This window comes from Lynx rufus, unplaced genomic scaffold, assembly GCF_022079265.1.
Source record: "Lynx rufus isolate CCGP_SWC_20201006 ecotype Redwood Valley unplaced genomic scaffold, mLynRuf1.p SCAF_18, whole genome shotgun sequence".
NCBI classification, from domain to species: Eukaryota; Metazoa; Chordata; class Mammalia; order Carnivora; family Felidae; genus Lynx; species Lynx rufus.
Window position 1 is genome coordinate 41,027,013 of NW_025814832.1, and position 1,153,433 is coordinate 42,180,445.

At 43.8% G+C, this 1,153,433-nt stretch overlaps 17 protein-coding genes, 3 long non-coding RNA genes and 4 pseudogenes across 54 annotated transcripts; 18 read left to right on the plus strand and 6 right to left on the minus strand.

Annotated features, from left to right (window-relative positions):
* Positions 1 to 70,568: 70,568 nt before the first annotated feature.
* On the minus strand, positions 70,569 to 92,020 carry LOC124513563 (ADP-ribosylation factor 2). 4 transcript variants are annotated; one of them, XM_047081688.1, is made up of 6 exons: positions 91,937 to 92,020; positions 89,456 to 89,622; positions 82,040 to 82,150; positions 76,180 to 76,304; positions 74,065 to 74,246; positions 70,569 to 70,701 (listed from the first exon to the last, which is right to left on the minus strand). In XM_047081688.1, the coding sequence occupies exons 2-5, from the start codon at positions 89,601 to 89,603 to the stop codon at positions 74,085 to 74,087; spliced, it is 546 nt and encodes a 181-aa protein (XP_046937644.1). In that variant the 5' UTR covers positions 89,604 to 89,622; positions 91,937 to 92,020; the 3' UTR covers positions 70,569 to 70,701; positions 74,065 to 74,084. The 4 variants fall into 4 exon arrangements, 3 of the variants coding, with proteins under 3 accessions (XP_046937644.1, XP_046937643.1, XP_046937642.1); XR_006962427.1 differs by lacking the exon at positions 70,569 to 70,701 and adding an exon at positions 72,437 to 73,154 and having other exon boundaries at positions 73,393 to 74,246; XM_047081687.1 differs by lacking the exon at positions 70,569 to 70,701 and adding an exon at positions 72,437 to 73,154.
* Positions 92,021 to 101,121: 9,101 nt separating this feature from the next.
* Positions 101,122 to 250,502, plus strand: NSF (N-ethylmaleimide sensitive factor, vesicle fusing ATPase). The gene is made up of 21 exons (XM_047081689.1): positions 101,122 to 101,156; positions 125,542 to 125,627; positions 127,921 to 128,020; positions 131,648 to 131,687; positions 140,494 to 140,660; positions 143,389 to 143,496; positions 143,978 to 144,053; positions 147,059 to 147,214; positions 176,560 to 176,759; positions 190,649 to 190,814; positions 191,928 to 192,002; positions 192,191 to 192,378; positions 200,013 to 200,108; positions 202,245 to 202,401; positions 205,702 to 205,835; positions 219,052 to 219,118; positions 221,167 to 221,246; positions 242,227 to 242,361; positions 244,617 to 244,730; positions 248,344 to 248,399; positions 248,859 to 250,502. The coding sequence occupies exons 1-21, from the start codon at positions 101,145 to 101,147 to the stop codon at positions 248,902 to 248,904; spliced, it is 2,259 nt and encodes a 752-aa protein (XP_046937645.1). The 5' UTR covers positions 101,122 to 101,144; the 3' UTR covers positions 248,905 to 250,502.
* A 3,915-nt stretch (positions 250,503 to 254,417) lies between these two features.
* Positions 254,418 to 266,161, minus strand: WNT3 (Wnt family member 3). The gene is made up of 5 exons (XM_047080444.1): positions 266,121 to 266,161; positions 265,184 to 265,425; positions 261,309 to 261,574; positions 260,114 to 260,601; positions 254,418 to 256,436 (listed from the first exon to the last, which is right to left on the minus strand). The coding sequence occupies exons 1-4, from the start codon at positions 266,159 to 266,161 to the stop codon at positions 260,122 to 260,124; spliced, it is 1,029 nt and encodes a 342-aa protein (XP_046936400.1). The 3' UTR covers positions 254,418 to 256,436; positions 260,114 to 260,121.
* Positions 266,162 to 328,076: 61,915 nt separating this feature from the next.
* On the plus strand, positions 328,077 to 349,935 carry WNT9B (Wnt family member 9B). The gene is made up of 4 exons (XM_047080403.1): positions 328,077 to 328,153; positions 346,062 to 346,318; positions 348,356 to 348,621; positions 349,462 to 349,935. Exons 1-4 carry the CDS (start codon positions 328,077 to 328,079, stop codon positions 349,933 to 349,935), a joined length of 1,074 nt encoding a protein of 357 aa, XP_046936359.1.
* A 34,251-nt stretch (positions 349,936 to 384,186) lies between these two features.
* On the plus strand, positions 384,187 to 452,728 carry GOSR2 (golgi SNAP receptor complex member 2). 3 transcript variants are annotated; one of them, XM_047081705.1, is made up of 7 exons: positions 384,188 to 384,274; positions 392,403 to 392,511; positions 393,583 to 393,715; positions 448,366 to 448,592; positions 449,536 to 449,694; positions 450,588 to 450,666; positions 451,953 to 452,728. In XM_047081705.1, exons 3-7 carry the CDS (start codon positions 393,603 to 393,605, stop codon positions 452,020 to 452,022), a joined length of 648 nt encoding a protein of 215 aa, XP_046937661.1. In that variant the 5' UTR covers positions 384,188 to 384,274; positions 392,403 to 392,511; positions 393,583 to 393,602; the 3' UTR covers positions 452,023 to 452,728. The 3 variants fall into 3 exon arrangements, with proteins under 3 accessions (XP_046937662.1, XP_046937661.1, XP_046937663.1); XM_047081706.1 differs by lacking the exons at positions 448,366 to 448,592; positions 449,536 to 449,694; positions 450,588 to 450,666; positions 451,953 to 452,728 and adding exons at positions 390,576 to 390,640; positions 396,119 to 396,259; positions 399,452 to 402,301 and having other exon boundaries at positions 384,187 to 384,274; XM_047081707.1 differs by lacking the exons at positions 384,188 to 384,274; positions 448,366 to 448,592; positions 449,536 to 449,694; positions 450,588 to 450,666; positions 451,953 to 452,728 and adding exons at positions 384,505 to 384,531; positions 390,576 to 390,640; positions 396,119 to 396,259; positions 399,452 to 402,301.
* On the minus strand, positions 425,162 to 426,312 carry RPRML (reprimo like). Its single transcript, XM_047081712.1, has one exon. It carries the CDS (start codon positions 426,103 to 426,105, stop codon positions 425,743 to 425,745), a length of 363 nt encoding a protein of 120 aa, XP_046937668.1. The 5' UTR covers positions 426,106 to 426,312; the 3' UTR covers positions 425,162 to 425,742.
* A 1,248-nt stretch (positions 452,729 to 453,976) lies between the features above and the next one.
* On the plus strand, positions 453,977 to 794,505 carry LOC124512839 (leucine-rich repeat-containing protein 37A3-like). The gene is made up of 21 exons (XM_047080445.1): positions 453,977 to 454,343; positions 454,709 to 454,888; positions 458,183 to 458,305; positions 459,134 to 459,302; positions 460,257 to 460,355; positions 464,367 to 468,357; positions 470,627 to 470,698; positions 472,786 to 472,857; positions 476,936 to 477,007; positions 477,751 to 477,831; positions 487,890 to 487,961; positions 488,524 to 488,598; positions 496,413 to 496,531; positions 498,555 to 500,359; positions 500,741 to 500,845; positions 505,256 to 505,305; positions 506,854 to 506,908; positions 506,988 to 507,130; positions 507,232 to 507,313; positions 791,417 to 791,488; positions 794,466 to 794,505. Exons 1-20 carry the CDS (start codon positions 454,248 to 454,250, stop codon positions 791,447 to 791,449), a joined length of 7,494 nt encoding a protein of 2,497 aa, XP_046936401.1. The 5' UTR covers positions 453,977 to 454,247; the 3' UTR covers positions 791,450 to 791,488; positions 794,466 to 794,505.
* LOC124513576 (retinoic acid receptor beta-like) lies at positions 511,507 to 516,183 on the minus strand. Of its 9 annotated transcripts, none has more exons than XR_006962449.1 (3): positions 515,892 to 516,183; positions 513,523 to 513,950; positions 511,507 to 511,969 (listed from the first exon to the last, which is right to left on the minus strand). XR_006962449.1 is itself a non-coding variant. In XM_047081709.1 (3 exons), the coding sequence occupies exons 1-3, from the start codon at positions 515,122 to 515,124 to the stop codon at positions 511,723 to 511,725; spliced, it is 399 nt and encodes a 132-aa protein (XP_046937665.1). In that variant the 5' UTR covers positions 515,125 to 515,632; the 3' UTR covers positions 511,507 to 511,722. The 9 variants fall into 9 exon arrangements, 2 of the variants coding, with proteins under 2 accessions (XP_046937665.1, XP_046937666.1); XR_006962444.1 differs by lacking the exon at positions 515,892 to 516,183 and adding an exon at positions 515,056 to 515,878 and having other exon boundaries at positions 513,523 to 513,609; XR_006962448.1 differs by lacking the exon at positions 515,892 to 516,183 and adding an exon at positions 515,219 to 515,868.
* Positions 516,329 to 519,839, plus strand: LOC124513583 (uncharacterized). Its single transcript, XR_006962451.1, has 2 exons — positions 516,329 to 516,644; positions 519,464 to 519,839. It is a non-coding gene; the product is annotated as an uncharacterized LOC124513583 (long non-coding RNA).
* On the plus strand, positions 521,160 to 601,770 carry LOC124513568 (pleckstrin homology domain-containing family M member 1-like). 17 transcript variants are annotated; one of them, XR_006962431.1, is made up of 19 exons: positions 521,270 to 523,835; positions 527,000 to 527,088; positions 530,558 to 530,805; positions 534,207 to 534,618; positions 544,661 to 544,931; positions 547,663 to 548,583; positions 550,700 to 550,845; positions 554,533 to 554,726; positions 563,173 to 563,237; positions 564,996 to 565,104; positions 565,925 to 566,057; positions 568,465 to 568,605; positions 571,802 to 572,013; positions 573,396 to 573,582; positions 574,448 to 574,526; positions 583,617 to 583,667; positions 588,695 to 588,838; positions 595,753 to 595,824; positions 601,748 to 601,770. XR_006962431.1 is itself a non-coding variant. In XM_047081694.1 (13 exons), exons 2-13 carry the CDS (start codon positions 527,041 to 527,043, stop codon positions 571,961 to 571,963), a joined length of 2,850 nt encoding a protein of 949 aa, XP_046937650.1. In that variant the 5' UTR covers positions 521,270 to 523,835; positions 527,000 to 527,040; the 3' UTR covers positions 571,964 to 572,206. The 17 variants fall into 17 exon arrangements, 2 of the variants coding, with proteins under 2 accessions (XP_046937650.1, XP_046937651.1); XR_006962430.1 differs by lacking the exon at positions 601,748 to 601,770 and adding an exon at positions 601,655 to 601,694; XR_006962429.1 differs by lacking the exon at positions 601,748 to 601,770 and having other exon boundaries at positions 595,753 to 595,995.
* LOC124513570 (uncharacterized) lies at positions 622,893 to 701,023 on the plus strand. 2 transcript variants are annotated; one of them, XM_047081702.1, is made up of 28 exons: positions 622,893 to 622,982; positions 635,453 to 635,563; positions 635,944 to 635,985; positions 637,623 to 637,685; positions 638,318 to 638,419; positions 646,668 to 646,772; positions 649,916 to 649,969; positions 651,189 to 651,293; positions 651,806 to 651,859; positions 652,991 to 653,095; positions 655,988 to 656,041; positions 658,180 to 658,284; positions 658,833 to 658,886; positions 662,952 to 663,056; positions 664,813 to 664,866; positions 665,472 to 665,585; positions 666,132 to 666,185; positions 667,947 to 668,051; positions 671,035 to 671,088; positions 671,709 to 671,813; positions 672,709 to 672,762; positions 673,623 to 673,727; positions 677,857 to 677,910; positions 680,006 to 680,059; positions 681,484 to 681,588; positions 690,663 to 690,716; positions 699,392 to 699,445; positions 700,855 to 701,023. In XM_047081702.1, exons 2-28 carry the CDS (start codon positions 635,488 to 635,490, stop codon positions 700,977 to 700,979), a joined length of 2,115 nt encoding a protein of 704 aa, XP_046937658.1. In that variant the 5' UTR covers positions 622,893 to 622,982; positions 635,453 to 635,487; the 3' UTR covers positions 700,980 to 701,023. The 2 variants fall into 2 exon arrangements, with proteins under 2 accessions (XP_046937658.1, XP_046937659.1); XM_047081703.1 differs by lacking the exons at positions 680,006 to 680,059; positions 681,484 to 681,588; positions 690,663 to 690,716; positions 699,392 to 699,445; positions 700,855 to 701,023 and adding exons at positions 678,236 to 678,270; positions 678,892 to 678,976.
* LOC124513569 (tRNA modification GTPase MnmE-like) lies at positions 703,175 to 782,025 on the plus strand. Of its 5 annotated transcripts, XM_047081697.1 has the most exons (31): positions 703,175 to 703,223; positions 703,908 to 704,012; positions 704,585 to 704,638; positions 704,983 to 705,087; positions 706,524 to 706,577; positions 707,160 to 707,264; positions 708,084 to 708,137; positions 710,231 to 710,284; positions 711,193 to 711,297; positions 714,422 to 714,475; positions 715,648 to 715,701; positions 715,971 to 716,072; positions 716,585 to 716,638; positions 717,323 to 717,427; positions 718,446 to 718,499; positions 720,418 to 720,516; positions 722,826 to 722,879; positions 724,559 to 724,609; positions 737,391 to 737,444; positions 738,272 to 738,376; positions 739,513 to 739,566; positions 740,161 to 740,265; positions 746,026 to 746,079; positions 753,616 to 753,720; positions 754,373 to 754,426; positions 754,801 to 754,905; positions 763,785 to 763,838; positions 764,545 to 764,649; positions 771,917 to 771,970; positions 773,288 to 773,392; positions 781,783 to 782,025. In XM_047081697.1, exons 1-31 carry the CDS (start codon positions 703,199 to 703,201, stop codon positions 781,848 to 781,850), a joined length of 2,310 nt encoding a protein of 769 aa, XP_046937653.1. In that variant the 5' UTR covers positions 703,175 to 703,198; the 3' UTR covers positions 781,851 to 782,025. The 5 variants fall into 5 exon arrangements, with proteins under 5 accessions (XP_046937653.1, XP_046937654.1, XP_046937655.1 ...); XM_047081698.1 differs by lacking the exon at positions 724,559 to 724,609; XM_047081699.1 differs by lacking the exon at positions 718,446 to 718,499.
* Positions 759,871 to 760,476, minus strand: LOC124513575 (iron-sulfur cluster assembly 1 homolog, mitochondrial-like; annotated as a pseudogene).
* On the plus strand, positions 782,217 to 782,824 carry LOC124513574 (leucine-rich repeat-containing protein 37B-like). The gene has a single exon (XM_047081708.1). The coding sequence runs from the start codon at positions 782,291 to 782,293 to the stop codon at positions 782,822 to 782,824; it is 534 nt and encodes a 177-aa protein (XP_046937664.1). The 5' UTR covers positions 782,217 to 782,290.
* Positions 794,506 to 794,609: 104 nt separating the features above from the next.
* On the plus strand, positions 794,610 to 797,194 carry LOC124513584 (uncharacterized). Its single transcript, XR_006962452.1, has 3 exons — positions 794,610 to 794,641; positions 795,562 to 795,611; positions 797,154 to 797,194. It is a non-coding gene; the product is annotated as an uncharacterized LOC124513584 (long non-coding RNA).
* A 135-nt stretch (positions 797,195 to 797,329) lies between these two features.
* Positions 797,330 to 830,774, plus strand: LOC124512840 (leucine-rich repeat-containing protein 37A3-like). Its single transcript, XM_047080446.1, has 10 exons — positions 797,330 to 797,427; positions 797,533 to 797,610; positions 798,687 to 798,758; positions 804,507 to 804,578; positions 808,413 to 808,484; positions 809,208 to 809,288; positions 819,383 to 819,454; positions 820,018 to 820,092; positions 827,859 to 827,977; positions 830,004 to 830,774. The coding sequence occupies exons 1-10, from the start codon at positions 797,330 to 797,332 to the stop codon at positions 830,639 to 830,641; spliced, it is 1,377 nt and encodes a 458-aa protein (XP_046936402.1). The 3' UTR covers positions 830,642 to 830,774.
* A 2,179-nt stretch (positions 830,775 to 832,953) lies between these two features.
* Positions 832,954 to 840,850, plus strand: LOC124513571 (leucine-rich repeat-containing protein 37A2-like; annotated as a pseudogene).
* Positions 840,851 to 848,326: 7,476 nt separating this feature from the next.
* Positions 848,327 to 852,846, plus strand: LOC124513582 (uncharacterized). Its single transcript, XR_006962450.1, has 2 exons — positions 848,327 to 849,645; positions 852,471 to 852,846. It is a non-coding gene; the product is annotated as an uncharacterized LOC124513582 (long non-coding RNA).
* A 3,884-nt stretch (positions 852,847 to 856,730) lies between these two features.
* Positions 856,731 to 909,049, plus strand: LOC124513567 (pleckstrin homology domain-containing family M member 1-like). The gene is given in 18 exon segments (XM_047081692.1): positions 856,731 to 856,836; positions 860,000 to 860,088; positions 863,526 to 863,773; positions 865,508 to 865,796; positions 865,798 to 866,135; positions 872,827 to 873,238; positions 882,272 to 882,542; positions 885,264 to 885,794; positions 885,797 to 886,180; positions 888,479 to 888,624; positions 891,335 to 891,528; positions 893,068 to 893,125; positions 893,340 to 893,701; positions 900,019 to 900,083; positions 901,842 to 901,950; positions 902,771 to 902,903; positions 905,307 to 905,447; positions 908,645 to 909,049. Coding segments are annotated over 17 exon segments (3,891 nt in total). The 5' UTR covers positions 856,731 to 856,836; positions 860,000 to 860,040; the 3' UTR covers positions 908,807 to 909,049.
* A 974-nt stretch (positions 909,050 to 910,023) lies between these two features.
* LOC124512841 (lysozyme-like protein 6) lies at positions 910,024 to 932,546 on the plus strand. Its single transcript, XM_047080447.1, has 5 exons — positions 910,024 to 910,048; positions 910,235 to 910,393; positions 911,278 to 911,356; positions 925,511 to 925,654; positions 932,304 to 932,546. The coding sequence occupies exons 1-4, from the start codon at positions 910,024 to 910,026 to the stop codon at positions 925,539 to 925,541; spliced, it is 294 nt and encodes a 97-aa protein (XP_046936403.1). The 3' UTR covers positions 925,542 to 925,654; positions 932,304 to 932,546.
* Positions 932,547 to 959,641: 27,095 nt separating this feature from the next.
* LOC124513566 (uncharacterized) lies at positions 959,642 to 1,118,591 on the plus strand. The gene is made up of 56 exons (XM_047081691.1): positions 959,642 to 959,731; positions 972,202 to 972,312; positions 972,693 to 972,734; positions 974,372 to 974,434; positions 975,069 to 975,170; positions 983,176 to 983,280; positions 986,419 to 986,472; positions 987,696 to 987,800; positions 988,313 to 988,366; positions 989,498 to 989,602; positions 992,496 to 992,549; positions 994,688 to 994,792; positions 995,341 to 995,394; positions 999,460 to 999,564; positions 1,001,321 to 1,001,374; positions 1,001,980 to 1,002,084; positions 1,002,641 to 1,002,694; positions 1,004,442 to 1,004,546; positions 1,016,281 to 1,016,334; positions 1,017,759 to 1,017,869; positions 1,026,943 to 1,026,996; positions 1,035,674 to 1,035,727; positions 1,037,137 to 1,037,241; positions 1,037,934 to 1,037,987; positions 1,038,749 to 1,038,853; positions 1,039,454 to 1,039,507; positions 1,040,192 to 1,040,296; positions 1,040,869 to 1,040,922; positions 1,041,267 to 1,041,371; positions 1,042,801 to 1,042,854; positions 1,043,437 to 1,043,541; positions 1,044,360 to 1,044,413; positions 1,046,505 to 1,046,558; positions 1,047,467 to 1,047,571; positions 1,050,697 to 1,050,750; positions 1,051,923 to 1,051,976; positions 1,052,246 to 1,052,347; positions 1,052,860 to 1,052,913; positions 1,053,598 to 1,053,702; positions 1,054,727 to 1,054,780; positions 1,056,704 to 1,056,802; positions 1,059,106 to 1,059,159; positions 1,060,839 to 1,060,889; positions 1,073,670 to 1,073,723; positions 1,074,551 to 1,074,655; positions 1,075,792 to 1,075,845; positions 1,076,440 to 1,076,544; positions 1,082,297 to 1,082,350; positions 1,089,896 to 1,090,000; positions 1,090,653 to 1,090,706; positions 1,091,081 to 1,091,185; positions 1,100,059 to 1,100,112; positions 1,100,819 to 1,100,923; positions 1,108,492 to 1,108,545; positions 1,109,865 to 1,109,969; positions 1,118,354 to 1,118,591. The coding sequence occupies exons 2-56, from the start codon at positions 972,237 to 972,239 to the stop codon at positions 1,118,419 to 1,118,421; spliced, it is 4,218 nt and encodes a 1,405-aa protein (XP_046937647.1). The 5' UTR covers positions 959,642 to 959,731; positions 972,202 to 972,236; the 3' UTR covers positions 1,118,422 to 1,118,591.
* Positions 1,096,391 to 1,096,756, minus strand: LOC124513578 (iron-sulfur cluster assembly 1 homolog, mitochondrial-like; annotated as a pseudogene).
* Positions 1,118,592 to 1,118,719: 128 nt separating the features above from the next.
* LOC124513565 (titin-like) lies at positions 1,118,720 to 1,131,064 on the plus strand. The gene is made up of 4 exons (XM_047081690.1): positions 1,118,720 to 1,119,318; positions 1,120,454 to 1,125,446; positions 1,127,973 to 1,128,044; positions 1,131,025 to 1,131,064. The coding sequence occupies exons 1-4, from the start codon at positions 1,118,847 to 1,118,849 to the stop codon at positions 1,131,035 to 1,131,037; spliced, it is 5,550 nt and encodes a 1,849-aa protein (XP_046937646.1). The 5' UTR covers positions 1,118,720 to 1,118,846; the 3' UTR covers positions 1,131,038 to 1,131,064.
* A 3,034-nt stretch (positions 1,131,065 to 1,134,098) lies between these two features.
* Positions 1,134,099 to 1,153,433, plus strand: part of LOC124513580 (leucine-rich repeat-containing protein 37A2-like) — an 83,255-nt pseudogene continuing 63,920 nt past the window's right edge.

A 1,153,433-nucleotide genomic window follows, 5' to 3' on the forward strand; every position in this document is an offset into this window, starting at 1 on the left:
AATCGAGCCAGCCCCAATCCAAGACTCCCGCTTCTCCCGCCATCCCTGCCCATCTCAGGGGATTGCTTCCCCACCAGCTCGTAAAACATTCATTTCCCCTAATTCAAATATTTTCACTCTTTGGAATACTTATTAATATAGTATTTTAAGACGCATTTTTTAAAAATCACTCTTTGCTCTGGCTGGGACAGTAGTTCATAAATTATTGATTTCTACTGGCAGGAAATGAAGATTCTCTTCTTTCTTGAACGAAAAAAGACAATGCCTTGGCTGGAATCTCATAAGGAGAGGCAAGTGGGGGGGGGCGGGGTGCAGGAAGAGGGTGTTCACCCATCCAGGGCAAGGGGAGGAAGACACGAGTCCCCTTTTCTCCATCTGTAAATGGAGTTCCAATTCCTGGCTTTCCTCACTCTGGTTTGGGCCGTGGGCTTGGCGGGATTCCTGCTTTGTCTCTGGCCGGCTGTGTTACCCTAGGCCAGTACTTGCTCTCTCTGAGCCACAGTCTATGCCTGTAAATGGCATAGTGCCACCTGCAGCAGGGGGGCGTTGGGAAACAGGGAATGAATGACACGGTGCCTGAAGAAGTCACCATCCTCCACCAGGTCCTAGTAAGTGGCAGTTTGCTTCCTTCTCCCTCTGGTTTCAAATTCCACGGGAATGGTGCACCTTGTTCTTGCAGCCACCACATTCAGACTCTGAAATCAACACGGGGTTGGGCCTAGGGCAAGAAAAAATTTCAGTCTGGGTTCAGCAGGGAGGCCCTCTGTGCTGCTACAGGTCCCCCGCAAGGCAATCCAGCATTGCCCTTGAGCCTGGCTTGTCCCCCCGGGAGGCAGGAGTGACCTTGATCAGCGATCCTCAGCGGTACCAGCCGAGGGAGACCGCAGGACTCAGCACCAGGGTGAGAGTTGCCGCGCAGCCTGCCTTCCCTGCCGCCCCAGCCTGTCGTCCCCAGGGAAGCCATTAGCATCTCGAGACCCCTTGCAAGCCTTGGTAAATCAGGCTTCCTGTGTGGCGGTATTCACTGGAGACTCAGAGAAAGACGCAGAGTTGTGGGGAAAGACAGCCGAGAGCCCGAGGGAGCGGGCCAGGAAGGGCGCTGAGCGGCATCTGCACCAGCCCCGTGGAGGAATCTGGGCATTTGACCAGTTTTCCTGGCCATCCGCAGGAGGCTGGTGTCCAGACAGCGGGAGGTGGGGACCAGGGGCCGCAGCAGCCCCTGATCAATGAAGGGCTTGGAGGCTGGGCACCCAGCCCTGGCCCAGCCACCGCTGAATGGGTGACTTCTTGGGCCAGAACCCCAGAAGCAGGGCGTCTTAGCCCCGGGGCAGCAGGACCTGGAAGGCTGGAGTTTCTTGAGACAGTGACCCAGGGGCTTGGTACATCATTTGTTCCTGAACATCAAGTGCAAAAGCTTTGAGTTGGGTTATGTAAATTAGGACAGATCCCCGCAATGCCATTCTTGGCCATTGTTCTGATGAGCTTTGTGGGCAGGAGGATAAGGGTTTGTCCTGTAACAGCTCCCGGGGTGGTCCTAAAGGAGCCCAAGGGAGGGGCAAGATCGTGGAGTCATGGACGGTAAAAAGTAGTCTGAGTCACTGATCTGGCCCAACCTACACACCCGAGTGAAGAAACCCAGAAAACTGAAAAGGTGTGGACAACATCGCACAGCCAGTTAGGGCAGAGCCTGCACCAGGCCCCAGCCTCCATTCCATTTCCTTCTCCACGTGTCTGTTTTCTCTACACCCACTTGGCCACTGTGGGGCTCACTCTTCCCACCTGCAAAATGGCAATAATCACGCAGCCTTTCCCACCCTAAGGTCTGAAACAGATGAAACAGGGTGGGATCAGACAGTCACAGCAGTGCCCTTGGCTTGAGCTCAGGATCACCAGGCCCCCGAAGACCAATCCTCCCCTGGGGGGCGTGGGGAAAGCTCAGCTTAACCTGCTTCTCCCTCGCAGAGCAGCAGAACCCTGATAATAACACATTTCATTGGAACTATTCTCCCTGATGGCTCAGTCGCTTGAGTGGCTGACTTGGGCTCAGGCCATGATGTCACAGTTCGTGAGTTCGAGCCCTGCATCAGGCTCGCTGCTGTCAGATCCTTTGTCGCCCTCTCTCTGCCCCTCCTCTCTCTCTCTCTCTCTCTCTCTGCCCCTCCCCTGCTCACACACTCTCTCTCTCAAAAATAAAAATAAACATTAAAAAATATATGGTTGTTTTGGGCACCTGGGTGGCTCAGTTGGTTGAGCGTCCGACTTCAGTTCAAGTCATGATCTCCAGGTTCGTGAGTTCGAGCCCCATGTCAGGCTCTGTGCTGACAGCTTGGAGCCTGGAGACTGCTTCGGATTCTTTGTCTCCCTCGCTCTCTGCCCCTCCCCCACTCACGCTCTTTCTCTCTCTCTCTCTCTCTAAAAAAATGAATAAACATTAAAAAAAAAAAAAAGAAACTATTCCCCCTGGGTCCCTGGGCTGGCTTTCGTTCAGATCATCTGTCTATCAGGAAACACCATGCCCATGGCCAGAGCCAGGTTGAGAAACAGGTGACATTGTAACAATTTTTTTAAATGTTTTATTCATTTATTTATTTATTTATTTTTTTAATGTTTTATTTATTTTTTGAGAGAGAGAGAGAGAGAGTGCAAGCGGGGAAGAGGTAGAGTGAGAGAGGGACAGAGTATCCAAAGCAGGCTCTGTGCTGACAGGCTGAGAGCAGAGAGCCCGATGTGGGGCTAGAACTCAGGAACCACGAGATCATGACCTGAGCTGAGCTGAACTCTGACACTCAACCAACTAAGCCACTCAGGCGCCCCATGAAACAGGTGACATTGTAAGGCTCCTCCACCATCACCCCTCTCTTTCCCTGCAAGGACCACTCCAGAGCTCTCTGCCATGAGTGTCCTTCAGCCCATCTCTGAGAGATCTGCATTTTAAAAGAGGAAGGGGGGGGGGAGGAATGTCTGTTCTGTGGGGTGGAGGAAGTAGGGGGGAACACCTGTTCCCAAAGGTACAAATGGCTCCTGCTAAGATATCAGGGTCTGAGCCCCTCCAAGCAGGAGGGGCATTTGGGCATCTCTGTGCCATTGCTTCCGCTGGGTGTTGGGAGAGCACTGGCTTCCAGGTGCGTGAGGCCTCCCTGACTGCCCTTGGCCGCCTGGGCTCTGGTTTACTCTCTAGCCTTGTGGTACCAACTTCACAGCCAAAGTCCCTTCCTTCCTTCTCATCCTCCTCTCCGAAGCAAGGAGCCCAAAGACCTGAATTCCACTCCCAGCTCTGCCCCTGCCTCTGTGATTTTGCTTACAGGCAAAACATTCCTTTTCTCTGGGCCTCCGGTCTCTCATCTCTAAAATAGGGAGATTTGACCTGAAGATGGTTAAAACACCTTCCAGCCCTAGCTCTGTGGATCTCTGTGTGCCCAGCAAAGGCCTGAGGAGGGATGCATATTTGTGTTGTTGACCTTGGAAAGACAAGGCCTGAGTAGTTACCAGAGCCAACGGCAATGTGAGATGATCCTACAGAAGCCGTCTGTCACAAGAAAGCTCACACCAAGGGCCAAGGGGGCTGGAAATGACCTTGGAAAGAGGGAGGAAGGAGAGAGGGGGCAACACCAAGGGGCTGGAGTGACTAAGGAAGTACTCTGGCAGCAGATGGGGCAGAGTTGAGCTTGAAGAACAGGTGGGGTAGGAATCAAGGGAGAAGAACAATGGAGAAGAACCAGGCAGGGAGACAGCACAGGCAGAGGTGGGCGCTGGGGGTTGGTGAGTGAGCAAAGGGACAACGTAGATAAAGCTTAAAGTTCAGGCAGAATCTCTATGGGGACAGCCTTTTTTCTTTCTCCCAGAATCCACCCTTTGAGCCCTGGTTCCCAAGATGGCACTGAGGACTTGAACTCAACTCTCAGCCAGTTGGCTTTCCTGCCCAACTGCATCTGTCAGTCAATTCTCCCTGCTCCCCAACACTAAAGGGAGAGGCCAGGTATCTTCCCGTCATGTGCCATGTGACCTTCCCCCCTCTGGACCACAGGGGCTTGGAGGAGGGGTGGGCAAGTGACTGCTCCATCCATAGGCTGATTCAAGGGTGCCAGAAACGTTCTCTCTTGAGAATAGCACGAAGACACATAGAAACTGTAGTCAGGAATGGTGACTGCAAAAAGCTGTAACACTGGGAGAAGTCAAGGGTAGCTTAATTGGCCCTTGTGCAAAGTGCGTAGCTGCAGGGCCCCAGAAGGAGGGCTGGAGTCCCTGGCCTTCCACCTGCAACCTTTGGACACTTGTCTCTACTGCCTGAGGCTGCCTGTCATCTTTGCCAACCAGCAACACACCAAGGCAGTGCAGTGGGTCGCAGCTGCTTGTAACAAGCATGCGTTGAGTAGAATACTGCTCAGCCAGGGCAACTAGCCTGAGAAATTGTGGCCATGACATCCAGGAGCATCCCTCATCCCTGTTTAGAATTAGCACCAGAAACTATCTCCACAGAGGCCCTGCTTCTCTCTCATCCCAAATTCCTTGCTCCTCTGGGCCTGTGCCAGTGTTGTTCCCTGTACATTCAGAGCCCAGCTCAAGACTCACTTCCTCCAAGGAATCTCTAACTGTCCCAACCTCACGTGCCCACACTGTCATTCAGGTCAGCCCCAGTCAAAATGGTAGTCAGAATGAGGACCATGAGGGGAAGCCCTTTATACTTTATAGCATGCTTTTACTAGCATCACCTGGCTTGATTTTCATAATTGCTTGGAGGAATGCACGATAGGCTACCTTATCTCTACTTTGCTGCTGGTGCGGGGCAGGGCTGGGGCTTGAGACCAGCACTCCCGAATCCCAGTCTGAGACTTCATCCTCTACAGCAGGTAACACATTCCTGGACTGATCTCCTGTTTGAAGAATTGTTTTCATTAGGGGCGCCTGGGTGGCTCAGTTGGTTCAGTGTCTGACTCTTGACTTCGGCTCGGGTCACGATCTCATGGTTCATGAGTTCGAGCCCCGCATTGGGCTCTGTGCTGACAGTGGGAAGCCTGCTTGGGATTCTCTCTCTCTCCCTCTCTCTCTGTTTCTACCCTACGTGTGCTCTCTCTCCTTCAAAATAAATAAATAAACTTAAAAAAAGAATTGTCTTCATTAATTTACTAATTCAGCTAAGATTCACTGAGCACCTTCTTCATGCCAGGCGCTTTTCTAGACACAGGAGGTATTGCAGTGAATAAAACAGACAAAATTCCCTCCCCTCATGAAGCTTGCATTCTAGTGGAAAAAGATGTTCAATAAATACAGTGAATAAATCGAAGATATAGTATATTGGATGGCGATAAGTAATATGGATAAAAAATAAAGCAGGAAGGGAGAATAAAAAATGATGGGGGTGGGGTGACATTTTAAAGTAGTGTGGTCAGGGAGGCCTCACTAAGAAGGTGCTATGTGAACAAAGACCTAAAGGAAGTGAGGGAATTGGCCATCCAGATATACGGAAGGAGTCTTCTATATGAAGGGAATAGCATGTGCAGAGGCCCTGAGGTCAGTGATGGCCAGTCCTATGTGGCCTGTGGCAGCACCTCCTTGCTCTTTTTCCTTACATAGTTTGGCCTCCTCAGAACAGTTTGTCCCCCTGCTCCTTTCAAGGTGCCGGCCACAGAAAAAAAGCAGCAGCCTATAGCAGTCAGGATAATATCCCTCTCCTCATTTTCCAAAAAGAGAGGCCACATAGGCCATTGCAATGTCCATGACTAAGACAGACTCTTAAGTCTCTTTCTCCATGGCAGACTCTGCTCCAAAACTCAGGCCAGGACACTAGCAACTAGCTCCATTCCCCTCTGATAGATGTGGACCCAGTAGCTGGGGGGAGGGCACTGGTTTCAGATTCCCTGAAATTTCTGTTCACCAACCACACTGGCTAAGAAGGGCTAAAGAGGCCAAGACAAAATATTCAGGGAAGTGGCAAAGAATGCAGATGGGACAATATCCAGAAGACAATGCCATACACATGGGCCACACAAAGAGAGACCTGAGAATGGTGGCGCCATTAGGCCAATATCAATGGGCACCAGCTGCTCCCTCCCCAAGACCCTTGGGCTTCCATATTTCCTTGGGCAGGTGAAGATGTGCAAACCCCTTGCCTTCACCCACATTCTATTCCCTTCACTGAGTCATATTCCCTTTGTCATCTACTCCCACTCAGAGTGACTCACTCATGTCAACAGACCCAACATGCTTTCCCCACCCTTCCTGCAGCTCCCAAGACTGGCCCCTAGTGCAGATGGGGCTAGTGAGAGCAGGGAGTGGTAAAACCCAGCATTGCCTCAGTGTTGCTGCTGCTGGGAAGAAAGCAAGAGGGAGACGTGGAAGAGAAGAGTCCTGGATTTATGTTAAGTCAGCATAGCACCTGAAAAGTATGGTAAGAACTGAGGCTGGAGGCAAGAGGTTAGAGATAACTTAATCTACATGGCTGGTGCAGTTCTACTGCCCATCAAGATATGACTGAGCTTCCCTCCAAGAAAAGCCCCAGACTCTCCTCCAGATACCCACCCCAGCAGTTCCTCTCCTGTCCCTAGCCATGCTAAATGTAACAGAATTTCCAGGGATGTGTTGGGGGTGGTGCTGTAAGATCCACTGGGGCAGCAATTGAGAATAACAAAATTGATGAAATTGATGGACCAAAAGAAAAAAAAAGTCCATTTATCTACCCCAACCCAGTATTTGCCAAACACCGAAGCCCCATTCTCTTCTCTCCTGGCAAGGAAATAATTACACAGCCTGACAGCCAGTCCCTGGGGCCTGGGCTGAGTTGGAGCTAATTACCAATTGCTAATAAACATTGAGTTAATTCTCTTGACCAAATTAAAACTACTTTGGATCAAACCATAATGACCTAAGTGAAATCCATCTCCCTTGTCTTCTCCACACATATTCACATACTCACACCAACTTACGTCTGGAACCCTAAAGTCTCCCCAAGCTTAAGAGTCCCAGAACAAAAACTCAACCCACAGAGACCCAGCGTCAAGACCGACATCTCATTTGTTCTTATTGAAGCAACTCTAGACTCTGGCATGCAATGCTGTGGTCATCTGTCTACCCCACCATCCTGCATCTCACCACACACTTCTCACACTTTCTTCACCTGGCCCACCGGAGCCTACTAACCTTGCCCTCGCCCCAGACACATTGGACTCGCCAATTACAGCTTTTGTCTTTGCAATATATGACTATCTCCATTTCTCACAAATCCTGTTTCAATGCCTCTTCTTAAAGCTTCTCTTGAAAAACCTTCTTGGGCAATCTTTATCACATACTGAATTGGGATTTTCTGTCCTATCTCCACCTTCCTATCTGCACCAGCCTCCTTTTGGTATCACTCGGTCCCTTCCTGAAGCCCTGTCAATGAATGTTTTGTCTATAGGCCAATCTATTGACTGAAAAGAAAATCTATTCTTCTCTCTTTTCTTCTCTCATTCCAGGGTGGTGAGGCTTTGAGGCTGGTCATGCCTCCTGCCTTTTCTCTTGAGAGTTAATGGAAATTAAAGGAGCTTGCTAGTGAAGCTGACTCTGATTAAGTTCTCAGGGGAGAGATGGGTGAAGGGTTCCTTTAGGCTCCACCTTGTCTAGCCTAGATCCTTTGCAGGACACCAGATAAAGTCACATAAGAATAAAGGGTATGCCCATGGATAGAGAATTCCCTGAGTTTAGCTCTCATGGAGTTAAGACTTCAGGGAATTAGGTAGACAGATGAAGGACATATACGTACAGTGTAAGTAAGGACCAAACCAACATGTTCTGATTCAGAAACTGTGAAGATGAACAAATAAGAACGCTGCTCAACCATCTTGTTGAGCAAACTCCTCTTGTTTTAAGAGAGAAACTGAGACCAATAGACATGTCACCTGCCCCTCATACAGCAAGTTAGTCAGGGATCAGTATATTGGTCAGATGAAATATCAGTTTTTCCCATTTCAATGACAGAGCTAAAGCAGCTCCTTTCCTCTGTGAGCAGTTGATCTTCACAAAGATACCTTCTGGAAGGAAGGTGTAGACAAGCTGCCTCCTCCTGTCCATCCTGAAACCCAGGGGGTAGGCAGGGAGGTCCCTAGCTAAAGGAGGAATCCAAAGGTGCAGCCTCTTCCTTTTCAAGGCAAGGGGTGGGCACATACTGGGAGTGGAGAAGGGGGATGAGCATAGTCCCATAAGGCTCAGGTCCTGACAATGCTGAAGGTAGAGGAAGAACTGAGAAGGGACAGCACTCAGCAGTGAGCCTCTGGAGTCTCCTGCTTATAGGATCATCTGGGTGTGACTATAACAAGCAAGGGTTGAGAGACCATGGCCAGATGGTCTGGGGATGGGCATCCAGACAAAAATTGCCCACCAATCCTTTTTAAAGACATAACTAAAAGCCAATCACGTGCTTACATTTCAAACATAGCATTAGCACCTAAATTTAAACTGCTGCAGTTAGATCAACTAGTTTATATCCAAGACCTTTAGGCTTTAAATACTCTAGGGGATGCTATGGCGACTAAAGAAAGAACATTTCATTATAAAGTGGTTTTTTTCCTCTAAAGGGCACAGACCCCAAAACGGGGCTTGCCTCAGGGATCCCTTTATCAAGACAGCCAAAACCTTTCTCCCATGCAGTTTTCTGAGACCCATCATCATATGGACCATTTAGGATTATTCCTATATTTTCTCATGTGGGTGTTTTATTGTCTCCGACTTGATTAAAGGACCTTTTATGGCAGGAACTTGGTTCCTTATGTCCTTTGGGTTCTTCATAGTACACGGTTGAATGCTGAGACTCAAATAGAAGCCCAACAACTAATTATTTCTGGGATTGTTGTTCAGCACCATGGACAGAACCTCCCCACCTCTTCCTCCTCCTCCCAGGCTGTTTTCTCAAGTCTCTTCTGGTTTCCTTCAATGCGAAGCCTCCAGCCGCCTCACTGAGGTCTTGGCTCCACTCAAACCTGCCTTTTTCTTAGGAGCCTGCACCAGGACCCAGAAGCCACACCATGGCAGTTGGGAGTAGAAATGAAGGGCACTGGAAATAAGGGACCTCACAGCATTTCTTGTTTTGTTTAGAATGAGACCATTTCAGTGGCTCTCCAGCCAGAGCCACAGACCCTAACCCCCTAAGAGCTGCAGATACCCTTCCCAATAATGCTGAACTTGGTCTGTGGCCATGGGATTATAGGCCAGCAGAACACCCAGCCACCTGGGGCAATGCTGGGATAGAGTCTGGGCTGCACTGGACTGGGGAGACATCTGGCATGAGAGGAGAAAGATGGAGTAAAAACATGTCTGGACTGTAAGTGGGGAGGGAGTCAAAAGGTGACAGTTAGGAGGGCAACCTCAATCATCAGAGCCCAGGAGAGTCTGAAAAGCCCCGGGCAGGGGGCAAGACAAGAGACCAGAAGCGGAGGCACCCAAGGACAATTGACAGAAGATTCAAAGTGGGATGAGGTGGTAGGCTCAAGACAAAGGCTGCAAATAATACCATGGGGCTAGGAACTTCCTCCTATTTGATTCTGGCCATAGGGTAGAAGGAGGTCACCACTTTAAGGGGAAGGGGGGGAGGTGTGCCAATGGGAACATGATAGAATTTTCAATGGGCAATAATCCAGCACCCATTAGAGATTAGATAGTGCCATTCTAGAGCTAGAATTAGTAATCTTGGCCATCCAGGATAATTTCAAATATCCACCCATTTGCTATTATCTCTGTTATGAGGGATGCTCCACAAGCTGACATGAAAACAGGAAGGACCACCACAATGAATATAATGATTCTATTAAATTCATTTCCTCTCCTCCTTCCTTCCACATTCTGCCTACCCTTTAAGGCCCACTTGGCATCCTTCCTTATCCAGGAAGACTTCTAGGGCTAGAGTCATCATAGATGCCAAACACGTGTTGGCTGAATTAATGGACAGCCCTGGTGTTCACTGGATTTGATGATCCTAAACCCAACCCTGGTTGGGTTACCTGAGAGACACTCTAAAATGGAGATTTGCATAAAGGAGATTTATTGAAGTTACTTTGGCATCAACAACCAGGGGTGAGGGCAGGAGGAGAGAATGAAGGAAGTAGGATTGGGCAGAGAGAGGAGCTGAACTGATCTGAAGTTTCAACAAAGTTCTCAGCCTATTATACAGAGATCTCTGGACTGATCTGACCCTTCTGAGTGCAAAGGGATGGGTATTTACACCCCCATATCCATAGTGGGATGCACGCTGCTGCCAGGAAGCAGGAAGGTGGAATGACCTTAAGAAAGTTGGTTGTTTGGGCTGAGGGCAATTCCTGGAAAGGGACTCAGATGAAAGGCAATCATGTGCCAAGAGTCACAGCAGCTGGAGGAATGAAGACCTTGGTCCTGCAGGAAGGATCAGGGTGACCCACGGCATCCACTACATATACCGATAAACTTGGACAACATTGAGTGGTGGGGGGGGGCACATATCAGAATCCCTGGAGGGCACATAGTTTGAAGAATCGTCCAAGATAGTTCAAGACCATCTTGACACAGACCAACCATCTATCCTCCTCCCATAGATCATCGTGATTAGAAATTGAGGATCTACTCCAACTGGCCAATCACCAAAGGAGGTGATTTTCCCAGGGCAAATGGCTCATGTGAAAGGAGTCCATGCATGTGTAGGCTTCTCTTCACTGTGGTACAAGCCCCATTTCCCAAATGAGTACCAAAAAAGTGGCGCCCTGTAATGAACAAAGCCTAGCACGCTCATGTTCCAGAAAAGATGGGAATGTATTGGGGGCGGGGTAGAGGAGGTGGAAGTGAGAGATGAGGTGTGGTATGTCAATAAATGCATGCAGAATAGAATTGGTTTTTCAAAGCAGTTATGGGTAGACATGGCCTTTGTGCTGTGTGTACATGATTTAACCTGATGAGCAAATCCCCTGATTCTTAATTAACCTTTTCATTTGAACCCCTTGACCAAGCAGCAAATGGAGGCTGGTAAATTGGAAATGACAGCCTCACCTCCCCTGTGCCCCAGTGTGGCCAACCACCTAGGCTGGTAATTACCTTGGCCAAGGCTAGGAACTTTTTATAGGCTGATGAACAAATAATCTCCCACTAATGGCTGTGATAACCACAGAGCCTGTTCTCCCTTCTTCTCTCCTTCCATGAAACCAGAGGGCAGATTGTAATAATATTCTCTTCTCTCTCTGTCTCTCTCTCTCTGTGTGTGTGTGTGTGTGTGTGTGTGTGTGTGTGTGTGTGTGTCTCCTTTTAATAAAAAGAGACCATTTGGACTAAGGATCAGGAGAAATAGTATAAGGAAAAGGGAGACATTTGCCTACAGAAACCTCTCTCCCCCAGGAAAAGCCAGATGCCCTGGCCATGTCCTTTAGCAGACCTGGTAAACAGCTGATATTTTTGGAACGTGCTCCTCAGTGGATGTCAAAGCAATTTGGAAGGCTGGCTCTTGGCCCACAGTCACATGAAGAGAATGGGGAGGTGTAAGCAAAGTCTTTAGCACCCAGGGCTTCCAGCATAACAGCAAGGAGCATCAGGGAGGAGAGGGGAAGACGGATGGGACAAGGAAAGGGAGAGGAAGAGGAAGATGGGAGGAAAATGCAGGAGAGGAAGCAAAGGTGAAGTACAGGGTACTATAGGGGGTCTGGACATGGAAAGAAGGTCCTAGGGTGGCCTGGGTCCCTGCCACATCCCCCTGAAGTGGCTCATTGGTTCTGCCTGGGGTGTCCTCCCTGTTCCACCACCTCGAAATCTAATAATATTGGTAGAATCACTTACAGAGAGTTTACTTTGGGCCAGGCCTGTGCTGAGCACTTTACACGCCCACAGTATCTTGAGTGAGCCTCAAGCAACTCTAGGATATAGGCACCAGTTCTCCCATTTTACAGATGAAGGCACTACAGCACAGAGAAGTTAAGAAACTTGCCCTGGGTTCACACAGCTAGTTGGAAATGGGGCCAGGCAGTCTGACTCCAGAACCCAGTCCTTAGAACCCTATTCTGCCCAAAAGCACCTCCCCCAGAGCTCCGGGTTCCTTTCTTGTATGCTCCTGAGGTAACAGAAACAGCACTGGATTTGAGTCCCAGCTTTGCCCCACCCACCTGTATAACTGTGAGCCCGTGAATCTGCTGGTGCCTCAGTTTTCTCATCTGTGGAATGGAGAGCATCTGTCCTGCTTGCTGCGTGGAACAGGGGCAGGAATCCAGCGAGGTAACCCTTGTGAAAGCCCTCTGTAAGTCCCAGAGGCCTTGCACATGTCCGTGGGCATTCTCCTCCCTCTTCCCTTCCGCTTTGTGAGCCTCTGCAAGGACCACAGACGGTCCTGCATTGTTTATCCAACCCTCTCTCACATGTGTTGGGCACCCAGGAACTGTATGCTTCCAAGTGAAGAAAGAAATAGACCACCCAAACCCTCTCTCTTCCCCCGCCCCCTGCCTCCTTTCCCCCTCACCCCTTCTCCTTCCCCCTTCTCCCCCACCTCCCCTTCCCCCTCTTTCTCTTCCCCATACCCCACCCCTTCCCGGGGCTTACACTGTAATGGGAAGACATCTGTCCCTCTCTTCCCAATCCATCCCACACTTTGAGATCAACTTTTCAAAAGCACAACTGAGACCACATCACAACCTGCTCAAAATCCTTCAATGTGCTCCGAGGAAAAAGTCTGTGCTTCTGGGCCTGGCATAAAAAGCCTCTGCTGTCTGCCCCCAGCTCTTTCCTGACCTCTCTTTTCATGATTTTCCCCCAGGATATTCCAGTCCTCACTCACTTCTGTCCATTTCTTCACTCGTAACAACCTCACAGATAATGGGCTAAAGGTGCCCGACGGACGGTGAGAGGTCAATAAATGTAATATACCGAGCAGAACACTCTGTGAGGACTTGCCCTGCTGCTGTGGAATCTCCCCTGAGGTCCCGCAACTGTGAATTTCAGGCGTGAAGTGCCCACACATTCTTAAGGGAGATGCCAGATCATCTGGGTAGGACTTGCTTGGGTTGGGCCCACCCTGGCTGTGTGGCCCCTGTCCCATCTTGCATCTCAGCCCGTGCAGAAGAGAAGGCTAGAGACTGAGGTGCTTGGAGGGAGGTGGGAGTTTTTGGACTTCGGAGCTAATGGTGAGGACTGAAGTGACCTGCATCTGCCCATCTCCATGTCCCCAAGCCGAGCAAAACCTCACCCTGGAGCTGGAAGGAGAGGTATGTTGACCCGCAGGCCCCCAGAGCTAGAACACAGACACTAGGGCCCAACTCACTCCAAAAAAAGTCTAAAGTCAAGAGACCACTGGCTCAGCCTGTGTCCTCAGATGGAAGAAGAGACACCACTGAGCAGGAAGTCATATCCACTTGCAGAGTTTAGTGGAGCAAAGATGCCAGGTGTCGCCAAAGACTGGGTGGATGCAGGGGAAAGGGACGGACTAGGGCTGTGTCGAAGGGGTCCACCCAAGAGGCCCTGGGACCACCTCCCGGGGGGCGGCAGCCTGGCAAAAGACGCCATGTGGGTGACATAGCAAAGGGAGGGGAGGACGAGGGAAGGAGCTGCTGGGGAGTCACAAAGTGGCCAAGGAGCCGCACAGCGCCCAAGGTGTAGGGACCCCAACTGGTTACAGCTAGCTTTTATTATCTTTTCCAGCACCAATTCTCAAACCTCCTCTATAGGAGTGCTCCTGGCTAGGCTAGCTTGCCCACTATCTTCCCCCATACTGAGTGCGTTCCCTTCTGCTTACATTCATTCCGCTGCCTGGAGCGCCCTCTCCACTTATGTCTAGCACTTAAAACTCAGTCCATTTCTTCAGGACCAGGCTCAATCTCATTCCCCTGATGAAGCCCTCTGTGATCCAGCCGCCCAGACATCCATCCTTCCCAGGAATTTGCTACTTGCAGCCGCATAGCTAGTTGCCCATCGCAGTGTTCATTGTCCTCTTTAAAAACAGAATGTCTTCGTTTTAGCTGGGCACATGGCCGTTTGGGATAAAGACTGACTTTCTCAGCCTCCTTTGCTGCTAGGTATAGCCAATTAGGTATAAATAACAGTGTTTGGAGCCAACTTCTAAAAAGCTTCCTTGAAAGGCTGCTGGTGTGCATCTTCTTCTTTGCTCCTTCTTCCTTTCACATGTCTGGAATGCAGATAAAATGGCTGGAGGTTTAGCAGCCATTTTGGACCATAAGGTAACTTTGTAGAACAGAAGCTACGTGCAAGGATAATGGAGCAAACGATCTATCCTGGGTTCTCGACACCATAAGACTGCCCTACAAGTTCTGGACTGCCTTCTTCTTGCGCTTTAATTGAGAGCGAGACGACTTATTTAGGTCGCTATTACTTTGGGTTTCCTGTAGGAAGCAGCTAAGCCCAATCTTAATCGATACATGCCTAAATTGTAGGTCCCAATTCACAGCATTTCAGTCAACCTCTTTTCTTTCCTAACCTGTGACATCTCTAGGATCGTAGTTTTATACTGTCAATCAATTATTCATAGGTATGTGTAACTCCCAACTCTCTAAATATAGCTTCTATTGTGTAGCACTTTTCAAAATTTTTATTCCTGAGCTTATTTAATCCTGCAAAGAATGCATTACTGCCTCCTTTTTACAGATATAATTCTACAGGTTCCTTGGCGACCAAAGTAGGCCAGATACCCAGGCCTTCTCTCTCGCGGCCCATTGTTTTCACACGCACAGCAACTGGAACTGACTTTCTTGATTTATCTTCATGTTTTTTCCATTGCAAAGAACATGAACATTTTCTGATAGGAGGCGGGCACACAGTAGGTGTTCAACAAATATATGAAGCCCCCCAAATTTGGGCAATTCATCCAAGCTAGTTTCCAAGACACCTCTAGACCCGGGGTTGCAGACTGGCCCACAGGCAAATCTGGCCCACAGTCTGTTCTTGTATAGTCCACGAGCTAATAATGATGGTTTGTATATTTTTAAACGGTTATGGAAAAAGGAGAGGGACAAGGACAAGAGGAAAAGAGGCAGGGGAGGGAGGAGGACAGGAACAGATGACAGAGACCACAGTGTCCCGCAAAGCCTAAAATTATCTGGTCCTTTACAGGGAAGTTTGCCGCCCCCTGGGCTAGACCGTCTGCATGCAGCTGGATGTTTTTTGGTTTGTTTTTTTTCCCCCATGTCCTAATTGTTTTTTTATTTCTCCAAATTTTTGTTTTTTATTTTTTTAATATAATTTATTGTCAAATTGGCTTCCATACAATACCCACTGCTCATCGCAACAAGTGCCCTCCTCAATGCCCATCACCCACTTTCCCCTCTCCCCCACCCCCACCAATCCTCAGTATGTTCTCTGTAGTTAAGAGACTCTTATGGTTTGCCTCCCTCCCTCTCTGTTTGTAACTATTTTTCCCCCTTTCCTTCCCCCATGGCCTTCTGTTAAGTTTCTCAAGACCACACAGGAGTGAAAACATATGATATCTGTCCTTTCTTGACGGACTTATTTCACTCAGCGTAATACCTTCCAGTTCCTTCCACGTTGTGCAGCTGGGTGTTTCATCCACCAGCAGCACCTTCGTCAGCTGTTGTCCCTGAGAGACACGATCCCCCAGGGAGCTTGGAAATCCTGCCGTGAAGGATACAGGATTGGTCTGCACTCTTGTGCCGGACCCGATGGAACCCCCAGGGCCTCACTCCCTGCAGCGCTAACCTCCTTCTGGGCAGATGAGAGTGAATTCCTCTCCCCTCAACCACCACCACCCTAAGACTTAGAAGCCTTTCTGATTCACTGGTCAAATACCTCAGCTCGATTCGATTAAAAATTCATTGGCTTTTTTTCCTGTAAAAAAGAATAAATAAGAGAGCAAACAGCAGGGGCTGAGGCTGTAAACTGAAGTGTGAAAGCCCAAACAGGCTGAAACCGTCGCAGGGAAAACCGTCGGCTCCAGAGCACTTTTTCCAAAACTGCCAGCCTTCCAGACGGGAGACTGAACTGGTTCTCATTTCCAGTACCCCTGACAGCACATTACCCTGGCCAGGCTCAATTTTTCTCCCTCTTCATCCCCAAACCCATCCTTGAAGGTAGTCCAATCCCCCTAACTTGGCCCTCTTCTTTCTGGCCATGCCCTTCAGCATTCGTGCCAAATCTTCCTTAAACTGGCTCAAATCATCCTCCTCCAGGCCTCCTGCCAGGGGTCCCTCTCTCTTCTCCTTTTCCCGCCTCTCCCTCAAACCAGCTTTTGGCCATTTGCTGGCAAATAATAAATCTACAGGCTAAAAAGAATCCATCTTTCATTCGATGAAGGCTCTCGAGAAATCAATTCTTCCTTAACCTATTTCTATCTCCTGAGCTGGGCCCATGGTAGGTGTTCAATGAGGATCAGCTGGTAGGCCGGCCAGGCGCGTGAACAGTGAGCAGCTGACCGCCAGAGCGTCCCTGCCCCGTGACCGATGTGAATCCCAAGAACTGCTTGGACTCAGATACGGGGCCAGGCCCAAAGTCATCCAGTTGGAGAGCTGCCTGATACAAGAGAAAAAACAAAAAAAGGGAATTTGGAAGGGAGACGTGCCTGATTTGAATTTTGGCTTCCTCTCTGGCTATCTGAGTGTGCTGGGGCAAGCTGCTTCACCTCTTTGAGACTTAATTTCCTTATTTATAAAGTGAGATGAGCCTATAATGAGATACCAATTCACACTCACTAGGATGGTTGTAATAAAAAAGACAGATAATAACAAGTGTTGGCAAGGATGCGAAGAGATTGCAACCTTTATGCGCTTGGGTGAGAACGTGAAATGGTGCGGCCACCTTGGGAAACAATCTGGCAATTGTTCAGAAGTTGAAACGCAGAGCTGCCACGTGACCCAGCAATTCTATTCCCAGGTGTCTCCCCAGAGAAAGGAAAACATACATCTGTACAAGGATTTGGACACCAATGTTCACAGCAGCCTTAACAGCCAAAAAGGGGTAACAACCCAAGTGTCCCTCACCTGATAGATGGATTAGCAAACCGTGCTACCCCCGTGCGATGGGATATTATTTGGCCCTCAAAACCTGCTACGACACGGGTGGGCCCCGAAAACATGATGCAAAGTGAGACAAGCCAGACACAAAAGATCACATATTGTATGAATCTATTTATATGAAATGTTCAAAATAGGCGAATGCATAGAGACAGAGAGTAGATCAGTGGTTGCCAGGGGCTGGGAGGAGGGGAAAGAGCGTGATGAAAATGTTCTTTTGGGGGGTGAGGAGATATTCTAAAATTAGCCAGTGGGGATGGGTGTGCTACTCTGTGAACATACTACAAACCATTGAACTGCACACGTCACCAGGGTGAATTGCAAGGTATGTGGATTTTAGCTCAAGAAAGCTGTTATTTTGGGAATGTGATGGGTAAGGGCGCCTGGGTGGCTCAGTCGGTTAAGCGTCCGACTCTTGCTTTCGGCTCAGGTCATGATTTCACAGGTTCGTGGGTTCGAGCCCCGTTGTGGGGCTCTGCGCTGGCAGGGCAGAGGCTGCTTGGGATTCTCTCTCTCTCTCTCTTTGCCCCTCCCCACCTGGTGCTGTCTCTGTCTCTCTCTAAAATAAAATAAAATAAATACAATAAAATAAAATAAATAAAATTAAATTAAAAAATAAAATAAAATAAAATAAAATAAAATAAAATAAAATAAAATAAAATAAAATAAAGTAAAATAAAATGTAATGGGCAGGAGCACCTGAGTGGCTCAGTTGGTTAAGCGGCTGACTCTTGATTTCAGCTCAGGACATGATATCGTGGTTTGTGGGTTCATGCCTCGGTCAGGCGCTGCACTGTCTGGGCAGAGCCTGCTTGGGATTCTCTCTCTCTCCTTCTCTCTGCCCCTTTGCCACTCTCTCTCTCGCTCTCTCTCAAAATAAATAAACTTAAAAAAAAAAATGTGGGGCGCCTGGGTGGCGCAGTCGGTTAAGCGTCCGACTTCAGCCAGGTCACGATCTCGCGGTCCGTGAGTTCGAGCCCCGCGTCAGGCTCTGGGCTGATGGCTCGGAGCCTGGAACCTGTTTCCGATTCTGTGTCTCCCTCTCTCTCTGCCCCTCCCCCGTTCATGCTCTGTCTCTCTCTGTCCCAAAAATAAATAAACGTTGAAAAAAAAAATTAAAAAAAAAAATGTGATGGGTGGGGTTAAACCCCAGTCGGTTAAACATCTGACTTTGGTTCAGGCCATGATCTTGTGGTTTGTGGGTTCGAGCCCCGCGTCGGGCTCTGTGCTGACAGCTCGGAGCCTGGAGCCTGCTTCTGTGTCTCCCTCTCTCTCTGCCCCTCCCCACCCTCTCAAAACTAAATAAACATTTTTTTTTTTAATGTGATGGGTAAGGCCACCCCACCCACTTTATAGGGTCACCCTGAGGCTCAGAGGAAGACGGGTCGTGTTCCAGGCCCTGGGGTGCAGAGTTGTGCTATTACAAATAGGAGGGCCAAGGCCATGGCCCTTCATACAGATGGAGCCATTTTCTGCCCTCCCTTCTTTCCTGCTCTGGCTCAGGACCCCTCAGGGACAGGGTTGCTGAGGAGTGACAACTGCCATCTGGCAAGGCCAGGAAGAGGTCTGGGCCTCCAATAAGTCTGCCCCAGAGCTAGGGAGGCAAGAAGTATCTCCTGTCAGAGCCGCAGACCAGGAGGGACCTGACCCTGCCAGGACACTCCTTTGTGTCCACAGCTGCCTCTCCCCTCACTCAGAGAGCATCCGGCCCGGCTTCCTTCTGGAGGAGCAAGGGGCCAGCTAAATCTCAGGAGTAACCGAAGGCAAGGTGAGGGGAGCAGCGCAGATCATATTCTAAAGACCATATTTCAAACCTTCAGCGAACATCACATGCTAACATAATAACAATAATGATGATGACTAATTATCGAATGAGCATTTGCTACCTGCCAGGCACCACACTGTGCATCTAGATGTATTGACTTCTTTAGTCTTCACAAAGATCCCAAGAGGCAGGGACATTGCGAATCCCACTGTATAGATGAGAAGATGAGAGCACAGAGGTTTCAAGTAAATTGCCCAAGGTGGCACAGTAGAAATGGCAGGACCAAGATTTGAACCCTGGCACTCTGGTTCCAGGAGTTTCAGTCTGTGTACTGAACCCCTCTATTGGACTATATAAATGCTACAGTCTGCACACAATGGAAAACCAAGGTTATTACTAAGACTGGTCAATACCCCGCCCCCCCCCCCCCCCCCCCCCCGCCAGAAGTAGGTCTCAAACTTCATCAAGCATGAGAATCACCCGGGGCATGTGAAAAATACAGAGTCCTGAGCCCACCCCAGCAAAAAGGATTCACTAAGCCTGTAAGGCCCAGGAATCTGCATTTGTGACCACTGTTCCCAGTGACCCTGATGAAGGCTGTTCAGGACATACTGGGAAACACTTGGCCTTCTGAATCAAGACCCAACTTTGCGGGTCTGGCCGACTGGATCTCAGGCCACACCACACCACACTTACCCCAGTGTCATTGTCCTCATTCAAGTCTTACTCACCTTTAAAGGCCCAGGTCAGGTTCTATGTAGTCTCCTAAGCCCTCCACAGGAATAGCAGCCCACTCTGGTTTTCCCTGCTCTAACTGCCCCCCCAACCCTTTATAGAGGGACCTGCTTCAGAACCTCATTGCAAACTGCTTGCTATTCCTACATCAGTGTCCCGTGGCTACAGGACTTTTCTGATGAACTGGATCATCACAAGTGCCTTAGATGTAAAACGCCTTTTATATCCCTCATGCGTGTCCCCCACAGGTCACAGTAGGTCAGGACACAATAGAGACCTATGGATTTGGTTACAGATCTCACGTGCCAACACGTCCTTATTTCAACGACCGACACGGCATATGTTCAACTGGCTGGTTCAATGGGCATAGTCCAACTGTCTGGATTCTTCCTACAGGATCCAGGTGCCTTCTCTATGCCACTTAGGGTTCAGAGGATGCACCCTCTCTGAGGGCTGACATACCCAAACACATCTCATTCCAATACAGGGTCCTTGGGATCAGTTTTACCCCCCAGAGGACATTCGGCAATGACTGGAGATGTTTTCATTTGTTATAACTGAGGGTGATATGGCTGCTGTATTCTAGAGGGTAGAGGCGAGGGACACTGCCAAATATCCTACAGTACCCAGGACAGCCCCCCACAGCAAAGCAGTACCCAGCCCCCCAAAGAACAGTGCCAACGTTGAGAAAGCCTGCTCTACTGGGAAATGCTAAGACCTACAGCAGAGCAACAACAGGTGTCAGGAACCCTAAGGAAGGAGCCATTAACCTGCAAAGGAGTAAGAGGTTGATGGACAGGGGATTCGCAGAAGAGGTGCTTAATACAGATGAATCGATTGCTGAACAATGGACGGGAAGGGTTTTACCAGACAGAAGCAGGGGAGGAAAGAGGCAGTGTTCTTGGCAGCGAAATGTGAGAGTATTTGGCACGTTTGGGAAGCTACTGCTGGGTATGATGTGGCCAGAATGCCTGGCACTCATTCCTCTCATTCATTCATTCAACACTGTCTCTGGCCATCTTGTTTTCATTACTCATTTGCAAACGCATCAGCAGACTCTGTCCCCCAGCAGAGTGGAGTGGCCAGCTCTGGCCCTGAACCGTCCCTGATTCCAAATCAGTTGTCTCTGAACACATGAGGCTTTGCTTCAAGGATGGGACAGGTTGAGCTAAACGTGGCCGTTTAGGTCAAGAGGTGAGAACCATGAAAACACAAGGTGCCTCAAAGCTTTTGGTGGCCTTGTCGTGAAAGTCTACGTACCACTTGAGGTGTGATGTCTTCCTTCCCAGGGCCATAAACGAGCGGCGTCTGCCCCAGCAAACGAGGAAAATGGATTTGGGGGAATGTCCGTGCTTCTCAAAGTTCAGGTAGAAATGAAAACACGTGCCAAAGTAATTCTGAAGAAAAAAAAAAAAAAAGAAGAAGAAGTAATTCTGGTAATCTTTGTCTCTTTAGGAAACAACAACAACCCTTGATGGCCTTGTCATTTACTCCAAATAGCTATTTTCCTGGATGAGCTCAGTCTCAGCCTCCCTCCACACCCCTCACGTGCTCCTTGCTGTCACTCGGGCTTCTCCGTCTCCGTCTCTCATCACATCAAGGGTCTGTGTCTGTGTCCTGTCCACGCTTCCCCGTTTTTGTCTGCAGGTTTGTTTCTTTGACTGTGGCTCGTGCTTCGTCTTCTCTCTCTCCCTGATTTTGATATTTGCCTTATTCCCCCTCGCCTGTTTCTGACTCAGCGGCTCTCCCCCTCCCGCATTCCTGGAACCTCTCTGTCCCCCTCCCCTTCAGCCTCGCTCAGTAACTGGCCACAGTATGGACCCGCGGTGTGTTTTTATTAGGGGTTGTGTTTGCCAGAGAGAGAGTTGCATGCTCCCCATTCCTGATTTGTAAAAGCAAATGACTGTAACCTTTTCTCTTTCTCTCTCCCCAAGGAGAGAGAATGAAGCTGCATTTTACTTTCATCTTCCTCCACTGATTGATTTTTCCATTCCGTGGGCCATGCCCTTGGTAGAAAACAATGAGTTCTCCACCCTCGTTTTACCGCATTTCAGAGAAGAGCCAGCCCAGGTGGCGCGCAGACGCCCAGGCGGGTGGCGCTGGGGGAGACCGCCGCGTGCCTCCGGGTCGGGGGACCCCAGCGCTCTGCCACCGAGGGCTTTTCTTGGCTCATCTGATTTCAGCGGAGCCAGGACCTGCTTTGGGTTTAACATGTGGCTCTGGAGGAACACCTATCTACAGAGTCCTAATTCATCACCTTTCAGGCTGCTTGTGGCTGGAGACGGTGGAAAATGATTAAAGATGAGGGCATCTGTCTCAGGGAGCACATCTTTTACAGCTTAAAAAGGAGAGAGATTTTCAGCCTCGCAGGGATGTTAAAGTGGATCCAGGAGCTTTGTGCTTTTCTGTTTGACTTGAGCCTTGGGTATGTAGGAAGCGTTGCAGTTGGTTAGCCGGTCGGGCGTCCTGACCGCTGGTTGGAGTTGACTCGCTGTCTTTTTGCCCCTGTCCTCATCCCGCAGGATGGCTTCTGACAGGGGTCATTATAGAGTCACGGGATGTGCAACATCAGAGATGGAAGGGTCCAGTCAAACTGCCTTATCGCCAGAGGAGGGTGGAAATGACTTGCCCAAAAAGCACAAGCCCACCCAGTGGCCTACGTTCCCGAGTGCCCCTCCCAGGCCCGTCAGCACATCTATCAAAAGGTAGTTTTACCTGGCTGGGGTCTCTGGGCTCGACCCCTATCTCCACCGACAGCTCAGGATCTGGGGCACACAGCCAGCCTGGCAGCACGCGGGTCCATATGGCCGCCCTCAGGGACCATCTCAGGGCACACATAATACTCACCCCCGGAGGGATCGCAGATGACTTCCTGCCAAAGTGAAAGGGAAGGGGGGAAGGAAAGCTACCGGCGCAATCACACCTGGGTCTATAGTCAGTCTCATTAAACTCAATATCATTTACTGACCGACCAGTGTCAGCCACGCCCTTGGCTAGAGCTGGGGTTACAGTGTGAAGTTTAGAGCCTTAGGGGATATTGGGGTACGTGTGGGGTGACAAAGGGGCAGAGAACCAGTCCTCCCTCCCAACTCACCCTGGATGGGGTGGGGGGGGGCGGGTAGCTGGGGGGAGAGAGCCTAGGAAGGTTTCCCGGAGGAGGTGATGTCATGAGTGACAAGTGGGCGAGTGTTCCATCAGACCCTTCCTCAGTGAGCTCACCGCCAGGGCCCTCTGAGGAACACCATGCAAATAAAAGGCATTTGGACATATTAGCAATTCAGATCAAAGCACTTAGTGTTTCCATCAGCCTCCACACTGGCTCATCAGCCCTGTGTCTGCAGGCAAGTCACATGACCTCCCCAGTCTCCCTTGCCCGCAGGGGCTGGGTGAGTGTCCCTCCAGCAAGACGTGCTGTGGGAATGCGTTTTGCACATTTTAAACTGCTTGGACACTGTGGGCCATTATAGCCCTTAGGATCCCCTTTGAGTCCCCTGCCCGTAGAGCGTAGCTGCAATCAAAGCCATACCTCCTCCCTCGAGGGTGCAGCAAAGGAGCAAAGAAACAGAGTCTCAGACTCCGTGTCCCTGAGCATGCCCTGAGGGTCTCCAGCCCTCAGTTTCCTCACCTGAGAAATGAGAGCTTTGGCCTTTTCCTCTAAGGCACCTTCCAGTATGAATGCCTGTGATTTTAGGCCAGCAGCCAAGAGGCAGAGGCTGGGGCTGGCAAATGTCCAGTTCTCTGCCAGAGCAGGTGCTGCCTTGGCCTTGCCCCCTCAGGCTAAACCTGAGGCCTGCATGACCTCTGACCCGGCCTGCCACCTCAGGCTAAACCCATGGTTCTGCCACTTTGGGCCACCACCAGTGGAGCAGGCCCGTGCTCTACACAAGAACCAAGATACTGGAAATGAGCTCCATCCCCAAAAAGAGGGAGCTGAAGGAAGTAAGATCTGCCTTCTTCCTCAAAATAAAAACAGAGGCAGATGGCTGGGAGGGTTTCCATGGTTAATTAAATATGCTTTAGTCTCTAAGTCAATTACGAAGTGATTCCTGCAGGGGGATGTCCTGCTTTGCATGGAGTGGATTCAGGTAATGGCCCCGGGGAGGAGGCGGGGCCCTTCTGCACCTTCCACTGGCACTCACAAAGATCCTGCAGGCCGGGCCTCAAAGGCAGTGAAGTCCACCCACTGGGGGTGACAGGAGCCACTCACCTCCCCGGGCATCTTTAAGTGAGGACAGAGGTACCGCACAGCAGAGCTGAGACTCTGTGATTTCCCTTCCGGGAATTTCTTCCCAGGAAACTATCAGAAACCCAGATAAAGATTTCCTGGACAAGAATATTCACCACAGCATCATTTATAATCATGAAAAATGGGAAACTGACTGGGTGCCTACAAATAGAGAATTGGCTGACTAAATTCTGCAACAACCAGACAATGAAATATTATGCAGTCATTAAAATGGTGTTTTTGGAGCATGGGTAATGAAATGGGGAAAGGCACTGGTTGTACAAAGTGAAATGAAGCAAAATGCAAAACTGTGTATGAAGTCCCGCCGAATTTTATAAATAGCTGTGCGCAGAAAAAAGGGTGGCACATTAAATGCTAATAGTAGTTATTTCTAAGAGAGAAGATTCTGGGAGAATTTCTTTCTTCTTATGTATCTTGCTACATTTTCTTAAGTTTTTGGAATGAGCACGTATTGCTTTTATAATCAGGAAAATAAAAAAATTTCTTCGATGCCAGACCCCCTTATAATGGATCTCCGAGTGGGTCTGAGCAATTTTATCACACCTTCTTTGAAGTAAATTAACTTGGCGAAAATAGGAGCTTCTAGGATTGATAACGGTAGGCAATGGCTTGTTTTCTAGAATTCTTGAGTTAAGGTGCTTTCAAAGGGAAGCACAGCACATATTGAGTGCCCATCCCCACCAGTGGACTGTGACAGGCATCCTGCTCTGTCAACTATGATAACTGTACCCGAGGCCGGCAGAGAGGAGGTAGGCATGAGCTCCCGGAACTGCCTAACCCAAAGACTGGATGAGACTGTGAGGTCCTCTGGGCCGGGGAAGCCCGAAGAGACTGAGGAAGCGTAATGATGACAGGTCAATGAGGAAATCGTGACCTGGCCAGGACCACAAGACCGGGCTCTCCTCTGTCTCCAGAACCTCCAGAACCCAGAATCATACAGGGACAATGGCAGCCAAGCTGACCTGTAGAAGCTTGGTCAATACCCAGAATTAAAAAGCCGAGGGCCTTACCATGAGAGGGCAAAGGAGAAATTCAGTGTCTTGTCCTTATGAGGTGCTATCCGGTGCTGGTGTCCCCGTGCTGGGGCCCTTGGTTGCTTCTGTATACAGGGCCATCCTGTTAACATGTGAAATCCTCCGTGGGCATCAGGCCTCTCTTACGCCTCCACACCAGACATACTGCTCAGAGTCACACGTGACCTCTCCGACATCCAGGATCTAGCCGCCAAAGTGAGGAGAATACCGAGATTACATAAACCCCAACTGTAAGGAGAGTGACGAATTCCAACGCTGTCTCACTCACCCCAGTCGCAAAACGAAACAAAGAAATGTGGGCTAAAGAAATGAAGATGTTAGTGAGTTACCAGCTATACTGCAAGACGTTCTCCAGGAGAACAAAAGGGGAGAAGGATCCAGGCCACACTGAGGATGCGACCTCGAGTGTCCTCTGCTCCCCGTAACTTCTGAAGCAGAGTACATGGCAGAACTCACGATTCCATTTAAGCTTCTGCTACAGGAAGGAACAGATAATTATTAAAAGTATTCTTAAATCTCTCTGACCCTACAATCCCAGCATGACATAGACCTGGCCCCATCACCAAACCCGTCAAAGCCATCCATTTTCCTATAGAAGACCAGCTTAACTTCACAATGGAATTTAAACAAACAAACAAAAACATGATTCGCCTTATGAATGGTTGCTTTATACCCAGCTCTCTCGGAATGGGTCTGCTTTTCAGGCGAAGGATGACTGTCTCCAACTTCATGGTCACAACTGTCCTTTCAACAAGTAGATCATGACCCAAACCCAGCCATATATCCCAGCCTCAATGGTCCTTGGCTTCTGAACCATTGTCACTGTCATTGTGGACTTCAACATTCCTAAATTGGTTTCCCTTCACCAAACTCCAGCTTTTGTACATCGACCAGCAAACATACTGACATATCATAAGGTGACACAAGCCATCAGCCACAGTCCCCTTTTGGAAGCGCTGCCACTCCATTTGGCCCATGCCATACGCCGTGCTGGCGTAATTGAATATGTTGCTGTGTTCGTTGATACAAAGAATGAGCAAAAACAGGAGAATAAAAGTGCAAGTGTTAGTAGTAACAAACAGAGGTTTCACAAACTTGATACAATTGGAACTAAAATGAAAGTCATCAGGTGGCTGAAAGCCGCAAAACCTTTAGCTTTCGCTGAGTGTGCATCGGTCTGGAGCCGGCCGACTGGATTCGCTTGTGAGAGATAGAAAACGAAGCCTCAGAAATAGATCGTCAGTGGGATGCTAGGGTGGCTCAGCCAGTTAAGCGTCGGACTCCTGATTTCAGCTCAGGTCATGACCTCATGGTTCATGAGATGGAGCCCCGCTTCGAGCTTTGCACTGAGAGCGTGGAACCTGCTTGGGATTCTCTCTCTCTCTCTCTCTCTCTCTCTCTCTCTCTCTCTCCCCCTCCCCCTCTCATGCGTGCATGTGCACGCACACATGCACGTGCTCGCTCTCTCTCTCTCTCCAAAAAAAAATAATAAGAAACTTTTAAAAAAGGATTAGGGGCACCTGGGTGGCTCAGTCAGGTCAGCGTCCCACTTCAGGTCACAATCTCACAGTTCACGAGTTCGAGCCCTGCATCAGGCTCTGTGCTGACAGCTCAGAGCCTGGAGCCTGCTTCATATTCTGTATCTTCCTCTCTCTGCCCCTCCCCTGCTCACACCCTGTCTCTCTCTCTCTCTCCCTCTAATATAAATAAACATTTAAAAAATTTCTTAAAAAAAGGAATCGATCATCAGTGATTACATCAGGGGTAAAACATAATTAGGGCACCAATCTTTTTTTTCAGCTGAGTATAGAACCCACCCTAGGACATACAACAATAATTGCTAACTCATACCATGGATAAGAGACCCTGTTCTAGTGCTTTCAATATATTAATTCACTTAATTTGCACAAGAACCCTGCAAGGTAGTTACTATAAACATTCCCGTTTTCAGAAAACTGAAGCACAGAGAGTTCTCTCGGCCATGGCAAGCGGCAGGTCTATGCCCATGGCACCGAGATCTATGGCTATGCACTTAACCGGTAGGGCACGCTGCCTCTTGTATAACATAAAGCCATGGCCCAACTTTGGTACATTTGGTTTTCACAGACACTTTCAGGAACTTATTACAATGTAAACAAGACAAAACGAAACAAGGTAAACGAAACAAGGTAAACAACCCTTGCGGAAACCTCCCTCTTCGCTGCTCTTGGTTTTCATGAGCCTACTGAGATCAGCTTTCAGGATTACAAGGATTGAGGAGGAATGTAGATAAGACCAAGACAGAAGCCGTTTTGCCATGATCACTGCCATTAGCAGGTGAACAATGCTGTTGGTAGGTCACGTTAGAAAATCGCGTTCAGGTCCAAGAAATATGAAAACTCCTATACGAGCAGAAGCCCATGCAGTTAAATTAAAATATAAACAAAATCCCTGAGAAGGGCCTGCCAAGATGCAAGATATATGCAGGGAGCAGAGGATTTCCCTGTTGCTGGCGATATTACCTGCAGCCTGGGCTGTGGCTGTAACATAAGGCTGGTCCACTTTTAGGTACAAGGAAACCGAGGTCTGCCTGGGAGGAAGAGAAGGACAGAGGGTGCACCTGCTTGGCCGGTTTGATCTCAAACCTCCCGAAGCAGGTTGAGTATTAGGGTTGCAGAGTGAAGAGGGCAGTACTTCTTCAGGGTGAATGCCGACAGCCCTTAAACACAGAACCAGATTTGCTGGGAGTAAACATCAATGTGGGGCCAGTCCGGATAGCTCAGTACCAAGTTAGACCCTTTTCTGGGTCCCAGTCCCCTTTCAGGAGCTGTAGACATTCTAGGGGGGAAATGGTACAGGGGCACATACCCGTGAGGTTTAACCCACCCGCTGCATCTCAGAACCTTCACGCCCTCCCCAGACACATCCAATCCCTCACCAGATTAAAGAGCCCCTGCAGAGTGTAAGAACATTCGGGATGTGAGCCAAGAAAGCCCAAAGGGCATAGTAACTTGGGTCATGTGATGTGTCCTCTGGTTCAATGCCAGGTCCGGAAGGTTACAAAAGGTCTCCCCACCAGGCCGCTTCGTCAGAGCCCCTCACAAGCTGTTCTCATTCACACTCTCAGCATCTCTGCGAGAGGCATGGGGCGACGACCTCATTCCTCCTGTGGCCATTCAGGAAAGGGGAGAACTGGATGCTTGTCCATCTGTCCTTCCTGGGGCTTGCCCTATCTGCCTGTCCCCACACCTTGCCCCTCAAGCTGCGCAGACACCCCATCCATCTGCCTTTCCGGTACTCCTACTGTGAGAGATGGGCGCAGGGGAGTGAGGGTGTCTACAGAGGGGGGTTCATCCCGAGGAGGCCTGAGAAGCCTAGACTCAAACCACTCGGAGAGAGGCTGGTGGGGAGGGTGCCCTAGAATTTGATGGTCTTGAGGGGCGCCTGGGTGGCGCAGTCGGTTAAGCGTCCGACTTCAGCCAGGTCACAATCTCGCGGTCCGGGAGTTCGAGCCCTGCGTCGGGCTCTGTGCTGACAGCTCGGAGCCCGGAGCCTGTTTCCGATTCTGTGTCTCCCTCTGTCTCTGCCCCTCCGCCGTTCATGCTCTGTCTCTCTCTGTCTTAAAAATAAATAAACGTTGGAAAAAAAAAGAAAAAAAAAAAAGAATTTGATGGTCTTGAATGGCAGGAGGAGGCTCGCCTCCTCACAAGTACCAAGGAGCCCACCGGGTTCTTCAGGAAGAGGGTGGGGCTTGCAAGAAGCTTCCTGCAGTTGTCTATTGATGTGTTTTTAAAAATCACACGAAACTTAGTAGCTCAAAACAACTGTATGGAAAACACTCCTGAGTTTCTCCCTTGCTCTCGCATGACCACACTTCACTCCTGGGTGGGATTTATTTTCCACACATCAGGCAATTCCCCAACACCAGCGAGAGTCCTACGCTTTAACTCAGTTCTGACACTGTCTACCTGGAGGTAGCCTCAGATCCCACAGGTTGAGGGCTCAGTCCCACAAGACTGCTCCCCCCCCCACCACCACTCCAGATGCCAATTGTAAGTCCCAGGTTGTCACTACACTTCCGACCAACTGGCCATAAATTGGTGTTCCCACGATCACCTTCTTTGGTTCAGTAATTTGCTAGAATGGCCCACATAACTCAGGGTAACACTTAGGTTTACCCATTTGTTATATAATAAAAGATAATATAAAGGATACAGATGGACAGGTAGAAGCAGAGGTATATAGGGTGAGGTCCAGAAGAATCTGGAGCACAAGAGTTTCTGTCCCCATGGAGGTGGGGTACACCACCCTCCTGGCACATGGATTGTATGCACCAATCTGGAAGCTCTCTGAACCCCATGCTTTGGGGATTTTTATGGAGTCTCCATCACATAGGCATGACCAATCATCGAGTCAATGTGTTCCTCTTCCCTCCCGAGAGGATGGAGGCAGAGCTGAAAGTTGCAAGCTCCAAATCATGGTTTAGTCTTTCTGATGACCAGCTCCCATCCTAAAACCATCCAGGAGCCCTACCAAGAGTCACTTCATTAAAACAAAAGACAGTCCTGTCACCCAGGAAATTCCAAGAGATTTAGGAGCTCTGTGTCAGGAAACAGGGACGAAGACCAAATATTAGAACCAAAGATGCTCCTAGTGATCTCACCACCTAAAAAACTACAAGGGTTGAGGCTCCTGGTTGGCTCAGTTGGTTAAGTGACCAACCCTTGATTTCAGCTTAGCTCATGATCTCACAGTTGTGGGGTCGAGCCCTAAATCAGGCTCTGCGCTGACAGCGTAGAGCCTGCTTGGGATTTTCTCTCCTTCTCTCTCTGCCCCTCCCTCACTCATGGTCTCTCTCTCTCTCTCTCTCTCTCTCTCTCTCAAAATAAATAAATGATTTTTAAAAGAAATTACAAGGGTTAGGGGCACTTGAGTGGCTCCGTTAAGTGTTCAACTCTTGATTTCAGCTCAGGTCACGATCTCATAGTCATGAGATTAAGCCCTGAGTAAGGCTCCATGCTGGGTGTGAAGATTGCTTAAGATTCTCTCTCTTCCTCTCTCTCTGCCCCCTCCCCACCTCAAAAAAAAATTACAAGGGTTTTAGGAACTCTGTACAGGAAATGGATATATCTCTCCATTGGGTTTCTTTTTTTTTTAATGTTTATTTATTTTCAAGAGAGAGAGAGAGAGAGAGGGAGGGAGGGAGGGAAACAGAGTACAAGTGGGGGAGGGTTAGAAAGAGAGGGAGACACAGAACCCGAAGCAGGCTCCAGGCTGTCAGCACAGAGCCTGACGCGGGGTCAAACTCACCAGTCATGAGATCATGACTTAAGCTGAAGTCAGACGCTTAACCGACTGAGCCACCCAGGCGACCCTCCACTGGCCTTCTTGAGCGTCCTTACAACCTGGCGGCTGGCTTTCCTCCACACAGTAATCCAAGAAAGAGAAGGCAGGCACAGTCCTTTTTGTGACCTAGTTTCAGAAGTTGAATATCGCCTTTTCCACTTTATTCTATGCATTAGAAAGAAGTCACTAAGTCCATCCACACTCAAGGAACGGGGAACCAGGCTCCATCTCTACAGGATGGAGTATCAAAGAATTCCCATTCATATTTTAAACCCATCACACCTTGAAACAAACTCCTCCCTCCAATGTCTTTTGCCTTTTCCTGCCCAGTCCAGAAACAAATGGACCAGGGACCTCTAGCAAGTAGGGAATCCCTCGGTATCGGGAAGGTTGGCTGAGGTGGGGATAAGGTATCCTCTATCTGAGGACACTTGGGAGATCTCCAATGACCCTCGAAAACCTCCTCTGGAGGACACAGCAGAACTGGCCAGAGAGGACAGAGGTACCATCCACACCGTCCTACGAGTCCCTTCCTGATTTCCTGAAGTTGAGCGGGGAGGGAAATGTTGCCAAGTGAGCAGCTAAACCCACAAGACTCATCCAAGTTTCAGGGGGGCAATTACTACAATTTTGGGCATAGCTGAGACAGAGCCGGCCCAGGTCTTGCACCTGAAGTGGGGGAGAATCCCCACACCCAACAGGGGTCCCTGGTGATGAGAGAATCACCCTGTTAACAGGCACACTCCTGGACCTCAGCTCTAACCTCCTGCTTTGGAATTTCCAGAGCAGAGGACTAGGGATCTAGGTAGTTGACAAGCACCCCCAGGTGACTCTTACCATCAGGGACATTTGGGAAATCACAGGGCTGTTGGAAAGAGGACAATTCAATTAGGAGCCACAGCTAGCTTCACTTACTGAATCTGTAAAATGGGAACAACCAGGATTACCTTGGTTGCCTAAAGGACAGCCTGGATCAAATGGTTTCTTGTGGTTTCTTTTGGCTCCGGACCAGAGCAGAGAGGAAGTGAGAAAGACAGTGTAGCAACTGGAACCAGTAAATCCCCTGAGGGAAAGAGATTGTAGCTAAGGCAGATGAAGCAGGCATGCCTGCTCTCCCCCGGGTGCTGAGACTCATCTGAGGAGCTGGTGTCACAGCCCCCCGGGGTCCCCCGGGGCTGCCCACCCACTCGGCAGCTTTGGCGGGGGGGGGGGGGGGGGGGGGGATGTGTCAGCTGGGTTTGGCAGCTCTCCCAGCGCCAACCCGAGACAGCTCTGAACAGAAATAAAGTCTGCCTTCCCACTCCGGAGGATGGGCTCCCCTGCTCCCCCGTGAGTCAGCCGCACACGTGCGAACCCAGAATATGCCGGATGGATGGACGGATGGAAGGGAGGTGGGAGGGGAGCCGAAAGCAGGCCGCGGGGCAAACTGGCAAATGCAAGGGCTTTGGTGGTGGAGACAGCTGGGTTCAAATCCCGCCTCCACCGCCTCCTGACTCTGTGAATCTGGAGCAGGTTACTGCGGGAATGCTTCCATCTGTGAAATGGGAATAATAATACCACGTGTCTGTGACAAAGAGAGGCAGCATGGTGGCCAGCAGCTCAGCTCCGGAGCCGGAGTCTCTGAGTTGAATCCCATCCCTCTGCTTACCACCTATGTAACCTTGTGTAAATCACCTCAACCTCTTAAAGCCTCAGTCTCACCATCTATAAAATGGGAGTGATGATAGTCCCTACCCCAGAGGGTTGCTGCGGGGATACAATGAGTTAACTGACGGAAAGCACGTAGCGTGCTTCCAGGCAAACAGTAAGTGCCATGTAGGCGCGTATGAAGGAAGACCTGGGGATACCAGGATACTGCTCTTTGTCACCGCATAGCAGGGGCAGGGAGGGGAACTGGCCTTCTCTGAGCTCCAGGGACAGCCCACCGTGCTAGTTGCCTCCATACCCAAGTTCTCCTCCTGCCTCCCTCTCCTGGTTCTCTACCTCCTGCTTTCTTTCCGTTCCACACCCTCTCACCTGCCACTGAGTCATCCACTCTTCCTGCCCCACTCCTGCCAGAGAAGGGTTAGCCTGGAACCAAGATCCTCCCTATCATGAAGCCCCAGACAGGGCCCCAGGAAGGGGCCAGGGTGTAGAGGGGTTGAGAGATAAGACAAAAGGAGAAACCAAACCCCAGACCTCGGGGAGCACTGGGTATGCTCCTCGGAGAGGCAGCTGTGTCACAGGTCGGGTTGCCAACCATCTCTGACCGCGCAGAGGGTGACGGTGCTCGAGGGCGGTACTTCTCCACACCGGCCGTACCTGAGACCCAGCCAGGGAGCTTTCATAATGCGGGTGCCTGCATCCCATCCCAGAGGGTCCAGTGTAATTGCCTGGGCACTGAAGAGCCTTGAAAGCTCCCTAGGTGGTGCTCATGTGAAGCAGGCCTGAGAGGGCTCTAAAACAGAGGTTCTTAAACTTCGACATGCATTGAGAATCACCTGGAGGGCTTGTTAAAAAAACAGATTCCTGGGATCCACCTCCAAAGTTTCTTTTTTATTCTTTTAATAATTTTTTTAAATGTTTTGTTTATTTTTTGAGAGAGAGCAAGAAAGCATGAGCAGGGGAGGGGCAGAGAGAGAGGGAGACGCAGAATCTGAAGCAGGCCCCAGGCTCGGAGCTGTCAGCACAGAGCCCAATATGGGGCTTGAACCCACAAACTGTGAGATCATGACCTGAGCCGAGGTCGGATGCTTAACCAACTGAGCCATCCAGGCGCCCCCACCCCCCAAAGCTTCTAATTCAATAGGTCTGGGGGATTGGTTTCAGAAGTTGCATTTCTGGGGGTGCCTGGGTGTCTCAGTCGGTTAAGCGTCTGACTCTTGATTTCAGCTCAGGTTATGATCTCTTGGTTCGTGGGTTCGAGCCCCATGTCGGGCTCTGCACTAACAGCACAGAGCCTGCTTGGGATTCTCTCTTCCTCTCTCTCTGCCCCTCACACTCGTGCGTTTGTGCTCTCTCTCTCTCTCTTATTCTTTCAAAAATAAATAAACATTAAAAAAAAAAGAGGTTGCATTTCTAACAGGTTTCAGATGCTGCTGATGCTGCTGGTTCCCTAGGACTACATTTTGAGAACCACTATTCTAGGGTAGCCGTGAGCAAACCATGGCCTCTGGGCCAAATCCGGTCTGTGGACTGTTTTTGTAAATAAAGTTTTATTGAAACACAGCCACATCCGTTCATTTACATATTGTCTATGGCGGCTCTCATGATACAACAGAGTTGCATGGCAAGGACAGAGACCATACATCTGGCATAGCCTAAAATGCTCCCTCTCTGGCTCTTTAGAGAAAAAGTTTGCCAACTCCAGTTGTAGGAACCTGTGAATTGACAGATGGTGGGATCCCGGGTCCCTGAGTGACTGCCTGGGGCAGGGCTTTCCTACTGACCTGGGACTGTTAGATGAGAAAGAAATAAACATCAACATCCTTCGAGCTGTATGTGGAGGCCTCTTTCTTACCATAGCTCAGCTTTAGCTAATGTTCTGTATCCTGGATCCAGCGCTTTCTGGCAGTTCTAGAACCTCTCTGGGCCTCAGTTTCCCCCGTCTGTAAAACATGAATAATAATATCGACCTTACGAGTTATTGAAAGGATCGAATAAAATATAAAGACCTGGCTAGAGTAGGGGTTCAACAGATCTTAGTTCCCTGACCTGCTACCCTTTTTGGTGCCCATGGTTTGAAGGTGAACTTCACTTCTGCCCCCTAAGAACTCCATCTGCTCAGGGAAAGCAGGTCACACGATCTCACATACCAGAAAAGTTGCTAAAAGCTCTAGACGCGTGTTTTTGCTCTTAAACCAAAACAGACTCCATTTCTCCGTCCCACCTACCGCACGTGAATATGGTTTTCTTTTATTTGGAGGCTGGCACAGCTGTTCGCTTGCAGAAGTGTCCTTCTCCAGTCCAATAAGCCAATCTTGGAGGTACTTTAAAATAACAGTCTCTCCAGGTGGGGAACCCTCCGGCTGGGCTGAAGGTTGAGGAAACCAACTTAAGTGGCCGCCCACAGCTCGAGGGGGGTGCACACAAGCACTTCATACCAAGGTCAGTAATTATAGTTTCTGCTTGGTTCCACTTAGTGCCAGCTGTGGGATGGGGCTGCCTCTCCCCTCGACTGGTGGAGGGTAGGTAGGTTAGTTCAAAAGCGTGTCTTGATCGACTGATGAATGTTGACTGTGCTCGGGAGCTGGGGGAGGGGGAGGGGAAGGAGAAGGGGCACAATAAGAAACAGACCAAGAAATGCCACCTTCAGCAACACTTTGCAGGACCCAGCTGGAAGCCAAGAAATGAACAAGTTTAAAGGCTCAGGGATGCCAAGAGCCCTGCATTAAACCCATCCCACATCTAGCTGATCACCCAGTCACAGGAAATTGTTAAATATACAGATTCCCGAATCAAGCTGGGACCACAGAAGCAGATTCCCCAGGGTGAGGACTCAGGACTCGGTATTTTTAGCAAGCTCCTTGAAGGATTCAGGTGGTACCCACCTGGAACGGGTCTAAAGATAGATTTTTGAGGAAGCACTACCTAAATGTAATAAGAGGAAGGACTTTGGGGCTCACAGATCTGGGTTCAAATTCTGGATCGAGGGCACAAAAAGACTTAAGCATAAAAGAAAAAAAATTGATCAATTGAACCATATCAAAATAAAAACCTTCTGCTGTTCAAGAGACACTATCATGAAAATGAAGAGGCAAGCAAAGGGCTGAGAGAAAATATCTGCCAAGCATATATCGTATCTAATAAAGGACTGGTATCCAGAGGTGCCTGGCTGGCTGAGTCAGTGGAGCACACAACTCTTGGTCTCGGGGTCGTGAGTTCCAGCCCCACGTTGGGTGTAGAGATTACTTAAAAATAAATTTTTTCTTTTAAATTTTTTTTTAATGTTTATTTATTTTTGAGACAGAGAGAGACAGAGCATGAACGGGGGAGGGTCAGAGAGAGGGAGACACAGAATCCGAAACAGGATCCAGGCTCTGAGCTGTCAGCACAGAGTCCGACGCGGGGCTCGAACTCACGGACCGCGAGATCATGACCTGAGCCGAAGTCGGCTGCTTAACCGACTGAGCCACCCAGGCGCCCCTAAATTTTTTTTTTTTTTAAGGACTGGTATCCAGGGGCGCCTGGGTGGCTCAGTTGGTTAAGTGTCCAACTTCAGCTCAGGTTGTGACCTCACAGTTTGTGAGTTTGAGCCCCGCGTTGGGCTTGCTGCTGTCAGTGCGGAGCCTGCTTCGGATCCTCTGTCCCCCTGTCTCATTGCCCACCCGGAATCTTGCATGCTCTCTCTCTCAAAAATAAACATTAAAAAAAAAAAAAAAAGAATTGGTATCCAGAATATAAAAAGCACTCTCAAAACTCAGTAACACGCCAATAAAAACCAACCCGGTAAACAATCAATTTTTTAAATAGATAAAAAAAATTTACAAACGTTTACCACACAAGAGATACAAAGGGCAAATCAGTGCATGAAAAGACCCTTGACGTTAAGAAATGCAAATTAAGGGGCGCCTGGGTGGCTCAGGTCATGATCTCGCGGTCCATGGGTTCGAGCCCCGCGTGGGGCTCTGTGCTGACAGCTGGGAGCCTGGAGCCTGCTTCGGATTCTGTGTCTCCTTCTCTCTGCCCCTCCCCCACTCATGCTCTGTCTCTCCCTCTCTGTCAAAAATAAATTAAATTTAAAAAAAAAAAAAAAAGAGGGGCGCCTGGGTGGCTCAGTCGGTTAAGTGTCCGACTTCAGCTCAGGTCACGATCTCGCGATCTCGCAGTCCGTGAGTTCGAGCCCGGCATCAGGCTCTGGGCTGATGGCTCAGAGCCTGGAGCCTGCTTCTGATTCTTTGTCTCCCTCTCTCTCTGCTCCTCCCCCGTTCATGCTCTGTCTCTCTCTCTCTGCCTCAAAAATAAATAAACGTTAAAAAAAAAAAAAAAAAGAAACACGAATTAAAACCACAGCAAGATACCCCCAGACATCTATTAGGATGGCTTCAATCAAACCCTGGGTGTAATGATTACTGTTTGTAAAAGTTCAGGCAGTGTTGACTACCCCATGCCTTACTCTACACAGTTTTAAGATAGGCATGATACCCACTCTGTGGGGTTGTTGTAAAACTTTTACGAAATAGTGTATCTAATCTGGTGTGCAAGTAAATACTAAGTACGCTTAGTTCCTTTCCATTGCCCTACCTTTTCTCTTCAAACAAGGGATCTGAATCCTCTAGTCAATTTTTTACCCTTAATTTCTACACAATCAAAAGGTTAATTATCTTCTCCCATTTCACAGGAAAACAGGCTCTTGTAGATAGGCCAACCGACGGCAGGGAGAAAAAGCGGCAAAGGCATACGTGATGGGCCACTAGCATCCATTCATTCATCCGTTGGGCCCAGTTTCCCGAGCACCTGATGCCGTTAGGCACTGTCCTAGGATCTAAGCAAAGGCGGAGAGTCCAGGAGCTCAAGGAGTTATTCCCCTGGGGGACGCAGAAGCATGCTACCAGCTAAGCCTCTCCCAGTTGCAAGGAACAGAATCCCAGTTCACACCAACTTCGGGACATTTGCTGCCTCTGTTGCTGGGAAGGCTCCAGGAATCCAGCGCTGGGGAAAAGCAACAGGAACGGGAACCCCTGGAGCTCACACGAGGGGCTCAGGACACCAAGACTCTCCCCAGCCCTCTCTTGCCCCGGCTCCTCTCTCCTCTTTTCACCACAGCCCCGCTCTCTCTCACACAGCCAGAGTCTTCTCCATCGCCCAAGCACTTGGCCCTGGCAACCTCAGCAGCCCCCACAAAAGAGGGGCTGTTCTCCCAGGGAAGGATTCTGATTGGCCTGCTTGGGTGACACCCCTGTCTTTTAGACCAATCACTTTTGCCAAGCCCGGTGGCCCCGTGATTATCTGAGCTTGCTTTTCCCAGAAAGCAGAGCCGGAGACAACCAGGATGCAGGGAATTCCCTGGGGAGGTGATTGCAGGAAGTTGGCATGAGGAGAGTAAAATGGGATGGCGGGAAAGCCAGTGAAGGGTGAGTTATTGGGCTGCTTAGCACCGGACGCCATGTGGAATACACTGCAGGATTGAGCCCTGAAGGACCGGAGGCTGAAATACTTCTCCGCCTATCCTTGTTCCCCAGTAGTTAAGGATTGCCCCTACCCTACCCCTGCCCTTCCAGGCTGCCCTGTGCAAGGGCTGAACCAGCTTCCAGCACTTCGAGGCCAGGTGGCGGTTGCTTGGGGTGGAACTGAACTGTCCAACACCACCATTGGAAGTGGTCCGAGGGGATGAGTTGGGAGACACAAGGGCATCTGCTCCCCTGGCCAAGAAAGTCTGATCAATGAAGAAGGGAGTGGGAAGGCCTTGGGGACAGACCCAATCAGCAGCCCCAACAATCTAGCACACCTCTCCACCAACAGTTACGATACGGCAAATAGGATGGTAAGGCAAGGTACCCAGGAGGGGAGACCTGCCTGGGTGCATGAGGACTCCCAGATCGCTTCCACAGAGCTGCTGCCCAGGCCAGGGTCAGGGGGGCCCAGAACAGGTTCAAAGCACCCCATCCCCACCTGCCCTTTCTCTCACCTCCCCTTCAGCAGCTGCCTGTTTATTATATTCTCACCTTCAGCTGCCGGGCCGGGTAGGGATGCCACACTGCTCCAGCTCCTAGACCCTGAGCAGTGATGACAGAAAATCCATCCTGGGTCTGCTCTTCCCACTCCTGCACAGGGGAATGGGGAAAAAACAAACAAACATATGCCAGCCAAATATTGAACCTTTCTTCCTTCTACTTTGCCAGTGCCTCCCACCAGAAAGATAAAGCTCTCCACCATTGCTAAGAGAAGCAGACACTCAGAATGTGAGGTAGGGTCCATGGCTGCCTTCAGCCTGATCCAAAAGGCCAGGGTGCGCTGTGTCCATATGACTTGAACCCGAGCACATAGGGATGGACCTTAAAAAGGATGGGATCTAGGAAGGGGGCGGTGCTGCTTACCTGGCCTGCCTTTCTGGGCTCCAGAATCTTGGCTTTCTACGTCAGGTAAGGGCCACCTGGCCCAGGTATCCGTAACATCTGGAAATGTTCTTGAACTTGGACTTCATGAAAAGGACAAAGAATTGATGTTTTAAATGTTGGAACCCTTCCAGGCTTAGAATGAAAGGCCAACGTAATTAATTATGCAGAAAATATTTTTATTATCATCACTGGCTAATACTTAGACAGCATCCACTGTGTGCCAGGCCCTCTTCTAAGGGCTTATTTAATCTTTACAATTTTATGGGGTAGAAACAATTATCTCCATTTTATACATGAGGAAACTAAGTCCCAGCAAGGTTAAGAAACTTGCCTGAGGGTGCACAGCTAGAAGATGGCAGTGCTCATTGCCTGTATATTACGCTGCCTCTCAGGTGTAATTAACAACCATAGCAGCTGGTAAGAAACCTATGGTCAGGATTGGCTACCGAGATATTCCAGCTCTTTCCCTGACTAAAGTGGAATCTGTTCTGTCTTTTGCAGACATTGGACCTTCTCTGGGGGCCCTCATGCTGTTTCCACCATGCAAAAAAAGTTGGCACGGTCTCCCGTTCTTTGTTGCTTTTTGCAGATGGTCCCATTCTCTGTAACTGCGCAGCGTTTGCCTGAACACTGATTCTTTCGCAACAGTGTTCCTCAGAGGTCGGTGCACTCAGGGCTATTGTTCTCAGGATACCAGCTCTCATGGATGAGGGGCAGTGGCCCCCTTCTGGGCGCGTCGGTGCAGCTCAGCTCTCCCGCCTGGGCGCTCTGTGATTGCACTGCCCACACGATGCTGCGTGACCATCCTCCCTTCAGCAGTAAGTGAGCGTGGGAGGGGACTATTCTGCTTCTTTGGGCAGCAAGAGTAACTTCCTGATTGAAATAGATCCTCTGCTGGACAGAAATGCAAATGTCTCAACCCTTCCTGAGTAGTATCATTAATCATCCCCCAGCTTCCACATCCCAGCGGTGTCCAGGTTTAACCTCATTTCTCAGCCAAGAGCCAACGGGTTCCGCACCTGGTGAGGAGTCCCATCAGTCAGAAGGGCAGGGAGGGGTGGGTGTCTCAAAAGACCTCTGGGGCCTTCGTAACTGCGTGAGCAGTGATCAGCTGGCCGTGGTCCAAAGGGGCTGAGCAGAGGAAGCAGGCTGGGTAAGTGGGTAGTACTGTGGAGGAGCAGTTTGGAGACACCACCTCCAGAAGCTTTTCTGAGTCTGGCCCCATAAAGAGGAGGGAAGGAGAGGGGAAGGAGACCCTACACAGCAGCGACAGCAGTAACAGTGGCAGTGGTGGCTGGTCCTTCCCATCCAAGGGGCCAGGATATTCTAGAACTACTGAGCCTGCCCAGGGAAGATTCTGAGATTTGATCAGCCTCCAGTGTAAGCACCCACTGTGGTTACCTCTTCTTCCAAGCACAGCCACACAATCTGGTTGGGAGATGGGACGTTGACACAATGTAAGAGCTGAGGACTCAGAGGAGGTGTATCTGGAGGGGCTGCAGGGACGAAGTAAGCCATAAAAGAAATGACACACCTTGACTGGCCATGAGGAGGGCAAACACATTCCAGACAGAAAAAAACAAAAACAAAACCAAAAAACACCACTCATTCATTCATTCATTCATTCATTCAATTAAGTGTTTATTAGTCTGCTACTATGGTCAGGCACTGTCCTAGGTCCTAGGGGTACAAAGATTTACACAATGTGACCTCTCTCCTGAGCAGCACTGGGTCTAGGGGGAGGCAAGGAGAGCACCGAGAGTGCACAAAGGACGTGCTCACCCTCAGGGGGCCAGCCCTGCTCTGGCACAACTCTGAGAGTGAGTGCCTCCTTACACGTTGCTCCCTTGGCACACCACTTGCTTACCCCAGTCCTAGCCTTGCTTCTGAGGGGCTCATAGTCTATGATGAGCAAAGGCCTGAAGGTGGGAAACCATGACCCCCTTCGGGCGGTATTAAAGCCCCCTGGATCCGGCCCCACCTACCATTTGAGGACCATCTCTTGCCCTTTCTCCCTTAAACCTTTGCCCAACCAAACCATGTTTATTCTTCTGGAAATGGGGGGTACCTTCACACCTCCATCCCTCACCCAGAACTCCCTCCACCTCCCCAACCCCTCCAGCTGGCAAAGTCCCGTTCACCCATCAAGACTCAGCTCAAGCAGCACCTGTTCCTGGGTTCACTCTTACCGGAACTGTCACTGGCAATCTTAACGCCCACGGCAAGGACAAAGATCGACTTGGTTGCTCCCGATACAGCGAGGGAGGAAGTGGGGAGGAAGATATCATTAAATATGTATCTGGAAGCTTCCTATTTTAAATCATTGCTCTTCTTATCAGGCATCCTGCCACATAGAAGGAATGTCCTATCATCAGGTAAATGTAGCAACATTTTTTACTTACAAAATCTAAAATCATTTCCCCCCCAAATATCAGACCCTCTATATTTGACTGGTCTGGAGCAAAACCCTGGCCGTCTGAGTTCCAGAGCTGCTAATTGCTCTCCTACAGAAGATGAGAGGTTCCCTCTGTGAACTCCAAGGCCCCCGGCACATTCTGCCTTGGCACAAACATCCCGTGTTAGTCTCTGAGCCTCTCCTCCCACCTGGGCAGCCGGCTTCCCCAGGGCAGAGGGAGTCCCTGTTCATTTCTAGATCTCCGGGACATAGCACAGGGCCTGGCACACGGTCAGACTGGTGACTAAGCTGACCAGATGTGCTGGAGGTCAGGGGAAACATCAAGGAAAGCACTGGCTCAGACGGAGCATGAAATACAAGGTAACCTGGGGCGCCTGGGTGGCTCAGTCGGTTCAGCGTCTGACTTCAGCTCAGGTCATGATCTCACAGCTTGGGAGTTCAAGCCCCGCGTCAGGCTCTGTGCTGACAGCTCAGAGCCTGGAGCCTGCTTCCGATTCTGTGTCTCCCTCTCTCTCTGTCCCTCTCCTGCTCATGCTCTGTCTCTTTCTCTCTCTCTCAAACATACATAAATATTTTAAAAGAAAATTTTTTAAAGAAAGAAGAGATAACCGAGGCATGGGCAGGTGCCACTCAAGGCAGTGAGGGCTGGAGGCCATGTGTGAGTCAGCCAGAGCAGGGGCGGCGGTGGGGAGAAAAGGATGACAAACGCCTAAACAGCTCCCCTCATTCAGAGCAGAGGCAGAAGGGGCCATGAGGCCAGGACACATCCATGAAGCTGGGTCCAGATACAAGCCCTGTGCTCAGATGAGAACCTCCTCACAGCATGTCAACAGATGCCTGATGGAGGAGAGAGATTGCAGAGAAGTTACAACCCTTTGTTGTGACTTCTCCCACGGAACTAAAAACAGCGCATCGATCCCACGCTCTCTATCCAGATGGATTATTCTGCAGCCTCTCCACCCGAGGGGTACCGAGGACGGAGCGGACACCAGCCTGGGGGGGGATTCTTGGGGGAGGACAAACCTCGAGGTGCAGAGGATGAGTGGCACCCCTGGAGGCAGATCATACAGCGTGCTTCCTGGACCACCTCCCCACCACACCCCTCCCCAGGGGAGGCCAGGGGATGGGGGCCCTTCTGCCACTTTATCTTGATGGAGAAGGTCAGGCATGGGTAGGTGAGGGTACATCAGTGCCAGCTGACAAGCCAACACCTTTTCCACAGGTGGCCCACCTGAGAAAAGACCTCTGAGCCCCGAGAAAGTAACCAGAGAGGCTGGAGAAGCCTGGGAGAAGTCACAGTAAAGCACTTTGTCAAGATGATGCTATATCATTCCAGACACAAAAGGTGACTTCAGAATTCTGGATGCAGTTATCCCTTGTGTCCTGGGTGGCTGAACCCCAAAACAGCTGCACATGGTCCCTTTCTAGGCCCACTGACTCTCCTATCGCTGAGGCCAGCCTTGTGAGGACACAGAGAAGTCTTTGCCCCTCCCTCACCTGTCTCCTCCTTCTCACCTCCTCCCTGGGCCATGGTGCCCAGCACTGTCAGGCAGAGTGGTTACCTTGGGCTCAGACGCCTTAGGCCCAGCCTTGGCAGTGACCAAGGCGATGGGTTGCAAGCTCTGGGAGGAGCAGCCGCATCCAACATGCGCTTGGAAGGATGTGGCAATGATGGGCAGGGACGTACTCCCCTCCCTGCTTGGGGCTGGTGCACCTGTCCTCCCGGAGCAGACGGCCTTTGGGGCAGGGCAGCACAGGGTCCCCCAGGAACCCCTGGAAGGCTCCTGTTTACAAGTCCCAGCTCAGCCAACTGTGGCTTCCCATTTCCCGTTGCACCAAATGGAAGCTCCTTAGCCTCCCGGCCACAGGCCTCCCTGCCTGCCCTGTCGCTCTTCCATGGTTATCAGAAAGTCACTCTCCTTACAGCCTGACTGGCTGTGCCTATTGTATGCCACACAGGGTCCTAGCCTCCAATATAAACAGCATGCCTGCTCTCACACCGAGAGCATTTCCCTAAACCAACAGATAGCAGTAAGAACTCCACCTGCAGAGAACCAGAGCTCAGAAGCAGGAAGAGGCATGGGTTCTGGGAGGCAGAGGCACAGACAGACAGGGCCGGTGACATTTGAGTGTCGCCTCGGAGCTGGATCTCATCACAACTCAATCATTGCCACCTCAGGGCCTTCCCTCGACCATTCCCCAAGCCTGGAATGCCCTCTGTCTTCCAGCTGGGTTCCTGCCTCTCACTTTGTTAAGCATACCACACAGAAGGCTGTGGAAGGCACAGAAGTGGGTCTAATACCGAGATGAAATAAAAATACCGTAGTAGCTTCTGTTTATTAGCACGAGGTGGGTGCCAGGAATGACGATAAACATTTGTGCGCATAATCTCCTCTAATTCTTATAACTCTCTCTCTCGCAAGGCAGGTATTATGGTCCCTATTCTATAAATGGAGACACTCAGTCTCAGAGGGGTTAAGTAACTTGCTCAAAGTCACGCAGCTACCAATGGAGTTCTGTTTCCCTCCAAAGCCTGCATTTACAACTGCCCTCTGCTGCCTCCCCAAACGGATGAGCTCAAAATCCACTCCTCCAGAGGGCCCTCAGGGTGCCCTCAACATCACATCTTCAACTTAAATCATAGATCAGGCCATCTATATCTTACCTGGGGAAACCCACCTGTCAGAAGGAGAGAGCTGGTATAGAAAAGAAAAATGGACAGCAGGTGCCCTCCTTCCAGCCCCAAGAGGCAGCTCAGGTCACAGATAGAGGCTGGCTGGCTAGAGTCAAAAAATCAGATCCTAGGGGCGCCTGGGTGGCTCAGGCAGTTAAGCATCTGACTTTGGCTCAGGTCATGATCTCACACTTTGTGAGATCAAACCCTGCATCAGGCTCTGCACTGACAGCATGGAGCCTGCTTGGGATTCTCTGTCTCTGTCTCTCTCTCAAAGTAAATAAACTTAAAAAAAAATCAGGTCACCTTTTAAATAAGTAAATAAATAAAATAAAGCTTCCTGACTGATTTGACTATGCAGCCATGGTTGAAAACCACTGGGCTCTGAGGTCCTTCCCAGTTTTGTGTTTCTTCAGGGGTTACTCCCAGCTGGCCTGTTTTTGTAAATAAAATTTTATTATGGAACACAGCCATGGGGTGCCTGGCTGGCTCATTTGGTGGAGCATGAGATTCTTGATCTCAGAGTTGTGAGTTTGAGCCCCACATTGAGTGTAGATATGGCTTAAAAATAAAATATTTAATAATAATAAATAAAAAAAAATAACAGCCACACACATGTTGTCTGTGGCTGCTTTCAAGCTACGTGGGCAGACATGAGTGGCTACTGTAGAGACCTTTGGGCCCTCAAGACTAAAATATTTACTATCTGGCCCTTGACAGCTACTAGTGCTGACAGTTCTTACTTCTCAGCCGGGAGAGGAGGGAGCAGGAAGGCCCAGGACCTGCTTTCCATGACAACCATGTCTTTTTCACTGTTGCTTCCTCAGTGCCTAGAACAGTGTCTGGCACACAGTGGACTCACAAAGTAGCCACTGGGTGAATGGATGAATGGGTGAGTGGGTGGATGGATGGGTAGATGGGTGAATGGACTGGGTAGATGGTTGGATGGGGTGGGTGGGATGATTAGATGGTTGGATGGGTGGGTGGGTAGATGGATGGGTGGATGGATGGGTGGATAGATGGATGGGTGAGTGGGTGAATGGATGGGTGGGGATTTGGGTAGATGGGTGGGTGGGTGGATGGTTGGGTCGGTGGATGGATGGATGGGTGGCTGAATGAGTGGGTGGGTGGATGGTTGGGTCGGTGGATGGATGGATGGGTGGCTGAATGAGTGGGTGGGTGAGTGGATGGACGGATGGATGGATGGATGAGTAGATGGATGGATGGATGGATGGATGGATGGATGAGTAGATGGATGGATGGATGAATGGATGGGTGGGGTTTGTGTGCATGGGTGGATGGATGGGTGCGTGGGTGAGTGGATGGATAGATGGATGGATGGGTGGGTGGATGGGTGAATGTGTGGATGGGAGGGTGGGTGGGTGGGTGAGAGGGGAGACAAATGAAATCAAACCAACCTTACCTAGAACATCACACCTGCAGAACCATCATAGTCATTCCTCCACCACAGATCAACTGGAAGCACAGCACAGGAAGCTGAGTTGAAGCGAGACTGCCTCACTCCCCTGGTGAGGTCCTGAACAAAGAAAAGTGCTTCAGCCTCCAGGCTCTCCTGCAGCCCCCAGCATCTCTCATCTCCAGAAAGCCTTTCTGCAAAAGCATGAAAACTGAGTAATTCTCTCAGTAAGGCAATTTCCCTTAGCCCTTTTGATATCTTTGGAACTGTACTGCAGGGTTTTTCTTCACTGAATGTGCTTCCTGAGTCCCAGCTCAGTGGGCATAAGGAGATTTGGAGAGGAGGCTGTGCCCAGGGGTTGTCCTTTCCCTCAGCAGGATTAATTGATGATGGGGGAAGGGGACAGACCGAGTTTTTTCCATCCCCACTGGGGACAGTGAGAAGCATGTGGCCAGGCAAAAATGTAAAGGGCTCCTTTATAATCACCACCATATATATATGATATATATGTACATATATATATAAGCTATATATATATATATATATGAGCTCATATATATATATGAGCTATACATACACACACATATATACACATACATATAAGCTTTTCTATTTAAAAAAACTCACTCTGAAAAAATATCTGCTTGGTCCCCATACAGCTTATATATATATATATATATATATATATATATATATATATATGAGTAAACGTATCTGCTGTTTGGTCCCCAATATAGCTCATATATATATATGAGCTATACACACACACACATATATATACACATACACATAAGCTTTTCTATTTAAAAAAACTCACTCTGAAAAAATATCTGCTTGGTCCCCATATAGCTTATATATATATATATATATATATATATATATATATATATATATGAGTAAAAGTATCTGTTTGGTCCCCAATATAGCTCATATATATATATATGAGCTATACACACACACACATATATATATACACATACACATAAGCTTTTCTATTTAAAAAAACTCACCCTGAAAAAGTATCTGGTCCCCATATAGCTATGCCCCTTAAGATCAGCAGTTAAAAGTGGATGTTCTAGAGTTAGCCTGTCCAGTTGTTTAGCTCCCCTACTTTCTGGCCCAGCTGTGTGACCTCGGGCTCTCTGAGCCTCAGTTTCCTCACCTGGATGCTAATTGTACAGTTGGGAGTAAGAGCTCGATAAATTATAGCTTCCATAACTGTCAAACTATGGTGGGCACAGAGATGCACTGCCTAGACCCCCTTGGAGGAAAGACTCACTGCCCAGCTGTGGGGGGCTGGGGAGAGAGAATGGAGGCTCAGCCCCCAGCCCCCAGGCTTCCACTCCTTCAGGTTCTCTCAGCTACAGAGGGCCACTTCGCCCCAGGGCAGCCTTTACCAGGTGACTGAGCAACAGTGGGGCATAAAGGTTCCATCCGCCATCTTGCCTGGGTACTAGGCACGCTGACAGGCACTACTTGCTCCACACCTCCCCTGGAGTTGGCTGAGCCTTTCTCGGGCCTCACAGTTCCACGTCTCCCTCTGCCCAATTCTGCTTTTCCTCCCTTCCCTTCACATCTGTCGATCCCCAGTAAACTGTCTCAGCCTCCACTTCAAGGGAACCCAGCCTATGGAACATTTTTCATTATTTTGGACCAATGCCACCAGTGCGATAAGCCCTGGGTCCAGAGTTGGCCACTGTTTCCAGTTTCCCTGAGTCACTCCAGGAGGCCCAGGATGTCTGCAGACCACAGTGCTGGAGCAGTGGGGACCACAGCAATGCCAATGCTTGGTCAGAGCTCAGGATGCACATGGCTTGCCCCCGTAATGGCCGTCCTATGTCAGATTTACCAGCTGCTCCCTAGGGTTCAATGGAACCGTCCCTCCCTCCTTTCCTCCCTCCCTTCCTTCTTTCCCTCATTTCTTCCTTGGCCAGACATTATGCCAATGTGAGTTCTTTGGCATTATTAGGACAGGGAGCTTACAGTCTAATATGAAAACAACTCAATTCAGAATGATAAGCATTCAGATAAAGAATGTCATTGATCGGGGCGCCTGGGTGGCTCAGTCGGTTAAGCGGCTGACTTCGGCTCAGGTCATGATCTCGCGGTCCGTGAGTTCGAGCCCCGCGTTGGGCTCTGTGCTGACAGCTCAGAGCCTGGAGCCTGTTTCAGATTCTGTGTCTCCCTCTCTCTGACCCTCCCCTGTTCATGCTCTGTCTCTCCCTGTCTCAAAAATAAATTTAAAAAAAAGTTTTAAAAAATTAAAAAAAAAAAAAAAAGAATGTCACTGATCACAAAGGGGCACCCAGAGGATCAGGAGAAGCTTTCTGGAGGAGGAGATGCCTTTGCTGAGTCCTAAAGGACAGGTAGGAGTTGGGCAGCCAAAGTGGGTAGGGGGGAGATGTTCTAGGGAAAGGGGAAGCTCATATCAGCCTGGACCAGTGATCCATGCACTTGCTGGAATGTTGGGGGTGGTTGCCAGTTTCCTTGAAAGCAAATTTGCTTCCCAACGACTCCAAGTTCAGGGTCAGCACATGAGCCTATAGACATGGCCCCCTTGCAGTTAGCAACCCATCTGCTTCCCAAAGATGATTATTACATTGCCCTTTGAGCTGGTCTTCTTCAGCTCATAACCCAACTCCTTCCCTCTTTGCCGGTAGGTCCCACGCGCCAGCCTGTCATCACTCTCACGCTCCAGCCTCCCCCCCTCCCACATGCTCACCTCTGCAAATGCACAGCAGAACAGTCCTTAATGCCCCTTCCAGGCCAGAGGCAGGTGACAGGGTTCAGGACATGCTACTCCGAAATATGGCATCCTGGCATAGTAAATGTTTTGAGCTGATGGAGTTTGAGAAAGTCAGAGAAAACAGTATAAGCAGGAAGTCCTCTCTGAACTTCACCGTGCTTCTCCCCATTAGACCCTCACATGACAGGTGTTTTCCGTGTACTCAAAGGAAAGGAGCATCTTATCCTCCAAGAAGGAGGAAGATTGAGAGGAAACTGAACAAACAGACCTTGCTAAGTTTCCCCCAGTTTACTACACTTGCTCATGCTCCTTCACTGTCCTACACGCTGTCCACTCTTCATCAAACCTAGCGCGAAAACACTCAGGCTGAACGTTCCTTCATGACTTCATTTCCTCATGGGCTCCAGTGCCAGGTAAAACTTGGGTTAAATTAATTTGTGCGGTTTTCGGTTATTATGTCAGCTTCGTTGGCAGACCCAGTCAGGGCCCCTAAGAAGGCCAAGGAAGACTTTTTCCTTCCCTCCAGTGAGGGGGTCCTTCCCTCTGGCGGGGGCTGGGGGCAGGGGCCCGGTGTTGCAGCCACTCATGTGGCGCCTCTGAAAGCCTTCACTTTGGCTCATGCACTGAGAGCTGAGCTTCCCAGCTCCGCTCCAGGCTTGCGGGGGGGCTTGCTCTCCCGCAAAGTTGGCCACGCAGCAAATTGCTATAAACACAATATTATCTTCCCCCACAGAAGCCATGATAAAACCCAAGATTATTTCCAAGGGTGCCAGAGAAAACCTTAACAAGTTTTTTTTGTTGTTGTTGTTTATTTATTTTTGGGACAGAGAGAAACAGAGCATGAATGGGGGAGGGGCAGAGAGAGAGGGAGACACAGAATCGGAAACAGGCTCCAGGCTCTGAGCCATCAGCCCAGAGCCCGACGCGGGGCTCGAACCCACGGACCGCGAGATCGTGACCTGGCTGAAGTCGGACGCTTAACCGACTGCGCCACCCAGGCGCCCCTAACTTAACAAGTTTTTTTAATGGCCACTCATGGTGGTGCCCTGGCAGTTTTGTGGCAAACAGGAAATATATGACCACCACCTAGAGAGTCACCTCTCCCCTCCTTAATCCAGAATCATTTCTGTTTTCTTTCCTTTTTAAAAGCAGCTTTATTGACATATAATTTACATACCATACAACCCACCCGTTTGAACCATATAATTCAGTGGCTTTTAGTATATTCACAGACTTGTGTACCCATTACCATGATCGATTTTTTGAACATTTATTACCCCTAAAAGGAACACTGGACCTCTTTGCTGTCAACCCCCCCAAACTCTCCAACCCAATCAGCCTTAAGCTACTACTAATGTACCTTCTACCTTTATAGATTTGACTATTCTGGACTTTTCATGTAACCTTCCCCTTGGCGGGCCATTGTCTACATCATCAACCATCCTCATCGCTATTATCTGTAGAACACTTTACAGATTATGAAGTCCTTTCATATAGAGTAAAACCTTGGTTTGCGAGCATAATTCGTTGTAATCCAAAGTGAGCATGTTTGTAACTCAAAGCATTTGTGTATCAAAGCAAATTTCCCCATAAGAAATAATGGAAACTCGGGGCGCCTGGGTGGCTCAGTCGGTTAAGCGTCCGACTTCAGCTCGGGTCACGATCTCGCGGTCCGTGAGTTCGAGCCCCGTGTCGGGCTCTGGGCTGATGGCTCGGAGCCTGGAGCCTGTTTCCGATTCTGTGTCTCCCTCTCTCTCTCTGCCCCTCCCCCGTTCATGCTCTGTCTTTCTCTGTCCCAAAAATAAATAAATGTTAAAAAAAAAATTAAAAAAAAAAAAAAGAAAAAAGAAATAATGGAAACTCTGGGGCACCTGGGTGGCTCAGTCAGTTAGGCGTCAGACTCCGGCTTAGGTCATAATCTTGCGGTTCATCAGTCGGAGCCCCACGTCAGGCTCTGTGCTGACAGCTTGGAGCCTGGAGCCTGCTTCGTATTCTGTGTCCCTCTCTTTCTGCCCCTCCCCCTCCCCCACACACTCTCTCTCTCTCTCTCTCTCTCTCTCTCTCTCTCAAAAATAAACATTAAAAAATTTTTTTAAAAAGAAATGGAAATTCAGATGATTCGTTCCACAACCCAAAAATATTCATATAAAGATGATTGCAGTACTGTAATATAATACAAGATAATAAAGAAAATACAAAATATAAAGAAAATAAATTAACCCGCACTTACCTTTGACAACCTTTGTAGCTAGTGTGAGGGAGACAAGAAAGAGGAGGGTTATTGTGTAGGATGACTTTCACTATCACAAAGAAAATCACTGCTATCTACCGGCTCAATGGAATCTTTTTCTTTTTGTGCAACTTTCATGAGAAGCCTATCCAATAACTCTTGCTTTTGCCTCCTTTTGCGGTTTTTGCGGAAATGTGACATTGCATTGCCGTTAAACAGATTCATCGCCCGCACTGCCACGGCCTTATTGGGGTGGTGCTTTTCTACAAAATTTTGCACCGTTTCCCACATTTTACACATCTCCCTAATCTCATTGGAAGTGAGGGATTCCTCCCGCCTTTTTCTCCTCCTCCTCTGCAGACAAGATGCAGACGTAGAGTTCTTATAAAATCTTGCAATTTCGGCCACTTGCATACCTCGTTCGTACTTCTCGATGATTTCCTTCTTAACTTCCGCCATAATCATCTCCTTCTTCTTACCACCTTCCTTTTCAACCTTTTTCTGCATGGGCGCCATTGTTGGGGCACAGTATTAATAAGCTCTTTTCCTATACTGTATCTCATGTAACTGGCAATCAGGCAGCAGAGGAAAGGGTCTGTATCTGCAGGCAGCCTGACCTAGGATGAAGCAAAGCATTCCTAAGCTGACTCTCGGATGGAAAAGCAAAGGACTGTCCATAGGTGCTTGGAAGTGACAAAAAAATACACCAGTGCCAGTTGTAGAAGCCTTCCAACGTTCTGAAAAATCACTGACTTCTGCCAAACACGGTGGCCTGAGACCAAGCATCCGAGCGTGGGAGACAATCACCCACAATCCTGCAGGGAGAGAGAAAAAGAGAGAGAGAGACAGAAGAACCATTGGCTCAGTGTGATCATGTGACGTTCGGCCTCACGTACGACTCATATTGCGAGACATCGCTCGTTTATCAAGTTAAAACTTATTAGAAATGTTCGCGCGTCTTGCGGAACACTCGCAGAATGAGTTACCCGCAGTCCAAGGTTTTACTGTATATTATGGTGATAGGTTGGTTGTAAAAAATAAAAATAAAAAACTGGCCCAATTCTTCCTCACTCCCTTTGTTACGCAACTCGGTGGTGGCCTCCCAGTGTGAGTGTGGTGTCTCATCCTACCCTTCCCCTCCATTCTGGCCTCCGCCACCCTGCTTGCTTCGACCAATGGGATGCCAGCCAACAGGCAGGAAGCAGAGGTGGCAACAAACGCTGTGTGTTTCTGCTTCCTCTCCTGCTCCTGACAACACACCCAGTCTGCCCCGTGGAGAAAGAAGTCCACGGCCCAGCTGCTCCGTCACCCGCCGCCAGCCCTGTGGAGTAGCCAGCCTACATCGCAGAGAACCAAATTTATGCGCTAAAGAAATGTCTATTATGCTATGCTACTGAGGTTTGCGGTTGTTACTAGAGCATTATTGTGGCAATAAATAACAATGATCTCATTTGCTTTTTTTTTTTAACCACAATCCTGTGAGGTTGGTAGAACAGGAAAAATCTACAATTCAGAGATGACAACAGGGACGAGGGTGGAAACGAGTGCGTATTGAACACCTACTCTGAGCCAAGTCCTGGGCTTGGAATTTTCCCATGTATTAATGGCTTGCTGATACTCACAGCAACCCTGTGGGGCTGCTGTGTTTTAAGGAGGAATACGGTGGCTGCAGGTAACGGTGTACTTGCTAATGTCCTATGGGATAAAGATCCATCATTACCTCAGATAAGACGTCTGGAGGTATAAGCAATCCAGGGTTGATGAAGCAGCTCAGTAAAGTCGTCTAGGATCCAGTCCTCTTTCTGTTTGCCTGCTCCAGCATCCTTGGTATGTTGGCCTTTCTATCTCAGGCTTAGCACCTGCTGGTTGCAAGATGGCTGCCACAGCTCCAAGCATCACATCCCCACCCAACCTCATCCACAGCAGGAAGATGACAGCAGGACTTCCTGGCATATGAGGAAGAAAAGTCCTTCCTGGAAGTCCAATAGCCTTCCTCTTATATCTCAGTGGTTAAAATTGTATGTCCACCCTTAAACCAAGCGATAACAAAAAGAAAATGACATGATCACGCTTAGATTAGACCAAGTGTAGTTTATCCACTGAGTTTGCTAGACGGGCCCTTCTTCCCTGAGCATGTTTCATCTAAACAAACTCTAAGGAGAAAGGAGAGATTAGCTTTTATTTTTTATTTTTTTTTTTCAACGTTTTTTATTTATTTTTGGGACAGAGAGAGACAGAGCATGAACGGGGGAGGGGCAGAGAGAGAGGGAGACACAGAATCGGAAACAGGCTCCAGGCTCTGAGCCATCAGCCCAGAGCCCGACGCGGGGCACGAACCCACGGACCGCGAGATCGTGACCTGGCTGAAGTCGGACGCTTAACCGACTGCGCCACCCAGGCGCCCCGAGAGATTAGCTTTTAGATGAACAACAAGAAATGACATCCACAGTTGTTCTTATTCCCACTTTATAGATAATGAAACTGAGGCTTGGGTATTCAAATAAGCTGTCGAGGTCATCCAGCTAAGAATTGGTAGAGCTAAGATTCAAGTCCAGCTCTGTCTGGCTGCAAACTACATTGTAAATCTACTACATTGTAAAGTGTCCTTGATCAAATTTCTGCAACTAAGCAGTGCCAGAGCAGGGCTAGGACCTGAGTCTCCTGGGTGGGAGCTTTAGCCTCACTGGCTGCCTGTTTCTCCCCCGCCTGGACATTCCCTTCACACACGCAATCCTGTCACACTGCTCCCTTCCCCCCTTTCTTTTGAGTATTTCCAGTGGCTCTGGAGTAGCCACGGTTCCACGATTTATGGTGCATCACAGGGGGTGCTCCCACCCCATAATATATTCCAGCCTGAGACCCGGTCACGGCTTCAGGGTCCATAAAATGATTTAGAGACCTACCTTTCTCACCATAAATCCAAAAGCCTGTGCATCACATTATTGGAACAAGGATATATGTACCTGAACCTGGTAATAGATAGCCCCCATCTACCCACCCCAATCCCCTGACTACTTCTCCCCAAGAGAAATGGCCTCAGCTCCAACAATTCAGCAGATTTTACCGTCTCACTGCCTCCTTTCTGGCCCTCCACGAAGCATCCCAGGGATGTCCCTTTTCTGTTCAGAGGTTCCAGTATGCCAGCTGGTTATGCCCACTGGTTGCTCCATACCAACTCCAGGTCGACTTGATATCCAAAAAAAGACCCTCATGGGGGGTGGGGGGGTGGGGGGCTCACACTTGATCTCTGCTCCCACCCTCCACTGGGTCTGGGAGTTTGCTGGCATTTCCCACAGACCTATCACAGAGACAACGAAATGGGTTCCTACTCCTTCACAGACAGCCTTTTCTGTGTGGAACACACACACACACACACACACACACACACACACACACCCTGAAAGTCTCTTGGTATCCATTCAAACCTCCTCCTACCCCAGCCAGCTCCGTCCGCTTGGCCCAGAGACACCCTCCTAGACAGGTCAGTGACTGGAACAGTGGCCAACCTGCCTTGCTTGCCACCCCCCACCTCCATCCTGGAAGAAACACATATTCTTAAGCGCTGAGTTTCAGAAACTTGAGGAAAAGCTCAAGGCTGATGTCACACATAGGCTGGGACTTGAAAAAGATGTAGAGGCCAAAGAACCACAGAATCTAGACCATACAACCAGAGCAAGAAAATCTTCAAGATCATCTAGGCCAGTGATTGTTAGCAGCAGAATATCTGTCTTCCAAATGAGTTGTTTACAACGAATCTCAAGATATAAAGTAAATGTAAGAGGGGTGCCTGGGTGGCTCAGTCAGTTAAGCATCCGACTTCGGCTCAGGTCATGATCACATGGTTTGTGAGTTCAAGCCTCACGTCGGGCTCTGTGCTGACAGCTCAGAGCCTGGAGCCTGCTTCGGATTCTGTGTCTCTTTCTCTCTCTGCCCCTCCCCTGTTTGCACTCTGTCTTTCTCTCTCTGTCTCAAAAATAAATAAACATAAAAAAAATGTTTTTTTAATTAAGTAAATGTAAGTGAAGCCACTCTAATTAAGCAGAGGCGGTAAACTTGGAGTATACCTTGACCCTCAGCAGAACCCTGGGCCCTGTGGCACACAGTTTGAAAACCATTGCTATAGTCTAGTTTTTAATTTTACCAATGGGGAAATTGAGGCCCAAATAAAGGAAATGATTTGTCATGCAAAATGTCCAGCCAAGCTGGAGCTGAGATGTCAGAAAATGTTCACCAAATCCAGAGGCCAAGGGATGCGCAAGGTCTCCATGCTAGAGCCTGGGGAGGAGGGAGCAGGCGAGGGGAGAGGAGGGGTGTCTGGTGGGAGCTGGGAGGACTATGCAAGTGGCTGGTTACCTTGGGCAGAGCTTCAGTAGACCGTTCTGGGGCTTGGATGAGAGGCCCTCCACCCCAGAGGGGAGGCCAGGCTTTTGTTCGTGTTCCCCCCACACCAGGCTTTGGGGAAGGATTCCCAGGGCAATCCTTCACCACACTCAACTCCTGTCAGGCATTTAACACGCTGAATAAAAATATCAATCACTCACCGAGAACGGCTTCAAAGCGGAAACTTGATTGAAGCTCGTCCAAGGCTACACTGTGGCCACAATTCTTGCGATGCGGTGGACCCCAGCGAAAGGCCCATCTCGTTTCCAGAGTCAGAACAGGGGACACTCACGCTCCAGATGGGGCTGGACAGAGGGGCCAAGGGTCTAGGAACTGAGGAAGCAGAGCCAACATTTCCCTCCCTCCCCCGCCCGTCCCACCGCCCAGTCTAACAAGATCTGGGGGAAGGGAAGTTTGAAGAAAATTGAGGTGAAGGGTGCTATCGTTTTATGCAAATGAGGAAGGAAAGTAGGGACCTCCTAGGACAAGATGCAGAAAGTGGTACCTTAGAGCGGTGGTTCTCACGGGGTTTCCCAGAAGATAGCGTTAGCACCAGCTAGGCATTTACTAGAAATGCAAATTCCAGAGCCCCATCCCAGACCCAATGGAACAGAAACTCTGGGGATGGGGCTCAGCCCTCTTTGTTTTCCGTGCCCTCCGGGGCCCTGGCGTGCACCTGTCCCTGATGGCTTCAGCAGCACTTGGGCTGAGGAGACAGGAGTGTGAATGAGGCATTGGTGATTAGATCCTAAAGGGGACAGCTCGGGGGCGACCCCGCCAGGACTGCTGTCAGAGAGGAAAAAGAAGCGTGTTTCCAAAATAACAAATGTTGGCCAGGAGGTGGAGAAATTGGAACCCTTGCGCTTTGCTGGTGGGAATGTAAAATGGTGCAGCCTCTGTGGAAAACAGTTTGGCAATTGCTCAAAAAGCTGAACGCAGAGGTACCGTTTGATCTAGCAATTCCGGTCCTGGGTCTGCGCACCAAGGAAGTGAGGCGGACCACAGGTGGGCGAGAGCTTGGGTCCTCACAGTGCTGCAGTGACACATCTCCATCAACACGGAGGCCCGACCGCATCTCCTGCACCTCCCAGGGCCTGAACCAGGGCCCTGGAGGGGCCTGCCCCCCCCCCCCACCTCAGCTGCTTGACCTGAGGGGAAACCAGGAGGCCTGGGAACTGAAGAAAAAGAGTGCCTGGAGAAGAATGGCCAGGATGTGAATCCTGGGGAGCATGTGGACACAGCCAGCCTATCACCGGTCTGACCCTTACCCTGAGGACACCCACCAGGATCATGTGGACAACATGCTAACCCGGGCCTCCTGACTATGTTCATCTGGCACCAATAGGGTCCCCAGGGGCCTTTTCTATGGTCTAGAAAAGCAAGCTCCTTTCTTTTAGGGTCTTTAGTTTCCTCCTCCGTAAAATGAGGAATTGAACTAGGGGTCTCCAAGGTCCCTCTTGGCTCTGACCTAGGATGTGTAGGACAGGGTAAGGGGGGTAAGCTTGAAAGTATACCTTGACCCTCAGCAGAACCCTGGGCCTTGTGGCACACAGTTTAAAAACCATTGCTATGGTCTAGTTTTTAATGGGGTTTCTGGGTACAAACCAGGATCACAATGAACCTGGAAAGGGAGCCCAAACCAGTCCTCCCAGACCTCCTCCACCCCAATGCCTTCTCCACCTCTTCTCTGGCCCGCCTTCTCTGGCTGAGGCAGCCCATGGCGCGCTGAGACGAGCTTTCTCTAACGTGAGTTGTTTTGCAACTCCTTCATTAGGAAGCCTTTTAAAATGCATTTTCATTTCTGTGTTCCGTACAGTGTGTCTTGATGACAGAATTTTCAGACAAATCACTTTAAGCAGGTGGGTTGTTTTTATTCTTTCCCCCTAGGCTTCCCGGGCCTCAGCTCAATGCAAACCATGCAGGCACATCAAAAACCATAAAGCAGATTTGGGGCCACCAAGGGCCTGGAGCTGCTTGATCATCTCAGTTTTGCCTAACTGGCTGGGGCCCCTGTGTAGCACCTGTGCAGCTGGCCCAGAGGACAGGCTGTGAAGTGTCAGTGTCCCTTCCCCAGCCCCCACCCTCCCAGATCCACGCTGACCTTGATCACAGTGACAAACATTGTCCTTCACAGGGGTTATTTCCTCAGTTTACAGAAGAGGAAAAAGAGGCCCAGGGAGATGAAGGTGTCCTGCAAGGTCACCCAGCGAATCTGTGGCCTGGTCTTCTGAGATGGCCTCGGAAATCACTGCCAGCTTGATTTTCTGCTCTTTGAAAATTCTAAGAAAGGTTGCATGCGGGACCTAGCTTTGGTCTGGAGTTTTCCAGACACTGCAGTTCGATCAGCTCAAAAAGGCCCAGACAGTGCCAGGGACAATCGTGGGAACAGGGCTGACAGCTGGGCTCCAGACCAAGTGTCCCAGTCCAGACTGCCGACTCCTCGTGGTGACACTCGACTCCAGCCCTTCAAGAGGAGTGATGTGTTTGACAGAGGGGCCCAGGACACAGCTGAGCCCTCCGTTCCACAGCAAGACTGAGATCTCTGCAGTTTCTACAGGAACATTTCCTTTTAAAAGCAAGACAGACAGCAGCATGGATTTCTCCTCTGAGCACAGCAGCCTGACGTCCACAGATGACTTCTTGTATCCTCAGGTCACACATGGCCCAGCTCTCCCATCTGGCTTTCTGTGCTCGCTCTCCTCCTCCCCCCCTTTGCACTGATGCTGCCTGCATGGACCTAGGAGCTCCTTGGGTCAGGACCAATGTCCCCTGGGCTGGTGCCTAGCTCAACCCTACAACAGAGGTGGGTGATGAAGGCTCCAGCCCAGTGCCTGGCACATGGGGAGCATTCAACCATCTTTACTGAGTTAAAGAGTTGGAAAAAATCATGGAGGCGATCTACAATCTGGAAGAGCTAGTGTGTTGGGGAAGATGCTTCGGAATCTACTGGTTCCAGGCTTCTCCTGGCTGGGGGAGTTTATTGGGAAACTAATAAGCTTATGCCTGAGGCCCTCCACTTGCAAGGGCCCCTTCCAAGCCCTGTACATAATTCTGAATTACAGAAGGTACCTATTTTTCTTATAGAAGGTACCCAAAGGAGTATAAGCTTCAGGCTTCACAAAACCTGGATCCACCTCTGGTCCTGGCCGTCCTGCTTTGCAAACTCTGAGGCCTGTATATTTGAGAATAGAATCTCAGAATCAGGTGGGATCTCAAAAGATTAACCGGTTCATCTCTTGAGCGGGGAGATCCATCACTTCTCAGGAACACTTTTCCTAAGGATCTACAAGGGTAAATGTCACTTCTCAATTGCCCATTCTAATGTTCGACTCCCTTACAGTCAAGAAATTTCTCTTTATATCTGACGGCTGTCTCCTACTTTAATTGAGCATTATTTCCTCGTGATCAGGCATTATGGACACGGAGACCATACCTCCCCTCCTCCTCAGAAAGCCTGGTAAACAGATGACAGAGACAATGCAACACCCTTACTTCCAGAGCACACAGGAAGACCACACTTCCCACATCCTCTCTTGCAGATAATTTGGGACCAAGGGACAGAGTTCTGGCCAATGGATGTGGGTAGAAGATATAAACCACTTCCGGTCTTGGCGCTTAAAAGCATCTTGCATGATCTTCCAATTCTCTCTCCCCTTCTGCAGAACCTTGGGAAGCCATGTGTTCCAGATAGTATAGCTAAGAGATAGATGTAGCCTGGGCCCCTCGCTCACCTCTTGGAGGAAACTACCAAACAGTGAGAAGATGGTGAAGTGAGAGAGGCATGAACTTTTACTGTGTTAAGATGCTGACATTTCCATGTTTATCCATTACGGTAGCATTGCCTAGTCTATCCTGATTAATACAGTCTTAGTCTCTCCCCCACTCTTCCTCTCTCTCAAGTCTTAAGATGCCTCTTCTCTGGCAACGTGGAAGTTCAAACCAACACAAAATTGTACAGTGCGGCATGAGGAATCAGGACGAAAATCACTCAAAAGAAAATGAATTCCAATGAATAACTAAGCCATCTCCGAGCCTCTTTGCCCATGTAAACAGCACCAACACCTTCAAATCTTCCCTGGATCCAATGTCCATCCCTTTGATCATCCCTTCTCAAGATTTCCTTCCATTTTCCACCTTTTTGTTCTTTTAAAGAACCAGTGACCCAGATTAGAAAGATTGCTCTGGTAGGAAGAGAATCCATAACATGTTGAGTATAGAATACAGGAGACCTCCTCTTGTTTCTCCTTATGTCTACAGTTACAAAAACACAGCTAAAAAAACAAAGCTTGAAAGGCCTTTAGTCCCACATCTCAGGTAAAGCCTGGCAAATTGAGCACATGGATGTAGCATTGTTCTTCCTGAAATACCACTAGAATGTGAGGTTAAGGAATTTTAAAAAATGTATGAGCCCACAAGAATGAAAAGAATGAGAGAAAAAAACCCAGCAGAAGACAAAAGATGTCAACAGATTTTTGGAAGATGGAAAGCAAGTGGAAGAATCATCAGAGCTGAGAAATCTGAATACCATGTGCCTACACAGGGGGATGCTAACGAAAACAGAGCCAATTCAAGCCGCGGATTCTTGGCAAGACACAGGTATTGCGGGCACCGGGGACTGCAAAAGACAAGGATGAGTTGTAGAACTGGAAACTTGGCAGGTTCTAGCCAACTGGAAACTGAGAGATCGGTAGGAAGACGCCCCAAGTTCCCACCCCCATTCAGTACAGCCAAGTGACCACCTCTCCCCTCCTCCAGGAGTGGATTTATTCTATGGCGAAACTGAGGGTCTAAGCCCAGATCAGCAAGAACAGTATAAGTGGGAGGCACCAGAGGGAAAACAGGAGGATTACATGAAAGTCTATCTGCAAATGGCTGTACCCCCAGTCCCCTGCGCCGTGCATCTCCAAGGATATTGGCAAACAGATCAGCACTAGCCCACCACACTCACCCACCCCAACCCCAGAGAGGTTGGTAGACTCTTTTCTGGAGAAATTGAATGACTCCTAGAAAAGACTCACTGATACTGACATTTGGGGAACCTCAAAGAAATGGCCCTCATATAACTCCCATAGTGAAGCTTGCCAATTGACAAATGATGTTCATTCACACAGTGTCCAGATGGCTTTTTAATACTTTACTCTTAAATGTCAGTGGACCGCAAAGAATAACCAAGAACTTGAGGAACGTCTCCAACATGAGGAAAGGCAGAAACTGAAACCAGCTGACCAACAACCAAAGGGAGGAACTTGAAAACATCAAAGAAACAGGCATTAATGTCTTGGGAGAGACAGGAGAAGATATGTCACCCATGAAACTAGAATAAAAGACTATGTGAGAAGGAGTGATCCAAACTGGATTATGGTAATGGTTGCACATCTCTGTAAATTTACTAAAAATCATTGAATCATGCACTTAAACATAGATGACTTTCCTGGGATATAAATTGTGCCCCCAAAAAACTGTTTTGAAAAGGGAATAATCAGGGGCGCCTCGGTTGGTTAATTGTCCAACTTCAGCTTAGGTCATGCTCTCACGGTTCTTGGGTTCGAGCCCCACGTCAGACTCTGCATTGGTGGTGTGGAGCCTGCTTGGGATTCTCTCTCTCCTTCTCTCTCCCTCTCTCTCTCTCTCTGCCCCTCCCCACTTGTTCTCTCTCTCTCTCAAAAATAAATACTTTTTTTTAAAGGCAATAATCAGGGGGAGAAAGGGAGCAAACCCTTGGATATTGAAAATCTGAGAGCAGAGGGGCACTGACTGACTCATTTGGTAGAGCATGCGACACTCGATCTCAGGGTTGTGAGTTCAAGCCCCAGGTTGCATGTAGAAAGGATGGGGGGGTTGGGCTAAATGGGTGATTGGCATTAAGGAGGTCACTTGTTGGGATGAGTACTGGATGTTAAAACTAAGTGACGAATCACTGGGTTCTATTCCCTGAAACCAATAATACTATAGTGTATGTTAACTGACTTGAATTTAAGTAAATAAATTTAAAACCAAAAAAGAAAGAAAGAAAGAAAGAAAGAAAGAAAGAAAGAAAGAAAGAAAGAAAACGGAAGGAAGGAAGGAAGGAAGGAAGAAAACATGATAGTGAAACAAAGTTGCCAATAAAAACAAAATAGGCAACAAATAAAGTTTGAAAGGATCAAGGAAAACTTTCAGAAAGTAGGAAAGAAATAAAGATATGGAAAAGAGGAGAGAGAAAAAAAAATAGGGAAAGTAAAAGATCCACCTAGGAGGCCCAAAGGAAGAAATACAGGACAGAGAACATGGAAGGGAGTCCATTGTCAAAGGAACATAAGAAAGACTTACATTTCCGGATTTAAAAAGCCCATTGAGAGGCTCCTGGGTGGCTCAAGCTGGTTAAGCAGGTGACTCTTGGTTTGGGCTCAGGTCATGATCTCGTGGTTCATGGGATTGAGCCCCGAATCGGGCTCCGTGCTGACACTGAGGAGACTGCCTGGGTTTTTCTCTCTCTGCCCCTCCCCTGCTCGCTTTCTCTCTCTCTCTCTCTCTCTCTCTCTCTCTCTCTCTCATGTTTAAAAAATCCCACTGAAAATAAAGAAAGAAATAATAAATAAAAATAAAAGCCCACTGAGCACCCAATACAATGAACGAATAAAGTTCATGCTAATTTCACAGTGGTGCGTTTGAAGTAAAAGACGATCTTAAAAGTTTTCAGAAGGGGGAAAAAAAAAGAACAGGTTACAAAACAAAACAAAGCAAAACAGATCAACACGAAGAATGACATCAGGCATCTCACTGGGAATTTTTCATTCTAGAAGTCAGAAAATAGAGAAATGTGTTTGAAATTGCATCCCTTAAACTCGTAAAAACAATAACAAAACACAAAGAAGACACAATTAAAGAGCAAGTGTCGGAGGGCCTCCTGTGTGTGTTTCCACCATTTCTTTCTCAAATTCCTTTCTCTATCTCGGCCCCCCGCTCTCATGCTATTATTTGTACATCTTCCCACCTTCTTTGGTCTTCCCCTTCCTCTTCTCTCTGCCCTGCTCTCTCTCTCCCTTAACTGGCCATCCCATGGGACGGCAGGAACTTTTTTTCCAATTACTTTTTCATTTGTTAAGTCATTTTATGTTCTCTCTCCTCTGTTTTAAAAGCAACCACGAGGAACACTTTATGTGTCTGCATTACAAAATTGAGACAGAAACTGCTTTTTTGTTTTTCCCCTCTGTGATCTGGGAGGCATCTCCCTGGATTTCTGCCCCAGGGAGCCCTGCCTCATTTCTGCCTCCGGTGGGTGCCATTCACGGTTTGTGGGTCGCCTCAGATAGGAAGAAGAGGCTTAACTAGTTCTGAGCTCAAACTCCTCGTGTACATTTAAAGACAATTCCTGGGTGGCTCAGTCGGCTGAGTGTCTGACTTCGGCTCAGGTCATGATCTCTCAGTTCTTGAGTTCGAGCCCCACATTGGGCTCTCTGCTGTCAGCACAGAGCCTGCTTCGGATCCTCTGTCTCCCTCTCTCTGCCCTGTCCCCACTCATGCGCTCTCTCAAAAATAAACATTTAAAGGCAATTCCAAACTGGTATCCCCTAGTTCTTTAGGAAAAGAGAGCTTAGATCTGGCCTTCAATAGGAAAAGGCCTCCTCATTCTAGATCCTTCTAGCCAGCTGGCTTTCTAAACCTCTCACTAAAGCAGGATGTCCCTCTAGGCCAGACATCAAGTGGGGATTGGATCCTGCTCAGCATCGAGATGTATGTAGAGACGGATGGTGACAGCAATGGCAATCCACTCCTCAGCACACATCCGTTAGGTGCCACCTACGTGCTCAGCCCTAGGATGCAGAGAAAGCTGAGCCCTGGCCTTTCGTCTCAAGAACTCACTGTCTGTGGCAGGGGGAACAAACACCTAAACAAATAACTGTCATTCGCTGTGACCACTGCGTTAGGAAAAGTATGTACAAGGCATCCGAGCAGCATGGAGGAGGATGGGCTTCCTTCTGTCCTGGAGTACTGAAGAAGGCTTCCCAGGTGTGCCCTAGGAACTGAGTCTGGAAGGATGCTCGACACATTGTCAGATGGAGGAGGCCTGAGGTAGGGGAGGGCAGGTCGGGTAGAGGGAATGGCCCATGCAGAGGCACTGAAGTGTGTAAGAACATCTCTGTGTGACTTTGGGAGATGTGACATGACTTGGGGGGAGGAGGGTATCCCAACTCTCCCCCTCGGAACCCCCCAAGCCCCCATGACATCTGTCACCTTGTCTGGGGACAGACAGCAGTGTCTGGTCCTGCACGATGCCATGGTGCCCTGTGAGTGATGGCTCTGTCATTAGCAGGGCAGAAGCACACTGTCCCCAGATGAGGAGCTCCTGGGTTTGACAGCTGTGCTGTCCCCCAGCAGCCCCATTCACTCCCAGCCAGACTCTTAGCAGTGCTGCCCTTGTCTCAGGAAGGAAGATTCCCTCCCCCAGAATCACCTCTGCCTGGAGGCTGAGGGCAAAGGCAGCCCTGCCTTCTGTGGGAGCTGGGCTGGATCAGTCTTCGGGGCCTGGGAGACCAGCCCCATTGCAGTGACGGCGAAGACATCAGCTGTGTGGGCAGATCACAGCCCTGACAAAGGGTGGACCTTGCTTGGAGAGTCCTGTGCTCACAGTGTCCCATTGCTATGTGCCCCTCAGCTCCCCTCCCCATAGCTTGGCATGTTTGTTGAATGGATGAGAAAGGGAAGAGAAAAGGGAGGGAGGGAGAGAGAGAGAGGTAGGAGACAGAGACTGATGGGGTTTAAAGAAGAGAAAGGGATGAGGTGTTGGGTGCCTCGGGCACACCAGGCCCCACTGCGTCCTTACATGGCATTAACTCAATGAACACTCGCGACAACTCATTTTGCAGTTGAAAAAACTGAGGCACAGTGGGGCTATGCAACTTGCCAAGGTCACACAGCCCGTGTGTGTGGGAGCAGGAGGTGAATCCAGGCCGTCTGGCCTCAGAGCCCGAACTTCTGACCATGCAGTGTAATAAATACCACAGTGGTGGTAGGAAGGCACCTTCATGGGACACAGAGGAGGTTGTGCCCCTGGAGGAAGAAATCGCTGACCAGGAGGAAGGGCAAATCCTCTCAGGGTTTGCCGTTTGCTCAGCGAAGGTTCTGGCCCTTGGGCCTCTGTGCCTGCTTCCTTGAGGCTAGATCCTGACCTCACCTGCTGCTGCAGCGTGCTGGCCTGAATGCTGCTGATAGGGGTTGGGGGGTCTCCAGGAGGCCCTGGCCTCCGCTGCCAGTTGTGGTCAACAGGGTACGGCTCTCCAAGCCCCTGCCACCATCTATTTTTGTTACAGAAACAACTGGCCAGATGGTTGGCTCGTTCTGCCTGGCACCTGGCTCTGCCAGCACGGCTGCCCCAGGGGTCAGCAGAGTGAGGGTGGGTCCCCTCGGTAGCCTTCCAGGGCCAAGAAACCTTCCTCTCCACTGCCACTTTTCCTCCCTCACAAGCCGCCCACCTTCTCCCTGGTCCGATCCCTCCACCTCCTCACTTCTGCTCCTCGCTGAATACCGATCACCATCCTTTGAACCTTGCTGTGTACCACGCACTCTGCGAAGCCCACGGGATGACTCATGTCACTTAGTCTTTGCTACTGCATCCTAGAGGGCAGGTCTAATTCTCTTCTCTTCGCAGGCAGGGAAGGGGGCTCTGGGCATCCCCCAGAAGGAGCCCCTGGACACAGAAATGCTGGGTGGTGGGCCAGGATTCCCACCTGACGGGAGCTGAGCCCACCTGTTAGCCTGGCCTTTTGTCTTCTGAGCACCACTTGGGGGTCCCGGTGCCTTCTCTCTTTTACTGGCCTAGATCCTTTGTCAGATTGCCTCAGATGGGAAACAAAGTCAGGATAAGGATGTTTCCCAGAGTAGAGCTGGCGGCCACCATCACAGATAGATGGAGCCCCGGGGGGTTATCTAAGCATTAAGATGCCCCCATGGGATCGAAAGGGCTGCAGACGCACCACCTGAGAAGGGGTCAAAGAGCATGAGCAGGTAGGGAAGACCCAGCACTCCATCCACTGGAGGGCAGAAAAGGAGAAAGAGAGGACCACTGGTTTAGCAGGCAACTGGCCCTGTGAGAAGCCCAATGTGACCATGGGGGACCTGTCGGTGGGACACACACCCAGGACACACAGGAAGTAGAAATCCAGACTAGACCCACCCATTGTCCAGCCCTCTCAGGTGTAGTCCCACCTGCCGGAGGTCTCTCTGGGAGCATTCCCTGGGCCACAGCGCCATCTGCAGGGCAGCCCTGCGTCAGCGCGGAGGCTGCTAGGGCTGGCTCAGCAATGACTGTGGGTGGCAAAACCAGCGCCCATACGGTTCTTTAAAGCCTCGTGTAGCCACCCAGGCACCTCCCCTTGCCAGCAACCTTCTGAATGATTCTGGTGGATATCATCATACCATTTGATAGATGGAGAAGATGAGCCTTGGAAAGCTAGAATCACCTAACCAGACGGCAGTGGAGACAGGCAGGACACCAGCTCAGGCCCTTTGACAAAGATCTGTGTTCTGCCGTCTCTCTGGTCTCAGAAGAAAGAGAAGTGTGGCGGGTGGAAGATGAAGTGAAATCTGCTGATTGGAGAGGTCAGAGAGGCTGGATCTGTGGCTTGATTCTGTCACACCAGCCATCTGCCAGCCACACCCTTAACCCACCCCAGCCAGGGAAAGCAAACACCCCCAGACAGTGCATCCTTCCCAGCCCGTCAGCCAATTAATCCACCGAGAATTGAGCTGTTTTATTAAAGGGGACTGCCGAGGGGATAAAATGCATCTGTTACACGTCTCAATGACTGCCAAGATAATGGAGAACATTATATTTTCTCCTCTCAGTGCCCATCTCGTTAGCAAGCCTGGTCAGCCAGGGTTTAGAGGCAGAGACTGTCTACCCTCATGAGAAGATACTCAAGTTGCCCAAATGTGCTAATTTTTCTGAAATTTGAAACCTACAATTTCCTGAGCCATGTCCTGTTAATTGCCCACCCAAATTCTTCTTTAAAAAATAAACAAAAAAAAAGATCTCGGGCGCCTGGGTGGCTCTGTTGGTTGAGCGACTGACTCTTGATTTTGGCTCAGGTCATGATCTCACTGTTCATGAGATTCTCTCTCTTTCTCTGTCTCAGACCCACGGACACTCTCAATAAATAAATAAATAAATAAATAAATAAATAAATAAACAAACAAACAAACTAAAAAAAAAAAAAGACCTAATTGGCTTTAATAGAGGATTCATGGATCACGTGGCACCCCATCTAGCAAGTAGAGATGCTCCCGGCCTTCTAAATTCTTGAGCTTACATTTAAGTGTCATTGATGCGAAACGCAGCAACCCAATCAGGTTAATATTGATGGTTAACGTTTCATTAGCTATGTGTGGAGTATTCACTCAGGAGTGGTCCCAATGTATTTATTTATTCCTGGGACAGCCTCCTTCTACTGCCCAACTTGAATCTCCCACGAGTTTATTCCAAGAGTAGCAGATAAGCGCAATAATATCCCTAGCTACTTGCAATGTTATCCTAACGGAAGGCTAATTAGAAGGGAGATCTCTCTAGCTGGTGGAGGCTTCCTCTCCCTATATGCAGAGCACAGTAGACTCGGCTGTTCTAGATAACTTGTTATTTGCTTATCTGTAACACAGCTCTTTTTTAATTTACCACTCTTGCATATTTATGGTCCCGAATTGGTAACTGAGTATTTATCAACTGCGTACTGCATGCTTATCCCTAAGATGCCTGCTTTGGGTTGGGGAGCCTTAAAAGAGAAATATATGCTCCTTTGGGGTGCTAGTCTCTTCTGGGGTCTTCAGTCAGATGAACAAGTGATATATATTGAACCATCTTTGTGTGCAAAATGCTTGCATGGAAATCCATGCATCTGAAAATGGACACATTCTGAGAATTGTCAGGGTCAGTTAAAGGGGACAGAAATACAAATGACAGCGTTTCGGGATTCTTCCGTACACTACCCAGCCAGAAGAACAGAAGGAGAGCACTTTGATTTCATTCAGTAACTCACCAAATATATGTGGAACACCTTACCCAGTGCTAGGCCCTAGGAGGGAATTTTGCAAAAATTCACAGTCCTTTATCTCAAAGCTGATGGCACAGTGGGAAGACTCTAACTTGTTTTCTTTTTTAATACAAGTCACAGAATGGAACAGAGGCAAAATCCAGGAGGGGTGAGGAAATTTGGCTCTGGGGGGAAAACAGATAGAAAGGCTCATTCTGCTAAAAGTAGAGCATCCTGGAAGGTCTTACCTGCTTGTGGCCGGTCTTCGTCCTCAGTAGGTTGAGGAAGTAGGGGAGAGAGCCACTCCTCTGGACTCATTTCTGACCCTCACGGTTGAAAAAAAGAAATGATGGTGTATTGGGGTTCTCCAAAGAAACAGAACCAATAGGATACGTGGTGATACACAGGGGAGACTTATTACGCGAACTGGCTTATGTAGAGGCTGAGATATGCCATGATACGCTGTTGCAAGATAGAGCTAACGGGAAAGCTGGTGGCATAATTCAGTCTGAGGCCAAAGGAGGTTAGGCCTATGTAAATCCCAGAGTCCAAGGACCAAGAACCATAAACTCCGATTCCGATGTCCAAGGGCAGGAGAGATGGATGTTGAAGCTCAAGAAGGAAAAGAAAGAATTTGCCCTTCCCCCACCTTTTTGTTCTATTCTGGCCCTCAATGGATTGGGTGACGCCAGCCCCCATTGGTGAGGATGGGCCTTTTTTACTCAGTCTCCGGAGTCAAATGCTAACCTCTTCTGGAAACACTCACCCAGAAATATACCCAGAAATACTGTTTGTCAGCTATCTGGGCATCCGTTAGCCCAGTTAAATCAACACATACAAAGAACCCTCACAGATGGGTTCACACTGTTACAGCCTCTATCTGGAAGGAGGCTCCTTCTCTCCACTTCCTGCCACGCCCACATATCCTAGACTTTAACCTTTGGACTCCTTCCCACTGCATTCCTAGGGCCAGACCACTTTTCTGCCTTCTGCATCCCTCCTCAGTTAAATTTGAGTTTCTCCCTTTGTATGTAGCCATTAGTTACGCGGAGTCATGCAGCCCCAGGGAACCTCCCCCCACCCCCCATCCCTGCAGGTCTGGGAAGGCAGGACTTCCTCAGAGGCAGGACCCACCCAATCAGGAGGAAGGGACGAGCAGCAGCTTTTAAGGAAATGTAAGTGGTGGCAACACTGGGAGCTCAGGGCTAAACTCAGATTATAAGAGGACAACGAAAGAGAAACACCGAAGGATAAGCGAGAAGAATGGACAGTTGCGGGAATGTTTACAAATGAAACGAATAGGTGTAAGACAGCATAGTGACTAGAACATGGTAAGTATACAAGAAATATTAGGTGGTATTATTATCATCATCATCATCGAATACCAGAATGATGAGGGCTTGTGATAAGATGTAACAAAGGCAGCCTTTAAAAGCTCATTTTTTTTTTCTCTTGAGCAAGAGTAACAGGGAGATGTTCAGGGCAGATGACGCAATATTAATAAAAGACTGGGAAAGAGCTAAAGCCTCCTTTCTATTTTCTTACATTTCCTTTGTTAAAGGGAATAATCCTCAAGCTGGAAAGGTTAACTAACATGATTATGGAGTAACTGAGATCCAAGACAGGTGACGCAGTGCTCAAGGAGAGCCCTGCTGCTTTACATGGGCTCAGCTTTCCCGATTCCAACTAAATATATCCGAGAACTTTCTGGTGTGACTGCAGAACCCTCACTGATAAATATTGAGAAACCAGGAAGGTGCAAGGGGTGGGCGGAAATTGGAAATAGGAAAATGTTGCCCACATTTGAAAAAGAAAGTGGATTCCGGAAATGAGATTGGCATGTCTGACGTTGACCTGTAGTCAGCTCTGTTTTGAGCCGTCAGAGAAGATGGCAGGTGTTACTTGTGGCCAACGTACTCAGTAAGGGTAAATGGTCAAATTGACCTCATTGCACTGTTGATCAATCGGTACATGAAGACGCTGCTATGCACATTGTATACTTATTCTTGGCGAAGCAACTGACAGAATCTTTGAGGATTCATGGTGAGCAAGATGAAGAAATAAGGTTTAACAGATTTAAATATAAGGCACAGAAAGGTTGGTATTTTAACCATTGTCACACAGCTGACCTTTAGTGGAGCAAGGATTTGAACTCAGAGAACTTAACTCCAGGATTCAAACTATTAGCCATATCACCGGGCTGGCATCTGATCATTGGGCTCACCCCTGGCCCTTACATTTTAAGAAAGATGCTGACAGATCAAAGCAAGTATGGCAGAGAGCTACCAGAATGGGAGAGGCTAGAAATCTTACATATGAAAAATCCGGGGGTTTCCGTATGGGATAAAAAATGAACTTGGGGGGTGGAGTTCAGGTCATGGTCCCAGGGTTGTGGGATCGAGCCCCGTGTCAGACTCTATGCTGAGCTTGGAGCCTGCTTAAGATCCTCTCTCTCTCTCTCTGCCCCTCACTACCGCCCCCCCCACAACACTCTCTAAAATCCCAAAAAACAAAACAAAAATAAAAATAATTTGGGGGGGAATGCAATATCTGCCCTCAAGCACTCAAAGAAATGTCACATGCCAAAGCAAAGAAATTTATTCTGCACAGAAGGATAAGGGCAAGAGACGGATTTCAATTTTCTGAAGATTAGAGAGTTATCCCAAACTGGAATCAGCTGCTTTAAGGTACTGAGCTCCCTGGCACCAAAAGCATGCAAGCAGAGGCTGGACAGCTTGTCAGCCAGGCTTCCTACTGAGATGATACTCTCCCTCTTCTCAAGGTGCCTACAGCACTGCCAAGATGTATTAACTCAGCACCCTTGTTGCCATTGGTTTCATGATTGTAAATTTCACACAGCTTTCTCGAGGTAATTTACCTACTATCCAATTCACCCATTGTGAGAAAGCAATTTGGAGGTTCTTAATAAATGTATACAGTGGTGCAGCCATCAGCACAATCCAGTTTTAGAACAGATTGTAGTTTTCGATTCCCAAAGAACATAAGCATCCAAGGTAGGTTGAGGTGTCCCTTGGCTGCAGCCTCCACTGGCCTAATAATGCAGCCCACGTCCCCATGCCCTGGCTCTTCCCCTCCATCCACCACTCATTCTTTCTTGTCAGCTGACATGGTTCTGTACCTGCCGCTGTGAGCCTGGGCCCTGGACCCTCCCCAGCTGTCTCCACTGTCACTTTTGCTTCCTTCTCTCACCACGTGCCAGTGTCTGGTCTTCGGCACAGAGTCTGAGGTGGCAGTGTGTTCTGGAAGACTGTGAACCCTGGTGCCCCAGATCTACATTTGAATCATGGACATGTGGCCTCACAAAGTTACTCTATCCTCTTGAACTCTGGCTTCTCCCTTTGCAAAGTAGATGTAATACATGTGCCTTGCTGGGTGTGAAGAGCAGAGCTGATGTATGTAAAGTGCCTACAATGGTATTATGCTCAATAAATGGCAGTGATTACTGCTTTGCGATTATGATTACCGCTTCTAATCCTGCTGCCACCTTTATTATCATTGGCACTCACAAGTGTTCTGCTCTGGGTGTCCATTTGCCTTTCTCTTCCAGGCACATCCCTAACTGCAGGCCTTTTCCTAGGTTACTCCTGACGTCCCGGGAAGAAGACGGATGCTGCCAGCACCTGGAACCCCCAAGGCCCACCTCTGCCAGCGCTGCGTGTAGGTCAGTGGGATGAAGCAGCAGCACCACCTAGTGGCGATGAGCAGCAGCAAGTTATTTACTGGTCAAATTAGTAGCTAGTCTGACTAGACACTTCGGAGCCTTAAAGGTCAGTGGTCCATCCAATGCTTGTGTGTGAGTCTTGTGTGTGCACAGCACCCTCCTTCTCATGGCCATGCGTTAGAATAAAAGAAGACGATTAAAAAAAAATAAAAATAAAAAGAGAAGAAAATTTCGTAGCATGGTGCTCCTAGAGACCACAAGGTGTGACAAGCCAGTTTAACAAGCATCCCCAGCAGGGGCGTCTGGGTGGCTCAATCGGTTGAGCGTCCGACTTCGGCTCATGATCTCGCAGTTCATGAGTTTGAGCCACATGCCGGGCTCTGTGCTGACAGCTCAGAGCCTGGAGCCTGCTTTGGATCTGCCCCTCTCCTGCTCACGCTGTCTCTCTCTCAAATATAAACAAACATTTTTAAAAAATTAAAAAAAAAAAAAGCATACACCAAATCTACAGACAGAAAGATCAGTGTCAGTGGTTAGTGGTTGCCTAGGATTGGGGCGGGGGGGGAGGGAGGATGGGGAGCAAATGCAAAGGGCATAGGGTTTCTTTTCAGGATGACAAAGATGTCCTAAAATTACAATGGTCACACAGATCTGAGTATACTGAAAACCACTGACTGTACACTTTTAAATGGGTGAACTGTAGAGTATGTGAATTATGTCTCAATAAAGCTGCTACCAGGGGCGCCTGGGTGGCTCAGTCGGTTAAGCGTCCAACTTCAGCTCAGGTCACGATCTCGCGGTCCGTGAGTTCGAGCCCCGCGTCAGGCTCTGGGCTGATGGCTCAGAGCCTGGAGCCTGCTTCCGATTCTGTGTCTCCCTCTCTCTCTCTGCCCCTCCCCCGTTCATGCTCTGTCTCTCTCTGTCCCAAAAATAAATAAATGTTAAAAAAAAAAAAAAAAGCTGCTACCAAAAAAGGTGAGAAGAATATCGAAACTTTCAAAGGGAAAAAAAAATTCATCTCCACGGCGTATCATCAGTTTGTGTGTACTATTTGACGACCTCCATCAGACCTGTGGACAAAGGACTCAGGTCACTTCATGGTGTCCTACTTCACTTGAAACCTACCTCAACAGGAGTGTAAACCCTCCTGTGCTGAGCAACTCACATGGAAACATCCCCAGTTCTGCTAAGGCATTATATGCCTATATTATAAATCTGATTATACGACCCACTATATATAGAATTGACTCACAGAACCCCCATATTACCCCATATTCTTGGTATCCACACAGAGCTGTATCCCAGAGGTCAGGCTTCTAGGTAAGGAAATGCAGGGTCATTGGTTGAGTAGCCCAACCAAATCCAGCCAGGAAGTGGGCAGAGCTTTAATTTCAGCCTCAGACTTGGATTCAAGGTTCAGAGCCCTTACCATTCCATAGGGTGACCACACAACCCATTTTTTGCCCTGTGTCCCGCATAATTATTGGTAGCATTCCATTCCCTCTCAAGATAACACATTCCATGGTTCCTATGGGGCAGTCCTTCCCCTGGGGTTCTGCCTCATCTGTGCCTCAGATCTATGTCTCTGGACGGATGCTGTGGTCAGGCCAACAGCACCTCAGCACTTCCTAAAGCACCCACCAGCCCCAGGCCCCTCACCTGCCCGGAACAGGCAAATCCAAAGAAACAGAAAATAGGTTAGTGGTTGCCACAGGCCTGGGGGAAGGGAGGAATGGGGAGTGGATGCTACTGGATCCAGAGTTTCTTTGGGGGGGGGGGGGTTGTCTAAAATCAGTTGTTGTGGTTGCATATACTAAAAACCACAGAATGAACCAAAAAAGGGAAGAAAAACAGGTGAGGATAGGACACAGCAACATGCTTGGTAATCAAGGACCCCAGCTGGTCTCGTGAACATTCTCCATGGTTAGAAAAGGACCAAGCATCCAGCAGGAATAGAAGGTAAAGAGAGCAAGACAGAGATTTATACAGCCCCCACACACGATCCCACTTCCCTTCTCCTACAAATAACGCTCATCGGTTTGTGGCCACCAGCACTGTTGTTCACACTTAGACATGAAGATACTCCCCGGGAAACACCAGAGCAAGGTATACAAAGGTCTGAGACACTGAATCTGCACAACCTTACTGGGTAAGTATCATCATTCCCATTTAACAGTTAAGGAAAAAAGGGGCCCCTGGGTGGCTCAGTCGGTTAAGCGTCCGACTTCGGCTCAGGTCATGATCTCACGGTTCGTGGGTTCAAGTTTGGCGTCAGACTCTGTGTTGACAGCTCCGATTCTGTGTCTCCCTCTCTCTCTGCCCCTACCCCACTTGTACTCTGCCTCTCTCTCTCTCTCTCAAAAATAAATAAGCAAAGAAAGAAAGAAAGAAAGAAAGACAAAGAAAAGAAAGAAAGAGAAAGGAAAACAGGTAAGCAAATGGAGGCTCAAGAGATACAGAAGCTAAGAGTAAATGGCCAGAGGCCAGCAGCCAGTAAGGGACATAACTGGGATATCAACATGGCTTTCAGGGACCCAAGTCTTTGTTCAAAGTGACTACACTGAAGTGGCCCCGCTCACCCCCACTCACCAGCTCCAGACCACAGGGAAAGCCCATAGTTTGAAAGTGTCACGGATGCGATCAGTGAGGATACTGCTAGAGGCACAAAGGCTCAGGACAGCACCTCCGGGGTCGTCTTTTGCACAAGTACCCTGGGAATGTTCAATAGGAAGTCTGCTAAGACGGAGGGAAAAGGGATCTTAAAGTAGTTCGACGACACATACAGAAGCACGTGGCTGTCCTCTCCTCCTTCCAAAGCAAGTTCTTTATTGTCCAACCGACCGACAATTGTTAAACGAGGCCTAGCACTGTACTAGGTACACCGTACTAAGCACAAATACAAAAGTAGAGGACACAGTCCCTGCCCATTTGAGGCGCACAACTTAAATCTCTCAGGAACTGTTCCAGGGTTAAAAACCAAATCGGGACTTGGATGCCAGTATTGCAATGAACAGTCTTTAGGGTCAACATCTTACAGAAAAACATCACACCCCACGTTGATCGTGGCAGGAAATCTCTTCCTGGGAGTATCGACTTCATTATTATCAATAAACAAGGGTTACTTTAGTTCAAGTTCACCTTACATTCCCCTCCTCTGTAATTTGAATAAGAAGCTTCTTTGAAAAAGGACTTCTCAAGGGCCACGTAGTGGAAGTGCTCAGGTACACATCCGGTCAACAGCTGTCTGGCCAAACGAGCTCTAGACTACCACGTGAAACCAAGCTCACCTCCAGGCCATTTTCATGAACATTCTGAGGACCACATAAAGCACGTTTCCACGTAGGACATTATTGCCATCCGGGAGGGGGAGCGGGCGCCGCAGAGAGCGGTCTGGAGGAGACATTTTCATATCAAAAGTGAGCACCGACTCAGGGGCAGTCACAGGGGTGGCCGGGAATTTCATCTCGACCCCAAAGGAAGCTCTCAACCCTCTCTCACTCGCAGAACTCACAGGTGTGTGGTTCTGGGAACAGAAACAGACCAAAACCGAAAGTTGAAGGGAGATCATGAACTTGGCGACGATTCCATCACAGGAGTGAACCTCCCGCTTTGAGCACAGAACATTAGCACGGGACAGAGAAGTGGGAGCAGCAGCCTTGGGAGCCTGAAACCTGAGAAGGGGAGACAGACGCAGGGACACACGCCTGCCCCTCCGCAGGACCCTGTGGACAAGAACCTCGGCCTCCCGCTGGGTTACTTACCCCACATGGTCTCCATCGGGCAAATAAGAGGCAAACGGGAAGGAACTAGCATGAGGAAAGGACTGGACAATTTTCTAGTGTTATGGAGACTTGACACTCTAATGAAAAAGACCTCGAGTTCCTTTAAATGAAGCACATTACACCAGGAAGAAAATAACTTAAGGGAAAAGTTCAGATCTGAACTTCAAACCCGCAGGAAGCAAGTGCCTTTTTCCTCTTGAGGATCTTTTGCTTTAAAGCACTGACAAGTGAGTTGCTAGCTCTGGCAGTGATGGGCAAGAAGGACGGGCCCTTCCTGCTTACAAAAGAACACCAGCGTCTAAGGGGACTCGAGCTGTGCGGAGACGCCAGCCCCGGCTCTGCCAGCTCCACTCAGCCCCCGGCCAGCTCCCCGCCTCCTGCCCGCTGTGGAGACGGCTCTGGCAAGCGTGCACCAGGAAGCCCCCGGGGGCCCTCCACCCGAGGCCAGGCTGAGCGCCGGAGCTACTCAAGTGGAAGGTAGCATTTCACATGTAACACTGGTTTTTCTTCAAACGTAAGACTGGTTTTCTTACAGCATGTATAAGGCACAGTGTGAGAAAGCTGCTCCCGCTCCCAGCCACACACCCACACTCAGCTCCTCGCACGCACGCACGCACACAGAAGAGGCCAGCTGACTTTGCCACAACGCACGGGGAAGGGATCGCTTCCGATCACTTCTGGTTTTTGAGCTGGTTGGAGAGCCAGTCCAGGCCTTCGTAAAGCCCATCTCCACTGGTGGCACAAGTGGCCTGAATGTACCAGTTTCTCTGGCGGAGGGAATGTAAGCCGAGCTTGTCTGTTATCTCCGCTGCGTTCATAGCATTTGGAAGATCCTTGAAAAAGAAAACCCGAAAGTCAGTTTTTAACGACACATTTATATAACAAAATACTACGTTCTTCTCCCCAAACCTACCCCACCCCACAGTCTGAGCTCAGCTGATCCTTAATCTGTCTCTCTCTCTGACCTCTCAACTCCACACTGGGTAACACCACTGGTTGTACCATCAAAACAGATGCAGAATCTGACCCCTCCTCAGCACCTCCACAGATACCCTCCCGATGCCAGCACCATGACCTCTACCCTGGAGCACTGAAAGAACTTTCCTAATTGGTCCCCTTGCTTCTGCACTTGTTCCCCTCAAGTCTGCTCTCAACCCAGCGGTCAGGGGAAGAGCGAATCATTCTTTCAAAACCCGACAACAGCTCCGTCTCTCTCAGGGGGAGAGCCAGCGTCCTTGTGATGGTCTGCAAGGCCTTCGTGACCTGAGCCCCCAGGAACCCTCCCTAATTGTCCTGCTTAATCTTTTCAAATGCCGCAGTCACCATATGTTGCTACATTATAAAACTTACTTATTTGGTACGTGAATTACTTATCATCTGTCTCCTCTAACTAGAACCCAAGCTTGTTTACAAGCTTGTTCTCTGATATATTTCAAGTTCCTACAACTATGCCTGCCACGTAATGTAGATCTAGACATATTGATATGGATCTGGATATATCGATGGATCTAGATATAGTGATATGGAATGACATCAAAGATATGCTAAGTAAAAAAGCTGATCTCCAGAATGTAAATATGAATACAATCACATAACTGTTTACACAGGCATAGAACGTTGTAACTCTGGGAAAAGAAGAAATTCAACAATGTTTTACCCTGAAGAGTGAGGCTAGAACATTCCACTTGGTATTCTGAACTGCTGGCATGTTTTTACCACGGGCATGTTCTGTTTTTATAATTAAAAAGAACAAGTGTCATTTTCTTTTTCAAAGTCTATTGTGCTCACTAGTGAAATTCTGGACTGGCATCGAACCCAGCGGTAGGGTAATCACTGAGTGATGACCCAGCCACCATTTAAAATCATGATTACAAAGAGCTGGGTGGCAAGAGAAAAAGTGACACACAGGATGCAACCCAGTCAGAAGAGCGTGAGCTCAGTCACATAACGAATGTGTTCATGGAGGAGAAAGTGGATGGAAACACACCACAATCGACTGAGGTTATCTCGGGCTGGTACGTTCCACAACTCTACCTTCTTTTCCAAGCTTAGTCCAGCTTTGAGTCCCGAGGTGGGACGGCTCTACACTTGGCCCTCCTCCCACTCTTCCTTTACTGCTTTCCATTACATTTATGTAGAAGACTCTTCTCCTCCTGGAAGATAGGCCCCCTATGATGCAACCATCTCCTCCCTCACCGCCCCCGCCCGCTCTGTTCCAGCTGTATTGGCTGCCTTGCTATTTTTGGCCCCACATGGCTCCCTTCCTGCTGGCCTTCAGGTCTTCTTCTCAAATGTCATCTTATGATGGAGGAATCCTGGCCCTTCCCCACATCTATCCTCCACACTTCCAGCAGACACATTACATATTATTTACTGACTGACTCTGCTTGCGCTAGAATGCAAACTCCATGAACACAGGGATTTTTGTCAGTCTTGCTGCTCACTGCTACAACACCAATACCTAAAACAATGCCTGGATCTTAGTAGATGCTCAATTAATATTTGTTGCATGAATGAATAGAAGACATAAGCTAAAAAGGAGGTGCATAGGGGGCACCTGGCTGTCTCGGGGTTGTGAGTTCAAGCCCCATGTTGGGCCTACAGCTTACTTTAAAAAAGAGAGAGAGAGAGGTGGGGGGTAAGGTGGGAAGGTTACAGTAGAGACTAGAGAGAGAGGAAGGCAGATATCTAATTTAAGTATCCATATTTTTAAGTGAACATCTGGCAGAAATTTCAGCCCCGGTGTTCAGAAAGCCAACAACATACCTGTTTATTTACAAACACCAATAAAACTGCATCTCTGAGCTCATCTTCTGCCAACATTCTGGTTAGTTCTTCTCGGGCCTCATTGACCCGCTCTCTGTCATTACTGTCAACCACGAAAATCAGACCTGGAAAGAAATCACAAGCATGCTGGTAATCTGAACCTGGAAAGGGGAACTGTTTATACGTCCTTACAGCTTCTCCCTACTTATGTGTATGGTTTCACTGAAAGCAATCCATAAGGAAGGACATCTAATCTCCAGTCAGGAAGCCTGCTGCACACTCAACCCACCTACCTTTTCAGAAGCATCAAAGGCCTTCACCAGATTAACAGAAACAAGAATATAGAGAGAAAAGGTTAAGGTTCATGCTTTATCACCTTGCTTCTACATCATGCCTACATAATGAAGTCCCAATAAGAACAAAGGACGTCAAAGTTCAGAGAAGCATCCCAGGTTGGCAAGACTCAAATGATGTTACACATCAGCGTGCCAGAGGTAATGCAGTGTTTTCTCCGTGTGCAAAGGACCATGGAAGCTTTGCGTCTGGTAACTCCCAGACCTCGCCCTATGTGTCTCTCCCTTTGGCTGGCTCATTTGTATCCCTGTGCTATAACAAAACTGTAATTCTAAGTATCTCGCTTTCCTGAGTCCTGTGAGTCATTCTGATGAATTACCGAACCTGAGGGGGTCGTGGGAACTGCTGAATTTGCAGCCAGCCAATGAGAAGTGAGGGTGGTCTGGGGACCCCATTTACGGCTGGTGTCTGCAGTGAGGGAGTCTTGTGCCTCTAACCTGTGAAGTTTGGCCCAACTCCAGGTAGCTGGTGTCGGGAAATCTTTGCAGGATCCCACACTAGAGAGAGCATCAGGGGATCCCCAGGAAGCAAGAGACAGGTCGAAGAAAGATACCACCACACTGTGTGGAAGCAAAGGTGGCAGAAACCTGCACAGACCTGGTTGCTGCTACGTTGGCTGCAGGAAGCACTGGGCCAAGATGATTCCCTGGGAAATCCTACTCACGCCCAAATAGAGAATGGGGAAGACCGTCTTCGCAGTCGTCCGTGTATAGTAAAGTACATAATGATAGAAAGAACTTGGTGGCTAGCTGACAATAAGCCCTCTGTGCGACAAAAACGTGAAGTGGCTGCCAGAACTAATTTGCTCTCAGGCTGTATCGAGAGCAGTGTCGGCAGCTCAGTTTCTAGGGTATGGGCGATAAAAAGCCTTCTCTATCGTGTGTCAGTCAGAACATCCTGTGAAGATTACATGGTCGCTGCAGGACCCCACGCTCTACAACGCAGGCGCACTGGAAGGATTCAAAGAAAGACTAGGACGGCAGAGGAACTAGAGACGATGTCAGACGAAAAAGAACTGACATAACCGGGGATATTTTATCTCGAGAAAAGACTCACTGGGGGGACTGACAGCTGTCTTCAAATATCTAAGAGTTCATGCCATAAAGAGAGGTTCAACTGGTTTTATATAGCTCTATAAGTACCCTGAAGATCAGTGGGTACAAACTACAGGACATTGACAAAGAGTCAACAAAACTGAAGACCCAACGGGCTGCCTCGGGAGGCCTCCTTGTCACTGGGGAGATTTGTGCCCCGCTTCAGCCACAGCTTACGGGGACACTGCCAAAGGGACCTTCCCGGTAGCAGAAGTGTAGCGTGAGAGGATGCCTTCTTGGCTGCCTCCAACACGGATTTCACAGTGATGTCAGGAGGGAGAACCGGCGCTGGCCCTCTGCCCCTTTCCTCCTGCTTCCCAGGCCCACCCGACAGCTGCCTGGCCAGCTGCTCTGGGGTGGCCCACTCCTCAGACAGGAGCTCCCACGGCTTCGGGGTGCTCGGGTGCTGCACCCGAGCCAAAGTCCCGTCTGTTATATCACATCAGATTAAAACAACGCAGAACATCCAAAACTTCTCCCAAAGATGCAATATTCTACCAATAGTATAACCAGGTCTCTGATCATAACTAAGCAAACAAGGTTATCCAGAAATTCGAGGAGATCCTTAGTCTCCAAAGCAGAGCTGACAGGGTGGGAGCATAGAATCCCTTCGCCATTCCTGATAGAAACAAAGGTTTATAAATATCAGGGCCCACTTTATACTGCTTTCACATAAATCCTGATCTGAGAAACAAAAGAATCTAGCATCAGACTGACTCTACTTTTGAACGGGGAGAACCTAGAAAAGATCATTTTACACATGAATGGTACACTACAATTTGTTTTAAAAGGCCGGGAGGCTGGGGCACCTGGGTGGCTCGGTGGGTTAAGCATCCGACTTTGGCTCAGGTCATGATCTCACGGTCCATGAGTGAGTTCAAGCTTGGCATTGGGCTCTGAGCTGACATGCAGAAAATATCTTTGGACATATGTGCAAAAAAATAGAAGTGCTGGTCTACGGAGGGAGAACTGGGTGGTTAGGAGACAGGAAGGAGACAGTGGCATTTCATTATACACTTTTATTTCTTTTGGAAATTTGAACCATATAAATGTATGGCCATTTAACAAATTAAAATTACTACACTTACAATCAAGGAAAAAAACCTTAAAAAAAAAAAAAGAAAAATCTGTCCACGTGAGAACTAATGGACCATTTTATGCACTCTATGTAATATAATCAACTAAGAAACCACATAAACTATTCAAATTCCAATCTATACAAGCGAAGCCTAGTGAAGACAGTCAAATGTCTTAATGGAGAGCTAAAAGCTATCATTTAGTCTGTCATACTCAACATACTGATGAAGAAAATTTAAATAATAAAAGACAGCCTGACCTTTGAGAAGCTGGCAGAAGAAAAAGAGGCAGCATCCAAGGCCACTCAGAACTGAGAAGCCTGGACCCACCACAGACAGCAAATCCATTCTTCAAACACTCCCCATTTGCTAATCTCATGAGCAGTCTAAATTACGCACCACAAGGTCCTAGAACACAGCCAGGTGCCTGCCATCAAAGCAACAGTCGCTGGAGTTCAATTAAACTGGACTTGTTAAGAATAGAAGATTGAAAACAAAAAGGCATTTCAACTTGGTGACTGAAGGTGACAGCACTGAATCAGGCAGGCAAAAGGAATCCTGCCAGAGAACGAGGAAGTAAAACCTCTCACAATTTGGGCTCTGTGATGGGGTAATTTACAAGTCAACTTGACTGGCCAACGGGGTGCCCAGACGTGTGGCCAAACGTTTCTCTGGGTGTGTCTGGGAGGGGGTTTCTGGATGAGGTTAATGACATTTGAATCAGCAGACTGAGTACAGCAGACTGCCTTTCCCCGCGGGGGTGGGCCTCTCCAGTCCACTGAAGGCCTGAAGAAAAGAAAAGAGTGCGAGAAGTCCCTGCCTGGCCATCCTGGAACTGGCCTCCAGGACTTCTGGCTCTGGACTGGAACTTCCAGCATCAGCCACCCTGGTTCTCCTGCTTGCCAAATGCAAATCCTGGGACTGCTCAGCCTTTGTAACCACGTGAGCCAGTTCCTTATAATAAACCTGAGATAGATAGATAGATAGATAGATAGATAGATATAGATATATATCTATATACACACATATATTTCCATCCATCCTATTGGTTCTGTTTCCTCTGGAGAAGCCAGACTAATACAGGCTCCTAGCCTACTACCATCTAACCACCGAACAAAGCATTTTACAAAATCAATCTCATTCAAGCCAAATGATCCAACACAGGAGGTGGTACCTCCATTTTATAGATAAGGAAACTGAGAAAAGATGACTTAACCTTTCCAAGGTTTCATAGCAGAGCTGTGGTTCAGACCCACACTTTCTAGATTTATTGACTAATGAGGAATTGCATCCGTCTGGCCATTATGGCAAGTACCAACCCAAGATAAACGAACACTCTTGAGTATCAGAAGGTATGTTGTCTGCAGCGGATTGAAACAGAGATGTAAAAATCTAACAGTCATCATGGAAGTTGCTAGGTTATCAAGTTCGTTCTCTGAAGATCAGTAAAGGTAAAGAATTAAGCACTTTTTCTGCCTTTCTTATATAAACTATATTTCAGAGAAACCAAATATTTGATGGGAGTTCTCTGTTTAGAAGGATTTCAGGTAACAAATACAACTGAAATGAAACGATCTAGAAAAATCACCATTCTGTAACTCTAATAACAGATCTAGCAGTCTTCCACGAATGCTAGAATCACTAAGTGAAAGGCAACTTTATTTTGGGAGAAGTATGCTGAAACCATCTGAATCCATTTAGCATCACTAAAAGTGGGACAACCAGGCCTGTGTTAAGATGTGATACAACAGGAAGTACTTAGCATCACTTCTGAAGTATCCTTGCCGCCAATATGAACCAGAATGTAACCAAACCTCTAGAACAAACTACCATTTTACAAGATATCCATAGACAAATTAAGTAACACTACAATAATCAGCCAAATCCAAAATGCAGGATAAACATCTAACAAAAAATGACACAGGAAAAAAAGAGGTGGGGAGAAGATCTGTTTTAGAGTAAGAGACTAAAGGGACATAACCATGAAACGCAATGTGTGAACTTTGGTTCCCAATGCAAACAAATCAAACGTAGAAAGGACATATCTGACCCACCTGGAGAAACTTGAATACGGAATACGGACTGGGTACTTGTCATTAAAGAATTAATACTAATTTTGGGGATGTGATAATGGCATGGAGATTATGTTCAGAAAAAAAGGCTTTATCGGTTTGAAATGAAAACTGAAGGATATGTTTCATGAGCAAAAGGTATCACGTCTGGGCTTTGCTAGAACATACTCTGGGCAAAATGCTAGTAAACTGTTGAAGCTGGGCAATGGGTACAAGGGGGGTTCATTCTGCATCCTCTCCTCCTTATATCTTTTGAAGTTTCCACTAACAACAACAACAAGTGTGTGTGTGTGTATACATACACACATATATATGTTTACATGCACACACACAGCATTTTAAGAAAAAAAATATACAATTTAATTTAAAGGCTGAGAAAATAGCTGCAAATGAAGTGAAGTGCTACAACAATGATCTAAAACATAAAGGGCCAGCAGGCTTGAGCACTGGGTGTGACAAGACCGACAAATACAGGCCTTTACTATGAACCACATGCAATGAAAACACCACCAGTAGTAGAATCTGCAAAATTAAGACTCCAAATAAGTTCTAAAGCGAGCATGAAGATGCCATCTGGTTATGATTCTACATGAGAATCAGGATGTAAACAGCTATGTGAACAGTTTATGGATATCTTGACAGGCAACATTCTAGAAGGTAGCATTTATCCAACACAAAATCCATGGAAAAAACCTCAAAGAGATTGATGATGGGTGTGGACCCATTAGAACCCCAACTTCTAAGAAACCAGTGATAAGGAAACAAGGCAAGGATCTGGATATGCATGTCGATTCCTGCACCTCTAGAATAGCAGGGCAACAGGGAGGGACTGTGGCCACACAAGATGCTGGCATCTGGGGTTCCATCCACGCCTGTTCATTTCTTTCTCTCCAGAGGCATGATTCTTAGATATTCTCAACATGTTTAAAAGAGCTTACTGAATCCAAATTCTTCCAATACTGGTACTTCATCTAACATACATACAATGAACCAAAAGACAAAATTCATCAGGATAGCCCTTTTTTAACGAATCTGGATTAAGAGAAGTTTTCTAGGTAGGGCATTAATGCCCAAGCACCTTTTTTAGAAAGGCAGGGACCATTTTCCGAAAAGAAACCTCCCCAGGAAGTATAAGTGGGTCATCGGAAGAGAAGGAATGACTGACAGTCCAAACAGAGCAGAGCACAAGGTTTTGCCACGAGCATCCAACTTTAGACGCATTTAATACAAATGGTTCCAGGGCCACAGACTGGATAACCTTTACCTTGGGTGTTCTGGAAATAATGTCGCCACAAAGGTCTGATTTTGTCCTGGCCACCAACATCCCAGACTGTGAAGCTGATATTTTTATATTCTACCGTTTCCACATTGAAACCTAAATTGGGAAGACGGAGAAAATTGTTAATGAAGACTTCTGTTGGCTGAACGATTCCAGTGAATTTCACCTAACATTTGGACAGTACTTTTAATTTACAAAGCAACTTGCTAGTCAAAGATCTATAGCTTACAGGGGCGCTGGGCTGGCTCAGTGGATAGAGCATGCAACGCTTGATCTCAGGATAGTGTGTTCAAGCCCTACTCTGAGCCTAGAGCTTACTTGAAAAAGAAAAAAAGATCTATGGCTTACAAAACCGAGTATGTTAGCTCGCTCTTTCACTCATCACCTTCTCTACTCTCTCCAGACTCAAACCTCACACATCCCCTTCTTTTCTCTCAGCAGATCTTACAGTGCACTTCAGAGCAAACAGAAGCCACTAATGGGACGACTTTCACCTCCCACCAAACAATGTAGAAACCTACCTACACCTTTCCCCACCCTTTGCTTCTCTCCTTGGAACAACAGAAGAGGGCCACTATCCAATGTCAGTTCTAACCACTCATACCGCCAGACCTTGGGCTGCTCTCCCCCCGCTCTCTGAAATCCCCACCCTGTTCTTCTTAGCACGCTTAAATCTTCACATCTTTCAAAAAAAGCCCTTCCTTGACTCCACATCTTGAACTGCTACCACCCTCTATTTTCCCTGTTAAAGCCAAACTTCTCCAAGAATAGTTACATTCACTGCACCTACTGTGTCACCTTGTACCCTAGAAAACCTTGGTTCTGCCCACCATGTTACAGACCTGGCGTTGCCGAGGCAAGTAGTGATCGATGGGCATGTCAATAAATCCAACAGATGCTCTCCGGTTCTTAGGTAATTTGACTTCACATCTGCCACTACTGCTCACTCCCTCCTTGAAACTCTTCCCTGGTTTCCCATTCTCCTTCTAATTCTATGGCTGAACCTTCTCGGTCTACTTAGTGAGCTCAACCACATTTAATTGATCCTTAGATGATGGACTTCCTAGGACTCTGTACTGCCCCATCCATTCTCTTCTTTCCACATCCCCAGAGGTAATCTCCTTCCCTCCTGGGGCTATATCACCATTTTTGTGCTAATGACTCTCAAATTTACATGATCTGAACCCAGATCTCCTGAGCTTCAGGTCCATAATCCAACCTTCTATCCAACATCTTTGGTTAAATGTCTCAAAGGCTCCGGTAAGGCAGTACGTCAAAACGGAACTTAAGATCCCCACCCCTCTAACCTGCTCCTCTCCTAGCTACCCCTGCACCCCTTCATCCCACAAGCTGGAAATCTGGAAGGCATCACTGACACTTTCAACTCTCTCACCCCTAAAATTCTCATTATGGGGGCACCTGGGTGGCTCAGTCGGTTAAGTGTCCGACTTCGGCTCAGGTCATGATCTTGCGGTTCACGAGTTCAAGCCCCGGGTCGGGCTCTGTGCTGACAGCTCAGAGCCTGGAGCTTTCTTTGGATTCTGTGTCTCCCTCCCTCGCTCTCTCTGCCCATCCCCCACTCACACTCTGTCCCTCTCTCACTGTCAAAAATAAGTAAAAATTTTTAATAAAAAAAAAATTCTCATTATCAAATCTTATCTGTCCAACCTCCTAAATATCTAATAGTCATCCTAACCCCTGAAACTGTCATTTCTTGCCTCAATTATTGAAGCAACCTAACTAATCTAGCGGCAGCCACTCTTCCTCTCTGTCCACTACCATTTTCTAATCAAAACTCTCAAAACACATGTGGTCATATCACTTCCCTACACATTCATGTTTGATTGAAATATTTAAAATAAGGGGGGAAAAATAATCTCTCTTTGGCTTCCCACACCCAAATCCCAAACATGACTGTCGAGGCCTACCACAACCTGGGACTGCTCACTTTCCAAATCTCACTTTGAGTCAAGCCTGGTTTTCGTGAGGGGCTCTCACTGCATTGCAGAAATCTCAATTCTTGCTAAATAAATGTATAATTTCAATGCCATTCTAAATCGAAGAGGGAAAGGAAGTGGGATAGGAAACTTAGCAAAACAATCTTAAATGTAATCTGGAAAAATAAGTAAGCATAACCAAGAACTCTCTGAAAACAGGTAACAAATTACGTTTAAGATATTAGGGGTGCCTAAGTGGCTCAGTCGGTTAAGTGTCTGACTCGGCTCTGGCTCAAGTCATGATCTCACGGTTTCGTGAGTTTGAGCCCCGCATGAGGCTCTGCACTAATGGTGCGGAGCCTGCTTGGGATTCTCATTCTCTGTCTCTCTCTCTCTCTCTCTCTCTCCACCCCCCTGTCTCTACCCCTCCCCCGCTCACACTGTGTGAGCGTGTGTGTGTGTGTGTGTCTCAAAATAAATAAACAAAAAAAATTTTTTAAAGGTATTATCAAACCTTAATAATACTTGAAATAATGAAGTTCAAATGACGACAACAGGGGGTTGTCCAGAAGGACACACACCCATGAAAACTTAATATATGACAAAGAAGGCATTTAAAATCAGTGTGGAAACACTATCCAATAAATGGTGGAGAGCTGTCTATCCCTGCACATGTCCTATACACATGTGACTGTCTGGATTTAATTGAAATTAAAAACGTGGGCTCCTCAATCGCACTAGCCACATTTCAAGCGCTCAAGAGCCACTTGCGGCTATGGCTATCAACCTGGACAGTGGTCACAGAACACTTCCATCACTACAGAATGTTCTACTGGACAGCACTGGCCTTCTCATTTGAAAAATGTAACTAGGGGCACCTGGGTGGTTCAGTCGGTTAAGCGGCCGACTTCGGCTCAGTTCGCAGCTTCGGCCTCGCAGCTTGTGAGTTCGAGCCTCGCTTCAGGCTCTGCTGACGGCTCAGAGCCTGCAGCCTGCTTCAGAGTCTGTGTCTCCCTCTCTCTGCCCCTTCCCCAGCTCACACTCTGTCTCTCTCTCTCTCTCAAAAATAAATAATTAAAAAAATATATATAAATAAATATAAATATAACTAAATCCCTAACTTACTTGTAACAGAAAAATAAACTTCAAGTAAATATTTCAATGTTTTTAAAAATGAAATAAAAATAATGCAAAAAAAATAATAATGCATTATTATTAGCAGTAGAAAATATTGGTGAATACTTTTATGACCCCAGAGTGAGGAAGACCTTTCTAAAAATGATACCAAACCTAAAAAAAGAAAAAAATTGGTAAATTTGGCTACCTAAAATTCTGTATGGCAAAACACAGAAAAAATGAGGTTGAAAGACCATCACCTGGAAAACCAGCATGGGACAAGACTTGTTCCTGACCCATAATGTCCTTCTTCAAATCGTTAAGAGACATATAAACATGCCAACAAAAAGAAAAAACCCTAGAACCGTATTAAAATCAAGTCACATGGGGCGCCTGGGTGGCGCAGTCGGTTAAGCGTCCGACTTCAGCCAGGTCACGATCTCGCGGTCCGTGAGTTCGAGCCCTGCGTCAGGCTCTGGGCTGATGGCTCGGAGCCTGGAGCCTGTTTCCGATTCTGTGTCTCCCTCTCTCTCTGCCCCTCCCCCGTTCATGCTCTGTCTCTCTCTGTCCCAAAAATAAATAAACGTTAAAAAAAAAAAAAAATTTTAAAATCAAGTCACAGAAGAGCAAATACAAAAGACCCACTGATGTTTGAATATATTCACTTACAATAGAAGAAATCCCAATAAAAATCAGTGTTTTTTCTCTATCAGATCGGCAAATTCCCTGGAGAAATTAACACTTTTTAGTAGCTGCTGACACAACCTTTTTGGTGAGTGTGTACCCATATTAAATGTACGTTGTTTTTAAGTAAACTCTACGCCCAATGCGGGGCTCAAACGCACAACTCCAAGATCAAAAGTCACATGCTCCACCGACTGAGCCAGCCAGCCCCCCCTAAATGTACATTGGTTTTAACATAGCAATCCCTCCTCCAGAAATTACTGCAAGGAGAAAACTTTGCAAAAATGTTAAAGATGCTTACTTCAGCATCACTTACAAAGAACAACCATCAATGGAAATTCATTAAAATATAACTACAATGGAATACTATCCAGTTATTAAAATGCGATGTTCATCTGTATCAGTCGTTAGGTAAGCCCCCAAACTTAGTGACTTAGAATAAGGATTCCCTCCATCACCACCACCAATTCTGTGGGTTGCCTGGGTTTCCCCCTGTAGTACATTCAGCCAAGGAATCCCCTGGGGGCTGGGCCAGGCTTCTCTCTCTCCAGGTAGTCTTCATTCTCAAGGAACATTGGGCTTCCTCTTCGGAAGGTGGCAGTGTTCCAAAAGTGCAAGCCCCAGGGCAAAAGCACTAACTTCACCTTTGCTTGAATTACATTTGTTGATGCTCCCTAAGCCAAAGCAAGCCTGTGGCCAAGCTGAGCATCGCAGTAGAAGGGAACTGCATATGGGCGTGGATACAGAGAGGAATGATGCATTGGGGGCCATTAGTTTAATGATCTACCACAAGGTTGGTATCCAATTCATTCACCAAACATTTACTGGACAGGGGTGCCTGAGTGGCTCAGTCAGGTAAGTGCCCCACTCTTGACTTGATTTTTGGCTCAGGCCACGATTTCATGGTTCCTGAGTTCGAGCCCCACGCTGGACTCTCAACGCGGAGACTGGTGGGGATTCAATCTCTCTGACCCTCCCTGCCCCCCGGCTGGCTCATGTGTGTGCATGCATGTGCTCTCTCTCTCTCTCTCTCAAAATAAATAAACATATATATATATATATATATGTGTATATATATATATATATATATATATATATATATATATTTATGGGGTGTGTGTGTGGCTCAGTCAGTTAAGTGTCAGGCTCTTGATTTCCGCTCAGGTCATGAAATCGAGCCAGCATCTGGCTTTGTGCTAATAGCATGGAGCCTGCTTGGGATTCCCTCTCCCTCTCTCTCTGCCCCTTCTGTGTGTTCTCTCTCAAAATACGTAAAATAAACTTTAAAAATTATCTCAAAAATAAGTAAACTTAAAAATAGTTACTGGACGACTATGTGCCAGGCATTTTGCTAGGGGCTTGGGAACAGTGGTGAAAAAGACAGACCTGGCTCCTGCCCTTATCTTACACACACACACTGTTGGAAGGAAGACAAGTGAGCAAGCAATGACAAATGTGTTGAGAGTCACTAAGAAGTTCAAGTTACTATGGAAACTTTTACCAGGGGAAAACCAGTCCAGGGTATCAGGAGAGGTGTCCCTGAGAAATAATGTGTAAACTAAGACCAAAAGAATGAGCTGGCATTAGCTACATAAAGGGGGAGGAGGCTAAGGAAGAAAGCGGGAAAGCATTCCACAGGGAGGAAATAACAAGAGAGATCCAAATATACTGTCTAATGCAGAGTAAGGTGGAAAACAGCACACATATGATTTTACAAAAATATTTACCAAAATCTTTTTTTTTGTTTTAGGTTTATTTATTTTGAGACAGAGAGAGAACAAGGAAGGGGCAGAGAGAGAGGGAGAGAAAGAATCTCAAGCACGCTTCATGCAGTCAGGGCAGACAGAGCCCAACACGGGGCTCGATCTCAAGAACCCTCACAAACCACGAGATCATGACCTGAGCCAAAATCAAGAATCGGACACTTAATCGACGACTGAGCCACCCAGATGCCCCTTCACCAAAATCTTCATGGTACAGTGTTTTTAACACTTGTTTATGTTTTGCTGTAGGTCTGGTATCATGGAAGCATGAATTATTTTTATAATTGGAGACAACCACACAATTCTGCTATTTTCATTTGGGACTGATGACATTTTTTTTAAATTGTGGGTATGAACGTTTTGTCCATCTGGTTTCCTCCTTCTCCAAATGTTGCAATCTCTGAAACCATTGCCCAAGTTGGAAGTCGATCCTTTCGTTCCTGTGACTAATCCAACATTCAGAATGCTACTGACTTCACACATCATCCTGGGGAGCCTATTCTTACGTGGGAGTTTGGATCTAGAGGCAGTTCATAAGGCAGAGATCAAGTCCTGTCAAACCTGCCTTTGCAAAATCCCTAAATGGCCCACAAAACACAGTGCCGGGGTGCAGGGATAACTACACTGCCATGTCGTCCTCCAGCATTGGAATAAATCAGCTTCTTCAGCTGGACACCAACTCAAGCAACTGGTTTGAGCCAGAGTGAAGAAAATCACACTGCATCTTTAAACCTAGAAGCATACTTCCTGCGGACATGCTTCCCCTTAGAAAGGCCAGCTGGAAGGAAGTCTGACTGAAGAGGCAACAGTAATTGCCAGCTCCCATCTCAGGCTGAGGCTGGGACACACATTGAGTGGAAGAGAGGACATACCTGCCCTCCCGGTTTGTTTGTTTTAAGATTTTATCTTTAAGTGATCTCCACATGGGACATGAGGGTCAAACTCCCAACACCCAAGATCAAGAGTCCCAAGGAGCCTGCTATGGAATCTGTGTCTCCCTCTTTCTCTGCCCTTCCCCTGCTCACGCTGTCTCTCTCTCCTTCAAAAATAAATCAACATAGGGGCACCTGGGTGGCTCAGTAGGTTAAGTATCCAACTTCGGCTCAGGTAATGATCTCACAGTTCGTGAGTTCAAGCCCCGCATCCTGCTCTGTGCCGACAGGTTGGAGCCTGGAGCCTGCTTCAGATTCTGTGTGTCTGTCTGTCTGTCTGTCTCTCTCTGCCCCTTTCCCTGCTCGTGCTCTGTCTCTCAAAAATAAACGTTAAAAAAATTTTTTTTAAATAAATAAATAAACATTAAGATTTTATCTTTATGTGATCTCCACATCCAACATGAGGCTCAAACTCACAATACCCAAGATCAAGAGTCCCAAGCTCTACCAACCAAGCCAGCCAGGTGCCCCTGCCCTCCCTGTTTTAATCATTATCTTTTTCCTTTTTTTGCCAAGCAGATAGGGTTAAGTGTTCATTTGAATGCCGAAATGTGTTCATTTGAATGCCCTGTAAACCTAGCAATGTCCTAGAGATGCCAAGGAACAACTAAGAAATTCTATACCACCTAGTTTTGGCCTCAAAAAGTTTATGCTCTTGGGGCAGACAAAATTTTCAAAAAAAGTATTTAGTAATAGGGATGCCTGGGTGGCTCAGTCGGTTAAGCATCTGACTTCAGCTCAGGTCATGATCTCACAGTTCGTGGGTTCAAGCCCCACATCAGGCTCTGTACTGAGAGTATGGAGCCTGCTTGGGATTCTCTCTGTCCCGCTCTCTCTGCCCCTCCCCCACTCACACTGTTTCTCTCAAAATGAATAAACTTAAAAAAAAAAGCATTCAATAACAAAAAAGCATGCGAAAGTACAACATACTAAGTTGTAAATTGGTCTTGTCACAGGTCCTGAACATACCTATTGTAGGGATGGTAGTCACAATCTCTCCCAGTTTCAATTTATACAAGATGGTGGTTTTTCCAGCTGCATCCAAACCCACCATAAGAATCCGCATCTCTTTTTTCCCAAATAGACTTTTAAACAGTTTTTCAAAAACGTTCCCCATTGTGACTGAATTCTGTTACCTGAAAAGAAAGGCAAATTAAGTAACTGTTCTTTGCAGAGATATAGAAACGCCACACATAAAATACAAGTCTCTGTCAGAGGTGGCTCCTAGTAAAATGTAAACAATTTTAAGTATAATTTGGCCATTAAAGAGTAGCGTATCTAATTTTCAAAGGGAAATTCAACTAAGCTTTTTGATGTCTTGCCACAAAATTCTCTTTTTTCATTGCAGCACCCAAGTGGGATAATGGAAACACAGTCAATGATACCACTATGGCAGCAGGCTTTGGTCACCCTAAGTATGGAAGCCATGCCACAACATATACATCTACACTCACTTGAAATGAGAACTAATGAAGGACAGAACCAGTGTATTTTTTTTTAATGTTTTTATTTATTTTTGAGACAGAGAGAGACAGAGCATGAACGGGGGAGGATCAGAGAGAGAGGAGACAGAATCTGAAGCAGGCTCCAGGCTCTGAGCTGTCAGCACAGAGCCTGAGGCAGGGCTCGAACTCACAGACCGCGAGATCATGACCTGAGCCGAAGTCGGACGCTTCACCGACTGAGCCACCCAGGCGCCCCAGAACCAGTGTATTTTACTGGATGTGAAGCAAAGTCCTTAAGGCAGGTTAAGTATCAGTATCTCTTAGAAATTTAGTAGTTGCCTTTGGCTAGCAATCAGTATCAATATCCAGAAAAGAACCTACAAAATTTTCAGAGGGGAGGAAATAGGGCATTGAGACACCGCACTGCTAATAGAGAAATTGGGCAAAGAGTTGAGGAGATCCCATAGCATCCAGTGTTGACATCACCTGCCTCTCAACCAATTTTTTTTTTTACTTTTTGTTGAAATATAATTTACACACAGATAAAAACACACACGCTAACCATACAGTTCAATGAAATGTCAGGAACCAATCATAAAAAGATGATTACCAGCGAACCAGAGCTCCTTGTTCCTCAATCCCAATCTTTACCTCCCAAAAGGTAATCACTACTATTGATATCTAACAGCATACATGTTCAATATTTTATTTTTTAGGAGAGTGCATGATAGATTCTATATAAAGAAAGGCAATAGTAAAGACAGACTAGCTTTGCAGGAATTTACAGTCTTTTAACACATCAGCCTATGAAGTGTAAACTTGACATTCTAAAGACTTAAAATAGTACTGTATCTGAATCTCGAACCAAGCTCCTCAAAGTCTACAAAGATTCTCCCACCCACCCCCCCAAAAAATCCTTGTTATAAAGACTATGATTTTCCAGTTAAACTGCTAAACAAAGAAAAACTTTACTCCCTGGCAGAGCAGAGAGAAAATGCAGTAAGGACTGCCAATCTCATTCATCTGGATCCTAGTGACCTCAGAGGGGAGGTCACCAAATTCCAGAGGCCTCACGAATGAAATTCAACGGTTTCCCACAGTAGCCTAACACGTATGATGCCCAAGCATACACCATTCTGTTCCGCCATCAGAGAAAAGAAGCATTTATCCCGTACATAAATGAAGTAAAGATGAACTGCTACAACCAAAGAACGATGAATGCTTTTATCATTCATAGATGGTTTGTATGTAAAGTATACAAACGTCCAGGGCATTGCAGCAGTCAAAATCTTGTTGGGCGACAAAACTAGAGACGCCTTGTCTTTGTTTCCGAAAAAAACGCAAACCGCATAGATGAGAAAAACTGTAAGGAACGTGCTGGGAGTGGAGTGGGGAGGTACTTCCCACTTACACATCTTTGGAGCCAAATACTCGTGCTCCGTTCCCCCTCCCAACCACACACGGTACACCACCTAGGTTTTCCCTCCTGCTTCTCTTTCCCTCTTCTCCCTCCTCATCTGCCAGAGGCTCCCAAATCCCGCTGCGTTTCTGGAAACCCTCTGGGGAAAAATATCCCCGATCCCGGAGCCTCTTTAGCACGTTCACCCTTCCCTGCCACAAGCACCAACTATCCATCAAGGAGGAACAGCGGCGAGACCCTCTGGGCGCGAACGAGAAGGGGGCGGGGGAGGGGAGCAAATGGGCGTGCGCGGCGGGCAGGCACGGGCTCCGGGTCCCCGGGAAGAACCCAGAATGCCTTTTCTGCCCGTCCGCCAGGCCGCTCCCTCTCAACCTGCCTGCCCTCGGGAGAGCGGAGGGTCACGGTGGACGCGCCAAGCTTCCCCCGGGTACCCGCAGCGCTGGCCCTACAGAAGGTGGAAAAGGGACAGGGAGCCCGACCCCTTTCCGCAGGCCAACCGCTGTTCTCTGGTTTCCTGGCCGCTGACGGTGCGGAAATCCAGCCAGGCCTTGAATGCTGCCGCCCCTTCTACCCAGCCGCACTTACCTGCCGCCGCACAGGGCACCGTTACCCACACCACTGCCTTTCGGATTTCGGCTCCCCTCTGCAAAATGGCGACTGGCGCGGGGGCGGGAACGGCAGCCAACCAATCATCCATCGCCTCTTGGAGTTTTCGTACCAATGAGCTCGAAGTTCTGTGAGTGACGACATGTCTGGCCAATGCAAAGGATAATAAGAGCCTGGGCGGGCGGAGGCCCGCCCCTCGCGACCTAGGCGACGGCACGAAGCTCTGGAAATGCCGGGTTTATCTTCCAATGACAGCTCCCGGCTTCCAGGCAAGACACTCCCACATGCCCCGCCCCAGTGCCGCGCGCGACCAATCAGAAAAGTAAAAGGATTTCCGATTTGCTGCGCCAATCAACTCGGAAAAATCCTTGGGATTGAACTAACCCCGGGAGCATTGGAACCAACCGGGTGGGGGCATGTGGGCGGGGCCAAGTTCATAAGGATATTTAAGGAAATTTACCGTGTTTGAGCTAAAAGTAGAAACTAGTTTGGGGCGGTGTCCTGTGTAGGAAATACCCAGACGCTGACACCGAATTTAGGCTTAAGGAAAGTTTCCTACTCAGTCTGAAGCTAGACTGCAGCCCTGCCTCTAAACAAACAGATTTTCAACAGTTGGGTAAAATACTAGCCACCTGCAGAGTTCAGATGTCACAGTACCACAGTCTTCACTTCACTTCCACTCAATAATAACTCAGTCCCTCTCAATGCCAACTTGGTTAGCTAAAAAGGTAACCAACTGCTCTAAATGATACCTAACAAAAAATAATCGAAAATGAACACCTGCTGAACACATACCAGTGTGCCATGAAAGTCAAGGGCTTTACCTGCATGACCATAACGCCTCGTGAATTAGAAACTATCATTTCCATTTTACAAAGAGGAAAATTAAGTAGCCGACCACAGATAAAAGCTTAGGTCTTAATCTTTTTAGTGAAATACTTTCTGTCCTGGTCACAGTGATTGTACATATGAAAGTAAACATATAGGAGGTTTTTCTACATGACTCCTTAAAATTTTTTTCTGACTGTAAAAAACTTACACAAAGTTGCTTTTAAAAATACATGAAAAATGGCATTCCTCACCAGAGAGAGGAAGAAAAGGAGGAAGGGGAAGAGAAAAGAAAAAAATTACCCATCATTCTATCACTTAGAGGCAATCACTGATATATTTTCAATTACTTCTTTCCAGTCATTCTTCTGTGCAATTTTTACATAGTTCAAATTAGGAATACATAAAACTTGGGTTTTTTTCCCAGTTAGCATTTTAATCTGAGCATTTTCCACATTTCTTTTTTTTTAATTTTTTAATTTTATTTTTTTTAAATTTTTTTTTCAACGTTTATTTATTTTTGGGACAGAGAGAGACAGAGCATGAACGGGTGAGGGGCAGAGAGAGAGGGAGACACAGAATCGGAAACAGGCTCCAGGCTCTGAGCCATCAGCCCAGAGCCCGACGCAGGGCTCGAACTCACGGACCGCGAGATCGTGACCTGGCTGAAGTCGGACGCTTAACCGACTGCGCCACCCAGGCGCCCCTTCCACATTTCTTAACATTGTAACATTTCTTAAAATTTTTTTTAATGTTTATTCATTTTTGAGAGAGAGAAAGATAGAATGTGAGCAGGGGAGAGGCAGAGAGAGAGAGGGAGACACAGAATCTAAAGCAGGCTCCAGGCTCTGAGCTGTCAGCACAGAGCCGGATTTGGGTCTTGAACTCATGAACCATGAGATCATGACCTGAGCTGAAGTCGGATGCTCAACCCACTGAGTCACCCAGGCGCCCCAATATTTTAACATTTCTGATAGCTGTGTGATATTCCATCATACAGATATACCCTGATTTATTTAATCATTTTCAAGGAGTTCAACATTTAGATTGCGTTTAAGTTTTTCTATGTGAATAATGTTGCGGTGAACTCCCCCCCCCCCCCAGCATTCCTTGCTATTTTTTTCAGGAAAGAAGTCCAAAAGTGGAATTGCTGGGTCAAAACATGAAGTTGTTTAAATCTCGATAACAATTACACAGCCAAATTGTATTCTGAGTAGACTGTACAAACAAACATTCCCATCAACCAAGTGAAAACAGTGCTTACTTCATCATTTGGTAAGCTCTTTTTAATGTGTTTTGTTTGCTAATTTGATAACCACCAAAAAAAGGATCTCATGTTGGTTTCATTTTCATTTCTTTGATTACTTGTTTTTTCCCAAATGTTTACTAATATTTGTATTTCATCTACTACATCTATTCATGTCTTTCTGCTGACTTTCAAGTCAAAGATGCAAAACTGTTTTGCCAGCAACTATAAGGTTGCTTAAATGGATTCCTCATAACGTGAAAAAAGGATGAAATAGCAAAAAGCTTTTTATCTACCATTGTTTATACCTACAGAAGGAATGTTGGAGCTAATAATAATGAGACTTTATCCCTCCACCCCTACTGACCTGAGAATACGCATTATTTTCCCAATATCTGCATTATGCCTGTGAATAAAACAAAGTCCCTGCCCACATGGCACTCAATTATTAAAGGATTACAACCATATATAGATTCACACATTAACACAGAGACATGTTTTATATACATACACACATATTTATGTTTTATCTTTTTATATGTGTTTTTTATACACACATATATGTTTCCTATATTTTTTATTATGATATGCATGGGGAATGTGTGGGAGAGGGGCTAGAAGAAAACAGCTCTAATTTGCTAGTAAGTGTATTCAGGAGACAAGGTTGTGATTTTAAGTGATCTAGAGAAAATACTAATTTCAGAGGGCAAAACTCAACTTATTTTTTTTTTTTAATACAAAACTGACAATTAGGAAGAAGGTTTAATTGAGATCATGGTAACTGTTCAGGGGAGGTTCATCCAGCTCAATTGTGGTGATCCAATAAATAAATTGCTACTGTTAAGTGATGTTGACTGATTGGTTTTTATTTTTTAATTTTTTTTAATGTTTATTTATTTTTGAGAGAAAGAGAAAGAGAGAGAGAGAGAGAGAGAGAGAGAGAGAGCACAAGTGGGGGAGGGGCAGAGAGAGAGGGAGGCACAGAATCCAAAGCAGGCTTCAGGCTCTGAGCGGTGGGCCCAGAGCCTGATGTGGGGCTCAAACCCATGAACTGTGAGATCGTGACCTGAGCCAAAGTCGGCCGCTCAAGCTCAACCCACTGAGCCACCCAGGTGCCCCGGGGCTTTTTGTTAATAGAAAAGATCACATGTCAATAGAAGGTTATTTGTACAGCATGGAAAGTACAGAGTGCTCTTGGGAGATCATTTCATCCTGAGAAACATTTTATTTGGAGATAGCTTTCCTTCTCTAAGTTAGACTTTAAGATTAGTTAACAGCGTTACCAGTAGTATAGTATTCTTGGTAGTGGTGGTTAGTTATCTGCTGCGTAATTGCTGGATCTGGTACTAAATGTGTCAGGTACTGTGTGATAATTATCTCATCTAATTCTCACATGAAAACATTTAAGTTCAGAGAGTCTAAATGTCACATAAGATACCCACATCGCCTTCCCCCAAGTATCACTAAATTTATCCCTCTATTCTTTTTTTTATTATTATTTATTTATGCCCAACATGGGACTCAAACTCATGACCCTAAGATCAAGTGTCACATGCTCTACCTACTGAGCCAGCCAGGCGCCCCCTTAGCCCTCTATTCTGGTCACACTTCTGCTCAAGAGATGTCTTCTCCCTCTCTTGAAAAACCCTGCTGTACCTGTTCCTTGCCCTAGAAACAGCCCTCCAGAAAATTAATCCTTAGGAGAAACCTTAAGACACACCTTCACTTTTTCTCTAAAGCCTTCCTGAGAACCGCCAGATAGCCAGTATTGCCAAGCCCAGTGAGCTGCAGTTTGTGGGCCTCTAGTGTCTTAAGATTTCAGGCAACTCAGCCTTCCCAGAAGACTCTGACTCCCTTTTCTCAAAATGCGTGAAAGCTCATATCTGGGGGCGCCTGGGTGGCACAGTCGAGTAAGTGTCAGACTCTTGATCTCAGCTCAGGTCATGATCTCACAGTTCGTGAGTTCGAACCCTCTGTAGGGATCTGCACTGATGCGGCGGAGCCTGCTTGGGATTCTGTCTCTCCTTCTCTCTGCCCCTCTCCTGCCTGTGCACGCACTCCCGCTCTCTCTCTCTCTCTCTCAAAAAAATAAAAATAATAAATAAATAAATAATACAACTTAAAAAAAAAAAAAAAAGACCAATCTCTGAATAATTTCTTTTCAAAGAGGTGCAAGCAGCTCTTCAGACCCACAATATTAATATGCAGGGTTAGGCAGCCCGGCAAGCGCTTTGGGGCTTGCACTGAAGGATCATCTGGTTTCCATAGCAACGTTCATTCCCTTCCATGGAGGATTCTATCATCACTCCTGCCCACTCAGACTTTCCAGAACAAATTGATTTTTGTGACTATAGGTGTTTGTCCTTGATCCTCCAAAGAGAAAAGACCTATTCATAAACAAACAAACAAAAACAAAACAAAACAAAACCCAGAAAGCAAAAAAAAAAAAAAAAAAACCCAAAAAACAAAAAGCCCAACAACAAAAAATCTGACTGCAGCTAGAATGCTGCATTGCATCAGCTAGTCTTCCTTTCTTTAAAAATTCCATATCGTTTCCTCATTTTGCTCCGTCCCCTGCCCTTATCCATCATTTTGGAAAATAGGTTTCTCTGACAGAAAACAAACAGATGGCAACTCCATTTTCCTAAAACTGGCAATGATGGGGCTATAAAATGAAATTTTCAGCAAGGCTCCCTTAAGCTTAGGGCATGGGTGGCTGACCTGTGGGTTATGATTGGAGGGGCAAGAATAAGGATTATTATCCACATACAGAGAGATGTCACAATTTTTGAAATTTCACCTTCCTTAGGGAAGGCATCGCTCTCCCAGCAATTTTCTCTTAAATTTCATATACTTCTGGGAGGAGTGATATATTAGGTTACTAATGCTGGAAGAACTTGGGAAAGAGAGGAGGGGGTGCAGAGGGAAGGGTATAAAAGGGCCTCTGGAGACCGCCTTTATTTGCTTTACAATGATATCTTCTACAAGAGGGGTGGGCAGCTCCTTGTCACTCACATACACACGGCCACTGGAGGATGCTCTCTGACATCTACAATGCAGTGGCGAATTCACTGCATAGCACTGTTTTCTGAAACACCTGCATGCAGTCTTACTGGAAGATCATTGAAACCCACGCCTTAAAGTGACTAAAACACCTTTCTCTTCCCCCCCACCATTCGTTTAACCCTAGAGTTTCCGCAAGCAAAAGGTAGTTTCATTCTGGGTAACATGGCAAGTGCCAAAAAGCTGCACTGCTTTATTAAATAAACTAGATGACACTGAATCAGTTCACTTCTATGTTGTTTACTATTGCCCTCATTCTTCAAAACACAGAAGAAATTTTTTCCCCCAGTTAAATTGTCACGACTGTTAAACCAAAATGTCTATGTAACCAGGTCAGGGTTCTCCAGAGAAACAGACTCAATGGATATATATTGAGATTAAATATATAATATGTATCCATATAAAATAAAAAGATTTATTGGCTCATGCAGTTGTGGAAGCTTAGGGAGTCCAAAAATTTGATAAGGGAGGCTGGCAAGCTGGAGATTCAGGAAAGAGTTGCAGTTCAAGTCTAAAGGCAGCGTGCTGGAACCAAGACGATGTGATATTGCTGATGAATTCAAAAGGCAGTCTGCTGGAAAATTTCTTGTTGCTCCAAAAAGATCAGCCTTTTAGTCAATTCAGGCCTTTGGCTGGTTAGATGCCAAAGGCCTGACCAGCCACCCACATTATGGAGAGCAATCTACTTTACTCAAAATCCATGGGTTTAAATGTAAATCTCATCTAAAAATATCCTCGTGGAAAACATGCTGCATAATGTTTGACCAAGTATCTGGGCACTGTGACCCAGCCAAACTGATACATAAAATTGGCCATCACACGGAGTCACCCAGTAGCTTTGTTCAACAAGAACTGATCTTGATCAAATCCTCACTACCCACCTCCCACTATTCACTGCTATTTATCCTAGATACTGCTATATCCAATTCCTTATCACGTCATTATCTTTTGCGCTCTCATTTAAGTTACCTACTACCCCTTTCCTCTCTGGCTCTATCCCTAGTCTCACCTCATCCACCTCCTGGTCCCCCTAAAACACCCTCCAGCCCTTAGAAAATGATGTCAGTCATTTATACTTTAGGATAAATTTAGGGATGCCAAGCTGGCTCAGTCACTAGGGCACGTGACTTCTGATCTCAGGGTCATGAGTTCGAGCCCCATGTTGGGCATTTTTAAAAAGAAGGTTACATTTATTTTATTTATTATTATTTTTAAATTTTTTAAACATTTATTTATTTCTGAGAAAGAGAGGGAGACAGAGACAGAACATGAGCAGGGAAGGGGCAGAGACAGACAGAAACACAGAATTCAAAGCAGGCTCTAGGCTCTGAGCCATCAGCACAAAGCCCGATGTGGGGCTTGAACTCACAAGCCATGAGATCATGACCTGAGCTGAAGTCAGCTACTTAACTGACTGAGTCACCCAGGCGCCCCAAAAGAAGGATAAATTTAAATCATTGTTAGCTGTCTTACCTATTTTCTCATTGTAAAAGGAAAGCTTGTTAAAAAGGTTTTAGGATTAACGAAGAGCTGAGGGAAGTATTTTTTTTGAGGAAGGGAAAGAAAAAGGAAAGTGACCACACACACACAAATGAAGACAAAGGGGAACAGCCAGATTTTGCCTAAGACAGAAGCCAGGTAAACTCCAGGGGTCTAGATAATTCAGGAATGGTCTTTTCAAGGTGACACCATTGCAGTAATCCACTGTTTTCTTTCTTCCTCAGGATAGTCAAGATTGCAGTTGCTCGGGGAGAGACAGCATCTGACCGATGGAGCTTGGGTTCTGTGCTCCCTCCTGGGCCAGGGGATGGCAGGGCACTTTGTCTGACAATATTTCCAAGCTGCATGAGCCGGAAGAACTGTGACTAGGAAAGGGGGACATGGATTTGGGGCAGCAAAATATTTATTGTCTATTGACTATCTCTGTAAGGATTGCTCAAAGGTGTTGCAGAATCAGCTCCACTAGATCTAAGATAACCTTGAATATCAGAGCAAGGCACAGACAGGAAGCACAGACACGGAGACAGCTTGGAGCAAGGTCTCAGAATCCTTTTGCTCCAGCTGGATACTAAGCACCTTAAGGACAAGAGCTCATGTTTCCCGAGAGCTTCTTTGGTACACTGACCTGCAGGATTGTGCACATGACTCTTGAATTTATACCACTTGTGAGATGCTACATAGGACTGCTTATCACGGGTATACATGCTCTAAGCAGACACATTGGAACCCAACAAGGAGGCCTATCTTTCCTAGGTGGAAAGTGTTCCTCCTCGTTGGACACATTAAACACATTTTCCCTTGCAATCTATTTTACTTAGTAACAAACCAGCACTATAAATATATTTGCATTACTCTCTGGCCTTGAAAATCACAGGAGGTCATTGGACTGAGAACCACTGTCATCTTCTGGATCCGTTTGGTAAATCTTTTTGATGTATCGAGTCAAATTCAAAGTATCAAAAAATGTAAGACACAACCATGAAGCTCATCTGATTATACCTCTCACTTTGTGAAGACAGTAAGGAAACTGGGGCTCAGAGAGGTTAAGGGATATGGCAAGTGAGTTGGCAGAGAAAGAATAGGGACAAGAACCCAAGCCTCCAGTCTCCCCAGTTCATTCTGATTATTTATGTAGTTTTTGCAGGTTAATAGATCAGAGTTCAACTAGTTGTCTTCCCTGATAAACTCTGACTCACTGATGACCTAGCTAACATCTGATTTGTTCAATAAAGCAGGATGGTTCTCAGGTACAGTGTGAGAGTTTATAACACTGATCTTTTTACTTCTGTCCCTGGCCTGCCTTCAGGTCCCTTACTCATTTTTATTCTCAATTTTAAACCACTAAGCAAGCCCAGCTCTTCTAATTTTTTTCCTTGGCTCATGTTGGAAAAACTATTTTTTTTCCTAATCATCTGTGAGAAATGAAAGATAACAAATTCTGTTGTTTCTCCTTGTCTTGTGTAAATATGGAGAAAATTTAAGCTAGCAGGGGCATGGGCAATAAAAGCATCAAGAAAACTGTTAGGCAGAATCTCAACCTTCTTGCATAGCGCTGCTGCTGTTACTATTATTTATCCTATTATTGTCCCCTAGTCGTCTTTTTTTTTTTTTTTTTTTAATTCTTTCTAAGCAGGCTCCATGCCCAATGTGGGGCTTGAACTCACGACCCCGAGACCAAGAATCACAAACGCTATTGGCTGAGCCTCTAGGCGCCCCTATTATCCTCTATTCTGAGATTCCAGTGAGGAAATAGTATAGTGGGTACATCGAGGTAAAAAATGTATGAGTTTACGGCATATTTCACTCAAATTCTACCCTAGGGTCTAAAGTGAAACAACCCTGGGGAATGACAAAGATTGCTAAAAACACTACTTTTATAAATAAATATACTTAATAGTGAAGTTAAAAATATAGAAAAGAAAGTTCTAGAAATAATCACAATTCACTTTCAAATTTGATGAAAATACTGCGTTTTCCAGGCTACACATAAGCTAAATATAAAGGCCAACGCTGATAATCTCCAGGAGCTAGGTAAACAAGCTCGCCTACAGAGAAAAGCTTGAATTAAGAACTTGAATTCAGAACCAACTGTACCCGTGTCGGGCGCTCTTAAGCACATTTTCACAATTCAGTGGGTCTGGAAGCAGAAAGGCCGTTCCTGGGCAAGCGGCAACGGTTAAAGAGAAACAAGGCTAAGTAATTAAAGCAGCAAAGGCCTTGCTACAAAGTCCAGCGCAAACGGCCAGATGGGACAAGATTCGCAAAAGAAGCCTTTGAGAAGTCGCCCGGGGACAGGCACTCGAAAAAACCAAGTCACTGCACCCACCGCTCGCGCTCAAGATGGCGTCACCGCCCCGCCCTCCCCAGGCGGCCCCGGAGCTCGCACGCGCCCTGCGGGGCGGGGACGCCAGGGACGTGGCCGGGCGCGCGCGGCCTCAAGGCGGCTGCGCGCCTGCGCGAGGGCGGGCGGCGGGCGCGCGCGCGCGCGCGGCGGGGGCGGGCTTTACTGAGCGCCCAGCTGCAGTCGCCGAGCCGGACGTGTCCGCGAAGATGGCGGGCCGGGTGAGTGCCGGCCCCGGAGCTACGGCTCGAGGCAGGGGTGCCGGGCTCGCGGGTACTCCGAGGTCCAGCCGGCTCCAGGGGAGGGGGAGTGAGTCCGAGCGAATGGGGAATTGGAGGGGGCGGCAAGCCGGAGAAGGGCATGCGGGTGAGAAGGGGGAGCGGTGGCAGGGGATTAGCCCTCCTCGGAAACTCCATCCCTCTAAGGAAGCTCTAGGGGAGGTGACCCCCCTCACTACCCACCCCGGTCTCCTGGGTCTCCCTTAATTCTCCCTTCCCATCCCTTGGGGCTTGTTACCCGCGTCCCCCAAGGCAACCGCAGGGTTGTGGCCGTCCCAGCCCCGTCGGACCGGCTCTGGGGGTTTCTCCGCACCCCCTTGCGAGGGCTTATTAGGTGCAGCCGCTGAAATAACTGCGGGGGATCCGTCTGCTGCGTTGGAGCGAGGGCTTTGGGAAGGAACATTAGGGACCCATTTCTGCTTCAGAGTGAAAGGTCTTAGGAGAGGAGGAGGGGGTGCAAATGACTTTTAGTGTTAAACCCCAGCCATCTAGGGGACCTGTCACTGTCGGGTCAGGCAGGAATGTCTTTAGCTTGGAATAGGGATGCGTTGGGGGTGTCCCGGCTTGTTTTTATGAATGACAGTCGCTTTGAATGCAGCAGAATATGTGGTAGTTTCAGGGTTTTAAATTTTACTTCCTCCTTGAGCCTCCTAAGATCGCGGTGTAGTATGGGTTTGGCAAGGGGAGATAGGGCTGGTACTGTGCTGTACTGCAGAGTGCGTTGAGCTGAAAGCCCTCTGAGGGATGGATACTGCCCAGAGATGACACTGGTCATCATCCTGGGGACATTAACTGCGTCACTGGGGATAAGGATGTGCTTGACTGATTTATTTATACCGGAATATTTGAACAAGTTTGCATAGATTTATGCACGCATACAAATGTCCAATCTAAAAGGAATTGTAAATCGTGAGATTATGGAGTGAGAAGAGACCTTAAAGGTCATTTAATTTGACCTCTTCCTCTTCCTTTTTCCCATAGTCTCTCCTTTTATCTATCCACCCGTGCTTCAGATTCTCTTTTCCCACCTAAGACACCCTACTCCTGTGTATTCACCTGTTCCCTCTTAACATGCTTAAGCTTCTCCCATCTTAAGACAGATCCTCCCTTCACCCCCACGGCTGTCCCGTTGTCTCTTCCCACTTTTCAGCCAGAAATTTTGATAGAGTTGTGTACGTTTATTGTCTCCCATTTGTTTACCACTTTCCTACCCCTCAGCCCGCCCACTGCAGTCTGATTTCTGGCCCTATCATTCTACTGAAATGTGTCCCTAAACTTAATTGACATTTTCAGTTCTTTGACTTGCTGTCTCCACAGCATTTGCCATCGTTGACCATTGCCTCCATGGAAAACGCTCTTCCCATGGCTTCTGTGCAGCCTTGCTCCGGTTTTTACTCAGACCTCTCTTTTGCAGACTCACCCTCCTCTACCCTGTTATTCAATGCAGATATTCCTCAAGGCTGTCTTCTCACTCCGTTTTCTCTTCAGGCATTCTCTTCACCTACCCTCTCTATGCCCACGATGCTCAGTATTTTACTCCCAGTCCAGACTTATCCTTTAAGTTCCAGATCAATATGCCGGACTGCCTATTTAAAACCAAGGCATCTCAAAGTCTACTGTTCAAATCTAAACCCACCTAATTAGTACTTTATCTGTTTTCTATTTCAGTGAATGGCACCACCTTCCGTGCACTTACATAAGCTGGAAACCAGGGTGGGGTGGGGTGGTGATGGTGGCGGTCATGGTCATCCTTCATACCGCCTCTCTCCCCCCACATCGTCTGCCCCGCTGTAAAATTCATCACTGAGTTCTGTTCTGTGCCCCGCGCACCCCCCACCCCAGCCCCTTACAAAAAAGGGTATTATTAGGGCCAAAGAATCTGTCTTGGGCATTGCTGCTTTAAACTATACCCAGAGAAGCCACTGGAATGGTCATGTGGGTTCCATCATTTTAACATATCCTAAAAATCTCTTCAATCTGTCCACCTCTCTACATCTTCATTTCCACCTCATTTCCCCAAACTACCATCATTTGTGGTCTGGACTACTTTGGAAAGCTCACTAGAGGTCTCTTTACAACATTTTCCACATTGATTATTTCCTCCCGTGCCTGTTGCTACTTAAACCCCTACCTCAGTAGCATCGAGTTACTTTTGGGAGAACATCAAATCCGAACTGGGCCTTTAAGGCCCTTTGTGGTTCCACTCCTGCTTCTCTGTACTCATTCTCTTACTCTCTCTGCTCAGGTTATATAAGAATTCAGTTCCTTGAACTTTAGTAGTTTTTCTTACCACAAGGTCTTTGCATGTGCTGTTTCCTTTCTTTGTAATGTTCTGTTCCCAACCATTTACCTCCTACTCATAGATCACTCATGTACTCGAGAGAAGCGTGTTCTGATCCCACACAAGTCAGGATCCTTTGTTACATGCCTTTGAACAACTGTATGCCTTTCGTTAGAGATTTAACGGTGATTTACAATTTTTTTAATGTTTATTTATTTTTAGAGAGAGAGAGATAGAGAGAGAGACAGAGCACGAGCGGGGAAGGGGCAGAGAGAGGGAGACGCATAATCTGAAGCAGGCTGCAGGCTCCGAGCTGTCAGCACAGAGCCCGATGCAAGGCTGAAACCCATGAAACCGTGATATCGTGACCTGAGCTGAAGTCAGACGCTTAACCTACTGAGCCATCCAGTCGCCCCAGCTGTTTGTCATTTAAAAAAATTTTTTTTCAACGTTTTTATTTATTTTTGGGACAGAGAGAGACAGAGCATGAATGGGGGAAGGGCAGAGAGAGAGGGAGACACAGAATCGGAAACAGGCTCCAGGCTCTGAGCCGTCAGCCCAGAGCCTGACGCGGGGCTCAAACTCATGGACCGCGAGATCGTGACCTGGCTGAAGTCCGACGCTTAACCAACTGCGCCACCCAGGCGCCCCTGTTTGTCATTTTAAATATGTTGATGTGATTATTTGCCTTTACTATTTATCTTCCATGAAAGAAGAGGCCATGTTAGTTTTTTACCATCATCATCTGTGCTTTGCACACTGCCTGGGACCTAGGAGCTCAATACATTTTTGTTTATTTATTTTTTAATTTATTTTTTAATGTTTATTTATTACTGAGAGAGAGAGACAGCATGAGCATAGGCGGGGTAGAGAGAGGGGGAGACAGAATGAGAAGCAGACTCCAGGCTCCGAGCTGTTAGCACAGGGCCTGACACAGGGCTCGAACCCACAAACCATGAGATCATGACCTGAGCCGCAGTCAGAGGCTTAACCGACTGAGCCACCTAGGCACCCCACATTTTTGTTTAAATTGAGCCTAGGGGTGCCAGGTGGCTCAGTCGGTTAAGCCTCTGACTGCGGCTCAGGTCATGATCTCATGGTTTCTGAGTTCAAGCCCTGCGTCGGGCTCTGCTGACAGCTCAGAGCCAGGAGCCTGCTTCAGATTCTGTGTCTCTTCTCTCTGCCCCTACCCCGTTCACTCTCTGTCTCATAAATAATTGTTAAAAAAAAAAAAAAATTAAAACGAGTCTCATCTAGCCTGGGTGGCTCAGTCGGGTAGGTGTCTGAACTCTTGGTTTCGGCTCTGATCATGAGCTAAAACTCACAGTTTGTGAATTCGAGCCCCCTGTCGAGCTCCACGCTGACAGCACCGATCCTGCTTGGGATTCTCTCTCTCCCTCTTTCTCTGGCGCTTCCTGCCACCCCCCTGCACACGTGCACTCTCCTCCCCCCCCCCCCCGCCCCAAAATAAATAAATAAATTTAGAATGAATTTAACCTAATCTGTGTGTGAATACTCTACCAATAGAGAGTGCAGACCATTAAAGCTAGCCCATTTTAGTGTCATGTTAGGCCTTTTTTGTATGGAGTTCCATGTAATTTTTAGATATGATTTCTGCTCTTTAGAGCCACATAGAACTAAAGAAAACAGTTTCTTTTCCATGTGACAGCTCCTCTGATATTTTAAGACAGGTTACAAATTCTCTCAGGTTTTCTCTTTTGCAAATTAAACATCTCCAATTCCTCAAATATTCTGTATTCCAAACCCTTCATCATTTGGGTTACCTTCCTTTGGAAATGCTGTTTTACCAATGTTTCCTCTAAAATGTGCCCCAACTTGGGGCGCCTGGGTGGCGCAGTCGGTTAAGCGTCCGACTTCAGCCAGGTCACGATCTCGCGGTCCGTGAGTTCGAGCCCCGCGTCGGGCTCTGGGCTGATGGCTCAGAGCCTGGAGTCTGTTTCCCATTCTGTGTCTCCCTCTCTCTCTGCCCCTCCCCCGTTCATGCTCTGTCTCTCTCTGTCCCAAAAATAAATAAATGTTGAAAAAAAAAAAATTTAAAATGTGCCCCAACTAGAACACAATGATTAGTGAAGAATGTGCTGAACTCTTATTCTCTTGAGCTGGACACTAGTGTTATTAATACAGGATAAAATTGTGTTCACTTTTTCTTTTTTTTTTAATGTCTATTTATTTTTCATAGAGACACAGAGCATGTGTGGGTGAGGGGCAGAGAGACAGGGAGACAGAGAATCTGAAGCAGGTTCCAGGCTTTGAGCTGTCAGCATAGAGCCCGATGCGGGGCTCAAGCTCACGAACCACAAGATCATGACCTGAGCCAAAGTTGGACGCTTAACCAACTGAGCCACCCAGGCACCCCGTATTCGCTTTTTCCTGCAGTAAATCACACTCTTGGCTTACAATGAGCTTGCAGTCAATTAAAACTCTCATGAGCCTGGAGCCTGCTTCGGATTCTTTGTCTCCCTCTCTCTCTGCCCCTCCCCCGTGCATGCTCTCTCTCTTTCAAGGATAAATGAACGTTAAAAAAAATTTTTTTTTAAATTGGCTCTCCCATCCCCTTGTAGGTATTGTGCAGTTGGTTTATCGAATCTCAGTATAAAACCTTACATTTATCTCCTTTACAATTCAGTTTTTTGGAGGGTCAGGGCCTACCTATTACTTGTTCAAGGTCTTCTTGATTCTGCGATTCTTTTATGCAACACAGCTCTGTCTGCCAATTTTGTTTTCACGTATAGGTTTTTTTTTTTAAATTTTTTTTTTCAACGTTTATTTATTTTTGGGACAGAGAGAGACAGAGCATGAACGGGGGAGGGCCAGAGAGAGAGGGAGACACAGAATCGGAAACAGGCTCCAGGCTCTGAGCCATCAGCCCAGAGCCTGACGCGGGGCTCGAACTCACGGACCGCGAGATCGTGACCTGGCTGAAGTCGGACGCTTAACCGACTGCGCCACCCAGGCGCCCCTTCACGTATAGGTTTTAAAATCATGACTTCTGTGTCTACATTCAAGTCATTATTAAAAAGGAGAATGAGGTGGGTCAGAAATAGCCCGTGAGCATGCTGTTAGAGACCTTCCTCTAGGCTGATGCAGATCAAGATACCTTGGGTGCTATCACTTAAATACAAACCTATCTCGTTTACTTCTGACAAAACCACCTGCAAGCTAGGTGGTATTAATATTGTTTCACTCAGAGAGAGAGGCTCAGTAATTTGCCAGCTTCACAAGAAGCAGGGTCAAGGTATGAATTCAGCTCTGTTTGTTACTATTACCTGCTTCACCAACTTAGTTGTAATGGTATAGGGAAGAGTAGATTCACCTTAGCTAGAACTTTTGGAGGTTGCTGCCAAAGTTTGATTTTCAAAAACTACCTTCTGTCTTTTGGAAAATCTGATTGGCCTGTCTATCTTTGGCCCCTCTCTGTCTTCTATCTTGTGATAATCATAATTTCCTAGTAACTATTGATGTTTAGCAAATAGAGTTAGCCTTGTTGTAATACTTTTTAAATGGGTTCTGAATTTCCTTTTTAGGGGGGAAAAGCTATTTTGAATTATTGCTTTTGGTTAGTTTAATTTTGACATTCTGATATTTTGTAGATGGTATTTAAATTTTTTTTTTCAACGTTTATTTATTTTTGGGACAGAGAGAGACAGAGCATGAACGGGGGAGGGGCAGAGAGAGAGGGAGACACAGAATCGGAAACAGGCTCCAGGCTCTGAGCCATCAGCCCAGAGCCTGACGCAGGGCTCGAACTCACGGACCGCGAGATCGTGACCTGGCTGAAGTCGGACGCTTAACCGACTGCGCCACCCAGGCGCCCCATGTAGATGGTATTTATATTCACTTTGTAATTGAAGGTGGTTTTTGTTTTTTTTTTCCTCCTGTTGTATCACTGATTGTTGTTGTTGGTAGCTTTAGTAACCTGTATATCTTGTCCTCTGCTGTTTTGGCCAAAAAAGGGCAGCATCGTGTTTAATTTATCTGGGAAATTGGCTTAACAATGAAATGTGTGATGTTATTCAGTATATAGCATTTAGGTCATCAGAAATTGACTAATCCTAAAATATCTTGAAGCTCCTAATCTGAAAAGCAAAGAACCTTGGGGCACCTGGCTGGCTCATTCAGTGGAGTGTGTGACTCTTGATCTCAGGGTTGTAAGTTCAAACCTCAGGTTGGGTGTAGAGATTGCTTAAAAAAATAAAAATTTTGAAAGGCAAAGAACCTAAAAGAAAAATTTTAACTTTTTTTTTTTTTTTTAGTATATTTACTGTATGAAAAAAATATGGAATTGTAAGTTGGATACATTTTATAGTAAATGATGAATTGATTTAAACTTGCTTGGTTTCCTTTGGCCTTTCAAAACGATTCAATTAGGTAGTAACTATTCTTGGCTGTTTTACATTTTTGCTGGTAATAAAGCAGATTCTACAGTTCCAATTCTTATTACTTACGTTGAACGCAGACTCTTATTTATAAATGAGCTCCACAGACAGACGGCTACCGCTGCCCCAGGCCTCCACACTGTCTGTCAGAACTCTTAGGCTACAGCTTCTTTGGAACCGTGGAATCAGAAGTAGAGGAAAGAAAGAATCTGAAATACAGCCTTACTTGCTTGGGAGAGCTGACTCTGAGTAGGGAGAGGCTCCTTAGTAAAGTTGCTCCAGTGGTGTGGCCTTCTGGGCCTCTTATACCATCAGCACCACCTAGTTACTGAAAAGAAAAGTAGAAGGGCTTATCACGTCGCCCGAACTTTTTGTACTCTTTTAAAATTGCCAGAAATCTCACTTGCCAGAGATTCCATAGTTTCTTTCTGAAAATATGCCTACATTAATGCAAATAAATCCAATGGATCACTTCATGAATTCTGACACCTAGTTGAGGTAATTTGCTGTGAAGAAATAGGAGTAGGGTGATGTTAAATAGGAATCTAAGGGAGAGAACTGTCTTAGGAGTTGAAAGAGGTGTAGAGGGGCGCCTGGGTGGCTCAGTCGGTTGAGCGTCCGACTTCGGCTCAGGTCATGATCTCACGTTCTGTGAGTTCGAGCCCCGCCTCAGGCTCTGTGCTGACAGCTCAGAGCCTGGAGCCTGCTTCGGATTCTGTGTCTCCCTCTCTCTGACCCTCCCCTGTTCATGCTCTGTCTCTGTCTCAGAAATGAATAAACGTTAAAAAAAAAAATAAAAAAAAAAAAAAGAAAGAGGTGTAGAAAGATGTTAGAGGTAAAATTTACCTAATATCGGTTTTGATGAGGGCAGGCTAGTGTATTTAGTATTAGTATCAGTTACTACAGTGATGAAACTTTTGTAGCCTAGTCTAGAAATGTAGCCATTGGTAACCTTTTGTGAGTGAACAACATCTTTTTGTAAATTGGGGATAGCTTATGTGCAATACCACAAGTCAAAGCAAGTAATACAGAATGTTTTGTAGTCTTGTTTCCTAAATCAAAGTCATGGTATCTAAAGTGTATCAACTTTGTGCAGCCTTACATGCAGTAGTTATTGTTTTTGTATGTTACTTTACTGGAGATTTTTTAAAGTATCTTCAAATGCTGTAGATTTTAGAAAACAAAAAGGAAGTCTTTATAGCACTATTAAATACCTTTTTGAAACCAGAGGAATTTATGCTTAAAATGGGTGGATTTTTTCAAGTATTTAAATGAAGGTTCAGAGGCATAAGGTGAGAGTATATTATTGTGGTGTTGAAAATTCTTGAATTGGCAGAACAGTGAACCCTTAGAAACCTCTGCATTGGCCATGCACTAGACACTTGCTATAATGCAGTTCTTAAGGATCTGTACTCTGGTATTGTATCTCAGGTAAAAATCTCTCTCTCTGAGGCTTTTTACTTATTTTTTTTAAAGATTTATTTCTTTAATCTCTACACCCAGTGTGGGGCTTGAATTCACAACCCCGAGATCAAGAGTCACTTATTCTATTGACTGAGCCAGTCACGCGTACCAGTAAAAATCTCTTTATGAGATTCTTTTTCATACTTTAATATTAATACCCTTGAATGGGCTCTGAGGTCTACATTATACTACCTTCAGTTTCCTAGTGATTTAATCTTATAATTTCCAACTTTTTATGGTGGAAACTAAATATTCCCTTCATGACTATAACTGTTTCTAGAAGTTCTATGCACTCAAACGAGTATAATTTATATACATTTTAAGAGATTTCAAGCATGCTGAAAAATAACATATATATCCATATGCTCACCTTCCAGATTTAAGTGGTAACATATTGTGATATTTGTTTCAGAACTTGAATTTTTAGAAATAAAACATTGCAGATCGAATTGAATCCCTTTTGATTCTCCTTTGGATTCCACTACCCTTTTCCAGAAATATCCACTCTCCTAAAGTTGGTATAGATCCTTTCTGTGCACATTTATGTATGTTTGTGCCCATAAGTAATATATTTTGTGTGTTTTACTCTGTGTGTATGGTGTCATACTGTATCTTTCCTTCTGCAACCTGCATTTTTAAAATTTAAAATGGCATTTGAAATTTAATCATGTTGGTATATAGAGCGCCAGTTAATTCTGTTTACTACGTAGTATTCTATTTTGTGAATATACCAAAATTATCTGTTTTATTATCTGAGGATAATTTAAGTGGCTTCTAATTTTTTTCTGGAGTGCACATTCTTTTATATGTCTCCTTACATACATATGTAAGAACTTCTTTAGGATATATGTCTAGAGACATGGACGTTGCTACGTAGAATTGCTGGGTGATGAGTTACCTTTGTTTTTACCTGGTTATACCAGTTTGCAGTCTTGCCAGCATTATACGAGTGCCTGTTACTCATGTCCTTTCCAGCACTTAACATTGCAGACATTTTAGCTTTTACAATATGATGGATGTAAACAATCTTATTTGCATTTTTTTCCTAATGTCTCGTGAGATTGAGCAGTTTTCATATTGGTCATTGCGATTTCCTCTTTTGTGAATCACCTTTGCCCATTTTTACTGTTGGGCCATTAGCAATTTTTAAAAAATCGATTTGTAGAGTTTTCCTTTTGTAGGGACTAAATTATGCTTTGGAATCTAATTCTTTTTTTTTTTTTTAACGTTTATTTATTTTTGAGAGACAGCAGGGGAGGGGCAGAGAGAGAGGGAGACACAGAATCTGAAGCAGTCTCCAGGCTCTGAGCTGTCAGCACAGAGCCTGTCATGGGGCTTGAACTCACGAACTGTGAGATCATGACCTGGGCCGAAGTCAGAGGCTTAACTGACTGAGCCACCCAGGTGCCCCTCTTTTTTTTTTTTTTTTTTTTTTTTTTTTTTTAATGTTCATTTATTTTTGAGAGAGAGAGAGAGCATGTGAGCTTGCATGAGTGGGGGAGGGGCAGAGAGAGAGGGAGACAGGATCCCAAGCAGGCTTTGTGCTGACAGTAGAGAACCTGTAGGGGTAGGGTAGGGGTGGGAGTCTGGAACCCAGGAACCCCGAGATCATGACTTCAGCAGAAGTCAGAACCTTAACTGAGTCACCCAGGCACTCCTGGAATTTATTTAGTTGCAAATAGCTTCTCCCAGACAGTAGTGATCTTTTCCCGGTTATGGAGTTTGTTTGTTTGTTTATTATGTACATATGTTTATTTTGAGAGAGAGGGAGAGAGCGAGCACAAGTGGGGGAGGGGCAGAGAGAGATGGAGAGAGAATCCCAAACAGGCTCCTGATGTGGTATTGATCTCACAACCATGAGATCACAACCTGAGCTGATATCAAGAGTCAGTCAGCTTTACCAACCAGGGCACCCAGGCGCCCCACAGAGTTTTACATTTAAATTTTTATTATAGCCAGCAAGAGCGCCTGGGTGGCTCAGTCGGTTAAGTGTCTGAGTTAAACTCAGGTCACAATCTCATGTTTTGTGGGTTTGACCCTGGCATCAGACTCTCAGCTGTCAGCATGGAGCCCACTCAGATTCTCTGTCTCCCTCTCTCTCTGCCACTACCCAGCTCACTCTCTCTGTCTCTCAAAAACAAATTTCATTAGAGCTAGCTATAAATACCTACTTTTTTTTTTTACCTTTATGATTATTACGTTTGTGTGTTTTAAAAGAAATCTTTACCTACCTTGAATATTTTCTTCTAAATGGTTTAACATTTGCGTTTTACATTTTGGTATTTAATTCATCTGGAATTTATTTTTGTGTTTGCTGTGAATTGGGAAGCTAATTTTATCTTTTCTGTATGTGTAGCCAGTTATCTTAATATCATTATTGAGTCCACCCTTTTTTTCACTGATTTTTACTGCTCTCTGTGTTTTATGTCCACTCTAAGTCTGGAGTCTATTTTGGTTCATATTCTGTTTGCCTATATGTGCACCAGTTTCAGTGTTTTAATTAAAATAGCTTTAATATTATATTAAATATATCAGATTATATGTTTTATTATAAATATATTATTTAATATTACATATATTATACAATAGCTTTAGAATTATTCTTGCTATATGCTAAAATTATTCTTGCCCCCTCTTTATTTTTCTTTATTTGGCATTTCTTGGCCCTTTTCCATATGATAATAATCTTTCCTCTTTTAAAAAATATCATTTTCTTTAAATTTAAAATTTATTGTTATTGATTTTGACCTACTTTTTTTTCTTATATTTTACAAGGGTAGATACAAAGACCACTTCAACAAAATTCAGCTGAATTGCTCAAGGAAGCTGATTTTCTTTTCTTTCTTTCTTTCTTTCTTTCTTTCTTTCTTTCTTTTTCTTTCTCTCTCTCTCTCTCTCTCTCTCTCTCTCTCTGCCAAAAAGTACTAACACATTGTGCTCTATAGATTTAATACCAAATGAATTAGCATCAGCTGTTTATGAGTAATGCAGGGTATTTTGGTCCTTTGCTAAATTCAGAATGAAGTGCTAAAGTTCTTACGTGTTTTGCGCTAACCATATAGATCTTTGGTAATGGAGAAAATGGGAAAATTATTAAAGTAAGAAATAAGTTGTCATTTTTGAAATCCAACATTCACTAATAAAGAGTATTTTGCTGGTGGATTTTTAAATATTGTGAAGTGTTTTTAGTGTTATATGCATATGAACAAACATTTTCTTGGTTGACAAGCGATGAGAATAGCAATTATCACTGATTCTGGGTCTTCCAAAGAACATCAGTGTGGGAGAATTAAAAACATTTAGTTATCCTAGTTACTTTTTCCCTAGAGAATATTATTGACAACATTTTGTGAGATGATAAAAGACTTGAACAGAGCTTCGTGTGGAGGTATTACTGAATGAATGATTGTTGAGTGAATGGATGAACATTTATTTCAAAGTACTTAAATAAATTGCCATTTTGGACAATGTAGTTTGAATTCTAATTTTATATTCTCTGCCAGACTATCAGATCATTAAAAATGTGGCATAGATCAAACTTTAAACAGTTGCTGGACTTCATGCTAGTCTTTTTTCTCCATGCACTGATATTGAGTCTGGTTACTGATTTTTGTATATAAAGCCTTCCAGTCAATTTACTACTTATTAAGCATCAAAAAAATTTTAATTGTACTTATCAAGTTAAACGATGAAATGGCCCAAGAGCATTATTGAAGCCTCTTTTTCACATTTTCTCTTCTATTGTAGGAAGATACGAACCTGTCAGTATTTCTGTTTTTACAAACTTCATTTCTCCTTATTTAATACAGTGATTCTCAAAGTGGAATCTGCAGACCAGCTAATCAGTATCATCTGAGAACTTGTCAGAAATGTATATTCTCAGGCCCAACCCCAGACTGAAAGTTAGAAACTGCTGGGTGGGGCCCCTGCAATCTCCTTTAACACATTCTTCAAGTGATTCTGATGTATGCCAAAGTTATGAACCACGGACTTGGGGGCGCCTGGGTGGCTCAGTCAGTTGAGTATCTGACTTCTGTTCAGGTCATGATCTCACATTTCAGGAGTTCAAGCCCCACCTTGGGCTTGGTGCTGTCAGCACAGAGCCTGCTTTTTTGATCTTCTGTTCCCCTCTCTCTGCCCCTCCCCAGCTTGCACTCTCTCTCTCTCAAAAATAAATAATAAAAATTATTTTTTCTTATTAAGTATTCAAAAAAATAAAAGTCACTGCTTCATTGTTAATTGAGCATCTACACACAGCAAAGTGTCTGGGATGTTATAGATATTTATTAAAATATTCGTTCCATTGAACAAAAACTAGGTTGTAATTTTGCTTTCTAACAGCCAAGTTTTTACTCAATTATTTGTAAATAATAAAAATATAAATAATATGAATATATTGTGCTTATATTTATCATCAAGCTGATTTTATTAAATGAGGAACTTCTTCATATTATAAGCACATACATCATGAATTATTAACATTATGTTTAATTATAATGACTCAGATTAACATCAGCAATTTAGATAAATACAGTGTGGACTTATAGATGTAAGTCACTAGATTTTGTAGCTTTGAAGATGTGAAGTTTATTAGACCTATCTAAATGTCCTTTTAGGTGCCACACGGTTTGTTTTTTTCTTTATTGTCATTTTTTTCCTGAACAGCTAGAATCATGGCTAAGTTTTTCCACCAAATCTTGTGTTCTTTTTTCTGTACCATGCTGCCTCTTGCTTCTTGCCTGTCTTACATCTCTGCTTTCTGCTTTTCTGAATGTCCTGTGTTGTGCTAAGGGAAGAGTCCATAGGTAAGAGACTTAGGGGTTGAGACTGGGGGGAGGCTTTAGGCCTTCTAGTTTTGTTCTGATTCCTTCTCCAGATTCTTCTCTTCCTCTTCATTCTTCAAAAGGATGTAGGTGCTAAACTTTCATCAGGATGTTGGGAATTAAAAAAAAACTTCACAAACATTGTTTTTATTTCTTTCACATTTAGAGATAACTCTTTAGAGTAAGAGCACTAAGTTACTGAATAAGTGTATCTTAAACTAAATGGTATTTTACAGTTTTGAAAACACCTTCACAGATCTTGTTAGATTCTCAGAGCAACCTTGAGCTGGCACTCTGTAAGTTCAGTTCAACAAGCCAAATTCAACTAACAGAATAATTCACAGCTAACATTGTGCTTACTGGTGAACACTGAAAGCTTTCCCTTTTAGGATCAGGACCAAGATAAGGATGTGTACGCTTGCCACTTATATTCAGCACTATATTGGAGGTTCTAGGTAGGCAGTTAAGCAAGAAAAAGAAAAAAAAAGAATGGAAAGGAAGAAGAAAAATTATCTATTTGCAAATGACATGATCTTATATATAGAAAATCCTAAAGGATTTATAAAAAATAAATCCAGCAACATAGCAGGATACAAGATCAATCTACAAAATCAGTTGCATTTCTGTATACTAGCAATGAACAATCTGAAAATGAAATTGAGAAAACAGTTTCATTTACAATAGCATCAAAAAGAATAGAATACTTATGAATACTTATGAATAAATTTAATCAAATAAGTACAAGACTTGTACACTAAAAACTCAAACATGTTGAAAGAAATTAAAAATCTAAGTAAATGGAAAGACATCTTGTGTTCATGGATTAGAAAACTTAATATTATTAATATTGAAATACTCTCAAAATTGATCTATAAATTCAATGCAATCTCTATCAAAATTCCAGCTGCCTTTTTTCCAGAAATGGATAAGCTGGTCCTGAAATTCTTATGGAGATGCAAAGCCATTTTAACCACAACAATTTTGAAAATGAAAAACAAAATTAGAGGACACACACCTGTTTTCAAAACTTATTACAAAGCTACAGTAATCAAGATGATGTGACAGTGGTAAAAGGATACTCATATAAACCAATGAAATAGAATGGAGAATCCAGAAATAAACACATAAATTCATGGTGAATTGATTTTCAAAAAGAGGGCCAAGACCATTCAATGGGGAAAGAATAGTCTTTTTTTTTTTAGCAAATGTTGCTGGGACAACTGGCTACCTACATGCAAAAGAATGAATTTGGATCCTTACCTGACACTACATACAAAAATTAACTCAGAATGGATCAAAGATCTAATAAATCTATACAATTCTTAGAAGGAAACATTGGTAAAAATCTACATGACTTTGGGTTAAACAGCGATTTTTTTAGATATGACAAAAGCACAAAACATAGATAATTTGTACTTCATCAAAATTTAAAACTCTTATGCATCAAAGAACACTATCAAGAAAGTGAAAAGACAGCCCGTAGAATGGGAGAGAATGTTTGCAGATCCTATCTGATAAGGGTCTAGGATCCAGAATATATAAAGAACTCTTACAATTCAACAATAAAAAAATATAAAATGGGCAAAGGGAAAAAAAAAAGTGGGCAAAGGAGTTGAATAGGCATCTCTCCTAAAAAAATATGCAAATGACCAATAAGTACATGAAGAGATGCTCAACATCATAGTCATTAGGGAAATGCAAATTAAAACCACAATAAGATACCAGTTCACACTATAGGTTGGCTATAGTAAAAAAAAAAAAAAAGAAAAAGTGTGGGTGCTCATGCAGAGAAATTGGAACCCTTATCCACTGCTGGTAGGAATTTTTTAAATGCTGTAGCCATTGTGGTAAATAGTTTGGCAGTTCTTCAAAAAGTTAAACAGAATCGGGGCGCCTGGGTGGCGCAGTCGGTTAAGCGTCCGACTTCAGCCAGGTCACGATCTCGCGGTCCGGGAGTTCGAGCCCCGCGTCAGGCTCTGGGCTGATGGCTCAGAGCCTGGAGCCTGCTTCCGATTCTGTGTCTCCCTCTCTCTCTGCCCCTCCCCCGTTCGTGCTCTGTCTCTCTCTGTCCCAAAAATAAATAAACGTTGAAAAAAAAAAATTTTTAAAAAGTTAAACAGAATGACCCAGCAATGCTACTCCTATGTATATAACCAAGTGAGTTGAAAATACATGTTTTTATATAAACTTGTTATGTGGATGTTCATAGCATTATTCATAATAGCCAAAAAGTGGAAATAACCCAATATCCATCTGCTGATGAATAAACAAATGTTCATACAATGGAATATAATCCAGTCATGTGCTGCAACGTAGATGATCTTGAAAACATTATGCTAAATGAAAGAGGCCAGTCACACAAAGATGACAGATTGTATGATTTTATCTATATGAAATGTCCAGAATAGGCAAAACCACAGAGACAGTAAATTAGTGGTTATCAGAGGGTGAAGGGCGGGGGGGAGAACTGGGACTAACTACTAATAGGCATAGGGTTTCTTTTATGGAGTTTGGTGGAAATGTTCTGGAATTAGTGGTGATGATTGCACAGCATAGTGAATATACTAAAAAACACTGAAGTGTATGTTTTACAATGATGAATTGTATGTTCTAGGAGATTGTCTTCGTCTATTTGTGTTGCTATAATAAAATGCCAGAGACTGAGTAACTTATAAACAACAGAAATTTATTTCTCAGAGTTGTGGAGGCTGGAAGTCTAAGACCGGGGTGCCAGCACGGTTGAGGTTACAGTGGAACGTTGTGATTCTTGAAAGTGATGAAATGGAACTATATTACTTGTTTGAATTAAATTGGAGGTACCTGTAGGATACGAAATGCAATCTTCAGGTTATTCACCTTAAAATTAGAATTATTTCTCTTAACGTGGTATTCAGAATGAACCATATTAAAAAAAATCATTTAGAGAAGTTTTCTTGTGAGAAACAAAGTGGTAACTAGAGTGAGGCAAATACAGTTGACCTTCGAAGACCATGGGGGTTAGGGGCGTTGACTCCCCGTGCAGTTGAAATTCCACTTATAATTTTTGACTCCCCCAAATCTTAATTACTAATAGTCTGTTGACGAGAAGTCTTATTGATGAACAGTTTAATAACACATTTTGTACGCCGTATGTATTATAGACTGTATTCTTAACAATGAATTAACCTAGAGAAAGAATTAAAAAAAAAAATTTTTTTTTTCAACGTTTATTTATTTTTGGGACAGAGAGAGACAGAGCATGAACGGGGGAGGGGCAGAGAGAGAGGGAGACACAGAATCGGAAACAGGCTCCAGGCTCTGAGCCATCAGCCCAGAGCCTGACGCAGGGCTCGAACTCACAGACCGCGAGATCGTGACCTGGCTGAAGTTGGACGCTTAACTGACTGCGCCACCCAGGCGCCCCAAGAGAAAGAATTAAAAAAAAATTTTTTTTAATGTTTATTTTTGAGAGAGAGAGAGAGGGGGTAGGGGGAGAGGCAGAGAGAAAGTGAGACAGAATCTGAAGCAGGCTCCAGGCTCCAAGCTGTCAGCACAGAGCCCAACACGGGGCTCAAACCCACGAACTGCAAGATCATGACCCGAGCCAAAGTTGGATGCCTGACTTCCTGAGCCACCCAGGCACCCCAAGGTAGAGAAAAAATGTTAGGAAAATCATAAGGGGGGCACCTGGCTGGCTCAGTTGATAGAGCATGCGACTCTTGATCTCAGGGTTATGAGTTTGAACCCCATGTTGGGCATAAAGTTTACTTAATTACAAACCCATATATATATACACACACATATACACACACACACACATATATATACACATATACGTGTATATATGTGTGTGTATACATACACATACATGAATCAAAAGGAAAATACATTTATAATACTGTAATGTATTTATTAAAAAAAAAAGCTGCATAGAAGTGGAGTTCAAATCCATGTAGTTCAAGGAATCAATTATAAAATTAAAAAATTTCCCTCCCTTTTTCTTGCTGTATTTTACTTGCCAGTTGTAGTTTAGATTGAATTTGTGAATGACCCATTGGGGTTTTGCTTATAACTACATCACATTTATAGGTTAATTTGGAGGTCATGATATCCTTACAATATTGAGTCATTGCAAACGATAATGGCATTTATTTGGATATTCTCTTATGTATTTCCATTGGTTTTCTTCATGAAGATCTTATGTGTTTTTGCTAAACTTTTTTCTAGTACTTTAAGCATTTTTTTTTTGTTTCTGTTGTAATTGGAACCTGTTGTCAACTTCCTATTTATAGCAGTTTTTGATTTTATGTATTTATCTGCTTGGATAGGCATTAATTTTCTTCAACTTTCTAGATACATTTCTCCAAAATTTTTTAAATTCAACAAATGTTTATTGAGTCCCTGTCATGTGCTAGATAATTGTTTCAGGTACTTCTCTAAATTTTTAGGTAATTTATTTTAAGGCATTGATGAACTTTCCCAAATTATTGCAGCCTTGGACAGGAAATTATTTACTCCCAGTGCTAAGGACTCAGTTAAATGGCTATGATTTAGTGCTCATTTTGATGCTGTCATTGTTTAACCTGTCCAATATAAATAAATCTTTAACTCTTTATATATTTATCAAATGGTTCTGAGTTTCAGACCACATTTTATAGCATCTTACTGAGTTTGCCAAAAGTACTTTTTCTTTACAAAAATCTTTGTCATACTGTTATCAGAGGAAATTAGCTTAAACAACATGATTTAATTATGAAGAAAAAAAAACACACACGAATGATGAGACAATGTCTTGTATGTCATGAATAATGACAGTGCTTTTTATTAGGCATGCCCTTGGACTTATTTTCCTAATGTGCGTGGTCCTAACTGTCTGTAGAGAAGCAGACAGAGGTCTAAAGGGAAATGTGATCAGTTAACTTTAAAACAAAACTTTAATTTGATTAGTAAAATGATATCTATATTTTAAAATTGGAAAATGTGGAAAAGATGGAAAGAAATGAAATCACCTGTAGTTTCATTATCCATTCACAATTGTTTTTTATATGTTGATGCGTTTTCAGTCAGTTGACTTGCTACAGTTAAAAAAAAAATCAAGCTGCAGGGGTGCCTGGGTGGCTCAGTCGGTTAAGCGTCCTATTCTTGGTTTCGGCTCAGGTCACGATGTTATGGTTCAGGGATTGGAGCCCTACATCGGGCTCTGAGCTGGCAGCACAGAGCCTGCTTGGGATTCTGTCTCTCAGCCCCGCCTGCACTTGTGCTGTCTCTGTCTCTCTCAAAAATAAATAAGTAAAAAGAAATTAAAAAATCAAAGTGTAAGGTAAAACATATTTTTTCATATTCCTGTGATATAAAACCCTCTATATTATGAGGCTTTTGATGGTTATATGATATTTAATTAAGTGGGTATATTGTAGTTTGGGTAGCCTTTACTTAGAAATAGTATTTTTACATTGCTTCTAATTCATTACTGGTTTGTTTTTTTTTTAAGTTTGTTTATTTATTTTGAAAGGCAGCATGAGCTGGGGAGGGCCAGAGAGAGAGGGAGACACAGAATCCCAAGCAGGCTCCACACTGAGCCATCACGGGGCTGGAACGCATGAAACTGTGAGATCATGTCCTGAGCCAAAACCAAGTGTCACTTAACTGACTGAGCCATCCAGCTGCCCCTAATTCATCACTGTTAAAATAATGCTGTGGAGAACAATTTTGTACATAAAAACTTTCTATATTTAAAATTTCCCTACAACAAGGGTTATTTATTGTAAAAACAGTTTAGAATTGTGGAAAGTGAAAGTGTTCCCCTTATTCCTTCCAGTTTCTACTCAGTAGTAACTACTGTTAACAATTTAGTGTGTATTTTATTTTTTTAAAAAAAGCTTACCCTACATACTGTTTTAAAACAATTTAGCACTATATTGTGGACATTTTCCCCTTGTCAGTCCACACAGAAGTACCTTGACATTGCTGCATCCTTGAGATTCCTTTAACCACACTCCTACTTCTGGCATTTATTTGGAGTTAGGTGTCTGTGATTTTTTTTTTCTATTTCTGAATATCTCTAGGATAGTTATAATAATAGCTAAGATTCAGTAAGTGTTTACTCCATGCGGTAGATGAGGATTATCTCATTTGATTCTCATTGTTATATTTGTGTGGGTGGGTGCACAGTTCCTATTTGGTCACTTTTCCATCCCAGCCCATAGGGAAGGTGGAACTTTAGTTCAAACTTCCTTGCCTCTTAAGGGAAGAATCATTACAGGGGAAAAACATCCTTATTCTTCTCAGGAGGAAGAATTCCCCACCTGATGGCCGGTATGGGACATTTGTGCCAGAAGGAGGTGTGGGTTTTATCCTTCCTCTTTCACTTCCTATGCCCAGAACTAGCAGGCCAGTATGAGCAGCACCCTTGGACTGGCCTTTTAAAGGTAGATTTGACCATTCTCTTAGTTCTCTATAATCCCTACATCTGGGTTGAGGACTGGCTGGGGAGTTTGTTCTGCAGACCCAAGTATCTTTTCCTACCAGATAGCAGTATGGACATCTCAAGGTCTGGGTCTTTGTTATATAGATTTAGGGGCCCCATTTTGACTTTCTATCGAAAGTCATTTATCCTGTCTTTGCAATAGGAATTATTAGAGATTGTCCAGCCATTAAAAAATCAGAACATAATTTCTGAACTTTATTGAGGTATAACCTGTATACAGTAAAACACAATCAAGATAGAAAATACTTCTGTCATCTCAAAAAATTACTTCGTGCTGCTTTGGTGTCCCTTTCACTCAGGCAACCACTGATTGATTTAAAAAAGTTTTTTTAAGTTTATTTCTTTATTTTGAGAGAGAGAGAGAGAGAGAGAGAGAGAATGCAAACAGGGGCAGGGGTGGAGAAGGAGAGGGAGAGGGAGAGAGAAAATCCCAAGCAGGCTCCTCACTGTGCAGAGCCTGATGCAGGGCTTGATCTCACAAAGTGGTAAGATCATGACCTGAGCCAAAATCAAGAGTCGGACGCTTAACTGACTGAGCCACCCAGGAGCCCCTGATGGATCTTTTTTTGTTGTTGTTACTCTGGATTAATTTTGCCTTTTCTAGAATTTCATCCAAATATGAGATGAATTTTACATAATGTAGGATGAACTCTTATTTTGTGTCTGGCTTCTTTTACTCATCATTTTGTTTTTGAAGTTTACTCATGTTGTTGCATATGTACCTGTAGTTACTTTCTTTTTAATTGCTAGGTAGTATTCCATTATATGGATATATCACAGTTTTTTTACCCATTCATGTGTTGGTAGGCATTTGTGTTATTTCCAATTTTTGGCTATTGTGAATAAAGCTGTGAATATCTGTGTATAAGTGTAGCTATGTTTTCTTTTTTCTTGACTAAAATCTAGGCACATACCTGCTGGGTCACATTAATTTTATAAGAAACTATATTATGTCTTTGCCAGTATTTAATGTTGTCAGCCTTTTACCTTTTTCTTTGGTGTTTCCCAAAAAGACCAAAATGGGAACTTGCTTTTTTTCTTTTTCAGTATAAAGGGATGTTCATTTATGTGAATAGTTACTGGTCTGAAATGGATAAGGTAAAAGTATCCCTACAGGCTCTTTGAGAGATAACTATAGGACATACTAGTTTAATTGATTCCTACCCCATCACTTTCAGGCCCATGTGACTTCAAAATTTTAACAGAAATTATTATTATAGGAGTTGATAGCACGGAGTGAATCCATAGGCCTGAAGACAGGTATTACTGATGGCCTTTCTCACCTTATTCTAGACTAGCACTGTCCAATGAAACTTTCTGTGGTGATAGCTATGAGCCACATATGACACTTGAAATGTGGCTAATGCAACTGAAGAACTGAATTTAAACAAAAATTTTTTTTAAATATGTATTTATTATTTTGAGAGTGAGAGAGACAGAGTGCAAGTGGGGAAGGGGCAGAGAACAAGGGAGACACAGAATCCGAAGCAGGCTCCAGGCTCCGAGCTGTCAGCACAGAGCCCGACATGGGGCTGGAACCCACACACTGCGAGATTATGACCTGAGCTGAAGTTGGACGCCCAACCGACTGAGCCACTCAGGCGCCCCAAGAACTGAATTTTGAACTTTAATTAATTTTAATTTTGATAGCCATATTTGCCTAGTGGTGCTTTATTGGACAGTGCAGTTCTTAAAATGTTATTTTTCAGCAAAGGTCACTGACAAAAAATAGAGTAAGACTTGTCAGCTGAGCCCACTGGCTAAGTTCATATTTTCTGTCCTACTTCCCTTTCCCGTGGGGGGATTCGTGTGTCTCTAGAGAGATGTAGCCAAGGCCTCGAGTACCACAAAGGAAGAACCAGCGGATTCAGGAGTGTTGCAGTTAGTTAGGGTAGAGGTGGTTCTTTGGTAAGGAGCTCTTCTAGTTAGGTACTATGCTCTGTGTTTTTTAATGTTTATTTTACTCTCCTAAATTCTTTGGTAGACAGTAAAGCCTATATTTGAGTAATCTAATTTTTAAAGTGGACCTTTGGACAAAAGTATGCTGTTTAAATTTGAAAACTGTGTAATGTTGCAGAGAGGAGTCCTGATTAAATCCTCCCCATTTTTTTTGGTTAAGAGAAGCAAATTCTCTTTCTACACTTTAAAGGCTTTCAAGTAATGATATAATTACTTCTAAGGTTTCCATTAAGGATTTGAGATTTTGATTCTTTTGAGTAGCAGAGTTAATAATTGTTTTACATTTCAATTATTAGTGAAAGCATTTTACAGCCTTTAGATGGTTAAATGTAGTCACTCAGATAACTGAATTTATATAAAATTGCCTATCCGTGTAGTATTTTTCATTGCATAAGAGCTACGCAGCTGTAGTGGCTGAGTTTTTATTTGTTTCCTAGAGGCAAGGTCAATGTTAGAAAAGTTGTGGAATTTTCCCTTGGCATTACTGTGGTAAGTAAACAGCTACTATTTATAGGAATTTATATTTTGATGAAAAATGAGGTACCCTGCTTGGCTTATCATAAAAACACAGATGCTTCTAGATTCCAGTAGGGAGGCCTTTTGCTCACAGCATCTGTTGTAGTTGGCCAGCCAGATGACTTCCACTGAGTTTTTCACTTTTTTTTTTTTCAAGGACACCACCTCTTTGACAGCTAAATACATTTACAAATGAAAAGGTTAACTTAACGTTTTGTAAATTTATTATTACTGTGGCTATATCAGTTCTGTGCAATTTTGAACTATTAGATAATTTAAATTAGATCACTTCCTAAATAACCTTGAAATGTCCTTTGAATACATGTCCTTTGAACTGTTTATTCTGCAGTTAGGTAGATTTGTATTGATCTATAAGTTCATTGATTCAGCAGGTGTTTGATGAGCACTCTACCAAGCCCTGTGCTAGCTCTGGGGAACCACAGATGTAAGCAGGATATAATCTGAGTCCTTGAGAAGCTTCCTGTCTTGTATGCAATGCAAACATGTAAACAGACCATGGAAATACAGTCAGATACTTTCATTTGAAGTTTATTATATCAGTCTAATGGGGAGGGGAAGGTGTCTAGGAAGGTCTTCTAGAAAAAGTAATGTCTGAGCTGAGAATTGTTGAAACAAACAGGAGTTTAGTTAGGCAAGAGGCTCGGCATTAGGGGAGAGAGAAGAATATAAAAGGAAGAAGCTTATAGGTGAGAGAGACCCTAGGATGGGTGGGAAACTAAAAAAGTTTGGTACGCTTTTGTCAGATATCTGGTCACACTGACTATGGGCAAAAATACAGTCTCATTCATAAAGCAAAGTTATGACCCAGGCTTTATTCTCTCATGTTCTAAATATTAATGATTTCCAAATATTTTATGAATCCCATAAGAAAAACATCTTTGGTCATGTATCTGCAATATACTTACATATTTATTTATAAATGATATACTCAGAGTTTATATACATGGTAAAGTATATACGAAAAGATAAAAAGGAGGAACTAAAGGTGAAAAATATTCTTTATTTTATTAAAAAATACAGAAAACCAATTGCTGCTTCATTGTTCTTTAAAATCTTGGCTTGATATCTTATGATACACCTATTCAGAGGTCTGTTTCTAACTGCAATTCAATTTGATACGTGAATTATCTGTAGATCCTTCTGGTGCACGTAGCCCACTTTAGGGACCACTGCTCTAAACGATTGGGATAAGTGTATTGAAACTAGCCTTTTAGTTAAAACAGAAGCAAAGCAAAAGGTAGTTTATTTTGCCCTATACATTTTTGAGAGACAAATTTAAGAAGAATCAGCTTTGGCTTGAGGTTTGAAGAATGAGCACTTGAGTCATAAACTATGTGTCATGACTAAAAGGGTCATATTTCACTAACTAGGAAATCCAAGAGAATGGCGGAAGAGTTATTGGTTAAGTACATTGTGTGAAGGAACGTTTTGCTAGTAGCTGTTAATCAAAAATGTTACTTGCTGTTTTGAAAAAATAGGCCTTTCAGTTACCTTTGTTGGGAGATATTTAGAAGATGGTTTTTCTTAATCCATAGGAGATGTGGTCCACGCCACTTGGGATCTCTTATAAAAAGATACTCTTTTGGGGCGCCTGGGTGGCTCAGTCGGCTAAGCGTCCGACTTCGGCTCAGGTCATGATCTCGCGGTTCGTGAGTTCAAGCCCCGCGTCGGGCTCTGTGCTGACAGGTCAGAGCCTGGAGCCTGTTTCAGATTCTGTGTCTCCTTCTCTCTCTCTGACTCTCCCCTGTTCATGCTCTGTCTCTCTCTGTCTCAAAAATAAATAAATGTTAAAAAAAAAATTAAAAAAAAAGATACTTCATTATACACTTTATTAAACGTACTGAATTTACTTCATTGATTTGAATCACTCAAAATTCTTTTCATCAGAAGAGTTGGAAAACCAATCAAAAGAGCTTGAGTAAAAAAAAAAGTATTTGTTGGTACATAACCAACATAACCAATGCAGTACTGGTCTCAAGGGCTTTAACTTGGTTGTCAGATCTGTGTTTCAAAGTGTCTATTTGTTTCTTTGTCTCTGTTATCTTTGCTTTCTCTGTAATAGTTTTACTGTCTTTTAGAGCAGAAATTTGACCACCGTGCAGTGGTGAGGCAGGGGAGAGTGTCCTTCTGGCACATGTCTATAAATCCTATGAATGGGATAGGACTCTATGTGATTGCACGTGTGCTGTGATTGGCAGGCCCACAAAAGCCTATATGGAAGGGGGAAGAACAGTTTCCCAAAGGAAGGGTTTGCTGTGATCACAGAGGAAGGAATGCAGGGAGTCAATAACAATAGGTATTTACTACAGGTGATGAGGAATAGAGGACAGGAGGCATAAATTATTCTTTAAGGTTATAAAAGATGACTTAATTTTCTTTTCCTAATCATTGCTTTTTGTAGAGTATGCAAGCTGCAAGATGTCCTACAGATGAATTATCTTTAACCAACTGTGCAGTTGTGAATGAAAAGGATTTCCAGCCTGGCCAGTGAGTATCTAACTTTGTTTTTTTCCAACCTGCCAAGTGGTATTTTGGAAACTTTTAGAGAGCACTTGTGTTTTAGGAAACTCGAAAATAATTTTTTTATTCCTGTTGCTAAGTTGGAAAATGGAAAAGATGAGAGTTATGCATTTTAGTCTTTTTTTTTTTTTTAACATTTATTCATTTCTTTTTTTGAGAGAGAGCGCACATGTGAGCGAGCAGGGGAGGGGCAGAAAGAGAGACACACACACTCTGAGCTGTCAGCACAGAGCCCGATGCGGGGCTCAAACTTGCAAACTGTGAGGTCATGACCTGAGCTGAAGTCGGCTGCTTCAACAACTGAGCCACCCAGGTGCCCCTGTATTTTAGTCTTTACTGTGTTAAACTTTGATTAATATGTTTTTAAAATCATACATAGCTTTTTATATGTAGCTTTTATTTGTATTAACTTTGTTAGCAGAACTAAACATACTAGTTGTATGGATCATATATAGCATAGTCTTTAGGTTTTTGGCTCTGCAGTCAGATTGTCTGAGTTTGGATGCTCTGCCAGTTGCAAACTGGGTGACCCTGGATAACTTATTTATCATTTCTGGGCCTCTGTGTCCTAATCTGTGAAATGGAGATGATGATAGTATCTTCCTCAGGGTAGTTGTGAAGATTGACTTATATAGATAAAGCGTTTAGAATAGTGCTTAGCACATTAATAAACCTCCATAACTGTTAGCTCTTTTGATAATTATTACTGTGATGATCTAAGAAATGAACATTGGAAGATGCACAACAAAGTATTTTTAAGTATTTTTTATAAGTATTTTTTTGTTGCCATTTATTTTAACTAATTCGCATCATCCACTGCCAGAACTTCTAAAAACTCTGCTACCAAGTTCAGTGCCATCCATATGCTTCTGAGGCTGATAGAGGTATGGAGATAAAGGATGCCTACCAGAAGGCAGACTGGGGAAATAAGGAACAACAAGGCAGGATTTTAACTGAGCCCCTTTTTTTTTTTAAAGCTATCTATAAAATACATGAGTTTTACAAAGTTAGAATTGCCAGTTTACAAAGTTAGAATTGCTAGTTTTCAGTTTCAGAGTAAGGGGCTGAATGATTGCAGTAATATTGTTTCTTGCCCTAAAAATTCTATGATGCTAAGTTGAGCACAGAACTTTCTCTGTATAAACTGGGGTATAGATAATCAGTGTGAGAATTTGTTTATAGACTTTTCTTACATATGTCAAATGTTCGCTGTACTCATGATGGAGCTTACTTGAAACACAGCACATATAAAGAACTTGTGTTCTAGTGTAAAGAAACTCTAACCATTAATATTTAGAAAGTCATAGCATTCTAAAAGATGATTTTTAAAAAGATAGTGCTGTTGCAAAATAGAGTTTAAAGGTTTTATTACACACACAGTCCTTGGCAATTTCTCTGCATAGGAGGTTATCATGAGATGACTACATTTTATCTGTTCATGGGTAACTCCTGAGCAGAGTGAATTAGCAAAAGATGCTTTGAAATAATAAATATTGATATCTATATGAAAGCTGATGTATTTTGTGACAATTCCTTGTTTTTACCATCTTTTTAATTTTATAGGTTGTTACTGTTTCAACTGTTATGAGAGCCTAGATTTAATGATTAGTCCTAAAACTAACTCTTTTTGGATTGTTGTATCCTGGTTCTTCTATCTTTGGTTCTCCTCCTTTTATTCTATTTGATGTGAAATAGAGGCACCTGGGTGGCTCAGTTGGGTAAATGTCTGGCTCTTGGTTTTGGCTCAGGTCATGATCTCGTGGTTGGTGGGTTCGAGCCCCATGTCAGGCTCTGTGCTGACAGTATGGAGCCTGCTTGGGATTCTCTCGCTCTCTGCCCCTTCCCTCCCTCAAAATAAATAAACCTAAAAAAAAAAAAAAAAAAAAAAGATGGGAAATAATTCTCAGGAGAGGAATTTCTTCTAATTTTTACTTAAAATCAAAGATTCTAAATCATTATCTTCAGTTTTATGTAAATTGGAAATGATATTTTGGATGGTATGTATGCTCTTGAACTTGGTCCCGATTGTGCTTGATGTGTGCTTGTACCAAGGTACCCCTTCTGCCTGGAAAAAATTTTGAATTGCTGACAGTTTTTAGAAATGAAATTTGTGGTTCTCTTCCTTCAGGACTCTCAAACATTCTGCCATGTTTCCACCTGGTACTCATGAAGCATCAGTTGTTGGAAACGAACACATACACAGGAGTTAATGTTTTTATTTCCTTTGACATGGAATATTAACTATGTTTCCGTCTTTTAGGCACGTGATTGTGAGGACTTCTCCCAACCACAGGTATACATTTACACTGAGGACCCACCCATCAGTGGTTCCAGGGAGCATCGCATTCAGCTTACCTCAGGTAACCCAGATGCTAGTTTATTCTCTTCCATTCTGAAAAGTCCTAGAAGAATCAATTCGTTTCAAGCAAGCATCTTCCTATAACTGTATTGATTCATATTGAAGAAAAACATCTAGGTGTTTATATAAGGAATTTAAAGATGCATTCTTAATTGCCCATTTCTACTATACCTTCCTTTTATTGCCTTGATTTGGTTTTTCCTAATTTAAAAAAATTCTGTGCTAATATCAGGTAGCTATCAGATTAAGTCTCAGGTTATTTCAGTGTTAACTTGCAGGGTAAGAAAATATATTAAAATAACATTTACTGGGGCGCCTGGGTGGCTCAGTCGGTTAAACGTCCAACTTCGGCTCAGGTCATGATCTTGCGGTTTGTGAGTTCGAGCTCCGTGTCGGGCTCTGTGCTGACCGCTCAGAGCCTGGAGCCTGCTTCCAATTCTGTGTCTCCCTCTCTCTCTGCCCCTCCCCTGTTCACGCTCTGTCTCTCAATAATAAATAAACATTAACAAAAAATTTAAGAAAATAAATAAAATAACATTTACTTGTACAATTGACATCTTAATGATAGTGATTTAAAAAAAATTTTTTTTTCAACGTTTATTTATTTTTGGGACAGAGAGAGACAGAGCATGAACGGGGGAGGGGCAGAGAGAGAGGGAGACACAGAATCGGAAACAGCAATGATAGTGATTTTAAAATGCAGTGATGTTGGGGTGCCTGGGTGGCTTAGTTGGTTAAGTGTCTGACTTCAGCTGAGGTCATGATCTTGCGTTTCATGGGTTTGAGCCCCATATCAGGCTCTGTGCTGACAGCTCCTAGCCTCAAGCCTGCTTCAGATTCTGTGTCTCCCTCTCTCTGTGGCCCTCCCCTGCTTGTGCTCTGTCTCTCTCTATCTGTCTTTCAAATATAAATAAATACTAAAAGAATTAAAAAAGAAAATGCACTGATGTCACACTAATGAATGTGATATGAGTAGTTATCTCAAATTAGTTTTTCTAAGTTCCATTTTTAATTTTTTTTAATGTTTATTTATTTTTGTGTGTGAGAGAGAGAGAGTCAGAGTGCGAGCAGAGGAGGGGCAGAGAGAGAGGGAGACACAGAATCTGAAGCAGGCTCCAGGCTCTGAGCTGTCAGCACACAGCCCGACGCGGGGCTTGAACTCACAAACTGAGATCATGACCTGAGCCAAAGCTGGATGCTTAACTGACTGAGCCACCCAATTGCCCCTCAAATTACAGTTTTTTTAAAGGTTTTTATTTATTTTGAGAGACAGAGTGCATGTGTGCACATGTGAGGGAGAGTGGGGGAGGGGCAGAGAGTGAGGGAGAGAGAGAATCCTGAGCAGGCTCCACGTTGTCAGCACAGAGCCCAGTGCGGGGTTCAGTCTCACAAACTGTGAGATCATGATCTGAGCTGAAACCAAGAGCCAGATGCTTAATCGACTGAGCCACCCAGGCACCCCTCAAATTGCAATTTAACTTGCTGGGCTTTATAATGAGTGGAAGGATTATGATTACATTTATAACTGTTGGTGGATTCTGTGGTGGGAAAACTGGCTAGCATTGTCCACAGGCACCTAATACATAGTTGAGGAGCACTGCAGGTACTAGTCTGTGTCCTTTTCTACCTTATCGTCTTACTCATGCTGCTGATCCCATAGTCTCAGCAATGTAATAGAACCCTGATCTCCTTCCAGTATGTTCGTAAGCAGTGATTTACTACCCTGGAGGTTGAAGGAAAGAGATTAAACACTCTTTAGGGATCTGTTAAAGATCTCTTGAAGCTCTGAAAGATTATGGGAGATCTTTACTATTCCCCTTTTCTCTATTTGAATGCCTCTTTATTATCAGGACTACTTTCCACGTTTGTTTCTATACATAAGATGTTTGGGATATTTTAGAGTTTGCCAGCTTTTGCAGAGCTGGGATTTTGGTGGTCAGAAATATGGTTTTTGATTATTTCTTCTTGTTTCTCTGCTTTTTTAAAAAAAAAAATTACCCTAATATTTACTATAGGCCAGGTACTATACTAATGCATAATTGCATATTTTAGCTCATTTAATTCTCAAAACAACCCCATATGATAAATACTATTACTGTCATCCTTTGAGTCTGTCTTTGGGATTGAAGTCCAGAACCTAATTGGCTGCTTGGTGACAGAAAGTCTGGACTTGCTCAGCATTCTGCTCAATTCTTCATCGGCTGGAAGCAAGATGGGATGTGACGGAAGAGAGCATGAAGGGCAGAGGAGGGAGAAGTAGCCTGCGATGAGGGAGCTGGAGGGAAAGCAAGTGCTGCACATATTCACAATGCAGCATCTTCACAGTCCACCCCCAAATCCACGCTGTTTGATGAGTAGACAAAATGTGGATTTTTGGCCAAAAGTTATTTTTCTCACTGTTCTTTGGAGCGTTATCAGTAGTGACTAATTTTGAATCCATACCAAGCCAGTCCTAAATTCCTGCCTAAACGCAGTCTGGCCTGCCTTCGTACATTCTTGCCATTGCAACCAGTCTGGACCTGGGAGAGGCTAAAGTCTACTTGCAAATGCCTGAAAATCCTTTGGCTAGTACAAAGAGTAGTCAGGAGCATCTAATGATTGGAATCCCTGGTTGGGTTTCAGGAGAGATTAGCTGACCAGTTTTAATTTAGTTTTCATGAATTGAGTGTCTTTCTTTTTGAGATATCCTATGAAACAGTATAAATAACCATAGTATGTTTAGAACACTGAAATATCTGATACTATGAAGGCCTTCAGGAGTAGTATAGTGTGCAAAGGAGCTTCCTACTCAATGAGGCCAGTTTTATTGTACAAAGGCAAGCTTTGTATGTTTTTGAATAGATGTTCAGATGTAAAGTATAGCATATAAATATGTTTCCTGGGGCTGCTGTAGCAAAGTACCACAGAGTGGGAGGCTTAAATTTATTCTCTTGCAGTTTGGGAGTCTAGAAGAATGAAATCAAAGTGTCAACAGGGCTGTGCTCTGTCCAAAGGCCTTACAGAAAAATCTGTTCCATGCTTAGTTTCTGGTGTTGCCAACAAACCTGGATATTGCTTGACTGGTAGATGTTATCACTTCAGTCTCTGTTTCCATCGTCACATGACTTTCTCCCCATGTATCTGTCTGTCTCTTCTTATAAGGACACCAGGTCATATTGGTTTATGGTCTATCTTAATTTTATATGACCTTTTTTTTTTTTTAAAAGTTTATTTATTTATTTTGAGAGAGGGGAGGGAGGGGCAGAGAGAGAGGGAAGAGAGAGAATTCCAAGCAGGTTCTGCACTGTCCGTGTCGGGCTCTAACTCATGAACCATCAGACCATGACCTGAGCCGAAATCAAGAGTCGTTTGCTTAACCGACTGAGCCACCCAGGTGCGCCTGACCTCATCTCAACTTGATTGTATCTCCACAAAGACACTTTTCCAGATATGGTTGTAATCATATGTGCCAGGAGCTAAGACTCCAGCATATCTTGGTGGATCACAGTTCAACACACAACACTAAACCACGTTTTGATCTTTGAGTGTGTTCCTATTACTGAAATTCATAGACATTCCCCTTTTCCTCATTTCTATAATTTTTATTGATTTGGTTTTAAGTGTCTTTTTTTTTTCTTTTATTTTATAGCGAAAATGGGCTGGACTTTCTATTGGGCAAGAAATAGAAGGTAGGTAATTTTTTTTTCTTTTTTTTAGCTACCTGATGTGGATTTTCTTTATGATTTTCTCAGAGTTGTGGAAATCTGTAAAATTTTCTGTTGCTGGTCATCAGGGCCATTAAACATTCATCCTATTTATATTACTGGTTAGACATATGAGAATGGAAAGTAAATAGTTACGGTACTTACGTCTGCCTGAAAATTACAATCTAATGGGGGAGAGAATATCCACTTATTCATAGCTCACACAATGTGTACAGAGTAAATAAGTGCACAAGTGTTACATTGGGACCTCTGTGTGAAAGTGCTAAGATGGAATGGGAGTGGATGAATTGGTTGGAGGCTGAAAAATCAGCCAGAGAAATCTTTTTAGGCACTGGAGTTTTGAGCATGTTTATGAAGTAGGGGAAAAGCATTACATAGTAGAGATAAGGAAGAAAGGCTCTTAAGATGGGAAATAATATCAATAAAAGACATTGAGATGGGAGCAAGCAAATCATAGGCAGTGCTCAGGAAGCATGTGTGCCTGATTGAAAGGATTTACCTGAATGAATTGTATTAAGTGATGAAAACATGCAGTTAGTGGAGGGCCTAAAAGTACATACTAAAATTTTTGGATTTTATTCAAAGACAATAGAGAGCTCCTGAAGATTTCTGAGTGAGTCCATCAAAATCCTAATTTTAGAAAAGATTCTGATGTCAGTGTGGAGTATAGTGAGGAATGGGGAGAATTCAGGAGTCAAGGAAAATAGCTTGGAGATTATCTGACTTGCCTAGAATTAAGTTGAATAGGCCTTTGTGAAATTATGGCTGTGGAATAAATTTTTTAAAAGTCTAATATATTGAAGAGGAATAATTGGTATTATTTGATGATTCCATTTTACTATATACTGAGATATGTTTTCTTTTATGTTTGTTTGGAAAGATAAATCAGATTAAGTTAAGGAGAAGAAAGAGTGGCAGTATTTAAGCAAACGGTATACTTATTTTAATGAAGTGTGTATCTTATAATGAAGTTATCACAGTTCATTGGGGGAGGGCGTGGAAAGAAGGTTATGACTTCAGGAGGAAAAAAGGACTAAGCTACTTGTGGATTATAAGCCAAGGGACAAATAAGCAAATATTGGCATTGTCTCCTAGGCACTGTGTCAAAATTGGGAAAATGGACTATGAATCTTCTTGTCACCTAGTTTCATGTCAACTTCATGGGTACGGCAGGAGAAGGAGAGAAGAAGCCAAGAATACTTAAGTCAGCTTTTTTTCTGCTTGCTTTTAAAACCTAAAAAAATTGGATATTTACAAAAAATTTGCAAAAATAAGAGAATTCCTATATACTATTTTTACCAGATTCACCAGTTACCATATTTTTAAAATTCATTTCCTCTCTTTCCCTACACACATGTGCGCATACACATTTCTTTTCTTAAGCATTTGGGATTAAATTGCAGAAACCATTCCTCTTTACATCTCATACTTTAGTGTATATTTCCTGAGGACAAAGATATGCTCTTACAGTAATCAAATTCAGGAAATTAAACGTTAATGTAATTAAATGTTGAAACTTTAATCTCTAGTTCATATTTCAGTTTTGTTAATTGTCCCAGTGATTTCCTTTACAACATGTTTTTCCTTCTCAGCAAATGATCCAGTTTGGGATCGTGTATTGTACTTAGTTGTCATTTCTCTAATCTTTGGCTTTTATTTTTTTCCTTTCATGATGGTGATATTTTTGAAGAATACATTTATAGGATGGGTTATTGAAGTTTCAGTTTTGTAAGATGGAGAAGTTCTGAAGATCTAATGTGTTAGAAGGGTGACTGTAGTTAACAATGCTGCGTGCATACTTAAACTTTGCCAAGTGGGTAGATCTTAAGCATTGTCATCACACATGCATGTGCACACACACGCAGAGAAAGAAAATGGTTCGTGTGCACTGAGAAGGAGGTATATTATGTTATCAGGGTTTATTGTCTGCTATATATCTGTAATCTCTACTTTACTAATTATGCTGTTTAGATCTTCTGTATTCTTAATGGAATTACTTGCCCTGTATGGCACTGAAACTGGTGTGTTAAAATCTTAGTGTTCTTCTGTTCTATTTTTCCTTGCATCTCCTGTAGTATCTACTTTACATAGTAGTTTCTATGTTATTTGGTATGTAGATATTCATAACTGTTATATTTTTAATGTGAATTGTGGCTATTAGCATCATAAAGTATCCTTCTTCGTCTTGTTTAATGTGTTGTAAATTATACTTTGATGTCAGGATTACAAACCCTGCTTTCTTATTGTTTTTAATTTGCTCAGCATATCTTTGCCCATTGCTTTACTTTTAGCTTTTCTGAACCCCTGTGTTTTAGATGTGTCTGTGGTATACAGTACAGAGTTGGGTTTTGGTTTATGAGCTAATTTAAAAATCTTCTAATAGGTTTATTAAACCCTTTCATAGTTATTGATATTACTGATATATTCAATCTCAGTTCTGTTATCTTCCATTTTAGTTGTGTTTCTCTATTTGGTATATCATCTTGGCTATTTTTAATTTTTTATTTTGGTATTTAGGAGTATTTATATTTTTGTTTTAGTGACTACTTTTGCATTTATACCTCTCATAGTACCCTTGGTCCCCCCCCCCTTTTTTTCTTGACCTTTTCAAAAACTCTGTTCTGTCAGTTCTAAGTGATATCCTTTGACTCTCTTCTGTTGCCTGTATAGCAGTTAATGATCATTTTCTACCCCCCACTCTCCTCCAATTTTGTTTGTTGCTTTCTTTTTAAATTAATTTTTTTTTTAAGTAGAAGAAGGAAATTTTCTAAAATTGAGGTATAACTGACATATTATATTAGTCTCAGGTATATAACATAGTGATTCAATAGTTGTATACATTGCTAATGATCACTACAGTAAGTCTAGTTAACATCCATCATCATATATAGTTACAAAAACAGTTTTTTTCTTGTGATGGGAACTTTTAAGATATACTCTCTTAGCAACATTCAAATATGCAATTTAGTATTATGAACTATAGTCACCATGCTCTACATATTAGTTGCTTTCTTTCTACTTTGTCAGAGCATGATGTTTATATGCTATTCTTCCACACATGACCCCATACTTGTTTTAGTCTTAACTCTACAATTAAGTCACTTAAATGATTATGATAGTCCTTTTGCCAGTTTCTACTTGGTTGTATAAAACCTATGATCTAGTACATTCCTCTAGGAAGTATATATGTGTATAGGTGTTCATTAAGTTCTTGCATATTCAAACTGTTTTTTTATATCTTTGCTCTTTCACATGTAGCTTGGCTTGCATAGACATAGAATTCTTGGCTTGTTTTCTTGAATTTCTTGAAAATACTGATCACAATTGCCTTGCCTCGTATGATGCTCTTAAGAGGTCTGATGCCAGTCGAATTTTCTTACCTTTATAAGTAATTCAGTTTTTCTGCCTGGGAGCCCTGAGGACTTTTCTGTATTTAAAGTGTAATATTCTTATTAGGATATTCTAGGTCAATGACCAATGGATATAATGGGTCACTTCAATATGCAGATTTAAGTTTTTGTTTATTTCCAAAATTTTTCTTAGATTATGGTTTTGAACATTAGTTCTGGTCCAGTTGTTTTGATTTTCTTTCTAGGGGCTCTAATTATATGTATGTTAGTCCTTGTCTGCCTATCTTCCATTTCAACTACTTTCTCTTTATTCTTTTAAAAGTCTTTCTTTCTTTTATTTTTATTTTCTTGGTTGTTTTCCTCTTCTTTCACTGCCTCTTACTAACTTGTAATTTGAATCTAGTCTCCTATGGGCACTTTATAATTTATTATTCACTCTGAAATAGTTTTATCTTTTTCTTCAGTTTCTTTCCTGAGTTCCATAAACTCTCATTGCATTTCTTTTGTCTATTTGTGTTCTTATTTTTTAATCTTCTGATTTTAGATGTTTTGTTATTTTTCTAAGTACTTGTTTGAGGATATTTAATTCAGTTTAAAGTGTTACGCATATTTTTTTCTAGTTCATGGTTGATTTCTTTGGGGGAAGACACTTCATCAGCTGAAATGCTGCAGTATTTTGTTATGTGTTATGTTTTCTTTTCATAGTAAACTTGTGGAGTTATTTTTTAAAATTTTTCATGGGAACTTCTTTTTATTTATTTTTTCCTTAGAGGGAACTGAAATATTGGGGTTATCTCTCTTTTGTAGATTTTATTTTATTTTATTTTTAAAATATTTATTTATTTTGAGAGAGAGAGAGTGGGGGAAGGGCAGAAAGAGAGGGAGAGAGAGAATTCCAAGCAGGCTCCACACTCAGTGCAGACCCTGACGTAGGGCCCAATCTCACAACAATGAGATCATGACCTGAGCTGAAATCAAGAGTCAGACACTTAACAACTGAGCCACCTAGACACCCCTAAGATTTTATTTTTTAAAGTAATCTCTACACCCAACATGGGGCTTGAACTCACAACCCCGAGATCAAGAGTTGCATGCTCCACTGACTCAACCAGCCAGGTGCCCCAATATTGGGGATATCTTTAGGTGGCTTTTTTTTTCCCTTTGTGGAAATAGGATGAAGGATAAAATTTTTTGATTGGTGTAAAAATAAAGGAAATTACTTTAGATATGGGTAGCTGGTGGGGAGAGTTGCATAATTAGTGCTTTCCAAATTTTCCTGAGAGAAACATCTGGAGAGTTTGTTAAAAAAAAAAAAAAAGATTCTCAGGCCCTTTCCTTGAGGAATCTGATTCCTGAATCTGTGTTTTTAACACTCATTGTTAAGCGGTTCCTCAGCCACATTTTGGGAGACACTGACAAGTGATTCTCTTTATTATAATCCCCTCACCTGAAGCAGGGTGAGAAGCTGAAACAGTGAAGGAATTCAGCACCGAAGTGAAGTAGGTCAGTGTATGAAACCAAGGTTCCTTATTTACAGACATTGGTAGAAATGAAAATGTATTAGTGAGAAAATGAGTGTGTATGTAGCTTAGGTTGCTTATTTCTTCAAACATATTTTTCTAAATACAGTTAAGAGAGCACTTAAGTTTAACCTTTAATGTAGATACATTCTGTTGTGGAAAGGTATGGAAATTCAAGGTAATAAATCTTGATGAGTTGAGAAATGTATTTTGTGACTTAAATTATATTTAAAGCATTCTTCTGCTACCAGAAATGGTTGTCTTGATGGTAGAGTTATTCTTTTTTTTTTTTTTTTTAATTTTGAAAGAGAGAGAGTATGTGTGCATGTGTGTGCAGGAGGCACAGATAGAGAGGGAGAGAGAGAATCCCAAGCAGGGTCTGCACTAGCAGTACAGTCCGTTCTTTAAAAGGTGAATCAAACGGGGTGCCCATCTGTTTGGGTGTCTGACTCTTGATTTCAGCTGAGGTCATGGTCTCACGGCACATGGGGTCAAGCTCCGCATGGGGCACTGTGCTGACGGTGCCTGCTTGTGACTCTCTTTCTCTCTTTCTCTCTCTCTTTCTCTTAATAAATAAATAAACATTTTTCTTAAAAGGTGACCCAAACAGATTTAATGGTCAAAATTATAAAACTAAATGATCAAGTGGGACTTAGGGGGGTAAGCTTGGGACAAGGAACGGTTTGGAGGCTTGAGTGATGTAGATGATGTGGCCATAAAGGTAGAAAACTGATTCAGTGTAGTAGTGATGTGGGCAGAGTTAGGGTAGGATGTGTGGTATGAAGGGGAGTGCTAATTCAAAGATTCTGGAACAGGAGTTTCTGTCTGTAGGGTGAGAATTTTTTGCAGTCAGGTCAGTGATTTTAGTGTGAAGGAATCTTCTAGAAGAATCATTTAGTCTTCTCTCCATCTGGAGATGCCGTATTTTAGGTATTACAGACTGATGTTCAATTAACATGTTTTTGACCATCATCATATACCTTTTTCATTGTAATGTTTATTCATTGTAACTGTTTATTCAAATACTGCCTATACATTCTTTGCTTATAAAAATAATTTTTATTAGTCTTTGACATTAAATTGCTATAAATCTTAAAATAAGAAAACATTCTCAATCTTATGGTCCTTTGCTTGTGGATGCTTCAGGGCATCTGGCCCTTTGAGGCTGACAATGGTGCTGACCATGGTGCTGCCTGTGGCGCTGTCCATGGTACTGCACACAGCATCTGAAATTCTAAGAGCTTGGTCTTTTCTATTTAGGAACACTAACCTTAAAGCGCATTTGAAAAACTATAGTCAGTAATAATGATATTTTAATACACTTAAGTTTCTTGATATATAGATGATACACACTCATATATAAACACATGTGTGTATATGTATATACATGTACATGCATTATGTTATAGAATTGTTTTTCAGTCTTTATTTTTATTTATTTTTAATTAAAAATTTTTTTAATGTTTATTTTTGAGAGAGAGAGAGAGAGAGAGCACGAGCAAGGGAGGGGCAGAGAGAGAGAGGGACACACAGAATCTGAAGCAGGCTCCAGGATCTGAGCTGTCAACACAGCCTGACGTGGAGCTCGAACTCACGAATTGTGAGATCATGACCTGAGCCAAAGTCGGACATTTACCTGACTGAGCCACCCAGGCGCCCCTATTTTTGAGTCTTTAATGCATGTAATGATGTCATATGGTATGAATCTTTCTGCAATATAGTTTTTTATTCAATATATATATTTTTAAGTTTATTTATTTATTTTTGATAGAGAGCACAAGTGGGAGAGGGGTAGAGAGAGAAGGAGAGAGCACAGAGCCTGATGTAGGGCCCAAACTCACGAACCATGACCTGAGCTGAAACCAAGAGTCAGACACTTAACTGACTAAGCCACCCAGGCCCCCTTCAATATTTTGTTTTAATAGCCATATTTATTAAATATACATCAAGTTTTTATTTTGATTGCTGTCTGGTATTCCACATTATGAATATGCCACATTTTATTCATTATTTCCTTACTGATCACTGTTTTTTTCAGTGTTGACTGTAGAAAATAATGGTGCAAGGAACCTCTCCATTTTTAGGCAAATGTTCAGGAGTCTTTGAGACAGACACCTGGAAATGGAATCGGTGAATCAACTTATTCATTTTTACATTAACATTTCCTTCTATACTTATCTTCACTATGTGAGGAAACAATTAGGCTGTCTTGTTTATGAAAATTACTTAATGTATAACCTGTATTTTCTAGGAAATGTTAAGAAAGAACAAAACACTGAGAAGTAGAGGCAAGAAAATATCTGAAACTTTCAGCTGAGATTTGGACTTACTCTTTGATCTTCAGTGAATTTTCTATTCCTTACTCTGGCTTTCTTAGTTATTTTGCTTTTGAAAATGTTTATCTTTAAAATATGTGTGTACCCCTTTACAACAGTAAGCCAGGATATAAAATTATGATTGTATAAGCAATTTCATTCAGAGAATATAGAGAAAATCTTTAAATTTAATTCAACTGGCTAGACTATAAGAAATAAATTTAGAATAGAATTTAGGGTATGAAAGAATCATAAGGTTTATGTGGTCCTCATAAGGTTTATGTAGTCCTGTCTTCTTGTTTTACAAATGTGACAAATCAAGGCACAGAGAGCTAGATGATTTACTTTGATTTTCTATTTACTAACAGAATCTATTGAAACACAGACTCCAAAGTCCCTTTGTCTTGCCTCCTTTGTTACCAGCATGGAAATTGGGTTTTTTGCTGTCAGGTGTTGTTCATACAAAGATGAGTTAAAAACGTCCTTGGCTTCTTTTACATGTTATACATGTAGTACTTACCATAGTTCCCTGGCTATAGTAGGTGTTCAGTAAATATATATTTTTTCAAAAGCTTATTTATTTATTTTGAGAGAGACAGAGACAGTGCGAATAGGGGAGGGACAGAGAGAGAGGGAGAGAGAGAATCCCAAGAGAGAGAGAATCTCTTGGAGAGAGAGGCTCCAAGCTACCAGTGCAGAGACTGATGCGGGGCTCAAACCCATGAAGCTGCGAGATCATGACCTGTGCCAAAACCAAGAGCTGGACGCTTAACCGACTGAACCACCTGGGTGCCCTAGTAAATATTTTTATAGTATTAAAAAAGAAATGCCAGGGGTGCCTGGGTGGCTCAATCAGTTAGGCATCTGACTTCGGCTCAGGTCATGATCTCACAGCCGTGAGTTTGAGCCCTGCATCGGGCTCTGTGCTGGCAGCTCAGAGCCTGGAGCCTGCTTCAGATTCTGTGTCTCCCTCTCTCTCTCTGCCCCTCCCCTGCTCATACTCTGTCTCTCTCTCCTTCAAAAATAAATAAACATAATTTTTTTTTTTAAAGAAATGTCGAACTTTAAGTCGCTCTGGAGTAATTTATTTTTCCTCAAGCTTTGTTTTTTGTTTTTTGTTTTTTGTTTTTTGTCCTGCATAGTAACTTGCTAGAACAAAAGAGTACACACTTCTCACCTTAGCTCTTGCTTGTGTCAAACAAAAATCTTGTTTGAAAGCAGCGTGTTATGCCAACTCCACTGGGACTTCCCATACTATCATTTGTCCTCTGTTAAATGAGAAGGAGGAAGATGTAGAGACCATGTGGGGAGGGCTGTGATTTCCCATAAGAGTTGGGTGAGGGGTAAAGGTAGAGGGAGAATGCTGTACAATGTGAACTAACTAATTCAGAGGGGAACAAAATCTCTAGTGGTTATTATCATTTTCTTTAATCTGTGCTTGTGTGTCCTGTCAGTAAAGGCCATGGAAAGCCCTCTTTTGGTCAAGTTTTGTTAGGATTCATTTATGTGAAACTTTTAGTTACTCAAAACACAGCAAGTATTTGGTGTCCCTGTGTTTTAAGAAATGCTTCTTTTTCCCCCCTAGTATCCTTATATACATTTGACAAGGCCAAACAGTGTATTGGCACAATGACCATCGAGATTGATTTCCTGCAGAAAAAAAGCATTGACTCCAATCCTTATGATACTGACAAGATGGCAGCGGAATTCATTCAGCAGTTCAACAACCAGGCGTTCTCAGTGGGACAACAGGTAGTTTTGAATTTTCTTTCATTTCTTCCACTTGACAGGCATTCCAGTCATTGCAGTTGTCCAAATTAATTCGACTGTTTAAAAACTGGGAGGAGCTCTGTATATGGACAGATATATCCAATTGAGTGATAAAAAGTGAGGGTGATACGTTTGCTGAATGTCTTGAGTCCATTCAAAAAAATTCTAAAGTAACTTTTAGGTTACAATGTCAAATTTAATTACAGCAGCTTTTCCCTGTGCAAACTTGAGACTGCTGCAGACTTAAATGTTTCAGATTCCTTACTTTTTTTATTGTGAGACACTTATTTTGTCTCTGGATGGTTTTTCTTTTTCCCTGGTATATTTCTGTAGAAAAGTAATTCGTAACTTTTTTGGTTCTAAACTAATTTGAGAATCTTAAGAAAATTATGTATGTGTATTTTCAGGTTTTTCTTGGAACCTCTGAAGCCCAATTTTTCTATCCTTAAAAATGATATTGCTGATCTTGCCTTCTTGCAAAAGGACTTCAGTTAGTATATTGTTAATCTCCTAGGAAGAAATTCTGTTCTTTTAAAGTTTTACTTAAAAAGCTGTGTGAGTCCATAAATTGCTGCTTGTTTGTACACATAAATAAGCATTGCTCTTTTGGCCTTACCATTGTATTTGTCTCCTTCTTTGTGACTTTTCTTAATTATTCCTAACTCCTTCCTCCTATCATAACGCCATAGCAGCAGTTCTCAAAGTATGGCCCAGAGACCTGAAGCTCTTCAGGGCGTTTGTGAAGTCAGAATTATTTTCATAATAATACCCAGGTGTTATGTCTCTTTTTCCTCTTATTCTCTCACAAATGCACAATGGAGTTCTGCAAACTATGTGATGTGTGCTAGCTCAGCACATTGGCTATTAAAGGAGATGTGAGGGTCCAGCTGTCTTCCATTAGGCAAGACATTAAAGAGATTTACAAAAATGTGACAGTGCCATGGTTTCCACTTATGTTTTTTATTTCAGAAATAGGTGGTTTTTTTATGTTAAAAAATATCATTTATGTTCACACATGATAAATTTATTGTTATTTTAAATTAATAAATACATTTTAAGTTTCTTGTTCTGATTTCTACTATAGTGAATACCAGTGGATATAATCCACTTAAACAAAAGGCTCTTTGAGAGTTCTCAAATAGTTTTAGGCATATAAAGGGATCATAAGACCAAAAGTTTGCAAATCACTGCTTATAGCATTCTGATCTCTGGTGACTCACCTACACTGTCTCGGAGGCTCTCACCTGGGAAAGTATGTGGAACCAGCAGGGAGAGAAGTGGTGGAAAGAAACAGCTGTTGGATGAAAGGAGTGTCATTTCTTTTGATTCTCTCACCTAAGTGAAATGGCATAAATCTGGAAGAACAAGACTAGGGATCTGGGTAATCCATACATTATGATATCAAACTTGCACAAGTGGAAACTGAGTCACTGCTAGACAGGAAAAGGTTATCGTGCATTTATTATTTTTAAGAGTACTAGAATTGGAATGAGTGATTTTTACATTCAGAGAGGGTAAATGTTGTGCCCATGGCTACACTGCCAGGGCTGTAGCTGAGACAAGAACCCATTGGTTAATTGAGCTGCTAATTAATTAAACAAGTGTTTAATGGATAACCTAGTATGTTTCAGCTACTATGTTAGGTTCTGCAGGTCAGCAGTGAACAAAATATACACAATTCCTACTCTTGCAGAGCTTACTTTCTAGTTGGGGAAGACAGAAAATGAGAAATGCCATTGCTGTTAATGTTAAGTACTTGGATTTAAGTAAAATGAGATGATGTGCTGGAGGACCAGTATGGTGCTAATTAAGATTAGATGGTCCAGGAAGGCTCCCCAAGATGACAGTCAGCTGATAATTTGGTGACCACATGTCCATTGCTTTTTGAGCTGTGCTGTATTTCTTCTGGATCCCTACACTTTTTGATGAATAATTGTGCTCTCATTGCCTACTTAAATGTCATTGTTTTTACCTTTTCCTTTAGTGTTACTAGTTTAATAGCAAATGCTTTGGTATTTGTAATTATGTAAAACCTAGTATCATGCAGATATATGATTATGCAGAGAAGAAATAATACAGGGAACAAATAATACAGAGAAGAAATAAATATCTTACCCCACATCGCTGTTCTTACTTTTTATTCCCACTTGCAGTAGTCACTAGTGGCAGGATTAGCAGTCAGCTTTGCCTGCTGTGCTTAACTGTTATACCCCAGCATGTAGAAGAGGGCCTAGGTTATGGAAGGCGCTCAATAAATACTTGGTGAATGAATGAGCATTCACCATCTGTCTGTGAACTTGTATGGCAGGAATTTTGCATTGGTGGTGGAAAGGCATGAATTTTAGAGTCATGGACCCAGGCTTGAATCCTGGCACTATTGTTTACTATGACTCTGGTTTCCATTGCTTAAGCCCTCTCCGGATCTCAGCTCCCTTCCCAGTAAAACTGAGGAAGACTATCTGTTTCCAAGACAGTTTGTGAATATCAAGTATAGGACATCCTATACGGTTTGGCACATGAAGATACTCAGTAAATGTTAGTTCCCTTTTCTTCTCATTGCTTGTGTGAGCAGTTTGCTTGTGGAACAGATTTGAGAGGGATGTACAGGAGAAAGCTGCTTCCCTGCATTTGGAAAACACTGGTGATGATGTGAGAATCAAGCCATTGTATCATGAAGTGGTTTTTCTCCCCTTATCTCTTTTCTACATAGCTTGTATTTAGCTTCAATGAAAAGCTTTTCGGTTTGCTGGTAAAGGATATCGAAGCCATGGATCCTAGCATCCTGAAGGGAGAGCCTGCGACAGGAAAAAGACAGAAGGTATGTTTTATTTTTAATAATCCTTGTGATGTGAATTGTGCAGATTAATATAACATTCCTAGCCATTCTCTTGCTCAGTGATTTCTTTTATATTATGTACTCTTTCTTTTAAGGTAGTAGGGAGAAAACATTGCTCTTATAAGCTAGTGCTGTTATTAAAGTATAGCAGAAAATACACTTACTTGTAGACTTAATAGTAATTTGAAATTTGTATGGGTACTTGTATTCCTGGTTGAATGCAGATGATGATTATTGTTCATAAATAATAACAAAAAGACAGGCATTATCAAAAGACACATGCATTGAAATTAAATAGAAATAGTACAAGGTAGTTAGGAGAAAAATTAATTTAACTTAGATGATAGTTTGGAAGAGTTGCTTTGCTCAGAGAGACCTTATTTCCCCTTCATTTTTGGCCTTGTGTTAAGAAGTCCAGAAGTCTATTATTAGACTAACTACTAATAATTGTCTTTCTATACAGATTGAAGTAGGACTGGTTGTTGGAAACAGTCAAGTTGCATTTGAAAAAGCAGACAATTCATCACTCAATCTTATTGGTAAGATTTGCAATTTTAGAAAACTCTGAATGAAGTGAGACTGTCTCTGTTATTATATGTGCCTCAACTACCACGCTTTTCAAGTCTGGGAGAAGAATAAGGGCATCTCCATTGAGAAGGTTTATCACAAAATCATGGAGGATTTCATCACTGTCAGATGTGCTGATACAGAAAAAAAAGTTTAAAACCTTCACTAGATATCATTGTCCAATAGAAGTGTAATGTGAGCCATATGTATAATTTTTAATTTCCTAGTAACCTAGTAACCACACTAAAAATCAGGAAAAATACAGATAAAATTGATTTTTAAACTTTCAATATTGAGGTAAGTTCAGGCTTACAGAAGATTTGCAAGAATAGTGCAGAGAGGTCCGATATACCTTTCACCAGCTTCCTTGATGTTCTATCTCAAATAACTAGAGTAGTTACCAAAACCAAGTTAACATGGTTGCATGGCCACTAACTAAAATATAGACTTTAGGGGTGTCTGGGTAGCTCAGTCAGTTGAGGGTCTGACTTCGGTTCAGGTCATGATCTCACGGTTCGTGGGTTCAAGCCCAGCGTTGGGCTCTGTGCTGACAGCTCAGAGCCTGGAGCCTGATTCGAATTCTGTATCTCCCTCTCTCTCCTACCTCCTACCTTGCTCACGCTCTCTCTCTTTCAAAAAATAAATAAACATTAAAAAAATAAAATACAGACTTTATTTGGATTTCACTAGTTTTTTCATTATGTCCTTTCTGTTCTAGGATCTGATTGAGGATCTCGCATTGCATTTAGTCATTTAATTTCTAAAGTCCTTCTCTCAGATAGTTCCTCAGACTTCCACCGTCTTTCATAACCTTGAGAACTGGTCAGTTATTTGTCGACTGCCTCGTGCACGGTGGTGTGTTAAATGTGATCCTAGCGTCACTTCGGTTTGTGATTGAGTTAAATGGTGAATGTGCAGGTGAAGAAAGTCTCTCCAACAGACTCAGAGCTCAGTCCTGCTCTTGTATGTTAGTCTTGCTTTTATTATATTAAAATAATGCAGATTGGTCTCTAAGAAAAGTAACTCCCCAGAATAATGATGCCATTAACTGTGTAGTAGTTCTGACTTGGGGTTGGTTTTCACTATGCCAGTGTCTACGCCAGTAGAAAGAAGAGGATTTTCGTTGGCTACACACCACGATTTCCAAGGTTACTTAACTTCAAATATGTGACCTTTTTCCTCAATCCTTAAGTTATTCCCTTCTTACTGTTTTTTCTGAATTTTACAATAAAATAAATGTTTCATAAAATTTGGATAGACATTCACTCAAAAATAGCTCACACACTCTAAAATTTTACAATTTGATTCTATTTTCATAATGTTTTATAATTTGTTCTTTTGCTTGACATATTTCAAGCCTCTTAATAAATATGCCTCAACAACATAATTTTTTTTTTAATTTTTTTTTCAATGTTTTTTTATTTATTTTTGGGACAGAGAGAGACAGAGCATGAACGGGGGAGGTGCAGAGAGAGAGGGAGACACAGAATCGGAAACAGGCTCCAGGCTCTGAGCCATCAGCCCCGAGCCCGACGCGGGGCTCGAACTCACGGACCGCGAGATCGTGACCTGGCTGAAGTCGGACGCTTAACCGACTGCGCCACCCAGGCGCCCCTCAACAACATAATTTTTAATGACTATGCATGTTGTCTTATGGATTAGGATTTCTCAGAATCTCCAATTATTGATCCAATACATTTCTGAAGTGTTTTCTTTGTATTTTATACACCTTTCATACACCTTTTGTTAAGATGCCTTACCTTTTTTTTTAATGTTTGAGAGAAGAGAGAGGGAGAGTGCGTGCATGCAAGCAGGGTAGGGGGAGAGAGAGAGAGAGAGAGAGAGAGAGAGAGAGAACGAACCCAAAACAGTCTATGTGCTGTCAGTGCAGAGCCGGACAAGAGGCTCGATCTCAGGAACCATGAGATCATGACCTGAGCGGAAATTGACAGTCAGATGCTTAACCGACTGAGCCACTCAGGCGCTTCAAGGTGTCTTGTCTTGTAGGCATTGCATGGCTTTCATATAATGTGGGTATTTCTAAGTAATTCATGCAAAGGTGTGATTGATAGGTTTTTTCCATTGATAAATAAAATTGTGGACTGATATAGCATGCAGTAAATTTGGCCGCAAGAGGGCAGTACAGTATAAGAAATATATTTTCAGATAGCTTCAAAGAAGAAATGTTGAGTCCACAAAACTCTAACCATAAAATCACCATCTAGGGTAAACTTTTTCTAATGTGACCATTTGTTTTCTAATTTAAAAAATTGTATCACTTTCTTTTTTGTTAGTAGAATGTACTAAGGCACTTGTATTGTTTTTGAGATAGCTCATGTGGTTCTCTTGAGTTACTTTAGGTGGCACTATGACATTTAAGTTAGATAATTTTTGTCTTTGTGAAAGTGAAAACATGAATTTTGAAATTATTAAGACTTTAGGATGATCTTAGACTTTTGTGTGCAAATGGGGAAAAACAAAAATAAGACATCAGACTTATTCAGTGCATCTTCTCAGGCTGAGGGGTTATATACAGAGTTTATAAACATCTAGATAAATACATGCATTTTTAAATACACTTGCTTCAGGAGCCTTGAGGATTGCTAGATTTCAGTTGCATTTCTAGCAACTAGTATTTCCTTCATCAGATAGACACATGGTGTTTCTTCTAATCAGCCAAGGTAGTTAACTTGGTTAAGATTAGAGGCTAAGAGGACCAGGCTCCATGGATTGATCACAAATGGACGACTGTGTGAGCTTAGACATTTCACAAGTGTTTTGCTGGCCCTAAGTGGGTCCAGGCACAGTAGTTAACATAGCAAAACTCATCCTTCTTATTAGAAAGTCAGCTAAGAGCATGTTCATCTTTGTAGAGGATAACTTCTCTTTATTCATTAAAGATGCCCAGTGAGTCTTATCTTATTCCACCTGGTAATGAAGTTCTTGTTTCACATTTGGTTATCTTCGTTTGACATAGGCAAAGCTAAAACTAAGGAAAATCGCCAGTCTATCATCAATCCTGATTGGAACTTTGAAAAAATGGGAATAGGAGGTCTGGACAAAGAATTTTCAGATATTTTTCGACGAGCATTTGCTTCCCGAGTATTTCCTCCAGAGATTGTGGAGCAGATGGGTGAGTTTAAAAAGGAAAATTTGATCAAATCTTATGTTGTTAAAAAAAAAAATGTGATGAAGTCTTTTTTTTAATAATGTTTTGAAATTATTTTTCAAACCTGCCAGTGTATTTTTGTCTTTTTCTTTTAAAAAAAGTTTCCCCAAAATTTTTGAGGTATTAGAACTTGTAAAATTACATTTTTGTTTTATAGGGAAAATAGAAATATTTGCGGTTACTTTATCTTATTGATTTATTTATTAATTTAAGTACGTCTGTGGATAGGACAGATTTAGAAATTTCATTTTATTTATCTATTTATGAATGTTTTCCTATAGGGCATATTTGGAAATTTCACCTGACTCTAAAGACCCACTGTGGGTCAGATGTACCCTGCGGAATCATCGTTATCTATTAGACTGTGGGCATTGTTCTTACATTAGTTAGCTGCTGTTGCATTACCCAATTAGTACATCTTCATACCTAGTAAATGGATTCCTGGCATGTTTTGAAATTAGATAAGTTTGATCCAAAGAGACAAATGTAGGATATACATGGAAGTTTCCATATTGCATACACAGAAATGTGCTGTTCATTTATCATTTTCTTCTTGAAGTTTTATTTAATTTATCCGTGTGTGAAGTGGCTTTATTTTCCCTAGTGGAAATGCTGTCATGACTGTTTCCATGTCCATATCATATAGGTTGAATTGGAATGTGAGCCACGGAATATCTGAGAAAGGAATGTATAACAGCTTCTGGCAGACTATTAGTATAAAAACAGTATCTAAAGAAAAACCCTGAAGGAATACGAATATATCACTCCCCTCACCCTCCATCATTCTTTATCTTTACATTGCTACTGGCAGATAAAAGTGTGGTGGGGAAGAGAACTGCTGTGTAGGCACTAAGTGCTTGGTTCTATTAGCCTCCTATTGTTGGTAGCCTTCCTGCCTGGCCGCTCACTGTGATAAATTACAGGCACAGCACACACCTGTTCACTGGGTAAAGGTCGAGTTTGGAATTGGATTAAGAGAAAATGACAGAGACCCTCATCACCTGAGTTTTGTACACCTTGAGATGGCAATAACATACTTTTTTATCTGAAAGATACAAAGGCCAAGTCCATAAAAAAACAGAATTTTAATTTGGAACATAGTAAAAAATGTGGTAATTCACTGTCTTGGTCATGTGTATTTTGAAAGTTTATGGACTTATTGTCAAGACATGGAAATACTGTTTAGGTTATTTTGGGTGTGAGGAGAGATAAAAGGATGATCTTAAATGTTCTAAATTTTTCTTGTGGAATGTTTTTACTAATTTTCCAGACTGAGAGAGTCTAATGATTCTGTTTCTTTGAACATTTATATTATCTGGCTAACAAGTAGAAAACCAACTGCTTCTGTTATAAACTATATCTTTTCATTATATTATAATATTTTCTCACAGTTTGGAAACTGTTAAGGATTCCGTTATTCAGATACGAGTTTCCTGTTTGTGCGTTATCCAAACCTTGCTCATTAGGGCCTCTGTCTGCAGTTAGGTGGATAATGAGTGAAGGAGCAAAACTCCTATCGGTCGATTTGTGACTTTGCCAGCTGTTGAAGAGGTTGGAATTCAATCAAAACAGATTTGGGATTTTTGAGTGACTTTATGAATCTGTGTTTCTGTAGTCCATATCGAAATTCGTTAAATTATAATACTTTGCTTTTTGTATAATACTTTGCCTTTGTGAGTGCTACTATCCAAAACCTTTTTTCGTGGATTTATTTTTCTAATATTTTTACATTAATTGGACAAAAAATGGGTTCTGTTCTTTAAAAAAATTTTTTTTCTCTTTATGGCTTTTGGCCATCAAGATGCATGTGTTAACAATTTGATTCAAAGGACAAAAAGTATTAAAAAAAACTACCTTTACTTTTGAACTAAGTTGGAAGACATTATTACTATTTTTTTTTTATTCTGAATGAAGATTCTCAATGTCATAAAGCTACATTTTTATGGTAAAAAGGCTGGGAAATAATTCTCTTGCTGTGCATGTGTCATTCCCTGTTTCCGTTAGAGTCTTCTTTTTCCCTTTGAATTTGGGGGGGAATTCCGTAGTAGAGTACCTCATTGCGGTGCAAGAACAGTATGGTTATAAAATTCTCATTAGGTTTTGGCAAAGGCATATAAAAGTACAGATTGCTACATTTTGTATAGAATAAAAAGTAACACTACACAGGTCCTTTTTATATGTATACCCTGTGTTCTTTTACCCTGTCAGGTGGGGGAACAAAATTGGCTGATTTCTTCCTCACTCTTAATTAAATAGATAAACCTCTGTGGTTTTGGGATCCAACTGGACACTGGGTGTGATTGTTTAAATCGATTAAAATGGAAAAAAATAGTGATTAGTAAAGAATAATTTATGTAGGTTATGGGACCGTTCTGTTTTGTTTTAAGCAGAGAACTCTTTTACTTTTGGCTTGAGACCAAATCATTGTGTGTACCATGGAGTCTAGAATTGGGTCTACTTTGTAAGCAGGAATCTTCACTAAATGGATCTTTTTGCCTATATATCAAAGTTGTGAGCTCACAGAATGATAAATTTAGAATTCTCTTCTCTCATTGTGTTTATGAATAGTTATGCTTTTAGGTAATACAGTTCTTTTGCTTGTAAAGCTTCATGTTACCTTCAGGATTGAAAATATAGTTTAGATATATATGGAATGTTGCTTTGAGGAGGTATAGGAAGACTAAAGGGCTAACCAGAGGCACATAGTTCTGCAGGAACATTAAAGGTCAGATGAGGTCACGCACCTGCAATAAATGTCCTAGGAGCACCCAGGGTAGAAATGTGGGCATCACACACTGGTATCTGCAAGTCTCAGCAAATAAACTCAGCAGCTTATTGCTGTCCTTGAGCACACTCAAGTGTCAGCCGAATATGTCCTTCTGCTCAGACATTTACTACACTTATTCCCTTCCATGCAGTTTTGGGGAGAGTGTTCTGGATAATTGATTGATTACCTCAGTTCTCATTGTAGCTCTTTTGTTGGCAAAGATAGAGATTCTGTAGAGAAACTTGATTTTTCCGCATCCCTGGCAGTTACCCCTAAATTGTAAGTGCCAGAGCAAAACAAAACAAAAAACAAAACCAAAAAACCTTCTTCAAAGAACAGTGGAATAGTTGTTAAAGAATTAGCATCTTTTAATGTAGTTTTAGGACTGGGTTTACATGTATCCAAGGAAAGGGCCTTTAGCAGAAGTTACCCGTTGTAGGGCTGGAAGGAAAAGGGCTTGGAGACCGAAGGGCCTCCAGCTTCACGCTGTCTTGTGGTGACTCTGTATCTTGCAGATATCCAGGCCACCTGGTGGGGAGGAGAGCCTCTGTTAGGGTCTTGTGCTCCCCCCCCCCCCCCGGCCCCTTCTTTGAAACTGACACTGTTCTTTTTGGTCGCCTTTCTTCAAGTCTCCCTCTCTAAGCCCATTTTCAATCTGTAGTTTTAAGGTTTCTTTTGAAATCCTAAAGAAAAGCAACTCCTTTCTGATATCATACGTGAAACTGCAGTTATTCTATGGAGTAGAGCTGCCGAGAAGATAAGGAGCCTCTCAATCACAGGCGGACATCTTTCACATGCTAAGAACAGTGCAAAAAAAAAAAAAAAATACTGTGGAAGAAAGAGCACTGAGGTTTTGTGCGCCATATTTGAGAGAGAGGGAGTTCTTGCTCAGATTAACATAAACACTGACACTCTTAAAATGCATTTTCACACCCCCACTCATGAGGAGAGATTGCAATTTAAATGGGGGTTAAGACATCTAGCCGAACTCCAGGGCTCTGTAAAAGGAACCCTAAGGCTAAAGAGCTTATCTGAAATTTGAAAAAAAGAAAAAAAAATGAAGCTTTCTGACATTCATCTTTTTTCCTTGTATTAGTCATAACTTGCTTTTCAGCTATATTTTAGGTTTTGAATGCCAACCTGACATCTGTTCAAGTCTGCCTGTAATTTATTGGGAAAGGAAAAGAAAGCAATTGCTCACTAGTTAGAGATGCAAAACTTCCCCCTTCTGCTTTTCCACAAAGTACTTGTGGATGATACTTGGATATGAAGAAGTAACAGTTTACTAATTTACTAATTCTAACTTTCATGTTGGGAAAATGTATAAAGTTCTTTTTTTTTTACTTAGAAGAAGAAATGGCTTATGACCATGTGATTTCCAAAATCTCTGAAGCAGTATTTAGAGCTAAAGCACACACTCTAAAAAAAATACTATAGGTAACTTTTTATAAGTTGACATTTTTAACCTTGAATTAATTCTTCCATTGTTTTTGTTTTTTTAAGTAAAATTTACTTACATTTGAACAGGAATAATGTAGCTATGCTAATATCTCAGAGTCAAATAATATATAAATTCAGTTGACATTTTTTTATCAATAGACTTTTAGAAATAAATCTGTTGAGGAGGCAGAGCTGTCTGTAGAGTCTAATGGATTAGATTTGCTGGCAACTGCAGGTGAGTTACAGATCAAGAATTGGGTCACTGTCCACCAGTAAGGAAATAATTAAATAAACTATGCTACATCCTCTTACCCTCATTATGGAATACAGCAAAGCAGATCTTAAAATGATACAGATCCAAATGTACAGACATTTTTTTTTAATGTTTATTTATTTTTGAGAGAGAGAGAGAGAGACAGAGCGTGAGTGGGGAATGAGAGAGAGAGAGAGAGAGAGAGAGACATACAGAATCCGAAGCAGGCTCCAGGCTCCGAGCTGTCAGCACAGAGCCCAACGCGGGGCTTGAACCCACAAGCCGTGAGATCATGACCCGAGCCGAAGTCGGATGCTCAACTGCCTGAGCCACCCAGGTGCCCCCACACATGTTTTAATTAAAAAAAAAAAAAAAAAAAAAAAAAAAAAAAATATATATATATATATATATATATATAAAACTGAAAGTAAATGCATTACAAAACTCTTTACAAGCACACATTATATTGAAAAAACGTTTACTTCTGTGAAAGGGGAGTGAGGATGGGAAACACAGGGAGATTTTTCTTCTTTTACTTGCTGTACTTCCACATCTGAATGTTCTAGTGTGAGATTATATTTCCACTTGTGTAGTTAAGAAAACAAACAAAAAGGTAATATCATAGGCTGTTTCTCTGTTGTGGTGGCTTCACTGTCAGCAGGGGAACAGGTGTGTCCCACGCCCTTCATGAAGTTTCTGTGGAGGAGAACAGCGCAGGGGTAACAGGACCCCCAGGGCTTTGATGGCAGCCCCTGATGAGGGGAGGCAGAAAGTGAAGACCAAGTTGCTGATGGCTAACAAACTGCTTCCTCCCATTACTTTTTTGCATGATAGTAATGGGTATAAGTACCACGTTCCCTGCAAACCATGAGAACATTTGCATCCAAGCCTTTCCGTAGCCATGGAAGCAGGAGAGGGGAGACATGGGACACGATGACTTGAGGGAGAGCAGAATTTCTGATGTGGAAGGACCTGTGCTTAAATTTGCTCGGTCTTCACACCCTTCCCACTGAGGAATCCAGCTCACGTGACTCCTGAAGTGAAGCGCTGGCTGTTTTATCCCATCTTATGCCCATATTTACGTTGGTGGTGATGATGATACTTACATGGTAAGTAGCTAATACTTACATGGTGCCAGGTGCTGTTCTAGATGCTTTACGCACATTAGCTTATTCCATTCTCACGACAGCCTCATCAGGTAGATTCTGTATTGACGCCATATTATGGAGAAGGAAACTGTGTCAGAAAGGTTAAGTAACTAGTCCAAGATATACAGCTAGTGAGTGGTGGAGTCAGATTTGAACCCAGACAGTCTGGCCTCAGAGTCCATACCCTTAACATGTACGTTGTTTTTCTCTCATGAAAGCCCATCATAGAAAACTGCTAAAATGGGCCTTCTCAGCCCCACTTCTTGGGGACCTCTGAGGCGGTCTTTGAGAGATTTAGAGCCAAGGGATTTTCAACTGTGGCATCATAGACATTTTTAGACTGGATAATTATTTGGCATGGGGCGCTGGCTGTCCTGTGAATTGTAGGATGTTTAGCAGCCTCTACCTACTAGATGCACCCTTCCCTAGAGGTGACTTCACACCCACCCCTAGAGGTGACAACCAAAAATATGTCCAGACATTGCCAAAATGGTCCCCGGGAGGCAAAATCACCCTTGGTGATCTAGTGCAATCCCCTGGCTTCTTCTCTTTACAGATGTGGAAACTATGGCCCAAGGTCACTAAGCAAGGCAGAGGCACAGGCAGAGGCACAACTAGGACTAGAACTTGGTTCTCCTGATTCAGGAACTCTTAAAGGAGGAGAAGGAAATGACATACAGTTTGTACAACTCGTAAGTGGCAGAGCTGGGGTTGGAAGGAGGACATCTGGTTCCAGGGTCTGTATTCTCAACTGCCTCTCCAGATGCTGGAGAGATGAAGCCAAGAATCAAGTAGTCAAGGAACCTTTCAATTTTATGTCAAAGAATATTTTATGATGAGTAATTAAGTACAACTTATGCCTTTCTTCCTTAATTAATTCTCCAAGAAATTGACAAAGTTTTCCATCTGTAAAGGTTCTCAGAACTTAGAAATGATAGGTTAGGAGGGTGAAGAGGAAGAGAAGCGTTGTTAAAACACTGAAGATCTGTATGTCTGGCCTCACCTCCCCCCACCATTGCCTGTATACAGTTATAAATAGGCATTCAGAAAATAAGCTACAGAAATCTGACTTTTGTATTTAGATATCAGACAGTTTTTTAAACTGTTTAAACTTCTCCAACATCTCTCTGCTAAAGAATTAAACCACATCCTTCATCTTCCTCTTTGTCATCCTTTTCTTCTTCCTCCCCCTCTTCCTGATTCTCTTCCTTCTCCTCCCCTCGACCCCTTTTCTTCTTCCGCTTCTTTTTGAGATTAGAAGCATTTTCCAAAATTTCAGATTTTTGTCATGGCAGTGAGGGTGTTGACCGAAAATATAAAGATCTCTTTATCTGTTTCGGTTTTAAAATTTGAGCAGAGAAACTGCCCCAATTGAGATTTCTTAGTTTTCTTATTTCTGGCAGTTTCTGGAACTTAAGTGTGGCAAAAATCAGTGGACTTCTCTTGGCCTGAAGTAAGAAGTATAAGTGTGCAATGTGTGGGATTGAATGGACGCTCTGTGACACTAAGGTTTATAAATAAACTACCACTCTAGTAACTGGATGTATTCAAATTGTCATGAGCTCAAAGACCTGAAGCATTGGTTGTAGGACTGTAATGTCTAATACTTAATAAGTCTAGTCCACTTTCTTCATGTGTTTTTTGGCATCTGTTGTAGCATTAATACAAGGAAGGAAGTGATTTGAATGGGTATGTCAGAAGCTTTGTCTTAAGTATATTGTCAACATAGAGATGGAACATAAATGTTAAATAATCATGTAGAAGTTAAGCACCATAACCTAACAAATTATATCAAAAGTGTATATGATAAAGTGCCAAATGAGTGGTCTAATTGAAAAGTCCTATAGCAATTTTAAGAGAAAGAATCACAGAAGACTTCATGGAGGAGGAAGAACTTAATTAGGCCTTGAGTGCTGAGGGATTTGGGATAGGAGGGGAAAGGATGGTTTATCCATGCCCTGGGAAGAGTGACAGACTCAGCAAGGTATAGAATCCACAGTTTAGACCAGTCTAGCAGAGCTGTTTTTGGAAGAAGCAAGAAATTAGATTTAAAAGTTAGGTTGGAGTTGTGCTGTAGAAAGCTGTGAATCAGGAGATGAGGACTCCTTTGTTTTACTGAATCTGTTTGACCTTCCAGACAGACTCCGGTGCTTCTCCTATGCTTCCTCTGTACCTTGTATGTACTTAGAATGTAGCTCTATTCTTAATATACTGTAATTATTCATTTGCATTACACACATTAGGGGGAATTTCTCACCCTCAGCATTTTTGACATTTTAGGCTGGGGAATTCTTTGTTGGGAGAAGGGCCCAAAGCTGTTTGTTGTAGGCTGTTTAGCAGCATCTCTGACCTCTATCCACTCAATGCCAGTAGTTCCCTCCTTCCTTCCTGCCTCCTGTGTAGTGATCAGAACTGTTTCCCCTGAATGGCAAAATCGCCCTGCACTGAGAACCAGGGCTCTAAGACTTTGAAGGCACAATCGTAATGTCTTTTTATCCATGTGTTGTCAGCATCAGGGCTGTTTGCAGTATGGTCTTTGGACCACTGGTGGACCATGAACCTTTGTTACCAGTCCACAGTGAAATAAATATTGAAACTCAGAGTAAGAATTTAGAAACTTTTTTTTTTTTTAGCAATTTAACATCATGTTTTTTATTGTATTTTGTAAAAATATTGATGAGAAACTTGTAAAAGAAAACTGGACCTTAGCATATATAGTTTGAGAAGTATTGCCCTATGTAAATATTTGCTAAATGAATGACATATTTTTTTTAAAGATTTTAATTTTTAAGTAATCTCTACACCCAACATGGGGCTTGGATTTATAGCCTAAGAGTTGCGTGCTCTACCAACTGAGCCAGCCAGGTGCCCCGAACTGAATGAAAGTTTTGAACAAATGATTATAATGGGGAGTTATTGGAGGGCTTTTAGCAGTGGAATAAAACAAAGTTAATGTCTTAGGATAGTTAATACTGTTATTCTGTGTGAAAAGGATTGCTCTAGAGAAGAGGTGAAAGACTGCCTAATTTGGCAGACGTAGATTAATTATCCAGTTGTGTGGTACTTAGAACCTGGATTGGGGTGGTGGCGATGGGGATGGAAAGGGAAGAAGAGATACAGAAAAGGTTACAAGGACGAAATTGATAGAATGTGATTACTTATCACAGGTGACAGAATTGGAGGTGAGAGGTCTCACTGGGAAAATGTTAGAAGTGAGAAGACCAGGACGACCTAGTTTGGGGGGAGTGGAGAATATTGTTGCACATATTTTCATTACCATGAGAAGAATCTGGGACCTGAATTGAAGACAGGAAGACTTACTGGTGTTTTTATTTTGTGATGGCTAGCTTCAGTCACTTTACCCGTGTTTGAGAAGCACTCTGTTGACCACTCTTTCTTGAAATATCATTTTTACTTGGTTTCTCTCACTCCAAGGGTTTGTGATTTTCCTTATACCTCTGGCTATCCCTTTTGGGGTTTTTTGTGTCCTTTAAAATGCTGGAGTACTTCAGGAGTCTGTCTTAGACCTCCTCTTTTCCTCTGTGATTGTTCTCCCTGAAATTGATCACATCCATTTCCATAGCTGCAGTTAGTATCTTTACGCCATTAACTCTCAAGTTAATTTTATCTCGGTCTCTGTTTAAAGCTCTGGGTTTTTATCAGCATAACCTGTTGTCTATCTCATGATCACGCAGGTAAGTTTAAAATTCAGTTAATTCATTCTGCCCTCCCATCCCTAAACATGCTCCTACCGCTGTTTTCTGTCTTAGGCAGAGCTCTAGCCAAAAATCTGGGCACTTCTTTAACACTCCTCTCTCCCTCCCCTCTGGTTCCCAATCAGTCACAGAATAGACCCTCTGTGCTGAAGTCTCCTCACTGTGTCAGGTCTGTCCAGTCTCTCCATCTTCCCCCCTCCACCTCCACCCCCCATCCGTGCCCCCGCCACTGCCTTCCTCCGGACACCATCACCCCTTGCCTGCATTGCTCCTTGGGCCTTCAGCCTTACCCATCTCCACTCCATTCTCCACACTGTAACTGGAGCGATTTTTATAAAAAGGCAAGTCTGATCCTGTCGCTCCACCGGTTAAAACTCTTCCAGTAGCACTGCTTAACTCCCTGCGTGGTTTACAAGCCCTATGTGGTCTTGCCCCTGCTGAACTTCCCCTCTTCCCTCAGCCTGTGCCCCTCCCCCATGCTCTGGGTTCCAGCCAACCTGTTCTATTTCAGTTCCTCTGATGGGTCACGCTACTGTCTCTTACTGTTTTCCACCATCTTTTTATCCAACTCCTGTTCATCCTCACTATCAAAAACTCCAGAGAGGTAGTTGGTTGGTATGATTATATTGCCAGAGGTACTCTTATAGCTCTGTAGAGGTAAAAATCTTTAATACATTGCCTGTAATCATAAATGTTTATAGATGTATTTCCTTGTCTTAAACTTTTGTTGCTGTTGAAAATAGTTCAAGCATTAGATTATCCTCTTATAGTGTTTGATAATTACACATTTTGAAGTGTTTGTGGATAAGGTAGTCAAGAGGACACTTAGAGATATCTTTTATTTGTGAACTTATACTTTGGCTGATTTATCTTTACTTTTTATCACATCCCATCAGAGAGGAGGTGATAAATGCTCAACCACTTCTATAAATCTTGTCAGTTTCTTATATGTGAGTACTGATTTGGAAAAACGACGACTACCTTGATAGGATGTTGGAGAAAGGGAGGTGGAAGAAGGAATTAGCAATAATGTTAGCAAAAAGCTGTCCAGAACTATATACGGCATTATTTAGAAGAGTATGATTCTAAAGAGACTTTTCGTAGGGTTCCATATGATTTGTTACTTGGGGCAGTATCCTTTGATAGTATGTTCACAATTAAAAAAAAAAAACCTGCAGGAAACTTGGGTTTTGCCTTTTGCTTTTTAAATAACATGTTGTTTTTTCAGGTTTTTCAAAGAAGTTAGACAGCGGTAAATCCCTTCCATATACCATTTTACTAATAGTGTAAAATTTGACATTGAAAGTCATTGTAGATGATGTATCCAATGCTCAAAGATTTACTGTACTTGTAGCTTTGAGTTCTTCACTAACATCTCGGGCTTTAACACAGTATCTTTTCTCTGGGCGAGTAATAGTTTGAGGTATATTCTTATTCTAGAGTGACTCAAAACTGATATATAAAGATACACACATAGGTAGCTTGAACTTCTATACCATTTATACATGTATTTACTCGAATTTATCCACAATGACATAATTTTTTTGGAAGTGCTTTGATTTTTAAAAATCTACCTAGAGTCCTGTCATGAAGGAGGAAATTTAGCAAGACTTAAGAGCCTTTTGATAATGAATGGTTACTATAGGGTAAACCTGTAATTAGAACGCTAAGCCCCACATTAGATATATTCAGTCAAATCTCAAATATATGTAGGAGAATTTATCCAAATTGCCGATTATTATTGCATTCCAGAGACATTTCTATGGTGTTCCACAACTACTTTTTGACCTGACACTTTTCCTGTGTTATTGGACTTTTCCTGCAGAACTTCTCTTTATTGATTCTCCTTGCTTTTCTGTCTGCTGCCTGATTACTTTGGTTTCTTCTGTAACTCCTCACTTAGGCAACCAGCTGTGGCTGCGATGAGCTCAGAAAGGGAGATAGGGAAGACGCACAGTACTTGAGTTACCGATTCTGTGTCTGTTCTTTCTCCAGCTGCAGAAGGCTGCCCATACGTGATCCTAAATCACAGAACTCAGCTGTTCAAAATTGAGATTTGTCTTATAAGTAGTAATGGCCCCACGTGGGACACTGTGTCAACATAAGGAGAGAAAGATGATAGTTTATTACCACAGTCAAAAGATTGAATCCTTTTCTCTATTTTTATCTAAAGGTTAATTTTTAAAAAGTTGAATGGGATGAACTTGTAGCTCCTTTGCTTCCTGCACTCAGTTGCTGCTGTCAATTGTCAAAATTGTCACCCATTTTGAGTTATCTAATGCTCCTCTCTATGACATAACCACAAGTAGATATCTACTATATCTGTAAATGTAGTAGATTTAAGTACATTAAGATGACTATGGTTTTAAATCAGAATTAGGCCAGGTTAGAGAAGGAGACATTAGAAATTATCTAGTCAACATTTTCCAAATTTACTTAAATCTACTTAACCATACATACGTAAAGTTACAACTATTAATATTCCAAGGAAATACCAGTTTGAGAAACACTGATTTTGTCCATGTATTCTTCCCCGCCCCCGATAAAAGATGCCCTTGGGGGTTTCTTTTTGCTCCTTTAAAAAATTTATTTTTATTTTTATTTTTTAAATGTTTATTTATTTTTGAGAGAGAGAGAGAGAGTGTGCAAGAGCAGGGGAGGGGCACAGAGAGAGAGGGAGACAGAGGATCCGAAGCAGGCTCTGCACGGACAGCAGGGAGCCTGATGTGGGGCTCGAACTCATGAACCGTGAGATCATGACTTGAGCGGAAGTTGGACACTTAACCAACTGAGCCACCCAAGCACCGATTTCTTTTTTTTTTTTTTAAGTTTATTTATTTTTGAGGGATAGAGAGAGAGAGAGAGAACACACACAAGCCGGGAAGGGATGGAGGGGGAGAGAGAATCCCAAGCAGACTCTGCACTGTTAGGCTTGAACTCACAAACTGTGAGATGAGCCAGACACTTAACCGACTGAGTCATCCGGGCACCCCTGTCCATGTCATTCTTATTTTGTAGATGAGAACACTGGGACCCCAGAAGAGTAAGCAGCTTATTTAAGCTAAAGTCGCAGAAGTGGGGGCTAGAATCCAGGTTGCCTTGTTCCCAGTCTGGTAACCTTTAGGCTTCCTGATTCAGCCACTTAAAATAATTTGACTTATTATTGGGTTTCTTATTCCAGATTTCACAACTTGGATGTGAAGCCTCATTCTCTAGAACAAGCTTCACTATTTTTTGGAGTCTGACTTTGATTCAGAAAGCCCCTTCTTGCCTTTAGATCACTTCAGGCTCTCTGGTGGGCCTGGAGGGTTCAGAGACAGGGCCGCCTTCTTCTTTTCTTTTCTTTTCTTTTTTTTTTTTTTTTTTAATCTGGTCATCTCACCAGCTTTTATAGGGTCTTTTAGATCTCCCAGATCTAAGATCTGTTTATAAAAATACTTTTATTAGTTCTTTTAATTATAGAAATGCATGTCTATTATTTCAAAAATACAAATGAATGGGGCACCTGGGTAGCTCAGTCGGTTGAGGATCCAACTCTTGATTTCAGCTCAGGTCGTGATCTCACAGTTGTGAGATAGAGCCTCGTGTCTGGCTCTGTGCTGAGCATGAAGCCCACTTAGGATTTTCTCTCTCCCTCTTTCTCTGCCCCTCCCCTGCTCATGCTCTTTCTGTCTCTCTTAAAATAAATAAACTTAAAAAAAATACAAACGAGTAAAAGAAGATAATCACTAAGTATAAAAGAAAAAAAAAAGCACCTGAAAACTATTGTTAATATCTGGAGTATGTCATTTTACTAGTTTTTGCTTTGTACATGTATACACACATACACATGCACACACTCACATATGTATGTATATGTATAGAGGGGGACAAAAATGTATTTTATGGTTTGTAACTGCTTTTCCTCCACTCAGTAACATAAACAGTCTTTCTTAAATATTCTTCTATAGTTTATTTTATAGAATGATAATGCCATGGTTTTATTAATCAGTTTACTACACTTAGACATATATATTATATTTACTTTTTCACTATTATCTACCATGTTATGATAAGGACGCTTAAAGCTAAATATTTTTGCACATCCATATTTATTTAGGATAAATTCCTAGAAATGGAATCGCCATATCAAAGAGCATTCCCAAGTGTAAACCTTTTTTTCATGCACGGCCAAATTTAGACTTCCTTCTTAAAAAGTAAAAATGTTATAGATGAAATCAATCACTAAGTTGGTTCTCTGGATGAGAGAGAGAGAAATACAAGAACTGTAATGGTTTAGTGGGAAACTGATGGACAAGGTGTCAAGAGTTTTGGAGACTAGCCTTAGAAATGTCATTGATTGTATGACTCTCTAGTTTTAGTTTCCTCATTAGTAAGAAGGGGAAGATGGACTAGATATAGAAATCTTTCCAGAACTGCTACCATATGAATGAATGCCTCCTTTTAGTGAGATACGGGGTCCGTACATAGACTCTGGCAGGGAAGCTCATCCCTCAAGTTGTAGCTTGATTACCTTCTCTGGAAGATCCCTCACACATTTATCTTCCAGTAGAAGTAATTATTTTCCTCTTTGGCTTCTCATAGCCCTTTATTTTCTTTGTATATAGTTGTGTCTTTGGTTTTTAATATTGAGCTACTTATGACAAAGGCCATCTTATTCATCTCCTTAAAGCACTCTGCTTAGCGTATTTTGGGGTATATAGTGGATACTGAGTAAATATCTAGGGGCATCGAGAGTGGTACCTGGGTCTCCATGTCCCCAGCCTATGAAAGCAAAGAGCCTAGCTTCCAACTAAGTGTTGTCTTTTCCCACTCTAAAGAGCTCACCAGGTTTCTTCAGTTTGGGGGGTTATTCCAAGATGTCTGTCTTCTGATGTCGCTTCTATTTAGTGACACGATGGTTCTCAGTCTTTGAGGTCTATCAGAATTTGGGGAGCTTTATAAAACCCCCAAAATGGATTTCCAGATTCTCCTTCAAGTCCACTAAATCTGAGTCTCCAGCAAAGCTGACACCCAGTGCCGTCGGTAGCTGAGCCGTCCCTGCAGGGCTCGCTTGGCATCAGGCAGGTTGGTGTTCAAGTTCTGGCTCTCTCATTGGCCAGCTGTGTCTCCGGGGGGAAGGCATTTTACTGCTACAAGCCTCAGTGCCTCATCTGCCGAAAGAAGAGTAAAAATAACACCTAGCTCCCAGGGCTATTTTAGTGATTATAGAAGAGAACACGTTAAAGCCCTTAGCACATTGCTTCCGTAGCTACAGTTCTAGCCTCGGTCTGGCACTTCTTGGATTCTGTATGCATTAATTATTTATTCATTTCTTCTTCAAATAACATTTATATTTTTCCAACTCTTGGAAGTTAGTATACTCAGAGTGGAGGTTTACTAATTCCATTTCCGAAAAGTAATATCTCATGTGAATTTATTCATTTGTCCAAGCATTTAGTGATGATTTTTAGAATACTTTTACTGTAGGTAATATATGGCTATATCTCCAGAAGCTTTTACCATCTTCCATTAGAATTCTTACTGAAATGAATTCTTGAAATGTTCAAAACTTTGTTACATTTATTAACATTTTTTTCCTTATCTTACAAATAGTAATCTCTTCCCAGTTACCTTTATTTTCTAGGTCCTTCGAGTCATGTTTCTTCCCCTTTTCCTTTGTATGCATTTTTTTTTTTAAATTAAGACTTTTTTTTGAGAGAACACACCTGAGAGTGTACCGGCACATGTGGGGAAGGAGCAGAGGGAGAGGGAGAAAAAGAAGCAGACGTTAAGCAGACGTGGGGCTTGATCTCACAACCATGAGATCGTGACCTGAACCAAAATCAAGAGTCAGATGCTTAACCAACTAAGCCACCCAGGCGCCCTAAGGCTTTTTTTTTTTAAGAGTAGTTTTAGGCCCACAGCAAAAAGGAAGGGAAGATGCAGAGATTTCCCATATACCCCTGTCCGTATACATGCATAGCCTCCCCCATCATCAATATCTCCTACCAGAGTGGTATCTTTGTTATGACTGAACCCACATTGACACATCATAATCACCCAAAGTCCACAATTTACTGTTTGCTCTTGGTATTGTGCATTCTGTGGGTTTGGACAACTATATAATGACATGTATCTATCAATTATTATGGTATCATATAGAATATTTTCACTGCTCCAAAAATCCTCTGTGCCTTCTCCCCCCATCCTTGGCAGTCACTGACCTTTTTACTGTCTCCATAGTTTTGTCTCCGGAATGTCATATTGTTGGAATCATACAGTGTGTAGCCTTTTCTGATTGGTTTCTTTCATTAGCAGTATGCATTTAAAGTTCCTCCGTGTCTTTTCACAGCTCGATAGCTCATTTCTTTTTAGCGCTGAATTATATCCCATTGTCTGGATGCACCACAGCTCATTTACCCATTCACCTACTGAAGGGCATCATAGTTGCCTGCATGTTTGGGCAATTAAGAATAATTATGAATAAAGCTCCTACAAACATCTGTGTACAGGTTTTAGTGTGAACATAAGTTTTCAACTCCTTTGGGCAAATACCAAGGAGTGCAATTGCGGGAAAGAGTATGCTTAGCTTTGTAAGAAGCTGTCTTCCAGAATGGCTGTGCCCTAGTGCATTTCCACTGGCAACAAATGAGAGTTCCTGTGTTCCACATCCTCATCAGCATTTGGTCTTGTCAATCGAATGGATTTGGGCCATTGTAGAGGTGTGTGGTGGTATCTTGTTGCTTTAATTTGCATTTCCCTGATGACATGTGATGTAGGGCATTTTTTCATATGCTTATTTGCTATCTGTATACCCTGTTTGGCTTTTGGCCCATTTTTTAAATTGGGTTGCTTTCTTATTTTTGAGTTTTAAGAGTTGTTGGTATATTTTGGTGCTTTATCACATGTGTCTTTTGCAAATATTTTCTCCCAGTCTGTGCCTTGCCTTCTCATTCTCTTGACATTGTCTTTCATTGACAGACAATCTTTAATTTTAACAAAGTCTAGCTTGTCAGTTATATCTTTCATGGATCTGGCTTTGGTGTTATGTCTAAAAAGCTGTTGCCATACCCAGTGTCATCTAGGTTTTTGCCCTCTGTTATCTTTTAGGAGTTTTATGGTTTTGTGTTTTACAGGTAGGTCTGGATCCATTTTGCATTAGTTTTTTGTGAAAGGTGTGAGATCTGTGTCTAGATTATTATTATTATTATTTTGCATATGGATGTCTAGTTGTTACAGCTTCATTTGTTGAAAGGATGATCTTTGCTTCAGTCAATACATTAACATATTGCCTTCGCTCTTTTGTCAAAAATCAGTTGGCTATACTTGTGTGTGCGTGCACTTTTCAAGTCCATTATTGAATACTCCTAATATTTTTCTGCTTTGTTTTTCGGATCACTCCTTTTTTCTTTTTTTATAGCGTCAGTAAATCACACTTGAACTATAGTGTAGCCTCCTTATTATCTTCCTAGCCTTCAGTCTCCTTTTTCCTTCCCATCCTGGAATATTCATTTCAAAATTCATCCTCTTTGCAATACTAGCTGGTTCTGTCAAAGAATAGCAAGGGAATTATAGAATCTCAGCATTGCAAGGGATCTCAAAAATCATTTAGTTCATGTGCTTTGGTTTGAATTTTCTCTGCATTTTTGCTAAATGACTTCTGTCAAATTCCGTAGTCTAAGTTCGAATTCCTTCAGTGTCAGGAGACTCATTCCCTTCGAATGTTGCATTCCATTTTTTGGACAACTGTACGTTAGAGTCTTCCTTACGTTAAGATGAGATGTGTAGCTTCTATACATCTCCCCCCGCCAAGACTATATAGAGCAAGGATGCTTCTACTTCCCTGTGGAAGCCCTGAAGGTATATGAAGAGAGCTTTTCCATCCAGACATAAAGGCCCCCAAAATTCATCTTTTCTCTAAGCTAAATCCCCCAGCTTGGTTGGTGCCTCCAGCCAATCCTTTTATAATTTATTTTCAGCCCTTTACCATCCTATTCACATTTCTCTGAACTTTAACATTTGTTTATATTCACCTTAAGTTGTGAAACCCAGAAATCATGGTGTACTGCAAGTGTCGTCCCTGTTCTGAAATAGACCAGATCTATCCATCCGTTGTTCAAAACCTTAGTCTTCTTTTAATGCACACCAAAATTGCATTAACATTTTTGACATCCACATTCTATCTTGGATCCTATCTCATGTTGAGTTTACTGTTGAGTAAAATCCCCCAAGTCATCTCTCACACAACCATACCTCCCCCAGCCACACTTAAGTACAGAGATCTTACATTTATTCTTGGTAACTTTTTTATCTTGTTAGAATAGTTCTTCGGCTGTTCTACAGCTACAACTTGTCAAGGAATAAAAATGTGTCCTCCTCAGCTTATGATTTAATTAAGGCTATAGAAAATATACACTAAATAAAATGAAAATCTAAGAACTGTTAGAAAACAACTTAATAGAGTGTCAGTTGAAACTATGAAGGCTGGTTCTCAGTGTCCTCTGGCCTGCATTAGCCTCATCTCAGGGGAGGGACTTATCAACTAGTCACCTTCCTCCACTCCACTCCAGACTTAATGAATGAATTCAGATTTCTAGGAGTGATGCCTGAAAATCTGCATTTTAATAAGCTCCATTGAATGTTGGTGCATGTTAAAGTTTGACTATTGCTACCGTAAGTGTTGGAGAGTAGGACCACGGACGTGATGCGAGCGAGGTGGCATTGACGCAGTTAAATGTGATGGGGTTGCGTGGCATTACTTAAGGAGGTGATTTCTGAGGAACAGAAGAACATGAACTTGATAGAGTGAGGAGAAGTTCCAGGTGTGGGAAAGGAAAGAGTAAGTTGTCTGCTTCAGAAGACAAGATATTTGCTGTCTCTAGCAGACGCCTTACAGAGCAGCAAGTACAACAAGTTGAAAGCCAAGGGACGGGGAAAAAGAAGAGAGGAAAGTTGTAAAATTCTGAAACCAGTGAGAATACATGCTGCCAGGTGGCAGCAAGGCAGGACCTGCCATAATGGAAGCATGATCTTTGTCATCAAGAATTCATGAAATACCAGGCCACACCCTAGGAGGGAGTGTAACAGGGTGGGGGTGTCGGCGGAGATTAGTTTGGAGAGTTGCTACACATACCCCATCTTTGGTTCTGGGCTATCTAATGAGAAGATCTATATTAAATCTCAGTTGACTAATTTGGATGTAGACCAGTCAGGTGGTAGACATCACCCAGCTGCTTGGTGCTCAGGGCGTAGGCCTTTTTCACTTATCGTAACGGAACTCAAAGAGAGTTCTGAGAGTGCTCTAAAGTTGGTGGGGCACAGCAAGTCTCTGCTAGACAGAATGATACCCGTGGATGATTAGAGACCTGACTGTACAAATGGGGTCAGGGCCTTAAATATTTGGTAAGTGCACAGCTCAGCAAATGTAGATGATGACCTGTGTTAGACACTGGCTGCCAGTCTTTGAAGCAAACAAACAAACAGAAAGGGCCTCCTGTATTATGAGTTGATGGAAGTTATGCTCCAAGTCCTCACTGCATGGCTGGAAAATTCAAAACCATTTCTTAAAGTCGATAATCATAGCATACTACTGAAATGATGAGTTGGATGGAACTAAGAAAATACTCATGATTCTAGGAGAAGTTGGAATCACACAAACTTTAGAACAAAAGATCAGATATTAATTTGTGATTGTATTTCTGCAAGTGCATGCACTGTTTAAAAATAAGCATTCAAATCTGGTTTGCACAACTGCAGAGAAAAGCTTGCAAGACTTGTGAATATGTCCTGACTTGCCACTAGTCTGCTGATAGTCTCCCTCTTAGGCAAATGTGGCAAATCTGTCTGCATTTGAACTGGAAGCTACTTGAACTAACCCCTTAAACATCAGTTATATTCAGAACCCACTTCACACTTTCTTTATAGATCATGTTGCCCCCCAAATGAAGTAAACACTCCTTACCCTGATGCTAATTTGACAGAGATCACTTCTAATGTATCATCATTCTGTTCACTCTTGTGTGAAATCACTGGGTTGCGTTTTTCTTTTATATATATATGTATGTTTATATCTATATGTATGTGTGTGTATATATATATATTCCACCCTCCCCCCCCCCCCCGCCTTTCGGATATCTAAAAGTTGACTGACAGTTTTCCCTTGGTGCAGCTTGCCTCTGATATCATCTCAGGAAAACAAAGAAAATGCACTGCTTTTTAAAATAAAAGAGCCTAGGGGTGCCTGGGTGTTTCAGTCGGTTGGGCGTCCGACTTCGGCTCAGGTCATGATCTCGCGGTCCATGAGTTCGAGCCCCACATCGGGCTCTGGGCTGACAGCTCAGAGCCTGGAGCCTGTTTTGGATTCTGTGTCTCCCTCTCTCTCTGACCCTCCCCTGCTCATGCTCTGTCTCTCTCTGTCTCAAAAATAAATAAATGTTAAAAAAATAAAATAAAATAGCCTAGCAAATTACTTGTTACTTTTTTGAGATAATGTTTTATAAGATTATAAACAGCAAACATTACTGTTTATTCATTTTAGTGCAGTAGTAAGGCTATATATTTTGCTTTGAGCTATTTTAAGAAGAGAGATTTCAATTAGTATTTTAGAAATCTTATATTTTCATGTATCATTTTAATCAGAGGCTGGATAAGCCTTATTAGAGTGGATAGGGTCCTCTTCAACTTAGACTTTCAGGCCAGAAATCACTTCAGGCTATTTGTAGTACACACCTTAAAGCCCCTTCAAGTTGTCCCCACCAAAATTGGTATGATTATAATCGCTGGTTATCAACAGCTGGGGCTCAAATAGTATTCCAGGTTTTATACATTGCTGGAGAATTGCTGGTTCATCTGAGAGAATAAGAAGTGAGGTGGGAAGGTTGATCTACTGCAGGGGGCAGGCTGTGGTCATGTAGCATGACAAATAGGCTTTTGGATGAAGTACCCAGAATTAGCCTCAGTTCCCCCCAGTTGACCAAGTCATTCCAGGTGAGCCGCAGGAGAACAAGGTGTGTGCCCCTTGAGAGAGGGAAGTGGCAGCTGGGGACTATGACAGTGGTTACACTGGGGAGATACAGGGGACTTTGGAGAAGAAGCATACTTATGGTAGAATAAGGTGTGGAGGAGATAGAAGGATGCATGCACATGGAACTGATAGTCATGGTGGCTTGGTTTATGCGAAGGAGCTGCATATTGACCCTAAATAAATTTGGAAAACTTGAGGCATAGATAAGAATGGACTCTGCCTGAGGCATAAGAGAAGCAGGCAGGATTGCTTCTGGTAGTAATCCACCCGGAAGATAGAGGCTAAAGCTTTAGAGAATCCTAACTGCAACACTAGTCAAATCTTTGTGAAACTGCCAACTTACTACTGTGCTCATTTGGAGCTTGAGGTCCAGCAGAATGTGTACTATAATTTGCAATGTTCAAGTGACAATAGTGTTAGGTAAGTTAAGGGGTCACAATAGTCAGTCTCAGAAAGAATTACATAAGCAGAATAGTCATTTATTTTCAAGCTTTACAGTCACCTAGCAGTGATGTAATTCTCAAAACAGTTGGGGAGACTGGTTTCATTTCACTGCTTATCTCCAACAAGATGGTAAAGAATAATTAATCGATAGTATTTATGAGCTCTTACTGTATGCCAGCAAGTGTACTAAGTGCTTTATGTGCATTATATTTCATCCTCATAATAACTTTCCGAGGTGGTTGCTGTTATTGTCTCTAGCTATTAAAACCGAAGAAGCAGGATTTGAAACCAGGCTAGCTGAGTCCAGAGCCCCCACTTTTAACAATGTATATATAAAACTCAATTTGTTTAAAACAAAAACTGTCCTTTATTCTGAGATTATGTCCACCCTACCTCTTGATATGAAAAAATATTTTTATGAAATGGTGGGGATAGATGTCAAGTTTGATTTTGTTTTTAAGAGGCCTTTACCTTGCAAAATAAAAAACTAACCCCATGACAGCGCTTCTCCTCAGTTAAAAAAAAAGGGGGGGTGTCTTTTACTATTTTGTGAACTCTTAAGTCTGAGAACCACTCGTCAGAAAAGTGGGACTCAGTAATTTTTAATGTTCTCTAGAGATTTTTCACTAGATTTGTTTCCTAATACATTTAATCCAGTCAGTCCTCATCTGTCTGGCACCTGACCACAAATCATATGTTCATCCTTTGGACAGATATCTATTGTGAAACACAATTAGAATATAGTTTTGTAGTTCATATTTTGGGAAGTTGTTAAAAAATGCTTTATGACAGGTGGTCTAGAATGAGATACAAGCAAGCCGTATACTAAATTCTTTACTGAATGTAGTCTTACGGTGAGGTTCCAGTGTGTCACTCACTTGAATCCTTAGTAAACAATGGCATTATCATTTGCTGTGTTTATTTCTTGGGCATTTGATATTGTTCGTACCTTTAGTAGTAGCTGTTATATAATGATATGTCAATAAATGTTCATACTTTTTTCACTGTCAGTAACACTTAAAGAACAAAATGAAAGAGGAAGAGTAGCCCTGTGAGAGAAGAATGAACAACAGAGGCAGATAAGCTGTCTGGCTTACTTGCTGTTCCTAAGTGCAGCCTTCGGTGTGTTTCCGTTCTCTCTCTGTTATTCTTGACTTTGGCGTTCCTGTTGGGGATTTACTCAATAATCTATCTTCACGGTTCTTTGAATTCCTCATTTCCAGTAAATTTTGCTTCGTTCCATCTCAGCCGCCCCCTCTTTGGTCATACTGAAGGCTTCACTCTTACCAGTAACCACCACTTGAGAGATCTCAGTGTTAAGCATCCAGCACTCAAGCCGCCTCGCATTTGTCCTAGGCTTCTAGCATTCCCTCACCCCCTGCTCTAACTGCTTTGATCCCACGGGACCCTCCAGTTCATTTACTCTGACACTTTTTGTTCTCTGTTCCCTCTTTACCCAGCTTCAATTCCATGGTCTATCATGTTTATCCTCCTCAAATACAACTTTAGTGGCCTTGCTCCTCATCTTCTATGTGTGTCAAAGCCCCAGGTATGTCTCCCCTTTCTGCCTACTCTGTGTCGGTACCCAGACTATTGAATATGGCCTAAGAAAAGCACAAAGCTATGGTGACTGATCTTACTTTGAAATTAAGAATCACATCTCAAGTGGGCCCTCGGTATTCCTTGGCATCAGTATTTTCTGGTATTCCTTCTGTATTTCCTTAGTTTAGCCAGTTTACTCTCCTGCTAAGATGACTAGTTCCTCTTCGTTCTCCTCAGATCTCCAGCACCACCTTTTCCAGTCCACCCTCCCTCACCAGCAGCTGACGACCTGGAATCAGGATTTCATTGAGAAAATAGAAGTAGTCGGAAGAGAACAGCCACCAAATGTAGCATTTGTTGAATGAGTGAAAGAATACGATATCCCAGAACTTGATTTACTCCATATGCAAATATAATTGGCAACTTAGATTCCAAAACTATATATAAATCTATTTTTGGCCATTTTAGATTATGTTTTTCACTACCACTGTCCTTTACGTTACCATAACCAAGAGTTGTTAATATGTTTGTGCCGTATCCAAATAAAAATTAGGTATTTTTAAGAAGATGATCATTAACAGGAACAGTTTATAAAATAAGCACTTAAGTCATTCAACACAGGAAATTAAGAGAAGAAATCCTTTGGAACTATGTTTGATTATGCTGTCCACCCACAATTGTTCTTATATAAGTTCTAGAGGAAGGAAAAAAGATGTGAATGACTTACAAATGAAGACAAAGCCTTAAACTTTGTGGAAAGTGGAGGGAAAATGTTGAGAACAAGTCCTGTGATGGTTTTGCCCTCACACTTTGGGAAAATTAGGTAACAGAATTTAGTTATAAATATGTTGGCTTTCTCTTTTTTTTTTTTAATGTCTTTTTATTTATTTTGAGAGAGAGAGAGAGAGAGAGAGAGAGAGAGAATGCCAAGCCGGCTCTGTGCTTTCAGTGAGAAGCCCAGTGCAGGATTCGATCTCACGAACCACGAGATCATGACCTGAGCTGAAATCAAGAACAGGATGCCTAACCAACGGAACCACCCAGGCGCCCATAATATGTTGACTTTAAATTAGTGCTTTTATTTACTTTATGTTGCTCAATTTTAAGGTTCAGTTCTGAACAAAATAAAGTGGTTCAAGCCAAAAAAAAGTCAAGATTCTTATGCCAGCTTTAATGAAATTTGTATTTATAGAATTGAATAAGAAACTGCACTTTACGTAACACTGTTAAGTTACTTATAGAATCACAACAAAGAGAAGAGTCCCTCGGTGACCTGAGTTCCATATGCTGAGTTTGCTTACCTAATGGCACCTATGTGCTCAGGGACACTTTCCCACACATCTTCTTAGTTCCCCACGGTCTTTCCAAATCTTTACCAAGCTTCCCAGTATCCTGTCCTCATCCCTCATTTTGTAGGTGAACTAGCTCCTACTTCACATAGTAAATAGAATCCAACGGGCATAACCTCAGCTTACTTCCTCCCCCCCCCTTTTCTTAACTCGTCTTGCAAGGTATTTCTCTCAAAATTCCTCCTTTGTATTGCCAGAATTCCCCAAATTGTGATCTCTGTTTGTTCCTGCTTGTATTACTTAGCTTCCTTCTCCTACCTCAACCCAAAATGATCTGACCCCGACCTAAGACCTTATGGCCCAGATAAGCATGAACTTCCTGGGTTTAAAAAAAAATTTTTTTTTAATGTTTTATTTTATTTTTGAGAGACAGAGAGAGAGCATGAGCGGGGGAGGAGCAGAGAGAGAGGGAGACACAGAATCTGAAGCAGCTCCAGGCTCTGGGCTATCGGCACAGAGCCCGACACGGGGCTCGAACCCACAAACTGTGACATCATGACCTGAGCCAAAGTCGACGCCTAACTGACTGAGCCCCCCGGGCGCCCCTGAACTTCCTGGTTTTTAAATCTAGTGTTCTCTTTCCAGGCCTCATCCTCTGTCTCTGCAGCATTTGTCCCTATGGTCATACTCCTCTGCTTAAAACTTCTTGTGGCTTTCCATGTGCCCAGAGCAGGCATTCAGAAACATGGAACCAGTAGTTTTGATATCTTTCCTGAGCTTTCAACCTATTTTTTAATGGACATTTCTGCCTGAATCTCAAACGCCTTAATAGCCAAAAACAAAGTGATGATTCCCTCTAATCTCCTCTTGCTAACTTCTTAATTATGTTCTGGGGTTATCATTATTTTACCATGAGCCCAGGCTACATACCTTAAGGTCACCGTTGATTCTTCCTCTTCCTCTTATTTTCTTTTGGTCTCTGAGTGCTGATGAGTATCTCCCAAATCTTCCTTTCTTTTCCTACTACAGTTTCTTATGACTGTTGCCTCTTTCCATTTCTGGTCTCTTGCCTGGATTATTTCAGTAGCACATTCAGAGGTTTTAACTTTGGATTCCATGAATAGATCTCAGAGGATCTAAGAATACCCTCAAAATTGCATGCAAATTTTTTTAAATGTGCATTTTTCTGGAGAGGTCCATTAGACTATTCCATGGGGAAGAAGGTAAGAGAATGAGAGAAAATGACAATTTAAATGAGTCAGTTCCACTGATTTCTCTGCTTTCCATGCCTGCTCTGTGCTGTTTTTAGTTCACCAGCCCAGGGCACTCACCTCTAAGTAGTGAGGGGGTATGTAAGACATAAAGAAAGAACAAGTGAATGGATCAGTTCAGCCTGGCAGTCAGGACAGTCCAGCAGCCACAGATCAGAGGCTTCCCAGCATCAGAGCCAGGTCTTAATGCCCTGCAGAAGCTCAGGAGAAAGCTGGGGCATCAGTAGGGAGGTGTCCTCCTAAGGCCTCTGGACCCATTTTTTCCTGTGCTTCCAAAGGACTTGGAGGGAAATGAAAGCTTAACTGGCAAAAATCCAGAGCCAGCCAGTGAGACAATGTCCCCAGAAAAAGGTTAAAAACATTCCTCAAACTACACTTGTACCCCGTGATCTTTGTTCTCTAGACCTTCCTCCACTCTACCGCCAGAGTTAGTTTTTAAACATATCTCATTGTGCACCCTCCCTGATTAAAAACCTCAGGTTTTTATAAAACAAATTAAAAACTCCTGGGCATGGTATCAAGGTCTTCTGTAGTTGGGAGCCTGTTAGCCTCATCTCCAGCCCCCAGCACCACCCCCCCCCCCCCATCCCCGCTCCAAGGCTATAGCCACAACAGGTTACTACTGGCTGTTTTGAAAGGACAGCTTCTATGTCCATACCTCTATGCCTTTGATCATGCTACTTTCCTTCATTAGGTGCCATTTCTTCTCCCGTGCCCAATCATGAACCTCCTACTGTCCTTGAAAGCCCACACTAAATTTTATCTCTTCCCCTGTTGTCCATCCCTAATTTTCTGCCATCACCCTGGCAGGATCTGTCTCTCTTGGCCAGGTTCCAAAAACATTTCATACATATCTCTGATAATGTCTTATTATATTATAGATAACCTATTTTTATTTCTGTCTTTCCTACTAAACCAGAAATGCCCTGCAGGTAGGGACTGCCTTTTTCATGTTTGTATCCCTAACACCTAGTTTCATGCCTAGTCCAAACAGGAGCTTAATACACTTTTGTTGAATGGAATTACTTACGAAGAGTTTTTATGACTCATTTAAAATTAGAGACCAATGCTTATTTAATAAGTCAGAATAGGCTATCATAATAGTAGTAATAACAAAGTCCCATTTCCACCGCTTATTCAAGTAACTGCTTCCTTTGTGGAAGTGGATTTTGAAAATCTTCACATGTCAATGTATATTTTTGATGTGCTTTCTTGAGATCCTGAAAGAATTTTAGTTCTAACACGGGCTAGAGCTTCTATGACATTCCTGTTGGTGTCATGTTGAATAGATTCTGTCACTTCAGAGATCTGTATGGTAGACAGTAAGTTCCATGGATATAAATTTTATCTCTTTCTCTTCAACTTCATGGTAATATTTTGTGAATTGTTTATTTTATAAATCTGAGTCGATTTAATTCAAACCACATTAAATCGAGCATTTTCCATGTACAACAACAGAGTTACAGAGTTAAGACTCTAGTACAGACAGTCCCCAACTTGTGATGGTTTGACTTAATGCCTTTTGACTTTATGATGGTGTAAAAGTGATATGCATTCAGTAGAAACCGTACTTCAAGTTTTGAATTTTGGTCTTTTCCTGGACTAGAGCTGGGCAGCATGAATTCTCTTGTGATTCTGGGCAGCGGCAACCTGCAACCCCCAGACAGCCACACCATCACACGGGTTGTTTTCAGCTTACAATGGGTTTATCAGGAGGTGCCCTCATCGTAAGTTGAAGAAGATCTATATTTATAAATTATGTAGCTCTGCTAAGTTTGCAAAGTCCCAGTCATTGCAAATACGTGTTCTAGGTATTTAAATTAGTCCAGCTGTGAAAGTAAACACTATTCCATAAATTAAGAGCTTCAAATAATTTTTTAAAATGGTCTTCTTTCCCTCATTTTCTTTGAGGTTTGTAGGAAAGGAGTCAACAATTTACTTAGCCATTTATTTAAGAGTACATATTCTGTGCTAGGCATTGTGGTGGATGTTTGCGATGCCAGATGGATAAGAGAGCACCTTGAATAGTTCATGGTCTAATAGAGAAGAAGGTATATAAACAAATAATTGCAACTTAAACCTTGGAGAAAAGGAACTCTTCTTCTTTGAGAACCAGTGCTGAGGTGGAGATTGGATGCGTCTGCAGATAAATTTGTGGATAGGGAAGCAATAAGCTGAAGGGAGTTCACACCTGTTCATCTTTTTTAAAAAATATGCGAAGCAGGAATCTAGATCTTCTCTATGAATTAATGGCGTGGGGTAGCACTTGAGAAGAGCAGAGCAGGGAAGATCTGGAAAAGTAGTGCAGAGAGCGGAAGGTGGTCTAACAAGAACAAGTAAAAGGTGGCAGGTAGTATTGACAAGCAGTGAGTGTGGAACTAAAATTGGATAGCATGAAATTGTGAGGACATCCTATCAGCACAGTGGTGTAATTTTCTCTGGCTGTGCTCTGTGGCCCATGCATAGGTGCAGTAAAGCCATATTGTGTTCAGGGCCTGTGGGATGAGTAGAACAGAAGTGTAAGAAGGCCAAGGAGTTGAGAACCCTTGAAAGAAAGTATAGCTTAATATGGAAGGAAGTATGGTCAGGAGGTAGTTGATAAACTTGGAGAAAGTTAAGAAATTGGAGGATGAGGATAAGGCCTGGCACTTTGTAGGGCCTCAGTAAGCCTTCATGTTCTCCTTTGTGGCTCCCCCATCCTGTGCCATTTTTCACCACCACCATGCCCACCTCCCTCTGCTATGGTTTACATGAATCGTTTCAAATCATGATGGTAGCGGTTGGCTCAGAGGGTAAGATGAGGAGCAAGGTTCTAAAGTTTTCATCAAAAGTGTCCCAGGGGCTTGGATGCTGGCAGTGCTTCTGTGATTTTTGCCTCTAGGAGAAGCTCAGGGCTTATCCCCTTATCTCCCTACTACTTGTGTTTCCAAGGGTGGATCAAGGGCAAAGACATTTATTGGACCATGATTCTCAGGACAGGACTTTACTTACTCTGTGAGGGAAGGGTTAAGACTGTAAGCCTTCAAGGGTTTCCACTAAGTTCCCCTTGTCTCTATAAATCTAACCGTAAGCACAGATCTCATTACTTTCAAAAGTTTTAAAGGAGAGTCTTTTTTTTTTTTGACATATAGAAGCAGTGACCATACTGATAACCCAAAGGGTCTTCCTACTCAGAAGTTAAAATTCCCAGTAGAGTTGGTTGTACCTTGTGATAGCTTTTATGGGACTTATTAAATGTATTGTCATATTTTTTTTAAAGAAATTATTTCTTAAGGCTTTTGTTCCAAGTGAGGACAAACACTATGTATATTCCATTTTCAGAAATTTTCTTTTTCACCTATAGTTTTGAGTGTGACACTGAAATCTAATAAATTGTTATTTCACAAAGTGCCTTTTTGGTGTAGTATAAGGAAAAAAACTTGTAAAAAAAGAGTCCTGCACCCTAAGTGTGAAACTGCTGGAAAGGTGGGAATTCCTAGAGCGAGTAAACTGAAACCACAGGTCACTGCAATCTTAGAAGTGGAGTAAATGCTCATGAAGAGTTGGCTAAAAAAAACCCTGGGGAGTCAAAATCACCAGTCTTGCTCTTTCCCTGTTGTTACTGATCCTTTCAAGGTATTTAGCAATGCTTGCTTAGAAAAGAATTGAATACTATTCTTTTGAAACTTCGTCTTCATCTTGGTGGCTCTGAGAAAAGTGTGTGCCTCCCTTGGCATTAGTCACATGAAGTAGGACATTCACCTTTACCCACTAAGTGTGTGACATCCGTCTGGATCTTATGGATTGCCTATACCAGTCCAACTCAAAACATGTTTGCCCATTCTTCAAGGGCTTGTATCAACAGGTACACCTATAATTTCTATGACTAAGATACAGTTTCCATAGCCTACTGTGTTATAATAGATTTGTGTTGGGTTAAATTTGCCTAAAAGCAGATCTCTTTTATTCCTTGACTTTAAAGGAGAATGGAAAATAAGTAATAGTTCCTAATTAGGTATTTAGGTCAAAGAGATGTTTTCAGAGTTAAAAGTATTTGTTTTAAATGATAGTTCAAATATACTTTTCTAAAGACTTTTAATTGGCAGCTTTCCCCCTCAAATTTTGGCACTCGTGTAGGAATTGCTTCTGGATTCTCTGTTAAAAAAAAAAAAGAGTTTTAGGGGTGCCTGGCTGGCTCAGCCAGTAGAGTATGCGACTCTAGATCTCCAGGTTGTGAGTTCAGACCCAAGCTGGGCGTGGAGCCTACTTTAAAAAAAAAAAAAAAAAAGAACTTCAGTTGTTCATTCTTGTTTTGCTCATGGCACTTGGATATTATATGTTAATGGCATGACTATAGTTTTCCTAACATTCATATGAAGAAGAAAGGAAACTCCTTTAGATGTCTCACTTGGATTTTAGGTGGTTAATATAAGACTGTTTTCTTTTGTTTTTTAGGTTGCAAACATGTTAAAGGCATCCTGTTATATGGGCCCCCAGGTTGTGGTAAGACTCTCTTGGCTCGACAGATTGGCAAGATGTTGAATGCAAGGGAGCCCAAAGTGGTCAATGGGCCAGAAATCCTTAACAAATATGTGGGAGAATCCGAGGCTAACATTCGTAAACTCTTTGCTGATGCTGAAGAGGAGCAAAGAAGGGTAATGTTAATATAACTTAGTACAAGTTTGTTATCACTTAATATGATGAATGAAACCCAAAGCTGTGGTGGAAAACTTGTTTCTGTGACCTGTATTTTGAAAAGCATGCAGGTGAAATTTATTTAGTACCAAATTATATCACTGAACCAGGGATTATGGGAGATTTACATGATGGGAGCAAATGTCATTACCCAAATATACACAATACAAAGATAGATGACTGTGTAAGCCAAAGGTTTTGCAAAAACAGATCATGAATTTATTTTCAGGTGTCACTTTTATTCCACATTATTTTCAGAGACTTGAACTCATTTATCCTTTGGAAAAGGGGGAAATTAAATTCACATGACTTGTAGAATTATGTATATGTAAGGTCCATGTGCAGAAAGCAGCTTGTTTACTTACCATTGAGTCACCTCAGTTGTAGAGTGACAGGTAAGAGTTGTTAGGCCTCAAAGGAAAGCTTGATGTGGGTCTTAGGAAAAAAAATTAATTAAAAGTCAAATCAGAGTTTACTAATTGTTATGGTTAATTTCATGTCAGTTTGATTGGGCCTCAGGGTGCCCACACATTTGGTTAAACATTATTCTGGGTGTGTTTGTGAGGATATTTCTGTATGAGATTATCATTTGAATTGGTAGACAGACTAAAGCAATTGCCTCCTCTAATATGGGTGGACCCCATTCAGTCAGTTGGAAGGCCTGACTAGAACAAAAAAGGCTGCTCCTCTGTTGAGTAAGAGGGAATTTCCTACTGCCTGACTGCTTTTATCTGGGCCATCAGTTTTTACCTGCCTTTTGACCCAGACTGAAACATCAGGCCTTTGGACTAGAACTATACCATTGGCCCTCCTATGACTCCATCTTGTCAACTGAAGACTTTGGGACTTGTCAACCCCCATAATTGAGTTATCCAATTCCTTATAATTAATCTTTCTGTAGATAGATAGATATAGATGTATATTTAGATCTATATAGATCTCTCTATATATAGCATGTTTATTTCATAGACAGATGTTTAAAACATTGCCATAGGGGCATCTGGCTGGCTCAGTCTGTAGAGCATGTAACTCTTGATCTCAGAGTTGTAAGTTTGAGACCCATGTTGGGTGTAGAGATTATTTAAAAATAAAATCTTAAAACATTTTTTTAAATTAAAAACAATGCCATAGGATTTCTGCTTCTGGCAATACAGTAGACTAGGTAACTGAAAACTTTTCTTCTATAAACACCTTCAAATACTGGATAAAATATAACTAAAATTATTTTAAATGTATAATTTATCTCTCAAGAAAGAAAAGGAGATTTCTAGATATTAAAACTCTGAAAATTAGAGTGGTAAAAATATTCATTGCAACTTTTGGTTATGGTAATGTGTGAGTTTGAGTTTTAGCACCCACTAGCAGACAGAGAATGAGTCCTTGAATTAGCTTAAGGTATGGAGTAGGGCCTGAACCTTCAAAGGGGTCGTGCCCTCTATGAAAAGAATGGACTGGAAATTATCTGCTGACCACAACAAAATAACAAAAACATTTAACTATCTGAGTGGGAGCTAAGGAATCTCCAATGGGAATTCTAAAGTATGGATTCTTAACTGATGCTTAGGATTTAAAAACGCACACACACACATAAACCACCACCACTGATCTATGTGGCCTAGGGCTCCCAAGCTGAGAAATTAACTTAAAAATGAATTCCAGGGGCACCTGGGTGGCTCAGTTAGTTAAGTGTCCTGACTCTTGAGCTCAGCTCAGGCCTTGATCTCAGGGTTGTGAGTTCAAGCTCTGTGTTGGGCTCCATGCTGGGTGTGAAGCCTACTTAAAAAAAATAAGAATAAAAATGAATCCTGGACTAATGATAACATGGGGTTGTTAGCTGTAAGCAGACCCCTGGGGATGTTCCAACAATCCAGGCCACAAGAGATTCTCATGGGAAAGCCATATCAATAAATGGAAGATGTCATCATCAAAATTTAAAACTCAACAGCTGTGTTAAAAGCCAGTAGTTTCAGGGGAAAAGAGAAGTGATAAACAGAAAAATAGATCTAGAGAAATCACCCAGAACGTAGCACAGAGAGATGGAAAATATGAAAGAGATGTAGAGATAATAGAGTTAAGATGAGAAGTCCCAATAGAAAGGATAGCATAGAGGCAATATTCAAAGATAGAATGGCTGAGAATCTTCTAGAATCGATAAAAGAAAATATTTAGATTGTGATAGCACCATGAGCCCAAATAGAATAAATAAAAATTAATTTATTTCTAGACCCATTGTAGTGAAAGTAGAGAATGCCAAAGAAAAAGAGAAACATCTTAAATGTCAACAAAAGAGAAGTGATGATGACATACAAAAGGATATCCATTTTGTTGACAGCCAACTTCTCAACAGCAGCAAGAGAGGGCAGACAACAGTGGAAGAATATCTTCACAGTTAAGTGAAAATAACTGTCAACTTAAAATTTTATACCCAGCTTAATTCTCATTCAGGAATAAAGATGAAGTGAAGATATTTTTTCAGGCAAAGGCTAATAGAATTAACTAGTTACAGAGGCTTGCTGAAAGAATGTGAAGCAGGATGTAGTTGAGACTGAAGGAAATTGAACCTAGAAGGAAACAGGATACAGGAAATAATGCTGAGCAATGAAATTGGTTGCTAATGTGGATAAAATCTGGAACTTCTGCTTCTCATAGTGGCATATTAGGAAATTTGAATCATGCCTGCCATGAAGACTACCAGAAGAACTCAACAAATATTGAAAAAGTTTTCGCTTAAAGGCATTGAAGAACTTTTAGGATCTAGGGGGAGAATGGAGGCCTAGAATAAAAGGTCCTGGTGTGTACGGTTACCGTTCCTCTGGAGATATTGCCATTTCTGGAAGGATCTGCTGAACAGCTATGCAGCCCTTTGGACAGGCCAGTGGGAATAAGGGGGCAGGGATTAAAACCCATCATGGCAGGGATTAAAACCCATCAGCCGGCTGGCTGAGTTGGAAGAGCATGTGACTCTTGATCTCAGGCTTGTGAATTCGAGCCCCACATTGGGTTTAGAAACTACTTTTTAAAAATATAAATAAATAAATAAATTTTAGCAAAAAATCAATCCGTGGCTCATGAAGAGAGGACACTCGATGAACATGCCTCAGTTTGGTTTGGGAACCTGTAGGGCTACACCACAGAAGCAAGAGTTAACCAGAAGTAGACATCCTGTCAAAGCTGCAGATCAGCTTGGAATCACATCTAACTTCTCTAAAATTAAATTGAGAGTTCCTAAATCGCTCATGCTCTCCAGCATCCAGCAGAATTATAGATCCTTCCTAGAAGAAGTTAATACCATGCAAAGTCACAAATTATTTTTATAGCTTGCAAATGAAATGCCTGGTTATAATCAAAAGCAGTCAGATATACAAAGACATAAACCACTTGAAGAAAGAGAAACAAAAGGTGATAGAAATTGGGCCTCCATATATTGGAATTCTCAGATATAGACTTTTAAAATAACTACACTTGCCATGTTCAAAGGGACACAAGATTGAGAATTTTGGCAGAGCACTGGAAACTAAAAAAATCAAATGGAGGGGCACCTGGGTGGCTCAGTTGGTTAAGCATCTGACTTTGGCTCAGGTCATGATCTCACAGTTTGTGGATTTGAGCCCCACGTAGGGCTCTGTGATGACAGCTCAGAGGCTGGAGCCTGCTTCAGATTCTGTGTCATCTCCTCCTCCTCCTCCTCCTCCTCCTCCTCCTCCTCCTCCTCCTCCTTCTTCTTCTCCTCTCTCTCTCTCTCTCTCTCTCTCTCAAAAAGAAATAAAAACATTAAAAAAATAAAACAGAAATTCTGGTAATGAGATATTCAGCAGCTGAAATTAACTCAAGTAGATGGGTTTAAACAGCAGATTAGACACATGTGAAGAGAGAATTAGTGCACTAAAAGATGTTAGACAAAAATAACCAGAAACAAAGGATGGAAGGAATGAAGAGAGATAGAAAATTCCCCAAGGAGGTCTAGTGAGTATATTTAAAGTTCCAGCAAGTCGGGAAAAAAAGGATGGGTCAGAAGCAGTATTTTTTTTTTTTTATATGAAGTTTATTGACAAATTGGTTTCCATACAACACCCAGTGCTCATCCCAAAAGGTGCCCTCCTCAATACCCATCACCCACCCGCCCCTCCCTCCCACCCCCCATCAACCCTCAGTTTGTTCTCAGTTTTTAACAGTCTCTTATGCTTTGGCTCTCTCCCACTCTAACGTCCTTTTTTTTTTTTTTTACCTTCCCCTCCCCCATGGGTTCCTGTTAAGTTTCTCAGGATCCACATAAGAGTGAAACCATATGGTATCTGTCTTTCTCTGTATGGCTTATTTCACTTAGCATCACACTCTCCAGTTCCATCCACGTTGCTACAAAAGGCCATATTTCATTTTTTCTCATTGCCACGTAGTATTCCATTGTGTATATAAACCACAATTTCTTTATCCATTCATCAGTTGATGGACATTTAGGCTCTTTCCATAATTTGGCTATTGTTGAGAGTGCTGCTATGAACATTGGGGTACAAGTGCCCCTATGCATCAGTACTCCTGTATCCCTTGGATAAATTCCTAGCAGTGCTATTGCTGGGTCATAGGGTAGGTCTATTTTTAATTTTCTGAGGAACCTCCACACTCAGAAGCAGTATTTGAAGAGAAAATGGTTTAGAACTTTCTAAAACTGATGAACATTAATTCATAGTTTCCAGGAGTTACATGAACCTCAAGCAAGAGAAATACTAAAGAAGCTTACTCCTATAGATAATCTTTGTTAAACTGCCAGACAAAAACAGAAAAATCTTAAAAGCAGTTAGAGAAAAAAGAAAGATTATCTTTAACTAAGCAACAGTTAGCTGGTGGCTGTCTTCTCAACACAAATGATGGAAACCAGAAATCGGTTGAATACTACTTTTTAGAAGTTGAAAGAGAATAACTGTTAACTTAGAACTTTATATCCAGTAAATGGATAAATTGGCATGTAAATATACAATGAAGTACTACACAGTAATGAGAGATAGACTATGGCTATGCACAGTTGTGAATCTCACAAATAAATGTTGAGCAAAAAAAACCAGATGAGAAAGAATACATACTATATGATTCCATTTATATAAAGTTCAATGAAAATATGTTTAACGATGCATGCTTACATGGTAAAGTATAAAGAAAAGCAAGAAGTAATTACCATAAAAAATCAAATTGGGGTTGCCTATGGGGAAAAATAGGGGACGGATATTGAGGAAGGGCTGTGAGGACATGTTCCCAGGATGCTGGCACTGTTCTGTTTCTTGTTATCTAGATGTTAGTTTTGTGATGGTTCCTTGAAAAATACATTTATATTTCGTGAACCTTCCCTCTCTGTACACCATACTTCATAATAAAAAGTTTAAAAGAGGTAAACTTAATAATCACTCACTGTATACAACAACAATAACAATCATCAGTATGGGTGGTTTTTAAGGGTAGAACTAAAATATGGAACAAAACATGGGAAGTAGATTAAATATATATAAGATATTTGTATTATTTGGGAAGAGAATAGCACTATTAATGAACATAAATGTGTATGTGAGATTTGTGTATAACTTTCATGCTTTTCCAAAGCATGAGAAGGAGCTGGGAAAGGAATCAAGAAAACTCAAAAACTTCAGAAGGCCAAGACTCAAAGAAATTTGAAGATATTGAAAATGTAACTTAAAAAAAGTTTTTCCACTTACATCAACAGTCATAATTATAAGGTACCTAGAATCGAATATTTACAGGAAAAGTAAAGAAGAAAACTGTAAACATTTTTGAGAATCTTTTTTTAAGAGCTAATAAATGATAAGATAAAACATGTTTACATGTGGGAATACCGACAATATCATAAAAATGACAGGTCTGCCCTGTCATTTAATTTTTGAATTCATGCTTTCCCAATCAAGTCTAACAGCAATTTTTAAATTTAACAACTTGATTTTTTTTTTTTTTTGGAAGCTCAAGGAGCCATAAAAATTTTGGAAAATTATGAAGGCTTATTTCAGAAGATATCACAACTTACTAAAAAGCTGTAATAATCGAGACATTTATATGTTCTTTTTTTTTTTTTTAATTTTTTTTTTTAACATTTATTTATTTTTGAGACAGAGAGAGACAGAGCATGAACGGGGGAGGGGCAGAGAGAGAGGGAGACACAGAATCGGAAGCAGGCTCCAGGCTCTGAGCCATCAGCCCAGAGCCTGACGCGGGGCTCGAACTCACGGACCGCGAGATCGTGACCTGAGCCGAAGTCGGACGCTCAACCGACTGAGCCACCCAGGCACCCCTATATGTTCTTGCATAAACAGACCGAAGAAACAGAATAGAACACAGAAGAACTTGCTGTATGAAAAATGACATTACAAATCAAAGGGGGAAGAATATTCCATGAATCAGGACGAGATCATTGGCTTTCTGTTTGGATAAAGATAAAATACAATCCCTCTCTCACATCATACAGAATTGCAGAATGGATTTGCAAAAAATAAACTAAAACTTGCCAGAGAAAATATTTTTGGAAGAAATAGGCCAGAAGCTTTAAGAATTGAGGCTAGAGAAGAATTTCTTTATTAAGATACAGAAATCAAATGCATTAAGGAAGAAAAAAATGTTAACTTGGTTACATTAATATAATAAGAAGATTCCATCTGACAAATTACACTAAATACAGATATCTCAAACTGGAGAGGATATTTACAATGCATATAATCGCCAAAGATTTGGCATTTTATATATTACTTCTCTGTAGTAACTCCTGTATAATAGGTACAAAAAAGGCAGACATCACAATTAAAAAAAATGGCAAAGGATATGAACAGGCACTTCTCAGAGAAAGAACCCAACTGAAGATAAGCAAATGAAAATATGCTCAGGAAAATGCATAATATGAGATACGTTTTATAAACAACCTGGCAGAATTTACAGAGACTAATTGCACCAAAAGTTGGTGAAGTTGTGAAGAAACAGGGCCTCATATACGTTATTAGTTGTAGGATGAATTAGAAGAAGATACCAAGTGGGTAATATCTTGCATATGAATTTGGCAACATCATGAAGATGTGCAACCCCATGACCCATGAGTTTTCCTACAAAACAGCAACCCTAGAGAAACACTGTAGTGCTTGAGCACAAAATGACTTGTACCGGGATGTTGATTGCTGCACTGTTTGTAATGGGGGTAAAAATAGAAGCATCTTGATTCTTCCTTGGTAGCAAATGGGGTATCATATAAACATTAAAATGAATAATAATAGATTTACATGGGTCAATATAAATAATAGAAACACAATAACATCTAATATTTTATTAAATCTAGCTTTGCCAAATCTAACCTGTCATTTCCCTCTTTCTCTTATTTTTATTGACAGTAAAAATAAAATGTTAACATTGCCTTCTTAAACCTTTTAATGCTTCTAGTCTGCTTGTTGAGTGCTCAATTGTTTCACTGACACAAGGTGGTTTTCTCCCCTGCTGCTCTGTGTCCCATTAAGCACTTGTTCATATGTTCAAGTCTCTGGCCTTTTAAGCCACATTGGTTCTAGAAGGCATGGGTCCTGGTGGATTGGTACAAGTCCAATAACTGATCTTAACTCCTCAGATAGTGCCAGAACCAATTCAGTTTTACCATTCATCCCTAATACTACAGTATTTTCTGCTTCAAAAATCTTTTTAATACCAAGTATACCAAGAAGACTCATCACCACCATTTACTATCTGGGTTGAAAGAATTCCTTTTTAAAAATTATTTTTGGGGCACCTGGTGGCTCGGTTGAGTGTCTGACTTTGACTCAGGTCATGATCTCATGGTTCATGAGTTTGAGTCCCACATCAGGCTCACTGCTGTCAGTGCACAGCCCACTTCAGATCATCTGCCCCCCCCGCCCCTCCCCCGTTCGTGCTCTGTGAAAAAATAAATACAACATTTAAAAAAAATAAATTATTTTTAAGGTATTTTACAAATAATTTACAAATGTAAGAATATAAGGGAGTGAAAGACTATTAAATATTTAATGAGAACTTAAATACAGCAAACCAAGTTTTTATTCCATATTTTCCTGGGTTTGAAGATACACATATATGTATGTATGTGTGTGTGTGTGTGTGTGTATGTATGTGTGTGTATGTGTATATATATATATATATATCCATCTATCCAAATGGGCAGGAGCCCCTGAGTGTGACTAACTGTTCATCAGTTGTCACGCATGAACTTCTTCTACAGACTGATTCTGTTTTAAATACACCTCTAACAGAGTCTAGCTTATCATAACTTCTGGTTTTTCTTATACTCGCATTGGCAAGACACAGTACTTAAGAAATTTTTTAAAAAGTCTTCATTTTGTTGAAGAGAGGATGGCCACCAGGTGCTCCATAGTTGCAAAACATTTTCATTTTGAAACCTGTATACACCTTTTAGATTGGTCAATCAGATTTTTAAATGTCTGTATCACCTGTTTCTTCTCATTATCTCTCTATAATACCTGTCTTCAGCATCTGTCTATTTGAAACCATATCAAGGAAATTGCGATGCACAGATGAAATAAAAGATGAAAGAATACTGTCATGTGTCCTTTTAGAAAAATGAGATGGTCTAGTTTTTTGTCACAAAATATTACACTGTGAAGATTTTTGTTTAATAAGTAACTAGATGAAAATGCCTTTTTTTTTGGTCCTTAGAAATATTCACTCATTCTTGAGTTTGAGAAAACTTATGCAGGATAACATCTGAGGGAACAGACTCTGAGATTTTACTTATAATGATGATTTTCACCATCTTCATTAGGTGCCGCTAATCACTCTGCGTTAATCTTTGGATTCACTTAATAAATATGAAATAGCTTCCTCTGTCCGTTTTCTTTTCTTTGCCGTTATGGCCAGAGAATTAAAAAAAAAAAAAATGTGAATTCTCCACTGTGTTCAGTTAAAGCTAAAACCAGGCAACAAAGATGGAGGATGTTGTCTCCAGATTTCTTTTCTACCTTCTTGAAAGATGTGGTGTACTTGGGGCAACACAGTAAGAAAGCTGAAGGGTGATGTCATGGGGTATTGATTTCCACCGTTGCATTATCCCTCTGAGCACTTCCATCATTCTTCCATTTTCTTATTCTTTTAATCTTTTTTAAGATAGTTAGGAATAATTGATGAGTAATGATGACATAATTTCTAGAATGTTGAACTAGCATAATATATCTTAGATTTATAAAAAGATCCAGTGGATTCATGGTAATTGCAAGATAGAATGAATTTTATTCTATGTGTTCTGTTTTTAAAAATGTATTTTCCATTTTGTTCTGTGAAAGACTTCTAATAAAAAGTCATGAAATACCAATATTTATAAATATTTGAAACTTTTCAACAAAAAACTTGAAAACAGAAATTTTATCTAAAGCACCCTGATGGTGTACTGAATGTTAAACACTAGTTGCAGGTGAGTCAAAATGTCCTGTAAAGAAGCATTTTGTAAAATCTGTTGTGACAGTTTCCACATGGCTATAGGTATCTTTGGTGCTGTTTTAAAACTTGCAGACAGTTTAAATATGACACTGTTAATGATAAAACTGAATTGACAAAGAATTTCTAGGTAGATATTAATCTAGCCAGCTTTTTCAGTTACACCTTTTCTCAATTCTTATATCCAGAAAGGGCTTGGTATACTCAGCTAATGACCCCATGAAGGGTAGGTGTGTGTTACATAATAAGGAAAGGCATCACCTCTGTGATTCTGGACAGTCCAGGCTGACGGAGATGAACACTTACATATAGGTCAAACTAGTTAAATATAGAACAGCCGTTATCAAAGGCAGTTGCCAGGGGCGCGACAGCATCAGCTTTGTTTCTATGGCGGAAGACTTTGCAGATGGTAAGAACAGAGCTAGAGGCCAGTGAACTAAAAAGGATTTAAACTCTTTGGTAAAGGGCTTATTGATGAGTCAGCTGTAATCTGTGAACATTAATCTTGACATCTTCCTTACCTGACTCCTAATTTATTGCAAGAAGAACTTACCTTTATTTAAGTAACACACCTGTAAAAATTGATGTGGTTGAACTGACTAGGTTGGGGAAGGCACTTGATGACAGGTCACAAGATTAGTAAGGTTGTGAAAAGGTCAGAATTAATACTAAATTATGTTTAAGACAGATTGCTCCTATGATCCTATAGTGTTCCTATTGTCTCTGGCTTCCCATCCACACAGATGACTTTTGAGGTTGGACTGAGAAGGAAGTCATGATTCCAGTGGCAACATAAGGCACACTGATAGCAAAATTCATACTTTTTTTTAGCAGCTTTTTGTTTCATGCTAAATTGGCAGGCAACCTTGAATAAAAATGTCTTACGAAATAATGTAGAATCTCAGTTTTTTAGTGGCAAACAGCAGTGACCTTGTTTTGCACCAAATATGGCAAGAATACCCTATCATACAGAAGTGTTTGGTAAAGCTGAGGGTATAGTTCCAATTCCTGATTCTCAGTCATTTCTGCAGTTAGAAAGATAATCATTTTTGGTGTTGAATTTTTTTTTTTTTAGGCAACAGGCTATCACTTATCATCAGACATCTGTTCGGTAAATATGACTATATTGAGAAAATAAGTTAAATTTTTTTTCAGATTTGAATTTAGTTTTTAAAACATTGGTGGAAAAAGAACAATCTTAAGTAGTGTTTAGGAAAAAAAAACTAGTTAAATTTTGGAAACCTTGATGAACTTAAGACTATCATCTTGCATAGAATTGCATTAAAGAGTGAACAATATTCCAAATATGCATAGTGAAGTAATAAGTATTATAAGATACTTTATTTTTAAAAATTTATTATTATTAAGTAAAATTGACTTTTCTAGTATTCAGTTTTATGAGTTTTAACACATGTATAGTTTCATGTAACCATCACCAAAGTCTAGATATGGAACATTTATCATCACCCCCCCACCCCTACTCAAATTCCCTCATGCTGTCTCCTTATGGTCACTCGCCCTTTGCTAATAACTCCTGGATACTAATAATCTGTTCTCCATCCCTAGAAGTTTTGTCTTTTCGAGAATGTCATATAAATGGGATCATAGTGTGTAACCTTTGAGACTGGCTTCTTTCACTTGGCATATTGCCTTTGAAATACATCCAAGTTGTTGCATGTATCAGACATCTCCTTTTATTGTTGAGTAAAATTCCATTGTATGGATGTACTATAGTTTGTTTATCCATTCACCCACTTAAGGGCATTTGGGTTTCCAGTCTGGGGCAATTATGAGGAGAGCTGCTATATACCAAGGAGTGGAATTTCTGGATCATAGAGTATTTTATCTATTTGTGATTTTAAAAAATACTTTACATATTCAGGTTTGTTTTAGACCTAGTCTAATTTCAGCTTTGGAGCTGTTTTTCTTTTCCTACTTCTGATGTAACATTTCATCTTTCATCTTTGTGATGTTTTCCTGATTCTCTTTTTCTTCAGGTTGCCTTTACTGTAGACATCATATGGTATTGCAGCCCAGAACCTTCTTGCTTTTATATTTCTCCAGTTTAATTATATGATTCATCTTCTTACAGAATCTAGTTTGCCACTAGATTCTTCTCTACTGCTTGTAGATGACTTTCAGATCTATCTTTCTCTCTTTTGTCTAGTTGCATGTATCTTTTTTTTTCTAGAGGTCATTTCTTTATATGTATATGTGTGTGTGTGTGTGTGTGTGTATATATATATATAAAATGTTTGTTTATTTATTTATTTATTTATTCATTTATTCATTTATTCATTTATCTATCTTGAGGGGAGAGGGGCAGAAAGAGAGGGAAAGAATCCCAAGCACACTCTGCACTGTCAGTGCAAAGTCCTACGCTGAGCTCGAACCCACAAACCATGAGATCATGATCTGAGCTGAAGTCAAGAATTGGATGCTCAACCAACTGAGCCATCCAGATGCCCCTGGAGGACATTTCTAATTAGATGTTCTGTTGACACTTTAATATTATCATAGTAGAAACTTTAAAAAAATTTTCTTTTGCGTCTTTTCATTCTGCATCTTTCTTATCCTAACTACAAGGTATTTCTTATCTTTGTTGTCACTTCCCCCTTCCACATGCAGGCAATAATCAAATCTAGGACTTTGTTTTTTTTATTTTATTTTATTTTATTTTATTTTATTTTTATTTTTCTGATTTTTTTTAGAGATAGAGGGCGCACATGATCGAGGGGCAGAGAGAGAGAGAATTCCATGAGGGACAGAGAGAAAGAGAGGGAAGAGTAGAACTTTGCTTTTTTAGTCATCACCACTTCCATTACCAAAATAAACTTACAGATTCTATTTACCTTATTTATGTACCATTGTTTCTCGCTGACCTAACTGCAGTCTTATTATTATGAAGTAAAATTGAACTTTATCTTCTGCAGTTTCTTTGTCTGCATATGGTATAGTTGTATTTATAGCTATGTGAAAGGGCTGAAGATACTATCTGGACTGAAAAAAGGGTTACAAACTACTTACATAGCACCAGATTAATAATAGGAGTTATTTCCAGCTAGTTGAATTTTGGATGATTGTGATTTCTTTACATTTTTTAGTATTTTTCCACATTTTCTATAATCATGTATTTTGCAAATAGAAACAAAAATAACAGTTTTAAATACTTTTCTTTTGTTAATTTTTTTTTATTTTTTAAAATTTACATCCAAATTAGTTAGCATATAGTGCAACAATGATATCAGGAGTAGATTCCTTAGTGCCCCTTACCCATTTAGCCCATCCCCCCTCCCACTAACCCTCCAGCAACCCTCAGTTTGTTCTCCATATTTATGAGTCTCTTCTGTTTTGTCCCTCTCCCTGTTTTTAGATTATTTTTGTTTCCCTTCCCTTATGTTCATCTGTTTTGTCTCTTAAAGTCCTCACACGAGTGAAGTCATATGATATTTATCTTTCTCTGACTAATTTCACTTAGCATAATACCCTCCAGTTCCATCCACGTAGTTGCAAATGGCAAGATTTCATTCTTTTTGATTGCTGAGTAATACTCCATTGTATATATATATCACCTCTTCTTTATCCATTCTTCCATCGATGGACATTTGGGCTTTTTCCATACTTTGGCTGTTGTTGATAGTGCTGCTATAAACATGGGGCTGCATGTGTCCCTTCAAAACAGCACACCTATATCCCGTGGATAAATGCCTAGTAGTGCAATTGCTGGGTCGTAGGGTAGTTCTATTTTTAGTTTTTTGAGGAACCTCCATACTGTTTTCCAGAGTGGCTGCCCCAGCTTGCATTCCCATTTTTAAAAATTTTTTAATGTTTGTTTATTTTTGAGAGAGAGACAGAGACAGAGCGTGAGCAGGGGAGGGGCAGAGAGAGAGGGAGGCACGGAATCCGAAGCAGGCTCCGACTCCAATCATGACTGAGCCAAAGTCAGATGCTCAGCCCACTGAGCCACCCAGGCGCCCTAAATAGTTTTCAAAGAATAGTTAATATTCAAGAAAATACAAGATTCAGTGAGCTCCCAATTTTTTAACTAAAATAAATTTAAAATATAAAAATAAATCTAGAGAATGTTAACAGCATTTATCTTTAGGTATTATATAGTATATATCATAGGTATGATAGGACCTAGTTTATTTTTAACTTATTTCTATTTGTTTTACAACTTCAGTTGTAAATAATGTGTATTTTTGTTTTATGGCTATTAAATATGAGGTTCTGGAATGCCTCTGAGAGCACAGCAGCCATGATTGGTTATACTTTCTGTATTTGTTAGTCAAAATGCAGCAAAATCAATCCGTGGAAGCTTTGTTTTGCTTTTTTTAAATTAGTTTGTTTAATAATATATTCAAGTTATGACCTTTAATATAATTTCTTCCCTTTCTAGCTTGGTGCTAACAGTGGTTTGCACATAATCATCTTTGATGAAATTGATGCCATCTGCAAGCAGAGAGGGAGCATGGCTGGTAGCACAGGAGTTCATGACACTGTCGTCAACCAGTTGCTGTCCAAAATTGATGGGGTAGAGCAGCTGAACAACATCTTAGTCATTGGTATGTTTGCTTTAAAAAAACAAAAGTTCTATGATTTCAAAAACGTGAGATAAATAGGTTCTGAATTAAGATCTGAGCAGGTTGTAATTACACTGTACTGCCCATGTTTCCAAATTAGAATCAAGTGATATTGAAGAATTTGACTGTTTTAATGTCTAGCCTTAATAGGACAAATAAAAGATGGGTTTTAGTGACTCATGGGTGTATGCTTACAGCTCAAAGGTGAAAAAGACAGCAGAGTGTAATGCAGTGGTTTTCAAATTGCATCCTGTAGGCCTCCAGGGGCCCCAGAGGTGCCTCAGGGTCTGTGGGTGAGCTTCAGATCATGTATCCCAGTGGTAACTTCTTTTAATTGCTTCATGTACTCAGATTCTTCTTCTCCTTCTTCTTCTCCTCCTCCTCCTCCTCCTCCTCCTCCTTCTTCCTTCTTCCTTCTTTCTTTCTTGCTTCTTCTTTTTTTGAAATGTTTTTATTTATTTTTGAGAGAGGGAGACAGACCGAGCATGAGCTGGGGAGGGGTAGAGACAGAGGGAGGCACAGAATCCGAAGCAGGCTCCAGGCCCCGAGCTGTCAGCACAGAGCCCAAATGTGGGGCTCGAACTCACGAACCGCAAGATCACGACCTGAGATGAAGTCAGACGCTTAACCACCTGAGCCACCCAGATGCCCCTGTACTGAGATTCTTCTTAAGGTGACTTTAGAAACAAAACAAAACAAAACTTCTGCTGCTTAGGAAGGTTGAAAACCATTGGCCTACGGAAAAGGAGAGGGACGTTGAGGTTGGACAGATTACATTCACATACATTGCCCCTCTCTCACTTTGATAGGCTACTTATCCTCTCTGAACCTTACATTCTCTTTTTAAATATTTGAAGTTTTCATTACATTTATATTTCATTGGCAGTGGAGTGAAATACTAAAGCAGAGTCTTCAGGTATTTTCATTAGAACAGATCAAGAACAAATCATATTTTTATTTGAGAATAATTGACTTTCTATTTGATGTTTATAAAATGTCTTAGCTTGTTTGAGAAATCATTATTCTTACATATACTGAAGGGACATTTTATCTTATTTTTGAACTTTGTTGTTTTGTTTTAAAATTTGTGCTCAGGAATGACCAACAGACCAGATCTGATAGATGAGGCTCTCCTTCGACCTGGAAGACTGGAAGTTAAAATGGAGATAGGTAAGCAGGTCTGTCACCGATTGGGAGAAGGGTGTATGTTTAGAGTTCATTAGTAAGAGCAAAGTCATGTAACTTAACACTAGATAGAAAAGTTGTATGTCGTGAGGAGCACAGGTTTACCTGCTTAAGTACCTATCAGAAAAACCTTAGGATTATAATAATTTTTATTTCATTTTCAATTTTATCAGGCTTACCAGATGAGAAGGGTCGACTACAGATCCTTCACATCCACACAGCAAGGATGAGAGGGCATCAGTTACTCTCTGCTGATGTAGACATTAAAGAACTGGCTGTAGAGACCAAGAATTTCAGCGGTGCTGAACTGGAGGGTCTGGTGCGGGCGGCACAGTCCACTGCTATGAACCGACACATAAAGGTCAGTAAAATCAGGGCGCTTGGGGGGCTCAGTCGGTGGAGCACCCGACTCTTGATTTTGACTCAGGTCATGATCTCACGGGCTCATGGGATCAAGCCCTGCGTCGGGCTCTGCGCTGGCAGCATGGAGCCTGCTTGGGATTCTGACTCTCCTTCTCTCTCTGCCTCTCTCCCACTCACGTGCACTCTCTCTTTCTCCAAATAAATAAATAAACATTAAAAAAAAAAAGGTCAGTAGGATCACTAACAAATTAGGAGCCTGCAGCTCTATAAATACTGTGTCGGTATTCTTTCCTTTCACATGTGCCAAGGGCTGTGGTAATGCTGACTTTTGATAGAGAAGAGACATGGTAAAAATAGTAGTCGGTTGCCAGATCTTCAGAGTAGCAGGAAGAAATGTAATGGCGGCATCTGCCCCATGGTAACCACTGACACATTTGCCTTCGATTGATGCCATCCGATACAGACATGTGAAGATGAAGATTTCGAAGGATTTTATTTTTAATGTTTGTGCTATGTCGTAACGTGTCATAGGAAATTGTGTTCTCTACAATGCTAGAATTATGGGGGCTGCTTCATTCAGCACACACACCGAACACCTGCTATTTTCTGACTATTAAGCTGGTGACACATCATCAGATGTTTGGCCATGTCTCTCATGGAGCCACGAGCTCCGTGACCTCGCCTCTCAAGGAATTTAGAGTCAAGCAGATGGACCTGTTTGCAAATTAGTATAATAATGTTATTGATATTATGATAGAAATACATACGAGGATACTTTTATGTTGATAAAATGCTTTCGAATCTTTATCATTCCTTCTCCTCTTTAGATGGATGGATGACTCCCAGGTTGACGTCTCATCTCTTGAAAGTTTCTTTCTCCCACTTTCAGATTTATACTAAATATCTCTACCTGGGTGTTTTATCAGGTCTCAAATTTAATATTCCAAAACCAAATTCACTGTCTTTTTTTTTTTAAGCTACTTTCCTTCTTGTTCATATGTTCCTGTTTATCCCAATTTCCCAGGCTTTAAACTTCAGGATTCTCTTTAATTCCTGTCACTCCAGCGTGTCCTACATCAAGTCGTTTGGCAAATGTCGCTTCTGTCTTGGCAGGTGTCTTTCAGTTTCTACCCACCTTCTGTTGGATTAGTCTTCCTGTCTCATACTGTTGTGCCCTACAGAAGCTTTCAGCACAAAGTACAGACTTCTTAGCCAGATCTTTAAAGTCCTCTAGATCTGACCCCGAACTAACCTTTCCAAATGTGTTCCCAGTTCTTCTCCATACTTCAACCAAACTGAAATACTACTCATTGGTCATCAGACATTAATTTATTTTTTCACTTTTTTGCTTTTGCAGAAGTCTTTACGGTCTGCGTTTACTTACCTTTTTGATACCTAGTTCACATGCCACCACTTGCTTCAAGCCTTTTCTGATTGTTCTCCTTCAAGAAGTCTGTATTGTCTTCCTTCTTGAAGTAGTAATGTATCGCTTTGTGGTACCTTCAGTTGACTTTGGTTCACCGTAGATTAATTCGGCGCCTACCCTCTGCCAGGCGCTGTGCTAGCAGTTAATGCTGCACCTGAAAGAAGTAAACCAACCGCCTGCCCCTGAGCAGCTCACAGTTTAATCTCCCCATTCAGGAACAGAAAGTACAGGAGAGTTAAGGAAGTGAAAGCGTGTCAGAGCTGGTCAACTTGTGGGGTGAGAGGATGCTTCACAGAGGAATTTCTGGGCGGATGTGTTTCTTGGTGGTATAGGACATTTTAGGTAGAGGGCAAAGGAACAGAGACACAAAATAGCATGGTGTCTTAGGGTAATTCAGTATCGCTTCGGCATAAAAGGTAGCGGAGGGGAGGTAGAGAGAGACGTTGTAAGGAACAAGTCAGGAGACTAAAGCAGGGAGTGGAGCACAAAGAGCCTTTTATACTGTGCTAAGAAGTATGGACTTTTTTCCTGTGAGTAGTGCTAAGCCATTGAAGAGTTTTAAGAATAGCAGTGACATAGTGCTAAAACAGAAGCTCACTCTGACAGCTGTGTCGAGTGGAGTATTGAGGAGAGTGGAGTTGGCAGCATCCTATCACTCATTCTAACCTGAGGATCAGCAAACTATGGCCCGTGGGCCATATCCAGTTAACCACCCATTTTTATATATAATGTCTTCTGGGAACACACCCATTTATTTATGTGTTATCTATGGCTGCCTTCATGCTACAATGGTAGAGTTGAGTATTTGCAATAAGGACTGCATTGCCCACAAAGCCTAAAATAGTTACTGTCTCATTTTCTACGGAAAAAGTTTGTCAACCCCTGTTCTAGACTTTAAGTCCATATCTTATTCATGTCTGAATCTCCCCCAGTGCCCTAAATAGGTCTAAATACTGAGAACAGAGCAGGTGTTTGGTGAATATTTCTAGTAAACTCATGTATGTATTCCGAATTAAGCTCTACCTATAAGTCGTAATTTCCCTACATAATAGAAGTGACTTTGTTCTAGCTCAGGGATGCCAAAGGTCAGGATAGTGTGGAAATATAGTACTGGGTCCTTCATAGAATGGATCCATCCATCCATCCATCCATCCATCCATCCATCATTCCTTCATCCTTCCTCCTTGCTTTAAGAAATGTCTTAGAAGTGATGGGGACTTCAAGAAAAATTGTGTAAATGATATGAAAATTGTTCCCCACCATACTGATCTCTCAGAACACATCAGTGCATCTTGGTTTAACCCACAGTGGCTCGTGTATTATCAGAGTTTTCGTATATGCACTGGCCACCAGATTATTTTCTTAGTCACTTGTAATTTTTACCACAATCGTCCTAATCCAAAATGTCATTCTAAGCCATTGTCTCACAAAGAAACACACATTCTTCAAGCATGTATTGGGTTTATCTACACACGAGGCAATGAGGAATGTTGGAAAGATCACAGCTTTTGTAGTCAGTAGGTGTGGCTCTGCATTATAATTCTTATACTTTATTTCTGTCAAGGGGAAATAACTACTTACCTCATCAGGTTTTTGTGAAAATGAAATCAGATACTGTATATGGAAATGCCTTACAGACTAGATAAATGTTAATTATTTCCAATTTCGTTATTATTGGCTGGTTTGAGAGCATACCATAAATATCCTTTCCAGTGTCTGAGTTTCTGAGTTTGTTGACTGTTTGCAGTTACAGTTTTTTTCACTGTAAGTGTTAGTTACCACTGTACAGAGTATGTTATCCTTCAGATTTGCAAGTAAGAAGTATTGCAAATAGTTGATTTTCTTTCCTTCACGTTTCCCATGTTTTTACTTTCAGACTTAAGGTAATGCATATTGACTTGTGATCAGTATCTTTTGTATCAAACAGCTTTTAATTTTTTACAGTGTTTATGAAATAGTTAATACATGGGACTTCAGGGAAGAGACTTATAGGCCACTAACCCTTAGTCCCCAGAAAGAAATAACGTGAACATCTATTATTGCCTTTTCTGCATTTAAAAAAATCTGTCATCAAAACACTGTTTTCACAACAAGACTCCTCAGCTGAACAAAAGGCGTCCAGTTGTAGTATTTCCATTGCTGTAGATGTTTATAGCTTTGCTAGTAATGATTGATGAATAAGTGTTTAATTTGAAGCTTTTGATCTAAAGTTGAGACAGGACTTTAAAACATCCATAGCATTCAACTGTTTGTTCTAATGTCCTGTTTCTGCATTATAAAAAGCCAGTATTGGTTTTATTTTGTTTCCTTTTCAAAAGATTTAGGCTTAAATAAACTCAGGTGGACTCAACTAAATGAGTCTTCCCTGTTAGACTGTTTTCTTCAAGTTTTCTGAATCAAGTGGAAAATCCAGTCATAAACACCTGATGTGCATGTCACTTGTACTTGAACCCATGTTTGTGGTCAACTGAAATTCATATGACATTTGGTTGTTTTTCTCTTGAAAGGAATTTCTGCTTCAGGTAGAAAAGACTCATAACCCAAATTTCTTCTGCTCTAATCGGTTGTAAGGAAGTAAATTGAGGACATGCACGCACACAAAACACACAGACACTTTCCACTTGAATCAAAGCTCTGATTTATGCTTACACAATTTCAATAGCACTATTTCTTATTTTCTGTAGAATTTTGATTGATTAAGGTCATTCTGCCCTTAATTTGAGAGGAATGATAAGAACTTTGAAAGGTCAGATTTAAAAGGTTATGAAATTTAAGGGTGACCACTTGATAATTTGCTTGTGTTGAAATACAAGCTTATTAGTTTCTGCAGGTATAAGTTGAAAGATGTTGCCTCTTCTATATTGATTAGCTGTTATAAATAAAATGTAGGAAAAAAATCACAGTAATTCAGACAAATGAGAAAAGGTTTTCTGAATGAGTAAACATTCAGAATTGTAGAATATTTTACTTTATTTTATTTTATTTTTTTAATTTACATCCAAGTTAGTTAGCTTATAGTGCACCAATGATTTCAGGAGTAGATTCCTTAATGCCCCTTAACCCATTGAGCCCATCCCCCCTCCCACAACCCCCTCCAGTAACCCTCAGTTTGTTCTCCATATTTAAGAGTCTCTTATGTTTTGTCCCCCTCCCTGGTTTTATATTATTTTTGCTTCCCTTCCCTTATGTTCATCTCAGAATTGTAGAATATTTTAAAATTAGATTTTACCAATTTTGACAAAATAGTAAAAGTTAGCTAAGAGAAGTCCTTAGAAAACTTATTTTAATGAAGAGGTAGGAAAAATTTAGAATATTGATTGTTTACAATTAGGTAACTTCTAAAATTCCTGTAGTGCCTAACAAAAATTTGTTCTAAAATAACTCCCCTAGCCATCTAATTTACTTTTAATTCATTGAGTGAGCCCTTTCTTAATGGCAAAAAGACAAGTTTCACACAGTTTCAGTCCTGAAATCTGTCATACTTTTTTGGCAAATGTGGAAAGGTAAGATTTTCCCTTCATATTGTTTTATGTTTCTATCATTTGAATTTAGTTTCACTAGCAGAGGAAATCAGCACATAAAACATCATAATAAAAGTTCAGGGCTATATAGAGCGGGGACATTTGGAACGAGGCTGGTGGCTTCACTGGGGTTTTAATGTGATTATGTCAGAGCTCCTTCACTTCCACCTGAGAGTTTACACCTTGTCAAATCCTTTAAGATGTGTCAAAAAGTTTTAATCAGAGTTTAAGACCTTTATGTAAGATTACCTGGGAAGGAAACCTTATATCCCTTAAATTATCCTACCCTTAATGTAAGAAAACGTACGGGCTTGTGTAGGATAAAATGAGATAATGGGTATGATGAAATGAGAAAATATATGCAAACATACTTTATAACCTATAAAGCACTATAGAGATGTCTATATTGTGAACTGAGCATTATAATTTTTTTCATAGAGGTGCTGTTTCCTGTAACACCATTTCCTTTCTTTAACTTAGAAATGTGAAGTAACTTAGAAATGGCGCCTGGGTGGCTCAGTTGATTAAGCATCTTACTTCAGCTCAGGCCATGATCTCACGGTTCATAGGTTCAAGCCCTGCATCAAGCTCCTTGCTGACAGTGTGGAGCCTGCTTGGGATTCTCTCTCTCTCCCTGTCTCTACCCCTCCCCTACTCATGCTTTCTTTCTCTCTCCCTCTCTCTACCCCTCCCCTATTCATGCTTTCTCTCTCTCTCTCTCAAAATACATACATACATACATACATACATACATACATACATACATACATAAATGTATGAATAAATTTTTTTGTAGGAGATTCTAGATGCCAGATTATATAGGGAAAAGTGAGAAAGGCTGTCTCCAATACCCCTTGTCTTTCCCTCTCCAGAGGTAGCCAACATTTGGGATGTATCTTTATAATCTTTTCTCTACATTTACAGTCATACAGATGTGTGCTTTTTAGAAAAGATTTTAATGGAATTATTCTGCAGTTTATATTTTTCACTTGGCAATATATATTGGGTAACTTTCCATCAGTATGCACAAGTCTTCATTATTTTGGACAAATGCACAGTATTCTAGAATATTACAACAATCTAAAATGTAAGATCCATGAGGGCAGGAACCCTGTTTTGAATTGCTATGTCTCTAGTGTCCAGAACAGTGCATAATAACTATTGTGAAAATGCTTGTCTATGCCTCCCTAAGTATATGTGAGAATCATTCTTTAGGGGAGACAGCTGGATATGTGTTCTCTTCTTGTTTCTAGTGTTGCTAGTGAGAGATATGCCAGTTTTACTCTGGTTTCTTTGCAGGTAACCTGTTTTTGTCACCAAAAAGTTGTCTAGGACTTCTCTTCACCTTTGGTGTTCTGATAGTTTATAGCAGTGTGTCTAGACAGATGTGGGGTTTTTTGATTTATCTAATGAGCACTCATTGAATCTTTTAAACTGCAAAGACACTCCTTTGGGTGCGGAGAACATTTTTTCTTCTGTCTCTTATTGTTCGTTTCTCTATCATCCTTTCTCTTCTCTCCTTCTGAGACTCCTCTCTGTGAAATTTTTGGATATGTCTTCTATGCTTTTTAACCTTTCTCTTTCACTTTCTGTCATTTCATGGGATTTGGGGCAGGAAGGGAGATAAATAAATGTATTCTGTTTTGCTGTCTTGATCCGGTTTCTGACATAGTTCCCTTTATCCCGTAAGTCTGACTTTTTACAAAATGTTTGTCATTTCATTTGTCTCAGCAATCTGTTCCTAAAGGAACATGGCTGGTGTTTTATAATAATCAATGGAAGGTTAATATTGCTTAATTTACTTTTGTTTCATAGTCAGATGTTTTTGAAGATACCTTTTTTAAAAAACACAGTGCCATTTACAAATTAGACTCACTTGCCTTGTGCTATTGGGAGTGAGCCCAGTCGCGTTAAAAAATGTGCTAGTGTCTCAATCACTCATCAGGTCCAGGCAGCTCCAAGTGCTGATAAAGGCCTTGATGCTTCTCCAGATGTCTGTTCTAAGTGCTAGCTCCAGGTGCAGTAAGCAGAATATTTGGAGCTGGCACAAAGTATCAGCACAAATCAAAATTGTAGGACCTTGGTCTTCTAGAATAATGGTTCACAAACCTAGCTGAGCATTAGAATCACCCGTGGCACTTTTTAAAACTATAAATGCATGGACCCTCTGTTGAACCTGTCAGATCAAAATCCTGAAGGGAGTGGGGCTGGGCTTCTGTGTATCTTTAAAGGCTCTAGAGGTTATTCCGTATGTAGCCAAGGATGAGAACCACTGTTCTTAGAGATCCTTTGTATGTATTTTCTCCTCCTTGTGCCTTATTTTGAAGGGAAAAACAAAACAAAACAAAACTCTCCAGTGTTCTTTGGTCCAAATGTGTCCTAATGTACGTAACTGGTACCCTCTGGTAGACACTTAATTTGCTTCTAATCTTCTGCTATTACAAATTACTCTAACAGATATCCTGATACATGTAACTTTGCATACATTTGTGGATATACTCCTGGGATAAATCCCTAGAAGGGGAATTGTTCGGGCAAAAGTTATGTATGTTTGTGAATTTGAGAGAGATGTCTTTTGTCTGTGAAAATATGCTTTTTAAAAAAGTCCCCAGGTATTACATTCTTAGACTGAAAATCGTCTTAAATCTTGGAAGGCCTTACATTTTTGTTTTCATTCCTGATTAGGCCAGCACTAAAGTAGAGGTGGACATGGAGAAAGCAGAGAGCCTGCAGGTGACGAGAGGAGACTTTCTTGCTTCTTTGGAGAATGATATCAAACCAGTGAGTATGGATATTGAGTGATGGCTAAACTAAAAAAAAAAACAAACCCACAATCGCCATTTTACCCAGTATTCTGTAAGGTTATATGGTATGTACTTTTAAAAATCAGGAAATCTCAGGATTGGAAATGTCCAGTAGGAGAAATATTTGCACATTAATGCTGATGGCTGAGTAATTAGTACTTAAATTGAAATTATTCCTCATGATAGGGAGATCACCATCTCATAACACTTGGTACTCTCGGACTTCATTTTTGCCATTCAGTCGAATGTAAAATGAGCTCTCATTTTGGCCTTGATTTGCAGTTCACTGATCACCTATGAATTTAAGTATCTCTGCGTATGTTTATTGGCTATATGAGTGTCTTCTGTGAAATGCTATTCATGTCTTTTGCCTGTTTTTCTGTTGTATTATTTATTCTTTATTTGGTCTGTTCAAGTTCTTTATATATTCTTAATAATTATGTGTTGCAAGTATCTCCTTTAAAGACTAAAATCAATTTGTTTTAGCCCTGTCTACTTTTTTATGACTGGTGTGACTTTTAAATATAAAATAATTACTTTAACTTACTGAGCATTGGAAATGATTTCATCTTTTGCTGTTATCATTTGTAATAGTTACCAAAAATATTAGAGCCCAGCCTAACTGATCTATTCCAAGATTTTTTTAATGACAAATAATTTGGCTACTAGGAAGGAGAAGCTGAGATAACTTGCTTAGTTAAGTAATTAATAACTTCCTTTTATTTGTTCCAAGGGTCCAGGGGATAAAACAGAAAATATAATGACAGAATGAGTAAGGAAGACTCATATATATGGTTAGCCTGGAGGGTCACTGTTTCCAGGTTCAGGTATCTTAAAGCTGCTGCTATGAAGCTTACAGCATATACTTGGAATAATTAAAGACAAAAAGCCAGCCAATCTGTATATTTCCTTCAATAGCCATTCAACAAGTGCTTACTAGACTCCTCCTTTATAACTTTTTACAGGGCCATCGAGTTTCTCATATCCAAAACAGGGAATGATAACTTTCTTCTGTGTACAGGAATCAAAGGACTAGTGCATTCAAGGACAAAAGCGTGGTCTGCAAAATGATTTGGTGGCAAAGTAACAGAGTAATGAGACCACCGTATGTTGTTGAGACAGTATTACAGAGGATGACTTTCTGTGAGGTGCAAGTTCTAAAGAGCTGTTAAAATCATTCCATATGTTGGATAATGAAAAATTGACTTTTTGAGGGATGTGGTAAATTTTTAAAATTTGAAGTTCTCAAGATATGGGACCTTTAGATTACGTTGAGTTATGTTTTCCTACTCATTTCTTCACTTGTTAACCTTTTAAAAACACAATTCCATTAAGTCGCTAAGTACTAAAGTTACTGATTACCCTTGGCAGCTGGTTTGGTGGGAGTTACAATTTAAAACTAGAAGTTGAAAATGAAGAGGGATGTGATTTAAGCTCTAATATGTAGCGAGCACACATAAAATTATTATATATAGTGATTGCTTTTATTTCCTTTTTCTGATACTTTAGTCTTTCATTATAGTTGCTCATTGCTACCTCATTCTAAATCTTATATTTACACACATAAACTTACCTTGGTGCCATTTAACTTATGTCCCCCACCACCAAGCTGATGTGGACAAGATCTCCTCAATGCCATTTCATTTCCCATTTTAATCCATGACACCGACAGTCAATGTCAGGATAGTATCTTTGTCTGCTGAGCCAACTGTTTCTAAGTTGTAAGTCCATAATCTCTTTCTCCCTTTGTTCTTAACAGAAGGACACAACCAGTGTACTCCTTATAGAAACAAGCACATTGGAACCTGCCCTTTCTCAGGGGTTACAAGGGCTTGGGCTCTTGTAGAATCTGACCCTAGAATCTTTGTTTTATTTTGTTAAGTCACCCAAAACAGCTTCCTCCCCACCACTGTTGGGTAAAAGTTTAAATGAGAAATTATAAGATAATGGTTTTTTGTTTGTTTTTATTTGCTTTTCAGGCTTTTTACGTTAATGTGGGATATTGCTCAATACTTTTAATATGTAGGAATTATTACTCATCTTATATATTTTTGGGAATTTTAGTTTTTATACTGACACACAAAATGCTTTAAATTATAATTTTCCTCCATAGGCATTTGGCACAAACCAAGAGGATTATGCAAGTTACATTATGAATGGTATTATCAAATGGGGCGATCCAGTTACTCGAGTTCTAGAAGATGGGGAGCTGCTGGTTCAGCAGACTAAAAATAGTGATCGTACACCCCTGGTTAGCGTCCTTTTGGAAGGTGAGAAAGAATGAAGAGATGGCATTAAAAGTTAAAAAAAAAAAAAAAGCACTTTTACAAAGTTATTTATTTAGCACATTCCAGAAAAATGAATTATTTTCAGTTTAAAACCTATTCATGATCTAAAAATAGCAATCCAGTTTATGTACCAATATTGTATACAAATTAAAGTTGGGGGGGGGGCATGTTACTGATGAATGATAGTAACTAGTTTTCTTGTAGAATTGCATTGAAACTTCTGTTACTTAATAGACTGTGTGATACCACATAGTAATCAACTTGATTAAATAAATGTTCACTAAATATTATGTAGTAGACTGTATGATACCACATAATACTTAATTCAATTAAATAAGTATTCATTGAGCAAAATGTTTTAGGTATTGAACCAGTTGCTGGGGATATAAAGACATTCACAGAGTTCAGTTTGGTCATTAAAAAAAACATGTAAACAAATTCTTTTTTTTTTTTAATTTTTTTTCTTTTAATGTTTGTTTATTTTTGAGATGAGAGGGGGACAGAGCACAAGCCAGGGAAGGGCAGAGAGAGAAGGAGACACAGAATCTGAAGCAGACTCCAGGCTCTGAGCTGTCAGCACAGAGCCCCATGTGGGGCTCGAACTCATGAACTGTGAGATCATGACCTGAGCCAAAGTCAGACCCTTAACCCACGAAGCCACCCAGGCGCCCCCACGTAAACAAATTCTTAACTACAGTGTATATGTGAAGGTGTGTGTGAATGCAAGTCATTTTGCGCAGGATGATCAAAGAAAGCTAAAGGTGGTATTTAATTTAGACTTGGAAGGATTAGTTAGGAGTTTGCCAAGTAGACAAAAAGGTAAGGACATTCTGTTCACCAGTTAACTTGTTTACAGTTATGATTAGTACAACAACAGAAAAGTTTGGTGAGTCCACATGACAGAGGAATCTAACTCCTTTCAAAGGTCTGGGAGTGAAAGCTCCCTGAAACACATTAAGCCAAGACCGGAAGGATGAGAAACTGGCTGAGCAAAGTAATTGGGGAAGATGTTCTAGGTGGAGGGACCAGCATGTGAAAAAGCCCTGGATGGGAAGCAGATGGAAACAGAAAAGGAAGGGCTCCTGGGTGGCTCAGTTGGTTGGGCGTCCACCTTCGGCTCAGGTCATGATTTCGTGGTTTGTGGGTTCGAGCTCCATGTCAGGCTCTGTGCTCCCTCTGTGCAGTTTCTGTGTCTCCCTGTCTCTCTGCCCCTCCCCCACTCATACTCTGTCTTTCTGTCTTTCAAAAATAGATATAAAAAAAAAAAAGGAAGGAAGGAAGAAAGAAAAAAAGAGAGAGAGAAAAGGAGAGTGGCTAGGCATGAAACCAAAGAAGTAGACAGGAGCCAGTTCATGCACAGCCTTGTGGGCCATATTAAAGATTTAGTCTCTGTCTGAGGGGCAGTTTGTAGGGTTTTCAGCAGTAAAGTGACATGATAAGGTTTGTATTTTCAAAATGTCATGACCGCTTTGTGACAGAGAATGGATTGGAGAGTCAAAAAAGATACAGGGGAAACCAATGGTTAGAAGCAGTCGCATTAATGCACCTTGATGAAAGTTGATTGTGGTTTGAAGTAACATCCTGGTAGTGGAGATGGAGATAAGCAGACCATTTTGAGAAATATTTAGGAGGTAGAAGGAAAGAGGATTTATAATAATCATTGTTATTACTTATAATTAAGCTAACATTCTTTGAATTGTTATTATTGGTTAGTCACTCTGCTAGCACTTTGCATACACTATCTTATTTAAACCCCACTTCAATCCTATGAAGGCAGATGCTTCTGTTATCCCTATCTTGTAGATGGGGAAGCTGAAGCTTAGAAATATTAAATAACTAGATTGAATATGGGGAGAGGTATCAAACATGATCACCAGGTTTCTAGTACACACAACCTGGTAAATGGTGCTGTGTACTAAGATTGGGAACACTAGTGGAGAAGCAGATTTTAAGAAGAAAGGTTTTGAGTTCAGTTTTGGACATGTTGAGATTGAGGTTCCTATAGAATAATTGAATTGGAAATGTTGAGCAGCCCATTGGATATGTGGGCTCAGACGAGAGGTCTGGCTGACAATAACATTTATGAGTTGTCTGTGTATAGACTGTTGTTGAATCCATGGTGGTTGGGTGAGGTTACTTACAGAAAGGGTGTAGGTTGAGAAGAAAAGGGGGCTTGGAACTGATCTCTGAGGTTTGTCAACATTTAAGAAGCAAGTAAAGCAGGAAGAGTTGACAAAGACTGAGCAAGAGTAACCAGGGAGGTAAGAGGGGGAGAAGAGAAGGTGCTGTTACAGAAGCCAAGAAAAGTATTTGTAAAAAGAGAAGAGTTCTCCCATTGGATCAAATATTCCTAAGAGGCCAACAGATGAAGTGTCTGTTGGATTTGGTGACATAGAGGTCATTGATGACCCAGATGGGAGCCTGTTCCATGTAATGGGAATGGAAACCATAGCATTTGTTTGAGAATGGAGGGAAAATGAAAAGTGGCAGCCAGTGTAGATAATTGTTTAGAGAAGTTTCATTTTGAAGGGAGAAGCAAGACTAGTGTTGAGGGGTGTGAAGTCCAGAAAGTTTTTTTGCTTTGTGCTCAAATGTGCTTAAATGCTATTGGAAAGACCAGGGAAGACGAAGAGATGGAACATATGGGGAAGAGGATACAGTCAGTAATGTCAGGTTCTTGAGAAGATGGGAAGGAAGAATCGGTTGGTTTATGGGTGGAAAAGGGACACATCTTCCATTTCACAGAAGGGAAGGAGGAGAAGATGTCTAAATACAGTTAAGCTTATAGATTTGGCTGCCTTTATGAGAAGGCCTAAATCTTTAAAATTTTAGCTTTTAAAGTCGTATTTGCTTCTAATAAGGCAGTTTTCCCCTGCCCACAATATTATCTCCTAAGAAGGTCGTATTTGTTTATTAGACAAGTGATTTGGTAGAACTAATAACATAGGACAGATAATGTGTTTGAAGGTATTCTTCTTCTTTTTTTTTTTTAAGAAACAAAACCCTTGCATATTATATATTTAGCCAGAAGTTTGAAAGATTAAGACTATGAGAAAGAAAGAAGGAATGTATTTCATCATACCTTTGAGAAATGCTAATCAGTTCATTAAGTTTAGTTGCTAATAAATAAGAGAAAACATGTCTGCTGTGAAATTGTGTCAGGAAATGTTAATGAGCAACTAGTTGAGACCTCAGTACATTGTGGATAAAAGTTTAAACTTGTTTTATTCCCCTTTGCTTGGTTTGGCTTTTTTCCCCTGACTTGCTCATATCTTTATGCAGGCCCTCCTCATAGTGGGAAGACGGCTTTAGCTGCAAAGATTGCAGAGGAATCCAACTTCCCCTTCATCAAGATCTGCTCTCCTGATAAGATGATTGGCTTTTCTGAGACAGCCAAGTGTCAGGCCATGAAGAAGGTATCAAGATTTTTGCTTTCATTTGAATCTCCTATCTCTTAGATACATGTGTGTACACATGTACATATCTGTCTATCTTTGTACCTGTATATATGTAAAAGCCATAGCAGCTATGTTCTTCTCAAGTGGAACTAAATTATCAGCAGAATTTGGGGGGAAACGGGACTGTTTAGATAGATTTAACTTTGTAATGCATTTTTATTAGCATTCCTTTATCTTCTAAGTTATGTTTTGTTTAATACGTATTACTATTAATTTTCATCTCTTAAGTTTGTACCGACTTGATTGAAAGAAAGATCAGGTTAAAAGTATTTGAGTAGAGTGGAGCAAATTCATTTAGGATTTTTTTTTTTTTTTAATTTTTTTTTTCCAACTTTTTTTATTTTATTTTTGGGACAGAGAGAGACAGAGCATGAACGAGGGAGGGGCAGAGAGAGAGGGAGACACAGAATCGGAAACAGGCTCCAGGCTCTGAGCCATCAGCCCAGAGCCCGACGCGGGGCTCGAACTCACGGACCGCGAGATCGTGACCTGGCTGAAGTCGGACGCTTAACCGACTGCGCCACCCAGGCGCCCCAGGATTTTTTTTTTTTAAATCAATGTACAAAATCAAACTTTTGGAGATCAGTTAGGTTGTGTGGTTTGGGAAAGAACAGAGGTAGATCATTGGAAAGCTATTCTCAAGTCCCCTACAAAAGGATGGTGATATAGTAGGTAATGATCACAATCTGCTTGGCGACTCGATGCGGTCCTCATCTTTCTTTTTCTTTCCAAGTGCCACTTGTCGCCTTCTTAATATGACTACTTTGAACCTTCAGTGAAAGGAAGAGCAACATAGAACAGAGTCCCAGAGCTGAAAGGACTCTAAGACCATCTCTTACATTTGAGCAAGTGCCGTGTCAGGCCTCTGGGATAGCAAGTGGCTGCTCTTTAAAAACACAAAAATCACTGATAAGACTTAATGGCTGTCACTTGGGAGCCAGTGTTCCCGTCGATATTCTGATTTGGTGTACTCCCCGACAGTGAAGAAGTTATTTTTTATATCTAGTCGAAGTATTTCTCCTACTTAAATCCTATTTTTCATGCTTGAACTTTTATAGATATGAACTGACTCTAAGTTAATGAAATGTGGGAAAATCAGAATCCGAGAAAAGAGCCTTGAGAATTGGAGTGCAGCCTGGTAAAGATAGCTCAGGAGTTCTTTTACCTTGTTCCTAGGCTCCCACTTTATAAAGATATAGGATACGACTTTAGGGGTTTCTTAAAGGAAGAGACAGAAGAGGAAAATATATTTTAAAATATATATAAATTGAGAAGTCAGCTTCTCGTTTGTGCAGGTGGCAGAAGATTGTTGGTATAAGGTGCTTGAAATGGGTGGAGGGGGCAGAGCTTGAACCAGGATTCTTCTCCTACACACTGTAACATCAAGATAAATATTCTAGGTTTTTTTTTTAATTTATTTTTTTTTATGAATTTATTTTCAAGTTAGTTCATACAGAGTAGTCTTGGCTTCAGGAGTAGAACCCGGTGATTCATCTCTTACATAGAACACCTAGTGCTCATCCTGAAAAGTGCCCTCCTTAATGCCCGTCACCCATTTAATCCACCCCAGATCAACATTCTTTATAAAGGTCTTTGAAATTGGGTGCGAAAGAGAACCCAAAAAGACACAAAAAGAACCTAAGTGTCATAGTTTTTTCTGTGTCTGAGGTGACACCGGTAGTACCTGTCCTTCTGGGGAAAATCTAGACGGAATCACTAGAACCAGTAACTTCCCTAATGTAGGTGGGGGTTGCTTTTCTTTGTTTTTTTGTTTTTTCCTTCTCAGGGGAACCCTTAAACAACTTCCTCTGGTGAAACTTTAAATAATAGCCCTTGGACCCTGTGACCATTGAACGTACCACTTAATTGAGCGGCTAATTCTGTTTGTATTTCCCTAAGTCCTCTAATTCCTTATACTTGTTCAAAAATAGTAGTCTTCTGTACAGATGGTAAATGACTCCATTGCTTTTCACCAGCTGCCAGCTTCTACCTCAGATGTACTCTGAAATGTGGGTGGATGGTCCTAGTTTTTCTATAAAGTTTTAAAAAAGCACTTTAGGCTCCTACAGATCAAAGCTGCTTTGTAAGTGTGAGATATTATCATTTTTATTATTTTAATCTCTTGCAAATTGACTTGAGGGGGGAAGGTAATAGATGCTGGGCTTAGAGGCTTAAATGGTTAAATTAATGACTTAATAACTTATGATTTAATCTTTAAATTGTTAAAGCCTTTCAAGGTAGAGTTTTAGATGAGCAGAAGGCTAAGGAATATAAAAATAAGTGTCTATACAAGCTTATTCAAAATTGTTTCGATTCATGATTCACTGTCTGGATCATCCATGCACCCTTAAAGTTACAAAAATTATTTCCATGTCATCAGTATTATAAATTCCTATTAGACTTTTCGGTTTTTCTTGACAGAAAAAAAAAAAGAAAAAGAAAAAAAGTCATTCCCTGTAACTAAAGTACAGAACAAAGAATGAAGCCTAGGAGTCTTAGAAATATATCAGAAATATTGCAAAATCCTACCCTGCAAATAGTTTTCACATTGTTGCCTAATGATAGGTTGACAAACGCCTGAGGGCTCAAACCAGTCTAAAGGTGCTAAGTCTTCCAGGCTGCTTTTGAAAATGAAATATAAATGCCATTCCTTAGTGCTTCTGGTCTACCTCCCACTGCTGTAATCTTTCCTCCATTTTTAGTGTAAGGATGGGAAGAAGATGTTTTCTTTCTTCATTTTTTTTTTTCCCCAGAACACAAATAATCTATAATTTTGTATTGATTGTGGAGAGGACATTTCTTTCTTTTTGAGTTCTACCCCCCTCCCCAAAGATGTAGCTTTTCCTGATCACAAAAATAATTTTAAAAATACAGAAAAGAACAGAATAAAAGAAAAAAGAAGCCATGTTTATCTTTCAACTTTCTTGTATGCTTCGACACACATACACATGCATTGTGTATGGGGGATCACATTGGACATACTGGGTTTTGGGGTTGTTTTTTTTTTTAAGTTTATTTTATTATTTGAGAGAAAGAGAGCACAAGCAGGGGAGGGGCAGAGAGAGAATCTCAAGCAGGCTCCATGCCAATAGCACGGAGCCCAGGGTGGAGCTCAGTCCCATGAACCCTGAAGTCATGACCTGAGATGAAATCAAGAGTCAGACACTCAACTGACTGAGCCACCAGGTGCCCCGGACATACTGTTTGAAACCTGCTTTTTTCATTTAATCTATTACGAGCCTTTTTCCATGTCATTAAAATGTATGTCAGTATTATGTCAATAACTGTATAACGTTCATTTATTTATTTTTAATGTTTTTGTTCATTTTTGAGAGAGTATGAGCAGGGAAGGGACAGAGAGGGAGACAGGGGATCTGAAGCAGGCTCTGTGCTGACAACAGCGAGCCCAATGCAGGTCTCGAACTCAGGAACCACAGGATCATGACCTGAGCTGAAGTTGGACGTTCAAGCGACTGTCACCCAGACGCCCCTGTATGATATTCATTGAAATATTCGCCTTTTGCTGGACATTTAGTTTGTTTCCAGGCTTTTTCACAATTAAAAATAATATTCTTTAGAACTATCAAACTAGAGAAATCACCGTCCCCATTTTCTTACTAGATTTTTCTTAGAGTAGCATCATATTCTATTGGCTGGGAACTTGGGCTTAGGTTTCAAATAGATCTACCTTAGAATCACAGCTCCACCACACTTACCAGGTCTTACAGTCACTTAACTTATAAGCCTCTGTTTTCTCGTCTATGAAATGAAGATAATATTCAGAATTAAGTGAGATGGTAATCTATGTAAAGTATGTGCAGTGCTTTGGGATAGAATATGTGCTCAGTAAAGTGTAGTGGTTATTTTTACTTATCATTATTGCTGTATATACATTTCTGGTTACTTCCTTGAATTCTCCGAATTGGGATGCTGAGGTAAAAACATTGATATTTTGAAGATTTCTGATGAATATTGGTATCAAAACTCTTATGTAAAAATACTGCTGATTTATAAACTGTACTTCTTCAAAAAGTTGTACCAGTTTACATTCGCAGCCCCGTCATGTGAATGTCAGTTTCCTTGGACTCTCACCTACACTTGATATTATTAAAATATTTTTCCTGGGGTGCCTGCCTAGCTCAGTTGGTGGAGCATGCAACTCTGGATCTTGGAGTTGTGAGTTCAAGCCCCATGTTGGATGTAGAGATTATTTAAAAATTAAATCTTTAAAAAAAAAAAATAGGGCGCCTGGGTGGCGCAGTCGGTTAAGCGTCCGACTTCAGCCAGGTCACGATCTCGCGGTCCGTGAGTTCGAGCCCCGCGTCGGGCTCTGGGCTGATGGCTCAGAGCCTGGAGCCTGTTTCCGATTCTGTGTCTCCCTCTCTCTCTGCCCCTCCCCCGTTCATGCTCTGTCTCTCTCTGTCCCAAAAATAAATAAACGTTGAAAAAAAAAAAAATTAAAAAAAAAAAAAATAAATAAAACTTTTTTTTTTTTTTTTTTTTTTTTTGCCAATTTGTGAGGTAAAAGATTGGTATTTAAAATTATTTCTTCAGGGGCACTTGGGTGGCTCAGTCGGTTAAGCATCCAACTCTTGATTTCAGCTCAGGTCATGGTCTCAGTTCCTGAACTTGAGCCCCCACATCAGGCTCTGCCCTGACAACCTGGAGCCTCCTTGGGATTCTTTCTCTCCCTGTCTCTAAGCCCTTCCCCCACCCATGCGTGCGCATGTGTATGTGCACGGGCATGCGCACACTCTCCTTCTCTCAAAAATAAACATTTAAAAACTTTCTTCAGCTACATTTTAATGAGTAAGTACTCAAGTTGAAAGATTTTTTAAAATGTTTTGTAACAGTAATAGTTGAAATTAAAAACTATAATTTCATATAATTTAACATATTTTTGCTTAAGAAAGACGATCTGACTAGCTAATTCATAGAATATCGTTATGTACCATTTTATTGCTTAAACCAAGAGGTAAGAGTTTTTGTTAGTAGGGAGGCCATTTGGCCTGTTTTAATGAGTATCTTAGAGATTTAATTGTAATTAAGCTATTGCTTCTTGTTCACATATGGAGGGTGCTAAAATACATGATAGTTTATTCTCAGTTCATTAAAAATTTACCTTGTACTTCTCTTAATTTGCTTAATAAATCCTTTCTCTGTGGAGAGAAATCCTTTCTCAACACTGCCATTATCCCCACATTCAGGGGTGGGGTGGGCGGGGATACCACGTGTTCCATTAAGATATTTGAAGGATTTACAGACCTTCTTCTCCCTAGTTTATGTTTGCGTCCCAACTCCATTCTGTTTTTAAATTTCTGTTCCTTTATCCATTTTGCATCTATATTTTTTAAAAAATCTATTTTACTATTTCTATTAGTGCCATTAAATGAACAAAAGAACAAAACAGTAGGGTTTGATTTTAACTAATTACCTAATCTTGATGCTTTCCGAGTACACGATCAGTACAGAGATGAAATGGAACAATCCAGTGTGACTAAATTGTTTGAACAAAATTAAGTAGGAATATCAGTGATTTATAAAACTATACCCACTAATAACATAATATGGTCTTGTTTTTAAAGGACTGAAAATTAATGGGAGAAATTTTCCTTTCCACTAGCTTTGCAAGAAGGAAATAATCTTCTCTGAATATCCTCCTGTAAATCCCACTGCAAATTGTAGTCTGTACAGAACAGAATCATGGTGCCTAATCCTCCTCTTTTCATGGTTTAGTCCATACAAAGAGCAGAGCTGGAAATTGGATCTTTTGACAGCAGTTACTAAGCAACAGAATTTGGATGTTTTTGGTTAACATCCTAATATATCAGGTAGCTGATTTGCCGAAGTTTGTGCACGTATTAAATGAGAGAAGTGGACACTCCGGAAGTGACTGCTGGTCCCTGTATGGCTGGGGGGCGGGCGCATGTCGTTGTTTTGTTTAATACACTCTGTCTTTGGGCGTTCGTATCTCTGGCACACAAAGGAGAATAGTGCAGATCTTTAGTGGAACTTTCAGACCTTGTGACTTTTCATATTATTAAGAATACCCCACTCTGTGGTTTGTGTTATGTAAAAAATGTAAGAATTTTTCCTGAAAAGCAGGGAGAACAAATGAGGGATTTTAAGGTCATTCCAGGAAGCTTTAGTGCTTTGCCAAAAGTTTAGGTCCACTTCCTGAGGCAGTTTCATTAGAAGACAGCTAATGTTTGCTTGGTCTACTCCCAGGTTATTTTTAGAAACTAGAGATTATTACTGATAGCACCGATTTGAATTTGCTCATTTACGTTTTTATATGCTACCAAATATGATTAGGGTATGCTTTCAACTAATTGCTGACAGATTTACTACATTAAGGATTTTCTAAGTCATCAGATTCCTACTGTCATCAGATTCCTGCTAACTAGGTGCTTCACGCCAACCACTTCAGAATTGAGATGAACTCTTTCAGCCCCAGAAGAACCAGAGAATTTGGCTTCACTTGCCTCAGAGCACTAATGAGGTTATAGAAAATGGAGGATAGAATCCACTTAGAACACGCTTTGCTGTGGTTTGTGATTCTGAAAGGCTGGGATTAACGTGGAGCTCATGCTGGCGTGTTCCCATGTGTATTCATGTAGACTCCAGAAGCTGCAGCTGCTGCCCCTCCCCTACACACAGGTGGCTCCCAGCTTGTCTGTAGATTCCAGGAGTGGGCTCTGTGCCTGGGGAACTTGCAGTGTCCTTGAGGACCATAATCAGACCTGCCCCAAGCCCTTTGTGGCAGGAGCCCCACGCCTCTTTTCCTCCGTGCTTGCATAGTGCTTCCAGCATGTTCTTGCCTTCAGCCCAGGCTCCTCGTACTTTAGTTTGTCTCTTATGACCCGCTACCTACCTGGCATACAAGAGATGTGGTACTCAAGAGTAGAAATAGACTGTGGGATTCTCTGTTTTCTAGAGAAACTGTCCATCTTCTAGAACAGACCTGTCATTATGTCTGTGTTGACCAATGCTACTCTTTATGCACTTTTTCTTCAGTCCTTCCAATTCTTTTTCTTTAGCCTTCTCTTCCAGGCTTCTTATCAGACTCTAACGCTATATATACTGATAATTTTACCTGCTGATATTTACTGATATTATATGCTGATAATTTTATACTGAGAAGTTTCCTGTAGGAAACTTCCTGATAAAACTAGGATGACCAGACATTCCAATTTGCTTTGAGCAATCCTGGTTTTTACCTGTTCTTCCAACATGATTATTAACAGCTCCCTACTTTCAGGTGTCCTGGTTTGCATGATAACTATTTATCTGATCCCCAACTGAGAACCTCTCCACTAAGATGAAACTTGAGCATCGTACGTACTTTTGTCGTACTAAGTGAGAGGATCTGAATTTAAATTAATTTTTAAAGACACTTTGGGAGGGGCTCCTGGCTGGCTCAGTTGGTAGAGCATGCGTGCGACTCTTGATCTCAGGGTTGTAAGTTCAAGTCCCACGTTGGGTGTAGAGGTTACTTAAAATTAAAAATCTTGAAAACAAGCAAACAAGGAGTCTTTGAGAACGACCACTAGCCCAGCTTCAGCCCATCTGCCTGACTTTTGTTGGGCGTCATTTGTTGTGCAGCGGCACTGTGTATCTATCTGCCGTGTGCCCTTAGCAATGGTAAGTTTGGCACGTCAGTTGTAGTGCTCTAGCTGGGGCGGTTTGTACATTTTTCTTTTTTTTTTTTTCTGCATCTTTCTTTCTGGTACCACTCCTCCTTTTTGGGTTTATCTACCTAAAGTTGTGGTAGAACTTCCCAACTCACTGTGTAAATATCTCACTAGGATTTTCATCTGGCAGCTAATTGCGTGTACTTGTCAGTCAAATCTGAGTGTCTTCTTAGTGAACATTGTGCTGGGGCCTGGGCCAGGGAGCCTAGACTGGAAGGGACTGAGGACACTAGGCCAGAAACAGGGATCTGGGGGAAGGGTGGTGACCTTCCATTACACTAGTAAAGAATTACGTGTGTAAGAAGTGAAAGGGGTGTGTGTATTTAAATTAGAGCAGAGTTGCTACCCAAAGGAGTTTCAGTTGACCTGTCAACTGAAACTGGTCAAGTTACAACTGGAATCGCACAGCCTTTGTCATGGTTAGTAGGTTGTTAAGAGAGTTAGCTGTGAGTGCTCCTCTCCTCATGATAGTAATTAGTACATTAAGAGCTGTCTGTAAAAAAAAAAACAAACAACTACATTAAATGACTGCCGTAGGTACTTTTCTTCTAAAATCTTACAGGTAAATCATGCAGTCAACTGTGAAGGGATTTGTAATGCTTCATGAACACAGTATCTGAGGTAAATTGGTGAGACAGCGTACCAATTTATCATCAGTTTTGACCCCAGCAATGTCCCGAGTAAGATTTCTGTAGCAGTGTAAGCTCTCCACTGTTCTTGAGAAGGGAGACGGACTGATTCAGGAAAAAGCTAGTACTGCAAATAGCCAGTCCACCATGTCCCCGGGCCCTGTGGCTCTAACCCACAATATTGCAGCCTGACAGACAGAGTTCCATGATGGCATCAGAGCCTTTGTGGAATTCTGAACAGTGATTTGAAGAGCAAGCATTATTTTCAGGGACTCCTTGAAATCACTAAAGTTTATAGGATACCACACTGGCTGCTATATTGGGTCCGGTCTTCAAAAAAATAGCAAAGAGCCACTAAGGAACCGCTTCTAAACTTTTCTACTATCTTGAATTCACCAACTCAAACCTAAAAGGGTCCATCATTATGTATCAGGAGGCTGAAATAAATGTCCTATTTTCCTTCCCTTTGAGGGGTGGTGCAAGGAGAGGTGAGGAGCTTCTGTTTCCCTGCTCTTTACATGTACTCATCATGACCCATCCCCAGACGACCTTCTCCTCTGTTCTCTATTTTAGTGGCCGAACCAGAAAGAACCCTTGGCTCTAGTTTCCTCCTCATTACCACACCCGTTCATCCCCAAGTCTTTTCAGTTCTGCCTCCTAAACATCTCTAGAGTCCATCCACTTATAGAACACCCCCCCTCCCGCTTCCAGACCACCATTATCTTTCACCTGGAATTCTACAGTATTAAACAATGATTACTCCCTTCTGATGTTTTCTCTACATCAGGCAGAAAAATGTTTCTTAATCATAAACCTGACATGTTAGTCCATTATTTAAAATCCTTTAGTGGCTTTTCATTTCCTTACAGTAAAACTTCAACTCATATGAGATGTAAGACACTTCACGTCCAGGCTCTTTCGTCACCTCTTCTGCTTCAACTCTCACCAACCATTTCCCACACATACCACACCAACATCTCTTCATTTTAATTCTTACTGACTATATGTCAGTTCCTGCAGTGCTTCTGAATTTTCTCACTCTGAGCCTCCTAATATTCAGTATGCTCCTCTCGGAACAGTTTCTTCTCCGTTTTCCACTGGTTGTGTATCCTTCAGGTCTCAGCTTAAATGTCACTTCCTAAACTTAGGACACCATCGTTGATTCCATAATCCTCAGTGTCAGTTAGGATAGGCTAAGTTATGCTGCAATACTGAGCAACCCTCAAATCTCAGTGGCTTAACATAACACGGTTTAATTCTTATTCACACTGCATGTCCATCATGGCTCAGAGGGGGAGCTCTGCTCATTGAAGTTTCTCAGAGACTCAAACTAACATGTAACAGAGGCTCCATCTCACATGTGATGGCATGATAGCCGAGGCCAGATAAAGGCAACATGGTGAATCGTGCAGTAGCTCTTAAAGCTCCTTTCGGAAAGTGATCTATATTTCCAGTCACATTTCATTAACCGACACGAGCCCCATAGCCATCCCTGACGTAAGAGGGGGTGGAGAACTACAGCCCGACCACATGCCAGCTCGTGCGTGGGTCTCCCCAGTGACTACCCCAGCTCTTTCGCTATACAGCACCATCTCATCTTGTATTTCCTCCAGCATAGTAGTGTCATGCTTCATTATGGTTACGTGGACCTGCTCCCCCACTCCAGTTTTTGCGGAGGTGGGATCGTATATGTCTTTTTCGTTACTCTCTCCATTGCCTTCGTTAATGCTTTACACATAATAGGAATTCAAAATTATTTGTTGAATGAATGAATAGACCAACGCTCTAAGATTTGGTACTTGACCCATTGTTCTTTTACCTCTACCATTTCTCCTTGAAGATATCATCCCCTCTCGTGGTTTCAGCAATCACTGACTGCCCTGAAGGTGAGCCCCATACCCTGACTTCAATCGTACATCTCCAACTACTTGTTGATATTTCTGCTTGAATTTAAAAAAATTTTTTTTCAACATTTATTTATTTTTGGGACAGAGAGAGACAGAGCATGAACGGGGGAGGGGCAGAGAGAGAGGGAGACACAGAATCGGAAACAGGCTCCAGGCTCTGAGCCATCAGCCCAGAGCCCGACGCGGGGCTCGAACTCACGGACCGCGAGATCGTGACCTTGCTTGAATTTAAAATGCAAATTTACTCTTACAGAAAATATTTATTGATTACTTTCTGGTAAGGCATTATATTAAGTAATGTGAGGATACAGAGAGAATTAAGACACCACTTGCCTTCAAAGGGCTTATAGTCTAGTATAATACAAGGAAGAATACAATGGACCCTTAATATGTGTACAATATACAAAATGCTGTACCAAAACGGAACAGAGACAAGTGATTTATGGCAAGATGGAATTAGAACTTGTGTCGTTTGAATCACCAAATCCACTGGGCAAGTATAAATACTATTCTGTGCCAGATCCTAAAGACAACACGAATAAAGTTTTTATCCACCTCACAATCCAGCGGGGAGATACATAGCTGAGGAGGCAAGAGTAAATGGGATTTTAAAATGGGATTTAACACAGTGTGGGAGAGTGAACAAGGGGTTAAGGGGACGGTGCAAAGGAAAGCAAGCAACAGAGGTGTTCTTTCACACACGCAAGCAGGAAACGTTTATTAAGCACCAGTGACGTGTCAGACATTGCAAACCTAATACTGAGGAAGACAGTTCCTACCTTAAAGAACAGATAGCATGTTGGGAGGAACCTACTATCTAGATTGTCCACTTTGCCAGGGTTTTTGTTTTACATCTTTGAGGGTGACTTTTGAGCATAAAAGGACCGTGTAGAGCTAATTTGAGGCTTAAAGAATGAAAAGTCGGGGTGCCTGGGTGGCTTAGTCGACTGGTTGAGCGTCCAACTCTTGATTTTGGCTCAGGTCATGATCTCACAGTTTGTGAGTTCTAGCCCTGCATTGGGCTCTGCGCTGGCAGCACAGAACCTGCTTGGGATTCTCTCTCTCTCTCTCTCTCTCTCTCTCTCTCTCTCTCTCTCTCTCTTTCTCTTTGCCCCTCTCCTGCTCACGCTCTCTATTAAATAAACAAACAAAGCTAACTTAAAAAAAATGAAAAGTCAGCATACTAAAATTTTGTAATTTAAAACCTAGTTTTTCAACACAAAACAAACTTTTTTTTTTAATGTTTATTTATTTTTGAGAGACAGAGAGAGAGCACAAGTTGGGGAGGGGCAGAGAGAGAGAGAGGGAGACACAGAATCTGAAGCAGGCTCCAGGCTCCGAGCTTTCAGTACAGAGTCCGAAATGGGGCTTGAGCCCACGAACCATGAGATCATGACCTGAGTTGAAGTCAGACGCTTACCTGACTGAGCCACCAAGGCTTCCTGAAAACGAACTTTAAAAAAAGTTCAGTTACATCTCTTATTCTATTTGTAAGTCTAGTGACATTTAGCAATTCCTTTAAAGGGGACTTTTACAACTTAATTAAATTTATTTTAATATTTTAAATTATATTTACCCATTTAAAGTATTTTGTTTTCTCTTTGAAGTACTTCAGTTGTTTGTCTAACAAAACATTTTCAAGGTAATTATATTTAATGATAAGTTAAAATACAACTAATAATAAAAGTATGGTGAGCCTTAGATTATCTTTACTATATGAAAGGCTATTTAAGTTATCTCTTACCTTCCAATGTAAAAGTTTATAAAAATGAATTATCCAATTGTGTATTTTAAATTGAACTAGCAAGGCTAATCTAATCTTCATACGGTAAATTTTCTTAACTGTTACTTTAGAGACCAGGTATACACCAGTTGTCTTTAAATTTGATATGAAAAATATTAATATGGAAGGCTTTGATTTACTTTATTTCTGTACCTAATACTTAATTATCTATGGTTAAAAGATAACCACTAAGGAATATTATGCTACCCCAAGCAAGATGGGTGGAGGGGTGGCTACCATCTTGGTGCATTGAGGTTATTTATCAACCAGAAAGACCGGGCTGGGATGCAGGAATTCCTTCTTACAGATGACATCTGTGAGATGCCCTGAACCCAGTTATAGTCGCTAGAATAGGAACGCCCACATTTGTGAAAAGCCTGGTCTCAAGGCCTTGGGCACTTACATTCAACTTATACGTAAATTAAATCTTCTGTCTGGCTTGAAATTGCTACATCCTTGTGAGGATATAACGATTTCCTTTACTGATTGCTTTAATTTGCATTTCTTTCACTGCCTTAAGACAATGTACTGTTATCTTTTGTCTGGTTCTAAAGATACATCTATCTGATCCTTTATAACCAACTTTAACTCTTCTGTAAACATTTTAACCATCAGACCATGGTCTGATTTGAGTGAACAGGATTCTTTCAGTGTTATTCTTGCTTAGCCAGGGCCACAACTCTTATAGATAATAAAATGACATCTAGTTTTATTCTACGCATCCCTTGTGGCTCCGTCTAGCTCTTGAGTCACAACACTGAAGTCACGCTCCTGACATAGGAGAGACCATTGTGATAATTTGATGAGATTTGCCAGTTGATTAATGACCAGCATTCCTCAGCATGCCTGTGTGTGACACATCCAGCTCGTGGGGCTGAAAATAGCATCACCCTACTTCTTGCTCAGCTGTGATCCAGTTGTGTCATCTTGAGCAAGTCATTTAACTGCTTTGGGCCTCAATTTCCTCATTTTTAAATGGCAGGAACTCTTAGTTTTAAAATCCTATTGTCTGTTAAATTCTAATGTAGTAGAGTCTGAAATATTGGTGTTATACTGTGCTTTGTTTAGGCATTGCTCAAGAATTAAGTAAATTTTATCTTTGTGGATATTGTCATAATTATGGAGAGCAGTGAGATAATAAATGGTTTTGCTTTCTTCCAGATCTTTGATGATGCATACAAATCCCAGCTTAGCTGTGTGGTTGTAGATGACATTGAGAGACTGCTTGGTGAGTCACATAACTTTTGCCATTGTACTATCTTTGCCACATTACACTAATGTCTCGCAAATTACAAGAGAAAAATAATGGGTATCTGTAAACTATAGAGCAATAGAATTACTTTTCTTTGTCTTACAAAGAACTATGTTCTTATATGCGAAGTCAGTGATGGTTTTCATGTTAAATATGCCTTATGACCATAACTCCATTATCAACTGCTTTCCCATAAGGGCCCATACCTCATATTATTTTGTTTCTTCCACAGAGTTCCCTGCCCATAATAAGCGGTTAGTAATTTCCATTGAATGATATATTTGCTGTTTTGTACCTCTGAGTTGCCCATCCGTACCCCAGAGTTTCCACTTAGGAACTTTGACAGAACTAAGTAAGGAGGAGGGACATATGAATGGAGTGAAATAACACTTGGGGATAAGCTGCGAGTGCCTTGTACCTCAGTGTCTGTTCTTATAAAACAGAGACAGTGTTTCCTTCCTCACTCATCCCATGGAGTAATCGTGAAGACAAAAATAGGATAAATATGTTGAAAACATTCTGAAAGTTGAAAGTGTTCTATAGTAATTCTTAAAAATATTGAGTAAACATCTCCTTTGCTTAAATGCACTCCTACAGGATACAGAAATGAATAAGACAGTCCCTGCACACAGTTCATAAGGTGTAGTAATCCCCCAGTAAATGCCAGAAAAGTGTTGTTACTTACATTTTATTTCATTGCAAAAATTAGATACATCTGGAATAAGTGCATTATAATAGTCACTCAGGATGCTGTGATAACTGTACTGAAATGGAACCCACATGGTGACTTCATAAACTTCTTAAGGTACTACCCAACACCTGAGTGATCCCTTCTCAAGCTATCCAAAATGGTGTAGTAATGATTCCAGCGAAACTGTACTTACCAAATTTTCCTCATGATTTTCAGACTTGCTTTAGCCCTCTGTTATTTATTTTCTCGTTTCTTAAGGCAATGTTTGTTATAAAGCAAAGACATACCTTTATATATAAAGGTGTATCTGAGGTCTTCTTAATTTGGTAGTTTTATTTAGTGACCCTGGGGTTTTGGTCTGCTATTTTTGATACATTTCGGCCCAGTTTATAGGATTATTTCTTTAAAAGCTTTTAAGCACAAACTCATAGCTCTGTGTAAATTCCTTTATCTAAACACAATTGAGATGTGTGGTCATAGCAACACTACTATGTCAGGAATGTGTGCCCTCTGAGTATATTTTCACTTGTATGAATAGTTATTATCTGTACTTGTTTGTTCATTTATTCGACAAGTAAGCTGAGCCCTTACTACTGGGCTAAAATTAGTAGGGTCTCAAAAAATAAGATGCTGTCGCTATAACATATATTGGGAAAAACGAATGCAAAGTAGAATGTGCCATATGTTTTGGATATTCAGAAAAGGGAAAGATCACTTTTGACTTCAGAGGGCTAATGCCTGAAGGTCGTTCTAAGCACAATACAGAGAAAGCTGAGGAGGTAGCATTCATGCTGAATCTTGAAGGATTAGTAGAAGTTTAACAGAAAGTTGTAGAAAGTTCTCTGTTCTTCCCCATCTGAGGACCAGTCTTAGTGGCTCTATCATCATTTCAGTCATTTTGAAGTATCTTACTTACGTTATTATTTGCCATCTCCCCCGCCCCCCACTACCCATTTTCTGGTATGTTTTGTTGCTGCAAGCTTACTATACTAATGTGGTTTGTGGTCATTTTCTGGAAATGCTTAGTAAATATATCTGGGTTTTTTTCTTCTCCCTTAAAAAGAATGTCTCTGAATATTTAAAAAAAAAAAAAATGTCTACCTGAACTCAAAATGGATATTTAGAAGCTTTTTTAAAAAAAAAATGTATGGGTGAGAGTTCTTACATAATGTTTTAAGCATTTAAGTTATTGGAGATATTTTTTTCTAATTATCATTAGTTGCCTGACAGTCACTTGGGGCTGTGTTTATTCTCGATGCAGAAAAATCTGAATGTTTGGAATATGTGCATATACGTATTGAATCCCTAAAACAGAGCAATATTTCTCTTCCAGATTATGTCCCCATTGGCCCTCGATTTTCTAATCTGGTATTACAGGCTCTTCTCGTGTTACTGAAAAAGGCACCTCCTCAGGTAAAAATAATACAAGGAACCTTTCACAGAGTTTTTCCAGTAAACCGCACATAATGGTGCGAATGAGCTGGCAAATAAGCAAGCGACCATAAACATATAAAATTCTGTTGTTGAGGGGCTTTTGCAAAATCTTCTGGTTTGGCCTTCGATTTGAAGGTAAATGATTTTCTTAACAGAGAAGTGTCCTTTTCTGAAGATCTCAAAATCCTAGTTTTGATTGGTGTTCTGTTCTTGTTGTTCTATAAATTCCCCCCCATATTACACATCCCTCCCTGCCTCCCTCTCCCTTGAAAGACTATGATATTCGTGTAGGAGGGATTAAATGCATGTTTCCATTTGTTTCATTTATCATTTCCTAGGTTTTCCTAAGAATTTGTATTTGGGAAAATTCATTTCCCGTAGGCAGATTTTCTTCTTCTTTACTTATTAAAAATTTTTACAGTTAAGCTTGAATTGTTTCTCTTGTGTCATGTGGCACTTTTGAGTAGGGAGTTTGTAGCCAGGATCTTTGTTCATGTGGTTGCATTTTTACTGATGCTGCTATTGGAGACTGGTGATTTTGATAACTTAACACATTTAAAACTAATATACAAGGGTTGGTTAAATATGTTAATTATGTAGAGGCTTCCAGAGCATGTTTGGCTATGACACAAGACCCAAATTCTGTTGACTGGTTTTATATACTGTGACCTTGAAGAAATGCCAGACAAAAGCAGATACAAAGAGGTTAAGGAGTAAGTTGAAAAACATCTTAATGTCTGTATGGGAATCTGGTATTTGAAGTTAGATTCTAACTAAGTTACATGGAAAATATTTAATGTTAAGTTGGTGAATCTACTTTTTAGTTTAACAGTTAAAAGTGTGTGTGTGTGTGTGTGTGTGTCAGAACTAAGTGATTGACTTGTCTTGATTTTCTAAGATTTTTTGTTTTTTTTGTACTTCTAGAATAGTTAAAAGAAACAGAAGGCCCAAAAATGAATAAACGTTGAAAAAAAAAAATTTAAAAACCCAAAAATGAATAAACGTTGAAAAAAAAAATAATAAAATAAAAGAAACAGAAGGTACAACCTTGAAAATTTACTGCATTCATGGACTGTAAGGATTTTGTAATCATTTTTCCATAAACTATCATTCCCAGTAATTGCAGTTTTAGCTCATAGTAAAGTTAGAGAAGTGAGTATATTTTTCCCTTTTCTGATTCCTTCAATAAGTATGTAAATAGATACAGCTAAAGTTGCTGACAAAGGGTATACCCCCGAATCACCATGTATATCACCTACAAAAAGAATCCTTTCTTATGAAATAGCATTTAAAAATTACTAGATTGGGAGACTCTCCAGGCATTTAAATGTGTATCTTACTCAGTTTTTAGGAGAAGGAAGAATAATTTTTTAATGGTATTTTTTAAACCGCTTGTCCTTTACACTGTTAAACACATTCATTTAAAAAGAGAGACATACCTTAGTTGAGAATACAAATTATTATTTGTAATCCAAAATAGATACCAGTAGAAATAAAATAGGACATATTAAAAAAAAAGACAACCCTTTAAAGACTTAGTAATAACTTTCCATTTTATAAAAATAATTGTAAAATTCTTGAGGAAAGGAACATTATCTAATGTTTTTAAATCTTAACATCTGGTACAGGTTTATACAGATGTACTTCATGAATAACTTATTCAACAAAAAACATAGATAACTTCTTTTCTTTTTAACTTTTTTTAAAGTTTATTTACTTTTTCTGAGAGAGAGAAAGAGAGCGAGGGAGGGACAGAGAGAATCCCAAGCAGACTCCACACTGTCAGTGCAGAGTCCAATGCAGGATTTGAACTCACAAACTGTGAGGTCATGACCTGAACCAAAAAAAAAAAAAAAAAAAAAAAAGAGTCGGATGCTCAACTGACTGAGCCACCCATGTGCCCCTAGATAACTTACTTCTAAAGGTATTTTTTGCATGTCCCCTCATTTTGGTGGGCTTAAGTATTTTATTTTGTACTGTAATTTATATTTGTCAAGGTATGACTAAAGGGAAAACATTCAAAAATAAATAAATTTCAAATGACCAATAAGCACATGAAAAGATACTCCGCATCCTTAGCCATCAGGGAAATGAAAATCAGAGCCTTAGTGAGATACCACTTCATACCTACCAGGATGGCTACAGCCAGAAAGTCAGATAGTAACAAGTGTTGCTGTGCATTTGGAGAAATGGGAACTCTTATACACTGCTGATAGGAGTATAAAAATTTGGGAGGGGCCTTTGGGTCTAGTTCCTCAAAAGGTGAGAGATACTCTACGACGCAACAATTTAGGTATGCACCCCAAAGAAATGAAAATATTATGACCACACAAAAGCTTGTAGATACGCTCATAGCAACGTTATCCATAATAGCCAAAAAAGCAGACACAACCTAGATGTTCACAGATAAAATGTGCTATATGGTATATGGATACAGCGGAATATCATTCAGCAATAAAAAGGAATGACGTCCTGACACGTGCTGTCACATGGATGACCCTTGAAAACATGCTAACCGAAAGAAGCCAGTCACAAGAGACCACATATTGTTTGACGCCATCTGTATGACATGTCCAGGATTGGCAAATCTGTAGAGTCAGAAAACAGACTCATGGTTGCCTAGGACTGAGAGGGGTGGATAGGGAGAATGAGAGGTGACTGCTAACGGGTATGGGGTTTCTCGGGGTGTTTCACATGTTCTAAAATTGATCATGGTGATGGTTGCACATATCCGCAAAAACCCCTAAAAACCATCGAATTGTACACTTTACCTCAGCGACTTGTGTGTTATGTGACTTACATTTCAATAAAAGAGGCACTTAAAAAAAAGCGGTTGCTGAAGCTACCTAATTGATGAAAGGAGGGTTATGGGGGAGCTAGAAGCAAGAAGTGAGCATCCAAAGTACATGGCCCGGCTTGGGAGAAGTCTTAGAAACAGGGATTGGATCATTCAAAAGGGATGTAGAACTAATTTATCTAAGGGCCGCAAAGGAAGGGTATAGGAATATGTAAGAAGTCAAAGATAGATCTGGTCGCCTTAGTGATTGGAAATGGCAGGGATTCTCTTTTAAGGAATACCAGCCCGTCCTGAATCAGGATTGGGTGACTCTGACCCGGCCTGATAGATGGTGGCCTGCTGCTTACATGAACCAGTGGCAGAAGAAGTTACTGTGTCCAGTATTTCTAGTTGGCATACATTTGACAAAATGAAAATATGCTGTCTCTGCACCACCTTGCTTTTTAAGTCAGTTTATATTCTCTCAGGAGAATTCAGGGAAAAATTTCAGGCTGTGATCCGGTGTCGAGAAGATTCGTCTTTCTACAGTGGAAGCATTCGCTCCACCGGACCATCAGCCATGTAGGTTTTTCAGGTGTTTTCAATTAAATATTAAAAGCTCATGAATCCGAGGGTCGCAGAGCCACCTAGGGTGGTAGAAAACTCTTAGTTATTTGTATCACTGTCAAAACAGAAAAGTTGAAGGCATTTTTCTTTAAAAAGCGGAACTGTACGTGTGTACAATATAGTAATCATATCAGCCACAGAATTCTTAATATCGCATTTGTTGTGATTCCAGCTTTCACGTAGAAAAATTATGTGTGCATGTGTGCACATGCTCAAATAAAAGAATCCCTTCAGGGGCACTATGTTGTTATGTATCAAGATATTCTCTTTTCTCCTCCTCCCCTCCCCCCACACCCCTCCTCGTTGTAAATTGGCTTATTAAAACTGGTTCACAAGCCTTCTTTTTTCCCCTTTGTGATTGCTTTGGTCTTGGATTTTCAGTGTAGGACTAAAAATTCAAGTCAGATTTCAGTTACCAGGATAATTTTCTTTGAATTTTAAATTTTTCTAAGTAAATGCATAGATTTTTAATGAACCCGGTATTCAGTGGGTTTGCTTTAAATTTAGCTGGAGAGTTAATTTCATGATTGATTTATTAGCCTTTTGAAAGTATAAAAAGTGGTATCTGTAGTTCATGAAGACTGAAAAACATCATCACATTTTGTTTAGCATCTTTTTAAAACCAATTAAAAGCTTTTCTAAAATGGATTGAACAGGAGAAAATAAAACATGTTCCCTAGGTCTTTATTTCAATCAAGTTTCCCTGTGTTGTGCAGGAGAAGAGATCGAGGGGGGGTAGAGGACTGAAAAGGGCTGTCCCAGCAGGGAGCCACGCCGGAGAAAAGCGCTGCTCTGAGAACTCAGCGGCCGCGGCTCAGAAAGCCCCCGGCCTGCTTCATCTACATGCAGAGTCACACAAGGCACGGGGGCGCTCACCGGCACCACAGAGGCTTCACATGTGCTTCCCTGCTGATTCCCGTGAAAAGCTAACAATTGGCTCGGAGGGTAAAAGACCACTGCAGTTCACCCTCCCTGAGCTGGATGTACAATTTGTCCAGTGTTAGGAAATGTCCGGCTTAGCAGTGAGAGGCTTGAAGACACCCCTCCTTCCAGTGAGATTCCTAAAGCCGGCTCTTTTACTCGGTGACACTGGGGCTCTTTTCAGGTTCTGCGGATTTATGGAAGTTGAGGGGAATGTGCTTTTCAAGATCAGGAGGATGAAAAGCCTTAGTCTTAATGTTGAGGAAGAAGCAGTAGCAAAGCCGTAAGGCCAGGTAAATCTTCCCGCAACCTGCAGCACCGACGGCTTTATTATTTTCCTCACAGATCTCTTCTGGCACCTTTTTTTCCTTTCGAGAGACAAAATCAAGTGCCTGCAGAGGAACTCCTCAAGCTGTAAAATGACAGGACTTCCCAGTTTCCTCAAGTGCGGGAGTAGTTAAGCCCATTAACCTGACTGCTTCAGTGCTCAGTTTACTTGACACTTGGGGGGAATCAGTTTGGAAGACGGCATCTGTGTCTACCAGAATGGCCTTGTGATCTATGGAGAACCGTGCCTTTTTGAGTTCCGGTGCTTCCCAACCTTTCTCTGTAGTGGCATAGAGAAAATGGTCACATCTGAGGAGGCCCGTGGGTCTGTGGACGCCGCCACCCCAAGGGCCACCCAGCCTTCCCCAGGGCTGACGAGAATTGACATCTGAGTCCACCCTTAACCTATTTGCGGCATACCGGTTGGAAAACTCTTTGGCAACGGTGAACTCCTGTAAGAGAAGATCACTCCAAATCCATAGCAATATTACTGAAGTAGAATTCAGACCTCATGGTTGTTATTAGAGTTTCAGTTAAAATACAAAGTCGTTGAGGGTAAAAATAACTCCCTCGCTGCTCTGGCACCTGGGGATGTTACCGAATACGAAAGAAGGAGGATTTAGAGCTGGGACAGGCATCACGTGTAAACCAGTAAGAAACTGTCACGAGCTGCTGGTGGGAACTCGAGCGGGCGTTATTTGTGTGTCCCGTGGATTTCGTTTTGACATCACCGGTCTCTAGACAAGATTGCCTTTCGTGTAATCCTTACACGACATCTGAGTGCGGTCTTACTTCAGAGATGGTATTAGGAAGTCTTGGTAACATTAAGCAACTCTTCAGGCTTTGGGTTTCTTCAGCAAAATAAGCAGATAATGGAAGAGACTCCAAATCGTGCAGGCCCCAACATGAGTATCTCCCCATCTATCTGTTCAAAATTAACTCTGGCTAATGACTACAATATGACTCAGTAAGATGTATAACCACTTTAGGAAAGAGGTGTAGTCATTTTGCCAGACACATCATTGTAATCACCGATGTGGTGACTCGTGCTTTGGACTTCTTTGTTGAAGAAAAGCTGTATGATGGTTGACAACTTAGTGGCCCAGTTTTTCCATTTATTAAGTCAGTGATATTAAATGTCTACTGTATTTTATAAAATTTCCTATACTTTGCTTAAATCGAATATACATACAGTACATATATATGTAGAATGATTTTAAGTACATAAATTACAGCGAAAGACATTTGGTGAGTCCTTTCATAAAGCGTTGCTACAGATATCTGCTGAATAAAACCATGTTTTCAGGGATGCCTGGCTGGCTCAGTCGGTAGAGCATAGAGCATACGAGTCTTGATCTCAGGGTCATGAGTTCAAGCCCCACGTTGGGTGTGGAACCTACTTAAAAATAAATCAAGTTAATAAATAAATTAAAACAGACACATTAAAATACATGTTTCTCAAAGTTGGGATTTTGTTTTGGTTTTTGGTAGAGCACATCTATGATAGGTATTAATGAATACAAAAATTATAAAACATATACAGTATTTTCAGCTAACTCAAAATTAAATATCTAAAGTTTAATTAGCAGGACACTGCTAATGGTGTCGAGACAATAGCCTCTCACTGCCAGAATGTCTTCAGGTCTAGCCCCATCGCCTTAAATATATTATTGTGACATGACATCGGTGTTAGGAAAGTGTTGATTTTAGTACCACGGTATTCCACGGTGCCGTGAACCTTGTTATGACGACCCCCTCTGCAGAACTTCCTCTTTGTGTTGGAGTCAGAAAACCTAAGTTGGAGTCTTAGCTCAGTCAACTTTGAACTAGTCCCTTAATATCTTTGTTTATTTCTTCATCTGTACAATGGAGGTAATTCTCCCTGCTTTACTTACCCCAATGAGGGCCAACTAATGTACAGTATAATGTATAGTGAAGTCCTCTAAACCCGTGGACTACGCAGGTAGAAGGTATTAATGCTTTGTTATAAAAAGCATGGAGTTACTGAAAAGTAGGAATGTTTTGTCCACAGAGCATGCCATTTGTAAAGAATTGACTTATAGAGTCTTCTCCTAACATCTTCAAAAAGGGAATGAATGTCTGTCCTTGTTTTGAATATGCCCATTAGTTGGGGCTCCAGGGTTGACATCTCAGATACTGTTTGTTCCTGTTTTGTTGCTGTTTCAAAGTTCTTAGAGGGTCTAGTATTTTGTGAAGACTATTGTATGCAACTAGAAATACATCTTCTGGTTGTTGTTTTTTTGTTCTGTTTTGTTTTAAGAATAGAGGTACCTTTAGATAGTCCACAGAATCTTTGTAGCTTGTAAGACAGGAAAACTAAAGAATGCAGCCATTTTTCTGTAGCAGATTTTCATGGAGAGTGAGTTCAGGGTTCCAACTTGGAGTGCCCAGGCACAACTTGCCTCATGTGCAGTACTGGGGAAAAAACAAGTACCCCCTACTTCCCTATCTCCCATTTGCTGGGAATTAGAAGCTTCCTAAGTGCTCTGGTCTGGGAATTAAAGACCCCTGTTATAAAAGGAAGAATGAAATAGAGACGGGAATGTCAGGGCTCAGCTGGGAAGGAGTAGATGGAGGACTAGGGCTTCTGGCCATTGTGAGGTCCCCACGGACACTGCCTATTAACATTTATCCTCAGCCTCCAGGGACTGGCCCACGTACTGGCTCTTTCCCTGCAGTCGCCTGTTGCTTGTGACTAAAGCTCCCTTTTCTCCCAACTCAAGGTGGAACAAAACAGTGTTTCATAGAGTCTCTCCTACCTTCTTGTCCCTAAAACAAGCACACAGATCTTTGGGGATTTCCTAGGGCTTTCTACTACCTGGCATGACAATGTTGGGTGAGAAGAGCCACTAAGGGGAACCTTACAAAAGGTCCAGAACAATCCATCAATATTCCTGATAGTTATTGGGATATAGATGGAACGAGGTCTTGATCTTTTTAAATCACTCCTTGGTCTATAACCACATCTTCCTCTTGACAGCCCTCCTTATACCTCACACTGGGGAATGGAGAGAGTGCTTCCACAGGAAAGGCCCCAGACAGTCCCACCTTTGCTTTGCTTTGCTTTGCTTTGCTTTGCTTGCCTGCCTGCCTTCCTTCCTTCCTTCCTTCCTTCCTTCCTTCCTTCCTTCCTTCCTTCCATCCTTCCCCTATTTAGGCTATGTGGATGATAATATTCACTGAATGGCTATTTTGAAGGTGGTGGGTGTTAACCACACACAGAACTGGCATTGGCAGTGTAAATAAGAGCACAGGAGTTAGAATTCAGAGACTTGAATTAGAACCCAGTCACTTCTGAGCTTCAGTGTTCACTTTTCTAGAATCGGAGCAATAATAATACTGAGGTTGAGGATGTGAGAATGAAATATGATAAATGTTTATTGTAGTTCTCTGTAAACCGCAAAGCACAGCTCAGTTGTTAGTGTATGATTCGCCTCAAAGAAAACTCTGACCCTGTCTTTCCTCACACAAAAAATACATAAAACCGACAAAGCAACCCACCCATATCAAAGGAGTTGGGCTCCATGTGGCTGCTGCTGAAGAAACCGGCCCTAGAAATGCTGGCAAGAAAGAGCATAGCGGCTTTCTTGGCCCGTAGCTGCCCGCCATCTTGCTCCTACAGCCCCTGCCTGCCTTACTTAGCCCCGGAGCGAGTGGAAGAAGGGGGCAGTTTCCAGAATAAGAGGAACAAAAATGGGAAGGGAGGACAGGGAGAAACACCAGGTGACAGCAGTCAGATGGAAAATTCTGGCCACCCAGCTAGTGACCCGTTATCTGTATTAACTGGGCTTAGGTCAGAAACTTCCTACATAACTGTCAAATCACCTTTCACTTAATCCTCAGTAACTCTCCGAGTGTGCTTTCAGTCGTAAAGGAGAAAGGACTGGGGGAGGTGTGCCGAAATTGTTTATTGTGATTGCCTTTGTCTCAGTGGCCCCTCAACTTTCTGAACGCATACCCCTACCAGTCAAAATAGCATTTGAGCTCATCCTTCCAATATTTTAATACATCTCTTCTTCTGTAAGATGATGTTCATTTTAAAACATATGCAAAAAGGGTGATTTTTAAAAGAATGCAATCAAAGGAAGTTCTATTATTTTTCCATCTTGAAAGTACCTACTCTATCCTAGATGATAGGATTATAGGTGATTTTTTTTCAACTTTATTTCCTATATTTTATAAATTTCAACACTATGCATTTATTCATAATCAGGAAAAAAATGTGTATGCTCTTTCATTTTTTTTAAATTTTTTTTTTTTAACATTTATTTATTTTTGGGACAGAGAGAGACAGAGCCTGAACTGGGGAGGGGCAGAGAGAGAGGGAGACACAGAATCGGAAGCAGGCTCCAGGCTCCAAGCCATCAGCCCAGAGCCTGACGCAGGGCCCAAACTCACGGACCGTGAGATCGTGACCTGAGCTGAAGTCGGACGCTTAACCGACTGAGCCACCCAGGCACCCCTGCTCTTTTTCATTTTTAACTAGCAGCATATAACTGTCAAAACTCTTTAATTCCAGTCTTTCCAACTGATGTGCCATTTAACTAACACTTAAATGAATGTACCTTTGTCTCTAAGCTCGTCTACATGTAGCTTTTTTTAACCTTGTTTTTTCTTAAAAAAAATTTTTTTTAATGTATTATTTATTTTTGAGAGAGAGAGAGAGAGACAGACAGACAGAAAGAGTGTAAGCTGGGGAGGGGCAGAGAGAGAGAGGGAGACACAGAATCTGAAGCAGGCTCCAGGCTCTGAGCTGTCAGCCCAGAGCCCAACGCGGGGCTCGAACCCACAAACCGTGAGATCATGACCTGAGCCGAAGTCGGACACTTAACCAACTGAGCCACCCAGGCACCCCATCTTGTTTTTTTCTTTTAAGGCTGGTTTAAGGTCTGGTGTATAAGACACCTGTGTCTCTGAGAGAACAAGTGTGAGGGTGCCTCATGGCTCTCACAGTTGACCTTGGACACCTACCTGGCATACCACTCAGTGTTTTGCTTCCAGTCAGAGCTTACGATGCAGGAATGCCAATGTGACCAAGGTTGACTAAGATAGACAGTGACAGTTGTATTACGTTCCATGGAAGGGAGATGGAAAATTTTTTTTTCCATCCAAAAATATTTCTTTCGACATGCCAGGTTTGAAATATTACTTCACAGGATGTATGCTTTCACTAGGATGTGCATTTCATAAACATTTGTTCCAACCTGTAGAAATACAAGGATGAGTGAGCCACTACACTGTACCTGCCCTCAAAGAGTTTCAAATCCAGGGCCACCTGTTCAGTTGTGCAGTTTGTGTACAAGGTTAAGTGACAATTGAGGGTTAACATTCAGCCCACACTGTGCTCACTAAGCCATCCACCCTGGTGTGGGGCTGCATCTGCCCTGAGTAGGGTTGCTGGATTTAGTAGACAAGAATAAAGGACGTCCAGGTAAATTTGAATTTCAGAAAGATATCAAGCACTGCATGAGATATACTTGTTTGGGGCATACCTGGGGCTTTGTCTGGCAGCCTTAACCCTGAGAGTTACTCATACAAGGTGCTGGGGCTTTGGGGAATGGGCCTAGGGTAGGGGCATGCTTCTTTCTAGTTCATCCCCCTAGGAGGGGTACTCTTTTTCTAATCGAGGCTGACTGGTGTCCATGTCAGTATCCAGTGAGGGAGAAAGATGTGTACACATGATGTATCTAGTTAATTTTTATAAGTTATGTGGGTTCCAGTGGAATATAAAGGAAAGCACAGTCAATTTTCCTGAGAGAATCTGCAAATGTTTCACAAATAGTTCTTGATCTTGGTCTTGAAAGATGAGTAGAAGGGAGATTTATCAGGGCCATTGTGCCTTGCTAAGGAATTCCAGCTGTGAAGCGATGGGGAGAGACAGCGAAGGATGTGTCTATGCAAGAATTAGCAAATTTTTATTATTTACACACTAACTGACACTTGGAAATTTAAGGATATGTTTTGTGTACAGTTACTTATCTCAGGCTTCATATAGCATATTCAGTTTCACTGGAGAGAGGAATAGGAATTCATAAGAAATGAAAAGCTTTATTTTTTTCCAAATGGCTAAAGCTTAACTTCTGTAAATATCAATTGTTATACTTTAGCCTTTTTTTTTTTAAGTTTATTCATTTGTTTTGAGAGAGAGAGAGAGCATGTGAGCAAGGGTGGTGAGGAGAGAGAGAGAGAAGGAGAATCCCAAGCAGGCTCCACACTGTCAGTGTTGAGCCTGATGTGGGTCTCGATCCCACGAACTGAGAGATCATGTCCTGAGCCGAAATCAAGAATCAGACCCTTAACCAACCAAGCCATTCAGGTACCCCACTTTAGCCTTTTTTTAAGAGAAAAAATTGTTACATACCTGTTTGGTGTCTGAAGCAAAGTATAATAAACAGTATGGTAAAGAATAAGGATCATCATTACAAATCATAATCACATGAGTCAGTAATACCACGAGTAACAGCAAGAACTATTGGGATGTATAAGACTCTGCCCATGTAGTCATTAAATGGGTCCAGTGTGCCCTGTTTTGTTTTGTTTTTATTTTTTGGTACCTTTCCTTGTTCTTAATGTTTGTTAATGGTTTTACTATTAGCTGTTTCTAAATCCCATTGAATTATGTCAGGCGCCCTGCCTCTGATGGTTCCCACTTTTCTAATTTGCTACTTCTGGTCAGCTGTGCACTAAAAAAAGGCAACCACAAGGACTCATGAGTTGTTTTATAAAGTAAGGGTAACCAGGCCACAAGAGCTGAAGGAGCTTTCCTGTGACTATACCTGGGCCCCTTCCTTCATTAAAAAAGTTCAGTATTTTATTTTCCAACTGTTGGTATTGAAAACATTTTACTGGGGTGCCTGGCTGGCTCAGTTGGTAGAGCATGTGACTCTTCAGCTTAGGGTTGTGAGTTTGAGCCCCACATTGGGTATAGAGATTACTTAAAAATAAAATGGTAAAAAAATTTTTTTTTCTTTGACCTGAAAGTTCTTTGTTTCTTCGGATGTAAAAAAAAATTTTTTTGAATATTTTTGTGGGCCCTTTGAAGTTTTATGGGCCCTGTGGCCGCTGTGCCCACTGTGCCTAGTGGATAAATTGGTACTGGCAGCACGGAGTCACTTGAACCTCACTTTGTTTTGTTTTGTTTTGTTTTGGTCCCAGAAGTTAGAGTATTTTTGCTTATATCTTGGTTCTTGTTTGTGTTCTGGATAGCTGAAATTGCTTAGCAGATTGGCCTCCAGATAAGTGAGGTGCTGTTACTGGGCATACCGATCCATTCTCTAAAATATCTTGGACCTAAGAGATAATTACAAACTGGTAGAAAACTCTGGAAAGAATTTTAATAAAGAGGAAGGCTGAGAATAAAAATCACAGAGATAGAAATTCAATGAAAAGGAAGGGGGCGCCTGGCTGGCTCAGTTGGTAGAGTGTGCAACTCTTGATCTTGGAGTTGTGGGTTTGAACCCCACATTGTGTGCAGAGGTTACTCCAAAAAAATGAAACCTTAAAAAAAAAAAATGAGAAGGAAGAAGAAAATTGACCTGATTAGAGAGCACAGAGGTCACAGGCATATCAAAGGCATATCAAACTAAAAGTTGAGAGAGGGAGGGAAATTTTCTGTCGGTGCAAGGCTGAAGAGTTTGGATTCACTAAGTAATCAGTGATCATCTTAGTTCAGTTGTTTTTTTTTTTTTTTTTAAGTTTATTTATTTATTTTGAGAGAGTGTGTGTGTGCGGGCAGGGGAGGGGCAGAGAGGGAAGCAAGACAGAGAATCCCAAGCTCCACACTCATGCAGAGCCCGATGCAGGACTCGATCTCACGACTATGAGATAATGACCTGAGCCAAAATCAAAAGTTGGTCATTTAACCAACTGAGCCACCCGGGTGCCCCTTAGTTCAGTTTCTAATGAGAGAGAGTATCTACAGAACTATTCCTTTTGGCACTAAGAATACTGTGCCATGGTCAGTACAACTCTATTTGCTTAATTTAAACTTTTCTCCCAAGAGCTCAAAGATCGTAATTTCTAGGTGATGTATCTCCCTAACTCATAATTAAGAGATCAGCCATTGCTGATAGGAGTTACAAATTACACAGATGAGAACAATGCACAGCAAAGCATAATGGGAATATCAAAGAGGCCTGAACTCTAGCTTCAGCTCCCTGCCTGGGTATAGAAGCTTCAGACAGGTCACTTTGCCTCTCATCCCAGTTTTCTCTACAAAATAACCAGGGGAGGACTAGGTAATCTTTAGACGAGGTAATCTTTAAGAGCGACTCCAAGTGTGAAATCTGATGATTCGGTGTCTTTTTCACATATTGGTACTGAAATATTCTGTAATATCACAAAGTGGTCTGCTCTTGCTATAGTAATTATTTTAAATTATTTGGGGTGAAGTTTCTCATTTCATATCCAATCTGCATCATGAATTCCCCTCCTGATTGTCCTCTGTCCTTCTTACAGCACCATGAGGATGGTTACAAAGACAGTAGACTAAGAATTTGCTTCAGGGTACAGTCTGATGGAGCGTTTAAGTGTAGTCGTCAGCCTAGTTGTAGCATGATTTATTTGAAACATCCTTCCTTTGGTATTCAACTTAAACATTTAACTACAAAAAAAAAAGTTACAGACATTTTGAGCATGAGAAATCAGAAATGCATGCAGGATATGCAAAGAGGCCCCATTCCTCTCCTTTTACTGTCCAGACTCTGGTTGTTTTTAATGGTAGTCAATTTTTTCTCTTTTTTTGGGGAAACCAAGAGTTGTAGGAGATGCTTCATAATAGTTAATTCACTATCTTAAATTAATGCCCTCTAACAAATCTCATCTTTTCCCTGTTAGAGAAGTCCGTATTTTCCGATCAATAGCTTAACTACTCATCGATCACTTGATTAAAAGAGAGAGACGACAGCCTTATGGCATCTACTTACGTTGTAAATGTAGCATACGTGCCACTCATTCTGGATTATTTTCTTGAAAACTTGTTCTAGCATTCACCACGTGAGGCTCCAAGATATAGACTCTGAAATGGTAGATAGTTAACTTTCCTGTTGAACACTGGCATAACGTGCATTTCTCCAGGGCCAGAAGAGAGACTGTAACAAGGAAGGAGTGATCTGCTGCCCTTGAAGCCGACAATGAGATCACCGCTCATTTGTTCAACACAAATTTACTCACTTCGCAGTATGCTCAAGGCACTATGCTGGCCCTGGATATATCAATAAACCCCAACAGACAAAACTCCTGTCCTCCCGAAGGAGGACCAGCAGTTAATACAATAAACAAGTAAAGACAGTAGTAAATGAGTAAAATATAGAGCATGTTAAACCATACAGTGGAAGAGAGAGCAGGATAAAGGGAGATGAAGAAGGGGAGACTGGTTTTAAATGGCGGAGCATGGGGGGTTGTGTGGGCCCAGTGGAAGAGGTGACGTGCAAGCAATGCCTTGACATTAGGGAAAGAATCACGTGGATGTATAAGGGAAGAGCATTCTAGGTGGAGGGCGCATAGGAGTATCTTCCGTGCGCCAGGCATGTTGTGCTCACAACCACAAGGAATGAAACACGGCTCCTACCCCCAGGGAGCTGATAGTCTAGGAACAAGATTCAGACTTGCAAATAAATGCAGCGATAAAGTTGTACAAGCACTATGGTAGGTAGAATGTTTTTTAAAGGTCTCTGTATTGGCTAATACAAACTAAGTAAAAATGTGTGAAATTATTCCCATTCCAAGAATGAAGCTAGGGTAAGGGGTGGACTAAAGCACGGCTTACCAGGAATGCTCCTTCACACCCCTGCCCTGAGCAGACCTTTCCCTCAGAAGCTTCTTGACGAGGCCACTCACTCTCACCCACTCCACGATTCCAGGGGGTGTTTGATCTTTCGTTTGGGCCCCGACTGGGCCTCACTGCCACCTGAGTCAAGCTGAAGATTGGAGCTCTCATCTTCCCCTAAGAGGAGGTGTTTGCTCTCTGGGAGAATACACTCTCTGTGCATCATTTGCTGCCAGGGCCCTGTGTTGGGAGGACAGGGATTTCCAGGCACCCCACTGCTCGCCCACGAGACCTGACCCTGACCTAACCCTAACCTTACGGGACCCCGACATCCTAGGCAGAGAATGCTTTTTCAGGTTCCTCTCAAGACCTATGCACTCAAGCTTGTGTCTCCTTTCATTCTGGCCTCCTCCAACCGCGATGGCCAAGACCCCCCCTTCCCCAAGCATTCTTCACCCGAGCTGGTATAGATAGGATTTGTATCCCACTTGTATGGTTGGGAAGGAGACAGGTACTCAAGTTAAATCGTCTACCCCAAATCACACGATTATGAATGATGGAGCCTGACCTTTTGCTACCTCACTAAACCACCTGGCCATTGGGGGGACTTGCCTCTCCTCCTTTGCTTTCTGCCAGCCCTGGGCTTGCCTTCAAAAGGACGGTGTGTGTGAGGTATTGGTGGGACAGCGCGGATCCTTCCTGGGCACGCTGACTTGTAGTGCCAGCACACCGTTGGTGCCGCAGCTTCCTGCGGGCCCCCAGACCGGCCTGCCTCCAGCTGCCAGGATCCTCTCTCTCTCCATCGCCGTTCTGCCTCCTCAAGAGCCTTCTGTAGTTTCCTGTTGCTTGTTATACTAAATCTCCTTCCTTAGTTTAGCATTCTGAGTCTTCCTTTTAGTGGCTGCCCACTCCCCTCTCTAAAAAGACTTAGTGCCCTGGCTCAGCTGCCTCCACCACCCACATAGGATTTAGTAGCATTAGAGACCCGTCCCGTCTCCTCCAGGGCCTCCTCTCTGTCAGTGTCCCTACAGTACTACGGGAATCTTCCTAGAAGAACCTACTCTAATAAAACTATCCCCTTATGCTGTGCCCCCACAGCCATTATTAGTTTGTGTTTGCCGATGTGTTCCTTGGTACACATCCTGAATGTCTATTTGCTCTTCCCAGCTAAATTATAATCACTTGGAAGACACAAATCAAATCTCATAATTCCATAAATATCTGAACAGAATAAATTCTTGGTAATGGTCTGATCAATGAGTCTTTTGCTTACTGGGCTTAGAAATCCTTACTATTCTGAACATTTTCACTCTCAGTTACAAAAACCTCAAATTCTAACAATCGACATAAAGTTTAAGGCCCCCGGCACACAGCAGTTTTGAGTTGCACTTTTAAACTCACTTCTTAATCCATTTCAGGGTTTCCAATTGTTCACAGTTAATTCTTCTTACCAAGGGTGTATTACACTTGCTCAGCATTGAATGATACGGAAAGAATGGCCTTTCTTTACTGCATAACTGACTTTACTTTTGTTCACAGGTTAAAATCAGCCCTTCCATTTCACTGCAGTATTATATTGGTGGCATTTTTATTTAAGAAAAAAAAGCTTTCTTCCACATGAACTTTTGTTACAAATCAGTTTATTGGGGCCAATCAATGGGCAGGACCTCTGAAAGGGTGTGGATTATCTGGTTAGTCCTTTGTGTGGCTAAAGGCTTAGATACTGCTTAGTACTTTGTTCATTCTTCATCATGTAAAGAAGTGTTTTTTTGAAGGATCAACACCTGACTGAGCCCTGCCTTTTTCATGGTAATGTTTTCACCTGAGTTGCTTCTTATGGTACCAAGAATTAGTTAACTAATACTTACTTAACCTTGGAACAATGTTTATCATAATCCGATTGGCAGATAGTCATTTTATTTAGGCCTGTTTCTTTATTGTATCAGGAACTAGCAAATCTCAGTAAAGAGTATGCTGGGAACAATTTTTTTTCCCTTCAAATAAGTTATCGCTCTTTTTTTTTTTTTTTTTTTTTCTTTCCACCAAGGGGCATGTTTCCATGCTGTAGACTTAAGCCTAGGAGCCACACATTAACCAGTTGGATTTCCCCTCTTGGGTTGAGCTCTACTTTTATTTTCAAAGCTGACTTTCCTATTACATGCTGCTGGCAGCTTTTCCTCCAAAATGTTCTCCAATATGATTTATTACACTCAGTTTTTTTCATGATAAAGCTTACTCATGAGCATTACCACTAATTAATAGACAAAATGACCCAACACAATTTAATTATTTGGTAATGATTTTCAGTGTTTTCTTAAAGATGATGCTTTACAAGTCAAGGCCTGAACTCACCTGGGTCATGACCTCTCTGTAGTGTTTGCAGTCTTGTTAAACAAGAAGTAAAGCAAAACATAAATTAGTGTTTCCATTATAAGTTGCTCTACATTTCCCAGTCTTTCAACACTCCGAAGAGCATAGTCATTGTTAACGTTAGAGAAACTTTCACTAGGAAAATGGCAATTCCATCTTTCTGGAGTAAAAAGCTTCTTCCTCAGTGCTGTTCTTCTAGGGCCAACACTGCCTTCCTTGAGAGAAGGCAAGATGAGGGAGTTTGAATTACGGGCTGAATGGAGGGAATTGAGGGAATTTGAATTATGAACATTAAAAACCTAAGGAAAAGGAGAGATAACAGTCAGTTACCTTTCATTGTAAGGCAGCTCCACCAGCCTGTGTGGCCTTTAGCATCTGTTAGCCTTCAGAGATCCCTTCCCAAGTTTACAGATGGAATTTCATGCTGAATGTTAGAGCACCACTCTTCTGTGATAGCGGAAGTGTGGATGTGTTTGTGTTTGTAATTACCTCAGCTCCCCAGGTTTTGTTATTTCACCTTCAGACTTAGGTGTTTCTGCTCCTTCTGGCTTGGAATAGCCTTCCCCTTCATCTTCCTAATCAGCCTACTCATTCCTTAAGACTCTGTTCCAGAGAAGGAGCAGGAGAGGTTTCTGTGCCACATGTTCCCTCCCTCTACCACGACATCCTGTGCATAATACCTCCCACCTGTCCATGTTGGATCGTCATCATCTCTTTCATAGCTGTCTCTCTCTATATACAACGTCTATTCCACATTCATCTAGGAGCTTGACGAAGCTCTGTTGAAAACATGTTTGGTTTTTAGATAGTTGATGTCTTGAAGAATAGTAATGATTATCCTTCAATTAAACTCCACAGGTATACTTCTTTTTTTTTTTTTTTTAATGTGGATTTGTTTATTTTGAGAGAGAAAGTACTGTGCATGCACAAGCAGGGGAGGGACAGAGAGAAAAAGAGAGAGAGAGAGAGAGAGAGAGAGAGAGCGAGCCCCAAGCAGGCTCCGTGCTGTCAGCACATTAGCCTAACAAGGGGCTCTGTCTCAAACCATGAGATCATGACCTGAGCCTAAATCAAGAGTCAGACACTTAACCAACGGAGCCACCCAGGCACCCCACAAATATACTTGTACCCCATAGTCTTTGCACAGTCATCTGATATGCCAGTCACTAATTGTGCCAGAAGGGCTCAGCTTTCTTTGATATGCCTTTGTTTATGCCTGTGTTTCTTTGATAATGCCTGTGGTTCATTTTCCATTATTGGCACAGTAGGTGGACAAAAACGATGAATAAAACTGTGAATGGCTGGTATGCCTTATTGATAGTAGTGGTGTAATGTTTACAAAACCCAAATTGAAATTGTTTTGGTGTCTGATCTTCAATTTCTTAACATCTTTTCCTGCGTTCATTTTAATTTTCACATAATAATTTATTTTAACATCATGCGTTTCTAAGATCCGTGAATAGGTTTAATTGTTGTATTAAAGGCTTATCTGTGGAATGAGTGTGTACCATCAATCTAGTGACATAGTTTAAAATGTGTTCCTCTTCCATTTTCCAAGTAAACGGTTTTTGGTTTTGTTTTTTTTTAATGTGTTTTCTTCATGAAGAAAGCAGTATACAATTTTGGATTCTGGATCTGGTTTCCATTCCTGCCTCCATTATATATTAGTTGTTTGACCTTGAACAAATTACTTCTATCTGTGAGATTCAATAGCCTCATCAGTAGAGATAACATGAGTACTTAATTGTCAGGATTATATGAACAGTAAATGAGACACTGATCTCAAGAGATGCCATACTGTAAATAGGAATAAATGGGAGTCTTCATATTGAATGATGAGATACCCAGACCCCTTCCCCCATCGACTCCCAGAATGCTGGAAACTAGCCTTTAGAGCCCTCAGGAAGGAGGAAGATTCTTCCCTGGGAAACATGTACACATCTTGACCTTTGAAGGACTCCCAATAATCAGCCAAGTCTTATCTGATCATCCTGTATTAAAGCCCTCAGACTCAGAGTTTCCAGTCATTAGTTTAATTTTTAAATCTGAATGGTCATCCAATAATCACCAAGATACTTGAGGAAAACCTACAGTAAACAAATAGGAAAAAAGGAACTCCAGGGAGACAAGGACTAGGCAGAGAACAGAAGAAAACATTATAAAATCTATAGGGTTCACACAGACTTAAAATAAGACATCATAGCCATTAAATATAATAGGATATAATTTTAAAAAAGGCATTCAAGAAACAAGAAAGAGTGCTTAGAAATGAAAATATACAAAGAACTTAATATATTGGAAGATGATGTTGATGCTAACCCAAAAAGCATTAGAAACAGAAAAAAATAAAAACCAGGAGCAAGAAAAAGGAAAAGAACAATAACAGATTAGTCTTAGTAGACCAGTATGCAACTAATGGAGATTCCATGGGGCGGGGAGGCAAAAAACAAAGACAGAAAAACACAGAAAATGAATGGAAAGAAATAATCCAAGATATTTCCTAAAACTGAATGATTAGAGGTTTCCAGTTTAGAAGGGACCCATCTAGCACCAGCAGAATAAGTAAAGAAGGACTTATCTCAAAGTACCTAATTTTGCAATTATAGAATATAAGGATGAGAAAAAGATCCTTTAAAAATTAAAAAAGTAAAAGCAAAGAGTCAGAAAACCAGAATGGCGTCAGTCTTCTAGCCAGCAACACTGAAAATTAAAAGGCAATAGAGTAATGCCTTCGGAATTCTGGAGGGAAAATTATATTTAGGCTTGTTCTCTCTACCTAGCCAAACTGTCAAGTGTGGAGTAGACCGTATTAATGGTGGAATAAAAGCATTTCCAGACATTCAAAGTCTTTACATTTTCACCTCCTGTGCACCCTTTCTCTGGTAGTTATTGAAGTAGATGCACCGTGGAAAAGGGAATAAATGAAGTAAAGGGAAGACCCCGGGATGCAGGGGATATAACAGGAGAGAGGAAGGTTCTAGAGCTACAGCTGTGCAACAGGCCTAGAGAGCTATCAGTTCAGACTGAGCTTTGAGAACAGAGGACTCCAGGAGAGGGAGGTCTTAAACGAACAAACAAACTTTAAAATTCCCTGACATGTTTGAATGTATTGAAAAGATTTTCATGGTTGTGTGTGTTTGGGGATGAACTTATAATAGGCACCTGGTAAACTAAGCAAAGGGTGAAATAGCAGTTATTAACTCTAATAAATATAAAATGTTTCCTAAGAAAGGAAATGTAATAGTATATTACATGGCTTAGCTGTCAATCATATTTATGCAATCATGATAAATACTGAATATAGATTGAACCAAAGACTATAAAATAACTACATTGGAAGGACAAGAAAAGAGACACATGGGGGGGGAGTGGTAAAAAAATTAATATTAAATCTTCTTCATCTTCCATAATAGTCATCATATTCTATTTTAAGCGGAAAACAAAAATCTAAAAATAGTGGTATCACCTTGTTATTGTAAGAAAAGAAGGTACATACAAGAAGAAAAACTAAGAGTTTAAAATGATTGCCTTTGGAAAGAGGGACACGGGAATGGTGGCATAGGCCTGCTATAGTTTTTAAACATTTTTTTGTATGTTCTAGGGTTAAAAATAAAAATGAAATTTAAAAATATTAAATGACACAGTTATGTAAAGCACTCAGCACCATGCCTTTCACAGTTAAGTGTTGCATAAATGTAAGCAATTTTTGTTACCCTGCTCCTTCTTAAAAGCATAATAAATCTTTGCTAAGTGGGTGATACAGACTTTCTGTTCATTCATTTCCTTTTTCCCAATCCCTACCCTACGTGTACCATGTTGGCCGTGAGAAATGAATTACAACATATACTTCAACATATATCTTTTTATTTGGTTTGTATGTCTCCCTGATTTATCCATTATTTTATTGACACGAATGACAAGAAAGAGCTGTTGTCTCTTTCTGGATCATGTTCCAAAGAAAGTGTCTCTCTTTCTGAATCATACTCTTGATACTTTTCTTTAGATTTTCATGAGGAAAATTTTGAATTTTTTTTCTTTTGCCTAATCACTTACATTTCCGCAATTAAATAAACGGATATTGTTCAGGCTTACTCTGGTTTCCTGACCAGTCTTCTCCTATGCATTTTAACACATTTTCTCCTTATGAGCAGGGCCGCAAGCTTCTTATCATTGGGACCACCAGCCGCAAAGATGTCCTTCAGGAGATGGAAATGTTGAACGCTTTCAGCACCACCATCCATGTGCCCAACATTGCCACCGGAGAGCAGCTGTTGGAAGCTCTGGAGGTGAAAAAAGTCAATGGATTGCAAACTGTCTGTACGACAGGAGCTGGGGTGGCAGTAACGCTCAGGGTGTACCACAGACATTGCACCCGGTGCCTCATTTCTGTGCTGACCTAGAACGGGGCGCCTGGGATATACTTTCAGTAGTTTCAGGAATTTGAGGAAGAGGTGAATGTCAGTGAAAGTGAATGACTCTCCCATTCCTTGGTGTAAGCAGTACCCAGCCTGCCAGGAATGAATTACTGTGTGCCCGCCATGAGTGATGCATATGGTACATGGGCCAGAAACTTGGAATGGGAGAAGGGGAGGGTAGCGTAATCAGCATGCAGAAAATTCGGTCCCTTGCAACAGCTTTCTGCCCATTTACCTGCATTTAATAAATCGGAACCGTGATTAAAACATTACACACTTCAAAAAGCTGCAGAAGTAAAAGGAACTGCTTTACTAAGTTCATAATATAGGAATGTTTTCTTAAATTTTTTGAGGATGACAAAGTTTAATTTTTAATTTTTATTCATTCATTCATTCATTCATTCATTCATTTTAATGTTTATTTTTGAGAGAGAGAGACAGAGCGTGAGCAGGGGAGGTGCAGAGAGAGAAGGAGACACAGAATCCGAAGCAGGCTCCAGGCTCCGAGCTGTCAGCACAGAGCCTGACGCGGGCTCGAACTCACAGACCACGAGATCATGACCTGAGCCGAAGTCAGACGCTCAACAGACAGAGCCACCCAGGCACCCCAATTTTTATTTTTTTTAATGTTTTTATTTAGTTAGTTTTGAGAAAGAGACAGAGTGCGAGCAGGGGAGGGGCAGAGAGAGAAGGAGACACAGAATCTGAAGCAGGCTCCAGGCTCTGGGCTCCAAGCTGTCAGCACAGAGCCCAATGCAGAACTTGAACTCACAAACTATGAGATCGTGACCTGAGCCGAAGTCGGACGCCTAACTGACTGAGCCACCCAGGCACCCCAAATTTTAATTTTTTTTTAAAAACTATATTCTTCATTAAAACTTTTGGTTAATATCAGTGTACACAAATGACTTGATGAGATCTGTGAAAAAAATGTTACCTAGTGATTTGTTCAGCAGTGGTAAAAGCTTCTTGAACTCCGCAAGACCCATGCGGTGGGGGCATACTCCCAGCAAAATAGAAATTCTCTAGATGATAAATGTCTCCAGATTACCTATGTGAGCAGCTCTGGTGTCGAGGCTGGTTAAGAATTAAATTTAGTCTCTGCTTTGACACATGTTAAAAATTGTAACTGATATAGGGGCGCCTGGGTGGCTCAGTCACTTAAGCGTCCGACTTTGGCTCAGGTCATCATCTCGCAGTTTGTGAGTTCGAGCCCCACGTCGGGCTTTGTGCTGATAGTTCAGAGCCTGGAGCCTGCTTCAGATTCTCTCTCCCTCTCTCTCTGCCCCTCCTCCGCTCACACTCTGTCTCTCTTGTCTTTCGATAATAAATAAATGTTAAAAAGTGTTAAAAAAAATTTACTCAAAAATTGTAACTGATATTTATTATGGGTTGGTTGGAGTTTTTTTTCCCCACAGCCAGGAAATATATCTCTAAATTAAATGGAGGTCTATAGGAAAACAGGATTTAGGATACCAGCTTTCACTTTCATAATTTTACCTAATGGGTTAGGAAGGTCAGTTTGGAGTTTAAAATATGATAAAATCCGGGGCGCCTGGGTGGCTCAGTCGGTTAAGCGTCTGACTTCGGCTCAGGTCATGATCTCACCGTTCTGAGTTTGAGCCCCATGTCAGGCTCTGTGCTGACAGCTCAGAGCCTGGAGCCTGTTTCAGATTCTGTGTCTCCTTCTCTCTGTGTCCCTCCCCGCTCATGCTCTGTCTCACTCAAAAATAATGGGGCGCCTGGGTGGCGCAGTCGGTTAAGCGTCCGACTTCAGCCAGGTCACGATCTCGAGGTCCGTGAGTTCGAGCCCCGCGTCAGGCTCTGGGCTGATGGCTCGGAGCCTGGAGCCTGTTTCCGATTCTGTGTCTCCCTCTCTCTCTGCCCCTCCCCCGTTCATGCTCTGTCTCTCTCTGTCCCAAAAATAAATAAACGTTGAAAAAAAAAAATAAATAAATAAATAAACATTTTAAAAAATAAATAAAATAAAATATGATAAAATCCTGTCAACTTAAACCAGTCAGGTAGCTCTTACCACTCTTCTTTTAGGGATAAATGTGACTGTTAACTAATGTTGTAATTAACTTACTATCAAAGTGCTTTCGTTATTTTTATTGCTTTTGTAGCTTTTGGGCAACTTCAAAGATAAGGAACGTACCACAATTTCACAGCAAGTCAAAGGGAAGAAGGTTTGGATAGGAATCAAGAAGTTACTAATGTTGATCGAGATGTCGCTACAGGTAAGATGCTTCATTCTCTGTGTGATTCAGACACAGCTTCATGATATACCAAAAGGTTTTATATTTCCTTTACTAAGGTTTTAATTGTTTTAATGTTTATTTTTGAGAGAGAGAGAGAGAGACAGAGCATGAGTGGGGGAGGGACAGAGAGAGAGGAAGACACAGAATCTGAAGCAGCCTCCAGGCTCTGAACTGTCTGCACAGAGCCCGATGTGGGGCTAGAACTCACAATCTGCGAGATGATGACCTGAGCTGAAGTGAGACGCTTAACTGACTGAGCCACCCAGGCACCCCACCTTTACAGGGTTTTGAATAATTTATCATAATTCTCTTATTTCTGAACTCAAGTTGCTATTAGTAGCCTGCTTCTGAGACCAGCAATAACTTATTGGTACTTTTCTTTCTTCTTAAAATTCAGAAATAGAAGAAAAGATTATGAAGTTACTTTCAATTTTAACTTAGGGAGTCATTAGATCTTAGAACTAGAAAGGGCTTTGAAGGGCAATTGCTTTGCTGTTCCTCCCCACCCCCCACCCCCCATTTTAGAGATGAGGGTACTGAGTGTCCCACAGGTGGTGAGGAGTTATCCAAGGTCACACAGCCGATTACTGATGGAAGGAAGATGGTGTTGTTCACCAGAGGTCCAGAAGCTACTGTGCATTACACCAAAAGGGGTCTGGGAGACTGTTTTAAGGGACATGTTAATTGAATTGTACAGAATCGACTTAGGCTCTATATATTTCCCCCTGGCTGGGCTCCTAGAAATTTCATGCAAACTACTGTAGAGTTAAAGCATGCAGACTCACATAGAAAACTGAGCCCTAGGCTAGTACCCAGACAAAGACAGATGAAATTTCTCTGGGACTTTCGCACATCTGCTTTTGGGGACTCCACCCTGCATGTGCCCGTCCTGTGTCTTCTGTCCTTATCTGCCATACTGGTTAGATAATAAATGTACTTCTACAAGTTTTGTGAGTTCAGGGATCTTGGCGATCACTCACTATTTGAATCCACAGTGCCTAGAACAGAGCCGGACACACAGTAGGGTGCTCATCAAACTGTCATCAGATGGGTCCATCCCAGGTTATCGGTGGACACACTGGCTGCACTGTTGGCATGGTTTGCCACTGCTCAGTCCTGCCGTTCACTCGATGGGAGCAGTGGGTGGCGGGGGGGAGATCTGAGTTTCACGGCGACACCTGAAATAGGCTCTTGGACCAATAACAAATTGAGAACATGAAGTGAAGCCTTTTTAATCTTTGCTGGCCCATCTATTTGAAAACAAAATTGTGGCTTTGAGAAACCTAAAGTTTAATCTATTGAACTTTCAGCCAGACTGAAATTTATTTATTTTCCATGGTGAGTGGTAAATTAAAGTTACAGGCTAATCACTTTGCTCAGGCTTCTTCTTGGTAAAGGTGCATATACAGATGTATTAACTCTTTCCTTGGGTAAAGATAAATCTGTCAAGATAGTCAGCTCTACTCTTCTTCTTCTTTTTTTTTTTTTTTGGTTTCAGCATAATTTTTTTCAATAATTGCAGAGAAGAAACTATGTGGGTTTTTTCTCTCCAGTCCCTACCCCTTCTTCCTTTGATGCCTGCAGGTCAGTGATCACCTTAATGCCTCTATGTATGTGGGGCAGAAAGTGAGAGTGGGGCACTCGGGCCTAATCTTCAGCGACTGACACTTCAGAGGCCTCTGAGTTTGAACCCCTTCATGTCAAATGGATTTCGTGCAGCTGAGTGAATTCTCTTTAGATCTGCCTTAGAGAGACTGAGCCTAAGTGAAGAGGCATGTAGTTGAGCAGAATATAAGTCATGTTACCTCTCTGTTCACTCTACACGATTCTGTTAAAACTTGCACAGTGCTGAGTATCTGCTCTGACTGGATGTCACCTGAGGGAATAAAGTCATTTATCTAGATTACTTTTTTCCTCCCTTTCTCTTGACTTTTAATTCCATAGCTACAGGCAAGTCAGTAAGTCGTTGCTCACACATATTAAATATATTTAATGGGCAAAGACCTGCAAGTACGGACTACAGCTGAGCTCCAGCCAGTTCCATTTTTTTAAAGAACTTGACAATTGATTCATATGTAATTCTATTCCCAAAGAGGGAAAATGTTTCTTTTGTTAGTTCTTCGTACTTTTTCTTAGTCCTTTGTAGTCTGACCTCTTAACTTTGATACATTTGAAACTTCTGTTGGATGTTTTTCTGGGGATAGAAGAGAAGACATCTTAAAAAAAGAGAAAACAAAACTGTGGTTGGAGGGATCCAATTGTACCTTTCTGTATAGCCGCACCGACATTTGAAAGCTACTCCTGGAGGGCAGGGAGTTCCCTCCGGGGAAAGACGCCTGCCCGGGAGCATTTTTTAAAAGTTAGGCATGTTTCTCACAATAAAAATTCATCTTAAGGAATTAAAGATGTTTTTAATCATCATTTTTTTAGATAACATCTCTGGCTGACCACTGGGAACAAAATATATTTAAACAAATGAGTAAATATGAATATAAAAGGAAAATGAATAGAGAGCAATAGTAATAACCTAAATCTAGCCCCCGAACCAAAACTTCTCTATCTTCACCTGGACTCATGATGCCTTTTTTTTTTTTTTTTTTTTTAAGATATTATTTTTAAGTAATCTCTACACCCAGTGCAGGGCTCGAACCCACAACCCGGAGATCAAGAGTTGTATGCTCCATTGACTGAGCCAGCCAGGTGCCCCATGTGTGATGCTTTTCTTTCAGGAGACCCAGATTATCCAGGCGTCACGTTAGGGGAGTCAGCCCCACTCTTCCTTTTTTTACTTTCAGCACAATTTTTTTTTTTTTAATTTTTTTTTCAACGTTTATTTATTTTTGCGACAGAGAGAGACAGAGCATGAACGGGGGAGGGGCAGAGAGAGAGGGAGACACAGAATCGGAAACAGGCTCCCGGCTCTGAGCCATCAGCCCAGAGCCCGACGCGGGGCTCGAACTCACGGACCGCGAGATCGTGACCCGGCTGAAGTCGGACGCTTAACCGACTGCGCCACCCAGGCGCCCCAGCACAATTTTTTTTTAATTAATTGCAAAGAAGAAACCATGTGAGGGAGACCAAGGCTAAGAAAAGCTAACGTGTCAATCGTGAATAGATGGTAGGCTACTTTTTAGTCACCCTCAATTGGTTTTAAGTTTGGTCTCACCTTTTTTTTTTTTGTTTTTTTAATTTTGGTTTTTTTGGTCTCAGTTTTATATACTTGCATAATAAGTTCTATGACTTGGATGCCCTTTGAGCCCCCCAAGAGTGGCCACTGTCTGCTCTCACACGTGTCCTCTTACACAGTGCTAGCTAACGGGACACTCAGCTGAGGTGCCTGGGAATGACCAGCTGGGTCATTTGGAACCTCATGCCCAGCAATTGTCTGCTTGGAAATCCCGCTCACTCCTCTGGAATGAGGTCATCGGCTTCGCTGTGTGTCAGAATGCTGGTCAGGGAGCAGGTTAACACATTTCTGTGACTCAGCAGAGCGCTGGAGGAAGTATGAAACCACGCATTTCCTTGGCGTGAAGTGCATAGTTATTAGAAGGTACCATTAACCCATCTTCTTTATTTCTTCTGTTGTGTTTAGATGGATCCCGAATACCGTGTGAGAAAATTCTTGGCCCTCTTAAGAGAAGAAGGAGCGTAAGTACATGCAACACTTAAGAACGTCAGCCAGACTTAACCACTCTGTTAAATTCCACTGCCTGTTCTAAGACTTGCTCTACAGTGCGTATAAATTTGAATTCTCAACCTTTCTTGGACAACTTTGTTTCCATTTATTAGAGTTCTTCACTGTGTTGTAGGCCTGAGAGACCAAGCAAGGAAATTGGTTGTTCTGTTGGTTTGTTCTCCTTGTCCTGCTTCGCAAAACTTCCTTGTCACAATGCAGGAAAAAACTCAATGGTACATATTTATTGGAGCCTGCTTTTAAATGCATGGGGCTATGACCGTTTTCTTTTGTGAAATGCTTATCTAATAGCAAATGCATAGTGAAAAACGTAGAAAAACCATTAAGAAGCTTTTAGTGATTTTGTGACGCATGGTTTTTTGTAGACCCTCATCTGGTTTTTTGTTTGTTTGTTTTGGGTATTTCTTTTTCAGTAGCCCCCTTGACTTTGAAAACGGACTCTTTGCACACACACAGTGACCAAGGGAAGTGACCAAGGTGAAGATGGCCTGGGATCTTCACTCAACTCAAGATCCTGGACAAAGTGAAACAGTCCCTACCTTCAACACGTGCTCACTCTGCATGATTAGTGCAATAAAACTCCCTCCCTTGTGCTTACTCAGATATTCTGCTGTTTTGTGGAAGGTACAAATTCGCTTTAGAATGCTGTGCTTACCTTTCTGTGCAAGCTAAGATGATTTCTTCTTCCTCGGTCTTTAAGTGCGGGTGATGTACTACACTTGTGAACACTACACGTTTTAAGCTCCCCACCGCCATCGCCACCCAACCCCCTCAGTAAACGTAACAATGTTCCAAGACAACACTTGGCTTCTCAGAAGGAAGACTTTCTAGATGTAAACCAGGAAGAGTGACTGGAAGTGTGGGTTCAAAGGGATTATCTTACAACTCCCCTGTGCTAATACTAAAGGTACTTGGGTATTTGGTTTAGGTTCTCCCAGAAAACTGGTGGTTATCTTTGCCTGAAGGAACAGGGCTTTGAATTTCGAAATGCTGTTCTCAGTCATTTTCAGAGATGTTTCCAAGTTGCAGTCAAAAGGTCTTTCTTAATAGGAAGTCTGATTATTACTGTGTTGGCCGTGGCATATCCTCAATGTTACTGACTTGCTCTGTGGTAAGAGATCTGCTAACCGTTACCGCTTGGTAGCTTGTTGTTCAAGACTTGTTAAAGACCCATGTGGAAAAAGCATACACCCCTAAAAAGAAAGGAGTCGTTACAATAAAATCATTTATAAACTTTCAGCACGTTACTAGTGTCCAATTCTAAATGGGACAGTTCTTTGTAATATTAAAGGCTTATTAGTATCCTTAGCTTAACAACTTAGAATTTATCCTCCCTTTATTTTAAACCATCTGTACTATCTAGTATCTGTTAAATAAAACACTTTTCTCCAGAAGACACTGTTTTCTAGCCCTTGCCCTCTGAGTCTTTTAACATCCATTCCAGTACATTTAACACATTTCCTTTACCCTCTACACTCTTCTTCCAAAGGGAAGGAGAGCCCGTGGTTTGTCTTATAACGGAGTCAAAAGGAATTAATTAGGTCATCATATTTGTGATGAGACTTACAGAGCAGGCCACTCTCTCCCCACTGCTGCTTAAAACGCAGGGACAGGCAATCAGAATCCATCTGAAGGGGCTTTACGCCGCCCAGGGACTTGTTGCCACAGTGGCACTTGGGTGTAGCTCTGTCATTTGTCCCCGTGGTAGAAGGCAAATTGTCTCCAGATCTTGCCATCTATGTATTTTTGGTTGACTTCAGTGTCCTATCTATCTTGTTTTGGGTTTTCACCCCTAGCTTATTTTGTGGCTTTTTAAAAAGTGGATTGTATTGTGAAATTCTGTGATTCCCGGTGGCCAGTATCTTGGATTCCCTTATCTGTTTTACAGCTTGCCTCTTTTCTCTTCCTGTGAAAGCAGCACACATTGTATTAACTTATGTCTCTTGTTAAATGAGGTTGATTTCTTGGTGTTTTGTCCAAAACTATATTGAAAAATATAAATATATTGTTTAATGCAAATGAAGGAATGCAATAAAGAATATCTATACTTGAAAACATTCTGTAGACCAGTATTTTGTATGAAACAGTGTGTATGACTGATAGGAATGTGTGAAGAAGAGGGGGCTCAGAAGAGCCCCTCCTTGCTTTGTTACAACTAGTCTAAGGAGATGGATTGTTTTTTATTTAAACATCTCTGGTTTGGGGCACCTGGGTGGGCTCAGTTGGTTAAGCGTCCAACTTCAGCTCAGGTCATGATCTCACGGTTTGTGAGTTCGAGCCCTGCCTTGGGCTCTGTGCTGACAGCTCAGAGCCTGGAGCTGCTTCCGATTCTGTGTCTCCCTCTCTCTCTCCGCCCTTCCCCTGCTTGCTCTCTCTCTCTCTCTCTCTCTCTCTCTCTTAAAAATAAACATTAAAAAAAAACTGATTTTCACTATTTAGGGAAGTATAGTCATTTAAAAAGAAAAATAGATCACTAGCATATTTTCAGATGTTAATGCGCAACAAGAACCCCCATACTTATTTTACTTATTTGCACCTTATTAAAAAACAAGTTATACCAAAGCTATAAATGGGTTAGGAATACTCCAGAAAAGAAAATTGTTTTGCAGAATTACTTCTTCCTGAGAAATGCACAAACCAAGGGATTCAGACACTCTCAGTGGGATTTCTTCACCTGTTTCATTTTGGAATCCTGCATCCTTTTTCATTTTTCTGAGCTATAGGATCTCTTAGTCTAAAAGCCCAATCTTCAGAGGTGGACCAGGCTGGGATGAAAGGCAGCTCAGAGAATCAGCAAGGCTCAGTGGGAAGAGGTCCGTTTCAGAGCCTCTCTGACAGCAGGATCAGCTCGCCAGGAGTTGTCTATACCTCCTAGGAGGACCCTAGGCCACCCTGGTCCCTGTGTAGCCTCGAGAAGGTGGGGTCTTGAAGTTATCCCAGAACTGTGCTGGGCAGAGCAAGAGAGGGTCTGAGGTCACAGGCTTAGTGACAAAGCAAAGGAGACTGCAGCCAGCTCCTGCCTTGGGTTTCTTCACATATGGATCCACTGTGAACCGGCTAGTTTTTGTCAGAAAATGTAATTAAAACTTCAAAAAAAGGCTATCTCCTCCTTTCTGTTATTTGTACATCTTCACTCAAATACCTTTAAAAGGATATAACAGAAAAACCATAATGGTGGCTAAAATCTGAAACATGGTTTGCCTTAAGGCTGTCTTTTCATGTCCCAAAACCTGCAGTGAACAGCCTCCGCTTTAAGTTTCCACAGCAAGTCATGGAGTAGATTCGAGTGTGTAAATCATGAAGTCCTGGTTAACAGACTTGTTGAAGCACCGAGTCAGCAATCAACAACCAGCCCAGCCCAAGCACAAAAGGTGAAAGCAAGATTTCATGCTCCTCGCCTGGCCGCTTGATTCATAAGCCTCGTCAAAGACGACACTGGGGAAGGTGTGGATGAAAGTTCAAAAACACATGTAAATTTCAGAAGTTCCTGCAAAATGATCTAAGTTTCTCCTCCACTGGCAAGCGGTGCTGAGACTGGGCCCTGGAGCTGCGCCCACAGAGGCCGTGTGCTGTGCGGACAATGTGGCCTTACAATGCAGCACAGAGCACCTGTGAGGGGCAAGAATCCCGAGCCGTGAAGACAGAATTTGCAAGGAGGACTCATGTTTGAAATTTTCCCAGCATACGGTCTCTCCACACCACTGACTTTGTCCCACTATTTGGGGAGTTTAAGATTAATGGTAAGGTAACTCTTTGCCTCCTAGAAAGTTCTCTGTTAAGCTAAGAGAATTGATGACAGCGGAGTAACCATAAATTTTGCTGCATTAACTTCACCTGTGTGTATGTAGATCACCTGCAGCTTACGTGTCCATCCACATACCCAGGGTGGCCTGGATCTACCAGGGACCATTGGATACCGTCACTGGATGCACCTAGAATAGCCTCACCACCATCTCTCCCCCTGCTTTTCTCTGCCTTTCCTTTGCCTTTATTTGTTCTTCTTCCCCTCAGCCTTGAATGCACACATTTTCTTCCCTTTTTTCATAAAATACTGCTTTGAAAGGAATCTCATTATATTGTCTCTTTCAGATCTTTTTTTTTTAAAGGTTAAAATTTTTTTTAATATTTATTTTTGAGAGAGAGAGAGAAAGAGAGCGCAAGCAGGGGAGGGGCAGAGAGAGAGAGAAATGGAGACACAAAATCTAAAGCAGGCTCCAGGCTCTGAGCTGTCAGCACAGAGCCCAACATGGGGCTTAAACCCACAAGCCATGAGATCATGATCTGAGCTGAAGTCAGACACTCAGCTGACTGAGCCACCCAGGTGGCCCAAAGATTTTTTTTTAAGTTTATTTATTTTGAGAGAGAGCGCACGAGTGGGGGGGGGGGCAGAAAGAGAGGGCGTGAGAGAGAACCCCAAGCAGGCTCTGCACTGTCTCACAGAGCTGTGAGATCATGACCTGAGCCGAAATCAAGAGTCGGACGCTTAGCCGACTGAGCCACCCAGGCGCCCCTTGGATCTTTATTTTTTTAAAACTTCCTCTTGTTTTTAGATGTTTATTAGTATTTATACTTATGGAGAAACTGAACGTTCAAGCACTGCAATAAACTGTGTTCTCTTTAATCATAGTATATGATTAATCATAGAAAGGATTACAAATGGCCTTGGTAAGTATGAATAGGGACCATTTAAATATTTGGCAATCTTCTAGGTTAAAAAAAAAAAAAAATACCCAGAATGCTGGGGTAGATGAGTATTGGCTTTCTGTCAAAGTTAAAGTACAAGATGAGCAGGGCTGTAAGATACAGAGATTTCCGTATACTTTCCACGTCCGATTTCTTGTGCCGCCGATACCACCATTTTTGTGGTTTAAGCTTTTCAGGGACTAAATAAAGACACGTAACGGGCACAGTAAAATTCATGAACTTGTAGTAGCCATTCCTAATCGAAGGTTAGAGGCCTGAACTGTAGCACGAGACAGCCCGTCACCACCACACAGGGCAGACCGCTTTATTTTTATGTTTTTCTATGCAGTGAGATGAGTAAGATTTGCTTCTAATAAAGGTAAATCAGGAGAAAGGAAAAGCAAAAGCATTTTAGCCGTGCTACATAAACCGAAGGTGACATTTTATGGGTAGGTCTGAAGACCAAAGGATCGTCTATTGTCATAAAACCGAGTTATAGCCTCTCACTGTTGAGAAAGCATTGCTTGGGAGTCTCAGGTGAGTCCTTTTGAAGCAGCGTTTTGAGGAGAGAATGCCCTTCCCAGAGCGTGCCCACTGGGGAGTCCTTTTTGCCCCATCTCAAGCTGCAAATGACACCTGTTCCAGGCCACCCAGAGGCTAGGGCACACCACTTCATCTTCCTGACCCACCTACCCCTTCTGTAGATTAGCTAGCAGCGGGGGGAGCCATTTCCAGTCAAGTTTCATTTTCAATAGAGCAAATCCTATTTTCCCAATAAATGGAGTTGAAAACATGGGTGAGGAAAGGATTAACCAACCCCGTGGTCTGCTGGCCTGGAGCCACATCTCTGAGTGTCTGTGACATTAATTTGTGCAGTGGAGGTGCCTGAGTCTATGAAAAGCATTAGCGCCCAACTGCTTACTTGCAAAACTGGGAATTATCTGTTGGATGTTGACTTAGAGCAAAGTAAGCCTGTAAGAAAGCCCTGCAGTGGATCAGACCTACTGTCCCTGATGTCTCCGATGATCCCGCTTAGAGAACAGAGGGAATGGCTTTGATTTGGGGCACTAACTTAAGGGTGCAGGTGGAGGCCAGCACATCCAGAATCGGATACTCTCGACCTCCTGAGCATTAATCTGGAAACTCCACACACGGTACAATGTATCCGTTTTAAGTTTGTTTACCTTCTCTTTAATGACTTAACAGAAAAAAACTGCATGATGAAATATATTTTCTCCAAATATATATATATTTATATAATATATAATCTTAGTTAACTCAAAGGTATATACATTGTATAATAAATAATATTTATAAAAAGAGACTTTTTGAATATAAAATCAAAAAGATCAACAACTTCTACAACTTTTTACAAAACTTTGGATACAGCAGGTTGGTAGGAAATTTCTGTTGGATACTATTACCTGACTACGGCAAGAATAATTACAATGCACTCAATGTACTATTATTAAATAATTACTTGTCAGCTACTTGAATACGCCCCAGAAACATGACTTTATCACTTTTAATATAGAATACATAGATATGAAAAGACTGTTTTTGAAAATTTGTATCCATTCTGCTGAAATAATTCTCACATAAAGCAAGCATCATCTGGTTGACATGATTTAAAACTTCAGTCTAAGGTGAGGTGGGGAGGGGCATTTCAGACTCTCTGGAGAGGGGATGGGGTGTGGATCTTTATCAGGGCTCGTTGCCAGCGGATTCAAGAGGGCGGGCATGGCTTCTAGATGGTGGCGGCAAGCCTGCCTGGGCAAGCGGGAAGACCCCGGAAACTTAGGTCAGCGTGAGGCAGACCAGAGAGAGAAGGGAGAAAAGGAAGAAACGACTTTGTTCTGGACTATTCTTCCCGATTCTCCTTAAGACACAGCTGCATCGATTCATACTGTCCGATCCGCCTGCCTCCATTCTGCTAGCCTCCTTCAGGACGCGCCAGAGGACCAGCAAAGAGCAAGGGGAACTCGGCCGTGAGAGGCTTTACCCGAGGGACCGAGTGACCGCTTGCCCCGCTTCGGACACCCAACCCTGATCCTTCCTTGGTAACTGCGCGGATGGGTGTGGTGTCCGCGTGCAGGCGAGGCCGGAGGGTGCGTGTTAAAGAACTCGGCGCTTCTGTTTACCCACACAGGCCAAAGAGAGAAAAGGAGGCCAGAAGACGTGTCTGCTTCAGAGAGGAGATGAAGGAGCGACTTTTAACCCCCCCCCCCGGCCCCCTCCCCCGTCTACGAGTCACCAAATTGGAACTTCGGGACCAGATCGCCACTCCCTGACCCTTTGTCTAACTTCTACCAAGGTGGCCTAGACTCCCAGCCACTCTACCTGGACTTGTTTTTGTGGAGAATCTGCCGGTGAGCCGGGCTGGGAGGGATTGAACGGCCCCGTCTAAAGGTACCACTTGTTGCTTTAGGAAGCTACTGGAGCTGCAGAAGGCCGGCCCCCTTGAAACATAACCTATTTACATCATCCTCTGAAAACCAACAAAAACAAAACAAGCAAAACAACCCCACCATCCCGCGTTACTGGTGGAAACCGCAGAATGGGCAACAAGAGGGGGAGCGGCTCTGACTGCAGGTCCTAAGAGCCTCTTGTGCAGAACCGGGTTACAGAGAAAACGAGACAGAACACACGGCTGCCTTTCAAACAGCTTACCAGGCCACCCAGCGCTCCTGGTTCTTCGAAACTCAAAATCCTACTCCCACAATCGCCTTGGGCCTCCCTACCACTTTATCCTAGCTCAACCTATGGCTTTTGTCAGAATGTGGAAGGACATCAGATTTGCACAGGAGGAGACGGAGAAAAGGAGACTGCAGGGGTCTGTCCTACTTCGTAACTCCCACCTCACGGGCGTCTTGGCGCATCACCAGAAGGAGCGGTCTGGAAACAGAATCTTGCCCGTGCTGAAGTCTTCACCACCGGGCAGAGAGCTCACGGTAGCCCAGCCTGTTCTGTCGGAGTAGAATTTTTTTTTTTCCATTTTTTATTTTCTTTAACATGTGCAAAGAGAAGCCTGGGGTCCGTTCCTATCAGACCCTAGAGAACTAAAGAGAAAGCCCCTTCTTTAAAAACCACACACCATCCAGAGCAGGGTGAGAGACTTAAGAGAGAGCGCGAGGGGGGCCTCCCCGTCAGCGGGCGGCTCGGGTCCAGGTAATTTACCGCACGGGCGTCTGGCAACAGTCCGGGTTCCTTGCTGTCTGGTGCTGAGGGCTGAGCCCGGCTCCAGGTCCTGCTTCCCATGGGACTTCGGTGAATCTGCCCAGCCACACACTTCACCCGTTCCCACTGCCCTTTGGAAAACAAAGAGGAAGAATTAAGAGACGCAATGCCTTTCTCAGAGAAACCACCCGTTGGGGGGCTGAGATCCGAGGCTGATGACAGGCGACCTCGACGCTTCTCGACACTTCTCGTGTGCCCGGGGGCTAACGGGGGCACTTAAGTGGCTTTTCCATACCCCCTGCCCTCCTCTGCTTTTGGGGCCTGCCGCTGAGGAAGGGTGCGAGATTTAAACAGGAACGGTAGGGCTTTAGCCACCACCGATGTGGATCCAAATCCTACCTGCCCCACCTTCTAGCTGGGAGCTCAGGCAGCAGGGAGCCCGGGCGTGGGCAGCTGTCCTCTTGCAAGAATCTGCCCTGTGTAGACCCCGGGGGAACCCTGCCAGTCTAGCCCCCCCGCCCCATTCCCACCGAGAGTGGACCCGTGCCCTGTGCTTCCCTGTCGCACCGATAGTTTGATGATGAGCCGTCCACACAGGAGCACGTCTATTTAATTAACCGCGAATAATTCCTTCTCAGGAGAGCACCAAAGTGCACATCTTACTCATTTGTGTACTTCTGTCTCATAAAGGATTTGAGCCCCAAAGCGCTTTCGTGGGCATCCCCGATCAACCCTCCACTCCTCAGGGAGCTGACAAGACCAAGGGAAGATTATTTTCCGGGGGCAGAAACCGAGGCTCAGCCAGATTAAAGGGACATGTTCAAGGTTTTGCAGCAAGTTAGTGACGGATCCAGCACTTGGGGCCAGCCAGGCCACCTGACTCTTGTCCAGAGACCTGTCCAGCTTACTGGGCTCACAACATCTGAATAACAAGGAATAAACCCGGTACTTGCCAAGGGAGGAAACGAGGGGTAAAGCATGAGACCCAGAAGCTACAAGCAATGGAGAAGATGTTTTCCCCACCCAGGGGGGCCCAGGAATCTCTGGCCTTCCTGTGGTAGAAAGCCATTTGACTGGGGCTCGCTCCCCACCCAGCGGGTGGAGGGCACATGTCCCTGCCGGCCTGTCTTGAAAGTTCCCATCTTGCCCATGGCGTCAGTGTGGATGAAACGACGGGAGAGATAACCAGGTCTCAGCCAATCTTGGGCCTGTGGCTTCTGATCAAGCAGCAGGCTTGGGGGAAGTCGCTCTCGGAGGTCGGCTCTGCTTAGCCTGGGAATCTTTGCCGCCTCCTCGGACCATGTGCCAGGCCCTGTGTATACAGCCGTACGACGACCCCGTGAGGGACTGGCTCTTGTCCCCAGTTCACAAACGAGGGAGCCAGGGCACAGAGAAGCTCAACAGCTCGTCCCAAATCACTCAACAAGTAGAGTGTTTGTTCAAAGGGCACCACATTGGGAGAGAGTCCTCCACTCGTCCCAGAGCAAGGGCTCCAGAGTGACCGGAGAGGAGGGGCCTGGGGACCCGATCTACCTAGACGTGGCATCTTGAAAACGTGTCTACGTAGCACTTTTATAAGGCTGGAAAAAAACACTATTCTACTTCAGAAATGGGAGAAAAGAGGGCTGCAGATGTACTGATACCTCTTAGGGTCAGTACTAACCCCAGGGGCGGAAGGCAGGGGATTTTCTGGAGCCTGAGGGTCAAGACACCTCCTTCTCTGCTTGGCAGATGGCTCTTCTTGGCTGCCCACCTGGAGGAGGGGACGTGCTGGGACGCAGCTGCGGGTCTGAACCAACGACCCCCTAGAGCCCCCTAGAGCCACTGATGGGACCTGGGCTGCTGCTGCTACGGCCTCTGCAGTTGCCACACACGAAGCTTCCTGGAGGCAGAGACCTGGGCTCAGTGTTCCGACCCCGGCAATGGGTAAGCCAGACAGATGTCCAGTGTGAGCGTTCTGAAATTCTGACTTCCCCAAAGCTCCCTCTCAGAATGGCCACGTCCTGCTTGATGGTGGGGACACCATGTTGCCTCTGGCCATAGTGGCCATGCTACAATGGGCCTGTGAGCTCTCTCACGGTCGCTAACTCTTCTATCGTGAGAAGCAAGAAATGAAACTTGGCCAGGTGATGACACCATCTCACCGCATGAAGACACCCTCATGTCACGGCTCTCTGATGGCCTCTGTCCCTCTCTGTTAGTAGGAGATTCAGACAAACATACACCCCTGGTGGCTCATTTGAGCCTCACGACACTTATGTTAGGCTCCCACCATCACTGCACAGATGGGGACGCTGGGCTTTGGGGTTCCACGGCTGGTACGTGATGGAGCTGGAGCCACCTCTGTCCTCTTTCCAGTGGCCACACTGCACTTACTCAGACACCAAGAAAGTACCACCAACTTCCAAGTGCCTCCCGCTGCCTTTCCGGGCTCCATCCCGGCCAGGTCGTAACCTGAGCTCCACGGAGGGGCCTCGCAGATGGGCTGAGTGAGTCCCCTTCACCCAGAGCTCTCCCCATGACCATGATCTGGGTTCCCCCAAGCCTCAGGGAGGCCCGGCCCCGCCCCCAGGCCTGCACAGCCTAGACGTGCGCCACCAGCTCTGAAGTGCCCTCTGGGGAATTGCATCACCTGGTGGGGTGCTCTTTCCTGCCCTGCCCCCGGGAGGGGGGGTGAGGGGATGATCCAGGCAGGCAAGTTCTTTGCAGTGAACCAAGCACTGTCCCCAGTGTCCTTTCATTGGTCCCCCACAGCACCTCCGGGGAGGATGGCAGATAAGGAGGCAGCTCTGTAAAAACGCTCTTGTCTTGGTCCCCCCCCGGCCGGCAAGCGGTGGCAGCTGGACCAGAGCTCATGACTTTATAGACTAGGCTCCCTCTCAGGGCAGAGAAGAGGGAGAAGGGGCATAGTGGCCTCAGCCCTTCCACCTCCAAGACTCGAGGACCACCCTCCATCGGTCCTGAACTATGCTGGGGACCTATGGACACAGGGGCCTGGCACCTGCGTGTCTCCCACGCAGGCCACCTCTGGGAAGCTTGGGAACATAATCCACCAGCCTTTGATCCCTTGATTACTCACCACCATCACTCTGAACTTGAATCCCTCCTCCTCCCCATCCCCTTCCATAAACTCGCTCAGAGTGCCCCCGCCCCACCCAAGCTTTAGATCTGTCAGGATATGGGCTTACATACACCGCTTCCCCCCACCCACCTCCTCCAGGTCGGTAGGATTTATGCTTGTGCAAAAACTTGCCCTCTCCGTTCAAGGTGGATGCAAAAATGACTCTGCCCCGGGGGTAAAAGAGGATCTTTGGCCTGCTATGTCAAGTATTTTAACCCCCTTGTTTTACGGTAAGGAAACGGAGACCCACGAAAGCGGAAGAACAGGAAATTAGGGAGTTCCTGGAACAGGGCAACACTGGGACCAGAAGTCAGGTGTCCTGGCTTCCAACCCCAGTGTCGTCCCTCCTCTGGCGCCACAGATGCTCAGCAATGACAGCCAGTGGCCACGCAAAAGTCTGACCTGGCTCATAAGTGACTAACTTGTATACAAATGTTAATCAATTGCTTGCCGCCTTGTGTGCACACTCTCGCGGTTATCTGTGCTTTGGGCAATCCGCGCAGGAAAGCGGTCCAAGGATCATTGCCACCGAAGCTTGGGAAATCCTGGCTTCCTAATTCGTCCCTGGAAACTTGTGTGCCTTGGGTGACTCAGGAATAGAAGCAGGCTGCTGGAGAAGGGGCGAGGGGCAAATCCAGTTCCCTGCCCCCTGCCCCCCCTCCCCCGCTCCCCACCCCGCCACCCTACCTGGCTCCCTACTTGCAGGTGTGTACATCGTAGATGCGGATGCACTCCTGACAGCTCACGTAGCAGCACCAGTGGAAGATGCAGTGACATTTCTCCTTCCGCTTCTCCGTCCTCGTGTTGTGGCCGCGGCCACAGCAGAGCAGGTCGCAGCCATCGATGCCATGGGAGGTGACATTGCAAGTCCGGTCCCTGGTGCCAAAGGAGCCCGTCTCGGGGTTGGGCTCGCAGAAGTTGGGGGAGTTCTCGTAGTAGACCAGGTCCCTCTCGGTGGGCGGCTTGAAGAGCGCGTACTTGGCGCGGAGGGTCTCCACCCAGCCGCGGGATTCGCGGTGCTTCTCCACCACCATCTCGGAGGCGCTGTCGTACTTGTCCTTGAGGAAGTCGCCGATGGCGCGGAAGTCGGGCTGGGCCCACCAGCAGGTCTTGACCTCGCAGCTGCCTGACAGCCCGTGGCACTTGCACTTGAGGTGCATGTGGTCCAGGATGGTCTGGGGAAGAGGAGTGGCAGCTGGCCCCCGGAACGACCCCACCTGGGAGTACACCTAGGCCCTCCCACTCTGCCCCCGCCCACCCCCATCCCTGGAGCCTTCTCCGAGCCTACTGGGTGCCGGGAAGACAACGGATTGGGGACCGAGGTGCGGACCTAAAAACGATGACCATCGTCTCCCTCCCCTTCACAGCCCAAGCATTGGCAGAAATCGCAGCCATTTTCCAAAGCTGCAGGAAATAGGGATTGTGATCCCCGTTTAACAGATGGGGAAACTGAGGCTGGGAGCGTAAGTGACTCGCCCTAGGTCAAACCACCAGAGGAAGGGGTGGAGGTTGAACTCAAAGCCAAGCCCACCGGTCTTCACAGCCCTGCACAGGCTGCCCAAGCGCACTGGATGGGCTGGCGGGTACCTGCGCCACGGGGCCGCCACACTCCCGAGTTGACGCACCCCTGGGGAAGGTGGGCGGGCGGGCGCGCAGGGGAACAGCCCAAGGAGAACGGAGGGTGAACGGAAGGGGTGATTGTGGGGCGTGGTGGTGGCGGGGGGGGGGGGGGTGACAGGCTCCACCAGGGGGAAAGAGGAGAGCAGGGAGCCCGCATGTACAAGAAGCACCAGAAGGGTAGGGTGGGGCAGGGGTGGGGCCAGCCGGGAGGGGCAGAAAAGGGGTACCGGGCAGGGTCGGGGCGAGGGCGGCCGCAGCTCACCGTGCGGCCCGCCTCGTTGTTGTGCTTGTTCATGGCCGAGCGCGCGTCCGGCCTGTTCTCGCGCGCGTCCGCGAACTCCCGGGACACGAGCACCCCGAAGTCGGCGTCCTCGCTGCAGCCGCCCCACTTCCAGCCCTCGCCTGGCGGCCCCTTGTGATGCGAGTCGCAGCCGCAGATGGTGGAGGTGCCCTCGGCACAGGAGCGCGTGACGGCGAAGGCCACGCCGGCAGAGGCGATGGCGTGCACGAAGGCCGACTCGCGGGTGGCTGCGGGGAGGGCATTGCTCAGGCCGGGTCCCGGGGGGCAGCCTCTCTGCCTCGACCTCCCCAGTCGGGAAGAAGGCCCCGAGGACAGAGGGAGGAACCTAGGTGCCCTTCCGACCCCCTTTGACTGGCCCAGTCTCTGAGGTACCCCCACTTTACAGATGAGCAAACTGAGGCCCAGGGCAGTAACTGATCAACTCGGGGCCTCAACACCTGCTACAGGGCCAAGCCGAGGCTGTTAAAAACAGCGGTGGGTACTATAGCTCTGGCAGGTTGCTGAAGAGATAAAGTAGTCCTGCTCTGGCCTAGCCCCAGGCCCCCTGCCTTCCATCTGCCCAAATTCCAGAGACCACAGCACACGCCTGAGCGCCCCCACTCCTGAGAGAGCCTGAGGTCTGCGGGCGGGCAGCCTGGGAACCCACCACCTAAACGTAGTCAGGATGCCCTTGGGCAGACCCTTTCCTTTTCTGAGCCTCAGTTACCCTCTCTGTAAAACGGGTATAAGTTCCCTCTGTCACCAGACCTCCTGACCAGGACGGCAGTGACCTGCATCCCGAGCCCTCTGCCCACCACCACCAGGAGGATCAGAAAACAAGGCAGTTCCCTTGGTTCCGCCCCAGGGTCCCGTGAAGGGAAAGGAGAAATTCTTAGGGGTGTCCCCCTAGCCTCCTTATCCTGATAACCACCTTTGAGCTCTCAGTATGCACCAGATTCTGCCCTTCGGGTGCGTTAGCTCATTTAATCCTCTTAACCACGAGGCAGAAAGTCTTAACATAGGCCTGTTTCACAGATGCAGACATTGACGACCACGGGGCGAAGGCCTGGGAGACGACAGTCCAACTATCTCTCTCCCCGCGGGCGAGGCACCCAGAACCGGAGGTGACCTGCCCAAGGCCACGCGGGCCAGCTTAGGAGCCAGGCTCGCTGTCCTGAGTGCGGAGGGAGATCGCGCCCGCCCCCCGCCCCCCCCCCCCCCCCGCACACAAGCGGGGAGCCTGGTGGCCTCATGGGCCACCTGCAGAGGAGCCGCCCGTCCCGCTTCCACGGACCGCCCCGCCGGCGCAGCGAGCCCGCGCAGCCCAGGCGGACCGCGGCCGCGAGCCACCAAGGCCGGGGGCCCGAGCCCCACCGCCCCGCTCTCCGCGCCCCCCGTTCAAGCCCCCCCCCTCCCCGGGCGGCCCGGGGACGGCGGCGCCGAGGACCCAGCGCCTCGCTTCCGGCCGGGCCCGCGGCCTCTCGCGGCGGCGGCGGCGGCGCCCGGGCCCCGGGCCGCGCTCGGTTCCCAGCCCCGGGGACGCGGGGGCGGCGGGGGCGGGGCGGGGATTAGCCTGGGAGCGGCGCTGACAGCCCCGCTGTGCCGGTCCCCGTCCGGCGGGGCCCGCTGGGCCGCTCAATCCGCCTTTGTTCGCGCGGTGTCACACCGCATTACCCGCATAATGCGGCCGCCGGGCCCGGGCCGCCGGGCCGGCCGCCACCGCGTAGCAACGGGCGGCTCCCGCGGCCGGGCCGCGCCCCCGGCCCCGGCGCCGGCCCGCGAAATCCCCATTGAAGTGGCGCCCCCCCGCCCCCGCGCCGCGCCGAATGGCCAGAGGGCGTGTGAATGGCGCGGCGGCCGCAGCGGGCGCGGGGCCGGGCCGCGCGGTGGGGGGCGGCGCTCGGGCCCCTTTCAAGCCGCCTAAGCCCCTCCGGGCCGCCCGCGCCGCCCCGCCCGCGGAACGCGATCCCCGGCTCGCCCGCGCCCCGCCGTCGCGGCCCCGTCGCCTTCCGGCCGCCGACCCCCGCGGCCCCCGCCCCACGGGCGCGCGGTGCGAGTCCCCGGGCCGGCCAACCCGTGGGGAGTGGGCCTCGGCCTCCGCGGAAGAGGCGCGCCCCGGGGACCGGGCCCTGCCACCCTGGCTCTCCAAGCCGGAAGGTGGTAGAAATTAACTCTTGGCGGCCCGCACGGCTTGGCGGCTGGCCAAGGGCCGCGCGCCAGCGTGGAGCCCAGGGCAGGGTTCGAACCCGGTTCACGGCCCGGGCTCTGGGCGCCAGCGCGTGCGTGGGCCCTTTTCCCAGACCCTCCTCGGCTTCATCAAATTCCTAGAGTTTCGGGCAAGTTACCCAGCTCCCAGCCCCGGCCCAACACAAAACTGCCCTCTTGCAATTTAGGATGTTGAAGGGGCAGGTACCAGAACCCACAACGGCGATTTAAAACGTTAAACACGGACGTGAATGGGGAATAAGCTCAAAGGGCCCGATTTTCATTGCCAAACGTCCCAAGAGGGTCAAAGCAATCAGAAGGCGAGTCTTGCTTTTGGGGAGCGCGTCTAGACGCCAGGCTGTTTGATTAAGCGCTCCCTGGCCCGAGGTGGGGCACCGGAAGGCGGTGAGACCGACACACCGGCAAGATCAGGTTTGAAATGCAAACCGCCGCCACTTGGCCCCAATTAGAGGCCAAACCTTTTATGTAAACAAGGAATAATTAGCTTTGGTAATAGAAGCGTAAACAGAACCATCATCCATTGATTCGCTAATTGCCCTTCTGTCCCTTGACAATGGCCTGTAGGTCAGACCGACTCAGCACACTTGAGACACAGGTAAAGGGGGCACGACACACTCAATGTAGGGTTCCGTCCCCCCACTTGCCACCCACTCCCTGTCAGATCCACCTGGCTCTCAGATCCCTTTTCCTTCTGGCTATGAATACAGTTTTGTAGAAGGAGGGAGGGCCAGGCTCACCAATTTGGGTGGCAAAGGCAAAGCCCTGGTGGTGGTCCAGAGGGTTCAAGTTGCTGCAGGGGGGGGGGGGGGAGCGGTGGCTCCTTGGAGGCCAGCTGGGGTCACTACATTCCTGGACACTGCAGTTCCTCAGAGTTGCCCATCTTCAGCCCAGAACTCACAGCCCCAAAGTCCCCTTCTTGGGAGCAGTTGCCCCCCTACCGCTCGCTCTCTTTTGGTCATGTTTGAAGTCAAGTTGGGTGAACCCCATTCATTTCAGGTACAGCGGGTTAGACTCCTGGGTGGCAGGAGGGCTGGAAAGTTACCGGGACACCAGCACGCCCAGTAGCCCCTCCACAGTCCTTGGGCACGTCCAACTTGCAGGGCACATGGCGACCAGCGGGATCTTCTCCCTGAAACCTTGGGGGCAATGCAATGCCACCAGCTCCAGGCAGTTTCCTCAACTCCAGAATTTTCTAGAAGGGAGGGACCTAGAAGTGGTGATGCCCTCATCCCACCCAAAAGCTAGATTTGCATAGCACTTAACACAGTGTTGGCAAAATGTCGCAACTGTCCACATCAAGGCCTGCCCCCTCCACTGTGCAGCCGGGAGCGGGGAGGAAGGCCATGGCCACCTCTCCTGTCCTAGGATCTCAGGAGACAGAGCATCTCCAGGCTGCTCAACCTCCAGTGGCACCTGGGAAGGTGTGGCAGCCAAGGTGACCCAACTGGATCCATCCAGAGAGGGAGCCCGCCCACTCCTGTGGAGACTGTGGGCCGTGACCGGCTTTATGGCCCTCTCCTGGGGACCCTGGGCTGGGAACTGAGGCCTGCTGAGGTGGAAGGCTCACGTGTCCTCATGCCCTCCCCCAATCTAGCCCCTCACCCACCTCCTACTCAGCCCAGAGACAGTACCTTTGTCTAGGACGGGCCCGAAGATGGCCAGGCTGTCGTCTATGGTGGTGCAGTTCCAGCGGCGGCCCCGGAACTGGTGCTGGCACTCCTGGATGCCCAGCTTCACGCCCTCGGCCACGCTGGGCATGATCTCGATGTAATTGCGGCAGAAGCGCAGCTGCTTGGGGACCAGGCCTGGGATGGAGCCGCAGAGCAGGGGCTGCGAGCCCAGCGAGGTGTACTGCTGGCCCAGGGCCAGGGACCTGCAGGCAGACAGAGGGCAGTGGCATTGCCGGCACAGGGCACACGGAACGTCATGGGCATTGCGTCTTCCTCGTGAGCCCTCTGGGGGCAGGTGGAGCTATGGAGGGCCCGTCAGCCCGATCCCATGGCCTTGAGAAACGTGGTACCTGAATGCGCTGTCTTGACCTCAAGAATACACCATCCCTTGAAGGGCAGAGCTCTGACCCAGGCCAAGTCAGCCCTCTGATGTGGGCATATCTGATGTGAGCACAGTGACCAGTAGGAACCTCTCGTGGGGGCCCTTGGGGGCGATGCAATACCATGAAAAGAACCCTGGACTGGAAAGATCCTACTGAGAGCCCAGGTTAAGTCCCTCCTAGGCTCTGGGCCAGTTGCCCTGACGGGCATTGAAGCAGTTGGGCTGGACAAGCTTCTAGGGAGTCTGAGTTTCTAGAGCTACATAGAGACTCCTATCACCCATGGGAAATAACCCAAACCCAAGTCAAGGAAGCTGGCAGGAGCTGGCCTGACCCCAGTCCCAACTCAGCTAAAGCAGAGAAGCCCCGGTCCCAGTGGGGAACTTGTACATGCATGTGTGTCTGAGATTTGCACACACACACACACACACACTGCCCATGGCAGTGCCCCTCCCCAGGATACTGCCTGCCCAGCCCAAAGCATCCCAGTGTCTCCCCAGGGAACTGATGGCTTCTACCAGGCCCTCTGTCCTTTGTCCACCAGGGCCTCCAGGACCATCTTGGCAGTTTCCTAGAAGTTTCTAGAATTGCCATCTTCCCTCTCACCAGCGATTGGAACTTGGCTTTTTTGCACGACAAGTTTAGCTCAGTGTCAGGAGGGAGAAGATGTCAGAGCATACTCTCCCAGCCAACACTCACGACCTTACTCAAGTCACCTCACCTTTTAACCTTCATTTCTCAAGCCATATCCGGTCAGACCCTCAGATTTTATTAAGAGTCAACAGAAGGAAAGGTCTTGGGGGAAGCCGGGGAAGGAGGAACAAGAGTTTAAAAAAACTAGAAAATTCAAGGTGCTGCTCTTCCACTCTCTCCCCCAGCACAGGAAGAGCAGGGATAACATTTTGTGGGAAAGACTGAGAAAATGATCTGTGGGTCTCAGTGGACCTCAAGGCCAGTCGCAATCAGCCCTGTGGTCAGGACAGTGTGAGCTGGAAGAAGGGTTGCATGGGGGCCCTTTACATCCAGCACCGACCCCAGCAAGGCTCCAGTCTGGCAGTGACCTTGGTCAAGTCTCCCACACAAAGTGATGACAGAAACCTTGGGAAGAGGGTCCAGAAGACCCCAGATTCAGATCAGGGGGGAAAAATACCATGCAAAAGCTTCCTGGACTAGACACAGGGCTGAACCAAATGTCTGCCATTCATCAGCTCTTACTACGTGCTTCATTTCTGATCAGTTCTCCAGGGTGGTGACGAAGAAGCGGAGGTTTAGGAAGGAAGTCAGCTTGCTCAAGGCTTTTTGGTGCCAGGTCTTCGACAGAGCAGGGCATGCTCCCCGAGCTGAGCATGCTCCCCTTGGGTTTGCTTCACTGAATCCTCAGAGCAGCTATGTGACACAGAAGGGGGCATTACGGCAGCCCTGTTTCCAGATGGTGTAGACTTGTGTACTGAGTAACCAGCCCAGCTGGCAGAGCTGCTAAGAAGTTGCTCATCGGACCCCGAGACATCTGGCTCTGGAGCAAACCACTGTGCCACCTGTCTTCTTGGCTATGCCTGCTTGGGTCCTGAAGGAGGCAGGACTGGCCCGTCTGTGGCCTGAGCCACACCACCGATCCCACACCCGAGTGAGATAGAGCGGGTCAGCCCAGAGCCCCCGGATGGGCACATGGCACCCGGCACCCAGTGGAGCCCTGTTCTGCCCCTGCCCCGCTTCCAGTTATAAACAGGTTATCATGATAACCGTGATATTCAAATATCTGTCACTGATTATATGCTGGGCCAGTTCTAAGCGCTCGTGTCTCTTACCTTACGTAATCCTCATAGCAAGTCTGTGAGATAGGAACTTCATTATCATCGTTATTGTCCCATTTCCTAGATGAGGAAAACTGAGGCCCAGAAGCCAAGTAACCTGTCCAAGTCTGCAGGACGGCCAAGTGTCAGCGTTGAGCCTCCCTCCCAGTTCGGGCTGCCTCCCCACCCGCTTTTAGCCAGGACCTCCAGCCCAGCCCCGCCAGCCGCCCGGACAGCACTGCCCTCACTGGAGTGGGAACCCGAGCCCAGGGCTGGGGGTAGATAGCACGGCGCCATCCTGAGAGGATGGCACGGGAGCGAGGCTCTCCTGGGAAGAAGCCCAGGCCTTTCCTACTCCCTCCTTGGACATTTAGGACCCGAAGCCTCATATGAGGAGGACAGTCGGAGACAAGAGCTGAGCCCCGGTGGGGAAGCTGCCACCCCACCTGGGTTTGGTCCTGAGTGTGGTGCCATGAAAACCCCTCTCCAGGGGTGTGGTGCTAAGTCCTCGCCCCCTCCCCACGCCTGTCCCAGTGCGGCACGGGAAGACCTGGGCCCACTTCCCAGCCTCAGCGTCCTTCCCCTTTGGCCAGGGCCAGTCTCCCCAGGGTCCCCACCACGGGCCCCCGTCCACGCCTGTGTCTGGAGGTGTGGACCGCCCCTGCGGTGGCCGCGCTTGCCGTCAGCTCGGCCTCCTGCCCCCACGGCACACGCTTCTCGCGGCCGGTCTGTCCCACAGTCACTTCTGGCACCGGGGACCCTGTCCCACGGCACCTCCCCCACTTATTGGTCTGCTCACCAGCCAAGGCCCCAAGGCCCCCAAGGTTCCAGCCTCTTTTTGCCCAGTGATGAAAGTTGGGCCGAGCCGGAATTCAACCCTGGGTTTGTCTGGCTCCAAGCGTGACACCCTCTGAAAACAACTCCCTGCCTCAGAGACGAGACCTTTCCCCTTTCCCGCCAAACCCTGGCCCCTCCCTGCTGCCTGGGGGCCAACCAGCTATTCACCCCAGTGCTGTTTCCTAACTACGGGTGTCAATTTCCTTAACCTTGCCGTGCCTCAGTTTCTTCACCTATAACATAGACGTAAGAGGAATAAATGATGGTCGTGCGGTTACCGTGGCGGGGGGTGTCCCAAGCACTCTGTCCCTGCCCTGTCAGCACCCTCAGCCTCCTGCCCTCCATCTCTGACTTGATAGAACACATCAGAATTTTCAGAACCCCTTCCCATCCATCGCTGGGAAGGATGCCTGGGCTCAGAGCAGCTCAGTGCTAACCGGGGTGGCTGGACAGACACCTGGGATCTGGCTGAGTGTTAAAAGGCACCCAAAGGGCAAGGGCACAGAGACGTTTCCAGGGGGCTCCTTGCCAGGGTTCCAGCTCGGATCTGGATATCCGCTGGCAGTGAGCAAGGCCCTCTGGGGATGGGGTCGACGGGCCAGCAGTGGGGCTGACGAGGCCTCGGCCTTGGGACTGACTTCTGCAGGATGGCTGCCGTCCCCCAGACATGGCCTGGCACCACTCCCCCCTCCCCGAGCCTCCTACCCGCACAGGGCTCAGGTCTGAACCTCTGCCGCCATGGATGCGTCAGTTCAACTCACAGCTCCTCGTCCCCCATTAGGAGGTACACATTCCCCTGGAGAGGGTCGGGGTGGGGGGCCACAGAGCAAGCCTCATTCTCCCTAGTTCTTCCTACCCGAGTGCAAGCGGCTCCGGGTGCTTTGCCGGGCAGCCTCCCACATCCGCGCCTCTGCTGGGGCTGAGCCCTCCGCCCGGAGTGCCCGTCCCCTGCCAAGCTGCTGGCGAGCACCTTACCCATCCTTCAACACATGCGTCTTGGGTCACCTCCTTTCTAAAGACTTTCGGGGGCTCCCAGGTGAAGGTAACCTCTCCCGCCTCTGTGTCTTTACTGTACTTTATTCCTATCTTGTCACAAAGCCCTGGACTCATTTGTTTCCAGTTTGATCTGCTGTGGGAGTAAGAGTTCCCCAGGGAGAGAGGTTGTGTCTTCTCCCATCTCTCCAACACCTCGGCCTGTGACACACACACACACACACACACACACACGAGCACACTTGGTCTACCGAAAGTCCAGGCCACACGATGGGTAGTTGCTAATTCTCAAGGAAAGGATTGAAGGAGCCACTCCTTCCCCCAAAGGCCAGTCTGATGTCCTTTTCTTGTAGTGTTTTGGCCTTACTCCCCAGGAATCCAGGCATCCGGAGGTCTCGCCTCCACACAGGACAAGACTCCTCAGTTCCGCTGAGGAAGTTCCTATGGTTAGGACCTGCGGGCAACAGCCAGGCTCCCAAGGGAGGTAGGGACCCGCCTGGCATTGGCAGCTGGTGAGGGGGAGGGCGGAGGGCACTGCCGGGCCTTCCCAGCTGGGCGGGGGCTATTTATACCCAGCTCCTGGCCTTGCTCTGCCCGAGGGCCCTGCCACCCTCCCCTGAGGACAGCTCGTCCTCCACCCCAACCACCCACCGCCCAGCTGGGCTGAGGACAGACACGGGCAGCCGGGCAGACGGGCACATAGCAGGTGCCAGCATGCAACAGGCTGCTCGTGGGGCCCTCGACGTTGACCTCTCGGGGGGAAATTCCCTGTCCGAATAGGCTGGCCTTGAATATGTGCACTGCCTCATCCGACTGCCACCGCACCCTGGTTCTCTCCTCTCCCCGACGACACCTCCCGTCTCCAGAGGCCCGAAGGCGGGCCTGTGGGGAGGGCTAGGGCAGAGATAAAACTTGTAACCGAAGAACGCAGGTCGGCCTGGATGCTGACTTGACTTACGCGCCACGGTGACACTCACAAGTGCTCTGCGCAGGGAGCGTGTCCCGTCTGGTATTGCTGGCATTGTCGGCCCCCGGATTCTACCATCCACCCATCATGCCCCCCCACTTCGGGCCGACTGTCTGCGGCAGGGGGGTACAGGACATGGCATCCCTGCTCTGCTTTCCTTTTAAGGCTCCGTTAGGGCTGGAGCCCTGCACCCAACCTCCGCTGCACCCAAATTTGTTTATAGTTTTTACCTTGCCCCCCCCCCCCCGCCACCACCAACATTATAGGGTTTTAGAGACGGGAGGGGCCTCAGGAGTCACAGTCTCAGTGTTTCGTATTTGTTAGCTGTTTTTTTTTTTCCGAGTGGAATCACAGACAGCCTTCCCCCCTACTCCGCTCTACATAAAACAGATCAAAAAGAGGGGCCCGTCCTTCGAAAAGCGAAACGTAGAATCACCACGCAATCCAGAAATGCCACTCCTAGCTACGTGCCCAAGAGAACTGAAAGCAAGAACACGGGCACGCGTATATCAGCCTCACGGCAGCGCGACGGGTGGGCACCCCGAGTGTCGGTCAGATGAACGGACAACGAAATGTGGCGTGTCCACAAGGTGGAATATTGTTCAGCCACAAAAAGGAATGAAGTTCTGGCACCTGCTACAACATGGGTGAACCTGCTCAACATGATGCCAAGTGAAAAAAGCGAGTCACCAAAGGACAAATGTTGTACGCGAGGAACCTAGAGTAGGCAAATTCCTAGTGACAGAAAGGAGAGTAGAGGTTACCAGAGGCCGGCAAGCGGGAGGGAAGTTATAGCTTAATGAGTATAGTTTCTGCCCCCACCAGCGGCCCCTCTGCAAGATGAAACCTGAGAACCGCAGGCCTAGTCCAATCCCTTCCTTCTCTAGTTGGGAAGACGGAGGCCCAGAGAAGGTCTGTCATTTTCCCAAGTCACACAGTCACCTATGGGTGGGGCTGTGGAAGATGGGGAGGGGCACAGCCCAAGGAACGTCTCCCCTTCTGCTCCCCCCTGTCTCAGGGCGAGCTCCATGGGGACGCCTGCCGCCTGCCCTAGTCGTGTCTTTCTTGGAGTCCTCAAGCCTAACTATCTCTGCCAGCCCCAGGCAGGGCATCTGACACGGGTGCTGAGAGGGAAGGAAGGAGACAGAACGGGGACGGAGTCAGAAGCCACTTGCTCTGCGGTCACCTGTCTCTCTCTCTCTCTCTCTCTCCTCCGGAGTGACCACCATGTTTCAGGAAACCCTACAATAACCCAGTGCTTGGTGCTCCGCCTGCTGGCCCCCTGGGCAGTACTGGACGGGTGCCCTCTCCGCTCCTGGGTCCGGTGGGGCCCCACCCTGGCCTGGGACAAGACGGAAACTTCCAGAAGGAGAAGGAAAGGTTTGAAAATGGGCAGGAAGTAAAGAGCCGAGTGTTGGTTTGGGAACTCAAGGCTACTACCTTTCCATTTAGGTCAGGAGGCCCTTCGGGGCTGGCAGACGGCACGAGGGGAGCCTGACAAGTTCAGTGGCATGTAGCAGGTGGGGCAGGGCAGGGGCAGGGCCTGGGGAGCCCTGATGCACCTGACTCCTGCAACCACACGGCAAGGTAACCACTGTTCCTGATGTTGAGAGGCCTCCGGTGACTCACTGGGTGACTTAGCAGGGAGCTCGTGACAGAGCAAGAGAGACCCACCTCAAGATTCACGAGGCTCGTCTCTCCTTGCCCAGCCACTGGTCCTCCCTGGAGCACGTGCGGGCCCCGTGGGTGCTGAGCACTAACCCAACCCTGCACCCATCTCAGTGCGGGCCAAGGATAGGGAGTCGCTTCTGAGTCCCAAGGGGCTCTCGTGCTCCCAAGATCCACAGAGCAGGCCTAGAGACACCCCGGCGAGGCCTTTGCTCAAAGCTGGGAGATCTCCCTGGACCTCAGGTCATTCACTCAGGAGGCATGAGTGGGCCGTATGGGTCTCACGAGTCTCCAGCAGGCTAAGTAGCACCCTTGTTTGGATGCAGGAAGGAAAGGGATGGGGAGGGTGGAAAGGGTCCACACACTGAGCTGGGACCCAGAGGCCAGAGAGGAACCAGTGAAGGAGCAACTGTCAGAGCTTCTGAGCCCGTGGGGGGGGGGGGGGTGCCAAGCCTCCGGCCGGGCTTCCCATCTTGATTTAGTCCCAGCCATCCAGACGAGGGCCCCACGAGGGCAGTAAACCTGCGGAGTGAATGGAGGTGCCTGCCCTTGGGAGAGCAGGTGAAAGCCTTCCTTTGGTAAACAAATTCAGCCCCTGCCTATTCACTCCACACACATTTGAGTCATGACTTGGAATCGGGCGGAGTGCCAGGTACTGGGGGCGTGAAGCTGCGTTACACCACACCCACGGAGCACCCAGACTAGGAGGCGTGTGTCAGTTACGAAGAAGCCACAGCATTCTTCCAGCAACTACTACGTCTAGGTGCCACGGGTGCCACGAACAAGGGACAGAGGGTCCCGGGGCCCTTGTAGCTTACAACCCGAGGAACCACCAGGCCAGAGAGGCCTCGGTAGGTAGGAGCCGAGGCATCCAGGAAGGCAGAGGCGAGAGGGTCCTAGCCAGTGGCGATCACGAAGGCATGGCCGGGGCTCCCCCTGGGAGGAGCTGCGGGGGGACAGGAAAGAGCCCCAGGCACGGGGTGGGAGAGGGAACCGCAGCTGTCCCACCCCAGCTGGAGCCCAGAAACCATCCAAAGGAGCAGGAGGGGAAAGGGGCCTTGGGTACCAAGCTTAACCCAGGCAACCTGGGCCACACTGGAGGCTCCCGAACGAGGCTTTGGAATATTAATCTAGAAGACAAAGTCTAACTGCAAAATGGGCCCCGAAGGGTGGGGTCTAGTGACCCAGGGCTGGGAAAGGGAGGCTGGGGTGACATTTGTGCTAAAGAGAGTCTCAGACTTGGCTGCACGTTACGACCTCTGAGGGGCAAGATTTCCCTGGCCCGGGTGAACCCACTGTGCGGCTGGGCATCACCCATCCTTGTTAGCGGGGCCTGTGGCAGTGGGGCTCAGGACGGAGGCATTAGGAGCGGAGAGGAAGCAGTGGCCATGGAAACCAGAGGACGGAAGAGAGCACGACCAAGGTTCTGAGCCAGGATGATCAGGGAGACGGAGATGATGTCAACGGAGAAAGGGAACTTAAGAGGTGGAGCAGGTTTGGGAACAAAGATAAATCGTCTGGGGGGCCGAGGAGATCTCCAGGCACCCGTGTCCAGACAGGGCTGGAAAAAGAGCCTGGAAATTCAGATTTGGGAATCTGTGCTGGGGCTAGGACAGCTGGATGACACCTGAGGCCTTGTCCCCCGCCCAGGAGGCACACGGTAAAGGGTGAGATGAGCAGGGAGCCACGTGGTGTGGGTGCTGGATGCCACGGGCCAAGGCAGGAGCCCCAGGGGTGCCTCGAGGCATGCAGGGCCGTCCGGGAGGGGGGCCGGGAACCTCACAGCAGACGGACTCATGCTGCAGGCTGAGAAATGGGGTGGGCTCGCCCAAACCCCCACAGGAGCCGGGTTGGTTGGGCCTCGCTCAGCCAACGCTGGCACCAAGTGCCCACATCTGGCTTCTGTTTCCCGGTATTTCTGATGAGGTCCCCGTGGAGGCACGGCCAGCATACTTGGGCAGAGCGAGTCACCACACCCTGCCTTTGCTCTGGTCTTTCCCTCTTCCACTTCGGTCCTCACCCTCCTCCCTGGGTGAGAGCTCTGAACACGCACGAGGCCATCAGCCCACAGCCTCGTCCTCCTGCGGGGCCCCTCTCTGTGCAGGTGGGAGGCACTTCTCCTCCCTGGGAGGAGCCCTTCCCTCTCACCCTGGGACACAGGTTTTCGGCCTTTCCCTCAGGTTGGCTTGGCTGAAATCTGTGCCTCTGGACTTTGGGCAGCCTTTTCTGGACCTATCACCCTATACTGCATGCCCAAAGTCACCATGAGTGTGGCAGGAACGGGAAGATGGGAGACTGGGGGTGCATGTGAGGGAGAGGGGGTATTCCGGGCCAACTGTCCACACCGCCATGGATGATAAACTCACACATCCCCCCCAACCAAAGCAAAAAGCCCTTCTCTCCCATTGGGCAGCCATGGGGACCCGCCACGGGAGCCTGAAAAGAACTTTCATATCTTCCTTCCTCTCCCTAAACTCTCCAACACGACTTGCTGGCCTTAGTGGCCAAGTGGTCACTTCTACATTCTGTGAGTGACTTTGACAACTTCCCTCTGCCTGCCACCTGCTAGAGGTCCCCTTGTAGGGCCAAGTGGGGCCCTCTGAGGAGGTGAACTAAGACCACCTGAGGGCCCAGAGGGGCCACAGCTCTGGGCAACCGTGGGAGGAAGAGAAGGGGGGCGGTGGACACACTGAGTCCCAGTCAGAGGGAGGGGCGGAGGGGCTGGCCCTGCACTCCATCCGCTCAGTCCTGTCCCAGTCCCAGGAGCCCTGTAGGGTGTTTCTCTGGGGAGAAGAGGGAGGGAGGGGTGGGGAGGGCGGGCCAGCCTCAGCTGGAATGTTACAGCTTCTGTTCTCCAAAGCAGCTCCCAGAGCGCCTGGCCTGCGGCTCCCGGCTGATCTGATAAGATGTGACAAGGCGGCCTGAAAAATGTTGAAACCTGTAAAATGTTTAAACCTGTTTTTTGTTGTGTTGTGAGCGTGAGGGTTGGTTTTTTTTTTTTTTTTTTTTTCCTCTCAATTTCATAGGAAAGTGGAGTTGATCAGAGTGGAGACGAAAGAAAGAGGAGGAGGGTGGGGGGACAGGGGTTGTCCCCTTCAGCCAAATTGGGAGGCAGGGCTCAGAGCGGGATGGTCAGACCTGGGGAGAAGGAAAGGAGGGTGAGGACTGGGAAGAAGTTGGGGGGGAGGGCGGTGGGGGAGAGGCCTGACAGAGGCTGGGGGGTAGAGCGGGGAGAAGGTGAGGAGAATGGAGGGAGGGAGTTTCTGCAGCTCTGACCTGTCGGTGGGTCTCCTCAGGGCTGTGTCCTCCCTCGGCACCCTGAGAGGACAGTGAGCTGGGGGTACCCTCCTTCAGGCAGGTATGGGCCCAGGAGGACTCACTGGGGGGCACGGAAGTGCCTGAGCCCAGGTGGGTGTCCAGGCCCAGGGCCTCGCCTCTCAGACTCTCCAAGGGTCTCCCAAGAGGCACTAAGACCACAGGTGGACAAATGCTTACAGGTGACCACAGAGGGGGAAGCCGCTCCCAGGGCCACTTGCTTTGCCGAGCAGTTCAGGGCTCACGGCTGAGCCCACACCATCTCGTACTTGTTCGACAGAGTCCTGCCTTCACAGGCGGAAGCTGCGGCCCAGCCTCTGCCCTCGGACACACAAAGGGTTTTACGCTCTCTCCGGATGAGGCGACTGAGGCCCAAAGACACGAAATGACTAGCTTGGGGTCGCCACACTCCTGCCTCTCAGTTTGGGGCGACTCTTTGACAGCTCCCTCCCAATGGGTCCAGTCTCTCCAAACCGAAAGAGGCAAAGCATTCTAGAAGCCGTGGTGGGACCAGGGGTCTCTGGGCGCTCACCGGTACAAGGTAGGTGTTTCATAAAAACCTGCTGAATAAAAGTGTCGGCCCGAGGAGATTCCCTGCTGGTCTCTTGTCAGTTGGAGGAGGCCCAAGTTACCCTAGAAAGGCTTTAGAAGCATTCTGTGAACAGCTACACGTGTTAATTATTCCATCCCAGTACCAGGCCGTCGAACGTCGAAGCTGGATGGGGTCTTGGGCACCATTAGTCCACTTCCTCGGGGGAAACTGAGGCCCAGAGGGGCAGTGTGACTTGCCCGGATTTCCTCCACTGGTTGGAGGCAGCACAGGGAGTCAGCTCAGGCCTCGGGACCCTAGCCGGACCTCTGTCTCTCTTACACTGTGCAGTCCCTTCTCGAAGTCTCAGGTCCCCGGGCTGGGGCCCCATTCAGTACACGTGTACCGGGCGCCCAGCGCGTATAAGATGCAGCCACCGTTGTCCTCGGAGGCCCCCACCCTGGTACAGGGCAGACATCCCCGCAGGTGACCACGGTAGCGGCGGAGTGTGACAAATCTCACTCAGGCTGGAAGCCACAGGGGTGGGAAGGCTGAGGGAAAGGGGCTGTGAGCGGGGAATCCATCTTCAAAGGGGTCACCTTGGAGCTGGGCCTTGCAGATGAGTTCAGCTGGGACAACTCTGACTCCTGGATCCCGGCCACCTGTGTCTTCCGTCTCCCCCCTCCACCAATCCGATTTCCGAGGTAAACTCTTCCTAAACCACGTTGGCATCTTTAGCTCATTTCAGTCTGAGAACATTCTCCCCTTCCAGCTCCTCCAGCCCCTAAGTTGTTATAGAAGACAGAAGATGGGGAAGGAGGGCCCCACAGGGCCGGGCTGCTCGTTCTGAGAAGTCGAGTCCGCTGGTTCCCAGGCCAGGATGTTGCTGGGTTCGCATACACTACCTTCAAGACAGTTCTGGTCAAAGACAAGACAGAGCCTGCCCGGCCCTCCTGTTCGCGTTGGACTCTTTTTCATCCATGGGGTTCGATTTTAAGACCCCCTCTTCATGGTGCAGTTTGAACTGCTCCCTCTGGGTATTTCCCAGTGCTTCTACCCACCCCGGGGTGGGGGGCAGCTTAAGCACATTCCATTGAACTGGCCACTGACTCCCTGTTTCGCCACTGAAACGAGTTTGTCGAGAGGATGAATGACGTCACTCGTTTGTGCGCGGTGGGCAGTGTGTCCACCTCACCAGAGGCCCAGCGCCCCTGCTCCTGCGGCCACACCGAGCGCTCCCCCTGACTCGCCTCCTCAGGTCCCGCAGGCCGCCATCAGGACGAGCTGAGGGCAGGGGACGGCCCTACCGTCCAGAAATCCTTTGTTTGAATCTTAGGAAGAAGCCCGGGAGGGAACACGGAAAACAGAATCGCTCGGCTGAGATTCCCTCTCACGGCATCTCCCCGGGGCTCCCCTGTCAGCTTGGTGGGTGTCTTCTCTCAACGAACGCGTATGCTAGGTCAAGCCCAGTGCTGGGCGCTGGGGGCACAGACAAGTGTGGGGGGCGCCCCTCGTCTTGCCAGAACTCCCAGCGGAGCCTGGGGGCTGCCCCCAGATACCCCACGCTCCTCCGCTACGGGGACCCAGAGGCCCAGCCACCCCGCTTCACACCCAGACAGCGCTGATCGCACACACTGGGGAAGGCTGGGCTCTCGAGGACTTCACCTACGTCAACCATCCCACCTCTACTCCCTCACCCCGCCTTTCAGAGCCCCCGAGGACGAGCATTTACCAGCTGGCTGCCGCCAGCCAGGGATACAGGCCGCAGGACTGTGGCGCAGAGATCACTTGGGGTGGTTTTGAAAAACACAGACACGTGGGATCCAAAGCCAGCCCCGCTGAATCAGACTTTCTGGGGAGGCGTCCAGAAAAGTGGATCATTAAAAACCTCCCCCAGAGTGTGACAATAGCACGGTAAGAGATGACGCAACGTGCGGTAGCCGGGCCCCCTGCAGGACGTTCTCTGGTCAAGGACAAACGTTTGACCTGAATCTCCCCGGGCTTTGAGAAGTAACTGTCACCCAGTCAGGAAACAGGAAGGATAGAGGAACAAACCAAACGACACGATAGGGAAGCAGCCAGACAAATCGAGAATGTGGGGCGGCACACAGGGCTAAGGCCTGAACTTTCTAGAAGTCCATGTCATTTTTAAAAAGTGTGTGTGTGTGTGTGTGTGCACACGCGCGTGTGTTGGGGGCATTGGGGTGGACGCTTTAGATTAAAATAAACTTCAGAGACATAACAGTCAAATAATTGGAACCTAGTGTGAAAATCCTAACAAGGAAGGCATTTTGAGGATTACTGGGGAAATCTGAATCCTCAGGAATCATGATAAATTTTGTTAAGTGTGATATGGTATATGGCCACAGGGGTTTATCTTTACATTTTGGAAATACAGGGGTGAAGAGTCATCATGACTGTATTACTTTGAAATGGTTCAGCAAAAAACAAAAAACAAACCCACGCCAAACTTGGGGCGGGGGTCATTTGGGGGGGTGATGGGTGGGGCAACGGTGGCAAAACGTAAAACAGTTGAACTAGAAGGTGTGCTCCTTGTAGTATTTTTTTGTTTTCTGGATGAACAGTTTTCATCATAAAACTCTGAAGGAACGATAACAATAAAAATTCCTCCCAACTGGGGACTTCTGGCCACAGCCGCATCGGGCTCGGATCCGAACCCCTAGACCTCAGGGAGCTGGGACCCACGGGGCAGGTGCGCATGACAGGGCACGGGCGGTGGGGGCTCGCCCGAGACTCCACGAGGTCACCGAGGCTCCTGGGTTCTCTGGGCGCCGCTCGTTGCCTGGCTTTCAAAGTGGGTATTTCCACCACGTTCCCAGGAGCGCGTCCCCTCACGGCGCCGAGCCCGTGCAGGTGAAACAGCCCTGAGCGGCCCCTGGACTTCCCCACTCTGCCTAGGGAGGCTCCACGCAAGTTCAAAGCAGTGGCTGCCCCTCCCCCTCGCCCCTTTCCCCATCTGCAGGCGAAGCAGGAAGCAGCCGGAGCGAGCCTCAACATCTTCCCCTGCGCCCCCCTCTTCCCCCTCCCCAATTCACCAGTCCTGAGTCCTGCAGCCAATTCCTCTGCGGGGGTCCTCGCGTTCATTCCCACTGCCCTTTCTTCTCAAGGGGCTCATTGCCACGGGGCGCCTCGACTGGGGTTTGCAAACATCTACTGAGCACCTGTTAGGAGCTGTGTCCCGGGTCCACCGCAGACCTCTGCGGGACCTCGTGACATGTTCCAGCACTCCGAGGGGTGGATCACTGCTTCTCAAGCCTGGCTGAGCGTCAGATGGCCCCGGGGGAGCTTCCAGCTGCGGAGGCCCAGCCCCACCCCCAGAGAAACAGATGGAACAGGCCTGGGTGCCCCCTCCTCTCGGCTGGTCCTACACCTTAAGGGGAGGAGACTGGGTGGAGGCTGTCCTAGTGTCCTGGGTCACAGACAAGGCTCAGACCCCGCCCAGGGTGGTGGTGGTAGGGGTGGGGGTGGGGGCCTTACTCCCTACCATCCACCTTCAGGGGCCCCATCTCTCTTGCTCCCAGGAATAGTCCATTCTTTCCAGCCACCGGTGTTTCCACCTTCCTCCCCTGAAGGAGCCCTCCCTCGACATCCCTTCTCCTGGGCTCTCGACAAATCTCTTCACAGCGAGGGAAGAAGCAAAACTTTTTTGACCCAGCAGCAGCACACCATAAAAAGTGTTTGGGCGTGCCCTTCCAGACACGCACGCACACACACACACACACACACACACCTTGGGTCTACAGCACTGGCTGGCCAGCCACCATGCTCGTATTTTGTGTGCCTTACAAAACATGCGCTAACATTCGCTGGGAAAAGACGAGATAAAAAGTCTATTTCAAGAGAGATCACTTCCCCCTGCGGCCTGACGCTTTTTCTGGTGACCCTCTTCCGAGCTTTCAGTCCTGCTGCCCTCGGGTTTTTTCTGCCTTTATTTCCCCTTCTTCCTGAATCTCAACTTGTTCTTAGCCTTGCGGCAGTGTGAATGTTGTGAGCCTGTGGAAACTCTCTTGCAGAGATGTAGCAGACCAACTCTCTTGGGGTTCAAGGTACCGAAGGCACCAAGGCCTTCTCCCGCTGGGGGGTCCACATCTTCCTCGATTCTTGCCCACAGCTACCCCTTTGGGGTTTTTTGGTTGTTGCTGTGTTTTGTTTTTTTGTCTAGGACTTTGAGCTCCCCAGTCATCTCTCGCTGGAATGCCTTCTCTCCACAAGTCCATGGTAGAGTCCCACTCACCTCCTCTGGGTCTGTCCTCACCTCCTGCCGTGTCAACCTCAGCTCACTGCCTGCACCCACCCTGTCCGGGCCCACACCAGTGCTGGGGCCACGGGGAATTTTTATATTTTTAGTTCTGTGTGCTAGTCATATTCATGACAAAAGTAGGAAGAAATTTCTTCCAGGAAGAAACACACGTGAGACAGAAGAGATAAAATCACACAACACACACACACACACACACACACACACACACACACGTAGCATACATTTAAAGCAAAACAAAGAAACATTTTCTCTACAAATAAGATGTGTGTTCAACACGAGGGGCAAAATGTCAAAGCATATTAGCTCCCATCAAGGTTCCCCCGGGAGTCACCCTGGCCTGAGAGGAGGCCCGAGTCACCACAGGCAAGAGGAGGTGCCCACACAGCACAGGGGAGATGAGCTAATGGGGACATTCAGAGCTATAAATGAAATAAAGAGGAATGCCTGTCCAGGTATATGCCCAATGGTGGAAAAGAGAATGTAGGGTGTATTTACTTGGGTAAAGATGTCTCATAAGGTCAGGAGGAAATAAATTACTGAATTCTGTAAGTAAGGTAGTGAGGGGACCAAGTTACTGGGGCGCTCAGACTGGTTATTATTGTGAATAATAATAGCTCACATTTATGGAGCCCTGGCTGGTGCCAGGAGCCATGTAAAGCACGTTACGTAGAATATATCGTTTAATTTGCCAAAGAACCCACTGAGGTTATAATTACCCCCATCTGACAGGGAACAACATGGGTTCCGAGAGGCTGAGCAAACTTCTCTGGGGTCACGCAGCTAGGACATGGTGGCACCGAGTGGCTCATAAAGCAACGAGGGGACACGTTTCTCAGGACAGAGTCTGTACGGAGCATGTCGATGGAGGGCTGGGAGACGAGGAGAAGGAAATTTGTACTCAAGTCTATCCTGCCACTCAGGCTGTAAACCCAACACTGGGGTCCCTGCCTATTGGTCTGCCTTCTTTTCCATGTTGTAATGGACCTTCCATTCTTGAAGTCGATTTGTCTGGATCTCACAAAGGGCCAGACCCACGCTCAAGGCATCCCCCGGTGAGAAGGAAACCTCTGTCTGAGGGCTGGAGGGATTTGTGGGTAAGACAGGACATGTGAATTCAGGATCTCTCCCAGGAGGCGTCCCAGAGGGGTCCGGGGAGATGACAGACGTTCCAGCACCTTCCACTGGGGAAAGCATTTCCCCACCCAGCACCTTGGTTAATTCCCTCAACAGCCCTGAGAGATGGATACGGTCTCCACTTTACAAATAAGGAAACTGAGCCTCAGACAGGGAGCGAGTAAGTGAAGGTGAGGTGGGGTCTTCTGAGGTGGATTTTTATGCCCTGAGAGAAAAGGAAGAGGAAGGGGACTTTTGGGACATTGATGTGACTCAGAAAGACCAAAAGCCAAGGAGCAAAGAGGGAAGGAAGCAGGGACTGAGGTCCCAGCTGACGAGTTTAGACCCTGTAGGCAGTGAAGTGGGGACCAGGGCCGTTCCCCCTGAAAGAAGCCTGTTGGAGCTGGAAGGTAATTTGGCACAAAACCAAGGCCCAGTCTCTGTAGCCCAGACTGGGAGTTCAGTTGGGATCCCAAGGGCTGAGGGGCCAAAGAACTCAGCCAACCGTGATAAGGGGCTCTTCCCCATCTTCACGGAATTCTGGTTCCCCTTCATTCACAGAACACATTATACCACCACGGAGAGGCGGAAATCATAAATTCACCCCCTTAGCAACTTCTCACACCAGTCAAGCTTTTGATAGACCAACCAGCCCATAGATTCCTGGGAACTCCCTCCTCTTTCCGGGCGAGACAGTTCTTAGCCTCACTTCTCTCGGTCCCTCGGCCAAACTCACTGACTGCTTCCACTCGTGGGTGCCTTTGCCTTGTGACATGTGATGGGCAACCTCATCTAATTAGCTCACCGCCATCCCTCGGAGCCACCATTTTGGCTCTCATGGCCTCTCCTCAGGTGCTGACGGAGCAGCTGCTCCCCTGCCTGGAATGCAGCCCCCCGACCTTCTCTGCTCCAAGATAAACAGCCCGTGGCGTTGCTCGTCTTAAACCTCCTACATTCACGCCATCCCACCAGCCCTTCCCTCATGCTTCCATCGCACTCATATTGTATCGCGAGACCCGGGATGATGGCCAGGCTAAAGCCCTGGCCACTCTGGAAAAAAGGAGGACAGTCAACCCCATGACTCCTGGGGTTCTCCTCTTAAGTGGAGAAGAATGGAGTCGGCCTACAGGGTCTGAGAAGGCCAGCTGGCACGTGGGGAAAGGGATTCCAGCATATTCTCCCCAGACGTCAGGGATGGCCCCCCCAGTCCTGATGCCCTCTCATAACCATCCGTCTTCCACCTGGATAACCTGCCTGGATAAAAGCGAGCACAGATGTCCTGCCTGCAAACATTTCCTGGGCACACACAGGGCCCTGGGCAAGGCGCCGGGGGCGGTGACGACCAAATTGACTTCTGCCAGTTCTGCAGCATTGCTGATTCACAGGTGATTTTTTTTTCCTGCGTATTCTCCCCGTCCTGCCTCAACATCTTTGTTTTCCTGCGTCTGTCATGAAGGCGATGGCACCCCCCAGGCCTCTCAAAGAACTCATTCTCGCTAGCTTACACTCGCTCCCGTCTGTGCACACGTGCACTTACAATCCGCCCATGCAATGCCTTGGATTCCCATCTTTTGGGAAGGACGGAGGGTAAAAGAGCCCAGCGGGTTCTCAGTGGGGTGATTGTAGGTGAGGAGGTAGGGGAGGTGCCCCGGGGTAACGCAGCTGATCCGGCTGCCCGGATTCCTGGTCCCTGAGATGATGCCCGGAGAGCTCACATCACAGTCCCTGGTTACTGTGGTTCCCGGCGCCAGCACAGGCCAGCACTGCCCTCCGTGTCGGGCATATTTCATGTGCTTTACACACATTAACTCACATAGTCCCCCAACAGCCTGGTAAGGAAGATACTGTTATCACCCCCAGCTGGCTAGGGAAACTGAAGTGCAGAGATGAAGTAATTTGCCTGAGGTGACCCGGGTAGTTAGAGACTCATCCAGTCTGGCTCCAAAGCCTGCAGGCTTAACCACAGTGTTCTAGATCCCTCTGGAAGGAGTCAGAGGAGAGATGTCATTCAGCAACCAGGGACTGTGTACCCACTTACGGGGAATACAGAGAGGTGGAGGTGAAGGTGATGTGGTCCCCGCCCTGCAGGGGCTCCCAGTCTCACCGGGAGAGAGACGCCTAAAAAGAAAATTACCAGAGCCTAATGCGGGAGAGTGAGTCATTCCACTGTGGAGAGGGTCTGACACTGGCCAGATAGCAGTGTGTCCCCAGGATGACCTGGCAGTTTCTGACTGCTTCACAGCTGGATGACCAGCCAATTGACTGACTGTTCAATTCATTCATTCATTCATTCATTCACTCATTCACTCATTCACTCATTCCCGAGTACATGCATTCATTCAATTCAACCCCCCTGGGGTGGTTACTCTGGACCGAAGTAGTTCGCAAAGGATGATTTTTATAAGTCAGAGAGGCGCCTTGTTGGGTAAGTCGGCAGAGCAGGCGACTCTTGATCTTGGGGTTGCGAATTCGAGCCCCACGTTGGCCGTAGAGATTGCTAAAGCAATTAATTAATTTAAAAAGAAAATACAAAATAAAAAGCAAGAGGAATCACAGCCTGATTGCTGAGAAGAATAAGACCACAAGGACAAACTGACACGTGAAAGGAGCAGGAGAATCTTCCAGATCGTGTTTTCCAAATGAGTAATAGTTGTTATTTGGGGAGAGAGAAGGGACCTCCAAGTTCAATACTTTTGGGAAACAGACTAAACAAATGAAAGCAAGGGTCATCCCTGCGGGGCCTGTGTGGTTATTATGCTAATGAATGCTAATATGCTAATGAGCACCATAAACCCCAGGAGGCTGAGAGTAGCAGGTGGCACGTCCCAAGTGGGACAGGGCGTAAGAGGCTCACCCACGCATGTTCGAAGCCCTGCTCTGGCCCAAATGCGTGCAGATGAGCTGGGAGCAAGGTGGTGGCAGTTAGGCTGGGAAGGTGCCCAGGAAGATAGCAGCTCTGAGCTGGATTCTGAAAAATCCTGGGAAGGTTCTGGTCAGGCAAAGAAGTGATAGGGAAGAGTTTTCCAGTCAGAGAAGGGGTCCTAAGATCCCTTTATCTTTATAGTAAAGGCCTGAGGAAGTGGGGTTTCACCCCAGGCAAGGCCAAGCCGTGAGGACTGAGGTTCCAGCCAGGACACGGCTGCCGCGTCTGGTTTCCGAGGTGGGCGGAGGTGCTCACGGCTTGGCTTTGCCAAAGGAAGGAGCCCAGGCTTTTGGATAGATTTAGGGGAAACATTCACCTTCTGATCTTCCCTGAAGTGACAGCTGGGAGATGTTCTGGCTGTAACTCAGGCACAGAGAGGGCCGGGGGGAAACGGACCCTAGGTCTCATGAGGCTGCCAGGGGGACTTCCTGGACGAAGCAGCATTGTTTCTGGAAAGCGAGCAGGCATGTTCACAACCCAGGAGGGCGCATTTGAGGAGCACAAGGAATGGTGAGGGGAGGCAGAGAGGAGAAGGCTGGGGCTCCATTAAGCCATGTGCCCCGTCACCGAATGCCAGTGATGCCCTCTGGGCCTCAGGCAGAGAACTCGGGGGGCACGAAGGACCGAAGGGCCAAGTCAGGGATTTGCACCAGTCACACCAGACGCGGGCCGTATGTTCTTCCAAATGCGTGTCCTATGCATCGCCCCGCCCTGCCTCTGCTTCCGCCAGCTCTGGGACCTAAAAAGTTCCCATCTCTGCACAGGAAGCCCACGGATCACGTTTGGCAGCTGCCAGATTGCCAAAAATGAAGCCATTTGATTCCGAAAGCGTCAGCGAAAATGTAGGGCAAAGGTGAGAGTTAGAAATGAGCACAACCTCTTTGAAGAGCTTGGTGTCGACTTGCAAAGGGGGACACTCGCGCTTCGTGCGACAGGCACCCCCATGGTCACCCGTCACTCGTGTGCACCCCGAGACACCCGTCCGTTGGCGGGAGATGAATCGGCCAAGTGTGGTGTCGTCGGACGATGGGCTATGACACAGCTGTGAAAGTCAAAGAGCTCCAGTAACACCCAAAACTTAGTTTGAAATTTAGAAGCCTACTGTAGAGGGAGAAAAGCATACTACAAAAGACTGCAGACAGCATAACGTCCTTTTTACAATGCTTAAAAAGAAGCAAGATGAAACACATATTGTTTAGGCATTCTTAGCTGGGAAAACTCTTATTTAAACAAATTTTTTAATGTTTGTTTGTTTTTGAAGGACAGAGCATGAGCAGGGGAGGGGCAGAGAGCGAGGGAGACACAGAATCTGAAGCAGGCTCCGGGCTCTGAGCTGTCCGCACAGAGCCTGACGCGGGGCTCGAACTCACGGACCATGAGATCGTGACCTGAGCTGAAGTCACACACTTAACTGACTGAGCCACTCAGGCGCCTCTCGTGGATATATTTTTTAAAGATTATATATATATATATATTTTATCAGTGTGCAATCAAAAATGTTTTAGAGAACAAAAAGCATTAAGGGGCCTCTCCGTGCCTCAGTTTCTCAACATTCCTTCCTGTGGTCTGGCAGGCCTCTCTCACCTCTCACTGCTGTCCCTGGGACAGCCCGCCTCCTACCCAGGCCTCCTGGTGCCCTCAGCCTGATTGGCTCACGGCACTTGGCAAGGCTGAAATGGCCAATGTCTACGCCAGTAACCAGAGTCGTATGAAACCCACACAGACCACTGCTTGGAACCCCAGGAAGAACTGACAGCTTCCACATCGGATTTGCCCTTCCCTTCCCAAGAGCTGCAGGCCTCTGTGAGTATTTTGGCCCAACAGGACACCCGAACGTAAGGTCAGGCCAGAGTCCACATTGTATTGGGTCCACCGAGTCACAGACTTTGCCCCATGCCCATCACCCACTTTTCTCTTCAAACAGGTTAAATTGGTTGGGACAAAACAGCATAGAGCATACGGCTTTCCCTGAGTGTGGCCTTTTCTGTTTTGGAAGGAATTCAGGTCTTTTCGTTGCACAAATCCGATATAGTTTTATAACCCTTGCTACACTGGAATGACCTTCAGAACATCCTTGATTTAGTCACTATTTATTCCCCTTTAACTCAGCTCCTGTATATTGCTTCATTTCATCTCGACACCTGCCCTGAGGTCAGAAATTCTACCCCCGTTGTACAGACGAACAAACCGAGACTCAGGGATTTTTTAAGAAGCCACCCAAACTTCCAGAGCGATTAAGTAGCACCTCTGAGATTCACGCTACGGCCAATTTGACCCCTCTTTCTGGAACACCAGGCTGCCTTCCAGCACAGAGGCTTTGAGGCTCAGGGCTGGACAGTCTGAGGAATCACAGAGTGGGGGGAAGCGCTGTCCCAGAGAGTGGGAACCAGCCGAACCTGGACGTGAGCTTGCTTGGGAAGGAGCCTCCGGCCCGTTGGCCACCAATCAGCAGAATTAGCAGCTGTGCTCCTGCATTATTCAGGGTGATGTGGGAGGCTCACTAGGGGTATGAAGACATTTCAGGGGAATCCTGCTCTCAAAGGGCTGACTCTCTAGTCGGGGAGGCCGGGCAGATGTACGTGAAGGGCTCACTGAGAATTCGAGAGAATACGTGAAAAGTGCCAGCAGGCTATCCCGGGACGGCCTCACAGAGGCTCTGAGCATCCAGCCGGGGCTGGAAGGCTGAGCCTGTGAGTGGCCTGTGACTCTCAGCAGTGTCCCCTTCACTCCATGACTCGTCTCAGAAGACCCACTGCGTGCCCCCTGCCGTGCTTGGGGACGTGGGTTCAAAGGCGACCGAGAGCTGGTCCTGCCCGCAGGGGCCTCCAGTCTAGTCGATGAAAGGGCTCCAGGCGGAAGGGGGTGAGCCGGGGCCGGGGCCGAAGGAGGGCCACCCAGACACAATGTTGCCTGAACTGGGCTTTCAAAAATAAACGTAAGTTTGAAGAGGTCCTCCCAAAGGAAGGCAGGGCCGAGCATAGAGGCCTGGAGGTATGAGGCAGTGTAAGGACAACACAGACAATAAAACAAGATCAAGGATAGCAAAATGCGTGGACACCAGACCCCACGCTAAGTCCCACGCGTGTTATGTCCTTTACTCCTCATTTTACGTGAGAAATGAGAGTAACCCTCATTTTGCAGAGAAAACTGAGGTTCAGAGAGTTTCGGGTCACCCGGCTACTACAGGCAGAACCATCTAGGTGGAGCTCAGGACTGCTGTCCCCCAAGCTCACACTCTAACCCATGCAAGGAAAAGTAGGTCATGGGGAGGGGGCGGGAGTGGGCCATGGGCTAGGTGGGGGGTTCGGGAGGGGCTGGAACATGCAGGGCATCACAGGCCGTGCCCGGGAGGAGGCACAACAGAACGGCCAGCTGAACGCGCTTCTGATGGGGCCGGTTAAAAATGACAAAACCGAGCAAACATGAGGGAGGCTCCTTTGAGGCTCAGGAGGGGTTAAGACAACGTTGCAGCTTAACGAGAAGGGACTTGAAGGTGCGAGGTGACCCCAGACGCGGAGGAGCTGGAGGTGTTGCCCGTGTAGAAGGCAGTCGACCTGCTAAGGTGGAAAGGGCAGACGATGCAAAGTTGGAGGAAGCAAGCCTTCTCCCCGATTCTCAGGCTGGGGCGGCCCCTGGGCCTGCGTGAGAGCGTAAGCAGAGGCCCTTCTACCAGCGCCCAACATGTAAAGATTTCGTATCGGGTCAACAAACTGTTAAATATGATGTGTTCCCGTTCAACTCAGTGAGCTCTCCACTTTTACCTTCTGTACTTTCCTGTGTGTGTACTCCAATCGTGAGTTAAAAAGTCATTCTCGGGGCGCCTGGGTGGCTCAGTCTTAACCGACTTCGGCTCAGGTCATGAGCTCGCGGTTCGTGGGTTCGAGCCCCGCGTCAGGCTCTGTGCTGACAGCTCGGGGCCTGGAGCCTGCTCCGGATTCTGTGTCTCCCTCTCTCTCTGCCCCTAACCGATCACACTGTCTGTCTGTCTCTCCCTCTGTCTCAAAAATAAATAAACATTAAAAAAAAAAAAAAAAGTCATTCTCTCATCCTTGTTCACCACCTGAAAGGCTGGGTTCTCCACGGAGTTTTATGCTAGAAAACATGGTGGGGGTGCGGAGGGCGCCTGGCTGGCTCAGTCAGTAGAGCATGTGACTCTTGATCTCGGGGTCGTGAGTTCGAGCCCCACGTGGGATGTAGAGATGACTTAGATAAATAAATAATGTAAATAAGAAAAAAAAAGAAAACAGTGACAAGGGGAGAGCCAGCCCCCAGCCTGCTGTCTGCCCATCTCTATTCTATCGCACACTGGACACCCCAAAAGAACCTCCAAGCCCCCATGCACCGTCCCTGCCAATGGCCTCCCCTGGTTACCGCTTGCGCCCCGGGGCACCCACACCAGCAACACCGGCAGTATGGTCTGCCTTGACAGGCTGAAATCCAGACAAAGGTCTGCACCGCCCAGAAGCAGGCTCACGGCCATTTGGGCAAGAAAGTCCAGCGGCTTGAGTACCCAGAGCATTGGTTGGGGGTCGGAGAGTGTGGGCTCTGGGTGGGTACAGCCCCTTGGGCCCCAGACCCCATGCCCGGTGCGGAGGGACACGGCCTCAAGACACTTGAGCGGAGCCCTCTAAGTTGAAGGGTCTGGCAGGACCCCTTCACCCCGGTCTAAAGGCAAGTTGTGTGACTCACATAACTTGCAAAAGGATGTAGAGAAGCTGGAGAGAGACTGGAAGGGGAAGAGCAAGGTGGCCAAAGGCGTGCGGGAGACCGGGCCACCCGGGGAAGGGTTGTTCCAGAGAAGGGAAGACTCAGAGAGAAATGCACCCCTGTCCTGGAGGCAAACTGGAAATCTACAGTGCAGCTCAGGTCCCCAGCAGGACAAACAAGAGAATCTGGGCTTGGACTAAGCCAGGAAAGACTGCAGTGAGACCTAAGGAGGAACTTCCTGACTCTCAGGATGTGGGGTGGTGTCACTGGAAGGCCTGCGAGGCCTGGCGGGCCTGGCTACAGGCGGTTTGTGCTGTGGTTGGAGCTCCCGGGCTGGCCAGCCGGGGAGGCCGGGGCAATGGGTTGGCTCTCTTGGGACCTCAGTTTCGTCATCTGTAGCATGGGGATAACGAGAGTATCTGCCTCCTGAGATCGTGGCAGGGGATGAGTTAAAGTGTGTGCGGGGGCGCCCGGTGGCTCGGTGGGTTAAGCCTTCGACTCTTGATTTCAGCTGGGGTCCTGATCTCACGGCTCGTGCGTTCAAGTCCCACACGGGGCTCTGTGTTGACAACGCGGAGCCTGCACGGGATCTTTCTCGTCCCCTCTCTCTCTCCCCTTCCTCTGCTCAAGCTCGCGCTCTAAATAAATAAACAAAACAAACTTTAAAAAGTTTTATAAAAGAGGGGCGCCTGGGTGGCTCAGTGGGTTGAGCGTCTGACTTCGGCTCAGGTCACGATGTTGCCGGTCAGAGTTCGAGCCCCGAGTCAGGCTCTGCACTGACAGCTCAGAGCCCGGAGCCTGTTTCGGATTCTGTGTCTCCCTCTCTTTCTCTGCCCCTCCCCCGCTTGTGCTATCTCTCCCTCTCTCTCTCTGTCAAAAATAAATAAACCTTCAATTGTTTTTAAATTTTATAAAAGAAATAAAAATGAAGTGTGTGCTCTGTTTCCTCAGCACACAGGGTCCATGATGAATTATCAGCTGACCATGACCTGCCTCCCCTACTTGCTCCCTAGCTCCCTCCTCAGGCTCCGGCAGCCTCAGCTGTCTCACAGACAAAATAGGGACGAAGGTGCAGTCAGCTGCAAGGACGGTGGCCTAGACACCGTCCCTCCTGGTAGCTGGGGCAGGCCCCAGAGTCTCTTTCTTTGCAGAAGCTTCCGTTAAAATGGAGGTCCACCCGGCCCATGGTTAGGCGTCCTCTTTCCTAACGTCAAGGGGCTGAGTGGGTTGGCCTCCAGAGGTGCTGCCCAGGACAGAAGCAGGGGAGGGGAGAAGTGACACAGAGCCGAGAGGACACCTTGCCGGCAGATGGGTGAGGCCCGCCTGGCCCCCCAGGCCAGCTCCCCTCCTTGGAGATCTGTCGGTAGGTGGGGGCTTGGCACCTTCCAAGCCAAGCCAGTGTCGCCAATGGGAGAGGCCTGGCTGGCGGAGAGGGGCCCTGGTGCTCATGCGGCGTGACCTTGGGCCTGGCCTCCTCCTGCTCGGCCTCCCTCCCCACCGTGCCTTTTAGCGATAGCTGTTCTCCCGGTGGCTGCTGGGGAGTGGGAGCATCCCAGCTGGGGAGACGGGGTGGATGCGACCGGGGCATCCTGTCACCTGCAGAATGGCAGCAATGGCACTGGCTGGCTTCCAGGGCAAGGGGAGGTGGGAGGAACCAGATATGAAGGGAGCCAGGGCAGGGGAAAAGCAGACTCATTGGCCGGAAACAAGAGAGCTTCCCATTTCAAGTTTCGAATTAAGCAGCTCATGACAAAAGAAAAGATGGTCACTTACCCAAAGACAAGATTTTAATAGATTTCCGGTGGAGGGGGAGCCGATGATAAAGAAGTAGAGACTGATCAGAATTCTTACCACCCAACCCCCTGATAGAGCAAAACTACCACCCGCCCCCCCCACCATCACCCCTCCCGGAGAGAAAGAGAGAGCATGAGCAGGGGAGGGGCAGAGGGAGAGGGAGATTGAGAATCTTAAGCAGGCTCCACTCCCAGCGCGGAGCCCAACTCGGAGTCCGATCTCACAATCGTGAGATTGTGACCTAAGCCAAAATCAAAAGTCAGAATCACTTGAGGCCGGCTGGCTCAGTCGGTTGAACCTCCGACTTCGGCTCAGGTCACCATCGCACAGGGCGCAGGTTCCAGTCCCGTGTCAGGCTCTGTGCTGGCAACTCAGAGCCTGGAGCTGGCTTTGGATTCTGTGTCTCTGTCTCTCTCTCCAAAATAAATAAACATTAAAAAAAAAAAAAAGCCGGACGCTTAACTGACTGAGCCACCCAGGCACTCTAGGGCAAGATTTTTTAAAAAATGTATGTGTGCCTTGCCGTTTTCCAGAAAGGATTTGATAGCAACCGTTTATTCCAAAGACAACAAATGTTTATTGAGCAACTACTCTGTACTTGCCAGGCACAGAGGATACAGCCAGTGTGCGAGACGGTGGGTACCCTCAAGGAGCTTATACTACAAAACACACAGGATTAAATAATAACCTTAAAACCAGAAAATCAGGATCAAGGTGAAGAAGACAAATATGCCAAGTCAGGGCCAAGGATTGAACTCCAAGTTTGACTTTGGGTTACCTAACAGCCAGGACATAAAGGGAAATATACTTCATCTGAAAGGAGAGATCATGCTTGTCCTCAGGGAGGAATAAGGTTGAATACTGAATTGTGAAGATGGGGTGAAAAATCAGTTGAATCAGATACACTAACGCGAGAATTGGTTTGGGCGCGAAGGATTCTGTCCGATTGCTTTCTGGGATGTGTATGACAAAGGTCGGGCACAAAGGGGCAAAAGGGACTAAACAGAAGGATGAAACTTAGAGCTGGAACTCTGTTTTACGGGTGAGAAAAACGAAGGCTCAGAAAGCAGGGATTTGCCCAAGCACCCTGCACCCATCCCAGGGGTGACAAAACGGTCGCCTGGCCTCTAATGCCCACACCCAGCTAGCCCAGCTTGAAGACCTGTGGAAAGTTCGCCAGTGACTAGCACACATCCTCATCTAAGGGACCTCCCGGAGTTTCAGAAATAGTATCAATAGACCCAAAGTAGCAGCTTGCCATTTGAAGGTCACATGTAATCTGGCCTCAAAGCCATCCTTTGGGGAATAAGGTAGAACATGAATAGGTAAATTCTTGCCCCAAATAAGAAGTCAGCTTTTGAGCCTGAGCGGTGGGAGAGAGAAAAAGCTTTGGGCCCGATCGGATGTGGATTCCAAATACAGGCTGCGTGACCAGAGTCCCCAACTGCAGAGTGGGGTGAGATTTTTTCTAGAAGACCATGACGTATATATGGGAACCAGCACACAAACACCACCAACAAACACTCACCTAATCCTGGGGGGGGAGAAACACGTCCCACCGAATGGGAGTTTAAAACTAAAGATTTAGGTTCCCAAGTATAGCATGAGCTGGTGAGGGTGAGGGGGGTGTGGAGGGAGAGAGATCACAGATGGACAAAGTTTTCAAACGGACCTGGGATGGACAATCTAATCCCAGGGGAGCGGAGACTCTAGGGACAAGGCTCAGACAGCAGCCTGCTCAGGTCTGGGCTCCCACCCCGCTGTTCAGGGCTGTCGGCCACATGGCCTGGGCCAGGGGGGCCTGGGCCAGGTGGACCTGAGCGGAGCAGGGCAGGCTGACCGCTGGTCAAGGGGAAGCAGGTCCGGCTGCCTTTCAAAGTCAGCTGAAGCCAGGTGCTCCGAGCCTCAGGTCACACCAGCAGGTGGGGTTTGTATCCGTTCGGCCCATTCAGTCTGCTCGTGACACCGTCGCGAGGCACGATGCAGCTGGGACTCTCAGAAACACCTTTTGTCCCTGTGCCTTGAGAGAGCACATCACACACGGCACAGAGCTGTGTTTTTGTTTACTGACCCCTACTAGATGCCGGGCACTGGTGGGGGGCAGTTACAAGGGGACTACAACACAGATTCTCCCTCGAGGGGGGCATCTGTAGGACGAAAATAAGACACCCAAAGCCCATGGCAGAAGGCAGTGGGAACTTTGGCGCGTCTGCTTGTAGGGACAGAGAGTGATGGCATTTTCCCCCACTTAGGAGGACATCGCTTTGGAAATCTAGGAGGGCTTCCCGAAGGAAGAGGGTTTTGATCTGGGTCCAAGACAAAGTGGAATTTCAGCCGTTGAGTGTGGGGAAGGGAGGCTGGGGGTGGTGAGGTATTTCCTTGAACAGGCACAGAAGACCTGGCCGGGGGCGGGGGGGGGGGGGGAGGGGGGCGTGCTCCAGGAGGCTTATGAAACTACTACCGAGTAGGTGGGCAGAAGCCAAATCCTAGGGAGCCTCCGTGCCAGACGAGAAGTGGGGAGCCACAGGAGGTGTGAGAGCAGGGGAGAGGCCCTCAGAAATGCCAGTTAGGAAGCTACGTGGTGAGGAGCTGGGCAGGAGGCAGGAGGCTAGTTGACTGGCACTGCCACAAACCCCTATTTGCATTCCTAGTGGCCCTGAGAGGAGAGAGGGGGAGAGAGAGGAGAGATTGCTTTTTCTCGCTGGCCAGGCTGGCTCCATCAGATAAGTGGGACTCCTCGCCCAGGGGCAGGTTTCACCCAACAGCCCTCCCAACAGACTGGGTGCTTGGTCCTTACCACCCCCAACACGCATGTGCGCACGCACACATGCACGCGGGCAAGCACACTCGGCCCCCGGTCTTTCCAGCCTCGCTCGAGTGAACGGCCCTTATGCAGGCGATGATCCGGTGACCACAGGCCTCAGAAGAGCCCTCTACTCTTACCTCCACTTCACTTCCACCCACGTCTCCCACTCTTGCGTGTCGCTGCTTAGAAATCCTGCTCTGTGCCCAGCCGAGCCCCGGTCAGGCCTCTGGTCTCCGCATTAGGTGGGGAGGGCTCCCGTGTCCCGTACTATACGCTATGGACCCGGGCATGTCTTGCGGCCACTTGGCCTCAACCTCTGCCCCTCCCTGGGGGGCTCCTCACTGAGCTTCACGAAGCCCCCAGGAAGGAGCAGAGATGCCCGTATCCAGCCCCTTTCTTCCTCCTCTGCGGAAAATACCAACTCCTCAGGCTCAGACAGTCCTGCTGGGTTCGCGCTTAGCACCCTCTGAGCAGGGGCCACATCTTACTCCTCTTCTCTGGTAGGACCGGCAACGATGCTAACTTCTCTGGAAGGAACCTGACGCTTCTCAAAGGGCTTCGTAAAGACCACTGCTTCCGAAGCTCTTGGCAGCCCTACAGGTAGGCGGGGCGAGTGATCGTGTTATCATCGTCACTCACTTTGCAGATGAGAAAACCGAGGCCTGGGAAGGTTCGAGACGCATCCATGACCTCACGGCTGGGTGAGTATAAAGTTTTGTGCTCACTACTCCCCACCCTGCCCCGAGATCAACTCTCGGTGACGAACCCCCCCTCCACCAGGCAGCTAGCTAATGCAAATCGCTGGGTGATCAGAATCCGGGATTGAAATCTCAGAGCTGGAAGTCCGAGGCCAACAGCTCGCCCAAGTCCCCTATTTCCTGAGGTCCACAACAGTGAAGGGACTGGCCTAATGTCAGACCACAACGAATGGCAGAGCCAGGTCTCGGGACCCCTAACTCACGGCGCCGGAAACCTCCCGCCATCCCACACTGCCCCCTCTTGTCCTAGAGCATGCTTCTGGGTCTCCATCCTTGCCCTAGATGTATGGGTGTGCCTGACATTTCTGGAATTCACTCCACACACATAATGAGGCCATTTTGAGAAGGCCCGCCTCAGGGGGAACCAGAGAGCTGTCTAGTGTCCCCATCCTGACCCCTGCCAACTCCTCCCGGCTGTACATGCCGAGCTGCAAAACAGATAAATAGACTCTATCGGTCCGGGCTCCCCTCCCACCCTGCCCCCGACACACCTTTCTAGCCTCCAGAACTAGAGGTGGGGCTTGGGGGTTCAGAGCCACGATGAGACTGCACGGGAACCAAGAAGTAGCAGAGAGATGTCAGGCTGCCACACGGGTCAGCGTTCATAGAGGGAATCCAGATGTCACCACGGCAAGTAACTCAGCAGAAGGGGGGGATTGCTTGTCAACAGTGCAGAAGTAATTTTCGCTTTAGCAGTAGAAGTGTGGTGGCCCTGATACGTTGGTTTAATATGAGGATAGCAAAGTTCCTCTCCCTCTGATACAAAGCTGACCCTGCCTGGAGAACCCTCTGGATCTGAGGCAGACAGACATTGTGCCCACATGACACAGGTTGTCGGGCACTCGAGAACTGGGTTTCAACCGCTCAGCATCAACCCTGGTCCCTAGTCCCCAGCCCACGGCTCGCTGAAAAACCGAACAACCTAAAAGGGACATACTTGAAGGAAGGATCCAGAAGCAGCAGTAGGATAGGGCACCGGCGGGAAAGTGTGGGGTCGGTACCTTCAGGAAGATTCTAGAAACCCTTTGCCTTCGGCTGGGTTAGCTGTTCACCTGCCCAGAAGCAGGGGAGAGAGGAAGTGATCCTCCCCAGGGCGGTCCTCTTTCCCAGCCCCCTCTGTAGGCCAGACTCCCCTGGAGGAGTCCCAGGAGATGGGACTCTGGCCTCTTCCCTTTTCCTCCCCCTCCTCCAGTCCCAGAAATTCTTCCTGCTCTCCTGGCCTAGGCTTGCATTGACAATAGGGAATTCCTTCTCTGGGAGCAGGAAAAAGAGGGGACACTGCTTGGGCCTGGGGCAGCTATGGGGACAAGGCCTGGAGGGGGAGGGGGTAAAAGTCGATCCTCTGCTGCCGCCCCACTCGTCCCCCCCACCCCCCCCACCCCCCCCAAACCAAAGAATGTAATTAAGCAGCCGCTTCGGCCAGGAGCCAAGCTTTCTGCCTTCCGTCTATAAATCACCTTCTGAATCATCTCTCGGCTCCTGGAGGAGCAACTTCTGTGCTCCGGCTGCTCCAGGCGGCCCCGGTGCCACTCCCCCTGTGAGCCCGCCTCCCCCACCCTTCCCCAGCCCGGCCCAGGCTCGAGGTGGCTCCAGGTCCCAGCTGGAAATGGCAGCGGCTGCAAGTCCCACAGACTGTGGGGTGGGAGGAGGGCCAGGGGAGGCTTCGGTGCCCTCTCTTCCTACCCTTCCTGGGCAAGCCAAGAGCCGAGGTTAGGTCAGCCTGGCCGAACTCCATCAAGCGAAGAATAAAGCTACAGTCAGGGCGCCTGGCTGGCTCTGTCGGAAGAGCGTGTGAGCAACTCTCCGTCTCAGGGTTGTGAGTTCGAGCCCCATGTTGGTTGCAAAGATTACTAAACAAATAAAATAAATAATAATAACAATAAACTTAAAAAAGAAGAAGAAGAAAGCAACAGGCTCATGGTCACCAGTGCCAAGTATAATGGGCAAGCTGACCTCTGAAGATGAGAAAACAAAGCCAGGTGAGTCCAACCTGGGAGGGCTTCTTGGAAGAGGCAAGTTAGCTTGCAGATGGGGTGTAAGTAACTAACATTTACTGGGTACTTTCTGTATGCCAGGCATTGTTCTAAGAACTTGATATGTATCCACTCAGTTAATCTTCACAATAGCCGTGAGGTAGAAGCAATCACTATTCTCATTTTATAAATGGGGAAACTGAGGCTCGGAGAGGTTAACTTGCCCTAGGTTACCCAGGTAGTACGTGAAAAAGCCGGATGTGAACGTGAGCAGCCTGGCCTGGCAGGAGAGGAGCTGCCCGCTTTGGGACTGAGGTCAGCCGGGGCTGCAGAAGGGGCTAGGCTGCCTGAGGCAGGCTCTGAATGTCTGACTGGGCCTGGGAGGGGTGGGGGGTGAGGGTGGGGGAAGGTGGCTCTGGGGCCACCTGGGGCTGATGTTTCTCAGCAATGTATCAGTCCCGGTCATAGCCCCGTGAACTCCGGGGTAGAACGGATCCCTCCCGGTAAGGAGCACGAAGCCCGGAGGGGAGTCAGGGACTCAAAGCACAGAGAAGAAAAGAAACTCATCCTAGGTCACACAGGAGAACTCAGAACTCACCACAAAAGTCTCCCCACTCAGCTCTAACCACTTCCTGGCACTCACGAAAACATAACGGTGTAGACGTAATTCCCGGATGGCCCTAACCTTTGAGGGAGGGGTTAGGCATACCTCCTCTCCCAGTTAGGGACAGAGGTAGAGAATGTCTCTCCCTCCTTGGTGGCTTTAGAAGGATTCTGTGGCTTTTACAGAAGGGTGGGTGGAAAAGTCTGGAACACCAGCTCCCCCTCCCTCCCTGGGCTCACTGCCTTCTGAGGCCAGGAAGTTCTTCCTTTTCCCCACTCTCCCTGGAAGAGTCTGTTAGCTCCAACCTCCTCTGAGAAAAGTCACCTCTCCTGCCCTGACTCAAAGCTCCTAGTGTCCTGCCCAGACCTATTCAAAGTCTAGAGAAAACCCCAAGGTCAGAGCTCTCTTCCCCTTCTGGAGCGTCCATATTAGCTTCTCCATCCTTCACCTGCCCAAGTACCTTCAGGTTTTTTTTTTTAACATTAAGTTCTGCAGTGAGGTGGATTAGAGATGCTTGCTTGCCTCAATCTACCTTTGGGGACCTCCACCTAGAGCCCTCTTGCTCTGCCTCAGTTTTTTTACCTTTATCAGTTATTGAGCACGTGCCCAGATGCCAGAGTGTGGGTGCCGGCGGGGTCTGGCTGGGTTTGTCACCACGAAAGCTGCAGGGAGGGAGAGTGTCACTAAAGAACTTCCTGCCTTTTTCGAACCCCCCCCCCCACAAAAGGTCTTCCTACCAGGCAGCTGTCTCAGATCTCGGGCCCCCAAGATCCCCGGGGTGGGGCTGATGCTCAGGGCCCAGCCTCCACCCATAGCTTGCCCCTTGGCCCCAGAGCTGTCGAAAAATGCTCTGAGGTTCTGGGAGAACTTTCCCTAACTGCTGCCCCCTTCCCCCACTCCCCCCCCCCCCCCCCCCCCCCCCCCCCCCGCCGCCAGCCTTCCCCGCCCCATCCTAACTCAGCTCCAGGCTCCTGGTGTTATTATAACATTTGACCTGTTCTTGTTTTTGTTTAAAACAAAACGTGGTCCCATCATAAGAACGCAAACAGATCGGGCCACCAATTTTGCTCCCGCTGGACAGCAAACCCCACCCACAGCGGGGGGGGGGGGGCGCGAGGGTTGTAAACTCACTTCCAAAAGACCCGGATTAATTTCCCCGCCACATTCCCCAGGGAAAGGCCTGCCCTGGAAGGGAGACCACCCGGTTCAAGCCCGGCCATCGGATCTGCCCATCTGTCTGTCTGTCTGTCTGTGGGATCAACAGCCTCCAGCCAGCTCAGCTCCTCGCCAGCCCCAGCCCCAGCCAGCTGTAATTCCTGCCTGTTACAAGTGTTAACACCTGGCCTGGGGCCTTCCTCCCCCGCAGTCTCCAGGTGCCTCCTTGGGCCCAGCCCACTGACCCCCACGGGGTTTGACTGAACATGTTCACAAGCCTCTGAAAGGCGGGTGGAGGCGGGAGCGCGGTGGGGAGGCAGCGGGACACCTGACAGGGGAAACTGAGGCAGGGACTAGGGCAGCCACTTGAGTGGGGAAGTAGGTCCCGGACGGTGGAGAGAAAACTCAGGTGTCTTATTTCCTAGCTCCCTGCCCTTGACTTCGGCAGAACGCTTCCCCCTGCCACCGCCCCCAGCCCCCCCAACCCCGGCTGGGAGGAGGCAGGGCAGGCTGGTGAGCCCTGAGTGAGAGACGAGGACACAGGGCCCCATATGGGTGGGTCACAAAGCGGCAGGGCGTGCACCTGACCCCCGGGTAGGGCCCCTTCCATCAGGGCCTCTGTCTCTGGAATGCAGCAGGGCCCTAGGATGGGTCCTAATAAGGGAGTTCATTTTTCCCCCCAAGAGGGAGAAGAAAGACAAGTTCCTCCAGCAGGCGCTAACTGGGACTGACAAGAAGAATTCTAGAATCCAGGGCTGCTGTCACCGCTTCCTGTCCCAGCTCTACCACTACCTGGCTGTAAAGCCCCGGAGCACATCTGTTCCTTCCACGAGCCCCCGTCTGAGGCCCTTATAGCTCTACTTTCTGGTCCGCCTTTTCTCAGGGCTGGGGGCCTGGGCGGCACAGGCCGCGGGGGGCTGGGGGCGCCTTCCTGGAGGGGTGGCATGGACAGGAATCCCCGCTAAACGCTTCCCCCTGCAAATCCTCCTGGGGAATGTGTGAGCTGGGTGGGCCAAAGAGGGCAGGCGATGCTGGGCTCAGACGCTCAAAGACCTGGCATCCGACTGACCGCCCTGGAGGCAGAGTGGGAATAGGAATCTGAGGCCTGTCCACTCTATGGTCCCCGTCCCAGGCCCGGCCCCAGCTCTGAGAAGGCGACTTACCCTCCATCCCAGTCCCAAGACCAAAGACAAATGGCCTGAGAGGGAGGGCTGCTGACCACAGTCCTCAGGCAGACAGGATGAGCTCGCGCCAGGGAGGGCCCTGTACCCTGCCCCACACCGCCCAGCCCGCGACCCTCGGTCAGCTGTGTCCCCAGCAGTTTCCTCGTCAGACCTTTGTCTCCTGCTGGACCGCCCCTCCAGGACCATGGACACCCACCAAGCACCCAAGCTCGGACGTCACTCACACCCGTAAGTCATAGGTCCGCGAACATATCCACAACCGTGGGCCCAGCCAGTGACTTGAGGGCAGGTCACAGGCGGACCCATTCACAGCCTCACACTCATACTTACAAGCACAATCAGGTCATGGCCATGAGCACTGATATCCATGCACAAAGACAGCTGTGGGGCTTTCCCCTTACACCGTCATGAAGGCATGCGCCGCACACGCACGCACACACGCGCACACACACACACACACCACTCGCATGCCCAGTCATGAACACAGTCATGCATAGTGTCACAAGCAGACACAGGTGCTGACCTTTACGTGAGCACAGACACTTCTAGACTTTCTCTGTCTCACACACACATACACACACACATCCTAGAATCAGCTACTTGCTGTCACTGGTCTATAGGGGCACAGCACACCCTGTCACAGCCATGGATCCCCCCATCTCACATGAGTTCACATCCATGGTCGCCCAGCTGCAGGCACAGACTCTTCCATATACAGATACTAGTATACATTTGACACCTCTTAGGATCATAGACCTAGAACACACACACACACACACACACACCCCTCTCCTCTGCTGAGACAAAGCAGCATCCCTGTCCCCCCCAGTCCCTCCCCACCAGTCCCCAAACAAGCCGTGTGTCCAGCATTATGTCAGGGAAGATGTCCTGGCTTTCCAGGTTTTTCCAAATCTTCCTATCTAGGTGTTCCCCAACACACCATTACACATGAGACACCCCCACACACAACCCTTCCCCACAGACACTGCCCCGGGAAGTGCCCTCCTCCAGTTAATGGGGTAGGGGACCTAGTCTCTCTTCCTCGCCCCTGCAGCCAGTGGGGCTCCAAGCATTCTCTTCCATACCCTCCCCCCCCCCGCTAGTCCCCAGGAAGGCAAAGAACAGCATGGCCTTGGCCCAGGGATGGAAAGAGGGTCAGAAAGGGCTGGAAAGGCAGGACTGGTTTAGGCAGAGCCCCCAACCTGGAATCCCTGTCTGCCCCAGCCGCCCCTTGGACTTCTTTCCGCACAGGAGGCCTCAGGCCAGCCCGAAGCTGCGGGAAGGATGGGTTGGGCAGAAGAAAGACTTTCCCTTGGGTATATGTCCTGGTAGCAACTCTCAGCACCCTCTCCACATGGACCCTTGGCCATGCCCTGCTCCTGCCCCCGTCCCGGCCCCCAAATGCTACTATCCCCAAACGACCCGGAGACAGACCCAGGGTGTGGCCCCGGAATCCTGCTGGCTCTGCTCCCCCTACCTTGGGCTGGGGAGGGGGCGGCCAGTCGGGGAAAGGGGGACACGCAGGTGGCATTCCTCTCTGACACTCACCCCAGGGGCCACGGGCCCTCTTCTCGCTCCTGGACCCCAAATTCTTCCTCCTCACCTCCCACCCCCCCAGGCCAAGGCTCTCCTACGTCCAGGAGGGTAAGATTCTTTAATTAAAGTTTTCCGGAATGCAGGGGGCTGGAGACTGAGGACAGGCGGGGTATAATTTAGAGAGCTGGTTTCAGTGTGTCTTTCCCCTCTGGCCTCTGGGACCTGCCGGGGGGCGGTGGGGCTGCTTGGAAAACAAGGGGACTCCCGGGAACTAGGGCTCCCAGAGGGCTGTTTATTCCCTGGTCAGTCCCCCCATCCACGCACACCCCCCTAAACACCGCGCCTGGTTTCCCAGCCTTATTTACTAAAAATGTCTTTTGTATCCGCATTTCTCGGGGACAGAATTCTCCTTTCCCTCTCTCCCTTTCTCCTCGGTCCTCGGTTTTCCAAAAGGAACGAATTTGACATGGAGAATTGGGGTTTTGGTCCAAGCACAAACCCACCCCCTCCCAAACCACTCCATTTTCAAAGAGCCCCCCTTTTGCCAGGATGGACAAACACGAAATGTATAAAATCCGAATTCAATGGCATCTCGATCAGCAAATACCATATTCACTTCTGAGGCTCAAGATTAATCTAGAGCAGAGTGGGGAGAATCTGATGAAATCCCCCCTGCTCCCCTACCCCGGGGACCCCTGAAGCCATCGGGGTCTGAAATCTGAAGGCAAAACGGGGTTATTGTGGGGAAATCTCTTGATGGAGGCGCCGGCGGAGCGGGGGGTGGGCAATGAAGAAACAGGATGATTTTGCCCATGAAGACCCCAAAATGGAGAAGAGGAGTGGCTGGGCCCCAGGGACAGCGCTGGATTTCCAGAAACCCAACTGCAAGCAAATGGAGGGTCTTCAGGCCCCCCAGATTGGGACGGGCGAAGGGTTAGGATTTAAGAAATCAGAGACCTTCTGAGCCGGGGAAAGTCCTCCAGCCTCTGTAGCGAGTAGCAGGGAAAATGGTGATTATCAGAAAAGCCAGGAGTTGGATTCTGAAGGCGACACCAGCAGAAAATCCAGGAGGGGTGGGCGAGTGGGGGGCTGGAGGGAGGCAAGGAGAAAAAAGCCGCAGCCCACCCCCGGCCGGCGCGCCCCCCCCCTCCACCTCCCCGGGACTCGGCGGAGAAATCGGGCCGCGGGCAGACAAGAGGCGAGTCTTACCACCAAATTGGGTAGCCGGCGAGGACCCTGGTGCCACAGAGCAGGAGGCCGAGGAGCAGCCCGAGCAGGTGGGGCTCCATTAGAAGCGGCGCCGAGGAGGAAGTTTGCCCGCGACCATGAAGAGGGGGAGCGACGCCCCCAATAGTTGGAACAAAGTCCACTTGAGATTGGAAATGACTTTCGGGCTTGTCAGAAGCGCACCTCCACCCGCAGCCGCCCCCCTCCCGAGCCCAGCGCGGAGCAGCCGGGTTTGAGGATGTCAGCGAGCAGCCAATCAGCGCCCGCGGCCTAAGGTAAGAGATGAGTCTGTAGTTCAGCTTGTCAATCATGCGCCCCTCCCGCCCGGCCCACGAGTCGGGCTCCGGGAAGGGCATCGCCCAGCAAACTTGGGCGAAGCCCGCGCCCCGGACACAGTGGGAACTTGGCGGGGGGCGGGAGGGGCCGGCACGTTGGACCCTCTGCTGGCCCGGGACTGCCGCGGCCCCCCGCCAGCCAGGTTTAAGAAGCTGGGGCTTTGGCCGGGGCGTTCACGTGGTGCAGGGTTGGCGTGGGCATTGATGGGTGGCTCCTTTTCTCTCGGGGGACCGTGACCCCTCTGGACTCGGGCGTGTGAGAAATCGAGAGTAGAAAGCACAGAGATGTTTCCAGAAGCCTCGCTCGGCCAGGACGGGATCCGAGGGTCTCGGAGGGGGTTGGGAAATACAACCCCTCCCAGCCTCCAGCCTCCGGAGCCCGAGAGCCTACCGGCCACTCGACCCCAGCCGCAGGAGGTCGCTTCCCGGGTGTCCGAGAGGCGCGCAGAAGGGTCCGCGGAGGCTCGAAGGTCTGGCTGCGGGCGGCGCCGGGGGACGGAGCTGAGTGTCATTTGAGTCTTTTGTCAGGGATCAGATCGGTATCGGGACCTCCTGCTGCCTTTGCATTTCCTGCAACTGACACCAGCGGCCAGTTGCATTTCCTGCTCGCGGAGCCGGGTCACTTTCTCCTCCACGAGGGGTTCAGGCCTGGCCTCCAGCTCGGGTCAGAAGCAGTGCCCGCAGTCCCATTTGGATCTTAGGGATGAACCATTTGGGGCCAGGGGAACGCCGCAGCCCCAGCAGGGAGCAGCTGGGGTCTTCGGAAAGACCCTGCTGCCCTCCGGGGGCCCCCTCCCCCCAACTCCCTGCCTGAGTTCCCACCTGGGGTTCGGTGGTAACCGGTCCTTTCCCTGTGCGGAAGCCAAATGTATCCCAACCCCCCAGCCCCCACCATAGGAAAAAAGTCCCACCACGGAGCCCTGGGTCCTTTCTGTCCTCTCCCTCTCCAGAGTCAAAGAATCCGGTCTCAGCCCTGAGTGGAGCCGAGATGGACGCCAGATCCTGGGGGACTTTCCCCCTGCCACCTGGGCAGCCTGCTCCCCAAGACCCTTTCCCACCACCCGAAGCCCCAGAGGCACCTGGACCCTAGAGCAGACCCCGGCCTGGGATGAAGAAAACAAGACCAGTGGTGGGGGGCAAGGGCCACTGCTCAGGGGACTGCGGCAGAAGGGGCAGCAAAGCCGCCCCCAAGTCCCGCAGAGGCCTGGAATGGCGGGCCATCTCTCCACCAGGTGGGGGGCATGGCTGGAGGAAGTCCGGGCCAGGGGGCCAGACATTCCTGGCCTTTGATCTGGGCCACCCGTGCCCACAGCTCGAACCTGCTGCCCCTGCCCATCCCGAGAGCCCTCTCCCTAAACGGCTGCTGGGGCGCGGGGAGCTCGGGGAACTGGCCCCGGGGCACCAAGGGTCGGGAGAGCCGCCTGGGCTTGTCACGGCTCCTGCCGCGTTCCTAGCCGGGTGCTCGGCTGAAGGGGTGGGGTGGGGTGGGGTGGGGGGAGAGATGAAAGAGAGGAGGGAAGGGGTGGGGGAACAGGGAGAGACAGAGTGGAGAAGGGAGAGAGAGAGAGAGAGAAACTGAGAGACACCAATACACAGAGAAGAGGGCGGGAGACTAGCAGGGGGAGCCCCAGGAGAGAGAAGGGGAGGAAGGGGGAAGGAGGGAGGCTGAGAAAAGAAGGATGAGCAAGACGGCGAAAAAGCCCCAACCTGCCCAGGAACAGCGACTGGGGTGCAGGCTGCAGAGATGGGGATCCTTTAGAAATGCCCGTGTGCTGGGCTAATTCGGGGGTGCCTTGTGTCTGATTCACCTGGAAAGAGGGTCGCAGTGGCTTTGCCGCTATCGCTGACTGTCGAGCCCCAGGGCCCAGCTCTAGCGGTAGAGAGCCCTCCACACACCCGGGTGGCCTGCTAGGTCCCACGCGGTGTTCTGTCCCACCCAATGGCTACTCCCTGTGGGTTTTCAGATCAGAGGTGCCTGCTGGATCTCACCTTCTGCCTGGCAGTTTGGGAGGCTCCAAGGGCCCCAAATCGTCATTCTGAGACTGAGCAGGACTACCTGCCCCGGCCACCAAGACACGATTGTGGATTCAGTGTGGCCAGGAGGCAGGAGCTGGACTAGATGACCTCTTGGGGTCATTTTGGGGCCCTAACATTCCATAGGTGCTAGCCCTGGGAAGAGAGGGCAACAGATCCCTGAGGCTGTCGGTGGGTTGAGGGTTGGCTGAGACATGCCCAGCCAGGAGCCCTGGACAGTGTAGGCAAGACTGGCCATTCTCCAAAGGGCCACTTGAATCCAATGCCTCCTCCAGGCAGCCTGGGAGCACCGGGAGACCTAGGTCAGGAGCTTGAGGCAGGGAAGGGACTAGAGGCCAGCAAGCAAGTGGGTGGGAGGGTAGAATCCCGGACCTTCGCGGGGACAGCGGCGCACAGCCTGGGGAAGTGAAGGAGAGGCCTGGCGGGGAGGTGTGGGAACCTGCCAGTGGCCCCGCACGGCGCCCTGGAGAATGGAAGTTTGTGTGGGGATTTCCCCCCACTTGAAAGCTCCCCAGAGGAGGGGATTCCTGAGCCTTTTCCCCTCCCCTGCCAGGTGTCCTTCCTTCAACACGGGCTTAATTTCCTTCCTCCTGCCCGCCCAGCGCTGCCTGTGGAACATAGAAACGGTCCCTACCCGGGAGGGGGAGGGCGCCCCCGCGCCACGTGTCGCAAACGGAAACACCCTCTCTCTAATAGGCACCTCGAACCTCAGGGTGGGTTGCAGTCCGTGGGGAAAGGGTTAAATTCACCCCCAGGCCAGCCCGAGGGGGTGTGGTGGAGGCGTCGGTGCGGTGGACCCCGAGGCCTCCGCCCCGAATGGGAAGGTGGCCTCTAGAAAGGGGGCGCAGGAGGCGGGGAGGGCCGGGGCCCCGGAAGCCAAGGGCTGGCACGTGGGAAGCACTTGGTGCTGTGTGTGTGTGTGTGTGTGTGTGTGTGAATCTCGGGGACCTCGGGGACTGCCGAGCGACTGCCCGGCCACATGCCACCCCCACCTCGCTAGCCGCCCCGAGGTCGCTTTTGATGTGCGCTCCCCCCAAGCCCGCAGTCGGCCAGCTGTGTTTTCAGCGCCGCTCGCCCGGCCCCCTGCGGAGGCACCGCCGAGACAAAGAATACGGCGGCCAGGCCCCCGCCCGCCCGCAGGGGGCTACCCGTCTGTCGCCGGGAGAGAGGAGGAAATCTCCGATCGATCGAGGGCCGTGCTATTCATTTTTGCCCGGAACGTGCCCGAAAGCTGCTCGGGGCTCAGAAACCTGGCGCCCACACCAGCCTGGGGAGGGTGAAGAGAGGGGGAAATAGCAAGTGGGGGGGGGAGCAGCGAGGGGGGGACCTCCACTGGTCTCTCCCGGGAGAGAGGGGCTTTTAACTGTCTCCTAAGAGCTATAGGAGCTTCAGAACGTTCAAGCGAGCTCCTTGGAGGCCACCAGAAGCCTGGACAACCAGAGAGGACAGCCTGGAAGCAGGCAGGCTGGAGCGTGGGTGGTGAGCACAGGAATTCGCAGAATAAGATTGCTTTAAACTGCCCAGCGTGGAGGTAGCGTCCTGGAAATGCCAGAAGCCTGCACCGGCTAAGCACCATAGGTGAGCAGAAAATGCCAGCGGAACACACAAAAAAAGCCGGGAGCCTGCCAGCCCCTGCGTCGTCCGGCCCTGGCGCGCCCCCTGGCGGCGGTGCTGATACTAAAAGGCGCAAAGTCGGCAGGCGAGAAAGGTGGCCCCGCCCCGCCCCCGCACCGGCACCCGCACCCCGCGGGTTGGGGAGTCGGAGACTTTGTTGGTGAGCAGCCCGGATCTTCGGGGATCCAGGTTAAGTAGGCGTCCTCGTGAGTGAATGCCCTTAATCTACTTCGCAATCCCGAGCTTAGCTGAGGATAAGGTGTGCGTGGCTTCGGGCTCCCCTTTCCTCCACACCCAGGTGGCTCCCTGGGGAGGGCGAGCGGCGGAGATGCAGGACGCGGGGCGGGCTGAGGCGATGTGAGGTCTCCTGGGCACCACGAGCGGGAACCCAGCGGCTGCCTCAGCTCTGTGTCAAGATCTGCGAGGCTGCCACCGGTAGAGTGATGTCACCGAGTCTTTCCCAGCCTGGCCCACCCGCACCCCGGTTCACAGGTGCCACCTGCGGGAAAGTGAAGGTGTTGTTTCTGTTTGTTTGTTTGTTTGTTTTGTTTTCCTGTCGCAGTAACTCCTCTGGTGCTGGTCATCTCGAGGTCCCCAAGGGCATTTTGGAAAGCGATTCGGGGTCAGGGTCCTTTGGAAGGGAAGGGAGCATGGAAGGAATGGAAGGGCACCGCTGGCCAGCTGCTGGTTATGGCTGTACCTCCTCTATTCTGTGGGAGGTGGAGATAATACTTCACATCTCATAGGGAGCTGTCAGCGTTAAATGAGAACAGTGCTGACAGAATGCCAGACCGCGGCCGGGAATAATAAATATTGGGTTTCTTTCTTCTGCTCTTAGGGGCTGAGGAACATGCTACTTGCTCTCTTGGGTCGCTCCTTCTGCCTCAGCCAGACTCAGCTAAGCAGTCCGCCCGCCACCCCAGGCGCCCAAGGGCCTCCCCCAGAACGGCTTATCCAGGGAGATCGCCTCTGACATTCCAACTCGAGACCCGCTTCAAAATCTCTTTTTCGGAGAGATCCCCCTTACCACTGGCTGCTCCCCGACCCTGTCCCTCTTGGCCTCTTATTCCGCTTTATTTTTCTGCACAGCCCTTAACAGTGACCTTCTGTTACATGCATTGTATATCACATACGTCCGTTAAGTTGCTCACTGCGGGTCTACTCTAAAATCAGAACTCGGCATCCGGCTCCGTGCTGCAGCGCGGAGCCTGCTTGGGATTCTCTCCCTCTGGCTCTCTGCCCCTCCCCCACTTGCGCGCTAGCTCGCCTTCTCTCTCGCAAAATAAATAACTTAAAAAAAACTCTCTTTCGTGACCCCTGCTACATAAAAGCAAATCTCTGTGGGACGTCTGAAGTCCTAACACCTAGAGCAGGGGATGGCACACAGCAGGCCCCAGATAAACGTTGCTGATGACTGGCTGAGAGAGGGAGGGGGGAGGTTGGGACCCGAGGCCTCGGATGGGAGGACTGCTGTCTCATGTCTGGGTTCCTTAGGGCCCTTGGGGATCCCCGTCGTGAGCAGACCTTGACCCCTAGAGCTCCCCACCTACCCCAGCGCCTCCACTCTGTTGTTTGGCTCCTGCTTCCCTTTCGGAGGACACTGGCCTTGCCCCAAGTGGGGGGAGGTCAGAGGTTGGCATCTGGGGCTTGGGGGCCCTCATGCTGCCCTTCCCCATGCTGCCAGCACCTCCTCTCTGCTCCTCTTTCCCTCCTTCTCCTTCCCTTTCTTCCCCTTCTCCTGCCATCCCCCAGCCCCTTTATTCTGCCTTTGCCTCAGAGCCAGGAGCCCCTCACCCAGACAGGGCCGGCCCACCAGGGGAAGTGATCCTGCCCAGGGAAGTAGACCAGACCTTCCTGTGGCTGGCCATGTATGGCTGGCACAGTTTTTCTCGTAGACTACGGCTCCCAGTTTCCTTTGAAACCAAGATAAGAGCCATGAACTTTCTTTCCATCTCAGGGGTCTTTTGGGGGGAAGACTTCTGTGGGGCACATCAGGGAGATGGGACAGAACAGGACTGATAGGATTCTTGGAGAGAGTGTAGAGATTTCTGGTCAAAACGTGATTGGTACCCGCCAGAGCTCTACCAGCTAATTAGCTTGTCCACGGACCACTGCAGCCAATAGCAGCCATCGGTGGGACCCCAGGATGGGCCTGCTGTTGGCCCCGGGGCCTGGGGGCCTGGACACACGGCTAGAGACCCAGTGGGCTGGCGACAGGGTCAGAGCTGCCTCATCTGCAGGAGCCCGGGAGCAGGTGGCTGTGGCTGGGACAGGTATGGGCAGGTCCTTGGGCAGACCGGGGGCACCTGTCTGGCATTGCCTCACACCTGGCAGGGCCCATCTCCTTTTCTGCTTCATCTTGGCTTACGGGTAAGGCCCGAAGGGGGTTTCATGCATCTGGCGGGGAGACCCTCTGTCTGAGCGGTTGTCTTAGAGCCCAGATCTCTTGCCACCGCTGTAACCCAACGAATCCCAGCTCTGCCTCTTACTGTGTGACACCGGGCACAATGCCTACCCTCTCTTAAGCCTCTTTCCTCCTCCTCAAAATAACACCTGCCTCCAATGGCCGTTGCCTATTCAGTGGCGTGATGGCCGCAGTGTCTGAAATGGCACCTAGGACATGTGAAGTGATCAGTGAGTGGCCCTTCTGTACTTTTATAGCAGTCGGCTGCTCTTTCTTGAGCCTCTCGAAGGCAACGTCTTCTATGCTGGTGGCCCCTTCCTTCAGGCTGAAAGAGGCCCTCAGCCTGTTCTGCTATCTACCCCTCCCCGACCTGGCTCAGAGATCAATCCTAATTGGTCTAAGCTGGGATCATTCCTCTTAGCAAGGATTGGTTTAGAGGGAGGCAGGTGACCCAGCTGTGGTCACTGAGACATGAGGGGAGGTCTGCCGGACAGTGCAAGAGGGCTTCTGGGAAAAGGTTTCTGGGGCTCTTTAAAATGAGACTCAGAAATGTCCCTTTTGCTGGCTTTTGGACGACGTGTCTGGGTGGGATGCCTGGAGTTGCAGCAGCCATCTTGTGACCATGAGGGAGACGGCCCGAGGCTGAGTAGTGGAGGAAGAACAGAGCAGAGAGAGAGAAAGAAGCTGGGTCTCTGACACCACTGCTGAGACATCAGCTCACCACAGCGGAGGCCTGCTTCGGAACTCCTTGTTATGTGAAATAACACACTCTCCTCGTTGTTAGGTCACTCCAGGCTGTTACCTGCAACCACAGTCCTCCTAAGTGAAACCTGCGCCCTCCTGCCCACCGTGTGTCGTGCAGTGCGGTTAGATTCAGGGTTGCCGACTGACTTACAGTTGAGTTGCTTCCATTTAAGGGCCGGTTAGGCTTCTTTTTCTCGGCTTGGGGGTTCAGTCTGGGTGGAGGTGAGGTGGCAGTGGGAGCCCGGAGTCGGGAGACTCACTCTGGAGACAACTTGGAGGGAGAAGGGAACAACAAAAGAGACAGTGTAGGGTTGAGATGGGGCTTAAAATGAATCCAGCTTATACTTCCATCTCGTGCTCCCTTTTCCTTTTACCTTAAGAAACTGCAGCTTGACTGCTCCTGGGTACAAGTATATTTGGGGGTTCGTATGAAAAGCTTTTGGAATTAGATCGTGGTGATGGTTGCACAACCTACTGAATACACTGAAAGCCACGGAACGGTAACACTTTCAAATGGTGACTTTTATGGTGTTTGAGTTATATCTCCATTTAACAAAAGAGGGAAAAAACGCTGGAGTTCAGCTGCCTTCCTCCCACACTCTCTCCACCTGTAATCACAGCCCTCCATTCACCGGCTCCCTCAGACTCCCAGAGAAGCCCCCTCCCACACATCCACATGGTACTTCCTGAGGTTGTGCTCTCTGGGGCTGGTGGAAGGCTCCTCTGGGAACAGGGCCCGGGGGAGAGGGGAGGGGAGCTGCGTTCTGTCTTGCACCCCCTATGTTCAGGCCTCTTACCATCAGCTTGCCCCTTTTATCAGAGGGGCCAGGATCTCCTAAGGTCTGTCCCCACTGGCCAGCTAGCCTCGGGTTGCAGGGAGGGGGTCAGAGTGATGCTGTGGGAGGAGCATGGGCTGTGGGATCAGACGGAGGCATTTCAAATCCTGGCTCCGCCACTGCTGTGCTGTGACTTTGGGCGATTTATTTGGACCTCTGTCTGCCTGTTTTCTTATCTGTCAAATGGGTATGCTAATTCCACAACTCCTAGGGCTAAATGGAATAATTTACCCAGAGAGCTTGGGGCATATAGAAGACAATGAATGCTGGTGCCCTAAGACTTATTTAAAACCCCAAAATGGCGAAATCTTGAGCGGACTGTGGAATGATCAAGGGCCAGCGGTGATAGTGATGATGTTCCCAGATACCCTTTGCTGGGCCTGAGAGGCTTTTTTCCCCTCATCTGTCTCGCCTACCCTTACCTGCACCCTCCCCAGGTCCCCTCTGCCTTTTGTTCTGCACATCGAGGGGGGTGCTAAGGTGAGAAATCATTTTCTGAAGTCCAAGTCAGAGAACGTGGCGTCACCAAAATATTTTCAATTTAATTTAATTTTTTTTTCCTGCTCCAGAATTTAAGAACGTCTGAAACATCGTTTGGCCAAAGGTTGAAATTTGGAGAGCATTTCCATCGCTAATGGTAACGTTTCTCAGAAGCTGGAGAGGACCATGGATGCCCCGCGAGATGAAGCGTGGTATTTAATAACTTTGAATCACACAATGAGAAAGCTCATTTATTCACATTCCCTATTCCATTCTCCTTCACTCCTTTTGAGTATTGTCAAGGAGAAAGTCTGTTTGCTGCTAATACGACACTAAGATTCCTTTCTAATAAAGAGAGACGGTCACACATTCAGAACCTTTGTGGGGGGGGGGGCAGCGGGGAGCACAGCGTCTGGGTAGAATGAAATCACATTGTCGAAAATCATAGTAATCTAACATTTCCTTTTTAATTGGAGTTATTAAGAACAAAGCAAAGCAATGTAAAGGAAAGTGTTAAGAAAGTAGCAGATCAGGTAGTATGGAGTAAATGTGGGGTGGAAATGCCCGGAATCTGGAAAACACTGGATCGTGGCTGGAGCAGAGCAGAGTGCTGGCAGTCAGGGCGTCCTGCAGGTGCCAGCCCGTGTGGCCAGGGCACCTTCTTGGTGACCTGTGCCTGCTGGTTGGCCAGGGGCCCTGAGGGTGAGCCAGGCTGGAACCGGCAGAACTGGGGAAGCATCCGAGTTAGATTTGGAAGCCACTGTGGCCAAGAGCTGAGATTCACTCCCAGCATCACCCCACCTTGACCGAGATAGGAAACTCGGGGCCACCCATCCAGCCTTATGGATATGTTAGATGACAGGGTGGCCCAGCACTCTGTGACCCAGACACTCACTGTTGGGGCGGGGGAGGGATGGAGAAGGAAGCTCATCGATCTCCCAGTTGTGCAGAGCGGCTGGGCAACCCCCCAGCGCAGGCCTGATGGAAGTGTTTTGTGTGGACGAGGCAGAGAGCCTTGAGGCAGGCAAGTCAGAGCTCAGAAGGTGCAGTGGCCTCAGAGAGCCACCTGCTCCCCTCCTGTAAGGAGCGTAAGGAGCCACAGAAGAGGGACAGCAGACACCAGGGTTCCAGCCCCATCTTCCCCGACTGGCTGTGTGTTCCCAGGCAAAGCACTTACCCTCTCTGGGTCTCAGTGTCTCTCTAGATTGAAGTGGCCAAGTGACGAGTCCTTCCGGTCCCGACACTCACAGTGGATGACCTGCCTCCCCATGATCCCCGTGCCCACTATCTTTTGTGTTCCTGCCTCTTTCAGGGCAGACCGGGACACTGGGCCGGAGCTGGCTGCAGGCCTCCAACTGGGGCTGTCCCCGCCTTCGGCGGAGGCTTGTCCTTCTAGGTGAGGGGTTGTTGGTGTCCAGCCCCGGGAGGCCCTAGCACGGCTGGACAGTGCCCAGGGGCACTATTGGCAGGCTCAGGGCACTAACAGAAGAGGCCGAGAGCCGAGACAGGGGAAGGGGGAAAGAAGGAAGAGGGGCGTGCGGGGCGAGGGTGGGGGTGGTTCTAGTGGCTGCCCCTCGTGAACGTGCCGAAGGTTGCCAAATTGAGTTTAAGCCTTGGTTCCAGAACACAAAGCCTCGTCTCTGGGGGCTTGACCCCTCGGAGCCCCCACCCCCAGGCCCGGCTGGCTGAGCCGCCCCAGAAGGGCCCGGTCGTTGGCTGCGAAGTGGCTGGGAGGGAAGTTTTAATGATACACAACACAAGACACAGGGGGGAAAAGAGAAAGGGGGGTGGTGGAGAAGAGAAGGGAGGTGGGGGGGGGGGGAGAAAGAAAGACCTCCTGCCAGGCCTGTTGCCAGGAGACGGCTAGGCAGCCAGAATCAGTCCTGCTCTTTTCACTGTTGCCTTTAAGCACCGAGAGAAAGCCCTGGCCATAAAGGGGGACATGTGTTGCTGGGTGTGTAAGGCTAGCCTCTGCAGTTAGGGGAGCCCCTGGCCCCCGCCCCCTGCCGCTGCCTGGAGAGAGCCCCTTTCGCCCCCAGCCCTGCCCCCGCTCCTGGGGGTTATGGATGAGCGAGACTGGGCTACAGAGCAATGGAAAAGGTCTCGGGGAAGGCGGTGGCCCTGGCCACCAAAAGGCCGCAGCCACTTCTGGGGTGAAACTCACCAGCCAGGGGCGCCAGGAAACTGGCAGGGGCCGGCAGGGGCGGGGAGGCCGGGAGCATCCAATGTGGCATGTCCGTGGAAGAGTCTTCTCTTGGCTCTGGGTGGGCCGTGAGGGCACGGTGGGGGGGGTGTCTCGGTATCTGCGAATCCTCAATGGGGGGACTGGGGAGCTGATAAGTCTCCCAGCCTGCCGTCTGGGCCCCTGGTCCTTGTCACAGACCCCATGATAGATGTGCGGGGATCCCAAGGCTGTGCCTTAGCACTTGGGGGACGGTGCCCTAGCAGCCCAGCTGCTGGGCTGGGAGTGAACACGGCCACAGGCGTAAATAGGAGGGCTGCTGGCACCACGAGGACTCTAGCGTCCCAGACCTCGGCTGTCAATTGAGAGACATCAGCCGCGGGGGTCACACACAGTGCACTCGGTACAGGGGCTGGTCAGTGAGCCAGGCTGCTGCGGCCTCTGCTGCTGGGCTTGGGAGCCCGGCTGGAACCCCAGCGGATTTTATCCCATGTGGGTGTGATCTCCCTGGTGTCAGGGCTCCTTTCAGCCCTGAGTTCTTCTCCCCCACTGAAAAACAGGCTGTGATTTCTGTTGCTTCGTGCAGCAGGCAGACTGGAGCAAGCAGTTTCTTCTGCACGGTTTCTTCCGATCCTCTGGCTTGCCACTGGGGCCCGAGTTCTAGTCCTGGGAGCGTCACCAGTCCCCCCCCCCCCACCCCCACCCCCGCCTCTGTGAAGCGTCTGAGTCTGTGTTGGAAAGAAGCAGACAGCCCGCCCACCCCAACTTCCCAGCTGGTCGTCTGGCTTCCGTGTGCACCGGAGGGGGGGCGCTGCTGGCGGCTCACCTGAGCCTGGCGGGCGGCAACCTGCTCCCCCCTCCCCACCCCCCCTCCCCTCCCCCGGGGGCTGAGTGCGAAATAGCTCAGCAGAGACCCGCTCTGGACACGACAGAGAAATCACTGCATCTTCTGTGAAATCTCTCGCCCTGGAAGCCAGGACCCCTGCCCTCCCTCTACCCACCCTTGTGTGTTGCCCAAGTATGTGTGTGTTTGCCAGCTCTCGAGGCTCCCCCGTCCCCATCTGGGCCAGGCCCCATCCAGGTGTCAAGGCCTGCTTCCAGAAGGGTCAAATCTCCGAGAGGTGATGACCGAAAGGGCAGGTTTGCCAGCTCTGAGGGCGGGGGAGATGGGGTGGGGGAGGGGCGGGTGGGCAGTGGCTGGCACTGACGGCTCGAGGGGCTCCGGGGGAGCTGGACAGAGGGGTCACAAAGGAATGCAGAGGAGGGAACCAGTCCGTTCCCCCGGGCCCTCTGGGGTCCAGCTGGGCTTAAAGGTGGGACAGTCCACCTTTTGTGGAAAAGCCCGTCTCCCTGGCTTGTCACTGACTTTTTCATCCCAAGAAAGGCCAAGGGCTCAAGCAAAGCAGAGACACTTGGCAGCCCCAGACCTGTACCTGGGGCTGGGCACAGGCTTAGTGCTTCCTCCCTGCCCCTCCTCACCCCACCCCTGTCACATCCCTCCCCCAACTAGACAACCCAATTTTAACCTGGAAGGAAGGTCTCCCCCTCCCCTCTCCCTGCTCAGCATCCTGTTATCCCCCCATAACTCCTTGCTAACCCCTCCCAGGGCTCTTTCCCATCTACACACACGCGCGTGCACACACACACACACACACACACACACACACAGACACACTCAGTCTGTGGCTTCTGTTTCTCTGGGGATAGAGCCTCTGGAAGCCTATCCGACTCTAGAAACATCCCCCCCAAATGGCCATCGATGAACTCCCCTCTCAGCATTCCTCCCCCAGACAGTACCGAGCCCCCCCAGTTTGGCCCCTCTTCTCCCTTGTTCTTCACGTGAGGCCGGGCCGGGAGCTCCTCTCTGGAGTCCACACTAACCTCCTCCGGGAAGCCTCCCTGACATACAGGCCCCTTTGTGCCTCCTGGTTCCTCGTCAGTGTAGTGATTCCTGACCTTGAGTGGCCCTCAGCAGTCACCAAGATTTGTCCCCAAAGCTCAGGGCTGGTGGTGGGGTAGGTTGAGGGAGAGCGGGGGTGGGGAGGACATTCTCCTAATGCAGTGCAAGAAGAGACTGAGGCAGGAAAGGGAGGAGGGTCTAGGACCCCACTTACCCCTTCACTCTCCACTTTGCCACCTCTGCCTAGCCCCTTGACCGTGAGGTTGGACCTTCACTGAACCACAGCCCTTCCCTAAAATGGCCCTGGGAGAGAGTGCAGCACAGACCAGGACCCCTCCTGTGGGACTCTACTTAGAGTGAATTTCCACCTCTGGGAGCCCCCCCAGGTTTCAAAGGTGTCGTGTGCACTGGCCCAGAGGGGCCTGGGAGGATGGTCAGGGTCACAGTGACACCTGCTGGGGCTTCTAGGAACAGCAGCTGTAGAGAGCTGACGGTGGGTTTCGGGGGAGGGGGTGGTAGGAAGGGCCATTATCGCGAATTTCCCCCCCACCCCGATATTAAACCCTTATTATTTTCCCAGGGGAGAAGCATGAGAAGGTGTGGAGGGATTGGAATTGGCGGGGTGGGGTGTGTGTGTGTGGGGGGGGGGTTGGAATTCCAACTGAGGCGCCTGGGGAAAGCCAGGGCCCCAAGGACATGAGCTGCTTTCCTCAGAACTGGTGGTGTTTTTTGAACTTCATTCAGAGTCTGGTTTCTAGGGATATACCCAGAAGAAAGTCTGAGATTGTTCTTTGCATTTATATGTGAAATGGAATTTTTAAGGGCCGAGAGCAAGTACACCCTCTGTAGATGTCTGTTTTATTGCATTGTTGCGAGGAAGAAAAGCGTGCAATACGGTAATTGTCAATGATTAAAAACACTGCAGGTGATCCCTGTAATGGCAGTTTCTGAAGAAATTGGAAGGAATGGATAGGATAATGAAATGAATTAGCACAGTGCCTGACACATGGCGGACGGTCCATATATTGGGGCAGTTAGTTGATAACGTGAACCCCATGGCAGAAAGAGCCATCAGCCCCCCTGGCGAGCCAGGCTGGTGAGCAGTTGGCCAGGACTGAAGGGCGATGTCTCGGTTGGAAGCCATCAGATGACCTGTGTCCTAACGCACAGATGTGCAGCTCAGAAACCCCCTGGAATAAATAAAAAGCCAGGTGCGTGTGGGATAAGGATTTCAGTTTGTTCCTTCGCTTCAGAAGGAACTCAGTTCAGGACGCTTATAAATATTTCACGTATCACTTGTTTTGCCCTTACAGCTCTTTACTTGAGAGGTTTAAAGCATCACCAACCCCCACCAGCAGTGACAGGGCTGGAGCGAGAACCTACCCAGGTAGCCAAATGCTGATGTTCCTTGGGCAGAGTGTGGCGTATCAGTGGGAGAACATAAGGAAGGGGGCTGACGCTGGGAACCCAGCGGCGCCCCGACTGTGCCACGCCACATTTGTTTCCCCGACTAATCCTCGCCGAAGCTCCATGTCAAAGCTGGCACTGCTCTCCCTTCACAGGTAAGGCCCTTGTGGTCCAGGAAGTCTGCCGCACTTGCTGGGGTCACAGTCCTAGGAAGTACTAGACCTGAGACATGAATCCCAAAGCCTGGAAGTGAGGGGTGACTTCCAAAGGGCTGAGGCTGGGTACACGGGAAGGTGGCGGTGGCCCCACTGGGACTGTGCATGGGGGGAAGGCTTGGAGAGATAGCTAATGGTCAGCAAGACTCAGTTTCCCACTGATGGGGCAGAGAAGCAACCTGGTATCCGCCTCTGGTGCTGCCATGCACAACGGCACAGGTTGGGCACTGCAAAACAGAACCCCACGTAGGAATGCACCGCGGGCATCACAAGCACATCCACGTGGATCATTTTCCGACAGTAGGAAGGAAAGAGCCTGGAGGAGGACATATCGCCTTCTAAATCACTTGGAGGGGCTGTGTGGGTGGGCAGTGTCCTTCCAGCCCTTTCCACGTGCACACTCATCTTCCTGGAGATTTCCACCCTAGGGAGTGAGCAGCTGCTGGGGCAACTTCAGGCCATAGCCTGGGAGTGGAGAAACCTTGTGCGTTTTCTGCCCCAAAAGTCATCATAGAGGCGACAAGGAGCAAAAGCCTTCACTGTACCACTGGTCCTGCTGTTTCTTCTCGGAGCTATCTGGCTGAAGATTCAGGCTCTTGCTGTCCTTGCCAGAGCAGGGCTTTATAACTGGGGATGAAGGGGAGGAGGGAGGGAGGGAGAGAAGAGTCAGGAGCCCAGTGGGTAAATACAAGGGAAGGTACGGAGCAGGAGTCTGGCCTTTTGTTCTCACATCACAGACTTTCTTTCTAATAACATTGTAGATCATTTGGGGGAAAAGGAAAAGAAAGTCTTTCTTCCGATACCATCATTCAAGTTTGAGGCCCCTAAGACTGCTTCCTGGAGCAGTATTTGTGGTAACAAGCATGTGAGTATATCAAGAGTCAGGCGGATGCGGTCATAAAAATGGGGGGTACAAAACAGGTAATTTGGCGTGGGGGTTTGGGCAGGTCTGGGCAGTTCATAAGGGGTTGTTTCCTTTACTAGTGAATTTCGAATGAATTTCCACGAGTTTCGAACATTATTCTTTAAAAATTTTTTTAGGGGGGGTGGGAGGGAGGGGAGGGTGGGTGATGGGTATTGAGGAGGGCACCTTTTGGGATGAGCACTGGGTGTTGTATGGAAACCAATTTGACAATAAATTTCATATATTAAAAAAAAATAAAATAAATAAATAAAAAATTTTTTAATGCTTTATTTATTTTTTCAGAGACAAGGACAGAGTGTGAGCAGGGGAGGGGCCGAGAGAGAGGGAGTCACAGAATCGGAACCAGGCTCCAGGCTCTGAGCTGTCAGCACAGAGCCCCATGCGGGACTCAAACTCAAGAACCGGGAGATCGTGACCTGAGCCAAAGTTGGACACTCAACCGACTGAGCCACCTAGGCGCCCCAATGAACATTATTCTTTATAACAGTGTTTATTAAATGCTTATGCTATTAGACATGCAAATACATCCGTGGCCATGCTTTACAGCACATATCCTGTCCCCATGACCACAGCCAACTGGGCTAAGTGTGGACACCTGACCCTCCGGCGGCCAGTTCACCATGTGGCCAATAGGTCTGACAGGTCCAAGCAGCACCAGCGTGCTGTCACCATGTTTTTCTCAGACATTGCAGATGCCACTGGGCTCCTAAGCTGAATGGCCATAGCGTTGTGAGGGTGTCATGCAAGCCATCAAAGGCCCTGTGCTGGCTGTAAGTTCTAGGAAACAGGAACCAGGAGTTAACAGACAGAAGCAGCAGGGGGTGTTGAGAAAGAGTGCAGGGCGAGGAAGCCAGCAGAAAGGGGAGCGAGAGAGGCAGACCCAGGTACCTGAAAGTCACGTTCACCGTGGCTTGATTACCCTGCACTGTTCAGCCTTTCCGGGCTTCTAACAGCAGCCCCCTTTCCTGGGGCCCTTCCCTGATGCTGCTCACAACAGTTTGGAAGGTTCACATCCAAGAAAGAGGGTGCCAGGTAGAGGGATGAGGCCAGCCTCAGGCTCCTTGGAAATCTGACTAATCAACCCTGCCAATTATTGAGCACCTACTATGTTCTAGGCACATTTTTAAACATTATTCCATGTAATTCCCACAACCAGCCCGTTGAATAGCTTTATTTCCTATTTTACAGGTGGGAAACTGGGGCTCTGAGAGAGTGACTTTAAAGTGACTTGCACTAGGTCACAGGCTAGAAAAGAAAGCCCCAAAGCCAGATAGACATCCTGGCCGTCAGCGCCTTAGACACTGCCGGGCTGCTTTGCAATGGGGAGACGAAAAAGACATTCATCAATGTGCATCACCGAGTGCGAGTTTGGCCCTGTACGAGGCACCTCTGGGTGCGGAAGAGTTGAGTGGATGAGTGGAGGAGGACCCAGAAGAAGGAGGCCTCATCTCTGGTCCTCAAGATCATGCCAACAGGCTGACAACGCCTCGCCCGGAACTGAAAGCCATTTAGACCTGCGGCCCCCGGAGGCAATAGGGCTTCGGAGCAGGGGGACTTCTGGAGCTGCAGGGCGGGACGGTTTCCGGGAGGAGGTGGGCTGGTGGGGCGGGACAGGACTGGGGAGGAGGGGAGGAATGAGGGCTGGCCCCGCGCAGGGAGGGAACGAGAGGCCCTCTGGGCTCGGGAATGCGGGGTAGGAGTGGGGGGGAGGTGGAGGGCTCTGCAGCGGAGGCAGGACGACTGGGAGACCCGCATCCACTGGCTTGCTGAGAGCCCTTGAGCAAGTCACTTCCTCCTCTGACCTTCCCGTTTGCCACGTGCAAGTGCAAGTGAAGAGGTTGGGATGTCTCCCCCCCCCCCCCCCCCCAGCTCCTGCCCGGACCCTTCCTGCTCTAGCTCGGGGCGAAGGGGTGGTCTCCGGTCCTCTAGACACAGACCCTCCAGCGCGGAGCGTCCTCCGGGAGCGACAGCACCGGTGACCAGCAGGGGGCGCTCCTGCAGAAGGCTGGCAAGCAGCGGCCGACCTCCGCTCCTTCGGCCTGGCCCTGGCCGGGGTGTCCGGCCAGGGAGGTCCTCCCTTCGTCCCTCCTGGCCCGCTCGGGCCACTTGCCTTTTCACAGTGCCCCTTCCCACTCATGTTCTGGAATTAGCTGGCGGGGAGGTTCTTGGAATCCAGGTTCTTTCTTGTGCAGGCCGCTTAGCTTCTCTGTGCCTCAGTTTCTCCATGTGCAAACTGGGTCATGCGAAGAGATGGGTTAATTGGGTGGGGGAGGCTGGCCTGCCGCTTTTCCCCTCATCATTTTCCCAGGGCAGAGGATGCTGCTTTTACTGCTCTCCAGGGAGAGCTAGAAGTCCTCCCCGCTCCCCCATCCAGTGTTACAGTCGGCTTTAAAACTTTTATTCGAAGTCCTTTTATACAAAGATAGAAATAATTTCTGGGTTCCATATGGCACCTGGCAAGATGAGTGATGCTCAAAAGGTGGTTGTGAAGTGACTGGTTATTTGAAATCATCTGGGCAGGAGCTGCCTCTTCTGAATCACACTGGAAGGTGTCCACATTCATCCTCACAATTGTCACCACTGTTCTGTGAGGAAGACAGATAGCAAGTGTTGTATCCCTTTTGTGGACGAGGAAATGAGGTCACAGAGGAAGCCAAGGAACAAGGTTAAGGTAGGACCCAGCGTTCTCGCCATTCGACTACAGGTGTCCCATCCTCTCGGTAGTCAGCGACCCCTACTAGAGACACGTGGCGTTACATCCAGGTTCTAGTAGACACTGAATGCCCCCGAGGCCATGAGAGGAAGAAAGGTAGGCACTTCCTGGGTGCTGAGCCCAAAGAGAGACTAGAGTAGACCTTGATTTTGGAGCTGGAGGGTCTGGTGTGAAAATGAGATTCCACAGTCAGAAATACAAAGTGGCAAGGTTCAGCAAGTCTCAAAGGCATTTCCTATTCTAAAGTCCCCAGGACCCTTTCTTTTTTTCCTTTTTTAAAAAAGTTTAATTATTGGGGTGTCTGGATGGCTCAGTTGGTTGAGCGTCGAACTTCTGCTCAGGTCATGATCTCAGGGTTCGTGAGTTTGAGCCCCACATCAGGCTCTGTGCTGTCAGCATAGAGCCCCCTTTGGATCCTCTGTCCCCACCCCCACCCCCACCCCCACCCCCACCACTGTGCTCTCACAAAAATAAATAAACATTTTTTAAACTTTATTTATTTTGGGGTGACTGGATGGCTCAGTCGGTTAAGCATCCAAATTCCGCTCAGGTCACGATCTCACGGTTTGTGAGTTCAAGCCCTGCATCCGGCTCTGTGCTGACAGCTCAGAGCTAGAACCTGTTTTGGATTCTGGGTCTCCCTCTCTCTCTGCCCCTCCCCTGCTAACTCTCTCTCTCTCTCTCTCTCTCTCCCTCTCTCAAAAGTAAATAAACAAAAACATTTAAAAGTTTATTTATTTTGCGAGAGAGAGAAGGAGAGAGAGCACGAGCAGGGGAGGGACGGAGAGAGAGAGGGAGAGAGAGAGGGAGAGAGGGAGAGAGAATTCCAAGCAGGCTCCATGCTATCAGCAGAGCCCCAGGCAGGGCATCATCTCATGATCTGAGAGGAGACCAAGTGTTAGATGCTTAACCAACTGAACCACCCAGGTGCCTCCCCCCTACCAAGTACCCTTTCAATCTACTCCTGGCTCCAAAGGTGGGCTCAATATAGCAAAGGAGGGTCATCCCTTAGACTTGCAAGGACAACCACTGGTAAAACTTGACTCCTACTCAAACATTTACGTGGCACACTAGGATGGGTGGTTCCATTTGGTAAAGTGCAGGAAGATGGAATGAAAAAGCCACTCTGAGAGATCCAGCTCAAATATCACCCACCCCGGTATTGTCCTAGACGCCCCTCCCCGGAACAATGAGCGAATTGTCCTCTGGCCGCTTCCCTCTCATTTAGGACTTGCTACTCTTTATGGCAGCACAGTGTTGACATTCGGAGCCTCGGCTGCCAGCTCTGTGGGTTCTAATCCCGGATCCAAGCTTCCTAGTTGGCCAGCTTAATCTGTCTGTGCCTCTGTTTCTTCATCTGTAAAATGTGAGGATTACATGAGTTGATATTCCTAGAGGACTTAGAACAACGCTTGACACGTCGTAAATACGAAGTTATCAGTTTGCACTTACAAAGAAATGTCAAAATGCTGTATGTATTTGTTTACATATCTTTCCCAACAAGCTGCCTGCTCCTTCGGGACAAGGCCTGGCTTAATCATCTCATACTCCCCGGGCTCCACACCAGAGGCTCAATCAAAGTTGGCTAAATTGAATATTATATAAATCACACTTTATATGAAAAACAAATTTTTCAGGAAAATGGAGTGAGTCACTTTTTTTTTTTTAAGAAGTAAAGTCTGAGCTTACTGTTTCCCAGATATAAGTCAAGGTTTGAGTCCCCTGCAATCTTATTTGTACCTGTGGTTGTGAAAACGCGGCCTGGAGGAAGCGGTCTGTGCTGGCTTTTCCTACAACCGCAGGGGAAAGTGGGCCTCGGGGCGCCAGAGGCATTGAGAACTTCGCGGCTCTGTTCCCCTCACCCTTCCCTTCCAGACAGCAAGAGTGTACCCAGATGACAACCAACTAAAGAGAAGATGTTGAGAATGTCTCTGTTCGGAGTCAAATCTTTGGAAGGTTGTTTGTAACAAATTCTGGATTATTTTTCATTTCTATTTGCTAAGAAAGTTGACTTTGTTGTTGTTTTGCCTTCCTCTTTCCCTTCTTCCTTCCTTCCTTTCTTTTTCTTTGAGCTGTCTCGGTAGCTGTGCCTTGTGTGGAGCACCTTTTTGTTGTAAGACATCCCGGAACAGAGTCTCTCATTGGTGCTTTGCCCACAGGAAGTCCCTGTAGGGGATCCACAATTATCCACGACAGAATGGATGCTGCCTGAGCCGCTTGGCCAGTCATCTTGCTGTACCCTAATGTTTCTAGAAGCGGGGACCCAGGGGGGTGGGTATATTCATGGTGAGTTCAGTGTTCAGGCAAAGCAGGGACATATATGTCACTTACATATGGGTTATATGTATATGTATATGTTACATATACATATATGGGTTATATGTATATGTATACATATAACATATGTATACATATACATATACATATATATATGTATATGAGTTACATATGGGCACAATGGAGCAGGCATTAAAATTTTTTTTAACATTTATTTATTTTTGAAAGACAGAGAGAGACAGAGCATGAGTGGGGGAGGGGGAGAGAGAATGAGGGAGACACAGAATCCGAAGCAGGCTCCAGGCTCTGAGTCGTCAGCACAGAGCCTGATGCGGGGCTCGAACCTATGAACCGTGAGATCATGACCTGAGCCAAAGTCAGATGCTTCACTGACTGAGGCACCCAGGCACCCCTGGAGCAGGCTATTCAAATTGGGAATGTCCTTTCAGATTATTATCTAACTTCTTAGCCACCCACCTACCTACAAACCTGTGATCCCTCGACAGAACTGGACTGATCAGAACACGCACCCCCTGCCCCCAGTTCTAACCATGCTAGGGTTAGGGTTAAGGCTAGGGTCAGGGTTTAGGGTTAAGGTTGGGGTTAGGGTTAGGGTTAAGTTTAGGGTTGGGGTTGGGGTTGGGGTCAGTATGGAGTGCTGAACATCTTGTCTCTTATGAAGATTATAACATCAAGGGGAGATATGTAGCTATCATTACGTCAGGTTTGACCTCTCCACGGTCCTCGTTTATTCATTTATTATTTCAAACATTTAATGATTACTGCTGGCTGAGTTTAGGATATTTAAGAGGAGTAGGAGCCTATGTCTTGTACCTTGAGAAATCTGTAAGTTACGCATAACAGGTGCATCTAACATACCTGCTCACCCAATCTCCGAGACAATGTGCATAAACATCATTAGTACAATAAAATTAAGCTGTGCCAGTATACTGTCGGTGTCCAAAGTGGTGAGTTAGCGGAGATAGTTTTGGTCAGTCAAGGCAGGTATTCCTTCCAGGAGTGACGGTTCTTCACAGCAGGAAATGCGCTGTTCTCGGCACGGGATGCGTGGCTGGGTGGGAGTATGCTAAGGGGCACCCCTCTGCATGTAGAGTTTCTTGCCTAAGCTCAAAGATGCTGCTGTATGAAGGGCTGGAGAAGAGCCTCATGGGGTCAGGGGTCATACCATCCTCCACCTAACACCACCTTTTCTCGGGGTGTTGTTCTGGAATGAAGAAAACGAGGAAGGGAAGGAGGAATTGAGGCAAGAAGGCCTTGAATTGGAATCGCCATGGGTGAGGAAAATCTGCCAATGTTGGAGTGAGCTCCCAGGAGTGGACAGGGGCACTTCCTACACAGACGGGTGCCATAGGAGGACATCCAGGAATCCTTTCCCCTGTCCCTCTCCCTCCTCTCCCAAATATCTTTCCTGCCAATGTTTCAAGTCCTATCATTTGAGATTTATTCTTGGGTATTTGTCCCATCCCCCTTTTAAGAAATGTCCATTATAAATGTTAAGAATGCTTTCATTATAATAGAAGATTTGGAAAATACAAAGGGGCTAAAAAACCTTTTCTACTTGGACTTTCAACCTCTTGGGCACCCACATTTTTTTTTATTTTAACATTTTGGTATCTTTCTCCGCCATCTTTTTTTGTTGCTTTCACACACAGCCTTGAGCCTCCTGAGCGTGGGATGTGGTAACCCATTGTCCCCAGTTAGTTTCAGTCCTATCTCAGTCTGATGTTCTAGAAACGTCAAGTCCCCAATCATCAAGTGCCAGTGAGTTTGAGGAAGTTACTCAACTTTCAAGACTTGAGTGTCATTTCTGAACAGTGGGGACAGTGATGCCCAGCACACTACCTCACAGTGAAACAATGCAGGCGAGAGTTAAGTCTGGTTCAAATGTGCAGAGGTAGGATGGTTGGGAGTAGTCAGAACGGAAGGAGTCAGCATAAGGCCACAGCAGAGAAGGCTGGGTCACAAGGAGGTAGGGAGGACAGACAGAGAGATGGGTAAGCCTCCACCTCTCCTGAGCAGCCATGCCTTGGACTGGCCTGGGTGCTGGTGGCTCCCCTCACAGCTGCCGGGGCATCGCCTGCCCCACTTCCTGTCGGGTTAAGTCCATTTCCTGTGCAGCCGTGAGGGCGATTAGAGGGAGATAGGCGGTCTGGAATTCCTCATTTCCACTCACTCGTGGCTTGGTTATGAGTTTAGGGGACGGTGTGTTTGCTGGGCTCTGCCTGGGGCCTGGGTTGAGCTGGGGTTTGGAGTCCTGGGGGCCCTGGGGCCAGACAAAGATGGATGCTTCCTGAGGTTAGAATCAGACAGGGGCAGCCTGGTCTGGGGACAGGGTTCAGGGAGAGGAGGGAGGTCTGCAGGCACCTGGGAGCTGGATTTAATGCAGCCTTTGCAAGCCATTCAGGCACATGCCTGCACCCTCCAAACTGTGTGTGTGTGTGTGTGTGTGTGTGTGTGCATGCAGGGGGAGGGGAGGACACTATCACTGAGCGTGGCTGCCTTGGGCTGGTTAATGGAGACAGGTAGGTGCATGTGGCTGTCTAAGAATGCTTCTCCTGCATACCTGTGTGAACCTGTGGGTCCAAGAGCAGCTGTGGGTCTTCCTAGGAATTTAGACATCCGTGGGGGAGGTGCAGGGGAGTCTGTGTGTCACTGAATGCCTGGACTTGTGTTGCACAGTGTCAGAGTTGTGTGTGTGTGTGTGTGTGTGTGTGTGTGTGTGTGTGATGGAACATGTGTCTGAGCTTAGGAGGGGATGCTGTGAGCATGCATTTTGTCAGTATAACACTTTATATATCTCTGCAGCCCCCCACAAAGGCCACAGCCCAGTTATAAGCCGGCAAGAATACATATTTTCTGAGCACTGACTATGTGCTGGGTCCTGGGTGAGGCTCGGGCCTGCCCTTAAGGAGCTCACTGGGTGGGAGAGCAACGAACCACTTATGGCTTAAGGCTATGAGTCCTGAGGGCCGCCCCTCATGTCCTTCCTCGGGGATGCCACAGTCCCACAACTACGGAGGTGATATGCTTTCGGCACAAACCTCCCCTCCGGATGGGAGCCCCTTAGGAAGTACACGATGCTTCTTCGTAAGGATGAATTATGGAAAGGCCACCATGAGTGAGGCTATGCCTGGGCAGTCCTCAGCCAGCCACCGCCGATCACAACCAGTGTGACCATTTTACTGGGGCTGCGCTCAACTCCTGTGTCTAGTACTTACAGGGTCACCCTCATCAGCTACTTAACCTCTCTGAACCTCCAGCTTCCTCACCTGCAATGGTGATCATGATTGCCCTGACCTCACAGTGGGTGGGAGGCTTCAGTGAGACCAGGTACCAGACCACACACACACACACACACACACACACACACACGACACACAGGGGCTGCTGCTGGAATTATTATCAGTAATAGGAGCTGCTGCCTGGGTAATTCTTTGAAGCCCTGGCGTCAGAGGCGGTGGGAGGCAGAAGCATAACTCTGATGCCTTCATGGGCAAGCCAGGAGTCACCCCAGCAGGCAGAGACCTACGCAGTCCTAACATCAGGAGGAAGGCACCAAGGGTTGGGTCCGTGCCATTGGCTGGTGAGGGCTCAAGAATACCCATCCGGATATTTCCTATGTGTATCTCATTTTCTAGCCACTACCGTCTCAATCCCACCTTGATGCTTTTCCTCCAGTCTCTGCACCACAGACTTAACCAACAGATGTCAACATGCAACTTTAAAAAAAAAATTGTGTGTGCGGGGGTGGTACCTGCGTGGCTCAGTTGGTTGGGCGTCCGACTTCGGCTCAGGTCATGATCTCAAAGTCCATGGGTTTGAGCCCCGCATCAGGCTCTGTGATGGCAGCTCAGAGCCTGAGACCTGCTTTGGATTCTGTGTCTCCCTCTCTCTGTCCTTCCCCTGCTTGCTCTCTGTCTCTCTCTCTTTCAAAAATAAACAAACATTAAAAAATGATTTATTTATGAAAAAAAAATTTTAGTGTTTACTTATTTTTGAGACAGAGCGCGAATGGGGGAAGGGGAGAGAGAGAGGGAGACAGAATCCAAAGCAGGCTCCAGGCTCTGAGCCATCAGCACAGAGCCTGACGCCGGGCTCAAACTTGCTAACCGCAAGATCGTGACCTAAAGTTGAACCCTTAACCCACTGAACCACCCAGGCGGCCCTCAACATGCAACTTTTATGAAACGTTGAGAATGTGTCACTTTGGGAGAATGTGTTCGTCCCTCTCCCCCCCCCCCCCCCAGGCTCATGCTCATTTGTGTACGTGCTGGTGTATAAGGGCGTGTGCTATGGGCATGAGGTTAGGAGGGGTTGCTGGATCTGCTCCCTCTTCACCTGCCCAAACTCTGGTGGTGCCCACTGGGTGTGGTGGGGCCTGGTGGGGGCTCTTCCTCTTCCCTGACTCACACTGGTTTAGCTTGTCCCTCCCCTCCTCTGAGCCTCCTTGAGCCTGGTTCAAGGTCTTACCAGTGGTGTGCTGGGGCCAGCTCTGACCGGTTTGCAGAACCAATCGTGCAAATCTCTTCCTAACTCAGGAGCTCAGGGATGATGCCACATCGGCATCTTGAAATCAGCCATGGTAGGAATATTTCCATCGCGGGAAGTCAGCAAATGATACAAATCAGACACCCATCCACCCCCCACCCCCTGCTCTGAAAACATGTAAAACACCAGCACACCATGTGTCCTGCCTGCTGTTGTAACAACCCACTAGCCCCTGGGAGGCCTTTGGCATCATATTTCTCTTCACAAAAGTCCTGTGAGATATTCATCATCATCTCCATTTCATATCCAGGGTTTGCGATTTACATGATTTGACTCTAGGTCTCCACTCAGCACACTGGGCTGTGCACCTCAATAAACAGAACCATGCCAACTGAGAGGGCTGACCGAGTTGTTAGAGATCATCGATCATCTAATCCCTCCAGTCAGTATGCAGGGAAACTGAGCTCAGAGAGGCTCACTGTGGCAGGGGCTTCCTCTGCGAATCCTGCCTGACGTAGAAGCTGCCGTCTCCCCACCAGTCTCCCAGGCCCCCATGACACTGGTGTCCACGGCAAAGCCAAGGTCACTGTCACCTGATGTTCTACACGCGTGGCTGAGGTTTGGGAAACTTTGCGCGCAGATCTTGACATTGGGTGCAAGTTATATTTTGTTTTGCTTGATTTGACCCAGTGTTCAAGACCCTCAAAAGCATTTTAAATCTTGCTTGGGTCATTGGTAGTATGTCTCTCTCATGACGTGTCACCTGCTGCTTTGATCACGGCACCTTCGCTGGAGGAACTGGGGTTAAACTTTCAGAAAGGATAAGCAAGACAGAGCTTTGTGGCCCAATAATGGAGATTCTTATCCTGTTTGACGGAGGTTCTGGCAGCCATATACTTTGGAAAGCAGGTTCCTCCCCGGCCCTCCCATTCCCACCCATGCTTTTCCTGCCCCACGATCCAGAGAATCTGGATTTTTTGTCCAGTGAACAGCAACACTTTGTCAGACGCCCACTGAGGCCCGCGCTGTGCACCTTGCCCTTGACACAGTCTCCCTTTTAGAAAGAGGGATCCTTCCCCCCCACCCCTGCCCTAAGAGACCACCCCCCCCCCAGAGACGCCCCTCCAGGATTCCCTTTTCCAGACAGCAGGGATTCCCCCAGCCATTAGACGTGGATCTCCCGTTTCGGGAGGGCGGCCCTGCCCCTCAAAGTCCCGGGGCCGGGCAGAGAGACCCACACCCGCCGCGCAGGACAGCGGACACCACACGGCTTCTCCGCAGATTGCAGGAGCCGCCCTTCTTCAGGGGACCCCCACTCCCGTACCTCGGGGGAGAGACTCTTGCGCTTCCCTCCACCCCGCGGGGAGATGCAGAGACTCCCCGGTCTCCGCCGCGTCCCCCCATCCCCGCCTCTCCACGCCCGGGGGGCTTTCACGTTCCGCGGCGGGCGCGGCGACAGGTGAGCTCTCACCTGGGGCGGTTGGGACGGGAGGATGGGGGCGGGGCGGGGCGGGGGCGGGCCCCGGGCGGCGGCCCCACCCGCGACGGGGGCGGGGCGAGGCCGGCGGGGCCAATGGGGCGGGGGGCTCACCGCCCGGGGGGGGGGCCTCCAGCGTCGCTCCCTCCCCCACCCCCGCTCCGCCCCGCCCGGGTTTAAAGCCCCACGGGCGGCTGGTGGCGGCGCTGCGAGCGCTGAGCGGCGCGAGGAGATGCGACAGGGCGCCGCGCCGCCGGCACCATGCGCCCCCCGCCCGCGCTGGCCCTGGCCGCGCTCTGCCTGCTGGCGCTGCCCGCCGCCGCCGCCGCCTACTTCGGGTCAGTGCCCGCCGCGCCCCTGGCCCGCGTCCCCGGCCCGCCGGCCTCCCCCTCCTCCGGCTAGAGCGGGGCCAACTTTTGCCTCCCGCTGGTCCCGGCCGCGGTGGGAACCTCGAACTCAGACCTTAGCCCCCGGCGGGCCCCGGTCCCGGCCGGCTGTCGGAATTCGCGCCCCGAGCTCGGTCTCTGGCTTCCCCCCCCCTTCCCCGCTCAGGCCCCGATCGCACCTTCTGGTGTCCCACTCTCCGTCCTCTTCGCCGCCGCTCTTCCCACCCCGCCCTGTCCGAGACCACATCCCGCCCGCTACGCGCGGTCTCGGACCCCCGCCCGAGCTCCCGGACTCTGCACAGGTTTCGGACCCCGGCCCCATCTGTCCCGCGCACCCAGTCCCTGCGGGTGCAGGCGTCCCTCCCGCGCGCTCTGATGCCCTCGCTGGATCCTCACTCTGTGCCCTGTCTGCTTGTAACCTGGTCTCCGTCCAGCCACAGTCCTCGCCTCGGGCTCTCTCTCCACCCTCTCTCTGCCCTTCCCCCTGCAGAATGGAGACCCTGCGGGCTGCGTGGCTGGGCGGGGTGGGGTGTTACCCCGGCCGGGGGAGGGGATCGCGCGGATCCGGGGGTGGTGGGGGGGACGCGGACCTGCGGACCCCGGGGAGTGTCAGCTGGAGATGCAGGAGGGAACCTTCCGCTAGGGAAGCCCAACCAAATCTCAGCCCCGGCGTCGGGTGAATTCCGGGGAGAACGACGGAGCGTCAGAAGGGAGGAGGCGTACGTGATTGGAAAAGGAGGATCAGAGTTGGGGAGACACCTGGGGAGAGAGCCGCGGGAGCAGCGGCTGAATGCAGTGCGAGTTACAGGGCAATTGTCCCTTCTCTCTGACCCTCCTTCTCTGACCCAGGGACCTGGGTGGGAGGTGGGGTCGTGGCTGCCAAGGCGCTTCCCTGACCTCCACCCACAGCTCGCTCCAAATGTGTACAGTCTGTGACTTTAATCTTGTCACTTTTTGTGATCTTCACTCCAAATCAGGGTGAGGTTTATAGTCTGACTAAAGCGAAGGCAATGAAACACCAAGCCAGTGACCTGCCAGACTGTTCTTAAGGACCTGCCAGAGAGGGCGAGTAAGGATCTGAGAAGTCCCTGCACGGGCCCATCTGTGGGCTGTGGGCTAATTTCCGGGTCATGACCCCTGGTTAAAACGTGCCTTGGCTGTGAGCAGGGGGCCTCTCCTGAAATATAATGGGTGGGGGTAGGCAGGTCAGCCCAGACCCTAGGTCTGAGCTCAGCTTGCTGGTGACCTGGGAAGACCAGTCTCTGGGCCTCAGTGACCTCATTTGGACAAAGAAGGGGCTGAACTGGATAGAACTGAGCTCTATTTCCGCACTGAGAACAGTGTACCAACCTGTATGCCAATGACTTCAGGCTTGAAGGCACAGTTGTTGCCTCAGCAGGCAGGATATAATCCTGCTACTTGCTGGCTGTGTGCTCTTGGCCAAGTCACTTAACCTCTCTGTGTTTCGGTTTCTCATCTGTAAAATGAGGAGAAGAGTGCCTATTTTGTATGAGCATTCTGTGCATTAGTACATGTAAAGCACCTAGGACAGTATCTGGCACATAGTAAATGCTCAACTAATGCCAGCAATTATTATTAGTATAGAGATTGGGCATAGTCTCTTGATATCCTGGCCCTGACAGGGGTTTCTGAGCCGGGATGGAGAACAGGGGGACGAATGTCCCTGCATCCTCTTGGACCCCAGCTCATTTCCACAATTGTTTGTCTGGGTTTGGGGGCCGGAGATGGGGCGAGGGCCAGATGCGGTGAGAGGAGAGGGGCTCCAGGAGACCTGGACCAGCCTGGCTGGTGTGGTTTGAAAGGGAAAGGAGTTTGTAGCAGTGCACAGGGGTAGAATTTGAGACTTGGGGGGGGGGCGCCTTGGAAATCGGGGTGGGAGGGGATGGTTGATTAGGCCTGGGTTAGGGTTGAGAGGGATCATGTGAGTATTGGAGCCATTTCTTCCAGGTCATGAACCCAACTAGGCAAAGCTGACCAAATAGACTCAAGCCCCCACCACCCCAGTGTGGGGAACTGGACAAATAGAGAATAAGCTAAAACTGAGGCTTTGCCCTATTATGTGTTTAGTCTCAGAGACTGGACAGGATTCAGCCTGAGTTCCCACGAGGAAGCCCTAGTGTGACTCAGTCAGGCCAGATTTTCCAGCTTCCCATCAGAATTTGCTCTCTGGAAGGAATCTGGTATCAGTCATCCACACCATAGTGAGAATGAGAGGCAATCCGCTTCTCCTTTCTCCAGGTCATTTGCATTTGAAATCTCATTTCTGATTATAAGATGAAGTGTTTGGGCATTTGATAAAAGGAAATTCAGGGGCGCCTGGGTGGCTTAGTTGGTTAAGCGGCCGACTCTCGATTTCAGCTCAGGTCATGATCTCATGGTTTGTGAGTGCTAGCCCCATGTCGGGCTCTGCACTGACAGCACAGAGCCTGTTTGGCATTCTCTGTTTCCCTCTCTCTCTGCCCCACCCCAGCTTGCTCTCTCTATCTCTCTCTCAAAATAAATAAACATTAAAAAAAAGAAAAAGAAAAAGAAAATTCAAACATCAGGAGCGCAGGTGAGGCCAATCTTCTTGGGGTCCTTGAAATCATAGAATCATAGATTTAAGAGTTGAAAGTGTCCCAGAAGCATCTGGGGTCCAACTCCCTGTTTCAAACAGGTCATGTATTATTGTTTCCATTTTTCAAATGAGGCAGCCATCATCCCCCAAACCACAGTAAGCCAGCAATTGCTTCTGGGGCTTTTGTATGAACCCAGAGCTGAATTGTGGTCATGCTGATAATGCCCTAATAACTAGTGTTTCAGTTTACAAATCACTTTCTCATACGGCCTCTCTCTCTCTCATCTGATTCCCAGAGCCATTCTAAAGGTATACAGGATGCTGTAAATAGTTCCCTAAAGGAAACCGAAGGCCAGGAAAGTTTAGTGATTCACCCTATGTCACACAGCAGGATAGAGGCAGGATAGACACCAGGTTCTGCCTCCAGTCTGGGCTCTTTGCCCTCCAAGCAAGAGTCTCCAGAGCTAATGCTGTGTGACCACCCAGGGGAATGGCAGCCACAAGGAGCTGGAGGGGGTAAGGAGTGGAGGGCAGCCCCCTCCCCTGCTTGGTCACTTAGGTCACTGCCTCCAAGATCTATGGCACCTGGAGGTCCTAGATTTCCTAATTCTTTAAATTTTTTTTAACGTTTATTTAATTTTGAGAGACAGAGGCAGAGCACGAGCAGGGGAGGGGCAGAGAGAGAGAGAGGGGGACACAGAATCGGAAGCGGGCTCCAGGCTCTGAGCTGTCAGCACAGAGCCCGACGTGGGGCTCGAGCTCACGGACCGTGAGATCATGACCTGAGCTGAAGTCGGATGCTTAACCTACTGAGCCACCCAGGCGCCGTGTGGTTCCCTAACTCTAATGGGCTGAACCTGGCCTGGAAGTCTAGGATGACTCAAGAGCTTCTATGTCGGTTTGGATGGCTTGGAAATTCTGCAAATATTAACTTGTGTGGTGTTTTATAAATGAACATGCACTGTATCATGTGAAAAGTGGCTTTGTAAGTAGAGGTAGTTCCTGTGGATACACCTTTTCAAATCCTGGTAGACTTTGGGGGTGCTTTTAAAATGTGTGATCTCTGCATTACTTGGGTTTCTTTCCTCTCTAGGGATGATACAGAGAAGTTTATGAAAGCACAGGCTTTGGAATCAGCTAGACCTGAGTTTAAATCCCAGCCTCCTGTCTTGCTAGCTGTATGACTCTGGGTGAATGTCTTAACCTTGCTGAGCTATGGGTGATACAATACCTACCTTAAAGACTGATGCAAGGCTTAATTGAGACGATGAATGAAAGGGCCTGATTGGGTGCCTGTACAGGCTCACTTTGGGTGGTGGCTGGCCCTCTAACCATCTTCTTGGGTTGTAGAGGTGTCATCATTGTTAAGAGGCAAGACACAAACTTAACCCCCCCCCATCAACATTACATACAGTAAAATGCAAGCATCCTAAGTGCACAGTTTGGGTTCTAACAGATGTATACCCCGTGTGCCCACCCCCACAACTACTAAAGGGAACATTTCCATCAGCCCAAAGGATCCCTAGGCTCCTTTGCAATCAACCCTCCCCCACCAGCCTCAGACCATCACTTCTTTGCTTCTTGTCCTTATAGATTCGTTTTGCCCGTTGAAGTTCATACAAGTGGAATCATAGGGGGTATAGCTTTTGTGTCTGAATTCTTTTGCTTACAATAATGTTTTTGAGATTCACCCATGTTAGGCATATCAGTAGGACATCCCCCCCTTTTTTTAATCACTGAGTAGTATTCCACTGTATGGATATACTATAATTTGTTTATCCATTTACCAGCTGAGAGACATTGGTATTGTTTCCAGCTTGGGGCTATTCCAAATGCTGTAAGCGTTTGTGTACATGTAAGTATGCGGGTGTATGTTTTTATTTCTCTTGGATAAATAACCTAGGGCCTGATTGTTGGGTCGTATGGTATGCCTGTGTTTAACTTTATAAGAAACAGCCAAATAGTATTCCAAAGTGACGATACTGTTTCACACAGTAATGTATGAGAGTTCCAATTACTCCATATTCTTGTCAGCTATTGTTCATCTTTAAAAAAATTTTTTTAAATGTTTATTTACTTAGTTTGAGGTGGGGAAGGGCAGAGAGAGAGGGGGAGAGAGAATCCCAAGCAGGCTCTGAACTGTCAACGCAGAGCCCGACATGGGGCTCGAACTCACAAACCGTGAGACCCTGACCGGAGCCGAAACCAAGAGTTGGACGCTTAACAGACTGAACCACCCAGGCGCCTCCCTGTCCATCTTAATTTTGGCCCTTTTAGTGGATAGGTACTTACTGCTATCACATTGTGGTCTTAATTTGCATTTTCCCACTGATGAATGGTGTATTGCACATTTTTTCATGTACATGGTAATCATTTGGCTATCTTTTTCATTGGGTAATTTGTCTTTTTATTATTGATTTGTAAGAGTTCTTTGTATATTTTGGATACAGGTCCTTGGTCAGAAAGTATCGGCAATATTTCATCCCTATCTGTGGCTTGCCTTTTTCTTTTCTTTTTTTTTTTAATATATTTTATAATGTTTATTTATTTTTGAGACAGAGACAGAGCATGAATGGGGGAGGGTCAGAGAGAGGGAGACACAGAATCTGAAGCAGGCTCCAGGCCTCGAGCTGTCAGCACAGAGCCCGACGCGGGGCTCGAACCCACAGACCGTGAGACCATGACCTGAGCCGAAGTCGGAGGCTCAACCGACTGAGCCACCCAGGCGCCCCTGCCTTTTTATTTTCTTAGGAAGAATATAAGTTCTTAATTTTGAGGAAGTACAATTTTCATCTTCTTATGTGCTTTGTGCTTTTTTCGTGTCCTATCCACGAGATGTCTGTCTACTCAGAGGCTGTAAACGTTTCCTCTTATATTTTCTTCTAGAAACTTTATGGTTTAAGCTCTTAACACTTAGGTCTATTGTTTCTTTCTTTTTTCCTTTTTTTTGGGGGGGGCACAAGTGAGCAAGGGGCAGAGAGAGACAGAGACAGAGAGGGAGAGATAGAGAAATGGGGGTCACCTGAAGTGGGGCCCGAGCTCACCTGATGAGGGACTCAAACTCATGAACTGTGAGATCATGACCTGAGCCAAAGTCAGAAGCTTAACCAACTGAGCCACCTCTGTTGTCACTTTTTGGTACATATTAATTGATTGAATATATGAGGTCCTATTTCTGGGCTCTCTATTCCATTCCATTAATCTATATATTTATCCTTATGCCAATACCATATAGTCTTGATTATAGTAGCTGTGTAGTAGGTGTTGAAGCCAAGTTCTCTCTTTTTAAAATTGTTTTGGCTATTCTCGGTCCTTTGCATTTCCACATAAATTTTGAATACACTTTTTAAGTTTATTTATTTTGAGAGAGAGTGCAAGCTTGAGTGGGGGAGGGGCAGAGAGAGGGGGAGAGAAAGAATCCCAAGCAGGCTCCGCATCATCAGCACAGAGCCTGACACAGGGCTCGAACCCACAAACTGTGAGATCATGACCGAGCCGAAATCAAGAGTCAGATGCTTAACTGACTGAGCGACCCAGGCGCCCCTCCACATAAATTTTGGAATCAGCTTGTCAGTATCTATAGGAAAGCCCGCTGGGATTTTGTCTGGGATTGCCCTGAACCTATAAATCAATTTATAGAAAGAATTGATCTTCTAACAATATTGAATTTGCTGATTTATAAACAGGCGTATCTCTTTATCGGGGGCTTTTAAATTGTATTGCAGCAAGGGGCACCTGGGTGGCGCAGTCGGTTAAGCGTCCGACTTCAGCCAGGTCACGATCTCGCGGTCCGTGAGTTCGAGCCCCGCGTCAGGCTCTGGGCTGATGGCTCAGAGCCTGGAGCCTGTTTCCGATTCTGTGTCTCCCTCTCTCTCTGCCCCTCCCCTGTTCATGCTCTGTCTCTCTCTGTCCCAAAAATAAATAAACGTTGAAAAAAAAATTAAAAAAAAAATTGTATTGCAGCAATATTTTGCAATTTTCAGTACGCAGGTCTTGCGAATAATTTAAAAAGATGTATTCCTACGTGTTTTATATATTTGGATGGTATTGTTTTCATTTGAAAACATTTTTAGAAGTTGATTGGGTCCTGAGGAAAACAGGGTTGGAGGGAAGAAAGGGTAGAAGAAATTTTACTGCTTTGGGGTGTTGGATTGAAAGGCAAACATCACTGATAAGAATCATTGTGTTTGGGGAAGGAATTTAGGCCGGCTTCTCCCTGGCTAAGCTGTAACCCCTCCCACCCCCCCCCCCCAGAAGTTGGGCTGTGCCGTTGGGCTCAGGGTCAAACCAGCCTCCTCATGGATAGTGATGGATTTTCTAAGGCTCAGGAGGGCAGGCAAGGCAGGGGGCTCCTGGGCTGGAACCCCCTAAGGAAGAGAGCCTGGTGCCTTTAGGATTCTGTGATCAGGTAGAAGTTGGGCTCGGGAGGAGGTGGGCCGGGTGCTGTGAAGGTGAACCCCACCGTGGCATCAGCCTAAGCAGGGAGAAAGGCAGCCCAAAGCCCTACTACAGCGTAAGGAGCACTGGACTTGGAGTCACACAGATTGAATTCCAATCTTCCATCCAACCATTCATTAACTGTGACCCAGGGCAAGTCAGTTAACTGTTCTAACCTCAGTTTTCTCATCTATAAAATGGGCGAATCCTTACCTTGCAGGGTTAGTGTGACAGTTAAATGAGCATATATAAAAGTGCTGAAATGCTGTCTATGTATGAGGAGTTCAAGAAATCGAGCAATCTGGTCTTAGAGCCTCCCAAGTTAAGGAGCCTCTTCGTTTCCTTTCTCCCTTCATCTTTGCCCTCATCATTGTATAATGTGAATCCTTTCTGTGCTCAGCATTTTATGTGCACGATCTCATTTAACCACTGTGACATCCCAGGAGGTGGTGCTGGAATAATTATCTTCATATAGGTGAGTGGGGAACAAAGCTCGGAGAGGCCAAGTGCCTTGCCCAAAGTCGCCTGGCACCAAAACTGGAATTCTAGCTTGTCAGAATCCAGAGCCAACCTCGTCCTCCCTGCCTCATGTTGACCTGGGGCTTGACGGGGTCTGCCTCCCTCTGGGTGGTTCTGACCCTTGAGGCCCTCCATTCCATCACCCATACCCTTCACCTGGCATATGCCCTGGGCATCTCTTGCACTGTGTGTCTTAAACTCTCGTTTTGTTGTCCGTTTTCTTTTCCACGTGCTTGTGTCTTCAACTCACGCATAGCTCCCTTTAGGCAAGGGTCTTGGGGGCCCTGTTTTTGGCTGAGTTTCCCACAGTTCCTGGCGTTGCCTCATGGTGTTCAGTGAAAGTCCAAATGGGCAGCCCCCTCCCTTTCGCTGGCCCTTCCTCTCCCCCAGAACCTTCCTCTGCCCCATCATGTTTGCTCTTTCTTCTGCTTACACTTGACTCTCTTGAGCACACACTATTTGGTCATGACCTGGCCTCTGTCAGGATAGGAAGTAGAAACAAAGCAGAAAGCAGAGACTTGCCTCATTCAGACTCCAGAAGTCAACCACAGCGGACCTTCCATGGGAATCCTGGTGGCAGCTGAGATGGGTTGGGGGATGGGACAGACCCCCTCACTGGAGTGATGAAGACCCAAGGGGGAGGGTGGAGAGTCTCAAAGAGCCATAATATTCTTAAACCACCACGTTCAGAGTCCTGGAAATTATTTTCTTTCTTCCTTCCTTCCTTCCTTCCTTCCTCCCTCCCTCCCTTTCTTTCTTTTTCTTTCTTTCTTTCTTTCTTTCTTTCTTTCTTTCTTTCTTTCTTTCTTTCTCCTTTTCTTTCCTTCCATAAACTCTATGCCCAATATGGGGCTTGTACTCACAACCCAGAGAGCAAGAGTTACATGCTCTATCCGCTGAGCCAGCCAGGTGCCCCCAGAGTCCTGGAAATTCTAGAGAGACTAGTTTTAGGGCGAGAGCAGAGAAGGTCTGCTTTCTTGACAGTTACATTCCCTTTAATGCCAGGTCATGTCAGAATTCAAGAATTTTTAATTATTAGAGAGACAATATAATGCATATGCCATGTCTAGGGCAGGACCCCATAATTAGACACTTTACTTTTTTGCAGAAAAACATCTGCATGTGAGGATAAATAAAGACCATGAATACTCTCATTTTGGTTCAGGTCAGGACTCGCTGCCATATGAATTCACCATAACTGCACCAAAGTTTGTAGTCGTCTGAGCTTTCTGGAGTTGGAATTGTGGATAAAGGTTTGTAACCTGTGGTAAACTTTTAGCACGTGTCACCTCTAGAGGTTGTGCCAGCGGAGTTCTATTTATTATTATTTTTTGAAATATAATTTATTGTCAAGTTGGCTAACATACAGTGTATACAGTGTGCTCTTGGTTTTGGGGGTAGATTCCCGTGATTCAGTGCTTACATATGATACCCAGCGCTCATCCCAACAAGTGCCCTCCTCAAAGCCCATCCCCCAGTCCCCATCCCCCATCCCCCCCCGCCCCCCATCAATCCTCAGTTTGTTCTCTGTATTGAAGAGTCTCTTATGGTTTGTCTCCCTCCCTCTCTGTTTGAAACTACTTTTTCCCCTTCCCTTCCCCCATGGTCTTCTGTTAAGTTTCTCAAGTTCCACATAGGAGTGAAAACATATGATATCTGTCTTTCTCTGACTGACTTATACCACCCAGTTCCATCCATGTTGTTGCAAATGGCAGGATTTCATTCTTTCTCATTGCCAAGTAGTATTCCATTGTATATATAAACCACATCTTCTTTTTTTTTTAATTTTTTAATGTCTTATTTATTCTTAAGAGAGAGAGAGAGAGCAGGAGCAGGTGAGTGGCAGAGAGAGAGAGAGGGAGACACAGACTCCGAAGCAGGCTCCAGGCTCTGAGCTGTCAGTACAGAGCCCGATGCGGGGCTCGAACTCACAGACCGTGAGACCATGACTTGAGCCAGTTGGACACTCAACCGACCGAGCCACCCAGGCGCCCCCCATCTCTTCTTTATCCATTCATCAGTTGATGGACATTTGGGCTCTTTCCATACTTGGGCTATTGTTAAAAGCGCTGCTATAAACATTGGGGTACATGTACCCCTATGCATCAGAAAGATTTGGGCCAATTCTTGTCTGGTCCTCACTGGGTATCAAAGGGAGGCTTCAGCTGCCTGGCACAACTCGTCCCCAGGAACTGAGGTTGAGAGGGAACAGACCGGCTCTCCCACTCTCCTCAGGGGCTGAGCCGGCAGCCAGAGGATTCGGGGTCCGACTGACCAAGGCTGGGGGGCCCTGAGATCCGACTCTGGGGAGAGCACGCATCAGTGATCCGAGTCTGAGAGCCACGCCTTCCCAGTGCCTGCAGGGCCGAGCTTGGGAAGGTTGGGGTGTGGGGTGGCCCCTGCAGCTTTGGGGTGAGACCCAGGGAGGACAAGGGTGTGGGAGTGGGGGCGGGGCAGGCTGAGGGACAGCCTGGAGCTACACGCCCCACCTGGGGTTGGACATCTAAGGGATTTATGCGGCCTTCAGGTGTCTGAGGAGCACCCGCTTGGGGTAGAGGATCTGAGCTGGGGATGGGGGACCGCCGCGTATGAGAAACCAGGACCTCTGCCAAGGGGCTAACAGCCTACTTGGAGAGACCTGTCTGCAGCTCTGAGGAGGAAGAAAAAGTGTCAGCCATGCAGAACTAAGGGTGTTATATTTGTAAAAATGAGAGAAGACAAAGAAAGGGGATGGTTAGAGAGAGAGAGAGAGAGAGATGGGGCTGGCAAGTAAGGAGGGCTTCCTGGAGGAGACAGATAAGCATTAGAGCGTGCTGGTACTGGACGGGGCCTTAGGATCACCTTTCCTATTCCTTGCATTGTGAGTCAAGTGTTGAAAAGGGCCGTGACCATAAAAGAGTCCAGGGGATCCGGGAGGGCTTTTGGACTGGGAGAGGCGTCCCAGGCAGGGGTTACAGCGTGAAGGAGGGCTTGGAGCCATTCCAGCATGGAGCGGACTGTGGTAGCCAAGACTGGCTACCCTGAGGGGAGGGACCCCCCTGCTACAGCCGTGGCTGGCCCTGAGTCCAGAACAGTCCAAGGTGGGAAGCTGTTCTGGTCCTGCCCCGGGGTGGGGGGGGTCCCTGCTCTGTTCCCAAGGGACCCCCTTACACCTTCATCCCGAGCGCTGTCCTGACCACTCTGGGGTTCCCTGGGCACACTTAGGGAGTGGCTCCTTCACCAGGTCGGGAGGCTGCTGCTCCCCTTGGAGCTGAGAGGGGAGGTGTGCGGGTGGGGACCATCCCTGGGCCCTGTGGGGGGACAAATGGACATCTCTTCCTGGAGCAGGCTGCGAACAGTGGAACTCTCCTCCTCACACAGTGATCACGCGCAGCGCATTCCCCCAGGGGTCTGGCCCTTCCAGGGTGCCCAGCCCGGCCTGAGCCTGCCTGCCTGTCCGTGGGGCAGAGGGTGACCCCTCAAGAGCCTGCCAAGCTGGTTAGTTGGTCAACTACTATGGTTCAATAACTTGGCCAAAGTTACCCAACCCTGGAGGCAGGGTTTCATGGTGGGCAGAACTGGGTGGGGGCACTGCTCGCCCCAAGGAGAGACTCAACGACTACTTGCTTTTCCCTAAAGCCTCCGTCCCATGTTCCCTAAACTGCTCCTCCGCTGGGTCAGGGCTGGGCCTGTGAACCCAAGAAGCTGGGGGAGCCTGTCTTAAAGCTTCTAGCACCCCTTTTCTCTACCCCTCTCTCTCCTTACTCCAGGCTTCCCCTTTCTCTTTAGCTTCTTCATGATCCCAGACCCTCTCCTTTGATCTTCCTTCTATCTAGCAAAGTATGTTCTCAGGCACTAGCATTATATCAGACTCTCACACTTTAGTATGAATAGGCAGGCCACTTCTCTAAGCTTTATTTCTGATTTTTAGCCAAACAGAAACTGAGCATACATCTCTCCTCCCTTTAGCTGCCCAGGGGCTCAGAAGAGTCCTGGCCAGATTGCCTTCCTTTCAAAGCAACCTGTCTTGTGTTCCTTTCATCCTAGACATTTGCTGCGGTGGTGACTGGGTTTTGCTTCCCTGAAGTGCTATGTTGAAACTGAAAGCAGAAACTGCCGGGCTTGACAGAAACAATCAGGAGACCCGGGGCACAGTCCTAGTCCCGCCATGAACCCAGTGGGCCACCTTGGACAATAAATATTACGTGAACTCCCAGGGCACCAGACAGAGCAAAGCAGAGACCTACACTTGGCAAACCCCTTGCCCTCCTGCCTGCCCCCAGAAGCCTCTGGAATACCTCCCAGGAGTCCTCAGGGCAGAACCTCTGGACCTGGGCCAGCTCAAAAGGCTTCTCCAGCCTTGAACCACAACAATTCAAATGGTGTGCATTTGCACCCAGGCAGGGAGCTGGGGGAGACGTTCCTAATCTCAGCCCCTGAGGGGGTCCTCTGCACAAGGGGACCCTCCACGGCCACTGTGCCGCCTGCCCCATGCACACCAGGGATGAAGGTTCCCCCTTCCCAGCTCTGCCTGAGCTGGAGTGGAGAGGGAGAGAGAGTCAGGAGGAGGGGGAAGCATCTCCTCCGCAGATGTTGCACTGGCCAAGCTCTAAATACCCGAGATTGTTGAGATGCAAAGCGCGCTTGCTGAATGGGCTGCTTGCTGCCCACTTAGCTGTGAGCACACGTCTCCCCGATGCCACCCTCAGCGGGCAGCCGGGTCTGCGGCTGTAAAACAGGAAGTGGAGCTGTTCTTGGAGAGACAAAGCCCACAGCTGGGCCAGGCTCTTTTCTGTCTGAGCCAGGGCTGGGCTGGGCTGGGAGACATGGCTCCGGGGATGAGCTTTAGCGGGGAGGTGGTGACCAGATTCGGTCCTCAGGGTGGGTTCACGCAGCTTGACCGGAAGTGGGGAGAGAAGCTTGGGTGTTGAAGGTACCCCCCCTTCTGCAGAAGGACTGTCAGAGCCCCTATGCCCTCTCTTCTTGGGCAGGCACTGCCCTCAGCAACCCTCCCCTACTGGGAAGAGATGGGTGGTGGAGAGCACAGGGTGGGGGTGGGGAGTGTGTGTGTGTGTGTGTGTGTGCGCGCGTGTAGGGGGATTTAGTCAGGGCTGGGAGCGGTGGGCTGAGATGTTTGGGATGAAAGCTCAAAGGGAACGCTTACCATGCAAATGGCCCTGCAGCGGAAGCCTGTTATCAGGAGCATCTAATGGGGTTTTGCAGGGCCAAGGCCAATGCTTCAGGCAGGGCAAAGCTTTCCTGGTTCCCAGGCAGCTGCCCACAGTTGGCATGGTCCCTGGTGCCAGGCACAGCTCCTGGCCCCTCCAGCGAAGGGTCCAGACAGGCTGGCATTACCTGGTGCCCTGGGAAGTGCCAGCTTTGTCCTACACTACCCACCCACTCAGTCACCCACATCCTGGAACCATCAAACTTCTCAACCAGAAACAGGGGTGGGGGTGGGGGTGGAAGAATGGAGCCTGGAGCACCCCCAAGTGATGGGAAATGCACTACAGCTGCCAGGTCTTCCCCAGCTGGCCAGGGGTGCTCCCTGGGAGCTTCCTCTGCCTCCTCCCCACCCCCCAGGCCTCCTACTACAGGCAGGACAGGACTGGCCAAGGTCAGGTTCTCACCCAGATGGAGCTAAGAGTTCTGATCCCTGAGCAGCTACTGATTGTTCCATGGGGAGCTGGGCTGGTTCAAAGCCTTCTTCTCCTTCTTCTGCTTCTTGGGGCCTTGGGAAATTCTGGAGTAGTCCTGAGTGCAACCAAGTTCCTTCTAGACTGTGAGCTCCTCGAGGGCGGGAGCAGGTCCCAGCAGCCAGCTTGGCGCCTGGCACACAGCGAGTGCTCAAGAGTGCCACTTGCCTGGAGCTTACGGTGTTGGACACTGTTCTCAGAGCTGTACAAAGGTGAACTCATTTAATCCTCCTGACAACCCTGTGAGGTAGGTACTGTGGTTATCTGTATTTTATAGATGAGGCACAGAGAGGTGAAGTGCTTCGCCCAAGGTGGCACAACGAGTAAGAGACGGAAGTGGGACTGGAACCCAAGCAATCTGGGCCGGTCATGGTCTCCCACTGGTCAGTGTGTATTTGTTAGTTGGGATGAGCTCAGGGGCAGAGTGGATGTGCCCAAGGTCACCAGTGAGTGTAGGCAGACTGGGACCAGGCCACCCAGGCCAGAACAGCTCTGGGGGCCTGAGATCCTTGGGTCCCTCTACTCCAGCAGGTGGTGGGTGACCGTTCCAGGGTGAGCTCCATTTCCTTTCTGGGGTTTAGTGGTGACTGGGGTCCTGCGGAAGGTAACTGAAAGCAGTTTCCTGGGACACTTTCTCCAAGTCCTGGGAGAACCTTCTTTTCCTTCCTTCAAGGTCATCCCAGATGGGGCAGCTTCAGCCAAAACTGTGGATGGGGTGAGCACTAGAGAGTGAAAGGAGGGCCAGGGCAGGAGGGGCCGGGGTGCGCAGAGGAGGCCTGGGGGTGGGGGTGGGGGGTAGGTGAGATGAAGTCCCCAGGGGCACCCTTGACTTTTCCCACGCTGGGTGGAGACAGGGTGGCCCCGGGAGTAGCTGTGGATGCTCTGGAGTCAAAGCCAGGGACATCTTGTTGTGTAGGGGTGGGGGCTTGTGGCCTTATTATTACACTAAGGGCTTTGGCCTGAAGGTACAGAGAGCAGAGAGTCACAGGCGGGACGCAAAGAAGGGAGGAGAATGGAGTTGGCCACATGGGGTTGTTGCTTTCTTGACAAGAGAAGGGGCGCTGGAAGTCAGCCTTGAGGAGCCCGACTGGAAGCAGGAATGGGGGACACCAGCTGGGCTAAAGCAGATACAGCAGGGGGGAGGGATGGTGTGGTCCCAGAGGGCTCAGGAACACGTGAATCAGGCAGAAGCCTGAAGGAACTCTTGTCCCACAGCCCAGAAGAGCAGCTAGCAACTTCACAACTTACTCAGCCCCTGCTCTTCAGCTCAGAACACTGACTACTTGTGTGGCTGATGGCATCTGACCTGACCACAGAGCAGTATCTTTATGAAAACAAATTTTGTCTGAATTCGTAAGACTGATGAGGCTCACTTGATCTCTTCCGGGTATACGGCTTACTCTCATGGGGCCCGACTGACGTGTGGGCAATTAAGTTTTTGCAGAGAGGCGGGTGGGTGGGGTTCTCGGGCCTGGGGTGCCAGGGAATGCGGCTTCTTCAAGGGGAGGGGATCATGCCCACAGATCCTGAATCAGACTGGAGCCTGCAGTGCCTGGAATGCTCCTGAGGTCCGGGAAGAAGCCTTCCCTGGTAGCTGCCAAGGGAAGGGCATGTGGAGGATAGCTCACTAACACCACCGGAGGAAATACGGTGTTTTCCAAATTTGATGTCCTGGCACTGTCTCGTCCAAGGAAACAGGATCCCAGCTGTGACACAGAAAATAAATAAAAGGCAAACTGGGTCCTGGAAGACCTCCCAGCTGTCTTCCTAGGTCCTGTGGGGGTCCCCAAGGCAGTGCCAGAGAGCTTTCTCTGAGAGCAGCCCTGGGCAGACCAGGGCCCAGTGTGGCCTGAGGCCTCTATGCGGTTGGCTGCCTTTCCTGACCATTAATCGCTACTAAGTGTCATTACTGCTAATAAAATTAACCGACTTTATACTGGACTTCTGGGGCCATCAATCACAGGGCCTATTAAACGAAATTTAAAAAAATAGGTGCCTATGGATGGGGGAGAGGGTGTTTGCTGAGCCTGGCTCACAAGTGCAGGCGAGGCCATGCTGGTACTCCACAGCTGTCAGAAGGTCGTGATCAGTGACAGCATCCTTAGTTGGACAGCCAACTCCTGGCCTTTACACTGTACTACAGATAGGAGCATCTAAGGCAAGAACACAGCCGCCTGTAGGAAGACTCTGGGGCCAGGGCTGAAAAGCTCCCCAAATTCTCCCTCCTACTCTCACTTCTGCTTCCCTCTATGTGTTTGGTTCTTTCTTTTTCTCTCTTTGGGCCAGCTTCCTCTTTTTATCTCCTGAGTTACAGGCCCCATTGCCCAAAGAAAGGAAGAGAGAGAAAGCAACCGTATGCGCTCGTCATTCCAATTCCTAATTCCCAGAGAAAGGACTGATTGGCCCAGCTTCGGTCATGTGATTCCTCATTGGTCCAATCAGTAGGCCAGAGCAGCAAGGTCATGTGGTATGAAATGGCCGACCCCATGGTATCCATGTAGCTGGGAAGAAGCAGTGGGTAGCCAACTCAACAGATGTCTGCAAGCTAAAGGTCTTAGAAGAAGCGCTCAAAAAGTGATAATAATATAGACTGTATAGGATAAGATATAAGGTATCATATAGCTATAATGATACCATCGTATTGTTCTTAGAATGCCGTTTGAGACAGGCCTTGAAGGATGCGCAGCCCCGTTGGTCCAAACTGCCATCACTCCCTGCTTGTTCTCTCACCTGTCAATCAGCTGCTACAAGGGAGGTCCCAATTTCCAACACACAGGAACGGTGTGAGCAGCTTTCCCGCACACCAGCACCTGCTGTGAGGGGCTAGATGGCTCCTGCTCCCTTTGCGCCCTTCACACTGGAAGCCAGTCAGGGTGGGGCCTCCTCAGCTAGAGCTGACATCTGGACCTGCCAAGGGTCAAGCTCTAAGGGTTTCCTGCCAGGCTGCAGGGAGGGGTTTGGGTGTAGACCTAGTGGGCCGGAAATTTACCCATTTGCCCCAAGATTAATGATTAACGGGTCCCTGCCCTCACCCTGTCTAGCAGGGGAGCCTAGGGCCAGGCTGGGCCAGGAGGAGCCTGATAGCATCTGTCTCTGCTCAGGGGTTTCGGAGATATGCTCCACACTGGGTTGGCTGCATCTGATGGATTTAGAATCTACGGGCACTTTCTGGGGGCACCTGGGGCCTGGCCAGATCCCACACTCTCCCTGGGGCAGTGTGGCATCCAGCCAGATGTCCTGGCTGGGTCAGGTGGCCCTAAACAGGAGAGCTGGGCCCTTGGTTCCATGCAGTATGTGCCTCTCTGACCACGCAGCTGGGCCAGGGCTTGCCTTGGCCGTGGTGTATAAGCAAGAGTGACAAGGGCCACATCCAAGCAGGAGCTTTAGGAGCCGTCACCTCGTTTCATTTTTGCTCATCATCTTGGCCATGAGGCTGGCGTGTTCCAGAAGGCGGCTGCTTCCTCTAGCCTGGGTCTGGAATGGTATATATTCTACCCGTGCTGAGGACCACCAGGGTACAGGATAGGCAACAGGAGAACCGTCTCAGAGAGCTTCTGGGGAGAGTGAAAAGGAACTCTAATGTAGTCCCTGCCTTGCTGCTCATCTGCTGTACGGCTCGGGCTAGTCACTGCCTCCTCATAAAACTGTGTTTCCTTATGTGGACAAAGGGAAGACTCTGCCCAGGTTGGAGAATAAAGCACCTTGCAAGAGGAAGGAATCTTGAGAAACTCTAACCGGCAGAAAGGTGAACCAGAGTGTCCCAGGCACTGTGGTGGGCCCAGGAGGTAGAAAGGATCCTCTTTGCACTTCCCAGAGGAGAAAACCAAGGCTTCAAGGTTTACACAACTAAGAAGTGGCAGCCTGACTTCAGAATCCATGAACTTCAGATATAGTAGAACGGCAAGACTGGGGCTGACGGCCTGATGGAAATTCATCCAGCCATCGGCCAGTTTATCCATCCATCTGTTCCTTCCTTCCTCCTTCTTTCCTTCCTTCCTTCCTCCATCCATCCAGGTATTCCCTCAGGATCCCTTTGTAACAGGCACTGAGTGGCCAGATGGTTGAAGATCTGGGAATTATGGAAACAGGCTAGGTCGGCATGGGATTCCATGGGCAGCAATATAACATAAGGGAGAGAGGGATCTCAGAGAAGCTGCTGAGTGTTTGCCCAACATCTACCCCTGTCCGCCTGCCCCCTCTTAGGAATATGGCTCTACCCTCCAGGCAGCAGTCGCGCTACATGCAGTTTTTTCCCCAAACTTTCCTGATCATAGAAGCCGCCCAAGATGTGTAGTAAATACAGATTCCCAGGCTGCGCCCCAGACCAATAGAGTCAGAATTGCCAATCGTGGGTTCTGGGCATCTGTATTTTTAATAAGCACCCAGATGATTTTTATGATTGGGCCAAGTTGGGACATAGAGCAGAGACTTTGGCGTCTGGAAAACTTGGGCACTAGACCCTGTTATAAGCACTTGGGTTTTCTACTCTGTGAAATGGGCACATACCCCATGGGGCTGGCCTGCCTCCCAGCAGGGTATAAATGAAGCCCCCTAGGAGGTCCCTTTCCTCTTGCTTGTCCCATGTCTTCCTTCCCCCCTTCCCCCATCGTGTCCCCTGAGGGTCACTAGCTCCCTCTTTTGCTCTCTCTAGCCTGACCGGGCGGGAGGTCCTGACACCCTTCCCAGGGCTGGGCACCGCTGCGGCCCCAGCACAGAGCGGGGCCCACCTGAAGCCGTGTGACCTGCTGAAGCTGTCCCGCCGACAGAAACAGCTCTGCCGGAGGGAGCCCGGCCTGGCCGAGACCCTGCAGGACGCTGCTCACCTCAGCCTGCTCGAGTGCCAGTTTCAGTTCCGACATGAGCGCTGGAACTGCAGTCTGGAGGGGAGGACAGGCCTGCTCAAGAGAGGTAGTGGGGGTGCTGGGGAGGAGGGGCTGGGGGAGGGTGGGGGGGCTAGGGAGGACGAGGCCTGGGGAGAAGGGACAGCTGGGGATGGGGGGGCTGGGGGGCCGGGGAGGACTGGAGAGGAGGGGGGCTGGGGAGGAGGAGGGCACTTGGGGAGAAAGGGGCTAGGGAGGAGGGGGCTGGGGGGCTGGGGACAAGGCCCCCATTCCTGCTCCCCTGGCCCCTGGGCCCAGGCCACGCTGCCCTTGTGAACCTAGCATAGTCCCAGTGAGAAGAGTCCTGGGAGTTAATGAGGCCCAGTCTTTCCCTCAGCTTGGGGGGAGTGGAGGAGCAGGGGAGATACAGGGAAAGAGGAGGCCCAGCCCATTCCTGGATCCTGGAGGACCCCACAGTTGAGCTGCGTGGCCCCCCAGTCCCCTCCCTCAGCCTCCTGCGCACACACACATGCACACACACGCAAAACAAGGTACAAGAACATATAAGGGTGGAAGGCAGGGAATAGTTGGCCGAATACCCTGAGGCAGGCCGGATTCAGGTGCTTACTCATGCCCGTGACTTTGTTCATCGCATCCGTTGGTCCACCGTTTCCTCCTCCCCTTCCATTCACACCCGGCCTTCTTCCCTCCTTGCTGCGTCCTCCCACCCCTCGTTCACTAAGTGTCCGGTGAGGCTCGCAGCGAGCCAGCCACGGTGCTGGATGCCGGAGGCACCGAGCTGCACGAGACCCCCTCTGCCCTTGGAGAGCTTACAGCCCACGGGGGAAACAGGTCATCATGTGACTCTGTCACCAAGTAGCAAGGGGCTTTTACAAAAAGGCAGCGATGGGGGCAGCTAGGTGGCTCAGTCTTAAGTGTCCGAGGTCAGCTCAGATGGTGATCTTGCGGTTCGTGAGTTCGAGCCCCACATGGGCTCCGCACTGACCGTGCAGAGCCTGCTTGGGATTCTCTCTCTCTCTCTCTCTCTCTCTCTCTCTCTCGTCTCTCTCTCCCTCTCTCTCTGCCCCTCCCCTGCTCACACCTGTGCTCTCTCTCTCTCTCAAAATAAATAAATAAACTTAAAAGAAATAAGGCAGGGGCGCCTGGGTGGCGCAGTTGGTTAAGCGTCCGACTTCAGCCAGGTCACGATCTCGCGGTCCGTGGGTTCGAGCCCCGCGTCAGACTCTGGGCTGATGGCTCGGAGCCTGGAGCCTGTTTCCGATTCTGTGTCTCCCTCTCTCTCTGCCCCTCCCCCGTTTATGCTCTGTCTCGCTCTGTCCCAAAAAAAATAAATAAACGTTGAGAAAAAAAAAAAAAAAAAGAAGGCAGTGATAGTACATGGGAGGCCAGCTGCTGTCCGTGGTGGGGAAGGGCCTGGGACGGAGCTGCTGCTACTCCCCAAAGGGTGCTGCCAGCACCCAGGTGCGCTGGAGAGCAGGCGGGGGTGGGGGCAGGTTTGCACCACGGCCCACAAGAACACGAGAGAAGTGACGGTCCCGGAAGGGCATGGGATGGTCAGTCTGGAACAAGTCACGCGGGAGACTCAGGGTCACTCCGTCATTAGGTCCGCTCCACGGTAGGTAGCAGAGAGCGACATTTCAGAGGCGTCCTGAAACGCAGGGAGCCCACAGAGCATATTTCAGGGGACCGGGGGCCTCAGAAATGGGTCCAGCTGGCTCACACGCGGGCTTCGGGTCGAGATCAGCGGTTTGGCCCCCGCTCTGCCTCTCACCAGGTGCCGAGTCGCTTCTCTTTGCATCTCAGCCTTCTCGTGTGTCCCGTAGAGTCAGGCGCTCCTGTCTGCCGCCCTGGGAGCCCGGGCATACGCTCCATAGTGAATTTGAAAGTTCCGTCTAAAGGGCAGCAGCTTGCAGCCCGAGTCTCAGGCGCGGGTGTCACAAGGGTGCCCCGGGCCACGTCCTCAGGTCCATATGACCCTCGTCTGGCTCGTCACGCCCCCCCCCCCCCCGTCAGCTCTTCTGCCCTCAGAGGGTAAAGGGCAGCCTCTGACCCCCCTCTCTCCCCTCCCTCCCGGATCCCCCCCCAACCCGGGTGCCCGGCCCAGGTTTCAAGGAGACGGCCTTCCTGTATGCAATGTCCTCCGCTGCCCTCACCCACACTCTGGCCCGGGCCTGCAGCGCCGGGCGCATGGAGCGCTGCACCTGTGATGATTCTCCGGGCCTGGAGAGCCGGCAGGCCTGGCAGTGGGGCGTGTGCGGCGACAACCTCAAGTACAGCACCAAGTTCCTGAGCAACTTCCTGGGGCCCAAGAGAGGAAGCAAAGACCTGAGGGCACGGGCAGACGCTCACAACACCCACGTGGGCATCAAGGTGAGCACGTTGCCGGGAGGCCCGAAGCCTGGCCCCAGCCAGGGTGCAGGGCCAGGGAGCCGGGTCGGCAGGAGGCCTGCCTCTGCCGTGCGCCTCAGTGCACACACAGAGCTGTCCCAGGAGGAACCTCACCCCTTCAACCAGCACACCAGTACCAAGTAGCGGGAAGTAGGGAAGGGTGCTGGGCGACACGGCGGGCTGGGCGGCGGGTGGGAGCCAGGCTTGGGATGCGGCCGTGATGAGGCAGAAACCTGTTTGCAGAGGGGTCCCCGTGCCAGAGACTGTCCTTCCCGGACATCCTGGAAGCCAACGTCGTTTGAAAACTTTGATATCTTTTGCAACATCACCTCTTCCTCCACCTTACAGATGGGACGATCGAGGAGGCCCACAGAAGGGGAGGGACTTAGCAGAGGACACACAGTAGTGGGAGGACTGGAGGGTAAAAGGTGTCTAAGCCTACCGGGACGAGAGGCTGGGAGAGGCGAGGGTTCAAGCTCTCTAGCAAATGGAGTTCTGTGTCCTCATCACTGAGTCGGGGTAAACCAGGGCTGCCGTGTTCAGTTGTGCGGGTTTTCCACTCCACGAGAACTCTGGGCCAAGGGAGGGAGCTGGGGCTGAGATCCGGCCCACATTGCTCTCCGCCAGGCGGGCACGTTGGCCCAGCGGCAGGGTGGCCTCGAGCTACTTTGCACAAAGGTGGCGTGTGGGCTAGCCTGGGTCCCATTCACCCTCTTCCCTCCATCTCTTGCCCGTCCTGCTGCCCCGCCCCCGACGGGGTCTACACTGGCCTACACCGGTGCCATGGCCCTGACCACGCCTGCATTCCCTCTCTCCTCGCAGGCAGTGAAGAGTGGCCTCAGGACCACATGTAAGTGCCACGGTGTGTCGGGCTCCTGTGCCGTGCGCACCTGCTGGAAGCAGCTCGCCCCGTTCCGCGAGACGGGCCAGGCGCTAAAACTGCGTTATGACTCAGCTGTCAAGGTGTCCAGTGCCACCAACGAGGCCTTGGGCCGCCTGGAGCTGTGGGCGCCCGCCCGGCCAGGCAGCCCCACCAAGGGCCCAGCCCCGCGGCCCGGGGACCTGGTCTATATGGAAGACTCGCCCAGTTTCTGCCGGCCCAGCAAGTACTCGCCCGGCACGGCGGGCAGGGTGTGCTCCCGGGAGGCCAGCTGCAGCAGCCTGTGCTGCGGGCGGGGCTACGACACCCAGAGCCGCCTGGTGGCCTTCTCCTGCCACTGCCAGGTGCAGTGGTGCTGCTACGTGGAGTGCCAGCAGTGCGTGCAGGAGGAGCTCATGTACACCTGCAAGCATTAGGCCTGCAGCCCGGTGTGCCAGGGGGGCGCTGCCAGGACCCCGCGGTGCTCGGCCACGTGGAGGCCCCCCAGGCAGGCGCACGCGGCGTGCACCCCGAAGTCGGTGCCCGCGCGCGAGCACTCCTCTCCACTGGGCCCGGCAGCCCTTCCCTCCCTCGACACCCAGCAAAGAGAGGTTGCGGGGGGACTGGAACTGAGGGTCCCCAACCACGTTGGAGCAGGAGAGCAGAGTAGGAAAGGATGCGGGGGGAATAAGGGAGACCAAAGGAGGAAGGACTGAGGGTTTTTTGAGGGGGGACCACCTCGCTGTCTCAATTCCTCGGATGAGTGGCCTAGAGCCAGCCAGGCTGGGCCAGCAGCGCGCTGGGAGGCAGTGTCAGCCTGTGGCTTTGCTGGGCTAGAGGTGGGGGCGGGGGGCGGGGCGGAGAAGGCCAGGTGGCAGGGGCTGTTTGGAGAAAGGAAGGCTTTCTGGGCCCGAGGGAGGCCAAGTCCGACACCTGCCCCGGAGCCCGGTGTACTTGATTTGGCTTTTCAAATATGCACTGAGGCGTCGTTCTTGCCTTGAGAGCTGAGTTATTCACACCCACTGGGCCCTGCTGGATAAGAGCACCAGTGAATGCAGGACTGGTAGGGAGAGCCAGCTAGTGTGCTGAGGTTGCACAGAGAGACAGTGACCCCTCGCCGTTTTCTGGGTGTGGAACTTTGAGTCCCCGCGCAGGAGAGGGTGACAGCCTTCTGGTTCGAGGCGGGGACGCAAGGAGCTCCGTTTCTCAGCCTCCCCTTAAGCCCGGTTTGATCAGCTCCCCTGTGGCTGCGGTCCACCCGTGCCGTGAGGCCCCAACACAGCTGACGGTCGTGACACAGTAGAGTCCCGAATCTGGTTACGTTTCTGCTCTTGCAGCTACTCATCTAATTAAGGTTTTTGCCCTGGGGTTACAGGTGCAGGGAAGTCTTCGCTAAGCCTGGCTCCTGGGGGGCCCCCGTCACTTACTGATGGCCCCCACTTGGGCTCCTACCTGAGGAATAGAAGTCACTTTGCTAATTTCCTCTGATCCTGTGGACACTGCCAGTGCTACCTTCCAAGGCCCTGTGTGGGAGGAGGAGAGAGTAATTGGTACATATATACAGGCGCGCGCGCGCGCACACACACACACACACACGCACACTCCTTGGACCCGCCAGGCTGAGGGTTCCCACTTAGCCGCACACTCTCTCCGGTTCAGAACCAGGACCTTTCAGGGGTCACTCTGCTGGAAGCTGAGTGCTTCCCCAGAGCAGGGCCCACGGCCAGCCAGGAGGAAGTGACCTCCATCGGGAAGCCCTTGGCCGTTTTGCCGACCTGCCGCGCCCTCTGTCAGCTTCCTTTCTCCCTAGAGTTGCTGACCTGCGGCTGAACGGAAACTTCAGAATCAGCTGTATGCTCCGAAACCACCAGCGTGAGCCCAGGAAGAAGCCCCGGGCTCCCTGAGATCTCCGAGGGTGAGGCGTTGCCCTAGCTTTGGCGGGTCAAGGCGGCTTGTGAGATGCTGGAAGGATCTCTGGCTGCAGAGGTTCTGATGAAAAGCCAAACTTACCCGAGACCCCCTCCCTGGACTGACTTTGCCGACCCAGGCAGCTGGCCCACATCTTGGCAAGAAGAACAAAAAGGAGAGAGAGCTGCTTTTCTCGTTTCTTCCATTCCCCCACCGCACGGAGACTTTCTCTTTGCCAGCCCCATCCTTCTGGTTCCTCTGAGACCCCAAGTCTGCCTCCGCCTTGCCTCGGCCCTCGTCATAAGGCAGCAGAGACCTCACGGGCAGGAAGAAGGGACCCGATGCGCCCATACACCATCTGCACCCCGACTCTGTGGCCGGCAGTGCCAGGGTTGCGGAGGACAAAGGCAGACTCCAAGGGACCGAGGCCATGGCTGGCCACCGACACTGATGACCTCGGCCAATGTCACGGGTGTGGGCTCTGAGGGCCCCTCGGCCTGGGGGGGTTCCTTTCTGTCTCGCCCCCTGTCTCTTTCCTCCTTCCATGCTCCTGCCCCTTTCTCTTCCAGGTGCCCCCAAAGATCCCCCTCAGCCCTGCTGGGACCCCTGGGGACCAGTGGCCACTGACCCCTCATTCTACAGCTTTAAGGGAAACACTCACAGGGTATTTTTTTGTCTACCTCACATATATAGTTTTTAGGGCAAAAGAGAATAATTTATATAGCGAAGGTATATGAGAAAATATTTATGTATAATATTTATATAATTTCTATATTTCATGGGCAGCCCCTGGGGGGTTTGTGTGCTCTGTGGGAAGCCATCTGTCTGGGGAAATACAGCTTGGCCTGACCGGGGCCGCCCGCCACTGAGCTGTCCGTCAGGTGGCTGGGGTATCTCTTAGGTTCCTGTGACCGGCCTATCTCGGAGCTGGTGAGAACGCATCCCCTCTGAGCCTGAGCCCTGGTGGGCTTGATCCATATCTTCCTTGTGAAGTTTTTGTAAATTCTCTGTTTTTCTGGGTCCCAGGCCCATCTTCTGCCCTGGCAAAACTGCCTTGCTCGCAATGGTAATGACAACAAAGATGCCCACGCTTTGCATTTGTAAAGAGCACTTGCGGTCTTCAGAAACCCTCTTGTCCCTTTAATCCTGCTGGATACCCCTGTTATCCCTGTAAGCTGTGCTGGGTTTGTGGATGCGGCCCAGAGGTGGAGGGCTGTGCCCAAAGTCACACTAAGGGGGATCGTCCACGGAGTATTTACTGAAATTCCGCACAGGCCAGGCACCATGGGAGCTGGCTTGCCCTGAGCCCAGGAGCCCAGGGAAGTGGCCGCTTCCCTGGCTGTGTCTGACCCTGACCTTTTGGACCTGGACGGCATGTCAGCATTTCTCCAAGTGGAGTCCTGTGTCTCAGGGGCTGGGACTGCCCGAGAGGCCTGGAGAGAAAGGGACCTCGAGGGAGCCACTCCAGGGACAGCCTGAGAGGCTTGGGCTCCATCACGGGGCCCCTCCCAGCCCACAGATGGATGTCATTTGCTCTCATGTAGTGTTTTTCTCTTCAAAATGAATCGTTTTCCATCAGATTTCTGGCTTGCCTGGCAAAATCAGTTGTGCTCGCAAACGGGGCCCGCACTCTCACCCGGCCACCGTCAGCTACACACAGGGAGCCCTACTGGGCTGCGTGGGGGTTCCCCACTTGGCCAAGTACCCCCACTCAGTCGGCCTCACTCATGGACGTTCCTGCTTGGCGCTTGTGGGCGCATCGTGTCCATATAAGCCAGATAAGCCCAGATAAGCCTGTCCAGATAAGCCCAGAGTCCCGGTGTCTTTCAGAACCCGGCAGACGGGTCCACAGACAGACCCACACCAGCCTTGAAGGTTATTTCTTGCTTTCCAGCGTTTCCTTTGTCGACAACCATGAAGTTCAAGTGCTTTTAGTCTCAGCACGTTTTAGAGTCGCAATGAGAGTTGTCATACACCGAGCACCTGTTACGTCCATCCATTCAATCAGCGATTGCTTAGGGAGTCACCTCCCTGGGTGCTAGGTTGCAGCGGCGAGTAAAACCAATCCCTGCCTCGTGGGGCTGACACTCTAGTGGGTGGGTAGAGACAATAAACCAATAAACTCCATGTCAGCTATTTGCACCTGCTTTGTCTTGATTTATTGCAAAAACCCTGCGTACTGGACACAACCAGTAAAGGCCCTCGGATGCCACTTAGGAAGCAGGGATGTCAGGATTTGAGCACAAATCTGCTGGTCTTCAAACTATGGCGTGTTTCCTCTCTGGACTGCTGCCTCCCCTCAGAGACAGGTAGGGCAGGAATGGATCACCCCCTTTTATGGATTCTGGGTAAACCGAAGCCTAGAAGGTTCCACCCAAGGTCACATGCTAAGTCAGACCACTCCGGAGCCTGGGTGCCCTCCTGGAGTTGATAAGTATTTCTAATGCCTTCATCCTGTGGCCAGCAATGCAGGCTGGGGTGGGGGTGAGATCGTGCAAAGCAGGAACTTTCAGGGCTTTACAGCCCAGTAGAAGAAATGGGAGGCACAGCTGTGCAATGGTTTGGGTCCTCTTAATCAACCCTAGGGTTCCTCTCTGGCCATCCTGCCTTCCCAGCATGCTTTGGGAAGTTCGTGTCCTTAACCAGCACTGGTCCCAGGGGTCTGATGAGGGAGGAGGCCCCTTTCTGAGCAGAGGGCAGCAGAGAGGGCTTGGCACCTGCCCCAGCCCTCCCAGCCCTGCTGGGATCCACACCAGGCCCCCGGAGAGGGAGACAGAGTCGAACTGTGAGGGCACCTACACTTCCACCTGCAGGCCTGTCTGAGCACGTTCCTTCTTCCAACCAGTGCTCCTCAGGCCTGGAGACCAGCTGGTTCCTAGCAGTGACACAAGCATCCACGCACGGCCACACGGTCCAGTGTCCCCATGGACTTCTTACCTGTTTTTTTTTCTTTGTTTTTCAAGTTTATTTTTATTTACTTTTGAGAGAGAGAGAAAGAGCAAGTGGGGGAGGGGCAGAGAGAGAGGGAAACAGAATCCCAAGCAGGCTCCGTGCTGTTAACACAGAGATGGACACGGGGCTCGAAACCACAAACCGTGAGATCATGACCTGAGCTGAAATCAAGAGTCGGACCCTTAGCCAACTGAGCCACCCAGGCGTCCCTTACATGTTTTCTTACTCAAGCCTCACGAGGCAGGCAGCTTTCTTCCCTTTCTACAGATAGGGAAACTGAGGCACAAAATGGTTAAGAGACCCACTGAAGGCCACATGGCACATAACCTGTGTCTTTGCCTCCAAACCCTACATTGTGTCCACTCTTTACTGCCTTCAGCCTCCCCCAACCCCGCTCTGCACCTGCCCATAAACCTGTTCCCAAACAGCCCCTCAGGCCTCTCCCCCCTCAGCTGCTCGGTGAGGGGATCTCTTCCTGGGGATCAGTGCTTGCTAGACAATCACTGGGTGGTACTTGACCTATGGTATCTCCCCTTAAAACAATTTTTTTTAATGTTTATTTTTGAGAGAGTGAGAGAGACAGAGTGCTAGCGGGGGAGGAGCAGAGAGAGAGAGAGAGAGAGAGAGAGAGAGAGACGGAGACAGAGAATCCCAAGCAGGCTCCAGGCTCCAAGGTGTCAGCACAGAGCCCGACGCCGGGCTCGAACCCAGGTTCATTTGCTGTTTCTTTCTTTCTCTCTATACCTACATATTTATTTTGTCGAACATTTGTGAGAACACTGCAGACACCAGGATACTTAAGATACGTTATTACATGTCCCCTAAGAACAAGAACATTCTCCAAAAGAACCACAAGGCCGGCCAGGGCGCCTGGGAGGCTCAGTCGGTTAAGCATCTGACTTCGGCTCAGGTCACGATCTCATGGTCCACGAGTTCGAGCCCCGCATCGGGCTCTGTGCTGGCAGCTCGGAGCCTGGAGCCCGTTTTAGATTCTGTGTCTTCCTCTCTCTCTGCCCTTCCCTTGCTCACGCTCTGTCTCTTTCTCTCTCAAAAATAAATAAACATTAAAAATAAATTTTAAAAAAAGAACCACAAGGCCACATCACCCCCAAGACACAATATTATCTACCACACGCTCCCTATTCAAACTTCTGCAGGTGTCCCTCAAAACATCTTTTTAACTTTTTTTTCATGATCTGGGATCCACTAAGACAATCTTGCACTGCATTTTGTTGTCCGGTTTCTCCAGTAGTCTAGAATAGTCTCCTTGCCTTCTTTGTTTTCATGCCATTGATATTTTAAAGAGTTCAGACCAGATGTCTTGTAGAATACCTCTCTGTTGAGATTTTTCTGATTGTTTCCTTCTGACTAGATTCTGGTTAAACATTTTGGCAAGAATTCTCCTGGGGTGATGTGTGTCTTTCTCTGCACCGGCTGTCAGGAGCCGGGGGATGTCTGTTTGTCAAATTACCAGTGATCTGGGGCGCCTGTGTGGCTCAGTCGGTTGTGTCCAACCTCGGCTCAGGTCATGATCTCATGGTTCATGAGTTCGAGCCCCGCATCGGGCTCTGTGCTGACAGCTCAGAGCCTGGAGCCTGCCTAGGATTCTGATTCTGTGTCTTCCTCTCTCTCTGCCCTTTCCCCACTCATGCTCTGTCTCTCTCTCTCAAAATAAATAAGCCTTAAAATTTTTTTAAAAAAAGCATTACTGGTGAGGTTGAAGTTCATCACTTGGCTCAGGTGGTTTCCACCAGATCTGTCTGATGCAACGTGCCCATCTTCCCCTTGTGATGTGTGATTCACCTGCAGGGTGATCACGTTTGACATGACGCGAATATCTTTTTGCTTAACAAACATTTTACCAAAAACTTCCAGCATCCACTGGGGTCCTTGTCTAAATTGATCGCAAATGGTGATTTTCGAATTCCATCATTCCTTGCCTATTTTGTAGTTTGCCTTCTTTTTTTTTTTTTATTTTGAGAGAGAGGAAGCACAAGTGGGGGAGGAGCAGAGAGAGAGGGACAGAGAGAGAATCCCAAGCAGGCTCTGCACTGTCAGCGCAGAGCCCAACTCAGGGCTCGAACCCATGAACCATGACGTCATGGCCCGAGCCGAAGTCAGATGCCTAACTGACTGAGCCACCCGGGCGCCCCATAGTTAGTCTTCTTCTGTAGAGTTTTCCCTTCTCCCTTACCCCTCTGGTATTCCTTTGAATCTTCACAATCACCCTGCAGGGTAAGAAATGTTACCCCCATCTTGCAGATGAGGAAACTGAGGTTCAGGGGGGCTTCAAGCATTGGCTGAGTGAGTGACAGAGCCAGGATTCAAATTCGGGCCTTTCTCATGTCTGAGCTCTCACCCGCTGCCCTCTGGAATCTTCTCACATTTCTGGGTTTCCTCTCTGATGACTCGACTCTGAACAGGGATGAGGAGCAGTGCCTTCTTCTGCAGAATTCCTGTAGCAGGTGGGAGAGGCCTTTAGAGCAGCAGGGGTGGGGTAGGAGGTGGTGGGCAGAGATTTCCTGTCTTGGAAATCATGAGATGGCCTTGTTCCTGCCTCCCGGGCCCGCCTCCCACCTTAGAGGCTCTGCAGTGCTGACACCTCCCTCTTTGCTGCTCCCAAGGAGCCCCACCCCCTGTGGGCCATGCTCGGGTCTTCACTGGGTTCCTAGCTCTGTGGAGCATGACTGTGGTGACCCCAAGTCCTAGAGCCCCCGAGAAGGGCCCAAGGTCAATGACTCTGCTCCACTGACTCCTTTTTTGTTTTTTTTTGAGAATTGCATTTTATTGAAATCTTTTTTGTTTATTTTTGAGAGAGAGAGAGAGAGAGAGAGAGAGAGAATCTGAAGCAGGCTCCAGGCTCTGAGCTGTCAGCACAGAGCCCAACTCGGGGCTCGAAGTCACGAACCACGAGATCATGACCTGAGCCGAAGTCGGACGCTTAACCAGCTGAGCCACCCAGGCGTGGCCGCCACTGACTCCTAAAGACACACGGAATGATCCCACATCCCATTGTCTACCCAGCAATCATAGCCTGCCTAAGCCCTACTCCGGAAGAAAAGCTGTAAAGGACCAGAGGGATGGCCTGTGATTTTGGGGGGTGGGGGGGACCTTCAGGAGTGAGAGCTGCCGGGTGGGCCCTCTGTCTCTACCTCCTGCCCTTCCCATTCATTCTCCACTTTTACTTGGCATAGTCCTCTCACCTGGTGTCCCTTCATGTAACTGCTCCCTCAGCACACTTGCGTGCTAGGCTTTGCTGGGGTGCCAAGGAGGCAGGACGAGGAGACGGGCAAAGAGAGAGGTCGCTAGGTGTTAAGCTCGGTGAGGGACGCTGGACTGCATGGGAAGCACGGGCTGCTGCCGGGACCATCTCCCTTAGCCTCCATGGCAACCGCAGGGGGACACATCCAAACACGATCCCCATTTTCCAGATGAGGAAACAGAAGTTCAGAGAGGTTCCCTGCCAAGCCCAAAGCCCTACAATAAGTGACGGGGCTGGCCATTAAACAGCCCTTTCACGACTCTTCTCCCAAGTGCAGGGCACAGCTTGTGCAAAGGCTGGGGCACCGGGGGGGGGGGGGGGAGGCGACAACAGGAAATCGAGGATTCAGTGTGGCCGGTGGTGTCCCCTCCCTCTTCCTAGGTCCTCCTCCTCCTTGTCTTCCTTCTTCCCTCTCCCTGTCTCTCCTCCCCGCATACCTGCAGCAGCTGAAGCTGCCTCTTGGGTGTCTGATCCCCTCTACCCACCCCCCCCAACCCCGTCCCTCCTCTAGTCCCCAGGGGCTGTGAGGCCCACATTCCTCCCTGGCTCTCTCGGTCCCATTAATGTGTTTACGCTGGAGCGGGCCCAGGGGAGCCAGGCCGGACTCTCCCCACCCTGCCCCCACCAATGGAGAGAGGACAGGTGAGAAAGTCGAGGCCGGTCGGAGTCGCAGGAGATCCTGACCCAGAGTCCGAATTCCTGCCCCCGTCTGAACAAGTCCAGGGCGGCCAACGGTGGCCCCCGGGTCCCCGCACCCCTTCCCGCACAGCCCCTCCAGTGGCTGACAGGCCCTAATCTCAGCTGTCTTCATGCAGCCAGCCCTCCACGCCTGGGGTCACCTGACGCCAACACAGTTTAATTCAGAAGCTGATTTCTGCTTGTTGGCAACATGTCATTTCTGAAATTGCTTTCTCTGCCCAGAGGCGGGAGATGTCAGAGCCGCGCAGGTGTTACAGCGGTGCCGCCCCCACCCCCCCATCCCCCACCCCAAGTTCAGGAAGGATTAAGGGGCGTGGGGGGCGCACATTAGATCCTCGAGCTCTGCTTCTCATGTTTCCCCCAAGGGGGGCGGGCGGGATGGAAGATGCCGGGAACTGCCTCGGCTGTCCTCTCCTGCCCGAGGACAGAGGCCCAGAGTTGGGTAAATGAAGGGGCTGCTGTGGCAGCCGATATCCCGAGGATATCAACAGTACATTGTTTGGAGCGAGGTCACACAGCAAGTATGTGGCGGACCTAGGACTCAGACCCAGTGAGGGTGCAACAGCCAAACTGGGGTGTGGAGGCTTGGGAAGAGACGGGCCACAGAGCGGGGGAGCACTCGGGGGCTGGTTTCTATGCCTGCTTCATGGCTTGGCCTCAGTATCTTCAGTGAAATTTGCCTGCCCCCTTAGCGCCCCCATTCCTGCAAACCACCAAATAGTAGGTTTTTTTTTTTAAGTTTATCTACTTATTTTGAGAGAGGGGTGGGGGCAGAGAGAGAGGGAGAGAAAGAGAATCCAAAGCAGGCTCCGAGCTGTCAACACAGAGCCTGACGCGGGGCTTGATCTCATGAATCGTGAGATCGTGACCTGAGCCGAAACCAAGCATTGGTCGCTTAACCGACTGAGCCACCCAGGCGCCCCCATCAAATAGTAGCTTGCCCCCTCGTTTACACTGACTTGGCATTCTGCATATACCTCGATTAGCAAATATCTCTCAATCTTGGCATCCTTTGCTTTATTGGATGAATGCATGAAAAGATGAATGAGAAATGAGTTTATGAGTCTTGCCCTCCATACTGATCCCTATCCCCAGTTCCCTCCCTAGAGGCGTCCTCCAGCGACCTCCAGAGCAGGCTTCCTGTTTCAGCTGGCGCCTTGGCCCTCCCTGACACCCTGGCTCATCATCTGTCAAGTTCCCTGTCCTTTGCTCTCCTCCCTTTCCTTCCCCTCACTCCCTCTTGCCTCACCTTCCCAACTCCCAGGACCCTTGGCTGCCCAACCATCAGTAACAAGGCCATGCAGAAGCCCAAGCCTGCTGGTCTCCTTATAAAGATGGCACCTGGGCCAACCCGCCCTCCTGAAGGAGGTCCCCACCCCTCACCTCCACCTGCTCCCCCAGGGTGAGCTTCTCCCTCTTGCCTCTCCCCTCCCCCCCGCTCTTCAGAGGACCCACCGCTGTGTGTACTCGATCCTCGGCCTGGGTCAGCGCTAGGACCTGGCCGGATTGACTGGTGTTGAGCCCAGGACAGACAGAAAACGGTCCTGACCCACCTCACACATTTCTTGCAATAGTATCGAGCGTTCGCTTTAGCCAAAAAGCCTTCGTCACTCCCATTTCATCTGAGTGCTGGCATAAAGCAGTACCAGCCGGACGGGGTAAAAACAGGAAATACATCAAAGACCCACAGAACTTCAGACCTAAACGGGCTTCTCCCACTTTACAGATGAGGAAACTGAGCCCCCAGGCGAGCAGCGGCGGTAACATTCTGAACGCAACAGTGGGGTCAGGGGCGGGCGGGTACCAGAGGGCCTTCTGAAGTGGGGAGACATTCCATTTCTTGACACATGGCTCTTCTCTTGCGATCATTTATTGAGGGATACTATTCATGTTCAATTACACATTAGGGTTTAGAAAATGAAATCAGGATCAATTTCACAGAGGATGATCAAATGTCCAAGAAGAAGGGATAGGTAGGCTTTTTAAAAAAAAGTTCATTAATATATTTTGAGAGAGAGGCAGAGAGAATCCCAGGCAGGCTCCCCACTGCTGGTGCAGAGCCCGACACAAGGCTCGAACCCATAAACCGTGAGATTGTGACCTGAGCCAAAACCAAGAGCTGGATGCTTAACTGACTGAGCCACCCAGGCGTCCCAAGGGGTAGGTAGTCTCTAAAAGGCAGATAAACAGAGTCCTGGGTAAGTCAGGCAACATGTTACCTTTCTTCTCGGAGCCTCACTCACTAAAACAAACAGGACAAAAACCTCTATGTAGGTATCCCTAGATAGACAGACAGATAGATAGACAGATAGATGGATGATAGGTATATAGATGATAAATACACATATAGATAGATAGATGATAGATAGACACACATATAGATAGATGATAGACAGATAGATGATAGATAGACAGATAGATGGATAGATGATAGATAGATGATAGATAGATAGATGATAGATACACAGATAGATGATAGATAGATGATAGATAGACAGATAGATGATAGATGATAGACAGATAGATAGATAGATAGACAGATGATAGGTAGATAGACAGATAGGCAGATTGCATACATAGTTACTCCTTTATGTACCAGGCACTGTGCTGGGCCCTGGGGATGAAGCAGTTAACAGGGCAGGCACAGTCCCAGGTCCTAAAGGACAGAAGACAGATAAACAAGTGACCACTATGCAGCAGGATGAAACCGACAACCCTGGTCGCCCCAGGCAGCTGAACTCGGTGGCTGGGGAACAGGGCGGGGAGAGCAGGGAGGCTTTCCACTGTATTCCTTGCTGTTGCTTTTGGATTGTGAGCCACGTGAATGCATCACTTACCCCTCAAAGCAAACACAATAAAAAGGAGAAGAAAAAATAAAGTGCGAAGGGTGTTGACACGGGGTCAGTACGGGGTGCTCAAGGGGAGACTGTGGGGGTGAGCGGGGCGCAGACCTGGCCTGGGGAAGTGAGGGAAGGCTCCCCGGAGGAGCCGTAGCCCAGCTCCAGCCTGCAGCTCCTCCAGATGAGGACTTTGAGGGGCAGGATACTGGAGGTGCCGCTGGGAGGATCAGAGGGTATTTCTCGAAAGTGCCTGGCACACAGGATATGCTTAATGTACAGCGGCCTCTACTGCCATTGCTGTCCAGCGATGGCTGCTGCCACGGCCAGGGGCGAGGGAGAGGGGGCCCCCGTGCTGCCGCGGACTCTGCCCGGAGCCTCTGGGCGTCCCTTGGTGACAGGCGGTCCGGGCGCTGGCTGTCGCAGCATCTTATCGTTCACACGGATCCAGCCCCACGTGCAGGCAGACAGGGAGCAGGCCTGGGCTGAGGGTGCCCTGTTCCGGGAGCGGGAGCTTGGCTCCCCTGGCGTCAGTTGCCCCTCGGACACGGGACCCAAAGCATCGCGGACCTCTGATGCAGAGGACACCTGCCTGGGTGCTTTCACGCCACAGACCGAGAAACCTCCCTGTGCCGGGAAGGCACAGAATCCCCTCCTAGCCGCGGGCCCAAGACGGGATGTGGCCACGAGGACCCGTGTGGTAAGCAGCGATGACGCACTAGCCCCTCAGCCCCGTGACCCCCATCAGGAGCGAGGGGCTATGATCACTACCCCCACTTTGCAGATGGGGAAGCTGGGCATGCAAAGGTTAAGTCACCTCCGTGAGGTCACACGGTCAGACTTTGACCCCAGGAGGCCTCTTGGCCACTCACTGGCCCTCGAGGAGAGCTCCGGTGTCTCAGATTCTCTCTGCTTGTCTGCTCTGCCCTCCCCTCCGAGAGGAAGACAACGATTTCCTCCGACTCAGGAAAGCCCACTAAGCACAACTCAAACTTTATTTGTGTTCTAGACTTAGAGCCCCTGGTCACAGCAAATGCAGTTTTGGAAGTCTGATTTCCAGGGAGGCCAGATGGTCAGGGGTTGAGGACATCTAGACGGAGGATGGGGTGGGGGTGCACAGCTCACTGTTCCCTTTGGAGTCAGGACCTCTGGGGTGTGACAGCCTTCGCCTGACAGGAAGTGCTTCCCTCGGGAGGGGACTCAGCATGTCTCCCGTTGGCTGGGGGCCCGAGGGGAAGAGCCCTGACCCCAGGCAAGCTGTGAGCTGGTGACGCTGGTGACCATGGCCCCTCGCCTACTTCTCGGAAGAAAGCAGGAGTCACGTAAGCACATGGCTTCATCGGGGCCTTGGCAGGATCCAGCCAACTGTCAGTGGTCGTGGCCTCCGGCACCTGGGTTGGCTAAGTGCACCTCTGATCTCTGGCTCCTAAAGCCTCATTCAGACCTCTGACCTCTGCGATCCTGGCCCCCCTCCTCCCTGGCACTCACCCGACCCCCCGAGATCTGTGCCTGGGTGGTAGTTATGAGAACATGTCTTTTCTTCCCTTCCGGACCCTGGAGGGAGGAGCCCCACACACTCCTCCCTGTGGTAGTTACATCTCACTGATCCTGAGTGGGGCCTTTGACTTTTGACCTTTAGAGAGCAGAAGAAGGCCTCTTAAAGCAGCAGACCCCGGCCTTGCAGAACAGGGTCGGCGATCTCTAGCGATAGACCTCTCTGTGCCGTAATTTCTACATCATCTGTGAAATGAAGAAAGTGATACTAACACCTACACGGTGAGGATAATGCTCACTAATATGGGAGCTTAGAACAGGGCCCGGCACACTATCAGCTCTAAGCCAGCATTAGCTGCTAGTATTATTATTATTATTATTATCATCACTGTTATTACCAGAAGACTCTGCCCCCAAGGTTCCTGGGCTGCCCCCCTCATACCACCACTTTGGCCCTACCTGAGCCTCCAGCCCCAGGGCCCTGCCTCATTCCCTGTCTGCTCTGTGTCTCTGTCCCCAGTCCCCCCTCCCCCTGTGTCCCCTTCCCTCCCTATAAACCCACTGCTCCTAAGGCCCTTGGCCAGCTAATAATGCTGCTGTCAGTTCAGATTAGAGCCCATTACGTTCCTTCATCTCAGCTTAAAATTTTTGTGGTTTCCCAGCTCTGCCTAATGTGCTCCACAAGGGGCAAGGGCTGCCCAGCTGGAGGAAGCTTCCGGAGAAGGAATGCGGGTCTGTGAATTCCCCAGGTGGGTTCCTGCCTCATGTGGGGCTGCGGCGGGGGTTGGGGGCCAGGAGGCGCGGCCCCTCCGTGGGCTGTGAGCAGGAGACCGGGGAGCTGGGGGTCTTGGAATCTTGGCCTTTATAGCCCCGGCGTAGACTCTCAGCCCAGCGTCCTGTGACAGACAGAGCCCTCTGGGGACTGTGGGTGTCTTGGGCACTCAATCCAAGAGGAGCCTCAGAGTCACGGAATTCTGCAACTGGGAGACTCCTGGCAAAACCACTGGGTCAGGCCTTGGGGCTGGGGTCCAGCGCCCCAGTCCCAGATGCTGCCTCTCTCCTCAGCCCTGCTGCCCCTCGCCTCCAGGGGTCACCAGCCACGGGCTTCCTCAGGAAGAGACAAGAGCCTGAGCAGGGGGCTGGGAGGGGGCTGTATGCAAGGTCACTGTGGCACATGCTCCCCACGGCCCAGCAGTGGGTGTGCCGGGACTCGGCAGGCCTCGACTTCCTTAATTCCTACAACAGTCCCCGGAGGTGGGATCTCCAGTCACACAGCTAGGAAGGGGGAAAGCAGGATCTGGGTTCAGGTCAGTCTGTCTCCCTTGCAGAGCATCTAGTGAAGGGTGACAGAGGAGGGCCCCCTGCAGGCCTCGGGGGCTCTCCCTGACTAGTCCCAGCCCCTGGCAGGGTTCTGGGTACAGAATCCCGACACACCTGCTCTGTGACTCGGGTATTACGTCTTACAAATCACGTGTAACTTTTGTGTGGGACTTTCCCATTTTCAAAGTGTCTTCCGTGGCTATCGTTCATCTGTTGAGTCCGCCAGTAGCTCCCAGGGGAGGCCGGGACTCAACAGCCCTTTTGGCAGATGAGGAAACTGAGGCTCGGAGAGGTGAAGCCCCTTGCAGGTGGAAGATGGCAAGCCAGAACGCAGAGCGAGGTCCGCAGGGGCACCGCACTCTGGTGTCTAGAATGGGAGAGTCATTCTTCAGCTAACCCTCCGTGGCGTCCCCAGACATGCTGCCCTAAGAGCTGAGAGGGCTCCGGGGGGTACCCAAGTGGCAGGGGTTCATCTGCCCCGTCCCCCAACCTTCCCCAGCCCCAGTCCACCCGTTCAGTCAGGAAGATGTCAGCTTGTAGAGGATGTCAGGGAGCAAACGAAACGCTTCCCATACTACCTGGCCCGACAGCCTTCCAGCTGTGATGTCCTCACCCACGGCCCGGTCTGGCCCTGACACCTGGTCCTGCTCCCTTTTTTTTTTTTTTTTTACGTTTATTTATTTATTTTGAGACGGAGAGAGGACAAGTTGCAGAAGGACTGAGAGACGGGGAGAGAGAGAACCCCAAGCAGGCTCTTCACTGTCCGCACGGAGCCCGATGCAGGGCTCGATCTCACAAACTGGGGGATCGTGACCTGAGCTGAAACCAAGAGCTGGATGCTTAACTGGCTGAGCCACCCAGGCACCCCAGTCCTGGTCCTCTTTGAGCTCTGCTCAAGAGGGTGAGAGGATCACTCTCTGTAGAGCCTCAGCGACCCCAGAGCTTTCTTGGCCCCAAATAGAATAGTCTCTGTTTCTAGTGAAGGTTAATGCCAGTCCTCAGAGTTTCAAAGCCCTTCCTCACACTTCCTATGGGCTGGATGTGTCACAGCCCTGCTGAAAATCTTGGCTGTTACCCCCAGGCGTGGCCCCTCAGCCTTTCCCCACCGTCCCAGCCCACATCTCCAGGCCCCAAGCAGCCGAGTGCTTCCACTCTCCCTGAACGTGGCCACATTTTCCCACCTCTGTGCGTCTGCTCACGCCTGTCCTGCCGAAAATGCCTTTCCTGCCTTTGTCCACCTCAGTCATTCCTGCCCCACCTTCAAGACTCAGCTCTAGAAGGTTCCCACTGCTCCCCAAAGTGAATCATGCCTTCCTGGGAGTTCCACCATCAGACTGTTTTTTCCCGTCGTGTTCGCACTAACCGCCTTGCACTGTGGGCAACAGTGCGGCCGTCTCTCTCCCTGACTGGACTGTTGAGCTCCTGGGAGCTCTCATCCACCTTGATTCCTGCAAAAGCTCTTCCCTTTCTTCCTTCCTTCTTCCCTTCATCCATTCCTCCCTCCTTCAACAAATGTTTATTCCAGGAGGGTCAAGGCCTGCCCAGCTGGCAGAAGCTTCAGGAGATCTGAATCATAAATAAATTATTATTCACCCTGGGGAGAGGTGAGAAAAGCACCAAATTTCGAGTTGAGGTTGGAAGCCTGAAGAAACCAAACGGGGGGCGCCTGGGTGGCTCGGTCAGTTAAGCGTCCGACTTCGGCTCAGGTCATGATCTCGCGGTTTGCGAGTTTGAGCCCCGCATCAGCCTCTGCGCTGACAGCTCAGAGCCTGGAGCCTCCTTTGGATTCTGTGTCTCCCTCTCTCTGCCCCTCCCCCCCCTCATGCTCTGATTCTCTCTCTCTTTCTCAAAAATAAGCATTAAAAAAATCAATAAAAAATGAAAAAAGAACCAAACCGGAAAGGCTCTGGCTTCTAGAGGCTAGGAGGAGAGAAAGACGCAAGGAGCCTAATTCATCCTTCTGGGCCAGGGGCAGATGCTCAGAAGAGCCAAGCTGGCCACATAGGGCTCTGGGTCCCTAGAGGGGCCAGAGAGTGGACACCATGCTTCCAGGGTCTCTGTGGGGGTGGAGACGTCTGCGTGGACGTCTTTGTCAAGACGCACAACAGGTACTAGCACGGGTGGTCGCCTTAATGCCATCTGCCTACAGCCGGTCTGCCACGGCACTCAGCAGCCCTCCCCCCCCAACCCCTGCTTTGGTTTGTTCTAGTAACTCAAGACCGTAAGAGCCACCTACATCTCTTCTTCTCGACCAGCGGATTCGCTCCCAAGATTTGGAGAATGCTCCAAATGGCCATGACGCTGCTTAGGTGCTTCCTTTTTATCATCCACACGACAAGCACGCATTCACTGAACACCCAGTGTCTTTAAAACACCATTGGGTGGCAATGACGTAATGAAGTTGCCCTGCCCTTGATTACTCAAAGCGAATCCCTCCAGTTCCTTTAGGCATAACGAGGAGAATTGAAGACGGAGTGCACATCCTCAAGGGACTTACAACCTCCTGGGATGAAGCACACAGTTAATGTGATTGAGTGAGTCCCTTTCCTTCTCTGGGCCTTCGGCTCCCACTTCGTAATAACGAGGAGGATCAGACGCCCTGACCTTGAGTCCTTGCCAGGCCTCATATGATTCCAAAGTAGGTTCTACATACAAGGTCACTGAGTGATGTGCAGGGATCATTTCAGTCCCCCAAAGACAGGTCCCAGGAAAACTACCAATTGGGTAATTAGGCTTGCCCCGACCCCTCATCCCTTGAGGGAGCAGATGTGGACCTCAGCCGCCCTCCCCGCGGTGGCTGGCGGAAGTGTCGGGCGCTGCGGGGGTCCCCTGGTGGAATGTGGCCATGGTGGGCGCTGGGACAGGGGCCTCGGCTGACAGATCTAAGGCTGCCGCCTGCCACCAGGTCTCTGTAGGGCGGCCTGCCGGCCTCCCTCCTGTGGAATGACAGCCCTGCTCCCCCCTACCTGGCGTTTAATCTTTAATGCAGCCCCAACTGCCCTCGGGCAGGACCCATCAACCCACCCGCTCTGATAAAAGCGATAATTAGCTCTTTTTCAACTTTTCACTTCTCCCCCCTCCACTCTGATGTGTGAGCATTGGGAGAATTCCAGCTAATGGGTCTGCCCTCAGCCAATTCCCTGGCCCATGCAGGCCGGAATGCACGGGGTCATTAGCCGGGCCTCCCGGGCAGGGGCCTGCGCTTGGGACGTGCCTGCCTGCCCGCTCTGGGGTGCCCCAGCCACCCAGGAGAGGGCCCGGCCTCGGCAGAGCAGACCTGCCCAGACCTGCTGGACCCCACCGTCCTCAGCGGTGGCCCCTTCCTGCACCTCAGTAGAGCCCACGGGAAGGTGGCCTTAGGCTCCCATGGGGCCAGGCGGAGAGGACACGAGGCCATCCGTCCCCAGGCATCGCCTTGCTTCAGGGCAGGGAGCCCAGCCTGGGTTCAGCCATCGGTCAGTGTGGAGGTTGCTGGCTGGGATCCCCCCAGTCCCGCCCCGTCAGCGACTTGTAATAACTAACTTGTACACAGTGCCTGTCCCTTTCAAAGTCCCTCCAGATAGCTTAGCTCAGAGGTCGCCGCAGCCCAGGGCTTAACCATGCAGGCTCAGAAGCTGCCCCTCAGGAGCGCGGCGGCAGAGGGTGGGGTGGGGACAATTCTCGCTTCGTTCCTCTTCGCTTCTCCTCTGACCAGCTCCAGCCAACGCTCACAGACTCGTTGGTCACCTAGTACCAGAGGCTGCCAGCGCCTAGAACCATGGGGCCTCCATCATTAATGCCACAGGGTCAGAAACACCCAGATTGGCCACCAACGTCTAGAGCTGCTGCCTTCAAGGGTCATAAATAGAGTCACTGACCCCTAGAATCAGAGGTTACCATAGATCAGGGCTACCTTCATCTAAAAACCCAGGGTTGCCTTCACCTGCTGCTGTTGACATCTAGAACCACCTAGGCCCACAGGACACAGGCCCCTAAAACCCAGCAGAGCCCAGCCAGGGATGCCATAAACTAGAACTCTAGTATCACCACGAGCCAGTAACCACAGAGTGACTGGTGTCTAGTCCGTCCTTGGGCTTTTGTTCATTTATTTTTAAAAGTTTTATTTATTTATTTATTTATTTATTTATTTATTTATGAGAGAGACAGAGAGAGAGAGAGAGTGCAAGAGGAGGAGGGGCAGAGAGACAGGGGGGCCGAGGATCCAAAGTGGGTTCCATGCTGACAGCAGAGAGCCCAATGCGGGGCTCGAACTCGCGAACCGTGGGATGATGACCTGAGCAGAAGTCAGACGCTTAACAGACTAAGCCACTCAGGCGTGCCACCCCTTCCTGCCCCCCATCCTTGGACTCGTATTGGATTGAGGAACTTTGTAGTAAGGTCACGCTGGCACTTATGCATGGCTTTCCTCGCATGGGCTCTGGGTGTATTTTCCTTTACTGACTCTGTACGGCAATAAAATATCACAGAGTCTTCTGGGCTGCTTTTTCTACCTCCTGAACCAAAAGGCTTCCTGCCCACCTGGGTCCTGGGTTCTCACTGTGAACTTTTCAAAGAGGAAAACAAGAGATAGTGTATACAAGGAGCATATGGCCTTTTAATATAGTCTCCTCTTTTTGCAGAAGGTATTTTGGGGAGTCGGATCAAGGGACTTCCTGGAAGAGGCAGTATTGGTTTTCCAGAAACAGAGCAGACCATTACCAGGGACAGGGGCTCGCGAAATCACATGCTCTCCAACCCACCCACTCAAGGGCTAACATTTCTCCACACTTTTCAGCCTTGGACACCACAGTGACCTTGTTGAGATACCCCAGGGAAGATGCAGAAGAAGACTGTTCTCTTTCTACTTCCCCATCCTGTCCTAGCCAACAAATACACAGCTTCGGAATATCACAGATGTACCCAGAGAAAGTTCCAAGCTTTTAACACCTGACATCTTAGTAATTTCGATTTTTAAAAAAAGTATACATTTTCAATAATTCCCCTGGGATCCTTGGCCTGCTCTGCAAGAGTTTCCACCGCCAAGTTCAAGGGTCCCCCAGGAAGTAAGCTACTTGGCTGTTCTGCTCTTCTCTGGCCATGGCCTGTGCCCATGGCTGTTGTCATGAGACCTGGCCTCATCTCTGGCCCACTGGGGCCTCCAGCTGCCCCACTGTGTGTGTGGGGGGGGCGGGGGGAACAGGTGACACCTGCAGGGATGAAAGAGCCAGGGGAAGAGTTAGGACTCAAGACAAGGAGGAAAATAAGGAGGCAGGTGAAGAGGAAAACAGCAGAACAAAAATAAAGGTCATGCTGGGGGAACCTCTAAATTCAGGGAGGATCCTTGCATAAGGGAGCCAGCCTCAACAGAAGGTCAGACAACTGTCTTTTTCAACAGTAATGATAGCAGCATCTCGAATCCCTCGTGCATGATAAACTCATAACCTGCTGGTAGGAACATAACAGGTGCAGCTGCTGTGGAAAACACTTGGGCCATTCCTCAAAATGTTAAGCATGAGTTACCATATGACTCAGCCATAGCATACCTAGATATCTACCCAAGAAAGGCAAAACACGCATCTGTACAAACACTTGTACGGGAATGCTCTCAGCAGCACGATCTCCCATCGTGTGAAGATGGAAACAAGCCGAGGCCCGCCAGCTGGCGAACGGATAAACAAACGTGGTCCATCCACACGACCGAATAGTATACGGCCATCAAAGGGAACGACGTGCCGATGCGCACTGCTACGTGGGTGAGCCTTGAAAGCATTCAGCCGAGTGAAAGAAGCCAGTCACAAAACGCTGCATAGGCACACTGCACAATGCCGTCTACAAGAAATGTCCCCAGTAGAAAAAGCCACAGAGACAGAAAATAGAGCAGCGGTTGCCTAGGACGAGGGGGGAGGGAGGAACGGTCATGGTTGCCAATAGGCATGGGTTTTGAGGGGAAGGTGGTGAACATTCTCTGAGAGTAGGGGAGTGGCTGATGATGGCTGCATAACTCCGTGAACATACTAAAAACCACTGACTCGTGCGCTTGAAAAAGGGTGAACTTCATTTATGTGATTTCTCCCAGTACAGCTGTTATCTAGAAAATGCTAGGCAACTGGGTCCGGTAAGCTGATTGTTACCTCACTTAAATCTTACGGTGACCCACATCAGAGGTGGGGAAGTGGCCAGCGGAGTAGTTCAGAGTGCAGAAATTCCAGGCCAACTGTTGAGAGTCTAACCCCAACTCCCCCCTCTCCTAGTCCAGGGACCTTGAACAAGTCCCTCCGCCTTCATGAGATTCAGAGTCCTCATCTGCAAAATGGGCACCGCGATCCGAATGCCAAACGCACAGCACAGTGCCTGGCACGCGTGGGCATCATTGCTGTTACAGACCGTATACAACCGTCTCCCCTTCGTTTCTACTTCGCAAGCCCCCCAAAGTGCAATCGCTCTTAGAGGATAAGATGAAGAATAAGGAGGAGAAGCAGTAATGGGGGTCTTACACTTGCTACTTTCGGTCAATTCGCTCCCGCGTGTTCTGCACTGCGGGACAAGCAGAGTGGGAAGATTGTAATTGTAGCTAATCTCTACCTGGCACTTTTGATTTCACTTTTTTCATTTTTTTAATGTTTATTTTTGAGAGAGAGAGAGAGCGAGCACAAGTGGGGGAGGGGCAGAGAGAGAAGGAGACACAGAATCCGAAGCAGGCTCCAGGCTCTGAACTCTCAGCACAGAGCTTGACGTGGGGCTCGAACTCACCAACCCAAGATCATGACCTGAGCCGAAGTCGGACATTTAACTGACTGAGCCACCCAGGCGCCCCTCACAACAATTTTTTTAAGTAAGCTCCACGCCCAGAATGGGGCTTGAACTCACAACCCCAAGATCAAGAGTTGCCCGCTCCACCGACTGAGCCAGCCAGGCACCCCAAAATATCAGGCACTTTCCCAGCAGATTGATGTTTGCTTGTTTGTTTGTTTTTCATTTTATCCCAGAGAAGTGGTCTGGTCTGGAGATATCGTGAATTCGTTCATTACTGAGCACCATCTACAGGCCAAGCTCTGTGTTCTGGGATAGAGTGGGGACCAAGCCTGTCCAGGGTCTGGTCCTCATGGGGCTTCTATTCTGAGGGTGGCAGGGGGGGGAGAGAAGTAAACCTATAAATAACTTGTTTTCTGTCCAGCTAACTGAAAGAAATAAAATGAAGGTAAGAGGGACTGCCTTATACAGGTGTTCACTGAAGTTTTCTCTGAAAAATTGGCTTGTAGGCTAAGATAGGATGCGGGCATTTGAGGTAGAGGGAATTGAGGCAGGAACAAGCCTGGCACATTTCAGGAGTGGCAAGAAGGCCATGGTGTGGCTGGAGCTGAGAGGGCAGCAAGGGGAGACCCCGAGGTAGGCGGGGGTCCTATTACACAGAGGACACACGTCTGCATCAGGAACTTGATTTTTGTATTTAGTGCCGTCAGCTGCATGGGGAGTTTCTCCAGACTTCTTGTAGGGGGCGGACAGGAAGGGAACAGCAGAACCCCAACCCATATACCTAGTATAGCATCTCCCTATGCTCATAGCAATGGAGTGGGACTGGGTCATTTGCCACGAATCTTTTGGTTCCCTCCACAATGTCCAGCTACCAGGCACCGCCTCAGGGCTGTCTGGAGCAAGATTTTTACCACTGAGATTCCTTCTGGTGCCTGCTATGGACACAGCTAGCTAAGCTGCGGCCCCTCCCTGAACGTTGCCTCGTAAGCATCCTCCTTCCGGTTGGGCCACGTGGAGCATGTGAGGTTAGGTGTCATTTTGCCTTTGCTTTAAATCAAGCCCACTATTTGGCTGTGAGTTGTTTATGGAAAAATGGAGATTCGTAGATGTCTACTTGTGCCAACCTTGTCAGAAACAGATGGGGGTGGTGTCTGTGCCGGGGACTGGGCAACACGCCGGAACAGGCATTTTGCTCCTACCTATGTGGGATTCAGAGTAGTTCAATGGACACTAGAGTGTGTGTGTGTGTGTGTGTGTGTGTGTGTGTGTGTTTAAGACACAGAGCGAAAGAGAGAGAGAGAGAACACTATGGCAGGAAGTTTTCACTTGGCCAAGTTTTAACAACAAACAAGGAGAAGTTTGTGGCCAAGCAGTCCTTCTAGAGGGAAAAACAAACAAAGCAGGGAGCTGAGAAAGCCAGGGATGGGTTTACCATCCTGGGGTGGGGGGAAGAAACACAAACTCCTAGATCTTTCTTCTGATTGCCAACAGACACTGTGAGTAGCCAGCTCCCCCGTCTTCTTGGTAAAAGAACACTGGTTCTGGTGAGACACCCATTCCCTCTGGAGAAGGGATCTCCACCCCCAGCTCAGGAGTAAATCCAGGTGTGATCATCCCTTTTCTGTTTTCAGAGATTAATTTGAACACGGGCAGGTGACGTAATGCTAGCCAAAGAGACTTGAAGGCAGGTTCTGCTGGGCTTGTAAGAATGGCTCCCTCTCTCTTAAAAAGGGACATAAGAAGAAACTGTTTCTCTTATGCTTCAGGCATTTACCGTATTGGTCGGCAGTCCCCGGGTGTGTGGCAGCCACTTTGACACCATGAGGTGAGCTGGCAAGTACGTGGGGAGTAGTCAGGCAGAAAGATAGAAAAAAATCTTAATTCTCAGTGGTGCCATTGAGTCCATGACCATGAGCCCCCTTGCCCAGGGTTTCCTGCAGAACTCTGCCTCTCCCTTGGAGGTGAAGTGCTCCCATCTCCTGGGCCCCCTCCCTGGGACTCTACCTCCCCAAACACAGAGCAGGAGATGCCCACTCACACCACAAAAAAACCAGCTCTGGGAGTTTGGAGCAGGTCTCCATGTGTCTTAAAGTTTCTATTTTTTTGCACGGTGGCCCTAGTGAGATGATCTTCACCTACATCACAGAATCCAAAGGTCCCCCATGAAGATGATGCTTAGAATAACCCACCCCCAGCGGGGGTGGGCAGCAGTGAGAAGATGCAGTTTTCTCCTTCTGCTGAGTCATCGCTGATCCCTTTTGTACATGTTGCACATGGGTGAGAGAGGAAGCCCCGGTGCGGGGTGGCACCTGTGGCTATGGAAGAGAAGGAAATCTCTGGCCCTATCTAAGGACTGACCCGTGACCTTGACTTCTTGGGCAATGAACACAGACAGCTAAGCCATCACTCCCCGAAGTCCACTGTGCATCCAGGCAGTGGGCCTTACTTACAGCCTGGGACAACCCAGTGGAATGTCAAGCAGATGGCCAAGTCAGACACTGGTTGCTTCGTCCCGCAGGCTCTGGACTGTGTGTATGGGGGGCCAGGGAGTGCAAGGCGGAGAGATTTTGTGCCTCTGAGTGTGTGCCCAGCCCTGCAGGCCAGAGTCCTCCAAGGGACCAGCCCCAGCGTGAAGGAAAGACCCCGCCCAGCAATGACGAAGTGACTAGGACATCTTTCCATAGCATCTGGGAGGAACAGGCAGGGCCGGATGTGGGCCGCTGACCTTCTCCCTTCCTCCTGGAGAGGAAGCTCCTCCTGTAGCCACCTTTGTGCGGACCACTGGGCGGTTACAAATGCATTCCCTGCCTGTCGGATCTCTTCCTGAGAGTGAGGGGCAGCCCACCCAGCCCGGCCCAGCCCCCACCCTGGAGAAAGCCAGCCCAGGAAAGGAGCAGCAAGCCCTGGCTCCTGACCAGTGCTGATGGGTGGGAGGCGAGGACCCGGAGGCCAAGCCAAGGCCTTCCCCCCACCTCTCTGGGAGCTCGGCTCCCTCCCCTCTCCCATAAGAAAATAGACACAGGGTCAGAAAGGACTTCCCTGAACTAATAGGACAGAGCCCAGCCAAAGGCCTGAACTGGGGCCAGCAGATGGATGGTGAGCATCTCTGGGCAAGGAAGGTGGTCAATAAATTTGATTGATTTATCTTATTTTTAAAAAATTGTGTTCATGTTTACTTGTTTTTGAAAGAGAGTCAGTCAGAGAGTGAGCAAGGGAGGGGCAGAGGGAAAGACACAGAATCCGAAGCAGGCTCCGGGCTCCGAGCCATCAGCACAGAGCCCAGCGCTGGGCTCGAAGTCAGGATCCATGAGATCGTGACCTGAGCTGAAGTCCAACACTCAACTGACTGAGCCACCCAGGTGCCCCTCCATAAATTTGATTTAACAAAACACGCTTGCAGCATGTAGTATGTGCCCTTTATAATTATTACTTTATTTAACACCCCCCCCCCAACTCTATGAGGATGGTGCTAACATCCTGCTCATTTTACAAATGCGCAAGTTGAAGCACACAGAAGTTAAGTGACTGGCCTAAGATTGCCCATCCAGTAAGGGGCAGAGCCGGCTTTTGAACTCAGGCTGCAGAGTCGATGCTCTTAACTCATATGCAACCCTACCTCCCAAAGGTACAAAAATAAGAGCGCTGCTTGAGCACCATATGTATACTAGGCGCTATCACGGTGTCCTGCCTGGAACCCACCACCTGAGAGACCAGCATATAACTGCCACAGCTACATTGCAGCTAGGGTGATTAGGGTGATCAGAGCTATATTGTGAAGGCACCAGGGCAGTTATACCGTGAAGTGGGGGGAGGGCAGGAGACAAGGGGATGAATGCCATCTGGTGGCACCACCCACCGTGCATTGTGCCAGGTACTTTCAAACATGTGATTTCACTTAATCCTTGTAAAAACCTCATAAGGAAAATGAAGGTCAGAGCAGTCAAGTAACTTACCCAAGGATGCACAGCATGCCACTGGCCCCACTCAGGCCTCTCTGATAGCCAGACCTGATGGCTTTCCAGTATACCAGAGCGTACTAGGACTACTTGCCAATTAAGGAAACGGGGCTTGGAGAATTCAAGTAGCCGGCCAAGGTCAACAGGTGGCAGGGGGCTGAGCCAGGATCTGAACATAGGTCTTTCTGATGCCTTGATGAGCAACTGTCAAGGTTTGAGATTCTTCCTGGCCTGCTGTCCTCTGGGTCCCAGTGTGGAGGGAAGGAGACAAGGGAGCCTGTGCCCTTGACCCCCTGGCAGAGAGACCTAACCATGTCCATGAGCACTCAGGCCCCCTGAGGCTGGCTGATCCCCAGTGGTTGTGGACGGTCAGCCAGTGCAGGTGTTGGTTTCAGTGGGGAGGACCGCACTGGTCCTCTGCTCTTACCTAAGGGGCCCTTTCCACTCTCCAGCCCCAGCCCTTGGCTCTAACAAGGCTTTGGAGACCCTCGCTGCGACCCACCTCTCCCGATTTAAAAAAAGAAAAGATAGTAAATATCGCCTCTCAAACTGTGTGCTATTTTCTTAAAAGCAGGGGCAGACAAAAAGGCCCCACCAATTTCTGCCTTGCCCTGGGCCCCATAACCGCAGCTCCAGTTGGGGGGCGGTGGAGGGGGGGTTCAGTCCCAGCACCGTGGGTGAGCAGGCAGGGGCCAGCCCGGCCTGGGTTGCCAACCCCCTAATCCCTCTCCGGTGGAATGTGCTTGATTTCAGGAGGCTAAGGTTTTGGGGTGGGGGAGCTGCAGAAGTCCCCTTTAAAAAGCCTAACGTTCAGGCAGGCTTGTGGCCCTGCTGTTTGACGGTTCTTGATGGATGAGCCCCCGACCCTCTTGTCGAGCCTCCTTGTCCCCCCTCCTCACGCACCCCCCTCACTCTGTGAGGTCTGGCTTGTGCAAGGAAGCCTGTCAATGTTGGGACACGTTGGCCCCATGGCCTGCAGCGGGACGGAGGCCTCTGAGGGATGCCTGCTGTCTGGCCCTCTCCTCAGAGAGCTCCTGTAGCCCCCACGCCTCAGGGTTTTGGGCGCTTCCCTTTCAAAGCTGCAAAATTATTGCCATTAATGCCGCTTGTCTCCTGGAGGCACTCAAAGTACAGCGAAGGGGCCCGGGATGTGGAGGAATCGGGGCTGAATCTGGATTATATGCGGGGTTGACTTGGGGGGGGTGTTGAGTGGGGGGTTTTGCCCTGGAAGGTGGCTGTTAGGATCACCCCGGGACTGCGGTGAGTTCAGCTGTGGACCCCTGTGGAGATGTGGTTCCGGCCTGGGGCCCTCTGAAGGAACCATAGCGGAGGCTGGCAAGGCTGCGAACAGCCAAGTGGCAAGCAAGGTTTCTAGCCCCATCCTGAGAATGAGTGACTCAAATTTTGTGCCCTTGGCACCCGGCTTGCCTTATCCTGGCCCCGAACCCAAAGCCCCATTCGTCTCCAACGGAAAGCCTGCCTTGATTGCTCCCATACCCAGTTCTGAGACTCTGTGGATCCAAGGCACCCCAGAGGAGCCCATATGGACAGGCTATGCAGTCTGGAGAACTAAGAACCCAGTTTGTGCATCAGCACGTGCAGGTCCTGGGATGCCGGACTTAGAGGGACCACTTGAGTGGACAAGTACTATTCAAGGCAGCTCTCTGCCCTCCAGAGCCTGCAATCTCAGAGGGAAGCCAAGGCCAAGTACCCTGGACCAGTGCCGTGCTGACAGAAGCACAGCGGAAGCTACAAATGTGAGCCACGGATTTAATTTTAAATTTCCAGACGTCATGTTAAACAAGGAAAAAGAAACAGGTGAAATTCATTTTAATAACGTTATCATTTCAACACGAATTAACGTGAAAAGGTATCCACATAGTCTACGTGTTTTTGCGCTAAATTTTGTGAAAGCCATCGTGTCTCTTACATTTGCAGCGCGCATCAGTGTGTGTTAGCCACACTTCGAGTCCTCAATAGCCACAGGTGGCTGGTGGCTAGTGACCGCCATGTAGCTAGGGCTGTGGGGACGGCACCTTCCTTTCAAGGGGAGAAAACAACCAGATGGAATGCACCAAGGTGTGGCGAATTTGGGGGCCTTGGAGAGGGGCCTAGGGACTCCTTCTTGGATACTCTTCAGTCTGGATTGGCCTGTTTCGCCTCTTGGCACGTTGAACACAATCTGGGTCCTGAGCTCCGATTCCCAGACCTGCGCTTCTAGAACCCCTGTTTACAGGGCCTCATCATGTTCAACAGGCAGCGTGAGGTAGGGGAGTTAAGCCCCGGACAGGAATCGAGACATGTAGCTTCCCACCCCAGCTACGCTTTGAACTCTCTGATATGGGTAGGTCATATCCCCTCTTTGGGCCTCAGTTTCTCTGATGGGAAATGAGTGGGTGGATTGGTTATCAGTTCACTGTTTATGAAGGAGATTTCTCCATGCCTCTCACTGCCCATGCCACACCTAAATCCCAGCGGACTCTTTGAATGGCAGAAATGAAGGGATGATACAGGGGCTCCTGCATGCTTAGGGCAAGCCCACGGGGCCATAGAATAGAGGCCTTTAGATTGGCACCCTTTGCCAAGGCCCACTAAGTTGCCACCTGCTAAACACAATCCCTGCCCCCCCCCACACACACACACTGCCACAGCTTTGGTTAACTCATGGGTGTATATTGAGTCCTCCCATAAGCCGGATCCTCAAAGTACTACCGTTCAAGGGGCTGAGGTGTTGAGGTAAGGCACTGTCTCCTGATATTCAGCTGGATTGATTCCTGAGGACATCCCCTTAAGCCCACTGCCTCTCTAGCCTAGATTGGTTGAGCAGATTCATTGAGAGATACAAGCAGGCCTTTGTCCCCGAGAAGCTTATGATCTAACCAGGACACTGATTATCCACGGAGAGCCAAGACTTCCACGAGGTGAATGCTAAGGCACAGAGGAAGATAAAGACAAGAGGGTAGAGAGGCTGCTGCAGGATGGGTGGTCAGGAAGTCCGCTGCAGGACGGGCTGGGATCTGAGCCAGCTTGGAAGAGGTGATGGATCGGCCCAAGGAGCCACAGGCCCGCAGATACGAGAGGATGTGAACACACAATGTGTTTGGACCCCCACCCCCACCCCACCCCAGCCCAAGTGAGAGCTGTGACTCAAGCCCAAGGTCAGGCAAGGAGGCAGAAGCTCTAGGGTTGGGCGCTCGTGATGGATCAGACCAGGAAAGGTGAGTTCCAGGCCAAGGAAGCAGTAGCAGGGAGCCACTGATGGTTCCTGAGCAGGAGACATGCATAAGGAGGCGTTTTAGGCAGGTGGATCTGAAAGCAATATGTCTAGAGAGGCGGGCAGGCTGCGGGGAGAAAACCGGAGGCAAGAAATGGACTCAGAAGGTCCCACGACAGTCACTGTGAAAGTCATTAACACTCAAATCTTGTGCGAAGCCCTTCATTCCCCTTCTCTTGAATCCTCTTTCAATTCAGTAAAAGGACACAGAGTGTCCCCATCTAACAGATTAAGAAGCTGAAGCTCAGAGGAATGAATTGATTTGTCCAAAGGGTCAAGTTGGAAAATCAGACTCAGGCTGTCTTTATCAAATCCTGAACTCTGCCTACTACCCTTTGCCTCGATGGTCCGGGAAAATGGGAGCCCGAAAGGAAGAGACCGGAGATGACCAAGGAAAGCTCTTGGGGTGGGGGAGGTATGTTCAGAGGGAAGTAAAACCCCGTGGAGCCAAGCATCCCTCAAAAGTTGTCACACTCAAGTACCGACCTGGTACACACCTGCTCCCACTGGTGCTGAGGTGCCCTGGCTGCTAGTTAGTGAGGCCACCCACTGGGTAACTTTGGGCACTTAACCTCTCTGAGCCTCTGTTTTCTCGTCTGTAAATTAACATACCTGCACACAAGGGGCTTGGAAAGAATGAACGAGATCATTAGGGTCCAGACAGCAATCTCTCAGTCGGTCCCTCAAGTCTAAGTTAGGCCAATCGGTTCCTCCACGTGCTGGCACACAGGCCTCCTTGTCCCCCACGATGAACCAGGAGACCACCGCCCTCCCCCTGCAACTTCTCCCAAACCTTATGCCACCTCTGTCTTCCTCCGACCTCCCCTCCTCCCAAGCATACCCGCACATACACCTTGTTCCGTGGGGGCCCAAAGAGCTGAGGACTCAGAAGGCATTTCCCCAGTCTGGCAGAGGGCCCCCTAGAAACTGTGCTGGTCCCCATGGGAATCACTTAGCAAGAGGAAAAGCCAGACCTTTGCCCTGGCTCTGCTCACAGGTGATGGGGTTAGTCGGGAATTCTCTTTCCCTTTGCTCAGGGCTGTCGGTGAGGGTCTAGCTCCCTGATGACCTGGGGACACATTAGTCAGTGATAAGTGGGGCTTTCCAGCCCCTTTTATCCTGTTTACAATACATTGGCTCTCCTTGGACAAAACTCTGCTCCCCCCACCTCGCTCCTGGCTGTTATGGCTACATGAGACAATTTGCTGATGGACTGTCCATGAAGGGCAGCTTCCTTGGAGACCCCTCCCCACCTCCTGCAGCCCCCGGGGCAACATCCCCTCCACCTGGTGGGTCCTGGAAGGAGCCACACATGCTTGGTGGTTTTTTTTTTTTTTTTTTTTTAGCTTTGTTGCAGCCCCTGAATTCAGAAATGCCATCCTTTCTGTCTGCTCAGCTTTAGTCGAGGGAGTTTGGGAGCAAACCCAGAGGCAATGAGATTATGTTTCTCTGGCTTTGGAGAGTGACTAGGGTTTTGTTGCTGTCCAAAGCAGAAGCCATCAGAGGCATCTTAACTTATCTGTGGCAAGGCCCTTTTTGGGTCAAAAGGCAGGATAGTACTACGTAGCCTGGACCTTGGCTCCCCTGTCCCACCGTCAGCTTGGCCAGGCACGTTCACTTCTCGAAGCTCAGCACACTTGTCTAGAAAACCAGGGTCCTGCCTCTCCCAGGTAGTTAGGAGCACAGAATGAGAACCTGCCGAGAAAGTCCTTAAGGAGGAGGCATTGTGTTCAGCACTCCGCCTCGATTTCAAGTGACAAGCCTTTCAGCAAGAGTGGCTCCTCTGATGCAGACAGCTTATAATCACCTAAAAGTCAACCTCAAATAATTCTGGGCCTCTGAAACGGCAGGCAAAGGTTCCAGTGTATGTATGACAGCACATCTCTGTGTTTTAAGGATCTCTTGGGCATCATTCAAGAAGATGATGGAAAAGGGGAGGGAGTGGTTGAGGAGTGATAGGGTGTCTCGATGGGCTCTTATAGGCTGGTAGGGGAAGTGAGACATAGTCCCAGCTGACACAGGGGTGTGTGAACATCAGCACAGGTGGGATGGACAGTAGGGGCAAAGGGGGCTCAGGAGGAAACAGGACCAGAAGGTGCACCGGGAGGGAGGGGCAGAGACCAGGGTGGGGGAGCATAGAGAGCACTGACCGTTTGGGAGAAGGGCTAACAGAATTGCTCTATTCAATCTCAATTAGGGGGCCAGAGACACACAACAGATTCATTGGGTTTCAGAGATAAGAATTAAGTTCCATCAAGTTGGACAGATCACTTCCCTGCTTGCCAGGAATGCCCGGGGCCCGCTTCTCCATGTGTCTTATCTTTCGTGTATTTCAAGGTCCAGCTGAAATCTCGTCTCTTCTGGAAAGCCTTCTTTCATCATCCACACTCAAAGAGATCTCTTTCTTCTCTGCATTGTGGCAGAACTTAATTGTTTTCTCTGCGTCGTTGCCTTTTCATAAGCCCTGTACCCTGTCTCTCCATCTAGATGATAGACTTTTTTTTTTTTAGATGATAAACTTTTTGAGGTCGGGGCGCTATTGCTGCATAACAAACGACCTCCAAACTCAGTGGCTTAAAATACCACCCATTTTGCTACATCTCTTGATGTCCTGGGACAGGAAATCAGGCATAGGCTCAGCTGGGTGATTCTTCTTTTCCATTCTTCTTCCTGGAGAGGTCACTTGAGGGGTTCAGCTGGTGGATGGACTGGTATAAAGGTTACGAGCTGGCTTCACCTACATGTCTGGGGCCTTGGCTGGAAGAGTTGGCTCAGTTGGGGCATGTTGAGTGAAGCACCTACACATATAGACTTTCCAGAATGATGGCCTTAGGGTAATTGGACTTCTTCCAAGGTGATTTGGGGTTACCAGCATAAGCCTTCCAAAGAGCTGGGTGGAAACTGCAAGGCTTCTTATGACCTGGCCTTGAAAACCCAGAGTTTCTCTTCTGTCACACTATATTCATTAAACAAGTCACTAAATCCAGCTCAGATTAAAAAGGAAATGGAATTCGACTCCATCTTTTAATGGGAGCAAAAAATATGAAACCACCTTTATTCAACTACATGATATAGTCCTAAGACCCAGGCAAGTAAAGTCCCTGGCCAAGGACCCAGGCCTCAGTGGGCCCCACACTTTGGAGTGCTATTTTTGAATCTTTCTAAACCCCCCTTCAGTGGAGGCAATCATTCTAGTCTGTTTCTCCTCTTCAGGGTACTCTCCACACTCCCGTCCCATGCATGGGACTGACCAAGTGCCCTGAAAAGCTTCAGGGCCCATGCCTGTGGGTTGTCCAGGGAAACCTGGCGAGCATATTGCTTCTATCCACCAGCACAGTATTTCTTTTGTGGCATTGCATAAGATCAGGCTGCCTGCGTGGTAGTGACTTGCTGATTTGGGGCGATTCCCATTCACAGTGGATACAAGATGAGTTCAGGATTCTGGGGTACTGACAGTCGACCATTGGCGCTTGGAGTTAAGCCACCTGTTTGGGTCTGTGCCATGGCACTTGCCAGCCTGTGTTCTGACCACAAGGCTGCCTCCACTCTACAACACACCAGAATAGTGGGGCTCCCCACCTCCACCTGGTAAGGGTGGTCATCCCACGCCCACCACAGGCTTTGCACTGCAGGTCAGGCAGTGCTCCAGAGGTGGCCATGCCTATCTTCTGCTGGAGACCATTACTCTGCCAACTGGCTTTTACAATCAATGTCTTTCCCTTCTTTTGATCACTGTACTGATGCCATGAGCCTCTGGGTCAGTCTTAAGTAGGGCGAGGTGAGGGCCATGCATCCCTTACATGAGTGGGACTTCTCTTTTTGTTTCACCCATGCACCTGTAGCCTAACTACCCTTTGCCCTCTGCCAAATGGTTTCAGTATGTGGAAAGCAGTGTTGCAGTCAACACTGAAAGAGATCATATTCTAGGAAAGCTGTGGTTAAGGCCTAACAAATTTCAAGAAAAAAACAACATAGTTGGAAGATATATTATTGTAAATTTATACTGAGTAATTCTGAACAGTGAATTATTATTCATATTTTCCTGCATACTCTAGGGAAAACGTGCCATTAGTGTCATCATCAATGAAGCACAGTGACAAACTTTGGGTCATTGGAAGTCAGCATTCACGTTCAGTGTGAAGGATGACGCAGCATCACAAGTAATAATGTAACTAGCATTAAATAAATAAATTAAGACTCGGTTCAGGTATCATCTCCTCTTTGAAGCCCTCTTGAATCCCCAAACTAGGCTAAGTGTCACTTCTCTGTCATCACACAGTTCCTAATTACCTCTATCCCACACTAGCTACATAGTATTCTAATTATTACTGTAGATGGTTCCCTCCTGTGTAGATGTGTATATTAAAGAACTTCTATGGCAAGCTGATGTATGTTTTACTCATCTTTGTGCCCCAGTCCTTGCACTGTGCCTGATACGTAGTATGAACTCAATGAATACCTGTATGGAGAGTCATGGAAAGACACCACCGGACTAAGTCAGGTAGACTCTGGTGAGCCTAGAAAAATAGTTCTAGTAGAACAAAGGAGAGGTTGGAAGGCAAGCTACCCATAGAGATGTTGACAGGGTAGATCTGTTGTCTATGTGGTTTAGTCATAAAAGAAATGAGAAGTTTCAAGTGCAGCAAGATGGGGAGATGGAGTTTTCTTCTCTTTAGAGAAAGGCCATGTCCATATAAACACCTTAGAGACTGAGAAGCAGAGGGGAGGTCTTCTGGACCTCAGTATCCTTATCTGCCTAACCCACCTCACCAGGATGCTGTGAGGTCCAAAGAAGAGCAAAATATTGGCATAAAAATTCTTTGAGAAAATTTAAAATTTCTATCCAACCTCTAAAGGCTTCTAACTACTTATAGAATTAAAAAAGAAACCTATAAATACAAATCTAAGCATGACATTTAAGATCCCCCATGATCTGGCTCCAGCTCTCCTTCTAACACTATTACTGCCCCCAAGCCCCCTAAACCCAGCCACAGAAGGTCTATGTTCTTTCCCGCTTTTTTCCTTTTCTCAACTATCCCCTCAGCTTCAAATGCCCTTCCCTTCATCTCCATTAGGCCAACAAGATCAACATTTACAGAGTAGTGAGCTTGTGTAAGATACTGTTAAAACTCTATTGATTCTTGAAGGCCCCATTCATAGGCTGTTTAGTCCATGAACCCTTCTTGCTTTTCTCCAGAATATCAATTGTAGTACTTACTCGACCTGATAATGTTGCTTGAGGGCGTGACTAACCCTCTCAACAGGCTATGAGAGATGAGAGATTTGAGGGTTCTATTACTTGTATTCCTCCTCCAATATGCGTGCCTGGTAATAGCAGGTGCTCATTAATAAATATTAGAATAAGTGGGAAAATGTTAGGGAAAGAATGTACATGGGTGGACGGTCTCTTAGGACACAAGACTGGGTGGGCTCCAGGATACAGGAAAATAAAAGCATCAACTTGTCAAAGGAAGAGGAACATCTCCTCCCTTGGGAGGAACTGCAGATAAGCCTGGAGGGTGGACATGGGTTAGGTCCACGTGGAGAGACCGAAGCGTACAAATCCTTCAAGTCGTAACTCAAATGCCACCTCCTACATTAAGTCTTTCCTGAATCTCCGACGGGGCTGACCCTAGCTCGGCTGTCTCTTTGGACTTTCTCCCTTGCAGCTGTTTATTTGTACCCTTATCTCACTTCCTTTCCTAGACCGCGACCTCTCTTGAGGGCAAGAGGAACCCGGTTTCCCCACAGCACACAAGACACGGTTACCACTCATTCATTGGGAGTTTATTGGAAGGATAAATGGGGGGGGGGGGTAGTAACCGGACATATTTGACATAGGAGATGCTTGCGCACAAGAGCCCAGCGGAGCGCAAGCTCCAGACCCACAACTGAGCAGTTTACTGGGAAGGAGAGCGAGAACAGCCCCCCCAGCCTGCCTCCGCTGGGGAATGGCAGGTGTCCGCCAGCTCTCCTGCAGCTTTGCTCTGAGGACCTCACGTCCCTACTTCTCCGACTGCCCTTGTCAACGCCTGACTCGATGCCGAAGCCCGCCCCCCTACCCACAACTATGCTTCCTCGTCCCCGATCTGCGGCAGTGCCTCTGACTACCCTTAGCCTTTTTGTCCGGGCCTCTTCTCCCGTCGCCCTCCTCTTCTGTCTCCACCACCACCGGCAGGGCGCGCGCCGGGGCAGCCCTGGCCGGCAGGAGGGGGCGGGTCCTGCGACCGGAAGCCGGTAGCCGGAAGCCGGAAGGGGGGCCGTGAGGACGTGTTCCAAGGAAGCCAGGGCCGGACCTGGCGGGGCTGGCGACATGGAGCCGCTGTACCAGCAAACGCACAAGTGAGGGCCGCGTCGGGGCACGGGCGGGGGCGCAGCCAGGCTGGGCGAGGCCGGCTCCCCTGCTGGGGCCTCGGGCGCCCGCCAGTGTGGAGGCCGAGTCCTTCCGCCGGGGCGCTGCCGGGGGCGGCTCGGAAGTTCTGTCTCTGGCGGGATGCCCAAGTCGGCGGCGGATGGAGGGTCCGGCCTGATGCGTGGGGACGTTGGGCCGGACGGCTCATGGGATCTTCAAGGCCGCGACTACCTGCTAAGTAGACTAGGTGAAGGGAAAGTCACACTTACAGATTATAAATTGTTTGTCCAGCACCTGCCAACTCACTGCTCTGGGTTGGTAGAGATGGTGGGAGTCAGGGCCCCTACACCTACTTTACTATTCACTTGGAGAGCCCAGGGACGTCCGAAAAAAATCTAAGGTGTGGCAGGATTGGATGGAGTGTAAATGAACAATACAAACGGAATCTTCTTTAGTTTAGAAAGATCCATCATTGAGCTAAGGTCGTCAGAATAAGTTTCATTGTAACTCACAGCTCCTAAATGACGTCGGCCCCAACTCTTGATTGACACTAATCTGTTGTTGCTGCTACACTTTTTTCCCTTTTCTTTTGATTTGGTTTATACCAGAGACCATACTGATGCAGTGTTTGGTTTGAGTGCAAATATAAAACCTACTCTGTAACAGTTTTAAAACGACAGAATTTGCTCTTACCCTGGGAGCCCTATTCTCATATAAAAATTATAAGAAGGGACGGGTCGCCTGTGTGGCTCAGTCGGTTGGACATCTGACTCTTGATCTCAGCTCACGGCTTGATCTCTGGGTGGTGAGTTCAAGCCCTGCGTTAAGCTTCAAGCTGGGCGTGGAGACTACTTTAGAAAAAAATTTTTATATCTATATATATGATGGAACTTAAATAATCAGACCTGTGAGTCCATTGGAAAAGGAATGAAATAGAATTATTTTTGTGTTACTAAGAAAGGACAGATCTTTTAGTGTGTCTTTCCCCTGAAGTATTGAACCAGTCCTGGGAGTTCTGGTTCTAGACTTCTTTTTCTGATCTATAAAATGTTAGTTTGGAGCTCATAAACTTTGAGGCTCCTTTCAGCTTCATGATACTGGTGATTGAGTGTCTTAAAAGGAAACACACAATCCTGCGAGCGTCAGCAATTAACTTTTGCAGTTGCAGAAATTAATGATCGAGGCTGAATTGACACAACAGTAACTGAGCATCTTAATTTTACTGGAACTTTGAACCCACTTTGTGGTTATCTCTGGCCATGTCCCTGACAGTACATTGGAATGAAATCAGTACTTGAAAGTTCTGTATCTTGAAAACTCCTTCTTAACTGCCTGAGCAATGAGTGGGGGAGGGAGGGGAGGTGAAAATCAGAATAAACATTTTATGCTTAAGTAATACTGCATTAGGATGAACTTTATAGATGAATAAGTGGCCAGGCTTCTATTTTTGATATTCAAGTGGTTGTAGACGTGTCTATATTTGTCCCCTGTATAGTCTAGGATCCCTCAGTGCCCTGGACCTTATTATCTCTAGAGATTCTTTTCGGTTTTAATTTTTTAAACAATATTTATTTTTGAGAATTAGAGTGTGAGTGGGGGAGGGGGAGAGAGAGAGAGGGAGCTACAGAGTCCGAAGCAGGCTCTAGGCTCCAAGCTGTCAGCACAGAGCCCAAAGCGGGGCTCGAACCCACGAATCGTGGGATCATGACCTGAGCTGAAGCCGGACACTTAGCCGACTAAGCCACCTAGGTCCCTCTATCCCTAGAGCTTCCGATTCAGTAGGTCTGGAGCACAAGAAGCTCTATTTTTAACAAGCTCTCCAAGTGATTCTGGTGAGCAGCTGGGTGTGAAAACTGTTACCTTATCTGAAGACCAGTTTTTCCTTTTTTTGATTTTGCCTTCTGGTGAGAGGCTAAATGGAGAAGCGGCAAGGTGGGTGAGGTGAAAATGACCAGATGGTTCCCACTACTTTTAAGTAAAGCAAAAACAACCACAAATGTTTGTATGATGCCGTAAAGGTTACACAGCAATTTCATATTGCATTTGGATCTATGAGCCTTTAAATAGTTGTGATTATTTATTCATGTGTGTACCCTGTTTTATCGGAGACTGAGGCACCAAGGAGTTAAATGGCTTGTTCCTGGTTCCTCAGCCAGTCCATAGTGGGACCAGAACTTGCAACCAGTATCTTTTAACTCTAAAACTGTTCCCTGCTCGTAGGGAGCAGAGGCAGCATGGATACAAAATAGGTGTATATGAAAGGATGAGAGTAGTTCCATGGACTTTTAAAAAGCAATTTCATTTCTACAGCCTGGATTTGTTTGTTTGTTTGTTTGTTTGTTTTTAGTCAGCAACAGTGACCTTGTTTTCTTACTATGAGGTCTCTCTGCTTGGTGATGTTATTACCTAAGCCCACCACGGACCCCATGTTGGACAGGGCTAAGACTTCTGGTTTCTAGTGTCCACCTCCCCCCCCCCCACCCGCCCCAAGTCCTGCCTGTGCATCACCTGTTCCTTATTGGCTTCCAGTGTGTTGTCTGAATTCCCAGTTCGGTTTAAAACAGACTTGCCACATAGTAGTCCCCCCTATGCCATGCCTGCTTGCTTTGTTGTTTTGCATTTGATTTCCTCCCAGGCATGAAATGTAGAGATTGAAATCATTTTCTTGGCCGTATCTCTTCTAGTTCATTCAAAGCATTCGGAGCTTAGGTGGGAGAAGTTAGTATTGTTTCCCTGCAACTCTAAAGTTTGTCCATTTTGGCTTAGAAAACGGTATAAGCCACCTGAAGGGTGTTTATAGGGTGAGTGTTGCCATCATCTCTCACCCTGTCCTCATAGACTTTAAAAATTGGAAGGGACTGGCAAAATCTTCCATTTCAACTCCCTGTAGTCAGGAAGACCCTTTATAAAACCCGAAGCAGTTCATGTACCCTGTGTTTAAACATGCAGGAGCTGTTTTTCTTCTTCCTTTTTTTCTTTTTTTTTAAGTTTAGAGAGAGAAAGAACACGAGTTGGGGGGGGGTGCGCAGAGAGAGAGGGAGAACCCCAAGCAGGCTCCCAGCTGTCAGCGCAGAGCCCGCCCGACACGGGGCTCGAACCCATGAACCATGAGATCATGACCTGAGCCTACCCAGAGTCGACGCTCAACTGACTGAGCCACCCAGGCGCCCCCCTTCTTCCTTTGCTTGAAGAGAGAGAGTTCATAATTATTCTGGGGTTTTTGTGGGGAGGGGCATGTTGAGCTGAAAGCTACCCTCTTGAATGGGGCTCTTGGTTCTGGCTCTCCCTTCAGGAGCCGCAGTGGAGAATGAGCCCATTCCTCTGCCTATGTCAGCTCTACGTATTTGAAAAGCACCAGCTGCCCCATTTTAATGGAGTTTTTTTTTTCTTTTTTCTTTTTTTTCTTTTCTTTTCTTTTCTTTTCTTTTCTTTTCTTTTCTTTTCTTTTCTTTTCTTTTCTTCTCAGAGGCTTATTATCACTAGCTCTTTTGACCATTCCTCTTCATGACTTGACTTCTAGACTCTTTCCCGGTCATCCTCTTCATCCATCTTCCGTCAGGGGAAGTCTTTAATAGGGGCCTTTAACAGACAGCTCCCAGGATGGAATGCCACTTGATATTGTACATTGGGGACTTTTTAAAAAAGTCTTAAGTGGGAATGCTTTTCATCCCTGACAAATTTAATTTTACTATTTTAGCCTAAATGAAAATATTACTATTTGTTTTGTGGTACAACATCCTAACCTAGGCTCATTATAGCACAGAGTGATGTGAAAATGTCACCAACGTAAGTTGGTTTGTTAAAAAATCTTGAACAAAACGTAGAGCTGAAGGCAGTCCTGTGGTAGAATGCTGGAAATCTTTGCTAGCATCCCTTGGGTACCATTATTTAGCCTGCCATGAAGCCCTCGTCCTTAAAGTTTAAAGTATTTGTCAATCCATGGGGGAAATGTACTATCTCATTATTTTGACTTTGCATTCTTCTGATTACTAGTTAAGTGGAATAATAGATATAGATATAGATGTAGATATGGATATAGATATAGATATGTTTGGGTTTTCTTTTCTGTCATTTGCTCTTTGCCCATTTTACAAAAGTGCTTTGACTTTTCCTGTTGATTTGCAGCATTTTTTAATCTATTCTAGACATTAGTCCTTTCTTATCTGCCGCGGGTATCTTCCAGTCTCTGCCTGTCTTTTTATTTTATTTTTTTAGAGTGTCTTTGGTGTAGACAGGTTTTTTGTTTTAATGTAGTCAAATTGACGAGTCTTGTGGTGTGTGTGGTTTGGGGGACAGTATTGTTTTTTGCCTTGTTTAGGAAATTCTTCTTCAACCTGAAGTCATAGTGTGCATTCCTGTATTTTCTCCAGAAAATTTGAAAGCCTTGCCTTTTACATTTGGGCTTTAAACCATCTTGCGTTTCTTTTTGTGTCTGGACTCTACTCTTTGCTCCTGGGTCAAGGTTAGGGTTTGTCTGTCTCCGCACTGCAATGATGTTGTTTTGTTTGGTTTTGTGTTGTTATTATGGCTTTGTCATAAGTCCTCATAGCAGGTGGACCAGGTCATCCCTCTCATACTTGATTCAGAGTTGTCTTGGATACTCTTTGCCCCCTGCCCCCCTCCCTTTTTTTCTTCTGTTCCCGTTCCTGTCAATACTGCTAATTTTCACATTTGCTCTATGAAGCTGCCATTGACAACTTACCTCACGGCCTACGTGCAGGCCTTCGGTAAAATCCTAATTGTCTTCCCATCGGCGTCGCCGTGCAGTCCTCTTGCTGTCTCTGTGGTTACCCTGACCCAGGTGTTGGTTAACTCAAGCTGTGTTCCTCCATCTACCTCCGTACCTCCACGTGCCCTCATTCTACACTATCAGGACCTATCTTACCGGAGGAGCAGTCTGGTCCCTCCATCTCTAGTGGTGATTTCTAGTTTCCTTTCAGGGCCGTGGGTCTTACCCAGGTGCGCTCAGACTCAGTAGAGCGCTGGCCTTGCTTCTGGTGCCGTGGGTCATGTTTAGAGTCCGCCGGAAAGCCCTGGAAAAGACAAGACAGAGTTGAAACCCAGTTTGGGCTTCTGGCTTGCATTGGTAAATTTGGGTTCACAGATTGTGGTGCTCATGGTGGAGGCTGGTTGCTGACCTTTCCCTCAAGGGTTGGAGGTGATATAGTTGCTCAGCAGACTGCTTTCCTGTGGCTCTGATGTGAGAGACCGGAAGCACCAGGAGCCCGTTGTTGGGGTAGCATAGGCAGTATTCCAGAACTGATCGCAGACGACTGCTAGGAAGGGCTCTGGGGGTGACCTTGGTCAGGCCCCGAGGAGCCTCCGGAGAGCACGCTAGGGCCCGCCATCTGAGACCACGCTGGCGAGCCAGGGTACGGTGTCGCATTTCCCAATGAGGTGGCACTCGCCTGGGATTGCCAGGGAAAGGCCTTTACCGGACGGGACATCCCCGTCTTTCAGGACCTTCCTCTGACAGTTTTCTCGCACTGAGCGCCTCATCCCTTCTCCCCTCCGACCCCTACTCGCTTCCGGGCAGGCCCACCTGCTTGTAATCCACGTGCCTTTTTGCCGATCCTTTTCTTCATCTCTTCCCTCATCAGGTCAAGTTTCCGTCTTCAGAGTGCTCTTTAGAACTCACTTGACGCCACCGGGTTCCGCCAGCTTTTACTCTTACTTTCTTACGTTTCCTTGGCACCACGCCACTGCGCGTAGCCCCTCGGCTTCCTTTTTGTTTACACTTCCATGTAGTGATGTTCCCCTAAATCTTCTTGGGACTTGTCATGTCTCTCTGGCCTGTCATTCCTAATTACATTGTTTCTCAAGGACAAGGATTATATCTTTCTTGCCCTTTGACTCTCCCTAGTACAGACCAGCGCTCAGCACATCGGGTCAAAGAGCAGAGAGTGGGATTGGCTGGGTCCGGATTGAGGTTTATCACTTGCTGTGTGACCTTGAACAAGTTACATAACCTTTCTGGGCTTCGGTTGTCTTATTTATAAAACGAAGATGATAATGGTCCTTTCCGCATAGGGTTATTGACTTTGCAGAATGTCTCCGATGTGGCAGGCACTTAGTAAGCGCCGCCTGTTAGTGTTCTTATTAATATTCATGGTAAAATATTAGAAACCGGGCCAAAACATGTGGCCTAAAGTGCCACCTAACAAAGTTTACAGTTCAGTGATGCTGTCGATTTAAATCAGTTACACGTTGGCATCAGAAAATTTGTCTTTCCTGACCGAAGCACTGTCGATGACTCCTGTATCACTCATTTCCTCTCTCTTCCTTTGATAGGCAGGTCCACGAGATCCAGTCTCACATGGGACGCCTGGAGACCGCGGACAAGCAGTCTCTGCACTGTGAGTCATTAACTATGGAGAGCAGAGTCCTTTCTCCTGATGACACGACGCTAATGGGCTGGGTTTCCTGACCGCCTTGCTGCCTCAGGGGCTTAATGATTCCATGCCGAAGGAGTTCTGTTTTTAGGGGTGGACAGAAAAACCCTCTGGCAAAGCCTCTGACTTCTCTCATTGCGCCCCGTGGAATCCCACAGGCCTTATCCCCCATTACCCCTCAACTCACCCTGACAGGGCCCTATGGGAATGGACCTCCTCTCCTCTGTCTTAATCTAATTACCGAGCCCTGGGAGGAATGTACTCCGTACAAATTCAGAGATGTTTAACTGGAATTGGTCATTTCTTCTGAGCTGAGAACTGTGGCTTTTTAGGAGGATTATTCAGAAACGAATAGCAATATTAATTAGTGTAGTTCCCACACTGTGGTTTCATTTGAGAAGAGTGCTGCTTTTTGTTTTACGGTTTTCTGTTGGCCAGAAAAGGTCCTTTCTCTGAGCTGGCCACGACAGATGCCACTGGTTACCCACACGTTGCTGAAGCCACCCGTTCACTTCCCCGCTTGGCTGTCGCTATGCCCTTTTCTGTTTGCTCATGCCTCCTTTTTGGAGCGTCAAAAGCATCTCTTTTCTGGGTTCTGTGCCCCACCCTGTTCTAATCTAGAGTGCATATGTTAGCTGCTGCAGGTTGGCCTAGGAGGGTGACATTGCTTCTTTACTGTCGTGTCTTTATTGGGCAAGAAGCAATCTGGGTACCTTTTTTTTTTTTTTTGTTAATGTTTGTTTGTTTGTTTGTTTATTTATTTATTTATTTATTTGAGAGAGAGCACACAAGCAGGGGAGAGGCAGAGAGAGAGGGAGAGAGAGAGAATCCCAAACAGGCTCTGAGCTGTCAGAGACCCTGGTGTGGGGCTCGATCCCACGAACCGTGAGACCGCAGCCTGTGCTGAAATCAGCAGTCGGGCACAGTCGGATGCTTAACCGACTGAGCCACCCAGACGCCCCCCTGGGTGCCCTTTTTGTACACGGTTTAGTTCCTATCCATCTGCTTTGTTTGCCTTCCCAGCAGTCTCACTGTCACATGATTAGAAATGGAAAAGAGGCCGTGTTGACTGTTTATCAAGAGGGATAAGGAAAATGACTGTATTTATCATATCTTTACCTCTGTGGATTCTTTCCTGGGCCTTTCCTAGTGATATTCAGTCTATTTTGGGGATTCCAGCATCAGCCTGCCCGTCCTTATGGAAAGCCTCAAGGGAGCTCTTCTCTGTGTTTCACACACTAATCTTCCCCTTTGTGCTTTTTTTTCTTTTAACCTCATTACTGTAGGGAATTCAATTGGCAGCCTTCTTACTAGATATTTATAACTCGTATCTGAGAATAATCTCAAAGGAAAAGAGACCTCATTCTGTTTCAGAAGATACTGCATTTTGCTTAAAATATTTTATTTGGACAACCCAAATACTCATTTTATTTTCTAAAGGCAGGAAATTTATTTCTACAGATTTATCTGTAGCTTTTTAAACAATTGGCATTGCTATGACATTAACAGCTACATGTATATATGCGTGTGTGTGTTTAGAACAACATTTACAGAATCAGTATCACTTGAATTTTTTTCCATTATTCAATACGATATGCGTTTTTCTCCTTTTCGAATGGGTTTCTTTGAATTTATTGGATATGGAAAAAGACATGTTTATTGTATCATTCTAATTTAAGCTCACTGTCTCTTTTCCAGCAGTTACTCTTTTTTCTCTTTTGTGCAGTAGTAGAAAACGAAATCCAAGCAAGCATTGACCAGATATTCAGCCATCTAGAACGTCTGGAGATTCTGTCCAGCAAGGAGCCCCCGAACAAAAGACAGAATGCCAAACTGTGAGTGTTGTGACGCCTCTTGTCCAGGGGAGGCTGTCAGATATTCTGAAAATCCATTTACACATTGAAAAACTGAGACTCTGTGAAGATGAAGTCCCCCTAAAGGGCACGGTTTCGTTTCAATGATATTTCCTCAAAATAAAAAGCCTGTGAGGTTAGGGGCTCAGAAGCCTGTGTCTCCTTACATTGGGTCATTTTGAAATTTTGCCTCCAATACCGTTTTTCTGGCCAGACCCGTGGCCTTACTTGAAGCCTCCAGCAGCCAGGGAGGTGTGCACTGCCCTCTGGTTCCTGCTGCATTCTTGGATTGAGATGAAATCTTGCCCTTAATCACTTCAATCAGCCGATTTATAATGAAATACTGATCTAACATTTGATACTCCGCCATGAAATTCAAATGAAAACCCTCACCACCTCCAGCCCAGCCCCTGCTCCCAAAAGTTCTTATGAAACTTTGTTGTTGCTTTACTCGGAAGGTGCCCTTGGGCTCCTTCTTGAAAAGCAATATAATCCATGGTAGGTCAGGGAGAGGTCCTTGAGCCTGCTTCCTGTCACCTGTTCCCTGTCATGCATCCAGAATCAGAGACCAGCAGATGCTTAAGTAAAGCTGTTGGGATCTCTTGTGCTACAACCGTACTTGAACCACAGGCCGCTTCTTTATTTTCAACATCAGTGATCAAAATCAGATCATTTTGGTGGGTACAGCATGCAGTGGTGTAGGGAGAAGTAAGGAAGCATCTTTCTTTTTTTTTTTTTTTTTTTTTAATTTTTTTTTCAACGTTTTTATTTATTTTTGGGACAGAGAGAGACAGAGCATGAACGGGGGTGGGGCAGAGAGAGAGGGAGACACAGAATCGGAAACAGGCTCCAGGCTCCGAGCCATCAGCCCAGAGCCTGACACGGGGCTCGAACTCACGGACCGCTAGATCGTGACCTGGCTGAAGTCGGACGCTCAACCGACTGCGCCACCCAGGCGCCCCGGGAAGCATCTTTCTTGAATACGAAGGCTGGCCGCTTAAAATGTGCGGCCCTGGGTTTCTGGAATGTAATCTCTGTCTCCATCAATTCCAGTCGTGTTGACCAGTTAAAGTATGATGTCCAGCACCTGCAGACTGCTCTCAGAAACTTCCAGCATCGGCGATACGCAAGGGAGCAGCAGGAGAGACAGCGAGAGGAACTTCTGTCTCGAACCTTCACCACTAACGTAAGCCAGGCTCCTGGTTGGAGGGCGGGAGGGGGTGGGGGGGCAGTGTCTACAGGCACTCGGCAGCTCGTCGCCACTGAAACTCGGGTCCTGGAGCTTCATCTTTGTAGGGGGTGTCCGAAGCCGATCGACTGGAAGTAACAGTGGGCTTTGTGCCTTGCCACAGACACTAGACCTAGACAGGGAACCTCCTTCTCTAACACAAAAACCCGAAGCGGAAGCAGTTAAATTGAAGGAGTGGGCAGGGGTGAAAATGACCTGGGTTTGACTGAGAGGTGGAAGTTCACATGGTGGAAATGGTTTCTGATCAGGTAGAGACAGATGATGAGAACTGAAACCATTTGTCATGAGGGGCAGCATTTCAAAGCTGCCTGCAGGCACTTGCCATCGTGCTGTGTATGTGTGTGGTTCCCGTGTCAGATGCCTTAAAAGGTTTTGCCCCAAATCTGAGCAGCAGTTTGGAGGAATTTGTTAACAGGTCTTTTGTTTTGGATGGATTGCTTGACTTGAGCCTGTTCGAAAGTGGCCTGGTTGGTGTGCATGTTTGGTTTTTGGGAGACCCTTGCCCCTGCCCCTCGGTCTTAATAGGATCCATTCCTGCACATGGCTGTTGATGGCTAGAGGACACACTGGCCTTTTTCAGGTCCCTTATAATGTATTTCCACCAAGTGAGGTGGGTTTTGGGTTGTTTTGTTTTAACAGAGAGGTTCATTTTCTAAAGAGGTCTTAGCTCTCTAAGCCTGCCATCAGAATTCAAATCAGCCCACGTTTCACAGATGCTTAAGTCTCTCTGCTGTGTCCACACTTGCAGCAAATTTCCCTGAGTGTTTCAGAATGTGCCTGTGTAGTTTCTGCTTCTCTAGAGTAAGCAGTCAAGTAACACTGATTAACAATTCAGAAGTGTGATGAGGATGTGTTGGAGGCATAGTGGTAGGCACAGCTGTCTGTCTTCCTTCCTTCCTTCCTTCCTTCCTTCCTTCCTTCCTTCCTTCCTTCCTTTCGGTAGTTTCAAGTTTTCATACCTGCCTTTCAAAAGTGTAATGAACTCTAAAACACGCCAAAAAGCGTGTGGGCTTTTGATCACTATGGCATTGGGTACTCAAACCTCTTTTAGGTCAGGGATGGTCGCTCAGAATTCTTTTGTTTGCATATCAGCTCGGTGCGGTGCTCTGCACGCAGTGCCCCTTAATCAAAGTTGACTTTGCCAAATGAACTTCTTGCCGGTCACTCTGTGAGCTGGAACTATGATATGTTTTTCTGAGTGATAATGTCCAATTAGGTCTACCCTTTCAGGCAGAAGGGTAAGAACGATTTGTATACAGAAGGCACTCAATAAACTCTTGTCGAATGAAGAGAAGCCTCTCTTTGATTCATTCAAACACTGGAGTCTTGTGACCCACTGAGCATTAGCTGTATGCAGAACATTGTTGAAGATGCTGAGAGTAAAGCTTGTGAAAAAGTGAAAAGCTGTGGTCCCCGCCTGCTTCTTGAAACGCTTCCGTGTTAGCAGGGGGCACTGAAAGCAGGTGCATGAAAAGTGATTCTGAACGTATGCAGCAAGGAAGAGGTGGTTGAACCTCTTCGTGGTGATTGAAAGAGGGGAGAATGACCGTGCATGGCAGAAGAATGTGCGATTGTCGGGAGGCGGGAAAGAAGGGAACTATGGCCAGTCCTGACTGCCTTCTGTATCCAGTCCGCTTCTGGTGTAAACTTAGAGCCCTGAGGCCAGTCTCAGTGTTTCTTCCCACAGGATGGTTAAGAGGGCCGGCTCTGCACTCAGTAGTGAGATACAGGCCCCGCTGGACTGAACAGCTCTGTGTGATCTTAGATCTCTCTGAGCTTCAGTTTCTTCACCTCTAAAATGGGGATAGTACAGTAACTGTGTTATAACATTAGGATAAGGATTAAGTGAGCTTAGGGTAATGGGCATCAGGGTGGAAAGTACTTGATCGGTGTCAGTTTTTTTCTTCCTTCATTTCTTTACAGCCCTTTCTGGACTGCTGAGGAGAATTGTCCCATCCCGACTACCCATTAGGCCTTTGTCTCCTTTGTCCTTAGTCAGACTCCGTCTAAGTGCAGCGACAGCTGTAGATAAATAAAACAGCTGCAGAACAAAAGCAAACCTGTGTTAAGGGAAAGCCAAGGAAAGGAACATTTGGAACAAGCTAAGTTAATAGGGGAGTAGTCAGAGAAAGCCTTCAGGAGAAGCCCAGCAAGACCTTGCAGGACTGATGTTCCTTCTTAAGTGGTGGTCATGGTGGAGAGGCAGGAATTCACAGGCCGTGTGTATCTGGCTGTCTCTCTGGCTTGGCCTTGGCCGACAGGCGGAGCAGTCAGACCCGCTGGGACCCCAGGAGCTGACCAGGCGGCAGAGCTAATCCTGTGCCTGCGTCTCTTTCACAGGACTCTGACACGACCATCCCGATGGATAGCTCGCTGCATTTCAACTCCTCCCTCCAGAAAATTCACCATGGCATGGACGACCTCATCGGAGGCGGGCACAGTATTCTGGACGGACTGAGGGCCCAGAGACTGACCTTGAAGGTGGGGGCTTTTCTGGGGGACAGGGAGGAGGCCCTTCGTTCTGGCCTCATTCACCAGTTGGGTACCCGCGTTGACGTCTTGGTTACGTATCCTCGCGTTTTGTTATTTTGGTGGTGAGACAGAGCCCTGAGTCTGGGGTCCTTTCTTTTGGAGCTGAAGTATGAGGAGTCCACAAGTGACCACCTTCCCTTCGCCCGCAGCTGCTACTTGTGCTTGCAACGAACCATAATTTGGCATCACTTGGTATCTGGGTCTTTGTCCGTTTACTGAACTTACCATGAAAGTGGCTGCTACGATAGGCACCACTAAGACCAAGAAATCCCGCAACTGCCGAAATTACAGAATGCACGATTCTGAGAAGGCACACGTGGCCACACGTGGCCCCTCACCCTCACGTGGTTTCCCGGAGAGCCCCTCCTGCCGACCACCTGATAGCCGAGACCTTTTGTGCTCTTGTAACTGAGCCCCTGTGGGCGGGGCCGGAGGGCTGCCTGGGTTGACTAGCCGCAGGCACAGAAGGGCTTCTAGAGCATCTGGGCTGGCCCGTAGCAGCTGCCCTCTCCGTAGTCCCAGGTATTCCTAGAAGCCCCGCCCCACTGGCCGAGGCTCAAACCCCCTGGGAGTGGTTTACAGAAACATTACACAGATTCTGATGTCAGTCATGATGTTTCAGCCTCAGCCCTTTTCCTGTATCAGCTCTAATGGATAATGGGGTGTGGGCTGTGCCTATTATCAGGGTGTGGTCCCCTGTGAACGCAGCACTCCCAGCCACTGAGCTGTGAGAAACAGTCACTCGGAAGTGTGAGATTTATCTTAGTTTTTGTTGGACCGCTTTGAGCCCGTCAGCCCCGCGGGACTTCAGTACATTGCCGCACAGCCCCTGCCGTCGTCACCAGGGAGAAGGTCAGGCAGCCCGCAAGTGACCCTCACGCCCTGCTGCCAGCCGTGGTGCTTCTGGTGGTCTGGAAGTGTGTCTCCAACAGCTTCGCGGGTGCCCCTCTTTCTGAACGGCCACCTGCTGTAATCTGAACTGATACGTGATGATTAATCTGCCCTTTCTTTAGAAAATTGCCCATATCTCGGGAAAACAGTAAAACCCTTTTAGGACAAGCCTCCCCGTGTCGCACTGACGTCGACCCGGTGGGGGGTTAGAGCTTATTGCGAAAGCAAATGTTCGCTTCCTATCAAAGTCTGATATCACTGCGGAGTCTCAGCGGCATCTGCCCCTGTGCTGTCCCCAGAAGGATGCGCAGGGCAGCCCAGTGAGGCGGTTGGGGTCGGAACGTGAGGTTTCTAATTCAGTTTCCTCTGTACACCCGCTGCTACCTACCCGCCTTTTGGTCTTGATTCTCTCCATCCTCCTCCCACCCCACTCCTGCCTAAACCGTTAAAAGGAGTGAAGTTGCTGGGCCGTGGCTGGGGGAAATTTGTGGCTGGAAAGGAATACATTTTTTGAAATTTATGTTAATTTTCAGGTGATTTTAGAAGCTGGGTACTTGTATTACATGCAGGGATGAAATAATCTGCCTTCAGAGCTAAGCAGAATCTTTTTTTTTTTTTTAGAGTTTACTTATAATTTACTTAGGGTGTGCGTGCAAGTAGGGGAGGAGCAGAGAGAGACAGACTCCCAAGCAGGCCCCGAGGTGTCAGCGCAGAGCCCGGTGTGGGGCTCGATCTCACAAACCGTGAGATCGTGACCTGAGCCGAGATCACGAGGCGGACGCTTACCTGATTGAGCCACCCAGGCGCCCCAGAGCTAACCAGAATCTTTAGCAAGAGCCTAAATTTCACCATCACTGTCGTTGTAAAAACATGTCTCTGGCCTCCGCTGGCAACGGTAAAGTTTGACCCGAAAGATCTCTTCCAGGGAGGCTTGTTCATCACTGGGCTGAACCCAGGGTTCGAGTGCCTGTCCGTGATGCCTCATGCTGTTTTCACTTCTGCCTCTTCTGTCTTGCTGGTTAATGTGTTGTTCATTTAAAAACTGAATGTGGGGCATTAGGTTAGATGCCGTCCATCCTGATGGGCCACGTGTGTGGAAGCGAGTTGGGGTCTGCCCAGCATCTGTTTATACTTGCCGCTTCGTGAGCAGTCAAGTGTTCTTAAGAACAAAAATTGGAAAGCAGAGAGGAAGGGCAGGCTGAGTGCTGTGGGCTGTTGATTTAGGAGTAAAATACTCTTTTGGTCTTGATGGCACGTATACAAGGGGTCATTGCGTTGGTGACGGTCGTTCCACGTCACCCGCTTCAGACCCTCTCGCGAACATGGACATTGACCCACACGTTAGACGCAGCAGAATCCCATTGTGTTCCACACAGTCAACGGGCCGATCGCCAGGATTTTGGGGTCAGGGAGCAGAGGAAAAGTTTTCTGAGGTTTCCTTTTTTAAAAATATGTAAAACATTCTCATTTTAAAATTTTCTCTTGAGGTGTAACGTACATACGGTAGGCGTACGGATCTAATTCGTGCGGGTCCTTGAATTTCGACAGATGCATATACCTTTGTGACTCACACTGCTGTCAAGACGTAGACCATCCTCATTGCCCCCGGACAATCCCTCATGCTCTCCCAGCCAGCCTGCCTGCCTTCCTTCCAGGCAACCACCGTTCTGATTTATCTCACTGTAGAGTAGCTTTGCCTGTTAGTGGACTTCATATAAATGTATTACCAAGAGCGGCTTCTTCCTCTCAGGAGTGTTTTCCAGGCTCATTCATACTGTTCCAAGTTGGTAATTAGGTCCTTTTTATTGCCAAGTAGTATATCCCATTGTACAGATACACTATAAGTGGTCTATCCATTCTCTGGTGGATGTACACCTGGGTTGTTTCATTCTGTGTTTTCCTTTGGAAGCTTTATGTTTAATTCTGTGATCCATCTCAAATTAATTTTTGTGTATGATAGGAACTGAGGATCTTCTTACAGACATGTGTATGGGACATATGAGACATGTATGTATATATGTCCACGATATATATATGTACTAGGGTCCATCATTCCTGCACATTTGTGGAAAAGGCTTTTCTTTCCTCCTTGCTTTGCTCCGGTACCTTGATCAAAAGTCATTTGACCACAGAGTGGATTGATGCTGCTTATGCTTTTAGGTATGACCAAGAGACTGTCTCTAGGAGAAGTCCCATTCCTTGGCAAAAGGAGCTGACCTTTGTGTTTCCTTCTTTTCTCGTCCGCTCCAGGGGACTCAGAAGAAGATCCTTGACATTGCCAACATGCTGGGCTTGTCCAACACCGTGATGCGGCTCACTGAGAAGCGGGCTTTCCAGGACAAGTACTTCATGATCGGTGGCATGCTTCTCACCTGTGTGGTCATGTTCCTCGTGGTGCAGTACCTGACATGAGCCAGCCCCGCCCCGCGGCTGAGCGTCGTTCCCACCGTGCGAGAGTCTGTGTGAGTGTGTGTGTGTGAAAGAGAGAGGGGGGCCCAGAGGCTGCCTTCTTAAATGTATACCCTTCTTAACTGTGAAGACCACTGGGAGTCATCGTGATCTGTAAGGTAGCGGGCGTTTCAGACCTGCTCTGTTTCCTGTAACACCTTGGAGGGGAAGCGAATGCTACCAAGATGCATGGTCCTAAGGAAATGAGAGTATCTTCTCTCTCTCTCACTCTCGCTCTCGCTCTCTCTCGCCCTCTCTCGCCCTCACTAGGGGTGGAAGTGATGTAAGGGTAAGGGGTGAAGAAAGAAGAGGGAGGGAAAGAATGGTTTTGCTGTTCTTGTCCACGTAGCTGATGCTCGCCCAGGGAAGGCTTTCAATAGCAAGCATTGCACATAGGACCATTCACTTTGGCATCATTTGGCCTCTCTGGCTCCTCGCGGATAACCCAGCGCAGAAGCCAAAAGGAGGGGAAAGAGGCCTGCTTTCCTGCGTCATTATAACAGATGGATTTCCATGGTCTTGTGCCCCCTCCCCCTAGTGACATGCAGATGACTAATTGCTGGTACTTGTCACCCTTCCCTGGAAGCCACTACCTAGAGGAAGCAGAGACACCGATGCCACTGCAGACAGCGAGTAAGATTTTCCACATTAGGGCCGTTGGGTGTTTCTCCTTCTAAAGCGAGGCCAGTGTTATTCCCTGAGAGTGTTCAGTCTTGAGGCTGAAGACCCCCATCACTGATTTTTTTCCCAGTGGTGAACAGAATGATTGGCTTCTGTGGTTCTAGGACTGGCCTGGCATCCTGCCTGGGCTCTGGTGGGCCTTTGGCCTGGAGAACATTGCCGTGATGTGTCCATTACAGAATCTCCTCTAGTTTTGGTGTCTGATTCTTTGCTCTCTTTCCTCCCCTGAAATCCATTAGCAGCTGCCAGCCAAGCCCCCATTCCACCCAGCCGGTGTGGGCTGACACCACCCTGGAGACGTCCCGGGTGTCCTGAGAGTCTCTGATCTCAGGGACCAGGCACTTTTCCCTTCTCTGACCAACCCCAGATTAAGGCTGTACCAGTACCTGGTGCGTTGTGGAATTTATCGTAAAGCCAGCCTCTCTGTTGCGATCGAGCGCTGCGAATCCTAGAAAGACTTGGTTAGCATGTGTTTTCATCTGTCACAGGCCCTACAGCCGTAGGCTCAGTGGCCTTATGGCAAGACAAAACAATCTCAGAATTTCCCAGAAGAACTGGAAACCTGGTCAGTATTAACTCCACCTGTGATCGTCGTGCTCCGCCTACTTCGTGTGTTTATTTTTTGTCACTTGGACTGTCTTCGGTCTTCTGTCCCTTTTCTGTGTGTCCCATCCCACCTCCCTTAGTTACTTCCCACCTGTTGCTGGAGCAATATTGGTCTTTTCTGGCATACCTTCTGGTGAACGTTTCTTAATGGTCGCAGATCTTTTAACGGGAGTTTCCTGGGTGCCGATTTCACACTTGGTGGGCTTTCCGTCGCTGCTTCCCCTCTGGGCTGAACAGGGGCCGTGGCTTTCCAAGGAAGGGGGAATCTATGACTCCATCATGAAAGGATTGAGGGCCTTGCCAGAGTGAGAACGGTGGACTGAAGGGTATACAGAGGGGTCAGGGTGTCTTCCGACCTAGGTCTGACTTTGGGGAGGTGAAATTTCCATCACCCCCGGCACCCCTGTCAGCGCAGGGATCTCTGCAGTCCATAAAAAGGGTTCCAAAACATGGATTTTTAAATTGCGCAGACCTGTTGTCCTATCCCCTGGGCATCTGAGGATCCTGCCAGAGATCGTATTTCAGAGGAAGGTATATATATATATATATATATATATATAATATACCTTTCTCTGAAGGTATATTATATATATATATGGAGCAACTAAGCCATGTGGACCTGAACTCTAGGGGGCAGAAACTAGCACCCCGCCCTCCATTGGCTAATGTGATCTATTTGTAGCATATACCAGTGTATTTCCACACTTGTCTTTATAGTGATTGCTGGTCTTGATGAACCAGGAGAAGGCTTTCTATCCTGCTGTACCTTCAGAGCCATTCTCCCTGCTTTGTAATGAAAGTTATGCAGGCAATTCGTGAGTCTTTACCACTTGGGGCTAGGGAACAGCAGCCAGTGTGTCTGGAGATGGCCTGAGCTGGCTTTCAGTGTCCTGTGAGAAACATACCTCGGCCTAACGGGGGTTCTACTGTTTCTACAGCACCAACGCCCTCCCTCCCCCCTCCCCCCCAGAGTGTAGGGAAGGGTTCCAGGCCAAGGAAAGAGCACCATCTAGTGGACCTGGGGTGAAGTCTTAGGTCATGCTGGTGCAAGAATCTCCGGTGCACAGCATCTGTGACCTTGTGCAGGATTTGGGTGCACCTGTTGCAGATGAAGACAGGTGGGTTGTCAAGGAACTTGGGAATATCTTCATTCCATGGAAGTTTCCTCCAGGTATGACCACCTTAAGAAAGACCAAACTCAAAAGACCCCCAGTAAGTTGGGGAGTCTTGATTTTATAGGAAGCTTCACTGCTGGGTTTTTACCAGTCTTTTGCCCTAATGAATTTAAGTGGGTGTGAATTGCAGATTTGGAGTTACACCCATTGTTTTGGAAACACATCAGTTAAATAAAGTTGAGAGTTATTTTATTTAGGAAATTCTATTTTGTAACTAAAACAAATGTTTTTTTGTGTCCAGGCCAGAGATTCTCAAACACTGCTCCATGGCCAGGGGCTAGGCTGGCTGCCTTAGAAGCAGCTGGGAAACTTTTTTAAAATTAGATTCATGGGCTTATCCCAAACCTAATTTTTTATTTTTTATTTTTTTTTAACGTTTATTCATTTTTGAGAGCATGAGTGAAGGGGGCAGGGGGCAGAGAGAGAGGGGAGACCCAGAATCTAAAGCAGGCTCCGAGCTGTCAACCCAGAGCCCGACACGGGGCTCGAACTCACAAACGGTGAGATCATGACCTGAGCCAAAGTCAGGCGCTTAACTGACTGAGCCACCCAGGTGTCCCCAAACCTTTTAAATTAGTGTTTTTTTGAGTCTCGAAGGTAATTCTGATGTGTGTATTTTCTTGTCTTTTAGACAGAAGGCTTTTGTCTTAAAGATGATATCATTTGAAAATCTACGCTTAACTAGCTGGGCATATATATGTAAGAGCAAAACTTATTAAGTCCAAAATAAAGTCTTACTTGTTTACATCCTATCTGATTCCAGAAAAGATTTGAAGAGGCTTATAGGAAGTAACTAAAACAGTGAAACAGGAAGAAATAAGGACCAAGAACAAATCAGAGCAGAATGTCATTACCAAGAAAAAGTAACCCAAATGCAAGTCATGAAACCCTTTCAAAACTGTTCTGGGCTTAGTTTTGAGCCCCAGCAGCTGAAGCAAAGAGAAACATGGTCTGTTACTGTCTAACTGGGGGATTGGGGGTGTCCTTTCCTCAGAGGAAAACCCTTAATACCTCTTGCTTGTCTGTGGCCCTTCATGGAAGTCAGGTATGATCAGTCTCCTGGGCCGTCCCTCTGCCCTTCACAAACCCTCTGAATCAGGTTCTGTGTTATCCCCATGGTACAAGTGGCCGAGTTGTAGTGACTTTCTCTAGGCCCCATTGGGAGTCCTGGAGGAGCCTGCTGTCTAGCTTCATAGCCCAAGCTCATAACCATAGCACTGAGGTGCCTCCCGTGCCCAGGATGAGGGGCAGGAGATGGAGGGCGGTATGCCTGGATTGAGGAGTATAGGCTGTAGGGCACTTGTGCCTCACCCAGCAGGTTCTCTGTCCTCAACTATTTTCCTAATTGAAAGACAGATTTGTGGGGGAAGCTTCTGGAGGTGGAGGATGGGAGCTGGACTCAAGCATTGCCACTAGGGGGCGACATAACCCCATCTGTGGCTGGTCGGCAGGAAAACCGCTCGGTGCCTGAGGCCTGGCGGATTTGGAAGTAGAGGAATCCACTGCAGGCTTGGGTCGGTTCCTTTTAGATGCAGAATTGCCTGTGAATCAGGCTCTGGGCTGTTCCTTGAGGCTCTCAGGAAAAGACTGAACCTGACCTGAAACCTGTTAGTTCTGATTTTCAGACTCCCCTTCTGCCTCGTCTTTCCTTCTGCATGTGGGCATATCGCACACAAGCATGGAAAACATTTCTCAAAGTGTGTGTTCATTCCTACTCCCCTTTTTGTGTCCTTTCATTTCACATGGCACAGTGGGGAGGAGGAGGGAGGTGGACAGGGCGGGGGGGCTCTAGTGCAATTGGTAAGTTTCCTGCTGGAGGACCCCTCTGAACAGGTCCTCCAACCTTGGCTTTACATTGGAACTCCTTCCGGAGCTTTTAGAAATACCCATGTGTGGGTTTTACCCTGATCTATTCTGATTTCATTGGCCTGGGGCGCACCCTGAGCATGAGGAGTTTTAAGGGTTGTCCCAGCGATTGTCATGTGTAGACAAGGGTGAGAAAGACTGTTCTAGCACTCGAACGTTCTACACAAGGTGAGGCTGTTCCCCACGAACTTCCCTGAAGTCCCCTGCCACACCAGGGGAACCACTGCCCTGACCAGCTGGGATGGGCTTGGGGAGGGTGGAAGCTTAATTCTCCTGTGTGGGTGGGGGAGGGGCCACATCCTTCCTGGCCAGTCTACACGCACAGACACCCCCCCCCCCCCCCCCGACTGATGCCTCTGTGTCTGCTGAGTAAAGCACTGTAGTGTGACAGGCCAGCCTCATCGCCACCTCTGGTGCACCGCTCAGCCCTCCCCCCGCCCCCCTCCCCACTTCATCCTCCTTGGACTGCTGGGCCTGAGAACATCCCATACTCTTGCACACATCTGCACCTGTGCACAAGATGTTTCCTCCGGGGTGTGCCACAGACACCCCCATAACCCAGGTCACCTCCAGGAAGCCTGCCCCCCCCCCCCCATACCTCTGGCGTTGCGTTCCCTGGGGAACAATGGTTGCTTACGTGTGTCTCCGCTACACAGGGACTTCGTGCGTCCTGTGCACGTAACAGGCGTTCGGTAGCTATTGGGGTCGATGGCCTGCAGGAGGGCACTTGATGAGCCCAGCCCGTGCAGGTAACAGACTTCTGAGAAATGGGTACAATTGTTCAGCAAAGCTTTTGTGGCCAGGCTAGGAGGAAGCCAGAAGGTTCAAGGCCACTGATGCCACTAGCCGTGTGCTATGGCCGAAGTAACAGGAGAAGAGACATGGGACTTGGTGAGGAGAAATGCATCAACGAGGACCGTTTGGGGAGAGATTAGTAGGGTGACTAGTTCATCCTGGCCTTAAAACTGGAAGTCCTGGGGCCCCTGGGTGGCTCAGTCAGTAGAGCTTCCAACTCTTGATTTCGGCTCAGGTCATGATCTCACAGTTCGTGGGATCAAACCCTTGTGTTGGGCTTCGCGCTGGCAGTGCGAGACTGCTCGGGATTCTCTCTCTCCCTCTCTCTCTGCCCCTCCACTGCTGGCACAGTCGTGCTCTGTCTCGCGCGAGCACGTGCAATTAAAACAAGCTGGAAGTTCTGACTCCTCTTCAGGCTGGAGTCAATGAGGATGGTTGGCCATCCTAGCGAAGGGTGCCCTCAGCAGCTAAGACAGTCCTGACAAATGCAGACAGAGTACCCAGGAATAGGGCACTGGGACCTTGGAGGCTGGCTTCTGACCTAGCGACTCCACAAGTGGGGGCTCCTCGGCCCCCCTCCCCGTCTCCTGGGATGCCTCCTGGAGAGCTGACCTGGCCCTCCCAGCTTCTCAGTCTGGGGGATCTTGCCCCCAGAGCTTCTGAGCTGCTTGATCTGGGGCGTGGCCTGGGTCTCAGTGTCTGTGTGAAGTTTCCATGCGAGTCTCCTGTGCTGCCAGGGTTGAGACCACTGCCCCAGTGCCTCCTAGGTGTGGTTGGTTGCTGTTCCCATCTAACCGGAAAGACGGGAACTCACAGGAAGCAACCAGAGGACAAAGTGACCTGCAGAATCCAGGTTAAGGGACAAGAGTCTAGAGAGCCTGTCACAGTGGGCTAACTAGGAGCTGCTTTCAGGGAGAGTGAGGTGGGGGCCTCAGGAGCTGGAGAGGCCACGCAGGGCACTGGTAATGAACTCTGACCAGCATTCAGGTGCCGAGAGGGCTGGCGGGGCTGATGTGCCTTTGTGTGCTTGACTCACAGCTCCCAGCAAAAGTGCTGCTCACAGACCCAGGAAGCCTGAGGTGGGGCTGAATGGCTGGTGGGTAGTAAGTCATCAGAGACGAACGGTGTGCACTGTGCAGACGGGAGGCCACCCGCTCCCTCCCTTCCCTGTCCAGCCAGGACTGTGGATTCCTCGTTCTTTGCCCCCAGGACCGCGGGGGCAGGGCCCACCCACCCTCTGGCCCTGTTCTTGGCATGCATGCCCCACTAAGAGTGTCTCATGCCCAGGGTGTGGTGCGGGGACGGAGAAGGGGTATCCGGGGGCTGGGCCTCTGTAGGAGGGAAGAAGAATCACCACCGCCCCTCAGACCTCTCCATACCCGTGTGAATACCAAAAGGCAAAACCCTGAACCCACCCGAGGGTTGTCCAAGTTCTTGTTGCTGTATGCAAAGGGTGGGTGTAAAGTCAGTGTCCATGAGGATTCTTCCAGGAAACCATTTCTTCCTTCCCCCACTACTCCTTTGGCAGAGGGCAGCCTCTCTCACCACAGCCCAGGGGCTCTGGGGGACTCTTGGAAAGCAGTCTCCAGAGCTGAATTCCAGAATGGAAGTCATGGCCGCCTCCTTGGATGCAAAAACACCTTGGAATAAATGTTCTGAGGTCACCCTCAGAACATTGGAGGGAACAGCACTTAATTAAAGATGTAGAAGGCCTAAGACATTCACTTAAGGGAAAAAAAGGAAGAGCTCAGTCCTAGTATTGTACCCTCTTAACGTGAGAAGTCAATTTAATAATGACAAGAGATGTCATGGGGCAGTGATAGGTGCCAAGCAAGTGGGGTAGACACCAGAGACCGAGTTCAGAGGACTGAGTTCATCCAGATGGGGAGTTAGGGGCGTGTGCACTTTCTGGGGCTGTGGGGGAAATCAGGGAGGGGAGCGCCCTTTTCAGCTGGCTGGGTTTGGGTGTCCTGTGGAAAGAGTGGGGAGGTACTGGGGGGAAGCAGGAAAGGGGATGATGGAGGAAGGCCAGGAGGCGCTGGCGTGAGCACCATGTAGGGACCCCTAGCTGTCATCCTGCGACCAGAAATGTCAGAAGGAGCCCTGCTCGTGCCCTGGACTCTGGACCCAGGAGCCCCTGCCCAGTGAAGAGGGGTGCACGCTCCTAAGTGAACAGGGGTGTGTGTTCCTAAGACAGCCTCACCATGAGGGGCTGGTGTAAGTCTGCTGGGGACTCTGGGTGGCCAGTCTCAGGAGCCCCCAGCCACCTGGGCTCCCCCTTGACCTGGCGAAACCACCGGATGGACTTGGGTAAGGGGGGCTGGCACTGCCGCGTTCCCTAAGAACCGCCCCCCCACCCAGCTCATTGCTTGGTGCTGACCTGCAGAGGAGGCCCAGGGGAGAAGCTGTCAGTCTGGGGCAAGGTACGGACAAGCTCATCTCTGCTGAGAGGGCAGGGACCCCAGACGCGATCTTCTGAGAGGCAACATGGTGTGGTGGGAAGGGTGGGCTGCAGATGGCAGGCGTGGCTGACAATCTTGGCTTTTCCACTCTTAGCAAGGGTAACCTAGGGCCTAGTCGTGCTCACCCATCTCTGGGTGTGTATGATGGGAGTAATGATAATACCTAATGGTGGTTCATATACCCACACTTGGAACCTTGCCGGCCAGTGGAAGTGATTTGTAAGGAGGCAGAAGAGCTTAAGTGATGAAATCAAACGGTCCTGGGTATGCAGCTGGGCCCCATCCCTTACTAATGGTGGGACCCTGCACAAGTCACGTGAACCAAAGCCTCTGTTCTCTTACCTTCCAGGGGTAAATGGTGCCCATCTCACAGGCCGGCTGGGAGCCCGTGAACACTGCAATGTATATAAAGTGCCCGCAGCACAGGCTGGGACATAGAAAGACAGTGGCTGTCTTTGGTGCCATTAATCAGCCTTGCTGAGTCTGGGCCCTCCTTCGACGTGATGTGGTGGTGAGGCAGGGATCTGACACCTCTGAAGAAAGTACCTCCAGTTGCCCTGGTTTTGTGAATAGGTATAACATTGTGGACATGATACTGAGTTTGGTATCAGAAGACCTGAATTCAAATCCCCACTTTATTACTTAGTAGTGCTCACCGCCACCCCCTCCCCCCCCCCGTCTCTTTCTCCACCTCAGTATCCTCACGTGTGAAGTGGGGATGGTAATAATGACCTTCCTCAGAATCGCAGCGAGGACAAAACGACCAGGCACATGCACCAGCGAGGATGCTCCGGATCGCGGGAACCGGCAGCCCCAATTCCAACCAGCCAAGCAGTAAGAACTTGCAGAGCTGGGACAGGCTGCGAGGTTGATTGATTCAGGGCTCCGTGCCCTCCGGCATCAAGGGCAGGCTTGGGACTGTCTCGGTTCCCTGAGGACAGTGGGACTCTGGGGAAGGGATGTAAGAGAGGGGAGAGGGATGGTTGAGAGGTCAGACTGGGATTGCTGCCTGCTACAGTTCATTCATTTATTTGCTCAATAAACGCTCCTTGAGCCCCCACTGTGTACCCATCATGGGCTGGGCCCTGGAGTGCAACACGAGTTAAGGAGGCCCCACCTGCATTAGTGACCTGTTGTCGTGTAACCAGTCATCAGGACACAGTGGCTTAAAACGACAATACTCTGTTGTTACACCTCCTGGTTTCTAACGGTCTGGACTTAGGACAGGGCATGGCTGGGATGGGTCACCTCTGCTCCATGATGCTAGAGCCTCAGCCGGAAGATTCCACGGCCGGGGAGGAGAATCATCTGGAGATTCACTCCCATGTCTGGTGCTTGATGTCCGCTGCGCTCCTTAGCTGGGGCTGTCCACTGGAACGTCTACACAAGGCTTCCTCGCAGCCTCATGTTCCAAGAGTGAGTGGCCCAAGAGAGAGAGAGCGCCAGGTGGGAGCTGCATCCTTTCTGTGGCCAAGCCTTGGAAGTCACAGGACATCTTTCTGCAGTCTCAAGCCTCCCCCCCACTCCCCCACAGTGTGTCATCCATCGGCCACAGTGTGACGAAAGAGCAGGTGGGGTGGGATAAACCCATGGGTGTGGCCATCTCAGGGAAGCACAGTCGGCCACACTCCCCTTGAACAACGCGCCCATCTAGCTCACAACAGTAAAATACTCAAACTCTGTCACCATAGGTACCAGGTAGCATCTACTCGCTGGGGGAAGCAATGGCACCGAATCCCTGGATGAGTCAGATTTGACCAGGTGCAGCTTGGGAGGAAGGTCTCCGAGGGAACAGTGTGAGCAAAGGGGTGTGCCCTAGTGGGGGCAGGGCTCGGGCTTGGGCTTGAAGGCCAGGTACGGGGTATCTGAAAGCAGGTTCATTACTCTCTGCCCTGCTCCGTTCCCCACCCCTCTGCACAGGAGAACGTCCCTCTGTGTGCTCAGACGCCCCTGAGCTCGGGGGCAGGATGGCCCTGAGCAGCAGAGGCTGGCAGCATGGGGGCCGCCCCGGCATCTTGCCTGTCTCAGACCCTGTGCGGCAGCCTGGGAAAGTCCTGGGCTTGTCTCTGGGTGCGGGGGTGGGGACGGGGGACGGGTACCCTGTGCCACGGCAGGTCAGTTCAGTGGGCTGACACTTGGGGCTGAGATGAAAACGTCGGGTTCCAAAGCCCAGAACAGAGGCAAAGTGGAGCTGGAAGGGGTCCCTAGGGACCACCACGGCTGACCTCAGGGAAAGTGACTTGCCAAGGATCATTCAGCCAGTTGGTAATGGTCGGTCTGGAATCAGAGTGGAGGTCACCTACTCCCGGGCCAGTGTCCCGCCATTCCTGCTGCCTGTGGGCCACCTCCCCGGGCCATCTTGGCCTGGTGCTAGTTTGTGGCCCTCAGCCCAACTACAATCCCCTGGCCTGGCACTGTCCCATATTCTCGCCAGGCACAGCTAACTGGGGTGGCAGGAGCCATACCAAAGGCTGTTCGGATTTGAGGGCGTCTCCCGAGCCCCTCAGATACTGACGTGAACTGGCACACACATTGCCGGCTTGTGATGTCCCTTAGAGGATGCAGACGGCAGTGGACAGAGCCCATGACCACGGCTGGAATGGTGGGTTCCAGAGCGAAGCCTGGCGGTAGGTGTCATTCTCCCCGTTACCCACTGAACTATATCTCGTCCATCCAGAGTCAGTTTCTATGGCAACAGCAGAGTCCTTACCCATCATTTTCATCTGTAAAGATCCACCCCAGCTGCCTGAGGCCGGGCTCCTTGCCCAGCTGCACACCGGGCCCAGCTCCGCATCCCAGGTGTAATGGTGAATCGGCAGCCTGCCAGCCGGGACCTCCTGGGAGGTGCCTGGTAACCGGCATAGCCCTTGAAAATGACCGCATAATCACTTCTTAACCGGGTTAGGAACTTGCTCCCAGTGGCCCCCTCTTGCTTCTGCGTCAGTCGCCTCCCTCTTCTCCTCTGGAGCTTAGCATCGAAGACCTTCTCCATTCCCTTCTGCCCAGCCTCCAGAGCAAGATAATGCTAATCGAGGCTGTTCCGAAGCCAGCCGCTAACCTGCTAACCCCGGGGAGAGGGGAGCCTCCAGTCTGTGCCACCCAGGTACACTCAGGGAGGAAACCCCGCCTCCGTGGCCCCAGGGCCAGAGAGCACTCTGTGTGTGGTCCGCGCACCCCACCCGCCAGCCCTGTTCTCGGCCTTGGCCGGGTGCTTCCCCCTCTAACCACCACCACCTTGACAACCCAGTTTCCAAGCCCACGCCTGCCAGGAAGTCTTCCTTTCTACACCGTTTTCCTCTGCATCCTCTCTGCATGCCTGTATTTGGTTTCTGCAACAGAACTTTGAATATATTGTTTCAGGGACAGGGGGAGATTCCTGAACCTTCCCCCCCCCCTTTATGAAGCTATTTTTTGGTATATTTTCTGTACTGGAAAATTCTCGTAGTGGGTGGACCATGTTTATCTGCTCAGCATCCCACCTTTGGACTACAAGCCCTTAGCCCCTTTGCTGGTAACATAATCTCTTTCCTGTGTGACACCTGTTCCACGGGCTTCAGCCAGAGCTGCCTCCTCCAACAGGGGATGCACCTGAAACAGGCCTGGTCAATCCGAGGACTCTGTCCTTGTGCTTGGTTCGGGGATGACCACATGACCATGCAGAGCCAGTCAGAATCTTCCATGGTATTCTCATAGATGCTGCTGGTCCCCTGACCACTGTCCATTCTCCCTTTCGTTCTCACTAACAGAAGCATAATTTTGTTAATCTAGCAGGAAGCCCAATTAAAAATACTTGACCTCTCTCAGGGCGCCCGAGTGACTCGGTTGGTTAAGCATCCGACTTTGGCTCAGGTCATGATCTCACAGTTTGTGAGTTCAAGCCCCGAGTCAGGCCCTGGGCTAACAGCTCAGAGCCTGGGGATTCTGTGTCTACCTCTCTTTCTGCCCCTCCCCCACTTGCACACACACGCTCGCTCTCTCTCGCAAAAATAACCATTAAAATTTTTTTTTAAATATCTCTCCAGACTTTCTTTCTGCTAGAAGTGGTCATATCACCCAGTTCTCATCCATAAGATATGGGGAGAAGTTGCTGGGTGGATCTCCTGGAAAAGGATTTCAAAAGGAACCGACCCAGCTTGGTATGGCCCCCTTTAGCAGAAATCCTAAGGGATCAGTGTCTCTGTGAGATGAAGACGTCTTCTGCTGGAGGCCTTTCTTCCTGCTGTGTGGAGAGGCTGCCTGAGAATGAAACCCTCTAAGAGATGGGGGCTGGAGGGCGGACAGAGAAGAAGACAGTATCAGCTAGGGCCCCGGATTGAGCCATGCCTGAAGCCTCAGAATTTCCTAATTTGGGGAGCCAATAATCCCATTTCTACGTAAGCAGATTCACATTGAATTTCTGTCTGTGTCGGTGAAGGAGCCCCAAAGGAAAATCTGCATAAGACCCACACCACGTCTGTGTCTCTGCTCTCCCCTCCCCAGCTACCCACAGTATGAGATGTTAGGTGCAGAGCTGGCCCACCGCGAATAGACTTTGAGCCCCTCAAATCCTTTTCTCAACCAGAGTCAAATAAGAGCTTGAAAGCACTTAATATCTGAACTAGATGATATCAGGAACAGACTCTCCAGTTTTTATGGCCGGCTCCGCCCAAGCTCACCTTGGAGGCACTGCATGGTGTGGCGTCCCTTCAGCACTCACCTCCTCCAGGAAGCCTTCCAAACCAGCCCTTGACTCCATCATCCTTCCTACCTTTCTGATTACTTCCTTTCATTAGCCCTTGGGTCCAGCTGTACTCGGTCAGATGTATCATTTGAGCAGAGCTCAGACAAGAAAAGAGGGTCTGGACCGCAACCCTGCAGAGATGGAGAGTGGAGGGAAGAGGGGGAACTGCAGTTAGCAGGAGGGTGCGTCTCCGCCTCCAGGGAAAATCTGAAGAACAGCCCCTAAGATTAGTCCTGGATCAGCAGCCCTTACAGTATTCTAATTCAGATCCTGTCTCCTCCTGTGCAGCAATATAAACAGAAATCTTCTCCCCACATAAGGCCAGAATTCCGCCTTACAAGCTTTCTTATTTCCCCTGTTTCTTAACTGTTGTGTAATGATGGATCCTTTATTGGGAAGCTGGTCAAATCCGAGTAGGGGCTGAGGGGGTGGCCATGTGTGGACTGTCTCATGGCCCCCCGTGGGTGGCAGTCAGCTATATAGCCGATAGTATCTCGGGAACAGGATGGCACCGTCCTGCTCTCTTCCAACGTGCTGCAGTGTCCTTGTACTGTCTCGCCCCCATCCCTGCGCTGAAGCCTTTTAAACAAGCCAGCTCAGTAAGGAGCAGATGTACATGAAGGAGTCAGGGAGCCATTCATTGTGGAAGGACAGATAACCTGGGGAAAGGCAGTGGGAGTGAGGTGGGTGAGGCTCCCCTCGGCGAGCTTACTTGCAAGGAACCACTGAGAGCTGATGGCGTAGGTGGGGAGGGGGAGGGCAGAGAGGACGTTAAGGGTCGGTTGGTTTGGTGGGAGAGGAGGGATTTGACGGGAGCCCCTGAATGCGAATTGAGTCTGTATTTGGTAGAAGAGGCAATGGGGAGACGAGGGCAGATCTTGGCTAGGAAAGAGACATGATAAAAATAGTGCTAATAATCCCATCATCTGCATGTGGGAGGATGAGCGCTCAGGGGAAACGGAGGCGAGGTGCGAGGCCAGGGTTCCACACCGGGGATCAGTGTGCATGGTGACATTTACGGAAGCTGGATGGAGTTGAGGTCTGCGTGAGCGACCCCTCAACTTGTAGACGGGCTTTGTCTCCTGGAGGAAGGTGCTAGGAGCTGTGGCTCTGTTCCCCATGCAGGGACTGGTGGCTTTGGAGATCAGCTGCCACCAAATGTCGCTGGATCTGGGCCCACCCCATGCAGCCCACAGAGTGCAGGTCTCCTTGTCCTCAGGTGTCCAGGACTTTCCATTGGCAGGGACTGCCCAGGGGGCCTCAGGGAGGACGGAAATGGGAAGCAGGCTGCGAAGAAGCTTTGGCCCAGGCAAACCAAACCCCTGCTTCGCAGGGCAAAGCAGAGAGGTGAAGAGCCTTTAACCTCACCATTTTGCAAGCATCCGTATCACACACCAAATGAGGGAGACGGGACACATTTGCGCAATAACTCAAGGCAGAGTCTCCATGGCAACAATTACCCAAAAATCCACCGCTGACAGTTGCAACAGCGGGAGCTAGCCAAGAAGACTCTGGGGGTGGGAGGCATGTGTGGGGCTCAGAGGACGGCTTCCTTTTATTCTTAAACTGAAGGAAGTGCTGAGGGCAGGCACCGAGGCATCTCAGAGCCTGACTAAGCCAAGAACAATTGGAAAACTGAAGCTGGAAGGAGCCTTTAAGATGAGCCACTCTGAGGCCTGGCTGTGAACCACTCCAGGAGGATGTGCTGGCTCCGGACTGGCGACTGGGCCACCAGGGCATTGCCCTTCCCCCACCCACTCCTGGGGGACAGGAGTTCTTCCCGCCTCCAGCGGTCTTGGGATGGGGACACGGGAGGGACCCAACTTTCTGGGAAGCCAAAGGCTCTGGGGAGTTTGAGTTTGCCTCCAGACTGAGTCCAGTCCTTAAAAACCTCACGCTTGATACGGGTTGGGAGAACCCAGCTCTAGCCACTCAGCCAGACCCCCACCCCGACTTGCGGTATGGCCCTTCAGCTCCCCCGACAGTGAAATGTGCCGCCGACTTTGAAGAGCTGTTCCGAGGCTGTGCAGGTAGCGTGACACGGGAACTGTTTTACCGAAGTAAAGCCCAACGCAAAGATAAGACAGGTCTGTAGGGCCGTGCAGGGCAGCCTGGCACAATTAGCTGTGGCACTCAAGGCTCTCCTCCTCAGGCAGAGACGGGTCCCAGGACAAGTGAGTCAGTGTCAAGAATGCAAGGAGGGACCTAGAGTGTGGCCGGAGAGGGATACGAGGAGGATGGTGGGAAGGTGGGGGAGTGACTTAGCAGAAGCATCGTCTGCTTCCTACCAGTAGACAGATGCACAGACTGAATGACAGAGGAAACTCAGAAGAAGACAGCAGAGCATACAACCTCCAATGTTTAAATTTTTCAATTTTTAATCAATTAAAAAAATTTTTTTAAAGAAGGTTGGCTCAAAGGGAAAAGTATTCTGCTCTCTTTTTAGAAAAAGCCGAATCCACCCCCCCCCCCCACCCCCACCTCTTTTCTACATTTCTTTCCCCGTGCTCCAGAGTCCTTGACTGTTTTTCAGTCTCTCTAGCTCAGGCTGCATGAAAAACTCTAGAGAAAGGAGAGGTTTTTCATCATCTCCTTTAGAAAAGAGGCAATTTGTCTATCTTTAGAACAAATGGAAAGACTCTGCTGGGTCTCACCGCATTTGGAAGTGAAACTTTGTGACCAACTCCTGGGCGTGGCAAACCCCTTCCGGTGAGTTTGGTGAGAAGAGATTAAGCTAGAGCATCTCTTGAGCACTTTTCCTGTTCCAGCCTCCCCCCTGTGCCATCCCACCCTCCGCCCCAAACCTTTTCCCTTCCCTTTTTCTCCCCCTAACCATGGAAAGTCCTCCCAGCCCTGGATGTCCTCAGAAGCCATTCTTTTCCACTCTCCCTTCTGGACTGAGCAGGGAAGAGAGAGATACAGGAGTGAGGCCACATAAAGAAGATTGGCTGCGTCCTCAGGCAGGAGCCCCCAGGGCAGAATGCAGAGGGATCGCCATGGTCCAGGCTTTGGAAGAGTCCAGAAGCTCAGCTGGGTCAGGACACTCGAAAGAGGCCAGCCTCTTAGGACTGACCAAACTCAGTGATGAACCACCAGAAAGCCGCTTCCTAAATTCGGAACGGAAGGAATGAAGGATGTCTGTTCAGTCACTTAGGCTACACATGCTCACTGTTCTGGGGACACATGGCCGGGTGTCAGGAGACCGACGAAGCCAACACGGAGATGGGAAGGTCACTTGAAGGACAGAAACCAGAGCAAGGAGGCCGCAGTCCTGAGGGGTGCAGTATGCAGTCACCTCTTCAGTGGCCCAGAAAGCTCGGCTCTCCCTTTCATTCATTCTTTCACTCATTCAGCAGACATTTGTGGCATATCTACTATGCAGGTCCTACCTAGGCACGGCGGACACAGTAGCGGGAGGGAAAAAGGCAGGTGTGGAACTCTGCGAGGGACACTGTTAAGAGAATGCAGAGACAAGCCACAGATTGGGAGGAAATATTTGCAAATCACGTATCTGCCAAAGGACTATAACTATCATATGTAATGGATTCTCAAAACTCAGCAATGAGAAAACAACCCCACTTAAAAAATGAGCAGGGGCATTTGGACGGCTCAATTGAGTGTCCCACTCCAGCTCAGGTCACGATCTCACGGTTCATGAGTTTGAGCCCCACATCGGGCTCGCCGCTGCCAGTGCAGAGTCTGCTTCAAATCCTCTGTCCTTCTCTCTCTCTCTGACCCTCCCCTACTCATGCTCAGTCTCTCAAATAGGAATAAACATTTATTTTTTAAAAATGAGCAAAAGACACTTCACCAGGGAAGAGATACAGATGGTAAAGAAACTCCTGAAAAGCTGTTCAACATCATCATTCACTAGGAAATACAAATTTAACCCACAATGAGATACCATTACCCACGTGGAAAGGCACACATACAAACAACACACACACACACACACACACACACACACACACACAACTGACAATACCAACTACTAGTGAGGGTGTGGAGTCACTAGAACACCCATACATTGCTGATGGGAATGCAAAACGTAATCGCTGCCATGGAAAACAGTTCGGCAGTATTTTTATAGAGCTAATCATACACTTTCCGTGTGGCTCAACAAAGCTCCTCCAAGGTATTTTCCAAAGAGAAATTAAGACTCTTGTTTGCACGTACACACAAAAACCGTGTGTGAATATTCATGTTGGCTTTATTCGTAGTCACCAAAAACTGATTCAGCCCATGTGTCCTTCAACCGAAGACAGACGGAAATAAAAATTAAATGAAAAAAAAAGAATGGTGATACATCCATATGACGGAATGCCGCTCAGCAACAAAAAGGAATGAACGGTCAACACTTGCAGCAACCTGGATGTATTAGGTTAAGTGCAAGGAGCCAGACTGAAAAGGCTACATGTTGTATGATCCCACTTATCTGATATTCTGGAAAAGAAAAACCACAGGGACGAAGAACAAATCAGTACTTGTCACAGGCTAAGGGAAGGAAGGGGGTTTGACTACAGAGTGGGAGCACGAAGAAGCTTGTTTGGTAGAACTGTATCTTGATTATGTTGCTGATTACACAACCCTGAACGTTTGTTCAAGACTCATACTACTGTCCATATCCCCCCCCCAAAAAAAGTGAATTGTACTGAATGTAAATTTAAAAATAAACATACTGGGGCACCTGGGTGGCTCAGTTGGGTTGAGCCTCGGATTCTTGATCTCAGCTCAGGTCTTGATCTCAGGGTCGTGAGTTCAAGCCCTGCACTGGGCTCCATGCTGGGCATGAAGTCTACCTAAAAATAAATTACTTAAAATAAATTTAAAAACTAAATAAAAATTTAAATAATAATAATAAATAAGTAAACATATTTATAGGGGCTCCTGGGTGGCTCAGTCAGTTAAGCTTCTGACTCTTGACTTTGGCTCAGGTCGTGATCTCATGGTTCGTGAGTTCAAGCCCCACGTCAGGCTGTGCGCCGTCAGCACAGAGCCTGCTTGGGATTCTCTCTCTTCCTCTGTCTCTCCCTCTGTCGCTCCCTCTCTCTCCCCTCCTCCCCTGCTGGCTCTCGCTCTCTCTCTCTCTCTCTCTCTAATAAATGAATTTTAAAAACATGAAAACATACCAGTAAAAATATTCTATTTTTAAAATCCAGCTGTATTGTATGTGCCTCACATATCGACAGGGAAAACTTGCAAGGAAAAGGTTTTCAAAAAGATACATGAAGAAAATATTAACCAAAATAAAGCTGGTATAGAAATATTAATACCCAACAACATGTACAGCTTTCATTTAATACTTAGTATGCAGAGTCCTGTCCGAGGCCTCTGGGGGGATATGGGAGAAAAAAACTTGACACCCATTCCAGGGGACTATAGTTTGGGAGGTGTCCACATGACTCTAAATTATATGGGCAACAAATAATTTTTGTAATTCTGTGCAAACCCAGAAAGAGGTGGTACTTCTAAAGAAGAGACAAGGGAGTGAAGAATACTTGGAATTCTGATTGTAAAAATCATTTATTGATCAATGTAGCCGTTGGTTTCCAAAGACACCTGCCAGTGAACCATGCCTCCAGTATTCATGGCCTTGCATAGTCTGTCCTCCCACAATGCATCTGGACTGGCTCTGTGAGTCATGTTAATAAATAGGATGTGGCAGAGAAGAAAATACCCCAATTCTGAGCCTAAGCCTTATGAAGGCTTGGCAACTGTGCTTCTGAGCTTTGGGGACAAAAGCTGGGCACTAGACAGACGACCTCTAGATGGCTGCAGTTCTTGCTGACAGAAGATCTGCCCAGCTGGCCGACAGTCTCCCAGTCAACCCACAGAACCATGAAGACATAATAAAGTGGTTATTGTTTCAAAGCTCAAATTTTTGGAGCTAGTTATAGATAGATAACCAAAACAATCACTTCTGAGGTGTGCCAGACATCGTGTTTGCTAATCATTTTCATAAATGATGTTATTTAATCCGTTCAACAAATACTTAGAGATATGTGTCATTAACCCCCATTTTACAAATGAAGAAACTGAAGTTTGGAAAGAATGTCTTACGACTAAGAATGAGCAGAAGCAGGGCTTGAATCCAGGGCCCTTCTTGATGTGGACTCGACATTCCCAACCATCACATTACATGGCCAAGTGGGGAAGTCGAAGGCTGAAAAACACAAAACATTTCGGAGTGAATCATGATGTCTCCCCTAGTGTGAGTTCTTTATTTATTTATTTACTTATTTATTTACTTAATTATTAAAAAAGTTTTTTAATGTTTATTTATTTTTGAGAGAGACAGAGACAGAATGCAAGTGGATTAGGGGCAGAGAGAGAGAGAGAGAGGGAGACACAGAATCTGAAGCAGGCTCCAGGCTCTGAGCAGTCAGCACAGAGTCCAATGCGGGGCTCAAACCCATGTGCTGTGAGATCATGACTTGAGCCAAAGTTGGACGCTCAACCGACTGAGCCACCCAGGTGCCCCTAGTGTGAGCTCCTTTTAAGATTTCCCCTCATTGTCTTTTTCATCCTGGACTACTGAGAAGTGAAGGAGATTCTGGAAAGATGATCAATAAGTAGGCGGATGGTATAAATTGGAGATTTTATTATAGTTTTGACACATTTCATAACAAGCACTAATCATCATCCTCGGCGTTCAGTTGTCATTTGAGAAAATGTAAACGCTACATCTGCTCACTGCCTGCCTTTTCTTCCAGACAAAAGAACACATGTTCCTAACAAGGGAGTGTATTTTCTTCCTCACCCTCAGTCACCACTAGAGAAGCCTGAACTTTGAGACAGGTGAGGAATGACCTCATCTTTATAGGCTCTCCTCTCCCCCACAGCCCAGGCAAGCTTCCAGAACCACTCTGGGCCCTCCAGGTTTTAGAGATCATCTTGGTCCCCACCTCAGGTTCATAGATGAGAAAACAAAGGTCCAAACAAAGGAGGTGTGGCTTCATCAAAAATATACTGAAAGCTGGCTGTGGCAGGGTCAGGCTAGGACCACATCTCCAGATTCCTTTTCCAGTGCTCTCTGAAGCCCAAGACCCTCTGGAGTCTCCTCTCTAGCTGCAAGCAAGCCCTAGACTCCTGATGGAGGTGACCTGAGTCTAGAAGTCTGGAAGTGTGCTGAGAACAGCCAGCTCTTTTGAGCCCAAGACCTCAGCAGCCAAATGTTCAGCACCACAGACAGCTCCACCAGCCTATTTACTTGGGAAGCTCTTTGCCCTACGAGGAAGTGTCAAGGGAGAAAAAGAGAAAATTATTGGAATGATTTTGGAGAGAATCTAGTCCACCTCCCTCACTTCGCACGGGAGGAAACCCAGGAAATGATTAGTCCAAGATCACATGGCAAGTCAGTACGAAGCTAGAGAGGAGGCCCAGTAGCCCATCTCACACCTCTTCAGGGCCCACAGATACTTGGTCCCCATGACTTACTAGTGGCACAGCCAGAGCTTGAATCAAGGTCTCCAAAATCTACATCTCTTGCCTTTGGGGATGGCAAGGAACGAAAAGAAAAAAAGAAGTAAAAAGAAACTGAAAGAGCACCCGGCCCTGATGGGAAGGCCTGTGATTTGGCCTCTAACTTCAAGTCCTGGACAGGAGCTTCCTACTTCCCTAAGGTGATGTGGCCTTTTAGAAACAATCTAGTTACCATGGCAACCTCATCCCAGGTTTCATCTCCATGGCAATTCACTTTTTTCACCTGTCTGGTAAGTCCACATGTGATTGCCCATATGTACATTGCAGAAAAATTAATATACGATCACATTTTTTAGAAGTGCAATATCTCATTATCCCAGGCTGCAATCAGGAACATAACAAGGCAGGATCCGGGGTAGACAGGGCCTGTGGCATCAAAGACCCAGAGCAGTCTTTGGGGGCCTCTCAGCCTTCTCGCTACCATCGCGAACCTTTCCTCATCTTTCCAGATCAGCGCACCTTAAGCTCACACTGGGTATAAAAAAGTTCTCCTTTTCCGTGTCCTCCCTGGTGTCCTGCCCATGACACAACCTCAGAGTGGCCTGGGACAGGAAGGAGGCTGATCCTTCTGACCGCAACCTCTGCAGGACCCAGGAAGGCCTCCTCCTGCTTGCTTTGGCCCTGCATCTCAGTTGAGAGCATCCCTGTTTCCGCCTTTTGTGACAGACCACATTGCATGCCTGAACTGCGGACTGTGGGCACCTTCTTCAATACGACCTAATCGGCCAACTACTGTCTAGGAAATCGCCATCATTTCTAGTCCACTGAGGGCACCCTTCCTATTTTCCAGCAATGCTATGGATTTTCTTTACTGTCAGTCCTGATGTTCGTAATGATGTAGAGCCGGCTGGAGTATTCTGTCTACCATTTCGACCTAACCCTCTCCTGCTCTCTCTACTTTATTTTTTATAATAACAGTTTTCGCCATATGGCCTGTCGAATGATGGTGCTGGGTTGTTTCTCTCACCCTCATCTTCTTCATCATCAGTAATAGTCCCTTTCATGCACGGGGCGTTGCCCTCACATGTGCAGCAGAGAAAAGGGAGAAGTGCTCACAAAAATATTCCTCCAACATCCCAAACAACAAAACAGAAAAATCAAGGCATGGTCTCATTTCCAAAGCTCGATGAAAATTATGAAATGTACCACCTATTCACCTTCCAAATACCTTTTGAGCTCAGACAGACCTGAATCTGATTCTACCAATGATTAGCTGTGGTCTTAAATGAGTGATCTAAGCAATCTGAGCCTTGCTTTCTCAAAGATGACAGCAATATCTGCCCTGCAGAGATTATTAGATATGGGCTATAGAAAAATCAGAAAGGATTATGAGATAAAATAGGAAAACTGCTTCACACCATTTCTGGCATGTGAAAGATCTTCTCTAAATGGCAAGTATGCTTATTAGCACCTAAAAGGGGAATCATTCCCATGAAAATTTTATTTGTCTCTGACTAAGGAGAACGCCCACCCTTCTCCTCGTGTTTGATTTGATTACATATCCTTGATTCCTATGATGAGTGCGGCCCCTTGAAAGCAGGGGGCTGTGTCCTCAGTTCAACAAAGGTTTGTGGTATTCCTAAACTAAACAAGGCACCATGGTGAGTGCTGTAGAAAATACATACACAGGGAAAACAGCTCCGGTCCTCAGGGATAATGCAGTGAGGGAGACAGACATGAACACCAGAGTCCATAACGCAAGGCAGAGAGAGGCCCATGCCATCCACCTTGGCAGTGTGCCTGGTGGTTAGGAGTGGGAGCTCAGAAACCAGTCTGCCTGAATTCGGGATCCCAGCTCCACTTACTGGCGGTACAACCTCAGACTAGTCTCTTACCCTGAGGCTGGGCCTCAGTTTCCTCAAATGTAAAATGAGGATGGTACTAGAAGCCACCTCTTAGGACAGTTAATATATGAACAGAACACATAGAAGGGCTCAGTAAACATTACTGTTATGTAGATATACGAAGATATGTGATAGAAGAGATCAAAATTCTGTTTCATGGATGAGGCTGCACTTGAGCTTGACCTTGGAGAATGAGCAGTTATAAGAGACAACGGAGGGGAAGAAAAGCATTTGAGGGAAGCAGAGCACCGGGAGCCATAGAGTGTGAACTCTGTAGCATTTTCAGAGTGGAGACTGGGGGCCAGATCACCAGAGCCAAGAGAGAAATGCCGTGAAAGGGGCTGGCACAGAGGTTTAGGACAGCCCCTGCGAGGTCAACCAGCATCAGCATGATACTCGCAACCAGTTACCCAACACCTCCCGTGGGCAGAGCGCCGCGCCCAGCTCGGCCATCGTTGTCTCCTGGAATCTTCTCAACAAACACAGGAAGCAGGCTTTATGATCCCAATTTGACAGATGAACAGTGTGACTCAGAACACTTCATTAACTTGCTGCTGGTTCTGTAAAGTCTAAACTAATTCCCTTCCCTTCGCCTGCTCCCGGACACCAGCGCCCCTGCACGGATGGTCACACGGGTCTTCAGGACACAGGTGGCAAGCAGGGACTACATAAGACCGAAACACCAAGGGCTTCTCTCTTGGGATCAGCACCACCTGATGGGTCACTGAACAAGGAAGGGCCTCCTGATTCTGAAGCCTGTTTCCACCCGCAGATGTTCTGCTGCAATTGGTCCGGGGGGTGCGATATGAGCAGCAGGGCTTTGAAAGCTCAGCTGGGTAATTCTCACGAGCTGTCAAGTTGGAAATCATGGGTCCAAGGGGAGGCCTTGCACCAAAAGCATTGCTGCTGACGCCTGGCCCTTGCTGTGGCTCTCCAGACCTGCTCCAATGGCTCCGTACTGGGCCTCTCCTGCAGCAGGGAGCGGGGCCATGGTGGAGGCCTCCACGGCTGGGTCCTCAGCCCTCCACTTCTGGGTCCCTCTTCCTGTCCCATGTCTTTCCTCCTCATTGCCCTTCCCAGGTCCCCAGAGCCTTCTTATGGCCCAAACTTTCCCTTCCCCATGAGGGACCAATCTGGCTGCCCTCCTGGAAAGGACTCAAGACCCCCAAATTGATCCCATTTCCCTCCTTGTTCCTGGCCAGAGCACCACCCTCATTTTCCCCTCTGTGGGGCCCACACAGAGCAAGGCAGGGAGACTGGCTGGTTTCAGCAGGAGGGACTGATGGCATTTCTTTCCCTCCCTCTCCCGTTCCACGGTAGGGGTGAAGCTTTGGGAAGCAGGGAGAGGGGTAGAGCCCAGGGCCCGGTTTTGAGGAAAGGTCGCCCTTCCAGGGAGGCCTGGGCCTGGTGTGGTGGAAACCAGACAGCAGAGTCCACGTGGGGAGGGGAGGAAGCCCCCTCGAGGCTGGTAACTGCTTTTTCTTCGAAGCCCAGCCATAATCACCCTCAATGTTGTTACGGTAACAGGACCTGGGACAGGAAAGGAACCCCAGCAAGAAGGTGAGGGTTGCAGGTAAGATCCCTGGAAGCCTTGCTGAACTTCACCTTTGGAGCGCATGTCTGTCAGCCTGGTCCAGCTCAGCAGGAAACCAGCAGTTTGCACAGCATGACCCGCAGTGATGGAGGCTGTCCCCTGCCTGGGTGGCTGTGGCGTCAACATCCAGGTCCCATGTCCTGGGCTTTCTGCCCAAGCTTTCCCCTGCCAGACAGGCCCCAGGAGAAACGCAGGTTCACAGCCAGCCTGCAAGCTCCCATCAGAACCCTGTACCCCCAAATAGGTTTCGTCTAAATAGATTTGCTGGTACCCGCCCCCCAAAATAGAGGTCATCATCAGTAAAAGGTAAAGTGGGAATAATGCTAGTATCTGCCCCAAAGGATTGGTATGAGGATGAATTTAGATAATGCCCTTAAAGTGAGTAGCACAGTGACCATACTAAATAAATAAATAAATAAATAAATAAACAAACAAACAAATAAATAAAGGTAGGTTACCATCGTTGTAATCTGGTTTGTGGAATACAGCGCCCTTTTGGGTGCAAAGGAAGATTCAAGGCTCTGGTGTCCGAGGGTGTCTCTGTGTCAGAAGCTGTCCATTGGTCTGCCTGGCTGGGCCAGCCTAGGTGTGGATAGCTCCAGGGGTACCAGTCCCCAGTGATGTGGTCTTTGATTCCTCCAAGATGGTAGGACACACGTAAAGCCAGACGATCGTCTTATAGGAGCTGGTTTCCTGACTCTTGCTTATTTTTTTTTCCTCAGCATTCCAGAGTGTTCCCCATGGATTAAACTCTCCATTTCTATGCACTGGAGTTACAGATTCCTCTGAGTTTGGAGGCATATGGCGGCAAGAGTAAGCAGGTGCTTCCTCAGGGCACTTCCCCAGTGGTCATGCCAGAGGCCTAGATGCTTGCCTGGCCTCTGGAGTTCAGGGATCTGGACATCCCACATATCTCTCGTGACCTTGAGTAACAAGAGAGAATCATGAGCTGCACTCAAGGGATGCTATTCAGAAATCCTTCTAAAGTCCTTTGTATAAAATGTGTGTGTGCACGTGCACACATACCTTTTTCCCCAAATTGGAATGCTGGATGTGGGCTATTTTTGTGGGTACCCACAACCATCACGCTTCCTTCTTTCCCTCTGAAACCCCCCTTAATGCTCAAGGCTGCCCTTGGTCTGCTGCTGAGTTGGGGTCTGGGGAGGTTCAGGAAGGGTGACTCCCAGCAGCCAGCCGAGCATGGCTGTGCCAAGTGGGCTCCAACAAACAAGTGGGAAAGTGAGTAGCTGTCCTCCATTCCAGGGGCCATCTTGCTAGTGAGAGCACCCGACCCCAGTGAACACAGTGCCTGCGGCACTGCAGCCTCCCTCCTGTCCTCCATTGCAGGGGCCATCTTGCTAGTGAGAGCACCTGACCCCAGAAATTGCATCCCTTGGGACACCCGGCGGGGGCAGGGGGGCTCAGTCTGGTTGAACATCCAACTCTGGATTTCCACTCGGGTCATGATCCCAGGGTCATGGGATCAAGGCCCGCGTTGAGCTCTGCGCTGAGCATGGAGCCTACTTAAGATTCTCTCTCTCTGGGCTGGCATGTCACCTCCCCCACCCTTTAGGTACAGGTGTGACCTTGAGCCCCTTGCCTAACCTCCTTGGGCCTCAGATTCACCACCAGTGAAAGGTAAAGTAGGGATAATGCTAATATCTGCCTCAAAGGATTGTTATGATGACGAAAATGAATAATGCCCAGTTTTAGCCCTTCCCCAGATCAGACACTTGCAGACAGTGGAGCCACGCACTCGCCCTTGGCCGATGAGTGGCATCTTTCTAGCCCGTTAACACCGCTTTACTCTAATTCTGCATCTCCAAGAGGTGCCTGGGTTCTGGGCAACGGGGTATCTCATAATGGGGGACTGAAAATTCCCTGAATGCAGCTGCATATGGAGGTCATTTTCTGCATTTTAAATGTCCTGGGTCCTCCGCGCCACAAAGCCCTCTCCCACCCTTGCCCCACCCCCGGCAGCAAGGGCATTTCTTCCCACTACTCCTGCTCCACACTACAAGGATGGTGTCCAAGCAAGCCCTTAGATGGGGCTTTGGCCTTGTAATTTAACTAGATCTAGCGCCCCACCAACCCCCCGATTAAATTTTTATTCACTGTTCTGATATATTAATTTTGCTTTTCTTCCATTTTGCAGGTAAGTCACTGATTTTTCTTTTTTTTCCCCTCACGGAATAGATTCCAATTTCCCAAAGATTTAAATAATCTCCCCAGCTGTCTGGCCACCCCGCAGGGCCTGCCCGTTCCCCTCTAGGACTACGGCCTCCTGGCCTCCTCCAAGTGGGGTCTCAAGAGCCCCCCACCTACCCCCCACGGCTCCGCAGTCAGGCGGCCAACCCGCCTGTGAGGTACACAGCGCACCCACTCCGCCCCAGCCAACACAGCTTACACTTACACACACACTCCGTGAAGAGTTGCGAACGGGAAGCCGCCGGAAGCCCGACGGCAGCAGGTTTATTACCACGGTTCTTTTCAAATGCAAAATCCGGCCCACGAGCTCAGGGAATCGGATTCATCAACTTGCCCCACCCCGCAACTCACCCGCACACGGACGCGTCTACGTACGCACAAAACTCCCCCGCACGTGACCTCAGCCCCACGCAGCCTCCCACGACCTCTCCCACCCCGCCACGCTGAGGCGCACACTGGACCGAGCCGGGTGTGGAAGTCCCTTCCCGCGCCACCGCCTCGAGTCTCACGGTGTCCCCGGGCCGGGGCGCCCCGAGGCCCGTCGCTGTTCTTCGCGCGGCCCGCCGGGCGGCGGCGGCAGAGCCCGGGAGGGGCACGAGGGTCCCGGTCTCCCTTCTCGTCCGCTTGCGGCCGGGCTGGCGGGGACGGGCCCAGGCGGCCTCAGTACAGCCCCAGGATGGCGGCGCCCACGTCCTTGGAGGGCCGGCGCTCCTCCACCAGAAAGTTGATCATACTCTCCGACTTGATGAGCAGGTTGCAGCCCAGGAAGAACACGCCGAAAACCACGGTGAGCGACAGCACGCAGAGCACAGCAATCTGCGCCACGCGCGACACCCACAGGCTGCGCTCGTCGGGCGCCAGCCCCGCGGGGACCCCGTCGGTGGCGGCCAGCGGCGCGCCCCCGGGGCAGCAGCCCAGCCACGTGCCCAGCCCGTGGCTGCGGTTCCCCAGGGTGGCCCCGCCGCCGCCGCCCAAGCCGCCCGCCGCCTCCAGGCCGCTGTGGTTCAGGAAGGTCGCGTTCATCGCGGCTCGGCGCCCGGGGTCTCGGCGCGCCGGCCGGGGCGCGCGGGGAGGCTGGCCGGCGTCCTCGCTCCCGGAGATGCTGGGGTCCAGCCGCGGGCGGGGAGAGGGGAAGGCGGGAGGCCGCCCGCGCGCCGGCACCCCTCGGGCCGCCTGGCCCTGGGCACCGGGCGGGAAGCGGCGGCCCGGAGGAACGAGCAACAGGCTGCGCGGGAGCTGAAGCCGGAGAGCCGAGCGCGGGTCGCAGTTGCCTGCTGCGCGGCTCGCCGGCCCCGCCGCCCCTCCCCTAGCAACGGCCCGCCCCCTCGTGCCTCCTTCCTGCTCCCCCCCCCCCCGCGGCGCCCCCCCCCCCCCCGGAGTCCTCTGGGTCCGAGAAGCTGGCAGCCCCGCCCCGGGGGCAGTGGCGGAGGGTTTCGGGCTGGGAAATCTCCCCGAGGCGCCCATCCCGGGAATCGGTGCTCGTGGCGGTTCAGCTCCTCCTGAAGTCGGCCCTAAGTTTCTGCTCCGCTCTTTGGCTCCCAGTAAACCTTCCTGGACATCAGAGAAGTAGCTCTCACCCCCGGCGTTGGCTGCCCTCTCCTCTCTCCCTTCTCCGTTGGGGCTGTGGCGCTGGGTCCGAGCGGTCCCACCACGCCCCTACCCGCTCCTCGCTGCTGTGCCCAGGCTGAAAGCAGTGGCTGCGGGGCGTGCTGTCTTCGTCCTTCCCACCCCACCCCCATCCTGCCCCATTTGATTTTTTGTTTTTAATTCAAAAAGAAGTTATTGAGGTCTCCCCCCCCCCCCCCGCCCCGCGTTCCTTTTGGCAAAAAACGCACCATTGCAAACTAGAAAGTATGGATTAGCAAAATGAAAAAAAAAAATCGAAAACCTCAAAATCCTACCCCCGAGTGTCGACGTTACCACCTTGGTACAAAATCTGGGCTTTTTTTCTTTGCGAGTCTCCATACATTTATTCAAATAGAGGTGCATTGTTAGTACCTACTGTTTTGTCATTTAATTGTGTATCTTTTCGTAGTGATGAATATTCATCTACAACAGGGGTTCTGAATATTCTGGAGGACTTATTATGTCGGGGTTGGGGGCCCCAGAATGTGCATTACTAATACCCTCACAGGTGATGTTCATGCTGCTTCCGGGTCCTGCTTTGAGAACTACTGATCTGTAATACAATTTTTAGTGAAGGAATGGTGTTTCAAGGGTAGAGACTACTACCATTTATTTAAGGAAGATGTTTATTTTTGGATATTTTAGTTGGCCCCCCCTTTTTGCATCAGAACCAATATTACCATAAAGAGCCTGTATCAAAGTGTATGCAAAAACTATTTTTTTCTTGATTTTTTTGAACAATGGACCCACAGAATCCAAAGATTACATCCTACCAAATTGCTCTGCAGAAATGAACCAGTTTACACTGCAGCCCTATGGGGAAGGCGGGGGGCATTGCCCCCGATCCTGGTCATTGTCATTATTTTCATAATCTTTGCCTGTGTTTATGGGATGTGGGATGGTTTCTCATCCTCGTATAATTTGCATTCTTTGAGCTGTGGAGAAGGAAGGAAAGCATCTAGGAGTCTTTTCCAGAGTCCAGGCAGAAGATGCTGTGGGAGGCTTGGATTCCGCTGGTGGTGGCAGAGGGAAAGACCTGAGGATGGAAAGGGCTTGGCAGGTGGGCGTGAGGGTACCCAGGATGTCCCCAGCATGGAGTATCTCAAAGCCACCGCTCCGCCATTAGAACTAATACACGTGTGTGTGTGTGTGTGTGTGTGTGTGTGTGTGTGTGTATCTCCTGGGAAGCTATTAAGTTTCTCATTTTATTTATTTATTTATTTATTTATTTATTTTTAATTTTTTTTTTCAACGTTTATTTATTTTTGGGACAGAGAGAGACAGAGCATGAACGGGGGAGGGGCAGAGAGAGAGGGAGACACAGAATCGGAAACAGGCTCCAGGCTCTGAGCCATCAGCCCAGAGCCTGATGCGGGGCTCGAACTCACGCACCGCAAGATCGTGACCTGGCTGAAGTCGGACGTTTAACCGACTGCGCCACCCAGGCGCCCCAAGTTTCTCATTTTAAACATGAAGAAGGGTGCCTGAGTAGCTCAGTCGGTTACGCATCAGACTCTCGGTTTGGGCTTGGGTCACGGTCTCGCGGTTTGCTGAGTCTGAGCCCCACGTCCGGCTCTGTGCTGGCAGTGCAGAACCTTCTTGGGATGCTCTCTCTTCTCCTTCTGTCTCTGCCTCTGCCCCCACTCACAGTCTCTGCCTCTCTCCAAAGAAATAAACTTTAAAAACATTTAAAGATGAAGAAACTGACACACGTAAATACACACACAGAGACACCCAGGAGAGACCGACGGATAGACCTGGCTCACCTTCCTCCGTCCTGGAAGAGCCGCTTGGGACAAGGGCACTCACAATTTTCTGGGCAGGAGTCTCCCTGCCCTGACTACCCCCCAGAGCCAGGATAGAACAGGGAGACAGCAGGTTCCTGATGAGATATTTTGTTCCCTGCTTTTGACCAGTTGGATTTCTTTAGAGAAATGCTTGGTTATGTCCTTTGTCCATCGTTCTCCTGAGACCAACCCCCGATCTTGAATAATACACTCTGGACGTGGAGCCCATATTCTTGACTCCATCCGGCTGAGGTCAGGCTGCCTGTGGCACAGAAAGCAGGGGCAGGAGGAGCAAAGGTGGGGTCTAGGGGCCTGCCTACTCCAGCAGGAGGCTGTGAGGAGACTGACGGCTGACCTTCCCTTTATTAAGCACCTACGATACGCTCAGTGCATTAAATATATTACCTCACTGTTACACCAGCCCTTGGTTCCACTGGACTGTCCTCTTGACATGAGAAAACAGAGGCTCAGAGTGGTTAATTGGCTTACTGAAGATCACACAGCTAGTTAAGCATCAGAGCCAGAATTTGTCCTGTTCCAAACAGGACAGAGCCCTGTCCTGTTCCAAAGCTATGTTTTAATTATTCCCATGCCCCTCTCTTCCATCATCCCTGCGCTGGTTTCTGTAGCTACCTGCGGGGAAGAGGAAGGTGCTGTCTTTTTGACCTGTGGTCAGGAAGGGAGAGACAGAACATGGGCTTGTGGAAGTAAGCAAAGACCACCCACGTGAGAGCAAGCAAAGGCTGTGTTTTCAGAGCTCGCTACCACAAGGGAGTCAGCCCCCATCGCTTGAGTTTGGAAGAGAATCGAAGGCCGGCCGAGGAATGGGAAATCTTTATAATGGGAGAGAGGGAAGGCTTCAGGTTCTGCTCAGAGGCCGTTGGCACGGAACCTGTGGATGTGCTCGCTAGAAGGGGGGTGCCCTATGTGATTGGGTTCGGGGAGCATGTTTGGCTTTCCCCAGTTTGTCCTACGTTGGAAGCAGGGGCAAAATGAGGGAAGCTGTCAGCTGTTGGTCCAGTCTTGGCTGCGTCTGGGCTATTACTACACGGGTATGCTTTGGCTTCCCAGACTAATGGCAGCAGAGAGTGGTTTCCCTCCTTGGCTGTTGCTACAGGTAGTGATCAGAGTTCTGTTTTTCTATATGGCGTGGCCCCTGTTTGTCTGTGTATCTGGTCTCTCAGACTCCTCCCCAGAGTCCTGGAGGAGGGGCCTTCCTGGCCTGGTGCTGGCCAGAGGCTTCCTGCCTCGGGCTCCCTCCTGCCTTCTGCCGTTTCTGGAGCCCCCGGTCCCGGTAGGTCTCCTTGCTATTTGCTGTGCACCGTCTCAATTCTCATAATAGCCCCCAAAGGGAAATTATATTCGTTATCATTGCCGCATCATAGCTCATCCCCAAATTTAGCAAATATTGATGATTTCACAGTTTTCTGAGGGCCAGGAAGCCAGAAGCGGCGTAGCTGGGTGGTTCTAGCTCAGGGTCTCTTGTGAGGCTGTAGCCCAGGGGTTGGTGGGGGCCACAGTCACTTGAAAGCTCGCCTGGGGGTGAAGGATTGGCTTCCAAGATGGCTGCCTGACACAGCTCTTGTCTTGAGGCCTCAGTTTCTGCCCAGGTAGACCTTTCCACAGAGCCCCTCTTGAAGAACGTGCTTGGCGGTGGACCACGCGTGGGAGGGGTGGAAGAGTGAGCTTGGAGAGGGCAGTGGGTTAGCTATCATTGTTATGTAAGCTTCATGGCAACGTAATAGAGAGAAACCATTAGCCCCATTTGACAGATGAGAAAACGGAGCCTCTGAAAGGAGAGAGATTTTGCCTGAGGACACAGAGCCTGTAGCTGATATGGCCAGGATTTAAGCCCTTCTCTACCTTAAAACCTGACCCTAGCTCTTGCCAGCCCTTGGTGTGCGTCCAGGGGGGTGGGGTGGGCTTCGTTGTTAGGGAAAGACGCCCCTCCCCCAGCCCCCAGAGCCTCCGGGAGGCCTCAGGAGACTGAGAAGTTGTCTGTCAACTGGGCTGCCTTCTCTGCTCTAGAGACAAGGAAGCTGGTGCCTCTGGGCCCAGCTGCCACCCACACAGGACTATTTTTACCCTCCACCTCAGTGACAAGTCTGCATCTCCCCGCTCTGGAAAGGCCATCTGGGTAGTCTGGCTGTCCCAGGAAGAGCCTCCACCCTGAGGCCACCGTTTATGCCCCGCTGTTCCCGCAGCTGTTTCTAGATGAACCTTTAGCTCTCCGGCATGCCTTGGCCAACCGAGGTCAGTACGACGCCTCCGTCTCCTGGATTCCTGTCAGCACAGAGCCCTACACAGGGTTCGAACCCACGCACTGTGAGGTCGTGACCTGAGCCCAAGTCGGACACTTAACCCACTGAGTCACCCAGGCGCCCTGGGGCCATTTTAACGATACGAATGATTTTATTTGCGTCTTTAGACTACACACAGAAACACTTGAAAACTGCAAATACATGACTGTTGTATAACGTACTTCAGGGAGTCTGAGAACCTTTGGACATAATTTATTTTCTGAAGTGGTCTCAAACAACCCCCTAGGATCCCGCGTGTGCTATTCATTTGTTTGGCAAACTCTCCCCGAGCCGGTAAAGGTTGCCTCCTGCCAGGTTCCTGTCCAAATGATCTCATGTTTCACCCTGGCAGACGGGAAGTTAATAATGTTTTACTGCAACTCTCACAGAATTAAAATAAACACAATTGTCAGGTTCAGCCTTTGTCCCCCATGCAAAGTGGAAAGCAGAGGAGGCCCCCCCCCCAAAGCAGCAGGAGGGAGAGACACGGCAGGGGGTTCTGTGCAGTGGTAGAAAGGGGGCAGCGCCTGTGTAAGTAGCACGGCAGACAACTGAGACACGGATCATGGGGGATCGTGGAGCTTCACACCCCCCTTCCCCCCACCTCCCCTCCCCCCACCTGTCCGATTTGTGTTTTGGAGAATACCTGGATTTGGAGGACCTAGGATCTATTTCTGCTTCTGCTCCTAATTGACTGTGTGACCTTGAGCAAGTTAGTCATTCTCCCTGGGCCTCGATTGGCTCATCTGTAAATCAAGGGATCTGGATCAGATCATCTTCAGTAAAACTGCATTTAGAAAAACAGGTAGTGGGTCAGACGGGCCATGGTCTGCCTTCCTCAGCTCTACATTTCCTGAGGGGTTCAGAGAGCACGGCGCCCAAGATCTGTGCCTGGTCTGCACCTAGAGCGCTGCCTGGGCCCCCATTACCCCAGCTGTGAAATAAGGAGCATGATTAATACCTGCGTCCCGTGAACTGCCCCTTAGAGGTGACACTGACCAAAAGAGGTCTGTTTAATACAGGACTTCTCAGAGCCTTTAATACGTTGGTGTGCATTGTGAATTTCCCGGGGTGGGGGGGGGGGGCGGGGCGGGGGAGGGGATGCAGGATGTAATATTTAACTAACACAAACTAATATTTTTTGCACGATGTACCTTTCAGCACAGTTTGGAAAATGCCATTAGCATAAAGAAGGGCTCTCAGTCTTCCTGGGGCTGTACCCCTTTAATAAAAAGGACAGTAGCGGATGCCATATACTGACACTACATGTGCCTGAACTTACATCCCACCCGCCCTGCCCCCCCCCCCCCAGCCTCAACTCTGCAGGGTGTGTGATAGTATTCGCATGTCACAGGTGAGGCTCAGAGAGGTGAAGGAACTCGTTCAAGGTCACACAGCTGGGACGTGGCAGGCCTGTCTGGCTCCCAGGCTTCTCCCCTGCACCACACTGCCTTCTTAGCTGTCCCTGTCCTTCCACCTCAAAATGCAGACGGTGGCCCACTTGATTCTAATGCGCAGCCAAGTTTGATAACCATTGTTATAAAAGCAGCGATTCTCAGCATTGACTATAGAATCGCCTGGAAAGATTTTCTAAATGCTGGGAGCAGGGTGGGGAGTAGTAACAGGAAGGGGACGCTCGGGGCCTTTTCTGGGGTTGTAGTAACGTTCTACATTTTTTTTTAATGTTTATTTATTTTTGAGAGAGAGAGAGAGAGAGAGACAGAGCACAAGCAGGGGAGGGGCAGAGAGAGAGGGAGACACAGAATCCGAAGCAGGCTCCAGGCTCTGAGCTGTCAGCACCGACCAACGCGGGGCTTGAACCCACGAACCGTGAGATCCTCACCTGATCCGAAGTCGGCCGCTTAACCTTCTGAGCCGCCCAGGCACCCCCTCCGCTTGATTTTGTAATCTTCATAAGAGACAAGATGTTCAGCACTAGATTGTAACCATACTAGACTCTAACCCTAACTCCAACCCCAACCCTAACCCTGACCCTAACCTTAACCTTAACCTAAGCCTCATACTTTTTGATCTGTGTGTTGGATACTTCGGTGTGTCCACTTCTGTGAAAATTGTGGAGGTATATGCTTAGGATTTGTATACTTTTCTCTGTGTAGGTTATTCTATAGCAAAAAAAAAAAAAATTTTTTTTAAGGAAATAAAAAAAAAAAGCCGTTGTCCTCAGCGCCTTCGCTGCCTCCTAAGAAAAGGCAGTCTGTGGCCCCAGACTCAACGTCTTGAAGATGCTTTTCACAGCATTGAGCAGTTGTTGGCCTTTGAGTGTGTGCCTGTCCTTGACAATGAACACACCTGCTTTCTTACCGCTGCTGCTTCTCCCTGGGCCGGTGCCGGGCTTAGCTACAAATTGCCCGCTGTTGTGCAGTGACAGGTACTCAACAGTCAGGCCCCATGGCTGGCTCCACAGCGTCTCCCTCCCACAGTTGGACTGAGAGGACCCCACGCTGCCCAAGTCCCAGGACGTAGGGCAGCAGAGACATAAGCAGCTACAGCAGGGACATAAGCACCTGCGCCTAAGCTGGGAGCCCTCTGCTCACGTCTGCCTTGTATCCTAATCAGTCCCTGGACACATGCTCTCTGGTCTTCACGTACAGACCCGTCGGTGGGCCCATGGATGTCGGAGATGAAGGCTCTATTTCTCATCATCATCTGCAGCGAGGTGTCGTCACGCGACTCAGTTCTGGCCAAGAGAATGTACATGGAGTAGTCTGCACAATTCTGGAAATTGCCCTAAAGAGGAGAGTGCTCTTTTCCCTCTGTTCTTTCCTGTTACTTGGGATATGGCCTGGAAGGGCTGCGTTCCAGCAGCCATATTGTGCCGTGGAACAAAGTCATGCTCGAGGATAATAAGAGAGCGACAAGACAGGGGAGGCTGGGTCCTCGCTGTCATCTTTGCCCCCTGGAGCACCCTGCTGGCTGTGGGCTGACTCCCTCAGGGCATTTAACACGAGGGAGAAATGAGCTTCTACCCTATTCGGGCCGATGACACTTGGGGTTTTTCCATTCCTGTCAACTCAACTTAATCCTAAGTAATACTCAGGGCTTCTGACTTGATCTTTGGCCTGAGTTCCTGCCCAGCGTGAGGAGCAGGGTCCTGGCTTGCTCCCCCCGTGGACTGGAGTGCTGCCTCCACCCCATCTCGGCGGCTGGACCCTGCCAACTGCACCCCATCCGTGCTGCCTGCAGGATTTTGTGTTGCTGGGCTTGCCTGTTGCCTGGGTGGACTACAGCCCATCATTCCAGTTGCTTTTCTGGGGTAAGCCCTGCTTCCCTCTCATTCTTTTACCCTTGGATCCTTCCTGTGCCTAACAGGCTGGCCGCTTTCTGGAAAACTACAGCAGGGCCAGTGCCTATAATACCTTCCCCCGTGGACAGTCCAGGAGCAGCCAGTTTCTGAGACATAAAAACAATGGTAAGGTCATTCGTTTATTCATTCAGCAGATGAGTGCCTATCATAGGCCCTGGGATCACAACGGTAAGTGAGATGAGGTCGAGAGGCAGGCCTAGCATGGTGGGTACAAGCACAGGCTGTAGAGTGAGAATATCAGACACAGCCATCCAAGGCACTGGAACTGATCACAAGCATTTTCAGTGGTTTCCTTTAAGAATATGTCCATGGCCTTGGCCGTGTGTGCAAGCCCGTATGAGTCACTACACCTGTCTGGTCCTCAGCTTATCTGAACACGACATGGCTGAACTGGATGATGTTTAAGACTCTGTGCAGGTCTGTCCTCCTATGGTAGTCTTGCAAAAACAAAACAAAACAAAGCACCCAAATCTTGATCTGATCAAACCCCTAGATTCAACTACAGGAAATACAGAAAACAGAGCAATGCGTGAAGCCACGTCATGGGTTTGCAATCACAAAAACCCAGACTGAGAACAATCTGCAGGATACACGACACGCCTTCTCCGGTGATAAATCGCAAGCAAAAAGAGAAAGCTGGAGGAGGAACCTGGGGATTCAAAGAGATTCAAGAGACATCAACCAGTCACATCTGAGCGCATCTGATCCCAATCTTGATTGGATCAAACTGTTCGAAGTGTTTTTTGACCGGACACCATTGGAGATTTGAACACTGGCTGAATACGGGACGATGTTAAAGAACTGTTGTTTCAAGAAAGATACTAGTGATTGACAAAGCGCAGAGACGCAGCCAGCAGCAGGGGCCTATTATGAAATAGGGCCGGGGAGTAGGGGAGAAGAGACTGCCGGGAGTCTTACCCCCAGCTCGGCCATTAGCTCACTTGAGTCCCTTCCTCTCCCCAGGCCTCGGTTTCCCCATCTGGGGAATGAAGCAGGTGGACCCAGTGTTTAACCTTGGCTTCCTTTTGCTTTGTCTTCACATGGGCAGCCCTGGAGCCTTTACTCGGTGCCGGTGCCGTATCAACCCCACCCTGTGGCCACAGCAGCATAAAAGCAGCAGGAAGGCCGGAAGGCCAGAACCGCTGGCTCCTGCAGAACCTAGAAGAGGCCACCGCCCTGGGGCAACTCGCTTGAAGGATCAAGCTTCAGGATCCCAGGCAGGCTGGTCCAGTCCTGAGGGAAAGGATGAACTTCACTTCCTCACGAACCATGGGCAAGAGTTATCTGCTCACTGGGATGCTTTGGCCTTGTTCTGATAACTGGGCGTTCTGGTGAGTTCTCTTGGCCTGCATCCTGCTCTGGTCAAGCTGCTCAGGACTCCAGCTGAGGTGGGGTACCGCTGCCTCTAACACACTCCTATGGACACACATGAACAATGCCACCGCATTGCTACAGGTCACGTGCCCCTCGATTCCTCGTGCTGGCCTCTGTTAAAGGCCATACTTTCATCACTATGAACGTATCAGTCTTAACACGGAACCTCACGCAGTGCAAATGCTTAGCAAATAAATAGGGAAGATTTCCTTCCTGGACCATCAGAGACGCTTAAAATTCTCTGGAAGCATCAGGAACTTTATCTCCAGGAGGATAAGCTGAAATACTCATCGCCTGCTACCAACACCAACTAGTTTCACACATGAATTAAATAATACCCCAGCCCCAAAGAGAAAGAAAGACAATTCTGTTATAATGAGCAGTAAGAGCAGGCATCTGGGTGGCTCAGTTGGTTGAGCCTCCAACTTCGGCTCGGGTCACCATCTTGTGGTTCATAGGTTCAAGCCCCGCATCGAGCTCTGTGTTGACAGCTCAGAGCCTAGAGTCTGCTTCAGATTCTGTGTCTCCCTCTCTCTGCTCCTCCCCTACTCTCTCTCTCTCTCTCTCTGTCAAAAATAAATACACATTAAATTTATTTGTTTAATGTTAATAAATAATGTTTATTTATTTTTGAGAGAGAGAGAGAGAGAGAGCAGGGGAGGGGCAGAAAGAGAGACAGGGAGAGAGGGAGAATCCTAAGCAGGATCCGTGTCAGAGCCTGACACAGGACTCAATCCCATGAACTGTGAGATCATGACCTGATCTGAAACCAAGAGTCAGATGCTTACGTGAGTGAGCCACCCGGGTGCCCCTGACCATTTCTTTCTTTCTTTCTTTTTTTGAATGTATTTATTGTTTAATTTACATCCAAGTTAGTTAGCATGGTGCAACAATGATTTCAGGAGTAGATTCCTTAATTCCTTTTATCCATTTAGCCCATCCCCCCTCCCACAACCACCCCTGTAACCCTCAGTTTGTTCTCCATATTTATGAGTCTCTTCTGTTTTGTCCCCCTCCCTGTTTTTAGATTATTTTTGTTTCCCTTCCCTTATGTTCATCTGTTTTGTCTCTTAAAGTCTTCATATGAGTGAAGTCGTATGATTTTTGTCTTTCTCTTCACTTAGCATAATACCCTCCAGTTCCATCCACATAGTTGCAAATGGCAAGATTTCATTCTTTTTGACTGCCGAGTAATACTCCATTGTATACCCCGTCTTCGTTATCCATGCATCCATCGATGGACATTTGGGCTCTTTCCATACTTTGGCTATCGTTGATAGTGCTGCTGTAAAGATTGGGGTGCATGTGTCCCTGTGAAACAGCACACCTGTATCCCTTGGATAAATACCTAGTAATGCAATGGCTGGGTCTAGGGTAGTTCTATTTTTAATTTTTTGAGGACCCTCCATACTGTTTCCCAGAGTGGCTGCCCCAGCTTGCACTCCCACCAACAATGCGAAAGAGATCCTCTTTCTCCGCATCCTCGCCAACATCTATTGTTGCCTGAGTTGTAACATTAAAAAAAAAAAAAATCAAAAACTGGTAAAAAATGAGCAGTAACAGCTACACCCACCATGTTAGTATCAAACCCGGTTTCAAATCCTTGCTCTGCCTCCCACTAGCTCTGTGACTTCGGGCGAGTCACTTAACCTCTCTGCAGCGGATTTCACAAGAGTGCTGTGAAGGTGAAATTGTTCACTGCTTACGGTGTTTGGCATCATGCCCCACACGCTGGGAAGGCTCAGCCTGTGTTAGCAACAGTTCTTACTGGGAATCCTCCGTGGTGGCCTCCCATGGGTGCTCCCCATCTCCTCCCCACCCCGAATTCCACCTTGTCTCCTTTCTCTCGCCCTTGTAAAAAATCTTTTCGGTGCTTCATTCTTTAGCTTAGTTGGCTGATGGAATCTTGTCGTGTTTTATAGTTGGTGGGGTTTCAGGCAAGGCGGAAAGCCAATAGAGAGGCTACTCCAGGCCTAGGTCTTCCAGAGGCACCTTGAGAATCGCAACTTGCTGGGGCCATCTCCAACTACTCCGTATCAGCCCTGCAGATAACTCACGTGGAGCTATGGCTACCCCCCCACCTCCCCAGGAGGGGAGCACACTGGAGGGACTTCTTAGTTGTGGGTGCCCGGCGACTCACGCTTCCTGTATGTGGGCCGCTGCTTCCCCCTAGTGGCCACTGGATAGATTGCACAGCGAGTTGGCCTGAGGACAACGATGTGGGAGAAGTACCTCCCCCCCCCCCCCCCCCGCCTCCCCCGGGGAAGGGGGGGGTTCTCAACCATGACAGACCTGTAACTCCCTTCTCATAAAATGTATTGTGTGTAACTATAGTATACCTTATTCAGATATTGGCCTACACTGAACGACGTATTTCTAAAAATACGATTTGATAATCTTTGACGTACGTATATACCCATGAAACCGCCATCACAATCAAGATAGTTAATATCTCTTCGCTCCCCAAAGTTTTCTTGTGCCCTTCAGTAACCCCTCCCTCCGCCCCTTTCTGCTCCCCCATTCCCAAGCAACTACTGGTCTACTTTCTGTCATTATAGATTGGTTGACATTTTCTAGAGTTTCTTATCAATGGAACCGTGCAGTATCTACTTTTCTTTCTCCTCCTCTTCTTCCTCGTCCTCCTCCTTCTCCTCCTTCTCTCCTCTCCCTTCCTCTCCTTCTCTTTCTTCTTCTTTTTTTGGTCTGACTTCTTTCCCTCAGCATAATCACTTTGAAATTTATCCATTGCATGGACCAGTAGTATATTCCTTTTTATTACTAGGTAGTATTTCCATTGTATGAATGTACTGCCATTTGTCCATTCAGAATGTTGGTACTTTTAAAAATCAGTCTACTGCCCTAAATATAATAGGAACTGAGAGAAAGAAATAAAACAATAGGTAAATCCCATGTAAATGCTCAGACATGATCGCCCCGGAACATACAATGATGTAGTCAGATAGTTCACCTATACATACAGTTACATGGACCCGCTTCTTTGCCGGAGGCTTTGGTTTGGCTCCAAAGGCCAGCGGTTGACCCCTCCACACAGGAGGGGACGATGCTGTGTGGCCTGTCGCGTGGGGCCCGAGACTGAGCAGGAGAGGTGGACACAGGCAGATGTCAGCTCCGTGGAAAGATTTCTCACAGGGCTGACCATCAGGGAGGCATGGCCAGTCTCATACGCTAAGGTCCATATTTGATTTCTCAAAGGTGTGTTTGTATTGTACTTACCTTGCATTTCCGAGCGCAATACGGGGGCTTTCTGTTGGCACTTTTCTGAACCGAGACTTAAGACTTATTTCCTGCCCTCTGCTCTAAAGGCCAGTAGCAGGCATTGGCACATCTCTATCCTGCTGGGAGCCTGTCTCAGGACGGAATAGACTTTTATGGAAGAAAGTGTTTAGTGGTGCTTTTGAGGCAACAAGACTTTAGAAACTTCTACTACAGAGGCGCCTGGGTGGCTCAGTCAATTAAGCATCGGGCTCACATCATGATCTCATGGTTTCGTGAGTTCAAGCCCCGAGTTGGGCTCTGTGCTGGCAGCATGGAGCCTGCTTGGGATTCTCTCTCTCTCTCTCTCTCTCTCTCTCTCTCTCTCTCTCTTCCTCCTCCTCCTCCTCCTCTGCTCACTCTGTCTCTCTCAAAATAAATAAACTTAAAAAAAAAGAAACTTCTAAAAATAAAGCCTTCAGTTATACTTACCTTCTTGGATAATCTATCCACCATGTTATTATTAAAGGAGTCTGTTGTTTGGTGGTAACCCTTGACTTCAGACTGGCTTGTTCTTGCAAGGAACCCATTCCAGAAACTGAAGAATTTCCTTTAACCAGCTCTAATGCTACAGAGAAGTATCAAAGTCCATAGCAAGTATGGTGGGACGTATAATATGCGAGGTCTCTAGTCTTTGTTTCTTTTTCTTTTCTCCTCCTCCTCCTCCTCCTCCTCCTCCTTCTTCTTCTTCTTTTGAAAGAGAGAGAGCGAGAGCGCATGTATGCACCCATGCATGTGAGTAGGGGAGGAGCAGAGAGAGAGAGAGAAGGAGAGAGAATCTTAAGCAATCTCCACATCCAGCGTGGAGCCCAATGCGGGGCTCGATTTCGCGGTTCGTGAGATCATGACCTGAGCCGAAATCAAGGGTCGGACGCTTAACTGACTGAGCCACCCAGACCCCCTCTAGTCTTTGTTTCTTGATTCTGTTTTTAATACGTCACCCACATGTTCCCCCCCCCCCACCGCCCCCGAAGTCCCTTAAATATCTTAATGCTTCCATTCTTATTCTTTGCTTCTTGTTGTTTGCCTTGGAAATGTTTTCCTTCTATTTTTTTCTAACTTCTCGTTGCATGATCAGTCCGTTTGTTTTGCTTTGTTTGAAGGAAAGCAGTTAAGACTACACATTTGCTTCTAAATACATTTTGATTAAGTTTCAGAAATGGCCTATGTTCCTTCATTCTCATCGTTTTAGAAACCTGTTATTCCAGATTTTAATTTGCCTTTGACCTAATAATTATGCAGGGGGGAAAAGTATGTGCGTGTTTCTTTGAAAGTCATAAGAAATTGGGTGGTTTCTTTTACACTGTAGCCTGAGTGTGGAGCCTATAGAATTCCTCCTTTGTGGAGAGCTTGACGTATTATTTGTAGCCTAGTTTAGAGTCAAATTGTGTAAATATTCGTGAAGTATTTGAGAAGGTGTGTATTCTGTGGGATAAAGTACAAGCCCGATAATAAAGCCAAAAATTCAGTCTTCTAAATATATGGTTTGAATATATTCCAAAGACAGTGGTGGACCATCTCTGGTGTCTCCGTGCCTGTTTGAGTCTATAAGCTCTGTGGTCTGTACTCATTCTCTTTGGTCTCATTGTTTTCCACATGCCTTTCCGCTCTGCACTTGGAGAGCTTTTCAAGTGTGTGGCTCCAGCCTCGAGGAACTTTTCTGTGCTGTGGACTCTGCTCTTTGCGCCTTCAATGCAGATCTCATTCCCGGCACTGGATTTGGGTTCCTTGCATTCTGCATTTCGGCAAGCTGTATCCATCTTTCTCATATTTTATGGAGAACTCAAAGCAGACGTTTCCTTACAGTGTCCTGTTTTCTAGAGCAGTTTATTTCCAGAAGCATCCTCTTCCAGCATTGCCCTGAGAACTGGCAAGAGAAGTCCCCAAGTGGGCCCTGTGCTTCAGAGTTCCCCACAACAGGGGCGCCCGGGAGGCTCAGTTGGTGAAGCCTCCGACTTGGGCTCAGGTCGTGATCTCGCGGGTCGTGGGTTCAAGCCCCGCGTCGGGCTCTGTGCTGACATCTCGGAGCCTGGAGCCTGCTTCGGATTCTGTGTCTCCCTCTCTCTCTCTGCCCCTCCCCCGCTCGTGCTCTGTCTCTCTCTCAAAAATGAATAAACCTTAAAAAAATTAGAAAATAGAGTACCCCCGACAAAATAATCAAATTTATTAAGGACCGCACAATGCCTCTGGCGCTCAGCACTCGCACAGCAGGACCTAACCCTAAACATCCGTGCTCTTCAACAATGTTCAGGCCCCAGGGAGATGCTTCACATCTGACCCTATATTGATGGGGAGAAAAATGCATCAGCTTCGAAAAGTTTAACGAAAGCTTGATGGGCCCCTGCTAGGTACTATCTCGGAGGGCAGAGAGATTTTCAGCAGAGAAGGACTTAGGTAAGAAAAAAGACAAATTAACTTGCCAGATCTTTCCTCTCCGCCGGAATGCAACAGATTAAACACAATGAAAGGGCATTTTCTAGTCGTGCTGACTATAGTTTCTTGTTTGCATCTTCTTATTCGTGGTTCTGGGGGTACTACACATGAATTAGGACGGCATTTGCATCCGTTGTAAATGGAAACTGAGGACATTTTTGCGACATTACATAAGCCATGTTACACATATTCAAATTTGCATGTATATCTAGGCTTTAGACATAACGATACTGATTCTTTACACAGGCAGCGAGATGGACACTGAATGCTAGAATTATGAATTTTAACATTTTTATTTAAAAACTCGGGGCGCCTGGGTGGCTCAGTCGGTTAAGCGTCCGACTTCGGCTCAGGTCATGATCTTGCAGTTTGTGGGTTCAGGCCCCGCATCGGGCTCTGTGCTGACAGCTGAGAGCCTGGAGCCTGTTTCAGATTCTGTGTCTCCCTCTCTCTCTGGCCCTTCCCCTCTCGAGCTCTGTCTCTCTCAGTCTCTCTCAAAAATAAATAAACATTAGAAAAATTTAAAAAATAAATAAAAAAATAAAAACGTACTTATTTTCGGGGGGGGGGTGCCTGACTGGCTCAATTGGTAAACATTAAACATTTGAAAAATAAACATTTTTTAAAAATTAGAAGAAAAAGAACATGTGACTCTTGATCGCAGGGTCACGAGTTCGAGCCCCATGTTGTGGTTAAATTTACTAAAAATAAATATATAAATAAATAAGTAATAAAAAGTTACTTATTTATAAATCAAATTTTAAATTAAATGTATAATTTAAATACAATTTAAGTTAAACTTTAAAATTAAGTTATTTAATAAAATTTAATTAAGGTTTTAGAGAGTATAATGATACACAGTATTTGGACTTATGTATATTTGATATAAAAATTTGATATTCAGTAATTCTAATCTTTATTTTGCCTTCTGCATTATTAGATACTTTTCAATGTTTAAAAAAAACCCTAACTTTTTGGAAAAACACTGGAAAATTTTTTCATAAAAAATTGTCACAAAAAATTAATAAAAAATGAATATATTTACATTTTTGTTCTTTGAATATAATTGTTTTTAATCCTTAAGTAAATTTTAAAATCTTTTTTTTTTAAGAGGAAGTGTGTGAGCGGAGGGGGGCAGAGAGAGAGAGAGAGAGAGAGAGAGAGAGAGAGAGAATCTTAAGCAGCCTCCAGGCTCAGTGCTGAGCCCCAAGCAGGACTCCATCCCAGGACCCTGGGATCATGACCTGAGCTGAAATCAAGAATTGGGTGCTCAACCGACTGAACCACCCAGGCACCCCTAAGATCTTGATTATCCTAACATAATTAGGGGCGCCTGGGTGGCTCAGTTGTTGAAGCATCCGACTCTTGGTTTCCCCTCGTGTCATGACCTCACAGTTCTTGAGTTCAAGCCCCGCATCAGGCTCTGTGCTGACAGTGAAGAACCTGCTTGGGATTCTCTCTCTCTCCTTCTCTCTCTGCCCCTCTCCCACTCGCTCTCTCTGTCTCTGTCTCTCTCTCTCTCTCTCAAAATAAATAAATAAACTTAAAAAAAATAACATGATTAGCGATTTTGCTGAAAGGAAGAGAAGAAAAATCCCATGGGATATTCATCATCATTTATGAATGAGGTATACGTTTCTTACTCATCCCAACATCGTCAGCCCAAGCTGCAATGTCCTTGGGAAGAAAAGTCTGGAGGCAGAAGGTACAGGGCAGCACTGCCCACTTAAAGGCTCTTCCTGCTACCTTCTTTCTGCCAGCCCCTACCATCCTGTTGCAGAGGGTAGTGTAGCCACCGGTAATAAAACTTTCCTTTGCCTCCTTTCTGTACAGCAGGTGGAAGTATGCTTCGGACTTCTTTGGTGACTAGTGACACTAGGATGTGTGAGCTTCACGGGGAGGTGACAGATTGTTGGGTCACCGCTTCACAGGTGGTTAACCCCACGCTCCCTCCTATGCAGGCCTCTCTTGGTTGCAGTTGACAGAAACTCACCTCGAACTTATTGGCGCAGGAAGGGACATTTATTGAATTGCAGGATTGCGGTAAGGGCAAGACTGTGTTTGGGTCCCGGAAAGGGTGGACTCTAGGATTGGAATCCTGTCTGGACTCTGCTCCCTCTTCAAGGAAGCTTATGCTGTCAGATGGGCTGTGTCCACATGATTCCAAACTGTCGGCCTCTGGCCTCACTCCTGAAGGCTTCCCCTGTAAAGCTGAGCTGTTCCACTTAATTTCTATTCAAAATATAGTGGTGGGGGCCATAGGCACACCCTGTCACCCGGAGCACAGTGTCCTGTGACTGGCACTCTCCACTACAACCCCATGGGGGAAGGAGTTCCCCCAAAGGTGGTACCACCCACCAAAGGGAAGGGAGGTGAGGAGGCAGAACAACCAGGACCCTCTGTGCTGCCCCACCCAGGGGCCTTCATGACAGCGATCACCAGTCAGTGCTTCCAGACCCATCTGTACTTTCTGCGGGAAGCTTGCATGGGCCTCCGTTTGCATGGTTTGGACCCAAGTATGTCCAGGAGAATGATGACGTCACAGAACTGCGGTTCCAGAAGGCAGGGTGGCCCAGCGCTCCCACCTTCTTTAGAACATGGGGAGCTGCGACCTAGGCGGGGCTAGAGTATAGTTCATGAGGAAGAGACTCTTCGTTCTGCTGATTCTTGAGGAAAGCCCTGGCTGTCTGGGACCTGGGGTCAGAGAGGGATAGGAGAGAGGTAAGCTTCGGAAGGGGAGGTGAGAATGCATCTACCAGAGACACCGTATTCCCCATGGAGACCCCAAGGGGGTACTTCATGGGCAGAGAGAGAGAGCTCACCTGCTTCCCAAGGCTCAGTGACCCCTGGCAAGTCTCGGAAGGAACCTCCTGAGTCAGGGTGGAGCAGGGTTGCATGGGACACACTCATACTAAAAAATTATTTGTTGTTTGTCTGAAATTCTAATGTAGTTGGGCATCCTGTAAAATTTTCTTTACTACATCTGGCAACACCAGGGGGAGGGAGAGAAGCAAAAGAATGTTCACAAGCTCAGGCTGGTACGGAGTGAGGTTAGAAGACATCTGTGAGGAAACAAGGCCATTAGGGCAGCCATCTTGCCCAAGCAGAAGCTTCCTGACTCTGCAGCCTGTGGGTGGAGGAACCTAGGCCTTTGCTCTCAGGAACATACACCTACTCTCAGGGCAACGATACACACGCACACAGTGACAGAAATAGCCCCATTCTGTGTTTTCATGGCATTGATAGTTTTTTTTCCAATGTTTATTTATTTTTGAGAGAGAGAGAGAGAGAGAGAGAGAGACAGAGTGTGAGCGGCAGAGGGGTAGAGAGAGAGGGAGACACAGAACCCAAAGCAGGCTCCAGGCTCCGAGCTGTCAGCACAGAGCCCGATGCTGGGCCTGAACCCATGAACCACGAGATCATGACCTGAGCCGAAGTTGGATGCTTAACCGACTGAGCCAGCCCAGGTGCCCCATCCAGTTCTTCACCAAGCTTCCCACCACCTTAGATTTAATATCCATTGATGATTCTTGCCCAAACTAATCTATGATGGCTGCAGAGTGATGATTTTCCAACCTCATGACCACCTCCACGTTTCTCACTCACCATCTTATTGTCAGGAAGAGCTCCAACCCCATCGCCGTTATGTATCTGTTTGTCTATTTATTACTATTAAGGACTCAGGGATTCCTATGTCTTTCACTAGATTATAATGTGTCACTATCATAATTTTTTTCAAAGACGCTCTAGGCCCAAGGTGGGGTGCTAACTCATGACCCTGAAATCAAGAGTCGCTTGCTCCACCCACTGAGCCGGCCAAGCTCCCCTGTCACTATCTTTATTTGTGTTGATGGCCAAAATGTCCCAGACTACCTTAGAAACCATTCTGTATTAATTCTGTAGCTATGACACCAAAAGCGTAAGCAACAAAAGAAAAGGTAGAGAAAACGGTCTTCATCATCATTGAATTCTTTTGTTTCTAAGAATACCATCAAGAAAGTGAAAGGCAACCCACAGAATGCAAGAAAATATTTGCAAGCCATGTATCTGATAAAGACTTTTTTATTTTTATTTTTTTTAATTTATTGTCTTTAATTTTATTTTTTATTTGTTAAGAGTTACATCCAAATTAGTTAGCATCTAGTGCAACAATGATTTCAGGAGTAGATTCCTTAGTGCCCCTTAGCCATTTAGCCCATCCCCCCTCCCACACCCCCTCCAGTAACCCTGTTTGCTCTCTATATTTATGAGTCTCTTCTGTTTTGTCCCCCTCCCTGTTTTTAGATTATTTTTGTTTCCCTTCCCTTATGTTCATCTGTTTTGTCTCTTAAAGTCCTCATATGAGTGAAATCATATGATGTTTGTCTTTCTCTGACTAATTTCACTTAGCATAATACCCTCCAGTTCCACCCATGTAGTTGCAAATGGCAAGATTTCATTCTTTTTGATTGCCGAGTAATACTTCATTGTATATATATACCACACCTTCTTTATCCATTCATCCATCGATGGGCATTTGGGCTCTTTCCATACTTTGGCTATTGTTGATAGTGCTGCTATAAACATGGGGGCGCATGTGTCCCTTCAAAACAGCACACCTGTACCCCTTGGATAAATGCCTAGTAGTACAATTGCTGGGTTGTAAGGTAGTTCTATTTTTAGTTTTTTGAGGAAACTCCATCCTGTTTTCCAGAGTGACTGCACCAGCTTGCATTCCCATCTGATAAAGAATTTTTACAACTCAATAAAGAAGGACAAATAACCCAACTAGAAAATGGGCAAAAGATCTGAATACTGAATTTCCCCAAAGATATGCAAATGGCCAAAGAGCACATGGAAAGATGCTCAGCGTCATTAGCCACCAGGAAAATGCAGATCCAAACTACCATGTGTACGACTTGGCACCCATTAGGAGAGCTTTGATCAGAAAGACAGTTAATAACAAGTGTTAGCAGGGGAGGGGGGCCGGTGGGCTCCGTTGGTATAGAGCATGGTGACTCTCAACATCAGGGTCATGGGCAGAACCTACTTTAAAAAAAAAGAGTAAATTGAATTAAAAAAACAAACAAGCGTTGGGGCACCTGGGTGACTCAGTCAGTTGAGCCTCTTGATATCAGCTCAGGTCATGATCTCACAGTTTGTGGGCTCAAGCCCCACATTGGGCTCTGCGTTGACAGGAGCCTGCTTGGGATTCTCCCTCTCTCCCTCTCTCTCTGCCCCTCCCTAGCTTTTGTGCACCCCCCCCCTCTCAAAATAACTAAATAAACTTTATAATTTTTTTTTTAAAGTAACCAGTGTCAGTAAGGATGTGGAAAAGCCGATGGCAATGTAAAATGGTACAGCCACTTTGAAGTCAGGCAGTTGCTCCAAAGTTGAAACTTGAAGTTACTCTATGGCTCAGCAGTTCCATTCCTTGGCGTATATGCCCGAAGGAATGAAAACATTTGTCCACACGAACACTTGTGCGTGAATGTTCGCAGCACCGTCATTCATAATAGCCCCAAAGTAGCCCCAAAGTCTATAAAACGATCAATAGAGAGACAAAAGAAGGATTCATCACAAGGAATGAGATCCCAGTGGCTGCCACAACATGAGTAAATCTTGAAAACATTGTTAAGCGGAAGAAGCCGGGCTCAATGGCCACCTATGGTGTGACTGTTTGTGTGCAGTGTCCAGGTTAGGTAAATCTAGAGAAATGGAAAGTAGGCTTGTGGTGGGCAGGGGTTGGAGGAGGGGTGGATTAGTGACAGCTAATGGGTATGGGGTTTCCTGCTGGGTTGATGAAAATGTTTTTTGTTTGTTTTTTTTTTTTTTTAATTTTTTTTTCAACGTTTATTTATTTTTGGGACAGAGAGAGACAGAGCGTGAACGGGGGAGGGGCAGAGAGAGAGGGAGACACAGAATCAGAAACAGGCTCCAGGCTCTGAGCCATCAGCCCAGAGCCCGACGCGGGGCTCGAGCTCATGGACCGCGAGATCGTGACCTGGCTGAAGTCGGACGCTTAACCGACTGCGCCACCCAGGCACCCCGATGAAAATGTTTTAAAATTGACCGCGGTCATAGTCGCACAGCTCTGCAAACACACTATTGAGCTGTACACTTTAAATTAAGTGATTGTGTGGTATGTGAATTATGTACTGGGAATTTTATCTCAATAAAGCTGTTACCAAGAAAGTGTTCCAGATTTGGCCAGTGGGTGCCCCTCTGAGCTGGCTCTCATGTCCATTTGACATGCCCCAATCCATATTTTGAGCAGTTTCTTACTTTCTAGCACAAGATAATTCATACTTATTTTATACCCTTTCCTACTCCAGCCTAGGAATCAACCTTTGTCCCAGAAGTCTTGCTTCCTATTTGGGGGGTAATGCAAAACCAAGATTTAGGCATTTATCATTTCCTTTAATCATCATGACAACCCTAGTAAGTCGGTATTGGCATATCTTCATTTTACAAATGAGGCCCAGGGAGGTAAAGTATATTGCCCAAGGTCACACAGCAGCCCAACCTTTGAAAGCAGGCGATGTGACTCCAGAGTCCCCGCCCCTTGCACCTCCCCCTACACACACACACACACACACACACACACACACACACACAGTGTGAAAGTGAAGTTTATTTCTTCAACAAGGTCACTTTTACTTGAGTGATACCAGTTTTGAGTGGAAACAAAGGTGTAGAGCTTATAAGACAGCCTCTCAGGAATTGCACAAGGCAGGGTATACCCTTGGGAAAAGTCACATATCATGCGTCTGGGAGCGTGGGGTTGAGGGCAGATCAACACCCAGTGGCCTGGCCCTTCCTACGAGAGCACATGTTCAAATCCACACACACAAGTACCAGTAAAGTCCAGTTCTCATCAATCTCCTTTGCCAGCCTCACTCCCCACCCCTGTACCCAAATGCTGCCCATAGCCAGGTGTCCTTTACAAGAGTGAGAATGGCTAAAAGAGGAGAAAACCTGTAGATGAAAGGAGATCAGCCTCAGTTTTTCACTGTTGACCCCGGGCAATGGCTACATGGAGATTCATGATATTATTCTCTCTTATTTTGTAAATGTTTGAAAGTTTCTGTAGTAAAAAAAAAAAAAGTATAAAATGGTGAGAGGAAAGAGAAATAGCCAGGCGGGGAGCCGTGAGTGAGCCAGGACATTTGGCTGCTCTCTCCAGATTCCTCAGGTGCTCAGAGGAGACCAGCAGCACGTCTGGGAGATCCTCGGGACCACAGGCCCTCAGCTGCACCTTCTCCCCTCCGAAGATGATGAGGACGCTACTCATGTCCTTGGTCAGCTGCCTCGTTGCCATAAATGAGGCCAAGCTCATCAATCGCTGTGACTTGGCCAGAGTGCTGCACAAGGAGGATCTGGATGGGTTTGAGGGCTACTCGCTGAGTGACTGTGAGTGCCGCTTTCTCACACTCCCGCCCACCCCCCCCATTCCTCTTCTGCTCCTGGTCACCCCCTATGTGGCCATCTTTCCATCATTCATCTTTCGAAGCCAAGTTCAAAAAGCAGCCCTCCCCGAGAAGCCCCTCCCAACATTCTATATTCCTTCCACAATTATTAACTGAGCACTTACTATGTACCAGGAACTATTTTGGGGGCTGGGGACAGAGACATCAACAAAGCCCCTTCCTTCACAGTGTTTGCCTTCTAGGGGGAGAGGCGAGTCCCAAACACACACACAAACATATGAAGCACTTCCTGGTGGTGATAAATGTTATGCAGCAGAATAAAGCCAGGGGAGTGAGAGGTAACCTTGTCCTTGAAGGGGAAGTCAAGGAATACCTCTCTGAGGAGGTGACATTGAGCAGCATTGAATGAGGCAAAGGACCGGGTCGCCCAAATGTCCGGGGAAGAGCATTCCAGGCAGAGGGAGCAGGCAGTGCAAAGGCTTCGTCCTCCTCCATGGTGGGGCTAGCTTCCTTCTGCCCAGGTTTTGCACACACCTGTCTTGTGCTGTCCTTCTCGTTTTATCTTGTCTTACGGTCCTTTAAGGTGTGTGTCTTCATTCTTGTACTATAGGCCCTCTGAAGGCACCAGCTGCCTTTGACCCAGCTAAATGTCCCTCACTGGGTTTTGCACGGGTCACGGCACACAGTAGGCGGTCATCAAGTGCAGGAGACGCGGATGGACAGCGGGATGATGAGCGGTTGTACTGAGGGGCAGGTGGATGGACCGAAGGGCGAGGGGAGAAGCTAATGGGTGTTTCCAGCCAGCTTGCCCCATCTAGCCTCTTAGGCCTTGTTCCTTTCTTCTGCTTCCCCGTCTCCCTTTCTCCTCCGTATCCTTTGTCCCTCAGTTCAGAGCCCTCTAAAAACCTTCTTCTCCCTGTTCTAAGGGCTGTGCCTGGCTTTTGTGGAGAGCAACTTCAACCTATCAAAGGTAAATGAAAATGCAGACGGCAGCTTCGACTATGGCATCTTCCAGATCAACAGCCGCTACTGGTGCAATGATTACAAGAGTCACTCGGAAAACATTTGCCACGAAGACTGCAAAGGTCTGGCCGGGGTCTCAGGGTGGGAGAGGTGAGAGGATGAGTGGGGTCTACTCACAGGACTTCTCTTCCCACTCCAAGCCTGGGAATGCACCCAGAGGGATGGCCCGAGGAGTCCGGGAATGCCTTTGCTGAGCAGAGGATTTGACTAGTGGCTACGATGCCCCTCCGGTTAGGAGATTCTCCAGGGTGCAGGCTCCAGAAAGGCTCTGCACACCCAGTAGCAGAGGACAGCAGCGGCCAACATTTATCAAGAGTGTGTTATATACTAAGCACTTCACATGCCAGCTTCTCATGCGGTGGAAACTGTTTTGATCCCCGCTTTACAGACGAGCAAACTGAGGCTCATAGAACCAGTGCTGAATGCCAGACTGGTGGCCCTGAAGGCTCAGCTCTAACCATCAAGTACTGACTTTGTGTGGTTAATGGCCTGGTTGATTGGAGGCCAAGGGCAAACTCCCCACCTCAGAGCCACTCCTGGAGGCTCCACAGGTCCATGACTTTGCCCCTTACTCCCTCTTTCGTACTCTGATCAACATCCCTGCACTCTTGACCTGAAGAGCCTCTCTCATTAGGCAAGGTTTACCTTGGCCTCTGTGCTGCCTGTTTTGACATTTCCTTTCCCTAGAAACCCTCAAACGTGGCGTGAACCAGCATGTACCCTAGCTAGGATGTGTGGTAGTAAACATACATTTACTCCTGCCCCTCCTGCCCCCACCCCTAGCCACCCTTGACCTCTAGCAGCCATTGTAGGGATATCTCAATGGGCCTCTGGGAGGGAGCCCTTGCCTAATCTGGAAGGACTCAGCCCCTGGGGGGCAGGGAGAGCCAGTGTCTGCCTCAGTCTCTGGGACTGTCCTCTGTGTTCTCACGGGTATTCTCTGCCTCCCCTTCAGAACTGCTGAGCCCCGATCTTCTCTCAACCATCAACTGTGTGAAAAAGATTGTGTCTGGAGCAGGGGGAATGAAGAACTGGTGAGGAGGTCACTGTGGGACTAAGTTAGCAGGCAGAGCCCCAAGAAGGATGTAGTGACAGGAGGGGACAGGAGGCAAGGACTCGACCCCTTCTGACCGTCTAGAAAAACGTGGGAGAGCGGCGGGGCTCGGAACTGGGACTTACAAGACTTGGGATCTGGGTCTTTCTCTGATGTTGTATTAAAACCGTTTTGGACACAGTAGCAAAGCAACTTGAGTGAGCTGAGGGAGATGGCTTCAGAGGGGACAAGGTGTCTCACCGAGCTTACCCAAGGGGTCTCTTCTTGGGAAGAGAATGGAGGCGGAGCTGGGAACTGTCAGTGTGGCTCTCCTGACAAGTTTCTGCCTCCTCGTGCATTTCCTTCACTACTTTCTTTGTAGAGCAGTATATTCTGCTCCACATTCCAGAGGACAGATCGTGGCTGCCCCCAAGCTAACGGGCTAATGTTCTGAGCAGTCACGGAGACTGGCTAGTCTCAGCCCCAGAGTCCAAGGGGCTGGGATAGAGAATCTGATTGGCTCAGCTTGGACCCATCATCCCCGCGTGGTTCAATGAGCTGTAGGTGTGGGAGCAGTTAAGCAGTACCATCATGCTGGCCACGGCCACGGGTGGGGGTTGGGGCTGGCCCTCTCCATAATTCACGGCAACATTTTCTATAAAAGGTGCGTAGCTCCTCAGCTGAGCAAATACCCCCAAAGCTGTCAGCTTCCCAATGGTAGACAGTGCAATGGTTGCTTCACTTTTCTGAGCTTCAGATTGGAGATAGATGATAGATAGATAGATAGATAGATAGATAGATAAGTTGCCTCTACAGGTGCCTGTGAGGATGGAGGGGGTTAAGTGCCTTGCCTACTCTAGGAACACCATGCGGAAGAGACGCTGACGGCTATTAGGGATGACCCTCTCTGGAGGGAGAGTCGATAGTTGCCCCTGAGATTGACGGATTGGTTATGTATGTATGTATGTATGTATGTATGTATGTATTTATCTTTCTGTGTGTTTAGTGACTCTCAGCCTTGTAAAATGGTGCGCTCCCCCTTCGGGGCCAGAGGAGGATTTGAAAACGTGGGAGCATACTGGACGGGGGGAGGGGCCAAACACCACAGATAAGAGAAATTTAAAGGAAGGCTCAGAGGGGCCACAGGGGGACAGACCAGAGAGCGAGCAATGAAGGGGGTTCTGTGCATTGCCGTGCTGTGCTGTGCGTTCACTAAGTGCTGGGTCATGGATGTGGAGAAGGAGCTACTAAGTAGGAAGCAAGAGCCCAGCCTTCTTCTCTCCACAGGGTGGCATGGAGGTTGCACTGTGCGGGCCGGCCACTCTCCTACTGGATGACGGGGTGTCACAAGGAATGAGACAGGCGTGGAGTCATTCCAGCATTCCTCTTCTCGCCTGGGGATTCTTCATGCCTTCTTCCTCTTGCCTCCACTTCACGTTATTTTCTTTCCTTCCCTTTTTTAAAAAGGACTGACCGGAGCCCCAGGAATAAATGGTTTTCTAGGGCTTTCTCCTTGTACCCATCCAGGCCCAGGCCCCTGGTTCCTGACTGTCATTCGCAAACCAAGAGAGGACCACAGTGAAGAAGTTGTTATATTTGGGGAATTGTTAAAGCATTCCTTGTGCAAAGAATGTGTTGATTTATTCATTTTTAATTCCAGATATCTTCGAGTACCTAGTATGGCAGGAGGGTGGTAGGTACTAGAAGAAGGAAGGTAAATCATAACTATTGTTCTTGAGGTGTTCACCATCTGCCTGGAGAGGCAGAGACATACACGAATACTGGCTACAGCGAATGAGTGGATACATACAATGAATACATGGTGCTGATGTGGAGTTGAACCTGCAAAATGACAACGCAAAGACAGAAAAGGGGCAGTTGGAGGAATGTTCTACCCATGGCTACAATCGGAACTGCCTGAATAAACTGTCCCACCTGGGCCACTGCTGTCCCTACTTCTGAGCCTTAACTACTTCAGCTCTGAAGTGAGAGATTTGACATTTGAGTGGTTCCCAGACTTTTGGACTTCACAGACCAGTAAAACACGAAAAAAGTTAAGGCCATGTTAAAATTTCCAACTTTTTATTTTAATGCCCAAGAAAGACTATTAATCACAAGTATCCTCTATCAGCATCTCTTCATAAAACAGTTTTTAGCATGAAAAATGAAGGTCAGGGTGCCCGGGTGGCTCAGTTGGTTGACCGTCGGACTTCGGCTCAGGTCATGATCTTGCGGTTTGTGGGTTTGAGCGCCGGCGAGGGGCTCTGTGGCGACAGCTCAGAGCCTGGAGGCCGCTTCGGAGTCCGTGTCTCCCTCTCTCTCTCTGCCCCTCCCCCATTCGCACATGCATGCTCTCTCTCTCTCAAAAATAAATATTAAAATCATTTTTTAAATGAGGGTCAGATTTATAGGATAATTGAATAGATTTTGTTTTGTGAAAATATTTTTTTTAACCCTGCTTATATTACCTTTTCTTGCTTTGGCAAGGACTGGTGAAACCTTCACCACAGACCAGCAGCAGTCTGAAGGCCACTGTTTAGAAACCTCAGGAGACTTGTTTTGTAAGGCCCCTTCTGGCTCAGACATTCTAGGATTAAAATAAGGATCATTAGGACCTACTTTCCCTCTCAGTGTGTCAGTCCTCAAAATAGCTATTTGGATGCCGAGAACGGCCCTTCTGCACAAGCACCGTGAGCTCCAATATTGGTGCCCTACCTGGCCTCACTCTTTGATTTTTTCAAATTTATCTCTCCTTCTTACCCTGCTTGCCAAACTCCCACATCATCTCACCCCAACAAGCACACACGTACACCAATTCATCAAAATCACGTAGGGAAATCAGGGAATGCTTTTTAAGGATTTCATTAATGGCTTAATGACTTATAGTTTGATTTGTATATTTAACATTCATGAAAACATTCTTAAGCCAAAGGATTGCATCTTTAGTGGTCATTTCCCACACAACGTAGAGAAATCCAAATTTTTTAAGTTCAGTAGGTAACTTACTAACTGCTAGTAGTCTAAATCTTCTCCCGGACTGAAGACGAAGAAGGCTGCCATAAAATTGTCCACACCCAGGGATCCTGTAAGCTCACCCTTTAGACCCTACTGTAAAAATACACTTGGGTGCCTGGGTGGCTCAGTCGGTTAAGCGTCCGACTTCAGCCCAGGTCGTGATCTCACAGTTTGTGAGTTTGAGCCCTGCTTGGGGCTCTGTGCTGACACCCCGGAGCCTGCTTCGGAGTGTGTGTGTGTGTGTGTGTCTCTCTCTGATTCTCCGCTGCTTGCACTCTGTCTCTCAAAAATAAATAAATATTTAAAAAAAATTTTTTTTAAATACACTTGACTAGAAGCACTAAATTCTACGACATTGAGACAATGGAGCGGCGGGAGGGGAAGTAGAGGCAGAGACCCGCCCCAGAGCGGGAGGGACGAAGGAGAGGTCCGGGGGACAGCCCCCGCCCCACCCCGCGGCGAGCTGGCCCCGCCCCTCGTACCAGCCCCTTTTTAAAAAGCGCGGGCGCGCCTTGCGCAGGCGCGGTGCCACTTAAACCTTAGTCGTGCCTACGCCTTGGTGGTAGGATGGCGGAATTGGTCTCTTTTACGGTTCCCACCGAGAGTGACAAAACCTTGCTGGTGTGGGAGCTGAGTTCTGGACCCACGGCCGAGGCCTTGCATGTGAGCCGGGCGGGATGGAGGGAGGGAGGCGGGGAGGGAGACACCCCCACCTCCCCGTGACTGGGAGTCTCAGAGTCTGGCTTTGAGCGCCTCGCGCGCCTTGTAGTCTCCGCCGAGAGGAATCTTAGTTCTAGAAGGGACCTTTGCAGTCTCAGCCCCGGCAGATTTTTGAGAGGTAACTCTCAACAGCCAGCACATGTTGCTTTCTAATGCTTCTCGAATCCTAGGGTTTCAGAGGGAAATCTTTTCAACGAAATGAGAAGTGCTTTGGGTTGCGTGTGCAGGAGGGCTTAGGGAATAGAAGGCAGTTTTGTTTCCTGGGCGTGAAATTTCATGCACTTACTTGGCGTGGGACCACCCCACAGCATTCTCTGTTCGCAGTATTCTCCCAGTTTGGCCTTCTGTATTCGGTCCGAGTCTTCCCAAACGCTGCAGTGGCCCGTCCTGGTTTCTACGCCATCATCAAGTTTTACTCAGCAAGGGATGCTCACAGAGCCCAAAAGGCATGCGACCAGAAGCAGCTTTTTCAGAATTCTCCAGTGAAGGTGGGTGCAAGTAGGAAATTCCTAACTCCACTGGGACGAAGTGTTGAATTCAGCAATACTAGACCAGCGTTGGTATACCACTGTGGTTTACAGAATGCTTTTAGATGCATTGCTACACTGATCCTCCGGTTTCCCTGGGTTTTTGGTTGTTTTGTTATGTTTGTTTTGTTTTCAGATGAAGAAACTCGAACTCAGGGTAGTTAAGTGACTTACTTAAGGTTCATGACAGTAACTGGAAGGTAGAGGGCAAACCCAAACTTACTGATGTTCAACCCCGTGTCATTTTTTGGTGCCCTTAATTTAACAAAGCTTCACAAGAAGTCTTGTTTCTATTTACATTATGGGGATTAAAAATTTTTTTTCATAACGTTTTTATTCAGTTTTGCGAAACAGGGCATGAGCAGGGAAGGGGAAGAGAAAGAGGGAGACACAGAATCAGAAGCAAACTTCTAGGCTTTGAGCTGTCAGCTCAGAACCCGATGTGGGGCTCGAACTCACGAATCCTGAGATCATGACCTGAGCTGAAGTCGGACGCTTAACCGACTGAGCAACCCAGGCCCCCCTCTATTATGTGGATATAAAATGACAAACTCTTTCATCAGTTGTATTATAAAGGATGCTTCATCGTCATTATCATCGTCATCACTCCCAAACTGCCTATGCAGAACTCCCTTCAACTCCTGGGAAAATGGTTAAAACATTCTTTAATACACCACAGAAACTTTATTCCATACCAACATGCTGTCCATTTTGCTTTCCCAGAGCCCCAGAATTATATTTCATTATGAGCCTCAATTCAATCACCATTTCCTTATCAAGGGCCATGTCAACTCCTTTGAATAAGTTGAGTGAGGCTTAGATTGCCAAACCTTTCACTTTATAATTGTATGTTTTCATCAGCTTTCTCTAACTGGCTTCTTAATCTAGCTACTTCCTATGGACTTGACTGCCTATTCTTACCATATGCCCTTCCTTACTGATTTAATCTGGATCAAATCTAAGAATCCTTCTCAAATGTGACTCTGAGTATACTATCTCCACTTGTTCAACACTGTCTTCAATCCTGGCTCCACTCCCTATGATTGAAATGATCACCTGTCAGGCATTCCTTAGTTTGCAAGCTTCTAGCCTGTGAAAATGTCACCCAGCCACTCAGCTATTCCAGATTATGAAATAATTACTTTGTATCAGTTGTGAGTAATGAGGTGTTTTTCTCTCATTGGACATTAAGACCATTTCACAAATGGATTTTGAGATTTCACAGCATAAAGCCCAAAGTCAATATATAGTTGACAGGAGAGAGCATTCATATTAAATTTCTTTATTTATTGAACACAGAGCCTTGGGTTACCACCCCCCCACCCCCCGCTGCTTACTGAAATTGTTGCCCAATTTACTTATGTGTTCCTTTATACTTTGGCAAGTACACATAGTTTCTGGTTGTTTGTCTGTTTGTTTGCCTTTTATAAATACATATTAAAAAAGAACATTAAAAAAATTTTTTTAATGTTTATTTAAAAAAATTTTTTTTAACGTTTATTTATTTTTGAGACAGAGAGAGACAGAGCATGAACAGGGGAGGGGCAGAGAGAGAGGGAGACACAGAATCTGAAACAGGCTCCAGGCCCTGAGCTGTCAGCACAGAGCCCGACGCGGGGCTCGAACTCACAGGCCGTGAGATCATGACCTGAGCCGAAGTCGGACGCTTAACCGACCAAGCCACCCAGGCACCCCTAATGTTTATTTTTGAGAGACAGAGTCAGAGCATGAGCGGGTGAAGGGCAGAGAGAGAGGGAGACACCTAATCGGAAGCAGACTCCAGGCTGTGCGCTGTCAGCACAGAGCCTGACACGGGGCTCGAACTCACAAACTGTGAGAATCATGACCTGAGCTGTAGTCGGATGCCCAACAGACTGAGCCACCCAGACGCCCCAAGAATAACATCTTACAGTAAAATCAAGGAAAGGCCTAAGGCATCTGAGAGCTTTTTTTCAGTAGCATGAAGGAAAACGGTTGCCAGCAAGAACTGTGGCAAGGTTATCTAAGGTGACAACTGTCTCTACCACTCAGGGGCTCAAGGCCCTTCTGAAGCTTCCTGGTTGTCCAGAACAGCTCCACTCTGCCTCACCATTAGCCTGTGCTGTAGCACTCAACATTTAAAAGTTCATCTTCATTTCTCCTTCCTAGCAGGCAGCTTCAGTTGGAGAAAGTAATTTCACTTTTTTATCTACTCATCCATTCACTTAATCCATAGACCTGTGCTTGATTCTAGGAATGAGAAAAGAATAAAATATGGTTCCTTCAAGCACTTAAGGGACTGATAAACTAGTGATAGAGGAAGTTGCACAAACAAATCAATAAAGAGTTAATAATACTTTGACTTTATTTGAATTATTTGAATTTTTATGAATATACTAATATACTACACCCCACTTGAAATAGACATTTATTTATTTATTTGTTTATTTAACGTTTTTTATTTATTTTTGAGACAGAGAGAGACAGAGCATGAACGGGGGAGGGGCAGAGAGAGAGGGAGACACAGAATTGGAAGCAGGCTTCAGGCTCTGAGCCATCAGCCCAGAGCCCGACGCGACGCGGGGCTCGAACTCACGGACGGCGAGATCGTGACCTGAGCCCAAGTCAGCTGCTTAACCGACTGAGCCACCCAGGCGCCCCGAAATAGACATTTAAAAAAAGAACTAGAGGATGTAAGAAATACACTGTAGTGTGTAAGTTACTTAGAGAGTTATCACTGGAGGTATTTGCATTCTCAAAGAAGCTTATTAAGGCAAATGAACCTCTTATTGTTTTATTTGCTTGTAAAATTTACAGAAGTATGTATATTCCTTCTTCTAACAGGGGTTAGTAATTTGCGGGCGGTGAGTGCTGCTGATTCAGGTCCTACTCAGGTCCATGTTATCTGCTCTTGAGGTCATATTCTCAAACAGGAGCTACGGGATGAGACAGCAAAAAGTTTACTTCCCTTGCTTACCTACAGCCCTATAATTTGCTTCCAGAGGGCTTCCTTAGTTGCTTTCATCATCACTTTCAATATCAGAGATCACAAAAGCCGATTAATCAAGGGCCCTGGAAATGATGCAGAAAAGTCTATAGCGTAAAAATAGTACATAGCATTTATTTAGGGTTTATTAGGAGCTGATTTCTTAAAATGTTTCCAGTTTGATCTTCACAACCTCTCTATGAAATAGGTATTGATAAATCTCAGGTGTATCCAAAGGAAGCCTCTGTGTCAGGTTATGATATTTTCAGGTCTATTTCTTATGTCTTTAGGTTCGTCTTGGCACCAAACATAAGGCGGTTCAACATCAGGCCCTTGCCCTAAACAGCTCCCAGTGCCAAGAACTGGCAAATTATTACTTTGGTTTCAATGGATGGTCAAAAAGGATCATCAAGGTAAACTTTATAGATTTTCTCTGACTAATTAGAATCATTTCAACACTGAAATTCTGGACTTCAGAGAGGAGAAAACTGGGTTGTGGGGAGATGTGAGAGGCCTCTAACTGGAAGTACCTGAGCCTGCCACCAAGAATTCATAATAATCTCAGTAACTTGGGTGGTGGTGTCCATAATCTTCTCCAGTATTTGTATGGTGTATAATAAAAACCAATTGTCTTTATCCGTTTCTAAGTCTTACTTGATTTTGAAGCTATAGGATACCTCCATTGTGGGCTGGGATTGCTGGAGTTTAGTTTGCATTTTTTTTTCTTTTTTTTAGAGAGAGAAGCAGATTGAAAGCGGGGGAGGGGCAGAAAGAGAGGGAGAGACAGAATCGGAAGCAGGCTCCAAGCTCTGAGCTGTCAGCACAGAGCTCGACGCGGGTCCCAAACCCATGAACAGTGAGATCACGACATGAGCCGAAGTCGGAAGTTTAACCAACTGAGCCACCAGGCGCCGCTGGTTTTGTTTTTAATAACAAAACATCTTGAAGCTTACATTCAGATCCAAGGAAGGACCTTCCATTTAAAATCCTAACAGCTCGGGGCGCCTGGTTGGCTCAGTCGGTTGAGCGTCCGACTTAGGCTCGGGTCATGATCTCACGGTCTGTGAGTTCGAGCCCCACGTGGGGCTCTGTGCCGGCCACTCAGAGCCTGGAGCCTGTTTCGGATTCTGTGTCTCCCTCTCTCTCTGCCCCTCCACTGCTCATGCTCGCTCTCTCTCGCTCTCTCTCTCTGTGTCAAAAATAAATAAACATAAAAAAAAATAATAATAAAATCCTAACAGCTTCAGGATCTTTCTGACCTTGAAGAAAGGGCAAATGAAGATACTGTGCCACCACTTCAGAAGCAGAGCCTGAAATTCTTCTGTGCTTTAGAGGTGGTGTTGCCATCCTATGAGTGCCGGAGTCCCGGAGCTGGCATGGCCGAGGAGCCTTTGGATAACCTGGAGGAAGGTCCGTTTACAGTGGAGGTGGGGGTGGGGGTGGAGGGGAGGCAGAATCCCTCTTTCTCTCTAAAAACTCATCTTTTCAGATACATCATCCAGCCCTCCCCCTTGCTAAGCTCCTAAAGCCCTAGGCAGAGTTTTTCTGGCCTACGGTACAGGCTTTTATCTCAGGCAATACCTGAAAGAACCTTTAACTTTAAAATTCTAAAGCTGACTTTCTGCCAAGAAGTTTAGGAGGAGGGAAGTAATGTTTTTCCCATTTTTGGTTAAGAATTCGCCTTGTGCTAAAATAGTCCTTCAAATACATATCTCTTGCAGCCTGCAGTTATCCCAGCAAAGTAATCATCTAAAGATTTAAATAAACTCTTGTGTAAATGTTGAGTCCTTTGCCTCCTATCAAAGGGCTGGAGTGTAAAGAGTCAAATACAGATGCCTAGAAAAGGTATTCCCATTGGTACTGTGTTTTCTCCCAGTGCCTACAGCACTTAGGCTTAGGGTTTTCCGGGAGGGGCAGGGCTGTTAGCAAGGCTAAGGGAGTAAGGCTCCCTTGGGTGATGCCCAGGAAGAGACCAGGCGGTCATGGGCAGTACCACCGAACCTTTCTCCCCATGTGACTCCAGCCCTTGATGCACAGGAGAGTAGGGTCTGCAGTAGGGTCTGAAACGATAGTTTCCGCCTGTCCATTTGAAATCTACGAGCGATGTGAGATCTGTGCCACTTTCTTGGCTTGAGTCTCCCTTTTGGTACTTCCAAAACTTCTGGAGTAGATCAGGGCAGTCAAAATGTGCCCTGCCAGGATGTACCTACAGCAGAGTCATTCAGCCTTGGGTTGTGCCTGCCCTTACTTGCTAAGATAATGAACGACGAATCATGGATGTATTTTCACCTTTACACATATAACCCCCAAATCAGTTATCATTCAGATAGGCATGTTAAATCCATTTGTTTTGGTTGGATGCAGGGCCACTATCATTTCTTATGAAAAGGCGGACAATCCAGAAGCTTGCTATTCAGAAGGCTGTGTCAGATGCATTCCAGAAACTGTTGATTGTGATTTTAGGTAAGACTTACTTGATTGTCCTTGCAGTATATCAGTTTCAACGAGCAAATAAACTCATTCTGAAAAGTTAATTGGATGAAAACACTTCATATTCTTTTGTTCACCAAATGCTTTCAAAGCAGTAGTCTCAAACTTGTTCTTTGTGGCATTTGTGAGAAAAATGACCACAAATATTTTTGTCCCCGGTATATAGATATACAGTGATTTACCTCTGTCCACACAGAAAGTGTTTGACCCAGTCTTCTTTCTTGATTGTTTGCTCATAACACAGAATACTCTTGTGAGTATAAGCTTTGGGGGCACGTGTGTGGCTCAATCAGTTAAGCGTCCAATTGTTGATTTCAGCTCAGGTCGTGATCTCACGATTTGTGAGATTGAGCCCCATGTCGGGCTCTGTGCTGACAGCGTGGAGCTTGCTTGGGATTCTTCCCTACCTCTCTCTCTGCCTCTCCCTGACTCTCACATGCCATGTGCTCTCTCTCTCTCAAAATAAATAATAATAAAAAAAAAAAACTTTGAAGCTTTGGACGTCTTGGTGTTGAATCTTAGCTCTGTCTCCTAGATTTCTTATGCAATTTTAGGTTTTATAGTCAGATTTGAAGTATTTAATCTCTCTAAGCTGCAATTTCTCTATCTGCCAAGTAAAGGTAATAATTCAACTTACCTCATGGGGGATGAATTGTAAGAGCAAATGAGATGATGGAAAAGTTTAAAACTATCCCTGAAACATGGTAAGCAGAGAAAATATGTTAACTTGTTATCATCGTCTTCCTGTTGGAGAATTTATTAGATTATGTTTTTGGAATCAATTCAGCTTCAGTTTTTGTTTTTGGCACTGACCTATTGGGTGAATATGATTCTTGTATTAGGGTCAGCTATATTCTTGTGAACCTTGAAAGTGGTCGGGCTATTGAATAGCATCGATTGTGTTCTCTATTGCGTTCTACAATGGTGTGAATGTTACAGGCTGTGCTCCAAGGGAATTTTATAATTAGTAATGGGTCCCCAAACAATCGCCCCCCCCAACCCACCCTCGCCGCTTCGCTTCACAGTCTTGCAGGCTTAGAGACTAAGAAAGCCTAGCTAAGTTTCAGAGGCCTTATTTGCCCATAAGAGTTGACCCTGGATTGGTCTCAGGCTTCCAGCCTGGACAGCTCTTGCAGTGAACGTTGACTTCCCTGGTCATCAGGTAGAATCTCCATTAGCTGTCAATTCTGAGTAACAACCTTTAAGAACCAAACTAAACCTTTGGGTTGCTGACCTCTCCCTAACATGCTCTGGTATCCCTTGTACACGATCAAAATGTTGTAGCTGTACTTTGCCTTAAGGGGAATTGTATTGTCTATAAGGGACATGGGCCAGTTTCTGCCAATAAACTGTCCAAGCGCATTCTCTCCCTCCCCCTCCCCCTCCCCCTCTCTCCAAAGCATTGTTCATTGTATCTGGTGGGATTTTGTTTCCGGGGAGTAGACACTGGCCTTGTTTCTAATATGAAGTATCAGCTATAGTCCATGGTCTCTATTCCAGAACTCACACTGACCTCTACCTAATGCCTTACTGTCTAGTCATCTGATTTTGAACAGTGTTGTTTCCATAGTTTTAACTTCCTGTGTCATTATTCCTTAGTTCCTATCTCTTAAGATGATAGCGTTTTTGAACCACACAGTCGTTAACTTCATGTGTATTTTTTCACACATAGTTATGATTAAAAACTGAAGTGTGACATGAGAAAACTTCTAGGAAAATGCTTTTGTTTTCTGCTTTTATAAATAAAAAGAATGTCTAGTTATTGGGTGCTATCATTGTATACAGCTAGTTTTAGAACAAGGAAAATTCTGAAGTGATCTTGTTAACTTTATTGATTTTTTAAATGTTTCTTTTTGAGAGAGTAAGCAGGGGAGAGGCAGGGAGAGGGGGACAGAGGATCTGAAGTGTGCTCTGGTGCTTACAGCAGAGACCCCGGTATGGGGCTTGAACTCATGAACCATGAGATCATGACCTAAGCTGAAGTCAGACGCTTAACTGACTGAGCCATCCAGGCGCCCTCTTTTTTTTTTTTTTTTTTTTTTCCCAATCCTTATTCACTTTATTTCAGAAAGTGGTAAAATAGCTGTGGAATACAGACCCTGTGAAGAGATCACAGATGCCAGTACTGAAGACGAGCTACAGGATTTAATTCAAGTATGTGGAGATTAAAGTTCAGGGGTGACATAGCCACTGTAGCCACAATGTAAAGCAACCAGCAGAATTTGGAAGACTTTGGCATTAGCTCTATCATCCTTTGGGAAATGTGAAACTCAGAAACTGCTTTTGACTGCAGGGGATTTCTGGGGCTTTTCCTGAAGTCCTGACCCTTGGCTCTGACCCCTTATTTGAAATTTGGAGAGCAAATTTCATCAGAGCACTCCCACAGTTGTGGACATAGGAGAGGACACAAGCCTTTTAGAGCTCCCCTCAAACAGAATCTCAAGGATTTGGGAACAGAGTAACTATGGCCTTAAATGTGATTATACTACAGCGTTTGAAACCATTATTGGGGCGCCTGGGTGGCGCAGTCGGTTAAGCGTCCGACTTCAGCCAGGTCACGATCTCGCGGTCCGTGAGTTCGAGCCCCGCGTCGGGCTCTGGGCTGATGGCTCAGAGCCTGGAGCCTGTTTCCGATTCTGTGTCTCCCTCTCTCTCTGCCCCTCCCCCGTTCATGCTCTGTCTCTCTCTGTCCCAAAAATAAATAAACGTTGAAACCATTATGCCATTCAAATAGGATGTGTCACCCAGATGTCGGCATCTCATATATATCTTGCATGAATATCTTGCTGAAGAACTTTTCTGTAAATCACTCACATGGATGTCCTGAATTAGGGATTAAGTTGCCAAAATAATTTCTAAAAGAAAATACTAATGTGCCACATACAGAATGTTAAAAAAAAAAAAAGGAGCAAAAATGTGTTTCATGTCATTGAGAGCTTATTTTGGGGCTAGACTTGTGAATTTTTTTTTTTAGATTTTTTTTTAATGTTTATTTATTTTTGAGAGTGAGAAACAGCGTGAGCTGGGGAGGGGCAGAGAGAGAGGGAGACGCAGAATCTGAAGCAGGCTCCAGGCTCGGAGCTGTCAGCACAGAGCCCGATGCGGGGCTCGAACCCATGAACCACGAGATTATGACCCTCTCTGCCACTCCTCCACTCGCACTCTATGTCTCTGTCTCTTGCTCTCTCCAAAATAAACATTAAGAAAATTTTTTTGAAAACAACAATAAGCATTTATTCCTCAAAAAACATCTTTTTTAATGTTTATTTTGAAGAGAGAACAAGCGAGAGAGTACAAGCAGGGGAGGGGCAGAGAGGGAGACATAGGATCTGAAGCAGGCTCCAGGCTCTGAGCTGTCAGCACAGAGCCCAATGCGGCGCCCCAAGCCATGAATGGTGAGACCATGACCTGAGCCAAAGTCAGACGCTCAACCAACTGAGCCACCCAGGCGCCCCATTCCTCAAAAGGGACGGGGGGGAGTGGTGGCCTTTGCAGGGTGGAGGGAGGCCTGGGCCCCAAGTGATTCTGGGGAAAGGGCCCGCTCTGGTGGTGCGGAGCCCATCTCGGGGGAGCTAATAAAGGTGGCGTAAATAAAGGGTGGGACGTAGGCGGGGGAGGGGCGCGCAGTTGCTAACAGTGCGCGCGCGCATCACGGGGCTGCCATAATGGTTTGGCTCCCGCTCAGGGCCCAGCGCCAGTACCCCACTCGCCTGGGTCGCTGCGCCCCGGAGCCTCCGCAGGTCATGTCCCGGCTGCGCCTGTTGGCCCCACTGCTTGTCCTTATGTGGCAACCGTTGTGGCTGCTGGTCCAGGCAGCTCAGCCTCCGGAGTGGGCCCTGGACCCTGCCCAGCTGGCCGCCGACCCCATGGAGCCGGCTGAGCCCTGGTCTTCGCGCTCGTCTGATCCCCCACCCGAATCGCCCCAGGTACTTACACCCCCAGCTGAGCCGGTGGGCTTGAATTACCTGGGGTCCTCTGCTCCGGCCCAGATGTTGGCCCCGCCTAAGGAGTTGACGGAGACTTTGGTTCCATTCCTGGACACGGATTCCGTTGGAGAACTACCCCCAGGGCCAGATGAGGATCTGAATGACCAGCTAACCCAGCATCAAAGGCTCCCAGAGGTGGTTCCAATGCCAGGTTGGGATTATTTAATGTTTCCCAGGGTTACAGGTAAGCCTTTAGATGTGGAACTTACCACAACGCCAGGGCCTGATAAAGGTGTTGAATCTTCTGTAGCCCAGCAAGAGGCCCCACCTCAGCCTCTTGAACATTCTGAGGAAGCAGAACTTTCTCTAACCCAGCAAGAGACCTCGGGTAAGCCTCCAGAGGAGGTGGAGCCTTCAAGTGAGCAGGAGACCCCAGGTCAGCCTTCCGAGCCTCCTGGGGTGATTGATCCTTCTCTAAGGCAGCAGGAGACCCCAGCTCAGCCTTCAGTGCCTCCTGAGGAAGCTAAGCCTTCTCTAAGCAAACAGGAACCCCCAGCTCAGCTTCCAGAGGCCCAGGAAGAGGGTGAACCTTCCCCTCTCCAGGAGGAGGGCCAGGGTCAGCACCCACAGGCCTCCGAGGGGAGTGAACCACCTACAACCCAGGAGGAGTCCCCAGCTCAGCATCCACAGACCCCTGAGGAGGTTAAACCTCCTTCAACCCAGCAGGAGGCTCCAGCTCAGTATCCTCAGGCATCAGAGGAGGGTGAGCCTTTTCCAACCCAACCAGAGACCCCAACTCAGTATCCAGAGCCCCTTGAGGGGACTGAACCTTCTCCAGCCCAGTCAGAGGCCACAACTCAGCATCCAAATCCCCTTGGGGAAGTTAAACCTGCAACCTATCAGGAGGCCCCAAGTCAGCATCCACAGACCTCTGAGGAAATTAACCGTTCTGCCACTCAACAGGAGCCTTCTGGTGAGGTTGAACCTTCTCCGACCCAACAGGAGGCCCCAGCTCACTCTCCAGAGCATCAGGTGGTGACAGTTTTTCCTCAAGGTCAGAATCAAGCTCAGCTCCTGCCGTTGCCTAATGTCACTGTTAAACCTGTGGATTCCTCAGTTACCACGACCTCAGAATCCACTAATGAGGTTGAAGCTTCTCCACTCCGAGAAGAGGCCTCAGCTCAGTCTGGAGTGTCCCCTGAGCAGTTGGAACCTTCTCCAACCCAGCAGGAGGTCCCACATCAGCATCCAGCGCCCCCTGAAAATGTTGAATCTTCTCCAGTCCAGCACGAAGTCTCAACTCCACCCGAAGATTTTCCTGAGGAAATTGAACTTTCTCCAAGCCAGCAGGAGAGCTCAGCTCTGCCTCACGTGCCTGTTGCAAGTAGAGAACCTTCTCCAATCCAGCAAGAGGTCCCAGCTCAGCAACCAAAGCCCAATGAGGGGGTCGAGTCTTTTCCAGTTCAGTATGAGCATCCAGCTCAGCCTCCAGGGTCCTCTGCAGATGTTGTAGCTCAGTCTCCTGTACAGCATGAGGTGACATTCTCACCTCCAGGTCCAGGTGAAGCTCAGCATCCAGTGTCGCCTGATATCACAGTTAAACCTGTGGATCTGAGGGTTTTCATAAGTCCCCAGGCAACTAAGGAGGTTAAACCTCTTCCAGTGCAGCAGGATGTCCCTGCTCAATCTCCCCCTGAGCAAGTTGAATTTTCTCCAGCTCAGTCCAAGCGTCTTTCCCAGTCTCCAGAGTCCCCTGAAGATGGGTCTTCTCCAGGCCGACAAGAGGTCCTAGCTCAGACTCCAGACCCTCCTAAGGATGTGGAACCTGCTTCAGGCCAACAGGAGGCCCCAGCTCAGCCTTCAGAGCCTCCTGAGAAGGTGGCACCGTCTCCAGTCCAGCAGGAAACCCTATCTCTACCTCTCGAGCCACTTAAGGAGATAGAACCTTCTCTAACACAACAGGAGGTACAAGCTCAGCCTTCAGAGGCCCCTGAGAAGGTAGAACCATCTCCAATTCTGCAGCAGTCTCCAACTCAACCTCCGGAGCCCTCTAAGGAGGCAGAAACTCCTCCAGCCCAGCAGGAGGCCCCAGTTCAGCCTCCAGAGCCACCTGAGGAGGTTGTAGCACAACCCCCAGTCCATAATGAGGTGACAGTTCCACCTCTAGGACAAGAGCAAGCTCAGCATCCAAACTTGCCCAATGTTACTGTTCAGCCTGCTGACCTGGAGCTTACTGTAACTCCAGAACCTACTGTGGAGGCTGAGCATTCTACAATCATGCAGCAGACTATAGCTCCTCCAGAGGACACTGAGGTGACCCCTCCACATCCAGAGCAGGTCCAGGCTCAGCATCCAAATCTGACTGAAGTCAGAGTTCAGCCTTTAGACCTGGAACTGACCATAACTCCAGAACCCACTACAGAGGTTGAAACTTCAACCACGCAAGAGATCCCAGGTCACCCTTCAGAGCCACCTAAGGAGGTTGTGGTTCAGCCTCCACTGTTTCGGGAGGTGACAGTTCCAACTCCAGGTCTGGATCAAGCTCGTCATCCATTGTCACCTAATGTAACAGTTCAGCCTTTGGACCTAGAGCTTACCATAACTCCAGAACCCACTATGGAGGTTAAAGCTTCTACAGCCCTGAAGAAAACGACAGCTCCTCCAAAGGACCTTGAGGTAACATTTGCACATCTAGAGCAGGTTCAGGTTCAGCATTCAACCTTGAATAAGGCCAAAACTCAACAGACCCCAGATCAGCCTCCAGAGCCGCCTACGGAACTTGTAGCTCAACCTCCAGTATATCAAGAGGCAGCAGTTCCAACACCAGATCAGGATCAAGCTCAGCGTCTGTGGTTGCCGAATGTAACAGTTCAGCCTTTGGACTTGGTGCTTACTGTAACTACAGAACCCCCTACGGATGTTAAACATCCCTCAGCCCTGCAGCAGACTACTGCTCCTCCAGAGGACCTTGAGGTGACATTTCCACATTCAGAGCACATTCAGCATCCAACCGTAACTAAAGTCCCAGTTAAACCTTTGGACCCAGGGCTTCCCATAACTCCAGAATCCACTACAGAGACTGAACCTTCTCTAACCATGCAAGAGACCCCAACCCAGCCTCCAGAGCCACCTAAGGAGGTTGTTCAGTATCCATCCCAACAGGAAGTGACAGTTCCTACTCCAAGTAAGGATCAAGTTCAGCAACCAACATTGCCCAGTGTCACAGCTCATCATGTGGACTTGGGGCTTACCATAACTCCAGAACCTACTACAGAGGCTGAACATTCTACACCCATGAAGGAGACTACAGCTCCTCCTCCAAAGGACCTTGAGGTGACACTTGCACATCCAGAGCAGGTTCAGAGTCAGCATCCAAACCTGACTGAAGTCACAGTTCCACCTCTGGACCTGGAACTTACTGTAACTGCAGGATCCAGTGTGGAGACTGAACCTTCTCCAACCACACGAGACACCCCAACTCAGCCTCCAGAGCCACCTAAGGAGGTTGTAGTTCAATATCCATTCCAGCAGGAAGTGACAGTTCCAACTCCAAGTAAGGATCAAGGTCAGCATCCAGCATCACCCATCATCCCATTTCGTCATGTGGAGCTTACTATAACTCCAGAACCTATTACGGAGGCTGAACATTCGACAACCCTGAAGAAGACTACAACTCCTCCCCCAAAGGACCTTGAGGTGACACTTGCACATCCAGAACAGGTTCAGAGTCAACATCGAAACCTGACTGAAGTCACGGTTCCACCTATGGACCTAGAAATTCCTGTAAGTCAGCAACCAGCGTCATTTGAGACAGGTTTTCCTCCAACAACTCAACATTCTGTGGTGCATTTTGTAAACTATACCTCAGAAAAGGCATACACAACTTTAACTTGGCAACCAGAACAGAATGCCACCACAAACCTCAAACTATGTGAGCGTTGTACCTGCAAAGATGAGACACTGTCGTGTGTTGGTCTCAGCCTACAGCAGAGGCTCCGCAGAGTGCCCGTGCCGGAGCCCGACACCTACAACGGCACCTTCACCATCTTGTAAGAATCGCCTTTACTTGTTTGTTCTCTGCCTCCTGCTTGACATGGCAGTCTCTTCCTCAATGTCGTCCTGGGCCTTCCTCATCTCCCCAACCACGTTGACTGACTTTCTGTTTTTACCTTTTCTTTGTCAACTATCCCTTATCTTCATTTTCCTTTTTACTACTGTTCGCCCTTCTCCCATCTTTTACTTGTAATTGTCCTTATTCTTTTTCCTTATCCAGTTTTTAGCCCCATTATTTCATTCCTTAACCTCTACTCTCCCATTTTTGCTCCATCCTCTATAATAGGATACAACAGAGTAGTGAAGAGTAGAGATCCTGGAAGTAGATTGCCTGCGTTTGGGCCGAAGTCTGTCATCTATTAGCTTTGTGACTCAGTTTCCTTTTCTGTGAAATGGAAATTATGATAGTTACCATCTCATGGGATTATTGTGAGATCCAGATGAGGTAATACATATGAAGCACTTGGATCAGTGCCTGGCAAAATATGAGTGTTAGCTGCTATTATTTTGATTCCCCAGACCTCATCTTTGACCCCCGGCCTTCCACATACAGTACTCAGTTTGGGCCCAACCCAAGAGTAAGTACTATGGGCGCCACACTAGGATGCAATCGTCTTCAGAACATGAAATGACAGGTGGGAAGAAAGGAAATGGTCATAAAAAGGGAGGTGGCATGTAATTAAGTACTAAAAGAGGTACCATGGGTATTGGAATTCAGCAGACTCTGTAATCAGTGGAGTATGGAGGTCAGGGAGAGCTGCATGGATAAGCTAACACTTTAGCTGAGACTTAAAGAGTGGCTCTGATGTGTTAAATAGAGAAAAAATGGGTATAAGTCTAGGCAAAGGCACGGCTGCAGGAATGATCAGGAATCAAGAATTAGGTTTAGCAGTTAAAGATCCAATTACGAGAAACCTTGACTATCAGCTAGAGAGGTTTGAACGTTACATTCTGAGTTATAGAGAGCCATTGAAAGTTTTCAAGCATGAGATACAGACCATTGAAACAAGAGGATTATTTTCAGTTCCCCATGTAGGGCGATCTGGAGAGGAGAGCTTGATCCAGCGAGACCAGATAGAATGTTCTAACAAAACCTAGGAGTCAAGTAACAAGGGGCCGAATCAGAGTGGCTGAAAAGAGTAGAAAGAAAAGCCTTGAGAGCACTGCAAAGGAGGAAGTGACAAGATAGACTAACTGAAGACAGTCGCGGGTGGGGTGTGCACGGGAAAGAGAAAACTCAGATATTACTCTGAAACTTCTGTCCCAGATAAGGAGAATGATGGAAGTTGAGGCATCTTTTACCAGGGAACATAGAGCAACCAGAAGGCTTCAGGTTGACTGGAAATGTCCACCAGGCACATGGGCAGATGGGTATCTGTTTTGAATTTATTCCTGACTCCCCTGAAAAAAATGTGTATATAAACTGACCAGGTAAGCTGTTGCTGAGGGAAGAGGACAAAACTAAAGGTAAAGGTTCAAAGTCATACGCAGAGTTAGCGGTTGAAACTGAACCTCAGGCATTTAATAGCTTCTTTTAAACATGTGTAATTCATGGATACATGAATTATCATGGATACTTTTTTTTTGTTTTTAATGTCACAGGTATAGAGGATAAAACGTGAAAATCCCACCCCACCCTCCCTACCACTCATAAGATAACTCCTGTCACCTTTTTGGTGTGTGTCCTTCCTTCCCATCTCTTTCCTTTGCATTTTTTCCTAATTTCCTAATGAGGGGATACTTTTTAATTCCTTCCCCAGTGATTTGTTGCTTTTCCCTATGCAATATGTCTAAGAAATCTTTCCATGTTAGTTATTCTAATTTCTAACTTCCCTTATCCTTCTAACACCTAGAGAGGTTTCAGTAGAGGGCTTCTTTACATTTGTTTGCTGATAATGGTAAATTTTTTACCATTTTTTTCGTTGAATTCTTACTTTCTCATTGATTTGTGGAAGGAACCATTTTAGACACATAAGTGATTTGGGGGAAAAAAATACTTGCCTCCAGAGTAATTAACAGGCGTTATCTACCCAAGGAATGGAACAAATAGGAAGTTCAGGTTCTAAGGAGCTGCCTTGTTTGTGCCATTGGCCCCACGCTAGCTCTTTATTAATTGCACCACCTGGGATGCTGATAGCTGCGGAAAGTAGAAAGTTGGCATTTACTGCATTGGAATATTCCCCACAAGGTTGCCAGTGTTTCTCTTATTTATTCCGTTCATTCCTTTCCTACCTATTCAAGGATCTGAACTGTGTTTCTTCACAGAAATTTCCAAGGAAACTCTATTTCTTACATTGATGAAAATGTATGGAAGGGATACCGTTGGGCTGAGAAACTGTGAGTATATTCTCTCCAAATATGAATACAAAAAAAAAAAACAAAAAACAAAAAACTAACTGCATTCTAAGGTCCTTCTTGGTCCAGAACTTTGAACTCAGTAGCTCTGAGGAAAGGTGTTTCCCGTTCCATATCCCAACTCAACCTCTACCGATTGCAATTCTGTGTTAATTTGTTTTTTAACGTTTATTTATTTTTGAAACAGAGAGAGACAGAGCATGAATGGGGGAGGGTCAGAGAGAGGGAGACACAGAATCTGAAATAGGCTCCAGGCTCTGAGCTGTCAGCACAGAGCCCGACGCAGGGCTCGAACTCACGGACCGCGAGATCATGACCTGAGCTGAAGTCGGCCGCTTAACCGACTGAGCCACCCAGGCGCCCCTCAAGTTTTCTAATTTATTCAACGACCATTTCTGCTGCTCATAGACTGAGTTTTTTACTAATAATAATAATTTTCATTCATATAATCTTGAGTTGGTTCTTTTTATTAGATGTACTGTTTACCTCTGAGGATATATTAATGATGCTATTCTAAATTTTTTATACTGTTTATTTTTGAGAGAGAGAGAGAGAGAGAGAGAGAGAGAGAGTGAGAGACAGAGTCCAAGTTGGGGAGGGGCAGAGAGAGAGGGAGACACAGAATCTGAAGCAGGCTCCAGGCTCTGAGCTTCAGCACAGAGCCCAGTGCAGGGCTTGAACCCATGGACTGCAACCTGAGCCGAAGTCAGATGCTTAACCGACTGAGCCACGCAGGTGCCCCATTAATGTTGGTATTCTCAAATCCTTTTGTGTTTTCTCTGTTAACTGTGTCATTGACTATAAGCTGTTATATTTGTTTTTTATTTTCTGTCCTGAATAGAATTGGCTTTCTCACTCCATATGGTCATTCCTGAGTGCAATTTATCTTTGTAGTTGAGATTTGACTTGCTTCTGTTTTCTGGTCCTAAGGAAGAGGTGAAATGAACCATGGGACTTGTTATGGTGACAGGTCCCCCTGAGAGTTAAAGAAGAGGTGGGAGGTGACTTCTAATGGCTAGTCAGAGTGTATACCCTTCCTCCAGGGTTCTGGGACCCTGCCCCCTTCTAACACCAATGGCTCCTGCCTGGAAGAAAACACCCTTTGCTGCCAGATCCAAGGAGGAAGGATGTGGGGTTGATGTGCTGTCCTTGGTCCTACTGTAGTATCCCAGCTAATCACCCTGTAGGTGGCTCCAAGGCATTTCTGGTGGGGAGTGTTTATAGAGCTACTCCCTTGGCTTTGAGCTAAGGTTGTGGATTTTCTAATTGTATCTTTTCTAATCATTCTTAGGGACTTTGGTGGAGTTTGGAGTTTGGTAGAGACTTGGCATGTTTCAATCTGCCAGCTTGAAATAGCACAACCTCTTAGGAAGGCAATTTTGTACCCCTGTTAAATCCTGGAGAAACTTAGGCAAATGTGTACTAGGATATAAACAGAAAAATGTTCAAAGCAGCACTGTTTATAATCACTAAAAATTAGAAAACTCGAGTATCCACCAACAGTAGAATGAACAAATAGCGTTACACGGGTATTTACTCTATACTTATTAAACCGAGCATTTATGTTATGTGCATTTTATGCACATTTTTAGCTCTCACAGATATTTTTTAGTTGGGGAAAAAAATTAGATGGCTTTACTTGTAGCACTGATATGGTTATAAATAGGGCTTCCACAATAAAATTTGGGAAAAGAGAGGAGGAAGTGGCAGTTCTGTCCATGTTTTTGCCACTCAGGGCTGGGTTCTAACAGAGATTTTGTGATCCAGAGAGTAGGCATTAAATGTACATTTTGGTGTGAAGAGTGGATAGGAGTGTGTGTGTGTGTGTGTGTGTGTGTGTGTGAGAGAGAGAGAGAGAGAGAGAGAGAGAGAGAGAGAGAGAGACAAAGGAGTATGTGAGAAGAAAATATTTGAATCAAACAGCAGAGATCGCCATCCCTACATTAAATAAGAATTAGTATATTTTGTGGCACCATTACCCAGGTTTCTCTCATATCTAGCGGTCCTGTGTAGCAAATAGTTGTAGTTATTTTGCATTTTGACCCAGAAATGACCTTTTCATTTTGCAGAATTCTCAGTGAAAATTATCTGACCGAATTACGTAAAGACACATTTGAAGGCCTGCTATCCCTCCAGTATTTGTAAGTTAATCAGTTCATCATTTATTATGAGTTTTTAGTTATATTATTTATTAAAAAATACAGGGTTCAAATTAGATAATTGCAACAATTTCCTCTAACAGTAGAATTCTATAATTCTCTCCATTAAATTCTATAACTCTGTAAGTCTGTGGGGACCCAGCCCATCTCTAGCATTAAATACCTCCTATGCATTTTCAACTTTTTAATTGTATAGACAAGATATAGGAAAAAGCCCTTCAGTTGTAGAGGAAAAGGGGTAATGAGGTCTGAGCAATTATGGACACCCATAGGAACCTTGTTATGTAAGTGTTCATATACCATCTGCCTTTATTTATATTTATTATTTATGGCCCATGGATCAAATCCTGTGTATGGTCTGTCTTGATACAACCTATGAGTTCAGAATGATTTTCAAGTTCTTAAAAGGCTGTAAAAGAGAAAAGAAGAGAAAGAAACAGAGAATATGTGACAGAGACCATATATGGCCTGCAAAGCCTAAAATATTTACTGTCTGGCCTTTACAGAAAAGGTTTGAAAAAGTTGGCTTAGTAAAATGAGAGGAATTGAAGTTAACCTCAAATTGTCACCTACAAGACAAGAAAATATAGAACACTTACATTAATTTGGATGCCATTAACCCAGAATTTTTAAATAATTTAATCTAAATTAAATATTTAAATATTAAATATTTAACTAAGCAGGTGAATTATGTAAGCAGTATTACCAAGTACATATTAAATTATCAAGAGAACAGATTAAGGATTTCAGTGTGGGAAATTTTATTAGTTTATTTTTTTATTATTATTTTTTATGTAATTTATTGTTAAGTTAGCTAACATACAGTGTGCTCTTGGCTTCAGGAGCAGATTCCTGTGATCGGTGTGGAAATTCTTATGCCACCATAAAAATAGATGTTTAAAAAAATTTTTTTTTTCAACGTTTATTTTATTTTTGGAACAGAGAGAGACAGAGCATGAACGGGGGAGGGGCAGAGAGAGAGGGAGACACAGAATCGGAAACAGGCTCCAGGCTCTGAGCCATCAGCCCAGAGCCCGACGCGGGGCTCGAACTCACGGATCGCGAGATCGTGACCTGGCTGAAGTCGGACGCCTAACCGACTGCGCCACCCAGGCACCCCAAAAATAGATGTTTAAAATGATGGTTAAGGGGTTGGGGCTCCTGGGTGGCTCAGTTGGTTGGGCGTCTGACTTTGACTCAGGTCGTGATCTCACAGTTTGTGGGTTCGAGCCCCGTGTCGGGCTCTGTGCTGACAGCTCAGAGCCCGGAGCCTGTTTCAGATTCTGTCTCCCTCTCTCTCTGCCCCTCCCCCACTCATGCTCTGTCTCTGTCTCTCTCAAAAATAAATAAACATTAAAAAAACGATGGCTAAAGGGCACGTGGCTGTCTCAGTCATTAGAGTCTGCAACTCTTGATCTCGAGGTTGTAGGTTAGAGCCCCATGTCAGGTATAGAGATTACTTAAAAAAAAATGAAATCTTTAAAAATATAATGATGGTGAAGTGGTATAGTTAGAAATGTTTACACTAAACAAACATCAGAAATGCCTCTAACTTCGCTAATTACAGAATAAACATCTCTCCAGCCTCATTGTCAAGGAAGAAATGTTTGCATAGATCTCTGTACATTAGACATACAGAGATACTAATGTTCTTTGCTATGGAGGTTCAGTGTTTATTCTTTGCCCATGCCATCCAAAGCTGTGTATTTCATTAATCCTTTTTTAAAATTTTTTTAAATGTTTATTTATTTTTGAGAGAGAGAGAGAGACAGAGTATGAGCAGGGTAGGCACAGAGAGAGAGGGAGACACAGAATCCGAAGCGGGCTTCAGTCTCTGAGCTGTTGGCCCAGAACCCGATGCGGGGCTCGAATTCATGAGCAGTGAGATCATGACCTGAACCGAACGAAGTCAGATGCTCAATCGACTAAGCCATCCAGGCGCCCCTCATTAATCCTTATTAATGATGTGCTTTAGAAAATAGATTCTTGTTGCAAATGTGGAAGGCTTAAGAGTAGTGAGTAAAAAGAATCTCATATGACACTAAAAATAGTCCTTCAAATTATCAAACCTTCCAAGTCTTAGGGGACAACCACTTTGTATTGGTCTTCTTGGCTACCTCTGCCATCTGGGCTCCAAACGTTACAAACACAGTTTGGAGAAGAACAAAAGAGACAAACTGCGCAAGGGATTGGGCCTTTCATTACTTCCACTATGAGGTACTTTGTAAGCCAATTATTTCATGTTAGGTGAAGTGTTCTCATTCATTCATTCATTCATTCAAAAAAAATGTGAATCAAAACCTAAAAAAGAATGTGACAGGCCCTATGCCCAGTACCATAGGCACGCAGATGGTTAAGACAGGCTTCTCACCCTTGTAGGAACTCATGATTTCACAGGGAAAATAAACAGAAGCTTCAACCATAACGCATAAGCACTAAATGGATGATGAAGCACTGACAGAGTGCAGAAGAGGGAGCCACAGAGTCATAAAACCACATTTCTTTTCAGTCATTTTGCTCCTTGTACTCACTACCCAGCTGTTAATTTATTTAAATATTTGAGTTTGTTCTTTGTCCATGCATCAGTTTTAAACCCAGTAGACAACGCAGATGAGCAAGACAAGTCCATACTTTCATGGAGTTTATGCCCAGAGGAAATGGAATGCCAGAATAACTATATTGAGAAGAAATTGGGGCACCTGACCGGCTGAGTCAGTAGAGCATGCGACTCTTGATCTCAGGGTCGTGAGTTCAAGCCCCAGGTTGGGCGTGGAGTCTACTTTAAAAAATTCAAAGAAGGAGAAGAAGGAGGAGGAGGAGAGGGGGAGGGGAAGAAATGGATTTGGGCAATGAGAAGTATAAGTTGTTTTTGGAACATAGAAGAGGAGGGAAGACTTCAAGTTGGATCAGGGAAGTTACTAGAGAAATGCTGTTTGAACAGAACCTTGAATGGCTATGACGTATCATCGGATAGACATCTTGGGAAGAATATGCTTGCAAAATAGAGTGAGTGAAAGGCAAAATGCAGGAGAAATTCCTTTGGTATCTGTAGAGTAGGAAACTAGAGCCAGATTTAGGATTTTGAAGGCCTTGGATAATATGCCAAGCTACCGTGTTATCACAGCAGTGCTCTAGGACAAACTTTAGACTGCACCAGGGTCACTTGGAGGCCTTGTCAGAACACAGGTTCCACCTCCACAGTTCCTGATTCACTCAGTCCAGAGTAGAGCTGAGAATTTGCATCTTGAGTAAGTTCCCAAGTGACTCTGATATTTGAGAACCACTCCTGGAGAATAAATCTGGTGACTGTGTGCGGTATAGATTAGAATGGGAGAGACCAGAGATGAAAATGCCAGTCAGAAGATGGTGGTACCCATGTAGGTGGAAAGTGAGGGACTCAGCTGAAATCAATGGAAATAAGAGGGTCAACTATAATCAAGAATGGGTGTTTCCAAATAAAAATCCAGTACCATGTTGTTTTTTTGTTGGCCCCACTTGCAACTGAAGCAGTTGATAAATTCATAGACCGTTTAGGCAATGTACAACCAAAAATAAATTTCTATTAATATGGTAATCTAATTCTGAGTTCGTTCAAAGTTAGGTATTGATTAGAGGAGTAACTTCTTTTCAAGTTAAATGAAAAGGTATCTTTTATCTCTTCTGGTATTGCCTTGGTGTCGAGAAATAGAACTAAACCAGGAAGGTGTGCTAATGTGAGAATATCCCTTTTAATATTAGAAATTATATGTGGAGATCACAACTTTGAGCTCATAATTTAGAAATTGATGAGGCCACAAAAAGTCATTTAATCAATTCTTCTGCTCTCAGGAAAGATTACTTCCAAGATCTATCAAGATCTATAGTTGTATGTTTTATGTATGAAGATCACAAAGGTGAGACTCTTAAGAAAGGTGAGGACAGGGTTAGGGGCTCTGGAAGGTTCAAATAACAATTCCTAATACTCAGAGTTTAGCCAAAAGCTACTTATTCAATACTATCATCATACTAATTAGATATCTTAGAGCTAATTGAGGCAATATTTTCCTTTTCCTTTTCCTAGAGATTTATCCTGCAATAAAATACAATATATTGAAAGACGTACCTTTGAATCACTACCTTTTTTGCAGTATATGTAAGTTACAAATATAATTTCATTATATTTGGAATTTTTATTAAACTTCATTGTAAACCTCTTTGTTATTCACTTTGAATGAATGAAACTTTATTAGTCGAAAGCTACTAAAATTATGTAGCAAATCCTTTTTGTCTGTGGCAAAGTTTGGTGTGAGAGTTATTATAGAGATCAGAGTGAATCGTTCTAGAGCAGCAGTTCTCTGCCAGGGTGATTTTGCATCCAGGTGACACTTGGTAGTGTCTAGAGACATTTTTGATTGTCAGACTGTAGATGTGCTCCTGGCATCTAGTGGGTGGAGGCCAGGGCTGCTGTCACACCCTACAGTTCACAGGGCAGCACCCCCCCCCATAACAAAGATTATCCAACCGTAAATCTCAACAGTGCTAAAGTTGTGAAACATTTTTCTAGAGAAATAAACTTACTTCTCTAGAAAAAAATACTTACTTAACACAAGTATTTATTGAGCATTTACTGATTTGTATCTAATGCACCACATGTATAAACATGAAAGTATAAATCTTTCATGCAGATATTTTTTTAAAAAGGCAAGTATCTTTCATAGTGAGATTTCTTTAGTGTATGGAGAGAGTATTGTGATTATGTTTCATTATCTATAAATTAGAATCACTGCCAAAGGATAAATATTCTGAAAGAATATCTTGTTTTTCTTCTTCGTTTGTGTCTTGGTTTTTTTTGTTTTTGTTTTTTGTTTTTTGTTTTTTTTTTTTTGGTGTGTGTAGAAATCTTGGTTGCAATTTACTCACCGAACTGAGCTTTGGAACATTTCAGGCCTGGCATGGAATGCGGTTTTTACACAAGCTGTAAGTGAAATAGAAAATGAATACATGTAAAAAAAAAAAAAACTACATGTAAAAATATCATACAGTGATTGGTTAGGTGTGTGTTAATAAACCCAGTATGAATTCTGGAAAGTAGGTCTTAAAATCCATTTTTTTTTCAAATGAGGAAACTAAGGTACAAAGAGGCCAAGAGACTTGTCTTAACTCCTAAATGGCACTGTCTGCCCTCCCTGGTACCCAGCTTTGTGTGGGCAATGAAAGCCCCAAGCAAGTAACACCCAAGTCAGTATTATCATGGGAATTCGTGACAGTGATGCTTCCCCAAGGTGTGCATGGTCCTTGAAATCCACTTTTGAATTTAACTTTGATTCCGGCTCATGTGCAAGTTTCCTATGCAAAAGAGAACTTCAAAGAACTAAGTTTAGCACAGAGTTCTCCAGGCAGCAAAAGGTGTGGGTGCTTCCTCAGCCATCAGGAAAGCAGAAAGAACTCCTGAATACCTGCCACAGGGCACTGCTCTCCATGTGCTTTCTTTCCTGACCTCTCTTCAATTAAGAAGTGTGTTATTCCCTTTCAGCCGGAACATTCTGTGATTTCTCTGTAAAAAAGCAAATCATACTGGGCATGTTCAGTGGCCTGAGGGGGATGTTTAGACTCAAGGTTGAAGACCCTCCTCTAAAGCAGACGCTGGAAAAGACTGTCTTACTGTCTTGTGGTTCAGAAATCCGATTGCACAGCTTATCTTCCGTTAGATGAAAGTGTTTACGGTGTGTCTGGAGCTGGAGTAAGTTCCTGCGGGTGCCCAAGAGCAGGGGCCTCCTCTCTCCTCTCATTAATTTGCTGATGCCTAACTTGGGGAAAGAATACTGAGGGTCAGTTTTTTGTTTTGCCAGCATGCCAGAGAACGGGCTCATTGAGTTTCTCCACCAAGAGGTTTTAGTGGTGTCAATATAATGTCTTAAAACTCACCACCTCTACTAAGCATCTTATAACACCAAGAGTCTCTTCTAAGAATCTGACTTTCATAGTCATGTAGGCAATACAGGACAAAATAGGGTGGAATCCGTTGATAACAATGAATGAATTCATTGAAAAACAATCCGTGCCACGCGCACTCTATGTCGACCATGTACTAAGTACTGGGGGTACAAAGAATATACAGGGACTGTCCCCAAGAATCTTTCATACTGGAAAAAGGAGAAAAAGATGGCCTTTTTCTTGTAATTTACTAAGATATTTGTAAACTGATGGAAACTCCTGTCTTGCCCGACTGAGATCTCTATCAGTTAACCATTTGTTTTCTTTCCTTTCCTTTGTCCTGGAGCAGCCAGAATCACACATATCCCACCTGGGGCGGGGGCATGTGCTAACTTGTATTTTGCCCTCAACTTGCCCCATGCTCCCTCATCAATCTTGCATGACAGAAAAAGGTAACTAAAGAACCAGAGCTAGCTGGTATTGAGAATAAATTAATACTCATGTCATGTGTGTTATGCCCAGAATTCGTGATCCCCAAATACCGCCAGGGAGCCGAGTCCGATGTAAAAGCAAAAGAGCCTTTATTCGAGCTAGCTCGAGCTCAATCCCCTACCTGCACTGACACAGCGGTGAGATACCGGGGAGAGAGGGCGAGTTTCAAAAGGACAAAGGTTTTACTGGGGCCTAGTGGCAGTTGGTGAGGTAATGGCTGCGGCCTCAGCTGATTGGCTGGGGAAGGGTCCTGGGGAAGAGTCCTGTTAGGCAGTTGAGGGGGGGGTTACTCGAGGGGAGGAGGTGTGATCAAGGTGAAGGACACGGAACAAGATGGAGTCCGCCGGCATAGGCCCGCCCTTTCAATGTGGTTTGAATAGAGCTGTACTACTAAAACGAATTCACAGTTAACTTCCAACAAATTATCACAGTACAGTAAGTGTGTATTGGAGGTTGGGCTCCTTGTTTGGGGCCAAACTTTTCTTTTCTTTTCTATTTTTAACGTTTATTTATTTATTCTGAGAGAAAGAGAGCGTGCGCAGGGGAGATGCCATCCCGTGAATTCAGTCACGTTATTGCCTATGTGACTTATTACTGGGGTGTTTATAAGTTGAAACAGTATTTTCTCCAGCATTAAATAAGTCTGTAAACCTTTTGGGCCCCAGCTGAGGTGGATTTATCTTGAACTGACTGAAGCTTAAACTTCAGGTCTCCTCACTTACATAGGCCCCTTCCAAAGTCTTGGGAGGGACCCTCGCAGTTCCTGTATGCATAATTTTGCATGTTTTGATGAGGCAGGATTTCCCAAAGTAGATGAGGTTCAGACCCTACAAGGCCTTGATTCACCCCTGGGTTTCAGGTAATTCTATCTCAGTAAGTTTTTTGAATGAAGCCTCTTAAGTTATCGATAAACACTGAGTGAACACGTTAGCGGTGTGGTAAAGTCTATTTTGAATCTGAAATCCACCTCAAAGCCGTGCCAAGAGTTTATTGATAAGGTACCACTTTTTGAATGATAGTAATAATCCTGTTTCTTTCAGATGAAATCAGGAATGAAATATATTATGGAAAACCAACAGTGGTTGATAATCCTAAATGTTAAGTATAGTTTTTTTTTTCCTGACTTTAAAGTGCTTCTCCTTCATTCACCTACACAGGTCCAGACTGGTGGCTTATTTTAAAAAATTCACTTCATTGGTTCTAACAGTACGAGCTCCATGATTTTAGAAGCTGAAGGACTCTATGATGTAGAAAGGCTGTACCTTATCGGGATAGAGCACATTCACATGCTGGCTCGTCTGTGGCGCATCCGTATTGTGCCAAGAACATAAGGTCTAAGGGAGAATAAGGACAATCTAAGCCTTACCCCTTTTGAATTATTGTTGAGAATATCATTGAGGTAGGTGTGGCCACCCTCTGAAGGCAAACTCGAGCCGCAGTCACAGATATGCCCTAACGCTCCCCCAGTCAACCGGCATCTGCTTCCTTTTAGACAGCTGTGTGCCCACAAAAGTTGACACACTTCAGGATATTGTCATCGCTTTGGTATGTACTGGAAATCCTGGCAACTTCTTCTCAGATTCAGAAAGGCATAAACATTAAGGATGAAGATAACAACTCAGGGCTGTCCTTTTGGGGTGACTTAGGGTAACTCTTATTATTTTCCGTGTGTGGTAGTTCAAAAGCTTTGCCATAGTCATACCCAACTATTACTTTTCTTCTCCCAGCTGCATCTGTTTCATCCCACATATATACCAAGGCATATTCTTTCTCTGGGAAGCATGGTAGTTGCTCCTCCGCCCCATATCATTTCTTTAATACCTACCTCTATTAGGTATTTACTGCGCTCCGGCACTATGCTAAGACCTTTCGCTTGTGCTGCAAGTAAGACAATGTGTCTTAAACTCTTAGAATAGAGCCTGGCACGTGGGAAGTGCTCCGGACGTGGCCCCTCACACGGCACTTCATTTTCGTTTTTCCAGCAACTCTTGTGATACAGGTAGTATTATCCTCATTTTGGGGATGAGGAAGTTGAAACTCAGAGACATCGGGTGACTTGCCTAGGTTCACACTGTCAGTAAGTGACAGAACCACTTAAGAAGCTTCGCGAGCAATACAATTCCGCATTCCCTGGCACTAGGTAGGACCTGAATGACAACTGGCCTTTTGGGCGTCGTCCCTTGGAGTCAGCTTCTCACTGGAATAGGACCTTTCGAGCAGGGAGCTCCTTTTCCCTATGCTTCTGGAGCTCCTGGCCATGCCACCTATGGGCATCCCCAGGCTTCCTGCTCACCGCCTGGTGCAAATATCACGTCGTCACTGCTAGGCACCCGCTCTGTGCCCAGCCTTATGCTAGGTGCTTTGCACATGCTCTTTCCTTTAATCCTCAAGTTGCCTTATGAGGTAAATGCTGCTGAAAAGACTCGGAGACGTTCATTACTTAAGTCCCTTCACCAGGAAGTGACAGCCAGAATTCAGACCTAGGTCTGCCTGATTCCAGGGCCCTTGCTTCTTGGGCTGGTCCTCACTTCCAGAAACTCCTCTTCAAGGCTATTCTCAGAACTTTAATTAAAACATAGGCTCACCATTTCAGATTCTTTAGGCTTCGCCCAACCCCTGAGAAAGGATTTACGTGATGCCGTTAGATGTCTTGTATTGAGGAGCTTCACATGGGGAGTCATGTTCTCATGGCTCATGGACCTATGTAGATGAATAAAGGAAAGGGGTTATTCTATCCCCAAGTACTTCAAACATACTGGAGTAGGGTCTAGATCACTCTACTTATTTCTTCAACTGCTTTCCTCCAGGGAGCCAGTTTTCCCTCCATGCCTTGGGATTCCAGCATAGAGAGTTTGGAGTTTGTCCTATTTGAAATTTATTTTCACTGCCTGCTCCGGACATTTTTTCAGCTAAAGCTGTTAGGATTTCAGTACATTCAGGACAGTGGTGACAAGCTTCAGTCCTCAAGTCTTCTCTGTCTCCTCAGTTAATAGAAAGGAAACGTAGCCCATCTGTCTGGAACTCTGTAGAAGAATTTGGAGAAAAAAAAAATAACACGTAAGAAATGTTCCCTTATTTTGTGAGCTACCTTTAGTCTGTCCCGTTGCTCTGCAACAGAAAGCTTTTGCAAAAATACTTGAGTTTTCCTCTTCAAATAAGATACAGTTTTTTAAAAAACAAAAAAATATCTAGAACAGTATTTCTTCAACTTTGATTAGGAGACAGTCTTTGAGGATAACTGTTGTTATGTTTTACTCCCATCAAGATAAGCCCACGAATATCCAAAAACCAATAGACTGAGTCAGCACACCTTTTATCTGTAAAATGAGGGAATTGAACGGAAATGGAGATGATCTCTGGTGCAATGTCCACCGTTCGTTCGTATCGCAGTCTGTGGAAAAACAATTGCTGTCGGTCCAGCAGATGTAACCTGTCGGGTCAGTTCTCATTCTCCCCTTGGCTCAGGCACAATAGCTCCATGAAGAAAAGGCGGCACTATAGACAGGAGGAAATAGGATAATTTGGAGTGGCCTGTATTTTGTTTTCACTACAGGTAAACACGGGGCATTCATCTCAGCAGGAGGGCCGCCTGGGTAAGAGGAAGCACTGAGCCGATGGGTATAAGGCCATGGTTGTGCTCCCAGGAAAGGGGGGGACAGTGGGGGTAGAGCACTGAGATAGTTGGGGGGAAGGATAACAAACTACTAAATTGTTTTGGCTGCATAATTCTTCACAGTCTTTCTTAATAGGGAGCCGGGGGTGGGCGCGGGGCGGGGGGTGGGGGAGCAGTGGGCAGGGGAAGACACACACGTGGAAGAGCTTACTTGCACAGAGCCCACCAGTAAGCTTGTAGGTATTAATGCCATTGTTATTTTTTCAAAGCCAAAGGACATTCAGAGCCTCAAGGTTGAGGAACTGTGTTTAACCAGACATGTGACACTCACGTTCTTTCTCTTCATAACATTGTCTGACTGGATATTAACTAGTGTTACACAAACCCGACATGTTAATGGGCCTGAAAAAACGTAGAAGAATGGGCTGGAATAGGAAGAATAGGGGAGTTTCCAAGGCAAGAACAAAAACGCATGGCTCCCAGCCGCACCGCTAACTCCCTCTGACCTCCGTTGTGGAAGAGTTTGAATCTTCGCTCCCCTTTTCTCCACCTACTAACATGTTTGGTCTTCTGGCAACTGGTTCTCTATTTATCACAACGTGGTTCTTTTTTTTTTTTTTTTCCAATTGAGATATAGTCCGCATAATAGAATATGCAACATTATAAAGTATATAGTCCAATGGTATACTTTGATAGACAATAATCACTGCTAATTCCAGAACATTGTCATCACCCCCCTCAAAAGAAATACCATACCCATCAGCCTTTACTCCCCATTCTCCCCTCCTCCCAGGCCCCTGGCAACAACTAATTTACCTTCTGCCCCTATGGATTTGCCTGTTCTGGACATTTCATCGAAATGTGTGTCTAGTTTCTTTCACAGAGCTTGTTGGCTTCAAGATTTATCCGGTTGTAGCATGTTTCAGTACTTCATTCGTTTTTTTAATGTTTCTTTATTTTTGAAAGAGAGCGCGCACACAAGCGGGGAAGGGGCAGAGACAGAGGGGGACAGAGGATCCAAAACCACAGAGCCTGATGTAGAGTTCGAACTCATGAACTGTGAGATGACGACCTGAGCCAAAGTCAGATGCTTAACCGACTGAGCCACCCAGGTGCTCCAATCACATTTTGTTCATCCATTCATGAGTTATTGGACATTTGGATTATTTTGACTTTTTGGCTCTTATGAATAATGCTGCTATGAGTATTCACGTACAAGTTTTTGTGTGGTCATATGTTTTTAATTCTCTTGGGTACATACCTACGAGTGGAATTGCTGGGTCATGTAGTAACTCTATATTTAACCCTTTTGAGGAACTGCCAAACTGTTTTCCACAGTGACTACACCATTTTACATTCCCACCAATGTATGAAGATTCTGGTTTCCCCAAATCTTGCTACCACTTATCATTGTCTCTCTGTTCGATCATAGCCATCTTAGTGAGTGTAGAGTAGTATCTCATTGTAGCTTTGATTTATATTTCCCTAATGACCTAAGACATTGAGCATCTTTTCATGTGCTTATTGGCCATTCATGTATTTTCTTTGGCGAAATGTCTCTTCAAATCCTTTACCCATTGAAACATTTGATTATTTGTCTTTTTCCTGAGTTTTAAGAGTTCTTTATATATTCTGGGTATTCTGGATGCTAGACTTGTATCAGACATATGATAGTTTTGGGTTGTTTTTTTATTTTTAAATAAAGTCCAGTTTATCTATTTTTCCTTTGGTTTGTTGTGCTTTTGGTGTCATGTCTAAGAAACTGTTGCCTAAATCCAAGGTCATAAAGATTTCTCTCCTGAGAGTTTTATAGCTTGAGCTCTTCCATTTAGGTCTTTGACTCATTTTGAGTTAATATTTATATATGGTGTGAAGTGTAGGAATCCAACTACATTATTTTGTATGGGGATATACGGTTGTCCCAGCATCATTTGAAAACACTAGCCTTCCCACATTGAATGGTGTTGGCACCCTTGTTGAAAATCAGTGGGCCATAAATGTGAGGATTTCTTCCTGGACTGTCAGTTCTGTTCCATCAGCTTACATGTCTGTTCTTATGCCAGTACCACACCGTGATTACCGTAGTTTTGAAGTAGGTTTTGAAACCAGGGCGTGTGAGTCTCCCCATTTTGTTGTTCGTTGTCAAAATCGTTTTGGAGCACCTGGGTAGCTCAGTTGGTTAAGTGGCCGGCTCTTGATTTCAGCTCAGGTCATGACCTCATGGTTTGTGAGATGGAACCCCGTGTTGCCATCTGCACTGACAGCATGGAGCCTGCTTGGGATGCTCCCTCTCCTTCTCCCTCTGCCCCTCCCCTGCTCACACTTTTCCCCACTCACACTCGCTCATGTTTGCTCTTCTGCACGGGTGTGTATGCTCGCTGTCTCTCAAAATGAATAGATAAACTTTTTTTTTTTTTTTAAAGATCACTTTGGCTATTCTCGGTCCCTTGAATTGACATACAGATTTTAGAATCAGCTTGCCAATTTTTGGAAAGAAGTCAGTTGGGGTTTTAATAGGGATTATACTGAAGCCACAGTTCAATTTGGGGTATAGTGCCATTTTAACAATATTTTCTTCTGATCCGTGAACATGGCATATCTTTACATTTATTTCAATCTTCTTTAATTTCTTTCAACAACGTTTTGTGGTTTTTAGTGTGATTCTTGCACTTCTTTGGTTAAATGTTTTCCTAAGTATTTTATTCTTTTGAGTACTGTTATACATGGAATTGTTTTCTTAATTTCATCTTTGGAATAGTCATTGCTGATGTATAGAAATAAAGCTAATTTTTACATATCGATCTTGTGTCCTGTAACCTTGCTGAACTCATTTATTAGTGCTAAGGTTTTTTTTCTACATGCCCAGGAATATGTCTTGTGGTCTTCTAGTTACCCAGGAAGATGTTGGAGCATTTCAAAGTCCCTATGGACATCTCATTTCTCAGCTTTTTCCTTTTAGGCTTTTTGTTTAGGCTATTTTTGTCTTGTGATCAATTGCCTCACATAGCTGCCAGATTAAAACATTTATCTATAATTGTTTTCAAAAAATGCCCCTTGGGAAGAGGCTATTTTAGCACTGTGCAGTTCTCCGTGAGGTCAAGGGCAAGGCTTTCAAGTGAAGTTTTTTAGGGACCCCACTAGACAGGTAAAACAATGACAGTTTGTTCTTTGGGAATGAGGCTTTAAGGAACTTCAGCTCCATTTTGTTCCCCTGGGATGTGGGCAATTTTTAAGGCTATCGTCAGGATGGAGAGCAGAGGATGAGAACAAGTTAAAACAACAGAGCTCACTGTTCTTACAGAAATTAGTAATTGTTTCTTTAATACATGCTCTCCGGGTTGCTGCAAGCCCATTGGTTAAAATTTCCAAAGTTCTGAGAAAGTTGATTTTGACCATTTTTGCTAGTTTTTGTTGTTGTTGTTGCTTTTATGGAAGGATGAATTTTCAGACGTCCTTCCTTTCTCATTTTCACTGATTCACCTGTAACAGGGCTTTAAAATCTCTAAAGTCTCAGGGCACCTGGGTGGCTCAGTTAACTGCCTGACTCTTGATTTCGGCTCAGGTCATATTCTTGCGGTCATGGGATCAAGCCCCATGTCAGGCTCTGCACTGGGCATGGAGCCTGCTTGGGATTCTCTCTCTCTCTCTTCCTCTGCCTCTCCTTCACTCATACTCTTGTACTCTCTCTCTCAAAAAATAGAATAAAAAAATAAGAAATGAAATCTCTAAAGTCTCAATGATCACAGGCTAATTAAATACTTAATCATGGGAGATGATTAGAGGAAAGGAATAAAAATAGAAAATGTAATTCTTAGAGAAGCTCTCCCAGATGGAGAGATGAAGTTCAGCAAAGTGTTTCTATATTTAATGCTCTCAAAGTTAAGTTTAAGGTAACAGCTATTTTAAACCCCCTTTTTTTCCACACAAGTTAAATACAGGCTTTGGGGTCAGAACTGAGTTCAGATTCCATCTCTGCTTCTTGACTGGCTTGACAAACTGGGACAAATTATACAACCTCTCTGTACTTCAGTTTCCTCACTTGTAAAATGGGGTAATGATGTATCTATCACATAAGGTTCTTGTGAGGTTTAAATGTGAAATGCTGATCACAGATGCCCTATAGTCCAATAGTATTGGTTGTGATGATTATCCTTATAATTTTGCAAAAGTACAGTGATGATTCTTGAGCAGAGTCAACCTAAAGGCAGATTTTCTTTTCTTTCTTCCTGTTTCCTTCACTTTATTTTTGCTGTAAAGAACTGAGAAGAAAATCTACTCAGCATTTTGGAATAAAAACTTGTGTCAAGCAGTGACAAAATGTTATTTATTCAACAAGCCTTCACGAAGTAACTAGTAAATAACAAGCACTCTGTCAGGCACAGGGACAAAAATGACAATAGAGTATGCTCCCTGCCCTCAAGGAGCTGGCAGTCCAGGAGATGGATAAGGAAACGGGATCATATGCCACCTAACAAAGGCTGTCATAGGAGAATACACATGGTGGGGGTATAGCTTCCACCATTTCCTCTTAGATTAATCCCTTTGTCTTTGGCCCCCAAACTGAGGAATTGGTCCTATTTTTGTCTTTAACCGGGTGTTTTAAACTGTGGAGTTTTTTACATTTCTAGAGATAAAGGAAAAGCACCTCGAATTATAGAGGACACTAGAAACAGTATTTCCTACAGAGCCTGGGCTTCCTACCAGCATAGTCACTTCTAGGGTTTTCAGCCCAAAAAGTTCTTTGGCATATCTTTGCTTTGCTGTCCACGTAAAAAAAGAAATTTTTTTTTTCTCTTTCTGTTCTCCACTTTCTCGTCCAGAGAGCTGGGTAGTTCCCAAAGGAAGAGTGCTTTACAGAATCTAAGGGTGATTTATAGGCAAAGGCAGACAATGATTAGTTTTAACCTTCCAGTTCCATACCCCCAAAATGAACATAAACTTTCATGGTAGTCATTACTGGAAATGCAGATCATTTTAATTCCATTGCATTTTTCAGAATTATCAGTCGTAACCCTCTGTCAGCTGTTGAAGATTCCTATCTTTTTAAGTTGCCAGCATTAAAATATTTGTAAGTATTGCAACAATCTCATGGCTCATGAGATGATTTCTGATCTTTTTTGTTGTCATCAAAAGATTAAGTATTTTGCGTTTTGGTTAAAAAGTCGTAATGTAAGTTTTAACTGGGTTATTGAAATAAGCATTATTAGCAAAGAAAAAACGTATATGGGCAAGATAGCCTGCAGAGGAAGGAGTAGTATTGAAGAACACATAATGGACATGGGACTTGTAGATGTAGGTAGAAATACCATTTATCTCAAAGTGGAAAGTGGAGTAAGGTGTATATTAAACGAAAAAAGACTAATCAAGAGAGGTGGATGCAATTGAGAATGAAAATGAGGATAAGAGTAAAAAGGATTGTACTGTTGAGCACCAAGGTGATTAATTTGATGATGCACATAAAATGTCGTCATTGGGAGTTTTCTGAAATTATTGTCCATAGCAAGAAAACTCTTGAGCTGACTTGACAAAGAAGCCAGAATTGAAGTAATCACATGTTGTTAAGTATCTTTTTAGGTACAGAATTTTTATCCTTGGGTTCAAATCACGCATGTTTGGGCTTTCTCCTTCAGAGACATGGGATCAACACAGGTGTCACTTACAACAGTTGAGAGCATCCTCATGATGACCCTTGAATTGGAAACACTGTAAGTTGATTTTTCTTATGTGTATTTTCACTTAGTTGTTTATTTAGATTTGTTTTATTGTTTTCTTAAGTCAGATTTATTGAGGTATAAAATTTACTCTTTTTAAGCGTACAGTTTGATGAGTTTTGACAAACGTGTAGTTATGTAACCACCACCACATTTGAGACGTAGACCATTTCTGTCACCCCAAAAGGCCCCTATGTGCCTTTGCAGCCAATCCCCTTTTGTCACCACCAGCCCTGGCAACCACCAACCTAATTTTTGTCCCTGTAGTTTTGCCTTTTCCACAGTGTCTTATAAATGAAATCATACAAGGGGCACCTGGGTGGCTCAGGCAGTTAAGCGTCCGACTTCAGCTCAGGTCATGATCTCGCGGTTCGTGAGTTCAAGCCCTGCATCGGACTCTGTCCTGACAGCTCAGAGCCTGGAGCCTGCTTCGGATTCTGTGTCTCCCTGTCTCTCTACCCCTTCCCCATTTGCCCTCCATCTCTCTCTCTCACTCAAAAATAAATGAACATTAAAAAAAATAAATAAATGAAATCATACAGTATGCAGTCTTCTGTGATTGGGTCCTTTCAGCATAATCCTTTTGAGATTCATCCATGTTTGTTTTTTTTTTAACTTTTTTAATGTTTGTTTATTTTTGAGAAACAGAGAGCATAAGGAGGAGAGGGGCAGAGAGAGAGAGAGAGAGAGAGAGAGAGAGAGAGAGAGAACCCGAAGCAGGCTCCAGGCTCTGTCAGCGCAGAGCCCAATACAGGGCATGAACCTGCGGAACATGAGATCATGGCCTGAGCCAAAGTCGGTCACTTGTCTGACTGAGCCACCCAGGCACCCCAGAGACTCGTCCATGTTTTTGCACATGTCAGTAGTTCATTTCCTTTTTATTGCCGAGTAGTATTGCAGTTGTGAGGATATACCAGTTTGTTTATGCGTTCATCAGTTAATGGGCATTTGAGTTGTTTCTAGCTTTTTGGCCTTTATGAATAAAGTTGCTTAAAACACTTACATGCAGGTCTTCGTATGAGCATATGTTTTCATTGGGGGAGGGGGGGAGGTGGTAAAATACCTAATGGCAGGATTGCTACATCATATGCTAAGTGTATATTTAACTTTTTAAGAAACTGCTTACCTGTTTTCTAAAGTGGATGTACCATTTTGCATTCCAGCCAGCAGTATATGAGATCTTCTATGTATCCTTTCTTCTAATGTCTTTATCTATTTTTCATAAGGTGAATGTTGGCCCTAAAATTGAGTTGGGAAGTATTCCCCTCTCTTCAATTCTCTAGTACAGTTTGTGCAGAGTTGGCATTATGTTTTCCTTAAATGTTTGCTAGAATTCACCAGTGAAGCCATGTGGGCTTGAAGCTTTCTCTGTGAGAAAGTGTTAAACTACAGATTTTATTTTTGTAATAGTGCTACTTAAATTACATACTTATTTTTTGGAGTAGTTCATGTCTTTCAGGGAATCTATTTCATCTTGAAGTTATTGACATAAAGTATTTATACTATTCCCTTATTATCCTTTTAGTATCTGTAGAATTGTAGTGATGTCATTCCTCTCATTTTTGATATTGATAATTTGTGTCTTCTCTTGTCTTTTCTTGATAAATCTGGCCAGAAGTTTATCAGTTTTACTTATCTTCTCTAAAAAGTGCCTTTTCATTACACTGACTTCTCTATTTTTGTTTTCCTTTTTAAAAATTTCTGCTTTGATCTTTATCATTCCATTTTCTCTCCTTACTCAGTGATGAATTTCCTTTTCTTTTTCTAGTTTCATAAAAGTGGACACTGGGGAAGATGAATACTATATGAGCAACATCCCACATGTTGACATGTGTTTTCAGTTTCAGTCGGTACAAAATAGTTTTTAATATCCATTTAGACTTATTTGACCAATAGGGTTCCTTAGGAGTGTGTTGGTTAGTTTCTAAATATTTGGGGATTTTACAGATCTGTTAATTTGTTATTTAATTCCATTGTGGTCACAGAACAATATGTTGGATGACTGAAATCCTTTTAAATTTATTGAGGCTTGTTTTATAGCCAATGAATTCTGGTACTAGATGAGAATATGGTCTATTTGGATAAATATTATGTGCCCACTTGAAGAAAAATATGTAGTCTGCTGATTTGGTGTGGAGTATTCTATAAATGTCAACTAGGTCAAGTAGGTTGGTAGTATTTTTCAAGTCTGATGTATCATTACTCATTTTCTATATATTTTTTCTGTCAATTATTGAGAGAGGGATATTGAAATCTCCAACTCTAATTGTGTACTTATGTGTCTCTCTTTCCTATTCTCCTTAATATATTTGGAAGTTGTGTTATCAGATACATAAATTTTTAAGTGATGTCTTTTCTATTAGTTGACATTTCTATCACCATGGAATAACCTCATTTATCCCTGGTAATATCTTCGCTTTGAAATTGACTTTGTCCTATAGTAAATATAGCCACTCAAGGTTTCGTTTGATTAGTGTTAGCAAAGCATAAGTTCTTCCATATTTTTAACCTACTTATATCTTTGTATTGAAGATGAATCTTATAGACAGCATATATTTGGCTTTTGCTTTTTTATCCAGTATGACAACTCTATCTTTTAATTAGGTGATTACACCATTTATAGTTAATGTAATTATTTATATGATTACATTCAAAGCTACTGTCTACTCTTTTCTATGTATCCCATCTGTTCTTTGTTTCTTTTTCTTTTTCTTCCTGCTCTTGGGTTGATTTAGTACGTTTTATTATTTTTTGGTGGGGGGATAAATAGTTACAACTCAGGTTTTGTTATTTTAGTAGCTGTTTAATGGTTTGTAGTGTTCATGTTTAACTTATCACAGTCTATCTTCAAATGATATTATATGATTTCATGAATAGTATAAGAACCTTACAATAAATAGTGTACTTCCATTGATCCCCTCCTGACCTTTGTGCTATTGTTTTCATACATTTTACTTTTAGCACACCATATTATTTTTTTTTTGTTTAAATAGTCAATTATCTTTTTTTATTTTTTTATTTCTTTATTTTTGAGAGAGACAGAGTGCCAGTGGGGGAGGGGCAGAGAGAGAGGGAGACACAGAATCTGAAGCAGGCTCCAGGCTCTGAGCTGTAGACACAGAGCCTGATGTGGGGCCTGAAATCACAGACTGTGAGATCATGACCTGAGCTGAAGTCAGATGCTTAACTGACTGAGCCACCTGGGTGCCCCTCAATTATCTCTTTTCTTGAAGTATATATAGATCATGTAATATTAAATTAGTTTCAGGTGTACAACACAGTGATCTTTTATATACATTATGAAATGCTCAAACACAGTGATCAATTATATACATTATGAAATGCTCACCACAATAAGTATATTACAGTATTATTGACTATATTCCCTATGCTGTACTTTTCATCTGGTGACTTATTTATTTTATAACTGCAAGCTTGTACCTCTTAACCCTTTTCACTCATTTTGTCCATATCCCCAGTTTGTTCTCCATATTTACAAGTGTTTTCTCTTTTTTGTTGTTGTTTATTCATTCATTTGGTTTTTTGTTTATTTTTTGTTTATTTTTTACCTTGTTTTATTTTTTATTTTTTAAAATTTACATCCAAATTAGTTAGCATATAGTGCAACAATGATTTCAGGAGTAGATTCCTTAGTGCCCCTTACCCATTTAGCCCATCCCCCCTCCCACAACCCCTCCAGTAAACCTCAGTTTGTTTTCCATATTTATGAGTCTCTTCTGTTTTGTCCCCCTCCCTGTTTTTAGATTATTTTTGTTTCCCTTCCCTATGTTCATCTGTTTTGTCTCTTAAAGTCCTCATATGAGTGAAGTGATATGATTTTTGTCTTTCACTGACTAATTTCACTTAGCATAATACCCTCCAGTTCCATCCATGTAGTTGCAAACGGCAAGATTTCATTCTTTTTGATTGCCGAGTAATACTCCATTGTATATATATACCACATCTTTCATCCATTCAACTATCAGTGGACATTTGGGCTCTTTCCATACTTTGGCTATTGTTGATAGTGCTGCTATAAACATTGGGTGCACGTGCCCCTTCAAATCAGCATTTTTGTATCCTTTGGTTAAATGCCTAGTAGTACAATTGCTGGGTTGTAGGGTAGTTCTATTCTTAACTTTTTAAAAACCTCCATACTGTTTTCCAGAGTGGCTACAGCATTTTGCATCCCCACCAGCAGTGCAGAAGGGTTCCCCTTTCTCCACATCTGTTGTTTCCTGACTTATTAATTTGAGCCATTCTGACACGTGAGGTGATATCTCATTGTGATTTTGATTTGTATTTCCTTGATGATGAGTGATATTGAGCATCTTTTCATGTGTCTGTTAGCCTTCTGGATGTCTTCTTTGAAAAACTGTCTATTCATGTCTTCTGCCCTTTTCTTAACTGGATTATGTATTTGATTTTTTGGGTGTTGAGTCCTTCATATATTTTGGATACTAGCCCTTTATCAGATTATGTCATTTGCAAATATGTTCTCCCATTTCATCAGTTGCCTTTTAATTTTGTTGATTGTTTCCTTTGCTGTACAGCTTTTGATCTTTTTTTAATGGATGTTTATTTTTGAGAGAGAGAGCACAAGAGTGGGGTAGGGGCAGAGAGTGAGTGAGGGAGACAGAGGATCTGAGCAGGCTCCGCACTGTCAACAGAGAGTCAATGCGGAGCTCGAACTCACAAACCGCGAGATTATGACCTGAGCTGAAGTCAGAAGCTTAAGCGACTGAGACACCCAGGTGCCCCAGAAGGTTTTTATCTTGATGAGGTCCCAATAATTCATTTAAAAAAATGTTTGTTTGTTTATGTTTATTTTTGAGAGAGAGAGACAGAGTGCAAGCAGGGGAGGGGCAGAGAGAGAGAGGGAGACACAGCATCTGAAACAGGCTCCAGGCTCCAAGCTGTCAGCACAGAGCCTGACACGGGGCTCAAAGTCACGAACTGTAAGATCATGATCTGAGCCAAGTCAGATACTTAACCAACTGAGCCACCCAGGTGCCCCTATTCATTAATTAATTAAGAACATGGACACACACATACATGTATGCATGGGGGGGAGCAGAGAGAGAGGGAGAGAGAGAATCTCAAGTGGAGAGAGAATCCTGATGCGGGGTTCAATCCACGACCCTGAGATCACGACCTGAGCCAACACCAAGAGTCAGGCATTCAACCCGCTAAGCACCCAGGCACTCCTCAGTAGTTCATTTGTACTTCTGTTTCCCTTGCCTCTGGAGACATGTCTAGTAAGAAGTTGCTTTAGCTGAGATCAAAGAGGGTTCTTCTGCCTGTGTTCTCCTCTAGGATTTTGATGGTTTCCTGTCTCACATTTAGGTCTTTCATCCATTTTGAATTTACTTTTGTGTATGGTGTAAAAAAGTGGTTTAGTTTCATTCTTCTGCATGTTACGGTCCGGTTTTCCCAACACCATTTATTGCGAAGACTATCTTTTTTCCATTGGATATTCTGCTTTATGGAAGATTAGTTGACCATATATTTGTGGCTCCGTTTCTCGGTTCTCTATTCTATTCTATTGACCTATGTGTCTGTTTTTGTGCAGTACCATACTGTCTTGATGAGTACAGCTTTGTAATACAGTTTGAAGTCCAGAATCATGATGCCTCCAGCTTTGTTTGTTTTTTCCCAACATTATAATTCGGGGTCTTTTCTTGTTCCATCCAAATTTTAGAATTGTTTGTTCTAGCTCTGTGAAAAATACTGGTGTTTGATAGGGATTGAATTGAATGTGTAGTTTGCTTTGAGTAGTATAGACATTTTAACAATATTTGTTCTTCCAATCCTTGAGCATGGGATGTTTTTCCATTTCTTTCTGTCTTCTTCAATTTATTTTCATAAGCGTTCTATTGTTTTCAGCATACAGATCTTTTACCTCTTTGATTAGGTTTATTCCTAGGTATCTTATGGTTTTTGGTGTATTTTTTTTTTTAATTTTAGAGACAGAGTGTACACGTTGGGGAGAGGGGCAGAGGAGAGAGAGAGAGAGAGAGAGAGACAGAGAGAGAGAGAATCTTAAGAGAATCTTAATCTAATCCATGCTGAGCGTGGAGCCTGACACGGGGCTCGATCTCACGACCCTGAGATCCTGAGCCGACATCAAGAGTAGGATGCTTCATTGACTTAGCCCATCCAGGCACCCCTTGTTTGTTTTTTCTGAGATTCTACATATAAGTGAAATCATATAGTGAAATGATATACATACATATAGTGAAGTGAAATGATAACCTATATAGTTACCAGTTCTAATGTTCTTCATTCCTTTGTGTGGATCCACATTTCCGTCTGCTATCCTTTTCTTTTCCTTCTGCTTAAAAATACTTTCTTTAGGGGCACCTGGGTGGCTCAGTCAGTTAAGCATCCAACTCTTGATTTTGGCTCAGGTCATAGTCTCACAGTTTGTGAGCTCAAGTCCCGCGTTGGGCTTTGCTTGGGATTCTCTGTCTCCTCAGTGCTCTTTCCCCCTTGCACACGCCTACTGCACGTGCCCTCTCTCTCTGTCTCTCAAATAAACATTTAAAAAAATACTTCCTTTGGCATTTCTACAGTGTAAGCCTGCTAATGATGAATTCTTCCAGCTCTTGTATGTCTCAGATAGTCTTTATCTTGCTTTTATTTTTGAAAGCTTTGGGTATAGAATTCTAGCTTGATAGCTATTTGGTCCCCCTCTCCTTTTCACTGCTTGAAAGATGTTGCCCCACCGAGTTCTGGCTTACATTATTTCCAGCAAGAAATATGTTGTCATTGTTATATCTTTGTTGCTCTGTATGTCATGTGTGGTTTTGTTCCTTTGGCTGCTTTTAAGATTTGCTCTTTATCGTTGGCTTTGACCAGTTCGATTATGATGTGCCGTGGTGTAGTTTTATCCGAGTTTAATGGATTAAACTAAACATGTAGTTTAATCCATGTTGTGCTCAGAGTTCATTGACCTTCCTGGATTTGTGAGTTTATAGGGTTTACTTATTTGGAAATGTGGGGGCTATTATTTTTTCAAATTTTTTTTATATCTCCCCTCCTTCGTGGACTCTAAGTATACATATATTAGGCCACTTGAAGTTGTTGCACAATTCATTGAGTTAAGTAGAGGCATGGGGTTTTTTCCATATGTGAAATACTGTTATAATAACTTTTTTAAATGTCCTTGTCTGCTAATTGTAGCATTTGTGTAGGTTATGGATTAGTTTTTGATTGATTGCGTTTTAAAAAAAAAAAATTTAACATTTATTTATTTTTAAGACACAGAGAGTGATCAGGGAAGGGGTAGAGAGAGAGGAAGATAAATCTGAAGCAGGTTCCAGACTCCGAGCTCTCAGCACAGAGCCTGATGTGGGGCTCAAACCCATGAACCACGAGATTATGACCTGAGCCAAAGTTGATTGCTTTTTATCCTCAGTATGGGCCATATTTCAGATTTATTCAGACTCTTAGAAGTGTACCCTCTTTCTGTGTGCCCTCCACCCAAAGTGAGACTTTTGGCTTGGAAGGAGTTACCTGTGTATTAAACTACTGATCCGTGTCACCCAGTTCTAATCTCTATCTCATTCTAAGGATACCATACCCCATGCCATCCTTACCTTTCTGTTGGGCACCTCTGTCCTTCTATCTGTGTATTTATAATAGTCAAGAGCAGCAGTTGGCCAACTGGTCCCTACCCAACCATCCAGGCCATGTGCCTCAAGAATTCCTTTTTGCACAGCCCTGTGATGACTTTGGCCCGTCTCTTCTACCTACTCAAGTAACTCCTTTACCACTAATTTAATTCTCTGTGTTTCCATTTATAGGATATTACCTAGCCGTATGGCCTGCTGTCTCTGCCAATTTAAAAATACTATTGAGGTTGTCTGTAAGACAGTCAAGCTGCATTGTGACAGTGCATGTCTGACAAATGGCACACGTTGTGGTAAGTCCTAATTGCCTGATGATAAATTTGTAAATTTTTATTTTATTTGTGGTTTAACTTTTATTTTTAATCAACAATGATAATTTTTTTTAATATTTATTCAGTTTTGAGAGAGAGAGCATTCATGTGCGTGAGCTGGGAGGGGGCAGAGAGTGAGTGAGGGGGACAGAGAATCCGAAGCAGGCTCTACACTGACAGCAGCAAGCCCCATGCGGGGCTGAACTGTGATATCATGACCTGAGCCAAAGTCGGATGCTTAACTGACTGGGCCACCCAGGCACCCTAACAATGGTAAATTTTTAAACTAATGATGTCATTGCATTATTTTTACTCCTTCAGAGTTCAGATCCCTAAATTTCTAAGAACTATTCCTTTGTTAAAAGTCAGATTCTCAGTTACATTATTAAGTCCACTACCCCAAAATGAAAACCTGTTCACATAGTGCATCACAGTTTATAAGCTGATTTTACGTGCGTTAGGTCTCAGGTGCCCTTTGTCTTATAGGACAGGTGGAGATACCTTTTTGCTTATTTTGTTGTTTTTATAAGTGTGTAAGAGTACAAGTGATGCTGATTTCTGAAAAAGTTTTATTTGGAGCCTCTGTGTGTCTGTTCCCTAACCAGAAGCTGCTACCCAACCGTTCTAACGGATGAGAGGGCTCTTCTATTCTTGGGCTGTCCAACTCTTGTTCTGAATCTTAAGCTTTTCTATCCAAAACACAGGTGCTTTTAGGTATTTTTCTGTTCTTAGGTTTTATTGGCACTAACTTGGTGACTTCCAAAATGTGCTTTTGCACCTGGATAGCTTGAATATGGGTCCCTGTCAATGGTCTAGGGCACAGCATAAATTACACTTTGCTACTTCTATAAGTAGTGTTGCTTACTTTCCAAAACAAGGTTTTACCAATTTTCTTACTCCCTTCTCCCTTAGAGGTGGGCAGAATAGGCTTTTTTTTTTATCTCCTTTGACAGGCGAGGAAAAATGAGATCAGAGGTGCCTTAGCCTACACTCAAGTCTCCTCTCCCGTTTTGGGCGCTCCGCCAGCCCGCTGCTCCTCCTCTCTCGTGACCTTTATAACCTCCTCCTCTGACTCTCCCCAGCACCACGAAAAATACGTTTAATTCTTCTGGAAAAACCCAGCTGCACAGTGCTGTTCAGTGTACACAAGCTGTACGCTTGACCTTCATGTAGTTGGAAGCTCTGGATGGTTCTCTCAGTAAAGCTAGAAATCTGGAAATGAAAGGAAATGAAAGCAAAGTAGGCATTTGACCAAAGTTTCTTTATCCCTTCTGCATTTTAAAACCTCAAGTATCATTCCGTTGATTTTTTGGAACGCCCCACAGTGGCATCTCTCTCATACCTGGAAAATCTCTTAACCTATACCCCACATCTCTGCCCAAATTGAAGCAAAGAACCAGGGTGGACTTAGCGGGTCTTGTTTTTAGTTTTTTCTGTCTAGAGCTTATGTTACCGGAGGTGCGATATAGGGGAGCAGGGACCAAACAAAGGAATTGGTGGGTGGGCGGAGAGGGCGTGTCCAGATGAGGACCTGCTAGTGACGGGTGTTGTCCCGTGCATATGTGATGGTAGCAAGAACTCAAGCCCACTGAAGACGTAGAAGGAGGAAGACTCGTGCTCCCTCTGCCCGAAGCAGGACAGGGTGGGGTATGTGAAAGCCAGGAGTCGCACTAGAGCTGCACACAGTTTAGCCGAGTATCTTCCAGCCTTGGCTTTTCTTGAGGCCTGGGCAATCGGCCCTTAGGGACCAATGGAATAACTCTAAATATAGTTATTCACACTATGGAATGTTCTGAGGAAATAGCTACTTTTTCAAAAAACATCTTTTTCTCCTTTGGTTGTTGCCAATCGTAGGTCCAAGTTTGAGTTCGTCTCCTCTCTAAATGGCGCTCAAGTATTTGCTGATTCTTAATTTGCTTGACTGGGATGTATGACTGTGCATTGACAAAGAGCTGTGCTATCAGTCTTTCATTATCAAAACTCATCTCTCCTTCTTCTTCGACAGATCAGGAAGTATACCTAAGGAATGCAGAAGGATCATTCATGAAGGTATTGAAAGCTCGAAAGAAGAGCGCCAGCACGGAGCTGACTATTGAGCCAGAGAAGGCATCCTCAGACATAGATCGTGTCAGTTTGTCAGCCTTTATGAATGAGCAGCTAGACTTCAATGACAAAAGTGATGTCATTAGTGCACTGAATTACATATCGCCTTATTTCTCGGAGGGCAATCTAGAAGACGTAGAATCGATGCTGTTACCGTTCATTAAATTTCTGTTTTCAAATGTGCAAGAGGGAGACAAGCCCGTGGGTCACTCGATGAACGACACAGGGGACCCTTCTCTTAAACCTGGATCCAACAATTCAACTTACAAAAATAAACTGAGAAAACTCTACTTTCTGGAAAATTTGTTAGATGCAGAAATTCAGGAAAAAATTGATGAGGTGAAAAACGAAGAAAAAACGGCCATGCTTATACATTCCAGCCTTTTAGGTCCCAAGTTTAAACGTCAAATCTTTCCAAAGAAATGGGAAACTGCCCAACCGCAGGAGAAGAGCCTCGACGAAGTTGAGAGTGTGGGGAAAAAGTTCCTGAGAGTGAACAAGGTCATCCAGGGCCCAAAGGGCATACGGAAAAGGCACTTAAAAGAACTGAGACGTCAGAACATCCAGAGGACACAGAACGCCCAGCCGTCTGTGGAGAACATGGCCAAGGAAAGAAGGCTCAGGAGACCATCCCCAGGGGAGCTTCACGTGGCGCACAGGCCCAGCAAATTGGTGGGAAGCTCCTTCGATACAGAGCCTTCATTCGTAGAGGAGCACAAGGCAGCGGTCTCTTCTTTCCTGAAGCAATACTCTTTGGGCAGGCCTTCTGCCACCCCTGCTCCAAAATCCCCACCTGACGTGAAAAAAAAATCAAAAGACTTCATGTACAGCGTTTTTCTTATACAAGATGCAAATGATAGAGTTAGAAATGTGAAGGCTTTCGGGCCAGCCTCACACCCCAGAAAAACACACCGCTTTCATAAAAGTCGCTCCCGTGTGGTCCACAGAACACCCAAGGCCAAACTGAATCGAAAGTCCAGAAAGGAAAGTTCACTCAGTAATAGACAGCTGCTTGCAAAGAGGCCTCCATCCTCTGCAGTCAGGAGCCTCATAAATTCCCCTTCACGAGAGGATTTTTCATCTCCGGGAGAACTGAGTCCTCAGAAAAATCCTTTTCCAGAATTCTTTGCTCCTTCAGGAACTTACAGAGAAAACACTACTGCAGAGAACACTACTGCCCAAAATGTTTCTGAAGAAAATATTTCTACAGGAAACACTACTGTGCCAGAACAAACCCTCCCTGAATTCACAAACCGTAAGAATCTTTCCACTGCTAATTCTGTTACTGCAGGCAACTCTACGCCGACCGTTAAACAAACCAATGATACACAATGGGAATACCACAATGCGGGCACTGGCTTGCCCCCAAAAGCCACAGGCTTCACTGTGTCAAAGCTCTCGTCCTCAGGTGATCTGTTTGAAATTCAGTTAAACCAGCAGCTACGGTCCCTCATCCCCAGCAATGACGTGAGAAGCCTCATTTCTCATGTTATCTGGACTTTGAAAATGGACTGCTCTGAGACCCACATGCAGCTGGCCTGTGCCAAGCTCATCTCCAGAACAGGCCTCCTGATGAAGCTTCTCAGCAAGCAGCAAGAAGTAAAGGTGTCCAAGGCAGAGTGGGATATGGACCAATGGAAAAATGAGAATTATATCAATGAGAGCACAGAAATCCAGAATGAACAGAGAGGGCAGGAGTCAAGGGAGGTGAGGATAAATCCCAAAATGTGGGGTCTCGACATTTAGGTGGTTTAGGACATGGACCCAAGCACAAGGACCAGGGGCTCCTAGTCCGGGTCTTGTCTTGGCCACATAATTTTGGCTAAGGCAGTGATCTGCCACTTTGCTCATTTAGGAAACAGTGCCGCTGTTCCCAGAGTAGACAAAAAGAGGACCTAACATTCAAGATACATAAATTCTTGAAGAAAATGCTAATGATTAAGATTACGTATCACATTAGATTTGGTATATTCCTTAAGAACCTAGAAGCGATTCATCGGAAACAATGGGGTTTTAGAGTCGTTAAAGAATAGTTAACTTTCATCCTATCTCTGTTTTCTAAAAAAATTGTTCTTTCCTTTTTTTTAGCTCACAAAAGAAGTTCCAGGCTATGGCTATAACAACAAACTCATCTTGGCAATATCTGTGACTGTAGTAGTGATGGTTTTGATCACAGTTTTCTGTCTCATTGAGGTGAGGACAACAATTAATTCCGATTCCCAGACTATTTTCCTTCTTTATAATAGATTCAGAACCCACAAACTGAAAATCAAAGCCACTTTCCCACCTATCACGACTTGATATCCCTCTTCAGTCTGGAGGACTGAGATATGCTTTGTCCTTTTATTGCAAAGTATATTCCAGGGATTTTAAAAGGAACCCCACTGCCAGGAGACATCTGTGGATTGTAACCAAGATAACAAGCCATTAGCTTGTTCTGAGACATTAGGTCTAAGAAGGCCACAGTTGACATGATAGTAAAATTTCTTCAACTCAAAAAAATTATGTCAGTTCGATGCACTCACCAGTCATCCTCCTACTACCACTGATTTCTTTCCTCGTTGGCTAAAATGATGAGAGAGAAATAGTCTTCACCTTCATGGAGCTATCAGTCATCTTGGAAGAAAGGGCATGGCTTAGAGATAAAAGTGTCATCTTGTTGATTAATTAGATATACCTACAGCCCTCTCCTCCACTTCGCAAGGCATTGTGTAAACAGGTTCAGTTAAAACCCTGCAGCTAAAATCCTGCATCAGGCTACTCAAAGCTTGTCATAATTACAGTTGCCTATTCCTGGAGCTTGCCTGTTTACCTTTTATTCAATTATGTATAAATTGAATATATATTCAATGTATTTATTCAAATATACATATGCTTATATATATGTGTGTGTGTGTATATATATATATATATATGTATATATATATATATATATATTGCCATCTGTCATGGCAACCCTCCATTTCCTCCATTTCAGCCAAAGCAGCCCCTCACCATCCCCTAGTCAGACCATGCCCATTCCTACTTTTGTTGGTGACTTTGCCCACTTGAAATTCCTTTATTTCACTCTGCTGGTGGAAGTCCCATGAGCCTTCAAAAGCCAACTCGAGTTCATCTTTCTTCACAAAGCCTTCCCCGAATACTGTAATACTCCTGGACCTAGTCCTTCTGTGAGATTGTCACCGTTTCTTAGGGTCTACAGTGACGCATTCCCCTCCCCTGATAACAAAAATATGCTAAACAGTTTGTTAAAAGGCAGCTCCTCAAGAGAGAAATATCAAGGTCATGGATCAGAGCAGAGATATGTAAGGCTTCCTGGTCTCTCAGACTTGAGTAAAACCTGACTGGATGTATTAACTGCTAAGGAGAAACATGTCTGTCTTCTGGAGGGTTGGTCAGTAGTAAAAGCATAGAAATGGTGAGGAAGAGACCAACATGGGCAGTGCCCACCTAGCCTTGCCTAAGAGTAGAGATGGCACCTCAGGCAGCAGATGAGAGTCAGGCCCACCAGCCGGGCTGTGCCCGCGGGGCAGATGGATGGATCTAGCTACCTCAGTCCTTTCCATTAAACACTGGATTCAGCTAATTACTTTTCTTCCACTTCTCTTCTTACCAAATAGCCTTCTGATTATGCTTCAGTGTGCCACAGAGGCCTGTCTCCACAGGAGGTAATGCCCAATCATGTAGACACAGATGCCCTATCTATGGAATGGATGTTTTCCTTATTGTCAAGTCATGACCTGACATTCTGATTTTGATCAATCCTGTGACATTGGTAAGGTGATATTGCCTCCATGTAGAAAGAAGTGCGTTCTCTCTTGATGAGATCAGAGTCTGATTTCTCAGCCTAAGAGCCTAGGAACTAGCGTGGGGTCAACTTACCATGACCTCTGGGAAGAGAAATCATTGGCCATTGTCCAGTCCGTACTCTGCATCTTGAGGTGGCCTGCAGCCTTTTGCTTTTGGGGAAGTTCTATAAACTCCTATTGCTGTTTTCAATTTTTTTTTTTTCAACGTTTATTTATTTTTTGGGACAGAGAGAGACAGAGCATGAACGGGGAGGGGCAGAGAGAGAGGGAGACACAGAATCGGAAGCAGGCTCCAGGCTCTGAGCCATCAGCCCAGAGCCCGACGCGGGGCTCGAACTCACGGACCGCGAGATCGTGACCTGGCTGAAGTCGGACGCTTAACCGACTGCGCCACCCAGGCGCCCCTCCTATTGCTGTTTTAAATTCCTATGTGGTTTAACCTTGTGTTTATATTTTTTTATGTGGTTTCATTATTTCCTCTCCCTACTTAGATGATACACTTTTTGAGGTCAGAGACCATGCAGTTTCTTTCCTGTAGTGGACAATAATGATGTTCAAAGGAAGAGATGAGGCATTGTGTCAATTTCACAAGGAGGAATAATGCAACCTAATATTTATGGGAAGTAGCCTACAGAGTCCAGCAATAGACAGATCCGTGGGTGACTAGGACTTTTGAAATGTTACCTTTTAGAGGCGCCTGGGTGGCTCAGTTGGTTAAGGGTCCTACTTTGGCTCAGGTCATAATTTCATGGTTCAGGAGTTCGAGCCCTGTGTTGGGCTCTGTGCTGACAGCTCAGAACCTGGAGCCTGTTCTGGATTCTGTGTGTGTCTCTCTCTCTCTTTGCCCCTCTCTCACTCTTACTCTCTCTCTCTCTGTCACTCTCAAAAATAAATAAACATTGAAATGTTACCTTTTAGTATTCAAATCAGTGGAAGAAAATAAATAAATGGTAATAGAACAACTGCTTAATTATTTGGGAGGAAAATAACAACAGATCCCTATTTCTCACCTTAAAAAAACATATTTCAGTAAATGTAAAAAAAGAGAAACAAGAACCCGTCAAAGTATTAGAAGAAAATAGAATCAATACTTTTATAATCTTGTGGTGAGAAAAAGCTTTGTGACCTGATACCACATGCAGAAACATTTGATAGATTTGATCGTCTTGTCCGATTTATGCTTGGAATAAACCAGACATCTGATTGAATCCCCACAGTCCTGTGAGGATGATATCACCATCCTTCTTTCATACATAGAAGGGGATCAGCTTAAGGCCCCTGTGGCAAAACCCAAAGCAGAACCCAGCTGTGCCTGCAGTCAGCCTGTGCTCCTATCCCACTGTTCCATCTCCTTCACGATAAAAACACTGACAAATATTTGAAACATTGAAATTCAGTGAAAGCCCTTGAAAGGATTAATATATTTCATATGAAGAGAGTTTTATAAATCAACAGGAAGAGGACAAACAATCCAGGGGATCAAGGGGGCAAGGACTACGATGAACAGGAGGGCGTGGACAGTCCGTCACCATATCTGCCTCATGGCTTATGGGACATGGGTCTTGTTAACAAGGCCTTTTCGCCTCATGGTATAAAAATAGTCTCTGATATTTTCTTCTGTACTCTTATAATATTTGTTGTGATTTATTTATTTTTAATCTGTACGGAATCTGTGTGGTGCTTTGGTACGGTCGAGGTAGGGGATCTAACTTTTTTCCCTTACGTAAAGATCCAGTTACTTTAAAATCTTTTATTGAATGGTTCATTCTTTCTTCATGGATCTAAAATACCATTTTTATCTGGACTCTATTCTATCAATCTGGTTTTCTTTTCCTGTATCAGTATCACGCTACATACTTAACTGCAGTTGCTCTGTAAGAACGTATTTTAATGTCTGCTCTGTGATCTTCTTTTTCATACAGTTTGTTGCTATGCTTGCACATTTTCTCTACCAAATGTCAGCTGGCCAGTTTTTGTTTAAAAAACTGTCTTGGGATTTGAATGGGATTGCCTTGACTTTGTAGGTTAATTTGAAGGGAACTGACATCTTTACACTATTCTAGGAAAATAGTGTCTCACATCATGTATTCGTTTCTTCTTAATGTCCTTCAGAAGAGCTTTAGTGTTTTCATCTCATAGGTCTTACCCATTCTTTGCTAAGTTTATTCCTAGGTACTTTATGCCTTTTTATTGATAATTGTAAATGGGATAATTCTTCCGTTTTTTGATTAATTATTTATGGAACATAGGAAAGTCATTGAGGTTTACATGTTGATCTCTTGATTTTATATCTAGCCATCTTACTGAATTCTCATATTTCTTCCAGTAAAATTTTAGTTGATTCTCTTGGGCCTTTTAGTTTGTCTGTAATTTCGTATGCAAATACGTCTTAGTTCTTCTTTCCACGACTCCATTTTTTCCCAGTGCATCAGTTAGGACCTCCTCAACACCAATGAATAGCAGCAGTGATAACAGACATCCTACTCTTGTCCTTGACATTAAAACAGTGCTGCTGTTTAGGTTTCTGGTAGACACTTTTCTTTTCCTCCTCCCAAGAATTTTTATTAGGAATTATCTGTTGACTGTTATCTGAGACAGTCAGTAAAATGTATTACCAACTGCACACAAGTTAGGTGTTATTGAAGAGTCAAAGGACTATTAAACAAATTCCTGTCCTAGGAAAAGTTATCATCTCACTGGGTAGATAAGACCTAAAATGCAAAGGAATGAATAAAGATTTGGAGGGAGTGGTTATTGTGATGGGTAACTGTGATCATGTTTTCCTCCAAAACAGATTTATTGTCATAGAGCAGCAGCCAAGGAAGGTAAAGAAAGAAGCTCAAGGTAAATATTAGTCTGGCAATCGTTAAAGTAGAATTTTAGAACTAGATTTTCAAACTCATCTATTTCAATCCCCTTGTTTTACAGCCAGGAAACCACCAAAGGCAGAAAGAATACATATTTGGCCTAATGCTTTGCCTGGACCCAGCAAAGTTAGCTGCCCAGCCAAACCCAAGTTAGAATGGGACTGGCACAGAGCACCTGCTCACTAGACCTTTAAAGAAAGATCGTGGGGGGACGGAGGTGAAAATGTTCAGACCCGTTCCTGCTGGCGGTGGGCATCAGGCCTGGCCACAGACCTTCTCAGAGGCTCTGGAGAAGGGATAGGGAGGGCCAAACGTCGTGGGGTGAAGGGGCTAGTCTTCAAGCATGATGGAAGGTGGAATACATGAGTCCCTCCTATAAAGTGGGGGGGAAACTTCCTTCTTCCTCCTTCTGGTTTTCGAGGCCCCGCTCTCCATTCCCTTTATCCAGACCCAATAGAATTTGAACTGGGAGAGACCTTAGATAATCATTTATCTCTTCCTTTTATACTAATGAGATGGAGAAGGAGAAAAGGAAGATGTCTTGCCGGACGGTTGTATCACTAGTACCACTAGAACCAGAAAGAAGATGGTTCCTTTCCAGTTGGGCACGTCTCTGACTACACTGTTCTTGGGCTGTGAACTGCATTTTATGTCACAACTCAGTGCACACATACCGTATAGACATAAGTACCTTCTAAAACAAACTTACCATACACTCTGATTCTTTCTGTTCTGTTTTTTTTAAGTTTATTATTTATTTGGGGGGGGGTGGAGCAGAGACAGAGAGAGAGAGAGAGAGAGAGAGAGAGAGAGAGAATCCCAAGCAGGTTCTACACTATCAGCACAGAGCCAGACACAGGGCTCAATGTCACAATCTGTGAGATCATCACTTGAGGCAAACTCAAGACTTGGGCTGCTCACCTGACTGAGCCACCCAGGTACCCCCTATTCCGTTTGTATTCAAAAAGAGTATTTTGTGTTTTAGCGCTAGCCATGTGTTTTAAGGTGATTTCCCGACTCACTCCCTCATCTGCCTGCAGTGTGAAAGTCAGTGAGCTAGATAACTGCTGGTTGGACTCAGGCATTCACTCGGTGCGATTCATCTTGTAAAGTAAAGCAGCTAGGAAAATAGAAACACCTCCCCACCCGCCAGCAAATGATGCCTGGGAGGCTAAGCCTGGTGGGGACTGATGTACAATGCTTCTGGAGAGAGTTAGGTGCTTCTGCCGTGTGGTCACCCAGTTTGTTGACTGCACAAGGGCACTTGGCCAAGGGCCAGAAGGTGAGCAGGGTGAAAATCCTGCCTATACTTCATGTCAAGTTACATACAAAGGTCTCCCAGGGACACTGTGGGGCCATTATGGACAGACACAGGAAAATTCTGAAAGCCCAGCATGTATGGAATTATTTCTGAGATCCCAGGTCTGTGTTGATTTTGCCTGCTAATAAGACTGGAGAAATACATTGTGAGAGGCATGGAAAATGGTACGAATCACTAATTGTCTGTGTGTGTGTTTCCTTCAAGGGGCTTCTTTGGATCTCTGCTGCGTAAGAGATGCTCAAAGGAAAGTGACAATCAGGTAAATCTGAGGAGGATAAAGTACCGTGGCTGGAGAAGGCAGGGGAAACAGACCTAACATTGTCCTTTCTGTTTTCTAGGAGGGCTTTTTCTGGAGAAGGCGGCCACTTTGGCTTAGGGACATGTACAGACCTCTCAATGCCACACGCAAGAAAAACATGGCACAGAAGCTACACGACAAGGATTCTTCTGATGAAGATGAGATTTTCCACATGAAACTAGGGTACGTGATTGGGGAAGATTTTCTCTAAAATGGGGAAATTATGAAGAGTTGAATTGTTCCTTTTGAGAGTCAAAGCCTTGGCATTCTTCTCCTTTTCCCAGGGAGGCTGGCAAAGCCACAGCAGAGAAGGCCACAGATTCCACTACTGAAGAGCTGGGTGACAAGAGTGAGACACTATGTGAGGTTGTCACAGAGTGAACGCCGTCCTGCCTCAGGCCACCTACAAAGTTTACTTCCGATACTGGCTTCTCAGCATTGCTTATAAAATACTTTTTCTTCTCATATTGAAATGTATAAATCCATAACCAATTCTAGCCACATGGTAAGGAACTAAAACGTAAACAGTTCAATATTTATCTACAGACAACAGGGGCCACAGGCGAGAGAAGCAGGACTGAAGCCAGAGTCCCTCGTGGTAGCCAGTATTTCCACAAGACAGTCTGGGCAAAGTAGGGTGAATGGGGCGTCTTTCCCTCATTTCCCTGATACAGTCAGTCTCTGGAAACTGGAGAACGTATCTTCAAGGGGCTTAGACTATTAAGTTAATTAACAGCTTATTCTGGTGCTCTCTCCCCTGGCTCACCCAATACCAGTTATTCACAACGCGCTTGACCCCCTGCCCATAGAGGATCGTCTCTTTCTGGCCCCTCCGTAAGGTCTTTGGGGTTGCCAGAATGTTTGGATCGCTGAGCCTACCGCCACTGTCGGGCTGAGGCCTGTCTTTCTTCCCAAGAGCTCAAACTCGGACACAAAATCTGTAGGTGGAAGTAGAGTGTTCCTCAACCTTACAAGCTAGTAGATAATTCCCATTGGGTTTTTTTGTTTGTTTTCTTTAAAAAAAAAAAAAAAGTCCCCACCCTCAGAGAGCTAGCAGGGAGATGCTGGAGGGTTAAAGAATGTGTGAGAGCAGTAATTACCCAGGACTGCCCTGCTCAGGCCTTTATTTCAGAAAACTTATTGGCGGGGGCACTTACTGTTCACCTGTACCACACTAGCCTCTGCTGACCCCACTGAGGGTCGGATGCGTGCGGCTGGGCTCTCTCCAGTTCAGCCCAGCACCACACCTACCACTGCTTTCCTACCCAGCTCAGATCAGGGCTGCACGATTCCAGGAGATAATGCAGCACAACGTGCAGAAGACGCAAACATCCCTCCACTTCTGCAGAGGAGGGCGTTAACCAGTCACATTTGGGATGTTGGGAGGAGTCGGGGTGCCTGGGTGGCTCAGTCCGTTGAGCATCCGACTTTGGCTCAGGTCATGACCTCATGGTGTGGGAGTTTGAGCCCTGCATTGTCTCCTTCAGATCCTCTGTCTCCCTTTCTCTCTGTCCCTCCCCCCAGCTCACACACTGTCTCTCAAAAATAGATAAACATTAAAAATAATGAAGTCATCTATACTTTCTGAGTAAATGAATGACAGATTTTAGAAAAAGGACGTCAGAGTCAAAATACAGTAGTGAATAAAAGAAATCCTGAATGAACAAGGTTTGATAATCTCTTTTCTTAATGTCTGTTTATTTTGAAAGAGAGCAAGGGGGGAGGGGCAGAGAGAGAGGGAGAGAAAGAGCCCCAAGCGGGCTCCGTGCTCAGTGTGGAACCCGATGCGAGGGACTCGATCTTACGACCGTGAGATCACAGCCTGAGCTGAAATCAAGTGTCGGATGCTTAACCGACTGAGCCACCCAGGCGCCCCTGACAATCTCTTTAGATGCCCCCAAATAAATGCTGGTGGCTTAGCGATAGGTGATGGAATATGGCACCAACCGCTGGCCACCAACAGAGTCCCCCGAGGGGACAGTAGGACTGGGGCACAGCCCAGCAGGTTTGGCAGGGTTGGTAGGAACGGTTCCAAGCGGAGTGATTGGCCCATCAGTGCCTCTTCGGCTCTATTAGTTTGCTGCTGCTGGGCAAGGACACCTGTTCTCCTGGTGCCTGCTCCCGTTCCCCCAGCGTTTTAGTGAGAATGGCCACCAAGTGTCTGTCTCTGTGTGGTGACCTCAGTGAGCCAACAAATAACTGTGTTGAAAGCACGAGACTAGAGAGTAACAGTAATCGGAAGCAGCAGCAGCAGCTAGTTCACTATTTGCTTACTTGGTGTCAAGGCCTGGGTTGGGCGTGTTGCAGTCTTAATTTCGCCCAACAGTCCGTGAAAACATACTTTATTATCCCCATCTGGCAGATAAGGGGACAGGGCTTAAAGGACGTAGGTAACCTGTTCAGGTGCCCAAAGCCGCAAATCCAAAACTGCCAGGTAGGGGTTTAATCCAGGCCTGTTAACTCCAAAGCCTGCTGACGGTTATACTGCCCTGCTGCAGGGTGCAGGGGTACAGAGACGTCTAAGCCATGGTTACCATCAAAGAATCAATAATTACAACGATGAGGATGGTGGCAGCTACTGTTTGTTGAGCACGTGCTTTGAGCCGGGCGCAGTACCAGGCCCTGTAGTCACTCTTAGGTCACAAGGGCAGAAACTCCTCATGCCAGCTCAAACTCCTTAATGAGCTGGGTGGAGCGGGGGCTGGTGGTGACTTTTTGAATAAGAGAGGTGGACACAGAGACAGAGCTGACGAGAAACCAAGAAGACCCATCTGTGCATCGTTGGGCTTCCCGAAGTGTGGGCCGGGATTCCAGGCAACTCCATTCTCCTATTTTGGAATATTTCCATTAGCGCAAATGTGGTTCATAAAGTGAAGCTTAGAAAATGTTGTTTCTATAACACTACCTCAAATTTGCACAATACTTATCAGTCTCAAATGCTACCCTGCCATATTTCTTTTAATTTCTTTAATGTTTATTTTTGAGAGAAAGAGAGAGAGAGCATGCGGGCAGAGAGAGAGGGAGACACAGAATGTGAAGCAGGCTCCAGGCTCTGAGCTGTCAGGACAGAGCCCGATGCGGGGCTCCAACCCGTGAACCACGAGATTATGACCCTCTCTGCCACTCCTCCACTCGCACTCTATGTCTCTGTCTCTTGCTGTCTCCAAAATAAACATTTAAAAAAAATTTTTTTAAACAACAATGAGCAGTTATTCCTCAAAAAAACGTCTTTTTTAATGTTTATTTTGAAGAGAGAACAAGAGAGAGAGTACAAGCAGGGGAGGGGCAGAGAGGGAGACATAGGATCTGAAGCAGGCTCCAGGCTCTGAGCTATCAGCACAGAGCCCAATGCGGGGCCCCAAGCCATGAATGGTGAGACCGTGACCTGAGCCAAAGTCAGACGCTCAACCAACTGAGCCACCCAGGCGCCCCATTCCTCAAAAGTTTTGAGTCAAAATTTCGGGAATAGCTTGGGCACTTCTGCCCCTGGGTCTTTTGTGAGATTCTCAAGATACCACAGGGCTGCAGTCATCTGAAGGCTTGACTGAGTCGGAAGGGTCCACTTCCAAGGTGGTTCACTCACTTAACATGGCTGTCAAGGGGGTTGGAGGGAGGCCTCAGATCCTTGCCATATGAGCCTGCCCACAGGCTGTTTGACTGAATGTCCTCACAGCATGATGGCTGGGTGCCTCCAGAGTGAGTGATCTGAGAAAGAGAGACAGAAATGACAGAAGGTATCCTTCCTATGACCTCACCTCAGACGGCACAGAGCAGCATTTAGCAGTGACTTAGTCACTAAATCCAGTTCACATTCAAGGGGTGGGAATTTAGACCCCACCTTTTATTTATTTATTTATTTATTTATTTTTATTTTTTTTTAATTTTTTTTTCAACGTTTATTTATTTTGGGAAAGAGAGAGACAGAGCATGAACGGGGGAGGGGCAGAGAGAGAGGGAGACACAGAATCAGAAACAGGCTCCAGGCTCCGAGCCATCAGCCCAGAGCCTGACGCGGGGCTCGAACTCACGGACCGCGAGATCGTGACCTGGCTGAAGTCGGACGCTTAACCGACTGCGCCACCCAGGCGCCCCTAGACCCCACCTTTTAAAGAGAGAAGAGTCGGGGTGCCTGGGTGGCTCAGTTGGTTAAGCGTCCGGCTTCAACTCAGGTCACGATCTCGCGGTCCATGAGTTCGAGCCCTGCGTCAGGCTCTGGGCTGATGGCTCAGAGCCTGGAGCCTGCTTCGGATTCTGTGTCTCCCTCTCTCTCTGCCCCTCCCCCGTTCATGCTCTGTCTCTGTCTCAAAAATAAATAAACGTTAAAAAAAAATAAAAATAAAGAGAGAAGAGTCAAAGAATTTGTGAACATATTTTATTTTTTATTTTTTTCCAGCACTCATTCAGTAGATCTTTATTTTTTTTCAATATATGAAATTTATTGTCAAATTGGTTTCCATACAACACCCAGTGCTCATCCCAAAAGGTGCCCTCCTCGATACCCATCACCCACCCTCCCCTCCCTCCCACCCCCCATCAACCCTCAGTTTTGTGAACATATTTTAAAACTACCATAGCCAGGAAAACAAACCATTCTAGATATTTCAAACACACACACACACACACACACACACACGCAAAGGTCATACAAGCAATTGGTGCTCACCACTGGTGGGGCTCGTGGTGGTGAAGGTCAGGGCCAGGGGGGAATCGCACCACTAGCTCTCAGGTTACTTTACCACAGTTGCTTTCCATAGATTCAAAGTTGCTGCTGCCACTCAGTCAGGAAACTTCGGGAAGCCACTGCTGGGGTCACTACAGCCCCATGGCCCCAAGCCTGACTGGTGGGGACTATGGACTCCAACATTCAGCCTGCATGTCTGCTGCTGCAGAGGAGAAAAGCATGGCTTCCGCCTCCTTCCCGCCTTCCAAATTTCACACAGGTACGCTTTATTGGCAGAATTCTGCTGTCGAGGGAATCCGTGAACTATGGTTCGTGGGTGTCCAGGACCTGCAAAGAAGGGGCTAGAAATGGGTGTCAAGAGCCAACCAACATTATCCAGCAAACCCCTCCTGATGGGTGGGTGTTCAAAGGCTTTGTAAAAGGGGGGTGGTGTCCACATGGAGTAACCTGGTGGTCGTGTTTCTAAGTCAGAAACCCTGAAAGGTGTCATTCTAGCTGGGCAGCAGGTGAGGCGCTGGATGCTGACGACATACACTCATCCCCAGAGGTGACTGGAGAAGCGCCTGGAGTTGATTCTTAGTTTCATCTCTGGAACGTGCTCACTGGAATTAAAGCTGGATGGACTACTGGCAATGCAGTATGTGAGAAAACATAGCCCCCATTCAAAAGGGCTGCCAGAGAAAAGATCTCCACAGGGAAACATGATTTCTCAAAATCTAGCCTTTGGACCTCTATACGCAAACATCCCTGGGATGCTTACTTAAAAAGCTGATCCTGGGGCGCCTGGGTGGCGCAGTCGGTTAAGCGTCCGACTTCAGCCAGGTCACGATCTCACGGTCCGGGAGTTCGAGCCCCGCGTCAGGCTCTGGGCTGATGGCTCAGAGCCTGGAGCCTGTTTCCGATTCTGTGTCTCCCTCTCTCTCTGCCCCTCCCCCATTCATGCTCTGTCTCTCTCTGTCCGAAAAATAAATAAACGTTGAAAAAAAAAAAATTTAAAAAAGCTGATCCTGAAAATAATTTAATTTCAAAGGCTGTTGGGGCACCTGGCTGGTTCAGTCAGTTGAGCGACCGACTTCGGCTCAGGTCATGATCTCACGGTTCTTGGGTTTGAGCCCCACGTCGGGCTCTGTGCTGACAGCTCGGAGCCTGGAGCCCGCTTTGGAGTCTGTGTCTTCCTCGCTCGCTGCCCCTCCCCCACCCCCCTGCTTGCACCCTGCCTCTCTCTCAAAAATAAATATTAAAAAAAAAAAATTAAAAGGCTGATCCTGCACACCTCCCCTGATGAAAATAAACAAAAGCAGACACTACTTAAAGTAATCCAGACAGAGTTCAGTCAGTAACACAGTATTGCAGTGCCGTAGGGGAAAGGGTTCATCGTGAGCAGGCACCCAACTGGGATTATTACAGAGGAGATGGGGTATTTCACAGGGAGAATGAGGGGCTAGGGAAGGGAATGAGTGGGGGCTCTATAATCAGAAGTGAAAGATGACAAAAAGCAGGAAGGGACGCTGGCCCATAGGAGACCCATCTGGCTTTGCTGACACTTCTCAAAGTTAAGCTCCTGCCCTCTCACAGAAGCTGGGAGACAGGGGCCCGATCTTCAGGCGTTGGCTGGACTAAGCAGCCAATCCTTTAGACAGCCGGGAGTTTTGCAGGCAGGCACTTTAAGGGAGGCTAGGGTCCTACTAGGGATGCGGCCACGAGCTGCCAGCAACCATGCCCGTGTTTGTTCAAGTCTTCACAGGCCAAGCAAGGTTGAATCAAGAAGAGGGCTCGGAGGAGCCCGGCGAGCATTTGGAGAAAGAATCTGTCACCCTCCGAAGCCACATGCCCACCCCTCCTGAGCCCATCCCCCAAACAGAGGGACCACTTTGACAGGCCTTTGTATGCTCACCAAACTACTGAAGGAGGACAAGGCGGACGGGGAGGTGGGGGAAGCAGACGTTCTCCGGCTTCTTCAGGGCTGGAGGTCAGCAGGGATCTGCGGGCGGGAGACGAAGGGCAGAGCAGATTGAGGATGACCGGGAGGCTCAACTGGATTCTTAACCTGGGAGTCCCGACTGGTCATGCTGGCCGGCTCCTGCCCCCACGGAGGTCAGGGCCTCTCAGTCCTGAGGAGCACCAGGCACGACCAGCTCTGGCTCCTGTGGTCCTGGTGGGGGTATGTTGTTGAGACCTGGGGGATGGCGTGGAGCACCAGCTGGGGGGCGGGAGCACACTCATTCAAGAAGAAGAAAAGTCCCGAGGCCCGAAGCAGAGGCAGGAATGGTGCTTAGGCTGCCTGTGTTCCAGGGCAGCGGCAGAGAGCGGTCTGGCGCCACACTGTGGAGGAAATGAAGATTTCAACAGTACAAAGGCCTCATCTGGATGAGGGCTACACCCCAGGGTGGTAGAGCAGGAAAACAGAAGGAGCCTGGCTCCCTGACATAAGAGCCACCGAACCAGCCCCAGATCCAGTACTTAACCGGATTATCATATGAGAGATCAAGAAGCTGCTTCTTAAAAAAATTTCTTTTCAATGTTGACTTATTTTTGAGAGACAGAGACAGAGCACGAGCAGGGGAGGGGCAGAGAGAGAGGGAGACACACAATGTGAAGCAGGCTCCAGGCTCTGAGCCGTCCGCACACAGCCCGACACAGGGCTCGAACCCATGAACGGCAAGATCATGACCTGAGCCAAAGTCAGACACCTGACCGACTGAGCCACCCGGGTGCCCCCAAGAAGCTGTTTTTTAATTTAACCCACTGTTGGGGCGCCTGGATGGCTCAGTCGGTTAGGTGTCCGACTTCAGCTCAGGTCAGGATCTCACAGTTTGTGGGTTCAAGCCCCACATCGGGCTCTGTGCTGACGGCTCAGAGCCTGGAGCCCGCTTCGGACTCTGTGTCTCCCTCTCTCTCTGCCCTTCCCCCACTCAATCTCTGCCCCTGTCTCAAAAAGAAATAAACATTTAAAACCAAAAAGAATTAGGGGCGCCTGGGTGGCGCAGTCGGTTAAGCGTCCGACTTCAGCCAGGTCACGATCTGCGGTCCGTGAGTTCGAGCCCCGCGTCGGGCTCTGGGCGGATGGCTCGGAGCCTGGAGCCTGTTTCCGATTCTGTGTCTCCCTCTCTCTCTGCCCCTCCCCCGTTCATGCTCTGTCTCTCTCTGTCCCAAAAATAAATAAAAACGTTGAAAAAAAAAATTTTAAAACCAAAAAGAATTAAAGGGCGCCTGGGTGGCTCAGTCGGTTAAGCATCCAACTTCAGCTCAGGTCAGGATCTCGCGGTTCGTGAGTTTGAGTCCCACGTCGGGTTCTGTGCTGTCAGCCTGTCAGCGCAGAGCCCGCTTTGGATCCTCTGCCCCACTCTCTCTGCCCCTCCCCCGCTTGCACTCCCCCCCACCCGAAGAAAAGGATTAAAAAAAAGAATTAAAAAAAAAATCACTTAACCCACTGTTGTGTCGGGTCTCTACTGCAGCAGCTGAACCTGTACGTAACCTGATAACGGAGGGAGTCCATGTATCGGTTCTCTTTTGCCACAACAGTGCTAACTAATAAACCATCCTCAAAACTCAGGAGGCTGGGAAACCGATTCTCACAGGTTGGCCGTTACCGCTGTACTTTAACGCCCTGCTGGCTGGATCGGCGCGGCTTCTCACTGCTGGTCTTGTCTCCCTGTGTTGCTGCCGGGACCCAGGCTGAAGAGGCAGCGGCTACCCAAGAGAAGCGTAAGAGAGCAAGCACTCTTGCTCTCTTCGAGCCTAAGCACGGAGCCTCTTCGAGCCTCTTCGAGCCTCTTCGAGCCTAAGCACGGAACCAGCCCCAAGCCCCAAGCCAGGGGATGGGAAAGTGCACTGTGGCCACGAGGAGACACAGCAGGAGCGGGGATGCGGGGAGGGCCCATAATTCTCTCTCCCAGAATGTGACAGAGTCCTGGGTTAGAGGCTACGACACGGTGGCCCTGCTCTTCTAGGCGTCACCTACGAATGGCGCGGAGTGAAAGATAGCGTCCGTCCATGTGAAGACTCAACCGCAGTTCTCTATTAGGTCAGGAGCCCTGACAAGACAAGAATCACATCTCCTTCCTCTTCCCAACGCCTAGTGCCAGACCCTGCCCTCAGGGCTGACTCGGGGATATTACTGGGTGAATCTGAGACCATTTCTTCACTCTCTGCGTAGGATTCCTTATGTAATACAGACTGACCTCCTAAAGGTCAGCACACAGTGCTATGTGTTTGCCCCCAAAGCGGCAAAGGGACCGTGCCATTGGGAACTGAGATGTGTACCTAGGTCTGTCTACACCGCATCCTGGATCCACTGCCTCCCACAGGGACCTCCAGAAGAAAGGACTTCTACAAGTTAAATATCGCAGACTTCACACTCCAAAGGAGAACCGCTTGAAGAGAGCCATGGTTGACGCTAAGGAATGCCACCATCACCACAGAATTCCAGGCACCGGGCATGTGGGTAGAAAGTATATTTTAGGGCAGTGACTCATGGTAAGTCGTTTCCTCCAGACCCTAAAACGGACTATTCAATGTCAAGCTGTCTCAGGCTCAGGCTGATAACAGGGCAGCCATAGGGGACCTAATGGGAGCTGCGTTGTCACGGTCCGAGTCTGTACACACCGCTTGTATAACCTGCCCAAGTTCGCAAAGACAATATATCAGTCGCCGCTCTTTATGCTCCAAGTGAAAGAAATCCAACTAACATATGCTTAAACCAAAAATGTCATACAGTGTATCGGCTCACATAACCGGGAAGCCTAAGATCTTAAAGCTGGCCGCATCTAGCGCTCAAACGTCATTCTCTCCCCAACTGTCCCTCAGTTGTGCTTTCCTCCATGATGGCTTCAGGCTTCCGGATGCATGCCCCAAGACTGCAAAGATAGTCGTTAGTAACTCCAACTCTCCACTGAGGTTGAGCAAGCCTCATAAAGGAAAGCCAGTCTTCAAAAAGCCTCTGATTGGTCTGCTCGGACCCTGTATCTGGTAGGAGGAGACCCTGATTGGCCAGCCATGGCCACGTGCACCTGCAAGGTGGGCCTTAAACCAGTACTTAAGTCTCTGCTAGGGCACAGGAACTGAATAGAAAGTCAAGAGAGGGGTTGTCTCACGGCAAGTTGAGGGGGTGAGGTGACAAATGGAAGACCAGACATTGAGGCTAGATTGAACTAACCCTAAGCCTAAACTTTGAACAGGCTTTCACACGTTCATAGATGCTATTGTGAGTAAAACACAAATTCACTTAAGAGCAGGAGTGCCTTCATAGTAACTTTTGGTCTTTCTGTATTTTTTGTCCCAATTAATAGATATTGAAAGGATACCTACGATCACGAGCAGGTCCAAAGACCATTCTATTTTTTAATATTAGAAAGGGATTCTTAACTGCAGATTAAGAGAGAGAGTAAAGAAAGCACGAAGAGAAGGGAGCCAGGAAAAGCCCAGCCCACGAAGCAGCGAAGGAAGGTTCCAGGACAGCAGCGTATGACAGGTCAAGGAGGTAGCCGAGGGAAATGGCACTAACTGTCATGCCAGAGCACTGGAGCGGAGTGGAGGAGTGATCGTGGCGGGCAGCACAGAAAGAGAAGGAGAAGAAATTAAACCCCGGGGGGTCAGGGGACAGAAACGAGTGCCATCGGACTACATGAGTAAGCTCTACGGTGAACAATACTTACCTAGTTACAATTCTGCAACCACTATCATTCGTGGGGCAAGAGTGACAAAACTAAACCCCAAGAATGGAATGGGTGGGGGGTGTTAAAGACCTAACTCCTTGCCTGTGTTGCCAGGAAGTCCACAGACAGTGTCTAAAATGGATGAATCAGAGCACCTGGGTGGCTCAGTCGGTTGAGCGTCTGACGTCAGCTCAGGTCACGATTTCACGGTTCGTGGGTTCGAGCCCCGCATCAGGCTTTGTGTTGACAGTGCAGAGCCTGCTTGGGATTCTCTCTCTCCTTCTCTCTCTTTCAAAAAAAAAAATTAAAAAAAATCTTTCAAATGGAAGAATTAAGAGCTAGAAACACAAGATAGGTGGAGATAAGCACCCGAAGATCCAGCGAGAGGTAAGGAGAACTGAGGACTGGTGAGCTGGCCCAGGAGGGTGGGGATGGTCAAGGCAAGAGGCTGCTGCGGGTCATTCTGTTTCCTCACCATTTCATTTCGTACTATTTGAACTGTAAACTACATGTGATAACATTTGGGAGGCTTAAAGAGTCCATTCTTTTGTCAACTGCACCTCAAAGCTGTATTTGTGTCCAACTTTATTGAGATAGAATTGACAAATCATTTTTACGAACCCTTTAAATCCGTTTTTTCAAAGAGAGTGGGAAGAACCAGCTTCCTGCAACAGAAGCCATGAGAACATTACCTATTCCGGTTTCAAAAGAAATGGTGGCATTAGTCCTACTTAGATGATTTCGGTCAGAGACCAAGTAAGGATACATCTGGGGTTCAAACAAGAGAGGCTCTCACTCCAGTGCTCAAAGACCAGTTAGAAAACGGAGATCTGACTGGACTGGGTAGGTACAAATTAGCCAAAACTGTAATAATAATAATAATAATAATAATATAGCTAGTTATCCTCAAGTGCTTACTTCAGACCAGAAACCGTCCTGAGGATATTATCTTCTTTAATCCTCATGGCAACTGATATTTTCCCCAATTTACAGATGAGGAACTGAGGCTCGGATAGTTTGGGGAACTTCCCAGAAGTCACACACTCTGGCCCCTCTGCCTGAGGCGAAGGGGCCTCAGAGTGTTGTGATTTACTTCTCTTTTCTAACCACCAATCAAACTTAGAAGTTTCTATCTCTGGTGCCATCTCGAGGGGCCTGTGAAAACCACTGACTGTGGCAGTGGTCTCAGGCCCACACTTGCTGGGTTGTGCTGGGCCCCGCGCTGTCTTAGGGAAGGCCTAGAAAACGGTATGGGGTAGAGCCGGCATTCAAACCTAAGCGTTCCTGGCTCCAAAGCCCACTTGCTCGGCCACTGAATTATGCTAGTTCTCCAGCTAGAATCAGAGCTGGGTGAGGATCCCACCTGTAGTAATTATGAGTTGTATGGCCTTGGGCCCCCAAGTTCCTTAACCTCTCTTAAGCCTGTTTTATCATCTATGCCATGGGGATAACAATGGTGCTTACCTTCAGGGTGGTTGCTAAGGATAAATCAAAATTCCTATCTGGCAAATAGGAGCCTCTATTTTCCACACCTGTTAAATCCCTTGCCCTTCAGCTCCTAGGTTAAAGAGAGATTCTCACATTTTCTCACCCTTCAGATCCACGGGTGGTAGGGCAAGAGACAGAAAAGGTTTGGGTCAAGGCTAAATTCTTGGGCCTCATCCCAGAGTGACTCTCCAGGGCAGGGGCGGGGTTCAGGAATCTACACCTTAGACCCCCGAGAAATTCAGATGCCTGCAGTTCTCCTGCCTGGCTTTGAATGACTATGCGTAGTGCTTGAAATCTGACAGACCAGTGCCTTTGTGAGCCTCTGAGCCCTTCCTGCACTGGCCTCCAGCTGTGTCTGTGCCTCCTCCCTTTCCCCATTGCCCAATCTGTCTTTATCTCCCCCTTCCATTCTAATCCCCCTCCCCTTACTCTGGCCTTACTTCCTAGCTTCCTCTCCACCTCTCCGTGCACCCTCCCCTGAGCTCAGTCTGCATTCCTACCCACCAGCCCTTTCTCTACCAGTCTCTTCGCCGGCATCGCCCTTTCCTGTGTCCACCCGGAAGGCTCAGATAAAAGGTGCTTCCGCCAGGATAACCTTCCAGGCCTCTTCTCTGGCACCATGGCACTTTGCATGTACCTTTATTATTGCTCAAATAACAGGGTAATGGGAGATTTTTTTTTTTCCGGCCTCAGACTACCTGGTGGACTCGTGGCCCATGAATGGTGGAAACGTGCGCCAGAGTAAGATGGAGAGAGGAAGACAAGCCCGTAGACTTTGCAGAGGGGCCGAGAGGCCTGAGAAGTAAGAGAAGACCAGGAGACGGGGGCTCCTGAAAAGATCGACAAGAGATTACCATGCGGGGTTCCCACAGCTTTTGCAGACAGCAGCTGCGCAAAAATTCATTGGAAGAACTGAGGAATGTTGCTGGCTCCATCTGGGGGAGGGCATGCTTGTATCAAGACACTGATGCTCTTGATGTGCTATAATTATAACCAGAAACACTATCCTTTTGCCCAGGAAGCTGGATTTCCTAGTAAATTCCTTACTTTCCAAGTTGTTTAATGCTAAGATAATGCTTTGCTTCTGTGTCCTTATTTATTTATTTTTAATGTTTATTTACTTTTGCGAGGGAGAGCACAAGCGAGGGAGGGGCAGAGAGACAGAGAGAGAGAGAGAGAGAGAGAGAGAGAATCCCAAGCAGGCTCTGCACGGTCAGCGCAGAGCCCAATGCAGGGCTGGAACTCACAACTGTGAGATTGTGACCTGAGCCGAAGTCAGACACTTAACCGACCGAGCCACCCAGGCATCCCTCCGTGTCCTTATTTCTAACTTTCTGTTCAACTGTTAACCATACTAAATGTACTCAGATTCATCTAGTCTAAAATCGAGGAGAGGTGGTTCTCGCTCCTAGAGAGAGAATTATTGAAGAGGCAGCCCGCACACACTCAGGTGCCACATCTCCAACAGCTGGTTTTATAAATGGAAACAGGCACTGGGACCCCTTCTTCTCCCCTTCCCAGAAAGGCTGATGGACAGCCTGGCCCAGATCAGTGGAGCTTTCTTCCAAGACCTGTCCCGTTCCCAGACCAGCCCTGTAGACACCCCCAAAGTCCCCCTGGACCTGCAGGTAGCAGTACCTCTCCACCCCAGTACTCACCCCACACTCAGGCCCTAAGATCCCATTTGACCTAAGCCTGCAGGTATGAAGTGTCCAAAGCACAAGACATCTCTCCCCACCCCCACCAACACACACTCTTGACCTTTTGTTCTGAGTCCATGTGAAAGAGAAATATCAACTCTACCAAGTAAAGGAAACAAACAACTTCCTGGCTAGATGAGAATAACCAGAACCTTAAGCTTCATGCCTGGGGGCTGACGGGTACCTAAAGGTGCTCCCTTGGTGACAGCGGTGATCAAAACCTGTATGCTTTTCCTGAGAACCACCAGGCGGGAAGCACCTACTGCACTGATGCCCTCAGGGAGGCAAAACTAGGGTAGACGTTATTGGTCCGATTTTACAAGTGGGAACCTTCCGGGCAGGAGGCCAACAGACAGCCTCAATGGTAGATAGTGCTGTGCCCAGGCAAGGTCATGAACCCAGAAGGCGGCCGGGATCTAGTGAGACGCAGACACTGCTGGGGGCGGGCAGTAGGACACGTTCCACCCGACACTGGTGGGCTAGCCCGGTGGCCTCGCCTCTTCATGCGCATCTCGGGTCGCAGACTCCCCAGCCTCCCAGATCACTCACCTGCTCTGGGGCTGGTGACTTGGGCTTTCCCGAGCGCTGGCCCCGCCCCGAGGCTCCGCCGGCCCTGCGATTGGCTCCGCGGTCCGGGGGCGGGGCCGGACGCCGAACCAACGTGATGGCGTCAGGCGCCGCGAGCGCCGTTTCCTGTTGTCGCTGGCCGGGAGGCCGCAGCGCCTGGTCGGAGGCTTGGGGGCTGCAGTGGCCAGGAGTGCCCCGCGCCGCCTCCCCGCTCCCTCTGGTGAGTTAGGGGTCAGAGGGCGAGGAGGGTGAGAAGGGACGGCGGGGCCGAGACGAGAACGGGCGATGGGTCACCAGCCCTGTCCGTGATCGCAAACCCTTGGTTGCTTTGAAACTGTCCTGCTTCAGAGCCTTTTCCCTTCCCCGCCTGAGCCCCGCACCCTACCCCACTCGGACCCGAGCCTTCAGCCCAAACAGCCAGTGCTGACCCGTCCCCTTCCTCTTCTTCAGCCGTGACCCGAGCCCAGCCCTTACCCTCACCCCTTCACCACTGCTCTTGCGTAAGTGCAGCCACACTCGACCCCACGGTAGCCCACTTGCAACCCCTAGGACAGCCACTTCCCTCCGCCTCCCTCTAACGCGTGTCATTCTCACCCCTCAACCCCTTTGGCGATCCCAGTGCTCCACGCAAACCTCCTCGAACCCCCCGTCCCCCGTCCCCGTCTTTCTGGCTTACCCCTTTTCAGGCTCAGCTTTCTTATCCCAGCCCCCCTGCTCAGCCCCCCAAGGTCTGCTCAGCCAAAACACCCACCTCCCCCCACTCATTTAATACCTACCACCACAGTAGATGCCCTATTGCGCTTACCCCCCCTCTTCTTGATAACTCTGATCTCAGCCCTGTCTCAAGTCTTGTATGTATCTTCTTGTCCTCACCCACTCAACCCCTAACTTCCAAGCCCACCACGTACTTTCTTTCCATCCCCAGCCAGCCTGAGGACACTTCATTCCTGAGTCTTTGCTAAACCACCCCCCAACTCTTGCTGCCCTAGTTCCCACCACCCCTACCCAATCTTGTTAGATTGACGTCTTCCTATCCCCATTTCAACTCTTCATCCCAACTCTGTGCCCATTCTTCCCTTGATGTGGTCCCCATTTGATCTGAGAACCTAGTGCAGTCCCCTGCCAACCCCCCCTGCTTTCTCAGAGCCAGGCACTTGCCGAACACCTCAATTGATGCGGGGCCTCAGATGGTAAGTAAGTGTGGAGGAGTAGAGATCCTTCTCCCGTGGGTCAAGTGCTTTTCCTGGATGTCAGGTCCCCTGTAGCTGTCCTTAAGGATTGTGTTCCTGGCATCCATATTACATTACTCGCGTTGGCTGCTGGAATGGTAGGTATCATCCAAATACCTGGAAGGTGAGGGATAGCTACTCATTCAGCTGGGGCAGTGGGAGCTTATCACTTCCTTTTGGGTGATGATCTGGAGAAACTCAAGGGGTTTCTCCACTGTGTGGGGTTGGCTGTGGTCACAGAATCATGTCCGTGTGTATTGCCCTGCCGCTTAGAAAGGACCCTCACCCAGTGCTCCTCCTGGCCAGAAGTGGTTGTAGATTAGTCCCGCTACCGAATGTGCCAGAGGTGACGTTACATGTTGTGAAGAGTAGAGGTGAGTGGATCCTGGGGACGCCGAGGCCTCCGTGGAGGCTGTTGAATTGCTTCCTGTTTTTGCAGGTGCTGGATCATTGAGGTTTGACCATTTTGATTACCCATGAACACAGAGAGTCAAGTTATCTCAGAGTAGCAGGACATTCTTGAGGCACCCAGGCTCCATTGTTAACATTTATAATCTCCTGGGATTTGGGGGTGCACCTCCCCTCTAAGTTCTGGTGACCAAACTCCAAAGGATTGGCCATTTGACAGCCATTGTAAAGGACCCCAAAGAAGACCCATTGTCTCTGCTTGCATTTATAGTCTCACGCCTTTGAGAATTGGATGTCCTTTGACCTTCAATATCCCCTTCCGTTAAGGTGTGATCTCTGAAGGGTTTCAGCCTGTTGGCAGCTTGGTGTAATGGAAGGAGTTCCACAGTGACCCCACCACTGAAAAGTTGTATACCTCAACCTCTTACGGTCTGCAACGGTCTGAGCCTTTTTATTTTACTCATCTGTTCATTCAGCAAGTATTTTTTGAGCACCACTGTGTGCCGTGCACTGTTTGAAGCATTAGAAATACAATGGTGAATGAGTCAGGCAAAGGTCCTGCTTTCATTCACTCGGAGTTTGGTCCTTGGCAGAATCTTAAGGGATCTGGGACAAGAATATGGGAGAGATGGGTGTTGTTGGATGGAAGGAGGGAGGGAGGAAAGAAAGATACCCAGTGTTCCTAGACTTCACATTTCTGGCCTCACCCACTAGCCTTTGGACTGGGAATCACGAGCTAGAAGTTGCCTGCCCTCCAGCTGATATTCAGTTGCTTTGTTGCCCAACCCCACCCCCCCCACACACACACCCATCCCACCCCCCACAGGGCTCTTGTCTAGAAATCCAACTTTCTTCAGGTAGAAGGAGGTGCTGTTTACTCAGCACTCACATGTCTGAAGTGTCCGCTGTCTTTCTGAATCAGAAGATAACTTTGTCATTTGTTTCCAACTGAAAACCCTGACTCATCACCTGGTACAGCAGCTGGAGGGCTTAAACACCGGCCTGTTGTCGTGCATAGCCAGGTGCAGGATCGGAGTCAGGCCTTAGAGACGAGGCTGTCGCGGATGGCGGGGAAGTCTCTCAGAAGAAGAGGTTGCTGTTTACTGATGAACGGAGTGTTTCGAAAGTGGCGAAGCCAGGTTATCCATTTCTTCTTTTAATGTAAGTCTCATCTGAGTCCTTCTCCTCTTTTCGTTCTTCCTTAGTCTCTGGAGGAAGTGAAATTGGATGTTTATAGAAGGCCAGGCAGTATCACCAAGAGAATCAACCACAACGATTCCTTCCTGTGTGTTGGAACGTTTGAGGAGGGACAGCTCGGAAACCTGGCTGCCATGGAAAGGACCTGTGGTCAGCTAGGTGGGGCCACAGATCTGATGGGCAAGATCGTTTCTTGTCAGTGTTAGGCCTTCTTTGATAAGGTGGAGCTTCTGAAGAGTCTGTGAATAATAAGTTTGCCTGAAACTCTTTGAACCGAGGACCTGGGACAGTATGAACGGGCGAAAGGCACAGAGCTTGGAATGAGAAAATTCTGTCCCTCACCTGAGGCGTGTTTCTACTGAGCCTCAGTTTTCTCTTCTGTGAATGAGGGATAATCATCCTTCTCTCACAGGATTGTTTTAAGAATTAAATGAGGATAGAGAACGAGATCCTGTGCCAGAGTGAACCGATACAGAGGGGCAGAGGTAGACGAAGGGTGGCTTAGGAGTTTCCTAAAGGCACACGGCACTCACCTTTTCTGCTCAGCTGTATCAGGGATGTTTGAACTCTCTACTTGCTCTCTTGATTCTGGGTCTCCTGAAGACCCACCCCTCTTTCGTTTGCTTCTTGGTGTCAGTGAAGACAGTTCTGAGGATAGAAAGTGAAACCAGTCCCATAGCGTGGTAGATGGGGGTCTGGCCCACCCAAGGAGCCTGCTGGAGTGCTGACCTAGCAGTCAGGAGACCCAGAGCCCAGAGATCTCACATCGTAGATGGTCGTGGTCCTGCCTCTGAGCCATTGCCTGCCTTCCTGAGGCGTTCTAGAACCGACAGGCCTATGTAGGGAGCTTTGGCTTCCTGCAAAGAAAGATGTGCCCGGAACTTTGGCCTGACCCCCACGTCCCAGTTCTGTTTTGTGAATTGTCAAGTGGCCATTCTTCTAGGTTTCTCTGCACTGTTGTCCTTTTGTGACGTTCCTGACACTGTTTTAGGTCACAGTTGTCTCTTGTCTGGCCCTGCTCTGACCTCAGTGTCAGTTTACTTTGTTTTTTCAGCAGACCCTGACTTGGCCAGAGCACCCACTTAACGATAAGCCTCCCTCCCTCCAGTGAATATTATATTCAGTTAATTAGTTGATGAGGCCTCAATGGTCCTCCTCTTCAGATTGCTGAGGCCCAAGCCTTGGGGCCGGCTGAGGGAAGGGCAGTTTTAGGGCTTGAGGCTCTGTCTAGAAGGGCAGGCCCCCGGAATTGCCAAAGGGGATTGGATGCCAGGGTCTCAAAGCCAGAGAGCCTGAAGTTGGCCTGCAGGGCTGCGTAGGGTAGCCTTGAAGAAACCCAGCCTCTAGGATCAGGCACGGTTTCAGGACCGACTCTGTAGTACGTCCCCTTCTCCCGGTGCCCTGGTGGCCAGAGCATGGAGCTGGTCTCCAGCAAAGGGTCCTGAGGATTCCCAGTGGGTAGGAGCTGGGAAAGTGGTGGAGGGAGAGACAGCCTGATGGGCTGTGGCCAGGGGCTAGCGTTCCTCCTGTCAGTCTGTTGTGCGCTGACCAGAGCTGGTTTCGTGGGGGCCGTCCTCCACACACCTGTCTCCCTTTGCATGTCCTTACTTAGGAAGGTCGGCGCTGGGTCCTGTTCACCCTCTGCCGGATCCAGAGGCCAGGGCTTGAATCAGAGCGTCTTTCATCATTTAGGGCCACCCTGCCGTTCTCCATGCCTCGCTGTTCGCCTGTAAACCTTTCCTGCCAGACTCAACCCCGATGCTCCCTTGCATCCCGCCACCTGGGCCCCCAGCCGAAGAGCCCTCCTCCCAAGACTCCCCTGCCCCCTCCCCAGCCACCCCTTAGCCCTAGCTCACACCTGCCTCTTCCAGAAGGGTGGATGTCATCCTGGCCGAAGGTGGTAGAGCCCGCCACTGATCAGCCCTGGGATCTTGGGAAGTTCCTTGACCTGGGTCAGCTTTGATTTCATATCTGTTAGATCTGGATAATAAAAGAGCTCGCCTAGGGTGGTTCCAAGGAATGAATGAAGCAATGTGTGTGAACAGTACAAAATCCATTCAGCATGCCTCCATTTGATAACTTCTTTGGGCCATCGGTTTTTGAGAACAGAGACAGCGATGACCTGTTTTTTGGTGTCCCTCCATGCTCGGCAGTGTGGTCACTAGAGATCTGTTTAGATGGGAATGTGCCTGCCCAATCCTGGTCCGTCCGAGTGGCTGGGGCGGTCCAGGCGAGCCAACAGCCCCCCCCGAGGCTCAGGTTGAGCCCCCCCGCCCCCCACCTAAGCCACCCCCGGGGGGTGGGGGGGAGCCAGTGCCCTGAGGGATTTACCTGTGTACCCACTTCAGGTAGTTGAGCGGACTCATTCAGACAGTGGCCTTTGCCTGTAAGGCTTGGCCACATCCAACCGGGGTAATAGACACCATTTATCCTTAGTACCGTCAGGCCCTGTGCTGGGCGTTTTCCACATTCATAACCTCCATTTGAGACGTCTGCCGTGGTGCCCCACCTAGCATGCCTGAGTGGTTAGTGGCAAATCGAGATTCGAACCCGTGTTGTTTCCCTTAGGCGTGTCCCTGTGCTGCTCCAGCTGGACCCTCGTGCCTGGAGGGGAAGCAGCTATGTAGCAAGAGGCCCTCCCTTTGGAAACTTCCTTCGGCTGTGCTTGTCCCTGCCGAGCTGGCAGACATCGGGCTGGCACAGGAGTCAGAGGCTCCGAGTGTGAATTGTGAGCCCCTGCTTCCTGGTCCATGTGGGCTCTTGGCACCTCCAGCGGCAGCATCCCCCTCGCACCCTCAGTTCTGTATCCAAATCAGCCCTTCATTCCCTGCTTTTTTGTGCCAGCGTTTGGTGTGGCATACAGAGGCCTTTCCATGCCCTGATTGGGGTGGACCCACCCATGGCACATAGGATTCCCCACCTCCTGAGATCCGAGCCCTCAGATTTCTTCTCTTCCCTTGTTTCCTTCCTTAAAATCCACTCTTGGCTTTTACTTTTGAATTCAGAGGCCTTTGCGTTGCAGTTTGAGGAAGGTGGGCTGACCCGCTGCCTGCTGGGGGAGGGGGAGAATTGGCTGGGGGTGGTGAGCTGGAACCTGCTCATCTGGCCGCCGCCGTCTGTCTCTGCAGGTGTCATGTGATTCTCCGAGGGAGCTGCAGTGTGAGCGGAAATGCTCTCGGTGGTGGAGAATGGACTGGACCCCCGGGCTGCCATCCCGGTAGGCAGTCGGAGAGGCTCAAGGGTGGGGAAGGGGGCACGGGACAGCCATGTCATTGGTTTTCCTCACTTTGAAATGAATGAGTACTGTCTGGAAAGCGAGGCCTCGGGTTGAGAAAGAGTTCTAGCAGAAGCAGGCTCTGAGGAGATCCTGCCCTTTCTAGAACATCTTATTGGTGATGGAATGGGAATTGATAAAAAACGACGGATTTTAATACGGGCTGCCTAAAGACCAAGGATTTCTCAAAGGAAGTCATACATATGGGGCGCCTGGGTGGCTCACACGGTTAAGCGTCATGATCGTAAGCGGCTCATGGTCTTACAGTTTGTGAGGTCAAGCCCTGCATTGGGCGCTCTGCTGTCAGAGCAGAGCCTGCTTTGGATCCTCGGTCCGCTCTGTCTCTGCCCCCTCCCCCACAGGCACATACACGTATGCGCATTCTCTCTCTCTCTCGCTCTCAAAAATAAGTAAACATTAAAAGAAGGGGCAGCTGGGTGGCTCAGTCGGTTGAGCGTCCGACTTCGGCTCAGGTCACGATCTCACGGCTCATGGGTTGGAGCCCCGCATCGGGCTCTGTGCTGCCAGCTCAGTGCCTGGAGGCTGCTTCATATTCTGGGTCTCCCTCTCTCTCTCTCTGCCCTCTGCCTCTCATGCTGTCTCTCTCTGTCTCTCAAAAATAAATAAACATTAAAAAAAAAGAAAAAAGAAAAGAAGGCGTTAGGGTGGCCTGGGTGCCTCAGACGGTTGAGCGTCCATTTGGCTCGGGTCATGATCTCACGATTTGGGAGTTTGCTGCTGTCACCACCTAGCCCACTTTGAATCCTCTGTCCCCCTCTCTCTTTGCCTTTCTCTCTCTCTCTCAAGTCAAATAAGCAAACAATAAAAGAAGTATATGACCCATAAGTCATATGAAAAGATGTCTAACATCAAAAGACTGCATACTGTATGACTTCATTTACACAAAATGTCCAGAATTGGCAAATCCATAAAGACAGAAAGTAGATTAGTAGTTGCTAGGGGTTGAGGGAGAGGGGACTAGAGAGGAGTGACTGCTCATGGGCACAGTGTTCCTTTTTGAGACAATGAAAATGTCCTAAAATTAGGTAGTGGTTGTAGTTTCACTATTCTGTGAATATACCAAAAATCACTGAACTGTATAGTCTAAATGAGTGAATTTTATGCAATGTAAATTGTGTCTCATTAAAGCTGTTATAAAGAAAAAAAGAACAGGGGCGCCTGGGTGGCACAGTCGGTTGAGCGTCCGACTTCGGCTCAGGTCGTGATCTCACGGTCCATGAGTTCGAGCCCCGCGTCGGGCTCTGTGCTGACAGCTCAGAGCCTGGAGCCTGCTTCGGGTTCTGTGTCTCCCTCTCTCTCTGACCCTCCCCCGTTCATGCTCTGTCTCTCTCTGTCTCAAAAATACATAAACATTAAAAAAAGAAAAATTTTTTTAAAGAAAAAAAGAACATTCGACTTTTCTAAGAACATTAACATGAACTGTTTGGGCTAAGATAAAAATAAAACAGTAAAATATTTATCCATAATCCTATCAGCTAACAGTTCAAACCAGGTTTTCTGTATTCCCTCCCAATCCTTTTCCAAAACACATAGGTAATTTTGACATGCTTATATTATGACAGAACTGTCTTTATCTTTCCAAAGGATTTTACATATATGTATTTTATAATTGATTTATGTAACAGACCTTAACGGAATACTTACATGTGTCAGGAACCAGGCCAAGTGTTGAGGATGCAAGAATGAAAAAAAAAAGCAAGTCCTGCCCTCAGAGTAATCCCCCCACCCCCCAACTCCTGTGCTGTAGGTCAGGAAGTATTTGTTCCGTTTAACAGATGAGGAAATTAAGCTCAGTGAGGTTAAGTGAAATGTCTGCAGTGACCCAGCTGTTGACCAACAGAGCTGAGACTAACATCTGCCTCTGACTGCCAGGTCAAGGATCTTTCCTTTTTTCTTTCTTTCTTTTTAAAGTTTATTTATTTATTTTAGGGGCGCCTGGGTGGCTCAGTCAGTTAAGCGTCCTATTTCGGCTCAGGTCATGATCTCACGGCTCGTGAGCGTCCGACTTCGGCTCGGGTCATGATCTCACGGTCCATGAGTTCGAGCCCCGCGTCGGGCTCTGTGCTGACAGCTCAGAGCCTGGAGCCTGCTTTGGATTCTGTGTCTTCCTCTCTCTCTGCCCCTCCCCCCCTCATACTTTGTCTCTCTCTCTCTCTCTCTCTCAAAAATAAACATTAAAAAGATATTTTTAAATAAATAACATTTATTTTATTTATTTTGAAAGGGAGAGTGAGCATGAGCAGAGGAGGGGCAGAGAGAGGGAGAGGGAGAGGGAGAGAGAGAGAGAGAGAGAGAGAGAGAGAGAGAGAATCTCAAACAGGCTCCACACTGTCAGCACAGAGCCAGATACGGAGCTCAAACTCAGAAACCGTGAGATCATGACCTGAGCTGAAATCAAGAGTCAGATGCTTAACTGACTGAGCCACCCAGGTGCCCCTAGGATCTTTCGTAATGTGGACCATGCTCCTGTTTTCTTGGTGTTTTTATGGTTCTTCAACGTTTATTTATTTTTGGGACAGCGAGAGACAGAGCATGAACGGGGGAGGGGCAGAGAGAGACGGAGACACAGAATCGGAAACAGGCTCCCGGCTCTGAGCCATCAGCCCAGAGCCTGACGCGGGGCTCGAACTCACGGACCGCGAGATCGTGACCTGGCTGAAGTCGGACGCTTAACCGACTGCGCCACCCAGGCGCCCCGGTGTTTTTATGGTTCTAAAGTGGCACTTGTAGCCTCTTCATGGAATCGTAGACCCCTAAACAAGGTGGAAAGCTTCACCCCTGCCCTAGATGGATCACGCAGGCTCCCACACCTGTAACTATGATGGAGCCGGTATTTAAACACAAGATTTCTATGGCTATCAAATCACTGAAGTTCGGTTTAAAAAGCAAAACAAAAGAAAAACATACAAATATCTTTGCAAAAAAATAACTATCTCTGGGTGGTATAAGTACGTAATTTTCCTTTTCTCCTCTATGCTTTGTCTCTGTTTTCTTTCTTTTTTTAAAATTTTTTCCCAACGTTTATTTATTTTTGAGAGAAAGAGAGAGCGCGCGCGTGCGTGTGCAAGTGGGGGAGGGGCAGAGAGAGAGGGAGACACAGAATCCAAAGCAGGCTCCAGGCTCTGAGCTGGCAGCACAGAGCCCGACGTGGGGCTCGAACCCATGAACCGTGAGATCACGACCTGAGCCGAAGTCGGACGCTCAACCGACTGAGCCACCCAGGCGCCCATCTTTGTTTTCTATGATTAGCTTGTGCTAGTTTTGCTGTATACACACCCACAGGTAGCCGTGAGACGTGTGTGGGTGTGCGTGTATTTGGTGATAAGCACTTCCCTTCCAGGGGTCACCGCAGGATCTTCTAAAGGCCTGTGTTATGTCTGACACTGACTAGGTCATCAAGAAGAAGCTAGTGGGATCTGTGAAGGCGTTGCAGAAGCAGTACGTGTCCTCGGACACAGTGGTCACTAGCGAAGACGGAGATGCCAACGCCATGTGCAGTGCCCTGGAGGCTGTATTTATCCACGGCCTGCATGCCAAGCACATCCGAGCCGAGGCCGGAGGGAAAAGGAAGAAGAGCGCCCACCAGAAGCCTCTGCCTCAGCCTGTCTTCTGGCCCCTCCTGAAAGCTGTCACCCACAAGTGAGATCAGCAGGGGAGGCTTTGCTTTGGGGAGGAGCTTCAGTGTGGGTGAGCCTGGGCTCTCCCTCTACAGCTGTATGGGAAAGCAGCAGAGATGCTCTGTGTTCTAGAATGGAGATGGGTGAGATAGGGGTTATTGTTAGACCAAGCCTCAAGAGCCCCTCAGCGCACAGGCAATGGCCTGGGGCTGCTCAGGCCCCTGGCTGGTCGCCTTTAGCAGGAGCCGCTTTTTTGCCACACCGTGGCAAAGTTAGGTGGTTGGAACAGAGAATGTGTGGCCTGCAAAGCCTAAAATCTTTACTAAGTGGCCCTTGACAGAAGAGGTTTGCTGACCCTGCCTTGGAATGTGTGAACATCTCTATGCTAAGTATTATATCCTAACAGGCTGTGGCATTTTTTAAAGCAGTGGAATCCGGATCATCTGAATATCCACCCCGGGACGTTTGCCTCTGCGGCCCTGGCCCTAACTGCCTGGGCTTTGGAGCAAGCAGCTGCTGGCACGTTGCCTCTAAGGGCTATTAAATGCCACCTTCAGCCTGAAGGTGCCTTGTCGGTCTGTATCTTCCTTTTCCTGCTGACTGCCACCGCCCTATCTCAGGGTCTTACCTCACTCCCAGGTGGCAGTGGCTTTCTAATTGTCCCCCTTATCTCATTCTGTCTGTCCTTAGGTCAGGCAGCTGGTCAACATTTATTGAGCTTAAGCTAACCCGAGCTCATTCCCTGAGCCCTGTGGAGCACGCACTCCTATGGGCGAGACGTGCTCGGGGCACTGTGATGGTCAGAGGAAGGGCATTTACATCAGACCAAGGGTTCGGGAACTGAGTTTGGTACGTGATCTTATCCCGAGCAGCCCACCCAGAAGTCTGCGTGACTGCGGTCGAGTCATTTCCCGGTGTAAAAACTCTCAGGCTCCCCAGTGCTAGCCTGGAGTCCCATTCACTTCGTTGGGGCCCCAGAATCTGTATCCTGACCAGGTTCGCAGGTGATTCTGACGCACAGCCAGGTGTGGGGACCCTTGCCCCACTTTGCCTCACCGGTTGGATGCTCGAGACCCTGCATCACCTGACTTTGCAACCCAATCAGCCGCTGCTCCTCCTCCTCCCCGTGCTGTAACGGGAGTGCTCACCACTCCTGTTACACAGCTGCTGCTTCCCTACCCTTGGTGCCTTTTTTCTGTCAGTCCTTGGTGCCTAAGGTTCCCCTTCCATCTTTGCCGCTTGAAATCCCTCAAGGCCCAGCTCAATGCCTTGCCTATCCCTAATCCCTATGCCTAATCCCTCAATGCCTTGCCTGAGGCATTGTTCTTTTTTTTTTTTTTTTTCAACGTTTATTTATTTTTGGGACAGAGAGAGACAGAGCATGAACGGGGGAGGGGCAGAGAGAGAGGGAGACACAGAATCGGAAACAGGCTCCAGGCTCTGAGCCATCAGCCCAGAGCCTGACGCGGGGCTCGAACTCACGGACCGCGAGATCGTGACCTGGCTGAAGTCGGACGCTTAACCGACTGCGCCACCCAGGCGCCCCTATGTTTAACTTTTAAGGAACTACCAAACTGTTTTCCACAGAGGCTGCACCATTTTCACATTTCCACCAGCAGCATGTAGGAGTTCCATTTTCTCTACACCTTTGCCAACACTTGTTATTCTCTGTCTTTTTAATTTTTTAAAAAATTTTAATGTTTCTTATTTTAGAGAGAGACAGAGAGAGAGAGACAGAGCATGAGTTGGGGAGAGGCAGATAGAGAGGGAGACACAGAATCTGAAGCAGTCTCCAGGCTCCGAGCTGTCGGCACAGAGCCGGACACAGGGCTCGAACCCACGAACCGTGAGATCATGACCTGAGCCGAAGTCGGATGCTTAACTGATTGAATCACCCAGGTGCCCCTCTGTCTTTTTTATTATAGGCATCTTGGTAGGCATAAAGTAGTATCTTATTACGGTTTTGATTTGTATTTCACTACCGTCTAATGATATTGAGCATCTTTTCATGTACTTTCCATTTGTATACCTTTAGAGAAGTGTCTCTGTAAACCTTTGCCCATTTTTCAGTCAGATTATTTGTTCTAATATTATTGAATTGTAAGAGCTCTCTATATTCTGGATACTAGACCCTTATCAGATATATGATAATACTTGGATATAAGATATGCAGATTTTTTTCCTGTTCTATGGGTTATCTTTTTACTTTCTTGATAGTATCCTTTTGAAGCCCAAAAGCTTTTAGTGTTGATAAAGTCCAGCGTACCTATTTTTTATTGTTTACTTATTTGTTGGCTGTCACATAAGAAACCATTGCCTGACCCAAAGATTTATACCTGTTTCCTTCTAAGAGTTTTATAGTTTTAGCTCTTACTTTTAGGTCTTTGATCCATTTTGAGTTCATTTTTTATATGGTATGAGGTAGGGGTCCAACTTTCTTCTTTTGCATGGGACTGTTCGCTTATCCCAACACCATTTGTTGAAAAGACTATTCTCTCCCCACTGAAATGTCTTGGGCTGCAAATCAGTTGCCCATAAATGTATGGGTTGTTCACCAATGTTTGACTAGCATGTCTTGAAATGTTGTTTGGGGTTATGATGTAGATAAGAGCACACAGCTCAGCCAGAAGACATTAAGGTAGAAACTTGAGTTCTAAAATCCTTATGGAAATGAGCCCACATTAAGGGGAGTTTGGCACGTCTTCTGACCCAGTCTAAACCATTAGGGCAGATATGGGCAATCTCTTGGGCCCCGGGTAGCTTTGTTGTTGTATGAATCTGTATTCGCCCGTGACATACTCTATTGGTTCATAAACAAAGGAGGAGACAGCAAATAGTTCTAGTTCAGAAACAGAATGTGGATTCTCAGAAGCCTCAGGAGAAGGGGAGCAGCCACTAGCCAGTGCACATTTTAGAAGGCCCAGAGTAGTTTTCATGTGCGTGCGTGTGTGTGTGTACGTAAGGACAGTAACACTGGCTCCCCGTAGTCCCTGAAGCACCACTGAAGGGCAGGAAGAGGCAGTACCATTGGAAGAGTGAGCAGGGGCACACCCCATGTATACTTGCGTGCACACTCCTGCACCCCGTGTACACTGATCTCCGGCAGCAGGTCCTGGGAACAGGAGGCATCTGGGACCCCAGATACGGCCCAGCTCTGGTGGACCAGCGCTTGCACTGGAGATCCCGGGCCCCGCAGTTCCCTTGGCCGCCCACTCTACCTCAGTCCCAGCTGGGGAGAAACTTTGTGAGGAGTGTCAGAGGAAGGCTTGTGTGTAAGCAGAGGAGCACGGTGGGTGGATGACGAGACTGTTTTGTTTTTGAAATCCCCAGACAGCAGTTTTGCCTTCTTACCGCCGTCCCAATAGCCTTGGGCATTCTAGCTGACAGCTTGTCACACAGGTTTCTCTGTTTAAAAACTTCCAGGGTATTGTCGGAATTCAGCAAAGCCCAGGTAAACTCTGTGCCAACCAACGGACTGAGCGGACTGAGTGGAGAAATGGAGATTCCCACGGGGCGGGCCTCACTCCCCCTCCCCGGCCTGGAGGCCAGCATCCCTTTTGATGTGCCCGCAGAGCCCCTCCCGCCCCAAGCATCCTCTGGGACTCAAGATGGGGACCGCAAGCAGGAGCCGCCTCCCCAGGCACCTGGCACCCTGGGCTTGCTGCAGTTGGGCACTGCCAAAGCTGTCCCCTCGGTGAGCATTTTAGACCAGAGGCCTTCCAGTCCCGTGAGAGAGGCGGCGGCCAGAGCAGTCAGCCCGGGGAGCGGCCAGCAGAAGTCTCTGGAGGATGACGGAGCTGCACGGAGCCTTGGGGTGTCCTCACCCACCAGCCCGGTGAGTGATACAAGCTTTTCGGGGAGAGGTCTTGGGGAAATGTCTCAGAGCTGGTGCAGGGTCTCCCCAGCTAGCCACCCCGAGTGGTCTCTGCCTTGTCTCCATTAGCCCCTCATATCTGTCACGGCGGACGTGAGCCAGGCACGGTGCCAGTCCCTTCCCATGGGTCTCTCTTGTCCTCTCACATTGACCCTGTAGAGAAGATAATTCTCATCTGATCATAGACCCTGCGCATAACCACTGCCACTTATCAGCTCAAGGCCTCGGGCAAGGCACTTTGCCTCACTGAGCCTTGGTTTCCTCCTCAGCTCTTGTTATTATTAAATTCAGATTTGCTAAAATACCAGACTTTGAGAATACTCATCTTGCAATATGAGCCAGGTTAGAACTGCACCATCCCATATGGTAACCACTAGCCACACGCGGCTGTTGAATGAGCATGTAAAATGTGGTTAGTCCAAACTGAGATAAGCTATGTGAAATAAACACTGGATCTTGAAGGCTTAGTCTGAAAAAAAAAGGTGAAATATCTCAATCATTTATCGATTATGTGTTACAATGAAAATATGTTTGATATTGGGTTAAATATAAAAGTTAATTACACGTGTTTCTTTTTACATTTTAAAAACGTGGCTAGTAGAACATTTAAAATGATACATGTGGCTGGAATTCTATTTCTGTTGGGCAGTGCAGCTCTAGAATGGGCCGGTCTCCTTTGTTGATAACCCCGAGGGAAGCCAGCCCTGGGAATCTCTTGCACAGAGCCATGGGTCAGAGGCTTGAGAACTATCGGCCCAGTGAAGCGGTTGTCAAAGCTGTGGACCTGAGCTCTTTGCCATTTCACATTTGTCCTTGAGGATGAATAGCCAGGGTAGGAAGTTGTATGCACGTGTGCACGCGGACATACAGAACCCCAGGTTTATCCCAGCTGCTGTCTGGGGTCACGTTAGGATATAGTCTTGCTTTTTCAGCTCCATCCGTGCGTATCTCTCATCCGGTAGCTTCCAGATCCTGTAACTCAGGATGGGGCCAAGGCCGTGAAATAGATTAGTACGCGCGCGCGCGCGCGCACACACACACACACACACACACACACACTTTTAAATAGCTTTATTGAGATATAACTCATATACCATACAATTCACCTAATTAAAGTGTATAATTCCATTTTTTTTATATATTCACAAGGTTGTGCAGCCATCACTACAATCGAATTTGAAAATATTTTCATCCCCCATAAAAGAAATCCCTTGGGATGCCTGGGTGGCTCAGTCGTTTGAGGGTCTGACTTCAGCTCAGGTCATGATCTGTGGTTCACAAGTTCGAGCCCCATGTCGGGCTCTGTGCTGACAGCTCAGAGCCTGGAGCATGCTTCAGACTCCCTCTCTCTCTGCTCCTCCCCTGCTGATGCTCTGTCTCTATCTCTCTCTCAAAAAATAAATAAAAACATGTGAAAAGAAAAGAAAAGAAATCCCTTACCATTAGCAGTGACGCCCCATCCTCCTCCTCCGGCCTCACTCCTCTCATCCCCTGGCAACTACTTATTTCCTTTGTCTATAGATTTGCTATTCTGGACATTTCACAGAAGTGGAATCATGTAATATGCAGCCTTTGGTGACTGGCTTCTTCCAATTAACATACTGTTTTCGGGATTCATCGTTGTCGGAGCCTGATCTGTGCTTCCGGGAGTAATAATTCATTGTAGATTCCTTTGTATGAACCCGTCACATTTTATTTTGTCCTTCATCAATTGATAGACTTTTGTTTTTTTTCCCCCCATTTTTTTGGCTAATATAAATAACACAGCAATGAACATTCATGTACAAGTTTTTGTGTGGGTGTATTTTTGATTGTCTTGGATGTATACCCAGCAGCAAAATCTCTGGGTCACATGGTAAGTCTATATTTAACCTTCTGAGGAACTACCAAACTGTTTTCCAAAGCAGCGCCCCCATTTTATATTCCCACCAGCAATGTATTCCATCCTCACCAACAGTTCTTACTGTCTTTTTAAAAATTGTCATTATAGCTAGCCGAGGGGACGAGCAGTATCTACTTACGGTTTTGATTTGCGTTTCTTGAATGACTAATGATGTCAAGCATCATCTTGTTTGTGTGACTTTTGGCCATTTGTAGATCTACTTTGGAGAAATGTCTATTCAGAACCTTGGCCCATTTTTATTTTATTTTGTTTATTTTTCACTTATTTATTTTGTGGGAGTGCGGGCATGAGTAGGGGAGGGGCAGAGAGAGAAGGAGAGAGAGTCCCAAGCAGGCTCCTTGCCGCTAGCACAGAGCCCGATGCAGGGCTTGAACTCACGAAACGTGAGGTCACAACCTGAGCCAAAACCAAGAGTCAGATGCTTAACCCACTGAGCTACCCAGGCACCCCTTGGCCCATTTTAAAATGGGATTATTTGTCTTTTTATTATTGAATTATAATAGTTCTTTATATATTCTGGATTGTATACCCTTATTAAATACATAATCAGCAACTGTTTCCTCCCATCCTGTGAGTTGTCGTTTCACTTTCTTGGTGGTAACATTTACAGCATAAATGTTTTCAATGTTGATAGAGTCCAGTCTACCTATTTTTTTCTTTCGCCATTTGTGCTTTTGGTGTCCCGTGTATACCCGTTTCCTAGCCCAAGGTCACAAAGATTGATGTGTTCTTCTAAAAATTTTATAGTTTTAGCTCTTACATTGAGATCTATGATCCATTTTGAGTTGACTTTTGTATATGGTATAAGGACGAGGTCCAGCTCGATTCTTTTGCATATTGATGTACAGTGGTACCAGCACCATTTGTTCAAAAGACTATTATTTCCCCCTTTAGAACATTTTCGAGGAATGCTGTAAAGTGATCTTTAGTACACATCTCAGTGAGTAATTATATACGATGTACCCTCTATGGCCACCCTCCAGATGGAAACATAGAATATTTCCAGCCCACCAGAAGGCTCTCTCATGCCTTGTCCCATTGTTCCCCTCTAAAGGAAGCCTCTATTCTGACTTCTAGCACCGTAGATTAATTTCTCCTATTGTTCGACTTCATTTGTATGGAAGGAACTGTACAATGTATACTCTTTTGCTTCTTTCACTGAGCATTATGTCTGTGGGGTTCACCTGTGCATATAGCATGAGGCTATAGTTTGTTCTTTTCCATTGTTCTGTAGCATTCCATTGTAAGAGTATATCACAGTGCATCTATCCATTCTCCTGCTAACAGACATTTGGGTTGTTTCCAGGTTTGGGCTATTATGATGAAAGCTGATGTGAACGTTCTTACATCTGTATTTCGGTGAACCCCTCTGCACTCTTTTCTGGGGGTATATATCTAGGAGCGGAATTGCCCAGTCATTGGGAAGGCATATGTTTACCTTTAGTGCATACTGCCAAGCAGTTTTCTAACAGTGCTTGCGTTGACTTGTATTCACATTGGCAATATGTGAGCATTTTCATTGCTCTTTATCCTAGCCAGTGGGTCATCAGTCTTTTTCATTTCAGTCACTCTAATAGGTGTGTAGTGGGACCTCACTGTGGTTTTAATTTGCATTTCCCTGATGACTAACGATCTTGATACCTTTTCGTTTGCTTATTGGCTGTTGGAAGTCTCTAAGTCATTGCTTCATTCTTAAATTGAGTTGTGTGTATTTCCTGATTCATTGGTAGAGGCTCTTTACATATTATGGATATGTCTTTTATTAGAGAAAAAAATATGTCGCATTACATATAGCAAACGTTTCTTCAAGTCTATGGCTTGCCTGTTTTTTTAACGTTTATTTATTTATTTTGAGAGAGAGTGTGTACGCTCATGCGCGTGCAGAAAAAGAGGGAGAGAGGAATGCCTGGGTGGCTCAGTCGGCTAAGCTCAGGTCATGATCTCGCGGTTCACGAGTTCGAGCCGTGCGTCGGGCTCTGTGCTGACAGCTTGGAGCCTGGAGCCTGCTTTGGATTCTGTGTCTCCACCTCTCTCTCTCTGCCCCTTGCCCACTTGCACTCTGTCTCTCTCTCTCTCTCTCAAAAATAAACATTAAAAAATGAAAGAAAAAGAGAGGAAAGAGAGAGAATCCCAAGCAGTCTCCACACTGTCAGTGCAAAGCCTGACTTGGGGCTTGAACTCACAAACTGTGAGATCATGACCTGAGCCGAAATCAAGAGTTGGATGCTTAACTGATTGAGCCACCCAGGTGCCCCTATGGCTTGTGTTTTAAATCTCTTAATGGTATTTTTCGTGGAGCAGAAATTCTTGGTTTTAATGCTCTTCAATTTATTGGCCTCTCTGTTTGTGGTTTACGTATTTTGTGTCTATTTTTAAGATCTCTACCCAAAGCTGTGAAGACCCCTGTATTTTCATCTAGAAGCTTTGTTGTTTTACCTTTTGCAATTAGATTTATGATCCACTTGGGATTGAGTTTTGTGTATGGTGTGAGGTAAGAGTCAAAAGTCACGTTTTGTCCATACAGATATCGGACTGACTAGCACCACTGACTGAGTGTGACTGTATAAGCCATGTAGCTGTATAATGAGGGTCACAGTCTCCATTTTTTACTATCCTGAAGAGTCTTCAGGGCCCAGAATGTCAGAGGACTCTGAAGGTTTTGAGCCGACAACTGTCAACACCCTGAAGGGTAAAGAAGAACGACTCCACAGCCCCCGGCTTGAGCTGGAAGCAGGGGGCTACCCCTAGGGTCTGGGGCTGCGCGCCCTAGCAGGATGCCACAGAGTGGCGTTGACCAAGCTGAGTTCACTCCCGTCCAAGACCTGACTCGTGTTGTGTCTCAGCTCCGACATCCTGTCTTGCCAGGGTCCCAGAGCTGATGGGACAGGGCAGCTTAACTTGTCACCCAAGCTCCTCGGCTCACCGGGCGTTGCTCCTCTGGCCTCCGGCAGCTTCTGCCACCGCAGGCTCCTTTCAGCCCCAGGCTTTTCCATTTGCCACTCCATCTGCCCGGACCCTTTCCCAGCTCGCCCCTTTTCCTCACCCTTGTCTCCGCCTTCCCCCAGCACCCTGTCCCAAAAGCACCGTCCCCAGTGACTCCCTTTCCCATTTGCCTGCTTCACTTGATTTCCTGCCTCTGGACTCGAATATCGGCTCCGTGATACGGAAGAGCATGTCTGTTCCCTTCTGTAAGGTCAGCTCTGCACACCGTACCTGGGTGAGTGCAGGCGTAATTAATGGTTCTCGAACTCTCAGAGACTCTCGAGATGCCAGCTTGGGAGTTTACGCTGAGAAGTAGGCCGCCAAGTGCATGGGCTGGGCTGGTGGGTCTGACCAGGGTGGGCTCCGCCTCCCCGCAGGCCTCAGGGGAGTCAGGTTGCTGAGAGCCCACAGGGCCCACTCATCCCTCCACTAAGTGGATAGTCGCTGGGCACTCCCGTGCAGCCCACCTGGTGGACCCCCGGCTCCGCCCCGCGTGTCACCCCTGTGAGTCTCATTTTCCTGTGCTTCTGTCACTTAGTCACTGCCATTTATTTGACACTTCGGTGGCGTGAGGTGGGGGGGGGGTGAGTAGAGGGTTCTGACTGTCAAGTCGTATAACCATGAGAGCCATTCAGTCTTTCTTTAAAAAAGAAACAAAAAACATTATTTTAAATTCATTCACCACAGAGGCCCTGCGCTGGGCCAAGCACCATACTTGGTACGGTGATGGGACAGGACGGACAAGGGCCCTGCTCCTTGGGGACAGACACTGGATCAGGCAAGTCATTACCCACATCATAATTACACTGGTGACAAGTGCCAGGAAGGAAAGGGGCCGGGAGTGGGGGAGCTAAGGGGACTTCTATTTGTGGACTCCGGGGGGCTGTGAACGGATTTCTCAGTTGCACTCCAGAGGACAGTCTGGATTCTAAGACTTCACCCAGTGAAAGTGGCATTCCTCTGTCTCGGGCCCCTCGTGGCAGGTGCTGCCATGGCTTTGACCCGTGGTCTGTGGTGATTTCCTCCACTGTTAGAGCGGCAGGGAACTGGCCAGATGTGGGGGCTTGAATGAGCAGAAGGTAGGAAGGTAGGTGGTAGGAAGGGGGAGGGGGAACAGTGGGGTGCTCCCCCCACACCCCGCTTCGTGACCGGGGGCCCTGGCTGGGGCACAGCTACAGAGCTCTGTCCAGGCCTGTGTGCAGTAGCTCCAAGGACCCAGTGTTCCCACTGGTTTTGTCTGTTGTCCAAGAGAACAAAAGATGTTTCCTGGAGTATCATTTCCTGGGGGCTGACCTGTGGCCGCTGGACCGAGTCTGAACACTTCCCGGTCGTCTCCCTCATCTCCTCGGAGAGAAAAGCCCTCACCAGTGAACTTATATCACCTCACAATTCACATTTGTCTCCTTCCTTCCAGTCCCCTTGCCCCAGCCTTGTTATTTTATGCCAAAGACGTTTGATACTCAAGAATTATTCCCTCATCTGTGATAACTCTGTGCCAGGCAGAAAGAAGAGTGGCCATTGCATACAGCTTGGTAGGTGCTGGGTGGGGTGGGCAAAGAATGCCGTGGGAGCCCCGAGGAGTCCCTGACCCAGCTAGGCAGCGGGAGGAGTGTAGGCTGGGGAATAGTCAGGAAAGCTTCCCAGAGGAGGTGATGGACGGCCCCTGAGCTGAGTCTTAAGGAATAGTGAGCTGGGAGGCCGCAGGACTTCCCAGGTGTGTGTGCCAGGCTCTGTGGGGCTCCTGCCCATTTTCCTCAGGGAGCTCCCCTGGGTCTCTATGGCCCACGCAGGCTTTGTTCAGAATCTTGTGTTGCAAATGCTTCCCAAGTAGCCACCCTGATTGACACATTGTCCTGTCACTGACTGAAGGAAGCACCTGCTAATTCCGAGGGTTTTCAGAGGGAGCCCTGGAGCCCAGCTCTGAGGCCCCAGTACTCCCGACTCAGAGTTCTCCACTCTTGGCTTAAGGTGCCATAAAGCATCTGAATGGATTAAAGTGTGCAAACCAGTCCCTCTAGGGCAGCCTCAGCCTTACTCCCCTTCCGCGTCTACGGGAGCAGAGAGGGCAGTCTCATTTAGGGGGTGGAAATAGCAACTTCAGGGTGAGGTTGGTGACACTTAACAAAATAGCTGGGCTGGACCCACCTCTCGTGTGAGTCACTTCCTCTGTGTAGACAGCCACTTAGGGCAGTCCAGCCAGCTTTCTTCTTGCCTCTGCTCATCCATGCTTAGGCACAGAAAGGCAGGGAGTGCTTGAAATGGGGGAGGCGGGAAGCTAAAATCCCTTCCCACAATTCTGTGACCCCAGACCCACCCCACTTCTCCCACTGGTGAGCAGCTTCAGTCTCAGCAACAGAAGGGGTCCTGGGTCCTGCTCACCCATGCCTCCCTCATCTCAAACCCTATAAGAGGGGCTGACGAACTGTAGTCCTTCAATAACTGGTGCTGGGATGATGGGATGTCCACCTGCGACAAAATAAAGGTAGACCCCTTCCTCACACCATACACAAGAATTAACTCAAAATCAGTTGGAGACGTAGGGGAGCCTGGGTGGGGTGGCTCAGTCGGTGAAGCCTCCGACTTCGGTTCAGATCATGGTTCGTGAATTCGAGCCCCACGTCGGGCTCTGTGCTGACGGCTCAGAGCCCGGAGCCTGCTTCCGATTCTGTGTCTCCCTCTCTCTCTCTGCCCCCCCCCCTCGCTGTCTCTCTCAAAAATAAACATTAAAAAAATTTTTTTAATAGGCAAAGAATTCGAATAGACATTTCTCCAAAGAAGATCTACTGGTGTCCACTGAGCACGTGAAAAGATGCTCGGTGTCATTGTCCTTAGACACTGGGGAAATTGCAAACCCAAACCACAAGATGGTACTTCACACACGTGAGGATGGCTATTATCAAACAGATAATAAAAACGTTGGAAAGGATGTGGAGAAATTGGAATCCCCATATGTGGTGGGAATGTAAAATGGTGTAGTCACTTAGGGAAAGAGTTTGGAAATTCCTCAGAAAGTTAGACACAGTTACCGAATGGCCCATCAGTTGCACTCATAGACATGTACCCAACGGAACGGAAAACATAGGTCCACACAGAAATGGTTACGTGGAGACAGAGACAAACCAAACAGGGCCTTTTGGTGAGGCAGGCCTTCTCCTGAGGACGCCCAGGGACTGGAGAAGAGGGGAGGGCCATGGTCAAGTTGGTCAGCTCCGTGAGGCCGAGGCCCGGAACCGAGACCTGGAGGCGCGCGTCCGGCAGCTGCAGGAGCGGATGGAGCTGCTGCAGGCCGGGGGAGACGCAGCTGTCACGGCGGTCCCCAGTCCCCGGGCCACGGATGCACCTTCCCATATAGCCCCCCGGCCGTGGCTCTGGGCGAAGGCCCGCTGGTGGGGCCAGGCCCCATGCACCGCCGCCACCTGCTGCTCCCTGCCAGGGTCCCTAAGCCTGACCTATCGGAGGCGCGTTCCCTGCTCCTGTTCGCCGTTGCGCTGGCTGCTGCCGCCGCCTTGGGCTGCACTGGGTTGGTGGCCTGCGCCCACCATCTCGCCCCGGTCTGGCGCCACCCGGGAGCCGCCTTCGCCCCCTGAACCCTAGGACCCCAAGCTGGAGGGTTGGGTGACCTGGGCACGGCGCAGAAGCCATTCCTACCGCCTCCCCGTTCACACCGCCTCCCAGCTTGGGTCTCCGCCCGAGCTCCAGCCCTGTGATCCGGGCCCGCCCCCTGGCGGCCGGGGAGGGAGGAGCAGGGGGCTCCAGGGAGGCTTGCAACCAGGAATGCTGCAGTTGCTGCTGGGGAGAATCGCAGACCAACCACCTACTAACTCCGGCCTGGCTGAGGCCCCGCCGTGGATGGGCAAACTGCGATCTAGAGGAGACAGCAGGGCCAGGGCTCGGCCATCAGTTTTTCACCCTCCACGCGCCCCCCGCCTATCGGCTCGCAGACCACAAATCCCTGTGCATGAGGCCCCACTATCCCGGGAATGTTCTCTTCCTGCGGCGAACGTCTAGTGCGAGCCCCGCCCGCCTTCTCGAGAACCTTTTGCTTTCGCCAGGCCCGCTTTTTCGGGGACTCGCGCGCCCTCCTCACGTACGTAGCTCTGGGGGCCACAGCAGGCTCCGCCCGCCTCGGCAGTTTGGGTATTTATTGACCTGTCCTCCGACCCGCCAAGTTCCAGGACCCCAGCACCCTAATCCACGTTTTGGATGCACTGAGACCCCGACATTCCTCAGTATTTATTGTCTCTCCACACCTAGGACCCCAACCCCGATCCTCGCGAATAAAAGGCCCTCCAGTCTGCCCAAAAAAAAAAAAAAAAAAAAAAAAAAATGGTTACGTGAATGTTCGTGGCAGCATTATTCATAATTGCCCCAAAGCAGAGACAACCCAGATGCCCATCAGCTGATGAACGGACAGACCAAATGTGCTACATCCATACCTTGGAATACTAGTTAGTAATAAAGAAATACTGATGCCTGCCACAACATGGATGGACCTAGAAAACCTGATGTTCAGAGAGAAGGCAGACACAAAGACCACATTTAGAAGATTCCTTTTATATTGGGGCACCTTGGTGGCTCAGTTGAGCGTTCAACTCTTGATTTTGGCTCCGGTCGTGATCCCAGGTTCGTGAGACTGAGCCCCACGTCAGGCTCCACACTGAGTGTAGAGCCTGCTTAGGATTCTGTCTCTCTCTTTCTCTGCCTGTCTGTCCCCCTCCCCTGCTCATGCTGTCTCCCCCCCACACACCCCAAAATCAATATACATACAAATGAATAAAAAGACAAACCATAAATGAAGATTCTGTTTATGTAAACAGAATGGACAGATCTCTAGAAACAGAAAGTAGATTAGTGGTGGCCTAGAACTGGAGCGGTTGAGGGGAAATGGGGACTGACTGCTCCCGAGCACGGGGTTTCTTTCTGGAGGAATGAAAATGTTGTGAAGTTCGTGGTGCTGGTTGCACAACTCCGTGAATACACTGAAACTATTCAGTCGTGCGCTCTAAATGGGTTCCTTTGATGATCAGTGAATTGTGTCTCCATCAAGATGTCTGTAAAACAAAACAAACACACAAAAACCTTCAAACACCACCTATGTCTTCCCTCCCTTCCCACTAGAAGAGCAGGAGCTGGATTTCAGAGGATGACTTCTACTGGCCTCCCCAGGAGCCACCCGCAGAGAGCCCTTCAGAACACTCCGTGGCTTCTTCCGGAGGGACTCCGGAGTCCAGGCCTGGGCTCCTCCGGCATTTTTCTCAAGGGCCAAGGAAAAGCCACTCCACGGGGGCCTTAGACCAAGCGTGCGTGCCTTCCCCAGGAGGCCGGCCAAGCAGGGCAGCGGCGGCCCAGGAGCACCAGAACTTCAGGGTGGTGCACCGTAGGCAGATGGGTAGGTGACCGCAGGGTTCCAGTGACCTTGCCGCGGGGACAGTGCCTTTTGGAGAGCAGTGCCAGAGCCCTCTTTTCCATTACCGGTTGGGTAGTGTATTCTCACGAGCAAAACCTCTTCCCAAAATGTAATCAGGAACACCCTTGCTGAGTAATTCAGGGAAGCATTTCAGGAAAAGTGCTATATTTTCTCATGAGAGCTCCACAGTATCATGCCCCCAAACCTGTTTCATATATTGAAATACTGAAACTCTCCCCCCGAGGTCGTGTGACTATGCACGACTCTGGGTTCTGCCTGTAGCTCAGAGCAAACCCTGCCTCTGGAAGGCATTTCAGTGCCCCTTGCCGAGACCTCTGTCTTCGATGGTTTGTTTAACAGCTCTGGTGGGGTGTATCAGCTCTGCCATCTGTTAGCCGTCCTCTGTGCGCTGTTTACAATGAGGCCAGCTCGAGTTCCGCACCCTGTGCAATTCTTAAAAGCATTCAGTAACCATAAGCGAATTTCTCCACAACCCCCACAAACAGAAAAGTCTACCCTGGAGCCGGTCTCTTTCTCACTTCATTTTCTGTTTGCCGTGACCCAGCAGACGATTCCGGCCAGGTTCCTAGCTCAGGAGAGCCCTGGTCTCCACACTGGCTTCTTTTAGGTTTTTCTTGTAGTCCGTGTAACCATGCCAGAGAAAGTGTGCCTCATGCCTAGGCCGTCAGGTTCCCTGAAGGGTAGGAAGACCCTATACAATTATCTGAAATCTCCAAGGCTAGTTCAGGCTGCGGAAGAGAGAATTGTGCATCCTTTGGACCCCCCAGTTGCTGGCAGAGCCCTAGGAACCAGGGAGCATAGAGGGGTGTGTGGTGTCCAGGCACACGCTCATTCAGCGGGTATTTATTAAGTATCTGTGCTGTGCCAGGCTGTTCTGGGTGCTGGGGACACAGCAGGAAGCAAAGCAACGTCCCTGTCTTCACAGACTTCTTATATCCTAGTGCAAGAGGCAGGGAAGAAGGGAATTAACAAGTAAATGTATTGTATGGGCTGGTGATAATAATTGCTATGGAGAACTTGGGGAGTGCCACGGCAGGGGAGCATACTATTTCATATGGGTGGCCAAGGAAGCCCTCACAGATAAGGTGACATTTGAGGAGATGTGCAGGGAGAGAGGCAGGAAGGCACGGGCCGACCTGTGTGGCTCCAGGAGGGGAACAGATGCAAAGATCCTGCCATGGGCACGTGCCCAGGAAACCAAGGAGATGGGAAGGGGGTGGTTAGAGATGAGGGCGGAGTGACGGAGGGCCTCGCGGGCCACAGAAGGGATGTTAGCTTTCCCTCCGAGGGAGATGGCAGTCATTGCAGGGTTTGGGGCAAAGGGACGTGATCTGACTTCCTTTAAATGGGGAGTCATCCTGGCTCGTATGTTGAAGGACCTCAGGGGAGAGAGACCAGTCAGGAGGCTCTCGCCATAAGCCAGGCCAGGGGTGACAGCCGTCGGAGCCCGTGTGGTAGCGGTCGAGGTGGTGAGAAGCAGAGGGTTCCGGATGTGCCAGCAGGATTCGCTGATGGGCTGCGTGTGTATGTGTGTGACAGAAAGGAAAGGTTTTTAGCCCAAGCAGCTCGAAGGATGCAGTTTGCCATTTATGAGATGAGGGATGTTGGAAGAAAAGCTGGTTTGCAGTGGGAGGGGCAGGAACTGATTTTCGGGGATGTCAATTTTGAGATGCCTATTAGATATCAGCCATACATGGCACAGGTGGAGATCTGAACCTGAAGTTCAAGGGCAAGGTTCAGGCTGGAGATAAACGCTGGGGAGCTGTTGGCATAAAGCCCTGAGCGTAGGCACGATCAGGTAGGAGGTGGGTGTCAAAGGAGAAGGGGACCCAGGACTGAGCTCTGGGGTGCTCCAATGTTGACAAGTCAGGGAGAGGCGGAGGAGTGAGCCCGGGGGACAGAAGAGTGGCCCGTCGTGGTGGAGGAGTACCCAGAGTGGCCCCTCAACAGCCGTGTGAGGGAAGTGTCTCATGAGGGAAGGAGGGTCTCAGCTGTGTCCTGAGATACTGATGGGTCAGGCCAGATTGGCACCAAGGATTAGCCTTGGGATTTGGTGACAAGGAGGGCATGGGGCTTCCCAAATGCCGTTTCAGTGGAAGGAGGGGACAAAAACCTGACTGGAGCAGATTCAAGATGGAACGGGAGCAGGGGAACCAGAGACAGTTGTGACACCTCCTCGAGGTTTTCTGTAAAGGGGACAGAGGAACAGGGTGGTAATTAGAGATGTGAGTGCCATCAAGAAAGCTATTTTTAAAGATGGCAGAAATAACAGCGTGTTTGTGTGCTGATGGGAACGAGCCAGGAGGGAAGGGAGAAAGCAGTGACACGGTGGGGGGTGGCGGGGGGGGCTGCTGGAGAGACGTCCCTGTCCTTGAGTGGGCGGTGGGGAGGGGTCCCCTGTGCAGACGGAGGAGTTGGCCTCAGACTGAGCCGGAAGTTCATCCCCGGTGACAGGGGGAAGTCTGAGTGTGGGTACAGATGCCATAGTGAGGGCTCTGTGGAGGTAATTTTTTTAGTCCTTTTTTTTTTTTTTCTCTCAGTAAAATTCAGGAACAAGGTCAACAGCTGAGGGTGCAGATGGGACGAAGGCACTCCTAAAGCGTTCTCGCGGCAGCCCCTGTCCCCACCCGCTGCAGGGCCTCGGGAGGTAGAGGCTTGGCCCGCCTTCTAAAGTGCCTCTTTCTGCCCCCAGGGCTGTCCAACCCATTCCGGGCTCTCATGAAGCTGGGCACCGTGGAGCAGCGGGGGGCGATGGGCATCTGGAAGGAACTCTTCTGCGAGCTCTCCCCTCTGGAGTTCCGCCTCTACCTGAACACTGAGGAACGCACCTGCGTGGAGAACTGCTCCCTGCTGCGCTGCGAGGCCGTGGGGCCAGCCCACGGCGACGGCCGCTTCGAGCTGGTCTTCTCTGGCAGGAAGCTGGCCCTGCGGGCCTCCTCCCAGGACGAAGCCGAGGACTGGCTGGACCGGGTGCGGGAGGCCCTACAGAAGTGCCGGCCCCAGCAGGAGGATGAGTGGGTAAAGATCCAGTACCCGGAGCAGTCCGAGGACCCCCCAGATGCCCCCCAGGGTGGCCTCCCCTCTCACCCGGACCCACCCACTGAGCCCGAGACTCTCCAGGGCACGCAGTTCTGTTGGTCCTCTGCCCAAGTTCCTGAGCCAGACGCTATTAAAGAATCCCTTCTGTACCTGTACACGGACAGGACCTGGATGCCCTATATTTTTTCCCTATCCTTGGAGTCTCTGAAATGCTTCCGAGTGAGAAACAACGAGAAAATGTTAAGTGACAGCCACGGAGTTGAGACCATCCGAGATATCCTGCCAGACAAGAGCCTCAGGGGCCCATCTTTCTTCAAAATCATCAAGGCCAAGGCCGTCCTGAAGCTGCAGGCCGGGAATGCTGAGGAGGCCGCCCTGTGGAGGGAGCTGGTGCGCAAGGTCCTGGCGTCCTACTTGGAGACAGCCGAGGAGGCGGTGACACTGGGCGGGAGTCTGGACGAAAACTGTCAGGAGGTGCTGAAGTTCGCCACGCGGGAGAACGGCTTCCTGCTGCGGTACCTCGTGGCCATCCCCACGGAGAAAGGCCTCGACTCCCAGGGCTGCTTCTGTGCAGGTGCCCCCTTGCTGTCCCGCCACCCCCAGCCTGCCCGCCTCACTCTGCCTCGGGTGGGGCTCCCGATTTAGGCTCTCTGCCCTTTCCTGGCTCTCCACGAGCGCCCCCATGCCACCCCTGGGATGTTGCAGCAGACGTAGCCTCTGCTCCTCCCCAGCACCCACCGAGGCCAGCAGCCCTGCCGAGGGTTGGGACCTGTGGGTGCACAGCTCATCCTACTGAGTGCTGTGCAATAGAACATTCTCCGATGGTGAAAATATCCTAGATCTGTGCTAATACGGTAACTACAAGCCATCTGTGGCCCCTGAGGACTTCAAATGTGGCTAGTGTGACTAAGGAACCAAATTTTCAGTTTAACTTAAAGGTATTTAAATTGAAATGGGCGCCTGTGGCTTGTGGCCACCGTACGGGCCAGCACAGCTGTATATATTGTTCTGCAACTTGGTTTTGTTCTACTGAGGAATGTATTATGGATATCATTCTACGTCAGTACATCTGCCGTATCATTACTGTCCTCAAGCCTGATTCTTCTGTGTGGGACCACCGGGCCAGCTGCTTTGTTTGGGTTATTTAACTTAGTCCTAACAATAACCTGTCCTGTGGTGAAGCCAGATGTGGACCTTGACGGTCCTAGAGCCTCGCTCTGGCCGTGTCCCCGCAGGGCCTCTCCACCCCATTGCTTTTCAAGGCAGTGAGATATTCCATGGCTCACGTTCCATTTCTAGCTCTTCTCCCCGACCCAGACCCCTGTTTCCATCACCTTCGGTTCTCCAGGGGGACTGTGAGGATTTTGCCCTGCCGCAGGGTGCCCTAGCAGGAGACGCGGCTGCAGGTGGTTTGGGGACCATCCTGTTGTCTGGAGCCTGTGGGACCGGAGGGAAAGTCTGCTTCGGGCATCCGGAAGGAAGTGGTCTGCGGTTTTCTTCCTGCAGAAGACATTTTCAAGTCCCTGCTCACTCCCTCCTCACACCCGCCAACCCCTAACACTCACGCTCTGCCCTTTCCGCCTGTGGGTGTTGGGCTCGGGGAGGAGGCCAGGCCCCCCAGGGCTGGTGGGGAGGGTCCCCCAGTGGGTGTGAATGCTGGCAGGGGGCGGCTCTCACTGTGCCTCTCACCCGCCAGCCCTCAGGCCGAGACTGAATCTGGGGGCTTGGGCTTCCTTCCTGCTGCAGGCATGGCTTTGTGGCCGGGTGGATGCCCACCGCCGGCATCCGGCTGTATTTCATGGTTCACAGGGCACTTTCAAAGCCTCAGCTCATTTAAACTTGGTCATCACCCCCACAGGAGAGCAAGGAGCAGCTGAATTTTATAGATACTGAAATGGAACCTCGTAAAACCTCGACGAAGGTTAGGATGAGGCAGCTATTCGGCAGAAGAGCCAGCCCTTCTCGTCCCAAGGCCAGAGGGCCTCTTTCCCCTGGCCCTGTGGGAGGCAGGCATGTGCTCAGGATCTGAGCCCCACTCTGACTCTCACCGCCCGCCGCTGTGGAGGGACCTCTAGCAGCGGAGCTGAAGCCGGACCCTGCACCACTGTCCTGAGATGTCCGGCCTCTCTGACTCCAAGCTGGCACCAGGCAGTGTCCGGACGGTCCTGCCTCCGGTTGGCCTCCCCACCTACTCCCTGCCTGTCGGCCGGCCCCATGGCCCCAGCTCCTACCCTGCTTGCTGAGGCGCTGACTCGGTTGCTTCCGTTTCTGGGCCCCAGTGGAGGGGTGGGCCTACGGGAGGTTGGCATTGGTGAGCAAGCAGTGGGAACACTGAACACAGGCAGCTAGGTAGAAGAGGATGTGGGCTCTAACACCAACCCAACCCAAATCCGATTACCGGCTCTGCCACTTAGTCGTCCTGTGACTGGGCAGGTCTCCTGACCTCTCTGTGCACCGACTGCTTCGGCTGCAAAATGACAGCAATAATTGTAACGGTGTTTTGTCGTAAAGACTAAGTAATGGGGTTGTTTCTCAGCGGTGGGCATGTGAGTGACGGTTGTTTGATCTTTGTGTCCTCCTTTTATGTCTGCCCCTTCCTTAAATAGCAGGTCCTTCTGCCTAGGAGCTTCTGCGTTGTCCCCAGACTCTGGCCCCGCCACTGCTCACTCTCCTGCCGTCCCTCTCCCCAGGCTGCTCCCGGCAGATTGGCTTCTCGTTTGTACGACCCAAGCTTTGTGCCTTCTCTGGCCTCTATTACTGCGACATCTGCCACCAGGACGATGCCTCGGTGATTCCGGCCAGGATCATCCACAACTGGGACCTCACCAAGCGCCCGGTAAGCCTTGGGCCCAACCAGTCGTGGCCACACAGGGCTGAGGAGTGACAAAGGAATGGTCGCTCCCCTTTGTTGCTGCTCTTTGTGTGGAGGAGTTTGGCTCTAGGGAATTTAGGGTCACTGGTTCAGGCCCCATGATGGTGGGAGGGCCAACCAAGAAAAACCTGTGCTGCTGGTCTGTAGCCCCTGGGCAGAACTCTGTCAGTGTCTGCCTCGTTCCTCAGGTGGAGGTCTGAGGGTGGTTCTCTGCAGCTCCCATGGCCACGGACAAAACTGTTTAAGGCACCAGCAACTAGAGAGAGAGAAAGAGAGGGAGAGGAAGAATAGATAAGGAAAGATAGGATAGATTATATTTCTAGATGTATGGGGGATGGGTGGGTAGATAGTTGTGAATAGATAGATGGGTGGATGGGTTGGCGGGTGGATGTAGACAGATGGTTGGGTGAATGGATGTGGATGGAGGGATGGGTAGATGGATGTGGACCGATGGACGGGTGGATGCATGGGTGGGCTGGCCAACTGGCTGTACTTCCCCTTGGAGCAGTCAGCCTTCTCTGTATATTTGTTTACATACATTTGTAAAGTTGGGATCATTCTGGACTCATACTGATTTATAACAGGCTCTGTCCACTTGGTACCATTTAGTGTGATTTGGTCTTGAGTACTTTTTTATGTTCACCAAATGCTTTTGAATAAGATGTATTCTAAGATCTCTCTTTTCTTCTTCTCCACCTGAGCTTACCCACTTACCTAGCTATGTTACCATTAGCAAATTATTTAACTTCAGTTTCCTCATCTATAAAGAAGGATTAATAAGTACCTGCCTCAGAGGACATTACAGGAGATGGCACCCGCCAGTCTCTTAGAGCCTTACATCAGTGCCCTTTCTTTCTCCTGAGGCCTGCCACACCTTCAGCCCCTCATTCACTTGGTCAGAGCCTGCCTGGAGGAGCACAAACTTGGCTTTCTCCCAAAGGCACAGATTTCTGCTTAAGACAGACACAGAAGCACAAAGAAGAAGCTATTTGTTTCTCAAGACCCAGGCCTATTGGCCATGCAGTCTTGACGTGTGGATGTGTCGTCAGAGCACAGGGAACGTGACTCATAGATTCCGTGCCACCCCAGCCTCCACCTTGCTGGGGACCGGAACCCCAAGGACATTAGCTTCACTTTGGCTTTTTGTTGGTTACCTTGTCCTCACTCCTGCCCTCAGTGATAAGTATTTAACTAACTGCATATAGAATATTAAACCTCAGAACCGCCACAGATGCAAATAATTCTTTGGCCATAAAACATACTCGCTATTTACAACATCCGGACAACTGTTTTTTTTATTTTTTGCATTTATTTATTTTTGAGAGAAAGAGAGAGAGAGAGAGAGCACGAGTGGGGGAGAAGCAGAGAGAGGGGAAGACTCAGAATCCAAAGCAGGCTCTAGGCTCTGAGCTGTCAGCACAGAGGCCGACATGGGGCTCAAACCCGTGAACCGTAAGATCATGACCTGAGCCGAAGTCAGACGCTTAACCGACTGAGCCACCCAGGCGCCCCAACATCCGGACACTTGTTAAGCCATCTTCCCATTCATTGCTGTAATCCTTGTGCCACTTCCTTTTTCCAGCTAGAAAATTACGGTACTTTTCTCGGCATAGCTGAGATCAGGAAATACCCAGCGCTCATTCTTGCTCTCTCAAAGATCCCTGGCCTACGCAAGAACGGGAAAATTCGAAATACAAAGTGGCTGGCTCACGGGTTGAGGGCCTTATTGTTCGCTGTTACCACCGGCTGACCCACTTGTGCGAGGCCTGGCTGGCACTTGGCAGGACGTCAGCCCGGGACTGGGGCTGCTCTCTTGACTGTCTCCGGCAAGCCCACAGGACAAGAGCAGTCCCTGGGGAGCAGGAAGCTCCTGCCCGTCCGTCCGCAGCACTTGGCAGCTTTCAGCACACATTCCTGTGTATTATTTCATCTGAGCCTCGCCCAAGGCCTAAGCTGTCGTGGGAAGGGCTGGGCCAGGACGGAGAAGAGCAGTCTGAGCAGTCACCAGGGCTTTGCTGCTGGGCTGCTTGTTGGCTCGGGGGCTGTCACCTCAGGGCACTAGGAAGTGGGAAGAGGAGTTGTCTGTTGCTGCGGGAGGCAAGAGATAGCAGTGGGGCTGGGTGACAGGGGGCCAGAGGCTCCCAAGCCCCCAGTGTGACAGTCTCCTGAGGGCCCTGGTACATTCCTAACGCTTCGGGGGACAGCTGGGCTGCGCAGGCACTCAGGGTCTGAAGGCAGCTCCCATTACTGAGGATATGCTAGGTGCCAGGAGCTTACATTATTATTGTTTTAATTTTTTAATATTTTTTAAGTTTATCTCTTTATTTTTGAGAGAGAGAGAGAACACACACCAAGCGGGGAGGGACTGGGAGAGAGGGAGACACAGAATCTGAAACAGACTCCAGGCTCTGAGCTGTCAGCACAAAGCCCAACGCAGGGCTCGAACTCACGAACCTGGAGATCATGACCTGAGCCGAAGTCGGACGCTTAACCGACTGAGCCACCCAGGCGCCCCTGCATTATTATTACTATTATTATTTTAACCTAAACTCAAACTAATTCCGTAAGAGATGCTTTTCTTTTCCCCACTTTCTAGACAAGGAAACTGAGTCACAGAGGTTAAATAAGTGTCACAAGGTCCTACTGGTAGGCAGTGGTAGAGCCAGGATTCGAATTCAATTCTGACTTGAAAGCCCGACTCCTAACCACTGCATGGTAGTTGATGGTGGAGACCATCTCAGATCCTCCGGCCTTCTTATTACACCAAGGAGGAGACTGAAGGGGAGAGAAGCTTCTTGGTAGTTAATGAGGCAGCCAAGTGTGCAGAGACAACACCTCAGTTTAGACCCGGGCTCTGCTTTCTGCAGGTAGATTGGATAAGCCACTTTAGCTTCTCTGAGCCTCCATTTACTCATCTGTAAAATGGAGGTGGTGACACTTCCCCCATTGAATTGTCATCAGCCCGAAGAAAGGATATGGTTGAGATCCGCAGCCCACCGTGGGGCAAATAGTAGGCGCTCAGTAACCGGCTTTGGCATTAGGGTCAGGGCCGAGGGTAGAACCTGTAACACCCTGTCAGTGGGAGAGGCTGGGATTGATCGCTCCCCTCCACACGGGGACTTGGGGGAGCCCTGGTTGGTGCTGCTGGCCAGAGCTTGGGGCGGGGGCGCTCGGGAAACCTTGTTAAGCTGTGTCTGATCTGTAGTTTCCCGTGGCTGGAGCCTGACTCAGACAGTCACCTGGTTCCTGAGTCAGCGCTGGGGCAGTGCCTGTTTCTGTTAGGCAGGAAAATGGGGGCTGGGAAGACAGGAAATAGTGGGAAGGATCTGTAGGCCCAGGGGGAGAGGGGCATTGACCCAACGTGGCCGGGGAGGGACCGCAGCTAGTGCCTGGGAGGGAGAGTAGGTTTGGGAGTTAGGGCAACTGGGTTCAGATCTTGACTTTTATGAGCTGTGGACCTAGGCCCGGTCACTTCATCTCTGGTCCTCCGTTTCCTCATCTGTATAATGAAGATGGCACCGCTTCCCTTGGACGGTGGTGGCAGGGCGGGTGAGTGGGTGGGTAATACTGTGCCTGTCGCAGAGATGCTCACTGAACGGCCATTCTGTCCCCCCCCCAATCGCCCCCGTCTGCCGTCTGGTGGTGTCCCAGATCTGCCGGCAGGCTCTGAAGTTCCTGACGCAGATCCGGGCCCAGCCCCTCATCAACCTGCAGCTGGTGAACGCCTCGCTGTACGAGCATGTGGAGCAGATGCGCCTCGTCCGGAGGAGACGGGAGCAGCTGAAGCTTCTGGGGGATTACCTGGGCCTGTGCCGAAGTGGGGTCCTGAAGGAGCTGAGCAAGAGGTGAGCGTCCCGGACACACACACACACACACGCATGCATGCAGCTAGTGCCCGCCCAAGACGCCCCCTTAGGAAAAATGCCAGGGCCGAGCAGAAATCACCTTCCCACTAGGTTGGGGAAATTACCGCAAGCTTTGGGAGTGGTTTTTATTTGTTCATGTATTCATTCATTTACTCGTTCATCTAACAGTTATTTACTGAGAACATACCAAGTGCTCAGCACTGAGCCAGCTTTGTGAGCTCCACACTGAGCAAGGTAGACCCGGTCCTACCCTCTCACAGGGAAGGCAGATGTGTAAGCCTAGAGCTACAACAGCCTGTAGAGCTGCTACAACAGCCTAGAGGGAGCTAGAAGGGAGGCAGGATGCCTGGAAGTACAGAGGTGAGCCCTCTTATCCGGAGTGGAGGAGGGCAGAGCCGGGAAGACTTCCTGGGGGAATGTACATATAAGATGAGCCTTGGAGAATGAGTCAGAGTTAGAAAGGGGAAGACTCAGGAAAGAGTGTTACAGATGGAAGGAACGGTGCGCTCAGGCCCTGAATGAAGGCCCCATACGAGGGAAGAACAGAGCTCCGGGGTGTGCTAGGAGGGAAGAGGGGCGCTGCCAGGACCCCGCGGTGCTCGGCCACGTGGAGGCCCCCCAGGCAGGCGCACGCGGCGTGCACCCCGAAGTCGGTGCCCGCGCGCGAGCACTCCTCTCCACTGGGCCCGGCAGCCCTTCCCTCCCTCGACACCCAGCAAAGAGAGGTTGCGGGGGGACTGGAACTGAGGGTCCCCAACCACGTTGGAGCAGGAGAGCAGAGTAGGAAAGGATGCGGGGGGAATAAGGGAGACCAAAGGAGGAAGGACTGAGGGTTTTTTGAGGGGGGACCACCTCGCTGTCTCAATTCCTCGGATGAGTGGCCTAGAGCCAGCCAGGCTGGGCCAGCAGCGCGCTGGGAGGCAGTGTCAGCCTGTGGCTTTGCTGGGCTAGAGGTGGGGGCGGGGGGCGGGGCGGAGAAGGCCAGGTGGCAGGGGCTGTTTGGAGAAAGGAAGGCTTTCTGGGCCCGAGGGAGGCCAAGTCCGACACCTGCCCCGGAGCCCGGTGTACTTGATTTGGCTTTTCAAATATGCACTGAGGCGTCGTTCTTGCCTTGAGAGCTGAGTTATTCACACCCACTGGGCCCTGCTGGATAAGAGCACCAGTGAATGCAGGACTGGTAGGGAGAGCCAGCTAGTGCGCTGAGGTTGCACAGAGAGACAGTGACCCCTCGCCGTTTTCTGGGTGTGGAACTTTGAGTCCCCGCGCAGGAGAGGGTGACAGCCTTCTGGTTCGAGGCGGGGACGCAAGGAGCTCCGTTTCTCAGCCTCCCCTTGGGCTGATGGCTCGGAGCCTGGAGCCTGTTTCCGATTCTGTGTCTCCCTCTCTCTCTGCCCCTCCCCCGTTCATGCTCTGTCTCTCTCTGTCCCAAAATAAATAAAAAACGTTGAAAAAAAATTAAAAAAAAAAAGCAGCTGTTTATTTGTACCCTTATCTCACTTCCTTTCCTAGACCGCGACCTCTCTTGAGGGCAAGAGGAACCCGGTTTCCCCACAGCACACAAGACACGGTTACCACTCATTCATTGGGAGTTTATTGGAAGGATAAATGGGGGGGGGGGGTAGTAACCGGACATACTTGACATAGGAGATGCTTGCGCACAAGAGCCCAGCGGAGCGCAAGCTCCAGACCCACAACTGAGCAGTTTACTGGGAAGGAGAGCGAGAACAGCCCCCGCAGCCTGCCTCCGCTGGGGAATGGCAGGTGTCCGCCCCCTCTGTTGCAGCTTTGCTCTGAGGACCTCACGTCCCTACTTCTCCGACTGCCCTTGTCAACGCCTGACTCGATGCCGAAGCCCGCCCCCCTACCCACAACTATGCTTCCTCGTCCCCGATCTGCGGCAGTGCCTCTGACTACCCTTAGCCTTTTTGTCCGGGCCTCTTCTCCCGTCGCCCTCCTCTTTTGTCTCCATCACCACCGGCAGGGCGCGCGTCGGGGCAGCCCTGGCCGGCAGGAGGGGGCGGGTCCTGCGACCGGGAGCCGGAAGCCGGACGGGGGGCCGTGAGGACGTGTTCCAAGGAAGCCAGGGCCGGACCCGGCGGGCCGGCGACATGGAGCCGCTGTACCAGCAAACGCACAAGTGAGGGCCGCGTCGGGGCACGGGCGGGGGCGCAGCCAGGCTGGGCGAGGCCGGCTCCCCTGGCTGGGGCCTCGGGCGCCCGCCAGTGTGGAGGCCGAGTCCTTCCGCCGGGGCGCTGCCGGGGGCGGCTCGGAAGTTCTGTCTCTGGCGGGATGCCCAAGTCGGCGGCGGATGGAGGGTCCGGCCTGATGCGTGGGGACGTTGGGCCGGACGGCTCATGGGATCTTCGAGGCCGCGACTACCTGCTAAGTAGACTAGGTGAAGGGAAAGTCACACTTACAGATTATAAATTGTTTGTCCAGCACCTGCCAACTCACTGCTCTGGGTTGGTAGAGATGGTGGGAGTCAGGGCCCCTACACCTACTTTACTATTCACTTGGAGAGCCCAGGGACGTCCGAAAAAAATATAAGGTGTGGCAGGATTGGATGGAGTGTAAATGAACAATACAAACGGAATCTTCTTTAGTTTAGAAAGATCCATCATTGAGCTAAGGTCGTCAGAATAAGTTTCATTGTAACTCACAGCTCCTAAATGACGTCGGCCCCAACTCTTGATTGACACTAATCTGTTGTTGCTGCTACACTTTTTTCCCTTTTCTTTTGATTTGGTTTATACCAGAGACCATACTGATGAAGTGTTTGGTTTGAGTGCAAATATAAAACCTACTCTGTAACAGTTTTAAAACGACAGAATTTGCTCTTACCCTGGGAGCCCTATTCTCATATAAAAATTATAAGAAGGGACGGGTCGCCTGTGTGGCTCAGTCGGTTGGACATCTGACTCTTGATCTCAGCTCACGGCTTGAGCTCTGGGTGGTGAGTTCAAGCCCTGCGTTAAGCTTCAAGCTGGGCGTGGAGACTACTTTAGAAAAAAATTTTTATATCTATATAGATGATGGAACTTAAATAATCAGACCTGTGAGCCCATTGGAAAAGGAATGAAATAGAATTATTTTTGTGTTACTAAGAAAGGACAGATCTTTTAGTGTGTCTTTCCCCTGAAGTATTGAACCAGTCCTGGGAGTTCTGGTTCTAGACTTCTTTTTCTGATCTATAAAATGTTAGTTTGGAGCTCATAAACTTTGAGGCTCCTTTCAGCTTCATGATACTGGTGATTGAGTGTCTTAAAAGGAAACACACAATCCTGCGAGCGTCAGCAATTAACTTTTGCAGTTGCAGAAATTAATGATCGAGGCTGAATTGACACAACAGTAACTGAGCATCTTAATTTTACTGGAACTTTGAACCCACTTTGTGGTTATCTCTGGCCATGTCCCTGACAGTACATTGGAATGAAATCAGTACTTGAAAGTTCTGTATCTTGAAAACTCCTTCTTAACTGCCTGAGCAATGAGTGGGGGAGGGAGGGGAGGTGAAAATCAGAATAAACATTTTATGCTTAAGTAATACTGCATTAGGATGAACTTTATAGATGAATAAGTGGCCAGGCTTCTATTTTTGATATTCAAGTGGTTGTAGAGGTGTCTATATTTGTCCCCTGTATAGTCTAGGATCCCTCAGTGCCCTGGACCTTATTATCTCTAGAGATTCTTTTCGGTTTTAATTTTTTAAACAATATTTATTTTTGAGAATTAGAGTGTGAGTGGGGGAGGGGGAGAGAGAGAGAGGGAGCTACAGAGTCCGAAGCAGGCTCTAGGCTCCAAGCTGTCAGCACAGAGCCCAAAGCGGGGCTCGAACCCACGAATCGTGGGATCATGACCTGAGCTGAAGCCGGACACTTAGCCGACTAAGCCACCTAGGTCCCTCTATCCCTAGAGCTTCCGATTCAGTAGGTCTGGAGCACAAGAAGCTCTATTTTTAACAAGCTCTCCAAGTGATTCTGGTGAGCAGCTGGGTGTGAAAACTGTTACCTTATCTGAAGACCAGTTTTTCCTTTTTTTGAATTTGCCCTCTGGTGAGAGGCTAAATGGAGAAGCGGCAAGGTGGGTGAGGTGAAAATGACCAGATGGTTCCCACTACTTTTAAGTAAAGCAAAAACAACCACAAATGTTTGTATGATGCCGTAAAGGTTACACAGCAATTTCATATTGCATTTGGATCTATGAGCCTTTAAATAGTTGTGATTATTTATTCATGTGTGTACCCTGTTTTATCGGAGACTGAGGCACCAAGGAGTTAAATGGCTTGTTCCTGGTTCCTCAGCCAGTCCATAGTGGGACCAGAACTTGCAACCAGTATCTTTTAACTCTAAAACTGTTCCCTGCTCGTAGGGGCCAGAGGCAGCATGGATACAAAATAGGTGTATATGAAAGGATGAGAGTAGTTCCATGGACTTTTAAAAAGCAATTTCATTTCTACAGCCTGGATTTGTTTGTTTGTTTGTTTGTTTGTTTGTTTTTAGTCAGCAACAGTGACCTTGTTTTCTTACTATGAGGTCTCTCTGCTTGGTGATGTTATTACCTAAGCCCACCACGGACCCCATGTTGGACAGGGCTAAGACTTCTGGTTTCTAGTGTCCACCTCCCCCCCCCCCCCCCCCCCCCCCCGCCCCAAGTCCTGCCTGTGCATCACCTGTTCCTTATTGGCTTCCAGTGTGTTGTCTGAATTCCCAGTTCGGTTTAAAACAGACTTGCCACATAGTAGTCCCCCCTATGCCATGCCTGCTTGCTTTGTTGTTTTGCATTTGATTTCCTCCCAGGCATGAAATGTAGAGATTGGAATCATTTTCTTGGCCATATCTCTTCTAGTTCATTCAAAGCATTCAGAGCTTAGGTGGGAGAAGTCAGTATTGTTTCCCTGCAACTTTAAAGTTTGTCCATTTTGGCTTAGAAAACGGTATAAGCCACCTGAAGGGTGTTTATAGGATGAGTGTTGCCATCATCTCTCACCCTGTCCTCATAGACTTTAAAAATTGGAAGGGACTGGCAAAATCTTCCATTCCAACTCCCTGTAGTCAGGAAGACCCTTTATAAAACCCGAAGCAGTTCATGTACCCTGTGTTTAAACATGCAGGAGCTCTTTTTCTTTTTTTCTTTTTTTTTTAAGTTTAGAGAGAGAAAGAACACGAGTTGGGGGGGGTGCGCAGAGAGAGGGAGAACCCCAAGCAGGCTCCCAGCTGTCAGCGCAGAGCCCGCCCGACACGGGGCTCGAACCCATGAACCATGAGATCATGACCTGAGCCTACCCAGAGTCGACGCTCAACTGACTGAGCCACCCAGGCGCCCCCCTTCTTCCTTTGCTTGAAGAGAGAGAGTTCATAATTATTCTGGGGTTTTTGTGGGGAGGGGCATGTTGAGCTGAAAGCTACCCTCTTGAATGGGGCTCTTGGTTCTGGCTCTCCCTTCAGGAGCCACAGTGGAGAATGAGCCCATTCCTCTGCCTATGTCAGCTCTACGTATTTGAAAAGCACCAGCTGGCCCATTTTAATGGAGTTTCTTTTTTCTTTTTTCTTTTTTCTCTTTTCTTTTCTTTTCTTTTCTTTCCTTTTCTTTTCTTTTCTCAGAGGCTTATTATCACTAGCTCTTTTGACCATTCCTCTTCATGACTTGACTTCTAGACTCTTTCCCGGTCATCCTCTTCATCCATCTTCCATCAGGGGAAGTCTTTAATAGGGGCCTTTAACAGACAGCTCCCAGGATGGAATGCCACTTGATATTGTACATTGGGGACTTTTTAAAAAAGTCTTAAGTGGGAATGCTTTTCATCCCTGACAAATTTAATTTTACTATTTTAGCCTAAATGAAAATATTACTATTTGTTTTGTGGTACAACATCCTAACCTAGGCTCATTATAGCACAGAGTGATGTGCAAATGTCATCAATGTAAGTTGGTTTGTTAAAAAATCTTGAACAAAATGTAGAGCTGAAGGCAGTCCTGTGGTAGAATGCTGGAAATCTTGGCTAGCATCCCTTGGGTACCATTATTTAGCCTGCCATGAAGCCCTCGTCCTTAAAGTTTAAAGTATTTGTCAATCCATGGGAGAAATGTACTATCTCGTTATTTTGACTTTGCATTCTTCTGATTACTAGTCAAGTGGAATAATAGATACAGATATAGATGTAGATATGGATATAGATATAGATATGTTTGGGTTTTCTTTTCTGTCATTTGCTCTTTGCCCATTTTACAAAAGTGCTTTGACTTTTCCTGTTGATTTGCAGCATTTTTTAATATACTCTAGACATTAGTCCTTTCTTATCTGGCGCGGGTATCTTCTAGTCTCTGCCTGTCTTTTTATTTTATTTTTTTAGAGCGTCTTTGGTGTAGACAGGTTTTTTGTTTTAATGTAGTCAAATTGACGAGTCTTGTGGTGTGTGTGGTTTGGGGGACAGTATTGTTTTTTGCCTTGTTTAGGAAATTCTTCTTCAACCTGAAGTCATAGTGTGCATTCCTGTATTTTCTCCAGAAAATTTGAAAGCCTTGCCTTTTACATTTGGGCTTTAAACCATCTTGCGTTTCTTTTTGTGTCTGGACTCTACTCTTTGCTCCTGGGTCAAGGTTAGGGTTTGTCTGTCTCCGCACTGCAATGATGTTGTTTTGTTTGGTTTTGTGTTGTTATTATGGCTTTGTCATAAGTCCTCATAGCAGGTGGACCAGGTCATCCCTCTCATACTTGATTCAGAGTTGTCTTGGATACTCTTTGCCCCCTGCCCCCCTCCCTTTTTTTCTTCTGTTCCCGTTCCTGTCAATACTGCTAATTTTCACATTTGCTCTATGAAGCTGCCATTGACAACTTACCTCACGGCCTACGTGCAGGCCTTCGGTAAAATCCTAATTGTCTTCCCATCGGCGTCGCCGTGCAGTCCTCTTGCTGTCTCTGTGGTTACCCTGACCCAGGTGTTGGTTAACTCAAGCTGTGTTCCTCCATCTACCTCCGTACCTCCACGTGCCCTCATTCTACACTATCAGGACCTATCTTACCGGAGGAGCAGTCTGGTCCCTCCATCTCTAGTGGTGATTTCTAGTTTCCTTTCAGGGCCGTGGGTCTTACCCAGGTGCGCTCAGACTCAGTAGAGCGCTGGCCTTGCTTCTGGTGCCGTGGGTCATGTTTAGAGTCCGCAGGAAAGCCCTGGCAAAGACAAGACAGAGTTGAAACCTAGTTTGGGCTTCTGGCTTGCATTGGTAAATTTGGGTTCACAGATTGTGGTGCTCATGGTGGAGGCTGGTTGCTGACCTTTCCCTCAAGGGTTGGAGGTGATATAGTTGCTCAGCAGACTGCTTTCCTGTGGCTCTGATGTGAGAGACCGGAAGCACCAGGAGCCCGTTGTTGGGGTAGCATAGGCAGTATTCCAGAACTGATCGCAGACGACTGCTAGGAAGGGCTCTGGGGGTGACCTTGGTCAGGCCCCGAGGAGCCTCCGGAGAGCACGCTAGGGCCCGCCATCTGAGACCACGCTGGCGAGCCAGGGTACGGTGTCGCATTTCCCAATGAGGAGGCACTCGCCTGGGATTGCCAGGGAAAGGCCTTTACCGGACGGGACATCCCCGTCTTTCAGGACCTTCCTCTGATAGTTTTCTCGCACTGAGCGCCTCATCCCTTCTCCCCTCCGACCCCTACTCGCTTCCGGGCAGGCCCACCTGCTTGTAATCCACGTGCCTTTTTGCCGATCCTTTTCTTCATCTCTTCCCTCATCAGGTCAAGTTTCCGTCTTCAGAGTGCTCTTTAGAACTCACTTGACGCCACCGGGTTCCGCCAGCTTTTACTCTTACTTTCTTACGTTTCCTTGGCACCACGCCACTGCGCGTAGCCCCTCGGCTTCCTTTTTGTTTACACTTCCATGTAGTGATGTTCCCCTAAATCTTCTTGGGACTTGTCATGTCTCTCTGGCCTGTCATTCCCAATTACATTGTTTCTCAAGGACAAGGATTATATCTTTCTTGCCCTTTGACTCTCCCTAGTACAGACCAGCGCTCAGCACATCGGGTCAAAGAGCAGAGAGTGGGATTGGCTGGGTCCGGATTGAGGTTTATCACTTGCTGTGTGACCTTGAACAAGTTACATAACCTTTCTGGGCTTCGGTTGTCTTATTTATAAAACGAAGATGATAATGGTCCTTTCCGCATAGGGTTATTGACTTTGCAGAATGTCTCCGATGTGGCAGGCACTTAGTAAGCGCCGCCTGTTAGTGTTCTTATTAATATTCATGGTAAAATATTAGAAACCGGGCCAAAACATGTGGCCTAAAGTGCCACTTAACAAAGTTTACAGTTCAGTGATGCTGTCGATTTAAATCAGTTACACGTTGGCATCAGAAAATTTGTCTTTCCTGACCGAAGCACTGTCGATGACTCCTGTCTCACTCATTTCCTCTCTCTTCCTTTGATAGGCAGGTCCACGAGATCCAGTCTCACATGGGACGCCTGGAGACCTCGGACAAGCAGTCTCTGCACTGTGAGTCATTAACTATGGAGAGCAGAGTCCTTTCTCCTGATGACACGATGCTAATGGGCTGGGTTTCCTGACCGCCTTGCTGCCTCAGGGGCTTAATGATTCCATGCCGAAGGAGTTCTGTTGTTAGGGGTGGACAGAAAAACCCTCTGGCAAAGCCTCTGACTTCTCTCATTGCGCCCCGTGGAATCCCACAGGCCTTATCCCCCATTACCCCTCAACTCACCCTGACAGGGCCCTATGGGAATGGACCTCCTCTCCTCTGTCTTAATCTAATTACCGAGCCCTGGGAGGAATGTACTCCGTGCAAATTCAGAGATGTTTAACTGGAATTGGTCATTTCTTCTGAGCTGAGAACTGTGGCTTTTTAGGAGGATTATTCAGAAACGAATAGCAATATTAATTAGTGTAGTTCCCACACTGTGGTTTCATTTGAGAAGAGTGCTGCTTTTTGTTTTACGGTTTTCTGTTGGCCAGAAAAGGTCCTTTCTCTGAGCTGGCCACAACAGATGCCACTGGTTACCCACACGTTGCTGATGCCACCCGTTCACCTCCCCGCTTGGCTGTCGCTATGCCCTTTTCTGTTTGCTCATGCCTCCTTTTTGGAGCGTCAAAAGCATCTCTTTTCTGGGTTCTGTGCCCCACCCTGTTCTAATCTAGAGTGCATATGTTAGCTGCTGCAGGTTGGCCTAGGAGGGTGACATTGCTTCTTTACTGTCGTGTCTTTATTGGGCAAGAAGCAATGTGGGTACCTTTTTTTTTTTGTTAATGTTTGTTTATTTATTTATTCATTTATTTATTTATTTATTTGAGAGAGAGCACACAAGCAGGGGAGGGGCAGAGAGAGAGGGAGAGAGAGAGAATCCCAAACAGGCTCTGAGCTGTCAGAGACCCTGGTGTGGGGCTCGATCCCACGAACCGTGAGACCGCAGCCTGTGCTGAAATCAGCAGTCGGGCACAGTCGGATGCTTAACCGACTGAGCCACCCAGACGCCCCCCTGGGTGCCCTTTTTGTACACGGTTTAGTTCCTATCCATCTGCTTTGTTTGCCTTCCCAGCAGTCTCACTGTCACATGATTAGAAATGGAAAAGAGGCCATGTTGACTGTTTATCAAGAGGGATAAGGAAAATGACTGTATTTATCATATCTTTACCTCTGTGGATTCTTTCCTGGGCCTTTCCTAGTGATATTCAGTCTATTTTGGGGATTCCAGCATCAGCCTGCCCGTCCTTATGGAAAGCCTCAAGGGAGCTCTTCTCTGTGTTTCACACACTAATCTTCCCCTTTGTGCTTTTTTTTCTTTTAACCTCATTACTGTAGGGAATTCAATTGGCAGCCTTCTTACTAGATGTTTATAACTCGTATCTGGGAATAATCTCAAAGGAAAAGAGACCTCATTCTGTTTCAGAAGATACTGCATTTTGCTTAAAATATTTTATTTGGACAACCCAAATATTCATTTTATTTTCTAAAGGCAGGAAATTTATTTCTACAGATTTATCTGTAGCTTTTTAAACAATTGGCATTGCTATGACATTAACAGCTACATGTATATATGCGTGTGTGTGTTTAGAACAACATTTACAGAATCAGTATCACTTGAATTTTTTTCCATTATTCAGTACGATATGCGTTTTTCTCCTTTTCGAATGGGTTTCTTTGAATTTATTGGATATGGAAAAAGACATGTTTATTGTATCATTCTAATTTAAGCTCACTGTCTCTTTTCCAGCAATTACTCTTTTTTCTCTCTTGTGCAGTAGTAGAAAACGAAATCCAAGCAAGCATTGACCAGATATTCAGCCATCTAGAACGTCTGGAGATTCTGTCCAGCAAGGAGCCCCCGAACAAAAGACAGAATGCCAAACTGTGAGTGTTGTGACGCCTCTTGTCCAGGGGAGGCTGTCAGATATTCTGAAAATCCATTTACACATTGAAAAACTGAGACTCTGTGAAGATGAAGTCCCCCTAAAGGGCACGGTTTCGTTTCAATGATATTTCCTCAAAATAAAAAGCCTGTGAGGTTAGGGGCTCAGAAGCCTGTGTCTCCTTACATTGGGTCATTTTGAAATTTTGCCTCCAATACCGTTTTTCTGGCCAGACCCGTGGCCTTACTTGAAGCCTCCAGCAGCCAGGGAGGTGTGCACTGCCCTCTGGTTCCTGCTGCATTCTTGGATTGAGATGAAATCTTGCCGTTAATCACTTCAATCAGCCGATTTATAATGAAATACTGATGTAACATTTGATACTCCGCCATGAAATTCAAATGAAAACCCTCACCACCTCCAGCCCAGCCCCTGCTCCCAAAAGTTCTTATGAAACTTTGTTGTTGCTTTACTCGAAAGGTGCCCTTGGGCTCCTTCTTGAAAAGCGATATAATCCATGGCAGGTCAGGGAGAGGTCCTTGAGCCTGCTTCCTGTCACGTGTTCCCTGTCATGCATCCAGAATCAGAGACCAGCAGATGCTTAAGTAAAGCTGTTGGGATCTCTTGTGCTACAACCGTACTTGAACCACAGGCCGCTTCTTTATTTTCAACATCAGTGATCAAAATCAGATCATTTTGGTGGGGACAGCATGCAGTGGTGTAGGGAGAAGTAAGGAAGTATCTTTCTTGAATACGAAGGCTGGCCGCTCAAAATGTGTGGCCCTGGGTTTCTGGAATGTAATCTCTGTCTCCATCAATTCCAGTCGTGTTGACCAGTTAAAGTATGATGTCCAGCACCTGCAGACTGCTCTCAGAAACTTCCAGCATCGGCGATACGCAAGGGAGCAGCAGGAGAGACAGCGAGAGGAACTTCTGTCTCGAACCTTCACCACTAACGTAAGCCAGGCTCCTGGTTGGGGGGCGGGAGGGGGTGGGGGGCAGTGTCTACAGGCACTCGGCAGCTCGTCGCCACTGAAACTCGGGTCCTGGAGCTTCATCTTTGTAGGGGGTGTCCGAAGCCGATCGACTGGAAGTAACAGTGGGCTTTGTGCCTTGCCACAGACACTAGACCTAGACAGGGAACCTCCTTCTCTAACACGAAAACCCGAAGCGGAAGCAGTTAAAGTGAAGGAGTGGGCAGGGGTGAAAATGACCTGGGTTTGACTGAGAGGTGGAAGTTCACATGGTGGAAACGGTTTCTGATCAGGTAGAGACAGATGATGAGAACTGAAACCATTTGTCATGAGGGGCAGCATTTCAAAGCTGCCTGCAGGCACTTGCCATCGTGCTGTGTATGTGTGTGGTTCCCGTGTCAGATGCCTTAAAATGGTTTTGCCCCAAATCTGAGCAGCAGTTTGGAGGAATTTGTTAACAGGTCTTTTGTTTTGGATGGATTGCTTGACTTGAGCCTGTTCAAAAGTGGCCTGGTTGGTGTGCATGTTTGGTTTTTGGGAGACCCTTGCCCCTGCCCCTCGGTCTTAATAGGATCCATTCCTGCACATGGCTGTTGATGGCTAGAGGACACACTGGCCTTTTTCAGGTCCCTTATAATGTATTTCCACCAAGTGAGGTGGGTTTTGGGTTGTTTTGTTTTAACAGAGAGGTTCATTTTCTAAAGAGGTCTTAGCTCTCTAAGCCTGCCATCAGAATTCAAATCAGCCCACGTTTCACAGATGCTTAAGTCTCTCTGCTGTGTCCACACTTGCAGCAAATTTCCCTGAGTGTTTCAGAATGTGCCTGTGTAGTTTCTGCTTCTCTAGAGTAAGCAGTCAAGTAACACTGATTAACAATTCAGAAGTGTGATGAGGATGTGTTGGAGGCATAGTGGTAGGCACAGCTGTCTGTCTTCCTTCCTTCCTTCCTTCCTTCCTTCCTTCCTTCCTTCCTTCCTTCCTTCCTTTCGGTAGTTTCAAGTTTTCATAGCTGCCTTTCAAAAGTGTAATGAATTCTACAACACGCCAAAAGGTGTGTGGGCTTTTGATCGCTATGGCATTGGGTACTCAAACCTCTTTTAGATCAGGGATGATCGCTCAGAATTGTTTTGTTTGCATATCAGCTCGGTGCGGTGCTCTGCACGCAGTGCCCCTTAATCAAAGTTGACTTTGCCAAATGAACTTCTTGCCGGTCACTCTGTGAGCTGGAGCTATGATATGTTTTTCTGAGTGATAATGCCCAATTAGGTCTACCCTTTCAGGCGGAAGGGTAAGAACGATTTGTATACAGAAGGCACTCAATAAACGCTTGTCGAATGAAGAGACACCTCTCTTTGATTCATTCAAACACTGGAGTCTTGTGACCCACTGAGCATTAGCTGTATGCCGAACATTGTTGAAGATGCTGAGAGTAAAGCTTGTGAAAAAGTGAAAAGCTGTGGTCCCCGCCTGCTTCTCGAAACGCTCCCGTGTTAGCAGGGGGCACTGAGAGCAGGTGCATGAAAAGTGATTCTGAACGTATGCAGCAAGGAAGAGGTGGTTGAACCTCTTCGTGGTGATTGAAAGAGGGGAGAATGACCGTGCATGGCAGAAGAATGTGCGATTGTCGGGAGGCGGGAAAGAAGGGAACTATGGCCAGTCCTGACTGCCTTCTGTATCCAGTCCGCTTCTGGTGTAAACTTAGAGCCCCGAGGCCAGTCTCAGTGTTTCTTCCCACAGGATGGTTAAGAGGGCCGGCTCTGCACTCAGTAGTGAGATACAGGCCCCGCTGGACTGAACAGCTCTGTGTGATCTTAGATCTCTCTGAGCTTCAGTTTCTTCACCTCTAAAATGGGGATAGTACAGTAACTGTGTTATAACATTAGGATAAGGATTAAGTGAGCTTAGGGTAATGGGCATCAGGGTGGAAAGTACTTGATCGGTGCCAGTTTTTTTCTTCCTTCATTTCTTTACAGCCCTTTCTGGACTGCTGAGGAGAATTGTCCCATCCCGACTACCCATTAGGCCTTTGTCTCCTTTGTCCTTAGTCAGACTCCGTCTAAGTGCAGCGACAGCTGTAGATAAATAAAACAGCTGCAGAACAAAAGCAAACCTGTGTTAAGGGAAAGCCAAGGAAAGGAACATTTGGAACAAGCTAAGTTAATAGGGGAGTAGTCAGAGAAAGCCTTCAGGAGAAGCCCAGCAAGACCTTGCAGGACTGATGTTCCTTCTTAAGTGGTGGTCATGGTGGAGAGGCAGGAATTCACAGGCCGTGTGTATCTGGCTGTCTCTCTGGCTTGGCCTTGGCCGACAGGCGGAGCAGTCAGACCCGCTGGGACCCCAGGAGCTGACCAGGCGGCAGAGCTAATCCTGTGCCTGCGTCTCTTTCACAGGACTCTGACACGACCATCCCGATGGATAGCTCGCTGCATTTCAACTCCTCCCTCCAGAAAATTCACCATGGCATGGACGACCTCATCGGAGGCGGGCACAGTATTCTGGACGGACTGAGGGCCCAGAGACTGACCTTGAAGGTGGGGGCTTTTCTGGGGGACAGGGAGGAGGCCCTTCGTTCTGGCCTCATTCACCAGTTGGGTACCCGCGTTGACGTCTTGGTTACGTATCCTCGCGTTTTGTTATTTTGGTGGTGAGACAGAGCCCTGAGTCTGGGGTCCTTTCTTTTGGAGCTGAAGTATGAGGAGTCCACAAGTGACCACCTTCCCTTCGCCCGCAGCTGCTACTTGTGCTTGCAACGAACCATAATTTGGCATCACTTGGTATCTGGGTCTTTTGCCGTTTACTGAACTTACCATGAAAGTGGCTGCTACGATAGGCACCACTAAGACCAAGAAATCCCACAACTGCCGAAATTACAGAATGCACGATTCTGAGAAGGCACACGTGGCCACACGTGGCCCCTCACCCTCACGTGGTTTCCCGGAGAGCCCCTCCTGCCGACCACCTGATAGCCGAGACCTTTTGTGCTCTTGTAACTGAGCCCCTGTGGGCGGGGCCGGAGGGCTGCCTGGGTTGACTAGCCGCAGGCACAGAAGGGCTTCTAGAGCATCTGGGCTGGCCCGTAGCAGCTGCCCTCTCCGTAGCCCCAGGTATTCCTAGAAGCCCCGCCCCACTGGCCGAGGCTCAAACCCCCTGGGAGTGGTTTACAGAAACATTACACAGATTCTGATGTCAGTCATGATGTTTCAGCCTCAGCCCTTTTCCTGTATCAGCTCTAATGGATAATGGGGTGTGGGCTGTGCCTATTATCAGGGTGTGGTCCCCTGTGAACGCAGCACTCCCAGCCACTGAGCTGTGAGAAACAGTCACTCGGAAGTGTGAGATTTATCTTAGTTTTTGTTGGACCGCTTTGAGCCCGTCAGCCCCGCGGGACTTCAGTACATTGCTGCACAGCCCCTGCCGTCGTCACCAGGGAGAAAGTCAGGCAGCCCGCAAGTGTCCCTCACGCCCTGCTGCCGGCCGTGGTGCTTCTGGTGGTCTGGAAGTGTGTCTCCAACAGCTTCGCGGGTGCCCCTCTTTCTGAACGGCCACCTACTGTAATCTGAACTGATACGTGATGATTAATCTGCCCTTTCTTTAGAAAATTGCCCATATCTCGGGCAAACAGTAAAACCCTTTTAGGACAAGCCTCCCCGTGTCTCACTGACGTCGACCCGGTGGGGTAAGGTTAGAGCTTATTGCCAACGCGAATGTTCGCTTCCTATCAAAGTCTGATATCACTGCGGAGTCTCAGCGGCATCTGCCCCTGTGCTGTCCCCAGAAGGATGCGCAGGGCAGCCCAGTGAGGCGGTTGGGGTCGGAACGTGAGGTTTCTAATTCAGTTTCCTCTGTACACCCGCTGCTACCTACCCGCCTTTTGGTCTTGATTCTCTCCATCCTCCTCCCACCCCACTCCTGCCTAAACCGTTAAAAGGAGTGAAGTTGCTGGGCCGTGGCTGGGGGAAATTTGTGGCTGGAAAGGAATACATTTTTTGAAATTTATGTTAATTTTCAGGTGATTTTAGAAGCTGGGTACTTGTATTACATGCAGGGATGAAATAATCTGCCTTCAGAGCTAAGCAGAATCTTTTTTTTTTTTTTTAGAGTTTACTTATAATTTACTTAGGGTGTGCGTGCAAGTAGGGGAGGAGCAGAGAGAGACAGACTCCCAAGCAGGCCCCGAGGTGTCAGCGCAGAGCCCGGTGTGGGGCTCGATCTCACAAACCGTGAGATCGTGACCTGAGCCGAGATCACGAGGCGGACGCTTACCTGATTGAGCCACCCAGGCGCCCCAGAGCTAACCAGAATCTTTAGCAAGAGCCTAAATTTCACCATCACTGTCGTTGCAAAAACATGTCTCTGGCCTCCGCTGGCAACGGTAAAGTTTGACCCGAAAGATCTCTTCCGGGGAGGCTTGTTCGTCACTGGGCTGAACCCAGGGTTCGAGTGCCTGTCCGTGATGCCTCATGCTGTTTTCACTTCTGCCTCTTCTGTCTTGCTGGTTAATGTGTTGTTCATTTAAAAACTGAATGTGGGGCATTAGGTTAGATGCCGTCCATCCTGATGGGCCACGTGTGTGGAAGCGAGTTGGGGTCTGCCCAGCATCTGTTTATACTTGCCGCTTCGTGAGCAGTCAAGTGTTCTTAAGAACAAAAATTGGAAAGCAGAGAGGAAGGGCAGGCTGAGTGCTGTGGGCTGTTGATTTAGGAGTAAAATACTCTTTTGGTCTTGATGGCACGTATACAAGGGGTCATTGCGTTGGTGACGGTCGTTCCACGTCACCCGCTTCAGACCCTCTCGCGAACATGGACATTGACCCACACGTTAGACGCAGCAGAATCCCATTGTGTTCCACACAGTCAACGGGCCGATCGCCAGGATTTTGGGGTCAGGGAGCAGAGGAAAAGTTCTCTGAGGTTTCCTTTTTTAAAAATATGTAAAACATTCTCATTTTAAAATTTTCTCTTGAGGTGTAACGTACATACGGTAGGCGTACGGATCTAATTCGTGCGGGTCCTTGAATTTCGACAGATGCATATACCTTTGTGACTCACACTGCTGTCAAGACCTAGACCGTCCTCATTGCCCCCGGACAATCCCTCATGCTCTCCCAGCCAGCCTGCCTGCCTTCCTTCCAGGCAACCACCGTTCTGATTTATCTCACTGTAGAGTAGCTTTGCCTGTTAGTGGACTTCATATAAATGTATTACCAAGAGCGGCTTCTTCCTCTCAGGAGTGTTTTCCAGGCTCATTCATACTGTTCCAAGTTGGTAATTAGGTCCTTTTTATTGCCAAGTAGTATATCCCATTGTACAGATACACTATAAGTGGTCTATCCATTCTCTGGTGGATGTACACCTGGGTTGTTTCATTCTGTGTTTTCCTTTGGAAGCTTTATGTTTAATTCTGTGATCCATCTCAAATTAATTTTTGTGTATGATAGGAACTGAGGATCTTCTTACAGACATGTGTATGGGACATATGAGACATGTATGTATATATGTCCACGATATATATATGTACTAGGGTCCATCATTCCTGCACATTTGTGGAAAAGGCTTTTCTTTCCTCCTTGCTTTGCTCCGGTACCTTGATCAAAAGTCATTTGACCACAGAGTGGATTGATGCTGCTTATGCTTTTAGGTATGACCAAGAGACTGTCTCTAGGAGAAGTCCCATTCCTTGGCAAAAGGAGCTGACCTTTGTGTTTCCTTCTTTTCTCGTCCGCTCCAGGGGACTCAGAAGAAGATCCTTGACATTGCCAACATGCTGGGCTTGTCCAACACCGTGATGCGGCTCACTGAGAAGCGGGCTTTCCAGGACAAGTACTTCATGATCGGTGGCATGCTTCTCACCTGTGTGGTCATGTTCCTCGTGGTGCAGTACCTGACATGAGCCAGCCCCGCCCCGCGGCTGAGCGTCGTTCCCACCGTGCGAGAGTCTGTGTGAGTGTGTGTGTGTGAAAGAGAGAGGGGGGCCCAGAGGCTGCCTTCTTAAATGTATGCCCTTCTTAACTGTGAAGACCACTGGGAGTCATCGTGATCTGTAAGGTAGCGGGCGTTTCAGACCTGCTCTGTTTCCTGTAACACCTTGGAGGGGAAGCGAATGCTACCAAGATGCATGGTCCTAAGGAAATGAGAGTATCTCCTCGCTCTCTCGCTCTCGCTCTGTCTCGCCGTCTCTCACCCTCACTAGGGGTGGAAGTGATGTAAGGGTAAGGGGTGAAGAAAGAAGAGGGAGGGAAAGAATGGTTTTGCTGTTCTTGTCCATGTAGCTGATGCTCGCCCAGGGAAGGCTTTTTTTTTTTTTTTTTTTTTTTTTTAAATATATGAAATTTATTGTCAAATTGGTTTCCATACAACACCCAGTGCTCATCCCAAAAGGTGCCCTCCTCAATACCCATCACCCACCCTCCCCTCCCTCCCATTCCTCTTCTCCTGGTCACCCCCTATGTGGCCATCTTTCCATCATTCATCTTTCGAAGCCAAGTTCAAAAAGCAACCCTCCCTGAGAAGCCCCTCCCAACATTCTATATTCCTTCCACAATTATTAACTGAGCACTTACTATGTACCGGGAACTATTTTAGGGGCTGGGGACAGAGACATCAACAAAGCCCCTTCCTTCACAGTGTTTGCATTCTAGGGGGAGAGGCGAGTCCCAAACACACACACAAACATATGAAGCACTTCCTGGTGGTGATAAATATTATGCAGCAGAATAAAGCCAGGGGAGTGAGAGGTAACCTTGTCCTTGAAGGGGAAGTCAAGGAATACCTCTCTGAGGAGGTGACATTGAGCAGCACTGAATGAGGCAAAGGACCGGGTCGCCCAAATGTCCGGGGAAGAGCATTCCAGGCAGAGGGAGCAGGCAGTGCAAAGGCTTCTTCCTCCTCCATGGTGGGGCTAGCTTCCTTCTGCCCAGGTTTTGCACACACCTGTCTTGTGCTGTCCTTCTCGTTTTATCTTGTCTTACGGTCCTTTAAGGTGTGTGTCTTCATTCTTGTACTATAGGCCCTCTGAAGGCACCAGCTGCCTTTGACCCAGCTAAATGTCCCTCACTGGGTTTTGCACGGGTCATGGCACACAGTAGGCGGTCATCAAGTGCAGGAGACGCGGATGGACAGCGGGATGATGAGCGGTTGTACTGAGGGGCAGGTGGATGGACCGAAGGGCGAGGGGAGAAGCTAATGGGTGTTTCCAGCCAGCTTGCCCCATCTAGCCTCTTAGGCCTTGTTCCTTTCTTCTGCTTCCCCGTCTCCCTTTCTCCTCCGTATCCTTTGTCCCTCAGTTCAGAGCCCTCTAAAAACCTTCTTCTCCCTGTTCTAAGGGCTGTGCCTGGCTTTTGTGGAGAGCAACTTCAACCTATCAAAGGTAAATGAAAATGCAGACGACAGCTTCGACTATGGCATCTTCCAGATCAACAGCCGCTACTGGTGCAATGATTACAAGAGTCACTCGGAAAACATTTGCCACGAGGACTGCAAAGGTCTGGCCGGGGTCTCAGGGTGGGAGAGGTGAGAGGATGAGTGGGGTCTACTCACAGGACTTCTCTTCCCACTCCAAGCCTGGGAATGCCCCCAGAGGGATGGCCCGAGGAGTCCGGGAATGCCTTTGCTGAGCAGAGGATTTGACTAGTGGCTACGATGCCCCTCCGGTTAGGAGATTCTCCAGGGTGCAGGCTCCAGAAAGGCTCTGCACACCCAGTAGCAGAGGACAGCAGCGGCCAACATTTATCGAGAGTGTGTTATATACTAAGCACTTCACATGCCAGCTTCTCATGCGGTGGAAACTATTATGATCCCCGCTTTACAGACGAGCAAACTGAGGCTCATAGAACCAGTGCTGAATGCCAGACTGGTGGCCCTGAAGGCTCAGCTCTAACCATCAAGTACTGACTTTGTGTGGTTAATGGCCTGGTTGATTGGAGGCCAAGGGCAAACTCCCCACCTCAGAGCCACTCCTGGAGGCTCCACAGGTCCATGACTTTGCCCCTTACTCCCTCTTTCGTACTCTGATCAACATCCCTGCACTCTTGACCTGAAGAGCCTCTCTCATTAGGCAAGGTTTACCTTGGCCTCTGTGCTGCCTGTTTTGACATTTCCTTTCCCTAGAAACCCTCAAACGTGGCGTGAACCAGCATGTACCCTAGCTAGGATGTGTGGTAGTAAACATACATTTACTCCTGCCCCTCCTGCCCCCACCCCTAGCCACCCTTGACCTCTAGCAGCCATTGTAGAGATATCTCAATGGGCCTCTGGGAGGGAGCCCTTGCCTAATCTGGAAGGACTCAGCCCCTGGGGGGCAGGGAGAGCCAGTGTCTGCCTCAGTCTCTGGGACTGTCTTCTGTGTTCTCACGGGTATTCTCTGCCTCCCCTTCAGAACTGCTGAGCCCCGATCTTCTCTCAACCATCAACTGTGTGAAAAAGATTGTGTCTGGAGCAGGGGGAATGAAGAACTGGTGAGGAGGTCACTGTGGGACTAAGTTAGCAGGCAGAGCCCCAAGAAGGATGTAGTGACAGGAGGGGACAGGAGGCAAGGACTCGACCCCTTCTAACCGTCTAGAAAAACGTGGGAGAGCGGCGGGGCTCGGAACTGGGACTTACAAGACTTGGGATCTGGGTCTTTCTCTGATGTTGTATTAAAACCGTTTTGGACACAGTAGCAAAGCAACTTGAGTGAGCTGAGGGAGATGGCTTCAGAGGGGACAAGGTGTCTCACCGAGCTTACCCAAGGGGTCTCTTCTTGGGAAGAGAATGGAGGCGGAGCTGGGAACTGTCAGTGTGGCTCTGCTGACAAGTTTTTGCCTCCTCGTGCATTTCCTTCACTACTTTCTTTGTAGGGCAGTATATTCTGCTCCACATTCCAGAGGACAGATCGTGGCTGCCCCCAAGCTAACGGGCTAATGTTCTGAGCAGTCACGGAGACTGGCTAGTCTCAGCCCCAGAGTCCAAGGGGCTGGGATAGAGAATCTGATTGGCTCAGCTTGGACCCATCATCCCCGCGTGGTTCAATGAGCTGTAGGTGTGGGAGCAGTTAAGCAGTACCCTCATGCTGGCCACGGGTGGGGGGTGGGGCTGGCCCTCTCCATAATTCGCAGCAACATTTTCTATAAAAGGTGCGTAGCTCCTCAGCTGAGCAAATACCCCCAAAGCTGTCAGCTTCCCAATGGTAGACAGTGCAATGGTTGCTTCACTTTTCTGAGCTTCAGATTGGAGATGGAATGGAAAAGTGAGTAAGACACACGGATAAGAATATCACATAAAAGAAAATATATGTAGCCAATAATCATATAAAAATATTTTCCATCCTCAGTAGTCAAAAAAAATGCAAATCAAAATCCTAATAATTTTATTTTAAAACATCTGGAAAAGTAATTGCTCTTTTGTTGTCAGTGTCCAATACTTTAATCAAAGAAGTAAATAATAGAGAACTGATTACATTTACAGACCATTCCAAGCTTATTAAGGAGGAGAGATAAGTTTAGAATAAAAATGGTATAGATAAGTTGAAGGATTGGTCAGAAGTAAAATAAACTTAATACACACAATGGCACAGTAATACTCTGAGGTTAAAAGCATCAAGCTACTCAAATAAAAGATGTGGATTGGTTATTATAAAAAATTTGTAGATGGAGAATACTAGGAGTCAAATGGACCACCAATAGAATGTTACTTAGCAACCTAACAGGAACTGACAAGTTGCAATGGTGTCATTCGTCTATCTATCCGAGTCACCCCAACATTTTTTGAGTGCCTACTGTACACAACTTTCAGAGGGTATAAAAATAAAATAATAAATATAAATCTAACTTTTAGAAAGACTAAAAAGCAACTCTATTTTTTCTGACATGTTTATTTACCCATATGTTAATTCTCTTGACATAGAATTTTTTGGAGATTTATTATTAAAATAATTATTCAAAGTGGAAATAACCTTATTCTCTGAAAGCATAGGAGAAAAGAAAGGAGAAAATAAAACTTATGTGTAATCCCACTACCCAGAGCTGAACTTTGGTATTTTTACATATATTTTTCTAGGATTTTTCTAAGCATGTGTGTGCGTGTGTGTGTGTAAGTGTGGTATATACATATGCATAAACACATAATTAGAAAATATATATGTTGACTCACATGCATACAATTTTGTTACCTTTTTCTATTAACTTTATATGTTAGGCAACCTTCCATGTAAATAAATATAGATCCACACTGCCTTTTTAAATATTTAATTTTTTTTTTAACATTTATTCATTTTTGAGAGAGAGAGAGAGACAGAGCATGAGTGGGGGAGGGGCAGAGAGTGGGAGACACAGAAGCAGAAGCAGGCTCCAGGCTCTGAGCTGTCAGCACAGAGCCCGGCGTGGGGCTTGAACTCACAAACCGCGAGATCGTGACCTGAGCCGAGGTTGGACGCTTAACCGACTGAGCCACCCAGGCACCCCAACACTGCCTTTTTAAATGGCTGTGTGCCGGGGTCCAGCCCCAGCAGGTCCAGGGGTTCCCGAAGGATGCACGGCGTCGGCGAAAATAACAAATGGACACGGACAACAACAGTGTGTTAGACTGGCCGCTTTATTGCGGCAAACGTGGCATTATATTTGTTAGCAATTTCCTTGTAGCGTGCGTCATCTATGTTTCTTGGCTTTACCTAATTCTAAAAATGTTCCTTTGTGTAATCACCCATTAAGGGACAACATGGTTATTTTCTTGTAACGTTACAAGAAATTGATTAATTTCTTCATATTATTTTCATTATGTATCTACGTTTATTTATAGTCTAGAAAGCGTTTGCTTTGCTATTTTCATGAAAGGTCATCTATCTCTCAACACCTCAAGTGGAACATTTACAGGGACATGACTTCTTAATTGTTTCTTTGAACCATTTGTGTATAAGGAACAAAAGTTATTCGCTTTGGTCTGGGGTGCTGGGAGGGAGCCAAGAGGGCCCTGGGAACCCACGCCTTCTGCGCTCCCAGGGAGACAATGTATACCTAGGAACTAATGAACCATTCTGTACCTTAACCCACCAGGTCCAGTTATCATCTGGAATGCCTCCTGGGGGCCAAGTGGGCCTAGGGGTTGGAGTAATTTGTATCCATAGATACATTCCTTTGTTGCCAGGGTGGGGATTTCAAATCCATTTGTCCCCCTCCCTGGCTGGGAAATATATGGGGCTATCCTTCCTTTAGGTAGAGGAGTCTTTACAGGGGGTGGCAAGGGCTGGATGTAGGCCCGCATAATTTCCCTGCGGAATCTTATTTCTTTCCCCCGTGGTCCTTTTCCCAGGGGGCCTGTCATGGGCAATTCCCCAACCGACAAATCCCCAGGTACTTTCATTGGTAGGGGGGCTGCCCTGACCAATGCTAAGGCCAAATCACATAAAAGCAGGAGTACAAGAAGCTTCGCTGTCGATGGGCCACCATGCAGTCCCGATCCATCCATCACCCGGGCCCTGCCATCAGGCTGGTTTTGGCAGCTGTGAATTTTTCTGTGGAACAGATCAAAGCACAAAAACAAATTGTTTTGAAAAATAAGCTATATAACAAATAATCTAAATAAATATGTCATTTCTAATATTTTTGCTGTTATAAGCAGGGTTTTTTCTCTTTATCTCATCAGACAAAAGATAGGTCACTAAAATTGAAATTGCTAGGTCAAAGGATGTGAACATTTTAAGGCTTTTAAGTAATACTGTTATTAGAAATTCAAAGCAATAGGGGCGCCTGGGTGGCGCAGTCGGTTAAGCGTCTGACTTCAGCCAGGTCACGATCTCGCGGTCTGTGAGTTCGAGCCCCGCGTCAGGCTCTGGGCTGAGAGCCTGGAGCCTGCTTCCGATTCTGTGTCTCCCTCTCTCTCTCTGCCCCTCCCCCGTTCATGCTCTCTCTCTCTCTCTCCTCTCTCTCTCTCTGTCTGTCCCCCAAAAAAAAAAAAAGTTGAAAAAAAAATTTTTTTTTAGAAATTCAAAGCAATAAATCTTTAGAGCTTTAGATTTCAAGACTTCAGATGTAGTTTCTTCCAGTTACCTGGATTTACAGTTGGGGAAACTGAGGGACAGAAAGATAAAAGTGTACTCCAAAGCCATACAACCTATTTTATTTTATTTTATTTGTTTTTATTTTATTTTAATTCTAGTTAGTTAGCATACAGTGTTGTATTAGTTTCAGGTGTACAATATAGTGATTCAGCAATTCCCTGTATTACGCAGTGCTCATCAAGATAAGTATCCTTTTCATCCCCTTCACCTATTTCATCCATCCCCTCATCCACTTTCCCTCTGGTAACCCCCAGTTTGTTCTCTATAGTTAAGAGTATGTTTGTTGGTTTGTCCTGTTCCCCACCTCCACCCCCCACCACTTTGTTCATTTGTTTTGTTTCATAAATTCTACATGTGAGTAAAATCATATGGTATTTGTGTTTCTCTGACTGGCTTATTTCACTCAGCATTATACTCCCTAGCTCCATCCATGTTTTTGCAAATGGCAAGATTTAATTCTTTTTATGGCTGAATAATATTCCTGTGTGTGTGTGTGTGTGTGTGTGTGTGTGTGTGTGTGTGTGTGTGTATCACATCTTCATTCATCTATCGACGGACATTTGGACTGCTCCCATAATTTGGCTATTTTAAATAATGCTGCAATAAACCTAGGGATGCCTGTATACCTATGAATTAATGTTTATTCTTTGGGTAAATTCCCAGAGGTACAATTACTGGATCATATGGTAGTTTTCATTTTTTGAGGACTCTCCATACTGTATTCCACAGTGGCTACACCAGTTTGCATTCCCACCAACAATGCACAAGGGTTCCTTTTTTTTTCTACATCATTGCCAACACTTGTTTTTCCTTGTGTTTTTAAATTTAGCCATTTTGATAGGTGTGAGGTGATATCTCATTGTGGTTTTGATTTGCATTTCCCTGATGATGAGTGGTGTTGAACACCTTTTCATGTGTCTGTTGGCCATATGTAGGTCTTCTTTGAAGAAATGTCTGTTCCTGTCTTCTGCCCATTTAAAATGGATTATTTGTTTTTCTGGTGTTGAATTATATAAGTTCTTTATATATTTTGGATACGAACCCTTTATTGGGTATGTCATTTGCAAACATCTTATCCCATTCAGTAGGTTATTGTTTAGTTTTATTGGTTGTTTCCTTTGCTGTACCAAAGCTTTTTATTCTGTGGTAATCCCAGTAGTTTATTTTTACTTTTGTTTCCCTTGCCTCAGGAGATGTATCTAAAAGGATGTTGCTATAGCTGCCTCTGTCAGAGAAATTACTGCCTCTGCTCTCTATTAGGATTTTTATGGTTTTAGGTCTAACATTTAAATTCTTAATCCATTTTGAACTTTTGTGTATAGTGTAAGAAAGTGGTCCAGTTTCATTCTGTTGCATGTTGCTGTCCAGTTTTCCCAACACCGTTTGTTGAAGGGACTGTCTTTTCCAAATGCATATTCTTGTCTCCTTTGTTGAAGATTAATTGGCCATTTAACTGTGTGTTTACTTCTGTGTTTTCTATTCTGTTCCATTGACCTATGTGTCTATTTTTGTGCCAGTACCACACTGTTTTGATTACTACTGCTTTGTAATATAACTTGAAATCTGGAATTATGATACCTCCAGCTTTCTTTTTATTTTTGAAGGTTGTTTTGGCTATTTGGAGTCATTTCTGTTTCCATACAAATTTTAGGATTGTTAGTTCTAGTTCTGTGAAATGCTGTTGGTATTTTGATAGGGATTGCATTACATTTGTAGATTGCTTTGGGTAGTATGGATATTTTAACAATATTCTTCTAATTCGTGAGCCCGGAATGTCTTTCCATTTGTTTGTGTTATCTGCACATTCTTTCATCAGTGCTTTATAGTTTTCTGAGTACAGATCTTTCACCTCCTTGCTTAAGTTTATTCTTGGTATTTTATTCTTTTTGGTGCCATTGTACATGGGATTGTTTTCTTAATTTCTCTTTCTGCTGCTTCATTATTAGTGTCCATACAAACAATTTTAGATAACATATGTTAGTTTAAATTTGTATTCCTTAATTTTTATATTGAAAAAAGTGTAGACCTATATTGAATATCTTGGTAAAAATTGCAAATACAAGAAAAAGTTTAATAACTGAATATAAAGGTTTTTTTTTTGTTTTAAGTTAGTATTTTTAGCTTAAAGAAGTTTACAAATTACAAAATGGAAATTATCTCTTCACCTCAATCTTTCACTACAATTCTTCATAGTACACACTGTTAATAATTTGGTAGGTAGTCTTCCTGGATATTTGTTATATACCTTTTAATTGGTCTCATATTGATTAGTGGTGAAGTTACCTCTAAAATTTTTGCTATTACAAATAATGCTATAAAGAGCATCCTTGTTCATCAATTCTTGCACATTTGTGTAAATATTTTTATAGGATAGATTTCTAGAAATGAAGAAGCTGGGTCATAGGATATGCATATACCTATAGGAACATGGTTTATGTCAAGTCATGTTATGTTGTCCAGCTTTATTGAGATATAATTGACAAATAGAAATTGCATATATTTAAAGTGTACAACGTAATGATTTGATATACATATACATTGTGAACTGATTACCAGCTATCAAGTAAATAACATCTCCATCACCTCACATAGTTACCTTTTTTGTGTGTGATGAGAACACTACTCTCTTAGGATATACTCTCTCAGCAAATTTCAAAGATACAATATAGTATTATTAACTATAGTCACCATGCTGTACATCAGATTCCCAGAACTTGTTCATCTCATACCTAAAGTTTGTATCCTTTGACAAACATCTGCCCACTCCCTCCACCCTCCAGAATATGTCATATACATAGAGGTTACATTTTCTTTATTCATCTGTTGGTGAGCATTTAGGCTGTTTCCATTTCTTGGCTATTGGGCATAATGCTGCAATGCTTGAAGTGCACATAGTTTTTTGAGATAGTGCTTTTATTTCCTTTGGGTATCTATCCAAAAGTGAGCTTGCTGGATGATATGATAGTTCTGTTTTTAATTTTTAGACAAAACCTCTGTACTGTTTTTGGAATTGGCTATTCCAATGGATTTTAAATTATCTGCGTATTTTATAGTTTTATTGAGGTATATACTTGACTTATTTAAAGTATACAATTTGAAAATTTCTACATATGTATATACTTGTGAAAACTCAATCCCATTATAGCCCTTTGTAAGCCCCCATTCTCTTTCCACAACCCCCCCCCCACTACTTCCCAAGCAAACACTAACCTGCTTCTGTCACTACAGATTGTTTGCATTTTCTAGAACTTTATATAAATGATATCGTGCAGTAAGTACTCATTTTTTTTAGTTTGATTTCTTTCACTCAGCGTAATTATACTGAGATTCATCTGTGCTTTGGTACATATCAGGTTTATTTCTTTTTATTGCTAAGCAGCGTTCTCTCTTATGGATGTGCCATGATTTGTTCATCCTTTCATTAATTGATGATGTTTGGATTGTTTATAGTTTTTGGCTATTACAAATAAAGCTGGTGTAAACATTCATTTATGTGTCTTTGTGTAGTCATATACTATTTTCATTTATCTTGGGTAAATACCTGATGGTAGGATAACTGGGTCATATGGTAGGTATATTTGAATTTTTTAGAAACTGCTAAACTGTGCTTGCAAAGCAGCTGAATTATTTTACATTGTTAGGAACAATTTATGACAGTTTCAGATGCTCCTCATCCTTGTCAATCCTGGAATTGGTGAGCCTTTAAAAATTGTCATTCTAATAGATGTATGGTGTTTTCTCATTGTGGTTTTAATTTGCATTTCCTGAATGATCAAATGATTTTGAATATATCTTCATGTGCTTTTTTGCTCCCTGTATATCTTATGCCCATTGAAAATGTGTTTGTGTTCCTACTATTGCGTTTTGAATGTATGTATTCTGAATACGAGTCCTTTACTGGATATGTGAGAGAGAGCACAGGCAAGGGAGGAACAGAGAGGAAAGAGAATCCCAAGCAGGCTCTGCCCTGTCAGCACAGAGCCCTATGCGGGGCTTGAACTCACCAACTGTGAGATCATGACCTGAGCCCAAATCAAGAGTCGGAATTTAACCCGCTGAGCCACCCAGGCACCCCAATTTTTGAAGAATATCTTTCAACTTAAGTTCATACTTCTGAAGAAGTCTAGTCTACAACTATTTCTTGTATGGATTGTGCTCTTGATGTTTTATCTATAAGGTTTTTGTTTAAACCTAAGTCACATAGAAGTCAGAAAACAAATCAAAATAATTGATTGAAATTTGCACAGATGTTTCATTGTGTCTTTGAAGGAAAGGAGAAACCACTCTCAAGTTATGACACTGAAAAAGAAATTTTGAGGTAGACAACTTGACAAATTTTCCAATCCAGAAAGTGTTTCTGTGGTTTAGCAATGAGAACAACTAAGCCTTGTCAATTTCTCTGACAGTAGAAGCCTGCAGACCACCAGAAGCACTGAAATGTTCTTTTATAAGTTACTTTGTTCAGATTACATTAATTTAAAATGTAAATTTATAATAAGTTTCTTCCAAACACAGATAAACCCTTTCAAAATTGGCCTCATTTACTATATGAAGAGGAAAATGACGTTAGAGTTATTTAACTTGAAGAATCTTGAAAAATTCAGATGTTCCTTGACGCAGATCTATGCTTGTCTAGAAAATGAGACAGAAGAATCCTGATTCTGTGTTTTGTCACACTTTGTAAACCTGGCTTTTCAGCTCTAGTTGCTCATCAGAGATGACCTGTGCATTATCATGCAGAAAAAAAAGCTCCATCATTTCAACTTCTCATTCAAACCAAGCAATAATTTCTTACTGAAATTTTCATTTGTACAATTTAGATTTCTTTCTTTCTTTCAATAAATAGGCATTACTTTTTGCATGATAAATGAGAGGATTTTTTGGGTGAAGACTTTAATATTGTGCAATATTTTGTGCATTTGTTCAATACATTTTGTGTGTGTGTGTGTGTGTGTGTGTGTGTGTGTGTGTAGTGAGAGAGAGAGAGAGAGAGAGAGAGAGAGAGAGAGGGAGGAAAGGAGGAGAGGAGAGAAGGAGATGGAATGATTTGAGGCAAAGCTTTCATTAGAGTCTCATCTGGATCTGTAATCTCCCCTAAAACCACTGGTATAGAGGGTCTTAGCTAGAACACAATGAAATCAGTCCTATTCTTTTCAGGCAAAACCATTATATATGTAAAATTGACAAGTTGCATGATTTTTTTGCACCTAATGACAAGTATAAAAATTAGAGCTTTGAGTAAAGAATATTGCAGTATCTTAAATTCTAGTCTATATCATTTTGATTATTGCTGGGCACTATTTACTACATAATTAAAATGTGTAATTATGTTTTATGATAGGTTTTCTTTTTACAGTCTATATTTAATGTTAGTGCTCCTCTAGACTATCAGTTAATTGTATTCACATTTTTAGTTTGCATTTTTATCTTATGTTCTTAATGAGTTTGCTAATGCAGTTTTTTTCCTTCTGTTTCTGAACTATTATTGTGGTTAATGGAATGCTGGATTTTTCAGATTTCCTTAAGACTGTGAATGATGTTTGTTATTTGGTCTCCCAGGATCCAGGTAAAAAAACGATTCTTCAAAATTGCAGAAAAGAATGATTTTGATTGTCACTGATTTTAGGGTGGGATGGTTATATGAATTTAGGTTTTTTTCAGATCTCTCACATAGTGTTTTCCCCTGTAGCCTAGGTTGAGAACAATTAGACACGAGTTATTTCATAAAAGGCACTAAAAACCTGTCCACAGTATCCTAATTTTCTATCCATAATCTCCACTTTTTCCTGCATGCAACTGCTAGATTTTCTTAACACACGATTTTTGTCATATCATTCTCCTGCTCAAAAATTTAGATGCTTTTCCTGTGATGAAATGAATGTGGTCCAAACCCTTATGCTTGACATCCTCACCCCCTTATAATTTTTCTTGCCACTTTCCTCTTGGTAGAATCTTTTCCAGGCAAGAACCCCGTGCTCCAGTTATAGACACAAATGTCTATACATGCCAATTTCATTCTTGTTTCCAGGCCTTTCTTTGTTCATGTGGTTTTTTTTCTTTTTTTCCCTTTGAAATCTCATATCTGTTTTCTTCTCCAATGTGAATAGTACTTTCTTTGCTCTCTTTGGAATCTGCTTGTATTTCTCCCTAAAAATTTCAGACACTGATGGATCTCCTAACAACGTTTAGTTTACACTCCTGTAAATAGCAAAGAAAGTGATTGGAAGAAATATTCGTGTTACTGATAGAAACAGTGCTTCCAATATTCTGAGATCTCTAGGGTTTGTGACCTAATTTTAACAGTTCTTTGGGTTAGAACAAATCAAGACAGAAACCAGTTCCTTGGTTTTGCCATTAGGCAAGATCAAATTCCTATCATCTGTCCTTGGGGTTATATATTTCTGTCAACCAGCCTGTATTTTCTTGGAATCAAGGATATATGAATGTGATAATCTTCATATACCTGGATAAGAAGCAAGAGGCAAGAAAAACTCTTTTAATGTTTATTCATTAATGTAGTGAATGTTATTTAATACATTACCGTATGCATCAATTAGCAATATAGATGTGATGCTTGGCTTGCTTTCCCTCTTTGAATTTCTTCCTACTTGGCATTTTGATTAACTCCTATAGCACTGGGTTTCCTCTTTGTCTACTTGGTTTTCAGCTTATAGCTTTTTCTTGACTATAGATTTGTAAGTGTGTTTGGGTACCTAAGTACTGCCTGCTTGTCGAGCCCCAGTTGAGCTATCATGTATTCCTTTGTTTTTCAAGTTCTGGTTTTCTATTTTGACCTTATTTTTTATTTATGGTCAAATGTTCTGAGACCAACCAAGAAGTGCCAAATTTCTTTTCTTCCTCTTAAAACGGTATGCCTAATTCTCAAATACACTATTTTTAGTAAAATATCCAAGCAATATAATAGTATATAAATGTACAATACCCTCTTTAATCCTTCCTATATTAAAGTTAATGTTGACTTTAGCATCTTTTATTATATGCATTTATGAATGTATATAAATATTTACATATTTTGTAAGAGAAAATGAGTTATCAGTTACTAGGCAGAAGAGAACTAGAGTACCTGGGTCTTACAGAGGCAAGTGAAAAGATCAAGCATACAGTTAGAAATCAAGAGACCCTAAGAAAATAAAAGGGAAAAATATGATCATCTTATACTTTTAAGAGAAAGGGATCATGCTATGTGCTTTGTTGTCTAGCATGAATTTTTTTTTTTTAACTGAGTAATATGTCTTGGAAAGTTTTCCCCATGCCAGTAAGTGTAGGTCTGCCTTTTACTTAAAAAAAATTGTTTTTAAGTTTATTTTTATTTATTTTGAGAGAGAGAGATACAGAGCAAGTGAGGGAAGGGCAGAAAGTAAGGGAGACAGAATCCCAAGCAGGCTCCATGCTGTCAGTGCAGAGCCTGATGTGGGGCTTGATCTTACCATCCATGAGGTCATGACCTGAGCCAAAATAAGGGGTCGGATGCTTAACCAACTGAGCCACCGAGGTGCTCGATCCTTTTATTTTTTAATAGCTGCATGGTGTCTGAAAAATGTAGATATACTATAATTTATTTAACTAATCCTTTATTGATTCTAATTATCTTCCTAGTGTAGACACTTTCACAATGAATATCTTTTCTTATATTTTATACATATTTATTTTCACATTATAGTTTATATATGTATGCTTGTGTCCTTAAGTGCCTTTTAAGGCAAAATTAGTTGCCAATTATTAGGTAGAGGAGAACCAGAGGGACCCTATGTGTGCCTTGGGGCATGCCTTCAACACTCAGACAGATAGTTTTCAACTCTTCCTTAGCCTTCACTTCCTGCGTGTGTATATCCTCAATGTAAGCCAGACCTGAGCGTTCAGAACTTACTCTGGTTTTCCTGGGTACAGACCTGTTTATGTGTGTGGCCATCTAGATGCTCAGGAATATGTTGGAACTTTTCAAAGGCCTCTACAGACGTCTCATTTCCCAGATTTTCCTCTTAAGCTTGTTTGCTAGCCTATTATTTGCCCCAATTGTTTTTTTTTAATGGCATGAATCTACATTTATTGACTTGTAAATAGGTCCATGGCATATTTTTAGTGAAAAGGCAGTATACTATATGTACTGTTTTAATTGAGTGAAATATTCACAATCGTTGATGAACGTAGAGACATAGAAAGGTATCCAAGTAGGATATTAATCAAAATGCATCATTTTTTGCATGCCCTGAATGGGAAATTTGTGTTGCTTTTATCTTTCTTCTTTGTACAGTTGTGGGTTTATTTGATTTTTAAAAATCATTGTGTCAGGGCCCCTGGGTGGCTTAGTCAGTGGAGTATCTAACTCTTGATTTTGGCTCAGGTCACAATCCCAGGGTTGTGGGATCAAGCCCCAAGTCAAGCTCCACATTGAGCATGGAGCCTGCTTGGGATTCTCTCTCTCTCTCTCTCTCTCTCTCTCTCTCTCTCTCTCTCTCTGTCTCTCTCCCTCCCTCCCTCCCTCCCTCCCTCCGTCCCTCCCTCCCTCTGCCCCTCTCCCCTGTTCTCTCTCTCTCTCCAAAAAAAAATTTTTTTTTTAATCCTAAAAAATATTAGTATGTCGTTGGAAGAGCAGCAATAGCATTTAAGAGCAGGGCTCCTGAATCTGACTGGTTTTTGTTCATTTGTCTCAAGTTTTTACTTAAACTAATTAGTTAGTATATAGTGTAATACTGGTTTCAGGAGTGGAATTTAGTGCTTCATCATTTACATGTAACATCCAGTGCTTGCTCCAACTATTACCCACCACTTCAGACAGTTATAATGTTAACTAATTGCCTCTGATTGTGTTTGAGGAGTACTTCCAGGGAAAAGACTCTTTGCCTTGGGCAAGCTTTGAGTCCGGTTAAATAAGGCAGCTTGGCAAGTAGGGTCTTCCAGGGAGCCACAAGGCAGGTCTCATAATGACAGTTCTTAGAGAATGGGGCTTTGAAGAAGTTCCAAACTCATTCTTCTCCATTGGCTGTCAGGCTGCTGTTTTTCATCATGAGGGTAGGCTCTTAGTTTTCAAGGCTCCTGGGAAGCTGGGATGGCAAGATGGGAATAATGGCAAGCTAAAATGCCACAAAGCTCACTATTACTGAGGTTCAGCCGTTTTTCTGAAAGAAAACACTCTTTGGATGACTCTAAGCCTTTGATTTACAGCCAGAGTTTTGAAAAAAGTTGATTCTGACAGTTTGCGTCCGTGTTCTCACAGCTTTTATGGAGGAGAGGATTCTCAGAGGTCCTTCCTCTGCTACTTTTGCTCGCCTGGTCAATAACAACTGGTTGGTTGGATGAGTGAATAATGCCCAGTTCTTCCTCCATGACTGTGCAAATCTAAGAACTTGTGGATCAGTAGGCTCGTTATATCCTGAATTCCGAGAAAATGTAGTCTGACAAAAAGTGATTCGCTCTCTGAAGTTGATTATGGGAATTGTGTTTCCTTATCAAATTAAGGGGAGCGGTAGTTGGAGGGTCACTTAAATTTAGCATTAGGACACAGGTATCAATCTGTTTAGATTTTAAGGAAGACATCTGTTTAGGGAAAATTCTCTCATTAATATGAATATTTTCATTTAACTGTGTTCTTTCCAATTCATTTTTAAAAATTTATTTAAAGTCAAGTTAGTTAACATACAGTATAGTGTTGGTTTCAAGAGTAGAACCCACTGATTCATCACTTACGTATAACACCCAGTGCTCATCCCAACAAGTGCCCTCCTTAATACCCCTCACCCATTTAGCCCATCCCCCATCCACCTCCCCTCCAGCAACCCTCAGTTTGTTCTCTGTATTTAAGAGTCTCTTATTGTTCTTATCTTATTTTTCCTTTCCTTCCCCTATGTTCACCTGTTGTGTTTTTTAAATTCTATATATGAGTGAAAACATATTTGTCTTCTTCTGACTTATTTCACTTACACAGTACACTCTAGTTCTGTCCATATTGTTACAAATCTTTCCAGTTCATTTTTGATGTTAAGGACTGTTAGCGTAAGAAAATGAAGTTTCTGTGGAGAAATAGAAGACCTTTAAATAGTGGTTAAACCATTACTAAACTCTGTGTAATATAAAAAAATCTAAAGAGAAATTTTGCATCTACTCTGTTCTTTCTTTGACGCTATTTTTTCTAAATTACATTTTAAAGCAATTAATGATGCCCTCAAATTTTGGATTAAGCTGCCTTGCTATTATAGATTATACCACTGATAGATATGAAATTATTTTAGTTACAAGGCTTAACTAAGCGGTGAATATAGTATAATGAGATAATCCAGAGCTTTTAGCACAATGCCTATAGCTTTTAGCACAATGTTTGGCATATAAATAGCATTCAATAAATACCACCTATCATCGCTAATATTGTATCAGTAGTGATAATAGCAAAAATTACATTTATATTAGGAATGTGGTCAGAATTGGGCAAATGCCTACTTGCAGGTACAGTTTTAGAAAACCCTTTGCCTATGTAAAGGTATTGTACCCTGGTAGGCTATTGACACAAAATCAGCCCCTCCAAGAAAAGCTGTTGATTCTCATGATAAAATAGCTTCTTTCTTTGTTATATTTTTGCAGCATTCCAGAATGCCTTGAAGATTTTCTGTAGGATAAAAAGTGGTCGAGTTGCGACTGATGAACTGGCTGCTGTTTTGGATAGCATGGATATTCCTGTAATTCCTGAAACTTTTCAGGAAGTGATAAAACATGCTAGTATAGACAGTGAGTTATTTGAATTACTATGTAACTATATCTTTCTTGGATATCAGTGTGCTGATTCATCCTTTATCTCTCCTTGATTCTTACCTCTTGCCACCTATCAACATTGCTTACTGGTGTCTGTGGTAAGAGATAGTCTAGAAAAATTAAATGAGAAATTTCTAAAATTATTAGATTTTGGTATGTTTGATAAAAATCTAAGAGAAAAATGTATTTATTTTCTTTTCAAACTTACCTCTCTTCCATTTCTTGTTTGTGGAGAGATGGTTTCTTTAATGTCAAGGGCATTGGCTTCACAAACTAGGAGATCTAAATTTCTTGAATTTTTAACTTTATTAGATAGCTTTGATTACACAATCTTCTCATGCTATTCAGTTACTCTTTGCAAAATGTAGATTTTTAAAAAAAACATTATGGATATATTTAGCAGATGTTTTGTATTATATGTTTATATGTCACCAGGGGGTGTCTGATAATAATGGATTGATAAATGATTGATTCATTGATTATCCATGTATTTAATGAGTCAGATAGTCATTTAATATCTACTGTGCTTGGAACTATGCAAGGTGATACAGAGATGAATAGAACACATTTCTTTTTCCAAAGGAGTTCCCATTCTAGTGTGGAAAGAGTCAAATAAAATGAAAATGATAATGTTGTATAGCAAATACTGTTATAGAATGTAGTTAGGCTGCAGATGTATACTGGAAACACCAGGGAAAGATCATCAGAGGATGTGATGTCTGAGCTAAATCTTGAAGGATCAATAGGGGTTAGTTGGTTGAAGGTGGTAATGAAGGTGGTAATGAAAGACATTTTAGACTGAGGGAACAGTTTGTGTAAATATGGCAGGGACATTATCAGACATGGCATCCTTTTCCATGGGCTTCCACGGGTTTTTGTCATTTGTCAGTGGTGGCTTTTAGGGGGTCTTTGGTGGCTGGGATGTACTGTGAAGATAGAACGAGGCTGCATGGATTTTAGTAGGTAGTCATTTATGGTGAGTTCTGGGTTGATAGACGTAAGTGGAGGGATGTTCTGGAGCATAAAGATGCCCATAAAATAGGGATTTTAAAGCTTAATCTCAAGTCATATTATTACATAGCCTTTAGGGCATGCTCTACCAGAAGCAACAGAAATTACATATGAAACCACTGTGGCTTTTTTTTTTTCTTTTTCTTTTTTTTTTTTTTTTGGCTTATGGAATTCTGGTCTGGATTTCCAGGCTTTGTACTTGGGGTGCTAAACTGAAAAATTATGCTGATTTCATAGATTGTTGTAGGAATTAAATAGAACCTATTGGCACTAGAATAGTCTCAAGAAATAGGAAGCAGAAACCTGGGAATTACCCTTGGCAACTCTGTTTTCTCTGTTCTCCTCATGCAACCGTTGTGAATTACTATTATTTTAAACTTCTAGATATCTCTTAAATCTCTCTATTTTCCACCATTACCTTAGTCCAAGTTACCATAATTTTTCCTTAGGACCATCACTGTTCATCCTAACAATTCCACCCACATCCAGTCTTTCCTTTTTTTTTTTTAGTGTTTGTTTATTTTTGAGAGGGACAGAGACAGAATACGAGTGGGTTAGGGGCAGAGAGAGAGGGAGAATCCGAAGCAGGCTCCAGGCTCTGAGCTGTCAGCACAGAGCCCAACGGGGGGCTCGAACTCACGAGCTGTGAGATCATGACCTGAGCCGAAGTCAGACGCTCAACCGACTGAGCCACCCAGGTGCCCCCACCCACACCCAGTCTTATCCCCCTTAACACTATGGACAGAATGATCTTTTCAAAACACACATCTGTGGGGCGCCTGGGTGGCTCAGTCAGTTAAGTGTCCGACTTTGGCTCAAGTTATGGTCTCAGGCTTGTAGTTTCAAGCCCCATGTTGGGCTCTGTGTTGACAGTTCGGAGCCTGGAGCCTGCTTCGTATTCTGTCTCCCTCTCTCTCTCTGCCCCTCCTCCCTCTCAAAAATAAATAAACATAATAAAAAAATAAAAAAACTTGGGGCGCCTGGGTGGCGCAGTCGGTTGAGCGTCCGACTTCAGCCAGGTCACGATCTCGCGGTCCGTGAGTTCGAGCCCCGCATCGGGCTCTGGGCTGATGGCTCAGAGCCTGGAGCCTGTTTCCAATTCTGTGTCTCCCTCTCTCTCTGCCCCTCCCCCGTTCATGCTCTGTTTCTCTCTGTCCCAAAAATAAATAAACGTTGAAAAAAAAAAAATTAAAAAAAAAATAAATAAAAAAAAAATAAAAAAAACCCACACATCTGATCATGTTACCTCCTTGCATAAACTCTAATAATACTTCTTGGGATGAAGAGCCCTTTAAGGTCACGTACAAGGACTTGCAATGTCTGGCCTTTACCTTAGATCTCCAGCTTCATCTCAGACCACATTCTGCTTTGCTTACTGTGCCTTCTTAGAGTTTCAGTTATATACCAGGCTTCCTCCTGCCATAGCCTTTACATATATTCTTTTCTTTTCCTGGAGCATTCTTCCCCTCCTAGTGGATTACTACTTATACTTTGGATCTAAACTCAACTCTATTCTTTAAGGATGCTTCCATGACTTTTCTGACTAGGTCAAGTTCTCATACACTCTCACAGCACTAATCACAGTTGCAACTTTTATTTCTTATATTTTTTAAAAAGTTTTTCAATGTTTATTTTTGAGAGAGATAGAGAAATAGAGTGTGAGTGAGGGAGAGGCAGGGAGAGAGAGGAAGACACAGAATCTGAAGCAGGGTCCAGGCTCTGAGCTGTCAGCACAGAACCCAATGCGCGGCTCGAACTCACAAACCACGAGATCACGACGTGAGCCAAAATCAGACGCCCAGCCGACTGAGCCACCCAGGTACCCCTATTTCTTATTGTTTTGTGAAGATCTGTATCTCAGATAAGACGAAATACCAAGAAAGCAGATATCATGTGTACTTTTGCTCAATGTTGTATCCTCAGTACTCCATACAGTGCTTATGGCACATATTAACTGCTCAACAAATGTATGTTGAATGAATTAATAAGTGTCACCCTTCACTCCATCTCCTCCAACCAGAGAGAATAAGATTTTTTCATTTTGTCATTTTTAATAACCTGGTTGTGACTTAAGGTAAAATTCCTCATAGGGGAGGTCCTTGTCTTTTGACTAGGAAAATCATTTTAACAGGTATGTTTGATTATGAGAGCTAAAGCCTGTTGGGAGATACGTAGTTTGAGCAAAAAGGTAAGGTAAAGTACTCTATATAAGAAAACAACAGGAACTTAGAATACAACAGTGGCTAATGGGCAGCTGGAAGAGGAACACTGAGGGAACCTGAGAGTGGATGGGGGTCTAGCAATCAATAGAGAGTGGCTGTAGAAGTCTAGGACAATACTATGTAGTGCTTGCTGTGCTATAAAGAAATCCCTTACTCTCATTAATTTCAAGTTATCTAGTAGGAGTTGGTTATATACAATAGCCTTGTGTTAGTCATGTGGTGGGTGCATTTCAAGGAAAAAGGTCTGTAGGTTCTGTGTTAGGTAGGCTTGGGGTGGAGAGAAGATAGCACCTATAGGATGTGATAATGTGAGAGAGATCAGGAGTCCACGGGAATAGAAAACAAAACGAAAATCAACTGCCAGCGTATAAAACACTCAGGAATCTTCAAATTTTGGAGGGAGTATTGATTGCTGTTCATGTAATGTATGGTGTGGGGTCAGGGCTATTTTACTTAAACATTAAAGGAAAGGACACCCTCAGAATGCCAAAAGTTTTGGGTTACCCCGGTAGTGGATATGGTTTCTTCTGTAACAGAATTTTGAAGTAAGGAGTGATCTAAGTCAGTTATCCCACTAGTAGAAGCCATAGCACCCTGGCATAGGTACTGTTTTAACATCTTGTTTTTGTATTTGGTTTGGTTTTTTGGAGCAATACTGATAACATGGAGAATATCTTCATGAGTATGCATGATGAAGAGGAATGCCACTGGAATTTGCAAGGAAGTCTAACAAGCATTTGCTTCATTAAGATCTGGCAAGAGGAATATGGAAAATCACTGTGTGACAGTTCTGGTAGTTTGGTTTCTGAGATAGGATATTGGTGCAGTAGTTTTTTCTCTCGTGGGATTTACCGATCTAGTAATTGAACTGGGTGAAAAGTAGTAACTAGCACGATTTTTGATGAGAAGGTCTTTGATATTGTGGAGCTATTGTGGAGATTATGGAAATGTGTTAATAGTCATTTAACACCTTCAAAGTAATGTTGCCTTGAATATGACTTTGATGATGAGGATAATTTTTTTTCCCATTAGATAGTTACATTTTCCAGGTTGAATGGAAAGGAAAGTTCCAATATGAGCTTCCTCCAGAAGGACAAATGTAAGAGTGGGAAGCTGTTTTGAACTTCTCTTATGAAGTAAATGCTACCTGTAACTATACTGATAGTCTCAGTCTCAACCAGGAATTATTCATTGAGGTTTTGATAAGCTAGGTAGGGGTCAAAATAGTAATTTCAGATTCTGTAATGCTTATTTGGCCACCAGAGACTATATAAATGGATAGTATTTGTCTTAGAGGTGTGTGAGAAGTATTTGTCATTGCATAGAAGAAGGAATAAATTTGAGCGAGAGCTAGTAAATCTATAAATGGTTGGCTACTGCATGCTCACTGGTCAGTCTTGGACCTCTTTCCAGAAAGGGGAGTTCTTTAAGTAGAGACCAGATATAAACAATACAGCCTTCTCCATTGGATTAATTTATGGATGATCCAAAAGAATACTTTTCACTGATCAAATTCAGGAATTTGAGGGCTGAAGCCTTGAATTATTTTAGGACTGATGCTTTGATCTAAGAACTTGGGATATGGACTCTATCTACAAAAGTTCCAGAAGTTCACTGGGGTGTTAGAACCACAATCAAGAACAGAATGAGAACAAATACCAAGAAAATAAAAAAAACAGAATGTAAGAGTGGCGCCTGGGTGGCTCAGTCAGTTAAGCGTCCAACTTCGGCTCAGGTCATGATCTCGTGGCTTGTGAGTTCGAGCCCCACGTCAGGCTCTGTGCTGGCAGCTCAGAGCCTGGAACCTGCTTCAGATTCTGTGTCTCCCCCTCTCTCTGCCCCAACCCACTTGCATTCTGTCTCTGTCTCTCTCAAAAATAAATAAACATTAAAAATAATTAAAAAAAACCCCAGAATGTAAGAAGCAGTTCTAATCAGAAGAGATGAAACTTAACATCAATTGGTCTAGCACTTCTTTGGTTGGTCAAATACTTACTTGCTTTGCAGTGATTTAAAGTCCTGGACCTGACATAGCTTACCAATTTTCAAAGAAGCAGAATGAATCAATCTTACCCAACACCAAAACCATAGTGTATATAATAATTCTTGGACTCAAAAGGCACATTAAAAACTGGCATCTTCTTTTCAGGGTCTTTGCTTATGCTTATAACTGAATAGTTGATTTTTTAGGCATAGGCTGAAGAACAAACCTAGTATTTTTATAAGTAGGTAAGTCAAGGGGCGCCTGGGTGGCGCAGTCGGTTAAGTGTCCGACTTCAGCCAGGTCACGATCTCGCGGTCCGTGAGTTCGAGCCCCGAGTCAGGCTCTGGGCTGATGGCTCGGAGCCTGGAGCCTGTTTCCGATTCTGTGTCTCCCTCTCTCTCTGCCCCTCCCCTGTTCATGCTCTGTCTCTCTCTGTCCCAAAAATAAATAAACGTTGAAAAAAATAAAAATTTATAAAAAAAAAAAAAAAATAAGTAGGTAAGTCAACACCTGGTCTTTCTCACCTTGGATGTCAAGCGAAGCCAGACATTTGGAGGCAAGAACTATTGGGTGTCCAGTTGGAACAACATTATTTGAGGTCACTGTCTCTGACCCCATTCTCTGTCATACACTGTCCAAGAAGGAAAATGGTTTTAGACAGAGGCAAGGGCAGGAATGGTAGGAAGTTATAATTATGGGAGTGCTGTACATGTGTAAGACGCCAAGTAAATGGTTTACTGCTATCCACAATGTAGACATTGCATGATTCTTTACAGCCTTTAGTATATTTATTCATTCAAAAATATTTTTTTTAATTTTATTTTTTATTTTTTTCAATTTACGTCCAAATTAGTTAGTATATAGTGCAACAATGACTTCCGGAGTAGATTCCTTAGTGCCCCTTACTCATTTAGCCCACCCTCTCTCCCACAACCCCTCCAGTAACCCTCAATTTGTTCTCCATATTTACAAGTCTCTTATGTTTTGTCCCCCTCCCTGTTTTATCAAAAATAATTTTTAAAAAATAATTTTTTTAAAGTTTGTTTATTTATTTTGAGAGAGAGAGACAGTGCAAGTGGGAGAGAGGCAGAGAGAGAAGGAAAGAGAGAATCCCAAGCAGGCTCTGCACTGTCAGCGCAGAGCCCAACGTGGGGCTCGAACCCTTGAACTCTGAGATCATGACCTGAGCCCCAATCAAGAGTCAAACACTCAACTGACTGAGCCACTCAGGTGCCCCTCAAAAAAATTAGTTTTTAAGTGCTAGGAAGTATATAATTTGCTAGGCATTGGGGAAACAAATGACATCCTGTACTCTTGAAGAGCTCACAATCCAGTGAGAAAGACAAAAGAGCTAAAACTTGAAATTCTACCTATAGTAAATTCTCAAAACACTATTTATTAAATGAGTGAAATATTAACCTGATTACCTAGCTGTGGAGCTTAAAATGTGACTAATTTCTTTTGGTGGGAAACTCTTTTATTAAGGGAAAAAGAAAATAATGGTCTTTTATGTTTCAGTGTGTACTGAGCTATTAACAATTCTAGATATTATTCACAACCTCTGTTCCTACTTTCACACATCTCTGTGTTGTTTTTGTATTAGAATGGGATGGAAACTAGATTTGTGTTCAAAAAAGAAATAACAGTACTTGAACTTACTCTTTCTATTACAGGTAACCACATGGTGGATATTAGAGATATTCTATTTATTTTGGATGAACTACAGCACCAGTATGAAGATTTTTGTAAGTGAGCTCTCGTTGCTACAGCAAGTATTATTTATAAATAAGTTGCCTTTAAATTAAATCCTAATTTGTAGGTTTTATCATATGGACTCTGAAAGCCTTCTCTGACCCCATGACTCTAACTCTTTAAAAATTTTATTTTAATGTTGTATTTACTTTTTGAGAGCAAGAGAGACAGAGCGTGAGCGGGGGAGGGGCAGAAAGAGATGGGGAGACACAGAATCCAACACAGGCTCCAGGCTCTGAGCTGTCAGCACAGAGCCCGACGCGGGGCTCGAACTCACACACTGCGAGATCACGACCTGAGCTGAAGTTGGACGCTTAACCGACTGACCCACCCGTGTGCACCCCCCCCCCATTACTCTAACTCTATAGATAAAAGTTTAAATCCTAAACATACCTAATCAGTGTTGATTATGTAACTACCCTAATTTTCTTTTATCTTTCCCTTAATATTTTGCAACATGAAGTCAACTTTAAAACAAAATAATAACACTAAGAAAAAAAACGTAATTTGCAACTTGTGGGTCATTCTGACATCCTGACATTGACAGTTAAAAAATTTTTTTTTTAATACTTTATTTTATTTTTTTTAATTATTTTTGGGACAGAGAGAGACAGAGCATGAACGGGGGACGGGCAGAGAGAGAGGGAGACACAGAATCGGAAACAGGCTCCAGGCTCTGAGCCATCAGCCCAGAGCCCGACGCGGGGCTCGAACCCACGGACCGCGAGATCGTGACCTGGCTGAAGTCGGACGCTTAACCGACTGCGCCACCCAGGCGCCCCAACGGTTAAAAATTTTTAATATAGGGGTGCCTGAGTGGCTCAGTCAGTTAAATGTCCAAATTCGGCTCAGGTCATGATCTCATGGTCCATGAGCTCGAGCCCCTCATCAGGCTCTGTGCTGACTGCTCAGAGCCTGGAGGCTGAGGCAGATTCTGTGTCTCCCTTTCTCTCTCTGACCCTCCCCTGCTTGTGCTTTGTCTCTCTCAAAAATAAATAAACATTAAAACATTTTTTAAAAATTGTGTTTAGTATATTATTCAGTATCATTCATGATTAGTTTTGTTTTTCTTCATTAAGTACGTTTTTAAAAATCTCTTCCTATTGCACATGGTGTCACTCCCTTTTCTTTCTCTGTCCGGACTTCCTTTGGTCATGATTATCTATGTGTATAATTTTAAGCTCAATTTGGCTCAGTTGGTTGAGCGTCTGACTTCAGCTCAGGTCATGATCTCACGGTTCGTGAGATCCTCAGCTGCTTCGGATTCTGTGTCTCCCTCTCTCTCTCTTCCTCCCCTGCTCACAGTCTTGTCTCTGCCTCTCTCAAAAATAAATAAAGATTAAAAAAGATTAAAAAAAATAATTATATAGTTCTAATAAACTTGCTACAAATAGAGCAGCCTCTTGCCTGATCCTTTCCTCAGTTTCTCCAGAGGCAAACATTTTAGCTGATTACCTGATACTTGTTTTCATGACTGTAAATAACATGTTTGTATTGCTTCTTGTTGATTTTTTTAAATTTTGGGTAGACCTAGTAAACTCCCTAATATGAAAAATAAGGATTTAGCTCTGTTTCATTTTCCCTGTCCCCACCACATCCACTTCCCATACCTATCCATCCTCCTAATATAGTCATAGGGTAATTGAGTAAGTTTTAAATCTGTATTTATGTTAATATATTTATGTACACACTATTCACTGCTGAGCCACATGTAAGTATCTTGTGGCTACTTTCTCTTTCTGTACAATTTTTCCCTCTTTGAGTTGTCTTACTTACTTATTTGCTTGGTTTAAAAAAAAGTATATATATTACTGATTGAAGCTTAAACTCTGCCAACTGTCTAAATATCCTCTTCGTAAGTTTGTCTGCACAAGGTATTCTAGTAGTTTTGTCTTCTTGAATAAATCTTCTTTAGAGTATTTTGATGTTCTTCAGTATGAATTTGTTGCCCTCTACCTTTTGTGTGCAACTGTCATCTTGAGATCTTTCTTCTTTAACATGCTGGAGACTTTTCACTTCTCTCCTCCTATGACAGATTCTGTCTTTGTATTTTATTGATAGTTTGGATACAGAATTCTAGATTGTAAATAATTTTCTATGTTTTCTAGTTTTCAGTATTGCCATTGAAGTGCAAAATTTTCTGACTCTTGACTTTGACACTGATTTTTTTTTTTTCAAGCATATAGGATATTTTCTAGTCTTCTGAAAGTCTCCTTGAAAGAAGTTTCTTTGTAACGATTGTGCTGAATACAGCGTCCTTTGATTCTGGAAAATTAAAATAATTTGTTGATGATTTCCTTTCCTCTATTTTTTCTGTCTCTGTGGAAATCTTGATATTTGGATATGTGACATAATGGGATGATTCCTTTTTTTTTTTTTAACCTTTTTCTCTTATCTCTTTGTTATGCTTTATTTATTTATTATTTATTTATTTATATTTATTACACGAGTGGGAGTGGAAGAGGGGCAAAGGAGGAGGGAGAGGGAGTCTTAAGCAGGCTCCAAACCCAGCGCAGAACCCCACATAGGGCTCAGTCTCACGACTGTGAGATCATGACCTGGGCCAAAATCAAGAGTCGGACGCTTAACTGACTGAGCCACCCAGGTGCCACTCTTTGTTATGTTTTCTGAGAGAGTTCCTTAAATTTATCTTCCAATGCTTCTATTTCGTTTTTCATTTGTACTTTTAAATTTCCAATAATTTCTTTCCCCTCTGTTATTTTATTATAATAGCCTCCTCTTATTTCATGGGCATTTCTATTGTTCCACAAACAATATCTTCTGTTGCAACTAAGAACTTCTGTTGCAATGCTTTCGAGATTTCGTTTTTCATTCATATTCTGTCTCCTCCAAGGTATTTTTTTCTGTTTGTTTTTCATTTTAGAACTGTTCCTCAAATGTCTGGTGATCTTTGGTTGTCTACTCATATTTGAGAATGGTGAACTCAAAAGCTATTTGGAAGCTCTGAGACTGAGGGCAAAACTAGCTGATTATGAGCTGTAGGATAGTGATTCTTAACCAGAGATGATTTGGAGATTTCCCCCACCCCCCCACCCCGAACTTCCCCTTCCCCCAGGAACATTTGGAAACATTTGGAGACATTTTTGGTCATCACAATCTGTGTTACTGGCATCAAGTGATGAGAGGCCAGGGATGCTTCTGAGTATCCTACAATACACAGGACAGCTCTCTCAATAAAGAAGTATCTGTCTCAAAATGCCAGTACTGCTGAGATTGAGAAACCCTGCTATCGGGTGGTCTGGCTGGGCTATTTGCCTGGAAAACCCTTAATATGACTGTCTTTAGGATAGATTTCCTTTTGAGATGGTCAGAGTGTTCAAAGAAACTTTGAATATCCTTCCCGGAGGTATAGCCTTGCTTCATAGAATTCCAGGTGTTAAATAAGACGAAAGACTGAAGTTCCCATTATTCAGTGTAAGCCTCCCTCCGAGTTTTGCAGGTAATACTCCTACCCTCTATTGTGTTTAGTATTCCATAATCCAGAGACCTTGTGTTTAACCCTTTCTGATGAATTGTCACTTTCCTGCTGGAGTAGGAGAAAATCAATAACTGGCTGTGCCCAGTGGATAAAAGTGAATGGCCGTGTGAAGAGACCCTAGGTATCAAATTACTACTTAAAGGGATTTTAACCAGTTCTTTCTTTTTAGCTTCACTCTTACCCTCACTTTTAGAGGTACCTAAATGCTACTAATTTATGAGCTTTTGGAGTTTTTGTGTTCTGAATTGGGTTGCTTCTTGGCTTTCCCCATTCTGCCTTATGGTTCAGCCTTTTCAGGTCTACTAAGTTCATCAGCTTTCCAGATTCCAAAATTTAATTGTAGTAGTTTCTTTTCCTCTTCTTTTTGTTATTATGGATTTGTGATGTTTTAAAAATTCCTTTAGTTTATTTTTGAGAGAGAGAGAGAGAGAGAGAGAGAGAGCGAGCGAGCCGGGGAGGGCAGAGAGAGGGGAAGACACAGAATCCAAAGCAGGCTCCAGACTTCAAGCTGTTAGTACAGAGCCTGATGTGGGGCTCCAACTCACAAACCGCGAGATCATGGCCTGAGCTGAAGTTGGACACCTAACTGACTGGACCACCCAGGCATCCCCAAAATTCCTTAGTTTAAATGGAGTGTTTGAAGGCTGTTCAATTTGCTATTATTACCTGAACGTTTCAAAGTTTATTTTGAATTCTAATTTTGTCTTTGATGTAGAAGTTTTTTCATTAATTTTTCTTTTCTGACATAGATATTCCTAATAATCACATACCCACCCCCATGCATAATAATTCATGTTATTCATTCTTCTGTATCTTTGCTGATTTTTTTACTAGTTCTGTTATAGAGAAAGGAACATTGTCTCCAAATATAATTGTAGATTTGTCTATTTCTCCTTTCAGTTTTGTCAGGTTTTGGTTCATGCATTTTGAAGCTCTGTTGCTAGGTGAATTCACATTTAGAATAGTTATATCTTCTTGGTGAGCTGATTCTTTTATCATTACGCAATATGTATGTGATCACTGGTAATTTTCTTTTCTCTCAAGCTTACTTTTTCTGATTCTAATATAACTCCAGTTTTCTTTTGATTAGTGCTTAGATGGTAAGTATTTTCCATCCTTTTACTTTTAACCTTCTTATATCACCAGTTTTGAAGTATTTTGTAAACCACACAGCGTTGGGTGATGTTTTTTGTATTTATTTGTATAATTCCTGTATTTTAATTGGAGTGTTTAAATCATATGTAATGTAATTACTTATACATTCAGACCAGGTATACCATATTGTTATTTGTTTTCTATTTTTTCCTCTGTTTTTCAACCATTTTATCCCTTCTTTTTTGGGGAGCACTTTTTTAGTATGTGAATTTATTCTATATGTATTTTCACTATATCTCTGTATTTTTCCAGTGGTTGTTTTAAGGATTATAGTATACATACTTAACCTTTTCTAGTATACTAAAATAAATATTTTACCACTTCAAGTGGAATATAGAAGTTTTACCATTATATAGACCTTTTTACCCTCCCTCCGTTAAGCTGTAATTTTATTATGTATTACCACTATACACACTGAAAGCTTCAGACAATGTTTTATAAGTTTTGCCTTCAATGATCAAACATATTTTAAACTTCTAAGAGGAGAATAATAGTCTATCATAAAATCAAGTATTATAACATTTGAAATACTTTAAAATGTGTTATTCAAATGTAAGGTACTATTCTGAGCCGTCAGATGAATTTTATAAAGGAAGCCCCAGTGGGACATTGTATTAATATTTTTCTGAAGAGGTTATTTTATATACAAACTATTTTTTCCCACAAGTACTGAGAATCTTTAGGAGAGTAAATATTTGTATTCTGATGTTAAATTAAAAACAATTTTTTTAATGTTTATTTTTGAGAGAGAGGGAGACAGAACGTGAGTGGGGGAGGGGCAGAGAGTGAGGGAGACAGAATCTGAAGCAGGCTCCAGGCTCTGAGATGTCAGCACAGAGCCCAATGTGGGGCTCAAACCCATGAGCAGTGAGATCATGACCTGAGCCGAAGTGGGATGCCCAACGAACTGAGCCACCCAGGTGCCCCTGTATTCTGATTTTATAAATAAAAATTTCCCCACTCCAACTTCCTTATACTTCAGTATGCTCATAACTAAGGGATTTGTAGCTGTATTGGCATATTTAGCCTATAATCTTTCAAAATTGGCAGAGTGGGGAATGAGAACTACACACTTCAGTAGGCTATCACTTTTGATTTGGTGTAACTTCAAATAGCTTTGGATAAAAGAATTTAAATATACCCACTCTCACCGCTGTTGTTTAACATAGCGCTGGAAGTTCTAGCATCAGCAATCAGACAACAAAAGGAAATCAAAGGCATCAAAATTGGCAAAGATGAAGTCAAGCTTTCGCTTTTTGCAGATGACATGGTATTATACATGGAAAATCCAATCGACTCCACCAAAAGTCTGCTAGAACTGATACATGAATTCAGCAAAGTTGCAGGATACAAAATCAATGTACAGAAATCAGTTGCATTCTTATACACTAACAATGAAGCAACAGAAAGACAAAGAAACTGATCCCATTCACAATTGCACCAAGAAGCATAAAATACCTAGGAATAAATCTAACCAAAGATGTAAAAGATCTGTATGCTGAAAACTATAGAAAACTTATGAAGGTAATTGAAGAAGATTTAAAGAAATGGAAAGACATTCCCTGCTCATGGATTGGAAGAATAAGCATTGTCAAAATGTCAATACTACCCAAAGCTATCTACACATTCAGTGCAATCCCAATCAAAATTGCACCAGCATTCTTCTCGAAGCTAGAACAAGCAATCCTAAAATTCATATGGAACCACAAAAGGCCCCGAATAGCCAAAGGAATTTTGAAGAAGAAGACCAAAGCAATCCCCTCAATCCAGTATGGTTCTCTCACAAGGGGAGCCCTTGCCAGCAATTCTGTTGGGGGTGAGGATGGGAAGGCCACTCAGGGGTCATGCATGGCCTGGATGAATGTGCCAGGGTCCCCCAGCTCATAATCATCACCCTTCAGATTTGTCTCCTTGGCACCCCACCCTAGAAGTTCGATTGGAGGACGCGTGTTACCCTTAGACCAGCATCACCTCTTTACCTTCTACGTCCACACTCTCACCGCTGTAGACATTTGCTACATACTGGGAATTTCTTTCATGACCGGACACTCTTCCTCCCAGGGAGAGTGCTGTGATGAGAGCCAGAGATCTGGCCTCACCCTTCAGGCCCTCTGCCCCTTGTCCAAGGCACCCCCCCCCCCCCGCCCCTACACCCAATCTGGTGCTTCTGTGTGCTACATCCATCCATGGGGCTGATTGCACTTATCTACCTCTTGGCTGTCTTGTGAAGGAATCATTCCCATGGGTCTCTGAGTCTGCTGGGCATATGTGCCACATTTAGAATGATGGGCCAGTTGGATCAGCGTGTGTGGCCTATTCTCCTATGGGCTGGGCAACCTCATTTTAACTCAGTCTTTAATCTGAGAGGCCACAGCTGCAGTTTTATTTTATTTTTCTCATTGGGTCACCTGAAACCAGGATGAGGCTTGCTTAATCTAAAGGAACATGTCCAGAAACACATTTGCATTATATTTTGTAGTTTTATTTGAGGAGGAAGGAGCATATTTAAAAAAAAACAACAACCCCACACAGACTTGGGATGGATACAGACCCTCCCACTTGGCATCATTCATAGGGAGTTGCTGCCCATTTGCTGGATCTGTAGGGGCTCTCTCATCTGGGAGCCTGTGGGGATGGCCCCACGGGCATGCTGGGCCATTTCTGAGCAGGAGGGGTACAAGTGGTTCTTTTCTCCTAGCAGTTGCTTCCTTGGTGTTCACATTGGTCTAAACATTAACGACCACCCTCACCCCCTATTCATCAGGAAAAAGGAAAGAGCTATAGACAGTGGTCTGACGATCAGAAAATATAAGTCCTGGCCTCATTGTTGCAGCTGAGGAAGCTTTACCCTTAATTAAGGCAAGCCTCTCTTCCTTCCCTTCGGGGCTCAGTTTTCTAGTTTGAAAAATGATAGTTGGGACCAGCCAGTCTGGAAGGTGTCTTTCAATATCGATAATCTGAGATGCTGGGACTTACTGTGGCATCAGACATACAGTCAAGATTCCGTGAGATGTTGATCCTACTTTTTTTGTTGTTAAGTTGGGAGATCTGAGAGACCGGCTTTTGCCAGAGCGGATGTCATTCCACATCACCTTTCTCAATGAAAAAGCCTCATTCTGGCCTCTCTTAGAGCCCCTTCTCCGATGTTTGTTAGCAGTCACATTTCCTAATGTAGCACTCAAGCTCCACTTAGTTTATTATTCCTTAGCTCACTTTGCACACATTTGCATCCACATATAAGGGAGAGGAATCCATTAAGAAGTAGCTGAAATGTGTATTCTGTATTCGTGCGTTAACACTGAGAATAAGCCTTGGAATTAGGAGTAGGGCAAATGACTGAGCCTTGTCTCACCCATGGATTACTCTTTACTGAAAGGGATGGTAGTACAGTAGAGGGGTAAATGGGGGAGGGGAGGGTCGATAATGAATCCAAGAAGTTTAGAACCTAACTATACCCTCTGGCTACTGAGACAAGAGTCCACTAAAGCAGTAGTTGGACCTTTTCTTTAGATAAGATGGTTTATATGAAGACACTATATCAAAGGAGGAAGAACATATATTTAAAGGATGAAAAAATCAGTAGGACTCTTCTCTGAGCTTCTGGAAGGAGACTCCTAGGCTTTAAAAAGGCGCCGGGTGGTCCAGTTAGGTGTTTGACTTTGGCTGAGGTCATGAACTCGCGTTTCGTGAGTTCCAGCCCCACATCAGTCTCTGTGCTGACAGCTCAGAGCCTGGAGCCTGCTTCGGATTCTGTGTCTCCCTCTCTCTCTGTTCCTCCTCTGTTCACGCTCTCTCAAAAATAAATGAAGATTAAAAAAAAAAAAAGACCAATACTTTTTGTACGCGGGGAGAACCTGTAGCTGTGTTCGCGAGACAGCAAATGGCAGTCAGTTTGGGCATCGCGTAGGGTGAACATCTAAATAGTATTTTGGTATCAGCACAGCCCAAAGAAGTTATTTATTTGTGCTCAGCTCATCTGGAGAGAATTTATGTTCAGTCTCAGGGTGTGTGGATAGTAATGGGAAGCTTGGGATGCTCCTGACAAGTTGTCACATAACGAATCCCATCTTTCTCTCTCAGATATTCCTAGACCATCCATGATTTCAAGATCCTTCTCTTTGTTAGGTATTCCTGGTTGAAATGACTTAAGTGCCTTCCTGACTTCCTAACCACCCCCTCTGTTTGAATTGTGCAACAGTAAATTAAATGTGCTTTCCAAAAAGAATTGACCTAAGGCTGCCCAGTTCTTCCTGTGTTGTTATTTCTGTTTTCTTTGGGTGAAAAGAGTAAATGTCATCGCCTCAAAAATGATTATTTTAGAACAAGCCTGTTCCCAAATGTAACCAAATGATGACCACCACGGGGACTGAAGTTTACTCCAGAACCCAGAGCGTTTCTTTAGACTTTCAGAATGTTTTCAAACTGAGTAGGTTATTGCTGTTCTAAGAGTTGGAGTTTTTTGTCTTTTAATTGGGGATTTTTTAGGAACTTGTGCAATCTCAATAGAACAGACTGTCAGTGTAGCCTAGGTTTTGTTTGCAGGAGGCATAAATCAGTACAATAAAGGCTTGATGGCAGATTATTGACAGGATCATTTAAATGCCCAGCTTTAGGGGGAAAAATGCCCAACTTTTATTTAAGGAATTGGGTCTCAAAATGGGGTTTGAGGACCAGCAGCCTCCATATCACCTGGGAAGTTGTTAGGAATAAAAATGCACAGGCCACGCCCCAGGGCTACTAACTCAGAAAATCTGAGATGGGGCCGGGCCCAGTGTTGTGTTTCAGCAAGCCCTCCCTGTGATTCTGCTGCTGACTCAAGTTTGAGAACCATTGACTTAAGAAGTCACTTACCTGTCCTTCTGGCTTACTAAGTTTGCAGTTAAGTCATCTCAGTTCCTAAAAGATTATGAATATAGCTTGGCGGGTATTTTAAGAGAACCGAATATCTACCCACACAAAATGAAAATCCACTTTTGATCCATTTTCCAAATTAAGTGATCAGAGGCTTCTGGTTCCCTCACAGCCACAAATTCCCATGAAAAACTAAAAGAAGTACTAGATCAAAATCACAGGGAGGGGCGCCTGGGTGGCGCAGTCGGTTAAGCGTCCGACTTCAGCCAGGTCACGATCTCGCGGTCCGGGAGTTCGAGCCCCGCGTCAGGCTCTGGGCTGATGGCTCGGAGCCTGGAGCCTGTTTCTGATTCTGTGTCTCCCTCTCTCTCTGCCCCTCCCCCGTTCATGCTCTGTCTCTCTCTGTCCCGAAAATAAATAAACGTTGAAAAAAAAAAATTAAAAAAAAAAAATCACAGGGAAAGAAACCCAACTAACAGGATACTTGGCAGGCATCTAAGAAAACCTTTTATTCACAGGAGATGGGATGACTATCGAAATTATTAGCATTATCACTTTATAGGGTAAGACTCTAGAATTTGCAACTTCACTTTCTGCTATTTAAAATGTATTGAGCATCGACAGTGTGGGGTTGAAGTACTTTATAGCACACTCATCATCTTTGCCTTTGGGTCTTACATTCCTTAAATACGTGCATTTTTAAAAAACATTACAGTGCATGACGTCGTAAAAGGATTATGTGAACACACACTGAGACCTTTTATGGTGAAATTTTGTAGGTACACTGTGTTTTATTTACTTCATGGTAACTGACGAATAAATATCTGGGTAAAATGGAGGACTTTATGTGAAAATGAAATGAAAAGCTACATATCAAATCATATTTGTAATCCCCTAACTCTTGGCCTCTGTAGTCTGAACTCTACAGTAACAGCCATGTAATGACCACTGGGATCAATTACAAGCAAGTTGTCTTGGAATTACAGTGCATTCATTTTTCACACTGATGTAAGGAAACTAACATGCTGTGCAAGAAAACCATTTAATGCTTGTTGAAAAATAATTTCTATTTGGTTTTGTAACATATTTCTTGAAATATCTATTTCTGATATTTTGTAGTTTGACTAAAGCACACAGGCAGTTTTATTTTTATTTTTTTTTTCAAATTTTTTTATTTTTTATTTTTGGGACAGAGAGAGACAGAGCATGAACGGGGGAGGGGCAGAGAGAGAGGGAGACACAGAATCGGAAACAGGCTCCAGGCTCTGAGCCATCAGCCCAGAGCCCGACGCAGGGCTCGAACTCACGGACCACGAGATCGTGACCTGGCTGAAGTCGGACGCTTAACCGACTGCGCCACCCAGGCGCCCCGCACACAGGCAGTTTTAAATGCTTGTGATTGGGGTTATCTATATTGTTAAATTTTAAGGGGCGCCTGGATGGCCCAGTCAGTTAAGTGTCCGACTCTTGGTTTTGGCTTAGGTCATGATCTCACGGTTTGTGAGTTTGAGCCCCACATTGGGCTCTGTGCTGATGGTGCAGAGCCTGCTTGGGATTCTCTCTCTCTCTCCCTCTCTCTCTGCCCCTCCCCCACTTGCTCTGTCTCTTTCACAAAAATAAACTTAAAACAAATCCACTTAATGAGACTATCCAAGAAGAGTTAGCATGTGAAAAGAAAATTATAGGTCAGTTAACATGATTGTGTTCCTTGCGATTGCTGCCATAGTGCTGTCTCTCTAAACTTTTGCACAGAGAAGACATTTTCCGTCAGCTGTGTATTTTCTGACAATACACGGGAGAATGCTCACAGAATAGAAGCATTTAGAAAGCAACATTTAGGAGATTTAACAGCCTTCAGGCAAAATCTCCACAGTAAATTGTTCTTTATCAGTGTCCCTGAAAACAGCTTTGTAAGAAAAAAAAATTTCGCAATTCATTGTGGGTTGTTTTTTTTTTTTTTTTTCTATTAGTTGCGTTTTCCTGTGACTCATAAAATTGGCATGATTTCTTTGGAGAGATCAGAGTGCTGGGTGTGTAAATATCATTCGGTGGCCAATGAAGAGATTGGTTAGGAAAAATGTTAATGGATCTATGCTCAACTTTGCTTCTCCTGACCCTTATAATCCCCCATTGTGACAGAGGTTGCTAATTGTGCCCCCATATGTGTTTTCCTCTTCTCACATAAAGTCAGAACTCCTCACTTCCAGTTGGACACATGGCTGCCTGGAATAGATACTATGTCTCCAAGCTTCTCGTGCAGCTAGGCTGCCCTGTCCATCTTGTAGACAGATGTGAATGGAAGGGGTGCATACCACGTCCATCGTGAGCCACTTAAGAAGGGAGCATGCCTCTCCTCTCCCCTTCCTTCTTCAGGTAGGCCGACTCTAGAGATAATAGCTAGAACTTAAGCAGACCTCACGGATCAGGATGGGACCTGAGGGATTGTGGTAGTTATCTATTGCTGCATAATAAATTACCCCACGATTTAGCAGCTTAAAACCACAAACGCGATCTTGCAGCTTTTGCGGCATGTCAGCTGGCTCCTCCCTAAGTGCGGAAGCCAAGAGAGAGCCAGGAGGAAGCTGCAATATCTCTTGTGACCTAGTTTTGTACGTGTCACGTCAGCATTTCCACCATACTCTATTCGTTAAGTAGCCTGCTACAACTAGTCCACATTCAAGAAGCGTGGACCAGATGCCACTTTTTTTAAAAAATTGTTTTAAATGTTTATGCTTTGAGAGAGAGAGAGACAGAGACAGAGTATGAGTGGGGAAGGGGCAGAAAGAGAGAGAGGGAGACACAGAATCGGAAGCAGGCTCCAGGCTCTGAGCTGTCAGCACAGAGCCCGACGCAGGGCTAGAACTCATGAACCTAGATGCCACTTCGTGAAGGTATGAGCGCCGTGGTAGATAAAATTGTTGCCCCTGCCCATCCCCCTCTCCCAAAGGCACCCATGTTCTAATCCCCAGAACCAGCGAATATGTTACCTGGCATGGAATAAAGAATTTTGCTGATGTAATTAAGGGCAGAAACAGGGAAATTTCATGGATTATGTGGATAGCCTTAACACAATCATAAGGGGGTCAGAGTGAGAATAGGACATGTAATGATGGAAACAGGTCAGTATGAGGTTGCCACGAGTCAAGGGATGCAGAAGCCTCTAGAAGCGGGAAAAGGTAAGGAATAGATTTTCCTTTAGAGCCTCCAGAAACGCAGCCTTTGTAAGGCCAATTTTGGACTTCTGACCTCCAGAAATGTAATAAGTTGTTGAAGTTTGTGGTAAGTTGTTATAGTAACAAGAAACTAATACACCAAAGAACTTGTGGACATAGTTCAAAACTGCCACAGTCCACCCTCTGGTCACTACTTATTCATAGTTCCCTCACTTGCAACAAGTGCTCCCTCTTCCCAAGGACCCCCCAAGGTCTTATCTCATTATAGCATTCACTCAAAGTCCAGAGTCTTGTCCTCTAAATAGGTCCTGGGGCAGAAGAGTCTTCTTGGATATAGTTCCTTACATTTGGCCACTTGAGTATAGTGCCTCTTAAGCTGAAGTCCTGTGAACTAAAGGAAAAAGCTATACGCTCTCTTCCTGCAACGACCAATTAAAATGGCAGGACAGATAGGGAGACATTCCAGTTTCAAGGGGCAGAAAACAGGTTTGCAGAAGCCCCCAGTCCATAGCAGTTCTGAAAGTCACTTGGGTATAGGCTGGCAGTTCCATATGAAAGGCCTGGGAATAATTCTCCATGGATTTTCATTCTATCTTCTAGGCTTTTGGTTTTACCCTTGAAGCCATCTTTATTCCATTAAAGGTAGCATGTATTTACGTGGAAATAGTTTTCTCAGCCTGCTTCCTGCTTATAGAGCTTGAGGGTCCAAAGACCTCTTTCCTTTTCATGCTCTGACTCCTTCAGCCCAAGCTGGCAGTGTTTGTGACAATTACAATACTCTTTAAAAAAAAAATTATGAATCTCCTGCAAATCTTGATTGGGTTTCAGTCCCATAAAATAAAAGCCCTACCCATAAATATCTTTGAGTTAAATCTTTTGCTACCTCGGGCTTCTGCAGAAGGACAAAAGCCTTAAGCTTCTTAGAAGCCATATTATTTGAATGAGAGGATCCAAGAAGCATAACCTTAAAATCTTTTGAGAGTCTTTTGCCTGTGATATCTCCCTGAAGCCACCACTGGAATAAATGCCAGTGGAGCTGTAAAATAGAAGACTGTGTCCTTGCAACTATGGTTAGCAATATTCACCCTTGGGTGACCATCTCTGAACCTCTCGAATGTGAGACATAAAATTCTATCTTGCTTAGGCCACTGTTATTTAGGGATTTTCTGTTAGGTGAAAGAATCTAATCCTAACTACTATACTCTTGGTGCTATTTGGTGAGCGTCTCTGAAACTAATACAGTAACTAACTCATCAATAGACTCAGTACTAACAAAGTACAAGTGCTCAAGATTGTGAAGCGTCCACAATCTGGTGATCAGACGGACTGAAACCATGATAATGCTTACACGTTAGAAGTTGATGTCTTATGAATAGATGGAAAATGGGCTCAGCTCATTAACAGAGGTGGACTGTAAACAGTGTGTGTGGGTAGGTGGGGAAGTAGGGAATGGAGGGTGGGGTGTTTACAAAAATAAAGGACATGGTCTCAGCACTCATTACTTACAGACTGTTGAGGGAGATAAAACACGTACATGTTAAAAGTACTAAAGAATGCCTACACAACAGGATTTGAGATATAAACGGGCACAAGTATCTCTGAAGTAATTAAATGTTTTAACATTTTTTGAGCACTGCATAAACATTTTTGAATTATCACAATTCTGAACGAATGAGAAAACTGAGGCTTAGAGAGCTTAGTTTGCCCCACTGCACACAGTAAATAATTAGGATAATTGACTCAATAATTGAATTTGCATAGATCCAGCTCTAAAGTCCACGCTGCTCACCACAATGTTAACAACGGAGAGCTCAGGTTGGCTCAATCAAGGTGAATTTTACCTTTTTGAAAATTTACCTTTATACCTCAAATCATGAGCTTTAGGGGGAAAATATTTGCAAAACGCTCTCCGCTTGACAGAACATTTACGACTCTAGTGTAGCAAAAACCTTAAAAATGATTAATTTCACTGTCTTGGATTCGTACAACGTTTTAGCGACATAATATCTGGGGCAAGCCGTGAAAAATCGCTTTGTGTCTTTTACCAGTAACATTTCATCTGCAGCATGCACACACACAAGAAATTGATCTTCGAAGAAACACAAAGCATCTCTTCCCAAAGTAAGCGTTAGTCCTCTGAAGGGCAGCCTGGAACCGATTTCAGCAAAGTGTCGGGACAAAGAGCTCTGCGCTGTTTTCCGGTACAGAGCGGTAGAAACCAAGAAGGATGGAATGTTTTCGAAGGCAGGGCGGGAAGTCTTCAAAGGATGGATACAGGATAATCCTGAAAAGATGTCAGACTGGGGCGGGGCACTGCACCAGGGAACGCAGAGAGCTGCAGGAAGGGTAGGGAGTGCGGGACGGACGGCGACATCCAGGTGCCGGGAGAACAGCGCGCGGGGAGGAGCTCGCGTCTGGGCCGCCGACGGGGCCAGGTGAGGTCACAGGCCCTTGTGAGGTGGGGTGGAGCCGCGGGGCCGCAGCGCTGTCCAGTCGGCGCGGAGGCGGCGGCGAGCTCAGCCGCTCCCCGCTGCTCCGGAGCCCCTGCGCGGTGGCGGAGGCGGTGGCGGTGCCGGTGCCCTGGGTCCCGCACTCTTCCAGCGCGGGCCGTTCAGTGGGCGGAGCGTCGGCCTCGGTCAGGTGACCTGGGGGCGGGGCTTCGTCGCGTGGGAGCTCGGGAAGGCGGCGCAGCGAGAGCGCCGGCCACGCGGGGGGGGTGGGGGCTGAGCGGCCTGCAGCTAGGACCTTCGGATCCCGTGGGGCTAAGGCCTCGGCCCGTGAGGCGGGAGGAGGGGGACACCCTTGGGAGCCTGAGGGGGTTCACGGTGGGACCCCCCCCCCCGGGGGACACAGGTGGAGAGGCAGGACTTGCCGAGGAGCGTGCCACCCGGTGTGAGGGACAACGTAGAACAATTACGGAGATGGACGAAGGTTCCAGAAGGGGCAGCGATGTGACTGGGCGGCCGGGCACTAAAGGGGCAGACGCGGCTGGATCCGATGGTGCCTCAGAAATGGTGGTGGTTCTAGAAGGGTGGAGGTCATGGTGGCTGGGAAGCTTCCCTGCTTCTTGAGCAAACCCTCAAACCTCTAGTAGAGCACTTGTTTTCATCTGGTGAGTAGTTTGACGTGTTCACAGGTCTACTCACTTTCTTCGCCAGAAGGCTAAACGAGCAGGGCCTGTTGGAATGTTCCACAGCACAGGTTCTTCCATGAAGTGGAAGTTCAGTCAGTATTGTTAAAGGTGGCAGTTGGGGGTGGTGCCGGTCGTGTGTGAACGTTAAGGGCAACGGGTGCAGTGAAGAGGTGTCTGCAGTTGCTGTTAATGGACGTTTGCCTTCATCGCTGCAAGGGAAGTGAGGGAAGAAGTGAGGGGGCGGCTTGGAAGGGAACCCAAATGGAAAGAGTAGAAAGTACTTTGCAGAAGGCTGTCGCCCTTGGGTGATGGGAGGGAAGCAGATGTGGAGGTGGTGGTAACTCAGCAAGTGAGAAAGTGCAGTTGTGAAAGCGCAATGCAAACATCAGAGCACTAAATACAAAATAAAGTTAGATTCTCCATATTTCTGCCTAGCTGTGCCTCTGGGTTTACTAAGCAGCAGTGTAAATTTAGTGAAAGTATCCCTGGAGTTGGGAGTCAGGGACCTGAATTTTGCTACTATGTTGTGTACGTTGTGTGAGCAAATCACAATCTTTCTATCAGCTTCCTTATATATAATTAAGGTATTAGACCAGAAATATTTCTTTTTTTTAAATGTTTGTTTATTTTTGAGAGAGAGAGAGAGTACAAGTTGGGCAGGGGCAGAGAGAGGAGGACACAGAATCTGTAGCAGCCCCAGACTCTGAATTGTCAGCACAGAGCCGGATGTGGGGCTCGAACCCCACCCCACAACTGTAAGATCATGAGCTGAGCCGAAGTCAGAAGCTTAACCCACTGAGCCACTCAGGCACCCCTGACCAGAAAGATTTCTGAAATCATCCTAGCTCTGTTGTGGATTCTATGATTTCATGTAACAATAAGCACTCCTCCCCAACTTCATTTAGGGCTTTTAAAGTTTGTTTATTTAAATTTCAATACAGTTAACATAAAGTGTTAGTTTTAGGTGTACAATATTCATCAATTGTATACATTACTTAGTGCTCATCATAAGTGTACTCTTAATCCCTTCAGCTATTTGACCCATTCTCCACCCACCTCCCCTCTTGTAACCATTAAGTTTATTTTCTATAGTTAAGAGTGTTTCTTGGTTTGTCCCTTTTTTTCCCTTTGTTTCTTAACATATGAGTGAAATCTTGTGGTATTTGTCTTTTCTGACACATTTCACTTAGCATTATACTGTCTAGCTCCATCCGTGCTGTTGCAAATGGCAAGATTATTCATTCTTTTTTATGGCTGAGTAATATTCCAGTGTGTGTGTGTGTGTGTGTGTGTGTGTGTGTGTGTGTGTATGTATGTATACCACCTCTTTATCCATCCATCTATCAATGGATAGATGGGCTGCTAACAGTTGAGCTGCTTCCAAAATTTGGCTATTGTAGATAATGCTGCAGTAAACATAGGGGTGCATATAGTTTTTTAAAAAAATTTAATGTTTATTTTTGAGAGAGAGAGACTGAGCACAAGCAGGGGAGGGGCAGAGGGAAAGGGAGACACCGAATCTGAAGCAGGCTCCAGGGTCTGAGCTGTCAGTACAGAGACCAATCAATGTGGAGCTTGAACCCACAAACCATGAGACCATGACCTGAGCCAAATTGGTTGCTTAACTGACTGAGCCGCCCAGGTACCCCCATATATCTTTTTGAATTACTGTTTTTGTATTCTTTGGGTAAATATCCAATCGTCTGATACTGGATCATATAGTAATTCTATTTTTAACTTTTTAAGGAAGCTCCATACTGTTTTCCATAGTGGCTGCACCAACTTGCATTCCCACCAGCAGTGCACAAGGATTCCTTTTTCTCTATATCCTCACTAACATTTGTTTCTTGTGTTTTTGAATTTAGCCATTCTGACAGGTGTGATGTGATATCTCATTGTGCTTTTGATCTGTATTTCCCTGATGATGAGTGATGTTGAGCATCTTTTCATGTGTCTGTTGGCCATCTGTATGTCTTCCTCCCCTAATTTTAATGTATGTATTAAATTATAAAATTTTGAAAATTCTACACTCTGCCAAGGAATGGAAAACCCTTTAATAATAATATGATAGCTTGATCTACATGGGGACTGAATCAGTCATGATACTTAAAAAAATACTTGTGATGTATCAGACGGTTTTGCATTTCCTTCTTTTTGGGAGTTTTTGATGAATCAGATAGTGACCACCAAGATGTAAGGGAAAATGAGGAAAGACTGTGTATCTGGGAATGTGGTGGGCAGAACAAAGGTATGGCTGGTGGTGGTGGTTTTCTCTCTCGCTCTCCTAGTACTACTGGGACTAGAGGGTGAGTAGATGACCCCTTCTTGATTCTCATAGGTGCTTCCAGACATTTCTTCGTTCCATTTTCAAAATGCTCAGTTTTGCATCTCGCATTATCAGATTATACCACCCACTACCACTCCTTGTTGCTTTAGTTAAATTTCAGCTCCTGGCTTTCTGCTGCTCTAACTGTACTCCTGTCATGATTCTTGTGACTTTAGCATTCATGTAGATGATCCTTCCAGTACTCTGATCTCTCAGTTCCTGTCTTCCACAATTATTTCACCTTTCCTCAGTCACTTGTCCCTTTTTCGTATTCTCAGTATGAAAAATTAATTCTCAATTAATTTATTAATTATTGCTAATTTCTTACTGTGCCTTATTTGGAAATTAAACTTTATTGTAGGTATTTGTGTTTAGGTAAAAACAATATATACTGGGTTTGGTACTCTGTAGTTTCAGGCTTCCATTGGGGGTCTGTGAACAGGTCTCCATGCATAAGGTGGGGGAATACTGTGTGCCATTCTCCAACCATCACATTCCTGTCTTTCAGGCTCACTCTGACTCTAATAATCCTTGGACGCCACCAGGATCTTCAGTCTACCTTTTTTTTTTTTTTTTTTTTTTTTTTAGATGTCACTCACTGTCTCTCATACTTATTTCCCACCCACCTACTCCGTTTGTTACATGGTCAATAATTAAAACCATTCCCTTTCATTTCCCCCCCAGTTTCCTTATCACATTTTCAGTTCATTTTACTTTCTTGGCTAAGTCATAATCTTAGATTAAATCTAGATCTCTGCATTGAACACAGCTAGAGAAAAAAACCACAACCATGCTTCCTGGTTTCACTTTAAATTCACTGTCCTTTCCTCAAGGGACCCTTGAGGCTGCCCAGCAACTTTATCAGGTACCCCTGGGCTATTAATTCTTCCATTCTCCTAGATGACTGTTATATAACAATACCTCTGTCCTCAAACCTCTAGCATCTTCTCTCACATCCTTTTTCTCAGTTGATTATGCTGCTTCCTGTTTCACTAAGAAAACTAAAGCAATCGAGAGCAGCTGGCTGGCTCAGTCAGTAAAGCATATGAGTCTTGATCTCAGGGTTGTGGTTTCAAGCCCCACATTGGGTGTGGAGCCTACTTAAAATCATATATATATATGAAATAATAAACGCTTATCTATATATCAAATAATAAAAGAGAACTCAGCAATCAGATGATTTCCATCTTAAAAGTTTATATATATAATATAGATATTAAATAATAAAAGAAAACTCACAGCAATCAGATGATTTTCACAAGCCTCTACAACCACATCTACTTACTTGGTCTTCATGTAATTAAGCCCAATTAGTCTGTCATGTCTCCTATTATTATAAGTATATTCTCAGGACAGACCCTGCCCTTGTAAATCTCATCTCCTTTATCCTACTTGAGAATATTGTTTCAGTAATTCTCCCCTCCAGTGTGATCAATTTTTGCTTCTCTACTAGATTATTCTTATCAGCGTATGAACATGCCTTTATTTTCCCCCATCTTCAACCCTTGTAACCCCTTTGCCCCTCAGCTACTACCTCATTTCTTTTCCCCTTTAAAGCATACTCTTTGAAAGAGTCCTCTCTTCTGTTTGTCTCTGTTTTCTCTCCTCTGTTCTCTCTTGAACTCACTCCAAGGACATTATTTCCTTACCATACTACCCAAATGGCTCCTCTTAGGGTCGTTAGTGTCCTCCATGTTGGAAAACCTAATCAGCCATTCAGTACTCCTCTCACTTCACCTGTTGGCAGTATTTGTCACAGCTGATTACTCATTCTTCTTTTTTTTGAAATTTATTTTGAGAGACAGAGAGAGCGAGCAGGGTAGGGGCAGAGAGAGAGGGAAAGAGAGAATCCCAAGCAGGCTCTGCACTGTCAGTGCAGAGCCTGATGGGGGGCTGGACCTCATGAACCTTGAGATCATACCCCGAGCTGAAATCAAGAGTCAGACCCTTAACCAACTGAGCCACCCAGGCAATTACTCATTCTTCTTTTGGAGTACTTTTTTCCACTTGGCTTTTAGGAATCTAGCCCCACCTGGTTATCCTCTTTGTGACGACTAGAGTGATCCTTTCAGAAAGGACTTTACATCATGTCATCTCCCTTCTCAAAACGGTCTCACGGCTTCCCATCTCAGAGCACAAGCCAGAGTTTTTACAATGATTTAAGGGCCCTCTATTTCTGCCCCCCTTCCTTGACCCCTCTGATCCCCACTTCTTTCACTTTGCTTTTTCTGCTTTAGCTTTATGGGCTTTCCCACTGTTCCTTGAACAATGAAGCTGCTTCTTACTTCTGAGCCTAGGTACTTGCTTTTCTCTGGCTGAAATGCTGTCCCCTAAGATATTCATTGGCTTCCTACTTTCATGCCTTCAGATCTGTATGCACAAGTCTCCCTCTCAGTAAGGTCTTTCTTGGCTACCCTATCTGTTCCCTGCTTCTCTTCCCTAACACCGTACTTCACTTTTTCCCCCTACTTTACATTTTTTTCCCCTTTAGTACTTATCACAGATAACATACTACATATTTTACTTATTTATCTATTTTATTGTCTCTCCTTGACTAGGATGTAAACTCCCTGAGGAGCCGGATAAATAAACAGGATTTATTTTTTCCTGTTTTTTCACTGCTGTATCCCTGTTGTCTCTGTTTTCAGCCTGGAGGAGAGCTTAGTACATAGTAAGCATGCATGCAGTATATATGTGTTGAATTCATGGATGGAGAGACAAACGGATAGATTGGACAAGAGAAATACAAGTTCATTTCTCTTGGTTTGTCCTTGCAAGTTCATATATGTATCATAGGATTGAAAGACTCGAGACATCTTTTGTCAGATTTATGGGGAAGGGACTTCCTGTACTATTTTTTCTCTTAGCTTGGAGAGGGTTATGTAGTATTTGATTGATCCAGCAGATTAAAACCAGTCAACTTTTTGATAGGTCAAAAAATTATGAAACAATTCCTCCTTTCATGGTTTATTTAAATAAAGCTTACTGTGCTTAATTAGGTACTTTGATAACTTAAGAAGCTGTTGGTGAGTAAGCGCCATAAGGAAGACATGCCTTCTCTCCTTTCCTTTCCTTTCCTTTCCTTTCCTTTCCTTTCCTTTCCTTTCCTTTCCTTTCCTTCTTCCCTCCTCCCTCTCTTCCCCCCCCTTCTTTCTTTCCTTCCTTTTATACATATAGCATTGTGCTTGTTATTGTGAGAAATAGTTCAAAGAATGATAAGATACCAATCCATTCCTTTCAGTCCATCCATGAAATTTAGGTTATAGTTGATATAGGAGATGTATATGTGGCAAATAAAAATATAAGGCAAATGATTAATGCCAGTTGAGTAGTAAAGACAGTTACAATGGTGGAGACCATACTATACCAACTAGTTGCTAAGTAAAGATTGAGCTCATTAGAGAAGACCTCGAAGAGGTAACATCGAGTGGGTTGCTGGGGAAATCTGCATAGCCACCTAATGTCTTCTGAGATGGCTATTTGTCACATGGTTTCATTGGATTTTTAACATGGTTTGAATTCCAGGAATGTTGGACATGGACATACCACATTCAGCAGTAATGAGTATAACATTTCAGAAGTAAGTGATTTTAAAGTACTATCTCTGTTAAGAATATTAATACTTGCAGTTAAACTTCACGGTATGAAAATGACCCTGATAATTGTAACAATGTAATATAACTAGCAATGTAATAAATAGCACATCCACTGTAACTCAGATAGAAGTAAAAAAAAACTGTGAAAATGCGAGGAATTATGAAAATTGGTTGGTATGTGATGTGGAAGTCTTTGATTTAAAACAGGCTGAGGCATCTTTTGTTTACAATAGTATTTTTTTGAGAGGCGATGTTATAGAGTGCTGAAGACCACGGCTCTTGAGTTAGGCTGTCCGACTTCAAATTCTGACTCTGCTATTTGTTGGCGGTTTAATCTTGGACAACTTGATCTGAGTCTTTATTTTCCTCATCTGTAAAATAAAGATAATGATAATTCCTTAAAAAATATCTGTAAGGAATAAATGAAATAATTTATGTTAAAGTGTTCCTCATAACGTCTAGTGTATAGTAAGCATTTAATAACATTGGGAATTGCTGCTATGTTAGTAGTTCTGTTTCTCTGGGTTTATTTGAATAAATAAATATAACTAGATTTCTCTGCCTTTTATGTCATTTGTTTTGGATTTCTCTACTTCTTATACCACAAAAGGTAAAATTAAGGGACAGTGTGATCTCCTGTGAATTACAATCTACTAACTGCTTTTTCTAGTTTTTGTACACATATATGGCTTGGGGAATATCTATTTGGTATTATACTGTGTTACATTACAGGGATAACCAGGTAGGTAAATGTAATTAAGTCTCTTAAGCAGGCATATGATTTTTTTCTTATCTTTTTTTTTTTTTTGGCAGGAAATCCTTTTGTGCTCATTCATACTTGTTCATCAAGACCTTTGAGTCCTCAAGGGCCGAATTTACCTCTAAACTGAAAAATGGAAAGTAAAGTACCTTTATTCTGCCAGGTATTTTTTTCAAAAATAGTTTCTAAAGGCTGCTTCTTCTTCTTCTTCTTCTTCTTCTTCTTCTTCTTCTTCTTTAAAAATAGTTTACATTAAAAAATTAGTTTATATTTATCTCACACCCTTAATCAGTAAGCAGATTCATAGAGCAATATAACTATAGGATCTTTTAATAACTAAGGTGAGTTTTGAGTTCTTTTAGTGGGCATATAATGAACTTTCATCCCAGCAATATCAAGAGGTATGTTGAGAGTATTTTGCGGGGTAGGGGACTGGGATAATTTTTTAGGAGAATAAAGGATTTAAACCTACATAAACGGTTGTAGGTAACATAATTAATGATGTGGGAGTCTAACCAGAAGGTAATCTAAAAGATACCAAGTTTCTCTAGCCTTCTTCCCTGTGATTCAGGGGATGTTCTTATCCATTGGCCGGTATTGTGTCAAACAAAAAACAAACCCGGACTTAGTAAGGAGAGACTTTATTTGAAAGGATTATTCCAAGGGAGGAAAGGGACTATTTATTGAAATAGGAGAGGGAAGGCTGTGACCATAAGATCTTCAAGGAGCTCAAGGGCTAGGCAAAAATGGCTTTTCTTTCATGGAGAGGAGTCAACAAGGCTAGGAACTGGATTTGGGGAAGTGGGATGAAAGAGTGGCATGATGAGATAAACAGATCAGAGAATATTGTAGGGGCCTGGAGGAAGGAGGAAAGCTTAACCACAGTTTGGCTAATAATCCTTTTGTTCTAATTAATCAGTGGGGTTAAAACAGTTTAGCTAATCATTTCGTAGAGCAAAGAAAAGGAATTTTGAAGGTATTTGGCCTTGTCATAGGTAAACAAGGGGGGCATCTGTGAGTTTTATCTAAAGCTTATGGGGGGGGGAAGGGTGATTCCTTGCAGCAAGCCATTTTCCAGAACACAAAAGGGTAAAGGGATTCCTTTAATCTTCACTGTTTTCCAGGAGCACAAGGCTCAGGAAAAATTCAACATTGTCAACTGAGAGTCTTAACCTTTTAAATTTATGCTTTCAATGGATCTGGTGCTACCATATGACATGCACCTATACTGTAATCCGAAAGAAATGAAAAGAAAATTTTTTTAACATTTATTTATTTATTTATTTTGAGAGAGAGCACATGTGCGCTAGAGAGAACATGAGTGGGAGAGGGGCAGAGAGAAGTAGAGAGAGGATCCCAAGCAGGCTCTGTGCTCTCAGCAGACAGCGTGGTGTGAGGCTGGACCTCACAAACTGTGAGATCATGACCTGAGCTGAAATCAAAAGTTAGGGGCACCTGGGCAGCTCAGTCGGTTAAGCATTCGTCTTTGGTTCAGATCATGATCTCATGGTTCTTGGGTTCAAGCCCCACAACGGGCTATGTGCTGACAGCTCAGAGCCTGGAGCCTGCTTTGGATTCTGTGTCTTCCTCTCTCTCTGCCTCTCTCCCACTCATCTGTGTCTCTTTTTCTCTCAAAAATAAATAAACATTAAAAAAATGAAAAACAAAAGTCAGATGTTTAACCAACTGAACCACTCAGGCACCCCCCCACCCCCGCAAAAAAAAAAAAAAAAAAAACAATTTCAAGGCTTCTTGCTAAGTACCAAGATGTGTGATATGTCTACTAACCTGTTCCACTTTTTTATACCTAATACTTAGTTGATTGTATCCTCATGAGCTCATTTGGAAGAGCTGATTCTTAAAAGTTAAAATAATTAACAGTATTAATATATCATACCAGTTTGTCTTCCTTAGGCTGTGTAGTTTATACTTCACAGACGGTTCACCTTTAACCACAGAATTTCAGAGATTATTTTCTTCCTTTTCTGTATCATCAAAGTTTCTGTTCACTATTTGACTGCTTCTGTTCATCTGGTCTTTGATAACAGGTTTTGTGCCTCTCTGTCTTTTTAGATCTTCCTCCTTTTATTTTCCTGGTTTCTGTTTTGAGTCATTTTTCTCAACATCTCTAGGAAACTTTTCATCATTCCTAATAAATATTAGGGCAGCAAATCAGATTGCCTTTTTGAAGCAGGTTGTTAAAGGTGTGCCTCTGTTGTAAGATGAATGTATGCAGACCCTAAAAGTCACTGAAATAGTTCCCTTAATTTACATTTTGTGTAGAAATAGAGATTCTCTAAACCCCCTTAGTGATCTGCTTTATACATTGCCTTTGTAATTTGTTCAGGGGTTAAAAACTAATGTACCTTTGATCAGCTAGATGCAGTCCAGTTGTTTTAAGCAAGCAGCCATTTTTTTTTTTTTTTTTAAGTTTATTTATTTTTGAGAGAGAGAGAGAGAAAGTGAGGATGAACAGTGGAGGGGCAGAGAGAGAGAAAGAGAGAGAGAATCCCAAGCAGGCTCTGCACTGTCAGCACGGAGCCCGATGCAGGGCTCGAATTCATGAACTGTGAGATCATGTCCTAAGCTGAAACCAAGAGCTGGATGCTTAACCCACTGAGCTACCCAGATGACCTGCAAACAGCCGCATTTCAAAAGAGTATATTTCTCACTTCGTTCCTCTTTTTCTAAACATGTTCATTGCTCCTAGGCTCTAGTTCCTTTTTTGGAGGGGGAGGTGTCTGTTTAGAAGCAATATAGCTGCTTTATTTTTTTTCTCGATAGACTTTTATTTTTTAGAGCAGTTTTAGATTCACAGCAAAGTTGAGTGGGGAGTTCCCATATACTCCCTGCCTCTATACATGTGCAGCCTCCTCCACTATCAACATCCTACACCACCGTGGTACATTTGTTAACAATCAATAAACCTACACGGACATATGTTTATCACCCAAAGTCCATACTTTACATTGGGGTTGATTCAGTATTGTGCATTCTGTGAGTTTGGACAAATGTATAGTGACATGTAGCCATTATTATAGTATATAGAATAGTTTCACTGCCCTACATATCTTCTGTGCTCTGCTTATTCGTTTTCCCCCTCCTCCACTGACTACCGCTGGTCTCTGTAGTCTTCATAGTTTAACCTATTCAGAATGTCGTATAGTTGGAATCATATAGTATGTAGCCTTTGCAGATGGGCTTATTTTACTTAGCGATACGTATTTAAGTTTCCTCCGTGTCTTTTCATGGCTTGATAGTTCCTTTCTTTTTAGTGCCAGATAGTATTCCATTTTCTAGATGTACCACAGTTCATGTACTGAATCTACTGCCATTCATCTGCTGAAGGGCACTGTTTTTTTCCCCAAGTATTGGCAATTCTGAATAAAGCTGTTTTAAGCATCTGTGTGCAGGTTTTTGTGTGGATATATGTTTTCTACTCCTTTGGTAAATACCAATAGGTGTAATTGCTGCCAAATATGGTATAAGTATGTTTAGTACTGTCTTTCAAAGTGGTTGTACCATTTTGCATTCCCACCAGCAGTGAATAAGAGTTCCTCTTGCTCCACATCCTTGCCAGCATTTGGTTTTGTCAGTATTTTGGATTTGGCCATTTTAACAGATGTGTAGTGGTATCTTGATGTTTTAATTTGCACTTTCCTATTGACATGATGTGGAGCAAATGATCTTTTCCTTTGCTTGTCTGCCGTCTGCACGTCTTCTTTGGTAAGATGTCTGTTAAGATCTTTTGCCCACTTTTAAGTTGGGTTGTGCTTTTTCTTATTGTTAAGTGTTCTTTGTATATATTTTTGAATATACAGAATAACAGTACTTTGAGTACAGCCCATTATCAGATATGTCTTTTGTAGGTATTTACTCTCAGTCTGTGGCTTGTCTTCTCATCCTCTTGATAGTGGATGTAGAGAAGAGTTTTTATTTCTTTTCAATTATTTTTTTTAAATTTTAGTTTATATATTTTTAATTTGCATCCAAGTTAGTTAGCATATAGTGCAATAGTGATTTCAGGAGGAGATTCCTTAATGCCCCTTACCCATTGAGCCCATCTCCCCTCCCACAACCCCTCCAGTAACCCTTTATTTGTTCTCCATATTTAAGAGTCTCTTATGTTTCGTCCCCCTCCCTGTTTTTATATTAGTTTCACCTCCCTTCCCTTATGTTCATGGAGAAGAGTTTTTAATTTAATGAAGTAAGTTTAAAGATGCCTTAAGAACTGGATTCCCCAACTGTTAGGTATGTTCACGAATGCTGGGCATTTTATAGCTGCATAATGCACTAAGGATAGTTGGTGACGTTTAGAACATGTACCTAATCTGAACGAATGCACTGATAATTAAATCCTTTTCAACAAAATTCTGTGTGGTAGCATCACTTTAGAGAAAATATTTATCTACAATGAATTATTTGACCTGGAAGGTCATACTGAACTTACTTGTGCAAAGAGAACATGGTTGACTGTGGCTCTTGGTTACTCCCCAGGCAGAAGAAAATAGCGATTTATCAGATGAAGGCTGTAATTCTCTTGCAACCAACTTGCCATCGAGACATATTGACAACAAGAAAGACATCAAGTTTTCTCAAATGACACAGAAGACAATTTCACACGAAATTAGGGGTTTGAGGCTAGAGCACAAAAAAAGGTAAGTTAAACTCTGAACTCACTTAATTGAATTACACTGCTGCAAGCTTGAGAGAACCAAAAATGTAGCTCCTATGTTCTCATAAGGTGCTAAATGTGGAGGATCATGCATATTTGTGGCCTTTCTTTTGGTATAGTTTTAACTCCTAGGTAGCCGTTCTTTTCATTTTTTTTCTCATTTCTCTCACAGCTATGTGGAAGCCTCTAAGCCACCATGGGCTTCTAGTTATAGCAGAGCAATTATCCATATGCCTGCAAGTTTGTCTTTTTTGACAAAATAATGTATTTAAGTCTACAATGTGAAGATTTAATATATGTTTACATTGTGAAATGATTACCACCTTTTACTCATTTCACATATTTACCTTATTTACTTACCTATGTTGGTGAGAACACTTAGGTTCTACTCTCTTAGCAAATTTCCATTGTGCAATATAGTGTTATCAACTATAGCCATAATGTTATGCATTAGGCCCACAGACCTTATTTATCTTTTAACTGAAAGTTTCTACCCTTTACCAGCCTCTCCCTTTTCTTATTTCCCCCACCTCCATCCCCGGAAACCACCCTTCTACTCTCTGTTTCTATGAATTTGGCTTTTTTAGAGTCTACATATATATAAGATCATCCAGTATTTGCCTTTCTATGTCTGACCTATTTTACTTCACATGATGCCCTCAAGGTCCATCCATGTTGCATGGCTGGGTAGTATTCCTGTGTGTGTGTGTGTGTGTGTGTGTGTGTGTCTGTGTGTGTGTGATGACACATCTTTAGCCATTTATCTTTTGATTGACATTTATATTGTTTCCATACCTTGGCTGTTGTGAATAATGCTGTGATGAATCTAGGAGTGCAGATATCTCTTTGAGAGTGTTTTCATTGCCTTCAGATATATAGCCAGAAATGGAATTGCAGGATCATATTGTAGTTATATTTTTAATTTTTTTTAAAAAAAATTAACGTTTTTTTTTTTAACGTTTATTTATTTTTGGGACAGAGAGAGACAGAGCAAGAACGGGGGAGGGGCAGAGAGAGAGGAAGACACAGAATCGGAAGCAGGCTCCAGGCTCTGAGCCATCAGCCCAGAGCCTGATGCGGGGCTCGAACTCACGGACCGCGAGATCGTGACCTGAGCCGAAGTCGGACGCTCAACCGACTGAGCCACCCAGGCGCCCCTATATTTTTAATTTTTTGAGGAAACTCCACATTGTTTTCCATAGCGGCTGCACCAGTTTACATGCCCACCAGCAGTGCACAAGTGTTTCCTTTCCTCCACATTCTTGCCAATACTTGTTTCTTGTCTCCTTGAAAACAGCTATTCTAACAGGTGTGAGATGATACGTCATTATGGTTTTGATTTGCATTTCCCTGATGATGAGCGATTGTGAGCCATTTCATGTACCTGTTGGCCATTTGTATGTCTTTTTTTGGAAAAATGTCTATTCACGTCCTTTTAAAATTGGATTATTTATGTTACTGAGTTGTATGAATTCCTTGTATATTTGAATATTAACTCATCAGATATATGGTTTGCAAATATTTTCTCCCATTCTATAGATTCCCTTTTCATTTTGCTGATGGTTTCCTTCGCTGTCCAGAAACTTTTTAGTTTGATGTAGTCCCGCTTGTTAATTTTGCTTTTGTTGCCTTTGCTTTTTGTGTCAAATCCAAAACATTATTGTCCAATGTCGAAGAGCTTACTATGTTCTACAAGTGTTACTATTTCCTTTTCAAAATTGCTTTAGCTCTTTGAGGTCTCTTGTGATTCTGTACAAATTTTAGGATTATTTATTCTACTTCTGTGCAAAAAATGCCAGTGGAATTTGGACAGGAATTGCATTTAATATATAAATCACTTTGGGTAGTATAAGACATTTTAAAAATATTAATTCTTCCAGTCCACAAACACAAAACATCCTGCCACTTATTTGTGTCTTCTTCAGTGTTTTTCATTAATGTTTTATGGTTTTCGGTGTACTCATCTTTCACCTCCTTGGTTAAGTCTGTTTCTAAATATTTTGTTTTTTGATGCTATTGTAAATGGGATTGTTTTCTTAATTTATCTTTCTGATAGTTTCTTGTTAGTGTATAGAAATACAACTGATTTTTGTCTATTGATTTTGTAATCTGTTTGACTTGGGTACAGATCAGAGGTTCCCATGATCCCTACTCAGGTTTAATTAATTGCTAGAGCATCTCACAGAACTCAGGGAAACATTTATGTTCAGCAGTTTATTAAAGGACATGACTGAATATACAGAAGAATAGTCACATGAAGATATTCATTGGGTGAGGTTTGGGAGGGTCCCAAGCGCAGGAGCTTCTGTCCCCATGGGGTTGGGGTGTGTCACCCTCCTAGTCTGTGGATGTGTTCACCAAGCTAGAAGTTCTCCAGAGAGAGGAAGGGGACTGGAAATGGAATTAATAATTGATCCTACCTACATGAATAAGCCTCCATAAAAATCTCAATAGTATAGGCCTATTCAGAGATCTTCCAGGTTGGTAAACACATCCACATACCAGGAGGCTGATGTCCTCCCAAATCCTTGGGGACAGAAGCTCCTGTGCTAAGATCCTGCCAGACATTGCCCTATGTATCCCTTCATCTGGCTATTCACCTGTATCTTTTATCATATTGAAGAAAGTAAACTGGTAAACATATGTAACTATTTTTCTAAGTTCTGTGAGCTCTTCTAGCAAATTAATCAAATCCAAGGAGGGTCTTTTGGGAGCCTCTCATTTATAGGTGATGAGTCCGAAGCACAGGTCACAATCTGGAGTTGTGATTGGCACAAGTGGGGTGGGAGCAGCCTTGTGGGACAGATCCCTTAACCTGTGGAATCTGACAGTCTATCCAAGTAGATAGTGTTAGAATTGAGGTAAATTGTAGGACCCAGTTGGTGCCACACCCAGTTGGTGTGGCAGAGAATTGCTTGGTGGTGGGGAAGAATACCTGACACATCTGGTGTCAGAAGTGTTGTGAGTGTGGTAGTCGTGGAGGAGTAAAGGAGAAACACAGAAGAAGAATGGGTTTTTCCCTATCACATTTGGGGTATCACATGTGGGGTATCACATTTACTGTTTTGCCTATGTTGAACTATCCTTGAATTCCAGAAATAAATCCCACTAGATCATGTTCTATGATCCTCTTAATGCACAATTGAAATATTAGTATATTGTACTAATACTGTACAATATTAGTATTGTACTAATTAGTATTAATATTGTATTGTACTAATATAATGTACTATTGAAATATTGTGTTGAGAATTTTTGCATCTATGTTTTTTAAAAAAAATTTTTTTTTCAACGTTTATTTATTTTTGGGACAGAGAGAGACAGAGCATGAACGGGGGAGGAGCAGAGAGAGAGGGAGACACAGAATCGGAAACAGGCTCCAGGCTCTGAGCCATCAGCCCAGAGCCTGACGCGGGGCTCAAACTCCCGGACCGCGAGATCGTGACCTGGCTGAAGTCGGACGCTTAACCGACTGCGCCACCCAGGCGCCCCTGCATCTATGTTTATCAGGGATATTGGACGGCAGATTTCTTTTCCTGTAGTGTCCTTGTCTGGTTTTGTTACCTGTAATGTTGGCCTCATAAAACAAGTTTGGAAGTGTTCCCTCCTGTTCAGTTTTTGGGAAGAGTTTGAGAAGGATTGGTGTTAATTCTTAAATGTTTAGTAGAAATCACCAGTGAAGCCATCTTGGACTTTGTTGGGAGGTCTTTGATTACTGATTCAATCTCCTTACTAATAATTGGTCTGTTCACATTTTCTTTTTTTTTTTTTTTAATTTTTTTTTTTCAACGTTTATTTATTTTTTTTGGGACAGAGAGAGACAAAGCATGAACGGGGGAGGGGCAGAGAGAGAGGGAGACACAGAATTGGAAACAGGCTCCAGGCTCTGAGCCATCAGCCCAGAGCCCGACGCGGGGCTCGAACTCACGGACCGCGAGATCGTGACCTGGCTGAAGTTGGACGCTTAACCGACTGCGCCACCCAGGCGCCCCGGTCTGTTCACATTTTCTATGTCTTCATGATTCAGTCTTGTATGTTTCTAGAAATTTATAAATTTCTTTTAGGTTATCTAATTTGTTGGCATATAATTGTTCATAGTAATTTCTTATGAGCTTTAGTATTTCTGTTATCAGTTGAATGTCTCCTCTTTATTTCTGATTTTGAGACTTTTCTTTTTTTCTTAGTCTAGTAAGATTTGTCCGTTTTGGTTATTTTTTCAAAAGACAAACTCTTAGCTTCTTTTATCTTTTCTATTGTCTTTTTAGTCTATATTTCTGAGCTTTGTTATTTCCTTCCTTCTATTAACTTTGGGCTTATTTCCTTTTTTCCTTCCAGTTCCTTGAGATATAAAGTTAAGTTGTTTATTCGAGATCTTTCTTTTTTCTGTTTTTTTAAGTTTTATTTTTTAACGTTTATTCATTTTTGAGACACAGAGACAGAGTGTGAGTGGGGGAGGGGCAGAGAGAGAGGGAGACACAGAATCCAAAGCAGGCTCCAGGCTCTGTGCTATCAGCTGTCATGTGAGATCATGACCTGAGCCGAGCGGACTCTCAACCAACTGAGCCACCCAGGTGCCCCTCTTTTTTTCTTTATGTAGGTGTTTATCTCTATAAACATTTTTCTTAGAACAGCTTTTGCTGCCTCCAGTAAGTTTTGGTATATTGTGTTTTCATTTACTTTGTCTCCAGGTATTTTTTATTTCCCTTTTGATTTTCTCTTTGACCAATTGGTTGTTCAGGAACATATTGTTTAATCGCTACATATGTGATTTTTTTTCAGGTTTTTTTCTTGTAATTGATTTCTTGTTTTATACCTTTGTGGTCACAGAAGATGTTTGATATGATTTCAGTCTTCTTAAGATTTTAAAGACGTGTTTTGTGGCCTAACAAATTATCTATCCTGGAGAATGTTGCATGTGTGCTTGAGAGAATGTATATGCTGCTGCTGTTGGATAGAATGCTCTCTATATGTCTGTTAGGTCCATTTGGTTTCCAGTATAGTTGAAGTTCAATGTTCTCCTTCATTTTTCTCTAGTTAGTCTATCTACTGTTGAAAGTGGGGTATTTAAGTGTCCCTTACTATTGCTGCATTGCTGTCTATTTCTCCCGTCAGATCTGTTAGTATTTGTTTTATATGTTTAGATGCTGTAATATTGGATACATAAACATTGCAGTTGCTATATCCTCTTGATTAATTCACCCCTTTATCATTATGTAATGATTCTTGTTTGTCTCTTGTTATAATTTTTGGCTTAAAAACATACATTGAGGGGCACATGAGTGGCTCAGTCGGTTGAGCGTCCGTCTACAGCTCAGGTCATGATCTCACAGCTCGTGGGTTTGAGCCCCGCATCAGGCTCTGTACTGACAGCTCAGAGCCTGGAGTCTGCTTCGGGTTCTGTGTCTCCCTGTCTCTCTGCCCCTAACCCACTTGCATTCTGTCTCTGTCTCTCTCAAAAATAAATAAACATTAAAAAAAAAACAAAACATACATTGATGGGAGCACCTGGGTGGCTCAGTCAGTTAAGCGTCCAACTTCAGCTCAGTTCATGCTCTCACGGTTCATGAATTGGAGCTCCACATGGGGTTCTGTGCTGACAGCTCAGATTCAGATTCTGTGTCTCCCTCTCTCTCTCTGCCCCTCCCTCAATCATGCTCTCTCTCTCTCTCTCTCTCTCAAAAATAAACATTAAAAAAAACCACGTATTGAGGGGTGCCTGGGTGGCTCAGTTGGTTAAGTGACTGACGTTCGCTCAGGCTGTGATCCCATGGTTCATGGGTTTGAGCCCTGTGTTGCTCCCTGTGCTGACAGCTCAGAGCCTGGAGCCTGCTTTGGATTCAGTGTCTCCCTCTGTCTCTGCCCCTCCCCCTCTCACTCTCTGTGTCTGTCGCTCTCTCAAAAATAAACAAACATTAAAAAAATTAAAAAAACAAAAACCAAAAAATATTTATTGAAATTTATTTTGTCTAATATGAATATAGCTACATTTGCCCTCTTTTGGTTTCCATTTTCATGGAATATCTTTTTCCATCCCTTGACTTTCAGTCTATAAGTGTCCTTAAAGCTGCAGGGAGTCTCTAGGAGGCAGCAGATATTTCGTTCTTTTTTTTTTTTTTCTTTTAATCTATTCAGCCACTCTGTCTTTTGATTGGAGAATTTAGTCCATATACATTGAAGGTGATTATTGATAGGTATGGACTTACTATTGCCATTTTGTTGCTTGTTTTCTGGCTTGGTTGCTTGTTTTCTTTGTTCCTTTCTTCCTCTTACTGTCTCTCTTTGTGATTTGATGATTTTCTCTAGTGATATACTTAAAATTATGTTTTTTAACTTTTAAGTAATCTTTACAACCAATGTGGGGCTCAAACTTACAACCTCGAGATCAAGAGTCGCATGTTCCACTGACTGAGGCAGCCAGGTGCCCTTCTAGTGATATACTTTGATTCCTTTCTTTTTATCTTTTGTATATTTACTGTAGGTTTTTGCTTTGTGGTTACCATAAGGCTTATATAAAACATCTTATAAGCCTATTTTAAACTGGTAACAACCTAACTTCAAATGTATACAAAAGTTCAGCATTTTTACACCTCACTCTCATTTTGGTTTTGATGTCACCACTTATGTCCTTTTATATTTGTGTATCCATTAACAGATTATTGTTGTTATAGTTGTTTTTAATACATTTATCTTTTAACCTTTATGTGAGAGTTATATGTGATTTACCTTCCACCATTACAAGATTTCAGTATTCTGAATTTAACTATATGTTTACCTCTACCAGTGAGATTTACACTTTCATTTGTTTTCATGTTACTAATTAGCATCCTTTCATTTTAGCTTGAAGAACTCCCTTTAACATTTCTTTTTTCTTTTTTAGTGTTTATTTATTATTTTTGAGAGAGAGAGAGAGAGAGAAAGAGAGAGAGAGAGACAGTGTGAGCAAGGGAAGGGCAGAGAGAGAGGGAGTCACAGAATCTCAAACAGGCTCCAGGCTCTGAGCTTTGAGCACAGAGCCTGACATGGGGCTCGAACTCATGAGCTATGCGATCGTGACCTGAGCTGAAGGTGGACGTTCAACCGACTGAGCCACCCCGGCACCCCCACTTTAACATTTCTTATAAGGTCAGTCTATCTAGTGTGATGAACTCCTTTAGCCTTTTTTTTTTTTTTTTTTGTCTGGGAAACTATCTGTCTTTCGGTTCTGTAGGACAGCTTTGGGGGGGTGGAGTACTCTTGGTTGGCAGGTTTTTGTTTTTGGTATTTTTTGCCCCCAGGATTTTAAATATACCATACCACTGCCTTCTGACCTGCAAGGTTCCTGCTGACAAATCTGGTGATAATCTCATGGAGAATCCCACTATTCCTTTATGTTCAGTGACAAAAGGCAAAATAATTATTTCTAGAACATCACAATAAAACTTGTCACCTAGGAAGGAATGGGAGATGGTGGAAGTGTTCCTTTACATTCTTTCATTAGCACTGTATAAACTAGGTTACCGGGGAGACACAATGCCCTAGAAGAATAGGGTACAGAACAAATGTTTTCACTTATTCATTATTTATAGTAAGTCATCCCAATTCTGTAAAATGTTTGAGGCATCTCATAACATAAACACACTTATACTTTAGAAAAATAATAAAGGATTTGAAAAATCATGTAGTAATGTGGAAATCATAATTGTTCCAGAAATATGAAGATCTCAATGGAGATATATGGGGAGAGGATGGGTGATATAAAGTAGCAGTAGATTCTAGATTATGACTCACTTGTGTGTTATAAAATCAACTTAGGAGGTCACTAACCGGTATTTTGTTTAAAAAGAAATTCGAATAGTATTGAAGACACTAGAGTGTTTTTCACATAATAAGTATTACTTTGTGAAATTACTTCAGTTCTCTCTCTTTGTATATGTGTACTACATCTCAATAGAAATGTATTTTATACTCTGGGTCGTAATCAAAAGAGTTAAAGTCCTTCCCTTTGTGAGTGGAGGACTGCAGAGGAGACTAATAATAGGGCAGATTCAGGGGGGCTAAGAGCAAGGCAATGGCACTCTGAGGGCAGGAATTCATGGGATTGGACTTAAAGGGATAGAGAGTCAAAAGGGCAAGGTACCTGCTAAGGAAGGGCAGTGAGGTAGGTGCATGATAAAAATTACCTCTATATCACAATTTTGCTTGGGGCCAAATTCATCTGAAGATGTTACAGATTCAATCCATTCATTGTCCTTTGTATTACTTAAGTAGCCCTTGTATAGCAGGTTACTGTAAAAAGAAGGAGCCACTTCTGCTAAAGAGCTTTTAATTTTGCTTTTAGTTCCTTTATAAGGAAGAATAAGGTATTTCTTATAAAATGCTGAGTTATAGACCAATTGATGGGAGTTCTGAATAGGAACAAGCCTGTGGTTGTTTGCGTAGTGACTATCAAATTTATCTACACGTTAAAATCACCTGGCTGTCTTTTTTAAGTTTTAATTTGAATTCCAGTTAACATATAGTATAATATTGGTTTTAGGTATACAATTTAGTGGTTCAACACTTAATCTGTTGAAGTTAATCTGATCAAGTCTTTAAAATTCTACAACCATGGTGATATAATTAGCAAAATCCAGACTGTGGAAAATCTATAGGACAAATTGCCTGGCAATAGTGATAATGAGGATGATAAAAGACATGGAAAAAGAGCCTATAGATAAAAAAGAGATCTAAAAGACACATCAGTCAACAAACTGTAATGGTGACCTTACTGAATCCTGATGCAGAGTGTTAATAAATTTTGACATTTATGAAACAATTGGAAATTTGAACACTGACCATGTTTGATGATACTAAGAACTTATTGTTAACTTTTAGGGTGTCATAATTGTGTTTTAAATGTGTTTTTTTAAAAGAAAAAACACCTTGGGGCACCTGGGTGGCTTAGTCAGTTAAGCGTCTGACTTCTGCTCAGGTCATGATCTCGCAGTTTGTGAGTTCGAGCCCTGCGTTGGGAGCCTGGGGCCTACTTCAGATTCTGTCTCTCTTTCTCTCTCTCTCTCTCTGCCCCTCCTCTGCTTGTGCGCTGCCTCTCTCAAAAATAAACATTAAATTTTTTTTTCAAAAAGAAAAGAAAAAACACCTTGTAGAAATTAATATTAAAATTTTCACTCATGAAATAATATGATGTTGGAATTTGCTTCAAAATAATAAGAAACGGGAGTAGGAATATAGCTGAAATAGGATTGCTTATCATTGAAGCTGGGTGATGGGTACATGGGAAGATTGTCACATTATTCTTTTTAACGTCTACTTATTTTTGAGAGACAGAGACAGAGCATGAGTGGGGGAGGGACAGAGAGAGAGGGAGACACAGAATCTGAAGCAGGCTCCAGACCCTGAGCTGTCAGCACAGAGTCCAGTGCGGGGCTCCAGCCCATGAACCATGAGATCATGATCTGAACCAAAGTCAGACACTTAACCGACTGAGCCACCCAGTCGCCCCAGTCATCACATTAGTCTGTCTACTTTTGTGTATGCTTGAAATTTTCTATAGATAAAAGATGAAAAAAAGAAAAAGTAAGAAAAAAAAGCAACTCAGGAATTATTCCAATTTTCTGTGCAATTTAGGTATGAAACATCAATATTCCTCTGTGGAGAAGAGAAATCCTCTGATTTTTCAGGAGAGAAAAAGTTCAGAAGAAAGAAAAGTTTACAAGTACAGTTGCATACTGAAAGAACTGAGGTGCATATGATCTGAAAATATTTTACTTTTGAGCGTTGTTTTTAGCTTTCAAACATTCCATCACATTTTAGTCCAAGTATGGAAATGTCACATCAATCAAAATCATTTTTTTTTTGAGAGAAGAGAGAGAGTGTGAGCAGGGGAAAGGGGCAGAGGGGCAGAGGAAAAGGGAGAGAGAGAATCCTAAGCAGGCTCCACACCCAGCATAGAGCCTGACATGGACTTGATCTCATGACCATGAGATCATGACCTTAACTGAAATTCGTGCAGACACTTAACCTACTGAGCCACCTAGGTACCCCTGAAATGTCACAATCTTAAATATTTCTTCTTCTTTCTCTTCCTTCCCCTGTTCCTCCTCTTTTTCTTCTTTTTCTTCCTCCTCCTCCTCGTCCTCCTCCTCCTTCTTCTTTTTTTTTTTTTTTTTTTTTTTTACAAAAAATGTAACAAGGAACCCATTCAGAAGAATATGACATTTTCCCCTTCCTTCTCCATTAGATCTTTATTTTTATTACTATGCTCTCTGTTAACACTTCTGCTGTTGTAACAGTGACCCTGAGCATTCCTTGGCTGTGGCAACATAACTTTAATCTTGGCCCCCGTCTTGCTCTATATATGGTCTTCTCCCCTGTGTTTATATCTCAAGTCTCCTTCCATTTTTATAAACACTTCATTGTATATCTCATCTTGAGATCCTTAACTTTGTTCCCTCTCCACAGACCGTTTATCCAAATAAAGTCACATATACAGGTTCCAAGGATTAGGATATGGACATATCTTTTTGGGGCCACCATTCAGCCTGCTTCATTCACTATATGATGTACTTAGATATACTGTCTATCTCATCTGGGTAATTTCTCCCATCTGCTTTCTAGGTTATCTTTCTCCAGCTGAATCTAATCTCTAGTTTAAACTGTCTATTGAGAATTTAATTTCAGTGCCTATATTTTTTACCTCTAGAAACTTTATTTGGTTCTTCTTTTTTTTAATTAAAAAAAATTTTTTTTAACGTTTATTTATTTTTGAGACAGAGCAAGACAGAGCATGAACGGGGGAGGGTCAGAGAGAGAGGGAGGCACAGAATCTGAAACAGGATTAAGGCTCTGAGCTGTCAGCACAGGGCCCGATGCGGGGCTGGAACTCATGGACCGCGAGATCATGACCTGAGCCGAAGTCGGACGCTCAACCGACCGAGCCACCCAGGCGCCCCTGGTTCTTCTTTTTAAAAAGAATTTTTTTTAACATTTATTTATTTTTGAGAGACAGAGAGAGACAGAGCATGAGCAGGGGAGAGGCGGAGAGAGAGGGAGACACAGAATCTGAAGCAGGCTCCAGGCTCTGAGCTTTGAGCACAGAGCCTGACGCGGGGCTTGAACTCACAAACCGCCAGATCATGACCCGAGCCGAAGTCAGACGCTCAACCGACTGAGCCACCCTGGCACCCCCGTTTGGTTCTTCTTATAATCTGCCTTATGTCATGTTTTTTGGTCATGTTCTTTAGTTGTTTCAAGACTGATACCTGATAAAGATAATACAAAGTCCCTGGGGGATCTAAATCTTCTGTTTATTGCTTTGTCTGCTTCTCACTCATTAACTTATGTCCTTGGGTGCTTTGTACTTTTTGTTTATTTTCTCATATATTGTTGATCTAAATCTGTGGGAATCTCACGTGAGTCTGGATCTAGAGTATTCTCCTCCAAGAGAATTTGAATTCTCTTCTGCACTGCGCTTCAGAGATGTGATGGACATGGGACAACTTTAAATGACTTTTTTGGTTTCTGTTCTCCTACCCCACATATTTAGTGTAGATTTGAGTTCTGTACTCATGTGTGGGTAGATCTATCACCATAACTAATCCAGAGGAGTACTCTTTCTTCTCTCTCTCTCTCTTTTTTTCCAGCCTGGAGCTGAGACAAAGACAGATTTTACTCTGCATACTTCTGTGCTTCAAAAGGGGCCTAGACTCCATGTAAACAAGGTTCTAGACTCCACGTAAAATTGAAGACACCTATTATTACAGTCCTCGTTTTCTAAAGTGATGCTTTTCTGTCTACCCAGCTACTTGCCACTTTTGAATCATGCTTATGCATACATGTTAAGTGGATAATTTTCTCAATCATGAGGATGATTTAAAGCATAAGTACCTGTGTTATTTGAAGAACTGTGTTGATTCTCCACATTATTTTGCTCATATAGTCAAAGCCCATATATGTAGCCTGGAATCTGGTGCTCTTCTCTTCACTATACCATAGATTTGCCCTGCTTTGTGAAATCCACTATTTTAAATTGACACGACATTAATTAGATGATTTAGTTGCATACTTAGAAAAACATGACTCTGCAAAAAAAATTCCATAGTTTATTTAAAATTTTAGTGTAGGGGCGCCTGGGTGGCGCAGTCGGTTAAGTGTCCGACTTCAGCCAGGTCACGATCTCGCGGTCCGTGAGTTCGAGCCCCGCGTCGGGCTCTGGGCTGATGGCTCAGAGTCTGGAGCCTGGAGCCTGTTTCCGATTCTGTGTCTCCCTCTCTCTCTGCCCCTCCCCCGTTCATGCTCTGTCTCTCTCTGTCCCAAAAATAAATAAACGTTGAAAAAAAAAATTTTTTTTAATTTAAATGTCCTTAGCCTCTTTTTTTTATGATGAAATTGATACCACCATACATTAGGAATTTATATTATATTTTGATTTTTATTTTAATATCCTCGTAACTTTCTCTTTTGTTGGGTTGCAAGATGATGACCATGACCTTGACTCTATTCTTGAAAACATGGCAATCAAACTTACAGCTGAGGAACTTAATGATGTACCAGTTGCTTCAGATGCTTCAGATGTACCAGTTGATGGTGAGTGATTTAGATATCATTATGCCTTCATGAAAATTTGGGTTTTGCAGCTGACATTTTTTATAGGACTTATGTAGCTGAAATAAGAATTATTTTTTCTCTCAATATATTAATCTAAAGTTGATACTTATTCGTTTATTTAACAAATATTTACTGAGCACTATATATCATGTATTCTGCTCAGTGCCAGAAATACAATGACCACGAAATACAGACATAGTCCTTGACCCAAGGAACTTAATGTCTAGTGTATCACAATTCTTAGTATTCTAGTAGAGGCTGAGAATGTTGCGGGGGCCTCAGTCAGGTTAGTAGTTTTCACAGGAACAAGGGCTTTGGTTTCAGCCAATATGAATGACATTTTTGCTACTTCTATATAGGCATGGGTCATCATATCCTTGGACCAGACTTCACGATTCAAGGTCAGTATTGTATGTATTAAATAAAATATTAGGATTGAAGTGTGATGTATCACAAAGTAATCCCCACTTTAAATAAACCAAAAAAGAATATATTTAGCTGAGCACAATCCACTGAGGTCAAGCAATATCACCTAGAAACATTTTACTGAATACTGCCTCTTACCTGAAAAAATATTTTTTTCACATGATTCATATACTATTTAGTTATGTCTTTGCCATGGGTTTTATACCCTTCTGATAGGGTGAGTTTTTTTTCCCCAAAAGATATTTTTATTGAATCATTCCTTAATTTTCAAATACTACTGTGTACCAATGAAAAACATGTAGTTAGTTTTTTATTTGCTTCTTTTCTTTATGCTTTTAAGTTTCCCTGGGACATCTGGAAAAAATAATTAAGTGGGACTATCAACAATTGCCAGAGGTTATTTTTAGCTTCAGAAACTCACTTGGGGATGTCAGATAAAAGGCAGAATAGGAACCACCGAAAAACTCTCTCCTCCATAAGAGCAATGAGCAAACGGGCAAAAATTGTCAAAATTAACATTTTCAGAACTGGAAATTAACCAAAGGTTTGCTGCAATCTGGGAGGATTTAAGAGAAAAAAGACTGAATCTCAGTAAGAATAGTGAGCTTTGTGATATTTTAATTTGCCCTATTCCCATCCTCTGTCTTACAGCTCCGTAATAGCCTTGAAAAATAACATTTTCTATTTGCAGTGAAAACTAGTAGCCTGGAAACCACTGGAGGGAGCAGAGGGGAACTGGAGCTCCTTCAAAGCCTTATTGCCTAAGAACTGTCATTATTTGGTCCGTTTGGTGGTTCCTTGGAGTGAGGCTTTATATCTGTCTCCCTTTGTGTATGAATTAATAAATGAATAATTCATGAGTATGGAAAGATGAATCAAGAGATAAACTGAAAAGAGCAGAAAAGAATAAGAAAAAATAATAATTATTTGGAGTCATAAAGAACTAATAGCAATTACTGCAGTGGTGGAGTAATAATTAGTCAGCAGCCATACTGAAATGGACGCAGTGATTAGAAAGAAGAGGAGAAAGTATGTTAGTAAAAGACAAGAGATGAGAATTATGGCCTTTACTTCTTTTACTCTTGGTACCTGCATGAGTCTTGTCCCTGCCAGAACAAAGATGAACACAGAGAGCATCAACTGTCCTGTAGAGTTTATGAACTAGTGTGGCATCATAAAATGTTTTTCCTAGACTCCAAGTCCATTTTGCAAATACAAATTGAACCTCAGAAAGCCTGAAATTAAAAATTAAAAATAGGGGCGCCTGGGTGGCGCAGTCGGTTAAGCGTCCCACTTCAGCCAGGTCACGATCTCCCGGTCCGTGAGTTCGAGCCCCGCGTCGGGCTCTGGGCTGATGGCTCAGAGCCTGGAGCCTGTTTCCGATTCTGTGTCTCCCTCTCTCTCTGCCCCTCCCCCGTTCGTGCTCTGTCTCTCTCTGTCCCCAAAAAAATAAATAAACGTTGAAAAAAAAAAATTAAAAATGGACTCAAATAAAATAGTGGAAATACTGGACTCTGCCTTAAGCTTTTTTACAGTATGGGTACTTTATGTTTTCATTCTAAAGCTCTATCATTTTCTGGATCCCAACTAAGTCTTTTTTTTTTTTTAACAGCTAATGGGAACTTTGATGTTGGTATCTTAATGGATGGAATGGATGGAATAAAAGCCAAAACAGGTAATAGAATAACAACTAAGAGTAAGATGCTACTAGAAATCTAAGAACCAAATTCTTTCCACTAAATTACAATATAATGCTCTTTCCACATCATGATTGCATGGACTTTTAAAATCTGTCTTACACATCTTATAAAAATGTTTATGTATAAATGCCTACAGTTAGATAATAGATTATCAGAACTTTTAGCAATAAAACTTCAGTGCTCTTTGTTGTTTCCCAAGTCATTATCTGAAATCTCTGCCAATAATTAGCATACCTTCTTTTATGGCGGAAAGCTAAATTCCAGTTTAACACAGTAAAAAGTGAAGGAAAGTTTTGGTAAAGTTAGAGGAGATCTCAAAGCAATAAAAGTGCTGAGAAAACTATTTAGATCAGCAATCTGTATCATTCTAATGTACTGCAAAGTTTATACTCATAATCGCATGCTCTGTTGCCCTGCCTGTCATTCAGAGATTATACTAGAAGTAACGAGAAACCTTCTCTGTAGGCCCAAAGGCCTATTTTTTAGGCTGGGTCTCTTTTCATTCAGCAGTTAGCTGTAATGCTACAAAGGCAATTTTTTTTTAATTGTGTGGAATCACGACATCATTCACAATAATACCAGAAGTCTCCCTTCTTTTGCTTTGAAGGAGAGGTTGAGGTCAATGACATGAAAAAAGTTCCAGGAAACATGGGGATAGAACTCAAAGATAAGAAACAGGGAGAGTTGGTGAACAATCTGCCAGTCGATGGTGAGAATTTCTCTAACAATTCTATTTCATATCTAAGTGAAAAAGATTGTCCAAAAAAATCTTTTACAAGGTAATGACTGTTTTCTCTTATGAAGAAATACCAACGGTGTCGTCTCATTCTTAGTTGGGAACGAGGTGGCTTTAGTCAGAAATCCTGCGACCATGGTTGAGAAATCCTGGCTATTATTCTTGAATACACTGTGAGTCTGAAATTTTAAAATGAGAAGAGGAAAAGGAAGGCATTGAAAAGTATGAAATGGAAACAAATGAGAAATTACAAAGAATAAATGGATGGGAGGGGTTCTGCCTGTTAGAGGGCCAGCAATAACTGCCTTAGGTGCCAGTGAATGAAGAGTGGCCTTATTTTCTCCATTTCATATATTTTTAGAAATTATTGAGAGTATATTTGTACTGTATGGAAAGGTAAAGTCTGACTTTGTGAAATGATGGCTTCTCTGTTGCTTAATAACGAATTTTGGTGAGATTCTGATTTGTATGCTTCTTAAAGCTGATACATCTATCAGGATAGGCTGATGGTTGGCACAGAGGCCTTTTTCATTAATTTATTCTAAATCAAAGGATAACTGACATATAACATTAGTTTCGTGTGTACAACATAGTGATTCAACAATTACACACATTATGAAACACCATGGTAAGTGTAGTTGCCTTCTGTTGTCGTAGTTATTACATTATCGACTCTGTTCCCTATGCTATACTTTTCATCCCTCTGACTTATTTTCTTTATAACTAGAAGTTTGCACCTCTTAATCTTCTATTTCACCTAATCCCCCACCCACCTCTACTTTGGCAACCACCTGTTCTCTCTATTTATGAGTCTGTTGTTTGTTTGTTATACTTTTTAGATTCCACAAGTAAGCAAAATCATATGATATTTGTATTTCTCTGTCTCACTTACTTCATTTATCATAATAGCCTCCAGGTCCATCCATGTTGTCATTAATGGCAAGATTTCATCCTTTTTTTACGGCCGAGTAGTATTCCGTTATGTGTATGTGTACCACATCTTCTTTATCCATTCATCGGTTAATGGACACCTAGGTTGCTTCCCCATCTTGGCTATTGTAAGTAATGCTGCAGCAAACAAAATGGCATAGTATCTTGCCAAATTAGCGTTTCCATTTTTTTCTTGTAAATACCCAGAAGTGGAATTACTAGACCATATGGTACTTCTATTTTTAGTTTTTGGAGGAACCTCCCAACTATTTTCCAGAGTGGCTGCACCAATTTACATTCCCACCAATAGTGCACAAGGGCTCCCTTTTCTCCTCACCTTCACCAGGACTTATTATTTATCTTTTTGATCCTACCCATTCTGATTGGTGTGAAGTGATATCTCATTGGGTTTTGATTTGCATTTTCCTGATGATTAGTGATGCTGAGCATCTTTTCATGTGTCTGTGGGCCATCTACATGTCTTCTTTGGAAAAGTCTATTCATGTGCTCTGCCCATTTTTAAATTGGATTATTTGTCATTTTTCGGTGTTCAGTCATATGAGTTCTTTGCATATTTTGGATTTTAACCCCTTACTGGATATATCATTTGCAAACATCTTCTCCCATTCAGTAGTTGCCTTTTTGTTTTGTTGATGGTTTCCTTTGGTGTGCAATGAAGGCCTTTAAAGATGAAAATATACATAAGATGTTAAATTTTGATACTTGCCACTTTTCAGATATTTTGATAGCATGTTTATGCTTCTTTTAATCCGCCCATACTGTTGCAGACAATGTATGTTCTATCCTGGGGGATAGAGTTCCATAATTTATTGAAAAGTTTACAGGGGCGCCTGGGTGGCGCAGTCGGTTAAGCGTCCGACTTCAGCCAGGTCACGATCTCGCGGTCCGGGAGTTCGAGCCCCGCGTCAGGCTCTGGGCTGATGGCTCGGAGCCTGGAGTCTGTTTCCGATTCTGTGTCTCCCTCTCTCTCTGCCCCTCCCCCGTTCATGCTCTGTCTCTCTCTGTCCCAAAAATAAATAAACGTTGAAAAAAAAAATTAAAAAAAAAAAAAAAAAAAAAAAGAAAAGTTTACAATTTGTGGCAAAGAAGAAAATAAGTCTAGTTTGAAAAGTGATTAATAAACAAAAAGATTAGTAATGGTTAAAGAAATTTACTCAGAAAAAGAAATTTTTCTCTGGGTATCATCAACAAAAAAATCATGCTCATTGGATGGAAGGATGAAATTTGTTATCCCCACTAGTGTATTTCACTGAGTAGCTCACCGATTACCTTTAAAGCTTTCTGCTCTATGGACTGACCAAAGGAAGATATTTTATTCTAACTCTATTATTGAACATATTTTAAATATTTGAACAATGTAGTTAGCTATGTTTTTTGTGCTAGAACTTGTAACTATATATTATCTACAAATTAATAGTTTTGGTCACATTTAAGAGTGACTACATTTTGGTGTTATTTCTTTCAGTTTCCTAGGGGTGAGGATGATTGATATCAACAATCATGTTGATATAACAACAATCACTGTTCTGGAAAACATGAGGTTGAATCTTACAGAAAAGGAACCTAAAAATATGAGACAGAATCTACAAATTAATGCTGAGCATTTAATATAGCATTGAACCACTTGGGAAATCTTGGGCTTATGAAGTGATGGAAAGACTCTCGAAAGCCACTAATTTGGCACTAAGAAGACATTTTAAAAACTCACAGAACACATCTCTAAATAGAAATGAATGCTATCCTAAAAACTTATATTAAGTTTATTATATCAACAACTTCTTTCACTGTGAATCATAAGTAATGCTGAGGTTTCCACAGGCCACAAAAGGCCAGAGAAGAGTCAGAGGGATAGGGAGCATGGAAGTAAGATGAAAAAGAATCTTAAATTGGAAAATCAAATCTAGGTCTATACCGCAGACATTGAAGTGAAGTACTGGCAATTGTTCAGTGGAAGTGACCTGGGAGTTCAGGAAAATGAGAATGGCTCCTGTTCTTGTCTGTAGCAATGAGATCTGTGGTCTAATAGCCGTAAGGCGCTAAAATATACCTTAGGCACCTTTTGCTGTCTCAAGTTGTCCAAGATAAGGTGAAAGGCGACAGGTTCTAGTTTTACCCATCCTATTAAATTTTTCCAGATAATTAGAAAAGTCAAATGAGTCTTGGTACTCCTATTTAAAATGTTAAATGATAATATGAAGACATGAATTACACTTTCTCTCTTTTTTCATATCATTAGCACGGGCTAATTAAGTTAATAATACACAGAAACGAATGCATTTTTAATATTGTGGAAACATTCCATTTTTCTTATTTCCCATCCCTATTGCTTTCCTAAGGTGGGAAGGTTAATGTGGGTAATTTGGACAGCATTCTGGGGGAAATGAGGATTAAGCTCCCAGAAAAGGAACAGAAAAAGCTGACGGAAAACCTGCTACTTAATGGTGAGGATTTTAGAAATAACTGTGTCTTTGAAGGGAGTTAGCGCTTGTGAACATGCATACCAGAATTTCTAAAGCACTCAGAAGATACTTGCAGATCTTAAGGAGGGATTAATTCCTAATGTAAAAGTCCTATTTCTTCATTTTTATAAACTCCAGGGAGCAGAATGAAGTTCTGTTTGTAGTTCATTGTTTCATTTAACACTCTCTGAAAAAACTTCCTTTCCCCCATCATCCCTATATCCTCAAAATATTCAGATTTGTATCTTCAGATCAATTTTCTCACTCAAATATTGTGTGTTATAAGTTTTATGGGACTTTTCTTTCTTTTTAAAGTTTAGTTTTGAGAGACAGAGACAGAGAGAGTGGGGGAGGGTCAGAGAGCGAGGAGAGAGAGAGAATCCCAAGCAGGCTCTGCATTGTCAGCACAGAGCCCAACGCGGGACTGAATTCCACGAACCATGAGATCATGACCTGAGCTGAGATCAAGAGTCAGACACTTAACCAACTGAGCCACCCAGGTGCTCCGCTCAAGGAACCTTGTAACCTATTCCAGTCTGTTCAAGTCTCAGTGACATGGTAGAAAGATGGTTTCATAGACAATGCAGAGATAGAGACCGAAACTTCTATTTTCTTCCAATTTCTTTTTTGTCGTCTCCCCATTCTACCCCCATGTCCTTCTAGTCTGAGGCACCGAATGTCCCTTTTTGGGTTATAATTTACTTTATTGGGACTAATTACAATTTCATTATAGTTAGTAGCTTTATCAAAGGACTCTGTGAATACCCAGAACACCCCAAAACGAAACCCTATATCCTTTAGCTATCACCCTTTTATTCTCTCCCCACCACCCTACAAGCCCTAGGCAACTTACTAATCTATTTTCTGTCCCTATAGATTTACCTATTCTGGACATTTCATATAAGCGGGATAGTATGTAGTCTTTATGATTAGCTTCTTTCACTTAGTATGATGGTTTCAGGTTCATCTATATTGTAGCATGTATCAATATTCCATTCTTCCTTTTTTCCAATTTATGGTGGTAAAATGCACATAACATAAAGTTTACTACCTTAACCATTTTTAAGTGTCCAGTTCAGTGTTATTAAGCACCTTCACATTTTTTGTGCAATGACTACCACCATCCGTCTCCAGAATTCTTTTCATTTTGTAAAATTAAAACTCTGTATCCATTAGGGGCGCCTGGGTGGCTCAGTCGGTTAAGCGGCGGACTTTGGCTCAGGTCATGATCTCGCGGTCCGTGAGTTCGAGCCCCGCGTCGGGCTTTGTGCTGACAGCTCAGAGCCTGGAGCCTGCTTCAGATTCTGTGTCTCCCTCTCTCTCTGCCCCTCCCCTGTTCATGCTTTGTCTCTCTCTCTGTCTCAAAAATAAATAACCGTTAAAAAAACAAAAAAAACCTCTGTATCCATTAAACAAACACTTCCCATTCTCCCCTCCCACGAGCCCCTGACAACCACCATTCTACTTTCTGTCTGTATGGTTTTGACTAATCTAAATACCTTATATAAGTGGAATCATGCAGTATCTATTTTCGTGACTAGTTTATTTTACTTACCCTAATGTCCTCATGTTTCATCCAGGTTGTAACATATGTCAAAATTTCCTTCCTTCTTAAGACTGAATAATATTCTACTATATGTATATATATTCATTCATCCATCAGTGGATACTTGAGTTGCTTCCACATTTTAGTGATTGTGAATATGTTCTGTGAACATGGGTATACAATTTCATTCCTTTTTGTTGCCTAATAACACATTCTGTTGTATGTGTATATGTTGTGTTTATTCACTCATCCTTTGATGGGCATCTGGGTTCTTTCTGCCTTTTGGCTGTAATGAGCATTTCCAAATGTATACAAAGTAGGAAGAATAATATAATGAATGATAAAGAATAAAGAATAATAGAATGAACCTAGATTCAACAGTTATGAAGATTCATCTCACTTGCTTCTTATTTATTTATTTTTAAATTTTAACGTTTATTCATTTTTGAGAGACAGACAGAGACAGAGCATGAACGGGGAAGAAGCAGAGAGAAGGAGACACAGAATCCAAAGTAGGCTCCAGGCTCTGAGCTGTCAGCACAGAGCCTGACGCGGGGCTCGAATTCACAAACCGCGAGATCCTGACCTGAGCCGAAGTCCAATGCTCAACCGACTGAGCCACCCAGGCGCCCCTCTTACTTATTTCAAAGCAAATTTTCATTTAGTCCTTATATACTTCAGTATACATCTTCTTAAAAGTATGGATTTTTTGGGCGCCTGGGTGGCGCAGTCGGTTAAGCGTCCGACTTCAGCTCAGGTCACGATCTCGCGGTCCCTGAGTTCGAGCCCCGTGTCAGGCTCTGGGCTGATGGCTCAGAACCTGGAGCCTGTTTCCGATTCTGTGTCTCCCCCTCTCTCTGCCCCTCCCCCGTTCATGCTGTGTCTCTCTCTGTCCCAAAAATAAATAAACGTTAAAAAAAAATTTAAAAAAAAAAGTATGGATTTTTTTACATGACTGCAATACCATTATACAGTTTATTTTTAAATTTCCCTTCTTTAAAATATTTTTTACAGTGAGCTTATTCAAATAAAAAACCCAACAAGCTTTACACACTGCATCTATTATGACACTTAAATCTCACGTACTCTACAGCTATTCCTCTACCTTCTTTGTCTTTTCTTTTTAGGCACTGATTTTTTTTTAAGAAACTGGGTTGCCGATTGTCTTGTAGCATTTCAATACACTAAAAAAAGAAAAATTTCCCATATACTAAATTTACCCGTTTTTGTCTGTTTTCTCATCTCTCGTTTCTCTGTTGTCCGTATTCCTCATAAACCAGGAATCAGCTCTGATGGCTTAATTATTTTCATCTTCAACATTTTTTGACAACAATACTTCATAAGTAATACTGTTTATTTCACATTGCATTCCATCGGGAGATACAGATCTAGTTTATCTTTTTGAAAACGGCTCTACAGTTGTCCCAGATCATTTATTTAAAAGTCTGTCACCACATCCTTGAATTTGAGATGCCATCCTAACTATATACTTGATTTCCATGTGCACTTGTCTATTTTGAGAATTTACATTCTGTTCTATTGGTCTGCTTATTCATGCTCTAAACTGTGTTGAGTATAACAGCTTTATAATCTTTTGATATGAGTAGACCTAACCCCTCACTCCTCAGCCCTTGTACGCACACACACACGCACACACACACGCTCCCTTGTCCACCACGCCCAGTTCTGGCTGTTCTTTATAGAAACATCTTTTTTGTGTGACTTTTAGTAGGAGTGTATTTGTCTTGTTTTTTTTTTCTTTCATTTTCCATTTGCTGTGTAACATATTTCCTGGTGAGAAGATTGATTTCTTAGGGTTTGAAAACCACTTATATTATGAGAGGACTTATCACATGTACGTGTTTACTGTTGTGCCAAGTTTAAATCCCAACATAATGAAGAAATATGAAAGCATATCATGCACCCTTATTTCTTGTTTTCTGTGGTATAGAAATACTGACTACCCTTTCAACTTTAACATCGAAATCTTCCACATTCAATACAGATCCGCGTTATTGTGAGTCAAGATTTAACCACGTGGTGATGTACCCACTTGGCTGTAGCTCCGGCCTCCGTGGGTGCAGACAATGCCATATGCACGGTGTGCACCAGTAAGAGTGCCCCATAGACACCGTGAGCTGCCCACTAGGAAGCTCGGGAAAGACACACCACTGCTACTTGGCACTAAACCAAGGATTGTCCCAAAGGACTTTCCCGCAGCCCTAGATTCACTAGTGGGTAGAGGATGAGTTCCATGTGGTTCAAGGTCCCCTTCATGTTCCCATACAGCTGTCTTGTTTCCTTCCTCCCTCCTTCCTCCTCTTTCCCCCTTCTTTTCATTTCTAAGCATTTTTTTCTCTTTTTCGGCTATCCTGGGTCATTTTGTACTGTTTCCTATCTCCTGCAGATGCAGATACTTTTAGCTTGTTTTCCATTGCTTTACACATAGGAAGCATAATAGTTTTGTAATTTGTGCCTGATAACTTCTAAATCTAAAGTTTTTATGAGCATGTTGCTGCTGCCTGTTATTTCTGCTTATTCTCTCTCAGGTAACTTGTTTCGCTCTGTGTTTGATTCTTTGGAGTGGGAGCTATTTTCCTTGGAAAATTATAGAAAGAAACCTTTGAGGGTAAGGATGGAAGCATGTTCCTAAGGAATACTTGCCTTTGCTTCTGCTGGGCACTTGGACAGAATCACCCACACTCCATGAGGTCATCAACATGACAGTTCAAATCCAGATGGAGCAAGTATCCTTAGAACAGAAACAGTACCAGGGCTCTGCTTACCTCCCTAGGTTCCTACTTTTGATGAGACTTTGCACTAGTAACGTACTCTCTTATCAGCTCTTCAGTACTTTTGAGGAGATGCTTTTTACATTTTATCCAAGATTTCAGTTTCCAGAGGAAGGTTGGTCTGAATAACATCATCCTCCACATAAATGGAAACAGAACTTGATGATCGATTTTTGTCAGGAGTTGAGGCATCTAATCTGGGAGTTCAGGAAAAAAAAAAAACAACAAACCCTCATTGTCAGCCACAGTTTGATTTTACCATTTGCTGTGAAAGATTTGAAAATTGCTCATTCACCTGGAAGATTTGTATTCGAATTCTAACATCCTTATTGACCCCCTTGATATATGTGAATAGACTATATTAAATCTTGTTTTCCTCATGAGACTGATAATCATTAATGCACTATGAGTAATGCGAGTGGTCACATTTTGGAATCCGTGAGTTTTCCCCGTATTCTTTACTTTTTCACAAGGAGAGATTGTTGATGTCGATACAATGGATTCTCCTTTGCCACCTATGGGGATGAACCTTTCAGAAGAGGAAATTAATGATCTGACACGTGATCTACCAGCCGACGGTGAGTATTTAAGATCTGTTTGAATCGGTTAATCTGAGCTTCTATAAAAGAATCTCTGAAAACTCTACTTTGGCATTAAGAAGACGGAAAACATGAAAGATGACTCAGACTGGAAGTAAACATGTTTTGCCCCTTGACATTTTCAGTAACTTCATTTCCACTTGGAGTATGGCCAAGGCCAAGGCCACTATTAGAACTGAACAAAATTAGAGAGAGACACTGCTGTGGAGGGAAGGGAGTGGGGTGCATTAAATAGAAGAAACTTTAACACAGAAAAAATTTTTTAAAATTATAGAGAAAAGAGAGCAGAGCCCAAAGTGGGAAAGTATTTTTAATTTCTTTTAAGTAAGCTCTAGGCCCAGTGTAGAGCTGAGTTCACAACCTGAGATCAAGAGTTGCATGCTTTACCACCTGAGCCAGCCAGGTACCCCTAAGTGGGAGGTTATTAAAATAGCATTTCTGTCTTTGCCTCACCATTTTCAAGGACATGTAGAAAGGCAGAATAGGGGCGTTTGGGTGATTCAGTCTGTTGAGCGTCCAACTCTTGATTTCGGCCCAGGTCATGGTCCCAGGGATGTGGGATCGAGCCCTGCATCCAACTCTGTGCAGAGTGTGGCCTGCTTTGGACTGTCTGTCTCTCTCTGTCTCTCTTTCTCTCTCTCTCTCTCTCTCTGTCTCTCTCGTACACACGCGCGCTCACTCTCTCTCTCAAAAGAAAAAAAAAAGCGTGATAAAAGAGGAATATGAAGTGTAGGACCTATTTCCTGCACCAAAGGAATAGGACCAAGTTTTCCAGATACCCTTGAGGGGAAAAGGAACAGTAACCACTCAGGCCTGAATGTGTGGAATACCTGAATGCTCAGCGGCCCCACCTATGCCTCTGCTTACATCCCCTCATTCTGAGCTGGATTCCATGGTCCAAGGACTGACTGTTCCCAAAGCTCTAATCTCCCTTGATGGGCTAGAGACAAAGTCTAAAGTTTAGTACATTCTGAATTGGGGCTAAAAGAATTCTCAAGCTAAATAAGCAAATGTTAAATATCAGCCTGAGAACGTTATAGTAGCGCTAAGAAGTATCTGTCTGGAACATGCCTTAACTATCATATAACCTTAGATGAATCAATGCTTGCTCATCTTATTAAGGTGCATTTATTCACGTCATTGTGTAAGATAAGCAGTGTACCCTTAAAACTATTTTTGTTAATTCATTTAATTTATTCTCTAATTTTTACCACTGGTAGTGTACTAGGAGGACCATGCAAGTGGTCTTCACTGTCTTGTTTTCTTTGCTTGCAATGGTGTATCCGTGAATGAGACTAGATATGGACCAATCAGCTTTCGTAATAGAAAACTATTTTTTGTCTATTTGAGATTATGGTGGAATTTTTTTTCATATTGCTAAAAAGCAGAATTATGGGTGGAAATCTAGCTATTATTTGAAACTATCCTCTGGTATTGCCAATGATTTCTGTTCCTTATTTTAAAATAATAATTTCAGATCAACCAACATAATGAAAATCATTGTGAGATTAAAAAGTACACATGAAATAAAATGGACATGTGGAATGATTAATCCTTTTTTCTTTAAATCAGAGTTAGAATTTTTTTTAAGTTAATTTATTTATTTTGAAAGACACGAAGAGCGCGTAAGCGGGGGCTGGGACAAAGAGGGGGGTGGACAGAGGATCCAAAGTGGGCTCTGTGCTGACAGCAGCAAGCTTGATGCAGGCTTGAACTCATGAACCGTGAGATTACGACCTGAACTGAAGTCGGATGCTTAACCGACCGAGCCACCCGGGCACCCCCAGAGTTAAAATCTTTAAGTTATTGCTTATTGGTGATCTGCTCATCTGAAGAGTTACCATCAGTATTGAGCTTAAAAAGAAGTTTTGTGAAAGATTAAGGCTCAAGCATAGAGCCCCAATTATATCATTTGGGACAGAAAGACCCCATTTAGGGCAAAGCTTTTCTCATACTGTGTCTGTCAGGACGGAGATATGAATTTACTGGAGAGGGCAAGATTCAGTTGAAATGGGACCCGAGTTAAATAGCGAATTTTACACCAAATAGGTGTTATCATCTTTGTTTCTGAGAATTTCCAGTGGCCCCGTAAAACTGACACATATCTTCATGCTTTCCTGACCTCACTAATTGGTTTTACTACAGAAATAACTTTTGGAATGTTCTGCCTCAAAAGATCCAGAAGAAAAACAAGGAAGATTCTCGTTTAGCCTAGATTTAGCAACCAATGAATAAATGTATATTTATCCTGCTCACTGTTCTAATACTTGTTATTGTGTACATGTAAGTGTCACACAGCTTCTGCTAAGAGTCACTGCGTACTTCTAATACTTCAGTAAATATTTTTGAGTTATCCAGGACCTTCATTTGTAAATTTTCCATGGTATAGGGGTTTTTAGATACTGTATACTGTAATTTATTACTTACAATCTAAAATCAGGAATTTGTCAACTAACTTACCAACAGTGACAGTTTTTTAGGTCGTTTTTCTTTCTTGGCAAAATATAGATCTCAAAAATCATCTATTCGTGAGATATTTCTGTTCTTTAACATATTAATGTCTTTTTAAATATTAATTTGTATGAAATTCAATTTGTCTACTATGTCTACTATGAAAACTATGCAAATCATTAGAGTTGGGAAGTTAAGCTCAAAATGAATATTGCCCTCAAGCAAATCGTACATCATGCAAATCAAGAGTAAACTGGTCTGCCTGGGTCAGTGAACATGAAAGGAAATAGTAATTAGAATCTCAGTAAAGAAAGAGATCATTTCAAAAGTCCCGTTAAAACAGTGGTGAATAAGATCCCAGTTTTAAATTTTGTTTTCCCTGGCGTGGCCCAAATCCTCTTTGGTTTTCCAAAGTGTAAAGCTAAAAATAAAGTCTGATGAAAAGAGGTGACTTTTGAATCTCACACCTTTAGCGTTTTGCCATAAGACAATGGATGAAAGCAGTTGTTAAAGCAGGCACCTTTAGAACAAGTAGAGTGATTCTTTTCCATGTCCTTTTGTGCTCCTTGGGGTAGGTGGGGGATAAAAAGTAGCCAATGAATGCCACTGTGCTTCCTGTTTTGCGTTTCTCAGTGAATGCCACTGTGTATTTGATTTACATTTTCTTCCAGTTCATGGGAAGGTTGAAATGAGAACGCATATGGATGGAATGAAACCTTTTACAGGTAAGTAAGAGACTGTCACTTTTGTCCTGGAAAATATTTTGCTCACAGGGATGGATGATCAAAAACAGTTTGGGGAAGGGGGTCAAAATGCCACAGAGCTCTCTTACTATAAGTCACCTTTTTCTCAATTCTGCTTTCACTTGGTTGATGTACCAACCTTTGACTATTTTCCAGAGTTCTAAGGAAGTTGATTCTGATAGTTCTTTCTCACTCATTGTGTTTCGGTGGAAGGATAGTTTCATGAAGCAACCCACTCACTGCTCAGCTGTTTTTGCCAATGTCGCTCAATCTTTCAATAAGAAATTACTTTTAAGTAGATCTAGAGGATACAATGTTAAGTGAAATAAATCAGCCAGAAAAAGACAAATACCGTTTGATTTCACGCGTGTGGAATTTAAGAAACAAACGAATGGGGCGCCGGGGTGGCTCAGTCAATTAAGCATCCGACTTCGACTCAGGTCACGATCTCATGGTTCATGAGTTTGAGCCCCTCATTGGGCTCTGTGCTGACAGCTCTGAGCCTGGAGCTGCTTCAGCTTCTGTGTCTCCCTCTCTTTCTCTGCCCCTCCCCCACTCACGCTCTGTATTTCTCTCTCTCTCTCTCTCTCTCTCTCTCTCACAAATGAATAAACATTAAAAAAAATTAAAAAAAAAAAACAGAAACACAAACTAAAAAAAAACTAGACTCTTAACTATAGAGACCACATTGTTGCCAGAAGGGAGGTGGGTGAGGGGATGAGTGAAATAAGTTGATGGGGTTAAGAGTTCATTTGTTATCATGAGCACCGATTAATGTCTAGAGTTGTGGAATCGTTATATTGTGCATTGTACACTTATTCCAGTTACATTGTAAAGCCCTGACAGGATCAAATTATTGTCATTATGAAGAAAAAAGTCACATTATTCAGAGACAAGAATAAATACAATAAATGATAGCTGAATTTATACTTTTTTCATCTAGTATCTTAATTTGCTGGCCAATTATAAAACAAATTTGTTCTCAGCAGGGCAGACTTGTTCCCAGAGATAAAAGACCTTCCTTTTGTAAACACTAAGGGGTTATGTTCTATTATGTGACTTCCCCATAATTCTGTGTAAACGTGTTTCATTTTCCCCTTCCATTTCCTCAAATGGGGGGGATGCATTATAATGAGAATGAATTTTTCACCATTTCATGGAATGATTATTCTCAGACATTAATGTTCTTGTATTTTCAAAGGAAAAAAGGTTCATGTCAGTGATCTGGAGAAAGTTCTGGGAAGCATGGGGATCGAGCTCACAGCTGAGGAGCTTAAAAAGCTGCAGGAAACTCTGCCAATTGATGGTGAGCTATACAGAAGCCACAAAGACTTTCTAGGGAACTTGGTTTTGTGGCCCGTGTGAACAATTTAAAATTTTTACCTGTCGAGGGCTTTCTGAAAAATCCTGAAATTGATTAGGAAAAGGCATTGTCATTTGGATTTAGTCTGCAGTTTACCAAACCCTTCAGCCATAGCTTTGCCATCTGAGTGTCAGGTAGTTGATCAGCCTATATCCTGAGGAAGAAAAGGAAGGGAACTGGAGGGGACTAGGAAAAGAAATAAAAGGGGAAGTCAACAGAAAAAGGAAAGGTGTGATTGTTTCAACATAATAGTGTTTCCCTCAGCTGTCAGTCTCCTACTTGCCAGAAAATACATATATTTGTCACACTCGGTTTTCTTTTCCATAACTTCTTTTTAAATTTAATACTGAGACAGAACACATTTCCCACTCAGTTTCAGTTGTTTTACTGAAGTTGTAAGTAAGTGAATGTTCATACCATTTCCCTTCTGACATGAATTGTTCCTTTTCCTATAGCTGCTGGAAACGTATTTCAGAATGCAATGTTGGATGGGGTGAAATCCACTCAGGGTAGGTTAAAAGCCTGATAAGAAAGGCAGAGACATCTGAAATCTTCAAGGTTCACATTTATCATTTAGACACGAGTCCTGTCTAGCTTCCTATGTATAGATTACTTAGTTACTTTCTTTTATTTGAAGTTTATTTATTTACTTTGAGAGAGAAAGATGGTAAGTGGGGGAGTGCAGAGAGAAAGAGAGAGAAGGGGAATCCCAAGCAGGCCCTGCACTGACAGTGCAGAGCCAGACGCAGGGCTTGAACTCACCATCCCTGAGATCATGACCTGAGCTGAAATCAAGAGTCCGATGCTTAACTGACTGAGCCACCTAGGCACCCCAGTTACTTAGTTACTTTCATCATCATCATATTTTACGCTATAATGTCTCAATACATCTTGCTAGGAATCCATACTCACAACCCCAAAAATCTAATCATACACAGCAAATTATGAAGAAAAGAATTACCGAATTTTTAGGGAGTTGTGTAAGGAAAGCTTGTTATGAAGGAAGATTGAAGGCAAATCCATAGAAACAAAAAGTAGGTTAGGGTTGCGGGGGGCTGGGTGGAGAGGGAAGTAGGGAGTGACTACTTAATATGTATGGGCTCTCCTTTGGGGATGATGAAAATGTTTTGGAACTGGAAGTGATATTTGTACAACATTGTGAATATGTACCAAATTCCACTAAGGTGTTCACTTTAAAATGATTGATTTTATCTAAAAAAGTGCTAAGATTCTGCTTGTTTTTAAGGTTACCTTATGATCTTCACTCTGTTTTAATATTAGTTAGTTAATAAATTAATGAGGTCCTGTCATCAAAGCTCATTCCTATTCTCTCTAATATTGGTTATAATCAAATCATGTAGCCTATCCCTTCATGAGCTGTTTATAATACAGGCTTCCATTCAAGGTTTAAAGGAAGAATTACTAATTCTGATTTTTCTGTTGATTATTTAATGCTCTTAGACATGTTAAATGGGAGTTCATACAGAAAAGTAATAATCACATAAGTACATTTTCTCTTTTGTTTTTTATTGTAATAATGACAAAGTATATATGTTCAGATAACAATTCGCATTCAAAAATATATTTCTAATATTTTAAACTCATTTTTTTTCATGTTTCATTCCTGTATGTTTCCTAAGCAGGCAAAGTTAAGGTGAATAACCTGGACACTGTCCTGGAAAACTTGGGAATCAAGCTCACACAAAAGGAACACGAAGATGTGACAGAAAATCTACCGCTTACCGGTGCGTGTTTCACATACTACTGTATCTTACGGAGACTTTCTGCACTTGTACATGAGTGTGTCCATAATTAGTTTTACCTAGTCTCAAAATGACATTTTTGCAAAGCTTAGAGAAGAGACTAGCCTTCTCTTCATTTCTATAAGCCCCATATCTTTAACCTCTTCTCTTTTGGATTCCAAGCATCACACACAGAACTATTATAACTACTTTCTGACCCAGTAATGAATTTATAAGGAGCAAAATGAATCTCATAGGCTAGAGAATAGAAAGGAAGGAAGAAAAATATGACTAATTTCCCTATTATTAGTATCCCTCAAATAGTTGTGTCCTAAGCCCATTAATCACTTTAACTTTGACAATTCCGTGTTACAATTCTCCGTGGACAGTATTATCCACACTCCTATTTCCAAGTGTCATTATATGCTGAAAACTTCTAGATGTTTTTCTGCAGCCCAAATTCCTCCCCAAATATGGGTTGGGTAAAACCACATCCAGATTCCTGTTGGGTTGTATCTGCCAAATTCATTCTTGCTCAGCAAAGCCTCAGATCTTAAATTCACTATATTTAAAAATACCTACCCCAAACTATCTCCTAATTATACATTCCCTTTCTCAGCTGGTGGCACCATCGTGTTCTTAGTAAAACAAATTTAAAAATTGACATTTTTCAGGGCACCTGGGTGGCTCAGTCGGTTAAGCCTCCAACTTTGGTTTAGGTCATGATCTCGCTGTCCATGAGTTCGAGTCCCATGCTGGGCTCTGTGCTGACAGCTCAGAGCCTACAGCCTGCTTCAGATTCTGTGTGTGTCTCTCTCTCTGCCCCTCCCCCAATTGTTCGTTTTCTCTTTCTCTCTCTCTCAAAAAATAAATAAATATTAAAAAAAAACCGAATTGGTATTTTTCACTGCAACTTTTTCTTAGTGCCACATCTCATTGAATACCAAGTCCTACCAATTAGGAGTGCTGACTATTTCATACATCTGTGATCTGACCCTTGCTTTCCTTTTAGCTTTATCTTACATTATTTCTTGCTTCCACATTGCCCTATAACACTGAGGTGTCTGAACCATAGTATTGGATATAGGCAGGGTTCAAGATTCTTATATAGTCGGCTCTCCACCCTGTTGCAAAGCAGTAGCTATAAATGGATGAATTTTAGCGGGAGCATCTCCTGATTTTATCATTTGCTGTACGTCAACCCAACTACTCTATTACAGTATGTTTACTTGTCCGTCTCATCCCAGAAACTGACTTGTTCAGAAATTATATTAAATTTATTATTAAATATATTTTAATCTTTAGTGCCTCATATGGTGCCTGAAATTTAGTAGATAATTCATAAAATTGTCTTCAGCTAATATACAGATCTTCTTTGTTATTTAATGCTTATACCATGGCATCTGATTTGATTATCCAATTGTCCTTTTCCACATACTCTCCAACTCCTAGAACAAAAATACTTAGGCATATTTCACCAGCCAATTCTTGCCTATAAAATTAATCTCAAAGTTTACCTTTTCCAGAGCTCCCTGATCCATGGAATTCACTTTATTTACTCTTCCTCTTAGTTTAAAATTCATCCTATTCACACATATATTATTATACACTTAGCATATTGTATAAAAAGTGAGTGTCTTTATATCCCTCTTCTTTGTTTATGAACTGTGATTTTCTTGTAAGTAGAAACCATACGTACATCATTTTATATTTAGAGGCAATAAATATTGAAGAATGAATGGAATGATGGAATAATTAGACTAAACAAATGAAAAACAGTGAAAAATACAAATAATTCAAAGTGACACAAAGTCTTCAAGAGGAACATCAAATATAGGCTGGCCTTCTAACACTTCATTTGAGCAGTACATAACTAAAGGGCTCCAAATCATTGGTATAAATGTTATCAAAGCAAAAAGACAATTGCCTAATCATCACTCATGCAGTTTTCTGCTTTCCAAAGAAGGTTTGGCAGAAATTATACTCATTTTGAAACAACCAGCAACATTCTGGCCAATTTCAGTGGTATACAAGGGAATACTTGTTCATACTTAGCACACGGGTGCAAACTTGGCCTTCTCTTGAAATCCCCCCTCAGAACCATCCTAATTCCAAGTTATTCCCAATAAGGCATAATATTCTTCTCAAGTTTATTGCTTTTTTTTTTTATGACTCATTACCCTTTAAAAAAAAAATAATTCCTAGTGTTACACAAGGACTTCATGAAGCCTTAGGACATAGGAGAGCAAGTCTACACATTCGACTCATCACGTAGAATTTTTATTAACCCATTAGCTTTCAGTGAACTGTTGAATCCCCTTTGTAACTAGTTGTTATGTTACCACAAGTCCTTTCAGTTTGGAGACTCTCTGAAATATCTACCCGTCTTTTAGGGTTAAAGAGAAATACATACCTATCTTTACACACACGTATATATAGTGTTAATAGAAGAAACAGGTCACCAATTTGTGTGATCAAAAATCCCAAGATAGTTGTGATAGACAAAGAAACTAGAGAAAGACAAATTGGGAAAAGGTAAGAAGACAAGAAAGGTGGTCCCCAAAGACTCCTCTGACAAATGTGGCTGAACCAAAGCTGATAAATTGCTACACAGCCAAATAAGTCACTGGGACCTTTCACCCTGCCGGTAAGATGGAGAGCAGCCTTCACATTCAAGAGGTACATTCAAGACTCCATTTCGTCCAAGAGATAAAGACTCTGCCTCAACTAATGTGGAGTTAATTCTTTAAATCCAGGGTTTATATCCTTATAGTTGAGTCAGATAAAGCAGTGGAGCTAATGAACTTCGATCTCTTATTTCCCAATTTACCCTATTTTTTGTCTGTTTATATATGGCTCTCTGGCCTTATTACCTTATTTTGGCTTTCCTTGTAGCTAATGGGAAGGTTGAGCTCAGCACATTGATGGATGCAGTGGCCACTGTTACAGGTTAGTGAACAATTACTGTGACTCTAAGCTCCTAATTCGTACATTAAGTTATATTTTAATGCTCTATTCCAACTCTCCCATCACTACCTTTTTACTCTGCCATTTTACCATTTTATTGGGGAAGTGTTTCTACTTTAATTGTCTAAACTACGGGTTGGCAAACTCTGACCCTTGGGCCAAATCTGCTTCCGTTTGTGTAAACAATTTCATTGGAACACATCCAGCCCATTAGTTTGTGCATTATTTATGGCTGCTTTTACCCTACAAAGGTAGAGCTGAGTAGTTGTGACAGAGATCATAAGTCCTACAAAACCTAGAATATTTTCTATTGTTTATAAACTTTTATAGAAAAGTTGGCTGACTCCTAGCCTAGAGTTTAACTTCAGAGTGATCTTACGTCCTAGATTGTTATGGTTTACCACTGAGGGAGATTAATTTTAACGAATTATTTTTAATACCCTCTTTTACTCCAAGTAGTCCTTGTATACGTGATAAATTGTATGGAATTTTAACTTTTGATATTTACACTATATACTGAAGTGCAATGCTTGATAAAAAATTCTTTATCCCCTGAGGTTTCTTCCAAACAGTACTTTGATATGCATAATCTGAGTGTCAAGGGAAACGGACTTTCTGCAATTGTAGCCTCAAAGTACTAGCCCAGAGTGCGCAGGACAGAAAGGCTCATGGACCCAGTTAAGATGTTTGAGTCACACAGTATTAAATCATTTAAAAACACACAGCAAAAAATAAATAAATAAAATAAAATAAAATAAAAACACACATCAAAAATGGGGCAGAAATATGGAATACATTAACAAATTCAGGGTAGAGTGAATGGAAGGACTACACTACTTGAATCTGAGTTGTGTGATGTGCATAATAAGTTTTGTGTCTCTCTCTGTTCAGCAGCATTCGTTTTTCTTGCTGCTGATGTGGTTATAAGGACCAGAATTGAGATTCAAGCAGATGGACCACAGATGGAAAGTGCTCTAGCCTGTGACACAAACTCTTTCAGAAAGACTCAGGGTTAGGGGCACCTGGGTGGCTCAGTCAGTTGAGCATCTGACTCTTGACTTTGTATCAGGTCATGATCTCACAGTTCGTGAGATCGAGCCCCATGTCAGGCTCTGCACTGACAGCACAGAGCCTGCATGGGATTCTCTCCCTCTCTCTCTCTCTCTCTCTCTCTCTCTCTCTCTCTCAATCTCTCTGCCCCTCTCCCCCACTCTATCTCAAAGTAAATAAACTTAAAAAAAAACAAAAACAAAAACAAAAAAAGAAAGACACAAGGACAAGTACCTGTTGTTAATAGTTGTAGTTTGCCATTAAGGCCATCAAAGAGCCATAGGTTTTGTGTTCCTTGAGCAGAGGACACAGAAGACCTAAAAATGGTGTCACCAATGGATTGCCAAATTAGAGTCATTTGAACAAGTGTCATAAATATTTACCACATCTTGAATATTTGGTGCCTCAAGCAATTTTAGAGTATCACAAATATTTAGCGCTTCTTATACATTTAGTCTAACATATATTTAGTGAACATGTTCTCCATGTGCATGTAATGCCTCATGAGTATTAAATATTGCTCAGTTCTTTCATTCCCTTCTATCTAACTTACATACCCTTTACTTAAAAACTACTTGCCTGTACTGCAAAACATCTTAAAAGATGTAGCCCATGTTTTGTAAACTACAAACTTGAACTAATGTACTTACTTCACTTGTGTAATAGAATTAAATGTTCTCAAAGGCAAATGCACATTATGCCGAATTAACATATTAAGCAGTGAAGTAAAACCAGACACAACACTCATAATTAAGGTAATAACAGAGACACTGAATTTTAAATATCTGTGATATTTTAAATAACTTGGAATCCCCCAAGCCACTTACATCTTGCTTAAATTGCTTTACTCAAAAAAAAAATTGCTTTACTCCATAATTATAGATATTGAATTTTTTGAGTAAAGGCAACAATTCTGTTTCCATGATGTCTGATGGCGCAAAGGTCTCATGCTACTTTGTTTATAGCTGTTGCATGATCTGCTGAATAGATAAATGACTTCTTTTTTTCATATTTTGGAGATTTTAGGTCATAGTCAAACTTTTCATCTACTCACATTTCTTTCTTTGAAGGAGGAGAAGTTAATGTCAGTGATATTCAAAGTATTCTGGAGAAAATGGGGGTAGAGCTCACAGATAAGGAGTGCTCAAAACTAAAGAAATGTCTGCCAGTCAATGGTGAGTATTTAAAAAAACAATGTAGCCTTTAAGGAACTCAGACTTGTGTTTATTTTTTGAGAAGTTCTAGAATTATTTCCATTTGATAAAAACAGGATTTAGAAGGAATTATGCAGTTCCAGTTTAAGAAGTAACCCCAGCGGTGCCACTTTGTTTATAGAATCATTGGCCCCTTCAGTCACTAACCTGGTATTAAGTCAAGGAAGTGCCTATTCTAACTTTTGATTCTAGTCAGAAGGCATCCTCAAGAATAAACAGGGACATACAGGAAAGTAAAAAGAGTGAGAAAATACCAGAAAGGGAAAATGGGGAAATTAAAGGGAGGCATAGGGAATTAAGATGTGTGTGTTTCAGCATAGTAGAGTGCCCATAATAACTCCCTCAGAAGCCAGGGGGCCATATTGAAAATTTTCTCTACTTGTTAACTGTTTTCTTGGTTATTTACAATTAAATGAGGCCTTTTCTGGGGGTAAATTATGATGTCTGTCTTTCCTAAATGCCTAACTTAATCTTTCATTGGTGTGGTCTGATTTCTTTCTTTCGTACAGCTGTTGGAAAGGTGTACCAAAATAGGTTGATGGATGGTGTAAAAACCCTTAAAGGTGAGTGACAGTTATAGCAAAAAAGCAGATGAATCTGAATCTGAAAAGCAGACGAGAAGCCTTTACCACTGTGTGTGTATGTGTGTGTAAAACTACATTCATGTTTTTTCCAAAGATCTTTTCTGTATTTATTTTACGAAATGGCCTCCTGTACCATTCTTTTACCTTAAGATGGAAGCAAAAATCCACATAAAAGTTGAACTCTTGAATAACTTCACCCTTAAGGAAATGGTAAACTAGAAAAATGTCTAATCAGCACAAGTAGGTAAAAGGAAGTTTATGTGTATAGTCATGGATTCTAAGATCATGAAGAAATGTCTTCTTTGAAAATTCATGACTATGGACCTATGTTCATGTTGGTTCCAATTCATATTTGCACTCCCTGCATGGCCCAGGAACTCACAAAAATTTAACAAAAAGTGAGGCACCTGGGTGGCTCTGTCAGTTGAGTGTGTGACTTTGGCTCAGGTCATGGTCTCATGGTTTGTGGGTTTGAGCCCCATGTCACGCTCTGTGCTGAGAGTGCAGAGCCTGCTTTGGATTCTCTGTCTCAGTCTCTCTCCGCACCTCCCCCACTCACACGCACGTGCGTTCTCTCTCTCTCTCAAAAGAAATAAATATTAAAAGAAAAATTTTTTAAAGTTTGCACCAGCATTGTAGTAACTCTAGTATTAAAGAAATTCATCCTCATATCATGGTCAGAAGAATTTTCCCTATAAAACTTTTCTTAAAATGAACTTGAAACAGAAAATTACAAAAGATGAAAAAATTTTGCCAAAAGGGAATTAAAAGCAAAAATGAACTATTGGGACCTCATCAAGATAAAAGGCTTCTGCACTACAAAGGAAACAATCAACAAAACTAAAAGGCAACCATCGGAATGGGAGAAGATATTTGCAAATGACATATTGGATAAAGGGCTAGTATCCGAAATCTATAAAGAACTCACAAACTCCACACCTGAAAAACAAATAACCCAGTGAAGAAATGGGCAGAAGACATGAATAGACACTTTTCCAAAGAAGACATCCAGATAGCCAACAGACACATGAAACGATGCTCAACATCACTCATCATCAGGGAAATACAAATCAAAGCCACGCTGAGATACCACCTCACGCTGCGTGGTCAGAGTGGCTAAAATGAACAAATCAGGTGATTATAGATGCTGGCCAGGATGTGAAGAAATGGGAACCCTCTTGCACTGTTGGTGGGAATGCAAACTGGTAGAGCCGCTCTGGAAAACAGTGTGGAGGTTCCTCAAAAAATTAAAAATAGATCTACCCTATGACCCAGCAATAGCACTGTTAGGAATTTACCCAAGGGATACAGGAGTGCTGATGCATGGGGGCACATGTACCCCAATGTTGATAGCAGCGCTTTCAACAATAGCCAAATCATGGAAAGAGCCTAACTGTCCATCAACTGATGAATGGATAAAGAAGATGTGGTTTATATATGCAATGGAATACTACTTGGCAATGAGAAAGAATGAAATCTGGCCTTTTGTTAGCAACGTGGATGGAACTGGAGAGTGTTATGCTAAGTGAAATAAGTCAGGCAGAGAAAGACAGATACCATATGCTTTCACTCATATGTGGATCCTGAGAAACTTAACAGAAGACCATGGGGGAGAGGAAGGGGGAGAAAAGAGTTAGAGAGGGAAGGAGGCAAACCAGAAGAGACTTAAAAACTGAGAACAAACTGAGGGTTGATGGGTGTTGGGGGAGAGGGGAAAGTGGGTGATGGGCATTGAGGAGGGCACTTGTTGGGATGAGCACTGGGTGTTGTATGGAAACAAATTTGACAATAAAGTATATTTTAAAAAAATTTGCCAATATATACAATAAAAAATGGAACGCCCAAAGACTTCATATGATACAAATATTTTAGATAGACCATAAAATAAGTATGCTTTAAAGGACTAAATTCACAAAAGGAAAATGGAAATACTCTTAAAAACTAGCACAGGAAAAAATGGATTTGAAAGGAGTCAAAATTTCTAGAAATGAAATGTCTAGCCTGAAAAATTTAAAAACATAATGGTTTTATTGGCAGATGTAAATGAAGAATTAATTGGATTACTGGAATAGAACTCTGAAAAAATTACCAAGATTCCAGCATAAAGACAAAAAAGTAACAAACGGGAAGGAGGAGTAAGAGGCCTGAGGGTCAGAGTGAAAAATCTGCCAGTTTATCCAACAGTATACAAAAGAGCTAACAGAGACAAAGAAAGAAAATGCTAATTTGAAGACCTAACAGTTGGTAATTTTTTGTGATTGTTCAAAGACATGGATCCTAAAACACAGGACACGTAATGAGTCCTAAAAGGTTGCTTACGAGGTCTCTGGTTAATCAAATCGTAAGCAAGTCACAGAACACCAAAACAGAACAAAACAAAACCCTACGGGCAACCACAGTGCATTCTGACTACCTACAAATGAACAATTAGACTTATAGTGGACTACAATGAGATGCCACCTTACACCCCATAGGATGGCGATTTTATAAAAAGGAACAGAAGCGCCTGCATGGCTCAGTCAGTCAGTTAAGCATCCAACTTCAGCTCAGGTCATGATCTCACAGTTCGTGAGTGTGAGACCCACATCAGGCTGTGCTTTGGATCCTCTATCCTTTCTCTGCCCCCCCCACCACCACACCCCGCTCATGCTTTCTCCACTCCCCCCTGCTCAAAAATAAACATTTAAAAAAATAAAATTTTTTAAAAAGGAACAGAAAATAACAAGTGTTGGTGAGAATGTGGAGAAGTTGGAACACTTGTGCGCTGGTGGTGGAAGCGTGAAATGGTGCAGCCACTATGAAAACCAGTATGGCAGTTCCTCAAAAACTTAAAATTACTACGTGATTCGGCAATTCCATTTCTGGGCATGTGTCTTAGTGCATTCAGGCTGCTATAATAAATTTCCAGGGACTGGATGGCTTATAAACAACAGAAGTTCATTTCTCACAGTTCTGGGGACTGGAGTCCCAAGATCAGGATGCCAGCATGGTGGGTAAGGGCCCTCCTTTGGGTTGTATTTGTACAGTGACTTCGCATTGTATCATTCCAAGGTGGAAGGGGCAAGGGATCTCTGCAGGTTATCCTTTATAAAGACACTAATCTCATTCATAAGGGCTCTGCCCTCATGACCTAATAACCTCCCAAAGGACCCATCTCTTAATACCATCAATTTGAGAATTAGGTTTTCAATATATGAATGGCAGGGGGTAGGGGGGCACACAGACATTCAGGCTTTTGTAGTGCGTATCCAAATTTGTATATCCAGCACTATTCAAAGAGCCAAGAGATGGGCTCAGTCTGTGTGTTCATCAACCTTAAAATGGAAAGAAATTGGGACACAGGCTACAACATGGTGAACATGGAAGACATTTTGCTAAGTGAAATAAGCCAATCACAAAAAGACAGATACTGTATGGTTCTGTTAATGTAAGATAACCTGGAGCAGTCAGATTCATAGAGACAGAGGCTGGGTGTAGGGAGGAATGAGGAGTATTGTTTGAGGAGTACGGACTTTTAATTTGGGAAGGTAAAAGGTTCTGGGATGGATAGTGGGTGATGGTTCTAAAACAAGGTGAGTATATTCCATGCCACTGAACTCTATCCTGAAAAATGGTTAAAATGGTAAATGTATGTCATGCATATTCTACTATATATATATATTTCAATCTCACAAGATGAGAGAAATTATTAGACATTTTTGGGAAAATTTATTCAGAGGAAAGAACCATGTAAACTGTTCAGCAAACAAAAATAATACTTTCCTACTGGCAGAAGCATATGAATTTTGTTTTCTGTATTTCTGTAAATCGTCTTGAAGTTCTGCCACAGTCTTTAAAAGCTAATTATATAAATGGATTCCCGCAATTACTCATTGGAGGAAATTCTAATTCCGCCTTTATTACTGACACTCTTAGATACAACTGAATATACATTCGACCTTTTTCTTTAAGGTGAAACCAATATCTATAACACACAGGAATTCATAGCTATTGTCACATTCTAAGGTTATTCAGTGTTGCTTACATTCTTCTCTTTCTTCCAAGGAGGGATTGTTGATGTTGCTAACCTAGACACTGCTTTGCAAAACATGGGAATGAATCTCACAGGAATGGAAAATAGCGATTTGATAAAGAACCTACCTGTTGATGGTGAGTAAGCATATAAATTTTTGCATCACTGAATATAACTTGAGTTGTGAGCTTCTATAAAATCATCTCTGAACAAGTTTGTTTGCCAGTAAGAAGATATTTGTAAAAACTTAGAAATGAGCTCAGAAAGAAAATAAAGTAATATTCTTTCTTGTCATTTTATTAACATATTTCATCAATCTTTTTAATTCTGGATCCAAAGGAATGCTAAAAACATAGTTCTTTGATTAGGACTACAAAAAGTGAGGGAATAGATAAATAATTAGGGGTGAAAATAGCATGAAAAACGGTCTAGAGGAGATGAATACAGAAAAAATCGGAAAATAAAAGAGAAAATGTGGGAGATTAAACATGAGAGGCGCATTCCAAAGCCGTATGATAGCACTCATTCATTTTCTCAGAGCGGTCTGCAAACACTCAGGCTATAACATACAGAATTTTGCCTTTTTCTGAAGCTACATAATATCCCACTCCTATTTCAAATTCCATGATCTAACTAAAGGCCACATTCTCAGGCAGCTCCCTTGAAGCTAGAACTAGAAACACTGAAATACAATTGAAGCTGAATGAGGGCTGAAATGCAGTGGTTCAATGAAAATATTATGCTAAGTGAAAGAAGCCAGTCACAAAAGAGCACGTATTGTATGATTCCATTTATAGGAAATGTCCAGAATAAGCAGATCTGTATGTACTACATATTAATGTTTCCATTTGGATTTTTAGAAATCTTTTCCTCATATAATATACTGACACTTAGTCCTGACACTTTCCCTGACACAGATAGATTAGTGATTGCCTAGGACTGCGGTTGGGGCTGTAGATGGGAACTGCAAATTAATGGTATGAGGTTTCTTTTTTTTATAATGAGGTTTCTTTTGCGGAATATGAAAATGTTCCAAAATTAGATTGCAGTGATAGTTGCAGAATTCAGTCTATATCCTAAAACTGTTCACTTGTATACTTGAAATGGATGAGTTTGTTTGGTATGCAAATTATATCTCAATAAATTGTTTAAAAACGAACATTGGCCTGCTCGGTACTTTTAGAGCCAGAAGATAATAAAGAACAAAAGTGACATGAAGCTTCTATTTACATATTTGTCATCTACAAGTTAGACAAAAAATAATAATGTGTGCAAATGCAATGTCTTAGTTGTTTTTGGTCTAGTAAGGAAAAATGAATCTGAGATCCTATAGAATCCCAAATTTCTATCTTTGTAATATGCTTTCATGTTAATGTCTTTAAATATTGATTTAAAAATATACAGAATCTCTACTTTTAAAATGATCTCAAGCCAATCACTGAAGTGATCATTAATTTACTCATAGGGAATAAAGGAGTAAGAAACTCTGTGTCAAAAAAAAAAAAAGTCAGGAACTACTAAGTATCAGCTTATTACATAAGGAGATCAATTGTGAGAGCCAGGTACAAACATTAATATGTAGCACACAAAAATTGTAAATTCCGTTCCTTGTGCCTGATGTAAACAGTGGAGAGTTTCCCAACGTATAGGAGTCATGAAGCCGACTCTGTGGGAAATGGTGACTTAATTTTATATCTCATCCTTAACTACCAGAGGTTTAATTTTCTGTAGTTCAATGAATCAAAGCTCTAGTAATATTTTAGAACTTCTGGCTCAAGATGAATATAGGATAAAATATTAGAGTATACATATATTGCTTTCTTTTTTAAATTCCATATTGCTAATGAGTGCCGGTGTTATATTTGTATTTGATTTACGTGGCTCTCTTAACAGATAATGGGAAGGTTGAAGTGAAAAAGTTAATGGATGCATTGAAAATGTTTTCTGGTGAGTGGCAAGTTACTATAAAATTGTACTATTTTTAAAATATCTCCTCAACTTCCCCAAACTGTTTATATGTCTTTATATTATGTCTCATTGAATACTTGTTTTCAGAGTCTTATGCTGTATTTATTTGTACAACTTAAATTTTAAAAATACAATGAAAATTCTGTGTCTTGGTAAGAAATCTGGCCCAAATGTTTTTAATAAAGCAATAATACCACTTACCTCACTAATATTCAAATAATCCCATACCTTGATAGGCATATATGAAGAGGAAAATCACATAATTTAGGATCTCCCCAGAATTCTAAGTTCCCCTGCCAAAATTATAAATTTCCATGATTTCCATCATTCTAACTTGCTGGCCAATCTTAAAAGCAAATCTACCCTCTGCTGCATTAGATGCACACAGATGCATCACTAAGAGAGTATGCCTTTTAGGAGATTAAGGACCTGTGTTCTATTTGTGGCCTCCCTGTGATTCTGTGTAGTTGTATGTGTTTCCTTTTACTCGCTCGCTACCTCCGAGCTGAAGGTGATCATTTTTTCATTATCTGGAATCATTAGATTCCAAATTGTCACGCACTGATGTTCCTGTCTTTTGAAAGGAAAAAAGATTGATGCCAACGATCTGCTAAAGGTCCTGGGAGCCATGGGGATCGAGCTCCCTGAAAAGGAACTAGTGAGGCTGAGACACACCGTGCCTATCGACGGTGAGCCATGTAAGTCTCAGAACAGCCTTTCCGGGGACGTTGGTTTTGGGGGGTCATTGTCAGCAGTTCTAAATTGTTGTCTCTTTGTTTCTCCTAAAAAGTACTGAAAATAATTTTTAAAACAAATTAAGTTTGCTGATGTACAGATTCAATCTGTGAACCCAGCTCTTTAACCATAACCATATTGCCATCAGAGTTGATGCAGGTTGTAATAACACTACCCAGTCACGCCCCTGAGAGGCCTGCATGATAGGAAGGAAACTGAGGGAAGTGAGACACAGGTTAAAAAAAAAGGGGGGAGGGGACACAAAGAAGTAGTGATTTTTTTTTTCCTGTACAGTATAGTCTTCCCAGCAGTCTTCTTGGTTGCTGAACACTGGGTACGTTTTTGTCACAATTTTTTTCCTAAAATAATTTTTATTTGATGAGGAGATAGAACAGACTTCCTAGGGAAAGAGTAAAAAAGATTGCTCCTAGAATTACCCAATCGCCCAAAAACTGTGTGTCCATGTTCTTTTCCTTTGGATATAAATTATGGTTATTCTTTTTTAATAGCTGCTGGAAAGGTGTATAAGAACAGATTGTTGGATGGTGTGAAGTCTGTAAAAGGTATTTAAGAACCATGATTAGCAGAAAAGTCTGCTAAATGTCAACACGAATATCAACACAAACATCTTACCACCAGGTTTTGAGTCATGTCTACATTCCTGTATTTAGATTTTTTTATTTCATTATGTTAAGTATTTTTGCATAATCACCCATGGTATAATATTGCAAGGGATCCATTCACTCTTGGAGAATATTTCTAAATAGCACCCCCAAAGAATCATTTGAAATCTAATTTATACAACACATAATATACAGAATATCATAGGCAGTTTTTCTGAGCGTTTGCCCAACAACAATACAAAGGATTTTGGAGTGACCTTTAATAATTTTATGGCACAAATCAAGTTATTTTCTTTTTTATTTTATTTATTTATTTGTTTATTTCATTTATTTTTAAGGCAGAGGAGACAGAGCATGAGTGGGGATGGGGCAGAGAGAGAGAGGGAGACACAGAACTGGAAGCAGGCTCCAGGCTCTGAGCTGTGAGCACAGAGCCCGACGCGGGGCTCGAACTCACAAACTGTGAGATCATGACCTGAGCCGAAGTCGGACGCCCAACCAGCTGAGCCACCCAGGCGCCCCTCAAGTTATTTTCTATAAAACATTCTTTCCTAAAGACCAGTTAACCACAATAGCAGCAACAGCAAATGTGGAAAAGAAGCATGGTATTGTGGCCAAAATGCTTTTTTTACTTCCTCTTCCTGTAGGTCCTTAGAAAAAGAGACCAGAGGGGCGCCTGGGTGGCGCAGTCGGTTAAGCGTCCGACTTCAGCCAGGTCACGATCTCGCGGTCCGTGAGTTCGAGCCCCGCGTCAGGCTCTGGGCTGATGGCTCAGAGCCTGGAGCCTGTTTCCGATTCTGTGTCTCCCTCTCTCTCTGACCCTCGCCCGTTCATGCTCTGTCTCTCTCTGTCCCAAAAATAAATAAACGTTGAAAAAAAAAAAAATTAAAAAAAAAAAAAAAAAAAAAGAAAAAGAGACCAGAAGGGGAAGTAGGAAGGGAAAGAGGAAAAGGGTAGAAGGTTTGCTGCTATTTAATGAGAGAAGCCTCTTGCAGGTGGCAGGTGGCCTCCTGACATCCCAGATACTTGGAATAATTCCAGTCAGCGACATTCTTGGAGAATTTTGTGGTGAATGTGTTGTTCATGACAGTTTTCTCTTTGAGAGCATTGAATCCATTTTTATAGTCTTTTCATCTTTTATACACTTTTTGTATATTGCAATAGCAGAACATTGATGATCTGAATCTTGAACTATCCCTCTCAGCTGATCCCTTGGCTTTGTTTTGGGGACAGACCTGCACAGTACTCTCTCTGTATTCCCCATGGGGACAGTCCTATCATTGGTATTCTTTTGGCCCCTCTTTTAACAGATGAGTATTACTTAATACTACAAATAGTAACTTTAAACACATAATCACAGCCTGTCACCCAGTAATGCTTCAACCTCAGAATATTTTTTAAGTAGGCTAAATGCCCAATGTGGGGCCTGAACTCACGACACCAAGATCAAGAGTCACACATTCTACTGACTAAGCCAGCCAGGCACCCCCAACCTCAGAACATTTTATCTAAGTTGTTCTTGACATCATTTTCGGTGATTTACTGAGTCAACCTTATATGCCTGTTCACTAATACAAATAAATTGTACCTTTTTCTTTGTTTTTTTATCATACTAAAATGCATGTGAGAAAAAAAATTATATATAATCTTTGGAAATCACGTAATATTTTTTTCATGATTACTTCCTGTTTGTTTCTTAAGGAGGAATGGTTAAAGCCAATAACCTAGACAATGTTCTGGAAAATCTGGGAATTGAACTCACAGAAAAGGAACGTGAAGCTCTGGCAGAAAATCTGCCACTTAGTGGTAAGCATTGTAGATAATAATGAGCCTTAGGAGTTTACATTTATGAGCTTGTGTAAGAGAATGTATATTAACTAGTGATATTTGGTATACCAAAAGAAATTAGAAGCATTTGCAAAGATAGGGATGAACAGTCTTCATTTAAGAACAGATCATGTATTATTTAGGGGAAACTACATTTTTATTTAAAAACAAACCTAAAATTATGTCCCGGGTAAATGCAGCAGCAGTTAAATTCTTTCCCCCGTGAAAGTCCAAGGCGAGAGTGTCTTTGGGTAATGGACAGTGGCTCTTCTCCATTCAGCGATACAGGGATCCGGGTTCCTTGCCTCTTGGATTCCTTTTTAAGGCCTTGTCATCGTTTCTATCTAATAATGGAATGGAAAGGAGAGCATGAAGGAGAGAGAGTGCACGCGTTATTTCCGCAGCCATTCCTTTGTGGAGAACTGGTCACGTGGCTGCGCCTAAATAAATGTGAGGCGGAGGTGGGGCGGTAGAGATGTAGTATCTGTCTGGGCATCCACTTCCATTTATGATTCTATGCTCTGAGAGGAAATCAGAGTATTGGTAGGTAGTTAGCTGCTTTTTGTGTTTTGTTTTGTATTCATTGACAGTTGCCTCAAATATACATGCACCATGTGATTTGAAGCCCAGGAGGCCTTCCCTAAAAAGTCTCCGTGAGACTAGAACTGAAGAAGATAAAACGAAATCAAATCAAAATAAATCAATAAAGGAAAACTGTTTCCTAGTCATCTTCATTGAGGTTAACAGTATATATTTCCAGGTAACAAGCCCAACACCAGATTGCAGCAGATAGTTTTGCTTTGTCCCCAGCTGAGGACTGTTAATGCCTAAAGGAGCCTGTAACCAACCACAACTTAGACAAGCCTTACGTTCCCCAATGGGGAAACTGGCTCATTAACAGAAAAAAGGTGTAGTCTTAGGCTTCTTTGCTTCTCTTGCACATGCTTGGCTTCTCTGTCACCTGCCCATTCCAGCTTCACGTTCTTCAAGTCGAATCACTTACCTTCTCGTTATGTTTTAAAACATCACTCAGAAATGTTAGAAAGACCTAAGGAACAGGGGTTATGGTTTATGCAGTCAGCTATCCTCTTGAGGCTTTTGGTTTATAGATTTGTGGAATTGTAGGCCTTCCTTTATTTTGCTTTGGGGAATGGTGGTGTGCAACCAGTGAGGTTAGTTGGACAGAGCCGTGATCTCAAGAGTGCCATGCTTGGGGTTTAGTGCTCTGATTTGGCCATCAAGAGGGTCTTCATAATTTGCTTTTAAATTTTTTTTTTTTCAACGTCTATTTATTTTGGGGACAGAGAGAGACAGAGCATGAACGGGGGAGGGGCAGAGAGAGAGGGAGACACAGAATCGGAAACAGGCTCCAGGCTCTGAGCCATCAGCCCAGAGCCCGACGCGGGGCTCGAACTCACGGACCGCGAGATTGTGACCTGGCTGAAGTCGGACGCTTAACCGACTGCGCCACCCAGGCGCCCCGCTTTTAAATTTTTTAATGTTTATTTATTTTGGAGACTGAGAGAGACAGAGCGTGAGCAGGGGAGGGGCAGAGAGAGAGGGAGACCCAGAATCTGAAGTAGGCTCCAGGCTCCGAGCTGTCAGCACAGAGCCCGATGGCGGGGCTCGAACCCACGGATCGTGAGATCGTGACCTGAGCTGAAGTTGGACGCTTAACCGACTGAGCTGCCCAAGTGCCACAAGAGAGTCTTCACAATTTTATCTTTGAATTTGTGTTTCCTAATTGAAGTCTGATGGGAAACTAGAGCATGGCTGGGGCTTGGCACCCTGGCTCAGGCATGTGACTGCCCCTGCCATTTAGTCCCCAGGATGTATTCTGGATCAACCACTCCACAGCCTCTGGTATGGCCAACCTCCCTTTCACCACCATGCCTGGCAACATCTGCATCCCCTGACCCCAGCAGGGACCTGGGCATGGTTGCAGGGAGGGCTAGCATTGGCAACCTGTACCTGAAGCATGGCAGCAGCAGTCCCCACTCTGGGCTGGCAGGGTCAAGCCTGTTCCTCATCCCCTTCCAGGTATCTAGTGTGTCCCCACGTCAAGGCTGCATTACTCTTGGGAGTCGCCTGTCCATAGTGAGTTGAGGCAACCAGTGCATAGGAAAGTGAGACACGTGACTCAATTTTCAGATGTGTGGTTCTGGCGGCAGGAGGAAGGAAGGAAGTCTGCTGCTAGTGAGCCTCGTGCATGCTGAGTAATGGGACCACCCAGGGTGCCTGTGAGGTTCTGCACTCAACCCTAGAAGATGCCATGCCTGTGACAGTGCAACATTTACCAGCTGACTTATAAACAAAAACTAAAACAAAAACACCACGATGACAGTTTGGGAACAAGACTGTGGAAGAAAAAAAAAGCAAAGTTTTTTTTCCTGATTTTTGAACAAGGGGTCCCACGTTTTCATTTTGTACTTGGCCCAGTAAATAAAGTAGCTGGTCTTAGGGGGTTGATCAATCCTTCCTGATATTGGAACAATGCCATATTGCTATAACTCTCTAGCTTTAGCTAATGATTTCTTTTTTCCCAAACATAGAAAGGTAGAAACGTTTACCCAAACTTTATGCATGTGCTGGTAACAAAAGATTGAGAACACATAACCAGCCATTCCAAGTTAATAGTTGAAATAACTAAAGAAAAGTATTAGTAAAAGATAGAACATGAAAAATGTTCTCAACATCAATCATGGGAAGAACCTTGCGTTTGCATCAGAAGGGCTATCAGAGACCAAACAACAACATACTTAGCCTACTGTAACATTCCTGCAAGCATAAGACAGAGAAAGCTTTCTTGGGTTAACCCTCTATCTACCATAGAATGAATTCTTTGCAATCCATTGCATAGAAGTTTTTGGCTGGTGAGATTAAATTGTGGGGAGAATCTCTATTTCTTAATTTAGCTCCTTTATCTTTTTATAATATTGCCAAATTATGGTATTTCTTACAGCTAATGGGAAGACTGAGCTCAAAAAATTGATGGAAGCAGTGGAAACTATTACAGGTTAATTAGAAGTTTCTACAAATCTAATGTCTTTATTCTTTAGCTAATTTATATTTTTATGTAGAACCATCATTTTTACATTCCCTTTTGTATTCTATTCTACCCATTTTTCTTCTATATTGATGAATATCTGCATACAGTTGCCCAGAATTACACATTAGAACATTTGCATTTTAGCACTAATTTTTCTGTGTGAATTTATAGTAGCAAATTTCTTAGTTTCTGGAATATTTGCCAAGAATAGTCACTATTCTTGATTTTGAAAGCCTAAATTTGAATTAGCATAGCTAATGATACAGCAAACTTTCACAGAGATAAAATTCTGTTATCATTAAGAGATTAGGGGAGAGATAATATCCTTACAAAATAAATGGATCTTATGCCTACAGTGTCCTAATTTGTATTATATAAACTGCATCAGTATGTCTATTACTTTACTAAGCGTAAGAGAGAAATTCTATTTCTACCCCCAATTAATGACAGTGGCGAACAGTTAACATATTGTGTGTGTTTGCTCATTCAGCTATTGTAGCTGAAGCTGTAAAGGGTCAACAGGTTTGGGGGGGGCTGTGGTTAGGCCCTTCTCTCTACTAATCTGTGACCATTTTGTTATGTTGAAGGGGGAGAGGTTGATGTCAGTGATGTAGGAGGTGTTCTGGAAAACATGGGAGTAACTGTCACAGATAAGGAATGTGTAGAGCTCGTAAAAAACCTGCCAGTTAATGGTAAGCATTTAAAATATTAATATGGTCTTGAAGGAAGCACACATTTCTTATTTTGTTTATGAGAACTTCTGTATACTTTCTGATAGCATAGAAAAAATGCTTTCAAAAACTACTTAGTATGAATGATTTCACTCATGTAATTATGTATCTTCACATACTGATAGATAATATGTAGGTATATTCTAGGTTGTTAACATGAATCATCTAGGGACTTGTGGCTGCACCATAGACTGAGAAGGAAGAAGTAGAAAAAGGCACTTAAACAAAACAAAGACCGAAAAAGTACAGCCATTGTGATATGGTTCAATTTATACACTTACGTATGCAAATAATTTTTTAAAAAAATGAATGGTACGTTTTCACCTTAAGAGGATGCTATCTAATGGTAGAACATCAGTAACTGTAAGCTGAGTGTATATGGGGATTCATTGTTTCCATTCTACTTTTGTATATATTTAAAATTCTTTACAATAAAAACATTTCAAGAGAAGATTTTTAAGAAGGAATTCCATTAATTTTTAGTTGGAAATCAGTTGCTGCTTTATTCACAACCTGCCATCAGGGCTAAGAAGTACCTTTTGTAGTTGTGGTTCTATAGATGGAGAATTGTAAAAGTTATACTGGGTGCTAACTAGGTGAGAGAACAGAAAAGGACATTAGAGAGCTGAAAAGGAATTTAAAAAAAGTACTAAGATTACAAGAGTAACATGCTTCAGTGTCAATAATTGAATAGAGTGGATACATTGGTGGCTATTTCATTTTTAAAAATTTGAAAGTAAATTGGAAATTTTCTAGAAAAAATTACAAATCCTCCTTACATTAAATAATGACTTGCTGCCTTGGTGAATCTCCACGTCACTTACTTATGTATGACCTGATTTATGTTTCCACGTAGCTAAAGGAAAAGTCTACAAGAATAGGTTACTGGATGGTTTGAAGTCTCTTAATGGTAAGTGAGCAGCATAATACAAAGCCAGATGATTCTAAGAGACACATTATACTATCTCCTAGATATCCAATTGTGAACTTCACTAACCTCCTTAAATACTGATATCATTCCTAGCTTCTGATATAGACCTGTGAGCAAATTATCTCCATATAGAAATTTAAATAATATTTTACATAAGAGAAAATAAAGTCTGTGTCAGAACAGTAAAATTAAAGGGAAAATATTTGGGGAATTTGGTTAGGCGTTGAGACAATCAATAAAATAAACACAAATGAGCCCACTTATTAGTGAGAAGATAAAATAATGTTTTTCATTACTATGAATTATTAAATAGTAATGCAGGCCCTTTTAAAGCTTATGCTTTGTAAACCTGTCCCCATGATCCCACTAAAGAAAGAGGTTCTTTTTAAAGAGCTATTATCTATTATTATCTATTATTGACCCGCTTTGTACTATAGACACTTGATGTTCCTGCTGAAAATAACATTAGTATATGTCAACAATTTGATGTATTTGCTAAAACAAGTCAACTGTCATGCTATATATGAGCCTATTTAAGTTATTTAAATCCAAAAACTATGCAGCATGCTAATTGACTATAATAAAATGCATTCTGGACAATTAGCTCAAGATTTCAGTTTTGTTTTTTTTTTCTGCAGATGGAAATTTCTAAGAACTAAAATCCCCAAACAAAAATTTTAGAAAAAGATCCCTTGCTTGCAAAAGAAAAATATTTCTGACAGGGGACACCCTTTATATTTCCACCTACACTACAGCCATGTGGGCCCATAGGTTATTTAAATATATAAACTGTATTTTTCTTTCCTTTGGCTATTTCTTGACCATTTTGCTTTTCTAAGGAGGGATTGTTAATGCCAATAAACTTGATTCAGTTTTGAAAACCATGGGATGGAAACTCACAGAAGATGAAATTAAGGATCTCAAATGCAACCTGCCCACTGATGGTGAGCATTGAAAATATTTTTAAGTTCTTTGGGAAAAATCTTACCATGATGATTAGATTCCCAGCTCATTGTTCTTTATGGATCTTGGTTATGGGATTGAAGAAATTCTACCTTTTTCCATTATTCTTCTTCTCACATCTGAAGAAGGCATTGAAGAATAACCCCTTCTTGGGGGCTGCGGCAACTTTCTTAGTGTACTTCCTATTTGTAGAGGGCAGGAACCCCACTTTAAGTCATGAACAGAGTACCTTTTAGTTTAAGTTTTATACTAAAATAGGGTTGACTTTTTATCTGATTGATGACGACTTGCTTAATGTGCCAATAGTTACATCTACAATTCTTTTTGAGATGTGCTTCTCATTAGATTTAATTGTAGATCCCTTGAGTTTTATCAGACTTCCCTGGGGAGAAGCACAACCTAAGATGCTTGTTCCTGAATTATTTTTTCAAATTTGGAGGATTTACTAGGCGCCATGTTAATCAAATCAGAGGTTTCAACAAAAGGAATGATGATCACACTCTTCATATTGTCTTTGCCAGAAGCCTTAGTTTTGAATGCCCTTGGTCACTAAAAGAAATTCCAGGTGTTATCTTCTATTTGTAGAAGATGAGAACTAGTTCATTTTTTGTGCCATGTCGCACCCAGAATCTCTGGATTCTCTCTGTTCTCCTTTATCCTTGCTTGCTAGCCAGCCAGTTGTTTTCTGGGTTCATTTCTTTTTGTAGTAACTTGTCCGTTGCTGCCAATATCAACCAGATACTCTAGTAACACTGTATTTCCTAGCTTCTTCTTCTTCTTTTTTTTTAAAGTTTATTTATTTATTTTTGAGAGAAAGAGAGAGAGGGAGTGGAGGAGGGATGCAGAGAGGGGGAGAGAAAGAGAGAATCCCAAGCAGGCTTCCGCATGGAGCCCGATGTGGGGCTCGAACCCACAAACTGTGAGATCATGACCTGAGCCAAAACCAAGAATTGGGGGCTTACATGACTGAGTTACTCAGGCGCCCCACCCAGCTTCTTCTTTTAAAGTACAAGCATATTCAGTACATTATCTGCCTTCTAAGTTGTTGAAATTGATAAACTCCCCAACACCATTGCAAGGCATGAGTTCATTCCAGCCTCCAGTAACAATTTCTTCACCAAACACTTCCAGCACCAGAGCCAATGCCACATAGTTTTGGTGTTTTTGCTACTACTTTTGTTGTTGCTAAGACAGCAACACACTTGTGGTTCCAGTTCCTTTTTTTTTAAGTTTCTTTATTTTGAGAGAGACAGAGATGGCCTAAGCAGGGGAGGGGCAGAGTAAGAGGGAGAGAGAGAGAGACAGAGAAACCCAAGGAGGCTCCTCAGTGTCAGTGCAGAGCCCAACACTGTGCTCGAACTCATGAACTGTGAGATCATGACCTGAGCTGAAACCAAGAGTCAGACGCTCAACCGACTGAGCCACCCAGGCGCCCTGTGGTTCCAGTTCCTATTATCAGCTAGCTATGCTGCAGTAGCAACAAACAACCCCCAAATCTCAGTGGCAACAGAGTTTTTTTGCATGACACTCAATATTAGACACTGCCCATAGGTTGGCTGTCCATCTGTTCTCTACTATAGGACATAGGATGCAAGAACAGTCCCTGTCTGGACAGTGTCACTTTTGTAACAGGAAAAAGAGAGATGATGGAGCCATGTGATAGTTCTTAAAGTTTCTACTCAGAAGAGACTCAAATATTTCATTTGACAAAGCAAATTGCATGATATCATTGGGAACAGAAGTATAATCCTCCCATAAGACAGACTTGATACAGAGGGGAAGAGAATATTTGGACAAACAAGATATATTCTCTTAAAACAATGTATCTGAAAATGCAAGGAAAAACAATTTATACCCACTTTGATGCATTTTAAAACTGATTCCATAATTACAGAACATCTAGTCAATTTAATATATGGAGTCATCAAAAGAACCAGTCAGCTCTATTCTTATATACAAATATATGCATAGAATATCTCTAAAAAAGATACACAAAAAATGTCAATGCTTGTTCCTTAGAAGGAAGAGAATTCTGACAATGGAGATGTTTATAAAGGAGATATATTTTTCACTGGATTCTTATTGGTAACATTTGAGTTATGTAATTTATGCTTATGCTGTCTAGTAAGAATAAATTGATTTAGAAACATATTATGTGAAAAGCATGATTCACAAAAGGAAAAAATTGATAAATTGTACTTCATTAAAATTAAAAGCTTTCACTCTGGAAAGCTGTGTGGAGATGGTGGAAGACAACCTACAGTCTGGGAGAAAATATTTGCAAATGATACATCTGACAAAGCAGCAGCATCTATGGCATTTAAAGAACACGCAAAACTCAGCAATATAGGGGCATCTGGTGGTTCAGTCAGTTGAGCGTCTGACTTTGGCTGAGCCTCGTCTTGGGCTCTATGCTGACCACTCAGAGCCCGGAGCCTGCTTCAGATTCTGTGTCTTCCTCTCTCTCTGCCCCTCCCCCTCTCGTGCTCTTTCTCTCTCTCAAAAATAAATAAACATTAAAAGGTTTTTTTTTTTTATTTGAGAAAACCTCAGCAATATAAAATACAAACCAATAAGAAGATGGGGAAAATACATGAAACTATATGAATGAAAATACATTGCACCAAAGAGGATATACAGGTATCAGATAAACACATGAAGAGATGCTTGACGTCATTAGGTATTAAGGAAGTGCCATTTGAAACTGCAGTGAGATATCACTGCATACCTATCAGAATAGCTAAAATAAAAAATAATGACAACACCAAATGTTGATGAGGATGCTAGAGAAACCGGACCACTCATACTTGGTAGTGGGAAGGTAGTGATACAATCACTATAGAAAAAGTACCAGTTTCTTACAAAACTAAGCATAGAGCTACCGTAGCAATTACACCTTTGAAACTTAGGTTCGCACAAAATCTGTACATGAACGTAAGAGCCAAAAACTGGAATCAGCCCAAGTCTCCTTCAACAGGTAAATGGCTAAACAAACTTGTGGTACATACATATTATGGAATACTGTTATTCATCAGTAAAAGTACACTATCTGATTCATGCAACATCTTGGACAAATTTCCAGATAGTTATCCAGAGCTAAAAAAGCCAACCTCAGAGCTTACATACTGTAAGATCTTTACATATCATTTTTGAAATAACAAAATTTTAGAAATGGAGGACAGATTAGAGCTTGCCTGGATTTAGAGATAGGGGATTGGTGGAGGCAGAAGGAGGTGGATGTGGTTATAATAGGGTCCTTGTGGGACTGGAACTGTTCAGTATCTTGACTGTGGCAGTGCATACGTGAACCTACACAGGTAGTAAAATTGTCTGGAATTTAATAATACAGAGACATACACATGAGTACAAGTAACACTAAGGAAATCTAAATAACATCGGTGGATTGTATCAATGCCAGTATTCTGTTTTTGGTATTATTCTATGGCTTTGTAAGTCTTATCATTAAGGGAAGCTGGGCAAAAACGTACAAGGTATCTCTATTTTTTTCTACTAACTTCATATGCATCTACAATTACCCAAATAAAATTTTCAAAAAAAAATATTAAATTGGAAATAAAATCTGTTAGTCTATCAGTGTGATAACTGCCCCCCCCAATTGCTAATATAAAGGATTTGTCTTCAAAGTGCCTAATAATTTATCTTGTAATCCAAATGGAGGAAAAAAATCTTTCTGGGTCTGTTAAAACATCAGGGAATATTGAATGAGAACACATTACCTGAGAAAATCACTGCTGAAACCCAAGTTTAAACATTTTTGAATAGCATGTACCAAACATAAACCCATTGCTATGGCCTGATAGAAATAAGAAAGTTCTTCAAAGTCTTAGAGCTAAAAAGTAGACCCTGGACAGTAAGTGGCTTTTGAATCTTATCCCTTGACTATTGTAGGTTTGATTTTTTATAGAAGAATTAAGTCATAGTTGTATTGTTGATGTTATATTTTTCATATTTAACCTCTTTACACTCATTCTCAAGAAGTGGGTAAAAGTAGAGAATATTATTAGTACGGAAGTGTTGCTGGAGTATTTTCCTCTCCTATTATTTGTGTGTTTCACTGTTTCTTTTTATTATTTGCATTTCTTCTTACAGTATATGGGAGAACTACAATGAAAAAGTTGTGTAGTGGATTAAAAGCTTTTACAGGTCAGTGGGAAGTTATATAAAACCAAGATCTGCAGACTTTATGTAGTAGTATAGTTTTAAATAATATTTTTTACCATTCTATTGCTGATTTGTAAATTGTAGCTTTCAACCTTTTCTAATGAAACATTTGCTCCTAATGTCCCACAGTTTACCTTTATATATAGTAATTAAAAGCCTATAACTTACTAATAATTTCTGAACTTTCTGGAGTTTTTATACTAATAATACTCACTTCAACATTATTAATAGATTCCCAAATCAGAGTATATCAAGCAACAGCAAAATAAAGCGCTTTTTTTTTTTTTCCATTCTTGGAACTGGAAAGAATTATGCTGAGTGAAATAAGTCAGAGGAGGACAGGTATCATATGTTTTCACTCATATGTGGATCTTGAGAAACTGAACAGAAGATGATGGGGGGAGGGAAGGGAAGAAAATAGTTACAAACAGAGAGAGAGGGAGGCAAACCACAAGAGACTCTTAAATACAGAGAGCAAACTAAGGGTGGATGGGGGGGTGGGGGAGAGGGGAAAATGGGTGATGGGCATTGAGGAGGGCACTTGTTGGGATGAGCACTGAGTGTTGTCTGTAAGCCAATTTGACAATAGATTATATTCATTAAAAAAGCTTATTTATTGTCAGTATCAAGAGCAAATAACATATTTCAGAAAAAAAATTAAAATATATAGTATTCTCTGGTAAGATGGATAAATGAATTAATGTTGATATTTCATTAATCAGTTATTTAGGTAAAATCTATTCTCTTCTACTTTGACTTCTTGTCAGATTAAGAAATCATACTTTTCAGTATTTTTAAGCAAATTTGATATATGACCCTTCTCAATTCTGTATGGATGTATATATCTTATTATATCTTTGAACTTCCTCAAGTTAGGAAGAAACATGCTTAACACTATTAAATTATTACTTGAAATAATTATTCTATAAAATTCTTGAATGATCATGTTTCATATTTTCAAAGGAAAAAATATTAATGTGCAACATCTGTCAGATTTTGTGAGGAACATGGGTATTGAGCTAACAGATAAAGAACAAAAGAGGCTGCTAAAGAAGCTTCCAGTTGGGGCGCCTGGGTGGCGCAGTCGGTTAAGCGTCCCTCTTCAGCCAGGTCACGATCTCGCGCTCCGTGAGTTCGAGCCCCGCGTCAGGCTCTGGGCTGATGGCTCAGAGCCTGGAGCCTGTTTCCGATTCTGTGCCTCCCTCTCTCTCTGCCCCTCCCCCGTTCATGCTCTGTCTCTCTCTGTCCCAAAAATAAATTTAAAAAGTTGAAAAAAAAAAATTAAAAAAAAAAAAAAAAGAAGCTTCCAGTTGATGGTGAGCCATAAAGATACTTTAGTAGCCTTCTAGAATACTTAGCTTTATGGTACCATGGGAGAAGTTTTCAAAGTTCTCTTTAGGGGCGCCTGGGTGGCTCAGTCGGTTGAACGTCCAACTCTCGATTTTGGCTCAGGTCATGATCTCACAGTTCGTGAGACTGAGCCCTGTGCCAGGCTCTGTGCTGGCAGCATGGAGCCTGCTTGAGATTCTTTCTCTCTTTCTCCCTAGCTCTCTCCGCCCATCTCCCACTCACTCTCTCTCTCTCTCTAAATATATAAACTTAATTTTTTTTAAATTTCTCTTCTAGCATTTAAAATATATATATAGTTAAAGTAATTAGAAAAGGCAGATTTTAAGTTATATCTATCAATCTATATATCTCTATCTCTCTATATAACCCAGGCCACCAGGGGCAAAATAAATGCTGTCATGTCATGCCCTCTAACCAATGACAAAACTATTAGAAAAAAAAATGAAGGAATGTGATTAGGGGAGAGAATTTTAGAAGAATTGGACAAGAGAAATCAAAGGATAAAGAAACCAGCATAGAGAGACTGTCAACTGTTCTGTCAGGGGTTTAGAATGGCATAACTGTCACTATTGTATCCCGTCTCATTTTTTTGTTGTTATTCGAGGATGAATAAGAACATATTTACTCAGTAAATGAAAACTCTCCCTGAAATTCTGAAGTATATGTATTATGTTTCTGAGCATCTATAGAATGCTTTGTCTGACATAGAGTGTGATTTGCATTGTAGCTTCTGGGAAGATCTATCAAAATAGATTGTTGGATGGTCTGAAGTCTTTCAAAGGTGAGTTAATGAGCAGTTTGAGATTTAACATTTTAATTTATATCATTAGAGCTTTACCCAAGCCATCCTTTTATGAACTGATTTTTAAATGTAGTTTCTTTATTTTAAAAGAGGTATTTTGTGATGAGTTTTTTTTAAATCTTTGTAGGTCCCACATTTTCTTGTATTTTTCATAACTTAATCTTGAAAGTGTAAATTGAATTCTAGGTAGATAAAACAAAACATGAAGAGAATGATAGGTAGTCTGAAAATTAGTTAAGCAAAGAAAATAAAAATAGTTTCTATTGTTAGAAATATTGGACATTGTTTCCTGATAGAATCCAAATCATAAATTAATGTTCATTATAATTCCTCTAAAAAGAATGTGTTTTTAGTGAGATTCAGTTAAGACAGAAAAAAAAAATGTAGGCAAAGGTACCAACTTGTGCCTAGGATTTGTTTTGGTTTTGCTTTCCCTCCTAGTGCTTAGTCCAAAAGAAGAGAAGAACATAAAGAGAATGAAGAAATGACTTAAAAGCTCTGCCACTTGGTACCTATTGAGAGGAGTCACCTGTCAAAAGAAGAGTGCCTCTTGGCATTCCTAGGCCCTCCAGAAGAGTGGGAGCAGGATTATTTTTTAATTTAATGTGGAAGTTGTCCACCATGCTGCCCATTTGATAGCATCTTGCTATGTGTCTTTATCAACTAAATCGTCACCTTAAAAATGAGACAATGATAGCCAGATACTTGTCGGCCTCCCTGTCGTTCTCTTTCCCTATCTATCTAGTTTTTCTAGTCTCTAGGCCTCCTGTTTTACAATTTTAATAATAAATTTTCCTTTCCATGCACTCTGAGCCTCAGCTCCTGCTTCAGCTTCAGAACATTTTTAACTAAATTTTTAACATTTTAACTAAAGCCCTCTGTAAACTACCATGCTAGGTAGTTTACAAGATAATTATCTATTCTTTTTAACTAATACAAATAGTGTTCTATCTTAAAATATTCACCAAAAAATCAGTGTTCATAAACTGTTTTCACAGTATGGATAAACCAGGCGTAAAGTAATTGTCAAGTTCCAGTGGAAAGCAGTACAAGTTTTTTGGCAACTGAGAGTTTTTTTTCAAAATCCTTCTCTACTGCAAATTCAATTAGTTGTCTTTAGCTTAAGTTGCAAAATCCCTTCATAAATTATTTCTTGTCCATAGTTTCATCAAGGCAAAGCTTAAGGCTCTTTAACACGATGTTAAAATAGAGTTTGGTACTCATGTTTCAAAGCAATATTAATAGTACTGAAAAGGATTCTATTTTTCCTTATTCCTAGTTTTTTCATATTAATAGTAAAAACATTTTCAATATAATAGTAACAGAGCACTGATAGATTTCTAGTATTTAATGTTCTTTCATATTTTAACATTTTTTGTCATTCTTTATGTCTCTTTCCTAAGGAGGGAAGGTTGAAAGAAGTAAAGTCAATACTGTTCTAGAAAACATGGGAATCGTGCTCACAGGAGAGGAGCTTCAAAGTCTAACAGATAACCTACCAGTTAACGGTAAGCACTGTGGTTATTTCTCTGCGTTTCTGCAGAGCTTTGCCTGTGAATGTGCATATGAGAATTTTTGAAATTAGGATTATTTGATGCTGAAAGGAAATGTATCTTAGAGTAGAACCCATTCTAAAGTAAAAAGAAATCCTGCCTCATTTTTAAAATTTAAAGTTATCAACATGTTTTCATACAGAAACCAGAGAAGCCAGAATGTTTATCTGAGGAATAGTCAGAATGTAGAATAAAACTTCTACGGATTAAATTTAAAAGTGATCATACGCTGGCTAACGCTTCATTTCTTAGTTCTTCCAATCTGAACCATTTGCTTTTTTGTCTTATGTGTTCTCCCTGAGTGATTTTATGAACCCCTACTTTTAACCATCTGTTTGAACCATCAGTTATATTCTTTCCAGTCTTCTCCCCAGTCTTCAAACTATTTTATTCTAAATCTTCTGAGACATTTCTATTTAGTCCACCCCAAATAGCTGTTCAAGGATAAAATTTGTAATCTAATATATTCCATATCTTTTTAAACTGATCATCCTTTTTTCTGCTTCACTGACCCTGCCAGAAATCTCTATCCACTTAATTACTTGCTGCTGCCTATTTAAACTCCTAAATATTTTTAAAATCCATTCCTACTCTTTAGCCCTGTATCACTACCCTTCTTTCTATTTCTTTTTATCTCTTCTTAGACTGCTAGATAACTCTCTCTCTGCCTATAATTTTGTTACTTTTAAATCCACTCTACACACAGTGGGCAGAATGATCCATTTCTATGTAAACCTGATCATAAGACTAGTTGGGGTTTTTTTCTCCCCATCTTATCTTCCCCTCTTCTACTTTTCTGTACCTTCTTTCAAAACGTTGAAATAACTCAAGGCTCTGATGGGTTCTCTAAGTGATCTTACCTACTTTTTGAGCTCTGAATTCTATCTGTATGGTAATGAATCACTGATAGATATTCCTAACCTAAAACACTCCTTGGATCTCTATTTGGTTTATTTACTACCTATTTGCAGTCTCCACTTGGATAGCTCCAATAACTTGTAACTTAACTTGTCTTAGTCCGAGCTCTTGATTTTTCTACTAAAACTCATCCCTTCCCGGTATCATTACAAGGCATCACCACTGGAGTTTGTCTTGTGATGTCTTTGTCTAGCTTTCGTATTAAGGTAGCACTAGCCTCATAGAATGAATTGGTGTTTTTTCCCACTTCTGTTTTCTGAAATAATTTATGTAGGACTGATATTATTTCTTTAATTATTTGTAATAATTTACCAAAGAAGCCATCTGGACATAGTCCCTTCTCTCTGAGAAAATTTCCAATGCTAAATTTTCTTGTGTGTTGCAACACTATTCAGATTTTCTGTTTCTTTTTTATTCCATTTTGGCAGCTTGTGTCCATTTTGGAATCTATTTCATGTAAGTTGTTTAATTTCTGGCATAAAGTTGTTCACAGTATTCCCTCTTTAGCCTTTAAATTACTGTTAAGTTCAATGGGTTAATCCTTTCTTTCATTACTAATTTTAGTCATCTGTGTCCTCTCTCTTTTTTTCTTGGCTAGTCAATTTTGATGATGTTTTCGAAGACTAAATGTTTGGTTGCATTGAGTTTCTCTGTCATTGTTCTCATATCCTCTCTAATCTTCATTATTTTCTTCCTTCTGCTTGTCTTTGGTTTGGCTTGCTCTTACTTTCCTAGATGAAGATAAAGACTTAATTATGGATTTGAGATCTCTCTTCTTCTCTAACATAGTTATTTAAGGCTATAAATTTTACTTTAAGCGCCACCTTCACTGTGTCTCATGTATTTAATTTTTATTCAGATAAAAATACATTCTAATTTCTCTTGTAATTTCTTCTTTGACTCATGGATTACTTTGAAATGTGTTGTTTGATTTCAGAAGATTTGAATTTCTCGGATTTCCTTTGGTTGTTCATTTCTAATTTAACTCTGTTGTGGTCAGCGAGCATACTTTGCATGATTTCAGTCCTTTGAATTTTATTAACACTTGTTTTACGATTTAGCATACAAGATAATCAGACGCTCTTTGGAGTCTCCAAAAACTTCTAACAGTGTAAAGGGATTCTGTGACCAAAATATTTGTTTTAGAGCCTTTTTTTTTTTTTTTTTTTTGATAATTCTAACACTTGAGTCATCCAAGGATTGGCATGTGTTGATTGCCTTTCCACTTGATAATTGATCTCATTTTCCTAACTTTTTGTATGTTAAATAATTCTGAGTTGTATCCTCAACTTTGTCAACTATTTTGTTGTGTAGACTCTGGGTCCTTTTAAAATTCATTGAACAATGCTGGTGGGTTTTGTTTTAGCAGGTAATCAACTCTGAGATTCAGAACACAAATTCCATCTCCCATTTCTCTGGATGGTTCCAGTCTCAGTTCATTCTACAAAGCTTTGTTTTACTGCTATGGGTCTGTCTGCGTGTGCCACTTGGGTTAGTCTGAGACTTGGGCCCTGGTTTAAATCTTAATTCAGTTCTCAAAGCCGTTGCAAGAATGCTTTCTTTGTATCTGTCTCATGCATGCACAACTCAAAAGTGAGCCCAAGACTTTTACAGATTCATACACAGAATTAGGGGATCCCTTTCTCCATTGTTCTCTCCTCTCTGGAATTACCCCATATTTTCCAACCTGAAGGGGCCTCTTTTCCAGGTTTCCCTGGTCAAAGAGATGGAGTTTTTATCAGTCTTAGCTTCCTGCTCTGCCTTGCAGTTCTGTGATTGGGGCCCCACCCTCAGGACAAAGCCATTAGGGAAAAGAGAAAACCAAAACAGAAGGCTCACTCCCGTTGCCAGTCACTTCTGCAAGTTTTGGTCCTCTTCTATAGTCTAGTGTTGTTGCTTTTTGTGTTTTCTTTAGACTTTTAGTCTAATCATCAGGAAAAATAGATTGTAGAGAGCTGATACGGCCGTGGCAGAATCAGAATCAGCCTCATATTTCATTATTTAAAAAATATATATTCTTTAAAGTTAAAAAAATTAAAAAAATATATATGTAAATAATACTTTCACATTTTAGCATGTGAATCAGGATGCATCTTATAATTGTTACCAATCACATAGTAGAGTTATTACATTCTTGTCATTGAGTCTGCATTTGTGAATTTGGTTTTAGCCTGTCACTGTGGCACATTACCACTTTAAGTTGTGTATTGTTGGTACCCCATGTGTTGAGTTTAATTGCTGTTTAAAAACTTCTCCAAAAAAATTGCGCTGTCATTAAGAATTGAAGGGAAAGTTGTGTATACAGGAAAAGCATGGAAACAGTGGCAAAGTATAAATTTATGATTAGTGAAGAAAACATCTCACCATTGGAGGAAAGACCACAATTCTGTTTTTCAAAATTTTATTGCAAAGCTACAACAAAATGCTTTTTGGACCTAAGAAAGAAAGAAACCCACAAGTAGAAAATCTATACTACCTGTTGTTAATGATGCATACACAAAAGAATTGCCTATGATACACCATACAGTGTAAGTGAAGGCAAAAGAAACTGCCAAATCCCTCACAAAGGTAAAATAAAGTTCCAAGCAATGAGGATGGACATCAGACATCAACTTGTCAAAATTTCTTGTTAACTTTAATTGCACCAAAAAGAATGACATAGGAATAAATTTAACCAAAGAGGGAAAAAAATCTGTGCTCTGAAAACTATAACACATTGGTGAAAGAATTTGAAGATGACACAACAAACAAATAGAAAGATATTCCATGCTTAGGGATTGGAAGAACAAATATTGTTAAAATGTCCATACTATCCAAAGCAACCTACAATTCAGTGCAATTTACCAAAAGCGCGTTCTACAAAACTAGAAAAAATAATCCTAAAATTTGTTTGGAACTGCAAAAGACCCCAAATAGCCAAAGTAATCTTGAGAAAGAAAAACAAAGTTGGAGATGTCACAATTCCATATTTCAAGATCTACTTCAAAGCCATACTAATCAAAACAGTATGGTGCTGGCATAAAAATAGACACAGGGATCAAAGGAACAGAATAGAGAGCCCAGAAATAACCCCGTGATGATATGGTCAATTAATCTATGACAAAAGAGGCAAGAATATACAATAGAGAATAGACAGTTTCTTCAACAAATGGTATTGTTGGACCATTTGTCCGGAAAACTAGACAGCTACATATAAAATAATGAAACTGGACTACTCTTTAATACCATACACAAAAATAAATTCAAAATGTATTAAAAACCTAACTGTGAGACCTGAAACCATAAAAGTCCTAGAAGAGAACACAAGCAGTAATCTCTTTGATACCAGCTGTAGCAACATTTTTCTAGATATGTCTTCTAACACAAGGGAAACAAAAGCAAAAGTAAACTATTGGGACTACCTCAAAATAAAAGCCTTTTTTGCACAGTGGTGGAAACTATCAACAAAACAAAAAAGCAACCTACTGAATGGGAGAAGATATTTGCAAATGATATATCCAATAAGGGGTTAATATCCAAAAAATATGAAGAACTTATACAACTCAACACCAAAAAAAAAAAAAATCTGATTTTTAAAATGAGCATAGGATCTGAATAGATACTTTTCCAAAGAAGTCATACAGATGGCCAAAAGACACATGAAAAGATGCTCAGTATCACTCATTATCAGAGAAGTGCAAATAAAAACCACAATGAGATATCAACTCAGACCTGTCAGACTGGCTAAAATCAAAACATTGAGAATAGTAAGTGTTGGTGAGGATAACAATTGTTGGTGAGGATGTAGGGGAAAAGAACTCTTGTGCACTACTGATGGGAATGTAAATTGGTATAGCCACTATGGAAAACAGTATGGAGGTTCCTCAAGAAAGTAAAACTAGAAATACCATACAATCCAATAATTCCACTACTGAGTATTTACCCAAAGAAAACAAAAATACTAATTCAAAAAGATAGATGCACTCTATGTTTATTGCAGCATTATTTGTAATAGCCACAATATGGAAGCGTCCTAAGTGCCTATCAATAGATGAATGGACAAAGAAGACACACACACTGGAATATTACTCAGCCATATTCGTCAAGAAAGATGAAATCTTGCCATTTGGGACAACACAGATGGACCTAGAGGGTATTATGCTAAGTGAAGTAAGTCAGAGAAAGACAAATATATCAATTCACTCACACGTAGAATCTAAAAAAAAAAGTCAATAAACGAACAAAAAAACTAATCAGACCTGTAAATACAGAGAACAAACTGATTGCCAGAGGGGTGGGGATGTGAGTATTAGCAAAATGGATGCAGAGGAGTAGGAGATACAGGCTTCCAGTAATGGAATGAATAAATCATGGGAATAAAAGACACCGTATAAGGAATATAATCAATGATATTGTAATAGCGTTGTATGGTGACAGATGGTAGCTGGACCTGTGGTGCTGTGGCATCACGTATAAAAACCTATCAGATGACTGCGTTGTACACCTAAAACCAATGTAGCCTTATGTGTCAACTACTCTCAAGAAACATTTTTAATTTCTTGTTCGCTTTAAATAAAAAACTCTAGTGGAGCCCTCATCTAAGAAATGCTGTGTCACCAGTGCTGTTGATAGCACACTGGACAATATTTTGGAGACAAAAGCAGACACCAGTGATTCTGAGTTGAAGAGCTGAACAGCAGTTTAAAAGAATTAGATTCTAAATATGAAATTATAGTAATTGCAAGTTTATCTCACATATTTTTATGTTTGCATAAGCGTGACATTTTAATTTTTTTTAATTTTTAAATTTTTTTTAATGTTTCTTATTTATCTTTGAGAGAAAGAGAGAGACTACAAGCAGGGAAGGGGCAGAGAGAGAGGGAGACACAGAATCTGAAGCAGGCTCCAGGCTCTGAGCTGTCAGCATAGAGCCCGAGGTGGGGAGCTTGACCTCACAGACTGCGAGATCTTGACCTGAGCCGAAGTCGGACGCTCAACCAACTGAGCCACCCAGGCGCCCCTGCATAAGAGTGATATTTTAAAAATCGGTTTAACTCTAAACATCGTTCAATGATATAAAATAAATATTCTAAATGATAAGGAAAAAAAAGGAAGTTAGCCGATTTCCAGGCCTAGATGATTTTCATATTCTTCTTACAGTTTGTAATCTATCTTTTACGATAGGACATATGTATATTTAAAATACTTTGCTTAAAGGCAACAACCTCTTTGACCTCAGCCACAGCAATTTTTGCTCGACACCTCTCCAAAGGCAAGGAAATTAAAAGCAAAAATGAACTATTGGGACCTCATCAAGATAAAAGGCTTCTGCACTACAAAGGAAACAATCAACAAAACTAAAAGGCAACCGATGGAACGGAATGGGAGAAGATATTTGCAAATGACATATCGGATAAAGGGCTAGTATCCAAAATCTATAAAGAACTCGCAAACTCCACACCTGAAAAACAAATAATCCAGTGAAGAAATGGGCAGAAAACATGAATAGACACTTTTCCAAAGAAGACATCCAGATGGCCAATGGACACATGAAGCGATGCTCGATATCACTCATCATCAGGGAAATACAAATCAAGGCCACACTCACGCTGAGATACCACGTCACACCAAGTGATCAGAGGGGTCAGAGTGGCTAAAATGAACAAATCAGGTGATTATAGATGCTGGCCAGGATGTGAAGAAATGGGAACCCTCTTGCACTGTTGGTGGGAATGCAAACTGGTAGAGCTGCTCTGGAAAACAGTGTGGAGGTTCCTCAGAAAACTAAAAATAGAACTATCCTCTGACCCACTGCTAGGAATTTACCCAAGGGATACAGGAGTGCTGATGCATAGGGGCTCATGTACCCCAATGTTGATAGCAGCACTTTCAACAATAGCCAAATTATGGAAAGAGCCAAAATGTCCATCAACTGATGAATGGATAGAGCAAATATGGTTTATATATACAATGGAATACTACTTGGCAATGAGAAAGAATAAAATCATGCCATTTGCGGCAACGTGGATGGAACCGGAAGGTATTATGCTAAGTGAAATAAGTAAGTCAGAGAAAGACAGATATCATATGTTTTTACTCATGTGGATCTTGAGAAACTTAACAGAAGACCATGGGAGATGAGAAGGGGAAAAAAAAGAAATAGTTACAGAGAGGGAGGGAGGCAAACCACAAGAGATACTTAAATACAGAGAACAAACTGAGGGTTGATGGAGGGTGGGGGAGAGGGGAAAGAGGGTGGTGGGCATTGAGGAGGGCACTTGTTGGGATGAGTATTGAGTGTTGTATGTAAGCCAATTTGACAGTAAATTATATTAAAAATATATATATAAATAGATAAAATACTTGGCTCGACAATAATAGATAATAATCTCCTAATTTAACTTGTTATTTATGGAAAAGGAAAATTCCTATGTGGTGTATATGGGAAAATTTCAGGCAATTTGATCAGAGTCTTCCATAAAAGTACACTATCTCTGAATTTTGTTTACTCAGCATAACCAGTTTTTCCAAACTCTGAAGTCCTTGAAAGTAGAAAGTGTACTTTAATTATCTTTGTGCCCTTAAGACCTAGCATATTTCAAATATTAGATATGTAATTTGAGGGAAATGGTTCTTCTCTAACAACTTTGCACATCTCCACCTAGGCCACATAAATATATCTTGACCACAATCTTACCATAGTCTTTCTTGAAAGCATCACAATTCCTCCTGGAACAAGGGGAAGTAGACAGCCTTGTGAAGAGCTGCCACCAAGCAGTGTCTCCATCTGTTTCCCTATCTACAGGAGACGGTCACAAGGTCATTTCTCATTCATCTCCTTAGTTTCGGTTGAACACAACTTTCCGCCTCTCTCCCTTAGGATACAACTGCAGATTTCTGTATAAGTCTATAAAACTTGTTGGGTACCATTTGAGTGAGCTTCCCAGCAGCAGAGCAACTCATCGCATGTCCCACCAGTCCACTGTCCAGCTGGTTCCGTGTTGTATTCTGGGACTAAAGTGGCAGAGATCCAACACCATGCTGATCTTACTTCTTGGGTATAAGTAATAAACTATCTTAATCCATTTGGGCTCATTGTCTCATTACCATCAAAATCTGTGGAAATGTGACGAGCCAACCTAGCAGTTTCAGTGGCAATCTTTTGTGATCCTGTTAAATACCATACCTCTTCTTAGGAACTCTTCTTAGGAACTTCTTGACCACTTGTCAGTAACTAATGTGTGATGACTAAGTAAATAGTGGAAAATAAGAAAAAAAAGGGAAATTTGCCTATGATGAGATGAATGAAGTTTTTTAACAATTGCTTCAAAAATACACCAGTCATATGTCACTAGCCATTCCATGATTATCATAGTAATTGAAAAGACTTTTTAAAAAAATTATATTGGGAATATATGAAAGATTACTTCATTTTTCCTTTTATTATACAATGATAGGTAGGCTTTATGGATATACCATAATTGAGCAGGGTCATAGAACATGGCCAACATCAATAATAGTTTCTTCCAGGTTTATAAAGTAGGGTGAATCTAAACAATTCAGGAGTATAAATTGCCTCTGAGTGGACTCTATCTTCTAGGGCAGGGTCAGCAATGTTTCTATAAAGGGCAAATAATAAATACTTCAGGCTTTGTGGATGATGTGATCTCTGTCCTACTTCTCAATAATGTTGTTGTAGTACAAAAGCAGCTGTAAACAATGTGTAAACAAATTAGTGAGGCTGCGTTCCAATAAAATTTTATTTACGGACACTAAAATTTTAAATTTGTGTAAGTTGTATGTGTCACAAATAATATCCTTTTGGGTTTTACAATCATTTGAAAATGTAAAAATGATTCTTAGCTCATGGGCCATATAAAAATAGGCGGTGAAAAAATAAAAAGATACGTGGCAGTGGGCTGGATTTGGCCAATGGACGATAGTTGGCTCACCTCTGATAGGGAATAGGGCACGTCTTCTATCATAGAATTTCTGAAGAACTGGATTTATAAGTTGAGGATTGACATAGAGCACAATGAAAAGAAGTGGACTTTCACAATATAAGGTTTTCATACTCTGTTTTTCTGAGTCTGCATCATTTTATTATTTTTATCTTTACCTTTTTTTTATAGATAATGGGAAGGTTGATCTTGATAAATTGATGGATGGAGTGAAAACTCTTACAGGTGAGAAGTTAATATAAATCTAAGAATATAAGTTTTAGTCAAAATTATATTTCAAAGACTTTTATTTCTTTGCTTATTCTACCATTTTATCCTTCATTTGATAGATCGTTTTTTATCTAATTTCTTAGAGTTAGACTTTTAAATCTCTGCATGTTAGTAATAAAATTTAAATTCTGGGGTGCCTGGGTGGCTCAGTTGGTTAAGCAGCTGACTTTTGATTTTGCCTCCGGTCATGGTCTGAGGTTCATGATATCAAGCGCCACATGGGGCTCTGCCCTGAAAACATGGAGCCTGCTTGGGATTTCTGTCCCTCTCTTTATCTCTGCCCCTCACTCATTCTCTCTCTCTCTCTGTCTCTCTTTCTCTTTCAAAATAATAAATAAAAATAAATAGTTTCAATTCTGTGTCTTGGTAGCAAATTCTTTTTTTTTTTAATTTGACATTAATATATGACACCTCTTCTATGTTGGGGAAAAATATTCTGTATTAAATCAGTGAATGGTAGAGTTAGGACGGAGAGGAAGATGGCGGCGTAGGAGGACACTGGGCTCACCGCAAGTCCTGCTGATCACTTAGATTCCACCTACACCTGCCTAAATAACCCAGAAAACTGCCAGAAGACTAGCAGCCAAGCACAGACGAGAGGCCCACGGAAGAGGGTAGGAAGGGCGGAGAGGCGGTGCGTGCTACGGACTGGCGGGAGGGAGTTGGGGTGGAGGGGCAGCCCGCCGGCCAAGCAGAGCCCCCGAGTCTGGCTTGCAGAAGCGGAGGGACCGGACGGAGTGTGTTCCGACAGCAAGCGGGACTTCACATCTGGAAGGTTATAAGCTAACAGCTCTGCTCGGAGAAGAGGAGGTCTGGAGGACAATGGGAGGGAGAGTTGCTGAGCCCCGCGAGGACAGAGCTCAGTTTGGCAGGGAAGAAAGGCGCTCACCAGCGCCATCTCCCTCACCCACCCCCCAGCCAAAATCCTAAAGGGAACCAGTTCCTGCCAGGGAACTTGCTTGCACCACGCAAACACCCAACGCTGTGCTTCTGCGGACCCACACCTCCGGCGGCGCGCCTGACTCCCTCCAGCTGCTGCAGGGCCCCTCCCAAAGCGGACCACAGAAGGAGAAGTGAGCTGAGCCTGCCCCTCCCGCCCCCCATGCACCTTGCCTATCTACCCCAGCTAATACGCCAGATCCCCAGCACCACAAGCCAGGCAGTGTGCAAGTAGCCCAGAGAGGCCACGCCACCCCACAGTGAATCCCGCCCCTAGGAGAGGGGAAGAGAAGGCACACACCAGTCTGACTGTGGCCCCAGCGGTGGGCTGGGGGCAGACATCAGGTCTGACTGCGGCCCCGCCCACCAACGCGAGTTATTCAAGACAGCACAGGGGAAGTGCCCTGCAGTTCCACACCCCTCCAGAAACTATCCAAAATGACCAAACGGAAGAATTCCCCTCAAAAGAATCTCCAGGAAATAACGACAGCTAACGAACTGATCAAAAAGGATTTAAACAACGTAACAGAAAGTGAATTTACAGTAATAGTCATAAAATTAATCACTGGGCTTGAAAACAGTATAGAGGACAGCAGAGAATCTCTTGCTTCAGAGATCAAGGGACTAAGGAATAGTCAGGAGGAGCTAAAAAATGCGATAAACGAGCTGCAAAATAAAATGGAAATGACCACGCTTCAGATTGAAGAGGCAGAGGGGAGAATAGGTGAACTAGAAGATAAAATTATGGAAAAAGAAGAAGCTGAGAAAAAGAGAGATAAAAAAATCCAGGAGTATGAGGGGAAAATTAGAGAACTAAGTGATGCACTAAAAAGAAATAATCTACGCATAATTGGTATTCCAGAGGAGGAAGAGAGAGGGAAAGGTGCTGAAGGTGTACTTGAAGAAATCATAGCTGAGAACTTCCCTGATCTGGGGAAGGAAAAAGGCATAGAAATCCAAGAGGCACAGAGAACTCCCTTCAGACGTAACTTGAATCGATCTTCTGCATGACATATCATAGTGAAACTGGCAAAATACAAGGATAAAGAGAAAATTCTGAAAGCAGCGAGGGATAAACGTGCTCTAACATACAGAGGGAGACCTGTAAGACTCATGACCGATCTCTCTTCTGAAACTTGGCAGGCCAGAAAGGAATGGCAGGAGATCTTCAATGTGATGAACAGGAAAAATATGCAGCTGAGAATCCTTTATCCAGCAGGTCTGTCATTTAGAATAGAAGGAGAGATAAAGGTCTTCCCAAACAAACAAAACCTGAAGGAATTCGTCACCACTAAACCAGCCCTACAAGAGATCCTAAGGGGGATCCTGTGAGACAAAGTACCAGAGACATCGCTACAAGCATGAAACCTACAGACATCACAATGACTCTAAACCTGTATCTTTCTATAATAACACTGAATGTAAATGGACTAAATGCACCAACCAAAAGACATAGGGTATCAGAATGGATAAAAAAAAAAAAAAAAACAAGACCCATCTATTTGCTGTCTACAAGAGACTCATTTTAGACCTGAGGACACCTTCAGATTGAGAGTGAGGGGATGGAGAACTATTTATCATGCCACTGGAAGTCAAAAGAAAGCTGGAGTAGCCATACTTATATCAGACAAACTAGACTTTAAATTAAAGGCTGTAACAAGAGATGAAGAAGGGCATGCTATAATAATTACAGGGTCTATCCATCAGGAAGAGCTAACAATTATAAATGTCTATGCACCGAATACAGGAGCCCCCAAATATATAAAACAATTACTCACAAACATAAGCAACCTTATTGATAAGAATGTGGTAATTGCAGGGGACTTTAACACTCCACTTACAGAAATGGATAGATCATCTAGACACACGGTCAATAAAGAAACAAGGGTCCTGAATGATACATTGGATCAGATGGACCTGACAGATATATTTAGAACTCTGCATCCCAAAGCAACAGAATATACTTTCTTCTCGAGTGCACATGGAACATTCTCCAAGATAGATCACATACTGGGTCACAAAACAGCCCTTCATAAGTATACAAGAATTGAGATCATACCATGCATACTTTCAGACCACAATGCTATGAAGCTTGAAATCAACCACAGGAAAAAGTCTGGAAAACCTCCAAAAGTATGGAGGTTAAAGAACACCCTACTAAAGAATGAATGGGTCAACCAGGCAATTAGAGAAGAAATTAAAAAATATATGGAAACAAATGAAAATGAAAATACAACAATCCAAACGCTTTGGGACGCAGCGAAGGCAGTCCTGAGAGGAAAATACATTGCAATCCAGGCCTATCTCAAGAAACAAGAAAAATCCCAAATACAAAATCTAACAGCACACCTAAAGGAAATAGAAGCAGAACAGCAAAGACAGTCTAAACCCAGCAGAAGAAGAGAAATAATAAAGATCAGAGCAGAAATAAACAGTATAGAATCTAAAAAACTGTAGAGCAGGTCAACGAAACCAAGAGTTGGTTTTTTGAAAAAATAAACAAAATCGATAAACCTCTAGCCAGGCTTCTCAAAAAGAAAAGGGAGATGACCCAAATAGATAAAATCATGAATGAAAATGGAATTATTACAACCAATCCCTCAGAGATACAAGCAATTATCAGGGAATACTATGAAAAATTATATGCCAACAAACTGGACAACCTAGAAGAAATGGACAAATTCCTAAACACCCACACGCTTCCAAAACTCATTCCGATTGTATATATACCCCATATATACCCTCATATCCCATTGTATATATACCCCACATTTTCGTTATGTATCCCTCCATCAATGGATGCTTAGGTTTTTTCCATTTCTTTGCTATTATAAATTATGCTATAATGGATGTGAAGATGCAGTTATCTCTTCAAGACAGTGATTTTGTTTACTTTGGATATATACCCAAGTCATAATTTCTGGATCATATGTAGTTCCATTTTTAATTTTTTGAGGAACCTTCATACTCTTCACGTTGGCTGCACCAATTTACACTTTCACCAGCAGTGCACGAGGCTTCCCTTTCCCCCACATCCTTACCAGTACTTTCTATTTCTTGTCTTTTTGATGATAGCCATTCTAACAGGTGTGAGGTGCTACCTCATTGTGGTTTTGATTTACATTTCCCTGATGATTAGTGAGGATGAGCCACCTTTTAATGGACCTGTTGGCCCTTTGAATATCTTCTTTGGAAAAATGTCTTTTCAGATATTTCACCCATTTTTAAATTGTGTTATTTGGTTTCTTTGTTATTGAGGTATATGAGTTCCTCATATAGTTTGGATATTAACCTCTTATAAGATATATGGTTTGTAAATATTTTCTTCCATTACATAGGCTGTCTTTTCATTTTGTTGATTCTTTTTTTATTATTATTATTCTCAAGTTAGTGAACATACAGTGTAGTCTTAGCTTCAAGAGTAGAACCCAGAGATTCCTCTCTTACATATGACACCCAGTGCTCATCCTGAAAAGTGCCCTCCTTAGTGCCTGTCACCCATTTACCTCCCCTCCAAACCTCATCAACCTCAGTTTGTTCTCTGTATTTAAGGGTCTCTTATGGTTATTTTGCCATGCAGAGAAGCTCTTCAGTTTGATGTAGCCCTACTTATTTATTTTTTATATTGTTGCTTGTGCTTTATAGGAGTCACATCCAAAAAAGCATTGCCAAGAGCAACATCAAAGAGCTTTTTTCTCCGTTTCCCTTGGGAGTTTTATGTACGATTTCAGGCCTTACATTTAATTCTTTTTTTTTTTTTTTTAATTTTTTTTCAACGTTTTTATTTATTTTTGGGACAGAGAGAGACAGAGCATGAACGGGGGAGGGGCAGAGACAGAGGGAGACACAGAATCGGAAACAGGCTCCAGGCTCCGAGCCATCAGCCCAGAGCCTGACGCGGGACTCGAACTCACGAACCGCGAGATCGTGACCTTGCTGAATTCGGACGCTTAACCGACTGCGCCACCCAGGCGCCCCCATTTAATTCTTTAATTCATTTTGAGTTGATTTTTGTGAACAGTATAAGACAGGGGTCTAATCTCACTCTTTGTCATGTAAATATCCAATTTTCCTAACACCATTTAATGAAGACACTCTTTTCTCCATTGAGTATTCTAGGCTTGCTTGAATATTGTTGGCTTCTGTGTCAAATAGAAGTTGGCCATATATGTATGAGTTTGTATCTAACTCATCATTGGTCCAAGTGTGTGTTTTTATGCCAGTGCCATACTGTTTTGGTTACTATAGCTTTATAATACAGTTTGAAGTAAAAAATTGTGATCCTCCAGCTTTACCCTTCTTTTGAGGATTGGTTTAGCTTTTGTGGTTCCAAATGAATTTTAGGATTATGTTTTATGTATGTGTAAAAAATGCCATTGGAATCTTAAGAATTACATTGAATCTATAGATGGCATTGCCTTAATGTGGACATTTTAAGGTTAATAATTCTTCTAATCTATGAACACAGAATATCTTTCTATTTGTGTCTCTTCCAAATTTACTCCTAAGTACTTTATAGTTTGTGATGCTGTTGTAAGTGAGATTATTTTCTTCATTTCTTTTTCTGATAATTCATTGTTAGTATATAGAAACACCATTGATTTTTTTGTATGTTGATTTTGTATCCTGCATCTTTACTGAATTCATTCATTAAATTTAACAAGTTATTATTTTTTTTTTTTTGGTTGAGTCTTTAGGATTTTCTATACTTAAAATAATGTCATCTGCAAATAAACACACTTTTACTTCTTTCTTTCTTTCTTTCTTTCTTCCTTTCTTTCTTTCTTTCTTTCTTTCTTCTTCCTTCCTTCCTTCCTTCCTTCCTTCCTTCCTTCCTTCCTTCCTTCCTTCCTTTCTTTCTTTCTTTCCGATTCTGGTGACTTTTATTTCTTTTCTTGCCTAATTGTTCTAGCTAACACTTCTAGTACTATACTGAATAGGAGTGGTAAGAGTGAGCACTTGTCTTATTTCTGATTATAGAGGAAAAGCTTTCAACCTTTCACTGTTAGAGTATGATGTTAAGTATTGAGTATTGTCATACATGGCCTTTATTATGTTGAGATTCTTTCCTTCTATACCTAATTTAGTGACAGCTTTTATCATGAATGGATGTTGAATTTTGTCATATGCTTTTTCTGCATCAATGGAGATGATCATGTGATTTTTATCTTTCATTCTATTAATGCAGTATGTCACATTTATTGATTTGCACATGGTGAAATATCTTTGCATCCTAGGGATGAATCCCACTTAATCATGCTCTATGATCCTTTTATTTATTTATTTATTTTTATTTTTTCAACGTTTTATTTATTTTTGGGACAGAGAGAGACAGAGCATGAACGGAGGAGGGGCAGAGAGAGAGGGAGACACAGAATCGGAAACAGGCTCCAGGCTCTGAGCCATCAGCCCAGAGCCTGACGCGGGGCTCGAACTCACGGAGCGCGAGATCGTGACCTGGCTGAAGTCGGACGCTTAACCGACTGCGCCACCCAGGCGCCCCTACTCTATGATCCTTTTAATGTGCTATTGATTGGTTTGCTAGAATTTTGTTGAGAATTTTTGCATTTATATTCGTCAGGGACATTGGCCTATAGTTTTAATTTTTTTGTAGTATCTTTGTCTGGCTTTGGTATCAGGGTAAATGCTACCTTGTAAATGAGTTTGGCAGTGTTCCCTCCTCTTAAATTTTTTGGGAAGAATTTGAGAAGGATTGGTGTTAACTCTTCATTAAATGGTAAAAATTCAGCAATAAAACCATTTGTCCTGGACTTTTGGGGAAGAAGATTTTGATTATTGACTCAATATCCTTACTTGTTTTTGGTCTCTTCAGATTTTCTGTTTCTTCATGATTCAATCTCAGTAGGTTGTATGTTTCTAGGAATAATTTATCCGTTTCTTCTAGGTTGTCAATTTTGGGGTCTCTGCTCAGGCACCATTATAACCAGATCTGTAGGATGGACTATGCAACTTCCCAGGTGTTCTGGTTAGGCTTCTTGGTCAGATAAGGCTGGAAGCTATATTCATCCCTGGTCAGGGCTTTGAATTTCCTTCCCAGCCCAGTCTCTATATCATAGGCTCCTTTGCTGATAAGGCTTATTGGCTGGGTACCTGAGTCAGGCAGGAGTATCCATCAATATCCCTGGCCAGATAGTGCCACTAGCTCAGTTCTGCAGAGAGGCAGAGCCAATGAGTGGGCTCTTCACTCAGGCACTGCTGTAAGAGGAGCTGTAGGGTAATCTACACAGTCTCTGGGATGGTCTCAATAGGTTTTCTGGTCAGGCATGACAGAGGACTATCTATACTCAGCAATAGGCAGGAGCCATGAATTTGCTTCCTCATCTGGATGGGGTGATAGAAGAGGCTCCAAGGCCAGAAAGGCTTATTGGCTGGGGACCGAACTCAAGCAGAATGGTTCCCTGGCCAGAGGGACCACCATCTTGGCTCTGCAGATGGGCAAAACCACTGTGTCAGATATCTACTCAGGCACTGCTGCTAGGAGAAACAATCTGCCAAGATCCAAGTGCTGGTTAATGTAAGCCATGTTTCCCTTCTCCATCTCATTCTGATCTCAAATGGTTAAGACCCACGGATACCTCCCCCCCAATACCTATGGGACAGGACCCAGGTGGGCCTTCCAGGAAGCAACCCACAACTCTGGAGGAGCTGGATGTCTACCTTGGGCTCTCTTTTTCCCACCAGAGAAACCATAGCTCTGGGAAGCCCTCTCAGTGCAGCACTATACTAGCCTGGGAGAGGGGCAGTGCAGTCAGAGCATAGCTGATTGTCTTACCCTTCTAATGTGGTCCTTCTCAGTCTCTGTGGTTCAGGGAGATTCATCAGCCTCACAACCATATCCTGGGATTTTCACAAGGGTGTCTTGTCTGTGGATACTTGCAAGATGGTTTTTTTGTGAGGGGGACTGAAGTCAGGAAAAACTTATGTCACCATCTTGATGACATCACTCTCTATTTCAATATAAATGTAATTTTGTAATAATAAAATTAATTATAATTTAAAGAAAATTAAAATAACATGCAAATTGGTCCATACCATTCCTGAACTTATAACCAACCACTCAATGATTCTATATAACCTAGTAGATAAAGGCTAAGCTTCTTAAAATTACTTACAAATCCCTTAATAATCTGAGTCCAACCTACCTCTCTTGTATGAACTTTCCTTTCTCAAATCCATACTTCATTCTTCTGCAGTGCTGAACCGACTATAATTCTCCATGCACTGCATATGTATCTGTTGTATATGTTGTACCCAGGTGTGGTTTTACTTTATATTTCTCAGCCTCTCTTCCATGTAGAAGACTCTTTCTATGCATTCCCCTTTCCTTTAGTTAAAATGTGATATTTTAACTTGCCAGGCACTACATACTCTATGATGTATTCATTTAACACTCTAGTTTGAATTAGTGGTTCCTATATGAGCTATGGCACTCATGGCTCACAGCAGTACCTGAAGTGCTACCAGAGAGCTGATAAATACCAATGATCCAGAAACACTGGAAAAATAGATCAGCTTAAATCCTTGAAATTCAGAGATTTAATATAAGTGTGTATAAAATTATGATATTAATGGAATTTATCTGGAATTTTCCATCAACGTATGTCCTTTGTATATGTTTTTTGGAGCTCATGACATTGATTACATGTCTCAATTGTCCCTTCTCTTCATAGCTAATGGAAAAGTTGATCTGAGTAAAGTGATGGATGGAGTGAAAGCTGTCACAGGTGATTGAGAAGTTAATGTAAACATAGGATCCTAATTTTTACAGAACTGTTTTTCTTCATGCCTTAATTGCTAGGCTAATTCTATCATTTTTACCTCCTATTTGTTTAAGGTTTTCATAACCAGTAGCCCAGAAATTGGAGAATTTTCTGATGTATTCTTCGTGAATACACTTCATTTTCCTTATTTTAAGACAGCCAAAATGTACAATAAAAGGTGAAATGAATCTTTGGAAAAGACCCTGGTAATTACTTAAAGGAGAGGTGATACATTCTTCATGTCAATAGAATTATGAAGATGAGCCATCTGCAGCTTGAAAATTGACAAAAGAGATCTATAATCCCCACTTTGTGTCATTGTCATTTTGAGTATGTTAGTCCAAGCCTCCCAAGAAGCAAAAGCCGGGGCAGGGTTAAACATGGCAGGACATTATTAGGGGAAATGCCTGCGTAAGAGAAAATAAGGAGGATGCCTGAAAGGCTGGGAGGCTGTCAGACTGCAGGGCAAATCTGTCACCAGGTGAAGGAAAGAGGAAGAAATGTTTGGGCGGAAGCATCCTAGATTGTCATGCAGTCTGAGGAGGGCCTGGAGAAAGTGCTTTCAAGAATCCTCTAGTTAAAATCACCAACCTGTATCTTCCAGGAACAGGGCTCCCCTAGTTTCTTGGCTGCACTTGTGATTGGCCAGTGCCAATGATACGTATGGCATTAGTGCAAAAAAACACAGGTTAATTTCAAAGCAGAAGATGGGGCCCTTGGTTAATTATGTTCTCCATAGTTGGAACTCCTATGGATACATTCTCATGACCGCCGTTGAGAGTTCCATCTCTCTCTCTCTCTTGTTTTTTTATTAAGTATAATTTATTGTCAAATTGGTTTCCATACAACACCCAGTGCTCATCCCAAGAGGTGCCCTCTTCAATGCCCGTCACCCACTTTCCCCTCTCCCCTACCCCGATCACCCCTGAGTATTGTTCTCAGTATTTAAGAGTGAGAGTGCCATCTCTTATTAGCCTCTAGAAAGCTGGGGCGCCTGGGTGGCTCAGTTGGTTAAGTGTCCAACTTCAGCTCAGGTCATGATCACGGTCCGTGAGTTCGAGCCCTGCATCGGGCTCTGGGCTGATGGCTCAGAGCTTGGAGCCTGCTTCTGATTCTGTGTCTCCCTCTCTCTCTGCCCCTCCCCCATTCATGCTCTGTCTCTCTCTGTCTCAAAAATAAATAAACTTAAAAAAAAAGCCAATTATGTTTCCATAAGTGACATTATCTCCATGTATTTGGACAGAGCTCAGTGATCATTACTTTCCCCAGCTCATAATCCTATTGTTTTAGCATCATAATTTAGTTTAATTATTTGCAATAATTTGATTGTACTTAAATTCCATGTATGTCATTGTTTTAATCTTTTTATTAAGGAGAAAATGTTGATGTCAATAGCGTTAAAGCTGTTCTGGGAAACATGGGGATCGAGCTCAAAGGTAAAGAATGCTTGGAGCTGGTGAAAACTCTTCCTTTTAAGGGTAAGCATTTTAAATATTGATGTATTCAAAGAGAGGTTTTTTTTAAGTTTATTTATTCATATTGAGGGGGTGAGAGCATGTGTGAGTTAGGGAGGAGCAGAGAGAGAGGGAGAGCGAAAGAATCCCAAGCAGGCTCCGCACTGTCAGCACAGAGCCGGACTCAGAGCTCGATCTCACAACCCGTGAGATATGACCTGAGCCAAAACCAAGAGTTGGATGCTTAATTAACTGCGCCACCCAGCTGTCCCCAAAAAGAAGTTTTAGATTTCTGTGTCTGCGAGAAGCTCTAAAATTATCTCCATTTCCTAAGTTCTAGAAAATAGAAAATCCATTTCAAAAAAAAATTTTTTTAGAATGTCCACTTATACCTGAAATGAATCCCTAAGTGGTTTTACTTTTAGATTAGGAAGCAGCATTTCCATTACGATGGGTCTTTTTATCAATAGTGAAAAACAAAAAAGGAAAAAACAAAGGTTAAACTGGGATTTGTGAAAGAAGAAAGGATTAATAATTGGAAGTGAATAAAGGCAGGATTGGGAAGAAGAACAGAGGTGTGCATGATGTGCTAAATTTCACCCAATGTTCTCTCAAATTTTATTAAAATAAGAGAAAACTCTCGAAAAGTCATTTTTCCTAATTTCTCTGTGATTTTCCACATTTCTCTGTGACTTAAATTCTGCCTTTTCTTATAGATGATGACAAGATCTTTCAAAACAGGTTGCTAGAAGTTGTGATGTCTCTAAAAGGTACGTGAGCAGCATAATGAGAGTGCAGACCAATATGGGATCCTTGCTTTTATACTGTTCCCAAGGTATTAGTGGTTGCTGCTATACTGATCATATATACTGATTGCAAATTTATGCTCCCACTGAAGATCAAGCTTCACGTTAGCTGCTGATCTTTTACTTTATATCTAGGAAGAAAGCCTTCTACTTTCTCAAGATTCTTCCAAACTTTTCAAGAGAAAAAATACCAGATTTCAAGTTTGCATAGCAAAATGTGACAGACAAGATTAGCACTGATTCAGGGAATTTAATCAGCTGCAGATAAATACTAAACTGGGAATTCAGTCATCAAAACCTATTGTTTAGCAGTAAAAAATGTTTGCCTCCAGAACTAGAATTCACTTAGCATTTATTCAATGGTATTTAAAACTTTGTATTTTATAGTCTGATCCCTAAGACAAATCTCACGAGAAGTGACCTTCATTCTAATGTCATAGTTGACTTTCTCTATAGGCATAATAAGGTCCTTAGTCTCTTGTTCTAAAATTGGTGTGGTTTTTTTTTTCACATTTTAGAACAAGGATTATTAACCTTACTACTAAGGGGGTTCTGTGAATAGGCTTTAGAGAATATATGACCCCCCCCCCCGAAATGATGTGTAATCTTTGTGAACACTAGCATATAGCTCATGCAATTCACAACAGGGCATGTGTCTCTAAAAGGTTTATGAACCTCTTTTTTGAAGTTACATAATTTTCTTCATGGACTCTCTTTCCTTAGATGGGAAAGTCAATGTCAACGACTTGAACGCAATACTGGATAATATGGGAATCAAGCTCTCAGATAAGGAACTTGAGGCTCTGACTCAAAATCTCCCCGGTGATGGTGAGCAAGTTTCCAGATACCATAGTTCCGTGTTGGGAGAGCTTGGACAATAAAGGTTGTGGGGGAAAGGGCCCTTAGGAATGGTAATCTACACTGATAGTAAGAAGCTATAAATATGGGCAAAGCATGTAAACAGCATATAAGCAGCCAGCTACCAAGTCACCGTGAAAACATTGCCCTTTGTATGAATGTCTTTTATGTTCTTTATCCATATTATGGTCACTAGAAGACAGTCTTCCACATTTTAAAAAGAAATATGCAGGCCACTTAGATGACGGTACTTCTGAATTTCTTCCCATTACTAATGCATATAGCTTTGAAATAGTATAGAACTATAAGTAAAATTAATATTTTTGAAATGGCATGTTTTTATGTTTAGGCTTTTCTTTATAGTATTAATGAAGACAATGAAAACTGAATAAATTAATAGCCTAGAAAGATATTCTTCAGTAAATAGTTCTTAAGTAAGCATATATAAAGTACTTAAGATAATGCCTGGCACATAGTAAGTTAGGATTTATTATATTTACTCCCACATTGTTTTTCACGATATTTCATGAGTCTTTTATATCTCATTATGACTTTAATTTTCTTCTGCAGTTGATAGGAGGACTTCTCCTAAAACACCAATGAAGGAACTGCAAACTTTTACAGGTAAATGAAAAGTTGATGTAAATCTAGGGTTTCGGTCCTTTATAATAGTTTTCTTTATAATAGTTTATAGTTTTCTTCAGTGGTATTTCTGGTATCTTATAAATTCTGATGTTTTATTTTTAAATATATGAATGATGGATTGACATTAGGAAAGTTTCTCCACTAGGATACAAGACTATATGTCAATTTTAAATCCTAAGTTTTCTGTTACTTGTGCAAGTAATATGCTTCGGGTCACAAATGTTTAAATGAAAAATATCTAGAAATGTATAGAAAATGGCATGGTGAAGCTTAGAAATGATCAAGATAATGTATTCCTGATATCATCAATAATTCTTACCAAAGCAAATGTTTTTGAAGAATAATTTATATAAGAATCTGCGTTATCTTAATTCACTCATCAGATTTTACTCTGAAAGTTGTTTTTTTCCAGCTTTAGGAAAAATGGTCTTTAATTTATAATAAATGTGGTATCTTATTACCATAAGATACCATAAGATATGCTCATAAAGATGTGCTTTATTACCATAAGATATGCTCAAGGGTTCTGCAATTGAGAACATCTTCGCCTAACACCTCATCTTGATATTAGGATATCATTAAACTTCATAGAACATATTTTACAACTTGATATAATACCAGAGTTCCAAAAGCTTATATGTCTATTGTTCCCTCTCTTAAAAGATGAGAAGGTCGATTCTAATGACCTGAAAATTTTCCTGGGAAGCCTGGGGATTGAGCTCACAGATCAGGAAAAAGAGAAGCTACTGAAAACACTGCCAATTGACGGTGAGATTGATAGAGGTGTCATGGAGGTCTTTTGTTGGTCTTTAGGTCTGTGTAAATATTTCCAACTTTGTTTCTATTTATTTTTCTCCAAAAGTATAAAAGAAAAAATATTAAATTGAGTTCTAAGTATATAGCAACCTGTCACTGTCGCTTAGAATTTATATTGGAAGTTAAATAATCCTTTAGACAAGAGTTGACATTAACAGCTAAACATATTGTTACCTATCAAGCTACTAATTTGTTCATATCATGAGAAGAGAAAAAAAAAAAAGAAAGATTGGAGATCCATGACAAAAAAATAAAGATGGGAAGCAGAAATTTAAAAGCAAAGGGAACCTATACTCATGTTTGAGCAAGGAGACTTCCTCAGGTACTGGAATAAAGAGGTTTGTCACAAGGAGAGAGGTTTCTGTTTCCAAACTTCGTTATATTAGATGAAATAAACTAAAAATTAGAGACAACTCTTCTTAAAATGTTATTTTTGAAATTATTTATTTAAATTATTAATTTCACACCATTTTTGTGATTTCATGTTAATTTCCCCATTGCATGAATTATGGCTTTTCTTACAGCTGCTGGAAAGGTATATCACAACAGGTTGCTAAAGGGTGTGAAATGTCTCAATGGTGAGTAAGACCCAATTAAAAGTCATACTGTCTGACATTCCCCAACTTGACACTTTTATTCCAATTATGAATCCTGGCTCCTCACTTTGGTATCATTCCTTATTTATGATTCTTGCAGTCTACCCACATTTTAACTGATAACAGCGTATATTTTATCTTGTAGGAAGTTCCATATGGAACTTGCATTTTTTTTCAACTCTGTACACCCCTTCTCCATGCACGAAAAAATCACTTCACCTTAAACAAACAAACATAATAAGTAAATAAATAGAAAGTTGATATGCATGCAGAATTTTGGCATAATACACTTTTTTTTCATGTTCCTACCTTCTGTCTTTCCTAAGGGGGAAAGGTTCATGTAAATAACCTGGACAACACCCTTAAAAAATTGGGACTTGAGCTCACGGAAGAGGAACTTGCAAAGCTGTCAAAAAATCTACAAGTTGATGGTGAACACTACAGATGTCCTCAGGCCATTTTTAAATTTTTCTTTTATATCTGATATGTTTGAAAATAGATTTAATTGACAGATACATGTTAGAAAGCTTGGAGGAGAGCCCAATTTTATTTTTTTTTACTTAAGTCTTTAATTTTAATTCCAATATAGTTAACATAGAAAATTATATTATTTCAGGTATACAATATATCAACAATTCTATATATATGTGATAAGTATACTCTTTCGTCCCCATCACCTGTTTCACCCATTTCCCCACCCACCTCCCCTCTGGTAACTACCAGTTTGTTCTCTATAGTTAAGAGTCTACTTCTTGGTTTGTCTCTCTCTTCTTTTTTTTTTTTTTCTTTGTTTACTCATTTTGTTTCTTAAATTTCACATATGAGTGAAATCATATAGTATTTGTCTTTAACATTTCTCTTAGCATTATACTCTTTAGCTCCATCCATGTTGTTGCAAATGGCAAGATTCCATTCTTTTTTAAGGCTGAATAATACTCCATCACACACACACACACACACACACACACACACACACACACACACACACACACATATGTGCTACGTCTTTATCCATTCATCTATTGATGGATACTTGGAGGAGAGCCCAATTTTAAAGTCAGAATAAATCTTGGATCTTCATTACAATTAACCTAAAACAGCATCACCTTTCCGTAAATATACCAAAAACTGCAGAGGGTGCTGTCAGGACTCTAATAGTCTAAATAATAAGAAAGCAAAATAATAGGGATATGAAAATCTATTTATAGAGAAGTCAACACGCCATTCTTCTATCTATCCTCCTGTCTAATGAAATCTTCACTCAAAAACGTGTTCAAAGATTTTTATCATAGTGCACGAGACCTTCAAGCTCCATCTGCCTGTGTGGACATATCTTCTCTCATTTTTCTACTGTTCAAGCCATGTTGAGCTGCTTGTAGTTTCACACACATAGCATGATGTCCCTGGACATTTTTCTCAACTTCTCCTCCATGTGAAGTCTCTTCCATCCTTCCATATTTCATATCAACTGCTCTGATACATTAATGTAGTTCACACACATCTCCTGCAGGAAGCAATCTTAGAACATACCAAGCTAGATTAGTGGTCCCTTCCTCAGCTGTTTGTGGGTACATGAGGTAAAGTTACCAGAATACCTGGCCAACTCCAGTAGTATCTTCAGCTATGGCTTATAATGGCATCCAAAATACTAGGAAGAGCACACTTTTTCTGATTCAGTTTCTAGTATACAAGAGACCTTTGTATTAATGGAGATCATCTTAACTCCCTGAGATCCAGGCATTTTCTAAATGGTCTCAGGTAAAATGAAGATGTAAGGAATTTTTAATGGAATTGTTTCCTTAAAATATATGTCTTAAATTTGTCTTCTGGGCTTCTGACATTATTTTCATTGTGCCTTTTCTTGTAGCTAATGGAATGGTTGGTCTGAAAGAGGTGATGGATGGAGTAAAAGCTACTACAGGTAAGAGAGAAATTAAGAATCTAAAACACTTAGTATTTATAATAATTATATTTCATCATTATTCCTCAATTGCCATATTAGTTATGGCATTTATTTCTTTGTTCATTAAATTACTAGCAACTCATTTGTTTTCTGGTATATTTTTTATTTGTATATTTTGCTCTTCCCTTTTTTAGAATGGCCAAACTCTGTACTAGTGAAATAATATATGAAGTAAAATTTTGATAAAGACTACAGATAACTGACAAAAAATGAGACTAACAGATCTTACCTTATTTTATACATTTATTTGAATAAGTAATTTATAATATTCCAATTGAATAGCAGATACATAATGTAAATCTCACAGGGTTCAGAGTTGCCTTGCCATTGTCATTGTGACTGTGACTTCTTTTATTAGCACTTAGAGATCAAATTCTTTTTCTGTGAAAGTCATCGTCAGTATATTTGGAGAGGTCTCATTGGCCTATGCTCTTTATTCTGTACCGATTTAATCTACATAGCCATAGATTAATTTTCCCTGTTTGGAGTCATTAGAGGATCCTTTAAATTCGTATACGTAATGATGTCTATTTTTTTAAGGAGGGGAGGTTGACGTCAAAGATATGAAAGCTCTTCTGAAAAACATGGGAATAGAGTTCACAGATAAGGGACGTTTGAAGCTGCTGAAAAATCTGCCTTTCAATGGTAGGCATTTATATACTGATGTGACCTTAAAGTCTTCTTTGAAGCTTTTAAAGATTTTTTAATTTAAATTCCAGTTAGTTAACATACAGTGTAATACTAGTTTCAGGTGTACAATTTGGTGATTCAACACATCCACACATCACCCTGTGCTCATCACAAGTGCCCTCCTTCATCCCCATCACCTGTGTCACCCTTCCCTCACCATCTTCCCCTCTGGTGACCATCAGTTTATTCCCTATAGTTAGGAGTCTGTTTCTTGGTTTGCCTGGCTTTTTTACCCTGTGTTTGTTTTGTCTCCTCTTAAGCTTTTTTTTTTTTTTTTTTAGAAACTCAAACTATCCCCATTTGCTAAGATGCAACAGTAAATAAACAAACAAATACCAAACAAAATAATTTAAATGTTCACTCATTCTAGAGGGAAATTTCCCTCTATGCAGTTTAACTCTCTGTTTTGGAATAATCATCCCCATGATGCTGACTCATGCCATCAAGGGGACTACATTTCTGAGGCTACCCTTACCTTTTTAGATACGTATAGGCAATTGTGGGAAGCAACCAAGGGAAAGAAGTGGTGTTAGACTAGAAGGGGATAAAAGGTCAGAGGTGATATTTTCCAAAAACGCTGTGTATGTTATAGAGTGCCTTCTATGCTAAATTTTAGATAGACTTGCCATATTATAAACTTTCCCTAATTTTCTCTCAAACTTTATTTTAATGAGGGAAGTTTCTAGGGCAAATCATGAAACTCTCAGTTTTACTAAAGTTTTAGTGACTAGCCACATCATTTCTCTATGACCTTAATTGTGTTCTTTTTTATAGATGATAACAAGGTCTTTAAGAACAGGTTGCTAGATGGTGTGAAGTCCCTTAAAGGTGAGTGAGAAACATAATAAGAATACAAATGAATATGAGATCTTCATTTTATACTGTTTCCAAGATGTGAATTTGAATGCTGCCATCTGTCATATGTACTGATTGCAAATGTATGCTTTTTTGGACCTCAATCTTTATTTTAGCAGTTGAATCTGATGTTCTATCTTGGAAGTAAAGCACCACACTTTCTTGTCATTTTCGAAATTTTCAGGAAGAGAAATAGCAAATTTCATGTTTACATGGGAAAAAATATAAATGATTAGCAGTGATCCAGAGCACGTAATAAATAGAAAAAACTAAATTGGAAGTTCATTCATCAAAAGTCAACCTACTATTGTTTAGAACTAAATAATGTTTGCCTCCAGTACCAGAATTCCCTAAGCATTCATTGAACACCATTTTTTCAACCAGATTTTTTTTTTAATTCATTAAGAAAATTGAGGCTGGCAAGAGTGATAGCCCTCAGCTTTACATCTTCAATCCCTCCCTATTCAGGTATCTTTAAGCACACCCATGTTAGTATAAAGGATGAGTGAGAAGTGCCTCTTCCTCCTCAAAGCTTACCAGGATGCCCTTGACTCCACTGTCTCCCATATCTTTTAAGACCTTGCCCCACTGGCCATTTTCAACCTCTTCAGCCCATTTACATGTTCAACATACACCATCCTATAAAATAAGCAAACTAGAACTCTCCACACCCCTTTTTGGCCACAACTCAATCTCTTTCTTCCCTTTTTCATCCATTTCTTGAGAGACTTTTCTGTACTCTGAGCCCATATTTCTGTACCTTATTCTCAAACTAATTTCAGTATTAAATGCCATTTAAAACCTTGTGTTTCTGTAGGCTGGTCCCCAAGACAAGTCTCAAGGGAAGTAGCCATAGTTCTAAATTTGTAATTGACTGCTTAAAATATTTTGTCTCTGTGCTAAAATTGTTGAACATTAATTTATTTTTTTCACTTTACAGCAAACATTTTCTGTTTGGTCCGAAGCAAATTTTGTGAATAATGATCTACTGCTTAAGAAATTCACCATGGGCGGGGGGGGGGGGGGGGGCGCCTGGGTGGCGCAGTGGGGTCGGTTAAGCGTCCGACTCAGCCAGGCCACGATCTCGCGGTCCATGAGTTCGAGCCCCGCGTCAGGCTCTGGGCTGATGGCTCGGAGCCTGGAGCCTGTTTCCGATTCTGTGTCTCCCTCTCTCTCTACCCCTCCCCCGTTCATGCTCTGTCTCTCTCTGTCCCAAAAATAAAAAAAAAAAATAAAAATAAAAAAACGTTGAAAAAAAAAAGAAATTCACAATGGGATATGTGTATCAAAAAAGTGTAAGAACTTCTCTTTTGAAGTCATTTAATATTCTTTATGGACTGTCACTTTTCTTAGGTGGGAAGGTCAATATGAACAACCTGGGCACTGTTCTGAACAACCTGGGGATAAAGCTTGCAGATAGTTAACCCCGGAGAGAGGTTAGTTACAAGAAACTTGGGGGGGGGGCGAGGAAATGCCCTTTTTCATAGGGAGAAGGGAAGGCCCAAGAGCAGTGTGAGACACCATATCAATGACTAAAACACAGAGAATGTCATTTGAGTTTATGAGTATCCAGTTAACAAAGTCAAAATTAAACCAGTTTTCTATATGTGTGATATGTATGACTTTTATGTTCTCTGTAAGTATCATGTTTAGTAGTTGAGTCTTTCCAGTTTTGAATACAAGAATGCAGATTCTTTAGACACATTCACTTCTAAGTAACTTCCCCTTCCTAACACAAATAAATTTGAGATATCATAGGCCAAACTGCACCATTGCGATTGCGTGGTTTTCATGTTTAGAATTTTCTTGTTATTCATGTTTGTCTTAGAATAAAAGTGGAGTAGAATAATAATCTAAAAAGTGTGTTCAAAAATATTTGTTTAAATAAATATTAGCAATTATGATGGGGCCTGACACATAGTTAAGTGCAACTGTTATAGTTCTTCCCATGTTTTCCCACAAACTTTTGTATTATATCTAGAATGTAATATTTGAAGTCTATATAATATATGAGATCCATAATATATGGGATCTATAATATACTGCGATTTTATCTTCTCTTCTAGTTGATGAGAAAATTCCTCTAGAAACACTGATGGAAAACATCACAGATTTTACAGGTGACTGAAAAGTTACTATAAAATTAGGATTCCAATTATCTACATTAAATTTTGGTTTTTGCTAATATTTCCTGGTACTTCATCACTGACTTGTAAATTCTGACATTTCTCTATATTTATTAATGAAATATTTGCTTCTAGTGTTACATGTATTGATATAAAATTATCTGATTTTGCAATGAAATTACCATACTATTTCTTGCTTTCAAATTCTACAGTCTCTGTTGTTTATGCCAATAATGTAATTCACTTCACCAGTGTTTAATAACCACAGTATAGTACGGCACAGCAAATTAGAGAGTGCAGCCTAAAATTGATGGAAGTAATGAATTTATTGTATTTATCATATAATTCTTATTTTTTAAATTAAAATACTTTTTCAAAGAAAAATTCATATAAGCATCTATTTTTCTAATTAATAGATCAAATTTCATTCTGAAAGTAGTCTGTCCTGATTTTAGAAGACTCTCTTGTTCACATTAAGAAAATAAATTTGACCTATCATCTACATTGATTCTGTAGTTGAAAATGTTTGTTTGTTTTTATTACTGTAGTTTTCAGTCTGAAAACAAGGAGATGGTATTAATTATCCTAAAATAACTTTTTTCATTAGAAATAATTACTATTATCTGGAGGTGCCTGGGTGGCTCAGTCGGTTAATCGTCCAACTTCAGCTCAGGTCATAATCTCGCAGCTTGTGAGTTCAAGCCCCGCATCAGGCTCTGTGCTGACAGCTCAGGGCCTGGAGCCTGCTTCAGATTCTGTGTCTCCCTCTCTCTCTGCCCCTCGCCCACTCGCTCTCTCTCTCAAAAATAAGTGATAAAACATTTAAAAACCTTAAAAAAAAAAAAAGAAATTATTACTGCTATCTGAAATGAAGATGTATACCAAATTTCTTATTTTCAAAGGTGAGAAGATTGAATCTAGTGAGCTAAAAAATGTTCTGGGAAATCTCGGAATTGAGCTCACAGATGAGGAACTAGAGAAGCTGCTGAAAATACTGCCAATTGATGGTGAGTCATACAAGTGTCTGTGGGAGCTTCCAGGGAAATTAGATTTTTACAGATCTGCATGAAAATTTTCACTTCTTCTCAAACATGATGGAACATTTTTAAAAAACTAAAATGTAAGCTACATCTTAAAACAGTAAGTGTCGTTTAGAGTTTATTTTAGAAGCCAAGCAACTCCTCAGATGTAAGTTGCCATCAGAGCCAACAAATGTCTACTGTCACCCTTCAGGGCTTATACCATAAGAAGGAAAAAGAGAGAGATAAGCGAGCAATGGAAGAAATTAAAAATAAAAGTCAGAATTAAAAAGAAAAGAAAGAGATATTTGTACAGTACAGTAGGCCCACTCAAGGGGACCAGCTTATCATATTGAAAAAGCCTTCTCTTCCTTAATTTCACTGTTATATAAAGATGAACATTTTAGGTGAAACATTTTTTTAAAAATTTTTAATGTTTATTTATTTTTGAGAGACAGAGAGTGATAGAGCACGAGCAGGGGAGGGGCAGAGAGAGAGAGAGGGAGACACAGAATCCGAAGCAGGCTCCAGACTCTGAGTTGTCAGCACAGAGCCTGACGCGAGGCTCAAACTCACAAACTGCGAGATCACGACCTGAGCCGAAGTCAGACGCTTAGCCACCTGAGTCATCCAGGCACCCCGTAAGTGAAATATTTATAATGGTACTACTGAATTATCATCCACATATTGTACAAGTAACCCAATATAGCATACAATGAAGTGAATTCTAATGTATTCACCACATTCATCACAACAGTCAATTTTAGAACATTTTTATTATCCCAGAAAGATATTCCATACCTATTAACAGTCCCCTCCCAATTTCTCCATCTCCCTCAGCCCTGGGCAACCACTAATCTATTTTCTGTCTCCATCAGTTGCCCTATTCTGGATATTCCACATAAATAGAATCATATAATATGTGGTCCGTAGTGACTAGTTTCACTTAACATAATGTTTTCCAGGTTTATCTCTGTCCTGTTATGTATTAATACAGTTGACGCTTGAACAACACGGGTTAAGAGCACTGACTCCCTGTGTAGTCGAAAATCTGTGTATAACTTTTGACTCTCCAAAAACTTAGCTACTAATTGCTTACTGATGACCAGAAGCCTAACTGATAACATAAAGTCAATTAACATACATTTTGTTGTTATATGTATTATATACCCTATTCTTACAATAGGTAAGCCAGAGAAAATAAAATGCTAATAAGAAAATCATAAGGTGGGGCACCTGGGTGGCTCAGTCAGTTAAGCGTCTGACTTGAGCTCAGGTCATGATCTCACGGTTTGTGGGTTCGAGCCCTGCATCAGGATCTGTGCTGACAGCTCTCTCTCAAAACTAAATCAACATTAAAAAAATAATTTAAGAAAATCATAAGGAAGAGAAAATACATTTACAGTGCTATACTATAAAAAAAAAAACCCACGTATAAATGGACCTGCACAGTTCAAACCTCTGTTTTTCTAAAGTCAACTGTACTTTGTTTCTTTTCGCTGCTGAATAATAGGCTATTCTATGGATATAACACATTTTATTTATCCATTCATTGGTTGATGCGCATTTGGATTGTTTCCACATTTTAGCTATTATGAATAATTCTCCTATGAACGTTCATGTACAAGTTTTTACGTGGATATATATTTTCATTTGTCTTGGGTATATACCTAAGAGAGAAATTGCTGGGTCATATGGTAATTCTGTGTTTCACCTTTTGAGGAAGTGCAGGCTGTTTTCCAGAGAGGCTGCATTACTTTCCATTTCCACCAGCGGTGTATCAGAGTTCCAGTTCCTCCACATCCTGGTCAACACTTGTTACTTCTGTCCTTTGATAATATCCTAGTGGGTATGAGGTGGTATCTTATTCTGGTTTCGACTTGCATTACCCTGATTGCTAATGGTGTTAAGCATCTTTTCATGTGAATATTGGCTAAACGTATACCTCCTTTGGAGAAAAATCCACTCATAACCCTCATCCGTTTTTAAATTTGGTTATCTTCTTATTATTGAATCGTAGAAGTTCTTTATACATTCTAGATACAAGTCCCTTATATTTTCTAGATATAAGTTCCTTATCAGATACATGATTGCAAAAGTTTTCTCCTGTCCTGTGAATTATCTTTTTACTTTCTTGACAGTGTTCCTTGATGCACAAAAGATTTTTAACTTTGATGATGTCCAGGGTATAACTTTTTCTTTTGTTGCTTGTGTTTGGGTGTCATATATTAAAAAAATGTCTAATCTAAGGTTAAGAAAATTTACAGTTATGTTTTCTTTCAACATTTTTATAGTTTTAACACTTACAATTAGGTCTTTGATCCATTTTGAGTTCCTTTTTGTATAAAATGTGAGATAGGGATCCAAAAGAATATTCTCTTTGCATGTGACTGTCCAGTTGTCGCAGCACCATTTATTAAAAAGACTGTTCTCTCTTCATTGAATGTGCAAGTACCTTTGTCAAAAATCAGCTGACCAAACATTGGAAGGTTTATTTCTGGATTGTAAATTCTGTTCCATTAATGTATATATCTAGTTTTATGCCAGTACCTCCCTGTCTTGATTACTGTCACTTTGTAGTTTTTAAACTGAAAAGTGTGAGTCCCCTACTTCTTTTTCCTTTTTAAGATTACTTTTGCTTTTTGGAGCCTGAGCTTCATCATATGAATATTAGGACCAGCTCATCAGTTTCTGCAGACAAACCAGCTGGAATTTTTTATAAGAATGTATTGACTCCGTGGATCAGTTTAGGGAATATTGTCACATTCACAGTATTACGTCTTCCAATCCATAAACATAGGATGTCTTTTCATTTATTTAGGTCTTCTTTAATCTCTTTCTGTAATGGTTTATAGTCTCCAGAGTATAAGTTTTGTACTTCTTTTGTTAAAATTATTCTTAGGCATTTTATGCTTTTCATGCTCTTGTCAATGAAATTGCTTTCTTAAGTTTTCTTTTCATTTGCTTGTTGCAACTCTATAGCAGCAATACAGTTGATTTTTGTATGTTGATACAAGACTGCATTTTCTGCTTCTGAAATTATTCAGTTCATGCTATTTTTGTGAAACTCGTATTCATTCTACCATTACATGAATTATGACTTTTCTTACAGCCAATGGAAAGTTATATCGTAATAGACTACTGAAGGCTATGAAGTCTCTCAAAAGTAAGTAAAAAACGAAATTATAAGGCATGTTATCTAGGTCTCCAGATACACCATCCAAGCATGAATCTTGGCCCTATATAAGCTTTTATTTATAATTCTCCCAGCGTAACTACATCTTACCTGCTGTTAATATACACTTTCTCGGGGCGCCTGGGTGGCGCAGTCGGTTAAGCGTCCGACTTCAGCCAGGTCACGATCTCGCGGTCCGTGAGTTCGAGCCCCGCGTCGGGCTCTGGGCTGATGGCTCGGAGCCTGGAGCCTGTTTCCGATTCTGTGTCTCCCTCTCTCTGCCCCTCCCCCGTTCATGCTCTGTCTCTCTCTCTGTCCCAAAAATAAATAAATGTTGAAAAAAAAAATTAAAAAAAAAATATACACTTTCTCTTGGCAGGAAGTCCACTGTCTTCTTAGATTTTTTTCAACTTTTTCTCAAGAAGAAAAACCAACCCTGGCAAAAACAAACAAAAAACCCTGGTTGTTATTGAAAAGCAATGGTCAGCTACAATAATCACCAATAAGTCAAGCCAGTAAACAAAAAAGAACCCTACTTTTTATGCAGAGTAATTAAGTTAGTGGTCTGCAGTTCTGTTTGTTCCAGCACCTTAACCTTGTCTTACTTTGTAGGCTTGTCCACAAGAATAGACTAAAGGAAATACAGTTCTGACTCCATTGACTTTCTATTTGAGTCTTTAAGTGGAAAAGCCTATTTGGGATTTCAGCCTTGTCAAAGTGTAATAATAACAGAGGCATGAAATATATTTTATCTTTTGTTTCTTTTGTTTTAATAATATGTGGTCATTAAAGTTAATAATAGTTTTCCTAAAAAACATTTTTAAATTTTACTATTATACAACTTTTTTTTTTCAAATGTTGCTTTACTGTCTCTTTCCTAAGATGGGAAGATTAAAAAGAATTACCTCCATACTAGTTTGGGAAATATGGGAATGGGGCTCACAGACGAGGAACTTGCTGGATTGTCAGGAGACCTACAAGTTGATGGGGAGTACCAAAGATAGCATTCAGGATCTATTTATCTTGATCTTCGATTTAAAGGGGTATCAATTAAAATTATGTTGTGAGACAAATTTAGCTGGACTTTATTATACTCTATAAACAAAGTGTATCTTTTTCTGAGCTCATGTCATTGATTACATGTCTCTTTTGGACTTCTGTAGCAAACGGGAATGTTGATCTGCATGACGTGATGGAAGGAATGAAAGCTATTACAGGTGAGCACAAAGTCACTATAAACCTAAATTCCCATTGGAACACTAACTATATTTTACCATTAACCTTAAATGCCATGTTGATTCTGTTACTGTACTCCTTATTATAAATATTTGTCCAGAGTTGGGCTTTGTGGTATTCGTGTTTTGGTAATAAAATTTTAGCTTCAAGTCTTGGTAGGAAGACCCTTACTCTCTTCAAAAAATAATCTAAAAATAACTTTTTTAGAGTCACTAAATTTCCCTCACGAGCCTTTCTCTTTCTGATTAAGGGAAAGTTGACATCAAAAACCTGGAAACCGTTCTAGGTGACATGGGAACCAAGCTCACAGACCAGGAACTTGAAGATCTGAAAGAAAACCTGCCAGTCAGTGGTGAGCACGTGAGATACCATTGGATTTTGAGCTTTAGGTGTTATGTACCGTTAGCAATGAAAGGAATGGAACGAGGGAACTTTTTACGCAGAAGAGGTCCAGATTGTAGATGGGACAAGAACACTGACAAAGAAGTTGAGAATGTAGTATTTGGACACAGGTGGCATGGCCACTAGAAGAGTCTGCGAAGTTCTGAGGACAACAAAGTTTGCCTTTACCAAATGGCCGCTTTTGAATCTCATCTGTTTGTTATCAAATTCAAGAGTTGATATTTTATGAAATAGAAAGTCAAATTTACATTTTTTAAATAAGTATATTTTTAATATTTTAAATCTTTCCTTCTGTTCTATATTCAAGCATATTCTGAGTAAATATTTGTTGAATGGCTATTTAAAGTGCATAACAAAATGCCCAGTAACAAAATGCTGTTATAATCTGAAGGGGAGGAGAGCGTTCTTATGCTATTTTATATCATTTTATGAGCTTCAAGTTATGTGTTTTTTTTGTTACAGTTGATAATACAGTTGCTCTGAAAACTTTGAAGGATGAAGTGAAAGCTTTTACAGGCAAGAATTTGTTATAAATGATTTGCAACAAATTGTGATTTACACTAAAAATTTTAATAGCATTTTCTCAAAATTCTACTACTGCTTTACAGATTCACATACTTTCAGTATTCATTTTGATAAATATGTGCATCTACTGATCAACATCTTAATCTAACATTATCTGGGTTTATAAGTAAAAAGGACTATTTCTTCATTGTAAGTCATATATTCTTTGATGCTTTTTTTCAGTAAAAGTGCCTGGCTCTTATTTATACACCCAAACCTAGATGATCACAGCAAAAGCAGGGTGGAGCTGTAGAAATAAAAGTCCATTACCAACAGCTAATTACATAGTTTTAACAAAGTAAAGTAAAATATGTCACACTTTGTTAATTGTGTCTTGTATCATACTAACCGTCTCTTGACCTTATTTCTGGATAATTATATGACCAGATTTGCTTCTGTACTATGTGATATCATTCCCAGTGTTAGGGATACATCCCACTTGCTAATATCGAGGGACAAATTCTATTTTTTATTTAGCATTTGACTCTTTTTATTAGAAAATCTTTCACTCGATCTTTCCTTTTCATTCTGGTATCAGAGAAAGGACTAGAGCAGCAAAAGTAAATGTTTAGATCACGTTAAATAATCAGATTGTCCGTTAATAGTTTAACCTGTAACTATTCTGTCTTTTCAAAGGAGAAAAGGTTGATTCCAGGGACCTACAAAATACTCTAAAAGACATGGGGATTGAGCTTACAGACAAGGAGGCCAAGCAACTGAGGAAAACACTGCCCCTTGATGGTAAGTGAATGCCACATAAATGCCACCATACCTTCCAGGGAACCTGACTTTATGGGTCAGTGCGAGCCATTCTTTTTTTTAAATTATTTTTTCAATGTTTATGTATTTTTGGGACAGAGAGAGACAGAGCATGAACGGGGGAGGGGCAGAGAAAGAGGGAGACACAGAATCGGAAACAGGCTCCAGGCTCTGAGCCATCAGCCCAGAGCCTGACGCGGGGCTCGAACTCCCGGAGCGCGAGATCGTGACCTGGCTGAAGTCGGACGCTTAACCGACTGCGCCACCCAGGCGCCCCCAGTGCGAGCCATTCTTAATCTTTTAGTAGTACAGTTTTGTCTTAAAATGCCATAAATTAATAGAGAAAGGTACTTCTGACTTGAAAAGAAATTCTTTCATTACCTCTTGGAACACAATCTGAAATTCATCACTACATTGCCATATAGTAATCTGAGTGACTAATACTATCCTCTCAGATTGGTATTAGTTTTGCAATAAGAGCAAGGAAACATAATGAAGGAGAAAGAGGACATCAGTAGAATAAAAAGGAAGAAATATTTTAATGTATTTTTTAGAATTGCACCATGGGAGAGTTTAATAAATGTCTCTAATTCCAAAGAATGGGTAAGTTTGTCACTGTGGAAAACATCTATCTCTATCTATCTATCTATCTATCTATCTATCTATCTATCTAGAGCACATGAGCAGGGCAGGGGTAGAGAGAGAGAGAGAGAGAGAGAGCGCGCGAGAGAATCTCAAGCAGGTTCCACACTCAGCACAGAGCCTGACATGGGGTTCAGTCTCATGACGGAGATCATGACCTGGTCCCAAATCAAGAGTCAGATCCTTAACCGACTGAGCCACTCAGGCACCACAAACATTTATATTTTTAAATGTCCACATCGTATAACTATAAAATAAATGCATTTTTACAGCAAATCATTGAAATGTATCTTTCTACAATCATATAATTTGTAATGTTTTGGTTTTCTGGAGATCTGCATTGTACTTTTTCTTACAGCCCACGGAAAGGTGTTTCAAAGCAGGTTGCTGAAGGATGTGAAGTATAATAAAAGTGAGTAAGAAGCACAAAGATGAGGCATATGAAATATCCTTAAGCATTAAATTTATATCACTAGAATATAACACCTTATTTTGCTTCTTGTACCACATCTATGTTTTTGCTGGTAGTAATCCTTTATCTTAGATGAAAAGTTCTCTACTGCATTGTGTTTTTGAAGCTCTCTCTGAAGAAACAATTATGTGAACGGAAATAAAGATGGAAGGAAAGGAAGGAGGGAAGGAAGGAAGAAAGGAAGGAAGGAAGGCAGGCAGGCAGGCAGGCGTGTGCAAGGGAGGAAGGTGGGAAGGAGAAAGGAAGAAGGTTTGGGACTTACTCCAAAATGTGAGCAGAAGCAGACAAAACAATCTCAGAGTAAGAGTTTAGGAAAGGACTATAATTTCTACTTCTTGGTGGAGATTACTGGTTATTGCTCTTTAGTTACACTTGCTCAGCCCTGCCCCACCTAACTTTTTCCTGGGCCTGTATGTTTAACGTTTGAGGAAACAAATTCTAATTCTAACTCTGCTTTTAACTCTTTATTTTTTTTTAATTTTTTAATGCTTTTTTATTTTTAAGAGAGAGACCGAGAGAGACAGAGTGCGAGTGGGGGCGGGAGGGAGCAGAGAGAGAGGGAGACACAGAACCCAAAAGCAAGCTCCAGGCTCTGAGCTGTCAGCACAGAGCCCAACGTGGGGCTCGAACTCACAAACCATGAGATCATGACCTGAGCTGAGGTTGGACGCTCATCCAACTGAGCCACCCAGGTGCCCCTGCTTTTAACTCTTTAAATTGTAACTCAGCTTGTAAAGAGCTGTACATATATATTGTAGTTTTGTTCTTTGCTTGAAAATTTTAGCAGTTATGCTAGATTGTGAAGTCATTCTCTTTTAGCCATATATTCATGTAACAGCACCAACTATACTATCTTAAAGAGATATTTGCACCCCCATGTTCATTGCAGCATTATCTGCAATACCCAAGACAAAGACACAACATGTCTCTTGACAGATGAGTGAAGAAAATAGAATATATATACATATATATATATATATATATATATATATATATACATACATACATACATAATACATAATAGAATATTATTTGACCGCAGAAAAGAAGGAAAGCCTGCCATTTACAAGGATGAAACTTGAGGGCATTATGCTAAGTGAAATAAGTCAGACAGAAGAAAACAAATACTATGTGATACCTCCTATGGGTGGAATCTAAAAAACCAAACTCATAGAAACAGAGACCTGATTGGTAGCTGCCAGAGGCAGGGGGTTGGGGAGAGGAATAGGTGAAGGTAGTCAAAAGGATGCAAACTTCCAGCTATAAGAGGAGTAAGTTCTGGAGATATAACGTAAGGCACGCTGACTATAATTAACAACACTATCATATTTTTGGAAATTGCTAAAAGAGTAAATTTAAAAGTTCTCACCATACACACAACCAAAAATGTAACGATGTGAGATGACAGATGTGTTAACTAACCTTATTGTGGTAATCATTTTGCAGTGTATATATATGCATATATTGTACACCTTAACCTTATACACTGTCATATGTCAATTATTCAATAAAACTGGGGGAGGGGCGCCTGGGTGGCTCGGGGGTTGAGCGAGGGACTTCGGCTCAGGTCATGATCTTGCAGTTCGTGAGTTTGAGCCCCGCGTCGGGCTCTGTGCTGACAGCTCAGAGCCTGGAGCCTGCTTCGGATTCTGTGTCTCCCTCTCTCTGCCCCTTCCCTGCTCATGCTCTGTCTGTCTCACAAATGAATAAACATTAAAAAAATTTTTAAATAAGATAAAACTGGGGGAAAGGGGGAAAACATTCATGTCTGTTGGTTGAAGATAATAATATACGTTCATGAATTTTTCTAAATATTTTGTAATCATTCCATTTTTTCTTTCCTTTTCATGTTTTCAAGGAGGGAAGATTGATGTAAATAACCTGGATCCTGTTTTAGAAGCCATGGAGGTCAAGCTGACAGAAAAGGAACTGAATCTGTTAAAGGATCTTCTGCGTGGTGAGCATTATAGAAAACACTGTGATTTTAAACAGATGTTGTGCTTGCAGGATTAATTTTGACTGTTTCCAAGGTTTAAATTATTTGTTGCCTGAAGGCATTTGAATAGCTTGCAGAAGAACTCAGGGGGGAAAAAGGCTGGTTTTTTTTTTTAGTTTTTTTTTTTTTTAACATTTATTTATTTTTGAGAGAGAGCCAGACAGAATGTGAGTAGGGGAGGGGCAGAGAGGGAGACACACAACCCGAAGCAGGTTCCAGGCTCCAAGCTGTCAGCACAGAGCCCGATGCCCAGGAGCCGTGAGATCATGACCTGAGCTGAAGTTGATGCTCAACCGACTGAGCCACCCAGGTGCCCCAAAGGCTGTTCATTTTTGTGGCTTTAAAACCTCTCATCTATTTCTTTATACATCTTGGACTAGGGGTGGATGCTAGTGACAAGGGGAGGGATTTTTGTTGTCTGGTTTTACAAAAATAGGATCTGCGATGTGGTTTTTTTTGTTTTTTTTTTTTCGCTGATCCTTATATCACTGCCATTCACACCATGGTGCAGAACATCATCCATGAGAGGCTCCACTCCTCAGTGCCAAGGCCATTGTGTGTACCTGCCAAATACAGTCCTCTCTGTGTTCTGACCATTGAGCCGGATGGCTTATTCGCTTATAAAAGAATATGAAGATTTGACAGCCACTAAGTGCACCTGTCATTGACACAGGGTTCTCAAAACTAAAACCTAGAAATGCCACACACCTGTCTGTGCCTTCAGGAGAAAGCTCCATGTGTCAAATCTTGATAATGCAGTATGTCCCGTGTAAAGAGGAGCCTGTGTAGATTGGCACATTCTGAGGAATCTGTCAGTGTAAAGTGGTAACATCTGCCTTTTTTATTTACAAATGTAAATGAAATGTAATTATTCAGCCATTCCTCATTTCTCTATTCATAGATATTGAGATGCTTTCTTTTCTGGTCACTATAACAAAGAAAGTTAACAGAAAAATATGTATAGTATTACAATTGTTAAAAAATATATGTAATACACTTTATAAACATAAGAAAGTTCTGGAAGGCTATACACAAAACTGTTAGGAGAGGTACTGAAGCTGAGGAGAGGTAAAAGAAGGGACGTTTACCTTTTCTTAAACGCTCTTTTTTTTTTTTTAGTCTGTTACACAAAGTATGTTTTAAATTCCACTTTTTTAAGCTTAATTTATTTTGTTTTTAATTTAAGATGAATACATGGGGTGCCTGGGTGGCTCAGTTGGTTAAGCGTCCAACTTCGGCTCAGGTCATGATCTCACGGTTTGTGAGTTTGAGCCCTGCATCAGGCTCTGTGCTGACAGCTCAGAGCCTGAAGCCTGCTTCAGATGCTGTGTCTGTCTCTCTTTCTGCCCCTCCCCTGCTCACATTCTGTGTGTGTGTGCGTGTGTGTGTGTGTGTGTGTGTGTGTGTCTCAAAAATAAATAAACATTAAAAAATTTTTTAAAAAGATGTATACAAATGGTGTGGTAAAATGACAGGATTTTGGCTGTGTTTTTATCTACCAATTAGGTTCAGCAGATCACTAAACTGACCATTTAAGTGACTAGTTCCTATCAAATATCCCTCACTGCTTAACACTGGTCTCTACCTGCCCATTGCATCAACATGTGGTAACACGAGAGAACAATCCTAACGAATACTGGGAGATACATAATTTTAAAAAGTGAGGAAAGTAAGATTGAAGGATTACTCAAATCACACAAAGCCACTAACGAATGTGGACCTGGCAGAGTTAGAACATTTAATAATTGAAGAAAAAAAATTGTACATGAATAATATGTACATGAATAATATGACAGGACATTCAACATACAGTGTTTTCAATTTCAAAAGATCTTAAAGGACCTCTTAGAACAAAGTCAATCTTTTGGTAAAGGTTATTTTTATATGTCTCATTTCAAAGTTCAAAAGCTGTGGAGTACAATACCCTAATTTGCTCAGAAAAAAATCACATCCCAACACACTTGTAACAGTTGGCATTGAATTCACTGTTTCTTCTAAGAATCATGGAATAGTTATAACCTGAATTTTCTTAAATATTAGGTGAAATAAACTTTGACAGTTTTCATCTTTATTATTTAATAAAACCATTTAAGATATTTTTTTTCATTATTTATTATTAAATCTTGGTCCTCATTGCTAATGAATTATTTTCCTCGGTCATCTTCTGCAACCATAAATCTTAGATTTAAAAAAAAACCCTCCTGTCCTGTGTATCTTCTTTTTTCTGAGTCCATGTTATTGTTCTTCTCTGATGAAACTTTGTCTTACAGGCTCTAAGAAAGTTGATCTGCAAAAACTGATGGAAAAAGTAGAAGCTGTTACAGGTGAGGAAAAAGTTACCAAATACATATGATTCTGATTCTTTACACATATTTTATATTCTTCCCTGTTACTTTATACTCCTTTTAAATTATGATATTTTGGGGCACCTGGGTAGCTCGGTCAGTTAAGTGTCTGACTCTTGATTTTGGTTCAGGTCATGATCTCACGGTTCGTGAGATCAAGCCCCGCACCTGGCTCTGCACGGAGCCTGCTTGGGATTCTCTCTGTCCCTTTCTCTCTGCCCCTCCCCTGCTTACTCTCTCTCAAAATAAATAAGCATTAAAAATAATAGTAAATAAATTAGGCATAATTTTTAATAAACTGATTTCCTGGACTTTGGTTTTTCAGGGTTTTCTTTTTAAGTTTTTCTTTAAATTCTAGTTAGTTATCATATAGTGTAATATTGGTTTCAGGAGTAGAATTTAGTGATTCATCACTTATGTAACACCCAGTGCTCATCATAACAAGTGCCCCCCTTAATACCCATCACCCATTTAGCCCATCCCTTGCCCACCTCAGTTCGTTCTCCATCAACCCTCAGTTTGTTCTCTATAGTTAAGAGTTTGCCTCCCTCTCCCTTTTTTTTCTCCTTCCCCTATGTTCATCTGTTTTGTTTCTTAAATTCCACATATGACTGAAATCAGAAAGTATTTGTCTTTCTCCGGTTTGTCAATGCTTTAACAACAAAACATAGTGCCATATTTTGTTAGGCCCTACAATCTCATTTTTTCCAGATTTTTACTAAAAACATATTAGTGCGATAAAAAGAGAGTAAAGTTTTATTACTTACTAGTAATCTCCCACAACAGAGTATTATGAAATGCATTACCCTGCACTCTGTTATTTTGTCTCTATTATTACTAAAGTTATGGAAATAAACACTTTAATATCTTACCATAACTACAGTCAAACAGGACTCATTTGACTTTATTATGGATTGAGTAATTGGTGCTAATAATTAAACAGTAATAAGAGATTTCATTATTATTTAGAATAATTAGATGGTTCTTTAAAATCTCACATGTTACCATTTCTGTCCTTTTAAAGGAGAGGAAATTGATGTCAATGACATGGAAACAGTTCTAGGAAACATGGGAATAGAACTCACAGATAAAGAACTCTCACAACTGGTGAAAAATCTGCCAGTTGATAGTGAGTGTTTAAATAAAAATGTAGTCATACAGGGAAGTGTATTGTTAACTTGTGAAAACTTGTAAAATTGTCTCTATCTTATTGCTTGTCAGAAATAATTTTATGATTCATGTTACATAATTTTAAATGACTATTATATGTTAAAATTTTCTCTGTGCCAAATTTATCTTTAGTTTGAGAAGTAACCGTTGTATCATCATGACTCCTATCATCAGGATTCAGTTATATTACTTATAACTTTTGAGTCTATCAAGAGATGTAAAATTTAATCCAGAATAAATGAGAAAAAGAGAAAGGAGTGATCTAATAGGGGAAAATGAAAATATCACAAAAGAAAAGTAAAAGATATTTTTCAGAATGGCAGAATGTCAGTATCCCCATCCCTTATAATTTCATTATTTGCCACTAACTCAGAAAATTTCTAAGGCAGTTCACAAAAGATGTCTTACTGAAATGGCTGATTTCTTACTAGACAGTAATGAAATTCCACATTACTCTTCTGTGATCTGAATAGTCCTTTTCCTTACAGATGGAAAGGTCTATCAAAGAAGGTTGCTGGATGGTATAAAGTTTGTTAAAGGTAAGGGAGAAACTTAACAAAACACAAATCAGTCTGAGATCATCACGTTTGGCATTTAGACTAATTCCTTGTGATTAAATTGTCAACTCTGCCACTTAACACATTATGATATACTTTTGTTTCTTTTGTGGATGATCGTGTTCTTTAGGAGATCATCTTTTATGTTGTAACTTGGAAAGAATTCCTATGCTTTCTCTGGATTTTTCAAACTTTGACAGAAGTAGAAATTATCAGAGCCCAGGCTACATAGCAAAAGTAAAGGGAAAATTAGCACCTCTTCAGTTAGTTTATGCAGCAACAAAAGACTACTAATCTGACATTTAGACCAAGAGAGCAAGAGAGTGCTAGAAAGTCTCCACGAAACTGAAAGAACATGGGACTGAATAGATAGACAGGGAGCAGGCCAGGAAAAAGGTCATGTCTAAGCAAGGTTGCGAATACCACCTTCATGATTTCTGCCAAATCCACACACTATTTGTACTACTATTAATATTTTCACTGATACTGATTTACTTTTTACTTAAATTTTAAAAAGTTTTAAATGGTAATGGAAAAACAGCATGCCTTAACATAACTAGACATTAATTGTAAAAACGAACATAATGAAAAGGAGACAATAGTGGTTAGAAAAGCTGGAATTGTTATCACCCTACTAGAATTCTCTGAGAAGTCATTCTGTCACCTTTCAGTTTTTATACTGGGCGTGCTTATATTAAGATTAAAATTGGGGCGCCTGGGTGGCTCAGTGGGTTGAGCGTCCGGCTTCGGCTCAGGTCACGATCTCGCGGTATGTGAGTTCGAGCCCCACGTCGGGCTCTGTGCTGACTGCTCAGAGCCTGGAGCCTGTTTCAGATGTCTCCCTCTCTCTGTGACCCTCCCCCGTTCATGCTCTGTCTGTCTCTGTCTCAAAAATAAATAAACGTTAAAAATTAAAAAAAAAAAAAGATTAAAATTAAAACAATAAACTCAAACTCAAACTCTTATTATTGACTCTGTCCTCCTGTAAAGATCTCATCAGGCTTTGGTTTTTTTGGAGGAACATGATAACCATAATCCTCCGGAGGTCAGGGTTTATCCCACATTTTAGGGACATTAACTGTTACCTGTATACTTCTTTTTCCATAAGGAGGGAAAGATTGATTCCAGTAAAGTGGATGAAGTTTTGGGAGCTATGGGCATGGACCTCACTGAAAAGGAGCTTAAAGACATAATGCAAAATCTGCCAGTTAATGGTGAGCATTTTGGATGCCACTGAACACTCCAGAAAAACTACTTTTGTAAGCCTATTTATAACAATCATTCAAAATGCTTGTTTGACATCAAGAAGGCATTGTGAAAAGCTTGGGGAAAAAAACTCAGGTCCAAAGAAAGAACGCATCCTGTCTGTCGCTGGTTTCACACGCACACTAGAGAAAGATTTCAAGATAACTTGACTTTTTCACTCAACCTTACCTTTTTTTCCCTACAGAGTAAGGGAGAATTGATAGGTATTGCTCAAATTACAATTGAGCTCTTTGGCCACATTTGCTAATGGGTGACATCAGTATTTATAAAAAGGGTACTTAGTATAGCTGTGGCTATCTGTAATGTTGTTGTTTTTTTTCTTTGTTAATGTGGCCAGAGTATCCCTGCACTACATGGCCGCCATCTCAGTGTCTGTCTGTGTCTCACCTTCACATGGGTCCTATGGGGAAAACTCTAAATCAGTAGCCGAGTGAAGTCACAGAAGTCACAGAGCCTCCCTTCCACCAAATGCTGTTACTGAAGCATCACAAGACCCTGCCCAGATTCAGTCTAAGCTTTTGGTGGGAGATGTATCAGTCACACTGTAATAAGATCGTGTGGGGCGGGAAATCTATGTCTCAGCCATCCTTGAAACATATGTTCTGCCACAGCTCCTTTTACTCAGCATACGTGTTTTAGATTCATCTCTGGTGTTGTCTGTGTCAGTGATTTGTTTTGGTGGGAGTTAAGACGGTGGAGCAGCATGGGGACCCTGAGCTTGCCTCATCCCTGAAGCGCAGCTAGATCAGCACCAAACCATGTCAAGCACCTAGGAAACTGAGCTGAGGATCAACACAACAATCTGCGTAACTTGAGCCACAGAACTCAGCAGGTACACAGTGTGGAGAGGTGGACTGGGGGAGAGAAAAGCCACGGAGGGTAGGGAGCTGTTTTTGCTGAGAGAGGACAGAGGAAAGAGAGAGGAAGAGAGCACGGTCCATCATGATCATGGAAGAACAACACTTCCCTGAAAGTAGCTGGAGAGAAAGAGAAAGAGAAAGAGAAACACTCTCAGGGGACTGAACAAGAAATCTGCCCCCCAAAATCTATGGATGGGAAGAAAGGAGAGGGTGTCAGTACCACCAGGATTCTATAAACAGTGGAGCACAGAGCCTGAAGTTCTGGAGGTCAGTGCCTGGTGGTGCTCTGGTGAGGAAGTAGGGCAAATCTCCAGGAGCAGGTAGTGGGGTTTGACGGGTCCTTGTGCCAATAGGGAGAAGCAGTTCTCCTACTTGGGGTGCATTTGGTAGAGGCCATATGGCTTCCCCATTGGCAAAAGTCCCCACAGACCCCAGAGAGCAGCCACATTTGCTGGTATTGGACGTCAGAGTGCAATGAAACCTGGAACCGGCTGTGTGTTGTGGTTTGCCATAATCCCTGACCCTCTGCCACTGCACGATCGCACAAATGTCTTCTGGGACAAGTCAGCACCTGGCCATTGCTCAGCAAGACTCTCCCCAGAGTTGGCACCGGTCCCAGCCTCAGGGGTCTCTCAAGTGTCTGGGGTTTTGAAACACAGCCCCATCTGAGATAAACTCTAGAGGGAGGTGCCACCTGGCAGGTGGACAGCTTGGACACAGACCGGGTAGGGACAGGGAGTCGAGGAAGGCCTGAGACAAAGGAGGGGTGCTTGATTGTGTCAGTGAAAGCACAAAGTTCCAATGCCAGAGACTAGGTGGCGAAGCCACCTCTCCCTTGCACGCACATGCTCACCACACTGATCCACCCCAGCAAGCTAAGCAGCGCCACCTAGTGGAGAACAGACTGTTACACCAAGCCCCACCCAACTGCGCTTCCAGGCACATCTCCTAGAAGACCAGCACAAGTCACTCCACCTGTTCAGTGTACGGACTAAAGAAGACTTCATAGTTCTAGTTCTAGGGGAAACTGGATATAACTTCATTCAGGTTTCATTCCACCTGATGGTTCATTTATTTCTTCATTTCCTTTCCTTCTGTTTTTGCTTAAATTGTTTTCTGTTTTTCCTCTTTCTTGGATACAGAAAGAGAAAATTTTATTCTTATCTTTTATACCTTATTCTTTATTTTTAAAACTACTTTCTTCCATTTCATTTTCTTTAATTTTATTCTATTATATAAATTTTCTTACCTTTTTTTCCCCCTTTCCTTCCCCTTTCTTGCCTCTATTCTATCAAGCTTCTTTTAAGAAGCAGACCAAAACACATATAGGATCTAGCTTCCTTCATTTGATATTTTGTCTTCCAGTTTTTAATTTTTATTTTTTATTTAATTAATTTTTCTTCCTCTAAAATGACAAAGTGAAGGAATTCACCCCAAAAGAAAGAACAAGAAAAATGACAGCCAAGGGCTTAATCAACACAGATATAAGCAAGATGTCTGATGCAGAATTTAGAACCATGATAATAAAAACACTAGCTGGTGTTGAAAAAGTAGAGAATCCCTTTCTGCAGAGATAAAAGAAGTAAAGTCTAGTCAGGACATAATTAAAAATGCTATAACTGAGATGCAATCTCAAATGGATGCCACAGCGGCAAAAATGGATGAAGCGGAGAAGCAAATAGCGATATAGAAGACAAAATTATGGAGAATAATGAAGCAGAAAAAAAAAGAGAGAAATATAGGCAAAAGAGCATGATACAAGACTTAGAGAACTCAGTGACTTATTAAAAAGGAATAACATCTGAATCATAGGAGTCCCAGAAGATGAAAAGAGGGGAAAGGGGCAGAAGGTTTATGTGAGCAAATTATAGCAGAAAACTTTCCTAATCTGGGGAAGGACACAGACATCAAGATCCAAGAAGCACAGAAAACTCCCATTAGATTCAACAAAAACGGACCATCAACAAAGCATGTCATAGTAAAATTCACAAAATACACAGACAAGGAAAGAATTGTGAAAGCAGCAAGGGGGAAAAAAGTCGTAGATCTATTAGGGAAGACAGATCAGATTCACAGCAGACCTATCCACAGAAAATTGGCAGGCAAGAAAGGAGTGGCAGGATATATTCAACATGCTGAATAGGAAAAATACACAGCAAAGAATTATTTATCCAGCAAGGCTGTCATTCAAAATAGAAGGAGAGAGAAAGGGTTTCCCAGACAAACATAACTAAAGGAGTTTGTGACCACTAAACCAGCCCTGCAAGAAATTTTAAGGGGGCTCTTTGGAGAAAAGATAAAACAAAAAAAGACCAAAAGCAACAAAGAATGGAAAGGACCAGAGATTATCACCAGAAACACCAATTCTACAGGTAACACGATGGCTCTAAATTCATATCTTTCAGTACTCACTCTAAATATCAATGGACTAAACACTCCGATCAAAAGACATAGGGTATCAGAATGGATAAGAAAAAAGATCCTTCTCTATGCTGTTTATAAGAGACTCATTTTAGACCTAAACACACTGACAGATTGAAAGTAAGGGAATGGAGAACCATCTATCATGCTAATGGTCATCAAAAGAAAGTTGGAGTAGACATACTTATATCAGACAAACTAGATTTTAAAGTAAATGCCGTAACAAGAGATGAAGAAGGTCATTATATCGTAATTAAGGAGTCTGTCCACCAAGAAGATCTAACAGTTGTAAATATTTGTGTCACCAACGTTTCCACCCAAATATGTAAATCAATCACAAACATAAATTCATTGATAATAATACCGTAATAGTAAGAGACTTCAACACCCCACTCACAACAATGGACATATCACGTCAGCAGAAAATCAACAAGGAACCAATGGCTTTGAATGACACACTGGACTGAATGGACTTAACAGATATATTCAGAACTCTTCATCCTAAAGCAGCAGAATACACATTCTTCTCGAGTGCACATGGATCATTCTCCAGAGTAGATCACATGCTGGGACACAAATCAGCCCTCAATGAGTACAGAAAGATCAAAGTCATACCTTGCATGATTGCACACCACAATGCTATGAAACTCAGAATCAACTAAAAGAAAAAATTTGGAAAGACCATGAATACTTGGAGTTAAAGAACATCCTAACTAAAGAATGAATGGGTTAACCAGGAATTTAAAGAGGAAATTAAAAAGTACATGGAAGCCGATGAAAATGAAAACACGACAGTCTAAAACCTCTGGGATGGAGCAAAGGCAGTCACTGGAGGGAAATATATGGCAATCCAGGCCTTCCTAAAGAAGGAAGGAAGGTCTCAAATGCACAACCTAACGTTACACCTAAAAGAGCTGGGAAAAGAACAGCAAAAACAAACAAACAAAAACAAAAACAAAAAAATGAAAAAAAAAACCCTAAACCAGCAGAAAAATGGAGATAATAAAGATTAGAGCAGAAATCAATGATATTGAAATACAAAAAACCAGAACAGATCAATGAAACCAGGAGGTGGTTCTTTAAAAGAATTAACAAAATGGATAAAACTCTAGCCAGACTGATCAAAAAGAAAAAGGAAAGGACCCAAATAAATTAAATCATGAATGAAAGAGAAGAGACCACAACCAACACTGCAGAAATACAAGCAATAATAAGAATATCATGAGCAATTACATGCCAACAATTTGGGCAATCTGGAAGAAATGGACAAATTCCTAGAAACAAATAAACTACCAAAACTGAAGCAGGAAGAAAAGGAAATTTGAACAGACCCATAACTGGTAAAGAAATTGAATCAGTAATCAAAAATCTCCCAAAAAACAGGAGTCCAGGGCTGGATGGCTTTCCAGGGGAATTCTACCAAACATTTAAAGAAGAGTTAACACCTATTCCTTTGAAGCCGTTCCAAAGGAAAAAAAAATAATAATAATGGAAGGGAAACTTCCAAACTCATTCTACGAGGCCAGCATTACCTTGATTTCAAAACCAGGCAAAGCCCCCACTAAAAAAAGAACTACAGACCAATTTCCCTGATGAACATGGATGCAAAAATTCTCAACAAGATACTAGCCAACCAGATCCAACAATACATTAAAAGAGTTATTCATCACAATCAAGTGGGATTTATACCTGGGATACAGGACTGGTTCAATATCCACAAATCAATGTGATACATCACATTAATAAATGAAAGGATAAGGACCACATGATCCTCTCAATAGATGCAAAGAAAGCATTTGACAAAATACAGCATCCTTTCTTTTTTTTTTTTTTTAATTTTTTTTTTCAACGTTTATTTATTTTTGGGACAGAGAGAGACAGAGCATGAACGGGGGAGGGGCAGAGAGAGAGGGAGACACAGAATCGGAAACAGGCTCCAGGCTCCGAGCCATCAGCCCAGAGCCCGACGCGGGGCTCGAACTCACGGACCGCGAGATCGTGACCTGGCTGAAGTCGGACGCTTAACCGACTGCGCCACCCAGGCGCCCCAACAAAATACAGCATCCTTTCTTGATAAAAAACCCTAAAGGAAGTAGGGATAGAAGGATCATACCTCAAGATCATAAAAGCCATATATGAGAGATCCACTGCCAATATCATCCTCAATGGAGAAAAACTGAGAGCTTTCCCCCTAAGGTCAGCAACACGACAGGGGTGTCCACTCTCACCACTGTTATTCAACATAGTATTGGAAGTCATAGCCTCAGCAATCAGAAAACATGAAGAAATAAAAGCATCCAAATCAGCAAGGAGGAAGTAAAACTTTCACTCTTCAAAGATGACATGATACTCTATGTGGAAAACCCAAAAGATTTCCCCCCAAAACTGCTAGAACTGACCCATGAATTCAGCAAAGTCGCAGGATATAACATCAATGCACAGAAATCACTTGCATTTCACTACACAATAATGAAGCAGCAGAAAGAGAAATCAAGAACTCGATCCCACTTACAGTTGCACCAAAAACCATAAAATACTGAAGAATAAACCTAACCGAGGATGTGAAAAATCTATACGCTGAAAACTATAGGAAGCTTATGAAAGAAATTGAAGAAAACACACACACAAAAGGAAAAATATCCATGCTCCTGGATTGGAAGAAAAAATATTGTTAAAATGTTGATACTACCCAAAGCAATGTACATATTCAGTGCAATCCCTATCAAAATAACACCAGCATGCTTCGCAGAGCTAGAACAAACAACCCTAAAATTTGTATGGAACCAGATAAGACCCCAAATAGCCAAAGCAATCCTGAAAAAGAAAACCAAAGCTGGAGGCATCACAAGTCCAGACTTCAAGCTGTATTACAAACATGTAATCATCAAGACAGTATGGTATTGGCACAAAAACAGACACATAGATCAATGGAACAGAATAGAGAACCAGAAATGGACCCACAAACATATGGCCAACTAATCTTTGACAAGGCAGGAAAGAATATCCAATGGAATAAAGACAATGTTTTTAGCAAATGGTGTTAGGAAACCTGGACAGCGACATTCAGAAGAAAAAACCTGGACCACTTTCTTATACCGCACACAAAAATAAACTCAAAATGGACGAAAGACAGGAAGCCATCAAAATCCTAGAGGAGAAAGTGGGAAAAAAAACCTCTTTGACCTCAGCTACAGCAACTTCTTACTTGACATGTCTCCAGAGGCAAGGGAAACAAAAGCAAAAATGAACTATTGGGACCTCATGAAGCACGGCAAGGAAAACAGTCAGCACAACTAAAAGGCAACTGACGGAATGGGAGAAGATATTTGCAAACGACATATCAGATAAAGAGTTAGTATCCAAAATCTACAAAGAACTTATCAAACTCAACACCCAAAAAATAAATAATCCAGTGAAAAAACAGACAAAAGACATGAATAGACATTTTTCCAAAGAAGACATCCAGATGGCTAACAGGCTTAAAAAGATACTCAGCGTCACTCATAATCAGGGAAATACAAATCAAAACCACTATGAGATACTACCTCACACCTGTCAGAATGGCTAAAATTAACAACTCAGGCAATGGCAGATGTTGGTGAGCATGTGGAGAAAGAGGAACCCTTTTGCACTGCTGGTGGGAGTGCCACCATTTCCAGAATGGTGCAGGCATTCTGGAAAACAGTATGGAGTTTCCTCAAAAAAAAAAGAAAAATGGAACTACCCTACAGCTGAGCAACTGCACTACTAGGTATTTATCCAAAGGATACAGGAATGCTTTTCGAAGGGGCACATACACCCCAGTGTTTATAGCAGTGCTATCAACAATAGTCAAAGTATGGAAAGAGCCCAAACATCCATCGACACGTAAATGAATAAAGAAGATGTAGTACGTGTGTGTGTGTGTGTGTGTGTGTGTGTGTGTGTGTGTGTGTGTGTAATGGAGTGTTACTCAGTGATCAAAAAAGAATGAAATCTTGCCATTGCCATTTGCAATAACGTGGATGGAACTAGAGTGTATTATGCTAAGTGAAATTAGAGAAAGACAAATATCATATGACTTCTCTCATATGTGGAATTTAAGATAGAAAACAGATGAACACAAGAGAAGGGAAGCAAAAATAATATAAAAACAAGGAGGGGGACAAACCATAAGAGACTCTTAAATACAGAGAACAAACTGAGAGTTGGTGGAGGAGTTGTGGGTGGGGGGATGGGCTAATTGGGCCAGGGACATTAAGGCAGACACTTGTTGAGATGAGCACTAGGTGTTATATGTAGGGGATGAATCCCTGGAATCTACTCCTGAAATTATTATTGCACTATACATTGACTAACTTGGATGTAAATTTTTAAAAAATTAATAAATTTTAAAAACGAAAACAAATACGATTAAATACTTAACCAGAAAAAAAGAAAATTGAATCAGACCATAATCCATATTCAAATTCTAAATAAATGTTGATAAAATAGTAATCTTTGTTTATAGGTTTATGACTGTTATAATATTATTCATAAACTATACCTTTTGATGTCCCCCTTTATATCTGTTTAATGATTTGACTCTAAGTTATACTTTGATATTAATAACTGATGGTACTGGTTTCTTTTTGCTTGTATATATGCCTCATATATCTTTGCCCTTTCCTCTGTTTTCAATCTTCTTATCATTTGGTTGAAATATATTTTGCGAAATCATCATATAGCTGGGTTTTTAAGGAACCCATCTGACAATTGTTCCTTTTTTATTTTTTTTATTTAAAAAAATTTTTTTTAAGTTTATTCATTCTTGAGAGAGAGAGAGACAGACAGAGCACAAGCATGGGAGGGGCTGAGAGAAAGGGAGACACAGAATCCGAAGCTGGCTTCAGGCTCTGAGCTGTCAGCACAGAGCCTGATGCGGGTCTCGAATTCACGAACTGCAAGATCATGACCTCAGCCGAAGTCAGACACTTAACCAAGCCACCCAGGTGCCCCTATCATTCCCTTTTTTTTTTTTTAATTTTTTTGTAATGTTTATTTATTTTTGACAGAGAGAGAGAGAGAGATGGAGCATGAGCGGGGGAGGGGCAGAGAGAGAGGGAGACACAGAATCTGAAACAGGCTCCAGGCTCTGAGCGGTCAGCACAGAGCCCCACGAGGGGCTCCAACTCACAGACCAGGAGATCATGACCTGAGCCAAAGTCGGACGCTCAACCGACTGAGCCACCCAGGCGCCCCTATCGTTCCTTTTTTAATGAGAAATTTCAGTTTGTTCCGATTTGGTGTAATACTGGATATATTTAATTTTACTTATTTAATCTTATGTTTATTATTTATTTTCTGGTTTTTTTTCTTTTTTCTTAGGCTTATTATCACTGGTTTGTTCAAGTTGTCATTCATTATGTTTGTTTTCTTCCTAATTAATTCTGAAGTTTCAGAGGAGGGTCACATTTCATCAAGTCTTACATTTCTTTTCCTCCCATTCACTGTCATACTTACATATAATAACTATTACTGGCAATAAAATACTACTTTATTCTCCATCAAGATAGCCTTTCCGATCAAATATTTCATTTCACTTTTATCCCTTCCCTCTCACCCCCCACACAATCACAATACGGGCAAACTTTTAGAAGACTCTTATTCCTCCTACCATTTCCCCCACTCCCCACCATGAGACCTTGGGAATGTCTTTTACTTCCCCAACCATACAGTTTTAACTCCCACAAACAAACAACTCATAACATTTCTCTTAGGGGTGTCTGGGTGGCTCATTCAGTTAAGCATCCAACTTTTGATTTCTCCTCAGGTCATGATCTCACAGTTGTGAGATTGAGCCCTGCATTGGGCTCTGCACTGAGCACAGAGCCTTCTTAAGATTCTCTCCCTCTCCCTCTGCCCCTTCTCTGCTTGCTGTGTGTGTGTGTGTGTTTCTCTCTCTCTCAATAATAAAAAAAAACTATCTTAAATAATTTCCTTTCTATTTCAAGATTCTTTATTTAACACTTAATATTACATATTCCATAAAAGATTACTTTCAAGCTTCTAGAAAAGAAGGAAGCATCTGTTTTGACATCTCTGTATTTCTACCACCTCAGGAGCATATATGTTTCTGCCCACCTATCTTCTTCCTTCGTGCTCTTTTAGGAGTCAGAGGAATTGGAATGCCCTCATGCTGGCCTCTACTGATCTTCACCAGGGTCTTCAGGATTCTAAATGCCAAGCTTTTCCCCAGATCTATTACTTTCTAGTTCTCTTCGTGCACTCTGACACCTCTCTGGTGCTTCCCTAGTTGAGAGGGGAAAGAATCCCATGCCCATTCTTCTTCCAGGACACAACCAGAGCTGAAGGTTTGACATAGCCCTGGCAGCCTAGAGAGACCAGCAGCATTTGAATTTCAAAGGCAGACAGCTTTGAGGTGGTAGTTAAAGGGATATGAGCCATGTTCCAGTCTCCATGTTCACAGAAGCCCTTCCAAAATTTTTATTAAAGTAAATACAAAAGAGTAAGAATAACATTATAAATAAAGGAAAATGATCAACTTCAGTTTAAAAAAATTCCCTTGTCACCCAGATGTTTTAAATCTTACTAGTAGATTCCTCCTCTGCTGAGAGGAACGTGGAATATTTTAATGGAACAGAATTCCCTCCCAATTAGACGGCCTATGGCAGAGAGCCCTTTCATCTTGGGTCAGAATTTTCCCAGTAATAAGCCAGATGGGCAAAGGAAAGGATGAACAGAAAACCACAGTGACCCATGTACAAAGCCAGGCCAAAAATTGTAATCCTCTCCAAGGATCCCATCTCTTTTTCATGACAGACTTGATTACTTGTAATGACCCAGGTAAACCAGCACACATTTTCCATTTTGCCCTGACCTGTAGTTGGTATTGACGCAGAAGTTATTAGTGGCTAAGAATACTTTAAGAGACAAAGAATAAGGTCCAAAAATTCTCACCACAGAATTAGCAACATTATTGGTAACTGATACACTTTTCTGGTTATTCTTTGAGTATTTTGTAGGCACTCAAAAACAAGTTTGTTGAATTCATGAATAACTACATGTTACACCGTGTTTCCTATAACACTAGGTTATAGCTAGATTTTCTCATCAACATGGAGTATTATTTTACTGTGGGGAAAAAAGCACTTTTCAGAAACTAAATGACGGGAATTAGCCACCTTTCTTCCCTGAGCATAATATATTGGAAATATTGGAGTATTACTTGTTTCAGGAAATAATTGTGCTTATTATCATTCAAGCTGACATCTTTCTTCTTCTGCCTTCTTTTTTTTTTAATGTTTGTTTATTTTTGAGAGAGAGATGGAGAGACAGAGCATGAGGCAGGGAGGGACAGAGAGAGAGGGAACCACAGAATCCGAAGCAGGCTCCAGGCTCTGAGCTGTCAGCACAGAGCCTGATGCAGGACTCGAACTCATGAACCGTGAGATCATGACCTGTGCCAAAGTCAGCTGCTCAACCAACTGAGCCATCCAGGTGCCCCTCTTCGTCTACCTTCTTATGAAGGGTGTAGCAAAGGTTAAGTTTTAGTGTGTGTGCGCTTGTGTGTGATGTGCACGTGCGTGTGTGTGTGTGTGTGTGTGTAACCAGTTTTTATATTTTTTATATTGAGGTATAACTGACATATAACATTACATTCAGGCATAATGGTTCAATATTTGTATATATTGCAAAATGATTACCATACTAAGTCTAGTTAACATCCATCATAATATATAGTTACAAATATTTTTTGTTTTGATGAGAACTTTTAAGATCTCTCAGGGTGCCTGGGTGGCTCAGGCGATTGAGCATCCGACTCTGGATTTCAGCTCAGGTCACAATCCCAGGATATTGGGATTGAGCCCCGTATCAGGCTCCATACTGAGCTTGGAGCCTGCTTGGGATTCTCTCTCTCTCTCTCTCTCTCTCTCTCTCTCTGCCCTTCTCCCCTGCATGCTCTCTCTTTGTCTCTCTCTCTCTCAAAGGAAAAAAACGTTAAAAAAATTAAGATCTACTCTCTTAACAACTTTCAAATATTAATATTTCAGTATTAAGTATAGTCATCATACTGTGTATTACAACCCCATGACTTATTTTGTAACTAAAAGTGTGTACCTGCAAAGGTTAAATTTTCTAAAGCAAATAAATACTGCTAAGTTTTTCTGCTCTATGCAACACATTTTCTTGGTCTCATTGTCATGTTTCTATCCCATTTATTCCTTGCCTTACAGTTAAAGGCAAGGTTGATCTGGAAAAGCTGATGAATGAAGTGAAATCTTTTTCGGGTGAGTAAGACATTACTTAAACATTTTTAATTAAATTCTAACCCTATGTTATATTTTGCATAGTGTTTTCCCAATATTATATCATAAATTTATTAATGTTGATATTTTACATATTTTCATGAAGTATTTCCATTCAACTTTACTTTTCCCTTTGACTTTGAATTATCTAGCATTTGGCTACAAAAGAAAATGGTGATATTTAAGTAATAATGATATTTTTTTGTAGTTTCTGCCAGTATTATATTGATCCTAACCAGTGTTTAAATCAGAGGTTTAACAAACAGGCCACCCATGAATGGAATCCAGTCTGCAGTCAAGTTTTGTAAGATAAGGCAACACTGGCCCTACATTTCCTCACCACAATAACTGATGTATTTTCTCTTGGGACAAGGCATGTGCTAGTTTCACTCATTCCTTCTTTGTCTAGGCTCCTATAAGCTTTTGAGTTAATGACTACTGGCTTGAGTAGCCAAATATAGGTAGGCACAGAATATAGGAAGATGAATAAGTTTAGAAAATATTCTGCTTTAAATAATAATCACATGATTCAACATTAAAAAGAGAAAAACAGATTAAATATCCTAAATTACTAGCCAATTATATAACCTGATTTTCTTCTATGGTGTCTTGCCATTAGTCTTCGGAGGCCACTCTGTCTTTATGAAGAATCAAGGAATAAGTTTTGCCTCATTATTCTTAAACACTATTAGAATATATGAGAATATGAAAGTGACGATGGTATTCTTATAAGTCAGCCTTTTCATTATTTTGGATCATTCTAATGTCCTAAAATTTCCATGTGTCAACAATCCGTTTTTCTTTCAAAGGAGACAAAGTTGATGCCAATAGACTTGAAAGTGTTTTCGAAAACTTGGGGATTAAGCTCACACCTAATGAACATTTGAACTTGCTGAAGACACTGCCACTTGATGGTGAGTCTTAGGGGTGCTATTTTGGTGTTTTAGAAAGACTAGTTTTGTAGAAGTATATGAAAAATTACAAAATAAACTAAAAATGCTTGAAAACTGTTAAAAAGCTAATGCAAATACACAGAAAAATCTCACCACTTGGATTTTGATTTAAAAATCATCTGTCTAAAAATAAAAAATAAAATAAAATAAATGAACAAATAAAAAAAATAAAAATCATCTGTCTAAGCCTTTTCAGTTATAAGTTGCTATCAAAGGAAAAATTCATTACTCAGCCCTCAGGTTACTGATCAGCTGGATTTGTAAAAAAAAAAAAAAAGCATTTAAAAAAAAAGAAAAAAGAGAGAGAGGAAGGTGTCCAGTTTTCCCAGCACCAACTAATAATGTAGTTGTGTGTTTCTGCAGCATCGAATATATAGTTTATCAATAAGTGGGTAATATGGTACATTGAGAAAAGGCCATAGTTCTTAACTACACCAAAAAATTTCATAAAAAATGCTTTTAATCCTCTAACCCAAAGATAATCATTATTAATATTTTCATACATTTCCTTCTAGTGCACAGTAGATACTAGATTGATAGATAATATTTATGTGTTATTAATTTATTTATAACTGTTATGTCTTCACAATGGTAACGTGTGTATTTATCATAGAAATCTTGATAGTGTAGATAAGTGAAAATAAAACCTCTCTATTCCCAACTCAAAGTGATAGCTACTGTGAAAAATGAGATGTATATTTTACAGTTTTCCATCTTTGAATAGATGTCCTTTTTTTATTTGACAGCCTTGTGGATAAATCTTTGTAAGCATTCTGAAATCTTTTGAGATGAAATTCCTTTAAGTAGACTTACAGAATGGAAGATATTTTGTCTTCTCACTTGCCTTCCAGAATATTTATAATTTGAACTCCCACAAACAGTATTTGAGGATGTTATTGTCCCTACATTCTCAATACAGAACAACAACAGCAAAAAAGAGTATCTCAATGATTATGATTTCCAATTTACTCCTTTACCCCTGAGAGCAAACATTTTGGTATATCTATTTATCTGTTTGTAATTTGAAATGTTCCTTACCCAAAGATTTCTAAACTCGTTCTTTCTGACTCTGTTTTCAAAATACCCATTTTTTGTAGCTGATGGAGAAGTGTATAAGAAAAGGTTGATGAAGGGCATAAAGTCTCTCAAACGTGAGTAAGAAGCACTGTGAAAAGACGGAATCTGAAACCTTTAGTTGTATTGTTAAAATAGGAATCATCCTTTCCTATATAATTGTGTCTTTATTTATGTTTCTTTAGTAGATCTGCATTTTATCAGGTAAACCAAGTAGTTTCCTGCACTAATACTTGACAGAAAGTGTTAAACTGTCTGGGATCTTCCTACCTTAGCCCCAGAGAAACAAAATAAAGTACGAAGCAAAAGGTGAAGAATGAATGCTGTCAGATAAAGATTTCAATCAAAAGTAAAGGCAAATAATTTGAAAGCGCAGGCAACAAAAATACCTCTTGTTTTATAGAATATTATGTCAGTCACCTCTAGCTCTGGCTTTTCAGAATCCTAACATAAAAGTGAAAGGAAGTTTATTGTCCTATTAACTGAACAAAACTGGATTTTTGGTGTTTGCCTTGAAAATCTTAACAATAATGCTAAGAAATATGTGAAATGTTCCTTATGATAATAAAACATATGCTTGATAAAGAGGAAAAATAACACAGTAGAGTGAATGCACGGTCCCAGTTTTAGAAAGATTGTTTTACTATATTCCTTTCCTGCTCCTTACTTAGGAGGCAGTGTTGATGTCAATAAGCTGGACACTCTTTTAGAAAACATGGGAATCAGCATCACAGAAGGAGAATTCATGGATCTGATAGAAAGATTGCCAGATGATGGTGAGCACTGACATTCCCCCTGTACTTTTTAAGAGATATTTATTGTTTTCATCTTTATTGAGATGCAGTCAACATATAACATTGTGTAAGTTTAAGGTGTAAACCTGTTGATTTTATATACTTGTATATTGCAAAATGTTTATGCCATAACTAACACCCCTGTTGCATCACATAATCACCTTTCTTTTTTATGGTGAAAACATTTACGATCTACTCTCTTAGGAACTTTCAAGTATGTAAGACAGTGTTATTAACTATAATCACCATTCTGTATTATAGTCTCAGAATTTACTCACATTAGAAATGGGAGTTCGTACCTTTAACCTAACATCTCCCCATTTCCCCACCTCCTCCCTCAGCCCCTCATAACCACAATTTTACTGTTTCTGTGAGTTCAGTTTTTTTTAGATTCCACATACAAGTGATATCATATAGTATTGGTCTTTCTCTGTCCAACTTATTTCACTTAGCACAATGCCTTCAAAGTTTTTCCATGTCACAAATGGCAAGATTTCCTTTTTTCTCATGGCTGAATAATTTTCTATTGTATATAATATACCACATCTTTCTTTAATCATCTGTTGACAGAGACATATCTTGGTTATTGTGATTAATGTTTCAATGAACATGGGAGTGCAGATATCTTTTTGAAATCCTCTTTCAAAGTGGGATTTTGAATCATATGCTGTGGGATTGCTGGATTATATGGTAACTCTATTTTTCATTACTTGAGGAACCTCTGTACTGTTTTCCACAGTGGTTGCACCAATTTATATTCCCACCAACGGTGAACAAGGGTTTCCCTTTCTCCACATCTCCATCAACATTTGTTATCTCTTATCTTTTTGATGATAGCCATTCTAACAAGTGTGAGGTGATATCTCATTATGGTTTTGATTTGCATTTCCCTGATGATTAGTCATTTTGAGCACCTTTTCATGGACCTATTGGCCATTTGTGTGTGTTCTTTAAAAAGATGGCCATTCAGTTTCTTTGCCCATTTTTTCCCTGGATTTTTGGGGGTTTTGCTACTGAATGTACAAGTTCCTTATATAGTTTGAATATTAACCCCTTACCAGAAATGCAGTTTGAAAATATTTTCTCTCATTCTGTAAGTTGCCTATTCATTTCGTTGATTGTTTCTTTTTCTGGGCCGAAGCCTTTTGGTGTGATGTAGTCCCACTTAGTAATTTTTTCTTTTCTTTTTCTTTCTCTTTCTTTCTTTCTTTCTTTTTTTTTTTTTTTTTGCTTGTGCTTTTTGTGTCCTATCTAAAAAAATAATTGCCAAGACTCATGTCAAGGAGCTTTCTTCCCTATGTTTTCTTCTGGAAGTTTTACAGTTTTCAGGTCCTACATTTAAGTCTTTAATCCATTTCAAGTTCATTTTTGTGAGTGGTATAAGATTATGGCACAGTTTCATTCTTTTGCGTGTGGTTCTCCAGTTTTCCCAATACCATCATATCAGAGACTATCCTTTCCCTATTGGGTATTCTTGGCTGCCTTGTTGACAGTTGACTGTATATGTGAAGTTTTATTTCCAAGCTCTCAATTCTGTTCTCTTGGCCCATGTATCTATTTTTATGCTGTACCATACTGCTTGATGAGCCTTGTAATAATAGTTTGAAATCAAGAAGGGTAATGCCTCCAGCCTAGTTCTTCTTTCTCAGTATTGCTTTGGCTGTTCAGGGTCCTTTGTGGTTCCATATAAATTAAGGATTTTTTTGTATGTCTATGAAAAAAATACCATTGAAATTTTTATAGGAATTGGATTGAATCTATAAATGACTTTTGGTAGTATAGACATTTTAACAATATTAATTTTTCTGACCCACGAATATGAGATATATTTCCATTTGCTTGTGTCTTCTTCGATTTCTTTCATCCATGTTTTGTAGTTTTCATTATATAGATCTTCCACCTCCTTATTTAAATTTATTCCAAAGGGGCGCCTGGGTGACTCAGTCAGTTAAGTGTCGAACTCCCAATCTCAGTTCAGGTCTTGATCTCCGGGATGTGAGTTCAGACCCCACATTGGGCTCCGCACTGGTTGTGAAGCCTATTTGTAGATAGATAGATAGATAGATAGATAGATAGACAGACAGATACATACATACATACACACATTTATTCCCAAATACCGTGTTTTTTTTATGCTATTGTGAGTGGTATTGTTTTCTTTATATCTTTTTCAGATATTTCATTGTTAGTGTATAGAAATGCAACTGATTTCGTTATGCTGATTTTGTATCCTGCAACTTTACTAAATTCATCGATTAGTTCTACCAGTTTTTTGGTGGAGTCTTCAGGACTTTCTATATATAAGACGATATAATCTGCAAACAAAGACAATTATGCTTCTTCCTTTCCTATTTGGATGCTTTTTCTTCCCCTAGACTGATTGCTCTAGAATAGACTTCCAGTATTGTGTTGAGTAGAGGTGGTGAGGATGTGTACCCTTGTCTTGTTCACAAGGCTCATTTTCTTATAGGCTTTTCTTTCTCACTTCAAACCAGTGGGTTGAGTTGTTTTTTTTTTTTTTCAACTTTTTTTTTTTTTATTTTTTTATTTTTGGGACAGAGAGAGACAGAGCATGAACGGGGGAGGGGCAGAGAGAGAGGGAGACACAGAATCGGAAACAGGCTCCAGGCTCCGAGCCATCAGCCCAGAGCCTGACGCGGGGCTCGAACTCACGGACCGCGAGATCGTGACCTGGCTGAAGTCGGACGCTTAACCGACTGCGCCACCCAGGCGCCCCAGGTTGAGTTTTTTTTTAATAAAATGGAATAAAATAGTAAAGCTAGATATTGTTTCATGAGTCTTCATGATCACATGTGTGTGTGCGCACGTGCTCAGAGTTCTTAGTATGGTTTACAGGAAAAATTTTTGAAAATCACTGGCTTAAATGATAGTAATATAACAGTTCTATTTTCAGGCTCTTTCCACACTGTTCCTGTATGATTCCACTTCACCATATGTATTTAAGATTTCAAGCCTTTTGTCTCAAACCTATACTTATTTCATCCATTTCAGTTTAGGACAGTGAGGTCTTTTTATGTACCATGGCAGGGGCAAGATCTGATAATATAAAAATTTAGTTAAAGTAAGGAATAATAAAATTTATATATATATATATATATATATATATATATATATATATATACGTATACATATATATATATACGTATACATATATATATACATATACATACCTTAAATTTATATATATACATGTACACATATACATATATCCATATATATATACACATATGTATATATATATATACAAACATACCTTAAATGTTTTGTTTCCATGAAAAAATTGAGCCAATGCCATTTTAATTTAATGTAGCCATGCTCTCTTTTTTTTTTTTCAACGTTTATTTATTTTTTGGGACAGAGAGAGACAGAGCATGAACGGGGGAGGGGCAGAGAGAGAGAGGGAGACACAGAATCAGAAACATGCTCCAGGCTCTGAGTCATCAGCCCAGAGCCCGACGCGGGGCTCGAACTCACGGACCGCGAGATCGTGACCTGGCTGAAGTCGGACGCTTAACCGACTGCGCCACCCAGGCGCCCCTATAGCCATGCTCTCTTGCACAAATATACCCATTTATCATCTACACTCCCATTTTCTGTTTCTCTCTTTTCCTAAGTTTTTTTAAAATTTATTTTGAGAGAAAGCATGCATGTGTGTGCATGAGCTGGGGAGGGACAGAGAGAGAGGGAGAAGAAGACGGAGGGAGGGAGGGAGAGAGAGAGAGAAAGAGAGAGAGAGAGAGAGAGAGAGAGAGAGAGAACCCCAAGCAGGCTCCACACTGTCAGCACAGAGCCTGTTGTGGGGTTCAACCTCATGAACTGTGAAATCATAATCTGAGCTGAAACCAAGAATTGGATGCTTAACTAGCTAAGCCATCCAGGCACCCCCATTTTCAGTTTCTCTTAAATGGAGCAAAGTGCTTTTTTAAACGTTGAGCAGAATTTTCCATCAGAATCCATCTAGATCTCAATTCTTTCCCCAATTTTTTTTATAGTTCTTTATCCACACCAAATTCAACACAACTATTTTTTAGCAATTTGCCTTTACATAAACTCTCTAAAACTTTCAAATTTGTTTTTATGGTAATAACTCCCTTTTCCGTTTATAGTTCCTCAGTTTATATAATGATTAAGTTATCAATTTAATAATAAGTACAACTCTTTATAAAAAGAAGCCTGGAAACAAGTTCAACAACTCAACCCATAAGAACACAAATGTGCTGGCTTACTAAAAGTGTAGCTTACTAGATATAAAAGTTTAGCATACCATCAGCATCAGTATGAATGATGAATATAGTTCAGGCCATCAGGTTGATTAAACGGAGATCAATTAAGAGATCTCCTATATGAACAAATCCGTATTGAGACATAGATTTCCCAGTGGAAATCCAAATTCAACATATGAAAAGTAAACTATTTTCCCTGTTAAATTCATTCCTAGTTATTTTCTTATTTCTCTGCTGCTGTCATCTACCCACAATTGCCCATGAAATAAGCCACAAACTATCTTTGACTTATGTTCCCTCATTTTCCCTCCTAAATATATCCCAAAGACATATTCTCTGACTTTGCTACCCTACTGATGAATCTTCATCATCCTTCACTTACTGCTACAGAAGGCTCCCGATTGGTGTAACAGCCACTGGTCACACTGCCTTAAATTCATTCCGTACACACTAGCCTGAATGACTAACCAGAGTGAAAAGCTGACTTTGTCATTCCTCCGATTAAAACCTTTCAATGGGGGTGCCTGGGTGGCTCAGTCAGTTAAGCGTCTGGCTCAGGTCATGATCTCACAGTTCCTGAGTTCAAGCCCTGTGTCAGGCCTTGCACTGTTAGCGTGGAGTCTGCTTGGGATAGTCTCTCTCTCTGCCCCTGGCCTGCTTGCTCTCTCTCTCTCTCTCTCTCTCTCTCTCTCTCTCAAAAATAAATAAATAATAAACATTAAGAAATCTTTTAATTAAAAAAAATACTTTCAGTGAACCCCTCTTACCTTATATGCATTGAGTCTTGCAATATTCCAGACACAGTGCTAAGCGTTTTTATGATAAATTAATTTATTCATTCATGTAATAATGTCTATTGAACACCTAACACCTAGCAGTCTCTATTTTAGCCTTAGGAATACAGCCATAAACAAAACAAATTAATGTAAATTTTGTGGAGCCAAGATTTTTATCTTTTTTTTCCCCACTACTCTGTTCCCAAATCCAGGCAATCTGATGTCAATGTCTAAACTGTTGGTTCCAACCAATCTCTTTCAAATCATCTTTCCACTCCCTACATGACATTTTCCCCTCAAGCAGAATTTAAAAGCTTTAGTTTTACCACACACTCTGCTCTTCATTGATCCTTTTCCTGAAATTTTTTGTCTTTCTCCAATGATAGAAAGCAACATAATACCACAAACAATGGTTTTAAATGTATACCAGTCATGTGTTATCAGCCATTCGTAAAGAAACATGGAGCTCGAAACAGAACGAATCCAAAAGACTGAAGAGAACACTTTACCTAAGATAAACTGTATGATTCAAACAATCTTAGTGTCCCTTGCAGATAATGGAGCTATCTATCAAAATCCAAGAATTATAAATTTAAAAAAGGACAAGATATAGTGAATGGCTTTCATCTAGGCTCTACTCTAGTTCATAATCTAAGTGTTTTATGCTTTATTTTTTTTTGAGTTTGGATTTTTCAGTGTCTAAATTTTGTCTTGACTTACAGATAAAGGGAAGGTCAAACTAGATACATTGATTGAAGAATTGAGTTCTGTTTTAGGTAAGTGAAAAGTTACTTAATTCTTTACACGGTTCAAATGATATTTTCTACCATCCCTTTATTTGTTAATTTCACTATTTTAACCTTTCATTGATTAAATATTTCTACCTGCTTTGATAACCTATTTATTTTTGATAATCTGTGCTTTTGCAACAGAGGTACTAGGTCTTTACCTATGAGAAGAAATTTCAAAATTTAGGTTATAACTGAGATACTACATAATTATGTAGACATAATTATTTGAATAGGTCATCAACAACATAATTTTCTGCACAGTGATATTAGCCTTATATTATTATATGTAGTATTTTCCTCCAACATTATGAAGATGTGCCTTTTATTATAAATAAGGAACAATATATATTTTTAAGTCTGGTATTCACTCCGCATAATACAGCAAGTGACCTTAGGTCTTTGTTTTTCATCTGGCAATAGAATGTGGTACTGTCCAAATACATTTTGTTCTGTCTTTCACAATTGGTATTCTTTTGATAATGTTCTATTATAGCAACAGACTTTTCTTAATAATGTGAGAATGTTTTTATTCCTAATTCCACCGTTTGATCCTCACTCAACCAAAGCCCCAGGAGAGATTATCAGGAACTGTCCAGACCTTCACTATTGTTGATTTTCTTTGAGATGAGCGGACATCTGAATGTCAGGATAGTTTCATCCTGGTTTTGCCTCTGAATCATTTGTTTAATTATTTGTTCATACAGCAGCTACATAGAAGCATTTAAGACTCTGAAAAGCAGAACTCCAACAGCTGTGAGACAAACAAAACTAGCTGAAGGTGTTATAAGAAGGCAATGGAAGGCAGTCTAGAATCATGGTCCAGTATTTCTTAGGCCTGAAAGAAAACTAGTCCCAATAATGTCTTAAGTCTACCTTACATAATCAAGTTATCTTTTCTTAGATAAATTGGTCTATGGTATGAATCTAAGTACAATACGCACTATTAACAATGGGGCAAATCCCCCTCTAGTCAAAAGAAAATTGAAGGCAATTCTATCATTTATCCAGGGAATTTTACCTGGCTTATTGTACTGAATAATAGGGCATGGACTGTATGATATGCTAAGTCAGCCACAAATTTTTTTTATTACTGTAGATGGAATACATCATACTTAGGAATCTGTTCCACTAGATATTATTTATTTCCCCAGAAAAGCTTCTAATCTCATGGACTCTTTATAAGAAGACAAGGTCCATCAAGAGTATTGGAAAGTCATGCACAATTCATACACATAAATTGTCACTTACCCCACAGCAATTCTTTAAATTGATTTGCTAGTAAAAGGCTGAGTTATAGAGTTAGGATTGTCCTAACTGTAGCAAACTGATTGTCTCTAGTAAACCTTAAACTTTAATAAGTTATTGGTAGTACTAAGGGAGATCATGATAGGCTAAATCAGAAGTATATAATTAAGTAATGAAAAGAATAAATATGACAAAATAAGAATAAAAATACGTGAAAAGTATACAAAGCACTGACAATCAGTGTTTTCTTATTCTCATGATCTTACATGGAAGCTGTCTACTTCATGCAATTTTCCGCTTGTTCTGAGGATCTTGGATTTGGGGTCAGCAGGTGACTTATATGAACCACCTGCTTCTTGGACTCTCTAAGAACCTCAGTTTGAGGTCTTTACTGTAATTTTCCAATTCTGATAATGTCTCTTAAATATTGCCAGAAGTTTTTGTGTTCAAAAGACAGTGAAATTTCTGAATAATAGGCAAAACTTCTTGTATAATCATGAATAATTACCAAAAGAAAATATTTTGCCCTACACTTGAATAGATAAGATGGAATGCTCTAGGTAGGTAACAGGACATCTAAAAGTTTGTTAACCACTATGTGTGCTATGGATTTTTGACAAAAGAGTGTTTCAACCCATCCAGAAAATAAACATAATATTATTAGTACATATTCATAACTCAGAAGCAACTATATAAAATCCATTTGGAAATGCCCAAATGGTCCCTTAAGGTATAGTTCTAATTCAGGGCTCAAGGTTACAGATTTTCCAGAATTATTTTTATTTCAGAGGAGGCATGAATTGGTGATGTCCTCTAATATAATACAAAATATCTTAATCATTTTTTAATAATGTGGCAAATTTGGGGCACCTGATTGAGCATCTGACTCTTGATTTTGGCTCAGGTCATGATCCCAGGGTCATGGGTTTGAGGACCACATCAGGCTTCATGCCTAGCATGAAGCCTGCTTGGGATTCTCTCTCTCTCTCTCTCTCTCTCTCTCTCTCTCTCTCTCTCCCCCCCCCTCCCTCTCTCCCCCCCTCCCTCTCTCCCCCGCTCCCTCTCTCCCTCTCTCTCTCAAAATAAAATTAAAAATACAATAATGTGGGGTTTTTATTCCTACAGTGATATGTTGTTTTATGTAGGATTGTGGCAAATAATCAATTTGAAATGTATGCAAGGAGGTAAAAATCCTGGCTTTGCCAGATCTTATTGTCATGGATATTATAATCTGACCATTCCAAGTATTTCTTTACAAAATTGAAGTCAAATTTTGTAATTCTATAATGGAATCTTTGAATCTGATCCTACACATGTTTTTCTTATCTATAAGAGGTCACTCAAAAAGAACTTTAGTTTAGGGATGCCTGGGTGGCTCAGTTGGTTAAGTGTCTGACTGTTGGTTTAGGCTCAGGTCATGATCTCGTGGTTCATGAATTTTGAGCCCCATGTCCGACTCTGCCCTGACAGCACGGAACCTGCTTGGGATTCTATCTTTCTCTCTACCCCTCCCCTATTTGCATGGGTGAGCATGCTCTCTCTCAAAATAAATAAATAAACTTTAAAAAAAACCACGAACTTTAGTTTTTAAAAATGAAAAAATGAGCCACAGACGGGAAGGACATATTTGCAAAACACATATCTGATAAGGGACTTATATCCAAAATATTCAAAGAATTCTTAAAACTAAACAATAAGGGGGCACCTGGGTGACGCAGTCGGTTAAGCGTCTGACTTCAGCCAGGTCACGATCTCGCGGTCCGTGAGTTCGAGCCCTGCGTGGGGCTCTGGGCTGATGGCTCAGAGCCTGGAGCCTGTTTCCGATTCTGTGTCTCCCTCTCTCTCTGCCCCTCCCCCGTTCATGCTCTGTCTCTCTCTGTCCCCCCAAAAATAAATAAACATTGAAAAAAAAATTAAAAAACAAACAAACAAACAAAAAAAACCTAAACAATAAGAAAACAACCCTAATTAAAAAGTGAACATGGGCACCTGGGTGTCTCAGTTGGCTGAGCATCTGACTTCGCCTCAGGTCATGATCTCATGGTTTATGAGTTCAAGCCCCGCATTGGGCTCTCTGCTGTCAGCGCAGACCCTGCTTCAGATTCTCTGCCCCATCTCTCTCTGCCCTTCCCTTGCACACTCTCTCTCTCATAAATAAACAAACATTTTTTAAAAAGTGAACAGAAGATCTGAATATTCACCTCACCCAGGAAGATATACAGATGGCAAAGAAGGATATGAAAAGATGGTCAACATCATATGTCATTAGGGAATTGCAAATGAAAACAATGAGAGAATGCTACGTACCTATTAGAATGGCTAACAAAAGGAACTCTTATTCATGGTTGGTGGAATGCAAAATGGTAGAGTCACTCTGGAAGACAGTTGGGCAATTTCTTACAAAGCTAAACTTAATCGGTATTACCATAAGATCCAACAGTTGCAAATTAGGTATTTACCCAAATGAGCTGAAAGCATGTCTACACAAAAACCGCACACAAATGCTTATAGTAGCTTTATTCATAATTGCTGAAACTTGGACGCAAATAAGATGACCTTCAATTAAAGAATGAATAAGCAAATGGTGGTACCTTCACATAATGAAATATTATTCAGTTATAAAAGGAAATGAGCTATCAATCTATGGGAAGACATGAAGGAATCTTAAATGCATACTGCTAAGTGGAAGAAGCCAGTCTGAAAAGGCTACATACATATTGTGTTATTCCAACATATTACATTCTGGAAAAGGGAAAGCTGTAGAGACAGTTAAAAGATCAGTGGTTTCCAGGAGTTTACGGGGGGTGGCATAGGAAGGAGTGATGGCCACGAGAGTCACAAGGGAATTTTGGTTCAGTGAAACTATTCTGTATGTTACTGTACTCGTAAATACGTGACATATTGCACTTGTCAAAACCCATAGAACTGTATGATGCAAAGGGTAAACACAAAGGATATAGCTGGATCAGTAAGAGAAAAACATGTAGGCAGCTTCTAGAAGAATCTATGTGAAGGCTTCCTATGCTCTCCTTCTTATGAAGGGTCACACATAACATACTTTCCCTCCAGCAGCAAAAATGCAGTTTCACGTGTGTGCCCAGGGAAGCCCATTAGGCCCTCAGTGCCCAAGGTGTTTTATTGGAGGCTTGTCACATAGGCACTCTCTGCCTAACAACTCTCAATATACCAGACTCCCAGAAGAAAAACAAATATTCACCATGAATCGCATTGTTTGCACAAGTCTAGGCACAGTGACTTAGGCTTATCAGTTGATATTGGAGGGAACATTCTGAAATCCGAGTTCCCGTATGCCAGCCAAGTGCCACCTGGCAAGCAGGCTCTTGTAAAGATCGCAGACTTAGGTTTGCTGTGTTAACTCTTTTCTGCACAGTCTATTTAATAAGACGATCTGCTACAGCATTCTCTCTAGTCATTATATCATCTGTTTTACTGTGGACTTCTACCTTTATGATAGCAATTTCTTTGAGCAGCATCAAAGCACCAAGTAATAATTACTACAAAAGTATGTCACCTATCCTTTAGTTTTACCAGTTTGAAATCTCTAGAAAGGGCAATGTTCAGTCACTTGAACCAATATTATATCTGTTAAGGACTTGGATCTTTCAAGAGAAACTAAACTAATTATTGCATATTTAGCCTACTGTGTCCCTTTTCACTTTGAAGACAAGACCCACCAACAAATAATATTAAATCAGAGTGTGGTACTGAAGTTTCCAAATGATCTGTTTAGGATATGGACCCTTCTTGAACTACAGAAATTGTAATTACAGAAGTAGAATTCTTCTCCACCGGTGAAGGAAATAGAGTCACTGGATTGAGAGTGATATGATAGTAATCATATCTCCACCATGGATAGTAATATGGGGAGAAAGTAGCAATAGTCCATTATTAGTAACCAACTAGTCAAAACAATATTGGATACTTTCAGGTAGCAGTAGAGATTATAATTGTATATAGTGCTGTCAGATTTAAATATGATCTTAATGTGAGATCTGAAGATGTTTTGACTAACTTTAGAAACGGCTGTTTCTCTGAAGCAAGGAGGATATAGCCAAGGCTACTGAATTAAGGGATAATCTATAATAAGCAATGGTCTTTGTGTATTGATGTGCTATGTTAATGCTCCTGAAGTGTCGCCTGACCTCATGCACTGATAATCTAGAATGAATCAATCTGACTCTTGTCTTGAAGGGTACTCTCTTTCTCAAAACAAAAATTTCACATAAAGAGCAGTTTATAGTTTAAAATTATTATTAAACATACAAAGAAACAAGTCACCATGAGTAAGACCCCCATAATGAACAACATTTAGCCGATGAGCAGAGATTGTAGATTTTGTTTTTTTTATTTTTATTTTTTAATGTTTATTTATTTTTGAGACAGAGAGAGAAAGAGAGCATGAACGGGGGAGGGTCAGAGAGAGGAAGACACAGAATCTGAAGCAGGCTCCAGGCTCCGAGCTGTCAGCACAGAGCCTGATGCAGGGCTCGAACCCACGGACTGCGAGATCATGACCTGAGCCAAAGTCGGACGCTCAACCGACTGAGCCACCCAGGTGCCCCGAGATTTTAGATTTTGGAATTATCAGACCAAAAATTATTAAATAAGCATGCTTAATATAGTTTAATAATCAAAAGAGAGGCTGGAACACATAAGGAAAGAGCAAGCAATTTGGTAAAGAACCAAAAAGACTTTTGAGAGGTGAAAATAGTAAAAATTTAAAACATTTGTCCGTTTCTTCCAGATTGTCTGGTGTATTGGCATATAAAATTTCATAATACTCTTTTATAATTATTTGTATTTCTGTGGTGTTGATTGTAATCTCTCCTCTTTTACTCATGATATTATTTATTTGGGTCCTTTCTCTTGTCTTTTTGATAAGTCTGGCTAGGAGGCTATCAATGTTATTAATTCTTTCAAAGAACCAGCTCTTAGTTTCATTTATCAATAATAGCCAAACTATGGAAAGAGCCCACGTGTCCATCAACTGATAAATGGATAAAGAAGATGTGTATATATACAGTGGAATAATACTCAGCCACCAAAAAGAATGAAATCTTGCCATTTGCAACAATGTGGATAGAGCTAGAGTGCGTTATACTAAGTGAACTAAGTCAGTCAGACAGAGAAAGACAATACCAGGCATATAGCACAGAAAGACAAAGAAATGGAGACTATGAAAGAGAGGTTAAGAGACACCGAGGATAGATAAGAAAATCTTATATATATCTATTTGGAATTCCAGGAAGAAAAGAGAAAGCAAGCAAGACAGAGGCAATATTTGAAGAGAACTTTCCAGAACAGATAAATAGTATAAATCTAATGAAGCCAAGTGACTCCTAAGCAGAATAAATAAAAAGAAATTTATACTAGACATATGCACTTGAAATATGCAACATATCTAATTTGTGAACTAAAAGCTTAGGATTCTAGGCAGCAAACTTCAGAGGTTCCCTTTACACTGATTTAAACAAAAGGCTTACTTAAACCAAAATTGTTTTTCCTTCTTGAAGTTACAAAAGTATAATAATCAAAAGATTATTTACCATAAAAATAGTACAAAACAAAAATTACTGTGGAAGCCTGAGGACCTGTTTTGAAACATACTTTTTAACAAGTACCACTATGTGTATTTATATATATATTATATTAATTATTAATTCATATTAAGGCATGTCATCTTTGTACCTTTCTCGATTTATGTGCCTAACATTATACTGCTCCTAACATAATTACAATTTCAAACCATCAGGAGAACTACTTACATTTCTATTTTGTGAAGAAAAGACCCAAATTATTATTTTATTTTTTATATATTTATAAACCAGCCAAGGTGATAATAAATTTTAATTTTGGGGGGTGCCTGGGTGGCTCAGTCGGTTGAGTGTCCGACTTCAGCTCAGGTCATGCGTGATTTGATCACATTCATGAGTTCGAGCCCCACATTGGGCTCTGGGCTGGCAGCTCAAAGCCTGGAGCCTGCTTCAGATTCTGTCTCCCTCTCTCTCTCTCTGCCCCTCCCTACTCATGTTCTGTCTCTCTCTCTCTCTCAAAAATAAATAAACATTTAAAAAAGGTTTTTTTATTTTAATTTCTTTGTTTGTTATAGATTATGTGATTCTTAAGTTCCGATGAAATTATCTTAATGGCACATGAGTAAAAATATTGCTAGTTAACAGCATTTGATTGTAATCAAACTCACTAATTTTGTGTTCTTCGCAAGTTCTTTTTTATCACCATTTCTGTCTTTTCTAGGAAAGCAAGTTGATGTCAGTGATGTAGACAGTGCTCTGAAAGACATGAAAGTTGAGGTCACAGACAAGGAATACTTTAATTTAGTAAAAACTCTACCAGTTGATGGTAAGGATTTAAAATATATATGTATACTTCAAGGGGTTTAGACTACTTGCCTGTGAGATTTTCTTCTAAAATGCTGTCAGATTGTTATAGGTTGTTTTGTTTTATTTAATCATTTTTGAAAACTTTTAGCATTATTTACAATAATTCTAAATAATTATTTTAGAATAAAACTAAAATTTTAGTTTTTATTTTAGAATAAAAACTAAGTGACCCAAAAAATCAGGGTCATTTCATTTTCATTATGGTAATCAATAGCTATTTCCCTTAATCTTGCCAATAAGATATGTGTATTGTTGTCCTTAGTTCCACTAATATTCCTGAGAGTAAGTGGAAAAATGTAAAAATGGAAAAAGAAAGAATGTAAGGAAAGAAGTCGGAGGTAAAAATAAATCAAATGAGATATGTTTTATAAGTTTTAAGCCACTAATCCTTGCCTTTTATGCAAAAGTGAATAAATTTGCCTCATTAAAAATCTTTCTCCAAACCAACTTTGTCACTATTTGAGAGGAAATTAGGTACATTTCAGAAAAATCATTAAAAAGTCTATTTTTTTGAAATTATGGAAATAGGAGGAAAATTGTAGAATATTTATTATTTAGGTGAATCTCCCTTATTATTTTTCTCTGACCATGAATCATGTCTTTTCTTACAGCTGAAGGAAAGGTGTATCAAAAAGGGCTGCTGGATGGTGTGAAGGCTCTTCAAAGTGAGTGAGAAGTATGACGAGAAAACAGATATATCTGTGATATTCTCTTATTTTTCATATACACAGATTTATTTTTATTACATTAAAAATTTCACATGTGTATTTCCCAATATTTATGGATATGTGATATATGCCATAAATCCCTAGGAAATTACCCAGCCCTTTTCGAACTTGCACTATGTTGATATGAACAAAAAGATAGTCTGAGGATGAGACTCTACATCTAGTCTTAAAATTGACCCTCCTTATACCGTTGACTAGCTTTTACTGGACCTTAAAGTCTTCATGAGTAAAGTGATAACCATAATATACATGGATTAGTAAAGAGTTTTTCTACATCTCGGTTGTTTTTATGATAATTTGTCTCTCCTAAGGAGGAAAGGTGGCTATGAATAACCTCGTCCCATTTCTGGAAAATATGGGGATTAAGCTGTCACACGAAGAACTTGAAGATTTTTCACAAAACCTACCAGTTGATGGTAAGCATTGTATATAAAAATGCATTCCCTTTAGGACAGCTTGGGTTTGAGAGTATCCATAGACCAGTGATAGTGTGTATTTAGTATCAACAGGGCATTTTTTAAAGGATGTGGCTGAATTCAAGTTTCACATGAAAGCACATCCTGTCTCTTCTTTAAGAGAGTGTTCTACTATGAATAATTAAAATTGGTGAGAGTACTTACAGACCATTCTCAGATCAAAGAATAAAGAAGAAAATGAAAACAGAATGAGAAACATTTAAAAGAAACACTGAACAATAAGAGAACAGCCTATGATGAAGAATGATTCAAATTGACTAACGGTTGGGGTGCCTGGGTGCCTCAGTTGGTCGAGTGTCCAACTCGATTTCAGCTCAGGTCATGATCTCATGGTTCATGGGTTCAGGCCCTGCATCAGGCTCTGCGCTGACAGTGTGGAACCTGCTTGGAATTCTCTCTCTCCTGTTCTCTCTGCCCTTCTGCTGTTATCTCTCTCTCTCTCTCTCTCTCTCTCTCTCAAAAAATAAATAAAAACGTTTAAAATGTTTTTAATAAAAATAAATATAAAAAATAAAAATCTTTAAAACATTGACGGATGGTTATTTCCAGTATATATGCCTCAGCTATTCTGATATAGTCAGAAAGACTAAAAAGGGATAGAGAGAAACATAATAAGAATTTTAAAAACATACTAGCTATCAAGCATAATAATACTATTACAATATGTTATATATAACATGAGATTAAGATGTTGAAAATATTAATAAAATGAACATTTTTCCAGCGTAAAATAAATTACCTATGTTGAGCAAAGAAATGAAAAAAATCGAGAGACCAATAATAATAATTGCAAAAACCTATCAAATAATTGCATCTATCAACTGTCCACCACCACCTGTCACTCTAACAAAAGGTGACAGGCACAGAGAGTTTTAGGAGTAAGTTCTTTCAAATCTTCAATTTATTTTAATACTATCTAAACCGGTCCAGAGGATTCCAGTTTGAGATGATGAAAAAACCAAAATCTGTCTAGTTTTTCTTTCCTCCAATACCTAACAAAGTGAACAAGAACAAAGAGCTACAGGCAGAATTGAAGGTCTGATGGGAAGCCCAAGAATACCATCCCATGCACAGATCTTTGGTTTGGTTAGATGTCTTTACCGAGTTCATTCTACTTGACTAGAGCAACGAACTCTGTTGGGACATTAAACCAAACCTCAGATATGGGAGCAGGGCTCACATATAATGAAGACCATGTAACATATCACCACACTCTCCGATTACAATAGAAGTGAGTAGAACAGTTTTCTTTAAATGCATCTAGCTGAAGAAAGCTAACTGGTCTGAGATGCTATCAAAAGAGCAACTAAACATTGTTACATTAAATCCTGAGAATAAAATGAAAATCTGAACACAACTGCTGAAGTATATGCAAAATGAAAAGAAAGGATATGGCACCAATTCTAGCATTAGCACAGCAGAGAAAAATAGCAAAAGAAAAATAAGGAAACAAGATGGAATGGAAGGAAGATAGCATGCAAAAAACAAATAACTCCATCTCGTAGTAATATAGTCAGTTTAACCTAAGGAACAACCAAAAAGAAGTACTTGACAATTAATTCATATTACGGAGCAATTTCATGGATTCAATAAAACTAGATCTCAAAATGAGAAGGTTACATAACATGGTGGCACCAAAAGAGACAGGGGCACCGGGATGGCTCAGTCGGTTAAGCATCTGACTTTGGCTCAGGTCATGATCTTGCAGTCCATGAGTTCAAGCCCTGCATCGGGCTCTGTGCTGACAGCTCAAAGGCTGGAGCCTGTTTCAGATTCTGTGTCTCCCTCTCTCTCTCTGCCCCTCCCCTGCTCACGCTCTGTCTCTGAGAAATGAATAAACCTTAAAAAAATTTTTTTATAAAAAAAAAAAAAAGAGAGAGACAAGGGTGCCTTGGTTGCTCAGTCGGTTAAGCATCCGACTTTGGCTCAGGTCATGATCTCATGGTTCAGTGAGTTCGAGCCCCTTGTTAGGCTCTGTGCTGACAGTTCAGAGCCTGGAGCCTGCTTCAGATTCTGTGTCTCCCTCTCTTTCTGTTCCTCCCCTGCTTGTGCTCTTCTCTCAAAAATAAATAAAACATTAAAAATGTTTTTTTAAAAAGAGAGACAAACCATGAAACAGATTCCAAATGATAGAGAAAGAACTAAGGGTTGTGTCATAGACTCTAAGTCTAAAGTTCTCTTTTGACCAGCAAAAGAGTGGACACAAGATTAAAGCAAGAGATGGATAATGTCTGGGGAAAAGACAAGAGCCCCGAATAAGGGCCCTTGCCCCATATTTATTCAGATCAGAAGGCTTACACCCAAATGTAATGGGTGTGTACAAAGAGACAAACTAGGAACATTAACTTGGGGACGTGAGGGAAAAGGGGGGTTTTGAAGATATACAGTGTTTGGGGTTTGGGTCAATATAAAACAAAATCTGGGCACCAGGCAGATGGGTAGATGGTTGTTAACAGCAGACAGGGGGCGCTCTTTATCATACCTGTTTATCTTTGCCAGCCTAGGGGATAAGGCAGATAGGGGAAATAACCTCAGGGTTAATAAGGCAGCTTTTCTGACGTTAACCATCTCCCGCTTCGGGCTGCTTTGCCTGCAGCACAGCGGTCCATAGTCCAATTCACCAATTTACCTAACCTGGCCCTATTCTCCTGTGAAAGCAGATTTTCTCTGTAGTACTACCTTGGGGGTGCTTCCACCCTGAATATCTAATCTTGCTCATTTCATATACCTATCAGGGGTGCCTGGGTGGCTCAGTCAGTTGAGCATCCGACTTTGGCTCAGGTCATGATCTCACGGTCTGTGGGTTCACGCCCCGTGTCGGGCTCTGTGCTGACAGCTCAGAGTCTGGAGCCTGCTTCGGATTCTGTGTCTCCCTCTCTCTCTCTCTGCCCCTCTCCTGCTCATGCTCTCTCTCTCTCTCTGTCAAAAATAAATAAACATTAAAAAAAAATTTCATATACCTATCTATTGGGCACCTTTGCACCATACCTATTTTAGGCCTTTGCCTCTCCCTCTCTATTCTGGGACCTCTGCACCCCCTCTCTATTTTGGGGTGCCTTTGCTCCTCCCTATTCCTGGCAGCTTTGTGCCTCCCTATTCTTGGGGTGTCTTTGCACCCCCCTATTCTTGGAGTGCCAATCTAGTTTACCCAAACTTGGGTGTGAGCATTTTATGACTGTATTTCTTTATGCCTTGTTAACCCATTGGTGTAAACCTGGGGGATTCCTAAGCTTATCCCCACAGGGTTGCTGGAGGGAAGGTGGGGAGGGTGGGCTAAATGGGTGATGGGGATTAAGGAGGGCACTTGTGATGAGCACTGGGTGTTGTATGGAAGTGATGAATCACTAAATTCTACTCCTGAAAGTAATATTACACTATATGTTAACTAACTGGAGTTTAAGTAAAAACTTGAGGGGCGCCTGGCTGGCTCAGTTGGTTTTAAGCATCCGACTCTTTTTTTTTTTTTTTATGTTTATTCATTTTTGAAAGACAGAGAGACAGAGCACAAGCAGGTGTGGGGCGGAGAAAGAGGGGGACACAGAATCTGAAGCAGGCTCCAGGCTCTGAGCTGTCAGCACAGAGCCCAATGCGGGGCTCGAACTCACGAACCGCGAGATCATGACCTGAGCCGAAGCCGGACGCTCAACGGACTGAACCACCCAGGCACCCCTTAAGCATCTGACTCTTAATTTCAGCTCACACCATGATCTCACAGTCCTGAGATGGAGCCTGGCTTCAGACTTAAGATTCTTTCTCTCCCTCTCCTCTGCCCATCCCCCTCTCATGCACACTTTCTCTCAAGATAAATTTTAAAAAAACATTTAAAAAAATGAATTAAAACTTGAAACTATAAAAAATAAAATTAAAAAATAATTAAATTTTAAAAATAAAACAAGGGGAATTGCCTAACTAAAGAAACAAAGTACTAAGCAATCATTATAGAATTACTAAATAAATTATAAACATCAAAGTAAAAAATAGATGTGGCTGAAATCTTATTGACAGACTAAGAGAACTTAAGATAATCACAGTAAAAGCAGAGGGAAAAGATTAATGCTATCAGGAATTTAAATTTTTTTTTAATGTTTTTTTATTTATTTATTGAGAGAGAGAGAGAGAGCAAGTGAGCAGGGGATGGGTAGAGAGTTAAAGAGACAGAGAATCCCAAGCAGGCTCGGTGCTGTCAGCACAGAGCCCTATGAGGGGCTGAAACTCACAAACTGTGAGATCATGACCTGAGCTGAAATCAAGAGTTGGACATTTAACCAACGGAGCCACCCAGGCACCCCTAATGCTATCTGGAATTTAAATAAAATCTTAAAAATATATATTAATGCTCTCTGGGAAGATCTTTTATGAAGACCAATCTTTTTAATGTAATTTACCTGCCTAATGTATAAGTGTCCTAAGACGTATGTAAACCTCCAAATCTGTTTTGTCAGTGTATTTAGAAAATACACAAGAATCTTTACAAACCTAAAAATATAAACTTGTGAGCACTAAAAAAAAAATTTTAATGATTAAAAGTCAGAACTTCCTACCTCTAAATTTTAAAAGCTGTCAACTGGTCAGGAAAATGCCAATGGATTTGCAGTCAGGCCATTCAACAGAGATCTAATGACTGCATACCTATTAAGAATACGTTTCCCAAAATCCTCTCAGAAAGGCAACTGTAATGGAATTAGTTCTAACAGAAAAGATTCAAGAGAGTTAAGTGCAGAGTAGGATTTTTTTTCCTTCACAGAAAAGTGAGTGGAGCAGGTGAGTGAAATAGGTAAAGGGGATTTAGAGTAGAATTATCTTGATGAGCACTGAGAAATGTATAAAATTGTGTAATTAGGATATTGTACATCTAAAACTTACTGAATGTTAATTACACATGAATTTTTTAAAAGGAAGGGAAAAAGTAGAAAAATGACCCTCCAAAAGTGATGGCTTCTCATTTTCTGTCCTCTAAAAAGAATACAAATAACATCATCTAGAGTCTAACATAGTGGCTTCGTTTTCAAAATGCATCACTGTATTTTCCTCATAAGGCAGTTATACATTATAAACCTTAAGCATATAACAGTCACGTGATTTTTTCCTAAGCCCGCAGACTTCCACAAGCCTCCAGGAGCTTACAGCCAGACTAGTCCCGAGGTTTCGCATATTAAAGCTTTCTCCACAGCCACAAGTTTCTTTTCTTGTTGGGGTTGTTGAACACAAACTCTTCAACTTAGACCAATTCTGTTCCTAAAAGTGTTAGCTGTGCTTTCTTTTTGATGAACACTCTGACTCCATCTTGAACAACGTCCCCATCGGAATCTACTTTTGTTTTGGTATATTCTAGAATATAAGAAAAGCTATTACAATCCCTGGCTTGAACACAAACTTTCACACCTATGTGTTCAAACTTATTTTTGAGAAGTTGTTTACTGCTGAAAGTGCCAGAGTAGGGGCAGGTGGGTCGGCCTGCATCTTCCTTTTCCTCACAGTCCAAACAGTGGCTTGGACTAACAAAGTTAACATCACCTTCTTGGTGTTCTGGTGTCCCAGGCTGGCTATTGTATAATTTTCTAGGTAAAGCTTTGCATTTAATGCAATGGATTTATTTTTAGGTATTTTTTATAATATTGAAAATGGTATATTTAAATTTTTTTCTTTTTCAGTTTGTTGCTGATACATAAAAAATATTGATTTTTGTGTAATGAGTTTGTACCCAGCAACCTTTCTATACTTTTATAAATTATAATTATCTGAATATCCTCCTGAGTTTTCTACATATATAATTATGTTTCCAAATAATGGCAGTTTTCTTTCTTTTCTATCATTATGCCTTTTATTTCTTCATCATGCCTTACTGCTTCAGTTAGAATTTCCAGTATAGTATTGTAAATGTGATGATAGCGGACATCCTTACCTCATTTCTTTTCCTTTTTTTCTTTTAGAGAGAGAGAGAGAGAGAGAGAGAGAGAGAGAGAGCGAGAGCGCACAAGTGGGGGCTGGGCAGAGGGAGAGGAAGGGAGAGAATCTTAAGCAGGCTCCATGCTCAGCACCACACCTGATGTGGGGGCTCGATCTTAGGACCATGAAATTGTGACCTGAGCTGAAATCAAGAGTCAGATGCTTAAACGACTGAGCCACCCAGGAGTTCCTACTTCATTTCTTTTTTTTTTTTTTTTTAATTTTTTTAATGTTTATTTATCTTTTTTTATTTATTTTTTTTTAATTTTTTTTTTCAACGTTTATTTATTTTTGGGACAGAGAGATACAGAGCATGAACGGGGGAGGGGCAGAGAGAGAGGGAGACACAGAATCAGAAACAGGCTCCAGGCTCTGAGCCATCAGCCCAGAGCCCGACGCGGGGCTCGAACTCACGGACCGCAAGATCGTGACCTGGCTGAAGTCGGACGCTTAACCGACTGCGCCACCCAGGCGCCCCAATGTTTATTTATTTTTGAGAGAGAGAAAGACAGAACATGAGTGGGAGAGTGGCAGAGAGAGAGGGAGACACAGAATCTGAAGCAGGCTCTGAGCTGTCAACACGATGTGGGGCTTGAACCCATGAACCATGAGATCAAGACCTGAGCCGAAGTCGGACACTCAACCGACTGAGCCACTCAGGTGCCCCAGCCTGCCTCATTTCTGATCGCGAAGAGAAACGTTTCCATATTTCACCATTAAGTATTACCTTATTGAAGTTTTATATATATCACTTTTATCAGATTAAAGGAGTTCCCTTCTATTCCTATTTTGCTAAGAGTTTTGTGTTATTTCTTTCAACAATGTTTTGTAGTGTTTGAAGTATGATCTTTGTACTTCTTTTGTTAACTTTATTCCTAGGTGATTTATTCTATTTAGTGCTCTTCTAAGTGACACTTTCCTTACTATTATTTTTGAATTGCTTATAGCCATTACTTTTTAGTGTGTTGAGATTTGGCTTTATAATCCAGTACATGGTGATTTTTGCTAAATATTCCCTATGTGAAAAAACATGCATTCTGAAATTATTGGGTACGGTGTTGCCTATATCTCCATTAAATCAACTTTGTTAAATTTCTTGTTCAAATATCCTGAAGTCTTAAGGATTTAATATCTTAATATCTGCTTATTCTATTAACTACTGACAAAGATGTATCATATCTCCCCCTGGGTGCCTAGATGGCTTATGACTCAGGTCATGACTCATAATTTGTGACTTTGAGCCCCACATCTGGCTCTGTGCAGACAGCATGGAGCCTGCTTAAGATTCTCCCTCTCTCTGCCCCTGACCTCTGCTCGCACACTCTCTATCTCAAAATAAATGAACTTTAAAAAATTTCTCTCAGTGTAATTTTGGATTTTTATTTCTCATTATAATTTTATAATTTTCTTTGTTTTTTTTTTTGAGACCGTGTTAATACGAGCATACAAGTTTGGAATTATAACATCTTCATGGTGAATTAAACTTCTTTTTGTTATTACTAGAAAAGCTTTTTCTTAAAGCCTATTTTGATTGATGTTAATATTCCTACTCTACCTTTGCTTAGTGTTTGTATGGTCTATACTTATCCATCCTTTTACTTTTGACTTCTCTGAATCCTTAGATTTCAGATATTTTAAATTCTTAAATTTTGAGCCTTAGATCACTTCCTTGATGAATTTTACCTAGCATATAAGTAAGAAATAATTTCCACATTACTCAACTCTTCAAAAAATATAAAAACAAGAAACACTTGCCAGTTTGATTTATGGAACTATCATAATCTTTATACCGAAATTTGATGAAGACAACACAAAAAAGGAAAATCACAGGCTAATCTTTGTATAAACAAACAATGCAAAAATCCTAACCAATTAGCATGCAAAAACCCAAAACAATTAGCAATCTGAAAATCATTTTTGCAATATTAGTGGTAATTATGAGATTACTGACATATTTGTGTTTAAATCTACTTTACTGAATTCCCGTTTTTGTACCACATGTTCAACTTTCTGTTTCCTTCCATTCTTGCCTTCCTTTTGGACTAATTATTTTTTATTTTTCTTGTTAATTTAGAAGCCTCAAAGGTTATTGTAGAAATTACAATATGCATCCTTAATCTATCATAATCCGATTTTATTTTGGACTTTTATCCTCATTCAAGATGATACTGTTTTTGTTTTATACAATGTTTTCCCAGAATTATTTATATATTATCATTTCATTTCTTCTTATCCTTCCTTCCCTGTTGTCCTATATTGAAAGGGAACACTGAGAGCTAAGTCAAATAAAAAATTTTTTTTCAGGCATCTGGATGCCTCAGTTGGCTAAGTGTCTGACTCTTGATCTCCGCTCAGGTCATGATCTCAGGGTTTGTGAGATCAAGGCCTGTGTCAGGCTCTGTGCTGCCAATGTGGAGCCTGCTTGAGATTCTCTCTCTCCCTCTCTCTCTGCCCCTCCCCTGCTTGTGTGTGTGCTCTCTCTCTCTCAAAATAAATAAACTTAAAATTTTTTTTAATTAAAAAATTTAAAAAATATATTTTCAACCTGTACCTAAACAGTCATATAAAATTTTACAGCATCAGGAACCAAAAGAAATGTATAAATAGTTAACAGGAGAACAAAAAACCGACTGTAAACAAAGTAACAGAATCTGAATACAGGGGAAAAAACTGAGATGCATGAAACAAAGTGGAGGAAAAAACTGTAAAAAACATTCTTATATCTAAGTAAATATGATGAAAAATGTAATATAATAGTCTGGAACTAAAATTCAAGATGATATCAATGTTCTAGTTGGGGGACAGGTATCATAAGTAGAGAAAGCAGAAGGAACAGTCTCATTGTTGGTCTGTGACTGCTTTTTGTCTTACAGGTGGTGGGAAGGTTGATCTGAAAAATGTGACAATGAAAATGAAAGAGTTTACAGGTGAGTTTCTATGACACTGAAACCCTAATGCTTTATAATAAATTATATTTAAAATTTTATATTCCTAGTAGTCTATTGTCCGTATTAATTTTGCCATTTTACCAAGTTATTATAAAATATAAAATATTTCTGCCTGATAAAATCCATTTGATCTTGGATTATCTGTTTGAAAAATAAACTATAAGACTTGCTTTTGATAACATGTCCTATGTACTGTACAGATTTTTTTCTCATATATGTATATATGTCTTCACCTACATGTAAATAGCTAAATTTTAGGTAAGCACATGAATAAATAAGGTAAAGTTTTGGAAAGCTCAAGATAATGTGGTTTTGTCAGCAATCAATTACATAAGTCAATATAAGATCTCCTGCCATAATCATTTCTTTCGGCAATTCATTATCCAATTTGGTAACTAGATTTTATTCTGTTCATTATCCCCCAAATTAAGGGAGCCTTTATTATATCAATAATTTAGGAACAAATTTGCTTTGACTTCTAACGACACACTGTATTTCCACATTCCATTTTACTTTCACTCTTTAATCCCCAACTGGGAATGATGCCATATAAGCTATTTTAAGTATATTTAAAAGTACATATCCTATAGGTCAATAACATTTTCTTATGAACCTCTTAAACTTACATAATACTGAGTAGTTAATTTCTATAATTTTCACCTATAAACCTTCTGTATTTTCAAAGGAGAAAAGATTGATGCCACAGATCTGAAAAACATTCTTGGAGACATGGGGATAGAAGTCAACGATAAGGAGTGTCTGGAACTACAAAAATTACTACCCGCTGATGGTGAGCTGCATCTGTGACCTCCAGAGAGTTCAGTTTAATGGTTCTATTTATGATCTTTATATTTTAAAGTGACACATGTTCAGGTATTTGTTACCTGCACCCATCCTCCAGCTCTTGCTTGAACAGTCTCTTACTCTGTACTATTCAAGTACAGAGTTCAGCTGTGAAAAAGAATCCTTTTCCACAAAATCAGTATTGAGGAAAGATGTTACTGATGATTTGGGAAGGGAAAGGACAGAGGGATTTATATCTTGTCTCAGTAAATTGCAAAAGTCCTCATAAATTCCTGTTCTCTCCCAGAGTTACTGTTCCTTACATTGTCCCTGGGGGGTTCCCTTTTCCTAGTCCTTATCCCTCTAAGAGCTGAACCCTCAAAACTCCCCCCTCTGTTAAGCTCAATTTCTTTTTTATTAAGTTTTTATTTTAATTCCAGTGTAGTGAATATACAGTGATATATTCATTTTAGGTGTACAATATAGTCATTTCAACAATTCCATACCTCACTCGGTACTCATCACAAGTGTACTCCTTAATACCCATCACCTATTTCATGATCACCCCACTCAGCTCCCCTCTGGTAGCCATCAGTTTGTTCTCTATAGTTAAGAGTCTATTTCTTGGTCGGTCTCTCTCTCTCTCTCTCTCTCTCCTTGTTTTGGTTCTTAAATTCCACACATGAGTGAAATCATATGGTATTTGTCTTTCTCTGACTAACTTATTTTGCTTAGCATATATACTCTCTGGCTCCATCCATGTTGTTGCAAATGGCAAGGTTTCATTCTTTTTATGGCTGAATAATATTCTGGGGTGTGTGTGTGTGTGTGTGTGTGTGTGTATTTACCACATCTTCTTTATCCATTCATCTCTCTATGGACCCTTGGGCTGCTTCCATAATTTGGCTATTGTAAATAATGCTGCTATAAACATAGGGGTGTATGTATCCCTTTCAGTTAGTGTTTTTGTATTTTTTGGGTAGACATCCAGTAGTGCAATTCAAAGGGTAGTTCTATTTTTAGCTTTTCTGAGAAACCTTCATACTGTTTTTCCACACTGGCTATACCAGTTTGCATTCCCGCCAACAGTGCAAGAGTGTTCCTTTTTCTCCACATCCTCACCAAAACTTGTTTCTTATGTTTTTTATTTTAGCCATTCTGACAGGTGGGAGATGATATCTCATTGCAGTTTTGATTAGCATTTCCCTGATGATGAGTGATGTTGAGCATCTTTTCATGTGTCTGTTGGCCATCTGTATGTCTTCTTTGGAGAAATGTCTGTTCACGTCTTCTGCCCATTTTTAAATTGGATTATTTGGTTTTTGAATGTTGAGTTGTATCAGTTCTTTATATATTCTTAATACTAACCCTTTATTGGATATGTCATTTGCAATTATCTTCTCCCGTTTAGTAGATTGCCTTTAGTTTTGTTTATTGTTTCCTTCGTTGTGCATAAGCTTTATATTTTGATGAAGTCCCCATAGTTTATTTTTACTTTTGTTTCCCTTGCCTCTGGTGACACATCTAGAAAAATGTTGCTATGGCTAATGCCAGAGAAATTACTGCTTGTGCTCTTTCATAGGATTTTTATGGCTTCAGGTCTCACATTTAGGTCTTTAATCCATTTTGAATTTATTTTCATGTATGGTGTAAGAAAGTGGTCCAGTTTCATTCTTTTGCATGCGGTTGTTTAGTTTTTCCAGCACCATTTATTGAAGAGACTATCTTTTCCCCATTGGATATTCTTATCTCCTTGACAAAGATTAATCGACCATATAATTGTGAGTGTATTTCTGGGTTTTCTATTCTGTTACATTGATCTATGTGTCTTTTTGTGCCAGTACCATACTGTTTTGGTTACTACGGCTTTGTAATATAACTTGAAGTCCAGAATTGTGATACCTCCAGCTTTGCTTTTCTTTTTCAAAATTGCTTTGGCTATTTGGGGTCTCCTGTGTTTCCATATAAATTTTAGGGTTTTTTTCTAGTTAAAAAATGTGTTGATATCTTGATAAGGATTACAATAATGTACAGGTTGCTTTGGGTAGTATAAACATTTTAAGAATATTTGTTCTCTCAATCCATGAGCATGGAATGTCTTTTCATTCATTTGTGTTTTCTTCAATTTCTTTCATCAGTGTTTTACAGTTTTCAGAGTACAGGTCTTTCACCTCTTTGATTAGGTTTATTCCTAGGCATTTTGTTATTTTTGGTGCAGTTGTAAATGGGATTGTTTTCTTCATTTTTCTTCCTACTACTTAATCATTAGTGTATAGAAATACAACAGATTTCTGACTATTGATTTGTATCCTGTGACTACTGAATTCATTTATCAGTTGTAGTAGTTTTTGGTGAAGTCTGTAGGGTTTTCTTTATTATTAGTATGTTTTATTTAAACTTTAACAGTTCCCCCTCCCTTTTTTCTTGCCATGTATTTATTAAAGAAACTGGGTCATCTGTTCTAATATTTCTTACATTCTAGATTTCATTGATTACATCTCCAGGGTGTTCCTCAAATTTTTTTAAATGTTTTATTTATTGTTGAGAGAGAGAGAGAGAGAGAGAGAGAGAGAGACAGCACAAGTGGGGCAGGAGCAGAGAGAGTGGGAGACACAGGCTCCGAAGCAGGCTCCAGGCTCCAGGCTCCAAGCTGTCAGCACAGAGCCTGATGTGGGGCTTGAACCCATGAACTGTGAGATCATGACCTGATCCAAAGTCGGACACTCAATCAACTGAGCCACACAGGCAGCCCTCCAGGGAGTTCTTTAAATGTTCCTCTACCACCTACACATTCTGTACACTAGGCAGACCTAAACACTTGATTAGATTTCAGGTTTGCTTTTTTTCCCCAGAAAGAATATTTACACCTAGTATCATGTGCTTCATATTGCATCACATGAGGAAGTGCATTAGCTTGTATCTCTTTCTTTTTTTTTGTTTGTTTGTTTTTGTTTGGTTTTTTTTTTATCTCTTTCTATATGATGTGAAAATATACATCTGGACTCTGATGATGTCATTCTGATCCCATCCATCATAATATTTTCTGTCAGCCTTTTACCTAATGAGTAGTTTTAGCAGCTATTGATAATCACTACTTAAACCCATTATTTCACTTGGAGTTACAAAATGGTAAAAATTCTTCATTCTTCCTGCATCTATTAACTAAAATACTTCTGAAAGAATTCTCTCACTAAATTATTTGGATTTTTACTTTTTAAAAATCTGAAATCTGAATCATTTACATCTTCAACTTAAGAACAATGACTTACTTATTAGATTTATACAAAAAGAAATCAATGTTCAGTCTACAAATTTAGAAAAATATACAACTGTTTGGGTAACGACAAACATCCATATACTGGTATTGCAAAGCTCTTATTACAAGAATAATTCTTATTCCAGTTCAAAGACTTTTTCAACAAGAAGACTATATGACAGTCTTGTAATTTAGAAGTAACTATGTATCAAAATCTCTTGGGCACCTGGCTGGTTCAGCAGGCTAAGCGTCTGACCCTTGATTTTGGCTCAGGTCATGATCTCACAATTCATGAGTTCAAGCCCCATATCAGGCTCTGTGCTGATGGTGCGGAGCCTGCCTGGGATTCTCTCTCCCTCTCTCTCTGCCCATTTCCCACTTGCTCTTTCTCTCTCTCAAAATAAATAACTTAAAAAAAAAGAATCTCTGTACATCAACAGATGAAGTAAAGATAAGCACCTGTGGGAAATGCTATGTGAATATCTCTGAATCAAGAACAATATCTTGCTAGTAATGAAAAGACTGCAGACCCTGGCCACCCCCACCCCCCCCCAAAAAAAAAGTTGTTCAAAAGCATGTCTGGAGATTTTGAACAAATCCAGACAAGCATGAAGAAGCGTGTCTGGAGCTGAGCCATGGTGAGAAGTATAGACAAGACTTGTCTACAGAAACATAGAGGGTAATAGTCAGACAACAGGTGGTCTGCTCTCTTAAGACTACAAAAAGAGGCAGCTCAAAATTAGCTTGCACACTTTCTTTCCTGGGGTCTCCTCAGCAATGAAAAACCACAAGGCTCCGGGGTTTTCTATATAGAGTATTGTGTCATTTGCAAATAGTGAGTTTTACTTCTTGCTTACCAATTTGGATGCCTTTCATTTCTTTACGTTGTCTAATTGCTGTGGCTATGACTTCCAGTACTATGTTGAATAAAAGTGGTGAGAATGGACATCCTTGTCTTTGTTAGCCATGGAGTTTTCATACGTGACCTTTATTATGTTGAGGTGTGTTCCCTCTAAAACTACTTTGTTGAGGGCTTGTGTCATGAATGGATGTTGTATTTTATCAAATGCTTTTTCTGCATCTAGTGAGATGATCGTATGGTTTTTATCCTTTCGTTTGTTGATGTGATGTATGACGTTGATTGATTTGCGAATATTGAACCACCCTTACATCCTAGGAATAAATCCCACTTGATCATGGTGAATGATTTTTTAAAAGTATTGTTGGGTTCTGTTTGCTTAGTATTTTGTTCAAGATTTTTGCATCTATGTTTATCAGAAATATTGGCAGTGGTGTCTTTATCCGGTTTTAGTATCTAGGTGATACTCACCTAATAAAATGAATTTGGAATTTTTCCTTCTTCTATTTTTGGAATAGTTGGAGTAGAATAGGCATTAATTATTCTTTAAATGTTTGATAAGATTCACCTGTGAAGCCATCTGATCCTGGTCTTTTGTTTGTTGAGAGTTTTTTAGTTACTGATTTAATCTCCTTGCTGGTAATCATTCACTTCAAATTTTCTATTTCCTCTTGCTTCCATTTTGGTAGGTTATATGTTTCTAGGAATTTATCCATTTCTTTTCAGTTGTCAATTTGTCGGCGTATAGTTTTTTCTAATATTCTCTTATAATTGTTTGTATTTATGTGGTGTTGTTTGTTATTTCTCTTCTTTCACTGGTGATTTTGTTTGTTTGAGTCCTTTCTCCCTCCCTCTCTCTCTCTCTCTCTTTTGATGATGAGTCTGGCTAGTTTATCAATTTTGCTGATCTTTTAAAAGAACCAGCTCCTACAAATCTATAAAGAACTTATCAAACTCAACTTATCAACTCAGTGAAGAAATGGGCAAGAGACATGAACAGATACTTTTCCAGTGAAGACATGGCTTCCAATGAAGATGGCTAACAGACACATGAAAAGATGCTCAACATCACTCATCATCACGGAAATACAAATCAAAACCACAACGAGATACCACCTCACGCCTGTCAGAATGGCTAACATTACCAACTCAGGAAACAACAGATGTTAGTGAGAATGCAGAGAAAGGGGAACACTTTTGCACTGTCGGTGGGAATGCAAACTTGTGTGGCCACTTTGGAAAACAGTGTAGAGTTTCCTCAAAAAATTAAAAATAGAACTACCCCATGATCCAACTGCACTACTAGGTATTTACCAAAAGGATACAAAAATGCTGATTCAAAGGGGCACATGCACCCCAATGTTTCAGCAGTACTGTCAACAATAGCCAAATTATGGAAAGAGCCCAAAGGTCCACCGACTGATGAATAGATAAAGAAAATGCAAAATATATATACAATGGAATACTATTCAGCAATCAAAAAGAATGACCTTTTGCCACTTGCAAGAACGTGGATGGAGATACAGTGTATTATACTAAGGAAAATAAGTCAGAGAAAGATAAATATCATAGGATTTCACTCATGTGGAATCTAAGAAACAAAGCATGTGAACATAGGGGAAGGGAAGGAAAAAATAAGATAGAAACAGGGAGGCAAATCATAAAAAGATTCTTTTTAAAAAATTTTTTTAGTGTTTATTTATTTTTGAGAGAGAGAAAGACAGAATGTGAGCAGGGGAGGGGCAGAAAGAGAGGGAGACACAGAATCTGAAGTAGACTCCAGGCTCTGAGCTGTCAGCACAGAGCCAGACATGGGTGAACCCATGGACCTTGAGATCATGACCTGAGCTGAAGTCAGACACTTAACCACCACCCAGGTGCCCCCCATAAAAGATTCTTAAGAGAGCGGGAAGCAAAGTATAAGAGCATCTTAATGGCAGAAAACAAACTGAGGGTTGATGGAGGGAGGTGGGCGGGGGATGGGCTAAATGGGTGATGGGCATTAAGGAGGGCACTTGTTGGGATGAGCACTGAGAGTAATATGTAAGTGATGAATCACTAAATTCCAACTCCTGAAACCATTATTACACTATATGTTAACTAACTTGGATTTAAATAAATTTTTTTTTAAAATTAAGGGGCACCTGGATGGCTCAGTTCATAAGGCATCTGACTTCAACTAAGGTCATGATCTCACAGTTTGTGAGTTCGAGCCCCACATCAGACTCTCTGCTTCAGCACAGAGCCCACTTTGGATCCTCTGTCCCCCTCTCTCTCTGCCCTTCCTCCATTCATTCTCTCTCTCTCTCTCAAAATAAATAAATCAACTTAAAATCTTAAAAATAAATAAATAAATAAGTAAATAAAATTTAAAAACTTTAAAAAAAATTTTAATATGAAATTTATTGTCAAATTGGTTTCCGTACAACACCCAGTGCTCATCCCAACAGGTGCCCCCATCAGTGCCCATCATCCACCCTCCCCACCCTCCCGCCCCCCCATCCCCCCATCAACCCTCAGTTTATTTTCAGTTTTTAAGAGTCTCTTATGGTTTGGCTCCCTCCCTCTCTAACTTTTTTTTTCCTTCCCCTCCCCCATGGTCTTCTGTTAAGTTTCTCAGGATCCATATGTTTTCACAACATATGGTATCTGTCTTTCTCTGTATGACTTATTTCCCTTAGCATGACACTCTCCAGTTCTATCCACGTTGCTACAAAAGGCCATATTTCATTCTTTCTCATTGCCACGTAGTATTCCATTGTGTATATAAACCACATCTTCTTTATCCATGAAAACACTCAAGAAATGTTAATGGCAAATAGAGGGAAGATGCAAAGTCCCTTGCTCAGTATCTGTGCTAGATGCAAAGTTCACCAAAAACAAAACCAGCTGGCCTCTATAAATGATATATTTTGCCATGCTTATAAGAAAGTATCTGGAGATAGTACGTTTGTCATATTCAGACCCTGTGTTCAAGGAACATGACCCAAATGCCATTGTCCTTCTTACTAATAAGGAATCAAGCACTCAAAGCAGAAAATATAAATTTAAGGTGAACACAAATTATTTAGTAGAATATATGGACTTTCACTGGGCCCTAAGTCCCAATTTTCCTAACACTTATGTCTTGGTCTGAATGTTTTATGTTTTGTATTACAGCTGATGGAAATGTTTCTCTGAAAAAAGTGATGAGTGATGTGAAAGCAGTTACAGGCAAGTTACAAGTTATCATAAAGATTAAAATTCTAATTCTTTAATGACATTTTCCTGTTTTCAGTGAACACATAATCCATAAGTATAGTACTCATTTCCATGACTCCACCTCAATGAAGTAGCTAGAATAGTTCCAATACCATTGCATCAACACATGGTTGTTTCCTTATTCCTTTACCATGCCTCCTTGTTGAGATAGCACTATTCTGAATTTTATATTGTTCATTATTCTTTTTAAAAAGAATAGTTGTATTACCTATATAATAATAGCATAGTATTTCATTTTGTTTCATCTGCCTCTATAAAAATGCTATCACAAATAGTGTGCAGTGTTCCCTAACCCTAATAATTTGCAGGTTCTATAACTTGTTTTTTAAGATCATTGTGAGAAATCTATAAAGAAAAGCAAGAAATCATTGTCCAAAAAAGTCAGCATAGTGATTACCTCTAGAGAAAGACTGTGGATAGGGATTGGGAAAGAGTATGACAGACCCCCAGAGTGTTGTCATGTTCTATTTCTCACCTGCATGGTGGTTACAAAGATGTTGTTCCAAGTGCTTATGTCTAATTGCCCAAAGTCAATCTTTGGGTTGTCTGGATTAAAATTTTTTTCTCATTTCTCAGTAGCAAGTCCTATATCCTCTAAAATACTTGCCTATAATAATGCTTCTGATCCTCACCACTGGGAAAAAACTTGAAAATCTGTATCAAGGATAAACAAACTACAGCCCATGGACCAAATCTAGTCCTCTGCCTCTTTTTATAAATAAAATTGTGTTAGAACACACTTGTATTCCTCATTTATGTATTATTAATGGCTGCTTTTGTGCTACAACAGCAGAGTTGAGTAGCTGTAACAGAGGCTGTATACCCTGCAGAACCTAAAATATTTACAATCTCGCCCTTTACAGATAAAGTTCGCCAATCCTTGATCTAGATCACCACAACAATAGTTGAAGTAAAAACTGGGGTATATTGTTCAAAGAATCTAATAATTTGGGGGGGGGGAACCGAGAGCAATATTAAGTTAACCTTTATATTCTAATTAGCAAGACATTACCTAAAAAGCCCAGTTTACTGAGAATTGTGCTTTCTTATCCCCAGTGTTAAGAAAGTGCACCTTTCCCTTAGGGACAAGGGAATACATTCTAATTCTTTGCCTGCCCTTTACTCCACCAAGCAGGTCTTGTGCTTTTGCTTTTTACCTAGCAGTTGGGGAGAGTGATGTTTAAACAGGGGCAGTTTTGTTTCATCTTTTTGAATACTTAGGTAATTCTTAATATTGTCAACGATACTTGCCATTTCTGTTTTTTGAAGGAGAAAAAGTTAACGTCAAAGATCTGAAAAATATTCTGGAAGACATTGGGATAGAATTCACACCTAAAGAATACCTGGAACTGGTGAAAAATCTTCAAGTTGATGGTAAGCATTTCAAATACTCTTAGAGCCTTCAAGGGAGGTGGTCCTGTGTGTTTAAAACAACTTTTTAAAAAAGCACTATAATTATTTTTCCTTCCCTTCCCCTATGTTCATCTGTTTGGTTTCTTAAATTCCTCATATGACTGAAATCATATGACATTTGTCTTTCTCTGACTGACTTATTTCACTCAGCATAATACATGCTAGTTCCATCCACATTGTTGTAAATGGCGAGATTTCATTCTTTCTGATCACTGAGTAATATTCTATTGCATGTATATACAGCACATCTTTATCCATTCATCAGTCGATGGATATTTGGGCTCTTTCCATAATTTAGCTATTGTTGATAGCCCTGCTATAAACATTGAGGTGTATGTACCCCTTAGATTCAGCATTTTTGTATCCTTTGGATAAATACCTAGAAGTGCAATTGCTGGGTCATAGGGTAATTCTATTTCTAATTTTTAGAGGAACCCCCATACTGTTTTCCAGAGTGGCTACACCAGTTTACATCTCCACCAACAGTGCAAAAGTATTCCCCTTTCTCCGCATCCTCACCAACATCTGTTGTTGCCTGAGTTGTTAATGTTAGCCATTCTGACAGGTGTGAGGAGGTATCTCGTTGTGGTTTTGATTTGTATTTCCCTGATGATGAGTGATTTTGAGCATCTTTTCATGTGTCTGTTAGACATCTGGATGTCTTCTCTGGAAAAGTGTCTATTCAAGTCTTCTGCCCAAACCATAAGAGACTTAAATACAGAGAACAAACTGAGGGTTCCTGGAGAAGAGGTGTGTGGGGAGGTGGACTAAATGGGTGATGGACATTAAGGAGGACACTTGTTGGGATGAGCACTGGTGTTATGTATAAGTTATGAATCACTAAATTCTACTCCTGAAACCAATACTACATTATTTGTGAACTGCTTGAATTTAAATAGATTTTTAAAACTATACTTATTACATATTCCTAATTTTAAAACAACAACAAAAAGAAGGTCTAAGAAATTTTATTTTATTTTATTTTTTTTAATATATGAAATTTATTGTCAAATTGGTTTGCATACAACACCCAGTGCTCATCCCAAAAGGTGCCCTCCTCAATACCCATCACCCACCCTCCCCCTCCCTCCTACCCCCATCAACCCTCAGTTTGTTCTCAGTTTTTAACAGTCTCTTATGCTTTGGCTCTCTCCCACTCTAACCTCTTTTTTTTTTTTTTTCCTTCCCCTCCCCCATGGGTTTCTGTTAAGTTTCTCAGGATCCACATAAAAGTGAAACCATATGTTATCTGTCTTTCTCTGTATGGCTTATTTCACTTAGCATCACACTCTCCAGTTCCATCCACGTTGCTACAAAAGGCCATATTTCATTTTTTCTCATTGCCACGTAGTATTCCATTGTGTATATAAACCACAATTTCTTTATCCATTTATCAGTTGATGGACATTTAGGTTCTTTCCATAATTTGGCTATTGTTGAGAGTGCTGCTATAAACATTGGGGTACAAGTGCCCCTATGCATCAGTACTCCTGTATCCCTTGGATAAATTCCTAGCAGTGCTATTGCTGGGTCATAGGGTAGGTCTATTTTTAATTTTCTGAGGAACCCCCACACTGCTTTCCAGAGCGGCTGCACCAATTTGCATTCCCACCAACAGTGCAAGAGGGTTCCCGTTTCTCCACATCCTCTCCAGCATCTATAGTCTCCTGATTTGTTCATTTTGGCCACTCTGACTGGCGTGAGGTGATATCTGAGTGTGGTTTTGATTTGTATTTCCCTGATAAGGAGCGACGTTGAACATCTTTTCATGTGCCTGTTGGCCATCCGGATGTCTTCTTTAGAGAAGTGTCTATTCATGTGTTCTGCCCATTTCTTCCCTGGGTTATTTGTTTTTCGGGTGTGGAGTTTGGTGAGCTCTTTATAGATTTTGGATACTAGCCCTTTGTCCGATATGTCATTTGCAAATATCTTTTCCCATTCCGTTGGTTGCCTTTTAGTTTTGTTGGTTGTTTCCTTTGCTGTGCAGAAGCTTTTTATCTTCATAAGGTCCCAGTAATTCACTTTTGCTTTTAATTCCCTTGCCTTTGGGGATGAGTCGAGTAAGAGATTGTTACGGCTGAGGTCAGAGAGGTCTTTTCCTGCTTTCTCCTCTAAGGTTTTGATGGTTTCCTGTCTCACATTCAGGTCCTTTATCCATTTTAAGTTTATTTTTGTGAATGGTGTGAGAAAGTGGTCTAGTTTCAACCTTCTGCATGTTGCTGTCCAGTTCTCCCAGCACCATTTGTTAAAGAGACTGTCTTTTTTCCATTGGATGTTCTTTCCTGCTTTGTCAAAGATGAGTTGGCCATACGTTTGTGGGTCTAGTTCTGGGGTTTCTATTCTATTCCATTGGTCTATGTGTCTGTTTTTGTGCCAATACCATGCTGTCTTGATGATGACAGCTTTGTAGTAGAGGCTAAAGTCTGGGATTGTGATGCCTCCTGCTTTGGTCTTCTTCTTCAAAATTCCTTTGGCTATTCGGGGCCTTTTGTGGTTCCATATGAATTTTAGGATTGCTTGTTCTAGTTTCGAGAAGAATGCTGGTGCAATTTTGATTGGGATTGCATTGAATGTGTAGATAGCTTTGGGTAGTATTGACATTTTGACAATATTTATTCTTCCAATCCATGAGCAGGGAATGTCTTTCCATTTCTTTAAATCTTCTTCAATTACCTTCATAAGTTTTCTATAGTTTTCAGCATACAGATCTTTTACATCTTTGGTTAGATTTATTCCTAGGTATTTTATGCTTCTTGGTGCAATTGTGAATGGGATCAGTTTCTTTCTTTGTCTTTCTGTTGCTTCATTATTAGTGTATAAGAATGCAACTGATTTCTGTACATTGATTTTATATCCTGCAACTTTGCTGAATTCATGTATCAGTTCTAGCAGACTTTTGGTGGAGTCTATCGGATTTTCCATGTATAATATCATGTCATCTGCAAAAAGCGAAAGCTTGACTTCATCTTTGCCAATTTTGATGCCTTTGATTTCCTTTTGCTGTCTGATTGCTGATGCTAGAACTTCCAACACTATGTTAAACAACAGCGGTGAGAGTGGGCATCCCTGTCGTGTTCCTGATCTCAGGGAAAAAGCTCTCAGTTTTTCCCCATTGAGGATGATGTTAGCTGTGGGCTTTTCATAAATGGCTTTTATGATCTTTAAGTATGTTCCTTCTATCCCGACTTTCTCAAGGGTTTTTATTAAGAAAGGGTGCTGGATTTTGTCAAAGGCCTTTTCTGCATCAATTGACAGGATCATATGGTTCTTCTCTTTTTTTGTTTGTTAATGTGATGTATCACGTTGATTGATTTGCGAATGTTGAACCAGCCCTGCATCCCAGGAATGAATCCCACTTCGTCATGGTGAATAATTCTTTTTATATGCCGTTGAATTCGATTTGCTAGTATCTTATTGAGAATTTTGGCATCCATATTCATCAGGGATATTGGCCTGTAGTTCCCTTTTTTTACTGGGTCTCTGTCTGGTTTAGGAACCAAAGTAATACTGGCTTCATAGAATGAGTCTGGAAGTTTTCCTTCCCCTTCTATTTCTTGGAATAGCTTGAGAAGGATAGGTATTATCTCTGCTTTAAACGTCTGGTAGAACTCCCCTGGGAAGCCATCTGGTCCTGGACTCTTATTTGTTGGGAGATTTTTGATAACCGATTCAATTTCTTCACTGGTTATGGGTCTGTTCAAGCTTTCTATTTCCCCCTGATTGAGTTTTGGAAGAGTGTGGGTGTTTAGGAATTTGTCCATTTCTTCCAGGTTGTCCAATTTGTTGGCATATAATTTTTCATAGTATTCCCTGATAATTGTTTGTATCTCTGAGGGATTGGTTGTAATAATTCCATTTTCATTCATGATTTTATCTATTTGGGTCATCTCCCTGTTCTTTGTGAGAAGCCTGGCTAGAGGTTTGTCAATTTTGTTAATTTTTTCAAAAAACCAACTCTTGGTTTCGTTGATCTGCTCTACAGTTTTTTTAGATTCTATATTGTTTATTTCTGCTCTGATCTTTATTATTTCTCTTCTTCTGCTGGGTTTAGACTGCCTTTGCTGTTCTGCTTCTATTTCCTTTAGGTGTGCTGTTAGATTTTGTATTTGGGATTTTTCTTGTTTCTTGAGATAGGCCTGGATTGCAATGTATTTTCCTCTCAGGACTGCCTTCGCTGCGTCCCAAAGCGTTTGGATTGTTGTATTTTCATTTTCGCTTGTTTCCATATATTTTTTAATTTCTTCTCTAATTGCCTGGTTGACCCACTCATTCGTTAGTAGGGTGTTCTTTAACCTCCATGCTTTTGGAGGTTTTCCAGACTTTTTCCTGTGGTTGATTTCAAGCTTCATAGCATTGTGGTCTGAAAGTATGCATGGTATGATCTCAATTCTTGTATACTTATGAAGGGCTGTTTTGTGACCCAGTAGACGATCTATCTTGGAGAATGTTCCATGTGCACTCGAGAAGAAAGTATATTCTGTTGCTTTGGGATGCAGAGTTCTAAATATATCTGTCAAGTCCATCTGATCCAATGTCTCATTCAGGGCCCTTGTTTCTTTATTGACCGTGTGTCTAGATGATCTATCCATTTCTGTAAGTGGGGTGTTAAAGTCCCCTGCAATTACCACATTCTTATCAATAAGGTTGCTTATGTTTATGAGTAATTGTTTTATATATTTGGGGGCTCCGGTATTCGGCGCATAGACATTTATAATTGTTAGCTCTTCCCGATGGATAGGCCCTGTAATTATTATATAATGCCCTTCTTCATCTCTTGTTACAGCCTTTAATTTAAAGTCTAGTTTGTCTGATATAAGTATGGCTACTCCAGCTTTCTTTTGGCTTCCAGTAGCATGATAAATAGTTCTCCATCCCCTCAGTCTGAATCTAAAGGTGTCCTCAGGTCTAAAATGAGTCTCTTGTAGACAGCAAATAGATGGGTCTTGTTTTTTAATCCATTCTGATACCCTATGTCTTTTGGTTGGCGCATTTAATCCATTTACGTTCAGTGTTATAGAAAGATATGGGTTTAGAGACATTGTGATGTCTGTAGGTTTTATGCTTGTAGTGATGTCTCTGGTACTTTGTCTCACAGGGTCCCCCTTAGGATCTCTTGTAGGGCTGGTTTAGTGGTGACGAATTCCTTCAGGTTTTGTTTGTTTGGGAAGACCTTTATCTCTCCTTCCATTCTAAATGACAGACTTGCTGGATAAAGGATTCTCGGCTGCATATTTTTTCTGTTTAGCACACCGAAGATCTCGTGCCAATTCTTTCTGGCCTGCCAAGTTTCAAAAGAGAGATCAGTCACGAGTCTTATAGGTCTCCCTTTATATGTGAGGGCACGTTTATCCCTTGCTGCTTTCAGAATTTTCTCTTTATCCTTGTATTTTGCCAGTTTCACTATGATATGTCGTGCAGAAGATCGATTCAAGTTACGTCTGAAGGGAGTTCTCTGTGCCTCTTGGATTTCAATGCCTTTTTCCTTCCCCAGTTCAGGGAAGTTCTCAGCTATAATTTCTTCAAGTACCCCTTCAGCACCTTTCCCTCTCTCTTCCTCCTCTGGGATACCAATTATGCGTATATTATGTCTTTTTAGTGTATCACTTAGTTCTCTAATTTTCCCCTCATACTCCTGGATTTTTTTATCTCTCTTTCTCTCAGCTTCCTCTTTTTCCATAACTTTATCTTCTAGTTCACCTATTCTCTCCTCTGCCTCTTCAATCCGAGCTGTCGTCGTTTCCATTTTGTTTTGCCTTTTGTTTAAAGCGCTTTTCAGCTCCTCGTGACTGTTCCTTAGTCCCTTGATCTCTGTAGCAAGAGATTCTCTGCTGTCCTCTATACTGTTTTCAAGCCCAGCGATTAATTTTATGACTATTATTCTAAATTCACTTTCTGTTATATTATTTAAATCCTTTTTGATCAGTTCATTAGCTGTTGTTATTTCCTGGAGATTCTTCTGAGGGGAATTCTTCCGCTTGGTCATTTTGGATGGTCCCTGGAGTGGTGAGGACCTGCAGGGCACTTCCCCCGTGCTGTGGTGTATAACTGGAGTTGGTAGGCGGGGCCGCAGTCCGACCTGATGTCTGCCCCCAGCCCACCGCTGGGGCCACAGTCAGACTGGTGTGTGCCTTCTCTTCCCCTCTCCTAGGGGCGGGATTCACTGTGGGGTGGCGTGGCCCCTCTGGGCTACTTGCACACTGCCAGGCTTGTGATGCTGGGGATCTGGCGTATTAGCTGGGGTGGGTAGGCAAGGTGCACGGGGGCAGGAGGGGCAGGCTTAGCTCGCTTCTCCTTAGGTGATCCACTTCAGGAGGGACCCTGTGGCAGCGGGAGGGAGTCAGATCCGCTGCCGGAGGTTTGGCTCCACAGAAGCACAGAGTTGGGTGTTTGCGCGCAGCGAGCAAGTTCCCTGGCAGGAACTGGTTCCCTTTGGGATTTTGGCTGGGGGATGGGCGGGGGAGATGGCGCTGGCGAGCGCCTTTGTTCCCCGCCAAACTGAGCTCTGTCGTCCGGGGGCTCAGCAGCTCTCCCTCCCTTTGTCCTCCAGCCTTCCCGCTTTCCGAGCAGAGCTGTTAACTTATGACCTCCCAGACGCTAAGTCGCGCTTGCTGTTGGAACACAGTCCGTCAGGCCCCTCCGCTTTTGCCAGCCACACTCGGGGGCTCTGCTTGGCCGGCGGGCCGCCCCTCCGCCCCGGCTCCCTCCCACCAGTCCGTGGAGCGCGCACCGCCTCGCCGTCCTTCCTACCCTCTTCCGTGGGCCTCTCGTCTGTGCTTGGCTCCGGAGACTCCGTTCTGCTAATCCTCTGGCGGTTTTCTGGGTTATTTAGGCAGGTGTAGGTGGAATCTAAGTGATCAGCAGGATGCGCGGTGAGCCCAGCGTCCTCCTACGCCGCCATCTTCCCTCTCTCCTCGCCAAAATAATTTCTAAAAGAAAATACTAATGTGCCACATACAGAATGTTAAAAAAAAAAAGGAGCAAAAATGTGTTTCATGTCATTGAGAGCTTAATTTGGGGCTAGATTTGTGAATTTTTTTTTTAGATTTTTTTTTTAATGTTTATTTATTTTTGAGAGTGAGAAAGAGCGTGAGCTGGGGAGGGGCAGAGAGAGAGGGAGATGCAGAATCTGAAGCAGGCTCCAGGCTCGGAGCTGTCAGCACAGAGCCTGATGCAGGGCTCGAACTCACAGACTGCGAGATCATGACCTGAGCCGAAATCAGGCACTCAGCCAGCTGAGCCACCCAGCCGCCCCTAGATTTCTGAATATTTGACTCACCCCACCATTGCAAAGTTTGTTTTGAAGGGAAGAGAGTGGAGAAAGAGAAGATGGTTACTTTCTGAAAAAGCACTGGAAGATTTTTCGTGCAAAATAATAATGTTAATTGAATCTAAATCAAACCAGTCGAGGAAACTTCAGACGTTTCCAAGTTTAGGCTTTAAGAAGTCTAGCTTCCTGGGGTGCCTGGGTGGCTCCATAGGTTGAGCATCCGACTCTTGATTTTGGGTCAGGTCACGATCCCAGAGTTTGTGGGGTCAGCCTCACGTCGGGCTCTGTGCTGAGCGTGGAGCCTACTTGGGATTCTCTCTGTCTCTCCCTCTGTCCCTCTCCTCCGCTCACGCTTTCTGTCTCTCAGGGAAAAAAAAAAATTAAAAAAAAAAAAAAGTCTAGCTTCCTGAAAAAGGTGAAAAGATGAGAAAAAGACTCAGCATCGCTGCTAAAGATTTCAGAAATCTGATTATAACAACAGATCCATTCCTACACGAGGCCAGTCTTGGAATCAGTTCCATATAAAAACTATTCCTGTGTGCTAGACATTGGGATTAAGATAAAAACCCCCTCTCTCTTGCATTTTACATGCTAGAGGTTGTGCCAGACCATAAGCAAGGACTAAAAATACATTATAAAAGGGGCTGTGAAGGAAGTAAACTCAGTGCTAGTTACAGTATTTCAAGAAAATTGTTTAACATGCTGACTTTAACATCCTAAGTGCCTTCTCCATGTGGGCACACAGAGTGGACCTCTGAAAAGTGGCCTTGTTACTTTTTCTAGATCAATGGCTATGTCCAGTCAAGATGAGATGGGGGAAGTTTTCCCACCCAGTGTAAATAAAGGGCTAGAATTGGTTTCCGGCCCTCTTTCCCAGAATGAATTGCTCAGCGCTCCCCCAAAACTCCTCCTACAGACATTTTGGGGCCATCGCAGATTCAGTGGTAGGCCCCCATCTAACAGAGTGGTGAGTTAATAATCAGCCATGGGTATTGAGAATTTAGAGGAAATGGCAACATTTTAGAATATCTGACTGTGAAGTGTGTTCCCCTTCCCATCGCCCTAACTGGTGCTTATTTTTCAGGTCAGCTACTTTTCTTGGAAGCAGTATGGCCAGGGGGAGGAAGAACGTCTCTCGGATTTAAGCTTTGAAGACCAAGAGTTCAAATTGCTAGAGCTGGACTAGCATTTTTTAATTTCCCAGGATGCCAGGTCCTGTGGCTTCCTTGGAAGCTCTGCTCCACTCCCCCACCCTTCCACCCCTCAGAGCTGCGGGAGTCCGGGGCCACCCAGATCTGAGTCCAAGTACTACCTTGCTGTGAGCAGCCCGGGGGGGGGGGGGGGGGGGGGGGAGAGGGGGGGGAAGGGGGGGAAGGGGGTAGTGCGGGGGGGGGGGTGGTGAGGGAGTGGTGGCCTTTGCAGGGTGGAGGGAGGCCTGGGCCCCAAGTGATTCTGGGGAAAGGGCCCGCTCTGGTGGTGCGGAGCCCATCTCCAGGGAGCTAATAAAGGTGGCGTAAATAAAGGGTGGGACGTAGGCGGGGGAGGGGCGCGCAGTTGCTAACAGTGCGCGCGCGCATCACGGGGCTGCCATAATGGTTTGGCTCCCGCTCAGGGCCCAGCGCCAGTACCCCACTCGCCTGGGTCGCTGCGCCCCGGAGCCTCCGCAGGTCATGTCCCGGCTGCGCCTGTTGGCCCCACTGCTTGTCCTTATGTGGCAACCGTTGTGGCTGCTGGTCCAGGCAGCTCAGCCTCCGGAGTGGGCCCTGGACCCTGCCCAGCTGACCGCCGACCCCATGGAGCCGGCTGAGCCCTGGTCTTCGCGCTCGTCTGATCCCCCACCCGAATCGCCCCAGGTACTTACACCCCCAGCTGAGCCGGTGGGCTTGAATTACCTGGGGTCCTCTGCTCCGGCCCAGATGTTGGCCCCGCCTAAGGAGTTGACTGAGACTTTGGTTCCATTCCTGGACACGGATTCCGTTGGAGAACTACCCCCAGGGCCAGATGAGGATCTGAATGACCAGCTAACCCAGCATCAAAGGCTCCCAGAGGTGGTTCCAATGCCAGGTTGGGATCAGAATCAGACCATAGCTCCGCCTCCTCAACTCAAAAGTAAGACTAAAACTTAGGTTTAGATCAGGCCGAAGATCACCAATCATTTGAAATACTCGTTCCATTTCTGGATAGTCAGAGTTCAAAGCCAACAAAGTTTATTGTTTCACCCCTAAACCTGAAGAAAGATCTAGCTCAGCATCGAAGGCTTGCCAAAGTTGTTGGAACTCCAAACCAATCTGCAAATAAAGAGCACCTACAACAACAGCTGCAGGATGATTATTTAGATTCCAATATGGGTCTCCTATATCCTGAGGAGAACCTACCTATGGGTTTCCCAGGGGGACCAGATCAACTTCCAAACTTCTCTGAGGAGGCTGAAATTCCTCCACCCTTGCAGAAGACCCCAAGTCATCTAGAGTCCCCTGAGGAAGCTGAATCTTTTTTGCCCCAAGGGGAGGCTCAGGCTCAGCATCCAGAGCCCCCTGAAGAGACAGAAACATCTCTACTTGAGCAGGAGGCTCCATCTCCGTGTCCAGAGTCCCTTAAGGATGGAAATTCAGCAAACCCACAAGAGGCCCCAGCTGAGCCTTCAAGTACCCCTGAAGAGGTCGAACCTTCTTCAGTCCAGCAGGAAGCCTCAGCTCAACCTACAGAGGCCCCCGAGGAAGTGGAACCTTCTCCAACCCCCCAGGAGGCCCCTGCTCAGCCTCCAGAGCCATCTAAGGACATCATATCTCAACTGTTAGCACATCATGAAGTAAATGTGCTGTCTCCAAGTCAGAGTGAAGCTCAGAAGCCAAGCTTCCCCAATGTCACTGTTAAACCTCTGGATCTTACCATAACTCTAACTCAGCCTGCGGAGCACCCTAAGGAGGCTGGACCTACCCCAGTCCAGCAGGAGGCCCCTGCTCAGCCTGCAGAGCGCCTCGAGGAGGTTGAGCCTACCCCAGTCCAGCAGGAGGCCCCAACTCTAGTTCCAGAGTTCCCTATCGAGTATTTAACTCAACTTGCATAAGTGATGAGGTGACATCTCTACCTCTAGGTCAGTATCCAGATTATTTAATGTTTCCCAGGGTTACAGGCAAGCCTTTAGATGTGGAATTTACCACAACTCCAGGGCCTGATAAAGGTGTTGAATCTTCTATAGCCCAGCAAGAGGCCCCACCTCAGCCTCTTGAACATACTGAGGAAGCAGAACTTTCTCTAACCCAGCAAGAGACCTCGGTTAAGCCTCCAGAGGAGGTTGAGCCTTCAAGTGAGCAGGAGACCCCAGGTCAGCCTTCCGAGCCTCCTGGGGTGATTGATCCTTCTCTAAGGCAGCAGGAGACCCCAGCTCAGCCTTCAGTGCCTCCTGAGGAAGCTAAGCCTTCTCTAAGCAAACAGGAACCCCCAGCTCAGCTTCCAGACCCTTTTGGAGAAGCTGAACTTTCTCCAACCCAGGAGGAGGTCTCCGCTCAGCTTGCAGAGCTCCTTAATGAGGCAGAATCTTCAACCCAGCAGGAGACTCCAGCTCAGTCTCCAGGGGAGATAGAATCTTCTGCAACCCTGCAAGAGCAACCAGCTCAGCCTCCAGAGCTGCCTTCCAGGGAGGTGGAACCTTCTCCAACCCAGCAGGAGCACCCAGCTCAACCTCCATGGCATCATAAGATGACAGTTTCACCTCCAGGTCACTACCGTGATCAACATTTAAACCTGCCCAATGTCAGTTTGAAACCTCCAGATGTGCATCTTACCATGAGTGCAGAACCCACTACAGAGGTGGGACCTTCTCCAGTTCAGCACGAGACTATAGCTCAGCCCTCAGTGCCTCTTAATGTGGAACCTTTTGAAACCCAGCATGAAGCCCCAACTCTGCCTCCACAGTCCCCTGAGGTTGAATCTTTGCCAGTTCAACAGGAGACTCCAACGCAATCTCCAGAATCTACCACACAGGAGAAACTTCCAACACAGCAGGAGACCCCAGTTCAGTATCCAGAATATCCTGGAGAAGTTGAACCTTCTACAACCCAGCAGGAGGCCCTAGCTCAGCAATCACAGGCCCCTGAGGAGGGTGAATCATCCTCAACCCAGGAGGAGGCCCCGACTCAGCCTCCAGAGGCCCAGGAAGAGGGTGAACCTTCCCCTCTCCAGGAGGAGGGCCAGGGTCAGCACCCACAGGCCTCCGAGGGGAGTGAACCACCTACAACCCAGGAGGAGTCCCCAGCTCAGCATCCACAGACCCCTGCGGAGGTTGAGCCTTCTTCAACCCAGCAGGAGGCTCCAGCTCAGTATCCTCAGGCATCAGAGGAGGGTGAGCCTTTTCCAACCCAACCAGAGACCCCAACTCAGTATCCAGAGCCCCTTGAGGGGACTGAACCTTCTCCAGCCCAGTCAGAGGCCACAACTCAGCATCCAAATCCCCTTGGGGAAGTTAAACCTGCACCCTATCAGGAGGCCCCAAGTCAGCATCCACAGACCTCTGAGGAAATTAACCCTTCTGCCACTCAACAGGAGCCTTCTGGTGAGGTTGAACCTTCTCCGACCCAACAGGAGGCCCCAGCTCACTCTCCAGAGCATCAGGTGGTGACAGTTTTTCCTCAAGGTCAGAATCAAGCTCAGCTCCTGCTGTTGCCTAATGTCACTGTTAAACCTGTGGATCCTTCAGTTACCATGACCTCAGAATCCACTAATGAGGTTGAAGCTTCTCCACTCCGAGAAGAGGCCTCAGCTCAGTCTGGAGTGTCCCCTGAACAGTTGGAACCTTCTCCAACCCAGCAGGAGGTCCCACATCAGCATCCAGCGCCCCCTGAAAATGTTGAATCTTCTCCAGTCCAGCACGAAGTCTCAACTCCACCCGAAGATTTTCCTGAGGAAATTGAACTTTCTCCAAGCCAGCAGGAGAGCTCAGCTCTGCCTCAAGTGCCTGTTGCAAGTATAGAACCTTCTCCAATCCAGCAAGAGGTCCCAGCTCAGCAACCAAAGCCCAATGACGGGGTCGAGTCTTTTCCAGTTCAGTATGAGCATCCAGCTCAGCCTCCAGGGTCCTCTACAGATGTTGTAGCTCAGTCTCCAGTACAGCATGAGGTGACATTCTCACCTCCAGGTCCAGGTGAAGCTCAGCATCCAGTGTCGCCTAATATCACAGTTAAACCTGTGGATCTGAGGGTTTTCATAAGTCCCCAGGCAACTAAGGAGGTTAAACCTCTTCCAGAGCAGCAGGATGTCCCTGCTCAATCTCCTCCTGAGCAAGTTGAATTTTCTCCAGCTCAGTCCAAGCGTCTTTCCCAGTCTCCAGAGCCCCCTGAAGATGAGTCTTCTCCAGGCCAACAAGAGGTCCTAGCTCAGACTCCAGACCCCCCTAAGGCTGTGGAACCTGCTTCAGGCCAACAGGAGGCCCCAGCTCAGTCTGTAGTCCCCCAGCTGGCCCCAGCTGTATCTCCTGAGCCCCCTAAGGTGGTAGAACCTTCTCCCACACCACAGGAGGCCCCAGCTCAGCCTTCAGAGCCTCCTGAGAAGGTAGAACCATCTCCAGTTCAGCAGGAAGTCCCAGCTCAGCCTTCAGAGCCCCCTAATGAGGCAGAATCTTCTCCAACCCCGCAGGAGGCCCTGGTTCAGTCTCCTGTCCCCCAGCAGGCCCCAGCTGTATCTCCTGAGCCCCCTAAGGAGGTAGAACCTTCTCCCACACTGCAGGAGGCCCCAGCTCAGCCTTCAGAGCCCCCTAATGAGGCAGAGTCTCCAACCCAGCAGGTGGCCCCAGCTCAGTTTCCAGTCCTCCAGGAGTCCCCAGCTATATCCCCTGAGCCCCCTAAGGAGGTGGAACCTTCTCCCACACCTCAGGAGGCCCCAGCTCAGCCTTCAGAGCCCGGTAATGAGGCAGAATCTTTTCCAACTCAGCAGGAAGCCCCAGTTGTATCCCCTGAGCCCCCTAAGGAGGTAGAACCTTCCACACAGCAGGAGGCCCCACCTCAGCCTTCAGAGCCTCCTGAGAAGGTGGAACCATCTCCAGTCCAGCAGGAGACCCTATCTCTACCTCTCGAGCCACTTAAGGAGATAGAACCTTCTCTAACACAACAGGAGGTACAAGCTCAGCCTTCAGAGGCCCCTGAGAAGGTAGAACCATCTCCAATTCTGCAGCAGGCTCCAACTCAACCTCCGGAGCCCTCTAAGGAGGCAGAAACTCCTCCAGCCCAGCAGGAGGCCCCAGTTCAGCCTCCAGAGCCACCTGAGGAGGTTGTAGCACAACCCCCAGTCCATAATGAGGTGACAGTTCCACCTCTAGGACAAGAGCAAGCTCAGCATCCAAACTTGCCCAATGTTACTGTTCAGCCTGCTGACCTGGAGCTTACTGTAACTCCAGAACCTACTGTGGAGGCTGAGCATTCTACAATCATGCAGCAGACTATAGCTCCTCCAGAGGACACTGAGGTGACCCCTCCACATCCAGAGCAGGTCCAGGCTCAGCATCCAAATTTGACTGAAGTCAGAGTTCAGCCTTTAGACCTGGAACTGACCATAACTCCAGAACCCACTACAGAGGTTGAAACTTCAACCACGCAAGAGATCCCAGGTCACCCTTCAGAACCACCTAAGGAGGTTGTAGTTCAGCCTCCACTGTTTCGGGAGGTGACAGTTCCAACTCCAGGTCTGGATCAAGCTCGTCATCCATTGTCACCTAATGTAACAGTTCAGCCTTTGGACCTAGAGCTTACCATAACTCCAGAACCCACTATGGAGGTTAAAGCTTCTATAGCCCTGAAGAAAACTACAGCTCCTCCAAAGGACCTTGAGGTAACATTTGCACATCTAGAGCAGGTTCAGGTTCAGCATTCAACCTTGAATAAGGCCAAAACTCAACAGACCCCAGATCAGCCTCCAGAGCCGCCTACGGAACTTGTAGCTCAACCTCCAGTATATCAAGAGGCAGCAGTTCCAACACCAGATCAGGATCAAGCTCAGCGTCTGTGGTTGCCGAATGTAACAGTTCAGCCTTTGGACTTGGTGCTTACTGTAACTACAGAACCCCCTACGGATGTTAAACATCCCTCAGCCCTGCAGCAGACTACCGCTCCTCCAGAGGACCTTGAGGTGACATTTCCACATTCAGAGCACATTCAGCATCCAACCATAACTAAAGTCACAGTTAAACCTTTGGACCCAGGGCTTCCCATAACTCCAGAATCCACTACAGAGACTGAACCTTCTCTAACCATGCAAGAGACCCCAACCCAGCCTCCAGAGCCACCTAAGGAGGTTGTTCAGTATCCATCCCAACAGGAAGTGACAGTTCCTACTCCAAGTAAGGATCAAGTTCAGCAACCAACATTGCCCAGTGTCACAGCTCATCATGTGGACTTGGGGCTTACCATAACTCCAGAACCTACTACAGAGGCTGAACATTCTACACCCATGAAGGAGACTACAGCTCCTCCTCCAAAGGACCTTGAGGTGACACTTGCACATCCAGAGCAGGTTCAGAGTCAGCATCCAAACCTGACTGAAGTCACAGTTCCACCTCTGGACCTGGAACTTACTGTAACTGCAGGATCCAGTGTGGAGACTGAACCTTCTCCAACCACGCGAGACACCCCAACTCAGCCTCCAGAGCCACCTAAGGAGGTTGTAGTTCAATATCCATTCCAGCAGGAAGTGACAGTTCCAACTCCAAGTAAGGATCAAGGTCAGCATCCAGCATCACCCATCATCCCATTTCGTCATGTGGAGCTTACTATAACTCCAGAACCTATTACGGAGGCTGAACATTCGACAACCCTGAAGAAGACTACAACTCCTCCCCCAAAGGACCTTGAGGTGACATTTGCACATCCAGAACAGGTTCAGAGTCAACATCGAAACCTGACTGAAGTCACGGTTCCACCTACGGACCTAGAAATTCCTGTAAGTCAGCAACCAGAGTCATTTGAGACAGGTTTTCCTCCAACAACTCAACATTCTGTGGTGCATTTTGTAAACTATACCTCAGAAAAGGCATACACAACTTTAACTTGGCAACCAGAACAGAATGCCACCACACACCTCAAAATATGTGAGCGTTGTACCTGCAAAGATGAGACACTGTCGTGTGTTGGTCTCAGCCTACAGCAGAGGCTCCGCAGAGTGCCCGTGCCGGAGCCCGACACCTACAACGGCACCTTCACCATCTTGTAAGAATCGCCTTTACTTGTTTGTTCTCTGTCTCCTGCTTGACATGGCAGTCTCTTCCTCAATGTCGTCCTGGGCCTTCCTCATCTCCCCAACCACGTTGACTGACTTTCTGTTTTTACCTTTTCTTTGTCAACTATCCCTTATCTTCATTTTCCTTTTTACTACTGTTCGCCCTTCTCCCATCTTTTACTTGTAATTGTCCTTATTCTTTTTCCTTATCCAGTTTTTAGCCCCATTATTTCATTCCTTAACCTCTACTCTCCCATTTTTGCTCCATCCTCTATAATAGGATACAACAGAGTAGTGAAGAGTAGAGATCCTGGAACTAGATTGCCTGCGTTTGGGCCGAGGTCTGTCATCTATTAGCTTTGTGACTCCGTTTCCTTTTCTGTGAAATGGAAATTATGATAGTTACCATCTCATGGGATTATTGTGAGATCCAGATGAGGTAATACATATGAAGCACTTGGATCAGTGCCTGGCAAAATATGAGTGTTAGCTGCTATTATTTTGATTCCCCAGACCTCATCTTTGACCCCCGGCCTTCCACATACAGTACTCAGTTTGGGCCCAACCCAAGAGTAAGTACGATGGGCGCCACACTAGGATGCAATCGTCTTCAGAACATGAAATGACAGGTGGGAAGAAAGGAAATGGTCATAAAAAGGGAGGTGGCATGTAATTAAGTACTAAAAGAGGTACCATGGGTATTGGAATTCAGCAGACTCTGTAATCAGTGGAGTATGGAGGTCAGGGAGAGCTGCATGGATAAGCTAACACTTTAGCTGAGACTTAAAGAGTGGCTCTGATGTGTTAAATAGAGAAAAAATGGGTATAAGTCTAGGCAAAGGCACGGCTGCAGGAATGATCAGGAATCAAGAATTAGGTTTAGCAGTTAAAGATCCAATTACGAGAAACCTTGACTATCAGCTAGAGAGGTTTGAACGTTACATTCTGAGTTCTAGAGAGCCACTGAAAGTTTTCAAGCATGAGATACAGACCATTGAAACAAGACGATTATTTTCAGTTCCCCATGTAGGGCGATCTGGAGAGGAGAGCTTGGTCCAGCGAGACCAGATAGAATGTTCTAACAAAACCTGGGAGTCAAGTAACAAGGGGCCGAATCAGAGTGGCTGAAAAGAGTAGAAAGAAAAGCCTTGAGAGCACTGCAAAGGAGGAAGTGACAAGATAGACTAACTGATGACAGTCGCGGGTGGGGTGTGCACGGGAAAGAGAAAACTCAGATATTACTCTGAAACTTCTGTCCCAGATAAGGAGAATGATGGAAGTTGAGGCATCTTTTACCAGGGAACATAGAGCAACCAGAAGGCTTCAGGTTGACTGGAAATGTCCACCAGGCACATGGGCAGATGGGTATCTGTTTTGAATTTATTCCTGACTCCCCTGAAAAAAAATGTGTATATAAACTGACCAGGCAAGCTGTTGCTGAGGGAAGAGGACAAAACTAAAGGTAAAGGTTCAAAGTCATACGCAGAGTTAGCGGTTGAAACTGAACCTCAGGCATTTAATAGCTTCTTTTAAACATATGTAATTCATGGATACATGAATTATCATGGATACTTTTTTTTTGTTTTTAATGTCACAGGTATAGAGGATAAAACGTGAAAATCCCACCCCACCCTCCCTACCACTCATAAGATAACTCCTGTCACCTTTTTGGTGTGTGTCCTTCCTTCCCATCTCTTTCCTTTGCATTTTTTCCTAATTTCCTAATGAGGGGATACTTTTTAATTCCTTGCCCAGTGATTTGTTGCTTTTCCCTATGCAATATGTCTAAGAAATCTTTCCATGTTAGTTATTCTAATTTCTAACTTCCCTTATCCTTCTAACACCTAGAGAGGTTTCAGTAGAGGGCTTCTTTACATTTGTTTGCTGATAATGGTAAATTTTTTACCATTTTTTTCGTTGAATTCTTATTTTCTCATTGATTTGTGGAAGGAACCATTTTATTTTATTTATTTTATTTAAAAAAAAAATTTTTTTTTTTAACGTTTATTTATTTTTGAGACAGAGAGAGACAGAGCATGAACGGGGGAGGGGCAGAGAGAGGGAGACACAGAATCTGAAACAGTCTCCAGGCTCTGAGCCATCAGCTCAGAGCCCGACGCGGGGCTCGAACTCCTGGACCGCGAGATCGTGACCTGGCTGAAGTCGGACGCTTAACCGACTGCGCCACCCAGGCACCCCAAGGAAGGAACCATTTTAGACACATAAGTGATTTGGGGGAAAAAAATACTTGCCTCCAGAGTAATTAACAGGCGTTATGTACCCAAGGAATGGAACAAATAGGAAGTTCAGGTTCTAAGGAGCTGCCTTGTTTGTGCCAGTGGCCCCACGCTAGCTCTTTATTAATTGCACCACCTGGGATGCTGATAGCTGCGGAAAGTAGAAAGTTGGCATTTACTGCATTGGAATATTCCCCACAAGGTTGCCAGTGATTCTCTTATTTATTCCGTTCATTCCTTTCCTACCTATTCAAGGATCTGAACTGTGTTTCTTCACAGAAATTTCCAAGGAAACTCTATTTGTTACATTGATGAAAATGTATGGAAGGGATACCGTTGGGCTGAGAAACTGTGAGTATATTCTCTCCAAATACGAATACCAAAAAAAAACAAAAAACAAAAAAAACTAACTGCATTCTAAGGTCCTTCTTGGTCCAGAACTTTGAAGTCAGTAGCTCTGAGGAAAGGTGTTTCCCCTTCCATATCCCAACTCAACCTCTACCGATTGCAATTCTGTGTTAATTTTTTTTTTACGTTTATTTATTTTTGAAACAGAGAGAGACAGAGCATGAACGGGGGAGGGTCAGAGAGAGGGAGACACAGAATCTGAAACAGGCTCCAGGCTCTGAGCTGTAAGCACAGAGCCCGACGCGGGGCTCGAACTCACGGACCGCGAGATCATGACCTGAGCTGAAGTCGGCCGCTTAACCGACTGAGCCACCCAGGCGCCCCATCTGTGTTTATTTTAAAAATTAAATTTGGCAGGTTCCCTTTAAAGTTAGAATCAATTTCACCATCCCCTAGTCAGACCATGCCCTTTCCTACTTTTGTTGGTGACTTTGCCCACTTGAAATTCCTTTATTTCACTCTGCTGGTGGAAGTCCCATGAGCCTTCAAAAGCCAACTCGAGTTCATCTTTCTTCACAAAGCCTTCCCCGAATACTGTAATACTCCTGGACCTAGTCCTTCTGTGAGATTGTCACCATTTGTTAGGGTCTACAGTGACGCATTCCCCTCCCCTGATAACAAAAATATGCTAAACAGTTTGTTAAAAGGCAGCTCCTCAAGAGAGAAATATCAAGGTCATGGATCAGAGCAGAGATATGTAAGGCTTCCTGGTCTCTCAGACTTGAGTAAAACCTGACTGGATGTATTAACTGCTAAGGAGAAACATGTCTGTCTTCTGGAGGGTTGGTCAGTAGTAAAAGCATAGAAATGGTGAGGCAGAGACCAACATGGGCAGTGCCCACCTAGCCTTGCCTAAGAGTAGAGATGGCACCTCAGGCAGCAGATGAGAGTCAGGCCCACCAGCCGGGCTGTGCCCGCGGGGCAGATGGATGGATCTAGCTACCTCAGTCCTTTCCATTAAACACTGGATTCAGCTAATTACTTTTCTTCCACTTCTCTTCTCACCAAATAGCCTTCTGATTATACTTCAGTGTGCCACAGAGGCCTGTCTCCACAGGAGGTAATGCCCAATCATGTAGACACAGATGCCCTATCTATGGAACGGATGTTTTCCTTATTGTCAAGTCATGACCTGACATTCTGATTTTGATCAATCCTGTGACATTGGTAAGGTGATATTGCCTCCATGTAGAAAGAAGTACGTTCTCTCTTGATGAGATCAGAGTCTGATTTCTCAGCCTAAGAGCCTAGGAACTAGCGTGGGGTCAACTTACCATGACCTCTGGGAAGAGAAATCATTGGCCATTGTCCAGTCCGTACTCTGCATCTTCAGGTGGCCTGCAGCCTTTTGCTTTTGGGGAAGTTCTATAAACTCCTATTGCTGTTTTAAATTCCTATGTGGTTTAACCTTGTGTTTATATTTTTTTATGTGGTTTCATTATTTCGTCTCCCTACTTAGATGATACACTTTTTGAGGTCAGAGACCATGCAGTTTCTTTCCTGTAGTGGACAATAATGATGTTCAAAGGAAGAGATGAGGCATTGTGTCAATTTCACAAGGAGGAATAATGCAACCTAATATTTATGGGAAGTAGCCTACAGAGTCCAGCAATAGACAGATCCGTGGGTGCCTAGGACTTTTGAAATGTTACCTTTTAGAGGCGCCTGGGTGGCTCAGTTGGTTAAGGGTCCTACTTTGGCTCAGGTCATAATTTCATGGTTCAGGAGTTCGAGCCCTGTGTTGGGCTCTGTGCTGACAGCTCAGAACCTGGAGCCTGCTCTGGATTGTGTGTGTGTGTGTCTCTCTCTCTTTGCCCCTCTCTCACTCTTACTGTCTCTCTCTGTCACTCTCAAAAATAAATAAACATTGAAATGTTACCTTTTAGCATTCAAATCAGTGGAAGAAAATAAATAAATGGTAATAGAACAACTGCTTAATTATTTGGGAGGAAAATAACAACAGATCCCTATTTCTCACCTTAAAAAAACATATTTCAGTAAATGTAAAAAAAGAGAAACAAGAACCCGTCAAAGTATTAGAAGAAGATAGAATCAATACTTTTATAATCTTGTGGTGAGAAAAAGCTTTGTGACCTGATTGATACCACATGCAGAAACATTTGATAGATTTGATCGTCTTGTCCGATTTATGCTTGGAATAAACCAGACATCTGATTGAATCCCCACAGTCCTGTGAGGATGATATCACCATCCTTCTTTCATACATAGAAGGGGATCAGCTTAAGGCCCCTGTGGCAAAACCCAAAGCAGAACCCAGCTGTGCCTGCAGTCAGCCTGTGCTCCTATCCCACTGTTCCGTCTCCTTCACGATAAAAACACTGACAAATATTTGAAACATTGAAATTCAGTGAAAGCCCTTGAAAGGATTAATGTATTTCATATGAAGAGAGTTTTATAAATCAACAGGAAGAGGACAAACAATCCAGGGGACCAAGGGGGCAAGGACTACGATGAACAGGAGGGTGTGGACAGTCCGTCACCATATCTGCCTCATGGCTTATGGGACATGGGTCTTGTTAACAAGGCCTTTTCGCCTCATGGTATAAAAATAGTCTCTGATATTTTCTTCTGCACTCTTATATTATTTGTTGTGATTTATTTATTTTTAATCTGTATGGAATCTGTGTGGTGTTTTGGTACGGTCGAGGTAGGGGATCTAACTTTTTTCCCTTACGTAAAGATCCAGTTACTTTAAAATCTTTTATTGAATGGTTCATTCTTTCTTCATGGATCTAAAATACTATTTTTATCTGGACTCTATTCTATCAATCTGGTTTTCTTTTCCTGTATCAGTATCACGCTACATACTTAACTGCAGTTGCTCTGTAAGAACGTATTTTATTTATTTGTTTATTTATTTTTTTTAATTTTTTTTAATGTTTATTTATTTTTGAGACAGAGACACAGCATGAGCAGGGAAGGGGCAGAGAGAGAGGGAGACACAGAATGTGAAGCAGGCTCCAGGCTCCGAGCTGTCAGCATAGAGCCCGACGCGGGGCTCAAACCCACGAACCGCGAGATCATGACCTGAGCTGAAGTCGGACGCTTAACCGACTGAGCCACCCAGGCGCCCCTGTAAGAACGTATTTTAATGTCTGCTCTGTGATCTTCTTTTTCATACAGTTTGTAGCTATGCTTGCACATTTTCTCTACCAAATGTCAGCTGGCCAGTTTTTGTTTAAAAAACTGTCTTGGGATTTGAATGGGATTGCCTTGACTTTGTAGGTTAATTTGAAGGGAACTGACATCTTTACACTATTCTAGGAAAATAGTGTCTCACATCATGTATTCGTTTCTTCTTAATGTCCTTCAGAAGAGCTTTAGTGTTTTCATCTCATAGGTCTTACCCATTCTTTGCTAAGTTTATTCCTAGGTACTTTATGCCTTTTTATTGATAATTGTAAATGGGATAATTCTTCCGTTTTTTGATTAATTATTTATGGGACATAGGAAAGTCATTGAGGTTTACATGTTGATCTCTTGATTTTATATCTAGCCATCTTACTGAATTCTCATATTTCTTCCAGTAAAATTTTAGTTGATTCTCTTGGGCCTTTTAGTTTGTCTGTAATTTCGTATGCAAATACGTCTTAGTTCTTCCTTTCCACGACTCCATTTTTTCCCAGTGCATCAGTTAGGACCTCCTCAACACCAATGAATAGCAGCAGTGATAACAGACATCCTACTCTTGTCCTTGACTTTAAAACAGTGCTGCTGTTTAGGTTTCTGGTAGACACTTTTCTTTTCCTCCTCCCAAGAATTTTTATTAGGAATTATCTGTTGACTGTTATCTGAGACAGTCAGTAAAATGTATTACCAGCTGCACACAAGTTAGGTCTTATTGAAGAGTCAAAGGACTATTAAACAAATTCCTGTCCTAGGAAAAGTTATCCTCTCACTGGGTAGAGAAGACCTAAAATGCAAAGGAATGAATAAAGATTTGGAGGGAGTGGTTATTGTGATGGGTAACTTGATCATGTTTTCCTCCAAAACAGATTCATTCTCATACAACAGCAGCCAAGGAAGGTAAAGAAGGAAGCTCAAGGTAAATATTAGTCTGGCAATCGTTAAAGTAGAATTTTAGAACTAGATTTTCAAACTCATCTATTTCAATCCCCTTGTTTTACAGCCAGGAAACCACCAAAGGCAGAAAGAATACATATTTGGCCTAATGCTTTGCCTGGACCCAGCAAAGTTAGCTGCCCAGCCAAACCCGAGTTAGAATGGGACTGGCACAGAGCACCTGCTCACTAGACCTTTAAAGCAAGATCGTGGGGGGACGGGGGTGGAAATGTTCAGACCCGTTCCTGCTGACGGTGGGCATCAGGCCTGGCCACAGACCTTCTCAGAGGCTCTGGAGAAGGGATAGGGAGGGCCAAACGTCGTGGGGTGAAGGGGCTAGTCTTCAAGCATGATGGAAGGTGGAATACATGAGTCCCTCCTGTAAAGTGGGGGGGAAACTTCCTTCTTCCTCCTTCTGGTTTTCGAGGCCCCGCTCTCCATTCCCTTTATCCAGACCCAATAGAATTTGAACTGGGAGAGACCTTAATCATTTATCTCTTCCTTTTATACTAATGAGATGGAGAAGGAGAAAAGGAAGATGTCTTGCCAGACGGTTGTATCACTAGTACCACTAGAACCAGAAAGAAGATGGTTCCTTTCCAGTTGGGCACGTCTCTGACTACACTGTTCTTGGGCTGTGAACTGCATTTTATGTCACAACTCAGTGCACACATACCGTATAGACATAAGTACCTTCTAAAACAAACTTACCATACACTCTGATTCTTTCTGTTCTGTTTTTTTAAAGTTTATTATTTATTTGAGGGGGCGTGCAGCAGAGAGAGAGAGAGAGAGAGAGAGAGAGAGAGAGAGAGAATCCCAAGCAGGTTCTACACTATCAGCACAGAGCCAGACACAGGGCTCAATGTCACAATCTGTGAGATCATCACTTGAGGCAAACTCAAGACTTGGGCTGCTCACCTGACTGAGCCATCCAGGTACCCCCTATGCCGTTTGTATTCAAAAAGAGTATTTTGTGTTTTAGCGCTAGCCGTGTGTTTTAAGGTGATTTCACGACTCACTCATTCATCTGCCTGCAGTGTGAAAGTCAGTGAGCTAGATAACTGCTGGTTGGACTCAGGCATTCACTCGGTGCGATTCATCTTGTAAGGTAATGCAGCTAGGAAAATAGAAACACCTCCCCACCCGCCAGCAAATGATGCCTGGGAGGCTAAGCCTGGCGGGGACTGATGTACAATGCTTCTGGAGAGAGTTAGGTGCTTCTGCTGTGTGGTCACCCAGTTTGTTGACTGCACAAGGGCACTTGGCCAAGGGCCAGAAGGTGAGCAGGGTGAAAATCCTGCCTATACTTCATGTCAAGTTACATACAAAGGTCTCCCAGGGCCACTGTGGGGCCATTATGGACAGACACAGGAAAATTCTGAAAGCCCAGCATGTATGGAATTATTTCTGAGATCCCAGGTCTGTGTTGATTTTGCCTGCTAATAAGACTGGAGAAATACATTGTGAGAGGCATGGAAAATGGTACGAATCACTAATTGTCTGTGTGTGTGTTTCCTTCAAGGGGCTTCTTTGGATCTCTGCTGCGTAAGAGATGCTCAAAGGAAAGTGACAATCAGGTAAATCTGAGGAGGATAAAGTACCGTGGCTGGAGAAGGCAGGGGAAACAGACCTAACATTGTCCTTTCTGTTTTCTAGGAGGGCTTTTTCTGGAGAAGGCGGCCACTTTGGCTTAGGGATATGTACAGACCTCTCAATGCCACACGCAAGAAAAACATGGCACAGAAGCTACACAAGGATTGTTCTGATGAAGATGAGATTTTCCACATGGAACTAGGGTACGTGATTGGAGAAGATTTTCTCTAAAATGGGGAAATTATGAAGAGTTGAATTGTTCCTTTCGAGAGTCAAAGCCTTGGCATTCTTCTCCTTTTCCCAGGGAGGCTGGCAAAGCCACAGCAGAGAAGGCCACAGATTCCACTACTGAAGAGCTGGGTGACGAGAGCGAGACACTATGTGAGGTTGTCACAGAGTGAACGCCGTCCTGCCTCAGGCCACCTACAAAGTTTACTTTCCGATACTGGCTTCTCAGCATTGCTTGTCAAATACTCGTTTTTCTCATATTGAAATGTATAAATCCGTAACCAATTCTAGCCACGTGGTGAGGAATTAAAACGTAAACAGTTCAATATTTATCTACAGACAACAGGGGCCACAGGCGAGAGAAGCAGGACTGAAGCCAGAGTCCCTCGTGGTAGCCAGTATTTCCACAAGACACAGTCTGGGCAAAGTAGGGTGAATGGGGCGTCTTTCCCTCATTTCCCTGATACAGTCAGTCTCTGGAAACTGGAGAACGTATCTTCAGGGGGCTTAGACTATTAAGCTAATTAACAGCTTATTCTGGTGCTCTCTCCCCTGGCTCACCCAATACCAGTTATTCACAACGCGCACAACAGCAGAGCTGTTAACTTATGACCTCCCAGACGCTAAGTCGTGCTTGCTGTCGGAACACAGTCCGTCAGGCCCCTCCGCTTTTGCCAGCCACACTCGGGGGCTCTGCTTGGCCGGCGGGCCGCCCCTCCGCCCCCTGGCTCCCTCCCGCCAGTCCGTGGAGCGCGCACCGCCTCGCCGTCCTTCCTACCCTCTTCCGTGGGCCTCTCGTCTGCGCTTGGCTCCGGAGACTCCGTTCTGCTAATCCTCTGGCGGTTTTCTGGGTTATTTAGGCAGGTGTGGGTGGAATCTAAGTGATCAGCAGGATGTGCGGTGAGCCCAGCGTCCTCCTACGCCGCCATCTTCCCTCTCTCCTTGCCAAAATAATTTCTAAAAGAAAATACTCCAGAGTAATTAACACGCGTTATCTACCCAAGGAATGGAACAAATAGGAAGTTCAGGTTCTAAGGAGCTGCCTTGTTTGTGCCATTGGCCCCACGCTAGCTCTTTATTAATTGCACCACCTGGGATGCTGATAGCTGTGGAAAGTAGAAAGTTGGCATTTACTGCATTGGAATATTCCCCACAAGGTTGCCAGTGATTCTCTTATTTATTCTGTTCATTCCTTTCCTACCTATTCAAGGATCTGAACTGTGTTTCTTCACAGAAATTTCCAAGGAAACTCTATTTGTTACATTGATGAAAATGTATGGAAGGGATACCGTTGGGCTGAGAAACTGTGAGTATATTCTCTCCAAATACGAATACAAAAAAAAAAAAAAAAAAAAAAACAAAACTGCATTCTCAGGTCCTTCTTGGTGCAGAACTTTGAAGTCAGTAGCTCTGAGGAAAGGTGTTTCCCCTTCCATATCCCAACTCAACCTCTACCGATTGCAGTTCTGTGTTAATTTTTTTTTTAACGTTTATTTATTTTTGAAACAGTGAGAGACAGAGCATGAACGGGGGAGGGTCAGAGAGAGGGAGACACAGAATCTGAAACAAGCTCCAGGCTCTGAGCTGTCAGCACAGAGCCCGACGCGGGGCTCGAACTCTCGGACCGCGAGATCATGACCTGAGCTGAAGTCGGCCGCTTAACCGACTGAGCCACCCAGGCGCCCCATCTGTGTTTATTTTAAAAATTAAATTTGGCAGGTTCCCTTTAAAATTAGAATCAATTTTGGGGCGCCTGGGTGGCGCAGTCGGTTAAGCGTCCGACTTCAGCCAGGTCATGATCTCGCGGTCCGTGGGTTCGAGCCCCGCGTCAGGCTCTGGGCTGATGGAGCCTGTTTCCGATTCTGTGTCTCCCTCTCTCTCTGCCCCTCCCCCGTTCATGCTCTGTCTCTCTCTGTCCCAAAAAAAATAAATTAAAAAAAAAAAACGTTAAAATTAGAATCAATTTCAACTTATTTTCCATTATACAAGCAATACATGATTATAGTCTCAATATATAAAAATGAAATAACAGGGGGGCCTGGGGGGCTTATTCGGTTAAGTGTCCAACTTCGGCTCAGGTCATAATCTCAACGGTTCGTGGGTTCAAGCCCCACGTTGGGCTCTGTGTTGACAGCTCAGAGCCTGGAGCCTGCTTCGGATTCTGTCTCCCTCTCTCTCTGCCCCTCTCCTGCTCATTCATTCCCTCTCTCTCTCTGTCTCAAAAACAAATAAACATTAAAAAAAATTTTTTGATGAAATAACAGATATAGTGAACACCTGCCTTATGTTCTAATCCCCCCACTGCTGGGATAGCCACTACTCTGGATTTAGTATATATCCTTCCAGACCTTTTTCCATGCATTTGCCTACATACATATTTACAGCAAAATAGGTTTGTTGTGTGATTTTCTTATCTTTTTTTTACATAAATTGTAACATCCTGCAACTCGATTCTTTTGCTTCGTGGTATGTCTTAGACTTTTTTTCTTCCAGTACATAGAGGGTTACCCCATCCATGCAAGCTGCTGCATAATATTCCATAGTATGAGTGTATTACGATTTAATAATTCCCCTCTTGATGGATATTTAGGCTGTGTCCAGTTTTCTTATTACATGCATTGCTGCATGGACCACCTCTTACATGCATCTTTGTGTACGTGGGTAGGTATTTCTGTAGAATAGATCCCTGGAAATGGAATTGCTGGGATGAAGACGATGTCGATATATACAATTTTAATTGCCCTCAAAAAAGTTGTGCCAATTTACACACCAATCCATACACCATGACAGCATTCATTTCCTCCTACCCTCCCACTCTTGGATATTCTCCATTTCTTGGCTGATCTGGTGGGTGAATAAAATGGGTCCCTTCTGAATTTGAATTTTTCTGATTACTTATACATTTAAATATCTCTGTATGTTTCCTGGGCATTTGTGTTTCTTGTCTGAATTTTCTGTCCTTTGCCAATGTTTTTGTGATCTTTTTTTTTAAATTGACTTGTAGAAAAAGTCAGTGTAGACACAAGTAATTTTGGAAACAATATTATACTCAAAGTAATTGACTGGCATTTTTCATGACAGATTGTGTGTCGTATCATTAGTTCAACTTGGGTAGATAAGTCATACATGACTTCTGAATTAATAATAAAAGACATAACAGTCATAGTAATTTAGATGTAGGGATTATGATCCCCCTGAAGTAGATTCCCCCCTGCCCCTTAGTCTGATAACCTTACTGGTAAATAACGAATGGTAGAATAAGGTAGTTGTTTTCTTATGAATTTTATGAATTTCTTAAATACTATATATAGTTTATATTTTCTCATGATAGTATCTAACTTGGAGATCTTATTTCCCAAACTTGTAAGAAAAATGAAAGTAATTTGGCACAAGAAACAAGAGAGAGTGGAGAGAGTGGGTAGGCTGAGGGACAGGGCTAGGAGAAAAACTTTGAATTGTGTATTATATACCTTTGGAATTCTGAGCCATGCAAATATATATTACCTATTAAAAAAATAAACTGAAATTAAAAAAATATTTTTTGAAAAGCATGTATTTGGTAGTTTATATACTAGAACATGAATCTGGTAAGATTTGATGATTCTTAAAAAATTTTTAAATGTTTATTTATTTTTGAGAGAGAGAGAGAGAGAGAGAGAGAGAGAGAGAGAGTGAGCGAGCAGGGAAGGGGCAGAGAGAGAGGGAGACACAGAGTCCAAAGCAGGCTCTAGGCTCCGAGCTGTCAGCACAGAGCCTGATGTGGGGCTCGACCCCACAAACTGTGAAATCATGACTTGAGCCAAAGTCAGACACTTAACCAACTGAGCCACCCAGGTGCCCCAAGATTTGATGATTTCTAATTCAGCTTGAGGGTTATGCCTTGTAAGACAGAAGTTTTTAACTATGGGTCAATAGTCCCCTGGGGCAGGATTTTTAACCTTTTTTTGTATATATCAATTTTTTTTTAAATTTTTTTTAACATTTATTTATTGCTGAGAGACAGAGCATGAACAGGGGAGGGGCAGAAAGAGAGGGAGACACAGAATTGGAAGCAGGCTCCAGGCTCTGATCTGTCAGCAGAGAGCCCAATGTGGGGCTCGAACCCACGAACCATGAGATCATGACCTGAGCTGAAGTTGGACACTTAACAGACTGAGCCACCCAGGCACCCTTCTATATATCTATTGATGATCTGCAGAAGCTTATGTTCTTGGGATAATGTTTTCAAATGTATAATAAGTTAAAATGTATAGGAAAAGGAAATTATGTGGAAATAGAGTTTTCAAAAATTTTTTAAAAAGATTAGTGATATAGCAATAAATCTGCTTCTGTTAGAATATTAAATAACAAAATATAATGGTAGGCCTACTAACTATTATGACTTCAAGGTACTGATGAGAATAAATGATATTTTGAGATATCCACGCCAAATATGTGATATGAAAATATCTGATTTCTGCTGGGGACCAAATTAACTATACTAATCTGTGGTTTGTTGCCTACATTCATAATGGAAGGAAATGCTAATTCTAGTTAGAGGTTTGTGAAAATAGAGATGTGATTTTATTTTCCATCCAAGTTTGGCACCCACAAATTCAGTCCATTCTATTCACGGACCTGAGCCCTAAAGGGATGGTCTGCAAATTGAAATCGCATGCACACCTTTGCACGTATTCAAGAAAGTGCAGTTTTCTAGGGAAAGGGTCCATTCCATAGCTTTTATGAAATTCTCAAAAGGTTCTTGTCTCAAAAGATTGAGTCACAAATTGGGGTGGAGGTGGAGAAAGACATTAGTTTTCCTGTGAAGTTGTACTCATTCTCATAAACGATGATAAATGAATGATTTGTTTTCATTAAAAGTAGTATATTTGCAAATTGATACGTGTCACTTTCTGAATTCATTCAACAAATATTTAGGGAGCATCTCCTATGTCCCAGGAACTGTTTTACATGCCAGGGATATAAGCTCAAGAACAAAACTGACCAAATATCCCACTTGTCAAGGGGTTTACAAATATATAATATAAAAACAAATATGTAAATATAATAAATACATATAATTTCAAGTATTGGTAAGAAATCGGTGGCCAGATCTCTCAAGTTTTCTAATTTATTTTGTTTTTAATTTTTTTTAACGTTTTATTTTTATTTTTGAGACAGAGAGAGACAGAGCATGAATGGGGGAGGGGCAGAGAGAGAGGGAGACACAGAATTGGAAGCAGGCTCCAGGCTCTGAGCCATCAGCCCAGAGCCCGACGCGGGGCTCGAACTCACGGGCCGCGAGATCGTGACCTGAGCTGAAGTCGGCCGCTCAACCGACTGAGCCACCCAGGCGCCCCTCAAGTTTTCTAATTTATTCAACGACCATTTCTGCTGCTCATAGACTGAGTTTTTTTACTAATGATAATACTTTTCATTCATATAATCTTGAGTTGGTTCTTTTTATTAGATGTACTGTTTACCTCTGTCTGAGGATATATTAATGATGCTATTCTAAATTTTTTGTACTGTTTATTTTTGAGAGAGAGAGAGAGAGAGTGAGAGACAGAGTGCAAGTTGGGGAGGGGCAGAGAGAGAGGGAGACACAGAATCTGAAGCAGGCTCCAGGCTCTGAGCTGCAGCACAGAGCCCAGTGCAGGGCTTGAACCCATGGACTGCAACCTGAGCCGAAGTCGGTTGCTTAACCGACTGAGCCACGCAGGTGCCCCATTAATGTTGGTATTCTCAAATCCTTTTGTGTTTCCTCTGTTAACTGTGTCATTGACTATAAGCTGTTATATTTGTTTTTTATTTTCTGTCCTGAATAGAATTGGCTTTCTCACTCCATTTGGTCATTCCTGAGTGCAATTTATCTTTGTAGTTGAGATTTGACTTGCTTCTGGTTTCTGGTCCTAAGGAAGAGGTGAAATGAACCACGGGGCTTGTTATTGGTGACAGGTCCCCCTGAGAGTTAAAGAAGAGGTGGGAGGTGACTTCTAATGGCTAGTCAGAGTGTATACCCTTCCTCCAGGGCTCTGGGACCCTGCCCCCTTCTAACACCAATGGCTCCTGCCTGGAAGAAAACACCCTTTGCTGCCAGATCCAAGGAGGAAGGATGTGGGGTTGATGTGCTGTCCTTGGTCCTACTGCAGTATCCCAGCTAATCACCCTGTAGGTGGCTCCAAGGCATTTCTGGTGGGGAGTGTTTGTGGAGCTACTCCCTTGGCTTTGAGCTAAGGTTGTGGATTTTCTAATTGTATCTTTTCTAATCATTCTTAGGGACTTTGGTGGAGTTTGCAGTTTGGTAGAGACTTGGCATGTTTCAATCTGCCAGCTTGAAATAGCACCACCTCTTAGGAAGGCAATTTTGTACCCCTGTTAAATCCTGGAGAAACTTAGGCAAATGTGTACTAGGATATAAACAGAAAAATGTTCAAAGCAGCACTGTTTATAATCACTAAAAATTAGAAAAATCGAGTATCCACCAACAGTAGAATGAACAAATAGCGTTACACGGGTGTTTACTCTATACTTATTAAACTGAGCATTTATGTTATGTGCATTTTATGCACATTTTTAGTTCTCACAGGTATTTTTTAGTTGGGGAAAAAAATTAGATGGCTTTACTTGTAGCACTGATATGGTTATAAATAGGGCTTCCACAATAAAATTTGGGAAAAGAGAGGAGGAGGTGGCAGTTCTGTCCATGTTTTTGCCACTCAGGGCTGGGTTCTAACAGAGATTTTGTGATCCAGAGAGTAGGCATTAAATGTACATTTTGGTGTGAAGAGTGGATAGGGGTGTGTGTGTGTGTGTGTGTGTGTGTGTGTGTGTGTGTGAGAGAGAGAGAGACAGAGAGAGAGAGAGAGAGAGAGAGAGAGAGAGAGAGACAAAGGAGTATGTGAGAAGAAAATATTTGAATCAAACAGCAGAGATCGCCATCCCTACATTAAATAAGAATTAGTGTATTTGGTGGCACCATTACCCAGGTTTCTCTCACATCTAGCGGTCCTGTGTTGCAAATAGTTGTAGTTATTTTGCATTTTGACCCAGAAATGACCTTTTCATTTTGCAGAATTCTCAGTGAAAATTATCTGACCGAATTACGTAAAGACACATTTGAAGGCCTGCTATCCCTCCAGTATTTGTAAGTTAATCAGTTCATCATTTATTATGAGTTTTTAGTTATATTATTTATTAAAAAATACGGGGTTCAAATTAGATAATTGCAACAATTTCTTCTAACAGTAGAATTCTGTAATTCTCTGTATTAAATTCTATAACTCTGTAAGTCTGTGGGGACCCAGCCCATCTCTAGCATTAAATACCTCCTATGCATTTTCAACTTTTTAATTTTATAGACAAGATATAGGAAAAAGCCCTTCAGTTGTAGAGGAAAAGGAGTAATGAGGTCTGAGCAATTATGGACACCCATATGAACCTTGTTATGTAAGTGTTCGTATACCATCTGCTTTTATTTATATTTATTATTTATGGCCCATGGATCAGATCCTGTGTATGGTCTGTCTTGATACAACCTATGAGTTCAGAATGATTTTCATGTTCTTAAAGGGCTGTAAAAGAGAAAAGAAGAGAAAGAAACAGAGAATATGTGACAGAGACCATATATGGCCTGCAAAGCCTAAAATATTTGCTGTCTGGCCTTTACAGAAAAGGTTTGAAAAAGTTGGCTTGGTAAAATGAGAGGAATTGAAGTTAACCTCAAATTGGCACCTGCAAGACAAGAAAATATAGAACACTGACATTAATTTGAATGCCATTAACCCAGAATTTTTAAATAATTTAATCTAAATCAAATATTTAAATATTAAATATTTAAGCAGGTGAATTATGTAAGCAGTATTACCAAGTACATATTAAATTATCAAGAGAACAGATTAAGGATTTCAGTGTGGGAAATTTTATTAGTTTATTTTTATATTATTATTTTTTATGTAATTTATTGTTAAGTTAGCTAACATACAGTGTGCTCTTGGCTTCAGGAGCAGATTCCTATGACCGGTGTGGAAATTCTTATGCCACCATAAAAATAGATGTTTAAAATGATGGTTAAGGGGTTGGGGCTCCTGGGTGGCTCAGTTGGTTGGGCGTCTGACTTTGACTCAGGTCGTGATCTCACAGTTTGTGGGTTCGAGCCCCGTGTCGGGCTCTGTGCTGACAGCTCAGAGCCCGGAGCCTGTTTCAGATTCTGTCTCCCTCTCTCTGCCCCTCCCCCACTCATGCTCTGTCTCTGTCTCTCTCAAAAATAAATAAACATTAAAAAAATGATGGCTAAAGGGCACGTGGCTGTCTCAGTCATTAGAGTCTGCAACTCTTGATCTCGAGGTTGTAGGTTAGAGCCCCATGTCAGGTATAGAGATTACTTAAAAAAAAATGAAATCTTTAAAAATATAATGATGGTGAAGTGGTATAGTTAGAAATGTTTACACTAAACAAACATCAGAAATGCCTCTAACTTCGCTAATTACAGAATAAACATCTCTCCAGCCTCATTGTCAAGGAAGAAATGTTTGCATAGATCTCTGTACATTAGACATACAGAGATACTAATGTTCTTTGCTATGGAGGTTCAGTGTTTATTCTTTGCCCATGCCATCCAAAGCTGTGTATTTCATTAATCCTTTTTTTAAATTTTTTTTAATGTTTATTTATTTTTGAGAGAGAGAGAGAGACAGAGTATGAGCAGGGTAGGCACAGAGAGAGAGGGAGACACAGAATCCGAAGCGGGCTTCAGTCTCTGAGCTGTTGGCCCAGAACCCGATGCGGGGCTCGAATTCATGAGCAGTGAGATCATGACCTGAACCGAACGAAGTCAGATGCTCAATCGACTAAGCCATCCAGGCGCCCCTCATTAATCCTTATTAATGATGTGCTTTAGAAAATAGATTCTTGTTGCAAATGTGGAAGGCTTAAGAGTAGTGAGTAAAAAGAATCTCATATGACACTAAAAATAGTCCTTCAAATTATCAAACCTTCCAAGTCTTAGGGGACAACCACTTTGTATTGGTCTTCTTGGCTACCTCTGCCCTCTGGGCTCCAAACGTTACAAACACAGTTTGGAGAAAAACAAAAGAGACAAACTGCACAATGGATTGGGCCTTTCATTATTTGTACTATGAGGTACTTTGTAAGCCAATTATTTCATGTTAGGTGAAGTGTTCTCATTCATTCATTCAAAAAAAAATGTGAATCAAAACCTAAAAAAGAATGTGACAGGCCCTATGCCCAGTACCATAGGCACGCAGATGGTTAAGACAGGCTTCCCACCCTTGTAGGAACTCATGATTTCACAGGGAAAATAAACAGAAGCTTCAACCATAACGCATAAGCACTAAATGAATGATGAAGCACTGACAAAGTGCAGAAGAGGGAGCCACAAAGTCATAAAACCACATTTCTTTTCAGTCATTTTGCTCCTTGTACTCACTACCCAGCTGTTAATTTATTTTATAAATATTTGAGTTTGTTCTTTGTCCATGCATCCGTTTTAAACACAGTAGACAACGCAGATGAGCAAGACTAGTCCATACTTTCATGGAGTTTATGCCCAGAGGAAATGGAATGCCAGAATCACTATATTAAGAAGAAATTGGGGCACCTGACCGGCTGAGTCAGTAGAGCATGCGACTCTTGATCTCAGGGTCGTGAGTTCAAGCCCCAGGTTGGGCGTGGAGTCTACTTTACAAAATTCAAAGAAGGAGAAGAAGGAGGAGGAGGAGAGGGGGAGGGGAAGAAATGGATCTGGGCAATGAGAAGTATAAGTTGTTTTTGGAACATAGAAGAGGGGGGAAGACTTCAAGTTGGATCAGGGAAGTTACTAGAGAAATGCTGTTTGAACAGAACCTTGAATGGCTATGACGTATCATCAGATAGACATCTTGGGAAGAATATGCTTGCAAAATAGAGTGAGTGAAGGGCAAAATGCAGGAGAAATTTCTTTGGGTATCTGTAGAGTAGGAAACTAGAGCCAGATTTAGGATTTTGAAGGCCTTGGATAATATGCCAAGCTACCGTGTTATCACAGTTGTGCTCTAGGACAAACTTTAGACTGCACCAGGGTAACTTGGAGGCCTTGTCAGAACACAGGTTCCACCTCCACAGTTCCTGATTCACTCAGTCCGGAGTAGAGCTGAGAATTTGCATCTTGAGTAAGTTCCCAAGTGACTCTGATATTTGAGAACGACTCCTGGAGAATAAATCTGGTGACTGTGTGCAGTATAGATTAGAATGGGAGAGACCAGAGATGACAATGCCAGTCAGAAGATGGTGGTACCCATGTAGGTGGAAAGTGAGGGACTCAGCTGAAATCAATGGAAATAAGAGGGTCAACTATAATCAAGGATGGGTGTTTCCAAATAAAAATCCAGTACCATGTTGTTTTTTTGTTGGCCCCACTTGCAACTGAAGCAGTTGATAAATTCATAGACCGTTTGGGCAATGTACAACCAAAAATAAATTTCTATTAATATGATAATCTAATTCTGAGTTCGTTCAAAGTTAGGTATTGATTAGAGGAGTAACTTCTTTTCAAGTTAAATGAAACGGTACCTTTTATCTCTTCTGGTATTGACTTGGTGTCGAGAAATAGAACTAAACCAGGAAGGTGTGCTAATGTGAGAATATCCCTTTTAATATTAGAAATTATATGTGGAGATCACAACTTTGAGCTCATAATTTAGAAATTGATGAGGCCACAAAAAGTCATTTAATCAATTCTTCTGCTCTCAGGAAAGATTACTTCCAAGATCTATCAAGATCTATAGTTGTATGTTTTATGTATGAAGATCACAAAGGTGAGACTCTTAAGAAAGGTGAGGGCAGGGTTAGGGGCTCTGGAAGGTTCAAATAACAATTCCTAATACTCAGAGTTTAGCCAAAAGCTACTTATTCAATACTATCATCCTACTAATTAGATAGCTTATGGCTAATTGAGGCAATATTTTCCTTTTCCTTTTCCTAGAGATTTATCCTGCAATAAAATACAATCTATTGAAAGACGTACATTTGAATCACTACCTTTTTTGCAGTTTATGTAAGTTACAAATATAATTTCATTATATTTGGAATTTTTATTAAACTTCATTGTAAACCTCTTTGTTATTCATTTTGAATGAATGAAACTTTATTAGTCGAAAGCTACTAAAATTATGTAGCAAATCTTTTTTGTCTGTGGCAAAGTTTGGTGTGAGAGTTATTATAGAGATCAGAGTGAATCGTTCTCTGCCAGGGTGATTTTGCATCCAGGTGACACTTGGTAGTGTCTAGAGACATTTTTGATTGTCAGACTGTAGATGTGCTCCTGGCCTCTAGTGGGTGGAGGCCAGGGCTGCTGTCACACCCTACAGTTCACAGGGCAGCACCCCCCCCCCCCCATAACAAAGATTATCCAACCATAAATCTCAACAGTGCTAAAGTTGTGAAACATTTTTCTAGAGAAATAAACTTACTTCTCTAGAAAAAAATACTTACTTAACACAAGTATTTATTGAGCATTTACTGATTTGTATCTAATGCACCACATGTATAAACATGAAAGTATAAATCTTTCATGCAAATATTTTTTTAAAAAGGCAAGTATCTTTCATAGTGAGATTTCTTTAGTGTATGGAGAGAGTATTGTGGTTATGTTTCATTATCTATAAATTAGAATCACTGCCAAAGGATAAATATTCTGAAAATATCTTGTTTTTCTTCTTCGTTTGTGTCTTGTTTTTTTTGTTTTTGTTTTTTTTTTTTGTTTTTTTGGTGTGTGTAGAAATCTTGGTTGCAATTTACTCACCGAACTGAGCTTTGGAACATTTCAGGCCTGGCATGGAATGCAGTTTTTACACAAGCTGTAAGTGAAATAGAAAATGAATACATGTTAAAAAAAAAAAAAAACTACATGTAAAAATATCATAGAGTGACTGGTTAGGTGTGTGTTAATAAACCCAGTATGAATTCTGGAAAGTAGGTCTTAAAATCCATTTTTTTTTTCAAATGAGGAAACTAAGGTACAAAGAGGCCAAGAGACTTGTCTTAACTCCTAAATGGCACTCTCTGCCCTCCCTCGTACCCAGCTTTGTGTGGGCAATGAAAGCCCCAAGCAAGTAACACCCAAGTCAGTATTATCATGGGAATTCGTGACAGTGATGCTTCCCCAAGGTGTGCATGGTCCTTGAAATCCACTTTTGAATTTAACTTTGATTCCGGCTCATGTGCAAGTTTCCTATGCAAAAGAGAACTTCGAAGAACTTAGTTTAGCACAGAGTTCTCCAGGCAGCAAAAGGTGTGGGTGCTTCCTCAGCCATCAGGAAAGCGGAAAGAACTCCTGAAAACCTGCCACAGGGCACTGCTCTCCATGTGCTTTCTTTCCTGACCTCTCTTCAATTAAGTAGTGTGTTATTCCCTTTCAGCCGGAACACTCTGTGATTTCTCTGTAAAAAAGCAAATCATACTGGGCATGTTCAGTGGCCTGAGGGGGATGTTTAGACTCAAGGTTGAAGACCCTCCTCTAAAGCAGACGCTGGAAAAGACTGTCTTACTGTCTTGTGGTTCAGAAATCCGATTGCACAGCTTATCTTCCGTTAGATGAAAGTGTTTACGGTGTGTCTGGAGCTGGAGTAAGTTCCTGCGGGTGCCCAAGAGCAGGGGCCTCCTCTCTCCTCTCATTAATTTGCTGATGCCTAACTTGGGGAAAGAATACTGAGGGTCAGTTTTTTGTTTTGCCAGCATGCCAGAGAACGGGCTCATTGAGTTTCTCCACCAAGAGGTTTTAGTGGTGTCAATATAATGTCTTAAAACTCACCACCTCTACTAAGCATCTTATAACACCAAGAGTCTCTTCTAAGAATCTGAATTTCATAGTCATGTAGGCAATACAGGACAAAATAGGGTGGAATCCGTTGATAACAATGAATGAATTCATTGAAAAACAATCCGTGCCACGCGCACTCTATGTCGACCATGTACTAAGTACTGGGGGTACAAAGAATATACAGGGACTGTCCCCAAGAATCTTTCATACTGGAAAAAGGAGAAAAAGATGGCCTTTTTCTTGTAATTTACTAAGATATTTGTAAACTGATGGAAACTCCTGTCTTGCCCGACTGAGATCTCTATCAGTTAACCATTTGTTTTCTTTCCTTTCCTTTGTCCTGGAGCAGCCAGAATCACACATATCCCACCTGGGGCGGGGGCATGTGCTAACTTGTATTTTGCCCTCAACTTGCCCCATGCTCCCTCATCAATCTTGCATGACAGAAAAAGGTAACTAAAGAACCAGAGCTAGCTGGTATTGAGAATAAATTAATACTCATGTCATGTGTGTTATGCCCAGAATTCGTGATCCCCAAATACCGCCAGGGAGCCGAGTCCGATGTAAAAGCAAAAGAGCCTTTATTCGAGCTAGCTCGAGCTCAATCCCCTACCTGCACTGACACAGCGGTGAGATACCGGGGAGAGAGGGCGAGTTTCAAAAGGACAAAGGTTTTACTGGGGCCTAGTGGCAGTTGGTGAAGTAATGGCTGCGGCCTCAGCTGATTGGCTGGGGAAGGGTCCTGGGGAAGAGTCCTGTTAGGCAGTTGAGGGGGGGGGGGGGTTACTCAAGGGGAGGAGGTGTGATCAAGGTGAAGGACACGAAACAAGATGGAGTCGGCAGGCGTAGGCCCGCCCTTTCAATGTGGTTTGAATAGAGCTGTACTACTAAAACGAATTCACAGGTAACTTCCAACAAATTATCACAGTACAGTAAGTGTGTATTGGAGGTTGGGCTCCTTGTTTGGGGCCAAACTTTTCCTTTCTTTTCTATTTTTAACGTTTATTTATTTATTCTGAGAGAAAGAGAGCGTGCGCAGGGGAGATGCCATCCCGTGAATTCAGTCACGTTATTGCCTATGTGACTTATTACTGGGGTGTTTATAAGTTGAAACAGTATTTTCTCCAGCATTAAATAAGTTTGTAAACCTTTTGGGCCCCAGCTGAGGTGGATTTATCTTGAACTGACTGAAGCTTAAACGTCAGGTCTCCTCACTTACATAGGCCCCTTCCAAAGTCTTGGGAGGGACCCTCGCAGTTCCTGTATGCATAATTTTGCATGTTTTGATGAGGCAGGATTTCCCAAAGTAGATGAGGTTCAGACCCTACAAGGCCTTGATTCACCCCTGGGTTTCAGGTAATTCTATCTCAGTAAGTTTTTTGAATGAAGCCTCTTAAGTTATGGATAAACCCTGAGTGAACACGTTAGCGGTGTGGTAAAGTCTATTTTGAATCTGAAATCCACCTCAAAGCCGTGCCAAGAGTTTATTAATAAGGTACCACTTTTTGAATGGTAGTAATAATCCTATTTCTTTCAGATGAAATCAGGAATGAAATCTATTATGGAAAACCAACAGTGGTTGATAATCCTAAATGTTAAGTATCGTGTTTTTTTTTCCTGACTTTAAAGTGCTTCTCCTTCATTCACCTACACAGGTCCAGACTGGTGGCTTATTTTAAAAAATTCACTTCATTGGTTCTAACAGTACGAGCTCCATGATTTTAGAAGCTGAAGGACTCTACGATGTAGAAAGGCTGTACCTTATCGGGATAGAGCACATTCACATGCTGGCTCGTCTGTGGCGCATCCGTATTGTGCCAAGAACATAAGGTCTAAGGGAGAATAAGGACAATCTAAGCCTTACCCCTTTTGAATTATTGTTGAGAATATCATTGAGGTAGGTGTGGCCACCCTCTGAAGGCAAACTCGAGCCGCAGTCACAGACACGCCCTAACGCTCCCCCAGTCAACCGGCATCTGCTTCCTTTTAGACAGCTGTGTGCCCACAAACGTTGACACACTTGAGGATATTGTCATCGCTTTTTGGTATGTACTGGAAATCCTGGCAGCTTCTTCTCAGATTCAGAAAGGCATAAACGTTAAGGATGAAGATAACAACTCAGGGCTGTCCTTTTGGGGTGACTTAGGGTAACTCTTATTATTTTCCGTGTGTGGTAGTTCAAAAGCTTTGCCATAGTCATACCCAACTATTACTTTTCTTCTCCCAGCTGCATCTGATTCTTCCCACGTATATACCAAGGCATCTTCTTTCTCTGGGAAGCATGGTAGTTGCTCCTCCGCCCCATATCATTTCTTTAATACCTACCTCTATTAGGTATTTACTGCGCTCCGGCACTATGCTAAGACCTTTCGCTTGTGCTGCAAGTAAGACAATGTGTCTTAAACTCTTAGAATAGAGCCTGGCACGTGGGAAATGCTCCGGACATGGCCCCTCACACGGCACTTCATTTTCGTTTTTCCAGCAACTCTTGTGATACAGGTAGTATTATCCTCATTTTGGGGATGAGGAAGTTGAAACTCAGAGACATCGGGTGACTTGCCTAGGTTCACACTGTCAATAAGTGACAGAACCACTTAAGAAGCTTCGCGAGTAATACAATTCCGCATTCCCTGGCACTAGGTAGGACCTGAATGACAACTGGCCTTTTGGGCGTCGTCCCTTGGAGTCAGCTTCTCCCTGGAATAGGACCTTTCGAGCAGGGAGCTCGTTTTCCCTATGCTTCTGGAGCTCCTGGCCATGCCACCTATGGGCATCCCCAGGCTTCCTGCTCACCGCCTGGTGCAAATATCACGTCGTCACTGCTAGGCACCCGCTCTGTGCCCAGCCTTATGCTAGGTGCTTTGCACATGCTCTTTCCTTTAATCCTCAAGTTGCCTTATGAGGTAAATGCTGCTAAAAAGACTCGGAGACTTAAGTTCGTTACTTAAGTCCCTTCACCAGGAAGTGACAGCCAGAATTCAGACCTAGGTCTGCCTGATTCCAGGGCCCTTGCTTCTTGGGCTGGTCCTCACTGCCAGAAACTCCTCTTCAAGGCTATTCTCAGAACTTTAATTAAAACATAGGCTCACCATTTCAGATTCTTTAGGCTTCGCCCAACCCCTGAGAAAGGATTTACGTGATGCCGTTAGATGTCTTGCATTGAGGAGCTTCACATGGGGAGTCATGTTCTCATGGCTCATGGACCTATGTAGATGAATAAAGGAAAGGGGTTATTCTATCCCCAAGTACTTCAAACATACCGGAGTAGGGCCTAGATCGCTCTACTTATTTCTTCAACTGCTTTCCTCCAAGGAGCCAGTTTTCCCTCCATGCCTTGGGATTCCAGCATAGAGAGTTTGGAGTTTGTCCTATTTGAAATTTATTGTCACTGCCTGCTTTGGACATTTTTTCAGCTAAAGCTGTTAGGATTTCAGTACATTCAGGGCAGTGGTGGCAAGCTTCCGTCCTCAAGTCTTCTCTGTCTCCTCAGTTAATAGAAAGGAAACGTAGCCCATCTGTCTGGACCTCTGTAGAAGAATTTGGAGAAAAAAAAATAACACGTAAGAAATGTTCCCTTATTTTGTGAGCTACCTTTAGTCTGTCCCGTTGCTCTGCAACAGAAAGCTTTTGCAAAAATACTTGAGTTTTCCTCTTCAAATAAGATACAGTTTTTTAAAAAACAAAAAAAAAATATCTAGAACAGTATTTCTTCAACTTTGATTATGAGACAGTCTTGGAGGATAACTGTTGTTATGTTTTACTCCCATCAAGATAAGCCCACGAATGTCCAAAAGCCAATAGACTGAGTCAGCACACCTTTTATCTGTAAAATGAGGGAATTGAACGGAAATGGAGATGATCTCTGGTGCAATGTCCACCGTTCGTTCGTATCGCAGTCTGTGGAAAAACAATTGCTGTCGGTCCAGCAGATGTAACCTGTCGGGTCAGTTCTCATTCTCCCCTTGGCTCAGGCACAATCGCTCCGTGAAGAAAAGGCGGCACTAAAGACAGGAGGAAATAGGATAATTTGGAGTGGCCTGTATTTTGTTTTCACTACAGGTAAACACGGGGCATTCATCTCAGCAGGAGGGCTGCCTGGTAAGAGGAAGCACTGAGCCGATGGGTATAAGGCCATGGGTGAGCTACCAGGAAAGAGGGGGGGACAGTGGGGGTAGAGCACTGAGATAGTTGGGGGGAAGGATAACAAACTACTAAATTGTTTTGGCTGCATAATTCTTCATAGTCTTTCTTAATAGGGAGCCGGGGGTGGGCGCGGGGGGGGGGGGGGGGGAGCGGTGGGCAGGGGAAGACACACACGTGGAAGAGCTTACTTGCACAGAGCCCACCAGTAAGCTTGTAGGTATTAATGCCATTGTTGTTTTTTCAAAGCCAAAGGACATTCAGAGCCTCAAGGTTGAGGAACTGTGTTTAACCAGACATGTGACACTCACGTTCTTTCTCTTCATAACATTGTCTGACTGGATATTAACTAGTGTTACACAAACCCGACATGTTAATGGGCCTGAAAAAACGTAGAAGAATGGGCTGGAATAGGAAGAATAGGGGAGTTTCCAAGGCAAGAACAAAAATGCATGGCTCCCAGCCGCACCGCTAACTCCCTCTGACCTCCGTTGTGGAAGAGTTTGAATCTTCGCTCCCCTTTTCTCCACCTACTAACATGTTTGGTCTTCTGGCAACTGGTTCTCTATTTATCACAACGTGGTTCTTTTTTTTTTTTTTTTTTTTTCAAATTGAGATATAGTCCGCATAATAGAATATGCAACATTATAAAGTATATAGTCCAATGGTATACTTTGATAGACAATAATCACTGCTAATTCCAGAACATTGTCATCACCCCCCTCAAAAGAAATACCATACCCATCAGCCTTTACTCCCCATTCTCCCCTCCTCCCAGGCCCCTGGCAACAAGTAATTTACCTTCTGCCCCTATGGATTTGCCTGTTCTGGACATTTCATCGAAATGTGTGTCTAGTTTCTTTCACAGAGCTTGTTGGCTTCAAGATTTATCCGGTTGTAGCATGTTTCAGTACTTCATTCTTTTTTTTAATGTTTCTTTATTTTTGAAAGAGAGCGCACACACAAGCGGGGAAGGGGCAGAGACAGAGGGGGACAGAGGATCCAAAACCACAGAGCCTGATGTAGAGCTCGAACTCATGAACTGTGAGATGACGACCTGAGCCAAAGTCAGATGCTTAACCGACTGAGCCACCCAGGTGCTCCAATCACATTTTGTTCATCCATTCATGAGTTATTGGACATTTGGATTATTTTGACTTTTTGGCTCTTATGAATAATGCTGCTATGAGTATTCACGTACAAGTTTTTGTGTGGTCATATGTTTTTAATTCTCTTGGGTACATACCTACGAGTGGAATTGCTGGGTCATGTAGTAACTCTATATTTAACCCTTTTGAGGAACTGCCAAACTGTTTTCCACAGTGACTACACCATTTTACATTCCCACCAATGTATGAAGATTCTGGTTTCCCCAAATCTTGCTACCACTTATCATTGTCTCTCTGTTCGATCATAGCCATCTTAGTGAGTGTAGAGTAGTATCTCATTGTAGCTTTGATTTATATTTCCCTAATGACCTAAGACATTGAGCATCTTTTCATGTGCTTATTGGCCATTCATGTATTTTCTTTGGCCAAATGTCTCTTCAAATCCTTTACCCATTGAAACATTTGATTATTTGTCTTTTTCCTGAGTGTTAAGAGTTCTTTATATATTCTGGGTATTCTGGATGCTAGACTTGTATCAGACATATGATAGTTTTGGGTTGTTTTTTTATTTTTAAATAAAGTCCAGTTTATCTATTTTTCCTTTGGTTTGTTGTGCTTTTGGTGTCATGTCTAAGAAACTGTTGCCTAAATCCAAGGTCATAAAGATTTCTCTCCTGAGAGTTTTATAGCTTGAGCTCTTCCATTTAGGTCTTTGACTCATTTTGAGTTAATATTTATATATGGTGTGAAGTGTAGGAATCCAACTACATTATTTTGTATGGGGATATACGGTTGTCCCAGCATCGTTTGAAAACACTAGTCTTCCCACATTGAATGGTGTTGGCACCCTTGTTGAAAATCAGTGGGCCATAAATGTGAGGATTTCTTCCTGGACTGTCAGTTCTGTTCCATCAGCTTACATGTCTGTTCTTATGCCAGTACCACACCGTGATTACCGTAGTTTTGAAGTAGGTTTTGAAACCAGGGCGTGTGAGTCTCCCCATTTTGTTGTTCGTTGTCAAAATCGTTTTGGAGCTCCTGGGTAGCTCAGTTGGTTAAGTGGCCAGCTCTTGATTTCAGCTCAGGTCATGACCTCATGGTTTGTGAGATGGAACCCCGTGTTGCCATCTGCACTGACAGCATGGAGCCTGCTTGGGATGCTCCCTCTCCTTCTCCCTCTGCCCCTCCCCTGCTCACACTTTTCCCCACTCACACTCGCTCATGTTTGCTCTTCTGCACGGGTGTGTATGCTCGCTGTCTCTCAAAATGAATAGATAAACTTTTTTTTTTTTTTTTAAAGATCACTTTGGCTATTCTCGGTCCCTTGAATTGACATACAGATTTTAGAATCAGCTTGCCAATTTTTGGAAAGAAGTCAGTTGGGGGTTTGATAGGGATTATACTGAAACCACAGTTCAATCTGGGGTATAGTGCCATTTTCACAGTATTTTCTTCTGATCCGTGAACATGGCATATCTTTACATTTATTTCAATCTTCTTTAATTTCTTTCAACAACGTTTTGTGGTTTTTAGTGTGATTCTTGCACTTCTTTGGTTAAATGTTTTCCTAAGTATTGTATTCTTTTGAGTACTGTTATACATGGAATTGTTTTCTTAATTTCATCTTTGGAATAGTCATTGCTGATGTCTAGAAATAAAGCTAATTTTTACATATCGATCTTGTGTCCTGTAACCTTGCTGAACTCATTTATTAGTGCTAAGGTTTTTTTTTCTACATGCCCAGGAATACGTCTTGTGGTCTTCTAGTTACCCAGGAAGATGTTGGAGCATTTCAAAGTCCCTATGGGCATCTCATTTCTCAGCTTTTTCCTTTTAGGCTTTTTGTTTAGGCTATTTTTTGTCTTGTGATCAATTGCCTCACATAGCTGCCAGATTAAAACATTAATCTATAATTGTTTTCAAAAAATGCCCCTTGGGAAGAGGCTGTTTTAGCACTGTGCAGTTCTCAGTGAGGTCAAGGGCAAGGCTTTCAAGTGAAGTTTTTTAGGGACCCCACTAGACAGGTAAAACAATGACAGTTTGTTCTTTGGGAATGAGGCTTTAAGGAACTTCAGCTCCATTTTGTTCCCCTGGGATGTGGGCAATTTTTAAGGCTATCATCAGGATGGAGAGCAGAGGTTGAGGACAAGTTAAAACAACAGAGCTCACTGTTCTTATAGAAATTAGTAATTTTTTCTTTACTACATGCTCTCCGGGTTGCTGCAAGCCCATTGGGTAAAATTTCCAAAGTTCTGAGAAAGTTGATTTTGACCATTTTTGCTAGTTGTTGTTGTTGTTGTTGTTGTTGCTTTTACGGAAGGATGAATTTTCAGACGTCCTTCCTTTCTCATTTTCACTGATTCACCTGTAACAGGGCTTTAAAATCTCTAAAGTCTCAGGGCACCTGGGTGGCTCAGTTAACTGCCTGACTCTTGATTTCGGCTCAGGTCATGATCTTGCGGTCATGGGATCAAGTCCCATGTCAGGCTCTGCACTGGGCATGGAGCCTGCTTGGGATTCTCTCTGTCTCTCTTTTCCTCTGCCTCTCCTTCACTCATACTCTTGTACTCTCTCTCTCAAAAAATAGAATAAAAAAATAAGAAATGAAATCTCTAAAGTCTCAATGATCACAGGCTAATTAAATACTTAATCATGGGAGATGATTAGAGGAAAGGAATAAAAATAGAAAATGTAATTCTTAGAGAAGCTCTCCCAGATGGAGAGATGAAGTTCAGCAAAGTGTTTCTATATTTGATGCTCTCAAAGTTAAGTTTAAGGTAACGGCTATTTTAAACCCCCTTTTTTTTTCATACAAGTTAAATACAGGCTTTGGGGTCAGAACTGAGTTCAGATTCCATCTCTGCTTCTTGACTGGCTTGACAAACTGGGACAAATTATACAACCTCTCTGTACTTCAGTTTCCTCACTTGTAAAATGGGGTAATGATGTATCTATCACATAAGGTTCTTGTGAGGTTTAAATGTGAAATGCTGATCACAGATGCCCTATAGCTCAATAGTATTGGTTGTGATGATTATCCTTATAATTTTGCAAAAGTACAGTGATGATTCTTGAGCAGAGTCAACCTAAAGGCAGATTTTCTTTTCTTTCTTCCTGTTTCCTTCACTTTATTTTTGCTGTAAAGAACTGAGAAGAAAATCTACTCAGCATTTTGGAATAAAAACTTGTGTCAAGCAGTGACAAAATGTTATTTATTCAACAAGCCTTCACGAAGTAACTAGTAAATAACAAGCACTCTGTCAGGCACAGGGACAAAAATGACAATAGAGTATGCTCCCTGCCCTCAAGGAGCTGGCAGTCCAGGAGATGGATAAGGAAACGGGATCATATGCCACCTAACAAAGGCTGTCATAGGAGAATACACATGGTGGGGGTATAGCTTCCACCATTTCCTCTTAGATTAATCCCTTTGTCTTTGGCCCCCAAACTGAGGAATTGGTCCTATTTTTGTCTTTAACCGGGTGTTTTAAACTGTGGAGTTTTTTACATTTCTAGAGATAAAGGAAAAGCACCTCGAATTATAGAGGACACTAGAAACAGTATTTCCTACAGAGCCTGGGCTTCCTACCAGCATAGTCACTTCTAGGGTTTTCAGCCCAAAAAGTTCTTTGGCATATCTTTGCTTTGCTGTCCACGTAAAAAAAAAAATTTTTTTTTTTCTCTTTCTGTTCTCCACTTTCTCGTCCAGAGAGCTGGGTAGTTCCCAAAGGAAGAGTGCTTTACAGAATCTAAGGGTGATTTATAGGCAAAGGCAGACAATGATTAGTTTTAACCTTCCAGTTCCATACCCCCAAAATGAACATAAACTTTCATGGTAGTCATTACTGGAAATGCAGATCATTTTAATTCCATTGCATTTTTCAGAATTATCAGTCGTAACCCTCTGTCAGCTGTTGAAGATTCCTATCTTTTTAAGTTGCCAGCATTAAAATATTTGTAAGTATTGCAACAATCTCATGGCTCATGAGATGATTTCTGATCTTTTTTGTTGTCATCAAAAGATTAAGTATTTTGCGTTTTGGTTAAAAAGTCGTAATTTAAATTTTGACTGGGTTATTGAAATAAGCATTTTTAGCAAAGAAAAAACGTATATGGGCAAGATAGCCTGCAGAGGAAGGAGTAGTATTGAAGAACACGTAACAGACATGGGACTTGTAGATGTAGGTAGAAATACCATTTATCTCAAAATGGAAAGTGGAGTAAGGTGTATATTAAAAGAAAAAAAGACTAATCAAGAGAGGTGGATGCAATTGAGAATGAAAATGAGGATAAGAGTAAAAAGGATTGTACTGTTGAGCACCAAGGTGATTAATTTGATGATGCACATAAAATGTCTTCATTGGGAGTTTTCTGAAATTATTGTCCGTAGCAAGAAAACTCTTGAGCTGACTTGACAAAGAAGCCAGAATTGAAGTAATCACATGTTGTTAAGTATCTTTTTAGGTACAGAATTTTTATCCTTGGGTTCAAATCACGCATGTTTGGGCTTTCTCCTTCAGAGACATGGGATCAACACAGGTGTCACTTACAACAGTTGAGAGCATCCTCATGATGACCCTTGAATTGGAAACACTGTAAGTTGATTTTTCTTATGTGTATTTTCACCTAGTTGTTTATTTAGATTTGTTTTATTGTTTTCTTAAGTCAGGTTTATTGAGGTATAAAATTTACTCTTTTTAAGCATACAGTTTGATGAGTTTTGACAAACGTGTAGTTATGTAACCACCACCACATTTGAGACGTAGACCATTTCTGTCACCCCAAAAGGCCCCTATGTGCCTTTGCAGCCAATCCCCTTTTGTCACCACCAGCCCTGGCAACCACCAACCTAATTTTTGTCCCTGTAGTTTTGCCTTTTCCACAGTGTCTTATAAATGAAATCATACAAGGGGCACCTGGGTGGCTCAGGCAGTTAAGCGTCCGACTTCAGCTCAGGTCATGATCTCGCGGTTCGTGAGTTCAAGCCCTGCATCGGACTCTGTCCTGACAGCTCAGAGTCTGGAGCCTGCTTCGGATTCTGTGTCTCCCTGTCTCTCTACCCCTTCCCCATTTGCACTCCATCTCTCTCTCTCTCTCTCTCAAAAAGAAATGAACATTACAAAAAATAAATAAATGAAATCATACAGTATGCAGTCTTCTGTGATTGGTTCCTTTCAGCATAATCCTTTTGAGATTCATCCATGTTTGGTTTTTTTTTTTTAACTTTTTTAACGTTTGTTTATTTTTGAGAAACAGAGAGCATAAGCAGGAGAGGGGCAGAGAGAGAGAGAGAGAGAGAGAGACACACACACAGAACCCGAAGCAGGCTCCAGGCTCTGTCAGCGCAGAGCCCAATACAGGGCATGAACCTGCGGAACATGAGATCATGGCCTGAGCCAAAGTCGGTCACTTGTCTGACTGAGCCACCCAGGCACCCCAGAGACTCGTCCATGTTTTTGCACATGTCAGTAGTTCATTTCCTTTTTATTGCCGAGTAGTATTGCAGTTGTGAGGATATACCAGTTTGTTTATGCGTTCATCAGTTAATGGGCATTTGAGTTGTTTCTAGCTTTTTGGCCTTTATGAATAAAGTTGCTTAAAACACTTACATGCAGGTCTTCGTATGAGCATATGTTTTCATTGGGGGAGGGGGGGAGGTGGTAAAATACCTAATGGCAGGATTGCTACATCATATGCTAAGTGTATATTTAACTTTTTAAGAAACTGCTTACCTGTTTTCTAAAGTGGATGTACCATTTTGCATTCCAGCCAGCAGTATATGAGATCTTCTATGTATCCTTTCTTCTAATGTCTTTATCTATTTTTCATAAGGTGAATGTTGGCCCTAAAATTGAGTTGGGAAGTATTCCCCTCTCTTCAATTCTCTAGTACAGTTTGTGCAGAGTTGGCATTATGTTTTCCTTAAATGTTTGCTAGAATTCACCAGTGAAGCCATGTGGGCTTGAAGCTTTCTTTGTGAGAAAGTGTTAAACTACAGATTTTATTTTTGTAATAGTGCTACTTAAATTACATACTTATTTTTTGGAGTAGTTCATGTCTTTCAGGGAATCTATTTCATCTGGAAGTTATTGACATAAAGTATTTTATAATATTCCCTTATTATCCTTTTAGTATCTGTAGAATTGTAGTGATGTCATTCCTCTCATTTTTGATATTGATAATTTGTGTCTTCTCTTGTCTTTTCTTGATAAATCTGGCCAGAAGTTTATCAGTTTTATTTATCTTCTCTAAAAAGTGCCTTTTCATTACACTGACTTCTCTATTTTTGTTTTCCTTTTTAAAAATTTCTGCTTTGATCTTTATCATTCCATTTTCTCTCCTTACTCAGTGATGAATTTCCTTTTCTTTTTCTAGTTTCTTAAAAGTGGACACTGGGGAAGATGAATACTATATGAGCAACATCCCACATGTTGACATGTGTTTTCAGTTTCAGTCGGTACAAAATAGTTTTTAATATCCATTTTGACTTATTTGACCAATAGGGTTCCTTAGGAGTGTGTTGGTTAGTTTCTACATATTTGGGGATTTTACAGATCTGTTAATTTGTTATTTAATTCCATTGTGGTCACAGAACAACATGTTGGATGACTGAAATCCTTTTAAATTTATTGAGGCTTGTTTTATAGCCAATGAATTCTGGTACTAGATGAGAATATGGTCTATTTGGATAAATATTATGTGCCCACTTGAAGAAAAATATGTAGTCTGCTGATTTGGTGTGGAGTATTCTATAAATGTCAACTAGGTCAAGTAGGTTGGTAGTATTTTTCAAGTCTGATGTATCATTACTCATTTTCTATATATTTTTTCTGTCAATTATTGAGAGAGGGATATTGAAATCTCCAACTCTAATTGTGTACTTATGTGTCTCTCTTTCCTATTCTCCTTAATATATTTGGAAGTTGTGTTATCAGATACATAAATTTTTAAGTGATGTCTTTTCTATTAGTTGACATTTCTATCACCATGGAATAACCTCATTTATCCCTGGTAATATCTTCGCTTTGAAATTGACTTTGTCCTATAGTAAATATAGCCACTCAAGGTTTCGTTTGATTAGTGTTAGCAAAGCATAAGTTCTTCCATATTTTTAACCTACTTATATCTTTGTATTGAAGATGACTCTTATACACAGCATATAGTTGGCTTTTGCTTTTTTATCCGGTATGACAACTCTATCTTTTAATTAGGTGATTACACCATTTATAGTTAATGTAATTATTTATATGATTACATTTAAAGCTACTGTCTACTCTTTTCTATGTATCCCATCTGTTCTTTGTTTCTTTTTCTTTTTCTTCCTGCTCTTGGGTTGATTTAGTACGTTTTATTATTTTTTGGTGGGGGGATAAATAGTTACAACTCAGGTTTTGTTATTTTAGTAGCTGTTTAATGGTTTGTAATGTTCATGTTTAACTTATCACAGTCTATCTTCAAATGATATTATATGATTTCATGAATAGTATAAGAACCTTACAATAAATAGTGTACTTCCATTGATCCCCTCCTGACCTTTGTGCTATTGTTCTCATACATTTTACTTTTAGCACACCATATTATTTTTTTTTGTTTAAATAGTCAATTATCTTTTTTTATTTTTTTATTTTTTTATTTTTGAGAGAGACAGAGTGCCAGTGGGGGAGGGGCAGAGAGAGAGGGAGACACAGAATCTGAAGCAGGCTCCAGGCTCTGAGCTGTAGACACAGAGCCTGATGTGGGGCCTGAAATCACAGACTGTGAGATCATGACCTGAGCTGAAGTCAGATGCTTAACTGACTGAGCCACCTGGGTGCCCCTCAATTATCTCTTTTATTGAAGTATATATAGATCATGTAATATTAAATTAGTTTCAGGTGTGCAACACAGTGATCACCACAATAAGTATATTACAGTGTTATTGACTATATTCCCTATGCTGTACTTTTCATCTGGTGACTTATTTATTTTATAACTGCAAGTTTGTACCTCTTAACCCTTTTCACTCATTTTGTCCATATCCCCAGTTTGTTCTCCATATTTACAAGTGTTTTCTCTTTTTTGTTGTTGTTTATTCATTCATTTGTGGTTTTTTTTGTTTATTTTTTGTTTATTTTTTACCTTGTTTTATTTTTTATTTTTTAAAATTTACATCCAAATTAGTTAGCATATAGTGCAACAATGATTTCAGGAGTAGATTCCTTAGTGCCCCTTACCCATTTAGCGCATCCCCCCTCCCACAACCCCTCCAGTAACCCTCAGTTTGTTTTCCATATTTATGAGTCTCTTCTGTTTTGTCCCCCTCCCTGTTTTTAGATTATTTTTGTTTCCCTTCCCTATGTTCATCTGTTTTGTCTCTTAAAGTCCTCCTATGAGTGAAGTGATGTGATTTTTGTCTTTCACTGACTAATTTCACTTAGCATAATACCCTCCAGTTCCATCCATGTAGTTGCAAACGGCAAGATTTCATTCTTTTTGATTGCCAAGTAATACTCCATTGTATACATATACCACATCTTTCATCCATTCATCCATCAATGGACATTTGGGCTCTTTCCATACTTTGGCTATTGTTGATAGTGCTGCTATAAACATTGGGTGCACATGCCCCTTCAAATCAGCATTTTTGTATCCTTTGGTTAAATGCCTAGTAGTACAATTGCTGGGTTGTAGGGTAGTTCCATTTTTAACTTTTTAAAAACCTCCATACTGTTTTCCAGAGTGGCTACAGCAGTTTGCATTCCCACCAGCAGTGCAGAAGGGTTCCCCTTTCTCCACATCTGTTGTTTCCTGACTTATTAATTTGAGCCATTCTGACACATGTGAGGTGGTATCTCATTGTGATTTTGATTTGTATTTCCTTGATGATGAGTGATATTGCGCATCTTTTCATGTGTCTGTTAGCCTTCTGGATGTCTTCTTTGAAAAACTGTCTATTCATGTCTTCTGCCCTTTTCTTAACTGGATTATGTATTTGATTTTTTGGGTGTTGAGTCCTTTATATATTTTGGATACTAGCCCTTTATCAGATTATGTCATTTGCAACTATGTTCTCCCATTTCATCAGTTGCCTTTTAATTTTGTTGATTGTTTCCTTTGCTGTACAGCTTTTGATCTTTTTTTAATGGATGTTTATTTTTGAGAGAGAGAGCACAAGAGTGGGGTAGGGGCAGAGAGTGAGTGAGGGAGACAGAGGATCTGAGCAGGCTCCGCACTGTCAACAGAGAGTCAATGCGGAGCTCGAACTCACAAACCGCGAGATTATGACCTGAGCTGAAGTCAGAAGCTTAAGCGACTGAGACACCCAGGTGCCCCAGAAGGTTTTTATCTTGATGAGGTCCCAATAATTCATTTAAAAAAATGTTTGTTTGTTTATGTTTATTTTTGAGAGAGAGAGACAGAGTGCAAGCAGGGGAGGGGCAGAGAGAGAGAGGGAGACACAGCATCTGAAACAGGCTCCAGGCTCCAAGCTGTCAGCACAGAGCCTGACACGGGGCTCAAAGTCACGAACTGTAAGATCATGATCTGAGCCAAGTCAGATACTTAACCAACTGAGCCACCCAGGTGCCCCTATTCATTAATTAATTAATTAAGAACATGGACACACACATACATGTATGCATGGGGGGGAGCAGAGAGAGAGGGAGAGAGAGAATCTCAAGTGGAGAGAGAATCCTGATGCGGGGTTCAATCCACGACCCTGAGATCACGACCTGAGCCAACACCAAGAGTCAGGCATTCAACCCGCTAAGCCACCCAGGCACTCCTCAGTAGTTCCTTTGTACTTCTGTTTCCCTTGCCTCTGGAGACATGTCTAGTAAGAAGTTGCTTTAGCTGAGATCAAAGAGGTTTCTGCCTGTGTTCTCCTCTAGGATTTTGATGGTTTCCTGTCTCACATTTAGGTCTTTCATCCATTTTGAATTTATTTTTGTGTATGGTGTAAAAAAGTGGTTTAGTTTCATTCTTCTGCATGTTACGGTCCGGTTTTCCCAACACCATTTATTGCGAAGACTATCTTTTTTCCATTGGATATTCTGCCTTATGGAAGATTAGTTGACCATATATTTGTGGCTCCGTTTCTCGGTTCTCTATTCTATTCTATTGATCTATGTGTCTGTTTTTGTGCAGTACCATACTGTCTTGATGATTACAGCTTTGTAATACAGTTTGAAGTCCAGAATCATGATGCCTCCAGCTTTGTTTGTTTGTTTTTTCGCAACATTATAATTCGGGGTCTTTTCTTGTTCCATCCAAATTTTAGAATTGTTTGTTCTAGCTCTGTGAAAAATACTGGTGTTTGATAGGGATTGAATTGAATGTGTAGTTTGCTTTGAGTAGTATAGACATTTTAACAATATTTGTTCTTCCAATCCTTGAGCATGGGATGTTTTTCCATTTCTTTCTGTCTTCTTCAATTTATTTTCATAAGCGTTCTATTGTTTTCAGCATACAGATCTTTTACCTCTTTGATTAGGTTTATTCCTAGGTATCTTATGGTTTTTGGTGTATTTTTTTTTTAATTTTAGAGACAGAGTGTACAAGTTGGGGAGAGGGGCAGAGGAGAGAGAGAGAGAGAGAGAGAGGGAGAAAATCTTAAGAGAATCTTAATCTAATCCATGCTGAGCGTGGAGCCTGACACAGGGCTCGATCTCAGGACCCTGAGATCCTGAGCCGAAATCAAGAGTAGGATGCTTCATTGACTTAGCCCATCCAGGCACCCCTTGTTTGTTTGTTTTTTTCTGAGATTCTACATATAAGTGAAATCATATAGTGAAATGATATACATACATATAGTGAAGTGAAATGATAACCTATATAGTTACCAGTTCTAATGTTCTTCATTCCTTTGTGTGGATCCACATTTCCATCTGCTATCCTTTTCTTTTCCTTCTGCTTAAAAATACTTTCTTTGGGGGCACCTGGGTGGCTCAGTCAGTTAAGCATCCAACTCTTGATTTTGGCTCAGGTCATAGTCTCACAGTTTGTGAGCTCAAGTCCCGCGTTGGGCTTTGCTTGGGATTCTCTGTCTCCTCAGTGCTCTTTCCCCCTTGCACACGCCTACTGCACGTGCCCTCTCTCTCTGTCTCTCAAATAAACATTTAAAAAAATACTTCCTTTGGCATTTCTACAGTGTAAGCCTGCTAATGATGAATTCTTCCAGCTCTTGTATGTCTCAGATAGTCTTTATGTTGCTTTTATTTTTGAAAGCTTTGGGTATAGAATTCTAGCTTGATAGCTATTTGGTCCCCCTCTCCTTTTCACTGCTTGAAAGATGTTGCCCCACCGAGTTCTGGCTTACATTATTTCCAGCAAGAAATATGTTGTCATTGTTATATCTTTGTTGCTCTGTATGTCGTGTGTGGTTTTGTTCCTTTGGCTGCTTTTAAGATTTGCTCTTTATCGCTGGCTTTGACCAGTTCCATTATGATGTGCCGTGGTGTAGTTTTATCCGTGTTTAATGGATTAAACTAAACATGTAGTTTAATCCATGTTGTGCTCAGAGTTCATTGACCTTCCTGGATTTGTGAGTTTATAGGGTTTACTTATTTGGAAATGTGGGGGCTATTATTTTTTCAAATTTATTTTATATCTCCTCTCCTTCGTGGACTCTAAGTATACATATATTAGGCCACTTGAAGTTGTTGCACGATTCATTGAGTTAAGTAGAGGCATGGGGTTTTTTTCCATATGTGAAATACTGTTATAATAACTTTTTTAAATGTCCTTGTCTGCTAATTGTAGCATTTGTGTAGATTATGGATTAGTTTTTGATTGATTGCTTTTTTGAAAAAAAAATTTAACATTTATTTATTTTTAAGACACAGAGAGTGATCAGGGAAGGGGTAGAGAGAGAGGAAGATAAATCTGAAGCAGGTTCCAGACTCCGAGCTCTCAGCACAGAGCCTGATGTGGGGCTCAAACCCATGAACCACGAGATTATGACCTGAGCCAAAGTTGATTGCTTTTTATCCTCAGTATGGGCCATATTTCAGATTTATTCAAACTCTTAGAAGTCTACCCTCTTTCTGTGTGCCCTCCACCCAAAGTGAGACTTTTGGCTTGGAAGGAGTTACCTGTGTATTAAACTACTGATCCGTGTCACCCAGTTCTAATCTCTATCTCATTCTAAGGATACCATACCCCATGCCATCCTTACCTTTCTGTTGGGCACCTCTTTCCTTCTATCTGTGTATTTATAATATTCAAGAGCAGCAGTTGGCCAACTGGTCCCTACCCAACCATCCAGGCCATGTGCCTCAAGAATTCCTTTTTGCACAGCCCTGTGATGACTTTGGCCCGCCTCTTCTACCTACTCAAGTAACTCCTTTACCACTAATTTAATTCTCTGTGTTTCCATTTATAGGATATTACCTAGCCGTATGGCCTGCTGTCTCTGCCAAGTTAAAAATACTATTGAGGTTGTCTGTAAGACAGTCAAGCTACATTGTGACAGTGCATGTCTGACAAATGGCACACGTTGTGGTAAGTCCTAATTGCCTGATGATAAATTTGTAAATTTTTATTTTATTTGTGGTTTAACTTTTATTTTTAATCAACAATGATAATTTTTTTTAATATTTATTCAGTTTTGAGAGAGAGAGCATTCACGTGCGTGAGCTGGGAGGGGGCAGAGAGTGAGTGAGGGGGACAGAGAATCCGAAGCAGGCTCTACACTGACAGCAGCAAGCCCCATGCGGGGCTGAACTGTGATATCATGACCTGAGCCAAAGTCGGATGCTTAACTGACTGGGCCACCCAGGCACCCTAACAATGGTAAATTTTTAAACTAATGATGTCATTGCATTATTTTTACTCATTCAGAGTTCAGATCCCTAAATTTCTAAGAACTATTCCTTTGTTAAAAGTCAGATTCTCAGTTACATTATTAAGTCCACTACCCCAAAATGAAAACCTGTTCACATAGTGCATCACAGTTTGTAAGCTGATTTTACGTGCGTTAGGTCTCAGGTGCCCTTTGTCTTATAGGACAGGTGGAGATACCTTTTTGTTTATTTTGTTGTTTTTATAAGTGTGTAAGAGTACAAGTGATGCTGATTTCTGAAAAAGTTTTCTTTGGAGCCTCTGTGTTTCTGTTCCCTAACCAGAAGCTGCTACCCAACCGTTCTAACGGATGAGAGGGCTCTTCTATTCTTGGGCTGTCCAACTCTTGTTCTGAATCTTAAGCTTTTCTATCCAAAACACAGGTGCTTTTAGGTATTTTTCTGTTCTTAGGTTTTATTGGCACTAACTTGGTGACTTCCAAAATGTGCTTTTGCACCTGGATAGCTTGAATATGGGTCCCTGTCAATGGTCTAGGGCACAGCATAAATTACACTTTGCTACTTCTATAAGTAGTGTTGCTTACTTTCCAAAACAAGGTTTTACCAATTTTCTTACTCCCTTCTCCCTTAGAGGTGGGCAGAATAGGCTTTTTTTTTTTATCTCCTTTGACAGGCGAGGAAAAATGAGATCAGAGGTGCCTTAGCCTACACTCAAGTCTCCTCTCCCGTTTTGGGCGCTCCGCCAGCCCGCTGCTCCTCCTCTCTCGTGACCTTTGTAACCTCCTCCTCTGACTCTCCCCAGCACCACTAAAAATACGTTTAATTCTTCTGGAAAAACCCAGCTGCACAGTGCTGTTCAGTGTACACAAGCTGTACGCTTGACCTTCATGTAGTTGGAAGCTCTGGATGGTTCTCTCAGTAAAGCTAGAAATCTGGAAATGAAAGGAAATGAAAGCAAAGTAGGCGTTTGACCAAAGTTTCTTTATCCCTTCTGCATTTTAAAACCTCAAGTATCATTCCGTTGATTTTTTGGAACGCCCCACAGTGGTATCTCTCTCATACCTGGAAAATCTCTTAACCTATACCCCACATCTCTGCCCAAATTGAAGCAAAGAACCAGGGTGGACTTAGCGGGTCTCGTTTTTAGTTTTTTCTGTCTAGAGCTTATGTTACCGGAGGTGCGATATAGGGGAGCAGGGACCAAACAAAGGAATTGGTGGGTGGGCGGAGAGGGCGTGTCCAGATGAGGACCTGCTAGTGACGGGTGTTGTCCCGTGCATATGTGATGGTAGCAAGAACTCAAGCCCACTGAAGACGTAGAAGGAGGAAGACTCGTGCTCCCTCTGCCCCTGAAGCAGGACAGGGTGGGGTATGTGAATGCCAGGAGTCGCACTAGAGCTGCACACAGTTTAGCCGAGTATCTTCCAGCCTTGGCTTTTCTTGAGGCCTGGGCAATCGGCCCTTAGGGACCAATGGAATAACTCTAAATATAGTTATTCACACTATGGAATGTTCTGAGGAAATAGCTACTTTTTCAAAAAACATCTTTTTCTCCTTTGGTTGTTGCCAATCGTAGGTCCAAGTTTGAGTTCGTCTCCTCTCTAAATGGCGCTCAAGTATTTGCTGATTCTTAATTTGCTTGACTGGGATGTATGACTGTGCATTGACAAAGAGCTGTGCTATCAGTCTTTCATTATCAAAACTCATGTCTCCTTCTTCTTCGACAGATCAGGAAGTATACCTAAGGAATGCAGAAGGATCATTCATGAAGGTATTGAAAGCTCGAAAGAAGAGCGCCAGCACGGAGCTGACTATTGAGCCACAGAAGGCATCCTCAGACATAGATCGTGTCAGTTTGTCAGCCTTTATGAATGAGCAGCTAGACTTCAATGACAAAAGTGATGTCATTAGTGCACTGAATTACATATCGCCTTATTTCTGGGAGGGCAATCTAGAAGACGTAGAATCGACGCTGTTACCGTTCATTAAATTTCTGTTTTCAAATGTGCAAGAGGGAGACAAGCCCGTGGGTCACTCGATGAACGACACAGGGGACCCTTCTCTGAAACCTGGATCCAACAATTCAACTTACAAGAATGAACTGAGAAAACTCTACTTTCTGGAAAATTTGTTAGATGCAGAAATTCAGGAAAAAATTGATGAGGTGAAAAAGAAAGCAAAAATGGCCATGCTTATACATTCCAGCCTTTTAGGTCCCAAGTTTAAACGTCAAATCTTTCCAAAGAAATGGGAAACTGCCCAACCGCAGGAGAAGAGCCTAGACAACGTTGAGAGTGTGGGGAAAAAGTTCCTGAGAGTGAACAGGTCATCAAGGGCCCAAAGGGCATACGGAAAAGGCACTTAAAAGAACTGAGACGTCAGAACATCCAGAGGAAACAGAACGCCCAGCCGTCTGTGGAGAACATGGCCAAGGAAAGAAGGCTCAGGAGACCATCCCCAGGGGAACTTCACGTGGCGCACAGGCCCAGCAAATTAGTGGGAAGCTCCTTCAAGACAGAGCCTTCGTTCGTAGATGAGCACAAGGCAGCGGTCCATTCTTTCATGAAGCAATACTCTTTGGACAGGCCTTCTGCCACCCCCGCTCCCAAGGAAAGAAGGCTCAGGAGACCATGGCCAGGGGAGCTTCACGTGGCGCACAGGCCCAGCAAATTAGTGGGAAGCTCCTTCAAGACAGAGCCTTCGTTCGTAGATGAGCACAAGGCAGCGGTCCATTCTTTCATGAAGCAATACTCTTTGGACACACCTTATGCCACCCCCACTCCCAAGGAAAGAAGGCTCAGGAGACCATGGCCAGGGGAGCTTCACGTGGCGCACAGGCCCAGCAAATTAGTGGGAAGCTCCTTCAAGACAGAGCCTTCGTTCGTAGATGAGCACAGGGCTGCGGTCTCTTCTTTCATGAAGCAATACTCTTTGGACAGGCCTTCTGCCCCCCACTGCCAAGAAAAGAAGGCTCAGGAGACCATGGCCAGGGGAGCTTCACGTGGCGCACAGGCCCAAAAATTAGTGGGAAGCTCCTTCAAGACAGAGCCTTCGTTCGTAGGTGAGCTCAAGGCAGCGGTCACTTCTTTCATGAAGCAATACTCTTTGGGCAGGCCTTCTGCCACCCGCGCTCCCAAGAGAAGAAGGCTCAGGAGACCATGGCCAGGGGAGCTTCACGTGGCGCACAGGCCCAGCAAATTAGTGGGAAGCTCCTTCAAGACAGAGCCTTCGTTCGTAGATGAGCACAAGGCAGTGGTCTGTTCTTTTGTGAAGCAATACTCTTTGGACAGGGCTTCTGCCACACCCGCTCCCAAGGAAAGAAGCCTCAGGAGACCATCCCCAGGGGAGCTTTTCGTGGCGCACAGGCCCAGCAAATTAGTGGGAAGCTCCTTCAAGACAGAGCCTTCGTTCGTAGATGAGCACAAGGCAGCGGTCCATTCTTTCATGAAGCAATACTCTTTGGACAGGCCTTCTGCCACCCCCGCTCCCAAGGAAAGAAGCCTCAGGAGACCATCCCCAGGGGAGCTTCACGTGGCGCACAGGCCCAGCAAATTAGTGGGAAGCTCCTTCAAGACAGAGCCTTCGTTCGTAGATGAGCACAAGGCAGCGGTCCATTCTTTCATGAAGCAATACTCTTTGGACACACCTTATGCCACCCCCACTCCCAAGGAAAGAAGGCTCAGGAGACCATGGCCAGGGGAGCTTCACGTGGCGCACAGGCCCAGCAAATTAGTGGGAAGCTCCTTCAAGACAGAGCCTTCGTTCGTAGATGAGCACAGGGCTGCGGTCTCTTCTTTCATGAAGCAATACTCTTTGGACAGGCCTTCTGCCCCCCACTGCCAAGAAAAGAAGGCTCAGGAGACCATGGCCAGGGGAGCTTCACGTGGCGCACAGGCCCAAAAATTAGTGGGAAGCTCCTTCAAGACAGAGCCTTCGTTCGTAGGTGAGCTCAAGGCAGCGGTCACTTCTTTCATGAAGCAATACTCTTTGGGCAGGCCTTCTGCCACCCGCGCTCCCAAGAGAAGAAGGCTCAGGAGACCATGGCCAGGGGAGCTTCACGTGGCGCACAGGCCCAGCAAATTAGTGGGGAGCTCCTTCAAGACAGAGCCTTCGTTCGTAGATGAGCACAAGGCAGTGGTCTGTTCTTTCGTGAAGCAATACTCTTTGGACAGGGCTTCTGCCACACCCGCTCCCAAGGAAAGAAGGCTCAGGAGACCATGGCCAGGGGAGCTTCACGTGGCGCACAGGCCCAGCAAATTAGTGGGAAGCTCCTTCAAGACAGAGCCTTCGTTCATAGATGAGCACAGGGCTGCGGTCTCTTCTTTCATGAAGCAATACTCTTTGCGCAAGCCTTCTGCCTCCCCCGCTCCCAAGGAAAGAAGGCTCAGGAGACCAAGGCCAGGGGAGCTTCATGTGGCACACAGGCCCAAAAATTAGTGGGAAGCTCCTTCAAGACAGAGCCTTCCTTCGTAGATGAGCACAAGGCAGCGGTCTCTTCTTTCATGAAGGAATACTTTTTGGACAGGCCTTCTGCCCCCCACTGCCAAGAAAAGAAGGCTCAGGAGACCATGGCCAGGGGAGCTTCACGTGGCGCACAGGCCCAGCAAATTAGTGGGAAGCTCCTTCAAGACAGAGCCTTCGTTCGTAGATGAGCACAAGGCAGTGGTCTGTTCTTTCATGAAGCAATACTCTTTGGCCAGGGCTTCTGCCACCCATGCTCCCAAGAAAAGAAGGCTCAGGAGGCCATCCCCAGGGGAGCTTCACGTGGCGCACAGGCCCAGTAAATTAGTGGGAAGCTCCTTCAAGACAGAGCCTTCGTTCATAGATGAGCACAAGGCAGTGGTCTGTTCTTTCGTGAAGCAATACTCTTTGGACAGGGCTTCTGCCACCCCCGCTCCAAAATCCCCACCTGATGTGAAAAAAAAGTCAAAAGACTTCATGTGCAGAATTTTTCTTATAAAAGATGCAAATGCTAGAGTTAGAAATATGAAGGCTTTCGGGCCAGCCTCACACCCCAGAAAAACACACCGCTTTCATAAAAGTCGCTCCCGTGTGGTCCACAGAACACCCAAGGCCAAACTGAATCGAAAGTCCAGAAAGGAAAGTTCACTCAGTAATAGACAGCTGCTTGCAAAGAGGCCTCCATCCTCTGCAGTCAGGAGCCTCATAAATTCCCCTTCACGAGAGGATTTTTCATCGCCGGGAGAACTGAGTCCTCAGAAAAATCCTTTTCCAGAATTCTTTGCTCCTTCAGGAACTTACAGAGAAAACACTACTGCAGAGAACACTACTGCCCAAAATGTTTCTGACGAAAATATTTCTACAGGAAACACTACTGTGCCAGAACAAACCCTCCCTGAATTCACAAACCGTAAGAATCTTTCCACTGCTAATTCTACTGTTACTGCAGACAACTCTACGCCGACCGTTAAACAAACCAATGATACACAATGGGAATACCCCAATGCGGGCACTGGCTTGCCCCCAAAAGCCACAGGCTTCACTGTGTCAAAGCTCTCGTCCTCAGGTGATCTGTTTGAAATTCAGTTAAACCAGCAGCTACGGTCCCTCATCCCCAACAAGACGTGAGAAGCCTCATTTCTCATGTTATCCGGACTTTGAAAATGGACTGCTCTGAGACCCACATGCAGCTGGCCTGTGCCAAGCTCATCTCCAGAACAGGCCTCCTGATGAAGCTTGTCAGCGAGCAGCAAGAAGTAAAGGTGTCCAAGGCAGAGTGGGATACGGACCAATGGGAAAATGAGAATTATATCAATGAGAGCACAGAAGTCCAGAGTGAACAGAGAGGGCAGGAGTCAAGGGAGGTGAGGCTAAATCCCAAAATGTGGGGTCTCGACATTTAGGTGGTTTAGGACATGGACCCAAGCACAAGGACCAGGGGCTCCTAGTCCGGGTCTTGTCTTGGCCACATAATTTTGGCTAAGGCAGTGATCTGCCACTTTGCTCATTTAGGAAACAGTGCCGTTGTTCCCAGAGTAGACAAAAAGAGGACCTAACATACAAGATACATAAATTCTTGAAGAAAATGCTAATGATTAAGATTACATATCACATTAGATTTGGTATATTCCTTAAGAACCTAGAAGCGATTCATCGGAAAGAATGGGGTTTTAGAGTCGTTAAAGAATAGTTAACTTTCATCCTATCTCTGTTTTCTAAAAAAAATTGTTCTTTCCCTTTTTTTAGCTCACAAAAGAAGTTCCAGGCTATGGCTATAACAACAAACTCATCTTGGCAATATCTGTGACCGTAGTAGTGATGATTTTGATCATAGTTTTCTGTCTCATTGAGGTAAGGACAACAATTAATTCAGATTCCCAGACTATATTTCTTCTTTATAATAGATTCAGAACCCACAAACTGAAAATCAAAGCCACTTTCCCACCTGTCACGACTTGATATCTCTCTTCAGTCTGGAGGACTGAGATATGCTTTGTCCTTTTATTGCAAAGTATATTCCAGGGATTTTAAAAGGAACCCCACTGCCGGGAGACATCTGTGGATTGTAACCAAGATAACAAGCCATTAGCTTGTTCTGAGACATTAGGTCTAAGAAGGCCACAGTTGACATGATAGTAAAATTTCTTCAACTCAAAAAAATTATGTCGATTCGATGCACTCACCAGTCATCCTCCTACTACCACTGATTTCTTTCCTCGTTGGCTAAAATGATGAGAGAGAAATAGTCTTCACCTCCATGGAGCTATCAGTCATCTTGGAAGAAAGGGCATGGCTTAGAGATAAAAGTGTCATCTTGTTGATTAATTAGATGTACCTACAGCTCTCTCCTCCACTTCGCAAGGCATTGTGTAAACAGGTTCAGTTAAAACCCTGCAGCTAAAATCCTGCATCAGGCTACTCAAAGCTTGTCATAATTACAGTTGCCTATTCCTGGAGCTTGCCTGTTTACCTTTTATTCAATTATGTATGAATTGAATATATATTCAATATATTTATTCAAATATACATATGCTTATTACATATATATATATATATATATATATATATATATATATCTAGACACACACACACACACACACACACACACACACATTGCCATCTGTCATGGCAACCCTCCATTTCAGCCAAAGCAGCCCCTCACCATCCCCTAGTCAGACCATGCCCTTTCCTACTTTTGTTGGTGACTTTGCCCACTTGAAATTCCTTTATTTCACTCTGCTGGTGGAAGTCCCATGAGCCTTCAAAAGCCAACTCGAGTTCATCTTTCTTCACAAAGCCTTCCCCGAATACTGTAATACTCCTGGACCTAGTCCTTCTGTGAGATTGTCACCATTTGTTAGGGTCTACAGTGACGCATTCCCCTCCCCTGATAACAAAAATATGCTAAACAGTTTGTTAAAAGGCAGCTCCTCAAGAGAGAAATATCAAGGTCATGGATCAGAGCAGAGATATGTAAGGCTTCCTGGTCTCTCAGACTTGAGTAAAACCTGACTGGATGTATTAACTGCTAAGGAGAAACATGTCTGTCTTCTGGAGGGTTGGTCAGTAGTAAAAGCATAGAAATGGTGAGGAAGAGACCAACATGGGCAGTGCCCACCTAGCCTTGCCTAAGAGTAGAGATGGCACCTCAGGCAGCAGATGAGAGTCAGGCCCACCAGCCGGGCTGTGCCCGCGGGGCAGATGGATGGATCTAGCTACCTCAGTCCTTTCCATTAAACACTGGATTCAGCTAATTACTTTTCTTCCACTTCTCTTCTCACCAAATAGCCTTCTGATTATGCTTCAGTGTGCCACAGAGGCCTGTCTCCACAGGAGGTAATGCCCAATCATGTAGACACAGATGCCCTATCTATGGAATGGATGTTTTCCTTATTGTCAAGTCATGACCTGACATTCTGATTTTGATCAATCCTGTGACATTGGTAAGGTGATATTGCCTCCATGTAGAAAGAAGTACGTTCTCTCTTGATGAGATCAGAGTCTGATTTCTCAGCCTAAGAGCCTAGGAACTAGCGTGGGGTCAACTTACCATGACCTCTGGGAAGAGAAATCATTGGCCATTGTCCAGTCCGTACTCTGTATCTTCAGGTGGCCTGCAGCCTTTTGCTTTTGGGGAAGTTCTATAAACTCCTATTGCTGTTTTAAATTCCTATGTGGTTTAACCTTGTGTTTATATTTTTTTTATGTGGTTTCATTATTTCGTCTCGCTACTTAGATGATACACTTTTTGAGGTCAGAGACCATGCAGTTTCTTTCCTGTAGTGGACAATAATGATGTTCAAAGGAAGAGATGAGGCATTGTGTCAATTTCACAAGGAGGAATAATGCAACCTAATATTTATGGGAAGTAGCCTACAGAGTCCAGCAATAGACAGATCCGTGGGTGCCTAGGACTTTTGAAATGTTACCTTTTAGAGGCGCCTGGGTGGCTCAGTTGGTTAAGGGTCCTACTTTGGCTCAGGTCATAATTTCATGGTTCAGGAGTTCGAGCCCTGTGTTGGGCTCTGTGCTGACAGCTCAGAACCTGGAGCCTGCTCTGGATTCTGTGTGTGTGTGTCTCTCTCTCTTTGCCCCTCTCTCACTCTTACTGTCTCTCTCTGTCACTCTCAAAAATAAATAAACATTGAAATGTTACCTTTTAGCATTCAAATCAGTGGAAGAAAATAAATAAATGGTAATAGAACAACTGCTTAATTATTTGGGAGGAAAATAACAACAGATCCCTATTTCTCACCTTAAAAAAACATATTTCAGTAAATGTAAAAAAAGAGAAACAAGAACCCGTCAAAGTATTAGAAGAAGATAGAATCAATACTTTTATAATCTTGTGGTGAGAAAAAGCTTTGTGACCTGATTGATACCACATGCAGAAACATTTGATAGATTTGATCGTCTTGTCCGATTTATGCTTGGAATAAACCAGACATCTGATTGAATCCCCACAGTCCTGTGAGGATGATATCACCATCCTTCTTTCATACATAGAAGGGGATCAGCTTAAGGCCCCTGTGGCAAAACCCAAAGCAGAACCCAGCTGTGCCTGCAGTCAGCCTGTGCTCCTATCCCACTGTTCCGTCTCCTTCACGATAAAAACACTGACAAATATTTGAAACATTGAAATTCAGTGAAAGCCCTTGAAAGGATTAATGTATTTCATATGAAGAGAGTTTTATAAATCAACAGGAAGAGGACAAAGAATCCAGGGGATCAAGGGGGCAAGGACTACGATGAACAGGAGGGTGTGGACAGTCCGTCACCATATCTGCCTCATGGCTTATGGGACATGGGACTTGTTAACAAGGCCTTTTCGCCTCATGGTATAAAAATAGTCTCTGATATTTTCTTCTGTACTCTTATAATATTTGTTGTGATTTATTTATTTTTAATCTGTATGGAATCTGTGTGGTGTTTTGGTACAGTCGAGGTAGGGGATCTAACTTTTTTCCCTTACGTAAAGATCCAGTTACTTTAAAATCTTTTATTGAATGGTTCATTCTTTCTTCATGGATCTAAAATACTATTTTTATCTGGACTCTATTCTGTCAATCTGGTTTTCTTTTCCTGTATCAGTATCACGCTACATACTTAACTGCAGTTGCTCTGTAAGAACGTATTTTAATGTCTGCTCTGTGATCTTCTTTTTCATACAGTTTGTAGCTATGCTTGCACATTTTCTCTACCAAATGTCAGCTGGCCAGTTTTTGTTCAAAAAACTGTCTTGGGATTTGAATGGGATTGCCTTGACTTTGTAGGTTAATTTGAAGGGAACTGACATCTTTACACTATTCTAGGAAAATAGTGTCTCACATCATGTATTCGTTTCTTCTTAATGTCCTTCAGAAGAGCTTTAGTGTTTTCATCTCATAGGTCTTACCCATTCTTTGCTAAGTTTATTCCTAGGTACTTTATGCCTTTTTATTGATAATTATAAATGGGATAATTCTTCCGTTTTTTGATTAATTATTTATGGGACATAGGAAAGTCATTGAGGTCTTGATTTTATATCTAGCCATCTTACTGAATTCTCATATTTCTTCCAGTAAAATTTTAGTTGATTCTCTTGGGCCTTTTAGTTTGTCTGTAATTTCGTATGCAAATACGTCTTAGTTCTTCCTTTCCACGACTCCATTTTTTCCCAGTGCATCAGTTAGGACCTCCTCAACACCAATGAATAGCAGCAGTGATAACAGACATCCTACTCTTGTCCTTGACTTTAAAACAGTGCTGCTGTTTAGGTTTCTGGTAGACACTTTTCTTTTCCTCCTCCCAAGAATTTTTATTAGGAATTATCTGTTGACTGTTATCTGAGACAGTCAGTAAAATGTATTACCAGCTGCACACAAGTTAGGTCTTATTGAAGAGTCAAAGGACTATTAAACAAATTCCTGTCCTAGGAAAAGTTATCCTCTCACTGGGTAGAGAAGACCTAAAATGCAAAGGAATGAATAAAGATTTGGAGGGAGTGGTTATTGTGATGGGTAACTGTGATCATGTTTTCTTCCAAAACAGATTTATTGTCATAGAGCAGCAGCCAAGGAAGGTAAAGAAGGAAGCTCAAGGTAAATATTAGTCTGGCAATCGTTAAAGTAGAATTTTAGAACTAGATTTTCAAACTCATCTATTTCAATCCCCTTGTTTTACAGCCAGGAAATCACCAAAGGCAGAAAGAATACATATTTGGCCTAATGCTTTGCCTGGACCCAGCAAAGTTAGCTGCCCAGCCAAACCCGAGTTAGAATGGGACTGGCACAGAGCACCTGCTCACTAGACCTTTAAAGCAAGATCGTGGGGGGACGGGGGTGGAAATGTTCAGACCCGTTCCTGCTGACGGTGGGCATCAGGCCTGGCCACAGACCTTCTCAGAGGCTCTGGAGAAGGGATAGGGAGGGCCAAACGTCGTGGGGTGAAGGGGCTAGTCTTCAAGCATGATGGAAGGTGGAATACATGAGTCCCTCCTGTAAAGTGGGGGGGAAACTTCCTTCTTCCTCCTCCTGGTTTTCGAGGCCCCGCTCTCCATTCCCTTTATCCAGACCCAATAGAATTTGAACTGGGAGAGACCTTAGATAATCATTTATCTCTTCCTTTTATACTAATGAGATGGAGAAGGAGAAAAGGAAGATGTCTTGCCAGACGGTTGTATCACTAGTACCACTAGAACCAGAAAGAAGATGGTTCCTTTCCAGTTGGGCACGTCTCTGACTACACTGTTCTTGGGCTGTGAACTGCATTTTATGTCACAACTCAGTGCACACATACCGTATAGACATAAGTACCTTCTAAAACAAACTTACCATACACTCTGATTCTTTCTGTTCTGTTTTTTTTTAAGTTTATTATTTATTTGAGGGGGGGTGGAGCAGAGAGAGAGAGAGAGAGAGAGAGAGAGAGAGAGAATCCCAAGCAGGTTCTACACTATCAGCACAGAGCCAGACACAGGGCTCAATGTCACAATCTGTGAGATCATCACTTGAGGCAAACTCAAGACTTGGGCTGCTCACCTGACTGAGCCACCCAGGTACCCCCTATGCCGTTTGTATTCAAAAAGAGTATTTTGTGTTTTAGCGCTAGCCGTGTGTTTTAAGGTGATTTCACGACTCACTCATTCATCTGCCTGCAGTGTGAAAGTCAGTGAGCTAGATAACTGCTGGTTGGACTCAGGCATTCACTCGGTGCGATTCATCTTGTAAGGTAATGCAGCTAGGAAAATAGAAACACCTCCCCACCCGCCAGCAAATGATGCCTGGGAGGCTAAGCCTGGCGGGGACTGATGTACAATGCTTCTGGAGAGAGTTAGGTGCTTCTGCCGTGTGGTCACCCAGTTTGTTGACTGCACAAGGGCACTTGGCCAAGGGCCAGAAGGTGAGCAGGGTGAAAATCCTGCCTATACTTCATGTCAAGTTACATACAAAGGTCTCCCAGGGCCACTGTGGGGCCATTATGGACAGACACAGGAAAATTCTGAAAGCCCAGCATGTATGGAATTATTTCTGAGATCCCAGGTCTGTGTTGATTTTGCTTGCTAATAAGACTGGAGAAATACATTGTGAGAGGCATGGAAAATGGTACGAATCACTAATTGTCTGTGTGTGTGTTTCCTTCAAGGGGCTTCTTTGGATCTCTGCTGCGTAAGAGATGCTCAAAGGAAAGTGACAATCAGGTAAATCTGAGGAGGATAAAGTACCGTGGCTGGAGAAGGCAGGGGAAACAGACCTAACATTGTCCTTTCTGTTTTCTAGGAGGGCTTTTTCTGGAGAAGGCGGCCACTTTGGCTTAGGGACATGTACAGACCTCTCAATGCCACACGCAAGAAAAACATGGCACAGAAGCTACACAAGGATTGTTCTGATGAAGATGAGATTTTCCACATGGAACTAGGATACGTGATTGGAGAAGATTTTCTCTAAAATGGGGAAATTATGAAGAGTTGAATTGTTCCTTTTGAGAGTCAAAGCCTTGGCATTCTTCTCCTTTTCCCAGGGAGGCTGGCAAAGCCACAGCAGAGAAGGCCACAGATTCCACTACTGAAGAGCTGGGTGACGAGAGTGAGACACTATGTGAGGTTGTCACAGAGTGAACGCCGTCCTGCCTCAGGCCAGCTACAAAGTTTACTTTCCGATACTGGCTTCTCAGCATTGCTTGTCAAATACTCCTTTTTCTCATATTGAAATGTATAAATCCGTAACCAATTCTAGCCACGTGGTGAGGAATTAAAACGTAAACAGTTCAATATTTATCTACAGACAACAGGGGCCACAGGCGAGAGAAGCAGGACTGAAGCCAGAGTCCCTCGTGGTAGCCAGTATTTCCACAAGACACAGTCTGGGCAAAGTAGGGTGAATGGGGCGTCTTTCCCTCATTTCCCTGATACAGTCAGTCTCTGGAAACTGGAGAACGTATCTTCAAGGGGCTTAGACTATTAAGTTAATTAACAGCTTATTCTGGTGCTCTCTCCCCTGGCTCACCAAATACCAGTCCTTCAGAACGCGCTTGACCCCCTGCCCATAGAGGATCGTCTCTTTCTGGCCCCTCCGTAAGGTCTTTGGGGTTGCCAGAATGTTTGGATCGCTGAGCCTACCTCCACTGTTGGGCTGAGGCCTGTCTTTCTTCCCAAGAGCTCAAACTCAGACACAAAATGTGTAGCTGGAAGTAGGGTGTTCCTCAACCTTACAAGCTAGTAGATAATTCCCATTGGGTTTTTTTTGTTTGTTTTCTTTAAAAAAAAAAAAGTCCCCACCCTCAGAGAGCTAGCAGGGAGATGCTGGAGGGTTAGAGTAAAGAATGTGTGAGAGCAGTAATTACCCAGGACTGCCCTGCTCAGGCCTTTATTTCAGAAAACTTATTGGCGGGGGCACTTACTGTTCACCTGTACCACACTAGCCTCTGCTGACCCCACTGAGGGTCGGATGCGTGCGGCTGGGCTCTCTCCAGTTCAGCCCAGCACCACACCTACCACTGCTTTCCTACCCAGCTCAGATCAGGGCTGCACGATTCCAGGAGATAATGCAGCACAACGTGCAGAAGACGCAAACATCCCTCCACTTCTGCAGAGGAGGGCGTTAACCAGTCACATTTGGGATGTTGGGAGGAGTCGGGGTGCCTGGGTGGCTCAGTCCATTGGGCATCCGACTTTGGCTCAGGTCATGACCTCATGGTGTGGGAGTTTGAGCCCTGCATTGTCTCCTTCAGATCCTCTGTCTCCCTTTCTCTCTGTCCCTCCCCCCAGCTCACACACTGTCTCTCAAAAATAGATAAACATTAAAAATAATGAAGTCATCTATACTTTCTGAGTAAATGAATGACAGATTTTAGAAAAAGGACGTCAGAGTCAAAATACAGTAGTGAATAAAAGAAATCCTGAATGAACAAGGTTTGATAATCTCTTTTCTTAATGTCTGTTTATTTTGAAAGAGAGCAAGGGGGGAGGGGCAGAGAGAGAGGGAGAGAAAGAGCCCCAAGCGGGCTCCGTGCTCAGTGTGGAACCCGATGCGAGGGACTCGATCTTACGACCGTGAGATCACAGCCTGAGCTGAAATCAAGTGTCGGATGCTTAACCGACTGAGCCACCCAGGCGCCCCTGACAATCTCTTTAGATGCCCCCAAATAAATGCTGGTGGCTTAGCGATAGGTGATGGAATATGGCACCAACCGCTGGCCACCAACAGAGTCCCCCGAGGGGACAGTAGGACTGGGGCACAGCCCAGCAGGTTTGGCAGGGTTGGTAGGAACGGTTCCAAGCGGAGTGATTGGCCCATCAGTGCCTCTTCGGCTCTATTAGTTTGCTGCTGCTGGGCAAGGACACCTGTTCTCCTGGTGCCTGCTCCCGTTCCCCCAGCGTTTTAGTGAGAATGGCCACCAAGTGTCTGTCTCTGTGTGGTGACCTCAGTGAGCCAACAAATAACTGTGTTGAAAGCACGAGACTAGAGAGTAACAGTAATCGGAAGCAGCAGCAGCAGCTAGTTCACTATTTGCTTACTTGGTGTCAAGGCCTGGGTTGGGCGTGTTGCAGTCTTAATTTCGCCCAACAGTCCGTGAAAACATACTTTATTATCCCCATCTGGCAGATAAGGGGACACGGCTTAAAGGACGTAGGTAACCTGTTCAGGTGCCCAAAGCCGCAAATCCAAAACTGCCAGGTAGGGGTTTAATCCAGGCCTGTTAACTCCAAAGCCTGCTGACGGTTATACTGCCCTGCTGCAGGGTGCAGGGGTACAGAGACGTCTAAGCCATGGTTACCATCAAAGAATCAATAATTACAACGATGAGGATGGTGGCAGCTACTGTTTGTTGAGCACGTGCTTTGAGCCGGGCGCAGTACCAGGCCCTGTAGTCACTCTTAGGTCACAAGGGCAGAAACTCCTCATGCCAGCTCAAACTCCTTAATGAGCTGGGTGGAGCGGGGGCTGGTGGTGACTTTTTGAATAAGAGAGGTGGACACAGAGACAGAGCTGACGAGAAACCAAGAAGACCCATCTGTGCATCGTTGGGCTTCCCGAAGTGTGGGCCGGGATTCCAGGCAACTCCATTCTCCTATTTTGGAATATTTCCATTAGTGCAAATGTGGTTCATAAAGTGAAGCTTAGAAAATGTTTCTATAACACTACCTCAAATTTGCACAATACTTATTAGTCTCAAATGCTACCCTGCCATATTTCTTTTAATTTTTTTAATGTTTATTTTTGAGAGAAAGAGAGAGCATGCGGGCAGAGAGAGAGGGAGACACAGAATGTGAAGCAGGCTCCAGGCTCTGAGCTGTCAGGACAGAGCCCGATGCGGGGCTAGAACCCATGAACCACGAGATTGTGACCCTCTCTGCCACTCCTCCACTCGCACTCTATGTCTCTGTCTCTTGCTCTCTCCAAAATAAACATTTAAAAAAAATTTTTTTAAACAATGAGCATTTATTCCTCAAAAAACATCTTTTTTAATGTTTATTTTGAAGAGAGAACAAGCGAGAGAGTACAAGCAGGGGAGGGGCAGAGAGGGAGACATAGGATCTGAAGCAGGCTCCAGGCTCTGAGCTGTCAGCACAGAGCCCAATGCGGGGCCTGAGCCATGAATGGTGAGACCGTGACCTGAGCCAAAGTCAGACGCTCAACCAACTGAGCCACGCAGGCGCCCCATTCCTCAAAAGTTTTGAGTCAAAATTTCGGGAATAGCTTGGGCACTTCTGCCCCTGGGTCTTTTGTGAGATTCTCAAGATACCACAGGGCTGCAGTCATCTGAAGGCTTGACTGAGTCGGAAGGGTCCACTTCCAAGGTGGTTCACTCACTTAACATGGCTGTCAAGGGGGTTGGAGGGAGGCCTCAGATCCTTGCCATATGAGCCTGCCCACAGGCTGTTTGACTGAATGTCCTCACAGCATGATGGCTGGGTGTCTCCAGAGTGAGTGATCTGAGAAAGAGAGACAGAAATGACAGAAGGTATCCTTCCTATGACCTCACCTCAGACGGCACAGAGCAGCATTTAGCAGTGACTTAGTCACTAAATCCAGTTCACATTCAAGGGGTGGGAATTTAGACCCCACCTTTTAAAGAGAGAAGAGTCGGGGTGCCTGGGTGGCTCAGTTGGTTAAGCGTCTGGCTTCAACTCAGGTCACGATCTCGCGGTCCATGAGTTCGAGCCCTGCGTCAGGCTCTGGGCTGATGGCTCAGAGCCTGGAGCCTGCTTCGGATTCTGTGTCTCCCTCTCTCTCTGCCCCTCCCCCGTTCATGCTCTGTCTCTGTCTCAAAAATAAATAAACGTTAAAAAAAAAAAAAAAATAAAGAGAGAAGAGTCAAAGAATTTGTGAACATATTTTATTTTTTATTTTTTTCCAGCACTCATTCAGTAGATCTTTATTTTTTTTCAATATATGAAATTTATTGTCAAATTGGTTTCCATACAACACCCAGTGCTCATCCCAAAAGGTGCCCTCCTCGATACCCATCACCCACCCTCCCCTCCCTCCCACCCCCCATCAACCCTCAGTTTTGTGAACATATTTTAAAACTACCATGGCCAGGAAAACAAACCATTCTAGATATTTCAAACACATACACACACACACACACACACACACACGCAAAGGTCATACAAGCAATTGGTGCTCACCACTGGTGGGGCTCGCGGTGGTGAAGGTCAGGGCCAGGGGGGAATCGCACCACTAGCTCTCAGGTTACTTTACCACAGTTGCTTTCCAGATTCGAAGTTGCTGCTGCCACTCAGTCAGGAAACTTCGGGAAGCCACTGCTGGGGTCACTACAGCCCCATGGCCCCAAGCCTGACTGGTGGGGACTATGGACTCCAACATTCAGCCTGCATGTCTGCTGCTGCAGAGGAGAAAAGCATGGCTTCCGCCTCCTTCCCGCCTTCCAAATTTCACACAGGTACGCTTTATTGGCAGAATTCTGCTGTCGAGGGAATCCGTGAACTATGGTTCGTGGGTGTCCAGGACCTGCAAAGAAGGGGCTAGAAATGGGTGTCAAGAGCCAACCAACATTATCCAGCAAACCCCTCCTGATGGGTGGGTGTTCAAAGGCTTTGTAAAAGGGGGGTGGTGTCCACATGGAGTAACCTGGTGGTCGTGTTTCTAAGTCAGAAACCCTGAAAGGTGTCATTCTAGCTGGGCAGCAGGTGAGGCGCTGGATGCTGACGACATACACTCATCCCCAGAGGTGACTGGAGAAGCGCCTGGAGTTGATTCTTAGTTTCATCTCTGGAACGTGCTCACTGGAATTAAAGCTGGATGGACTACTGGCAATGCAGTATGTGAGAAAACATAGCCCCCATTCAAAAGGGCTGCCAGAGAAAAGATCTCCACAGGGAAACATGATTTCTCAAAATCTAGCCTTTGGACCTCTATACGCAAACATCCCTGGGATGCTTACTTAAAAAGCTGATCCTGGGGCGCCTGGGTGGCGCAGTCGGTTAAGCGTCCGACTTCAGCCAGGTCACGATCTCGAGGTCCGGGAGTTCGAGCCCCGCGTCAGGCTCTGGGCTGATGGCTCAGAGCCTGGAGCCTGTTTCCGATTCTGTGTCTCCCTCTCTCTCTGCCCCTCCCCCATTCATGCTCTGTCTCTCTCTGTCCGAAAAATAAATAAACGTTGAAAAAAAAAAATTTAAAAAAGCTGATCCTGAAAATAATTTAATTTCAAAGGCTGTTGGGGCACCTGGCTGGTTCAGTCAGTTGAGCGACCGACTTCGGCTCAGGTCATGATCTCACGGTTCTTGGGTTTGAGCCCCACGTCGGGCTCTGTGCTGACAGCTCGGAGCCTGGAGCCCGCTTTGGAGTCTGTGTCTTCCTCGCTCGCTGCCCCTCCCCCACCCCCCTGCTTGCACCCTGCCTCTCTCTCAAAAATAAATATTAAAAAAAAAAAATTAAAAGGCTGATCCTGCACACCTCCCCTGATGAAAATAAACAAAAGCAGACACTACTTAAAGTAATCCAGACAGAGTTCAGTCAGTAACACAGTATTGCAGTGCCGTAGGGGAAAGGGTTCATCGTGAGCAGGCACCCAACTGGGATTATTACAGAGGAGATGGGGTATTTCACAGGGAGAATGAGGGGCTAGGGAAGGGAATGAGTGGGGGCTCTATAATCAGAAGTGAAAGATGACAAAAAGCAGGAAGGGACGCTGGCCCATAGGAGACCCATCTGGCTTTGCTGACACTTCTCAAAGTTAAGCTCCTGCCCTCTCACAGAAGCTGGGAGACAGGGGCCCGATCTTCAGGCGTTGGCTGGACTAAGCAGCCAATCCTTTAGACAGCCGGGAGTTTTGCAGGCAGGCACTTTAAGGGAGGCTAGGGTCCTACTAGGGATGCGGCCACGAGCTGCCAGCAACCATGCCCGTGTTTGTTCAAGTCTTCACAGGCCAAGCAAGGTTGAATCAAGAAGAGGGCTCGGAGGAGCCCGGCGAGCATTTGGAGAAAGAATCTGTCACCCTCTGAAGCCACATGCCCACCCCTCCTGAGCCCATCCCCCAAACAGAGGGACCACTTTGACAGGCCTTTGTATGCTCACCAAACTACTGAAGTAGGACAAGGCGGACGGGGAGGTGGGGGAAGCAGACGTTCTCCGGCTTCTTCAGGGCTGGAGGTCAGCAGGGATCTGCGGGCGGGAGACGAAGGGCAGAGCAGATTGAGGATGACCGGGAGGCTCAACTGGATTCTTAACCTGGGAGTCCCGACTGGTCATGCTGGCCGGCTCCTGCCCCCACGGAGGTCAGGGCCTCTCAGTCCTGAGGAGCACCAGGCACGACCAGCTCTGGCTCCTGTGGTCCTGGTGGGGGTATGTTGTTGAGACCTGGGGGATGGCGTGGAGCACCAGCTGGGGGGCGGGAGCACACTCATTCAAGAAGAAGAAAAGTCCCGAGGCCCGAAGCAGAGGCAGGAATGGTGCTTAGGCTGCCTGTGTTCCAGGGCAGCTGCAGAGAGCGGTCTGGCGCCACACTGTGGAGGAAATGAAGATTTCAACAGTACAAAGGCCTCATCTGGATGAGGGCTACACCCCAGGGTGGTAGAGCAGGAAAACAGAAGGAGCCTGGCTCCCTGACATAAGAGCCACCGAACCAGCCCCAGATCCAGTACTTAACCGGATTATCATATGAGAGATCAAGAAGCTGCTTCTTAAAAAAATTTCTTTTCAATGTTGACTTATTTTTGAGAGACAGAGACAGAGCACGAGCAGGGGAGGGGCAGAGAGAGAGGGAGACACACAATGTGAAGCAGGCTCCAGGCTCTGAGCCGTCCGCACACAGCCCGACACAGGGCTCGAACCCATGAACGGCAAGATCATGACCTGAGCCAAAGTCAGACACCTGACCGACTGAGCCACCCGGGTGCCCCCAAGAAGCTGTTTTTTAATTTAACCCACTGTTGGGGCGCCTGGATGGCTCAGTCGGTTAGGTGTCCGACTTCAGCTCAGGTCAGGATCTCACCGTTTGTGGGTTCAAGCCCCACATCGGGCTCTGTGCTGACGGCTCAGAGCCTGGAGCCCGCTTCGGACTCTGTGTCTCCTTCTCTCTCTGCCCTTCCCCCACTCAATCTCCGTCCCTGTCTCAAAAAGAAATAAACATTTAAAACCAAAAAGAATTAAAGGGCGCCTGGGTGGCTCAGTCGGTTAAGCATCCAACTTCAGCTCAGGTCATGATCTCGCGGTTCGTGAGTTTGAGTCCCACGTCGGGTTCTGTGCTGTCAGCCTGTCAGCGCAGAGCCCGCTTTGGATCCTCTGCCCCACTCTCTCTGCCCCTCCCCCGCTTGCACTCCCCCCCCCGAAAAAAAGGATTAAAAAAAAAGAATTAAAAAAAAAAATCACTTAACCCACTGTTGTGTCGGGTCTCTACTGCAGCAGCTGAACCTGTACGTAACCTGATAACGGAGGGAGTCCATGTATCGGTTCTCTTTTGCCACAACAGTGCTAACTAATAAACCATCCTCAAAACTCAGGAGGCTGGGAAACCGATTCTCACAGGTTGGCCGTTACCGCTGTACTTTAACGCCCTGCTGGCTGGATCGGCGCGGCTTCTCACTGCTGGTCTTGTCTCCCTGTGTTGCTGCCAGGACCCAGGCTGAAGAGGCAGCGGCTACCCAAGAGAAGCGTAAGAGAGCAAGCACTCTTGCTCTCTTCGAGCCTAAGCACGGAGCCTCTTCGAGCCTCTTCGAGCCTCTTCGAGCCTAAGCACGGAACCAGCCCCAAGCCCCAAGCCAGGGGATGGGAAAGTACACTGTGGCCACGAGGAGACACAGCAGGAGCGGGGATGCGGGGAGGGCCCATAATTCTCTCTCCCAGAATGTGACAGAGTCCTGGGTTAGAGGCTACGACACGGTGGCCCTGCTCTTCTAGGCGTCACCTACGAATGGCGCGGAGTGAAAGATAGCGTCCGTCCATGTGAAGACTCAACCGCAGTTCTCTATTAGGTCAGGAGCCCTGACAAGACAAGAATCACATCTCCTTCCTCTTCCCAACGCCTAGTGCCAGACCCTGCCCTCAGGGCTGACTCGGGGATATTACTGGGTGAATCTGAGACCATTTCTTCACTCTCTGCGTAGGATTCCTTATGTAATACAGACTGACCTCCTAAAGGTCAGCACACAGTGCTATGTGTTTGCCCCCAAAGCGGCAAAGGGACCGTGCCATTGGGAACTGAGATGTGTACCTAGGTCTGTCTACACCGCATCCTGGATCCACTGCCTCCCACAGGGACCTCCAGAAGAAAGGACTTCTACAAGTTAAATATCGCAGACTTCACACTCCAAAGGAGAACCGCTTGAAGAGAGCCATGGTTGACGCTAAGGAATGCCACCATCACCACAGAATTCCAGGCACCGGGCATGTGGGTAGAAAGTATATTTTAGGGCAGTGACTCATGGTAAGTCGTTTCCTCCAGACCCTAAAACGGACTATTCAATGTCAAGCTGTCTCAGGCTCAGGCTGATAACAGGGCAGCCATAGGGGACCTAATGGGAGCTGCGTTGTCACGGTCCAAGTCTGTACACACCGCTTGTATAACCTGCCCAAGTTCGCAAAGACAATATATCAGTCGCCGCTCTTTATGCTCCAAGTGAAAGAAATCCAACTAACATATGCTTAAACCAAAAATGTCATACAGTGTATCGGCTCACATAACCGGGAAGCCTAAGATCTTAAAGCTGGCCGCATCTAGCGCTCAAACGTCATTCTCTCCCCAACTGTCCCTCAGTTGTGCTTTCCTCCATGATGGCTTCAGGCTTCCGGATGCATGCCCCAAGACTGCAAAGATAGTCGTTAGTAACTCCAACTCTCCACTGAGGTTGAGCAAGCCTCATAAAGGAAAGCCAGTCTTCAAAAAGCCTCTGATTGGTCTGCTCGGACCCTGTATCTGGTAGGAGGAGACCCTGATTGGCCAGCCATGGCCACGTGCACCTGCAAGGTGGGCCTTAAACCAGTACTTAAGTCTCTGCTAGGGCACAGGAACTGAATAGAAAGTCAAGAGAGGGGTTGTCTCACGGCAAGTTGAGGGGGTGAGGTGACAAATGGAAGACCAGACATTGAGGCTAGATTGAACTAACCCTAAGCCTAAACTTTGAACAGGCTTTCACACGTTCATAGATGCTATTGTGAGTAAAACACAAATTCACTTAAGAGCAGGAGTGCCTTCATAGTAACTTTTGGTCTTTCTGTATTTTTGTCCCAATTAATAGATATCAAAAGGATACCTACGATCACGAGCAGGTCCAAAGACCATTCTATTTTTTAATATTAGAAAGGGATTCTTAACTGCAGATTAAGAGAGAGAGTAAAGAAAGCAAGAAGAGAAGGGAGCCAGGAAAAGCCCAGCCCACGAAGCAGCGAAGGAAGGTTCCAGGACAGCAGCGTATGACAGGTCAAGGAGGTAGCCGAGGGAAATGGCACTAACTGTCATGCCAGAGCACTGGAGCGGAGTGGAGGAGTGATCGTGGCGGGCAGCACAGAAAGAGAAGGAGAAGAAATTAAACCCCGGGGGGTCAGGGGACAGAAACGAGTGCCATCGGACTACATGAGGAAGCTCTGCGGTGAACAATACTTACCTAGTCACAATTCTGCAACCACTATCATTCGTGGGGCAAGAGTGACAAAACTAAACCCCAAGAATGGAATGGGTGGGGGTGTTAAAGACCTAACTCCTTGCCTGTGTTGCCAGGAAGTCCACAGACAGTGTCTAAAATGGATGAATCAGAGCACCTGGGTGGCTCAGTCGGTTGAGCGTCTGACGTCAGCTCAGGTCACGATTTCACGGTTCGTGGGTTCGAGCCCCGCATCGGGCTTTGTCTTGACAGTGCAGAGCCTGCTTGGGATTCTCTCTTTCCTTCTCTCTCTTTCAAAAAAAAAAAAAAAATTAAAAAAAATCTTTCAAATGGAAGAATTAAGAGCTAGAAACACAAGATAGGTGGAGATAAGCACCCGAAGATCCAGCGAGAGGTAAGGAGAACTGAGGACTGGTGAGCTGGCCCAGGAGGGTGGGGATGGTCGAGGCAAGAAGCTGCTGCAGGTCATTCTGTTTCCTCACCATTTCATTTCGTACTATTTGAACTGTAAACTACGTGTGATAACATTTGGGAGGCTTAAAGAGTCCATTCTTTTGTCAACTGCACCTCAAAGCTGTATTTGTGTCCAACTTTATTGAGATAGAATTGACAAATCATTTTTACGAACCCTTTAAATCCGTTTTTTCAAAGAGAGTGGGAAGAACCAGCTTCCTGCAACAGAAGCCATGAGAACATTACCTATTCCGGTTTCAAAAGAAATGGTGGCATTAGTCCTACTTAGATGATTTCGGTCAGAGACCAAGTAAGGATACATCTGGGGTTCAAACAAGAGAGGCTCTCACTCCAGTGCTCAAAGACCAGTTAGAAAACGGAGATCTGACTGGACTGGGTAGGTACAAATTAGCCAAAACTGTAGTAATAATAATAATAATAATAATAATATAGCTAGTTATCCTCAAGTGCTTACTTCAGACCAGAAACCGTCCTGAGGATATTATCTTCTTTAATCCTCATGGCAACTGATATTTTCCCCAATTTACAGATGAGGAACTGAGGCTCGGATAGTTTGGGGAACTTCCCGGAAGTCACACACTCTGGCCCCTCTGCCTGAGGCGAAGGGGCCTCAGAGTGTTGTGATTTACTTCTCTTTTCTAACCACCAATCAAACTTAGAAGTTTCTATCTCTGGTGCCATCTCGAGGGGCCTGTGAAAACCACTGACTGTGGCAGTGGTCTCAGGCCCACACTTGCTGGGTTGTGCTGGGCCCCGCGCTGTCTTAGGGAAGGCCTAGAAAACGGTATGGGGTAGAGCCGGCATTCAAACCTAAGCGTTCCTGGCTCCAAAGCCCACTTGCTCGGCCACTGAATTATGCTAGTTCTCCAGCTAGAATCAGAGCTGGGTGAGGATCCCACCTGTAGTAATTATGAGTTGTACGGCCTTGGGCCCCCAAGTTCCTTAACCTCTCTTAAGCCTGTTTTATCATCTATGCCATGGGGATAACAATGGTGCTTACCTTCAGGGTGGTTGCTAAGGATAAATCAAAATTCCTATCTGGCAAATAGGAGCCTCTATTTTCCACACCTGTTAAATCCCTTGCCCTTCAGCTCCTAGGTTAAAGAGAGATTCTCACATTTTCTCACCCTTCAGATCCACGGGTGGTAGGGCAAGAGACAGAAAAGGTTTGGGTCAAGGCTAAATTCTTGGGCCTCATCCCAGAGTGACTCTCCAGGGCAGGGGCGGGGTTCAGGAATCTACACCTTAGACCCCCGAGAAATTCAGATGCCTGCAGTTCTCCTGCCTGGCTTTGAATGACTATGCGTAGTGCTTGAAATCTGACAGACCAGTGCCTTTGTGAGCCTCTGAGCCCTTCCTGCACTGGCCTCCAGCTGTGTCTGTGCCTCCTCCCTTTCCCCATTGCCCAATCTGTCTTTATCTCCCCCTTCCATTCTAATCCCCCTCCCCTTACTCTGGCCTTACTTCCTAGCTTCCTCTCCACCTCTCCGTGCACCCTCCCCTGAGCTCAGTCTGCATTCCTACCCACCAGCCCTTTCTCTACCAGTCTCTTCGCCGGCATCGCCCTTTCCTGTGTCCACCCGGAAGGCTCAGATAAAAGGTGCTTCCGCCAGGATAACCTTCCAGGCCTCTTCTCTGGCACCATGGCACTTTGCATGTACCTTTATTATTGCTCAAATAACAGGGTAATGGGAGATTTTTTTTTTTCCGGCCTCAGACTACCTGGTGGACTCGTGGCCCATGAATGGTGGAAACGTGCGCCAGAGTAAGATGGAGAGAGGAAGACAAGCCCGTAGACTTTGCAGAGGGGCCGAGAGGCCTGAGAAGTAAGAGAAGACCAGGAGACGGGGGCTCCTGAAAAGATCGACAAGAGATTACCATGCGGGGTTCCCACAGCTTTTGCAGACAGCAGCTGCGCAAAAATTCATTGGAAGAACTGAGGAATGTTGCTGGCTCCATCTGGGGGAGGGCATGCTTGTATCAAGACACTGATGCTCTTGATGTGCTATAATTATAACCAGAAACACTATCCTTTTGCCCAGGAAGCTGGATTTCCTAGTAAATTCCTTACTTTCCAAGTTGTTTAATGCTAAGATAATGCTTTGCTTCTGTGTCCTTATTTATTTATTTTTAATGTTTATTTACTTTTGCGAGGGAGAGCACAAGCGAGGGAGGGGCAGAGAGACAGAGAGAGAGAGAGAGAGAGAGAGAGAGAGAGAATCCCAAGCAGGCTCTGCACGGTCAGCGCAGAGCCCAATGCAGGGCTGGAACTCACAACTGTGAGATTGTGACCTGAGCCGAAGTCAGACACTTAACCGACCGAGCCACCCAGGCATCCCTCCGTGTCCTTATTTCTAACTTTCTGTTCAACTGTTAACCATACTAAATGTACTCAGATTCATCTAGTCTAAAATCGAGGAGAGGTGGTTCTCGCTCCTAGAGAGAGAATTATTGAAGAGGCAGCCCGCACACACTCAGGTGCCACATCTCCAACAGCTGGTTTTATAAATGGAAACAGGCACTGGGACCCCTTCTTCTCCCCTTCCCAGAAAGGCTGATGGACAGCCTGGCCCAGATCAGTGGAGCTTTCTTCCAAGACCTGTCCCGTTCCCAGACCAGCCCTGTAGACACCCCCAAAGTCCCCCTGGACCTGCAGGTAGCAGTACCTCTCCACCCCAGTACTCACCCCACACTCAGGCCCTAAGATCCCATTTGACCTAAGCCTGCAGGTATGAAGTGTCCAAAGCACAAGACATCTCTCCCCACCCCCACCAACACACACTCTTGACCTTTTGTTCTGAGTCCATGTGAAAGAGAAATATCAACTCTACCAAGTAAAGGAAACAAACAACTTCCTGGCTAGATGAGAATAACCAGAACCTTAAGCTTCACGCCTGGGGGCTGACGGGTACCTAAAGGTGCTCCCTTGGTGACAGCGGTGATCAAAACCTGTATGCTTTTCCTGAGAACCACCAGGCGGGAAGCACCTACTGCACTGATGCCCTCAGGGAGGCAAAACTAGGGTAGACGTTATTGGTCCGATTTTACAAGTGGGAACCTTCCGGGCAGGAGGCCAACAGACAGCCTCAATGGTAGATAGTGCTGTGCCCAGGCAAGGTCATGAACCCAGAAGGCGGCCGGGATCTAGTGAGACGCAGACACTGCTGGGGGCGGGCAGTAGGACACGTTCCGCCCGACACTGGTGGGCTAGCCCGGTGGCCTCGCCTCTTCGTGCGCATCTCCGGTCGCAGAGTCCCCAGCCTCCCAGATCACTCACCTGCTCTGGGGCTGGTGACTTGGGCTTTCCCGAGCGCTGGCCCCGCCCCGAGGCTCCGCCGGCCCTGCGATTGGCTCCGCGGTCCGGGGGCGGGGCCGGACGCCGAACCAACGTGATGGCGTCAGGCGCCGCGAGCGCCGTTTCCTGTTGTCGCTGGCCGGGAGGCCGCAGCGCCTGGTCGGAGGCTTGGGGGCTGCAGTGGCCAGGAGTGCCCCGCGCCGCCTCCCCGCTCCCTCTGGTGAGTTAGGGGTCAGAGGGCGAGGAGGGTGAGAAGGGACGGCGGGGCCGAGACGAGAACGGGCGATGGGTCACCAGCCCTGTCCGTGATCGCAAACCCTTGGTTGCTTTGAAACTGTCCTGCTTCAGAGCCTTTTCCCTTCCCCGCCTGAGCCCCGCACCCTACCCCACTCGGACCCGAGCCTTCAGCCCAAACAGCCAGTGCTGACCCGTCCCCTTCCTCTTCTTCAGCCGTGACCCGAGCCCAGCCCTTACCCTCACCCCTTCACCACTGGTCTTGCGTAAGTGCAGCCACACTCGACCCCACGGTAGCCCACTTGGCAACCCCTAGGACAGCCACTTCCCTCCGCCTCCCTCTAACGCGTGTCATTCTCACCCCTCAACCCCTTTGGCGATCCCAGTGCTCCACGCAAACCTCCTCGAACCCCCCCTCCCCCGTCCCCCGTCTTTCTGGCTTACCCCTTTTCAGGCTCAGCTTTCTTATCCCAGCCCCCCTGCTCAGCCCCCCAAGGTCTGCTCAGCCAAAACACCCACCTCCCCCCACTCATTTAATACCTACCACCACAGTAGATGCCCTATTGCGCTTACCCCCCCTCTTCTTGATAACTCTGATCTCAGCCCTGTCTCAAGTCTTGTATGTATCTTCTTGTCCTCACCCACTCAACCCCTAACTTCCAAGCCCACCACGTACTTTCTTTCCATCCCCAGCCAGCCTGAGGACACTTCATTCCTGAGTCTTTGCTAAACCACCCCCCAACTCTTGCTGCCCTAGTTCCCACCACCCCTACCCAATCTTGTTAGATTGACGTCTTCCTATCCCCATTTCAACTCTTCATCCCAACTCTGTGCCCATTCTTCCCTTGATGTGGTCCCCATTTGATCTGAGAACCTAGTGCAGTCCCCTGCCAACCCCCCCTGCTTTCTCAGAGCCAGGCACTTGCCGAACACCTCAATTGATGCGGGGCCTCAGATGGTAAGTAAGTGTGGAGGAGTAGAGATCCTTCTCCCGTGGGTCAAGTGCTTTTCCTGGATGTCAGGTCCCCTGTAGCTGTCCTTAAGGATTGTGTTCCTGGCATCCATATTACATTACTCGCGTTGGCTGCTGGAATGGTAGGTATCATCCAAATACCTGGAAGGTGAGGGATAGCTACTCATTCAGCTGGGGCAGTGGGAGCTTATCACTTCCTTTTGGGTGATGATCTGGAGAAACTCAAGGGGTTTCTCCACTGTGTGGGGTTGGCTGTGGTCACAGAATCATGTCCGTGTGTATTGCCCTGCCGCTTAGAAAGGACCCTCACCCAGTGCTCCTCCTGGCCAGAAGTGGTTGTAGATTAGTCCCGCTACCGAATGTGCCAGAGGTGACGTTACATGTTGTGAAGAGTAGAGGTGAGTGGATCCTGGGGACGCCGAGGCCTCCGTGGAGGCTGTTGAATTGCTTCCTGTTTTTGCAGGTGCTGGATCATTGAGTTTTGACCATTTTGATTACCCATGAACACAGAGAGTCAAGTTATCTCAGAGTAGCAGGACATTCTTGAGGCACCCAGGCTCCATTGTTAACATTTATAATCTCCTGGGATTTGGGGGTGCACCTCCCCTCTAAGTTCTGGTGACCAAACTCCAAAGGATTGGCCATTTGACAGCCATTGTAAAGGACCCCAAAGAAGACCCATTGTCTCTGCTTGCATTTATAGTCTCACGCCTTTGAGAATTGGATGTCCTTTGACCTTCAATATCCCCTTCCGTTAAGGTGTGATCTCTGAAGGGTTTCAGCCTGTTGGCAGCTTGGTGTAATGGAAGGAGTTCCACAGTGACCCCACCACTGAAAAGTTGTATACCTCAACCTCTTACGGTCTGCAACGGTCTGAGCCTTTTTATTTTACTCATCTGTTCATTCAGCAAGTATTTTTTGAGCACCACTGTGTGCCGTGCACTGTTTGAAGCATTAGAAATACAATGGTGAATGAGTCAGGCAAAGGTCCTGCTTTCATTCACTCGGAGTTTGGTCCTTGGCAGAATCTTAAGGGATCTGGGACAAGAATATGGGAGAGATGGGTGTTGTTGGATGGAAGGAGGGAGGGAGGAAAGAAAGATACCCAGTGTTCTTAGACTTCACATTTCTGGCCTCACCCACTAGCCTTTGGACTGGGAATCAGGAGCTAGAAGTTGCTTGCCCTCCAGCTGATATTCAGTTGCTTTGTTGCCCTACCGGCCCCCCCCCATCCCACCCCCCACAGGGCTCTTGTCTAGAAATCCAACTTTCTTCAGGTAGAAGGAGGTGCTGTTTACTCAGCACTCACATGTCTGAAGTATCAGCTGTCTTTCTGAATCAGAAGATAACTTTGTCATTTGTTTCCAACTGAAAACCCTGACTCATCACCTGGTACAGCAGCTGGAGGGCTTAAACACCGGCCTGTTGTCGTGCATAGTCAGGTGCAGGATCGGAGTCAGGCCGTAGAGACGAGGCTGTCGCGGATGGCGGGGAAGTCTCTCAGAAGAAGAGGTTGCTGTTTACTGATGAACGGAGTGTTTCGAAAGTGGTGAAGCCAGGTTATCCATTTCTTCTTTTAATGTAAGTCTCATCTGAGTCCTTCTCCTCTTTTCGTTCTTCCTTAGTCTCTGGAGGAAGTGAAATTGGATGTTTATAGAAGGCCAGGCAGTATCACCAAGAGAATCAACCACAACGATTCCTTCCTGTGTGTTGGAACGTTTGAGGAGGGACAGCTCGGAAACCTGGCTGCCATGGAAAGGACCTGTGGTCAGCTAGGTGGGGCCACAGATCTGATGGGCAAGATCGTTTCTTGTCAGTGTTAGGCCTTCTTTGATAAGGTGGAGCTTCTGAAGAGTCTGTGAATAATAAGTTTGCCTGAAACTCTTTGAACCGAGGACCTGGGACAGTATGAACGGGCGAAAGGCACAGAGCTTGGAATGAGAAAATTCTGTCCCTCACCTGAGGCGTGTTTCTACTGAGCCTCAGTTTTCTCTTCTGTGAATGAGGGATAATCATCCTTCTCTCACAGGATTGTTTTAAGAATTAAATGAGGATAGAGAACGAGATCCTGTGCCAGAGTGAACCGATACAGAGGGGCAGAGGTAGACGAAGGGTGGCTTAGGAGTTTCCTAAAGGCACACGGCACTCACCTTTTCTGCTCAGCTGTATCAGGGATGTTTGAACTCTCTACTTGCTCTCTTGATTCTGGGTCTCCTGAAGACCCACCCCTCTTTCGTTTGCTTCTTGGTGTCAGTGAAGACAGTTCTGAGGATAGAAAGTGAAACCAGTCCCATAGCGTGGTAGATGGGGGTCTGGCCCACCCAAGGAGCCTGCTGGAGTGCTGACCTAGCAGTCAGGAGACCCAGAGCCCAGAGATCTCACATCGTAGATGGTCGTGGTCCTGCCTCTGAGCCATTGCCTGCCTTCCTGAGGCGTTCTAGAACCGACAGGCCTATGTAGGGAGCTGTGGCTTCCTGCAAAGAAAGATGTGCCCGGAACTTTGGCCTGACCCCCACGTCCCAGTTCTGTTTTGTGAATTGTCAAGTGGCCATTCTTCTAGGTTTCTCTGCACTGTTGTCCTTTTGTGACGTTCCTGACACTGTTTTAGGTCACAGTTGTCTCTTGTCTGGCCCTGCTCTGACCTCAGTGTCAGTTTACTTTGTTTTTTCAGCAGACCCTGACTTGGCCAGAGCACCCACTTAACGATAAGCCTCCCTCCCTCCAGTGAATATTATATTCAGTTAATTAGTTGATGAGGCCTCAATGGTCCTCCTCTTCAGATTGCTGAGGCCCAAGCCTTGGGGCCGGCTGAGGGAAGGGCAGTTTTAGGGCTTGAGGCTCTGTCTAGAAGGGCAGGCCCCCGGAATTGCCAAAGGGGATTGGATGCCAGGGTCTCAAAGCCAGAGAGCCTGAAGTTGGCCTGCAGGGCTGCGTAGGGTAGCCTTGAAGAAACCCAGCCTCTAGGATCAGGCACGGTTTCAGGACCGACTCTGTAGTACGTCCCCTTCTCCCGGTGCCCTGGTGGCCAGAGCATGGAGCTGGTCTCCAGCAAAGGGTCCTGAGGATTCCCAGTGGGTAGGAGCTGGGAAAGTGGTGGAGGGAGAGACAGCCTGATGGGCTGTGGCCAGGGGCTAGCGTTCCTCCTGTCAGTCTGTTGTGCGCTGACCAGAGCTGGTTTCGTGGGGGCCGTCCTCCACACACCTGTCTCCCTTTGCATGTCCTTACTTAGGAAGGTCGGCGCTGGGTCCTGTTCACCCTCTGCCGGATCCAGAGGCCAGGGCTTGAATCAGAGCGTCTTTCATCATTTAGGGCCACCCTGCCGTTCTCCATGCCTCGCTGTTCGCCTGTAAACCTTTCCTGCCAGACTCAACCCCGATGCTCCCTTGCATCCCGCCACCTGGGCCCCCAGCCGAAGAGCCCTCCTCCCAAGACTCCCCTGCCCCCTCCCCAGCCACCCCTTAGCCCTAGCTCACACCTGCCTCTTCCAGAAGGGTGGATGTCATCCTGGCCGAAGGTGGTAGAGCCCGCCACTGATCAGCCCTGGGATCTTGGGAAGTTCCTTGACCTGGGTCAGCTTTGATTTCATATCTGTTAGATCTGGATAATAAAAGAGCTCGCCTAGGGTGGTTCCAAGGAATGAATGAAGCAATGTGTGTGAACAGTACAAAATCCATTCAGCATGCCTCCATTTGATAACTTCTTTGGGCCATCGGTTTTTGAGAACAGAGACAGCGATGACCTGTTTTTTGGTGTCCCTCCATGCTCGGCAGTGTGGTCACTAGAGATCTGTTTAGATGGGAATGTGCCTGCCCAATCCTGGTCCGTCCGAGTGGCTGGGGCGGTCCAGGCGAGCCAACAGCCCCCCCGAGGCTCAGGTTGAGCCCCCCCGCCCCCCACCTAAGCCACCCCCGGGGGGTGGGGGGGAGCCAGTGCCCTGAGGGATTTACCTGTGTACCCACTTCAGGTAGTTGAGCGGACTCATTCAGACAGTGGCCTTTGCCTGTAAGGCTTGGCCACATCCAACCGGGGTAATAGACACCATTTATCCTTAGTACCGTCAGGCCCTGTGCTGGGCGTTTTCCACATTCATAACCTCCATTTGAGACGTCTGCCGTGGTGCCCCACCTAGCATGCCTGAGTGGTTAGTGGCAAATCGAGATTCGAACCCGTGTTGTTTCCCTTAGGCGTGTCCCTGTGCTGCTCCAGCTGGACCCTCGTGCCTGGAGGGGAAGCAGCTATGTAGCAAGAGGCCCTCCCTTTGGAAACTTCCTTCGGCTGTGCTTGTCCCTGCCGAGCTGGCAGACATCGGGCTGGCACAGGAGTCAGAGGCTCCGAGTGTGAATTGTGAGCCCCTGCTTCCTGGTCCATGTGGGCTCTTGGCACCTCCAGCGGCAGCATCCCCCTCGCACCCTCAGTTCTGTATCCAAATCAGCCCTTCATTCCCTGCTTTTTTGTGCCAGCGTTTGGTGTGGCATACGGAGGCCTTTCCATGCCCTGATTGGGGTGGACCCACCCATGGCACATAGGATTCCCCACCTCCTGAGATCCGAGCCCTCAGATTTCTTCTCTTCCCTTGTTTCCTTCCTTAAAATCCACTCTTGGCTTTTACTTTTGAATTCAGAGGCCTTTGCGTTGCAGTTTGAGGAAGGTGGGCTGACCCGCTGCCTGCTGGGGGAGGGGGAGAATTGGCTGGGGGTGGTGAGCTGGAACCTGCTCATCTGGCCGCCGCCGTCTGTCTCTGCAGGTGTCATGTGATTCTCCGAGGGAGCTGCAGTGTGAGCGGAAATGCTCTCGGTGGTGGAGAATGGACTGGACCCCCGGGCTGCCATCCCGGTAGGCAGTCGGAGAGGCTCAAGGGTGGGGAAGGGGGCACGGGACAGCCATGTCATTGGTTTTCCTCACTTTGAAATGAATGAGTACTGTCTGGAAAGCGAGGCCTCGGGTTGAGAAAGAGTTCTAGCAGAAGCAGGCTCTGAGGAGATCCTGCCCTTTCTAGAACATCTTATTGGTGATGGAATGGGAATTGATAAAAAACGACGGATTTTAATACGGGCTGCCTAAAGACCAAGGATTTCTCAAAGGAAGTCATACATATGGGGCGCCTGGGTGGCTCACACGGTTAAGCGTCATGATCGTAAGCGGCTCATGGTCTTACAGTTTGTGAGGTCAAGCCCTGCATTGGGCGCTCTGCTGTCAGAGCAGAGCCTGCTTTGGATCCTCGGTCCGCTCTGTCTCTGCCCCCTCCCCCACAGGCACATACACGTATGCGCATTCTCTCTCTCTCTCGCTCTCAAAAATAAGTAAACATTAAAAGAAGGGGCAGCTGGGTGGCTCAGTCGGTTGAGCATCCGACTTCGGCTCAGGTCATGATCTCACGGCTCATGGGTTGGAGCCCCGCATCGGGCTCTGTGCTGCCAGCTCAGTGCCTGGAGGCTGCTTCGTATTCTGGGTCTCCCTCTCTCTCTCTCTGCCCTCTCCCTCTCATGCTGTCTCTCTCTGTCTCTCAAAAATAAATAAACATTAAAAAAAAAAGAAAAAAGAAAAGAAGGCATTAGGGTGGCCTGGGTGCCTCAGACGGTTGAGCGTCCATTTGGCTCAGGTCATGATCTCACGATTTGGGAGTTTGCTGCTGTCACCACCTAGCCCACTTGAAATCCTCTGTCCCCCTCTCTCTTTGCCTCTCTCTCTCTCTCTCTCTCTCTCTCTCTCTCTCTCAAGTCAAATAAGGAAACAATGAAAGAAGTATATGACCCATAAGTCATATGAAAAGATGTCTAACATCAAAAGACTGCATACTGTATGACTTCATTTACACAAAATGTCCAGAATTGGCAAATCCATAAAGACAGAAGTAGATTAGTAGTTGCTGGGGGTTGAGGGAGAGGGGACTAGAGAGGAGTGACTGCTCATGGGCACAGTTTTCCTTTTTGAGACAATGAAAATGTCCTAAAATTAGGTAGTGGCTGTAGTTTCACTATTCTGTGAATATACCAAAAATCACTGAACTGTATAGTTTAAATGAGTGAATTTTATGCAATGTAAATTGTGTCTCATTAAAGCTGTTATAAAGAAAAAAGGAACAGGGGCGCCTGGGTGGCGCAGTCGGTTGAGCGTCCGACTTCGGCTCAGGTCGTGATCTCACGGTCCATGAGTTCGAGCCCCGCGTCGGGCTCTGTGCTGACAGCTCAGAGCCTGGAGCCTGCTTCGGGTTCTGTGTCTCCCTCTCTCTCTGACCCTCCCCCGTTCATGCTCTGTCTCTCTCTGTCTCAAAAATACATAAACATTAAAAAAAATTTTTTTTTTTAAGGAAAAAAAGAACATTCGACTTTTCTAAGAACATTAACATGAACTGTTTGGGCTAAGATAAAAATAAAACAGTAAAATATTTATCCATAATCCTATCAGCTAACAGTTCAAACCAGGTTTTCTGTATTCCCTCCCAATCCTTTTCCAAAACACATAGGTAATTTTGACATGCTTATATTATGACAGAACTGTCTTTATCTTTCCAAAGGATTTTACATATATGTAATTTATAATTGATTTATGTAACAGACCTTAACGGAATACTTACATGTGTCAGGAACCAGGCCAAGTGTTGAGGATGCAAGAATGAAAAGAAAAAGCAAGTCCTGCCCTCAGAGTAATCCCCCCACCCCCCAACTCCTGTGCTGTAGGTCAGGAAGTATTTGTTCCGTTTAACAGATGAGGAAATTAAGCTCAGTGAGGTTAAGTGAAATGTCTGCAGTGACCCAGCTGTTGACCAACAGAGCTGAGACTAACATCTGCCTCTGACTGCCAGGTCAAGGATCTTTCCTTTTTTCTTTCTTTCTTTTTAAAGTTTATTTATTTATTTTAGGGGCGCCTGGGTGGCTCAGTCAGTTAAGCGTCCTATTTCGGCTCAGGTCATGATCTCACGGCTCGTGGGTTCGAGCCCTGCATCAGGCTCTGTGCTGACAGCTCAGAGCCTGGAGCCTGCTTCGGATTCTGTGTCTTCCTCTCTCTCTGCCCCTCCCCCCCTCATACTTTGTCTCTCTCTCTCTCTCTCTCTCTCTCTCTCTCAAAAATAAACATTAAAAAGATATTTTTAAATAAATAACGTTTATTTTATTTATTTTGAAAGGGAGAGTGAGCATGAGCAGAGGAGGGGCAGAGAGAGGGAGAGAGAGAGAGAGAGAGAGAGAGAGAATCTCAAGCAGGCTCCACACTGTCAGCACAGAGCCAGATACGGAGCTCAAACTCAGAAACCGTGAGATCATGACCTGAGCTGAAATCAAGAGTCAGATGCTTAACTGACTGAGCCACCCAGGTGCCCCTAGGATCTTTCGTAATGTGGACCATGCTCCTGTTTTCTTGGTGTTTTTATGGTTCTTCAACGTTTATTTATTTTTGGGACAGCGAGAGACAGAGCATGAACGGGGGAGGGGCAGAGAGAGAGGGAGACACAGAATCGGAAACAGGCTCCCGGCTCTGAGCCATCAGCCCAGAGCCTGACGCGGGGCTCGAACTCACGGACCGCGAGATCGTGACCTGGCTGAAGTCAGACGCTTAACCGACTGCGCCACCCAGGCGCCCCGGTGTTTTTATGGTTCTAAAGTGGCACTTGTAGCCTCTTCATGGAATCGTAGACCCCTAAACAAGGTGGAAAGCTTCACCCCTGCCCTAGATGGATCACGCAGGCTCCCACACCTGTAACTATGATGGAGCCGGTATTTAAACACAAGATTTCTATGGCTATCAAATCACTGAAGTTCGGTTTAAAAAGCAAAACAAAAGAAAAACATACAAATATCTTTGCAAAAAAATAACTATCTCTGGGTGGTATAAGTACGTAATTTTCCTTTTCTCCTCTATGCTTTGTCTCTGTTTTCTTTCTTTTTTTAAAATTTTTTCCCAACGTTTATTTATTTTTGAGAGAAAGAGAGAGCGCGCGCGTGCGTGTGCAAGTGGGGGAGGGGCAGAGAGAGAGGGAGACACAGAATCCAAAGCAGGCTCCAGGCTCTGAGCTGGCAGCACAGAGCCCGACGTGGGGCTCGAACCCATGAACCGTGAGATCACGACCTGAGCCGAAGTCGGACGCTCAACCGACTGAGCCACCCAGGCGCCCATCTTTGTTTTCTATGATTAGCTTGTGCTAGTTTTGCTGTATACACACCCACAGGTAGCCGTGAGACGTGTGTGGGTGTGCGTGTATTTGGTGATAAGCACTTCCCTTCCAGGGGTCACCGCAGGATCTTCTAAAGGCCTGTGTTATGTCTGACACTGACTAGGTCATCAAGAAGAAGCTAGTGGGATCTGTGAAGGCGTTGCAGAAGCAGTACGTGTCCTCGGACACAGTGGTCACTAGCGAAGACGGAGATGCCAACGCCATGTGCAGTGCCCTGGAGGCTGTATTTATCCACGGCCTGCATGCCAAGCACATCCGAGCCGAGGCCGGAGGGAAAAGGAAGAAGAGCGCCCACCAGAAGCCTCTGCCTCAGCCTGTCTTCTGGCCCCTCCTGAAAGCTGTCACCCACAAGTGAGATCAGCAGGGGAGGCTTTGCTTTGGGGAGGAGCTTCAGTGTGGGTGAGCCTGGGCTCTCCCTCTACAGCTGTATGGGAAAGCAGCAGAGATGCTCTGTGTTCTAGAATGGAGATGGGTGAGATAGGGGTTATTGTTAGACCAAGCCTCAAGAGCCCCTCAGCGCACAGGCAATGGCCTGGGGCTGCTCAGGCCCCTGGCTGGTCGCCTTTAGCAGGAGCCGCTTTTTTGCCACACCGTGGCAAAGTTAGGTGGTTGGAACAGAGAATGTGTGGCCTGCAAAGCCTAAAATCTTTACTAAGTGGCCCTTGACAGAAGAGGTTTGCTGACCCTGCCTTGGAATGTTTGAACATCTCTATGCTAAGTATTATATCCTAACAGGCTGTGGCATTTTTTAAAGCAGTGGAATCCGGATCATCTGAATATCCACCCCGGGACGTTTGCCTCTGCGGCCCTGGCCCTAACTGCCTGGGCTTTGGAGCAAGCAGCTGCTGGCACGTTGCCTCTAAGGGCTATTAAATGCCACCTTCAGCCTGAAGGTGCCTTGTTGGTCTGTATCTTCCTTTTCCTGCTGACTGCCACCGCCCTATCTCAGGGTCTTACCTCACTCCCAGGTGGCAGTGGCTTTCTAATTGTCCCCCTTATCTCATTCTGTCTGTCCTTAGGTCAGGCAGCTGGTCAACATTTATTGAGCTTAAGCTAACCCGAGCTCATTCCCTGAGCCCTGTGGAGCACGCACTCCTATGGGCGAGACGTGCTCGGGGCACTGTGATGGTCAGAGGAAGGGCATTTACATCAGACCAAGGGTTCGGGAACTGAGTTTGGTACGTGATCTTATCCCGAGCAGCCCACCCAGAAGTCTGCGTGACTGCGGTCGAGTCATTTCCCGGTGTAAAAACTCTCAGGCTCCCCAGTGCTAGCCTGGAGTCCCATTCACTTCGTTGGGGCCCCAGAATCTGTATCCTGACCAGGTTCGCAGGTGATTCTGACGCACAGCCAGGTGTGGGGACCCTTGCCCCACTTTGCCTCACCGGTTGGATGCTCGAGACCCTGCATCACCTGACTTTGCAACCCAATCAGCCGCTCCTCCTCCTCCCCGTGCTGTAACGGGAGTGCTCACCACTCCTGTTACACAGCTGCTGCTTCCCTACCCTTGGTGCCTTTTTTCTGTCAGTCCTTGGTGCCTAAGGTTCCCCTTCCATCTTTGCCGCTTGAAATCCCTCAAGGCCCAGCTCAATGCCTTGCCTATCCCTAATCCCTATGCCTAATCCCTCAATGCCTTGCCTGAGGCATTGTTCTTACTGCAACCTGGAAGTGATTGCCTTCCCCCCACCCCAGCTCTACTGACCACAGGGTTCACCTCCGTGTGCCCTTGAAAGGTAGTAACCTGGACTGAGGGCAGGACCATGTCTGTATCCTGTATCTTCACGGCTCCGAAGACCTGGCACTTAGGGGCTCATCAGATGTATGCCGGATGAGCAGGTGATGTCAAGGGCGCCTGGGGAGTTGTAACAAAAATGGCAATAATCCTGCATGACAGTAACCTCGAAAACGTGGGGAGTTGTAGCTAAATATTTCTCAATTCCCTGTAGAACACTGCTCTCTGAGATTTTTTCCCAAGCCTGTATATACTTGCAGTCGTTATTACTGGCTCCTGCTCACCAGTGGATAAAACAATCCTCCGTGATCTGAAATCATTTCTTGAAACAAGCCTGTCCTCTCCACCCGCAGACACATCGTCTCGGAATTGGAGCACCTGATCTTTGTCAGCACGGACGTGGGCCGCTGCCGGGCCTGGCTGAGGCTGGCCCTCAATGACGGCCTGATGGAGTGCTACCTGAAGCTGCTCCTCCAGGAGCCCGCCCACCTGTGCGAGTACTATCAGCCCACAGCCCTGCTTCGAGACGCCGAGGAGGGCGAGTTCCTCCTCAGCTTCCTGCAGGGACTGACGTCCTTATCCTTCGAGCTCTCCTACAAGTCCGCCATCTTAAACGAGTGGACGCTTACCCCACTGGCTCTCTTCTGGGCTTTGCCCGCTCTCTGAGCTCGACCCCCTCACCACCTCTGGGACCGAACTACAGCGGAAAGAGTCTCTGGATTCAATGTCCCATTCCTCAGGCTCGGAGGACATCGAAGTCCAGCACTCAGGCCATAAGATCCGACGGAACCGGAAGCTCACGGCCTCCTCCCTCAGCCTGGACACTGCCAGTTCATCCCAGCTGTCTTGCAGCCTAAACTCTGATAGCTGCCTACTCCAAGAGAATGGCTCCAAGAGTCCAGACCGTTCCGAGGAGCCCATGTCCTACGACTCCGACCTGGGGACAGCAAATGCCGATGATTCAGACCCGTCTCTGCAAGAGTGAGTGTCCTTCCCCCACTCCTTCTCCTCCCCCTGCCTTCCTTCCTTCTCCTCTTCCTCTTTCTCTCCCTTCCTATAGCATGTGATTGCCTGTCACTGAGCATTGACCTCTCTAAGGGCATAAAGGAAAAGAGGACCGTGGCTCTTCCTCAGGGACTGGAGTTGCCGGGACTTGTAACTGGAGGCCACATGGGGCAGCGAGGAGAATGGATTCAGGGAGGGCTCAGAGCTGAATCAGGATCCAGCTCTACCCCTGGCTGATCTTCCACAAGTTACCTAATTTCTCTGAGGCTTCGTGTAAAATATTATTGCCTCTAGGGCGGAAACGAACGGTTCGGAGTTAGATATACGACTTCCAAAAGACGCAGTGAAGCCCAGCGCGTCAGGGTGCTCCGCTGCGACCTCCCAGAAGGCCTCTGAAGGACACAGACCCTGAATGAGGCCTGGAGGAGGTGGTGCACAAAAGGGGCCAAGCAAGTGAGTGGAGGAAGAGCACAGGGAGCAATGAACTTGACTAGAGAAGGCACCCTGGGCAGAGCTATCTCTTTAAAAGAACTTTTTTCTATTTGAGTATTGTTGACACACGGTGTTATATTAGTCTCAGGTGTACAACGTAGTGAGTCACCATCTCTCTATGTTAACCATGCTCACCACAGCAGAGCCTTCTTCATTCAGGCCCTTTTGAAACATTCATTTTTTAATAGATTTATTTTTATGGTAAGAAAAAAAAGTCTACCTACAGTGAAACGTCTTTTCCACCTTTGTAACCATAATTATCAATACCTTACATCTTTCTTTTTCTTTTTTTTAAAGTTTATTTATTTATTTTTGAGAGAATGAGCAGGGGAGGGGCAGTGAGAAAGGGGGACGGAGGATCTGAAGCAGATTCTGTGCTGACAGCAGAGAGCCCAACGTGGGGCTCGAACTCACGAACCGTGAGATCATGAGCTAGGCTGAAGTCAGACATTTAACTGACTGAGCCACCCAGGCACCCCCTTTACATGTCCTTTTCTGATGTTTCTAAATGCATCTAACAGATATGAATAGATAGACTTTTTAAATGTCTTTTATATTTCTTGTCTCTGCCTCATCCCCACAAAGCTATTATAAATATACTGTTTGATACCTTGTCTTAGAAGAGCTCAGAATTTTTGTTTTGGAGCTTCATATCAGTTTCTTCAGTTTTTTTTTTTTTTCCCCTGTGGCATGTGTTTCCATTGTATGAATGTACCTTAGTTTATTTGACCAGCCCTGTATTTACTGGACACTGGAGTTCACTCTTTCTATAAATAACCGTGTGTATGTGATCTTTTAATTCTATGCAACTATCTCTGTTGAGTAAAGTCCCAGAAACAGAATTGCTGAGGCAAAGGATAAATGAGTCTACAATTTTCATAGATAATCGCCTGTTTACACTCTGTCAGGAATGTACCTGTGCCCCCTCGGCCTTGTAGGCAGAAGGTATTATCAAACTTTTGGATATTTGCTCATCTAATAGGTAGAACATGATAAACTTTTTTTCAAGTTTATTTATTTGTTTTGAGAGAGAGAGAGAGAGAGAGAGAGAGAGAGCAAGCGAGCATGAGTTGGGGAAGGGCAGAGAGAGAGGGGGGGAGAGAGAGAATCCCAAGCAGGCCCCTCGCTGTCAGTGCAGAGCGTGATGCAGAGCTTGATCCCAGGAACTGTGAGATCATGACCCGAGCCAAAATCAAGAGTCGGACGCTTAACTGACTGAGCCACCCAGGCGCCCCGAAAATGGTAAATTTTTATTAAGCGCTTCCTTCAGCCAGACCCGTGTTCCCTCAGCCAGCGTCTAGGATCTTCTTTTCTACTCCTGAGTGCCCCTACCTTCTTGGTTCATTCAAGTCTTTACAGGTTTCCCAGCTGCTGTGGGAAGAACACCAGATTGGGTGCCGGTACGGACTGGCTTGTAGCAGGATCCGGCCTCAAGCCCTGTTCTACCAGTCCCAAGTCCAGTAACGGCAGGCCAAGCGTTGGCTCTGCCAGGTTGTTTCTTCATCTGTAAAGTGGAGGCTCCCTCATAGAGCTGGCTGAGAATCGGATCAGATGCCTGGGGGCGAATTACGGCTGAAGCAGCTTCTGAGCAACAGAGCACATTAGCTAGAACTTTCAAACCTCAAACAAGAATTTAGGTAGAACATCCTGGAAGGGAGCAATCCCCGCTCTATGGGCTGGGCCGATGGCGTGACTTAAGTTCATTCACCTGTCTGAACCCTTCCTTGTGTCTCCTCCTCCCCCAGGCCAGCCCGCAGGCCCTCTCTTTGTCATGTGCCCTGCTTTTATCTTTCGTGAGTCTTGTGATTGGAAAATTCCAGCTTAAGGCCATTGAATCAGTGACCGTCCACCCTGTGTGGGAAGCGTCATCCTGGGCATTGTGGGAGAAGTCAAGGGAAGAGGCTCAGGATGTACAGACCAGCGCGGGGCAGTGGCGTGCGGAACCAGCAAACACAGAGCACACAGACGCACAAACACACATCCAGCACCATCACTCTGAGTGCTGGGCTTGAAGTTATCTTCGCACGTCCACACACACCAGCTCTTAGAGGGTGTGTCTGAGGGTGAAGAGTCACATCAGCAGTTAAGAGTTCGCTTATTTTTGTCATATTACTTAAATATTTGTTTACGTGGATTTTTTAAAGTTGATTTATTTTGAGAGAGAGAGAGAACAGGCGTTCTATCAAAATAAATGTTAAAAAAAGTTTTTTAAAATCATCTACAAGTTAAACATAAAGTACAAAAGATGTAACATTCTAAGGAAAGGTATTAACTTAATGTTTTCTGGAAACCAAACTGCAGTTTGCTTTGTGAATAGAGGATTGATGGCCTGAATAGCTTCTTTTGTGTTGGTTGGGTCTGAATTACAGTGATCCCTGAGAAGCACAGCTAGGGGCCGGTGGTTAGGAGTGTGGACTCAGGAGCCAGGCTGCTGGAGTCTTCCATTAACCAGCTTTGCGTCCCTGGGCAAGATACTCAACCTTTCTGACCTTGATGTGCTCATCTGCAAGATGGGGATAAGAATTCTAGGAAGTGAGTTAAGGTATGCAAAGCGCTTAGAGCAGTGCCAATCACAGGGTGAGTGCTCCATAGGTGGTGTCATTATCATTTTACTACTGGGGGTCCCCGTGATGTCAGTTCTCGCGCTACTTGTCTGTGTATACACGGCTGCAGATCTGTGCTTGATGATATTTGTCAGAGGTCGTTATCATGAGGCCTTCTCTTGGGGGAAATGATTCTTCGCACATGCAGCCCCCTCCTGTGCTTTCATGAGCACCCCTGACCGCCAGGTGGTGCCGTGGACCCCAACACGCTAGTCCACGCGCTCAGGAAAAGCGCAGGCTCAGAATCGCTTGGCGGGGGGCACTTTATGGGGTGGTCATGCCGATTCTCCAGCCCATGCTTTTATTCCACACCTACGCCTCTGTGTACGCGCAATATACGTATGTATATAATACGTATATGTTTTCAGACTATCTTCTAAATGAAAGCACAGACTTCTAGAATTTTTGAACAGGCAGTGTTTGAAAAACGCTGCCCTGAGCTGGACAGAAGTGGAAGGACCGGAGCGGTGTCACCGTTTCAGCCCTATGTTGCATTTTCTTCAAAAGTTTTGAAAATTCTCTTTCTTTCACTTTTCCTTCAAAACCTCATCTCTAGCACTTTTTCCCACTTGCTGTGCATGTCTCTTATTCTCTCTGGGTCCTGCCGACCAGCTCTGATCCTGGTGAGACTCTTGTGAACTTGATTTCATCCTGACAGTGGTGTTGATTTGGTGGAAACTCTAATTTATCACACAAGCTTCTTGCTGTCGGGTGGTGTTTCTTTATTCCCACACCCAGTCCACTCCATCATTAAAATGTGTCTTACAGATGAGGGGTCATTTATAATTGATAACCATTTCAGTAATGCTGGTGAATATTTCCGTAATTCTCCTTCCTTACATTTTTATAGCCATGTGTGTAGAGGCTAAGCAGTCTTGCCAGTGGCGATAAGAACAACCAGTGACAAATTGAGGTTAATGTTTATTGAGTACTTACTTTGTGCCAGACACTCTATAAGCATTTTACCTATATGATCTCATTCAGCCTTGAACACAGTCATAGGTGGGTGCTGTTACCGTGCCGGTTTTACGGGTAAAGGAATGAAGTCCGTGAACTTTAGGAACCTATTGTGGGGCCACAGCAGTGTTCCAACCAAAGCCAACCAACATCACCCTTTAAGGAAACCCCTTACCCACTAGCTATGGATTTACCTATTCTAGACATTTAATACCAATGGAATCATACACTATGTGGCTTTTTGTGACCTCCTTCCTTCACTTAGTAGGTTTTCAAGGTTCATCCGTGTTGTAGCATGGGTCATGGCTGAATAATATTCCATTGTGTGAATACACCACAATTTGTTTTATCTTTTCAGTTAGTGGACATTTGTTTTATTCCTATTTTTTGGCTACTGTGAATAATATTGCTGTGAACACTCATGTACAGGTTTTTGTGCAGACATTGTCTTTTAATTCTCTTGGGTATATACCCATGAGTTGAATTGCTGACTCATATGGTAACTCTATGTTTAACTTTTTTTTTTTTTTCAACATTTTAATTTATTTTTGGGACAGAGAGAGACAGAGCATGAACAGGGGAGGGGCAGAGAGAGAAGGAGACACAGAATCGGAAACAGGCTCCAGGCTCCGAGCCATCAGCCCAGAGCCTGACGCGGGGCTCGAACTCACGGACCGCGAGATCGTGACCTGGCTGAAGTCGGACGCTTAACCGACTGCGCCACCCAGGCGCCCCTATGTTTAACTTTTAAGGAACTACCAAACTGTTTTCCACAGAGGCTGCACCATTTTCACATTTCCGCCAGCAGCGTGTAGGAGTTCCATTTTCTCTACACCTTTGCCAACACTTGTTATTCTCTGTCTTTTTAATTTTTTAAAAAATTTTAATGTTTCTTATTTTAGAGAGAGACAGAGAGAGAGAGAGAGACAGAGCATGAGTTGGGGAGAGGCAGAAAGAGAGGGAGACACAGAATCTGAAGCAGTCTCCAGGCTCCAAGCTGTTGGCACAGAGCCCGACACAGGGCTCGAACCCACGAACCGTGAGATCATGACCTGAGCCGAAGTCGGATGCTTAACTGATTGAACCACCCAGGTGCCCCTCTGTCTTTTTTATTATAAGCATCTTGGTAGGCATAAAGTAGTATCTTATTACGGTTTTGATTTGTATTTCACTACCGTCTAATGATATTGAGCATCTTTTCATGTACTTTCCATTTGTATACCTTTAGAGAAGTGTTTCTGTAAACCTTTGCCCATTTTTCAGTCAGATTATTTGTTCTAATATTATTGAATTGTAAGAGCTCTCTCTTTCTGGATACTAGACCCTTATCAGATATATGATAATACTTGGATATAAGATATGCAGATTTTTTTCCTGTTCTATGGGTTATCTTTTTACTTTCTTGATAGTATCCTTTTGAAGCACCAAAGCTTTTAGTGTTGATAAAGTCCAGCGTACCAATTTTTTATTGTTTACTTATTTGTTGGCTGTCATATAAGAAACCATTGCCTGACCCAAAGATTTATACCTGTTTCCTTCTAAGAGTTTTATAGTTTTAGCTCTTACTTTTAGGTCTTTGATCCATTTTGAGTTCATTTTTTATATGGTGTGAGGTAGGGGTCCAACTTTCTTCTTTTGCATGGGACTGTTCGCTTATCCCAGCACCATTTGTTGAAAAGACTATTCTTTCCCCACTGAAATGTCTTGGGCTGCAAATCAGTTGCCCATAAATGTATGGGTTGTTCACCAATGTTTGACTAGCATGTCTTGAAATGTTGTTTGGGGTTATGATGTAGATAAGAGCACACAGCTCAGCCAGAAGACATTAAGGTAGAAACTTGAGTTCTAAAATCCTTATGGAAATGAGCCCACATTAAGGGGAGTTTGGCACGTCTTCTGACCGAGTCTAAACCATTAGGGCAGATATGGGCAATCTCTTGGGCCCCGGGTAGCTTTGTTGTTGTATGAATCTGTATTCGCCCGTGACATACTCTATTGGTTCATAAACAAAGGAGGAGACAGCAAATAGTTCTAGTTCAGAAACAGAATGTGGATTCTCAGAAGCCTCAGGAGAAGGGGAGCAGCCACTAGCCAGTGCACATTTTAGAAGGCCCAGAGTAGTTTTCATGTGCGTGCGTGTGTGTGTGTACGTAAAGACAGTAACACTGGCTCCCCGTAGTCCCTGAAGCACCACTGAAGGGCAGGAAGAGGCAGTACCATTGGAAGAGTGAGCAGGTGCACACCCCATGTATACTTGCATGCACACTCCTGCACCCCGTGTACACTGATCTCCGGCAGCAGGTCCTGGGAACAGGAGGCATGTGGGACCCCAGATACGGCCCAGCTCTGGTGGACCAGCGCTTGCACCGGAGATCCCGGGCCCCGCAGTTCCCTTGGCCGCCCGCTCTACCTCAGTCCCAGCTGGGGAGAAACTTTGTGAGGAGTGTCAGAGGAAGGCTTGTGTGTAAGCAGAGGAGCACGGTGGGTGGATGACGAGGATGTTTTGTTTTTGAAATCCCCAGACAGCAGTTTTGCCTTCTTACCGCTGTCCCAATAGCCTTGGGCATTCTAGCTGACAGCTTGTCACACAGGTTTCTCTGTTTAAAAACTTCCAGGGTATTGTCGGAATTCAGCAAAGCCCAGGTAAACTCTGTGCCAACCAACGGACTGAGCGGACTGAGTGGAGAAATGGAGATTCCCACGGGGCGGGCCTCACTCCCCCTCCCCGGCCTGGAGGCCAGCATCCCTTTTGATGTGCCCGCAGAGCCCCTCCCGCCCCAAGCATCCTCTGGGACTCAAGATGGGGACCGCAAGCAGGAGCCGCCTCCCCAGGCACCTGGCACCCTGGGCTTGCTGCAGTTGGGCACTGCCAAAGCTGTCCCCTCGGTGAGCATTTTAGACCAGAGGCCTTCCAGTCCCGTGAGAGAGGCGGCGGCCAGAGCAGTCAGCCCGGGGAGCGGCCAGCAGAAGTCTCTGGAGGATGACGGAGCTGCACGGAGCCTTGGGGTGTCCTCACCCACCAGCCCGGTGAGTGATACAAGCTTTTCGGGGAGAGGTCTTGGGGAAATGTCTCAGAGCTGGTGCAGGGTCTCCCCAGCTAGCCACCCCGAGTGGTCTCTGCCTTGTCTCCATTAGCCCCTCATATCTGTCACGGTGGACGTGAGCCAGGCACGGTGCCAGTCCCTTCCCATGGGTCTCTCTTGTCCTCTCACATTGACCCCGTAGAGAAGATAATTCTCATCTGATCATAGACCCTGCGCATAACCACTGCCACTTATCAGCTCAAGGCCTCGGGCAAGGCACTTTGCCTCACTGAGCCTTGGTTTCCTCCTCAGCTCTTGTTATTATTAAATTCAGATTTGCTAAAATACCAGACTTTGAGAATACTCATCTTGCAATATGAGCCAGGTTAGAACTGCACCATCCCATATGGTAACCACTAGCCACACACGGCTGTTGAATGAGCGTGTAAAATGTGGTTAGTCCAAACTGAGATAAGCTATGTGAAATAAACACTGCATCTTGAAGGCTTAGTCTGAAAAAAAAAGGTGAAATATCTCAATCATTTATCGATTATGTGTTCCAATGAAAATATGTTTGATATTGGGTTAAATATAAAAGTTAATTACACGTGTTTCTTTTTACATTTTAAAAACGTGGCTAGTAGAACATTTAAAATGATACATGTGGCTGGAATTCTATTTCTGTTGGGCAGTGCAGCTCTAGAATGGGCCGATCTCCTTTGTTAATAACCCCGAGGGAAGCCAGCCCTGGGAATCTCTTGCACAGAGCCATGGGTCAGAGGCTTGAGAACTATCGGCCCAGTGAAGCGGTTGTCAAAGCTGTGGACCTGAGCTCTTTGCCATTTCACATTTGTCCTTGAGGATGAATAGCCAGGGTAGGAAGTTGTATGCACGTGTGCACGCGGACATACAGAACCCCAGGTTTATCCCAGCTGCTGTCTGGGGTCACGTTAGGATATAGTCTTGCTTTTTCAGCTGCATCCATGCGTTTCTCTCATCCGGTAGCTTCCAGATCCTGTAACTCAGGATGGGGCCAAGGCCGTGAAATAGATTAGGACATGCGCGCGCACGTGCGCACGCACACACACACACACACACACACACTTTTAAATAGCTTTATTGAGATATGACTCATATACCATACAATTCACCTAATTAAAGTGTATAATTCCATTTTTTTTCGTATATTCACAAGGTTGTGCAGCCATCACTACAATCGAATTTGAAAATATTTTCATCCCCCATAAAAGAAATCCCTTGGGACGCCTGGGTGGCTCAGTCGTTTGAGGGTCTGACTTCAGCTCAGGTCATGATCTGTGGTTCACAAGTTCGAGCCCCATGTCGGGCTCTGTGCTGACAGCTCAGAGCCTGGAGCATGCTTCAGACTCCCTCTCTCTCTGCTCCTCCCCTGCTGATGCTCTGTCTCTATCTCTCTCTCAAAAAATAAATAAAAACATGTGAAAAGAAAAGAAAAGAAATCCCTTACCATTAGCAGTGACGCCCCATCCTCCTCCTCCGGCCTCACTCCTCTCATCCCCTGGCAACTACTTATTTCCTTTGTCTATAGATTTGCTATTCTGGACATTTCACAGAGATGGAATCATGTAATATGCAGCCTTTGGTGACTGGCTTCTTCCAATTAACATACTGTTTTCGGGATTCATCGTTGTCGGAGCCTGATCTGTGCTTCCGGGAGTAATAATTCATTGTAGATTCCTTTGTATGAACCCGTCACATTTTATTTTGTCCTTCATCAGTTGATAGACTTTTGTTTTTTTTCCCCCCATTTTTTTGGCTAATATAAATAACACAGCAATGAACATTCATGTACAAGTTTTTGTGTGGGTGTATTTTTGATTGTCTTGGATGTATACCCAGCAGCAAAATCTCTGGGTCCCATGGTAAGTCTATATTTAACCTTCTGAGGAACTACCAAACTGTTTTCCAAAGCAGCGGCCCCATTTTATATTCCCACCCGCAATGTATTCCATCCTCACCAAGTTCTTACTGTCTTTTTAAAAATTGTCATTATAGCTAGCCGAGGGCACCAGCAGTATCTACTTACGGTTTTGATTTGCGTTTCTTGAATGACTAATGATGTCAAGCATCATCTTGTTTGTGTGACTTTTGGGCATTTGTAGATCTACTTTGGAGAAATGTCTATTCAGAACCTTGGCCCATTTTTATTTTATTTTGTTTATTTTTCACTTATTTATTTTGTGGGAGTGCTGGCATGAGTAGGGGAGGGGCAGACAGAGAAGGAGAGAGAGTCCCATGCAGGCTCCTTGCCGCTAGCACAGAGCCCGATGCAGGGCTTGAACTCACGAAACGTGAGGTCACAACCTGAGCCAAAACCAAGAGTCAGATGCTTAACCCACTGAGCTACCCAGGCACCCCTCGGCCCATTTTAAAATGGGATTATTTGTCTTTTTATTATTGAATTATAATAGTTCTTTATATATTCTGGATTGTATACCCTTATTAAATACATAATCAGCAACTATTTCCTCCCATCCTGTGAGTTGTCGTTTCACTTTCTTGGTGGTAACATTTACAGCATAAATGTTTTCAATGTTGATAGAGTCCAATCTACCTATTTTTTTCTTTCACCATTTGTGCTTTTGGTGTCCCGTGTATACCCGTTTCCTAGCCCAAGGTCACAAAGATTGATGTGTTCTTCTAAAAATTTTATAGTTTTAGCTCTTACATTGAGATCTATGATCCATTTTTTTTTTTCAACGTTTTATTTATTTTTGAGACAGAGAGAGACAGAGCATGAACGGGGGAGGGGCAGAGAGAGAGGGAGACACAGAATCGGAAACAGGCTCCAGGCTCTGAGCCATCAGCCCAGAGCCTGATGCGGGGCTCGAACTCACGGACCGCGAGATCGTGACCTGGCTGAAGTCGGACGCTTAACCGACTGCGCCACCCAGGCGCCCCTCTATGATCCATTTTGAGTTGACTTTTGTATATGGTATAAGGACGAGGTCCAGCTCGATTCTTTTGCATATTGATGTACAGTGGTACCAGCACCATTTGTTCAAAAGACTATTATTTCCCCCTTTAGAACGTTTTCGAGGAATGCTGTAAAGTGATCTTTAGTACACATCTCAGTGAGTAATTATATACGACGTACCCTCTATGGCCACCCTCCAGATGGAAACATAGAACATTTCCAGCCCACCAGAAGGCTCTCTCATGCCTTGTCCCATTGTTCCCCTCTAAAGGAAGCCTCTATTCTGACTTCTAGCACTGTAGATTAATGTTTCCTATTGTTCGACTTCATTCGTATGGAAGGAACTGTACAATGCATACTCTTTTGCTTCTTTCACTGAGCATTATGTCTGTGGGGTTCACCTGTGCATATAGCATGAGGCTATAGTTTGTTCTTCTCCATTGTTCTGTAGCATTCCATTGTAAGAGTATATCACAGTGCATCTATCCATTCTCCTGCTAACAGACATTTGGGTTGTTTCCAGGTTTGGGCTATTATGATGAAAGCTGATGTGAACGTTCTTACATCTGTATTTTGGTGAACCCCTCTGCACTCTTTTCTGGGGGTATATATCTAGGAGCGGAATTGCCCAGTCATTGGGAAGGCATATGTTTACCTTTAGTGCATACTGCCAAGCAGTTTTCTAACAGTGCTTGCATTGACTTGTACTCACATTGGCAATATGTGAGCATTTTCATTGCTTTTTATCCTAGCCAGTGGGTCATCAGTCTTTTTCATTTCAGCCACTCTAATAGGTGTGTAGTGGGACCTCACTGTGGTTTTAATTTGCATTTCCCTGATGACTAACGATCTTGATACCTTTTCGTTTGCTTATTGGCTGTTGGAAGTCTCTAAGTCATTGCTTCATTCTTAAATTGAGTTGTGTGTATTTCCTGATTCATTGGTAGAGGCTCTTTACATATTATGGATATGTCTTTTATTAGAGAAAAAAATATGTCGCATATACATATAGCAAACGTTTCTTCAAGTCTATGGCTTGCCTGTTTTTTTAACGTTTATTTATTTATTTTGAGAGAGAGTGTGTACGCTCATGCGCGTGCAGAAAAAGAGGGAGAGAGGAATGCCTGGGTGGCTCAGTCGGCTAAGCTCAGGTCATGATCTCGCGGTTCACGAGTTCGAGCCGTGCGTCGGGCTCTGTGCTGACAGCTTGGAGCCTGGAGCCTGCTTTGGATTCTGTGTCTCCATCTCTCTCTCTCTGCCCCTTGCCCACTTGCACTCTGTCTCTCTCTCTCTCTCTCAAAAATAAACATTAAAAAACAAAAGAAAAAGAGAGGGAAAGAGAGAGAATCCCAAGCAGTCTCCACACTGTCAGTGCAAAGCCTGACTTGGGGCTTGAACTCACAAACTGTGAGATCATGACCTGAGCCGAAATCAAGAGTTGGATGCTTAACTGATTGAGCCACCCAGGTGCCCCTATGGCTTGTGTTTTAAATCTCTTAATGGTATTTTTCGTGGAGCAGAAATTCTTGGTTTTAATGCTCTTCAATTTATTGGCCTCTCTGTGGTTTACGTATTTTGTGTCTATTTTTAAGATCTCTACCCAAAGCTGTGAAGACCCCTGTATTTTCATCTAGAAGCTTTGTTGTTTTACCTTTTGCAATTAGATTTATGATCCACTTGGGATTAAGTTTTGTGTATGGTGTGAGGTAAGAGTCAAAAGTCACGTTTTGTCCATACAGATATCGGACTGACTAGCACCACTGACTGAATGTGACTGTATAAGCCATGTAGCTGTATAATGAGGGTCACAGTCTCCATTTTTTACTATCCTGAAGAGTCTTCAGGGCCCAGAATGTCAGAGGACTCTGAAGGTTTTGAGCCGACAACTGTCAACACCCTGAAGGGTAAAGAAGAACGACTCCACAGCCCCCGGCTTGAGCTGGAAGCAGGGGGCTACCCCTAGGTTCTGGGGCTGCGCGCCCTAGCAGGATGCCACAGAGTGGCGTTGACCAAGCTGAGTTCACTCCCATCCGAGACCTGACTCGTGTTGTGTCTCAGCTCCGACATCCTGTCTTGCCAGGGTCCCAGAGCTGATGGGACAGGGCAGCTTAACTTGTCACCCAAGCTCCTCGGCTCACCGGGCGTTGCTCCTCTGGCCTCCGGCAGCTTCTGCCACCGCAGGCTCCTTTCAGCCCCAGGCTTTTCCATTTGCCATTCCATCTGCCCGGACCCTTTCCCAGCTCGCCCCTTTTCCTCACCCTTGTCTCCACCTTCCCCCAGCACCCTGTCCCAAAAGCACCGTCCCCAGTGACTCCCTTTCCCATTTGCCTGCTTCACTTGATTTCCTGCCTCTGGACTCGAATATCGGCTCCGTGATACGGAAGAGCATGTCTGTTCCCTTCTGTAAGGTCAGCTCTGCACACCGTACCTGGGTGAGTGCAGGCGTAATTAATGGTTCTCGAACTCTCAGAGACTCTCGAGATGCCAGCTTGGGAGTTTACGGTGAGAAGTAGGCCGCCAAGTGCATGGGCTGGGCTGGTGGGTCTGACCAGGGCGGGCTCCGCCTCCCTGCAGGCCTCAGGGGACTCAGGTTGCTGAGAGCCCACAGGGCCCACTCATCCCTCCACTAAGTGGATAGTCGCTGGGCACTCCCGTGCAGCCCACCTGGTGGACCCCCGGCTCTGCCCCGCGTGTCACCCCTGTGAGTCTCATTTTCCTGTGCTTCTGTCACTTAGTCACTGCCATTTATTTGACACTTTGGTGGCGTGGGGTGGGGGGGGGGGTGAGTAGAGGGTTCTGACTGTCAAGTCGTATAACCATGAGAGCCATTCAGTCTTTCTTTAAAAAAGAAACAAAAAACATTATTTTAAATTCATTCACCACAGAGGCCCTGCGCTGGGCCAAGCACCATACTTGGTACGGTGATGGGACAGGACGGACAAGGGCCCTGCTCCTTGGGGACAGACACTGGATCAGGCAAGTCATTACCCACATCATAATTACACTGGTGACAAGTGCCAGGAAGGAGAGGGGCCGGGAGTGGGGGAGCTAAGGGGACTTCTATTTGTGGACTCCGGGGGGCTGTGAACGGATTTCTCAGTTGCACTCCAGAGGACAGTCTGGATTCTAAGACTTCACCCAGTGAAAGTGGCATTCCTCTGTCTCGGGCCCCTCGTGGCAGGTGCTGCCATGGCTTTGACCCGTGGTCTGTGGTGGTTTCCTCCACTGTTAGAGCGGCAGGGAACTGGCCAGATGTGGGGGCTTGAATGAGCAGAAGGTAGGAAGGTAGGTGGTAGGAAAGGGGAGGGGGAACAGTGGGGTGCTCCCCCCACACCCCGCTTCGTGACCGGGGGCCCTGGCTGGGGCACAGCTACAGAGCTCTGTCCAGGTCTGTGTGCAGTAGCTCCAAGGACCCAGTGTTCCCACTGGTTTTGTCTGTTGTCTAAGAGAACAAAAGATGTTTCCTGGAGTATCATTTCCTGGGGGCTGACCTGTGGCTGCTGGACTGTGTCTGAACATTTCCCGGTGGTCTCCCTCGCCTCCTCGGAGAGAGAAGCCCTCACCAGTGAACTTATATCACCTCACAATTCACATTTGTCTCCTTCCTTCCAGTCCCCTTGCCCCAGCCTTGTTATTTTATGCCAAAGACGTTTGATACTCAAGAATTATTCCCTCATCTGTGATAACTCTGTGCCAGGCAGAAAGAAGAGTGGCCATTGCATACAGCTTGGTAGGTGCTGGGTGGGGTGGGCAAAGAATGCCGTGGGAGCCCCGAGGAGTCCCTGACCCAGCTAGGCAGCGGGAGGAGTGTAGGCTGGGGAATAGTCAGGAAAGCTTCCCAGAGGAGGTGATGGACGGCCCCTGAGCTGAGTCTTAAGGAATAGTGAGCTGGGAGGCCGCAGGACTTCCCAGGTGTGTGTGCCAGGCTCTGTGGGGCTCCTGGCCATTTTCCTCGGGGAGCTCCCCTGGGTCTCTATGGCCCAGGCAGGCCTTGTTCAGAATCTTGTGTTGCAAATGCTTCCCAAGTAGCCACCCTGATTGACACATTGTCCTGTCACTGACTGAAGGAAGCACCTGCTAATTCCGAGGGTTTTCAGAGGGAGCCCTGGAGCCCAGCTCTGAGGCCCCGATACTCGCGACTCAGAGTTCTCCACTCTTGGCTTAAGGTGCCATAAAGCATCTGAATGGATTAAAGTGTGCAAACCAATCCCTCTAGGGCAGCCTCAGCCTTACTCCCCTTCCGCGTGTACGGGAGCAGAGAGGGCAGTCTCGTTTAGGGGGTGGAAATAGCAACTTCAGGGTGAGGTTGGTGACACTTAACAAAATAGCTGGGCTGGACCCACCTCTCGTGTGAGTCACTTCCTCTGTGTAGACAGCCACTTAGGGCAGTCCAGCCAGCTTTCTTCTTGCCTCTGCTCATCCATGCTTAGGCACAGAAAGGCAGGGAGTGCTTGAAATGGGGGAGGGGGGAAGCTAAAATCCCTTCCCACAATTCTGTGACCCCAGACCCACCCCACTTCTCCCACTGGTGAGCTGCTTCAGTCTCAGACAGCTACAGAAGGGGTCCTGGGTCCTGCTCACCCATGCCTCCCTCATCTCAAACCCTATAAGCAGGGCTGACAAACTGTAGTCCTTCAATAACTGGTGCTGGGATGATGGGATGTCCACCTGCGACAAAATAAAGGTAGACCCCTTCCTCACACCATACACAAGAATTAACTCAAAATCAGTTGGAGACTTAGGGGAGCCTGGGTGGGGTGGCTCAGTCGGTGAAGCCTCCGACTTCGGTTCAGATCATGGTTCGTGAATTCGAGCCCCACGTCGGGCTCTGTGCTGACGGCTCAGAGCCCGGAGCCTGCTTCCGATTCTGTGTCTCCCTCTCTCTCTCTGACCCCCCCCCCCCACTCTCTCGCTGTCTCTCTCAAAAATAAATAAACATTAAAAAAATTTTTTTAATAGGTAAAGAATTCGAATAGACATTTCTCCAAAGAAGATCTACTGGTGTCCACTGAGCACGTGAAAAGATGCTCGGTGTCATTGTCCTTAGACACTGGGGAAATTGCAAACCCAAACCACAAGACGGTACTTCACACACGTGAGGATGGCTATAATCAAACAGATAATAAAAACGTTGGAAAGGATGTGGAGAAATTGGAATCCCCATATGTGGTGGGAATGTAAAATGGTGTAGTCACTTAAGGAAAGAGTTTGGAAATTCCTCAGAAAGTTAGACACAGTTACCGAATGGCCCATCAGGTGCACTCATAGATATGTACCCAACGGAACGGAAAACATACGTCCACACAGAAATGGTTACGTGAATGTTCGTGGCAGCATTATTCATAATTGCCCCAAAGCAGAGACAACCCAGATGTCCATCAGCTGATGAACGGACAGACCAAATGTGCTACATCCATACCTTGGAGTACTAGTTAGTAATAAAGAAATACTGATGCCTGCCACAACATGGATGGACCTAGAAAACCTGATGTTCAGAGAGAAGGCAGACACAAAGACCACATTTAGAAGATTCCTTTTATATTGGGGCACCTTGGTGGCTCAGTTGAGCGTTCAACTCTTGATTTTGGCTCCGGTCGTGATCCCAGGTTCGTGAGACTGAGCCCCACGTCAGGCTCCACACTGAGTGTAGAGCCTGCTTAGGATTCTGTCTCTCTCTTTCTCTGCCTGTCTGTCCCCCTCCCCTGCTCATGCTGTCTCCCCCCCACACACCCCAAAATCAATATACATACAAATGAATAAAAAGACAAACCATAAATGAAGATTCTGTTTATGTAAACAGAATGGACAGATCTCTAGAAACAGAAAGTAGATTAGTGGTGGCCTAGAACTGGAGCGGTTGAGGGGAAATGGGGACTGACTGCTCCCGAGCACGGGGTTTCTTTCTGGAGGAATGAAAATGTTCTGAAGTTCGTGGTGCTGGTTGCACAACTCCGTGAATACACTGAAACTATTCAGTCGTGCGCTCTAAATGGGTTCCTTTGATGATCGGTGAATTGTGTCTCCATCAAGATGTCTGTAAACCTTCAAACACCACCTATGTCTTCCCTCCCTTCCCACTAGAAGAGCAGGAGCTGGATTTCAGAGGATGACTTCTACCGGCCTCCCCAGGAGCCGCCCGCAGAGAGCCCTTCAGAACACTCCGTGGCTTCTTCCGGAGGGACTCCGGAGTCCAGGCCTGGGCTCCTCCGGCATTTTTCTCAAGGGCCAAGGAAAAGCCACTCCACGGGGGCCTTAGACCAAGCGTGCGTGCCTTCCCCAGGAGGCCGGCCAAGCAGGGCAGCGGCGGCCCAGGAGCACCAGAACTTCAGCGTGGTGCACCGCAGGCAGATGGGTAGGTGACCGCAGGGTTCCAGTGACCTTGCCGCGGGGACAGTGCCTCTCGGAGAGCAGTGCCAGAGCCCTCTTTTCCATTACCGGTTGGGTAGTGTATTCTCACGAGCAAAACCTCTTCCCAAAATGTAATCAGGAACACCCTTGCTGAGTAATTCAGGGAAGCATTTCAGGAAAAGTGCTATATTTTCTCATGAGAGCTCCACAGTATCATGCCCCCAAACCTGTTTCATATATTGAAATACTGAAACTCTCCCCCCGAGGTCGTGTGACTATGCACAACTCTGGGTTCTGCCTGTAGCTCAGAGCAAACCCTGCCTCCGGAAGGCGTTTCAGTGCCCCTTCCCGAGACCTCTGTCTTCGATGGTTTGTTTAACAGCTCTGGTGGGGGTGTATCAGCTCTGCCATCTGTTAGCCGTCCTCTGTGCGCTGTTTACAATGAGGCCAGCTCGAGTTCCGCACCCTGTGCAATTCTAAAAAGCATTCAGTAACCATAAGCGAATTTCTCCACAACCCCCACAAACAGAAAAGTCTGCCCTGGAGCCGGTCTCTTTCTCACTTCATTTTCTGTTTGCCGTGACCCAGCAGACGATTCCGGCCAGGTTCCTAGCTCAGGAGAGCCCTGGTCTCCACACTGGCTTCTTTTAGGTTTTTCTTGTAGTCCGTGTAACCATGCCAGAGAAAGTGTGCCTCATGCCTAGGCCGTCAGGTTCCCTGAAGGGTAGGAAGACCCTATACAATTATCTGAAATCTCCAAGGCTAGTTCAGGCTGCGGAAGAGAGAATTGTGCGTCCTTTGGACCCCCCAGTTGCTGGCAGAGCCCTAGGAACCAGGGAGCATAGAGGGTTGTGTGGTGTCCAGGCACACGCTCATTCAGCGGGTATTTATTAAGTATCTGTGCTGTGCCAGGCTGTTCTGGGTGCTAGGGACACAGCAGGAAGCAAAGCAACGTCCCTGTCTTCACCCTAGTGCAAGAGGCAGGGAAGAAGGGAATTAACAAGTAAATGTATTGTATGGACTGGTGATAATAATTGCTATGGAGACCTTGGGGAGTGCCACGGCAGGGGAGCGTACTATTTCATATGGGTGGCCAAGGAAGCCCTCACAGATAAGGTGACATTTGAGGAGATGTGCAGGGAGAGAGGCAGGAAGGCACGGGCCGACCTGTGTGGCTCCAGCAGGGGAACAGATGCAAAGATCCTGCCATGGGCACGTGCCCAGGAAACCAAGGAGATGGGAAGGGGGTGGTTAGAGATGAGGGCGGAGTGACGGAGGGCCTCGCGGGCCACAGAAGGGACGTTAGCTTTCCCTCCGAGGGAGATGGCAGTCATTGCAGGGTTTGGGGCAAAGGGACGTGATCTGACTTCCTTTAAATGGGGAGTCATCCTGGCTCGTATGTTGAAGGACCTCAGGGGAGAGAGACCAGTCAGGAGGCTCTCGCCACAAGCCAGGCCAGGGGTGACAGCCGTCGGAGCCCGTGTGGTAGCGGTCGAGGTGGTGAGAAGCAGAGGGTTCCGGATGTGCCAGCAGGATTCGCTGATGGGCTGCGTGTGTATGTGTGTGACAGAAAGGAAAGGTTTTTAGCCCAAGCAGCTCGAAGGATGCAGTTTGCCATTTATGAGATGAGGGATGTTGGGAGAAGAGCTGGTTTGCAGTGGGAGGGGCAGGAATTGATTTTTGGGCATGTCAATTTTGAGATGCCTATTAGATATCAGCCCTACATGGCACAGGTGGAGATCTGAACCTGAAGTTCAAGGGCGAGGTTCAGGCTGGAGATAAACGCTGGGGAGCTGTTGGCATAAAGCCCTGAGCGTAGGCACGATCAGGTAGGAGGCGGGTGTCAGTGGAGAGGGGGACCCAGGACTGAGCTCTGCGGTGCTCCAATGTTGACATGTCTAGGAGAGGTGGAGGAGTGAGCCCGGGGGACAGAAGAGTGGCCCGTCGTGGCGGAGGAGTACCCAGAGTGGCGCCTCAGCAGCCGTGTGAGGGAAGTGTCTCATGAGGGAAGGAGGGTCTCAGCTGTGTCCTGAGATGCTGATGGGTCAGGCCAGATTGGCACCAAGGATTAGCCTTGGGATTTGGTGACAAGGAGGGCATGGGGCTTCCCAAGTGCCGTTTCAGTGGAAGGAGGGGACAAAAACCTGACTGGAGCAGATTCAAGATGGAACGGGAGCAGGGGAACCAGAGACAGTTGTGACACCTCCTCGAGGTTTTCTGTAAAGGGGACAGAGGAACAGGGTGGTAATTAGAAATGTGAGTGCCATCAAGAAAGCTATTTTTAAAGATGGCAGAAATAACAGCGTGTTTGTGTGCTGATGGGAACGAGCCAGGAGGGAAGGGAGAAAGCAGTGACACGGTGGGGGGTGGCGGGGGGGGCTGCTGGAGAGACGTCCCTGTCCTTGAGTGGGCGGTGGGGAGGGGTCCCCTGTGCAGACGGAGGAGTTGGCCTCAGACTGAGCCGGAAGTTCATCCCCGGTGACAAGGGGGAAGTCTGAGTGTGGGTACAGATGCCATAGTGAGGGCTCTGTGGAGGTAATTTTTTTAGTCCTTTTTTTTTTCTTTTCTCTCAGTAAAATTCAGGAACAAGGTCAACAGCTGAGGGTGCGGATGGGACGAAGGCACTCCTGAAGCGTTCTCGCGGCAGCCCCTGTCCCCACCCGCTGCAGGGCCTCGGGAGGTAGAGGCTTGGCCCGCCGTCTAAAGTGCCTCTTTCTGCCCCCAGGGCTGTCCAACCCATTCCGGGCTCTCATGAAGCTGGGCACCGTGGAGCGGCGGGGGGTGATGGGCATCTGGAAGGAACTCTTCTGCGAGCTCTCCCCTCTGGAGTTCCGCCTCTACCTAAACACCGAGGAAAGCACCTGCGTGGAGAACTGCTCCCTGCTGCGCTGCGAGGCCGTGGGGCCAGCCCACGGCGACGGCCGCTTCGAGCTGGTCTTCTCTGGCAGGAAACTGGCCCTGCGGGCCTCCTCCCAGGACGAAGCCGAGGACTGGCTGGACCGGGTGCGGGAGGCCCTACAGAAGTGCCGGCCCCAGCAGGAGGATGAGTGGGTGAACATCCAGTACCCGGAGCAGCCCGAGGACCCCCCAGACGCCCCCCAGGGTGGCCTCCCCTCCCACCCGGACCCACCCACTGAGCCCGAGACTCTCCAGGGCACGCAGTTCTGTTGGTCCTCTGCCCAAGTTCCCGAGCCAGACGCTATTAAAGAATCCCTTCTGTACCTGTACACGGACAGGACCTGGATGCCCTATATTTTTTCCTATCCTTGGAGTCTCTGAAATGCTTCCAAGTGAGAAACGAGAAAATGTTAAGTGACAGCCACGGAGTTGAGACCATCCGAGACATCCTGCCAGACACGAGCCTCGGGGGCCCATCCTTCTTCAAAATCATCACGGCCAAGGCCGTCCTGAAGCTGCAGGCCGGGAATGCTGAGGAGGCCGCCCTGTGGAGGGAGCTGGTGCGCAAGGTCCTGGCATCCTACTTGGAGAAGGCCGAGGAGGCGGTGACACTGGGTGGGAGTCTGGACGAAAACTGTCAGGAGGTGCTGAAGTTCGCCACGCGGGAGAACGGCTTCCTGCTGCGGTACCTCGTGGCCATCCCCACGGAGAAAGGCCTCGACTCCCAGGGCTGCTTCTGTGCAGGTGCCCCCTTGCTGTCCCGCCACCCCCAGCCTGCCCGCCTCACTCTGCCTCGGGTGGGGCTCCCGATTTAGGCTCTCTGCCCTTTCCTGGCTCTCCACGAGCGCCCCCATGCCACCCCTGGGATGTTGCAGCAGACGTAGCCTCTGCTCCTCCCCAGCACCCACCGAGGCCAGCAGCCCTGAGGGTTGGGACCTGTGGGTGCACAGCTCTGCCGGGTGCTGCTCTCTCTGCTCAGGGAGCTCCATCCAGGGAGCTGTGCTCTCCGCCCCCTTCATTATTATATCACCCTATCATTGGATTCTTTTGGAGCAGGGGCACGGCACCCTTCCAGATACTTCTGCATGCTTTTGCAAGTGCACACAGTCTTTCTCGCTTAACAAAAATGGGCTCATCCTACTGAGTGCTGTGCAATAGAACATTCTCCGATGGTGAAAATATCCTAGATCTGTGCTGTCTAATACGGTAACTACAAGCCATCTGTGGCCCCTGAGGACTTCAAATGTGGCTAGTGTGACTAAGGAACCAAATTTTCAGTTTAACTTAAAGGTATTTAAATTGAAATGGGCGCCTGTGGCTTGTGGCCACCGTATGGGCCAGCACAGCTGTATATATTGTTCTGCAACTTGGTTTTGTTCTACTGAGGAATGTATTATGGATATCATTCTACGTCAGTACATCTGCCGTATCATTACTGTCCTCAAGCCTGATTCTTCTGTGTGGGACCACCGGGCCAGCTGCTTTGTTTGGGTTATTTAACTTAGTCCTAACAATAACCTGTCCTGTGGTGAAGCCAGATGCGGACCTTGACGGTCCTAGAGCCTCGCTCTGGCCGTGTCCCCGCAGGGCCTCTCCACCCCATTGCTTTTCAAGGCAGTGAGATATTCCATGGCTCACGTTCCATTTCTAGCTCTTCTCCCCGACCCAGACCCCTGTTTCCATCACCTTCGGTTCTCCAGGGGGACTGTGAGGATTTTGCCCTGCCGCAGGGTGCCCTAGCAGGAGACGCGGCTGCAGGTGGTTTGGGGACCATCCTGTTGTCTGGAGCCTGTGGGACCGGAGGGAAAGTCTGCTTCGGGCATCCGGAAGGAAGTGGTCTGCGGTTTTCTTCCTGCAGAAGACATTTTCAAGTCCCTGCTCACTCCCTCCTCACACCCGCCAACCCCTAACACTCACGCTCTGCCCTTTCCGCCTGTGGGTGTTGGGCTCGGGGAGGAGGCCAGGCCCCCCAGGGCTGGTGGGGAGGGTCCCCCAGTGGGTGTGAATGCTGGCAGTGGGCGGCTCTCACTGTGCCTCTCACCCGCCAGCCCTCAGGCCGAGACTGAATCTGGGGGCTTGGGCTTCCTTCCTGCTGCAGGCATGGCTTTGTGGCCGGGTGGATGCCCACCGCCGGCATCCGGCTGTATTTCATGGTTCACAGTGCACTTTCAAAGCCTCATCTCCTTTAAACTTGGTCATCACCCCCACAGGAGAGCAAGGAGCAGCTGAATTTTATAGATACTGAAATGGAACCTCGTAAAACCTCGACGAAGGTTAGGATGAGGCAGCTATTAGACAGAAGAGCCAGCCCTTCTCGTCCCAAGGCCAGAGGGCCTCTTTCCCCTGGCCCTGTGGGAGGCAGGCATGTGCTCAGGATCTGAGCCCCACTCTGACTCTCACCGCCCGCCGCTGTGGAGGGACCTCCAGCAGAGGAGCTGAAGCCGGACCCTGCACCACTGTCCTGAGATGTCCGGCCTCTCTGACTCCAAGCTGGCACCAGGCAGTGTCCAGACGGTCCTGCCTCCGGTTGGCCTCCCCACCTACTCCCTGCCTGTCGGCCGGCCCCATGGCCCCAGCTCCTACCCTGCTTGCTGAGGCGCTGACTCGGTTGCTTCCGTTTCTGGACCCCAGTGGAGGGGTGGGCCTACGGGAGGTTGGCATTGGTGAGCAAGCAGTGGGAACACTGAACACAGGCAGCTAGGTAGAAGAGGATGTGGGCTCTAACACCAACCCAACCCAAATCCGATTACCGGCTCTGCCACTTAATCGTCCTGTGACTGGGCAGGTCTCCTGACCTCTCTGTGCACCGACTGCTTCGGCTGCAAAATGACAGCAATAATTGTAACGGTGTTTTGTCGTAAAGACTAAGTAATGGGGTTGTTTCTCAGCGGTGGGCATGTGAGTGACGGTTGTTTGATCTTTGTGTCCTCCTTTTATGTCTGCCCCTTCCTTAAATAGCAGGTCCTTCTGCCTAGGAGCTTCTGCGTTGTCCCCAGACTCTGGCCCCGCCACTGCTCACTCTCCTGCCGTCCCTCTCCCCAGGCTGCTCCCGGCAGATTGGCTTCTCGTTTGTACGACCCAAGCTTTGTGCCTTCTCTGGCCTCTATTACTGCGACATCTGCCACCAGGACGATGCCTCGGTGATTCCGGCCAGGATCATCCACAACTGGGACCTCACCAAGCGCCCGGTAAGCCTTGGGCCCAACCAGTCGTGGCCACACAGGGCTGAGGAGTGACAAAGGAATGGTCGCTCCCCTTTGTTGCTGCTCTTTGTGTGGAGGAGTTTGGCTCTAGGGAATTTAGGGTCACTGGTTCAGGCCCCATGATGGTGGGAGGGCCAACCAAGAAAAACCTGTGCTGCTGGTCTGTAGCCCCTGGGCAGAACTCTGTCAGTGCCTGCCTTGTTCCTCAGGTGGAGGTCTGAGGGTGGTTCTCTGCAGCTCCCATGGCCACGGACAAAACTGTTTAAGGCACCAGCAACTAGAGAGAGAGAAAGAGAGGGAGAGGAAGAATAGATAAGGAAAGATAGTTAGGATAGATTATATTTCTAGATGGATGGGGGATGGGTGGGTAGATAGTTGTGAATAGATAGATGGGCGGATGGGTTGGCGGGTGGATGTAGACAGATGGTTGGGTGAATGGATGTGGATGGAGGGATGGGTAGATGGATGTGGACCGATGGACGGGTGGATGGATGGGTGGGCTGGCCAACTGGCTGTACTTCCCCTTGGAGCAGTCAGCCTTCTCTGTATATTTGTTTACATACATTTGTAAAGTTGGGATCATTCTGGACTCATACTGATTTATAACAGGCTCTGTCCACTTGGTACCATTTAGTGTGACTTAGTCTTGAGTACTTTTTTATGTTCACCAAATGCTTTTGAATAAGATGTATTCTAAGATCTCTCTTTTCTTCTTCTCCACCTGAGCTTACCCACTTACCTAGCTATGTTACCATTAGCAAATTATTTAACTTCAGTTTCCTCATCTATAAAGAAGGATTAATAAGTATCTGCCTCAGAGGACATTACAGGAGATGGCACCCGCCAGTCTCTTAGAGCCTTACATCAGTGCCCTTTCTTTCTCCTGAGGCCTGCCACACCTTCAGCCCCTCATTCACTTGGTCAGAGCCTGCCTGGAGGAGCACAAACTTGGCTTTCTCCCAAAGGCACAGATTTCTGCTTAAGACAGACACAGAAGCACAAAGAAGAAGCTATTTGTTTCTCAAGACCCAGGCCTATTGGCCATGCAGTCTTGACGTGTGGATGTGTCGTCAGAGCACAGGGAACGTGACTCTTAGATTCCGTGCCACCTCAGCCTCCACCTTGCTGGGGACCGGAACCCCAAGGACATTAGCTTCACTTTGGCTTTTTGTTGGTTACCTTGTCCTCACTCCTGCCCTCAGTGGTAAGTATTTAACTAACTGCATATAGAATATTAAACCTCAGAACCGCCACAGATGCAAATAATTCTTTGGCTATAAAACACACTCGCTATTTACAACATCCGGACAACTGTTTTTTTTATTTTTTATTTTTTGCATTTATTTATTTTTGAGAGAAAGAGAGAGAGAGCACGAGTGGGGGAGAAGCAGAGAGAGGGGAAGACTCAGAATCCAAAGCAGGCTCTAGGCTCTGAGCTGTCAGCACAGAGCCCGACATGGGGCTCAAACCCGTGAACCGTAAGATCATGACCTGAGCCGAAGTCAGACGCTTAACCGACTGAGCCACCCAGGCGCCCCTGCATTATTATTATTATTATTATTATTATTATTATTATTATTTTAACCTAAACTCAAAATAATTCCGTAAGAGATGCTTTTCTTTTCCCCACTTTCTAGACAAGGAAACTGAGTCACAGAGGTTAAATAAGTGTCACAAGGTCCTACTGGTAGGCAGTGGTAGAGCCAGGATTCGAATTCAATTCTGACTTGAAAGCCCGACTCCTAACCACTGCATGGTAGTTGATGGTGGAGACCATCTCAGATCCTCCGGCCTTCTTATTACACCAAGGAGGAGACTGAAGGGGAGAGAAGCTTCTTGGTAGTTAATGAGGCAGCCAAGTGTGCAGAGACAACACCTCAGTTTAGACCCGGGCTCTGCTTTCTGCAGGTAGATTGGATAAGCCACTTTAGCTTCTCTGAGCCTCCATTTACTCATCTGTAAAATGGGGGTGGTGACACCTCCCCCATTGAATTGTCATCAGCCCGAAGAAAGGATATGGTTGACATCCGCAGCCCACCGTCGGGCAAATAGTAGGCGCTCAGTAACCGGCTTTGGCATTAGGGTCAGGGCCGAGGGTAGAACCTGTAACACCCTGTCAGTGGGAGAGGCTGGGATTGATCGCTCCCCTCCACACGGGGACTTGGGGGAGCCCTGGTTGGTGCTGCTGGCCAGAGCTTGGGGCGGGGGCGCTCGGGAAACCTTGTTAAGCTGTGTGTGATCTGTAGTTTCCCGTGGCTGGAGCCTGACTCAGACAGTCACCTGGTTCCTGGGTCGGCGCTGGGGCAGTGCCTGTTTCTGTTAGGCAGGAAAATGGGGGCTGGGAAGACAGGAAATAGTGGGAAGGATCTGTAGGCCCAGGGGGAGAGGGGCATTGACCCAACGTGGCCGGGGAGGGACCGCAGCTAGTGCCTGGGAGGGAGAGTAGGTTTGGGAGTTAGGGCAACTGGGTTCAGATCTTGACTTTTATGAGCTGTGGACCTAGGCCCGGTCACTTCATCTCTGGTCCTCCGTTTCCTCATCTGTATAATGAAGATGGCACCGCTTCCCTTGGACGGTGGTGGCAGGGCGGGTGAGTGGGTGGGTAATACTGTGCCTGTCGCAGAGATGCTCACTGAACGGCCATTCTGTCCCCCCCCCCCCAACCTCCCCCGTCTGCCGTCTGGTGGTGTCCCAGATCTGCCGGCAGGCTCTGAGGTTCCTGACGCAGATCCGGGCCCAGCCCCTCATCAGCCTGCAGCTGGTGAATGCCTCGCTGTACGAGCATGTGGAGCAGATGCGCCTTGTCCGGAGGAGACGGGAGCAGCTGAAGCTTCTGGGGGATTACCTGGGCCTGTGCCGAAGTGGGGCCCTGAAGGAGCTGAGCAAGAGGTGAGCGTCCCGGACACACACACACACACACACACACACACGCATGCAGCTAGTGCCCGCCCAAGACGCCCCCTTGGGAAAAATGCCAGGGCCGAGCAGAAATCACCTTCCCACTAGGTTGGGGAAGTTACCACAAGCTTTGGGAGTGGTTTTTATTTGTTCATGTATTCATTCATTTACTCGTTCATCTAAAGTTATTTACTGAGAACATACCAAGTGCTCAGCACTGAGCCAGCTTTGTGAGCTCCACACTGAGCAAGGTAGACCCGGTCCTACTCTCTCACAGGGAAGGCAGATGAGTAAGCCTAGAGCTACAACAGCCTGTAGAGCTGCTACAACAGCCTAGAGGGAGCTAGAAGGGAGGCAGGATGCCTGGAAGTACAGAGGTGAACCCTCTAATCCGGAGTGGAGGAGGGCAGAGCCGGGAAGACTTCCTGGAGCAATGTACATATAAGATGAGCCTTGGAGAATGAGTCAGAGTTAGAAAGGGGAAGACTCAGGAAAGAGTGTTACAGATGGAAGGAACGGTGCGCTCAGGCCCTGAATGAAGGCCCCATACGAGGGAAGAACAGAGAGAGCTCCGGGGCGTGCAAGGAGGGAAGAGGGGCGCTGCCAGGACCCCGCGGTGCTCGGCCACGTGGAGGCCCCCCAGGCAGGCGCACGCGGCGTGCACCCCGAAGTCGGTGCCCGCGCGCGCGCACTCCTCTCCACTGGGCCAGGCAGCCCTTCCCTCCCTCGACACCCAGCAAAGAGAGGTTGCGGGGGGACTGGAACTGAGGGTCCCCAACCACGTTGGAGCAGGAGAGCAGAGTAGGAAAGGATGCGGGGGGAATAAGGGAGACCAAAGGAGGAAGGACTGAGGGTTTTTTGACGGGGGACCACCTCGCTGTCTCAATTCCTGGGATGAGTGGCCTAGAGCCAGCCAGGCTGGGCCAGCAGGGCGCTGGGAGGCAGTGTCAGCCTGTGGCTTTGCTGGGCTAGAGGTGGGGGCGGGGGGCGGGGCGGGGAAGGCCAGGTGGCAGGGGCTGTTTGGAGAAAGGAAGGCTTTCTGGGCCCGAGGGAGGCCAAGTCCGACACCTGCCCCGGAGCCCGGTGTACTTGATTTGGCTTTTCAAATATGCACTGAGGCGTCGTTCTTGCCTTGAGAGCTGAGTTATTCACACCCACTGGGCCCTGCTGGATAAGAGCACCAGTGAATGCAGGACTGGTAGGGAGAGCCAGCTAGTGCGCTGAGGTTGCACAGAGAGACAGTGACCCCTCGCCGTTTTCTGGGTGTGGAACTTTTAGTCCCCGCGCAGGAGAGGGTGACAGCCTTCTGGTTCGAGGCGGGGACGCAAGGAGCTCCGTTTCTCAGCCTCCCCTTGGGCTGATGGCTCGGAGCCTGGAGCCTGTTTCCGATTCTGTGTCTCCCTCTCTCTCTGCCCCTCCCCCGTTCATGCTCTGTCTCTCTCTGTCCCAAAATAAATAAAAAACGTTGAAAAAAAATTAAAAAAAAAAAGCAGCTGTTTATTTGTACCCTTATCTCACTTCCTTTCCTAGACCGCGACCTCTCTTGAGGGCAAGAGGAACCCGGTTTCTCCACAGCACACAAGACACGGTTACCACTCATTCATTGGGAGTTTATTGGAAGGATAAATGGGGGGGGGGTAGTAACCGGACATCCTTGACATAGGAGATGCTTGCGCACAAGAGCCCAGCGGAGCGCAAGCTCCAGACCCACAACTGAGCACTTTACTGGGAAGGAGAGCGAGAACCGCGCCCCCAGCCTGCCTCCGCTGGGGAATGGCAGGTGTCCGCCCCCTCTGTTGCAGCTTTGCTCTGAGGACCTCACGTCCCTACTTCTCCGACTGCCCTTGTCAACGCCTGACTCGATGCCGAAGCCCGCCCCCCTACCCACAACTATGCTTCCTCGTCCCCGATCTGCGGCAGTGCCTCTGACTACCCTTAGCCTTTTTGTCCGGGCCTCTTCTCCCGTCGCCCTCCTCTTCTGTCTCCATCACCACCGGCAGGGCGCGCGTCGGGGCAGCCCTGGCCGGCAGGAGGGGGCGGGTCCTGCGACCGGGAGCCGGAAGCCGGAAGCCGGACGGGGGGCCGTGAGGACGTGTTCCAAGGAAGCCAGGGCCGGACCCGGCGGGGCCGGCGACGTGGAGCCGCTGTACTAGCAAATGCACAAGTGAGGGCCGCGTCGGGGCCCGGGCGGGGGCGCAGCCAGGCTGGGCGAGGCCGGCTCCCCTGGCTGGGGCCTCGGGCGCCCGCCAGTGTGGAGGCCGAGTCCTTCCGCCGGGGCGCTGCCGGGGGCGGCTCGGAAGTTCTGTCTCTGGCGGGATGCCCAAGTCGGCGGCGGATGGAGGGTCCGGCCTGATGCGTGGGGACGTTGGGCCGGACGGCTCATGGGATCTTCGAGGCCGCGACTACCTGCTAAGTAGACTAGGTGAAGGGAAAGTCATACTTACAGATTATAAATTGTTTGTCCAGCACCTGCCAACTCACTGCTCTGGGTTGGTAGAGATGGTGGGAGTCAGGGCCCCTACACCTACTTTACTATTCACTTGGAGAGCCCAGGGACGTCCGAAAAAAATCTAAGGTGTGGCAGGATTGGATGGAGTGTAAATGAACAATACAAACGGAATCTTCTTTAGTTTAGAAAGATCCATCATTGAGCTAAGGTCGTCAGAATAAGTTTCATTGTAACTCACAGCTCCTAAATGACGTCGGCCCCAACTCTTGATTGACACTAATCTGTTGTTGCTGCTACACTTTTTTCCCTTTTCTTTTGATTTGGTTTATACCAGAGACCATACTGATGCAGTGTTTGGTTTGAGTGCAAATATAAAACCTACTCTGTAACAGTTTTAAAACGACAGAATTTGCTCTTACCCTGGGAGCCCTATTCTCATATAAAAATTATAAGAAGGGACGGGTCGCCTGTGTGGCTCAGTCGGTTGGACATCTGACTCTTGATCTCAGCTCACGGCTTGAGCTCTGGGTGGTGAGTTCAAGCCCTGCGTTAAGCTTCAAGCTGGGCGTGGAGACTACTTTAGAAAAAAATTTTTATATCTATATAGATGATGGAACTTAAATAATCAGACCTGTGAGTCCATTGGAAAAGGAATGAAATAGAATTATTTTTGTGTTACTAAGAAAGGACAGATCTTTTAGTGTGTCTTTCCCCTGAAGTATTGAACCAGTCCTGGGAGTTCTGGTTCTAGACTTCTTTTTCTGATCTATAAAATGTTAGTTTGGAGCTCATAAACTTTGAGGCTCCTTTCAGCTTCATGATACTGGTGATTGAGTGTCTTAAAAGGAAACACACAATCCTGCGAGCGTCAGCAATTAACTTTTGCAGTTGCAGAAATTAATGATCGAGGCTGAATTGACACAACAGTAACTGAGCATCTTAATTTTACTGGAACTTTGAACCCACTTTGTGGTTATCTCTGGCCATGTCCCTGACAGTACATTGGAATGAAATCAGTACTTGAAAGTTCTGTATCTTGAAAACTCCTTCTTAACTGCCTGAGCAATGAGTGGGGGAGGGAGGGGAGGTGAAAATCAGAATAAACATTTTATGCTTAAGTAATACTGCATTAGGATGAACTTTATAGATGAATAAGTGGCCAGGCTTCTATTTTTGATATTCAAGTGGTTGTAGAGGTGTCTATATTTGTCCCCTGTATAGTCTAGGATCCCTCAGTGCCCTGGACCTTATTATCTCTAGAGATTCTTTTCGGTTTTAATTTTTTAAACAATATTTATTTTTGAGAATTAGAGTGTGAGTGGGGGAGGGGGAGAGAGAGAGAGGGAGCTACAGAGTCCGAAGCAGGCTCTAGGCTCCAAGCTGTCAGCACAGAGCCCAAAGCGGGGCTCGAACCCACGAATCGTGGGATCATGACCTGAGCTGAAGCCGGACACTTAGCCGACTAAGCCACCTAGGTCCCTCTATCCCTAGAGCTTCCGATTCAGTAGGTCTGGAGCACAAGAAGCTCTATTTTTAACAAGCTCTCCAAGTGATTCTGGTGAGCAGCTGGGTGTGAAAACTGTTACCTTATCTGAAGACCAGTTTTTCCTTTTTTTGAATTTGCCCTCTGGTGAGAGGCTAAATGGAGAAGCGGCAAGGTGGGTGAGGTGAAAATGACCAGATGGTTCCCACTACTTTTAAGTAAAGCAAAAACAACCACAAATGTTTGTATGATGCCGTAAAGGTTACACAGCAATTTCATATTGCATTTGGATCTATGAGCCTTTAAATAGTTGTGATTATTTATTCATGTGTGTACCCTGTTTTATCGGAGACTGAGGCACCAAGGAGTTAAATGGCTTGTTCCTGGTTCCTCAGCCAGTCCATAGTGGGACCAGAACTTGCAACCAGTATCTTTTAACTCTAAAACTGTTCCCTGCTCGTAGGGGCCAGAGGCAGCATGGATACAAAATAGGTGTATATGAAAGGATGAGAGTAGTTCCATGGACTTTTAAAAAGCAATTTCATTTCTACAGACTGGATTCGTTTGTTTGTTTGTTTGTTTGTTTGTTTTTAGTCAGCAACAGTGACCTTGTTTTCTTACTATGAGGTCTCTCTGCTTGGTGATGTTATTACCTAAGCCCACCACGGACCCCATGTTGGACAGGGCTAAGACTTCTGGTTTCTAGTGTCCACCTCCCCCCCCCCCCCCCCCCCCGCCCGCCCCAAGTCCTGCCTGTGCATCACCTGTTCCTTATTGGCTTCCAGTGTGTTGTCTGAATTCCCAGTTCGGTTTAAAACAGACTTGCCACATAGTAGTCCCCCCTATGCCATGCCTGCTTGCTTTGTTGTTTTGCATTTGATTTCCTCCCAGGCATGAAATGTAGAGATTGGAATCATTTTCTTGGCCATATCTCTTCTAGTTCATTCAAAGCATTCAGAGCTTAGGTGGGAGAAGTCAGTATTGTTTCCCTGCAACTTTAAAGTTTGTCCATTTTGGCTTAGAAAACGGTATAAGCCACCTGAAGGGTGTTTATAGGATGAGTGTTGCCATCATCTCTCACCCTGTCCTCATAGACTTTAAAAATTGGAAGGGACTGGCAAAATCTTCCATTCCAACTCCCTGTAGTCAGGAAGACCCTTTATAAAACCCGAAGCAGTTCGTGTACCCTGTGTTTAAACATGCAGGAGCTCTTTTTCTTTTTTTCTTTTTTTTTTTAAGTTTAGAGAGAGAAAGAACACGAGTTGGGGGGGGTGCGCAGAGAGAGGGAGAACCCCAAGCAGGCTCCCAGCTGTCAGCGCAGAGCCCGCCCGACACGGGGCTCGAACCCATGAACCATGAGATCATGACCTGAGCCTACCCAGAGTCGACGCTCAACTGACTGAGCCACCCAGGCGCCCCCCTTCTTCCTTTGCTTGAAGAGAGAGAGTTCATAATTATTCTGGGGTTTTTGTGGGGAGGGGCATGTTGAGCTGAAAGCTACCCTCTTGAATGGGGCTCTTGGTTCTGGCTCTCCCTTCAGGAGCCGCAGTGGAGAATGAGCCCATTCCTCTGCCTATGTCAGCTCTACGTATTTGAAAAGCACCAGCTGCCCCATTTTAATGGAGTTTTGTTTTTTTGTTTTTTTTTCTCTTTTCTTTTCTTTTCTTTTCTTTTCTTTTCTTTTCTTTTCTTTTCTTTTCTTTTCTTTCTTTTCTTTTCTTTTCTCAGAGGCTTATTATCACTAGCTCTTTTGACCATTCCTCTTCATGACTTGACTTCTAGACTCTTTCCCGGTCATCCTCTTCATCCATCTTCCGTCAGGGGAAGTCTTTAATAGGGGCCTTTAACAGACAGCTCCCAGGATGGAATGCCACTTGATATTGTACATTGGGGACTTTTTAAAAAAGTCTTAAGTGGGAATGCTTTTCATCCCTGACAAATTTAATTTTACTATTTTAGCCTAAATGAAAATATTACTATTTGTTTTGTGGTACAACATCCTAACCTAGGCTCATTATAGCACAGAGTGATGTGCAAATGTCATCAACGTAAGTTGGTTTGTTAAAAAATCTTGAACAAAACGTAGAGCTGAAGGCAGTCCTGTGGTAGAATGCTGGAAATCTTGGCTAGCATCCCTTGGGTACCATTATTTAGCCTGCCATGAAGCCCTCGTCCTTAAAGTTTAAAGTATTTGTCAATCCATGGGAGAAATGTACTATCTCGTTATTTTGACTTTGCATTCTTCTGATTACTAGTCAAGTGGAATAATAGATACAGACATAGATGTAGATATGGATATAGATATAGATATGTTTGGGTTTTCTTTTCTGTCATTTGCTCTTTGCCCATTTTACAAAAGTGCTTTGACTTTTCCTGTTGATTTGCAGCATTTTTTAATATACTCTAGACATTAGTCCTTTCTTATCTGGCGCGGGTATCTTCCAGTCTCTGCCTGTCTTTTTATTTTATTTTTTTAGAGCGTCTTTGGTGTAGACAGGTTTTTTGTTTTAATGTAGTCAAATTGACGAGTCTTGTGGTGTGTTTTGTTTGGGGGACAGTATTGTTTTTTGCCTTGTTTAGGAAATTCTTCTTCAACCTGAAGTCATAGTATGCATTCCTATATTTTCTCCAGAAAATTTTAAAGCCTTGCCTTTTACATTTGGGCTTTAAACCATCTTGCGTTTCTTTTTGTGTCTGGACTCTACTCTTTGCTCCTGGGTCAAGGTTAGGGTTTGTCTGTCTCCGCACTGCAATGATGTTGTTTTGTTTGGTTTTGTGTTGTTATTATGGCTTTGTCATAAGTCCTCATAGCAGGTGGACCAGGTCATCCCTCTCATACTTGATTCAGAGTTGTCTTGGATACTCTTTGCCCCCTGCCCCCCTCCCTTTTTTTCTTCTGTTCCCGTTCCTGTCAATACTGCTAATTTTCACATTTGCTCTATGAAGCTGCCATTGACAACTTACCTCACGGCCTACGTGCAGGCCTTCGGTAAAATCCTAATTGTCTTCCCATCGGCGTCGCCGTGCAGTCCTCTTGCTGTCTCTGTGGTTACCCTGACCCAGATGTTGGTTAACTCAAGCTGTGTTCCTCCATCTACCTCCGTACCTCCACGTGCCCTCATTCTACACTATCAGGACCTATCTTACCGGAGGAGCAGTCTGGTCCCTCCATCTCTAGTGGTGATTTCTAGTTTCCTTTCAGGGCCGTGGGTCTTACCCAGGTGCGCTCAGACTCAGTAGAGTGCTGGCCTTGCTTCTGGTGCCGTGGGTCATGTTTAGAGTCCGCAGGAAAGCCCTGGCAAAGACAAGACAGAGTTGAAACCTAGTTTGGGCTTCTGGCTTGCATTGGTAAATTTGGGTTCACAGATTGTGGTGCTCATGGTGGAGGCTGGTTGCTGACCTTTCCCTCAAGGGTTGGAGGTGATATAGTTGCTCAGCAGACTGCTTTCCTGTGGCTCTGATGTGAGAGACCGGAAGCACCAGGAGCCCGTTGTTGGGGTAGCAAAGGCAGTATTCCAGAACTGATCGCAGACGACTGCTAGGAAGGGCTCTGGGGGTGACCTTGGTCAAGCCCCGAGGAGCCTCCGGAGAGCACGCTAGGGCCCGCCATCTGAGACCACGCTGGCGAGCCAGGGTACGGTGTCGCATTTCCCAATGAGGAGGCACTCGCCTGGGATTGCCAGGGAAAGGCCTTTACCGGACGGGACATCCCCGTCTTTCAGGACCTTCCTCTGATAGTTTTCTCGCACTGAGCGCCTCATCCCTTCTCCCCTCCGACCCCTACTCGCTTCCGGGCAGGCCCACCTGCTTGTAATCCACGTGCCTTTTTGCCGATCCTTTTCTTCATCTCTTCCCTCATCAGGTCAAGTTTCCGTCTTCAGAGTGCTCTTTAGAACTCACTTGACGCCACCGGGTTCCGCCAGCTTTTACTCTTACTTTCTTACGTTTCCTTGGCACCACGCCACTGCGCGTAGCCCCTCGGCTTCCTTTTTGTTTACACTTCCATGTAGTGATGTTCCCCTAAATCTTCTTGGGACTTGTCATGTCTCTCTGGCCTGTCATTCCTAATTACATTGTTTCTCAAGGACAAGGATTATATCTTTCTTGCCCTTTGACTCTCCCTAGTACAGACCAGCGCTCAGCACATCGGGTCAAAGAGCAGAGAGTGGGATTGGCTGGGTCCGGATTGAGGTTTATCACTTGCTGTGTGACCTTGAACAAGTTAACCTTTCTGGGCTTCGGTTGTCTTATTTATAAAACGAAGATGATAATGGTCCTTTCCGCATAGGGTTATTGACTTTGCAGAATGTCTCCGATGTGGCAGGCACTTAGTAAGCGCCGCCTGTTAGTGTTCTTATTAATATTCATGGTAAAATATTAGAAACCGGGCCAAAACATGTGGCCTAAAGTGCCACTTAACAAAGTTTACAGTTCAGTGATGCTGTCGATTTAAATCAGTTACACGTTGGCATCAGAAAATTTGTCTTTCCTGACCGAAGCACTGTCGATGACTCCTGTCTCACTCATTTCCTCTCTCTTCCTTTGATAGGCAGGTCCACGAGATCCAGTCTCACATGGGACGCCTGGAGACCGCGGACAAGCAGTCTCTGCACTGTGAGTCATTAACTATGGAGAGCAGAGTCCTTTCTCCTGATGACACAATGCTAATGGGCTGTGTTTCCTGACCGCCTTGCTGCCTCAGGGGCTTAATGATTCCATGCCGAAGGAGTTCTGTTGTTAGGGGTGGACAGAAAAACCCTCTGGCAAAGCCTCTGACTTCTCTCATTGCGCCCGGTGGAATCCCACAGGCCTTATCCCCCATTACCCCTCAACTCACCCTGACAGGGCCCTATGGGAATGGACCTCCTCTCCTCTGTCTTAATCTAATTACCGAGCCCTGGGAGGAATGTACTCCGTACAAATTCAGAGATGTTTAACTGGAATTGGTCATTTCTTCTGAGCTGAGAACTGTGGCTTTTTAGGAGGATTATTCAGAAACGAATAGCAATATTAATTAGTGTAGTTCCCACACTGTGGTTTCATTTGAGAAGAGTGCTGCTTTTTGTTTTACGGTTTTCTGTTGGCCAGAAAAGGTCCTTTCTCTGAGCTGGCCACAACAGATGCCACTGGTTACCCACACGTTGCTGATGCCACCCGTTCACCTCCCCGCTTGGCTGTCGCTATGCCCTTTTCTGTTTGCTCATGCCTCCTTTTTGGAGCGTCAAAAGCATCTCTTTTCTGGGTTCTGTGCCCCACCCTGTTCTAATCTAGAGTGCATATGTTAGCTGCTGCAGGTTGGCCTAGGAGGGTGACATTGCTTCTTTACTGTCGTGTCTTTATTGGGCAAGAAGCAATGTGGGTACCTTTTTTTTTTTGTTAATGTTTATTTATTTATTTATTCATTTATTTATTTATTTATTTGAGAGAGAGCACACAAGCAGGGGAGGGGCAGAGAGAGAGGGAGAGAGAGAGAATCCCAAACAGGCTCTGAGCTGTCAGAGACCCTGGTGTGGGGCTCGATCCCACGAACCGTGAGACCGCAGCCTGTGCTGAAATCAGCAGTCGGGCACAGTCGGATGCTTAACCGACTGAGCCACCCAGACGCCCCCCTGGGTGCCCTTTTTGTACACGGTTTAGTTCCTATCCATCTGCTTTGTTTGCCTTCCCAGCAGTCTCACTGTCACATGATTAGAAATGGAAAAGAGGCCATGTTGACTGTTTATCAAGAGGGATAAGGAAAATGACTGTATTTATCATATCTTTACCTCTGTGGATTCTTTCCTGGGCCTTTCCTAGTGATATTCAGTCTATTTTGGGGATTCCAGCATCAGCCTGCCCGTCCTTATGGAAAGCCTCAAGGGAGCTCTTCTCTGTGTTTCACACACTAATCTTCCCCTTTGTGCTTTTTTTTCTTTTAACCTCATTACTGTAGGGAATTCAATTGGCAGCCTTCTTACTAGATGTTTATAACTCGTATCTGAGAATAATCTCAAAGGAAAAGAGACCTCATTCTGTTTCAGAAGATACTGCATTTTGCTTAAAATATTTTATTTGGACAACCCAAATATTCATTTTATTTTCTAAAGGCAGGAAATTTATTTCTACAGATTTATCTGTAGCTTTTTAAACAATTGGCATTGCTATGACATTAACAGCTACATGTATATATGCGTGTGTGTGTTTAGAACAACATTTACAGAATCAGTATCACTTGAATTTTTTTCCATTATTCAGTACGATATGCGTTTTTCTCCTTTTCGAATGGGTTTCTTTGAATTTATTGGATATGGAAAAAGACATGTTTATTGTATCATTCTAATTTAAGCTCACTGTCTCTTTTCCAGCAATTACTCTTTTTTCTCTCTTGTGCAGTAGTAGAAAACGAAATCCAAGCAAGCATTGACCAGATATTCAGCCATCTAGAACGTCTGGAGATTCTGTCCAGCAAGGAGCCCCCGAACAAAAGACAGAATGCCAAACTGTGAGTGTTGTGACGCCTCTTGTCCAGGGGAGGCTGTCAGATATTCTGAAAATCCATTTACGCATTGAAAAACTGAGACTCTGTGAAGATGAAGTCCCCCTAAAGGGCACGGTTTCGTTTCAATGATATTTCCTCAAAATAAAAAGCCTGTGAGGTTAGGGGCTCAGAAGCCTGTGTCTCCTTACATTGGGTCATTTTGAAATTTTGCCTCCAATACCGTTTTTCTGGCCAGACCCGTGGCCTTACTTGAAGCCTCCAGCAGCCAGGGAGGTGTGCACTGCCCTCTGGTTCCTGCTGCATTCTTGGATTGAGATGAAATCTTGCCGTTAATCACTTCAATCAGCCGATTTATAATGAAATACTGATGTAACATTTGATACTCCGCCATGAAATTCAAATGAAAACCCTCACCACCTCCAGCCCAGCCCCTGCTCCCAAAAGTTCTTATGAAACTTTGTTGTTGCTTTACTCGAAAGGTGCCCTTGGGCTCCTTCTTGAAAAGCGATATAATCCATGGCAGGTCAGGGAGAGGTCCTTGAGCCTGCTTCCTGTCACGTGTTCCCTGTCATGCATCCAGAATCAGAGACCAGCAGATGCTTAAGTAAAGCTGTTGGGATCTCTTGTGCTACAACCGTACTTGAACCACAGGCCGCTTCTTTATTTTCAACATCAGTGATCAAAATCAGATCATTTTGGTGGGGACAGCATGCAGTGGTGTAGGGAGAAGTAAGGAAGCATCTTTCTTGAATACGAAGGCTGGCCGCTCAAAATGTGCGGCCCTGGGTTTCTGGAATGTAATCTCTGTGTCCATCAATTCCAGTCGTGTTGACCAGTTAAAGTATGATGTCCAGCACCTGCAGACTGCTCTCAGAAACTTCCAGCATCGGCGATACGCAAGGGAGCAGCAGGAGAGACAGCGAGAGGAACTTCTGTCTCGAACCTTCACCACTAACGTAAGCCAGGCTCCTGGTTGGGGGGCGGGAGGGGGTGGGGGGCAGTGTCTACAGGCACTCGGCAGCTCGTCGCCACTGAAACTCGGGTCCTGGAGCTTCATCTTTGTAGGGGGTGTCCGAAGCCGATCGACTGGAAGTAACAGTGGGCTTTGTGCCTTGCCACAGACACTAGACCTAGACAGGGAACCTCCTTCTCTAACACGAAAACCCGAAGCGGAAGCAGTTAAAGTGAAGGAGTGGGCAGGGGTGAAAATGACCTGGGTTTGACTGAGAGGTGGAAGTTCACATGGTGGAAACGGTTTCTGATCAGGTAGAGACAGATGATGAGAACTGAAACCATTTGTCATGAGGGGCAGCATTTCAAAGCTGCCTGCAGGCACTTGCCATCGTGCTGTGTATGTGTGTGGTTCCCGTGTCAGATGCCTTAAAATGGTTTTGCCCCAAATCTGAGCAGCAGTTTGGAGGAATTTGTTAACAGGTCTTTTGTTTTGGATGGATTGCTTGACTTGAGCCTGTTCAAAAGTGGCCTGGTTGGTGTGCATGTTTGGTTTTTGGGAGACCCTTGCCCCTGCCCCTCGGTCTTAATAGGATCCATTCCTGCACATGGCTGTTGATGGCTAGAGGACACACTGGCCTTTTTCAGGTCCCTTATAATGTATTTCCACCAAGTGAGGTGGGTTTTGGGTTGTTTTGTTTTAACAGAGAGGTTCATTTTCTAAAGAGGTCTTAGCTCTCTAAGCCTGCCATCAGAATTCAAATCAGCCCACGTTTCACAGATGCTTAAGTCTCTCTGCTGTGTCCACACTTGCAGCAAATTTCCCTGAGTGTTTCAGAATGTGCCTGTGTAGTTTCTGCTTCTCTAGAGTAAGCAGTCAAGTAACACTGATTAACAATTCAGAAGTGTGATGAGGATGTGTTGGAGGCATAGTGGTAGGCACAGCTGTCTGTCTTCCTTCCTTCCTTCCTTCCTTCCTTCCTTCCTTCCTTCCTTCCTTCCTTTCGGTAGTTTCAAGTTTTCATAGCTGCCTTTCAAAAGCGTAATGAATTCTACAACACGCCAAAAGGTGTGTGGGCTTTTGATCGCTATGGCATTGGGTACTCAAACCTCTTTTAGGTCAGGGATGATCGCTCAGAATTGTTTTGTTTGCATATCAGCTCGGTGCGGTGCTCTGCACGCAGTGCCCCTTAATCAAAGTTGACTTTGCCAAATGAACTTCTTGCCGGTCACTCTGTGAGCTGGAGCTATGATATGTTTTTCTGAGTGATAATGCCCAATTAGGTCTACCCTTTCAGGCGGAAGGGTAAGAACGATTTGTATACAGAAGGCACTCAATAAACGCTTGTCGAATGAAGAGACACCTCTCTTTGATTCATTCAAACACTGGAGTCTTGTGACCCACTGAGCATTAGCTGTATGCAGAACATTGTTGAAGATGCTGAGAGTAAAGCTTGTGAAAAAGTGAAAAGCTATGGTCCCCGCCTGCTTCTCGAAACGCTCCCGTGTTAGCAGGGGGCACTGAGAGCAGGTGCATGAAAAGTGATTCTGAACGTATGCAGCAAGGAAGAGGTGGTTGAACCTCTTCGTGGTGATTGAAAGAGGGGAGAATGACCGTGCATGGCAGAAGAATGTGCGATTGTCGGGAGGCGGGAAAGAAGGGAATTATGGCCAGTCCTGACTGCCTTCTGTATCCAGTCCGCTTCTGGTGTAAACTTAGAGCCCTGAGGCCAGTCTCAGTGTTTCTTCCCACAGGATGGTTAAGAGGGCCGGCTCTGCACTCAGTAGTGAGATACAGGCCCCGCTGGACTGAACAGCTCTGTGTGATCTTAGACCTCTCTGAGCTTCAGTTTCTTCACCTCTAAAATGGGGATAGTACAGTAACTGTGTTATAACATTAGGATAAGGATTAAGTGAGCTTAGGGTAATGGGCATCAGGGTGGAAAGTACTTGATCGGTGCCAGTTTTTTTCTTCCTTCATTTCTTTACAGCCCTTTCTGGACTGCTGAGGAGAATTGTCCCATCCCGACTACCCATTAGGCCTTTGTCTCCTTTGTCCTTAGTCAGACTCCGTCTAAGTGCAGCGACAGCTGTAGATAAATAAAACAGCTGCAGAACAAAAGCAAACCTGTGTTAAGGGAAAGCCAAGGAAAGGAACATTTGGAACAAGCTAAGTTAATAGGGGAGTAGTCAGAGAAAGCCTTCAGGAGAAGCCCAGCAAGACCTTGCAGGACTGATGTTCCTTCTTAAGTGGTGGTCATGGTGGAGAGGCAGGAATTCACAGGCCGTGTGTATCTGGCTGTCTCTCTGGCTTGGCCTTGGCCGACAGGCGGAGCAGTCAGACCCGCTGGGACCCCAGGAGCTGACCAGGCGGCAGAGCTAATCCTGTGCCTGCGTTTCTTTCACAGGACTCTGACACGACCATCCCAATGGATAGCTCGCTGCATTTCAACTCCTCCCTCCAGAAAATTCACCATGGCATGGACAACCTCATCGGAGGCGGGCACGGTATACTGGACGGACTGAGGGCCCAGAGACTGACCTTGAAGGTGGGGGCTTTTCTGGGGGACAGGGAGGAGGCCCTTCGTTCTGGCCTCATCCACCAGTTGGGTACCCGCGTTGACGTCTTGGTTACGTATCCTCGCGTTTTGTTATTTTGGTGGTGAGACAGAGCCCTGAGTCTGGGGTCCTTTCTTTTGGAGCTGAAGTATGAGGAGTCCACAAGTGACCACCTTCCCTTCGCCCGCAGCTGCTACTTGTGCTTGCAACGAACCATAATTTGGCATCACTTGGTATCTGGGTCTTTTGCCGTTTACTGAACTTACCATGAAAGTGGCTGCTACGATAGGCACCACTAAGACCAAGAAATCCCACAACTGCCGAAATTACAGAATGCACGATTCTGAGAAGGCACACGTGGCCACACGTGGCCCCTCACCCTCACGTGGTTTCCCGGAGAGCCCCTCCTGCCGACCACCTGATAGCCGAGACCTTTTGTGCTCTTGTAACTGAGCCCCTGTGGGCGGGGCCGGAGGGCTGCCTGGGTTGACTAGCCGCAGGCACAGAAGGGCTTCTAGAGCATCTGGGCTGGCCCGTAGCAGCTGCCCTCTCCGTAGTCCCAGGTATTCCTAGAAGCCCCGCCCCACTGGCCGAGGCTCAAACCCCCTGGGAGTGGTTTACAGAAACATTACACAGATTCTGATGTCAGTCATGATGTTTCAGCCTCAGCCCTTTTCCTGTATCAGCTCTAATGGATAATGGGGTGTGGGCTGTGCCTATTATCAGGGTGTGGTCCCCTGTGAACGCAGCACTCCCAGCCACTGAGCTGTGAGAAACAGTCACTCGGAAGTGTGAGATTTATCTTAGTTTTTGTTGGACCGCTTTGAGCCCGTCAGCCCCGCGGGACTTCAGTACATTGCTGCACAGCCCCTGCCGTCGTCACCAGGGAGAAAGTCAGGCAGCCCGCAAGTGTCCCTCACGCCCTGCTGCCGGCCGTGGTGCTTCTGGTGGTCTGGAAGTGTGTCTCCAACAGCTTCGCGGGTGCCCCTCTTTCTGAACGGCCACCTACTGTAATCTGAACTGATACGTGATGATTAATCTGCCCTTTCTTTAGAAAATTGCCCATATCTCGGGCAAACAGTAAAACCCTTTTAGGACAAGCCTCCCCGTGTCTCACTGACGTCGACCCGGTGGGGTAAGGTTAGAGCTTATTGCCAACGCGAATGTTCGCTTCCTATCAAAGTCTGATATCACTGCGGAGTCTCAGCGGCATCTGCCCCTGTGCTGTCCCCAGAAGGATGCGCAGGGCAGCCCAGTGAGGCGGTTGGGGTCGGAACGTGAGGTTTCTAATTCAGTTTCCTCTGTACACCCGCTGCTACCTACCCGCCTTTTGGTCTTGATTCTCTCCATCCTCCTCCCACCCCACTCCTGCCTAAACCGTTAAAAGGAGTGAAGTTGCTGGGCCGTGGCTGGGGGAAATTTGTGGCTGGAAAGGAATACATTTTTTGAAATTTATGTTAATTTTCAGGTGATTTTAGAAGCTGGGTACTTGTATTACATGCAGGGATGAAATAATCTGCCTTCAGAGCTAAGCAGAATCTTTTTTTTTTTTTTTTAGAGTTTACTTATCATTTACTTAGGGTGTGCGTGCAAGTAGGGGAGGAGCAGAGAGAGACAGACTCCCAAGCAGGCCCCGAGGTGTCAGCGCAGAGCCCGGTGTGGGGCTCGATCTCACAAACCGTGAGATCGTGACCTGAGCCGAGATCACGAGGCGGACGCTTACCTGATTGAGCCACCCAGGCGCCCCAGAGCTAACCAGAATCTTTAGCAAGAGCCTAAATTTCACTATCACTGTCGTTGCAAAAACATGTCTCTGGCCTCCGCTGGCAACGGTAAAGTTTGACCCGAAAGATCTCTTCCGGGGAGGCTTGTTCGTCACTGGGCTGAACCCAGGGTTCGAGTGCCTGTCCGTGATGCCTCATGCTGTTTTCACTTCTGCCTCTTCTGTCTTGCTGGTTAATGTGTTGTTCACTTAAAAACTGAATGTGGGGCATTAGGTTAGATGCCGTCCATCCTGATGGGCCACGTGTGTGGAAGCGAGTTGGGGTCTGCCCAGCATCTGTTTATACTTGCCGCTTCGTGAGCAGTCAAGTGTTCTTAAGAACAAAAATTGGAAAGCAGAGAGGAAGGGCAGGCTGAGTGCTGTGGGCTGTTGATTTAGGAGTAAAATACTCTTTTGGTCTTGATGGCACGTATACAAGGGGTCATTGCGTTGGTGACGGTCGTTCCACGTCACCCGCTTCAGACCCTCTCGCGAACATGGACATTGACCCACACGTTAGACGCAGCAGAATCCCATTGTGTTCCACACAGTCAACGGGCCGATAGCCAGGATTTTGGGGTCAGGGAGCAGAGGAAAAGTTTTCTGAGGTTTCCTTTTTTAAAAATATGTAAAACATTCTCATTTTAAAATTTTCTCTTGAGGTGTAACGTACATACGGTAGGCGTACGGATCTAATTCGTGCGGGTCCTTGAATTTCGACAGATGCATATACCTTTGTGACTCACACTGCTGTCAAGACGTAGACCATCCTCATTGCCCCCGGACAATCCCTCATGCTCTCCCAGCCAGCCTGCCTGCCTTCCTTCCAGGCAACCACCGTTCTGATTTATCTCACTGTAGAGTAGCTTTGCCTGTTAGTGGACTTCATATAAATGTATTACCAAGAGCGGCTTCTTCCTCTCAGGAGTGTTTTCCAGGCTCATTCATACTGTTCCAAGTTGGTAATTAGGTCCTTTTTATTGCCAAGTAGTATATCCCATTGTACAGATACACTATAAGTGGTCTATCCATTCTCTGGTGGATGTACACCTGGGTTGTTTCATTCTGTGTTTTCCTTTGGAAGCTTTATGTTTAATTCTGTGATCCATCTCAAATTAATTTTTGTGCATGATAGGAACTGAGGATCTTCTTACAGACATGTGTATGGTACATATGAGACATGTATGTATATATGTCCACGATATATATATGTACTAGGGTCCATCATTCCTGCACATTTGTGGAAAAGGCTTTTCTTTCCTCCTTGCTTTGCTCCGGTACCTTGATCAAAAGTCATTTGACCACAGAGTGGATTGATGGTGCTTATGCTTTTAGGTATGACCAAGAGACTGTCTCTAGGAGAAGTCCCATTCCTTGGCAAAAGGAGCTGACCTTTGTGTTTCCTTCTTTTCTCGTCCGCTCCAGGGGACTCAGAAGAAGATCCTTGACATTGCCAACATGCTGGGCTTGTCCAACACCGTGATGCGGCTCACTGAGAAGCGGGCTTTCCAGGACAAGTACTTCATGATCGGTGGCATGCTTCTCACCTGTGTGGTCATGTTCCTCGTGGTGCAGTACCTGACATGAGCCAGCCCCGCCCCGCGGCTGAGCGTCGTTCCCACCGTGCGAGAGTCTGTGTGAGTGTGTGTGTGTGAAAGAGAGAGGGGGGCCCAGAGGCTGCCTTCTTAAATGTATGCCCTTCTTAACTGTGAAGACCACTGGGAGTCATCGTGATCTGTAAGGTAGCGGGCGTTTCAGACCTGCTCTGTTTCCTGTAACACCTTGGAGGGGAAGCGAATGCTACCAAGATGCATGGTCCTAAGGAAATGAGAGTATCTCCTCGCTCTCTCGCTCTCGCTCTGTCTCGCCGTCTCTCACCCTCACTAGGGGTGGAAGTGATGTAAGGGTAAGGGGTGAAGAAAGAAGAGGGAGGGAAAGAATGGTTTTGCTGTTCTTGTCCATGTAGCTGATGCTCGCCCAGGGAAGGCTTTTTTTTTTTTTTTTTTTTAATATATGAAATTTATTGTCAAATTGGTTTCCATACAACACCCAGTGCTCATCCCAAAAGGTGCCCTCCTCAATACCCATCACCCACCCTCCCCTCCCTCCCATTCCTCTTCTGCTCCTGGTCACCCCCTATGTGGCCATCTTTCCATCATTCATCTTTCGAAGCCAAGTTCAAAAAGCAACCCTCCCTGAGAAGCCCCTCCCAACATTCTATATTCCTTCCACAATTATTAACTGAGCACTTACTATGTGCCGGGAACTATTTTAGGGGCTGGGGACAGAGACATCAACAAAGCCCCTTCCTTCACAGTGTTTTCATTCTAGGGGGAGAGGCGAGTCCCAAACACACACACAAACATATGAAGCACTTCCTGGTGGTGATAAATATTATGCAGCAGAATAAAGCCAGGGGAGTGAGAGGTAACCTTGTCCTTGAAGGGGAAGTCAAGGAATACCTCTCTGAGGAGGTGACATTGAGCAGCACTGAATGAGGCAAAGGACCGGGTCGCCCAAATGTCCGGGGAAGAGCATTCCAGGCAGAGGGAGCAGGCAGTGCAAAGGCTTCTTCCTCCTCCATGGTGGGGCTAGCTTCCTTCTGCCCAGGTTTTGCACACACCTGTCTTGTGCTGTCCTTCTCGTTTTATCTTGTCTTACGGTCCTTTAAGGTGTGTGTCTTCATTCTTGTACTATAGGCCCTCTGAAGGCACCAGCTGCCTTTGACCCAGCTAAATGTCCCTCACTGGGTTTTGCACGGGTCATGGCACACAGTAGGCGGTCATCAAGTGCAGGAGACGCGGATGGACAGCGGGATGATGAGCGGTTGTACTGAGGGGCAGGTGGATGGACCGAAGGGCGAGGGGAGAAGCTAATGGGTGTTTCCAGCCAGCTTGCCCCATCTAGCCTCTTAGGCCTTGTTCCTTTCTTCTGCTTCCCCGTCTCCCTTTCTCCTCCGTATCCTTTGTCCCTCAGTTCAGAGCCCTCTAAAAACCTTCTTCTCCCTGTTCTAAGGGCTGTGCCTGGCTTTTGTGGAGAGCAACTTCAACCTATCAAAGGTAAATGAAAATGCAGACGGCAGCTTCGACTATGGCATCTTCCAGATCAACAGCCGCTACTGGTGCAATGATTACAAGAGTCACTCGGAAAACATTTGCCACGAGGACTGCAAAGGTCTGGCCGGGGTCTCAGGGTGGGAGAGGTGAGAGGATGAGTGGGGTCTACTCACAGGACTTCTCTTCCCACTCCAAGCCTGGGAATGCACCCAGAGGGATGGCCCGAGGAGTCCGGGAATGCCTTTGCTGAGCAGAGGATTTGACTAGTGGCTACGATGCCCCTCCGGTTAGGAGATTCTCCGGCGTGCAGGCTCCAGAAAGGCTCTGCACACCCAGTAGCAGAGGACAGCAGCGGCCAACATTTATCAAGAGTGTGTTATATACTAAGCACTTCACATGCCAGCTTCTCATGCGGTGGAAACTATTATGATCCCCGCTTTACAGACGAGCAAACTGAGGCCCATAGAACCAGTGCTGAATGCCAGACTGGTGGCCCTGAAGGCTCAGCTCTAACCATCAAGTACTGACTTTGTGTGGTTAATGGCCTGGTTGATTGGAGGCCAAGGGCAAACTCCCCACCTCAGAGCCACTCCTGGAGGCTCCACAGGTCCATGACTTTGCCCCTTACTCCCTCTTTCGTACTCTGATCAACATCCCTGCACTCTTGACCTGAAGAGCCTCTCTCATTAGGCAAGGTTTACCTTGGCCTCTGTGCTGCCTGTTTTGACATTTCCTTTCCCTAGAAACCCTCAAACGTGGCGTGAACCAGCATGTACCCTAGCTAGGATGTGTGGTAGTAAACATACATTTACTCCTGCCCCCACCCCTAGCCACCCTTGACCTCTAGCAGCCATTGTAGAGATATCTCAATGGGCCTCTGGGAGGGAGCCCTTGCCTAATCTGGAAGGACTCAGCCCCTGGGGGGCAGGGAGAGCCAGTGTCTGCCTCAGTCTCTGGGACTGTCCTCTGTGTTCTCACGGGTATTCTCTGTCTCCCCTTCAGAACTGCTGAGCCCCGATCTTCTCTCAACCATCAACTGTGTGAAAAAGATTGTGTCTGGAGCAGGGGGAATGAAGAACTGGTGAGGAGGTCACTGTGGGACTGAGTTAGCAGGCAGAGCCCCAAGAAGGATGTAGTGACAGGAGGGGACAGGAGGCAAGGACTCGACCCCTTCTGACCGTCTAGAAAAACGTGGGAGAGCGGCGGGGCTCGGAACTGGGACTTACAAGACTTGGGATCTGGGTCTTTCTCTGATGTTGTATTAAAACCGTTTTGGACACAGTAGCAAAGCAACTTGAGTGAGCTGAGGGAGATGGCTTCAGAGGGGACAAGGTGTCTCACCGAGCTTACCCAAGGGGTCTCTTCTTGGGAAGAGAATGGAGGCGGAGCTGGGAACTGTCAGTGTGGCTCTGCTGACAAGTTTTTGCCTCCTCGTGCATTTCCTTCACTACTTTCTTTGTAGGGCAGTATATTCTGCTCCACATTCCAGAGGACAGATCGTGGCTGCCCCCAAGCTAACGGGCTAATGTTCTGAGCAGTCACGGAGACTGGCTAGTCTCAGCCCCAGAGTCCAAGGGGCTGGGATAGAGAATCTGATTGGCTCAGCTTGGACCCATCATCCCCGCGTGGTTCAATGAGCTGTAGGTGTGGGAGCAGTTAAGCAGTACCCTCATGCTGGCCACGGGTGGGGGGTGGGGCTGGCCCTCTCCATAATTCGCAGCAACATTTTCTATAAAAGGTGCGTAGCTCCTCAGCTGAGCAAATACCCCCAAAGCTGTCAGCTTCCCAATGGTAGACAGTGCAATGGTTGCTTCACTTTTCTGAGCTTCAGATTGGAGATGGAATGGAAAAGTGAGTAAGACACACGGATAAGAATATCACATAAAAGAAAATATATGTAGCCAATAATCATATAAAAATATTTTCCATCCTCAGTAGTCAAAAAAAATGCAAATCAAAATCCTAATAATTTTATTTTAAAACATCTGGAAAAGTAATTGCTCTTTTGTTGTCAGTGTCCAATACTTTAATCAAAGAAGTAAATAATAGAGAACTGATTACATTTACAGACCATTCCAAGCTTATTAAGGAGGAGAGATAAGTTTAGAATAAAAATGGTATAGATAAGTTGAAGGATTGGTCAGAAGTAAAATAAACTTAATACACACAATGGCACAGTAATACTCTGAGGTTAAAAGCATCAAGCTACTCAAATAAAAGATGTGGATTGGTTATTATAAAAAATTTGTAGATGGAGAATACTAGGAGTCAAATGGACCACCAATAGAATGTTACTTAGCAACCTAACAGGAACTGACAAGTTGCAATGGTGTCATTCGTCTATCTATCCGAGTCACCCCAACATTTTTTGAGTGCCTACTGTACACAACTTTCAGAGGGTATAAAAATAAAATAATAAATATAAATCTAACTTTTAGAAAGACTAAAAAGCAACTCTATTTTTTCTGACATGTTTATTTACCCATATGTTAATTCTCTTGACATAGAATTTTTTGGAGATTTATTATTAAAATAATTATTCAAAGTGGAAATAACCTTATTCTCTGAAAGCATAGGAGAAAAGAAAGGAGAAAATAAAACTTATGTGTAATCCCACTACCCAGAGCTGAACTTTGGTATTTTTACATATATTTTTCTAGGATTTTTCTAAGCATGTGTGTGCGTGTGTGTGTGTAAGTGTGGTATATACATATGCATAAACACATAATTAGAAAATATATATGTTGACTCACATGCATACAATTTTGTTACCTTTTTCTATTAACTTTATATGTTAGGCAACCTTCCATGTAAATAAATATAGATCCACACTGCCTTTTTAAATATTTAATTTTTTTTTTAACATTTATTCATTTTTGAGAGAGAGAGAGAGAGAGACAGAGCATGAGTGGGGGAGGGGCAGAGAGTGGGAGACACAGAAGCAGAAGCAGGCTCCAGGCTCTGAGCTGTCAGCACAGAGCCAGGCGTGGGGCTCGAACTCACAAACCGCGAGATCGTGACCTGAGCCGAGGTTGGACGCTTAACCGACTGAGCCACCCAGGCACCCCAACACTGCCTTTTTAAATGGCTGTGTGCCGGGGTCCAGCCCCAGCAGGTCCAGGGGTTCCCGAAGGATGCACGGCGTCGGCGAAAATAACAAATGGACACGGACAACAACAGTGTGTTAGACTGGCCGCTTTATTGCGGCAAACGTGGCATTATATTTGTTAGCAATTTCCTTGTAGCGTGCGTCATCTATGTTTCTTGGCTTTACCTAATTCTAAAAATGTTCCTTTGTGTAATCACCCATTAAGGGACAACATGGTTATTTTCTTGTAACGTTACAAGAAATTGATTAATTTCTTCATATTATTTTCATTATGTATCTACGTTTATTTATAGTCTAGAAAGCGTTTGCTTTGCTATTTTCATGAAAGGTCATCTATCTCTCAACACCTCAAGTGGAACATTTACAGGGACATGACTTCTTAATTGTTTCTTTGAACCATTTGTGTATAAGGAACAAAAGTTATTCGCTTTGGTCTGGGGTGCCGGGAGGGAGCCAAGAGGGCCCTGGGAACCCACGCCTTCTGCGCTCCCAGGGAGACAATGTATACCTAGGAACTAATGAACCATTCTGTACCTTAACCCACCAGGTCCAGTTATCATCTGGAATGCCTCCTGGGGGCCAAGTGGGGCTAGGGGTTGGAGTAATTTGTATCCATAGATACGTTCCTTTGTTGCCAGGGTGGGGATTTCAAATCCATTTGTCCCCCTCCCTGGCTGGGAAATATATGGGGCTATCCTTCCTTTAGGTAGAGGAGTCTTTACAGGGGGTGGCAAGGGCTGGATGTAGGCCCGCATAATTTCCCTGCGGAATCTTATTTCTTTCCCCCGTGGTCCTTTTCCCAGGGGACCTGTCATGGGCAATTCCCCAACCGACAAATCCCCAGGTACTTTCATTGGTAGGGGGGCTGCCCTGACCAATGCTAAGGCCAAATCACATAAAAGCAGGGGTACAAGAAGCTTCGCTGTCGGTGGGCCACCATGCAGTCCCGATCCATCCATCACCCGGGCCCTGCCATCAGGCTGGTTTTGGCAGCTGTGAATTTTTCTGTGGAACAGATCAAAGCACAAAAACAAATTGTTTTGAAAAATAAGCTATATAACAAATAATCTAAATAAATATGTCATTTCTAATATTTTTGCTGTTATAAGCAGGGTTTTTTCTCTTTATCTCATCAGACAAAAGATAGGTCACTAAAATTGAAATTGCTAGGTCAAAGGATATGAACATTTTAAGGCTTTTAAGTAATACTGTTATTAGAAATTCAAAGCAATAGGGGCGCCTGGGTGGCGCAGTCGGTTAAGCGTCTGACTTCAGCCAGGTCACGATCTCGCGGTCTGTGAGTTCGAGCCCCGCGTCAGGCTCTGGGCTGAGAGCCTGGAGCCTGCTTCCGATTCTGTGTCTCCCTCTCTCTCTCTGCCCCTCCCCCGTTCATGCTCTCTCTCTCTCTCTCCTCTCTCTCTCTGTCTGTCCCAAAAAAAAAAAAAAAGTTGAAAAAAAATTTTTTTTTAGAAATTCAAAGCAATAAATCTTTAGAGCTTTAGATTTCAAGACTTCAGATGTAGTTTCTTCCAGTTACCTGGATTTACAGTTGGGGAAACTGAGGGACAGAAAGATAAAAGTGTACTCCAAAGCCATACAACCTATTTTATTTTATTTTATTTGTTTTTATTTTATTTTAATTCCAGTTAGTTAGCATACAGTGTTGTATTAGTTTCAGGTGTACAATATAGTGATTCAGCAATTCCCTGTATTACGCAGTGCTCATCAAGATAAGTATCCTTTTCATCCCCTTCACCTATTTCATCCATCCCCTCATCCACTTTCCCTCTGGTAACCCCCAGTTTGTTCTCTATAGTTAAGAGTATGTTTGTTGGTTTGTCCTGTTCCCCACCCCCACCCCCCACCACTTTGTTCATTTGTTTTGTTTCATAAATTCTACATGTGAGTAAAATCATATGGTATTTGTGTTTCTCTGACTGGCTTATTTCACTCAGCATTATACTCCCTAGCTCCATCCATGTTTTTGCAAATGGCAAGATTTAATTCCTTTTATGGCTGAATAATATTCCTGTGTGTGTGTGTGTGTGTGTGTGTGTGTGTGTGTGTGTGTGTGTATCACATCTTCATTCATCTATCGACGGACATTTGGACTGCTCCCATAATTTGGCTATTTTAAATAATGCTGCAATAAACCTAGGGATGCCTGTATACCTATGAATTAATGTTTATTCTTTGGGTAAATTCCCAGAGGTACAATTACTGGATCATATGGTAGTTTTCATTTTTTGAGGACTCTCCATACTGTATTCCACAGTGGCTACACCAGTTTGCATTCCCACCAACAATGCACAAGGGTTCCTTTTTTTTTCTACATCATTGCCAACACTTGTTTTTCCTTGTGTTTTTAAATTTAGCCATTTTGATAGGTGTGAGGTGATATCTCATTGTGGTTTTGATTTGCATTTCCCTGATGATGAGTGATGTTGAACACCTTTTCATGTGTCTGTTGGCCATACGTAGGTCTTCTTTGAAGAAATGTCTGTTCCTGTCTTCTGCCCATTTAAAATGGATTATTTGTTTTTCTGGTGTTGAATTATATAAGTTCTTTATATATTTTGGATACGAACCCTTTATTGGGTATGTCATTTGCAAACATCTTATCCCATTCAGTAGGTTATTGTTTAGTTTTATTGGTTGTTTCCTTTGCTGTACCAAAGCTTTTTATTCTGTGGTAATCCCAGTAGTTTATTTTTACTTTTGTTTCCCTTGCCTCAGGAGATGTATCTAAAAGGATGTTGCTATAGCTGCCTCTGTCAGAGAAATTACTGCCTCTGCTCTCTATTAGGATTTTTATGGTTTTAGGTCTAACATTTAAATTCTTAATCCATTTTGAACTTTTGTGTATAGTGTAAGAAAGTGGTCCAGTTTCATTCTGTTGCATGTTGCTGTCCAGTTTTCCCAACACCGTTTGTTGAAGGGACTGTCTTTTCCAAATGCATATTCTTGTCTCCTTTGTTGAAGATTAATTGGCCATTTAACTGTGTGTTTACTTCTGTGTTTTCTATTCTGTTCCATTGACCTATGTGTCTATTTTTGTGCCAGTACCACACTGTTTTGATTACTACTGCTTTGTAATATAACTTGAAATCTGGAATTATGATACCTCCAGCTTTCTTTTTATTTTTGAAGGTTGTTTTGGCTATTTGGAGTCATTTCTGTTTCCATACAAATTTTAGGATTGTTAGTTCTAGTTCTGTGAAATGCTGTTGGTATTTTGATAGGGATTGCATTACATTTGTAGATTGCTTTGGGTAGTATGGATATTTTAACAATATTCTTCTAATTCGTGAGCCCGGAATGTCTTTCCATTTGTTTGTGTTATCTGCACATTCTTTCATCAGTGCTTTATAGTTTTCTGAGTACAGATCTTTCACCTCCTTGCTTAAGTTTATTCTTGGTATTTTATTCTTTTTGGTGCCATTGTACATGGGATTGTTTTCTTAATTTCTCTTTCTGCTGCTTCATTATTAGTGTCCATACAAACAATTTTAGATAACATATGTTAGTTTAAATTTGTATTCCTTAATTTTTACATTGAAAAAAGTGTAGACCTATATTGAATATCTTGGTAAAAATTGCAAATACAAGAAAAAGTTTAATAACTGAATATAAAGGTTTTTTTTTGTTTTAAGTTAGTATTTTTAGCTTAAAGAAGTTTACAAATTACAAAATGGAAATTATCTCTTCACCTCAATCTTTCACTACAATTCTTCATAGTACACACTGTTAATAATTTGGTAGGTAGTCTTCCTGGATATTTGTTATATACCTTTTAATTGGTCTCATATTGATTAGTGGTGAAGTTACCTCTAAAATTTTTGCTATTACAAATAATGCTATAAAGAGCATCCTTGTTCATCAATTCTTGCACATTTGTGTAAATATTTTTATAGGATAGATTTCTAGAAATGAAGAAGCTGGGTCATAGGATATGCATATACCTATAGGAACATGGTTTATGTCAAGTCATGTTATGTTGTCCAGCTTTATTGAGATATAATTGACAAATAGAAATTGCATATATTTAAAGTGTACAACGTAATGATTTGATATACATATACATTGTGAACTGATTACCAGCTATCAAGTAAATAACATCTCCATCACCTCACATAGTTACCTTTTTTGTGTGTGATGAGAACACTACTCTCTTAGGATATACTCTCTCAGCAAATTTCAAAGATACAATATAGTATTATTAACTATAGTCACCATGCTGTACATCAGATTCCCAGAACTTGTTCATCTCATACCTAAAGTTTGTATCCTTTGACAAACATCTGCCCACTCCCTCCACCCTCCAGAATATGTCATATACATAGAGGTTACATTTTCTTTATTCATCTGTTGGTGAGCATTTAGGCTGTTTCCATTTCTTGGCTATTGGGCATAATGCTGCAATGCTTGAAGTGCACATAGTTTTTTGAGATAGTGCTTTTATTTCCTTTGGGTATCTATCCAAAAGTGAGCTTGCTGGATGATATGATAGTTCTGTTTTTAATTTTTAGACAAAACCTCTGTACTGTTTTTGGAATTGGCTATTCCAATGGATTTTAAATTATCTGCGTATTTTATAGTTTTATTGAGGTATATACTTGACTTATTTAAAGTATACAATTTGAAAATTTCTACATATGTATATACTTGTGAAAACTCAATCCCATTATAGCCCTTTGTAAGCCCCCATTCTCTTTCCACAACCCCCCCCCCACTACTTCCCAAGCAAACACTAACCTGCTTCTGTCACTACAGATTGTTTGCATTTTCTAGAACTTTATATAAATGATATCGTGCAGTAAGTACTCATTTTTTTTAGTTTGATTTCTTTCACTCAGCGTAATTATACTGAGATTCATCTATGCTTTGGTACATATCAGGTTTATTTCTTTTTATTGCTAAGCAGCGTTCTCTCTTATGGATGTGCCATGATTTGTTCATCCATTCATTAATTGATGATGTTTGGATTGTTTCTAGTTTTTGGCTATTACAAATAAAGCTGGTGTAAACATTCATTTATGTGTCTTTGTGTAGTCATATACTATTTTCATTTATCTTGGGTAAATACCTGATGGTAGGATAACTGGGTCATATGGTAGGTATATTTGAATTTTTTAGAAACTGCTAAACTGTGCTTGCAAAGCAGCTGAATTATTTTACATTGTTAGGAACAATTTATGACAGTTTCAGATGCTCCTCATCCTTGTCAATCCTGGAATTGGTGAGCCTTTAAAAATTGTCATTCTAATAGATGTATGGTGTTTTCTCATTGTGGTTTTAATTTGCATTTCCTGAATGATCAAATGATTTTGAATATATCTTCATGTGCTTTTTTGCTCCCTGTATATCTTATGCCCATTGAAAATGTGTTTGTGTTCCTACTATTGCGTTTTGAATGTATGTATTCTGAATACGAGTCCTTTACTGGATATGTGAGAGAGAGCACAGGCAAGGGAGGAACAGAGAGGAAAGAGAATCCCAAGCAGGCTCTGCCCTGTCAGCACAGAGCCCTATGCGGGGCTTGAACTCACCAACTGTGAGATCATGACCTGAGCCCAAATCAAGAGTCGGAATTTAACCCGCTGAGCCACCCAGGCACCCCAATTTTTGAAGAATATCTTTCAACTTAAGTTCATACTTCTGAAGAAGTCTAGTCTACAACTATTTCTTGTATGGATTGTGCTCTTGATGTTTTATCTATAAGGTTTTTGTTTAAACCTAAGTCACATAGAAGTCAGAAAACAAATCAAAATAATTGATTGAAATTTGCACAGATGTTTCATTGTGTCTTTGAAGGAAAGGAGAAACCACTCTCAAGTTATGACACTGAAAAAGAAATTTTGAGGTAGACAACTTGACAAATTTTCCAATCCAGAAAGTGTTTCTGTGGTTTAGCAATGAGAACAACTAAGCCTTGTCAATTTCTCTGACAGTAGAAGCCTGCAGACCACCAGAAGCACTGAAATGTTCTTTTATAAGTTACTTTGTTCAGATTACATTAATTTAAAATGTAAATTTATAATAAGTTTCTTCCAAACACAGATAAACCCTTTCAAAATTGGCCTCATTTACTATATGAAGAGGAAAATGACGTTAGAGTTATTTAACTTGAAGAATCTTGAAAAATTCAGATGTTCCTTGACGCAGATCTATGCTTGTCTAGAAAATGAGACAGAAGAATCCTGATTCTGTGTTTTGTCACACTTTGTAAACCTGGCTTTTCAGCTCTAGTTGCTCATCAGAGATGACCTGTGCATTATCATGCAGAAAAAAAAGCTCCATCATTTCAACTTCTCATTCAAACCAAGCAATAATTTCTTACTGAAATTTTCATTTGTACAATTTAGATTTCTTTCTTTCTTTCAATAAATAGGCATTACTTTTTGCATGATAAATGAGAGGATTTTTTGGGTGAAGACTTTAATATTGTGCAATATTTTGTGCATTTGTTCAATACATTTTGTGTGTGTGTGTGTGTGTGTGTGTGTGTGTGTGTGTGTGTGTAGTGAGAGAGAGAGAGAGAGAGAGAGAGAGAGAGGGAGGAAAGGAGGAGAGGAGAGAAGGAGATGGAATGATTTGAGGCAAAGCTTTCATTAGAGTCTCATCTGGATCTGTAATCTCCCCTAAAACCACTGGTATAGAGGGTCTTAGCTAGAACACAATGAAATCAGTCCTATTCTTTTCAGGCAAAACCATTATATATGTAAAATTGACAAGTTGCATGATTTTTTTGCACCTAATGACAAGTATAAAAATTAGAGCTTTGAGTAAAGAATATTGCAGTATCTTAAATTCTAGTCTATATCATTTTGATTATTGCTGGGCACTATTTACTACATAATTAAAATGTGTAATTATGTTTTATGATAGGTTTTCTTTTTACAGTCTATATTTAATGTTAGTGCTCCTCTAGACTATCAGTTAATTGTATTCACATTTTTAGTTTGCATTTTTATCTTATGTTCTTAATGAGTTTGCTAATGCAGTTTTTTTCCTTCTGTTTCTGAACTATTATTGTGGTTAATGGAATGCTGGATTTTTCAGATTTCCTTAAGACTGTGAATGATGTTTGTTATTTGGTCTCCCAGGATCCAGGTAAAAAAACGATTCTTCAAAATTGCAGAAAAGAATGATTTTGATTGTCACTGATTTTAGGGTGGGATGGTTATATGAATTTAGGTTTTTTTCAGATCTCTCACATAGTGTTTTCCCCTGTAGCCTAGGTTGAGAACAATTAGACACGAGTTATTTCATAAAAGGCACTAAAAACCTGTCCACAGTATCCTAATTTTCTATCCATAATCTCCACTTTTTCCTGCATGCAACTGCTAGATTTTCTTAACACACGATTTTTGTCATATCATTCTCCTGCTCAAAAATTTAGATGCTTTTCCTGTGATGAAATGAATGTGGTCCAAACCCTTATGCTTGACATCCTCACCCCCTTATAATTTTTCTTGCCACTTTCCTCTTGGTAGAATCTTTTCCAGGCAAGAACCCCGTGCTCCAGTTATAGACACAAATGTCTATACATGCCAATTTCATTCTTGTTTCCAGGCCTTTCTTTGTTCATGTGGTTTTTTTTCTTTTTTTCCCTTTGAAATCTCATATCTGTTTTCTTCTCCAATGTGAATAGTACTTTCTTTGCTCTCTTTGGAATCTGCTTGTATTTCTCCCTAAAAATTTCAGACACTGATGGATCTCCTAACAACGTTTAGTTTACACTCCTGTAAATAGCAAAGAAAGTGATTGGAAGAAATATTCGTGTTACTGATAGAAACAGTGCTTCCAATATTCTGAGATCTCTAGGGTTTGTGACCTAATTTTAACAGTTCTTTGGGTTAGAACAAATCAAGACAGAAACCAGTTCCTTGGTTTTGCCATTAGGCAAGATCAAATTCCTATCATCTGTCCTTGGGGTTATATATTTCTGTCAACCAGCCTGTATTTTCTTGGAATCAAGGATATATGAATGTGATAATCTTCATATACCTGGATAAGAAGCAAGAGGCAAGAAAAACTCTTTTAATGTTTATTCATTAATGTAGTGAATGTTATTTAATACATTACCGTATGCATCAATTAGCAATATAGATGTGATGCTTGGCTTGCTTTCCCTCTTTGAATTTCTTCCTACTTGGCATTTTGATTAACTCCTATAGCACTGGGTTTCCTCTTTGTCTACTTGGTTTTCAGCTTATAGCTTTTTCTTGACTATAGATTTGTAAGTGTGTTTGGGTACCTAAGTACTGCCTGCTTGTCGAGCCCCAGTTGAGCTATCATGTATTCCTTTGTTTTTCAAGTTCTGGTTTTCTATTTTGACCTTATTTTTTATTTATGGTCAAATGTTCTGAGACCAACCAAGAAGTGCCAAATTTCTTTTCTTCCTCTTAAAACGGTATGCCTAATTCTCAAATACACTATTTTTAGTAAAATATCCAAGCAATATAATAGTATATAAATGTACAATACCCTCTTTAATCCTTCCTATATTAAAGTTAATGTTGACTTTAGCATCTTTTATTATATGCATTTATGAATGTATATAAATATTTACATATTTTGTAAGAGAAAATGAGTTATCAGTTACTAGGCAGAAGAGAACTAGAGTACCTGGGTCTTACAGAGGCAAGTGAAAAGATCAAGCATACAGTTAGAAATCAAGAGACCCTAAGAAAATAAAAGGGAAAAATATGATCATCTTATACTTTTAAGAGAAAGGGATCATGCTATGTACTTTGTTGTCTAGCATGAATTTTTTTTTTTTAACTGAGTAATATGTCTTGGAAAGTTTTCCCCATGCCAGTAAGTGTAGGTCTGCCTTTTACTTAAAAAAAATTGTTTTTAAGTTTATTTTTATTTATTTTGAGAGAGAGAGATACAGAGCAAGTGAGGGAAGGGCAGAAAGTAAGGGAGACAGAATCCCAAGCAGGCTCCATGCTGTCAGTGCAGAGCCTGATGTGGGGCTTGATCTTACCATCCATGAGGTCATGACCTGAGCCAAAATAAGGGGTCGGATGCTTAACCAACTGAGCCACCGAGGTGCTCGATCCTTTTATTTTTTAATAGCTGCATGGTGTCTGAAAAATGTAGATATACTATAATTTATTTAACTAATCCTTTATTGATTCTAATTATCTTCCTAGTATAGACACTTTCACAATGAATATCTTTTCTTATATTTTATACATATTTATTTTCACATTATAGTTTATATATGTATGCTTGTGTCCTTAAGTGCCTTTTAAGGCAAAATTAGTTGCCAATTATTAGGTAGAGGAGAACCAGAGGGACCCTATGTGTGCCTTGGGGCATGCCTTCAACACTCAGACAGATAGTTTTCAACTCTTCCTTGGCCTTCACTTCCTGCGTGTGTATATCCTCAATGTAAGCCAGACCTGAGCGTTCAGAACTTACTCTGGTTTTCCTGGGTACAGACCTGTTTATGTGTGTGGCCATCTAGATGCTCAGGAATATGTTGGAACTTTTCAAAGGCCTCTACAGACGTCTCATTTCCCAGATTTTCCTCTTAAGCTTGTTTGCTAGCCTATTATTTGCCCCAATTGTTTTTTTTTAATGGCATGAATCTACATTTATTGACTTGTAAATAGGTCCATGGCATATTTTTAGTGAAAAGGCAGTATACTATATGTACTGTTTTAATTGAGTGAAATATTCACAATCGTTGATGAACGTAGAGACATAGAAAGGTATCCAAGTAGGATATTAATCAAAATGCATCATTTTTTGCATGCCCTGAATGGGAAATTTGTGTTGCTTTTATCTTTCTTCTTTGTACAGTTGTGGGTTTATTTGATTTTTAAAAATCATTGTGTCAGGGCCCCTGGGTGGCTTAGTCAGTGGAGTATCTAACTCTTGATTTTGGCTCAGGTCACAATCCCAGGGTTGTGGGATCAAGCCCCAAGTCAAGCTCCACATTGAGCATGGAGCCTGCTTGGGATTCTCTCTCTCTCTCTCTCTCTCTCTCTCTCTCTCTCCCTCCCTCCCTCCCTCCCTCTCTCCCTCCGTCCCTCCCTCCCTCTGCCCCTCTCCCCTGTTCTCTCTCTCTCTCCAAAAAAAAAATTTTTTTTTAATCCTAAAAAATATTAGTATGTCATTGGAAGAGCAGCAATAGCATTTAAGAGCAGGGCTCCTGAATCTGACTGGTTTTTGTTCATTTGTCTCAAGTTTTTACTTAAACTAATTAGTTAGTATATAGTGTAATACTGGTTTCAGGAGTGGAATTTAGTGCTTCATCATTTACATGTAACATCCAGTGCTTGCTCCAACTATTACCCACCACTTCAGACAGTTATAATGTTAACTAATTGCCTCTGATTGTGTTTGAGGAGTACTTCCAGGGAAAAGACTCTTTGCCTTGGGCAAGCTTTGAGTCCGGTTAAATAAGGCAGCTTGGCAAGTAGGGTCTTCCAGGGAGCCACAAGGCAGGTCTCATAATGACAGTTCTTAGAGAATGGGGCTTTGAAGAAGTTCCAAACTCATTCTTCTCCATTGGCTGTCAGGCTGCTGTTTTTCATCATGAGGGTAGGCTCTTAGTTTTCAAGGCTCCTGGGAAGCTGGGATGGCAAGATGGGAATAATGGCAAGCTAAAATGCCACAAAGCTCACTATTACTGAGGTTCAGCCGTTTTTCTGAAAGAAAACACTCTTTGGATGACTCTAAGCCTTTGATTTACAGCCAGAGTTTTGAAAAAAGTTGATTCTGACAGTTTGCGTCCGTGTTCTCACAGCTTTTATGGAGGAGAGGATTCTCAGAGGTCCTTCCTCTGCTACTTTTGCTCGCCTGGTCAATAACAACTGGTTGGTTGGATGAGTGAATAATGCCCAGTTCTTCCTCCATGACTGTGCAAATCTAAGAACTTGTGGATCAGTAGGCTCGTTATATCCTGAATTCCGAGAAAATGTAGTCTGACAAAAAGTGATTCGCTCTCTGAAGTTGATTATGGGAATTGTGTTTCCTTATCAAATTAAGGGGAGCGGTAGTTGGAGGGTCACTTAAATTTAGCATTAGGACACAGGTATCAATCTGTTTAGATTTTAAGGAAGACATCTGTTTAGGGAAAATTCTCTCATTAATATGAATATTTTCATTTAACTGTGTTCTTTCCAATTCATTTTTAAAAATTTATTTAAAGTCAAGTTAGTTAACATACAGTATAGTGTTGGTTTCAAGAGTAGAACCCACTGATTCATCACTTACGTATAACACCCAGTGCTCATCCCAACAAGTGCCCTCCTTAATACCCCTCACCCATTTAGCCCATCCCCCATCCACCTCCCCTCCAGCAACCCTCAGTTTGTTCTCTGTATTTAAGAGTCTCTTATTGTTCTTATCTTATTTTTCCTTTCCTTCCCCTATGTTCACCTGTTGTGTTTTTTAAATTCTATATATGAGTGAAAACATATTTGTCTTCTTCTGACTTATTTCACTTACACAGTACACTCTAGTTCTGTCCATATTGTTACAAATCTTTCCAGTTCATTTTTGATGTTAAGGACTGTTAGCGTAAGAAAATGAAGTTTCTGTGGAGAAATAGAAGACCTTTAAATAGTGGTTAAACCATTACTAAACTCTTTGTAATATAAAAAAATCTAAAGAGAAATTTTGCATCTACTCTGTTCTTTCTTTGACGCTATTTTTTCTAAATTACATTTTAAAGCAATTAATGATGCCCTCAAATTTTGGATTAAGCTGCCTTGCTATTATAGATTATACCACTGATAGATATGAAATTATTTTAGTTACAAGGCTTAACTAAGCGGTGAATATAGTATAATGAGATAATCCAGAGCTTTTAGCACAATGCCTATAGCTTTTAGCACAATGTTTGGCATATAAATAGCATTCAATAAATACCACCTATCATCGCTAATATTGTATCAGTAGTGATAATAGCAAAAATTACATTTATATTAGGAATGTGGTCAGAATTGGGCAAATGCCTACTTGCAGGTACAGTTTTAGAAAACCCTTTGCCTATGTAAAGGTATTGTACCCTGGTAGGCTATTGACACAAAATCAGCCCCTCCAAGAAAAGCTGTTGATTCTCATGATAAAATAGCTTCTTTCTTTGTTATATTTTTGCAGCATTCCAGAATGCCTTGAAGATTTTCTGTAGGATAAAAAGTGGTCGAGTTGCGACTGATGAACTGGCTGCTGTTTTGGATAGCATGGATATTCCTGTAATTCCTGAAACTTTTCAGGAAGTGATAAAACATGCTAGTATAGACAGTGAGTTATTTGAATTACTATGTAACTATATCTTTCTTGGATATCAGTGTGCTGATTCATCCTTTATCTCTCCTTGATTCTTACCTCTTGCCACCTATCAACATTGCTTACTGGTGTCTGTGGTAAGAGATAGTCTAGAAAAATTAAATGAGAAATTTCTAAAATTATTAGATTTTGGTATGTTTGATAAAAATCTAAGAGAAAAATGTATTTATTTTCTTTTCAAACTTACCTCTCTTCCATTTCTTGTTTGTGGAGAGATGGTTTCTTTAATGTCAAGGGCATTGGCTTCACAAACTTGGAGATCTAAATTTCTTGAATTTTTAACTTTATTAGATAGCTTTGATTACACAATCTTCTCATGCTATTCAGTTACTCTTTGCAAAATGTAGATTTTTAAAAAAAACATTATGGATATATTTAGCAGATGTTTTGTATTATATGTTTATATGTCACCAGGGGGTGTCTGATAATAATGGATTGATAAATGATTGATTCATTGATTATCCATGTATTTAATGAGTCAGATAGTCATTTAATATCTACTGTGCTTGGAACTATGCAAGGTGATACAGAGATGAATAGAACACATTTCTTTTTCCAAAGGAGTTCCCATTCTAGTGTGGAAAGAGTCAAATAAATGAAAATGATAATGTTGTATAGCAAATACTGTTATAGAATGTAGTTAGGCTGCAGATGTATACTGGAAACACCAGGGAAAGATCATCAGAGGATGTGATGTCTGAGCTAAATCTTGAAGGATCAGTAGGGGTTAGTTGGTTGAAGGTGGTAATGAAGAGTGAGAAAGACATTTTAGACTGAGGGAACAGTTTGTGTAAATATGGCAGGAACATTATCAGACATGGCATCCTTTTCCATGGGCTTCCACAGGTTTTTGTCATTTGTCAGTGGTGGCTTTTAGGGGGTCTTTGGTGGCTGGGATGTACTGTGAAGATAGAACCAGGCTGCATGGATTTTAGTAGGTAGTCATTTATGGTGAGTTCTGGGTTGATAGACGTAAGTGGAGGGATGTTCTGGAGCATAAAGATGCCCATAAAATAGGGATTTTAAAGCTTAATCTCAAGTCATATTATTACATAGCCTTTAGGGCATGCTCTACCAGAAGCAACAGAAATTACATATGAAACCACTGTGGCTTTTTTTTTTTCTTTTTTTTCTTTTTTTTTTTTTTTTTTTTGGCTTATGGAATTCTGGTCTGGATTTCCAGGCTTTGTACTTGGGGAGCTAAACTGAAAAATTATGCTGATTTCATAGATTGTTGTAGGAATTAAATAGAACCTATTGGCACTAGAATAGTCTCAAGAAATAGGAAGCAGAAACCTGGGAATTACCCTTGGCAACTCTGTTTTCTCTGTTCTCCTCATGCAACCGTTGTGAATTACTATTATTTTAAACTTCTAGATATCTCTTAAATCTCTCTATTTTCCACCATTACCTTAGTCCAAGTTACCATAATTTTTCCTTAGGACCATCACTGTTCATCCTAACAATGCCACCCACATCCAGTCTTTCCTTTTTTTTTTTTAATGTTTGTTTATTTTTGAGAGGGACAGAGACAGAATACGAGTGGGTTAGGGGCAGAGAGAGAGGGAGAATCCGAAGCAGGCTCCAGGCTCTGAGCTGTCAGCACAGAGCCCAACGGGGGGCTCGAACTCACGAGCTGTGAGATCATGACCTGAGCCGAAGTCAGACGCTCAACCGACTGAGCCACCCAGGTGCCCCCACCCACACCCAGTCTTATCCCCCTTAACACTATGGACAGAATGATCTTTTCAAAACACACATCTGTGGGGCGCCTGGGTGGCTCAGTCAGTTAAGTGTCCGACTTTGGCTCAAGTTATGGTCTCAGGCTTGTAGTTTCAAGCCCCATGTTGGGCTCTGTGTTGACAGTTCGGAGCCTGGAGCCTGCTTCGTATTCTGTCTCCCTCTCTCTCTCTGCCCCTCCTCCCTCTCAAAAATAAATAAACATAATAAAAAAATAAAAAAACTTGGGGCGCCTGGGTGGCGCAGTCGGTTGAGCGTCCGACTTCAGCCAGGTCACGATCTCGCGGTCCGTGAGTTCGAGCCCCACATCGGGCTCTGGGCTGATGGCTCAGAGCCTGGAGCCTGTTTCCAATTCTGTGTCTCCCTCTCTCTCTGCCCCTCCGCCATTCATGCTCTGTTTCTCTCTGTCCCAAAAATAAATAAACGTTGAAAAAAAAAAATTAAAAAAAAAAATAATAAATAAAAAATAAAAAAACCCCACACATCTGATCATGTTACCTCCTTGCATAAACTCTAATAATACTTCTTGGGATGAAGAGCCCTTTAAGGTCACGTACAAGGACTTGCAATGTCTGGCCTTTACCTTAGATCTCCAGCTTCATCTCAGACCACATTCTGCTTTGCTTACTGTGCCTTCTTAGAGTTTCAGTTATATACCAGGCTTCCTCCTGCCATAGCCTTTACATATATTCTTTTCTTTTCCTGGAGCATTCTTCCCCTCCTAGTGGATTACTACTTATACTTTGGATCTAAACTCAACTCTATTCTTTAAGGATGCTTCCATGACTTTTCTGACTAGGTCAAGTTCTCATACACTCTCACAGCACTAATCACAGTTGCAACTTTTATTTCTTATATTTTTTAAAAAGTTTTTCAATGTTTATTTTTGAGAGAGATAGAGAAATAGAGTGTGAGGGAGGGAGAGGCAGGGAGAGAGAGGAAGACACAGAATCTGAAGCAGGGTCCAGGCTCTGAGCTGTCAGCACAGAACCCAATGCGCGGCTCGAACTCACAAACCACGAGATCACGACGTGAGCCAAAATCAGACGCCCAGCCGACTGAGCCACCCAGGTACCCCTATTTCTTATTGTTTTGTGAAGATCTGTATCTCAGATAAGACGAAATACCAAGAAAGCAGATATCATGTGTACTTTTGCTCAATGTTGTATCCTCAGTGCTTATGGCACATATTAACTGCTCAACAAATGTATGTTGAATGAATTAATAAGTGTCACCCTTCACTCCATCTCCTCCAACCAGAGAGAATAAGATTTTTTCATTTTGTCATTTTTAATAACCTGGTTGTGACTTAAGGTAAAATTCCTCATAGGGGAGGTCCTTGTCTTTTGACTAGGAAAATCATTTTAACAGGTATGTTTGATTATGAGAGCTAAAGCCTGTTGGGAGATACGTAGTTTGAGCAAAAAGGTAAGGTAAAGTACTCTATATAAGAAAACAACAGGAACTTAGAATACAACAGTGGCTAATGGGCAGCTGGAAGAGGAACACTGAGGGAACCTGAGAGTGGATGGGGGTCTAGCAATCAATAGAGAGTGGCTGTAGAACTCTAGGACAATACTATGTAGTGCTTGCTGTGCTATAAAGAAATCCCTTACTCTCATTAATTTCAAGTTATCTAGTAGGAGTTGGTTATATACAATAGCCTTGTGTTAGTCATGTGGTGGGTGGATTTCAAGGAAAAAGGTCTGTAGGTTCTGTGTTAGGTAGGCTTGGGGTGGAGAGAAGATAGCACCTATAGGATGTGATAATGTGAGAGAGATCAGGAGTCCACGGGAATAGAAAACAAAACGAAAATCAACTGCCAGCGTATAAAACACTCAGGAATCTTCAAATTTTGGAGGGAGTATTGATTGCTGTTCATATAATGTATGGTGTGGGGTCAGGGCTATTTTACTTAAACATTAAAGGAAAGGACACCCTCAGAATGCCAAAAGTTTTGGGTTACCCCGGTAGTGGATATGGTTTCTTCTGTAACAGAATTTTGAAGTAAGGAGTGATCTAAGTCAGTTATCCCACTAGTAGAAGCCATAGCACCCTGGCATAGGTACTGTTTTAACATCTTGTTTTTGTATTTGGTTTGGTTTTTTGGAGCAATACTGATAACATGGAGAATATCTTCATGAGTATGCATGATGAAGAGGAATGCTGCTGGAATTTGCAAGGAAGTCTAACAAGCATTTGCTTCATTAAGATCTGGCAAGAGGAATATGGAAAATCACTGTGTGACAGTTCTGGTAGTTTGGTTTCTGAGATAGGATATTGGTGCAGTAGTTTTTTCTCTCGTGGGATTTACCAATCTAGTAACTGAACTGGGTGAAAAGTAGTAACTAGCATGATTTTTGATGAGAAGGTCTTTGATATTGTGGAGCTATTGTGGAGACTATGGAAATGTGTTAATAGTCATTTAACACCTTCAAAGTAATGTTGCCTTGAATATGACTTTGATGATGAGGATAATTTTTTTTCCCATTAGATAGTTACATTTTCCAGGTTGAATGGAAAGGAAAGTTCCAATATGAGCTTCCTCCAGAAGGACAAATGTAAGAGTGGGAAGCTGTTTTGAACTTCTCTTATGAAGTAAATGCTACCTGTAACTATACTGATTGTCTCAGTCTCAACCAGGAATTATTCATTGAGGTTTTGATAAGCTAGGTAGGGGGTCAAAATAGTAATTTCAGATTCTGTAATGCTTATTTGGCCACCAGAGACTATATAAATGGATAGTATTTGTCTTAGAGGTGTGTGAGAAGTATTTGTCATTGCATAGAAGAAGGAATAAATTTGAGCGAGAGCTAGTAAATCTATAAATGGTTGGCTACTGCATGCTCACTGGTCAGTCTTGGACCTCTTTCCAGAAAGGGGAGTTCTTTAAGTAGAGACCAGATATAAACAATACAGCCTTCTCCATTGGATTAATTTATGGATGATCCAAAAGAATACTTTTCACTGATCAAATTCAGGAATTTGAGGGCTGAAGCCTTGAATTATTTTAGGACTGATGCTTTGATCTAAGAACTTGGGATATGGACTCTATCTACAAAAGTTCCAGAAGTTCACTGGGGTGTTAGAACCACAATCAAGAACAGAATGAGGACAAATACCAAGAAAATAAAAAAAACAGAATGTAAGAGTGGCGCCTGGGTGGCTCAGTCAGTTAAGCGTCCAACTTCGGCTCAGGTCATGATCTCGTGGCTTGTGAGTTCGAGCCCCACGTCAGGCTCTGTGCTGGCAGCTCAGAGCCTGGAACCTGCTTCAGATTCTGTGTCTCCCCCTCTCTCTGCCCCAACCCACTTGCATTCTGTCTCTGTCTCTCTCAAAAATAAATAAACATTAAAAATAATTAAAAAAAACCCCAGAATGTAAGAAGCAGTTCTAATCAGAAGAGATGAAACTTAACATCAATTGGTCTAGCACTTCTTTGGTTGGTCAAATACTTACTTGCTTTGCAGTGATTTAAAGTCCTGGACCTGACATAGCTTACCAATTTTCAAAGAAGCAGAATGAATCAATCTTACCCAACACCAAAACCATAGTGTATATAATAATTCTTGGACTCAAAAGGCACATTAAAAACTGGCATCTTCTTTTCAGGGTCTTTGCTTATGCTTATAACTGAATAGTTGATTTTTTAGGCATAGGCTGAAGAACAAACCTAGTATTTTTATAAGTAGGTAAGTCAACACCTGGTCTTTCTCACCTTGGATGTCAAGCGAAGCCAGACATTTGGAGGCAAGAACTATTGGGTGTCCAGTTGGAACAACATTATTTGAGGTCACTGTCTCTGACCCCATTCTCTGTCATACACTGTCCAAGAAGGAAAATGGTTTTAGACAGAGGCAAGGGCAGGAATGGTAGGAAGTTATAATTATGGGAGTGCTGTACATGTGTAAGACGCCAAGTAAATGGTTTACTGCTATCCACAATGTAGACATTGCATGATTCTTTACAGCCTTTAGTATATTTATTCATTCAAAAATATTTTTTTAATTTTATTTTTTATTTTTTTCAATTTACGTCCAAATTAGTTAGTATATAGTGCAACAATGATTTCCGGAGTAGATTCCTTAGTGCCCCTTACTCATTTAGCCCACCCTCTCTCCCACAACCCCTCCAGTAACCCTCAATTTGTTCTCCATATTTACAAGTCTCTTATGTTTTGTCCCCCTCCCTGTTTTATCAAAAATAATTTTTAAAAAATAATTTTTTTAAAGTTTGTTTATTTATTTTGAGAGAGAGACAGTGCAAGTGGGAGAGAGGCAGAGAGAGAAGGAAAGAGAGAATCCCAAGCAGGCTCTGCACTGTCAGCGCAGAGCCCAACGTGGGGCTCGAACCCTTGAACTCTGAGATCATGACCTGAGCCCCAATCAAGAGTCAAACACTCAACTGACTGAGCCACTCAGGTGCCCCTCAAAAAAATTAGTTTTTAAGTGCTAGGAAGTATATAATTTGCTAGGCATTGGGGAAACAAATGACATCCTGTACTCTTGAAGAGCTCACAATCCAGTGAGAAAGACAAAAGAGCTAAAACTTGAAATTCTACCTATAGTAAATTCTCAAAACACTATTTATTAAATGAGTGAAATATTAACCTGATTACCTAGCTGTGGAGCTTAAAATGTGACTAATTTCTTTTGGTGGGAAACTCTTTTATTAAGGGAAAAAGAAAATAATGGTCTTTTATGTTTCAGTGTGTACTGAGCTATTAACAATTCTAGATATTATTCACAACCTCTGTTCCTACTTTCACACATCTCTGTGTTGTTTTTGTATTAGAATGGGATGGAAACTAGATTTGTGTTCAAAAAAGAAATAACAGTACTTGAACTTACTCTTTCTATTACAGGTAACCACATGGTGGATATTAGAGATATTCTATTTATTTTGGATGAACTACAGCACCAGTATGAAGATTTTTGTAAGTGAGCTCTCGTTGCTACAGCAAGTATTATTTATAAATAAGTTGCCTTTAAATTAAATCCTAATTTGTAGGTTTTATCATATGGACTCTGAAAGCCTTCTCTGACCCCATGACTCTAACTCTTTAAAAATTTTATTTTAATGTTGTATTTACTTTTTGAGAGCAAGAGAGACAGAGCGTGAGCGGGGGAGGGGCAGAAAGAGATGGGGAGACACAGAATCCAACACAGGCTCCAGGCTCTGAGCTGTCAGCACAGAGCCCGACGCGGGGCTCGAACTCACACACTGCGAGATCACGACCTGAGCTGAAGTTGGACGCTTAACCGACTGACCCACCCGTGTGCACCCCCCCCATTACTCTAACTCTATAGATAAAAGTTTAAATCCTAAACATACCTAATCAGTGTTGATTATGTAACTACCCTAATTTTCTTTTATCTTTCCCTTAATATTTTGCAACATGAAGTCAACTTTAAAACAAAATAATAACACTAAGAAAAAAAACGTAATTTGCAACTTGTGGGTCATTCTGACATCCTGACATTGACAGTTAAAAAAAATTTTTTTTAATACTTTATTTTATTTTTTTTAATTATTTTTGGGACAGAGAGAGACAGAGCATGAACGGGGGAGGGGCAGAGAGAGAGGGAGACACAGAATCGGAAACAGGCTCCAGGCTCTGAGCCATCAGCCCAGATCCCGACGCGGGGCTCGAATTCACGGACCGCGAGATCGTGACCTGGCTGAAGTCGGACGCTTAACCGACTGCGCCACCCAGGCGCCCCAACAGTTAAAAATTTTTAATATGGGGTGCCTGAGTGGCTCAGTCAGTTAAATGTCCAAATTCGGCTCAGGTCATGATCTCATGGTCCATGAGCTCGAGCCCCTCATCAGGCTCTGTGCTGACTGCTCAGAGCCTGGAGGCTGAGGCAGATTCTGTGTCTCCCTTTCTCTCTCTGACCCTCCCCTGCTTGTGCTTTGTCTCTCTCAAAAATAAATAAACATTAAAACATTTTTTAAAAATTGTGTTTAGTATATTATTCAGTATCATTCATGATTAGTTTTGTTTTTCTTCATTAAGTACGTTTTTAAAAATCTCTTCCTATTGCACATGGTGTCACTCCCTTTTCTTTCTCTGTCCGGACTTCCTTTGGTCATGATTATCTATGTGTATAATTTTAAGCTCAATTTGGCTCAGTTGGTTGAGCGTCTGACTTCAGCTCAGGTCGTGATCTCACGGTTCGTGAGATCCTCAGCTGCTTTGGATTCTGTGTCTCCCTCTCTCTCTCTTCCTCCCCTGCTCACAGTCTTGTCTCTGCCTCTCTCAAAAATAAATAAAGATTAAAAAAGATTAAAAAAAATAATTATATAGTTCTAATAAACTTGCTACAAATAGAGCAGCCTCTTGCCTGATCCTTTCCTCAGTTTCTCCAGAGGCAAACATTTTAGCTGATTACCTGATACTTGTTTTCATGACTGTAAATAACATGTTTGTATTGCTTCTTGTTGATTTTTTTAAATTTTGGGTAGACCTAGTAAACTCCCTAATATGAAAAATAAGGATTTAGCTCTGTTTCATTTTCCCTGTCCCCACCACATCCACTTCCCATACCTATCCATCCTCCTAATATAGTCATAGGGTAATTGAGTAAGTTTTAAATCTGTATTTATGTTAATATATTTATGTACACACTATTCACTGCTGAGCCACATGTAAGTATCTTGTGGCTACTTTCTCTTTCTGTACAATTTTTCCCTCTTTGAGTTGTCTTACTTATTTGCTTGGTTTAAAAAAAAGTATATATATTACTGATTGAAGCTTAAACTCTGCCAACTGTCTAAATATCCTCTTCGTAAGTTTGTCTGCACAAGGTATTCTAGTAGTTTTGTCTTCTTGAATAAATCTTCTTTAGAGTATTTTGATGTTCTTCAGTATGAATTTGTTGCCCTCTACCTTTTGTGTGCAACTGTCATCTTGAGATCTTTCTTCTTTAACATGCTGGAGACTTTTCACTTCTCTCCTCCTATGACAGATTCTGTCTTTGTATTTTATTGATAGTTTGGATACAGAATTCTAGATTGTAAATAATTTTCTATGTTTTCTAGTTTTCAGTATTGCCATTGAAGTGCAAAATTTTCTGACTCTTGACTTTGACACTGATTTTTTTTTTTTCAAGCATATAGGATATTTTCTAGTCTTCTGAAAGTCTCCTTGAAAGAAGTTTCTTTGTAACGATTGTGCTGAATACAGCGTCCTTTGATTCTGGAAAATTAAAATAATTTGTTGATGATTTCCTTTCCTCTATTTTTTCTGTCTCTGTGGAAATCTTGATATTTGGATATGTGACATAATGGGATGATTCCTTTTTTTTTTTTAACCTTTTTCTCTTATCTCTTTGTTATGCTTTATTTATTTATTATTTATTTATTTATATTTATTACACGAGTGGGAGTGGAAGAGGGGCAAAGGAGGAGGGAGAGGGAGTCTTAAGCAGGCTCCAAACCCAGCGCAGAACCCCACATAGGGCTCAGTCTCACGACTGTGAGATCATGACCTGGGCCAAAATCAAGAGTCGGACGCTTAACTGACTGAGCCACCCAGGTGCCACTCTTTGTTATGTTTTCTGAGAGAGTTCCTTAAATTTATCTTCCAATGCTTCTATTTCGTTTTTCATTTGTACTTTTAAATTTCCAATAATTTCTTTCCCCTCTGTTATTTTATTATAATAGCCTCCTCTTATTTCATGGGCATTTCTATTGTTCCACAAACAATATCTTCTGTTGCAACTAAGAACTTCTGTTGCAATGCTTTCGAGATTTCGTTTTTCATTCATATTCTGTCTCCTCCAAGGTATTTTTTTCTGTTTGTTTTTCATTTTAGAACTGTTCCTCAAATGTCTGGTGATCTTTGGTTGTCTACTCATATTTGAGAATGGTGAACTCAAAAGCTATTTGGAAGCTCTGAGACTGAGGGCAAAACTAGCTGATTATGAGCTGTAGGATAGTGATTCTTAACCAGAGATGATTTGGAGATTTCCCCCACCCCCCCACCCCGAGCTTCCCCTTCCCCCAGGAACATTTGGAAACATTTGGAGACATTTTTGGTCATCACAATCTGTGTTACTGGCATCAAGTGATGAGAGGCCAGGGATGCTTCTGAGTATCCTACAATACACAGGACAGCTCTCTCAATAAAGAAGTATCTGTCTCAAAATGCCAGTACTGCTGAGATTGAGAAACCCTGCTATCGGGTGGTCTGGCTGGGCTATTTGCCTGGAAAACCCTTAATATGACTGTCTTTAGGGTATATTTCCTTTTGAGATGGTCAGAGTGTTCAAAGAAACTTTGAATATCCTTCCCGGAGGTATAGCCTTGCTTCATAGAATTCCAGGTGTTAAATAAGACGAAAGACTGAAGTTCCCATTATTCAGTGTAAGCCTCCCTCCGAGTTTTGCAGGTAATACTCCTACCCTCTATTGTGTTTAGTATTCCATAATCCAGAGACCTTGTGTTTAACCCTTTCTGATGAATTGTCACTTTCCTGCTGGAGTAGGAGAAAATCAATAACTGGCTGTGCCCAGTGGATAAAAGTGAATGGCCGTGTGAAGAGACCCTAGGTATCAAATTACTACTTAAAGGGATTTTAACCAGTTCTTTCTTTTTAGCTTCACTCTTACCCTCACTTTTAGAGGTACCTAAATGCTACTAATTTATGAGCTTTTGGAGTTTTTGTGTTCTGAATTGGGTTGCTTCTTGGCTTTCCCCATTCTGCCTTATGGTTCAGCCTTTTCAGGTCTACTAAGTTCATCAGCTTTCCAGATTCCAAAATTTAATTGTAGTAGTTTCTTTTCCTCTTCTTTTTGTTATTATGGATTTGTGATGTTTTAAAAATTCCTTTAGTTTATTTTTGAGAGAGAGAGAGAGAGAGAGAGAGAGCGAGCGAGCCGGGGAGGGCAGAGAGAGGGGAAGACACAGAATCCAAAGCAGGCTCCAGACTTCAAGCTGTTAGTACAGAGCCTGATGTGGGGCTCCAACTCACAAACCGCGAGATCATGGCCTGAGCTGAAGTTGGACACCTAACTGACTGGACCACCCAGGCATCCCCAAAATTCCTTAGTTTAAATGGAGTGTTTGAAGGCTGTTCAATTTGCTATTATTACCTGAACGTTTCAAAGTTTATTTTGAATTCTAATTTTGTCTTTGATGTAGAAGTTTTTTCATTAATTTTTCTTTTCTGACATAGATATTCCTAATAATCACATACCCACCCCCATGCATAATAATTCATGTTATTCATTCTTCTGTATCTTTGCTGATTTTTTTACTAGTTCTGTTATAGAGAAAGGAACATTGTCTCCAAATATAATTGTAGATTTGTCTATTTCTCCTTTCAGTTTTGTCAGGTTTTGGTTCATGCATTTTGAAGCTCTGTTGCTAGGTGAATTCACATTTAGAATAGTTATATCTTCTTGGTGAGCTGATTCTTTTATCATTACGCAATATGTATGTGATCACTGGTAATTTTCTTTTCTCTCAAGCTTACTTTTTCTGATTCTAATATAACTCCAGTTTTCTTTTGATTAGTGCTTAGATGGTAAGTATTTTCCATCCTTTTACTTTTAACCTTCTTATATCACCAGTTTTGAAGTATTTTGTAAACCACACAGAGTTGGGTGATGTTTTTTGTATTTATTTGTATAATTCCTGTATTTTAATTGGAGTGTTTAAATCATATGTAATGTAATTACTTATACATTCAGACCAGGTATACCATATTATTATTTGTTTTCTATTTTTTCCTCTGTTTTTCAACCATTTTATCCCTTCTTTTTTGGGGAGCACTTTTTTAGTATGTGAATTTATTCTATATGTATTTTCACTATATCTCTGTATTTTTCCAGTGGTTGTTTTAAGGATTATAGTATACATACTTAACTTTTTCTAGTATACTAAAATAAATATTTTACCACTTCAAGTGGAATATAGAAGTTTTACCATTATATAGACCTTTTTACCCTCCCTCCGTTAAGCTGTAATTTTATTATGTATTACCACTATACACACTGAAAGCTTCAGACAATGTTTTATAAGTTTTGCCTTCAATGATCAAACATATTTTAAACTTCTAAGAGGAGAATAATAGTCTATCATAAAATCAAGTATTATAACATTTGAAATACTTTAAAATGTGTTATTCAAATGTAAGGTACTATTCTGAGCCGTCAGATGAATTTTATAAAGGAAGCCCCAGTGGGACATTGTATTAATATTTTTCTGAAGAGGTTATTTTATATACAAACTATTTTTTCCCACAAGTACTGAGAATCTTTAGGAGAGTAAATATTTGTATTCTGATGTTAAATTAAAAACAATTTTTTTAATGTTTATTTTTGAGAGAGAGGGAGACAGAACGTGAGTGGGGGAGGGGCAGAGAGTGAGGGAGACAGAATCTGAAGCAGGCTCCAGGCTCTGAGATGTCAGCACAGAGCCCAATGTGGGGCTCAAACCCATGAGCAGTGAGATCATGACCCGAGCCGAAGTGGGATGCCCAACGAACTGAACCACCCAGGTGCCCCTGTATTCTGATTTTATAAATAAAAATTTCCCCACTCCAACTTCCTTATACCTCAGTATGCTCATAACTAAGGGATTTGTAGCTGTATTGGCATATTTAGCCTATAATCTTTCAAAATTGGCAGAGTGGGGAATGAGAACTACACACTTCAGTAGGCTATCACTTTTGATTTGGTGTAACTTCAAATAGCTTTGGATAAAAGAATTTAAATATACCCACTCTCACCGCTGTTGTTTAACATAGCGCTGGAAGTTCTAGCATCAGCAATCAGACAACAAAAGGAAATCAAAGGCATCAAAATTGGCAAAGATGAAGTCAAGCTTTCGCTTTTTGCAGATGACATGATATTATACATGGAAAATCCAATCGACTCCACCAAAAGTCTGCTAGAACTGATACATGAATTCAGCAAAGTTGCAGGATACAAAATCAATGTACAGAAATCAGTTGCATTCTTATACACTAACAATGAAGCAACAGAAAGACAAAGAAACTGATCCCATTCACAATTGCACCAAGAAGCATAAAATACCTAGGAATAAATCTAACCAAAGATGTAAAAGATCTGTATGCTGAAAACTATAGAAAACTTATGAAGGTAATTGAAGAAGATTTAAAGAAATGGAAAGACATTCCCTGCTCATGGATTGGAAGAATAAGCATTGTCAAAATGTCAATACTACCCAAAGCTATCTACACATTCAGTGCAATCCCAATCAAAATTGCACCAGCATTCTTCTCGAAGCTAGAACAAGCAATCCTAAAATTCATATGGAACCACAAAAGGCCCCGAATAGCCAAAGTAATTTTGAAGAAGAAGACCAAAGCAATCCCCTCAATCCAGTATGGTTCTCTCACAAGGGGAGCCCTTGCCAGCAATTCTGTTGGGGGTGAGGATGGGAAGGCCACTCAGGGGTCATGCATGGCCTGGATGAATGTGCCAGGGTCCCCCAGCTCATAATCATCACCCTTCAGATTTGTCTCCTTGGCACCCCACCCTAGAAGTTCGATTGGAGGACGCGTGTTACCCTTAGACCAGCATCACCTCTTTACCTTCTACGTCCACACTCTCACCGCTGTAGACATTTGCTACATACTGGGAATTTCTTTCATGACCGGACACTCTTCCTCCCAGGGAGAGTGCTGTGATGAGAGCCAGAGATCTGGCCTCACCCTTCAGGCCCTCTGCCCCTTGTCCAAGGCACCCCCCCCCCCGCCCCTACACCCAATCTGGTGCTTCTGTGTGCTACATCCATCCATGGGGCTGATTGCACTTATCTACTTCTTGGCTGTCTTGTGAAGGAATCATTCCCATGGGTCTCTGAGTCTGCTGGGCATATGTGCCACATTTAGAATGATGGGCCAGTTGAATCAGCGTGTGTGGCCTATTCTCCTATGGGCTGGGCAACCTCATTTTAACTCAGTCTTTAATCTGAGAGGCCACAAGTGCAGTTTTATTTTATTTTTCTCATTGGGTCACCTGAAACCATGATGAGGCTTGCTTAATCTAAAGGAACATGTCCAGAAACACATTTGCATTATATTTTGTAGTTTTATTTGAGGAGGAAGGAGCATATTTAAAAAAAAACAACAACCCCACACAGACTTGGGATGGATCCAGACCCTCCCACTTGGCATCATTCATAGGGAGTTGCTGCCCATTTGCTGGATCTGTAGGGGCTCTCTCATCTGGGAGCCTGTGGGGATGGCCCCACGGGCATGCTGGGCCATTTCTGAGCAGGAGGGGTACAAGTGGTTCTTTTCTCCTAGCAGTTGCTTCCTTGGTGTTCACATTGGTCTAAACATTAACGACCACCCTCACCCCCTATTCATCAGGAAAAAGGAAAGAGCTATAGACAGTGGTCTGACGATCAGAAAATATAAGTCCTGGCCTCATTGTTGCAGCTGAGGAAGCTTTACCCTTAATTAAGGCAAGCCTCTCTTCCTTCCCTTCGGGGCTCAGTTTTCTAGTTTGAAAAATGATAGTTGGGACCAGCCAGTCTGGAAGGTGTCTTTCAATATCGATAATCTGAGATGCTGGGACTTACTGTGGCATCAGACATACAGTCAAGATTCCGTGAGATGTTGATCCTACTTTTTTTGTTGTTAAGTTGGGAGATCTGAGAGACCGGCTTTTGCCAGAGCGGATGTCATTCCACATCACCTTTCTCAATGAAAAAGCCTCATTCTGGCCTCTCTTAGAGCCCCTTCTCCGATGTTTGTTAGCAGTCACATTTCCTAATGTAGCACTCAAGCTCCACTTAGTTTATTATTCCTTAGCTCACTTTGCACACATTTGCATCCACATATAAGGGAGAGGAATCCATTAAGAAGTAGCTGAAATGTGTATTCTGTATTCGTGTGTTAACACTGAGAATAAGCCTTGGAATTAGGAGTAGGGCAAATGACTGAGCCTTGTCTCACCCATGGATTACTCTTTACTGAAAGGGATGGTAGTACAGTAGAGGGGTAAATGGGGGAGGGGAGGGTCGATAATGAATCCAAGAAGTTTAGAACCTAACTATACCCTCTGGCTACTGAGACAAGAGTCCATTAAAGCAGTAGTTGGACCTTTTCTTTAGATAAGATGGTTTATATGAAGACACTATATCAAAGGAGGAAGAACATATATTTAAAGGATGAAAAAAGCAGTAGGACTCTTCTCTGAGCTTCTGGAAGGAGACTCCTAGGCTTTAAAAAGGCGCCGGGTGGTCCAGTTAGGTGTTTGACTTTGGCTGAGGTCATGAACTCGCGTTTCGTGAGTTCCAGCCCCACATCAGTCTCTGTGCTGACAGCTCAGAGCCTGGAGCCTGCTTCGGATTCTGTGTCTCCCTCTCTCTCTGTTCCTCCTCTGTTCACGCTCTCTCAAAAATAAATGAAGATTAAAAAAAAAAAAAAAGACCAATACTCTTTGTACGCGGGGAGAACCTGTAGCTGTGTTCGCGAGACAGCAAATGGCAGTCAGTTTGGGCATCGCGTAGGGTGAACATCTAAATAGTATTTTGGTATCAGCACAGCCCAAAGAAGTTATTTATTTGTGCTCAGCTCATCTGGAGAGAATTTATGTTCAGTCTCAGGGTGTGTGGATAGTAATGGGAAGCTTGGGATGCTCCTGACAAGTTGTCACATAACGAATCCCATCTTTCTCTCTCAGATATTCCTAGACCATCCATGATTTCAAGATCCTTCTCTTTGTTAGGTATTCCTGGTTGAAATGACTTAAGTGCCTTCCTGACTTCCTAACCACCCCCTCTGTTTGAATTGTGCAACAGTAAATTAAATGTGCTTTCCAAAAAGAATTGACCTAAGGCTGCCCAGTTCTTCCTGTGTTGTTATTTCTGTTTTCTTTGGGTGAAAAGAGTAAATGTCATCGCCTCAAAAATGATTATTTTAGAACAAGCCTGTTCCCAAATGTAACCAAATGATGACCACCACGGGGACTGAAGTTTACTCCAGAACCCAGAGCGTTTCTTTAGACTTTCAGAATGTTTTCAAACTGAGTAGGTTATTGCTGTTCTAAGAGTTGGAGTTTTTTGTCTTTTAATTGGGGATTTTTTAGGAACTTGTGCAATCTCAATAGAACAGACTGTCAGTGTAGCCTAGGTTTTGTTTGCAGGAGGCATAAATCAGTACAATAAAGGCTTGATGGCAGATTATTGACAGGATCATTTAAATGCCCAGCTTTAGGGGCGCCTGGGTGGCGCAGTCGGTTAAGCGTCCGACTTCAGCCAGGTCACGATCTCGCGGTCCGTGAGTTCGAGCCCCGCGTCGGGCTCTGGGTTGATGGCTCAGAGCCTGGAGCCTGTTTCCGAATCTGTGTCTCCCTCTCTCTCTGCCCCTCCCCTGTTCATGCTCTGTCTCTCTCTGTCCCAAAAATAAATAAACGTTGAAAAAAAAAAAATTTAAATGCCCAGCTTTAGGGGGAAAAATGCCCAACTTTTATTTAAGGAATTGGGTCTCAAAATGGGGTTTGAGGACCAGCAGCCTCCATATCACCTGGGAAGTTGTTAGGAATAAAAATGCACAGGCCACGCCCCAGGGCTACTAACTCAGAAAATCTGAGATGGGGCCGGGCCCAGTGTTGTGTTTCAGCAAGCCCTCCCTGTGATTCTGCTGCTGACTCAAGTTTGAGAACCATTGACTTAAGAAGTCACTTACCTGTCCTTCTGGCTTACTAAGTTTGCAGTTAAGTCATCTCAGTTCCTAAAAGATTATGAATATAGCTTGGCGGGTATATTAAGAGAACCGAATATCTACCCACACAAAATGAAAATCCACTTTTGATCCATTTTCCAAATTAAGTGATCAGAGGCTTCTGGTTCCCTCACAGCCACAAATTCCCATGAAAAACTAAAAGAAGTACTAGATCAAAATCACAGGGAAAGAAACCCAACTAACAGGATACTTGGCAGGCATCTAAGAAAACCTTTTATTCACAGGAGATGGGATGACTATCGAAATTATTAGCATTATCACTTTATAGGGTAAGACTCTAGAATTTGCAACTTCACTTTCTGCTATTTAAAATGTATTGAGCATCGACAGTGTGGGGTTGAAGTACTTTATAGCACACTCATCATCTTTGCCTTTGGGTCTTACATTCCTTAAATACGTGCATTTTTAAAAAACATTACAGTGCATGACGTCGTAAAAGGATTATGTGAACACACACTGAGACCTTTTATGGTGAAATTTTGTAGGTACACTGTGTTTTATTTACTTCATGGTAACTGATGAATAAATATCTGGGTAAAATGGAGGACTTTATGTGAAAATGAAATGAAAAGCTACATATCAAATCATATTTGTAATCCCCTAACTCTTGGCCTGTGTAGTCTGAACTCTACAGTAACAGCCATGTAATGACCACTGGGATCAATTACAAGCAAGTTGTCTTGGAATTACAGTGCATTCATTTTTCACACTGATGTAAGGAAACTAACATGCTGTGCAAGAAAACCATGTAATGCTTGTTGAAAAATAATTTCTATTTGGTTTTGTAACATATTTCTTGAAATATCTATTTCTGATATTTTGTAGTTTGACTAAAGCACACAGGCAGTTTTATTTATTTATTTTTTTCAAATTTTTTTATTTTTTATTTTTGGGACAGAGAGAGACAGAGCATGAACGGGGGAGGGGCAGAGAGAGAGGGAGACACAGAATCGGAAACAGGCTCCAGGCTCTGAGCCATCAGCCCAGAGCCCGACGCGGGGCTCGAACTCACGGACCACGAGATCGTGACCTGGCTGAAGTCGGACGCTTAACCGACTGCGCCACCCAGGCGCCCCGCACACAGGCAGTTTTAAATGCTTGTGATTGGGGTTATCTATATTGTTAAATTTTAAGGGGCGCCTGGATGGCCCAGTCAGTTAAGTGTCCGACTCTTGGTTTTGGCTTAGGTCATGATCTCACGGTTTGTGAGTTTGAGCCCCACATTGGGCTCTGTGCTGATGGTGCAGAGCCTGCTTGGGATTCTCTCTCTCTCTCCCTCTCTCTCTGCCCCTCCCCCACTTGCTCTGTCTCTTTCACAAAAATAAACTTAAAACAAATCCACTTAATGAGACTATCCAAGAAGAGTTAGCATGTGAAAAGAAAATTATAGGTCAGTTAACATGATTGTGTTCCTTGCGATTGCTGCCATAGTGCTGTCTCTCTAAACTTTTGCACAGAGAAGACATTTTCCGTCAGCTGTGTATTTTCTGACAATACACGGGAGAATGCTCACAGAATAGAAGCATTTAGAAAGCAACATTTAGGAGATTTAACAGCCTTCAGGCAAAATCTCCACAGTAAATTGTTCTTTATCAGTGTCCCTGAAAACAGCTTTGTAAGAAAAAAAAATTTCGCAATTCATTGTGGGTTGTTTTTTTTTTTTTTCTATTAGTTGGGTTTTCCTGTGACTCATACAATTGGCATGATTTCTTTGGAGAGATCAGAGTGCTGGGTGTGTAAATATCATTCGGTGGCCAATGAAGAGATTGGTTAGGAAAAATGTTAATGGATCTATGCTCAACTTTGCTTCTCCTGACCCTTATAATCCCCCATTGTGACAGAGGTTGCTAATTGTGCCCCCATATGTGTTTTCCTCTTCTCACATAAAGTCAGAACTCCTCACTTCCAGTTGGACACATGGCTGCCTGGAATGGATACTATGTCTCCAAGCTTCTCGTGCAGCTAGGCTGCCCTGTCCATCTTGTAGACAGATGTGAATGGAAGGGGTGCATACCACGTCCATCGTGAGCCACTTAAGAAGGGAGCATGCCTCTCCTCTCCCCTTCCTTCTTCAGGTAGGCCGACTCTAGAGATAATAGCTAGAACTTAAGCAGACCTCACGGATCAGGATGGGACCTGAGGGATTGTGGTAGTTATCTATTGCTGCATAATAAATTACCCCACGATTTAGGAGCTTAAAACCACAAACGCGATCTTGCAGCTTTTGCGGCATGTCAGCTGGCTTCTCCCTAAGTGCGGAAGCCAAGAGAGAGCCAGGAGGAAGCTGCAATATCTCTTGTGACCTAGTTTTGTACGTGTCACGTCAGCATTTCCACCATACTCTATTCGTTAAGTAGCCTGCTACAACTAGTCCACATTCAAGAAGCGTGGACCAGATGCCACTTTTTTTAAAAAATTGTTTTAAATGTTTATGCTTTGAGAGAGAGAGAGACAGAGACAGAGTATGAGTGGGGAAGGGGCAGAAAGAGAGAGAGGGAGACACAGAATCGGAAGCAGGCTCCAGGCTCTGAGCTGTCAGCACAGAGCCCGACGCAGGGCTAGAACTCATGAACCTAGATGCCACTTCGTGAAGGTATGAGCGCCGTGGTAGATAAAATTGTTGCCCCTGCCCATCCCCCTCTCCCAAAGGCACCCATGTTCTAATCCCCAGAACCAGCGAATATGTTACCTGGCATGGAATAAAGAATTTTGCTGATGTAATTAAGGGCAGAAACAGGGAAATTTCATGGATTATGTGGATAGCCTTAACACAATCATAAGGGCGTCAGAGTGAGAATAGGACATGTAATGATGGAAACAGGTCAGTATGAGGTTGCCACGAGTCAAGGGATGCAGAAGCCTCTAGAAGCGGGAAAAGGTAAGGAATAGATTTTCCTTTAGAGCCTCCAGAAATGCAGCCTTTGTAAGGCCAATTTTGGACTTCTGACCTCCAGAAATGTAATAAGTTGAAGTTTGTGGTAAGTTGTTACAGTAACAAGAAACTAATACACCAAAGAACTTGTGGACATAGTTCAAAACTGCCACAGTCCACCCTCTGGTCACTACTTATTCATAGTTCCCTCACTTGCAACAAGTGCTCCCTCTTCCCAAGGACCCCCCAAGGTCTTATCTCATTATAGCATTCACTCAAAGTCCAGAGTCTTGTCCTCTAAATAGGTCCTGGGGCAGAAGAGTCTTCTTGGATATAGTTCCTTACATTTGGCCACTTGAGTATAGTGCCTCTTAAGCTGAAGTCCTGTGAACTAAAGGAAAAAGCTATACGCTCTCTTCCTGCAACGACCAATTAAAATGGCAGGACAGATAGGGAGACATTCCAGTTTCAAGGGGCAGAAAACAGGTTTGCAGAAGCCCCCAGTCCATAGCAGTTCTGAAAGTCACTTGGGTATAGGCTGGCAGTTCCATATGAAAGGCCTGGGAATAATTCTCCATGGATTTTCATTCTATCTTCTAGGCTTTTGGTTTTACCCTTGAAGCCATCTTTATTCCATTAAAGGTAGCATGTATTTACGTGGAAATAGTTTTCTCAGCCTGCTTCCTGCTTATAGAGCTTGAGGGTCCAAAGACCTCTTTCCTTTTCATGCTCTGACTCCTTCAGCCCAAGCTGGCAGTGTTTGTGACAATTACAATACTCTTTAAAAAAAAAATTATGAATCTCCTGCAAATCTTGATTGGGTTTCAGTCCCATAAAATAAAAGCCCTACCCATAAATATCTTTGAGTTAAATCTTTTGCTACCTCGGGCTTCTGCAGAAGGACAAAAGCCTTAAGCTTCTTAGAAGCCATATTATTTGAATGAGAGGATCCAAGAAGCATAACCTTAAAATCTTTTGAGAGTCTTTTGCCTGTGATATCTCCCTGAAGCCACCACTGGAATAAATGCCAGTGGAGCTGTAAAATAGAAGACTGTGTCCTTGCAACTATGGTTAGCAATATTCACCCTTGGGTGACCATCTCTGAACCTCTCGAATGTGAGACATAAAATTCTATCTTGCTTAGGCCACTGTTATTTAGGGATTTTCTGTTAGGTGAAAGAATCTAATCCTAACTACTATACTCTTGGTGCTATTTGGTGAGCGTCTCTGAAACTAATACAGTAACTAACTCATCAATAGACTCAGTACTAACAAAGTACAAGTGCTCAAGATTGTGAAGCGTCCACAATCTGGTGATCAGACGGACTGAAACCATGATAATGCTTACACGTTAGAAGTTGATGTCTTATGAATAGATGGAAAATGGGCTCAGCTCATTAACAGAGGTGGACTGTAAACAGTGTGTGTGGGGAAGTGGGGAAGTAGGGAATGGAGGGTGGGGTGTTTACAAAAATAAAGGACATGGTCTCAGCACTCATTACTTACAGACTGTTGAGGGAGATAAAACACGTACATGTTAAAAGTACTAAAGAATGCCTACACAACAGGATTTGAGATATAAACGGGCACAAGTATCTCTGAAGTAATTAAATGTTTTAACATTTTTTGAGCACTGCATAAACATTTTTGAATTATCACAATTCTGAACGAATGAGAAAACTGAGGCTTAGAGAGCTTAGTTTGCCCCACTGCACACAGTAAATAATTAGGATAATTGACTCAATAATTGAATTTGCATAGATCCAGCTCTAAAGTCCACGCTGCTCACCACAATGTTAACAACGGAGAGCTCAGGTTGGCTCAATCAAGGTGAATTTTACCTTTTTGAAAATTTACCTTTATACCTCAAATCATGAGCTTTAGGGGGAAAATATTTGCAAAACGCTCTCCGCTTGACAGAACATTTACGACTCTAGTGTAGCAAAAACCTTAAAAATGATTAATTTCACTGTCTTGGATTCGTACAACGTTTTAGCGACATAATATCTGGGGCAAGCCGTGAAAAATCGCTTTGTGTCTTTTACCAGTAACATTTCATCTGCAGCACGCACACACACAAGAAATTGATCTTCGAAGAAACACAAAGCATCTCTTCCCAAAGTAAGCGTTAGTCCTCTGAAGGGCAGCCTGGAACCGATTTCAGCAAAGTGTCGGGACAAAGAGCTCTGCGCTGTTTTCCGGTACAGAGCGGTAGAAACCAAGAAGGATGGAATGTTTTCGAAGGCAGGGCGGGAAGTCTTCAAAGGATGGATACAGGATAATCCTGAAAAGATGTCAGACTGGGGCGGGGCACTGCACCAGGGAACGAAGAGAGCTGCAGGAAGGGTAGGGAGTGCGGGACGGACGGCGACATCCAGGTGCCGGGAGGACAGCGCGCGGGGAGGAGCTCGCGTCTGGGCCGCCGACGGGGCCAGGTGAGGTCACAGGCCCTTGTGAGGTGGGGTGGAGCCGCGGGGCCGCAGCGCTGTCCAGTCGGCGCGGAGGCGGCGGCGAGCTCAGCCGCTCCCCGCTGCTCCGGAGCCCCTGCGCGGTGGCGGAGGCGGTGGCGGTGCCGGTGCCCTGGGTCCCGCACTCTTCCAGCGCGGGCCGTTCAGTGGGCGGAGCGTCGGCCTCGGTCAGGTGACCTGGGGGCGGGGCTTCGTCGCGTGGGAGCTCGGGAAGGCGGCGCAGCGAGAGCGCCGGCCACGCGGGGGGGGTGGGGGCTGAGCGGCCTGCAGCTAGGACCTTCGGATCCCGTGGGGCTAAGGCCTCGGCCCGTGAGGCGGGAGGAGGGGGACACCCTTGGGAGCCTGAGGGGGTTCACGGTGGGACCCCCCCCCCGGGGGACACAGGTGGAGAGGCAGGACTTGCCGAGGAGCGTGCCACCCGGTGTGAGGGACAACGTAGAACAATTACGGAGATGGACGAAGGTTCCAGAAGGGGCAGCGATGTGACTGGGCGGCCGGGCACTAAAGGGGCAGACGCGGCTGGATCCGATGGTGCCTCAGAAATGGTGGTGGTTCTAGAAGGGTGGAGGTCATGGTGGCTGGGAAGCTTCCCTGCTTCTTGAGCAAACCCTCAAACCTCTAGTAGAGCACTTGTTTTCATCTGGTGAGTAGTTTGACGTGTTCACAGGTCTACTCACTTTCTTCGCCAGAAGGCTAAACGAGCAGGGCCTGTTGGAATGTTCCACAGCACAGGTTCTTCCATGAAGTGGAAGTTCAGTCAGTATTGTTAAAGGTGGCAGTTGGGGGTGGTGCCGGTCGTGTGTGAACGTTAAGGGCAACGGGTGCAGTGAAGAGGTGTCTGCAGTTGCTGTTAATGGACGTTTGCCTTCATCGCTGCAAGGGAAGTGAGGGAAGAAGTGAGGGGGCGGCTTGGAAGGGAACCCAAATGGAAAGAGTAGAAAGTACTTTGCAGAAGGCTGTCGCCCTTGGGTGATGGGAGGGAAGCAGATGTGGAGGTGGTGGTAACTCAGCAAGTGAGAAAGTGCAGTTGTGAAAGCGCAATGCAAACATCAGAGCACTAAATACAAAATAAAGTTAGATTCTCCATATTTCTGCCTAGCTGTGCCTCTGGGTTTACTAAGCAGCAGTGTAAATTTAGTGAAAGTATCCCTGGAGTTGGGAGTCAGGGACCTGAATTTTGCTACTATGTTGTGTACGTTGTGTGAGCAAATCACAATCTTTCTATCAGCTTCCTTATATATAATTAAGGTATTAGACCAGAAATATTTCTTTTTTTTAAATGTTTGTTTATTTTTGAGAGAGAGAGAGAGTACAAGTTGGGCAGGGGCAGAGAGAGGAGGACACAGAATCTGTAGCAGCCCCAGACTCTGAATTGTCAGCACAGAGCCGGATGTGGGGCTCGAACCCCACCCCACAACTGTAAGATCATGAGCTGAGCCGAAGTCAGAAGCTTAACCCACTGAGCCACTCAGGCACCCCTGACCAGAAAGATTTCTGAAATCATCCTAGCTCTGTTGTGGATTCTATGATTTCATGTAACAATAAGCACTCCTCCCCAACTTCATTTAGGGCTTTTAAAGTTTGTTTATTTAAATTTCAATACAGTTAACATAAAGTGTTAGTTTTAGGTGTACAATATTCAGCAATTGTATACATTACTTAGTGCTCATCATAAGTGTACTCTTAATCCCTTCAGCTATTTGACCCATTCTCCACCCACCTCCCCTCTTGTAACCATTAAGTTTATTTTCTATAGTTAAGAGTGTTTCTTGGTTTGTCCCTTTTTTTCCCTTTGTTTCTTAACATATGAGTGAAATCTTGTGGTATTTGTCTTTTCTGACACATTTCACTTAGCATTATACTGTCTAGCTCCCTCCGTGCTGTTGCAAATGGCAAGATTATTCATTCTTTTTTATGGCTGAGTAATATTCCAGTGTGTGTGTGTGTGTGTGTGTGTGTGTGTGTGTGTGTGTGTGTATGTATACCACCTCTTTATCCATCCATCTATCAATGGATAGATGGGCTGCTAACAGTTGAGCTGCTTCCAAAATTTGGCTATTGTAGATAATGCTGCAGTAAACATAGGGGTGCATATAGTTTTTTAAAAAAATTTAATGTTTATTTTTGAGAGAGAGAGACTGAGCGCAAGCAGGGGAGGGGCAGAGGGAAAGGGAGACACCGAATCTGAAGCAGGCTCCAGGGTCTGAGCTGTCAGTACAGAGACCAATCAATGTGGAGCTTGAACCCACAAACCATGAGACCATGACCTGAGCCAAATTGGTTGCTTAACTGACTGAGCCGCCCAGGTACCCCCATATATCTTTTTGAATTACTGTTTTTGTATTCTTTGGGTAAATATCCAATCGTCTGATACTGGATCATATAGTAATTCTATTTTTAACTTTTTAAGGAAGCTCCATACTGTTTTCCATAGTGGCTGCACCAACTTGCATTCCCACCAGCAGTGCACAAGGATTCCTTTTTCTCTATATCCTCACTAACATTTGTTTCTTGTGTTTTTGAATTTAGCCATTCTGACAGGTGTGATGTGATATCTCATTGTGCTTTTGATCTGTATTTCCCTGATGATGAGTGATGTTGAGCATCTTTTCATGTGTCTGTTGGCCATCTGTATGTCTTCCTCCCCTAATTTTAATGTATGTATTAAATTATAAAATTTTGAAAATTCTATACTCTGCCAAGGAATGGAAAACCCTTTAATAATAATATGATAGCTTGATCTACATGGGGACTGAATCAGTCATGATACTTAAAAAAATACTTGTGATGTATCAGACGGTTTTGCATTTCCTTCTTTTTGGGAGTTTTTGATGAATCAGATAGTGACCACCAAGATGTAAGGGAAAATGAGGAAAGACTGTGTATCTGGGAATGTGGTGGGCAGAACAAAGGTATGGCTGGTGGTGGTGGTTTTCTCTCTCGCTCTCCTAGTACTACTGGGACTAGAGGGTGAGTAGATGACCCCTTCTTGATTCTCATAGGTGCTTCCAGACATTTCTTCGTTCCATTTTCAAAATGCTCAGTTTTGCATCACGTATTATCAGATTATACCACCCACTACCACTCCTTGTTGCTTTAGTTAAATTTCAGCTCCTGGCTTTCTGCTGCTCTAACTGTACTCCTGTCATGATTCTTGTGACTTTAGCATTCATGTAGATGATCCTTCCAGTACTCTGATCTCTCAGTTCCTGTCTTCCACAATTATTTCACCTTTCCTCAGTCACTTGTCCCTTTTTCGTATTCTCAGTATGAAAAATTAATTCTCAATTAATTTATTAATTATTGCTAATTTCTTACTGTGCCTTATTTGGAAATTAAACTTTATTGTAGGTATTTGTGTTTAGGTAAAAACAATATATACTGGGTTTGGTACTCTGTAGTTTCAGGCTTCCATTGGGGGTCTGTGAACAGGTCTCCATGCATAAGGTGGGGGAATACTGTGTGCCATTCTCCAACCATCACATTCCTATCTTTCAGGCTCACTCTGACTCTAATAATCCTTGGACGCCACCAGGATCTTCAGTCTACCTTTTTTTTTTTTTTTTTTTTTAGATGTCACTCACTGTCTCTCATACTTATTTCCCACCCACCTACTCCGTTTGTTACATGGTCAATAATTAAAACCATTCCCTTTCATTTCCCCCCCAGTTTCCTTATCACATTTTCAGTTCATTTTACTTTCTTGGCTAAGTCATAATCTTAGATTAAATCTAGATCTCTGCATTGAACACAGCTAGAGAAAAAAACCACAACCATGCTTCCTGGTTTCACTTTAAATTCACTGTCCTTTCCTCAAGGGATCCTTGAGGCTGCCCAGCAACTTTATCAGGTACCCCTGGGCTATTAATTCTTCCATTCTCCTAGATGACTGTTATATAACAATACCTCTATCCTCAAACCTCTAGCATCTTCTCTCACATCCTTGTTCTCAGTTGATTATGCTGCTTCCTGTTTCACTAAGAAAACTAAAGCAATCGAGAGCAGCTGGCTGGCTCAGTCAGTAAAGCATATGAGTCTTGATCTCAGGGTTGTGGTTTCAAGCCCCACATTGGGTGTGGAGCCTACTTAAAATCATATATATATATGAAATAATAAACGCTTATCTATATATCAAATAATAAAAGAGAACTCAGCAATCAGATGATTTCCATCTTAAAAGTTTATATATATAATATGGATATTAAATAATAAAAGAAAACTCACAGCAATCAGATGATTTTCACAAGCCTCTACAACCACATCTACTTACTTGGTCTTCATGTAATTAAGCCCAATTAGTCTGTCATGTCTCCTATTATTATAAGTATATTCTCAGGACAGACCCTGCCCTTGTAAATCTCATCTCCTTTATCCTACTTGAGAATATTGTTTCAGTAATTCTCCCCTCCAGTGTGATCAATTTTTGCTTCTCTACTAGATTATTCTTATCAGCGTATGAACATGCCTTTATTTTCCCCCATCTTCAACCCTTGTAACCCCTTTGCCCCTCAGCTACTACCTCATTTCTTTTCCCCTTTAAAGCATACTCTTTGAAAGAGTCCTCTCTTCTGTTTGTCTCTGTTTTCTCTCCTCTGTTCTCTCTTGAACTCACTCCAAGGACATTATTTCCTTACCATACTACCCAAATGGCTCCTCTTAGGGTCGTTAGTGTCCTCCATGTTGGAAAACCTAATCAGCCATTCAGTACTCCTCTCACTTCACCTGTTGGCAGTATTTGTCACAGCTGATTACTCATTCTTCTTTTTTTTGAAATTTATTTTGAGAGACAGAGAGAGCGAGCAGGGTAGGGGCAGAGAGAGAGGGAAAGAGAGAATCCCAAGCAGGCTCTGCACTGTCAGTGCAGAGCCTGATGGGGGGCTGGACCTCATGAACCTTGAGATCATACCCCGAGCTGAAATCAAGAGTCAGACCCTTAACCAACTGAGCCACCCAGGCAATTACTCATTCTTCTTTTGGAGTACTTTTTTCCACTTGGCTTTTAGGAATCTAGCCCCACCTGGTTATCCTCTTTGTGACGACTAGAGTGATCCTTTCAGAAAGGACTTTACATCATGTCATCTCCCTTCTCAAAACGGTCTCACGGCTTCCCATCTCAGAGCACAAGCCAGAGTTTTTACAATGATTTAAGGGCCCTCTATTTCTGCCCCCCTTCCTTGACCCCTCTGATCCCCACTTCTTTCACTTTGCTTTTTCTGCTTTAGCTTTATGGGCTTTCCCACTGTTCCTTGAACAATGAAGCTGCTTCTTACTTCTGAGCCTAGGTACTTGCTTTTCTCTGGCTGAAATGCTGTCCCCTAAGATATTCATTGGCTTCCTACTTTCATGCCTTCAGATCTGTATGCACAAGTCTCCCTCTCAGTAAGGTCTTTCTTGGCTACCCTATCTGTTCCCTGCTTCTCTTCCCTAACACCGTACTTCACTTTTTCCCCCTACTTTACATTTTTTTCCCCTTTAGTACTTATCACAGATAACATACTACATATTTTACTTATTTATCTATTTTATTGTCTCTCCTTGACTAGGATGTAAACTCCATGAGGAGCCGGATAAATAACCAGGATTTATTTTTTCCTGTTTTTTCACTGCTGTATCCCTGTTGTCTCTGTTTTCAGCCTGGAGGAGAGCTTAGTACATAGTAAGCATGCATGCAGTATATATGTGTTGAATTCATGGATGGAGAGACAAACGGATAGATTGGACAAGAGAAATACAAGTTCATTTCTCTTGGTTTGTCCTTGCAAGTTCATATATGTATCATAGGATTGAAAGACTCGAGACATCTTTTGTCAGATTTATGGGGAAGGGACTTCCTGTACTATTTTTTCTCTTAGCTTGGAGAGGGTTATGTAGTATTTGATTGATCCAGCAGATTAAAACCAGTCAACTTTTTGATAGGTCAAAAAATTATGAAACAATTCCTCCTTTCATGGTTTATTTAAATAAAGCTTACTGTGCTTAATTAGGTACTTTGATAACTTAAGAAGCTGTTGGTGAGTAAGCGCCATAAGGAAGACATGCCTTCTCTCCTTTCCTTTCCTTTCCTTTCCTTTCCTTTCCTTTCCTTTCCTTTCCTTTCCTTTCCTTCTTCCCTCCTCCCTCTCTTCCCCCCCTTCTTTCTTTCCTTCCTTTTATACATATAGCATTGTGCTTGTTATTGTGAGAAATAGTTCAAAGAATGATAAGATACCAATCCATTCCTTTCAGTCCATCCATGAAATTTAGGTTATAGTTGATATAGGAGATGTATATGTGGCAAATAAAAATATAAGGCAAATGATTAATGCCAGTTGAGTAGTAAAGACAGTTACAATGGTGGAGACCATACTATACCAACTAGTTGCTAAGTAAAGATTGAGCTCATTAGAGAAGACCTCGAAGAGGTAACATCGAGTGGGTTGCTGGGGAAATCTGCATAGCCACCTAATGTCTTCTGAGATGGCTATTTGTCACATGGTTTCATTGGATTTTTAACATGGTTTGAATTCCAGGAATGTTGGACATGGACATACCACATTCAGCAGTAATGAGTATAACATTTCAGAAGTAAGTGATTTTAAAGTACTATCTCTGTTAAGAATATTAATACTTGCAGTTAAACTTCACGGTATGAAAATGACCCTGATAATTGTAACAATGTAATATAACTAGCAATGTAATAAATAGCACATCCACTGTAACTCAGATAGAAGTAAAAAAAAACTGTGAAAATGCGAGGAATTATGAAAATTGGTTGGTATGTGATGTGGAAGTCTTTGATTTAAAACAGGCTGAGGCATCTTTTGTTTACAATAGTATTTTTTTGAGAGGCGATGTTATAGGGTGCTGAAGACCACGGCTCTTGAGTTAGGCTGTCTGACTTCAAATTCTGACTCTGCTATTTGTTGGCGGTTTAATCTTGGACAACTTGATCTGAGTCTTTATTTTCCTCATCTGTAAAATAAAGATAATGATAATTCCTTAAAAAATATCTGTGAGGAATAAATGAAATAATTTATGTTAAAGTGTTCATCATAACGTCTAGTGTATAGTAAGCATTTAATAACATTGGGAATTGCTGCTATGTTAGTAGTTCTGTTTCTCTGGGTTTATTTGAATAAATAAATATAACTAGATTTCTCTGCCTTTTATGTCATTTGTTTTGGATTTCTCTACTTCTTATACCACAAAAGGTAAAATTAAGGGACAGTGTGATCTCCTGTGAATTACAATCTACTAACTGCTTTTTCTAGTTTTTGTACACATATATGGCTTGGGGAATATCTATTTGGCATTATACTGTGTTACATTACAGGGATAACCAGGTAGGTAAATGTAATTAAGTCTCTTAAGCAGGCATATGATTTTTTTCTTATCTTTTTTTTTTTTTTTTTTGGCAGGAAATCCTTTTGTGCTCATTCATACTTGTTCATCAAGACCTTTGAGTCCTCAAGGGCCGAATTTACCTCTAAACTGAAAAATGGAAAGTAAAGTACCTTTATTCTGCCAGGTATTTTTTTCAAAAATAGTTTCTAAAGGCTTCTTCTTCTTCTTCTTCTTCTTCTTCTTTAAAAATAGTTTACATTAAAAAATTAGTTTATATTTATCTCACACCCTTAATCAGTAAGCAGATTCATAGAGCAATATAACTATAGGATCTTTTTTTTTTTTTTTTTTTAATTTTTTTTTTCAACGTTTCAATTTATTTTTGGGACAGAGAGAGACAGAGCATGAACGGGGGAGGGGCAGAGAGAGAGGGAGACACAGAATCGGAAACAGGCTCCAGGCTCTGAGCCATCAGCCCAGAGCCTGACGCGGGGCTCAAACTCACGGACCGCGAGATCGTGACCTGGCTGAAGTCGGACGCTTAACCGACTGCGCCACCCAGGCGCCCCAACTATAGGATCTTTTAATAACTAAGGTGAGTTTTGAGTTCTTTTAGTGGGCATATAATGAACTTTCATCCCAGCAATATCAAGAGGTATGTTGAGAGTATTTTGCGGGGTAGGGGACTGGGATAATTTTTTAGGAGAATAAAGGATTTAAACCTACATAAACGGTTGTAGGTAACATAATTAATGATGTGGGAGTCTAACCAGAAGGTAATCTAAAAGATACCAAGTTTCTCTAGCCTTCTTCCCTGTGATTCAGGGGATGTTCTTATCCATTGGCCGGTATTGTGTCAAACAAAAAACAAACCCGGACTTAGTAAGGAGAGACTTTATTTGAAAGGATTATTCTAAGGGAGGAAAGGGACTATTTATTGAAATAGGAGAGGGAAGGCTGTGACCATAAGATCTTCAAGGAGCTCAAGGGCTAGGCAAAAATGGCTTTTCTTTCATGGAGAGGAGTCAACAAGGCTAGGAACTGGATTTGGGGAAGTGGGATGAAAGAGTGGCATGATGAGATAAACAGATCAGAGAATATTGTAGGGGCCTGGAGGAAGGAGGAAAGCTTAACCACAGTTTGGCTAATAATCCTTTTGTTCTAATTAATCAGTGGGGTTAAAACAGTTTAGCTAATCATTTCGTAGAGCAAAGAAAAGGAATTTTGAAGGTATTTGGCCTTGTCATAGGTAAACAAGGGGGGCATCTGTGAGTTTTATCTAAAGCTTATGGGGGGGGAAGGGTGATTCTTTGCAGCAAGCCATTTTCCAGAACACAAAAGGGTAAAGGGATTCCTTTAATCTTCACTGTTTTCCAGGAGCACAAGGCTCAGGAAAAATTCAACATTGTCAACTGAGAGTCTTAACCTTTTAAATTTATGCTTTCAATGGATCTGGTGCTACCATATGACATGTACCTATACTGTAATCCGAAAGAAATTAAAAGAAAATTTTTTTAACGTTTATTTATTTATTTTGAGAGAGAGCACATGTGCGCTAGAGAGAACATGAGTGGGAGAGGGGCAGAGAGAAGTAGAGAGAGGATCCCAAGCAGGCTCTGTGCTGTCAGCAGACAGCGTGGTGTGAGGCTGGATCTCACAAACTGTGAGATCATGACCTGAGCTGAAATCAAAAGTTAGGGGCACCTGGGCAGCTCAGTCGGTTAAGCATTCGTCTTTGGTTCAGATCATGATCTCATGGTTCTTGGGTTCAAGCCCCACAACGGGCTATGTGCTGACAGCTCAGAGCCTGGAGCCTGCTTTGGATTCTGTGTCTTCCTCTCTCTCTGCCTCTCTCCCACTCATCTGTGTCTCTTTTTCTCTCAAAAATAAATAAACATTAAAAAAATGAAAAACAAAAGTCAGATGTTTAGCCAACTGAACCACTCAGGCACCCCCCCACCCCCGCAAAAAAAAAAAAAAAACAATTTCAAGGCTTCTTGCTAAGTACCAAGATGTGTGATATGTCTACTAACCTGTTCCACTTTTTTATACCTAATACTTAGTTGATTGTATCCTCATGAGCTCATTTGGAAGAGCTGATTCTTAAAAGTTAAAATAATTAACAGTATTAATATATCATACCAGTTTGTCTTCCTTAAGCTGTGTAGTTTATACTTCACAGACGGTTCACCTTTAACCACAGAATTTCAGAGATTATTTTCTTCCTTTTCTGTATCATCAAAGTTTCTGTTCACTATTTGACTGCTTCTGTTCATCTGGTCTTTGATAACAGGTTTTGTGCCTCTCTGTCTTTTTAGATCTTCCTCCTTTTATTTTCCTGGTTTCTGTTTTGAGTCATTTTTCTCAACATCTCTAGGAAACTTTTCATCATTCCTAATAAATATTAGGGCAGCAAATCAGATTGCCTTTTTGAAGCAGGTTGTTAAAGGTGTGCCTCTGTTGTAAGATGAATGTATGCAGACCCTAAAAGTCACTGAAATAGTTCCCTTAATTTACATTTTGTGTAGAAATAGAGATTCTCTAAACCCCCTTAGTGATCTGCTTTATACATTGCCTTTGTAATTTGTTCAGGGGTTAAAAACTAATGTACCTTTGATCAGCTAGATGCAGTCCAGTTGTTTTAAGCAAGCAGCCATGTTTTTTTTTTTTTAAGTTTATTTATTTTTGAGAGAGAGAGAGAGAAAGTGAGGATGAACAGTGGAGGGGCAGAGAGAGAGAAAGAGAGAGAGAATCCCAAGCAGGCTCTGCACTGTCAGCAAGGAGCCCGATGCAGGGCTCGAATTCGTGAACTGTGAGATCATGTCCTAAGCTGAAACCAAGAGCTGGATGCTTAACCCACTGAGCTACCCAGATGACCTGCAAACAGCCGCATTTCAAAAGAGTATATTTCTCACTTCGTTCCTCTTTTTCTAAACATGTTCATTGCTCCTAGGCTCTAGTTCCTTTTTTGGAGGGGGAGGTGTCTGTTTAGAAGCAATATAGCTGCTTTATTTTTTTTCTCGATAGACTTTTATTTTTTAGAGCAGTTTTAGATTCACAGCAAAGTTGAGTGGGGAGTTCCCATATACTCCCTGCCTCTATACATGTGCAGCCTCCTCCACTATCAACATCCTACACCACCGTGGTACATTTGTTAACAATCAATAAACCTACACGGACATATCTTTATCACCCAAAGTCCATACTTTACATTGGGGTTGATTCAGTATTGTGCATTCTGTGAGTTTGGACAAATGTATAGTGACATGTAGCCATTATTATAGTATATAGAATAGTTTCACTGCCCTACATATCTTCTGTGCTCTGCTTATTCGTTTTCCCCCTCCTCCACTGACTACCGCTGGTCTCTGTAGTCTTCATAGTTTAACCTATTCAGAATGTCGTATAGTTGGAATCATATAGTATGTAGCCTTTGCAGATGGGCTTATTTTACTTAGCGATACGTATTTAAGTTTCCTCCGTGTCTTTTCATGGCTTGATAGTTCCTTTCTTTTTAGTGCCAGATAGTATTCCATTTTCTAGATGTACCACAGTTCATGTACTGAATCTACTGCCATTCATCTGCTGAAGGGCACTGTTTTTTTCCCCAAGTATTGGCAATTCTGAATAAAGCTGTTTTAAGCATCTGTGTGCAGGTTTTTGTGTGGATATATGTTTTCTACTCCTTTGGTAAATACCAATAGGTGTAATTGCTGCCAAATATGGTATAAGTATGTTTAGTACTGTCTTTCAAAGTGGTTGTACCATTTTGCATTCCCACCAGCAATGAATAAGAGTTCCTCTTGCTCCACATCCTTGCCAGCATTTGGTTTTGTCAGTATTTTGGATTTGGCCATTTTAACAGATGTGTAGTGGTATCTTGATGTTTTAATTTGCACTTTCCTATTGACATGATGTTGAACAAATGATCTTTTCCTTTGCTTGTTTGCCATCTGCACGTCTTCTTTGGTAAGATGTCTGTTAAGATCTTTTGCCCACTTTTAAGTTGGGTTGTGCTTTTTCTTATTGTTAAGTGTTCTTTGTATATATTTTTGAATATACAGAATAACAGTACTTTGAGTACAGCCCATTATCAGATATGTCTTTTGTAGGTATTTACTCTCAGTCTGTGGCTTGTCTTCTCATCCTCTTGATAGTGGATGTAGAGAAGAGTTTTTATTTCTTTTCAATTATTTTTTTTAAATTTTAGTTTATATATTTTTAATTTGCATCCAAGTTAGTTAGCATATAGTGCAATAGTGATTTCAGGAGGAGATTCCTTAATGCCCCTTACCCATTGAGCCCATCTCCCCTCCCACAACCCCTCCAGTAACCCTTTATTTGTTCTCCATATTTAAGAGTCTCTTATGTTTCGTCCCCCTCCCTGTTTTTATATTAGTTTCACCTCCCTTCCCTTATGTTCATGGAGAAGAGTTTTTAATTTAATGAAGTAAGTTTAAAGATGCCTTAAGAACTGGATTCCCCAACTGTTAGGTATGTTCACGAATGCTGGGCATTTTATAGCTGCATAATGCACTAAGGATAGTTGGTGACGTTTAGAACATGTACCTAATCTGAACGAATGCACTGATAATTAAATCCTTTTCAACAAAATTCTGTGTGGTAGCATCACTTTAGAGAAAATATTTATCTACAATGAATTATTTGACCTGGAAGGTCATACTGAACTTACTTGTGCAAAGAGAACATGGTTGACTGTGGCTCTTGGTTACTCCCCAGGCAGAAGAAAATAGCGATTTATCAGATGAAGGCTGTAATTCTCTTGCAACCAACTTGCCATCGAGACATATTGACAACAAGAAAGACATCAAGTTTTCTCAAATGACACAGAAGACAATTTCACACGAAATTAGGGGTTTGAGGCTAGAGCACAAAAAAAGGTAAGTTAAACTCTGAACTCACTTAATTGAATTACACTGCTGCAAGCTTGAGAGAACCAAAAATGTAGCTCCTATGTTCTCATAAGGTGCTAAATGTGGAGGATCATGCATATTTGTGGCCTTTCTTTTGGTATAGTTTTAACTCCTAGGTAGCCGTTCTTTTCATTTTTTTTCTCATTTCTCTCACAGCTATGTGGAAGCCTCTAAGCCACCATGGGCTTCTAGTTATAGCAGAGCAATTATCCATATGCCTGCAAGTTTGTCTTTTTTGACAAAATAATGTATTTAAGTCTACAATGTGAAGATTTAATATATGTTTACATTGTGAAATGATTAGCACCTTTTACTCATTTCACATATTTACCTTATTTACTTACCTATGTTGGTGAGAACACTTAGGTTCTACTCTCTTAGCAAATTTCCATTGTGCAATATAGTGTTATCAACTATAGCCATAATGTTATGCATTAGGCCCACAGACCTTATTTATCTTTTAACTGAAAGTTTCTACCCTTTACCAGCCTCTCCCTTTTCTTATTTCCCCCACCTCCATCCCCGGAAACCACCCTTCTACTCTCTGTTTCTATGAATTTGGCTTTTTTAGAGTCTACATATATATAAGATCATCCAGTATTTGCCTTTCTATGTCTGACCTATTTTACTTCACATGATGCCCTCAAGGTCCATCCATGTTGCATGGCTGGGTAGTATTCCTGTGTGTGTGTGTGTGTGTGTGTGTGTGTGTGTGTGTGTGTCTGTGTGTGTGTGATGACACATCTTTAGCCATTTATCTGTTGATTGACATTTATATTGTTTCCATACCTTGGCTGTTGTGAATAATGCTGTGATGAATCTAGGAGTGCAGATATCTCTTTGAGAGTGTTTTCATTGCCTTCAGATATATAGCCAGAAATGGAATTGCAGGATCATATTGTAGTTATATTTTTAATTTAAAAAAAAAAAAAATTTTTTTTTTTTAACGTTTATTTATTTTTGGGACAGAGAGAGACAGAGCAAGAACGGGGGAGGGGCAGAGAGAGAGGAAGACACAGAATCGGAAGCAGGCTCCAGGCTCTGAGCCATCAGCCCAGAGCCTGATGCGGGGCTCGAACTCACGGACCGCGAGATCGTGACCTGAGCCGAAGTCGGACGCTCAACCGACTGAGCCACCCAGGCGCCCCTATATTTTTAATTTTTTGAGGAAACTCCACATTGTTTTCCATAGCGGCTGCACCAGTTTACATGCCCACCAGCAGTGCACAAGTGTTTCCTTTCCTCCACATTCTTGCCAATACTTGTTTCTTGTCTCCTTGAAAACAGCTATTCTAACAGGTGTGAGATGATACGTCATTATGGTTTTGATTTGCATTTCCCTGATGATGAGCGATTGTGAGCCATTTCATGTACCTGTTGGCCATTTGTATGTCTTTTTTTGGAAAAATGTCTATTCACGTCCTTTTAAAATTGGATTATTTATGTTACTGAGTTGTATGAATTCCTTGTATATTTGAATATTAACTCATCAGATATATGGTTTGCAAATATTTTCTCCCATTCTATAGATTCCCTTTTCATTTTGCTGATGGTTTCCTTCGCTGTCCAGAAACTTTTTAGTTTGATGTAGTCCCGCTTGTTAATTTTGCTTTTGTTGCCTTTGCTTTTTGTGTCAAATCCAAAACATTATTGTCCAATGTCGAAGAGCTTACTATGTTCTACAAGTGTTACTATTTCCTTTTCAAAATTGCTTTAGCTCTTTGAGGTCTCTTGTGATTCTGTACAAATTTTAGGATTATTTATTCTACTTCTGTGCAAAAAATGCCAGTGGAATTTGGACAGGAATTGCATTTAATATATAAATCACTTTGGGTAGTATAAGACATTTTAAAAATATTAATTCTTCCAGTCCACAAACACAAAACATCCTGCCACTTATTTGTGTCTTCTTCAGTGTTTTTCATTAATGTTTTATGGTTTTCGGTGTACTCATCTTTCACCTCCTAAGTCTGTTTCTAAATATTTTGTTTTTTGATGCTATTGTAAATGGGATTGTTTTCTTAATTTATCTTTCTGATAGTTTCTTGTTAGTGTATAGAAATACAACTGATTTTTGTCTATTGATTTTGTAATCTGTTTGACTTGGGTACAGATCAGAGGTTCCCATGATCCCTACTCAGGTTTAATTAATTGCTAGAGCATCTCACAGAACTCAGGGAAACATTTATGTTCAGCAGTTTATTAAAGGACATGACTGAGTATACAGAAGAATAGTCACATGAAGATATTCATTGGGTGAGGTTTGGGAGGGTCCCAAGCGCAGGAGCTTCTGTCCCCATGGGGTTGGGGTGTGTCACCCTCCTAGTCTGTTGATGTGTTCACCAAGCTAGAAGTTCTCCAGAGAGAGGAAGGGGACTGGAAATGGAATTAATAATTGATCCTACCTACATGAATAAGCCTCCATAAAAATCTCAATAGTATAGGCCTATTCAGAGATCTTCCAGGTTGGTAAACACATCCACATACCAGGAGGCTGATGTCCTCCCAAATCCTTGGGGACAGAAGCTCCTGTGCTAAGATCCTGCCAGACATTGCCCTATGTATCCCTTCATCTGGCTATTCACCTGTATCTTTTATCATATTGAAGAAAGTAAACTGGTAAACATATGTAACTATTTTTCTAAGTTCTGTGAGCTCTTCTAGCAAATTAATCAAATCCAAGGAGGGTCTTTTGGGAGCCTCTCATTTATAGGTGATGAGTCCGAAGCACAGGTCACAATCTGGAGTTGTGATTGGCACAAGTGGGGTGGGAGCAGCCTTGTGGGACAGATCCCTTAACCTGTGGAATCTGACAGTCTATCCAAGTAGATAGTGTTAGAATTGAGGTAAATTGTAGGACCCAGTTGGTGCCACACCCAGTTGGTGTGGCAGAGAATTGCTTGGTGGTGGGGAAGAATACCTGACACATCTGGTGTCAGAAGTGTTGTGAGTGTGGTAGTCGTGGAGGAGTAAAGGAGAAACACAGAAGAAGAATGGGTTTTTCCCTATCACATTTGGGGTATCACATGTGGGGTATCACATTTACTGTTTTGCCTATGTTGAACTATCCTTGAATTCCAGAAATAAATCCCACTAGATCATGGTCTATGATCCTCTTAATGCACAATTGAAATATTAGTATATTGTACTAATACTGTACAATATTAGTATTGTACTAATTAGTATTAATATTGTATTGTACTAATATAATGTACTATTGAAATATTGTGTTGAGAATTTTTGCATCTATGTTTTTTAAAAAAAAATTTTTTTTTCAACGTTTATTTATTTTTGGGACAGAGAGAGACAGAGCATGAACGGGGGAGGAGCAGAGAGAGAGGGAGACACAGAATCGGAAACAGGCTCCAGGCTCTGAGCCATCAGCCCAGAGCCTGACGCGGGGCTCGAACTCCCGGACCGCGAGATCGTGACCTGGCTGAAGTCGGACGCTTAACCGACTGCGCCACCCAGGCGCCCCTGCATCTATGTTTATCAGGGATATTGGACGGCAGATTTCTTTTCCTGTAGTGTCCTTGTCTGGTTTTGTTACCTGTAATGTTGGCCTCATAAAACAAGTTTGGAAGTGTTCCCTCCTGTTCAGTTTTTGGGAAGAGTTTGAGAAGGATTGGTGTTAATTCTTAAATGTTTAGTAGAAATCACCAGTGAAGCCATCTTGGACTTTGTTGGGAGGTCTTTGATTACTGATTCAATCTCCTTACTAATAATTGGTCTGTTCACATTTTCTTTTTTTTTTTTTTTTAATTTTTTTTTTTTCAACGTTTATTTATTTTTTTTGGGACAGAGAGAGACAAAGCATGAACGGGGGAGGGGCAGAGAGAGAGGGAGACACAGAATTGGAAACAGGCTCCAGGCTCTGAGCCATCAGCCCAGAGCCCGACGCGGGGCTCGAACTCACGGACCGCGAGATCGTGACCTGGCTGAAGTCGGACGCTTAACCGACTGCGCCACCCAGGCGCCCCGGTCTGTTCACATTTTCTATGTCTTCATGATTCAGTCTTGTATGTTTCTAGAAATTTATAAATTTCTTTTAGGTTATCTAATTTGTTGGCATATAATTGTTCATAGTAATTTCTTATGAGCTTTAGTATTTCTGTTATCAGTTGAATGTCTCCTCTTTATTTCTGATTTTGAGACTTTTCTTTTTTTCTTAGTCTAGTAAGATTTGTCCGTTTTGGTTATTTTTTCAAAAGACAAACTCTTAGCTTCTTTTATCTTTTCTATTGTCTTTTTAGTCTATATTTCTGAGCTTTGTTATTTCCTTCCTTCTATTAACTTTGGGCTTAGTTCCTTTTTTCCTTCCAGTTCCTTGAGATATAAAGTTAAGTTGTTTATTCGAGATCTTTCTTTTTTCTGTTTTTTTAAGTTTTATTTTTTAACGTTTATTCATTTTTGAGACACAGAGACAGAGTGTGAGTGGGGGAGGGGCAGAGAGAGAGGGAGACACAGAATCCAAAGCAGGCTCCAGGCTCTGTGCTATCAGCTGTCATGTGAGATCATGACCTGAGCCGAGCGGACTCTCAACCAACTGAGCCACCCAGGTGCCCCTCTTTTTTTCTTTATGTAGGTGTTTATCTCTATAAACATTTTTCTTAGAACAGCTTTTGCTGCCTCCAGTAAGTTTTGGTATATTGTGTTTTCATTTACTTTGTCTCCAGGTATTTTTTATTTCCCTTTTGATTTTCTCTTTGACCAATTGGTTGTTCAGGAACATATTGTTTAATCGCTACATATGTGATTTTTTTTCAGGTTTTTTTCTTGTAATTGATTTCTTGTTTTATACCTTTGTGGTCACAGAAGATGTTTGATATGATTTCAGTCTTCTTAAGATTTTAAAGACGTGTTTTGTGGCCTAACAAATTATCTATCCTGGAGAATGTTGCATGTGTGCTTGAGAGAATGTATATGCTGCTGCTGTTGGATAGAATGCTCTCTATATGTCTGTTAGGTCCATTTGGTTTCCAGTATAGTTGAAGTTCAATGTTCTCCTTCATTTTTCTCTAGTTAGTCTATCTACTGTTGAAAGTGGGGTATTTAAGTGTCCCTTACTATTGCTGCATTGCTGTCTATTTCTCCCGTCAGATCTGTTAGTATTTGTTTTATATGTTTAGATGCTGTAATATTGGATACATAAACATTGCAGTTGCTATATCCTCTTGATTAATTCACCCCTTTATCATTATGTAATGATTCTTGTTTGTCTCTTGTTATAATTTTTGGCTTAAAAACATACATTGAGGGGCACATGAGTGGCTCAGTCGGTTGAGCGTCCGTCTACAGCTCAGGTCATGATCTCACAGCTCGTGGGTTTGAGCCCCGCATCAGGCTCTGTACTGACAGCTCAGAGCCCGGAGTCTGCTTCGGGTTCTGTGTCTCCCTGTCTCTCTGCCCCTAACCCACTTGCATTCTGTCTCTGTCTCTCTCAAAAATAAATAAACATTAAAAAAAAAACAAAACATACATTGATGGGAGCACCTGGGTGGCTCAGTCAGTTAAGCGTCCAACTTCAGCTCAGTTCATGCTCTCACGGTTCATGAATTGGAGCTCCACATGGGGTTCTGTGCTGACAGCTCAGATTCAGATTCTGTGTCTCCCTCTCTCTCTCTGCCCCTCCCTCAATCATGCTGTCTCTCTCTCTCTCTCTCTCTCAAAAATAAACATTAAAAAAAACCACGTATTGAGGGGTGCCTGGGTGGCTCAGTTGGTTAAGTGACTGACGTTCGCTCAGGCTGTGATCCCATGGTTCATGGGTTTGAGCCCTGTGTTGCTCCCTGTGCTGACAGCTCAGAGCCTGGAGCCTGCTTTGGATTCAGTGTCTCCCTCTGTCTCTGCCCCTCCCCCTCTCACTCTCTGTGTCTGTCGCTCTCTCAAAAATAAACAAACATTAAAAAAATTAAAAAAACAAAAACCAAAAAATATTTATTGAAATTTATTTTGTCTAATATGAATATAGCTACATTTGCCCTCTTTTGGTTTCCATTTTCATGGAATATCTTTTTCCATCCCTTGACTTTCAGTCTATAAGTGTCCTTAAAGGTGCAGGGAGTCTCTAGGAGGCAGCAGATATTTGGTTCTTTTTTTTTTTTTTCTTTTAATCTATTCAGCCACTCTGTCTTTTGGTTGGAGAATTTAGTCCATATACATTGAAGGTGATTATTGATAGGTATGGACTTAGTATTGCCATTTTGTTGCTTGTTTTCTGGCTTGGTTGCTTGTTTTCTTTGTTCCTTTCTTCCTCTTACTGTCTCTCTTTGTGATTTGATGATTTTCTCTAGTGATGTACTTAAAATTATGTTTTTTAACTTTTAAGTAATCTTTACAACCAATGTGGGGCTCAAACTTACAACCTCGAGATCAAGAGTCGCATGTTCCACTGACTGAGGCAGCCAGGTGCCCTTCTAGTGATATACTTTGATTCCTTTCTTTTTATCTTTTGTATATTTACTGTAGGTTTTTGCTTTGTGGTTACCATAAGGCTTATATAAAACATCTTATAAGCCTATTTTAAACTGGTAACAACCTAACTTCAAATGTATACAAAAGTTCAGCATTTTTACACCTCACTCTCATTTTGGTTTTGATGTCACCACTTATGTCCTTTTATATTTGTGTATCCATTAACAGATTATTGTTGTTATAGTTGTTTTTAATACATTTATCTTTTAACCTTTATGTGAGAGTTATATGTGATTTACCTTCCACCATTACAAGATTTCAGTATTCTGAATTTAACTATATGTTTACCTCTACCAGTGAGATTTACACTTTCATTTGTTTTCATGTTACTAATTAGCATCCTTTCATTTTAGCTTGAAGAACTCCCTTTAACATTTCTTTTTTCTTTTTTAGTGTTTATTTATTATTTTTGAGAGAGAGAGAGAGAGAGAGAGAGAGAGAGAGAGAGAGAGAGAGTGTGAGCAAGGGAAGGGCAGAGAGAGAGGGAGTCACAGAATCTCAAACAGGCTCCAGGCTCTGAGCTTTGAGCACAGAGCCTGACAGGGGGCTCGAACTCATGAGCTATGCGATCGTGACCTGAGCTGAAGGTGGACGTTCAACCGACTGAGCCACCCCGGCACCCCCACTTTAACATTTCTTATAAGGTCAGTCTATCTAGTGTGATGAACTCCTTTAGCCTTTTTTTTTTTTTTTTTTGTCTGGGAAACTATCTGTCTTTCGGTTCTGTAGGACAGCTTTGGGGGGGTGGAGTACTCTTGGTTGGCAGGTTTTTGTTTTTGGTATTTTTTGCCCCCAGGATTTTAAATATACCATACCACTGCCTTCTGACCTGCAAGGTTCCTGCTGACAAATCTGGTGATAATCTCATGGAGAATCCCACTATTCCTTTATGTTCAGTGACAAAAGGCAAAATAATTATTTCTAGAACATCGCAATAAAACTTGTCACCTAGGAAGGAATGGGAGATGGTGGAAGTGTTCCTTTACATTCTTTCATTAGCACTGTATAAACTAGGTTACCGGGGAGACACAATGCCCTAGAAGAATAGGGTACAGAACAAATGTTTTCACTTATTCATTATTTATAGTAAGTCATCCCAATTCTGTAAAATGTTTGAGGCATCTCATAACATAAACACACTTATACTTTAGAAAAATAATAAAGGATTTGAAAAATCATGTAGTAATGTGGAAATCATAATTGTTCCAGAAATATGAAGATCTCAATGGAGATATATGGGGAGAGGATGGGTGATATAAAGTAGCAGTAGATTCTAGATTATGACTCACTTGTGTGTTATAAAATCAACTTAGGAGGTCACTAACCGGTATTTTGTTTAAAAAGAAATTCGAATAGTATTGAAGACACTAGAGTGTTTTTCACATAATAAGTATTACTTTGTGAAATTACTTCAGTTCTCTCTCTTTGTATATGTGTACTACATCTCAATAGAAATGTATTTTATACTCTGGGTCGTAATCAAAAGAGTTAAAGTCCTTCCCTTTGTGAGTGGAGGACTGCAGAGGAGACTAATAATAGGGCAGATTCAGGGGGGCTAAGAGCAAGGCAATGGCACTCTGAGGGCAGGAATTCATGGGATTGGACTTAAAGGGATAGAGAGTCAAAAGGGCAAGGTACCTGCTAAGGAAGGGCAGTGAGGTAGGTGCATGATAAAAATTACCTCTATATCACAATTTTGCTTGGGGCCAAATTCATCTGAAGATGTTACAGATTCAATCCATTCATTGTCCTTTGTATTACTTAAGTAGCCCTTGTATAGCAGGTTACTGTAAAAAGAAGGAGCCACTTCTGCTAAAGAGCTTTTAATTTTGCTTTTAGTTCCTTTATAAGGAAGAATAAGGTATTTCTTATAAAATGCTGAGTTATAGACCAATTGATGGGAGTTCTGAATAGGAACAAGCCTGTGGTTGTTTGCGTAGTGACTATCAAATTTATCTACACGTTAAAATCACCTGGCTGTCTTTTTTAAGTTTTAATTTGAATTCCAGTTAACATATAGTATAATATTGGTTTTAGGTATACAATTTAGTGGTTCAACACTTAATCTGTTGAAGTTAATCTGATCAAGTCTTTAAAATTCTACAACCATGGTGATATAATTAGCAAAATCCAGACTGTGGAAAATCTATAGGACAAATTGCCTGGCAATAGTGATAATGAGGATGATAAAAGACATGGAAAAAGAGCCTATAGATAAAAAAGAGATCTAAAAGACACATCAGTCAACAAACTGTAATGGTGACCTTACTGAATCCTGATGCAGAGTGTTAATAAATTTTGACATTTATGAAACAATTGGAAATTTGAACACTGACCATGTTTGATGATACTAAGAACTTATTGTTAACTTTTAGGGTGTCATAATTGTGTTTTAAATGTGTTTTTTTAAAAGAAAAAACACCTTGGGGCACCTGGGTGGCTTAGTCAGTTAAGCGTCTGACTTCTGCTCAGGTCATGATCTCGCAGTTTGTGAGTTCGAGCCCTGCGTTGGGAGCCTGGGGCCTGCTTCGGATTCTGTCTCTCTTTCTCTCTCTCTCTCTCTGCCCCTCCTCTGCTTGTGCGCTGCCTCTCTCAAAAATAAACATTAAATTTTTTTTTCAAAAAGAAAAGAAAAAACACCTTGTAGAAATTAATATTAAAATTTTCACTCATGAAATAATATGATGTTGGAATTTGCTTCAAAATAATAAGAAACGGGAGTAGGAATATAGCTGAAATAGGATTGCCTATTATTGAAGCTGGGTGATGGGTACATGGGAAGATTGTCACATTATTCTTTTTAACGTCTCTTTATTTTTGAGAGACAGAGACAGAGCATGAGTGGGGGAGGGACAGAGAGAGAGGGAGACACAGAATCTGAAGCAGGCTCCAGACCCTGAGCTGTCAGCACAGAGTCCAGTGCGGGGCTCCAGCCCATGAACCATGAGATCATGATCTGAACCAAAGTCAGACACTTAACCGACTGAGCCACCCAGTCGCCCCAGTCATCACATTAGTCTGTCTACTTTTGTGTATGCTTGAAATTTTCTATAGATAAAAGATGAAAAAAAGAAAAAGTAAGAAAAAAAAGCAACTCAGGAATTATTCCAATTTTCTGTGCAATTTAGGTATGAAACATCAATATTCCTCTGTGGAGAAGAGAAATCCTCTGATTTTTCAGGAGAGAAAAAGTTCAGAAGAAAGAAAAGTTTACAAGTACAGTTGCATACTGAAAGAACTGAGGTACATATGATCTGAAAATATTTTACTTTTGAGCGTTGTTTTTAGCTTTCAAACATTCCATCACATTTTAGTCCAAGTATGGAAATGTCACATCAATCAAAATCATTTTTTTTTTTGAGAGAAGAGAGAGAGTGCGAGCAGGGGAAAGGGGCAGAGGGGCAGAGGAAAAGGGAGAGAGAGAATCCTAAGCAGGCTCCACACCCAGCATAGAGCCTGACATGGACTTGATCTCATGACCATGAGATCATGACCTTAACTGAAATTCGTGCAGACACTTAACCTACTGAGCCACCTAGGTACCCCTGAAATGTCACAATCTTAAATGTTTCTTCTTCTTTCTCTTCCTTCCCCTGTTCCTCCTCTTTTTCTTCTTTTTCTTCCTCCTCCTCCTCGTCCTCCTCCTCCTCCTTCTTTTTTTTTTTTTTTTTTTACAAAAAATGTAACAAGGAACCCATTCAGAAGAATATGACATTTTCCCCTTCCTTCTGCATTAGATCTTTATTTTTATTACTATGCTCTCTGTTAACACTTCTGCTGTTGTAACAGTGACCCTGAGCATTCCTTGGCTGTGGCAACATAACTTTAATCTTGGCCCCCGTCTTGCTCTATATATGGTCTTCTCCCCTGTGTTTATATCTCAAGTCTCCTTCCATTTTTATAAACACTTCATTGTATATCTCATCTTGAGATCCTTAACTTTGTTCCCTCTCCACAGACCGTTTATCCAAATAAAGTCACATATACAGGTTCCAAGGATTAGGATATGGACATATCTTTTTGGGGCCACCATTCAGCCTGCTTCATTCACTATATGATGTACTTAGATATACTGTCTATCTCATCTGGGTAATTTCTCCCATCTGCTTTCTAGGTTATCTTTCTCCAGCTGAATCTAATCTCTAGTTTAAACTGTCTATTGAGAATTTAATTTCAGTGCCTATATTTTTTACCTCTAGAAACTTTATTTGGTTCTTCTTTTTTTTAATTAAAAAAAAAATTTTTTTAACGTTTATTTATTTTTGAGATAGAGCAAGACAGAGCATGAACGGGGGAGGGTCAGAGAGAGAGGGAGGCACAGAATCTGAAACAGGATTAAGGCTCTGAGCTGTCAGCACAGGGCCCGATGCGGGGCTGGAACTCATGGACCGCGAGATCATGACCTGAGCCGAAGTCGGACGCTCAACCGACCGAGCCACCCAGGCGCCCCTGGTTCTTCTTTTTAAAAAGAATTTTTTTTAACATTTATTTATTTTTGAGAGACAGAGAGAGACAGAGCATGAGCAGGGGAGAGGCGGAGAGAGAGGGAGACACAGAATCTGAAGCAGGCTCCAGGCTCTGAGCTTTGAGCACAGAGCCTGACGCGGGGCTTGAACTCACAAACCGCCAGATCATGACCCGAGCCGAAGTCAGACGCTCAACCGACTGAGCCACCCTGGCACCCCCGTTTGGTTCTTCTTATAATCTGCCTTATGTCATGTTTTTTGGTCATGTTCTTTAGTTGTTTCAAGACTGATACCTGATAAAGATAATACAAAGTCCCTGGGGGATCTAAATCTTCTGTTTATTGCTTTGTCTGCTTCTCACTCATTAACTTATGTCCTTGGGTGCTTTGTACTTTTTGTTTATTTTCTCATATATTGTTGATCTAAATCTGTGGGAATCTCACGTGAGTCTGGATCTAGAGTATTCTCCTCCAAGAGAATTTGAATTCTCTTCTGCACTGCGCTTCAGAGATGTGATGGACATGGGACAACTTTAAATGACTTTTTTGGTTTCTGTTCTCCTACCCCACATATTTAGTGTAGATTTGAGTTCTGTACTCATGTGTGGGTAGATCTATCACCATAACTAATCCAGAGGAGTACTCTTTCTTCTCTCTCTCTCTCTTTTTTTCCAGCCTGGAGCTGAGACAAAGACAGATTTTACTCTGCATACTTCTGTGCTTCAAAAGGGGCCTAGACTCCATGTAAACAAGGTTCTAGACTCCACGTAAAATTGAAGACACCTATTATTACAGTCCTCGTTTTCTAAAGTGATGCTTTTCTGTCTACCCAGCTACTTGCCACTTTTGAATCATGCTTATGCATACATGTTAAGTGGATAATTTTCTCAATCATGAGGATGATTTAAAGCATAAGTACCTGTGTTATTTGAAGAACTGTGTTGATTCTCCACATTATTTTGCTCATATAGTCCAAGCCCATATATGTAGCCTGGAATCTGGTGCTCTTCTCTTCACTATACCATAGATTTGCCCTGCTTTGTGAAATCCACTATTTTAAATTGACACGACATTAATTAGATGATTTAGTTGCATACTTAGAAAAACATGACTCTGCAAAAAAAATTCCATAGTTTATTTAAAATTTTAGTGTAGGGGCGCCTGGGTGGCGCAGTCGGTTAAGCGTCCGACTTCAGCCAGGTCACGATCTCGCGGTCCGTGAGTTCGAGCCCCGCGTCGGGCTCTGGGCTGATGGCTCAGAGCCTGGAGCCTGTTTCCGATTCTGTGTCTCCCTCTCTCTCTGCCCCTCCCCCGTTCATGCTCTGTCTCTCTCTGTCCCAAAAATAAATAAACGTTGAAAAAAAAAATTTAAAAATTTAAATGTCCTTAGCCTCTTTTTTTTATGATGAAATTGATACCACCATACATTAGGAATTTATATTATATTTTGATTTTTATTTTAATATCCTCGTATCTTTCTCTTTTGTTGGGTTGCAAGATGATGACCATGACCTTGACTCTATTCTTGAAAACATGGCAATCAAACTTACAGCTGAGGAACTTAATGATGTACCAGTTGCTTCAGATGCTTCAGATGTACCAGTTGATGGTGAGTGATTTAGATATCATTATGCCTTCATGAAAATTTGGGTTTTGCAGCTGACATTTTTTATAGGACTTATGTAGCTGAAATAAGAATTATTTTTTCTCTCAATATATTAATCTAAAGTTGATACTTATTCGTTTATTTAACAAATATTTACTGAGCACTATATATCATGTATTCTGCTCAGTGCCAGAAATACAATGACCACGAAATACAGACATAGTCCTTGACCCAAGGAACTTAATGTCTAGTGTATCACAATTCTTAGTATTCTAGTAGAGGCTGAGAATGTTGCGGGGGCCTCAGTCAGGTTAGTAGTTTTCACAGGAACAAGGGCTTTGGTTTCAGCCAATATGAATGACATTTTTGCTACTTCTATATAGGCATGGGTCATCATATCCTTGGACCAGACTTCACGATTCAAGGTCAGTATTGTATGTATTAAATAAAATATTAGGATTGAAGTGTGATGTATCACAAAGTAATCCCCACTTTAAATAAACCAAAAAAGAATATATTTAGCTGAGCACAATCCACTGAGGTCAAGCAATATCACCTAGAAACATTTTACTGAATACTGCCTCTTACCTGAAAAAATATTTTTTTCACATGATTCATATACTATTTAGTTATGTCTTTGCCATGGGTTTTATACCCTTCTGATAGGGTGAGTTTTTTTTCCCCAAAAGATATTTTTATTGAATCATTCCTTAATTTTCAAATACTACTGTGTACCAATGAAAAACATGTAGTTAGTTTTTTATTTGCTTCTTTTCTTTATGCTTTTAAGTTTCCCTGGGACATCTGGAAAAAATAATTAAGTGGGACTATCAACAATTGCCAGAGGTTATTTTTAGCTTCAGAAACTCACTTGGGGATGTCAGATAAAAGGCAGAATAGGAACCACCGAAAAACTCTCTCCTCCATAAGAGCAATGAGCAAACGGGCAAAAATTGTCAAAATTAACATTTTCAGAACTGGAAATTAACCAAAGGTTTGCTGCAATCTGGGAGGATTTAAGAGAAAAAAGACTGAATCTCAGTAAGAATAGTGAGCTTTGTGATATTTTAATTTGCCCTATTCCCATCCTCTGTCTTACAGCTCCGTAATAGCCTTGAAAAATAACATTTTCTATTTGCAGTGAAAACTAGTAGCCTGGAAACCACTGGAGGGAGCAGAGGGGAACTGGAGCTCCTTCAAAGCCTTATTGCCTAAGAACTGTCATTATTTGGTCCGTTTGGTGGTTCCTTGGAGTGAGGCTTTATATCTGTCTCCCTTTATGTATGAATTAATAAATGAATAATTCATGAGTATGGAAAGATGAATCAAGAGATAAACTGAAAAGAGCAGAAAAGAATAAGAAAAAATAATAATTATTTGGAGTCATAAAGAACTAATAGCAATTACTGCAGTGGTGGAGTAATAATTAGTCAGCAGCCATACTGAAATGGACGCAGTGATTAGAAAGAAGAGGAGAAAGTATGTTAGTAAAAGACAAGAGATGAGAATTATGGCCTTTACTTCTTTTACTCTTGGTACCTGCATGAGTCTTGTCCCTGCCAGAACAAAGATGAACACAGAGAGCATCAACTGTCCTGTAGAGTTTATGAACTAGTGTGGCATCATAAAATGTTTTTCCTAGACTCCGAGTCCATTTTGCAAATACAAATTGAACCTCAGAAAGCCTGAAATTAAAAATTAAAAATAGGGGCGCCTGGGTGGCGCAGTCGGTTAAGAGTCCCACTTCAGCCAGGTCACGATCTCCCGGTCCGTGAGTTCGAGCCCCGCGTCGGGCTCTGGGCTGATGGCTCAGAGCCTGGAGCCTGTTTCCGATTCTGTGTCTCCCTCTCTCTCTGCCCCTCCCCGTTCGTGCTCTGTCTCTCTCTGTCCCAAAAAAAATAAATAAACGTTGAAAAAAAAAAAATTAAAAATGGACTCAAATAAAATAGTGGAAATACTGGACTCTGCCTTAAGCTTTTTTACAGTATGGGTACTTTATGTTTTCATTCTAAAGCTCTATCATTTTCTGGATCCCAACTAAGTCTTTTTTTTTTTTTAACAGCTAATGGGAACTTTGATGTTGGTATCTTAATGGATGGAATGGATGGAATAAAAGCCAAAACAGGTAATAGAATAACAACTAAGAGTAAGATGCTACTAGAAATCTAAGAACCAAATTCTTTCCACTAAATTACAATATAATGCTCTTTCCACATCATGATTGCATGGACTTTTAAAATCTGTCTTACACATCTTATAAAAATGTTTATGTATAAATGCCTACAGTTAGATAATAGATTATCAGAACTTTTAGCAATAAAACTTCAGTGCTCTTTGTTGTTTCCCAAGTCATTATCTGAAATCTCTGCCAATAATTAGCATACCTTCTTTTATGGCGGAAAGCTAACTTCCAGTTTAACACAGTAAAAAGCGAAGGAAAGTTTTGGTAAAGTTAGAGGCGATCTCAAAGCAATAAAAGTGCTGAGAAAACTATTTAGATCAGCAATCTGTATCATTCTAATGTACTGCAAAGTTTATACTCATAATCGCATGCTCTGTTGCCCTGCCTATCATTCAGAGATTATACTAGAAATAACGAGAAACCTCCTCTGTAGGCCCAAAGGCCTATTTTTTAGGCTGGGTCTCTTTTCATTCAGCAGTTAGCTGTAATGCTACAAAGGCAATTTTTTTTTTTAATTGTGTGGAATCACGACATCATTCACAATAATACCAGAAGTCTCCCTTCTTTTGCTTTGAAGGAGAGGTTGAGGTCAATGACATGAAAAAAGTTCCAGGAAACATGGGGATAGAACTCAAAGATAAGAAACAGGGAGAGTTGGTGAACAATCTGCCAGTCGATGGTGAGAATTTCTCTAACAATTCTATTTCATATCTAAGTGAAAAAGATTGTCCAAAAAAATCTTTTACAAGGTAATGACTGTTTTCTCTTATGAAGAAATACCAACGGTGTCGTCTCATTCTTAGTTGGGAACGAGGTGGCTTTAGTCAGAAATCCTGCGACCATGGTTGAGAAATCCTGGCTATTATTCTTGAATACACTGTGAGTCTGAAATTTTAAAATGAGAAGAGGAAAAGGAAGGCATTGAAAAGTATGCAATGGAAACAAATGAGAAATTACAAAGAATAAATGGATGGGAGGGGTTCTGCCTGTTAGAGGGCCAGCAATAACTGCCTTAGGTGCCAGTGAATGAAGAGTGGCCTTATTTTCTCCATTTCATATATTTTTAGAAATTATTGAGAGTATATTTGTACTGTATGGAAAGGTAAAGTCTGACTTTGTGAAATGATGGCTTCTCTGTTGCTTAATAACGAATTTTGGTGAGATTCTGATTTGTATGCTTCTTAAAGCTGATACATCTATCAGGATAGGCTGATGGTTGGCACAGAGGCCTTTTTCATTAATTTATTCTAAATCAAAGGATAACTGACATATAACATTAGTTTCGTGTGTACAACATAGTGATTCAACAATTACACACATTATGAAACACCATGGTAAGTGTAGTTGCCTTCTGTTGTCGTAGTTATTACATTATCGACTCTGTTCCCTATGCTATACTTTTCATCCCTCTGGCTTATTTTCTTTATAACTAGAAGTTTGCACCTCTTAATCTTCTATTTCACCTAATCCCCCACCCACCTCTACTTTGGCAACCACCCGTTCTCTCTATTTATGAGTCTGTTGTTTGTTTGTTATACTTTTTAGATTCCACAAGTAAGCAAAATCATATGATATTTGTATTTCTCTGTCTCACTTACTTCATTTATCATAATAGCCTCCAGGTCCATCCATGTTGTCATTAATGGCAAGATTTCACTCTTTTTTTACGGCCGAGTAGTATTCCATTATGTGTATGTGTACCACATCTTCTTTATCCATTCATCGGTTAATGGACACCTAGGTTGCTTCCCCATCTTGGCTATTGTAAGTAATGCTGCAGCAAACAAAATGGCATAGTATCTTGCCAAATTAGCATTTCCATTTTTTTCTTGTAAATACCCAGAAGTGGAATTACTAGACCATATGGTACTTCTATTTTTAGTTTTTGGAGGAACCTCCCAACTATTTTCCAGAGTGGCTGCACCAATTTACATTCCCACCAATAGTGCACAAGGGCTCCCTTTTCTCCTCACCTTCACCAGGACTTATTATTTATCTTTTTGATCCTACCCATTCTGATTGGTGTGAAGTGATATCTCATTGGGTTTTGATTTGCATTTTCCTGATGATTAGTGATGCTGAGCATCTTTTCATGTGTCTGTGGGCCATCTACATGTCTTCTTTGGAAAAGTCTATTCATGTGCTCTGCCCATTTTTAAATTGGATTATTTGTCATTTTTCGGTGTTCAGTCGTATGAGTTCTTTGCATATTTTGGATTTTAACCCCTTACTGGATATATCATTTGCAAACATCTTCTCCCATTCAGTAGTTGCCTTTTTGTTTTGTTGATGGTTTCCTTTGGTGTGCAATGAAGGCCTTTAAAGATGAAAATATACATAAGATGTTAAATTTTGATACTTGCCACTTTTCAGATATTTTGATAGCATGTTTATGCTTCTTTTAATCCGCCCATACTGTTGCAGACAATGTATGTTCTATCCTGGGGGATGGAGTTCCATAATTTATTGAAAAGTTTACAATTTGTGGCAAAGAAGAAAATAAGTCTAGTTTGAAAAGTGATTAATAAACAAAAAGATTAGTAATGGTTAAAGAAATTTACTCAGAAAAAGAAATTTTTCTCTGGGTATCATCAACAAAAAAATCATGCTCATTGGATGGAAGGATGAAATTTGTTATCCCCACTAGTGTATTTCACTGAGTATCAGCTCACCGATTACCTTTAAAGCTTTCTGCTCTATGGACTGACCAAAGGAAGATATTTTATTCTAACTCTATTATTGAACATATTTTAAATATTTGAACAATGTAGTTAGCTATGTTTTTTGTGCTAGAACTTGTAACTATATATTATCCACAAATTAATAGTTTTGGTCACATTTAAGAGTGACTACATTTTGGTGTTATTTCTTTCAGTTTCCTAGGGGTGAGGATGATTGATATCAACAATCATGTTGATATAACAACAATCACTGTTCTGGAAAACATGAGGTTGAATCTTACAGAAAAGGAACCTAAAAATATGAGACAGAATCTACAAATTAATGCTGAGCATTTAATATAGCATTGAACCACTTGGGACATCTTGGGCTTATGAAGTGATGGAAAGACTCTCGAAAGCCACTAATTTGGCACTAAGAAGACATTTTAAAAACTCACAGAACACATCTCTAAATAGAAATGAATGCTATCCTAAAAACTTATATTAAGTTTATTATATCAACAACTTCTTTCACTGTGAATCATAAGTAATGCTGAGGTTTCCACAGGCCACAAAAGGCCAGAGAAGAGTCAGAGGGATAGGGAGCATGGAAGTAAGATGAAAAAGAATCTTAAATTGGAAAATCAAATCTAGGTCTATACCGCAGACATTGAAGTGAAGTACTGGCAATTGTTCAGTGGAAGTGACCTGGGAGTTCAGGAAAATGAGAATGGCTCCTGTTCTTGTCTGTAGCAATGAGATCTGTGGTCTAATAGCCGTAAGGCGCTAAAATATACCTTAGGCACCTTTTGCTGTCTCAAGTTGTCCAAGATAAGGTGAAAGGCGACAGGTTCTAGTTTTACCCATCCTATTAAATTTTTCCAGATAATTAGAAAAGTCAAATGAGTCTTGGTACTCCTATTTAAAATGTTAAATGATAATATGAAGACATGAATTACACTTTCTCTCTTTTTTCATATCATTAGCACGGGCTAATTAAGTTAATAATACACAGAAACGAATGCATTTTTAATATTGTGGAAACATTCCATTTTTCTTATTTCCCATCCCTATTGCTTTCCTAAGGTGGGAAGGTTAATGTGGGTAATTTGGACAGCATTCTGGGGGAAATGAGGATTAAGCTCCCAGAAAAGGAACAGAAAAAGCTGACGGAAAACCTGCTACTTAATGGTGAGGATTTTAGAAATAACTGTGTCTTTGAAGGGAGTTAGCGCTTGTGAACATGCATACCAGAATTTCTAAAGCACTCAGAAGATACTTGCAGATCTTAAGGAGGGATTAATTCCTAATGTAAAAGTCCTATTTCTTCATTTTTATAAACTCCAGGGAGCAGAATGAAGTTCTGTTTGTAGTTCATTGTTTCATTTAACACTCTCTGAAAAAACTTCCTTTCCCCCATCATCCCTATATCCTCAAAATATTCAGATTTGTATCTTCAGATCAATTTTCTCACTCAAATATTGTGTGTTATAAGTTTTATAGGACTTTTCTTTCTTTTTAAAGTTTAGTTTTGAGAGACAGAGACAGAGAGAGTGGGGGAGGGTCAGAGAGCGAGGAGAGAGAGAGAATCCCAAGCAGGCTCTGCATTGTCAGCACAGAGCCCAACGCGGGACTGAATTCCACGAACCATGAGATCATGACCTGAGCTGAGATCAAGAGTCAGACACTTAACCAACTGAGCCACCCAGGTGCTCCGCTCAAGGAACCTTGTAACCTATTGCAGTCTGTTCAAGTCTCAGTGACATGGTAGAAAGATGGTTTCATAGACAATGCAGAGATCGAGACCGAAACTTCTCTTATTTTCTTCCAATTTCTTCTTTGTCGTCTCCCCATTCTACCCCCATGTCCTTCTAGTCTGAGGCACCGAATGTCCCTTTTTGGGTTATAATTTACTTTATTGGGACTAATTACAATTTCATTATAGTTAGTAGCTTTATCAAAGGACTCTGTGAATACCCAGAACACCCCAAAACGAAACCCTGTATCCTTTAGCTATCACCCTTTTATTCTCTCCCCACCACCCTACAAGCCCTAGGCAACTTACTAATCTATTTTCTGTCCCTATAGATTTACCTATTCTGGACATTTCATATAAGCGGGATAGTATGTAGTCTTTATGATTAGCTTCTTTCACTTAGTATGATGGTTTCAGGTTCATCTATATTGTAGCATGTATCAATATTCCATTCTTCCTTTTTTCCAATTTATGGTGGTAAAATGCACATAACATAAAGTTTACTACCTTAACCATTTTTAAGTGTCCAGTTCAGTGTTATTAAGCACCTTCACATTTTTTGTGCAATGACTGCCACCATCCGTCTCCAGAATTCTTTTCATTTTGTAAAATTAAAACTCTGTATCCATTAGGGGCGCCTGGGTGGCTCAGTCGGTTAAGCGGCGGACTTTGGCTCAGGTCATGATCTCGCGGTCCGTGAGTTCGAGCCCCGCGTCGGGCTTTGTGCTGACAGCTCAGAGCCTGGAGCCTGTTTCAGATTCTGTGTCTCCCTCTCTCTCTGCCCCTCCCCTGTTCATGCTTTGTCTCTCTCTGTCTCAAAAATAAATAACCGTTAAAAAAACAAAAAAAACCTCTGTATCCATTAAACAAACACTTCCCATTCTCCCCTCCCACGAGCCCCTGACAACCACCATTCTACTTTCTGTCTGTATGGTTTTGACTAATCTAAATACCTTATATAAGTGGAATCATGCAGTATCTATTTTCGTGACTAGTTTATTTTACTTACCCTAATGTCCTCATGTTTCATCCAGGTTGTAACATGTGTCAAAATTTCCTTCCTTCTTAAGACTGAATAATATTCTACTATATGTATATATATTCATTCATCCATCAGTGGATACTTGAGTTGCTTCCACATTTTAGTGATTGTGAATATGTTCTGTGAACATGGGTATACAATTTCATTCCTTTTTGTTGCCTAATAACACATTCTGTTGTATGTGTATATGTTGTGTTTATTCACTCATCCTTTGATGGGCATCTGGGTTCTTTCTGCCTTTTGGCTGTAATGAGCATTTCCAAATGTATACAAAGTAGGAAGAATAATATAATGAATGATAAAGAATAAAGAATAATAGAATGAACCTAGATTCAACAGTTATGAAGATTCATCTCACTTGCTTCTTATTTATTTATTTTTAAATTTTAACGTTTATTCATTTTTGAGAGACAGACAGAGACAGAGCATGAACGGGGAAGAAGCAGAGAGAAGGAGACACAGAATCCAAAGTAGGCTCCAGGCTCTGAGCTGTCAGCACAGAGCCTGACGCGGGGCTCGAATTCACAAACCGCGAGATCCTGACCTGAGCCGAAGTCCAGTGCTCAACCGACTGAGCCACCCAGGCGCCCCTCTTACTTATTTCAAAGCAAATTTTCATTTAGTCCTTATATACTTCAGTATACATCTTCTTAAAAGTATGGATTTTTTGGGCCCCTGGGTGGCGCAGTCGGTTAAGCGTCCGACTTCAGCTCAGGTCACGATCTCGCGGTCCCTGAGTTCGAGCCCCGCGTCAGGCTCTGGGCTGATGGCTCAGAACCTGGAGCCTGTTTCCGATTCTGTGTCTCCCCCTCTCTCTGCCCCTCCCCCGTTCATGCTCTGTCTCTCTCTGTCCCAAAAATAAATAAACGTTAAAAAAAAAATTAAAAAAAAAAAGTATGGATTTTTTTACATGACTGCAATACCATTATACAGTTTATTTTTAAATTTCCCTTCTTTAAAATATTTTTTACAGTGAGCTTATTCAAATAAAAAACCCAACAAGCTTTACACACTGCATCTATTATGACACTTAAATCTCACGTACTCTACAGCTATTCCTCTACCTTCTTTGTCTTTTCTTTTTAGGCACTGATTTTTTTTTAAGAAACTGGGTTGCCGATTGTCTTGTAGCATTTCTATACACTAAAAAAAGAAAAATTTCCCATATACTAAATTTACCCGTTTTTGTCTGTTTTCTCATCTCTCGTTTCTCTGTTGTCCGTATTCCTCATAAACCAGGAATCAGCTCTGATGGCTTAATTATTTTCATCTTCAACATTTTTTGACAACAATACTTCATAAGTAATACTGTTTATTTCACATTGCATTCCATCGGGAGATACAGATCTAGTTTATCTTTTTGAAAACGGCTCTACAGTTGTCCCAGATCATTTATTTAAAAGTCTGTCACCACATCCTTGAATTTGAGATGCCATCCTAACTATATACTTGATTTCCATGTGCACTTGTCTATTTTGAGAATTTACATTCTGTTCTATTGGTCTGCTTATTCATGCTCTAAACTGTGTTGAGTATAACAGCTTTATAATCTTTTGATATGAGTAGACCTAACCCCTCACTCCTCAGCCCTTGTACGCACACACACACGCACACACACACGCTCCCTTGTCCACCACGCCCAGTTCTGGCTGTTCTTTATAGAAACATCTTTTTTGTGTGACTTTTAGTAGGAGTGTATTTGTCTTGTTTTTTTTTTCTTTCATTTTCCATTTGCTGTGTAACATATTTCCTGGTGAGAAGATTGATTTCTTAGGGTTTGAAAACCACTTATATTATGAGAGGACTTATCACATGTACGTGTTTACTGTTGTGCCAAGTTTAAATCCCAACATAATGAAGAAATATGAAAGCATATCATGCACCCTTATTTCTTGTTTTCTGTGGTATAGAAATACTGACTACCCTTTCAACTTTAACATCGAAATCTTCCACATTCAATACAGATCCGCGTTATTGTGAGTCAAGATTTAACCACGTGGTGATGTACCCACTTGGCTGTAGCTCCGGCCTCCATGGGTGCAGACAATGCCATATGCACGGTGTGCACCAGTAAGAGTGCCCCATAGACACCGTGAGCTGCCCACTAGGAAGCTCGGGAAAGACACACCACTGCTACTTGGCACTAAACCAAGGATTGTCCCAAAGGACTTTCCCGCAGCCCTAGATTCACTAGTGGGTAGAGGATGAGTTCCATGTGGTTCAAGGTCCCCTTCATGTTCCCATACAGCTGTCTTGTTTCCTTCCTCCCTCCTTCCTCCTCTTTCCCCCTTCTTTTCATTTCTAAGCATTTTTTTCTCTTTTTCGGCTATCCTGGGTCATTTTGTACTGTTTCCTATCTCCTGCAGATGCAGATACTTTTAGCTTGTTTTCCATTGCTTTACACATAGGAAGCATAATAGTTTTGTAATTTGTGCCTGATAACTTCTAAATCTAAAGTTTTTATGAGCATGTTGCTGCTGCCTGTTATTTCTGCTTATTCTCTCTCAGGTAACTTGTTTCGCTCTGTGTTTGATTCTTTGGAGTGGGAGCTATTTTCCTTGGAAAATTATAGAAAGAAACCTTTGAGGGTAAGGATGGAAGCATGTTCCTAAGGAATACTTGCCTTTGCTTCTGCTGGGCACTTGGACAGAATCACCCACACTCCATGAGGTCATCAACATGACAGTTCAAATCCAGATGGAGCAAGTATCATTAGAACAGAAACAGTACCAGGGCTCTGCTTACCTCCCTAGGTTCCTACTTTTGATGAGACTTTGCACTAGTAACGTACTCTCTTATCAGCTCTTCAGTACTTTTGAGGAGATGCTTTTTACATTTTATCCAAGATTTCAGTTTCCAGAGGAAGGTTGGTCTGAATAACATCATCCTCCACATAAATGGAAACAGAACTTGATGATCGATTTTTGTCAGGAGTTGAGGCATCTAATCTGGGAGTTCAGGAAAAAAAAAAAAAAACACAAACCCTCATTGTCAGCCACAGTTTGATTTTACCATTTGCTGTGAAAGATTTGAAAATTGCTCATTCACCTGGAAGATTTGTATTCGAATTCTAACATCCTTATTGACCCCCTTGATATATGTGAATAGACTATATTAAATCTTGTTTTCCTCATGAGACTGATAATCATTAATGCACTATGAGTAATGCGAGTGGTCACATTTTGGAATCCGTGAGTTTTCCCCGTATTCTTTACTTTTTCACAAGGAGAGATTGTTGATGTCGATACAATGGATTCTCCTTTGCCACCTATGGGGATGAACCTTTCAGAAGAGGAAATTAATGATCTGACACGTGATCTACCAGCCGACGGTGAGTATTTAAGATCTGTTTGAATCGGTTAATCTGAGCTTCTATAAAAGAATCTCTGAAAACTCTACTTTGGCATTAAGAAGACGGAAAACATGAAAGATGACTCAGACTGGAAGTAAACATGTTTTGCCCCTTGACATTTTCAGTAACTTCATTTCCACTTGGAGTATGGCCAAGGCCAAGGCCACTATTAGAACTGAACAAAATTAGAGAGAGACACTGCTGTGGAGGGAAGGGAGTGGGGTGCATTAAATAGAAGAAACTTTAACACAGAAAAAATTTTTTAAAATTATAGAGAAAAGAGAGCAGAGCCCAAAGTGGGAAAGTATTTTTAATTTCTTTTAAGTAAGCTCTAGGCCCAGTGTAGAGCTGAGTTCACAACCTGAGATCAAGAGTTGCATGCTTTACCACCTGAGCCAGCCAGGTACCCCTAAGTGGGAGGTTATTAAAATAGCATTTCTGTCTTTGCCTCACCATTTTCAAGGACATGTAGAAAGGCAGAATAGGGGCGTTTGGGTGATTCAGTCTGTTGAGCGTCCAACTCTTGATTTCGGCCCAGGTCATGGTCCCAGGGATGTGGGATCGAGCCCTGCATCCAACTCTGTGCAGAGTGTGGCCTGCTTTGGACTGTCTGTCTCTCTCTGTCTCTCTCTCTCTCTCTCTCTCTCTGTCTCTCTCATACACACGCGCGCTCACTCTCTCTCTCAAAAGAAAAAAAAAAGCGTGATAAAAGAGGAATATGAAGTGTAGGACCTATTTCCTGCACCAAAGGAATAGGACCAAGTTTTCCAGATACCCTTGAGGGGAAAAGGAACAGTAACCACTCAGGCCTGAATGTGTGGAATACCTGAATGCTCAGCGGCCCCACCTATGCCTCTGCTTACATCCCCTCATTCTGAGCTGGATTCCATGGTCCAAGGACTGACTGTTCCCAAAGCTCTAATCTCCCTTGATGGGCTAGAGACAAAGTCTAAAGTTTAGTACATTCTGAATTGGGGCTAAAAGAATTCTCAAGCTAAATAAGCAAATGTTAAATATCAGCCTGAGAACGTTATAGTAGCGCTAAGAAGTATCTGTCTGGAACATGCCTTAACTATCATATAACCTTAGATGAATCAATGCTTGCTCATCTTATTAAGGTGCATTTATTCACGTCATTGTGTAAGATAAGCAGTGTACCCTTAAAACTATTTTTGTTAATTCATTTAATTTATTCTCTAATTTTTACCACTGGTAGTGTACTAGGAGGACCATGCAAGTGGTCTTCACTGTCTTGTTTTCTTTGCTTGCAATGGTGTATCCGTGAATGAGACTAGATATGGACCAATCAGCTTTCGTAATAGAAAACTATTTTTTGTCTATTTGAGATTATGGTGGAATTTTTTTTCATATTGCTAAAAAGCAGAATTATGGGTGGAAATCTAGCTATTATTTGAAACTATCCTCTGGTATTGCCAATGATTTCTGTTCCTTATTTTAAAATAATAATTTCAGATCAACCAACATAATGAAAATCATTGTGAGATTAAAAAGTACACATGAAATAAAATGGACATGTGGAATGATTAATCCTTTTTTCTTTAAATCAGAGTTAGAATTTTTTTTAAGTTAATTTATTTATTTTGAAAGACACGAAGAGCGCGTAAGCGGGGGCTGGGACAAAGAGGGGGGTGGACAGAGGATCCAAAGTGGGCTCTGTGCTGACAGCAGCAAGCTTGATGCAGGCTTGAACTCATGAACCGTGAGATTACGACCTGAACTGAAGTCGGATGCTTAACCGACCGAGCCACCCGGGCACCCCCAGAGTTAAAATCTTTAAGTTATTGCTTATTGGTGATCTGCTCACCTGAAGAGTTACCATCAGTATTGAGCTTAAAAAGAAGTTTTGTGAAAGATTAAGGCTCAAGCATAGAGCCCCAATTATATCATTTGGGACAGAAAGACCCCATTTAGGGCAAAGCTTTTCTCATACTGTGTCTGTCAGGACGGAGATATGAATTTACTGGAGAGGGCAAGATTCAGTTGAAATGGGACCCGAGTTAAATAGCGAATTTTACACCAAATAGGTGTTATCATCTTTGTTTCTGAGAATTTCCAGTGGCCCCGTAAAACTGACACATATCTTCATGCTTTCCTGACCTCACTAATTGGTTTTACTACAGAAATAACTTTTGGAATGTTCTGCCTCAAAAGATCCAGAAGAAAAACAAGGAAGATTCTCGTTTAGCCTAGATTTAGCAACCAATGAATAAATGTATATTTATCCTGCTCACTGTTCTAATACTTGTTATTGTGTACATGTAAGTGTCACACAGCTTCTGCTAAGAGTCACTGCGTACTTCTAATACTTCAGTAAATATTTTTGAGTTATCCAGGACCTTCATTTGTAAATTTTCCATGGTATAGGGGTTTTTAGATACTGTATACTGTAATTTATTACTTACAATCTAAAATCAGGAATTTGTCAACTAACTTACCAACAGTGACAGTTTTTTAGGTCGTTTTTCTTTCTTGGCAAAATATAGATCTCAAAAATCATCTATTCGTGAGATATTTCTGTTCTTTAACATATTAATGTCTTTTTAAATATTAATTTGTATGAAATTCAATTTGTCTACTATGTCTACTATGAAAACTATGCAAATCATTAGAGTTGGGAAGTTAAGCTCAAAATGAATATTGCCCTCAAGCAAATCGTACATCATGCAAATCAAGAGTAAACTGGTCTGCCTGGGTCAGTGAACATGAAAGGAAATAGTAATTAGAATCTCAGTAAAGAAAGAGATCATTTCAAAAGTCCCGTTAAAACAGTGGTGAATAAGATCCCAGTTTTAAATTTTGTTTTCCCTGGCGTGGCCCAAATCCTTTTGGTTTTCCAAAGTGTAAAGCTAAAAATAAAGTCTGATGAAAAGAGGTGACTTTTGAATCTCACACCTTTAGCGTTTTGCCATAAGACAATGGATGAAAGCAGTTGTTAAAGCAGGCACCTTTAGAACAAGTAGAGTGATTCTTTTCCATGTCCTTTTGTGCTCCTTGGGGTAGGTGGGGGATAAAAAGTAGCCAATGAATGCCACTGTGCTTCCTGTTTTGCGTTTCTCAGTGAATGCCACTGTGTATTTGATTTACATTTTCTTCCAGTTCATGGGAAGGTTGAAATGAGAACGCATATGGATGGAATGAAACCTTTTACAGGTAAGTAAGAGACTGTCACTTTTGTCCTGGAAAATATTTTGCTCACAGGGATGGATGATCAAAAACAGTTTGGGGAAGGGGGTCAAAATGCCACAGAGCTCTCTTACTATAAGTCACCTTTTTCTCAATTCTGCTTTCACTTGGTTGATGTACCAACCTTTGACTATTTTCCAGAGTTCTAAGGAAGTTGATTCTGATAGTTCTTTCTCACTCATTGTGTTTCGGTGGAAGGATAGTTTCATGAAGCAACCCACTCACTGCTCAGCTGTTTTTGCCAATGTCGCTCAATCTTTCAATAAGAAATTACTTTTAAGTAGATCTAGAGGATACAATGTTAAGTGAAATAAATCAGCCAGAAAAAGACAAATACCGTTTGATTTCACGCGTGTGGAATTTAAGAAACAAACGAATGGGGCGCCGGGGTGGCTCAGTCAATTAAGCATCCGACTTCGACTCAGGTCACGATCTCATGGTTCATGAGTTTGAGCCCCTCATTGGGCTCTGTGCTGACAGCTCTGAGCCTGGAGCTGCTTCAGCTTCTGTGTCTCCCTCTCTTTCTCTGCCCCTCCCCCACTCACGCTCTGTATTTCTCTCTCTCTCTCTCTCTCTCTCTCTCTCTCACAAATGAATAAACATTAAAAAAAAATTAAAAAAAAAAAAAACAGAAACACAAACTAAAAAAAAACTAGACTCTTAACTATAGAGACCACATTGTTGCCAGAAGGGAGGTGGGTGAGGGGATGAGTGAAATAAGTTGATGGGGTTAAGAGTTCATTTGTTATCATGAGCACCGATTAATGTCTAGAGTTGTGGAATCATTATATTGTGCATTGTACACTTATTCCAGTTACATTGTAAAGCCCTGACAGGATCAAATTATTGTCATTATGAAGAAAAAAGTCACATTATTCAGAGACAAGAATAAATACAATAAATGATAGCTGAATTTATACTTTTTTCATCTAGTATCTTAATTTGCTGGCCAATTATAAAACAAATTTGTTCTCAGCAGGGCAGACTTGTTCCCAGAAATAAAGACCTTCCTTTTGTAAACACTAAGGGGTTATGTTCTATTATGTGACTTCCCCATAATTCTGTGTAAACGTGTTTCATTTTCCCCTTCCATTTCCTCAAATGGGGGGGATGCATTATAATGAGAATGAATTTTTCACCATTTCATGGAATGATTATTCTCAGACATTAATGTTCTTGTATTTTCAAAGGAAAAAAGGTTCATGTCAGTGATCTGGAGAAAGTTCTGGGAAGCATGGGGATCGAGCTCACAGCTGAGGAGCTTAAAAAGCTGCAGGAAACTCTGCCAATTGATGGTGAGCTATACAGAAGCCACAAAGACTTTCTAGGGAACTTGGTTTTGTGGCCCGTGTGAACAATTTAAAATTTTTACCTGTCGAGGGCTTTCTGAAAAATCCTGAAATTGATTAGGAAAAGGCATTGTCATTTGGATTTAGTCTGCAGTTTACCAAACCCTTCAGCCATAGCTTTGCCATCTGAGTGTCAGGTAGTTGATCAGCCTATATCCTAAGGAAGAAAAGGAAGGGAACTGGAGGGGACTAGGAAAAGAAATAAAAGGGGAAGTCAACAGAAAAAGGAAAGGTGTGATTGTTTCAACATAATAGTGTTTCCCTCAGCGGTCAGTCTCCTACTTGCCAGAAAATACATATATTTGTCACACTCGGTTTTCTTTTCCATAACTTCTTTTTAAATTTAATACTGAGACAGAACACATTTCCCACTCAGTTTCAGTTGTTTTACTGAAGTTGTAAGTAAGTGAATGTTCATACCATTTCCCTTCTGACATGAATTGTTCCTTTTCCTATAGCTGCTGGAAACGTATTTCAGAATGCAATGTTGGATGGGGTGAAATCCACTCAGGGTAGGTTAAAAGCCTGATAAGAAAGGCAGAGACATCTGAAATCTTCAAGGTTCACATTTATCATTTAGACACGAGTCCTGTCTAGCTTCGTATGTATAGATTACTTAGTTACTTTCTTTTATTTGAAGTTTATTTATTTACTTTGAGAGAGAAAGATGGTAAGTGGGGGAGTGCAGAGAGAAAGAGAGAGAAGGGGAATCCCAAGCAGGCCCTGCACTGACAGTGCAGAGCCAGACGCAGGGCTTGAACTCACCATCCCTGAGATCATGACCTGAGCTGAAATCAAGAGTCCGATGCTTAACCGACTGAGCCACCTAGGCACCCCAGTTACTTAGTTACTTTCATCATCATCATATTTTACGCTATAATGTCTCAATACATCTTGCTAGGAATCCATACTCACAACCCCAAAAATCTAATCATACACAGCAAATTATGAAGAAAAGAATTACCGAATTTTTAGGGAGTTGTGTAAGGAAAGCTTGTTATGAAGGAAGATTGAAGGCAAATCCATAGAAACAAAAAGTAGGTTAGGGTTGCGGGGGGCTGGGTGGAGAGGGAAGTAGGGAGTGACTACTTAATATGTATGGGCTCTCCTTTGGGGATGATGAAAATGTTTTGGAACTGGAAGTGATATTTGTACAACATTGTGAATATGTACCAAATTCCACTAAGGTGTTCACTTTAAAATGATTGATTTTATCTAAAAAAGTGCTAAGATTCTGCTTGTTTTTAAGGTTACCTTATGATCTTCACTCTGTTTTAATATTAGTTAGTTAATAAATTAATGAGGTCCTGTCATCAAAGCTCATTCCTATTCTCTCTAATATTGGTTATAATCAAATCATGTAGCCTATCCCTTCATGAGCTGTTTATAATACAGGCTTCCATTCAAGGTTTAAAGGAAGAATTACTAATTCTGATTTTTCTGTTGATTATTTAATGCTCTTAGACATGTTAAATGGGAGTTCATACAGAAAAGTAATAATCACATAAGTACATTTTCTCTTTTGTTTTTTATTGTAATAATGACAAAGTATATATGTTCAGATAACAATTCGCATTCAAAAATATATTTCTAATATTTTAAACTCATTTTTTTTCATGTTTCATTCCTGTATGTTTCCTAAGCAGGCAAAGTTAAGGTGAATAACCTGGACACTGTCCTGGAAAACTTGGGAATCAAGCTCACACAAAAGGAACACGAAGATGTGACAGAAAATCTACCGCTTACCGGTGCGTGTTTCACATACTACTGTATCTTACGGAGACTTTCTGCACTTGTACATGAGTGTGTCCATAATTAGTTTTACCTAGTCTCAAAATGACATTTTTGCAAAGCTTAGAGAAGAGACTAGCCTTCTCTTCATTTCTATAAGCCCCATATCTTTAACCTCTTCTCTTTTGGATTCCAAGCATCACACACAGAACTATTATAACTACTTTCTGACCCAGTAATGAATTTACAAGGAGCAAAATGAATCTCATAGGCTAGAGAATAGAAAGGAAGGAAGAAAAATATGACTAATTTCCCTATTATTAGTATCCCTCAAATAGTTGTGTCCTAAGCCCATTAATCACTTTAACTTTGACAATTCCGTGTTACAATTCTCCGTGGACAGTATTATCCACACTCCTATTTCCAAGTGTCATTATATGCTGAAAACTTCTAGATGTTTTTCTGCAGCCCAAATTCCTCCCCAAATATGGGTTGGGTAAAACCACATCCAGATTCCTGTTGGGTTGTATCTGCCAAATTCATTCTTGCTCAGCAAAGCCTCAGATCTTAAATTCACTATATTTAAAAATACCTACCCCAAACTATCTCCTAATTATACATTCCCTTTCTCAGCTGGTGGCACCATCGTGTTCTTAGTAAAACAAATTTAAAAATTGACATTTTTCAGGGCACCTGGGTGGCTCAGTCGGTTAAGCCTCCAACTTTGGTTTAGGTCATGATCTCGCTGTCCATGAGTTCGAGTCCCGTGCTGGGCTCTGTGCTGACAGCTCAGAGCCTACAGCCTGCTTCAGATTCTGTGTGTGTCTCTCTCTCTGCCCCTCCCCCAATTGTTCGTTTTCTCTTTCTCTCTCTCTCAAAAAATAAATAAATATTAAAAAAAAACCGAATTGGTATTTTTCACTGCAACTTTTTCTTAGTGCCACATCTCATTGAATACCAAGTCCCACCAATTAGGAGTGCTGACTATTTCATACATCTGTGATCTGACCCTTGCTTTCCTTTTAGCTTTATCTTACATTATTTCCTGCTTCCACATTGCCCTATAACACTGAGGTGTCTGAACCATAGTATTGGATATAGGCAGGGTTCAAGATTCTTATATAGTCAGCTCTCCACCCTGTTGCAAAGCAGTAGCTATAAATGGATGAATTTTAGCGGGAGCATCTCCTGATTTTATCATTTGCTGTACGTCAACCCAACTACTCTATTACAGTATGTTTACTTGTCCGTCTCATCCCAGAAACTGACTTGTTCAGAAATTATATTAAATTTATTATTAAATATATTTTAATCTTTAGTGCCTCATATGGTGCCTGAAATTTAGTAGATAATTCATAAAATTTTCTTCAGTTAATATACAGATCTTCTTTGTTATTTAATGCTTATACCATGGCATCTGATTTGATTATCCAATTGTCCTTTTCCACATACTCTCCAACTCCTAGAACAAAAATACTTAGGCATATTTCACCAGCCAATTCTTGCCTATAAAATTAATCTCAAAGTTTACCTTTTCCAGAGCTCCCTGATCCATGGAATTCACTTTATTTACTCTTCCTCTTAGTTTAAAATTCATCCTATTCACACATATATTATTATACACTTAGCATATTGTATAAAAAGTGAGTGTCTTTATATCACTCTTCTTTGTTTATGAACTGTGATTTTCTTGTAAGTAGAAACCATACGTACATCATTTTATATTTAGAGGCAATAAATATTGAAGAATGAATGGAATGATGGAATAATTAGACTAAACAAATGAAAAACAGTGAAAAATACAAATAATTCAAAGTGACACAAAGTCTTCAAGAGGAACATCAAATATAGGCTGGCCTTCTAACACTTCATTTGAGCAGTACATAACTAAAGGGCTCCAAATCATTGGTATAAATGTTATCAAAGCAAAAAGACAATTGCCTAATCATCACTCATGCAGTTTTCTGCTTTCCAAAGAAGGTTTGGCAGAAATTATACTCATTTTGAAACAACCAGCAACATCCTGGCCAATTTCAGTGGTATACAAGGGAATACTTGTTCATACTTAGCACACGGGTGCAAACTTGGCCTTCTCTTGAAATCCCCCCTCAGAACCATCCTAATTCCAAGTTATTCCCAATAAGGCATAATATTCTTCTCAAGTTTATTGCTTTTTTTTTTTATGACTCATTACCCTTTAAAAAAAAAAATAATTCCTAGTGTTACACAAGGACTTCATGAAGCCTTAGGACATAGGAGAGCAAGTCTACACATTCGACTCATCACGTAGAATTTTTATTAACCCATTAGCTTTCAGTGAACTGTTGAATCCCCTTTGTAACTAGTTGTTATGTTACCACAAGTCCTTTCAGTTTGGAGACTCTCTGAAATATCTACCCGTCTTTTAGGGTTAAAGAGAAATACATACCTATCTTTACACACACGTATATATAGTGTTAATAGAAGAAACAGGTCACCAATTTGTGTGATCAAAAATCCCAAGATAGTTGTGATAGACAAAGAAACTAGAGAAAGACAAATTGGGAAAAGGTAGGAAGACAAGAAAGGTGGTCCCCAAAGACTCCTCTGACAAATGTGGCTGAACCAAAGCTGATAAATTGCTACACAGCCAAATAAGTCACTGGGACCTTTCACCCTGCCGGTAAGATGGAGAGCAGCCTTCACATTCAAGAGGTACATTCAAGACTCCATTTCGTCCAAGAGATAAAGACTCTGCCTCAACTAATGTGGAGTTAATTCTTTAAATCCAGGGTTTATATCCTTATAGTTGAGTCAGATAAAGCAGTGGAGCTAATGAACTTCGATCTCTTATTTCCCAATTTACCCTATTTTTTGTCTGTTTATATATGGCTCTCTGGCCTTATTACCTTATTTTGGCTTTCCTTGTAGCTAATGGGAAGGTTGAGCTCAGCACATTGATGGATGCAGTGGCCACTGTTACAGGTTAGTGAACAATTACTGTGACTCTAAGCTCCTAATTCGTACATTAAGTTATATTTTAATGCTCTATTCCAACTCTCCCATCACTACCTTTTTACTCTGCCATTTTACCATTTTATTGGGGAAGTGTTTCTACTTTAATTGTCTAAACTACGGGTTGGCAAACTCTGACCCTTGGGCCAAATCTGCTTCCGTTTGTGTAAACAATTTCATTGGAACACATCCAGCCCATTAGTTTGTGCATTATTTATGGCTGCTTTTACCCTACAAAGGTAGAGCTGAGTAGTTGTGACAGAGATCATAAGTCCTACAAAACCTAGAATATTTTCTATTGTTTATAAACTTTTATAGAAAAGTTGGCTGACTCCTAGCCTAGAGTTTAACTTCAGAGTGATCTTACATCCTAGATTGTTATGGTTTACCACTGAGGGAGATTAATTTTAACGAATTATTTTTAATACCCTCTTTTACTCCAAGTAGTCCTTGTATACGTGATAAATTGTATGGAATTTTAACTTTTGATATTTACACTATATACTGAAGTGCAATGCTTGATAAAAAATTCTTTATCCCCTGAGGTTTCTTCCAAACAGTACTTTGATATGCATAATCTGAGTGTCAAGGGAAACGGACTTTCTGCAATTGTAGCCTCAAAGTACTAGCCCAGAGTGCGCAGGACAGAAAGGCTCATGGACCCAGTTAAGATGTTTGAGTCACACAGTATTAAATCATTTAAAAACACACAGCAAAAAATAAATAAATAAAATAAAATAAAATAAAAACACACAACAAAAATGGGGCAGAAATATGGAATACATTAACAAATTCAGGGTAGAGTGAATGGAAGGACTACACTACTTGAATCTGAGTTGTGTGATGTGCATAATAAGTTTTGTGTCTCTCTCTGTTCAGCAGCATTCGTTTTTCTTGCTGCTGATGTGGTTATAAGGACCAGAATTGAGATTCAAGCAGATGGACCACAGATGGAAAGTGCTCTAGCCTGTGACACAAACTCTTTCAGAAAGACTCAGGGTTAGGGTCACCTGGGTGGCTCAGTCAGTTGAGCATCTGACTCTTGACTTTGTATCAGGTCATGATCTCACAGTTCGTGAGATCGAGCCCCATGTCAGGCTCTGCACTGACAGCACAGAGCCTGCATGGGATTCTCTCCCTCTCTCTCTCTCTCTCTCTCTCTCTCTCTCTCTCTCAATCTCTCTGCCCCTCTCCCCCACTCTATCTCAAAGTAAATAAACTTAAAAAAAAACAAAAACAAAAACAAAAAAAGAAAGACACAAGGACAAGTACCTGTTGTTAATAGTTGTAGTTTGCCATTAAGGCCATCAAAGAGCCATAGGTTTTGTGTTCCTTGAGCAGAGGACACAGAAGACCTAAAAATGGTGTCACCAATGGATTGCCAAATTAGAGTCATTTGAACAAGTGTCATAAATATTTACCACATCTTGAATATTTGGTGCCTCAAGCAATTTTAGAGTATCACAAATATTTAGCGCTTCTTATACATTTAGTCTAACATATATTTAGTGAACCTGTTCTCCATGTGCATGTAATGCCTCATGAGTATTAAATATTGCTCAGTTCTTTCATTCCCTTCTATCTAACTTACATACCCTTTACTTAAAAACTACTTGCCTGTACTGCAAAACATCTTAAAAGATGTAGCCCATGTTTTGTAAACTACAAACTTGAACTAATGTACTTACTTCACTTGTGTAATAGAATTAAATGTTCTCAAAGGCAAATGCACATTATGCTGAATTAACATATTAAGCAGTGAAGTAAAACCAGACACAACACTCATAATTAAGGTAATAACAGAGACACTGAATTTTAAATATCTGTGATATTTTAAATAACTTGGAATCCCCCAAGCCACTTACATCTTGCTTAAATTGCTTTACTCAAAAAAAAAATTGCTTTACTCCATAATTATAGATATTGAATTTTTTGAGTAAAGGCAACAATTCTGTTTCCATGATGTCTGATGGCGCAAAGGTCTCATGCTACTTTGTTTATAGCTGTTGCATGATCTGCTGAATAGATAAATGACTTCTTTTTTTCATATTTTGGAGATTTTAGGTCATAGTCAAACTTTTCATCTACTCACATTTCTTTCTTTGAAGGAGGAGAAGTTAATGTCAGTGATATTCAAAGTATTCTGGAGAAAATGGGGGTAGAGCTCACAGATAAGGAGTGCTCAAAACTAAAGAAATGTCTGCCAGTCAATGGTGAGTATTTAAAAAAACAATGTAGCCTTTAAGGAACTCAGACTTGTGTTTATTTTTTGAGAAGTTCTAGAATTATTTCCATTTGATAAAAACAGGATTTAGAAGGAATTATGCAGTTCCAGTTTAAGAAGTAACCCCAGCGGTGCCACTTTGTTTATAGAATCATTGGCCCCTTCAGTCACTAACCTGGTATTAAGTCAAGGAAGTGCCTATTCTAACTTTTGATTCTAGTCAGAAGGCATCCTCAAGAATAAACAGGGACATACAGGAAAGTAAAAAGAGTGAGAAAATACCAGAAAGGGAAAATGGGGAAATTAAAGGGAGGCATAGGGAATTAAGATGTGTGTGTTTCAGCATAGTAGAGTGCCCATAATAACTCCCTCAGAAGCCAGGGGGCCATATTGAAAATTTTCTCTACTTGTTAACTGTTTTCTTGGTTATTTACAATTAAATGAGGCCTTTTCTGGGGGTAAATTATGATGTCTGTCTTTCCTAAATGCCTAACTTAATCTTTCATTGGTGTGGTCTGATTTCTTTCTTTCGTACAGCTGTTGGAAAGGTGTACCAAAATAGGTTGATGGATGGTGTAAAAACCCTTAAAGGTGAGTGACAGTTATAGCAAAAAAGCAGATGAATCTGAATCTGAAAAGCAGACGAGAAGCCTTTACCACTGTGTGTGTATGTGTGTGTAAAACTACATTCATGTTTTTTCCAAAGATCTTTTCTGTATTTATTTTACGAAATGGCCTCCTGTACCATTCTTTTACCTTAAGATGGAAGCAAAAATCCACATAAAAGTTGAACTCTTGAATAACTTCACCCTTAAGGAAATGGTAAACTAGAAAAATGTCTAATCAGCACAAGTAGGTAAAAGGAAGTTTATGTGTATAGTCATGGATTCTAAGATCATGAAGAAATGTCTTCTTTGAAAATTCATGACTATGGACCTATGTTCATGTTGGTTCCAATTCATATTTGCACTCCCTGCATGGCCCAGGAACTCACAAAAATTTAACAAAAAGTGAGGCACCTGGGTGGCTCTGTCAGTTGAGTGTGTGACTTTGGCTCAGGTCATGGTCTCATGGTTTGTGGGTTTGAGCCCCATGTCACGCTCTGTGCTGAGAGTGCAGAGCCTGCTTTGGATTCTCTGTCTCAGTCTCTCTCCGCACCTCCCCCACTCACACGCACGTGCGTTCTCTCTCTCTCTCAAAAGAAATAAATATTAAAAGAAAAATCTTTTAAAGTTTGCACCAGCATTGTAGTAACTCTAGTATTAAAGAAATTCATCCTCATATCATGGTCAGAAGAATTTTCCCTATAAAACTTTTCTTAAAATGAACTTGAAACAGAAAATTACAAAAGATGAAAAAATTTTGCCAAAAGGGAATTAAAAGCAAAAATGAACTATTGGGACCTCATCAAGATAAAAGGCTTCTGCACTACAAAGGAAACAATCAACAAAACTAAAAGGCAACCATCGGAATGGGAGAAGATATTTGCAAATGACATATTGGATAAAGGGCTAGTATCCGAAATCTATAAAGAACTCACAAACTCCACACCTGAAAAACAAATAACCCAGTGAAGAAATGGGCAGAAGACATGAATAGACACTTTTCCAAAGAAGACATCCAGATAGCCAACAGACACATGAAACGATGCTCAACATCACTCATCATCAGGGAAATACAAATCAAAGCCACGCTGAGATACCACCTCACGCTGCGTGGTCAGAGTGGCTAAAATGAACAAATCAGGTGATTATAGATGCTGGCCAGGATGTGAAGAAATGGGAACCCTCTTGCACTGTTGGTGGGAATGCAAACTGGTAGAGCCGCTCTGGAAAACAGTGTGGAGGTTCCTCAAAAAATTAAAAATAGATCTACCCTATGACCCAGCAATAGCACTGTTAGGAATTTACCCAAGGGATACAGGAGTGCTGATGCATGGGGGCACATGTACCCCAATGTTGATAGCAGCGCTTTCAACAATAGCCAAATCATGGAAAGAGCCTAACTGTCTATCAACTGATGAATGGATAAAGAAGATGTGGTTTATATATGCAATGGAATACTACTTGGCAATGAGAAAGAATGAAATCTGGCCTTTTGTTAGCAACGTGGATGGAACTGGAGAGTGTTATGCTAAGTGAAATAAGTCAGGCAGAGAAAGACAGATACCATATGCTTTCACTCATATGTGGATCCTGAGAAACTTAACAGAAGACCATGGGGGAGAGGAAGGGGGAGAAAAGAGTTAGAGAGGGAAGGAGGCAAACCAGAAGAGACTTAAAAACTGAGAACAAACTGAGGGTTGATGGGTGTTGGGGGAGAGGGGAAAGTGGGTGATGGGCATTGAGGAGGGCACTTGTTGGGATGAGCACTGGGTGTTGTATGGAAACAAATTTGACAATAAAGTATATTTTAAAAAAATTTGCCAATATATACAATAAAAAATGGAACGCCCAAAGACTTCATATGATACAAATATTTTAGATAGACCATAAAATAAGTATGCTTTAAAGGACTAAATTCACAAAAGGAAAATGGAAATACTCTTAAAAACTAGCACAGGAAAAAATGGATTTGAAAGGAGTCAAAATTTCTAGAAATGAAATGTCTAGCCTGAAAAATTTAAAAACATAATGGTTTTATTGGCAGATGTAAATGAAGAATTAATTGGATTACTGGAATAGAACTCTGAAAAAATTACCAAGATTCCAGCATAAAGACAAAAAAGTAACAAACGGGAAGGAGGAGTAAGAGGCCTGAGGGTCAGAGTGAAAAATCTGCCAGTTTATCCAACAGTATACAAAAGAGCTAACAGAGACAAAGAAAGAAAATGCTAATTTGAAGACCTAACAGTTGGTAATTTTTTGTGATTGTTCAAAGACATGGATCCTAAAACACAGGACACGTAATGAGTCCTAAAAGGTTGCTTACGAGGTCTCTGGTTAATCAAATCGTAAGCAAGTCACAGAACACCAAAACAGAACAAAACAAAACCCTACGGGCAACCACAGTGCATTCTGACTACCTACAAATGAACAATTAGACTTATAGTGGACTACAATGAGATGCCACCTTACACCCCATAGGATGGCGATTTTATAAAAAGGAACAGAAGCGCCTGCATGGCTCAGTCAGTCAGTTAAGCATCCAACTTCAGCTCAGGTCATGATCTCACAGTTCGTGAGTGTGAGACCCACATCAGGCTGTGCTTTGGATCCTCTATCCTTTCTCTGCCCCCCCCACCACCACACCCCGCTCATGCTTTCTCCACTCCCCCCTGCTCAAAAATAAACATTTAAAAAAATAAAATTTTTTAAAAAGGAACAGAAAATAACAAGTGTTGGTGAGAATGTGGAGAAGTTGGAACACTTGTGCGCTGGTGGTGGAAGCGTGAAATGGTGCAGCCACTATGAAAACCAGTATGGCAGTTCCTCAAAAACTTAAAATTACTACGTGATTCGGCAATTCCATTTCTGGGCATGTGTCTTAGTGCATTCAGGCTGCTATAATAAATTTCCAGGGACTGGATGGCTTATAAACAACAGAAGTTCATTTCTCACAGTTCTGGGGACTGGAGTCCCAAGATCAGGATGCCAGCATGGTGGGTAAGGGCCCTCCTTTGGGTTGTATTTGTACAGTGACTTCGCATTGTATCATTCCAAGGTGGAAGGGGCAAGGGATCTCTGCAGGTTATCCTTTATAAAGACACTAATCTCATTCATAAGGGCTCTGCCCTCATGACCTAATAACCTCCCAAAGGACCCATCTCTTAATACCATCAATTTGAGAATTAGGTTTTCAATATATGAATGGCAGGGGGTAGGGGGGCACACAGACATTCAGGCTTTTGTAGTGCGTATCCAAATTTGTATATCCAGCACTATTCAAAGAGCCAAGAGATGGGCTCAGTCTGTGTGTTCATCAACCTTAAAATGGAAAGAAATTGGGACACAGGCTACAACATGGTGAACATGGAAGACATTTTGCTAAGTGAAATAAGCCAATCACAAAAAGACAGATACTGTATGGTTCTGTTAATGTAAGATAACCTGGAGCAGTCAGATTCATAGAGACAGAGGCTGGGTGTAGGGAGGAATGAGGAGTATTGTTTGAGGAGTACGGACTTTTAATTTGGGAAGGTAAAAGGTTCTGGGATGGATAGTGGGTGATGGTTCTAAAACAAGGTGAGTATATTCCATGCCACTGAACTCTATCCTGAAAAATGGTTAAAATGGTAAATGTATGTCATGCATATTCTACTATATATGTATATTTCAATCTCACAAGATGAGAGAAATTATTAGACATTTTTGGGAAAATTTATTCAGAGGAAAGAACCATGTAAACTGTTCAGCAAACAAAAATAATACTTTCCTACTGGCAGAAGCATATGAATTTTGTTTTCTGTATTTCTGTAAATCGTCTTGAAGTTCTGCCACAGTCTTTAAAAGCTAATTATATAAATGGATTCCCGCAATTACTCATTGGAGGAAATTCTAATTCCGCCTTTATTACTGACACTCTTAGATACAACTGAATATACATTCGACCTTTTTCTTTAAGGTGAAACCAATATCTATAACACACAGGAATTCATAGCTATTGTCACATTCTAAGGTTATTCAATGTTGCTTACATTCTTCTCTTTCTTCCAAGGAGGGATTGTTGATGTTGCTAACCTAGACACTGCTTTGCAAAACATGGGAATGAATCTCACAGGAATGGAAAATAGCGATTTGATAAAGAACCTACCTGTTGATGGTGAGTAAGCATATAAATTTTTGCATCACTGAATATAACTTGAGTTGTGAGCTTCTATAAAATCATCTCTGAACAAGTTTGTTTGCCAGTAAGAAGATATTTGTAAAAACTTAGAAATGAGCTCAGAAAGAAAATAAAGTAATATTCTTTCTTGTCATTTTATTAACATATTTCATCAATCTTTTTAATTCTGGATCCAAAGGAATGCTAAAAACATAGTTCTTTGATTAGGACTACAAAAAGTGAGGGAATAGATAAATAATTAGGGGTGAAAATAGCATGAAAAACGGTCTAGAGGAGATGAATACAGAAAAAATCGGAAAATAAAAGAGAAAATGTGGGAGATTAAACATGAGAGGCACATTCCAAAGCCGTATGATAGCACTCATTCATTTTCTCAGAGCGGTCTGCAAACACTCAGGCTATAACATACAGAATTTTGCCTTTTTCTGAAGCTACATAATATCCCACTCCTATTTCAAATTCCATGATCTAACTAAAGGCCACATTCTCAGGCAGCTCCCTTGAAGCTAGAACTAGAAACACTGAAATACAATTGAAGCTGAATGAGGGCTGAAATGCAGTGGTTCAATGAAAATATTATGCTAAGTGAAAGAAGCCAGTCACAAAAGAGCACGTATTGTATGATTCCATTTATAGGAAATGTCCAGAATAAGCAGATCTGTATGTACTACATATTAATGTTTCCATTTGGATTTTTAGAAATCTTTTCCTCATATAATATACTGACACTTAGTCCTGACACTTTCCCTGACACAGATAGATTAGTGATTGCCTAGGACTGCGGTTGGGGCTGTAGATGGGAACTGCAAATTAATGGTATGAGGTTTCTTTTTTTTATAATGAGGTTTCTTTTGCGGAATATGAAAATGTTCCAAAATTAGATTGCAGTGATAGTTGCAGAATTCAGTCTATATCCGAAAACTGTTCACTTGTATACTTGAAATGGATGAGTTTGTTTGGTATGCAAATTATATCTCAATAAATTGTTTAAAAACGAACATTGGCCTGCTCTGTACTTTTAGAGCCAGAAGATAATAAAGAACAAAAGTGACATGAAGCTTCTATTTACATATTTGTCATCTACAAGTTAGACAAAAAATAATAATGTGTGCAAATGCAATGTCTTAGTTGTTTTTGGTCTAGTAAGGAAAAATGAATCTGAGATCCTATAGAATCCCAAATTTCTATCTTTGTAATATGCTTTCATGTTAATGTCTTTAAATATTGATTTAAAAATATACAGAATCTCTACTTTTAAAATGATCTCAAGCCAATCACTGAAGTGATCATTAATTTACTCATAGGGAATAAAGGAGTAAGAAACTCTGTGTCAAAAAAAAAAAAAGTCAGGAACTACTAAGTATCAGCTTATTACATAAGGAGATCAATTGTGAGAGCCAGGTACAAACATTAATATGTAGCACACAAAAATTGTAAATTCCGTTCCTTGTGCCTGATGTAAACAGTGGAGAGTTTCCCAACGTATAGGAGTCATGAAGCCGACTCTGTGGGAAATGGTGACTTAATTTTATATCTCATCCTTAACTACCAGAGGTTTAATTTTCTGTAGTTCAATGAATCAAAGCTCTAGTAATATTTTAGAACTTCTGGCTCAAGATGAATATAGGATAAAATATTAGAGTATACATATATTGCTTTCTTTTTTAAATTCCATATTGCTAATGAGTGCCGGTGTTATATTTGTATTTGATTTACGTGGCTCTCTTAACAGATAATGGGAAGGTTGAAGTGAAAAAGTTAATGGATGCATTGAAAATGTTTTCTGGTGAGTGGCAAGTTACTATAAAATTGTACTATTTTTAAAATATCTCCTCAACTTCCCCAAACTGTTTATATGTCTTTATATTATGTCTCATTGAATACTTGTTTTCAGAGTCTTATGCTGTATTTATTTGTACAACTTAAATTTTAAAAATACAATGAAAATTCTGTGTCTTGGTAAGAAATCTGGCCCAAATGTTTTTAATAAAGCAATAATACCACTTACCTCACTAATATTCAAATAATCCCATACCTTGATAGGCATATATGAAGAGGAAAATCACATAATTTAGGATCTCCCCAGAATTCTAAGTTCCCCTGCCAAAATTATAAATTTCCATGATTTCCATCATTCTAACTTGCTGGCCAATCTTAAAAGCAAATCTACCCTCTGCTGCATTAGATGCACACAGATCCATCACTAAGAGAGTATGCCTTTTAGGAGATTAAGGACCTGTGTTCTATTTGTGGCCTCCCTGTGATTCTGTGTAGTTGTATGTGTTTCCTTTTACTCGCTCGCTACCTCCGAGCTGAAGGTGATCATTTTTTCATTATCTGGAATCATTAGATTCCAAATTGTCACGCACTGATGTTCCTGTCTTTTGAAAGGAAAAAAGATTGATGCCAACGATCTGCTAAAGGTCCTGGGAGCCATGGGGATCGAGCTCCCTGAAAAGGAACTAGTGAGGCTGAGACAGACCGTGCCTATCGACGGTGAGCCATATAAGTCTCAGAACAGCCTTTCCGGGGACGTTGGTTTTGGGGGGTCATTGTCAGCAGTTCTAAATTGTTGTCTCTTTGTTTCTCCTAAAAAGTACTGAAAATAATTTTTAAAACAAATTAAGTTTGCTGATGTACAGATTCAATCTGTGAACCCAGCTCTTTAACCATAACCATATTGCCATCAGAGTTGATGCAGGTTGTAATAACACTACCCAGTCACGCCCCTGAGAGGCCTGCATGATAGGAAGGAAACTGAGGGAAGTGAGACACAGGTTAAAAAAAAAAGGGGGGAGGGGACACAAAGAAGTAGTGATTTTTTTTTTCCTGTACAGTATAGTCTTCCCAGCAGTCTTCTTGGTTGCTGAACACTGGGTACATTTTTGTCACAATTTTTTTCCTAAAATAATTTTTATTTGATGAGGAGATAGAACAGATTTCCTAGGGAAAGAGTAAAAAAGATTGCTCCTAGAATTACCCAATCGCCCAAAAACTGTGTGTCCATGTTCTTTTCCTTTGGATATAAATTATGGTTATTCTTTTTTAATAGCTGCTGGAAAGGTGTATAAGAACAGATTGTTGGATGGTGTGAAGTCTGTAAAAGGTATTTAAGAACCATGATTAGCAGAAAAGTCTGCTAAATGTCAACACAAATATCAACACAAACATCTTACCACCAGGTTTTGAGTCATGTCTACATTCCTGTATTTAGATTTTTTTATTTCATTATGTTAAGTATTTTTGCATAATCACCCATGGTATAGTATTGCAAGGGATCCATTCACTCTTGGAGAATATTTCTAAATAGCACCCCCAAAGAATCATTTGAAATCTAATTTATACAACACATAATATACAGAATATCATAGGCAGTTTTTCTGAGCATTTGCCCACCAACAATACAAAGGATTTTGGAGTGACCTTTAATAATTTTATGGCACAAATCAAGTTATTTTCTTTTTTATTTTATTTATTTATTTATTTATTTTATTTATTTTTAAGGCAGAGGAGACAGAGCATGAGTGGGGATGGGGCAGAGAGAGAGAGGGAGACACAGAACTGGAAGCAGGCTCCAGGCTCTGAGCTGTGAGCACAGAGCCCGACGCGGGGCTCGAACTCACAAACTGTGAGATCATGACCTGAGCCGAAGTCGGACGCCCAACCAGCTGAGCCACCCAGGCGCCCCTCAAGTTATTTTCTATAAAACATTCTTTCCTAAAGACCAGTTAACCACAATAGCAGCAACAGCAAATGTGGAAAAGAAGCATGGTATTGTGGCCAAAATGCTTTTTTACTTCCTCTTCCTGTAGGTCCTTAGAAAAAGAGACCAGAAGGGGAAGTAGGAAGGGAAAGAGGAAAAGGGTAGAAGGTTTGCTGCTATTTAATGAGAGAAGCCTCTTGCAGGTGGCAGGTGGCCTCCTGACATCCCAGATACTTGGAATAATTCCAGTCAGCAACATTCTTGGAGAATTTTGTGGTGAATGTGTTGTTCATGACAGTTTTCTCTTTGAGAGCATTGAATCCATTTTTATAGTCTTTTCATCTTTCATACACTTTTTGTATATTGCAATAGCAGAACATTGATGATCTGAATCTTGAACTATCCCTCTCAGCTGATCCCTTGGCTTTGTTTTGGGGACAGACCTGCACAGTACTCTCTCTGTATTCCCCATGGGGACAGTCCTATCATTGGTATTCTTTTGGCCCCTCTTTTAACAGATGAGTATTACTTAATACTACAAATAGTAACTTTAAACACATAATCACAGCCTGTCACCCAGTAATGCTTCAACCTCAGAATATTTTTTAAGTAGGCTAAATGCCCAATGTGGGGCCTGAACTCACGACACCAAGATCAAGAGTCACACATTCTACTGACTAAGCCAGCCAGGCACCCCCAACCTCAGAACATTTTATCTAAGTTGTTCTTGACATCATTTTCGGTGATTTACTGAGTCAACCTTATATGCCTGTTCACTAATACAAATAAATTGTACCTTTTTCTTTGTTTTTTTATCATACTAAAATGCATGTGAGAAAAAAAATTATATATAATCTTTGGAAATCACGTAATATTTTTTTTCATGATTACTTCCTGTTTGTTTCTTTCTTTTTTTTTTTTTTTTTCAACGTTTATTTATTTTTGGGACAGAGAGAGACAGAGCATGAACGGGGGAGGGGTAGAGAGAGAGGGAGACACAGAATCGGAAAGAGGCTCCAGGCTCTGAGCCATCAGCCCAGAGCCTGACGCGGGGCTCGAACTCACGGACCGCGAGATCGTGACCTGGCTGAAGTCGGACGCTTAACCGACTGCGCCACCCAGGCGCCCCACTTCCTGTTTGTTTCTTAAGGAGGAATGGTTAAAGCCACTAACCTAGACAATGTTCTGGAAAATCTGGGAATTGAACTCACAGAAAAGGAACGTGAAGCTCTGGCAGAAAATCTGCCACTTAGTGGTAAGCATTGTAGATAATAATGAGCCTTAGGAGTTTACATTTATGAGCTTGTGTAAGAGAATGTATATTAACTAGTGATATTTGGTATACCAAAAGAAATTAGAAGCATTTGCAAAGATAGGGATGAACAGTCTTCATTTAAGAACAGATCATGTATTATTTAGGGGAAACTACATTTTTATTTAAAAACAAACCTAAAATTATGTCCCGGGTAAATGCAGCAGCAGTTAAATTCTTTCCCCCGTGAAAGTCCAAGGCGAGAGTGTCTTTGGGTAATGGACAGTGGCTCTTCTCCATTCAGCGATACAGGGATCCGGGTTCCTTGCCTCTTGGATTCCTTTTTAAGGCCTTGTCATCGTTTCTATCTAATGATGGAATGGAAAGGAGAGCATGAAGGAGAGAGAGTGCACGCGTTATTTCCGCAGCCATTCCTTTGTGGAGAACTGGTCACGTGGCTGCGCCTAAATAAATGTGAGGCGGAGGTGGGGCGGTAGAGATGTAGTATCTGTCTGGGCATCCACTTCCATTTATGATTCTATGCTCTGAGAGGAAATCAGAGTATTGGTAGGTAGTTAGCTGCTTTTTGTGTTTTGTTTTGTATTCATTGACAGTTGCCTCAAATATACATGCACCATGTGATTTGAAGCCCAGGAGGCCTTCCCTAAAAAGGCTCCGTGAGACTAGAACTGAAGAAGATAAAACGAAATCAAATCAAAATAAATCCATAAAGGAAAACTGTTTCCTAGTCATCTTCATTGAGGTTAACAGTATATATTTCCAGGTAACAAGCCCAACACCAGATTGCAGCAGATAGTTTTGTTTTGTCCCCAGCTGAGGACTGTTAATGCCTAAAGGAGCCTGTAACCAACCACAACTTAGACAAGCCTTAAGTTCCGCAATGGGGAAACTGGCTCATTAACAGAAAAAAGGTGTAGTCTTAGGCTTCTTTGCTTCTCTTGCACATGCTTGGCTTCTCTGTCACCTGCCCATTCCAGCTTCACGTTCTTCAAGTCGAATCACTTACCTTCTCGTTATGTTTTAAAACATCACTCAGAAATGTTAGAAAGACCTAAGGAACAGGGGTTATGGTTTATGCAGTCAGCTATCCTCTTGAGGCTTTTGGTTTATAGATTTGTGGAATTGTAGGCCTTCCTTTATTTTGCTTTGGGGAATGGTGGTGTGCAACCAGTGAGGTTAGTTGGACAGAGCCGTGATCTCAAGAGAGCCATGCTTGGGGTTTAGTGCTCTGATTTGGCCATCAAGAGGGTCTTCATAATTTGCTTTTAAATTTTTTGATGTTTATTTATTTTGGAGACTGAGAGAGACAGAGCGTGAGCAGGGGAGGGGCAGAGAGAGAGGGAGACCCAGAATCTGAAGTAGGCTCCAGGCTCCGAGCTGTCAGCACAGAGCCCGATGCGGGGCTCGAACCCACGGATCGTGAGATCGTGACCTGAGCTGAAGTTGGACGCTTAACCGACTGAGCTGCCCAAGTGCCACAAGAGAGTCTTCACAATTTTATCTTTGAATTTGTGTTTCCTAATTGAAGTCTGATGGGAAACTAGAGCATGGCTAGGGCTTGGCACCCTGGCTCAGGCATGTGACTGCCCCTGCCATTTAGTCCCCAGGATGTATTCTGGATCAACCACTCCACAGCCTCTGGTATGGCCAACCTCCCCTTCACCACCATGCCTGGCAACATCTGCATCCCCTGACCCCAGCAGGGACCTGGGCATGGTTGCAGGGAGGGCTGGCATTGGCAACCTGTACCTGAAGCATGGCAGCAGCAGTCCCCACTCTGGGCTGGCAGGGTCAAGCCTGTTCCTCATCCCCTTCCAGGTATCTAGTGTGTCCCCACGTCAAGGCTGCATTACTCTTGGGAGTCGCCTGTCCATAGTGAGTTGAGGCAACCAGTGCATAGGAAAGTGAGACACGTGACTCAATTTTCAGATGTGTGGTTCTGGCGGCAGGAGGAAGGAAGGAAGTCTGCTGCTAGTGAGCCTCGTGCATGCTGAGTAATGGGACCACCCAGGGTGCCTGTGAGGTTCTGCACTCAACCCTAGAAGATGCCATGCCTGTGACAGTGCAACATTTACCAGCTGACTTATAAACAAAAACTAAAACAAAAACACCACGATGACAGTTTGGGAACAAGACTGTGGAAGAAAAAAAAAGCAAAGTTTTTTTTCCTGATTTTTGAACAAGGGGTCCCACGTTTTCATTTTGTACTTGGCCCAGTAAATAAAGTAGCTGGTCTTAGGGGGTTGATCAATCCTTCCTGATATTGGAACAATGCCATATTGCTATAACTCTCTAGCTTTAGCTAATGATTTCTTTTTTCCCAAACATAGAAAGGTAGAAACGTTTACCCAAACTTTATGCATGTGCTGGTAACAAAAGATTGAGAACACATAACCAGCCATTCCAAGTTAATAGTTGAAATAACTAAAGAAAAGTATTAGTAAAAGATAGAACATGAAGAATGTTTTCAACATCAATCATGGGAAGAACCTTGCGTTTGCATCAGAAGGGCTATCAGAGACCAAACAACAACATACTTAGCCTACTGTAACATTCCTGCAAGCATAAGACAGAGAAAGCTTTCTTGGGTTAACCCTCTATCTACCATAGAATGAATTCTTTGCAATCCATTGCATAGAAGTTTTTGGCTGGTGAGATTAAATTGTGGGGAGAATCTCTATTTCTTAATTTAGCTCCTTTATCTTTTTATAATATTGCCAAATTATGGTATTTCTTACAGCTAATGGGAAGACTGAGCTCAAAAAATTGATGGAAGCAGTGGAAACTATTACAGGTTAATTAGAAGTTTCTACAAATCTAATGTCTTTATTCTTTAGCTAATTTATATTTTTATGTAGAACCATCATTTTTACATTCCCTTTTGTATTCTATTCTACCCATTTTTCTTCTATATTGATGAATATCTGCATACAGTTGCCCAGAATTACACATTAGAACATTTGCATTTTAGCACTAATTTTTCTGTGTGAATTTATAGTAGCAAATTTCTTAGTTTCTGGAATATTTGCCAAGAATAGTCACTATTCTTGATTTTGAAAGCCTAAATTTGAATTAGCATAGCTAATGATACAGCAAACTTTCACAGAGATAAAATTCTGTTATCATTAAGAGATTAGGGGAGAGATAATATCCTTACAAAATAAATGGATCTTATGCCTACAGTGTCCTAATTTGTATTATATAAACTGCATCAGTATGTCTATTACTTTACTAAGCGTAAGAGAGAAATTCTATTTCTACCCCCAATTAATGACAGTGGCGAACAGTTAACATATTGTGTGTGTTTGCTCATTCAGCTATTGTAGCTGAAGCTGTAAAGGGTCAACAGGTTTGGGGGGGGCTGTGGTTAGGCCCTTCTCTCTACTAATCTGTGACCATTTTGTTATGTTGAAGGGGGATAGGTTGATGTCAGTGATGTAGGAGGTGTTCTGGAAAACATGGGAGTAACTGTCACAGATAAGGAATGTGTAGAGCTCGTAAAAAACCTGCCAGTTAATGGTAAGCATTTAAAATATTAATATGGTCTTGAAGGAAGCACACATTTCTTATTTTGTTTATGAGAACTTCTGTATACTTTCTGATAGCATAGAAAAGATGCTTTCAAAAACTACTTAGTATGAATGATTTCACTCATGTAATTATGTATCTTCACATACTGATAGATAATATGTAGGTATATTCTAGGTTGTTAACATGAATCATCTAGGGACTTGTGGCTGCACCATAGACTGAGAAGGAAGAAGTAGAAAAAGGCACTTAAACAAAACAAAGACCGAAAAAGTACAGCCATTGTGATATGGTTCAATTTATACACTTACGTATGCAAATAATTTTTTTAAAAAATGAATGGTACGTTTTCACCTTAAGAGGATGCTATCTAATGGTAGAACATCAGTAACTGTAAGCTGAGTGTATATGGGGATTCATTGTTTCCATTCTACTTTTGTATATATTTAAAATTCTTTACAATAAAAACATTTCAAGAGAAGATTTTTAAGAAGGAATTCCATTAATTTTTAGTTGGAAATCAGTTGCTGCTTTATTCACAACCTGCCATCAGGGCTAAGAAGTACCTTTTGTAGTTGTGGTTCTATAGATGGAGAATTGTAAAAGTTATACTGGGTGCTAACTAGGTGAGAGAACAGAAAAGGACATTAGAGAGCTGAAAAGGAATTTAAAAAAAGTACTAAGATTACAAGAGTAACATGCTTCAGTGTCAATAATTGAATAGAGTGGATACATTGGTGGCTATTTCATTTTTAAAAATTTGAAAGTAAATTGGAAATTTTCTAGAAAAAATTACAAATCCTCCTTACATTAAATAATGACTTGCTGCCTTGGTGAATCTCCACGTCACTTACTTATGTATGACCTGATTTATGTTTCCACGTAGCTAAAGGAAAAGTCTACAAGAATAGGTTACTGGATGGTTTGAAGTCTCTTAATGGTAAGTGAGCAGCATAATACAAAGCCAGATGATTCTAAGAGACACATTATACTATCTCCTAGATATCCAATTGTGAACTTCACTAACCTCCTTAAATACTGATATCATTCCTAGCTTCTGATATAGACCTGTGAGCAAATTATCTCCATATAGAAATTTAAATAATATTTTACATAAGAGAAAATAAAGTCTGTGTCAGAACAGTAAAATTAAAGGGAAAATATTTGGGGAATTTGGTTAGGCGTTGAGACAATCAATAAAATAAACACAAATGAGCCCACTTATTAGTGAGAAGATAAAATAATGTTTTTCATTACTATGAATTATTAAATAGTAATGCAGGCCCTTTTAAAGCTTATGCTTTGTAAACCTGTCCCCATGATCCCACTAAAGAAAGAGGTTCTTTTTAAAGAGCTATTATCTATTATTATCTATTATTGACCCGCTTTGTACTATAGACACTTGATGTTCCTGCTGAAAATAACATTAGTATATGTCAACAATTTGATGTATTTGCTAAAACAAGTCAACTGTCATGCTATATATGAGCCTATTTAAGTTATTTAAATCCAAAAACTATGCAGCATGCTAATTGACTATAATAAAATGCATTCTGGACAATTAGCTCAAGATTTCAGTTTTGTTTTTTTTTTCTGCAGATGGAAATTTCTAAGAACTAAAATCCCCAAACAAAAATTTTAGAAAAAGATCCCTTGCTTGCAAAAGAAAAATATTTCTGACAGGGGACACCCTTTATATTTCCACCTACACTACAGCCATGTGGGCCCATAGGTTATTTAAATATATAAACTGTATTTTTCTTTCCTTTGGCTATTTCTTGACCATTTTGCTTTTCTAAGGAGGGATTGTTAATGCCAATAAACTTGATTCAGTTTTGAAAACCATGGGATGGAAACTCACAGAAGATGAAATTAAGGATCTCAAATGCAACCTGCCCACTGATGGTGAGCATTGAAAATATTTTTAAGTTCTTTGGGAAAAATCTTACCATGATGATTAGATTCCCAGCTCATTGTTCTTTATGGATCTTGGTTATGGGATTGAAGAAATTCTACCTTTTTCCATTCTTCTTCTTCTCACATCTGAAGAAGGCATTGAAGAATAACCCCTTCTTGGGGGCTGCGGCAACTTTCTTAGTGTACTTCCTATTTGTAGAGGGCAGGAACCCCACTTTAAGTCATGAACAGAGTACCTTTTAGTTTAAGTTTTATACTAAAATAGGGTTGACTTTTTATCTGATTGATGACGACTTGCTTAATGTGCCAATAGTTACATCTACAATTCTTTTTGAGATGTGCTTCTCATTAGATTTAATTGTAGATCCCTTGAGTTTTATCAGACTTCCCTGGGGAGAAGCACAACCTAAGATGCTTGTTCCTGAATTATTTTTTCAAATTTGGAGGATTTACTAGGCGCCATGTTAATCAAATCAGAGGTTTCAACAAAAGGAATGATGATCACACTCTTCATATTGTCTTTGCCAGAAGCCTTAGTTTTGAATGCCCTTGGTCACTAAAAGAAATTCCAGGTGTTATCTTCTATTTGTAGAAGATGAGAACTAGTTCATTTTTTGTGCCATGTCGCACCCAGAATCTCTGGATTCTCTCTGTTCTCCTTTATCCTTGCTTGCTAGCCAGCCAGTTGTTTTCTGGGTTCATTTCTTTTTGTAGTAACTTGTCCGTTGCTGCCAATATCAACCAGATACTCTAGTAACACTGTATTTCCTAGCTTCTTCTTCTTCTTTTTTTTTAAAGTTTATTTATTTATTTTTGAGAGAAAGAGAGAGAGGGAGTGGAGGAGGGATGCAGAGAGGGGGAGAGAAAGAGAGAATCCCAAGCAGGCTTCCGCATGGAGCCCGATGTGGGGCTCGAACCCACAAACTGTGAGATCATGACCTGAGCCAAAACCAAGAATTGGGGGCTTACATGACTGAGTTACTCAGGCGCCCCACCCAGCTTCTTCTTTTAAAGTACAAGCATATTCAGTACATTATCTGCCTTCTAAGTTGTTGAAATTGATAAACTCCCCAACACCATTGCAAGGCATGAGTTCATTCCAGCCTCCAGTAACAATTTCTTCACCAAACACTTCCAGCACCAGAGCCAATGCCACATAGTTTTGGTGTTTTTGCTACTACTTTTGTTGTTGCTAAGACAGCAACACACTTGTGGTTCCAGTTCCTTTTTTTTTAAGTTTCTTTATTTTGAGAGAGACAGAGATGGCCTAAGCAGGGGAGGGGCAGAGTAAGAGGGAGAGAGAGAGAGACAGAGAAACCCAAGGAGGCTCCTCAGTGTCAGTGCAGAGCCCAACACTGTGCTCGAACTCATGAACTGTGAGATCATGACCTGAGCTGAAACCAAGAGTCAGACGCTCAACCGACTGAGCCACCCAGGCGCCCTGTGGTTCCAGTTCCTATTATCAGCTAGCTATGCTGCAGTAGCAACAAACAACCCCCAAATCTCAGTGGCAACAGAGTTTTTTTGCATGACACTTAATATTAGACACTGCCCATAGGTTGGCTGTCCATCTGTTCTCTACTATAGGACATAGGATGCAAGAACAGTCCCTGTCTGGACAGTGTCACTTTTGTAACAGGAAAAAGAGAGATGATGGAGCCATGTGATAGTTCTTAAAGTTTCTACTCAGAAGAGACTCAAATATTTCATTTGACAAAGCAAATTGCATGATATCATTGGGAACAGAAGTATAATCCTCCCATAAGACAGACTTGATACAGAGGGGAAGAGAATATTTGGACAAACAAGATATATTCTCTTAAAACAATGTATCTGAAAATGCAAGGAAAAACAATTTATACCCACTTTGATGCATTTTAAAACTGATTCCATAATTACAGAACATCTAGTCAATTTAATATATGGAGTCATCAAAAGAACCAGTCAGCTCTATTCTTATATACAAATATATGCATAGAATATCTCTAAAAAAGATACACAAAAAATGTCAATGTTTGTTCCTTAGAAGGAAGAGAATTCTGACAATGGAGATGTTTATAAAGGAGATATATTTTTCACTGGATTCTTATTGGTAACATTTGAGTTATGTAATTTATGCTTATGCTGTCTAGTAAGAATAAATTGATTTAGAAACATATTATGCGAAAAGCATGATTCACAAAAGGAAAAAATTGATAAATTGTACTTCATTAAAATTAAAAGCTTTCACTCTGGAAAGCTGTGTGGAGATGGTGGAAGACAACCTACAGTCTGGGAGAAAATATTTGCAAATGATACATCTGACAAAGCAGCAGCATCTATGGCATTTAAAGAACACGCAAAACTCAGCAATATAGGGGCATCTGGTGGTTCAGTCAGTTGAGCGTCTGACTTTGGCTGAGCCTCGTCTTGGGCTCTATGCTGACCACTCAGAGCCCGGAGCCTGCTTCAGATTCTGTGTCTTCCTCTCTCTCTGCCCCTCCCCCTCTCGTGCTCTTTCTCTCTCTCAAAAATAAATAAACATTAAAAGGTTTTTTTTTTTTTTATTTGAGAAAACCTCAGCAATATAAAATACAAACCAATAAGAAGATGGGGAAAATACATGAAACTATATGAATGAAAATACATTGCACCAAAGAGGATATACAGGTATCAGATAAACACATGAAGAGATGCTTGACGTCATTAGGTATTAAGGAAGTGCCATTTGAAACTGCAGTGAGATATCACTGCATACCTATCAGAATAGCTAAAATAAAAAATAATGACAACACCAAATGTTGATGAGGATGCTAGAGAAACCGGACCACTCATACTTGGTAGTGGGAAGGTAGTGATACAATCACTATAGAAAAAGTACCAGTTTCTTACAAAACTAAGCATAGAGCTACCGTAGCAATTACACCTTTGAAACTTAGGTTCGCACAAAATCTGTACATGAACGTAAGAGCCAAAAACTGGAATCAGCCCAAGTCTCCTTCAACAGGTAAATGGCTAAACAAACTTGTGGTACATACATATTATGGAATACTGTTATTCATCAGTAAAAGTACACTATCTGATTCATGCAACATCTTGGACAAATTTCCAGATAGTTATCCAGAGCTAAAAAAGCCAACCTCAGAGCTTACATACTGTAAGATCTTTACATATCATTTTTGAAATAACAAAATTTTAGAAATGGAGGACAGATTAGAGCTTGCCTGGATTTAGAGATAGGGGATTGGTGGAGGCAGAAGGAGGTGGATGTGGTTATAATAGGGTCCTTGTGGGACTGGAACTGTTCAGTATCTTGACTGTGGCAGTGCATACGTGAACCTACACAGGTAGTAAAATTGTCTGGAATTTAATAATACAGAGACATACACATGAGTACAAGTAACACTAAGGAAATCTAAATAACATCGGTGGATTGTATCAATGCCAGTATTCTGTTTTTGGTATTATTCTATGGCTTTGTAAGTCTTATCATTAAGGGAAGCTGGGCAAAAACGTACAAGGTATCTCTATTTTTTTCTACTAACTTCATATGCATCTACAATTACCCAAATAAAATTTTCAAAAAAAAATATTAAATTGGAAATAAAATCTGTTAGTCTATCAGTGTGATAACTGCCCCCCCCCCAATTGCTAATATAAAGGATTTGTCTTCAAAGTGCCTAATAATTTATCTTGTAATCCAAATGGAGGAAAAAAATCTTTCTGGGTCTGTTAAAACATCAGGGAATATTGAATGAGAACACATTACCTGAGAAAATCACTGCTGAAACCCAAGTTTAAACATTTTTGAATAGCATGTACCAAACATAAACCCATTGCTATGGCCTGATAGAAATAAGAAAGTTCTTCAAAGTCTTAGAGCTAAAAAGTAGACCCTGGACAGTAAGTGGCTTTTGAATCTTATCCCTTGACTATTGTAGGTTTGATTTTTTATAGAAGAATTAAGTCATAGTTGTATTGTTGATGTTATATTTTTCATATTTAACCTCTTTACACTCATTCTCAAGAAGTGGGTAAAAGTAGAGAATATTATTAGTACGGAAGTGTTGCTGGAGTATTTTCCTCTCCTATTATTTGTGTGTTTCACTGTTTCTTTTTATTATTTGCATTTCTTCTTACAGTATATGGGAGAACTACAATGAAAAAGTTGTGTAGTGGATTAAAAGCTTTTACAGGTCAGTGGGAAGTTATATAAAACCAAGATCTGCAGACTTTATGTAGTAGTATAGTTTTAAATAATATTTTTTACCATTCTATTGCTGATTTGTAAATTGTAGCTTTCAACCTTTTCTAATGAAACATTTGCTCCTAATGTCCCACAGTTTACCTTTATATATAGTAATTAAAAGCCTATAACTTACTAATAATTTCTGAACTTTCTGGAGTTTTTATACTAATAATACTCACTTCAACATTATTAATAGATTCCCAAATCAGAGTATATAAAGCAACAGCAAAATAAAGCTTTTTTTTTTTTTTTTCCATTCTTGGAACTGGAAAGAATTATGCTGAGTGAAATAAGTCAGAGGAGGACAGGTATCATATGTTTTCACTCATATGTGGATCTTGAGAAACTGAACAGAAGATGATGGGGGGAGGGAAGGGAAGAAAATAGTTACAAACAGAGAGAGAGGGAGGCAAACCACAAGAGACTCTTAAATACAGAGAGCAAACTAAGGGTGGATGGGGGGGTGGGGGAGAGGGGAAAATGGGTGATGGGCATTGAGGAGGGCACTTGTTGGGATGAGCACTGAGTGTTGTCTGTAAGCCAATTTGACAATAGATTATATTCATTAAAAAAGCTTATTTATTGTCAGTATCAAGAGCAAATAACATATTTCAGAAAAAAAATTAAAATATATAGTATTCTCTGGTAAGATGGATAAATGAATTAATGTTGATATTTCATTAATCAGTTATTTAGGTAAAATCTATTCTCTTCTACTTTGACTTCTTGTCAGATTAAGAAATCATACTTTTCAGTATTTTTAAGCAAATTTGATATATGACCCTTCTCAATTCTGTATGGATGTATATATCTTATTATATCTTTGAACTTCCTCAAGTTAGGAAGAAACATGCTTAACACTATTAAATTATTACTTGAAATAATTATTCTATAAAATTCTTGAATGATCATGTTTCATATTTTCAAAGGAAAAAATATTAATGTGCAACATCTGTCAGATTTTGTGAGGAACATGGGTATTGAGCTAACAGATAAAGAACAAAAGAGGCTGCTAAAGAAGCTTCCAGTTGGGGCGCCTGGGTGGCGCAGTCGGTTAAGCGTCCCTCTTCAGCCAGGTCACGATCTCGCGCTCCGTGAGTTCGAGCCCCGCGTCGGGCTCTGGGCTGATGGCTCAGAGCCTGGAGCCTGTTTCCGATTCTGTGCCTCCCTCTCTCTCTGCCCCTCCCCCGTTCATGCTCTGTCTCTCTCTGTCCCAAAAATAAATTTAAAAAGTTGAAAAAAAAAAATTAAAAAAAAAAAAAAAAGAAGCTTCCAGTTGATGGTGAGCCATAAAGATACTTTAGTAGCCTTCTAGAATACTTAGCTTTATGGTACCATGGGAGAAGTTTTCAAAGTTCTCTTTAGGGGCGCCTGGGTGGCTCAGTCGGTTGAACGTCCAACTCTCGATTTTGGCTCAGGTCATGATCTCACAGTTCGTGAGACTGAGCCCTGTGCCAGGCTCTGTGCTGGCAGCATGGAGCCTGCTTGAGATTCTTTCTCTCTTTCTCCCTAGCTCTCTCCGCCCATCTCCCACTCACTCTCTCTCTCTCTCTAAATATATAAACTTAATTTTTTTTAAATTTCTCTTCTAGCATTTAAAATATATATATAGTTAAAGTAATTAGAAAAGGCAGATTTTAAGTTATATCTATCAATCTATATATCTCTATCTCTCTATATAACCCAGGCCACCAGGGGCAAAATAAATGCTGTCATGTCATGCCCTCTAACCAATGACAAAACTATTAGAAAAAAAAATGAAGGAATGTGATTAGGGGAGAGAATTTTAGAAGAATTGGACAAGAGAAATCAAAGGATAAAGAAACCAGCATAGAGAGACTGTCAACTGTTCTGTCAGGGGTTTAGAATGGCATAACTGTCACTATTGTATCCCGTCTCATTTTTTTGTTGTTATTCGAGGATGAATAAGAACATATTTACTCAGTAAATGAAAACTCTCCCTGAAATTCTGAAGTATATGTATTATGTTTCTGAGCATCTATAGAATGCTTTGTCTGACATAGAGTGTGATTTGCATTGTAGCTTCTGGGAAGATCTATCAAAATAGATTGTTGGATGGTCTGAAGTCTTTCAAAGGTGAGTTAATGAGCAGTTTGAGATTTAACATTTTAATTTATATCATTAGAGCTTTACCCAAGCCATCCTTTTATGAACTGATTTTTAAATGTAGTTTCTTTATTTTAAAAGAGGTATTTTGTGATGAGTTTTTTTTAAATCTTTGTAGGTCCCACATTTTCTTGTATTTTTCATAACTTAATCTTGAAAGTGTAAATTGAATTCTAGGTAGATAAAACAAAACATGAAGAGAATGATAGGTAGTCTGAAAATTAGTTAAGCAAAGAAAATAAAAATAGTTTCTATTGTTAGAAATATTGGACATTGTTTCCTGATAGAATCCAAATCATAAATTAATGTTCATTATAATTCCTCTAAAAAGAATGTGTTTTTAGTGAGATTCAGTTAAGACAGAAAAAAAAAATGTAGGCAAAGGTACCAACTTGTGCCTAGGATTTGTTTTGGTTTTGCTTTCCCTCCTAGTGCTTAGTCCAAAAGAAGAGAAGAACATAAAGAGAATGAAGAAATGACTTAAAAGCTCTGCCACTTGGTACCTATTGAGAGGAGTCACCTGTCAAAAGAAGAGTGCCTCTTGGCATTCCTAGGCCCTCCAGAAGAGTGGGAGCAGGATTATTTTTTAATTTAATGTGGAAGTTGTCCACCATGCTGCCCATTTGATAGCATCTTGCTATGTGTCTTTATCAACTAAATCGTCACCTTAAAAATGAGACAATGATAGCCAGATACTTGTCGGCCTCCCTGTCGTTCTCTTTCCCTATCTATCTAGTTTTTCTAGTCTCTAGGCCTCCTGTTTTACAATTTTAATAATAAATTTTCCTTTCCATGCACTCTGAGCCTCAGCTCCTGCTTCAGCTTCAGAACATTTTTAACTAAATTTTTAACATTTTAACTAAAACCCTCTGTAAACTACCATGCTAGGTAGTTTACAAGATAATTATCTATTCTTTTTAACTAATACAAATAGTGTTCTATCTTAAAATATTCACCAAAAAATCAGTGTTCATAAACTGTTTTCACAGTATGGATAAACCAGGCGTAAAGTAATTGTCAAGTTCCAGTGGAAAGCAGTACAAGTTTTTTGGCAACTGAGAGTTTTTTTTCAAAATCCTTCTCTACTGCAAATTCAATTAGTTGTCTTTAGCTTAAGTTGCAAAATCCCTTCATAAATTATTTCTTGTCCATAGTTTCATCAAGGCAAAGCTTAAGGCTCTTTAACACGATGTTAAAATAGAGTTTGGTACTCATGTTTCAAAGCAATATTAATAGTACTGAAAAGGATTCTATTTTTCCTTATTCCTAGTTTTTTCATATTAATAGTAAAAACATTTTCAATATAATAGTAACAGAGCACTGATAGATTTCTAGTATTTAATGTTCTTTCATATTTTAACATTTTTTGTCATTCTTTATGTCTCTTTCCTAAGGAGGGAAGGTTGAAAGAAGTAAAGTCAATACTGTTCTAGAAAACATGGGAATCGTGCTCACAGGAGAGGAGCTTCAAAGTACTTTGCTAACAGATAACCTACCAGTTAACGGTAAGCACTGTGGTTATTTCTCTGCGTTTCTGCAGAGCTTTGCCTGTGAATGTGCATATGAGAATTTTTGAAATTAGGATTATTTGATGCTGAAAGGAAATGTATCTTAGAGTAGAACCCATTCTAAAGTAAAAAGAAATCCTGCCTCATTTTTAAAATTTAAAGTTATCAACATGTTTTCATACAGAAACCAGAGAAGCCAGAATGTTTATCTGAGGAATAGTCAGAATGTAGAATAAAACTTCTACGGATTAAATTTAAAAGTGATCATACGCTGGCTAACGCTTCATTTCTTAGTTCTTCCAATCTGAACCATTTGCTTTTTTGTCTTATGTGTTCTCCCTGAGTGATTTTATGAACCCCTACTTTTAACCATCTGTTTGAACCATCAGTTATATTCTTTCCAGTCTTCTCCCCAGTCTTCAAACTATTTTATTCTAAATCTTCTGAGACATTTCTATTTAGTCCACCCCAAATAGCTGTTCAAGGATAAAATTTGTAATCTAATATATTCCATATCTTTTTAAACTGATCATCCTTTTTTCTGCTTCACTGACCCTGCCAGAAATCTCTATCCACTTAATTACTTGCTGCTGCCTATTTAAACTCCTAAATATTTTTAAAATCCATTCCTACTCTTTAGCCCTGTATCACTACCCTTCTTTCTATTTCTTTTTATCTCTTCTTAGACTGCTAGATAACTCTCTCTCTGCCTATAATTTTGTTACTTTTAAATCCACTCTACACACAGTGGGCAGAATGATCCATTTCTATGTAAACCTGATCATAAGACTAGTTGGGGTTTTTTTCTCCCCATCTTATCTTCCCCTCTTCTACTTTTCTGTACCTTCTTTCAAAACGTTGAAATAACTCAAGGCTCTGATGGGTTCTCTAAGTGATCTTACCTACTTTTTGAGCTCTGAATTCTATCTGTATGGTAATGAATCACTGATAGATATTCCTAACCTAAAACACTCCTTGGATCTCTATTTGGTTTATTTACTACCTATTTGCAGTCTCCACTTGGATAGCTCCAATAACTTGTAACTTAACTTGTCTTAGTCCGAGCTCTTGATTTTTCTACTAAAACTCATCCCTTCCCGGTATCATTACAAGGCATCACCACTGGAGTTTGTCTTGTGATGTCTTTGTCTAGCTTTCGTATTAAGGTAGCACTAGCCTCATAGAATGAATTGGTGTTTTTTCCCACTTCTGTTTTCTGAAATAATTTATGTAGGACTGATATTATTTCTTTAATTATTTGTAATAATTTACCAAAGAAGCCATCTGGACATAGTCCCTTCTCTCTGAGAAAATTTCCAATGCTAAATTTTCTTGTGTGTTGCAACACTATTCAGATTTTCTGTTTCTTTTTTATTCCATTTTGGCAGCTTGTGTCCATTTTGGAATCTATTTCATGTAAGTTGTTTAATTTCTGGCATAAAGTTGTTCACAGTATTCCCTCTTTAGCCTTTAAATTACTGTTAAGTTCAATGGGTTAATCCTTTCTTTCATTACTAATTTTAGTCATCTGTGTCCTCTCTCTTTTTTTCTTGGCTAGTCAATTTTGATGATGTTTTCGAAGACTAAATGTTTGGTTGCATTGAGTTTCTCTGTCATTGTTCTCATATCCTCTCTAATCTTCATTATTTTCTTCCTTCTGCTTGTCTTTGGTTTGGCTTGCTCTTACTTTCCTAGATGAAGATAAAGACTTAATTATGGATTTGAGATCTCTCTTCTTCTCTAACATAGTTATTTAAGGCTATAAATTTTACTTTAAGCGCCACCTTCACTGTGTCTCATGTATTTAATTTTTATTCAGATAAAAATACATTCAAATTTCTCTTGTAATTTCTTCTTTGACTCATGGATTACTTTGAAATGTGTTGTTTGATTTCAAAATATTTGAATTTCTCGGATTTCCTTTGGTTGTTCATTTCTAATTTAACTCTGTTGTGGTCAGCGAGCATACTTTGCATGATTTCAGTCCTTTGAATTTTATTAACACTTGTTTTACGATTTAGCATACAAGATAATCAGACGCTCTTTGGAGTCTCCAAAAACTTCTAACAGTGTAAAGGGATTCTGTGACCAAAATATTTGTTTTAGAGCCTTTTTTTTTTTTTTTTTTTGATAATTCTAACACTTGAGTCATCCAAGGATTGGCATGTGTTGATTGCCTTTCCACTTGATAATTGATCTCATTTTCCTAACTTTTTGTATGTTAAATAATTCTGAGTTGTATCCTCAACTTTGTCAACTATTTTGTTGTGTAGACTCTGGGTCCTTTTAAAATTCATTGAACAATGCTGGTGGGTTTTGTTTTAGCAGGTAATCAACTCTGAGATTCAGAACACAAATTCCATCTCCCATTTCTCTGGATGGTTCCAGTCTCAGTTCATTCTACAAAGCTTTGTTTTACTGCTATGGGTCTGTCTGCGTGTGCCACTTGGGTTAGTCTGAGACTTGGGCCCTGGTTTAAATCTTAATTCAGTTCTCAAAGCCGTTGCAAGAATGCTTTCTTTGTATCTGTCTCATGCATGCACAACTCAAAAGTGAGCCCAAGACTTTTACAGATTCATACACAGAATTAGGGGATCCCTTTCTCCATTGTTCTCTCCTCTCTGGAATTACCCCATATTTTCCAACCTGAAGGGGCCTCTTTTCCAGGTTTCCCTGGTCAAAGAGATGGAGTTTTTATCAGTCTTAGCTTCCTGCTCTGCCTTGCAGTTCTGTGATTGGGGCCCCACCCTCAGGACAAAGCCATTAGGGAAAAGAGAAAACCAAAACAGAAGGCTCACTCCCGTTGCCAGTCACTTCTGCAAGTTTTGGTCCTCTTCTATAGTCTAGTGTTGTTGCTTTTTGTGTTTTCTTTAGACTTTTAGTCTAATCATCAGGAAAAATAGATTGTAGAGAGCTGATACGGCCGTGGCAGAATCAGAATCAGCCTCATATTTCATTATTTAAAAAATATATATTCTTTAAAGTTAAAAAAATTAAAAAAATATATATGTAAATAATACTTTCACATTTTAGCATGTGAATCAGGATGCATCTTATAATTGTTACCAATCACATAGTAGAGTTATTACATTCTTGTCATTGAGTCTGCATTTGTGAATTTGGTTTTAGCCTGTCACTGTGGCACATTACCACTTTAAGTTGTGTATTGTTGGTACCCCATGTGTTGAGTTTAATTGCTGTTTAAAAACTTCTCCAAAAAAATTGCGCTGTCATTAAGAATTGAAGGGAAAGTTGTGTATACAGGAAAAGCATGGAAACAGTGGCAAAGTATAAATTTATGATTAGTGAAGAAAACATCTCACCATTGGAGGAAAGACCACAATTCTGTTTTTCAAAATTTTATTGCAAAGCTACAACAAAATGCTTTTTGGACCTAAGAAAGAAAGAAACCCACAAGTAGAAAATCTATACTACCTGTTGTTAATGATGCATACACAAAAGAATTGCCTATGATACACCATACAGTGTAAGTGAAGGCAAAAGAAACTGCCAAATCCCTCACAAAGGTAAAATAAAGTTCCAAGCAATGAGGATGGACATCAGACATCAACTTGTCAAAATTTCTTGTTAACTTTAATTGCACCAAAAAGAATGACATAGGAATAAATTTAACCAAAGAGGGAAAAAAATCTGTGCTCTGAAAACTATAACACATTGGTGAAAGAATTTGAAGATGACACAACAAACAAATAGAAAGATATTCCATGCTTAGGGATTGGAAGAACAAATATTGTTAAAATGTCCATACTATCCAAAGCAACCTACAATTCAGTGCAATTTACCAAAAGCGCGTTCTACAAAACTAGAAAAAATAATCCTAAAATTTGTTTGGAACTGCAAAAGACCCCAAATAGCCAAAGTAATCTTGAGAAAGAAAAACAAAGTTGGAGATGTCACAATTCCATATTTCAAGATCTACTTCAAAGCCATACTAATCAAAACAGTATGGTGCTGGCATAAAAATAGACACAGGGATCAAAGGAACAGAATAGAGAGCCCAGAAATAACCCCGTGATGATATGGTCAATTAATCTATGACAAAAGAGGCAAGAATATACAATAGAGAATAGACAGTTTCTTCAACAAATGGTATTGTTGGACCATTTGTCCGGAAAACTAGACAGCTACATATAAAATAATGAAACTGGACTACTCTTTAATACCATACACAAAAATAAATTCAAAATGTATTAAAAACCTAACTGTGAGACCTGAAACCATAAAAGTCCTAGAAGAGAACACAAGCAGTAATCTCTTTGATACCAGCTGTAGCAACATTTTTCTAGATATGTCTTCTAACACAAGGGAAACAAAAGCAAAAGTAAACTATTGGGACTACCTCAAAATAAAAGCCTTTTTTGCACAGTGGTGGAAACTATCAACAAAACAAAAAAGCAACCTACTGAATGGGAGAAGATATTTGCAAATGATATATCCAATAAGGGGTTAATATCCAAAAAATATGAAGAACTTATACAACTCAACACCAAAAAAAAAAAAAATCTGATTTTTAAAATGAGCATAGGATCTGAATAGATACTTTTCCAAAGAAGTCATACAGATGGCCAAAAGACACATGAAAAGATGCTCAGTATCACTCATTATCAGAGAAGTGCAAATAAAAACCACAATGAGATATCAACTCAGACCTGTCAGACTGGCTAAAATCAAAACATTGAGAATAGTAAGTGTTGGTGAGGATAACAATTGTTGGTGAGGATGTAGGGGAAAAGAACTCTTGTGCACTACTGATGGGAATGTAAATTGGTATAGCCACTATGGAAAACAGTATGGAGGTTCCTCAAGAAAGTAAAACTAGAAATACCATACAATCCAATAATTCCACTACTGAGTATTTACCCAAAGAAAACAAAAATACTAATTCAAAAAGATAGATGCACTCTATGTTTATTGCAGCATTATTTATAATAGCCACAATATGGAAGCGTCCTAAGTGCCTATCAATAGATGAATGGACAAAGAAGACACACACACTGGAATATTACTCAGCCATATTCGTCAAGAAAGATGAAATCTTGCCATTTGGGACAACACAGATGGACCTAGAGGGTATTATGCTAAGTGAAGTAAGTCAGAGAAAGACAAATATATCAATTCACTCACACGTAGAATCTAAAAAAAAAAGTCAATAAACGAACAAAAAAACTAATCAGACCTGTAAATACAGAGAACAAACTGATTGCCGGAGGGGTGGAGATGTGAGTATTAGCAAAATGGATGCAGAGGAGTAGGAGATACAGGCTTCCAGTAATGGAATGAATAAATCATGGGAATAAAAGACACCGTATAAGGAATATAATCAATGATATTGTAATAGCGTTGTATGGCGACAGATGGTAGCTAGACCTGTGGTGCTGTGGCATCACGTATAAAAACCTATCAGATGACTGCGTTGTACACCTAAAACCAATGTAGCCTTATGTGTCAACTACTCTCAAGAAACATTTTTAATTTCTTGTTCGCTTTGAATAAAAAACTCTAGTGGAGCCCTCATCTAAGAAATGCTGTGTCACCAGTGCTGTTGATAGCACACTGGACAATATTTTGGAGACAAAAGCAGACACCAGTGATTCTGAGTTGAAGAGCTGAACAGCAGTTTAAAAGAATTAGATTCTAAATATGAAATTATAGTAATTGCAAGTTTATCTCACATATTTTTATGTTTGCATAAGCATGACATTTTAATTTTTTTTAATTTTTAAATTTTTTTTAATGTTTCTTATTTATCTTTGAGAGAAAGAGAGAGACTACAAGCAGGGAAGGGGCAGAGAGAGAGGGAGACACAGAATCTGAAGCAGGCTCCAGGCTCTGAGCTGTCAGCATAGAGCCCGAGGTGGGGAGCTTGACCTCACAGACTGCGAGATCTTGACCTGAGCCGAAGTCGGACGCTCAACCAACTGAGCCACCCAGGCGCCCCTGCATAAGAGTGATATTTTAAAAATCGGTTTAACTCTAAACATCGTTCAATGATATAAAATAAATATTCTAAATGATAAGGAAAAAAAAGGAAGTTAGCCGATTTCCAGGCCTAGATGATTTTCATATTCTTCTTACAGTTTGTAATCTATCTTTTACGATAGGACATATGTATATTTAAAATACTTTGCTTAAAGGCAACAACCTCTTTGACCTCAGCCACAGCAATTTTTGCTCGACACCTCTCCAAAGGCAAGGAAATTAAAAGCAAAAATGAACTATTGGGACCTCATCAAGATAAAAGGCTTCTGCACTACAAAGGAAACAATCAACAAAACTAAAAGGCAACCGATGGAACGGAATGGGAGAAGATATTTGCAAATGACATATCGGATAAAGGGCTAGTATCCAAAATCTATAAAGAACTCGCAAACTCCACACCTGAAAAACAAATAATCCAGTGAAGAAATGGGCAGAAGACATGAATAGACACTTTTCCAAAGAAGACATCCAGATGGCCAATGGACACATGAAACGATGCTCGATATCACTCATCATCAGGGAAATACAAATCAAGGCCACACTCACGCTGAGATACCACGTCACACCAAGTGATCAGAGGGGTCAGAGTGGCTAAAATGAACAAATCAGGTGATTATAGATGCTGGCCAGGATGTGAAGAAATGGGAACCCTCTTGCACTGTTGGTGGGAATGCAAACTGGTAGAGCTGCTCTGGAAAACAGTGTGGAGGTTCCTCAGAAAACTCAAAATAGAACTATCCTATGACCCACTGCTAGGAATTTACCCAAGGGATACAGGAGTGCTGATGCATAGGGGCTCATGTACCCCAATGTTGATAGCAGCACTTTCAACAATAGCCAAATTATGGAAAGAGCCAAAATGTCCATCAACTGATGAATGGATAGAGCAAATATGGTTTATATATACAATGGAATACTACTTGGCAATGAGAAAGAATAAAATCATGCCATTTGCGGCAACGTGGATGGAACCGGAAGGTATTATGCTAAGTGAAATAAGTAAGTCAGAGAAAGACAGATATCATATGTTTTTACTCATGTGGATCTTGAGAAACTTAACAGAAGACCATGGGAGATGAGAAGGGGAAAAAAAAGAAATAGTTACAGAGAGGGAGGGAGGCAAACCACAAGAGATACTTAAATACAGAGAACAAACTGAGGGTTGATGGAGGGTGGGGGAGAGGGGAAAGAGGGTGGTGGGCATTGAGGAGGGCACTTGTTGGGATGAGTATTGAGTGTTGTATGTAAGCCAATTTGACAGTAAATTATATTAAAAATATATATATAAATAGATAAAATACTTGGCTCGACAATAATAGATAATAATCTCCTAATTTAACTTGTTATTTATGGAAAAGGAAAATTCCTATGTGGTGTATATGGGAAAATTTCACGCAATTTGATCAGAGTCTTCCATAAAAGTACACTATCTCTGAATTTTGTTTACTCAGCATAACCAGTTTTTCCAAACTCTGAAGTCCTTGAAAGTAGAAAGTGTACTTTAATTATCTTTGTGCCCTTAAGACCTAGCATATTTCAAATATTAGATATGTAATTTGAGGGAAATGGTTCTTCTCTAACAACTTTGCACATCTCCACCTAGGCCACATGAATATATCTTGACCACAATCTTACCATAGTCTTTCTTGAAAGCATCACAATTCCTCCTGGAACAAGGGGAAGTAGACAGCCTTGTGAAGAGCTGCCACCAAGCAGTGTCTCCATCTGTTTCCCTATCTACAGGAGACGGTCACAAGGTCATTTCTCATTCATCTCCTTAGTTTCGGTTGAACACAACTTTCCGCCTCTCTCCCTTAGGATACAACTGCAGATTTCTGTATAAGTCTATAAAACTTGTTGGGTACCATTTGAGTGAGCTTCCCAGCAGCAGAGCAACTCATCGCATGTCCCACCAGTCCACTGTCCAGCTGGTTCCGTGTTGTATTCTGGGACTAAAGTGGCAGAGATCCAACACCATGCTGATCTTACTTCTTGGGTATAAGTAATAAACTATCTTAATCCATTTGGGCTCATTGTCTCATTACCATCAAAATCTGTGGAAATGTGACGAGCCAACCTAGCAGTTTCAGTGGCAATCTTTTGTGATCCTGTTAAATACCATACCTCTTCTTAGGAACTCTTCTTAGGAACTTCTTGACCACTTGTCAGTAACTAATGTGTGATGACTAAGTAAATAGTGGAAAATAAGAAAAAAAAGGGAAATTTGCCTATGATGAGATGAATGAAGTTTTTTAACAATTGCTTCAAAAATACACCAGTCATATGTCACTAGCCATTCCATGATTATCATAGTAATTGAAAAGACTTTTTAAAAAAATTATATTGGGAATATATGAAAGATTACTTCATTTTTCCTTTTATTATACAATGATAGGTAGGCTTTATGGATATACCATAATTGAGCAGGGTCATAGAACATGGCCAACATCAATAATAGTTTCTTCCAGGTTTATAAAGTAGGGTGAATCTAAACAATTCAGGAGTATAAATTGCCTCTGAGTGGACTCTATCTTCTAGGGCAGGGTCAGCAATGTTTCTATAAAGGGCAAATAATAAATACTTCAGGCTTTGTGGATGATGTGATCTCTGTCCTACTTCTCAATAATGTTGTTGTAGTACAAAAGCAGCTGTAAACAATGTGTAAACAAATTAGTGAGGCTGCGTTCCAATAAAATTTTATTTACGGACACTAAAATTTTAAATTTGTGTAAGTTGTATGTGTCACAAATAATATCCTTTTGGGTTTTACAATCATTTGAAAATGTAAAAATGATTCTTAGCTCATGGGCCATATAAAAATAGGCGGTGAAAAAATAAAAAGATACGTGGCAGTGGGCTGGATTTGGCCAATGGACGATAGTTGGCTCACCTCTGATAGGGAATAGGGCACGTCTTCTATCATAGAATTTCTGAAGAACTGGATTTATAAGTTGAGGATTGACATAGAGCACAATGAAAAGAAGTGGACTTTCACAATATAAGGTTTTCATACTCTGTTTTTCTGAGTCTGCATCATTTTATTATTTTTATCTTTACCTTTTTTTTATAGATAATGGGAAGGTTGATCTTGATAAATTGATGGATGGAGTGAAAACTCTTACAGGTGAGAAGTTAATATAAATCTAAGAATATAAGTTTTAGTCAAAATTATATTTCAAAGACTTTTATTTCTTTGCTTATTCTACCATTTTATCCTTCATTTGATAGATCGTTTTTTATCTAATTTCTTAGAGTTAGACTTTTAAATCTCTGCATGTTAGTAATAAAATTTAAATTCTGGGGTGCCTGGGTGGCTCAGTTGGTTAAGCAGCTGACTTTTGATTTTGCCTCCGGTCATGGTCTGAGGTTCATGATATCAAGCGCCACATGGGGCTCTGCCCTGAAAACATGGAGCCTGCTTGGGATTTCTGTCCCTCTCTTTATCTCTGCCCCTCACTCATTCTCTCTCTCTCTCTGTCTCTCTTTCTCTTTCAAAATAATAAATAAAAATAAATAGTTTCAATTCTGTGTCTTGGTAGCAAATTCTTTTTTTTTTTAATTTGACATTAATATATGACACCTCTTCTATGTTGGGGAAAAATATTCTGTATTAAATCAGTGAATGGTAGAGTTAGGACGGAGAGGAAGATGGCGGCGTAGGAGGACACTGGGCTCACCGCAAGTCCTGCTGATCACTTAGATTCCACCTACACCTGCCTAAATAACCCAGAAAACTGCCAGAAGACTAGCAGCCAAGCACAGACGAGAGGCCCACGGAAGAGGGTAGGAAGGGCGGAGAGGCGGTGCGTGCTACGGACTGGCGGGAGGGAGTTGGGGTGGAGGGGCAGCCCGCCGGCCAAGCAGAGCCCCCGAGTCTGGCTTGCAGAAGCGGAGGGACCGGACGGAGTGTGTTCCGACAGCAAGCGGGACTTCACATCTGGAAGGTTATAAGCTAACAGCTCTGCTCGGAGAAGAGGAGGTCTGGAGGACAATGGGAGGGAGAGTTGCTGAGCCCCGCGAGGACAGAGCTCAGTTTGGCAGGGAAGAAAGGCGCTCACCAGCGCCATCTCCCTCACCCACCCCCCAGCCAAAATCCTAAAGGGAACCAGTTCCTGCCAGGGAACTTGCTTGCACCACGCAAACACCCAACGCTGTGCTTCTGCGGACCCACACCTCCGGCGGCGCGCCTGACTCCCTCCAGCTGCTGCAGGGCCCCTCCCAAAGCGGACCACAGAAGGAGAAGTGAGCTGAGCCTGCCCCTCCCGCCCCCCATGCACCTTGCCTATCTACCCCAGCTAATACGCCAGATCCCCAGCACCACAAGCCAGGCAGTGTGCAAGTAGCCCAGAGAGGCCACACCACCCCACAGTGAATCCCGCCCCTAGGAGAGGGGAAGAGAAGGCACACACCAGTCTGACTGTGGCCCCAGCGGTGGGCTGGGGGCAGACATCAGGTCTGACTGCGGCCCCGCCCACCAACGCAAGTTATTCAAGACAGCACAGGGGAAGTGCCCTGCAGTTCCACACCCCTCCAGAAACTATCCAAAATGACCAAACGGAAGAATTCCCCTCAAAAGAATCTCCAGGAAATAACGACAGCTAACGAACTGATCAAAAAGGATTTAAACAACGTAACAGAAAGTGAATTTACAGTAATAGTCATAAAATTAATCACTGGGCTTGAAAACAGTATAGAGGACAGCAGAGAATCTCTTGCTTCAGAGATCAAGGGACTAAGGAATAGTCAGGAGGAGCTAAAAAATGCGATAAACGAGCTGCAAAATAAAATGGAAATGACCACGCTTCAGATTGAAGAGGCAGAGGGGAGAATAGGTGAACTAGAAGATAAAATTATGGAAAAAGAAGAAGCTGAGAAAAAGAGAGATAAAAAAATCCAGGAGTATGAGGGGAAAATTAGAGAACTAAGTGATGCACTAAAAAGAAATAATCTACGCATAATTGGTATTCCAGAGGAGGAAGAGAGAGGGAAAGGTGCTGAAGGTGTACTTGAAGAAATCATAGCTGAGAACTTCCCTGATCTGGGGAAGGAAAAAGGCATAGAAATCCAAGAGGCACAGAGAACTCCCTTCAGACGTAACTTGAATCGATCTTCTGCATGACATATCATAGTGAAACTGGCAAAATACAAGGATAAAGAGAAAATTCTGAAAGCAGCGAGGGATAAACGTGCTCTAACATACAGAGGGAGACCTGTAAGACTCATGACCGATCTCTCTTCTGAAACTTGGCAGGCCAGAAAGGAATGGCAGGAGATCTTCAATGTGATGAACAGGAAAAATATGCAGCTGAGAATCCTTTATCCGGCAGGTCTGTCATTTAGAATAGAAGGAGAGATAAAGGTCTTCCCAAACAAACAAAACCTGAAGGAATTCGTCACCACTAAACCAGCCCTACAAGAGATCCTAAGGGGGATCCTGTGAGACAAAGTACCAGAGACATCGCTACAAGCATGAAACCTACAGACATCACAATGACTCTAAACCTGTATCTTTCTATAATAACACTGAATGTAAATGGACTAAATGCACCAACCAAAAGACATAGGGTATCAGAATGGATAAAAAAAAAAAAAAAACAAGACCCATCTATTTGCTGTCTACAAGAGACTCATTTTAGACCTGAGGACACCTTCAGATTGAGAGTGAGGGGATGGAGAACTATTTATCATGCCACTGGAAGTCAAAAGAAAGCTGGAGTAGCCATACTTATATCAGACAAACTAGACTTTAAATTAAAGGCTGTAACAAGAGATGAAGAAGGGCATGCTATAATAATTACAGGGTCTATCCATCAGGAAGAGCTAACAATTATAAATGTCTATGCACCGAATACAGGAGCCCCCAAATATATAAAACAATTACTCACAAACATAAGCAACCTTATTGATAAGAATGTGGTAATTGCAGGGGACTTTAACACTCCACTTACAGAAATGGATAGATCATCTAGACACACGGTCAATAAAGAAACAAGGGTCCTGAATGATACATTGGATCAGATGGACCTGACAGATATATTTAGAACTCTGCATCCCAAAGCAACAGAATATACTTTCTTCTCGAGTGCACATGGAACATTCTCCAAGATAGATCACATACTGGGTCACAAAACAGCCCTTCATAAGTATACAAGAATTGAGATCATACCATGCATACTTTCAGACCACAATGCTATGAAGCTTGAAATCAACCACAGGAAAAAGTCTGGAAAACCTCCAAAAGTATGGAGGTTAAAGAACACCCTACTAAAGAATGAATGGGTCAACCAGGCAATTAGAGAAGAAATTAAAAAATATATGGAAACAAATGAAAATGAAAATACAACAATCCAAACGCTTTGGGACGCAGCGAAGGCAGTCCTGAGAGGAAAATACATTGCAATCCAGGCCTATCTCAAGAAACAAGAAAAATCCCAAATACAAAATCTAACAGCACACCTAAAGGAAATAGAAGCAGAACAGCAAAGACAGTCTAAACCCAGCAGAAGAAGAGAAATAATAAAGATCAGAGCAGAAATAAACAGTATAGAATCTAAAAAACTGTAGAGCAGGTCAACGAAACCAAGAGTTGGTTTTTTGAAAAAATAAACAAAATCGATAAACCTCTAGCCAGGCTTCTCAAAAAGAAAAGGGAGATGACCCAAATAGATAAAATCATGAATGAAAATGGAATTATTACAACCAATCCCTCAGAGATACAAGCAATTATCAGGGAATACTATGAAAAATTATATGCCAACAAACTGGACAACCTAGAAGAAATGGACAAATTCCTAAACACCCACACGCTTCCAAAACTCATTCCGATTGTATATATACCCCATATATACCCTCATATCCCATTGTATATATACCCCACATTTTCGTTATGTATCCCTCCATCAATGGATGCTTAGGTTTTTTCCATTTCTTTGCTATTATAAATTATGCTATAATGGATGTGAAGATGCAGTTATCTCTTCAAGACAGTGATTTTGTTTACTTTGGATATATACCCAAGTCATAATTTCTGGATCATATGTAGTTCCATTTTTAATTTTTTGAGGAACCTTCATACTCTTCACGTTGGCTGCACCAATTTACACTTTCACCAGCAGTGCACGAGGCTTCCCTTTCCCCCACATCCTTACCAGTACTTTCTATTTCTTGTCTTTTTGATGATAGCCATTCTAACAGGTGTGAGGTGCTACCTCATTGTGGTTTTGATTTACATTTCCCTGATGATACGTGAGGATGAGCCACCTTTTAATGGACCTGTTGGCCCTTTGAATATCTTCTTTGGAAAAATGTCTTTTCAGATATTTCACCCATTTTTAAATTGTGTTATTTGGTTTCTTTGTTATTGAGGTATATGAGTTCCTCATATAGTTTGGATATTAACCTCTTATAAGATATATGGTTTGTAAATATTTTCTTCCATTACATAGGCTGTCTTTTCATTTTGTTGATTCTTTTTTTATTATTATTATTCTCAAGTTAGTGAACATACAGTGTAGTCTTAGCTTCAAGAGTAGAACCCAGAGATTCCTCTCTTACATATGACACCCAGTGCTCATCCTGAAAAGTGCCCTCCTTAGTGCCTGTCACCCATTTACCTCCCCTCCAAACCTCATCAACCTCAGTTTGTTCTCTGTATTTAAGGGTCTCTTATGGTTATTTTGCCATGCAGAGAAGCTCTTCAGTTTGATGTAGCCCTACTTATTTATTTTTTATATTGTTGCTTGTGCTTTATAGGAGTCACATCCAAAAAAGCATTGCCAAGAGCAACATCAAAGAGCTTTTTTCTCCGTTTCCCTTGGGAGTTTTATGTACGATTTCAGGCCTTACATTTAATTCTTTTTTTTTTTTTTAATTTTTTTTCAACGTTTTTATTTATTTTTGGGACAGAGAGAGACAGAGCATGAACGGGGGAGGGGCAGAGACAGAGGGAGACACAGAATCGGAAACAGGCTCCAGGCTCCGAGCCATCAGCCCAGAGCCTGACGCGGGACTCGAACTCACGAACCGCGAGATCGTGACCTGGCTGAAGTCGGACGCTTAACCGACTGCGCCACCCAGGCGCCCCCATTTAATTCTTTAATTCATTTTGAGTTGATTTTTGTGAACAGTATAAGACAGGGGTCTAATCTCACTCTTTGTCATGTAAATATCCAATTTTCCTAACACCATTTAATGAAGACACTCTTTTCTCCATTGAGTATTCTAGGCTTGCTTGAATATTGTTGGCTTCTGTGTCAAATAGAAGTTGGCCATATATGTATGAGTTTGTATCTAACTCATCATTGGTCCAAGTGTGTGTTTTTATGCCAGTGCCATACTGTTTTGGTTACTATAGCTTTATAATACAGTTTGAAGTAAAAAATTGTGATCCTCCAGCTTTACCCTTCTTTTGAGGATTGGTTTAGCTTTTGTGGTTCCAAATGAATTTTAGGATTATGTTTTATGTATGTGTAAAAAATGCCATTGGAATCTTAAGAATTACATTGAATCTATAGATGGCATTGCCTTAATGTGGACATTTTAAGGTTAATAATTCTTCTAATCTATGAACACAGAATATCTTTCTATTTGTGTCTCTTCCAAATTTACTCCTAAGTACTTTATAGTTTGTGATGCTGTTGTAAGTGAGATTATTTTCTTCATTTCTTTTTCTGATAATTCATTGTTAGTATATAGAAACACCATTGATTTTTTTGTATGTTGATTTTGTATCCTGCATCTTTACTGAATTCATTCATTAAATTTAACAAGTTATTTTTTTTTTTTTGGTTGAGTCTTTAGGATTTTCTATACTTAAAATAATGTCATCTGCAAATAAACACACTTTTACTTCTTTCTTTCTTTCTTTCTTTCTTTCTTTCTTTCTTCCTTTCTTTCTTTCTTTCTTTCTTCTTCCTTCCTTCCTTCCTTCCTTCCTTCCTTCCTTCCTTCCTTCCTTTCTTTCTTTCTTTCTTTCCGATTCTGGTGACTTTTATTTCTTTTCTTGCCTAATTGTTCTAGCTAACACTTCTAGTACTATACTGAATAGGAGTGGTAAGAGTGAGCACTTGTCTTATTTCTGATTATAGAGGAAAAGCTTTCAACCTTTCACTGTTAGAGTATGATGTTAAGTATTGAGTATTGTCATACATGGCCTTTATTATGTTGAGATTCTTTCCTTCTATACCTAATTTAGTGACAGCTTTTATCATGAATGGATGTTGAATTTTGTCATATGCTTTTTCTGCATCAATGGAGATGATCATGTGATTTTTATCTTTCATTCTATTAATGCAGTATGTCACATTTATTGATTTGCACATGGTGAAATATCTTTGCATCCTAGGGATGAATCCCACTTAATCATGCTCTATGATCCTTTTATTTATTTATTTATTTTTATTTTTTCAACGTTTTATTTATTTTTGGGACAGAGAGAGACAGAGCATGAACGGAGGAGGGGCAGAGAGAGAGGGAGACACAGAATCGGAAACAGGCTCCAGGCTCTGAGCCATCAGCCCAGAGCCTGACGCGGGGCTCGAACTCACGGAGCGCGAGATCGTGACCTGGCTGAAGTCGGACGCTTAACCGACTGCGCCACCCAGGCGCCCCTACTCTATGATCCTTTTAATGTGCTATTGATTGGTTTGCTAGAATTTTGTTGAGAATTTTTGCATTTATATTCGTCAGGGACATTGGCCTATAGTTTTAATTTTTTTGTAGTATCTTTGTCTGGCTTTGGTATCAGGGTAAATGCTACCTTGTAAATGAGTTTGGCAGTGTTCCCTCCTCTTAAATTTTTTGGGAAGAATTTGAGAAGGATTGGTGTTAACTCTTCATTAAATGGTAAAAATTCAGCAATAAAACCATTTGTCCTGGACTTTTGGGGAAGAAGATTTTGATTATTGACTCAATATCCTTACTTGTTTTTGGTCTCTTCAGATTTTCTGTTTCTTCATGATTCAATCTCAGTAGGTTGTATGTTTCTAGGAATAATTTATCCGGTTCTTCTAGGTTGTCAATTTTGGGGTCTCTGCTCAGGCACCATTATAACCAGATCTGTAGGATGGACTATGCAACTTCCCAGGTGTTCTGGTTAGGCTTCTTGGTCAGATAAGGCTGGAAGCTATATTCATCCCTGGTCAGGGCTTTGAATTTCCTTCCCAGCCCAGTCTCTATATCATAGGCTCCTTTGCTGATAAGGCTTATTGGCTGGGTACCTGAGTCAGGCAGGAGTATCCATCAATATCCCTGGCCAGATAGTGCCACTAGCTCAGTTCTGCAGAGAGGCAGAGCCAATGAGTGGGCTCTTCACTCAGGCACTGCTGTAAGAGGAGCTGTAGGGTAATCTACACAGTCTCTGGGATGGTCTCAATAGGTTTTCTGGTCAGGCATGACAGAGGACTATCTATACTCAGCAATAGGCAGGAGCCATGAATTTGCTTCCTCATCTGGATGGGGTGATAGAAGAGGCTCCAAGGCCAGAAAGGCTTATTGGCTGGGGACCGAACTCAAGCAGAATGGTTCCCTGGCCAGAGGGACCACCATCTTGGCTCTGCAGATGGGCAAAACCACTGTGTCAGATATCTACTCAGGCACTGCTGCTAGGAGAAACAATCTGCCAAGATCCAAGTGCTGGTTAATGTAAGCCATGTTTCCCTTCTCCATCTCATTCTGATCTCAAATGGTTAAGACCCACGGATACCTCCCCCCCAATACCTATGGGACAGGACCCAGGTGGGCCTTCCAGGAAGCAACCCACAACTCTGGAGGAGCTGGATGTCTACCTTGGGCTCTCTTTTTCCCACCAGAGAAACCATAGCTCTGGGAAGCCCTCTCAGTGCAGCACTATACTAGCCTGGGAGAGGGGCAGTGCAGTCAGAGCATAGCTGATTGTCTTACCCTTCTAATGTGGTCCTTCTCAGTCTCTGTGGTTCAGGGAGATTCATCAGCCTCACAACCATATCCTGGGATTTTCACAAGGGTGTCTTGTCTGTGGATACTTGCAAGATGGTTTTTTTGTGAGGGGGACTGAAGTCAGGAAAAACTTATGTCACCATCTTGATGACATCACTCTCTCTCTATTTCAATATAAATGTAATTTTGTAATAATCAAATTAATTATAATTTAAAGAAAATTAAAATAACATGCAAATTGGTCCATACCATTCCTGAACTTATAACCAACCACTCAATGATTCTATATAACCTAGTAGATAAAGGCTAAGCTTCTTAAAATTACTTACAAATCCCTTAATAATCTGAGTCCAACCTACCTCTCTTGTATGAACTTTCCTTTCTCAAATCCATACTTCATTCTTCTGCAGTGCTGAACCGACTATAATTCTCCATGCACTGCATATGTATCTGTTGTATATGTTGTACCCAGGTGTGGTTTTACTTTATATTTCTCAGCCTCTCTTCCATGTAGAAGACTCTTTCTATGCATTCCCCTTTCCTTTAGTTAAAATGTGATATTTTAACTTGCCAGGCACTACATACTCTATGATGTATTCATTTAACACTCTAGTTTGAATTAGTGGTTCCTATATGAGCTATGGCACTCATGGCTCACAGCAGTACCTGAAGTGCTACCAGAGAGCTGATAAATACCAATGATCCAGAAACACTGGAAAAATAGATCAGCTTAAATCCTTGAAATTCAGAGATTTAATATAAGTGTGTATAAAATTATGATATTAATGGAATTTATCTGGAATTTTCCATCAACGTATGTCCTTTGTATATGTTTTTTGGAGCTCATGACATTGATTACATGTCTCAATTGTCCCTTCTCTTCATAGCTAATGGAAAAGTTGATCTGAGTAAAGTGATGGATGGAGTGAAAGCTGTCACAGGTGATTGAGAAGTTAATGTAAACATAGGATCCTAATTTTTACAGAACTGTTTTTCTTCATGCCTTAATTGCTAGGCTAATTCTATCATTTTTACCTCCTATTTGTTTAAGGTTTTCATAACCAGTAGCCCAGAAATTGGAGAATTTTCTGATGTATTCTTCGTGAATACACTTCATTTTCCTTATTTTAAGACAGCCAAAATGTACAATAAAAGGTGAAATGAATCTTTGGAAAAGACCCTGGTAATTACTTAAAGGAGAGGTGATACATTCTTCATGTCAATAGAATTATGAAGATGAGCCATCTGCAGCTTGAAAATTGACAAAAGAGATCTATAATCCCCACTTTGTGTCATTGTCATTTTGAGTATGTTAGTCCAAGCCTCCCAAGAAGCAAAAGCCGGGGCAGGGTTAAACATGGCAGGACATTATTAGGGGAAATGCCTGCGTAAGAGAAAATAAGGAGGATGCCTGAAAGGCTGGGAGGCTGTCAGACTGCAGGGCAAATCTGTCACCAGGTGAAGGAAAGAGGAAGAAATGTTTGGGCGGAAGCATCCTAGATTGTCATGCAGTCTGAGGAGGGCCTGGAGAAAGTGCTTTCAAGAATCCTCTAGTTAAAATCACCAACCTGTATCTTCCAGGAACAGGGCTCCCCTAGTTTCTTGGCTGCACTTGTGATTGGCCAGTGCCAATGATACGTATGGCATTAGTGCAAAAAAACACAGGTTAATTTCAAAGCAGAAGATGGGGCCCTTGGTTAATTATGTTCTCCATAGTTGGAACTCCTATGGATACATTCTCATGACCGCCGTTGAGAGTTCCATCTCTCTCTCTCTCTTGTTTTTTTATTAAGTATAATTTATTGTCAAATTGGTTTCCATACAACACCCAGTGCTCATCCCAAGAGGTGCCCTCTTCAATGCCCGTCACCCACTTTCCCCTCTCCCCTACCCCGATCACCCCTGAGTATTGTTCTCAGTATTTAAGAGTGAGAGTGCCATCTCTTACTAGCCTTTAGAAAGCTGGGGCGCCTGGGTGGCTCAGTTGGTTAAGTGTCCAACTTCAGCTCAGGTCATGATCACGGTCCGTGAGTTCGAGCCCTGCATCGGGCTCTGGGCTGATGGCTCAGAGCTTGGAGCCTGCTTCTGATTCTGTGTCTCCCTCTCTCTCTGCCCCTCCCCCATTCATGCTCTGTCTCTCTCTGTCTCAAAAATAAATAAACTTAAAAAAAAAGCCAATTATGTTTCCATAAGTGACATTATCTCCATGTATTTGGACAGAGCTCAGTGATCATTACTTTCCCCAGCTCATAATCCTATTGTTTTAGCATCATAATTTAGTTTAATTATTTGCAATAATTTGATTGTACTTAAATTCCATGTATGTCATTGTTTTAATCTTTTTATTAAGGAGAAAATGTTGATGTCAATAGCGTTAAAGCTGTTCTGGGAAACATGGGGATCGAGCTCAAAGGTAAAGAATGCTTGGAGCTGGTGAAAACTCTTCCTTTTAAGGGTAAGCATTTTAAATATTGATGTATTCAAAGAGAGGTTTTTTTTAAGTTTATTTATTCATATTGAGGGGGTGAGAGCATGTGTGAGTTAGGGAGGAGCAGAGAGAGAGGGAGAGCGAAAGAATCCCAAGCAGGCTCCGCACTGTCAGCACAGAGCCGGACTCAGAGCTCGATCTCACAACCCGTGAGATATGACCTGAGCCAAAACCAAGAGTTGGATGCTTAATTAACTGCGCCACCCAGCTGTCCCCAAAAAGAAGTTTTAGATTTCTGTGTCTGCGAGAAGCTCTAAAATTATCTCCATTTCCTAAGTTCTAGAAAATAGAAAATCCATTTCAAAAAAAAATTTTTTTAGAATGTCCACTTATACCTGAAATGAATCCCTAAGTGGTTTTACTTTTAGATTAGGAAGCAGCATTTCCATTACGATGGGTCTTTTTATCAATAGTGAAAAACAAAAAAGGAAAAAACAAAGGTTAAACTGGGATTTGTGAAAGAAGAAAGGATTAATAATTGGAAGTGAATAAAGGCAGGATTGGGAAGAAGAACAGAGGTGTGCATGATGTGCTAAATTTCACCCAATGTTCTCTCAAATTTTATTAAAATAAGAGAAAACTCTCGAAAGGTCATTTTTCCTAATTTCTCTGTGATTTTCCACATTTCTCTGTGACTTAAATTCTGCCTTTTCTTATAGATGATGACAAGATCTTTCAAAACAGGTTGCTAGAAGTTGTGATGTCTCTAAAAGGTACGTGAGCAGCATAATGAGAGTGCAGACCAATATGGGATCCTTGCTTTTATACTGTTCCCAAGGTATTAGTGGTTGCTGCTATACTGATCATATATACTGATTGCAAATTTATGCTCCCACTGAAGATCAAGCTTCACGTTAGCTGCTGATCTTTTACTTTATATCTAGGAAGAAAGCCTTCTACTTTCTCAAGATTCTTCCAAACTTTTCAAGAGAAAAAATACCAGATTTCAAGTTTGCATAGCAAAATGTGACAGACAAGATTAGCACTGATTCAGGGAATTTAATCAGCTGCAGATAAATACTAAACTGGGAATTCAGTCATCAAAACCTATTGTTTAGCAGTAAAAAATGTTTGCCTCCAGAACTAGAATTCACTTAGCATTTATTCAATGGTATTTAAAACTTTGTATTTTATAGTCTGATCCCTAAGACAAATCTCACGAGAAGTGACCTTCATTCTAATGTCATAGTTGACTTTCTCTATAGGCATAATAAGGTCCTTAGTCTCTTGTTCTAAAATTGGTGTGGTTTTTTTTTTTTCACATTTTAGAACAAGGATTATTAACCTTACTACTAAGGGGGTTCTGTGAATAGGCTTTAGAGAATATATGACCCCCCCCCCCGAAATGATGTGTAATCTTTGTGAACACTAGCATATAGCTCATGCAATTCACAACAGGGCATGTGTCTCTAAAAGGTTTATGAACCTCTTTTTTGAAGTTACATAATTTTCTTCATGGACTCTCTTTCCTTAGATGGGAAAGTCAATGTCAACGACTTGAACGCAATACTGGATAATATGGGAATCAAGCTCTCAGATAAGGAACTTGAGGCTCTGACTCAAAATCTCCCTGGTGATGGTGAGCAAGTTTCCAGATACCATAGTTCCGTGTTGGGAGAGCTTGGACAATAAAGGTTGTGGGGGAAAGGGCCCTTAGGAATGGTAATCTACACTGATAGTAAGAAGCTATAAATATGGGCAAAGCATGTAAACAGCATATAAGCAGCCAGCTACCAAGTCACCGTGAAAACATTGCCCTTTGTATGAATGTCTTTTATGTTCTTTATCCATATTATGGTCACTAGAAGACAGTCTTCCACATTTTAAAAAGAAATATGCAGGCCACTTAGATGACGGTACTTCTGAATTTCTTCCCATTACTAATGCATATAGCTTTGAAATAGTATAGAACTATAAGTAAAATTAATATTTTTGAAATGGCATGTTTTTATGTTTAGGCTTTTCTTTATAGTATTAATGAAGACAATGAAAACTGAATAAATTAATAGCCTAGAAAGATATTCTTCAGTAAATAGTTCTTAAGTAAGCATATATAAAGTACTTAAGATAATGCCTGGCACATAGTAAGTTAGGATTTATTATATTTACTCCCACATTGTTTTTCACGATATTTCATGAGTCTTTTATATCTCATTATGACTTTAATTTTCTTCTGCAGTTGATAGGAGGACTTCTCCTAAAACACCAATGAAGGAACTGCAAACTTTTACAGGTAAATGAAAAGTTGATGTAAATCTAGGGTTTCGGTCCTTTATAATAGTTTTCTTTATAATAGTTTATAGTTTTCTTCAGTGGTATTTCTGGTATCTTATAAATTCTGATGTTTTATTTTTAAATATATGAATGATGGATTGACATTAGGAAAGTTTCTCCACTAGGATACAAGACTATATGTCAATTTTAAATCCTAAGTTTTCTGTTACTTGTGCAAGTAATATGCTTCGGGTCACAAATGTTTAAATGAAAAATATCTAGAAATGTATAGAAAATGGCATGGTGAAGCTTAGAAATGATCAAGATAATGTATTCCTGATATCATCAATAATTCTTACCAAAGCAAATGTTTTTGAAGAATAATTTATATAAGAATCTGCGTTATCTTAATTCACTCATCAGATTTTACTCTGAAAGTTGTTTTTTTCCAGCTTTAGGAAAAATGGTCTTTAATTTATAATAAATGTGGTATCTTATTACCATAAGATACCATAAGATATGCTCATAAAGATGTGCTTTATTACCATAAGATATGCTCAAGGGTTCTGCAATTGAGAACATCTTCGCCTAACACCTCATCTTGATATTAGGATATCATTAAACTTCATAGAACATATTTTACAACTTGATATAATACCAGAGTTCCAAAAGCTTATATGTCTATTGTTCCCTCTCTTAAAAGATGAGAAGGTCGATTCTAATGACCTGAAAATTTTCCTGGGAAGCCTGGGGATTGAGCTCACAGATCAGGAAAAAGAGAAGCTACTGAAAACACTGCCAATTGACGGTGAGATTGATAGAGGTGTCATGGAGGTCTTTTGTTGGTCTTTAGGTCTGTGTAAATATTTCCAACTTTGTTTCTATTTATTTTTCTCCAAAAGTATAAAAGAAAAAATATTAAATTGAGTTCTAAGTATATAGCAACCTGTCACTGTCGCTTAGAATTTATATTGGAAGTTAAATAATCCTTTAGACAAGAGTTGACATTAACAGCTAAACATATTGTTACCTATCAAGCTACTAATTTGTTCATATCATGAGAAGAGAAAAAAAAAAAAGAAAGATTGGAGATCCATGACAAAAAAATAAAGATGGGAAGCAGAAATTTAAAAGCAAAGGGAACCTATACTCATGTTTGAGCAAGGAGACTTCCTCAGGTACTGGAATAAAGAGGTTTGTCACAAGGAGAGAGGTTTCTGTTTCCAAACTTCATTATATTAGATGAAATAAACTAAAAATTAGAGACAACTCTTCTTAAAATGTTATTTTTGAAATTATTTATTTAAATTATTAATTTCACACCATTTTTGTGATTTCATGTTAATTTCCCCATTGCATGAATTATGGCTTTTCTTACAGCTGCTGGAAAGGTATATCACAACAGGTTGCTAAAGGGTGTGAAATGTCTCAATGGTGAGTAAGACCCAATTAAAAGTCATACTGTCTGACATTCCCCAACTTGACACTTTTATTCCAATTATGAATCCTGGCTCCTCACTTTGGTATCATTCCTTATTTATGATTCTTGCAGTCTACCCACATTTTAACTGATAACAGCGTATATTTTATCTTGTAGGAAGTTCCATATGGAACTTGCATTTTTTTTCAACTCTGTACACCCCTTCTCCATGCACGAAAAAATCACTTCACCTTAAACAAACAAACATAATAAGTAAATAAATAGAAAGTTGATATGCATGCAGAATTTTGGCATAATACACTTTTTTTTCATGTTCCTACCTTCTGTCTTTCCTAAGGGGGAAAGGTTCATGTAAATAACCTGGACAACACCCTTAAAAAATTGGGACTTGAGCTCACGGAAGAGGAACTTGCAAAGCTGTCAAAAAATCTACAAGTTGATGGTGAACACTACAGATGTCCTCAGGCCATTTTTAAATTTTTCTTTTATATCTGATATGTTTGAAAATAGATTTAATTGACAGATACATGTTAGAAAGCTTGGAGGAGAGCCCAATTTTATTTTTTTTACTTAAGTCTTTAATTTTAATTCCAATATAGTTAACATAGAAAATTATATTATTTCAGGTATACAATATATCAACAATTCTATATATATGTGATAAGTATACTCTTTCGTCCCCATCACCTGTTTCACCCATTTCCCCACCCACCTCCCCTCTGGTAACTACCAGTTTGTTCTCTATAGTTAAGAGTCTACTTCTTGGTTTGTCTCTCTCTTCTTTTTTTTTTTTTTCTTTGTTTACTCATTTTGTTTCTTAAATTTCACATATGAGTGAAATCATATAGTATTTGTCTTTAACATTTCTCTTAGCATTATACTCTTTAGCTCCATCCATGTTGTTGCAAATGGCAAGATTCCATTCTTTTTTAAGGCTGAATAATACTCCATCACACACACACACACACACACACACACACACACACACACACACACATATGTGCTACGTCTTTATCCATTCATCTATTGATGGATACTTGGAGGAGAGCCCAATTTTAAAGTCAGAATAAATCTTGGATCTTCATTACAATTAACCTAAAACAGCATCACCTTTCCGTAAATATACCAAAAACTGCAGAGGGTGCTGTCAGGACTCTAATAGTCTAAATAATAAGAAAGCAAAATACTAGGGATATGAAAATCTATTTATAGAGAAGTCAACACGCCATTCTTCTATCTATCCTCCTGTCTAATGAAATCTTCACTCAAAAACGTGTTCAAAGATTTTTATCATAGTGCACGAGACCTTCAAGCTCCATCTGCCTGTGTGGACATATCTTCTCTCATTTTTCTACTGTTCAAGCCATGTTGAGCTGCTTGTAGTTTCACACACATAGCATGATGTCCCTGGACATTTTTCTCAACTTCTCCTCCATGTGAAGTCTCTTCCATCCTTCCATATTTCATATCAACTGCTCTGATACATTAATGTAGTTCACACACATCTCCTGCAGGAAGCAATCTTAGAACATACCAAGCTAGATTAGTGGTCCCTTCCTCAGCTGTTTGTGGGTACATGAGGTAAAGTTACCAGAATACCTGGCCAACTCCAGTAGTATCTTCAGCTATGGCTTATAATGGCATCCAAAATACTAGGAAGAGCACACTTTTTCTGATTCAGTTTCTAGTATACAAGAGACCTTTGTATTAATGGAGATCATCTTAACTCCCTGAGATCCAGGCATTTTCTAAATGGTCTCAGGTAAAATGAAGATGTAAGGAATTTTTAATGGAATTGTTTCCTTAAAATATATGTCTTAAATTTGTCTTCTGGGCTTCTGACATTATTTTCATTGTGCCTTTTCTTGTAGCTAATGGAATGGTTGGTCTGAAAGAGGTGATGGATGGAGTAAAAGCTACTACAGGTAAGAGAGAAATTAAGAATCTAAAACACTTAGTATTTATAATAATTATATTTCATCATTATTCCTCAATTGCCATATTAGTTATGGCATTTATTTCTTTGTTCATTAAATTACTAGCAACTCATTTGTTTTCTGGTATATTTTTTATTTGTATATTTTGCTCTTCTCTTTTTTAGAATGGCCAAACTCTGTACTAGTGAAATAATATATGAAGTAAAATTTTGATAAAGACTACAGATAACTGACAAAAAATGAGACTAACAGATCTTACCTTATTTTATACATTTATTTGAATAAGTAATTTATAATATTCCAATTGAATAGCAGATACATAATGTAAATCTCACAGGGTTCAGAGTTGCCTTGCCATTGTCATTGTGACTGTGACTTCTTTTATTAGCACTTAGAGATCAAATTCTTTTTCTGTGAAAGTCATCGTCAGTATATTTGGAGAGGTCTCATTGGCCTATGCTCTTTATTCTGTACCGATTTAATCTACATAGCCATAGATTAATTTTCCCTGTTTGGAGTCATTAGAGGATCCTTTAAATTCGTATACGTAATGATGTCTATTTTTTTAAGGAGGGGAGGTTGACGTCAAAGATATGAAAGCTCTTCTGAAAAACATGGGAATAGAGTTCACAGATAAGGGACGTTTGAAGCTGCTGAAAAATCTGCCTTTCAATGGTAGGCATTTATATACTGATGTGACCTTAAAGTCTTCTTTGAAGCTTTTAAAGATTTTTTAATTTAAATTCCAGTTAGTTAACATACAGTGTAATACTAGTTTCAGGTGTACAATTTGGTGATTCAACACATCCACACATCACCCTGTGCTCATCACAAGTGCCCTCCTTCATCCCCATCACCTGTGTCACCCTTCCCTCACCATCTTCCCCTCTGGTGACCATCAGTTTATTCCCTATAGTTAGGAGTCTGTTTCTTGGTTTGCCTGGCTTTTTTACCCTGTGTTTGTTTTGTCTCCTCTTAAGCTTTTTTTTTTTTTTTTTAGAAACTCAAACTATCCCCATTTGCTAAGATGCAACAGTAAATAAACAAACAAATACCAAACAAAATAATTTAAATGTTCACTCATTCTAGAGGGAAATTTCCCTCTATGCAGTTTAACTCTCTGTTTTGGAATAATCATCCCCATGATGCTGACTCATGCCATCAAGGGGACTACATTTCTGAGGCTACCCTTACCTTTTTAGATACGTATAGGCAATTGTGGGAAGCAACCAAGGGAAAGAAGTGGTGTTAGACTAGAAGGGGATAAAAGGTCAGAGGTGATATTTTCCAAAAACGCTGTGTATGTTATAGAGTGCCTTCTATGCTAAATTTTAGATAGACTTGCCATATTATAAACTTTCCCTAATTTTCTCTCAAACTTTATTTTAATGAGGGAAGTTTCTAGGGCAAATCATGAAACTCTCAGTTTTACTAAAGTTTTAGTGAATAGCCACATCATTTCTCTATGACCTTAATTGTGTTCTTTTTTATAGATGATAACAAGGTCTTTAAGAACAGGTTGCTAGATGGTGTGAAGTCCCTTAAAGGTGAGTGAGAAACATAATAAGAATACAAATGAATATGAGATCTTCATTTTATACTGTTTCCAAGATGTGAATTTGAATGCTGCCATCTGTCATATGTACTGATTGCAAATGTATGCTTTTTTGGACCTCAATCTTTATTTTAGCAGTTGAATCTGATGTTCTATCTTGGAAGTAAAGCACCACACTTTCTTGTCATTTTCGAAATTTTCAGGAAGAGAAATAGCAAATTTCATGTTTACATGGGAAAAAATATAAATGATTAGCAGTGATCCAGAGCACGTAATAAATAGAAAAAACTAAACTGGAAGTTCATTCATCAAAAGTCAACCTACTATTGTTTAGAACTAAATAATGTTTGCCTCCAGTACCAGAATTCCCTAAGCATTCATTGAACACCATTTTTTCAACCAGATTTTTTTTTAATTCATTAAGAAAATTGAGGCTGGCAAGAGTGATAGCCCTCAGCTTTACATCTTCAATCCCTCCCTATTCAGGTATCTTTAAGCACACCCATGTTAGTATAAAGGATGAGTGAGAAGTGCCTCTTCCTCCTCAAAGCTTACCAGGATGCCCTTGACTCCACTGTCTCCCATATCTTTTAAGACCTTGCCCCACTGGCCATTTTCAACCTCTTCAGCCCATTTACATGTTCAACATACACCATCCTATAAAATAAGCAAACTAGAACTCTCCACACCCCTTTTTGGCCACAACTCAATCTCTTTCTTCCCTTTTTCATCCATTTCTTGAGAGACTTTTCTGTACTCTGAGCCCATATTTCTGTACCTTATTCTCAAACTAATTTCAGTATTAAATGCCATTTAAAACCTTGTGTTTCTGTAGGCTGGTCCCCAAGACAAGTCTCAAGGGAAGTAGCCATAGTTCTAAATTTGTAATTGACTGCTTAAAATATTTTGTCTCTGTGCTAAAATTGTTGAACATTAATTTATTTTTTTCACTTTACAGCAAACATTTTCTGTTTGGTCCGAAGCAAATTTTGTGAATAATGATCTACTGCTTAAGAAATTCACCATGGGCGGGGGGGGGGGGGGCGCCTGGGTGGCACAGTGGGGTCGGTTAAGCGTCCGACTCAGCCAGGCCACGATCTCGCGGTCCATGAGTTCGAGCCCCGCGTCAGGCTCTGGGCTGATGGCTCGGAGCCTGGAGCCTGTTTCCGATTCTGTGTCTCCCTCTCTCTCTACCCCTCCCCCGTTCATGCTCTGTCTCTCTCTGTCCCAAAAATAAAAAATAAAAATAAAAATAAAAAAACGTTGAAAAAAAAAAGAAATTCACAATGGGATATGTGTATCAAAAAAGTGTAAGAACTTCTCTTTTGAAGTCATTTAATATTCTTTATGGACTGTCACTTTTCTTAGGTGGGAAGGTCAATATGAACAACCTGGGCACTGTTCTGAATAACCTGGGGATAAAGCTTGCAGATAGTTAACCCCGGAGAGAGGTTAGTTACAAGAAACTTGGGGGGGGGGGGCGAGGAAATGCCCTTTTTCATAGGGAGAAGGGAAGGCCCAAGAGCAGTGTGAGACACCATATCAATGACTAAAACACAGAGAATGTCATTTGAGTTTATGAGTATCCAGTTAACAAAGTCAAAATTAAACCAGTTTTCTATATGTGTGATATGTATGACTTTTATGTTCTCTGTAAGTATCATGTTTAGTAGTTGAGTCTTTCCAGTTTTGAATACAAGAATGCAGATTCTTTAGACACATTCACTTCTAAGTAACTTCCCCTTCCTAACACAAATAAATTTGAGATATCATAGGCCAAACTGCACCATTGCGATTGCGTGGTTTTCATGTTTAGAATTTTCTTGTTATTCATGTTTGTCTTAGAATAAAAGTGGAGTAGAATAATAATCTAAAAAGTGTGTTCAAAAATATTTGTTTAAATAAATATTAGCAATTATGATGGGGCCTGACACATAGTTAAGTGCAACTGTTATAGTTCTTCCCATGTTTTCCCACAAACTTTTGTATTATATCTAGAATGTAATATTTGAAGTCTATATAATATATGAGATCCATAATATATGGGATCTATAATATACTGCGATTTTATCTTCTCTTCTAGTTGATGAGAAAATTCCTCTAGAAACACTGATGGAAAACATCACAGATTTTACAGGTGACTGAAAAGTTACTATAAAATTAGGATTCCAATTATCTACATTAAATTTTGGTTTTTGCTAATATTTCCTGGTACTTCATCACTGACTTGTAAATTCTGACATTTCTCTATATTTATTAATGAAATATTTGCTTCTAGTGTTACATGTATTGATATAAAATTATCTGATTTTGCAATGAAATTACCATACTATTTCTTGCTTTCAAATTCTACAGTCTCTGTTGTTTATGCCAATAATGTAATTCACTTCACCAGTGTTTAATAACCACAGTATAGTACGGCACAGCAAATTAGAGAGTGCAGCCTAAAATTGATGGAAGTAATGAATTTATTGTATTTATCATAGAATTCTTATTTTTTAAATTAAAATACTTTTTCAAAGAAAAATTCATATAAGCATCTATTTTTCTAATTAATAGATCAAATTTCATTCTGAAAGTAGTCTGTCCTGATTTTAGAAGACTCTCTTGTTCACATTAAGAAAATAAATTTGACCTATCATCTACATTGATTCTGTAGTTGAAAATGTTTGTTTGTTTTTATTACTGTAGTTTTCAGTCTGAAAACAAGGAGATGGTATTAATTATCCTAAAATAACTTTTTTCATTAGAAATAATTACTATTATCTGGAGGTGCCTGGGTGGCTCAGTCGGTTAATCGTCCAACTTCAGCTCAGGTCATAATCTCGCAGCTTGTGAGTTCAAGCCCCGCATCAGGCTCTGTGCTGACAGCTCAGGGCCTGGAGCCTGCTTCAGATTCTGTGTCTCCCTCTCTCTCTGCCCCTCGCCCACTCGCTCTCTCTCTCAAAAATAAGTGATAAAACATTTAAAAACTTAAAAAAAAAAAAAAGAAATTATTACTGCTATCTGAAATGAAGATGTATACCAAATTTCTTATTTTCAAAGGTGAGAAGATTGAATCTAGTGAGCTAAAAAATGTTCTGGGAAATCTCGGAATTGAGCTCACAGATGAGGAACTAGAGAAGCTGCTGAAAATACTGCCAATTGATGGTGAGTCATACAAGTGTCTGTGGGAGCTTCCAGGGAAATTAGATTTTTACAGATCTGCATGAAAATTTTCACTTCTTCTCAAACATGATGGAACATTTTTAAAAAACTAAAATGTAAGCTACATCTTAAAACAGTAAGTGTCGTTTAGAGTTTATTTTAGAAGCCAAGCAACTCCTCAGATGTAAGTTGCCATCAGAGCCAACAAATGTCTACTGTCACCCTTCAGGGCTTATACCATAAGAAGGAAAAAGAGAGAGATAAGCGAGCAATGGAAGAAATTAAAAATAAAAGTCAGAATTAAAAAGAAAAGAAAGAGATATTTGTACAGTACAGTAGGCCCACTCAAGGGGACCAGCTTATCATATTGAAAAAGCCTTCTCTTCCTTAATTTCACTGTTATATAAAGATGAACATTTTAGGTGAAACATTTTTTAAAAAATTTTTAATGTTTATTTATTTTTGAGAGACAGAGAGTGATAGAGCACGAGCAGGGGAGGGGCAGAGAGAGAGAGAGGGAGACACAGAATCCGAAGCAGGCTCCAGACTCTGAGTTGTCAGCACAGAGCCTGACGCGAGGCTCAAACTCACAAACTGCGAGATCACGACCTGAGCCGAAGTCAGACGCTTAGCCACCTGAGTCATCCAGGCACCCCGTAAGTGAAATATTTATAATGGTACTACTGAATTATCATCCACATATTGTACAAGTAACCCAATATAGCATACAATGAAGTGAATTCTAATGTATTCACCACATTCATCACAACAGTCAATTTTAGAACATTTTTATTATCCCAGAAAGATATTCCATACCTATTAACAGTCCCCTCCCAATTTCTCCATCTCCCTCAGCCCTGGGCAACCACTAATCTATTTTCTGTCTCCATCAGTTGCCCTATTCTGGATATTCCACATAAATAGAATCATATAATATGTGGTCCGTAGTGACTAGTTTCACTTAACATAATGTTTTCCAGGTTTATCTCTGTCCTGTTATGTATTAATACAGTTGACGCTTGAACAACACGGGTTAAGAGCACTGACTCCCTGTGTAGTCGAAAATCTGTGTATAACTTTTGACTCTCCAAAAACTTAGCTACTAATTGCTTACTGATGACCAGAAGCCTAACTGATAACATAAAGTCAATTAACATACATTTTGTTGTTATATGTATTATATACCCTATTCTTACAATAGGTAAGCCAGAGAAAATAAAATGCTAATAAGAAAATCATAAGGTGGGGCACCTGGGTGGCTCAGTCAGTTAAGCGTCTGACTTGAGCTCAGGTCATGATCTCACGGTTTGTGGGTTCGAGCCCTGCATCAGGATCTGTGCTGACAGCTCTCTCTCAAAACTAAATCAACATTAAAAAAATAATTTAAGAAAATCATAAGGAAGAGAAAATACATTTACAGTGCTATACTATAAAAAAAAAAAACCCACGTATAAATGGACCTGCACAGTTCAAACCTCTGTTTTTCTAAAGTCAACTGTACTTTGTTTCTTTTCGCTGCTGAATAATAGGCTATTCTATGGATATAACACATTTTATTTATCCATTCATTGGTTGATGCGCATTTGGATTGTTTCCACATTTTAGCTATTATGAATAATTCTCCTATGAACGTTCATGTACAAGTTTTTACGTGGATATATATTTTCATTTGTCTTGGGTATATACCTAAGAGAGAAATTGCTGGGTCATATGGTAATTCTGTGTTTCACCTTTTGAGGAAGTGCAGGCTGTTTTCCAAAGAGGCTGCATTACTTTCCATTTCCACCAGCGGTGTATCAGAGTTCCAGTTCCTCCACATCCTGGTCAACACTTGTTACTTCTGTCCTTTGATAATATCCTAGTGGGTATGAGGTGGTATCTTATTCTGGTTTCGACTTGCATTACCCTGATTGCTAATGGTGTTAAGCATCTTTTCATGTGAATATTGGCTAAACGTATACCTCCTTTGGAGAAAAATCCACTCATAACCCTCATCCGTTTTTAAATTTGGTTATCTTCTTATTATTGAATCGTAGAAGTTCTTTATACATTCTAGATACAAGTCCCTTATATTTTCTAGATATAAGTTCCTTATCAGATACATGATTGCAAAAGTTTTCTCCTGTCCTGTGAATTATCTTTTTACTTTCTTGACAGTGTTCCTTGATGCACAAAAGATTTTTAACTTTGATGATGTCCAGGGTATAACTTTTTCTTTTGTTGCTTGTGTTTGGGTGTCATATATTAAAAAAATGTCTAATCTAAGGTTAAGAAAATTTACAGTTATGTTTTCTTTCAACATTTTTATAGTTTTAACACTTACAATTAGGTCTTTGATCCATTTTGAGTTCCTTTTTGTATAAAATGTGAGATAGGGATCCAAAAGAATATTCTCTTTGCATGTGACTGTCCAGTTGTCGCAGCACCATTTATTAAAAAGACTGTTCTCTCTTCATTGAATGTGCAAGTACCTTTGTCAAAAATCAGCTGACCAAACATTGGAAGGTTTATTTCTGGATTGTAAATTCTGTTCCATTAATGTATATATCTAGTTTTATGCCAGTACCTCCCTGTCTTGATTACTGTCACTTTGTAGTTTTTAAACTGAAAAGTGTGAGTCCCCTACTTCTTTTTCCTTTTTAAGATTACTTTTGCTTTTTGGAGCCTGAGCTTCATCATATGAATATTAGGACCAGCTCATCAGTTTCTGCAGACAAACCAGCTGGAATTTTTTATAAGAATGTATTGACTCCGTGGATCAGTTTAGGGAATATTGTCACATTCACAGTATTACGTCTTCCAATCCATAAACATAGGATGTCTTTTCATTTATTTAGGTCTTCTTTAATCTCTTTCTGTAATGGTTTATAGTCTCCAGAGTATAAGTTTTGTACTTCTTTTGTTAAAATTATTCTTAGGCATTTTATGCTTTTCATGCTCTTGTAAATGAAATTGCTTTCTTAAGTTTTCTTTTCATTTGCTTGTTGCAACTCTATAGCATCAATACAGTTGATTTTTGTATGTTGATACAAGACTGCATTTTCTGCTTCTGAAATTATTCAGTTCATGCTATTTTTGTGAAACTCGTATTCATTCTACCATTACATGAATTATGACTTTTCTTACAGCCAATGGAAAGTTATATCGTAATAGACTACTGAAGGCTATGAAGTCTCTCAAAAGTAAGTAAAAAACGAAATTATAAGGCATGTTATCTAGGTCTCCAGATACACCATCCAAGCATGAATCTTGGCCCTATATAAGCTTTTATTTATAATTCTCCCAGCGTAACTACATCTTACCTGCTGTTAATATACACTTTCTCGGGGCGCCTGGGTGGCGCAGTCGGTTAAGCGTCCGACTTCAGCCAGGTCACGATCTCGCGGTCCGTGAGTTCGAGCCCCGCGTCGGGCTCTGGGCTGATGGCTCGGAGCCTGGAGCCTGTTTCCGATTCTGTGTCTCCCTCTCTCTGCCCCTCCCCCGTTCATGCTCTGTCTCTCTCTCTGTCCCAAAAATAAATAAATGTTGAAAAAAAAAATTAAAAAAAAAATATACACTTTCTCTTGGCAGGAAGTCCACTGTCTTCTTAGATTTTTTTCAACTTTTTCTCAAGAAGAAAAACCAACCCTGGCAAAAACAAACAAAAAACCCTGGTTGTTATTGAAAAGCAATGGTCAGCTACAATAATCACCAATAAGTCAAGCCAGTAAACAAAAAAGAACCCTACTTTTTATGCAGAGTAATTAAGTTAGTGGTCTGCAGTTCTGTTTGTTCCAGCACCTTAACCTTGTCTTACTTTGTAGGCTTGTCCACAAGAATAGACTAAAGGAAATACAGTTCTGACTCCATTGACTTTCTATTTGAGTCTTTAAGTGGAAAAGCCTATTTGGGATTTCAGCCTTGTCAAAGTGTAATAATAACAGAGGCATGAAATGTATTTTATCTTTTGTTTCTTTTGTTTTAATAATATGTGGTCATTAAAGTTAATAATAGTTTTCCTAAAAAACATTTTTAAATTTTACTATTATACAACTTTTTTTTTTCAAATGTTGCTTTACTGTCTCTTTCCTAAGATGGGAAGATTAAAAAGAATTACCTCCATACTAGTTTGGGAAATATGGGAATGGGGCTCACAGACGAGGAACTTGCTGGATTGTCAGGAGACCTACAAGTTGATGGGGAGTACCAAAGATAGCATTCAGGATCTATTTATCTTGATCTTCGATTTAAAGGGGTATCAATTAAAATTATGTTGTGAGACAAATTTAGCTGGACTTTATTATACTCTATAAACAAAGTGTATCTTTTTCTGAGCTCATGTCATTGATTACATGTCTCTTTTGGACTTCTGTAGCAAACGGGAATGTTGATCTGCATGACGTGATGGAAGGAATGAAAGCTATTACAGGTGAGCACAAAGTCACTATAAACCTAAATTCCCATTGGAACACTAACTATATTTTACCATTAACCTTAAATGCCATGTTGATTCTGTTACTGTACTCCTTATTATAAATATTTGTCCAGAGTTGGGCTTTGTGGTATTCGTGTTTTGGTAATAAAATTTTAGCTTCAAGTCTTGGTAGGAAGACCCTTACTCTCTTCAAAAAATAATCTAAAAATAACTTTTTTAGAGTCACTAAATTTCCCTCACGAGCCTTTCTCTTTCTGATTAAGGGAAAGTTGACATCAAAAACCTGGAAACCGTTCTAGGTGACATGGGAATCAAGCTCACAGACCAGGAACTTGAAGATCTGAAAGAAAACCTGCCAGTCAGTGGTGAGCACGTGAGATACCATTGGATTTTGAGCTTTAGGTGTTATGTACCGTTAGCAATGAAAGGAATGGAACGAGGGAACTTTTTACGCAGAAGAGGTCCAGATTGTAGATGGGACAAGAACACTGACAAAGAAGTTGAGAATGTAGTATTTGGACACAGGTGGCATGGCCACTAGAAGAGTCTGCGAAGTTCTGAGGACAACAAAGTTTGCCTTTACCAAATGGCCGCTTTTGAATCTCATCTGTTTGTTATCAAATTCAAGAGTTGATATTTTATGAAATAGAAAGTCAAATTTACATTTTTTAAATAAGTATATTTTTAATATTTTAAATCTTTTCTTCTGTTCTATATTCAAGCATATTCTGAGTAAATATTTGTTGAATGGCTATTTAAAGTGCATAACAAAATGCCCAGTAACAAAATGCTGTTATAATCTGAAGGGGAGGAGAGCGTTCTTATGCTATTTTATATCATTTTATGAGCTTCAAGTTATGTGTTTTTTTTGTTACAGTTGATAATACAGTTGCTCTGAAAACTTTGAAGGATGAAGTGAAAGCTTTTACAGGCAAGAATTTGTTATAAATGATTTGCAACAAATTGTGATTTACACTAAAAATTTTAATAGCATTTTCTCAAAATTCTACTACTGCTTTACAGATTCACATACTTTCAGTATTCATTTTGATAAATATGTGCATCTACTGATCAACATCTTAATCTAACATTATCTGGGTTTATAAGTAAAAAGGACTATTTCTTCATTGTAAGTCATATATTCTTTGATGCTTTTTTTCAGTAAAAGTGCCTGGCTCTTATTTATACACCCAAACCTAGATGATCACAGCAAAAGCAGGGTGGAGCTGTAGAAATAAAAGTCCATTACCAACAGCTAATTACATAGTTTTAACAAAGTAAAGTAAAATATGTCACACTTTGTTAATTGTGTCTTGTATCATACTAACCGTCTCTTGACCTTATTTCTGGATAATTATATGACCAGATTTGCTTCTGTACTATGTGATATCATTCCCAGTGTTAGGGATACATCCCACTTGCTAATATCGAGGGACAAATTCTATTTTTTATTTAGCATTTGACTCTTTTTATTAGAAAATCTTTCACTCGATCTTTCCTTTTCATTCTGGTATCAGAGAAAGGACTAGAGCAGCAAAAGTAAATGTTTAGATCACGTTAAATAATCAGATTGTCCGTTAATAGTTTAACCTGTAACTATTCTGTCTTTTCAAAGGAGAAAAGGTTGATTCCAGGGACCTACAAAATACTCTAAAAGACATGGGGATTGAGCTTACAGACAAGGAGGCCAAGCAACTGAGGAAAACACTGCCCCTTGATGGTAAGTGAATGCCACATAAATGCCACCATACCTTCCAGGGAACCTGACTTTATGGGTCAGTGCGAGCCATTCTTTTTTTTAAATTATTTTTTCAATGTTTATGTATTTTTGGGACAGAGAGAGACAGAGCATGAACGGGGGAGGGGCAGAGAAAGAGGGAGACACAGAATCGGAAACAGGCTCCAGGCTCTGAGCCATCAGCCCAGAGCCTGACGCGGGGCTCGAACTCCCGGAGCGCGAGATCGTGACCTGGCTGAAGTCGGACGCTTAACCGACTGCGCCACCCAGGCGCCCCCAGTGCGAGCCATTCTTAATCTTTTAGTAGTACAGTTTTGTCTTAAAATGCCATAAATTAATAGAGAAAGGTACTTCTGACTTGAAAAGAAATTCTTTCATTACCTCTTGGAACACAATCTGAAATTCATCACTACATTGCCATATAGTAATCTGAGTGACTAATACTATCCTCTCAGATTGGTATTAGTTTTGCAATAAGAGCAAGGAAACATAATGAAGGAGAAAGAGGACATCAGTAGAATAAAAAGGAAGAAATATTTTAATGTATTTTTTAGAATTGCACCATGGGAGAGTTTAATAAATGTCTCTAATTCCAAAGAATGGGTAAGTTTGTCACTGTGGAAAACATCTATCTCTATCTATCTATCTATCTATCTATCTATCTATCTATCTATCTAGAGCACATGAGCAGGGCAGGGGTAGAGAGAGAGAGAGAGAGAGCGAGAGAGAGCGAGAGAATCTCAAGCAGGTTCCACACTCAGCACAGAGCCTGACATGGGGTTCAGTCTCATGACGGAGATCATGACCTGGTCCCAAATCAAGAGTCAGATCCTTAACCGACTGAGCCACTCAGGCACCACAAACATTTATATTTTTAAATGTCCACATCGTATAACTATAAAATAAATGCATTTTTAAAGCAAATCATTGAAATGTATCTTTCTACAATCATATAATTTGTAATGTTTTGGTTTTCTGGAGATCTGCATTGTACTTTTTCTTACAGCCCACGGAAAGGTGTTTCAAAGCAGGTTGCTGAAGGATGTGAAGTATAATAAAAGTGAGTAAGAAGCACAAAGATGAGGCATATGAAATATCCTTAAGCATTAAATTTATATCACTAGAATATAACACCTTATTTTGCTTCTTGTACCACATCTATGTTTTTGCTGGTAGTAATCCTTTATCTTAGATGAAAAGTTCTCTACTGCATTGTGTTTTTGAAGCTCTCTCTGAAGAAACAATTATATGAACAGAAATAAAGATGGAAGGAAAGGAAGGAGGGAAGGAAGGAAGAAAGGAAGGAAGGAAGGCAGGCAGGCAGGCAGGCGTGTGCAAGGGAGGAAGGTGGGAAGGAGAAAGGAAGAAGGTTTGGGACTTACTCCAAAATGTGAGCAGAAGCAGACAAAACAATCTCAGAGTAAGAGTTTAGGAAAGGACTATAATTTCTACTTCTTGGTGGAGATTACTGGTTATTGCTCTTTAGTTACACTTGCTCAGCCCTGCCCCACCTAACTTTTTCCTGGGCCTGTATGTTTAACGTTTGAGGAAACAAATTCTAATTCTAACTCTGCTTTTAACTCTTTATTTTTTTTTAATTTTTTAATGCTTTTTTATTTTTAAGAGAGAGACCGAGAGAGACAGAGTGCGAGTGGGGGCGGGAGGGAGCAGAGAGAGAGGGAGACACAGAACCCAAAAGCAAGCTGCAGGCTCTGAGCTGTCAGCACAGAGCCCAACGTGGGGCTCGAACTCACAAACCATGAGATCATGACCTGAGCTGAGGTTGGACGCTCATCCAACTGAGCCACCCAGGTGCCCCTGCTTTTAACTCTTTAAATTGTAACTCAGCTTGTAAAGAGCTGTACATATATATTGTAGTTTTGTTCTTTGCTTGAAAATTTTAGCAGTTATGCTAGATTGTGAAGTCATTCTCTTTTAGCCATATATTCATGTAACAGCACCAACTATACTATCTTAAAGAGATATTTGCACCCCCATGTTCATTGCAGCATTATCTGCAATACCCAAGACAAAGACACAACATGTCTCTTGACAGATGAGTGAAGAAAATAGAATATATATACATATATATATATATATATATATATATATATATATATATACATACATAATACATAATAGAATATTATTTGACCGCAGAAAAGAAGGAAAGCCTGCCATTTACAAGGATGAAACTTGAGGGCATTATGCTAAGTGAAATAAGTCAGACAGAAGAAAACAAATACTATGTGATACCTCCTATGGGTGGAATCTAAAAAACCAAACTCATAGAAACAGAGACCTGATTGGTAGCTGCCAGAGGCAGGGGGTTGGGGAGAGGAATAGGTGAAGGTAGTCAAAAGGATGCAAACTTCCAGCTATAAGAGGAGTAAGTTCTGGAGATATAACGTAAGGCACGCTGACTATAATTAACAACACTATCATATTTTTGGAAATTGCTAAAAGAGTAAATTTAAAAGTTCTCACCATACACACAACCAAAAATGTAACGCTGTGAGATGACAGATGTGTTAACTAACCTTATTGTGGTAATCATTTTGCAGTGTATATATATGCATATATTGTACACCTTAACCTTATACACTGTCATATGTCAATTATTCAATAAAACTGGGGGAGGGGCGCCTGGGTGGCTCGGGGGTTGAGCGAGGGACTTCGGCTCAGGTCATGATCTTGCAGTTCGTGAGTTTGAGCCCCGCGTCGGGCTCTGTGCTGACAGCTCAGAGCCTGGAGCCTGCTTCGGATTCTGTGTCTCCCTCTCTCTGCCCCTTCCCTGCTCATGCTCTGTCTCTCTCTCTCTCACAAATGAATAAACATTAAAAAAAATTTTTAAATAAGATAAAACTGGGGGAAAGGGGGAAAACATTCATGTCTGTTGGTTGAAGATAATAATATACGTTCATGAATTTTTCTAAATATTTTGTAATCATTCCATTTTTTCTTTCCTTTTCATGTTTTCAAGGAGGGAAGATTGATGTAAATAACCTGGATCCTGTTTTAGAAGCCATGGAGGTCAAGCTGACAGAAAAGGAACTGAATCTGTTAAAGGATCTTCTGCGTGGTGAGCATTATAGAAAACACTGTGATTTTAAACAGATGTTGTGCTTGCAGGATTAATTTTGACTGTTTCCAAGGTTTAAATTATTTGTTGCCTGAAGGCATTTGAATAGCTTGCAGAAGAACTCAGGGGGGAAAAAGGCTGGTTTTTTTTTTTAGTTTTTTTTTTTTTTAACATTTATTTATTTTTGAGAGAGAGCCAGACAGAATGTGAGTAGGGGAGGGGCAGAGAGGGAGACACACAACCCAAAGCAGGTTCCAGGCTCCAAGCTGTCAGCACAGAGCCCGATGCCCAGGAGCCGTGAGATCATGACCTGAGCTGAAGTTGATGCTCAACCGACTGAGCCACCCAGGTGCCCCAAAGGCTGTTCATTTTTGTGGCTTTAAAACCTCTCATCTATTTCTTTATACATCTTGGACTAGGGGTGGATGCTAGTGACAAGGGGAAGGATTTTTGTTGTCTGGTTTTACAAAAATAGGATCTGCAATGTGGTTTTTTTTGGGTTTTTTTTCGCTGATCCTTATATCACTGCCATTCACACCATGGTGCAGAACATCATCCATGAGAGGCTCCACTCCTCAGTGCCAAGGCCATTGTGTGTACCTGCCAAATACAGTCCTCTCTGTGTTCTGACCATTGAGCCGGATGGCTTATTCGCTTATAAAAGAATATGAAGATTTGACAGCCACTAAGTGCACCTGTCATTGACACAGGGTTCTCAAAACTAAAACCTAGAAATGCCACACACCTGTCTGTGCCTTCAGGAGAAAGCTCCATGTGTCAAATCTTGATAATGCAGTATGTCCCGTGTAAAGAGGAGCCTGTGTAGATTGGCACATTCTGAGGAATCTCAGTGTAAAGTGGTAACATCTGCCTTTTTTATTTACAAATGTAAATGAAATGTAATTATTCAGCCATTCCTCATTTCTCTATTCATAGATATTGAGATGCTTTCTTTTCTGGTCACTATAACAAAGAAAGTTAACAGAAAAATATGTATAGTATTACAATTGTTAAAAAATATATGTAATACACTTTATAAACATAAGAAAGTTCTGGAAGGCTATACACAAAACTGTTAGGAGAGGTACTGAAGCTGAGGAGAGGTAAAAGAAGGGACGTTTACCTTTTCTTAAACGCTCTTTTTTTTTTTTTAGTCTGTTACACAAAGTATGTTTTAAATTCCACTTTTTTAAGCTTAATTTATTTTGTTTTTAATTTAAGATGAATACATGGGGTGCCTGGGTGGCTCAGTTGGTTAAGCGTCCAACTTCGGCTCAGGTCATGATCTCACGGTTTGTGAGTTTGAGCCCTGCATCAGGCTCTGTGCTGACAGCTCAGAGCCTGAAGCCTGCTTCAGATGCTGTGTCTGTCTCTCTTTCTGCCCCTCCCCTGCTCACATTCTGTGTGTGTGTGCGTGTGTGTGTGTGTGTGTGTGTGTGTCTCAAAAATAAATAAACATTAAAAAATTTTTTAAAAAGATGTATACAAATGGTGTGGTAAAATGACAGGATTTTGGCTGTGTTTTTATCTACCAATTAGGTTCAGCAGATCACTAAACTGACCATTTAAGTGACTAGTTCCTATCAAATATCCCTCACTGCTTAACACTGGTCTCTACCTGCCCATTGCATCAACATGTGGTAACACGAGAGAACAATCCTAACGAATACTGGGAGATACATAATTTTAAAAAGTGAGGAAAGTAAGATTGAAGGATTACTCAAATCACACAAAGCCACTAACGAATGTGGACCTGGCAGAGTTAGAACATTTAATAATTGAAGAAAAAAAATTGTACATGAATAATATGTACATGAATAATATGACAGGACATTCAACATACAGTGTTTTCAATTTCAAAAGATCTTAAAGGACCTCTTAGAACAAAGTCAATCTTTTGGTAAAGGTTATTTTTATATGTCTCATTTCAAAGTTCAAAAGCTGTGGAGTACAATACCCTAATTTGCTCAGAAAAAAATCACATCCCAACACACTTGTAACAGTTGGCATTGACTTCATTGTTTCTTCTAAGAATCATGGAATAGTTATAACCTGAATTTTCTTAAATATTAGGTGAAATAAACTTTGACAGTTTTCATCTTTATTATTTAATAAAACCATTTAAGATATTTTTTTTCATTATTTATTATTAAATCTTGGTCCTCATTGCTAATGAATTATTTTCCTCGGTCATCTTCTGCAACCATAAATCTTAGATTTAAAAAAAAACCCTCCTGTCCTGTGTATCTTCTTTTTTCTGAGTCCATGTTATTGTTCTTCTCTGATGAAACTTTGTCTTACAGGCTCTAAGAAAGTTGATCTGCAAAAACTGATGGAAAAAGTAGAAGCTGTTACAGGTGAGGAAAAAGTTACCAAATACATATGATTCTGATTCTTTACACATATTTTATATTCTTCCCTGTTACTTTATACTCCTTTTAAATTATGATATTTTGGGGCACCTGGGTAGCTCGGTCAGTTAAGTGTCTGACTCTTGATTTTGGTTCAGGTCATGATCTCACGGTTCGTGAGATCAAGCCCCGCACCTGGCTCTGCACGGAGCCTGCTTGGGATTCTCTCTGTCCCTTTCTCTCTGCCCCTCCCCTGCTTACTCTCTCTCAAAATAAATAAGCATTAAAAATAATAGTAAATAAATTAGGCATAATTTTTAATAAACTGATTTCCTGGACTTTGGTTTTTCAGGGTTTTCTTTTTAAGTTTTTCTTTAAATTCTAGTTAGTTATCATATAGTGTAATATTGGTTTCAGGAGTAGAATTTAGTGATTCATCACTTATGTAACACCCAGTGCTCATCATAACAAGTGCCCCCCTTAATACCCATCACCCATTTAGCCCATCCCTTGCCCACCTCAGTTCGTTCTCCATCAACCCTCAGTTTGTTCTCTATAGTTAAGAGTTTGCCTCCCTCTCCCTTTTTTTTCTCCTTCCCCTATGTTCATCTGTTTTGTTTCTTAAATTCCACATATGACTGAAATCAGAAAGTATTTGTCTTTCTCCGGTTTGTCAATGCTTTAACAACAAAACATAGTGCCATATTTTGTTAGGCCCTACAATCTCATTTTTTCCAGATTTTTACTAAAAACATATTAGTGCGATAAAAAGAGAGTAAAGTTTTATTACTTACTAGTAATCTCCCACAACAGAGTATTATGAAATGCATCACCCTGCACTCTGTTATTTTGTCTCTATTATTACTAAAGTTATGGAAATAAACACTTTAATATTTTACCATAACTACAGTCAAACAGGACTCATTTGACTTTATTATGGATTGAGTAATTGGTGCTAATAATTAAACAGTAATAAGAGATTTCATTATTATTTAGAATAATTAGATGGTTCTTTAAAATCTCACATGTTACCATTTCTGTCCTTTTAAAGGAGAGGAAATTGATGTCAATGACATGGAAACAGTTCTAGGAAACATGGGAATAGAACTCACAGATAAAGAACTCTCACAACTGGTGAAAAATCTGCCAGTTGATAGTGAGTGTTTAAATAAAAATGTAGTCATACAGGGAAGTGTATTGTTAACTTGTGAAAACTTGTAAAATTGTCTCTATCTTATTGCTTGTCAGAAATAATTTTATGATTCATGTTACATAATTTTAAATGACTATTATATGTTAAAATTTTCTCTGTGCCAAATTTATCTTTAGTTTGAGAAGTAACCGTTGTATCATCATGACTCCTATCATCAGGATTCAGTTATATTACTTATAACTTTTGAGTCTATCAAGAGATGTAAAATTTAATCCAGAATAAATGAGAAAAAGAGAAAGGAGTGATCTAATAGGGGAAAATGAAAATATCACAAAAGAAAAGTAAAAGATATTTTTCAGAATGGCAGAATGTCAGTATCCCCATCCCTTATAATTTCATTATTTGCCACTAACTCAGAAAATTTCTAAGGCAGTTCACAAAAGATGTCTTACTGAAATGGCTGATTTCTTACTAGACAGTAATGAAATTCCACATTACTCTTCTGTGATCTGAATAGTCCTTTTCCTTACAGATGGAAAGGTCTATCAAAGAAGGTTGCTGGATGGTATAAAGTTTGTTAAAGGTAAGGGAGAAACTTAACAAAACACAAATCAGTCTGAGATCATCACGTTTGGCATTTAGACTAATTCCTTGTGATTAAATTGTCAACTCTGCCACTTAACACATTATGATATACTTTTGTTTCTTTTGTGGATGATCGTGTTCTTTAGGAGATCATCTTTTATGTTGTAACTTGGAAAGAATTCCTATGCTTTCTCTGGATTTTTCAAACTTTGACAGAAGTAGAAATTATCAGAGCCCAGGCTACATAGCAAAAGTAAAGGGAAAATTAGCACCTCTTCAGTTAGTTTATGCAGCAACAAAAGACTACTAATCTGACATTTAGACCAAGAGAGCAAGAGAGTGCTAGAAAGTCTCCACGAAACTGAAAGAACATGGGACTGAATAGATAGACAGGGAGCAGGCCAGGAAAAAGGTCATGTCTAAGCAAGGTTGCGAATACCACCTTCATGATTTCTGCCAAATCCACACACTATTTGTACTACTATTAATATTTTCACTGATACTGATTTACTTTTTACTTAAATTTTAAAAAGTTTTAAATGGTAATGGAAAAACAGCATGCCTTAACATAACTAGACATTAATTGTAAAAACGAACATAATGAAAAGGAGACAATAGTGGTTAGAAAAGCTGGAATTGTTATCACCCTACTAGAATTCTCTGAGAAGTCATTCTGTCACCTTTCAGTTTTTATACTGGGCGTGCTTATATTAAGATTAAAATTGGGGCGCCTGGGTGGCTCAGTGGGTTGAGCGTCCGGCTTCGGCTCAGGTCACGATCTCGCGGTATGTGAGTTCGAGCCCCGCGTCGGGCTCTGTGCTGACTGCTCAGAGCCTGGAGCCTGTTTCAGATTCTGTGTCTCCCTCTCTCTGTGACCCTCCCCCGTTCATGCTCTGTCTGTCTCTGTCTCAAAAATAAATAAACGTTAAAAATTAAAAAAAAAAAAAAGATTAAAATTAAAACAATAAACTCAAACTCAAACTCTTATTATTGACTCTGTCCTCCTGTAAAGATCTCATCAGGCTTTGGTTTTTTTGGAGGAACATGATAACCATAATCCTCCGGAGGTCAGGGTTTATCCCACATTTTAGGGACATTAACTGTTACCTGTATACTTCTTTTTCCATAAGGAGGGAAAGATTGATTCCAGTAAAGTGGATGAAGTTTTGGGAGCTATGGGCATGGACCTCACTGAAAAGGAGCTTAAAGACATAATGCAAAATCTGCCAGTTAATGGTGAGCATTTTGGATGCCACTGAACACTCCAGAAAAACTACTTTTGTAAGCCTATTTATAACAATCATTCAAAATGCTTGTTTGACATCAAGAAGGCATTGTGAAAAGCTTGGGGAAAAAAACTCAGGTCCAAAGAAAGAACGCATCCTGTCTGTCGCTGGTTTCACACGCACACTAGAGAAAGATTTCAAGATAACTTGACTTTTTCACTCAACCTTACCTTTTTTTCCCTACAGAGTAAGGGAGAATTGATAGGTATTGCTCAAATTACAATTGAGCTCTTTGGCCACATTTGCTAATGGGTGACATCAGTATTTATAAAAAGGGTACTTAGTATAGCTGTGGCTATCTGTAATGTTGTTGTTTTTTTTCTTTGTTAATGTGGCCAGAGTATCCCTGCACTACATGGCCGCCATCTCAGTGTCTGTCTGTGTCTCACCTTCACATGGGTCCTATGGGGAAAACTCTAAATCAGTAGCCGAGTGAAGTCACAGAAGTCACAGAGCCTCCCTTCCACCAAATGCTGTTACTGAAGCATCACAAGACCCTGCCCAGATTCAGTCTAAGCTTTTGGTGGGAGATGTATCAGTCACACTGTAATAAGATCGTGTGGGGCGGGAAATCTATGTCTCAGCCATCCTTGAAACATATGTTCTGCCACAGCTCCTTTTACTCAGCATACGTGTTTTAGATTCATCTCTGGTGTTGTCTGTGTCAGTGATTTGTTTTGGTGGGAGTTAAGACGGTGGAGCAGCATGGGGACCCTGAGCTTGCCTCATCCCTGAAGCGCAGCTAGATCAGCACCAAACCATGTCAAGCACCTAGGAAACTGAGCTGAGGATCAACACAACAATCTGCGTAACTTGAGCCACAGAACTCAGCAGGTACACAGTGTGGAGAGGTGGACTGGGGGAGAGAAAAGCCACGGAGGGTAGGGAGCTGTTTTTGCTGAGAGAGGACAGAGGAAAGAGAGAGGAAGAGAGCACGGTCCATCACGATCATGGAAGAACAACACTTCCCTGAAAGTAGCTGGAGAGAAAGAGAAAGAGAAAGAGAAACACTCTCAGGGGACTGAACAAGAAATCTGCCCCCCAAAATCTATGGATGGGAAGAAAGGAGAGGGTGTCAGTACCACCAGGATTCTATAAACAGTGGAGCACAGAGCCTGAAGTTCTGGAGGTCAGTGCCTGGTGGTGCTCTGGTGAGGAAGTAGGGCAAATCTCCAGGAGCAGGTAGTGGGGTTTGACGGGTCCTTGTGCCAATAGGGAGAAGCAGTTCTCCTACTTGGGGTGCATTTGGTAGAGGCCATATGGCTTCCCCATTGGCAAAAGTCCCCACAGACCCCAGAGAGCAGCCACATTTGCTGGTATTGGACGTCAGAGTGCAATGAAACCTGGAACCGGCTGTGTGTTGTGGTTTGCCATAATCCCTGACCCTCTGCCACTGCACGATCGCACAAATGTCTTCTGGGACAAGTCAGCACCTGGCCATTGCTCAGCAAGACTCTCCCCAGAGTTGGCACCGGTCCCAGCCTCAGGGGTCTCTCAAGTGTCTGGGGTTTTGAAACACAGCCCCATCTGAGATAAACTCTAGAGGGAGGTGCCACCTGGCAGGTGGACAGCTTGGACACAGACCGGGTAGGGACAGGGAGTCGAGGAAGGCCTGAGACAAAGGAGGGGTGCTTGATTGTGTCAGTGAAAGCACAAAGTTCCAATGCCAGAGACTAGGTGGCGAAGCCACCTCTCCCTTGCACGCACATGCTCACCACACTGATCCACCCCAGCAAGCTAAGCAGCGCCACCTAGTGGAGAACAGACTGTTACACCAAGCCCCACCCAACTGCGCTTCCAGGCACATCTCCTAGAAGACCAGCACAAGTCACTCCACCTGTTCAGTGTACGGACTAAAGAAGACTTCATAGTTCTAGTTCTAGGGGAAACTGGATATAACTTCATTCAGGTTTCATTCCACCTGATGGTTCATTTATTTCTTCATTTCCTTTCCTTCTGTTTTTGCTTAAATTGTTTTCTGTTTTTCCTCTTTCTTGGATACAGAAAGAGAAAATTTTATTCTTATCTTTTATACCTTATTCTTTATTTTTAAAACTACTTTCTTCCATTTCATTTTCTTTAATTTTATTCTATTATATAAATTTTCTTACCTTTTTTTCCCCCTTTCCTTCCCCTTTCTTGCCTCTATTCTATCAAGCTTCTTTTAAGAAGCAGACCAAAACACATATAGGATCTAGCTTCCTTCATTTGATATTTTGTCTTCCAGTTTTTAATTTTTATTTTTTATTTAATTAATTTTTCTTCCTCTAAAATGACAAAGTGAAGGAATTCACCCCAAAAGAAAGAACAAGAAAAATGACAGCCAAGGGCTTAATCAACACAGATATAAGCAAGATGTCTGATGCAGAATTTAGAACCATGATAATAAAAACACTAGCTGGTGTTGAAAAAGTAGAGAATCCCTTTCTGCAGAGATAAAAGAAGTAAAGTCTAGTCAGGACATAATTAAAAATGCTATAACTGAGATGCAATCTCAAATGGATGCCACAGCGGCAAAAATGGATGAAGCGGAGAAGCAAATAGCGATATAGAAGACAAAATTATGGAGAATAATGAAGCAGAAAAAAAAAGAGAGAAATATAGGCAAAAGAGCATGATACAAGACTTAGAGAACTCAGTGACTTATTAAAAAGGAATAACATCTGAATCATAGGAGTCCCAGAAGATGAAAAGAGGGGAAAGGGGCAGAAGGTTTATGTGAGCAAATTATAGCAGAAAACTTTCCTAATCTGGGGAAGGACACAGACATCAAGATCCAAGAAGCACAGAAAACTCCCATTAGATTCAACAAAAACGGACCATCAACAAAGCATGTCATAGTAAAATTCACAAAATACACAGACAAGGAAAGAATTGTGAAAGCAGCAAGGGGGAAAAAAGTCGTAGATCTATTAGGGAAGACAGATCAGATTCACAGCAGACCTATCCACAGAAAATTGGCAGGCAAGAAAGGAGTGGCAGGATATATTCAACATGCTGAATAGGAAAAATACACAGCAAAGAATTATTTATCCAGCAAGGCTGTCATTCAAAATAGAAGGAGAGAGAAAGGGTTTCCCAGACAAACATAACTAAAGGAGTTTGTGACCACTAAACCAGCCCTGCAAGAAATTTTAAGGGGGCTCTTTGGAGAAAAGATAAAACAAAAAAAGACCAAAAGCAACAAAGAATGGAAAGGACCAGAGATTATCACCAGAAACACCAATTCTACAGGTAACACGATGGCTCTAAATTCATATCTTTCAGTACTCACTCTAAATATCAATGGACTAAACACTCCGATCAAAAGACATAGGGTATCAGAATGGATAAGAAAAAAGATCCTTCTCTATGCTGTTTATAAGAGACTCATTTTAGACCTAAACACACTGACAGATTGAAAGTAAGGGAATGGAGAACCATCTATCATGCTAATGGTCATCAAAAGAAAGTTGGAGTAGACATACTTATATCAGACAAACTAGATTTTAAAGTAAATGCCGTAACAAGAGATGAAGAAGGTCATTATATCGTAATTAAGGAGTCTGTCCACCAAGAAGATCTAACAGTTGTAAATATTTGTGTCACCAACGTTTCCACCCAAATATGTAAATCAATCACAAACATAAATTCATTGATAATAATACCGTAATAGTAAGAGACTTCAACACCCCACTCACAACAATGGACATATCACGTCAGCAGAAAATCAACAAGGAACCAATGGCTTTGAATGACACACTGGACTGAATGGACTTAACAGATATATTCAGAACTCTTCATCCTAAAGCAGCAGAATACACATTCTTCTCGAGTGCACATGGATCATTCTCCAGAGTAGATCACATGCTGGGACACAAATCAGCCCTCAATGAGTACAGAAAGATCAAAGTCATACCTTGCATGATTGCACACCACAATGCTATGAAACTCAGAATCAACTAAAAGAAAAAGTTTGGAAAGACCATGAATACTTGGAGTTAAAGAACATCCTAACTAAAGAATGAATGGGTTAACCAGGAATTTAAAGAGGAAATTAAAAAGTACATGGAAGCCGATGAAAATGAAAACACGACAGTCTAAAACCTCTGGGATGGAGCAAAGGCAGTCACTGGAGGGAAATATATGGCAATCCAGGCCTTCCTAAAGAAGGAAGGAAGGTCTCAAATGCACAACCTAACGTTACACCTAAAAGAGCTGGGAAAAGAACAGCAAAAACAAACAAACAAAAACAAAAACAAAAAAATGAAAAAAAAAAACCCTAAACCAGCAGAAAAATGGAGATAATAAAGATTAGAGCAGAAATCAATGATATTGAAATACAAAAAACCAGAACAGATCAATGAAACCAGGAGGTGGTTCTTTAAAAGAATTAACAAAATGGATAAAACTCTAGCCAGACTGATCAAAAAGAAAAAGGAAAGGACCCAAATAAATTAAATCATGAATGAAAGAGAAGAGACCACAACCAACACTGCAGAAATACAAGCAATAATAAGAATATCATGAGCAATTACATGCCAACAATTTGGGCAATCTGGAAGAAATGGACAAATTCCTAGAAACAAATAAACTACCAAAACTGAAGCAGGAAGAAAAGGAAATTTGAACAGACCCATAACTGGTAAAGAAATTGAATCAGTAATCAAAAATCTCCCAAAAAACAGGAGTCCAGGGCTGGATGGCTTTCCAGGGGAATTCTACCAAACATTTAAAGAAGAGTTAACACCTATTCCTTTGAAGCCGTTCCAAAGGAAAAAAAAAAAATAATAATGGAAGGGAAACTTCCAAACTCATTCTACGAGGCCAGCATTACCTTGATTTCAAAACCAGGCAAAGCCCCCACTAAAAAAAGAACTACAGACCAATTTCCCTGATGAACATGGATGCAAAAATTCTCAACAAGATACTAGCCAACCAGATCCAACAATACATTAAAAGAGTTATTCATCACAATCAAGTGGGATTTATACCTGGGATACAGGACTGGTTCAATATCCACAAATCAATGTGATACATCACATTAATAAATGAAAGGATAAGGACCACATGATCCTCTCAATAGATGCAAAGAAAGCATTTGACAAAATACAGCATCCTTTCTTTTTTTTTTTTTTTTAATTTTTTTTTCAACGTTTATTTATTTTTGGGACAGAGAGAGACAGAGCATGAACGGGGGAGGGGCAGAGAGAGAGGGAGACACAGAATCGGAAACAGGCTCCAGGCTCCGAGCCATCAGCCCAGAGCCCGACGCGGGGCTCGAACTCCCGGACCGCGAGATCGTGACCTGGCTGAAGTCGGACGCTTAACCGACTGCGCCACCCAGGCGCCCCAACAAAATACAGCATCCTTTCTTGATAAAAAACCCTAAAGGAAGTAGGGATAGAAGGATCATACCTCAAGATCATAAAAGCCATATATGAGAGATCCACTGCCAATATCATCCTCAATGGAGAAAAACTGAGAGCTTTCCCCCTAAGGTCAGCAACACGACAGGGGTGTCCACTCTCACCACTGTTATTCAACATAGTATTGGAAGTCATAGCCTCAGCAATCAGAAAACATGAAGAAATAAAAGCATCCAAATCAGCAAGGAGGAAGTAAAACTTTCACTCTTCAAAGATGACATGATACTCTATGTGGAAAACCCAAAAGATTTCCCCCCAAAACTGCTAGAACTGACCCATGAATTCAGCAAAGTCGCAGGATATAACATCAATGCACAGAAATCACTTGCATTTCACTACACAATAATGAAGCAGCAGAAAGAGAAATCAAGAACTCGATCCCACTTACAGTTGCACCAAAAACCATAAAATACTGAAGAATAAACCTAACCGAGGATGTGAAAAATCTATACGCTGAAAACTATAGGAAGCTTATGAAAGAAATTGAAGAAAACACACACACAAAAGGAAAAATATCCATGCTCCTGGATTGGAAGAAAAAATATTGTTAAAATGTTGATACTACCCAAAGCAATGTACATATTCAGTGCAATCCCTATCAAAATAACACCAGCATGCTTCGCAGAGCTAGAACAAACAACCCTAAAATTTGTATGGAACCAGATAAGACCCCAAATAGCCAAAGCAATCCTGAAAAAGAAAACCAAAGCTGGAGGCATCACAAGTCCAGACTTCAAGCTGTATTACAAACATGTAATCATCAAGACAGTATGGTATTGGCACAAAAACAGACACATAGATCAATGGAACAGAATAGAGAACCAGAAATGGACCCACAAACATATGGCCAACTAATCTTTGACAAGGCAGGAAAGAATATCCAATGGAATAAAGACAATGTTTTTAGCAAATGGTGTTAGGAAACCTGGACAGCGACATTCAGAAGAAAAAACCTGGACCACTTTCTTATACCGCACACAAAAATAAACTCAAAATGGACGAAAGACAGGAAGCCATCAAAATCCTAGAGGAGAAAGTGGGAAAAAAAACCTCTTTGACCTCAGCTACAGCAACTTCTTACTTGACATGTCTCCAGAGGCAAGGGAAACAAAAGCAAAAATGAACTATTGGGACCTCATGAAGCACGGCAAGGAAAACAGTCAGCACAACTAAAAGGCAACTGACGGAATGGGAGAAGATATTTGCAAACGACATATCAGATAAAGAGTTAGTATCCAAAATCTACAAAGAACTTATCAAACTCAACACCCAAAAAATAAATAATCCAGTGAAAAAACAGACAAAAGACATGAATAGACATTTTTCCAAAGAAGACATCCAGATGGCTAACAGGCTTAAAAAGATACTCAGCGTCACTCATAATCAGGGAAATACAAATCAAAACCACTATGAGATACTACCTCACACCTGTCAGAATGGCTAAAATTAACAACTCAGGCAATGACAGATGTTGGTGAGCATGTGGAGAAAGAGGAACCCTTTTGCACTGCTGGTGGGAGTGCCACCATTTCCAGAATGGCGCAGGCATTCTGGAAAACAGTATGGAGTTTCCTCAAAAAAAAAAGAAAAATGGAACTACCCTACAGCTGAGCAACTGCACTACTAGGTATTTATCCAAAGGATACAGGAATGCTTTTCGAAGGGGCACATACACCCCAGTGTTTATAGCAGTGCTATCAACAATAGTCAAAGTATGGAAAGAGCCCAAACATCCATCGACACGTAAATGAATAAAGAAGATGTAGTACGTGTGTGTGTGTGTGTGTGTGTGTGTGTGTGTGTGTGTGTAATGGAGTGTTACTCAGTGATCAAAAAAGAATGAAATCTTGCCATTGCCATTTGCAATAACGTGGATGGAACTAGAGTGTATTATGCTAAGTGAAATTAGAGAAAGACAAATATCATATGACTTCTCTCATATGTGGAATTTAAGATAGAAAACAGATGAACACAAGAGAAGGGAAGCAAAAATAATATAAAAACAAGGAGGGGGACAAACCATAAGAGACTCTTAAATACAGAGAACAAACTGAGAGTTGGTGGAGGAGTTGTGGGTGGGGGGATGGGCTAATTGGGCCAGGGACATTAAGGCAGACACTTGTTGAGATGAGCACTAGGTGTTATATGTAGGGGATGAATCCCTGGAATCTACTCCTGAAATTATTATTGCACTATACATTGACTAACTTGGATGTAAATTTTTAAAAAATTAATAAATTTTAAAAACGAAAACAAATACGATTAAATACTTAACCAGAAAAAAAGAAAATTGAATCAGACCATAATCCATATTCAAATTCTAAATAAATGTTGATAAAATAGTAATCTTTGTTTATAGGTTTATGACTGTTATAATATTATTCATAAACTATACCTTTTGATGTCCCCCTTTATATCTGTTTAATGATTTGACTCTAAGTTATACTTTGATATTAATAACTGATGGTACTGGTTTCTTTTTGCTTGTATATATGCCTCATATATCTTTGCCCTTTCCTCTGTTTTCAATCTTCTTATCATTTGGTTGAAATATATTTTGCGAAATCATCATATAGCTGGGTTTTTAAGGAACCCATCTGACAATTGTTCCTTTTTTATTTTTTTTATTTAAAAAAATTTTTTTTTAAGTTTATTCATTCTTGAGAGAGAGAGAGACAGACAGAGCACAAGCATGGGAGGGGCTGAGAGAAAGGGAGACACAGAATCCGAAGCTGGCTTCAGGCTCTGAGCTGTCAGCACAGAGCCTGATGCGGGTCTCGAATTCACGAACTGCAAGATCATGACCTCAGCCGAAGTCAGACACTTAACCAAGCCACCCAGGTGCCCCTATCATTCCCTTTTTTTTTTAATTTTTTTGTAATGTTTATTTATTTTTGACAGAGAGAGAGAGAGAGAGATGGAGCATGAGCGGGGGAGGGGCAGAGAGAGAGGGAGACACAGAATCTGAAACAGGCTCCAGGCTCTGAGCGGTCAGCACAGAGCCCCACGAGGGGCTCCAACTCACAGACCAGGAGATCATGACCTGAGCCAAAGTCGGACGCTCAACCGACTGAGCCACCCAGGCGCCCCTATCGTTCCTTTTTTAATGAGAAATTTCAGTTTGTTCCGATTTGGTGTAATACTGGATATATTTAATTTTACTTATTTAATCTTATGTTTATTATTTATTTTCTGTTTTTTTTTCTTTTTTCTTAGGCTTATTATCACTGGTTTGTTCAAGTTGTCATTCATTATGTTTGTTTTCTTCCTAATTAATTCTGAAGTTTCAGAGGAGGGTCACATTTCATCAAGTCTTACATTTCTTTTCCTCCCATTCACTGTCATACTTACATATAATAACTATTACTGGCAATAAAATACTACTTTATTCTCCATCAAGATAGCCTTTCCGATCAAATATTTCATTTCACTTTTATCCCTTCCCTCTCACCCCCCACACAATCACAATACAGGCAAACTTTTAGAAGACTCTTATTCCTCCTACCATTTCCCCCACTCCCCACCATGAGACCTTGGGAATGTCTTTTACTTCCCCAACCATACAGTTTTAACTCCCACAAACAAACAACTCATAACATTTCTCTTAGGGGTGTCTGGGTGGCTCATTCAGTTAAGCATCCAACTTTTGATTTCTCCTCAGGTCATGATCTCACAGTTGTGAGATTGAGCCCTGCATTGGGCTCTGCACTGAGCACAGAGCCTTCTTAAGATTCTCTCCCTCTCCCTCTGCCCCTTCTCTGCTTGCTGTGTGTGTGTGTGTGTTTCTCTCTCTCTCAATAATAAAAAAAAACTATCTTAAATAATTTCCTTTCTATTTCAAGATTCTTTATTTAACACTTAATATTACATATTCCATAAAAGATTACTTTCAAGCTTCTAGAAAAGAAGGAAGCGTCTGTTTTGACATCTCTGTATTTCTACCACCTCAGGAGCATATATGTTTCTGCCCACCTATCTTCTTCCTTCGTGCTCTTTTAGGAGTCAGAGGAATTGGAATGCCCTCATGCTGGCCTCTACTGATCTTCACCAGGGTCTTCAGGATTCTAAATGCCAAGCTTTTCCCCAGATCTATTACTTTCTAGTTCTCTTCGTGCACTCTGACACCTCTCTGGTGCTTCCCTAGTTGAGAGGGGAAAGAATCCCATGCCCATTCTTCTTCCAGGACACAACCAGAGCTGAAGGTTTGACATAGCCCTGGCAGCCTAGAGAGACCAGCAGCATTTGAATTTCAAAGGCAGACAACTTTGAGGTGGTAGTTAAAGGGATATGAGCCATGTTCCAGTCTCCATGTTCACAGAAGCCCTTCCAAAATTTTTATTAAAGTAAATACAAAAGAGTAAGAATAACATTATAAATAAAGGAAAATGATCAACTTCAGTTTAAAAAAATTCCCTTGTCACCCAGATGTTTTAAATCTTACTAGTAGATTCCTCCTCTGCTGAGAGGAACGTGGAATATTTTAATGGAACAGAATTCCCTCCCAATTAGACGGCCTATGGCAGAGAGCCCTTTCATCTTGGGTCAGAATTTTCCCAGTAATAAGCCAGATGGGCAAAGGAAAGGATGAACAGAAAACCACAGTGACCCATGTACAAAGCCAGGCCAAAAATTGTAATCCTCTCCAAGGATCCCATCTCTTTTTCATGACAGACTTGATTACTTGTAATGACCCAGGTAAACCAGCACACATTTTCCATTTTGCCCTGACCTGTAGTTGGTATTGACGCAGAAGTTATTAGTGGCTAAGAATACTTTAAGAGACAAAGAATAAGGTCCAAAAATTCTCACCACAGAATTAGCAACATTATTGGTAACTGATACACTTTTCTGGTTATTCTTTGAGTATTTTGTAGGCACTCAAAAACAAGTTTGTTGAATTCATGAATAACTACATGTTACACCGTGTTTCCTATAACACTAGGTTATAGCTAGATTTTCTCATCAACATGGAGTATTATTTTACTGTGGGGAAAAAAGCACTTTTCAGAAACTAAATGACGGGAATTAGCCACCTTTCTTCCCTGAGCATAATATATTGGAAATATTGGAGTATTACTTGTTTCAGGAAATAATTGTGCTTATTATCATTCAAGCTGACATCTTTCTTCTTCTGCCTTCTTTTTTTTTTAATGTTTGTTTATTTTTGAGAGAGAGATGGAGAGACAGAGCATGAGGCAGGGAGGGACAGAGAGAGAGGGAACCACAGAATCGGAAGCAGGCTCCAGGCTCTGAGCTGTCAGCACAGAGCCTGATGCAGGACTCGAACTCATGAACCGTGAGATCATGACCTGTGCCAAAGTCAGCTGCTCAACCAACTGAGCCATCCAGGTGCCCCTCTTCGTCTACCTTCTTATGAAGGGTGTAGCAAAGGTTAAGTTTTAGTGTGTGTGCGCTTGTGTGTGATGTGCACGTGCGTGTGTGTGTGTGTGTGTAACCAGTTTTTATATTTTTTATATTGAGGTATAACTGACATATAACATTACATTCAGGCATAATGGTTCAATATTTGTATATATTGCAAAATGATTACCATACTAAGTCTAGTTAACATCCATCATAATATATAGTTACAAATATTTTTTGTTTTGATGAGAACTTTTAAGATCTCTCAGGGTGCCTGGGTGGCTCAGGCGATTGAGCATCCGACTCTGGATTTCAGCTCAGGTCACAATCCCAGGATATTGGGATTGAGCCCCGTATCAGGCTCCATACTGAGCTTGGAGCCTGCTTGGGATTCTCTCTCTCTCTCTCTCTCTCTCTCTCTCTCTCTGCCCTTCTCCCCTGCATGCTCTCTCTTTGTCTCTCTCTCTCTCAAAGGAAAAAAACGTTAAAAAAATTAAGATCTACTCTCTTAACAACTTTCAAATATTAATATTTCAGTATTAAGTATAGTCATCATACTGTGTATTACAACCCCATGACTTATTTTGTAACTAAAAGTGTGTACCTGCAAAGGTTAAATTTTCTAAAGCAAATAAATACTGCTAAGTTTTTCTGCTCTATGCAACACATTTTCTTGGTCTCATTGTCATGTTTCTATCCCATTTATTCCTTGCCTTACAGTTAAAGGCAAGGTTGATCTGGAAAAGCTGATGAATGAAGTGAAATCTTTTTCGGGTGAGTAAGACATTACTTAAACATTTTTAATTAAATTCTAACCCTATGTTATATTTTGCATAGTGTTTTCCCAATATTATATCATAAATTTATTAATGTTGATATTTTACATATTTTCATGAAGTATTTCCATTCAACTTTACTTTTCCCTTTGACTTTGAATTATCTAGCATTTGGCTACAAAAGAAAATGGTGATATTTAAGTAATAATGATATTTTTTTGTAGTTTCTGCCAGTATTATATTGATCCTAACCAGTGTTTAAATCAGAGGTTTAACAAACAGGCCACCCATGAATGGAATCCAGTCTGCAGTCAAGTTTTGTAAGATAAGGCAACACTGGCCCTACATTTCCTCACCACAATAACTGATGTATTTTCTCTTGGGACAAGGCATGTGCTAGTTTCACTCATTCCTTCTTTGTCTAGGCTCCTATAAGCTTTTGAGTTAATGACTACTGGCTTGAGTAGCCAAATATAGGTAGGCACAGAATATAGGAAGATGAATAAGTTTAGAAAATATTCTGCTTTAAATAATAATCACATGATTCAACATTAAAAAGAGAAAAACAGATTAAATATCCTAAATTACTAGCCAATTATATAACCTGATTTTCTTCTATGGTGTCTTGCCATTAGTCTTCGGAGGCCACTCTGTCTTTATGAAGAATCAAGGAATAAGTTTTGCCTCATTATTCTTAAACACTATTAGAATATATGAGAATATGAAAGTGACGATGGTATTCTTATAAGTCAGCCTTTTCATTATTTTGGATCATTCTAATGTCCTAAAATTTCCATGTGTCAACAATCCGTTTTTCTTTCAAAGGAGACAAAGTTGATGCCAATAGACTTGAAAGTGTTCTCGAAAACTTGGGGATTAAGCTCACACCTAATGAACATTTGAACTTGCTGAAGACACTGCCACTTGATGGTGAGTCTTAGGGGTGCTATTTGGGTGTTTTAGAAAGACTAGTTTTGTAGAAGTATATGAAAAATTACAAAATAAACTAAAAATGCTTGAAAACTGTTAAAAAGCTAATGCAAATACACAGAAAAATCTCACCACTTGGATTTTGATTTAAAAATCATCTGTCTAAAAATAAAAAATAAAATAAAATAAATGAACAAATAAAAAAAATAAAAATCATCTGTCTAAGCCTTTTCAGTTATAAGTTGCTATCAAAGGAAAAATTCATTACTCAGCCCTCAGGTTACTGATCAGCTGGATTTGTAAAAAAAAAAAAAAAGCATTTAAAAAAAAAGAAAAAAGAGAGAGAGGAAGGTGTCCAGTTTTCCCAGCACCAACTAATAATGTAGTTGTGTGTTTCTGCAGCATCGAATATATAGTTTATCAATAAGTGGGTAATATGGTACATTGAGAAAAGGCCATAGTTCTTAACTACACCAAAAAATTTCATAAAAAATGCTTTTAATCCTCTAACCCAAAGATAATCATTATTAATATTTTCATACATTTCCTTCTAGTGCACAGTAGATACTAGATTGATAGATAATATTTATGTGTTATTAATTTATTTATAACTGTTATGTCTTCACAATGGTAACGTGTGTATTTATCATAGAAATCTTGATAGTGTAGATAAGTGAAAATAAAACCTCTCTATTCCCAACTCAAAGTGATAGCTACTGTGAAAAATGAGATGTATATTTTACAGTTTTCCATCTTTGAATAGATGTCCTTTTTTTATTTGACAGCCTTGTGGATAAATCTTTGTAAGCATTCTGAAATCTTTTGAGATGAAATTCCTTTAAGTAGACTTACAGAATGGAAGATATTTTGTCTTCTCACTTGCCTTCCAGAATATTTATAATTTGAACTCCCACAAACAGTATTTGAGGATGTTATTGTCCCTACATTCTCAATACAGAACAACAACAGCAAAAAAGAGTATCTCAATGATTATGATTTCCAATTTACTCCTTTACCCCTGAGAGCAAACATTTTGGTATATCTATTTATCTGTTTGTAATTTGAAATGTTCCTTACCCAAAGATTTCTAAACTCGTTCTTTCTGACTCTGTTTTCAAAATACCCATTTTTTGTAGCTGATGGAGAAGTGTATAAGAAAAGGTTGATGAAGGGCATAAAGTCTCTCAAACGTGAGTAAGAAGCACTGTGAAAAGACGGAATCTGAAACCTTTAGTTGTATTGTTAAAATAGGAATCATCCTTTCCTATATAATTGTGTCTTTATTTATGTTTCTTTAGTAGATCTGCATTTTATCAGGTAAACCAAGTAGTTTCCTGCACTAATACTTGACAGAAAGTGTTAAACTGTCTGGGATCTTCCTACCTTAGCCCCAGAGAAACAAAATAAAGTACGAAGCAAAAGGTGAAGAATGAATGCTGTCAGATAAAGATTTCAATCAAAAGTAAAGGCAAATAATTTGAAAGCGCAGGCAACAAAAATACCTCTTGTTTTATAGAATATTATGTCAGTCACCTCTAGCTCTGGCTTTTCAGAATCCTAACATAAAAGTGAAAGGAAGTTTATTGTCCTATTAACTGAACAAAACTGGATTTTTGGTGTTTGCCTTGAAAATCTTAACAATAATGCTAAGAAATATGTGAAATGTTCCTTATGATAATAAAACATATGCTTGATAAAGAGGAAAAATAACACAGTAGAGTGAATGCACGGTCCCAGTTTTAGAAAGATTGTTTTACTATATTCCTTTCCTGCTCCTTACTTAGGAGGCAGTGTTGATGTCAATAAGCTGGACACTCTTTTAGAAAACATGGGAATCAGCATCACAGAAGGAGAATTCATGGATCTGATAGAAAGATTGCCAGATGATGGTGAGCACTGACATTCCCCCTGTACTTTTTAAGAGATACTTATTGTTTTCATCTTTATTGAGATGCAGTCAACATATAACATTGTGTAAGTTTAAGGTGTAAACCTGTTGATTTTATATACTTGTATATTGCAAAATGTTTATGCCATAACTAACACCCCTGTTGCATCACATAATCACCTTTCTTTTTTATGGTGAAAACATTTACGATCTACTCTCTTAGGAACTTTCAAGTATGTAAGACAGTGTTATTAACTATAATCACCATTCTGTATTATAGTCTCAGAATTTACTCACATTAGAAATGGGAGTTCGTACCTTTAACCTAACATCTCCCCATTTCCCCACCTCCTCCCTCAGCCCCTCATAACCACAATTTTACTGTTTCTGTGAGTTCAGTTTTTTTTAGATTCCACATACAAGTGATATCATATAGTATTGGTCTTTCTCTGTCCAACTTATTTCACTTAGCACAATGCCTTCAAAGTTTTTCCATGTCACAAATGGCAAGATTTCCTTTTTTCTCATGGCTGAATAATTTTCTATTGTATATAATATACCACATCTTTCTTTAATCATCTGTTGACAGAGACATATCTTGGTTATTGTGATTAATGTTTCAATGAACATGGGAGTGCAGATATCTTTTTGAAATCCTCTTTCAAAGTGGGATTTTGAATCATATGCTGTGGGATTGCTGGATTATATGGTAACTCTATTTTTCATTACTTGAGGAACCTCTGTACTGTTTTCCACAGTGGTTGCACCAATTTATATTCCCACCAACGGTGAACAAGGGTTTCCCTTTCTCCACATCTCCATCAACATTTGTTATCTCTTATCTTTTTGATGATAGCCATTCTAACAAGTGTGAGGTGATATCTCATTATGGTTTTGATTTGCATTTCCCTGATGATTAGTCATTTTGAGCACCTTTTCATGGACCTATTGGCCATTTGTGTGTGTTCTTTAAAAAGATGGCCATTCAGTTTCTTTGCCCATTTTTTCCCTGGATTTTTGGGGGTTTTGCTACTGAATGTACAAGTTCCTTATATAGTTTGAATATTAACCCCTTACCAGAAATGCAGTTTGAAAATATTTTCTCTCATTCTGTAAGTTGCCTATTCATTTCGTTGATTGTTTCTTTTTCTGGGCCGAAGCCTTTTGGTGTGATGTAGTCCCACTTAGTAATTTTTTCTTTTCTTTTTCTTTCTCTTTCTTTCTTTCTTTCTTTCTTTTTTTTTTTTGCTTGTGCTTTTTGTGTCCTATCTAAAAAAATAATTGCCAAGACTCATGTCAAGGAGCTTTCTTCCCTATGTTTTCTTCTGGAAGTTTTACAGTTTTCAGGTCCTACATTTAAGTCTTTAATCCATTTCAAGTTCATTTTTGTGAGTGGTATAAGATTATGGCACAGTTTCATTCTTTTGCGTGTGGTTCTCCAGTTTTCCCAATACCATCATATCAGAGACTATCCTTTCCCTATTGGGTATTCTTGGCTGCCTTGTTGACAGTTGACTGTATATGTGAAGTTTTATTTCCAAGCTCTCAATTCTGTTCTCTTGGCCCATGTATCTATTTTTATGCTGTACCATACTGCTTGATGAGCCTTGTAATAATAGTTTGAAATCAAGAAGGGTAATGCCTCCAGCCTAGTTCTTCTTTCTCAGTATTGCTTTGGCTGTTCAGGGTCCTTTGTGGTTCCATATAAATTAAGGATTTTTTTGTATGTCTATGAAAAAAATACCATTGAAATTTTTATAGGAATTGGATTGAATCTATAAATGACTTTTGGTAGTATAGACATTTTAACAATATTAATTTTTCTGACCCACGAATATGAGATATATTTCCATTTGCTTGTGTCTTCTTCGATTTCTTTCATCCATGTTTTGTAGTTTTCATTATATAGATCTTCCACCTCCTTATTTAAATTTATTCCAAAGGGGCGCCTGGGTGACTCAGTCAGTTAAGTGTCGAACTCCCAATCTCAGTTCAGGTCTTGATCTCCGGGATGTGAGTTCAGACCCCACATTGGGCTCCGCACTGGTTGTGAAGCCTATTTGTAGATAGATAGATAGATAGATAGATAGATAGATAGATAGATAGATAGACAGACAGATACATACATACATACACACATTTATTCCCAAATACCGTGTTTTTTTTATGCTATTGTGAGTGGTATTGTTTTCTTTATATCTTTTTCAGATATTTCATTGTTAGTGTATAGAAATGCAACTGATTTCGTTATGCTGATTTTGTATCCTGCAACTTTACTAAATTCATTGATTAGTTCTACCAGTTTTTTGGTGGAGTCTTCAGGACTTCCTATATATAAGACGATATAATCTGCAAACAAAGACAATTATGCTTCTTCCTTTCCTATTTGGATGCTTTTTCTTCCCCTAGACTGATTGCTCTAGAATAGACTTCCAGTATTGTGTTGAGTAGAGGTGGTGAGGATGTGTACCCTTGTCTTGTTCACAAGGCTCATTTTCTTATAGGCTTTTCTTTCTCACTTCAAACCAGTGGGTTGAGTTGTTTTTTTTTTTTTTCAACGTTTTTTTTTTTTGTTTTTTTTTTTATTTTTGGGACAGAGAGAGACAGAGCATGAACGGGGGAGGGGCAGAGAGAGAGGGAGACACAGAATCGGAAACAGGCTCCAGGCTCCGAGCCATCAGCCCAGAGCCTGACGCGGGGCTCGAACTCACGGACCGCGAGATCGTGACCTGGCTGAAGTCGGACGCTTAACCGACTGCGCCACCCAGGCGCCCCAGGTTGAGTTTTTTTTTAATAAAATGGAATAAAATAGTAAAGCTAGATATTGTTTCATGAGTCTTCATGATCACATGTGTGTGTGCGCACGTGCTCAGAGTTCTTAGTATGGTTTACAGTAAAAATTTTTGAAAATCACTGGCTTAAATGATAGTAATATAACAGTTCTATTTTCAGGCTCTTTCCACACTGTTCCTGTATGATTCCACTTCACCATATGTATTTAAGATTTCAAGCCTTTTGTCTCAAACCTATACTTATTTCATCCATTTCAGTTTAGGACAGTGAGGTCTTTTTATGTACCATGGCAGGGGCAAGATCTGATAATATAAAAATTTAGTTAAAGTAAGGAATAATAAAATTTATATATATATATATATATATATATATACGTATACATATATATATATACATATACATACCTTAAATTTATATATATTTATACATGTACACATATACATATATCCATATATATATACACATATGTATATATATATATACAAACATACCTTAAATGTTTTGTTTCCATGAAAAAATTGAGCCAATGCCATTTTAATTTAATGTAGCCATGCTCTCTTTTTTTTTTTTTCAACGTTTATTTATTTTTTGGGACAGAGAGAGACAGAGCATGAACGGGGGAGGGGCAGAGAGAGAGAGGGAGACACAGAATCGGAAACATGCTCCAGGCTCTGAGCCATCAGCCCAGAGCCCGACGCGGGGCTCGAACTCACGGACCGCGAGATCGTGACCTGGCTGAAGTCGGACGCTTAACCGACTGCGCCACCCAGGCGCCCCTATAGCCATGCTCTCTTGCACAAATATACCCATTTATCATCTACACTCCCATTTTCTGTTTCTCTCTTTTCCTAAGTTTTTTTAAAATTTATTTTGAGAGAAAGCATGCATGTGTGTGCATGAGCTGGGGAGGGACAGAGAGAGAGGGAGAAGAAGAGGGAGGGAGGGAGGGAGAGAGAGAGAGAAAGAGAGAGAGAGAGAGAGAGAGAGAGAGAGAACCCCAAGCAGGCTCCACACTGTCAGCACAGAGCCTGTTGTGGGGTTCAACCTCATGAACTGTGAAATCATAATCTGAGCTGAAACCAAGAATTGGATGCTTAACTAGCTAAGCCATCCAGGCACCCCCATTTTCAGTTTCTCTTAAATGGAGCAAAGTGCTTTTTTAAACGTTGAGCAGAATTTTCCATCAGAATCCATCTAGATCTCAATTCTTTCCCCAATTTTTTTTATAGTTCTTTATCCACACCAAATTCAACACAACTATTTTTTAGCAATTTGCCTTTACATAAACTCTCTAAAACTTTCAAATTTGTTTTTATGGTAATAACTCCCTTTTCCGTTTATAGTTCCTCAGTTTATATAATGATTAAGTTATCAATTTAATAATAAGTACAACTCTTTATAAAAAGAAGCCTGGAAACAAGTTCAACAACTCAACCCATAAGAACACAAATGTGCTGGCTTACTAAAAGTGTAGCTTACTAGATATAAAAGTTTAGCATACCATCAGCATCAGTATGAATGATGAATATAGTTCAGGCCATCAGGTTGATTAAACGGAGATCAATTAAGAGATCTCCTATATGAACAAATCCGTATTGAGACATAGATTTCCCAGTGGAAATCCAAATTCAACATATGAAAAGTAAACTATTTTCCCTGTTAAATTCATTCCTAGTTATTTTCTTATTTCTCTGCTGCTGTCATCTACCCACAATTGCCCATGAAATAAGCCACAAACTATCTTTGACTTATGTTCCCTCATTTTCCCTCCTAAATATATCCCAAAGACATATTCTCTGACTTTGCTACCCTACTGATGAATCTTCATCATCCTTCACTTACTGCTACAGAAGGCTCCCGATTGGTGTAACAGCCACTGGTCACACTGCCTTAAATTCATTCCGTACACACTAGCCTGAATGACTAACCAGAGTGAAAAGCTGACTTTGTCATTCCTCCGATTAAAACCTTTCAATGGGGGTGCCTGGGTGGCTCAGTCAGTTAAGCGTCTGGCTCAGGTCATGATCTCACAGTTCCTGAGTTCAAGCCCTGTGTCAGGCCTTGCACTGTTAGCGTGGAGTCTGCTTGGGATAGTCTCTCTCTCTGCCCCTGGCCTGCTTGCTCTCTCTCTCTCTCTCTCTCTCTCTCTCTCTCTCTCAAAAATAAATAAATAATAAACATTAAGAAATCTTTTAATTAAAAAAAATACTTTCAGTGAACCCCTCTTACCTTATATGCATTGAGTCTTGCAATATTCCAGACACAGTGCTAAGCGTTTTTATGATAAATTAATTTATTCATTCATGTAATAATGTCTATTGAACACCTAACACCTAGCAGTCTCTATTTTAGCCTTAGGAATACAGCCATAAACAAAACAAATTAATGTAAATTTTGTGGAGCCAAGATTTTTATCTTTTTTTTCCCCACTACTCTGTTCCCAAATCCAGGCAATCTGATGTCAATGTCTAAACTGTTGGTTCCAACCAATCTCTTTCAAATCATCTTTCCACTCCCTACATGACATTTTCCCCTCAAGCAGAATTTAAAAGCTTTAGTTTTACCACACACTCTGCTCTTCATTGATCCTTTTCCTGAAATTTTTTGTCTTTCTCCAATGATAGAAAGCAACATAATACCACAAACAATGGTTTTAAATGTATACCAGTCATGTGTTATCAGCCATTCGTAAAGAAACATGGAGCTCGAAACAGAACGAATCCAAAAGACTGAAGAGAACACTTTACCTAAGATAAACTGTATGATTCAAACAATCTTAGTGTCCCTTGCAGATAATGGAGCTATCTATCAAAATCCAAGAATTATAAATTTAAAAAAGGACAAGATATAGTGAATGGCTTTCATCTAGGCTCTACTCTAGTTCATAATCTAAGTGTTTTATGCTTTATTTTTTTTTGAGTTTGGATTTTTCAGTGTCTAAATTTTGTCTTGACTTACAGATAAAGGGAAGGTCAAACTAGATACATTGATTGAAGAATTGAGTTCTGTTTTAGGTAAGTGAAAAGTTACTTAATTCTTTACATGGTTCAAATGATATTTTCTACCATCCCTTTATTTGTTAATTTCACTATTTTAACCTTTCATTGATTAAATATTTCTACCTGCTTTGATAACCTATTTATTTTTGATAATCTGTGCTTTTGCAACAGAGGTACTAGGTCTTTACCTATGAGAAGAAATTTCAAAATTTAGGTTATAACTGAGATACTACATAATTATGTAGACATAATTATTTGAATAGGTCATCAACAACATAATTTTCTGCACAGTGATATTAGCCTTATATTATTATATGTAGTATTTTCCTCCAACATTATGAAGATGTGCCTTTTATTATAAATAAGGAACAATATATATTTTTAAGTCTGGTATTCACTCCGCATAATACAGCAAGTGACCTTAGGTCTTTGTTTTTCATCTGGCAATAGAATGTGGTACTGTCCAAATACATTTTGTTCTGTCTTTCACAATTGGTATTCTTTTGATAATGTTCTATTATAGCAACAGACTTTTCTTAATAATGTGAGAATGTTTTTATTCCTAATTCCACCGTTTGATCCTCACTCAACCAAAGCCCCAGGAGAGATTATCAGGAACTGTCCAGACCTTCACTATTGTTGATTTTCTTTGAGATGAGCGGACATCTGAATGTCAGGATAGTTTCATCCTGGTTTTGCCTCTGAATCATTTGTTTAATTATTTGTTCATACAGCAGCTACATAGAAGCATTTAAGACTCTGAAAAGCAGAACTCCAACAGCTGTGAGACAAACAAAACTAGCTGAAGGTGTTATAAGAAGGCAATGGAAGGCAGTCTAGAATCATGGTCCAGTATTTCTTAGGCCTGAAAGAAAACTAGTCCCAATAATGCCTTAAGTCTACCTTACATAATCAAGTTATCTTTTCTTAGATAAATTGGTCTATGGTATGAATCTAAGTACAATACGCACTATTAACAATGGGGCAAATCCCCCTCTAGTCAAAAGAAAATTGAAGGCAATTCTATCATTTATCCAGGGAATTTTACCTGGCTTATTGTACTGAATAATAGGGCATGGACTGTATGATATGCTAAGTCAGCCACAAATTTTTTTTATTACTGTAGATGGAATACATCATACTTAGGAATCTGTTCCACTAGATATTATTTATTTCCCCAGAAAAGCTTCTAATCTCATGGACTCTTTATAAGAAGACAAGGTCCATCAAGAGTATTGGAAAGTCATGCACAATTCATACACATAAATTGTCACTTACCCCACAGCAATTCTTTAAATTGATTTGCTAGTAAAAGGCTGAGTTATAGAGTTAGGATTGTCCTAACTGTAGCAAACTGATTGTCTCTAGTAAACCTTAAACTTTAATAAGTTATTGGTAGTACTAAGGGAGATCATGATAGGCTAAATCAGAAGTATATAATTAAGTAATGAAAAGAATAAATATGACAAAATAAGAATAAAAATACGTGAAAAGTATACAAAGCACTGACAATCAGTGTTTTCTTATTCTCATGATCTTACATGGAAGCTGTCTACTTCATGCAATTTTCCGCTTGTTCTGAGGATCTTGGATTTGGGGTCAGCAGGTGACTTATATGAACCACCTGCTTCTTGGACTCTCTAAGAACCTCAGTTTGAGGTCTTTACTGTAATTTTCCAATTCTGATAATGTCTCTTAAATATTGCCAGAAGTTTTTGTGTTCAAAAGACAGTGAAATTTCTGAATAATAGGCAAAACTTCTTGTATAATCATGAATAATTACCAAAAGAAAATATTTTGCCCTACACTTGAATAGATAAGATGGAATGCTCTAGGTAGGTAACAGGACATCTAAAAGTTTGTTAACCACTATGTGTGCTATGGATTTTTGACAAAAGAGTGTTTCAACCCATCCAGAAAATAAACATAATATTATTAGTACATATTCATAACTCAGAAGCAACTATATAAAATCCATTTGGAAATGCCCAAATGGTCCCTTAAGGTATAGTTCTAATTCAGGGCTCAAGGTTACAGATTTTCCAGAATTATTTTTATTTCAGAGGAGGCATGAATTGGTGATGTCCTCTAATATAATACAAAATATCTTAATCAGTTTTTAATAATGTGGCAAATTTGGGGCACCTGATTGAGCATCTGACTCTTGATTTTGGCTCAGGTCGTGATCCCAGGGTCATGGGTTTGAGGACCACATCAGGCTTCATGCCTAGCATGAAGCCTGCTTGGGATTCTCTCTCTCTCTCTCTCCCCCCCTCCCTCTCCCCCCCCCTCCCTCTCTCCCCCCCTCCCTCTCTCCCCCCCTCCCTCTCTCCCCCGCTCCCTCTCTCCCTCTCTCTCTCAAAATAAAATTAAAAATACAATAATGTGGGGTTTTTATTCCTACAGTGATATGTTGTTTTATGTAGGATTGTGGCAAATAATCAATTTGAAATGTATGCAAGGAGGTAAAAATCCTGGCTTTGCCAGATCTTATTGTCATGGATATTATAATCTGACCATTCCAAGTATTTCTTTACAAAATTGAAGTCAAATTTTGTAATTCTATAATGGAATCTTTGAATCTGATCCTACACATGTTTTTCTTATCTATAAGAGGTCACTCAAAAAGAACTTTAGTTTAGGGATGCCTGGGTGGCTCAGTTGGTTAAGTGTCTGACTGTTGGTTTAGGCTCAGGTCATGATCTCGTGGTTCATGAATTTTGAGCCCCATGTCCGACTCTGCCCTGACAGCACGGAACCTGCTTGGGATTCTATCTTTCTCTCTACCCCTCCCCTATTTGCATGGGTGAGCATGCTCTCTCTCAAAATAAATAAATAAACTTTAAAAAAAACCACGAACTTTAGTTTTTAAAAATGAAAAAATGAGCCACAGACGGGAAGGACATATTTGCAAAACACATATCTGATAAGGGACTTATATCCAAAATATTCAAAGAATTCTTAAAACTAAACAATAAGGGGGCACCTGGGTGACGCAGTCGGTTAAGCGTCTGACTTCAGCCAGGTCACGATCTCGCGGTCCGTGAGTTCGAGCCCTGCGTGGGGCTCTGGGCTGATGGCTCAGAGCCTGGAGCCTGTTTCCGATTCTGTGTCTCCCTCTCTCTCTGCCCCTCCCCCGTTCATGCTCTGTCTCTCTCTGTCCCCCCAAAAATAAATAAACATTGAAAAAAAAATTAAAAAACAAACAAACAAACAAAAAAAACCTAAACAATAAGAAAACAACCCTAATTAAAAAGTGAACATGGGCACCTGGGTGTCTCAGTTGGCTGAGCATCTGACTTCGCCTCAGGTCATGATCTCATGGTTTATGAGTTCAAGCCCCGCATTGGGCTCTCTGCTGTCAACGCAGACCCTGCTTCAGATTCTCTGCCCCATCTCTCTCTGCCCTTCCCTTGCACACTCTCTCTCTCATAAATAAACAAACATTTTTTAAAAAGTGAACAGAAGATCTGAATATTCACCTCACCCAGGAAGATCTACAGATGGCAAAGAAGGATATGAAAAGATGGTCAACATCATATGTCATTAGGGAATTGCAAATGAAAACAATGAGAGAATGCTACGTACCTATTAGAATGGCTAACAAAAGGAACTCTTATTCATGGTTGGTGGAATGCAAAATGGTAGAGTCACTCTGGAAGACAGTTGGGCAATTTCTTACAAAGCTAAACTTAATCGGTATTACCATAAGATCCAACAGTTGCAAATTAGGTATTTACCCAAATGAGCTGAAAGCATGTCTACACAAAAACCGCACACAAATGCTTATAGTAGCTTTATTCATAATTGCTGAAACTTGGACGCAAATAAGATGACCTTCAATTAAAGAATGAATAAGCAAATGGTGGTACCTTCACATAATGAAATATTATTCAGTTATAAAAGGAAATGAGCTATCAATCTATGGGAAGACATGAAGGAATCTTAAATGCATACTGCTAAGTGGAAGAAGCCAGTCTGAAAAGGCTACATACATATTGTGTTATTCCAACATATTACATTCTGGAAAAGGGAAAGCTGTAGAGACAGTTAAAAGATCAGTGGTTTCCAGGAGTTTACGGGGGGTGGCATAGGAAGGAGTGATGGCCACGAGAGTCACAAGGGAATTTTGGTTCAGTGAAACTATTCTGTATGTTACTGTACTCGTAAATACGTGACATATTGCACTTGTCAAAACCCATAGAACTGTATGATGCAAAGGGTAAACACAAAGGATATAGCTGGATCAGTAAGAGAAAAACATGTAGGCAGCTTCTAGAAGAATCTATGTGAAGGCTTCCTATGCTCTCCTTCTTATGAAGGGTCACACATAACATACTTTCCCTCCAGCAGCAAAAATGCAGTTTCACGTGTGTGCCCAGGGAAGCCCATTAGGCCCTCAGTGCCCAAGGTGTTTTATTGGAGGCTTGTCACATAGGCACTCTCTGCCTAACAACTCTCAATATACCAGACTCCCAGAAGAAAAACAAATATTCACCATGAATCGCATTGTTTGCACAAGTCTAGGCACAGTGACTTAGGCTTATCAGTTGATATTGGAGGGAACATTCTGAAATCCGAGTTCCCGTATGCCAGCCAAGTGCCACCTGGCAAGCAGGCTCTTGTAAAGATCGCAGACTTAGGTTTGCTGTGTTAACTCTTTTCTGCACAGTCTATTTAATAAGACGATCTGCTACAGCATTCTCTCTAGTCATTATATCATCTGTTTTACTGTGGACTTCTACCTTTATGATAGCAATTTCTTTGAGCAGCATCAAAGCACCAAGTAATAATTACTACAAAAGTATGTCACCTATCCTTTAGTTTTACCAGTTTGAAATCTCTAGAAAGGGCAATGTTCAGTCACTTGAACCAATATTATATCTGTTAAGGACTTGGATCTTTCAAGAGAAACTAAACTAATTATTGCATATTTAGCCTACTGTGTCCCTTTTCACTTTGAAGACAAGACCCACCAACAAATAATATTAAATCAGAGTGTGGTACTGAAGTTTCCAAATGATCTGTTTAGGATATGGACCCTTCTTGAACTACAGAAATTGTAATTACAGAAGTAGAATTCTTCTCCACCGGTGAAGGAAATAGAGTCACTGGATTGAGAGTGATATGATAGTAATCATATCTCCACCATGGATAGTAATATGGGGAGAAAGTAGCAATAGTCCATTATTAGTAACCAACTAGTCAAAACAATATTGGATACTTTCAGGTAGCAGTAGAGATTATAATTGTATATAGTGCTGTCAGATTTAAATATGATCTTAATGTGAGATCTGAAGATGTTTTGACTAACTTTAGAAACGGCTGTTTCTCTGAAGCAAGGAGGATATAGCCAAGGCTACTGAATTAAGGGATAATCTATAATAAGCAATGGTCTTTGTGTATTGATGTGCTATGTTAATGCTCCTGAAGTGTCGCCTGACCTCATGCACTGATAATCTAGAATGAATCAATCTGACTCTTGTCTTGAAGGGTACTCTCTTTCTCAAAACAAAAATTTCACATAAAGAGCAGTTTATAGTTTAAAATTATTATTAAACATACAAAGAAACAAGTCACCATGAGTAAGACCCCCATAATGAACAACATTTAGCCGATGAGCAGAGATTGTAGATTTTGGTTTTTTTTATTTTTATTTTTTAATGTTTATTTATTTTTGAGACAGAGAGAGAAAGAGAGCATGAACGGGGGAGGGTCAGAGAGAGGAAGACACAGAATCTGAAGCAGGCTCCAGGCTCCGAGCTGTCAGCACAGAGCCTGATGCAGGGCTCGAACCCACGGACTGCGAGATCATGACCTGAGCCAAAGTCGGACGCTCAACCGACTGAGCCACCCAGGTGCCCCGAGATTTTAGATTTTGGAATTATCAGACCAAAAATTATTAAATAAGCATGCTTAATATAGTTTAATAATCAAAAGAGAGGCTGGAACACATAAGGAAAGAGCAAGCAATTTGGTAAAGAACCAAAAAGACTTTTGAGAGGTGAAAATAGTAAAAATTTAAAACATTTGTCCGTTTCTTCCAGATTGTCTGGTGTATTGGCATATAAAATTTCATAATACTCTTTTATAATTATTTGTATTTCTGTGGTGTTGATTGTAATCTCTCCTCTTTTACTCATGATATTATTTATTTGGGTCCTTTCTCTTGTCTTTTTGATAAGTCTGGCTAGGAGGCTATCAATGTTATTAATTCTTTCAAAGAACCAGCTCTTAGTTTCATTTATCAATAATAGCCAAACTATGGAAAGAGCCCACGTGTCCATCAACTGATAAATGGATAAAGAAGATGTATATATATACAGTGGAATAATACTCAGCCACCAAAAAGAATGAAATCTTGCCATTTGCAACAATGTGGATAGAGCTAGAGTGCGTTATACTAAGTGAACTAAGTCAGTCAGACAGAGAAAGACAATACCAGGCATATAGCACAGAAAGACAAAGAAATGGAGACTATGAAAGAGAGGTTAAGAGACACCGAGGATAGATAAGAAAATCTTATATATATCTATTTGGAATTCCAGGAAGAAAAGAGAAAGCAAGCAAGACAGAGGCAATATTTGAAGAGAACTTTCCAGAACAGATAAATAGTATAAATCTAATGAAGCCAAGTGACTCCTAAGCAGAATAAATAAAAAGAAATTTATACTAGACATATGCACTTGAAATATGCAACATATCTAATTTGTGAACTAAAAGCTTAGGATTCTAGGCAGCAAACTTCAGAGGTTCCCTTTACACTGATTTAAACAAAAGGCTTACTTAAACCAAAATTGTTTTTCCTTCTTGAAGTTACAAAAGTATAATAATCAAAAGATTATTTACCATAAAAATAGTACAAAACAAAAATTACTGTGGAAGCCTGAGGACCTGTTTTGAAACATACTTTTTAACAAGTACCACTATGTGTATTTATATATATATTATATTAATTATTAATTCATATTAAGGCATGTCATCTTTGTACCTTTCTCGATTTATGTGCCTAACATTATACTGCTCCTAACATAATTACAATTTCAAACCATCAGGAGAACTACTTACATTTCTATTTTGTGAAGAAAAGACCCAAATTATTATTTTATTTTTTATATATTTATAAACCAGCCAAGGTGATAATAAATTTTAATTTTGGGGGGTGCCTGGGTGGCTCAGTCGGTTGAGTGTCCGACTTCAGCTCAGGTCATGCGTGATTTGATCACATTCATGAGTTCGAGCCCCACATTGGGCTCTGGGCTGGCAGCTCAAAGCCTGGAGCCTGCTTCAGATTCTGTCTCCCTCTCTCTCTCTCTGCCCCTCCCTACTCATGTTCTGTCTCTCTCTCTCTCTCAAAAATAAATAAACATTTAAAAAAGGTTTTTTTATTTTAATTTCTTTGTTTGTTATAGATTATGTGATTCTTAAGTTCCGATGAAATGGCATCTTAATGGCACATGAGTAAAAATATTGCTAGTTAACAGCATTTGATTGTAATCAAACTCACTAATTTTGTGTTCTTCGCAAGTTCTTTTTTATCACCATTTCTGTCTTTTCTAGGAAAGCAAGTTGATGTCAGTGATGTAGACAGTGCTCTGAAAGACATGAAAGTTGAGGTCACAGACAAGGAATACTTTAATTTAGTAAAAACTCTACCAGTTGATGGTAAGGATTTAAAATATATATGTATACTTCAAGGGGTTTAGACTACTTGCCTGTGAGATTTTCTTCTAAAATGCTGTCAGATTGTTATAGGTTGTTTTGTTTTATTTAATCATTTTTGAAAACTTTTAGCATTATTTACAATAATTCTAAATAATTATTTTAGAATAAAACTAAAATTTTAGTTTTTATTTTAGAATAAAAACTAAGTGACCCAAAAAATCAGGGTCATTTCATTTTCATTATGGTAATCAATAGCTATTTCCCTTAATCTTGCCAATAAGATATGTGTATTGTTGTCCTTAGTTCCACTAATATTCCTGAGAGTAAGTGGGAAAATGTAAAAATGGAAAAAGAAAGAATGTAAGGAAAGAAGTCGGAGGTAAAAATAAATCAAATGAGATATGTTTTATAAGTTTTAAGCCACTAATCCTTGCCTTTTATGCAAAAGTGAATAAATTTGCCTCATTAAAAATCTTTCTCCAAACCAACTTTGTCACTATTTGAGAGGAAATTAGGTACATTTCAGAAAAATCATTAAAAAGTCTATTTTTTTGAAATTATGGAAATAGGAGGAAAATTGTAGAATATTTATTATTTAGGTGAATCTCCCTTATTATTTTTCTCTGACCATGAATCATGTCTTTTCTTACAGCTGAAGGAAAGGTGTATCAAAAAGGGCTGCTGGATGGTGTGAAGGCTCTTCAAAGTGAGTGAGAAGTATGACGAGAAAACAGATATATCTGTGATATTCTCTTATTTTTCATATACACAGATTTATTTTTATTACATTAAAAATTTCACATGTGTATTTCCCAATATTTATGGATATGTGATATATGCCATAAATCCCTAGGAAATTACCCAGCCCTTTTCGAACTTGCACTATGTTGATATGAACAAAAAGATAGTCTGAGGATGAGACTCTACATCTAGTCTTAAAATTGACCCTCCTTATACCGTTGACTAGCTTTTACTGGACCTTAAAGTCTTCATGAGTAAAGTGATAACCATAATATACATGGATTAGTAAAGAGTTTTTCTACATCTCGGTTGTTTTTATGATAATTTGTCTCTCCTAAGGAGGAAAGGTGGCTATGAATAACCTCGTCCCATTTCTGGAAAATATGGGGATTAAGCTGTCACACGAAGAACTTGAAGATTTTTCACAAAACCTACCAGTTGATGGTAAGCATTGTATATAAAAATGCATTCCCTTTAGGACAGCTTGGGTTTGAGAGTATCCATAGACCAGTGATAGTGTGTATTTAGTATCAACAGGGCATTTTTTAAAGGATGTGGCTGAATTCAAGTTTCACATGAAAGCACATCCTGTCTCTTCTTTAAGAGAGTGTTCTACTATGAATAATTAAAATTGGTGAGAGTACTTACAGACCATTCTCAGATCAAAGAATAAAGAAGAAAATGAAAACAGAATGAGAAACATTTAAAAGAAACACTGAACAATAAGAGAACAGCCTATGATGAAGAATGATTCAAATTGACTAACGGTTGGGGTGCCTGGGTGCCTCAGTTGGTCGAGTGTCCAACTCGATTTCAGCTCAGGTCATGATCTCATGGTTCATGGGTTCAGGCCCTGCATCAGGCTCTGCGCTGACAGTGTGGAACCTGCTTGGAATTCTCTCTCTCCTGTTCTCTCTGCCCTTCTGCTGTTATCTCTCTCTCTCTCTCTCTCTCTCTCTCTCAAAAAATAAATAAAAACGTTTAAAATGTTTTTAATAAAAATAAATATAAAAAATAAAAATCTTTAAAACATTGACGGATGGTTATTTCCAGTATATATGCCTCAGCTATTCTGATATAGTCAGAAAGACTAAAAAGGGATAGAGAGAAACATAATAAGAATTTTAAAAACATACTAGCTATCAAGCATAATAATACTATTACAATATGTTATATATAACATGAGATTAAGATGTTGAAAATATTAATAAAATGAACATTTTTCCAGCGTAAAATAAATTACCTATGTTGAGCAAAGAAATGAAAAAAATCGAGAGACCAATAATAATAATTGCAAAAACCTATCAAATAATTGCATCTATCAACTGTCCACCACCACCTGTCACTCTAACAAAAGGTGACAGGCACAGAGAGTTTTAGGAGTAAGTTCTTTCAAATCTTCAATTTATTTTAATACTATCTAAACCGGTCCAGAGGATTCCAGTTTGAGATGATGAAAAAACCAAAATCTGTCTAGTTTTTCTTTCCTCCAATACCTAACAAAGTGAACAAGAACAAAGAGCTACAGGCAGAATTGAAGGTCTGATGGGAAGCCCAAGAATACCATCCCATGCACAGATCTTTGGTTTGGTTAGATGTCTTTACCGAGTTCATTCTACTTGACTAGAGCAACGAACTCTGTTGGGACATTAAACCAAACCTCAGATATGGGAGCAGGGCTCACATATAATGAAGACCATGTAACATATCACCACACTCTCCGATTACAATAGAAGTGAGTAGAACAGTTTTCTTTAAATGCATCTAGCTGAAGAAAGCTAACTGGTCTGAGATGCTATCAAAAGAGCAACTAAACATTGTTACATTAAATCCTGAGAATAAAATGAAAATCTGAACACAACTGCTGAAGTATATGCAAAATGAAAAGAAAGGATATGGCACCAATTCTAGCATTAGCACAGCAGAGAAAAATAGCAAAAGAAAAATAAGGAAACAAGATGGAATGGAAGGAAGATAGCATGCAAAAAACAAATAACTCCATCTCGTAGTAATATAGTCAGTTTAACCTAAGGAACAACCAAAAAGAAGTACTTGACAATTAATTCATATTACGGAGCAATTTCATGGATTCAATAAAACTAGATCTCAAAATGAGAAGGTTACATAACATGGTGGCACCAAAAGAGACAGGGGCACCGGGATGGCTCAGTCGGTTAAGCATCTGACTTTGGCTCAGGTCATGATCTTGCAGTCCATGAGTTCAAGCCCTGCATCGGGCTCTGTGCTGACAGCTCAAAGGCTGGAGCCTGTTTCAGATTCTGTGTCTCCCTCTCTCTCTCTGCCCCTCCCCCGCTCACGCTCTGTCTCTGAGAAATGAATAAACCTTAAAAAAATTTTTTTATAAAAAAAAAAAAAGAGAGAGACAAGGGTGCCTTGGTTGCTCAGTCGGTTAAGCATCCGACTTTGGCTCAGGTCATGATCTCATGGTTCAGTGAGTTCGAGCCCCTTGTTAGGCTCTGTGCTGACAGTTCAGAGCCTGGAGCCTGCTTCAGATTCTGTGTCTCCCTCTCTTTCTGTTCCTCCCCTGCTTGTGCTCTTCTCTCAAAAATAAATAAAACATTAAAAATGTTTTTTTAAAAAGAGAGACAAACCATGAAACAGATTCCAAATGATAGAGAAAGAACTAAGGGTTGTGTCATAGACTCTAAGTCTAAAGTTCTCTTTTGACCAGCAAAAGAGTGGACACAAGATTAAAGCAAGAGATGGATAATGTCTGGGGAAAAGACAAGAGCCCCGAATAAGGGCCCTTGCCCCATATTTATTCAGATCAGAAGGCTTACACCCAAATGTAATGGGTGTGTACAAAGAGACAAACTAGGAACATTAACTTGGGGACGTGAGGGAAAAGGGGGGTTTTGAAGATATACAGTGTTTGGGGTTTGGGTCAATATAAAACAAAATCTGGGCACCAGGCAGATGGGTAGATGGTTGTTAACAGCAGACAGGGGGCGCTCTTTATCATACCTGTTTATCTTTGCCAGCCTAGGGGATAAGGCAGATAGGGGAAATAACCTCAGGGTTAATAAGGCAGCTTTTCTGACGTTAACCATCTCCCGCTTCGGGCTGCTTTGCCTGCAGCACAGCAGTCCATAGTCCAATTCACCAATTTACCTAACCTGGCCCTATTCTCCTGTGAAAGCAGATTTTCTCTGTAGTACTACCTTGGGGGTGCTTCCACCCTGAATATCTAATCTTGCTCATTTCATATACCTATCAGGGGTGCCTGGGTGGCTCAGTCAGTTGAGCATCCGACTTTGGCTCAGGTCATGATCTCACGGTCTGTGGGTTCACGCCCCGTGTCGGCCTCTGTGCTGACAGCTCAGAGTCTGGAGCCTGCTTCGGATTCTGTGTCTCCCTCTCTCTCTCTCTGCCCCTCTCCTGCTCATGCTCTCTCTCTCTCTCTGTCAAAAATAAATAAACATTAAAAAAAAATTTCATATACCTATCTATTGGGCACCTTTGCACCATACCTATTTTAGGCCTTTGCCTCTCCCTCTCTATTCTGGGACCTCTGCACCCCCTCTCTATTTTGGGGTGCCTTTGCTCCTCCCTATTCCTGGCAGCTTTGTGCCTCCCTATTCTTGGGGTGTCTTTGCACCCCCCTATTCTTGGAGTGCCAATCTAGTTTACCCAAACTTGGGTGTGAGCATTTTATGACTGTATTTCTTTATGCCTTGTTAACCCATTGGTGTAAACCTGGGGGATTCCTAAGCTTATCCCCACAGGGTTGCTGGAGGGAAGGTGGGGAGGGTGGGCTAAATGGGTGATGGGGATTAAGGAGGGCACTTGTGATGAGCACTGGGTGTTGTATGGAAGTGATGAATCACTAAATTCTACTCCTGAAAGTAATATTACACTATATGTTAACTAACTGGAGTTTAAGTAAAAACTTGAGGGGCGCCTGGCTGGCTCAGTTGGTTTTAAGCATCCGACTCTTTTTTTTTTTTTTTATGTTTATTCATTTTTGAAAGACAGAGAGACAGAGCACAAGCAGGTGTGGGGCGGAGAAAGAGGGGGACACAGAATCTGAAGCAGGCTCCAGGCTCTGAGCTGTCAGCACAGAGCCCAATGCGGGGCTCGAACTCACGAACCGCGAGATCATGACCTGAGCCGAAGCCGGACGCTCAACGGACTGAACCACCCAGGCACCCCTTAAGCATCTGACTCTTAATTTCAGCTCACACCATGATCTCACAGTCCTGAGATGGAGCCTGGCTTCAGACTTAAGATTCTTTCTCTCCCTCTCCTCTGCCCATCCCCCTCTCATGCACACTTTCTCTCAAGATAAATTTTAAAAAAAACATTTAAAAAAATTAATTAAAACTTGAAACTATAAAAAATAAAATTAAAAAATAATTAAATTTTAAAAATAAAACAAGGGGAATTGCCTAACTAAAGAAACAAAGTACTAAGCAATCATTATAGAATTACTAAATAAATTATAAACATCAAAGTAAAAAATAGATGTGGCTGAAATCTTATTGACAGACTAAGAGAACTTAAGATAATCACAGTAAAAGCAGAGGGAAAAGATTAATGCTATCAGGAATTTAAATTTTTTTTTAATGTTTTTTTATTTATTTATTGAGAGAGAGAGAGAGAGCAAGTGAGCAGGGGATGGGTAGAGAGTTAAAGAGACAGAGAATCCCAAGCAGGCTCTGTGCTGTCAGCACAGAGCCCTATGAGGGGCTGAAACTCACAAACTGTGAGATCATGACCTGAGCTGAAATCAAGAGTTGGACATTTAACCAACGGAGCCACCCAGGCACCCCTAATGCTATCTGGAATTTAAATAAAATCTTAAAAATATATATTAATGCTCTCTGGGAAGATCTTTTATGAAGACCAATCTTTTTAATGTAATTTACCTGCCTAATGTATAAGTGTCCTAAGACGTATGTAAACCTCCAAATCTGTTTTGTCAGTGTATTTAGAAAATACACAAGAATCTTTACAAACCTAAAAATATAAACTTGTGAGCACTAAAAAAAAAATTTTAATGATTAAAAGTCAGAACTTCCTACCTCTAAATTTTAAAAGCTGTCAACTGGTCAGGAAAATGCCAATGGATTTGCAGTCAGGCCATTCAACAGAGATCTAATGACTGCATACCTATTAAGAATACGTTTCCCAAAATCCTCTCAGAAAGGCAACTGTAATGGAATTAGTTCTAACAGAAAAGATTCAAGAGAGTTAAGTGCAGAGTAGGATTTTTTTTCCTTCACAGAAAAGTGAGTGGAGCAGGTGAGTGAAATAGGTAAAGGGGATTTAGAGTAGAATTATCTTGATGAGCACTGAGAAATGTATAAAATTGTGTAATTAGGATATTGTACATCTAAAACTTACTGAATGTTAATTACACATGAATTTTTTAAAAGGAAGGGAAAAAGTAGAAAAATGACCCTCCAAAAGTGATGGCTTCTCATTTTCTGTCCTCTAAAAAGAATACAAATAACATCATCTAGAGTCTAACATAGTGGCTTCGTTTTCAAAATGCATCACTGTATTTTCCTCATAAGGCAGTTATACATTATAAACCTTAAGCATATAACAGTCACGTGATTTTTTCCTAAGCCCGCAGACTTCCACAAGCCTCCAGGAGCTTACAGCCAGACTAGTCCCGAGGTTTCACATATTAAAGCTTTCTCCACAGCCACAAGTTTCTTTTCTTGTTGGGGTTGTTGAACACAAACTCTTCAACTTAGACCAATTCTGTTCCTAAAAGTGTTAGCTGTGCTTTCTTTTTGATGAACACTCTGACTCCATCTTGAACAACGTCCCCATCGGAATCTACTTTTGTTTTGGTATATTCTAGAATATAAGAAAAGCTATTACAATCCCTGGCTTGAACACAAACTTTCACACCTATGTGTTCAAACTTATTTTTGAGAAGTTGTTTACTGCTGAAAGTGCCAGAGTAGGGGCAGGTGGGTCGGCCTGCATCTTCCTTTTCCTCACAGTCCAAACAGTGGCTTGGACTAACAAAGTTAACATCACCTTCTTGGTGTTCTGGTGTCCCAGGCTGGCTATTGTATAATTTTCTAGGTAAAGCTTTGCATTTAATGCAATGGATTTATTTTTAGGTATTTTTTATAATATTGAAAATGGTATATTTAAATTTTTTTCTTTTTCAGTTTGTTGCTGATACATAAAAAATATTGATTTTTGTGTAATGAGTTTGTACCCAGCAACCTTTCTATACTTTTATAAATTATAATTATCTGAATATCCTCCTGAGTTTTCTACATATATAATTATGTTTCCAAATAATGGCAGTTTTCTTTCTTTTCTATCATTATGCCTTTTATTTCTTCATCATGCCTTACTGCTTCAGTTAGAATTTCCAGTATAGTATTGTAAATGTGATGATAGCGGACATCCTTACCTCATTTCTTTTCCTTTTTTTCTTTTAGAGAGAGAGAGAGAGAGAGAGAGAGAGAGCGAGAGCGCACAAGTGGGGGCTGGGCAGAGGGAGAGGAAGGGAGAGAATCTTAAGCAGGCTCCATGCTCAGCACCACACCTGATGTGGGGGCTCGATCTTAGGACCATGAAATTGTGACCTGAGCTGAAATCAAGAGTCAGATGCTTAAACGACTGAGCCACCCAGGAGTTCCTACTTCATTTCTTTTTTTTTTTTTTTTTAATTTTTTTAATGTTTATTTATCTTTTTTTATTTATTTTTTTTTAATTTTTTTTTTCAACGTTTATTTATTTTTGGGACAGAGAGAGACAGAGCATGAACGGGGGAGGGGCAGAGAGAGAGGGAGACACAGAATCAGAAACAGGCTCCAGGCTCTGAGCCATCAGCCCAGAGCCCGACGCGGGGCTCGAACTCACGGACCGCAAGATCGTGACCTGGCTGAAGTCGGACGCTTAACCGACTGCGCCACCCAGGCGCCCCAATGTTTATTTATTTTTGAGAGAGAGAAAGACAGAACATGAGTGGGAGAGTGGCAGAGAGAGAGGGAGACACAGAATCTGAAGCAGGCTCTGAGCTGTCAACACGATGTGGGGCTTGAACCCATGAACCATGAGATCAAGACCTGAGCCAAAGTCGGACACTCAACCGACTGAGCCACTCAGGTGCCCCAGCCTGCCTCATTTCTGATCGCGAAGAGAAACGTTTCCATATTTCACCATTAAGTATTACCTTATTGAAGTTTTATATATATCACTTTTATCAGATTAAAGGAGTTCCCTTCTATTCCTATTTTGCTAAGAGTTTTGTCTTATTTCTTTCAACAATGTTTTGTAGTGTTTGAAGTATGATCTTTGTACTTCTTTTGTTAACTTTATTCCTAGGTGATTTATTCTATTTAGTGCTCTTCTAAGTGACACTTTCCTTACTATTATTTTTGAATTGCTTATAGCCATTACTTTTTAGTGTGTTGAGATTTGGCTTTATAATCCAGTACATGGTGATTTTTGCTAAATATTCCCTATGTGAAAAAACATGCATTCTGAAATTATTGGGTACGGTGTTGCCTATATCTCCATTAAATCAACTTTGTTAAATTTCTTGTTCAAATATCCTGAAGTCTTAAGGATTTAATATCTTAATATCTGCTTATTCTATTAACTACTGACAAAGATGTATCATATCTCCCCCTGGGTGCCTAGATGGCTTATGACTCAGGTCATGACTCATAATTTGTGACTTTGAGCCCCACATCTGGCTCTGTGCAGACAGCATGGAGCCTGCTTAAGATTCTCCCTCTCTCTGCCCCTGACCTCTGCTCGCACACTCTCTATCTCAAAATAAATGAACTTTAAAAAATTTCTCTCAGTGTAATTTTGGATTTTTATTTCTCATTATAATTTTATAATTTTCTTTGTTTTTTTTTTTGAGACCGTGTTAATACGAGCATACAAGTTTGGAATTATAACATCTTCATGGTGAATTAAACTTCTTTTTGTTATTACAAGAAAAGCTTTTTCTTAAAGCCTATTTTGATTGATGTTAATATTCCTACTCTACCTTTGCTTAGTGTTTGTATGGTCTATACTTAGCCATCCTTTTACTTTTGACTTCTCTGAATCCTTAGATTTCAGATATTTTAAATTCTTAAATTTTGAGCCTTAGATCACTTCCTTGATGAATTTTACCTAGCATATAAGTAAGAAATAATTTCCACGTTACTCAACTCTTCAAAAAATATAAAAACAAGAAACACTTGCCAGTTTGATTTATGGAACTATCATAATCTTTATACCGAAATTTGATGAAGACAACACAAAAAAGGAAAATCACAGGCTAATCTTTGTATAAACAAACAATGCAAAAATCCTAACCAATTAGCATGCAAAAACCCGAAACAATTAGCAATCTGAAAATCATTTTTGCAATATTAGTGGTAATTATGAGATTACTGACATATTTGTGTTTAAATCTACTTTACTGAATTCCCGTTTTTGTACCACATGTTCAACTTTCTGTTTCCTTCCATTCTTGCCTTCCTTTTGGACTAATTATTTTTTATTTTTCTTGTTAATTTAGAAGCCTCAAAGGTTATTGTAGAAATTACAATATGCATCCTTAATCTATCATAATCCGATTTTATTTTGGACTTTTATCCTCATTCAAGATGATACTGTTTTTGTTTTATACAATGTTTTCCCAGAATTATTTATATATTATCATTTCATTTCTTCTTATCCTTCCTTCCCTGTTGTCCTATATTGAAAGGGAACACTGAGAGCTAAGTCAAATAAAAAATTTTTTTTCAGGCATCTGGATGCCTCTGTTGGCTAAGTGTCTGACTCTTGATCCCGCTCAGGTCATGATCTCAGGGTTTGTGAGATCAAGGCCTGTGTCAGGCTCTGTGCTGCCAATGTGGAGCCTGCTTGAGATTCTCTCTCTCCCTCTCTCTCTGCCCCTCCCCTGCTTGTGTGTGTGCTCTCTCTCTCTCAAAATAAATAAACTTAAAATTTTTTTTAATTAAAAAATTTAAAAAATATATTTTCAACCTGTACCTAAACAGTCATATAAAATTTTACAGCATCAGGAACCAAAAGAAATGTATAAATAGTTAACAGGAGAACAAAAAACCGACTGTAAACAAAGTAACAGAATCTGAATACAGGGGAAAAAACTGAGATGCATGAAACAAAGTGGAGGAAAAAAACTGTAAAAAGCATTCTTATATCTAAGTAAATATGATGAAAAATGTAATATAATAGTCTGGAACTAAAATTCAAGATGATATCAATGTTCTAGTTGGGGGACAGGTATCATAAGTAGAGAAAGCAGAAGGAACAGTCTCATTGTTGGTCTGTGACTGCTTTTTGTCTTACAGGTGGTGGGAAGGTTGATCTGAAAAATGTGACAATGAAAATGAAAGAGTTTACAGGTGAGTTTCTATGACACTGAAACCCTAATGCTTTATAATAAATTATATTTAAAATTTTATATTCCTAGTAGTCTATTGTCCGTATTAATTTTGCCATTTTACCAAGTTATTATAAAATATAAAATATTTCTGCCTGATAAAATCCATTTGATCTTGGATTATCTGTTTGAAAAATAAACTATAAGACTTGCTTTTGATAACATGTCCTATGTACTGTACAGATTTTTTTCTCATATATGTATATATGTCTTCACCTACATGTAAATAGCTAAATTTTAGGTAAGCACATGAATAAATAAGGTAAAGTTTTGGAAAGCTCAAGATAATGTGGTTTTGTCAGCAATCAATTACATAAGTCAATATAAGATCTCCTGCCATAATCATTTCTTTCGGCAATTCATTATCCAATTTGGTAACTAGATTTTATTCTGTTCATTATCCCCCAAATTAAGGGAGCCTTTATTATATCAATAATTTAGGAACAAATTTGCTTTGACTTCTAATGACACACTGTATTTCCACATTCCATTTTACTTTCACTCTTTAATCCCCAACTGGGAATGATGCCATATAAGCTATTTTAAGTATATTTAAAAGTACATATCCTATAGGTCAATAACATTTTCTTATGAACCTCTTAAACTTACATAATACTGAGTAGTTAATTTCTATAATTTTCACCTATAAACCTTCTGTATTTTCAAAGGAGAAAAGATTGATGCCACAGATCTGAAAAACATTCTTGGAGACATGGGGATAGAAGTCAACGATAAGGAGTGTCTGGAACTACAAAAATTACTACCCGCTGATGGTGAGCTGCATCTGTGACCTCCAGAGAGTTCAGTTTAATGGTTCTATTTATGATCTTTATATTTTAAAGTGACACATGTTCAGGTATTTGTTACCTGCACCCATCCTCCAGCTCTTGCTTGAACAGTCTCTTACTCTGTACTATTCAAGTACAGAGTTCAGCTGTGAAAAAGAATCCTTTTCCACAAAATCAGTATTGAGGAAAGATGTTACTGATGATTTGGGAAGGGAAAGGACAGAGGGATTTATATCTTGTCTCAGTAAATTGCAAAAGTCCTCATAAATTCCTGTTCTCTCCCAGAGTTACTGTTCCTTACATTGTCCCTGGGGGGTTCCCTTTTCCTAATCCTTATCCCTCTAAGAGCTGAACCCTCAAAACTCCCCCCTCTGTTAAGCTCAATTTCTTTTTTATTAAGTTTTTATTTTAATTCCAGTGTAGTGAATATACAGTGATATATTCATTTTAGGTGTACAATATAGTCATTTCAACAATTCCATACCTCACTCGGTACTCATCACAAGTGTACTCCTTAATACCCATCACCTATTTCATGATCACCCCACTCAGCTCCCCTCTGGTAGCCATCAGTTTGTTCTCTATAGTTAAGAGTCTATTTCTTGGTCGGTCTCTCTCTCTCTCTCTCTCTCTCTCTCTCTCTCTCTCTCCTTGTTTTGGTTCTTAAATTCCACACATGAGTGAAATCATATGGTATTTGTCTTTCTCTGACTAACTTATTTTGCTTAGCATATATACTCTGTGGCTCCATCCATGTTGTTGCAAATGGCAAGGTTTCATTCTTTTTATGGCTGAATAATATTCTGGGGTGTGTGTGTGTGTGTGTGTGTGTGTGTGTGTGTGTGTGTGTGTATTTACCACATCTTCTTTATCCATTCATCTCTCTATGGACCCTTGGGCTGCTTCCATAATTTGGCTATTGTAAATAATGCTGCTATAAACATAGGGGTGTATGTATCCCTTTCAGTTAGTGTTTTTGTATTTTTTGGGTAGACATCCAGTAGTGCAATTCAAAGGGTAGTTCTATTTTTAGCTTTTCTGAGAAACCTTCATACTGTTTTTCCACACTGGCTATACCAGTTTGCATTCCCGCCAACAGTGCAAGAGTGTTCCTTTTTCTCCACATCCTCACCAAAACTTGTTTCTTATGTTTTTTATTTTAGCCATTCTGACAGGTGGGAGATGATATCTCATTGCAGTTTTGATTAGCATTTCCCTGATGATGAGTGATGTTGAGCATCTTTTCATGTGTCTGTTGGCCATCTGTATGTCTTCTTTGGAGAAATGTCTGTTCACGTCTTCTGCCCATTTTTAAATTGGATTATTTGGTTTTTGAATGTTGAGTTGTATCAGTTCTTTATATATTCTTAATACTAACCCTTTATTGGATATGTCATTTGCAATTATCTTCTCCCGTTTAGTAGATTGCCTTTAGTTTTGTTTATTGTTTCTTTCGTTGTGCATAAGCTTTATATATTTTTTTTTAATTTTTTTTCAACGTTTATTTATTTTTGGGACAGAGAGACACAGAGCATGAACGGGGGAGGGGCAGAGAGAGAGGGAGACACAGAATCAGAAACAGGCTCCAGGCTCTGAGCCATCAGCCCAGAGCCTGACGCGGGGCTCGAACTCACGGACCGCAAGATCGTGACCTGGCTGAAGTCGGACGTTTAACCGACTGCGCCACCCAGGCGCCCCCATAAGCTTTATATTTTGATGAAGTCCCCATAGTTTATTTTTACTTTTGTTTCCCTTGCCTCTGGTGACACATCTAGAAAAATGTTGCTATGGCTAATGCCAGAGAAATTACTGCTTGTGCTCTTTCATAGGATTTTTATGGCTTCAGGTCTCACATTTAGGTCTTTAATCCATTTTGAATTTATTTTCATGTATGGTGTAAGAAAGTGGTCCAGTTTCATTCTTTTGCATGCGGTTGTTTAGTTTTTCCAGCACCATTTATTGAAGAGACTATCTTTTCCCCATTGGATATTCTTATCTCCTTTGACAAAGATTAATCGACCATATAATTGTGAGTGTATTTCTGGGTTTTCTATTCTGTTACATTGATCTATGTGTCTTTTTGTGCCAGTACCATACTGTTTTGGTTACTACGGCTTTGTAATATAACTTGAAGTCCAGAATTGTGATACCTCCAGCTTTGCTTTTCTTTTTCAAAATTGCTTTGGCTATTTGGGGTCTCCTGTGTTTCCATATAAATTTTAGGGTTTTTTTCTAGTTAAAAAATGTGTTGATATCTTGATAAGGATTACAATAATGTACAGGTTGCTTTGGGTAGTATAAACATTTTAAGAATATTTGTTCTCTCAATCCATGAGCATGGAATGTCTTTTCATTCATTTGTGTTTTCTTCAATTTCTTTCATCAGTGTTTTACAGTTTTCAGAGTACAGGTCTTTCACCTCTTTGATTAGGTTTATTCCTAGGCATTTTGTTATTTTTGGTGCAGTTGTAAATGGGATTGTTTTCTTCATTTTTCTTCCTACTACTTAATCATTAGTGTATAGAAATACAACAGATTTCTGACTATTGATTTGTATCCTGTGACTACTGAATTCATTTATCAGTTGTAGTAGTTTTTGGTGAAGTCTGTAGGGTTTTCTTTATTATTAGTATGTTTTATTTAAACTTTAACAGTTCCCCCTCCCTTTTTTCTTGCCATGTATTTATTAAAGAAACTGGGTCATCTGTTCTAATATTTCTTACATTCTAGATTTCATTGATTACATCCCCAGGGTGTTCCTCAAATTTTTTTAAATGTTTTATTTATTGTTGAGAGAGAGAGAGAGAGAGAGAGAGAGAGAGAGAGACAGCACAAGTGGGGCAGGAGCAGAGAGAGTGGGAGACACAGGCTCCGAAGCAGGCTCCAGGCTCCAGGCTCCAAGCTGTCAGCACAGAGCCTGATGTGGGGCTTGAACCCATGAACTGTGAGATCATGACCTGATCCAAAGTCGGACACTCAATCAACTGAGCCACACAGGCAGCCCTCCAGGGAGTTCTTTAAATGTTCCTCTACCACCTACACATTCTGTACACTAGGCAGACCTAAACACTTGATTAGATTTCAGGTTTGCTTTTTTTCCCCAGAAAGAATATTTACACCTAGTATCATGTGCTTCATATTGCATCACATGAGGAAGTGCATTAGCTTGTATCTCTTTCTTTTTTTTTGTTTTTTTTTTTTGTTTTTTGTTTGTTTGTTTGTTTTTGTTTGGGTTTTTTTTTTTTATCTCTTTCTATATGATGTGAAAATATACATCTGGACTCTGATGATGTCATTCTGATCCCATCCATCATAATATTTTCTGTCAGCCTTTTACCTAATGAGTAGTTTTAGCAGCTATTGATAATCACTACTTAAACCCATTATTTCACTTGGAGTTACAAAATGGTAAAAATTCTTCATTCTTCCTGCATCTATTAACTAAAATACTTCTGAAAGAATTCTCTCACTAAATTATTTGGATTTTTACTTTTTAAAAATCTGAAATCTGAATCATTTACATCTTCAACTTAAGAACAATGACTTACTTATTAGATTTATACAAAAAGAAATCAATGTTCAGTCTACAAATTTAGAAAAATATACAACTGTTTGGGTAACGACAAACATCCATATACTGGTATTGCAAAGCTCTTATTACAAGAATAATTCTTATTCCAGTTCAAAGACTTTTTCAACAAGAAGACTATATGACAGTCTTGTAATTTAGAAGTAACTATGTATCAAAATCTCTTGGGCACCTGGCTGGTTCAGCAGGCTAAGCGTCTGACCCTTGATTTTGGCTCAGGTCATGATCTCACAATTCATGAGTTCAAGCCCCATATCAGGCTCTGTGCTGATGGTGCGGAGCCTGCCTGGGATTCTCTCTCCCTCCCTCTCTGCCCATTTCCCACTTGCTCTTTCTCTCTCTCAAAATAAATAACTTAAAAAAAAAGAATCTCTGTACATCAACAGATGAAGTAAAGATAAGCACCTGTGGGAAATGCTATGTGAATATCTCTGAATCAAGAACAATATCTTGCTAGTAATGAAAAGACTGCAGACCCTGGCCACCCCCACCCCCCCCCAAAAAAAAAGTTGTTCAAAAGCATGTCTGGAGATTTTGAACAAATCCAGACAAGCATGAAGAAGCGTGTCTGGAGCTGAGCCATGGTGAGAAGTATAGACAAGACTTGTCTACAGAAACATAGAGGGTAATAGTCAGACAACAGGTGGTCTGCTCTCTTAAGACTACAAAAAGAGGCAGCTCAAAATTAGCTTGCACACTTTCTTTCCTGGGGTCTCCTCAGCAATGAAAGACCACAAGGCTCCGGGGTTTTCTATATAGAGTATTGTGTCATTTGCAAATAGTGAGTTTTACTTCTTGCTTACCAATTTGGATGCCTTTCATTTCTTTACGTTGTCTAATTGCTGTGGCTATGACTTCCAGTACTATGTTGAATAAAAGTGGTGAGAATGGACATCCTTGTCTTTGTTAGCCATGGAGTTTTCATACGTGACCTTTATTATGTTGAGGTGTGTTCCCTCTAAAACTACTTTGTTGAGGGCTTGTGTCATGAATGGATGTTGTATTTTATCAAATGCTTTTTCTGCATCTAGTGAGATGATCGTATGGTTTTTATCCTTTCGTTTGTTGATGTGATGTATGATGTTGATTGATTTGCGAATATTGAACCACCCTTACATCCTAGGAATAAATCCCACTTGATCATGGTGAATGATTTTTTAAAAGTATTGTTGGGTTCTGTTTGCTTAGTATTTTGTTCAAGATTTTTGCATCTATGTTTATCAGAAATATTGGCAGTGGTGTCTTTATCCGGTTTTAGTATCTAGGTGATACTCACCTAATAAAATGAATTTGGAATTTTTCCTTCTTCTATTTTTGGAATAGTTGGAGTAGAATAGGCATTAATTATTCTTTAAATGTTTGATAAGATTCACCTGTGAAGCCATCTGATCCTGGTCTTTTGTTTGTTGAGAGTTTTTTAGTTACTGATTTAATCTCCTTGCTGGTAATCATTCACTTCAAATTTTCTATTTCCTCTTGCTTCCATTTTGGTAGGTTATATGTTTCTAGGAATTTATCCATTTCTTTTCAGTTGTCAATTTGTCGGCGTATAGTTTTTTCTAATATTCTCTTATAATTGTTTGTATTTATGTGGTGTTGTTTGTTATTTCTCTTCTTTCACTGGTGATTTTGTTTGTTTGAGTCCTTTCTCCCTCCCTCTCTCTCTCTCTCTCTTTTGATGATGAGTCTGGCTAGTTTATCAATTTTGCTGATCTTTTAAAAGAACCAGCTCCTAAAAATCTATAAAGAACTTATCAAACTCAACTTATCAACTCAGTGAAGAAATGGGCAAGAGACATGAACAGATACTTTTCCAGTGAAGACATGGCTTCCAATGAAGATGGCTAACAGACACATGAAAAGATGCTCAACATCACTCATCATCACGGAAATACAAATCAAAACCACAACGAGATACCACCTCACGCCTGTCAGAATGGCTAACATTACCAACTCAGGAAACAACAGATGTTAGTGAGAATGCAGAGAAAGGGGAACACTTTTGCACTGTCGGTGGGAATGCAAACTTGTGTGGCCACTTTGGAAAACAGTGTAGAGTTTCCTCAAAAAATTAAAAATAGAACTACCCCATGATCCAACTGCACTACTAGGTATTTACCAAAAGGATACAAAAATGCTGATTCAAAGGGGCACATGCACCCCAATGTTTCAGCAGTACTGTCAACAATAGCCAAATTATGGAAAGAGCCCAAAGGTCCACCGACTGATGAATAGATAAAGAAAATGCAAAATATATATACAATGGAATACTATTCAGCAATCAAAAAGAATGACCTTTTGCCACTTGCAAGAACGTGGATGGAGATACAGTGTATTATACTAAGGAAAATAAGTCAGAGAAAGATAAATATCATAGGATTTCACTCATGTGGAATCTAAGAAACAAAGCATGTGAACATAGGGGAAGGGAAGGAAAAAATAAGATAGAAACAGGGAGGCAAATCATAAAAAGATTCTTTTTAAAAAAATTTTTTAGTGTTTATTTATTTTTGAGAGAGAGAAAGACAGAATGTGAGCAGGGGAGGGGCAGAAAGAGAGGGAGACACAGAATCTGAAGCAGACTCCAGGCTCTGAGCTGTCAGCACAGAGCCAGACATGGGTGAACCCATGGACCTTGAGATCATGACCTGAGCTGAAGTCAGACACTTAACCACCACCCAGGTGCCCCCCATAAAAGATTCTTAAGAGAGCGGGAAGCAAAGTATAAGAGCATCTTAATGGCAGAAAACAAACTGAGGGTTGATGGAGGGAGGTGGGCGGGGGATGGGCTAAATGGGTGATGGGCATTAAGGAGGGCACTTGTTGGGATGAGCACTGAGAGTAATATGTAAGTGATGAATCACTAAATTCCAACTCCTGAAACCATTATTACACTATATGTTAACTAACTTGGATTTAAATACATTTTTTTTTTAAATTAAGGGGCACCTGGATGGCTCAGTTCATAAGGCATCTGACTTCAACTAAGGTCATGATCTCACAGTTTGTGAGTTCGAGCCCCACATCAGACTCTCTGCTTCAGCACAGAGCCCACTTTGGATCCTCTGTCCCCCTCTCTCTCTGCCCTTCCTCCATTCATTCTCTCTCTCTCTCTCAAAATAAATAAATCAACTTAAAATCTTAAAAATAAATAAATAAATAAGTAAATAAAATTTAAAAACTTAAAAAAAAATTTTAATATGAAATTTATTGTCAAATTGGTTTCCGTACAACACCCAGTGCTCATCCCAACAGGTGCCCCCATCAATGCCCATCATCCACCCTCCCCACCCTCCCGCCCCCCCATCCCCCCATCAACCCTCAGTTTATTTTCAGTTTTTAAGAGTCTCTTATGGTTTGGCTCCCTCCCTCTCTAACTTTTTTTTTCCTTCCCCTCCCCCATGGTCTTCTGTTAAGTTTCTCAGGATCCATATGTTTTCACAACATATGGTATCTGTCTTTCTCTGTATGACTTATTTCACTTAGCATGACACTCTCCAGTTCTATCCACGTTGCTACAAAAGGCCATATGTCATTCTTTCTCATTGCCACGTAGTATTCCATTGTGTATATAAACCACATCTTCTTTATCCATGAAAACACTCAAGAAATGTTAATGGCAAATAGAGGGAAGATGCAAAGTCCCTTGCTCAGTATCTGTGCTAGATGCAAAGTTCACCAAAAACAAAACCAGCTGGCCTCTATAAATGATATATTTTGCCATGCTTATAAGAAAGTATCTGGAGATAGTACGTTTGTCATATTCAGACCCTGTGTTCAAGGAACATGACCCAAATGCCATTGTCCTTCTTACTAATAAGGAATCAAGCACTCAAAGCAGAAAATATAAATTTAAGGTGAACACAAATTATTTAGTAGAATATATGGACTTTCACTGGGCCCTAAGTCCCAATTTTCCTAACACTTATGTCTTGGTCTGAATGTTTTATGTTTTGTATTACAGCTGATGGAAATGTTTCTCTGAAAAAAGTGATGAGTGATGTGAAAGCAGTTACAGGCAAGTTACAAGTTATCATAAAGGTTAAAATTCTAATTCTTTAATGACATTTTCCTGTTTTCAGTGAACACATAATCCATAAGTATAGTACTCATTTCCATGACTCCACCTCAATGAAGTAGCTAGAATAGTTCCAATACCATTGCATCAACACATGGTTGTTTCCTTATTCCTTTACCATGCCTCCTTGTTGAGATAGCACTATTCTGAATTTTATATTGTTCATTATTCTTTTTAAAAAGAATAGTTGTATTACCTATATAATAATAGCATAGTATTTCATTTTGTTTCATCTGCCTCTATAAAAATGCTATCACAAATAGTGTGCAGTGTTCCCTAACCCTAATAATTTGCAGGTTCTATAACTTGTTTTTTAAGATCATTGTGAGAAATCTATAAAGAAAAGCAAGAAATCATTGTCCAAAAAAGTCAGCATAGTGATTACCTCTAGAGAAAGACTGTGGATAGGGATTGGGAAAGAGTATGACAGACCCCCAGAGTGTTGTCATGTTCTATTTCTCACCTGCATGGTGGTTACAAAGATGTTGTTCCAAGTGCTTATGTCTAATTGCCCAAAGTCAATCTTTGGGTTGTCTGGATTAAAATTTTTTTCTCATTTCTCAGTAGCAAGTCCTATATCCTCTAAAATACTTGCCTATAATAATGCTTCTGATCCTCACCACTGGGAAAAAACTTGAAAATCTGTATCAAGGATAAACAAACTACAGCCCATGGACCAAATCTAGTCCTCTGCCTCTTTTTATAAATAAAATTGTGTTAGAACACACTTGTATTCCTCATTTATGTATTATTAATGGCTGCTTTTGTGCTACAACAGCAGAGTTGAGTAGCTGTAACAGAGGCTGTATACCCTGCAGAACCTAAAATATTTACAATCTCGCCCTTTACAGATAAAGTTCGCCAATCCTTGATCTAGATCACCACAACAATAGTTGAAGTAAAAACTGGGGTATATTGTTCAAAGAATCTAATAATTTGGGGGGGCGGGGAACCGAGAGCAATATTAAGTTAACCTTTATATTCTAATTAGCAAGACATTACCTAAAAAGCCCAGTTTACTGAGAATTGTGCTTTCTTATCCCCAGTGTTAAGAAAGTGCACCTTTCCCTTAGGGACAAGGGAATACATTCTAATTCTTTGCCTGCCCTTTACTCCACCAAGCAGGTCTTGTGCTTTTGTTTTTTACCTAGCAGTTGGGGAGAGTGATGTTTAAACAGGGGCAGTTTTGTTTCATCTTTTTGAATACTTAGGTAATTCTTAATATTGTCAACGATACTTGCCATTTCTGTTTTTTGAAGGAGAAAAAGTTAACGTCAAAGATCTGAAAAATATTCTGGAAGACATTGGGATAGAATTCACACCTAAAGAATACCTGGAACTGGTGAAAAATCTTCAAGTTGATGGTAAGCATTTCAAATACTCTTAGAGCCTTCAAGGGAGGTGGTCCTGTGTGTTTAAAACAACTTTTTTAAAAAGCACTATAATTATTTTTCCTTCCCTTCCCCTATGTTCATCTGTTTGGTTTCTTAAATTCCTCATATGACTGAAATCATATGACATTTGTCTTTCTCTGACTGACTTATTTCACTCAGCATAATACATGCTAGTTCCATCCACATTGTTGTAAATGGCGAGATTTCATTCTTTCTGATCACTGAGTAATATTCTATTGCATGTATATACAGCACATCTTTATCCATTCATCAGTCGATGGATATTTGGGCTCTTTCCATAATTTAGCTATTGTTGATAGCCCTGCTATAAACATTGAGGTGTATGTACCCCTTAGATTCAGCATTTTTGTATCCTTTGGATAAATACCTAGAAGTGCAATTGCTGGGTCATAGGGTAATTCTATTTCTAATTTTTAGAGGAACCCCCATACTGTTTTCCAGAGTGGCTACACCAGTTTACATCTCCACCAACAGTGCAAAAGTATTCCCCTTTCTCCGCATCCTCACCAACATCTGTTGTTGCCTGAGTTGTTAATGTTAGCCATTCTGACAGGTGTGAGGAGGTATCTCGTTGTGGTTTTGATTTGTATTTCCCTGATGATGAGTGATTTTGAGCATCTTTTCATGTGTCTGTTAGACATCTGGATGTCTTCTCTGGAAAAGTGTCTATTCAAGTCTTCTGCCCAAACCATAAGAGACTTAAATACAGAGAACAAACTGAGGGTTCCTGGAGAAGAGGTGTGTGGGGAGGTGGACTAAATGGGTGATGGACATTAAGGAGGACACTTGTTGGGATGAGCACTGGTGTTATGTATAAGTTATGAATCACTAAATTCTACTCCTGAAACCAATACTACATTATTTGTGAACTGCTTGAATTTAAATAGATTTTTAAAACTATACTTATTACATATTCCTAATTTTAAAACAACAACAAAAAGGTCTAAGAAATTTTATTTTATTTTATTTTTTTCAATATATGAAATTTATTGTCAAATTGGTTTGCATACAACACCCAGTGCTCATCCCAAAAGGTGCCCTCCTCAATACCCATCACCCACCCTCCCCCTCCCTCCTACCCCCATCAACCCTCAGTTTGTTCTCAGTTTTTAACAGTCTCTTATGCTTTGGCTCTCTCCCACTCTAACCTCTTTTTTTTTTTTTTCCTTCCCCTCCCCCATGGGTTTCTGTTAAGTTTCTCAGGATCCACATAAAAGTGAAACCATATGTTATCTGTCTTTCTCTGTATGGCTTATTTCACTTAGCATCACACTCTCCAGTTCCATCCACGTTGCTACAAAAGGCCATATTTCATTTTTTCTCATTGCCACGTAGTATTCCATTGTGTATATAAACCACAATTTCTTTATCCATTTATCAGTTGATGGACATTTAGGTTCTTTCCACAATTTGGCTATTGTTGAGAGTGCTGCTATAAACATTGGGGTACAAGTGCCCCTATGCATCAGTACTCCTGTATCCCTTGGATAAATTCCTAGCAGTGCTATTGCTGGGTCATAGGGTAGGTCTATTTTTAATTTTCTGAGGAACCCCCACACTGCTTTCCAGAGCGGCTGCACCAATTTGCATTCCCACCAACAGTGCAAGAGGGTTCCCGTTTCTCCACATCCTCTCCAGCATCTATAGTCTCCTGATTTGTTCATTTTGGCCACTCTGACTGGCGTGAGGTGATATCTGAGTGTGGTTTTGATTTGTATTTCCCTGATAAGGAGCGACGTTGAACATCTTTTCATGTGCCTGTTGGCCATCCGGATGTCTTCTTTAGAGAAGTGTCTATTCATGTGTTCTGCCCATTTCTTCCCTGGGTTATTTGTTTTTCGGGTGTGGAGTTTGGTGAGCTCTTTATAGATTTTGGATACTAGCCCTTTGTCCGATATGTCATTTGCAAATATCTTTTCCCATTCCGTTGGTTGCCTTTTAGTTTTGTTGGTTGTTTCCTTTGCTGTGCAGAAGCTTTTTATCTTCATAAGGTCCCAGTAATTCATTTTTGCTTTTAATTCCCTTGCCTTTGGGGATGAGTCGAGTAAGAGATTGCTACGGCTGAGGTCAGAGAGGTCTTTTCCTGCTTTCTCCTCTAAGGTTTTGATGGTTTCCTGTCTCACATTCAGGTCCTTTATCCATTTTAAGTTTATTTTTGTGAATGGTGTGAGAAAGTGGTCTAGTTTCAACCTTCTGCATGTTGCTCTCCAGTTCTCCCAGCACCATTTGTTAAAGAGACTGTCTTTTTTCCATTGGATGTTCTTTCCTGCTTTGTCAAAGATGAGTTGGCCATACGTTTGTGGGTCTAGTTCTGGGGTTTCTATTCTATTCCATTGGTCTATGTGTCTGTTTTTGTGCCAATACCATGCTGTCTTGATGATGACAGCTTTGTAGTAGAGGCTAAAGTCTGGGATTGTGATGCCTCCTGCTTTGGTCTTCTTCTTCAAAATTCCTTTGGCTATTCGGGGCCTTTTGTGGTTCCATATGAATTTTAGGATTGCTTGTTCTAGTTTCGAGAAGAATGCTGGTGCAATTTTGATTGGGATTGCATTGAATGTGTAGATAGCTTTGGGTAGTATTGACATTTTGACAATATTTATTCTTCCAATCCATGAGCAGGGAATGTCTTTCCATTTCTTTAAATCTTCTTCAATTACCTTCATAAGTTTTCTATAGTTTTCAGCATACAGATCTTTTACATCTTTGGTTAGATTTATTCCTAGGTATTTTATGCTTCTTGGTGCAATTGTGAATGGGATCAGTTTCTTTCTTTGTCTTTCTGTTGCTTCATTATTAGTGTATAAGAATGCAACTGATTTCTGTACATTGATTTTATATCCTGCAACTTTGCTGAATTCATGTATCAGTTCTAGCAGACTTTTGGTGGAGTCTATCGGATTTTCCATGTATAATATCATGTCATCTGCAAAAAGCGAAAGCTTGACTTCATCTTTGCCAATTTTGATGCCTTTGATTTCCTTTTGCTGTCTGATTGCTGATGCTAGAACTTCCAACACTATGTTAAACAACAGCGGTGAGAGTGGGCATCCCTGTCGTGTTCCTGATCTCAGGGAAAAAGCTCTCAGTTTTTCCCCATTGAGGATGATGTTAGCTGTGGGCTTTTCATAAGTGGCTTTTATGATCTTTAAGTATGTTCCTTCTATCCCGACTTTCTCAAGGGTTTTTATTAAGAAAGGGTGCTGGATTTTGTCAAAGGCCTTTTCTGCATCAATTGACAGGATCATATGGTTCTTCTCTTTTTTTGTTTGTTAATGTGATGTATCACGTTGATTGATTTGCGAATGTTGAACCAGCCCTGCATCCCAGGAATGAATCCCACTTCGTCATGGTGAATAATTCTTTTTATATGCCGTTGAATTCGATTTGCTAGTATCTTATTGAGAATTTTTGCATCCATATTCATCAGGGATATTGGCCTGTAGTTCTCTTTTTTTACTGGGTCTCTGTCTGGTTTAGGAACCAAAGTAATACTGGCTTCATAGAATGAGTCTGGAAGTTTTCCTTCCCCTTCTATTTCTTGGAATAGCTTGAGAAGGATAGGTATTATCTCTGCTTTAAACGTCTGGTAGAACTCCCCTGGGAAGCCATCTGGTCCTGGACTCTTATTTGTTGGGAGATTTTTGATAACCGATTCAATTTCTTCACTGGTTATGGGTCTGTTCAAGCTTTCTATTTCCCCCTGATTGAGTTTTGGAAGAGTGTGGGTGTTTAGGAATTTGTCCATTTCTTCCAGGTTGTCCAATTTGTTGGCATATAATTTTTCATAGTATTCCCTGATAATTGTTTGTATCTCTGAGGGATTGGTTGTAATAATTCCATTTTCATTCATGATTTTATCTATTTGGGTCATCTCCCTGTTCTTTGTGAGAAGCCTGGCTAGAGGTTTGTCAATTTTGTTAATTTTTTCAAAAAACCAACTCTTGGTTTCGTTGATCTGCTCTACAGTTTTTTTAGATTCTATATTGTTTATTTCTGCTCTGATCTTTATTATTTCTCTTCTTCTGCTGGGTTTAGACTGCCTTTGCTGTTCTGCTTCTATTTCCTTTAGGTGTGCTGTTAGATTTTGTATTTGGGATTTTTCTTGTTTCTTGAGATAGGCCTGGATTGCAATGTATTTTCCTCTCAGGACTGCCTTCGCTGCGTCCCAAAGCGTTTGGATTGTTGTATTTTCATTTTCGCTTGTTTCCATATATTTTTTAATTTCTTCTCTAATTGCCTGGTTGACCCACTCATTCGTTAGTAGGGTGTTCTTTAACCTCCATGCTTTTGGAGGTTTTCCAGACTTTTTCCTGTGGTTGATTTCAAGCTTCATAGCATTGTGGTCTGAAAGTATGCATGGTATAATTTCAATTCTTGTAAACTTATGAAGGGCTGTTTTGTGACCCAGTAGACGATCTATCTTGGAGAATGTTCCATGTGCACTCGAGAAGAAAGTATATTCTGTTGCTTTGGGATGCAGAGTTCTAAATATATCTGTCAAGTCCATCTGATCCAATGTCTCATTCAGGGCCCTTGTTTCTTTATTGACCGTGTGTCTAGATGATCTATCCATTTCTGTAAGTGGGGTGTTAAAGTCCCCTGCAATTACCACATTCTTATCAATAAGGTTGCTTATGTTTATGAGTAATTGTTTTATATATTTGGGGGCTCCGGTATTCGGCGCATAGACATTTATAATTGTTAGCTCTTCCCGATGGATAGGCCCTGTAATTATTATATAATGCCCTTCTTCATCTCTTGTTACAGCCTTTAATTTAAAGTCTAGTTTGTCTGATATAAGTATGGCTACTCCAGCTTTCTTTTGGCTTCCAGTAGCATGATAAATAGTTCTCCATCCCCTCAGTCTGAATCTAAAGGTGTCCTCAGGTCTAAAATGAGTCTCTTGTAGACAGCAAATAGATGGGTCTTGTTTTTTAATCCATTCTGATACCCTATGTCTTTTGGTTGGCGCATTTAATCCATTTACGTTCAGTGTTATAGAAAGATATGGGTTTAGAGTCATTGTGATGTCTGTAGGTTTTATGCTTGTAGTGATGTCTCTGGTACTTTGTCTCACAGGGTCCCCCTTAGGATCTCTTGTAGGGCTGGTTTAGTGGTGACGAATTCCTTCAGTTTTTGTTTGTTTGGGAAGACCTTTATCTCTCCTTCCATTCTAAATGACAGACTTGCTGGATAAAGGATTCTCGGCTGCATATTTTTTCTGTTTAGCACACCGAAGATCTCGTGCCAATTCTTTCTGGCCTGCCAAGTTTCAAAAGAGAGATCAGTCACGAGTCTTATAGGTCTCCCTTTATATGTGAGGGCACGTTTATCCCTTGCTGCTTTCAGAATTTTCTCTTTATCCTTGTATTTTGCCAGTTTCACTATGATATGTCGTGCAGAAGATCAATTCAAGTTACGTCTGAAGGGAGTTCTCTGTGCCTCTTGGATTTCAATGCCTTTTTCCTTCCCCAGTTCAGGGAAGTTCTCAGCTATAATTTCTTCAAGTACCCCTTCAGCACCTTTCCCTCTCTCTTCCTCCTCTGGGATACCAATTATGCGTATATTATGTCTTTTTAGTGTATCACTTAGTTCTCTAATTTTCCCCTCATACTCCTGGATTTTTTTATCTCTCTTTCTCTCAGCTTCCTCTTTTTCCATAACTTTATCTTCTAGTTCACCTATTCTCTCCTCTGCCTCTTCAATCCGAGCTGTCGTCGTTTCCATTTTGTTTTGCCTTTTGTTTAAAGCGCTTTTCAGCTCCTCGTGACTGTTCCTTAGTCCCTTGATCTCTGTAGCAAGAGATTCTCTGCTGTCCTCTATACTGTTTTCAAGCCCAGCGATTAATTTTATGACTATTATTCTAAATTCACTTTCTGTTATATTATTTAAATCCTTTTTGATCAGTTCATTAGCTGTTGTTATTTCCTGGAGATTCTTCTGAGGGGAATTCTTCCGCTTGGTCATTTTGGATGGTCCCTGGAGTGGTGAGGACCTGCAGGGCACTTCCCCCGTGCTGTGGTGTATAACTGGAGTTGGTAGGCGGGGCCGCAGTCCGACCTGATGTCTGCCCCCAGCCCACCGCTGGGGCCACAGTCAGACTGGTGTGTGCCTTCTCTTCCCCTCTCCTAGGGGCGGGATTCACTGTGGGGTGGCGTGGCCCGTCTGGGCTACTTGCACACTGCCAGGCTTGTGATGCTGGGGATCTGGTGTATTAGCTGGGGTGGGTAGGCAAGGTGCACGGGGGCAGGAGGGGCAGGCTTAGCTCGCTTCTCCTTAGATGATCCACTTCAGGAGGGACCCTGTGGCAGCGGGAGGGAGTCAGATCCGCTGCCGGAGGTTTGGCTCCACAGAAGCACAGAGTTGGGTGTTTGCGCGCAGGGAGCAAGTTCCCTGGCAGGAACTGGTTCCCTTTGGGATTTTGGCTGGGGGATGGGCGGGGGAGATGGCGCTGGCGAGCGCCTTTGTTCCCCGCCAAACTGAGCTCTGTCGTCCGGGGGCTCAGCAGCTCTCCCTCCCTTTGTCCTCCAGCCTTCCCGCTTTCCGAGCAGAGCTGTTAACTTATGACCTCCCAGACGCTAAGTCGTGCTTGCTGTTGGAACACAGTCCGTCAGGCCCCTCCGCTTTTGCCAGCCACACTCGGGGGCTCTGCTTGGCCGGCGGGCCGCCCCTCCGCCCCGGCTCCCTCCCGCCAGTCCGTGGAGCGCGCACCGCCTCGCCGTCCTTCCTACCCTCTTCCGTGGGCCTCTCGTCTGTGCTTGGCTCCGGAGACTCCGTTCTGCTAATCCTCTGGCGGTTTTCTGGGTTATTTAGGCAGGTGTAGGTGGAATCTAAGTGATCAGCAGGATGCGCGGTGAGCCCAGCGTCCTCCTACGCCGCCATCTTCCCTCTCTCCTCGCCAAAATAATTTCTAAAAGAAAATACTAATGTGCCACATACAGAATGTTAAAAAAAAAAAGGAGCAAAAATGTGTTTCATGTCATTGAGAGCTTAATTTGGGGCTAGATTTGTGAATTTTTTTTTTAGATTTTTTTTTTAATGTTTATTTATTTTTGAGAGTGAGAAAGAGCGTGAGCTGGGGAGGGGCAGAGAGAGAGGGAGATGCAGAATCTGAAGCAGGCTCCAGGCTCGGAGCTGTCAGCACAGAGCCTGATGCAGGGCTCGAACTCACAGACTGCGAGATCATGACCTGAGCCGAAATCAGGCACTCAGCCAGCTGAGCCACCCAGCCGCCCCTAGATTTCTGAATATTTGACTCACCCCACCATTGCAAAGTTTGTTTTGAAGGGAAGAGAGTGGAGAAAGAGAAGATGGTTACTTTCTGAAAAAGCACTGGAAGATTTTTCGTGCAAAATAATAATGTTAATTGAATCTAAATCAAACCAGTCGAGGAAACTTCAGACGTTTCCAAGTTTAGGCTTTAAGAAGTCTAGCTTCCTGGGGTGCCTGGGTGGCTCCATAGGTTGAGCATCCGACTCTTGATTTTGGGTCAGGTCACGATCCCAGAGTTTGTGGGGTCAGCCTCACGTCGGGCTCTGTGCTGAGCGTGGAGCCTACTTGGGATTCTCTCTGTCTCTCCCTCTGTCCCTCTCCTCCGCTCACGCTTTCTGTCTCTCAGGGAAAAAAAAAAATTAAAAAAAAAAAAGTCTAGCTTCCTGAAAAAGGTGAAAAGATGAGAAAAAGACTCAGCATCGCTGCTAAAGATTTCAGAAATCTGATTATAACAACAGATCCATTCCTACACGAGGCCAGTCTTGGAATCAGTTCCATATAAAAACTATTCCTGTGTGCTAGACATTGGGATTAAGATAAAAACCCCCTCTCTCTTGCATTTTACATGCTAGAGGTTGTGCCAGACCATAAGCAAGGACTAAAAATACATTATAAAAGGGGCTGTGAAGGAAGTAAACTCAGTGCTAGTTACAGTATTTCAAGAAAATTGTTTAACATGCTGACTTTAACATCCTAAGTGCCTTCTCCATGTGGGCACACAGAGTGGACCTCTGAAAAGTGGCCTTGTTACTTTTTCTAGATCAATGGCTATGTCCAGTCAAGATGAGATGGGGGAAGTTTTCCCACCCAGTGTAAATAAAGGGCTAGAATTGGTTTCCGGCCCTCTTTCCCAGAATGAATTGCTCAGCGCTCCCCCAAAACTCCTCCTACAGACATTTTGGGGCCATCGCAGATTCAGTGGTAGGCCCCCATCTAACAGAGTGGTGAGTTAATAATCAGCCATGGGTATTGAGAATTTAGAGGAAATGGCAACATTTTAGAATATCTGACTGTGAAGTGTGTTCCCCTTCCCATCGCCCTAACTGGTGCTTATTTTTCAGGTCAGCTACTTTTCTTGGAAGCAGTATGGCCAGGGGGAGGAAGAACGTCTCTCGGATTTAAGCTTTGAAGAGCAAGAGTTCAAATTGCTAGAGCTGGACTAGCATTTTTTAATTTCCCAGGATGCCAGGTCCTGTGGCTTCCTTGGAAGCTCTGCTCCACTCCCCCACCCTTCCACCCCTCAGAGCTGCGGGAGTCCGGGGCCACCCAGATCTGAGTCCAAGTACTACCTTGCTGTGAGCAGCCGGGGGGGGGGGAGAAGGGGGGGAAGGGGGGGAAGGGGGTAGTGCGGGGGGGGGGGGGGAGGGAGTGGTGGCCTTTGCAGGGTGGAGGGAGGCCTGGGCCCCAAGTGATTCTGGGAAAAGGGCCCGCTCTGGTGGTGCGGAGCCCATCTCCAGGGAGCTAATAAAGGTGGCGTAAATAAAGGGTGGGACGTAGGCGGGGGAGGGGCGCGCAGTTGCTAACAGTGCGCGCGCGCATCACGGGGCTGCCATAATGGTTTGGCTCCCGCTCAGGGCCCAGCGCCAGTACCCCACTCGCCTGGGTCGCTGCGCCCCGGAGCCTCCGCAGGTCATGTCCCGGCTGCGCCTGTTGGTCCCACTGCTTGTCCTTATGTGGCAACCGTTGTGGCTGCTGGTCCAGGCAGCTCAGCCTCCGGAGTGGGCCCTGGACCCTGCCCAGCTGACCTCCGACCCCCTGGAGGCGGCTGAGCCCTGGTCTTCGCGCTCGTCTGATCCCCCACCCGAATCGCCCCAGGTACTTACACCCCCAGCTGAGCCGGTGGGCTTGAATTACCTGGGGTCCTCTGCTCCGGCCCAGATGTTGGCCCCGCCTAAGGAGTTGACTGAGACTTTGGTTCCATTCCTGGACACGGATTCCGTTGGAGAACTACCCCCAGGGCCAGATGAGGATCTGAATGACCAGCTAACCCAGCATCAAAGGCTCCCAGAGGTGGTTCCAATGCCAGGTTGGGATCAGAATCAGACCATAGCTCCGCCTCCTCAACTCAAAAGTAAGACTAAAACTTAGGTTTAGATCAGGCCGAAGATCACCAATCATTTGAAATACTCGTTCCATTTCTGGATAGTCAGAGTTCAAAGCCAACAAAGTTTATTGTTTCACCCCTAAACCTGAAGAAAGATCTAGCTCAGCATCGAAGGCTTGCCAAAGTTGTTGGAACTCCAAACCAATCTGCAAATAAAGAGCACCTACAACAACAGCTGCAGGATGATTATTTAGATTCCAATATGGGTCTCCTATATCCTGAGGAGAACCTACCTATGGGTTTCCCAGGGGGACCAGATCAACTTCCAAACTTCTCTGAGGAGGCTGAAATTCCTCCACCCTTGCAGAAGACCCCAAGTCATCTAGAGTCCCCTGAGGAAGCTGAATCTTTTTTGCCCCAAGGGGAGGCTCAGGCTCAGCATCCAGAGCCCCCTGAAGAGACAGAAACATCTCTACTTGAGCAGGAGGCTCCATCTCCGCGTCCAGAGTCCCTTAAGGATGGAAATTCAGCAAACCCACAAGAGGCCCCAGCTGAGCCTTCAAGTACCCCTGAAGAGGTCGAACCTTCTTCAGTCCAGCAGGAAGCCTCAGCTCAACCTACAGAGGCCCCCGAGGAAGTGGAACCTTCTCCAACCCCCCAGGAGGCCCCTGCTCAGCCTCCAGAGCCATCTAAGGACATCATATCTCAACTGTTAGCACATCATGAAGTAAATGTGCTGTCTCCAAGTCAGAGTGAAGCTCAGAAGCCAAGCTTCCCCAATGTCACTGTTAAACCTCTGGATCTTACCATAACTCTAACTCAGCCTGCGGAGCACCCTAAGGAGGCTGGACCTACCCCAGTCCAGCAGGAGGCCCCTGCTCAGCCTGCAGAGCGCCTCGAGGAGGTTGAGCCTACCCCAGTCCAGCAGGAGGCCCCAACTCTAGTTCCAGAGTTCCCTATCGAGTATTTAACTCAACTTGCATAAGTGATGAGGTGACATCTCTACCTCTAGGTCAGTATCCAGATTATTTAATGTTTCCCAGGGTTACAGGTAAGCCTTTAGATGTGGAATTTACCACAACTCCAGGGCCTGATAAAGGTGTTGAATCTTCTATAGCCCAGCAAGAGGCCCCACCTCAGCCTCTTGAACATACTGAGGAAGCAGAACTTTCTCTAACCCAGCAAGAGACCTCGGTTAAGCCTCCAGAGGAGGTTGAGCCTTCAAGTGAGCAGGAGACCCCAGGTCAGCCTTCCGAGCCTCCTGGGGTGATTGATCCTTCTCTAAGGCAGCAGGAGACCCCAGCTCAGCCTTCAGTGCCTCCTGAGGAAGCTAAGCCTTCTCTAAGCAAACAGGAACCCCCAGCTCAGCTTCCAGACCCTTTTGGAGAAGCTGAACTTTCTCCAACCCAGGAGGAGGTCTCCGCTCAGCTTGCAGAGCTCCTTAATGAGGCAGAATCTTCAACCCAGCAGGAGACTCCAGCTCAGTCTCCAGGGGAGATAGAATCTTCTGCAACCCTGCAAGAGCAACCAGCTCAGCCTCCAGAGCTGCCTTCCAGGGAGGTGGAACCTTCTCCAACCCAGCAGGAGCACCCAGCTCAACCTCCATGGCATCATAAGATGACAGTTTCACCTCCAGGTCACTACCGTGATCAACATTTAAACCTGCCCAATGTCAGTTTGAAACCTCCAGATGTGCATCTTACCATGAGTGCAGAACCCACTACAGAGGTGGGACCTTCTCCAGTTCAGCACGAGACTATAGCTCAGCCCTCAGTGCCTCTTAATGTGGAACCTTTTGAAACCCAGCATGAAGCCCCAACTCTGCCTCCACAGTCCCCTGAGGTTGAATCTTTGCCAGTTCAACAGGAGACTCCAACGCAATCTCCAGAATCTACCACACAGGAGAAACTTCCAACACAGCAGGAGACCCCAGTTCAGTATCCAGAATATCCTGGAGAAGTTGAACCTTCTACAACCCAGCAGGAGGCCCTAGCTCAGCAATCACAGGCCCCTGAGGAGGGTGAATCATCCTCAACCCAGGAGGAGGCCCCGACTCAGCCTCCAGAGGCCCAGGAAGAGGGTGAACCTTCCCCTCTCCAGGAGGAGGGCCAGGGTCAGCACCCACAGGCCTCCGAGGGGAGTGAACCACCTACAACCCAGGAGGAGTCCCCAGCTCAGCATCCACAGACCCCTGCGGAGGTTGAGCCTTCTTCAACCCAGCAGGAGGCTCCAGCTCAGTATCCTCAGGCATCAGAGGAGGGTGAGCCTTTTCCAACCCAACCAGAGACCCCAACTCAGTATCCAGAGCCCCTTGAGGGGACTGAACCTTCTCCAGCCCAGTCAGAGGCCACAACTCAGCATCCAAATCCCCTTGGGGAAGTTAAACCTGCAACCTATCAGGAGGCCCCAAGTCAGCATCCACAGACCTCTGAGGAAATTAACCCTTCTGCCACTCAACAGGAGCCTTCTGGTGAGGTTGAACCTTCTCCGACCCAACAGGAGGCCCCAGCTCACTCTCCAGAGCATCAGGTGGTGACAGTTTTTCCTCAAGGTCAGAATCAAGCTCAGCTCCTGCTGTTGCCTAATGTCACTGTTAAACCTGTGGATCCTTCAGTTACCATGACCTCAGAATCCACTAATGAGGTTGAAGCTTCTCCACTCCGAGAAGAGGCCTCAGCTCAGTCTGGAGTGTCCCCTGAGCAGTTGGAACCTTCTCCAACCCAGCAGGAGGTCCCACATCAGCATCCAGCGCCCCCTGAAAATGTTGAATCTTCTCCAGTCCAGCACGAAGTCTCAACTCCACCCGAAGATTTTCCTGAGGAAATTGAACTTTCTCCAAGCCAGCAGGAGAGCTCAGCTCTGCCTCAAGTGCCTGTTGCAAGTATAGAACCTTCTCCAATCCAGCAAGAGGTCCCAGCTCAGCAACCAAAGCCCAATGAGGGGGTCGAGTCTTTTCCAGTTCAGTATGAGCATCCAGCTCAGCCTCCAGGGTCCTCTGCAGATGTTGTAGCTCAGTCTCCAGTACAGCATGAGGTGACATTCTCACCTCCAGGTCCAGGTGAAGCTCAGCATCCAGTGTCGCCTAATATCACAGTTAAACCTGTGGATCTGAGGGTTTTCATAAGTCCCCAGGCAACTATGGAGGTTAAACCTCTTCCAGTGCAGCAGGATGTCCCTGCTCAATCTCCCCCTGAGCAAGTTGAATTTTCTCCAGCTCAGTCCAAGCGTCTTTCTCAGTCTCCAGTGTCCCCTGAAGATGAGTCTTCTCCAGGCCAACAAGAGGTCCTAGCTCAGACTCCAGACCCCCCTAAGGCTGTGGAACCTGCTTCAGGCCAACAGGAGGCCCCAGCTCAGTCTGTAGTCCCCCAGCTGGCCCCAGCTGTATCTCCTGAGCCCCCTAAGGTGGTAGAACCTTCTCCCACACCACAGGAGGCCCCAGCTCAGCCTTCAGAGCCTCCTGAGAAGGTAGAACCATCTCCAGTTCAGCAGGAAGTCCCAGCTCAGCCTTCAGAGCCCCCTAATGAGGCAGAATCTTCTCCAACCCCGCAGGAGGCCCTGGTTCAGTCTCCTGTCCCCCAGCAGGCCCCAGCTGTATCTCCTGAGCCCCCTAAGGAGGTAGAACCTTCTCCCACACTGCAGGAGGCCCCAGCTCAGCCTTCAGAGCCCCCTAATGAGGCAGAGTCTCCAACCCAGCAGGTGGCCCCAGCTCAGTTTCCAGTCCTCCAGGAGTCCCCAGCTATATCCCCTGAGCCCCCTAAGGAGGTGGAACCTTCTCCCACACCTCAGGAGGCCCCAGCTCAGCCTTCAGAGCCCGGTAATGAGGCAGAATCTTTTCCAACTCAGCAGGAAGCCCCAGTTGTATCCCCTGAGCCCCCTAAGGAGGTAGAACCTTCCACACAGCAGGAGGCCCCACCTCAGCCTTCAGAGCCTCCTGAGAAGGTGGAACCATCTCCAGTCCAGCAGGAGACCCTATCTCTACCTCTCGAGCCACTTAAGGAGATAGAACCTTCTCTAACACAACAGGAGGTACAAGCTCAGCCTTCAGAGGCCCCTGAGAAGGTAGAACCATCTCCAATTCTGCAGCAGTCTCCAACTCAACCTCCGGAGCCCTCTAAGGAGGCAGAAACTCCTCCAGCCCAGCAGGAGGCCCCAGTTCAGCCTCCAGAGCCACCTGAGGAGGTTGTAGCACAACCCCCAGTCCATAATGAGGTGACAGTTCCACCTCTAGGACAAGAGCAAGCTCAGCATCCAAACTTGCCCAATGTTACTGTTCAGCCTGCTGACCTGGAGCTTACTGTAACTCCAGAACCTACTGTGGAGGCTGAGCATTCTACAATCATGCAGCAGACTATAGCTCCTCCAGAGGACACTGAGGTGACCCCTCCACATCCAGAGCAGGTCCAGGCTCAGCATCCAAATTTGACTGAAGTCAGAGTTCAGCCTTTAGACCTGGAACTGACCATAACTCCAGAACCCACTACAGAGGTTGAAACTTCAACCACGCAAGAGATCCCAGGTCACCCTTCAGAGCCACCTAAGGAGGTTGTAGTTCAGCCTCCACTGTTTCGGGAGGTGACAGTTCCAACTCCAGGTCTGGATCAAGCTCGTCATCCATTGTCACCTAATGTAACAGTTCAGCCTTTGGACCTAGAGCTTACCATAACTCCAGAACCCACTATGGAGGTTAAAGCTTCTACAGCCCTGAAGAAAACTACAGCTCCTCCAAAGGACCTTGAGGTAACATTTGCACATCTAGAGCAGGTTCAGGTTCAGCATTCAACCTTGAATAAGGCCAAAACTCAACAGACCCCAGATCAGCCTCCAGAGCCGCCTACGGAACTTGTAGCTCAACCTCCAGTATATCAAGAGGCAGCAGTTCCAACACCAGATCAGGATCAAGCTCAGCGTCTGTGGTTGCCGAATGTAACAGTTCAGCCTTTGGACTTGGTGCTTACTGTAACTACAGAACCCCCTACGGATGTTAAACATCCCTCAGCCCTGCAGCAGACTACCGCTCCTCCAGAGGACCTTGAGGTGACATTTCCACATTCAGAGCACATTCAGCATCCAACCGTAACTAAAGTCACAGTTAAACCTTTGGACCCAGGGCTTCCCATAACTCCAGAATCCACTACAGAGACTGAACCTTCTCTAACCATGCAAGAGACCCCAACCCAGCCTCCAGAGCCACCTAAGGAGGTTGTTCAGTATCCATCCCAACAGGAAGTGACAGTTCCTACTCCAAGTAAGGATCAAGTTCAGCAACCAACATTGCCCAGTGTCACAGCTCATCATGTGGACTTGGGGCTTACCATAACTCCAGAACCTACTACAGAGGCTGAACATTCTACACCCATGAAGGAGACTACAGCTCCTCCTCCAAAGGACCTTGAGGTGACACTTGCACATCCAGAGCAGGTTCAGAGTCAGCATCCAAACCTGACTGAAGTCACAGTTCCACCTCTGGACCTGGAACTTACTGTAACTGCAGGATCCAGTGTGGAGACTGAACCTTCTCCAACCACGCGAGACACCCCAACTCAGCCTCCAGAGCCACCTAAGGAGGTTGTAGTTCAATATCCATTCCAGCAGGAAGTGACAGTTCCAACTCCAAGTAAGGATCAAGGTCAGCATCCAGCATCACCCATCATCCCATTTCGTCATGTGGAGCTTACTATAACTCCAGAACCTATTACGGAGGCTGAACATTCGACAACCCTGAAGAAGACTACAACTCCTCCCCCAAAGGACCTTGAGGTGACATTTGCACATCCAGAACAGGTTCAGAGTCAACATCGAAACCTGACTGAAGTCACGGTTCCACCTACGGACCTAGAAATTCCTGTAAGTCAGCAACCAGAGTCATTTGAGACAGGTTTTCCTCCAACAACTCAACATTCTGTGGTGCATTTTGTAAACTATACCTCAGAAAAGGCATACACAACTTTAACTTGGCAACCAGAACAGAATGCCACCACACACCTCAAAATATGTGAGCGTTGTACCTGCAAAGATGAGACACTGTCGTGTGTTGGTCTCAGCCTACAGCAGAGGCTCCGCAGAGTGCCCGTGCCGGAGCCCGACACCTACAACGGCACCTTCACCATCTTGTAAGAATCGCCTTTACTTGTTTGTTCTCTGTCTCCTGCTTGACATGGCAGTCTCTTCCTCAATGTCGTCCTGGGCCTTCCTCATCTCCCCAACCACGTTGACTGACTTTCTGTTTTTACCTTTTCTTTGTCAACTATCCCTTATCTTCATTTTCCTTTTTACTACTGTTCGCCCTTCTCCCATCTTTTACTTGTAATTGTCCTTATTCTTTTTCCTTATCCAGTTTTTAGCCCCATTATTTCATTCCTTAACCTCTACTCTCCCATTTTTGCTCCATCCTCTATAATAGGATACAACAGAGTAGTGAAGAGTAGAGATCCTGGAACTAGATTGCCTGCGTTTGGGCCGAGGTCTGTCATCTATTAGCTTTGTGACTCAGTTTCCTTTTCTGTGAAATGGAAATTATGATAGTTACCATCTCATGGGATTATTGTGAGATCCAGATGAGGTAATACATATGAAGCACTTGGATCAGTGCCTGGCAAAATATGAGTGTTAGCTGCTATTATTTTGATTCCCCAGACCTCATCTTTGACCCCCGGCCTTCCACATACAGTACTCAGTTTGGGCCCAACCCAAGAGTAAGTACGATGGGCGCCACACTAGGATGCAATCGTCTTCAGAACATGAAATGACAGGTGGGAAGAAAGGAAATGGTCATAAAAAGGGAGGTGGCATGTAATTAAGTACTAAAAGAGGTACCATGGGTATTGGAATTCAGCAGACTCTGTAATCAGTGGAGTATGGAGGTCAGGGAGAGCTGCATGGATAAGCTAACACTTTAGCTGAGACTTAAAGAGTGGCTCTGATGTGTTAAATAGAGAAAAAATGGGTATAAGTCTAGGCAAAGGCACGGCTGCAGGAATGATCAGGAATCAAGAATTAGGTTTAGCAGTTAAAGATCCAATTACGAGAAACCTTGACTATCAGCTAGAGAGGTTTGAACGTTACATTCTGAGTTCTAGAGAGCCACTGAAAGTTTTCAAGCATGAGATACAGACCATTGAAACAAGACGATTATTTTCAGTTCCCCATGTAGGGCGATCTGGAGAGGAGAGCTTGGTCCAGCGAGACCAGATAGAATGTTCTAACAAAACCTGGGAGTCAAGTAACAAGGGGCCGAATCAGAGTGGCTGAAAAGAGTAGAAAGAAAAGCCTTGAGAGCACTGCAAAGGAGGAAGTGACAAGATAGACTAACTGATGACAGTCGCGGGTGGGGTGTGCACGGGAAAGAGAAAACTCAGATATTACTCTGAAACTTCTGTCCCAGATAAGGAGAATGATGGAAGTTGAGGCATCTTTTACCAGGGAACATAGAGCAACCAGAAGGCTTCAGGTTGACTGGAAATGTCCACCAGGCACATGGGCAGATGGGTATCTGTTTTGAATTTATTCCTGACTCCCCTGAAAAAAAATGTGTATATAAACTGACCAGGCAAGCTGTTGCTGAGGGAAGAGGACAAAACTAAAGGTAAAGGTTCAAAGTCATACGCAGAGTTAGCGGTTGAAACTGAACCTCAGGCATTTAATAGCTTCTTTTAAACATATGTAATTCATGGACACATGAATTATCATGGATACTTTTTTTTTGTTTTTAATGTCACAGGTATAGAGGATAAAACGTGAAAATCCCACCCCACCCTCCCTACCACTCATAAGATAACTCCTGTCACCTTTTTGGTGTGTGTCCTTCCTTCCCATCTCTTTCCTTTGCATTTTTTCCTAATTTCCTAATGAGGGGATACTTTTTAATTCCTTGCCCAGTGATTTGTTGCTTTTCCCTATGCAATATGTCTAAGAAATCTTTCCATGTTAGTTATTCTAATTTCTAACTTCCCTTCTCCTTCTAACACCTAGAGAGGTTTCAGTAGAGGGCTTCTTTACATTTGTTTGCTGATAATGGTAAATTTTTTACCATTTTTTTCGTTGAATTCTTATTTTCTCATTGATTTGTGGAAGGAACCATTTTATTTTATTTATTTTATTTTAAAAAAAAATTTTTTTTTTTAACGTTTATTTATTTTTGAGACAGAGAAAGACAGAGCATGAACGGGGGAGGGGCAGAGAGAGGGAGACACAGAATCTGAAACAGTCTCCAGGCTCTGAGCCATCAGCTCAGAGCCCGACGCGGGGCTCGAACTCCTGGACCGCGAGATCGTGACCTGGCTGAAGTCGGACGCTTATCCGACTGCGCCACCCAGGCACCCCAAGGAAGGAACCATTTTAGACACATAAGTGATTTGGGGGAAAAAAATACTTGCCTCCAGAGTAATTAACAGGCGTTATGTACCCAAGGAATGGAACAAATAGGAAGTTCAGGTTCTAAGGAGCTGCCTTGTTTGTGCCAGTGGCCCCACGCTAGCTCTTTATTAATTGCACCACCTGGGATGCTGATAGCTGCGGAAAGTAGAAAGTTGGCATTTACTGCATTGGAATATTCCCCACAAGGTTGCCAGTGATTCTCTTATTTATTCCGTTCATTCCTTTCCTACCTATTCAAGGATCTGAACTGTGTTTCTTCACAGAAATTTCCAAGGAAACTCTATTTGTTACATTGATGAAAATGTATGGAAGGGATACCGTTGGGCTGAGAAACTGTGAGTATATTCTCCCCAAATACGAATACAAAAAAAAAAAACAAAAAACAAAAAAAACTAACTGCATTCTAAGGTCCTTCTTGGTCCAGAACTTTGAAGTCAGTAGCTCTGAGGAAAGGTGTTTCCCCTTCCATATCCCAACTCAACCTCTACCGATTGCAATTCTGTGTTAATTTTTTTTTAACGTTTATTTATTTTTGAAACAGAGAGAGAAAGAGCATGAACGGGGGAGGGTCAGAGAGAGGGAGACACAGAATCTGAAACAGGCTCCAGGCTCTGAGCTGTAAGCACAGAGCCCGACGCGGGGCTCGAACTCACGGACCGCGAGATCATGACCTGAGCTGAAGTCGGCCGCTTAACCGACTGAGCCACCCAGGCGCCCCATCTGTGTTTATTTTAAAAATTAAATTTGGCAGGTTCCCTTTAAAGTTAGAATCAATTTCACCATCCCCTAGTCAGACCATGCCCTTTCCTACTTTTGTTGGTGACTTTGCCCACTTGAAATTCCTTTATTTCACTCTGCTGGTGGAAGTCCCATGAGCCTTCAAAAGCCAACTCGAGTTCATCTTTCTTCACAAAGCCTTCCCCGAATACTGTAATACTCCTGGACCTAGTCCTTCTGTGAGATTGTCACCATTTGTTAGGGTCTACAGTGACGCATTCCCCTCCCCTGATAACAAAAATATGCTAAACAGTTTGTTAAAAGGCAGCTCGTCAAGAGAGAAATATCAAGGTCATGGATCAGAGCAGAGATATGTAAGGCTTCCTGGTCTCTCAGACTTGAGTAAAACCTGACTGGATGTATTAACTGCTAAGGAGAAACATGTCTGTCTTCTGGAGGGTTGGTCAGTAGTAAAAGCATAGAAATGGTGAGGAAGAGACCAACATGGGCAGTGCCCACCTAGCCTTGCCTAAGAGTAGAGATGGCACCTCAGGCAGCAGATGAGAGTCAGGCCCACCAGCCGGGCTGTGCCCGCGGGACAGATGGATGGATCTAGCTACCTCAGTCCTTTCCATTAAACACTGGATTCAGCTAATTACTTTTCTTCCACTTCTCTTCTCACCAAATAGCCTTCTGATTATACTTCAGTGTGCCACAGAGGCCTGTCTCCACAGGAGGCAATGCCCAATCATGTAGACACAGATGCCCTATCTATGGAACGGATGTTTTCCTTATTGTCAAGTCATGACCTGACATTCTGATTTTGATCAATCCTGTGACATTGGTAAGGTGATATTGCCTCCATGTAGAAAGAAGTACGTTCTCTCTTGATGAGATCAGAGTCTGATTTCTCAGCCTAAGAGCCTAGGAACTAGCGTGGGGTCAACTTACCATGACCTCTGGGAAGAGAAATCATTGGCCATTGTCCAGTCCGTACTCTGCATCTTCAGGTGGCCTGCAGCCTTTTGCTTTTGGGGAAGTTCTATAAACTCCTATTGCTGTTTTAAATTCCTATGTGGTTTAACCTTGTGTTTATATTTTTTTATGTGGTTTCATTATTTCGTCTCCCTACTTAGATGATACACTTTTTGAGGTCAGAGACCATGCAGTTTCTTTCCTGTAGTGGACAATAATGATGTTCAAAGGAAGAGATGAGGCATTGTGTCAATTTCACAAGGAGGAATAATGCAACCTAATATTTATGGGAAGTAGCCTACAGAGTCCAGCAATAGACAGATCCGTGGGTGCCTAGGACTTTTGAAATGTTACCTTTTAGAGGCGCCTGGGTGGCTCAGTTGGTTAAGGGTCCTACTTTGGCTCAGGTCATAATTTCATGGTTCAGGAGTTCGAGCCCTGTGTTGGGCTCTGTGCTGACAGCTCAGAACCTGGAGCCTGCTCTGGATTCTGTGTGTGTGTCTCTCTCTCTCTTTGCCCCTCTCTCACTCTTACTGTCTCTCTCTGTCACTCTCAAAAATAAATAAACATTGAAATGTTACCTTTTAGCATTCAAATCAGTGGAAGAAAATAAATAAATGGTAATAGAACAACTGCTTAATTATTTGGGAGGAAAATAACAACAGATCCCTATTTCTCACCTTAAAAAAACATATTTCAGTAAATGTAAAAAAAGAGAAACAAGAACCCGTCAAAGTATTAGAAGAAGATAGAATCAATACTTTTATAATCTTGTGGTGAGAAAAAGCTTTGTGACCTGATTGATACCACATGCAGAAACATTTGATAGATTTGATCGTCTTGTCCGATTTATGCTTGGAATAAACCAGACATCTGATTGAATCCCCACAGTCCTGTGAGGATGATATCACCATCCTTCTTTCATACATAGAAGGGGATCAGCTTAAGGCCCCTGTGGCAAAACCCAAAGCAGAACCCAGCTGTGCCTGCAGTCAGCCTGTGCTCCTATCCCACTGTTCCGTCTCCTTCACGATAAAAACACTGACAAATATTTGAAACATTGAAATTCAGTGAAAGCCCTTGAAAGGATTAATGTATTTCATATGAAGAGAGTTTTATAAATCAACAGGAAGAGGACAAACAATCCAGGGGACCAAGGGGGCAAGGACTACGATGAACAGGAGGGTGTGGACAGTCCGTCACCATATCTGCCTCATGGCTTATGGGACATGGGTCTTGTTAACAAGGCCTTTTCGCCTCATGGTATAAAAATAGTCTCTGATATTTTCTTCTGCACTCTTATATTATTTGTTGTGATTTATTTATTTTTAATCTGTATGGAATCTGTGTGGTGTTTTGGTACGGTCGAGGTAGGGGATCTAACTTTTTTCCCTTACGTAAAGATCCAGTTACTTTAAAATCTTTTATTGAATGGTTCATTCTTTCTTCATGGATCTAAAATACTATTTTTATCTGGACTCTATTCTATCAATCTGGTTTTCTTTTCCTGTATCAGTATCACGCTACATACTTAACTGCAGTTGCTCTGTAAGAACGTATTTTATTTATTTGTTTATTTATTTTTTTTAATTTTTTTTTAATGTTTATTTATTTTTGAGACAGAGACACAGCATGAGCAGGGAAGGGGCAGAGAGAGAGGGAGACACAGAATGTGAAGCAGGCTCCAGGCTCCGAGCTGTCAGCATAGAGCCCGACGCGGGGCTCAAACCCACGAACCGCGAGATCATGACCTGAGCTGAAGTCGGACGCTTAACCGACTGAGCCACCCAGGCGCCCCTGTAAGAACGTATTTTAATGTCTGCTCTGTGATCTTCTTTTTCATACAGTTTGTAGCTATGCTTGCACATTTTCTCTACCAAATGTCAGCTGGCCAGTTTTTGTTTAAAAAACTGTCTTGGGATTTGAATGGGATTGCCTTGACTTTGTAGGTTAATTTGAAGGGAACTGACATCTTTACACTATTCTAGGAAAATAGTGTCTCACATCATGTATTCGTTTCTTCTTAATGTCCTTCAGAAGAGCTTTAGTGTTTTCATCTCATAGGTCTTACCCATTCTTTGCTAAGTTTATTCCTAGGTACTTTATGCCTTTTTATTGATAATTGTAAATGGGATAATTCTTCTGTTTTTTGATTAATTATTTATGGGACATAGGAAAGTCATTGAGGTTTACATGTTGATCTCTTGATTTTATATCTAGCCATCTTACTGAATTCTCATATTTCTTCCAGTAAAATTTTAGTTGATTCTCTTGGGCCTTTTAGTTTGTCTGTAATTTCGTATGCAAATACGTCTTAGTTCTTCCTTTCCACGACTCCATTTTTTCCCAGTGCATCAGTTAGGACCTCTTCAACACCAATGAATAGCATCAGTGATAACAGACATCCTACTCTTGTCCTTGACTTTAAAACAGTGCTGCTGTTTAGGTTTCTGGTAGACACTTTTCTTTTCCTCCTCCCAAGAATTTTTATTAGGAATTATCTGTTGACTGTTATCTGAGACAGTCAGTAAAATGTATTACCAGCTGCACACAAGTTAGGTCTTATTGAAGAGTCAAAGGACTATTAAACAAATTCCTGTCCTAGGAAAAGTTATCCTCTCACTGGGTAGAGAAGACCTAAAATGCAAAGGAATGAATAAAGATTTGGAGGGAGTGGTTATTGTGATGGGTAACTTGATCATGTTTTCCTCCAAAACAGATTCATTCTCATACAACAGCAGCCAAGGAAGGTAAAGAAGGAAGCTCAAGGTAAATATTAGTCTGGCAATCGTTAAAGTAGAATTTTAGAACTAGATTTTCAAACTCATCTATTTCAATCCCCTTGTTTTACAGCCAGGAAACCACCAAAGGCAGAAAGAATACATATTTGGCCTAATGCTTTGCCTGGACCCAGCAAAGTTAGCTGCCCAGCCAAACCCGAGTTAGAATGGGACTGGCACAGAGCACCTGCTCACTAGACCTTTAAAGAAAGATCGTGGGGGGACGGGGGTGGAAATGTTCAGACCCGTTCCTGCTGACGGTGGGCATCAGGCCTGGCCACAGACCTTCTCAGAGGCTCTGGAGAAGGGATAGGGAGGGCCAAACGTCGTGGGGTGAAGGGGCTAGTCTTCAAGCATGATGGAAGGTGGAATACATGAGTCCCTCCTGTAAAGTGGGGGGGAAACTTCCTTCTTCCTCCTTCTGGTTTTCGAGGCCCCGCTCTCCATTCCCTTTATCCAGACCCAATAGAATTTGAACTGGGAGAGACCTTAATCATTTATCTCTTCCTTTTATACTAATGAGATGGAGAAGGAGAAAAGGAAGATGTCTTGCCAGACGGTTGTATCACTAGTACCACTAGAACCAGAAAGAAGATGGTTCCTTTCCAGTTGGGCACGTCTCTGACTACACTGTTCTTGGGCTGTGAACTGCATTTTATGTCACAACTCAGTGCACACATACCGTATAGACATAAGTACCTTCTAAAACAAACTTACCATACACTCTGATTCTTTCTGTTCTGTTTTTTTTAAGTTTATTATTTATTTGAGGGGGGGTGGAGCAGAGAGAGAGAGAGAGAGAGAGAGAGAGAGAGAGAGAGAGAGAGAATCCCAAGCAGGTTCTACACTATCAGCACAGAGCCAGACACAGGGCTCAATGTCACAATCTGTGAGATCATCACTTGAGGCAAACTCAAGACTTGGGCTGCTCACCTGACTGAGCCATCCAGGTACCCCCTATGCCGTTTGTATTCAAAAAGAGTATTTTGTGTTTTAGCGCTAGCCGTGTGTTTTAAGGTGATTTCACGACTCACTCATTCATCTGCCTGCAGTGTGAAAGTCAGTGAGCTAGATAACTGCTGGTTGGACTCAGGCATTCACTCGGTGCGATTCATCTTGTAAGGTAATGCAGCTAGGAAAATAGAAACACCTCCCCACCCGCCAGCAAATGATGCCTGGGAGGCTAAGCCTGGCGGGGACTGATGTACAATGCTTCTGGAGAGAGTTAGGTGCTTCTGCCGTGTGGTCACCCAGTTTGTTGACTGCACAAGGGCACTTGGCCAAGGGCCAGAAGGTGAGCAGGGTGAAAATCCTGCCTATACTTCATGTCAAGTTACATACAAAGGTCTCCCAGGGCCACTGTGGGGCCATTATGGACAGACACAGGAAAATTCTGAAAGCCCAGCATGTATGGAATTATTTCTGAGATCCCGGGTCTGTGTTGATTTTGCCTGCTAATAAGACTGGAGAAATACATTGTGAGAGGCATGGAAAATGGTACGAATCACTAATTGTCTGTGTGTGTGTTTCCTTCAAGGGGCTTCTTTGGATCTCTGCTGCGTAAGAGATGCTCAAAGGAAAGTGACAATCAGGTAAATCTGAGGAGGATAAAGTACCGTGGCTGGAGAAGGCAGGGGAAACAGACCTAACATTGTCCTTTCTGTTTTCTAGGAGGGCTTTTTCTGGAGAAGGCGGCCACTTTGGCTTAGGGACATGTACAGACCTCTCAATGCCACACGCAAGAAAAACATGGCACAGAAGCTACACAAGGATTGTTCTGATGAAGATGAGATTTTCCACATGGAACTAGGGTACGTGATTGGGGAAGATTTTCTCTAAAATGGGGAAATTATGAAGAGTTGAATTGTTCCTTTCGAGAGTCAAAGCCTTGGCATTCTTCTCCTTTTCCCAGGGAGGCTGGCAAAGCCACAGCAGAGAAGGCCACAGATTCCACTACTGAAGAGCTGGGTGACGAGAGCGAGACACTATGTGAGGTTGTCACAGAGTGAACGCCGTCCTGCCTCAGGCCACCTACAAAGTTTACTTTCCGATACTGGCTTCTCAGCATTGCTTGTCAAATACACGTTTTTCTCATATTGAAATGTATAAATCCGTAACCAATTCTAGCCACGTGGTGAGGAATTAAAACGTAAACAGTTCAATATTTATCTACAGACAACAGGGGCCACAGGCGAGAGAAGCAGGACTGAAGCCAGAGTCCCTCGTGGTAGCCAGTATTTCCACAAGACACAGTCTGGGCAAAGTAGGGTGAATGGGGCGTCTTTCCCTCATTTCCCTGATACAGTCAGTCTCTGGAAACTGGAGAACGTATCTTCAGGGGGCTTAGACTATTAAGTTAATTAACAGCTTATTCTGGTGCTCTCTCCCCTGGCTCACCAAATACCAGTTATTCACAACGCGCACAACAGCAGAGCTGTTAACTTATGACCTCCCAGACGCTAAGTCGTGCTTGCTGTCGGAACACAGTCCGTCAGGCCCCTCCGCTTTTGCCAGCCACACTCGGGGGCTCTGCTTGGCCGGCGGGCCGCCCCTCCGCCCCCTGGCTCCCTCCCGCCAGTCCGTGGAGCGCGCACCGCCTCGCCATCCTTCCTACCCTCTTCCGTGGGCCTCTCGTCTGCGCTTGGCTCCGGAGACTCCGTTCTGCTAATCCTCTGGCGGTTTTCTGGGTTATTTAGGCAGGTGTGGGTGGAATCTAAGTGATCAGCAGGATGTGCGGTGAGCCCAGCGTCCTCCTACACCGCCATCTTCCCTCTCTCCTTGCCAAAATAATTTCTAAAAGAAAATACTCCAGAGTAATTAACACGCGTTATCTACCCAAGGAATGGAACAAATAGGAAGTTCAGGTTCTAAGGAGCTGCCTTGTTTGTGCCATTGGCCCCACGCTAGCTCTTTATTAATTGCACCACCTGGGATGCTGATAGCTGTGGAAAGTAGAAAGTTGGCATTTACTGCATTGGAATATTCCCCACAAGGTTGCCAGTGATTCTCTTATTTATTCTGTTCATTCCTTTCCTACCTATTCAAGGATCTGAACTGTGTTTCTTCACAGAAATTTCCAAGGAAACTCTATTTGTTACATTGATGAAAATGTATGGAAGGGATACCGTTGGGCTGAGAAACTGTGAGTATATTCTCTCCAAATACGAATACAAAAAAAAAAAAAAAAAAAAAAACAAAAAAAAACTGCATTCTCAGGTCCTTCTTGGTGCAGAACTTTGAAGTCAGTAGCTCTGAGGAAAGGTGTTTCCCCTTCCATATCCCAACTCAACCTCTACCGATTGCAGTTCTGTGTTAATTTTTTTTTTTTAACGTTTATTTATTTTTGAAAGAGTGAGAGACAGACCATGAACGGGGGAGGGTCAGAGAGAGGGAGACACAGAATCTGAAACAAGCTCCAGGCTCTGAGCTGTGAGCACAGAGCCCGACGCGGGGCTCGAACTCTCGGACCGCGAGATCATGACCTGAGCTGAAGTCGGCCGCTTAACCGACTGAGCCACCCAGGCGCCCCATCTGTGTTTATTTTAAAAATTAAATTTGGCAGGTTCCCTTTAAAATTAGAATCAATTTTGGGGCGCCTGGGTGGCGCAGTCGGTTAAGCGTCCGACTTCAGCCAGGTCACGATCTCGCGGTCCGTGGGTTCGAGCCCCGCGTCAGGCTCTGGGCTGATGGAGCCTGTTTCCGATTCTGTGTCTCCCTCTCTCTCTGCCCCTCCCCCGTTCATGCTCTGTCTCTCTCTGTCCCAAAAAAAATAAATTAAAAAAAAAAAAAACGTTAAAATTAGAATCAATTTCAACTTATTTTCCATTATACAAGCAATACATGATTATAGTCTCAATATATAAAAATGAAATAACAGGGGGGCCTGGGGGGCTTATTCGGTTAAGTGTCCAACTTCGGCTCAGGTCATAATCTCAACGGTTCGTGGGTTCAAGCCCCACGTTGGGCTCTGTGTTGACAGCTCAGAGCCTGGAGCCTGCTTCGGATTCTGTCTCCCTCTCTCTCTGCCCCTCTCCTGCTCATTCATTCCCTCTCTCTCTCTGTCTCAAAAACAAATAAACATTAAAAAAAATTTTTTGATGAAATAACAGATATAGTGAACACCTGCCTTATGTTCTAATCCCCCCACTGCTGGGATAGCCACTACTCTGGATTTAGTATATATCCTTCCAGACCTTTTTCCATGCATTTGCCTACATACATATTTACAGCAAAATAGGTTTGTTGTGTGATTTTCTTATCTTTTTTTTACATAAATTGTAACATCCTACAACTCGATTCTTTTGCTTCGTGGTATGTCTTAGACTTTTTTTCTTCCAGTACATAGAGGGTTACCCCATCCATGCAAGCTGCTGCATAATATTCCATAGTATGAGTGTATTACGATTTAATAATTCCCCTCTTGATGGATATTTAGGCTGTGTCCAGTTTTCTTATTACATGCATTGCTGCATGGACCACCTCTTACATGCATCTTTGTGTACGTGGGTAGGTATTTCTGTAGAATAGATCCCTGGAAATGGAATTGCTGGGATGAAGACGATGTCGATATATACAATTTTAATTGCCCTCAAAAAAGTTGTGCCAATTTACACACCAATCCATACACCATGACAGCATTCATTTCCTCCTACCCTCCCACTCTTGGATATTCTCCATTTCTTGGCTGATCTGGTGGGTGAATAAAATGGGTCCCTTCTGAATTTGAATTTTTCTGATTACTTATACATTTAAATATCTCTGTATGTTTCCTGGGCATTTGTGTTTCTTGTCTGAATTTTCTGTCCTTTGCCAATTTTTTTGTGATCTTTTTTTTTAAATTGACTTGTAGAAAAAGTCAGTGTAGACACAAGTAATTTTGGAAACAATATTATACTCAAAGTAATTGACTGGCATTTTTCATGACAGATTGTGTGTCGTATCATTAGTTCAACTTGGGTAGATAAGTCATACATGACTTCTGAATTAATAATAAAAGACATAACAGTCATAGTAATTTAGATGTAGGGATTATGATCCCCCTGAAGTAGATTCCCCCCTGCCCCTTAGTCTGATAACCTTACTGGTAAATAACGAATGGTAGAATAAGGTAGTTGTTTTCTTATGAATTTTATGAATTTCTTAAATACTATATATAGTTTATATTTTCTCATGATAGTATCTAACTTGGAGATCTTATTTCCCAAACTTGTAAGAAAAATGAAAGTAATTTGGCACAAGAAACAAGAGAGAGTGGAGAGAGTGGGTAGGCTGAGGGACAGGGCTAGGAGAAAAACTTTGAATTGTGTATTATATACCTTTGGAATTCTGAGCCATGCAAATATATATTACCTATTAAAAAAATAAACTGAAATTAAAAAAATATTTTTTGAAAAGCATGTATTTGGTAGTTTATATACTAGAACATGAATCTGGTAAGATTTGATGATTCTTAAAAAATTTTTAAATGTTTATTTATTTTTGAGAGAGAGAGAGAGAGAGAGAGAGAGAGAGAGTGAGCGAGCAGGGAAGGGGCAGAGAGAGAGGGAGACACAGAGTCCAAAGCAGGCTCTAGGCTCCGAGCTGTCAGCACAGAGCCTGATGTGGGGCTCGACCCCACAAACTGTGAAATCATGACTTGAGCCAAAGTCAGACACTTAACCAACTGAGCCACCCAGGTGCCCCAAGATTTGATGATTTCTAATTCAGCTTGAGGGTTATGCCTTGTAAGACAGAAGTTTTTAACTATGGGTCAATAGTCCCCTGGGGCAGGATTTTTAACCTTTTTTTGTATATATCAATTTTTTTTTAAATTTTTTTTTAACATTTATTTATTGCTGAGAGACAGAGCATGAACAGGGGAGGGGCAGAAAGAGAGGGAGACACAGAATTGGAAGCAGGCTCCAGGCTCTGATCTGTCAGCAGAGAGCCCAATGTGGGGCTCGAACCCACGAACCATGAGATCATGACCTGAGCTGAAGTTGGACACTTAACAGACTGAGCCACCCAGGCACCCTTCTATATATCTATTGATGATCTGCAGAAGCTTATGTTCTTGGGATAATGTTTTCAAATGTATAATAAGTTAAAATGTATAGGAAAAGGAAATTATGTGGAAATAGAGTTTTCAAAAATTTTTTAAAAAGATTAGTGATATAGCAATAAATCTGCTTCTGTTAGAATATTAAATAACAAAATATAATGGTAGGCCTACTAACTATTATGACTTCAAGGTACTGATGAGAATAAATGATATTTTGAGATATCCACGCCAAATATGTGATATGAAAATATCTGATTTCTGCTGGGGACCAAATTAACTATGCTAATCTGTGGTTTGTTGCCTACATTCATAATGGAAGGAAATGCTAATTCTAGTTAGAGGTTTGTGAAAATAGAGATGTGATTTTATTTTCCATCCAAGTTTGGCACCCACAAATTCAGTCCATTCTATTCACGGACCTGAGCCCTAAAGGGATGGTCTGCAAATTGAAATCGCATGCACACCTTTGCACGTATTCAAGAAAGTGCAGTTTTCTAGGGAAAGGGTCCATTCCATAGCTTTTATGAAATTCTCAAAAGGTTCTTGTCTCAAAAGATTGAGTCACAAATTGGGGTGGAGGTGGAGAAAGACATTAGTTTTCCTGTGAAGTTGTACTCATTCTCATAAACGATGATACATGAATGATTTGTTTTCATTAAAAGTAGTATATTTGCAAATTGATACCTGTCACTTTCTGAATTCATTCAACAAATATTTAGGGAGCATCTCCTATGTCCCAGGAACTGTTTTACATGCCAGGGATATAAGCTCAAGAACAAAACTGACCAAATATCCCACTTGTCAAGGGGTTTACAAATATATAATATAAAAACAAATATGTAAATATAATAAATACATATAATTTCAAGTATTGGTAAGAAATCGGTGGCCAGATCTCTCAAGTTTTCTAATTTATTTTGTTTTTAATTTTTTTTAACGTTTTATTTTTATTTTTGAGACAGAGAGAGACAGAGCATGAATGGGGGAGGGGCAGAGAGAGAGGGAGACACAGAATTGGAAGCAGGCTCCAGGCTCTGAGCCATCAGCCCAGAGCCCGACGCGGGGCTCGAACTCACGGGCCGCGAGATCGTGACCTGAGCTGAAGTCGGCCGCTTAACCGACTGAGCCACCCAGGCGCCCCTCAAGTTTTCTAATTTATTCAACGACCATTTCTGCTGCTCATAGACTGAGTTTTTTTACTAATGATAATACTTTTCATTCATATAATCTTGAGTTGGTTCTTTTTATTAGATGTACTGTTTACCTCTGTCTGAGGATATATTAATGATGCTATTCTAAATTTTTTGTACTGTTTATTTTTGAGAGAGAGAGAGAGAGAGTGAGAGACAGAGTGCAAGTTGGGGAGGGGCAGAGAGAGAGGGAGACACAGAATCTGAAGCAGGCTCCAGGCTCTGAGCTGCAGCACAGAGCCCAGTGCAGGGCTTGAACCCATGGACTGCAACCTGAGCCGAAGTCGGTTGCTTAACCGACTGAGCCACGCAGGTGCCCCATTAATGTTGGTATTCTCAAATCCTTTTGTGTTTTCTCTGTTAACTGTGTCATTGACTATAAGCTGTTATATTTGTTTTTTATTTTCTGTCCTGAATAGAATTGGCTTTCTCACTCCATTTGGTCATTCCTGAGTGCAATTTATCTTTGTAGTTGAGATTTGACTTGCTTCTGGTTTCTGGTCCTAAGGAAGAGGTGAAATGAACCACGGGGCTTGTTATTGGTGACAGGTCCCCCTGAGAGTTAAAGAAGAGGTGGGAGGTGACTTCTAATGGCTAGTCAGAGTGTATACCCTTCCTCCAGGGCTCTGGGACCCTGCCCCCTTCTAACACCAATGGCTCCTGCCTGGAAGAAAACACCCTTTGCTGCCAGATCCAAGGAGGAAGGATGTGGGGTTGATGTGCTATCCTTGGTCCTACTGCAGTATCCCAGCTAATCACCCTGTAGGTGGCTCCAAGGCATTTCTGGTGGGGAGTGTTTGTGGAGCTACTCCCTTGGCTTTGAGCTAAGGTTGTGGATTTTCTAATTGTATCTTTTCTAATCATTCTTAGGGACTTTGGTGGAGTTTGCAGTTTGGTAGAGACTTGGCATGTTTCAATCTGCCAGCTTGAAATAGCACCACCTCTTAGGAAGGCAATTTTGTACCCCTGTTAAATCCTGGAGAAACTTAGGCAAATGTGTACTAGGATATAAACAGAAAAATGTTCAAAGCAGCACTGTTTATAATCACTAAAAATTAGAAAAATCGAGTATCCACCAACAGTAGAATGAACAAATAGCGTTACACGGGTGTTTACTCTATACTTATTAAACTGAGCATTTATGTTATGTGCATTTTATGCACATTTTTAGTTCTCACAGGTAATTTTTAGTTGGGGAAAAAAATTAGATGGCTTTACTTGTAGCACTGATATGGTTATAAATAGGGCTTCCACAATAAAATTTGGGAAAAGAGAGGAGGAGGTGGCAGTTCTGTCCATGTTTTTGCCACTCAGGGCTGGGTTCTAACAGAGATTTTGTGATCCAGAGAGTAGGCATTAAATGTACATTTTGGTGTGAAGAGTGGATAGGGGTGTGTGTGTGTGTGTGTGTGTGTGTGTGTGTGTGTGCGTGTGAGAGAGAGAGAGAGTGAGAGAGAGAGAGAGACAGAGAGAGAGAGAGAGAGAGAGACAAAGGAGCATGTGAGAAGAAAATATTTGAATCAAACAGCAGAGATCGCCATCCCTACATTAAATAAGAATTAGTGTATTTGGTGGCACCATTACCCAGGTTTCTCTCACATCTAGCGGTCCTGTGTTGCAAATAGTTGTAGTTATTTTGCATTTTGACCCAGAAATGACCTTTTCATTTTGCAGAATTCTCAGTGAAAATTATCTGACCGAATTACGTAAAGACACATTTGAAGGCCTGCTATCCCTCCAGTATTTGTAAGTTAATCAGTTCATCATTTATTATGAGTTTTTAGTTATATTATTTATTAAAAAATACGGGGTTCAAATTAGATAATTGCAACAATTTCTTCTAACAGTAGAATTCTGTAATTCTCTGTATTAAATTCTATAACTCTGTAAGTCTGTGGGGACCCAGCCCATCTCTAGCATTAAATACCTCCTATGCATTTTCAACTTTTTAATTTTATAGACAAGATATAGGAAAAAGCCCTTCAGTTGTAGAGGAAAAGGAGTAATGAGGTCTGAGCAATTATGGACACCCATATGAACCTTGTTATGTAAGTGTTCATCTACCATCTGCTTTTATTTATATTTATTATTTATGGCCCATGGATCAGATCCTGTGTATGGTCTGTCTTGATACAACCTATGAGTTCAGAATGATTTTCATGTTCTTAAAGGGCTGTAAAAGAGAAAAGAAGAGAAAGAAACAGAGAATATGTGACAGAGACCATATATGGCCTGCAAAGCCTAAAATATTTGCTGTCTGGCCTTTACAGAAAAGGTTTGAAAAAGTTGGCTTGGTAAAATGAGAGGAATTGAAGTTAACCTCAAATTGTCACCTGCAAGACAAGAAAATATAGAACACTGACATTAATTTGAATGCCATTAACCCAGAATTTTTAAATAATTTAATCTAAATCAAATATTTAAATATTAAATATTTAAGCAGGTGAATTATGTAAGCAGTATTACCAAGTACATATTAAATTATCAAGAGAACAGATTCAGGATTTCAGTGTGGGAAATTTTATTAGTTTATTTTTATATTATTATTTTTTATGTAATTTATTGTTAAGTTAGCTAACATACAGTGTGCTCTTGGCTTCAGGAGCAGATTCCTATGATCGGTGTGGAAATTCTTATGCCACCATAAAAATAGATGTTTAAAATGATGGTTAAGGGGTTGGGGCTCCTGGGTGGCTCAGTTGGTTGGGCGTCTGACTTTGACTCAGGTCGTGATCTCACAGTTTGTGGGTTTGAGCCCCGTGTCGGGCTCTGTGCTGACAGCTCAGAGCCCGGAGCCTGTTTCAGATTCTGTCTCCCTCTCTCTGCCCCTCCCCCACTCATGCTCTGTCTCTGTCTCTCTCAAAAATAAATAAACATTAAAAAAATGATGGCTAAAGGGCACGTGGCTGTCTCAGTCATTAGAGTCTGCAACTCTTGATCTCGAGGTTGTAGGTTAGAGCCCCATGTCAGGTATAGAGATTACTTAAAAAAAAATGAAATCTTTAAAAATGTAATGATGGTGAAGTGGTATAGTTAGAAATGTTTACACTAAACAAACATCAGAAATGCCTCTAACTTCGCTAATTACAGAATAAACATCTCTCCAGCCTCATTGTCAAGGAAGAAATGTTTGCATAGATCTCTGTACATTAGACATACAGAGATACTAATGTTCTTTGCTATGGAGGTTCAGTGTTTATTCTTTGCCCATGCCATCCAAAGCTGTGTATTTCATTAATCCTTTTTTAAAATTTTTTTTAATGTTTATTTATTTTTGAGAGAGAGAGAGAGACAGAGTATGAGCAGGGTAGGCACAGAGAGAGAGGGAGACACAGAATCCGAAGCGGGCTTCAGTCTCTGAGCTGTTGGCCCAGAACCCGATGCGGGGCTCGAATTCATGAGCAGTGAGATCATGACCTGAACCGAACGAAGTCAGATGCTCAATCGACTAAGCCATCCAGGCGCCCCTCATTAATCCTTATTAATGATGTGCTTTAGAAAATAGATTCTTGTTGCAAATGTGGAAGGCTTAAGAGTAGTGAGTAAAAAGAATCTCATATGACACTAAAAATAGTCCTTCAAATTATCAAACCTTCCAAGTCTTAGGGGACAACCACTTTGTATTGGTCTTCTTGGCTACCTCTGCCCTCTGGGCTCCAAACGTTACAAACACAGTTTGGAGAAAAACAAAAGAGACAAACTGCACAATGGATTGGGCCTTTCATTATTTCTACTATGAGGTACTTTGTAAGCCAATTATTTCATGTTAGGTGAAGTGTTCTCATTCATTCATTCAAAAAAAAATGTGAATCAAAACCTAAAAAAGAATGTGACAGGCCCTATGCCCAGTACCATAGGCACGCAGATGGTTAAGACAGGCTTCCCACCCTTGTAGGAACTCATGATTTCACAGGGAAAATAAACAGAAGCTTCAACCATAACGCATAAGCACTAAATGAATGATGAAGCACTGACAAAGTGCAGAAGAGGGAGCCACAAAGTCATAAAACCACATTTCTTTTCAGTCATTTTGCTCCTTGTACTCACTACCCAGCTGTTAATTTATTTTATAAATATTTGAGTTTGTTCTTTGTCCATGCATCCGTTTTAAACACAGTAGACAACGCAGATGAGCAAGACTAGTCCATACTTTCATGGAGTTTATGCCCAGAGGAAATGGAATGCCAGAATCACTATATTAAGAAGAAATTGGGGCACCTGACCGGCTGAGTCAGTAGAGCATGCGACTCTTGATCTCAGGGTCGTGAGTTCAAGCCCCAGGTTGGGCGTGGAGTCTACTTTACAAAATTCAAAGAAGGAGAAGAAGGAGGAGGAGGAGAGGGGGAGGGGAAGAAATGGATTTGGGCAATGAGAAGTATAAGTTGTTTTTGGAACATAGAAGAGGGGGGAAGACTTCAAGTTGGATCAGGGAAGTTACTAGAGAAATGCTGTTTGAACAGAACCTTGAATGGCTATGACGTATCATCAGATAGACATCTTGGGAAGAATATGCTTGCAAAATAGAGTGAGTGAAGGGCAAAATGCAGGAGAAATTTCTTTGGGTATCTGTAGAGTAGGAAACTAGAGCCAGATTTAGGATTTTGAAGGCCTTGGATAATATGCCAAGCTACCGTGTTATCACAGTTGTGCTCTAGGACAAACTTTAGACTGCACCAGGGTAACTTGGAGGCCTTGTCAGAACACAGGTTCCACCTCCACAGTTCCTGATTCACTCAGTCCGGAGTAGAGCTGAGAATTTGCATCTTGAGTAAGTTCCCAAGTGACTCTGATATTTGAGAACGACTCCTGGAGAATAAATCTGGTGACTGTGTGCAGTATAGATTAGAATGGGAGAGACCAGAGATGACAATGCCAGTCAGAAGATGGTGGTACCCATGTAGGTGGAAAGTGAGGGACTCAGCTGAAATCAATGGAGATAAGAGGGTCAACTATAATCAAGGATGGGTGTTTCCAAATAAAAATCCAGTACCATGTTGTTTTTTTTGTTGGCCCCACTTGCAACTGAAGCAGTTGATAAATTCATAGACCGTTTGGGCAATGTACAACCAAAAATAAATTTCTGTTAATATGATAATCTAATTCTGAGTTCGTTCAAAGTTAGGTATTGATTAGAGGAGTAACTTCTTTTCAAGTTAAATGAAAAGGTATCTTTTATCTCTTCTGGTATTGACTTGGTGTCGAGAAATAGAACTAAACCAGGAAGGTGTGCTAATGTGAGAATATCCCTTTTAATATTAGAAATTATATGTGGAGATCACAACTTTGAGCTCATAATTTAGAAATTGATGAGGCCACAAAAAGTCATTTAATCAATTCTTCTGCTCTCAGGAAAGATTACTTCCAAGATCTATCAAGATCTATAGTTGTATGTTTTATGTATGAAGATCACAAAGGTGAGACTCTTAAGAAAGGTGAGGGCAGGGTTAGGGGCTCTGGAAGGTTCAAATAACAATTCCTAATACTCAGAGTTTAGCCAAAAGCTACTTATTCAATACTATCATCCTACTAATTAGATAGCTTATGGCTAATTGAGGCAATATTTTCCTTTTCCTTTTCCTAGAGATTTATCCTGCAATAAAATACAATCTATTGAAAGACGTACATTTGAATCACTACCTTTTTTGCAGTTTATGTAAGTTACAAATATAATTTCATTATATTTGGAATTTTTATTAAACTTCATTGTAAACCTCTTTGTTATTCATTTTGAATGAATGAAACTTTATTAGTCGAAAGCTACTAAAATTATGTAGCAAATCTTTTTTGTCTGTGGCAAAGTTTGGTGTGAGAGTTATTATAGAGATCAGAGTGAATCGTTCTCTGCCAGGGTGATTTTGCATCCAGGTGACACTTGGTAGTGTCTAGAGACATTTTTGATTGTCAGACTGTAGATGTGCTCCTGGCCTCTAGTGGGTGGAGGCCAGGGCTGCTGTCACACCCTACAGTTCACAGGGCAGCACCCCCCCCCCCCCATAACAAAGATTATCCAACCATAAATCTCAACAGTGCTAAAGTTGTGAAACATTTTTCTAGAGAAATAAACTTACTTCTCTAGAAAAAAATACTTACTTAACACAAGTATTTATTGAGCATTTACTGATTTGTATCTAATGCACCACATGTATAAACATGAAAGTATAAATCTTTCATGCAAATATTTTTTTAAAAAGGCAAGTATCTTTCATAGTGAGATTTCTTTAGTGTATGGAGAGAGTATTGTGGTTATGTTTCATTATCTATAAATTAGAATCACTGCCAAAGGATAAATATTCTGAAAATATCTTGTTTTTCTTCTTCGTTTGTGTCTTGTTTTTTTTTTTTTTTGTTTTGTTTTTTTTTTTGTTTTTTTGGTGTGTGTAGAAATCTTGGTTGCAATTTACTCACTGAACTGAGCTTTGGAACATTTCAGGCCTGGCATGGCATGCAGTTTTTACACAAGCTGTAAGTGAAATAGAAAATGAATACATGTTAAAAAAATAAATAAATAAAATAACAACTACATGTAAAAATATCATAGAGTGACTGGTTAGGTGTGTGTTAATAAACCCAGTATGAATTCTGGAAAGTAGGTCTTAAAATCCATTTTTTTTTTTCAAATGAGGAAACTAAGGTACAAAGAGGCCAAGAGACTTGTCTTAACTCCTAAATGGCACTCTCTGCCCTCCCTCGTACCCAGCTTTGTGTGGGCAATGAAAGCCCCAAGCAAGTAACACCCAAGTCAGTATTATCATGGGAATTCGTGACAGTGATGCTTCCCCAAGGTGTGCATGGTCCTTGAAATCCACTTTTGAATTTAACTTTGATTCCGGCTCATGTGCAAGTTTCCTATGCAAAAGAGAACTTCAAAGAACTTAGTTTAGCACAGAGTTCTCCAGGCAGCAAAAGGTGTGGGTGCTTCCTCAGCCATCAGGAAAGCGGAAAGAACTCCTGAAAACCTGCCACAGGGCACTGCTCTCCATGTGCTTTCTTTCCTGACCTCTCTTCAATTAAGAAGTGTGTTATTCCCTTTCAGCCGGAACACTCTGTGATTTCTCTGTAAAAAAGCAAATCATACTGGGCATGTTCAGTGGCCTGAGGGGGATGTTTAGACTCAAGGTTGAAGACCCTCCTCTAAAGCAGACGCTGGAAAAGACTGTCTTACTGTCTTGTGGTTCAGAAATCCGATTGCACAGCTTATCTTCCGTTAGATGAAAGTGTTTACGGTGTGTCTGGAGCTGGAGTAAGTTCCTGCGGGTGCCCAAGAGCAGGGGCCTCCTCTCTCCTCTCATTAATTTGCTGATGCCTAACTTGGGGAAAGGATACTGAGGGTCAGTTTTTTGTTTTGCCAGCATGCCAGAGAACGGGCTCATTGAGTTTCTCCACCAAGAGGTTTTAGTGGTGTCAATATAATGTCTTAAAACTCACCACCTCTACTAAGCATCTTATAACACCAAGAGTCTCTTCTAAGAATCTGAATTTCATAGTCATGTAGGCAATACAGGACAAAATAGGGTGGAATCCGTTGATAACAATGAATGAATTCATTGAAAAACAATCCGTGCCACGCGCACTCTATGTCGACCATGTACTAAGTACTGGGGGTACAAAGAATATACAGGGACTGTCCCCAAGAATCTTTCATACTGGAAAAAGGAGAAAAAGATGGCCTTTTTCTTGTAATTTACTAAGATATTTGTAAACTGATGGAAACTCCTGTCTTGCCCGACTGAGATCTCTATCAGTTAACCATTTGTTTTCTTTCCTTTCCTTTGTCCTGGAGCAGCCAGAATCACACATATCCCACCTGGGGCGGGGGCATGTGCTAACTTGTATTTTGCCCTCAACTTGCCCCATGCTCCCTCATCAATCTTGCATGACAGAAAAAGGTAACTAAAGAACCAGAGCTAGCTGGTATTGAGAATAAATTAATACTCATGTCATGTGTGTTATGCCCAGAATTCGTGATCCCCAAATACCGCCAGGGAGCCGAGTCCGATGTAAAAGCAAAAGAGCCTTTATTCGAGCTAGCTCGAGCTCAATCCCCTACCTGCACTGACACAGCGGTGAGATACCGGGGAGAGAGGGCGAGTTTCAAAAGGACAAAGGTTTTACTGGGGCCTAGTGGCAGTTGGTGAGGTAATGGCTGCGGCCTCAGCTGATTGGCTGGGGAAGGGTCCTGGGGAAGAGTCCTGTTAGGCAGTTGAGGGGGGGGAGTTACTCAAGGGGAGGAGGTGTGATCAAGGTGAAGGACAGGGAACAAGATGGAGTCGGCAGGCGTAGGCCCGCCCTTTCAATGTGGTTTGAATAGAGCTGTACTACTAAAACGAATTCACAGGTAACTTCCAACAAATTATCACAGTACAGTAAGTGTGTATTGGAGGTTGGGCTCCTTGTTTGGGGCCAAACTTTTCCTTTCTTTTCTATTTTTAACGTTTATTTATTTATTCTGAGAGAAAGAGAGCGTGCGCAGGGGAGATGCCATCCCGTGAATTCAGTCACGTTATTGCCTATGTGACTTATTACTGGGGTGTTTATAAGTTGAAACAGTATTTTCTCCAGCATTAAATAAGTTTGTAAACGTTTTGGGCCCCAGCTGAGGTGGATTTATCTTGAACTGACTGAAGCTTAAACGTCAGGTCTCCTCACTTACATAGGCCCCTTCCAAAGTCTTGGGAGGGACCCTCGCAATTCCTGTATGCATAATTTTGCATGTTTTGATGAGGCAGGATTTCCCAAAGTAGATGAGGTTCAGACCCTACAAGGCCTTGATTCACCCCTGGGTTTCAGGTAATTCTATCTCAGTAAGTTTTTTGAATGAAGCCTCTTAAGTTATGGATAAACACTGAGTGAACACGTTAGCGGTGTGGTAAAGTCTATTTTGAATCTGAAATCCACCTCAAAGCCGTGCCAAGAGTTTATTAATAAGGTACCACTTTTTGAATGGTAGTAATAATCCTATTTCTTTCAGATGAGATCAGGAATGAAATCTATTATGGAAAACCAACAGTGGTTGATAATCCTAAATGTTAAGTATCGTTTTTTTTTTTTCCTGACTTTAAAGTGCTTCTCCTTCATTCACCTACACAGGTCCAGACTGGTGGCTTATTTTAAAAAATTCACTTCATTGGTTCTAACAGTACGAGCTCCATGATTTTAGAAGCTGAAGGACTCTACGATGTAGAAAGGCTGTACCTTATCGGGATAGAGCACATTCACATGCTGGCTCGTCTGTGGCGCATCCGTATTGTGCCAAGAACATAAGGTCTAAGGGAGAATAAGGACAATCTAAGCCTTACCCCTTTTGAATTATTGTTGAGAATATCATTGAGGTAGGTGTGGCCACCCTCTGAAGGCAAACTCGAGCCGCAGTCACAGACACGCCCTAACGCTCCCCCAGTCAACCGGCATCTGCTTCCTTTTAGACAGCTGTGTGCCCACAAACGTTGACACACTTGAGGATATTGTCATCGCTTTTTGGTATGTACTGGAAATCCTGGCAGCTTCTTCTCAGATTCAGAAAGGCATAAACGTTAAGGATGAAGATAACAACTCAGGGCTGTCCTTTTGGGGTGACTTAGGGTAACTCTTATTATTTTCCGTGTGTGGTAGTTCAAAAGCTTTGCCATAGTCATACCCAACTATTACTTTTCTTCTCCCAGCTGCATCTGATTCTTCCCACGTATATACCAAGGCATCTTCTTTCTCTGGGAAGCATGGTAGTTGCTCCTCCGCCCCATATCATTTCTTTAATACCTACCTCTATTAGGTATTTACTGCGCTCCGGCACTATGCTAAGACCTTTCGCTTGTGCTGCAAGTAAGACAATGTGTCTTAAACTCTTAGAATAGAGCCTGGCACGTGGGAAATGCTCCGGACGTGGCCCCTCACACGGCACTTCATTTTCGTTTTTCCAGCAACTCTTGTGATACAGGTAGTATTATCCTCATTTTGGGGATGAGGAAGTTGAAACTCAGAGACATCGGGTGACTTGCCTAGGTTCACACTGTCAATAAGGGACAGAACCACTTAAGAAGCTTCGCGAGTAATACAATTCCGCATTCCCTGGCACTAGGTAGGACCTGAATGACAACTGGCCTTTTGGGCGTCGTCCCTTGGAGTCAGCTTCTCCCTGGAATAGGACCTTTCGAGCAGGGAGCTCGTTTTCCCTATGCTTCTGGAGCTCCTGGCCATGCCACCTATGGGCATCCCCAGGCTTCCTGCTCACCGCCTGGTGCAAATATCACGTCGTCACTGCTAGGCACCCGCTCTGTGCCCAGCCTTATGCTAGGTGCTTTGCACATGCTCTTTCCTTTAATCCTCAAGTTGCCTTATGAGGTAAATGCTGCTAAAAAGACTCGGAGACTTAAGTTCGTTACTTAAGTCCCTTCACCAGGAAGTGACAGCCAGAATTCAGACCTAGGTCTGCCTGATTCCAGGGCCCTTGCTTCTTGGGCTGGTCCTCACTGCCAGAAACTCCTCTTCAAGGCTATTCTCAGAACTTTAATTAAAACATAGGCTCACCATTTCAGATTCTTTAGGCTTCGCCCAACCCCTGAGAAAGGATTTACGTGATGCCGTTAGATGTCTTGCATTGAGGAGCTTCACATGGGGAGTCATGTGCTCATGGCTCATGGACCTATGTAGATGAATAAAGGAAAGGGGTTATTCTATCCCCAAGTACTTCAAACATACCGGAGTAGGGCCTAGATCGCTCTACTTATTTCTTCAACTGCTTTCCTCTAAGGAGCCAGTTTTCCCTCCATGCCTTGGGATTCCAGCATAGAGAGTTTGGAGTTTGTCCTATTTGAAATTTATTGTCACTGCCTGCTTTGGACATTTTTTCAGCTAAAGCTGTTAGGATTTCAGTACATTCAGGGCAGTGGTGGCAAGCTTCCGTCCTCAAGTCTTCTCTGTCTCCTCAGTTAATAGAAAGGAAACGTAGCCCATCTGTCTGGACCTCTGTAGAAGAATTTGGAGAAAAAAAAATAACACGTAAGAAATGTTCCCTTATTTTGTGAGCTACCTTTAGTCTGTCCCGTTGCTCTGCAACAGAAAGCTTTTGCAAAAATACTTGAGTTTTCCTCTTCAAATAAGATACAGTTTTTTAAAAAACAAAAAAAAAATATCTAGAACAGTATTTCTTCAACTTTGATTATGAGACAGTCTTGGAGGATAACTGTTGTTATGTTTTACTCCCATCAAGATAAGCCCACGAATGTCCAAAAGCCAATAGACTGAGTCAGCACACCTTTTATCTGTAAAATGAGGGAATTGAACGGAAATGGAGATGATCTCTGGTGCAATGTCCACCGTTCGTTCGTATCGCAGTCTGTGGAAAAACAATTGCTGTCGGTCCAGCAGATGTAACCTGTCGGGTCAGTTCTCATTCTCCCCTTGGCTCAGGCACAATCGCTCCGTGAAGAAAAGGCGGCACTAAAGACAGGAGGAAATAGGATAATTTGGAGTGGCCTGTATTTTGTTTTCACTACAGGTAAACACGGGGCATTCATCTCAGCAGGAGGGCTGCCTGGTAAGAGGAAGCACTGAGCCGATGGGTATAAGGCCATGGGTGAGCTACCAGGAAAGAGGGGGGGACAGTGGGGGTAGAGCACTGAGATAGTTGGGGGGAAGGATAACAAACTACTAAATTGTTTTGGCTGCATAATTCTTCATAGTCTTTCTTAATAGGGAGCCGGGGGTGGGCGCGGGGCGGGGGGGGGGGGGGAGCGGTGGGCAGGGGAAGACACACACGTGGAAGAGCTTACTTGCACAGAGCCCACCAGTAAGCTTGTAGGTATTAATGCCATTGTTATTTTTTCAAAGCCAAAGGACATTCAGAGCCTCAAGGTTGAGGAACTGTGTTTAACCAGACATGTGACACTCACGTTCTTTCTCTTCATAACATTGTCTGACTGGATATTAACTAGTGTTACACAAACCCGACATGTTAATGGGCCTGAAAAAACGTAGAAGAATGGGCTGGAATAGGAAGAATAGGGGAGTTTCCAAGGCAAGAACAAAAATGCATGGCTCCCAGCCGCACCGCTAACTCCCTCTGACCTCCGTTGTGGAAGAGTTTGAATCTTCGCTCCCCTTTTCTCCACCTACTAACATGTTTGGTCTTCTGGCAACTGGTTCTCTATTTATCACAACGTGGTTCTTTTTTTTTTTTTTTTCAAATTGAGATATAGTCCGCATAATAGAATATGCAACATTATAAAGTATATAGTCCAATGGTATACTTTGATAGACAATAATCACTGCTAATTCCAGAACATTGTCATCACCCCCCTCAAAAGAAATACCATACCCATCAGCCTTTACTCCCCATTCTCCCCTCCTCCCAGGCCCCTGGCAACAACTAATTTACCTTCTGCCCCTATGGATTTGCCTGTTCTGGACATTTCATCGAAATGTGTGTCTAGTTTCTTTCACAGAGCTTGTTGGCTTCAAGATTTATCCGGTTGTAGCATGTTTCAGTACTTCATTCTTTTTTTTAATGTTTCTTTATTTTTGAAAGAGAGCGCGCACACAAGCGGGGAAGGGGCAGAGACAGAGGGGGACAGAGGATCCAAAACCACAGAGCCTGATGTAGAGCTCGAACTCATGAACTGTGAGATGACGACCTGAGCCAAAGTCAGATGCTTAACCGACTGAGCCACCCAGGTGCTCCAATCACATTTTGTTCATCCATTCATGAGTTATTGGACATTTGGATTATTTTGACTTTTTGGCTCTTATGAATAATGCTGCTATGAGTATTCACGTACAAGTTTTTGTGTGGTCATATGTTTTTAATTCTCTTGGGTACATACCTACGAGTGGAATTGCTGGGTCATGTAGTAACTCTGTATTTAACCCTTTTGAGGAACTGCCAAACTGTTTTCCACAGTGACTACACCATTTTACATTCCCACCAATGTATGAAGATTCTGGTTTCCCCAAATCTTGCTACCACTTATCATTGTCTCTCTGTTCGATCATAGCCATCTTAGTGAGTGTAGAGTAGTATCTCATTGTAGCTTTGATTTATATTTCCCTAATGACCTAAGACATTGAGCATCTTTTCATGTGCTTATTGGCCATTCATGTATTTTCTTTGGCGAAATGTCTCTTCAAATCCTTTACCCATTGAAACATTTGATTATTTGTCTTTTTCCTGAGTTTTAAGAGTTCTTTATATATTCTGGGTATTCTGGATGCTAGACTTGTATCAGACATATGATAGTTTTGGGTTGTTTTTTTATTTTTAAATAAAGTCCAGTTTATCTATTTTTCCTTTGGTTTGTTGTGCTTTTGGTGTCATGTCTAAGAAACTGTTGCCTAAATCCAAGGTCATAAAGATTTCTCTCCTGAGAGTTTTATAGCTTGAGCTCTTCCATTTAGGTCTTTGACTCATTTTGAGTTAATATTTACATATGGTGTGAAGTGTAGGAATCCAACTACATTATTTTGTATGGGGATATACGGTTGTCCCAGCATCGTTTGAAAACACTAGTCTTCCCACATTGAATGGTGTTGGCACCCTTGTTGAAAATCAGTGGGCCATAAATGTGAGGATTTCTTCCTGGACTGTCAGTTCTGTTCCATCAGCTTACATGTCTGTTCTTATGCCAGTACCACACCGTGATTACTGTAGTTTTGAAGTAGGTTTTGAAACCAGGGCGTGTGAGTCTCCCCATTTTGTTGTTCGTTGTCAAAATCGTTTTGGAGCTCCTGGGTAGCTCAGTTGGTTAAGTGGCCAGCTCTTGATTTCAGCTCAGGTCATGACCTCATGGTTTGTGAGATGGAACCCCGTGTTGCCATCTGCACTGACAGCATGGAGCCTGCTTGGGATGCTCCCTCTCCTTCTCCCTCTGCCCCTCCCCTGCTCACACTTTTCCCCACTCACACTCGCTCATGTTTGCTCTTCTGCACGGGTGTGTATGCTCGCTGTCTCTCAAAATGGATAGATAAACTTTTTTTTTTTTTTTTAAAGATCACTTTGGCTATTCTCGGTCCCTTGAATTGACATACAGATTT

What these genes read in the sequence shown, in the direction of transcription:
- LOC124513563 (XM_047081688.1), bottom strand. Translation starts at nt 89,603, where the DNA reads ATGGGGAACGTTTTTGAAAAACTGTTTAAAAGTCTATTTGGGAAAAAA. An exon ending in TTATTTCCAGAACACCCAAG is followed by an intron (nt 76,305 to 82,039) that starts GTAAAGGTTATC and finishes ATTTCTTTCCAG; the next exon opens with GTCTGATTTTCGTGGTTGAC. An exon ending in TGGTGTTTGTAAATAAACAG is followed by an intron (nt 74,247 to 76,179) that starts GTATGTTGTTGG and finishes TTCTTTTTCAAG; the next exon opens with GATCTTCCAAATGCTATGAA.
- NSF (XM_047081689.1), top strand. An exon ending in GGAAGTTAAAATGGAGATAG is followed by an intron (nt 192,003 to 192,190) that starts GTAAGCAGGTCT and finishes CAATTTTATCAG; the next exon opens with GCTTACCAGATGAGAAGGGT. An exon ending in TGAAAAAGGCACCTCCTCAG is followed by an intron (nt 221,247 to 242,226) that starts GTAAAAATAATA and finishes CCTTATGAGCAG; the next exon opens with GGCCGCAAGCTTCTTATCAT.
- WNT3 (XM_047080444.1), bottom strand. Translation starts at nt 266,161, where the DNA reads ATGGTCCTGGAGGCCCTGGTGGACAAAGGACAGAGGGCCTG. An exon ending in CGGGCCCGTCCTAGACAAAG is followed by an intron (nt 261,575 to 265,183) that starts GTACTGTCTCTG and finishes CCCTCCCCGCAG; the next exon opens with CCACCCGCGAGTCGGCCTTC. An exon ending in ACAACGAGGCGGGCCGCACG is followed by an intron (nt 260,602 to 261,308) that starts GTGAGCTGCGGC and finishes CCTCTTCCCCAG; the next exon opens with ACCATCCTGGACCACATGCA.
- WNT9B (XM_047080403.1), top strand. Translation starts at nt 328,077, where the DNA reads ATGCGCCCCCCGCCCGCGCTGGCCCTGGCCGCGCTCTGCCTGCTGGCG. An exon ending in GCCGCCGCCGCCTACTTCGG is followed by an intron (nt 328,154 to 346,061) that starts GTCAGTGCCCGC and finishes TGCTCTCTCTAG; the next exon opens with CCTGACCGGGCGGGAGGTCC. An exon ending in ACACCCACGTGGGCATCAAG is followed by an intron (nt 348,622 to 349,461) that starts GTGAGCACGTTG and finishes CTCTCCTCGCAG; the next exon opens with GCAGTGAAGAGTGGCCTCAG.
- GOSR2 (XM_047081705.1), top strand. Translation starts at nt 393,603, where the DNA reads ATGATGTCCAGCACCTGCAGACTGCTCTCAGAAACTTCCAGCATCGGC. An exon ending in GGGCTACTCGCTGAGTGACT is followed by an intron (nt 448,593 to 449,535) that starts GTGAGTGCCGCT and finishes CCCTGTTCTAAG; the next exon opens with GGCTGTGCCTGGCTTTTGTG. An exon ending in TTGCCACGAAGACTGCAAAG is followed by an intron (nt 449,695 to 450,587) that starts GTCTGGCCGGGG and finishes CCTCCCCTTCAG; the next exon opens with AACTGCTGAGCCCCGATCTT.
- RPRML (XM_047081712.1), bottom strand. Translation starts at nt 426,105, where the DNA reads ATGAACGCGACCTTCCTGAACCACAGCGGCCTGGAGGCGGCGGGCGGC.
- LOC124512839 (XM_047080445.1), top strand. Translation starts at nt 454,248, where the DNA reads ATGGCGGAATTGGTCTCTTTTACGGTTCCCACCGAGAGTGACAAAACC. An exon ending in CTACCTTTTTTGCAGTATAT is followed by an intron (nt 477,008 to 477,750) that starts GTAAGTTACAAA and finishes TGGTGTGTGTAG; the next exon opens with AAATCTTGGTTGCAATTTAC. An exon ending in CAGTTTTCTGTCTCATTGAG is followed by an intron (nt 500,846 to 505,255) that starts GTGAGGACAACA and finishes CCTCCAAAACAG; the next exon opens with ATTTATTGTCATAGAGCAGC.
- LOC124513576 (XM_047081709.1), bottom strand. Translation starts at nt 515,124, where the DNA reads ATGGACTCCCTCCGTTATCAGGTTACGTACAGGTTCAGCTGCTGCAGT. An exon ending in AGTAGAGACCCGACACAACA is followed by an intron (nt 513,610 to 515,059) that starts GTGGGTTAAGTG and finishes TCCCGCCCGCAG; the next exon opens with ATCCCTGCTGACCTCCAGCC. An exon ending in TGTCCTCCTTCAGTAGTTTG is followed by an intron (nt 511,970 to 513,522) that starts GTGAGCATACAA and finishes ACCCATTTCTAG; the next exon opens with CCCCTTCTTTGCAGGTCCTG.
- LOC124513568 (XM_047081694.1), top strand. Translation starts at nt 527,041, where the DNA reads ATGCTCTCGGTGGTGGAGAATGGACTGGACCCCCGGGCTGCCATCCCG. An exon ending in GGTGCACCGTAGGCAGATGG is followed by an intron (nt 544,932 to 547,662) that starts GTAGGTGACCGC and finishes TTCTGCCCCCAG; the next exon opens with GGCTGTCCAACCCATTCCGG. An exon ending in GGGACCTCACCAAGCGCCCG is followed by an intron (nt 550,846 to 554,532) that starts GTAAGCCTTGGG and finishes GTGGTGTCCCAG; the next exon opens with ATCTGCCGGCAGGCTCTGAA.
- LOC124513570 (XM_047081702.1), top strand. Translation starts at nt 635,488, where the DNA reads ATGGCAATCAAACTTACAGCTGAGGAACTTAATGATGTACCAGTTGCT. An exon ending in GAACAATCTGCCAGTCGATG is followed by an intron (nt 638,420 to 646,667) that starts GTGAGAATTTCT and finishes CTTTTTCACAAG; the next exon opens with GAGAGATTGTTGATGTCGAT. An exon ending in TGGATTAAAAGCTTTTACAG is followed by an intron (nt 677,911 to 680,005) that starts GTCAGTGGGAAG and finishes TTTGCATTGTAG; the next exon opens with CTTCTGGGAAGATCTATCAA.
- LOC124513569 (XM_047081697.1), top strand. Translation starts at nt 703,199, where the DNA reads ATGAAGGAACTGCAAACTTTTACAG. An exon ending in GGAACTGCAAACTTTTACAG is followed by an intron (nt 703,224 to 703,907) that starts GTAAATGAAAAG and finishes CTCTCTTAAAAG; the next exon opens with ATGAGAAGGTCGATTCTAAT. An exon ending in AGAATTGAGTTCTGTTTTAG is followed by an intron (nt 746,080 to 753,615) that starts GTAAGTGAAAAG and finishes TGTCTTTTCTAG; the next exon opens with GAAAGCAAGTTGATGTCAGT.
- LOC124513574 (XM_047081708.1), top strand. Translation starts at nt 782,291, where the DNA reads ATGGTTTGGCTCCCGCTCAGGGCCCAGCGCCAGTACCCCACTCGCCTG.
- LOC124512840 (XM_047080446.1), top strand. Translation starts at nt 797,330, where the DNA reads ATGTACAGACCTCTCAATGCCACACGCAAGAAAAACATGGCACAGAAG. An exon ending in CTACCTTTTTTGCAGTTTAT is followed by an intron (nt 808,485 to 809,207) that starts GTAAGTTACAAA and finishes TGGTGTGTGTAG; the next exon opens with AAATCTTGGTTGCAATTTAC. An exon ending in ACCCTTGAATTGGAAACACT is followed by an intron (nt 820,093 to 827,858) that starts GTAAGTTGATTT and finishes TTCCATTTATAG; the next exon opens with GATATTACCTAGCCGTATGG.
- LOC124512841 (XM_047080447.1), top strand. Translation starts at nt 910,024, where the DNA reads ATGGACAGCGGGATGATGAGCGGTT. An exon ending in TTGCCACGAGGACTGCAAAG is followed by an intron (nt 910,394 to 911,277) that starts GTCTGGCCGGGG and finishes TCTCCCCTTCAG; the next exon opens with AACTGCTGAGCCCCGATCTT. An exon ending in GCAGGGGGAATGAAGAACTG is followed by an intron (nt 911,357 to 925,510) that starts GTGAGGAGGTCA and finishes ATATTTTTGCAG; the next exon opens with CATTCCAGAATGCCTTGAAG.
- LOC124513566 (XM_047081691.1), top strand. Translation starts at nt 972,237, where the DNA reads ATGGCAATCAAACTTACAGCTGAGGAACTTAATGATGTACCAGTTGCT. An exon ending in GAAATGTCTGCCAGTCAATG is followed by an intron (nt 994,793 to 995,340) that starts GTGAGTATTTAA and finishes TCTTTCGTACAG; the next exon opens with CTGTTGGAAAGGTGTACCAA. An exon ending in AGGAATGAAAGCTATTACAG is followed by an intron (nt 1,051,977 to 1,052,245) that starts GTGAGCACAAAG and finishes TTTCTGATTAAG; the next exon opens with GGAAAGTTGACATCAAAAAC.
- LOC124513565 (XM_047081690.1), top strand. Translation starts at nt 1,118,847, where the DNA reads ATGGTTTGGCTCCCGCTCAGGGCCCAGCGCCAGTACCCCACTCGCCTG. An exon ending in AGAGGTGGTTCCAATGCCAG is followed by an intron (nt 1,119,319 to 1,120,453) that starts GTTGGGATCAGA and finishes AATCTTCTATAG; the next exon opens with CCCAGCAAGAGGCCCCACCT. An exon ending in AACGGCACCTTCACCATCTT is followed by an intron (nt 1,125,447 to 1,127,972) that starts GTAAGAATCGCC and finishes GTTTCTTCACAG; the next exon opens with AAATTTCCAAGGAAACTCTA.